Raw genomic sequence first — 1,153,433 nt, 5'->3', positions numbered from 1 at the left:
TCCAGTAACAAACTGTCTCCTCTCCTGGTGGGGTGGCCAGGTGATCTGGTCAGTATGTCTCACCCCTCTAAGACTGTTCATAGATAGAACAACACACACGCCAAGTCCACAGAGTCCTGCTCTGAGACCGTTCTTACCAGAAAGAATTCCTGAAGGCCCTCGGATGCTTCCATCAGGGAGCTATAAGAGGGAGGTCAGGCTGCTTTGCCTTTGGAGGAGGACTCCCAATTGGTAGAGGGGACACCAATCAAAGAGAGACGAGGGTGTCAGGGACGGGGAGAGGGTGCTGATGGCTGAGGTCCCAGCACCTGTCTGGGGCCCCGGCCCCTGAGGTCCCCGGAGCAGTGCAGGCTCCCTAGTTCTTCAAGTTTTAACTCCTCTTTGAATTCCCCCAATGTCCTTTCAACATAATTTATTCTCATAAATTAGGCAGAATTAGGATTTTACCCCAAACACCTTTCATCCTAAATTGTTGCATTAAAAAAGTGGGGGAGGGGACTTGGGGAAAGAAAATCCAATCCCCACTGAAGTCAGAGCAGGCAGGTTAACCTAACCTTTCCCGGTTTCCTCCAGCGCAGTTCTGTTGCTTTGACTGTTTTTGATGACACTGTTCTCAAATGCAAATTTAAATGCAGTTCTCTTCTTTTTTTTTTTATTGTTGGGGATTCATTGAGGGTACAATAAGCCAGTTATACTGATTGCAATTGTTAGGTAAAGTCCCTCTTGCAATCATGTCTTGTCCCCATAAAGTGTGACACACACTAAGGCCCCACCCCCCTCCCGCCATCCCTCTTTCTGCTTCCCCCCCCATAACCTTAATTGTCATTAATTGTCCTCATATCAAGATTGAGTACATAGGATTCATGCTTCTCCATTCTTGTGATGCTTTACTAAGAATAATGTCTTCCACTTCCATCCAGGTTAATACGAAGGATGTAAAGTCTCCATTTTTTTTAATGGCTGAATAGTATTCCATGGTATACATATACCACAGCTTGTTAATCCATTCCTGGGTTGGTGGGCATTTAGGCTGTTTCCACATTTTGGCGATTGTAAATTGAGCTGCAATAAACAGTCTAGTACAAGTGTCCTTATGATAAAAGGATTTTTTTCCTTCTGGGTAGATGCCCAGTAATGGGATTGCAGGATCGAATGGGAGGCCTAGGTTGAGTGCTTTGAGGTTTCTCCATACTTCCTTCCAGAAAGGTTGTACTAGTTTGCAGTCCCACCAGCAGTGTAAAAGTGTTCCCTTCTCTCCACATCCACACCAGCATCTGTAGTTTTGAGATTTTGTGATGTGGGCCATTCTCACTGGGGTTAGATGATATCTCAGGGATGTTTTGATTTGCATTTCTCTAATATATAGAGATGATGAACATTTTTTCATGTGTTTGTTAGCCATTCGTCTGTTGTCTTTAGAGAAAGTTCTATTCATGTCTCTTGCCCATTGATATACGGGATTGTTGGCTTTTTTCATGTGGATTAATTTGAGTTCTCTATAGATCCTAGTTATCAAGCTTTTGTCTGATTGAAAATATGCAAATATCCTTTCCCATTGTGTGGGTTGTCTCTTTGCTTTGGTTATTGTCTCCTTAGCTGTACAGAAGCTTTTCAGTTTAATGAAGTCCCATTTGTTTACTTTTGTTGTTGTTGCAATTGCCATGGCAGTCTTCTTCATGAAGTCTTCCCCCAGGCCAATATCTTCCAGTGTTTTTCCTATGCTTTCTTGGAGGATTTTTATTGTTTCATGCCTTAAATTTAAGTCCTTTATCCATCTTGAGTCAATTTTTGTGAGTGGAGAAAGGTGTGGGTCCAGTTTCAGTCTTTTACATGTAGACATCCAGTTCTCCCAACACCATTTATTGAATAGGGAGTCTTTCCCCCAAGGTAAGTTCTTGTTTGGTTTATCGAAGATTAGGTGGTTGTAAGATGTTAGTTTCATTTCTTGGTGTTCAATTCTATTCCAAGTGTCTATGTCTCTGTTTTTGTGCCAGTACCATGCTGTCTTGACCACTATGGCTTTGTAGTACAGACTAAAATCTGGTATGCTGATGCCCCCAGCTTTATTTTTGTTACTAAGAAAAATGCAGTTCTCTTCTAAGAGGTACTGTGTTGCTAATGAAAGAGACGGTGATGTGATTTTTTTTTTTTTAACAAAACTTCCAGGAAACAGAAAAATAACACCACTCTGTATTAAGAAATTCCAAATTTAGTGCCATGCTGACCTTGAGGACTAATCAATTTGGTGGTGCCCATCTCTTCCAGCTGGTACAGGTGACAATATAACACCAGTTCATCACCTGTGGTCTCCCACACTCTCCTGCTCAATCCCACAACACAGCCTTTGGGAGAGGTTTTTTTTTTGTTGTTTTTTTTTGAGCCAGAGTCTCACTCTGTCACCCTGGATAGAGTGCCATGACGTCACAGCTCACAGCAACCTCCAACTCCTGGGTTGAAGGGATTTTCCTGTCTCAGCCTCTCGAGTAGCTGGGACTACTGGAGCCACCATGTGTGGTTAGTTGTCTTTCTATTTTTAGTAGAGACGGGATCTCTCGCTCTTGCTCAGGCTGGTCTCAAACTCATGGTCTCAAGCAATCCACCTCCCCGAGTGCTGGGATTACAGGTGTGAGCCACCACGCCTGGCCCAGAGGACCTTGAAGTAAAGGGGAGACGGGAGTGGGAAACCAGATTTTCTTTCTATTTTTTCTTTTTCAATTGTCATTTTCATTCTCCCAAGATGAACTGTCTTCCTCTGTCCCTTAGTCACCGTGTCTGTCTGCAAATGAGACATTGTCTTTTTAGCCTGAATACAAGAAACATGATGGAGATTGACTAATCGACATGTTCATCAGAAGTTCATGGCAGATTGCTCATACTCACCCCAAACAGGAAACGACCCTTACGGTGTAATGGGCATACTGGGTTGCAGGGAATTAACGAGCCAGCTCCACAAACGCAATGAGCTGTGAGTGAAATGTTTTCGAGTGCAAAACAAAGAATAAAAGGCATTTACAAAAAGACAAATAGACAAAAATCTGTAATGGTGTTGGAAGTCTGGACAGTGGTAACATTTGAGAGGGAGGAGGTGGAGGCCGAGAAGGGCCCCTGGGCTGCTAACCAGGGTGGTTACCCAGGTGTGATCACTTTGTAAGCACACAAACAGATGAATTCTTACAACTTATGAACTTTTCTGCATGTGATTTACACAGAAATGTTTAAAATCAATAGTCTAATAGAGAAAAATACCACAAAGAAAATAGGGCACTTTGGAAAAGCACAGCTCTTGCTGGGGAAATAGCAAATGAAAGTTGGGTGGGATGGTGGTTGAATGGAAGTGGTTAATAGGAAAGAAATTACTGGAACCGAGAGCATTCCTCCCTTCCCTGAACTTCCTCAGAACTCTGATGTTGGCCTGTTACTGGAATTTGGGCAGCAAGAATGCTTTATAATCAAAAGTAAAGTCATTTTGGGTGGTGCCTGTGGCTCAGTGGATAGGGCACCAGCCCCATATACGGAGGTGGCGGGTTTGAACCCAGCCCCGGCCAAACTGCAACAAAAAAATAGCTGGGCGTTGTGGCGGGCGCCTGTAGTCCCAGCTACTAGGGAGGCTGAGGCATGAGAATCGCCTAAGCTCGGGAGTTGGAGGTTGCTGTGAGCTGTGGTGCCACGGCACTCTGCCGAGGGCCATAAAGTGAGACTCTGTCTCTAAAAAAAGAAAAAAGTAAAGTCGTTTGAAGAATTTCAGAATAACTTAGGCTTTTGTTAAACCTCTACAAAATGAAAAATTGAGCAGTTCATCAACCCTCAGAAATTGTAAAAGCCAAAATCCTTTAGATAAACCAGGAAAATCAAAGCAAAGGACATATCTGTATCACTTTAAAAAATGTGTCTGTATTCCTGGTTTCGGGCAAGGAGTCCAAATGAGGTCTGCCATTTCCTGCCACCACACGCAGGTTTTCAGTCCTAAGGCAAAATAGAAGTGTCTGTTTAGACTCGGGCCACCAAGAAAATATTCAGAAGGGATCTTCTCCCCATGCAAAGTGCTAAGCCAACAAAGCATCCAGGGATGGGGATGGAAGGAGTCTTTCCTTGAGTTGCTAATCCTCAATGGAAGAGCCTTAGAGCTGTGCTCACGTGGTACCATACACTGGGGAACTTACAAACAACAGTTTATTTCTCACAGTTCTGGAGGCTGGAAGTCCGGGATCAGGGGTGGCAGCCTGCTCAGGTTCTGCTGAGGGCCCCCTTTTACGTTGCAGACAGCGATTTTCTCATGTGTCATCACATGATGGGAGGGGCAGGGCAGCTCTCTGGAGTTCCTTTTACAAGGGCACAATGCCATTCTGTGAGGGCTCCCCCCTCATGGCCTAATCACCTCCCAGAGTCTCTACTTCCTCATACCATCACGCTGGGGGTTAGGTTTCAGCATATGAATCACAGGAGAGGCACTGACATTATGACTGCAGTAGGAGATAAGACTTCCAGGAGGTGAACCTTTGGGCCTCCTTCCCAGCATCCATCTCCAACGGGGCATCCCACTTAGCTCACCAACTTAACTCCTGCAAAACGGGGCATGGCCTTTCCCCAGCAGCTCCTCCTCCATTTCCTCAGATGCCCCAAATTAACAAGGTCCTCGAGATTCTTGGAACTGACCACTGGGGTGCATTTTCATCCTCTCCTCTCCTCCCCCCATCCAGGCAGTCACTTGCTCCTGTGGCTAAGCCCTTGCTCCAGCTCAGGAACAGTATTTCTCAACCTTTGCATGTGCTGCAATGCCTTGGAGAGCACTGGAACACCGGTACCTGGTGCCCGGTCTGCGGATTCTGGTTTAGTCAGTGGGGCTGTATAGCTTGGTACTCAGTGTTTTATCCAGGTGACACCAATATGCAGTGTGGGCTCAGAAGCTCAGCACAGAACCAGCCTCTTTCTCTGCACTGATGTGCCTATGTTGAAAGGGTGGCACTTGACCAGCAGAGATCTCACAGACCACCAAGGCTTGTATGAAAGGTCTTTATTGGCAAGACATGCTGCAGAGCAGCACCAAGGAGAGAGAAGAGAGAGAGAGAGAGAGAGATCTCAAAAGAAGAGCGTACCTTTATATAAGTCCAGTACTTAGGGGAAGTCTCAGAATGGTGATGGGACGGTAGAATAGCCAATAGGGAGTTACTGCTCTGGCGGGAAGAGTCGTTAGGGGCAGGCCGTAAGTTTGAAATTTTCAGCAGGTAATTGGGACAAGGAGATGAGGTAAGTTTTGCGACTGGGAGATAAGGAGATGTCTAGTAGGCAACTCCCAGTGCTTGGAAAGGAGCTGTAACTATAAGAGTGAGACAGCTAGTCTTGGTCTATTGGAAGCAGGAAGGAGCTTTCTGGGGCAATTACCTAACATTCCTCCCTTTCTGATATATTAAAAATAGGGGGTTGGCCTTGGGATAGGGGACTTCCAGTTCTGTCTTCTGTAGCTTCTTCCTGCTCAGAGGGGCTCTGTAGTTTCAATTGGCCAACTAGAGGATGACTATGATCTTTTTCGCTGGGAGGATGTGAGTTTTGCTTTTAGACTGCCGTTTTAGCAGTGGTTGTTTAGAAGTGGTGTTCAGGAAAGTCTTGTGGCCTGGAGTAGAGTGTAGCCCATTCACGAAGAACAGTTTCTTTTTGTTGTAGGTTGGGACCTTTATCTGGGGTGTAGGTTTGGAACACCAACTGAGTAGTTACCTGTTGAGACAACTTTGAGAGTTGAGTTTGAATAAAATGAGGTATGCGTGGAGCCACAGCCACCAGCCCAAGGATGACAACTATAGGTGTGAGGAAAGGTCGAAGTGCAACCCAGAGTGGGTTTTGAGTGAACCAAGAGGACAAGTCTGATGATTCTGATTTATGTTGGTTTTTTTTGGAGTTTGAGGCATTCTTGGAGTGATCAGACTTTGTTAATGATGATTTCAGACTCATTGACAAAGAAAAAACATTCCTCTTGGAGTGCCAAACAAAGTCCCCTAGCCTGGTGAGTTGGAAAGTGTGGGAGGCGAGACTTTGTGGGTTGGAGCGCTGGCAGATCTCACAGGATGATGTAAGTTGATTTAGAAATTCTGAATCTGTGAGAGAGGAAAGAAAGCCTTGAGAAATTGTAGTAAAGTCTGAGAATTGGGGTGAAACAACGTGTGGAGATAGATGAGGAGCTCACGAGGGGGAGGTTGATTGGTTTCCTTTACTGTAGCAGCAATAGGAACAGAAAAAAGCAGGAGGTGAGAGGAGCTGTCGGGAGATGAGTGTGGGAGAGCAGCCGCACGTGCTGCACGGTGCGCTGGGTTGTTACCCTTTGATATAGACGAGTGGTTAGATTGATGTGACCGGCAATGGACAATGCCTATAGCCTTAGGCAATTTAGAAGCTTCTAGTAGTTTGATAATAAAGTGAGAGTTAAGAATAGGGCTACCTTTGGTGTTCCATAAGTCTCCCTCTTTTTATATAGTTGCATGGGATAACATGTGGAATACGTAATTAGAATCCGTATAGATAGGGAGAGATTTATCTCGTGCTAGGGTGAAGGCTCTGGTTAGGGCTATTCGTTCTGCTTGTTGGTTAGTGGTGGAAGAGGAAAGAGAGTGTGCCTCCATGATCTCCTTGGAGGACACAATTGCAGAGCCTGCTCTACGAGTTCCCTCATGCATAAAGGAACTGCCATCTGAAAACCAGAGGAGATCAGTATCAGGAAGAGGTCCTTCTTGTATGTTGGAGAGGTAAGGAAGAAGGGTGTCCAGTGTTTGAAGGCAATCGTGAGTAGGTGATGAGTCAGAGGGAGTAGGCAAGAGGGATGCAGGATTTAGTGTGGGACGTGTGTTAAAAGATAATGATGGGTCAGGTACGAGAGAGGTTTGAAGGTTAAGAATGCGGCATGGTGGCAGGGTTTGAAGATTTTTGTAGGTCAAAAGATCAGATAGAGAATGAGGGGATAGGACAATAGTAGGGGAACCGAAAGTGAGTTTCTTGGATTCTTGTATTAAAGTAACTGCGGCTGCCAATGCCTTGAGACAAGGGGCCCAACCTCGAACACTGTGATCTCAATGTTTTGAGAGATAAGCAACTGGAGCAAAGGTGGGGCCTCGCTGATGTCCAGGCACGCAGAGCGCAAACCCACAGATTTCTGTGACATGTAGGAGGAAGTGGTGAGAAAGATTAGGAAGGTGGAGGGCTGGATTTCTAATAAAGCATGCTGTAGAGATTTAAAAGAAGTGGAAATGGAGGTTAGGAGAGGGTCACCTCAAGTAGCATTATATAAAGGAGCAGCTAGGAGAGAAAAGTTGGGAACCCATGCTCTGAGGTATCCAGCTAACCCTAAAAAGGAGAGTTCTTGTTTTGTGGTGGGTAGAGGAAAGTCGCGAAGAAGGTTTTTTCTGTCTATGGTAATAGCTTCGAAGTCTGGGGACAAAAGGACATCAAGGTAAGTGACTTTTTTGGGAATAATTGAACCTTTGAGGGAGAGACCCGATATCCCCTATCTGCAAGGAAATTAAAGAGGGAACAGGCATTTTGCTTAGAGTCATGTAAGGTAGGACTACAGAGCAGGAGGTCATTGACATACTGAACTAAGGTTGAAGGAGAGGGATCATAGGACTGGAGGTCTCGTGATATTGTCTGCCCAAATAAGTGGGGGCTGTCATGAAATCCCTGGGGGAGTACAGTCCGAGTAAGTTGGGAAGAAGTCTGAGAAGTACGGTCGGTCCATGTGAAGGCAAATAGGTTCTGGCAATCAGGGTGTAAGGGAATGGAGAAGGCGGCATCTTTGAGGTCTAGCATTGAGAAATAAGTGGTTTGAGGTGGGATGGTTGATAGGAGGTTGTGTGTGCATTAGGGACTACTGGGTGTATAGGAATGACCGCAGACATTTTTCCCATCTATTGTTTCAGGATCTAAGTTAGTATACTTAATAAAAGCTTTGGGAAGATGTTGGAGGAAAGCTAAAGGATTCTCAGACTTATCTTGTATGACTTCCCGCAATTTATAATTGATAGCCTTTTTGGCAGAAGCTCTAAGACTGCAAAGAAGGCAGGTAATAAAAATGTCTCTACTTCCCCCCCCACCCCCAGCACTATCATTATAATTCCGATCTGGCTGGGAGTTAGGGACCACGGTGTCACCTGTAGGATGCTCATTGTTTGACATATGAAATTGATCTGCTGCCTCTTTCACCCCTCCCACACTCGTTTGCGCTCGTCAGAGGTCAGGGTATTAGTTAAATTAACAAACACATTATGCCAGGTAAGTTCATAGGACATAGTAATAAATTGAAACTCTCAAATAAAATGAGAAGGCTTAGAAGTAAAGAACCTAGTCTAACCTTAAGGTGTGTGAGTTTAGTCATGGGGGAAGGAACATAAATAGAAACTACACCATCGACTCTAGTTACCTTGCGGAGCGGGGCCAGGAAGTGAGAGGGAGCTGAAGGTCTGTCTAATTCTGGAGACTGATGGGAATGGGATTGGGTGAGGAGACCAGAGGGAAGTGAAGGATGAGGATGAAGTAGAATTAGTTTGCAACTTGTTTACATTGCTACACGCTGGCACTGTAGGACCATCATATGGAGGAGGAAAGGGGTAAAGAGGTCCAGAAGTGTTTTTTGGAGTAGCTGGAGGTCGACTGAGAGATGACAGGAGGAACTCTGAGGGCTAGTTGGAGGGGAGGAGTTAGGAATGAGCTCAGATTGGTTGATGGGGAAGTAGGAGGGACAGAGGGTGGAGGCAACTGTGTGGTTGAGGGAGGAGCCGAATATGGTGGAGCTGGGACAGGAACTATTCCTGTTCTCAACTGGTGGCCATTTGCCTGTGTGGCAGAGGTTCATCTGCTGGGTCGAACAGGTCTGGTTCAGGGGAATAGAGAGCAGAAGAGTCCTTTGCTACAAGAATTTTGGAATCACTCGAACATAAATTAGGCTTGGTTCTAAGGTATGAGAAGTCCTGAACATAGGGGACCTTGCTCCATTTGCCAAGGTGCTCACGATAGTTATATAAGTCTCGAATTAAAGAAAAATCAAATGAACCATAGCTTGGTTAGATACTTTGGTTGTCTAGTTTGTAAAATGGACAAACCTGGGTAGAGAATTTAATTAATTTTTTTGGCTTTAAGTCTAATCCTAATTCTACCAGGTGGCGCAATAAGCACCCCAAGGGGGAGTCAGATGGGACAGAATGGCTTGCACTCATGTTGCAGGAATAAAGCGTGAGCAGAATCACGCAAGGACCAGGACAAAGTGCAGACGTCTCCGCTGCTTTGTTGCCGGCCATGAAGACAAGAACACAGTCTAGGACAAACGTCACTGTACCCCAGATCAGTGTCAGACCCTTGGGGCTGAGGAGAGCTTGCGACCTGGCACCAGGAATTTTCGTGTGAGGTGTGGAAGCTCTGGGCTAAGCCACGCAAGGTCAATGGGAATAGTGAACTCAAGCCTCGAGAAACGGTGAACTGCCAGGAATGTAAGCAAACTAGCCCACGATTAGGGAAAATTCGCTCCCATAGGGGTACTCACCAAGTCTGTATGAGGCTGGTATTGAGTGCTGGTTAGAGTGCCTTGGCAGGTGGACACAAGCCGATGGTTTGGTGAGCGCTGGGAGTGCGAGAGGACAGGGAGCCCCCAGGAGCTAAAACCCCGTGGACGGGGTGGAAGCTACCCTTGGGAGCGTTCCCTAATTAGATCGCTCTTGACCAGCAGAGAGCTCACAGACCACCAAGGCTTGTACGAAAGGTCTTTATTGGTGAGGGGTGCTACAGAGCAGCCCCAAGGAGGAGCGAAAAGAGAGAGAGACAGGGGAGAAAAGAGAGAGAGACCAAAAGAAAAGTGCACCTTTATATAGGTTCTGTCAGGGGAAGTCTCAGAATGGTGATGGGACGGTAGAATAGCCAATAAGGAGTTACTGCTCTGGCGGGAAAAGCCGTTACGGGCAGGCCGTAAGTTTGAAATTTTCAGCGGGTAATTGGGACAAGGAGATGGGGTAAGTTTTGCGACTGGGAGATAAGGAGATGTCTAGTAGGCAACTCCCAGTGCTTGGAAAGGAGCTGTAACTATAAGAGTGAGACAGCTAGTCTTGGTCTGTTAGAAGCAGGAAGGGGCTTTCTGGGGAAGGGGCTTTTCTGGGGCAATAACCTAACATATGTTCCTGGGTCCCCTCCCCCCCACATTCCCTGGGTCTCCCCTTGTGCACTCTCTGCACTCTTGCAGCGGCTTGCCCACTGGTGTGCCCGGGTCCAGTCCTGCTTGCTTGTCAGCTAAGCTCTGGGAGCAGCATAGTGAGTGGCCACGCGGCGTCACAGAAGCCGGCTGCTGGAGGCAAGGGTATCTGGTTTCTGTGGGGGAAATACTCCCACCACGGTTGATTTCGGGTTTCCAACAGAGACATGGCTGCAGGCAGGCTCTGGAAGAGAAGTGCTGCACCAGGAGAGCTGACTGCACCACACTCCTGGAACTCAGCACCCCAAAGAGCAGGCCAGGGCCCTTACGAAAGTCATTTCTTAAGGGTAAGTCTTACAACACAGCTTTAGATGAAAGGCTTTTGATGCCCCCGTGCGCCCACAGCTGGCGTGGAGGAGGCTGATGGTTTGATCACAGTTCAGAGGCTTTCCTTTCTTTTGACCTCCCCCAAAATCTTGGCAAGAGCTCCACGACCTTCCCATTATTTTGCCTTTGTGCAATACAGATGGTGCAACAGATCATCCTCACTCTAATTTATTTTTGGAGAGAATTTAATAGAGCCAATTTTCTTTCTTTTTTTTTTTTTTTTGAGACTGTCTAACTTCGTTGTCCTCTATAGAGTGCTGTGGTGTCACAGCTCACAGCAACCTCAAATTCTTGGGCTCAAGTGATTCTCTTGCCTCAGCTTCCCAAGTAGCTGGGTCTACAGGTGCCCACCAAAATGTCCAGCTATTTTTAGTGACAGGGTCTTGCTCTTGCTCAGGCTGGTCTTGAACTGTGACCTCAAGCAGTCCACCCACCTCGGCCTCCCAGAGTGCTGGGGTTCAGGTGTGAGTCGTTGAACCCAGCCTAGACCCAGTTTCCTGAGAGGTGTGTTTGATTATCAATCTTACTGTGATCTGATGTGTTCAGAATTAAGATATGTTTTTCTACCTTTAATCATTTAGCATAATATTTTCTTTTATATAGAATTCTCTTACCAGGGAGCATCTGAACCAAAAGAGGCCAGCCGATCAGTGTTGGCAGAGATAGACTTTGTGATACTGATGAGGGTGATTTTCTCCTATTCCACCCACTTGCTTGATAATTTACAACAGTGATTTTCAACTGGTGTGCTGCCACACACTGGTGGGCCGAGAGAGGATCTCAGTTATGCCTTGAAAATGTTTAAAGATCATTAATTAAATTACTTTCGAAAGAAGTTCAAAGCCCAGTAAGTATATTCTTTTTTTTTTTGATCAACATAATCTAATTGTGCATGGAACTTTAACTATATGTTCAAGTGTGCCGTGAGATAAAAAAGGTTGAAAAATACTGATTTAGGAACTTGTCTATCCTCCTGGTGGTTGAGCTGCCAAGATCCTGGTTATGCTCACATAAAGTTACAACTTCACTAACTGGGCTTGGGTAACTAGGGAGTTGTTTGTTATGCCTCTCTGTGTTTAGCGCCTGTTTGTTGTTATACTCTGAAGCAGGCGTCCTCAAACTTTTTAAACAGGGGGCCAGTTCACTGTCCCTCAGACCGTTGGAGGGCCGGACTATAGTTAAAAAAGAAAAACTATGAACAAATTCCTATGCACACTGCACATAACTTATTTTGAAGTAAAAAACAAAACGGGATTAAATACAATTACACTGCCTCATGTGGCCCAAAGGGCTGCAGTTTGAGGACGCCTGAAGGAAGGAATAACTTGCTAAGCAAGTTAACAGTGTCATCAAGAGCCTGGGGGAGAATGCTTAAGTGATTAAGAGCTAAAGGCAAATTACAATAGGGTATCATTGACTATTTAAATAAATACTACAAAATCTTTCCTTAGAAACCTTTTTTTAGTCAAATAATCTCAGTTATTTGATATACCTAGAAATCATGAAAAGCTTGCTATGGTTTGAACATGTCCCCCAAAAGTTCATGTGTTGGGAAATTTAAGCCCCAATGCAACAGTGTTGGGAGGTGGGTCACCAAAGAGGTGATCAGGTCACAAGGGCTCTGCTGCATTCCTGGATTAAGTTCCCCCAGAGTGGGTTAGTTATCATGGAAGTGGGTTGTGATAAAAGCCAGTCTGGTCCCCTCTTATTCTCATCCTGTCCCTTACCTGCCACTGCGGGATGACCCTAAGAGGTGTGTTTGATCATCAATCCTACTCTGATCTGATGTGTTCTATCAAGGGACTTCCTGGCCTCCAGATACATAAGCCAGATAAGTTTCTGTTCATTAAAAATTATCAAGTCTCAGCTAGGCACCCGTAGCACAGTGGTTACGGTGACAGCCACATACACCCAGGGTGGTAGGTTCCAGCCTAGCCAGGGCCAGCTAAACAACGACAACTGCAACAAAAAATAGCCAGGGGTTGTTGTGGCACCTGTAGTCCAAGCTATGTGGGAGGATGAGGCAAGAGAATCGCTTTAAGTTCAAGAGGTTGAGGTTGCTGTGAGCTGTGACGGCACAGCGCTCGACTGAGGGCATCATAGTGAGACTCTGTCTCAAGAAAAATAAAGAACAGGTAGAATGCCCTTGGGAGAAAAAAAGTAGTTGTAAGAAAGCTCTGTGTTTCCACAGGCATTCCTACATCTATCTAAGTGGGAGAGACAGGTCTGAAGAGTGTCCCACCAGGTGATGATTTTAAATGGCCCTGTAAGGAAGGGACCGCAGGTGGGAAGGTCAAGTGTCTTCTTTGTTAAGACACAGCTTCCTGGGGTGGGGAACCCGTGTTGTCAAGGCCACATGTAATACGCAAGCGCAGCCTCTCCACCAAGTCCAAACTTCACAGAACAAATCCACATACTGAAAAGACGTTCTGTAAAATGTGGATTCAGTCAAAAGGCCCCACTCAGGGATCCAGAAGGCTATAGGTGGCCCCAAAGTCACAGATTCCCTGGACCCACGTTCAGGATATGTCTTCCACTGGCCGTGAGAGTTTGAGGGAATTATCTAATTTATCAGAACTAGGCAATTTGGGCATTGAGTTTTCGTATCTCCAATATAAGGATGAAATAACAGTACCTATAGGCTGTGAACCATTGAATGAAGTAAACAAATTTAATGGTCAGAAAGTGATTAAAAATGGCTGATGTATAGTGGAAACTCCATAAATATTATATTGGGGGTGGTGAGCCAAAGGATCTTTAGTATTATGTAAAATTAATTTTAAACCATGAGACTGCGTATCCAATTGTTACAAGTATAATTAAAAATAATAATTAAAAACAGATAAAGTAGCAGAGTTAGAAGTGCAGATGATTCTGTCAAGATGTTTAAGGATGAAGAAAGGAGACTTGGGTCTTTCACACTTTTTCACAAGTCCCTGTTGCATGTTGAAGTTCTGAGCTCCAGCTGGTTGAGCAACCTCAACCCTGAAAACTCATTGCTTAAGTGATAATAATGCAAATGGCTAGAAGACAGTGGAATTTACTTTAAAAATCACAGAAGGACGGGTGTCCCTAAGAGAGATTTACCAAGCATAGCTAGAAAGCAATTGAAGCCAATTGTGTTAATTCCTTTCCTAAGTACTCAGTTAAAGGGGAACTGAAGTTTCCTACCAGGAGACAAAAACAAAAACAAAAACACAATTTGCTCACAGTTCCCAGGTTCGGGGATACACTGGCAAGCTAGAGAAGACTTCCCTGGGCTGTAAGTTAATTGTGGCTCACCATGCGCTATGACTTCAAGAGATAAAACTAGGCCTCCAGCAGGCTCTTTGGTCCCTAAACCCTGGGCTGTGGACCGGTCCTGGTCCCTCCCCTGTTAGGAACTGGACCGCACAGCAGGAGGTGAGTGGCAGGGGAGTCAGAGAAGCTCATCTGTCACTGTCTCTCCTCCCCTCCCTTGTTTTCCCACAACTAGACTATCTCATAGTCTGATTCCACTGATTCTGCATCACGGAGATTTGCATAACTATTTCACTATATGCTACAATGTAATAATAATAGAAATAAAGTGCACAATAAATGTAATGTCCCGTAACCACTTCCCAAACCACTCCCATTACCTGTGGCTCAGTGAGCAGGGCGCTGGCCCCATATGCCGAGGGTGGCGGGTTCAAACCCAGCCCCGGCCAAAACTGCAACAACAACAAAAAAATAGCTGGGCATTATGGCGGGCGCCTGTAGTCCCAGCTACTCGGGAGGCTGAGGCAGGAGAATCGCCTAAGCCCAGGAGTTGGAGGTTGCTGTGAGCTGTGTGATGCCACGGCACTCTACCGAGGGCCATAAAGTGAAACTCTGTCTCTACAAAAAAAAAAAAAAAAGAAAAAAAGAAAAATTGTCTTCCATTAAACTGGTCCCAGGTGCCAAAAATGTTGGGGAGTAGCTCAGGCTTGCCTGCAGAGACAGCCTACTGGGCAGGAGGTGGGCTTTGCAGCTAATGTTAAAGTTAGCTGAGCCAGATGTCACCATGAGACATGTCTAGAGTTGTGTTGGAAGAGAGAAAAGGTCCATGTCTCATCTGGTATTTGTGGCCAGATGGAGGTGGAGGTTCTAGGTAAATCTTGAGATATCCATAAAGGAATAATATTAATTAAAATAAACGATATCAAAATGTAGCTGTTATTAAATGTCTGGAGTGTTTTCAGGCTCTGGATGTTGTGAGCACCTGCCTTGGGACAGGAGCTCAGGCTGTGACAGTGGCTCACCCCTGGCGAGCCCTGGCCACCCACTCCCTTCACTGTCTCTTCCATGTACGCCACCTGTAAGCAGGAAGTCACTTCACCAGCCAGAATCTAAAACTAGGAGTTAAAAAAGTGTGCCCCAAATCTCACCGTTAGTAAACGGCAGGGCTCAGACTGGGTTGGAAACCTAGTTTCTTAACCAGCCCTGGAGAAGCCACAGTAGAGGCAGTCACTTCAAGGTGCTAACAGCCCAGAAGCAGACAGGCATCGTGTGTCCTGGAGATGCCAGCCCCGGCGGATGACACCTGAGCTCCAGGCTCTCTGTGTCACGCCGAGATGCTATCTAAGACCTGTAGTGATCGGATGCCACCTCGAGGATGAGGAAGGAGGTAATTAACCCCTGCTGGACTGAGTTTACCCAGAGATAACCAAGTTAACCTAAATTATCAATATTAAATATTCCTTTAGAAGGAGGTGGGGAGAGTTTGAGATAGAAATTAAATTCAGGCATGATACACATATAAAGTAAGGGCTGTCACATCTGTTGCCCACCTGAGTCTTGTAGAATAAGACACAGATCAAGTGCTCGAGCTCTGCGCCGCCACCGTGCGGCTTACTAATTACCATCGAATGCATTGTGGAAGGTTATTATTTCATTGTTTTAGGTGAGATGCTCGGAAAAGTCAAGTAACTTCCTCAAAATTTCACAATTGGTAAATGGGCGAGTCGGTGCTTGTGAGATGCACTTCTTTTCTAAATTTTGAACAACTGAAAAGTCAAAGTGGCGTCAGATCAGCATCAAGCTATTCTCTCGATTCCTTGGGTCGCCTGGTAGAGAGAGTATGTCTTGGGTCTGAATGTAAATCTCGCATCCCTTCATCCACCCCTGGCTCCCAAGTCTAGACTTGGACATTGCCCTAGGTCGGGACCCCCTGGACACAGACTCTGAGGTGGGGATATGCACACAGGTGGTGACCAGGCAAGGCTCTCAGAAACGGTCCCTGGGGAGAAGCCAGCAGGCAGGACTTGACAGAGGGGAACTTGCACTGCAATAGACATGCAACGGGGGCCTCTGCTGATCCCAGGAGAACACTGAAACTTGGGTGGCATATCAGAGATGCCTTGAATTCAGGGTAAGGGAGCCAGACCTTTGAGTCAATGGACATCGGCTACTCTAGGGACAGTGCAACTTTGGGTAAAGGGGTCCCCGTGGCAAAGGACAGACCCAAGGAGAGTTCAGCTGTGAGCCACGGGCAGGAAATACTCCCAGCATCCAGGGGACCGAGCGCCCTGAGCTGGGACAGGAGTGGCCAACACACCACAGCTTCCACTGCAGTCCCCCGCTGCATCCTCTGTGCCACTCAATCAGCGCATGCCATCGGGAGGAGTGCACACGGATGCTTTAAAGGTCTGCTTCCCCTGGGATACAATATTGTATTTGATTTACTAACTTTGCCTGAAAGCAATTTCATAAAATTCTGCTGGGCCTTCCCCACTGTGGTACCTCTTACCCTCTGGGACAAGGGATCCCATGTGGAATGTTAGTTCACTAGCGTGGACATAACTAAGTCCCACAAACTGGGCAGCTTACATAACAGAAAGTATTGTCTCCCAGCCTGGGGGCCAGAAGTCTGAGATCAGGGCCTGGGCAGGGCTGGTTCCTTCCAACGGCTGAGGATCCTGGTGGGTCCCTGGGCTCTTGGCCTTCATCTCACATGGCATTTGCCCTGCCTGTGTGTCTCTGTGTCCAAACTTCTCTATTTTATAAGGACATCAGTTATGTTCATTTGAGACCGCCCTAATGATCTTATCTTAACCAATCACATCTGCAATGATTCTATTTTTAAATAAGTTATTGCTGTGAGATGTGGAAGATCAGGACTTCATTGTGTGATTTTTGCTGGGTGGGTTGGGGACAAAATTCAGCCACAGCAGGTGGGTTCTGCCAATCACCAAGGATGTCTACTCCTCTTGTGTGTGCGCAGGGAGATGGCTGAGTCTGTGAACTTGATGGGCTGGGCCAGGACTCTCCTTCTAATCCAGCCCCAACATGTCCCACTTGACCAAGGACACCATGGTTATAGGTCGAGTCCCCCAGAATCATCGTCACCTGTGCACAGCTGTCCTTCCCTTGGTGATCAGCTGCCCCTTAAGTGGCTGGAGTTCACTTTGGGGATGAATGTCAGATGCGTTACCTGAGGTGTTGTGAGCCCTCCCTCCTGTGAACCTACCTTCTCCTTCGGTCAGTGGGTCAGCCCTGCGAATGTGTTCAGGGACAGAAACTGGGCCTGGGGTTGTGACTTGTTTGGGCTGCTCATCCAGCCTTGATTTGGGTTGATTTTGCAGCTAGGGTGACGCGGGGGTGGCTGCCGTGCGCCTCGCTCCTGGAGTACTGTTGACTCCCGAGCTCTCTGTTGCTCTGGCTGCTGCAGCTGCCCTTCCAGACATACCACCTGTCACCACACCTGCACCCACCCGGCGCAGGGCCACCTGGCCTTGATTGTTTTCAGGTTCCCTCCTCCCTGTGGCTTTCAGGGAGCCCAGTGCTCCATAGCATTTCCTGGGGTCACCTGCCATCAGCATTTCCTGACAGTGCTGGCACCTCTCACATGTGTGAGGTTCCTTATCACTCTATAAACAGAGTGTCCTCGGGTCCCTCCTCAGAACACAGCTGATGCTGGCCACTTCGGGGACTTGGGTGGTGTTTACCTTCTGGCATGCATCCTTCCCTGAGCCTTTTGGTCCTTCCCGCCTCCTGCCACCATGATTCTGGCATTTCCACATTGCTTTGTGGGGTCATTGCTTTCTTTAGGGGTCCAAGTTAGGCACATCTCCTGGAGGCCTGTGGGGTGGTGGGTATGACTCTCGGGAAGGTGTTCCTGTGTCAGTAAACTCTCCCCGATGTAGGAGGCTTCTCCTGGGGAGGACAGGCCTGGCCACCCAGAACTGACAGCGCGTTCTGACGGGGCTGTCAGTCTTCCCTCACCTTCACGTGGGGCAGAACGTGGGAGAGAGGTAGGAAGGAGAGGGGCGCGTCCACTGCACGTGCAGGGGCGGGGTGGGTGGGAGGGCCGCGTTTCTCCTCTCTGGGCAGGTTGGCACACGGGAGAAGGGAGAGTGCTGCTTTTAGTGAAGCCCAGCGGCAGCAGGTCCACGTCCCAACTACCAGCATCCATCCCTACCTCTTGAAGACAGTGCATTTCCTTTTGGAAAAGCATGTGTCCTCCCCGAGCGTGGCCTTTCTGGGGACGTCAAGTGAGGCATTCTGCCCAGCTGTAGCCAAGGCAGGCACATGTTTCAAACAGGACTAAGCAGGCACTTTCCATCTCTATGTGAATCAGATGAAGATCAAAAAAGATGGCGGAAGCACTTTCATTCTATTAAGGTGTCTGACCAGAGAGGCTTGGGGAGTCCCTGCTGCGTGGACACCAGGTTCTCCAGCAGCAGCCAGTGTTGTCCCACGTTTTGCCTGTGATCCAGAGTTAGCCGCTCCTGTTTATAATAGTAAAGGAATCTATGCTGACTGTGAAATCTGTCCTCAGCCTCTGCAGGTCTGCCCTGTGGGCTTAGGGTGCGTGTTGTCTTCTCTTACTGATTCTGAGTGGTTTTGGAGAAAATTACTGCTGATAGAGTGAAGGAAGGGCGTTAGCCAAATTATTTTTTTAAAGAGAGGTACCTTCTGCTTTATGATAGATTTAGATATTAGGCCAGGCTTGGTAGCTCATACCTATAATCTTAGCACTTTTGGAAGCTGAAGTGGGAGATCAGGAGTTCAAAACCAGTCTGGGCAACATAGTGAGACCCCATCTCTGTAAAAAATAGAAAACTTTGCCAGACCTGGGGCCTACTCCTGTAGCCCCAGCTATTCAGGAGAGATGGCTTGAACTCAAGAGTGTGACTCATTGCTGTGAACTAGGCTGATGCCACTGCACCCTCTCTGGGTAACAGAGTGAGACTCTGCTTCAAAAAAATAAAATTTGAGCCTTCATTTGATTATGACAACTCTCCTTCAGGTGTCAATACCAGTTAGCATTGGTATTGATCCCTGAAATTGGTCTGTCTTCCATGTGTTTTCAGTTCTCAGATAACCATTGGGAGCTTATTACTGATTTTCTGGTAATGTTAGTATTTTAATATAACCGTGCATTCCTTTTGCATTCAAATGTACACACATATGATTATCGTATGAAATTTTCTTCTCATTAAACGTTCAAAAGCAAATCGAACTCAGGGTTTGAAAATGCTTCTCCTTTTCTTCTGTTCTGCTGACTGATTTTTTTTTTGAAATGCTTTTTTTTTTTTTTTTTTGAGACAGAGCCTCAAGCTGTCGCCCTGGGTAGAGTGCTGTGGCATCACAGCTCACAGCAACCTCCAACTCCTGGGCTCAAGTGATTCTCTTGCCTCCGCCTCCCAAGTAGCTGGGACCACAGGTGCCCACCACAACACCCAGCTATTTTTTGGTTGCAGTGTCATTGTTGTTTGGCGGGTTCGGGCTGCCTGTAGAGCAGAGCCTTGAAATGCTTTTTAATTGGTTTATCTTATTTATCCGTAGAACTTAAATGACTTACCACTTTTGTTAGTACTCTGGCCTGGAAAAATTTTTATCTCTGATTAGTTTGCTACATGGTACTTGCTGTCTTCTCAGGTGGGTCTTTTTTTTTTTTTCTTGTTAAATCATAGCTGTGTACATTAGTGCAATCGCCTGTACCCATTCTAAGATGCACCATAGATGTGGTCCCACCCATTACCCTCCCTCCACCAAAATCTCAGGTGGGTCTTAATAAAAATCTCCTTGAATGTGTTTTTCATATTGAGGTTAGAATAAGCAAAAATGGAGCTGTGAAAATGTTAGACTTTTATTCTGGTTGAGATTTTTTTCTTCTAAGAAGAGCATTTGATTCTCTCTTTTAGGACAGTTAATATAATCTCTCATGCTGTGAAAGTCTCTTTCTAAATGTAAATACATGCTTTTGTTTCCAGTTGGGCCACATTATATTGACCTCTAGAAAGTTTCAGCCCACGCTATGGAGGTCCACATATTTATTTTCTCTATAATCATCCCAGGCATTCACTCATTCATTCTCCCTTGAGCACCTGTCCAGGATGAGTTGCGTCCTGGATATTGTGGATACATTACAAACAAATAAGAAAAAGCCTCCTGCTTTTGTAGAGTGGAAAGAGTGTTCTGCCTGATGTCAGCCCAGTCGTGAAAGGAGAGAAGCACCATTACATTTGATTCATGAAGAAAAAATGGCTGGAGGATGATCATTCATGGGTTTTATAATTAGCATCATTTACAGTCTTCTTTTTCTGTGTTCCAACTTTAGGGAGAGCATTCACAGAATTACTGAGTCACCAGAACTCACTGAGTAAAATGAAATGTGGATGTGTTATGGGGCTGGGGAGGGAACCAACCCAGGGACGTGACTCCAGTAAAATTTCACGTCTTTCGCCTTCTGTTTACCACCCTGCAGTGCCATCTGGTGGTGAAGATGAAGAAAGACATTTCAACCCAGACTGAAAATTACACAAGTTGAAACATTTTAGTCTTTCTCTCTGAGAGGACCATATCATTTATCCCTCACTCTGGGATAGCTTTGAATATTAAAAGGGAAGCTATCAATAACTTCCCAGGGCAACAAGTGTAAACTAAGATTGTTAAAAGCAAACCTATACTGGATGCAAGAGTGAAAATTATAATATATTGAGCATTTATGATGTTTTACACGCATTTCATAAAACCCACACAACGACCCTGTGGGAGGCAAGTTCAATTATTATCTTCACTTTACTAATGAGGACATGGGGCTTGTAGGGTTTTCAGATAAAATATAAGAACCCAGTTAATTTCAGATAATCGACAAGTAATTTATAGTATAAACATGTTTTAAATATTTGGATAAGTAACAAATAATTTTTTAGTATAAATATGTCTCATTTTTTTGCTGCTTATCTGGGTTTTAAATTTAACTGGAGGGTCTGTTGTTTGTTTTGTTTTTTCCTGTGTCTGTCAACCCTTGCTTAGGAAGTCTGAGTAACTTACCTAAGACCATAGAGATGGCAGAGATGGGAGGGAGGACAGCTGGAGGAGGCTGAGGCTCCTAACAGCTCCGGTCATGTCTGGTGACAAGCACACATTTGGTGAAGAGGCAGAAACTCAGCTGTGTGACTGCACTACTGTTCCAAGTGTGCCTGTGGGAAAGGACTGTAATTAGCAATAGCATGGTTTGTTTTAGGTGAACTTCATAGCATTTTAGGGCAGAAGTTGCTCTTGGGTCAAAAGAGGAACCATACCCAGCTGCTGGAACATGCTGGAAGATTTGTGAAGCTTTTCTCATGGTAAGGTGGACCTGCCACGTGGAGCTTAGGGCACTGTGTGCTGGATGTGAAGGCTGGAGCAGCCCAGTTCTGAATTCCTCCAGTGCTTAATTCCCAAAATGGCATCCCTGAGGAAGGGGACTTTCCTGAAGACCAGTCTGCGAGTCTAAGTCTGAGCCCCTGACTTCTAGAACATGTGTTTTCAGGAACATTTGGTCCACAAACTCTGTTCTGACACCTGCCTTCCTATCATAGAGGGGCCCCAGAAGCCAGTTTTGTACCCTACGCTCTGTGCCCTGGCCAGTGAGAAGAATGTAGGGAGACTTTGGAGTTAGAGTTCAAGGCAAAACTCCAGGCTGCCAATGTCATGACTTTTGGAAATACTCTGAACTGTTTAGAGCCCCAGTTTAGTCTCTATAAAGTGAGTATCCTAGCACCCTCCTCAGCACTGCTGGTGTGACAAAACGAGAGGGCAGGTGCAGGCCCTGCTCAGTGCCCGGCAGAGGACAGCGGGCAAATGTGGAGCTCAGACCATCAGGACAGGCAGGTGGAAGTTCTTCTTTTTCTGGGAAGCCTCCTTTCTGCTCTTAAAGCACTTCAGTTGATTGAATCAAGCCCATCCAGATTATCTAGAAGAATTGCCTCATCTTCAAATTAAATTAACATTAATCACATCTACAAAATACCTTTCCAGCAAAACCAGGGTTCGTATTTTATTGAATAATCGGGAACAATATCCTGGCCGTGCTAACACAGAGACTGACCATCTGCCTGTTGTGAACACTGTTCAACTGTGGATTCTTTTACTAAACATATAAACCAAATAAAAGAATTCCTGTTTTTTTTTTTTTCCTTAGAAAAGGGAATTCTTGAATGAAAGGTCATGCTCACTTTTAAAAATTATGAATTGCATGAGTGAGAGTCAGCAAACCTCTGTAAAAGGCCAGATAGTAAATATTTTCGGCTTTGTGGTCCCTCCCTCTCTGTCATGACTCCTCAGCTCTGCCGCTACAAGACAAGTCAGCCACAGATGGTTTGTGGGTGAGTGGGGGTGGCTGTGTTCCCACAAAGCCTTACCCACAGAAACAGGTGCCCGCCGGCTGTGGCTTGGTTGTAGACCAGTTGTAAAGGGCTGTTTTTAGAGAATGCTAAATGGAAAAGGAAGCTAGCTGGAGAAGCTTCCTGGAGAAAGTCTGGGGGACAGAGCCTAGGAGAGAGCGCTGAGGGCTCAGAGCAGGAGGCTCCAGACAGCCACGTGGAAACTGTGAGGGCCAGGAACTCAGCAACGCTGTGGCCACATGGCAGGTGCGCCTCCTTCTAGGCATGGGGATGTGTCTGCCCCTTAGATGTTGCCCTGTGTTTTGATCTGGACAGTGAAAGATGGGCATAAACAGTGTGTCACTTATAGGAGAAACTATGGCAGGCAGCGCAGGGTGGTCAGTGGTTTTGTCCCAACGCAGCAGTTTTAAGAGGTTTCTATCAACCCGGGTATCTGAGTAAATAAGATGAACAGAATTCCCTTACCCACCTATGTTATGCAAGTAAAAGGTAAACTTCAATTGTGTTAAGCCACCAAGAGCTTGGGGTTGTTTGTTACCATGATGGAACCCAGCCTCGGCTGACTAATGCACCTGATAACAACGCTCTACTAAAACAGCACCCTTGTTTCCATCTGTCTTTATTCCTCTTTGTAACATTTTCCACCACCTGACATATCTTTATTTGTTCGTGTACTGATTGCCTGTCTTCCTAGTAGAATACAGGCTTTCCCACAGCAGGGATGTCTGTGGCAATCATTGCTGCTAAACTCAGTACGTGTTTGTTATGTGACATTACTAGCGTCACTGAAAACATCATCACACAAAGAAGCATTTACACATTCCTCACAAAGCTGTGTGGAGTAGATAGCGTTATTATTCTTATTTTTCCTTATATGAGGGTCATTCGAGAGTTTTAAGATACAGAAAAACCAAGAACCGTAAAAATCTATGCAGGCAGAAACAAATGAAGCCTTTGGCAACATCAGTAAGACAAGCAAGTTGAAACTTGCACAAGTGAAACAGAGAGGACGATGTTGACCGTGTTTTTTGGAAGTGAACTAATAGGCCATAACAGAGTTGCTCTCAAAACTATTGTAGTGGGCTGGGTGCTGTGGCTCACACCTGTAATCCCAGCACTCTGGGAGGCTGATGCAGGTCGATGGCTTGAGCTCAGGAGTTCAAGATCAGCCTGAGCAAGAGGGAGACCCTGCCTCTACTAAAAAATAGAAAAACCAGCCAGGCATTGTGGTGGGCACCTGTAGTCTCAGCAACTTGGGAGGCTGAGGCAAGAGGATCACTCGAGCCCAAGAGTTTGAGGCTGCTGTGAGATAAGATGCCACAGACAGTGAGACTGTGTCTCAAAACAAAACAACAAAAAACTCAAAACAAAAAAACTTTTGTAGTGACCCATGTAGGTGGATTATTCTAATTTTATTTATGAAAAATGTATCAGCTATCAATTGGCATGCCACAGATTGCCATAAAAGAAGATTAAAGCATCACATGTTTATTATCTGTGAATCAGGAACCTGGGCATAGCTGGTTGGTTCTCTGTTCAGGGTCCTCAAGAGACTACAATGGATGTGTGGAAGGCTTCTCTGGAGAAGCATCGACTTCCAAGCTCATGTGTCATTGGTAAGCCTTCAGTCCTCTCAGGCTGTCCGACGGGGGGGACAGCTCCTCACTGGCCGTTGAGTGGATTCTGCCCTCCGTCTCAATTCCTCCCCAGCTGGGCTTCAGCAACATGACTACTTGGGTCAGCATAGCACCTGCTGAGATGGTAGTAGAGAGAGTCTGCTTGGAGGATGAGGTGACAGTCCTGCGTCATCAAGGAAGTGACACGGCCCTTTTGCTGTTATCTATGAGTCAGGAGCAAGGCGGAAGGCCCAGCCATTGGAAGGGAGGTCATTGCACAAGTGAGCATCCCAGGAGTCCAGGACTGCTGAGGCCGCCGGGACTTTGCCTGCTACATGGAACTTGGCACTTAGAGAGGCTGCATAGCAGGTAAGTGGTAAAGACCACACTTCCCCAGCTTACCTCATTGAGCCCCGAAGGAACTAACAGGGATTACGGGCCAAAAAAAGTAGAGTATTTTTCCTACAGCAAGACGCAAATATTACTTTTTTTCCTGTTAGGGCCAGAATCAGGATTCCAGCTGGTATGCATCCTCTTTGCTTTAAAATATAAAATCAGAAATGAGTCTTTAAGAAAGAAATTGGCTGGAATTGTGGAACTAATTACTTGGATATTAAAAAAAAAAACCCTTTCTTAAGGAAATTTAATAAATTCTTATCTCTAGACCAATAATATAAGTTAGTAGAAATATTCCCATTTATTCTTTCTCCAGCCTGAGTACTTTTATTAGGGGCAACAATAGTACATTTCTTGTCTTCCTTTGCAGAAGGTGCAGACATTTGACTAAGTTCCAGCTACCCCATTCTAGGGGCTTCTCTGAGGGGTCTTTACAGCTGAGTGACCAGTTGGTCAGTACATTCTTGGTCCAGCTCCTCCTTCCTGGTCTAGCCACCAGACAGCCAGAGGATGCTGAGAATAAATTTTCATGCTGAGGATGGCAGGAGAGAAAGCTGGAAGGAGCCCAGGCCCAAAGGCCTGTATAGAGGTCTGGGAATGTTTACCTCTGCTCTTCTCAGGACAAGAGAACAATCTGTTATGCACATGAGTCCCTGTTATTTGGGGACTTTCTTTCTTTCTTTCTTTTTTTATTAGGGAATTTCTTATATGCATTTGAATTGTGGCTAAAACTGATCCTGATACAACAGGAAATATTTACAACCCAGATAGCTATACTAATGGACCTACTGGCCATCTTCTGAGGTCTGCAATTGAGACAAGGTGTTGAGTGAACTCACTCGGATTATGCTCTGACCTCTGCTAAATGTACCTGATTTATCCACCACGATGTCCCACTATTCTAAATAAAGAGATCAGGATTAACTTGCCCCCTGGCTTTATTACAGAGCCTGTTCTGGTCATCACCTGCCTGGTAGGTGAAACCATGAAATGTAACATTCTGCTCTTTGTGTGAGTGCCAAGGTGTTCAAACGTATTTTGTATGTTGTTTCAGAAGGTCAGAAACATGGCTAATGTAGGAAATGGTACAGTTCATAAACACTCCTTAGTCAGGTGTCACCAGACTTGTGTGAATGGAAGCAAGATAGTTTTCTTTCTTTGGTATGAAATGATACCCATTGTTCTGCTCACATTGCGGACACACATCACAGACTGGTTTCCAGCACTTGGAAGCAGCAGGATCTCTTTCTTCTCTCAAATGTGCTGGAAAAAAGGGGCTATGGACAGGCTCAAAATGTGGACAAAAATTTAGCTTTTAAAATAGTTCAGCAGATCCAAAAGAAGACAAGTTCTCCTCCTCCAGAGACAAAACAGGGCTTAGTCTGTAAGGCCTAACTTTGGGGCAGGCGACCATTTTTCTGACAGGTGGCTTCTAGGTGTGTTTCTAGGAAACACAAACGCACGCTTTTGATCTTAGTAATTAAGGTTTATTTTACTTTGTATCAGAAGAAAGCATGACGAACTTGTCACGGTCATGATCCTGCGGAGCTTGTTTAGTACAAGGCTGGAGTAGATAACTGAGTTTTAAACAGGAAATCAAGTTAAAGACGACTGTGCACTGTGGCCCCACAAAGGAACGTTCAAGTCCTAACCTTGGCATCTGTGAACGTGGCTTTATTTGGAAATGGGGTCTTTGCAGCTGTACTTAAGGTAGGCTGGGTTAGGGTGGGATCTTAATCCAGACGTCTAAAAAGACGATGTTAAGAGACGTGGGGAGAGGACGTGTGATGACAGGGATGGAGGTCGGAGTCGGCCTCCGACTTCCAGCTTCCAGGACAGCAAGAGAACACATCCCTGCTGCTTAACCCGCCTGGGGAGATGAGCACTCTCCCTCTTTCTCCTCCTTTTCTTGCTTCCTCCGATCACCTCACAGATAAACTGCCTGCTCACTAAGCCTTTTTTTTTCTATCTGGGTCTTCTTTCTTAGAAACCCAAGCAATAGCAACCCTGTACTGGGTAAAGAAGGATACCTAGTGTCTAATGAGACTAGTTTCTGAATCGACCCTTTGCAAAAATTTCAGATTAATATGAGGATACAATTAGGTTACAATGTTTGCATTTGTTAGGTAGTTTAGGTAGAGTCCCTATTATAGTTGAGTCCCACACCCAAAAGGTGTGCCATATGCCCTTACAGTGTGTCCATTAAGTGGGAGTGTGCCCGCCCCCCTCCCTCTACCCCTCTCTCCTCCCATTTGCCCCCTCCCCTCCCCCAACTTGAATTGAATTGCGTTTTTCTCTTATGTGGATGTGTATTAGATTGTCCATTGGCTTCAATTAGTATTGAGTACATTGGATATTCCCATTCTTGTGATACTTTACTAAGACAAATGTGTTTCAATTCCATCCGGATTAATACAAAAGATGGAAAGTCCCCACCTTTTTATGGCTGACTATACACATACCGCAATTTGTTAATCCATTCCTGGGTTGATGGGCATTTAGGCTGTTTTCACATCGTGGCCATTTTAAATTGATCTGTAATAAACGATCTAGAGGAAATGTCCTTGTAGGAAAATTATTTTTTTTCTTCTGGGTAGATGCCTAGTAATGGGATTATGGGATCAAATGGAAGGTCTATTTTGAGTTCTTTGAGGATTCTCCATACTTCTTTCCAAAGAGACTGTTTTCGTGTGCAGTCCACCAACAGTGTAAAAGTTTCCCCTTTTTCCACATCCACGCCAGTATCTGCAGCTTTGGGACTTTGTGATGTGGGCGATTTTCACTTGGATTAAGAGATATTATCTCAGGGTGGTTTTGATTTGCATTTCTCTGATGATTAAGAACAATAAGCATTTTTTCACGTTTCTCAGCCATTCCTCTGTCTTCCTCAGAGGAGGTGCTGTTCATGTCTCTTGCCCAGTGATAGATAGATGGGATTGTTGGCTCTCTTTTGGTTGATTAATTTGAGTTCTCTGTAGATTCCAGTTATCAACCCTTTGTCAGATTTGTAACATGCAAATATTGTTTCCCGGTCTGAAAGTTGTCTATTTGCTTTGGTTGTTGTTTCCTTAGCTGTACAGAAGCTTTTCGGATTAATTAAGTCCCTTTTGTTTATTTTTGTTGTTGTTGTGATTGCCAGTGAAATCTTCATCATAACATCTTTCCCCAGATCGACATCCTTAAGAGTTTTTCCCACACTTTCTTCTAGGATTTTTATCATTTCATGTCTTAGATTTGAATCTTTCATCCATCTTGAGTAAATTTTGTAAGTGGTAAAAGGCACGGGTCCAGTTTCAGTCTTTGACATGTGGTTGTCCAGCTCACCCAGCACCATTTATTGAACAGGGATTCTTTTCCTCACTGTATGCTTTTGTTGGGTTTATCAAAGATCAGATGGCAAGTAGAGACTGGTTTCATCTCTTGGTTTTCTATTCTGTTCTATGTGTCTATGTCTCTGTTTTTGTGCCAATACCCTGCTGTTGTGATCACTGTGGACACTTGTAATATAACCTGAAGTTTGGTAGAGTGATGCCTTGACTTTGTTTTTTGTTGTTTTTTTTTTTTGACTTTGTTTTTATTACTAAGAATTACATTGGCTATACAGGGTTGAATGGACCCGTTTTTGGTGAAACAATTATAATTACACTTGCCATTTGTTGATCCCCATTGTGTGCCTGGTGACACATGATCCTTGTGGCAGATGTCAGTCTCACTGCTTTACACATAAGACACTGAGTCTTAGATTAAGAGACTTGCACATTTTGTGACTGCAGATCTATGTTCTTTCTGATCACCTAGGATCCAAACTTTGCCTAATAATTTCTCAATAGGCATCGACCCATGAATGGACTAGCAAATTGTGGTACATGTATACCATGGAATATTATGCAGCCTTAAAGAAAGATGGAGACTTTACCTCTTTCATGTTTACATGGATGGAGCTGGAACATATTCTCAGCAAAGTATCTCGGGAATGGAAGAAAAAGTATCCAATGTACTCAGCCCTACTATGAAGCTAAATTATAGCTTTCACATGAAGACTATAACCCAACTATAGCACAAGACTATGGGGAAAGGGCCAAGGAAGGGGAAGGGAGGGGGGAGGTTTTGGTGGAGGGAGGGTAATGGGTGGGGCCACATCTATGGTGCATCTTAGAATGGGTACAGGCGATTGCACTAATGTACACAGCTATGATTTAACAATAAAAAAAAAAGAAAAAAAATTTCTCAATAGGTTTCCAGCTTTTATCTGTGCACCCACCTGTGTGGGCTGATATCTAGGTGTGGCGGCTGCGACCGAGGCCAAAAAATCAGTGGCTAAAACAAGACAGAGGTTTATTCCTCTCTGCAGAGAGCATCCCTGCTCTTCAGAGTCCGTGAAGGCTCAGACTCCTTCTGAGGGTGCTGGTTATGGTCACCCCCACTCTGTTTTCCCGTAGAAAGGTGAAGAAGGGAAAGAGAACAGGATTCTCCTTCAGGGCAAGGTCTGTGCACATCCCTCTAATCCAGCGGTTCTCAACCTGTGGGTCACGACCCACAGGAACTGTATTAAAGGGTCATGGCATTAGGAAAGTTGAGAACCACTGCTCTAATCAGAATGTCCCCTGTGGCCACTCTGGGATGCCAGGGAGGGCGGGAGATGCAGTCTGTGCTTTGTGCCCAGGTAGACACGGGGATTCTGGGGCCCAGAATAGGTGAGAGCGGGCATGGCGGCAGGCTGGCAGGTGTTCACGGCACTCTTTGTGTAAGTCACCGCATCAAGCATCATGTGGAATATGAGTTGGGCATATTGTAGTCCCTGAATTCGGAAGGGGAAGACAACAAAGATAGAGAAATCTAAGTTCCCTTAGAACCGACCTGCCCTGGAAGGGTGGAGTGTATGTCCCTCCCAGGAAGTGGTGGACGGACCAATCCCGCTGCTCCAACCCTTTAAATGCCATGGCCCACGTGTAGAATTCCTGTTCTGATTTCTCCCCACCTGCCCTCAGGTGGAATAAAGGCCACACTGACCACACACAACTGGGACTCATTTTCCTTTCCTCTTGCCTTGGAATATTCTTTCATCTTTGGGTCGGTAACCTCTCACTAAGACTTCTCTAAACAACAATCACTGTGTGAAGTTAGTGGGTATCACAACCAACTTAGAGTGGGGATGCTCTTCGCCAACACTGACTTAGCAGAATTGATTACTGAATTAATACTTTAACAGTCATCCATAAGGACTATGAAAACTCACAGAACCAGACAAAAGACCAGCATCATTCACCTAAAATTCTAGAGCTCTTTGAGCAGATTAGGTGGGTGGTTTTAAATTAATAGGAATTGACAGCAAATCGAGGCTGTTAACATAACTTGAGCTCTCAGGTCATTTTTCAAGTGGACTTCCTATGGCTTTTTCTTTCCTGATTAGATTGACCTAGAGTGATGACAAGTGAATTCATGATATTTTTAGCTAATTGCTAATATCTAAGAACAGGCAATTCAGGAATGAAAATGGTTTAAGTAAAGAGTAGTTAGAGAAACATGGGAGTGTGGATTAAAAACTTAGGCAAAAAGTTATTCCTATTTAAAGTGGCTTTTATTTTAACATTAAAGCTCTGAAGGATAAAATATTTATAATTTGTATTGGTGACTGTACCTCTCAAACTATGGATTTCCAGATACGGTCATTTTCTGTGGAGAAAGAAGGGCTAACGTCTTCGCTTGTGCTGTTGTAACAAAGTACCATAAGGAAGGTGGATTAAATAGCAGAGTGGAGGCCAGATATCCAGGGTCGAGGTGCCAGTAGCTGCCATGTCTGGGGAGACTCTCATCTGGCTTGTAGGTGGTCTCCGCTTCCCAGAGTGCTCTTCACATGGCCTTTCCTTAGTGCCTGCATGAGGGGTACAGAGGAGGAGCTAACTCCATCTCTCTCTCTCCCCATTCTTATAAGAACATTAATTCCATGATGTCAAATTTACAAGGGAGTCTGTCTAGATCCAGTTGACTGTCACACAAAGATCCAATTATTGAAACAATGGGATTGCCAAGGAGGAAAGGGAGTTTTTTTAATACGACAGGGATCTTGTTGGGAGAATGGGAGTAGCTGCCTCAAATCCTTCTCTGACTAATGGCTATCATGGGCTTTTTATGGAGTGGCCATGTGCTTTGGGGTGGGTTGAGGGGTATGGTGCATCCCGTCATCAATTCCTTTGTCTTAAAAAATATCCATCATTTCAGGCAATGGTGGATCATAAGCACTCTGGGAGGCTGAGGAGGGAGGATCACTTGAGGAGTTCAAGCCCATGATTTCTGGCAAACAACTCAAAAGGTCAAGTAGTTAGTTAAGGTTATAAAACCATGTAGGAGTCATTGAAATTTGTTCATGGACTGGTTATGATGAAGGCTCCACCCTCATTACCTAACTACCTCTCAAAGGCTCTGTCTCCAAAGATGGTCACACTGGGGGTTAAGCTTTCAACAGAATTTTGGGAGACATGTAGAGACTTGAAAAGTGCTCCCAAAGTGCTTGCGAGCCACCATTGCCTGAAATGATGGAGTTTTTTCAAGATAAAGGAGTTGATGATGCCAGAATGCACCCTACTTCTCAACTGGTCCCCAATGCTTCTTAGTTGTGACAGGGAAGAAATATATATATAAATATATACACACACACATACAGTCCTCACCTGATAAGCCTCTGCTCACCAGCCCTGCTGGTGACAGTGGACCATGCCCTAGCCCTCAGGTCTTGGTTCACACCCAGTAAGCCACTGCTCAAGGGTTCTGTTGGGATCAGGGGACCACACCCTTGCTCTCAGGTCATAGTCCATACCTATCAAGCTTCTGCTCCCAGGCCCAGCAGGGTGTGGGGACCAGCCCTGTCTGTCGAACTCAGTCCACACAGGGCAACCACTCTCCCAGTGTGGGTGCCATCAGAGCCAAGGGTTCTGCACCCCATCCTGCCACACACAGCCCGAACTGAGGGTCAACACTGCCACTGGCCGGGCATACTCATAACCAGGGGACTGCTCCTCCTCCTGCTGAGTGTCCCTTTCTTCCCACACTCTCTTTCTTCCTCATTAGTCACAGATTCCATCCTGATGGTTAGTGGTCCACACTATGCCCAGTTCTCTCAGGACAAGAACAAACACTTTGTGCTATGCAGGGGACAGAACTTCAGACTGCCATGTGAGGTGGACTGGGAGTTTGTACTTGTGGGGGAAAATATCTGTTCAATTTTATGCCTGGCAGGGTGGTGTCTAGGTTCATAAGTGGGATCTCCCTGGAGAAAGAGACCTGGAGTTGGATGGCTCTCTCCAGAGAGGTAAAATGAGAGGTCTTTTGTTCCCTGCTCTTTTGCAGATAGCTTGTGGCAGGCCCCCTACTTGGGGCAGGGGTCTCCTGTCCTCTACTCAGTAGGCTTTGTACCTGTAATTTGTTTTCTTGAATGCTCTTTCTTGGAGTTACAGCTTGCCAAACTTCTTTCTTGGCTTAGCTCCCCATCTTTGGTTTCATAGAGTCTGATTCCATCTAGTTTTTCTTCCTCTGCTAGGAGCCTCTGCTGAGGGTTGCTACCAGTCAGCCATCTTCCCAGAATTCTACTTCTGCCCACATTTGGATTCCCTTTATTTCCTTCTCTTGCCTGATTGTATTGACTAGAACTTCCAGCCCTATGTTGAATAGTAGTGGCAATAGAGGACAACCTTGTCTGCCTCCAGTTCTAAGTGGAAAAGCTTTCAATTTCACTCCATTTAGTATAATATTAGCTGTGGGTGGGTTTGTTATAGATGGCTTTAATCAGTTTAAGAAATGTGCCACCTATGCCTATATTCTTAAGTGTTCTAATTAGAAAAGGGTGGTGAATTTTAACATGCTTTTTCTGCATCTATTGAGAGGATCATATGGTCTTCTGTTGATATAGTGGATTATGTTTAGGGCCTTGGTATGTTAAACCAGACTTGTGTCCCTTGGATGAAAGCTACTTGATTGTGATGAATGGTTTTTTTTTTTTATGTGTAGCTGTAATCTATTGGTTAGGATTTTAATAAGATTTTTTGCCTCTATATTCATTAGTGAATTGGTCTGAAGTTTTCCTTTTTAGTTGGGTCTTTTCCTGGTTTTGGTATCAGGGTAATGTTTGTGTCATAGAGTGTGTTGGGAAATATTCCTTCTTCCTCAATTTTTTGGAATAATTTCTGCAGCATGGGTGTAAGCTCTTCTTTAAAGGTTTGGTAGAGTTCTAATGTGAAGCCATGTGGACCAGGGAATTTAAAAAAAAATATATGTTTGTCATTTATTTATTCTGTTATCAGATGGAAAAAACCTGCCTACAACAACAGTACCATCAGACGTTTTTGAACTTGCTGATTTAGCAGAATTTAATCTTTTGAGTTGACTTTTCTTTTGGCCCTTGCAGTCTTGGTCATTCTGTTTTCTCACATTCACTTAAATTGTTGTAACAACCAATTCCTTCATGAATTATTTTTTAAATAAATAGATAAGAACTCATTAGAAACATTCTGGAATGATACTATTGTGTATTAAAATCTTGTATAGGTTCCTCTCTCTTCATATAATTCCTTCTTGGCCTTTTCTGACCTACCTCTGACACTTTTTTTTTTTTTTTTGATTATTGGGGATTCATTGAGGGTACAAGAAACCAGGTTACACTGATTGCATTTGTTAGGCAAAGTCCCTCTTGCAATCCTGTCTTGCTCCCAAAAGGTGTGGCACACACCTGGCACACACCAAGGACCCACTGCCCTCCCTTCTTCCCTCTCTCTACCCTTCCTTTCCCCACCTCTTAATCCTTCTTTCTCTCTCTGCTCTTTACTTCCCCAACCAGGGCATTTTTTAATTGGGAGTTTTTTTTTTTTTATTATTTCTTTGATCTTAGTTCTTGACATTGGTCTGTTCAAGAGATCTATTTCTTCTTGGTTAAGTCTAGGGAGAAGATGCAATTCCAGGTATTGATCCATGTCCTCAAATTTCTGGGCAAAGAGTTTTCTTATAGTACTCAGAGATGATCTCTTGTACCTCTGTGGCATCTGTTGTTATTTCCCCTTTATCATTTCTGATTGAGGTTATTAGAGATTTTACTTTTCTGTTTCTATTTAATCTGGCCAAAGGTTTATCAATTTTATTTATTTTTTTGAAAAACCAACTTTTTGTTTTGTTAATTTTCTGAATGATTCTTTTGCTTTCAATTTCACTAATCTCTGATTTAATTTTGGTTATTTCTTTTCTTTTGTTGGGTTTGGGATTAGATTGTTCTTTTTTTCCAATTCCATAAGATGTCTCATGAGTTTGTTGATGCACTCTTTCTGTTTTTTGAATATAGGCCTCTAATGCAATAAATTTCCCTCTAAGACTGCTTTTGCTATATTCTACAGATTTTGGTAACTTGTACTTCAATGTTGTTATGTTTGAGGAATTTAACGATTTCCTCTTTTATTTCTTCCTGAATCCAACTGTCATTCAGTATAAGGTTGTTTAATTTCTATGTCTTTGTGTGGGGATGAATGTTTTTGTTGGAGTTGAGTTCCACTTTTATTGCCTGTGGTCTGAAAAAAGAATTTCTTTTAATTTTTATTCTTTTAATTTTGCTGAGGTTTGATTTGTACATACTCCAAAATAGGCTACATCCCAGATACAAATCAAACATTAGCGTTATGAGAAAAATGCATATTCTTTAGCTTTGGGATGGTGTGTTCTCTATGTGTTTATTAATCCTATTTGTTCTAGGGTCACATTTAAGTCCTTTGTATCTTTGTTTAGTTTCTATTTAGAGGACCTGTCCAGTTCTGTCAGGGTGGTGTTTAAATCCCCAGCTATTGTGCTGTTATGGACTATCATATTGCTTAGACCCATCAAGGTCTGCTTCATAAATCTGGGAGCATTTAAGTTGGGTATGTCTTCTTATTGTATTGTTCCTTTGACCAGTATAAAGTGTACATGTTTGTCTTTCTTAACTTTAGTTGCTTTAAATCTGCTTGTGTCTAAAAATACCTCTCCTTTCTTCTAATTTCCATTTGCTTGAAATACTATTACCTTAACCCTGAGACTTGTGGTAGAGTTCTATTCCTCTTATTTTGTGAAAGTGCGTTGTGTAGTTTTATCCTTTGTGCCATTGTGGAAGCTAAGTTTTGGCCTTTAGCTTCTGGGTGTTTACTTAGCTAGTGGTTTATTGTGATGGTCAGTGTTGAGAATAGGCCTAAGTATTGCCTGTAGAGCTGGTCTTGTGGTGGTGAATTTCCTCAGTGCTTGTATATCTGCAAAAGATTTGATTTCTCCATCAATTTTGAAGCTTAGGTTAGCAGAATATAGAATTCTGGGCTGAAAACTATTTTGTTTAAGAATGTTGAAGAGGGATGACCATTCTTTTCTGGCTTGAGAGGTTTTAGTTAAAATGTCTGCTATCATCCTAATGACTCTGCCTCTGTAGGTCACTTGGTGCTTACTCCTGACTGCTTGTAGAATTTTTTCTTTCATCTTGACTTTGGACAGGTTCATTAGAATGTGTCTTGAAGAAGCTCTGAGTTGAGAAGAGCAGGGTTTCAATAAACATCTGAATAGAGTGGGTAGGGATCTTTAAAGTAAAATGTGGGAAGTTTTCATTTATGGTAGTCTCCAGTAGGGCTTCCATTCCTTTGGGACAATCTTCTTCCCCTTCAGGGATACCTATTATTCATATATTTGAACACTTCATGGAGTCTCGTAGTTCTCTACGCAACTATTCTGCTTTCTTTCTCTTCTTTTCTGCCTACCTGGGTTAACTAAAAAAGGGTAAACTACCTTCTTTGCCTACCTGGGTTAACTAAAAAATGTTATCCTCTCACTCTGATGTTCTTTCTTCTCCATGGTCTAATCTATTTTTGATGCTTTCTGTGGCATTTTTACATTCCCTAATTGTCTCCTTCATTTCCTTAAGTTGTAGCACATCCTATTTATATTCTACATGACTCTTGTCCAACTTTTGGTTCTGTCTTTCCATTTTTTCCATCCATTTGTTTTATCATCTTTATTATCCATATTTTAAATTCCCTTTCTGGCAAATTAATTAATTCTTTATAGGTGGAGTCTTCTGCAGCAGCTGCCCCATGGTCCCTTGGGGAAGTTGCTCTGTTTTGGTTTATCATGTTGCCCATATTTTTCTGTTGGTTCCTCCTAAAGTGTTCTTTCTTTTTGTTCACATCCTTGTCCTCTTTCCTTCTCACTTCCTCCTTTGCTTCAAATTACTTTGTCTCAGAGCTTAGGTCAAAAGAAGAGAAGGGTAAAGCACAAGCAGGGAGAAACAAGAGAAAAAGAAAGGAGAAAAAAGAATGAAAGAGAAAAATAAGAAAAAGAAAAAAAGGAAAGGGGGATCAAAGAAAAGAATTGAAGAACAAGAGAGAATGAGGACAGGAAGAGAGAATGAGTGATAGAAGGAATGGTATTGATTGGCACAGCGTTAAATGCACACCTGTCATTCAAGGATTTTGAGGGGCTGGGCTGGGTGGGTTCCTTGATATCAGGAGTTCCTTCCCAGCCTGAGCAAAGCCAAACTCATCCTCTGCCAAAAATAGGAAGAGAAAGAAATGAGCAAAAACGAAACACAGGAAGGAAAAAAAATAAATGAAAATGAAAAAGAATTAGAAAAATTCTACAATGTAGACTTGGCAATACTGTTTTCCCAGATCCAAAGGTATAAAGGCTTCCTAGACTATGATCTCTTGTCCTCCTTGAGCTAGACTACTGCTGTGACCTCCCTGCCAGACCCTAGTCATGCCACCCCAGCACTCAGCAAACAAAGAAAAGATGAAAAGGAAAAGGAAAAAAAATAAAAAGAGAACATATAAAGAAAATTATAATAATATCAAATAAAGGAGAGAGAAGGGAAAAGGAAAATGGAAAGAAAGAAGAAAGACAAAGAAAAAAAGAAGTGATATCTTAGCTGTTGCATAAGTGATTTATGTGGGAAAGATGAGGAAAATAGAAGAGTCCCTGTAAAGTAGAAGAAAGAATGAAGATGACTGAAATAAAAAGCGAGAATAAACGAGCCTAAAGTACCATGACCAAAAATACCCGAGTCCTTGCTCTTGATGAAAGTAAAAATGGAAGTTAAGAATAGAACCAACTGGGCAGTGCCTGTGGCTCAGTGAGTAGGGCACCAACCCCATATACTGAGGGTGGTGGGTTCAAACCCAGCCTTGGCCAAACTGCAACAGCAACAACAACAACAACAAAAATAAATAAATAATAAAGTAGGTAAACCTACAGAGGCAAAAAATATATTTATTAAAAAAAAAAAAAGAATAGAACAAACCAAACAAATTAGCAAAAACAGAACAAAACAAAACAAAAAAAAACTCAAATTGCCAAAAACTGCAGCAACCAGGGCAACTGAGAAAAAAAAAAAAAAAGAATAAAAAAGTGGAAAAAAATAAAAATAAAAATAAAAATATATATTAAAAAGTATATAAATATATTTAGTGGAAGGGATCAACTTTAAAAGGAATATATATGTTGCATTATGTTGCCAGGATACCAGGTGGTGCTGTGGTTTTTTTAGGAGAAGGAGAGCACAGCCAGCAACCTCTGTTCATTCTTATTCCTAACTTAGTTGCCCTGGGTGGTGATGGCCTGATTGTTTCCTTGAGCATTCAGACCCTGGTGGTTTGGGATCTTAAAGCTCTGTAAAATCCTTCGGGGGCGGGTCTCACAGTACCCCCTGGCACCAATTCCCGTGGGATGTGGGAATACCTCAGCCTGACCCAGGAGTGGAGTTCTGATCCCAGCAGGTGGAATTAAGACGGCCATGCTTTAGGCCCCTGCAAAGACCTCATGATCTCTGTGCAATGGCAGCTGATACCTTCTCAGTGTGGCTGCTTTGCCAGCCACCAAACCTATGGCAAATCCGCTCAACTGGCATTCAAATCTGGTTGCTGTATACTATTAGAGTCTACCTGCTCTACCAAGCTTTTCAATCCACATGCAGCTTCCCCCCAAACCAAAAACTCCAGAAAGTTTTCCTGGGGGTCATGATTACTCGCCTAATGAGTCAGATTTCCACTGCTCCAGATCACATACTGTGTCCAGCTCCCTACCTCCTCACTGTACTCCTTGAGCTTTGACTCCGAGTAAGTTCCGGCCCCAGGTATGGCTAGGTTCTTTTCCCCAGTCATACTAGGAGAGCTCAGGTGAATGATCTGAGCTCCACCATCCAGCTCTGTGTATTTCTTTCTTTCTTTTTTTTTTTTTTTTAATGGAGTGGTTGTGGTTTATCAGAGTTCCACCAGAAGAAAGGGAAAATAGCCAGTGAGGTTAGGAGAAATAAGTTTTTTTAGGGTTCACTAAACTGTGAAGTACAGCTGAAGTCATCCAGACAAAGTGGCTTTGGATGGCTAAAAGGGATACAAGTGAGACAAAAATGCCCAGTTACTGTGTAGGAGAAGAAAGAAATAATTTTCCTCTATCTTCTGAAGTTCAGTGCCCGTGGTCTGTGTACTAAATTGGTACACAATTAAGAAGAGAAAAGGGCTTATGTCAGGTGCACATGGGAGCCAAGGAAGCGAGTGAGTGGCCTATGCAGGGCTTGTGTTTCTACATTGGTAGGGGAAGGAAAGAGGGCGGAGTCTCCTAACAGAGGAACACACAGGTTTCTTTAGGAAGGACAAATGGGTTTTTAGCATAACAAGTGGGAAATAAGAGATTTGGTGGTAATGTTGTTTGCCTATCGTGTGAGTGGCCTTTCTGTCTTCCAGGCTGCCATGCTCCTCTGGGGAAGAGACAGGTGGTCTATTCTTATCCTCCTTCCTGGGAGCAGATCTGTCCTGAGGAGGAATTGATGGAGCTTTATTTCCCAGAGGTTTCTGCTTTTAATCACATAAGAGAAGTTCTGAGAAGGCCTTTTTTCCCCCCCTGCTTCTGTTGAATCTTGATTGTTTGAAATTTTAAATAATCTTTGTGCCAAAGTGGCATATTTTGGGTAGTGTATTCTGATCTGCTTCAACTGAAGGAACAAGATTCTTTCCCTGTGCTTCCATTTATTGCTTCTGGGTCTTACTTTATTATTTTCAGACTTTTACATATTGTTCGTAGCAAAGTATCTCAGGAATGGAAGAAAAAGTATCCAATGTACTCAGCCCTACTATGAAGCTAAATTATAGCTTTCACGTGAAGACTATAACCCAACTAAATCACAAGACTATGGGGAAAGGGCCAAGGAAGGGGAAGGGAGGGGGGAGGTTTTGGTGAAGGGAGGGTGATGGGTGGGGCCACATCTATGGTGCATCTTAGAATGGGTACAGGCGATTGCACTAATGTACACAGCTATGATTTAACAATAAAAATAAATAAATAAATAAATATTTTTTTTACTCTGTATTCTAGTGGATGCAAATGTGTCTTTATATTCATGTGAGCTACATCTTCTGTTGTGCCTGTTATGTGCAGGCGCCCTTGACTTTGAGTCCCCTGACAAGATTAATATGCAACAGGGTGGGGTGACAAGCCAGATATTCAAAAAGAACTGTTAAAAAAGCAGACAGTTGAATACAGTGCTAATTAACAGGATGTGGGGAGACAGTTTTTTCCAGAAATAGTCACAGGGCTCTGCAAAGCCAGGTCCCCGCATCCTCCTCTGAGGAGCAAAGGAGAAGAGTCTGGAATCCCCCTCCCTCACAGGCCAGTGTCCACAGGAAACTGCTTCACTGGGAAGGGCTGTCGTGTTCCAGATAACTTCACCCTCAGGACATTTTTCCTTTCTTAAAAGGTCTTGTTCTTGTGGCTATGCAGGTGGCTGGCCGGGAGAAGGAACCGGTTTCTCCAGCCCCCAGGCCTTTGAAGGCAGCTTTCCTGGGCAGGAAACCTCCAGCTGGTGGGAGCCAACGGCAAGGCCAGGGTGGGACTGAGTGGGGTCTGGACTCTGGAGGACTTGAGAGAGGCAGCCAGGAGAAGAGGCTGTGGAGACCCAGCAGGGAAGATGGGCTGGCCGGAGGCCCTTGTGCACCCAGCCTGGGCCTGAACTTCCTGTGTCCGGCTGCTGTGTGGGGCTGGCTGATGATTAACAAGGAAGTCTGCCCTCTGACGCGCTCACACCTTCCTGGAATGTGGGGCCCGTGCCTGTGTGCCTGGCAGAGCCTGTGACCTGATAGAGCCATTCTGTGAGGAACCCCCAGTTCCTGCTTGAGGAGGGTCAGGATCCCTGGTGACCCCACAGAACTTGTCCCCATGTTTGTGGAGAGCGGACGACAGCCAAGAGGGCTTTAGGACACAGACACCTTTGCCGAAGAGGAGATTTACCCATCTGAGGTAGGACAGTTTGGCAGTGTGGCCCTCCTGCGCTGGCATCTGCCTGGTGGGTTTCCTGAAGGGCCCCAGAGCCCCGTGTAGACTGGCAGCTGGTCCCTGCAAAAGGGCTGGGCAGTCACACTCATGACTTTTGTTTCGCAACTTCCAGAGAATTAAAAATTAAAAGAGTGGGCTTCCCGGGGAGTTCAGGATTTTGAGATGGTTTCTCATCAGTTAGTCACTTTCACTGTGAGCTGTCCTCTCCAACGGGCTGAAAGCTGACACTTAGCTGGAATTTGGGGAGTCGGGAGTCAAATGCTGGAAAATTATTGTGACGCAGGACTTATGCTGTCCACCGGACAGACTCTTAAATGCCATTTTCCTGTGATAGAAGGACTTACGGAATGTGGAATCCTCTAAAGTTTCTGGAAGTTCTGAGAAGGTAGGCACTGAGTGTAGGGGCACAGAGCTGTGGGGTTAGATCCCACATATTTAATGCCATTTAATGAGATTGAACTTTTTAAGAAGACTGTAGATTTTCAGTTAAAAGTAGGTAACTCCAGTCTTCTGTAATGAAGTGAAGAAGTTTAATCTCAGGTCCTGCCTACACTGCCCCATAGAGATACTAACAAACCATGTCTGGCATATGCCCTCATTTAATTACAGAAATTTATCTGGTTTCAGTTAATCTTGAAATCAGTTTTGTGATAATGTCCCAACTGCACACATCCCTCAAAGGCCGTCTCCTCCTAAACCCATGTCCCGGTAGCCTCACAACTCAGTTACCGGGCTGTCCAGTGTTCTCATGCCACTTGCCCTGGGGGTTCTGTGGGGCTGTCCTCTCACCCAGCGGTGAAATGAGGAAATGTGTGTGAGGATGGAGGCTGGAGTTAAGCAATCTGTTCTCTGTCTGCGTCTGACTCAACCTGCTCATCAGTGACCAGAACTATTTTATAATGAGCCTTAATCTATTGCTGGAGTTTCCATAACCCTGGGTCTACGTTGTGTGTAATTGCTTTTGGTAAAATGTGTCAACTTTTATAACTAGATAGCTTAATTTTTCCTCCTTTCTCTGCCTTGAGTTGCAGGTGGCTGGTGGAACAATGTACTTGCCAAGTTGTGTCAATTGAACCTTGCAAATTGGTAAATGATTTATTTGGCACTTAATAATTCTGGATCTTGGGTCAATGTTGGAAGGGTGGGACTTCATCTGGGTTGTGTGCAGCTGCTGTATAACTTGCTATTACGGGGACGTATTATAGGGGTTCACTGAGTCTATTTCAGACTATTGCAAGGTGCCGGGTTCCCTGGTGGGATGGTACCACAGCACAGAGATGTCAAACCTTAAGTTACGACATGAGTATAGCTTAGTGCACAGGCTTGCTTTTGCTTTCCAAAGACATCAGAGAAACAAGGAGTGGAAACCCTGTGTTCCTTCTCGAATACTTAGCAACGCTTAACGTCAGTTGTGGGCTGTGGGCCTCAGCGCCTGTTATCCTCCTCGCTGACACTCTGGTTTACTAGGCGACCAGTTGTTTCCCATCTGGGTTTCAGTTCTTGTGTTTCTGCTCCTGGATTGGCTGTGAGCTCTGCCTTCCAGGGCCTGCCAGAGAAGAAGGGAGATCAGAGCCCCGGGTGTATGTTTATCAACACATTATAAAACCTCACTCTGGGGTCTCCGATGGGACATGATACCTCTTATTTCAGAGAAACAGGTAGATCCCCCTTGCTGGGCTGTGGAATCTGCATGGACACCCAAAGCTAAAGTGACCATCAGCCAGGTCACTGGATCCACACATCGGGGGTGTGGAGGAGTGTTTGAAATAAGGAGACCCTTTCTTGAGGCTGAGCAGTGCTGTTTTTGTGGACAGGTCCTAGTCTGTCGCAGAGAGATGATTTAGCTTAAATGTTCCAGTGGGACAAAGCAGTAATGGTCAGTGCCTTGGGTAGGCCTGCCCCAGGGGAGAAGGAAAAGGCCCAAAGCAAAAATGCAGGTCTGGAGGATGAGTGGGTGGCTTATCAGAGGAAAATGGGTCGGAAGGAAGGACCACAAGATGTACAGGGCAGAATCCTCACAGGCTAGGCCTTGCTTGGTCTGCCTTGACCTCCCTGACTCTGCCTTCACCCCCTTCCACCCCCTCACTCTGCCATGGAGCCCTCTCTGTGGTCCCTCAACCTGCCTGGCACCGTCCTACCCCAGGGCCTTTGCACCCGTGGTTTCCTCTGTGGGGAAAACTGTTCCCACAGATGTCTGGTGAGGTGGCTCTGGCCTCACCTCGCCAGGTCCCTTGTGCAGTGTTTTGGGAGCCTGTTTCCTGCCACCCTGTGTAAGATGATAGCCCCCCCGCCCCCATTCTGTTTCTCTGCACACCCACTGCCCCCTTCTAATAGGCTATATAGTTTGTTCATTTTGTTGCCTGTCTTTCCTTTGGAGACTGTGAGTTCAGAAGTGAGCAGGATGGTTTTCTCAGTGATATGTGACTGAAAAAAGTGAGCCCACGCTCTGCACTTCGGTCATAGCTATACCGTAATCTGTATACCCCCAACCCCCATTAAATGTCGGTTACCAGGGCGCCAAATCATTAACCAGTGATTCTTTAACTTGGGCATGCATGCACAGACTCTCCCAGGAGGCTCGTTTAAATACAGATTGCTGGGCCCACCCCCACCACCCAGTCTCTGACTTAGTAGGTCCAAGGTGGGCCCAAGAACGTGCTTTGCTGACATGTTTCTGGGTGAGGCTACAGCACTCATGAGCTGGTAGGGTACGGGAGAGCCCTGCGTGGCAGACACTCCTCGGTGTGGGCTGTTACCTGCTTGCTTTCTTTTCCCAGGGTGAGGAAGACCATGCGGAGATGCAGGGCAGCTGGAGAGCCTTCCTGACCACGCTGGGAGTCCTGGCTGGGCTGGCAGGTAGGGGGCCCCTGAGCTCGGTGGACTGTTCATCTGGGTTTCAGCCCCAGAGGGGCTGCTGGGGCACACAGCTGCCAGAGGGTGCTCCTTAGCCATTTCCACTGCACCCCCTTCCCACAGCGACCTCTTCCATTTCTTCCCTCAGCATCTGGACTCTAGGCGCACTGAATCCCCGCTGTCTTCACAAGGGCTGTCACTGTCTTGGGAGTCAGCCAGGTGTCAGCCGCAGGTTCCTTCCTTCCCAGATGGTCTTGTACCTTTGAAAGGTCCCCTGTCCTGTCTGTGTTCTCACCTCTTCAAATTCTATCAGAGGGGAAAGAACATGAGACTCAGAGCAGGAAGGTCTGAGTTCGGGTCCAAGTTCTACTGCTGTGACTTCAAGAAAGACTCGCCTCAGGCATCAGCTCCTCCCTGAAGCCTGCCAGAGCCTCGCCATTCCCAGGGTAGGAATCCAGGTTCTGTGTGTGGAAAGGATGGGGGCCTGCTTCCTCTGCTGCCTCCCCTTGCTCACCACCCCAGAGCTCTCCCAGGGGCCAGCTGGAATGGGCTCCTGGGTGTGCGAGGCCTGGGTCTCCTGCTCAAACTCTACCTTGTGGAAGATGCGGCGTGCAGGCTGGAGGTCCTTGGCATGACTGGAGTTTGTACAACCAGCTTTTTTTTTTTTTTTAATTCAGAATATTATAGAAGTACAAATATTTGGTTACATGAATTGCCTTTGTACATTTGAGTCAAAATTATAAGGATGCTCATCACCCAGAGAGTGTGCATTAGACCCGTTAAATAGAGTGACTTGACCCCTCCCTGCAGTCCCTGCCGCCTGCTCTGTTGAGTTTAATTCCAGATGTGCACATGAGTGTTGACCAATTAGCTCCAATTTAATATGTGGGTCTCATCTAGATTCCAAGCTTCAGGGGTGTTAGTCCTGTTTTCTCAGCTAGATTATAATCCCACCTTGCATGCTTTGCTGCGGCGGTTTGAAGGCGCTGTGTCAAAGGGTAATACACAGAGAGGGCTCCTGTCATCAAGGTGTAACTCTGTGGATTGTCGGGACTGAGCACATTCACAGACCAGTGTTGACTTGCAAACATTGAATAAGCAGCTCCTTCCAGTTTCTTCCCTCCCTCTTCCAGAGGCACCATCATCCTGACTTCTGACTGCACGAGCAGTTTTGCTTGTTTTGTTCTTAACACACATGTGTGCTATCTTTTGGATGGCTATAGCTCTGGTCTGCATAGCATTAGAAAAAATAAAATGTAATGAAATAGAATAGGAAATAGCAGAGTGTCTGCACTCAGAAAGAACTGTTTTGTGGAATCCTGGCTGGAACATATTTATACATTATGGCATGAGCACCAGGCTGTGGTGTTGAGTTGTGTTTGTGGGCAGAAGAGTTTGGAAGCCTTGTGTTAAAGCAGCACAAAATGTTCAGGGGTGTTTGTTAGACAATTGCAGACTGGAGAGGAAAATAAGGCCCTGCTTGTGCAGAGGTGAGGCCTGACTGGGGTTGACAAACCACCTCAGTGTCTGTCTTAGGCTATGGCACCTTACCAGCCGATTTCAGCCATGGTTATAAAAACCTCTTCCAGAATTTTGGTGGGCAGCTGGTGAACTCTGGGTCTAGTGTTCCTGAGACTTTTATCCCGGGAGGAGCTAAGTCTTTTTTTTTTTTTTTTTTTTTTTGAGACAGAGCCTCAAGCTGTCGCCCTGGGTAGAGTGCCATGGCATCACAGCTCACAGCAACCTCCAACTCCTGGGCTTAAGTGATTCTCTTGCCTTAGCCTCTCAAGTAGCTGGGACAGGCACCTGCCACACCTGGCTATTTTTTTTTTGGTTGTAGTTGTCCTTGTTGTTTGGCAGGCCCAGGAGCTGAATCTTAACTACTGTTTTAAGGGTCGGGAGGATCTGGGTTGAGTCCTGGGAATGGCTGTTCCAGGAGAGGAGAGGATTAAGGACTCATTCTGGAGGTCCCAGGGAGATGGGAGTCTTCCCCAAATTTGTAATGAATTCCATATCCCTGCCATGACTCCTTTTGGGAAGTCCTCTGAGTAGAGCCACCTTCCTTTGCAGACTTGGCTCTGAAAAGCCAAGAGCAACTTCTGTGTGCACCCACAGGGCACGTCCCAGCCCTCCCCTCGCTACCTTGAATAATGGGGTATAAAGAACTCAATGACCTCACTCACTCACCCACTCAGGAAATGTTCACTGATCCCTTCTTATGTACCACTTAGTTGTAGGACCTGGAATGCGTAAAACCAGGCAAAGTCCTTGTGAACACAGAGCTTAGAGCCCAGTAGGGAAAGCAAACATTACATTGCGAGCAAACATAAATAGGAAGCCACACTGTGACAATTGCTTGGCTGCTTTGAGAGTCTGTTCTAGAATACCAGGCCAGATAGGGTGGTCTTGGAAGGCTTCCTGGGGAGAAGGTGAGGGCACGAGCAGCTGAGGTACAAGTGAGACCAGTGCTACAGGTTGGTCAGTGCATGTGCAAAGGTCCTGGGGCCAAAAGGAGTTGTTGAATGTGATAAATTAAAGATAGTTCAGTGACTGAAGGGTGGAGTTTGGGACAAATGGAAGCTAGGGAGAAAGTTGGTGTGGGGCTAAGTTGGAGCTTAAAATATGATATTGTGAAGGATTATCAAATTTTTATACTAAATCACGTTAATCTTTCAAAGTGTGGAGGTGGAAGTGGGGGAGGGGGCCCTTACTTAGCTTTGTGTTTTGAGAAGCTCCCTCTGACAGGTTTGGCTATGGGGGGGGTGTGTGTGTGACACAGTAGGGTGCTGGCTCCTGCCACCATCAGTGGACCTGACGGGCAGCTCAGGGCTCAGGCTGGCTCTGGATCTCCCCTCCGTGTTCCTCTGTGGGTCCCCATGTCTCATGTGTCCTGACTCCCATTGTTTCCTTCTGAAGCTGCGTCACCAAAGCCATTCTCCTCTCTGCCCTCCCTTTATTTCCCTTCACCTTTCTGACTCTCAGTCTACATCTCCAGCCCAGCATTCCCATTCATTATGGATTTCCAAGGAGGGGTAGAGAGAAGGCCAGGGAAGACCCATAGGAGGGCCGTGGAGAAGCAGAGGCAGGTGGACGCGCGTGGCCTGGATGCTAGGGAGCTGAGCGGGCCGTGGCGGAAGACTGACACTTACATACAACGTAGGGCGCACAGGCAGGAGCCGCAGGGCCGGCAGCTGTGCCTCCACGTGGTGGTGTGGGTTCGGAGAGGTGAGGCAGGAGCAAGGGCGTCTTTTCAGTCTGGGTTGGCAGCTGGGTGTTTACTCGAGGTGCCTGGTGGGGCAGGAGAGAAAGCAGGAAGCTAGGGCTAGAGGCCTGGGTTTGGGAGCTGGGGAGAATGGGCCTGAATGAGACTCTTCCAAGTGGATGACCTCCTACAGGGGACTCGCGGGAAAGCAGAGGCTGGGACTGGGTACTGGACAGGGAGGCTCCGGGGCAAGGAGACACTAAGCTCTCCCACTGTCCTGCCCTATCTGCCTCTTTCTCTACAAAGAAAAGGGAGCAAAGCAGATGGAAGGTTTTGAGGCGAGGCAGGCCACTGTGGATAAAGGTCTTATTGACTGGTTTTGTGTATTTGTTCTGCGTGGAGGGCTGGGTCACACACCACCATCGATAAGACACAGCCAGGGAGGAAGGGGGGTTGGGACTCACCTTACCAGAAATACAGCTTCTGAAGCTTGAGGCCTAGCCAGGCCAGCCAGGCCAAGACTGCCAGTAACAGCTGTCAGGGGCTGTGGTGCTTAGTACGGGTGCCTGTTTATCAAAAGGTCAAATCAAACTCAAGGCGTTTCCTTCCTTTGTCCCTTTTCCCACCTCCCCAGGGGCAGAGTAGAGTTGGAGCTTGCTGTCTCTGATAATTCCCTGGTGTCACATGCAGTCTGTGGGGTGTGTCCCGACTGAGCTTGGGGGTGAAATCTCATCATGTCACACAAGCAGTGGAAGGAGCTGGGGTTCCAGACCTTGCTCATTCTGTTGGCTTGGCCCGGGTGGAGGTCCTCAGAGGGCCTGGGGCACACCCACCCTGCACTCCCGGTGCTGTCCTGTGGGTGACCTTGTGACCACCGTGACCCTAGCCAAAGGTGGAGGAGCCGGGTTAGCTCAGGGTGGAGTGGGGAGCGGCTCGTCCTTCTTTCTTTAGGGTATACATAAAGATTTCTTTGTTCTTCTTCTCTTCCTTCTCCTTTTTCTCTTTCTTTCTTTTCTTTTTGAAACAAGGTCTTGCTCTGTCACCCAAGCTGGAGTGCAGCAGCATCATCTTAGCTCACAGCAGCCTCAAACTCCTGTGCTCAAGTGATCCTCCTGCCTCAGCCTCCTGGGTAGCTGGGACTACAGGTGCCTGCCACCATGACCAGCTAGTTTTTCTATTTTTTGTAGAGATGGTGTCTTGCTCTTGCTCACATTGATCCCAAACCCTTGGCCTCAAGCAGTCCTTCCGCCTTGGCTTCCTAGAGGGCTAGGATCACAGGCGTGAGCTGCCATGCCCAGCCTCCTCCTTCTTAACCATGCAATTCAGGGCTCACAGCAAGGGCCAGGCTAGCCTGGTTGCTGCTGCTTCCCTGAGGAGTTGTTCTTCCTCAGACTTTTTTTTTTTTAAATAAATGATCAAAAGAATCTTGGAGCACAGAGACCTACCCTAGGGGTTGGGCAAAGACCTGATCTGAGCCATGTTTTGGAGTCAGTCGTTGTCTCTCTTCCTGTCCTGCTCCGGGACAGCACAGAGAGCAAGAGATCTCTGCTGGACTCTGGGTCAGCCTTAGTGAGTTTCAGCCTTCCTCACTTCTATCTCTTCCAAGCGAAGGCCCCTCCTTGGCGTGGCCAGCTCCCTGCCTTCGTCTGCTGCGGTGGGGGCTGTTCTGTGCCATGGCTCCCTCTCTTCCTTCTGCCTGTACTCCCCATGGGAGGCAGGTGCGTCCCTGCAGTGTTAGTGTGTTACCTTAGTGCAGTTCCTCCCCAGAAAACCTTAGGGCTGGTTTAGAGCTAGCCTTGCCACTCGGTCTTGCAAGATCAGAACAGAAGGGGGCACAACATTTGTTTGGGACAACCAGTGTATATGGCGGGCTCCCTGGCTAGCCACCTGCATCATGAGTAAGGAATGTGGGGCAGTCTCATTGATGGGGCAGTCTTACTGGTGGGCAGTCTTACTGGTAGGGCAGTCTCATTGATGGGGCAGTCTCACTGACAAGGCAGGCTTATTGGTGGGGCAGTCTCATTGATGGGGCAGTCTCACTGACAAGGCAGGCTTATTGGTGGGGCAGTCTCATTGATGGGGCAGTCTCACTGACAAGGCAGGCTTATTGGTGGGGCAGTCTCATTGATGGGGCAGTCTCACTGACAAGGCAGGCTTATTGGTGGGGCAGTCTCATTGATGGGGCAGTCTCACTGATAAGGCAGGCTTATTGGTGGGGCAGTCTCATTGATGGGGCAGTCAAACTGACAAGGCAGGCTTATTGGTGGGGCAGTCTTACTGGTGGGCAGTCTTACTGGTGGGGCAGCCTCACTGACAAGGCAGTCTCATTGATGGGGCAGTCTCACTGACAAGGCAGTCTCATTGATGGGGCAGTCTCACTGACAAGGCAGGCTTATTGGTGGGGCAGTCTTACTGGTGGGCAGTCTTACTGGTGGGCAGTCTTACTGGCAGGGCAGTCTCATTGATGGGGCAGTCTCACTGACAAGGCAGGCTTATTGGTGGGGCAGTCTCATTGATGGGGCAGTCTCACTGACAAGGCAGGCTTATTGGTGGGGCAGTCTCATTGATGGGGCAGTCTCACTGACAAGGCAGGCTTATTGGTGGGGCAGTCTTACTGGTGGGCAGTCTTACTGGTGGGGCAGCCTCACTGACAAGGCAGTCTCGTTGATGGGGCAGTCTCACTGACAAGGCAGTCTCATTGATGGGGCAGTCTCACTGACAAGGCAGGCTTATTGGTGGGGCAGTCTCATTGATGGGGCAGTCTCACTGACAAGGCAGGCTTATTGGTGGGGCAGTCTTACTGGTGGGCAGTCTTACTGGTGGGGCAGCCTCACTGACAAGGCAGTCTCATTGATGGGGCAGTCTCACTGACAAGGCAGTCTCATTGATGGGGCAGTCTCACTGACAAGGCAGGCTTATTGGTGGGGCAGTCTCATTGATGGGGCAGTCTCACTGACAAGGCAGGCTTATTGGTGGGGCAGTCTTACTGGTGGGCAGTCTTACTGGTGCAGCAGTCTTATTGATGGGCAGTCTTACTGGTGGGGCAGTCTGATTGATGGGCAGTCTTACTGGTGGGGCAGTCTTACTGATGAGGCAGTCTTACTGGTGGGCAGTCTTATTGGTGGGACAGACTTACTGGTGGGCAGTCTTATTGATGGGCAGTCTTATTGATGGGCAGTCTTACTGGTGGGCAGTCTTATTGATGGGCAGTCTTACTGGTGGGGCAGTCTGATTGATGGGCAGTCTTACTGGTGGGGCAGTCTTACTGATGAGGCAGTCTTACTGGTGGGCAGTCTTATTGATGGGCAGTCTTACTGGTGGGGCAGTCTGATTGATGGGCAGTCTTATTAGTGGGGCAGTCTCACCAATGGGACAATCTTATTGATGTGGCAGATGTGGTTTAGCAGAAGCCAAGTGTGATCTGTCAGGAGGTCTTCTTGCTAAAAACTCTGAATGAATGACAGCTCAGGGGAAAGAGCATGAAATTCAGAGCTAGAAGGTCTGAGTTTGGGTCCACGCTCCACCACTGACTTCTAGTCCTGGGATGGTGCTAGTCGACTGAGTTGGTTCCTTATGGAGGCTCTGAGGGAGAATCTTTTCTATGTGGCTTCCTTAAGTCAGGCGTTGCAGACAGTCTTGGCTTTTGGACACATTGCTCCAATCTCTGCTTCCACCTTCCTGTGTTGGTCTTGTCTGTGTGCTTCTGGGACTCACATCTGCCTCTGCCTTTCTCTTATGGGGACACCTGTGATTGGGTTTGGGGTCCATCCTAAACCTGGGCTAATTTCATCTTAAGATCCTTAGCTCATTGCATGTGCAAAGACCATATTTTCAAAGGTCACATTCTGAGGATCCGTGGACATGAGCCTTTGGGGAACACTGTTCAACTTGGTACAACCATGGATTCAGGGGAGTGGAAAGGAGGGCCTGGAAGTGGCTTTGTGTGTGTGCCAGAAACTCCTGATCTCCCTGGATACCTGGTGGGAGGAACAGTAAGACACCTGGAGTCTAAGCCACGAGGTGGACACCCCAGGTGTCACCACTGATGAATACAGAAGGGTTGAATTCCACAGTTGGTTCACATAGATGGATTCATTCACCAACTGGAAACACTGCTTTTCTTCCAGCTTCAGGATCCAGTTATCAAATCCTAGAAGGTCCCAAGAATGTAACAGTCCTGCAGGGCTCAGAGGCTCGCTTCAACTGCACTGTCTCCCAGGGCTGGAAGCTCATCATGTGGGCTCTGAATGGCACCGTGGTGCTCAGTGTGACATCCACGGAGTCCATTATCACCGACAACCGCTTCACCTCTGAGACTTACAACGTGGATGGAAACTTTGTCTCTGAGATGGTGATCCACAATGTACAGCTCAACGACTCAGGGCAGGTCAAATGCAGCCTCCAGAACAGTGACCGGGATGAAGCTGCTTTTCTTTCCGTCCAAGGTGTGTATGCAGGTGGATCCACAGTGGAGCACCTGGGGGCCATCAGGTCAGATGTTAGGGGCGGGGAGGGACCTTCTGAAGTCCCCACCATGTACAATGGCACATGGTCGACCTTCAGTTGGTGCTGCACTTCCTAGTATTCTGAACTGATGAAAGCCTTGTGGTCTGTTTACGTACCATCTCTTTCCTCCTTCCCTCCCTTCTCTTTTCTTCCTCTCTTCTTTCATACATAGTCTAGCCTTCAGATGGCAATTGGCTGAGAATTATTCCGAATGGACTAAGGACCAGTGTTTACTATTTTGTTGATTTCTCTCCTTTCTTCCTCATCCCCCTATTTTCTTCCCCTTTCCCTGCTTTGTTCCCCTCTCTTTCCTTCTTTCCTTTCCTCCAATTTGTTAAGACTGTTAGAGATGAATTTTATCACTTCCTCATCTAATCCATTTCTGTATCTATCAGCCTTTCTGAAAATATATCCCGGAATTCCCCTGGGCCGGCTGCAGTCACTTTTCTTTGCTGTAGAGATGGTTGGCAGGCATTGCCCTTTCTCTAGTTTTTCATATACTTGACTGCATTTCTTTGCTTACATCGTTTAACAGCTTTGGAGCATGCTTTGCTTTTTCCTCTTCCCACTGGAATTTCCCCAGTTGATCTCTCTTCCCTGCCGTCAGCTACAGTGCTTATTTTAGTCAAAGGTGTATAGTCACCAAATTCCTCAAGTCATTGAAGTTATTGAGAGACAAGACAAGAAAAAAAACAAAACTTACAGTAATGGATAACTTACTTTTCATTATTAAAGGGAATTTTGAGATGCTTAAGATCATGTTGCATCCCAAAAAATAAGCAAAAGAATGCTTTAGGAGAATTTGGAATAGCCTGATCAAAATTGAATCATTGCTTCAAAGTATTCTTGTATTCTGATGTAGATGTGTCAGAACCAGTAGAATTCCTGATTTCTATGGCAGTATTTCTTACAAGAGAGTACATTATGCCTTTGAAATGATTTCTTCTATGTAGTAGCCATTTATTTACTTGTCTAGAAGAAATTCACAAGGATCCTGTCTGTATTCATGTTGCTGTTAAATCAGATTTGATATCATTTGGTGTAGACATGTCTACCTATTTCTATTTGTATCATATATGTGTATATATATCATAGAAATTTATATATATATTATAAATTTATATATTTCTATATATACTGTAGAAATTGAACTGAACTGGTATGTCTAGTTTTGTGTGGTTTAACTGGGCACCATGATATTTTCCAAATAAGTGATTTTATAAGCCTAACTAAGACTATCGGCCTAGTTTACATGACCAATTTCTTGTTATAATAATTTGTGGTTCAAGGAAAGAACACAGGAAAAGAAATCAAAGATATAAATTCTGTTTTTGACTTTATCAATTATCAGAGAGACTCCTGGGATGGCTCAATTTCTTCATCTTCAAAATGGGGATAAGGTTTCTCTGCCCACCTCACAGGTTTGCTGTGAGGATCAGGTGAAAAACTGAGGATGGTTTGAAGACTCCAAAGTTCTGTTAATTCTGCACATTAAGTTGGGAGCCAGAGTGGTCTGGGGGTTAGTAGTGCAGACTCAGGGGTCTGGTTGCCTGGGTTCATGTTCCTTCTTTACCAGGGTCACTATAAAAGTTTTGAGACAGACTCTGTTATGGTCCATTCTTTCACTTCCAAGAAACACATTTGACAGCGTCCTTTCTGATTCACCTGTGCAGGTTTCAACTTCTCAGCTTGTTGGTGTTAGTGGGAAGGCTTTATTTGTTTCCATCTGTAGGGATTTTACGTTTCTGGATTGTTGTGCCTCTCGAGATTTTCCTAATGACTCACATGTTACAAACTGTGTGACCTTGGCCATATAACTTAATGATTTTGTGTTCTAGTTTCTTCCTCAGGGGGCCATTGTGTCATCAGATGAATAGAACTATGTAAAGCCTTTATAGCAGCTAGCTCATAGCAATCACCATGTGGCCATTTGCTATTATCGACTGTGTTCCCAGTAAAAGCACGCTACGGTGGTAGGCATTTAAGGGTGACTAGAAAAAGAAACAAATAGAATAAGACACAATTTCTGTCCTCAAGAACCTCATAGGAAGAGTGGATAATGCAAGTTGCACAAACAGTCGGGGTGCCACACAGATGACAAATGAGGTTTTATTTTACATATAAGAAAATGGAGGTGCAATGGAGAAGAGGTGATGAAATCAGGAACGCCTAGGGGGATGAATCCACAGAGCATGTGCGTTTGAGATGCGCTTTTGCCCTGCATAGATGGTAGACAAAATGAGGAAGGAAGAGGGCCCCCTTGGGTCAGGGAGACAGGGGTCAGACGCATGGCTTACTGCTGCCTCAGTTAGGACATGCCAAATTCAGACACCCACACGGTTTGTAAGATCTTTTCTCAGAGTCAAAAATCTATGAACTTGTCTGAATACCCCTCCTGTGCATGTTTGTGTATCGGTTTTAATGCAGATGGAATACCAAGTGTCTAGGGAAGTTAAAGACGTCTCTAAGGTCACAAAGAAGGATCCCAGAGGGCTGGGGCAGAATTCAGTCATTTTTCTCTGGTTTCATTGGTCCAAATGGTACTTAATTCCCAGAGGAGCCAATGTTCTCTGAGCAAAAGGGTCTCCCTTAAGGGAAAATGAATCTTGAAAAAGAGGAAATGCCCGTGAATTACCCAATGATTGTTTTTCCCTCCTCCCCTCTGTCAAAAAGAAAAATAAACAGAGGTGACATAACTCCAAACTGAGTCATCCAAAATCTATATAAATATTCTAGCAGTTACTTCAGGGCAAAGTGTTTGTGATGCTACTGGGTAACCTTTGTGAAAGCCCAAGGGGGGAAGTTGCATCTGAATTGTATACAGAAAAAGAAAGTGCTGCACGGGCCTGTGCATTGCCTGACCCACCAACTGATTGCACAGAAACTCCTGACCTCATAGGTTTTGAGGACCACATGGACTTGATTAAGTTTAGGATCTTCTGTTACTAACGGAGGCAATACCATGCCTCCCAGTTCCTGTCATCTTAAACCGCCTCTCCATTGAACAAAACAAAGCAACAAGCAAGCAAAAGAACAATCACAAAACCTTGTAATTTAAGGATCAAATATTCTTTCTGCCCATCTACATTTTACAGTAGCCCTTGACTTAGCAAAAATGCTTTACCTATTTTACGATAATATTCAGGAAAAGAATAACTGGAAATCTAACATTTCAAGAGTAAAAGGATCTTTCAGAGCTGAATGAGGACAGTGTAGTGTGGGGACTCCTGGGCATACCTTATACCCCTCATGGTGGTCATGTGGTCAGACTGTTTTCATAATAAAACTAAGGTGTTAGTTGCCTTTTTTACCCTTGTTCTCACAGGTGTACATGGGAACTTTCCCTTGTACATTGGAAAGGTCTCCATCACTCTGTGGACCAGTCTTTTCCAAATGACAAAAGTATAATGATACAAAAATCATGTGAGAGTAGAAGATCCATTCAAAATAGTGCAATGGATTTTAATGCAATGGAAATAGTGCAATGGATTTTAATGCAATGGAAATAGTGCAATGGATTTTAATGCAACAGAAAATGAAAGTTTCTCCATAAAGTTTCAGACTCCACAACGCACCTACCTTTTGGAAACTATTACTTGTTGAGTTCTGGCATAGTATCCACAGTTATCTGAAAAAACTATTAAATCCTCCTCTCTGTTCCAACTACATATCTGTGTGAATTTAAACTTCCTTTACAATAAATTTCAGGGGTGTCCAACCTGTGGCCCCTGGGTTGCATGCTGATAATTTGAAGACTGTTTTGCTGGTTTTTATGATGTCGATATCACAAAAAGTATGTATGGATATTTTCTTTTACTAATCAGCTTTTGTTTAATGTATGGCCCCAAACAACTCTTATTCTTCCAATGTGCGGCAGAAAAGAAAAAAGGTTGGACACTCCTGCACACCTTTTGAACAAAGCAGTGTATTGCAGCAGATTGAATAAAGCAACAGAAATGAGAATCCAGCCAGACCTTAGAGATTTGCATAGATGTAAAACAACGTTCCTATTTTTATTAATTTTTTTTTTTGTTTAAACATACAATCCTTTTTCATAAAAATATGTTAGTCTAAATCAGGGGTCCTCAAACTGTGGCCTGCGGGCCACATGAGGTGGTGTGATTGTATTTGTTCCTGTTTTGTTTTTTTACTTCAAAATAAGATATGTGCAGTGTGCGTAGGAATTTGTTCATAGTTTTCTTTTTTTTAAACTATAGTCTGGCCCTCCAATGGTCTGAGGGACAGTGAACTGACCCCCTGTTTACAAAGTTTGAGGACACCTGGTCTAAATTAACATGCAATAAATTTTTATTGTTATGCTGAGATATTTTAAAATAATTATTCAATTTTAATTTTGAGTATAATAAATATTGATAGATACAACCCACACAGATGAAAGGTCTTTGGAGTCCTCAGTGTTTTTGAAGAGTTTACTAAAAGGTACTGAAACCAAAATGTTTGAGAACTGCTGATCTGGTCGAATGATCTCACTTGGTAGTTGAAAAACAGAGAACCCTGAAATTTTCATGATTTGTCCAAGTTGATGATAATTTTGTGGCAGAGCCTGGAGTGAGAATAGAGTTTTTGATTCTTTGTCCCGTGTTCTTTCCATTATATTATGTAGAAGTTTTAGCCTGTTTTAATTAGGACATTTATATGTGTATGTGTGTGTGTGTGTGTGTGTGTGTGTGTCTTTTATGGAGGCTGTGTCTTTACTGGGACCAATCAGGTTATGTTAGTAACACCTGCAGAAACAGGTGTGATTTTTATATGGGTTATTTACAATAGGAGCGCTGGCCTAAGCAAGTGGGTTCTTAATAAAAATTAAAAAATAATTTACCAGAGTAAGTTATTCTTGATAGGTGATTGGATTGGTTATTTTTGTAATTAGACTAGAGTTTGATTTAATTTGCATTTAATAACAAGAAATATTTTAAGGCAATATCATAGGAAGTTACGTTCAATAAATATGTGACTTCCAAAAGAAGTAAAATGAATGGGACTGACCAGGAGAGACCTGCTTCCCACTCCGTCCCCCTCACCCTGGGAAGAAGGTGGGGATTGTTTCCCTTTTTGCCTTTGCTGCTAGGACAGCCCCAGACAGTGCTGTAGCTCCACTTCTGTGATTGCGCAGCCTCCTATGACCTATGGGCATCTGTCTTCTCTTTCCCATCTAATTATTTGCCTCCGGTTCCTGATTTTCATTTATTCATTTTATGTTTTCATGTGAGCAACTTTACCTTCTGAGAAGCCAGCAGCTGAAACCTGAGTTAAGGTTCCTGGTGTGGACACAGCCTTTTGGGGTCTGTACGGAAAATAGGTCCAGTGAAATGTGATTGAAGCAAAAATTAAGAAAAAAAGAAAAAAGAAATAGAAAACCCGAGAGGCACTGTCATGTCCTCAGAATGTTTCTTTCTTTTCTTCTTTAGTTATGGGCGAGTTGTCCATTCTTGGTGATAGTCTTGTAGTCATTGAGGACAAACCTTGTAATGTTACTTGCCAAGCACTGGGCTGGACCTTGGTCCCGGAGTTTCACTGGGTGGTCGATGTCCCCGTCAGCCATTCAAGCAGTTATTCTGTTGCGGAGCCCGGGGACCTTCCGAGTGCAGTGAGCGTCCTGGCTCTCACACCACAGGGCAATGGGACTCTAACGTGTGTGGCCACTCTGAGGACCGTGCAGGCCAACAAGTCAGCCACTGTAAACCTTACTGTGGTTCAGCCTCCCCCGGGTAAGTGAAGACTTTCTGCTCTGTACCAAATATATTATTACCTCATGCTCGTATTTTATATGTGATTCTATTTTGCCAATAATGCCTACGAAAATTGTATGGTGACCTTGACTTAAGGTAGGGATGGTAATGAAGGCAAATCACATCTGCTTTTAATTTAATGACCCTAAAAACTCATTTGCTTTTTTTTTTGTAGAGACAGAGTCTCACTCTACCGCCCTCGGGTAGAGTACAGTGGCGTCACACAGCTCACAGCAACTTCTAACTCTTGGGCTTAGGCGATTCTCTTGCCTCAGCCTCCAGAGCACCTGGGACTACAGGCGCCCGCCACAACACCCGGCTATTTTTTTGTTGCAGTTTGGCCAGGGCTAAGTTTGAACCTGCCACCCTCGGCATATGGGGCCAGCGCCCTACTCACTGAGCCACAGGCGCCGCCCTAACTCATCTACTTTTTAAATTCCATCTTAAAGTTTTTCTCTTTTCTAATTACATTTAAAAACCATTTAGAGTCTTGCTGATTATTTATTGTAAATGAGCATCAGATTCAGAGACAAAGAGTAGAATTAAACATTTTCCTCTAGTTCTTACCCTCCCTCCACACCGGTATGAAGCCAGGTCTAATATCTGGGGAAGGAGTGCCGGTCCCATTGGATGTCTTCCAACCCAGTGCCATCACGATCTTCATTTTTTACCTGGAAAATTTATAGGGTATTTCAAACTTTCAAGTCCTTATATGTTTAAATTGACTAAGTGATATAACTTGAAAGTTTAGACCCTCCCCCAAAGACTCTCCTATAGCTCCTGGCATACCAGGAATTATAACTGTGCTTTATGAAAGGTTCACTGAGCCTGTGAGTTCTGAGTTGGCCTGGACAGGGTGGAGTGGGGTGCTGGAAATTTACTTTAGTTTCTTTATTTTACTCAGGAGGAAGGGAGACCTAGGGAAATGGCATAATTCAATCCAAGTCATATAGCTAATGGGATAGATCTGGTTTAAGAGCTTTTGTTTTGGTCTAAACTTTCCCTACTATGAAGTCACCTTTATTTGAGATCTTTCAAAGTTCAGAACAAAGCTACAGCCACAGCTAAATCCTAACAGTAATAATAATGAGCACTTATCATGAATCAGGCACTGCTCTAAGCTCTTCTCAAATATTTGCCAAATCAACCTGCGTGACAGCCCTGTGAATGCGCGCTGCTCTCACTCCTACGTAGAGACGGGGGCAGGGAGAGTGCTGTTTACGTTTTGCCCACATCTGTAGAGTTGGTAAATGGCAGGGGCGCCCCTGGCAGGCTTGCTCTAGAATCCGCCCACCTGTCCACTCTGCCCACTGCTTACATGGCAGGCGTATGGGTGTCCTGCGGCTGCCGTGGCAAAGCGCTACAGACCAGGTGGCTGTAACAAGAAATGCATTGCCTTATAGTTCTGGAGGCTGGAAGTCTGAGATGTGGGCAGGGCTGGTTCCTCCCAGGCTGTGGGGGAGAATCCATTCCATGGCTCTCCCTTTCATTCTGGTGATTTGCTGGCAACCTTCAATGTTGCCTGGGTTGTAGAAACATCACCCTGATCTCTGCCTTTACACGGCAAACTCCTGGTTTTTTCTTTTCGGTAATGATGTGGCAAAAGCTCCAGCCCCGTCGGTGGTTCCCTATGGAAATGGATCTTAGAGATTAGATTTCCTGTACATGTTTTCCTGTTTTCTTTTATAGGGAATGGGAAAAGGAAGGGGCACTTCATTTCCCTTGATCAGGCTAATTCTTCTAGACGAGGACCGGTGCCTTAATTGTGCAGCTGCAGGAGTGAGGGCTGGGAGAGGGAAGGTTGGTGGGCACCCCGAAATGAGTCTGGCTTTAGTGGACTTATTTAGAAAAGGGTAATTTGTTTCTAAATTATTTATCAAGATCAGAACAACTGGTAGCTGGGTACACGTTGTCTGTTTTATGTAAGTTTTGTTAGCTGAAGACCTAGTTGCAGCCTTGGCCCTGGGAGCACGTTGTCTGTTTTATGTAAGTTTTGTTAACTGAAGACCTAGTTGCAGCCTTGGCCGTGGGAGCTGGTGACCAGAGGAAGCTTTAAGGAGCACAGGCCAGGCTTGCAGAGAACCCAGGGTTTAAGGAGCACAGGCCAGGCTTGCAGAGAACCCAGGGTTAATCAGGCTTCTCCGGGAATGGGATACACATCACGGTTGTCCACCCATTTCCTAGAAATGCCAGGAATTTGTTTTCATTTCCACAACAAACCCTGGATGCCCATTAAAGAACAACAGTGGCAGATTAGGAACCCTAATCAGGCCAAGCCAAGAGGTTATATGAAGTACTTACTGGGTCATAGTTCGAAAGGCTTCTTTGAAAAATAAAAGCATATCGAAAGGTCTAATGCTTATCTTCAGATCTGTATTTTTAAAAATCAATTATCTTTTACAAAATTCATAAGTTTTTTATTTCAATAGAATTAGGGGGTATAAGTGGTTTTTGTTACAGAAGTAATAGGAATCTCACACACTGCAGATACAGTTAAAACTGGAGAGGGCTGAGGCTGAGGCCTGTTGGTGCCACCTGCGCCCCTCTGGGCTTTTTGCTTTGTGCCCTTGTCTGTGTCTAGGCTGTGGCATGAGCGAGTGAAGCAGTATTTCTAGGACATCTCAGCACCTCGTAGACTGTAGTGGTTCCTGGTTATCATTTCATTTTTTTCTCAGAAGTGGCAAAGTTTGGGGGGCAGGGATGAACGGTGGAAGGACAGTCCTGCATCTCTGCTTTGGCTCTGATGGTGCAAGTTTGGGCAAGTCACTGGCCTTTGGGCTCAGTTTTCTCTCCTGTAAACTGAGGGGGAGGAGAACAGAGGTTCTCTGCCCTGCTGTGAGTCAGGGTTGCTGGAGGAGCCTTACCACGTGTGCTGATGCTCAGGCCGCAATCCAGAGGTTTTGGTTTCATTGGGCTTTGGGAGCCTGAGAATTGTGATTTTTAAAAAAGGTTACCAAGTTACCTAATGAGCAGCCAAGATGGGGGCTACTGGGCTAAAATCCTCTAAGGCCCTGTTCCATCCAGCCTCATCAGGTGCACTGCCCATGTGGGCGAGGGCATCACATAGCCGGGGTTCTGATCCTGACTTCCCACCTATTAGCTGTGTGACTGTAGGCAAGTTACTTGCCCTCTCTGAGCCTCAGTTTTCTCATCTGCAAAACTGAGATAATGATAATAATAATAATAATAATAATAATAATAATAATAATAATGCCTCCTTTCTAGGGATGTTGTTGATATGAGAGTTGAGTGAATAAAAATGCCTGAAGTACTTAGGACAGTCCCTCCCCCACAGCACATGGGGCAGGAGACAGTCAATTTTATTGATTCAGAAATCTCCTGTATCCCCTCTAGGGGGCAAAGGAGCGTGCTTTGCATGTGCTGGCGGTGAGATTTTGTATTAATACAGTTGGTTTTAAGAGAATCTATGCACCCTTTAAAACTGTGCATTCCTTTGAGAGCATCTGGGAGACACTACTTTCCTTTCCTCCACAGATGGGACAAGGATGACATGAAGCTGAGATTAAGGTGCACAGTCAAGTCGGTGATGAGGCCTAACAAGCACGCAGAGGTGGGAGGAGTCAGGGAGGGAGGCGAGCAGTGTGGAGCCTGGAGATAATCTTCCTCAGCACGGCATGTGGGTTACTCAGGTACAGCACACAGCAGCTCAGCCGTTCACCTGGAGTCTGCACACTCACACCTTCCTCAGGGGGCGAGGCAGGGATCAGCCCCCACCTGCAGACTTTCTGAAAATCTATTTATTTCATACCTGGGCTGTCTTTTTCCCTGATGATTCCACACTGGAGATGAAACGTGGCAGAATTAAAAGACGTGAGTCAGAGAACCTGTGTTTTCTTGTTTTGAGCATCCTAGTGTGGTTAACGGAGCCTCTTTGTCCTGAGGGTCTTCCCTATGTGACGATTGGACTGGGGTGGGATCATGCCGAGAGTCTCCGTTTTCTCTCTGTGTCACAAGTTTTTATTTATCAGTATATGGCTATTATAACTTATTTTTGAGTTTACTGTAAATGCACTCATTAACAAAATTAGCCTGATTCTAAATGAAAATATCCATTATATATATAATATATATATAGGAGATCAGACAATTAAGTTCATGAACTCACCCTAGAAATTGTTGACTATCACTACAGTCACCAGACATTGAAGGGGAATACTTTGACGGTGACAGTACTGATATTCAGCAGTGAGGTATGTAGCACTTTTTCTAGGATGAACTGACAAACTTAATTTTCTGACCATGTACATGTGAGCGTATACATGTATATGTGACATATGATAAATTGAAAATGGTTTTCGAGGTAAGGAAGGTTCATCCGTGTAGCTTCCGCAGTACCTTAAACCTCTCCTGGCTCATCCATCATGATTCAGGCTCCGTTGGAACAGAGACAGACTTCAGCTTAAATCTCCCGAGTGTGCAACTCCCTGGAAGAGGTGCCTTCCGACAGAGCGTGGTCGCAGCACATGGGAATGGAAAGAGGGAGCCTGGTGGCTCCTGATACCAATGGCCTTTTGGGTCAGAGTTTGGGGCTTTTAACCATGCAGGTGTAATTTTGTTGAACTTCGTGGTTAAATTCTTGGGGTGGGGGGAAGAGAGTGTGTAACGCCCCGGTGGCAGAGACTCTCCCATGAGTCAGTCACTGCCCAGCGAGGCGGCCCTCCCTTTCCATTAAACAGGCGCTCCCTCAGGATAAAGCAAGGCTGGATGAGAGGAAAGGTCATTGTATCCAGACCCCAGATGTTGACACGGGTTGGCACACTCATGTTTCTCTCCTGCGGGGGAAGAAAAGGCCCTGCCAGGGAGTGTTTGAGTAAGTCAACAAGCATGTTATCTTATGCCTGTGAGAATTCCAAGCCAGTCCCTTAAGTTCTGAGCCAGACCGTAATCGTTAACCCCAGCTGGGTCCCTTATTACGAAAACTTGTAGTATTTGCAAACTTTGCTTTGCAGAAGGGTCCTTGAAACTGGGTGTGTTATAGAATGACCTTGGCAATGTTGAACTTGGGCTTTGTACCTGACAGCATCATCAGAACTTTCACACAGGCCCCTGAACAGCCTAGTGGGGCAGGAATTGTTACTGGTAAACAACAAAGATGTCAAAGGCAAAGAGCAAGTATACCACAGTTGTGTGGTTTGACAGGCTCCATTAATGTGAAGCTCGAAGCTTCAATGGTGATGTTCAACTCCCAGTTGTGACTGCCACTGTATCATGTGTTCATGAGCATTATGTACAGCTCTGGGCTTCATTATTTTGTTATCAGATCTATAGGGGGGCATCTTGGGCTAGTCTGTAATGTAGGAGTTGCTGGGGCATCTGGGGCCACTCTGTAATACGGGAGTTGCCGGGGCATCTGGGGCCACTCTGTAATGTGGGGGTTGCTTGGGCAGAGTTTGCATTTTGGCTGCACACTGGTCATTCCCAAAGTGTGGGTCATCAACCACCTGCATCAGGGTCCCGTGAGGTGCCATTCCAGACTGTGGCTTCTTGGGGGATTTGCTTTCTCTGGAGAAAGGGGGTATGCTTGCCCTCCTTGAATGGACTGGCTTGTATTCAGGCTCCCAGTCTGTGGCTGGGGAGGGAAGTGTATACACAATCCTGTTTCCTCCACCTTGCCTTTTTTTGGGTCAATCCTTTTCCTGTCTCTGTATTACAGACCTCATCTCAGCAAGAGGTTGACTGCAGTGGAGATAGATGACATTAGGAGAGCAGTTTGGCTTTCCTGCAATCCTGCAAGTCTTCTCTAGACATGTCAGTATGGGGAGAAAGAAGAATTATAGGCCTGGTTCTACAGCATTTGACTGTCTGGTGCATAGATTTCTCCATGAAGAGTTGGAAGGAAACTCATTCCCTTAATTTGTCTCTCCATCCATCATCCATCCATCCATCATTCTTCTATTCCTCCCTCCCTCCATCCATCCGTCTGTCTCTTCACCCATCCATTCATTCCTCCACCCATCAAACATTCATCTACCTATACATCCACTATTTCTTTTATGTTCTAGGTGCTTGGACTATAAGAAAAATAAGACCTAATCCTTGACCTTGAGGGGACTAAGTCCAGCTTAGACAGTAGCAGATATAAGAAGAAATGAAAGTAACATCAGTGGTTTCATAGACATTTGAGATTGGAATGAATGTGAGATGTTACAAAAAAAGAGACTGTCAAAATTATTCAGCATTTCTTAATGCCTTAGAAGGAAATTTCGAAAACCATCTCACATAATGCAGAGAAACTTTGCAGGAGGGCAGAAGACAAACTTACATAATTCTTCAAAGCCTGGAGTTCCCTGAACTTTAGCACTTGTCTGGACCAGGGTCAGGGAGGGTGATGAGTGTAGACACCAGGCCACGAGTGATCATCTCTTACCTTTCTGTAACTTATTCTGAGCATTTATCTCTGATGCAGGAAGAGAAAGCTACAATTTCCAGATCAGTTTTCAAGGGAAATTCTAAGAGCTGTTTTTCAACTCTAGCTTCCGGTTCCAAAGTGGCGGATGGCTGTTGATTTCAAAGCAAACCCTCTGTTCCTTCATAGGAAGTCTGTTAATAATTTTAATATTTTCTAATGACTGGCATCTAATAAAATAGATAGCATTCATTGACATTGCGAGACCACCCAACCATTCAAGGTTGAGTGACAGCCTTTTGTTGAATGGCAGTTCACACTTATGAAGATTGAGTGTTCGTAGTTTGACTTCAGCCTGGTTCAGTGGGGAGATGCTAAGTGCCAGATAAGGGCTCTCTTGGGGACATCAATGTAGCTTAGTGGCTACATTGGCTAGGCAGCACCCTCCAATAAGACTTGCCGTGATGATAGAAATCTTCATCTGTGCTGATCAAGCACTTGAGATCTGTGTAATGCAACTAAGTCACTGAATGCTTAATTGCATGTAATTGTAATTAATTTAAATTTGGTTTATACAATGTGGAGGTTGTACTGGACAGCTCTGGCTAAGGGATGGCAGTAAAAAATCAAAATGGCTTTTTCTTCTCTCTTGCTTTTTCTCCTCACCTGTCTTTCATTTCTTGCTAGCTCTGTCTTACCTCACTTACTACCCCTTTTCTCTCCAACTCCCTGACTATTGGCCGAAATAAGAAGGCAAAGTGGAAGCAAAGTAAGGTGGCTTCCAAGGAGCTGTGGAAAGCAATTACTATATAATTACTATATAATTGCTTTCCACAGAGTTATACTACAATAACTCTGCCGTGGGGTTTGGGTGGGACTACAACGAAAGACACCTCCATAAGTTCCTGTAGGTGTGACCCTCCCTCACTTCATCCTGATTTCCCCTGGGCTCTGGCCCATCTATGCATAGGGACATGGAAACAAGCCCTGAATGTCATTCTTCCCGTCTAGTCTGGCAGTAGCCACCCAGTAAATATTTCTTGAGGGTATCTGAGCATGATAATCACTCCCGCCACTGGCAGCGGCTGTGGCTCAGTGAGTAGGGTGCCGGCCCCATATACCGAGGGTGGCGGGTTCAAACCCGGCCCCGGCCAAACTGCAGTAAAAAAATAGCCGGGCATTGTGGCGGGCGCCTGTAGTCCCAGCTACTTGGGAGGCTGAGTCAAGAGAATCGCCTAAACCCAATAGCTGGAGGTTGCTGTGAGCTGTGATGCCACAGCACTCTACCGAGGGTGACAAAATGAGACTCTGTCTCAAAAAAAAAAAAAAAAAAAAAAAATCACTCCCGCTACTGTGGGAGTTGTCGGCCCTGCCTGGCCTTATCCATCTCTCAGGAATGCTCGTGGTGTTAACAGCTAACACCTGGACTGGGTTACTAAGCGCCTATTTACTGGCAGAAGTAAGTATTATGACGGAAGGTATTGTACAGTTTGAGTAATTAAACACACTGAAGGGAGGTTAGCCAGCGACACTCAGCTGTAGCAGGTAGAGTTGTTATAATATTGTTAGAAAACGTAATGCAATTTACCGGGTGGCAGACCTGTGGTTTAGCTGGTGCCTGTATCACTGACATGTTTTCGTTTTCTCCTTTTGACCACACAGAGAGCATTGATAAGACAGGCACATCGTTGCCCACCTGGGCCATAATTCTTCTCGCAGTATCGTTTTCGTTGCTTTTGATCCTGATAATTGTTCTGATTATAATATTCTGCTGCTGTTGTGTCTCCGGGAGAGAGAGCAAAGGTAATGTTTTGTTCACATAGATTTGTTTTTACTTTTGAACTATTGGTATAAGCAGTTGAAGTTAATGAGCTCATCGGCTCTTTCAAAGGCTATGCTAACTATGCTGAGGGATCACCTCCCACCTGTTAGAAAGGCTGTTGTGAAAAAGAAGAAATACAAGCACCAGTGAGGATGTGGGGGAAAGGGAGCCTTGCACACTGGTGCGGTGAATGTGGAAAACGGCATGAGCTCCCTCAAAAAGTGAAAGCTAGAACTACCACATGACCCAGCACTCTCACTGCTGGGTCTCCTCCAAAGGACATGAGGTCAGTGTGTTCAGGGACGTCTACGTGCCCGTGTCCATTGCAGCCTTATTTACAAGATAAGGAACCAATCCGCATGCCTGTCAACAGCAACGGAAAAGAAAACATGGTGCATATACTCGGTGGGATACTATTCAGCTTTAAACAGGCAGGAAGTCCTTCTTAGACAAGGCAGCATCCGGAAAAATAATTAAAAAAAAGAAGATAGTCCTATCATTCGCGGAAACTTGGATGAAGCAGGAGGACCATCATGCTGAGTGAAATAAGCCAGATGCAGAAGGACAGACACTGAACGAGCTCGCTGTAGGCAGAATTTGAAGATGCCCAACTCACAGAGACAGAGCAAGCCCAGAGGGAAGGTTACGAGGGGCTGGGAGACGTTGCTCCAAGGGAGGAGTAATTTCTGGAGAACTGCCGTGCGGCACAGTGACTATGGTTAATAATGAGGTGTTGCATACTCGAAGATTGCTAAGAGGATAGATCTTTCACTTTTAACTTTATGAACACTGTCACACACGAACACTTTCTGCGTGTGTCCCGGGCACTAATTAACTAATTAGTGCTAATTAACTCTTTCATGTGGAATAGTTCACTAAAGCACATGGTCTAACCTTAACTAGGCTAATGGTCTAGCCTTAGCTCCTCTATGGAGTTTGGTTTTTGACTGGAAGATTAATTTCATGATACGACTTTTATTATTTTTTTTCTTTTTCTCTTTTCTTTTTTGGCTGGGGCCGGGTTTGAACCCGCCACCTCTGGTATGTGGGGCTGACGCCCTACTCCTCTGAGCCACAAGTGCTGCCCACGATACAACTTTTTAAAAGGTTGCAGGCACAGCGTTTTCACACCTGCCTTTCCCGCATGAAGGCCAGCGGGCTGTAGATATCCTTCTGCACTTTGCTTTTTTCATTTACAATATATCCTGGAAATCAATCCATGTCAGTTCACTGAAATTTCCTTCATTCCTTCTTACAACTGTGTAATAATCTGTTGTGCAGAGGTACCATGGTTTATTCATCCATCTTCCAATGCACAATATATGGACATTTAGATCATTTCTAGTATTTTTAATTATAAATGAATAATCTCCTGCATCTGTATGTCCATATTGATGGAGGCATAGCTTTTGGGTACTGTCTTACAAGTGGATTGCTAGATGCAAACATAAGTCCAAATGCAGCTTTGCCAGATATTGGCTGATTTTCCTCCACAAGAGTTGTACCATTTTGTGTGCTTATCAGCAAAGCATGAGAATCCCTGTCTCCCCACAGCCTTGCCAGTCTGGAAGGTAAGTAAATAAGAAATGGTATCTCAGTGCAGTTTGAATGCTATCTTATTATGAGTGAAGTTGAATGAATACCTTTTCCATCTTCATATGATTAAGGACAAGTTTTATATCTTTTTGTGATTTGCTTATTTTTCCTCTTCCCCCCATTTTCCCTCTCCCAGCCCTTGGAGCTCTCTGTGATTTTAAGCGCTCTTTGTCTGGGTGACTGTGGCTCCTTGTTTGGGGTGTATGCTGTACACGTCTTCCCTTGGCTTGTTAGTTGTATTCTGGCTGTGTTTATGGTGATGTTGTAGAATCAAAAATATCTGTGTAGATAATTTTACTAATCTTTTCTTCTATTGTGTCTGGATTTTGGGTGGTAGAAAAATCTTCCCTTACATTGAGTTTCTTTTTCCTTTGGTTTATTTGTCTTTATATCATGGTTCATTCTGATATCTGACATGTGGTATGCATCTAATTTTTCTTTTTTTATTGTTGGGGATTCATTGAGGGTATAATAGACCAGGTGTATGCATCTAATTTTGTCTTTTCCCAAATGACTAGCCAGTTGTCCCAACAGCATTGGTTAAAATTTCCATGTTTGGCCCAGTGATTTTATTTTATTTTTAAATTTTCTTTCTTTCTTTCTTTTTTGGTGGGTACAGAGTCTCACTATGTCACCCTTGGTAGAGTGCCATGGCTTCATAGCTCACAGCAACCTCAAACTCTTGGGCTTAAGCGATTCTCTTGCCTCAGCCTCCCAAGTAGTTCAGACTACAGGGGCCCCCACATCGCCCGGCTATTTTTTGTTGTGGTTGTCCTTCTTGTTTTAGCTGGCCCAGGCTGGGTTTGAACTTGCTGGCCTCGGTATATGTGGCTGGCGCCTTACCTACTGAGTTATGGGTGCCGCCATATTGTTTTTCATGATGAGTATTTTAATTTATATTCCCATCAGTAGTATATAAGAGTTCCCTTTGTTCATAGCCTTGTAATTTTTTGTCTCTTTGATAATAGCTATTCTAACTGGGCTAAGGTGTTCCTCATTGCGGCTTTAATTTTTATTTCCCTGATGATAAGTAACTTTGAGTATTTTTCCTACGTACCTGTTTGCTGTTTGTATGTTTTCTCTTGAGAAATGTATGTTCAGGTCCTTTACCCAACTTGTAATGAAATTATTTTTGCTATTGCATTGAGTTCTTTGTATGGTCTGGATATCAGTCCCTTGTTGAATGAATATGTGAATGTTTAATCCACCCAACAGGTTGTCTCTTCATTTTCTGGATTGTTTCTTTCCTGTGCAGAAGCATTTTAGTTTAATATGGTCCCATTTGTCTATTTTTTCTTGTTGTTGCCTGGGCTTTTGAGCTTTTATCCATAAAATCGTTGCCTAGACTCATATCCGAAAGCCTTTCCCCTCTGTTTTCTTCTAGTAGTTTTATAGTTTGGGGTTTTGTGTTTGAGTCTTTAATTCATTGGGAGTTGGTTTCTGTATATGGTGAGAGGTAGGGTTGAGTTGCTGCTGCACGTGTTTTTCTAGCAGCATAGGAAATAATGCTCCAGTTTTCCTAGCAGCATTTATTAAAGAGAAAAGTCCTTTTCTCAATGTCTTGGCACCTTTAAAAAAACATCAGTTGAATGTAAATATGTGTATTTATTCCTGGGTTGTCTAGTCTGCTTCATAGGTCATATAATTTTATTCCCTGAGAAACAGAAATTGAAAGGTGGCAAACTCCTGTTGACCTAGATTAGATGGAAATTTGTTTTCACCTTGGAATTATCCCACATGCCACTGATGGGCCACTCAAAGGAAATACACTGGATTTTACATGAAAACTACTGAAAAACGTAAATTCTAATTGAGATGTAACTATGAGTTTGTTCAGTGCCTTCAGATTCTTATTTTCCACACCAGCCATTGTAGGACAGCTGGAGAAATTATGGTTATTTGGACATCCTGCTTCCCGTAGGTTTTTGTCTGATATTTACTAGCTTTGTAAAAAGGTTAATTGATGGCAGCTAGGTCACATAGAATGTGTAGGGAGCAAAGTTTAATTTCCTCATTTAAAAAATGGAAATAAATACTACCCTATAGATGGATTGTAAGAATGAAATAAATGGCTACACTGAAAATTTCTGTGATCCATCTTAGATTTTGTCCTTTATTTATCCCTGAGATGAAAAGCGTGTGTAAGAATGAACTGTCCCACCCCACCCTTTTGTAGTAAGTCTAGGTGAGGGTTATAAACAGGGCCTGCCACCACTTACTTACAGTGCACGCTCCATCCCACCAGGTGTGATTCACAGTGGAAATCATACTATACCTTAGATAAGTATAAAGATCAATAAAGGTCTGGATGTCCCCATGAGGATTTTCAATGCTTAAAAATTATTAAACATTAATTTTCCAGAAAGTATTCTCTGGTGCTCTGCTGGTACACCGAGAATTGAGGACCAGCTGAGCACAGCTGGGGTCTTGTGAGGGTGGAAGTCTAGAGGGGGACCTGAGGCCCCTCTCCTGCAGACCGCCCTGTGGGGACATTGGAGCCTTTCGCAATCCCCTATTACTCGATAGTCTCTCCCCGTAATTCAAATAAAATTGTTTTCAAGGTTCAGTTTGTGGTGTAAATTAGTAGATGTCATTAGAGCTGAAAATCAGTGAGGAAAATGGATAGTTTTTAGATCTCAGTCTAACTTAATATACAGAAGGCAAGAAATATATAGGAAATAATATACAGGAAAGCAGGGTTGTAAGGAGCAGGGACTTTAGAGATGGGAAGGGAGATGAGGTTTGTGGCTTGTTACTCCCCATCTCCAAATTCCAGACTCCCTCCAATGCATCCATCCATTGGTTAAAAACATTGGTGATTTAATGGCAGCTTTTTTGGGGGGAGAGGGCACAGCTGTACAGATCGACACCATTGGTTCATATTGATTGAAAATATATCTTAGAGTTAAAGAAATGTGGTAAAACTACTATGATGGTGCTTAGTCTGTTAAAAATGTGGTAACAGCAACAGTTACTCTCGTGCTGTTGTAGCAGTTGAATGAGGTAGTACTTTGTACAGAGCCAGTGTGGCGCTGGCCCATGGCAGGTGCTGGCCCCAGCAGGTGCTGAGTAAAGAGCACAGGTGACTGGTAGCTCAAATCACCTTTTCTTGGTGAGTGGAGTTTTTAAATTCTTGCTAATCAAATCAAATGCAATATCCACCAAGTACTTATTGGTACCTACTATATTTCAGGTACCTAGGGATTCTTTATTTTTCTGATAGTTAATAGTGAATTTACTTTCCTCATGCTTGGAAGCTATTTGATAATTTGGTGTGAGGAAACGTAACAACACCTATTAGCTCACAAATGTGCTATCTATTAAAATCAGGGAGTCTATAAAAGTCAATGAGAGTTTATTTTTTAGAATAAACATCCCTATTTTTCTAATGTGATTTCATTCTTTTTTTGCAGAATCTAGTTATCAAAATGAAATAAGGTAAGTTTGAAATCACAACTTTTTTTCTGAAAATAGGTAACTCTGGAAAAACACCTACGCCAATCACAAACTCACAGGGCAGCACGGTGGAAGCGCTGCTCCTGTCTGCCTTGGACTTGTTCTGATTCCCTTAAGGGAAAGGTTTCCTGAATGCTGGGCATTAGCAAGTCTCTCCACAAGAGGGCACTGTGCACCGTACCTGCCGAAACTCCTGCTTCGAGTGGAGGCTGGGGCGGAGCCGAGGCCCTGCCCGGCTTTCTGGGGGCGGAGCTGAGGCTCTAGCCGGCTTTCTGGGGCGGAGCCGAGGCCCTGCCCGGCTTTCTGGGGGCGGAGCCGAGGCTCTATCTGGCTTCCTGGGGGCGGAGCCGAGGCCCCGTCAGGCTTTCTGGGGCGGAGCCGAGGCCCTGCCCGGCTTTCTGGGGGCGGAGCTGAGGCTCTAGCCGGCTTTCTGGGGCGGAGCCGAGGCCCTGCCCGGCTTTCTGGGGGCGGAGCCGAGGCTCTATCTGGCTTCCTGGGGGCGGAGCCGAGGCCCCGTCAGGCTTTCTGGGGCGGAGCCGAGGCCCTGTCCAGCTTTCTGGGGCGGAGAGCAGAAGCCCAGCCGGATTCTTGCGAGGTGCATGGAACTGCCCAGGTGGACAGATGAGGCAGTTTGTTTAACCAAGTGTGTGTGTGGGGCATGATTGAAAAATTCCTCTCCCCTTGGTGTGTGTCACACTTTAGGGGGGCAAGACATGATTGCAAGAGGGACTTTACCTAACAATTGCAATCAGTGTAACCTGGCTTATTGTACCCTCAATGAATCCCCAACAATAAAAAAAAAAAAAAAAGAAAAGAAAAATTCCTCTCCTTCCCGGCTGCCCAGAAGTAGCTACAAGCACTTTTAAGGCAAGCATATCAAGGATTTACAACTGTATCCAGGAACCACTTTCGCCTCTGCGCTGTTTCCAAAGTCACCTGCACTGAGGGGAGTGGTTTGCTGTGTGTGTTGTAACGACCACATCTCAGGAGTTTATTACATCATTTAGATTTTTAAAGTGCTGAGATTTTAAAATGCCTTCTGGCTACAGGGTGTGCGGGATTGTGCATCGCCACCTGTGACAGATACTGTGCGTCCCCCCTGTGACCCTGGTGATCAGGGAGCTTGGAGAGAGGACTCCACAGGGCAGCGGTTTGGAGACGGGCCTCCTGGGCTGCCTGACCAGGGCCAGGGTGGGGGCAGAGAACTGGCCCTGATGTTAGTCCTGGCTTTTCTGATGGTGCTACCAGCAGGATGAAGCCGGCAGTCCTTGGTTCAGTATTATTGACTGTACTGACATCTTTTATTTCTCTGTCCTGGGGCTTAGGTGATTTCAAAGCATAGTAAGGTGATTTTACTTACCTCTTGGAGGTAATGGGTACAGAGAAACACCACCAATGATAAAAACAGCAGGATGACAGCGGGAGCAAAGACAGATAGTGTATCCATTGAGCACCTAATGTGCGTGCTAGGTACTGTTCTAAGCTTTGTGGAGGTTTTTATCCTACTTAATTCTCACAATGATTATATGAGGCTATTTTTCTATTTTGTAGTTGAGGAAACTGAGATACAGAGAGGTTATATAATATTCATGATCTCTCCTACCTGGATAGTAGACAGTTGGAGTGCGACCGGGCAGTCCTGCTTCTGGGCCTGGCCCCAGTCCCTGTGCAGCCTGAGAAAGATGGGGTACCAGCTGGCCAGTCACGTCCCACCTGCCAATCCTTCCCGTGTCTACAGTGTTAACTCCAGCTGTTTGGAGACTTTCCTTCTTCTTCTTCTTCTTTTTTTTTTAAGACAGAGCCTCAAGCTGTTGCCCTGGGTAGAGTGCCGTAGCATCACAGCTCACAGCAATCTCCAACTCCTGGGCTTAAGCAATTCTCTTGCCTCAGCCTCCCAAGTAGCTGGGACTACAGGCACCTGCCACAATGCCCAGATATTTTTTTGTTGTTGTTTGGCAGGCTTGGGCTGGATTTGAACCTGCCAGCTCTGATGTATGTGGCTGGCACCTTAGCCACTTGAGCTATAGGCACCGAGCCTGGAGACTTCTTTTGTATTAAAATAACATACATATTTTTTCTTATAGAATTAGTACATGGTTATTGTAGAAAAATACTAAATATAAAGATAGGTTTAAGAAGGGATTTTTTTTTTTTTTGTAGAGACAGAGTCTCACTTTACTGCCCTCGATAGAGTGCCGTGGCGTCACACGGCTGACAGCAACCTCCAGCTCTTGGATGTTTGTAGGTCATACGTGATTCTCTTGCCTCAGCCTCCCGAGCAGCTGGGATTATAGGCACCCGCCACAACGCCTGGCTATTTTTTTTTTTGGTTGCAGTTTGGCCAGGGCTGGGTTTGAACCCGCCACCCTCGGTATATGGGGCCGGCGCCCTACTCGCTGAGCCACAGGCGCCGCCCTTAAGAAGGGATTTTTAGGGCGGTGCCTGTGGCTCAAAGGAGTAGGGTGCCAGCCCCATATACCAGAGGTGGTGGGTTCAAACCCAGCCCTGGCCAAAAACTTCAAAAAAGAAGGGATTTTAAAATCACCCACAGCTCTATTGTCCTGTAGTAATTACTGCTACCCAAGTATGTGTTATATGCACACCTGTTCATGCATCTACCCACAGAGAAGGACACATCTGCATTTTGTAAAATTTGGGTCATATTCAACATTATTTGATAGCTTGCCCTTTTCACTTGACATTGAGCAGTACCGGAATAGAGTTGGGAAAAGGACTCGTAAAAAGGAGAGGAGGCCAGTCCAGGAATTAGAAATTTTTTTCATTGGTTTGATGAAGTTTTTAATTGAAATGGACTTATAGAAAAGTGGGAAAATCACAAGTGTGCATCCCGATGACTGTTCGCAAAGCGCACAGGCCTGGGCCTGGATGGCTGAGATTCATTAGAGCATCGTCCAAAGATAAGATTCTTCTGATACCTTTTCCCACATCTCTAGAGGTTAGATTCAGACAAACTTCACGCAAGTGGCGTCATCTTGTGTGTACTCACCCACGCCTGCCTTTTTGAACTTCACACGTTAGACCAGTCCATTCTGTGGCAAGTGGGTGGAAGTGGTTTATCGTTACATAATATCACATTCTAGGCATCTATGCAATTCACTTTTCACTTTCATTTTAAATGGATGTTTGGACAGGCTTCAGGTGGGGACCACCGTGGATGCCACTGCTCTGAGCGTTCCCACAGGGAGCATAAGCACTCATGTCCGTTGTCCTGTCGGGCCATACAGCTGCCCTCTGTATGTACAGATTCCACACCTGCTGGTTCAAGCAACCACGGATGGAAAATATTTGGGAAAAAAGCAATAAAAAATACCAATACAACAATAAAAATCATACAAAAAATTACAACTATTTACGTAACATTTGCATTGTATTAAATACGAGTAATTTAGGGATGGTTTAAAGGGTACAGGAGGATGTTTGTAGGTTATATGCAAACACGATGCCATTTTATATCAGGGATTTGAGCATCCACAGATTTTTGTATCCGTGGGGTTTTGGAGCCAACACCCCCCACCCCCAATGCAAAGGGAGACTGTATCTAGTCCTGAAAGCTGGGCCAGCAGATACCCGACTTTAGAGGTTGCCACCATAGTTTTCCAAAGTGGGTGTGCCAGGTCACACTTCCACCAGCAGTGCTTGGAGGCTCTGGCCTGTGCTTGTTTTTACAGGCAGCCTGGAACTCCATGTTAGACACACTGCCCCTTACTTTACCAGTCCCCTAGGGCTGGGCACCTGGGTTCTTTGTAGTTTTTGCTTTTATAAATAGGTCAGGAATTATCTTCTTACAAGTAAATCTTTGCACCTATCCTTGATTATTTTCTTAGAATAAATTCTTAGAAGTCAAGAATGAATATTTATAATTATTTGGCTGTCCATTGCCAAACTTCCTACTGCTAGGAAGCTGTAGCAATTTTTGCTTTATTTCAGCAGTTGGCACACTTTTTCTATAGTGGGCAACATAGTAAATATTTTTAGTTTTGTGGGCCGTGTGGTGTCTGTCACAACTACCCTGCTGTTGTAGCAGTCACAGATACTACCTAAGCAGCAGGCATTCCAGTAAAACTTTGTTTCTGAAAGCAGGTGGTGGTGGATTTGGCTTGTGGGTCACGGTTTGCTCAGCCCTGCTTTATTTAGTCAATGGTTTTTGAGAGTCGAGGGCCCTCTAGGGAGTGGGGTCCGTGGACCTATCATGATAAAGTGCTCTCACTCCCTATAATGGGAACATGTGCCCAGTAGGCCTTTATCCCTGCCACACAGAAGCCAGGGACAGGGCCAACACGTCCAGCACGTTCAGGAGGGGATGGTGGGTGTGTCCACGTGGACCAGGCACCCACTGCCGACTAACATGTGACTTTTAAAATTCTAGGAAATCTGCAACTGTGAAGACAAACACAGGAACCATTGAGACAAAGTTAAAAAGTGGAAATGAAAACTACGGCTACAGTTCCGATGAACGGAAGAACACACGTGAGTACAAGGCGGGAGGTGGAAAGGCCTGGGAATGGCAGTGTGGGTGGAAGGGCCGGCTGCCTGGATGCAGCCGCACACGGGGATAACGTAGTGCTTGGTGGTGATTCGTTTTTGGACAATTTTTAGAACAAGGTGGAATTCCAGAACTAGGAATATTCTAGGAGTAAGTTAGCAGTAAAAATCTACTTTTTTTTTTTTTTTGTCTGAAGCTTAAAATAAAGTCAGGTGGAAATCTGAAAGTTTTAAATCATCATTTTCTCCCCCCCCCAATATTTTCTTTTTATTTAAAGACTTCCACCTTAAAATGTGTGGAAGCATTTTAATACATTGGGGGTAATTTCCTACAAACTCAACTAGATTCAAGTTTAATTGAAAACTCAGCAAGAAATCTGTTCCTCTTCAACTTTTTTTTTGGGGGGGTGGAGGAGCTGGGAGACCAGAGAGTCTTGCTGTGTGTAACGCCTCATTCTCCAGCCTTGAGATGGATGACACAGTCACAGTGGGGAGGGGGCGCCTCTGCAGACAGCATCGCTAGGCAGGAGAGGCGTGGGCTTCCAAGGCTGAGCCCATCACTCCTCCGTAAAGGGAGATCCGGCCCTCACACGCTGCCTGGCAAAACAAGTTCCACGGAAAGATTTTAAGCCAATGAGCTGTTGCTGAGGGGCCTGAAAATGTCTTTTTTCACTAACATTAGGAGCCTATTCTTGGCAGCCCTATTCTCTTGATTATCCCACAACTGCTTTCCGAGTGTTTTCCAAATCATATGCTTCAAGGTTTTAGAAACTCCACAAAGCATGAGCTGTTCCCATAGATAATCTGACCACAGCGTCTCTCCAGGTTTCCCATGTGTGAATATTCATTCGTTAGTATTTTTAGGCATTGACCAAGTATCTTAACCAAAATAATTGTGGCCAAGTCACCCCCTCTCCCCAGTGCTTCTTTTCTTGGTTAGCTATTGAAGCCATGGATTCGTCTTATCTCTGGGTAAACTAATATGTCAAGAAAGGAACTAATTTTGAGTTAGTTTTCTATATTTCCATTTAACTAAAAAAAAAGTTCTAGCTGTATGTAATCTCAAGGGAAGTTTTTTTTCGTTTATTTATGGTTAAGGATTATCTTATGACAGGGATACTACATAAAAACAAAAATGGTTCTTTATGAATCAGGGTTCTTAGACAATGTCACTTGCCTTTTGTCACTTACGACTTGAAAATCATTCCTTTTTGCAGAGATTGCTTCTCCCGCTCCCAAGTCCTATGAAGTCAGCGTTCTGGAGCAAAGTAGCAGAAACCATCATTATCAGGTGATCTGGACTATTTTCTCCTCTTTTTGGAATTTTTTTTTTTTGTCATTTAAAAATCCTTACCTTGACGTAGGTGACTATAAAATGGTGCACATGATATAGCTGTGATGGAGAACATTGCGTTCCCTCCTCTTGTGTCAACTGGGTGGCCTGGAGGGGAGGGACCAACGCCTAGAGAACCCTTGCCCACTGTAGTGGTGGCTCCAGACCAAGACCAGGGCCGTGGAACAGCTCCGTGCTCAGGTTTTGGGGGAATGTGGCTTGACGTGGGACATACCCCAGCTGAGTCCGCGTGAGAGCCAGCAGCCTGTATAATGTGCCATTTTCTCCCTTTGAGCCATGTTCTCCCAGGACTCCGGTCAGCTCTGCCCTCTTGGTTACCCGGCACCACACAGTGTGCGTCTATACTTGGACCCTCGGAGACACTGGCTCATGGAAGGATGCTGGGTCCTGGGTTTGAGGATAAGGACAGAGAAAGTGCGCTTTCCTCTCCACCCAAGATCTGTGTCAGTGAGCTGGAGAGCTAGAAAAGTGCTGTTGGGGGTTAGAATTTTAGGGGAGAGAGGAGGTGTCCCTGGTGATTAAGGAATGTGGCCAGAACCAGCAGGAGGCTGGGAGCTGCCACTAGCTGACCTGGGGGATGTGGTGGGAAGCACATGTTTCAGGGGAAAGAGCAGATGTTTAATGTGGAGCTTGGAGATTTTGAGGTATCTGTTAGACATTTACGTGGAGACGCCTCCCTGCAGGTGCTGTTGGTTGTCACTGAGGCCCTCCTCCCTGACTTCTGCACACTGTTGTCTATACCTCGAGTCTGCTGTGGGCCTCCACATACCACATCTATATCATGAATCACCTAGCACAGTGTTAATTACCAAAACAGGAAACTAGAATTTTTTTTTTTTTTTTTTTATGAGACAGGCTGGAGTATAGTGGTGTCATTATAACTCACTATAACCTCCAACTCCTGGGCTTAAGTGATCCTCCCTCCTTAGCCTCCTGTGTAGCTAGGATTATAGGCACCTGCTAATATGAGTGGCTAATTAAAAAAAAAAAAAAAGTTTTGTACAGAAGGGGTCTTGCTAGGTTGTTCAGGATAGTCTTGAAATCCTGGCCTCTCAAAGTACTGTTGGGATTACAGGCTTGAGCCAGCATGCCTGGCCTGGCCTTTTTAATATTTTAGGAAGGGGTAGAAAACTTCATTAGCTGCTGCACCAGCCACCCTTGACTCTTGTCCCTTCCATGTCCTTTTGGTTAAGGTCCAGAAGGCCATGGAAGGAGCAAAAAGATCTGTGGGGGCGAAAACCTTTCACAAAGCCTTTGTTATGTCCTGTTTCTTCTAGTCCGGCTGTCCCTGGGTAGCTTCAGAAGGCTGGGGAAGCATCATAAGATAGACTGTGGGTTGGAGTTTTGTGTCACAGAAGGCCAGCCACTGTGGCCAGGAGCTCTGAGGATGATGGCTGGCATCGGTCAGGTCCACTGGTGATGCTAGGCTGCAGAAAATGGGTAGAGGCATCAGTTCCCAAGCACTTGGTCCCCTGTGCATTCTGGAACCCCCTCTCCTTATCACCCCCTCTCCCCTCCCAAGTTCTTCCCTGAACATGGTACTTTCTACTCGAGAAATGGGGCAGAGTCCTTGTTCCCACCAGCACCTGGCAGAGATGGGTGATGTGTTTTCTGAATCCTGGATCCTAGTTTTCTTGCTGAACATGGAGCTGGCCATGGTACCTATAAACACCAGGGTGGCCCCTGGGTACCCCACCAGCATACCAGGAATTCTCAGAACAGCAGTATAGCACAAACACATCACGTACTTATTAATTTGGACACTCTTGGGCCTCTTCCAGCTTTCTGGATCAGAATCTCTGGGAGATACGGCCAAATCAGTATTTTTATCATGTCCCCCAGGTGATCTGCTTTGGGCAAAATGTTTCTGTGGTCCAGTATGAAAACACAACAGACACTGTAGTTTTGTTTCTAAGAGAGAGTATTCTCTGCTTTCTGGACATTATCTTACAACTGTGAGTTTGGATTTACTTGTACATCATGTCCCTGTAACACTGATCTTGCTGCCAAGAACAGGGACGAGTCTGAGAGACTCATGGTGGACCTGGGACCAGCACTCAGGGAGAAGCCTTATGGTGGAGCTGGGATCAGGGCTCAGGGAAAGGCCTCATGGTGGAGCTGGAACCAAGGCTCAGGGAAAGGCCTAACAGTGAAGCTGGGACCAGGGCTCAGGGAAAGGCCTCACGATGGAGCTGGGACCAGGGCTCAGGGAAAGGCCTCCCGGTGGAGCTGGGATCAGGGCTCTGGGAAAGGCCTCATGGTGGAGCTGAGACAAGGGCTCAGGGAAAGGCCTACGATGGAGCTGGGACCAGGGCTCCGGGAAAGGCCTAACAGTGAAGCTGGGACCAGGGCTCAGGGAGAGGCTTTACGTGGAGCTGGGGTCAGGGCTCAGAGAGAGGCCTCACAGTGGAGCTGGGACCAGTGCTCAGGGAAAGGCCTCACCGTGGAGCTGGGACCAAGGCTCAGGGAAAGGCCACACTGTGGAGCTGGGACCAGTGCTCAGGGAAAGGCCTCATGGTGGAGCTGGGACCAGGGCTCAGGGAAAGGCCTCACGGTGGAGCTGGGACCAGGGCTCTGGGAGAGGCCTCACAGTGGAGCTGGAGTCAGGACACAGGGAGAGGCCTCCCGGTGGAGCTGGGGTCAGGGCTCAGAGAAAGGCCTCATGGTGGAGCTGGGACCAGTGCTCGGGGAAAGGCCTCATGGTGGAGCTGGGCTGAGGACTCAGGGAAAGGCCTCATGGTGGAGCTGGGATCAGGGCTTAGGGAAAGGCCTTATGGTAGAGCTGGGACCAGTGCTCAGGGAAAGGCCTCACGGTGGAGCTGGGATCAGGGCTCAGGGAAAGGCCTCACGGTGGAGCTGGGATCAGGGCTCAGGGAAAGACCTTATGGTGGAGCTGGGATCAGGGTGCAGGGAAAGGCCTGACAGTGGAGCTGGGATCAGTGCTCAGGGAGAGGCGTCATGGTGGAGCTGGGATCAGGGCTCAGGGAACGACCTTATGGTGGAGCTGGGATCAGGGTGCAGGGAAAGGCCTCACAGTGGAGCTGGGATCAGTGCTCAGGGAGAGGCCTCATGGTGGAGCTGGGACCAGTGCTCAGGGAGAGGCCTCACGGTGGAACTGGGACCAGTGCTCAGGGAAAGACCTCACAGTGGAGCTGGGATCAGGGCTCAGGGAGAGGCCTCACGGTGGAGCTGGGACCAGGGCTCAGGGAAAGGCCTCACGGTGGAGCTGGGACCAGGGCTCAGGGGAAGGCCTCACGGTGGAGCTGGGATCAGGGCTCAGGGAAAGACCTTATGGTGGAGCTGGGATCAGGGTGCAGGGAAAGGCCTGACAGTGGAGCTGGGATCAGTGCTCAGGGAGAGGCCTCACGGTGGAGCTGGGACCAGTGCTCAGGGAGAGGCCTCATGGTGGATCTGGGATCAGTGCTTAGGGAAAGGCCTCACAGTGGAGCTGGGATCAGTGCTTAGGGAAAGGCCTTAACACCACATCTGCATTCATGTAGTGCCACCATGGGACACTTTTTTAAACCTCTCATATTTCAGGGTCCTAGAACACATGGCATTCAACATAGAGGAAGAAATAGGATTTGAGGATGTAGAGACCCCAGAGTATACATTAAATTGTAAGACGTATTAGAAGGAACATAAGAGATGGATTTTCAAAACCGACATATACAAAAATGTGATACTTTTCTTTTCTGATTATTTCTATTATGACTGGATCTTTACTTAGGGTATGCAACACTGATATTATTTTTCTTGTATTGGTGAAATAGAGGTCAGGTGTGATGGCAGGTAGACTACAAACCAAAACATAAAATTAGAAATTCTTACTAAAAATTACAATCAGTTAATGGAAAAAGCAAACTTTAAAAATTTTTAAAAGTAATTTAACCACTATTTATTTATTTGAGATAGAGTGTCACTCTGTTGCCCAGGCTAGAGTGCCATGGCATCATGATAGCTCACAGTAACTGCAAACTCCTGGGTTCAGGTGATCCTCCTGCCTCAGCCTCCCAGAGTGCTGTGACTACAGGCATGAGCCATCGAGACTGGCCAGCTTTTTAATTTTTTATATGAAACCATGAATTTTGCAAATGTTTTGTATCTTGATGAGTATTTAAACAAATAATTCTCCTTTTCCTACCCTCTTCCCACGGCCAAACTCGCTGTCCGTCCCTTTTTCTGGTTATTTTAGGATTCTTCGTCTCTTTATCAGTTTTGGAAGGTGAGCATTTGAATAACTTGAAACCGGGAGAGCCCACCCCCTAATACTCCCCTATTGAAAGGAACAGAAATATACCCTTGATGAGTTTAGAAAACATCAAGACAGTTGTGCAACCCGGCAGTGAAAACAAGAGCAAATAACAGTAAAAATCTCAAGCATTTGCACAGCAGAAGGCATAATTCTTACAGTGCGTTGCTGAAATAGTTCCACCAGCCGTCCAGTTTTCTTTGTGTTACTGGGAGTCAATAAATTAAAACCACGAGCCAGAGTGATTCTATCCTCCAGACTCACGAACATTCCGTTGCCGTGTGAATAATTTATAATGCCCAGTTGCATTATTGAAAATGTTAAATGCAGCTGCTGTGGCCTGGAATCTGAGCTGGCACTCTCAGGACTGGCAGGATGAACATGTCGCACACATTTGAATACGGCAATATTGTCAGAACAGCGCTGGCCGCCTCCAAGGGTTACCCGGCTTGTTCGGGATGAAGTAAGGATTAAGTGTCAGCACTGCTGATGACAGATGGGTGATCTGTCTGGAGCCAGTTCTTTAATTTTGTCCCCTTCCTCTAGAAGGAATGTACGTTATTTTTAAAAGTTTAGAAACATTTATTTTCAATAAAAAATCTAGTTAGTAAAGCAAGACATTCCACAGGGAAATTGAAAACAAAACAGTGAATCTTCTCAGTAATTTGCCTTCATAAAAACAAATATTGGAGTCTTAGAATTTGTGTGCTCTGGAGGCACCGAATGTGGAGAACTTCTGGAGTGAGTGTTATTGGAAATAAAGAAATAGAGAAAGGATATCTTTTTAATATTTTTGCTCCTCTTTGCTCCTTAATTTTATCTTCACTCATGTTAATTTTGTCTAAACTCATGAGTGAAGCAACCTTCTCAAGCCAGCATTTTACAGTGACCTCAACCAATGAAACTGACCTTTTTTCCCCCGCTTTGTTGCCAGGAAGTTGATACGCATCGGCCCAGTCCAGCAAGCCGTCCCCAGGTTTCGTTTAATCTGGCCAGTCCGAAGAAGGTCAGGAATGTAACCCTGGTGTAGTAAAGGCTTCCCTGGGGCTCCGTCTTGCACTTGGCTGGTGATTTACAACACAGGGTGTCGTCATTTCTCTTCGTCCTGGGACTGGGCTCCAGCTTCGCTGACATTACCTGAGGAGTGACGTCAGAGGCATTGGAACTGATATTTTCTGGCAAGAGAGAAGGAATCAATTTCCCCAGATTTCAAAGGAGAAGTGGACTTTTAAGACATTTGCAGGTTTTGGTGAATTTCACAAAGTTACTAAGACTAAGCTGCAAATTTATCACGATGCCGTTTCTCATTACTCAGCACTCCCATTTGCTAATCCTATAAATGGTAGGTAAGTCTACGATCTGCCATGACTTTTAAAATGTTTCTATTATCTCAAATCATATTAAGATGATATTCACGTATGTTTAATATGTAGGGATATTATCGCATATTATCAGTGAAATGAGGGGATAAAACTCATGGTCAATCAGAAATCTACAATTGACTGGCAAATCGGAGGTCCACAGGTTAAAAAGAGATTCAGTTCTAACTCTGATGCACACGTGCCTACGTATCTCTTCCACGGAGACGCTCACTTTCACCTGTTTCCTCGTCAGGCTCGTTCTTGTCTCCTCAAATGAATTAAAGCTGATGATACTTTGTGGGGATGTACCTCATATACCACAAACACCATGGAACGAACTGGAGACGGGCACTGTGTTCTCTAATAAATAAAAAAGAAAACACCAGAAAATGACTATTGCCTTTCTTAGCTCTTCCTGTTCAGACAGCAGTTTAAAGAGTCAAGCATTTCCAAGGAGGACAACAGGAGGCTTCTCCCAAGAACCACACATCCTCATGTCTCTCTTTGCCTCCTAATGTTTGCCCATTTAAAGTTAGTGTCAATGTTCTTTTTTTTTTTTTTGGTTTTTGGTCGGGGCTGGGTTTGAACCCGCCACCTCCAGCATATGGGACTGGCACTCTACTCCTTGAGCCACAGGCGCCGCCCAGTGTCAATGTTCTTATAAAGAATACAATTGCTGACTTCTCCAAATATGTTTTTTTTCCATGTAGATAGATGCTGTTAATTTTGCTGTCCACCCAACCCTTTCATATTTAACCTAGGGGTGGGACTGAGTATTATTATTATTTTTTATTAAGTTCTGAGTATTATTTGACTGAGCTCTGAACTGGTTGGTACAGATTTCTTGAGCCACAGGCACCGCCCGGGTTGGTACAGATTTCTATGCTGAGTAGTAATTACCAAGTGTTTTGAATCCCTCATGCCCAACCATGCTATTGCTAAAGTAGTATTTGACTTTTAAAATGTATCAAGATTTTAGTGAATTCTTTAAAATTACTAAGTAAAAGCTGCAAATTTATCATGATGATGTTTCTCATCCCTCAACACTCCTCCTTGCCAATCTAATGTTTGATAGACAAGTTCCTACTCTACCATGATTTATAAGGTACTTTTAGGATCTGAAACCACATCCTGTCCCTACCCGGGCCTTTTCCTGTGACCCACAGCTGACTCAGGAGTGTTTTCTGGCTCAACCTGGTGGTGGGCATCTGTTTTGACTGGCTGATGCTTGGGCAGTGTCCATTCTGGTTGGTCACTTGGCATGCAGTATCTATTTTGTTTGAGTGGTGTTCATGCCTTAATGATTGTCATATATTTTGAATATTACTACTGTTTAGAGGGTATGAAAAAAAGTTATCTCTTCTTTGTGTCCCTAATGTGAGAAAATTGGCTGCCTGTTTTCTTGGGAGTAGAACTGCAGTGCAAAAAATCAAAGCCTGTAAATATTGCTATGTCACCTTTCCAAGAGTCCTTTCTTATGGAAAAGATTCCCATAAAAGTGCATAAAAATGAGATTTTTGCTTATTGCACTCATTTCTTTATTCCCAGCCTATATATCTCTGTCTCCCCACGACCATCTTGATGGGGACAGGGAGAAGGGCGAGACAAGAGGCTTCAGGAGCCCCTCCAGACGCTGATGCATGAACTCATATTCTTCATTAATAGTTTATTCTCTTCCAACCCATGGAAGCCAGATCCTAAGACAAGGTGAACGTCATGTCATTTACACCTTTTGTAACCTTTACAGCGTCTGGTAAACAGCCAGTGTTCAGTAAGCGTTGACATCACACAGGTCAATATTGAGCAAGGCAGTGTATTGAATGTATGAGTATTTGCTATCAGCCTGCTCTAAAAATATTTTTGTGATTATATCAGGAGTCAAAGGGGTCATATATAGAATATAATTGAAATTTCAGTTTTGATCTCTGAAAGAGCAGGGTCAATGATTGCCGTGCAAGTTTCTCCAACTTAATCGAATCACCCTCAGATATTTTTTCATTTCTCGGACTCTGGGAGGTTTTATATGTCCCTTCTGAGCAGCTTCTTCTTCTACATCTTACTCCAGGAGCAGGCTTCTTAAAGGGGCCCTCCCCCACCCCCGTGAGAGGTGGGTGTGCTATTTGGACAGAACCATCTAGAGCTGTCGTATCCAACGGTGTAGCTACCTGGGGCTATTTAAATCAAATTATTTAAACTAAATAAAATGTGAGAGTCATTTCCTCCGTTGACTGGTCACATTCCAGGTGCTCTGCAGTCACATGTGGCCAGTGGCCACTGGAGTGGACAGTGCAGGCCATGGGTTTCCATTGTTGCCAGAGTCCTTTGGGTGCCGATCTGAGGGTGCTACGTGGAAGTGACCTTTATGAGTCAAGGACAGTCTCTTTTACACAAACACACAATCCCTGTTTTTCCAGCCATTTATCTGTGCAGTCAGCCAGTTTCTATTTAGGAAACCTGCAACCCTCAAGGCAGCTCTCAACTGAAAATGGCGTTTTGCTGATGGGGTGAGTTCTTCCCTCACTTCTGCCCTGTGCAGAGCTGAGGCAGGCTCAGGGGTGGAGGGAGAGGAGACAGTCACAGCAAAACATTGTGGTCAAAAAAGGAAGATGTGGCCAAACAGGTCGCAAATATATTTAAATATACCCCTGATCGCTTCGTGCCATAAAATCCTAGCCAGGAAAACCACACATGTCCTTCCCTGCTGGGTTCGTCGACCTCGGTTGGTCTGCCAGAGTCCAAACTTGCCTCAGGGAGCCAGGATTTCCCCTAGTTTACTTGCTATAGGACCCAGGTGAGAATGCTAACACCTTGAAGCAACAGGAGAGCTCGGATGGAAGCACTTTCTTTGTGTGACCTTGACTTTGGAAAGTTCAACGGCACGCTCCTACAAGTCTGGTGACATGAAAGGTCAGTGGATGCTGCAGAGCAACCTGAGATGCTGTGCTGATGTCCACGCCCCACCATTTAAGAGCTCTCAGTGTCCTTGTGTAAAGATGGAGGATAGGGATCGTCCTCTGTGGAAGACAGGGAACTGGAAGAGCTCAGAGATGAGGGAGCTGGGTGAGAGCAGGACAAGAAGCATGGGCCCATGGGAAGGCAGAATGCGAAGAGGGTGTTAGTGGATGGGGGTCCTGCAGACCTGGGCAGTTCCCATAGGCCTGAGTAGCTGTTACCATCCATCAGATCTGGGGGGAGTAGAGGGACCTGTGTGCAGGAGGGACTTGTAAGGCTGGTGCAGTGGCCTTGGACCTGTGTGCAGGAGGGACTTGTAAGGCTGGTGCAGTGGCCTTGGGCCTGTGTGCAGGAGGGACTTGTAAGGCTGGTGCAGTGGCCTTGGGCCTGTGTGCAGGAGGGACTTGTAAGGCTGGTGCAGTGGCCTTGGGCCTGTGTGCAGGAGGGACTTGTAAGGCTGGTGCAGTGGCCTTGGACCTGTGTGCAGGAGAATCTTGTAAGGCTGCTGCAGTGGCCTTGGACCTGTGTGCAGGAGGGACTTGTAAGGCTGCTGTAGTGGCCTTGGGTGTGAGTCAGAGCCAAGACATGGACACCCTGCAGGGAGGAGGTCAGAGCCATAAGACTCAGCCAGACATTGCTCCTGCCTCCCCTTGACCACACCAGCCAGATGCCCGAGGTCTGGGAGCCCTTTGATGTGACAGGTATGAGTCAGTCCCCTGGGAGGACCGAGCTGGAGGTACAAGGTGGACAGTGGGTGATGTGGCAGTGAGGGGTCAGCCGGGACATTTAGGAAGGAGAAGTTGACAAATAGGGAATGTGTCCATGAAGTCAGAAGGAAAGACATTCTCCCTCCCAGCCTGCACCACTTCCTTGCCATGGTTATGGAGGGAGGGATGGAGCCCTGCCCAGCCCCCTCTCAGGTTCACTGAAAATCACTGCCAAGATGCAGATTAACGGGACACAAGGTGTGTACACAAGACCTTTCAGAATGAGGATCCAAAGATACAGGGGAAGTTGCCCACTTTCATGCTTAAGTTTAACAAAATACAGACGGCCATGTAGAAATGTGATTGGACAAAAGGGGATGATCTGATGCTAATGGACCTAGTAGGGGACCCAACTGGCTAGATTCTCCCCCATTCTGCCTTCACACCCTGGACTGTGTGTCTTGTCCTGTCCTGTCCTTTCTGTGGGACCCAGGACCTTGAAGGAACAGGAGAGCTCGGATGAAAGCACTTCCTTTGCTCTGTGTGACCCTGACCTTGGAAAACTGTCAAGGGCAAACTGTTAATCTGCGGCTGTGTTTTTGCAGATGATAAATATTTCATTCTCACCTAGCACAGCCTGTAAGTCATGCCACGCACAGCGATGGGGAAACTCACTGCAACGCTTGGGAGAGTGCTCTGACCTTGCCGCCCACACCTTGACTAAGTGGGAGTCTGAGGCGGCTGGGTCCCCAGCTGAAAGCAGCCCCGTCATTGCCTTTCCTCTCCCCTGGGAGGGGAGCGTCATCATTTCTAAAAATACAGTGGGATTCTGGACCTGTGGACTGGTGGGCAGATCTGTGGGAGTTATTGGGCGACCTGTGGCATCAGACTGAGACCTCCACACCCTGACTCACAATCACGCCAGGTTGACAGGGAATTGATGGGCCCAGTGAACTCTGTGGGCTGCGCAGCATGGAGTGTATGGATTGTATTTCCCTTCAGGAACCTTGACAACGGGCCATATTTCACAGGGTAACTCAGTTTGGGAACAGCTGGTAAAAGGAAGCTTCCGCTGCATGGATAAAAAGACTGAGGTAGTTCACATCATAGCAAATTACTGTCTAAATAAAAAACTAAGTTTAAAAATTTCAGTTGACTGAGATATCTTTCTCAGAAAGTGTAGATAGCCCTGGGTTAGGTGAAGGGTGTTCAGGCAGCAGGGCCCTGTCACCGCAGCTGGTCATGGGTGAAAATACCCACCCTCCTCACAGCTGGTGTGTGTGTGTGTGTGTGTGTGTGTAGAGTGTGTATGGGTTATGTTTGTGGTGTGTGTGTGTGTGTGGTGTGGTGTGTATATGGTGTGTACGTGTATGTGGTGTATGTGTACGTGTATGATGTCATGGTGTGTATGATGTCATGGCGTGTATGATGTCATGGTGTGCGTGTATAGGGTGCATGTGTATATGTATGATGTCATGGTGTGTATGAAGTCATGGTATACAGGTGTATGATGTGCATGTGTACGTGTATGATGTCATTGTGTGTATGATGTCATGGTGTGCGTGTATGTGGTGCATGTGTACGTGTATGATGTCATGGGGTGTATGATGTCATGGTGTGTATGATGTCATGGCATACGTGTATGATGTCATGGCATACGTGTATGATGTGCATGTGTACGTGTATGATGTCATGGTATATGTGTATGATGTCATGGTGTGTATGATGTCATGGTGTGTATGATGTCATGGTGTGTATGATGTCATAGTATATGAGTATGATGTGCATGTGTACGTGTATGATGTCATGGTATGCGTGTATGTGGTGCATGTGTACGTGTATGATGTCGTGTGTATGATGTCATGGTGTGTATGATGTCATGGTGTGCGTGTATGTGGTGCATGTGTATGTGTATGATGTCATGGTGTGCGTGTATGTGGTGCATGTGTACGTGTATGATGTCGTGTGTAAGATGTCATGGTGTGTATGATGTCATGGTGTGTATGATGTCATGGTGTGCGTGTATGTGGTGCATGTGTATGTGTATGATGTCATGGTGTGTATGATGTCATGGTGTGCATGTATGTGGTGCATGTGTACGTGTATGATGTCATGGGGTGTATGATGTCATGGTGTGTATGATGTCATGGCATAGGTGTATGATGTGCATGTGTACGTGTATGATGTCATGGTATATGTGTATGATGTCATGGTGTGTATGATGTCATGGTGTGTATGAAGTCATAGTATATGAGTATGATGTGCATGTGTACGTGCATGATGTCATGGTATGCGTGTATGTGGTGCATATGTATGTGTATGATGTCATGTGTGTATGCTGTCATGGTGTGTATGATGTCATAGTATATGAGTATGATGTGCATGTGTATGTGTATGATGTCATGGTGTGCGTGTATGTGGTGCATGTGTATGGGTATGATGTCATGGTGTGTATGATGTCATGGTATACGTGTATGATGTGCATGTGTACGTGCATGATGTCATGGTGTGCGTGTATGTGTGTGTGCATACACATGACGTATGTGCATGCATATATGCATCCTATGGTGTGTGCGTTTATGTGTCTGTAGTTTGTGCATCTATGATGTGTGCATGAGTGTGGATTTGTGTGTACATGGCATGTGTGCGTGACGAGCAAGGAAGTGGGGAGACGTCTGTTCTGTGTCTACGGCAGGGGTCAGCAAACTCTCGTCCCTGAGTCGAATCCACCCTGCCACTTGGCAAACTAAGAATGGGTTTTACATTTTTAAATAGCTGAAAACAATGAAAAGAAGAACATTTCCTGATGTGAAATCACATGAAGTTCAGATTTCAGTGCCCCACAAGTGAGGTTTTATGGGGACGCAGCCTATGCGCCTTCACACACAGTCTGTGGCCACCTTCCTGCCACGACGGCAGAGCTGAGTAGTTGTGACAGAGGCCACGTGACCCAGAAGGCCTGAGGTTGGCCTGTCTGCCCTCTGAAGAGAATGTGGCTCTGTGCGGGCCCTTCTCCCAGTGCCCGCTCCCGTATAGCCCTCAAGGGATCCAGTGGAGCTCTTTTGTCTCCACTGCACCAGCAAACCAGGTAAGTCCAGGGCACACGGTTGTGCAGATTGGATCCAAGAACCTGTAGTTTCCACTCTCCCCGCCGGGTGACACCTTCCCCTGGATCTCCATCACCCTTCTGGTAAAACCTAAAATGCTATTGTGTTCTAGAGGGCCCGGGCAGGTCCACCCTAACCCCCCTCTGGCCGCACCTCTCCCTCCCCACACATCACAGTCTGGTCCCTGCAGAGCGGGGTGGGGGGTGGGGGTGAAGGAAGTTCCGTGACTGTGAGAGGAGTTCCTGCAGCAGATGTCTTATTCCACGTCACTTGTGTCATAATGCTTATCTGGCAGGACTCTCACTGATGCCCTCCTGTGTCCTCCCAGCCCCCAGACTGGGTTAGCGCCCCTGTTAACATGCACCATAGATTCTCCTTCAGTCGCTGGTCACTCACAACATATAGTTTGTCTGCATAGTCATTCATCAAATTTCTGCTTTCCCATTAAGTTCTGTAAAGGTGGGCAGCCTCCATATCTGCCTTGTCCCCCATGAGGCCCTGGTGCTGCTTAGGTCAGGGGAGGCACAGTCCATGTGGTCAGTACAGACTTGTCCAGGTTCTCCAAGAAAATGCTTTCCAAGCCTTTCATGATAAATCAACCAGTAATGAAATGGTTTAGATATGTAATTTGAATGAAGTTCACCATCCAAGCCAAATTATCTACCATAACACATTTAATAAACAGTGCTGTGTGCCTGAATTAAATAAAATTGGTTCTCAAAGAGGATATAAACCAGTTAGCATGTGGGCTCATGGAGAGCCTGGACAGCTACCTGGTCCCTCCTGAGTCCTTACAGCTTCCATTGTTAAAAGCTCTGCATTCCCTGACTCATCATGGGAGAGGTAAAATGATCCAAATTAAAATATGTATATATTTGTGTGTGTATATGAGTGTATAAAATATGTGGTAAGTGTTCTAAATTGCTAAGAAGGTTTATGACCAATGTTTGGTTTGTCAAACCTACAATTCTGGGAAGACAATCAAAACTTCGGGTACATTTCTGCTACTAATGCACCATTTGCAGATTTATAGAAGGAGTCCATTCACTGTCACCGCCAGGGCATGTCCTCTGGTTGTATAAGAGTTTTCCCACGCAAGGGTGACATAATGTTATAACAGTAGCCAAAAGATTATTAGGAAACGCGTTTCTGTTGTAGGACACTCCTGGGAAAATCTCCAGAGATGGAGGTACTTGTTTCACTGGACAAGTTGCAATGCAGTGAAATAAGGTGTTACATATGCAATAGCATTGAACAAAGCCAACTGTCTACTGGATTGCTCGGCATTGCAGGTTTCCTAGGTGTGGGGGGTGGTCTTGAGGCTGTGTGATCTATTCCTTCTTGGCCATGGGTTCATCTGGTGTTAGTGAATCCTCTCAGAATATGGAGTCTGAAAAATACTCAAAGACCAGTCTTAGGCTCTTTAATAGCCATGTTATAGAAGCACAAGCCTTTGGGCCTTACAGTGGCAATGCTCTCTGCAGAAGCAGTGGGAGAGTCGCAAATCTGTCCCCTGTCTGGGAAGATAGTGCCATGAAGCAGTAAGTAACCAGCTACAGTGTATGGAAGGCAGGGAACTGTGGCTGGTGACTGATAGCTATAAACAGCTTTCATTACTACTAATAAACTTAAGATATTCAAACTACCATAAACTTAAGATATTCAATGCATCCCCTCATTTAACTAATTTACAGAGATATAGTTCCTATCCTAGCACTAATAACCAATAATTTCAAAATTGTGAATTTTGGGTTTTTAAACCCATTAATAACAATGTAGTCCTTCTGATTCTGACATTTTCTATCTCACTGTTTTTTTCCAGATCATCCCATTTGACACAGGAAACATATACCTAATAAAAATGACTCAAAACCCCCCAAACCTCTAAACCCGAACTCCCCTTAATGTGGCAGAAATTCGTTGCTACCGTCTACGAATATTTTAACATAGAAATTTTGCAAAGTATATTTATATGTATCTTAATACACAAAAGTGTTATTTAAAAAATTGTTACCTGAAGTGATTTGTGTTAGTTTAAAAAGTAGAGAAGGAAATTTCAATAAAAACCATTTTTCTTTCATGTGAGTCAGCAAATACTGTGAGTTAAAATTATATGAAAATTAAAAGTGAATGGTCAGGAGAGATTTACCATAGGTGGATGATTTGACTTCTAAGATAAATCCTTGCTTTACACAAGGATATAGCCGCTCTGGGACTACAGACATATCATGTTGATGAAGGATCCAATTTGTTTCTGAACATTTATTTCGTTATCTTTGATAGAAGCCTCCAAGTCAGGCAATAAACATTTATTGATCTTCCAGACTTTCTTAGGACATAAAGAATAAAATGCTATCCTCATAGAATTTTCAAGTTATTGGTTTGTCAAAGGTTTGTTTTAAGGTTGAATGTTGATTACAGTTTTCCCTGTGGACTTGGGCTAAGAGAACAAGACTTGGATGCTAAAGAGTAGTTAGACAGAGAGAGGCTTTCCAGACAGATTTGCCCCTAGGGGCATGTTTACATTTCAGGAGGACCATGGGCACATTCCTGGGTTCCAGACCCGGACACCTTCTTCTTAGAGACATTTTTTTACACTCCAAATGGTTAAAACCCCAGGATCTGTTCCAGAGAGAGGTTACTCACACTAGGGAGATAAGATTTATTTCTCTTTCTAGAACAAGAAGGAGACCATCTACTGGTCATTTCATGTAACTGCCTAGGTCTAAATTGTCATTGCAGGATGTGGTACATGAGGGTGACGTCTGGTTTGCCTTTCTTTGCACCAACCCAGGGGCAAGTATTGGGCATGGGGAGAAGCGTACGGTTATTACAAGTAAGTGATTATCATTCTGCTCTTGCTTTGGAAACTCAGGTTTAGATTCAAATTGATACGAACAAGTACGTGTATAAATATTCAACGCTTCACTCTACTTCAACACTGCTCCCGGCATTTCTGGTGATTCACCAAGTCAAACCAGCTCCCCCAGGCTTCAGTCCCCTCATTTCCTCACTGCTCAGGTGCAGGTTTTTCTCCTGGCTCCACCTCACCCACGCCCTACTCCTTTGGTCATTTCTTAGACCTCCAAGATTTTAATTCTAAGCATTGTCCTGTTGTTGCCCCTAACATCTCACCCCTCACAGCAATGCTCAGCTCCCAGGCTCTCTTCCTCCCATTCCAATCGGACTTTAATCTTCTGCATTGAAATCACTCTTATCAAAGTCCCCAACCACCTCCATCTTTGTCAAATCCAGTGGAAGATCGGCAGTCCCAATTGTGCCACTAGCAACTTTGATTCTGTGGCTCACTTCCTCCTTGAAATCTCCCGTTTGGTGTGTGTGAGTTGCCGTCCCCCCGTCTGACCTCACCACCTTCTCTCTGATTCTTCCCACCGGCCTCCTCTTCCTGTGACCTCTGCATGTTGGTCCACTCTGGACTGAGTTTTTGATTCTTTTCTCTTCTCTATCTACAATCCCTCCCTAGAGGGTTCCACCATTTCACAGCATTAACAAGTATGCACCTGCTGATAGTTACACTTTTCCCCTTTATCTTAGACCTCCCTACTAAACTCAATACTTTTTATCCAGTTTATGACTTGGTATCTCACTTGGGTGTTGAATAGAGTCCTTGAATCTACATATTAACATGATATTTCTTCCCAAACTGACTGCTCAGAAGATGGCACTGCCAGCATTTAGGTCACCTGGCTTTGGTCCTCTCTGTCACATCTTTTATCCATTGCTTGCTGGATGCACCCTTCTAATATGCCTGGAACCTATCTGTTTGTTACAACTTCTGTTGCAGGCAGGACAGAGGCTCCTCACTGAGGTTCATGCTCTCATCCCAGAGCCTGTGAACATGACCTTACGTGACAAGAGCTGGTGCAGATGTGATTGAAGTTATAGACCATAATCACACATGACTCTTTGAAAGTGAAAGAGAAAGGTGGTAATGTGTTCAGAGAGGTGAAGATGAGAAGGACCAAACAGCTGTTGCTGGCTCTGAAGTCGAGGGAAAGTGGTCACCAAGCCAAGGAGTGTGGCAGCCTCTGAAAGCTGGAAATGGCCCTTGTTTTACAGCTTGTAAGAAAACGGGGACCTTGGTCCTATAGTCACAAGGAACTGAATTCTGACCACAGCTCAAATGAACAAAAACAGGGCCTCCCTCAAGCCTCCAGGAAGAAGGTGACATCTTGATTTCAGCCTCCTGGGACCGTGTGAGGCTGCCGACCTACAGAGCTGTAAGATGACACATCAGGGCTGTTCTGAGGCATTACGTGTGGGGTGACTTGTCACAGCAGCGACAGACAGTTAATTCGACCCCCATCACCGTCATCTCTCTCTGCAGTGGTCTACTGACTGCGTACTTCATAAAACAGCTAAAGTGATAATTTAAAATACAAATCAGATCACACAATTCTCCTTCTCAGAAACCTCCCTAAGTTTCCTGACACACTTAAATAAAACTCAATTTGTTAGCCACGGCCCACAAGTCTCTGCGCCTCTGATGGCTGCGTGTCTGTGTAACTTAAGAGGATCTTGAATTCTTCCGTTCTCCTTCCCTCTTGTTTTACTCCAACCAAAATGATCTTCCAAGCTCACCCCCACCTCAGGGTTCTCGTCCTTGTTGGAAGCCTTCCCTGGAATTCTTGCTCCTTTCTCTTGTATGTACAGCTGCCATCTCACAGCGCTTTAGTTTGTCCACTAGGTGCTCAAACCAAAAAGTTTGATCCCTAACTGTGAAATGTGAAGACAATTCTGTAGTAGTCCTTGATTCTCCGCTTTCTGTCAGTGGCATATCCAAACTTGTCTCCACCTTTGTAATGCATCCCCCCCGAACCCATCCACCTGACTCCTTACCCATCCACGGGGCTCCTCCCTTGATTCATCCACGGGGCTCCTCCCTTGATTCACCCTGCCCTGTCCACACAGCTCCTCTCCCACCGATCCTCACAGCTGCTTTCCCATCCACAGGGCTCCTCCCCGACCCCATCCACACGGCTCCTCCCCCACCCCATTCACATGGCTCCTCCCCCATCCACAGCAGAGCAGGTGGATGTTGAATAGAAGGAAGAGCGATCCATCCATTACCTGCTTAATATAGCCAAGAATAAAACATCAGATCCTGATGCAAAGATTATGAGATCAAGGCTCCAAAACCAACCTGCTCTCCAGCTAGAGAGGTAGTGTTTATTTCCCAGAGAAGATAGGTGTCAAAACCCAACTCACACTTGTGCTGTGATTAGCATCTGATTCTGATCTGCTGACTCAGTAAATGCCCTCAGTAATTTATTGCAGTGTGACCGTTTCTCTCAAGGAAGTCCTTTAAGGTTAAATATTACTATTAAAATAATCCCAATGGGTACTGGTTAAAGTAGAAATATCTGAAACTGGTGACCAACATTGTCAGAGGATTGGGGTTGAGCAGGAGAAAGACCATGGGAGTAATAAGAGGAAGACTGGACATCAATGCTCTTGTTGGGTCATTTGGGTGTTTTTTTTTTTTTTTTTTTTGAGTGCATCTGTACCTTGATCTTCCAGGGAGAAAAAAAATGACAGGACGCCCCACTGATGGAGCTAGCCAAGAGGGCAGTTATATAAGCATACTCAGATACCCACGTGTGCCGAGTTTAATTGTGTCCCCCAAATTCATGTCCATTCAAAACCTGTGGAAATGGCCTTATTTGGAAGTAAGGTCTTTGCAGATGTAATCAAGTTAGGATCAAGTCACTAGGCTGAGCTCTAAATCCTGTCTGACTAGGGCCCTTACAAAGGGGAAATTTGGATGCACACTCACACACACACACACACTCACACTCACACACTGACACTCAAACAGTACCATGTGATGACACACAGAGGCAGATATTCGGGTGACGCATCTGCGAGCCCCAAGGAGCACCCAGGGCTGCTGCAACCACCAGAAGCTGGAAGGGACGGGGGATGGGGAGTGGTACCCTCTCCCAGATGCTTCTGCAAGAGTGTGGCCCCGTCAACACTTTGATCTCAGAGTCGCGGCCTCCAGAAATGTTCCAGTCTACACGTCGGCATTTATAAACCACCCAATTGTGGTGATTTGTTAAGGTGCCCCAGGACACTGATACAAATAATCTAAATAATTGGCCATCACGAGATGCTCACAATGAGCAAGAATTCCCAATAATTTCTTTTTCTTTTGGTGAAATAGGCTTATTTTCATTTCAAAAGCCAGTTTCCAGCAATCTATAAGAAATGACAATGCATTTACACAGTTCTCAAATAAAAATCGAAGCAGAGAATGGCATGAAAATCCTCCCTCCTCCTCTGACCCCATTTCCCCTCTTCACAGGCAACACTTTTTTTATTAGTTTCTTGTGATTCTTAAAAGAGAATTTTGTGCATCTGCAGACAATTCAAGGACACATTCTCTCCCATTTTTTAAACACAAATTATAGCATGCTGTATTCTGCACTCTGCATTGCACCTGGCTTTTTTTCGTACTCAAGTGTATATCCTAGAAAACTTTCCATATGAATATATAAAGAGCATCTTGATTTCATTTTAAAAGCTGCAAAATTTTCCATCGTGCGCTTGGAATGATAATTCATTTAGCTGGTCCTCTGGTGAAGGCCACTTAGATGGCTTGTGCTATTTTGCTATTGTAAACAAAGCCACAACCAATAACTTCATAGATATAGACGCCCCTTGACTTAATGGTAGGGATATAGCCTGATGCACCTATCATGAGTCAAAAAAGTTATAAGTTGAACTGTTGTAAGTCAGGGACTGTCCGTGTGCCATTTTATGTGTTTGTGGTTATACTTTGTGTGTATAGTAAAAATCCGGTGAAAGTGAAATAGAATCCTAAGGGCATGTGCACTTTCTTGTGGTAAAACATACATAAATGAAAATTTCCATTTTGACCATTTTTAAGTGTGCAGTTCAGAGGTATCAAGTGCACTCACGTTGTTGTGCAAACATCACCACCGCCCATCTCCAGGACTATCTCATCTTCCCAAACTGAGACTCTGTATCTGTTCCCCCCTAGCCCCACGTCCTCTCCCCCACACCTGGCACACACAATCTACCGTCTGTCTCTATGAATATGACAACTCTGGGTACCTCGTGTGGTATGTCTGTCTTCTTTCACTTACTATAATGTCTTCCAGATTCATTCATGTTGTGGCCTGTGTCAGAACTTCCTTCTTTTTAAAGGCTGAGTTATAGCCTGTTGTTTGTATAAACACATTTTGTTTATTCATTCACCCAGTGATGAGCATTTGAATTTTTCCATCCTTTGGTTATTATGAATAATGCTGCTATAAACATTAGTGTACAAATATTTGTGCCAGTCCCGGCTTTCAGTTCTTTTGGATTTGTTCCCAGAAGTGGAATTACTGGGTCATACAGTGATTATATGTTTAATTTTTCGAAGAAACACCATCCTGTGTCTGCAGCGGCGGCACCATTTTACACTCTCACCCATGATGGTAGGAGCTCCATTTTCTCCACATCTTTGCCAATACTTCTTATTTTCTGTGGATTCTTTTCTTTTTATTAAATAGCGTGTGAAGTGATATCTTAGTTATCTCAAGCTGCGGTAACAAAACATCATACACTGAGTGACTTAAACAACATAGATTTCTTGTGATTCTGAGACAAGGAAGTTCAGGATCAAGTTGTTGGCATGTTTTGTGGCATCTTCCTGGTATGCAGGAAGCTTCTCTTTGTAACCACACAAGGTGGACAGGAGAGAGAGACAGCAGAGAAAGCAGAAAACTCTTGAGTGTCTCCCTAGAAGGGCACTAATACCATTCGAGAGGGCTCCACCCTCATGACCTTGTTATCCTCCAAAGGTCCTACCTCACAGTACCATCAAGTTGGAGTATTTCAACATACTAATTTTCTGGGGACACAGGCATTTGGTCCTGAATGTATCTACTGGTTTGATTTGTATTTTTCTAATTGTTGGTGATCTTGAGCATCTTTTTATCTACTTGTTGGCTGTGTGTATCTATCTCTTCTTTGGAGAAACAACTGTTCAAATCCTTGGCCTAGCTTTTGATTATGTTGTTTGTTTTCTTGTCATTGAGTTCCCTTTAATTGTTTTTTTAATATATATTTAAAGATGATAGCATTTTTGTGTGATGTTTGCTAAAAAATTTATTATAGGCATTGACTATTTTTCTGCCTTACATTGAACAGAATTTATCTTTCTCTTTCCAACTCAGAGACACCTCAGCCATTTTCCTTTCTTGCAACACTGGAAAACTGAGATAGTGCCTGTGGTTCAAATATCCATCTGTTGCTGTCATTCAGCCCACAGTTTCATCTTTTTGGCATAAAATTTTTCAGTTCATTTACTTAATTAACATTAAGAAATGTTAAGTTAATGTATCAGGCACGGTTCTTGGGCTTAGATATCATCCCTGTCTCTGCAGAATGTGCAGATGGATGAATGACTGCTCACAGGAGAGCGTGGTAAGCGTGGTCTCTCGTAGGAAGGCTTCTTAGGCACAACCAAAATCCGGAATGTCTTGGGCTCTGTTGTGTGAATCAGAGGATGTCGAGAAGAATCACCCTGTGCGGTACTCCTCAGTCAGGATCAGAACAAAGGCCATTTGCAGGGTATTCATCCCAAACTCACAGCCTTGCCACGGACATTCCAACTGCAAAATGGTACAGGCAGAGTGGCCTGAGCATCATGAAGTGAACGTCTCCAAAACAGAGACAAATCAGTCTCATTCTTTGGGGGGGCACTTATTATATGCCCCACACCGTGTGAAGGCAGAGCTAGGAAACGCTCCCCTCACCTCCTTCCAGTCAGCCCTGTGGAAATAATGTTCACGTCTCAGGGAAGGAATGAGAAAAACGTGGCATGTGGCGCCGTGGGAGACATCACTGGCAGATGGTGGCTTCCCCACTTAGCCCAGCAATGGTTTCCTGAAGAGGACACAGTCTTGGCATTGGAGTTCAAACCTGTTTGGTGTTTTGGTTGCAGGGGCTTCTGTGTATAAGAAATTTAGCAGTTTCTATTAATGTCTGATGCTTAGAGGAGAGGAAAATTTGGACAACAGGGAATGAAAGTGGAGAGCCTGTTACTTTCTGGGCCCAGATATTGGTGAGTCAAGGCCACCATCTCTTTTGTCTGTCTTCTTAGTTTATAACTGCTTCCTTTTTTCATATTATGTTTTCAGTGAAAGATTCAAATGTACTTGACCCTGAAAAGACACCATCGTTGGGGGTCAGGCTTTGATTTCATCATGTGTTAACTCATGGGTGTGCCCTGAACCTCTTTATATTCTCAGCTCCTGCCAGAGTCCTTGGGACAGGATAAGGGCTCAGGACCAGCTGGAAAAACAAGTGAATTCACAGAGAGCTGGGGGCTTGATCCCACCCACTTGGTTAAATAAAAGTCCAGGTAGACCGCAGATCCAGCTACCAAGTGATCAAAGCCCAGGTGAGGAGGAAAGCTCTCATGGTGATTGCTATTCGGGAGACATTCATTGATTCATTCAACAAACACCTGTCTTCAGGCAGTCTAAGGTAGGCTCTGGGTGCTGAGTTCCTGGGGCAAATAACACGGTCCCCTCCCCCACAGAACTTCTGTAGAGTGGAGAAGATATGCCTTGGACAAAAAAAATACATCCCTATAACTGCGATAAACATCAGGAAGAACCGTCGGGAAGAGACAGGGCGGAGATTTGTGCTTTCTGTCAGCCCTGCAGTCCCTCAAGGTACTCTGCCCTGACACGCATCTCTGGGGGAAGGAACCCTGAACCCAGTGGTCAGCTGCTCTGGGCAGAACCTGAGGTCTGGGGGAGTCCTTTCTAACATCATTAAAATCTTAGCTGCTGAGGCCATAAACCAAGAATATGCAAGAGGCCCTAAAATTACAATTGATTGTCAGAGCCAGAGAAGTCTCTTACTTTGTAGTTACAAAATTTAGCCTAGCTTCCACTTAATAAAAATGTGCACTCAGACAAGGCTTACTAGTTTCCATTTTCTTCTGAAATGGTTTGCCAATGGCTTAACTTAATCTGAGCCCTCAGAGCTGGGATTGTTAATAATTAAATAAAAATAGAGACTTCATTCTGTTCATTTTAAAGCTTTAATTTTCCCTATTTCATGAAATGAAGGGCTGGATTCCAAATCCTGACCAGACCTTGGAATTCTTATTTTATTTCAGTGGATTCTGTTTTGAGTATTTTCTTCCTCTCAATCTCTCTCCTCTCCTCTGCTTTCTCTGTAAAATATAGAATTTAAACCCTAAAAAATAGAACGTGTCTTCTCTTTACTAATACCCCTCGTGAAGTATCTACTTACCTTTGGGATAAGATGAAGGAAACCATTTTAGAACCATTTCTCCCAATAATGATATTATAAGAAAAAAATGTAAAAAAATGTTTAAATATTTAATTGTTAGTAATTCTCTCTTTACATGAGTATAACATTGATTCCAAAGTGGTCAATATGCAGTCAATTTTCCATTTGCTTTTTTCTGTTCCAGTGTGCCTCTCTATTTTTCCTCCCTGGTAGCTGGTGTCGGCAGCTTACTCATTGCCACATGACTTTGGACAGTTTCTCAGATGCTCGTTTCAGAGCTGTCTCTGCAGCAGAGGGAGAAGGTCCGTGTCCTTGAGATTCTGGGCCATTTCCACAGCCCAGCAGCACGCATTTTTGGTGAAATTTCATGTTTTAGCTTAATGTTTTGCCTGTATCTGTATTCTAAGCATATTCCTACTTGTTTTAATACAAAACATCTACTTTTCCAAAACCTCTGAGTTACAGTGATGGGTACTGTGGCAGGCACACTTTCCCTACAGTAGCGTGTCTGAGGAACATAGGGACATTAGTCCAGAAGAGCAGCTCAGTGAAAAGGGACAGGGCTTAGCATGAGGTTCCGTGAGGGCTCTGCATGAGAGGGCAAGGACCAGAGCGCCAGCCTGCCTTGCTGCTGCAGGAGCCTGGCAACCTGTTACTCTGACTGTGACACTGTGGACCCTAGATTCCACCTCCCTCCACTGGCTCCTCAGGTGTCCTCACAGACCAGTGGATGTGAGTAAATACCTGGGAAAGGAGCCATCTGGGTCTAGCCCTGCTGGGACACCCTCTTTGGGTGCTTCTGAATATAAGTCATCACATGCAACTTTTGAGGTCTTCTTCCACGTCTTAAACGCAGTCTCCTTTCCGAGGTTTCCCTCATCACCCACCCCTTCAAATCCATAGGACAAAGCAAAGCAGAGTGAAAGAAAGACAAGGAATCAGATGGAAAGTGATGGAATGAAAAAAATCATTATTTTGCAGCTTCGCTATGACCAGGTCTGGTGAAAATCACAGATGAACAGGAAAGTCATCCAGGCCCAGTCTCTGTCACCACTCCCTAGGTTATTTATTAATTATGAGGGAAAATGTTCCCTCCCCATGGAGAGGTCCAGGTGACACTTAGCACAGCCATCTGTTGACGTCATGGTTAGTCACTGGAGAAGCTGACATCATGGGCTGCTCGCTCCGATGCCAGGGTAGAGCACAGCAGCAGATATTTAGCATTCTGGCCCAAGGGCCTACCCTGAATCTAACAAAGGGGACGCAATCAGACAAATGTTTTAACAGTTTTAGAACTGTTAGAACAAAGAAACAAAAAAAAAAAAACACAGGTGAAGGCTGTGCTCCCAGGGGAGGAGGAGAACGAAGCCTGAAGCTTGAGTGCGTCACACGAGCCTCGTGCTCTGGGGTTTTGGCATCTCCCAGGACGGGCCTCCCTTACCCGTGCTCCTCACTGGCTGTGAGTGGGTCATTTTGCCACCCTGGGGGGAGGACACCAGCCTGGGATTGTTTTACCTGCAAACCTTCCCCAGTCATAGAGCAATGGCAGTTTCCAGTTCACACTTAGAACGTCTCAGGGTCTCATGCTGAGTCCTAGACACCGCTCTTGGTTTTGTGTTTCCATTTTGATTTTTTGCTTCTACTTGGGGGCATGGACAGAGTCTCCCCTTGCCTCCCACGATGTGCAGTGATGGGGAAGGGGCAGGGGGGGCAATCCCATCTGGCACACTGCTGTCTCTGTCATGAGAGGGCCCGGTGGGTCCTAACTGACTTGATTATTTTAGCTCTACTCTGTATTAATTTTTTTGGACAACACATTTGCATGATTCAAAATTCAAATGATGTAAAAGGCTTCTATGGCTACTTTCCATGTTCTCCTATGTCTCCACCTGGCCCCCAGGTCCATTCTCCACATGTCTCAGCTGCTCAGCCCAGTATGCTGCCCGGGGAACACACCCACCTGGCTTCTCTGGCTCAGTTTAGCCCGTGAGTGATGCTGACAGGGGATTGGGCAGAGTCGAAGGGGGCCTGAGTGCCTCAGAACTCCCCTTCTGCCTTCCTGGAGGTGGGAGGGCCAACGGTCCCCTTTGTCATGGACTCATGTGACTGTTCCTGCCCCTCAGACAGGGGCGGGGCACCGGAGGAAGGGGTGTTGGAAATAGCTTTCGGAGGCTGGGTCCTTGGCTGTTTAACTTCCTCTGTTGCTCCCTTAATCCTGCCTACAGGATCAGGATATAATCTCTACGTCGCACTGGCATTCATGAGCATGACCTCTACATTAAACTCTTCAGTTAAACCCATCTGGGTGTTCAGAGTTTGTTTGCAGGCCCTGAGTGACACATGCCCCATCTGTGCCCTGTGGGTCCCCTTAGGTACGGGTTCTCCTGCACTTACGTGTGCAGTCTCAGGTCCCCTTCCTCAGATAAAAGGGGGCGCGCTTTGCACTGGACCACCTTTCCTGGGGGCAGATTCCTGTCGCTGCAGGAAGATCCCTCCTTCCCTCCTTTTGACAGTTGCACAGAGCTCCGTGTTGTGGATTTACTGTCCTTGGCTCCGTAAGTTCTCTGTCCACGAACACTTTCCCACACCCCGGCCAGATGGGTTTCACTCATGCGCAGGTAGAAATAAGGTGTCAACCCCCCGTAGGGGGAAATGCGTTTAACGTTTTTATCCTTATTGCTGGTGCTTGGGGATCCTCTGCTGGCGTCTGCCCTGGCCCGTTAATATCTTCGACACTGCCAAGAGAGCCCCTTCCTAAAACTCCCCAACCCGACCTGTCCACAGGTGGCAGACATGGTGTCTTTCCCCTCTGATTCCAGCTTCTCCGTTCAGCCAGAGCAGATTCCCGCCTCCCCCAGGCACCAGACTCTGTGCTGCATGGTCAGCTCTGTGTCTTCGTCATGGTGGTCACTGGGTGGCCACTGGGCCTGCAGAACTTCCTTCTCCCCGGGCTTTGTTTGCCCTCATGCTTACCCCCATTCTTCCCGTAGCTCTAGATGACAGAATAATATAACTGGATGCTATGACATATAATAAATGCATTAAAATATCAGCTACCTCTGGGAGACTCTGGGACCCAGCTCACCTGGGCCACCTCCCTGAGCCTCTCAGGCCACTTGGCCTCCCCTCGGCCTTCTGTGCTACGTGACACTTCTCATCCACGCTGGCATTGTCTTCAAAAGCTCACGTGAGCCCCGAAGGGAAACAATCAAGGCTTACTCATGTTTTTTAGCAAGGAGCTGGCACAAAAGTAGGTGTTCTGGGACATTTTGTTGTTGTTGTTGCCTATTTGCCTTTTTTTTTTTAAACAGTGCATTTTCTGTTTCCTGCCTAAGGGCATCTAAACTCTTTAATTCCAGGAGAACAGAGGACGAAGATATGAGCAAAGAACCTAAGTTTAGGAAAAGCACTAAAGCAGGCGTCCTCAAACTTTGTAAATAGGAGGCCAGTTCACTGTCCCTCAGACCGTTGGAGGGCCAGACTATAGTTTAAAAAAAAACAACTATGAACAAATTCCTATGCACACTGCACTTATCTTATTTTGAAGTAAAAAAACAAAACGGGAACAAATACAATCACACCGCCTCATGTGGCCCACGGGGCCGTAGTTTGAGGACCCCTGCACTAAAGGAATATCATGTGGGAAGCTGAAGGCTGAGGAGACCCAACTCTGAGCCCGCCCCATGTGGACGGCGCTGCAGTGCCCGGGCCATTCTGAGTCTGGGTCTCTGTCCAGCTCCCGTCTTTCCACACTGATGAAGTTGCTGCTCACGCCTGCTCCGTGTGTGCGCGCGCGTTGGTGTGTGTCGTCACCTAGAGTGATAGGTTGCGTGCTCCCTGCTCAGCCACTGAGAGGGACAGAATATCTGTGATAGGGTTTTGGTGTCCCCAGATCTACCCCTTAAGGGATTCAGTAGCAGGGGATTTGGGATTCAGAGAGGAAAATAGGTTGGCAGAGTGGCCAGGGAAGGAGCAGGGGAGGAGAGAGAGCAGCCAGTGGCCACTCATCCGGGGCGTCGTCCCATGATTTTAGGGTCTAGCAGCTCAGTTTTAGTGGAAACCAAGGAAACCAAGAACGTGAGGTTTCATATTGAGGATCTGGGGAGGCACGAGAATGTGTTTTGTTAACTGACCTGAGAGAACTTTCTTTCCACTGGCCAGGGGACTTGGCGTTCCATTCGGTAAGGAAAGTAAAAATGTTGAAGAGCTGAGTGCTCGGTGGGTCAGAACGGAGCGAAGTGAGTCGCACTGTTTCATTCAGTCTCCTGCCTGGGACTTATTTTTGTCATTCTGGGACTTTGGTTTACTGGAGATGTTTGCTGTGGGTTTGGGTGGGCTCCCTGACTGGGTCTGCGCTGAGTGTCCACCACCCATCTGGCCAGAGCTTGGTGCTGAGGACAGAGAAGGCAAGTGGCTGCCGTCTTGGGGCTTGCTGTGTGATGGGGAAGGGGGACCTGACAACCCTCTGCTCTCTGGAGCTCCCTTGATTCTCTTATGAGGTTGATATTTCCTGTCCTGGTTGACTGAAGGGAGGGAGAATAGGGCTCAGAGAGGTCACAGAGCCCTCCCCGCCCAAAGTCACGCAGTCCCCAGAGCCCAGGAAGGCCCGTGAGTCTGACTGACCTAGGCCTCTCCCTGTGTGAGGATGGCGTCGAGGTTAGCAGGTGTGAGGGGTACGGCACCAGCAGGTCTGTAATCCTGAAAGAAACCTGGAATCTGGCACTGGCTGGGTGTTCCTCTAAGGGGGCTGTGGTGATGGAGGGGAGGGAGGGACACTTGAGCAGGTTTTGAGGACAGCCGGACAGGCTGAGGGGTGGGCTCCAGGCCAGGGGAGCCACTCACGTCCACAGAGGCTCTAGTCTACGGGGTTGGCATCTCCCTCCCTCGAGAGTGGCTGTCTTTGACAGCATCCATCGGGCTAGCACTGCCCTTTGCTTTTCTGCAGAGGCTGCGTCCTCAGGCCTCAGGGCCCCAAACAGCCCTCAGCTCTGTGACCTCGAACTGTGCCTGGGGCCAATGGAGACGCTAAAAGACCTAGCCGTGCTGGGATCTTTCAAAGGCAAGCAGGAGGTTTTCTTTGCTCTGTTTGACCCAGGTTTAATTTATTCATGGGTGGTGACCTCAGAGCATGTGGCCATCTGGCCAGCTATCTTGGAGCAGTATTTAATCCCAGGTGCTTAGAGTCTTCTGATCTCCCTCTTACTTTCCCTCCTCAGCAGCTGAATAATTCAAGTAAGACTAAGCCCTTCAGTTTTCCCTCCAAGGAAAGGAAAGAAGAGAAGAAAATGACCTTCTGGAAAAAGTGGGAGAATGTCTCAGAAGGAGAATTAGGGAAGGAAAAAGAAAATCACAGGTACAAGTCAAATCTATCCAGTGTAGAACATAAATGTCTTAACATAATAATCAAGTAAATGAGGCGAAAGCTATATTAATTAGTTTAATGTAAGCACGTCAAATTGTATAAAAAACAACACACTGTACCCCACATATGCATAAATGTATTCATGATCTATGTGTATATGACTTAATAAAAAAAAAATCACAAGTATAGAGGACTCATCAAGAGCTGCGGAAAATCACGGTCTGACACCAAGACACTCTGAGACGGGACAGCCGTGAGGTCGTGATGACCAGAGAACGTCTTTCTCCCGTTCCCGGGAACACTTTCCTTTACAAAGCTGTAAAACTTTGTTTGGTGGTGGTGTGTGTGTGTGTGTGTGTGTGAGTGTGAGTGTGTGTGTGTGTGTGAAGATAATTCACCCTGACATACAGATGAGGGGCAAGAGCCATGTCTAGCCCCACTTGGGAGGTGGAGCTCTGGCGGGGACAAGGCAGGGCCAGGCTGCGGGAAGGGAGTCCATGCAGAGCCCAGGTTTCCAAGGGCAGATGAAGTTGTGATGAGCTGCAGGCACCTGCCCTCTCTCTGGGGTCAGATGTCCTGCCTATTACAGATACTCATAATGTGGTCTTTAAATCCACAGGCCTGGCAAACAGGTGTTGGGTGTGGCTCTCCCAGCATCTGAGTTTCCCAAAACCAGCAGAGAAGAGTGGGGGAAGAGGTTGGCTTTTGTCTTCAGCCCTTTTTTAAACTTCAGGAAATAATTACTGAGGTCTTTTAAAAATGCATTAATTCCCTTATGTGAAGAGAGATTGAAATTTGTTAACTGATAATTAATGTCTTTTTTATCTTGTAATTTAAAGTTAACTGCCAGTAGAAAGTTTTCCTCAGCTGTGCCCAGGCAGCTCAAGTACTTGGTGCTTTGCTGGCCTGCTGGGGTTCAAGAGCAGGGCCCCTGGGTGGTACAGGCACACAAGTGACAGGCAAGGGACTTGGCAGCTTGGGATAAAAGTTATTTCTTTTATGTAAAATTCAAGGTAAGGCTGAAACAATTAAAAAAACAAATGGCACCCCAAAGTCACCTGTTTCATCAGTTTCCGGTCCCTGTCTCCACCTCCTGCTGGAAGCTCTGCCTGCTGTTCCTGGGGACCGATGGGTCTTAGCACACAGCTGCTTTCCCCAGTGTCCTTTGTAAGCAGAAGACAGCGTGGCCACAGGCTCAATGCCTCCCTCGGGCTGGTGCCTCCTCTGTGCCCTTCCTACTGCCATTCAGACACCTTTCTTTGAGCCATCACAGATGGTGTTTAATTAAAACTTCCCCGAAGGATACTTCCTTCCCAGTCCTGTATATACCTTAGTGAATGTCATGTGCTACATCCTGTCCAAGCTTGGGGGTTGGGAAACGGTGCTCTTACACAGAAGTGATGTTTATTGTAGTTTGCATACTCCACACTTAGTCAGCGTCCTTGAGGCTTCAGGCACCACTTCCTGGCTCTTCCTGTGTGTTAGGCACCGGGCTCCAGCCCTCAGGTCTTAGTTAGAACCATCCAAAATCGAAGATATGCAACTCCTTGAGTTAAAACCAGACATCACCTATAGTTCTACCTAATAACTGATTTCACTTATTCCTCATAGCAAGTCTATGGGGGAAGTAGCATTTCAATCAGTCCTTGGATGGCAAAAAGCCACAGTGCAGGGAGGGGAGGTATTTGCTGAGGCAGGTGGTCAGCAGGCTGGTGGGGGCAGCTATCTCGTGCTATGTGGCCCATGCCACTTTGTACCTCGCTCTGGCTCTCAAGACCCCCCACCCATGTACTTCAGAGGCTCGCTCTGAAAGTCAGGGCTTCTGAGCAGCCTACTGCAGGTGGAGGGGGCACTTAATGAAGGTGGCTGGTGAGTGTTACAGTGGCGGGGGCTCTTAGCGTGCAGTAGGGGGACCGGGGGTGCCATGCACCATGCAAAGTGAGGGTTGGGCCTGGCTGATGAAAAGTCATTCTGCTCCAAATTTCCTCTTTAGAATTGTGGGCCCACGTGAGCCCTGGGTTTGTCATCACTCAGAGCCTCCAGATCCTTCCCACAGACATGGGAGGTTCCTTCTGTGATTCATTGACTGACTGTCCAACCAGCCCCATTTTGAGGACATGCTGGCCCCACTGGGCTCAGGGCTCGCTCCTGGCAGGGATTCTGTGGTCCCCCAGATGTTGGTCTAGCCATGGGGGCACCTCAGGTGTGGTTGGTCTAGCCATGGGGGGCACCTCACCAAACAGGCTGGTACCTGGAAATTCTGGCCACACGCGCACACAGGTACCTCTGCCCATGGACCTGGGGGCTGTGGGTGGTCATATTCTAACTGCCACATGGTCTGGTGCCCTAAACGGCCAGTTCGCAAAGTAAGCTGGTGGAAGCCAATCGTCTGTACTCCTGGTTTCCTGGGACCTCCGGTTCCAAGCCTGCCACCTGCCTTCCTATCCTTGGCATCCACGAGGCAGCACCCCTCTTTGGCATAAGCCACCTGGAAATTCTGTCTTGGGAAGTTGGAATAAGTGTAAGCAGGAAAGCCCTGTCTGTCCACCCTTGCTTGTGTGTGAGAAGAAAGTGATCCCCACTCCAGACTTCCTTAGAGAGTAAACTTAAACTTTATGCAGGTGTGAAGGTGCTCATCTTAATTTGACGCCGCAGGAGATTCATGCTTTTAGGGTAGAAACATTTAGCTTTCATTGTTCAAGGTGAATTTCACATAATTAAAAAGGCAAATAGCCTGTGAAACTGGAAGCTATTATTAATTAAAAGAATTTCAATAAGAAAATTTCCTTGGTTTCCCAACTTTAAAATTTTTTTTCTTGTGATCCTTCTTTGAAATCAGTCTTTTTATTGGTCTTGAAATTTAACCAATATTCACCTATTTATTATGTATCTAATTTTAATAAAATGGAACCTTATTCCTATAATTGAACTAAATTGAAGTAAGATCATGGGTGCTTTCTGTACCAAATAACTATTGCCTATGAATACTTTTCAATCCTGTATATGTTTTTTTTGGGCAATTAAAACAGCTATTTTCCTTGTGTTCAGATCTCCTTATATTGCAGGTTAATTATCTTCAAGGTTTTATCTTCATAAAAGTCATTGAGTCTTGGAAATAATAGTTTCATCACCCACTAATAGAATTGTACATGAAAAACTTCTTCTTCCAGTGCTGAAAGGAATCACGGCAGCATTAGACATCTATACTACCCTTCTTTGTTTCCATGAGTATTCAGTCCCATTGTTATGAAAAAATAATGTATGTAACTTACTAGAAAAAAGCTAATTGTGCCTCCTGAACAATGGAAATCCAATTATCAACTCATCAAACACTTAGGAAATTTCTTTGAGATACGGAGAGTGTCCTCAAACTTTTTTTGTCAAAGTGACTTTCAAGGTTGAATCATCAACATTCTAGATAACCTTGAGTACTTTCAAACTAAGACTCCATTCCTGCAGAGGGCCCTGCTTTACCCAAGGCCTCTGTCTGAATTATCAGCGTCCGAGTCCACTTTACTCACTTCTTAGTCCTTTGTTTTATACCTCTGGGGACCAAGAGAAGGGTCTGCTCAGGAGAACCGGATGTCTTGTGGTGCAAAGCCTTGGTTGGTGGTGTGGGTGGGTATGAAAGAGAGAGAGAGAGAGAGAGAGAGAGAAATAGAGAGATGAGAGAAAGAGGGAGAGAGAGAGGAGTGAGATGTTAGAGAGGGAGAGAGAGGACAGAGGAGATAGAGGGAGAGAGATGGTGGGAGAGAGAGAAAGATGGAAGGGGGAAAGAGAGAGAGAGTGAGGTAGAGAGACTGGGGAGAGTGGGAGATGGGGACAGAGGGAGAAAGATGGAAGGGGGGAATGAGAGAGAGAGAGGGAGGGAAATTTAAAGATGGCAAGAGCACAGATGTTGAGGGCGCAGCCTTTGTGACGGCCCTGCCCAGAAACCCTGCTTCCTGCGTCTATGCAGACACCTCCACTAGCTGCTGCCATGGCAGCCCTTGCTCTTTCACTTGTGACCTGTGAGACTCAGGCAGTGTGGCTGGCAGATAGTGGTGTCTCCACATGTGTCCACCTGTGAATATGGGACCTTACATGGTGAACAGGGATCTTGCATGTGTAGTGAGGTCAAGAATTTTGAGATGAGATGTATGGGGTTATCTGTGTGGGCCCAGTGAGGGTCCTGAAGACAGAGGAGGGTGAGAGAGCAGAGAAGGAGCTGAGACGGACGGCGGACGGAGGCAGGGTGATGCGGGGCACAGCCTGGAGCTGGGGGTGGATGGGGGCTCCCTGGAGAAGCTGGAGGGGTGGGAACACAGTGCTTTCCTGGAGTGCCGGAAGGACACAGTCCTATGGACCCACTGTGGCGGCTGACATCCAGAGCTACAGGAACGGATTGTCTTGTGTGTAATTTGTTACAGCACCAGTGGGAAACAAATACAGATAGTTCACTAACCCTCAGGTTTCTTTATATTAAAAAATGAGGTTAATTATGCCCAGGCCGTGCTGGGATCAAACGTCATAAGGCATGGGAATGTGCTTTAGAAACTAAAAAGAAAGACAGCTGGCGGCTGAACCCTTCCCAGAGTCATCCTTTTTTGAGGCTGAGGGACCATCCGCTGTAGCTGCAGAGCCAACTCAGAGACGCTGGTCCCCTGATTTCTGGTTTCCATGATGATTTGGGTCCTTTGGTTCAGTGGGACTTACCCTCTTTCCAAAGAGCAGCAGGCAAGGCCTGGGGCAAAGCAGCACAAAGGCTGCAGGGGCCAACAGGGGGCTGCACGGTGGGCGCAGAGTTAGGTGTAGGGTCAGGGTAGGATTGGGATTGGAGCTTCCACCTTCTCTGCTGGCTGTAGCATCAGCTATAGCTCCCTGGTTTGCAAAGCCACTTGCTGTGAGGCTGTGGCGAGATGTGAGCACAGCGGAGGCTGCAGCACGCCCTGCACATCCCTGCTCTAGAGCACAGTCTGTCATTCTCACCGTGGCCCAAGGGTTTAAGCACCCTCCCCCATTCTGCCAGGGTGGAGGCAGTGGTGGGGGTGGGGTGGGGTGAAACAGCACCACCAACTCCCACAGGGGAACAGTGATCCTCTTAGCACATGTCACAGATGCAAAAAGGAAATGTTATCCTTCTAGATGAAAAAAATAAAAAATCCAGAGCCCCCAGGATGGACAATGGAAGAAGAAACAAGCCCTGTTTCCTTTTTCAGAATCTTTCCTTGGGATCTCAGGCCAGACCCCAGCTGCCCGTGTGGGGCTTTGGGCACACTGCTCCCCCTTTGCCATCTGTACATAAAAAAATCCTTTCTCTAATCTCTGCTGCTTTAGCAGGAAATTAATGTTCAGCCTTCAAAAGGCTGGTCCAGACCACAGTGGGAACAAACCCAGACAGACCCAGAGCCCAATATCTGTGTCAGGAGAGAGTATTGGCCGCTGAGTTTGGCAGGACCTGTCCCATCCCCTGTGGGATTCCACCTCATCTAGTCCATCTGCGGCCAATGGCATGAAAAGACAGACACCTCAGCATCCTGTGGCTCAAAAATACAATGTCATGCTCCTTTGCAATGACCAGTTTGGCAGCTTCATCGCTGCTGGCCTCCTGGCTAGAGATGAGGCTCTGTCCACACGCCCTCCAGGAATTCCTGGGAGTCTCTGAAGGTGGCTCTGGTGGCCTGTGGCTGAGCCCATATCTGTGTCTCTTCTTTCCGTCCCCTCTGGCTTGGGTGTCCTCTAATTCACAAATGCTATAGGGAAGCCAAGTGTCACAGTTCACCACTGTTACTACCCACCACAGAAGGCAACGTTCTTGCCAAGGAGATATCCCAGGTGTGCCAGAGCAGCAGCTCCTGATGGTGCCAGCTCCACATGCAGGCAGGAATGGGCCGAGCCACTCACTGCCCCCGGAACCCCAAGGTAGCCCTGCCCGTTACTCCTCATCTAGGATCTCACCAAGGCAGTTCACAGAGAAGACGGTGGTGCTTCAAGAGATGAGGATGGAGTAGGACAAAGACATGCCCCTGACCCAGCTCTAGTCAGGCTCCTTGGGATTCTCTCCTTAATTAGGGCTCAACCTTGGCCCATAAAAACTGCAGACTCTCTGCACAAATGATTCTATCCATCCCTACACTAAGAGATGGAAATAAACACATGCATGGTTTTGAGCAGCTCAAGTCCATGTCCCTGGGATGATCACTCCAGCCCCTTCAATTACCCGCCTGGGAAAGTTCAGGCTGCAAGAAGAGTTTATTGTTTATTCCAACCAAAACCTGGTGATAGGCTGATGGACCTCTGAGTCCCATCTCAGAGCAGGTATTTTAGAAACTTGCAATTGTAAACCCTTTCTCTGTCCCTTTGAGATGGAAACTGTCTTCTCCAGGGTCTGAGAGCCACTCTTGGAAATGCAAACATTCAGGGTGATAAAGTCTGTGAACTTGCCACCATGCACTTAGGATGTCGGCACTGCACAAACAGTGCGGTAAGGTTTCGTACCTTGATATATCAGCATCTCACAGCTGTGTTTGTGTTGATGCGTGGCCGTGTCTTGCTGACTAGTGTTCATTATTGTCTCGTGTTTTGGTGTGCTGTCACGAGAACGTGGGAGCTTGAATTAGAGCAATGAATAAGCATAAACTTTCTTGTTAAACTTGGCAAGAGTGGAAGTGAAATTAGTGACATGTTAGTCCAAGTTTATGTGGATAATGCCATGAAGAAAATGGCAGTTTACAAAGGGATTATATGTTTTTCTGAGGGGAGAGAAAGCATCACTGATGATGGGAGATCAGGACAGTTAGTAACAAGCAGAACTGAGGAACAAATTGCAAAAATTTGTCAAACTGAGTGTCAAAATCATCAACTGACTGGGAGCAGCATAGCAGACCAAGTAAACCTTGATAGAGAAACAGGAAGTCTTAACTGAAAACGTTGGTGTGAGGAGTGTGTAAAAATGGCCCGAAGGAGCTCAGTGATGAACAAAACCAAAGGAGAGTCGATGTTTGCCAAGAGCTTTTGGAGAGGCAAGACGATATTTTGGGCTGTGTTATCATAGTTGATGACTCTTGGGGGTACCAATATGACCCTGAAACAAAGTGTCAAAGTGCACAATGGAAGTCAACCATTTCTCCATGCTGAAGACACTTCCGTCAGTCCAAATCAAGAGTCATCATGATGTTGCTCACCTTTTTTGATATCAGAGATATTATTCTTTATGATTTTACCCCAACTGGACAGTTAACCCAAGCTTACTATTTGGAAGTGCTGAAAAGGCTGTGTGAAAAAGTTAGATGAAAACAACCTGAACTTTTTGCCCACAGCTCATGGCCCTTGCATGACAACAATGCGCCAGCTCACGCGGCATTGTCTGTGATGAGGATTTTAGCCAGTAAACAAATAACTTTAGTAGAATACCCTCCCTACTCACCTGATCTGGTCCCCAGTGATATTTTTCTTTACCCCCAAATAAAGGAAATATTGAAAGGAAGACATTTTGATGACATTCAGGACATTAAGGGTAATACCACAACAGCTCTAATGGTCATTCCAGAAAGAGTTCCAGAATTGTTTGAAGGGTGGACTAGTTGCTGGTGTCAATGCATAGCCTCCCAAGGGGAATACCTCAAAGCTGACCGTGATGATATTCAGCAGTGAGGTATGTAGCACTTTTTCTCAGATGAGTTCATAAACTTAGTTGTCAGACTTTGTAACTTCACTCTGGGTCCCAGTCTCTGTGGGAGGTGCGGGCCCGACTTTGGGTGGGCACCTTACTCTAGTTTGCACCCCTGGCCCCTAAGCCCAAAGACACGAGCTATCTGTTTCTCCTCTGGATACAAGCCTGTTAGCAAACCCAGTTTGTCCTGAGCACACGGCCTGAGCCTCCTTGAACCCTTCAGCGCCCTTCCCTCAGCACACTCCAGACTTTGACAGCATAGGTTCTCTTCCTCATTGCAATAGTTGTTACTGAATAAAGTCCATCCTTGCTGGGACTCCGGTCTGGTTCCATTTATGTTTGACAAGATAGTGTAGAAGGCAGGGCAATCTTGCTAGTTTCTGTGACTCCCCCCTGCCCCTGCTAATCTGAGAGGGGCTGGCTTGCACCACCTGCCTCATCTAGTGCCTCTCTCTCCTTGGTCCCTCTTCACTACAGAAAGTCTCACTTCACTTGAAGCTTCAGATTAAAGTCCCTTTGCTTGTGAATAAGCTGAACAACTCTTAGCCACTTTGGGAGAGAGGTAGGGCCTACTGTAGCCAGGCATAGATACCCGCTGGGTCCCATGCTGCGGGGGTGAGAACAGGGAGAGAGAGGCTCCTTCTGTCTGCCCTGGGAATGCATGCTGGATTTCCTGACCTCCTGAGTGAGTGACCCCAGAGCTGTCCCAGCACAATGTGACAAACATACTATTCATTCACCTGGAGAGACAGGGCTTATTCCTTGTCCAGCTGCGGGTGACTCATTCCTAGCAGATGACCCTGGGCCAGCTCTCAGGCCGCCAGTGCCAGTGTCCATGGATCCCCATGCCCCGAGTTCAGCCCAGCTTTCTCTTGTAAGAAGTCTCCATGCCCAGTGGGATGCGCCAGGGTCTCAGAAGTTGCAGCTCCCTCTCTGCAGGGAGAAGCCTCAGGCCCCCTCATCTCCTGCCTCGCCTTGCGGTTTTAAGGGGGTGCTGGCCGTGCTATCTCTCCAAGCCCCTCTCTTCCGCAGCACAGTTTGCTCACTCATGGGCGGGGCTCTTTCCCTCCCCTGCACTCAGTGACTCTTGGGGAGGCCTTTGGATAGTCTCCCTGGCTCTTCCCTTTCCATGTCTCAGCCCCCCTCTCTCATCTGTCTATTCTTGTCCTTGGTCTTCTCAACACATATCTTGTGTGCAGTGGTCTTCCCCAGAGCCTCCCTGTCTGTCCTCTGCGAAGGCTTCTTTTCCCCGAGCATTGAGCCCCCTCCTGTGGCTATGCAGGGATTCCCTGCTATTCAACACTGGGGTCCCCAGTGTCTCTCACCCGCTCCTGTGGGGGTTCTAGCTCCTTATGAAGTCTCGGGTGGTTTTCTATAGAATTAGAGATCCTGGGGTGCCCAAGACCTTGAGGAGTCACAGGCCCTGTGAACCTTATTAAAGGCATTACTATTATTGTCGAGGGACATGTGGTTATGGCAGAGTGGCCAGGGAGCCACTTTAACGTCTTAGGTAGAGATGGTGCTGTGGCTGATATTCTGGCCCTTAGAATATTCAGGCCAGAATAAGGTCACTGAGTAGAATGCTATGAACCAGTGTATTTTGGGTGGTGCTCATGGGCACCTGGTTGCAAAAGCTATTCTTCAGATGAGAAATAAAAATTTTCTTTTTTTTCCCTAGCTAATTTCTGTTCATGATGAAAATGCTCTTAACTTTGGGCATCCAAGTAAGTGATGGCACAGAAGCATTTTTGAGCTTTCTTCCCCTCCGTGCCTTGGTAACGAGGCTGTCGGCTCTGCCACTGCTCTGTGGTGGGAACAGTGCCCCCAGTTTGCAGCCCCTACCTCCTGGCTGCTTAATTAGGGAATAAAATTTTTCTAAAGACTTTTAGTTCCCTGAATTTAATTGACCAAAAATTTTTCTAATTTTATCATATTGGTAATAAATGCTTCAGCATGATTTAGTGTTTGGAATTACTTAAAGCAAGTATTCCTATTAAGTGGAATGAACTTATCACTTTTAAATAATGAAAATGATAGGAATGTTTCTCAGGACATCAATCTCGGATATCATTTTCACTTTTATGTGGAGAGATATTAGCAGAGTTTCACAGCATTTTATTGACTCGTGTGTTCAGCCCCGGGGGGTGGTAACTATTTATAGTTCTTTTGTGAACTATGTAAATGTTGCATAATTTAGGCCACTGGGAGGCGCTGCTGTGAGTGTACAGTTGGCAACTTAACTTTTAGTCCACCCCTTTCTCCAACTTCTACCTCTGAGATACATACACATGCACACCCCCCACATATACACACATGCACCCCCCCACGCACACACATGCACACACATACACATCCCCCACATGTACACCCATGCACACAGATGCACACATGCACACCCCCCACATGCACACACATGCACACATGTACCCCCCCCCCACATGCATGCATGCACACACCCTCACATGCACACATATGCACACGTCTTATGTTGTTTGCCTGGCGTAAACCCTAGTACAGGGAAAGGACTCCACCTTGGAGTATGCAAGAAGTGGTTTCCACCATATTAATATGCCCAAGATGGAAAAAATAACACAATAAAACTTTAATATTTTACAACCATATAAACTATTTTTCTAGGGGGAAAATAGTTGGGTTGTCTGAATTCAGGGAACTGGGAGTTAATATTGTGGACAACAACTGCCAACACCTGTTTCACTGGCACATGTATTGTTCATATCAGATACTTGGGATCCTCATGTGGACATTTCCTGAGATGCAAGACTCATTTCATCTTACGAGTCCTTACGGTTTTTTTCCTGGAAGCTCTTGTGACCATACACTGGCCCTATAGTACTTACGAATCCTACTAATCTCTTTATAGCCACCAACCGGGCATTTCCTCACACCAGTGGGTCCCGGCTTATTGTACATGCTGCCCTGAGCTCAGGAACATAGAGTTTGGAGTCAGATTGCTTGTGTCTAAAACCAAGCCTTTGGCTGGGTGCGGTGGCTCACACCAGTAATTAATCCCAGCACTCTGGAGGCCAACGCGGGTGGATTGCCTGAGCTCAGGAGTTCAAGACCAGCCTGAGAAAGAGCAAGACCCTGATTCTATTAAAAATAAAAAAAAAGCTAGCCATGTGTTGTGGAGGGCGCCTGTATCCCAGCTACTCAGGAAACTGAGGCAGGAGAATGGCTTGAGCTCAGGTGTTGGAGGTTGCTGTGAGCTGTGATGCCATGGTACTCTACCCAGGGTGACAGAGTGAGACTGTCTCAAAAAACAAACCAAACAAACAAACAGAAAAAAAAAAACAAGCCTTCACAGTTACTTATTGGAATTTTGGGCAAAGAACTAAGTTCTCTGAACCACGTGTCCTTTGTCTATAAAAACGAGGTTGGTAAAATTACCTCCCTGGTTTGGTTTGGTGATCACTGAGCAGGATGGGGCACAGAGGAAGCTGCACACATACAACACAGGTGTAGGGGGGGTGGTGGCAGACACCTTACCAGCTTTTGCCCAGACAGAATTTAATATAAAAATTGATAATCATTGAAGGTCATGGAAGAAGCCCAAGTGCCCATTGACCCACAAATGGATTAATAAATTGTGGTATATGTACACCATGGAATATTATGCAGCCTTGAAGAAAGATGGAGACTTCACCTCTTTCATGTTTACATGGATGGAGCTGGAACATATTCTTCTTAGCAAAGTATCTCAGGAATGGAAGAAAAAGTATCCAATGTACTCAGCCCTACTATGAAACTAATTTATGGCTTTCATATGAAAGCTGTAACCCAGTTATAACCTAAGAATATGGGGAAGGGGGAGAGGGAGGGGAGGGAGGGGGGAGGATGGGTGGAGGGAGGGCGATTGGTGGGATTACACCTACAGTGCATCTTACAAGGGTACATGTGAAACTTACAAAATGTAGAATATAAATGTCTTAACACAATAAGAAAATGCCAGGAAGGCTATGTTAACCAGTGTGATGAAAATGTGTCAAACGGTCTATGAAACCAGTGTATGGTGCCCAATGATTGCATTAATGTACACAGCTATGATTTAATAATAAATAAATTAACGAAAAAATTGATAATGAAATATAAAGTTATTGACTAGTTGACCAATGTGGTGAAAAGGGATCTCTAAGGTACCGTAGAGGCAGCAACTTCAGCAAACAGTTACCATCTCTGGGGCTGGGGGGATAGAGAGAGAATTTGATTATTAAATTTGGGAGCTAACAGCAAGGACCTTCAGGAATCGGAGTCCAGACTTCGGAGGTGGCAGTGTGGATTGGCTGGTGCAGATGTCTCCAGGGGGAGAGTCATGAGGCTGGTTCTGCAAATGTTGGAAGAACCATGAACCAGATTCAGTGAGGCGGTGAAGAGGGGCTGCTGTAACAGAATCACACGGAGGACGGCAGGGAGAAGACAGGAGCGAACCTGCCTTTCCTTCCTCCTCCAGGCCTGCAGAGTCCCTACGGAGGCCCCTCCTAGCAGAACCAGGAAGGGAGTGACTGGCCAAGGAGAAGTGCCATTTTCAGAGTCCCAGATCCAGGATCAAAGAGCAAAGAGGTAGAGGAGGGAGGGTCTGCTAATTCTATCGACTCTGCCATTAGTTTCTAGAAAATAAATGGATTGTATTGTTTTGCCCCTCTACTAATTTTTGGATACCAGATGTTGTGAATTTCACATTTTCGGGTGCGAAATTTTATTGTATTCTTTTAAACAGCATTGGAGGATTATTTTTCTGGGGTGCAATTATGTAACCCATGGGTCATTTTGACCGTGTTGAGGCTTGATCATAGGTTTCTTTACAGTGAGTCAAAGCAACCTTTTTCTAGGACTGAGACTTATATGAAGGTGCAGAGGACCTCTACCCAATAATCAAGCATTTGGGGGGTCCCTCCACTTTGGCTGGTGGGTGCATAAATGATTTCCAGCTCTGTGGGGACTCTGGGAATCATTCATGGGGCTTTTCCCCACTGTGGGAATTTTCCTTCACTTTGGTTTCAGGGGGGTTTCTTGCTTAGGTGAGTCTCCATTAAATACCCAAGGGAACCCCTGAAGACCTCTGCATCTCCCCCCTTTCTCCGCAAGACCTTCTCAAAGGTGCTGCCCTCATTACATTTCCCAGATGTGCAGGGTATGCCCACTGAACAAATCCTCTGCTGTCCCTCTGCAGACACAAGGGAGTGTGGCACAATCCCGTGTCAGTGTGTCAGACACTCTTTAATCCCTCAGAAAGGGGCCAGAGGAGGCCAGATAGAGGCCTGTGGATGGGATAGGAAGCTCAGTTAAGGTGAATTATGTCCTCTTCCAGGGAGAAGTCTAATGACTTCAACTTGAAGCCAAATTTGTCTCCTTGAGAGCAGGTGTCACGTCAGGAGCTCTTGCCTTCTGATCTTTCTTCCTGGTGATGGAGGGAAAGGAGGTATTTACCTTCTCAGTGACCCCATACTGTGCACGTTGCTCTGGTCTGGCAGATACCGCTTCTGGCACAGCAGGTGGGGCTGGGTCTCCTGCACAGCGGATGAGGATGGGGCTCCGGCAGAGTGGATGAGGCTGGGGCTCCTGCACAGCGGATGGGGCTGGGGCTCCTGAACAGTGGATGAGACTGGGGCTCCAGCACAGCAGGTGGGACTGGGGCTCCTGCACAGCGGCTGAGGCTGGGGCTCCTGCACAGCAGGTGGGGCTGCGGCTCTGGCACAGCAGGTGGTGCTGGGACTGCTCCATGACTGAGTTTGAACTGCTCTGCTGCCCCCCTCCAGGGTCTGTCTGCTGAATTTAATAAAGATGAGTTGAGGATCATCACACAGCATCATTTAGGTCAGTGGTTCTCAACCTTCCTAATGCCATAGCCCTTTAATACAGTTCCTGTGGGTTGAGAATTGCTGCTTTAGGTATTTAAGGGTGGCACGAACTTTGCCATTCCATTGGACTGTTTTGTAATTATTATTTTGGCCATAACACAGGGGCCCTCTCCACTAAGAGGGTGCTTATGCCCTAGGCCTCGGATCCACTGTGATGGTGCTGACATCTGCCACATATGCCTATTTCCGGAACCTATGCTAGGACCCTCTTTAGACTTGGCCTCTCCACAGCTCCACTTTGCTAGTGGGGCTGGTGCTTTGGGTCCCCTATTTCCGTCTGGACTCTGGACTCAGCAATCTCCAAAATTGTGTGGGTGCTCCGCTTGTCTAGTCCACTGTCACTCAAGTAATTGGCAATGGTCCTTTTGAGGAATAACGGGGAAAATTAATACCTTTCTTGTGGGCACCTGGCTTCCCTGTCAGTCAATTGCTTTTGGATTTGAAAACTGATTCAGCCCTTAGGTGGGGAACAAGGAATCCTGACTCTTTATTGAGATGTCTGTCCTCAGCCTCTTGGTTATCCAGCTTTTTTTTCTTGTATAGATTTATAAATCCTTGTACAGATGTGTTTGCAGAGATTGGGGTTTCTCAGTCTTGGCAGCGTTAACATCTTGAGCTAGATCATCCTTTGCCCTGGGGCTAGTCCTGAATATGATCCAGTGTTTGGCAGCGCCCCTAGTCTCCACACACGAGATGTCAGTAAGACCCTTTCCCTGCTCAGTTTGCAACAACCAAAAAAACTTCCCCCAAGTTGTGACCACCGAAAACATCTCCAGGCCTTGCCAAGGTCCCTTGGGTGGGCGAGTGGGGATCGCTCTGCTTCTCCTTTGAGAAATGTGAGAGCAGACCGAGTGCTCCTCTTCTCAGCTGTCTGTCCCCTCTCTGTGGGGGCTGTGTTCTGTGAGCACCTGCTAACTTAGCGCTGTGTGAGCCAGGCCCACTGCCTGCCTGGGGACGGTGCACCCATCTTGTTTTGATGGTGCATCTTGCCATGTGGCCTAGGGTTAGGGTTAGGGTAGGATCCAGAAGTAAGAGAGGGGTCTGTCCTCAGCCTCTTGGGGTCTCAGAGGGATTTTACTTCTGGATCCTCCCATCCCCAGTGCTACCAGGGAGCCCGGAACTGTACCGGCTTCCCCTCGCGCCAGTCTTGGCCTGCGGAGGATGGATGCCACTGTTCTACACTGCAAAGCTGAGGCCCGGTCATCAGCACCTTCCCTTTGCTCTGGTCCAGGGGATGCGCTCTCAGCCTTTCATCTCCATGTCCACTTTTGCCATTGCAGTCCTGGCACTGCTACGCCTCCGTCAGTGTGGACAGCACTTTCTCCACCCCTCCCAGCAGCAGCTTGCCAGTCGGAGGGTTCCAGCCAGTCAATGTTCTCTTGTTCGACTTAATGCTCACACTTCCTGCCTCCATCGGATGCTCAGAATCCAGCCTTAAATGTTTCCTCCTGGCTCCAGCCAGTGTACATTGGCCAAGTCCCGAGGCTGCCGGGGACTTTGTGCCTCTTTCTTCCCTTATCAGGCTCTGCACTCTCTCTGCCGGCTTGGATGGTGATCTAACTCGTCATGAGTTTGGGGGCCACTAGGGAGCGTGTCCTGGGACAGGCGTGTCCTGGGACAGAAGCTCTGCATCGGCTTCAAGCACCAGGGAGAAGGCCAGCCCTGCAGGAATCAGAGGGAGCTGTGAATCCAGGGCCGTGACGCTCGTCCACCCTGACTCAGGATCCCTTTCCCTCCTTGGCAGAGCACACCTGCCAGTTCTGAGAATTTAGCTTTGTCCAATTAATCCTGGGCCTTTCTCCAGCTTTGTCTGCTTGCAGCCCACAGAAAGCTAGAGTCTTCTTTTTCTTACACACTGCCCAAGAGGTTTCAAACTTAGCCTTGGACTCCTGATTGATCACCCCCAGTCTTACCTCTTTCTGTCTTGCTTTGATTTCCCCAGCAGCAGTTGTCCCTGGCTGTGCCTTTCTAATTGTCCTATGCACACATTCCTCAGAGGTCTGATGTGTGGCCCCCACACCATGCGTTCTTTCCACAATGCACCGTCCCATTTTGTCAGACCAATGTTGCTGTGACACCTGGGTGCTCCTATACTTCATCAGGTCTCTGTGCCACACCTGTGACCACTAGCACTGTACTGTCTGTACTGTCAGCTGTAGGCAGGTACCCCAGCTCTGAGCCCAGGTGAGGTCTGCTTTCTCCTGCTGTGAATGACTGTGCCTGGGGGATGCACCTGGAAGCAGCCTTGGGTGGGGATGAGACCGCAGGGTGGAGCTGAGGGATCACAGCCATGTGGGAGCAAAGGGGCAGGGTGGGGCAGAGGGGGAATTTAGGCTGAACAAAGCCTCCCTCAATCCCCCAGGAAGCCTCAGAGCCGGGATGGATGCTCCCGCGTGGTCATCCCACCTTGGGGTGGGGGCCCAGGCTTTATTGGATGTGGTCCTCTGCACAGCCTGGTGACTTGGGCAAGGCAGCACCCCTGGCCAGAGAACAGTCTCCCTGGGGGTGGGCTGGGAACCGGGTCCATCACATCACAGCGCTCTTGCTGCTGAGAGGAGGAGCACTGTGACCCCAGAGGTGGGGACGTGGGTGGCCCAGTACACTGCCCAGCCGCAGAGACTGTCCACACGTCTCCATTAGGACAGACTGAGGGGGCAGACAGCAGAAACTTAATCTCTCCCAGGTCTGGAGATGGGAAGTCCGAGGTTACGGTGCAGCAGGGCCGGCCCTCTGCCTGGCTGTGTCCTCAGCTCCTCTTCGGACATGGACACCAGTCATGATGGATGGAATCCACCCTGGAGACCTCAGTTACCTGTAACCTCTTCAAAGGCCCTACCTTCAAATGTGCTCAGGTTGGGGTTAGGGCTTGAGCATATGAATGTGGGGGACACAAGTCAGTTCCCAGCATGAGACAAGCAGGTTGGCTCTGCAGGAAGAATCCTTGATCAGGAGCTTTGGAAACAATTCTCGGAGAGCAAATTGGATGAGTTCACCTGTGTGGAAAGTGGGGCCGGGGGAAATAATTAAGGGTTCAACAAAGCACAATCCTGAGATCTGCCAGGCTACGGGAGCCAGGAAGTCCTGTCAGGGGCCCATGAGGCGACCTCGCTCCCGGCCGTGCTCTGCTCACAGGCGCTCTGACCTTTCCAGCAGAGAGCGCAGCTACGGAGGGTGGCGCAGGCTCTGGGTGAGGGAGACAGTTCTGTCTGCAGGACAGGCGTGGGTGCTTAATTGGGCTGAGAGGGACTGCAGGTTGTACAATGACCTTTTCAGCAGGGAACGATTTAAACCTTAAGAATAGCAGCAGCTTCAGGTAAGGCTGTAGCACTTGAAACTGGAAGAGAGCTGGGCAGAAGCCCATGGAACAGTGGCAGGTGGGTCTACTGGCCCACATCTGTCTCTCAGATCAGTCCCTCCCTTCCATTGGCTGGTGCCTCCTGAAGGGAACAGACACTCACCTAGTGTGAGGATGATATGGAAAGCTGCGTGCATAAATCATAAGCTATTTTAGATGGGAAAGAGGGAGAGAGAGGGGGAGAGAGGAGACGGAGGGAGGGAGAGACACAGAGACAGGGAGAGCGATGACCAGAGGGGAAGAGAGATGGAGGGGGAGAGAGAGAGGGAGAGACAGAGAAGGAAAGCCGAGACACAGAGAGAGGGGGACAGAGGGAGAGGAGACAGAAAGAGATACAGAGAGACCGAGGGGCAGAGACACACAGGGAAAGCGTGTGCACACCAGCTGGAGCATACTGAGTTTCCAGTAAACTTCAAGAAATGCAGGAACACCTCAAACGCTCCCCACATGGCAGGAGAGGCGGGGCAGGGAGCCGTGCAGAGCAGCAGCGGCGCCACATCTTTTGCTGAATCTAGATGACCACCTATATCTGTTAATCAGTTTTTCCCTTTAAGAAGACAGTGAGACCCACTCATCCAGGTTTAAAACAGGTTCTTTTTGCAGAATTGTTTTTACCATCTAGAAAGCTGGATTAAAATTTGACAGCATAGAGCTACTTTGAAATACTTTTTTATGTTTTTTCATTTTCAAGAGAGAAAATTGTTACATGTTGGCTGTGGAAAGGGAAACGAATTTTATAGAATGAAAGGGCTTTCTCTCATACAGTGACTTTCACGCTTAGTAACCACAAGGATATTTATTTATTCAGAGGTAGTTCTGGGTGCCAGCTTGGAGGCGGGCGCCCTGCCAGTGGCAGGCGGGTGGCCTGGCCTCTCCCTCTCTCTAGAGGCGTAAAGTGCAGGAAGGAGGGACAAGACTTGAGTGAACAGGCACGCACATGAACGCATCATTTCAACAAACGAATCCTTCAGGAGGGTCGTGGGATTATGTCACACGTCCACTTGGGTGGATACAACCTCACAGCTCAGGGCCACGTCACACCCAGTGGGTTAGCTGTGGGCTAGAATCTGTAAGGGAGATTCAAGTTCAAGGCAGCAGGTAAGGAGCTGGGCCATCAAAGACAGGAGCTCCTGGGTCCACCCATTAGGGTGGGGCATGCTGAGGCCAAGGGCTACATAGATGCCTAGAGTCTCTAGCTGGCATCTGGTTGGGGGCCTGGCCACGAGGCCGGCCCATGCAGTCCCTGTCCATGCTAAAGTAAGACAGTGCCGTGTATGCACGTGGGGTACACCAGGGGCTCTGAGCCTGAAAAAGCAAAGCCAGTGAAACAAAGCAGGAGATGGGTTCTTTAAAAAAACCTCCACAGCCTTGAGACTGTACGGAAATGGTGCACAGGAATAAAGTCTAATGGAGAGCCCTAGGTCCTCAGCATCTGCATTGGTAACCTGAAGCTCACCTGGCTCAACTCTTCCAGCAGGATCATGCTTCCAAGAAAATGAAAATAATATGTCTCTCTTATGTACATTTTTTCATAAGTTATAGAGCCACAATTCTCTATTTTAATTCAGCAAGGCTGAAGTGTTCCCCAAGATCTAATATATGCAGCTGCAGATCCAATTCTCCTGAAGTTCCCTCAAAATTTATTTCCCAGCTCAATCTATTGGGTGTATATATTTTTGCTTAGGGTGGCAGAGACAAGGCCTTAATATATTTCCGTATCACCAGTGGGGAGGGATTGGACACCAAGGGATGTTGAGCCTTTGCCAAGGTCGTACGGAAACTGCTGTTCCTCACACTGAGGACGAAGGTTCTATGAGTGTCTGGTTTGTGGTCCCATCTACTAGGTCAGACTGTGTTCGGTGATCTGAGCAAAGTCTCGTGATGGGTATCTTAGAGATGTTTAACTAAGATGGACATCTGCATGAGAATGGACACACAGACTCTAAACGGAGGCAGTAGGTGAGGAGTGAGTGCCGGGGAGTTCGGAGGGAGTGTGTGCATGCGTTTGTGTGTGCACGTGTGTTTGTGTCCATGTGCGCATGTATGTGTGCTTGTGTGTACATGCCTGTACGTGTGCAGTTGTGCACACATGCATGTCCCTTGTCTGTAGTGATTTCTGAACTTGACTGCTTATCAGAACCACATGGAAAGGTTTCATGGCCACACATTTCCTGTCCTTGGCCCCTGGGGTCCTGAGAAGAGGTCCAGGTGGTCTTTGTAATCCTTGGTCTGGTGCTTGGTCTTGCCAGAGCACCACTATCCCAAGATATCCCTGAGTGCAGGAGCTGTGTCTGAGGCCACCTGTCAGAAGACGACGGAAGGCTTGTTCAGGCCAGAGAGTCGAAGACCCTTGCTGGCAGCACAGCATGCAAACCACACTCAGGGCACCGTGGGGGCCACCAGGAGACCTCACCCTTCATTCTGAGGCTCTTGTGCTCAAAGCCCCATAAGGCAGGTGTCCCCAGGGGCAGGTGTGTTTCTCCCCTTCCTCTGGTCTGTTACAGCCTGTGGTCCTTGCTCTTGACATGGCCCCCACTCTTCCTCTTCCTCCTTCACTTTTAACAACCTGGGGAACCCTGAGGGCACCTGCTCAGCCTTCACAGGTGTGAAGTTGGGGGCCCCAAGGGGAAGGGGAGTGAGAGGGTCAGGAGCAGTCGCCTTTACTGGCTTGCAAGTGACGGTTTGTATACTTGTCACACACACACTGCACATGCACACAACACACACATATGGACAATGTGCATTTCCGTTGCTCTGTGAAATGTGGGTTATTTTATACTGACTCACAAACCAAGCTTCCCACTGGTAAAGGGGCTTGTCTATAAAGTGGCTATCAGTGGAGAGGCTCTGTCTCTCTGCTTTGCACCACTCCTGTCTCTGCTGTGCGGCCAAGGGCTCAGAGCAGGACTCCTGGCCCAGGCCGCTGTGGGCAGCCTGTGTTTGCTGGTGCCTGCATGGGGCCGTGTGGCCCTTCCCTCCTCTCTGAGTGGGATTGAGGAGGGGTTCCAGTGGGGGAAGGCAGTGCAGGGAGAGGGCTGCGGGGCGCTGAGTTGAGGAGAGAAGAGGATCCCTGGGCTGGGACTGGAGGAAGAGGGTATTGGGAAGGCATCCGGGGCACTTGGATCTTCTTGCCAGACTGTAACTCTTGCCCTAGGGGGTAACAAGCTCTTCAGAGTCTCATGAGGTCGGCACTGAGCAAAGGATTGAGCCTCTTCCTGGAAAGGCGGACCAGTCCAAGCAGGGAGGCCTTTGACCATATGGAAACCAGCCAGCCTCCTTTCTGGCTGGGTGGCTGTGACAGAGCCTGTCTTGCTGAAAGGGCGAGACTGCATATCCCTGCACCCGGCTCGGGGTACAAGTGGGCTGACAGGCTAGGGACGGGGGAAAAAGGAGCAGGGACACCAGCTCCTGGGGTCTGGGAGGGACAGAAGTGGGCAGGCAGACCCTGTCCCTCCTCCTCAGAGAGGCAAACCCCTTCCGGTTTAGGTTGGAGAGGGGTTTGTTGGCATGTGTGTAAATCCTGTACCCCTTGGGGAAACGCACGACGGCCTTCCTGTGATGGTTTTTGTCCCTGTGACTTTTCCCTGTGCTTTTCCTTTAACCAGCCGCTTCCTCCGGCCCCTGGCGCAGTCGGGAGCAGGGACCCCGCGCGCTGCGCTTCTGCACCACCAGGTGGCGCCTGGCGCCGTCCGATGCGGCCGGGCGCTCAGACAGGTGAGCGGCTCCCATTGGCTCCCGGGAGGCGTGATGCCACCGGGCAGCTCTTTTTAAGAGGAAAGCCAGGCCCGGAGCAGCAGCGAGTCCCAGCAGTGCTCTCGGTGCTGAGCGGCGGACCCAGCTGTCGAGTTCCAGCCAACATGAGCGAGGTGAGTGCAGCCTCCGCTCACAGAGGCAAACTTGGGAGCGGGGCCGGGGGTCTGGGCTGCACGGGTGGTCTTGGAGCACGTGAAGGGGTCAGGAGTGGTGCTGAAGACTAATCCTGCGATCGTTTGCTTTCAGGACCGAAGCTATTGATATATTGGTTTGAATGGTGAACTTCCCAACTTTTAATATGAGCTTTAGAGAGAGAAAAGGATGCGCTGTTCGTTGCTGATTTAATTGTGCCTTTGAAAAGCGATTTGGGTTTGGACCTCAGAGGAGAAGGCTGATCGCTTTATTCTCTCCCCAAGATTTGTGCTACTTCCCAGCGGGTGTGGCTTTGCGTGTTTCCTTTGGTGGCACCTCTGAGAACGCGAGCGGGCAGGTGACCATCCAGGGAGTGCAGAAAGGGAAGGTCCAGGGGATTGGCGGGGGGTGGGGGGCGTTTCATGGCCCCTGGTGCACAAGCGCCTCCTGTACTAACTACGTCCGAGCTCATCGGAGCCGGGAGAGAAATGCAGACAGATCCGGGACGGTCTGCGCGTGGAAACCGAGGTCTGTAAGTTGGAGGCCGCCTGGGCAGACGAGCAGCCCAATGTCAAATCGAAAGTCGCTTCTCTGAATATGTTCATACAGAATGTTTTGTTGAGGCAAACTGATAGCTCATTTAAAAATTGACTTTTGCTTATTTTTTAAAAGATTCTATTTTCTCCCTCTTGTCTGAGGCAGAGTCGCAGTTGCACCATCCCCTTGTTCAACTCCAAAGCTGAGCCAAATGCACTTTTGTTTCTTCTTGGTTGGCAAATAATTACTTCTAAAGATCTTTTATCTTCTCTCTCTTTTTTTGGACAGATGGGTGATCCTTTTTTGGAAGTCTAGAGTAAAATTAATAATTTAAGAAATAAAATGCCTCCTCACCGCTTTTATCTCTCTGATGGGCAACTTTTGATAAAAATGGGACAGGAAGGGCAGAACACTGTGAAACTTAGGAAGAGGATTTGGGATGGAGCCAAGGGCTTGAGGTGGGAAGAAGGCAAGTGTGGGCGGAAGATGGGAAGTCCCCTGGTGACATCACTGACAAAAACTAAGCACTGATATTTGCCTAAAGGTCTACTCTCAGACACAATGTCCAGCGCCCTCCACACCTGTCACCTCTCTGAGCCTCCCAACAACTCTGTGCATTAGGCTGCATTATTATTCCCAGCTGATAGAGGGGGAACTGAAGCACAGAGCCGTGAACTAATTGGTTCAAGGTCACTAACTCTGGAGCAGCAGAGCCAGGTGGATCTTGACGTCCAAATGTGAATGGGATGTTCTGAACACCTGGTGCCAGAGAGGGGGCTGGTGAGGGCAGTGGGGGGCAGCGAGAAGGAAGCTGGGGCTCTGCTGGTGGGGCAGTGGGGGGCAAGGGGAAGGAAGCTGGGGCTCTGTAGGAGACAGTGGATGAGCACAGGTCTGCACATCTCCCATGCTTGGATGGGGGCTTTCTGCCGGACTCGGCAGACATTTCAGAAGCTGGTATTCGTGTTAGCTTACCTTGCTTGCAACAAGAAGGGATGGCCCTGTAATGGTTTTTACTCATTTACAAAGTAACAGTTTCCTATAGAAGGACTTAGAAACCAGCACAGCCCCTTTCTCGGGTCAAGTTGCCTACCTGGGATCCTGGCCCCAGGACTTCATATCTCATGGAGGCTTCCATCATTCAGTACTCAGGAGCTTTCCAGGCTCAGCTGGGTCAGGTTCACTTAACTGTGTGGGTCTCCAGGGACAGAGTTTGTCCCAGAGCTCACCCATGACTGGGGTCACAGTCTCTGCTGCTGAATGTATAATTAGGGCAGCTGGGCAGTCACTGCCCTGCCCAGCAGGAGCCACCTTTGCAGGTTGCTGCAGGGGCTCTCAGCTTCATTCCTTATCAATGAGCATGAAAGTTGCAGATCCCACTTCATGGGCCCCTCCCTATGGGTGCCTCTCCATGGTCCTCTCCCCCGGCCCCCTCTCTGTGGCCCCCTCCCTATGGGTCCCTCTCCATGGTCCTCTCCCCCGGGGCCCCTCCCTGTGGCCCCCTCCCTATGGGTCCCTCTCCATGGCCCTCTCCCCCGGGGCCCCTCCCTATGGCCCCCTCCCCATGGCTTCCTGCTGCACCTGCCTCCCTCTCCCTTGCTCTCACCACCAACGTGGCCTCCGCTCCTGGCTGATCTCCAAGCTCCTAGTGTGTGCTCCTTGGAGAGCAGGAATTTGTCCTTTGACTAACACTTAAATCTGCTTAAGACATTTAATAAAGTGGAACAGAAGCTCCTTTCTAGGTAGAGAACTGAATTACCCTCTGGTCTTCCCTGAAAGGTTTTCTTTATTTGAATGGATTAAATGTGGCTTCTAGGCTTTTAAAATAACTCTCAAAGTGGAATGGTTTTCAGATGGTCCCTTACTGTGACTAATTACCAAAGAGGGTCAGGGCAATGGGTTTTGTCAGTCTTCCCTCTGACCTTGAGACTCCTTTGGGCGTGGTGGGCAAGTGATTTCTGGGTTGGCCTTCAGGGCTGAGTGCCTGCTGCAGAAACCCCCATGCTCACGAGCTGCTGCTTGGGTGGCACAGGGCCAGGCTGGGCAGAGAAGACTCACTAGGTCAAGTGCTCCTGGGGCTCGGCTCTGCTTTGTACTCTGGGGCCTCCCAACCTTCGGGGGAAGGCCTTGAGCTGGCTTTAAAGCAGGCTGCTTGTATGTCTCCTTCATCCCCTGTAGCAACATTTTTTTTTGGAGGGGGAATGACATGAGTTTAAGGAGCAGCGAGAAAAGTCAAGCCCAAATTTAGGACAATGTGAGAGAGTGGAGGTGGTCTGTGCGGGTGTCTAATTTACATTTCAGTATTAAAGTATGTCAGATGTGCCGGGAGCAATCTATGAGATGAACTGAAAGATAATTTAGCAAGGATCAAAATGCAGGCTTAAGTGTATTAGCTGGATCAGAAATCCTAACCCCCATGGCCCAAGTTTACGAAATGCATTGTGTTCTGTCCCTATTGGCCTCACTCTGCACAAGAAAAAAGACTCCTTTTGTTTAACAGGCCACCTGCAAAAGAGCCCCAGGAACAACGCCAGCCAGGCCCATGGTCTCTTCAGGTGTTTGGTTTTAAATTGTATTTCAAAAGAACTTATTTAGGAGGGCTGGGAGCAAGATTTTAATGCATAAAGGCAAACATCTGGAGGGTTGATTTAAAATAGGACACACACCATTGCCTTGTTTGGGAAGGGTGTGGGGAGATGGTTCCAGTTACCTAAGCCACTGACAGCTATTGCTTAGACTTGAGATCCCTTTGGCAAAAGCTTCCTTCAACCCCAAATCCCACTGTCACAGGCTCTCTTCTTGCTGTAGCTTGGCTGGGGCAGCTCAGTTCCAGCGGTATGGGTCTTTCTCTTGTGTAGCCATTGGCTGCAGCGAGAGGACTATGCTGTCCATGGAACGATTTGAAAAACACCAAGGACATTTCAGGGCAAATCCTTACCACTGAGACAGAAATACTGTCTGTTTAATTTATTATATGGCTCAAAACATGCAATCATCTCTAAGGAAAGTAAAAACAGGGAATGATATGGTTTGGACAAAGGTTTCTGAGGTGAGGCTATCCACACTTAAATCTTGAGGGTGAATTTAAAACAATTTTTGTCAATTGATCAAAAAATATCATGTGACACGGGTTTGGGGCTTACATAGTTTGTCATCATGGTAACCCTGCAGAAAGACAAATGCTAAAATGAAATAGTGCTAAGTTGAGAATGAGTATAGTTTTCTGCTTCCTGTGATGTCAGAGTAAACTGAAACAGATGCTAATGGTGGGTGGTTAGGCTCGTAGGAGCTATATCGTAGACTTGTTGTTAAACGCAGATTCTGAGGGGAATTGCATAATATCTGGATTTTGCAGTTGGCCCCAAAGACCCAGCAACAGGTCAGATGACAATGCAATTTCTTACGTAATTTTAACTTCATTTGGGGGTGTACCTGCAGCAAAGATATGGAAAGATCCAGCAAAAGTCCATTTGGCTCTGGGACCGCATGGTGCCAGTAGTCTGTGCCCTACACAGGGATGTGAAGCTCAGACATCACTCTCACGCTAACCCTCATACTTTCGGATGGGAAATAGACTGAAATTAAGCATAAAAATGTGTTTGCTAGGCTGATGATTGTCATGGATTCCCATAAAATTTGCTTCCCTGATCCTGCATTTCAGTAGCTAACGCTGTGGCATTAATAAGTTTCAGTTTTTCTCTTTTGATTTCTAAGAATGAGAGAATACAAGATGTATTGCTTTTTCAGAAAGAAAATAAATAACTCACAATTGATTTTATTAAAGGTTTAGTGCAGTAGTGAGGTCAAGATGAAAGGAAAACCTGGATTTTTTTTTTATAATGTGAAGACCCCAGAATTTATGTTAAATGCATTTTCTGTATTATTTTGTAAAATTTCAACTTCTGCTCTCAGGGCATCACTAGAGATGCTATCCTAGGTGGGTGATAGGCAATCTTTGTCCATGGTCCTGCTGCTCCGAGTTCACTGGCCATACTGAGCATGAATGATATTATCAGCGCAAGCCTGGGGCTTCCCATTAATTTAGAATGACCTTCCAGAAAGGGCTTCAAACTGGAGGGAAAGAGGGCTTTTAGGGAGGCACGTGGATGGGTTTATTACAGCCAACCGATGTTTAACCACAGCATTACAGGTCATGCTGTTAACGTCTTATGGGTTGCATGTTAGTGATCACAAATACCCACCTTGACAGTGAACTTCCCAACAGGGACAATTTTATGTCATCCACAAGGACTGGATGCTGGTTTGGCACTCAGAAATGTCCAGTTACTGAACGGATCAATACGCTTGGGGGTCTGGATTTGTCAGTTAATGTAACCAGTGGCCCATAGACCTGTGCTGGGAACACAGCTGGAGAGGACACGTCTGTCTTTTTCTCTTTACTCTGCATTTTCAGCCTGTGTTTGCCATTTCCATCCTTTTAAGTGGGAAATGGGTGCATTGTTAGAGACATAAAATGAATGCTCTCATGACAGTGAAAGAAAATGAGAAAAAGTGGGAAGAATCTTAACAGAAAGAACTCTTGACATTTGGGAAAATGTCAGGGAAAAGATAAGAATGGAGCGAGGGCTGTGGAAACCTAATAGCCTCTGTTCCGACGTTGTCTCCATTGAGATTATCTCACTGCAGGTAAGTTCACTGCAATTTGAACACAAGGGACTGTAGTTGGAGAGGCAGAGGCTGTGAATACCTTGAAAAATAGTTTGTGGCTTTGAAATAGAAAACCAACTTGACTGTGGTTAGAGGGGAGTCCAAGTGGGTCAGCTCCCATCTCGGAATCACAGTCACTCCACTTACTTGTAAAGCTTGGCATATTGTTGAAAGCAAAATATATCTAGCATACAAAAAGCAAGTGGCATGTGTAAATCTTTTAATTATCATTCAAAATTATCAATAATATACTCATGCTATTATTAATATTAATTACTATAAATTTTTATGGTAATTTATATTGGAATTTTTCACTATTTTAATTAATTTATATTAGAAATAGGAATATATATGACAATTCATATGCAAAAAGGAACATAATCGGATTTTTCCCCTGGGGAGTTTGAGATTGATTGCACATCCACAGACCTGCACAGTCTGATAGGATCTCAGGCAGACGTGATTTACCATTGTTCTTGCAATCTTTGGAATGAAGTGAGGGACAGACAATGAATAGAGAAAAATCTTCCATTCACTTGGGTATAGGTGGCTTTTGGGTACAGACACGGGAATGCTCTGTACGTCGTTGTTTTGTGCCACAACCAAAACGAGCTTCCCGTACATGCCGGTAGCCCAGTCCTGTAAACCCCACAGCCATTTCTGGGATGTTTTACATGAGCAATTCAGCATGAGTTACACATCTCAGGCATCTCTCTGCTTGTATCTGTCTTGCAAATAGTTCTAAATTTATTCTTCAGAATCTCACTGAATTACCTCTCATTCCATTTCTGAAGGGGAAACGCTTGGCTGTATTTATGACATTGCCCGTAGAAAAATCAATCAGCCACTAAATGCCATTATTTTGTATTTTACTCTTAAGCTGCCATCTCATAAATAAAAGGAAGATAGATGAGACTCAGAAAGCAGGGGGGTAATCGTCTGCTGATGGAGCGTCTAAGGGGAAGGGAGCAAAATGTATGAACCCTTCAAACATTGAACGAGGCAGTTTTCTTCACAAAGGAGCTAGAATGGAGGAGAGGGGAGCCAGGGGAGCCAGGGGAGCCCAGGTCTCTGCCCGGTTTCTGCCAGTTTTAGGGCAGTCTTGGACTTGGACAATACTAGTAGGTTTCTAGTTGTACACACTTTCAACTTCTGCCCAGTAGTTTGAAAGACATGTCTTTTGAAAGTTAAATATTGTTTGCAACTATCTGATAGCTAAAGTGAGATCTGGGCTGGTTTGAGATTATACTATTCCTATGTTACAATCCACATCTATTTATAATGTGGCATGACGCAAGAAATGGTCATCTGTCCTCAAAGCATCACACCTGCAGCTTGGCCAGTAATCTAAGTAAGTGACTAGTTATTTTAATTTTATATAACCCCTGAAAAGGGGACTCCGGAGGTTGACAATACCCATTAACGATTGTCTTAATCAAAGAAGAGTAAAGCTATTATGTCATTAGGAATTGTCAGAAAAATGTCACTTTTTTTTTCTTTAAATTTTGAGCCTGACAAAATGGCTGATTGAACTTAGGGTTTTCTTTTTATAATACCATTTCCTTACCCTTTTTTGATGCCCAGGGCAATCCCTGCTGCCCCGGGTGTTTGCATTACAGCAGCCCTGCCTCGGGCCACATGTGTGGGCGCCGGCCTCCGCAGAGACCTGCCCGTATCTGAGACAGGAGATGGTGTGGAGCCCTGCTCTAAAACTCAACTCACTCTGTGTTTCTATGAGTTTTAGGTGAAATGGCAGCGAGCAAGACTTCAGACCATAATGCTTTAGTAACATCTCTTCAAAACAGCTGAAGGTGATTTGGTCTGATTTTTGTCCCCTTGCCCAGTGAAATCCTTGTCACCTGTTCTCTCCCCTCTTCTGAGTTTTCCACAATTACCTGTCATTTTTCTAATAATAACTGTCTGATTCAGTATTTCAATTTTGGGGGAACTGTCTCCTTAGTCCTCCCTGAGATCCATGCTAGCACAAGAAATGGTGTCCACAATGATCAGACATTAATTGCGGGTCTCAGTGCTCTACAACAGGGGTGCCAGACCTTTTAATAATGTACCCCAATAGAAAAAAGTCAACTGTGTACATACAACAAATTTTTATTTATTTTATATTTATGTCTATGTGCCAGTATGCCAATGTATTAAGAGGAAATGGTTAATGGCAGAGTAGGGAAATCTATGATTCACGCAGTCCTGCTGGTCACTTATTTTGAGCCCAGGTTGATGCTGTGCTTGTTAAGCTTATGCTGGTGGTCACCAAGACATCACAGTCGCTGTGGTTGTTAAACTTATGCTGGTGGTCATGGAGATATCATAGTTGCTGTGGATGTTAAGCTTACGCTGGTAGTCATGGAGACATCACAGTCGCTGTGCTTGTTAAGTGTACACTGGTGGTCAGGAAGACATCACAGTCACTGTGCTTGTTAAGTGTACGCTGGTGGTCAGGAAGACATCACAGTCACTGCTTGTTAAGCTTACGCTGGTGGTCAGGAAGACATCACAGTTGCTGTGGTTGGTAAGCTTACGCTGGTAGTCATGGAGACATCACAGTTGCTGTGCTTGTTAAGTGTACACTGGTGGTCAGGAAGACATCACAGTCACTGTGCTTGTTAAGTGTACGCTGGTGGTCAGGAAGACATCACAGTCGCTGTGGTTGGTAAGCTTACCCTGGTAGTCATGGAGACATCATCACAGTCTCTGTGCTTGTTAAGTGTACACTGGTGGTCAGGAAGACATCACAGTCACTGTGCTTGTTAAGCTTACGCTGGTGGTCAGGAAGACATCACAGTTGCTGTTTGGTAAGCTTATGCTGGTGATCATGAACACATCACAGTCCCAGGAGGACTCTCTGCTCTCCCATCATTTCCTTGTAATTTGTGCTACCTTGTATTAGTATTATTTTCAATCTATGATTTTGCACAGGAATCTTTTTACTGTGGTGAAAACACATACAATTTACCATCTTAACCATTTTTAAACACACAGTTCAGTGGTGTTCAGTATGATGACATTGCTGTAGAACAGATCTCCAGAAGCTTTTTTTCTTGTGAAACTGAAACTCTGTCCACATTAAACAACTACTGCCTGCTCCCCCTTTCCCAGCCCCTGGCAACCACCATTCTGCTCTCTATCTCGATGAATCTGACTGCTTGGGGACTTCCTATGAGTGGAGTTACACAGTATTTGTCTTTCTGTGACTGGCTCCTGTTACTTAGCCTTCCAGGTTCATCGATGCAGTGGGAGGTGAGTATATAGGACATTTAGAAAGTGCAGATCTATTGTGGGAAGATGAGTTTAGTTAAAGGCGGACTGAAAAATCTGTAAATCCTTTTCATGGAGCACCCGGAACCATGATGGAGCACCTAGAACCACGACACAGCACCTAGAACCACGACGCAGCACCTAGAACCACGACGCAGCACCTGGAACCACGACGGAGCACCCCGGACCACGACGGAGCACCCCGGACCACGACGGAGCACCCGGGACCACGACGGAGCACCCGGGACCATAACGGAGCACCTGGAACCATGATGGAGCACCTGGAACCCTGACGCAGCATGCAGGGGTTATCTGGGACTGAGTCAAGAGTGAGGGTGTCTGGGACAGTCGCCGGTTGTGGGACACCTGCTCTTTCCTCTGAACCAAAGGATTATATCAATTTTTAATTGATCTTAGATCCCAAACATATATAAATATACACTCAAAAGTTTTCTTCACCATGTGTGGTTGTGACAGTGAAGCATCTTACAACCCCAGAGGTGCCGTTTGCATGGTGGACTGTGCCGACAGCATCCCCTGGAGCTGTTCTGTGTACAACCTGTGCACCTGAACAGGTGGTCCTGCCCCTCCTGGGGTGTAGTCAGCCTGCTTGAGGACCTGGAGAAAGACTGTCATTTCTCCGGTGCCACTTGGAATCAGAAAAGTGAAGGAGGCCATAGTTGTCATTTCATTCAAAATAGTCATTTTAAAATAGGGGACTTCGTGCCTAAAGAGTGATCTTGTTCACAATCACAGAGCTTTTTGAGGAAAAGCCAGTGAAGGTTTCGCATCCACATTTCCTACTCTATTAAATTTCTCATTTTCTGTCATATTCCGAGTAAAACCCAATTTCTTTTATACCTGTCTGAATTCCATATAGGGCTTGGACCAGGAATATATTAAAAATAACATTATCTGGGATATTTTATTAGTCTTGAGTGAAAAAAAAGAATAACCCAGAAATCTTGACAAAGCCGTTCCTTTCTTCTCCAGATCTTCAACTCTTGTTTCTAGGGACCGACTGTGATTTCCTTGCTGACCCGTCACCCTCTCATCCCAGTTGCACGTGGCGAAGCTGATAAATGTTGATGTTGCCATTACCATGGAATAGTTCATTAAGAGCATTTTTGGCAAAGCCTGGTAGAGTTTCCTTGACTTAGGGGTTGTAACAATTACCTTTATACATTACTTATTCTCCAGGGCTTTGTTTGAAAAAGAAAGAGCATGTTGAACCCCAAAGTATAAAACTCTTGGAAAATGTTTGTCCGGAGAAAGGTGGCGCTTTCTATGGTTAAAATGATTGCATATGTAATTAGTAATCCCATATTTTGTCATTCACATTTCTTTTTGTCTTTTATATCATGGAATTTTATTTTATTTTATTTGATATTTATTTGATCATGAAATTTTAAAAGAGGCCATGTCTTCTATACCCCTTTTTGTCTCCAGAATATATTATTGACTATTTGGGCTCTGTTAACGTATTATATTTTCTTTAAAAGTAAAAAAAATCTCTTCAATACATTGGAAATAGATTTATATGAGGACAGTCAGTTATATTTTTGGAATCGTACACAGGGTTGTAAGCTTTACATGTTCTAATTGTGAGAGACCTGTGATGGCTTTGCCTTCTGCGAGAGCCCCGCGTCTGTCCAGGGTGACGGTGTCGCGCCCGCACCTCACAGCTTCCACTAGCTCTCCTCACCACCGTTAGTATTTTCTTGTCTTTGAAGTTTGCTCCAGGGATGGGCTCATCCTTATATTTATAGCTCTGTTCTCACATATGCATAAGTCCTGTCAAAATATCTAGATAATACAGCGTCACATCTCAAATATTATTTCTGGCGATGTTCTGTACCTCAGAAATGTGGGCTATTTTACCTCTCGTTGAGGATGTCTTGAAATAGATGTAGCAATTTGCTAAGCACCTCCACCAAATACCTCCTTCCAGTTCATAGTTACTTTTCATCTTGATTTAATCTTTCCCATCAATAAAGCGTATTCCTTTCATTTTTTAAAGCACTATTTTATGAATTTCCATGTCATCATTTTTTTGCTGAGTTCTTGGTGAAAGCCAGATTTGTCTGAAATACATATAAGAGTTCCCCCCACAGCTGAATTTTGGATACGAATTTGAATTTTTACATGACAAGAATATAGATGCAGCCTAATGTAACTTCAGCGGCACAAGACGTGGCCTCAGGGACCTCAGCTCTGGCAAGCCAGACCTGGGTGGAAGCGTCCAGAAGAGCTCCAGCAACAGTGAGGCAATTTAAAGACAAGCCACCCTCCTGGGATCCTTCCCTCCTGCCCAGCCCTGCCTCAATCTCTCCTGTGGTGACAGTGGCTCAGAGTTAGGATGTCCATGACAGTCTGTGATGGGGGGGAAGGTGAGACCAGTAACACAATTTGTGGGTCTGGTGAAAAATCAATGCTGTGCCTTTATTAAACTTTACTGAGTATTTTAAGACGGTGAGAGGCGTTAGTTAGACCAAGTGCAGGGCTTTCTAAGTGTGGTCCCGTGCTACTTTGAGAGTTGCACTTCCGTGAGACCAGCCCTGGGTTAAGGTTACTTTGTAGTGAGACCAAGGGGATAGAACTGATGAAACATAATTCCATTATCCATGCTGTGTCTGGTGCCTTATATGTATATAGTTTTTCCCTGTCCAAGCAGAAGCTTTTGAGATGGCCCAAGCCTGACCACAGATGTAGGCAGAGTCAAGAGCTTTTCACCAAATCTGATGGAGACTTCAGGCTGGCTCTGAAGACGCTCACCTAGTGATATGCTTGAATAGGCAATTGTCTAGTTCAAGGGTCAGCTTGGCTGGTACTGAGGACTATTTCAATGATGAAGTAATAAAATTGACTCAAAACCATGTGGAGTGTGTGTGTGTGTGTGTATTTTTTAAAGGCCATAAGAATGATAAACCATTTCTTTGAATTCTCCTGAGTATTGATCATTCAGAGGAAAGCTTCCAGTGGCCAGTTTCGTTCTGAGACTTTTCATGCTATTAAGTCTTCAGTCCTCACTTCTTCCTGAGAGTGTTCAGGGGGATACAGAACACAGATGTAGACTTGTTCAATTAAAGAAACATTTTTTCATACTTTGGGAACAAAAGAGGTCTATATAAATAATGGCTGGATCAATATGTGCAGATAGGAGGCAATTTGGTGTGAACTTTGGCCATTCATAAGTCAGGTCCCCAAAAGACAACCTTTTGAGTAAATTAGAATTCAATTTATGTTCTGGTAAATTAAATTCTTATGGATTTTGGAGAGATTTGAAAGAAAATATGGAGGAAATATCCATTATGAGGGAGGCACAGCCGTTAGACTGAGTTGGTAGGAGAGGTAGCAGTGATGATGGTGGCAGTGACGGTGGTGAGGGTGGAGATGCTGATGGTAATGTCAGTGGTGATGGTGTGTATGATTTTTTTTTTTTAAATGGGGAGAGTGGGATGGCGCCTGTGGCTCAGTGAGTAGGGCTGGCCCCACATGCCAAGGGTGGTGGGTTCAAACCCAGCCCCGGCCAAACTGCAACAGAAAAATAGCCGGGCGTTGTGGCGGGCGCCTGTAGTCCCAGCTGCTCGGGAGGCTGAGGCAAGAGAATCGCTTAAGCCCAAGAGTTAGAGGTTGCTGTGAGCTGTGACGCCACGGCACTCTACCCGAGGGCGGTACAGTGAGACTCTGTCTCTACAACAACAACAACAAAATAAATAAATAAATAAATAAAGGGGAGAGTGTTAGAATTTTCACCTCCCTAGAGAGCAGCTGATGAATGTTCTGTATAACTTTCTACCTTTCTTTTTCTCTGTATCTCATTGCACTTCTTGAGTTGCTTCAGCTGATAGAGGAGAAAACATTTCCTTTCTCCCAAAAGTGTACAACCTCAGTCTTCTACTGTTTTCTGAAGCTTTTTTGGTATTAGTTGAGTGGGGGAACAAACCCAGCTGTTTCTTTATTATGAAAAAAGAAAGTCTCTGGCTTCTGCAGCTTGGAACACCCCCTCGGGGAGGAGCGCGTTAGTCGCACACAGTGGCAAGTCAACATCTGCCTTTCTTCACGAGACGTCCTTACGGAAGAGTGGGCGCTGGTGCTCGTATTCCCCAGGAGTCTGAGAAGCTGCTTAAAGATGTGAAAGGCAGACCAGGACGGGGGAGAGAGTAAATTCTGGAGCAAGGCCCGTTTTTATGGTCTTGGGTCCCTTTTCTCCTCATAGATGCCCGTCACGTGTGTCCACAGATCTGGCGTCAGCAGACTCTGGACACCATGTCATGCCTTATCAGGGTCCTTGACAGTCCTGTGTAATGTATTTATCCCATCTTTTTCCTAAAATGGCCCAATTATTTTCACATGCAGAGTTTTGTGTGTTGTCATTCATTTCCACAATATTGCTCTAAATTAAAGCATGGTCTCCACTCTGCAACCAGGTGAACTGAGGCACACGATGTCAGCATTGTTGGTGGCAAAAGGGGTTGTCAAAGTCAGGTTTTCCTTTAACCTAGCTGATGTTTTCCCCTCTAGACCAGACACTGGTTGGTGTGGCCACTGCTCAGACTTCCAAGTGGGTCTGCCCAGAGTCAAATTCCATCTGACCCTTGCCCCCCAGCAGTCACATCCTTGGACACATGACTAAACCTCTCCGTGTCTCAAGTTTGGTATTGTCCAGTTGGAATAATGGTAGTATCCACCTCACAGGATCATTTCACAGAATTGCTAAGCTGTTGCTATTGCATTGCATTTGCAGACAGTGCCTTGTTGCAAAGAGAGGAAAATGTCTTAGCTAAACTTGGGAATGTCATGTATTCATTCAGCTCTAAATGTGCGCTTCTGTTGGGTAACAACAGATTTGGCTTGTGTTCTTTCTTTTGCACACCTTTTAGTTCACTTAACAAGGACACTGAGTGCAGCACCAGGTTATGACTGTTCAGTGTGTCAGAGCCAGGGAGGCCATGGACGGCTCAGGATGGATGGCTGCTTAGGGTCTGCAGGGCAAGACTCTCTGGCTGTTGGGGTGTTTTCATTCTCTGCTTTTTGGTCATTCTTTTGCTTTATTTGATTACACCTGGCAAGGCATTTGACTAGCTGTGTTGGGGAAGAGATGAGGAATGGAAGACTGGTGTCACTTTGAGAGCAAAGAGAAGATATGTCTGTCTCTGCGGCCAGTTGCCGAAATCTGGGAGGACCACAATGCAGCGTCTCCAGCCTTTGAAGTATAAAAGTCCTTGAAAAATCACATCATTATAGGAAGGACAGGCAAGCTTGGCATTCTCGGAATTATTACATTATGGATTTCCTGTAGTTCTAGAAAACTGGCCCTGCCTGATTTCCCTAATCAGCTGAACAAGGCAGACTTGGCCTTGAACGAGTCAGTTACAGGCACAGCTCAGCTTCTTGTTTTATGTTGACCTTTCCTTGGCAGTTTTCCGGCCTTTATCTAACTCTTGGCATCTGCTTGGTCAGCCATAACTTCTAGGATTGGAAGAGAAAACAAATCTCTTCTGTCTTTCTCTACCCTGCATGGATTGGTACCTTCTGTGTACACTGAGGTTACGATACTGTGACAAGCTTTTGGATATCTGTCCCTTTGTCTGAAAGCCCACTGTTGTCATTTTTCCAATCACAGCAGCTGCTCTGGCTCGCACCTGGCCTTCATGCTCACAGCCTTTATTTTATTTTATTTTGTGGTTTTTGGCTGGGGCCGGGTTTGAACCTATCACCTCTGGTATATGGGGTCGGTGCCCTACTCCTCTGAGCCACATTCTTTATTCTGAGGCTAATCTAAGGCTCTGCCCCAAGTACCAGAGAACAATAAAGGAAATGGGGTGAGTGGAGAAGCATTTCTTTGGGTGCAATTCAGATGCAAAGGGTGGACAGATATCTTTATCCATGCATTGTTCTAGCACCTTCCAGAGCTGTGGGGCTTCCCCTTGCTGAGGGTAGGTCGATTTGGCTGTTGCCAGGATAAACCGGGGTGCCAATTGCCTTGTGCCTTCTTTTTTTTATCATTAAATCATAGCTGTGTACATTTGTGTAATCAAAGGGTACAGTGTGCTGGTTTCATATACAATCTGAAATATTCTCATCAAACTGTTCCATATAGCCTTCATGGCATTTTCTTAGTTATTGTATGTAGGCATTTGTATTCTGCCTTTAGTAAGTTTCGCCTGTACCCATTCTAAGATGCACTGTAGGTGTGGCCCCACTCATTATCCTCCCTCCACCCTAACCTCCCCCCTCCCTTCCCCTTCCTTGGCCCTTTCCTCATAGTCTTGTGCTATAGTTGGGTTATAGTCTTCATGTGAAAGCTATAATTTAGCTTCACAGTAGGGGTGAGTACATTGGATACTTTTTCTTCCATTCCTGAGATACTCTGCTAAGGAGAATATGTTCCAGCCCATCCATGTAAACATGAAAGAGGTAAAGTCTCCATCTTTCTTTAAGGCTGCATAGTATTCCATGGTATACATGTACCACAATTTGCTAGTCCATTCGTGGGTCGATGGGCACGTCTTCCATGACTTAGCAATTATGAATTGGGCTGCAATAAACATTCTGGTACAAATGTTTTTGTTATATTGTGATTTTTGGTCTTCTGGGTATAAACCTAGTAAAGGAATTACAGGATCGAATGGCAGATCTATTTTTAGGTCTCTAAGTAGTCTCTAAACATCCTTCCAGAAGGAACGTATTAGTGTGCATTCCCACCAGCAGTGTAGAAGTGTGCCCTTTTCTCCACATCCACGCCAATATCTCTGGTCTTGGGATTTTGTTATGTGGGCTAATCTTACTGGGGTTAGGTGATATCTCAAAGTAGTTTTGATTTGCATTTCTCTGATGATTAAGGATGATGAGCTTTTTTTCATGTGTTTGTAGATTGTGCACCTGTCTTCTTTAGAGAAGTTTCTCTTCAAGTCCCTTGCCCACCCTGAGATGGGATCACTTGTTCTTTTCTTGCTAATACATTTGAGTTCTCTGTGGATTCTGGTTATTAGACCTTTATCGGAAGTATAACCTGCAAATATTTATTCCCATTCTGAGGGCTGTCTGCTTGCTTTACTTACTATGTTCTTGGCTGTGCAGAAGCTTTTTAGTTTGATCAGGTCCCAGTAGTGTATTTTTGATACTGCTTCAATTGCCTGGGGAGTCCTCATCATAAAACATTCACCCAGGCCAATTCCTTCAAGAGTTTTCCCTGCACTTTCTTCAAGTATTTTTATAGTTTCATGTCTTAAGTTTAAATCCTTTATCCAGTGAGAGTCTATCTTAGTTAATGGTGAAAGGTATGGGTCCAGTTTCAATCTTCTACAGGTTGCCAGCCAGTTCACCCAGCACCATTTGTTAAATAGGGAATCTTTTCCCTACTGAATGTTTTTGATTGGCTTGTCAAAGATCAAATAACGGTAAATAGCTGGATTCATCTCTTGGTTCTCTATTCTGTTCCAGACATCTACTTCTGTTTTTGTGCCAATACCATGCTGTTTTGATCACTATCGATTTATAGTACAGTCTCAGTCTGGTAGTGTGATTCCTCCTGCTGTGTTTTTATTGCTGAGTAATGTTTTGGCTATTTGAGTTTTTTTCTGATTCCATATAAAATGAAATATTTTTTTAAGATCTTTAAAATATGACAATGGAACTTTAATAGGAATTGTATTAAAATTAGATATTGCTTTGGGTAGTATGGACATTTTAACAATGCTGATTCTTCCCAGCCATGAGCATGGTATGTTTTTCCATTTGTTAACATCTTAAGCTATTTCTTTTCTTAAAGTTTCATAGTTCTCTTAGTAGAGATCTTTCACATCCTTTGTTAGATATACTCCCAAAAATTTCATCTTCTTTGGCACTACTGTGAAAGGAATAGAGTCCTGGACTGTTTGTTCGGCTTGGTTATTGTTGGTATATATAAAGTCTACAGATTTATGGGTGTTGATTTTGTAGCCTGAGACATTGCTGTATTCCTTGATCACTTCTAAAAGTTTTGTAGTACGATCCCTAGTGTTTTCCAGATATACGATCATATCATCTGTGAAGAGTGAAAGTTTGATCTCTCCTGATCCTATGTGAATACCCTTGATCGCCTTTTCTTCCCTAATTGCAATGGCTAAAACTTCCATTACAATGTTAAAGAGCAATGGAGATAATGGGCAACCTTGCCTGGTTCCTGATCTAAGTGGAAATGATTTCAATTTAACTCCATTCAGTATGATATTGGCTGTGGGTTTGCTGTAGATGGCCTCTATCAGTTTAAGAAATGTCCCTTCTGTACCAATTTTCTTAAGTGTTCTGATCATGAAGGGATGCTGGATATTATCAAAAGCTTTTTCTGCATCAATTGAAAGAATCATATGGTCCTTATTTTTTAGTTTGTTTACGTGTTGAATTACATTTATAGATTTACGTATATTGAACCAGCCTTGAGACCCTGGGGTAAATCCCACTTGGTCATGGTGTATAATTTTTTTGATGTGTTGTTGGATTCTGTTTGTTAGGATCTTATTGAGTATTTTAGCATCAATATTCATTAGTGATATTGGTCTATAATTTTCTTTTCTTGTTGGGTCTTTCCCTGGTTTGGGGATCAAGGTGATGTTTGCTTCGTAGAATGTGTTGGGTAATATTCCTTCTTTTTCTATATTTTGGAAGAGATTTAGTAGTATAGGTACTAGTTCTTCTTTAAAGGTTTGGTAGAATTCTGACGTACAGCCATCTGCTCCTGGGCTTTTCTTTTTAGGGAAATTTTGTATAGTTGATGCTATTTCAGACCTTGATATAGGCCTGTTCAACATTTCCACTTTGTTCTGGCTAAGTCTTGGTAGGTGGCATACTTCCAGTTATTGGTCGATTTCTTTCAGATTTTCATATCTCTGAGAGTAGAGTTTCTTGTAGTATTCGTTAAGGATTTTTTGAATTTCTGAGGGGTCTTTTGTTATTTCATCTTTACCATTTCTGATTGATGAAATTAGAGATTTTACTCTTTTTTTCCTGGTTAGGTTGGCCAAAGGTTTATCTATTTTATTGATCTTTTCAAAAAACCAGCTTTTGGATTTATTGATCTGTTGTATAATTCTTTTGTTTTCAATTTCATTTAGTTCTGCTCTGATTTTGGTTATTTCTTTTCTTCTGCTGGGTTTGGGGTTGGAGTGTTGTTCCTTCTCCAGTTGCTTGAGATGTCCCATTAAGTTATTAACTTCCTCGCTTTGTTTTCTTGAGGAAGGTTTGCAGTGCTATAAATTTCCCTTTTAGGACTGCCTTTGCGGTATCCCAGAGGTTCTGATAATTCGTGTCTTGCTTGTTGTTTTGTTTAAAAATTTGGTGATTTCCTTCTTAATCTCATCTATAACCCATCTATCCTTCAGCATAAGGTTGTTTAGCTTTCATGTTTTTCTATGGGTATGCAGGTTCCTGTTGTTATTGAGTTCAACTTTTATTCCATGATGGTCGGAAAAGATGCAAGGAATAATTTCTATTTTTTTAAGTTTGTTGAGGTTAGATTGTGGCCTAGGATGTGGTCAATTTTGGAGTATGTTCCGTGGGCAATGAGAAGATGTGTATTCAGTTTTGTTGGGATGAAATGGTCTATAGATGTCTGTTACGTCCAGATGTTGAATGGTTAATTTTAAGTCTAAGATTTCTTTGCTTAGCTTCTTTTTGGAGGATCTATCCAGCACTGCTAAAGGGGTGTTAAAATCTCCAACTACTATGGAACTGGAGGAAATCAAGTTGCTCATGTCTGTTAGCATTTCTCTTATAAATTGAGATGCGTTCTGGTTGGGTGCATAAATATTAATAATTGAAATATCATCACATTGAGTATTACCTTTAACAAATATGATGTGTCCATCCTTATCCTTCCTTATTTTGGTTGGTTTAAAGCCTATTGCATCTGCGAATAGGATTGCAATGCCTAATTTTTTTCTGCTTTCCATTCGCCTGGAGTATAGATGACCATCCCTTCACCTTGAGTCTAAATTTGTCTTTTAATGTAAGATGTGATTCTTGTATGCAGCAGATACCTGGCTTGAGTTTTTGTATCCAGTCAGCCAACCTGTGCCTCTTTAGAGGACCATTTAAACCATTCACATTAATTGAGAATATTGATAAGCCTTTCGACAGTCCAGTGGACATTTTTAATCCTTTTGTGACTATGGAAGTTGGAATTTGATCAAAATTTTCTGGGTGGGTTTACTTTTGTGGAGGAGGATTATGCTGGTCTTTATGGAGGATAGGTCTGAGAATATCCTGGAGAGCTTGTTTAGTTATGGCAAATTTCTTCAACATGTGAATGTCATTGAAGTATTTAATTTCTCCGTTATAAATGAAACTCAGTTTAGCTGGGTACAGGATCCTGGGTTGAAAGTTATTTTGTTTTAGGAGATTAAAAATCAATGACCATTCTCTCCTAGCTTGAAAGTTTCAGCAGAGAGATCTGCAGTTATTCTAATATTCTTGCCCTTGTAGGTGATGTTTTCCTTTTGTCTGGCTGCTTTCAGAATTTTCTCCTTCATTTTAACTTTAGTGAAATTGATTATGATGTGTCTGGGGGATGTCTTATTTGGGTTGAGTCGTGCTGGAGTTCTGAAACTGCTATCTGAATTTCAGAATCTCTTGGCATGTCTGGAAAGTTCTCCTTCATAATCTCATGGAGAAGAGACTCTGTGCCTTGTGAAGCCACTTCCTTGCTTTCAGGGATCCCTATAAGACGAATATTAGTTTTCTTATATCCCAGAGCTCTCTGAGAGAGTGATCTGTTTTTGCCCTCCATTTCTCTTCCTCTTTGAGAGTTTGGGAGTCTTCGAAAGCTTTGTCTTCAATGCCAGAAATCCTTTATTCTGCTTGCTCCATTCTGTTACTGAAGGATTCTACTGTGTTTCTCAGATCTTTGAGGGCTACAACTTCTTGTCTCAATGTGTGAAAATCTTTGGTCATTTGGTCTTTGAATTCATTGAATTCTTGAGATATCTTTTGGGTTACTGCTTGGAATTCTAATTCGATCTTATTTGCTATCAGATTCTGAATTTGATTTCTGACATCTCAGCTATTTGTTTGTGCATGGGATCTTGTGCCGTGTCTGCCCCATTGATCCTTGGGGGAGTTGATCTACTCTGATTATTCATATCGCCAGAGTTTTTCTGTTGATTTCACCTCATGATTGTTTTTCACCGTTGCCTCTGGCTGTCCTCAGAGTTGGGTAGGTGTCTCTCCAAGATTAAACTCCAGCGGGATCATTCTATTGTTGCTGGATCTTTGTAGCGAGTGACCCTGTGTAGTTCTTCTGGGGCTTCCCCAGCCAGGGAGTTCTGGTTGTGGAAGCAGCTCTGGAGTGTGACACACCCAGATCCAGCAATAGGGTGGGAGGTGGTGTGCACGTTCTGGGAGAGCCTGGCACCCGGTGACTTTGGACAGAGAGCCCAAGGCTCCAGCAGTCTTTGGCCAGGAAAAGGGCTCTGCACAGAGGCAGGGAGGGCTCCAGAGGCACACAGCTACCAGAGTTCCTGGCCAGACAAGCAGGCTCGTGTGGAGGCAGGGAGGGTACAGAAGGGAGGATGCAGGGTTGTGCGGCTCCCACAGTTCTGGTCATGGCATGTGGAGGCAGGTGGGTGCGGGTCGGGCGTCACGGCGCAGCTCTTATGGAGGTCCAGGTGGCACCAAGCCCAGGAGTTTGAGGTTGCTATGAGCTGTGATGCCATGGCACTCTACCCAGGGCAATAGCCTGAGGCTCCAGTGTGCCAAAACCAGTCTCACTCTGCCCCTGAGGGTTAAAGCTATAAGGCTGCTCAGTCCCCGACTTTAGTCTGCTCAGTCACTAGGTTACTAGCTCCCGCCCGATCCTTGCTCTGCGACCCTGAGGGCGGAGCTTGCTGGGGCAGTTCTCTTACAATGGCTCCCTGTGGCCCACAGCCGAACACTATTAGCTCTGTTTGGCTCAGCGGCTCAATTTGGGGCCCTAGACAATGCCCAAAGTTCTTTGCACTCCTGCTCAAGCTCTCCCCAAGGCAGTTCAACTGAGTGCCAAGTCCAAAAACACTGAAACAGTTCATAGGTAAGGCCTTTCTGGTTTGCACTTTTACTGCTGCTTGTACTTACAGCTGCCAGCAGGATTAGGTCGATCGAACACACGCAACCACTTGCCAGTTTTCCACTGTTTTTGTCCTCCTCTTGGGGTCTAGAAGTCCCTTGCTGACTCCTTGTATTCTCAAAGGGATCAATATAGGCAGATCCCACCAGCTAGAGATGCCTGGAGTCTTGTCTCCCCAGAATCATCGTGCCCAGTTGCAGGGAAGCTGTTACTCGGCCGCCATCTTGCTCCACTGACTGAAATTATAATCTTGATTGAGTCTATAATTTGGTGTTTAGTCAAGGCCTGTGGTAGCAGATACAATTCGAGCTTCCAGGGCTTTGCCGGGCTTCTCTCAGGAAACTGCTGCAATTCTCCAAGAGTCTTCAAGTTATATTCAAGTTAAAGTCATTTCTTCTATTCTTCTACTAGCATGGTCATCTTTGCTGGTGACCATTATTGATACTTTCTGATTGTGTTTTGAAGAACACACAGATCCTGCAGGAAGAAGCTTGTCCCTGTAAGCCTGTTTCTTCAGAAATGTGTTGCCTTGGAATCAAGCACCACAGTGAATCTAAAAATCTTGAAAGTTTTTGGCTTTCAGAATCTTTCCACAGGACACAGGGAAAAGTATATCCACTCACACGAAGACCAGAAAGTCTATGTGGCCTAAATACTCAGTTCTCAGACCTGCTGCCTTGTAGCCAGGACCATCGGGCACTGCCTGGTCCCTTTGTTCAACCTGAGACCTATGGAGAGCCCACAGGTTGAGTCAGGACACAGATGTGGCAGAAGGGCCGCTGAGCGGGAGCTCTTCCAGCTTCCGTCCGCTTCTACTCGGCTTCCCCTTTGCCCTTCCTTGTGCCCTCCTCCTGTGTCCTCCCTTCTAGAAAAAATAAGCTGGAATTTTTAACAACCTTACAGAATGCATCCACCAGACTCAGAGGCCCAGAGAAATTTCAACCAAAATTAACAACTTAAAAACATAGGTAGAGGGGCGGCACCTGTGGCTCAAAGGAGTAGGCCGCCGGCCCCATGTACTGGAGGTAGCGGGTTCAAACCTGGTGCTGACCCAAACTGCAAACAAACAAACAAAAACAAAATATAGGTTAAGGCTCTGTCCTTTATCAGAAAAATGATCACAAATATTAACATTCTTTCTTGGGATTCTCTTAACAGCCATGTGAGGTACATGTTTTGTTTTATTTTATTTATTTTAGTTCAGTGTAAAAAGGTGAGATGAAGTCCAGATGAAGAAGCTGAGGAGAAAAAGCCTTTATTCCCACTCACTCAGCCATATGTGGGATCTGCGCTTTACCCCTCAGCGCCTCCTCAAACTGCTGAGCACAGCATCTTTCTTTCATTACCCGACTGTCCTGCAAGTTGAACACAGTGGGATAGAAAGAGGCGTGATTCCATCCAAGTCTGTTTTTACCATTCCTTTGCTGTCTGATTTCTTTTAGGAACCAGATTTATGCCATCTGAGCATTTTTACCTTATTTAATTCTTACACCCTGATGAAGTAGATATATTCTTTTTTAAAATTTCAAATGAATAGGAGGATACAAATTTTAAGGTTACATTGTTCTCACTTGCAGGGTGCAGGTCCAGTTGTAAAAGAATATTCTTATTCCCATTTTATAGAAACAGAAACTGAAGCTCAGAGAAGTTAAGTGACCTCCGTAGTGTCACACAACCGCCATGTGACAGGGCTGGGATATCCTGGACAATATGATTCCAGGACACTTTCTCTTAAAGTCAATGATTGAGGTGTAACCTATGTACAGTAAAATTTAATCCTTTTAGTTTTACGGTCAATGGGTATTGACACGTATCCAGTCTTATAATTGAGATCTGGATGGTCCCATCCCCTTGCAAAGTTCCTTTCTGTGCCTGGGAAGTCAGCCCTTACCTAATACCCTTCGCCCTGGAGCCTGCATCCTCACAGCACATTCTAAATTCAGGTAAGCCCCATCACGATTCAAGGCTTTCAATCACCTTGAGAATAGCATGGTCATGGAGGCTTATAAATCAATTAAATCACACAGGGCAATGATTTCCAAATGGTGTTTTATAACAAATAGATGAAATATTAGGAAAGTAACAAGAGGACACAGAGGGGCCCAAGTTCCTGGTCTCTGGAACTTGTTCCAGGATCTCAGACAGCAGGGGGCATTTGGCGAGTAGGAGCGGCTGGCTTTTGCACTGCAGCCTCAGCCCTAAACTTGAATTGGGTTTCTGCCCTGAGACTTCTTAAACTGGTACAACAAATACCCTCTGCTCTGGGGTCTGCTCAACCATGTCCAGCAGACCCAGGTCATGGGGAGGTGACTGTCCACACGGCAGCCAGGAGAGGAGCCTGAGGCCCGGCCAAGCTCTGGCTGCCCCCCTGGGCTGCCCTGCCCACAGCTTGTCCCCTGCCAGGCACTGCCCCCACATAAGCGGCTGGGAGAGGGACACCGCACCAGGCAGCCAGGGAGACCTCTGGCTCAGGATTAGAGAAGGGTTCCAGGGATATGGTTTTAGCAGGACACTTCCCTTGTTTCTAGCCCAGGGATAGTGTTGTGTCTCATGTGGTTTGGGTTCAGGAGAGAATCCAGCCCATGCCCACGGAATTGCACCTGCTATGTGCTCTGGGCTCAGAGGCTGGGGTGCCCTCTCTCTCCTCTGGGTTGAGGGCCAGGGCTGGCCTCAGGGGTGCAGCTTTCTTTTTTGGGTGTCCCTTTATCAGCCGTGTGATAAAGCGCCCTTTATCACATGGCGCTATCTGCATCTCTTAATTGGCTTTCCAGAGCTGCCTTCATAAAGTACCCCAAGCTGGGCAACCGAAACAGCAGAAATATGTTATTTCATAGCTATGGAACCAGAATTTTAAAATGAAGGTGTCTATCTGGTCACGATGGCTCACACCTGTCATCCCAGCACTTTGGGAAGCTCAGGTGGGAAGATGGCTTGAGGCCAGGAGTTTGAGTTGAGACCAGCCTGGGCAACACAGTGAGACTCCATATCTCTACAAAAAAAAAAAAGAGAGAAAATTAAAATGAAGATGTCTGCAGGTTGGGTTCTTGTGAGGCTGTGAGGGAAAGAACAGGTTCAGGCCTTTCTCTTTGGCTTGTAGACAGCAGTTGTCACCCTCTCTTCAAATCGTCTTCCCTCTGTGCAGAGCTTTCTCTGTGTCCAAACTGTTCCTTTTTATAAGAACCCCAGTTGTACTGGAATGGGGCTCCCTAATGAACTCTTCTTAACTTGATTACTTCTGCAAAGACTCCCATCTCCAAAGAAGGTGGCACTCTGAGGGACTAAGGGTTAGGACATTGGATGAATTTTTTGAGGGGAGATTGCAGTCCATTCCATGACACTGTAAAGTTGTAGTGGCCTCTGCCCACTTCAAGGCCATTCCTAACCTTCTACGTTGTTCATTATCAAAGGAACACACACCTGGCTGCAACTCTTTGTTGAGCTGAGTTGAATAAACAAAGCAAAGTGACTTTATTGGCATGTATAAGACAGAGGATATGCAACCCTCCAAGTGAACTCAACAGCATGGGAGGGACATTTCACATCGTCACATCTGAGATGTCAGATTGTACACACGGGTCATTAAATAGCAACTGTTCTTTAAGTTGCAACATACACTTGCTATGAAATTGTGTGCATAGCACATAGCCATTTTTATAAGACCGAAAGTGTATTTATGTTACATCCACACAGGAAAAAGATTTAAAGAGAATATTCTGAAGTATTAACATGGATTAACTTTGATTAGTTGAATGGTAGGTGGCTCATTGCTCTCTTCCCTGTGCATTTATTTTCTAAAATTTTCACAATGATTATATTCTATTTTTGCAAATAGAAAACAGTGTTCTTTAAAATGAAAATTGGTACAAAGAAGGGTTTTTAGGGAAGAAGATACTGATTAAAAATATAATTGTGGCATAAAGTATAAAATGAAATTCAATTAAGTACATCACCGATACCTTCGTGAACGGTTTGCCTGAACTGCAGCGATGCCAATTAATTCTCTTACGGTAAAGGTCAGGATAAAAAGGGTAGGAATAGAAGGTGGCATTTGAGGCAGAATTCCAGCCGTTAGGTCTCTCGTAGGTGAAAGGAGTGTAGAGGAAGGACTGGAAAGGTTAATGCCTTGGAAGATCCCATCACTTTATTTTTAAACCAATTTAAAAAAGAAAAAACCCTTCCAGCTGAAGTTTTCTTTTGACATAAATTTCTACACCTTTAGGGATTAAATTAATGCTCAATTTTTGGAATGTTATTCAGAGAATTATAGATGATTTAAAAATATCAAGTGGCAAGAAATTAAATCTATTTTGGCCTTATCCCAAAATGTTGGCATAAACGTCTCTTCTGCTCTGCAGACAGATTCAGCAGCTTCGATTTGGAAAGTGCCTTTAATGATGTGCCTTTGATGTCCCAGAGAAGCCATTTGCTTAATGATTGTGGTGGCCCGGGAGCAATCAGCGACCTGCTGGCCGCTGGGCTGTTAGCCCATCTCACCGCATGGTTGCTGCGGTTATGTCCCCAGCTTCATTTAAAGACTGATCATCTAAGACACGATCCTTCGTTATTAAGACATTAAATATAAAAACACACCCTTGTTTCTTTATAAACACGGTGATCTAAAGAAGGCACCCAAGAAACTCTGAGGAGGGTTGTGGGATAACGGGGGTCATTCTCCGCTTCCTGTCTCTCCTGTGTGGGGCACTGATTCTGGGAAGAGTGCGCAATATCGGAAATGTCATGGTCCTCAAGTGTGATCTGTGGCAGAGATATGCAGATTTGGGTGATTTTCCTTAGTTGTGACCCATCCAAGAATCCACTTGTCGAGATGCTACCATCTTGGGGGAGCTAGAGATCCCGAAACCATCTGTGAGAATACCAGGATGCCACAGCACGCAAGGAAGACAGCAGCATGGAGGAAAGTAACTTCAGAGGGAATGCATTGCGGAGCAGGTGGCATCAGCAACATTGTCTAATAAGTGTGTGAGAAGGAGATGGAGTTTTCTTTCCTTCTTTTGTGAAATCTCTGCCACCATTTGGCAATCAGGGGCCAACAGAGGCCAGATGTTGGGAACAGAGGGCTAGTGCTAAAGAGCACTTTGGAAGAAATTCTTTCCCTTCTCTGCAACCAGAGAAGCTGTCCACTCGATGTCACTGAGTGGTGACTCTTGTGGAATATGCCGTTATTGGCAGGCAGGTGGGAGGGCCAACCTGCTGGGCCCAGGCCCCTTCTATGCAGCCAGGAGGACTCAGGAGTTATGGCTTCTCTTGCGCTGGGAGGAGCTTGAGACTCCGGCCAGGGATTTCCCCTGAGCTCCACAGCTGATGGGGGAAGCAGAGGCTCCCATCCTCCCTCCAGACCTGCTCACAATGTCAGACCAGGGACCCCCGCCTAGACCCCAACCTCAGGACCCCAACCGTGGGTGGCTCCTCCATTCGTGAGCTGGTCACTTTACTCCCTGCCTGCCCCTTTGGGTTGGGAGCCGACCAAAGTGGGAGCATGTGTCCTTCTCCTTGGGACCCCCAGGCCCAGCTCAGGGTCTGGATTAGTGAAGACAAAAGCAAATGGTCCTGGAGTGTGTCCCATCCTCTGACCATGTCTGGGACATGTCCCATCCTCTGGCCATGTCAGACAGACACCATGGGCATGACCTTCACTGCTGATGGCTTTGCATATTGGTAAATGTACCTCATTTTGATACACTTCTCTGAAAAATGATCTCTTATTTCCTAATCTGGGAGACACTACAGTCCCCCTCACTGGGGAATCACCCCTGAGCGGCAGCAGGGAGAGGCTGGCGCCGGGTCTGGAGGAGCCCGTCTTTTTCTGCCCCACATGGGCTGAGGAGGAATGGCGCAGAACCAGAGGGCCTGCAGGCCCCCGTGTGCCTCGTCCTCTGTGGACCTGGCTGCATGACAACTCTGTCTTTTCTCTAGTGCTGCTAAAGCCAAATTCGTGTATTAAGCTCTTTCCCATCTTTGGTGAGCAAATGGGCAGGTCTTCCAGGGAGATGAGAAAGAGGGGCTGGGGTGTGGGAGCCCTGCGGAATCTGGGAGGACCTGGGTCCTCTGCTTCAGGAGGCTCCTCGTCCCCTAACTCCAAGGAAACTTTGCAGTGGGCACCCTTTAGTCAAGTCACATGGCACCAATGAAATATAAAGTCAAGCTCTTAGACCAAATATAAACTTACCTACTTAAATGCCATAGGTATAGATTCTGAACATAATTCTTGGACTGCCACTTGAACTCCAAATTTAACTAGCTGTAATTCATTTCACATTTCATACTCTTCAACCTCTAGAATGAAAAATAAATGTCTTTTAATGTGGAACTTGCATTTCAACTTCAAGATGGACTTGGCTGAGAGATTTTCCAAACAGGCATGGTCTGTCTGGTATTCTGGTTAGGACTAATAATGAAATGGGTCTTGGTAATTTGGGCTTCCTCCATGACATATAAATAGCATACTGATTTCATGAGTATGGACAGCTAAGTGTGAACCATGGGACCCTCCACGTGATCTCTATTTTAGAGATCACGTAATAACCATAACCCCGTGGTATGAGTTCTGAACACCTACTCATGGCCCAGGAGGTAGAGAAAGGGTTTCAATGGCTGTATTGGAACAATTTTCTCAGCCTCAGAATTGCTGGATTTCTCCATTTTTTCTCTTACTTTAGGGAAACCTGGTGATTTGTATTAGGTTGGACTGCACTGGAGACTGAGCAGAAGGACATATCAGTAATTTCAATCCTATCTTTAATATTTTAACATTTTGTTCATCATGACCTCTTACGTACTTTTGATTTAAAAATATTGTATTAAAATATTATTTATCTTGATCATTGAGTTTCTTAGTGCCCCCTTATGTCATGTTCCCATGGCCAACACCTGTTCACCCTGCCCAGTGGTGGCTATTCCAAGATCACTGTGAGAACAGCCGACTGAGAAGTAAGTGAGTTCCTTATTTTCAAAGGAAGCACTCAAGGACTTTTTAAGAGACAGGTCCTTTGGGTGTTTGAGTGCTTAGTAACGTCCAGGATCCTGGCCCATTTCTATTCCAACCTGCAGTTCAGGCCTCAGTATTAATGGTGTGTGTCTGGCTCCTGTCTGCAGCACAGATGTGGTCAGGACATATTTTTACATCTATCCTAAGATCAAAGCACACAAAGAAATGGATTCAAAGCCAGTTATGTGCCTGGAACTTGGTGTGGTGAAGCATCTGAGGTGAAGGCGACTTGCTTGAAATAAAAAAGTCTCTTAGCCATGTTAATGTGCTGAGTCTGTCTCTGCTCATGGGTCACGCGGCAGACCCTCTCTGAGGACCCTATGAGTGGCCAGCTCAGCCTGGGCTTTATAGACTTCAGGCTGGTACAGAGTGACAGCATGTCGTCCCTGCCCATGCTGAACACCTCCACCCCACCCCTGCCCTAGTGATTCCCCCTCGGCCCCAGGCAGATGGCAGGTGCACAGTCCAAACTGTGGGGACCACTGCTCTGTGGAGCATCTTGGCTCAGTGAGAGATAGGTGCTGATAGATAAGTCATCTGGGGCTCCCGAGGGTCTGTCTTGAGACATAGTTTGCACAGCTCTTGGGGGGCCACCCCGCTGGGTCGGTGTTCATTTGTATCCTGCAATGGCCGGTTTGATGATGAGCCTCACGGAAGCCCGTCTCTGTCCACTTCCATCCTCTCCTCCCCATTCCTGGCATTGACCGCTCTAATAAACTTGTGGCATGATCTGCAGGATTGGCATTTGCCTCAGGCTCTGCTTTCTGGGAACCCAGGCTAATACATATTCTTTGTTATTTTCCTGCAGACCTTGGAGCAATGGTACTGTCAGGAAAGATTACTTCAAAAATTATACCTTTAAATGGTTCTCCTGCCTTTGATTAGATGCTTGGCAAGTCCTAGATTATCAGAAGAAACATTTAAAGGTACAAGGATCTTTCATATACTAATTTGTTATTTAGGTTTCTTTTAATTGGGGTTTTATTAAATTCTGAAATGCGATATTTTTATTAGTGAACATTTCTGAGAAAGGACACCTCCCTTTCTGCGTTCTTGTGTTGTGTCCTTATTGGGCATTTAGCTCATCCTAACAGGGAAATGGGGACGGCATGGAGGAAATATGTCTATTCCAAAGAGCTACGTGGTTTTACGATTTGTGATCATGAAGGTTTTACGATTTTGATCAGCACTGAGTGGGAAATAGCATCCCACTGAGTGGGAAATAGTGTCCCTTGAAAAGGTCCCTGATGACCATAGGGCTGTCACATAAACAGGTTTGAAGACAGAGGCCTGTGTGTCTGAGGACAGGTGCAGAGTTGGCAGCAGGGACACTGATTTCAGGCAGCCGAAGGGGGTGGGGCTTCTTCTCCTAAAAGCTCTAGTGAGGATAGAAGAAAATGCCATTTCTGTAGGGCACAAGGAACATTTCACGAAAGGGAATTCATGAGGGTGCGGCTGGGACCAGAGATGACCAGGAGAGGACCTGAATGAGAACCTCTGTGCCAAATTCCATGACGGGGCAGACTGCAGGACTCATGGGGGGATTCTCCTGGGAGTGGGAAGAGGGGACCTAATGGCTTTGGGTTTGCTGTGGTTCAAATCGATGCTGATTTTTTTGCCATTCTTCCCCCAGAAGAAAAGATAAGCAAAGTCCCTTAAGTTATAACATCTGCTGCTCTTCATGGCCGTGGCCAGTGGCTCACTCTGTAGATCCATCAGAAATCATCCAGACATATCTACTGACAAAATGGTGCTGACAGATAAGTCATCTGGGGTGACCGGTGCGCCGTGTCACTCATAACCTGGCAGGGGAGTGTTTTACATTTGCATTAGCCTGGTGATTGTTGCCAAGATTATTTGGCTGGGGATAACTTGTCCTGCCACCTCCATATCCCAATTTGTTAAGGTATATGGACATCTGGACTGGGTAACATAGTGTGGCATTCATGACACTAACCAGCCATTGCTGGAATTCCTAGGGAAGTGCTCAGAATTCCAGAATCTTCAACACTTTATTTATTAGTCCAGTTCTAATAGATGACACTTCCGAGGGGTGACTACTTCTGTTCAGTGAGCGACATGGGTTCTCAGGACAATGAGTGCATGGCTGGAGCTGGTCTAGGGAGGAGGGAAGTATCAGGCCTCCTCTCGCTCCTGCAGGGAGTGGGGTGGACAGAGAAGGCAGCCTCTTCCCTGAAGTGCTGGCTTCTATCACATCACGGAAAAGAACCTTCCCGTGGTAGCCTTTTAGAGAGTGATGCCCCCCCCCCATGATGTACATCCATGTGCCATGTTATTTGGGTGCTGTGTTATTTAAACACAGTAAAGATCTCACAGCATTTCTGCAGTCGCGCCCTCGGCTGTCGTGTGCCTCTGCTTCTTCCTATAAGCCAGGAGTTCTCAGCACTCTCAGCTGTGGTGCTAATGAGGCCACATCAGGCTCCAAACCTGAATCCTCCTGCTCGTCACTCCCCTGCCTGCTGAGGGGAGCCCTCAGGAGGGTGGCTGCACGCTGGGCACAGTGGCCCAGAGCCAGCTTCTTTGGGCTGAATCTTGGCTCTGCCTCTTCCCAGCTGTGTGGGCTTGAGCAGCTGGGATACAATTGGGAAGTCAAGGCTGATGATGGTGCTGAGGGTGCTGCCAGAACTCAGGAATCAGTGATGCTTGACAGCCTCAGGAGCCTGGCCCCAGCAGTGTGAGCTGTGTTCACACAATCCCCGGCCTGCCCTAGACTCTCCGTAGAACTATAGCCACTGGCCTGGGCGTGGTGATGAAACACCTGCTCCCAGGAACAGGGATGCTCTGGAAGAATTCCCCTGCTGCCCCCCACCTTCCTTTGGAAATGTTGCAAGGTCTCAAAGAACTCTGAAATGAGGTGCTTTCCATGAGTAGTTCTTTTTTTTTTGTTTTTATCAGAATCATTTTTGATACAAGATGCCGCCTTCTGCGACATCAATCAGCTTCATCATGCCTCCATTAAATAAGGCCTGGTATAAAAATCCTGTCTTAGAAAGCCAGAAAAATGATTCCTTTTCTCCCCTGTGTGCACTTCATTTTGGTTTTCCTTTGGTTTCTGAAAAGTGATCTTGTAAGAAACGAGGTATTCATGACAGTTGAAAGGGGTCCGTGTTTAATGCATCTGAAGACAATGGGGCTGGGTGTCACTTACCTTGTTCTTGCGTTGCATTTAATTTGACTTTGTTCTTCTGTAAAACACCATTCCTTTATTCCATGGAGTTTTTTTCCCTGAGCCTTTTATGAATTATGCAGGGAAGGAAAGAAGTTTAAATGTTGGTGAGGTTCAGTCACTTAGATTGGCCCTTGCGTCCCTGACTTGGTCCAGCTCAAGGGTGGTCAGAGTCCCCTCCGGGGCAGCAAATTCAATAGCTTTGTGTTTGAAAAGAGAAGACTTCAAAATAGGGACAGGCAAGAAGAAGGAGGCATTTTTACTCGCAAATTTACTAAATTTAATAAATGTGTTATCTGGTTTAAATCATTTCACATTAACTAGGATGGAGGGTGAGGGGCAGTGATATTAAATGAAAGGCCTGATTTGGCTTCTCTCCTGGGTTCTCATCTGCATAATGCATTGATCATCTGCAGGTTGACTTATTAATGTCAATCTTTACCATTACCTTCTTTGCTTTCTTTAATCAGAGTCTGAAAGCCAGGTTTTTCCAGGTGATCTGTCCACTATTAGTCAAGGGTTGACTTAGGGTCTGGGACTTTTTCATGACAATACTGAACACTAAAGGGACCTGATTATTATTTTTATGATACTGTTCTTGGTCCTAGAACCCAATATCAATTTCAAGGACATTTCTGCCATGGTGGGGGTCATCCACATGGCTTTCTCCTTGTGTGGTGCTCTGCCCCTCTTTCCGGGATCCCATTCAGAGAGTTGTATCACAATAGCAATTCCTGAGGACAAGAAATGGACCAAGCCTCTCCTGAGCTGAGATCATGTAGATCTTGGACAAATCATGCTCCGGCCTGCCTCATTTTCTTCCCCTAAAAGTTGGAGATACTATAAGTATATATTCTGATAAAGACCAGAAAGTTGGATTGACAGAATGTTTCTCTCTCCATGGGTTAGAATAGTTTTAAATGTCACGCTAAGCTTTCAGGAAACATGCATTATGTGCAATGAATTTCACACAGCAACTCAGACCTAACCCCCAGGGAATTGCACCCAAAGGTTCAAGTCTAATCATAGAATTCTTCATACTTCTGGCAATCTGGTAAAATAAAAACTCACAGGATAGGCATAAACAATGACAGAAAAAAAATTCCACAGTAGGAGAACCTCTACCGGCATCAGAGTTGTTTTAGTTAGATTTATTGAGAAAGAAGACCTTGACTAGAATGAAGACATCTCAGTGTAATGGCCATCACTGGCAAAGGACAATTCTGATCTTCTAGTAGTTGATACCAACTCTTGGCTGTTTCCCTGATATTTTTGGTGAGGTTATTATGTTTGATCCGCAGTGGTCTTTGCCCTGGTTTCCTGTGTCACTAGCAAGCTGTGTTAAACTAGTGGATGTGGACAATCTGTGCATCTTCAGTAGGTCCTCACCTCAGTTGAGTTTTCCTGGTCTCACGAGCACAGTGCTTTCACCATCTGAGCTAAAGTAACAACGCCATGAGATGTAGAGACATTGAAAACAATGGAGACAGAAATGATCCCAAATATGCCTGATAATTCTTATTCTTTCTTTCTTTTTTTTTTTTTTATGCCTTTAGCGACAAGGTGCTGGGACAACCAATGGAAAAGACAAGACATCTGGAGAAAATGGTAAGAGGACGTGAGTAGCCCGCTGCTTTCCTCCCCTTGGCTCCCGGCAGGTGTGGCTCACGCCTCCTGTGTCTGTGCTGGCGTTTACAGTGACATTTAGCAATTCACTGTGAGCACCCAGGTCTGGGTTTGCAAAGCAAAGGGAGCCAGCTAAATGCAGTGATGGGAGCAGTTTCCCTCCCAAAGGAGGACTCCCATTTTGGGCAACGTGATAATTATAATGCAAATATAGTTCTCTGCTTTCTTCATTAGAGTTGGTGAGATTCATCCAAGTTGTTGTGAGGATAAAATGAGATCAAATGAGATAAGTGCTTTGAAAACTGTGAAGTGTTCAACTCCTGTACGGAGGTTTTAACATTCCTTTTAGCCCTGGAGAAGCAGGCAGCTCAGTGCCAGGGAAGGCGCCGAGTCAGCGGGTGTGGCCACCGCAAAGCACCGGCTAGTGAGAAGGACAGCTGCGGTGGCCTGCGTCCTGTCTCCTAGCCTCACCCGCAGCCCTGAATCACAGGAACAGTCATCATGTTTTAATGGATCAGGAAACAGGGTTGGTGTGGGGGGGCAGGAAGTGGCCTGGAATGGGAAGAGTATGGTTCCTAAAAAACTAGTGCGGGTTAAACCCCTTTCGCAGTTGTACAATGTGATGAACGACCCCCAGTGCTGTGCACCGGGGCTGTAGGAGAGATTCTGGGTGTTCTCAGTTTATATTAACTCAAAAGGAACTCTCCTTTTGTGGAAAGCTACTCTTGCTTCCAACTGAATGGAATTTATGCTGGTGTCCCCCAGGCTAAATGTGGGTCATGCCAGCCTCAACCACCACCTGCAACAATTCCTTGGGGCCCTGAAAACCACATTTGTATCTCTGTGGTGAGTCTGAGCGGGGGCAGCCAGACTCAAATGCAAGGAGGTTGTGTTGAGTCTCCTACCCATATGGGGCCATCCTGTGTGGCAGGGTCCTTGTGGTGACCCCTGGGGTAAGGGAGTTCATCCTATCAGAAAGTAGATACTGGTGTTCTGCAATGTCCTGATTGGAACAGGTGGGGAGGGCTGAGGAAAGAAGGAAATGGATCTTTCTGGAGCTGGAAGGAGCTTCTTTTGCTGCCCAGGGCTTTCCCGGCCTCCTATTGTAAGTTGGGGTGGCTATGGGGTGTGTTGGTGGTCGGAAAGCAGAAGGAGCAAAGGATGGGGTTTAAAAGGGAGGAGCAAAATTCCAGCAGCTTAAATGAGGAGGGACGACTGCCTGCCATGGGGGTGTCCCCAGTGAAGGGTGCTGTGGACTGCTAATGATTTTCCTGATCTGTACATTCACTGGTGTTCATTTCCACTGACCCTCAGGACCTTAGAATCATAAAATTTTAACAGTTGAAAGTCTCCTCAACCCTCAAACATTTTGCTCTCACAACTCCTTTCCACAATTAGAATTGTTGAAGACCCCACAGAACCTTATGTTGCTTCTGTCCACAGAGGGGAACCACATAGAAATTAAAATGAAGGGATTTTAAAAAAATTTACTTACCAACTCACTAAGAATAAAGTAATAAATCTACACGTTAACATGAGTAACATTTTTTTTTTTTTATGAGCAGTAATGACATTTTTCAAAACAAAAATATTTAGTGAAGAGTGACACTTACGTTTTTGCAAATCTCCCTAATGTCTGGCTTCATGGAGGCCAGCTCAGTTTTCACATCCGCCTCTGCACTCAGTCCGTCGCCGTGTCCCGTGATGTGTGACCTGTGGAAAATTCCACTGTGCTCTTGTGAGGCACAACACTCAGATGATGTCTACAAAGATCAAGCTACAGCAGACCGTGCACAGCTGACCCCCTCCACTGACCACCTCTTTAAGTTGACCCCACATGTACGTATCAGTACAGTGGGCCTGGTTCCTTGTGTTGACCACCTCTGTATGTTGGCCAGCCCTTGGGTGGCCAAGTTACAGAGGTTCTACTGTTGTGTATCTTTTATAATAATTCTATCTTTGATCTTGTGTGCTACCCCAAAAGAGGTAGGTACCTGGTCTGCACCTTGAGAACTATGGCTCTAGTGTGAGTCTCCTGCGGTACCTGAGCAGCCTGGAGCCTGAAGACCCGGTCATGTTGTGGCTGAGCCAGGTCCAGGTCTCAGGAGGTTGGTGCCTCTGTGGCTCAGCCTTGTCCCGGTGTCCTGGAGCCCCTCCAAAGCCTGCTACACGCTCAGTGATTTGCACCAACGGGAATCCTCAGCTATTATAGATGATGCCCCCACCTGACATTTGAAGACATGTGATTTCTTTCATCTGAAAACTGGTGCACACCAGTGGAAACAGTCTTTTATGGAGATATTAATCAAAAATATCTTTATAAAAATATCTTTTATGGAGATATTAAAAAATGGAAAAATTCAAGATGCTATGAATTAGCCTTTTTAGCATATAATTCTAGGTATTAAAAGATATTCATTTCTGAGTGGACAAATGGAAGTAGAAATTATTTGTAGTTATAGAATAATGGCATGGTGTAGATCTAAATTATTAACATGCTATACTTTAATTCAGGTAAAACTGCTTATATATATTTGTATCTGAGGCTTTGTTATAATATTAGGTTTTTGCTTTTGCTTGTAAAAATGAGTGTAGATGAAAGCCAGAACAATCCAGGAAAGATTAGGGTAAAAATTTCTAGAAATAGACAAAAAAGATGTTTTCCTAAAGAATCTAAGTTGCTTACATTCCCAGTATGTGGAGATTATCTTGGAATTTCTGTTTTAACCTAATGTTAAATTTTATTGAAATTCAAATTATTTTACCCTGTCAGAACCGGCCTCTAGGGAGACCTATTATGGTAATATATATTTCCTGTTAACATGAAATGAAGCTGTCTCCATGTGTTGAAGGAGCAAAGAGCCACGAGAATAGAAATTTGAAGTGTAAAATATCAAAATGTTATGAGATTTGGATAGTAGTCAGTCATAAAATGAATGTTCCCTAATTTCATTAGCTGTCCACACAGGCGGAGTGTTCTTATTTCAAACATTATCAATTTAGTTGAAGTCTCCATTTAACATAAAAGCAGTGAAGACCGTGGGAGTGCCTTGAAATTATTTGGATCACAAAAGACACAAGTCAGGTACATTAAAACTTCAGATGGTATTTAAATTCTTGGGTATTCTGCAGTTTTGTTACATTAAATATTATCTTGAGATTGTCATTGGCTGGGAATCAGATTTCTTGCAATTCCAAGATTTATTTTCATTGTTGTCGTCATCATGGTGTTTATTGATGTAAAATGTGACATTTGTACACTCCATACCATCCAGAATGCCCTTGATGTCCTCTTTCTCCAAAGTTACCAACCTCCGTCCACATGACCAAGCAAACCAGATGTCCCTCCTGCCTGCAGATTTTGTGGTCACATCTGTGGTAAAAAAGATAACATTTTTCAAAAATTTTAAGGTTACATATCTTTTAAATTAAACAATGATCAGCATCTGGATGGTTCAGAGATTTTCATTCCCAAGTGAATGAAACCTCCTTTGTTACTCGATTCGATGGGCCAAGGGTTTCATTCGTTTCCTGTAACTATATTTGAATGAAACAAGAGTTTATAGCTCTAATTACAGATCTCCTCATCTGGTTTAGCTGGCTTAATTGAATTCAAACCTGCTTATAAATACAGACTCAACCACCTGAATTGAGATGATTCCCTATAAATTACCAAGTTGGACACAACCAATAGATGTTTTTGTGAAACCGTCATGTTGCTGTGTGTTTGGATCCTTGTGTTCACACTGGTCATCCAGAGAGATGCAAGGAGTTAAATTTCTTGATGACACACGAAAGTAGAAAAATACTGGAAGGAGAGCGGCTGCTGGGAGACTTCCAAACTGCAGGGAAGATTTATGAGTAATAAACCTCCTGACGGAGCTCCCTCTCGGAGCTTGGAGGCTTACCCAAACTGAACTGAATTTCTAAAACTGGAATGGGTTTCTCCTGACTTAGTGAGCTGTGATACATTTGTTTCCAGAAGGCTCTGTCTTTGTAGGTAGGAGGGGTATGAACGTACCTGATTTGAAGAAAAGACTCCCGTCCAATCCAGGTTGTAGCTAAGTGTCCCCAAGGAAAATATCATCCTGAATCGCCTATGACCCTTTCTGCAGACATGGTGCTTGTTTGGGCTGTGAGTAGCCTGGCCCAAGTGTGGGCTCGATCCTTCGGGAGATGTGTGCCTTCTTTCAGAGAGAAGTTGTGGTTTGAGAAGTTTCTAGTAGATGTGGAAATATGCTAGAAGTACTTAAGATTAAGTTTGATTTGATATGATTATATGATTATGAACAGTGAATGAGATAAAATGTCATACTGGGTCCTCTCCTGGTTTAAATAAAACACAAAGCACAGAAGCTGAAGCTGAAGTTCATCTCACCTTTGGATTTTGAGAAAGACATACATGTACACGCACCCAGAGGAGTTCTTACTTTTCTGCTATCAAGTAGAGAGAGTGTGACTGAGAAAGATGCGTATTTATAGACACACAATGGGTATGTACACTGCCATTAAATTGAACATGACATTTCAAATAAAAGATAAAATTCAAATATTCCCAAAGCATTATGACCACTCCTTACCCTGGCCCTTGTTAGCTCTTTATCACCTAGTAGATGTGAAATTTTTATTTTTATTTTTTGGTGTTCTTGATGTATGATGATCTTTCAGCACCTGCAGGCTGACTTGGGCAGATTTAGCCTGGGATACATTTAACCTGTGACCTTTGCTTGCTATGGGAGTGACTGGGCACTCACTGTCTCATCTAAGAGAGAAAGTCAGTTTTGGCACATGGCCCGACTTGGCTGATCTCATTCCTGTTCACAGGATCACAGGATGGAAGGTAAGAGGAGGAAATGCGATCTTTAGAAGGGGTTCAGTGGGAGGTGTTCTACACCTGCCTACAGTGGGAGAGCTCTGTACTGCACCTGCCCATGGTGGGATGTAGGTCTGTCCCGAACCTGCTCACAGTGAGGATGTAGGTCTGTCCCGAACCCTGCCCACAACAGGATGCAGCTGAGTCCTACTCCTGACACAGCGAAATGCAGCTCTGTCCTACACCTGCCCACAGTGGGCTGCAGCTGTGTCCTGTACCTGCCCACAGCAGATGCAGCTCTGTCCTGCACCTGTCCACAGTGGGCTGCAGCTCTGTCCTGCACCTGTCCACAGCGGGCTGCAGCTGTGTCCTGCACCTGCCCACAGCAGATGCAGCTCTGTTCTGCTCCTGATATGAGATGTGACCAGGGTCAGCTTTTCAGGGTGGATGTGGGTAAAACTGAGCCAGCTGTGATTCAGTTTTTGCTGTTCCTGTGGGCAGGTATGTCCAGAGTGTGGAATCCAGGTTGATGTGAAACTCTTGCATCCCCAGCAAGCATCAGATATGCCAAGTTGTTATAATCGCATGAGTTTTTTTTAAAAAAGCTTCAGAATAGTAGGGGGTATACGTGTTTCGTTTACATACTTAGTTTTTGTACGGATTGGTCTAAGTTATACCTGTGTCCTTTGGTAGTGTGCACTGTCCCTAGTGGGGAGAGCTTACCTACCCACCTCCTCTCGGCTTGATTTTCACTGAGATTTAAATCTTACCACTTCTCATGGAAATTTCCAGTGCTGAGAAAGGCCTCTTTGCAAATGGCAAAGACAACTTAGAGTACTGGAGCGGTGTGTCAGACACATGTTGGTAGCTGGTTATGGAAAAGCCCCTCCCTAAGGCCATCGGTCTCGGGTGTACAGCACTCCCCAGGCCAGAGAGCTCTAAATCTGTCCTGCTAGTGGAATAAAACCACGAGCTGCGCCAAGCCCGGGATCCCTGCACTGACAGGCTGTGAGCAAGGCTGCGAGTACCAGGGACACGCAGAGCTTTCAAGGTGGAAAACTCGCTGTCTCTGCTCTGCTTCTGGGTCCCTTAGCCTTTTCTCTTCCTTTTCCATATCAGAAGCAACCAGGAAAAAAAAAAAAAAAGAAAACAAAAGCAGCCGAAACTCAGGGGAGGCAGTCCTTTGTGCTTTTGGCTCCCAAAGATCTGTGTTGCAGAAGGAAGCGATGGAAGCACGCACTTGCTTCTGATGGGATCCAGGGGGAAAGAGTGAGAGTGGAATTGCTGATCAAGCCAGGCCGTAAACCATCAGGCAACCCTGGTCCGCGGGTAAGACTGCTGGCCACGCCCGCCGATTCTGCGTGCAGGTTCTTAGTGCTGACGGGAACTCAGGGCCGTCAGTCTAGTTACTAGAGCGGCTCCCCTTGCTCTGCCCTTCAGGTCAAGCCTGATGATAACAGCACTGAGCAGCTAACACCTTGGATGGACGTAAGCTGCTGACCAGCGTCTGCTGTAAGCACACCCGAAGCAGCCTCGTGCCCACCGCTGGCTGTAATTCTTTGCAGCTACATAGATTCGCATGGTTTACAAAGGCTCGCTCTCTCCCCCATGCTGTCTTCCCTTTGATTTTGTGGCAGCCTTGTCAGTAGGTCAGGAGACTGTCTAAGGCAGTTCCTTGGGAAGTTAGGGGATTTCCTCAAAGTCACAGGAGAAGAGGAACGTCTGTGTCACCTGCGCCCTGTCAAACACACCAGGTTGTCTCCATTTTTTTCCCTGAGTTCCCTCTTGACCAGGGTCTAGTCTGTGAACTGGCAACTTTGGTGGGTTGTGGTCTGGGCCCAGGGACACAGTGAGGTTCCCTGGTGTACACGTTGGCCACAGTGGGAACGGCAGTCTCTGCCCTCATCGCCGCAGTTTAGTTAACTGGCCTCTGGCAAATCCATGAAGTCTCAGACTAATGCTACGGACAGACAGGTTAATTTTCAGAGGTAAAATATTAAAGCAATATATTCATTTTTAGGCTTAGCTGTATTAGCTGCTTCTCCCCTTTCTTTGTCCACCTTTTTTCTTTTTTCCTTCCTTTTTTTCTTTTTGAGATTGAAAAATTAGATGACTCCAGACCACCTGAAATAGATTTTTATTCCATGTCATATGGAGAAGACCCATAGGCCTTAGTGAAAACCGAAGTCACAAATTATGCTGCGGAAATTGACCTTTACAATCTTTTTAAGTCCACGAAGCAGCCTTTGGAATCCTGTTCCAATCAAGAGATGGGAGTGTCTCGGTTCTGCTTATCAATTCTTTGTATGGAAATGTTTCTCATGGGCTTAAAACATTTTGCTCTTTTAAGTAAGTGAAGCACTCATAATCTTATTTATAGAATTAATTTGCACAGAAGGCAGTTTTTCAGAGGCAAGAATCAACCTGAATTTCAGCCTGGACTAAATGATAAGGTGGTTTAAATTTGTAGGTTTGGTATTAGTGAGGTTCATCTGGGATTACAAAAGCGTGTAGCAATGCTAATATTCCTCCTTGGGAGGGAATGTTCTCTGTAGATAAAGTCAGCTTTCTTTTGGTCTAGATCTGTCCTCTCATCCACTTTCCACTGGGGCTGAGAGGCCTGGCTGCCCCGGCTTCTCTCCAGGATAGATTCCCTTAGAGCAACCACAAGCTTGCTTCAGAACTGGAGGCTGAAATCCTCAGGGTTGCACAGGGAAGCACTCTGCACCTTGTCTAGGGCATACCTTTGGGGCAAGTGCCTGTTTTGAGTTTATGTAATTCCATCTCACTGATTGATTGGTTTCTTCCAGCATTCTTACTCAGTAACGGGTTGGAGTTTCAGATCAATACTAATTAATTGTGAAGATTTAGCTCTGTTCTGTGAACTATTCAATCAAGAAATGGGTGCTAGTTTGCTCCAAGTACAGTATTTTATTCTTCCCTAAATGAGATTCTCCTTCTTTTTCAGGGAAAGACCAATTTTCATTAACTTCAGGCGAGCTGAGAATAGGTTTGGCTCTGAATCATCTTTTTAAGAGTTACTTTAAAATGTGATTGTGGATTTGTTTGGCCCTGTGCTGAAACCTGGGCTGGCAGACTGGTGGGCGTCACTGCAGCTTTGCCCTGGGGAGTTGGGGGAGCAGAGGCTGGGGGTCATCAAGCCCCAGAGTTTGTCTAAATTAGTTTGTCTAATTACATTCCACCTGGCCCCTGAGCAAGAAGGCAAGAACCCAAAAAACATATTCCTAATAGTCGTCTGTTTGCCACCCCCCTTCCCTTGGACTATCTATGACGGATAGGACCAGCTACATCACTTGTAGGGCCCTATGAAAAAGAAAACACAGGGCCCCTTGTTAAAACATAGTAAGCAGAGTGTTAAACCAAGCTCCTCTGAGTGTGGGGCCCAGTTGCCTGGCCGTGAGGCCAGACTGTGAAGGGTGTCACATAAAAACATTTTTAAAAAGACAAAGATAAAGTATATATATCATCTTATAATATGTTTTCTTTCCAGCATTTCTAAACTCCTATCCTGGTTTAAGCAGATCAATAATCGAGACCTTTTTGATGTTAAATATTAATTTGAATGTAATTAATTTCCCAAATGAGGGGCACAAAACCTCCCTACTATTTTTATTTTTCCTTGCTTTTTCATAGGCGTAGCTAAAATTCCTTGATCACTTTATATGTTGGTTACAATTTTGAATGACCTGTTGTTTGGGATCAGACCTTGTAGTGGATTCAAGGTGGGAGTCTTAAGCTCCCTTCTCTTGCTTCTGGGCAGACTCGGCAACTTTCAGGCTGACAGTGGAGCAGAAGGTAGGCGTGTCAGTGTCTGAGCCAATGGCAGCTTCCATTCCCCTCTGGAAGGCTCCTGGTGGCTGAAGCCAGTTGCCAGGTAACAAGTCGAGGAAGCTTAAGCTAGCCATGTGGAGTAGCCATGTGGAGAGATGCCCACCCAGCCACTGCCTGGGCTCCAGATGTGTGGGTGGGGGATTCTTCAGATGGCTGTAGCCCCAGGACCATCTATTGCAACTGCAGGGGGACTCCTGCAAGAAGTGCTCAGTGGAGGCGCCAACCCGTAGAACTGGGGCAGAGTTCTCGTGTTTCAGCTGTTCAATGTTGGGATAATTTGTTCCTTAGCAATAGTCGGATTGCTCATCTTTGCTAACCCGTATGTTCTCTCCTTACTCCATCCCTCCCTCAGGGACCTCCTGGGGTATTTTCTACTCTTTGCTGATTAGAATATAATCTCTTTAGGCACTTATGGAAACCAACAAAGGGATCTTAAGACACAGCACAGACTCAGAACTTCTTTTCTCTCATTCATTCATTCATTCACTTGCTCGTTCAAGAAACACAGTAGACCCTGCATAGCTGATCACCTCCCTACACTGACCACCTCCTTAAGGTGACCTCATTTCACAGACTGGACATCTGCCACATGAACATACCAGTGTAGCAGGCCTCGTTCCTTATGTTGACCACCTCTGCATGATGACCAGCTTGTGACAGTCTGGTCAACTTACAGAGGTTCTACTATATTCACTAAGCACCTACTATGTGCTAGACACTGTAATCAGAGCTGATGAGTGACTGTTTTAAGACAGCTGTGCTGGGACTGTGGGGTAGGAACACACACGTGTCATTGTGTTCCTGGGAGAGAATCGGGGGCAGCACACGTCAACTGTGCAATTTGAAGAGTGTTTGCTACAAACGGACTATCTGCAAAGGTACACGCAGAGTTAGGGGACTCAGAGGTATACTTTGCATTTGCAACTAATGATGGCAAGGACTGTGGAGAGGAACTCAAGTCCCAGAGAGGGCTTTTTGGAAGGGTCTGCGGCCTTCTGTTGAAGGGCACAAGTTTCAGAGACTTAGAAGATGGCTAAATTTAACAAATAGAAGTGCAGGATGCCCTCTTAAGTTTCAATTTCAGATAAATTAAAAATTAGTCTTAGTAATATCCTATGAAATGTCTGGGATATAATTATACTAAATTTTTTAAAAATATAAAATATGATTTTTGATCTTCTGGATATATGCCCAGTAGAGGGATTACAGGATTGAATGGCAGATCCATTTTTAGATCTCTAAGTGTTCTCCAAACATCTTTCCAAAAGGAATGTATTAATTTGCATTTACCAGCAGTGCAGAAGTGTTCCCTTTTCTCCACATCCACGCCAACATCTCTGGTCTTGAGATTTTGTGATATAGGCTAGTCTCACTGGAGTTAGATGATATCTCAAAGTAGTTTTGATTTGCATTTCTCTGATGATTAAAGATGATGAGCATTTTTTCATATGTCCGAAGGCCGCGCGCCTGTCTTCTTCAGAGAAGTTTCTCATCAAATCCCTTGCCCAGCCTGCGATGGTATCCCTTGTTTTTTTCTTGCTAATGCATTTGAGTTCTCTGTGGATTCTGGTTATTAAACCTTTGTTGGAGACATAACCTGAAAATATCTTCTCCCATTCTGTGGGCTGTTTGCTTGCTTTACTTACTGTGTTCTTGGCTGTGCAGAAGCTAAGATATTTGTACCAGAATGTTTATTGCAGCCCTATTCATAATTGCTAAGTCATGGAAAAAACCCAAGTGCCCATCGATCCACAAATGGATTAATAAATTGTGGTATATGTACACCATGTAATACTATGCAGCCTTGAAGAAAGATGGAGACTTTACCTCTTTCATGTTTACATGGATGGAGCTGGAACATATTCTTCTCAGTAAAGTGTCTCAAGAATGGAAGAAAAAGTATCCAACGTACTCACCCCTACTATGAAACTAATTTAGGGCCTTCACATGAAAGTTATAACCCAGTCACAACCTAAGAATAAGGGAAAGGGGGAAAGGGTGGGGAGGGAGGGGGGAGGTGGGTAGAGGGAGGGGCATTGAAAGGATCACACCTGCGGTGCATCTTACAAGGGTATATGTGAGGCTTGGTAAATGTGGAATGTAAATGTCTTAGCAAAGTAACTAAGAAAATGCCAGGAGGGCTATGTCAACTAATGTGATGAAAATGTGTCAAATGGTCTATGAACCAAGTGTATGTTGCCCCATGATCATATTGATGTACACAGCTATGATTTAATAAAAAAAATAAAATATAAAATATGAATTTAACTAAACATTCCATATTTTATCTGGAAACTCTGGCAGAAAGGAGGCAAGGGAATGATGTACCCAGATCCCTTTCTTATTGCTTCCTGATTACCTCCAGGGCTACCTGTAGGGGCTCCCAGTCCCAACCACAGAACAACGTAGAAAAGGGCAGAGGAGAGTGAACCTGGAGAAGCAGGAGATGGAACATGACCTTGGATCCAGGGCCTTTCTCAGATCTTGCTGGTGCACTTCCCTCCCTGAGCCATGGGCCAGGCCACCGTGTGCCTCCTTAGTCCTCAACAATTAAAAGCACGTAGCCAATTATCCCAAAAGTGATTTCAGCTTCACAAAGACAAAGTAGGAATAGTTTTTGCATATAAACTCTGGGTGGGCTTTAGCAAAAAGAAAAAGAAGGGAAAGTGGTCCATTGATAGCATCCTTTTAACTCTGTAGTGTCATTGGCTGGCTTCATATAGCTAAAGGAAGGAAAGCTGTCAGATCTCCTTTTTAAAGATGACATGTTTGACACTCTTGGAGTGATGAGGCTGTCCCTGTGAAGGTGTCATTAAGAGAGAAAAAGATGCTGGCTGAAGAGGAGGGGAAGGAACAGGAAGGTGGCTGGGGAAAAGAGGGTGAAGGCAGACACAGGGCCATGCACACCCCTGCACAGTCTGAATGAAGCCCTGCCAGATCCCAGGGCACCAGGAAGGTGGGAGGCACAGCAGGTGCAGCTCTCCCCAGAAAGTCAGGTTTGTCAGAGCAGGAGGGAGATGGAGAGCAGCTTCCAGCCTCCTGGGATTTGGGGCCACCAGCAAGCAAACTGGGGTGGGTCAGGAAGGCACATACCTACATATCACAGGCCTCCAAAGAGGCTGCCTTCCTAGGGCCCACTGGGAGCCCCAGACTCTGCTCCTACTGAGTGGAGTCTCTGGATGGTGCCCCCAGGAAAGGTGGGGAGAAGTGTGGGACCACCAGCTGCTGTACGTGCTCCCTGGGAGGCAGGAACAGCTGCTTTAGGTGTGATCTGGCCCTACCTCTAGCACTGAGCTCTCCCTAGCCTGCGGGTTGGGCCGGAGAGGTGTAATCTGCCTGCAGTCCCATGCAGAGGCACTAAGAAACTTGCTTGTCTTTGTTCAGGCCCTTTTGGGATTCTTTGGCTTCAGAACCTTAAATTAAACTTCAAATTTGTGACTGCAAAATCAGCTGCTTAAAAATGTGAAAAATGACCACCTCCTCCTTTAAATCAAGCATACCTTCCTCTTTTAATATTATGCCTCTGCTTCCTAGATGACCAGGAGAATAATTCTTTCCTGCATTATGGGGAAGAAATGAGGGTAGGGGTCCCTCAATGTAAACTGTATTCTGAAAGGATCAAGAAGGAACAAGTATACCCAATGTGGTCACATCATTGAATTTAAAAAGCAATAATTTATAGGCTCACTTTTTCCAGTATTAATTGGAAGGAACATTTATTATTATTATTATCATTACTATTTTTTACAGGCATTGTGGTTTGTTGTTCTGGCCTTTCACTATTCCTTCCCTCTGGGGCAGATCTTTTAACTGCCCCAGCTGAGCACAGCCCTCCTCTCCTTCCTGGTCTGCTGTTTTGCCATTCTGCCATGTCCTTTCCCTCATTTTCATCAAGACCAAGAAGGCAAATTATTTGCATATCATTAAACTTAATTTCATATGACATTAAAAACAATTCTATTTCCCTCGAAAGTTACTTCCCTCTTTCTAATAACTAAATAGCAGGCACTGCCTCTTAGCAACCTGCTGGGATTCCTTGGGTTCTGGTCATAGAGTTCCTGTTTCAGCTGCCACTTCCTTTTTCCTCTTGGGCTCCGGAATTGTGTAGACCAATGATCAGTTGGAATATGTATTGGTTGGATAGACTGAGATGGAGAGCCAGGGAAGGAGGGGGCTGGGGAGACGGTAAGACCCCTATCACCATGTCTGTAGAAACACTCCGTACAGTGGTCTGTGGTGATGAGAAATGGAAGCTTGCAGCAGCTTCTGTGCTTGGCAAGTGATTTCTTTGATGTTTTTAAAGCACAATTCTTCTCTCTCCACCATTCTACTGTAATTGCAAATTGAACCATGCTCTGGCGTTCATTTGGAAAGCAAAGTCTCCTGGGGTATCAGAGCAACGCGTTAGTGTCCAGGCCCAAGGTGAGCCCAGCACGTCCCACTTCAGATTCTTCCTGCTGCAACCTGCGTACCGACTCCAGGTGCGACAGAGCTGACCTTCGTGGGGCAAACTCGTTTCCACAGCATGGCCCTTGCTAATGGTGCTCATCACAGTCAGGCAATGTTTCTGTCTACCTCCAACCTCACTTCGAGTTTCGATGTTTCCAAGCGAACATAAACCTTTTGGCAGTTAGAACTGATATGCACTCACCAAAAATCAATTTCCCACCAATCTATTGAAAAGGGGGGGGGGCAGACTTATAGTATGCTTTAAAAATGGGCTGGCCATCAAAAACAGCCGGTGACGATCTTGGCATAGTTGATAATACATTTGCTAGTTGGGAAATGCTCTCTGAATGTTCTTCTCGGGTAGCTTTGAGCTCAAGAGTTGTTTTATAGAAAGTTCAGAAGGAAATAGAGAAATGTTTGGCCTCAAAGTTTTGTGGGGTCTTTGTGTGGATTAGCTGACATGGTGCTGCCTCTAACATCAGCACTCGGCATCTTAGCTGATCACTTTTAGGTTCGTCTTTACTTGTTAGCTGTTCTCTGACTGCAGGGCCCCCAGCCTGCTCTGCCCGTGGGCCTGCCGGTGAACCTCACCTGCCCCGAGCTCGCTCTTCTGTCTCTGCCCTTCTGTCATCTGCCCTGGTTCACTTGCAGAGAATCGTGTCATCTCTTGGGGTCCCAGTGTCTTCACTGTGGGACCATCCTGCCTTTATGCTCTTTGCTCTCTCTAGCACTTTATGATTCTATGGCTGTCTGTAGGGCGTTTGACTTTTGTTTTTATTTCCTGTGCATGTCAAGGAAATACTGCCTGTAAGTCCAGGGGAGAAATAAGATGGTTTTTCTTGGTGCAGGCAGTGGAGGGGAAGGAAGGTACAGTGGATGGCATCTGAATAGGATTGTCACCAGCTGGGAACACATGATTACAAAGCTATTTTTGTTGAAATAATTATTTCAACCAAATGGTAAAAATGGTAAAATTCAGTCTTTTACATGTATCTGGAAAAACTGAGTTTCAGAGGAGGTGACTATGGAACATGGAAAAAGGGCTGGTTTTCCTGGACATTCCCATTGTGTACATTCTGGTTTGCAAGGAGGCAGCTGGGCCAGTGAGGGAGGGGGCAGGTGAGCACAGGTATAGACAGCAAGGTCTACTTGTTATAGAGACACAGGAGAAATAGGGGACTTCTTTTGGCAGTGACTGGCACACCTGAAATTAAATCGTGACTGCAATCCTGCAAGCAGAAGGCATTTCACCTTTATTTTGCAGCTTGGCAACCATTTCACTCTTGCTCCTAGGCAATGCCACCAGGTGCCCAGCACTTTCCAAAACACACCTAAAGTGGCCTATGTGTATCTTCCCCAGCCCTACGGTAATTGAATATTGAGTTGCAGCTATTCCTTTAAAAATTATTACTTTTTCTATATATAAATTAAGCCTACTGGCACCTTAGATTATGGCCATGTATGGAGAAGTTGCACTGTAATTTTGAAATTATAAACCAGATTAGTTTATGGGAGAATAGGACAGAGCCTTAGCAGACACGAGGGGCTACCTGCAGATAAAATGATTCAGTCTTATTCTGTTCACACATTCAAAGCTTGAACAAAACTTTAAAATCTTGCCAATTACATATCTGAGGTGGAAACAGCCTATTAGGTCACCCAGGCCATTCACAGCGGGTGAAATATAACTCCCTGTGGTGTACTTCCTCAGTTCAGCTTAAAATGACTTTAGTGAAAGGTCAGATGCAACCGCCCCGGGAGATGCTTCCTCTCTCTAAGAGGCTGATGTTTACCTTTTTTTTTTCTTTTTTTTTTTTACATTCTAATGCTCTCTCTAAACTTGTTCCCCCCATTCGGTTTTTTGACATCAGTTTCTGTTAAGACTCCCTTGAGCTACGCCATCACAAATGGATATTTCATCACTGTTCAAATTTTTGCTCTAAACAGAAATATTTCAACTACCTCTATGGATAATTAGAATGCTTCAAGGGATGATAGTTCAATGTTGGTCCTTTGAAAAATTAATTTTTTAAACTATTTCAAGACCGAATAATTTTTAATCATGTTACCTGACACCGGAAAGTTCTATCTTTGGAATTCTTGAAAGAAATATAAATGCTTCACTTTATTTTTGGCCTGTAAGAACTTCTGGGATGAGGAGGCTTCGATGGCACCCGCAGAGGGAAGGGACCGTGCTCTCCTACCACAGAGTTGCATAAATCAGGCCTTGATTCAATGGTCAGGTGAGCAGCACACACCTGAACTCTGCCCAGGTCTTCCTGCACCTGACCTTGTGTGATAAGTCGGGAGCTCTTGAAGTTTTCCATGATCTGAGAAGCACTTCTTCCATTACTTTTTGGGATTAGTTGTCAGAATATTATTATTTGCTGATTAAAACTAAAGCCCAAACTCTATTCTTAATCTTTTTGGGTCCAGGGCATGCTCTGTAGGGCAGCTACCTAGTCCCGAATACCACGTAATTTCATTTTGTCTTGGGTATTTAATTTTATTCTCTTTATATAAATATGATAAAACCTCCATAGCTGACCGCTTCTCTACATCACCACTTCCCCAAGTTCACCTAATTTTCGTAGACGTGTACCATGTGTCCAGCAGGCCAAGTTCCTTATGCTGACCAGTCTGTTACGGTCCCTTGGCTGGTCAGCTTATAGAGGTTCTGCTATATGTGAACCAATCTTCCTGGTAAGAAGGCCCAGAGTTTAAGCTGACCCATCTCTAAGCAGTTATTTCCAACAAATCAGCAATTGCCTCAGTGCCATTAAAAAAAAAACAAAACAGAGTGATGTGTCTTTACTGTGAACATACCATGAGAATGGATGAGGAGGATAGTGGCTGTGGGTCAGGAAACCCGAAGGTGTGCAGTTTAACCACCACACACCGGGAGTTCCTGAGACGCAGTACTCCATAAACATGCGCTGGTAAATACGGCCACATACCTCTAGACAGCATCCCTCCCTGTCTTAGGACATGGTGATGGAGAACACTCCCGCATGTTCAGAACGTTTGGAAGTGTCCTGAAACATGGGAAATCAGAGGTCTACATGGTGACATCCTCTGTTCTGCTGCTGTACACACACTATAGGGAGTAAAACGTGTGATTGGATGGAGAGTCGAGGTGGGTGGCAGTCTGGGTTTGAGATGTTGAACAGTAACGGGCATTCATCAGCTCAGCTGTGGCTGGTCCTGGGATGGACTTGGCCTTAGCCTTGCTTCACAGGCTCCCTTTTAAGGTGCCAAACACAGGTTTGCACCTGACATCAAACTCTGTATACACCAGAGCCATGCACTGAGCGGGGTTGAGCATATGGGGAAGCTGTACAACCCGACAATGTGCAAAGGAAGACACCTGTTGGCTGGGATAGAGGCCCAGAGTCGAGCAGCCAGAGTGGGAAAGGGTCCTGTCCTGTGAGACAGCACAGCCTGGCAGCGTAGTGACAGCCAGGGACAGGAAGGGCACAGCAATGGGGGCCAGGGGAAAGGTGGACACCCACATGCTGCCCGAGAAAGGCATTTTCATCAGGCAGCGCCAGCCACGGAGAACAAAGGGAGGGGAAAAGGCCCAAAGTCCCGACTTCTGACAACAGCTTTGGCCGCTTTCTATAGAGTTTGCGACAAGTTTCCAAGCCACACTGCCTTCCTCTCCACGTTGGTCGCCAAGCCCGGGCTCTTACCAGCCTGCCTTCTGCACCGAGCCCTGGAAGGCACCCCCAGCTCTGCTTCTCCCTTCCTCCCTGAACTCCCCCTGGAGTTACGGGCCGAGGATTAGAGGAGACTCCGTGGGCTCAATCAGGGGTTGCTATTAATTAGGCTAATTGATGTTCCTTTGAGGCTACGTAAAAATGGCCTGTAATTATGATTGAATTTGACTTTTTTTCCTATTTGAAACTGGGAACTTTATGAAATTCCCTATAGTGGTGAAATTTTTTTAGAGTTTAATCCTTTAAAACTGGTAGTTGGGATGTCAGAAGCTGGGGAGAAAAGTGAATGCCAGAAGGCGGTCACCTTAAAAGGGTAATTTGATGGTGAAACCAGCCAATGGAAAAGAAGGGAGAAAACTCCAAATATTGCAATGCTATAAAAGGAAGAAATATTACAATTAGGCCTGGCAGAATGAAGGCATAGGATAAAGCCTGAGTAGGGAAACGCCTTCTGTGGCGTTACATCTGGTCCTGTATTTGGGGGCACTGGAGAAACCACACACTTTTTATTTTTTTTTTTATTTTTTTATTTTTTATTTTTGTAGAGACAGAGTCTTACTGTACCGCCCTCGGGTAGAGTGCCGTGGCGTCACACGGCTCACAGCAACCTCTAACTCTTGGGCTGACGCGATTCTCTTGCCTCAGCCTCCCGAGTAGCTGGGACTACAGGCGCCCGCCACAATGCCCGGCTATTTTTTGGTTGCAGTTTGGCTGGGGCTGGGTTTGAACCCGTCACCCTCGGTATATGGGGCCGGCGCCCTGCTCACTGAGCCACAGGCACCACACGCTTTTTAAAAAATTTCAGAATGCTCTGACGGTACAAATGTTCAGGTTACATTGTTTTCATTTCTAAGGTGAAGTAGTTGAGCCCTTCACCCTTCAATGTGTGCTGAACAGCCTCACATTGTGCACGTCAGGTGGGAGCCCGCCAGTTACCCTCCCCCCTCTCTCCCCACCCCCTCTCTCTCCTCTTCCCTCCCCCTCACTAGACTGTACTTTTGTTCTTTCATGTGGGTGTGTAGTTGTTTATAGATACTGTATTAGTATTGAGTACATTGGATACTTTTCTCCCCCATTCTTGTGTTCTTTACTCAGAACATGTGTTTCCGCTCCATCCAGGTTAATACAAAAGATGTAAAGTCTCCATCTTTTCTTATGGCTGAATGGTATTAATCCCTGGATCGGTTGATGGGCACTTGGGTTGTTTCTGTGACTTGATAATTGTGCACTGGAGAAGCTATACACTCCTAATAGCTGGAAAAGGAAGGGCGTGGAGGTTGGAACAGATGTTCTGCAAGGAGAAGAACACGGGGCAAGAAAGCCTGATGGTGACAGTTGGCAAAGGCCACCATGTTTACAGGGAATATTTCTGTTAAAAGCTGAGGCTTTTAAAGTATATACTGTGAAGAAATGACTAAACCAGAAGCTGGACAGATGGAAGTGGCAGAAGAAAAAGCACTTGGTTCAGGGGGAAAAAATGAACCTGCACATTGCACAGTGACGTGTATCTGAATTTCTATTATTGGCTTGAAATGAAATGTTTCCAGGTGAATTGTGCACTGATTAGCACATATATGAGAGTAGACAGGAGATGGGGCTCAAACCCCCAAATAATAAGAGCTTAAACAATAAAGATGTTTATTTCTCTTTCATATAAAAGGAATCTAGAGGTAGGTAATTGAGGATAGTCAGGGTGCTTTCAAGGAGCAGCGAGCATCTGTGTTACTGTTTTGCCATCCTTGGCATAAGATGTCACCTTAGGGCCCAGTATGGCTGCCTGAGCACCGGCCATTGCACCTACATTTCAACCAGAATAAGGCAGATAGGAACAAAAGGTATCCGTCTACTTCATTTTAAGATTTTTTTGCACTCATATACTCACATGATATTGAATAGAACTTAGTTCTGTGGCCACATTGAATAGTAAAAGAGGCTGGAAACTGGGCAACTGGTGCTCTGCCCCAAATCAGTCATTTTATAAGTAAGGAAAAGTGGATAAACTAAGGCAAACAAGTAGACTGAGCCACAGCACATTTCTGCTCATGGAGTTCCGTGGCATGTGCATGACTGGTCACCTGCCTGGGGGCGTCTCTGAAGTGTTGGATGATTGGTTGTTCTCTCGCTCCATCAGCCTTAAGCAGGTTTTCACTGTCAGGAGGTAGAGGGCAAAGGTGGCTTTTCTGTGGTTTGCAGTTGGGGAAGCTAGCTGCTGATTCTGGGGAAGGACTTTCAGTTCATTCCATGTGCTCAGTGCGAAGGAGGGAAATATTTGGTATGTTTTCCTCACCCCTAGAGGGAATCTCAGTTACCCATTTTCCTTCAAGTTATTCTCCAGTAAGTACTGAACTATCTTCTATGCAAATAAAATGAAAGCTTGTGATTCTGTCCTTAAAAGCACAGAATCATCCCTCTGGTTTATATAATATTCCTCTTCTCCCCCAGCCCCAATATAAACAGGCGGGGCATGACTGTGCTGCAGGCAGTGGGCTTCTAGATTTGGTAGAAAGGGCTTTATTTTAGGGTATCAGTGCCTCGAAGAAGTAATGGAAAGCCGAGAACCTGGCCTGATGATGCCCAGCCAGGAACAATGCATGTGGAAAATAAATGATCATGTGATGGATTATTCTAGCAGAAGCCCCAACTGCTCCTAGTGCTGCTTGGTTCACAGCATCAGGTGGTGGGTGGTGGGATGTCACCACAGCTGCTCCAGAGAAACACCAAACTTCCACTTCGGTGCTCCCCACAGGTGGAATCTTCTTGTGTTTGTCTGGCCCCCCTGGTGCTCACTTCTCCCTTCTCAGATGCTGCCAGTGCACCTGCCTGGCCAGACCTAACCTGGGCTGCAGAATTCTTTGCCCAGAATTTGTGGGGATGAACTTCCTCCAGTCTCTTGGCCTTGGGGTAGACAGAGAAGCTGTAAGGAAAGGGCATTGGGCAGCCAGCTGCCTGAGGCCATGGCAGGCAAACAGCCCCTGCACTGGGGATGGCCCTTTACAGCTTACAAGGTGGGCCATGCAGCGTGCACACTCTCCTCATCCCCCTAAAAGATCTCTAGGCAAAAGCAAGCCTAGGACAAAATTTGAAACTGAGGAAGGCAAATCCGACCAAAGTCAAGAGTTGGGACTTCAATTCAAGCTATCTCTAGTTAGGCTGTTTCTCATCATACCTCACCGATTGTTTTTTTCATGAAAAAGTAGATGTTTTGACTAGTGTTATAAGCTGAATCATGACACCCCACCCCCAAATTTGTATGTTGAAGTCTTAATGATTGTTACTTCAGAATATGATCTTAGAGAGAGGGTCTTTACAGAGGTAATTAAGTTGAAATGAGGTCGTTAGGGTGGTCCCTAATCTAACGTAACTGGTGTCTTTATAAGAAGAGGAGATTAGGACGCAGCCAGGCACAGAGGGCTCACCCTGTGAGCACACGGGGAGCGCATGCTGTCTGCAGGGCAAGGCGAGAGGTCTCAGAGCATCCGCTCCTGCCAACACCTTGACCTTGGGTGTCCAGCTTGCAGAACAGTGAGAGGATATATTTCTGTACTTTTTGTGGACGCCCAAACAAGCTGTTACACCTGGGAATGAATTTTCCTTTCATTAGGCAAGTTACGGTTTGTTCTGTGATAGTCCTGTCTTCGTTTCTTGTCCCCTTCCCTGCCTTTCTGAATTTGGAGAAGGACGTGAGCTCATTGGTGTTATTGTGTGTGGTTGATGCCCGTGGATTTGCGCTCCTTTGTTAGCTGATGCTGCAGAGAGATGGTCATTTTACATAGGCAAGAGTGCATCTAGGTGAGAGTCAGAGAAACAGAATGACAGGGAGTAGACAACTCGGAGGAGCCAGCCGCCAGCCGCCAGCCGTCAGCCGTCGCACGTGGTTGACCAAATTAGGCTTTGCACCAACCAGAGCCCGGTCTGAACAGTGGAAGACTGTGGGTTGCAGAATACCTCTATTTTAGGACAAAAGAGAATTGCTCTCTCTTGGAAAAAGCTGTAAGTACCAAAAAAGGTGCTAGCTTGGTAAAGGGAAAGTCAGAAGAAACGGGAATTGTGTTTTTGTTTGATTTGGACAGCACAATAGATGTGGGAAGTCCCCTTGCCTGGCACGGTTAATGCCTGACCTGGCTCATTCATCTCTGTCTCTTAGCAAAGACCTGGAAAATTGCAATTCTATGCACCAGTGGCCCCTGCTCAATAAATGTGGAGCCAGCGGGCAGGAGCAGGAAGTGGCCCAGACCCCCAGTGCTGGCTGGCTGGGGTCCCCCGCTCCCTGCTGCAGAGGGTCCATGGCTTGGGAGCTCGGGCTGGAGGACACTGTGGTGGTCTGCAGGCCTTGTTTCCAGCCTTTTAAACAACTTACTGTCCTTGTTTTTTTATTGGTGTTTCATAAAATGTGACGCTATATGCCCACATTATTATGCACTAGGTGTATACATTTATTTTTATTATTTTTGTCTCTGGAGGAATTGACGTTTTCCTCAACACTAGATGCTTTATTGGAGGCATGAAGAATAAAAATTCCAATCCTGTCTTGCGTTTCCTACTGTCTCTTTGGTTTGCCTGCTCAGGGGTTAGTGGGGAGGGTCTTTACAAGGGAGCCTATGCCAGCCCTCCTTGGTCAGTAGGTGGCCTTGGTGGTGGGGAGGGCCCCAGTGGTACAAGGGCTGTGTCAGTTAGCTTCATTATATCCAGGGCAGCTCCACCACAGATGGTGATGCCTTTAAAGTACAGCGTTAGACTTTGAAAGAAGGCAGGACATTCTAAGAACCTTGGCATTAATGCCCTATTTGCAAGGCATACTTAAATTAAATGACTGTTATTTCTTTATAGCCTCCTAAACTTTCCGTGCTTTTATAGTACGCTGTGTGCTTCAACTCCTAATGAAGGGAAACTCCTACTCAGGATAATTATATCCCAATTTACTGCTTATGTACCAATTTCTGATCTATAGGATTAGGCCTTAGGAGGTAATTTGTTTCTGTCAAATAAATCTTAACATGTGGAAAGCTATAAATACATAAATGAAAGCCCTTATCTCTTTGTCCGTGGTATGTGTGGTGTGTGTGTGTGTGTTTGTGTGTGTGTATGTGGTGCGTGTGGAGTGTGTGGTGTGTGTCCTGTGATCTGGGTGAGTGGGGTATGATATTTTGTGCTGTGTGTGGGATGTGTGGGGTGTGTGTGATATGGTGCATGTAGTATGTGGTGTGTGTGTGTGGAGTGATGTGTATGTTTTTGTACATGGTGGGATATGCATGTGTGGTGTGCTGCGTGTATGATATGATGTGTGTGTTGTGTGCTGTGTGTATGATATGATATGTGTGGTGTGGTGTGTTGTATGTATGATACGTGTGGTGTGTGCTGTGTGTATGATATGTGTGTGGTGTGCTGTGTGTATGATACAATGTGTGTGGTGTGTGTATGATATGATGTGTGTGGTGTGATATGTGTGTTGTGTATATGATATGTGTGTGGTGTGTGTATGATATGATGTGTGTGGTGTGATATGTGTGTGTTGTGTGTATGATACAATGTGTGCTGTGTGTATGATATGATGTGTGTGCTGTGTGTATGATATGTGTGTGGTGTGTGTATGATATGTGTGTGGTGTGATATATGTGGTGTGTGTATGATATGATGTGTGTGTGTGTATGATATGTGTGTGGTGTGATATGTGTGGTGTGTATGATATGTGTGTGGTGTGTGTATGATATGTGTGCTGTGTGTATGATATGATGTGTGTGGTGTGATATGTGTGTTGTGTGTATGATATGATGTGTGTGGTGTGTGTATGATGTGTGTGGTGTGCTGTGTGTATGATATGATGTGTGTGGTGTGATATGTGTGCTGTGTGTATGATATGTGTGTGGTCTGTGTATGATATGTGTGTGGTGTGTGTATGATACAATGTGTGTGCTGTGATATGTGTGCTGTGTGTATGATATGTGTGTATGATATGTGTGTGGTGTGTGTATGATACGATGTGTGTGCTGTGATATGTGTGCTGTGTGTATGATATGTGTGTGGTGTGATATGTGTGCTGTGTGTATGATATGATGTGTGTGGTGTGATATGTGTGCTGTGTGTATGATATGATGTGTGTGGTGTGATATGTGTGCTGTGTGTATGATATGTGTGTGGTGTGTGTAGGATACAATGTGTGTGGTGTGATATGTATGCTGTGTGTATGATATGATGTGTGTGCTGTGATATGTGTGCTGTGTGTATGATATGTGTGTGCTGTGATATGTGTGCTGTATGTATGATACGATGTGTGTGGTGTGATATGTGTGCTGTGTGTATGATATGTGTGTGGTGTGTGTATGATACGATGTGTGTGGTGTGATATGTGTGCTGTGTGTATGATATGTGTGTGGTGTGTGTATGATACGATGTGTGTGGTGTGATATGTGTGCTGTGTGTATGATATGTGTGTGGTGTGTGTGATATGTGTGTGGTGTGTGTATGATACGATGTGTGTGCTGTGATATGTGTGCTGTGTGTATGATATGTGTGTATGATATGTGTGTGGTGTGTGTATGATACGATGTGTGTGCTGTGATATGTGTGCTGTGTGTATGATATGATGTGTGTGGTGTGATATGTGTGCTGTGTGTATGATATGATGTGTGTGGTGTGATATGTGTGCTGTGTGTATGATATGATGTGTGTGGTGTGATATGTGTGCTGTGTGTATGATATGATGTGTGTGGTGTGATATGTGTGCTGTGTGTATGATATATGTGTGGTGTGTGTATGATACAATGTGTGTGGTGTGATATGTATGCTGTGTGTATGATATGATGTGTGTGCTGTGATATGTGTGTGCTGTGATATGTGTGCTGTGTGTATGATACGATGTGTGTGCTCTGATATGTGTGCTGTGTGTATGATATGTGTGTGCTGTGATATGTGTGCTGTATGTATGATACGATGTGTGTGGTGTGATATGTGTGCTGTGTGTATGATATGTGTGTGGTGTGTGTATGATACAATGTGTGTGGTGTGATATGTGTGCTGTGTGTATGATATGATGTGTGCTGTGTGTATGATATGATGTATGCTGTGTATATGATATGATGTGTGTGGTGTGTGTATGATACGATGTGTGTGGTGTGATATGTGTGCTGTGTGTATGATACGTGTGTGGTGTGATATGTGTGCTGTGTGTATGATACGATGTGTGTGGTGTGATATGTGTGCTGTGTGTATGATATGTGTGCTGTGTGTATGATATGATGTGTGTGCTGTGATGTGTGTTGTGTGTATGATATGATATGTGCTGTGTGTGGTGTTAAAACTAAAAGCTACTGTGCCCATGACGTGTTGGCAGCACCTCCAGGCAGCCACCTTACATCTTCATAAACTTGGATACAATATATTTAAGATTTTCCTTTACCAAGCTCAGGGTTCACATAAAGTATTCATATTTTTGAATTATGCTTTGTTTCAAACTTTTTATCCCGTCTGGGGCTGTGGCAGGATCCATGAATAGCTCTGTTGTGCCCTGGAGACTTCATGTCTAATTTTGGAGGAATTTATGTTAATTATTTGCAGTCTGACACTCAGAGCTGAGTGCGCTGAAGCATAGCTTGTTGGAAAGTGGTTTGTCCATGCCCTGAAGGGCCTTACGCCTCCTCCCTCCTCTGACTGGGTTCGGCCTGGCCTGGGGGAGCGCGGCCTGCTTGTTCTCTGGGTTCCCAGAGGCCCCACCTGACACCCTTAACTCAGGCAGCTCTTGGTTTTTTGAATCTCTGAAATTCCGTTACTTACCTGAGCAGTCACCTTTCTGCTTCTGCGTGCTGTCAGCGCACCATGGCTGCCCTGGGCACCGCAGGCCACTGGCAAGTGAACGCCGCGGTGTGGGTTCTACCGGAGGGCCTGGTTAAACCAGCAGAGTTTGCAGGCTGGTTGACTGTGTTACATGTAAGAGATGTTTTTCCCCAGAGCGACATTGTCTGGTCTGTACAGAAGCTTATCAACTTGTCCTGCATCTCAGAAGCCGCAGGAGGAGCCGTGTCCCCAATCGCAAGCTTGCTGTGCAGGAGGCCTGGATTTCCAGTCAGCTCGTATGTGTGAATGGTCTCGGGAGGGGCCCCTGTGAGACTGGACAATGAAGGCTTCCCGCAGCCCTCACAGATGGGTGCAGAGGGGAGCCAGGCAAAGAATACAAAGCTCCTGTAAATCCTGTAAAACCCCCAAGTTGAGTGAAGCGCTGGATTTTGTCAGCTGAATTACAGGCTGAATTTTGTGCCCACCGCCCCCAGCCTGCCAAATTCATACGTGGAAGTCCTCACCTCCATGCTGTGTTTGGCAACAGCATTGTTAAAGGGATGATTAATGTGACATGAGGCCATTAGGGTGGGTCCTCGTCCAATAGGACTGAGTCCCTACAGGAAGAGGAAATCTGGGCACAGAGAGGCAGCAGGGACGTGTCCTCACATGCAGGATGCCCCGGGGAGAGGACGCTGAAGCCAAGGAAGGCGGCTGCAGGAGAAGCTGACCTGCTGCACCTTGACCTCCACTCCAGCTTCCAGAACTGTGAAAACATGTTTCCGTTATTAAAACCGCCCAGTGTGTGGTATTTTGCGGTGGTGGCCTGAGCGAAGACGGGAAGACCCTTTGGAGAAGCTCCTCCAGCTCTTGACGGTGCTTATTGGAACAGATAGAGGCAAGAGGAATCTCAGTATAGGAAACTATTTCTCTACCCTTTGGATTTGCATGACAATATCAGAGACTTGTAATATTCCTGTGGGATTGTCTTCAACTGGCGGAATTCATTGCTTTTATATTTATGGTTCCCTATCTTAAATTTCCCCATCAAATGATCTGTAAAAGAATATTCACTTAGTATGCGAGGGAGGATCAATTTAATGCTCAATAAAGAGTGATTCTTATTGCAATTCCATCTTTAAGAAGGGCCCCCTGAGCGGTTCTCTTACGACGAAATAAAACACGTGATAGCAGAGGCCACTTTCTGTCTCAGTTTTTGCAAGGGAAAGGCAGGATTTCAGAAGGTGGCATAAGACATATCTATGCCAGAGCAAACCACAGGCTTGAACAGGACCGTGTGGCTTCCTGTTATAGGAAGCTGTGGCAGAATTGAACCAGGCTGTGTCCAAGGTTCAGAAATCAATTCTTCATTGCACTAGGGCCATTGGCAGAGTGGTGTCAGGTCTTGGTATTTTATAAAGTTTCTGCTGGGGGGTGGGGAAGACTCCTTGCTTGGGGCCATTTTGTAGCAGTGCTTGTTGTTGAGAGGGAGAGAGAAATATAATAGATAATAAATGTATCTATTATAAACAATATAATAGATAATAAACAGGTATGTGGATAGCCAGATGGGTGGGTAACACACAGATAACGCAGCAGTTAATGTTGGCTTCCTAGCCTGGTGGAGACCGATTTTCATCTCTTTTGAGATGTGGTCTTCCAGGTGATGGAGTTGGCAGAGTCGGATGAAGTCTAGAGGGCTTTGGGGGCTCCGGGGGTGCCTGGCCCACCCAGGCACACAGGATGTTGCAGTTATGGGGTGTGTTCTGAGCTATTCTGGTGAGGAAGTTGGTTTCCCATCATCCTCTGATAGAGCTGGAGTCTTCATCTTCTTCTAACAGGTCAGCTCACTGGCAGCAGTATTATTATTCTCTTGACTTTGTGGTCAGCATGAGAATTGCAGAATGTCTATGAGGAAGGAAAATGGTAGAGTTCCAGAACTCAGGGCAGACTCAAACAGGAATGCATAGTCCTGGACAGTTTACCAAAGTGTTTTGGTGAAATATTAGTTAAAAGGATAAAGCCTCAGATAAGTTAGATTTAGCAAAGAACGATTTGAGACCTGGGCAGCCCCAAGAACTGGAACGGGTTCTAAGAACTCTGGCCTTTGACATGGGTGGGCAACGTATGGACAGAGATCGGAAGTGAGGCACAGGGCCGGCTGAACTGGCCGCCGAGTTGTCCCTGTTTGAGTCAGGTGCCGCCTGTGGCTGATGGTGGCTGCTGTGCTTGGCAGACACCCAGCTGTCTGTTCCTGGAAGACACCCGTATAGCGCTCCTACCGGTTACTTTTTGTGCTATGTTAGTTGCAGTTCATTAAGAACCTGAGTAAGGGGCCATCCTCAGAGTTAGGGTCAGTGTAACATGCTGCTTGCTCAGAATGACAAAAGCCACCGGTGGGGTGAGGTGGCCAATGTATTCTGTCAGTTCAGGCAGCAGAGCCCTACACAGACATGTCAGGGACAGGACACCCAGCCCAGATGTGAAACTTCAGACATCGTTAAGAACGAACAAGTAGAAATATGTGCGAAATAATTGTACTGGAGCCTGGAAATGACAATGACGCCCGTGTTATTGGTCCCCCTGCTGTCTCCTGGTGTGGTCAGCGCCCTCCTGGCCATGGAAACGGAGCCTCTCTTCTGCATTGTTCCATCTTGAGTGGCTGTGAGTTGTGGGTGCAGGGACTCCAAGGCCGAGGAGCCACGTTACCACACATGCCCCTTTCACCCGCCTTTGCGACTCTGGTCACGTCCTGTCCCATGCACCATGGCCTGCAGTTTAACTTACAACCTCTCATAACAGTGGGAGGTGGGCAGAAGAGGCTTTTCAAAAAGGCATTTTATATCTCCTTTTGTAGATAAGGAACCTGAATAGCTGAGAAGCGGAGACCCTTTCCCAGAGTCACAGAGCAGTGGGAGGTGACCCCCGACCCAGCTCTCAGCTGGACGCCTCAGCCCCACCCCTGTTGTTACCCTGCTTTGTGCGGGGAGGATCTTGGATCTCAGAGTCTGGAGTGGGTCAGCTGAGGACACAGGGCCTGCGTTTTGTCTGTCCCCTGGCCAGGTGTCGGTGGCAGGCACTGCCCTCAACACTGAGAGGCTCTGATACGTACCGGAGGCTCCCTGGCCCGAGAGCCCAAGTCAGTGGGGATAGCTCAGGAACCTGCACCCACCAGGGCTTCTCTGGCTCTGCTGAGCCCCCACAGAGGACTGATGGGTCATGGGCCCTGGGCTGTGGGGCACTTCTGTGCCTTCCTGGTTCCATCCTGCGTCCACTGATGGATATCTTCCCTGGGTCACCTGTGTCTGTGCCACTCCTCTCCCCACCACGCCCTGCAGCTTCCTGAGCCTCTGCCCTGCCACACAGCATCTCCCAGTGTCCTTCTCAGGTGTCACACTTTCCATCTTTTTCATGGTCTCCTTTGTGGACTGTACCCCCTCTGGTTGTCTCCACAGTGGCTTTGCCACAGCAGCCCCGGCCACACTCCTGCAGAGGCCTGTTCAGACTCTGTGGCAAAATAGTGGGGAAATGAGGCAAGGAAAGGTCTCTGAGACTGGTCCCTGCGGAGGGTAAGGTGTGTGTTTAGTCCTCCAGGTGGAAGTAGGTGCACAGTGCCTACCGGGCCAGTCAATCCAGATTGAATGGAGCACCTGCTATGGGCTGGGCCCTGTGCCAGATGCTGAAATCAGGTAGACAAGTCCCTGTCCTGGCAGAGCTCACACGCCAGTGGGGGAGGTGGAGGCCAACCAGGGGAGGACAGAGTGGCAGAGTGACTGTGCCCCGGAGAGCCTAACACAGGCTGCAGGTTTGTATGTCCACAGGGGGACATGTTTGGGGACTCTGCCCTCCTGGAACCCTCCATACTCCCCTGCAGGCCAGGCCCAGGGTTTCCTTTGGCCAGCAGAAATGGCCCTGGTGCTGCCGGCAGCCCCTAGCTCTGCCCTGGAGTGACAGGGCCACTGGGACCCTGTGCCCTCGTTGCTGTCCCTAAGGTCACTCATGTGGGCAATCTTGCAGCCTCCGAGGCTCTGAAGAATGCCCTGGGGGTGGGTGCCTGGCTGTGGTCCTGCCCTACACTCTCCTGTAGGATCTGCTGAGTCTAGGTGTTCAGTGCGGTTCTCCTGGCTTCCAAGGTCACTCAGAGCCATCTCCAGTCCCTCTGAGAACCTGCATGGACCCGGGGCCATGGAATCTGATCAGCTGCCCCTCCTCGTCTGCCTTGCCCCTCCCTGCTGGCTCGACCGAAGGAGCCCTGTGTAATTCCTGTAACAGCGGCAGACCTTCCCCAAGGAGCCCTATGCTCCATAATGTAAAGAGAAAGCCATTCCTTAAATATCAGTGTTTTTCTGTTAAGCACGTAATAAGTTTCAAATGAGGGAAGAATCAACATATCGCTTTTGGCTGAGATTAATGTAAGAGATAATCATACCATTGAGTTTATGAGCCATCCTTATCTCTCTTTACATATTCCCTGAATATACGTAATTTTCTGTGCCTTCATTTATCATTTGTCAAAAACCAATATTGCTGCTTTCTTTCATTATTTTAAAAGGGGAGAGATGAATCAGGCCTTTCAGAAACTTCAGGCCGCAGCAACATTTTAAATCTAAAAGAGAAACCTCCCATTGTGGTTTGAATCTGAGTAGATTTTTCCCTTTTGTAGCCACGATAGTCAGTGCAAGGATTCCTGTGGGAGTAAGAGGATTTGGGCCTGCCAACCACCTACGAGAACTCCAACTCCGAGTGTTGCAGGTGCCATATCACTGCAGGTGTTGGTGGCACTAAAAGGGTGTATTGCTATTAGCACAAGCAGTGGAGTCCTTTGGGTTTGATAGATACTTGGCCCCCAGTTCCAGGCTCATGTGATAAGACCAATTAAACGCATCTACTTGTGTGACACAGGAAACTCTTTCCTGTCCCAATGATCCTTCACCTTAGTGTTCCACCATGAGATCAAAGTGTGGATGGCCACTGGGTGCAGGAACAAACCGTTCTACTTATCCCCTGAGTCATCTGGATTCTCATGGATTAAAAAGAGTGCCCCCAAGTATTCCCTAAACATTGGTGCCCTCAAAATCCCTGCTTATGTGAGCATTGGCAGCAAATCTCAGATAGAAGAAAACAGTTCTTTGATTTAGGTCACGGCCCCATCAGCTCAACAAGGCTTGCAAAGGCAGAGCCAGCATCCCCTCCTCCCAGATGGGGGTGCTATTAGGGGGCTCCAGGCAGAAGCCGCTCAGTCTCTAGGAAAACTGAGAGAAGCTTGCTTAAGGGTTTGCAGAGGGCATGTCACAGGAGCAGGTACACCTGAAATAAATGCTGCTTCTCATCTATCATCCGTCCGTCCATCCATCCATCCATCCATCCATCCATCTGTCAGTCCTTCCATTCATTCATCTGTCAGTCCATCCATCCCTCAATCCTCGGAGGGGGTCAGAGAGAGGAGGGAGGAAGGAAAGGAAGACAAAGCAAGCTGGAGAGAACACGCTGTCTTCCCTCAGGTAACCCCACTCCCTCCCCTCCTCAGCTGGGGCCTGAGCACTATTATGCAGAGTCATTGAGAGAGGACATGGATGGATCACGCTTAGATTGGGGACAGTCAGGAATCGGGCCCCCTCTCTGCTCCCTGGGTGTGGCCTTTTCTCCTGCCCCCAAAGTCCCCTTATTCTCCTTTCCCCAAGCTGGATGTGCCCCTCACACAGCCGCCTCCTCTGCTCCAGCTGCAAGCTCCAGGTAGGTGAGGCTCTTGGCCCAGGTCCCAGGAGAGGTGGGTCCTGTCCCTGGTTCTGGCTTGAGCTAACTCCAGAGCCTTATCTGTCACTTTGCCTGCGGTCAAGGAGTTGATCTCAACTCTGGCTGTACCTAGAGCCATGTTTTATAAAGTGTAGCTGTCAGGACTTCCCCAGGGGTGCCAATTTATCTAACTTGCTCTTACTCTCAGGAACACCCTTCCCACTGGGGCTGTGCAAGGAGGTGGAGGGCCTGTATTTAAAAAAGAAAGAAAAAGAAAAAAGATGCCTTTGATAATTCTGATGTTCGGTCTTTACTAGACTGAAGGATTTTAAGAGCTTTTTCCCTCTGTGACAGGGGCATGTTAGTCATTTATTTGCTTTTACTACTTGGCTGCACGCTGACCACGCTCTGTAAGACAAACGGCACAGTGGGGCGAGCAGCAGGGCCTTTGCTCTGGCTTGCATCCCATTTCAAACGTTATTACAGTGCAAATTACTTAAATCCTTCTGCCTTAGCAAACAAATTGCTAAGCCTACCTTGTAGGAACAAAATGTAAGATTTGTGAAAGCTCAAAGTGTGAAGGGCAGGTGGTGCCGTTTGGTCTTGACGACAGGAAGAACTGCTGCCTGGCCGACCGCAGGGAGCAATCTCGTGGGTGACAGGAACACACAGAAACCCCACCCTTTACCTTGTTAGCCCAGAGCCCTCGTGAGTATCAGCAACTGTTGGATCAATACTGCAGTAATATTTAAATTAGACCTACATGAGATAGCAGGAGAAAGTGACAGCACAGCTAATATCATCTGCAAAAAAATAGATGAAGTGTTGAGATGTGTCCTTGAGTTCCACGTTCCTCTCTAGATGCAGAGTTCAGGCAGCAGAAGGGGGTGGATTCTGAGCTCTGTTGGAATTCTCTACTGGAGTTTACCTTGGCAGTGTGGCCCTCGTCCTGAGGGGGTAGCGACCCCCCGCAATTGAGCGTGCGCACCACCCCTTGGACCACCCAGCTCCACTTACCCAGAGCTGCTGCCTGCTTGCTATTCCCAGCTCAATGATGGCTTTCCCTTTGTGTTTTCCTTGCTACAGATGGGCAGAAGAAAGTTCAAGAAGAGTTTGACATCGACATGGATGCACCAGAGACAGAACGCGCAGCGGTGGCCATTCAGTCTCAGTTCAGAAAATTCCAGAAGAAAAAGGCAGGGTCTCAGTCCTAGTGGGAGAGCCCCTCCTAGCCCTCCTGAAGACAGCAAAGTCAACCATCGTCTGTCAGGAAATTAAAAGAACAGCCTAGAGAGAACTCATCCACACACACAACACACGCACAGCAAACCTATAATGCATGTACAGAAACCTGTGTATTTATTCCCTTGTAGGAGGGTGTAGATGTGAGTAGCTAAACCTCCATGTTTATTTCCATCACCATTCCTCCTGCAACTCACTACTTTCCTTGACGTTGTAATAAAACGGAGTTAAGATGAGCTATTTAAGTGTCTTCCCTTGTGTCTTCCTTTCTATTAATCTGGGAAGTTACCTGGTATTAGAGGTGACTGCAAACTAGAAGTCTGTCTTCCTGAGAGTCAGAGATATAACACGGTGCCTTTTGTTGGGAGCTTTTGTGCTGAGAGCGAGAGATCCATTCTCAGCCGTGTCTTTCGGAGAGTACTAACTGCTGACTGTGGATGCATTATCTTCTTATCGGAGGATTAGAGCCCTGTACCCTGGGGTGCCAAAAAGTCAGAAGTTTCCCTGGGGAATTATGACTGATCCAGGAGAAGGAATGGGGAAGGGTACCTTAGATTTACTCAGCAGAACAATTTCAGATCTCCAAAGGGGACCCCCACCCTGCTGAGGGCCATCGTGAGACCTACCTGCTGTCCCCTGCCCCTGAGCAGCCCCTGGGCCCCCACCTCCTCTGTGCCCCACAATGACTTGCTGCCTTTCGGGGTTACTGCAGCCTGCAGTTTGGAGAAGCTCCCACCCCATCTCTTTCCCTGAAATCCTTGAAGATAAACAGCTCTGCAGGTCCCAGAGTGGTTTTGTAGGCCGTGAGGAGTGGTCCATTGCGTGGAGAGGACCACGCCATTGAGCCAGGGGCCAGGCAGGTGGGTGCCTACCTGGGGGCCGCAGGTGTTGGTACCCTTGACCTCTGAGTCCCACTGAGGCTTTTGTTTGAGCTTTGCTACGTGAGAAGTTGATGTGGAAGCCACATCTCGGCAACATCCCAAGACGCCCTGTGCACCGCGGGCCGTCACATTTCCTTCCTTCACCAGCTCCTTATCAAAGGATCAGGGGGCGGGAGGGAGGAACGTGAAGACTAGTGGGAAAGGAGGAAGGGATTCTGCCGTGGGCGTGAACTGGCGTGTGAGGTGTGAGCAGGCGGGGTGTGTGTGACGCTGTTCCTTTGGGAGGGCTTGGTTTGTTCCATGAGGACACAGAGAAAGATTGGCGTGTTTGGGAGATTTACTGTCCCCACCAAATCCCTCTGAAAATGTGTGCATTGTCTATTGTAAGGAAATCCCTCCTGCCGGGTGACTGTCTGCCCCTGGGAGGAAGAGAAAAAACTGGGTCTGCCGATCCATTTGCAGTGAGCAGAGAGCTACATGGAACCGCTTTGGCCTGAAAGCCAGACAGGGCTCCCAGAGGCTCCCAGGGGTGTGGTCCCTACTGAAAACAGGACCACAGATTGAGGGACACTGCAGGAACATCTTCCTGAGACAGCAAAAATGGCATGAGTTGTGATGTAGTCTTTGGAGTTCCCCAAAGCTACCAAAGTAAGGAGCAGAACAGACACATAGGTCAGATGAATTCTGCCATACCTCATCCTCCAAGCACCCCAGTGTCCCTTTGTCCTCTGAGTAGTTCACATGAAGGAAGTGGGGGCTTCCCATACACTGGGTGTGTTCTGGCCCCCTGGAAGCTCCCTATATACAAATCTACACCATTTCACATAAAGGACTTGAGCAGCCATGGATTTTGGTATTACTGGGGGACCTGAAGCCAGTCCCCCATGGACACCAAGAAATGCCCATACTTTTATTTATTTTTTTTGCAGTTTTTGGTCAGGACTGGGTTTGAACCTGCCACCTCCAGCATATGGGGCCAGTGCCCTACTCCTTTAAGCCACAGGTGCCACCCGAAATGCCTATACTTTTAAAATCTGGGTAGTGAATAGATGGGGGTTATATTTTTCTCTTTACTGAATGTTTGGCCCATTTCCTAAAAATGTTAAAAAGAGAACTATCTGCCCCATTTCTAAATCCATTCAAACTTTATATAGTTTAGAAATCCTTTATTTCTCAGATCAGTCACATGTAGGAATGAGTTATGTGCCTCAGATTCAATTTGAAAGGAATATAATGAATCTGTTGAAATATGTATTTGTAAAAGAAAAAAATAAAGCAAAGCACAATAGCCCACTGGAGGGCTCTTCCCCAAGGGACTGGGAACACTCCTGTCTTCAAAAGCAACAACAGCCCCCTGGGGACAGATGGAGGAGGGTGGAGTGGGGGCTCTGAAATTTGGGGAGGCCCCTCGACGATTGTCACGGGCCTATCTTGTCCCACTCACAGGACTAGGGTCTAACTCGGTACTGTGAGCCACAGGGAGGGGTGAATTTAATTACTCACTTCCCAGGTAGACTCATGAGGACAGCAAAGAGGAGATTTCCAGTGTCCCCCTCTCAGTGTAGGAATCAGGCGTGTTGAGTCTGTGGCCTCAGGGCCAGGAGAATGAGAAGGGCTCATGGCTGTGGATGTGGGAGGGCCTTTCCCTCTCCGGAGGCTGTAGCACTCCCCTGAGAGGAGGAAGGAGTCTGTCAGCATGTGATACAGGGCAGTGGTCCCCAGCCTTTTTGGCACCAGGGACCAGTTTCACAGAAGACAATTTTTCCACAGACTTGGGGTGGAGGAGTGGTTGGGGATGACTCAAGCATTATATCTCCACCTGAGATCACCAGGCATTAGTTCTCATGAGGACACACAACCTGGATCCTTGAATGTGCAGTTTGCAGTAGGGTCTGGGCTCCTATGGGAACTTAATGTCATTACTGACCTGACAGGAGGTGAAGCTCAGGCAGTGATGCAAGTGATGGGGTGCGGCTGTAGACACAGAGGAAGCTTCTCTTGCCCACCTGTCACTCATCTCCTGCTGTGCCACCTGGCCCCTAACAGGCCATGGACCGGTACTGGTCCACACCCGGCAGTTGGTGACTGTGGACCCGGGGTTTTAGCCATTTGGAGCATCACTAACCCAATTTTGGGTCACTCACGTTTATTAAAACCCTACTGTGCAGATGCACTTGGTGCTGTGGCCGCAACGCCAGCCCATCCTGGTCAAGGTGCGGGGGGTGGTGGGAAGAGACGCAGGTGAACAGGCACTAGAATGGACAGAGGAGCAGAGTGGTGTGGAGAGTCCCTCAGCCGTGGACTGAGGGTGGCAGGAGCTCTTGAGTAACAAGGACTGGGGGCCAGGGCCATGTCTGGGCAGGACCCGCCAGTCTCAGAGGCTGGAGGGTCTGCACACCCCAGCCTGAGGATGTGGCTCTGACTCCTGAACTCAGGGAGACTGGGAACTGGATTCCTGTTGGACTTAGAGGATGGGCAAGTGACTACAGAGAGTTACCTTCCTCAACTAGCCACTTTCCTTGACATCAAAGTGACAACAAAATCTACTTGGCAAGGTGGCTAGCAAAACATTAGAAGTTTAAAACGAGGTGAATGCATGGGTGCCCGGCTGACGGTAGCTGCCTAATACATGGAAGCGATATTATTGATAGGCTGGTGTGGTAAAGAGTCACTCACGGCCTCCATTTCCAGCACCCTTTGTCCCAACTCACCCTGAGTCATGGAAATCTCCTTCCTTTGGCTACAGCCAGCTGGACTAGTGGTGGGCACCTGCCCCAGGGGGTGGGCTCAGCCAGGCAGCATCTTTCTCATGAGTCTGAGCTAATCATCATGGGAACTGAGCCAGGACAGGAAGGAGAGGTTAAGTTGAAGCTGAAACTGGTGTTGTGATAAGTTAAAAAAAGTGTTAAAAACCTTTACTTTTGTAAGAAGCTGCAACAGCCCATTTGGAGAGACCTGGCGGAAGAAGCAGGAGAGGATTTGAGACTCAAGATACTTGGGCCCTTGAGAGATGCAGGGTACCCAGGGTTAAGTTAGTCATTTGGTTGCAATGAACAGAAATTCACTCATACTGGCTGAAAAAAAATACAGAATTATTCAGGTCTCACAAACATCCAAGAATAGAGCATCTAAGACACCCAAGAAAGGAACAGAATGCAGGGACAGGCAGGATTACATTGGATTTATAAATAAATCGGGGCACAGTGGGGAAGAATTGACATCTCTATAACATTGTCTTTATAGCATTTATGACAGTAAAGTTGCATAGTTTTCTTTACATAGGTTTTGTACATTTCTTTTTATGTTATTTCTAGATATTTCATAGTTTTTATTCTTCTAAGTAGACTCTCTTCCCAAAGCATTCTCTAGTTGGTTTTGCTGTTATCTAAGTGAGCTCCTGATTAATGTATATTTAACTCTGTAACTATTCTTCTTACTGAACTACATAATACCTGGTCCTTTTTTCAGTTGATTTCCAGGTAGATAGTCTTATCATCTGCAAATAATAATATTTTGTTGACATCGTTTTTGTACAGATTGAGTCAAGTTACCCAGGTACGTGTGACCTTCAGCCAGATGCTGTGCACTGTACCAGATAGGTGTGAATTTCCCCATGCCACCTTCCCTCTCTCCCCTGCTTGATTTTCACTGAGAATCAATGATTTTCACTTCGACAGGTACACTTAAGTGTTGACCAGTTAGTTCCATTTTGGTATTGAGTAGGTGTATTTGTTTCACCATTTTTGTGACTTTTGTCTCTTCTTTTCCACTACTTTAAGTTCCTTTATTTCTGTCTTGCCTTCCTTATAATCCACCCTTGTATATTGAGGGAGGCTTGGGCATTATTTCAGCTGCAAGAGTCACAGTGACAGACCATTTCGTGAGGTGGCCATTTGCACAGATCATCTATTTTGGATTGATTGATTGTTACATCCATATGGTCATCTTTTCTTAAGTCTTGTGGGTCTTTTATTGTACTGAATGCACATAGTTAATACTCCTTGAGTATTAACCTAGATGAATTTGTTTAATTGTAATGAGAGATTGGACAGAAAGAAGGAGTTTAGGGTTAGAGCTTATTTAGGATTTGTTTTGTCACATTAATATTAATGTCATATTTAGAAAACTTCACTTGATTCCAATTCTAATTAGAGATGATTGATGTAGGGCCCCTTGGGTACTCTGCATTGTGCAGTATGTTAGTCACCTGGGGCTTGTGTAACAAAATACCACATCCTGGATGGTTTAGGCAACAGATATTTATTTCTTACAGTTGGACAACCTGAAAAGTCCAAGATGAAGGTGCTGGCAGACTTGCTTCCTGGTGAGAGCTCTCTTCCTGACTTGTAGATGGCCACCTTCTTGCTGTGTCTCATGTGGCAGACAGAGTAGAAACTCTGGTATCTCTTCCTCTTCTCATAAGGGCACTAATCTCATCATGGGGCCCCACCCTCTTGACTTCCTTTAAGCCCAATTACCTTACTAGGGTCCCATCTCCTAACACTATCATCATGGGAGTTAGGGGTTCACCATATGAATTTTGAAGGGACATTCAGTCCATAACATCCAATTTAGCTTTGTGCTTCATTTTCTGTAATTTAATCAGGCTGAATAATAAATTGGATTTTGTTAACTTCCCCACTTTTTTACTACAGGACTTGGATGCTCACTGCCAGGCTCTCTTTCCCAGTGGTTGCTGCCTCAATGTTGGCTCCATGCTCCTTACGGCTGTGATGTGCACCCCGTCAGTACATATTGCCCCTCTGGAAGTTATTGCTCTTCTGTTAACAGTCACTTAGCTGAATACAAATGAAAGGGTATCAGAATGCTGCTGTGCTTTATGTGACCTTACTGGGAGTGAGGCTCTGTAGAGCAAGAATAATGATGAGTTTGGGCCAACCCAGGAATCCTGGGACAGTTGAAAGGCAAGGCTCACTCAGGCTTTATGGCTTGTTTGAAGTGGACTTTTTGCTCTCTGCCATGTAAAACTGATTTGAATATGATAGTCTGAAACCACCAGGAGCTAACCACTCATTGCTTCCAGGTCCCTGTGCTTTGGGGCTTCTCTGGCACCGGAGGGTTTAGAGAGTTGCCATCATATGAACCATGACAGCTCAAAGGATGGAAACATGCTGCTCTGTTAGTACTTCTGAGGATCAACTGGGGTCTCTCTTATAGTCCTCCAACTAAAGATCCCTCCTGCCTACGAAAGGAAGTGCAGGGCTCAGTTTGGATGGTTGTCTTGCTCAAAGCCAGGCTAAACAAGATGAATTCCTGCACAGAAACACCTGGACATGGGTGAAATTGCACAGTATGCAACGAAACTGGAAGATTCCACACTTCCCTACTGTGCTGAGCACCTTACTGATGCCAGCAATGACCTTGGCTGCTCTCTTCCCTCTAGCAGCCATGGTCCCCTGTGCCCAGGCCTTCTGACAAATCACTGAGGTTTAGGAGCCACACTGGGAACAAGTCCTGCCTAAGACAAAGAGCATGTGGCTGTCTCTAACTGCCAACAGGTCCAGAGGCTTAGACAGTGATAACCATAGGAAGAGTGCTAACACCATTCCACACCTGGAGGAAAGCGTGTGGCTGACTCTAACTGCCAACAGGTCCAGAGCCTTAGACAGTGATAACCACAGGAAGAGTGCTAACACCATTCCATACCTGGAGGAAAGCATGTGGCTGACTCTAACTGCCAACAGGTCCAGAGCCTTAGACAATGTTAACCACTGGGAGAATGCTATCATTATTCTATACTTGGATAAGAGCATGTGGCTGACTCTAACTACTGCCAGGTACAGAGGCTTAGAGAGTGTTAACCACAGGGAGAACGCTAACACCATTCCATGCCTGGCTGATTTCCGTGATTATCCCTCTAATTTTGCCACATTGTACCCACTTTTCTCTTTCTAGTACATTCACCTGTTGAAGCCAGAGGAATCTTTAAAAAATGCAAAGGTGATCATATCATATTTCCCATGTCTCCCTGATCCCCAAACTTAAAATCCTTCAGTGGCTTCACTGTGCTCTTAGGATAGAGCCAATTTCCTTCATGTGACCTGTCAGGACCCATACTGCACCATCTCCCCTCAGGTTCTGGATGTTTATTCAGGTATATCCTCCTCTCTCCAGCTTCCACTCAGCCCCTTTGTCTTAGCATTTAGTTAATCCCTATTATCTTTTACTTCTGAGCCAACATGTCACTTTCTGGGGTAGTTGAGGTAAAACTAACTCCTAGAAAAGATAAACAGCCAAATCCTGGTGCCTACATCTGGTGGAGTTTTCTTTCTCACTCACAGCACAGTCTGACACTGGGGTTCTTGAGCCAGTATCTGGTTCTCTATTCTGGTTTCCTTCTGATTCTATACAAGTTACAGAACTATTTTTTCCAGATCTTCAAAGTATGAAGTTGGTAATTTAATGGGAATTGCATTGAATCCGTAGATCTCTTTGGGTACTACAGACATTTTATCAATGTTCATTCTTCTGAACCATGAGCATGGTATGTTCTTACATCAGTTGACATCCTCTGCAATTTCTTTTCTGGGAGTTTCATAGTTCTTTCTTCATATACTTTATTAAATATATTCCAAGATATTTCACTTTCTTTGATGCTACAATGAAGGGTATTATTTCTTTGATTTGATTCTCCACTTGGCTGTTGTTGGCATATAAGAAGACTACTTACATGTGTACACTAATTTTATATCCTAACATATTGCTTTATGCTTTTATCAGTTCCAATAGTCTTTTAGTTGAGTCTTTGGGATTTTTTAGGTAAAATATCATCTCATCCATGAGGAGCAGTAGTTTGATTGCCTCTGCTCCTATTTGCATCTCTGTGATATTCTTCTCTTGAATATCTCTGATTTCTAGAACTATGTTGAATAGTAGTGGTGATAGTGGACAACCCTCTTCTAAGCAGAAATGCTTTTTATTTTTCTCTGTTCAATATAATGTTGGCTATGGGTTTGTTACAGATGGTTTCTACTTGGTCTATAGTGATCAAAATAGGATTGAATTGGGATAAAAAAGAGACAGAAACCTATGGAACAGAAGGGAGAATCTAGAGATGAAACCAGCCTCATATTGCCATCTGATCTTTGACAAAACAAAGGCATACACTGGGTAAAAGATTCCCTATTCAATAAATGGTGCTGGGAGAACTGGTTAGACCAGGGGTCCTCAAACTATGGCCTGCGGGCCACATGCGGCCCGCCGAGGACATTTATCTGGCCTGCCAGGTGTTTTGCTGCCCTCCCTGTCCTGCTTAGCAGCCGACTCATCCCGGCCTGCAGTGCGCATGTGTGGAATGTGTGCCACACTCTCCGACTCCGCTCCTTCTCTCTGTCTCTCCCCACTAGGTGTTTTTGCCATCCTACTTAGCAGCCCACTGGTCCCGGCCCACAGTGTGCATGTGTGGAATGTGCCTCACACTCTCCGACTCTGCTCCTACTCTCTGACTCCGCTCCTTCTCTCTGTCTTGCCCTGCCCCTCCTTTTCTCTGTCTCTTGACTCCTCCTCTCAGGCTCTGAAGTGATCGGAGGAGTCACCAGGTCGCCTGTGCAGAGCCTGCTGCTGCCTGAGGACCATGTAAGAACAAGTTAGGATTTATTTTTTTTTGAAGTTAGGAGGTCTATTTTTTTTTTTTTTTTTTTTTTGCAGTTAGTAGGACCTTTTTTTGTGGCTAAGGGGAGCCTTTTTTCCTGAAGTTAGGAGATCTTTTTTTTTTTTTTTCGCAGATGTGGGCACCGTTTTTTGAAGTTAGGAGAGCCTTTTTTTCTTTAAAGTTGGTTAGTTGGTTGGGAGTGGTTTCTAGGGGGTTGCATCACAGTGATAACACAAATAGTCAGCGCTCAGTGCTAATGCAAATTGTCAGTGCTCAGAGGTAATGCAAATGGTCAGTGCTCAGTGTTATCGCACGGGGGCCCCAAACTGTTAATCTGCCTAGGCCCCCATGGGAACTTAATCTGGCTCTGCAGATAGCCGAGGAGTAGGAAACCCAATTTAATTGACAGTAAGTGCATTTATATTCTGATTGCTATTCAGTTGTGTATGATGTTGTATGTTGTGTGCTGTGTAAGTCCCGGTTCACGCTGTTGCAATCTCTGAGCAGTGCGAGTTAGGCCATACAAGCATATGCATATTAGATTCGGAAGAAAAAAAGCATACATTGGCTTGGCATCTGTGTCTCAAGCAGCTAAGGCGTCAGCCACATACACCTGAGCTGGCAGGTTCGAATCCAACCAGGGCCTGCCAAACAACAGTGACGGCTGCAACCAAAAAATAGCTGGGCATTGTGGCGGGTGCCTGTGGTTCGTGATTCTGCACAACTTCTAATTTTTATTCATGGGACGAATGGCTATTTAAAAGTCACAGAAGAGCTTGCTGCACTGCAGAGCATCAAAGGAACAACTACAGGACAGGATATCTATGAAAAGGTTTGCCAAACTGTGAATGGTTTGGAGCTGAACTGGGCTAAACTAGCCAGTGTGACAACTGATGGTGCTCTAGCATGGTGGGGTCTAAGAAAGGAGTAATTGCTTGCATTAAACAAGAGATGGACCAACATAACTATTCTCATCCAATAGCCATAACTGCCTCATCCACCAACAAGCGCTGTGTAGTAAATCACTGAAGTGGGACTCTGTTATGAAAACTGTGGTATCTTGTGTTAACTTCATTAGAGGTAATGCACTAAATCACAGACAATTTCAGGAATTTCTGTCTGAGCTAAATGTTGCCTGTGAAGATGTTCCGTACCACACAGAAGTCCGTTGGCTGAATCGAGGGAGAGTTTTGAAACATTTCTATGACTGACTTCCACAGATTACAGCTTTTCTGCTTTCAAATAACAAAGAAGTACCAGAGCTCAATGATGCAGAATGGAAATGGCACCTTGCCTTTCTGACAGATATAACAGAGCTACTCAAGAGTTTCAATGTGCAACTTCAAGGAAAGGGGAAGCTCATCTGTGATATGCAATCACATGTGAAAGCATTTGAAATAAAATTAGGCCTCCTCATCAAGCAAGTGAAGGAGGAAAATTTCTGCCATCTCCCCACAACTCAAAGCTGTTAGTGGAAAAACCATTGGTTGCATTCCCAAACAAAACGTGTGGATTCACTGGAAAAGTTGCAAAAGGAGTTCCAATTTAGATTTAAAGAGCTTCATCTCCATGAACAGGACGTACAGCTTTTCCGTAACCCATTTTCTACTGACATTGAAAATGTGGATACTATTTACCAAATGGAACTGGCTGAACTGCAGAATTGTGACTCTCTGAAAGAAACATTCAAGTAAAGCAGCCTTCCTAATTTCCATGCATCTCTCCCCTCTGAGACATACCCTAATCTCAGGGACCATGCACTCAAAATGGCAACCATCTTTGGTAGCACTTAAGCCTGTGAACAGACTTTTTCCAGAATGAAACATCTGAAATCTCCAATCAGATCTAGACTAACTGATGCACATTTGCACCACTTGTTATGACTAGCAGTGACAAATATGGGACTGGACATTGACCATCTCATTAGCCAAAAGCAGGCCCATAGTTTCCACTGAATACTGGATTTAACTTTACTTGTTCTTCATTTTAAATATTGTATTTGTTCCCATTTTGTTCTTTTACTTCAAAATAAGATATGTGCAGTGTACATAGGAATTTGTTCATAGTTTATTTATTTATTTATTTTTCTTTCTTTCTTTTTTTTTTTTTGGCAGTTTTTGGCCAGGGCTGGGTTTGAACCCGCCACCTCTGGCATATGGGGCAGGTGCCCTACTCTGTTAACCCACAGGCGCCACCCCATAGTTTTTTTTTTTTTGTAGAGACAGAGTCTCACTTTATGGCCCTCAGTAGAGTGCTGTGGCCTCACACAGCTCACAGCAACCTCCAACTCCTGGGCTTAAGCGATTCTCTTGCCTCAGCCTCCCGAGTAGCTGGGACTACAGGCGCCCGCCACAACGCCCAGCTATTTTTTGGTTGCAGTTCAGCCGGGGCCGGGTTTGAACCCGCCACCCTCGGTATATGGGGCCGGCGCCTTACCGACTGAGCCACAGGCGCCAATCAGCCCTCCAGCCATCTGAGGGACAGTGAACTGGCCCCCTGTTTAAAAAGTTTGAGGACCCCTGGGTTAGACAGATGTGAAAGACTAAAGTTGGATCTGTGCCTCTCACCACTTATAAGAATTGACTCACAATGGATAAAAGATTTAAATCTAAGACATAAAACTATAAAAACCCTAGAAAAAAATGTGGGGAAAACTGTTAATCTTATTGGCCTAGGGAAAGAATTCACGAAGAAGACCTCACTGGCAATTGCAGCAAAAAAAAAAAAAATAAAAAATGGGACCTGATCAAGTTAAAGAGTTTCTGCACAGTGAAGGACACAATCAATAAAGAAAACAGACAACCTACAGAATGGGAGAAGATGTTAGCAGCCCACCCAACAGAGGGCTGACAACTAGAATCTGCACAGAACTCAAGCAAATCAACAAGGAAAAAAAATCAAACAACCCCATTAAAAATGGGCGAGAGATATGAACAGGAAATCTTCTCAAGAAGATACATGATGGCCAACAAATGCATGAAGAAAATGCTCATCGTTTCTAATCACCAGAGAAAAGCAAATCAAAACCACACTGAGATATCGCCTAACTCCACAGAGAATGGCTCTCATTATAAAGCCCCAAAACAACAGGTGCTGGTGTGGGTGAAGGGAGAAAGGGACAATCATACACTGTTGGTGGGACTGCAGATGGGAACAGCCTCTGTAGAAGGCAGTGTGGAGATTCCTCAAAGACCTAAAAGTAGACTTACCATCAAATTCTGCAGTTTTATGCAGAAGGTATTTATGCAAAGGTAAAAAGGGGATTCTACCATAAATACACTTGCACTTGAATGTTCACAGCAGCACAATTCACAACTGCGAAGATGTGGAAATAACCCAAGTGCCTCTCATCACAGGAATGAATTAATAAATTGTTATATGTACCATAGAATATTGTTCAGCCATAAAAAGATGGAGATTATGTAACTCCTACAACAACCCAGATGAAATCGGAGACCATACTCTTAAGTGAAGTATCACAAGAATGGAAAAACAGCCATTACATGTACCCAGCACTAAACTAGAATGAGTAGATTAATACCTACATGTCACATGAGGGAAAAACTCAGTGAAATGCAAGCAGGGGGAAAGGGGGTGGGGGGAAGGGTTGGGTAAATTGCATGGATTTATAGCACACTACTTGGGTGTGAGACACACCTAAAATGGAACTTTAACCCTACAAACACAAACTGTGGAATATAACTGTTTGTATTCCCACATTAATTGAAATGAAAAAATATTCAAATGCTTTCCAACAAAAAGCAGACACAAAAAATTCTTTAAAAGTTTAGTTAACCTTAAAATTAACAAAATTCTTTACAAGTTTAGTTAACCTTAAAATTAACAAAATTAACAATTTTTTTGAAATTATTAAGTACATAGTAGTTAGATTTCTACAAAATAATGTACATTTTTAAGTCTAATTGAAGTTTCTTGAAATCAGCTTTATTTGATTATAGCTAAATTAATACAGCTTCTAACATGAAAAGCTTCTCCACCCTGCCTTGAAGGAGGGAGGAAGGGGCCCTGAGCCAAAGAATGCAGGTGGCCTCCAGAAACTGAAAAAGGACAAGGTTTTCCTGGAGCCTCCACAAGGGGTACAGTCTGCTAGAACTTTGATTTTACCTTCTAAGACTCATTTTAGATTTCTGGCCCCAGAACTGGAGTGCAGTAAATTTGCACTGTTTGAAGCTACTTGGCTTGTGGCAATCGGTTATAGCAGTGGCAGAAAACTCTGATACAGTGGGGTTTCCTGCACTGTGTCTCTTGCACCTGAACTCTCTGTGTCACCTTGCAGTTTACCTGTTACACGTGTGTTAACCACGAAGGGCCCTGCTCATGGGGAACCCCTTGAGAGGGGACACCACAGTTTTATCCCTCTCCCTAACGACAGCGCTGACACATAACAGGGGCCAGGTAAGTATCTGGATGCAAGTGAGATGACCTTCAGACCACTGTGTTACAAGCCTTGGTCTCTGGGGCCGGAAGCTGCAGCAGTGTGATCACGCCACAGTCTCTCGAGGGTCCCCCTAGGGCAGGGAGGTGCACAGGGCGGAGCCAGCCAGCAGCCTGGTGGCATCAGCAGCTGCGGTGACCTGACATCTGTGGGCGAGCTTTGGAGGCTGACCTCTGGCCAGCGCTGGCTGTCGCCACAGATTTTCTGTGTTCAAGTGCAGCTCAGACTCTTTTGTGTGATTTGTTTACAACCAAGTCAGCAGCCCCTGCAACCCCGGGGCTCTGAACCAGGCCCACACGCACCACATGGCTGCCTTGCAGAGCCGTGGCCAGGCGGGAGTGCTGCGGGCTCTCTGCATTTGTATTCCTACAAAGCCCCCCAGTTCCCTGATTCCCTGCCCTGTCCTCCCCTGTAACTGAGCTCCAAGGAATGGAGCACAAGCAGCTCTGCCCATCTTCCTGGTGCTGAAGGAGCGGTAGGGAGCTAGAATCAGGTGTTTTCTTCCTCTGATAACTGCTGAGGGCCACTCTCCCCTGGCATGTCTTTTTGGTCATAAATCAAAGCTGCGAATACTGAGCTTCCTTAGAGATCTCACCACTCCCACATCTTACAAACAAAGAAAGCAAAGCCCCCAAAACGGAGAGGCTTGTTTACAAATGAAGGGCAGGGCTGGGCACAGCATCCTTAAGGCCAGAATGTCTCCTGATGAAGCTTAACCCACAAAGAGGCTCACATGACCCAGATTCAACCCTCCAGCAGAAGGTCAAGGCTATGCTTCCACTATCCAGGCCTCGAGAGGTCCTGGCTGGGCAGGTCACACAGGCATCTGCTTCAACTCCTTGGGAACAGAGGAAGCAATCAGATAACAGCACATTCCATTGCAATTCCAGTCTAACTTTCAGGAGAGTGGAGGGGAAGGGACATGGCAACCAGGATTAAGCTCAGCAGTCTTTTAACCAGCACCCCGAATAGTAGTGGCTTCAACAAGAGGGTTTGTTTGTCTGACCTGTGACGTTCTGGATGAAGTGTCCAGGGCTGTCATCGGGGACAGAACTTCCACCTCATCTGGCTGTTCTTAGGGCCCTTCTGGCCTAACATGGCCCTCTACAGTGTTTATCTACAGCCTCAGGAAGGGGACAAGGTGACTGACTACTGGGAGGGTGGAGACAGAAGGGCAGTGCAAAGTCTCTGGCACATGGCCCATCTGCAGCGGCCTAAGCTAGGTAGATGGGCCAACTTCCACAGAGGGTTGACACCCACTTCTGCTCCTGTGTGGCCTGGGGATGTGTGTGGCAGCAGGTGTCCGCACCCCTGCCCACACCTTCCCAGCCCTCACCCTTCCACCTAATGCTGGTGCTTCTCCTGATCTGCACACAGGGCAGATGGAAGTCACTGTATTACTCTGCTCAGCACAGCACCTGCAGGATAAATACCCCAGCTCCCAGCCCCAAGGCTGTTCTGTTCTGCCTCCCAGAGTCCCTAGTGAGGGCGAGGCCCAGATCTCACACAGGAACCTGCCGGAGGTACAATTTTCCTGGACTTTGCTTCCTCCTCTGTCTCACACCCCTACTTCCCCAGCCCCCACGCTTCCCCAGATAACCTCCCAAATAAACATTCACACTCAACTTCTGTCTCAAGGTTTGCTACGGGGGAACTCAACCCAGACATATGGCAAAGGAGACGTGTAGGCATTTTTAGCTAAAACTCCAGGTTCCAAGAATTCTGGACCATATGCACCATATGTTTTGTTTACATCATATTTTTCACAATTTCCTTTTATTAAAAAATCAGCCTCTTAGGATCAAAATGGGCAAAATTGACTTAGTTTTTGTCCATCAAGAGTACTTTCTTTTCCTTGGAGGAAAACCTTCCCTGTACGGGAGGGAAAGTGGAGTAGGAGGGCGTGATCCCTTTGCTCCATGCTAGGATTCATCTACGCCTGGAGTCAGGAGGATCAGAGAGCCTTCCCTGGAGGTCCATCCAGTGGGAGATTTAAGGTGTGGATACAGTAGACCCTCCAGAGCTGACCACCTCCTTACATTGACCTCATTTTCACAGGGTGGACGTGCACCACATGTATGTGTCAGCACAGTAGGCCCGGGTCCTTACGTTGTCCACCTCCGTACATTGGGCAATGTGTTACTCCCCTGGGTGGTCACCTTCAGAGGCTCTCCTGTATGTGAGATGGCAGCTCTTGAGAGAAATGCAAGTGTGTCATGGCAGAGATAGCATTTCTGGAAAAATGGATGTGTCCTGGAGAAATGGGAAGGGCTCCAAGAACAGTCTGGCCAGGCTGAACTTCTGGAGGTGTGGGGAAGAAAGGACAGTCCAGAAATGAGGATCTCAATGTCCATAATAGGACCTTGTGTTTCTGTGTCACACCTGCCTACCCCATCACAGGAACTTCAGCCACGAAGCCCTCTTCTGGTTCCTTGGGGACTGTGTGTGAACTTCTCCTTGGGTTTTTCAGGCTGATGGAGCCTGAACTTCAGGTGGCCCAGGGGCTGTTGCTTTCTCTGCTGATTTGTGTGTTAGGTCTTGGTGCTCTGCTGTCTGGGATTGGCTGGCATCTGGGATCAGCTTCTGCCTCTCAGATTAAAGCAGGGCTGTGCTCTCTACCCACTGCCAAGTCCCTCTGTGTCTTTCCACTGTTCCCCTCCTTGTTTTTTGTTAACGCTCTATCTGCCCTTTACCCTCCAGACCGTCTACAAAGCAGTCCTCACTACCCCAGAGCAAGGCCTTGTGCTTGGTCCTGGCTTAGCTGCCTCAAAGCTCTCTGTCCTCCAGACAACTGCTTGCCGGGAGGCTGTGATGCCGTGTGCCAAGACTTCCCTGGCGGACACAGCTTTCAGCAGTCCCGGCGACCGAGAAGCTTGACCCTGCAGTCTGCTCGTAGAAGGGTCTGTCCTTTGGCTACTGCACTGTTCTAGACTGGGAAAGCTGTTCCAGGTGAAATCAGTTCCTTTTTAGTGAGATTTATCATACTGTGGCCTCTCAAAATTTTCCTTGTCTTCTCTTCCTGCAGTTTCTAAGCCCCGGGCTATGATTTCCTAGTTTTCCGAATGGGCAATCTACCAAGCTGAGTTACCTTGCAGATAGATGACATCACCTTCAATTTGCTTTAAGCTGGCTGCCCAGCGGGGATTGGATCGGTCCTGGGGTGCCCCTTGGCTGCCTCTGGTCCGGGACCACACTCATTCTCAACTTGAGGTCTCCCCAGGCATAGGGTCAGTGGCTGTCACGAACTCTGCCACTGTTTTGTTATAGGGTAGGTAATTCCAGTAGGTTGTCGGCGTAAGGTGGGACTACTGGCCCCAGGTCTTGCATCCTGAGTCCACGTCCACTAGAAAGGTCCAGAACGTGCTGCTGCATGGAGGGCGAGGGGCTGGACTGCTCACTGCTCTTCTCCCCACCTTCCCTAGCACTCAGGCTTCTTTTTCTCTCTTTCTCCTCTAGACTCCACTCTAGATTCCTAACAGTAGCAGGTGTGTTGCTCGGGGTGATTGACGCCAGTGGCTGTAACATGCAGCCCCACGTCTCAGTGGTTTAGGTCGCGTGAAGTGTGGTTCTCACTCACAGCAAACCTGACAGCACGGTCCCGCTGTCCCGGGCAGCTCTCTATCTGGCAGTGACTCAGGGCTGCAGGCTCCACCCCCTGGGTAACTTTGCATCTTTGAGTCCTTTGTTTCTGAGAGAAAGAGCCTGGGTGATTTCATGGTATGTCAGTTTCTGAGGGTTTCCATAACAAATGGCCACAAACTAGGAGGTGGAAGCAACAGAAATTCATTATCTCACAGTGGCGGAAGTTTGAAGTCTAAGATCAAGGTGTCAACAAGGTTGGCTTCCTCTGAGGCTCTGAGGGAGAATCTGGTCCCTGACTGTCTTAGCTCCTAGTGGTTACTGGTAATCCTGGGCATTCCTCACCTCATGGATACCCCAGTCTCTGCCCCACCTTCACTGTGACACCTGTCAGTGGATTTAGGGCCCACTCTAAATCCAGGATGAGGTTACCTTCCCAACCTTAACTTATTTACAGCTGAAAAACCCCTTTTCCCAGATGAGGTCCCCTTCACAGGCTCTGGGTTAGGGCTCCGCTATATCTCTTTGGGGGCATCTATTCAACCCACTACATACTATTTGTTTTGTCAGGCCTGGAAGTGGCACATTCATCCCCCACATTCTGTCGGTCCCATCATCTCACACAGTGCAGGGCTGATTTTGAGGGGGGCTGTGAACACAGACTTCCTTTTTGCATGGGGAAATGAACTGGAGGTGTGAGCACCAGTCTCATCTCTGACATGGCAGACAAGGTGTAGGGAGCACGTCCTCTGCATTAGATGCTCTGCCTCGCGTGTGGAAGGTGACCTCACCAGTCCTCACAAGGAGCGTCTGCGGTAGACACTCTCAGCTACCCAGTTTTCAGATAAGTTAACAGAGGCACAGAGTCATCTGACAGATTTCCCAAGGTCATTTGGGAACAGTAGAACCACAGTTTCCACTTGAGCAGACTGTTTTCAGAGCCCATGCATTTTGCCCCATAGGATGATGCCTCTCCTTCATGGATTCCTAGCCATTTGTCCTCATGGGACAGTGACAACTGTGCTCAAGCCTGTCCTCAGACTTTTATCTCTTCATCTGGGGCCAAGCCGGCCAGAGCTGAGTGCTCATGGGGGCCGCCTGTCCTCTCCCCCTGGAGAGTGTTTCAGCTTCCTTGTCCCCACTGTGCCTTGTTGAAGAACACATCAGACTCTGAAGACAGAGCCAAAGTTCTCACCTGCTGGCCCAGAAACTGGACGACAGCAATTGACAACAGTGACAATGCAGATGTCCCAAGTTGATGGAAGCAAATGTTGACAAGGGCATCTTCCTGGAGGACAGGCCAGCCAGGTGGAGCCCGAGGTGTGTTCTTCAGCCCACTGTGGGCTTCTAAATGGCAGGATGCTGCACGCCTAGTTCTGGTTCTGCATTTCAGCAGCCCTGGCATCATCTCCATCGAGTTGCAAAACATCAGCTGGAAACGTCAGCTGGCAGCCTGTTTGAAGCAGGTACAAACTACCTTGTCCAAATAGAGCCACACAGCATATTTGGATTCAGGGAGACATCAGGTCCTTGGTGGGTGGGGAGGAAGATACAAGGGTCACTTTCCCACCCCCTGCTACACCTTCTGTTCTGGAAAATTTTCTGCTGGCTTGCAGGAGATGGAAGAGGGAAAAACAAGCTGTGAGATTTTGTTCTTCATTACTGATTATCGATTCAGACCTGTCTTGAACACATACCAGATAAAGTAATAAATATTTTTTGAAATCAATAAAAACCAGGAGAAGAGTGAGGTTGAAGGAAGGGTAAGAAGAAGGGAAAAATAATCAAAGAAAAAAAGAGAGGCTTGAAGGGAAGAGAGAAAAAGAACAAAGTAAGCGGGGGGGGGGAAGAAAATAATTTCCCTCTAGCTTGGTTTTGAAAATGCATTTCCCACCGTAGCCTTGACAAGCACAGAGTTGGGGGATAATCATCTCTGCTGAAAGTGCTGGTCTCTGTCTGCAGATGCAGTGGGTTTTGTTCTGGGAGCTGGAAGCTGTGGCCAGCCTGTGTGGGGCGGGGTGGGCGCCAGCTCACTTGGCACCTGCAGCATCCGAGGCATCATCCTGACTTCCCAGGGACACAGAGTGAAGGACGCAGTCAGAGACGGGAAGTTCTTGGGGGGTCTGCTTCCAGGAGGCAGGATGCCAGGATGTGACCATCTGTCTGCAAGGAGTTTAGTTTTTAACTGAGGTGACAGACATTTCCACTGATGAGGTAAAAGGGGCAAGTTCTTTGAGAGAAAGAGAGATGAAGGATGGAAAGAGCCAGCGCAATTGCAAGTAAAGGAAGGATTGGTGAAGAAACAGACCTGGGATGTGTGGGCTGGGAAGAGCAGACACGGGCACAGAAACACTCCACCAGTCTGGGAAGAGCAGACATGGGCACAGAAACACTCCACCAGTCTGGGAAGAGCAGACACGGGCACAGAAACACTCCACCAGTCTGGAAGAGCCTGGGGAGCTTGGAGTGGTGCGGTGGAGCTGGGCCTGGGCAGAATGTCAGGGCCAGGCCGGCCACAGATGGCCGCCGTGGCGGAGCTGGCTGCCAGCTCTCTAGCCTGTCTGCTCCTCATCTTGGGAGCCCAGCCCAGCAACACTGGCCAGTTTCCTGGCAGTGTGATGTGGCCATGTGAATCCACAGGGCAAGAAGCCACATGGGCCACTTTCAAGTCAGGCTCATGGGAAAAACAAAAGGGCCACGTGCAGCAGTTCACACCTGTAATCCCAGCACTGCTGGGAGCCTGAGACAAGAGTGCTGCTTGAGGCCAGGAGTTGAAGACCAGCCTAGGTAATACGGTGAGACCCTTTCTCAAAAAAAAGAAAAAAAAAAAGCTATCTATGTGTGGCCCTCTGTTCTATTTTCCTCTTGTAGCCGGAATGAAGACACTAGGGAGACTTTGTGTTTTCTTTTCTTTTTCTTTTTTTTGGCCAGGGCCAGGTTTGAACCTGCCACCTCCGGTATATGGGGCTGGCACCCTACTCCTTTGAGCCACAGGCACCATCCTCTTTTTTTTTTAATTAAATCATCTTGGAACTGGTTTAAGATGGTTGCTAGTACCCTGTTTTCCCGAAAGTAAGACAGTGTCTTATATTAAAGTGTGCTCCCAAAGATGCGCTAGGTCTTATTTTCAGGGGACGTCTTATCTTTCCTGTGAGTAGGTCTTATTTTTGGGGAAACAGGGTATGTGAATGTTTGTGCTCCCTTCCCCAAATTACTGCATTGAAGCATAATCTCCATTAGGGGGTGTGATCCTCGGGGTGATTATGTCACTCTTATGAATGGAATTTATGCTCCAGAAAAGAGGCCTGAGAGTATGTCCTCCTTGTCCCTTCCACCCGGTGCAGACACAGTGAGAAGGTGACATCTGTGAACCAGGAAACAGGCCCTCCCAGATATAGAACCTGCTAGCACCTTGATCTTGGACTTCCAGTCTCCAGAACTGTGAGAACAATGCCTTGTTGCAGCAGCCTGACCAGACTGAGGCAATGGCAGTGAACTCCCGTGAAGGTCAGAGAGGCTGTCTGAGGGTCAGGAGCACTTATTTCAGATTTCAAATGAATAATCAATAAACTTCTATTGTGAAATCCCTGAGTTTGGGGGGTTATCTGCTACAGCAGCCAGCAGCTCTCTAACTCATAACTCATACAATTATAAGCAGAAAACGGGGAGTTTATATTTTATCAGCAGGCAGTGGGATCCAGGGAGTCCCCAGCCTCCACCCACTGGGGAGGGGACTGGGTCTGAGACGGCCCCTGTTGTCAGCCATGTCCCACAGATGACACAGACGGATAGTCCCCTGGTTCCTCAGTGGGGAGCTCGGGCCACAAATCCTCCGTCACCCCACTGCCCGGGCGGATGAACTCCCTCTGCTCATTATTTCACAAATCCATGATTTTACCATATGGTAAGTCCCAGTTCTGCCATGTTGAAGGATCAAAGATAAATAAGGCAGAGGTCTTGCTCTTTAAGAAGTTTCTGTCTAGGCTCAGTGCCTGTACCTCATCACCTAGGGTGCCAGCCACCTACACCAGAGCTGGCGGGTTCAAACCCAGCCCAGGCCTGCCAAGCAGCAATGACAACTACAACCAAAGAATAGCTGGGTGTTGTGGCGGGTGCCTGTAGTCCAGCTACTTGGGAGGCTGAGGCAAGAGAATCGCTTAAGCACAAGAGTTTGAGGTTGCTGTGAGCTGTGACTTCACAGCACTTTACCGATGGCGACATAGTGAGACTCTGTCTCAAAAAAAAAGTTTCTGCCTAACAAGGAAGAAAGTCAAGATCACACGAAGGGGTGTCCCTCTGCAGGGTGGACTGTGCTTGTGGGGTAGGGGAGGGGTGAGCCCGCACGCTGTGCTGTCACCTGCTACCGTGCCAGCCGCCACCAGCACTATCGCTCAGCCACTGCCGTTGCATGGACAGGCACCTAGCCCACACGCTGTGCCAGGTATCATCCTGAAGCTCTCACATCTCACCTGGCACTGACCCTGTGGAGTGGACGCTATGATTATCTCAATTTTGAAGATGTATTTAATGCCATTGGTTGTATTCTGGATTTAAGGATTTTAACCTGCCTATGCTTCTGAAGTTCTTTGAAGCCAATTCTTATAGCACCGAGTTGGTGTAATGGATTCAGCTTTGCTTTTAATCCGGTTCACCACGAATCTTGCAGACAGGGCCTGTAAAACAAGCACATTTATCAGCTGAGGGCAGGACTTGCACTAAAGCACTACACAACGTTGTGTGCACGTGTCTTTAGAAAACTCGGGCACCACCAGTACTGCCTTGATAGCTGTTCTTTGCTTTTATGACTCTTATTCTTGATAAAATTATTTAGAAAAATTGAAAGGGACATGTTATTTGAGAAATAAAACGAGAGGCTTCAAGAGCTGAGCCACAGAAGAACAGAAAATTGGTGCAGACGGCTTTCAGAACGCTGTGTTCTGACCTTGAGAGCTGAGTGCACCTCCACCTGCTGTGGCGTCCGTTAATTCTCCCCCCATCTCTGCTGCTGCTGCCTTCCAGTGACCCGCTCCACAGCCACCCTGCGACCGGCATCTCTGGCCTCCCTCTCCTTTGTCTCCCGCTACCCTCCTTTTGCCTTCATTTCCTGTTTCGACTCTGCCTCTAACTCAGCTTAATTTTATCAGAGCGCACGCTCCCCTTCTCTCTTGATGCATTGCCTGTGTTTTGGGTTGTTGTCAAATTTAACTTTTGAAAATGTTATGTGGTTCTACAAAGCCTATGACTTTGTAGTCATGCTCTGCCCCACCTTTTGCACTCCCGTGTCCCGTCTCACCACCCCCTAAATCTCTCACCCATTTCTGCTGTTTCTTTAAGCATTTCCCTCCTTATTTCTAAAACACATCCACGTAGCTCCTTCCTGATGTTTCAGGTGCAGCTGTTGGATGACGACGTCCTAAATAAATGGGGCACGAGCACTCTTCTCCTGATCCTTCCTCCTGCTGTTGTCTCAGGATGATTCCTGGTTTGGTCTTTTGTTATTATGTCAGGTTAATATAGTCCCCAGCTGAGCACAGGACATACTGTCATTGGATTTCCTTTCCTGGAGTTAATAATTGTGCATTTTTTCCTTTGCTCGTTTTTCATGTACTTACCACTATTGTAATGCTGGACTTATGACCAGAAAGGCATTTCTGCTTACTATATTCAAATGCCTCAAGTAAGCTGCAGTTGCTTTCATTCGTTTTTGTGTCAGAGACATAAAAATCTTCATCTTCCTGTGCCCACAGGGTGTCAGCACAGCTTTCATCCTGGAGTGTCCCTTCATTATCTTTTAGGGAGCCACTCAGCCTTCCTCCTGCCTTCCAGTCCTCAAATGTTCCTCTTTCTTGATTACGATTTTCATGTTGATAGAATATGTCTTTGAGATACTACTAAGAAAGGCACCTAGAAAATACTGAACTTTTGCATTTTTGATGATACATTTTTCTTAACTCTTTAATTGAAGGATAGTTTGACTAGGTATAAAATTCTAGGTGGTAAATGATTTTTTTTTTTAGTTTTTTATACTTTATTGATACATAATTTATAAGCCATAAAATGTTCACTCATTAAAAAAGTATACAGTTTTATGATTTTGATAACTACATACAGTTTTATAATCACTATTAGAGTATGGCTCTGTTACCCTAGAATTTCTTCCCTTGCCTTTTCATATTTAAATGTCAGGCAACCCCTGCTCTGATTCATGTCACTATGGTTTTGCCTTTTCCAGAATTTTGTATAAAAGGAATTGTACAGTATTTAGACTTTTGTGTTTATCTCTTCACTTAGTATAATGTTTTTGTGATTCATCCATGTTGTGTGTATTAATTTTTTATTCCTTTTTATAGCTTAGTAGTATTCTCTAGTATAGATAGGCTACAATTTATCCCTTCAGTAACTGATAGACAATTGGTTCATATCAGTTTTAGAATTTTATTAATTATCCCACAACAAATATTTGCATATATATCTTATGTACATATATATTTTTGTTTTATTTCTTTCTGTATGAGAGAGATTGTTGGGTCATATGGCAAGTTCATAAGAAATGGCCAAACTGTTTTCCAAAGTGGCGGTGTCACTGTGCCTTTATACAAGAAATGTATGATATTTCCAGTCATTCCACATCATTGTCAACACTTGGCCATGCTTCTTAAGACTTTGAAGGTGTTCTTTGTTATGTAATAGCCTCCATTATTGCCACAGAGAAATCCAACACTGTTCTGATTTCCAATCCTTTGGGCCCTGGTATCTTTAAGGTTCTTCTCTTTAGTTCCAGTTTGCTGAAAATGTATATTGATTGCATTGAGATAAGTGTATTCCATTCACTTGCACTGGATGCTTAAAAAGAACTTTCCAATTGGAATTTCATGTCTTTCAGTTTCTTAAATTATTTATTTGGTAATTTATTTCCACTTATTTTTCTCTGAACTCACTTTCCAGAAAATCTATTCTTTGGATGTTGGTTACCTAGACTAGTTCTTTCATTTTTCTCTTCCATTTTTCACTTTTCTATCACTTTTTCTAGCTAACTGGAAGATATTTTTCCAATTTTGCTTTTAATAAATCTATTGTATTTTTCATTTTGACCTCATATTTTAGTTTTCCAGGTCATTGTTTTTTGCTTGAATATAATTGCTTATAATCACACTTTATTCTTGTTTTATTAAAACAATACCCACATCTATCAGGATATTAGTTGACCTTTTTCCCCCCAAATATTTTATTCTTCCTGTATCACTTTTTTCTGTATTTCTGTATTTTCTGTATTTTTATTTTAGAATTTGTCTTTTCTTTCATGCTAGGTAGGTGATTCTTCACTGGGAGGGAGTGTGTGTATGTTGACCATTTTATCCTCAAGGGATATTTGGCAATGTCTAGAAATATTTTTGGTTGTCACAATTGGTGGGCGGCTCCTGGCACCTAGTGGGTGGTGGCCAGTGATGTTGCTAAGTGTTCAATACCCACAGAATAGAGCCCCCAAACGGAGGGTTATCTAGTCCAGAATGTGCTGAGGTGGAGAAACCCTGAGCTCCTAGATGCTGTGGTTAAATATCTGCTGATAGCTCATATTTAAAGGTCAGTGCATTAAAAAGTATTTATGTACAAGGCTTGTTGGCTGGAAGGTTCAGGTAGAGAGATTTGGCTGGATCTTTCCATTACTATGTATAGATCACCATTAGGAGATCTTAGAGAAATCTTCGTATTGCTTTTAGAGGGAATATGGGGGGGAGCATTAATACAACTCTGGAAGCCAATGTGCTCCAAACTTAGAAGGAAAAGGGGCCGAGGGGTCTCACCTTAGCGTGTAAACTATTATTGAATTCTTCGGACATCAGCTGTGCCTCAGTTTCAGTCTCTCCAGTGAATAAATGTCAGCTGTATGGCAGGTAAAGAGTAGCTCACAACATAATGACCCTTACATGGACTTTCAATCAGTGCTCCTCATTTGGGGGACACCTGCTCCTTCAGTGCCCCCAGGTTGTAATCCCAGCCCATCCTCTCCACAGCTCACTTCCCCAGGTTGTAATCCCAGCCCATCCTCTCCTCATCTCATTTACCCAGGTTGTAATCCCAGCCCATCCTCTCCACAGCTCACTTCCCTAAGTTGTAATCCCTGTCCATCCTCTCCTCAGATCACTTCCCCTGGTTGTAATCCCAGCCCATTCTCTCCTCAGCTCACTTTCCCAGGTTGTAATCCCAGCCCATCCTCTCCACAGCTCACTTCCCCAGGTTGTAATCCCTGTCCATCCTCTCCACAGCTCACTTCCCCAGGTTGTAATCCCAGCCCATCCTCTCCACAGCTCACTTCCCCAGGTTGTAATCCCTGTCCATCCTCTCCACAGCTCACTTCCCCAGGTTGTAATCCCAGCCCATCCTCTCCTCAGCTCACTTCCCCTGGTTGTAATCCTTGTCCATCCTCTCCTCAGCTCACTTCCCCTGGTTGTAATCCTAGCCCATTCTGTCCTCAGCTCACTTCCCCAGGTTGTAATCCCAGCCCATCCTCTATGCAGCTCACTTCCCCAGGTTGTAATCCCAGCCCATCCTCTCCTCATCTCACTTCCCCAGGTTGTAATCCCAGCCCATCCTCTCCACAGCTCACTTCCCCAAATTGTAATCCCAGCCCATCCTCTCCACAGCTCACTTCCCCAAGTTGTAATCCCTGTCCATCCTCTCCACAGCTCACTTCCCCAGGTTGTAATCCCTGTCCATCCTCTCCAAAGCTCACTTCCCCAGGTTGTAATCCCAGCCCATCTTCTATGCAGCTCACTTCCCCAAGTTGTAATCCCTGTCCATCCTCTCCACAGCTCACTCCTTTCACTCTTGACCCTGCTGGTTTCCCCAGGAGCTGCCACATACCCTCTCCTTCCTCTTCGTGCCCCCATTCTACTGCAAACTGTTCCCCGAGGTCTCAGCATATCATCTTGCCTCTCATTTTACTGAGAAGACTGAGCTGTTCCAACATCAGTAACTGACTTCATCCCTCTTGTGTACATTTCTTAGCCCCATCTCCTTTTTTGCTCATGTTTATGAAGAAACGGGTGCTCCCTTATAATGTCACACTGCTGTCCCGCATGCTGGGTCCCCCCTCCCAGTCCTTCAGGAATGTGCTCCTGGAATTTCCTCTTGTTGGACGTTCAGTGTCCTCCTCACTGCAGTCCCCTCTCTCCCTGTAAAAGTATGCTTGGATCTTCTCTGTCTTTGAAAACAAAATCATCCGATGACCCTGGTATTTCCAAAGACACTTACCCTTCTCCTCTTAGCCAGTTTTCTTTTAAAAAGTTGTCAGTGATTCTTGAGAGCACTTGCCCCACTGGCATGCTTGGTCTACCCTCTCCTCCAGCCCTCCACCCGCCAGGGACCATCACCTGGCTTGAACCTTCTTGGAGATAAGCCCTTGTTTCTCCACTCTGGCTTCTGTTCCTTCTGTCTGATCCTTTATTCTCCCCTGGGTCTTCCACTCGCTGTCACTCCCTAACAGGTGCAGGGTCCCTGCAGGCTCCACACACACTCCCATCTCTCTTCTCTGGGAAAACCTTATAGGCAGACCCAGGGCCTTCATTCACTTTGCCCCAGATCTCCATTGCCAGCTTCCTGGTCTGAAATGCTTAAACTGCTCATAAGGCCACCTGAGGGACAGAGCCCTTTGATTTAGATTCTGAGGATGTACTAGGCATATTTTTATTTTCTGTCTCTGCTATGCTGGCGAGACTGCCTCTCGCAGGGCTAGCTAGCTCCTACAGGTAGCAAACCTGTTTCTCATGCAAACCAACCAATGTGAAGGCTTTATCCCCACCCTCCTTCTTGGTGTGACTCTCAGGCACCAGGCCAGTATCTCCCCTGGCCTGAACTTCCCCAAGCCAGGTACTGAAAAATAGATACCACCTCTGTAGAGGCCAAAATCATTCAAACTATCCAGCCCTAAACGTGCTCAGACTTGTCTCCTCTGCGTCCCGAGTGATCACCCTCATTTTTCCAGCCTCCGAACACTCCCTGGGGCTTCCCCACATGGCCCGGAGTGGCCTCCTCTGCTCCCTTCTCTTGGGAACTGTGAGCAAATACTGGGTGCACCTGAAACATGGGGAAGAGATGGATGTGAAAACGCTGCTGCCATAGCCACACACACACATGCAAGTACACACATTCATGCACACACATGCACGCACATACATACACGCACACGCACGCATGCACGCACACATGCACATACACGCATGCACACACATGCACACACATGCACGCACATACACACACGCACACACACGCATGCACGCACACGCACATATGCATGCACTCACACACATGCACACGCACATGCACGCACACACGCATGCACATACACACACGCACACACATGCACGCACACACATGCACACATACATGCGCACACACATGCACGCACATACATGCACGCATACACATGCACACACACGCATGCACATACATGCACGCACACACATGCACACACACACGCATACACACTCATGCACACACGGCAGATGGCATCCTGGTGGCCCCTGCAGTTCCTTGGTGAGCTGGCTAGCAGGTGTGCACAGCAGCCTCTCCCCTCACCTCAGCGGTGATCCTGCCTTCTTCACTTTGAGTCTCTACTTTGTTCTGTCTTGATCTGGGGACTTTTTTCACCCCTAGACTATTTGCATGCTTTTGTTTGATTACCCTGAAATTAGCCTGTCTGTAGGTGTAGTGCAAGGTAATAGGCCCTTCCATTGTTTTTGCATCAGAAGAAAAGCCCAGTGTCTCTTCTGTGACTTAGAGTTCAAAGGGGCCAGCGAAGCTCTCCTGAGCCCACCTTGCTGGTGTTCATTATGCTGCCCCTGGGTGACGGCTCTTGGCTCAGGCTCTGGGTCCTGGCATCTTATAATCCCCCGAGGAGCTTTTTTATAAACTGCTGGCCTGGGCTCCTCCCCAGACCAATTATGGGGCTTGGGCATCAGTGTTTTTTTTTTTTTTTTTTTTAAAGCTTTTCATGTGATTCAAATGCTGGAGCTGAGAACTGCAGTTCCAGTTGGGTTTTTTCCTCTGTTTTGTTGTTCTTTCTTTGGCTAAGATTAAAATCTCTCTCAGGTGGTTCTCCATCGATAGCATGTGTTAGAATCACCTGGCGGCTTATTAAGGCGACCCCTGAGGCTTGGCCTCAGTGTTACTGATCAGCAGGTCTGAAATGGGGTTCAGACAGTTGCATTCCTAGCAAACACGTGGGGCTGAGGCTGCAGTGCAGGGGACCACACTCACAAACAAGTGCCTAACTCTGCCTAGGGGCGTTAGTCTTCTGGAATTTGCTCCTCAGAGTTAGGGTAAACAACCAAAAGGTATGTCTATCTCCTAATCCCCATAAACCACAAATGTAATCTCGTTTGGAGAAAGAGTCTTGCATCTGCAATTAAGTTAGGGATCTTGAACTCATCCTGGATTAGCCGGGTGGGTTCAAAATCCGATGACAAGTGTTTTTTTTTTTTCTTTTTATTGTTGGGGATTCATTGAGGGTACAATAAGCCAGTTACACTGATTGCAATTGTTAGGTAAAGTTCCTCTTGCAATCATGTCTTGCCCCCATAAAGTGTGACACACACCAAGGCCCCACCCCCCTCCCTCATTCCCTCTTTCTGCTTCCCCCCCATAACCTTAATTGTCATTAATTGTCCTCATATCAAGATTGAGTACATAGGATTCATGCTTCTCCATTCTTGTGATGCTTTAAGAATAATGTCTTCCACTTCCATCCAGGTTAATACGAAGGATGAAAAGTCTCCATTTTTTTAATAGCTGAATAGTATTCCATGGTATACATATATCACAGCTTGTTAATCCATTCCTGGGTTGGTGGGCATTTAGGCTGTTTCCACATTTTGGCGATTGTAAATTGAGCTGCAATAAACAGTCTAGTACAAGTGTCCTTATGATAAAAGGATTTTTTTCCTTCTGGGTAGATGCCCAGTAATGAGATTGCAGGATCAAATGGGAGGTCTAGCTTGAGTGCTTTGAGGTTTCTCCATATTTCCTTCCAGAAAGGTTGTACTAGTTTGCAGTCCCACCAGCAGTGTAAAAGTGTTCCCTTCTGTCCACATCCACGCCAGCATCTGCAGTTTTGAGATTTTGTGATGTGGGCCATTCTCACTGGGGTTAGATGATATCTCAGGGTTCTTTTGATTTGCATTTCTCTAATATATAGAGATGATGAACATATTTTTCATGTGTTTGCTAGCCATTCGTCTGTCATCTTTAGAGAAAGTTCTATTCATGTCCCTTGCCCATTGATATATGGGATTGTTGGCTTTTTCCATGTGGATTAATTTGAGTTCTCTATAGATCCTAGTTATCAAGCTTTTGTCTGATTGAAAATATGCAAATATCCTTTCCCATTGTGTAGGTTGTCTCTTTGCTTTGGTTATTGTCTCCTTAGCTGTACAGAAGCTTTTCAGTTTAATGAAGTCCCATTTGTTTATTTTTGTTGTTGTTGCAATTGCCGTGGCAGTCTTCTTCATGTAGTCTTCCCCCAGGCCAATATCTTCCAGTGTTTTTCCTATGCTTTCTTTGAGGATTTTTATTGTTTCATGCCTTAAATTTAAGTCCTTTATTCATCTTGAATCAATTTTTGTGAGTGGGGAAAGGTGTGGGTCCAGTTTCAGTCTTTTACATGTAGACATCCAGTTCTCCCAACACCATTTATTGAATAGGGAGTCTTTCCCCCAAGATAAGTTCTTGTTTGGTTTATCAAAGATTAGGTGGTTGTAAGATGTTAGTTTCATTTCTTGGTTTTCAATTCGATTCCAAGTGTCTATGTCTCTGTTTTTGTGCCAGTACCATGCTGTCTTGAGCACTATGGCTTTGTAGTACAGACTAAAATCTGGTATGCTGATGCCCCCAGCTTTATTTTTGTTACAAAGAACTGCCTTAGCTATACGGGTTTTTTCCGGTTCCATACAAAATGCAGAATCATTTTTTCCAAATCTTGAAAGTATGATGCTGGTATTTTGATAGGAATGGCATTAAATAGGTAGATTGCTTTGGGAAGTATAGACATTTTAACAATGTTGATTCTTCTAAGCCATGAGCATGGTATGTTCTTCCATTTGTTAATATCCTCTGCTATTTCCTTTCTGAGGATTTCATAGTTTTCTTTATAGAGGTCCTTCACCTCCTTCGTTAGGTATATTCCTAGGTATTTCATTTTCTTTGAGACTATGGTGAAGGGAGTTGTGTCCTTAATTAGCTTCTCATCTTGACTGTTATTGGTGTATACTGACTTGTGGACATTGATTTTATATCCTGAAACATTACTGTATTTTTTGATGACTTCTAGGAGTCTTGTGGTTGAGTCTTTGGGGTTCTCTAAGTATAAGATCATGTCGTCAGCAAAGAGGGAGAGTTTGACCTCCTCTGATCCCATTTGGATTCCCTTTATTTCCTTGTCTTGCCTAATTGTATTGGCTAGAACTTCCAGCACTATGTTGAATAGTAAAGGTGACAGAGGACAACCTTGTCTGGTTCCAGTTCTAAGAGGAAAAGCTTTCAGTTTTACTCCATTCAGTAAAATATTGGCTGTGGGTTTGTCATACATAGCTTCAATCAGTTTTAGAAATGTGCCACCTATGCCTATACTCTTCAGTGTTCTAATTAGAAAAGGATGCTGGATTTTATCAAATGCTTTTTCTGCATCTATTGAGAGGATCATGTGATCTTTATTTTTGCCTCTGTTAATATGGTGGATAACGTTTATGGACTTGCGTATGTTAAACCAGCCTTGCATCCCTGGGATGAAGCCTACTTGATCATGATGAATGACTTTTTTGATGATAAGCTGTAATCTATTGGCTAGGATTTTGTTGAGAATTTTTGCATCTATATTCATGAGTGAGATTGGTCTGAAATTCTCCTTTTTGTTTGGGTCTTTTCCTGGTTTTGGTATCAGGGTGATGTTTGCTTCATAGAATGTGTTGGGGAAGATTCCTTCTTCCTCAGTTTTTTGGAATAATTTCTGCAGTATAGGAATAAGCTCTTCCTTGAAGGTTTGATAGAATTCTGGAGTGAAGCCATCTGGACCAGGGCATTTTTTGGTTGGAAGCTTTTTTATTGTTTCTTTGATCTCAGAGCTTGAAATTGGTCTGTTCAGGAGGTCTATTTCTTCCTGGCTAAGTCTAGGGAGAGGGTGTGATTCCAAATATTGATCCATTTCCTTCATATTGTCAAATTTCTGGGCATAGAGTTTCTGGTAGTATTCAGAGATGATCTCTTGTATCTCTGTGGGATCAGTTGTTATTTCCCCTTTATCGTTTCTGATTGAGGTTACCAGAGATTTTACTTTTCTATTTCTAGTTAGTCTGGCCAATGGTTTATCTATTTTATTTATTTTTTCAAAAAACCAACTCCTTGTTTCATTAATTTTCTGAATGATTCTTTTGTTTTCAATTTCATTGATCTCTGATTTGATTTTGGATATTTCTTTTCTTCTACTGAGTTTAGGCTTAGATTGTTCTTCTTTTTCCTATTCCATAAGATTTCTTGTGAGATTGTTGATGTGCTCTCTTTCTGTTTTTCAAATGTAGGCATCTAAAGCGATGAATTTTCCTCTCAAAACTGCTTTTGCAGTATCCCACAGGTTTTGGTAGCTTGTGTCTTCATTGTTGTTATGCTCAAGGAAGTTAATGATTTCATGTTTTATTTCTTCCTGCACCCATCTGTTATTCAACAGAAGATTGTTTAATTTCCATGCCTTTGGGTGGGGTCGAGCGTTTTTGTTAGAGTTGAGTTCCACCTTTAGTGCCTTATGGTCTGAAAAGATACAAGGTAAAATTTCAATTCTTTTGATTCTGTTGATATTTGTTTTGTGTCCCAGGATATGATCAATTTTGGAGAATGTTCGATGGGGTGATGAGAAGAATGTATATTCTTTATCTTTGGGATGGAGTGTTCTATATGCGTCTATCAAGCATAGTTGTTCTAGGGTCTCATTTAAATCTCTTATATCTTTGTTTAATTTCTGTTTAGAGGATCTGTCCAGCTCTGTAAGAGGAGTGTTAAAGTCCCCTGTTATGATGGTATTATCAGATATCATATTGCTCAGACTGAGTAAGGTCTGCTTCAAGAATCTGGGAGCATTTAAATTGGGTGCATAAATATTTAGAATTGAAATGTCTTCTTGTTGTAGTTTTCCCTTGACCAATATAAAGTGACCATCTTTGTCTTTTTTGACTTTAGTTGCTTTAAATCCACACGTATCTGAAAATAAGATTGCAACTCCTCTTTTCTTCTGAATTCCATTTGCCTGAAAAATTGTCTTCCAACTCTTGACTCGGAGCTTTAATTTGTCTTTTGAAGCCAGGTGTGTTTCTTGCAGACAGCAAATGGATGGCTTGTGTTTTTTAATGCAGTCAGCCAATCTATGTCTCTTCAGTGGGGAATTCAAGCCATTAACATTTATTGAGATAATTGATAAGTGTGGTAGTATTCTATTCGTCTTATTTGGTGAGAGTCCATTGCTTAGTTTTATCTTTTGCATCAGTGTGGAGGTTAGGTTCTGTCCTTTGATTTCTGAGTTCTCACTTTGCTGCTGATCCATTGTGGTGGTCAGTGTGCAGAACAGGTTGAAGTATTTCCTGTAGAGCTGGTCTTGTTGTGGTGAATTTCCTCAATGTTTGTATATCCGTAAATGATTTGATTTCTCCGTCAATTTTGAAGCTTAGCTTAGCAGGGTACAGAATTCTGGGCTGAAAATTGTTCTGTTTAAGTAGAATAAAGGTAGATGACCATTGTCTTCTTGCTTGGAAAGTTTCATTAGAGAAGTCTGCGGTCACTCTGATGGATTTGCCCCTGTAGGTCAACTGGCGCTTACTCCTGGCAGCTTGCAGAATCTTTTCTTTTGTCTTGACTTTGGACAGGTTCATCACAATGTGTCTTGGAGAAGCTTGGTTAGAGTTGAGGCAACCTGGGGTCTGATATCCCTCTGAAAGCAGTGTGTCAGAATCTTTGGTGATGTTTGGGAAATTTTCTTTTATAATATTCTCTAGTATGGCTTCCATTCCTCTGGGGCATTCTTCTTCCCCTTCTGGAATTCCTATAACTCGTATGTTGGAACGCTTCATAAGGTCCCATAATTCTGACAGTGAACGTTCTGCTTTCTCTCTCTTCTTTTCTGCCTCTTTTACTGTCTGAGTTATCTCAAGAACTTTGTCTTCTACCTCTGAAATTCTTTCTTCTGCATGGTCTAACCTGTTGCTGATACTTTCCATTGCATCTTTAAGTTCCCTAATTGACTGTTTCAGTTCCTTCAGGTCTGCTATATCCTTTTTATATTCTTCATATCGTTCATCTCTTATTTGATTCTGTTTTTGGATTTCCTTTTGGTTATTTTCCACTTTATTAGCAGTTTCCTTCATTGTTTATCATTTCTTTCATTGTTTTCAACATGTGTATTCTAAATTCCGTTTCTGTCATTCCTAACATTTCTTTACAGGTGGAATCATCTGCAGTAGCTACCTCATGGTCCCTTGGTGAGGTTGTTCTAGACTGGTTCTTCATGTTGCCTGGAGTTTTCTGCTGATTCTTCCTCATGGGTGATTTCTTTTATCTCTTTCCTTGCCCTAATTTTCCTTTCACTTCCTCTTGCTCTTTAAGTTCTTGTGCCTGTGGACTAAGGGTTACAGGACCAGAAGGGTGAGAAGGTTGAAGAGCAAAAAAGGGATGAAAGAAAGGAGGACTGAGTGATAAGAAAAAAAAGAAAGATAGAGAAAGGAGAGGGGATGGGTATAAGGAATATTGACAAAAAGAAGAGAGGCACAGAAAGAGGGAGACAAGGCAATATAGGTGTACAGTAGGGTACTTTGACACAACCTTAAATAAAACCCACCTTCTGGGGGTGCCCAGTTGGTGGTTCCCTTGAGGTCAGCAGCTCTTTGCTAACCTGATCAGACACAGTATCCCACCTCCACTAAGTAGAGAGGAAAGACAAAAATGCTATAAATCAAACCAAAACAAGCAAACAGAAAACTTTATGGGGATAAAATTGGGTGAAAAACCAAATGATAGCGGTAGAAACACTAGCAAAAATGAAGTTCTAGTTATTAAAAAGGGCAGCAATGGGAAATTATAATTAAACTAGAAAAATTGAGAAAGAAAAAGGGATCTGTATGGAAAAGATTGAAATTAAAAAACAGAACATCAACAACGTCAAAATAAACAAACAAAAAAAAAACAACCAGACCAAAAAAAAAAAAAAATACACAACCAAAAACAAAGCAGTTTGTATATGTTATTGAATATTGTCTGGGCAACACGTGGTCTTCTGGGGTATGAGATGTTAATCACAGTTCTGATACGACTGGAGGCTGCTGATTCCTCAAACCCCAGCAGGTAGACACCCTAAATCTCTCTCCAGCCCACTTAAAAGGCACTTTAAACTTGTAAACTTGCTGAGCAGAAGCTTTCCCAGCTTTCTCACTGGAATCACTGCTGAAGTGGCTATCCACTTACCCAGTGTGCCAAAACCGGTCTCACTCTGCCCCTGAGGGTTAGGGCTGCAAGGCGGCTCAGACCCAACCCTTAGGCTACTTGGTTGCTGGGTTACCAGCTCCCACCCGTTTCTAGCTCTGTGACCCTGAGGGTGGAGCTTGCCGGGGCAGATCACTGACAATGGATCCGTGTGACCCACCGCCAAACACTATTAGCTCCGTCTGGCTCAGTGGCTCAGACTGGGGCCCCAGACAATGGTCAAAGTTCTCCGCACTCCTGCTCAGGCCCTCCCCAAGGCAATTCAACTCAGTGCCAAGTCCAAGGACACCAAAACAGTTCACAGGTAAGGCCTTTCTGGTTTGCAGTCTTGCTGCTACTGAACTTACAGTTGTGGGCGGGTTTAGACGGATTGAACACACGTGACCACTTGCCATTTTTCCACTGTTTTAGTCCTCCTCTTGGGGTCCAGAAGTCTCTCACTGACTCCCTGTATCCTCATAGGAGTGATGATAGGCAGATCCCACCAGCCAGAGATGCCTGGAGTCCTATCTCCCCAGACTCACGGTGCCCAGATGCAAGGAAGCTGTTACTCGGCTGCCATCTTGCTCTGCCTCTCCCCGATGACAAGTGTTTTTATAAGAATGAAGCAGAGGGAGATTGTACAGATGGAAGAGGAAGTGGTGGTGCTACTCCAGGGCAGAGAGCAGAAAGCTGCATCACCAGCTGAGCAATGCTGGGAGCCAGGAGGAGCCCACAGAGGTGAAGGCTCAGTTGTCCCTCCATCCTTTAGACAGGCCGTGGCCTTGCTGTATCTCCGTTTTTGTTTCTTCTCCAGGACTATGAGATAGTCTGTTATAGCAGGTACAGGAAACTAACCACTCCTGTCCTAGAGGGTACAATGGGGATGTTTCCACCTCTTGTGATCAGAAGGGAGTTATTCTGAAAAGACATTGCCTTCACTCAGGCTGGCTGATTGTCTCCTGAGTCTGTACAAGCACTTCCCAGACAGAACTGGCCATCCGTGGAGCACAGCTGATCTGTTGCAAGTGATGAAAATGATCTACAGTAGGTCATTAAGCAGCAAATGATGTAAATAAAAGATCTATTAATATTAAATGTGCTGCTATGTTATGCAGGGTATGGCAAGCTGAGGATCAGCCTGTTGGAAAGGTTCTGGAGTAATTATGCTCTGGGTGCAAAAAGAGACTGAGTGGAGAGTCAAGTGCTGGTGGGCTTTCTGTGCATTGTCACACACTCGAAAGGCTGGGCCACGGCCAAGGCCCACCCTGGCAACTCCAGCTCACTCCGGGGGCCTGTGGCCAAAATACCTGGAAGAAGATGAGCAAAGTGCAAATAAGAAGCTCCACATGGCAGGTTGCCCGCCTACGGCCAGATGTGGGTCTATTTGGGGCCCTGACAGGTGCGCTCTGCTTTCTCCATATCTTCCGGCTGTTCACCTGGCTGCTCCCGCGGGGCTTCTGGCTCCTACTCCTTTGTGGAGGTTTGAGAGGCTTTTCTCCATCCTCATCTTCTGGGCTATTTGCTGGCACGCCGCCACCGTGTGAACCTCTTGTCTGGGTTGCCCATGCTTAGCATGTGCCCAGCACGGGTTGCCTCAGGTCATGCTTCTGGGGCTTTTTAAAACTTCCTTCATCAGATGTCTGATACATCTTTCTCTTTAACACTTTTCTTATTATATGGAGTAAGGTGTATAATGTGATATTTTGATATACGTATATAGTGAAGTGATTGCTACAGTCACATAAATTAACATGTCCATCATCTCACGTAGTTACCTTTCTTTTTTTGTAGTAAGAGTACCGAAAATTTACACTCTCAGCCATTTTTAAGTTTAGAAGATAATATTATTAACTGTAGTCTTCATGTTGTGCACTAGCTCTGTAGACTTACTCACGCAGCTAACTGCAGCTCGCTACCCCTCGACCTAGGTCTCCACCTATGTACCAAGGCCCCAGCCCTGGAACCAGCTTTCGACTATTTCTGTGTATTTGAATCCTCTCCTCTCCTCTCCTCTCCTCTGCTCTCCTCCCCTCCCCTTCCCTCCCCTCCCCTCCCGTCCTCTTCCCTGTCTCTGGTGTTCCTTTCTTTTCTTTTTCTTTCTTTCATTCTATTCTTTTTTTAGATTTCTCATATAAGTGAGACATGCAGCTTTTTCCTTCCTCTGTCTGGCTTATTTCACGTAGCATTCATCCATGTTGTTGCAAAGGGCAGAATATACTACAAATCATTCAAGGCCTCGGCAAGTCTGCTTTTTCTCACTTCCCAACACCCAGGCCAGACATATGCAGTGAGGTCTTACCAGGATGGGATTATTTGTACTGTTTCTCACCATTACAAGCTGCTGCTGAATCTAAATATTAATAAAAACTTTGAATTGAATGGGGCCCTCTGAATGGGTCTCAAAGCAGGCTGAATGTTCTAGAACATGAAACAAGAGGACTCCTGAGAGAGGGCTGTGGAGCCACAGGCTAAGCCCAGCACCTGCACCCTTGCAGACACTCGGTGACTATTTGCTGAATGATGTAGCCAGGGAACCAGCAGGACCAGACACCGTGGAGTAAACAGAACGCATGGGGGTGTTTTTGCATGGTAGACAGAATCCATTTGGGGAAACTCAACCTTTGTGCTCCCTGTTTTCAGATTCAGTTTCTCAGATCAGAGAGGAGAAACTCTAAGTTTAATGTCATGTTCAGCCCAAGACCTGCCTGGGCCAAAGGCCTCCAATGTGTTTGAAATCTGGTGTTCTAGCCAAAAACAAATGTACTTCACTCTCTAGTACTTGCATTGTGCCCACCAGGGAATGAAATCAATCTCTGGGCAAAATGTGCCATGTTTGTTTTGTGATTTTATTTCTTAGTTCTTCACTTGCTAGGTACCTTGAAGTTCAGGGTTCTGCCACACAGCTCTCAAACGTGACTGGCTCATAGAACAATGGTAAGGAATTATGTTAAAACAGTGATTTTTAAAAAGGGAGTATCCAACATAGTTTATAAAGTGTAGAGATGTAAGACCCAACACTTAGGTCTCTCGCCCACCTCTACAGCTAGCTGTGATCTTCAGGATAACTTAAAGCAACCTGTCCCAATGCGATTGGCTACTATAACAGCCTTCATAACCTTTCCCCCCAAAAGGAGAGCTGTTAGTAAGCTAAAATGCATACAGGTTTATCACTGAATCTTTTAATTAGGAAAGGCTAACTTTAAAAAAAAAAACATAGCTATCAAAATGTTGATGATGATTTCTTTGGGATTTATTTATTAATATATTTTTTGCAGATTTTGGCCAGGGCTGGGTTTGAACCCGTACCTCTGGCATATGGGACTGGCACCCTACTCCTTGGAGCCACAGCACCGCCCCTATTTATTAATTTTATTGAGACTTTGCAGTATGGGGAAAAGAGAGTATTGCTAAATATTGTTGAATTATTCTATGCAAAAACTTTAAGTTGGAGAAAGAAGAGTGTCAACAGAAAATAGAAAACCTCCCATCAATAAAAGATAATTTAAATTGTTAAAAATTTTGCGTCAATCGCTTTGATGCAAAAATAGGAAAATGTTTATGTTGTTTCCTCAAAAACTTTAATTGGATTTGTTATGGCCATTTATTACTCAGTCCTGAATCCCAAGTGAGTTTTGTTAAATGAATTTATCATCTTCCTTACCCCAACTTCCCCCCACCAAAACAACCGCAGACCCCAAACAAAACAGTATATTCAAGGAGTAGTCAGGCTTCCTGATGATAAAAACTGTTGTTCTGGGGAATTATTTCTGGAAGCTTATGAATGTCTGTAAAATTTAGAAGCTCAAGCCAATGTCATGTAAATGAAATTAAGCTTATGAAAAATTAGTTTCTTTCTAGTTTTGGTACTCTCAATAAATACTGCAACATAGCTTTTGTTTCTGTTTTTTTCTCCCTTTTTTTTTCTTTCTTTCTTTCTTTCTTTTTTTTTTTTTTTTAACAACTTTTTACCTTGGGAAGTTATGGTACATGGCAGAATAAAACAAAATAGAAATTTTATGTTAAAAATGATACATGAGCCTGCTAACTCTTTTTTTTTGCAGTTTTTTGGCCAGGGCCGGGCTTGAACCCACCATCCCTGGTATATGGGGCCAGTGCTCTACTCCTTAGGCCACAGATGCTGCCCAGAGCCTGCTAACTCTTAATTTTAAATGTAAATGTTGGCTTCTAAAGTATTCAATTTAAAGAAACTTAAAGGTAAGATCTAAGTTTTATGAAAAGAAGTGGTACTTCTAAAGAAGAGTTAAATTTATCTGAGGATAAAGATATTTTTATGAATGTGTGGTTAAATTAGGAAACTCCACTTCTGAGGGGCATTTAATATTTCTTCTGTTAACTGACTTTGAAAGTGACATACTTCCATATGTTCACCGAACACTTCAACCCACGAGATACAGATCACCATTAAGCAAATATGCGACATTTTTAACTGTCACTCAGGGTGGAAGGCGAAGCTTTGGGGGGTCAGTGGCATTGGCTCGGGTGTCCTTGTTGTATTTTCAGAATAATGTTTTCTCTAAGTTGTCCCCCAAATATGCTTCTGTCAGTGCTGATGTTTTATGAATAAGCTGAACAGTCAAGTTCAACTGGATGTTCTTACTTGCTGCTTTTTTTGAAACATGCTGACCTGCTGTTTTTTACCTCAAATTTCAAGAGCCAGGTGAATTCTTTCTTTTTTTCTTTCTTTTAGAGGTTCAAATTCTGTCAGTTTGTACGTTATTTTTAGTTGGGGCTGAAAAAGAAAGTAGGCAGGCATTTATAAAATAGAGTGACTTTTCAAAAAATGTTATTTCTATATTTTTATTTTTAACAGTTTGAATAGAAATTTTATCAGGCTGATTTATGTTCGCATGGAAGCTTACAGAATGAAACTTTCCTTAAATATTAGAATTTGACCAACAATCCCAGAAAATGTTTCATTTTAGCTCAAAGAAGGAGTAATGTTTTGGAAATATAATGGAAAAATACTTGGAAATATAATGGAAAGAGGACGAGTCTGAGTGGGCCCTGCCTCAGACCTCGGGAAGAGAGGGAGCTTGTGGGTTCACAGTTCTTCAACCTCTTTGGCATGAATAATCTTTCATTTCATTCCAGAAACTGTCACTCATGACCTTTTTCTGGATCTTACAATCACCCAGAGCCCTACAAGGAGGGCTCATCTCTCACCTTGGCTACCAACTTGGGTTCATCCTCTTGCTCACTTCCACTGACTATTTTCTTCCTCCTCCATCCAAACCAGTCATCCCACGAGCCTTACTTTCCCAGCCTGTCAGTCTCCTCTCCCCGCCAGCCCAGATCAGACGATCTGCTGTGTCATCTGTCCTTTGACCAGTGTCCTGACGATCACGGTCTCCTTGGATTTCCTTACCTTTCCCCTTGCTTTGCCTGACACTCATTACATGCCCCCAGGCACATGTTTTTCTAGTCTTGCTATTGAGCTTCTATTAAGGGTGTCCAACTTTGTTTCTTATTTGACATACATTGGAAGAATCAGAGTTGTCTGTGGCCACACATTAAAAATGTAAACACTAATGAAGCTGGTGAGCAACAAAAACAGTCTGTGCTTTTTGTGATATCTGACACAACAGGTGAGCCATATAGTCCTCACTGCATGTGCTGTGAGCTGCAGGCTGCACACCCTCAGGGAAGGTACTCCACAATGTTCACTGCTCTCCCCACAAGCTGACCGTACACAGCCTCAGCTGGGGCCTTCTTCCTGTATGGCGTTTCTTACTGTTTTTTTCCTAGCTAATTCCCTAGTGAGTTGCCATGGTGGCCAAGCCAGCCCTTTTCTATTTTCTCCAAGCTTCAAACCTCCTGACCCTTCTCTTGGCCTCTTGTGCCTCAATATCAGAATTCTTTGCAGCCTCTGTTCCCTTTTACCAATATTTCAGAAGATGAAGCATTTCTTTTCCTTTTTTATCCCTGGAAAATTCTCAGCCATTATCTCCCTGAATATTACTTTTGCCCAAATTTCCCTTTTCTTCTTTCTGGGACACGGAACACGTGTGGGTTGCACCTTTTCTGAGGAGGTAATGCGTCCTTTATGCTCCTAATCGTTCTTCCCACTCTCTCTCTCTCTGAAATTTGGGTGGTTTATGTTAACTTTTTTCTCTTTTTTCTTTTTTGAGACAGAGTCTCACTCTTTCACCCAGGGTAGAGGGTCATGGTGTCATTGTTGCTCACAGCAACCTCTAACTACTGGGCTCAAGAATCCTCCTGCCTTAGCCTCCGGAGTAGCTGGGACTATAGATGCCGCCACCATGCACAGATACTTTTTAGAGATGGGGTCTTGCTCTTGCTCAGGCTGGTCTTGAACTCCTGGCTTCAGTAGCCTACACGCTTTGGCCTCCCAGAGTTATATTAAGTTTTATTGCAATTTACTAATACTGTGTTCTGCTATATCTGATCTGCTGGTAAACCTATTCACTATTATCTCTATTGTAAATATTATAATTTTTCAATTCTAGATGTCCCCCATTTGATTATTTGTAAACATAAATTATTTGTCAAAATTCTCTATGTTTTTGTCTATTTTATGATTCTTTCTCTTCATTTAAAGAGAGATATTAATCAAGTTAGAGTAATCATTTGCTATTTCTTCTTCTTTCTTTTTTGTTTTTAGAGACAGAGTCTCACTCTGTCCCCCTCAGTAGAGTGCTGTGACTTCACAGCTCACAGCAATCTCCAGCTCCTGGGCTCAGGCGATTCTCTTGCCTTAGCCTCCCGAGTAGCTAGACGTACAGGCGCCCACCACAATGCCTGGCTATTTTTTGTTACAGTTTGGCCAGGGCCAGGTTTGAACCCACCAAACTTGGTATATGGGGCTGGCACCCTATTCACTGAGCCACAGGCGCCGCCCATCATTTCATTTGCTATTTCTAATGGCGAGCTTATCTGTATTTTTTTCTCCCAATTATTGGTCACATGGCCTCCTGCTTTGTATATCTAAATATTGTCTTCTTCCTATGCAGCAGACACTCCAGTGGCTGTTCTCTGCCAACAAAGAGATTGTTCTTTCCTGTTGTTGTTGGGCAGACAGCATAAGAGATCAATTGCTTGAAAGCAGAGACCCAGCTGCGCTGGATGCTGAGCTGCCGTTTTACCAAGACACAGTTTACATCTGGTTGGAGACTTTTCCAGCCTTCAGAGGTTTTCAGTTCGGCTCTTTAACTTCATACCTATATTAGTTACCTATTTCTGCATGACAAATGACCCCCAGTTTAGAAGCTTAAAACAACAAACACTATCTCATGGTTTCTGTGGGTCAGGAGTTTGAGAGTAGCTTAGATGGGTGATTTTGGCTGGAGGTCTCTGCTGCAGTCAAGGTGGAAATTGGACGGGCTGGAGGGCCTGCTTTGGGATTAGTTCCTTGGCTGCTGGCTGGAGCCTTCTTCCTTTCGTTTCCTTACAATGAAGCCTCTCTGTCAGCTTCTCGCCTGTCCTTATGGCACGGTTGGTGGTTTTCCCCAGCACGAGTGATTCAAGAGAGAGAGCAAGTTGTGATGTCTCCACGACTTAGGCTCAGAGGTCACCCTGAATGATTTCTGCCACATTTTGTGCATCGGAAATAAGTTACTTTGTAGGGTCCACATTCAAGGGGAGGGAAATTAGCTCTATGGAAGGGGAGAGCATCCGAGAATTTGTGAACATATTTTTAAACCATCATACTTTAGTATGTATCTTTCAAAATCTGACAAATGTCTTTAGGGAAGACCTGCCTTGTGTTTGGGATAAATCCCCTGTAAGTTCTATTTTTCAAGTACCAAGAGAATGTAGGAGAATTCCCTTCATTGTTCAGAGATTTTTGCTGAGCTCCCCTACCTCCCAGAAAGTTCCAGAACTCAGCAGATATTCTCAGGCCCTTGTCATTCCCAGTTTGTCACACCAATTGCGTCAGCTGCTAGAAGCTTCACTGGTTCTCTGTCCTCCCAAGAGATGTGCTCTGCTTGTCCTGATCCTTACCCCCCATCCAGAAACAGAAAATTCCTCAGGGGAAAAACGGCTGTCCTGATCAGTTCAAGTCACAATGGTTTTCCCATCTTTGGAATCTTAATCCATCTAGTCCTCACTGTAAGGCTTTATAAATACAATTGTGTAATTTATCCACTTTTTTGTATTTGTTGAAATAGGGGCATTGACCTGCCTTGACTGCTACCTCCCACCCTGACACTGAAGGCTCTCTCACTCCCTTTTTAAAGAGAACGTCTCCATTCCTTGTCTTGTTTCTGAATTCTCTGAGGTCCTGCTCCATAAAGTATATGCTCCCTGTCTTGAATATTTCCTTCTTTAGCTTGCAAACAACTTTTTGCCTTTTCTCTCCTACACACATTTAAAAACATTCTGAGCCTCCTTACACCTCCCTTCCCTTTGGTGTTTGGAATGTTCCCCTTGCCTTTGCCCCACTCCCTGCTCGGCTCCTTCACACTTCTCACTCTCCCCAAGGGCCTCAAAGTGACCTCTCAGTGGCAAAATCCAGAGGCTTCTTCTGTTTGCCTCACACCCAAACATCTAGCTGCTTTGACTATTAGAACCTCTCTCCCTGATACATGTGGATTTAAAGCAACTAAAGTCAAAAAAGACAAAGATGGTCACTTTATATTGGTCAAGGGAAAAATACAACAAGAAGACATTTCAATTCTAAATATTTATGCACCCAATTTAAATGCTCCCAGATTCTTGAAATAGACCTTACTCAGTCTGAGCAATATGATATCTGATAATACCATCATAACAGGGGACTTTAACACTCCTCTTACAGAGCTGGACAGATCCTCTAAACAGAAATTAAACAAAGATATAAGAGATTTAAATGAGACCCTAGAACAACTGTGCTTGATAGACGCATATAGAACACTCCATCCCAAAGATAAAGAATATACATTCTTCTCATCACCCCATGGAACATTCTCCAAAATTGATCATATCCTGGGACACAAAACAAATATCAACAGAATCAAAAGAATTGAAATTTTACCTTGTATCTTCTCAGACCATAAGGCACTAAAGGTGGAACTCAACTCTTACAAAAACGCTCAACCCCACCCAAAGGCATGGAAATTAAACAATCTTCTGTTGAATAACAGATGGGTGCAGGAAGAAATAAAACATGAAATCATTAACTTCCTTGAGCATAACAACAATGAAGACACAAGCTACCAAAACCTGTGGGATACTGCAAAAGCAGTTTTGAGAGGAAAATTCATCACTTTAGATGCCTACATTCGAAAAACAGAAAGAGAGCACAGCAACAATCTCACAAGAGATCTTATGGAATTGGAAAAAGAAGAACAATCTAAGCCTAAACTCAGTAGAAGAAAAGAAATATCCAAAATCAAATGAGAGCTCAATGAAATTGAAAACAAAAGAATCATTCAGAAAATTAATGAAACAAGGAGTTGGTTTTTTGAAAAAATAAATAAAATAGATAAACCATTGGCCAGACTAACGAGGAATAGAAAAGTAAAATCTCTGGTAACCTCAATCAGAAATGATAAAGGGGAAATAACAACTGATCCCACAGAGATACAAGAGATCATCTCTGAATACTACCAGAAACTCTATGCCCAGAAATTTGACAATGTGAAGGAAATGGATCAATATTTGGAATCACACCCTCTCCCTAGACTCAGCCAGGAAGAAATAGAGCTCCTGAACAGACCAATTTCAAGCACTGAGATCAAAGAAACAATAAAAAATCTTCCAACCAAAAAATGCCCTGGTCCAGATGGCTTCACTCCAGAATTCTACCAAACCTTCAAGGAAGAGCTTATTTCTATACTGCAGAAATTATTCCAAAAAATTGAGGAAGAAGGAATCTTCCCCAACACATTCTATGAAGCAAACATCACCCTGATATCAAAACCAGGAAAAGACCCAAACAAAAAGGAGAATTTCAGACCAATCTCACTCATGAATATAGATGCAAAAATTCTCAACAAAATCCTAGCCAATAGATTACAGCTTATCATCAAAAAAGTCATTCATCATGATCAAGTAGGCTTCATCCCAGGGATGCAAGGCTGGTTTAACATACGCAAGTCCATAAACGTTATCCACCATATTAACAGAGGCAAAAATAAAGATCACATGATCCTCTCAATAGATGCAGAAAAAGCATTTGATAAAATCCAGCATCCTTTTCTAATTAGAACACTGAAGAGTATAGGCATAGGTGGCACATTTCTAAAACTGATTGAAGCTATGTATGACAAACCCACAGCCAATATTTTACTGAATGGAGTAAAACTGAAAGCTTTTCCTCTTAGAACTGGAACCAGACAAGGTTGTCCTCTGTCACCTTTACTATTCAACATAGTGCTGGAAGTTCTAGCCAATACAATTAGGCAAGACAAGGAAATAAAGGGAATCCAAATGGGATCAGAGGAGGTCAAACTCTCCCTCTTTGCTGACGACATGATCTTATACTTAGAGAACCCCAAAGACTCAACCACAAGACTCCTAGAAGTCATGAAAAAATACAGTAATGTTTCAGGATATAAAATCAATGTCCACAAGTCAGTATACACCAATAACAGTCAAGATGAGAAGCTAATTAAGGACACAACTCCCTTCACCATAGTCTCAAAGAAAATGAAATACCTAGGAATATACCTAACGAAGGAGGTGAAGGACCTCTATAAAGAAAACTATGAAATCCTCAGAAAGGAAATAGCAGAGGATATTAACAAATGGAAGAACATACCATGCTCATGGCTTAGAAGAATCAACATTGTTAAAATGTCTATACTTCCCAAAGCAATCTACCTATTCAATGCCATTCCTATCAAAATACCTACATCATACTTTCAAGATTTGGAAAAAATGATTCTGCATTTTGTATGGAACTGGAAAAAACCCCATATAGCTAAGGCAGTTCTTTGTAACAAAAATAAAGCTGGGGGCATCAGCATACCAGATTTTAATCTGTACTACAAAGCCATAGTGCTCAAGACAACATGGTACTGGCATAAAAACAGAGACATAGACACTTGGAATAGAATTGAAAACCAAGAAATGAAACTAACATTTTACAACCACCTAATCTTCGATAAACCAAACAAGAACATACATTGGGGGAAAGACTCCCTATTCAATAAATGGTGTTGGGAGAACTGGATGTCTACATGTAAAAGACTGAAACTGGACCCACACCTTTCCCCACTCACAGAAATTGATTCAAGATGGATAAAGGACTTAAATTTAAGGCATGAAACAATAAAAATCCTCAAAGAAAGCATAGGAAAAACACTGGAAGATATTGGCCTGGGGAAAGACTTCATGAAGAAGACTGCCATGGCAATTGCAACAACAACAAAAATAAACAAATGGGACTTCATTAAACTGAAAAGCTTCTGTACAGCTAAGGAGACAATAACCAAAGCAAAGAGACAACCTACACCTTGGGAAAGGATATTTGCATATTTTCAATCAGACAAAAGCTTGATAACTAGGATCTATAGAGAACTCAAATTAATCCACATGAAAAAAGCCAACAATCCCATATATCAATGGGCAAGAGACATGAATAGAACTTTCTCTAAAGATGACAGATGAATGGCTAAGAAACACATGAAAAAATGTTCATCATCTCTATATATTAGAGAAATGCAAATCAAAACAACCCTGAGATATCATCTAACCCCAGTGAGAATGGCCCACATCACAAAATCTCAAAACTGCAGATGCTGGCGTGGATGTGGAGAGAAGGGAACACTTTTACACTGCTTGTGGGACTGCAAACTAGTACAACCTTTCTGGAAGGAAGTATGGAGAAACCTCAAAGCACTCAAGCTAGACCTCCCATTTGATCCTGCAATCCCATTACTGGGCATCTACCCAGAAGGAAAAAAATCCTTTTATCATAAGGACACTTGTACTAGACTGTTTATTGCAGCTCAATTTACAATCGCCAAAATGTGGAAAGAGCCTAAATACCCACCAACCCAGGAATGGATTAACAAGCTGTGGTATATGTATACCATGGAATACTATTCAGCCATTAAAAAAAATGGAGACTTTACACCCTTCGTATTAACCGGATGGAAGTGGAAGACATTAATCTTAGTAAAGCATCACAAGAATGGAGAAGCATGAATCCTATGTACTCAATTTTGATATGAGGACAATTAATGACAATTAAGGTTGGGGGGGAAGCAGAAAGAGGGATGGAGGGAGGGGGTGGGGCCTTGGTATGTGTCACACTTTATGGGGGCAGGACATGATTGCAAGAGGGACTTTACCTAACAATTGCAATCAGTGTAACCTGGCTTATTGTACCCTCAATGAATCCCCAACAATAAAAAAAAAAAAAAAAAGAACCTCTCTCTCTTTCCTCCCTTTGGTCTTTTCTTTGGTATTTCTCCTGAGGTGCCCTCCCGCCCCCATCTTTCCCCACTTGCTCTGCTCTTTTCTCTTGTTACTGGAAATTCTCTCCTAATTTCATCACCACCCAGGGCTTCCAGGCCCACGTCTCTCATCCGTAGTCTCTTGCTTTTCCCTTAACAACAAACTGGATTTCAGGTGTTCATCAGAGACGTCTGTATAATTGGCTCATTACTACCCTGAGCACGATGTTCCGAGCTGAAATTCTCATTTCTGTGGCCTCCATTCATTCCCCGAGACCCAAGTTGTGCTGTTGTTCTTGCACCTGGTATCCTCCCCACCCTCGGGCTGCCTCTTTCTCTGAGCTCCTGTGTATCTTCACGGTGACATTAGTCATCTGATGTCGCATTTGCTGTCTCAGCCAGGAGAGATTCTACTCTCTGAGGGACATTTGACAATGTATGGAGACATTGTCTGTTGTGATGATTTGGGGACAGTCACTGGCACCTGGTACAGGCCAAGGATGCCACACCACCCGTTGCCAAGAACAACTCTGTCCCCAATGTCAGGAGTGCTGAGGTGGAGAAGTGGCACCGGCCTGTGCGCCTCTCGGCAGGTGGCAGCTGGTTTCCTCATCTGTGTCCTTGGATGCTTGGCAGGACACAGATGAGGAAACATGCATTCCGTAAGTGTCAGGAAGAGAACTCGTGGCGTGCCTCCTTCTGCCGCCTCACCTGCCTCTTAGAGTCTGTGCTGTGTCACTTCCTTTCTATTTATAATTCTTTATAATCCAGCGCAGATGCTGGCCTCTCTCTGAGCTCTTCCGGGATTCCCCCAGAGTTCCCATCTCCCTCTTCTGAGTTCCCCAGCCATTTGCTCACAGAGTTCGTTACTGCTTCTGGAGTAATGTGGGTATTTCCATCCACAGCCACTTCTCCAAGAATTCATAAGTCCCCCGGGGCACTGTTGGCCAAATGCTCTTCTTTGAATGCTTCTCAGGGCCGGTCTGTGCCTCCAGATTGTACTTATTTCATTATTAATCAATTGGCTTCTGTTACCAAACGGTCCTCAGTCTTCTCTCAATTTGGAGTACTTTCCAGACAATCTCCCCTAAAATGATGCAGAACCCAGTGGAGTAGTCAGACCTCCTCTCTGATGTTTCGTATATGATGTTAAAAGCCCAACTGAGACTGTCTGGTGGGCCAGTAACATCCTATAATTTCGTTAAACAGATTTCAACAAAATGGCTTCCAGAAGCCTCTAGTGCAATGACACATCGTGGCATGGGTGCATATTAATGCAGACGTGATGGACAGTTTTACGTCGATTTGTAAGTATTAGTATATGTGTAAAAAAAGAAATCAAACATATTGCTAAATAGCCACATTCGGCTCAAAGTACATACCCAAACCATGATAAACAAGTTCGGAAGTCTGGCCATTTATTTGAGAAATACTCGGAGCTGGCATTAGAGTGGGAAACAAAAAAACCTTCTTTCTTTTCAATGTTGGCAAATCGTTATTCTTTGAGAATAGATTTTAATTTTCGACGTTTTCCAAGATCATTCGGACTTTAGAATAATGAGTAAAGAGGATTAGTCTAGGTGTCCCCTGCTAGTTCAAGACAGGGTTTAAATAAACAATTAAGCCTGTGGATTTTTTTTATTACTTACAAAGAAGTTAAAAAAGCCATTTCAAACTGGCCTCCTATGTTTCGGCATCACTGACACAACTTTTGGAGTCAAACTCATTTTGATACATAAATTCCATCCTTGTCTCATTTCTGGTTCACATCTTATTTTGAAAGTACACGTATAAATCCCCTTCTGGAGAAGGCAATGGTTCCCACTCTACTAGCAAAGACTACAGTACACTGAAGACTTGGGGAAAAAGCACATTCTGCATCCTTCTTGTACTTGACCTCCTAAGGATTTCTGTTGCTCTAAAGGACAGGTCTCTTTGCCGCCTCTGGCTAGGAATCATCCAGGCATTTTAGATTAGGTTTGCTGTGCTCTCAACACAAGCATATCATCGGGGAGCTAAATTACGTTTAGAAGCTGCATTTTTGTTTTAATGATATATTGTTGATTGACTTTGCACTCAATTTAATAGAGTAATCATCTTGTTCCCGAGTGGCTGTGGTAGGCGAGGTGCCCAAGGCCATGGGCCAGAATCAAGATCCCGAGCAAGAAAGTCATCCAGCTCTTTATGGGAGAAGACACAGATAAGAGCTCCACACCCTCCACCCCCACCAGCTGTGTGAACTCATTTTTATTTGAATTCCAAAACTAATTAACTGACTTTTCCAAAAGAACTATTCCAGTTTATGCAAACTGATTTGTATCATGGACGAAATAGATGGTGCTTGTTTGTTTTTCTGCGGGAGAAGGGTGAGGGAGTCGACCAGGAATTGAGCACAAGTCTTTTGACCCAGGTCTTCTGCCCCTTTATTCCAAGAGTGTTTTTCAAGCTCAGTATTGTGTAGTCTCCTCTGAAATGGAAAAAGCCTTTTTATGGACTCCCGAGAGAAACACTGGAGTTAAGTGCGGTCATTTTGGGGGATCGCCTGGGTTAACGGCATCACAAATCCAGAGGCAAACACAAGCATCCCCCATTCAGAATAGGCTCTGGCTTAAAAGGTTATCATCAAAGCAAAGCTACACATTTTAAATATACATATTATGTGTATTATAGACTGAGGGATCCCTGCAACCATGTGGACTCTAGATTAAAACACAATGACTTAGCACAAAGAGTATGTTATAATGTTTGGTGTGAAGGTGGCCAACTTGCCGCTCAGTACCTGCAGGAAGGATGGATCTCAGTCCTGAAACCAACAACCAATAAGCAGCCTGGTTCTCACGTGTGTGCCCCAAGCTCCCAGCTGATGGTGCACATTGGTCCACATAGACACAGCCAATGCAGGGTTTCTTCTGGCACTTCGGGGATTCTTTTTTTTTTTCCTTGCTATAGTGCTGCATAGATTCGAGGGTGGTTGTTTAGAAAGTGTCACATCCTGGGTGGGAAGGGACCTCTTGTCCTTGTGTGTCATGTTCTGTCGTCGTGAGCTTCTGAGACATCCATGTCCCCACTGGCTGAGGTGGCATTGGTCCTCCCAGATCTTTTCTGCTCTGTCCTGAGCTGGAGCCCTTGGCAGAGCTGCTCCCCTTTCCCTTCAGCATGCACTGAGAGGTTCTCAGCCAGGAAGGGATACTTTCTGGGCTGCCGAGAACTGCTTGGGGTCATCTTGGCTGTCACTTCTGCTCTCCTGCATCACACCACCCAGGGTGGCTGGAAAGCAGGGAATTAGGGCACAAGTCCCCCCTGCTCTTGGACCCCCCAAACTCCTGCAGGTGGGGAGGAGGATCTATCCTTTCCCCTTAATGTGAGTCAGGGTTCTCCAGAGAGGCAGAGCCGACAGGATCTATCATCTGTGCCTGGTCACGACTGCATCTGTGTTACCGTTTCTGCCTCTTTCTGAGTCTCTTTCTATCTCTACCTGTGTGTGTCTGTATGTACAGACAGATACATACAGAGGGGTTTATTTTAAGGAGTTGGCTTGTGTGATGGTGGGGACTGGCAGGCCAGAAGTTCAGGTGAGGGCTGACCTTGCAGTCTAGCAACTGGTTTCCTTGGGGCAGCAGGCTGGACGCTCAGGCAGAATCTCCATGTTGCAATCTTGAGAATTCCTTCTTCTCTGGGAAACTTCAGTCTTTTCTCTTAATGGTCTCACTGTTTGGAGGAGGCCTGCCCACATTATGGAGAGTAATCTGACTTACTCAAAATATACTGGTTTAAATGTTGAGCACATCTACGAGATACCTACACAGTGACATCTGGGATGGTATTTTAACCAGGCAACTGGAAACCATGGCCCAGCCAAGAGGACACTTCACTTTAACCATCTCACCCCTCCCTGCATGACTCGGAACCAGCCTGGGGGGAGGGTCCCCTCTCAGGACACCCACAGACCCCTGACAGTCAGGCCTCCTTTCTTGCACTCCTTCACCCTAGGCTGGGGATGTTCAAACATTCATCCCTGGAGCAGGAAAACCTGGCTCTTGTGTTCTTGCAAATCTATTGTTTAGGGTATAAAGCATATGTCCCCTGGCCCTTCTGGGGAAACTCTGGGTTCTCTGGTGAGTTTTGAAGGTTATTTGTAAACTCAGAAGCTGAGGCCTGATGCCCTTGGTTGTTTACATCAACCTTTCTCCAGGAGGGGCCCTGCAGTGCCTTAGCTGTGCCTGATGTGGGGGAGCTCCCAGGGTCCCAGAAAAGTCACTGGGAATGAAATGGTGAAGCTGGTTCATGCCCTGTGATGGCTGCACTTCTATGGCGTCCCTGAGCTCACCTGTGCGCTGTGCTGACCAGCACCAGCACCTCCTCCGTCATCACCCCTGCAATGCATGTAACTTGGGTAGTTCAGTTCATAAACAGCAGAAATTAATTTCTGACAGTTGTGGAGGCAGGGAAGTCTGGGTTCACAGGTAGATCCTTCTCACTGTGTCCTCACAGGTGTCTCTCTACGCCTACTTTATAAGGGAGCTAAGCCCAACACAGCATGACCCATTCCCCTCCAGGTGGCTGCACCTCCAAATCCCCTGAGCATTAGATTTCAGCATATGTCTCTGGGAAGGGGTATAGACGTTCAGTAAATTGCAGTCCCTGGGTCAGTGTACCACACAGTTAGCTTTCAGTAAAAAAAGTTGAATGGATGGCTTAGCACCCATAGCTCAGTGAGTAGGGCAACCAGCCACATACACCAAAGGTGGCAGGTTTGAGCCTGGCCCAGGCCTGCTAAACAACAATGACAAATGCAACCAAAAAATAGCCAGGTGTTGTGGCAGGTGCCTGTAGTCCCAGCTACTTGGGAGACTGAGGCAAGAGAATCACTTAAGCCCAAAAGTTTGAGGTTGCTGTGAGCTGTGATGACACAACACTCTACTGAGGGCAACATAGTGAGACTCTGTCTCCAAAAAAAAAAATGTTGAATGGAACTAAATGAAACTTCCAACTTCTCCTCAAATCCGACAGCTCTCTAAAATGGAGAGAGACTATCCCAGGCATTAATGTCTTCAAATAAGAACAGAAATGTCTTGGTGATCTGCCTGGCACTGTTCTTTACATTTATGAAGGCCTAGAGCTTAATAAATTTGCACCTGTCTGTTCATAAACCCTTCTCTGAGGTTTGATCATAAAACCAAAACCCATTTATTTTGTCACGTAGATCAATTATTATAATTATGTTTTGAAAAATTAGACTTGTGGAGGCCAGATGTAGAATTAGAGATAGTCTTTTGTGTCCTTGGATGAGCTTCTAGTCTGTCTGTGAAATACAGACAGTAGACCCTCCATAGCGGACCCCCTCCCTGCACCGACCACCTCCTTGACTTGACCTAATTTCCATAGACTGGACATATATCACATCTACATGCCAGCACAGCAGGCCTAGTTCCTCAAGTTGACCACCTCTGTATGTTGACCAGCTTCTTATACTTCCTGGGGTGGTCAACTTACAGAGGATCTATTGTGTTTTAATTGCTGACTAGGACCTATATGAACCCCAGGCTCTTTGTTTGGAGACATATCATCTTGAATAACTAGCATAGAGGGGGCTCGCAATAGTATTTGTTGAATGAATGAGTATGTTAGCAATATGTAATATTAAATGTAAAATAGTCACCGTGCCACAGGAAGGACACTGTCCATGTGTCTTAAACCGCTTGATTTTTTTGGCCTGGATATTACCATATCTATCTGATTCCTGATCTTGACAACCATTTAGTGGGTGAGCATGTTGTCTGAAGCTCTAGGGGGATGCAGAAGCCACCTGTGCCCACTGAAACAGAGAGGAGTACGCTGGAAGGTTCCAGAACTGAAGGGATTGTTGGAGCCAAGGGCCCACCTGTCTGGACCTTGTTGTTGGTGCTGTGGCTGTGTGGCTGCTGACACACCCCGGGCTCTAGTGGCCCCCTGAACGTGTGCCTCCGTGTGGCAGGCGTAGTGAGCAACTTTCTCCACCATCCCCGCATCCTTGGGTCGCCCTCCTGACTGCGAAGCCCTGGCTAGGAGCTTCTCGATGGCTGAGTTGAAGTCCCAGGCCCACAGGGAGCAGTCAGGGTTGCATGGCCACTGTACCCCCTGCTGTGGGTCACTCACTAGGGGGACTCTGGTCAGAGTGAGCACAGTGCTTTTCATTGTGATGTAACTGAGTTATGAACAAATGCAGTTCCAGGAAAGAAGTCAGCATAACCCCATGGTGAGCACAATTGTATTACATGACCCGTACATGGAACCCTCCTCACTCAGAGTTGGGCTTGCGATAGGAACTTGACAAATACTGGTTATTATCACCAATATTATTATTTTAGTATCATTATTATTAATAGCATGGAATTAGCCTGATTTTTAAAAATAATGGGCAATGACAAACTGTTCATGGGTTGGCCCTCAGTAATGTCTCAAAGCAGGGGAGTCCAGCCTGGACAGCACCCTGTCACCCTGCCTCCTTCTCTGCCCCACTTTCTTTCCCATGTCACCTGTTGTCTCCCAGGGTCACAGGGTTTGTTTTTTGCTGACGATCGGCTAATGTTCTCTAAAGTAGTTAAGGTTGAGAGTGGTTTCAATGCCAGCTCTACATAGCTGTTTGTGTTTATACCATTTATGCCCACCCACAAAGACCCTAAAGTTTGCAAGACTGAATGAATCTTTAATGGTGACACCTAACTCTGGTAGGAATAATGAGCTTTAATTAAATAAATACTTCCATGTTGAACATTGAACGAAATGCTTCAAATGCATCATTTCCTAGGTATTAGCACATTTAATGCACATAACTCTTTGACATAGTTACTCTTATCATCATTCCAATTTTCAGATGGGAAAATTGAGACTTGGAGTTGAGACTTGACCCCAGTGCTGAGTGACTCTATGGCTCACGGTGGGTGCTGAGATCCCACTACCCCACTTTAGCCCAGGGGTCCTCAAACTACGGCCCGCGGGCCACATGAGGTGGTGTGAATTTTATTTGTTCCCGTTTTGTTTTTTACTTCAAAATAAGATATGTGCAGTGTGCATAGGAATTTGTTCATAGTTTTTTTTTTTTTTTTTAAACTATAGTCTGGCCCTGCAACGGTCTGAGGGACAGTGAATTGGCCCCCTGTTGAAAAAGTTTGAGGACGCCTGCTTTAGCCTTTTACGCAGAGATCTTTGCTGTAGACGGGCACATATTCCCGGCTCTGGCTCCTGACACTGCTGTCTGCCAAATGATAATGAAAATAACTCAGGAACATGGAGGAACCCTGATCATCTAAAGTGCTCTGAGGTCATTGAGGCCAAAGACTAATTTTGTTTTTTTTTTAAATTTTGTTATGGGTGGTGCCTGTGGCTCAAAGGAGTAGGGCACCGGCCCCATATACTGAAGGTGGCGGGTTCAAACCCCACTCCAGCCAAAAACTGCAAAAAAAAAAAAATTTTTTTTTTGTTATTTGCTAATATTCAGCATGTGGCTAATTGAGTTGAATGAGTCTGCACTAGTCCTAACTGCGGCACATGGGGACAATCCCAGTGGCTATAAAAAGGGTCCTATGCCCAACATGCCCAGAGTGTAGGAGCTGGAAGAATCTGGTTTCAAAGCCTGCCTCCCCAACTGAGCAAATAAATCAACATCTCTAAGTGTCATTGTTCCTTCCTCAGATTAGGGGAAAATAGCATCTGTCTCCTGGGTTTGCAGCAAGGTTTGGAAAGTATGCAGGGACAAGTCCCCGGCACATAGCAGGCCCTCCAAAACCAGTTGCCGTGAGGCTTGGGAGAGGAGGAAACCTAAGTGTGTTTTCCTGCCTGTAATCAAAGATGGCAGCATTTTACTGATTGCGCTTGAAAATAATTTAGGGGAGGGTACTCACCAAGTCACTGTCATCGATTGGCCATTTATAGTTTTGTTCACTATCTATTCTGGATGGCTTCATTTAAAAGACACCCAACATGCATCCTTTGAAAGATAAATCACGGAAATGATGACCTCTGTGTTCTAAAACAGCTTTTATCTGGTGTGAACAAAATATTTGAAACACTGAGAGAGCCTTTTAAGTGAAGACCTTTGTTGCGAAGGGCATCATCAGGGCTGATTACCTTTTAATTAATGGGCACCAAGCTCCTCTGAAAAATCAAGTTCAGAGTTACAGTAATTTGTCAAACGAAGCTTTACTTAAAGAGTTGGAAGCCATGATTTCTTTCTTTCTAATAGCAACAGGGCGGTTTTAAGTTTCTTTTTAACAAAGTATTTGCCTTGTCTTTTAAGGCCTCTCCAACCTCAGCATCTCTGAGGCTTTGACACAGAAGTTACTTCTCTGCGAGTCAGGGCCTCTGCCCTGGGAAACAGATTAACCTTTGAGATACACAAAGGTTTACAAAGACTTCCCAGAGATTCAGGAGGATAGCACTGGGCTTGCCCTTGCCGGTTCCTGAAAATCCATGTTACTGTTGAGTCTCGTGCTGTCTTCATGGAATGAGAGGGCGAGGATGAGAGAATGCTTGCCCTTCGGCCTCCCCAAGGTGAGCAGAGGATCAGTTAGCACGTGTGGATCTGCAGGGGGTTCACCGGACTCTAAGTGGACTCCACTCCCTGCTCCGACTTGGCAGGCTCGCGCCTGGCACACATGCTTCAGTCCTCGACTTCCGGGGGCATCCCATCTCCTCCCGACCCCTGCCCGAGAGCTTATATCCAAGTATTTGTTTTGATGCAGGGTCGCTATCCTTTCAACCACCGACATCTATGCAAATATTCAGATTTGTTTTTGTTTATAGTATGCATTTTTATCCAAGAGCATGTTGGGCCATGTAGAACGTCTAGAATGTTTCATTTACTCATGTGTCTGTTGCCATCTCAGTTTACTGGGAGTCAGAATACACCAGGCAGATGGCGTGAGGTTCAACCCACCATCCCACATCTGGCCAAAGGCATGGGCTGAGGAACCTTCCCGGTTTATGGCCACCTCTGGCCTGGAGCCATCAGCCCTTTTAACAAGCCCAGACACCTGCACTACTTTTCCCGCCTCAGGGCAGCCCCTCACAGTGGGATAGGAGCTGCTCTTGGTGCCTGCCCACCCAACCTCTCCTGACCCAAATGCCTTCCCTGGGGTCCTATAGCTGCTTGAAACCTCCCACAGTTGACTTCAGACTGAGGGAAACCAGGCTACAGAGAGCAGCCCAGCATATTTTTGGCTCAAGGAGTTAAAAGCCACGAAGTGCTGATTTTTAATTTTTTTTTTTTTTACGTTTTGCCAGAAGCACATAACTGCCTCTTTAAATTATTTCAGCTACCTTCCCTTGATGGTCTGTGGATAAACAAAAATGCCTGCTGAAATGAATTTGTAGGGTAGTTTCATAAAAAAGAGGCAGCCGCACGCTGGAGATCTGTATTCTAGAGTGTCTAATTAGGGAACCTAACAAACAACCCGGCCACATCTCCCAGGGAGCCGCAGCTGCTCTCCGGCCTCAGCTGCGCATTAAAGATGCATGGCCGTGTGAGTCACTTGGCAGTGCAACAGCCGGGAGGCGCTCGGCTCTTGGGGAAGATAGAAGGCACATTTAGGGTTTAAAATAATTTGCTCCGTGAAGAGAGAAAGAGCGTGTGTGCATGGTGTGGGTGCGTTTGTATGTGTGGTACCGAAAAGGTCAGCAGGGACCTGTGCTGACGCCACTGCCTCCTTGTCAGGCCCCTGCGCTCTACCTTGAACTCTGAGTCTCCCCTACAGATGTCTAAACGGAGTCTCATGCCCGTAGCTTCTGGATTTCTTGCTAGCTGCCATGTTTAAAAATTAATATACTCAGCTTTTAACAGTTTCGGATACCACATTTTAACATGAAGCTTTTGAAAATGAAAAAACCTTCAAGACCCACAAAGCTTCATGCCAAGAGATGGTGCATGGGCTTCCTAGGGAGTTTATGGGGAGATGGTGGTAGTCGTCCTCACCCCGTGCTTGAGTTTCCTGGGGCTGCCATACAAATTATCACCAATTGGGTAGCTGAAAACAACACAGATTTATTCTCATAATTCTGGAGGCCAGAAGTCCCAAATCAAGGTGTTGGCAGGGCTGTGCTCCTGCTGGACTCTTTGGGAGGGTCTGTACCTGCCTGTCTGCTTGCCGGGTCACTGTGGTCCTTAGTGCTCTTGTTTGCAGCCACAGCATCCCGACTCCTGCCTCTCCATTCACATGTCTTCTCTTCAGCCTTTGTCTCAGATGGCCCTAAGCTTTTCTCTGGTGAAGAAAGGTGTCATTGGATTTAGGGCCCACCTGGGTAATCCAGGAAGACACTATCTGAAGATGTTTATCTTAATTATGTCTGCAAAGATCCTTTCCCCAAATCAAGTCCCACTCACAGGCTCCAAGTGGACATAGCTTTTGAGGGAGGACACCACTCAACCCATTGCTCCCCTCAAACCACAACACATGGCAGAGAAAGGCCACTGCATTGCTGTAACTCAGTTTCCAGGAGATACTTTTGTAGACAGTCAAAGCGTCACTGTAGGGGTCAGCCTAACCCCTTTCCCCTCCCCATGATGATCCTTTGAAGTTTCCTGTGTGGTGGCTAGACGAGGGCCCTTTGCATAGCTCTGGGATTTTTCCACATTTGCCTGTAAAAATTGAGACTTGAGGGTAAATCCTGGAATTTGGCAGCACTTATCAATTTCACTCTTAGGGGATCTTTAAAGGAAAAAATCCAAAAGAGTTGATGGAGGAAGATCTGTGTGGTCAGAAATGACATCTTAACTCCTCAAAGCACAGTACGTAGACCTCTCTCTGCAGGCCACTGGGAGGGCCAGTGGGGGACTGACCAGGAGATGAGAGCAGTGGCTACAGTGCAGAGGACCAGGTTGGGAGAGGTGCAGGAAATGTGCAGCAGACTCAGTATGGCGGAACACAGGGCTGGGCCACCACTGCAGACACAGAGGCTGGAACAGAGCACAGCGATGAGGGAAACCTGTGCTTGTTGGTACTGCCTTCCAGAATTTTCCCACTACCACAAGTCACTAAGGATGGTGGCCCAGCTGGAAATCACATCAGTCTTCTGTGGTCCTAGGATTCTGACTGGGGATCTTCAGTTGGAACCTGGGCATGGGGGAGGGGTGGGTACAATCTGACATCAAGGTCTGTATACGCAAGGTATGTATTACCAGTTACCACCTTGCTTACCACGTTTCTCACCAGGGCAGAGCTCTGGGAGGTCAGGGGCCTAGTCTATTCTGCTCAGTGTGGGATTCCTGTCTCTATTCCTGGTGTCTGGCAGGGAGCAGGTGCTCAGTGAATCCGTGACGAGTGAAGGAATGGATGGCGACTGGCAGGCTTGTGCGTTCTATTAAAAAGTGAATCTTTGATCATTCTCTGACTCTTACTGCCTTGCTGCCTCCAGGGCTTTAATTGCTTCCTACTCTCCCTGTTGGTGAGGGAGGGATTCCCACCTTAGGGTTGTGGATATGGCTGAAGACACAATGCCTGGCCCTGGAAAGCTGAGATTGACAGCCACCTCTATCAGTCACATACACTCACAGCCCAGGGTAGGAGGACACTGTGCCATGAGGGAACACTCAAGGACACAGTGAGTGACTATGGGCCGTGGGAGGCTGGCATTTTAGGAATGAGAAGGGTGCACTGTCTTCTGGTTCCTGTGGGATGATGTGACTAGCTCATCTAATTCCACTGGTGGGCAAGGATCTGAACCTCGCTGCTCAGGGATGAGCAGGCTCTGTGCTGGTCCCAGGAACCTTATCTGCAGGGGCAGAGTAGGGAGGGCCACTGAGGCCCTTTCAGTTTTGCTTAAGAAAGCACATAATATTTGGCTTTAATTTAAACCTCAGACTGTATCTAGTTATAAGAGCAGGCTCCAGAGTCAGTCTTGATGGAGTCAAATGACCTGCTCACTTGTATGTCCTGAAGTTCTGTAGCCACCCTCTGCTTCTCTACCTGTGAAAGAAGGATGACAATAGCATCCATTTCAGAAGATGTTATCAGGACTACAACTCTCCTGGGATGAACGAAGCTCCCAATCAACGCTGGTTATCATAAGAACAGATGTAGAAGCAGGTAGATGCACATTGGAAGCTGTCTCTGCCACTAGGTAGATTTCACTTCTCTGAGCTTCAGTTTCTCCATCTGTAAGGTGGGACGATTGGACAAAGCAAGGCTATCAGGGGGGCAATGGACATGAAACACTTAGCACAGTGCCCGGCCCCTGTGAAGGTATCCACTCACGTCCACACGAGTCGTTCCATTCCTGATAGAAATGCTCCCCACTTACCGAGTGCCTACTTCATGCTGGACACTGACCAGGTGCTGGAGCAGGAGGCTTAGGCTCTGGCAGGGTGCAGGTTGGAGACTCAGCATAGGTCAGAGCACAAAGGATGTTGTAGGCTGCAGAGAAGAATTGGAAATATATCCCGGTCCAGTGGTTGTCAGTCTGGATTCTGGAGTTATGGGATGGGAAAAGGATGCAGAAATTACTGGGGAAGGGAGGTCAAAATTCAAATGAACCATAGAGATTCCCTACCACTGGAAAACATGCACATCCTTCCTCTCCTCCCCAAGGCTCTGGCCTCGGCTTGGTGAGAGTCTCTGCTGTGGGTGTGTCCCTTAGGTGTCTTGGGACACACATAGTGTGGAGAGCTATGGTATGGAGGGACACGGAGCCACTTGAGGGTCGGAGTGGGGAGGGTTGGGCAGGGTTTGGGTGGCATGAGTGCTGGGAACAGGCTGCCCTGCTGGAAAAAGATTGCAGCTGAGCAGGACCAGAGAGAGGGATCAAGGATGAGAGAGATGATGTGATCACATTAGGGAGGGATGTCATGGGTATGGCTGCCAAGGAGAGAATGAGACAGACTGCAGGGCCAGCCTCTTCCCAACCAAGGGTTCCACCGATGTGAATACAAGTGCAGACACTTTTGCTCCTATCTGGGAGAATGTCACTTCTAGTACTTGTGAAATAGGAGTTGCTTCTGTGAGTAATTTTGTGAAAACAAGGCTAAGTCAAAATACATAGTTTTTCACTGAAAGTTATGGAAGATGGAAAGGGACTTCAATCCACCACCGTAGGCAAGGGTCAGAGTATAGGCAAGAGGGCCGAGGGTAGGGGCTGCAGTGTGGAAGCATGAAGGTTAAACATGAGGGTTTGAGAGATGCCTATTCCACCGTCATCAAGGAAATATTCCAAAGTATCTCAAATATGCATGTCATTTACTGTCATTGGAGCAATGGAGCCGCACAGAGGTTAGCAACTGTGCCCCAACATCAGAAGTCCTGGAGCAATTGGGCAGGGCATCAGACACAGGAATTAATTGTTGTAGAAGAGCTGTATAAAGCAAAATCAGGTTCAAAGCAGCCATGGGACCTGGGCAAGATAGAGCGCTTAAGAATTCCCTACCAAGCAAGAGAAAATAGATGGAGACAAATGTCCTTATAAAAGACATTGCTGAGTTAAAATGTCTCAATGCCATTGACAATGGGAAGTTTTGTTGTTTTGTATCTGTGAATATAAATATATTTACATCTACTTTCCTTTGTGAACCATAATTTCAGATTCTACACTCACATTCTACAGTCCATGGGTCTGAATCTGAAGTAGTGGTGTTGGGAATTCTGTAGCATTTTGGAGGCCAGCTGCATGGAACATAGTGATGTACCTTGTGGCGTGGACAGGGAGGTGGCTGTGGCAGAAGTCAGGGCTGGGGAGGGAAGGCTGGCTGCAAGGGGAGTTGGCAGGGGCAGGTTTGAGGCTCCCCACTGGACCTCAGGCAGATTTGGACAACTCCAAGCTGGAGATGTCTAGTAGGTGGGGGAAGCTCTCTCAACAAAACCTCTAGGCTCATGTTACCCATGCAGTTCTGGGTTAGGTGTTCACTCACCTGAGCCATCTTCCCTAGTGAGAAACAACCAAATAACCATTCAATAATATCATTATTGTTTTCTTTTTTTTCAGGACGGTGAACTATACCTATATTTGCCAACAAAAAAGACCCTTGTCTTTGAGGTCAGAGTGGCTGGAGTTGTAACAACAGTTGGGTCATTTCCTTGAGCTGGGGAAAGTCACTTGTCTTAGCCTCAGTTTCTCATCTGTGACATGTGGATTGTGTCTACAACACGGATGAAATGTTGGGAAATAGCTTGATGTACCAGGCATTCTACAACAGAAATGGTCATGTGATTCCTTTGCAATATTTCAGCATAAAACATCTATATTTCTCTTTTTCAGAAAATGAGTTTATTTGCATGTAGTTTAGAGGATGAAAGGCTTCTGGAGCTGGGGAAGCAGGTGCCATGGGCACATCGTAAATTGTAATGGTGTGCTCCATTGGAAAAGGAGTTGTAGGCACCGTTCTTTTCGTCATAATCATGCATACCTCCCTGATTGCTTGTGCATACAGACTAATGTCTCATACATTCTATTGGTCCACACCTTGGCCATAAAGGATGAGGCAAGTTCTCCTTACAGGGTCTAGGGGAGACATGCCTTGAGGCTGACCCATGTGCGTTGTCTGGTGGCCTTGGCCCCTCTTCTTTCTTCTTATTTTTCCTAGTCAGGCTCCTCTGAGAACAAAATAACCAGATTACATTAGCCAGAGGGAAGATGAAAAGAAATGAGAGGTTATGTCTCATAGCTCACTTGGGAAATCTATGTCCTTTCTCCAGGGGTTTCCAAGTTTAATTTTTTTTATTCAATCTTTTTACATTCTGAACCCGCTGGCAGGCAATGAATCTCTTTTAAGACTGCTGCAGCACAGAGCTTCTGTTGGCAGAAATAATGTTTCAGAGCTATAAAAATCTTGGCGGAGTCTGAGAAACATCCTGGTGGTCCCAGCCCATCTCCAAGTGACCACTCTATTAAATCCCAGGAAACAAACAGTTTGGTCCATTGACTGCTATCATAAAGTTGAAATTTATCGTACAGTTCAGAAGTCTAACGATACTGGGAAATCAAGAAGAAATAGAGATGAAATTCCCAGCTCTGCGGGATAACTCTTCCAGTAAATAGATATAATCCTGTCTCTTATTTTGTGCTCAAAAGACTTTGAAGATCTAGAAGTTTCTGTTATTGATGCTACTTACAAGAAGCTGGTTCCAAAATTATCAAGCGTTTTGTGGAACAAATGGAGTTTTAATGGCCTGTGGTGCCATTTGAATATTCATGCTAGTATGTATTTTCCATTTAGAAAATTAACTACGTAGTAACCAAGAATTAATCCTGATGGCTGGCCATTGTTACAGGCAACTAATTTATGTTGATTCTTCACTAGGAAAAGCGTGTCATTGCCACATCCATTAAGGAAATCAAAGAAAGCTCTCTCTCCCCCTTCAACTCCCTTATACCTGATGAGCATTCAAATGCCCTCCAGATGTGTTTGCCAGTTATTACATTAACAATAGGGAAAGCTTAGAATAAGTGTAAAGAGTTGAATACTTATAGCACCTTTAACTAGGTCCTTCAATTAAGAATGAGGCCTTGCAGATGTCACAGTAAATCTCTTAGGGCCACTATTCTGTAGATCAGAATGGTTGTTGTTGGGGTCTATTAAGTCTGTAAACATCAAAACTGACCCATGAGGGGGACAGACAGCCTTACTTTTTGTGCACTAGGATCAGGCAATAACCAGCATTCTCAGGGGGTAAAAGGACAGCCCATTTCTTTTCTAGCCTTTAATCAACACCATAAGAGACTTCTCATGACCTCACACTCTTCTCTTAACATCCACACGTTATATACTCACAGTCTGTCCTTACAGAGCCTGTCTGAAAAGAGTGATTTTTCTGAGAGTTTCTCTACTTTTTTCCCCTAAGTGTTACAATCTTAAATAATACCACCTTGACTGAAAGTCAGGATACTGGAACTTAAAACATCATTCCTTCCCTTAATAATTTATACTTTTTTTTTTTTTGTAGAGACAGAGTCTCACTTTATGGCCCTCGGTAGAGTGCCGTGGCCTCACACAGCTCACAGCAACCTCTAACTCCTGGGCTTCAGCGATTCTCTTGCCTCAGCCTCTCGAGTAGCTGGGACTACAGGCACCCGCCACAACGCCCGGCTATTTTTTGGTTGCAGTTTGGCTGGGGCCGGGTTTGAACCCGCCACCCTCGGTATATGGGGCCAGCGCCTTACCAACTGAGCCACAGGCACCGCCCAATACATTTTTTTTTTTTTAAAGAATAGCTACTTGGGGAGCTGAGGTGGGAGGACTGCTTGAGTCTAGGAGTTTGTGTATAGCCTGGACCATGTAGTGAGGCTCTGTCTTTAAAAAAATTAAGATAAATACAAATGGATCTATGACATGTGTCAGGAAGTCTTTTATGCTAGGGATCATGGGCATTAAGACAGGCTTAAAACAGCATTCCTCTTCTCAAGGACAGACGGCCACTCGCTGCTCACCGTTGTTTGAGGAGCCACGACAGACTCACAGGCTACATTGGTGGGGGAGGGGTTTTCCTAAATCTCAGATTCAGACGCAGGGTCTGAATCACACTGCCCATCCCTGTCTGTGTCTGTCATTAATCCTGCCACATTCTCCGCCACGTTCTTCTGTGTGACCTTGGTGATGTGTGCTTCTGCAAAGAGTGGTCAGCAATTGTCTCCAGACCTTCTGCAAGTTTCAACGCAGTGCTTACCAGAATGGGACATGGGAAGAATTCTCAGTGATGCTTAATCAGGCTGAGGATGAAACAAGCCAAGAGAACGATGAAGGCAGTAGCCTGGCATTGGAAACTCACTAAATTCTCCACAAAAAACACCCAGAGCAACTGGGATAACAAAACTAAAACCCACATACACCAGCTACCACGAGACTTGGTGAGAAGGAGCCCCACAGATGCCAACATCTAAGACAGGAGAAGCCCCAGTCACCAGATGCCACCACCTCACGCCTTCTGCTCTTCACATCCAGCCATCTCCTTCCTTCCTTCCCTCTCTTCCTCCCTCCTGTTCTCCCTTCCTTCCCCTTTGTTCTCTGAAACTGAGGGAGTAAGAGAAACTGACAGGTATTGGGCCACTACTCTCTGCCCACCAGTGGTGCCCACCGGAAACTCTCAAATCTGACGATGGGATTTTCCAGAATCCCTGTGGTTTCATCTAACTTTGTTCTTTTCCATAAAGCCAATTTGTTGAACGCAATAACTAAGTGTTATTTTTTTTTGGTATGCTTGTAAAACTTCTCATACATAAATTCATAAGTCATAAAAATAATCTTACTTCTAAATGCATAGCATGATTTTGGTTTGGGAAATACAGTTTTACACAAAGGGACAAATTTAAATTGAACAGCTGGAGAAACAAGTTAGAAAAAAAAAATCCAGCTTCTAAATAAAATAGAAGGATTTGACGGTGAATTGTACTCAATGAAATTCAAAATGACTGCAAATGGGCTTTTGTCATGTTGGCTTGTGTTCTAAGACCTCACCCTACTGGGATTAAAATCTCAGTGCTCCAGGGCTGGGTCTAGTTCTCTGGTGGTGGTGGTGGTGGTGGTGGTGGGGCTTCTCCTTTGCTCTGCTGGCTCCGTTCCCCTGGCCTGTGGATGGCAGATGGCCTCCCAGGTGCTGTCCCCAGCCTGCTGTGCTCTTATTACCCCACTTCCCTGGGTGATGTCTTCACCAGCTTATTCAGAAATGTGCCAGAGACTCCCAACTTCACTTCTCTGGCCCTGCCTATTGTCTGGAGATGCATACCCACGCTTCCAAACGCCTGTAGGACACCACCATGGAGACTGGAACTTGACATCCTGGTCTAGAGGCATTTAATGAGATCCAGGGTGGCCACAGAGAGCCCAAGGTTCCCAGGAAGGTTTACGCAATAGTGAGTATGTGTGTGTGTGTGTGTGTGTGGGGGGGGGGGGCAGGCCTGCATGGGGAGCACACACGTGCACAGTGCACTTTTCTGGGGGAGTATTCAGGTTTTATCAGATTTGTAGAGTGGTCTTCAGCGCTCCCCTCCTCAGGTGGCAGCTAACGCTGGACAAGGGCTAGCCGTGTGGCACTGGACCCTGCACTTTACCGGGGCTCTTTCCTCACCACAGTCATCTCCTGAGGTCTGCGCCGTTGGTGTTCAGCTCTCACTTTGGAAAGTGGAGAACCGGAGGCACAGTGAGACCGGTAAGTTCCAGGTTATACTTAATAGATGCTAGAGACAAGACTCAAACTCGGTCTTTCAGATGCTAAAACTCAAGTTTTTAGTCCGGGACTATTTCTGTCTCCAAGGTAAGAATCCCTGCTCCTAATCCATGTTCTCTGTGATACTGTGTCACTGTGACCTACCCAGGCTCCCCCCCAACTCAGCTGTGGGTTTGGATGATTTTTGTAGTTTTATTTCACTCTGTCTCCCAGACGTTTCCCCAGCCTCTCCTCCAGTCAAGCCCAAAGGATGATGTTCACACAGCTGTGGTGGCTCAGCTGTCTCCAGACTGGGCCGTCACCAGCTGGCCTCCTGTTCCTACCCCCTCCTGCTGCCCACAGGGCCTCTAGGTGTCTGTGGGGCAGTAGGGCTCTGCTCAGCCCCTTCTGTGGGACCATGAGGTAGAGTTCAGCCCTTCAGTGAGGTGTCAACGTTACTGCAAGGTCAGGGTCCCTCTGACCTTCTCAGACACAGCTCTCAAGGGCTCCTTTGTAGACACTGCATGCACCACACACACCACCAGCACATGATATACACTACCACACCATACACACTCCACACCACACACACACACACACACACACACCACATGATACACACTACCACACCATACACAGCACACACCACACACACGCCACATGATACACACTACCACACCATACACACCACAAACACACCCCCCCCACACCACCACCACATGATACACACTACCACGCCATACACACTCCACACCACACACACACACACACACACACACCACATGATACACACTACCACGCCATACACACCCTACACCACACACGCACACCACACCACCACACCCTACACATACACCACCACACGATACACACCACACACACACATCCCACACCACCACACCATACACACCTCCCACACATACACACACACAGACACATACATGCACCTCAACCCCCCTACCATGCCATACACACCACACGCACACATACACCGCACACACACCACCATATGATACACACCACCTACATACCTCACACCACCATGCCATACATACCACACATACACACACCAAACACACCCCACACCACCATGCCATACACACCACAGACACACACCAAACACACCCCACACCACCACGCCATACACACCACACACACACACACACACCCCTCTGTGGGGGAACCTGTGCTATTCTCCTTTACGTAAGGACACCAAGTCATATTGGAATACAGTCTATCCCAATGACCCCTCTTTAACTTGATTATCACTGCCAAGACCCTGTCCCCAGATCACGTCACATTCTGAGGGACCAGGAGGTAGAATCCCAGCACACCTTTTCTGGGGGACATGTCCAACCCATCACAGCTTCTGATCATTCACTTAATTGAGTAAAAAGTGCTGAACATTTGGTAGGTACTTAAATTTCTTGATCAGAAAGGGCATCTCAAACTCATAGTAGAAATTTGAATTATTTTGGTATTTCCTTTAGTCCTGCTTTATTGGGCAACCGTGATGTCCTTGAAGAGATCCATGAATGATAAATGCTCCTCCCTTCCTTATTTTACTTTATGGATAACTGTTTGGCCTTAAACAGACCCATAAGAGAATGAGTGCCACTTCCAAGCACTAAAGGGGCAGAGGTCTCCATTCCACCCATTCTGAGATCCAGAATCTTGTTAGGGTGGGGACTCATGGTGTAAGTGGAAGAACTCTTGATACAAAGATTATTTATAAAAAGAAGTAAATTTATTTTCTTGTGGGAGGATAAAGAGAGAGAGAAAGAGAGAGAGAAAGGGAATTAAAGAAAGTAGGGAAAAGAGAGAGAAAGGTTAGGGTGTGGCACCTAAAAGAGAGAAAAGGGAAGCACTTATGGGGAAGACAAGTGGCTTGGAGTTTTTATGGGGGGTTGTAAAGGGGCAAAGAAAAATTTACTGTTGTAGACTGATTAGCTGGAGATAACTGTGAGATGCTACAGTGTTCTTTTTTTTCTCCTCCTGGAGACTGGCTTATCAATTTAGTCTGGCTAGACTAATCTGGTAAATGTAAAGGAGGAGGATTTGCATTTTTTGACTGCTCACCTCTTTTAAAATGCTTTGAAAACAATTTCCATGGGTGGTTAATTTCCAAAGACAGTGAATTAAGATCTTTGCAGTTAAGTTGGAGACAGTGAGTTAATTTTCTCTGTTAGATAGTTTATTAGCAAGGCCATCCTATCATTCGCTCTTTCTTTGGTTAGAATTAACATTCTTCTGAATAAATCCAGAAACTGGGGGATTTGAATGGAATTCTGATGGGAGTTTTCTGGGAACATTTTTCTGTTGACTTCGGCTTGTAGAGATGTCACTACCTAACAGTCCATTTGAGAATCATTAAAGGTGAGGGATTGAAAACAGATGGTTTTAAAAGTGAGAGAAGAGGCAAGAGGGGGTTTTCTTGGAGAGTGAAACAGGGTTTGAATTTGGTTTTGTATGAATATTATTAAATAGCAGAGAATGTAGGGTCTGAAAACGAATACCAAAAGCAGAGCTTTGGGGGTCTTAAGAGGGGTGTTAGTCAAGACAACTAAGGCCACATATAGAAGAGTTCACAGTTCTGAGAAGTTGGAGGGCCTCTTGGACAGTAGGAAAATAGAGATGTTATAGAACATCTTCAGTGGGGGATATGAAAAGTAGGGTTATTATTAGAGTTGCCAGTGTGGGTAAAAGACAGACTGGCCTGGTATGTAAGCTGGGTTGTGGTGATATTCACAGAACAAGAGAAGCGTAAAGAGGAGGACAAGGGCCACAAGAAGACATATATATTACAGCATATTAATAAAACTCAGAGTTTGAGGGCTTTTGTTGGGGGAATTGTAGTCTGGTACATGTATTGGTGATGAGATGGCAGGTGTAGGTTACTGGATTTCTGGGGAGTTCATGGTGGGTGGAGGAAGGTTTCTCTGGAGAATCAGTAGATTTGAGTTGGGAGAAATGGATCCAGGATACAATCTCCAGAAGCTTAGTTGCAGTGGAAGTAGTAAGAATTATTTGAAAAGTACTTTTTTACAAAGGTTGGGAGGGCCAAGTTTATCCTGGGAGATCTTTAAATAAAATACAGTCTCTGGGCTGTACATGTTGTGGTCTCTTTAAATTAAGAGGCTGAGGTTGAGGAAGGTGGGCATCCATGTTCTCCCTAAGAAGTTGCTGAGTGAGCTCTACTGTTGGCAGGTAAGTGCTGAGTTGGGGTGGGAACTCTGAAGGTAAAAAAGGATAAGAGAACAGAACACCCCTACCTAAGTTCAAAGGCTAATAAACTTAGGCACCCTATGGGAGATGTGGAGTCTGAAAAGAGCACAGGGAAGGGGATCTATCCAGCTTTGTCACAGTTCTAGAAAAGTTTTATGAGCTATTGTTTAAGAGCTGAATGAGTCTTTTCTTTTCTTTTTCTTTTTTCTTTTTTTTTTTTTTTTTGCAGTTTTTGGCTGGGGCCAGGTTTGAATCCACCACCTCTGGTATATGGGGCCGGCGCCCTATTCCTTTGAGCCACAGGCACTGCCCAAGTCTTTTCTATTTTTTTTTTTTTTTTTTTGCAGAGGATTGGGGGTGATAGGCTGAGTATAACTTATAAGAGATTTGTAAGACTTTCCAGACCTGTTGAGCAGTTGGCTAAAGAAATGAAGCTTTGTCTAAAAGATGGTTAATCAGTAACAAACCACTAGCTGTACACCCAGACTCAAGTAATTTGTTATGTAAATTGAGTACTTGTAGGTTTGTCTTGTGTAGCCTTAGGCCTCCTAATGAGTTACAAAGGATTCTAAATTAGTAAAGAGGCTAATGGCTAATGGCTTCCAACAGTCTTGAAAGAAAGAGGGCTTGATGTTCATCCTGGCTCTGAGTAATTTATGATATTCTCTGCCCCAGCTTCCACTGAGGAACTGGCGCATGGGTGCTGGTGCTGGCCAGGGTGAGTGTGGCAGGGTGAGAGTGGTAGAGGTGGAGAAGGAGAAGGAGGAGGGATGGGGAAGCTGAAAAAGAAACATCATTTGTAAACTGAAGATTGTGGAAGGGCTGTGGGGGTAAGCAGTTACATGTGGCAGGTAGAATGAAGATCAAGAAGTCTAACAAGTTCAAAGAAAGCCTAAAGGTAAAGACTACTTGCCAAGCTAGTAGCAATACAGATTGAGTGGCAGAATAGTATTATGATTAAAAGATCCATTCTTGGGCCAAAATTTCTGGTCATTTCATTCATATTGTGGCCAGGCTATATTGTAATAGAACACTAAATATTTGAGATTGAGGTTAGGTAAGTCTCAAAGTTCTTAAATTTTTAAGGATACAGTCCAATGGGGAGTCCTTGGGTGGGGCTGACTGAATGTTACCTATGAGGACAACTAAGAGAAAGAAAAGGACTTTTTTAGGGATGGTCACATGTCAGTAGAAATAAAGGTCTGAAGCATGGGATTCCTGACTCAGTCAACCTTCAGAGTTTTGATCAAACATCAGGCATCCTTGACTCCGAGTCAGACTGAAACCTGGAGATCTGGCCAGAAAATGGGCATCCTGAGTTCTGACCCAGATAGAGACCTAGAGAGTTTTTCCTAAAGCCAGGTATTCCTAGGTTTGGAGAGAAGTCTGATGGGGGCAGTTAGGAGTCACCCCTGGGGCAAGAGTGGTAAGTGTCCCTCCAATGGGTAGACCCAGTGCGAGTTTTTCTTCTAGCCCAAACTTAGACAAAAGCTGTCACTTTTAACCTTGAGCAGATGACTCCTTCTAGAGCCCAAAAGACTCACTGAATTCTGAATGAGGGCACCAAGAAAGATGTCCTGGGAGTGTGTAGCAGAGAAGGGAGTAGTCTTGAGGTAGAGGTAGAAAAGTGAATTTTTCAAGACAGAGGTAGGAGAGTGAAGTCCCTGGAACTACAGGCACCTGCCATAACGCCCGGCTATTTTTTTGTTGCAGTTTGGCTGGGGCCGGGTTCAAACCCGCCACCCTCAGTATATGGGGCCAGTGCCCTACTCACTGAGCCACAGGCGCCACCCTGGATTGCTTTTTATTACTGATTTTTTTTTTTTTCTGAGAGAATTTTATAAGGTTTCCATGAAGCCATTCTTGTTGAGGTCTACAAGCTTATATCCATCCTTCACTTGGGTTTGAAGATGGGAACAAGGATGTGATTTCCTGGTGAACCCTCCTTGGACTGGGGAAGCCGGGAGCCCTGCCTCTGATGAATCTGGCATGGAGAACAACGGTAGCACCTTAAACATGGGGGACAAAGAGGAGTACTTAGAAGAGGAAGCAGAAGGTGCATCAGCCTTTTTAAGAGAGATTAATCAACATAAGACTCAAGGTGAAAAGAATAGAAAAAGTCAAAACATTTTTAAAAATCTTCATGAAACTAGAAGCATTTGGGCAAAGCATGTCTTTTGTAAATTGCTCATTTGGGCCTAAACCCAAGTTCATCTTTCAGCTGAAAATATCAACTTCAATAGTTACTTGAAAGTTATGAAACATTAACAGCGAAACTTTGACTAAAATTAGCCATTGCTCACCACTGTGAGAGAACCTCCCTCTTAACTGGCACTCTGAAGGATCTTTAAAGTTTACAGCATCAAATTTGCTTTCATCCTAATGAGAAACCTTAAAAAACTGTCCAAAAAATAACTATAAGAAGAAAAAAGACTTTATTGCCTCACAAGGCTGTGTCTGTGAATAGGCTTTTCTGCAAAGAAACAGCTGATCATCCTGTTTCCAGAATCCATGAGCCCTGCTTCTGTGAAACTTTTGTCAGAGTATAGATTCCTTCCTCAAGAAAATTGGTATGAAGTCCCTTCTGTTAACCCTGGGGCTCTCTGTTAAACATGCGTCGCTATTTCTCGTTTGTTGGCAGCTGATTGTCTTTGAGGTTGAGGAGACCCCCATGAGCTTGTGATTGGACCTACAGTCCAATCTGATCCAGATCCTGGGAATGCTCCCCCATTAAACAACACCTTGCTGTCCTCACAGGGCCCTACAGTGCAACTCTTGATTTTCCATAAATTCCAGAGCATAACTTATCTGCTCAAGGTACAGGCTGAGTGCACAATTAACTCTGGGATATCAGCTGTGGTTGGGAATCCAAGCCACGGAGGCGTGACTCTCCCTGCCACTCGTGAGCCTACTGGAGAAGTTACGACTCTGGTTCTCTGCCTCCATTTTAGTATCTGCAAAATAAAGATTGTTATCCCATAAGGTTGCTGGGAGGGTTATGAAGGAGATCAGGAAATTTCATGTCAAAATACAACTCCTTGGTATAAAGAGTATTTGAATTACATGTCCTTGGAGATCAAAAAGCCCCGACAGGGGCTCTCCTTCTATCTGGATAAATCCAGACTGACAGATCAAAAGAACAACGAACGTCCCTTCCTCTCCCTGTTATCTCAATATATTGAAGGAAAGAAGATCAAGAATCTAGTCAGGTCTAGCCCAAATCATTTAAAACACAACACCTGTTTCTGAGGGTAATTTCTAAGTCCACCTGTGTCCCTTACCCACTCATCCTCCCAAGTTCTATTTATCTTCCTTAGCAACAGTTTATTGCCCCCAAGCAGAGTCACCCACCTCCTCATATCACCTCGCTCCTCTGAAAGGCATGTATAAAAATATCTGGGTCCCACTGGGATACTGAGTAGTCACTCTGTGATTCTCCCCATGTGCACGGTTAATAACTCCTTCTCTTATTAATCTGCCTGAGTTGTGAGTTGATCTTTCAGGGGACTCTCAGGGGCCTCCCCTCACCTCTACACTTACATCAGATAATGCCTGGGCAGGGCTTTCTGGGCACCTGGCATGTGACAGGAACCCATTCTGCAGTGGCTGACTCACCACCCTCTTCACACCCCACACTTTGCTCATACCCTCTCCTGTACCAGGCATTGGGCTAGATCTCACAGATGCTTAGATGAGCGATGAGCCTCTTGGTCCCGGGAGTTTGGTCTGTGAGAGGAGACACAGTAGGTAAGTTATGGGGGTTCAGGGCACCCCTGGCTGTGATGGAGGTTGCCAGGGTGTTTGGGAGCATCTTCCCTAGGCGTGGGCACAGAGCGTGACCCCTCAAGGGCTCTGAAGGCTGGGTAAGAGTTGGGCTTGGAAAAGGGTCCCCATGATGGCATGAGCTTGAGCAGGAACTGTGAGGCCTGGAGAAGCATGGAGAGTCCTGGAGTTACTGGAGCAAGGTGAGCTCAGGGACTGTGTGGTCAGCAGAGCCAAATCAGAGGGACCTTGGGTGTCATGTCCAGGGACAATAGGAAGTCAACAAAAACTGTTTAGTGGAAGGAGGAGTTCCTTGATCAGATATCTGTTTCTGGAGGATGGGTTTCCAGAAATGTGGAGGAGCAGATGTGGGTATGGAGTGCAAGGGGCTGGAGGAGCAATAGTCAGTGAGAGTTTGTGCCCCTGGCTGGGGCAGTGGCCGCAGGGATGGGCAGGAAGTGCAGGGCGGAGAAGGTGGCAGGCAGAGTCGACAGCCCTGGCTGCCCCTGGATGGGAGCTGCAGCGTCTGGAGGAGAGAAAGGCGGCAGTCACAAGTTAGAACTTGCCAGGTGGTACCAGGTGAAGCCCACTCCTACCTGTGACAGGGATTAGAAGCAAGAGCATCCTGACATGGAGATGAGGGGTTCTGGGTGCTCATAATTCCGGTTTCTGCTTTTTTTTTAGCCAGTGACTTTGGGTGAGTGACAATCTGCACGTCTCAGATTCCTCATGTGTAAAATGGGGGTAGAAACCCCTTCCTCGGGGGCCTTCATGTGCATCAAACTAGGGAGTGTACACACAGAACACAGCCCCAACACATGGAAAGTGTCGCCAGAGGCGTTTGGGCCTGTAGGTTTAGAGGGGCCAGTCAATAACGACAGCACAGAGCCTGGAGGTTTTATCAATTGCGGTTGTAGTCCCTGTAAAAACGGGCCCTTTCCTTCACTCACAGAGGAGATTTAAATGGGTCCAAAGTGGGTTCCCATCCTGTCCAAGCCACAGAACCAGTGCTCATGAAAGTCACCCAGATGAGGCACCGGTTCATCCCCTCAGGCAGCTGAGAGCAGGGCGGAGGCCTGGGTGCCATGAGAAGATTGAATTTGACTCTTAGCATCACTGCCTCATCCTCTGATGTCAGCTCAGGCTAGTTTCCTACCTTCCCCAAGTTTCTTTACCCGGAAAAGGGGGGTCATAATGCTTTCTGGGCTCCCAGGAGGATTAGAGGTGACGCAGACACCTTCAAGATAAGACTTGGCACTCAGTGGCGTAGGGATCGTTATGAGGGGGGAGGAAATGGAATCACAAGTGGTTGTTATGTGGCCCAAAGTGAAAGGCACGTTAGAGAAGGCTAAGACGTCCTGGAAGCTCAGAGATCATTGTCAGCCTTCTCCTGGAGGAAATGGCACTTTCCTGGGCCTGGAAGAATGGTGGTGGCTTCACCAGTTGACTTGTTAAGCTGAGATGACATCAGCTAGAAACCCACTCCCTGCAGCAGGTGGGCTAGGTGGGCACAGGGCATTTGCAGGAGGAGAAGCAGCAGCCATGTTCCCGCAGCCCTTGGCCAGTGCACAGGTTTGGGAACTGTCACTGCCTGTGTTCTTTGTCCTCACCTTCTGGCTCACCTGGGTGGCTTAACTGCCAGTCCACTGAGTGCCCCCTCTGCCTCTCCAAATCCTGGGCCAGGGCAGGCTCAGCTTCACCACCAGGAAGGCCAGATTCTCCTGCAGACACCCCAGCCCCCGTCACTGAAGTTATGTGTACCTTTGCATCTGGGGAAACCTAGGAAGGACTCCAATGGCCCAACTATGAGTTGCCTGCTCTATGACGCTCTGATGGGGAGGGTCCCCTGACTGAACCACTCTGCTTACTGCTGAGCCCAGGTGCAGGGCCTGCCCAGGGCTGGTAGCTGGATTTCCTTCCCAGCTATTGCACCAGTTGCATCCTCCCATTCCAGCCAGAGTCACCACACCCTCTGGATACCACAGAGCCTGTCTCTCTCAGCCCCGCCTATTTGCTCTGCTCCTGAGTGCAATCCCCATGTGCCCCAGGCCGGGAACCTGTGTGTGGCTGTCAATCTCACTGTCCAGTGTTGGCGGGACCCCCTCCTGCACCAACAAGGTGAAGAGGAGGTGCTCAAAACAGACACCCACTGGGCTCCAGTCTGCTCCTGGGTGCCTATTCCTGCTTGTGGGAGCCACTTGTCCTCACTCTCCCCTGTTTCAAATTCATCCCCCTTCCCCACAGCCTCCCTGTGGACCTCAGACACCAAATAAAAGAAATGGCCTTGAGGAGACTGCTTAAATGGTTTCTGTAGTGGTGGGGTCAGATTGCTCTCATCCCATCATAAAGGATCAAGTCCCACATCACCAGAGATTTATTACAGGACTCTGACCCCACACAAATGTGGAAGCTGGTTAAATGGCCTCTCTCTCTGTCTCTCATTCTCTATGAGAATTCCCTCCGTATCTCTCTTGATGGTTTCATTTCTCAGCTCTAACCATGAATATTACAGACTCTTAACAGTGCTTTTCAACCTTTTTTAAAAATCTCATGGCATACTCGAACCTATAGTTAAACTTCCACGGCACACTTAAATTATGTTGAACAAAAAAGAGTAAAAAAAGAATATACTTACTGTGCTTTGAACTTTTTTTGAAAATAATTTAATTAATGGTCTTTAAAATTTTTTGCAGGACATCTAAGAGCCTTGTCAGGGCACCCCGGTTGAAAATCTCTGCTCTAATAGGTACCAACAGGCTGAAGGGGTCACAGGCTCTGAAAACGGTGAATGTATCAAGGAAAAGGCCTATGTCTGTGATGGGCATGGATTTCCTCTATGCCCCTTTTCAGCGAGGAGCAGAAATATGATGTCCCTGATTCACTGTGAGCACATTAACAATCGAGCTTCCGACCCCCACTCCTTCACTTCAAAGGGCACGTGGCCCTTCCAGGGACTGACTCGGCAGCGTCTCAGCCAGGAAGATCGGCTGTTCCTTGGCCCCTGTCAGCAAGTCCTCCTGGCCTCCTCTGCACAGTGTGCTCCCGGGGCCAGGCTGGCCCGTCCCCCGCCCGGGGATAGCGTCCCTTCCCCTCCACTGTGTGCTGTCTGGCTCAGCCCTTCTGTGTGCGGTGGGGTGGTGGCCCTCTGTGAGCCCTGGGGCCTGGCCTCTGCCTCCTGACAGATGCCCATTTCTCCTCGTCTGGGTGCCCCGGGCTCCTAACTTTCAGATTAGGTTGATGGTTCCTTCTGAAAAACCCCATGCTCATTAATTCTTTTCCTTATCCCTCTCTCTTTGGACCTAAAGGGAGTATTTTTCTTCAGGAGAAGCAAGTAGTATAAAACCCTTTTCATCTTTTTCGTGGACTATAGCTTCAAAGACAAATTCCAGACGTTAAGAACTTGGCCTCTTTTTCTTTCTGGATGACCTGAAGGCTCTGCTGTGGAGCAACAGCAGCCTGGACTTTCTCTGGCTGGTGGGGGATGTGTGGGCCCCACTCACAGGGTCCTCTGTACCCCAGGTGGAGGATGAAGGGGGTGCAGGGCCTGGGGCTGGGGTCGGGACTCAGGGAGGAGGCAGTAGACTCATCCAGAACCTTCCTCACAGAGGCTGGGGTGACGGCCTCAGGAAGGGCCATTTGATCTGACATTTGAGAGATGTTTGGTGACCTTCAAGAGAGCACTTTTGGGAGAATTCCAGGAAGAAAACAAGCTTGTAAAGGGTAAGAAGGTCAGTAAGGATCGGCAATATGGGCAAAGCGAGTGTTAGTCACTTACTGCTATGAGATCTTAGCAAATAAAGGGGAGCAGATGATGGAAATGTTGGGGTTTGCAGGGGACAATATTCATGTCCAAGCAGGGCAGAGGGGAAGATGTTTTCAGGATGAGGGAGACTTAGGTATTATTGTTGACAGAGGAGAAAGAGCTAGGACAAAGGCAGAGATTAAATATGTACAGTGAAAAAGTTCAGTGTTTGGAAATGGAAAACCTTTGGAATCTTGGCTATGCTTTGCTGCTGTGGTGACCTTGGGAAAGATTCTAAACCTCTCTGGGCTGCACTTTCTTCATTTGTATCACTTCTGAGGATGGCAAGTGTGTGTCAAGGCTTGTTTTTTTTTTTTGTAGAGACAGAGTCTCATTTATGGCCCTCGGTAGAGTGCTGTGGCATCACACAGCTCACAGCAACCTCCAACTCCTGGGCTCAAGTGATTCTCTTGCCTCAGCCTCTCGAGTAGCTGGGACTACAGGCGCCTGCCACAACGCCCGGCTATTTTTTGGTTTGCAGTTCAGCCGGGGCCGGGTTTGAACCCGCCACCCTCGGTAAATGGGGCTGGCGCCTTACCGACTGAGCCACAGGCGCCGCCCTTCAAGGCTTGTTTTGAAATGTTCTGCTATTAATTTAAATGAACTTTACATAATCTGCCACTACTTTTATCAACAGGGGCTCTGTGCAGGGCGTGCACTGTGTCAGGCCTTGTTCTCCCCATTTCACGTGTGCGAGCTCCCAAGCGGCATGCAGTTGGCATTGCTTACTCACCCGGTTCTCAAAACAACACTGTGAGGCCAACACCCGTATTATCCCCATTCTACAAATAAGGGAAGCCAAGCACAGAGAAGTTAAGTAACTTTCCCGAGAACACAGAGCTAGCATTGGCAGAGAGCCTGGCTTGATAATCTGTGCTTTTAACTGCTGTACAGCACTTCTAGGTGCTGAATGAGCTTTCAGGCTAAAAACTGATTGTGGATTGATAGGCTGAACAGAGAAAGATGATGGAAAATTGGTGGAAGATAACCACAAGGAAGGAATGAAAGCATTGGATGAACAGACCAAGTGGAAGAGTTGACCTGGGAAGGACAAGACCACGAGAAGAAGTGGAGCCCCCAGGTGATGGTAAAGCTATTTGAGCGCCTAGATCCAGCCACTCCTGAAGCTGGTAAGATCTAGTCCCAGACCTTGGTTAAGCCAACAAATTTCTTCTCTTGCTTAAACCCAGATGGGCTGGCTGTTTACCCTTTTGTATCTGAAAGATGGTTCACTACTATGTTCTTCTATCTTAGAGAGTTGACAGCGGAGAGCAGCGGTGGCTGCACTTCATGGTAGGCCCAGCCCCTGTCTGCCTGTTCACGTTCGTCTCCTAGGGCTGCCAGAGCGTGTCACATCCAGTAGGTGGCTTAAAACAACAGACATTTATTCACTGACAGTTTTGGAGGCCAGAAGTATGAAATCAAGGTGCCAGCAGGGCCATGACCCCTCCCAAGGCTCTTGGGGAAAGAATTCCTTGCCTCTGCAAGCTCCGATGTCACCAGCCAACCTTGGCATTCCTTGGCTTGTGCATGAGTCAGGCACTCCAGTCTTGCCTCCGGTCACGTGGCCGTCTTTGCTGTGTGTCTTTCTGTGTCTTCTCTTTTCTCGTAAAGGCTCCCGTGTTATTGAGGGAGCCCCACCCTCATGGACTACAGCCTCATCTTATTATTATTATTATTATTTTTTCCCCAGTTTTCTTTTCATTCTTTTTTTAATTAAATCATTGCTGTGTACATTAATGCAACCATGGGGCACCAGACCGTTTGACACATCTTCATCACACTGGTTAACATAGCCTTCCTGGCATTTTCTTAGTTATTGTGTCATATGACCTCTGTGAAGAGCTGACTTCCAATTACGGTCACATTCAGCTCTGCCTAACTGGAGTTAGGGCTTCAACATACTTTTTGGGGGCCACTCTGAGCTGTTTCAGGTGACTGCAGATGACAGAGGATCACTTTGCTATTTTGTCTCGTCCCCTCACTGACTATCCCCTGGCGTTCAGCTTTCCATCCTCCTCATCCCCCTGGCCTCCCCCCCACCTGTCCATTGGTATTCAGCTTTCCGTCCCCTTCATCTTCTTGTTCCCCCACCGACTGTTTCCTGGGGTTCAGCTTTCCATCTCTCAGCTCTCAAGGGACAAGATGATAATGTCTAGAACAGCGACCACATTTTTGATTTTTGAGTTCAAAAGCAAGCTCTTGAAATCCACTGTGAAGATAACAGTTTGAAAAGCAAAGGATTTTTGATGGATAGGAGCTGGACTTTGTTGAGAGACTAAAGGATTTGTGGGTTCCGTCTAGAAAGCTGGAGAGAGCTGAGCATAGAGAGCATGAAATCAGCCAGAGAGCCGGGGGGCAGGAGAGACTGTGATGCAAGAGCCACCTCCAACCACCTGCAAAGGAAAATAGGAGCTGAGGGCAAAGCGCTCAGAAGGCCATGAGGGCAGAGCTGGGCTGCCGCAGGTGTCACGGAGGGCCCCCCACATTCCGCCTCTTCCCCAAGTGAAGACTCTGAAGAGGAAGAATCAGGCTGGGCGTGTGGTCACGCCTGTGATCCCAGCACTGTGGGAGGCTGAGGTGGGAGGATTGCTTGAGCTCAGACCCTGTCTCTACTAAAAACAAAAAAAGAGAAGAAAAATTAGCTGTGCGTTGTGGCAGGCACCTGTATTCCAGCTACTTGGGAGGCTGAGGCAGGAAGATCACCTGAACCCAGGAGTCTGAGGTTGCTGTGAGCTAGGCTGATGCCACAACACTCTAGCCTGGGCAATAGAGTGAGACTTAGTCTCCAAAAAAAAAAAAAAAAAAAAAAGAGGAAGAATCATGCAGGGAGCTTTGAGGAACCCTGCCAAGTTGCTTGAAAACAGCAAGTCTTTTAGAATGGAGCCAGGGCACGTGGCCCTGGGGCAGCAGAGGAGCAAGGCTGGGGAGGCATCTGGCTGGAGGCCCAAAGCTGGTCTCAGTGAGGAGCAAGCCTCCGAGTGGACCCGGCAACTGGAAGTTCAGAGCAGGATGCAGAGACCAGGGCAAGGTCTGGACTTCAGCAATGGCTGTCAGCCTTGAATTCCCAAGGACTGTGGAGTGGCTTCACTGAGACGGGGGCAGCAGCCAGGGCAGGGGGCACCCTCCTCCCGGCCACCTCCCTGAAGCACGTCTAAGTCCTCCCTTTTCCTCCTCCCCCAGATCTTAGATGGCTCCCAGACAGGGAGAAGAGAAGGGGCAGGAGGGAATCGAACCTGCCCCAGCTGGCCTCTGCAGAGACTTCCTGGAAGGGTCGCTTGCAAGTGGGGCGCTGCTGGGTGCACTTCCACATACTGCGGGGCGCCAGCCAGGTGGCTCCCTGTATTTACTCAGGTATTTCTCAGTATAATTTGGCTATTAAAAAAGGCATGACTTCTGAGATACCAAAACTTGCTTTTATGACTTCTATGAAGTCTCATAAATAAGAAATAAATGAGAATACGCAGTAAGATGGCAGTGATGACTTTGTAAAATTTTAAACCTGTTTCTTTCTTGAGGGGTGACAAGGACAGTTTCCTGTGACGCTGAGCACGCAGCACTGTGGTTTGCACATTGGCAGTAGAAATCCTTTAGGATGGGCCTTCATGAGCTGCTTCTCATCTACTTCCTTCCTCCTCTTCCTGAAATACATGTCAAATCTTTAACTTTATGAACCCAACTGGCTCAAAGGAGCAGAAGACATGATACGAAATGGGCAAGAAACTGCCTGATCAAACATTGGAAACGAGTAAACACAAACAGAAGCTCTTGGGCTGGGGATTGATTTCTGTATCGTTGGGCGTTCGCCCAGTTCAAAGTACTGTGGGAGGGTTTGCTTTGTGATGATAAGTAACAGACACAGGAACATGGACGACCTCGGGAGCTATTCCGTGAAGTCTCAAGGGTGACTGATGAGAAGACCCTGGTGCGGTGAGCATCTCAGGTCTCAGCGTGATTTCCTCTGTACCTATCATGAGAAGGTTCCAAAGAAGCACATTCTTCCGAGTTTATTATTTTTAGTCCACAGACTAGCTCCTACTAACTTTGTGTGATGTGCCATTTATTTCTGGCCCTCATTTGAAATATTGGGCTCAGTTCCAGTCAACAAGTTCTTGCCCCAGCTGTTAGAAAAAACAGTGGACTCCTTTTGGCAGAGGCTGGGAGGACGGATCAGCCACAGGAAGAGGAACACAAAGAAACCTTAAAAGGAGGCCAACTCCAACTTCTGGAAATGTGTGAAAGGCCTATATATATCTTGTCTTCTATCTTTGAAAGCCTTAGTGCTAGTCCAAATGTAAATCCCCATTAGGTTATAAACCAGGAAAAGATTTTGTCATCAAAGACAGTGCTAAAATTAGAAGCTTCCTGGCTGGGCCACTCTCGTGGTGGAGGAAACCAAATGATTTTTCTTCCTTGGCTTCACAATCCTGGCTGATTCACCTTCCCCTCAGACCCATCAGTCCAGATGTCCTTTGCTGAGTACCTACTGTGTCTGTGGCCTGTCAACTCTTCATGTGTGGGAGGGTCTGAGGGGGAGATTTAATCCCAGCATGTGGCTCCCACACCTGTTTTGGGAGCCATCAGTCTCCTTGGCCACACACCTGGGGCGTGGACTCCAGGGATTCCCAGGGATTCCCCATGTTCCTTTGAAAGTACATCAGAGAATTTTTCACTTCCAGAAGATTGGATTTTACACTCTCTCATTTACTTTTGACCAAGATTAACTCGCACCATATATTGAGAAGCTCAGACAGTATTCCATAAGCATCTCCCCAGAGTGATTTTAATTGGGGAAAAATAACAAATGCATTCGTTCACCCACTTACTTATTTATGGCCAAATATTTACTGAACACCTGGTACACACAGGCACCAGGAGGGTGCAGGGGTAGAATGAAAAACAAGGAGCTGCTTTAGGTAGAATCTCCCAGAATGGGACCTGCAATGGGCATTTACATACAGTGGTATATTGAAGGGCTACCAAGGGAAACCAGAAACAGGGTGTGGGGGGGCAGGGTTGGAAGAGAAAAGAAGCAAGGATGGGATACCTGGTGAAGTTCTAGCTGTGGGCTGATCCCAGTATTGTGCTGAGTGTAAATTTCAGCTGAGATTCTGTTCCCTCCCAGAGCTGGGAAGCTTCCACATGCCCGCACTGGCCAGTCTCTGGCTAAGACTTCTCCAGCAGGACGGGACCTTTAAGGCATTTTGGCTCCCTGTGCTTATAGAAATGCAATTTCAGTAGCTCAAGGGCAGTCCACTGAGGGAAGTCGCAGGAAAAGCACCCAGAGGCTGGGATACAGGCACCTGCAAAGAGAGGCAGGGGTCTGGAGGGTCTGGTGAGGGGCGAGCCCACTGCAGCACCCTCCTCACTCCAGGTTGGTCCTCTCCCCTCTCACAGTGAGTTCACTTCATGCTGCCGCAGCTTCTTTAAGGTCATGCTTGATTTTGATTTTTGTGGATAACTCTGTAAAAGGAGAGTTAGTGGGGGAAAATACAGCCTCTGCTGCTGCAGTTGGTCCAGAGGCAGGATCTGATATTTGGCACCTCTTTCCTCCAGCAGATGTTCTAGGGTCTCTCAACCACAGGAGAGCATTCCTGCCTGCCTGGGTGGCTTGTCCGATGAGATCCCATGTTGGCACAGCCGTCATTGTACCAGCCCTTACATGTTGTGTGGGGTGGAATGACCCACGCTGATCCTGGTCACAGTGGATCGCCAGACCTTCCTGGCTGAGAGATGGAGAATAAGGGATGCCTAAGAATTTGTCCTGCTGTTGGGCAAAGGGGTGTGGATTCCACACGCCTGACCGTCAGGGGCTGAGGTCCCTTTACCCAGGGTACATCAACTTCCAGGACTTCCCGCTCTTCTCACCTGTCAACAGCAGGGCTCTGGCAGCTCGAGGGAATTCTTTTAAAGAGAAAACCATGTATATATCATTGGAAGCAAAGGGTCCCCGAAGCCAGGGGATGAACACAGAGGAGCAGTCACAGCTCTGAGGACAGTGCCCCCTTCACTCATGCTGCTCACAGCCTGCGGGGAGAGGCAGACCAGGTGCTGATTCAGAGCACAGGTGCCACGACAGAGGCCAGGCCGGCGGCTCCAGGTCACTGAGCCAAGGTTGTGATCCGAGGCTTAAGAGTGTGAGGAGCGAAAGGGATGATTAGCTCATAGGCGTTAACCTCTGAGCTGATTTCAGAAAGAGGGGTGAGAATCATCCAGACAAGTGGGCTGGGGGGATGATGCTCCAGGAGGAGGGACTGCCACATGCAGGGTCTTCAGGGCAGGGGAGGCAACATGATACAAGTGTGGAGGACGGTAAAAAATACTGAGTGTGTGAGTGTGAGAGAGAAAGAGAGAGGAGGAGAGAGAAGGAACGGGGAAGAGAAGATGGGGCGGATAAAAGGGAGTTGGCGGAGATGAAGGGTGCTCTAGGCAGATGAGACCAGACAAGCCACGGCCTGCTGAAGGGCTAAGGTGCAATCTGGAGGTGTGAAGACTTCCTCAGGGAGTCACCGCAGTCATCCCTGTGAGCAGGGACACAGACCAGAGCAACGGTGACGAGAATAAGGAGCAGACGGGAACGTCTAAGAGATCCAGAGACAGAGAGAGTGAATTTAGGGGTGAAGGAGGCTCTGGATGGGAAGGCAAATCTCCCCTGTGGGCTCAGGGCTCAGGGCCCCGGAGCAGGGGGCCAGCCGTGCACATAGGTTGGGGTTGAAGTTTGCAGGGTCAGCCAAGGATAGGTCCAGGAGGCTGCTGGAAGGAGTACAGGCTGGAAATACAAACTTAGAAATCATCAAAATAGAGATGGTAAATAAAGCTGTGGCTGAAGACGAGACACTAGAATCAGCCAGCGGGAGGAGTGAGCAGGCCTGAACCTGTCGCTGTGGAGAATGAGGACCCTGCCCATGAAACTGAGAGGAATCAGCCCAGGAAACAAAAGGACGAGGAATCAGAAACCAGGAAGAAGACAATTCTCCACTGCTGAGCACGGGTTAACAAGATGACGCTTCCAAGGGGCCCAGGGTCCTGCCACAAGGAAGGCACCTGTGCCCGGAGGCAGCAGGGCGGGGAGGGGACCTGGAGGAGGACAGGCGGTGAGCACGCGGGTCTGCAGGGTGCATTTCTTCAGGAGCTGCTCCATGAGGGAAGGCGCTGGCGTGCGAACATCTGTCCCCTCCAAAGCTCAGGTTGAAATGTAATCCCCAAGGTGGCAGTATTGAGAGGTGGGGAATTAAAGATTAGGTGATTAATCCGTGATGGATTATTCATGGATTAAGGCCTTAGTGGGTGATTACAGCAGTGGGACTGGTGAGCGAGCCCCCTTGCCCATGAGCCCTCCCCTCCTGGGAACTCTGCAGAGTCCCCCCTAGCAGGAAGGTGCTCACCAGAAGTGCCCTCTCAACCCTGGACTTCTCAGACCCCATCAAGTGAGTAGTGAATTCCTTCCCTTTATAGTCTGCTTACTGTTATAAGCAACAGTAAGCAGACTATAACAGAAGGAGAAACAGAGGACAGTGTCTGGAGGGTGAAGGAAGAGACAGCTTTTCACTGACGGGCAAAACTTGAGTGTATATACATGTGAGTGCGAGAGGAGAGTCAGGAGTGAGGGCAGGAGAGAGGCTGGGGTCCCGAGCGCAGGTGCAGGGGTGAGCCGTGGACAGGAGAGGGGTGCTTTCCCCCTGCACTGGCTGCAGGGCCTCAGGAAGATGAGGCTCAGAGGAGTTTGAGGGAGCGGAACAAAGAGAGACACTCCTCTTCGGTAGCTTTTGATTTCCTGGTTATCTGTCTGCTGAGAGTGAGGAAAGAGATGGGATGGGAGTTTGGGGAGGGGCCTGAAGGGTTTGCCTGCTGGAATCAGATGATGGCTGCAGAACCCCAGCTCCGCCCTGGTAGTCTGGTTCTCATTTCCAAGTATGAGATGTGTCATGCGTCTGCCACCCTCTGTGCCGAGGCAGGAGCGGTGGCCTTGGGGAGATGGAGTTGACTGGGAGTTGCCCAACACGGACAGGCCACCAGACTTCAACCCCAATCACTTCTCTGCCGACTCTCACACAGGGGTAAACGGCATAAACTCACAAACCTGCCAAATGGGGTGTTCAGGCAAGTTTTTATTTAGAAGGGCCCAAGGAAGGTCGGGTTTTCAACATGGGTGTGCAAGATTTTATGCAGCACTCAGTAAAGGCTCTGATATGTGAAATCTGAACCCCATCAGGTGTTTTTCTACCTGGCTTTCCCCTCCAGGGTAAAGAACAAATGCACAACGATTAGCTAATAAAATTAGGACTTTATTAAAACAATTAAAAGCTGTCTTATGCATGGACAGTTAGAGTATCCTTCTTACACACGTCAGCATGCCTACATTCACACCGCCAGCACTGGTTTTTAAAGTTACCATTTTGGGGGGATGCCTGTGCTCAGTGCTTGGGGTGCAAAAAAAGAAATAAACAAAAATGCAGCCTTGACCTCTCCTCCCTCTGCAATTTTCACACTTTTGAAGAGCTCAAATATTTACCCAGAGAGACTGAACTGAGAAGGGCCATCTCTTTGTTGAGACAGAAGGGCCACAGACACCTTCCATTCCCATCAAGTCCAACCAATGTCCAAGCCAGATGCTCTTGTCCGAGATTGTGGGGTTCACTTGGAGATCAGGTGTCAGGGTGGAGGCTCTCGGTGCTGTGTTCTTGCTGTGGTGCTCATGTGCCTCACTAATACCAAATCCTCCTGTAACTTGACATAATTAAACAAACCTGATTTTCACAGTCTCTAGAATGGGCACATGGAACAGGTCAACCAACCCATCTGAGGAATGGTCTTTGAAAGGGAGGAACACAAGTTGGCTCCGTAAGACGAGAAGGCTCCTTTTCTGGTTACAATTCTTGGAGGCATCTTCGTCATCCCTGGCTCCCCGCAAAGATCTTGCACTCACTCTTACAAGATACCAAGGCTTAATTCTTGCTACAGAAGTGGACAGACTGCTGTCCACTCACATGAGGACCAGAACAGAGCTTTAGAAAAGAATCAGCTGGAGAAGGTAAACAGACGTTACAACAAGACAGGAACGTTTTCTTGTCACAGGGCTAAACAGAGGAACCGCTGCAGCACCAGCTCTCACTACATCAAAACAAATTCAGTTCTCACATTTGCATCTTTCCTTGGCTGGACTATACTGTCAGGGGCAGAGTGTGTCCCTGGAGATGGCCACCAGTCACCTCCCTGGGCCGTAGCAGAGCCACCTCTCACCTGGGATGGGGGAAGAGATGGTGGGGGGCTGTTGGCGAGCTGTGGGGGACCACTGGGTTTGTGTTTGACTGGGAGTGGGCAGCGATTGTGGAGGGTTGTGCTCCTGCCCAGGGCCAGGGTCCTGGTTTGATATTTACCAGGGAGCTGAATTCCTGAGCAGGATACCACACCATCATCTCTCCAGCTGAGAAATTGCACTTTTATGAAACGTTCAGAATTTTAGATTTATAAATAGGAAGCATGTTTTTAATAGACTGCTAAAACATTTCCCCATAGAGCAGCAAGGGGAGGTGTCCTCTGTTTAGTGAGGTCCTCAGCCCTCAGGGGGAGCTCAGAAGATGAAAGATTGAGGCAAACGCTGGGTTAATCCTTGGAGACTATAATCCCTGTCCTCATGTCCAGCATGGTGGGAAAAGCCACCTCTGCTTTCACTGTGCTGCCTGGGTGGACATGGTGTCCCACTGGCTCCTAAGGATATTTGTGGGCGTCCCCCAACATCCCCTCCCCCATGAGAATTTATGCCCTGGGTGGTTTCTTTCCATGAAAGACTATCTTGAGACAGAATGCAGCCGTTTCTGAGATACCCAGTGCTAGAGATAGTAAACACTGTCTTCTCCCCTTACATTTGGTTTGAAGTTTCTGGGACACCAAGGGCTTTCTGGCTTTGCCAAGCTTCTTGTCTTGGGAGATGAAACAAGCTCTCCTTGCCATGTGCTCAAACGCACTTTATCCAAGTTTTAAATTTTAAATTTTTCTTCCTTCCTGAAAGTGAGAGATTGAGGAAAGAGAAAGAAAAAACAATAACATTCCACTGATCTGCAGAAACCTTGTGAGTGGTGCACGCTCGAAAGTCTAAGCTGTAATTAGTCCTTCGTTGGGGGGGCTGGGGCTGCCCTCATCTAGTGTGTGATCCTCGGGGACTTAGAAAGTCACATTTTTACCCAACTTGTAAGTCTCCAATTGGCCTGTGACAGTTTTATGGATGCTGGCAGAAGACAGGGGACTCCTGAGTCAGGGGCAGGGCAGCACTGCTCACATCACAGCACTGGTGTGGTCCCATCAGGTCCCCTGCCCCCAGGCCCCATGGGGTGGGCCGCACTGCAGAGCAGTCCAGGTGGGTGCTGTGTACAAAGGGGGTTGGTGTCACGGCAGAGGAGCTCTAGGCTCAGGGAACCCCCAACTTCTGCTTCCCTGGAAAACAAATCCTTAAAGAAAACATACTTTCACCTGGCACTGTCCTAGGAATTTGGGACACAAGGAAACAAAACAAGGTCTGTCCCCGTGAGGCTGGCATGCTGGAGAGGGAAGAGAGGCTTTACACACGGTCCATCGTAAGTAAGTGAATTACAGAGCAGTTAGGAGACGATGAGGGCGTGGAAAAGAGCTAGAGGGGGCCCAGGGAGCAGGGTTGCTGGCTGTGGGGATTGGGATATTAAATAGGAGGCCCTGGCGGCCTCATAGTGAAGATGAGATTGGGCTGAAGATGGTAGGAGCTGATGGAGCCCCGGGACCACCCAGATGTCAGGGACCAGTGAGGGTGTGAAGGAAGACCCCTGGTGGCTAACACCTAGGAAAATTTTAAAGGAGGCTGTTGGTAAACCTGCCCAAACTTCACCTCAGAGAAAGACTGTTTTTATTATCTGTGTCGGTAAACACATCTGCCTGTTGTCCAGCAGGGAGGCACCATATCCACCTCCCAATACTATTTGCTAGGCAAACATCCTTGACAAAACTGTATAGACAGGAAGGCTCAGAAGACACCCACAAACGCAGGTGGCACACAGGGACTTGTCCTCCAACAGTGATGTTCCCTCCTGAGCACGTGGGTGACCCACGTTAGGCTCAGGTCTGTCCAGTCTTCAGTCCCAGCTTGATGGGGTTGAGGGGCTCAGCTGGGGTCCTGTCTGCAGTTGCCACCCAACCCTACTGCAGACCTGGCCTGGCTCATTGGGTGGGCTGTTCGGGCTCCGCCACCAGGATTCTTCTTCTCAAGCAAACAAACATACCATAGTGAACAGAAGGCTTGTCCCCAGACCTGAAGGTTCCTCCCTGACATGCACCCTTGCTGGGATTACAGCAGCTTGGTTTTCAAGAGCTGCACCAAATCTTTCCTTCACTCAGACTCACTCCTTCTCCTCTGTTTGATGGGTCATTTGGACCAATGGGTGGAGAAGCGACGTGGGGCTCAGGAGCCCTTTGAGGTTAAGGAGTGGCTGTTTGGCCCTTCCAGGTGCTCTTCAGAGAGCTGAGATACGGCTGGGCCACGTTCTTTAGAGTTACAATAGACTTTAAAATGTGAACATACTGTTAGGGCTCTTTGAACCTTTCTAGGGCAGGTGGCCTGTAACAACCTAGTCCTGGGGTTTCTCAAGGCCCCTAGTCCTGGGGTACCATTGCTGTAAAGTGACTGACAGGCTTCTAGAGCTTCTCTGGAAGGCCTCTGTATGCCCTCAAAACCACCTGAAACTTTGGGTGTATGGGTGACTGGGGGATCATGACACCAGATCTGCGGGACTGTAACTGAGTGGTGTCAGCTGCTTATTTTAAGAGCAATTTAAGCAGTGGTGTGTTTTCTGTATCCTAAGATAGTATCAGGAGTTCCTATAGCAAGGGCGCAAAGCTGATGGGTGGAGTTAGAGATTACTCAGTTGAGCTGGAGACCAGTTTCGTGTTCTAATGTCTCAACTTTTCCACCCTCTTCTCTTCTTGGGTAGCCAGGGTAGATGTGGGTGTGAGGAAAGCCGGCCTGGGAGGTTGTGAATTAAACAGAAGCAGCAGCCCCTGGGGATGGCCTGAGTGTCCAGTGCCACGTGGCTTGCTGTCTGCAAGACCCTGCTCACTTCAGAAGGGTGGGTGGTTTCCGGCTGCCAGCTGGGTGGCTGCTGAGGAGGAAACCCAGTTCATAAAGGACTTACCTGTGTTTCCACATTCTACGGGGAGGTATTCTGTTCCAGGATGATCTCCTCCAAAACTAATAGGGTGATCTCCTCCAAAACAAATCAGAGTTGAGATAGACGGAGGTCCAGAGGAAATTAATTACTATCACAGTCAGCCCTGGTCTTCTCGGTACAGCACCCCTTTAACGTGCAGTATCAGGCCCCTATCTCAGAGATAAAGGGATAAACTTTCTCCCACAAAGCTTGCATGTTGAACTCATGATAATGAGCATTTCTAAGGCAGAAGTTTAGAAAGCAACTCATTCCAGACACAGACACGATGTAGAAATTTTTATTTTTGTACAGCTCAAGAGAAAAATTTTGAAAAGGTCAACTTCTAAGTTTGAGGGATAAGTTTTAGAATGATGAAAGATAGAGCTTTAGTTCTTTTCTCCTGGAAGAAAGTAGCATTTTATTTCTTTTGCAGAAAATAACAGCAGTCTGTGAGTATGCAAACATATCCTCATGGAGTAAATTCTGAAACCATGATAAGAAAAAATGCCCAGCTCACACTTGTGGGTGGTCTTCTATTAGAGCCAGCTGGGCGTGGTCTTCATGTGGTCCTGGACTCCCTCCGTGTCACTGAATCTAAGTAGGAAAATGGGCCTGCCTGGAAAATAATTAGAAGGAAGAGAAAATGGAAAAGAAGGAGCCAAGGAGGGAAGGAAGCACAGACATTTCTGAATATGCTCTGAGCTGGTGATAACTACACCAGTCTACACTGGTGGATGTTTAGTTGAGTTTTCTGGTCAATGCAGACATTCTGACAGGAAGATCTGGTTATTCTTCCCAGGTAGGGACAGGAGCCTGAAATGGAACTAAGACCAAAGAAGGACTACTTGATTTTTGGAAAGTCAATCGTGGGCCAGACATGGCTAATAATCACTGCACTCCAGGAGGCAGAGGCAGAAGGATCTTTTGAGCCCAGAATTCTAGACCAGCTTAAGCAAGAGCAAGAGTCCATCTCTACTAAAGATAGAAAAATTAGCTGGGCATTGTGGCAGGAGCCTGTCATCCCAGCTAAGTGGGAGGCTGGGGCAAGAGGATCACTTGAGCCCAAGAGTTGGAGGTTACTGTGACCTGGGCTGACACCACTGTACTCTACGTGGGGCAACAGAGTGAGACTATATTTCAAAATAAATAAATAAATAAAGGAAAAGAAAGTGCATGTGTAAGGGTCATGGGATGAATAATGCAGTTCATGCTTACGAATTAAGTTTTCTCTGAGTATGAGCCTCGTAGTAAATAATTTAAGGTGAGAGGAAGAAAAAGAAAAACTTAGCAGAGAAATGGCACTTAATACCGACTAGCTTTCCTGTGGGCATACAGGAGTGAACTGGAGACAACGCATATTAAAGTGGCTTGTTGTAAATTTGGAAGCCAGTCATAATGGAGATGGAATAAGTCACAGAGGGTAGGACACAGGGTCTTCCTCCTTCTCATACGAGCCAGGGCTCGCTGTGAGAAGGTCCTGGTCAGGTCACTGTTTCCTGTGAAGGGCCCGGTGGTATTTCAGGCTTTCTGAGCCACGCTGTTTCTGTTACAGCCACTCACCTCTGCCACTGTGCATGAAAGCAGCCATAGACAATAGCAAATAGTGCCTGCAGCCTTGTTCCAATAAAACTTTATTTACAAAAAACACCAAGAGGCTGGGTTTGGCCCACAGGTCATAGTCTGCTGATCCCTGGGCAATGGCAGGCAAGGGGCAGAGCCTCGGGAGGGGCCTTAGAAAACTTGGGCCAGCCCTGCTGTGTAAGGAGATGAGCCTGCATTTTGCAATCTCTGGCCTGAGGGCTGACACTGTACACTGACTCACTCCAGTGATGCCTGAGGAATTCTGGGTCTTCTCTGCTTTATTGCGCGGGGCTGTGGATTCAGGCCTGGTGTTTCCAGAAATGTTGGTAGGAAAGATGACCAAGCATTCGGTAGAAGACGAGAGAAGTAGACATGGAAAATAAAGGCAGACGACCTTTTCTTTTTTATTTAGCTTAGACAAAATGCAAAGAGTGTCTCATTAAATTAAAAAATAAACAAAAAAGAAAACCAAATTGATTCCCCCCACCCCTTCACTGACGGCACTCATCCTAATTAACAACAAAAGAAGACCAAATTGAGGACCCAGTTTCTAATGGGAAAGAAAGGTGTGCGAGTGGTGACTGAAGTTTCCCCCGCCCCCAAATCAATGTTCCTTTTCAACTCACAAATAGGCTAATTTCCCCCACCCCATTTTCTTTCTTGACTCTTGTGTGACAGAACTTCCAGTCAGAAGGTTTAATTAGTCCCCCATGCACTTTGTAGAAAATCAGTAAAAATGCAATAGCCTGTGAGGATCATAAAACTGGACTTCTTTCCCAAAAAATCAGATGCCCAGGCAGATGGAGCTCACACTCAGACAGAAAAAAAGCAGGAGAGTCTTTGCACTGTCTGTGGTTTCAGTATTTTCTCTTTTTTTTTTTTAATATATTTTGGCAATTTTCTTTAATTATAAATATTGGAATTCCGTAAAAAAAAGGTAGCTTTGATTGAATTGTTTAAATTGTATTTACAACCGCGGTCCAGTCGTGCTGTCTGTTATACCAGGGTGTACGATTTCGCGTAGGGGTTGTTTCCTTTCAAATGGCCCCGAGAGTCGAGCAGGGATTCCTGGGAGCTGCTCATTTTAGCTGCCTGTCCCAGCTCCGCCCCCTCGCGCTGAGGTAATGTGGCCACGGCCCCCGGCTGCCTGGACTGTCCTTCTCTGGTGGAGGAGGTGGAAGAGGAGGCTTCCATTGGGATGGGCTCAAGGACCGTGGGACGCTTCAGGGTCCGACTTTTCTGAGGTTCCAAGCACGCCTGTCCTAGACTCAGGTCCCTGCTGGTGCCCGGACCACCTCGATTTAATAAGAAGTCCATTCTAAGGTATGGAGGCAAGTGTATGAGGTCACCTGGAAACAAACACAGAGCATTAGTCGGCTTCTTCATTTGGCAAACACACCCCAGATGGAGATGCCACTGTGCACAGGTGACGTCTTGTGACACCTGGACAGAGCCCACTTCCAAGACAGCTAGAATTGTCCTTACTCCACTGGGCAGAGGAAGAGCTCACTTCCCCACTATGCATTCACATAGGCTCTTACCAGACCCAGAGAAACGGAGGTAACTAGAGTCTTTGAAACATCATAATTGAAAGCTAAATACATCAAAGGCAACAACAGTGTCCACTGGATACAGACTGTGATAGACTGAACCCAGCATGCCACTGGGAGGACTGGGGAGCACGGGGCTTGAGGAGTGAGCAGGGATGCTGAAGAAGTATTGTGGAAAGCTGGCTCTGTATGGCGACTCTGCAGAGCCGTGTAACCTTGGCCAGCCCCTCGGTTATGGGTTTCTGTGGTGGAAAACACCAGAGCGTGCGGCCTCATCACCAGGCCTTGCCCGCCCACCATCCTTCTCGTCTCTTGTGTGCTGCTGCACATGGAGGGGACAGCAGCTCAGAAGAGCTGTGCATAGCGTATTAGTGCTTCCACTTCCTTGTCAACGCCCCTCACCTTGGCCGCTCGGTGCCTTCAAGAGCACCTGCTGCAGGGGAATGACTGGCTGGTGGTCTCCAGCTGAGTCCCCAAACGCCAAGGCTACCTTTTCTCTGGGCTGCTACAAGCCAGTGACAGGCCTGACGGGGCTCTCTTGGAGACCAGTCCTGCCAACCTGACAGGCGACTTGTGCTCAGGGATTCTCCACTGGTCATGCCTCAGCGGCACCTGCATCACGGCCCCTGGACTCCCCCTGACTCCTCCCGTTCCTCTCTCTTTATTCTTCGCAAGATTTTCCCCAAGAAATCCCTCATGTCGCTGAACCATCTTGACACCCACTTCTTGGAAAACCTGACCTGACACAGAGTCCACCAGTACCTATTGGAACGGTTCTCTTGAACATCACCCGTGACCTCGCCTTGCTGAAGTGTATGATTTCTTCTTGGTCCTCTTGCTACTTGTCTTATTAAGACATTTGACGCTACTGATATTTTCGTTCTTGGAGCTCGGGGCTGCCATGGCCCTGAGGTCTCCCAGGCTCTCCCTGTGCCCCTCCCTGCCACGTCTCGCTTCCCATGGCTGGATTCCTTTGTCTCTCTGTCCCTTAACTATGGAGTTTCCCTGGCGGCCTGCTCTCTGCTCTGTCTCTGAGGGCCAGGCTGATTGTCGGGTCTTTATGAGTAGCTCTTACATTTACCTTTGCCATTTTGCTCTCCTCCTCGAGCTCTAGACTTCTAGCATCTAGAATTTCCGATGCTTCACTAGGAATTTCCACAGAATTGTCCATCTGTCCTGAATTTTAAATGCCACAGTCTATAAACTTGGTTCATGAAAGCTGGCCCCCACTCCTACCCTCACCCCCACATGGTGCTTTCTCCTGCGGGCTTAATCTCGAATAACATTGGGACGTCCTTCCATCCTTGAAACCTCAGATTCCTCACTGACACCTTCCTTCCCGGGTTAATTCTACTTGCCAAATATCTCTTGGACTTGTCTTTAGTCCTATCTTCATGGCCCTGGTTCACAGCTTCAATGCATCTGGTTGCTCCCCCTGAAATGCTTGAGTATAATTAGGACCCAGCCACTAGACACACTTTGCAACCAACACTGACCAGCTTGGGCTGGCCCGATCCTGCACCCGAGTTTCTGTTCTGTCCCTATAGCCAGTGCACATTCTCCCGCCCAGCATGTCACCTTGCTCACTTTAAGACATACCCTTACGGGGTGCTGATGCAGCACTCTGGGATACACACAGGGGCAGCTCCCTTGCCGTCCTGGGATCTGAGGGACCCACCAGCTGGGCACGTCTGTGACTCATGACATCACCAGCTGAGAAGCTTTGGTTGGAGACTGGGCTGGGACATGCAGCCCTGGGCCGGAAGCCTGGGGAGGAGGAGGTGCAGGGAGAGAGATGTGATGAAGGTCTGAGCTCAGGGGCAGCTGGAGGATGAAAGAAAGGAAAGGAACTTGTGAGATCTGAAGGAGGCCCGAGGAAGGTCCTTCAGAACTGATGACCAGAGGAAGTGGTGAAACCGAGGGAGGAACTCCTTCCAAGTTCTAAACTCAGGAAACTGGGGGGACAGAGGATTGTTAGCTGTGAAAGGATGGATAGAGGAAAAGTCACATTTTGATGGCAAAAGATGAATGAAGGGTTTGGTTCAGATGTGTTGAGTCTGATGCGGGAGGGGACATACCAAGGAGATGGCTAGGAGATGCGGCTAGCAGCTGCACGGTGACCTTAACACATCTCTCTAGCATGACACAGCGTCCGCTCCCTGAATCTAAGACAACGGAAAATTCTTGTTTATTTTGCCTCAAAATATTCCCTACTTTCTTTATTTCTTATAAGCTCACGGTAGCCAACCGAGCCTCCCTAGTCCAGGCCTTTTGTGTCCTTGGACTTCAAAGGTGCAGAGTGGGGTCTGCAAGACCACTTGCATCACGGGAGGGCTGCCATTACCCAGCTGCCGTGCCATGGAAGTGAGGGGTGAGTAAACACCAGGACCTCAGTAAACACCTTAAGTTTACCCACTGAAAGAGAATAGCCTGTGTAATGGGAGGGACGGACTCCTCGAGGGTATAGGACACTAGAAACAAAACCAAGACAAACACTGAGAACAGATCTTCTATAATGTAAATGAGTGAGAATTTTCAAAATGCTATTGCTTTCCTTCACATGTTTTCCTGAGGACAAGAGGAACCATGACCTTGTTGGGAAGTTCACCAAGTGATTTCCATGTCCCTGTATGATTACACTGCCATGCTGCTGGGTATTATTTATAATCCAAAAATCCACTTAGCGTTTTCTCATTGGCTTTTTCAGGATGTCTTTATTCTATTAAGTGATGCTGGGTAATTATAGGATTTCATTAACAACTATAGCAGGTAATTCACCGAAATGACCTGGTGACACATTGGGCTTGGCTCACTGAAATAAAAAGCTGTCTAATTCAACATTGGCTTCACAAGGCCACCTGGATCAGAGGAGAACCCAACAATAAAAACCTAGAGATAAATTGGCCATAAAACTCTTATAGAAAGAAATGACATAATTTGGCATTCTTGTGAAAAGAATGGCATCTGGTCTTTGGCTTAGAAAAAATGATGGCGCAAGGCCTGCCATCGGACTCCAATGTTGGAGGGTCAGGAACATCTTGCCATGCCAGCTTTGTTGCTGAAAGATACAGGCATTTAATTTTTAAAACTTTAGGAAACTCAATGGCCTTGGAAATTCTTTATATCCATTGATGGCAGTGGATCCTTTCTTCAGGCTTCCCTCAGCAGGGGTTACCTCTTCATGACAAATAAATGTCATGAACACGTTAGCAGAGCTGTCATTAAGAAATAAAAAGGAGAGTAAGCCACATTATACTGGGTTGTAAAAGCACATTTAATGAGAAAAAAAAGCTGAAGGTAATCAATTCAGCACATTGTACCTCATAAATGCATTATTCTACATAGTTATAATAAAGAAAAAAATAAAAAAAATTTAATGTACTCAAAGGAACAAACTTAGTGAAATAAGAAAAAAAAAAGAAATAAAATGGAAAATTCTTTTGCAACACGAAGGTCATGTTGCATGTGGATCAATACATGCCGACTGGCCAATTTTGAAATTTGTGGCTTTTTATTAATCTATATCTAATTTCCTAAAAGTGATTATCCGTCATTATTTCTGAGTACAGTAAATTATAATACTTTGCTTTTCCACTTATTTAGATGACTATTATTATTTTTATCATTTTCAAATATCTAAGAATATGTGAAGGACATTTACTTCATGGCTCAGTGCCGTAGCCCAGTGGTTAGGGGTCCAGTCACATACACTGGGGCTGGTGGGTTCAAACCTGGGCTGGGTCTGCTGAAAACAACAATGACAACCACAACAAAAAAATAGCTGGGCGTTATGGTGAGTGACTGTGGTACTAGCTACTTGGGAGGCTGAGGCAAGAGAATTCCTTAAGCCCAAGAATTTGAGGTTTCTGTGAGCTGTGATGCCACAACACTCTACTGAGGGCAACATAGTGAGACTCTGTCTCAAAAAACAAAAAACAAACAAACCCCCCCCCCAAAAGTGTAGGTCAAGAATGCCTCTTGTTGTTTCTGAGACCCAACTCAATCATGAATTCTTGACATATTTGTAATGTGTTAGAACAGATTTGGGGACAAATCTCTGTTCCAGCTACTTCCCAGTGAAGGTACAGGGCTTATTAAACCTCTACAAGGCAATAGCATCTTGGTCCTGACTGGATCACAGAACACTCTGGTCTTAGGCTGGACAGAACTAATGTACTGAAATAAAAACACCAGGCTCACAATTCGCCCTGCCTGCAGGACTCCCACTCTGGATTCGTGAGTGACCCAGAGGTTCAAGTAGCTGCAAAAGGTTGGTGAGAAAGGCGAATCCTTCATAATGGTCAGGTCACATCTTTACAAACTTACTGGGGATCTGCCAAGTGGCTCTGAGCACCTGCTGTCTCTGAATGATCCAGCTGTTCGGGCAAAGCTTGTGAAGTTGTACGGTGCTTAGTTAGCCCTGGAGGAAGGTGTATGTTTCCCGATCAGCTGGAGTGGCCCTGTTGATTGTGTGCACGCTGCTACGCTGCAAATGAGTGCTGTGTGGTTCACGCTCAGTGGGAAGGGAGCCCCAGAGTGATCAGGGTGAGCTTTATCTACCACAGGCACTTCGTGTCCACCAAATTCCCAGCCCACATGTGAGTCCAACCACCCGCCCAGAAGCTGGATTCTCTAACTGTCCATTTCCTGTGTTCCTCAGAGGCCCACAGGTGCCAGCACAACTTGTGCAATGGCTGCTCCAGGGAGAGAGGGGGACGTGGGAGATGGTGTGGACTCAGGATGCTGGTGTGGCAGCTTCCCTCACAGCCCCTTCCTCACCCTGCACTTGCCTGTGTCACACTGGACCCGGACCCCGACTGCAGTGAGGAATAGAGGTCAGGATGCCATTGGCTGCGTGGATCTGCCCAGTATAGATCTGAGCTCAGTGTCCTCCATAAAACGGAAAAAAACAGCAGAATCTACCACAAAGGGATGTGGTGAAGTTTAAATCGAATTAACACATGTAAAGCTTAGGGAATCTGCCCCATGGACAGCAGGGCCTGTTCAGTTTGGTCTAGCCGTCCCCAGCTGACCCGTCCCTGGCATGGAGCAATACGCCCCATGACTGACCAGCCAAGACCCTGTTGAGTCTCCCGTGCACTTGAAAGTAGCAGTGACCTAGGAGAAGTCTGAACTCAGAGTCACCCTGTTGGGTCACCATGCCATGGGTGCTTAGCTCCAGCAGGCACACCCGCCCTTGGCATCCTGTGCGTTTTAAATCCATCACTGCCACATACACCAGTTTAACAAAATGCCTCCTCTTACCACTCTGTTTTCAGTAAGGCCAGCTGTGCTGGGATTCAGGCACTGGGATTCTCCTCCCGGCTGCTTCCTCCTCACAGTTCCCCACATTTCCCTCCTTCCTTTCCCGTCTTCCTTCCTTCTCTCTCTCCTGTTCCTCTCTCCTTTCTCTGTCTCTCTTTTTTCCTTGTTTCCTTGATTTCCCCCTTCTGTTTCACTCCCTGTGTTCTGCAGCTTTTATCCACGAAACCAAAGGCACAGAGAGGCAGAAACACAGGTAGGAGAGGGATAGGGAGACAGCTGAGTGTGAGACAGGAAGCAGGGCACAAACCCTGAGAAAAATGTGTGTGAGAGAGAGAGGGAGAGAAAGAGGAAAATCAGACAGGAAAAGCCACAGTCTCAGCCCCGCTGACAGCAGGAGGGCCTGGCCCCGACCCTGTTCACCTCCCCCCACCCTGCTCACCCACCTGTGTCACTCCCAGCTGCTCCCCAGTTGGCTGAACCCCGTCCATGCCTCTTTCCCAAACCCAGCCTGAATACAGGGGCCAGTGGAGTCCCATCGGGCCTTTGGGACATGGCCTACCTACTGGCTTTTGGGCAGTTTCTGTGCCTTTGTGGGCCTGTGTGCTCAGCCCTGGAGGCCCAAGGCTATCCGGTCAGAGGCACATAGGGAGGGCAAGGGCAGCAGGAGGTGTGCACACTGTGGGGAGAGCAGAGCTCCGAGCTCTGAGGGTTGAGATGCTGGGGCAGGCAGGAGTGTGTGTAGGCTGGGATGGATGCAGTGGGAGGACAGACGAGATGAAAGAGAGGATCAGAGAGATGGACACACATACACACACACAGACACATACTCATGTACACAGACACATACAGACACAGACACACATATACACACACAGACACATGTACACATACACACATATACACAAGTACACATACAGACACATACACACACAGAGACACATACACACATGTACACATACACACATATACACACAGACACATACACACGCAGACACACACATACATGTACACACATATACACATGTACACATACACCCATATACACAGACATATACACACACACATACACACATGTACACATACACCCATATACAGACACATACACACACATACACACATGTACACATATACACACGTACACATACACACAGACACACACACATACACATACAGACACATCCACACATATACACACGTAAACATACACACATAGACACATACAGACACATGCACACACATGCACACATACATGTACACATGCACACATATACACACATACACACATGTACACATACGCCCATATACAGACACATACACACACATACACACATGTACACATACACACATGTACACATATACCCATATACACATACACACATGTACACATATACACATGTACACACACACACAGACATATACACATACAGACACATACGCACATATACACACGTACATATATGCACAGACACATACACATATATACACATGTAAACATACACAGACACATACACCCATATACACACACATGCACAGAGCAGCAGGAGGAAGGAAACTGGCAGTGCGGATTCTGGGAGAGAGGAAAACTAGACACAGAGAAACAGAGAACAGCAGATGGAAAGGAGGACCAGGACCTGAGCCCCATGGGACAGTTGTTAAGAGTGGCCGAGAGGGAAAGACTCAGACAGGAGGGCGCCAGGAGAAGGCTCGCGTGTCAGCGATGATGAAACAGCCCTTGAGGAACACTACAGGCTCATGTGTCCAACGATGGCCTGTCCTCCCGGGGCACCCGATTCCCAGTGGCATGAACACCAAGCTGTACCCACCACTGGTCTGCTGGGGGAGTCGGGGGTGCTGGGCCTGGGCTCTGACTGCTGCCTGGAGGGGTGAGCCGACTGGCCACTGTGGCGATGCTGCCCTTCTTCCTGGACACAAATGCTTCATTCTCATCCTCTGGCCACTGCCCTCCAGGGACCTGCAGTGCCACTGTCTCTGAAAGTTCTGATTTCTCCCCTTCCCTAAGCCCTCTGCATACTGACATCATTGACACCCCCTCACCCCTGGTCCTGAGCCAGTGCAGAGTCTCCTGTAGTCCCCACGGCCCCTGCAGTTCATGCTCAGAGTTGGCCACTCCCTCTGAAAGGGCACACACAGTCTCTGCTGGCCTGACGGTGTCAAAACTGCTGGATTAAACCTGCTTCATTTTAGCTAAAAAGCAGAAAAGCAAGGAGATTCTTGCTCTCTCCTTTCTCAATATATTCAGATGCACACACAAAGTCAGAATGTCTTTCAGCTTTGGAAGAAGGATGGCAAGATCAATATTGAAACAGAACAAGAATGAGTCGATTCAGAAAATCTATAATGGGTGTGCATCCATTAATCTGGCCTCAGAGAGCTCCTGGCAGTCGCTGGGTGAGACATTGAAGGCCAGGCTGGTGTTCTCCACCAAGGGTGATCTTGCCCTTTAGGGGGGACATGTGGTGACGCCTGAGGACATTTTTGGTTGTCGCAGTTGTGGGGGGACTGTGATGCCTCTGAGCACCCCACCCTGCCCAGTGCAGCCCCACCACAGAGCACTTCCTGTCTTAACTGTGACGGGTGCCACCGCAGAGAAGCTCTAGTTCAGATGATCTACGTTCATAATTCCCAGTGGAGCCTCATTTCACTTTAATTTTGCTCAGAAAACATTGTATTCCATCAGGATGAGGAACTGTACTCCTCAGCCTCAGTGTACTCGTCAATAGAAAGGAGCTATGGGCTCCTTTCCTCATGAAAGAAAACAAGACATGGTCCAAAGGAGCCGGGTCGGAAGGTGAGAACCCCAAGTCTCTCTCGTGACCCTGAGGTGGTGGGAGCTGATCTCAGTGGAAAGAGCGCTAGACAGAGAGCTCAGAGCTCCACCCCGAAATCCTGCCTCTGCCTCCAGATCATTCTGGGACCCTTCTGAGCATTCTTGCTCTCATCATTACTCAGAGGAAAGGGAACCATCCTTTCTAAGGACATCTGTAAGCTTACAAGAGCCTTTCTTATGCTCTGAGTTGTGTCACCTGTGACAATGGGTGAAGTACATCTGTACTGGGAATTTGGGGACAATTGTGGAACAGATGAATGTATTTCTGGGGGCCAAATTCTGAGGCACTTTGCAACAGCCTTCTTCCTCTTCCTGTGTCAAACTTTTGTTAGAACCTGTGAAAACACGCATATGTTTTCCCAAGTTTGCATGGAGTGAAAGTGAATCGCAGCCCTTAGGGCCTTGAATCTCCTTGGAGACACATAAAAAAGAACTTTCAGACTTTCATCAATTTCTAACAAGGTTTGACACCTCTGCTTGGATGGAGCTGGATATTGATGCAGAAGTAAGAAGGAAAGATGCTTACTTTGAATTCTAGCAATTTCAGTAAAACCCAGAGAGATCAGACTTGCAACAGCCCTACAACGTCAAAAGGTGAGCGCCCACAGGGAGCACAGCGTCTGTCCACGCCAAGGGGGAGGGGATCTAACACTTCTGTAGTTTAATATTAATGTGGCAGGGTGGTAAGGAAAGCTAGTAAATGAATCTCTCTTGGTAAATGAATCTTCACTCCCAAATGGCAACCAGGAAAAACCCTACATAAATAATGCAAGATTGATATCAGAGGCCCACGGACTTGGATTCTATTATCATTCTTGGCTTGTGCTTAGGTGGCTTCATGCATTTTTTTTTTCCTTTTAGAGACAGTGTCTCACTTTGTCATCCTCGGTAGAGTGTTGTGGCATCACAGCTCACAGCAACCTCCAGCTCTTGGGCTTAGGCGATTCTCTTGCTTCAGCCTCCTGAGTAGCTGGGACCACAGGCGCCCACCACAATGCCCGGCTAGGCTTCATGCATTTTAAAGAGCTCATCGATATTGTGATTCTCCTCCTTGCTGGTGAACTTTAAAAACCACACTGAGGTATGAAGTAGGGCTTTGAGTTCGTTACAGTTCATGAGTCTTCTGAAAGAAAGTATTTCTGAATAAAAGCAAGATTGGAAAAATCTTCCTTGAGTTTTAGACAAGCTTGGAGCTTGTTAGCAGGATTTGGGAGTGCCCACTGGGCTAGATCCATTGGGGACAAAGAGAGATCCAGTTCCCCCACCAGCCTCAGGAGGAAACACACATCAGGGACCATTCCAGGCAGAGCCCTGGCTGGGGGCTGGTCCTTGCTCCCTCCCAATAGCCCTGTAGTCAACCCAAGGAAGGGGCTGCATTCACGGAAAGTGAGAGAATTCCAGGCAGAGGAAACGCACATGTGAGAAGCTGGAGGAGACCAGGGGGCTGGAAGCTGAAACCAGAGGCGAAGGTTGGTGGGGAGAGGGCTGATCCCTCCGAGTCTTGTAGGTCTCTACCCTGAGAGCACTGGGGAGCAATGCAGGGGGCTAAACCGGAGAAGGCCCACTTGACTCTGTCAGTCAAGGTGATGGCTCAGCTCTTCCTAGTTGGGGACACAGGAAGCCTTAGAACTTGGATCCGCAGAGTCTCTGCAGGACCACACAGGAAGACGAGGGTCTTTGCTGTCTTCTTCTTATCATTTTGAACAGTTGCTGGACCTTCACGTTGCCTTAGTTTATCACGACACCTCACTGGCTGTGTGTATGTGTGAGTGTTGTGGGGAGGATGCCTGTCTTCCCTCTGTCTGTGTGTGGAGGGTACCTATCTTCCTTGGTGTGTGTGTGTGTGTATGTGGAGTGCCTGTAACTCTGTGTGTGTGGAGGGTGCCTGTCTTCTGTGTGTGTGTGTGTGTGTGTGTAGGGTGCCTGTCTTCTGTGTGTGTGTGTGTGTGGTGGGTGCCTGTATTTTATGTGTGTGTCTGTGTGTGTATGTGTGTGTTTGGAGGGTGCCTGTATTTTGTGTGTGTGTGGAGGGTGCCTGTATTTTTTTTGTGTGTGTGTGTGGTGGGTGCCTGTATTTCGTGTGCGTGTGTGTGTGGAGGGTGCCTGTCTTCTCTGTGTGTGTGTTTGGAGGGTGCCTGTATTTTTTTTGTGTGTGTGGAGGGTACCTGTATTTTGTGTGTGTGGTGGGTGCCTGTATTTTGTGTGTGTGTGTGTTTGGAGGGTGCCTGTATTTTGTGTGTGTGTTTGGAGGGTGCCTGTATTTTGTGTGTGTGTTTGGAGGGTGCCTGTATTTTGTGTGTGTGTGTGTAGGGTGCCTGTATTTTGTGTGTGTGTATGTGTGGAGGGTGACTGTATTTTGTGTGTGTGGTGGGTGCCTGTATTATGTGTGCGTTTGTGTGTGTGTATGTGTGTGTTTGGAGGGTGCCTGTCTTCTCTGTGTGTGTGTTTGGAGGGTGCCTGCATTTTGTGTGTGTGTGTGGAGGGTGCCTGTCTTCTCTGTGTGTGTGTGTGGAGGGTGCCTGTATTTCGTGTGTGTGTGTGGAGGGTACCTGTATTTTGTGTGTGTGTGTGTGGTGGGTGCCTGTATTTTGTGTGTGTGTGTGGTGGGTGCCTGTATTTTGTGTGTGTGTGTGGTGGGTGCCTGTATTTTGTGTGTGTGTGTGTGTGTATGTGTGTGGTGGAGGGTGCCTGTCTTCTCTGTGTGTGTTTGGAGGGTGCCTGCATTTTGTGTGTGTGTGTGGAGGGTGCCTGTCTTCTCTGTGTGTGTGTGGAGGGTGCCTGTATTTTGTGTGTGTGTGTGGAGGGTACCTGTATTTTGTGTGTGTGTGTGCCTGTATTTTGTGTGTGTGTGGTGGGTGCCTGTATTTTGTGTGTGTGTGTGTGTGTGTGGTGGGTGCCTGTATTTTGTGTGCATTTGTGTGTGTGTATGTGTGTGTGTGGAGGGTGCCTGTCTTCTCTGTGTGTGTGTTTGGAGGGTGCCTGCATTTTGTGTGTGTGTGTGGAGGGTGCCTGTCTTCTCTGTGTGTGTGTGTGTGTGGAGGGTGCCTGTATTTTGTGTGTGTGTGTGTGGAGGGTGCCTGCATTTTGTGTGTGTGTGTGGAGGGTGCCTGTCTTCTCTGTGTGTGTGTGTGGAGGGTGCCTGTATTTTGTGTGTGTGTGTGGAGGGTGCCTGTCTTCTCTGTGTGTGTGTGTGGAGGGTGCCTGTATTTTGTGTGTGTGTGTGTGGAGGGTGCCTGCATTTTGTGTGTGTGTGTGTGGAGGGTCCCTGTATTTTGTGTGTGTGGTGGGTGCCTGTATTTTGTGTGCGTTTGTGTGTGTGTATGTGTGTCTGTGGAGCGTGCCTGTCTTCTCTGTGTGTGTGTTTGGAGGGTGCCTGCATTTTGTGTGTGTGTGTGGAAGGTGCCTGTATTTTGTGTGTGTGTGGAGGGTGCCTGTATTTTGTGTGTGTGTGTGTGTGGAGGGTGCCTGTATTTTGTGTGTGTGTGTGTGGAGGGTGCCTGTATTTTGTGTGTGTGTGTGTGGAGGGTGCCTGTATTTTGTGTGTGTGTGTGTGTGGAGGGTACCCCTCTTCTCTGAGCTGGGCACTGTATTGTTTCCTGATTTCTTGGACCCTTTCAAGACTTACCTATTTTGCATTTTCAAGATGCTTTGCCCAGTGTCCTCGATATTACACATTATTGTGATAAACTAATGAGACTGTGGGTGTTAATATATGAAGACTTTGGTATCTTAGGATAAGACTCAGTAGCTTTTGCACAGAAGATATTTTATGTGTGTGGGTTGAATGTGTGAGCCTGATACATTAGTATTTAACAGGGCCTGTCTGGAGATGCGGTGGGCTCTCGGTTCCTGTCGTGGGCATTGTTGCTTATCATCTGCAGTACTGGAATCTGGAAGCTTCCTTCTGATCACCAGCAGGGCACAGGTGTCCCTCCTGCCTCCATGTCACTGGTCTATCAGGGTTTGGGCCTCCTGCTGTCCCATCCCCTCCTGAGGGACTGACACAGCCTGGGGACTTCCCAATGATTAGAACAGTGAGCCAGGGGCTCAGGAGTCAGAGAAGAATCACCTAAAACAACAGAACACGTGCTTGGGGATGAGAGGGCGCAGATGCCAGCCTGAATAACAACAGCAGCAGCTACTAGAGGCCAGGCAGAGCAGGCAGCAAGGGTGGAGGCCGTGGGTGGCTGCAGGAGGTGATTTCTGAACCCAGTGGGAAGAGAAGTAGATGGGGGTGGCTGTGGCTGCAAAAGACCCAATAGACGTGTTCAGCTTTTATTTCAGGCTTCGAGTGTGCCAAGTGTGGGGTCACTGAGGACAAGTCCCACCATCACTTTACCTGTTCCAGAGATACCCACTGAGAACTGACTGAATTATAGGCGTGCCCTTCCGCAGCTGACACTGCACACCTGTACAGCATGTGGGCCCACCGAGAGCTCAGCTGGTCTAGCAGGAGCTGGCGAGCACATCCAGATACTAAGGTGTGTGGAGGGAGCCCCGGAGTGGTGCGTGCAGGCGTTGCCTGTTGCCCAGGGCTCTTCTGACTGAGGGTTCTCTGGGTGTACTTGAGCTTGCAGCTGCTCGGCAGTTCAGAGGGAGCTGCTGCCTAGTGTGGACACTGAGCTCGTTCCTGCCTCTGGCCTTGACCTTTGCTATTCTCTCTGCCTGCGCCGCCCCAGCAGGATCTTTGTGGGCTGTCACACCCTTCACGTCCCTTAGCATCTTAGGGGCCTTCCAGGGCCCTCCTTTCTAACACACCTCCTGGTCTAGATTTTATCCCCTCCCTTGAATTACTTCTGTCCCCGGCACTTAGCATGATCTGAAACGGCACTGTGTTCACTTGGTCATTGTCCAGCTCCTTCCCAGGGATGAATGAAAGCTCCTTCAAGGGGGGGGTCTCCGTGGGTTGTGTCCACCGCTGCACCCACAGCTCCCCCAAGGGGCCAGTTATTCAGCGGGCACTTGGTAAATGTCTACCAAAGGAAGACAGGGAAACAGGAGGCTGGGAGGGGAGGAGCAGGGATTTCTCCAGCAGGGTGGAGCCCAGAGTGAGGCAGTGTGAACGTGTGCAGCTGTGTGTGCACCCACATGTGGGCCCTTCCGTCCATGTGGGCCCTTCCGTCCATACACGAGTACATGTGTCCATGCAGGTGTGCGCATGTGTTTACCCACGTGCTATAATGTGTACATGTGTGCCCACATGCACGTGTGTAGGAGACCCTGTCCAGAGCCCTTAGAATAACACCCGTGATAGAAATTTCAGAACTGAATGTTAGTGATATGCAAAAGAGAGGAGGGGAATGTAAACCTCAAGGCTTGGTCCCTGCTGCCCCGGCTGCCCCAGACAAAGGAGGAAGAGGGGAGGGAGAATGATGGCTCAAGAGGAAGGATGTAAAACCTTGGCTTTGAGCTGGGAGCAGCTGTCTGAACCACTATTCCTGCCAGGGGCAGAGCTCAAGACCCCAGTTGGGGAGAGAGACCCAGGTATGTGAATTTGAGAGTGGGGGTGATTTGACACTCAAGATTTTTGGAACCTAATTTCGATTCAAGAGCCAACATGAGAGCCACATAGACTTCAGAGAGGTCAAACAGCATGATCATAACGACAGCTGAGAGCAAGGAAGCCTCAGTCAGAAGAGCGGAGACCTAAAGCGAGGTCTGCTTTAGGTCGGACTTCCCTCCGACGGGCCCATTCAGGGGGGCTCTGGGCCTCTCTGCCGTCTGGGGCTCCACCTCTAATTCTCCGTTCTCGTTGATTAAACACACTCAGGAGAGGGCGATGTACCAGATGAATGGCTCCTAAAATTAAAATCCCACAGCTGCTTCAAATAACTGGTTATTCAGTGAATAAGGCAGTGCCTATGGCTCAAGGAGTAGGGCGCTGGCCCCATATACTGGGGGTGGCGGGTTCAAACCCAGCCCTGGACAAAAATTGCAAAATAAATAAATAAATGAATAATAATACTTAAAAAAGAAAAAAAAAAAACAAGTCAGCACGAGCCAGTGAGTGACCATTTCTAGCTGGGAAACCATAAATGCATTCATCAAAAGAGGGCTGAGGGGCTCCAGTTTAAGGGTGGGCCCCAGACACAGCTCCGGAGGGGCTGACAGATCGTCCTGCCTGCAGCCAGGTTTTCTTAGCATAGTTGAAGCTTAAACTGGTTTAAGTAGCTTCATGCAAGGGCATCTCTTAATTGCCTGGAATAAACCTCATGAATAAAGAAGCAGCGGTGACCCAAGAAAATTAGAAACTCGCTCAAAATGCCACCCGAAACCAAGAATGGGTATTGGAAGCCGCCTTGACCCAGGGGGAAAAAAGCTGTTAAACTTTCTAGCTATTTCTCAGCAGAATAGAGAGTTGTGTTTGGTTTTGTTTGTTTTGGTTTTTTAGAGATGGGAGAGCTCATTGTTTATTGAAGACAAAAGGATCACGTGACCAGTATTTTATATTATGTACAAGTTTTAAAAATTTAGCAAGTTCAAAACCCAGGTGTTATTGAAACTCTAAAGGTAGATTCTGATGCCTGCCTTGTGTACGGCCACACACAAACACACAATTCACAGGAGCACCCCTTTATCTGTTGATGAGATTTCCTTTTGATTTGTTAAGGGCAAGAATTGAGAAAAAATCACTTTGTTTAAAGGAAAACTTGAAAATGGAGGAGACCTAAATGTTCTCTTGTATGTGAATAATCATTTCTAACAATTGAAATATCACTATTATAACCAGTTGGTCAATCTCGTGATTATCACACTGTAGCATACGTATTCACGCAATCACGTTTCTGAAGCATTTACTATGTGCCAGATACAGTGCTAGGTGCACACATAATTCATCAATTCATTTAAAAATATTTCTTGAACACTAACTACATGCCTACCAAGTATTTGCTAGACACTGGCAAAGAAATATGAAGATAAATAAGGTATGTTTTCTATTTTTCTGGAGCTACAATCTGGCCAAGTTCAGGCAATTTTGTCCTGATTTGTAGAGAATTTTAAAGTTTGGGCTCATAACTACTGGTAAGGAAGGCAGAAAGAAGAAAAATAAGTAGAGAGAAAAAGAAGAACTAATGACAAGTAGAAAGATATCCAGAGATTTGGGAGACCTATGAGCACAGATGGCGGACGCCGTCTGGAGCCAAGCGGGCACATAGGTAAAGAATGTGATTTCAAAGCACAGGGCTGGGTGTGGGGGCTCACGCCTGCCATCCCAGTATCTTGGGAGGCCAAAGAGTTTGCGACCAGCCCAGGCAACTTAGTGAGGCCCCTGTCTCTACCAAACAAAAGAAAACAAAAGAAAAACATAGCCAGCAGCCTCGCTCACAGAGTGAGACCCCAATTTAAAATAATAAATGAATGAATGCATGAACAAATAAATAAATAAGTAAAATAAATTTAAAAAAATTGAAAAGCACAGCTCAAGTTGCTGTTAGATTTGACACAGGCTCTAGTGAGCAGAATAATAAATTGCAACCGTGTGTTTTGTGCCCAATTTTAAATTCGGTTGCATTATAAAGGAGCATCAGAAAGGCTTCCAAAGGCTGAAATATTTCTTTATAGCCTAGCAAATGTTCAATAATGACATGGCCATCTAGGGCAGATAAAACAATGTTTGTAGATATTAGAATTGGCTTCCTGCAATGGCATTGATTTAAGAAATTATTAGGACAACAGGAACGGAGTGGTCATCTTTCAGGGGTTCAAATGGATCCAGGTGACAACTCTAGGAGCAAAGTCCAAACTTTAAAAAAGTACTAATGCAACGATATGAACATCTTGCCATCAGAAAGAAGCTTCAAACCTTTAATTATTTAACGGCCAGCACAAAGAGGACAGTCACTTAGCCTAGAAGCTCATTTATGCTTTAAATCACATGTGAAGGGGAAATGCTGACCGTGTCCTCCTAGGTAGGAGCACAAAGTACGAAGCTGGTGACACGGGACTGAGGCGGCTGCCTTCCACTGGAGGAAATTAAAAGCAGGAAGGCAGGGGACGGCGGCAGCACAACTGGAGTCCCCGTGGGGTTCTGATAACCACACCCTGGAGACAAGGACAGAAAGGACTCATCCCGCTGGAACTTTCTCTGCAGCCCCCTCGCCTGCCTCAGCCCCGTTCTGCCACGTCCACCCCACGCAACCCTGCTAGGCGGTACCACTGCTATAGCTCCTGATGCAGCAGCTGAAGCCCAGCCAAGTTAGATAATGTGCCACCACCCTCAGCATCTCCTGTCTGTCCTCTTTAACCTTCAAGCTGAACAGCCACCAAAAGCCACAGCAGTTACCCTGCCTTTTTCTTCATTTGCCTTGCAAATAAATGCCAATTACACCAAAAAACCCCCACAAAAGTTGAAATAAAACACCCACAAATAACAGCTCATCCTTCCCTCTGAAGAGTGAAACAGAAAGAAAATAAATGAAGCCGTCATTCTATATTACAGGCTGGCATGCATCTTGAGTCAGTTTGGAAGATTATTTGCTAGATAGACAATTCTTATTTTATATATTTTTATGCATTTATAAGGCTCGTTTCACCTGGGCCTTCTGCCATAAAACCCCAAGAGAATGGCTGCAGTTAAAAAATGAAGATAAAGTTTTGAAATGGGATCAATACCATGGTTCAGAAAAATGGGTAAAATGAGAAATAAAATGGAATGCAGTGAGATTGGACAAGTCAGTCCCCAAGGGGAAGTCCTCAGGCAGCTATTTCAGGGTGAAAAGGGAAAAGCAAAAGCAATCCTTCCAATGAACTACGACTGACGGCCAGACCCTGGGTCCAGCCTGAAGATGTATTTCATTTGCCCTGTACAAAGGCTTCCAAATACCTGAGCCCACACTTAGAAACCTGAGTTTCCATATAAAACCAAAATTTCTGCCTTCTTTTAAAACTGGCCTATACTAGGCCCCTGTTTCCACTTGAGATGAGGGGGAATGAAGCCTTTTCCCATCGACATCTCTGGGCTCTGCCACTGCCCACACCTCTGTCACCCCAGGACCTGCTTCCTGAAGTCTTCACTCATTGTCCACCAGGCCCTGCAGACCTGAGAACCCGCAGTCTCATTCACAAGTTGAAGCCCAAATGACCAGCTCACCTAACAGTAGCCAGCTCCTGACCTGCATGTGTCCACGTCCCAAACACTGGCTACTGGTAAGATACCTCTCCTTTCAAAAGCCCTTGGCGTAGCAATTTAAAAATACAACCGGCACATTTTTGCCACTCATCAGTGTGTGCAGGGTCTCCTTCTCTTGAATCTGGGCTCCCTGGACATGGTGACTGCTTATGCAACCGAACATGGCAGAAAAGATGCTGTATCACTTCAAGGCCCCACCTGAAGAAACTGCCAGTTTCCATAGACGGTGTCTTGGGGGACTGAGCCACCACGCTGTGAGGAGGCTCAAGCCACCTTGTGGAGGGGGCTACACAGAGCGGACACAGCCACATCCCTAAGCGAGTCTCCCACTTGTTATCCCCAGTAGGCCCTAAGTTTCAGATTCATGAACAAAATGAGTGACTGCTCTTGTTTTAAGACAATGAGCTTTTGGAAGGTTTGTTATGTAATCAGTAAATACAACCCACTCAGTCTGAACACCCAGAAGGGCTTTCATAGCACACAAGTGTGAATGGGGAGGGCACAGGTGGTCCCTGGTGAGGGTCCCCAGGCTGCCCCGCTCACCTGGCCGATGTGCCTTTGGAACTGCCATGTTCATCACTCGCCCTCCATCCTGAGGCTTGGGGGGAGATGCAGTGAACCTGCAGATCCCCGATTCTGAAGGGGTGCTGGAGGTCAGACTGTCCGTGTACTCGTTTGTCCCTGCCGTCAATTGCTCGGACGACGTGTCTGAGATGAAGCACTCCGTGATGGTGAACTTGGCGTGCCTCAGCTGCTCTTCCATCTTGGCGTGCTCATAGGCCCTGGCCAGTTCTTCGTAAGTGGATGAGGCACTTTCTGTGGAGACCATGCTGCTTCTCGCTCGATCTACACCATGAGAAGGAAGAACAGAGGTGACGAGTCAGCTCATCAGTTTGGACCAGCTGGATGACCCTTTCTGGCTTGTGGCTATTTCCTCCAGAACCCTGTGGGATCTGGCGGGAGTGCTGGCTTTTTGTCCGAGGCCTCCGCACCTGCTGCTCTGCAGTCAGCTTCAGAAGCCTCAGCAAAGTCAGCTCAGTCAGACTTGTTGCAACTGACTCAATGTAATCAGATGTCCTTAGCCTGACATAAATAAGTAATGTATCTTCCTTAAAAAATTCTGCTTTTAGTAAAAACGGTTGGGGATGTGATACAAATGAGCTGCAGGTCCCTAGCTCTGCTCTGAACTGCAAAGTAGCCTGAGCCACGGCCACTCTCTAGTCGGTGTGAATGATCTGAGTTCCACCATCCAGCTCCTCCAAGCCCGGCTTGGGAAGGAAACTGTGATGATGCTTAGAGAGAAAGCTGTGAGCTGCTGTGGAAGTCAGCTAGCCACGAGGCAGAATGGTCCCTGACCCCTGTGCCTCACTCTTTGAAGTTGCCACCCTTTCTGGGGATGAGTAAACAGCCAGGACAAAAACTGGGGCCAGCATGCCTTTGAACTGGGCCACATCATCTTGGCCAGAGAAAGCTCTGCATTTTAAACCCACTAGAAAGTTCTGAAGTCACCTCTATGGCATTCTGAGACTCTACTCTTAGAAATAACAGCCACAAAAATAAACCCTCAGGGTGATGCTCTGCCTTTGGAATACCGTTTTTGAAGTGTATCATCAAGAACAAAAGAAAAATGAGTATTAAAATTTCCTACAGCTATTAGGTTCAGATATAATTTCTTTTCAAAATTTAAAGGGGGGGGTGAGGTGTTTGACACCCCAGTGCTAGTCTCAGGGCTTATCTTCTCTGTGCAGTGAAATCGTGGTGGTTGATGGCACAGCCTAGATGACTTACCTTATAATCAACCCCTGTTTAATTGTCAAGTGGATCAGCCCATGTTCCCTATAGAGGGTGCTGTGACCTCGTCATGCAACTTTAAGTACAGTGTCTTAATCCTGGAGAGGGTGGAGGTAAGACGCCCTCACAGCGTAATCAGCACTTACTGCCACTGTGTGGGTGAAAATGTAAAAATATCTCTATTTCTCCCACTGGGGTAGGGCCTGAGAGGAGAGAGAGCAGCCCAGGTCTGAGGTTCAAGATACCTGCAGGTAGACGCATTTTGGTTTCGCTTTGCAGAGTTCACTGGGCCCTGTACGAGGTGAAGGCTCTAGGATTATGTTTAAGAATTTGAAGGGGCCATCTCAAAGAGAGGCGGTGGAGGAAAGGAAGCCCTCTCTCCCCTCCTCCCAGGGCCATGGGGCCAGGGAGCTGTGGGCACGGGCCAGGCTGGGGCCATGCAGGTCCCCGGGGGCTGAGGCAGGAACGTGCGTGCAAGACCTTACCTGTGTCCTGTGAGGGGCTGACGCTGTAGCTGTCGCTCTCCTTGTCTACCGACCCGGCTGCTCTGGGCGTGGGCAGCCTCCAGTCTGTGGTGAGCGTGTGCGCTGAGATGGTGGGGTGGGGTCTGTTGAGTGTCCACTGGCTGGCATAGCGGTTTCGCGTCGTGGGCCCCGCCTTTGCATTCCTCCTGGTGGTGGGATCTGTGGACAGCCAAGACTCACGTCTGTCTTTGTCTCCAGAGCAGTGTGGCTGGTGGGGAGCAGGCATTCAGGGCAGCGCAGCCCACTGAGCCCTACAGCCCCCACCCCTCAGCCCTCCTTGACTTTCCCTCTACCATATGTCCCGAAAACCTTCATCTGACACTTCAGCATTTAAACCATCATGTAGGAGAAAGAACACTGTATTTGGATTCAGAAGTCATAGATCAGAGCCTTGCTCTTGGCACTTAATAATTTTGAGACCTCATTTAAACTTGCTGTGAATGACTATCTCCTGCAAAACAAGAGTGCTCTCCCAGGTGTGTCCTCAACGCATCTTCCTAAAAGTCTTCCTTTAAGAGTTGCTGTGAATGATCACATTTCCCTGCAAGGTCTATTCACGTCCCAACCCCAGTAGCTCAGAATGTGATCTTACTTGGAAGTTGGATCATTGTCAATGGAGTTAGTTAAGACGAGGTCACACTGGAATAGGGTGGGCCCTGCTGGGGGGCTGTGGAAAGCCACAGGATGATGGCGGCAGGGACCAGAAGTGTTACAGCTGCAAGCAAATAAGTTTCAGCTCTGCGAAGCCTGAAGCCCAGCAGTTTCCAATACTTTGTCACAGCAGCTTTAGGAAGCGAGTGCAGGTTTCTCCTGCATCACTGTAAGCGCATACTCACTGTTCCAATTCTGACTGCTGGAGTCACGGGGCTAGAAGCTCAGAGAGCAGAGGGACCCTAGTCTTTTGTGCCCTCTGGGAGCACTTTGCATGTGGTAGTGCGCCTCTGCAATGGAAGTGCGGGAGCTTTAACAGAGATGCCTGGATTGGGTAATATGCAGAACAAAGGGTAAGCTGATGCCAGATGAGTTTTACTTTCTCCAGATCTGGAGCCAAAGGCAGCAAGGCGGCCCAGTGGACCAAGGCTGCAGCTCAGCACTTTGGAGACCTAAGAGGAAGGATGCTCTACCCGCAAAGGATGTGGGACACTGGAACGGGCCCCAACATCACCTCTTCTGGAACTCTGTGGAAAAGGGGATGGCCTCAGTTCCCTGGAATGATTTTTCTGGGGTTTTAGCCTAAAGGTAACCTACTAGATGGGTCCTTGCCACCTTTGAATTCTCTGCTTCTCAAAGATGAATTTTATGCAGTTATCTTTCAAAAGGGTCTGGCCACTTCTAAACACAGCAGTCTCTATTCACCACTTGTGATGTTTCCAAGCAGCCGATCCCAGAGCGCCAGCCCGCGACCTTATTACAAGCCTGGGTGGCGCTCCAGGGCGGGGCTCCTGGTTTTCCTCTGTGGATCCTTCTGCAAAGCCTATAGTAATCCCTGGCATGCACAGAGAAGCGGCACAGAGATGAGGTTGTAGAAAGGAAACACAGGCCTTCTGCCTTTCAGCCCAGATAGCGCCAGTTACTCACCCCCTTGGCTTCATCCCGGGCATGCAGGTTTTCTAGTGCAGCGTCTGCGTGAATTCCATGTTGGAACACGAGAAGCTGACACTGGGAAGGGATGAACTGTCTTTCTTTCTAAATAGAATTTTTTTCCTTGCAAGGTTCTAGTTACTGTACTTTGAACCAAATCCATCATTCTATGATGCTGGAGAGGATTGTTAAGGTTGCAGTCAAACAGACATCTTGTAAGATTTCCTGGGTCATCACAATACTCAGCCTCCTTGCGCATTCTCTGGGGCATCCAGTTGAAGGCCCATTTCATCCCTTCCTTGCAAAAGTCCACAGAATACTTCACTGGAAGATTTGGGTTTTCTTTTTGCCTTGATTAGAATGTAAATGAGCCATGCCCAGCTCTCTACATAACAGGGTGTGAATGATAATCATGCAGCTTTTCTGAAACGCTAGGAGAGAGGTCCTCAAAGAGACAGGAAAACAGTATGACAGGCAGGAGGCGAAATGTCTTCCAGGCACTATCGACTTTGGTAAGTGGAGCTCGTTATTTAAATGCTAATGAATCTTTTCTAAGAAATTATCCAAACCCTTACATAAGTTTCAAGGGTTCTCATTTTTATCCTTCTTTAAGTTTCTTGCCAAGGTAACGATGGATGGCTCTGAGCATGTTTGCCCCTGGTGTGGATATCTGGGGTAGAGGAGCCCTGCTAGTCACATTTCAGGAATACGATTATTTCCTTAAATACCCCAGACTCTCACCTTGCAGCCTCCCCTGAGCTCCACCCCCTCTGGTAGTGGAGCAGAGATCTTCACTTCCCACCTCTCTCCCAGGTGAGACCACCCTATTTGGAAAATTCCCTGGGGAAAGTTGCATGTGTCGGTCTACATTCAAAGCCTGAACTCGTCTCAAGTTAATTTTGTTCATTATCTCTTTTTCGTTTCCAGATGAGGACAGTTTTACCAGTGGCCTGATAATGTTGAAAATATAGGTCATGATATCAGTTTCCTGAACCACAGCCTGCAGGCCTGCTCTGCACTAAACAGGCACTTGCAGTTAAAATTGTCTCAGTATATAGAATGCTGGGGTACTTGACACACTTCTTTAAGAATCAGGTTTTTGGAGCCATTGTTTTGTACCTGAGCTGAACTCTGTTCTAGGATGGCTCCTGAGATAGCAGCTAAAATGAAATTTCTGCTTGGATTCCACTGGGTAGGCTACTTGTGTAACTCACTACCAGCGGTCCTCAACCCGTGGGTCGCTATCCCATTGTAACAATGAAAACACATCCTGCATATCAGATATTTACATTACGATTCATAACAGTAGCAAAATTATACTTGTGAAGTAGCAATGAAAATAATTTTGTGGTTGGGGGTCACCACAACTGAGGAACTGTATTAAAGGGTCGCAGCATTAGGAAGGTTGAAAACCCCTGCACTAGCCCATCTACTAAGCAAATTAATGCTGGGATTTACGGCCCCTGCACAGAAAGGGTTTTGTGGGGCTTGTCCACATTCTAATACAAATAAACTTCATGATCAAGCATCATGCTTGCTAACGGCTGATCCATTAGAGGGTAAGTGATATAAATAGTTCTTGGCCTCTCAACACGGGGTCTGGGCTCGAATTAAGCTTCTGCCTATTGAACCAAATTATTTTAATTATCCTGAATTTGGGATAAGAAAGGATTTTGTGGATAATGCAGTTGCAAAACATGTCATGTGCGCTGTGATCACGATGTTCATCTGCTCTCCTCTCTGCTGCTGGTTCCCAAACCTCACAGATGCTGAGGGCTCGGCTCTGCAAGAAGAATTTGCCAGTTGTCCCACACGGAGGATGCAACTGACAGATCTGAACATTCCCCATTTAACCACCAAGTACCACATACTGATGCTGGATGCAGCCCTTCTACACCAGCCAGTTTCTCCCAGGACTCTCTCTAGAACCATTCTGGGTGACAGAGTGTGTAGCTTTTTTGTTGTTGTTGTTAATTTTTTTGCGAAGTCTCAACAATAAAGATTCAATCTATGTTGTAAGCTCTTGTTATTTAATGCACACAGGTGTGAAGTCTACCCTTAGTTCCGACATACCCTTTTCATAGCATCGGCTCTGGCTCAGGCACCACAGAGTAGCTGAGGGTGACAGCTTTGGCCCTAGTTGCCTGGTCTGGAGGCCTGTTCTGCTCCCTGCTTGCTGGCTGTGTAACTGGCCAAGCGATCTCATTGGATGTGCCTAATTCCCTGCTCCCTGAGACTGAGTGGCATCACCACTCACTCAAAGCTGTTGTGAGATTAAGGTGCTGCAGCATCTGGGCATGTGGGAAGGGTTCAGTAAACCATGGTTTGCCCTGCTGTGGTTCCTGCACAGCACACAGCTGGCCAGGCATGAAGAAGCACACCTGATTTTATGGTGAAGACGGAGGCGGGAGATTTAGTGCAGTGGTTCTCAACCTTCCTGATGCTGAGAACCTTTAATAAGTCCAAAGGGTTCAAGACCCACAGGTTGAGAACCGCTGATTTAGTGGGTCGATCAGGAAGGCTGTAGATTCAATTTGGAGGGTTTAACAGAAAAATACCTATTAAAAATCATAAAACTAGATGATAGAGAATGTTTGTTATGAAGAAAGGAACTGAATCGTAGAGGTGCTAAGAAGGGGAGCTGTGTCCTATTCATTTCCCAGCTCAGCACTACGTATATCACGAGTGCTTGGTAAATGCCCTCTCCATGAATGAATCAGGTAAATAAGACAAAAAAATTTCAAGCCTAATACTTAATATTTCATATGTCTTCATACCTTTTGCAAGCAGAATAGCTGGCTCGAGCCCTCCTAGCTAATGGTCCTGTTGGTCAGCCCCTGCAGGGCGTCCGGCAGGGACTATGCAGGTGTTGAAAGAGACACCTCTGGCGGGGGAGGGCACCTGAGTGCCCAGATGGCCAGGGATCTCCAGAGACAGAGGCCAGAGTGGAATGAACCAATTGTCCACATCCTGTTTAAACTATTCAACATTCTTTCTTTTCTATTCCCATTGCTCAGCTGTATGATTTGATAGCTGATCAGTATTTATTTACTGAATGCCTACTGTGTGTCAGACACTTGGGCTTGCATTGAGGATAAGGACATAAAGGGAGTCCTGGTTTTCAAGTGCCATCACAACCTGCAGGACAGACAGAGAAGTAAACACAACCCCAGACACAGCCCAGGGTGTGTTTTCACACACTGACACAGACAAATGGCAAACTGTTGTGATTTCTCCCATCCTCACAAGAATTTGTTGCAACTCTTTGGCAAATTAATGAAATGCTTACAAACATAACTTCTATATCATAGTCACACAGTCATTTTAATGTATAAACAACATATTTTAGATGTTCTTCTTAAAAATAAAGAATTCCTGCAGTGACAACAGTTCTAACATATCAAATAGAATAATAAAGTCTTTTGTAGTTGAGAAAATAGAGAATGTGGATGAATCTCTGCAAATCTGCCACACTGCAGAGAGAAGGACCTGGTCCCTGGGAGGGCGCTAACACGGTGTAACACCTGGATGGAGAGGAAGCTCTGGGCACCAGAAGTGAGTAGGGGACCGGGCTTCAGAAAGTTCATGGGTTCCAGCCTTCTGAAGCTGCCATGGGGCCAGTCCTCCACCGCTTCTGATTCTAAATCAGAAAGGGAATGCTGTCAGTCCCTCACACTGTGGTACCAGAGAAATATTTAATTAAAGAACCATCCTGTGGAGGTTTTACCAATACGGATTGTCCTGCAGATGCCAGATGAAGAACCTGATGAGAGCCAGAGACTGATGCAGCGAGAAGCTGTGCCTGAGAGTAGCGCACATTAGACAGTGGAGTTCATCACAAAGGAAAGAAACCTTGTTCTTGAAGCTGTCATGGTGCCGTGTGACCATCCGGCTACCCCCAGGAGAGCCTCCCATCACTCTCAGAATGACGTGCACACGTGTGATGCAGGCTCTTGAGGCCCTACACGGAGGGAACAGCTGTGTCTCTGTCTGGGCCCTGAGCACTTTCCCGCCTCTCCACCCCAACACCCAGGGAACCTTGGGAGCGTTTTGCTTCTGTCCCTCTCCCCTCTACCTGGAAGGCTGGCTCCTGCGGTGGCCGTGGTCTTGGTCCACGCCTGTCTCTCAATGGATGTCTTCCCAAATGACTCAGATCTATGGCAGCCCCCCCTTACACCCCCGATACCCCGCTGATTCGCCGTCACTTCATTCTGTTCTACTTCTATCTAATATTTATGGAGAGATGAAAAATACTTCAGTCCTCTGTTCGAAGTCCACCTTTCCCTGTTAGAATGAGATGAACATCTTTCTGCATCTTACGCATGATGGATTCTGACCACAGAGCACTGAGCCACATGTGCAAAGAAAGCCTTTCCCAGCCGCCCTTCCAAGTGGACACCAGAGACACACACGCCTGTCCCTCCCATATGCCTCCTGCCTGCCACTCACCAACCACTGGCTTACAGTCCCTGCTGTGACTCTGTTGATATGTTAGGTGTCATCAAATCAACTTCCCATCTTTCTGGGGCTCACTGTCCTGCTGGAAGTTTATCCATGCTCTGGCTTTCCTGCCTATCCTCCTGTCCGGCCAGTCCTCCTTGCTGCCTGTGCTCCTGTCCTAACTGCTTACGACCGGCCTCTGTGTATTTCTCTGCTGCTTGCTGATCACTGGCCGGGGACTGGAAGGGCATGTTGATTTTTACTGAGCAGAAAGAAATGACTTGGCGGGAGAAATTCTGCCTGGCTGTCTCACATATCCTCCTGCATCCACGGGATACATAACTGACCTTTGGGGAAGTGCTTCTCAGAGAGGAGTGCAAACAACCAGCATCACAATCATCCAGGATATCTGTTACAATGGAGATTCCTGGGCCAGAATCTCTGGGGTGGCGCCCTGGAATGAGTTTTTATTTTTTAGAGACAGAGTTTTACTTTGTCACCTCGGTAGACTGACGTGATGTCACAGCTCATAGCAACCTCCAGCTCTTAGGCTCAGGTGATTCTCCTGCCTCAGCTTCCCGAGTAATTGGGACCCCATGCACCTGCCACAATGCATTGCTATTTTTTGTTGCAGTTTGGCTGGGGATGGGCTTGAACCTGCCACCCCTGGTATATGGGGCTGGTGCCCTACTCATTGAGCCACAGGTGCCAACTGGAATGAGTATTTTAAGCAGGGAGCCTGGATGATCAGGTGCACACAAATGGCTACATATGCTGTGTGGGCGCCTGACCTACTGTCTGTCTTCCTCCTGCCCTCCTGTTACTGTCTTCAACAACGTCCGTGTTGACTGGGCCAAAGACATGTTGCTAAAGATTCACCCATCCAAAAGTCAAATCCCTTCAGAGTCTGTATGACCTTATCCTGATGGAACAGCAAAAAGTGGCTCAGAAACCCATCTGAGCAGGGTCCTGAAGTGGCTGGAAGCTAGACCAGGCAGGTCCTAACAGATGTCAAAGCACAGGGATCATTTTCTAAGAGCCCATCTCAGCCACAGCCCTTTGCAGAGCTAATTCTCACTCATGCCCTGTTCATGTGCTTAGAATGTTTCATCATATCTATCTTAGAATAGTACGTTATCACTGGGTAAGTAGATAGCTACTTCAGCAGTGACCCTAGTGATAAGCGCTTTCCTGGGAAAGCTTCTGCTTAGCCAAGTTTAGAAGTTTAAAGTGCCTTTTAAGAGGGCTGAGGAGAGATTTAAGGTCTCCACCCTGTGGGGTTTGAGAAATCAGCAGAGGCCTCCAGTTGTATCAGCATTGTAATTAACATCTCATACCCCAGAAGACCAACTGTTGCCCAGACAGTATTCAGCAAGATATATATACTGCTTTGTTTTGTTGTTGTTGTTGTTGTTTTGTTTTTTAATTTCAACCTTTTCCCTATAGATTATTCTTTTCCTTTTCCCTTTCTTTTCTTTCCCTATTTTTCTAGTTTAAATACAACTTCCCATTGTTTCTTTTCTCAATAATTAGAACTTCATTTTTGCTAGTGTTTCTACCCCTATTATTTGTTTTTCCCCCAATTTTATCCTCTAAAGTTTTTGGTTTGCCTGTTTTGGTTTGATTTATAGCATTTTTGTCTTTCCTCTCTACTTGGTAAAGGTGGGGTACTGTGTCTGATCAGGCTAGCAAAGAGCTGCTGACCTCAAGGAAACCACCCAACCCAGCACCCCCAGAGCTTGGGTTTTTTTTTAAAGTTGGGTCAGAGTACCCTACTGTACACCTATATTGCTCTGTCTCCCTCTTTCTGTGCCTCTCTTCTTTTTGTCAATATGCCCTTTTACCCACCCCCTATCCTTTCTCTTTCTATCTTTCTTTCTTTCGTTCTTTCTTTCTTTCTTTTCTTTCTTTCTTTTATGCCCCTCACTCTTCAACCTTCTCATCCTTCTGGTCCTATACCAAAAGCACTCATTGAAACCCTAGTCCATAGGTATGGCAACATAAAGAGCAAGAGGAAGTGAAAGGAAAATTAGGGCAAGAAAACAGATAAAAGAAATCACTCATGAAGAAGAATCAGCAGAAAACTCCTGGCAACATGAAGAACCAGTCCAGAACAACCCCGCCAAGGGACCATGAGGTAGCTACTGCAGAGGATTCCACCTATAAAGAAATGTTAGGAATGACAGAAAGGGAATTTAGAATACACATGATGAAAACAATGAAGGAGATGATGGAAACAATGAAGGAAACTGCTGATAAAGTGGAAAATAACCAAAGGGAAATCCAAAAACAGAATCAAATAAGAGATGAATGATATGAAGAATATAGAAAGAATATAGCAGAGCTGAAGGAACTGAAGCAGTCAATTAGGGAACTTAAAGATGCAATAGAAAGTATCAGCAACAGATTAGACCATGCATAAGAAAGAATTTCAGAGGTAGAGGACAAAGTTTTTGAGATAACTCAGATAGTTAAAGAGGCAGAAGAGAGAGAAAGAAGAACGTTCACTGACAGAATTATGGGACTTTATGAAGTGTTCAAACATACAAGTTATAGGAATCCCAGAAGGGGAAGAAGAATGCCCCAGGGGAATGGAAGCCATACTAGAGAATATTATAAATGAAAATTTCCCAAGTATCACCAAAGATTCTGACACACTCCTTTCAGAGGGATATCAGGTCGCCTCAACTCTAATCGAGCTTCTCCAAGACACACTGTGATGAACCTGTCAAAGTCAAGACAAAAGAAAAGATTCTGCAAGCTGCCAGGAGTAAGCGCCAGTTGACCTACAGGGACAAATCCATCAGGGTGACTGCAGACTTCTCTAATGAAACTTTCCAAGCAAGAAGACAATGGTCATCTACCTTTAATCTACTTAAACAGAACAATATCCAACCCAGAATTCTATATCTTGCTAAGCTAAGCTTCAAAATTGACAGAGAAATCAAATCATTTACTGATATACAAACATTGAGGAAATTTGCCACAACAAGACCAGCTCTACAGGAAATACTTCAACCTGTTCTACACACTGACCATCACAATGGATCAGCAGCCAAGTAAGAACACAGCAATTAAAGGACAGAACCTAACTTCCACACTGATGCAAAAGATAAAACTAAGCAATGGACTCTCACAAAATAAGATGAATAGAATCTAACCACACTTATCAATTATCTCAATAAATGTTAATGGCTTGAATTCCCCACTGAAGAGGCATAGATTGGCTGACTAGATTAAAAAATACAAGCCATCCATTTTCTGTCTGCAGGAAACACACCTAGCTTCAAAAAACAAATTAAAACTCTGAGTCAAGGGTTGGAAGACAATTTTTAAGGCAAATGGAATTCAGAAGAAAAGAGGAGTTGCAATCTTATTTTCAGATACATGTGGATTTAAAGCAACTAAAGTAAAAAAAGGACAAAGATGGTCACTTTATATTGGTCAAGGGAAAAATACAACAAGAAGATGTTTCAGTTCTAAATATGTATGCACCCAATTTAAATGCTCCCAGATTCTTGAAACAGACCTTACTCAGTCTGAGCAATATAATATCTGATAATACCATAATAACAGGGGACTTTAACACTGTTCTTACAGAGCTAGACAGAAATTAAACAAAGATATAAGAGATTTAAATGAGACCATAGAACAACTGTGCTCAATAGATGTACATAGAACACTCCATCCCAAAGATAAGGAATATACATTCTTTTCATCATCCCATGGAACTTTCTCCAAAATTGATCATATCCAAGGACACAAAACAAATATCAACAAAATAAAAAGAATTGAAATTTTACCTTGTATCTTCTCAGACCATAAGGCACTAAAGGTGGAACTCAACTCTAACAAAAACATTCAACTCCACACAAAGGCATGGAAATTAAACAAACTTCTGTTGAATGGCAGATGGGTGCAGGACGAAATAAAACAGGACATCATTAACTTCCTTGAACATAACAACAATGAAGACACAAGTTACCAAAACCTGTGGGATACTGCAAAAGCAGTTTTGAGAGGAAAATTTATCGCTTTAGATGCCTACATTTGAAAAACAAAAAGCGCATCAACAATCTCACAAGCCATCTTATGGAATTGGAAAAAGAAGAACAATCTAAGCCTAAACTCAGTAGAAGAAAAGAAATATCCAAAATCAAATCAGAGATCAATGAAATTGAAAACAAAAGAATCATTCAGAAAATTAATGAAACAAGGAGTTGGTTTTTTGAAAAAATAAATAAAATAGATAAACCATTGGCCAGACTAACGAGAAATAGAAAAGTAAAATCTCTAGTAACCTCAATCAGAAATGATAAAGGGGAAATAACAACTGATGCCACAGAGATACAAGAGATCATCTCTGAATACTGTAAGGAACTCTTTGCCCAGAAATTTGACAATGTGAAGGAAATGGATCAATATTTGGAATCACACCCTCTCCCTAGACTCAGCCAGGAAGAAATAGAGCTCCTGAACAAATCAATTTCAAGCACTGAGATTAAAGAAACAATAAAAAAGCTTCCAACAAAAAATGCCGTGGTCCAGATGGCTTCACACCAGAATTCTATCAAACCTTCAAGGAAGAGCTTATTCCTGTACTGCAGAAATTATTCCAAAAAATTGAGGAGGAAGGAATCTTCCCCCAACATGTTCTATGAAGCAAACATCACCCTGATACCAAAACCAGGAAAAATACCCAACTAAAAAGGAGAATTTCAGACCAATCTCACTCATGAATATAGATGCAAAAATTCTCAACAAAATCCTAGCCAATAGATTACAGCTTATCATCAAAAAAGTTATACATCATGATCAAGTAGGTTTCATCCCAGGGATGCAAGGCTGGTTTAACATACACAAGTTCATAAACGTTATCCACCATATTAACAGAGGCAAAAATAAAGACCATATGATCCTCTCAATAGATGCAGAAAAAGCATTCGATAAAATCCAGCATCCTTCTCTAATTAGAACACTGAAGAGTCTAGGCATAGGCGGCACATTTCTAAAACTGATTGAAGCTATCTATGACAAAGCCACAGCTAATATTTTACTGAATGGAGTAAAACTGAAAGCTTTTCCTCTTAGAACTGGAACCAGACAAGGTTGTCCTCTGTCACCTTTACTATTCAACATAGTGCTGGAAGTTCTAGCCAATACAATTAGACAAGACAAGGAAATAAAGGGAATCCAAATGGGATCAGAGGAGGTCAAACTCTCCCTCTTTGCTGATGACATGATTTTATACTTAGAGAATCCCAAAGACTCAACCACAAGACTCCTGGAAGTCATCAAAATATACAGTAATGTTTCAGGATATATAAAATCAATGGCCACAAGTCAGGAGCCTTTGTATACATCAATAACAGTCAAGATGAGAAGCTAATTAAGGACATAACTTCATCATAGTTTCAAAGAAAATGAAATACCTAGGAATATACCTAACAAAGGAGGTGAAGGACCTCTATAAAGAAAATTATGAAATCTTCAGAAAGGAAATAGCAAAGGATATTAACAAATGGAAGAACATATCATGCTCATGGCTGGGAAGAATTAATATTGTTAAAATGTCTATACTTCCCAAAGCAATCTACCTATTCAATGCCATTCCTATCAAAATACCAACATTGTACTTTCAAGATTTGGAAAAAATGATTCTACGTTTTGTATGGAACCAGAAAAAGTCCTGTATAGCTAAGGCAGTTCTTAGTAATAAAAATAAAGCTGGGGGCATCACTATACCAGATTTTAGGCTGTACTACAAAGCCATAGTGGTCAAGACAGCATGGTACTGGCACAAAAATAGAGACAGACATTTGGAATTGAATAGAAAACCAGGAAGTGAAATTAACATCTTACAACCACCTAATCTTTGATAAACCAAACAAGAACATACCTTGGGGGAAAGACTCCCTATTCAATAAATGGTGTTGTGAGAACTGGATATCCACACATAAAAGACTGAAACTGGACCCACACCTTTCTCCACTCACAAACATTGATTCAAGACGATTAAAGGACTTAAATTTAAGGCATGAAACAATAAAAATCCTCAAAGAAAGCATAGGAAAAACACTGGAAGATATTGGCCTGGGGAAAGACTTCATGAAGAAGACTGCCATGGCAATTGCAAAAACAACAAAAATAAACAAATGGGACTGAAAAGCTTCTGTATAGCTAAGGAGACAACCACCAAAGCAACGAGACAACCTACACAATGGGAAAGGATATTTGCATATTTTGAATCAGACAAAAGCTTGATAACTAGGATCTATAGAGAACTCAAATTAATCCACATGAAAAAAGCCAACAATTCCATATATCAATGGGCAAGAGACATGAATAGAACCTTCTCTAAAGAAGACAGACGAATGGCTAACAAACATAGGAAAAAATGCTCATCATCCCTATCTATTAGAGAAATGCAAATCAAAACCACCCAGAGATACCACCTAACCCCAGTGAGAATGGCCCACATCACAAAATCTCAAAACTGTAGATGCTGGCGTGGATCTGGAGAGAAGGGAACACTTTTATACTGCTCGTGGGACTGCAAACTAGTACAACCCTTTTGGAAGGAAGTATGGAGAAACCTCAAAGCACTCAAGCTAGACCTCCCATTTGATCCTGCAATCCCATTACTGGGCATTTACCCAGAAGGAAAAATTCCTCTTATCATAAGGACATTTGCATTAGACTGTTTATTGCAGCTCAATTTACAATCGCCAAAATGTGGAAACAGCCTAAATGCCCACCAACCCAGGAATGGATTAACAAGCTGTGGTATATGTACACCATGGAAACTATTCAGCTATTAAAAAAAATGGAGACTTTACATCCTTCGTATTACCTGGATGGAAGTGGAAGACATTATTCTTAGTAAAGCATCACAAGAATGGAGAAGCATGAATCCTATGTACTCAATTTTGATTATGAGGACAATTAATGACAATTAAGGTCACGGTGGGGGATGGGGAAGGGGAGAGCAGAGAGAGGGAAGGAGGGAGGGGTGGGGACTTTGGTGTGCCACACCTTTTGGGGGCAAGACGCGATTTCAAGAGGGACATTTCCTAACAAATGCAATCAGTGTAACTTGGTTTATTGTACCCTCAATGAATCCCCAACAATAATAATAATAAAAAAGAATGGTGTGTTATTATTAGGAACATAAAACATTATAATGTTAAAAATTTGTCTTCATAAATTCTAGCTTGTCATCAAGGAGGAAGGAGGTGAGGTTAGTAAATAGGAAGAAGTCAAAACATTCTTTAGCATGTTTTAAAAGCATTTTCCAGGCCTTTTTGCCTACTTGCCGTGACAACGGGGTCCGTTCCCTGCCTATGGCAAATGCACCTTGCTGTATAAACCTGTATCTTGCTCTGTAAGCCTATCTTTTTCTTCCTCAATAAACTTTGTTTTATGCTTGCCTTAAATTGTTTTTAAATGAATTTTAATACTTGTTAAAATTATTTTCTGTATGTTACAATGTCATTTAGTAAGCAACCAGTTTGTTTCAGGAAGCCCATTGTATTACACAGTGAGCTTCACAAGCTAGAATTTATGAAGACAAATTTTTAACATTTTAATGTTTATGTTCCTAATGATAACACACTATTCTAAGAACCTGAATTTTTGCAAAGAAAGTCAGTAGAGGTTCGATAGCTAGACATCAAAGCTTCCAAAACGATAATAATCAGGGTATCAATTTCTCACTCTTTAAAGAGATTTAGGAATAATTTCAATTATGGAAAACAAGAATGTCTAATTATTAAGCTCTACACAGATACTGAGGGATTTAACTTCATCGCAGTAATTAATTTCCATGTATTATGCATGCAAATAGATTAATACACAAATTAATCTAGACTAATATTTGCATATTAATATTTGCAAAAATAATCTCCAGATTAGATGGACTATAATTAATCTCTAGATTAATATTTACATATTAATATTTGTAAAAAATAATCTCCAGATTAGCTGGAACTATAATTTTTCTCAAATAGTGTGTTCAAGGGGAAAATCATAAACTTTGAGCACAGGCAGACCTACAGCTGACTCTTGGTTTCACTGCTTACATATATGTACATCTTTGGGCTGCTTCCCTGACCTTTCTGAGACTCAGTTTCACATCTTTAAAACATATCTACTTTATGAACACACATCGTATTGGGTCGTTGCAAAGAATATATATAGGACGTGGTCTTTCTGCTTCAGTACTGGCACACATGAGGCACACACTAATGTTAAATACCTTCTCCTTTTCCTATGTTACCCACATTAAAAAAAAAATAAAATTGACTTGAAATTCCTAGCACTTTTCATAATACGCCAATACCAAGAGTTATTGACTTCACCTGACATAATTTTAATCGCAGCTAAGATCAGACAATAAAAACTCATCATCCCAATTACAAACATTATAGTACCTATTTGTTTCTTAGGCACAGGCCTGAAAAGCCCCTCATTTTTGTTTGACAGAGACAGAATGTTAATATGTCTTTGGCATTGATAACACCCACACATTTTAAATGTTGACCACTCACTTGTTCCCGGCCGAGCATCTGAAACATCCACTAAGGGCCCAGTGGCCTGAGACACAGATTGGTAATGGACCGTGTGGGTCACTGTCAGGGACTTTTGCTTCGCTGCCTCTCCAAAGTCAGCATCCGTTAACAGGACCGTGGAGCGGTCATCTGCAGAACAGGCAGACACAGAACAAACACGATTATCCCCTTTGAGTTACTGCTCATGACAACAGCAGTAAGGGCCTCCTTGAAAGCAACAAAGATGACTCCAAGTTCAAGGCTGCCTCAGTGTTACCCTAGAGTGTGAGAAACAGAGGCCGATGCGTAGTGTGGACGTCTGGAGCATGGGCTGGGAATGGTGGTGGACGTGAAGAGAAGGCACTCTGCTCTCTGGGCTCGGTCTCTTGTCATTAAGCAAACATTGATCTGAGGAGCCTTCTTGTGGTACTGCCCTTTAATAGAGCTTTGGATTTATGTGTTTGTCAAAAGCTCATCTGAGACATAGTCACCCCTCAGTGACAAGGCTGCCAATCAAAATGGGTCCCTGTTTGCAGCTGTGGGATGACGCCACTGCAGAGAGCTCCATACTGGGCTGGGCTCTCATTCTGAACTTGGCACATGTTTGGAGGGAACAAAAATAACGGAAGAGAAAAGCCCATTTTCCAGTACCAATTCCTCTCTGAGTGTTCCTTTTCTTCCCAGCTCTCACGAGCTCCCATCTCTCTCTGGAGCATCTCTCAATTGACTTCTCCTAAGATGACCCCCCTGTCAGATTTCCAAGGCCTGAGTAGGGCAGGCCCCTGAAGGTGGGAGAGGCGGGAGTCTGGGTTCAGGTGGAGTCTGAGCATTTTCGTGCTGGGGGAAGGAGCAGCTGCTTGAGCAATGCCATTATTTGGCTGTCAGGATTTTCTTTTTTTTTGATGTTCTACAAATTTGTTTTTATTTATTTATTTTTTTATTGTTAAATCATAGCTGTGTACATTAGTGCAATCAAGAGGTACATGTGCTGGTTTCATATACAATCTGAAACATTCTCATCAAACTGTTCACCGTAGCCTTCATGGCATTTTCTTAGTTATTGTATGTAGACATTTGTATTCTGCCTTTAGTGAGTTTCGCCTGTACCCATTCTAAGATGCACCGTACGGTGCTGTCAGGATTTTCATTACTTTGTTGTGATACTTTTCAGTTTTGTCAGAGCTTTTTGACTCCAAAGGAAACTTTGGTTAGCATACACGGGGTTTTCCTAAATTTACAAGGACTGCAGCCAGATTGCTGTCCCCTGTGTGTATCAGCCAGCAGGACCATGCTACAGCCTGCCCTGACCCCACCACAGGGATGTGAAAGTCGTAAACAGCCGGTGAGGCTGCTGTTCCCAAAAAAGGCTCTGAACAGAATGAACCCTACACAATCCAATTACTCAAGCTCTGGCAGAAAGGAAAGCCTCTTGAAGTCAGAATAAAATTTCTTGGCAGAGAAATAGGGAGATGGCTGCCAAGATGTCTGCCAGCCTCCCAGAGCCCAGCATGGGCTGCAGTGCAGGTTGGCACCACGGTGGGCACTGGGGCTTGGCTTGGAGGTCCAGCCCTTCAGCCGTCACTTGACCCCTTAGAGAGGGTCTTCCTCTCTACAGTTTCTTGTGATGGACCAGGGGCCGCACGTCCACACTTGTCTTTCACTAATAACGTGGGTGCGCTGCAGTTTCTAGAAGGCAGTCCCGCGAGAGCGCACCAGCTGACCTGAGGGCCGGGTTATGCACTTTCTCTGGGAAATTCAGCTGTCAGCTGGTGAGGGGAGCCCTTCATTCTGGCTGAGATTAATGGCCCTCTAATATTGGATTCTTATAGTCAGAGCCCAGAGTGTTTCAAAGCACTACAGTTCAGCTTCCCCAATAATTAGAAAATGCCATTAAGCAACTGTCAGGAGTCACCAGGGGGTAAATCACTCTTGGTGGGGGATGGTCCTGCATGGACTGTGGTGCATTTGCCACTGACAGTCATTGTTCTGTACAGAAATGACTGACAGGCTTTCTCTGGTCTTAAGCCAGCAAGGACCAGGTCCTGGCAGCACCACTCACAGATTCCATCCAAGTGTCTATTTTAAGAGCTTTCTATAGAATTATGAGAAAATCTAATGAATGGAATTTATTTATTTTTTTAAAGAGAATTTTATTTTATTTGAATTAATTAATTAATTAATTAATTAAAATTTTGAGACAGACTCTCACTATGTTGCCCCCAGTAGAGTGCTGTAGCATCACAGCTCGCAACAACCTCAAACTCTTGGGCTTAAGCCATTCTCTTGCCTCAGCCTCCCAAGTAGCTGGGACTACAGGCGCTTGCCACAATGCCCAGCTATTTTTTGGTTGCAGTTGTCATTGTCGTTTAGCTGGCCCAGCCTGGGCTCGAACCCGCCAGGCTCGGTGCATGTGGCTGGTGCTGTAACTACTGTGCTATAGGCGTCGCACCTAATGAATGGCATGTCGCAAATATGGTAACTATGTTATGGTGGGACCATCGTGGTTCCAATGTTACCTCCACAAATTACCTGACCTCTACATCTCAGTGGCCAAAGTAACAAACTTGTCACATGTTGCTTAGAAGGGTTAAATTAAATCACAAGCTCAAAGCTTTGGCTTATAACAGCACACGGTTAAAGGAATTCCATTTTGATTTTTGAGCTTATGTTTCAATGCCCAATCTACTGAGCGAAATAAAGGATTCCAGGCCTACCTCTGAATATGAAAAGGTATTCAAAAGAGCTAGTTAATGAAATCCTGTGCATTTGAGGGCAGGCTGTGCCTTCTCACACAATGTGGGTGCTAAGTATTGAACTGAAATCAGTAGATTGGGGGGACATTGGACTTGATCAGCCTTTCCCTAGGTGCTTCTATGCTTGTACCAAATGTGAACCCACCAGGGCAGCCCAGGCTTTAGAATTTAGGATCCATAAGGCTAAGTCGTCTCCACTGGCAGGTGGAGCAGGAGAGGAGGAGGCCCTCTGCCCAGATGGCCTCTTGCTCCCAGCAGAAGGGGGCTGGGGTGTGTGGTGGAGTCAGGGGTTTTATCCAGACCACCGGAAAGGGGTTGCCCAGGACAGGATGGGGTCAGCAAACACCTTCCAAAACAAAAATAGAGAACTTTGAAAAGAGGCAGCTCAAGAACCTACTACAGAGTATGTTTCCACAGATACTGGAAAGTTCAGGGTACTTTTGAGGCAAGGCATTCTTGGAAGTAGCCTGCTGGTGTGGAAGCAGGTGGCGATGGGGGGTGATGGCATGGCAGTGAAGCAGGTGGCCGGATGGGACCCTGGCTCTGCTCCTGTCTGTGTGACCTTGGCAAGCTACACAAATCTCTCTACATCTCAGTTACAAAAATAGTCCCTTTTTCATATGTTAAATAAAATAATGCACACGAAAGTGCTTGTGAAAGCGTGCGGCATTTTGAGAGCTATGGAGAAATGTTAGCTATTATTCTGCTTATTATTGCAATGAAAACATAAAGTCTCTGTTTCTGGAATAGATGTGGAACAGGGCCTTTGAGTGAGAAGAGCCTGGCTGGAGTCAAGTCCCCTGGGTTCTGGGTGAATGAGCCACAAAATCTCTCAAGGGCTTCTCTAAAACAGTGAAACCAGTGCGCTGGGTGTTTCCCCAAGTGCTATGAAGGACAGGTTCCCAGGATGTTTATGTGGTGCCAGGATGGAGGGAGGATGCTCTGTACAATGGCATCTGGTTAAGGCTGGCTTAAGCAGAGTTGTGAGGAGAGCAGAGAGTAGATTTTCAACCTGTGCAGCCCTCTGGGTTTCTGAGCATTTGTCACAGATGTTATCTTTGCAGGGGCATCAACAAGCCTCCCCAGAAAAGACTCAAAGTGGCTTAGAGTTGGGGACCTCCTGTCCCAGATGACCGCCAAGCTGTATGTAAGTGAAACCTGTAATAAGTACATTTTCAAGTACTTATTATTCTCCACAATAGCAGCTCTCTGCCTTCTAACTTCTGTACTCACATAGCACTCGAGACAATTGCCCGTGCAGTATTTCCCACGCCCTAGGGCTGGGGCTGAGAAGGCACGTCCATGGAAGCCACATTGCACTGTGTAGCAAGGGGCACCTTACCGATGGTCTCCATGGTGTCTCTCTCTTCGATCAGAAGCTGAGCTCTCGGGATGTCGATGTGCATCCTCAGGGTCTGTTGCTGCTTGCTCAAGGTGTCTGAAGTCCGAGTATTCTTACTGGGGATGAGATCGGGGACCCGTTAACAAACACAGCTCAATGCGACCTTGTGCCAACTTCCTTTATCCTCTAATAGTACAAATTCCTGGGGACGAGGGCAAGGGGAAGGTACATGATACGAAATTTTTTTTCTTTAATTCAAATGCTATTTATTAATATTATATTTCATCAGAATGGGGAGGTTAAGAAAATACAAATTATTAATGGCGATTGATTCCATACCAGTAGAACCTTTAAAAGTGCCCCATTTCTTGTGTTAAAGCTGGATGGAACAAATGAAAAGTGATTTCAAAACCAGCAATATTTTTATTTGTCGATGGGAGACACTGCAAGCCATGACAGGAAGAAATCAGAGGCGCCGGCTGTTCATTGGATGGGGTTTTACTAATGGATTTGCATTTATATCTGGTGCTGTTTTATTTTTGTTTCAGTAACAAATCACAGACCTTGTTAGCTTCCCTGACATTAATTTTGTTTTCTTAACTGGTAGTGCATTTCAGAAAAGGAAAAACAAAAGCAATTACTGTAATAATTTTATCTCAAAATTTGTGTACCAGAAAATTGCTCTTAGAGTGAGCTGTTCTCTCAATGTAAATGAAAATAGGTAGTAAACCGCATGGAATAATCATATCCAGTTATAGCCTGCAGTAAAAGCAAAATCTCCACAGTGCACAAAAATCTTAAAAGTCAATAAAAGCCTCAATTAGCAATCCATGTTAGAAGGAGAGTTGTTCAGTATTTACAGAATTATAAGAGCTTACTAAATGTTAAAAGGACGTTGACAGAAACATCCTCTTGGAAGCAGCCGTCAGATATTTTAATCAATGACATAATCTATGGCGTCTATAAATCCAGCTCAACAATTGTCCACATCTGCATTTTTTTTTTTAGAGAAAACATTTTAATAAAACTTTATAATTTGACTCACAGTTCCTTGAGTCATTAGTGCTCACTCTTAGATAAACGAGATTGGTGAGTATCAGTTAATAACCCGAACACTTGTGGGGCCTTTTTACCTCACTGAAAGCTGATTAGATTTTTTTTTTGTTTTTTATTAAATCATAGCTGTGTACATTAATGCGATCATGGGGCACCATACACTGGTTTTATAGACCATTTGACATTTTCATCACACTGGTTAACATAGCCTTCCTGGCATTTTCTTAGTTATTGTGTTAAGACATTTACATTCTACATTTACTAAGTTTCACATGTACCCTTGTAAGATGCACCGCAGGTGTAATCCCACCAATCACCCTCCCTCCACCATCCTCCCCCTCCCTCCCCTCCCTCTCCCCTTCCCCATATTCTTAGGTTATAACTGGGTTTTGAGGAAGATTTCTGGAGCCTAGTTCACTCCATGATGGTTGACTTCTGTGTTAGTTACTTCTGACAGAGAACAAGAAAGGGCGTATGCATGCTACGTCTGAGATACTTCCCCTCCAGCCCAGCATTCCCACGGAGCCCCAGCCGCTGCCCTGCAGCTCTGTCTTTGTCAACGAGGACTTGTTCACCCAGTCTCAGACTCAACAATACTAAGGACAAGTTCACTCAAGTATTTCTAGATGTCTGCCTAGGGAAGCCCGGGCTTGCTCTTCATTTGAACATAACGAACACATCCTATGAAAAAGACGACTTCTGAGAGGTGCAACATTTCCTGCTTAGAAGTTCACCTTGAACCAGATTTCTTGCTCTGCAGACAAGTAACTGGGTTATGGACCTAGATCATGCTAATTACGCAGAATCCCAATTCAAACGTTTTGGCCTGATTTTTTTCCCACAGGGTCTCCATACTTGCTCAAATTACTAACTTAACTAACTTATTTTGTTTGTGGTGAAAAACAAAAAGAAAAGAGAAGAATGCAAAAATTCAAATACTCATGTAAAAGGAAGACCATTTGGGGGGCTCAGGGGTCTGCATTGACGTCATTTATGATGAGTTGCATTTCCACAAAAACATATGGGGAACTACTCCTCTGTGAATATCTGAAAGATCTGTTTAGAAACTTCACTAGGGACTTGGGCTTGTCCCTGCACCAAAAATAGAAGTGTGAGCTAGTTCTCCTGCTCGTCATGAATAGTTATGAGGCAGCCAGCGGCTGCTCCATTAAATAGCAATGAGCACCAAGTGCTGGCTACACTTCAACAACATTGAGGGGTCTGCTTGCAGGCCGCTGCAGGAAGCAAGGTAAATGCTGCCCGCTGACCACTGCAACTGGCTCCGCATTCACACTACGACGAAACCTTGCCACCTGGTACAATCAAAGCTGGAGGTGCCTTTCTCCTGCTCCTTGAAAGATCACAGGAAAACGGCCTAATATATCTTGAGGTTCAAGGGCTCATTTTTCTTCCCTCCCATCACATTTGTTGTTCTGTTTACTTAGAACATCCTCCCCCACTGTTCCCTAAAGCCCCGTGGCGGGTCCTGTCCTTCTGGCCAGGCCAAACTCAGATCCACCCTTCAATGGAGCCAGGTCACGCCTGTCCCCATTCTGCGCTAATTTTTCCTCCTTGGCACTTAATTATTCTTTAGCATATATTGAATCCATTAGACGCATTTGGTGCTGAATCTTATTCACTGTCTATCTTTCTCACTGGAACATACACTCCACAGGGGCTTTCTTCATCTGTTCTGCTTCTGGTATGTCCATAGAACAGCATGAGACCACAGTTGGTGCTCACTAAATACAGTATTTGTTAAATGAATCATGTTATTTGGGAGGTAAGATGTGAGCTGAGTGGCATGTCCTGAAAGGCTTTGCTTCGGGACAGTGGTATCCTTCTCATTCTAAAAGGGTGGAGGTCCAAAATAAGCTGTTTCATTATATTAATATTTGCTGCCATAGTTGATAATAGATTGTTATATACACGTGCTCTGAGCCAAAAGGCCGAGAAACAATGATTGATTGTTACATAAAGGATGATTCTCTGTTATTAGAATAGCAGTAGACATTCTAAAAAGTTGTTTGAAGAAACCTCATTTGTGACCCTGAAAAAGAGTCTGAATGTTTCACTGTGGAAGCAAAATTGCATCTTTTGTATAGTATAGGATCATGCTAAATATATTAGTTATTAGTAAAATGTAATCTTGGACCATCCACTTGCCATCTGCTTGTCTGATTAAAATAGAGGAAGGGAGAGTGGAGGGTAGTTTACAAGGCAGAGAGTTTCCCAGCTCAGCCACTCGCATCACTGCAACTCTTCAAATCTTAATATTACCTTAATGTTTGTGGGGGAAAGAAACCAACAGTCCCTTTACCCCCAGACACCATACAGAACCTTCCTTAGTGTAGAATAACAGTCAGACTGTTAGGAACATAGCTTGTTCTAACACTCAAGTGAATATGTTTTATTATGTGTATTTAAAAAATGTGAAGAAGAAAACAGGAGTCTTAGAATTGACAAAATTTAGCTTAAAGGCAGAACCCTGGCCTTGTAACATCTGCTTTAAATGAATGATTTTAAAATAGCATTTTGTTACTTTTTAGTATCCTTAAGAAAGGTGTGCCTAAATTTGCAAGCCAGAAATCTTACTGGCCAAAACCCAAAGATGTTCCAATTGAAATTAATTTTTAAAAAATCTGCCTTTAATTTCTCATTAAAAAAAAAAGAACATTATAAAAGCCAAAGCAACTTCTCCATTTGAATCGTTCTCTGCTTAAAACCAGCTCTCTTACTAATTCCTAATTCTTGGACCTTAAACAAGTGTTGGTTAGACTTTTAGAGCAAGCCACTCTCACCTCTTATGAGGCTAGTATGACATTTTAAAATAACAAGCTTGTCTTGACATATAAGAACAATCATTCTATCTGGGAGTGGTGATGCAGGCTCTCTCCTCTCTGGGGCCATCTGCTTCCATGAGGGGTGGATATCACATGAAGCATAGTGATGGGACGGGGTCCAGTGACGGGTCCTCTGGGGCCCAGGCCGTCTGTGTCCTGTGGTCCCAGGGGCCTTCCTGGCCTGGAACGGCTAATCCTGCCGCAATGTGCTGATACTTCTTGGTGGAACACGGTTGGAAAATAAATGTTACTTCCACCTCGATCGATCACAGAACAATAAAGATAGGAACAGTTTTGATTTTCTTTCCTTTTCTTTGATTAAGGAAACAGTTCTGGAGGTCACATGGAACTCAGAACACAGGCTTGTGGTCCCATGTCCCCCTCATGTTACCAGACCACCAATTCCCAGGTTTCCAGAGAAAACAGAGCTGAGATCAGGGGCAGCAATTCAATATCCTTTTCTACGCCAATGGACATGACTTGCCTGGACCCCTGGGCACACTGGAAATACGGTCGATTCTGAATCGACCAGATGGTTGTTTGACCCATTCGTCTGCCAGAATGAGATTCAGTTGAACTTTCCTGAGTTGAATTAATCCCATACAAACCCACCTATTCGAGGAGCATGGGAACGCTCTTCCTTCTCAATCACCTTCACCTTTTGAAGGGAAAGCATATTCACTGTTTTAAGTGGTAGTGATTGCTGGTTTAACTGTTCCTGATTGGCAACTGTCAACCTCAAAGAGCAGGACTGACTCTGGCTCCCATCAATAGATGATGCTCAGGGGCAGCGATTGCTCTGGAGTAGAGGGTGCTTTCTAAGGCTTGGCTCAGGGGCTGATGAGGAGTAGGGACGCATTCTGGGATGTCAGGAGAAAGGGAAAGGGACTCATCCTCACTGAATAAATGCTGAGCACATTGGGAAAACTTACCCAAGGGTCTTGGCCTTGGGGCGAAGGTGTGGTAGGTGAGGAGGGGCAGGCAAGGTGGGAGGGAGTTCAGACTGGGGAGGGAGGGCTGGAGCAAAGCAGGGGGGCTTGCAAGCTCCCTGGTGTGGGGCTGCAGGAGCCCTGCTGGGTTACAAACTGGTGAAGTGGAACCAGGATGGGCAGGGGCCAGGCGCTGCTATGGTGAGCAAAAGTCATCCCCAGTCTCAAGGGGCCCTGTGTATGTCTCCAGCACTGCTGGGACACAGCTGTGGCCAGCTCCTTTCCAAGAGAAGTTGCAAAGCTAAATTTTTGTGAAATTGCCTCATTTGTAAGGTGATTAACTAATTCATGTTTTTAAAGCCTATGCAACAGGACCCAAGTGGCTCTTTCTTTTTTTCCAGTGAGGTATAAGCCTTTAATAAATTTAAAAGAACTGAAATAATATAAACTATGCCTTTTGGTCATAACAAAATTAAGGTAGAAATCAACAGAAAGAGAAAAGGAAAAAGTCAAAATACATGGAAATTATACAAAACACTTTGACCACATAATTTATTGGTCAAAGGGTAAGTTTCAAGTAGAAGTAAATTTTTAATTGAACAAAATGAAAATATAACATATCAAAATATATGGTGCTTAGAGGGAAAATTTACATTAAATGTTTATACCATCACTGCTATCAGGGTGATGCTGGCCTCGAAATAAGCTGGAATATTTTCCCTCTCCTCAAAGAGATTGTCTTAAATTGGTGTCATTTCTTCTTTAAATGTTAAGAATTTAAGAAAGTGAAACGAACTGGGTCTGGATATTCCTTTTTCAGAAGGTTTTTAAACTATAAATCCAGTTTTATGAACAGTTATAGGACTATTCAGATTATCTATTTCATCTGAGGTAAGTTTTGGTTAAGTTTAGGTTTTGAGGAATTGGAGCTGTAAGAAGTTCTTGATGAAGTCTCAAGTTTAGTTACTTCATTCTCATCAGCACCTTCAGCAACCCGGGCTCCGACAACACGCAAAGTCCACATCTTGCCTGGTTTCCTGATCGTGGCAGATGGTACCAACCTTCATCCAGCCACTCACGCCAAGTACATTCCACACTCACCTTGATCCCACCCTATCACTCACTGTTGTACCTGTGATCAACAATGTCTTAAAATACAGGCTGGCTGGACAGAGACAGCTGGGGGAATGGAATGCACCTGCCAGGGATATTTGGTGTCTGCATTGCGCTTCAGGATGTTGGGGGATGTGGAACGCAGGCCCTTTGTGAATAACACAGGAGGGCTAATTTTGAGTGTACAGATTGGGGAGGAAGGGCCTGCCGGCTGTGGTGAGATGGTCCCAGGAAGAGACCCATCCTCTTCCTCTCTCACACAAATCATCCTAAAATGACAGTGTCAAGTTCTCTGCCAGAGCCCTGACATTTTCCTTACTTATTTTTCACTTTTCATTTGATCATTACACTATGAAAGGCTTAAAATACAAACATAAGGATGAGGTAACATGACAGTCAATTAATCCATACGTGTAAATGCTTAATGTCAGACTGGTCTGGCTCTGCAGAGCAAGGAGGTTGGATGGCACAGGCATAAAGAAGCCACGTGTTTGGAGAGGAGACTGAGTGGAAAATGGTGTTTGGGGACACAGAAGGGACATACATCCTTCTCATCACATCCTTGCCTCTTACAGACCCAGTGACGTGCAAAGGTGGAGTTGTGAAGGGGCCTGTTGTCTTCTGTGGTTGTGAATATTCTCTTACTTATTCAAATGCCGTCACCCACTCATCTTCACAAGGAACACCTTGCAGGGTCCTCCTAATGGTGTGACGGGACCCCCAGGCAGTGCTGTGGGACTGGACAGGAGGCAGCCCATGGTGCCTGAGGAGCACAGCTTGTTTCCTTCTGTGGTTTTCTTTTAACTTGGCTACCCGTTGGAAGGCAGGCCCCACCTCACAAAGAGTATGTTTGGCTGGAAACAAAACTAAACCTGCTTACTTATAACGTGTCTCTCTCTTCCTGGGTTAAAGGAAACATACCCCTGGTTGAGCTCAGCCAATGAACCATCTACCGACGGCACATCTGAAAATACAAGCGCATCGTTCAGTGCCTACATCTATAATGGGGCAGCACGTGGCTACTTTGGAATGCAAATGGAAATTGCCAGAGAGAAAGAAGTGTTATCAGTCACAGAATGTCATCTTTAAAAATCAAAGAAACTACCAGGCAAGTTCACAATTGTTCTTTTACACATGATAGCTCGGTGTTCGCTCTTGTTCTTACCTCATGAGCATTTCAGCTAAACTCTTCGCATCTGGGGAAAGAAAGTTCATATTAGTACATGATAAATAACTCATTAACATCCACTCAGGCGTTTATGACAAAGATTCTTCAGTTAGATGACAACAGCCACTTTCAATTTTGATACCCAGACCACCACTAATAACCTAGAGGTTTATGGATTCCTTGTTTCTTCTACATGGGACTGTTTTTATATCTCCTTTTTAAATTACAAAAGATATCAGAACTTTTCTGTGGACATGAAATTCTCAGACCTTTATTAAAGATTTATTACAATTGATTTGTTAGTCACTTCTAGAACCTGATTTTATTTTCAGCAGTCTGAAAAGTGAACATTTTGAAAGTAAGTCATTTATGTCCTGCAACCTGCTCTTTTTTGTCATCGAGATATCAGAAATAAAAAGCTTACGACACTGGAAATGACTTACAAATGGCGTTACTATAGATCTCTGAGTACCGCAGGCTGATCGCTGCTTCTGGAAACTTAGTGTGTGTTTCAAATTCACAAATAAAATTGTAGTTTTTCTCTGAGGACATCGTTTACCAAGACCTGATTACTACTCCGGACAGAAGAACTCCTGCCTAAAAATGTTATAGAAAAAAAAAATCTACTTTTTTGGTGGCATTGTTTTGTAATTCTCATTTTCCTTAAAATATAATTTATTCTTTTCACACATTTTGTCCTGGAAAATGATTTTTTCCCTCTAGAACATGAAAGCCTTCTTTTTTTCCTTTTCATTGCTAAAAAGTCATGTTCATACGTATACAGTGCAGTGAACGGAGCTTTCTGGAAATGGCCTCAGCTAACCGCAGGACAGGCTCTGTAGTGACGACACACGTATGCTGGGGCATTTCCAGCTCCCTCTTTTGGGGGCTGACATTTAAATGTGGTCAATTTAGGCTGGGGAGCAGCTTCCTGTTACTGAGCAATGTGAGTGGTCACAGAAAAACCACCGGGGCTAGTGCCCCTTGAACCCAAGCTCAGTTCCTCAAGCCCGCTATGCCTGATCCCATGGCAAGCCCCCAATGGGGCCAGGCTCTGTGCACAGATGGGTTCAGTCTGGCCCACAGAATGGTCCTGTCTGCCCCATCCATGTGCAAATTGACAAGAGCAAAGCGGCACCAACTTCCAGCTCATGTCTGTACGTTTATCCTCAAAGACACAGCGAATAGAACACGTTTCCTGTGTCCCTGAGGGATTCGACAGTCACAGAGACCATCGATCTATATCCAACACCAGAAGCTTGGAATTAATCAGCTCCGTGTAACAAGCCAGCGGTGGCTGGTACAATACTCTAAACGAGAAGGGACAAACCCCAGGGGTTAAACATCTCACACTGACAGGGCTTCCTCACCCTCGGCTCGCGTCAGAACCCACTGCCTGCCTTACTTCGCCCATCTTGATCCGCCTTTTCCTGTGCTTGTTGCTACCAACAACTGAGGAACTGCAGGGCACCAAGCCGCCCACAGCCGGCCGCACAGCTCTGTGCAGACTCCCCGGGACTGTCACCAGCAGGTGTCTTCCCGGATTTCAGGCTCCCCAGAGGCTTGGGCGCCCAGAGCCACTTCAGACAACACTTCCTGGTACTTATCACTTCCTGGCCCTTCCCTTCTCTTTCAGTCTTAGCTCCTATGTCTTCCTTCTGATTTTGTCTGAAAATTTGAGAAAAATTGTATTAACAGGAATTCACTTCTTCTGTGAGTTCACCTTTGCACCAGCTGAGAAGCTGGGGTTTGGATGTGCAGGTGACAGCTGGGCGTGAGCGTGGAGCGGGTGGGTGACGGTTGAACACTCACTAGAAGTTTGGACTGTGCCCATGACAGTAGAACTGCTGTCCTAGGCCCCTTCCATATTAGCCTCTGCCAGGGAATTAGTGTGTCCATTTTAGAAACATAGCCATTGAGACCCAGAAACATCCAGCCCGTGGTTGCAGCCACATGGGCGTGCATAGCCCAACCCTTCACCACTCTCCTCAAGGCTCTTTATGCACAGAGAGGGCCAGAAGTCGCCTCCTCAGGGACGCCCAGGGACCCACAGTGGGTGCCGGGTGCCTGGGAGAGGTGATCTGAGGACAGCATCGTCTGAAAAGAGACACAAGACTGACCCTGCCATGAAGGCGTGTGGGGTGGGGGAGCTCAGACAGGATGTGCAGGCACCCACACAGGGCATCCATGTGCACTGGAATCGGGCGGCTCAGGAGGGAGCCAGCAGGTCAGTGCAGCTGGACAGGAAAGTCGCCAGGGTGGTGGCCCAGAAGATGGGGACATCTGGACACTTAAGAGCTAAGTAGATGTGACTTTTTATTTCTGGTCATGCTCTGAAAGCTTTTCCCTGGGCTAAGGGGAGGGGAGAAAGAGGAGCGCAGAGGTGAGGGGGTCCTTGGTAGCACCCATCAGGAGTGCTCAGGGTGGGCCTGAGGATGGGCACTTCATGACAGCTTCTTACAGGGCTCCAGGTGAGAGGCTGTGAGGGCTGGATTAGAGACTGGGAGCGTGAGGGTGACATTATAATGTGAGAAGGGTTGGGGGACAGGGAGTCCAGGAAATGGGCCTGGGATGTACAGAACGGGGGTGTCTGGTGGCACAAATAACAGGAATAGTAGTCTGGGAGGACACGGAAGCACGTTTGGGGAGAGCTGAGGTGTCTGGACTTTCAGTGATCTGTTCAGAGGCAGAGTGGGAATCATATTTGGGAGAGACACCAGGGCTGACACAGGCCTGGGCACACTGGGAGAGTGTAAAGAGGGGACAGCCAGATCGCACCCAGACACGCTTTTGTTTAGGGGTGGGAAGATGAGCTGGGACAAATTTAAGAAAAATTTTAAAGTCCTGGAGCCACAGAATCTTAAGCATAGTGAAGATGTTTCAGCTCAGCCTCCCGTGAATGCTGGAATCCCTTCTGCGGCGTCTCAGAGACACGTGAACTTGGGCTTTGTCTGCCCGGATCCAGAGCTGCGGCCCCCGGCCACTTCCCACGGTGTGGACACCAAGGGTGCACCTCCTCCCCCTCCGACACTGACCGGCCTTCAAGTCTGTGGGTCTCCCCATAACACGTCCCTGTGGGACTTTTGCTTTTTTTCCTCTCTCCTCAGTCCAAATCCATTAACTAGTCAACATCCCCCTCCCTGGTCTGGCCGAGCCCAGTCTCAGCTCGCTGAGTGATACCCACACTGGAGGAAGGGTGACAGATCTGAAACCCTCTTACGGAGTCACACCCGTACTTGGAGACCATCCAAAGGACTACACTACAACAGCGTTCGCCAGCACAGAGCCCGGCCTCCCGTGCAGGACCTAGCTGCCTTCCGGCTTTCCTGTCTCTCCCATGTGGCCTCTAAGCCTCTCTCGAGTATCCTGCACTTGCCACTTTCTGCAGAGACTGCATAGTTTTGCTCCCACGGGGCCCTTCACTGTGCCTGGCCCTGCATCTTGGCCCCTGCGCTGCTCCAGTGTGGCCCACCCAGCCGGCACTGTGCCGACGGCTCCAGGAGGCCTCTCTCATGGCCCCTTGGTTTTTATCTCCAGGCAAAGCCCAGTCCCTGGCACACAGTGAAGCCCCGCAAAGATTTCCTGAGGACACATGCAGTTGTGAGAAGCCCCTTCCTCCTCCTGTGTCGGAATCCTCCGACCACCTTCTGCCTGTACACGATGACAGCACCGCCCCGAGTCGCATTCCCACGTGGCTGCCACCCCCTTGCTTGGCCTCAGCTTCCTCTTTTCCAGGTTAAATTCTCCTCATGTGGCATTATTTCTAGGTAATTCCCTATTTGGGACTATCTTCTAGGAGAGGACGTGGTTTCTTATCTCTCTATTAACTGGGGCTGAGTGCAGAAGCTGCTAATGTGATTCTCTCCCAGTGCACCAGTGAGAGGTTGGTGCCCGTCAGAAGTCACATGTCACAGATGAATTTCTACAACTTACATAGAAGACTTCACAGCTACCCCTATTGCATTTTATCTTCTGGGTTCCAGCCTTTCAAAATCTCTTAAAATGTGGATTCTTTCCTCCAGTTCACTAGTTTTCCCACCTGGATGTATGTCACCTCCAAGCTCCCATCAGCCTGCCAGTGGTAGCCTGGCATACTCCCATCATTCAGCCCTGTCACAATGCAAATGGGATCCCCAGGCCTCTCATTGCTCACAAACTGTCCTTTCTGTAACCTAAACTAATTAATTTCAATCTGCAATGTTTAGGATCTATGCTTTTGGAAATGGGTGCAGAGTACGGATGCTCGACTTTCCATGGGGTTACATCCCCATAAACCAAACAAAAGTTGAATGTCTTACAAGCTGAAAATGCACTTCACACACCCAACCTGCCAGACATCATAGCCGAGCCTCACCTATTTTAAGTATGCTCAGAAAGAAGCACAATGTAGCACAGTAGTTTGGCAAAATTATCTCACACAAAGTCTACTTTATGATAAACTGTCAAATATCTCATGCAAGCTTATCACGTATCACATAACAACAGCCTGGGAGAAAAATCAAAATGCAAAATTCAAAGGCTGGCTTATATGGAATGTTGAAAAAAATCTTAAGTTGAACCATTGTATAAGTCTGGGACTATCTGTATAATCACTTTGTAATATGTCTAATTTGCCTTTGATTGTTCAAAGATTATTCACAAAAGTCCTGGGCTTACATCTGAAAAAAAAATTATTTGGGTTCCTAAGTTGTTCTCCTTCGGAGTCTTGGGACTGGAACCCCACAACCCTTTTCTGATCTTTCCAGACATGGTAGTGATGAGGCTCTTTCCCTTCTGGGAATCAGCATTTCTTGGTGCCTGCATTATGCTACTTATGCTTTGGAATATGTGTAATAGTCCTTTGCCACCATTGTTTGCAAAAAGCAACGTCTCCCTGGCTTTCGTGAGGCTGAGGGGGTTCTGGAAACATAAATCAATTTAAACTATCTGCTCTTATTTTTCAAACATCCTGAGTTTGACTCCTCCTTCCCATTTATTTCTTCTTTGTTTACCTTCCTTTCTCCCTCCCTCCCCTCTCCGTTACCTTTTTTTTTTGAGACAGTCTCACTTTTTCACCCTTGGGTAGAGTGCCATGACATCATAGCTCACAGCAACCTCATATTCTTGGTCTTAAGCGATTCTCTTGCCTCAGCCTCCCAAGTACCTGAAACTACAGGTGCCCACCACAACGCCGGCTATTTTGTTGTTGCAGTTGTCACTGTTGTTTTAGCAGGCCTGGGCCAGGTTTGAACCCACCAGCCTGGGTGCATGTGGCCGGCGCGCTACCCCCTGAGCTACGGGCTCCACCCCTTTTTATAATTCTTCGTCCTCATCTTCTGGTTGGGACAGCACTTTTCCTGGCACCCATCAGGTGAAGCAGATGTGGAGCTGCTCTCCCTTCCACCTGCCAAATGTCCCCATGAGAACATTTTCCCAAGCCGCGTTCTCCTTGCCCAAACACAAAACGTTGCCTGTCACATTTTTTTTTTTTCATAGATTCAAGAGCAGTCTTAAAGTTTGTGACATCTTTCTAAAGCCCCTTGCTGCTCCCAGGTGTCCGTCCTGGGCTCTGCATTCTTCCTTAAATCTGCTGGGTTGGGAAATGAAGGAAGCTGCTACTGGGCTGATCTAGTGATATGGAAATGAGGAAAGACAGCATTTGCTAATGCTCTGCATGCTGCAAAAAGGGCAAAGTGATGGCTGGAAGGAGAATGTGGTGATCATCTGTCTTCAGTGGGCAGTAGGGCTGGGACAGAGCATTTGGGAGTGGGGAGCGGTAATGTAGGTGGGCAGAGACTACTGTTTCAGGTCTTCAGTGGGGAAAAGAATTAGAGAACAGTAGGTACGCACAGGCAAGCCAGAAGGAAGGGGCAGGGGGAGGGGTGGTGAATATTGAAATAGAAAATGAATAAACCGAGTTTTGATGGACAAAGAATCATAAAGTAGCTATGGATAATATGTTAATACATCTTTTCATCCCATGTTTAATTGCTAAACCTTTTAAAGCAGTTGTTCTCAACCTTCCTAATGACATGAGCCTTTTATACAGTTCCTGTGGGTCGTGACTCACAGGTTGAGAACCACCGTTTTAAAGCTTGCTTCATGCTGATGGGATGGCCTGTGTCCTAATTGCATATTCCAAAGCCTGCAGAAGTGTCCTGGAAAGAGGACCGTGATCTTGGCTCCAGTCTGACTCTGCCCCAACTCACGTGATTTTAGACAAGGAGCTCAGTTACAGAGCCTTTCGGACCTTCAGTTTTCATGTCGGCAACATGTGGCCTTATGATGCCAAGTTCATACTCGACCTTTCTGCACAGCTATTGAGAAACTTAAATAAGACAGTGTAGAGTAAAGTGTTATGGAACAGGAAGAGGAGCAGAAAAAAAAAAAGTTGGTCCTCTGTAGATTAATACATGGTTCAATCAACTCTTGGGAAAGGCTGCTCCGGTTGGGTTAGGAGGACAACAGGTTGGTCTCGCCCTCTGCCTGTGTTCTTTCTGTGGACTGTTGCTCTCCTCTTGTGCTTGCCCATAGCACGAAGGTCCACATCAGCAAGGCAGTGCGTGCCGCACAATGGCACAGCGAGTCACTGGGCACTGCAGCTCTGCAAGTTCTGAGAGTCTGAATTGCCTTGATTTCACATGGGCAAAAGTTTCTTTTAAAAAGGAGTTTTAAAAAGGAGAGTCTTAGTTATAGCCACATGACTGTTTCTATGTCTGAATCTCTAGTTAGACGCAGTGGAATATGCTTCGTTGGCAGCTCCACTGGGCAGTCACTTGCCCACATCAACAAAAAAGACCATTTCGGGGGTGGCAGGCTTGACCTTGCTTCCCATCCAACGAGAGCTTTTATGTGCAGGCTCCCTCACGCAGTCTCTGCTTTTCTGCAGAATTGAAATAGATCTCATAAAGTAGCTATTTCTGTGAGCACTACACACCTGCATTTAAGTTTCTACAAGTTCCCAAATAGGACATCTGAGCGTCAGCAGGCTCAAATGAAGCTGATTGGCAAACCGTGGCAATATGTACATTCGAAAAGAGAAAGCCACATGCGTGTGACCTGAGAGAACTGTGAGTGCAAGCCAGGACCAAACACGCAGGCGAGGTGAGGGTCCAGGGCCGGGGCGGCACCGCGACTCCCTCCAGCCTCCCCTCCTTGCCCCAGCTCCCCCGGCAGCTCTTGACCTACGCCTGCCCTGGATTCCTTCACCCCCCCCTTCTCAGGTTCAGAAACATTTTTCTACTTAGTTCTACCACAAGAAATCTGGAGTTTTTTTTTTTGGCCAGGGCTGGGTTTGAACCCGCCACCTCTGGTATACGGGGCCGGCGCCCTACTCCTTTGAGCCACAGGCGCCGCCCAGAAATTTGGAGTTTTAAAAGAATAATTTTACTAAGAAACTAAAGCAGAAAGAAAGAGGGAAAAAAAGAGAGAGAGAGAAAGGGAGATAAAAGGGAGAGAAGGGAAGGAAGGAAAGAAGGCAGAAAGACAAAGCACTGAAGTAAAGCCTTTCAGAGGACCGGCTCGCAGAGCCTCCTCCACCACGGCCTGGGCCTCTCTCAGCTTGGCAGACGAAACTGTAGGGTGCATACGTCCGGTTTCTCCACTAAGGAACAAGACATTGATGAGGGCTCTACCCCTTAGTGCTGGGACATCTTCACTTCCTTGAGGCTGCCTCAAGGGTAAGTGTCATCAGGCTCTTAGATGTACATTGCTGCTTAGGTAAGTGAAGTTCAAGTTAGTTTTTGGTTTTACAAATGAGGAAAGCTCTGGGCTGGTTTGCAGAACAGCTAAATGGCAGGTTGGAACTTAAGCTGGTGATGACTCCTCACTGCTCACCCCTTGCAGGGCACCCACCTAGTGCCACAAGCCCAGATTCCCTCTGGGAATGGTCTTCTGGAGTTGATCAGTTGTATAATATTAATCCATTTAGAAGCATATTTAAAGTAACAAATACATTTCTGATCAAGGGAAGAGGGGCATTTTGTCACAGAATCGTGGTCGTATTTTGTATTACCCATTGATTTTTATCTCTGGCTTATTTAAAGTCTGGAACTTGGGGCTGGCACCGCCCATACTGAGTGGTACCATCAGAGGCTTGAACCTTCTTGAGTGAACTCATACTGAAGGAGGAGGCTTGTAGACACACTGGAGCTGATCACTTGATATGGGAACCATATTTTTATAAGATGGGGGCTTCTGGGCTCAGGCAGTGACTTGCCCTGTAGCCTTGAACTTCAAAAGATCTAGAATTTGGGTGGAAATGAGGGCATCTCTAAAAGCAAAATGCTTTTCAACTCCTGGATAAGGTTGTAGATTAAAAAAAAAAAATAGCACTTGCAGGCAATTTAGAGTTTATGAGGTCACTATGCTCTAAAATTAGTAAAGTACTTAGGAAGTAGGAATATAGGTTGGCTCAACTGCTTGAGTCCCATTTTCTTTTCTTTCTTTACGTTTTTTTTTTTAACATAAAAGAACATTACATTGTATTCACCCAGCTAGGATGCCCATCTATACAGTAAAATATCCTCTGCTTATAAACATTTTAGTAGTTTCTAGCAATCAATCAAGGTCAATCATATGAGGCTGACCTTATACAATCGTCCTAAAAACACCTTTTAGGGACCCCTACAATATTTTCTTATAATTCAAATTTTCTTCTTTCCATGTTTGATCCTGATAGGTGTTTGCTCAGGCAACATTGACACATTACTGGCAATATGGTCCTTGTCTTGGACAATCCAAATGTTGTGTGCCGAGGTTCTCCTTGTAAAGACTGCAAATGCATTTGAACTTCTAACACAGGCACAGAATCCCCACCCTGTGTGGGTCAGGCTGTAACTGGGTGATGCTGCCCACGAACTCTGGGACATGGAATAGACAAGAACCTTTAAATTCCGGGGCTGTAGTTCCCCTCCGTGAGTTGGAAGTATTTTATGTCATTAATGAACATTTCAGGGCTAAAGACAAAGACCCTTCTGGGCAAGGCCTGGCCTTTCCTTCATCCCCCTTTCCAGCCTCTGCCGCTGATTCTCTCCTTGTAGGACCACACTTCACACAGCTGCAGACAGATGAGTCTGCCCTTTGTGACCCTTGGCCCAGGGCCACTGCAGTGTCACCCTTTATAATTATGAAACAGGGTCTTAGAGATCTGTTTTCTTCCCTGGACCTAGCCAAGCCCTGGTGATAGAACAGAAATGGTTAATAATAAGCAAATGGTACTTTTGTTTTAAAAAGAAAACCTGGCCCATGGTAATCTACAATGCTTTGTTGAATCAAATTTATTTCAGTATGTCCGCATTGAGACTTGCCCTCAGGAAGAGGCATGACTTAACCCCCTTTGCATTCTTGTCGTCCTCTTTTCCGACTCTTGATGCACGCAGCCTTTATTGTGCACCTACACAATGCTCGGTGCACGGCAAGCTGCCTCTCTGGACTTCTCTGCTCCTAGCATCTCATGTGAGTGCTTCTTTTCTTTGCCACAGCACTTATTTTCTTCCTGCTGAAACCCTGTGTTGGCTCTACCCTTTCTCTGGCACAGAGAAAACAAAACACTTCTGGGACTGAAAGACCAGGTGCTTTCATGTGACGTATCACCTTTTTATCAAGCCCATCTATAGGACACTCACGTCTACAAGTGGAGATGCCAATGATTAAAATGCCAGTCCCTGGATGTCTCTTGGGCATAGCCCATGCTAAGCAAGCAACTAAATTACATGGAACTTCTGAGACTGAAAATAGAAGATGCTTGTGTCTTCCATCATTCTAAAGGAATCAGTAAGAGTCAGCAGCATCCTTAGCTAGGAATGCTCTTGGTAAGGAAAGGAAGCTTCCACTGCTTACGGTATGAGTAGGAAAAATGAAATGATATCTGGGGAGGAAGAGCAAGCAACAGGAGCCAGGTGAAAAAAGAAAGACAAATTTGGCAGAATGGGTAGACTGCTGGGAAGAACTGCCCGGAATGCTTAACCCATTTGCTGCCAAACTTTTGTAATGAAATAGAAATCATTAAGAAGAAAACTTAAAATCTTTAGTTTTAAGAGATGTTATATGGACAATCAAAGCCTTCTAAATGAAACTAGGTACATATAGTTGTCCAGATGTAATAAGGACACACCCTCTCGGCACCTCAGTAACAACTTCCCTTGACTCTGCTACCCCTGAGGAAGGATGGTGGTATTTCAGAGCGCACGTGGAGGGCACTCAACACAGTCCACTTCAGGCTGAACGTCTCTGCATGTCGGGCAGCGTGGTGCTCTGCAGGACTATTTTATTCAGCACTGAGGTAGCCCCCCTTTTTCTCTGCACTTGGGATCAATCCACCCTTGTTTTGTACTTATATAGAATTTGTTCAAAGCCCTATTTTAGCATTCACGGCATTTTTTTATTTTTGTCGTCGTTTTACCGGTAGGTAGCTGTTTATGGGCCGACTGCCTACCTGAAACCTAAAGTTTAGAAAACATCTTTTCATCTTTGAATATCAAACACCTCATTTGGCACTTAGGATATAGATATTCAATCAAGTAATGTCAGCAAAATTAAAAGATAATTGGTGAGCATCCTTGAGAAAGAATATATCAACGGGACTGATGGTTCATATGAATTATTGGGCTGCAGGAGATTTAGATAAATGGAATATTGATTATACATGGATGTAGCATACAGATGGAGGGCAATGAACTTCAAATATTTTAATCTGTTTGCAGAGTGAAAGCAAATTGATAGTAAAATGTGTTGGAGCCCCATAAGAAGGACTGCTTTAGATAACTAAAGATGGGGAATCCCACCACATCCACTGCTCTAACTGGAATACGGTCAAGTAGAGTATTTACAGAAGAGGTCAAGTTTTTCCAAATAGATCAGTGAAGTTTGGGCATATCGATACTCCATACAGTAGTGACATTAAAATGCAAGTACCTTGTATAATATACCCACTTTATAAAAAAAAAGTGTGTTAGTTATATTCTCGGCAAAGGGCAAAGGGCTCTGGCACATTTTTCCTGCACAGTTTCATGTTTAGAAGTCCTTGTTCACACATTGCGGAGAAGGGCCAGGGAAGGCTGCTGACCAGAGCCTGGGAATAGCCTCACCTTGCAGAGTGACACAGACCTGGACATTATACTCCTGGTGTCTGTTAACAGTGGATTTCATGTGGCCTGGGTTCACCATCTTCCATTACTTTTTTTCTTAGTTAGACTGAAACTCTTACACTGGGCTTCAGGTCACATTTCTTATTTGGGAAGCGTGTGTTATCTGCCTCTCAAAGCTTTACCAGGACCGTAAGCCCTCAATTTCCGCTTCCTGGCAATGAAAGAACTCTCATTCCCAGGGCAGATCTGACAGGTCTTTTCAGAGGAAGCCATCATTGGTAGCTTTGCTGGAATCACTGGAAATGAATGAGAGTGGGGCTGAAAAACCCATGTGAAATTACTTTTGGGTTGCCTACAGACAGCTAGGATTTAGGGACATCTGAGGGGTTGGCTTTCCTTCTACATCTGATTGATGGAGATGGGAAGGTTCTGCTGCTCTCCCCTGAGACTCTACCAGCCACTGAAGGACCACCAGGGACTCAGGCGGGGACTGTCTGGCTGGGGACCGTAGCAGGAGGCTGTGAACGGCTGGTCATGACCTACCTCTCAGCCTCTTCAGCCTCTGCTCCCGCCGCCGCCTCCGCAGGACCAGCAGGAGCACGGACAGCAGCGAGACCCCCACCAGGACGCAGGAGATGGTCACCAGCATCTTGAACCCCTCGTTGGTCGTCAGCCCTTCTTCGCTTTGGACGACTGACTTAATGAGTGGAGGAATTGTACCTGAAAGCAGGTACAATTAGATATTAGAAGACTATTAATGAAGATGGCATGGTGGCATTTTTAAGGATGACACTTACAACATAGTGCCCGTGAACTGAGGGTGCTGGAGGTGATGAGGAATGGATCTCTAGATTCTTGCTGATTTATTTTCTTGTTCATTCCCTCCCTTTGCCCTAACTTCCAATTTCCTCTACAGCATGGTACACCCTTGAAAGAGGTACATTCATTTTGCAATGTACTGCTGGGTGCGGGCACTTCAGAGCATGAAGCCCAGGCTCACTGCTCACAGAAGCCATATGCATCACCGGGAATTAAGTGGCTCCTCACTGTCACCACAGTACAATTGATAGAGACTATTTGAAAAATTGCACATCCAAAAAGGAACAATGTGTTTGGCAAATGGACAGAAGCGAGTCTGCAAGGGGAGCGCACCAGAGAGACTGCCTTAAAGAAGGTTACAACCCTTTTTACTTGGTTATCTAATTGCCTCTTGTCATAGGCGTAAGACCAAATCGACTTTAGAAGAGCTACAGACAACTATTCAGAGGGGACCAGTCTAGGTCTCTAAGGCAAACTACTTATCGACAGGGCACTGTTGCACATTGTCATGAAATCCAGATTATTTAGAATCACAAAGAAATACTGAAGGAAAATGAAGTCTGAACTATTTTAAGCTGCCTTCTATCAGATGCTGAGTACAATGGGTGCAGAGATTTCAACACATCCATTTTTTAAGGGGCAAGTATCTTGTCATCCTCCATTATGTAAGAGGCTCCATCCCACCATTTTTCCATGTAAAACAAGGGCCAGAAAGTCAGTGCTTTAGGAAAAAGAATGCAGAAAGAATGCAATTTCCCCCTGAGCAAAAATGATCTTCATCTTGCATTTAGTAAGTGGAGCAGGGGTAACAGAATCCCGAGTCCCTATCATCTCTGCTAAAGTCCAAAAGAACATGGTATTGTTTCAAATGTACAGTGTTTTTGCTGAAAACCCAAGTCTCAAAATGCTCGGGCACCCAGGTACAAGGCAGTGAAGGGGTGCCCCTGAGGAGGGCGCCACAAAACCAGGACAAGCACAGGCCTGGGCCGAGCTGCGAGGCTCAGGCATGGCAGGGGGCAGGGGCAGGAAAGGAAAAACTGGTGCCCAGTGGTGCAAGTGTGAGGCTACTGGCTGTGCTTGTTCACTCCAAAAAAAAAAAAAAAAAAAAAAAAAATCCTTTAGGCAGAGGTGACAAAAAACATTAAAGCTATCTGTCCATGAGATTGGTTCAAAGAAATCTGTAATCCCCCTCAAGGAGAGTGTAAATAGGCGTTCCTATTTCTTAGGGTCATAACATCATTTAAGATTTCAGAAGTTTAAATGTAGCTCATCACAGTTTGTGAGCCTGGGTAAGGTGAGAACATTATATAGTTTTTAGAGGACAAACTTTGAAATCTGCACAACACTTTGTAAGTTAGAATCACAGTTTCAAATGCTATACACAAGCAGTTTCTAATTAAATTATTAGCTGTGAGCACTTGAATCCAAGCACTCTGTCATCCGCACGTGTCCTAGAGGAGCTGTGGGTCAGCGTGTGCACATCAGAAGTCAGCCATCTGAAGTAAGAAATACACTTACTACCCAAATGCCTGCATGTTGACGGAGGACTCTGTCTGGTGAGTGTCAAAGTCCTTATTTTGCAAGGCCAGATAATGCCATGATTTTCAGGAGAGAAACCAGGTGAGAACTGCTGTTCTGCCTGGGGTGATGCTCTGTGATGGGAATACCTTTGAATGAAATCACTCAGAACTGACACTAAAAATTAGAGGAAGGGGCCCAAGGAAAGCATTGCCCTTGAGAAGAAAAGTCCAGGGTGAACAGACTCTCCCAGGGCCTCAGACTGGGGTGTCCGACACCAGCAGGGCCTCCCGCTAAGGACCTCCCTACGGTCCAGGACATGGGCTGCATGTGCCCACAGGAGCCCAGGTTCCGGGGGCAGGAGGACTTTGGGGGAGAAATGGGTGGGGACAGGAGATTCAGAGCTGGGTCCGCACCACGTGCCAGGGAAGGAAGAGCAGCTCTGGGCCCTCTGGGATAGTTGAGGAGACCAACCAACCGAGGGTCCCAGCCAACAACATCCCAAGCTCCTTCTGGTCATTTCCAAGGGCCTTAGTTTCATGGCCACTCCTTCTGTAGGGTGGTGTAAACCACGCTCCTGCAGGGCTTTATGGAGGGAGGTGGAGGATAACTAGATACACGCCCTTTAGAGGAAGTGCCTGCCAGGGCTTTAATGAGGGGACTCCAGATGCTCCTGGCAGAAGAGGAAACCCTTTCTTCCCCGGGGTAATGGCGAATGAGGAATTTGGGTATTTCATGACCAACCCACTCAATACTGTGGTCCAGCCAGACACTGGGGAGTGGACAGAGGGCTCGGAGGGGAGCTACATCAGAGCCCCAAACATCCCCAGGAACTGCTGTCGGTTTCCCCAGGCAAGTAGAGCTCAGAGCTCAATCACTGCTACTGTGACAGGAAAATCACTGCAAAGTACAGAAATCTGCACCAATATGCTGCCACTGGTGCTTTCTAAAGTCCTCTCACTCGCTAAATCTCACAGACACATTCCCTTTCAGGAGTCTGGGGCTGGGCATTTCCTCAGATATCGACCGATGGCTCTGGATACTAGAAAAAAGGATGAAAGTTGAAATCATTTATTTTTGGTCTCACGAATGTGAAGAGACACCTTGCCTAGTTTTTGGAAGGCACACGCATGCTGCAAGTGCGTGTGTGTGTGTGTGTGTGGGGCACACACTGATGTCTTGCTGTTTTCCCATTTTCACCTGTGCCCTGCTTCTGCACAGAGACTAACACATGTTCCTCTGCCTCAGAAAATTGTTTTTGCACTTGTGGTTCAAGGGCTTAATGAGTGCAAAAAAGAAAGTTGTTAGGTGGATTGGGATGGAAGGGAAAGGGTGGGAGACAGCAAAAACAATGTTAGCTGTCGGTCACGGACAAAGGCACAGAATCACGTGGTTGAGACTCCTTTTGGAGAAGCATTCCTACACCAAGACTCCTGGGACATTCCCTTTGGCCTTCTGCCCCTTATCTTGGACACACAGCCGTGGTCATCTGGAGATAGTGATTGAGGGAGCCTCATAGAAAACCAAGTGAATGGCACTCAGACCTAACTGGTGGTGAGGGCACTAAGTGGGGAAGGCACAGGGACCCAGACAGAAGGGTCCAGCTTACTGCCATCGTAGTTGAGTGTGGCGAAGGTGGCCTGCTTCTCGGCACAGCCGGCGCTGTTGCACACTCGCATCTGCAGCTCGTACCACGTGGCTTCCTGCAGGTCATACAGGATGTACGACTTGGACAGTGAGGTCCGCTGAGCCGTGGTCCAGACCGTGGTCCCGAAGGGCCGGTACTCCAGCGTGAAGGAGGTGATGGGGCAGCCGCCGTCATTCCAGCCGATGAGGTTCAGCCTCACACGCGTGGTGTTGATGCTGGCGAACAGCTCCTGCTCCTTGGAGAACTGGGGCTCTGTGGGGAGTGCACACGGGTGAGTTAACAGGGCACGTGACGGAGCCACAGAGCCCTCCCACATCTCCCTCAGCCGCCTTCTCCACTAGGCCAGAGCACCCTCTAACTCTGGTCACAGGCTGCGTGAGATCCTCTGTTGTAAATAGGGGCTGTCCAGACTAACAGGCTTTCTCCGGCCATAATGACCTGGGTGCGGGAGGGGAGACAGGTGGGCGGAGGTTACTATTCTGTATCTTAGACTCGCCAGAATAGCAGTGCTGTCTCACGCATGGGTTTCCTGTGCAGTTTATTGTAAGGTTCAGGCCTGTTTTCACTCTCACATGGATGGACTTGCCTCCCAAGAGGACAGTTGAATTTGGAGGTGGTGACAGCTGCCCCTCAATAGACAATAGACACCTGGTCTTGGAGCCAAGGCACCTATTGGGTGGATTTCTGCATAATTCACTTCCACATCATCTGAACACTTAACGCTTGTTTTCCAAAACCCAGGCAGTGGGCTGGAATAACACCGTTAGCCTAGATCTCTGGCTCTTCTGCTGTCTGAGCCCACGCACCTAACAGGTTCCAGACGGGGGGACACACCCACCTCCTTACTACACAGAGATCTGCAGGTCTCCCTCTTTCTGGAGTTCCTAGACCACAAATTTCTCTTCTGAATATCATTTCCCTGAGGTGTATTGCCTTGAACACCCATGCTCTGGAGGCAACCCCAAGTCTCACTGAAGCGTTAACCGACTTGCCCTACTCATTCCCCACCTGAGAGGTGGGGACAATGAGCCAACAAAAGATTATAGGAAAATGGGTGCCAGGAAGGACAAATGTCACCATCGCCGGCTGCCCACCATGGGCACGTTCTTTGTTCCAACACCCTTGATTTTCATAGGACACTCTTCATTTTTATATTGCAAATGAAAAACACAAACACGAGAAGCAGAGCACGTGGGAAGGCCCAGCCACCTCCCTCGTTGCACTGCAGCACCGGGGAACCCATTTTAGGAAAAACACATTTCACATACAGGAGCAAGCGGAGGACGATGTGACAGAGTTTATTCCAGCAGGTTTGGAATTTCTGATGATGATCCCCACTTCTTGCTGGAAGACAGAGCGTGCAGACGCGCGGGGAGGTACACCTACCTTTCCCTAACGTCTTTGCTTCTATGATCTCACTTATGCGCCCCGGTCCCACTCCGTTTTGGGCGGTGAGAGTGAACTTGTACCACGTCCCGCATTTCAGGTTTTCTAAGCGGTAGGAACGCTCGCTGGGGCTGATGGGGAAGCTCCCCCACTGCTCACTGTTGTCCTCGGAGTACTGCAGTATGTACCCTGCAGAGGGGGGGACAGTCTGGTGAGCACGGCTGGAGGCTGCATTTTGTACTGGTAAAGGGACTTCTCAGAGTTGGAACAGCTTCAGAAGGGAGCATTTTATCTCTTCCCGATTCTAGGAAATTTAACCCAGCCTGGGAGAAGTGCAGTGATGTATTCACCAGTGAGGTACTAGGCCCACAGTGGACATCATTAGCGCGGCGGTACCCGTGGGTAGTGTGGTGCACACAAAGCCACTTTTCTGCTCTTTCCCTCTTAAAAGCCATATTGGGGGGCGGCGCCTGTGGCTCAAAGGAGTAGGGCGCTGGCCCCATATGCCGGAGGTGTGGAGGTGGCAGGTTAAAACCCAGCCATGGCCAAAAAAAAAAAAAAAAAAAAAAAAAACGCAAAAATGCCATATTGGGCAGCAGGGAGTGAAGACTAAGCTGCTCAATAAATATCTTCCCTTTGGAGCACCCATGCCTGAATCCTTGCATGTGGACATAGGCTGAAACTAGAGAACCAAAGTCCTGGGAAAGGGAGATATTGATGTGGGGGTAGGAATCTCCTCAACCAGCGTCTGGCAGGTACTGCGGCTGACTGTCCACAGATGTGAAGGCAGTGGCTCCAAGTCCTAAGCCAGGCCAAAGTCTTAAAGAAACCTCCTCCCTCCTCTGGAAATGCTCTCCAACAATTATTCCTAGACAGGACCCAGATTACCTCTACTTTCACCACTAACAACAACTACTTTCACAACAACCAATAACAACTATGAATCGCGATTGCCATCCTGTGAAATGGCCAGAGGGGCCAGGGAGGGGTCGCGATTCCCCCAGGAAGATTCTGCCCCCGCCAGCACCTGAAGCCCAGGCTCTCACCCCTGATCACATTCTTCTTCATCCCTTCCATCCCTATTATCTGCAGCTGCATTTCTGGGGCCAAAGGTGTCAACTCTGAGTATACAGTGTCTTTGTGCCAGCGACTGGAATCTTCCATCCTGCCCTGTGGAGCTCCAAGGCACAGCCCATCCTGCAAACCACAGCACCTCCTTACCCTGAGCCAGCAGGGTTAAGTGTCCTCCAACCCCCTGCCTGGAGAGCCCTCATCTCGGGCTGCTCCAGGGTCAGGGTCTTCCTTAAGCCCCTTGCATGGAGATTCCTCATCCTGGACTCCTCCATAGTCAGGGTCTTCCTTATCCCCTTGCGTGGAGATCCCTCATCCTGGACTCCTCCATGGTCAGGGTCTTCCTTACCCTCCTGCATGGAGATCCCTCATCTCGAGCTCCACCATGGTCAGGGTCTTCCTTACCCCTTTGCATGGAGATTCCTCATTCTGGAATCCTCCATGGTCAGGGTCTTCCTTACCCCTTTGCATGGAGATCCCTCATCTCGGGGTCCTCCATGGTCAGGGTCTTCCTTACCCCTTTGCATGGAGATCCCTCATCTCGAGCTCCACCATGGTCAGGGTCTTCCTTACCCCTTTGCATGGAGATTCCTCATTCTGGAATCCTCCATGGTCAGGGTCTTCCTTACCCCTTTGCATGGAGATCCCTCATCTCGGGGTCCTCCATGGTCAGGGTCTTCCTTACCCCTTTGCATGGAGATCCCTCATCTCGGGGTCCTCCATGGTCAGGGTCTTCCTTACCCCTTTGCATGGAGATCCCTCATCTCGGGGTCCTCCATGGTCAGGGTCTTCCTTACCCCTTTGCATGGAGATCCCTCATCTCGGGGTCCTCCATGGTCAGGGTCTTCCTTACCTCTTTGCATGGAGATCCCTCATCTCGGGGTCCTCCATGGTCAGGGTCTTCCTTACTCCTTTTGTCCCCCCCCACCGGCCCTCTGCAGCTGTGGGATCCTTCCTTCTTCCTAAGCCTCACTCCTCCCCTTTGAGTTCCTCATCTGAGCTTGTCAGAGCTCCTTTAAGACCTGGAAGGTTATACCTGTGTGCCCTGAGATGCCCTGTCATAGCTGACCTACATTGCAGCTGTAGGAGATGCAGCATGTGATGGAGACTTCACTGCTCTCCCATTTCCACCACCTGAGCCCTTGATGATGGGCCCATGTGGTTCCCTGTTCCCTGGTATCTTCCTCAGTGACATCAGAGTCCATCGGTGTGGACACACCAGACGTACTGCACCTCTCAATGCTGATGGCTTTGGTCCTTACTCTATTGAGGGATGTCTTGGTTACCTTTGTCTTGGATACTCTGACACTCTTCTTGTTCTATCTGCCTCCCCAACACACCAATGCTTGCGAAGCCCAAACCTCATTTCATTTGAGCCTAGAGCCCCTGAACCTTCCCTGGGCCCTCCATTTTTTCCTATAAGAAGTTTCTCTGACCAGCCTAGACCATTTCAGCAGGAGCCTTGTTTCCCTCACTTTTTGAGCTTGTAGCCACACTTCTCTTGCCAGTCACCAGCGTTACAACCTGTGATCCACTTTTCTCCTTGGCTGTCCTGCATCATTTAAGAAAGTCACTAAATTGTGGTGATTGCGGCTACTACAATGTTTGCTACTTATCTGCAGCTGGGTCCTCCCTGCTGCTTGGCAATGACTTTGTTCTTCTATTAATGACTCCCTGTGCATTTCTCAAGGCAGCTGTTACAAACCCATCCCACGCTTCTCAAACCCACAAACACATTCTCATCCCAAATCATCCAACTACTTTCAAAAAATAGCCTCACCTCTCCCTTTCCTATAAAAAAGAAAAATACTCCCTTCACCCAGTGGAATGACAAATTTTCAACAGCTTGCTCTTAGAGGGAAAAAGAAAAAACGAACCCTTATTTGTAGCATTTCTGATTTCTGTTGCAGGTGACTATTCCCAGTGTGGCTATGGCCATTGGATGCAAAGCAGGGAAGAGGCGGGGCAGCTTGGTCTCAGGAGCTGGAAGGAGCTGGCTCCATCACACACCAGCTTCACCCTACCGTGGTCATGCATTTCCAGTTGACTTTTCACCCTTCCTCTTCCTCTCAGAAGAAAGGATCTTCTCTGCCTTCCCATGTCTAGGCCCCACATCTTCTGCCACCAGCTTGGGGCCTCTTTTGTGACTCAACCCCTCCTTCCTGTGTGTCTTCTGCCCCTTCCTCTGATCAACTCCCTTTCCTTGGTCTACAAATTGCCCAGAATGGGGTCTGCCAGCTCCACTTCTGCTAGAATGATCATGCTATTTCATTTCTTTGGTATAAATGTCATTTATAGTTATCTACCATTCACTAATTGCAAAGGCTTTGTGCAAAGAGATCATTTCCCATCTAAACTGTAGCTTATTTCCTTCAGAACAGTTAGGGTGGTTACTTCAATGAATGATACAGTGTTGACAGAACAGAGAAGAAACAGTATTCAGAATTTCAGAGAAGAGATTACCAAATGTCTTTTTTCTTTCCTTTTTGCATTTGTTAATATTCCAGTGAGACGTGATGTACCAGAATAATTTGTGAATGAGATTCTTTGGATGAATGACTTGGGTTTCAACAAACACCCTAAAAATAGATATATGGTTTCTTGCTTAGGTAATGTAGAAATTAATTATACGATGTATTTTTTTGGAGAATAAACTAGCACACACCAGTTATTTGATGGACAAGGATCACTTGTGGCCTCTGGACAGTACAGTTATTCAACTGTTGTGCAGAACCTATATCTTATTACCTCTGATAGAACTGCCCCCATTGTCTCCAGGGAGCCAGGAGAGGGTGATGGAGGAAGAGGTGGTTTTGGATACTGTGAGTCGAGGCTGATCTGGGGGCACTAGATAGGAAACAGTTTTAGAAAACAAGAATTAGTTTTTCACATCTTTAATCTTATTTAACAGTCATTTACCAAATCATTTTTTTCACAGCCATTTATTAAATAAGTGTTTTAGGTTGCCAAAATATGCAATTCACTTCTGTCAAAATGTCTGTTGAGTTGATATCCCAGGCTAGAGACAGAACAGAGTGAATCTATTATTTACAGGAAATTCAACCACATTTCTACTTGGATTCATCTCTAACTCATTTCTTCCAGAATTCCTTGAATTCTGAGTTATTCATCACTAATTGAAATCGTCCTTAAACTTGCTCAGGGTACATTCATTATTTTACTCTGAATTTCAGCCACGAAATTCAAGTGAAAAAGATCAAAAGTGTCACTTAGCTGTTCTGTTTGTCTCAGGGATGGGAAAGGGGAAGGGAAAGAAGCAGGTAGTATGATCAAGAATTGCAGAAATGTCCACGATCTCAGCTGCCTTCCCAAGATGAAGCTCTGAACGGCACAAGTGTGTGCGGAGCTGCAGCACATTAACTCAATGCTCCTGCCAGGTCTGCAGAATTCACGTTGGTGCCAACAATGTATACACATTGTAAGAAAGGAAAACACTACTAAAAGTGTAAGACTCGTTATATCCCAATATTGTGTGTTATCTAGTACCTTGTACCTCTTGTAATTGCAAAAGTCAAATGTAACTTGAGTATTATAATTTTAATACATTTTTTCCTTTCTTAAAATGTGTATATATATTATTTGGCACCCTCTGTACTCCATATTTTTAAATAATGGGCCTCAGTATAATTTTTGATGGGTTCTGAGAAAAGAAACACTAAACGTCAGAACCAGGTATTCCAAATTATACAGAAAGCTTCTTATAAAATGTCCTTCTCTTTTCCTCTGAGAGAAGTCTGATATATTGACCCAAAGGCCTGAAAAATTGACCCATCTCTTTAAAGTCATAACATGGTGACTCTCTTTCAAAATGCCCTGGAATTTTCCTGACTTCAATTAACTTGAAATTCAAGATCAAAATTCAAAATTCAATTTTGTGGATATTAAAAAAAAAAAAAATATATATATATATAGTCCTACTTCTCCCCTTCCATCTTGCTAAGGACAGCATCGATTTCATTTTTGTTTGCTGTAATGTATTAACATAACAATACCTAGATCCAAAGAAGTATATACTTTGACTTTTCTACCAATGGGCTATCACTGTGCATGTAAAACTTGCTCAGCAGCTATTTGGGATTTTACACATAGTTTTAATATGATAATATGATAATGTGTTGAAGTTGCTGTGCACATTGGTGAATGATATAAAGAAAAACATCCAATACCTTATATGAAATACACAGCTAAATATTATAGCAATTTACTTAAAATTTCAGTGAGTGTTGTTTTTTTATATATGTCGCATCCAAAAACTGAGTTAATTAGCAGACATAAAAGATCACAATTCAGACATATTTTTTGTTTGTGTTTTCTGGGTTATACTTACACATAGGTAAATAGTGCAATTAGGAGAACTTAAGAAGGATTTTTTTTTAGAGTTGCACACATAAAAAAACCAGACGAGGCACTTTACATGCAGAAATGTTGCATCCCAATAGTATCCTCTTGGATTGGGAGTGATTTTTGGTTTGTCCACTTATATTTTCCAAAATAATTTTTTTTTGTTAACATGAAAAGAGGATTTAGCTGTTTATAAGGGCTGGTTTTTAAATCTATTCAATTTTACTCTTTGCGTATACAGTATACATGCAGAAGACATTAAAATGAGTCCTCCAATTCTGTACCTTGTACTTGTAAGTTCAAAATGATTTCGTCGGACCCCCAGTTGTTATTGGCGATGCAGCTATAATAGCCGGAGTCCTCTGCCTTCACCGTGCGGATGATGAAGCTCCCGTTGCTAAAGACGCTCCGCCGCCCATCAATCGTCACGAGGCTGGGTGTCCCGTTACTGCCTCACAGGAAGAAAAATGCACAGATTAAAGAAATTACAATGCAAATTAGCTGAGGCTGGAGAAAAGCATAAAGACTCTGAAGCAAACGACACATTTGGAAGCTTAGTATTTCTTGTATCGTGAAAGAATCAGACGATGATTATCTGAGGAAAACAGCAATAGCTGAGTATCAGAGTGTTGTCATTGTAAAAAACAAAAAACAACGCACTATGCTGAAGGTTAGGTCTGTGTCAAGGGCCTGGATTCTGGCTGAGTCCATGGGCTCCTTCACGTGCCAGTGCCTGGCAGGGGGATTCGCTCTTCTCTCCACCCTATTGGCCTGGCGACTTCTGCTTTTCGGCAATTCTAGGAATTCCTTCTGTGGACAGCAATGCCAGTTTGACTAAATCATTTATGGGAAATTCAGTCTTGGAATTTCTTACAGATTCACCTAAAGTCAGAGTTCTTGATTGTGTCATAAAAAATGAAAGGTGTTATTAGGAAAGTGATGAACTGACCCCAGTGTAGAAAGAATTCCCCAGGCATCATAACCATGGCCATGGAAGCAGATGGTTCAGTCATCTGAGGTCATTCTCACATGAGGCAGAGTGCCACCTCGACCTTGAGAGCCAACTTGACCTTGGGAGCTTACGTATTTCCTTTGGATTAACTTTAAATGCAATGAGAAAATGGGACTGAGCCCGTGATTTCATAGTGTATGTATTTTAAGTGCTTTTGTTTGAAAGTAGGCACACTTCTGAATCCATTATACCATATCTCTATGCTCATAAATGAATTTTCAACCCTTTATTTTTATCCTAATTTCTTCTTCTGAATAGAGATGAAGCACTTTAAAAAGTTACGTGGACAGAATACAACGCAGCCTCTTGCTCCCTTACATGTGGGCGCCTATTATTTTAATAATTACTATGGAGTATGAAGAACTAGATTTGATATTAGCAAAGTCCTAATGTCTTCTATTTCTTAAGGCTATTTCTCCAAGTATTTGAGTCAGGGTTAGGTGGCTCATTACTAGTGAAGGAGAACAGATAGCTGTTAAGTCTCACCATAATCTCGGGTACATTCATCTCCGTTATACAATTTCCCTGATAAGGGGCAACAGACTTTCACAATGATTAATGAGTTGGTTAGACTATTTTCCTTGCAAGCACTCTCTTATGAATTCAAAGTTTCTGAATGTATGTAGAGGACTGATTCAGTAGATCTGACCCTTCCGTGCTAAAGATGAGGTTCCTCTCCTAGCTTCACCACAAAAAAAATTGGTAGTTTTCCTTGAGCTTTCACTAATATAGATACAAAATTAGAAGACCACCGGACCCAAAGCAAGTGGTCAGATATGATCTCTTAAAGTCTCACTGGAGGCCTACAGTGGGTTACTGGTTACCTGTCTTTCATCCATTTCACTGCAGGGGAAGGGTCTCCAACAGCTTTACAAGGCAAGACAATGTCCTTCATCCATGGGGTGGTCACCGTCCCGCTGAAAGTCAGGATTCGCGCAGGAGCTGAAGGACCGAACGGAGCAGAAGCCCATTTATTCCCCAGACTCGTCTACACAGAGGCCAAGGTGACCTTCCCAACAGAGCAACACCCCAAACAGAAAGAGAAGCCGATTACCACGACAACCATGATCTACTCTGTGCTGTCAGGACTGTGAGTGATTTTCCCTCTAAGAACATACAACGAGTGGAAAATCCCCACCACAGCACTTTTTTCTTTTATTGGCTAAACATGAGGAGTTCAAATTAAATATTTGCAGCTTCATAAGCCAAAGTAGCTCCAAGCTGTGTTTTCTATGAGCCCAATTATTTCTCAAAGCACTTTATGAAGCAATTTATCTCAACACCAAAACTGCACATTAACATATACTTTTAATATCGGAGAGAGCAGGAGACAATGGAAAACAGAAAGTCCCCAAAGACAGGAGGTAAACCTGAAACAGCTTCCATTCATCAGTTTTGTGGCACTTCCCTGATTTTGTTATATCGACTTGATCTTCAGTGCACACAATAGGGGACATGAAAGTTTTCAGAGTGGCCTCTCTTAAAGAACAAACATTTTGCCTGGGACAGTGATTCAGATGCCCCACCGGGGCGTCGGGCGCTGGTGCAGCCCCAGGGTGGCAGGAAGTCCCAGGAGGTGGAGAGGAGAGAGCCCGGGGCAGACCTGCTCGATGAGGAGCTTCCTGGAAGACCAGCACAGCTGCAGCGACAGGTTCCTGGCACTACCTCCAGTGAGTCACAAATGCCGGCAGGAACACCAAACACAAGCCCTCCAGAGGAAGACAGTCAGCCTGATCTTTGACATATGTGGGACCACTTTCTGGGATGTGAACTGGAGCCAGAAGCTGCACTCCTCCTTCGTTTTAGCTGACAAACTTCAGACAGTGTCACAGGGACTGGAGACATCCAGGGGAAACATGCACTCCCTCTGTGACCTCAGCCAGGCGAGACTCACAGACACAGGACACTGCAGTGAAGCGGCCCTTGATCTGATCTTGGACCCATTAAAAATGGGACCAGCATTGGGATCCCTGTGCCATTTTGGGCTTGAAGGCTTGCATTAACAAAGGGTGGTTGGAGAAGGCTCCCCCAGAAAGGTCCATGAGGTTCCCTGGAGAGGTGAGATGCCCAGAACCAAGTCACTACGGAGCCACCCTTCGTGCTGACTTCGGTCACTAAGATTGGCAAGACCAGGTCCTCCGAGTGTTGATCCCAGCACCGGGGTCCAGAGTGGAGAGGAAGAGGAAGTTCCAGAGGGCTCCACAGTGGATTTTGTCTTTTGTGCAGTAAACAGTGCAATAAAGCCTGTGTTTGAAGTGACTCCCCCGTGGAGGTGGAGTAGTCCAGGGTAGGGTCCTAGCATAGGGTCCACCTTACCAGTCGCTGCCTTTTCTGATTTCACATCAGGATAACTAAAGATTTCAGTCAGATAGCTGCAGGTGTCTGGAACTGGCAGCTTTTAATGTTTTCTTGTTCACGTTTCTGAGGTCTTTAGCAGTAAAGTGGGGGCGCTTAAGGGACTTCACAACTACCCACTTTAAGGGTAGCTGAAAGAAATACATTTTGCAGCAAAACTCAGGCCACACATATTTTGGGCTGTTTGTATGAGCGAAAACAAAACTGTACGGGTGAATACTTGACCTGGTGCTTCTGCTGTTTTCCAGCTTGTTTCTCGTGTGGTCTATTTGGTTCTATTCTATTTTATTCCATTGTAGCTCTTTCCCCTTCAACTAATTCCAAGACTTACAAATGACTTCCCATCAGCAATATCCACAATACAGCCTACAGCTACTTCATCTTCAAGCCCAACACAGCCTGTGTCCACAACTAGATGCCCATTTGAGGAATTTGAACTGTAAAAGGGTCTAGTTGGAAATTCCGTGACCGAGCAAAGCAACACACCAGACCCGTGGTTCTCCAGCTGAGCAGGCAGGAGAATCTTGCCTTTTTAAAAAGATTAAAAATCTTTTTAAAAAGGCAAGATTCCCACACTGGCCTTGTTGATTCAGCAGGCCTCTGGTGGGCTCAGGGAGTTGGTCTTGCGACACACCTAGTCCACCTGCAACCCAGACTTGCCTCAGATTCTAGGCCTGTCGCCAGTCACGTGGCCGCACTCTTTGGGGATCCCCTGCCTTGGACCCTCCATGGAAGTAGAGTCCTCTTTTGCAACCTAAGTTTGCAGTTTGGACTTTGATACCTGGCAACAGAGATGCCACCGCCTGGTTCTGCCTCCATCTCCCAGCAGCCATGACTGTCCATGCCACCCAGTGGCACCCCGCACCTGTAGGCTGGCGAGTCCAGGGCTTCTGGGCAGGGGCTGCCAGGCTGAGTCTTTGCTCCCTGCTGAGGTGTTCTGTACTTCAGCCCCTTTCCAGAAAGCCAGCCTGGATCTACCCTGCCCTTGGGTGAAGCTCCCTGGCACATGAGAAGCTGAGTGTGTTTCTGGAGGTGTGACAGGGCATCTGGGGACCACTGGGCACTCCCAACCATCAGCCTCAGCTATATGCACAGCTCTCCCTGCCAGGCCTGGAATAGAAAAGTGACTCACTGGTGAGTGCTAATGGGGGGCAGCGTCCTGTACCTTGGATGGCAGCAAATACCAGAGGAATGAAAAGAATACTCTGTGCCTATAAGTGCATGTTAAAGACCAGCCTGATGTCTAAATGTGAAGATATTACATTAACTTCAAGGACTTTTTATTCATTGCTTGACTCTAAATTTCCACTTTCACTTAGAGACCATGTTTATAGAATTCTATCACAAATGGATTCTGAATTATTTTCTTATATTTGTACAGTTCCAAATTCCATAGACTATAGACATAGACATTTCTCTATAAGAAGTATGATGCCTGATTCTAATGAAAGTAGAACTTCCTTTGGAAAATGCTAAGTAGTAATTTTTGCCTACTCCAAGGGGTGGGTGACAACTCCTTTTCCTAATTTTCCCAAAGCCACTTTAGTTGTGAAACTACTTTCCTTAGTTCTGTTCTCCTCCAGAGGAGTTCCTTTTTTTCCTGATTGCGGAAAAGCTCAGGGTCTGCTAGCAGCAACCCAACTTTTTGAAATGAAATGTGATGATCTGGTTTACTTAATTTTTAGGGCAGTGTAACTTTTATCTGAGATAGAACAGAGACTTAAAAATAGTCAAATTATGATGGGAAATGAGGTCCTTACTGCTACAGCGCACCTTTAGCTAAGGGCTCTACCGTGATGATTTCACTGCTGTTGCCTCTTCCAGCTGAAGTCACAGCCACCACCCAGACGCTGTACTGACGATTCCGACTCAGGTTAGGAATTCTGTAGGAAAATGAGTCAGGGGAGGCTTCAAATTCGCTGATCACCTGTGAAAGGAGACATAAATGTTCCCACATTCAAAGAAGCCTATGGCACAAAAGTATTTTCTAAAGGCTTTGTTATCAACATATCACCTACCATCACAAACAAAAGTCACAACTCACCTCCCTCTAGGAGGCTGGCTTTGCAATATGAAATATAAAGAGTAAGTTTAGGTGACCAAAAAGTTTGCAGTTTTCCCTGCAGCAGTTTTGATGGCTGCCTATAAGTAATTCAACTCTTTCAATTATAGACCAGGGCACTTCTGGTTCTGGCTAAGATGGCATAACAAGAGCTAGATTTTTCTTTCTACCCGAAACAACTGAGAACACACAAAATATATGAAACAAGGGTTCAAGGGCATTGTGCATCAGGTAACAAATGATAGTGATCTCTGAAAGATGGGAAGAAATGAGGTAAGCCCCCAAACTGCTGGGTTGTTGCATTTTTGAAAGAGTTTTCAGGCATGGCACAGGGAAGGGAACCCAGGAGGATCCCAGCAGCCTTCCTCAGTTGAAAAGACGGCACTTTTCTCCACATCCATGCCAACATCTGTTGTTTTGGGATTTTGTGATGTGGGCTGCTCTTACTGGAGTTAGATGGTATCTCAGAGTAGTTTTGGTTTGCATTTCTGTGATGATTAAAGATGATGAGCATTTAATTGGCATAAATGTATTTAGGATCTATGTACAAAAGATTTAATTAAAAAAAGAAAAGAAAAAAAGACTGCACTGAGGAACTCAGAGGAAGCTACAGTTCACAGAGAAGAGTATTGGAAGGAAGAGAGCAACACACAGGGAGAACTCTGGAGATACCAAGAGGGTTCCGTGTGGGTATTCAGCTGAGCAGATCTGTGCACGCACGTGAGGGAACTACCCAAAGCTGGGGAAAAAACCAGCTGAAATAACTGGAGGTCACAATGCCCAACACTCACACCAGGCTAACAGGGCTCATTTCCACCAGCTAGATTGGAAAACATCAAGATTGGGTCACTGGTAGAGTATCTTTAAGGCGGCAAACAATTCACCCTAAAGTGAATACCAATCTAGCTCTGCCTACTGATTCTTAGCAGCAAGATTTAGAAGATTCAATTATTATTAAGTACCTTAACTGCCTCCTAGAATAAAAGTCAAGAATATTTATAGGAATTAACATCTAGTTAATATCTAGATGTTAATATCTAAACATTAATCTAATATCTAATATCTAAACATTAACATCTAGTTTTCCAAAGGGTGAAGTTTACAATATTTGACATATAATAAAAAATTTCCAAATATGAACAACCCAAATATCTTTCAGCTGATCAAATGAATGAACGGAATGTGTCCATGTAATGGAGTGCTATTTAATATTAGAAAAGAATGAAATACTAATAAATGCTACAAATTCTACAAATCTTGAAAACATCATGTCAAGTAAAAGGAACCGATGAGAAGAGACCACAAATTTATGATTCCTTTTGTATGAAATATCCAGAAGAGGAAAATTTACAGCAACATAAATTATACTAATGGTTTTCAGGGAAGGAGAAAATTGCCAGTGGCTGCTAATGTGTATGAAGTTTCTTTTCAAAAGATGATGATGTTCTAAATTAGATAGTGGTAAGGGTGGAGTGATTCTGTGAATATAGCACAAGGCGATGAATGGTATAATTTGAAAGCATGCATTTTATGGTATGTAAATTACATCTCAATAAAGTTGTTATAAAAAATTTCAGGAATGCAAAAAAACAAACCCTGAAAACTATGACTTATAAAGAAGAAATAATTTAATCAATGAAAATCGACCCAACTAAGAATAAATATTGTTAGAAAGAAGATTCATGAATTTGAGTACATATTAATAGATGAAACACAGAAAGAAAAGAGATTACAAATTAAGAGGGCAGTAATAAGCTATGGGAAAATATCAAGCAGCCTAAGATACATCTTAGGGGTCACTAAAGAAGAAGGTGAGGACAGAAAAAATGTTTAAAGAAATAGTGGCTGAAAAGTTCCAAGTATGACAAAAATACAAACCCATATAGCCAGGCATCTCAACGAACACCAGTCACAAGAATAAGAATAAAGCAACACTATGGTATCTTATAATCAAATTGCGCAAAACTAGTGATAGAAAATCTTAAAAGCAGTCAGAGAAAATATGGTTATGTGGGGAGAACATGGGGAAGGATGGCAGCACTTTTTATTTCAAAACCAATTAAAATAAGACGACAGAGGGAAAAAATCAACCTACAATACTATACTCAACAAACATACTCAAAATGAAAGTGAAATAAATGATTTTTCATATATTTAAAAAGCTGAACAAAATTAATCACTGGCAGATCCATACAAGAGTGGATGTTAAAGGAAGTTCTTCAGGAGGAAGGAAAATGATACCAGATAGAAACAGAAACGTACCCAAAGAAATGAAAAAAAAAGTAATTACATATGTAAGTAGATATGATTTTTCCTATTTAAGTCTTATTAAAATATAATTGATAGTTAAAAATACTAACAACGGGGTGGTGCCTGTGGCTCAAAGGAGTAGGGCACTGGCCCCATATGCCGGAGGTGGTGGGTTAAACCCAGCTCCAGCCAAAAACTGCAAAAAAAAAAATACTAACAATGTAATGTGGGCTTTTGACATGCATGAAGGTAAAATGTGTGACAATAGCACAAAGTTTAGGAAGGAAATAAATGGAAGTTTACTGCTGTAAAGTTCTTATACACTATACGCAACATGTATATTATCACTTGGAAGTAGACGATGGTAGGAGACTATGTATTCTATGACTCCTAAAGAAATTCCTGAAGTTACAAAATACAATGCAAAATAAAGCTAATTAATCACTAAGATACATAAAATGGAATTATAAAGAAATGTAGTTACTCCCAAGAAGGCAGGAGAAGACTAACAAGGGGAACAAACAGAACGGTAAGACCCACATAGCACAATCATAAAGTTAAATTTAACCATACCAATAATTATTTCAAATTCAAATGGTATAATTGAAGGTAAAGATTGTCAGACATAATATAAAAGCAATACCTAACTATATGCTACCTACATGAATTTCAAATATTTCAAGTATAAAATCACAAATAAAAAAAATAAAAGAATGGAAAAGATATCCCATGGTAACACTAAATAAAAGAATATGGGGTGGCTATAATTATATCAGAAAAAAATAGATTTAGATTAAGAAAAGAATGTTACTGATGATAAAGAAAGTAATTCATAATGATAACAGGGGTCAATTTATCAAGAGGTCATAACAATTTTAAACATATTTGCCTAATAACAAAGCTTCAAAACGTATGAAACAAAACTGATGTAACTTTAAGGAGACATAGACCAAAACATTTTTCAATTGTTCCTTAAAAAGCCATGTGAAATCAGTCGAGCTTGTATTGGATCCGTTTAACAGATGAGGAAACTGAGGTTCCGAGAAGGTCACAATGCTAGACAAGGGCACAGCAATGGCTCAAGCTCAGTGCCCTGGTCACAAGTCCAGTTTTCTAACACTTCATTCAAAAGTTTTGAGACAGACTGTGTTATGGTCCATTATTTCGCTTCCAAGAAACATAGTCAGTCAAGGACTTTTTAACTCGCTTGGCTTATCAGTGTTGCTTCATTTGTTTCTGTCCACGTGTAGTTTATGTTTCTTTATTTTTGTGTATCTCAAAACTTTTGTAATGATCCACATGTGAGCAACCAAAAACAAGAAGGACTTGCTTTACCCCCTTCCAGCTATCAAGAAAACATGTTGCTAAGGGGACTGCACACGTTGCAACACCAGCTCTGCAACTGCACAGGGGATTCAAATATGAACTATGCCTCTTAATGGTCATAAATTCCCATCATTCTTCAGCAAAAAATAATGCCCGAGAATTGCCTGTTGTCAAATATTTAACTCAGAGAACAGCATCAGACACTAAAGGAGCCCCCCTTGGACAGCTTCCTCACATGAATCTGTACCCTGCTTCCCCCAGGTCCCTGCCCCCAACACTTCTGTCCTGTCTGCAGAGTATTACAGGAAAACTAGTCTCTCCAGAAGTTCAGAGGAAATTTGGCTTATTTCCTGGCAAGCCAAAGAGATAATACCGAGACAGTATGTGCTTGTATTGTGTAATGCTCCAAGGCTATGTTGTTGCCAAATTAATTTTACAAAGCTTAATGATGTGCAAATTATAACAATTGCTCTTATTGAACAGTAAGCATCAACAAAGCATTAAAATACATTTATAAAATAAGGATTTTCTGTTTGGAGCACATAGCTTTCAGTTAAAACTCAATTCTCATCCTGTCTATGAGGTACATTTGGTCCTAGATTACCTCCAAAATACGCATTTTATTTAATTTTTGCCTGCAACGTGAAGCACAGCTAAATTATTTGGAGCCACTGAACAGCTTGACTGTTATGTTCCATCCTAATCTACAGCAAAATGTCATTCTAACTGAATGAATTTTCATAAATATATATTTTTTACTTCAGTTCTTGGCTAATCTATATAAATGATGAAACTAATATTGTTGAATAAGAAATCATATTTTTATTCTCAATATGCGTATATACTGGTAACAAAAGATAAATATGGGTCACATTTGAGTACTTCTTGTAATTGCAAAAGTCAAAAGTGACTTGAGTATTACAATTTTAATACAGGCTTTTCCTTTCTTAAAATGTGTGTATACTTTTTTGGCACCCTCCGCATCTCTCTCTTTTTTTTTGGAATAGAGTTAATGTCCATGTAACTGGATAATAAAGGAGACTTTTCCTGTTCTCTTGAAGTTTTAGCAATGATCTTAAAGTACGAGAATAGCCTCAAAGATGGTGGTACCTTTTTTTCTAACAAGAGCTATGCAGGACTTACTGGTTCTGATGTCCGACCAATCAGCCATTTCTGGGCTCTGAAAGAAGCTAGTCAGTAAAGATGTTCTGTTAAGGGACGGCTGTAGGCTTTCCCACCTATGAGTGGGTGAGAGCTATGAACTCCACGGGAACCACGGAGAACCTGGAGTCTGAGAGACTTATGGCTTGGTAAGTGAGTCACACCTGAGAAGGGGACAGGCTCTCCACATCGCGGAGGCTTGCTCTGCTCACAGTGGGAGAGAAGGCTCTACTGGACCAGCTGCCACCTCCAGACTTAGGTGGGGGAAGGATGCTTACTGGTGGACCCTAGATGGGGGAGCAAGACTGGATGTCTTAAGAAGGAGGTCCGCAGGCACGCAATGCCTCTGATAGAGGGACGCAGTGCAAATTACACAGTATATGGTAAACAGAATCCCTTAGCTGTAGATGGTGCATAATTCAACCATCGTTAGCCATTTTAAGAGGAAGTGGTGGGCAAGGCTGATAACAAGAACAAAATGGGGAAAAAAATGATCAGAAGCTCATTCAGGATAGTGACACAAATCTATTTGATGAAAACCTCTCCTTAATGCTCAACCAAAATGCTTGTTCTGAGAAGAAAGGACGATGCATATTGTTTCCTTATGAAACATTTTCCTCCATTTTTAGTGAGTTATGATAGCAGTGACTATATTTCCATTTCATTAGTTTTATTTTTATTGGATACCAGACTTTGCAACACAGTAATCCCACATTATGTGAGCTGACTTGCTGGCTTCTACTTGGATTTAACCGTGTCGCTCTCTCTTTGAAATACAGGGAGTGTTCAACAAGAAGGGATCATTTTCACTTCCAGATCTCTCCTGTTACTTCAGTTAGGTTATTATTTCAAAGACTTTGAATCATTAAGAAAAGGCACGAAGTCGGACTTCCCCATGAAGAGCAACAGAATGAAACGGTGAAGCATGAAGCAGGCGAGCTCATGATGGAGGTTCTGAGGGATTGAGGAACCAAACGGCTCCAGGGGGAGGAGAGAAAGATATATTTCTCGATATTTGACTATTTAAGGATAGAAATACTTCATTTTCTTCAGGTAGATCTTCAGTTCTCTGGTCTCATCTTCTTCAGAACTGACATAGATATTAGTTACCCCGGATTTTATTATGTGTAAAGTGTGAGACCATTTTGAGCAGAGAACTATAATTGGGCTAAACATTTGTTTTAAGAGAAGACTTAAGAGTTATCTCATGACGTGTGGAAATACAGAAACAGTCGATGTTACGAAAGCTCCGGGCAAGGCATGGACTTGACCGTGCTTCACTCTTACAGAGGATTCTGTTCCATGGCTGATTTATTTTTTATTTTTTATTATTAAATCATAGCTGTGTACATTAATGAGATCATGGGGGCACCATACACTGGTTTTATAAACAGTTTGACACATTTTCATCACACTGGTTAACATAGCCTTCCTGTCATTTTCTTATTTATTGCGTTAAGACATTTATATTCTACATTTACTAAGTTTCACAGGTACCCTTGTAAGATGCACCACAGGTATAATCCATGGCTGATTTTTAAGTCTGCCTATTTCAATGCATCCAGATTGATGGAGCAGTTGAGCCTTTCTGGAGTGGGCAGCAATCCACCCCACACCTACACCAATTCCTGTGTGCCATCTGAGAACAAATCCTGCTCTTTCCCTGAAAAGTGTTTGAGCATGTTGACTCTATCAGAATCCAGAGTTAACCTAACATGAAGTATTGTTAATTACTCACTTCTCAGCTGGACTGGTTCTAAGCAGCAATCAAGTCACTTCTTAGTCCATCAGAGAAGATGGTGAGAACACAGGGCTCCTCTGGGGGATGTTACAAAACAGGGATGGTCCACAGCATTCTTGGGGGAAGACTCTGATAGTCTGTCTGAGAACACATGCTTAAAATATAAAGTATGCATGTATCTTATCTAACAAACCGTCACAGATGTTGTATTGCAAATGGAATGCTCACAGTTTTTACTGCGGGATGTGGCTTGGCAGTCATTCGAACACCACCGTACGGGAAGTAAGGATGCCCATGGGTGAGGGGTTGATGGTGAGAGTTGTAGGACCCCAGAGCCCAGCCATGACAAATTACTGGACTACAATTCTCTCCCTTGGGCTGAGGTAAAAAGCAAGATCTATTCAAAAGCTCTTAGCATAGGTTTAGCATAGAAGGAGGGGATTGGAGCTTTTTACCATTAGGGGTCATACATGCTTTTCGTTGTTTTGCCTTTTCATTCACTCTTACCATTATGTACGAGCTCATATATAATTGCTGACTTTGAATTCATGGTCTTTTACTGAGTTCAGTTCCAGGATGTCCATTATAAGGTAAGTGCTGCCTATGAGGAAGAAGAGGGCTTGGCAAACAGAAGATTCATTTAAAATGAGGCACAGGAAGATTCTGACCAATTTCTATGAAAGTCTAGACATAAAATCATTTTCATTCCCTTTCTAAAACTGTCACTGCCATAGTGGAGGATGTGAATTAGTATTTGCAAAGCGCCTAGGAAAATAAATGGAAAATTCATATATTTGATTTTTAAAATATTTATAGCAAGGTTCTACAAGACTTCCGACTTGTTTGCCTTCCCCAAACTGTATCCAGAGTGGAAAATGAAGCTAATGGCATAAATCTCCTGACACCAAGCCAGACCGCTTACATTTCAAGTGCCCTGCCTTTGAAATGCGTGTTACTGCTTCAGGTCCTCTGGATGGGGTCAGGTTTCTGGGGAGCTCAACAGTATTCTGGCCAAAAGAGGGCTTGCTAGATAGTCTGTCTGCTCCTGGGGTTTCTACCTTCCAAACCTACCTTCATCTCAAAATTATGCTTGCCTTGTGGCATCAATATTTTTCCTTTTATATTTACGACATTTTTTATTAGCAGATAAGATATAATTAGCCATGATGAGCCACTTTAAATGCTCTTTGACAATTTCTATAAAACTCAATGTTTACCCAAATGATGGCCAAATTCATTTCTAAATCCCTCATATTACATAGCTCAATAGCTGACCTTGAATAGCCTTGGAGAGCTTTCTGGAGTCCCCTTCTTGGGGCTGTATGCGAGTGTGCTTTTCACTTATTCTCTTTCATGCCCCTGGCCAATTCTCCACCATGGTCTTGCTGGGGCTTGCTGTCTGTCTGAGTGTCAGGCTCTCCTAAGAGAGAACCTGCCTCACCCTCCCACCTCCTAGTCTACTAAGTTGCCCAAGGAGCCTAGCTCGGAGCATTGCCCTCGTAGGCACCCACTAACCAGAGGGATGGACTGAAGAAATTCCTGTTGTACTAGTGAGTTCAATAATGACCTAGAAATGATCTGCATACAATGGAAAATAATGAGCAACGACTAGGAAGTCACAGCCTGTTCAGATCAGATTATTCAGCCTGTCTGATATAAAAAGAATTCTACTTTTAAAATTTTCAATTAACTTTTTAATGAAAAACTAATTCTATCAAGGAAATATGGTGTTTTAAAAAGCCCTGCTATCAAATTACTAATAAGCAGTTCTTAAAAAACTTGAATGCTCTGATTTCATAGATCAAATGTTCACAGCAGTGACAAAAAAAAAAAAAAAAAGCCCTCCTCCAAAGCAGAATAAACAAAACTGAGAGCTCTTTTAATTATAGGGTAATGACGCTTTCAGAATACATAAAATCTCTTTCCTGTTAGTGGCAGAGAAATGGCCTGGATTCCATTAAGTATAGCAGTTGGCTGGATCGATTTAAGATTTTAAAAATTCGTATGTGTAATGCATTTTGATCCAATTTTCATTTTATTTCACAATTTCCATCTCTAGCAGAAGATACTATAATGGCACAAAGATCTTCCCACAGGCCTAGGTGGGAGAGGCCGACATTGGCAGGAAGGGTGACACATTAGAGCTATTTGCTCTGTCCCAGCCATTTTTGGTGTTTTTGTCTACACTTTACTGGTTATCACAGCTGACATTTTACATGCAATTACTAACTACTTTTTAAGAAGCCTTTCAAATATAAAATATTGTATTTCTTTGGGCCTTCCAAATATAAACATTATTATTATAATGTTTTGCAAGTATATTAAAGTTGATATCTAGAAAAGGCATGGAAGAAACTAATTTTTCAGTGCTGGTGTGTAGAACAGGCACCGTCCAATTAACCATCAGAGAGGTATTATGGCCACCTCGTGTTTTCCAGGCTCTTTCCCACAAGACATAACCTCCCTTTACTGGGCCTCACTCCTTGTCCATGTCACTCTGCCTGCCGTGCAGATGACCAGTGTGCATTATTAATTTAACTTGATTGCTGTCATCTATTCAACAAGTTCTGCACAAGAGAACTAATTTAGCATCACATAGCTTCTCACACATAAGGAGTTTAGTGAAAAAGACTACTCCTAGTAATAAAAATAATGTGTGCAGAGTACATGGTATTGGAACAATAGATATTGCCTCTGGTCTTAATTGAAAAATAATTTAAAGCCAATTTATTTTCCTGAAATGCTATAACATGTCTGTATCAGGCCAAGTCAAAAAGAGAAAATGCTTTCCAAAGCTGGGGTCTTTCATAGGCTCCCTAAACCAACTAATCAACAAGGCACTTTAGCAAAGCTCTGGGGAGACTAAGAAGGTCAGAGGTTGTGGGAGGGGAGGCTGACTAGGAGGAGCACAGCAGGCCCTTAGAGCAGGGAACTGTTCTGTGTGACGCGACAGTGGTGGGCCCAGTTCCCATACATGTGTCCATATCCATAGGATGTATAGTACCAACAGAGACCCTACTGTAAACTGTGGCTGCTGGGTGACAGTGACGTGTCAATACAGGTCCATCAACTGTAACAAATGTACCCTCGGGTGGGAGCTCTTGCTAATGGGGGAAGCTGTGCGTGTGTGGGGTCAGAGGGTACTTGGGAAATCTCTGTACCTTCTGCTCAATTTTGCTGTGAACCTAAGAAAATAAAGCCTATTAGTGTTAAAAGGTGTTTAACTCCGCGCGGTGGCTCACGCCTGTAATCCCAGCACTGTGGGAGGCTGAGGAGGGAGAATTGCTTGAGCTCAGGAGTTCGAGACTCGCCTGAGCGACAGTGAGACCCCAACTCGTGAAAAAAATGGAAAAACCCAGCCAGGCGCTGCGGCGAGCGCCTGTAATCCCAGCGGCTTCCTGAGGCTGAGGCAGCGGGGTGCCCGCAGCCCGAGTCTGAGGTTGTGGTGAGCTACCACGCCCACTGCACTCTGCTCAGGGGCATAGGGTGGGACCCTGTCTCAAAAAAAAAAAAAAAAAAGGTGTTAAACTCATGGTTACTCAGAGGCTGTAAGCAGCAATGGAGAAGTACGTTCAGGGAGGTGCATCTGAATGAATGCCACCTTAAAGCCAGGGCGCACATTGGGCGCACATTGGCAGCTCCTTTGCCAATCAGGCCTGTAATTTTGTGAGAGGGGCCCCAGGAGAAATTCCCAGGGTGGTTTCTGTACAAAAAACAATCAAACTCCACTGGAATATAGGCTGTTTCCTTTGTTCTATAAATTATGAGATTGGGCTGAGCTTTCCCTACACTTAGAGGACAGGTCATCTGCATTTAAACCAATTGTAGCAACTAATGTCTCCATGTGGCGAAAATGGTCATTCATTCACTGGGTGTTACATGAAGCCATTTAGTTGCTATAATTGGTCAAAATGCAGATGACCTGTATTCCAAGAACACTTTTTATTTTTTATTTTTATTTTTTTACCACGTGCAGTGGCTCTCACCTCAAATCCCAGCACTTTGGGAGGTTGAGGTATGAGGATCATTTGAGGCCAGGAATTGGAGAGCAGCCTGGGGAGCATGGGGAGACTCTGTCACTACTAAGAAACATTAGTAGGGGGTTGCGGCCATGGGCCTGTAGCCCCAGCCCCTCAGAGGCTGAGGTGGGGCGTGTGCTGGAGCTCAGCAGACAGAGGCTGCAGTGAGCTGTGATCATGCCCTACTCGTCCCAGTCTCACGAGACTGCCTGCCTAATTAGGCAGATAAACTGCCAATAAGCAGAGAAAACTAGTACAGGTTGAACAGAAAGATCAAGCAGTTATTAGCTAGTTCACCAAGCACAGGTTAAAAGGGAAAGAAGACCATTTTTTTATTATTAAATCATAGCTCTGTACATTAATGTGATCATGGGGCACCATACAATACACTGGTTTTATAGACCGTTTGACACATTTTCAACACTCTGGTTAACATAGTCTTCCTGGCATTTTCTTAGTTATTATGTTAAGATATTTACACTCTACACTTACTAAGTTTCACTAATCACACCAATCACCCTCCCTCCTCCCACCTCTCTCCCCTCCCTTTAACCCTTCCCCATATTCTTAGGTTATAACTGGGTTATAGCTTTCATATAAAGCCATAAATTAGTTTCATAGCAGGGCTGGATACTTTTTCTTGCATTCTTGTGATACCTTACTAAGAAGAATATGTTCTAGCTCCATCCATGTAAACATGAAAGAGGTAAAGTCTCCATCTTTCTTTAAGGCTGTATAATATTCCATGGTGTACATATACCACAATTTATTAATCCATTCGTGGATCGATGGGCACTTGGGCTTTTTCCATGACTTAGCAATTATGAATTGGGCTGCAATAAACATTCTGGTACAAATATCTTTGTTATAATGTGATTTTTGGTCTTCTGGGTATATACCTAGTAGGGGAATTATAGGATTGAATGGCAGATCTATTTTTAGATCTCGAAGTGTTCTCCAAACATCTTTCCAAAAGGAATGTATTAATTTGCATTCCCACCAGCAGTGTAGAAGTGTTCCCTTTTCTCCACATCCACGCCAACATCTCTGGTCTTGGGATTTTGTGATATGGGCTAATCTTACTGGAGTTAGATGATATCTCAAAGTAGTTTTGATTTGCATTTCTCTGATGATTAAAGATGATGAGCATTTTTTCATATGTCTGTAGGCCGTGGGCCTGTCTTCTTCAGAGAAGTTTCTCTTCAAGTCCCTTGCCCAGCCTGTGATGGGATCCCTTGTTCTTTTCTTGCTTATACGTTTGAGTTCTCTGTGGATTCTGGTTATTAAAACTTTGTCAGAGACAGAACCTGCAAATATCTTCTCCCATTCTGAGGGCTGTTTCCTTGCTTTACTTACTGTATTCTTGGCTGTGCAGAAGCTGTTTAGTTTGATCAGGTCCCAGTAGTGTATTTTTGAAGCTGCTTCAATTGCCCGGGGGGTCCTCCTCATAAAATACTTGCCCAGACCGATTTCTTCAAGGGTTTTCCCTGCACTCTCTTCTAGTATTTTTATAGTTTCATGTCTTAAGTTTAAATATTTAATCCAGTGAGAGTCTATCTTAGTTAATGGTGAAAGGTGTGGGTCCAGTTTCAGTCTTCTACAGGTTGCCATCCAGTTCACCCAGCACCATTTGTTAAATAGGGAATCTTTTCCTCACTGAATGTTTTTAATTGGCTTGTTAAAGATCAAATAATGGTTAAGTAGCTGGATTCATCTCTTGGTTCTCTATTCTGTTCCAGACATCTACTTCTCTGTTTTTGTGCCAGTACCATGCTATTTTGATCACTATTGATTTATAGTATAGTCTGAGGTTTGGTAGCGTGACTCCTCCTGCTTTGTTTTTATTTCTGAGTAATGTCTTGGCTATTCGAGGTGTTTTCTGATTCCATATAAAACGAAGTATTGTTTTTTCAAGATCTTTAAAGTATAACAGTGGAGCTTTAATAGGGATTACATTGAAATTATATATTTCTTTGGGTAGTATGGACATTTTAACAATGTTGATTCTTCCCAGCCATGAGCATGGCATGTTTTTCCATTTGTTAATATTATTAGCTATTTCTTTTCTTAGAGGTTCATTGTTCTCTTTATAGAGATTTTTCACGTCTTTTGTTAGGTAAATTCCCAAATATTTCATCTTCTTTGGCACTACTGTGAATGGGATAGAGTCCTTAACTGCTTTTTCAACTTGACTGTTGTTGGTGTATATAAAGGCTACCGATTTATGAATGTTGATTTTGTAACCTGAGATGCTGCTGTATTCCTTGATCACTTCTAAGAGTTTTGTAGTAGAATCCCTAGTGTTTTCCAGATATACAATCATATCATCTGCGAAGAGCGAAAGTTTGATCTCTTCTGACCCTATATGGACACCCTTGATCGCCTTTTCTTCCCTAATGGCAGTGGCTAAAACTTCCGTTACAATGTTAAAAAGCAATGGAGACAATGGGCAGCCTTGTCTGGTTCCTGATCTGAGTGGAAATGATTCCAATTTAACTCCATTCAATATGATATTGGCTGTGGGTTTCCTGTAGATGGTCTCTATCAGTTTAAGAAAAGTCCCTTCTATACCGATTTTCTTAAATGTTCTGATCATGAAGGGATGCTGGATATTATCAAAAGCTTTTTCTGCATCAATTGAGAGAATCATATGGTCTTTGTTTTTTAATTTGTTTATGTGCTGGATTACATTTATAGATTTACGTATATTGAACCAGCCTTGAGACCCTGGGATAAAACTGACTTGGTCATGATGTATAATTTGTTTGATGTGTTGCTGGATTCTGTTTGTTAGGATCTTGTTGAATATTTTTGCATCTATATTCATTAGTGATATTGGTCTATAATTTTCTTTTCTTGTTGGGTCTTTCCCTGGTTTGGGGATCAGGGTGATGTTTGCTTCATAGAACGTGTTGGGTAGTCTTCCTTCTTTTTCTACCTTTTGGAACAGGTTAAGTAATATAGGTACTGATTCCTCTTTAAAGGTTTGGCAGAATTCTGACGTGAAGCCATCTGGTCCTGGGCTTTTCTTTTTAGGGAGGTTTTGTATGGTTGATGCTATTTCCGAACTTGATATGGGTCTGTTCAACATTTCCACTTGATTCTGGCTAAGTCTTGGAAGGTGATGTGCTTCCAAGTATTGGTCAATTTCCTTCAGATTTTTTCATATTTCTGAGAATAAAGTTTCTTGTAATATTCATTAAGATTTTTTGAATTTCTGAGGAGTCTGTTGTTATTTCGTCTTTGTTGTTTCTGATTGATGATATTAGAGATTTTACTCTTTTTTTCCTGGTTAGGTTGGCCAAGGGTTTATCTATTTTATTGACCTTTTTAAAAAACCAACTTTTTGATTTATTGATCTGTTGTATAATTCTTTTATTTCCAATTTCATTTAATTCTGCTCTAATATTGGTTATTTCTTTTCTTCTACTGGGTTTGGGGTTGGAATGTTCTTCCTTTTCCAGTTGCTTGAGATGTCCCATTAAGTTGTTAACTTTCTCTCTTTCCATTTTCTTGAGGAAGGCTCGCAGTGCTATAAATTTCCCTCTTAGGATTGCCTTTGCAGTATTCCAGAGGTTCTGATCATTCATGTATTCATTGTCGTTTTGTTCCAAAAATTTGGCAGTTGTCTTCTTAATCTCATCTCTGACCCAGCTATCATTCAGCATAAGGTTATTTAATTTCCATGTTTTTGTATGAGTATGCAGATTCCTGTTGTTACTGAGTTCAACTTTTATTCCATGGTGGTCCGAGAAGATGCAAGGAATAATTTCTATTTCTTTAAATTTACTGAGGTTAGACTTGTGACCTAAGATTTGATTGATTTTGGAGCATGTTCCATGGGCTGATGAGAAGTATGTGTATTCAGTTTTGTTGGGATGAAATGTTCTGTAGATGTCTGCTAAATCCAAATGTGGGATGGTTAGGTTTAAATCTAAAATTTCTTTGCTCAGCTTCTTATTGGAGGATCTATCCAACACAGCCAAAGGAGTGTTGATACCCCCAACTATTATGGAGCTTGAGGAAATCAAGTTGCTCATGTCTGTTAGAGTTTCTCTTATAAATTGAGGTGCATTCTGGTTGGGTGCAAAGATATTAATAATTGAAATCTCATCATATTGAGTATTACCCTTAACAAATATGAAGTGACCATTCTTATCCTCCTTACTTTTGTTGGTTTAAAGCCTTTTGTATCTACAAATAGAATTGTAATACCTACTTATTTCTGATTGACATTTGCCTGATATATGGACGACCATCCTTTCACCCTGAGTCTATATTTATCTTTTAAGGTAAGATGTGACTCTTGTATGCAGCAAATATCTGGCCTTAGTTTTTGTATCCAGTCAGCTAACCTGTGCCTCTTTAGAGGTCAGTATAAGCCATTCACATTACTGGAGAATATTGATAAGTCTGGTAAAATTTTGGGTATTGAGTTTTTCGAAAGTCCAGTGGACATTTTTAATCCTTTTGCCACTGTGGAAGTTGGAGTTTGATCAAACGTTTCTGAGTGAGTTTCCTTTTGTGGTAGAGGATTGGGGTGTTCATTATGGAGGATAAGTCTGAGAATATCCTGAAGAGCTGGTTTGGTTATGGCAAATTTCTTCAACATATGAATGTCATTGAAGTATTTAATTTCTCCATCATAAATGAAACTCAGTTTAGCTGGATACAAGATCCTGGGTTGAAAGTTATTTTGCTTTAGGAGATTAAAAGTCGATGACCACCCTCTTCTGGCTTGAAAAGTTTCAGCAGAGAGATCTGCAGTCATTCTAATATTCGTTCCTTTGTAGGTAATGGATTTCTTATGTCTGGCTGATTTCAGAATTTTCTCCTTCATATTAACTTTAGTGAAGTTAATTATGATATGCCTGGGGGATGTCTTATTGGGATTGAGTCGTGCTGGGGTTCTGAAACTGTCTGCTATCTGAATTTCAGAATCTCTTGGCATGTCTGGAAAATTCTCTTTCATAATTTCATGCCTTGCGAGTCCACTTTATCACTTTCAGGGATTCCAATGAGGTGGATATTAGCCTTCTTCAAATTATCCCAGAGCTGTCTGAGAGGATGATCTGTTTTTGCTCTCCATTTCTCTTCTGCTTTGAGAGTTTGGGAATGCACAAAGGCTTTGTCTTCAATGTCAGAAAGCCTTTCTTCTGCTTGGTCCACTCTGTTACTGAGGGATTCTACTGTATTTTTCAGATCTTTGAGGGCTGCAAATTCTTGCTTCAGTGTGTCAAAATCTTTGGTGGTTTTATCTTTAGGTTAAATTCTTGAGACAACTTTTGAATTTTACCTCGAATTTCTAATTCCGACTTTTGAATTGCTCCTCGAATTTCTAATTCCAAATTTTCCTCCATTCTATTTATCTTGTTTGCAATCCAAATTCTGAATTCGATTTCTGACATCTTGGCCAGCTGTTTATGAAGGGGATCTTCAGTTACATCTGCCATATCTTTCCTTGGGGGGTTGATCTATTCTGGTTATTCATGTTGCCAGAGTTTTTCCGCTGATTCCGCCCCATGATTGTTTTACACCATTTGATTTTTCCCCTGGAGCTTTGTTGAGGACCTGTACAGTGCTATGGCCTGAGAAACTGGGGCCCTGTTTGGTGTGGTGGTGCTAAGTGGTTCTGTCTTATTTTCAGCTGGTCTCTGTTCGACCCTAGTGAAACAGTTACTCTGGGTTGAAGTCTCAGCTGTGGAGAAATACCAGCAATTAAGTCACCCCACCACCCACAATTGGAAAAGGAAAATCAAACCTTCCTACAACCACACACCCAGGGCACCACCTGAATAGTCCTCGGGCGATTGGCTCAGTTAAAAAAGTCCAAATCAATTGTTTCAGTCAGCACCTGTCTCAGGTGGGAGTGTTTAAAAGGTCTCTGGCAACTGGATCGAGGGGTCTGGTGACTGCTGAGATATGGCTTGCTCCGGTGCTCCATGGACTCAGGAGGACACACCCAGCAATTAGATCAGTCTGGGAAGGTTGATGCCTCCTTCCCCACCTTGCACCTCTGTCACACCCAGTCACTGATAGCCCCGCAGGGATGTGACCCAGTTGCCTGTTGTGAACAGATACTCCAGGGGTTTGCACCTGCCTGAATCACAAGGAAATCTATTTCTGCTCAGCCAGGCTGCTGTGCTCTGCCTCTATCTAGCAGGGGGGAGGTGAGGCCTGACAACCTTGGGCGCTTGATGGAGACTGAGGGTGTTCACTCAGTTGCAGCTGCGCCCCTGATTGATGTTACTGACAGAACAGAACAGAACAACTTTGTGGGAATTTGTTTCTGTTCCTGCTAAATTCCCCTGCAGAAGAGAAGCTGTTTTGAGTTCCCAGAGCCTGCGCCTCAGGCCCTGTCTTTGCTCCTGCAGGTTTGTATTTGGTTAGCTGTCAGTTCTAGCCACCCGTCTCCCTTTGTCTATAGGATGACGATCCCCTGAAGGCCAGGTGCGTCTTAGGCTCAGTAAAGTGGTCCTCTGGGTCAGCCCCACCCTGGAAACTTCCCAGCTCTGCTCGTGCATTTCTAGTCCTGGCGCTCCACCCAGGCCGGTACTGCCTCAGGTAAACCCTTTACTCATGGGGCCTGAGTTTTCATCCCAGATCTGTTCCGTGGTGGTTGCCACCTGAGTAGATGCCCGGCCTCCTCTGGTTGCCCAGGAAGACAGGGGGTGTGGCTTCAGAATATCGGGAAGTGTGCCTATTTTTGCCAAAAGAGCCTGATGCTCTGTGCCTCATGGCACCGCTGCTCCGGTGTGGTTCCCTCTCAGCCAACCATCCTCTCCTCACTCCCATGCTGCAGAGTCAGCACTGACCAGCTGCAGTTTAGGCCCTGTCCACACCCCTCGAGAAATCACCCAAGAATCTGGACTCCTGGGGGACAGGCCTCCAGACCTCAGAGTGAGAGTGGAGGGGAGTGCTGGGAGCTCAGAGTTGCAGGTAGAGAATATATACAGTTTTATGCCTGGCAGGAGAATGCCGTGGCACCCTAGTAGGGGAGATAAGTCCAGTTTTTAGAAGGTCTCTCTCATGGAGTGTAGTGGGAGGACCTTTGAATTCTGCTCATTTGTTTGTGGGGCACTCCGAGCTGTTCTCATTGGGGAGGGGACTCCCATCCATTTGTTGATGGATTTTGTACCTTTTGTTTGTATCCTTGGGGTCGCAGCTCGCCTCAGTGGGGTTGATGTGCGTTCTTCAACCTTCTCTCTTGGTGCAGCTCTAATCCGACAGGTTAGTTGCTACGTTTCTGTCCTTTCACTCTCCTTCTGGACGGGAGCCTCTGTGGAAAGCTGGCTTCAGTCAGCCATCTTGTCTCCGCCCCCCCCCCAAGAAGACCATTTTTTAAGGTATAAAGATAAGATGACATAGACTTCTACTCTACTCTCTCAAAGAATACAAGTCTAATAAATGGATGAAAATAGTGGCATGAAAAATGTAAAGTTTTAGAACTATGTTCCATTAGATCTGGCCATGAAATGCAAAGGTGTTTCCAAGGATGTTTCAAGAATATACTTCCCCCAAAGTTTTATAAAACTAGAATAGATTTTCATATGTCTAGGGTGTCTTGCCTCAGAGAAACTTTTCTAGGCTTCTTCCAGCCATATAACTCTCTGACAAGACGCTGAGGGCTGGAGTAGAGCATGGTTGATCCCCAGGGCAGAGAGCCTAGCAGAGGCCCACCATAAGGAAGGATTCCATAGGAGCTCGTGAATGTGGTTAATTACACACATGTAAATGCAACACCATTGTCTATTCCTAAGCCAACTTGTATCTTTATAATTTTCCGATTTGACATTATTAAGAAAAAAGAGATCCACCTTTAGGCCATTTAGATACAATTATGAAAAAACGATTTCCATGTTAATGATTTAAAAGCACAGATATCTGATCTAAATCCTTCTGGGATATAAAACATCCCAAAGTATATAACACACTTTCTTGACTTATTAAGAAGCGGCTTCATTACACAATTTCACCTCCTTGGGATGGCTCACAGGTATAACCCATAAAATTTAATTCAGCACACTTGCTGGATGGCCACTATTTCATCCTGACACCTGGTTTCTGAAGGCCTAGAAGGGACAAGCCATGGTTCTTGCCCTGTGGAATCTGATAGGCTGCAGTGAGGCCAGACTATGCCCACGTCTAACAGTTATGACAAAGTGGGGTTGAACATCAGCGATGGGGACCCATGGTGGGATGCAGCTGGTTTCCTAGGGAAGGCACTGGGCCATCAGGAGGAAAAGCCTGGACTCTGGGCTTAGCCCCCTGTGGGCTGCAGATCCCCATACCCCCTGCTGGGTGACCCTGGCCAGACTTAACAGCCTCCACTTGAGTATCAGCAAAGTGGAGGTGACAACAATCATACCTCCTGCCTCCAGAGTCAGCAGAATTAACAGATACAAAACAGTATTTTTTGAAATATGGCTCACAGAAGTGATTTAGCGGAATGTGACAGTCATTAAAAAAGGTGAAATAAAGTACAATAGAAAAAATCCATGGACAGGAAGTAGGAGAAAGCAGGATGTGTATGTGGTGAGTTTTGCTTCAGTTCTGCTGGGTGTGAGCACTGGATTGTGACTATTAACAGCAGGTGTCTCCTATCACAGGCCATGATAAAGCAATTTCAAAACCATATGCAGTTAGTGGCTGTGCTAGAACATAGCCAGCCCTCAGGAATAGCAGAATAACAATATAGCATTTTTGAAAGCTGTAGGTTGAGCCTTAAAGAGTAAACATTTCCATATGAGAAGATGAGAGGAAAAGTGAAGAGCACAAACGCATGTACACACATGCACACACACGTACACAGCATGTACACACATGCACACACACGTACACACAGGCACACATGCGCACATGTGGACACACAGGCGCACACACATGCACACAGGCACACAAGCACACAAATGTACACACAGGTGCACACAGGCACACACATGCACATACACGTACACACAGGCACACACGTGCCACACATGCACACACAGGCCCACACAGGCATGCATGCACACATGTGCACACACAGATGCACACATATGCACACACAGGTGCACACATGCACACACATGCGCACACACGGACACACATATGGTGTGGCCTAGATATTAGATGGAAGATTAGTGGAATATCAAAGTGGGTTTATGTAAAAAGTGGAAGTCATCCCAGAAATTCATACAACTGAATAAGATGTTCAGATTCTGAACAGTTGGGACAGGGCTGTGGACGTGGGACAGGCAGTGAGCCTGGTAGTAGGAAGGCGTCTCAACTTTGGATAGGGGTAAGGACCTAAGCCCAGGCAAAGGCATTTGGGGTGAACAGAGAGAAGAGGATTACGAAGACACTGACAGAGAGGGTCCTCATGACAGGGTGTCACTTTGCAGGTCCCTCTAATCAAAATATTGCCCCTGATTTTCCAGGCATAGTCACCTCCTCCTTCCAGCCAGGGCTATGAATGTGTCCTGAGAAACTGTCCCTGGCCTGTTTTAGCAATGCCCCAGCCCAGCACCCCTGTGTCCTGTGCCACTGCACAGAAGGGTGGCGACTGGTGGCATTTTCTGCCCTTCCTTGAATTTTGGGCGCATGTCCGGATTGTACGTCCTGGTTCCTTGGTGGCCGAGTGAAGCCATGTGAGAAATTTGGCCAGTGATTCGTGCTGGAGCACTGGATGCCTACTTCAGACCCTTTGGGAGTTTCTTTCCTTCTTTTATAAAACCCACCTGGGCCCTTCTGGAGTGAATATACCATGAGGCCAGAGCCACCACCCAATGGGCAAGAACATGGAAGAAAAGCAAAACCGACTGCCGGTGTGATTCGCAGAGGTTTGGACATGATTGTCACGCAGTGTAACTCTGCTTCCTGTGGTTGATGGACCTTAGGACGGGGCTCAGCACGTGGTGCACAGCAGTGCTCTGCATGTACGTGTGGAGTGCAGGACACCTGACGTGGTGACCAGTAAGACAGCAGGTGGAGAGGAGGAGAGGAACCGTAGGCACCTCTGAGGCAGATGACTGAAAAGCAAGAGCGAGGGGAGGCAAGACAGCAGTAGGTTCTGGGAGCGCTGAGAGTGAGGGGCTCGGGGGATGCGGCTGGTAGGAAGGTGGGATACAGGAGCGCTCGCTCAGTTTTCCGGCTGTCAGAGCTACAGGTAAACAAGCTGAACTCCTTAACTTTGGAAGACAGTTCAGTTAAAAGAATAGATTCAGTGACCTGTGGAGACAGTAGAAAATTTGAAAAGAGGATAAAGGAAGAGCCTTGGGAAATGCTGGTGAGGAACAGAAACAAAGGGCAGAGAACAGGAGGATCGTGCAAAACAAGAAAGGGAGGATTTAAAAAGCCAATATCTGTGTGACAGTGTGCTGTGGAAAAAGCTAGATAAAATAGGGTGAGCACTGGGAAGAGGAGATGGAGTGTCCCAGCCATGAGGCCCACAGTGACCTCACTGCTGAACATCAATGTAAATGCAGACGCTCAACTTAGGTGCAACGTGGCAGATTCCACATTAGAGCACTTTTTTGCTTCTTGAGCTTCCTGAATGCTTCTGGTGCTCTGAACCCACCTTGGCCCAGCTTTATTAGAGGTGGTCTGGGCCAGGCTGTGGGCAAACATGTGCCTGCTGCCATGGACGTTTCCTGCCTCCCAGGAGACTTGTTTAATTCTAAGGTGTGGGCCACACTGTGGAGAGGCGAGTTGCCTGAAGCCATCTTCGTGGGTGAGCAGAGTTCTGATGTTCACTCGTGTGCTCACTCTGCAATGTTTACTGAGCACCTACTGTGTGCAAACACTGGATAACATGAGGATTGCTGCTTACTGATACGATTTTTTTTCATTAATGAGTAGTCTGCACTACCCAGTTTTACATCTCTAAGCTCTGTGCCAATCAACTTAGCATTGTGAAATAGACGATTCCTGTAACCCGGTGCTTATTCAAGCTGCATGTAGTTACACATATAAAATTGTCCACAGGATGCTTTTATGTAAGAAGAACTGTTAGGAAGAAAATGAAGCTTTGCTTCCTTCTGCCTAGAACCTTAACAGGTTACCTCATTTCTTTGGATTTCCATTGCTTATAATAGTTTGTGAACTAATAGCTCAAATCATTATGCATTAACATTAGTAACCAGAACCCATAATTTATGTGGATGAGATTCTGTATCAAGTGAAGTTTGAGATTTTGCTCTGTGGGTCTATGATTGGGAGGGGGGATCTCATTGCATTTGCTGGACCCTCGAGGTGAGATTAGTGTTTGCTCAACACCATTTTTAGACAAACCCTCTTTAGATTCATTTTCAGTTAATCTAACTTGTTGTCTGTCCACATGCAAGGTTTCAAATTCTAATGCCTTTTGCTAAGCTCAACTGAAATAACATCAGGAGATTAAAGCCTATTATTAGACAATATATTTCACATGTTAGAGAAAAAAGCTTTTGTTTTTTACCAAGGTCCTTTTCCAAGGAAGGGGGAGGAATTGGGGATCTCGAGAGTAACCTGACATCGGTGAGGTTAGCTGAGGGAGTCCTGTAAAAAAGATCAAATATCAGGGCATATTGTGTCCTGATTTATCCTCCCATGTTCTACATTCAACTATGAAGTCATTTCAAAGGAAAAAAAAAATCCGGTTAATGACCAAGGAGAATGCGCAGAGCTGCTACTGCCCTCTGGTGTTCATTCTGACACATGGCAGGGATGCAGAAACCCCAAAGAGGGTGAGGCTTGTGGATTTAGATGTGAAAGAAATCTTCCTTTCCAGTAATTTGTAGTTTCTTGTTAATTCCATTATTAAAACAGAATAATATATGGGATTTACGTGTATTCACCTCTGAAGAGGAATATAATAATTTTCTCTGATCTTGACTAGTAATGGTATCATTTCACGTAAAAAATAGGTCTCAGGGTCTTAAACGGTGTCCACGTAGATGAACAGGAATCTGGCTACAGAGACGGGATAACACTGATTCTAGAACTTCACCTAGAGGACAGCTCTGGGGATCTGGACACTCCTTGCAAACCTAATTAATACATGGCAGACCCGGAAGGCCACAGGCATCTGGGACTCTCCTATTTCTGCATCTGCAGTGTTTCCTCACCTGGCCTGAAGGAGACTCAGAATCACCCTGACCCAGCCTCTGCTGCGTCCCACCTTTTCTGGTTGATTTTCTCTCATTTCTGCCGTTCTGGAAAGGGTGCTTGCTGTTGAGAAGGTCCCAGCAGCTCAAATCCCGTTCTGGGTGGGAAGAGGCAGCACAAATCCCTGGGAAAGCATTTCTGCCCCCTTTCCAGCCCCTTGGTTATTTTTCAGTCTCCTTTTTTCATGCAACTCTTAGGCTGAGCGGAAAGACCTAACACTGCCCCTGAATAGGGCAACTCCAAACGGGGGTCTTCTCACGTGGGCATCAGGCACTGAGGACTCACTTCAAATAAGCCAGTCGGGAGCTTCTGTCTAGACACAAAGACCAGCTCGGGAAGGTGGGGCGAGACCAGCCGCCGTGCTCTCTGTTTCCCTGCTAGTCACCTTCCAGCTTGTTAGAGTCAAAAGGACCCGTGTGCACGCCGCAGCAAAGACGTGAATGAATAAAGGAATGAAAATAAAGAAGCACTTCAAATTTCGATGGAAAAGGAATACTCTTAATCTCAGCAATAATTCTGTCTCTCTTGAGTAAATGCAGGGACATGTCAGGGCTAATGAGAAAGTCGAAAACTGCAAGAGGGGTCCTCTGACAACCGCTGGATATTTTTTCTCCGAGTCTACACTGCTTTGCATCTCTGGGCTTTGATGGTAAGATTCAGAAAGTGGGAATTAACAGCGTATCTGAAACCAAATCAGGAACCCACCACCACATATATTCTAGAACCCAACTCTGACCAAGAGAAGACAGCTGAGTTTCACGGCTGAGGGCTGGGCCCACATGGCCACACACAGCCCTCGCCCTGGCTCCCACCACTCACCCTCCCTGTTGGGGCACACAGGTCCCAGGGGTCCCCCCAGACTCTGGACTAGGAGAAACAGATCACTTTAATAACAAGATTAATTAATAAATTAATTTGGAAATATTGTTCAGCTTTTAAAAGGAAGGGCATTCTGACACATACCACAATGTGTGATTCCACTTACATGGGGCCCCCAGAGTAGCCAGGTTCACGGAGACAGAATGGTGGTTGCCGGGGGCGGGGTGGGGGGGAAGAAGGGACGGGAATTAGTGTCTAATGAGGACAGAGTTTCAGTTTCGTAAAGAGTTCTGAGGACAGATGGTTTCACCACAACGTGAATGTACTTGATGCCACTGAACTGGGCTTTTAAAAATAGTTAAGCTGGTAAGTTTTATGTTATTCATCTTTTACAACAGATGCAGAGTTAGTCTGTATAAGTACTCCCCTGTTCCCGAGCGATCGGGTGTGGCAACCCCTATGCCCGACGCCAGGAAATGCAAAGGTCATTCAGACCCAGCTCCCTCCTCAGAAACTGTCATAAAGTTTGTACAAAGACATGGTCAATTTTGATATGTCATTGTAACACTTTCTTTTCTCTAATAATTCCCTTTGTGATATGTTTATCTGGTTTCAGAAACAATGTAACTTTATAATTATTATTCAGCAGGAATAACGTGAGGCTGATAAATACCACACTTTGAAATAGTGAGGACTCCAACATTTAATTCCTTTACAATGACTAGGCTGAGGACTGCAACTGTGAGGGTCACAGATCTGCATTAAAGCTCCTCATTTCTCACAAAAAACAGGAGTTTGCCTGCTGCTGTTGCTGGTGTGGGATGGGTGGGTGTGCAGAGGAGGGAACTGGGGCGGGAGAGGAGGGAGTGAGGGCGACTGCCTTTCACTGACGAGACGAACAGGAAAGTCAATCCATGTTGTCCACCAGCTACCAATTAAGGCACAATTAAAGGCTCTGGGCTGGGATTTGGATAAGCCTGCTGGCAGTTTAGTGGGAGCACTCCAATAACAGTTCCCTGCTAATGATTCGAGGAGTGTATTTTCAAAGGGGTGTTAACTTGGACTTGGCTTTGTATGGAGAGATAACAAAAGAAAACAAAACCTCTGGAAAAACCCGAGTGGGTGGGAAACAGGCACAGAGCTGTCCCGGGGAGCACCTGCAGCTGGTTTCTGGAGAGCGAGTGAGGCACTTGGTTATTTCCCGACTTACTGTGGGGTAGGGGTGGGAGCAGAACACTGTGTACTTCCGGATGACGCCGTTCAGCTTGAGGGGGGGCAGCCAGGACACGAAGACCATGGAGGCAGAGGCTGCGGCCGCCTTGACGCCCGCGGGAGGACCTGGAACTAGAAGAGCCGGGCGTTTAGTCACAAACGGGGCCTCCGCATGGCGTGCTCCCAGCACCACCCAGCCCCTCTCGCTGGCAGCTCTGCAAGGAGCAGCCTTCTGGGCAGCTGTGTCCCCCCAAATCTGTGCGTCTGGGTCCTTCCCTCAGCACCTCAGAATGTGACCTTGTTTGGAGACGGGAGCTTTACAGGGGAGCATCAAGTGAAAATGAGGTCCTTAGGGCAGGCCCCAACCCAGGAAGACTGGTATCCTAATAACAAGGGGCAACTGGGACACAGGGGCAGAGATGCAGGGAGGGAGGACGGATGACATGAAGAGGTGGAGGGAAGATGCCCAGAACACACCCTGCCCACTAAGCTCTCAGGAGGAACTGGCCCGGCAGACACCCCGACCTGGGGCTTCTGGCCTTCCAGTCTGTGGCACCTTGTCACGGTGGCCCTAAGAAATGGCACGCTCAGGTCCAGTCCCTGTTTTCCTGGGAGCTTCCCCAAGCCATCTGAGTGACCTCCTGCATCTGAGTGTCTGGAGAATTTCCCTTCTGAATCACTCTGATTTCTGCTGCAGGTTTTGGCTTTGAACAAACAGGGGCTGCCCCCCACCCCTGCCTCCTGAGTTAGAGAGGCAGGAGGGTGAACTTCCACAGCCTCTCCCAGGCACACCGTACTGCTGCCCTTTTGGCTCAGAGAGGTATGGAAATAGAGTGAGCGTGGAGTTTTGTGTCAAGGCCTGACGGTCCGTGTGTGACAAACTCCTCTCTGTGAATCACCTAAGCAGGCAGAACACCATGGTGACGATAGCAAGCATCATTTGAGAGTGAGAGCGAATCCATGTCCCCCCCGCACATGTTACTGTTTTCGGGTTAAAGATGGTGGGTGGAGGAAAGGTGGGGGGGACCCAAGAGGGGAAAGAACATCAAATCTGTCACTGGGCGAAGGCTCGGGGTTCTTGCTCTGGTCCTCGCTGGTCTACCTGTCCCCATTGAGGACGGCTCCCACCTTGAGGGTGCCCTTGAAATCTAGACCAGTGTAAGTCCCTGTGAGCCCCTGAAGCCATCTGATGACAATGTAACTGCTCAGTGAACACCTTTGGAGTGGAATGTGTATCTCATAATTGTCACCTTGACCCTCCAAAGTCTGAACAACAAGGCCAGCAAACCTGCTGAGAACTAGCTTGGGTTAGACACAGTCACCATTTGAAATATTAGGCCTTGGAAAATCTTTCTGACAACAGAAAGGGTCAAAAAGGGATAAAGCCCGCATCAATAAATCTCTCGGGAACAAAGCTGTGTTGTCTCGGGCATCTGTGCTTAGGTTTCCTGCAGGCGAGAGCACCAGCCAAGGCCCCACCACCTGTCAGAGCCACGAGGGCTCCTCTGAACACCAAGGGCAGAGTGAGCATCAGCGGGACACTTGCTCCCTAACAGACATCCCAGAGCCTGTGCAGAAACATCCCCTCCAGCCAGCCTCTGTTCAGGACACCCGGTAGCCCTGCAATGACCAGTTGAGTGGCTGCTAAAGAGGAGTCGTCGTGTTTGTTTTCAACCTCTCTGTGACAATTATTTCTTTTTTGGTAATGTTGGAAGTTAATTTTTGATGTAAACCAATGAAATATGAGTGCAAAAGAAAACCTCTTTCCATGACAAGTACTGGAACGTCTTTGGAAAGCCTTCAAGAAAGAAAAAGAAGGAAAGAAGGAAGGAAGGGAGGGATGGAGGGCAGGCGAGATGGAGAGAGGCAGGGAGGGAGGGAGGAGAGACAGAGAAAGGGCGGGAGGAAGGCTGGTTCACCTACTTTTGGTCAAGACTGCAAGAAGAATGGGACACGTGGAACAAATCCACACAGTCTTGATTCATATTAGCAAACACATTATTGGCAAAAGTTTTTACTCTACTGTCGAGAAATGTGGGTTAGGAATTGCAGATGATCTAAGATACAGTTCATGGAATAAAAGATGGTATAGAGCTCTAATCTCTTCACTCAGAACTCAAAGGAATGATCCTCGATTATTTGATTAGAGAATGGTTAGAGAACAAATACCTATTTGTATGTCTGAAGTTAAAATGCAGTGTTTAAGGTATGCCTTGGCACTGGGAAGTTCAGTGCTTCCTCGCGTAATTGTCCCTCTGACATGTGTGTCCCATGAGGTCAAGGAGCTTTCACTGCACTGTCCAAACGCCCACCTGCTTCTCACACACAGACTTACTATCTAACATGTGCAATCTTTCTTGATTGCTAGAATTTTGTATAATAGAAACTGAGGGATATGCTGGAAAAGTTTTCTGGGTTATTGAACCTATCATTTCCTATCTAGAACTTAAAATGTTAGATCGGGTTTGGATATAACCATCATGGTCAAAGATCTGAGCCCCGAAGCCTCACCACTGGCTGTTTCCAGCTCAACCTCTTTGTTCTGCGTCGTGGGCAAGTTAACTAACTTCTCTCATAACTCTTAATGTCTTCATCAATGAAGCCAGAACAATAGTTGTACTTACTTACGAGTTTTATTGTTGGGATTATAGGAGATGATTGATGAAGTAATTTACTTGGGGTTCTGTATACAGTAATTCTGCAAGCCTGCCACGCCACCGTCCTCTCTGCCTTGTCCTCAGTGACGGGCTAGTATCTGGAACGTTCTGATATTCAGTACAGATTTTCCCAATGGGTAGAAAATGGTTTCAATAGCTGCAGCATGGTAGGCAGAATTCTAAGATGGTTCCGAGATCCTCACCCTCTGGTGTACACACCTGTGTAATTCCTCCTGGTGGGTGGGCAGTGCCTGTCACTATGATGGGTGGATCATTCCTCACTGTCAGGTCATGTGATGTGGCAAAGTTGAAGGGGTTCTACAGATACAATTAAAGTCCTAGTCACTGGACTTTAAGTTAATGTCTGGGTGGACTGGATTTAATGGGATGAAACCCTTAAGGGATCTGGAGGTCAGAGAGGGATTGGAAGCCATGGGGACACACTGCTTGGCCACAATGGGGAGGAGTTGCATGACAGTGACTGTGGGCAGCCCCCGGGAGCTGATTACCCCAGCCCTGCCACCACAGAAGCAATCATATCTATCACCAGGGGGCTTGGGTGAAGACCCCAATCCCAGACAGAACCACAGCCCCAGCCTGTTCCCCAGTTTCACCTGCGGGGTCCTGGGTCTGACAAGGTAACACACTTGTATTGTTGTAAGGGCTGCGGTTGTGGTGATTTGTTACATAGCATAGAAAATGAGTACAGGACGGTAAGGCCTCTCATGACTATCTTAAAGTAAAACATGAAAGTCAGTGTTGGAAACGGTACATGTGGCTTGCAGTCTGACAGCCGGACAGACATCTGGCACAGCCTCACCCAGCCCTGCGGCAGCTCCGTGCTTTTATCACCAGGTTTCTGCTCTGAGTAATGAGCCCTGGCAGGGCCTGTGCACACATGTGGTCTGCCAGGGAGCCATGTCCATCTGCAGTGGCTTCTTCACAGATGCCATTATCCTGGAGGGGTGTCCACACTCACACCTGCCACCTCCCCACACAGTGCACACACATCCCATTTCTCATCCGTGGCCACAAGACTCTGATAGTTTTGGCTATGTTCTCACAAGAGCAGTGGTTTTCAAATATTCTTTTAAATACCCGATCCCTTCACCAAAACATCATGGTGGAAAACCAGTATATAACACCTGTGGAAGTGCAGCGGTTCTTAAGGTGGTGCTGGGGGTGAGGAAGGAGCCATCCACTGCACCCCTCACTGACCACGGGCACCTCTGAGCCCTGCCCAGGATCCCTTGGGCATAGTAGGAGCCTACTTTGAGAACCACTGCTGTAGTGGGATTTTTGGAAGCCACTGGTAGGCTCTCTTCCAGGACAGTCTGGTCTGTGAGGTCATTCCTGTTACTACTGTGTGGGGAAGGATCCCATAGGCTGTACGAGCCTGGGGTCCAAAGCAGTATTGGTGGGCCGGCCTCCCAGGTATACGGTGGCTTGGGTTCCTATGAAGGGCAGCTCTGCTAATGGTTATGTAAACACACACACACACACACACACACACACACACACACACGCAATCCACACCTTTAAGGCCTACCAAGGTGTGGTCTGTCCCATAATTACCCAAGCTCTCACACACAGGCACAGGCTGTCCATGCCTTCAAGGGTGTGTGTGGTTGAAGCTGTGGGTGGCCAGAGGACTCAGAAGTATCCTGGTACCTGTTTACTTTTTGCTCCCTCCCAGCTCTACTTTCAGAGAGTTTGCCAAAGAGATCGTTGCTGATGGTGCAGAGAGCAGAGGTCACAGTTTACACCTCTGCTGCCTCCTCACACTGCCTTCAGAGCCAGGTGCTTTAAGAATGGACTCAGAAAATTTTTGAACTCTAACATGGCTGTCTCTGTTCATACATATACATTATTGGCTTTTGCATAAGGGATCCAGGCTGAAAGTAGCTTATGCCTGCAGAGTGAAAGTAACAATCGGAAACTTAATAGATTGCATTCTGTTGGAGTTCTCCTTCCCTACAGATTTGCTCAGCATATGATATCAGTGGATAAAATGATATTAGGATTTCACACATATTTTAGAAGTCAAAATTAGTTGTCTTGTGCTCAGAAACAGAAAGCCAGATCGCCAGATCATCTTTTGTGTTCTTGCTGTGATAACAGAGCTACAAGTTCTCATTGACCGAGTTTGGGGAGAGAATCTGGAACTCCAGCAATTCTCACAGCCCCTGAGCATATGGGTGTGGATTTGAGACCAGATTTATGGGACTGGGACTATGTCTGTGGATCCAGGAATGTGACCACAGACCCGAGAGGCTGTCCATGAGCCCGAGAACCCTTAGCAGAGGCTGAGAAACTACTCAAAGAGCAAGAGACCTGGTCTCTAAGCAAATATTTCTATGGCAAATAATCCCTTGTGAAAGTGAACTTTTTAGGAGTTTACAAAATTTTCCCTTTTAGGATGATCGGTAACCTAATAACACCATTTAAACCTTCAGGTCCTTGGGTTAGAAAGACTAGACGTGTCCAGCAAAGTGGACTGAGTTGAATTTTGCTGTTAACATGTTACTTTGCTGGTGAGAACATTAGTCATCACCAGGACTCCAACCAAATAGCAACTCATAGAGAAAACTCAGTAAACGTTGGCAGTCAGCATTTTACTAAAAAATCTATCTATACTTCTATAATTTAATTGAAATTGGCGGTGTAATCCAAACTTCAAAATGACAAACTTTCTAGACCCTGTAAGCAGGGTCTGATTAAGCATTTCTTCTCTGATGATTAGCCGGCCCTCTTCTTTTGACCAGACCCTAAAAAAAATTGCATTCAACTCTGTAAACTGCTCCAATGCCTATTTCTATTAGAGCCTGCAAAAGTGGCTGGCATGGCTCCTCACCATTTCTAAACTCATTAACTTTTCATGTGAATCTAGGAAATAAATTCATTGATACACCAATTTTTCTCTTCTTTTACTTAATCATTGCTCCACCTCGTTTCGAAAATACTGATTCGTTCTAAATAAATATTGACCCTCAGGTCTGCACAGTCTTTGTTCCATGCCACCAGCCTGAGTAGAATTCATCACCTCGTCCCTGGGGTGAGTGTGTCCCAAGGAAGGGTCTGTCACAATCAAGGGCAGGGGTACTCAAACTTTTTAAACAGGGGGCCAATTCACTGTCCCTCAGACTGTTGGAGGACTGGACTATAGTTAAAAGAAAAAAACTATGAACAAATTCCTATGCACACTGCACATATCTTATTTTGAAGTAAAAAAACAAAACAGGAACAAATACAATCACACCACCTCATGTGGCCCATGGGCCGCAGTTTGAGGACCCCTGATCAGGGGCATCTCCATATACTGTCAGTACTGGATTCAAAAGCAGAGAATATTTCACTGAAAAATTAGGCTTTGGGCTTCGGGGTCAAGACATTGACTTAGAAGAACTCCATGGTTTCTAATACTGGAGAATTAATTAAAAATTGATCCCAAGTCACCTTGTTGAGTCTCTGCACATCCTCTGAAGAAGTGCAGATGTGAAAATTTTTGTTGCTGATCAATTTGCTCTTTAAATAATAATTCCAGTGACATTTGCCTTATTGCTTAGCAAGGCAAAAGAATATTCCTCCCCCGCTCTGAAGGAGTGGGGGAGAGCAAGTACTCGAACACGAGTGTCAGGTGGCAGCCCGCCCTGTGTCAGGCTGGGTGTCGTCACATGCCACTTCAATTTTTACACACCGATTGCATGCAGTCTGATTGTCACAGTAACTTAGAAGAACAGGACAGTCCTGTTCTGAGATTAGGTAAGGTGGCCAAAGTCCCACGGTGACGGGGCTAAATAATCCAATTTCTTTGGACAGAACTGGCTGATACCTGCAATTCCCAGGAAGAACTACCTGTGTGTTCTAGAAAAAATGAAAGTGAGCCAGGATGGATTTGTTTGCAGACACTACAACGCTAAAGAGCTACACAGATGGTGAAAATGTCACGTGAGGGTGGATGGGTGGGATGGCTGACCAGGGGGAGAGTGGAGTGAGGGGTAGAGCTGGGGCAAGCTCTGATTCGGGGGCAGAAGGGCTGACGGGTCTCTCCTGGCCTCTGAGCAGTGTCTGCAGCTTTGCTTCCACAGGACAGATGTGGGAGGGAACGGCATACTGTGGCTGTGGGGGAGACAGTATAGACATCACCTCACTGATATCTGGGAGTTAATGAGCGGTGGGTAAGAGCGCTCCCATCCTATGCTGCCCTGTGTCCTGGGGAACAGAGCCCCTGCAGATTGCAGAGGCGAGTCAGCCCGGCACTTGGGGGTACTGGTGTCTAGTCTACCCCCCCACCCCCGTTGCTGTGCTGGAATATGTTAGGATGGTTCCACAGAGGTATTAAGTTGATCTCAGTTGCTCCTTCTATTCGTAAGGTGGAGGCTGCTTTTCCTACTTTTCCCTACTACTGCTATACTATTTATTATACCTTCAACTATTCTTCAAATAGGCTTAGATAAAGTCTCTCAGAGTTTCCCTTACAAGAATACAGAAACATGGCTGGATGGTTTTGTAGGTTTGGGTAATAGCTACACAACCAAATGCAAATTATATGGAATGAGAATCGATGGTCTGAACCAGCAGCAGTGACTTGAGATTTTACTGAATTATCACGAATTCTTGTAAGAATTTTTAGAAAATTAACACAAAGCTCTCAAATCAAGGATTTATTCTAATGTGATTCAATTGGCATAGAATAACAGGACTCAGACCGGCACATGATTTTCAAGTGGGAGGATGGATTTAATCCGAGCTCGCACTAACAGCCAGCTAAAGAGCAACGAAAATTATCCCAGCAGAATACAAAACAGGTAGCCATGCTCTCTGGGATAAAAAGGCACTTTTGATTAAATCAATACTTGATTTCCCCCAAAAACATCAAAGGGAAAAAGAAAGAAAAGAATTATAGGGGACAAGAAAAGCAATGAATTGGACACACAAATGGAGGCAACGCGAAGTCAATGGGCAGGACTGCATGGGAATATTCTGGGAGCGCAGCGAGGGTTTGCAGCGCAAAGCCACCACAGCCCTGAGCTTTAGACAGGACGGCCGTCTAAAGGAGCCTCTCTGACCGGGGCTCTCCAGCAGCTGGATGAGCCTGAGGATGTGGGCATCCTGTGTGCCCGGGTGTCAAGGCAGGAGCAGAGCTTCCCACCTGCCACCCGCCCGCCCCGTTTCTCACCATCCTCTTTGGTCCGGGTGAAGATCTGCTCGCTCCTGACGCCGTCCCCTGCACGGGTGAAGGCCAGCACCTGGATGCTGTAGTTGGTGTATTTTTCCAGTCCATCCAGTTCCAGAGAAGGCTGCGTAGTGGTGACGTTTTTAATCTCGCCCAGCTCTGGGGGATGAGAACAAGAAAACACGATCTGGTCACTGAGCCTGCCGCTGCTCGCGTCCCCACTCTGTCCCAGCTGGCTGGCATGGAGCCTGCCATCATCTGCCGGACACTGGGGTCACTGGAGGGACAGTGCACAGTCATTGTGAGATACCGACACTATTCGGCCATTTGGAAAAAAATCATTCACAACTGACTTCCCCAGAACATCACACAGAGCAAATCTTTCCAAGTTATGTGTTATAGACTCAAGACCAAAGCCGCGGCCACCCCTCAGGGAACCTTCCTCACACCCCACTGTGTGCTCGGGACCATGCGCTGCCCGCTCTGTAGACATTCTAACTATCACTACAAAGCTTCTGGAGGTCGAGGTTTGTTTTTTTTAAACAAACTGTAATGTACTTGTATTTTTAAATACCTAACTTAGTCTCAAATATCTGAGCTAAGATCTACCCTCTCAGCAGATTTCAAGTACAGAAAACAGTATTGTTAACTATAGTTATGCGGTGTGCATTAGACCTTTAGAACTTATTCTTCTTGAATAACTGAAACTTTGTATCCTGGGGTGGTGGGGGGATGGTAACTACGAGATATAAGGGACATGCTACGAAGGATGCGTCTGTCCAAACAAGCTGTTCACGTTACATAGTCAAATATACACAAGTTTAATTTGTCAATTTTTCCTCAATAAAGCCAAAAATGAAACACTTAAAGTAGAAAAAACCCCTCATCTGTGTCCCGCTGAGTGGCTCAGCAGATCCCTCTCTTTACCTGGAGTGAACTCCTCTCGGCGTCACCACTGAAGTGACATGCCGATGTGTCAGAAACCAGCTAAAAATGCTCCGCTTTCTGGAGTGGGATCAGCTAATGATATTCAAAGATGGAACATTATGCACTCTCATCCTTGGCATATTATACATGGCAATTTGAGAAACCTACAAATGATGTGTTAAGTACCGCCATGGGTGTTTGGCTCATGGGTTCAGAATGAGTCACCTGCAGAGCCAGAGAGGAAGGGCTGTCAGCCTGGGGGGAAGGGCTGGTAGCTGAGACGCTGGTCACCCCAAGAGACCACCAATATGTGAGGCCGAGGTCTGGGGGGGCGTCCTACTGGGCAGCCAACTGTAGTACCGGCCACCTACTGAGCAGCCGACTGTAGTACCGGCCACCTCTGGAACATTCAGACAGCAGTTGGAGCTGTCGGTCTCTCCCTCCCTGCTTTTTCGCCTTAGCAAAGGTACCTGCCATGCCAGTCTTTGCAGATGTAGAAACTTTTACATTGTATCAGTTAGAGAATTAAGTTTGTTGAATACATCCTCACTGTTGAGGACCACTCTGGTCGCCTTCAAAGCACTCCCCGTGGGAAGCTGTGCATCCATGCCAGTGCCCAGTCCCCTCTTCAAAGTAATTCTGAAACCCTTTTTTGGAATGGCCGTCAGAGCTGTCATCATGTGAGGTCTGACAATTAAGTTAATAAACGCATCCTAGAAAAAGTGCTTTGAAAAAGTGGACTAGGCAACGGCATTGGTACGTAGCTTCCGAAGAAGAGTACTTCGAAGGTGACTGTAGTTCATTCAGCAATGACGTCTATGGCACTTTTTCTAGGGTGAGTTTGCAAACTTCATTGTCCAACCTCATATATTAAAGATCACACACACACAATCAGGGAAAATGCAGCTGAGGGCGGGGGCCCCACAGAAGCTCTGTGCCTGGAGCTTGCCTGAGGTCTGCTTCCTCATCTGCAGGATCAGCAGATGCAGAAGTAACACAAAAATGATGCAAAAAGCCAGATAGAAACCATGCGCTCCTTTTGCCATTCTGTATAGCTCTTTTTTCCCCCTCTCTGGCTTAAACATAGATTTCTGTCATCTAACTTGGGCTGTTTAAATATGCATGTACACACATGAGTTCAAGTGCAGGCTTCCATCGAATTCATGAGTAGAATACAAGGAAATTAATACACGCATATAAAGTACACGTAGAAATCATATTCTTTCTATTATCATTTTTTAAACAAAATAGTTTTATGAGTTTACTTATTAAACTAAGGATCTTAGTTTCATTCTCAAAGGATCTTAAGGCAGGAAAAAAAGGTGGAAATAAGTTCTGAAGTGACCCTCAACCACCCCCCACACTCCTGAGCTCCTAAACGTTGCTTCATTTAGAGTCTATCATTTTTTGTCATGAAGAGAGAAGAGATGAAAATTAGCTAAGATTCAGACGAAAATGGTGACTTTTCAAACTGTACTATTTTCATAGCAATCTCAAATGAACTGTTTCTGTCATGCCTTAAAAATTATTTAACTTTCTGATTATGATAAAATACTCAGAAATTTTAGCAAAGTATTTTATATTTAACCTGCCCTATCAAACATACTAACTAGATTTATTTTATCTGATCATGTTAGCAACAAACTACTCCCTTATACCTATTATTAGAAGTATTGGGGTCAGATGCTAATCACAGCAGCAGTGAGAACCTCTGTATCTATGTGGGGGGGCTGTGTATGGTGTGATGTGGTTGTGTGTATGTGTGTGCAGAGCATGGGGTGTTTTTCCACGGTTTAGCTGGTGGAGTTATTCACACAGTTACTGTATGTTCAATGTCTATGAAAATCAACGCTTGCAAGGCACAGCCTGAGGAGTCTGAGGAAAGGCCCCCAGTAACTGCATGACATGACCTGCTAATTCACAGTGAGGAGTCCGTGGAAAGGCCCCCAGTAACTGCATGACGTGACCTGCTAATTCACAGTGAGGAGTCCGTGGAAAGGCCCCCAGTAACTGCATGACATGACCTGCTAATTCACAGTGAGGAGTCCGTGGAAAGGCCCCCAGTAACTGCATGACATGACCTGCTAATTCACAGTGAGGAGTCCGTGGAAAGGCCCCCAGTAACTGCATGACGTGACCTGCTAATTTGCAAATGCCCCTCCCAGGTCCTCCCTACCTGCTCATATGCAGTTTATGTTTCTGAGGGTTTCTTGCTTTTCCTTTGGAAATTAAGTGTAGAACTAATCACATCACTTTGATCTTAATTCCACGAAGTAAAGGTATCTTCAGAAGAACGATATGGACTTCTAAGCATACTTTACTTAAAGAATTACATGTTTTTGATCCTTAAAAGTATAAAGCCAAACCATCCATTGTAGAACTAAGATGCTAACAGTCAATGTTAGTAAATATTAGGGATATTTGAAACCATGGGTGTTATGAATGAAAAGTCACCACTGGCTTCTGGAAATATTGCCAACAAGAACAATAAAAGAAACAATTTTAGTGTAATGCTGCCTTTACGTGAGTGTGCTAGGGTATTTATTTAAGATAAGGAGTAGAAATCAGAACAGTGTATGTAATGATATCCTATGGTATTTTGTCAATAAAATACACGGCTTTTGCAAATTTCCATTATTCAACACCCTGAAATTTTTAAAAAAGCTTTTCTTTGGAGGAGGAGGGGTGAAGTTGGTATAGGATCATCTGCTTAACCCTGAACCTCCACGGGGCTGTGTGTTGCTGGAATTGTGGCTCCAGGTCCATCAGCATCTTCGCGTTCCCGGCTCTGGGGTCTGCAACGGGGCAGATGAGGCATCATTGGTGTCTCCCATGAGGTCCACACAGAGCAGGTGCCCAGCTAACCTGTCTACTCCAAGACCAAGTCCTACATTTTTCTAAAATGTCTCTCAGGGTGCTGTTTGAGGTATTACAGTCAGTGTGGAGAGGATTCCCCAACAGGTCTACTTAGAGATAGAAATAGCTAAGGCTCAAACACCTGCATTTTCTTATAGGAGATGCTTGTTTGGCTAATGTGTCTTTGTTCCTTTATTCTGGCACCAGGAACGGCATCTCCTGCAGCCTTTGAGACCCATGTGTTCTGTTTACCTGTATGGGGACAGGGGCCTGGATGGGAGAACAGACCTAGGAGACCCTGAGCAGGGAGGGGATAGGTTCTCTTGGCTGTATTCACCCTAACTCAGGGCTGAGCACCCATGAAGGACCACACCCAGTCATAAAGGCTAAAAAAAGTCCTGGACAAAAGGGACAGTCCAGTCCAGGAGTGGGGGCCCAGAAGTCATCTGGGAATGGTGATCAGGGGAGAATGAAGGCATGGGCCACCTAAGCCCAGGGACAGAGACAGGGACTGGGTGCAGGGAGGCCTTTCCTGGGACAGGCTGCACTCAGGTGTGCGTCAGACACAGCATCCTCAGCCGGTCTGCAGCATCCATCACCAGAAGGCAGGGCACCAGCGTGGGCCCCGAGGGGACTTCAGCCCCAATTCTGCCACCACCAAAGCAGTTCTCTTATTCAAAGTCTTGTGCCAAATGAATAGGAAAATTTTATCCTACAACTTGAGAGAGAGAGAGAGAGAAATAAGAGAAAGAAACAAGAGAAAGACCAAGAAAGAGAAGGAAGAGGAGAAGGGGAAGAAGAGGAGAAAAAAAGAGAAGACAAAACCAGCGGGCTGGGCGGGACCCGTAGCTCAGTGGTTAGGGCACTGGCCACATATACACCCAGGCTGGCGGGTTCAAACCCAGCCTGGGCCTGTTAACCAACAATGACAACTGCAACAAAAAAATAGCCGGGCGCTGTGGCGGGCACCTGTAGTCCCAGCTACTTGGGAGGCTGAGATAAGAGAATCGCTTAAGCCCAAGAGTTTGAGGTTGCTGTGAGCTGGGACTGTACAGCACTCTACCAAGGGCAACATAGTGAGACTTTGTCTTAAGACAAACAAACAAACAACCCCAAGCCAACCATAAAGAACAAAAACAAAACAAAAAAACCAAGGGTTCTGGATTTAGGTCCCTCCTGGCGAGCACTCCTGTTCCTGGGGGCGTTCTGGCATGCTTCCCGAGCCCTTATATATAGTTCAACTACAGGAACTTGAAAGTTTCCTGCTGAGTTCTATTTAGAGAATAGGAAGAAGCCAGAATTTTGGGATACATGTTACATAGAATACTCCAGATAGAGATCAAGGTTTCAGTGCTACCTGCAGAACCCCGACAGAGATGCTCATAGCTAGGAAAATACACCCATGTCTACCATTCCCAAGCGCCACTCCCTCCCTGCGCTTCACATTGAGTTTTGAAGCTATGGGATGTTTTAAATAGCTTTATATACCTGTTCAAATCTGGATGAGAGAACAGAAAAGGGGGAAATGTCCATTGAGAAAGAGGTGCCCACTAGACCCTGCACCTTGTACATTAGGAAGTAGGTCTGCAAATTCCACCGTGCATCCTTTCAGGAAAACTCAATGCGTTTGTTTAATCCTCTTACCTCCGTCCATGAGGTTAGCCCAATAAATGACTCTGAAACCTTGGAGAATTCCATTCAAGGCTTCCTTGGAAAGGGTGGACCAGGATATTGATATGCTTTCTGGTGATGTTGCGATGGCTTGAACATTTTCAGGGGGATAACTGGGCACTGAAATTAAATAATTAGAATCTGTAATTACTGCCAGTGGTTTTATCAGCAAAGCAATACTGAGAAAACAACATAGTTTAATATTTTAATGTGTAATCAAAATCCAAATCTAAAAATCTCAATCTCCAAAATAAAATTTAAAAAGCTACTTCCCTATACAAATATTATAATTCAGTAAAATATGATAAGTTTATGCATATGTCCTATAGGATACCATAGTCTCTCTTTTCAACTTAACGGCCACATTTCAAGGGAGGCTGTCTAGACTTCCTTTGAGTACACTTCTCATTTTATTGCCTGAGTAGAAGACATTGCTTGTCTGATTTACGTTCCCATTACTCTTGCATGTTACTTCTTTAAGTTACATTTACTTTATATGGGACAGTCCCTTGTATTTAATAGTATCTGGCATTGAAAATGAAAGCTCGACTATGGGAAGTGCTACAAAGCAGAAAGGTGATCAAAGCTTGTTCATGGCCTCATCTTCGCCAGCCTTCCTTTCAGTTCTATGACATGTTGTCAGAAGTAAGAGAGACTATGGGTTAAGAAATAGGTTAGAAAAATATTTGAAGTGTTCTTAACACTGAGCTGGGGCAGGCCTTGAACGTTGAAGCTCCGTGAGGGTGCAAAATAGTGGCTGAAACTTATATCTCAATTAAAAAGTGGATAGTGAAGCAAAAACCAAAGATACATTTATTTATTATTACAAGGATTATTTATTTAGATAGAGAAAAAGTCCCTAGTGTTCAAGACTTCTTTCTCTGTTGAAATTGTCAGACATCACAGGCGCAAGTTACACTTTGCTCCTCAACTCTGGATCCAGGGGCACAAGAGGTAATCACAGTAAAAGCTCGCAGCCTTTAAGTCTACCACTTGTGATTACAATTAACCCCATATCTCATCTCTCCATCTAAAACACGTCTCTAGACGTGTTCTATCTCTAGTTTTACTGGAAATTTGAACTTCTAGGGTTATTTTCAGTGCTAAGGTGGAAGGCTGAATTAACTCGTCACAGTCGCTAGGGGGCGCGCGATCACTGTGAGATCTGCCCCGAGAATCGGAGAATTTGTTCTCTCTGGTCTCAGAACGCTTGAAGATAGGAAGCAATAGGAGGGAAGAAAGGAAAAGGAAAAACGCAAAAGGAAAGGGATCTTAACATTGATTTGGGAGAAATTCTTATCATTGGGATTTCTGCATTCTAGTTAGACTTCTGCAGTAGTAGGGGCAGCCTTGGTTTTACTGGGGAAAAGCCCAATTCTTGTGCAGGAAATGAACCAAGACGGTTCTGGGCACGCACTGGAGCTTTGCAGCAGAACGCGGAGGAGGTCACCGGGACCGGCTCCCGGACCTGAGCCCTGCACAGCCGGTGGACCCGGCCGGTGGGGGTGAGGGGGGGGGGCCCGCGGGGGACCAGAGCGCGCAGAGGAGGTCACTGGGTCCGGATGCTCCACCCGAGCCCTGCAGAGCCGGCGGGACCCGGCAGGGGGAGCCCGCGGGGCACCAGAGCGCTGGGGGAGGTCACTGGGTCCGGATGCTCCACCCGAGCCCTGCAGAGCCGGCGGGGACCCGGCAGGGGGAGCCCGCGGGGCACCAGAGCGCTGGGGGAGGTCACTGGGACGGGATCCCCCACCCGAGCCCTGCAGAGCCGGCGGGACCCTGCAGGGGGAGCCCGCGGGGCATCGGAGCGCTGGGGGAGGTCACTGGGACGGGATCCTCCACCCGAGCCCTGCAGAGCCGGCGGGACCCGGCAGGGGGAGCCCGCGGGGCACAGGAGCGCCGGGGAGGTCACCGGGACTGGATCCCCCCACCCGAGCCCGGAGCCCTGCAGAACCCGCGGCCCCGCGCGAGCGCCGAGGCTGAACCCACCGTCCTCGAGGGTGGTGGTGATGATCTCCTGAGAAGAGGGCCCCGTGCCTGCCCGGTTGCAGGCCTGCACCACCAGGCCGTACTGCGTGAACTTGCTGAGGTTGTCCAGGGTGTAGACCTCGCTGTCCCCGGTGGTGTCGATGCTGATGATGTTGAACTGGAAGTTCCCCCCGGTGCTGTACTCTCGGTAACCTATTTGGTAGCCACGGATAATTCCATTTTGCAGATGTTTCTTGGGAGCCTAAATTCAAAAGAAAAGAACACACTCCAGAAGTCTTGGGGTAGGACAAGGGTCAAAGAGACACCCATAGCCGCTGAGGGAAATGGAAACCGGGCAGCGATCACTGCGGTGGGGCAGGCGCCACGGGGCCGCGGGTGGGCTGGACACCTTGGCCCTCTGGCCGGCGCTGAGACTACACTCTGGGGACGCCTGTTTCACACAGGAGGTCACCAGAGTCTCAGCGGGCCCTCATGCTTCCTTGGACTTGTCCAGCTGATGAGAACGTTTCAGAAGATGCCACCGTCATAACATCTCCAGATACCCTAATGGTCAGCCGTGACACTGACCTTCTTGCCGTCACCCAGCAGTACCCACTGAACTTCCCTGGTGTGTGCCAGGCATTGTTCTGGACACTGGGGGAACAGAATAGGGTTTAAAAATGAAACAAAGCACAATGAAAGAATCCCTGCCCTCATGGGACTTGCGTTCTAAGGGACTATCCCAGGACAATGGGGCTTCCGAGTTGAAAGCTGGCATGTGAAGGGGAGTCCACTGGAAGGGAAAGTCAGCCTCTTTCAGTAAGCTTCCACCTGACTCATCTCCGAATGATGTTCCAGGTGATTAAAAGGAGAAAGGGAGAGGCTGGACCTAGCTCTGCTCTGCTGCTGTCTGAAAAGTTCCATGCCAAAGGCAGTGTGGTTTGAGCTAACGTGCAGAGCTTCAGTGTGGTAGAGGAAGGACATGCAGGTGGTACTCTAGTGATAATGGTCTTGTGGACTTTAAATTAGTCAAAGGGTCTGTGTGTTCACAAACTGGGGATCCAGCTCTCCCAGGATTATGAAAAGCTTTCTCTGTCCTGCAAGCATTTACAGTCCTCCTAGAAAGAGAAAGTAAACATTTAGGCTATGGAGAGCTTAGGCTATGGGACTGGGGTGAAGACCAGCCTGGGGCCTCAGGAAGGGGGACGGAGTGGTCTGAAGTGGTGAGAAGCAGCAGAGCCCAGGTGGGCTGCCAGGACCACCAGGCTCAGGGAAGGAGGTGCGATGGTGGATGGGCCTGCAGGGGGCACCCTGGCTGCCAGCAGACTAAGGAGAAAAGGAAGGAGTGGAGCCCCCAAACCCAGCAAAATGTAAGCCTTATAAGGAGAAGTCAGAAAGAGATTTTAAGCAGATAAGCAGCATTGATGAATTCAGCAAATACAGTAAAACCTTTGTTTAAGTTGACCACCCAAGGGACTGTAACTAATTGGCCAACATACAGAGGTGATGGACAGAAGGCACCAGGCCTGCTGTACTGATATCTGGTCTGTGAGAATTAGGCCAACTTATGGAGGTGGTCAGTGTAGGGATGGTCAGCTCAGGAGGTCCCACTGTGTTTATGGATCACCTCGAGTTAACCCGCCAGTGGGATCAGATGCATCCAGCTGTCGTTAGGAGTTAGTATGAGTTAACACGAGAACAGTAAAATCACATTTCTTTTTAAAAGCAAGTTTTTTTTTTTTATGGTTTTCTTGGACTCTAGTTGCTTTTCCCAACAAACAATCTGATTTAGCACGTTCACATTTGTGTTGCTTATAGAAATCAATGAAACAGTCATGTAAGCCATTTATTTTTTTAGTCAAGTTGGCTCAGAGCTAAGCCCTAAATTAACTGTTCACGCCTTTCTTCCTGAAAAACAATGTCTGTGGCTCCCTGTGTCCAGACCTGGGCACCCATATGTGATGCCTTTTGTATTGTAGATGGTGGCTTTCACTTTGTTTTGAAATAGACCTAAAGATTTTAGATTTTGAGAATTCAATGACTATATGTGAAAGTGGTTTTATAGCAACCACTGAATTGCGTTGAAATCATCTAATTAATTGATAAACTAATTTTCTCTGCCAAAATCATGTATAAATTAAATTTAACAACAAAGATGTATTGGTAAAAAAATTTGCATGGTGTTTTAATCTTATATGTAGTGACATAAATATAAATAGTAACTTTTTAAAAATTAGGTTTGCATCTATTAAACATCCCAATTGTTCAGCTGGCTCCCTGTGAGGCTTCCAGTCTCCCTGGGAGCCATGGTAAAGTCAGACTCTCAGTTTGGGGCTGTGTGAGGGAGGGGAAGACGGAGGTGTAGAGAGTGAGCCAGATGCCTGCAGCAAAGTATTTTCACAGAGCAACCAATTTAGCTAAATCCTCTCCAAGTGTAAAGGTACAGGCTTGCTGACATCTACTTTTTTGGGGGAGGGGAGAGGATAATGTGGTTGTACAGATTGGAGATGGAGAAATCGTCCCCTTTTTTCTCTCCACGGGTAAAAACACATTCTAATTAGCTTAAGTATAATAGATGACACAGGTGTTCTTGTTCAGTTTAGTCTCCATAATTTGTTAGTAATAAACATAAAATTATTCACATTTTTTAGAGAAACTAAATTTTAGTCTTGGTAGTCATAAAATGAAGGTTATGTTTCCTTATTTGATACCTCTGCAAAATATATTACAAAAAAATTATCTCAAGTTATGATAAAAGTACACAAGCGCTACTCCCGTGCAACCCTGTGCGTCTTGTTTCACAGTTGATTTCTCTAAAGTCAATGAACTTCCCCCCACATAGTTGTGTTCATAGGCTGTGCAATTTGGTGCCTGAGTTTTTTTCATTTAATATACTAGCATATTCCCATGTTTATAGCCTTTAAGAATCATATTTCATCACATTGCTGTTTTGTTTTATTTTATAATTTTTCTTTTCTTTTTTTTTTTTTTTTTTTTTGAGACAGAGTCTCACTATGTCTCCCTGGGTAGAGTGCTGTGGTGTCACAGGTCACAGCAACCTCCAACTCTTGGGCTTAAGAGATTCTCTTACCTCAGCCTCTCAAGTAGCTGGGACTACAGGCGCCCACCACAATGCCCGGATATTTTTTGGTTGTAGTTGTCATTGTTGTTTGGCAGGCCTGGGCTGGATTCCAATCTGCCAGCTCCAATGTATGTGGCTGGCGCCCTAGCCACTAAGCTACAGGTGCCAGGCCTATTTTATAATTTTTCATTGTCAGGATGTTGTTTCCTAAATTATTTACTACTATAAATGCTGTGTTAAGCACCTTTGCAATACAGTTTCTCTGTTTCTAAATTTATTTATTGGATCCAAGTCCCCAAAGAGTTGGATTTATTTTTAAAAGTTCATGTTTCGATTGGCTGTTAAGGGGACAGGAAATTTTGGTTATGATTCACTGTAATGTGGTGGCCTAAGGGGCTAATATTCATCGCAGAGAATAGACAAGTGAGCTCTCTGCTATTTTTCTTAATATTCCAAATTTGAAGAGAACTATGTGGACTAGACTTATGAGTTATTTGACGGTGGTGGTGTTTTTGTATCTTTTCAGGGTGATAATATAATCCATAGTTATCATGCAGAATATGCTGTTGCAGCTGTGGAAGAAGTAAGAGCTATTTCTTATCAGTGGGACACAGGTTTTGGTTTACTTGGCCTTCAGGTCCCCAACATGAGGTTTTAGATTAATCTTAACAGGTCATGGGGGAGGGTGGAAGTGACAGCCAATGGTCACTGTGAGGTCACCATAAACATTTCCCTCACAGGTTTCTGTGAGGTGTGAGGGAAATGTTTATGGTGACGGGATGGTGGTACATCTCTGTGAATATGTGGAGTACCATTGAATTGCACAATTAAAACAGTGAATGTTAAGGTATGTTAACTGTATCTCACTACAGCTATGTTTAAAAGTTAGTATGCTATCTCAGCTCTACGCTATATCTATATCTATTACTACACTAGCTCCCATCCCCCACCAGATGACCATCACCACTGATCAACATTCACCACTTCTACCACCACCTGCGCACTGTCACCATCCCCACTGTCCACACGAGCAGCGCCCCTCTATGTTCCCCCGACAGCCAATACCACTGTCATCACTACTACCTTCACCGCCTCCATCCCCACTGCCAACACCAGAAGCGCCCCTCCATGTCACCATGACGGCCAAGGCCACCGTCATCACTACTACCTAATTCACCTCCATCCCCACTGCCAACACCAGCAGCGCCCCTCTATGCCCCCACGATGGCCAATACCACTATCATCACTATTACCATCTCCACCTCCATCCCCACTGCCAACACCAGAAGTGCCCCTCCATGTCCCCATGATGGCCAAGACTACCGTCATCACTACTACCATCTCCACCTCCATCCCCACTGCCAACACCAGAAGCGCCACTCCATGTCCCCATGATGGCCAAGACCACCATCATCACCACTACCTTCTCCACCTCCATCCTCACTGCCAACACCAGAAGCGCCACTCCATGTCCCCATGATGGCCAAGACCACCATCATCACCACTACCTTCTCCACCTCCATCCTCACTGCCAACACCAGAAGCGCCACTCCATGTCCCCATGATGGCCAAGACCACCATCATCACCACTACCTTCTCCACCTCCATCCTCACTGCCAACACCAGAAGTGCTGCTCCATGTCCCCATGATGGCCAAGACCACCGTCATCACTACTACCTTCTCCACTTCCATCCCCACTGCCAACACCAGAAGCGCCTCTCTATGTCCCCACGACGGCCAAGACCACCATCATCACTACTACCTTCTCTACCTCCATCCCCACTGCCAACACCAGAAGCGCCCCTCCATGTCCCCATGACGGCCAAGACCACCGTCATCACTACTACCATCTCCACCTCCATCCCCACTGCCAACACCAGAAGCGCCACTCCATGTCCCCATGATGGCCAAGACCACCATCATCACTACTACCTTCTCCACCTCCATCCCCACTGCCAACACCAGAAGCGCCGCTCCATGTCCCCATGATGGCCAAGACCACCATCATCACCACTACCTTCTCCACCTCCATCCTCACTGCCAACACCAGAAGTGCTGCTCCATGTCCCCATGATGGCCAAGACCACCGTCATCACTACTACCTTCTCCACTTCCATCCCCACTGCCAACACCAGAAGCGCCTCTCTATGTCCCCACGACGGCCAAGACCACCATCATCACTACTACCTTCTCTACCTCCATCCCCACTGCCAACACCAGAAGCGCCCCTCCATGTCCCCATGACGGCCAAGACCACCGTCATCACTACTACCATCTCCACCTCCATCCCCACTGCCAACACCAGAAGCGCCACTCCATGTCCCCATGATGGCCAAGACCACCGTCATCACCACTACCTTCTCCACCTCCATCCTCACTGCCAACACCAGCAGTGCCCCTCCATGTCCCCATGATGGCCAAGACCACCGTCATCACTGCTACCTTCTCCACCTCCATCCCCACTGCCAACACCAGCAGGGCCCTTCTATGTCCCCACGATGGCCAAGACCACCGTCATCACTGCTACCTTCTCCACCTCCATCCCCACTGCCAACACCAGCAGGGCCCTTCTATGTCCCCACGATGGCCAAGACCACCGTCATCACTACTACCTTCTCCACCTCCATCCCCACTGCCAACACCAGCAGGGCCCTTCTATGTCCCCACGATGGCCAAGACCACCGTCATCACCACTACCTTCTCCACCTCCATCCCCTCTGCCAACACCAGAAGCACCACTCCATGTCCCCATGATGGCCAAGACCACCGTCATCACTACTACCTTCTCCACCTCCATCCCCTCTGCCAACACCAGCAGTGCCGCTCCATGTCCCCATGATGGCCAAGACCACCATCATCACTACTACCTTCTCCACCTCCATCCTCACTGCCAACACCAGAAGCGCCCCTCCATGTCCCCATGATGGCCAAGACCACTGTCATCACTGCTACCTTCTCCACCTCCATTGTCCCCACCTTCATCGCTGCCAACACCACTGTGACTACCATCACCACCACCCAAAGCAGCTACGCCATGTCATCACCAACCTCACTACCGTCAGTGCCAGCATCACTGCCATGACCATCACATTACAGCCACCTGTCACTCCCACCACCTTTGCCATTGCATTTGTCACTGCCCCACCAGCAAATCACTGCCATGATCTCCTGTTTCCCCACCCAGATATCACCACCACCATCACTGTCACCACAAATACTCCCACCTCCAAAGTCAACCTTGCTGCCACCACAGTCCCCCATCATTGCCATCATCTCTACCACCCGACCACCTACGTTTCCAATTGTTGCATGAGGTGCTTTATACATATTATTCCATCGGCTTTCCCAATAATTCCCAAAAGTCTCATTATCCTTTTTACAGATGAGGAAATTCTAACTCAGGATATGCTACCAAGTGTATTTAGTTTGAACCACTCACAGAGCCTCAGATGACTTTTTGTGCTTTTGCAAAGCTTGTGCATTCAGTTTGTTAAGTTATAATCAACAAAGCATTTCTCATTATAGAGAAATTCAATAGGTCACACAAAGAGAAAATATTCAATTGCATAAAAGCAAGCAAAAAATTCTCCATCTGTCCAGCAAAACTTAAATTCTTTTATTAATTTGTAAGAGAATAATCATATTGAAATTTAGAGATGTGTTTAAATTAAAGAAATCCTTGAGGACATTTTTAAAAATAAGGTCTCTGAAATAAACCCACAAAGGCAGGGGTTTTGCCCATGAGGTGTAGTGACTCTTAGGGGCTGTGACACAGAAGGCCCTCCCTGAGTTACGAACGTGATCTATTGTGGGTGGGGTACATAGGAGTGGAGACCCTGTCAGCCATGTGTCCAGCAGTGGGCTCCATGTCATCCCCAGACAAGATAGTGCATAAAGCCTTTACTTGAAAATTTTTTTAGTTGAGGCTTTCAAGATGGTTTTCTTAGAGCATGTGTCTGTCTACTTGGAATAAAGGGAGAAGGCTGGCCGGGGCACATAGGAAAGACCTCCTTGTGGAGAAGATAGTTTTAGAACATTGTCCTGCCGCTATTAATTAGCACTGAAGAACAACTGATCAAATGGGTGGGAGTAATGATTTATTCACTTTCATGTAACTAAGGGAGTAGGATTAATGGGGGGCTAAGAAGAAAGGAAAAAGAAGAAATTAGGTAAGGATCGTGAAACATATTTTGAATCTGGGTTGCACAGTATTGGAGAAGGCAAATTTCCTAAGAAGCCTCTCTGGCCATGCCCTGTCTTCCCAGCTGTCAGCCGTGCCTGCTGTGAAATCTGGTCTCTGCGGTTGTCTATTTAAAGTAATGGCTCCTGGACCTTCCTTGCTGGCCCGAGTTTCTCTGTGATTACCTAGAAAAGAGTGGGGGTCCCACCCCTCTTACATCTTCCCACCTTTGAAAGTCCCTGTTAAAGAATGTTCTTCCTGCTTTCAATTCACAGCCCTTTTCTTGTTCTCTGCATGGCCACCCAGTGTCCAGCTTGCCAGGAGCCCTCTCCCCCTGGTTCTCCATCGGCACACACACATCACCACTGAACAGGAGAACTGATCACTCTGCCCCTTCTGGTGGTCACCATTCCATAGTAAATGTCTGGTTTTCAAAACACGACTGCCAACTCTAGCACGCAAGCATTCCCATAGACATGACATTTCACCCATTTTCCCCCCCTGACCAAATCAGAACTTCAACACAGAGGACATCTCAGAATATGTTTTTGTAGATGGAGAAGAGGATGGTTTTAAACACACGTGAGGCGCAGCAGAAGAGCTGGGCAATCCCACCTGTTGACTGGAGGCAGCTAAAAGCCTTCAGCATTCTTCAGAATCCTGGATTTGAAGAACCCCACCTTTCTCAGGCAGGTACAGGTTTTTTTTTTTTTTTTTTTGGCCGGGGCTGGGTTTGAACCCACCACCTCCGGCATATGGGACCGGTGCCCTACTCCTTGAACCACAGGTGTGGTCAGCCTGGCTAAGGGGCAGATGGAAAGGGTGTGGAGTGAGCAGAGATGCCTGGGCCGCAGACCGAGGACTTGGCTGCTGTAGAGAGGCTGGTTCAGCCACAGCCGAGGGGCACCCAGCAGCCAGCTCAGCAGCCAGGACCGTGGACTGGGGGCAGGGCTGGCTTCCTGGCTTCCATGCTCCCCTGGGCTTGCAGGCCCACACAGTAACCTGATGATGGTCACTGAGGCAGGACTTGGAGGGGTCCAGCCCATTCCCCAGGCCCTATCAAGGCTGAAAGAGCTTCTGAGGAGCCAATTTAGATGGATGTCATCATTCATTTTTTTTTCTTTAAAAAAAAAAAAAAAAGAATTCTAGAGTTTGTTCACTTATTCACCTGGCTGGTGAGTGACAGGTCTTTACAATAAGGACAGAACTGCAGATACATACTCTCATGTGGTGCTTAGTCCATGTCAGATGGATTAAAAGAGCACTTTGGAAAGTGAGTTTAGGGACTCAAACAAATAAACAGCAACAACAGTGCGAAGGGCCCCCTTTAACGTTCAAACATCGAAACTGAGCCCCTGTCCATGGGGGAGCGTCCCCTCTGCGCTGCCTTTTACAGTGTCCTCTCTGCCTTTTCTCAAGCCCTCGGAGCGCAGTGCGTTATGAGCGGGCTGTGCCTCTCCTTGGCAGGCTGCTGGCGTGAAGACCGGTCTTCCCACATCAGATTTTGCTCTTCCCTCCCCTGCCTTGGGACCCGCCAACGATTCTGGCATGTCTCTCATTTCTGTGTCTGCCTTGTTTTCCCTCCTGAATCTTCCTAAACCGCCTCCTTCACCCCCAGGTGTCCTTTCTCCAGCCTCCAAATCCCTCCCCTCCCCCACCCGCTGTAAGAAACCTTCTCTTTTGATCTCCATGACAACAGTAGCACCGTGTCCATTTATTGGCATGGCTTGCCAGTGACTGTACTTCACGTGTCCTCTGCATCAGCCTGCTGCAAGCTGCCTGTGGCAGATTCACCACCCTTTAAAGAGACTGTAAAACAGCCGTGTACAAATGCCCCCGACACCTTTCAGGATGTGAATAATTAGATCAGGCATCTCTTCTGCAGAAAGCCACCAGCTCCATCCTGTTCCTGCCATCACCCCACGCAGGGAAATGGACACTGTTGGCCACGCAGGGTTCACCTGTTGACTGGAGGCAGCTAAAATCCTTCACTGCAGAATCCTGAAGAGCCCCGCCTTTCTCAGGCATGTTCAGTGCAAGCAGTCCTGGAGTTACCAACATCCAACTGACCACGACTCTCACCTATGAACAGAGGCTATTACCGGTAACAGAGTAAATGTACCTGTTCCCACTTAAGAACAAACCTGCAGAATCCATCTTATTTGTAACCTGGGGACTGCCTATAATTCAGTTCAATAATGAACTGAAAAATTTCCTTTAGATTTCCCCCAGTTCACTTACAGTGTAACCTGTCCTCACCCCCTAAGTCACAGGGGAGGCAGGTTGACTTTTTCATTTTTATGCATTTTGTCCAGCTCCCCGGCCTGCTCTCCCAGGTAAGCTCACTCAGTGAGTGGGAGCTTTGCATTCAACAAGTGCTGACTGGGTACCATTCTACACACAGCTCTGAACGCCGGTGACACCCACAAATTAACTGGGGATCAGAATAGAGTGTGGTGCTTGCAAGGCTGAAGGTTTGCCCAGGAAACTGTGGAGGGGCCAAGGGGGCAACGTTAAGGATTGCTGAAGAAGGGGGCACTTCACCTGAGCCTACAGGTGACCAGACATTACTGTGGTCACACACACTTGCACCCAGGGGAGGGAAACTCAGGAACTGAGCTTGACCCTGGGGTGAGGAATTCATGGTGATCATGAGGGTGGGGGATGGTGCAAGGACCTATGAAGCTAGGGAGGTAACTCAAGTGACAGAGCCCATGGAATTGTAGGTTATGGTTCTGAGTGCCAGCAGTCCCAGCATCGCCTGGGAAGCTGAGAGAAGGACTGAGGAGCCACTCAGACTTCCTGAGTCAGAAATAAACATGAGGGGTGGGGTGCAAGGATCTGTGTTTTAATAAGCCCTCCTGGGGATGCTGGAGCTCCCTCAAGTCTGAGAACCTTGTTGTTGTCACTGGGGAGTTACTAAATGAATTAGAATTGTCCTCACTTGGGAAGGACTAGCTATTAATAGTTAAAAAGCAGTGATTGAATTTCCCCACCATTCAGGTCAACCATTTGCCTGGTGTCTTCATCTGCAGAGTGAAAACAATGAGTGCAAATAAAACTGAAAGACTCTTGGTCCTACGAGTGTCCTGAAAACTTGCCTTGAAGTCAGAGGTATGGGTGCAGGTGAACACATGGGCCGTCTTGATGGATGGAGGGTGGATTTTGAGGGAGCAACGTCAGAGAGGGGAAAGCTCTTATTGCATCACCTCAAGGGTGTTTTCATTCACGTTTTGAGCCTCAGAGTTGCACTGCACTAAATACCATTTCTGTATCTGGTATGGCCATGTGATGCCCTCCTCCAAAGTGAGGGTCAGTCTTGAGCTAGGAAAGAATGAGGTGTCCATAATTACATGAAATAAAAAATGCACACATGATCTGACAAAGAGTGCTTGGAACCAAGGTGCTATTCAGTTCAGGTTTGAGACATAAATGATGAATGGCAGATTTATTTTAAATAGGCACAGTCTTGAGAGGCCAGAAACGTCACCTTGTGGCCTGGAGCCACCACATCTAATCAGACTTGGTGGTGGAGGAGGAAATGGTAGCCAGGGCTGCACGTGGACTTTCCCTGTAACTGCATAAATGCAGCATGTTAGGAACGGGCTCATAATGTTATGGCGTGAAATTGAGATTAATGCTATAAAACAGGACTCTGTTTACCCCCGTCTAAAGTGTAGGATGGCTCCATTCTATTCACGTAGCACGCAAATACGGCAGGCAGCTGCGCCTGCAGGGCCCTTGCCTTTGAACCTGGCTGTTCTTCATCCATCACAGCCTGCTGACCACATTTGGCATTTCTTAGGGTCCACAGAGGCCTGTCCAGCGCTTTGTGCTGATAATCCCACAAAGGAATCCAGGCTTTGCTTTCATGCAAATGAGCCCTAAGAACTGGTCTCTAGGAATGTCCCCACGTGACTTCAGAGCCTGCCTCTCCCCGAGCCCTCCCAAGGTTCCATTACCCACTCAGGTCGCTCAAGAGGAACAGGTGGCTGTTGCTGCAGCTCAGGGATATGAGGTGACTTCTCAGAAAGCCAACAGGCCGGCTCAGTGTCCCTGAGCCTGGGGTGGAGCCGGGGAGAAATGACGGGAGCGTCAGGTGCCTGGGCAGGGATAGAGTAAAAGGTCTTTGGGGGGACTTCCCTGAGCCACCAGGGGGTAGCCATGGCCCAGCCAGGAAAGAGTCCACGTGGGACGTGTGAGGTTCTGGGAGACTGGGGTATCTCAGACAACAAGATTCAGAGGGGAAGCCGGGATGCCAGGAGGGGGTGTATGCCAGTCTGTGAGTGGAAAGCTGGGCTTCGACTGGTTAGTGTAGCCAAATGATCCCAAAGGGCTTGGCCTCACCAGGCCTAGGGAAGCTCCCCTATGGGGTGGCAGAGATGAGGGAGTGAAGGGGGCCCCGACCCAGACCTAGTAAGCAAGGGCAAGAGGCAGGGATAAGGCATGGCCCAGGTCAAGCAAATGCTCAGACCAGGTTTTGCCAGCAGGGAAGAGAGACTATCTGATACCAGAAGCTTTTCATGAGAACCATGGGAGGGACAGATCCTGGTCAGCACACCTGAGTAGAGAGGCCAGGTGGGGCAGAACTGAGTGCGGAGAAGGAGGCCTCACCTCTACCCTCAGCTCGCAGGACTATCAGGCCTCCACAATCCGATGGGGCCTGGGTGTCCAAGAGGGGGAGGGAAAGGAAGGGAGATGAAGCAGAATGTTCCTGGGGACCAAGCAGTTACCAGAGCAGTTTCCACCGGTGCAGGGCAGGCGTGGAAGCCACAGGACTGGGGCACCCACACAGGGCAGCTTCTGTCTTTTCAGAAGCTTTAAGTTGAAACTATCTTCATCTTTTCCCCATGCTTGTTAGCAATGAAAAAGCCTAGAAAACGAAGAGAATCCCAAAGCAATGTGGGAGGGGAGGGTGAGTGAGCAGACACCCGGAGTCCAGGGATCCACAGGGTGTGGCTGAGCAGTGGCCCCTGGCTAGAAAGGCCACAGGGACAGGGATGGCACAGCCCGGAGGTAGATGGAGGTGACAGCAGTTAAACTAGAGAGGGAGAGATAGACAGAAAGGGGCTTGTAGGGGAAGAATCTGTGTCAGTCATGTGAAGGCTTGTCACAGCTTTTGTGACCTGCTAAGTAGGGTCTGTCCAGAAGAATCAAAAAAGGTCCACATGTTAGAGGGGACATGCCCCTTGAAAGGCTGGTTTCAACGTCACAGCCCTAAAGAGTTTCTGACTGTTTCAAATCTATGTCAAAAGAGCTGATGAGCAGGAAGCCACTGGTGACATATTTCAAGGGATCATCCCGGCCAGGGAATCAGTGTTGACAAACCCTCATCTCTGGGCTGAGTCTGTTCGGCCACTGGTTCTCCTATGGGTCTTAGCTGAGAATTGTTTGTTGTCATCGCTTACATTTTTAAGCAGTTGAAATGTCAAAAGAGGAAGAGTATTTTATGATGTGAAAATTACATGCACTCCGCATCTCAGCATCCCACGTAAAGTTCGCTGGAGCCCAGACACGCTCCTTTATTTCCATGTCCAGAGCAGCTGCTTCCCCGCTGCAGTAGCAGGGTGGGGTGGTTAAGACGGAGGCTGCTGCATGGCCCCAAAAAGCCTAAAATGTTCTCTCTCAGGCCCTTCATGGAAACGGGCTGCAGACCCTGCAGGACAGAGCTGTGGGCAGAGTCAGTGTGTAAGGCAGAAGGGCCTGGGCATGCAGGGCCTGGGAGGAAGAAGTGGGGAGGACAGGTGTGGGAGGGGGCAGGTGTGGGGGAGGACCGGTGTGGGAGGGGGCAGGTGTGGGGGAGGACCGGTGTGGGGGAGGACAGGTGTGGGAGGGGGCAGGTGTGGGGGAGGACCGGTGTGGGGGAGGACAGGTGTGGGAGGGGGCAGGTGTGGGGGAGGACCGGTGTGGGGGAGGACAGGTGTGGGAGGGGGCAGGTGTGGGGGAGGACCGGTGTGGGGGAGGACAGGTGTGGGAGGGGGCAGGTGTGGGGGAGGACCGGTGTGGGAGGGGGCAGGTGTGGGGGAGGACCGGTGTGGGGGAGGACAGGTGTGGGAGGGGGCAGGTGTGGGGGAGGACCGGTGTGGGGGAGGACAGGTGTGGGAGGGGGCAGGTGTGGGGGAGGACCGGTGTGGGGGAGGACAGGTGTGGGAGGGGGCAGGTGTGGGGGAGGACCGGTGTGGGGGAGGACAGGTGTGGGAGGGGGCAGGTGTGGGGGAGGACTGGTGTGGGGGAGGACAGGTGTGGGAGGGGGCAGGTGTGGGGGAGGACCGGTGTGGGGGAGGACAGGTGTGGGAGGGGGTAGGTGTGGGGGAGGTCCGGTGTGGGAGGGGGCAGGTGTGGGGGAAGACAGGTGTGGGAAGGGGCAGGTGTGGGGGAGGACAGGTGTGGGAGGGGGCAGGTGTGGTAGAGGACAGGTGTGGGAGGGGGCAGGTGTGGGGAAGGACAGGTGTGGGATGGGGCAGGTATGAGAAGTGGGAGGACATGTGTGGGGAGGGGGGACAACAGGTGGGGGGAGGGGAACAGGTACCACCAAGAAGGGAGGGTCAGAGAAGTATCGGGTGTGGCCTGGTGTGTGACAGAGTCGGTTACTCTCCCGTCCTTTCTGTGATGGCAAAGTCTTCTCCATGTTCTATCAGAATCTGACCAGTAATGTTTATATCAATATGGGGCCTCTGAACCGGGTGTGGTGGCTCACTTTGTAATCCCAGCACTCTGGGAGGCTGAGGTGTGTGGATTACTTGAGCTCAAGAGTTGGAGACCAGCCCGAGCAAGAGCAAGACCCTGTCTCTATTAAAAACAGAAAAATTACCTGGGTGTTGTGGTGGGTGTCTGTAGACCCAGCTACTCTGGTGGCTGAGGGAAGAGAATCACTCGAGTGATTCAAAAGTTTGAAGTTGCTGTGAGCTGTGACACTACGGCACTCTACCCAGGGAGACAGAGTAAGACTGTTTCCCCCCCACCCCCAAAATGGCCTCTCTGGTTAAGGATGTCTCAGTCATGGTATAAGAGAAGGAAGGCATTCCTTCTGTATGACTATTTACCTTGTCTGTTATCTATACTTGGATAGTGAAAGGCTTTCGCCTCGACTACAAGAATTTTAGGCATCAAAACACACGAATAAATGTTCTTGGGGAGAACATTAAAAAAGATATCTGATAGGTTACTCTATCTGGCCTTTCACGAACACACAAGAAGCACTCAGATAAGGGGATCGGACTGGATGCTGTGCTTTTTGAAGGGGGGAAGCACCCGACATGTGCCCAGATGCAGGGAGGCTCTGCGCAGACACGAGGTCTTCCCTGAACCAATCTTTCTCTGAGAATTCTGGCTTCTCAAACTCACTAAGTACCTGCCACCTGAGTTCTTTTGCTTTTTACAGAACAACAAACACCATTTCCAACTTTAGATTGTTACCTGCAGGTAAAACAAGAACAATATACTTAAAAGAGGCAACATTATTTCCTATTCATCTGTAGTTACTCAAAAGCTCAAAGAACTATCATTTTCAATCTTACGTTAAATTTTTCAAAAGAAGAGTCCATTCTATTCCAGAAATTGAAAGAATTTAAATTAGCTTCCAAAGTTTTTAATACAAAGAGGAGTCTGGCTTTAAAATAATTACAGGTTATCTTGCATTACAGTTAGTTACATCTTAGTGTATTAACTTCAATGTATTTGAATCAGTGAAATAAATCTAAAAGCATCTATTATATTTTTCTGTCCTGTCTCATGTCACTTTAAGAATAGGCTATGAATTTAGGTAGATGTACTAGCCGATTAATCCATGCTATCACAGCTACAGGTGAGCCTTCCTTAGACCTGGGCTAACTTTGCCCAGCTTAATTTCAAATGATAAAAGTAATGTTGAGTTTCTCCCTGGCCTTAGGCGGCATGTCCCTGACACAGCAGGTGTCCCTGGATGTCTTTGCAATTCTGACTGGATATGTTTTCCTTTGACTTTTCATTCTGACATCAGTTCCCAGTTACCAATTTATCAACCTTATTTCTCTGAAAAAGGGGGGAACCGTCATCAGCCGGATGGCTGAATACTGCTAAGAAAATGGAGCACATTAAATCATGTATATCCGTCTATTTGCTCACTGGATGGAGGCCACCAGCTCATTTATAAGATGCACAAAGCCATATTCACTTTAACTTGGTCTTCCTGTTTGTTCACTGTCAAAAGTGGACTCAGTAATTGATAAGACCCAATAAAATTATCTAGGCAGTTTTCTGAATACTTTTATTACTACCCATTCATCTATTATTATTTTAAATAAAACTTCCCATTTTTTTTTGTTAGGAAAATTTCAAGTTTTTACACTTACATGGCAGTGCTGTTCAGAGCCATTGGGGTGGTGGCACTCAGGGGAGGGATCAAAACTGAGTTCATTATACCAGGGTGGGCCCACATTCATTATCGTCTGTGATTATCAAGTCAGGGCTGTAAGTTGAGTAGGGGAGAGGATATGTCCCTAGAATGCACCGCTCCTTATTAGTCTATGGCATAAGAAAGGGGACACTCAAATCAAAACTAGAGAAAAGGGTTCTCGTTTCAACAATGACAGTGTTAGGCACAGAGATAAGAGGAGGATCTGATGTTCCTGAGTCTGATCCAATACTTTTTATACCGAATTCTTACCATATACAATTCACCGTTGCAGGTGAGTTTCACTTACTCCAGTCCTAATTTATGCATAATATGATTAAAGACTGTCAAATTACATCTTTACAAGCACTCTCAGTTTTCACGGTGAGACTACATATTCCTACATATATGCAGCTGTACGGTTTCATAGTTAAAATTATGCATAGTGTACTTGATAGACAACTTAAGTCATTTTCTATATAATTCTGACCATAGGCAATTTGTGTACTAATGTCTCAACTTTAGGTAGGCCCTAATCAAATGTAAAACGTAGTGTTTATGTACTAAGAAAAAAGACAGCCCTAAGGCTGCTCATCAGTAAATGTCCCAACTGCTTTTTTCAGTTGCAACCTTGTGGCTCCAACCCATTCCTCTTATTTGCATTTCTGATAGCACGTTCTCTAAATCAAGGCAAAAAATACAATCCTTGCCTTCTAACTTGTTGTAACCCAACAATTTACAACCTAACTGGTATCAAATGGACAAAGGAAAGAGCCTACACTTGGATTTCCTGTTTCCACCTAAAGATTTCCCTAAATGATTTCCAGTTTGAATATCACAGATGGTCTTGATTCTAATTCTTGGTCCAAGTTCAAATCATGTTCAATCAGGGTGAATCACTTGGACAGGTACAGCCTTTTCAGAGGGTTTTGAACCAAGAAATGCTTCTCCTGCTAAGAGTCCCAGACAACATCTCTCCCCAGACCTGAATTCCACACTGTTGGAGGTTGAGCAGCCCTCAGAAACGTGGCCATCACCTTGCATTGCATTTGAAGCTGGGAACCAAGAGAGCTGCCTGCTTCATTGGGAGTCCTGGGGGACCCTCTTTGCAGGGAGGCTTGTGGCTGTTCACTGGGACAGAGAACCAGAGGCCTTGAAGAAGGCCAATCATGTCCTAGCTACTCGGGAGGCTGAGGCAAAAGAATCGCCTAAGCCCAAGAGCTGGAGGTTGCTGTGAGCTGTGACCCCATGGCACTCTACTAAGGGTGACAACGTGAGACTCTGTCTCAAAAAAAAAAAGAAAGAAAGAAAAAGAAGGCCAATCACGTGAGTTAACAGAGAAGGATAATCCAATGGATAGATGGAGAGACCCAGAATGCATTCCAATTGGTGCAAATAAACAATCAGTGGTTTCACTATAGGGATATGTACATTTTGTGTATTATATGTATACACAAAACTAAGATGTGAACTTAGTAACCTAGGCCTTTCTAAGGAGTCCAGGGTTTTTCAAGAGTAAAGGCACCATCTCGTGATATGAACCTTTCAATGTAAATGGGAGCAATGGCAAATGGTTCAGGCATGTGTTTAATAAACGTTTACTGCACTCCTACTGAGGGTATAAGAACACACCCCCTCAGCCCTCAGGGGCCCACAGTCTAGGCAACTCTAGGATGTGAGAGAGAACAGTCTTGTTCTATGTGGATGACCAAGAGACTTTAAAATTAGTTCTTTTTTTTTTTTTTCTTTTCTTCTTATAAGGAAAAGAGGTTAGACTTGTTAATATGAGAAGGGCCAACGGCTCCTTAAGTGTTGGTCAGACATGTTGGTCTTCAGGAATTTAAATAAGACTACTATAAAACTAACACTAGAGCCAATGGATTAGTTCACAAAAGCAAATGCAAACCTTTGTACATTTTCATAGCCTGAAGATTAAGGTGACAGCTTAAAAAATAAGTAAAATTTATTTCAAGGCAATCCTTTGGAATTGCAACTGATAGAAGAAAAAAAGGTATTTACTCACTACTCGAGCTTCTCTGAAATTAAGTTTATGATTTGGAAAAAAATGGCAGTAGGTCAAAATGTAAAGTGTTTTGTATGTGTCTTCTCTAACTTTCACAGGGGTGGTGTAATTGATAACATGAGGTTGGAAGGAACAGCAAAAGGCATTAACATTTCCTGATCGAGCCCCACGGTGCAGACGCTGCAGCCTGGCGTTTCGTCTTCACTAACTTGTTGACGGCTTAGAACTGAGGAAGCAGAATCAGACGGCCTGGGTGACAGTCTTCAATCCGACTGTCACCATCCTGAGATCTTGGGCAAGGTCCTCTAAGTTTGGGATCTTGCTTGGCACAAAACTGGGTGCTCCCATGCCCTTATCAATTGAGATAATCTGTGCAAAATTTCACACAGTGCTTGGCAGACAGCACATGCTCCAGAGGACGGCTGCTAGGGAATGCCAGTGCTGGAAGGTGCTTTTAGACATGTCCGGCTGTTTCCCGGACATACGGGATTTAAATGTGGGAGTCCAGGGCAGCCTGCAGTTCATTAAACCATTACCATGGAGGCCACTGGCAATATAGCGATTTTGTCTCTAAATAATGGACTGAGCCATTTCCCCATTGTAAGCACTCCCTCTCTGAAACATAATAACTTGTAATGATACCTCGATTAGCTGGAATTATTAGGGATTGCAAAGATGTGCTACTCTGGCTAACAGGATTCTTGAGATTACTGAAATTTAATTAAATCCCTAAATATTTATCTTTACTATTTTATGGAAACAATCCCTCTCTTTTGTAATTCTAAATGAGAATTCTGTTCATTCTAAACAAAATTTCTCAGCCAGGTGGTAAGATACTGAGGGGCAAGAAGGTGGGGAAATCATTCTCAAGATTTTTATTCTGAGTCATTGAACGGATCACTGTGCTCAGCACAGCAATATTCAAGCAATCGAAAGTTTCATATTTTGGAGACAGCATCTCCACAAAGATTTCTCATTTAAAGCAAAAACAAAGCAAAACCAAAAAATTTATATCAATAGGACGTATCTCCGCCTTACATTATTTTCTCTGGATAAATGTTTCGAGATGTCTATAATAATAAATATTTTAAATAATTTTTTTATTTTATGAGTGACTGTAACAATCACATATACAAACACAGTCAATAACTAGAATCAAATTGTCCTTAATTTGTATTAAAAGGGGATCAGTTGATTCTGAAACTGAGTAGAAGAGGCTGTTAAGAGTCACGTTAACAGAGAGAAGTAAATTGGAATTTTTTGAAAATTCAAGGAATTCTTCAGTTCTGTGATTTTCAGGTACTTCGTTAAATATATGCTATGGACAATCTAGAGTTCTAAATATTCCTTCTGATTTCAAATCAGAAACAAAACATGCCCCGAATTAAATTGTTTTTGCTTATGCAAACTGTTCGTTTTACAAAGTAAGTGAGCTCAGAGCTAAAAAATGAAATTGTATTGTCATTTACATTATTTTTATTTGCTTTAGAGCCACTTGCATGGTCTGTTGAGTTCCTGTGAAGGCATTATCACCTTAGCATCTTATTTAACTCTGAGTATGGAGAAGTACTTAACAGCCTTTCCTGAGCCTTCACCCTCCACAATACAGACCTCAAATCTGGCTCTGGCTTTTGGACTTCTTCCCACGTACAACACTTGTCTGTGATGGGCAGAGGCCCTGGTTTCCTATTAAACTCACCGTCCATTTATTGGGCTATTTCTGCCCTTGACTTCTAAATAAATTCTAGTAGAAACTTATATGTAAAGTAGTTGGTCTGGCTGGTACACTGAGCATGGATCACATCTTTGGGTGTCTAGGCTACCGCTGTACTCTGGGGTATTTCACTGTATCTTAAGACCATGCTGTTTGGTGACCCTGCTAGCTGAGATGCCCGATGCTTCCAAGGCTCTTGTGATAGGGAGCACTGGTTGCCCCCTCATTCTCGAGTCATGTACACACTCACTCCTTCTTCACTGCTTCATCATTCAACTATTCATGCAACATGTGCAAAGCTGGATAAGACCCTATCCCTGCCTTTAAGGTGCTTGTGGAACAGCAGCAGAGATATATGCCTGTGAACCAGGCTATAGTGACCATGTGATGGGAACCCCACTGAGCCTTGTTAGGTGGGACAGTTGACAGACATGGGCAGGGTGGCTGCTGGACACTATTTTAGACTGGCTTGAGTCAGGCTGGCCTGAGTGGTCATGCTGAGTTAGGGCTGGTTGAGACCTTGCAGGTGGGGAACCTGGCAGGTGAGGGACCTTGCATGTGGACTGCCTTTCAACGTCCTAGGGACTTTCTGACAAGGACAGACAGTTATGGTCATACCGATTTGGGTTGTTTCAAGAACAGCCTGGTAGGACCCTAGGAAGGGAGTTCTCATGGAAGAACAGATGATAAGTCCCCAAGGACTGGCCAGATGTTTGGTCTGCAACAGAAGTTCTGACCAGTCAGAAAGAGGAAGAGAAATGTCAAAGTAGAGATATTGTCAGGGCCTCAGTAGAGAGTCTTCAGAACACATGCACAGTTGAGATCATATGTCCCTAAAGGAACTAGCCTCATTGGCACAGTAAAAATCACACCCATAGGCGCCTTGAAAGTTTACAAATACCATGGCAACCCCCAGAAATTGTTTTATAACGATAGAAAAGGGGAGGGTTCCCAATTCCAGGAATTCTCCACCTTTTTCTAAGAAAAAACATAAATATTCCACCCCCCACTTAATATAAAATAAGGAAGTCATCATAAAAGAAGAAATCTTGTTAAACTTAGTGTCTGTCCACTGACGGGGGCTGACTTGCTCCTTCTCAGGAATGTACTACGCTTTGATCCTTAATAAAACTTCGGCACTATGTCAGCTCACCTGTTTGCTTTGCTCATTCACTCCACTGACTTGACACCAGTGGTGATTCTTTGGTACTGGGAACAAGAACCAGGGAACATGGGCACCTGCCATCTAGTTCCCCCAACACCATCACCAAGAGCAACAGGTAACACAGAGGATAAACTAATAACTCCACTTTGGAGCTTTACCCATCTGCATGGGGAGAACCACACACAACCCAAGCCTTGAATAAGCAGGATTGGGCAGGAGAGGTGGCCATGAGAGGGAAGGTGCCACCTGTGGGCCATTGATGGGCAGGAGTCCCTGGGGCAGGTGGAGGCCGTGCACAAGGGTCAGCCCCATGAAGGGTGACCTTGAGTGAACTGCAGGATTGAGCTGTATTCATCTGGCCATGGGCAGCCATGAAAGAAATAACTAAAATAAAATGGGAAAGTTGTTTATTTTGTTCAATGAAGGTGTTGTTACAGAATTAAACAGATTATTTGTTTAAAAATCAAACAAATAATTAACCAAATTTAGTATCTATCCCCAATATTAAAGGAAGACCATGAAGGTGCCCCTTACCTTTACGAGGTTTCTCACCAGAACCCCAGAGCTCTTCTCTACCCCAGCTTTTCTGCCTACTATTCTGATATTCCACCCTGGTAGGGTTAGGGCACCCTCTTGGGGGCTAATGCTATTTCTCTGTCTTTTCTTATCTCCTTTCTTTCCCTTTCTTCAGTAGTCTCCTTATAGGAAATGTACATTCTGAGCTTTAATACCATAAAACAGAGGCAGGCTGTGCGCAATGTACTGGTCTTTACATATAGTATAGATCAGCGGTTCTCAACTTGTGGGTCGCGACCCACAGGAACTGTACTAAAGGGCTGTGGCATTAGGAAGGTTGAGAACCACTGCTCTAGATAGTGCACAATAGCATACATTTTGATTGAATCAGTGACACACTTTAAAAGCTCATTATACAAATCCACCAATGTTCAATGGTGCGCTGGGGATGGGGTGGTCCTTACCTCATTAGTCTAAGTTAGATACAGACATGCCCACCTGCTGACAGGCCGCACTACAGGGCCCGCCACATGGAGACAGATGATACCCCTCCATCAACAATACACCACAATCCGTTCACAATCTAATGAAAGCCAGGCTTCCTCTTAATAACCCACACATGCTCATCCTTTCAGCACTAAGAAGAAATTTAACTGCAATTTACTGACATTTGCTGGTGCTTTCTACAAAGGGACCAAGGACACAATGCCTTTCAAAGCCTCAGAAGTTTCCATTTTTACTTCTCAGAGCTAGGTACTCTGTGGACAGACACCTCTATCATGCAAGACCCAAAGAGCATTTGAGGCCACAATAATACCTGGTCTTTTTTAGTGGCAAAACAGAAGAGAATGTGTCAGGCTAGTGAGTAAAACTTCAGAGAGTCTTTAATTCCAGACAGAGTGAGTCAGCATTCCGTTTGTAGGATGGTGTGAGTGCATGTGGGGTTGAGGCTTGCTGAGCACCTTTTTTATACGGTGTATGTGATGCTCGCGGGTGGTGGCTATGCTGACAAAGACATCTCAGCCCACGCTCCTCAGCCTGCACTGTCTGCAGCTGAACTGGCCAGTCAAGCTGCCCGCCAGAAACACAACTCATTGGCTGGGGTTGAAAAAAGCTGACACAAAGGGGCTTGCTGCATTAATGTGTGTTAATACCAAAGGTGGTCTCCGCCCCGACGATGACAATCCATTTTTGTCACAGATGCTGGTCATTTTATGGAAGAGCCAATACTAGAAGGAAAACAACAAGCCAACCAACAGCAAACAGGTGCAGCAGCTACCAAGGTGCGTCATGCCAAGACCTCGCTGCTGCTTTCTGCTCTAAGTAAGGACACACACAAAAAAAAAGGGCGAGGAAAGAAGTAAAAATTAAGTTGCACATAATGAGTGAAATCTAGAAGTAGAGCAGGAAAGGAAAGCTTACAGAATTCGTGATCTGATAACAATGCTCTAGGTCAACTGAAATTTGGCGAAGCTGGTTACTTCCGAGAGCTCATTCAAGAAGGTGACTAATTCCCCCGGTGGTTTCACCTACCAGGACAGTGCCAGGCTACTGACTAGAAGGTCTTGGGATTGTTGTGCCCCAAAGTGCTGGTGTGTGACAAGACCGTACCAGAATCAACACTGCTTCCTTCATGGAGAAAGTTTGCTATGGAAACCATGACAGCTGAGCTAAACAACGTGCTCAATCCAGCCTCTCTGGAAGGAAGTATGGAGAATCCTCAAAGAACTCCAAGTAGGCCTTCCATCTGATCCTGCAATCCTACTACTAGGCATCTACCCAGAAAAAAAAAAATCACTTTATCATAAAGACATCTGCACTAGACTGTTTATTGCAGCTCAGTTTACAATGACCAAGATGTAGAATCAACCTAAATGCTCACCAACCTAGGAATGGTCTAACAAACTGTGGTGTATGTATACCATGGAATACTTTCAGCCATAAAAGGATAGAGGCTTTACATCTTTTATATTCCCCTGGATGAAGTTGAAACTCATTATTCTGAGTAGTACAAAGGAAAAGCAGGTATCCAATGTAGTCAAGACTAATATGAAGCTAGTGGATGATGTACTACACAACCACACCAGAGAAAAAACCAATTGAATTCAAGATGGGGGGAGGGGGAAGGAGGGCGGGGGATGGGTGTGTTCCCACTAATGGACACAATGTAAGGGTATATGGCACACCTCCTGGGTGTGGGACACGACTATAAGATGGACTCTACCTAACATTTACAAACATTGTGACCGAATTGTTCGTACCCTCAAATTAATATGAAATAAAAAATAAAATAAATAAAAAAATATATATAAAAACATGGTTAGCAGTGCAGTTGTTTACACTATGGGTCAAGCTTTCTTTCCCTCCCAGCCTCTGGCAGCCAACCTGAGCCAGCCAGCAGCAGCTCAGCTCCCAGGGCCACACTATGGGCAGCTCCACCTGGGAGATGGCCTGTCCCATAGCCCATTTCAGCCTTGAGGAAACTATGGGTCTTGGTTGAGGACATGGCTGCTTAGTGGCCAGCCAGGACTTCTCTGCTTTCTGCCTACTTTCTTGGATACCACACCATGCTTTGCCACTTAGAAAAAGGAAGTGGGGGAATTTTGCTGGGATGAAGTTAGAAAGTACAGTCAGAAACACCAGTGTCACAATTTGTGAGGTGACCAATGCTTAGGACTTTGACTAAGATTCAAAGAAAGAAACAAGATACATAATTTTACTCTCTGTGGATAGAGAATTTTCTGTAAAAGTATTTAAGGTGTGAATAGAAATACTGACTTTTAAGGAATGGGCTTTTAATATAATTTTGAAAAATAAAATTTTCTTGAAATGTTAGCTACTTAGAATCACAACACTTAACCTGGGTGAAGGGCTCACCCTGTGGGGAGATGCCAGGAAAACACGTGTTTGCTGTTTACCTTCCAGGTGACCCGGATGCTCTGTGACGAGATGGGCTCCAGGTGAACTTCCTGAGGTGGCCCGTCGGGAGCTGTGAGGACCAAAAAACCCACAGGCAGGTTAGAAACACATTCCAGAGTAGAATGAACCCTCCAGGCCATGCATGGGCCCCAGGGTCAGCCCAGCGCAGGTCGTCTGTGGCGGTGGCCACGACCAGTTCTGCAGAGGTGCTCTGTGCAAAGTTTGCCCTGTGTTTACTTGTTCTTTGGAGAATGAATGTTGGGGACCTGCCATTATATTCTCTCTCACCACGTCTTTGAAAACTTTATTAATCAACCCTGACTTTGAGCAACATAAGGGGACAATAGAAAGTTGTCAAACAAAATTTCTTTCATAAAACTCATCTCTGGTGGGTGTTGGAGATCTTTCTCCTCCCTTCAGAAGCTTTATTCAGAGATGAAATATTGGGGATACTCAAGTTGCTCAGCTACTTGGGCCAAAAATAGTCAGGATTGGTCTGCCTTTGGGTCTCCTTGATTGCTTTGTTCTCCATACTTTCCAGTTTAAAATCCTTGGGAATAAGGGCTCTGGCCACAGGCAGCAGAAGCAAAGCTGAGGGAGAGCAAAGCAGGCAGCTCACACCGGCCCACCAGCAACAGCTGTGCAAGTGTCAGGGTGTTGCTCAGAGACACTTCCAGATACACCCTGTTTAGAAGTGATTCAAGTGCGTTAGCAAGGTGCTACCTAGGGCGGCGCCTGCGGCTCAGTGGGTAGGGTGCTGGCCCCATATACCGAGGGTGGCGGGTTCAAACCCAGCCCCGGTCAAACTGCAACAAAAAAATAGCCGGGCGTTGTGGCAGGTGCCTGTAGTCCCAGCTACTCAGGAGGCTGAGGCAAGAGAATCACCTAAGCCCAAGAGCTGGAGGTTGCTGTGAGCAGTGATGCCACGGCACTCTACTCCGGGCGATAAAGTGAGACTCTGTCTCTACAGAAAAAGAAAAAAAGAAATGTGCTACCTAGTAGCTGCAAGGTGTGGAGTTGAGAGAGATAAAATTATTTGCCTACCAAGAGTTCAGAACGTACGTAGAGCAATCAGAGGCACTTGCTGGGGGCCAGACAGTAAGACAGGCCGGCAGGTACTAAGCAAGTAATCACAAGGGAGTGGGCAGAGGGGACCCCTTTGGATTAAAACACGCTTGGGATTGGCGATTTTGAGATCACTGCTGAACAACAAAAGCATCATTCAGATTCTGTGGTCATTTGCAGAAGGGCGACTAGCGCATGGCAGATAAGAAAATCTAAGTAGTGGATGGCTGCAAGCCATTTGGGAGAGTTGGGAAGTCAGAGGAAAGGTAGGGGTACCTTAAAGAGAAAGGGCAGACTGGGGGAGGGCGCCGCCAACAGGAAGCTGCTTTCTTTTCTTTCAGAGGAAGAGGAACATTTGAGTTAAGCTCAATGTTTCTGCAGAACCGAAAGACACTTGACCCCTGGGCAATCCCAGCCTGCGGCCTGGAGCTTTCTTCTTCCCCAGTCAGCATTTCCTGCCCGTGACTGCAGATACCCCCTGACTGCAGGCACCCCATGGCAGGGCTTGGGACCCTGGCCTCACTGTGCTGTGCACACATTTGCTTGTCCCTGGTCACCCAATAGATAGGGCGTGAGGAATTGAGCCCAGAGTAAGTCCTGCCTTTGAAAGGGCAAAGCAACTTAAGGATGCTGGAACCCTGAGCAGGTCCCTCTCCTTGGTAGGTCTCTGGGACAGAAGGTTCTCTGGGGGTACTGCACCCTCTCGGATTGGTTAATTCTAGAAGTGAAAAGGCTCTGGTAGCACTGAAGTTAATGTCCCGAACAAGCCGAGGCAGAGGCTGGCAGCCCGCTAACTGTGATAATCATTGGTAAAGTTCTGAATCTAATTTCTGCTCAGAGGGTCTGGTCCTTTGTGCAGGAAACTTTTTATATCTGATCCAATAAAAACCCATGGAACAGATCTCTCTCTGTCACACTGATAATTCTGAAGTCACTGAGAAGCACACATTTCCTCCATAAAAATCCTTCTTGAAAAATTATTTTGAGGTCTGACAGCTATACTCGTTCTTGGTTATTTGAATTTAATTGTGTTAACTGAATTCAACATGAAATCAGTTGGTTGGGAGTTAGAGGCCTTGCTGGGGCACTGCCTTGTCCTGAATCCCTTAGGTGTGTCTGGGTTGGGGCCTTGCGACTCTCTCAGGAAGACTGCAAACGATAGTCACAGACTTTATTTTCTTGTTGAGATCTATTAACAATGAAAACAAAGGCACTAGTGTAGTGTTTACAAAAATGCCCTTGATTCTATCAGAAAACTTAAAGTCCATGATGTAATCATGAATTGACAGCAATTGACAATGCTTTTCCTGTCTGGTCTGATATTTTCTGAACGTCTTCAATGAAGTGAAAAGAAGGGAACAGTTCCTACTTCTGGGACAGATCTATCATTTTTAAGAACCTAACACCTTTATTACTTAGCCTACCAATACTTTGGGGGTTTGTTAGTAATTCATGTACTGGCCTATTTCCTAAAGTGAGTGCATTTTATTCTTTAAAAATAGTGATAGAAACAGTCCAATTGAACCAAAATAATATCATTTATACACACACACATTAGAGCTGAGTCTGGTATAATTAGGGAAGTTTTTCTGTTTGCTTGTTTTTTACAAAGGGCACTCAGTTTTCTAGCATAAGTTTCTAAAGCTTAATAAGAAAAATGTTTTAGATTATTTTAAAAATTACTCTTCTTTCAGGATTTGGTGCTTTCTGTACAGTTCATGATCTGAAATATTTTCATAGGTTCTGATCTCACTTTAGCTGATTTCTTGAAAATTACAATCTGAGGGAGAGTGAATTCCCAGTGCAAAAAATAGAGAGGGTCCGTAATGAAGAGGTCTAGAGGGAGGGATTAACAATGAAAATATGTTACCAAAATAAATGATCTCTGTGCTTCTATAGAAATCAAGTCTGTCCGGTCTGTGACATGGTAATACGTAAAGACTACGTTTACGGTTTCTAATATTTTGGCAAGGTAAAAGGCAAGGCGAGATTTACTAATTCTGTTGGGCTGAAAACCCAGCCATGACAGACAGGCTGCAAACCCCTGGATCTCTGTCCCCGCGTCCCTCTCCCGGGCCCTCATGGGCTGGGGCTGCCTTGCATCCACTGCTCTGGTTCCTGCCTGCCAGCCCCCTGCTGCCCACACAACCCCTCTGCCCCGGAGACTCAAGCCTTCATGCTCCATTCTGCTCTCAAAGAGGCCTCTCCCTCCCCATCTGTCAACATCTGGGCTCTGACCAGGGTCTGGGGCCTTCCTTGCTTACTGAACTGGGTGGAATCACCTCCATGGGAATCACACCCACATTTCCATCTCTGGTTTCCTTATCGGGGGATTTACTGAGGGCCTATGATATGCCGCCAGGTCTGAAACTGGGCAAAGACTGAGGTTACAAAAATGGAAGGAATAAACAGGTAAAAAAATGAAGCAGGGAGGTGCTCCTGTGGGGTGGCCCCCACCACGTGCTCGTCCCACACAGACGTGGGGTGGGTGAGAGGCAGGCTCTGTGTCGGGCAAAAGGGACTGAACTAGTGTTCAGTAAAAATCAAAATAAAATGTTCTTTGTTTCTATACTGTTTGAGTCAAAGTTGTAAGTGTGCCCTTCACCCAGGTAGAGTGCACTGTGTGTATACCATAGGTGTGAACCTGTGTACCCTTTGCTAATCTGAAATGAAAAATTAAATTCTGAAATTAAAAAATTCAAAGTAAAACAAAGAGTAGCTGAATTCATTTCACAACTATTAAATAAATATATAGGTCATTCATTTAAACTATTTACTTAATTAGGCAACTCTTCCTGCTCTGGTGGGAGAGGGTTGAAAAATAGACCACAGGCAGGGTCAACCAAAATCTTATATGGTGTACCGGGTGGTGACCCACGTGCTAGAGGAGGGTGTCAGGAGAGGGGACCAACTGTGCCAGAGTCGGCAGCCGGTCGAATTTTAACAAGGGAGCCAGGATACGATTGTTGAGAAGGTGATATTTGAGCACGGACTTGAAAATTCTAACAGAGGAGAGTGAAAAACATTCCAGACCATTTCAGAACAATTCCAGAACATTCCAGGAAAACTGTTCAGCATATACTTAGTGTTCATGAGAAACAGTAGAGAGACTGATGATTTCTTTAGGTTTAATTTCTAAAATTTCTTCAAAAGGGAAGGCAGAGGAAAATGACAACCACCTGCAAAGCAGACGGCTTCTAGCCATGCCGGTCTGGCTCGCTGGGTGGACACCGTGCCCTTGACACCCTTATTTCAGGCCACACTCTGGCCTGACATGGGCCACTGTCCCTGTGTTGGTGTCCCACATTTATGCCTTTTATTCCTTCAGCCCTCATTTCAGCCTCTCCCCATTGGCTCCAGCTCAGCACACTGGAATTTTCTAGCAGATCAGAGCTGCTGCTCTGGAACATGATGGCAGAGGGTATGAGGATGTGACTCAGTGCTGGACCCATGAGAGACCCAAGGACTCCATGTCAGAGCCCTTTGGAGGATTCCAAGGACTCCATGTCAGAGCCCTTTGGAGGATGTGACTCAGTGCTGGACCCTTGGGAGACCCAAGGACTCCATGTCAGAGCCCTTCGGAGGATTCTAAGGACTCCATGTCAGAGCCCTTCGGAGGATGTGACTCAGTGCTGGACCCTTGGGAGACCCAAGGACTCCATGTCAGAGCCCTTCAGAGGACGTGACTCAGTGCTGGATCCTTGGGTGACCCAAGGACTCCATGTCAGAGCCCTTCAGAGGATGTGACTCAGTGCTGGACCTCTGGGAAACCCAGGGACTCCAATAGTGCAGAACTTCCATTCTCTAATGGTCTATGAAAATTCCGTGGTGTTTCAATGAGCTCCCCCATAGCTGAACTTGCACATTCCATGCACAGGTTCATAATGCAAACAGTGAAGGATCAGCTGCCCTAAGTGTGGTCACATGGCACTAAGTGACATACGACTTTCAGGGGCAGCTGCTAATGGGGAAGTTGGTTTGCGGGAAGGGCCAGCTGTGCACGGCACATGGCTGATCCATGTCAAGGAGACCCAGCAAGTCAGATGCACTCTGGTCCATTAAAAGCTGACCCTGCCAGCTCTGACTGTCTCACTTACTCTCTTGACTTCTCCTTTTTAGGGGGGCACTAAGGCTTGTTGACAGGACTCGAGAGGAGCGTGATCCTTGTTTCATGGCTGTTCTCTGGGGTCAAGTGCATTAAATTGGTCTAATAATGCATTTGTGCACTTTCATATGAAAGTAAACTTCGTCTTGCAGCATTGGAATCATGCTACTTTCCAACAGTAGGGAGGGATGTTATATATACCTGGCAGCGATTCCTTCTTTACTATGCTCTGAGATGGGGACAGCGGGATCTGGAACTCAGATTCAGGGAGTAGCAGGACTTACTCAGAGATCCAGACCCTCTTCTGTGAAGGCACAGACAGTGACTAGTGTGGGCTCTGCCAGCCACACCTAGATCTCTGCTGCCTGTTCTTCTTTGTAAGAAGCAAAAACTATTCTGAGTCTGAGGTGTGTAGTGGAGATGTGGTCCACAGGTTGTAGACGGCCACCAGCTAAGTGAAAAAAGCTGGAGTGAGGCTCGCTGTCGGGGAGACGGCCAGCCTGAGGGTGCACGGGGCGCCCAGCACATGCTCCACCCAGCTCAGTGCTGCCAAGGGCAAACTCAAGAACAACTCAAAATTTAGTTAATCTGAAATTTCCAGATTTCGAAAAATGAAACCTAATTCAAAAGTTTTACACAACACTAGGTAGACCCCAACCGAACACACTCAAGGGCCTATAGGCTGTGGGCTACGGCTCATGACCTGAGGCAGGGGCGCCTCCGTGGGCGGCCGCTGGAGCTCTGAGGGAGCATCTCCCTGTCTCCCTTCTCTTCCCCTCAGCCTTCAGGGGCCGCCCTTTCACTTCTCTCTGTTTCTGTATGAAGCCCTCTTCTTAGCCCTTCTAGGCTTCTAAAATGAAGTGCAGTAAACTGGGAGTCTCATAAACAGCACAGATTTATTCCTAAAGTCTGGGAGGTCCCAGAGCCAGGTGCCAGCAGACCTGGTGTCTGGAGGGCTGCCCCCAGGGCATTGTCTTCACCATGACAGTCCACCTTCCTGACCCTATAACCACCTCCAGCCCCATCTCTTCATATTTGCTGGGAATTAGTCTTGAACATACAGTATTAATTTGGGGAGCACAAACATTTGGACCCTTCAAAATTTCAGTGTGGGTTTAATTCACCATATACAGAGGGAGCCAAAAAAATGTATATACATTTTTTAAGAAAGGAAAAAACTATTAAATTTGTAATTCTCAAGTCACATTTGACTCCTGCAATTATAAGAGTCACTCAGTGTGACTTGGATTCATCTTTTGTCACTGGTATATATTGAGCATTACAGTTTTTTCCATTCTTAAAACGCGTATACATTTTTTGAGTGCCTTCTGTACTTTTTCAACACATGAACACACACACACTCTGTGTTCCCTGTAAGACCCATGCTAGGCAGCCCTTTGAGCTGTGTTTTTAAATACTCATTTCGCACAGACTATGGGGGCCACACACAGCACAGGAGCATCTCTCAGATGCTCAGCCAGGTGGATAAGGAGAGATGTCCTCAGGTGCCCAAGATATAGGCACTACATTATGGTAAAAGTGAGTGGGTTAATGCCTTCCAGAAGCTTCCATACGAAGACCCTCACTGCTTGAGAGATGACCTCTTATTTGGGAGGAAAGGGAGCTGTAAGGGTGGGAAAAGGTCCCCACAAGACGGCTACAGTCCTGAAACGACCTGCTTCTGGGCACAGCGTAGGCAGCCATTCTCGGGAGGGTGCTTTTGCCAGGGCAGGTGCACTGAGCTGTGGGCAGCTCACATGCAAGGACTTTTTTACTTCAGTCATGCAGACCTGCGCACCCAGACACGCTCTATTTGGAGTGCTCCTTTGCTCAGGTCTGTCCCTTCCACTCGCTTCCCCTTGGCTCATGGAAATACTGGAGGAGAGAGGTCTGTGGGGCTGCCCCGGCCAGCACCCAGGGGAATCCCAAAGGCCTGCCCAGGAGCCCTGGGAGTGGCGTCCACACCTGTCTGCTGAGACACAGGCAGCTGCCCTGCAAGACAGCGGGCAGTGGACGGGGCTGGTCAGATGGCCGCCGGCGGGGAGAGAGAGGCTGCCATGGCAACTGCCCGCCGCAGCAGAGGTCACAGAGGGACGGGAATGAAAGACGACAGCAGCCGCATTGATGATGGCCGTCAGGAGGGCAGCTGCGCTGTGCACCACCAGAAAGACACAGCCGCCCTGAGGGGCTGTCAGGCTGGGGCGGGGCAGGGGGCAAAGGATGACATTTGGAGTTGAAGAATGGGGACAGCTCATTCTCCCTAAGTGTTCAGCATCACAAAACACCAGGAAGTTAGTAGGTTGCTGAAATAAATAATTCACTACCATTCTATTTTTGTAGGAGCATATTAACATTCATTCTCCACTTGTTTCTGAGAAATGCTAAGTTCTTTTAAAGCTGGGATTTTTGTTTTCAATGATCAAACATGTGTAGGTAAGGAGGGCGGATAAGGGCATCATCTTCTGTCCATTTTGCGGATGAGAGATCGCACAGAGTATCCAGGCATCAGCAGGGCTCACGCGCATACACCTGAGCACAAAGGCGTTTTCAAACCATGCTTGAAAACAATTTTCAACAATGGGTGTCTTCCCGCCCAGAACAGGCTCTCCTGGTGGTTCAGGAAGAATCACACATTTTAACCTCTTCCTGGGAGGGCAACATTAACTGCCCACATCAAAGGCGTTAAAATGTTGGCATTTAATTTGTTCCAGCCATCCTGCTTCTTGGAATTTAACACAAGAAAATGATCTTGGAAACTGCAAAAGACATGTGTGTGCCACCAGGATGTTGGTCATTACGGGGGTGCTTATAATAACAAAAACTTGAAAACACCCAACATCTGTAGCAATGTAGGAGTTGTTATGTAAATGGCGGGAAATATCATTATAAATTGTAGAAAAGTACTTAAGAGATATACGGAGGGTTCTAAAAAATTGTATACATGTTTAAAGAATGGAAAAAACTGTTAAAATTGTAGTACTCACTAAATACTGATAATAGATGAACACACGTCCCATTGAGCTCTCTTATAATTGCAGAAGTCAAACATGATTTGAGTATTACAAATTAACGCAGTTTTTTCCTTTCTTGAAATGTGTGTACATTTGTTGCACCTTCTGTATAAGTTCAGTGTCTATTTAGAACGCTGTTAATGAGGGAACAGAGAGAGGTGGTGGGAAGGACATCCAGAACAACTTGTGTTGGAAGTTGGAGCAAACCTCCAACCTCTACGCTTCCAACTGCGCCCCAGGAGGGAGGGCTGATTAGCGCTGACTGTAGGCAGAAGGAAAGACTGGTTTTGGAGCTGGACACTCCTTTTTCTCCAATACATGAGTCAGGTATTGGCTCCTTACCTTTCTCCTCAGAAAACGGAAGGGCAGTGGCTTCCCCTCCTGCCCTGAGGTGGGCTGACCATCAGCTCAGTCCCCTGCAAACCAGTTAATTTCACCCCCAGCAAACACCGATGGACCTCAGCGTCAGGAGGGGTGTGCACACTAGTGCGCGTGTGTGTGCATGCATGTGTGTAGGTGAGGAAACAGGCTGCAAAGTGCCTTAGTAGCTTCTATCAACATGCCCTAGGTGGGAGGGTCGTACAGTGTTTGCCTTCTTCAAAATACCTATCTCTAGCTTGGGATTTTCAACACTGACTATAAAAATCTTTGCAATAGGAAAAGGAGAAATAATGTTTGCTTAAAAATACTGAGGTTTCTAGTCAATAAAATCAACTGTACCACACCCCCAGAACAGGTGCCTGCTGCTTCCCAGTTAAGTGTCCCTGTCCCTCCATTCCTCCCACACTGGACTACACAGGGTCTTAGGCAAGGAATGCCACTCACGGTTCTCCCCTCAAACTGGATTTCAGGAGTCCAAACAAAGGACTTGGGAAACGGCGTGATTCTTTGAATCTCACCAGATTGTTAGCCTCATATGTCTTTCTTTTAAGTCTTGGCTCTGAGAACCTTGAACTAAATTCTATTTGAAGGGCACTGCCTTCAAAGTAAGATGCTGGGCGCTGTCTGCATTTTTTTCTAGGGCATGGAACTATGGAGAGCTCGCATCAAAGACCTCCACCCAGCGTGGGCAAAGGTCTGCTTCTGCATTTAACCATCTGAGGCTCAGGAGTTAGCTCCCGGCTCCTGCGGAGCAAGGCCCGGCGGGCGCCACGCACCTGCCTCGTCGGCGGTGACGGTGAGCTCGTTGCTGGGCTGGCTCTTGCCGATGCGGTTCTTGGCGTACATGCGGATGCTGTAGGTGGAGGAAGGGTGGATATCAATGATGGTGGCCGAGTTCAGCTGAGGGGAAACATCTTTGGTTCTCTGAGCAGAATCCCAGGAGTCTTTTGGGTTTTGTTTTTTTCAAAAAAGAAGAGATAGAGACGTGAGTTTTTTTCTCTGCCTTTGAAAGCTCACAAGTAGGAATTCAAAACAAAAACAAAACAAAAAAAGAAAGGAAGAAGGAGAGAAAGGAAAATGACACCCCAAGTGATTTCTTTATGTCCTGTTCTCAGTTTCCTGGCAGAGGTGGCAGTCAGAGGGGACCCGATCTCCCACGCACGTCACCCACACTGTGGGGACAATCGGTGGGAGGCCAGCAGAGTTCAGGGAGGGGCACTGGCCCCTGGAGGAGGGGGAGAAATGCCAGTGGGGGAAGCTCAGGCCAGTGGAGTGGAAAATGACCACGGGTAAGCACTTAGTGTGCAGGTCAGTATAGCCAACTGGGGTTCAGACGCTCTTACTTCTCAGCCCCTAAAAGTGCTTGGTTCTAAAAGGTTGGCAAAACCTCAAGCCATATCAGATCCTTTCTCTCTTATATACAAACTGGCAAAACTAAGATCATCCCACACAAACCACCTCCATTTCCAACATAAACCCTGCTACCCAAAACATCTCTCAGTTCCACTTTTTGCAATCAATTGGTCTCCAATTGTTTGTTGTAGAGATTATTTTCAACCACAGCAGCTGCCTAGTGTGAAGCATTACCATGGACTCTGATAGTTTGTAGCTGGTGATTTTAGGGCTTTGACCAAGAACGGCAGTGAATGGTTCTTATATCAAGACCCTGGGCAGTTGTTGACGGCGGGGGTAGGGGTGGTGTTCAAGAGCTGGTGCTGTGGGTGAAAGAACCAAGAAGCTCCCAAGACAGTGGACAGAGGAGCTGCTCACGTGTCCCCACACCACCCCAGGGTGCTCGTCACACTGGTGAGTCTTTCAGGGGTTATCTACATTTTCACTGGAGTTTAAACTCCACGAGGGCAGAGGCCACACTCTCCATATTCAATTTTAGATCCCTTTGCCAGCATAGTGCCTGGCTCACAGTTCACAAATAATAAATGTATGTCTGACAGATGAATAAATAAATGCAAAAGACTTCTGAGTTTTGGGAATGGGGCCGATCACCTTGTCACACTAACGATGAGTTGTGGCAGTTGAAGGGGCTGCTCTGCCCAGAGGTTAACATAAACGCAAGCAATTCTCTGGACTCGAAGGAAGGAAAACGGGGCTTAGAGATGCTTCTGACTGCTCTGAGGTCTCCTCCAGGAATGTGGGCTAATAGAAGCTGATGACTGATCTCGCAGTTAGAAGGAAAGCAGCCTCTGAGCCAGCAAGATTGGAGGTAGAAGAGCAGCCCAGAAAGAGAGGATTTGGCAAAAATTCAAACAAGGAAGTAGGAGAAGCCTGTGACTAAACAGAGGACAGACGAGGGGAGATTTCACTCGGTGGGATGATACAAAGGAGCCTTGTCCACAAAGAGAAAGCTGAGCCTTCTAGAGAAGATGCCCAGGACGAGGGAGGCAGGTGCAGAGAAATGTGCTAACTAACTAGTCTCAGGAGGAAGCAGACACTTGCAGGAGCTGATGGGTTGATGGCTCTGTTCAGGCAACACAGAAGTTTCTGGAACTGACGGGGCCAAAGCAGGCATAGCCATCTTCAGTAGAGCTTTGTCTGGGAGTGGCTGACAGCCTCAAGAGACAGCTGACCGCCTTCTCCTGGCACCAGCCCAGCCATGTGAGGGGTCAAGGCAGGCAGGGGACAGCTCTCAGCTTGCCAGGCCCTGGGGGGGTTCCTTTAGCCCAGCCCACATCTTGGAAACTAATCTTCTTTTTAAACAATCTTCCATTATGATTTCTGGACCATCCTTGATGCTACGTTTGCTCTCTGTCTCTGGTAACCACTACCCACTCCCACCACTGGGCCAGGAGACCATTTATAAACCCTGCTTCCTGCGTGCAGCCTGACCAGATGGCCCTGTCCTGCATTTGCAGGTGCCTGGATCTCAGAGCACACATTTCTGTTTGTGACTTGCTCCTACGAGGTTTCTTTATTTTGTCAATGGTGCACTCTACTTGGTGACATTTATTTTTCATTTTTCAGTTTCATCCTGCATAAAGGCACTGTGCTAGGCATTTTAAAACATGACTTCTGCAGTCCCCACACCTGTAAGAACACTGGGAACACCTTGTGTCTTTCTGACAACTGTGCTTTGAGACCTACTAAATCAGACTCAGGGGACTAGTGCCCAGAAACCTGTGCTTTATAAAAATCTCACTGTCTGGGTCATTCTGATGTGTAGTTTGGACAGGCTGTTTTATTTGATTAAATTGTTACAACATTTTACCAAGGACAGGATCCTTATTTTCTTTGTGAAGGTCAAGAAACTCAGGCCTTGTTACATAGCTGGTAAAAGCAGGGATGAGGTTTGACCTGAACTGAGTTATCCCCAAGGTCAAAGTCATTTTCCTGTAGCTTATGACCCATACATACTCCCCAAGGACACCTAATGAGACTGGCTTTCAACATTTCTAGACACCTGCTGAAAATCTCATGTGCTGAATAAAAGACCTTAAGACGAGTTCTTGACTTGGTTATAGATGAGGAAGAGAATGCCCAGTTTGGAGCGATGCGAGAGAAAGTAGCTTTGGCCAAGCAGCGCCAGAGCATCCGTGAGTCTGCAGAAGGGAAGCCTAAGAGGGCTGCATAGGGCCAGAGTGCAGCCTGGTTTAGAAAGGAGTTGTCAGAAGCATCCATGGGACATGCAGGCAGGATTTTACATCATGCCTATGGAGATGGTGGCATAAAACCAGGGTGAGAAGCTCAGAGTCTCATCCTGCCTCTGCAAGTCCAAACAACCTTCTCCCTGTGGAGAAGACTGGGGAGCTCACATGAGCCATGTGGTTGTACTGGGTGCTCACAGGGAGCCTACTTTGGGGCCATTCCCTGAGTCTAGAGGATGGCAGATCATCCAGGATGGACTTGATATGAAGAAGTGCTATTACAGGCCCTAAGACCAGAAAGAGTGAGGGCAACTGAAAGTTAGGGAGGCAGAATCACACAACAGGCTCATCTAGGGCCACCCTGGCCCTCAAACTGCTTTGCTCTAGGGCTGTGTGAACACCTTCCCCACACCATTGGACCTGTCTCTGATTGAAGGAGCACAGGAAGGATGGGAAAGGCACTCCTTACCCCTAACTGCACCCCGCTCTATAGATATGGAACTTTCTTGCTTTGATTATGAAGAGTCTGATTAATTTGTACATTTAAAGATGCTGTCCATGATAAAGATGATTCTTAGATTCAATCGCATGCAATGTAGATACAACAAACATTTACAGCACACTCTTCATATACCAGGCTATGTGCAGAGCACTGGGGATCCAAGGACACCCCAGTCAGAGTCACCGCCTTGGAGGAGCTTATGGAAGAGTGGGACTCAGATGGTGAACAAGCAGTTCCACTAACCCTGATGGCTTCAGAGGCATTTTACTCAGGAGCATTTTCATGCAATCTGAGCAACACTGAAAACTACCACTTACTAGATATTGACTATGTGCTGGATAACAAGTCAAGGGTTTCAAAAACATTCTTTTCTTATACAGTATTCACAAAATACCTGCTGAGTGCCCACCATGTCCAGCACCGTGCTAGGTGATGGAGAAACGGGTTGGGTGAAAGTAGGCCCCCTAAGCACAGGGAACCCTGAGGAGCTCCCAGGCCAGAGGAGGTGACATGCATTATTCAGTATGTTCATCAAGGTACATGTCACCATGACATGTACGTGATTACACGCATGAGACCTGTGTGAGCACACAAGAAGTGGGACTAGAGAAGGCATAATGACACGGTCCCCGGAAGGGGGCTCCTCCCAGCCAAGGGCGTCCCGTGGAGCCTGAGGGCTCCTTGCTGGTCACTGTCCCCTGAGCTTGGTGTGGTGGTACCCAATTCACAGACGGGACCAACCAGAGGGAGGTAAGCAGCAAAGGTGCAGAGCTGGTCAGACATGGGCCCAGCTGCTGATCCAGCACGGGCTGGATCCCAACGCCCTGCTGAGCCTGAGACGTTCACCAGTATCTGTCAGGGACTGATCCTCACGGAAGACAGTGGGAGCCTGAGATGCCCCACCATGAGAGGCCACCTGAGCCCTCCAGCGCCGACAGCAAGGGGGGCCTGAGCGCTCAGCACTACCTCTGGGTTCCAGACCAGTCTCTGCTTGAATGTCCTGCCTCACCTGAGAAGTCTCTTCTTTCCTTCAAGACTAGCACCTCAGAACTTTCAGTTCTGTTTCTTTAAAACAAAGGGGAGTTTATCCTCTTCTGCTCTGGCCCTTGGGAAGCTGTTTGTCCTGGTCCCTGAGAGGCCCCCTGTTTTGCACACCACTGTCTTGGGCTTACACACTCAGGTCACTGTGTACAGTCCCTGAACCCTGGGAGCTGGCAACAGTGTGACTCAGGGTGCCACTGCCCTGGGGGGCTTTCCTCGGGCCCAGGTAGGCACCAGCTCACCACTGCCCTGAGGGGCTTTCCTCGGGCCCAGGTAGGCACCAGCTCACCACTGCCCTGAGGGGCTTTCCTCGGGCCTGGGTAGGCACCAGCTCACCACTGCCCTGAGGGGCTTTCCTCGGGCCTGGGTAGGCACCAGCTTACCACTGCCCTGAGGGGCTTTCCTCGGGCCTGGGTAGGCACCAGCTCCCTGGGGTCTCCAGGCGCCACTCACACGAGTGACCTGAAGTGCTGCACGTTCTCTTACAAGCATTTTGTAACCCAGCAAGTTTCAGATAGTGTTTCTTAGGAACAGTTCTCGTGATTTGCTTCATCTCCTTTTTAGTCTCCAAATTCTACTTTGGAGTCTCTGAATCCCTTCAGAGCCGCCTTTGGGTCTCCCTGCACCCCCACCTCACACAGCCCTCGGGCTGCGTCCCCGCCAGCCCTGCTGAAACACCTCCCCGCTTCCCGCCTGCCTTTCCAGCTGCCTCGAGCTTGCGTTCTGACTACAGCGTCAGTGCAAGGGATGCCAAGTCAGTCCCAAGTGTGCAATCTGAAACAATGTAAGGTGCCCAGGAAGTGGAAAACAGGGCCACTTTTGTGGCTTCTAAAACTTTTTATTAACCCTTCCCATGCTGATGGTGCTCAAATCTCTCGTATCGTTTGAGTCATGGTAAACATTCTGACTAGGGGCCACATTCTGACTAAATAAGTCCCAAAAGATTGGGATTCCACTGGCCCAATGCATCATAATGTTCAAAATGGCCCCAGCATTGTCCTTTGAAGGTCATCAAAGTGCATAACTGCAGTGGCCCTGACAGCAGGGACAGTTTTATTTATGAGCTCTGGGCTACAACAGTGTCACTGGTGGCCCCTGGACATTTCCAGAAGGGTCTGCAGGGTGAGTTCTCTTTTTTCTATACAAGGACCACTGCACAGCTCGCCCTGCAGAGGTAAGCAGGGAGGCACAGCCGCACCTTGGCACTTGGGACACAGGACAGGGGTTCCTGCCCTGGAGCAGTTGCCCAACAGGGGAAATGGGAACTAAAAGTACAGGTGAGAGAAGGTGACAGTGGGCCCCTGGGTGTGCCCGCAGGCTGCCCGTGTGCTAATGTCATGTGCTAATGGGTGGCTGCAATGCCAAAGAGGCCAGTGGGAAGTGTGACTGTGGTCTGGGCTGGCTCCAAACAAAAGGCCAGACTGCAAGGCCTCAGGGGGAAGCCTGGACACTTTATGTGAGGAGGAGGGAGACTGCGGGGGGGCAGAGCGCCCTCCAAGCTTCCCTGAGTTGAGGTGCGTTCTTACGGGTTAAATAAAAGGAAAAGAAAGGCAGCTTTTTGAAGTGAAAATAGAGCTGGAGAAAATAAAGAACTCACCTGATTTATTTTTGCATTCAATATCGTAGCCTGTGATAGGGCTGTTTCCGTCAAAGCCCATGGTCCACCTGAGCGTGATGGTGCGGGCTTTGACATCTTTGATCTCGATCTCGGGAGGGTCAGGGGGCTCTGTACCATCAACAGAAAGACCCAGGTTAGTTCAAACAGGGGTCAGTGGAAAGCAGTGGTAGAAATGCTGAGTATGATTCCGAAACGCTCTGTTAGCATTAGACAAGGACAGATGCTTTTTACTTGGAAGCACTTTTTTTTTTTTCCTAATCCCATTTTATGGATGAGAATTTCCACTTTCCCAGGATGCCCAGCCTTCATAGCGCTCACAGAACTGGGCCAACCCTGAAGGATAAAAATGTCACTATTCAACTTTGGATCTCAAATTCAAACATTCTTTGGTCCCAAATATTAAACTTCCCTCTTTCTGATTGTCTAGTATTTGGATTCTAAAATTGAACAAAGAATGCACAAGCTGTACTTCCAGGCCTGCAGCGTGGCCGCCAGCAGCTGGTCATCTGGCTTCATTCCTCCCAGGGCTTTGTGCCCTGCTGGGGGCTGCATTTTGACATAGCCCAGCTCGACATAATACCGCTTGGTGCTGACTTCATTCATGTCAAATTTGTCGGGAATTAGGAAGTGTTTCATGGAAAGCTGAGTCCACGTGGAGGCCTGAGGCGGGGCGACAGACCCTTGCTGTCCCCAGACAGCTGTGTGTTCTCCCTGGTGCCGTCTCTGTCCTACCTTGCACTGTGAGCTGAATTATTCCACGGTCCTCCCCATAGGAATTGATAGCATGGCAGGAGAAGAAACCGGAATCTTCTCTCACAGTCGGCAAAATCTATGTGTAAAGCAGAAAGAAATTCTCCTTATTCAGTAGCCGAAATGGCTTTGGCTATAAAACTCTCCCCCTCCGCTTTCTTTTCTTCTGCCATAGTCAACGTGCACAGGCACACACACAAACCCAAAAACACACCCACGGCCACGCACATATCCTCTGAGGGCAAAGTTATTTCAGCACAATTGAACTGTGCAAATGGACGGGCCCCTTGCACGTCGCCCACGTCAGGCGCAGCTCCTGCATCTGGGTGTGGAATTCATGTAGGTTGGCATGGTCAGGTTATATATAGTCCACGTGGACATCTTTTTTATGATCTGCCTTTAGAGCATCTTACAGAAATAGATCTGTAAATACTGCAGTCAGGGCCTGGGGCTAACGACACCCTCAGCTCTGCTCTAGAGGGATCCCAGAATTGGACGCTTGGGAGAGAACTAATGTGATGTTTCTCTGCCATGTGAGTGCTACAGCATCCCCCTCCATCTCTGTAATAAATGCATTGCTCAGTTAGCTGCCCATAGTGCTAAAATAGCATAAGAGAATACAACTTTCCTGCCCTGTCCACCTTTTGTGATCCTGTATTAAGGACAGGTTTTTCCAAGGGACGTTTCCAAAGAAGCATAATATTTTTTATTATGATATAATTTGCCCCCAAACCCGTCCCATTTTTCTTTTTACAGGAAGTTAAAACATGTGCACAGCATAGGCTGTCATTCCTCCAGGATTAACTGTCATTAAAAAGCCCTATTTGTCACTTTTTTTTATTGCAGTTGGTTTCCTGCTGTGTTCATAATAAGTCTCCTCTTAATAACACTTATAACAAAGCACTATTTTTGAAGACTACTCAGTAATCTCACTGTATGAAATGGCAGAGAAATGATGCTTCGTAAATAAGTCCCAAAAGATTATTTGCTATTAACCCCCTGCATGCACCCACGCGTGTGAAAGTACAGACTTCTTGTTCCAAGAAGCTGTGGGCGTCCACTGTGTCGCCTCGGTCATGGTTTTACCTGCAGCGTGGAGAGCACCTCCTCTCCCACCTCCTTGGTGGATACCATGTACCGGGCCATCTCGGGGTTAATGATGCGGTCCTCCTTCTCCCAGCGCACAATGATGGGCTTCTCCCCGTGGGCCATGCAGCTCATCTCCTTCTTCTGACCCTGGGTGGCCAGGGTGGTATTTGGGTAGGACGTTATCATTGCAGGAACTGAAAAACCAAAAGGGCCACACCTTGTTCAGCAAAGCAGCACTCTTGATCTTCCCCAGAGTAACACACAGGCAAGTTGTACTCAAAGGGGTGTTTCTTTGAAATAAAATTTACTTGAGAAACTGCTCAGAAAGAATCATGAACAAAGTAAAAGGAGCCTGGGGCAGAGACTGCCGTGCGGGGTTCCCAGGGTGCTGTTCTCTCCCCATCCCACTGAGGGCAGACTGGAGCACAGGCCATGGACTGTGTCCCTTAGGACAGGAAAATGATTTTACTGGCTGATTAGTCTAGAAAGGAGGCTTAGCATTAAGAATTACACTCTTCCTTCTGAAATCACCCGTATTTTTATCAGTTCCAACGACAATGAAACATTCATCATTAGTCAGCTTAGTGGGCCCCTTAAGTGCTGCTGATGGATCCTTATGATCATTTCCCAACATCCACATCTCCCACAGTTGTTATGAACTTTGCCGTCCTTTACTGGTCACTTGGAGACCTCAACCCTGTCCTTCTTCAGTAACTTATGGCAGAGAATCTCTTTATTTGTAAAACTTCTCAAGTTCCCTTTCTTCACCTCAAAATTAATATGTGTATTTTGGAAATGGATAAGGTTCCAGTACAATTCTACAAAGTTCCTAGAAATTTTGAAAACCATACAATAAACACTTTTTTTTGAAAAATTTTTTAATTTATTTATTTTTATTGTTAAATCATAGCTGTGTACATTAGTGCAATCAAGGGATACAATGTGCGGGTTTCATATACAATCTGAAATATTCTCATCAGACTGTTCAACGTAGCCTTCATGGCATTTTCTTAGTTACTGTATGTAGACATTTGTATTCTGCGTTTAGTAAGTTTTGCCTGTACCCATTCTAAGATGCACCGTAGATGAGGCCCCACCCATTACCCTCCCTCCACCAACACCTCCCCCCTCCCTTCCCCTTAATAAACACTTTTTAAAATGCACACTAAGCTTACAAGAAATTGAGAAAATAACCGGGGACCAAAACCAGAAGAGGATCTTGAAAAGCCAGAATTAACATGACCTTGGTACTGTGACTATCAGAGGGGCAGGCATCCAAAGCCAGACTCTTCCATGGGCTCGCCTTGGAGAGAAAGGACATAACAAAAAGTAAAAATAAAAATCCACAAACAGCAAATCAAGAAGCAAACTTCCCTAGCTTGTGTCATGAATGTATATATATAAAAAAAAAATACCTCCTCTGAGAATTTGTAGTTGGCTTGACTACACAGGTTTGGAGTCAAATTTATGCTAAAGAACCAGCATGAGGGTCGTCTTTGCTCAATGGTGTTTACCCAGATTAAACTGCTGAAGATGAGCTTACAAACCAAAACTATAAAACACATGAGATAACAATCCACCCTGACTAAGAATCGACCTCCGAAGGGCTTCAGATGATAGAACTATTAGACACAGACTGCAAAATAACTATGCACAAAATGTTTCAAGATATTTTAAAAAGATAAATGAACAATGTATTATCAAAAAGTACTAGGAAAATCTGAAAAAATGAGCAAAACAAATCCAGATTTGTACCTGCTTTTTACCTCCTTTCTGCAATTGCAGGAAGAAAGGTCCTCCCTCATTTCGGAAGTCTAGCTAACCTTGTGCCCACAACTGTCTGTCTCCGAGGCTCTCCAGTGCTCCCCGGGACCTGACCATGGACACACTGTGGGTTCCTCTGGGATGGGCACAGATCGATCACATCAGGTCTTCCCTCACGGCTTACCAGAGAGGTTTGAGACTACATCCCGAAGTCAAAGAGCTCCCAGTTCTACAGCCTGAACACCCACATGAGAACCTGCACTTGGGGGTTTCTTCAGTCAGCAGCACGGACTGTGCAGCAAGATGTGGCAGAGGCAAATTGGTGACCAGGAAGAGAGGAGGTAGGAGTCTCGCATTTCAAAGAGAGTCGTCCACAACTGTTGAAAGGTTCCTCTTCCAGGATTTCTGAGAAGCAGCTGATGTTTGGCCTGGTTGGGTGTCTAGGTCATGGGGATGGAGCCTTCATGAATGGCTTGGTGGCCTCCCTGTCACATCACTGAGTTCTCACTCCTTTGGTTCACTCGAGAGCTGGTTGTTTCACAGAGTGGCACCCATTCCACTGTCTCCAGGTGACACCCCCTCTTCACTTTCCACCCTGAGTGGAAGCTCCCTGGAGCCCCTACCCCCGGGAGCAGATGCTGGTGCTGTCCTCATGCAGTCAGCAGAACTGCGAGCCTGATAAACTTCTTTACTTTACCAACTACCCAGCCTCAGGTATTTCTTTATAGCAGGGAAAAATAGACAAATAGCATCAAAACTGGCTCTATCCTCCCCAGCCTTTAGTTCTGAGTTCTCCCTTCCCCTAGCCCATAAAGAAAAATGTTCAAATTTTCAGGAATATCTTTATTGAGGTATTACATACATACTATAAAATCCACCTGATTTAAGTGTACAGTCCAGTTGTACACCTAATATTATATTAACTTTCTGGGATGGCTGTAAGGAATTACCAGAATCTGGGTGGCTTACAGAAACAGAATTTTCTTCTCTCACAGTTCTGGAGGCCAGAAGTCCAAAGTCAAGGTGCTGGCAGAGCCACGTTCCCTTCAAAGGCTCCAGGGGAGTCCCCTTTACTGTCTCTTCCAGCCTCTGGTGGTTCCAGACACTTCTTGACTTGGCAGCACAATTTCCCCTCTCCCTTTATCTTCACCTGGCATTCCTTCTTGAGATGTCCGTCTTCACAGGGACTTCTTATCAGGATGGCGGTCACTGGCTTTGGAAGCTACACTATTGTAGTATGACACCATCTTGACTAATATTTGCAAAGACCCTTTTTATTTCACACAAAGCCATATCCAAAGGTTTTATTGGGGCACTATTCAACACAGACATACAAACATACTATTACAAGCTGAACACGAGTACATGGTGTTGTATGATCACTACACCAAATCTCACAGCATTGACAGAAGCCCAGCAGATTCTTCCTGCCCATGGATGCTCACTTCCCTTTCCCAAGTCAAGTCGTAGGCAGTCACTTGTCCATTTTTGGTCCCCATATCACCTTTTCTGGACATCTCCTATGAATGGGCTCAGAGGGTGTGCTCTTGGCATCTAGCTTCCTGGACTTCTTTTTCAGTAAGCCCCGTGTTTTGAAGGTCCACCCATATCATAGTGTGTCTTGGTGCTTTGTTCCTTTATACGCTGAGTGACATTCTGTGGCATGCATACAGAACATGCTGTTCATCCACTCACCCCCTGACACGCCTTGGGGTTGCTCCCACTTTTTGGCTATTCTGAATGATTCTGCTGAAAGCATCTGTGTGTAAGTTTTCATGTTGACAATGTTTTCATTTCATATGTCTCATTTTAGATTCCTAAAAGTGGGCCCACTGAGTCATATGGCGGTTCTGTGTGTAACATCTTGAGAAACTGCCACTTTTCACCAAATGGCAGCACTATTTTTTATTCTCTAGGTAAGAAACTGAGAAGAGAAGGAGAGGAGGAGAGAGATTAGATGTGCTCTTAACTCTGTGAAGGTTCAGTGTGTGTGGTGGGGAAACAAGAATGTTTCCCTTCCACCATCTGATGGGACATGCAGACAGTAGTTATTAGGTCACCTGCCCAGGGTGAGATGGCATCTTCCTTCCCAGCTGGAGGCTCCTAGGCTCACCAAGGTGCTGCCACCGCAGAGGAGCTGAGGATGGTGTCTTCTCTACTAGTGAAGCTTTCTGTTTCATCACACAGGCACACATCAAGATGTTTTCTCATAAGGGCTGATAGCTAACTCATGATAACTAAAGATCTCAAAGCCCACTATAGCACAAGACTATGAGGAAAGGGCCAAGGAAGGGGAAGGGAGGGGGGAGGTTAGGGTGGAGGGAGGGTAATGGGTGGGGCCACACCTACGGTGCATCTTAGAATGGGTACAGGTGAAACTTACTAAAGGCAGAATACAAATGTCTACATACAATAACTAAGAAAATGCCATGAAGGCTACGGTGAACAGTTTGATGAGAATGTTTCAGATTGTATATGAAACCAGCACATTGTACCCCTTGATTGCACTAATGTACACAGCTATGTTTTAACAATAAAAAAAAAAAAATCTCAAAGCCAACAAAAGTGACCTGAGGTTCAGCCTTAGCCACATACACTGCAGTTGGCATGTTTGAACCCGGCCTGGCCTGCCAAACAACAATGACAACTACAACCAAAAAATAGCTCGGCATTGTGGCGAGTGCCTGTAGTCCCAGCTACTTGGGAGGCTGAGGCAAGAGAATCGCTTAAGCCCAAGTTGGAGGTTGCTTTGAGCTGTGATGCTACGGCACTCTACTGAGGGCCATAAAGTGAGACTTTGTCTCAAAAAAAAAAAAACAAAAAAAAGTGACCTGAAATGCAAAACTGTAAATAAATCTACCATAGACCCCCAAAGAAGAAAACATTTAGTCCTCAATCTTCTCCCCAAAGCTGGGGGACACAGAGTGGGCAGCCCCATGTAGGAGTTAGATTTGACAGGTGGTCCTCCCTGATTCCTGATGAAACGCCCCTGTGCTTAGAACTAAAGACAGAGACTATGGAGGCCAAACTGTGCTCTGGAAACCGCCCAGCTCGGTGCCCCGCCATCCACATGCCCGGCTGCGGTCTGCATTTCTTACCCTGCGCCTTTGTGACAAGGAAAAGAAATCCACAAGATGGTGAGGAGTGAAATAGACACAAGTCTCCTGCAGGACCTGCAAGTGTGAGCTCCTCCCAAGTCCCTGGGATGCTCACTTCCTACGCTCCAGTGACAGTGAGCCAAGTCTGAGGTCAGGGCTGCTGCCACCTGCAGAGCTCCTGGGCAGGACCACAGGGTGCTGTGAAGGCTGGTGGGGCCCAGAACGTGATTCCCCAGTACTGAGAAAATGACCAACTGGAAGAACTGTCCACAAACTGTCATGCTCCTGTGAGAACTTGTTTTCTCCTCTTTTCTTTCTTTTTAAAATTATATTGCGTTCTATATGGGAGAAATAATCCCAATTAAACATAGACCTCTGGTCTGCTTATGATTTGCCCATTTTGCTCTGAAAAAAATGTTCCTCATTTTTAATCCCATTTCTCCTTTGAAAGAGAGCCCCACCAAATGGGCATTTTAGCACTGTTTTAACAAAAGGACTGATTATTGTGGCTTCTTTGCAATGCTAATGTTTGAAGGCTCGACCTTTTCACTTGTCACAGTTGGGGTGCTCAGAGGTGACAATATGTCAGTATGGCAGCCCCTTTCTGCAAGGATATCTGAAGCATAACCAGTGGACAATGGATGAATGGACGAATGGACAGGGTAATTTAACAGGGACGCTGCCGTGAGAGGCTGCGGGCAAACCCTGTAGTAGGGTGGAAGGAAACCCACACCCAGGAGGGCTCTGCCTTGAGAACGTGCTATGTGCTTCTCCCACAAAGTCACACACTAAGGAAGGTGCTGTTTTATATCATGGTGTACCGGTCTATAAATTTCCCTCATAAACTATGATCTCACCTAACAGCACCTGTATGGCTAAGGAAATCTGCACTCTCAGGACATCGGGAGCATCCTCTGACCGACTTTCTTGCGGCATAAAGCAGCAGCTGAGTGGAGCGGTCGCCAGCACCAGCCAGGGGAGCTCGCTGTGCACACCCTGCCCGGCTCTGCAGCTTGTGGTGCCACTGTTGAACCTGAAATTGGCAAGTGGGAGTATTTACACCCCTGAAATTGGCAAAGACTAGAAATCGGGGCTTTCTCCACAGCTGACTGTTGAACACTTACAAGACCACTATTTAGGAGAGTGTTTCCCTATATTAATAATTTGAAAGGCTGTTCCCATCACACCAGAGACTGAAAAATTGGAGCGTTTAACTCAAGAACAGTAACTTATTTTAGAAACAACCTTAAAATATGAGCAACTTATTACTATATGTTTTCACAAGTAATTCATCAATAAGTTGATACATACGTTAATTGTTTTTTGAGACAGAGTCTCCCTCTGCTGCCCTCGGTAGAGCGCTGTGAAGTCATAGCTCACAGCAACCTCAAACTTCTGGGCTCAAGTAATCCTCTTGTCTCAGCCTCCCAAGTAGCTGGGACTTCAGGTACCCACCACAGCACCTGGCTACTTTTCTATTTTTTTCCTTTTAGAAGAGACAGGGTCTCACCGTTGCTCAGGCTGGTCTCAAACTCCAGAGCTCAAGCAATCCTCCTATCTTGGCTCGCCCAGATGCTAGTATTATAGACATGGGCCACTGTGCCTGGCCCATACACTGTTTTTTTTTTTTTTAACACAAGGACACAGAAAGAATGGAAATTTATGTTAATAAATCAATGATATTAAAGATTAGTTCCAATGTTTACTCATCAAGTCTTTTAATGACTCTAATACAAAATTCATCCTAACATAAAAAAAAAATCCTAACATGTTTTTAGTTGCTTTTTAGTTCATTTGTTCTGTCTCAGCTCCCTGAAAATAACATTGAGAAAGTGCCACACAGCCTGGACAACCCCTAACTGATAAGATTTCTGCCACGATCTGTTCAATCCTTCATGTTACAGGGAAGGAAAGCGGAAGCCAGAAAAGAGCAGGTGTCGAAGGCCCAGAAGCAAGAGTTGGGCAGAAACCCCCGCTACATTCCTCAGTGAGGACCGTGACGTGGGGAGTTGCCAACTCTCCGGACAGTCTGGCACTTCCCGTGCTGTAGGATGGACAGCCCTGTGTGCTGGAGACTCGCTCAGTCCCCCCGCTCAGTCAGACCACAGGTGGCAGAGGACGGTGCGAGGCCAAGAATGAGGAAGCCCAAAGCTGGCCCAATGCCTCCAATGGGAAACTGAGGCAGGAGGTACTGGGGTTCCCAGGTGAGAGATCAGGGCATCTCAGATGCTTAGAGAACGGACATAGTTTTTAAACTACTTCTTCAACTATTTTTTTTCTTTTTCATCACCCACCAAGATTTTATTTGAACAAATTTCATTCACACAAAAAGCTAAATAGCTCCCTGCAGCCTTTGGCGGCTTCCACCTGAATGTTGTCCTTTTCTAGGAACACCTGCTGTGATCCTGGTGGTGGTAATTACAGCTAACATGTATCCTGCCTTAGGTACTATAGTAGATTTTAATCTTTACAGCAACCCTAGGAGGTAGGTGCTAGGGTTACCTTGATTTTATGAATGTGTAAAACAAGGCACAGAGAGGCTAAGTGACTTGTTCAAGGTCACACAGGTGGTAAGTGGTGGAGCCAGAGTTTGAGCCAATGCTTTTTCCACCTGTGTATGAATTCGCAGGAAACACAGCAAATACAGCCTGGCCTATTTTTGTGTATCAAGTGGCGTCAACTCTCTGCCTTCTTTTGTATCATGCTTCTTTAATTCTGTCATTTTTACATGGTACCTGCAACATACATATATTGCCTGCCTTTTAATTGCTGGACAATATTTCTTTGCATGAATATTCCTTTGTTTATTTGGAAGGGTTCAGATTTTGACTATTGAAAACAAGGCAACTAAGAAGAGTTTGGTGTGTGAACCCTGGTCACTGACACCTGGGTTCTCCAGAGCACACGTGGAGAAGCGGAATTTTCAGGATGGCGTATGTACATCTTTAAATGTCTGAGACTACTCCAGACGGCTTTCACAAGTGGTTGTGCACAATTACAGTCTTACCGGAAACTTCATTATTAATTTGTTTGGTATAGCCATTCTTCGAAAGCAGTCCCCAGACCAGTAGAATAGGCATCACCTGGGAAGTTGCTATACACACAAATTCTGGGGCCCTACAATTTGTTTAAAGGAGACCCCGAGGGGATTCTGGTGCACGCTGAAGAGCAAGAGCGCTGCTTCAGACCCGTTCTTCACGCCATCTCACCTCCACCTGTCACTCAGAGCCTGAGTCTCTCTGTCTTGTGTGGGTTTTGTAAGAAGAGCTCAGGATTTGGAATCACGAGAGCTGACTCTGAGCTTTCTCATTCTGCAAATTTAACAATCTATAAAATTATGTAACCCAATGCCTGGATTCCACGATTAACATTGTTTTCTGCATGGATCTAAATCAAAGTTTATTTTCATTCTTCTCAGTAAATCAAACTTTACTGAAAACATAATTTTCATTATTCTATTTTAAATTCATCTTAGGTAAAAACATACATCAGTGTCAGAGAGTCTCAAAGTCTCTGGGCCCCAGCCCTGTCCCTGAATTCTGCAGTCCAGGGTGGAGACCTACTGGAGCCTCCTGTCCCAGGGAAAGGACCTGCTATACTCTGCTCTGCAGATGTGACTCAGGGTCTCATGACCCTTGGGTTAGAGCAGTGCCCCTTCTCCTGTATCACATCAAAGGATGAGGCCAGAAAGCGACCTGGCTCCAACTCTGAGTAGCTGTGAGGACAGGGCCCTCAGCTGCCCTAGGCCTTGAAGTCTCACCAGGCTCACAGGACAGCTGAACAGGTGCAGGTCCCCTCAGCCTGGGCTGTGGCTCAGAACCACCTATGGGGTTTTAGAATAGACTCACACCCACTGAGTCAGAGGTTCAAGGGCAGGGCTTTTGCATGGATTCATTTAAGTTTCCTAAATGGTCTAATACATGTGGTGGATGGAAGCAACTCAGCAGATGAGCGTCAAGGCTTTCCTTCTCCTGCGGCCTCTCTTTCCTCCTCTCCCCCTCTCTCTCCACACACCCCGTGTCATGATCGCTTCTATTTCTCTGTTTCATGTCTCTCTCCCTTCTGCATGGGAATACTGACCAGGCAGTGTCTGCTCTCCTGGGTCCCCGACCTGGCCCTGTGATTTGGGGTACTCCTGCCCCACTAGCTGCAGCATCTTCCCTGACCAGACTGACTTTCTGTAGCCCAGCCAGTGTGGGGACATCGAGTCAGCCTTCTCCCAGTTGGAGGGGTACCCCCAGTCACCCAGAGGCTCACCCGCTAAGTTGCCCTCTGCAAGGTCTGTGGTGCTGCTGCCCCTCTGCCCCATGCAGGAGTATTACGGGGGCCACCCTGTGCCTGGTCTTCTCATACCCACCAGGAGGGGTGGTGGGCACAGGCACTGCTGGGTGGGAGCCGGAAAAAGGCAGCCTGGGCCCCGGGTGGGAGAGTGCACAGCCCAGCATCATCCTGGGGAGATGGTAGAGGTGGGAGTTCCTGGGGCTCTGGCTTCATCCACTGGCCCCTCTGACTTCACTTGCAAAACACAATTTCAGAAAAAAAAGTAGTAAGAATTTGACGACGGTGACCATCGTCAAACCCCAGTGGAGGGTCTTGTGGGATGGCACTGGTCTCATCACCAGGATGGTGTCCCTGAGAGGGAGGCAGCCTGGTGACCCTGAGCTGGGAGAGACATCTCTTAGGGGGGACAGAGACATGACAAGCCCAGTCTGGACAGTGGAGCAGGGAGCTGGCTTCCCTCTGTCTGCTGCATCATGGAGGCTGCGTGCCTACATAGAGGTGGACCGTGGGCAGGGAAGGGGCTGATCTCCTTTCTGTCTGCACATCCCAGCAGTCAGCCAGCCAGCCTTCCCTGTCACTGTCCTGTGGTCCCTGTTCCTCCATCACCCAGCAGCCACTGAGGAACGCACAGAAACACTGTGCCTCCCAGGCAGCTTCCTTTTCTTTTTTTGGTAAAATACACATGGCATAAAGTTTGCCATTGTAATCACTTTACGTAGCACCAAGGACACTCACATCACTGCGCAGGGCTTACCACACTTCATCCGGAAACATTTTTCATCTTCTCAAACAGAAGCTTGGTACCTCTTGAGCAAAAACTCCCACTCTCTGCTTTTCCCAGCCCTCCAGGTCCTGGAGCCACCATCCTACTTCCTGTCTCTGTGGATCTGACTACCCGAGGGACTTCACGTAAGTGGAGCTGTGCAGTATTTGGCCTTTTGTGACTGGTCTATTTCACTCATCATAACCTCCACAAGGTTCATCCATGTCGTAGCCTGTGTCAGAATTCCCTTCCTTTTGAAGGCTGGATAATATTCCATGGTACGCACACACCACCCTGTCTCTGTCCACTCGTCCGTGATGGAGACTTGGGCTGCTTTCCCTTTTGGTTATTGTGAATAATGGTGTACAAAATACCGTTATTTTAAAAAATCTGCAGAACTTTGCTAGGGAAAATGGATGGCGATTCTTGGCCTGTTTCTTTTCGAGCATTTCAAAGGCCGAGCAGCATTTTCCCTGTCTGTGGTCTCTGCCTCTTATTTTCATGTCTGTTTCCTCATCTGTCAGAACAGTGAGACCCGCAGCCTCCTGAACCTGTGAAGAGGATTAATGTAATTACGCCATGAAGCCCACGGAGGCCGGTACAGGAAAAGCCCCACAGGAATGCCAAGTGCTACTATTATTGCGGCAGAACCAAAAATTCCTCTTGTCCAAACATTTATTGTTATAAAAGTTTTAGCAAGTGAGGTTGCCTACTGGGCAGCTCTAATCTCTGTAAAGAAAATGATTTCTCCAGCCAGGAATTAATAAAATCTTAGCACATTCTAAAATATCTCCTCGGCTGGGTTCTTATGCTTACATAATGAAGTTACTTTGATTATAACCATTAATCAAGTTCATGTTTCCAAGCTAGAGTGGGATATATTTGATATTAAGCTTTAACAAGAATGGAGACACCTCCACTCCTGGCAACTCTGCCAGGGCTTCCCGACGGGATCCAGCGTGTCGGGAGAGACCGGGACGTTTAGGGTTCATACTGTATTCTCTCTGAAGTTGTTTCAAGTCACATTATTGGAAGAAAGTTGATTTATTGTGCAAGAGAAGTATGAATATTAAGTGAGAGAGATTAAAAACAGTATTTTCCTCCAATTTACAGACAGAGAGGCAGATCATTTCTTCCCATTTTTTCTGTCTCGTCATGTACAAAGATGCTGTATTTCATGTAATAAGAAAACTTCCTAACAATTATGTAGAAAAGAAGAAAATAGGAAAGAGACTTTGATTTCCTGCCAACCATGATAGTAAAAACAAAATGAAACACTGCAAGAAAATAGACTGTGTCATCATGAAAAATTGGGTGTGATCCAAGATATTAATTAGAAGAGATAAATTATGAGCTACGTGTTAGCCCGACCCCCAGGTGATCCCGGCAATCCTGTCTCCTAGAATGCAACATTTTACCAATTAAGGGGTCTGCATGACCTACCCACTACAGAGGAAATGGTTTTATGTCACTGGCACTCTGACATTAGATTATACAAGACTGAGGCGTCTATCTGGGGTGCACCAACTCTCTCTCTCTCTGATGCCCAGTCACTCCAGAGAAGCCTTTCACAATTTCACGAGGATACCCAAAGGGCCGACGGAGATGACCATGAGAAACACAAGCGTCAAGCCAGTAGACTGCCGGCAACCCTGTGCAGGAGCTTGGGAGTGAGCCCCCCTCTCCTGCCCATGGCCACCTCTGCCTCACAAAGCATGCAGTTTCAATGGCAACAAAACCAGCCGCACCCAAGTGGCCTGAGGGTGGACGCATGGAGCAGTGAGGCCCAGAGCCATGTCCTCACTTTTGAGCAGCTGTCTTACATCTGGCCACTTTTCGTGGAGAAACAGAGAGATGTATCATCCTCCTCATTAATACCTGCTGGGGTGGCGACTTCCACCGCAGTTTGTCTGTATCACCAGCTCCTGTGGTCCTAGAAGCTATGCCTCCCCCCTCTCCCTGCAGCCTTTGGCGGCTTCCACCTGAATGTTGTCCTTTTCTAGGAACACCTGCTGTGATCCTGGTGGTGGTAATTACAGCTAACATGTATCCTGCCTTAGGTACTATAGTAGATTTTAATCTTTACAGCAACCCTAGGAGGTAGGTGCTAGGGTTACCTTGATTTTATGAATGTGTAAAACAAGGCACAGAGAGGCTAAGTGACTTGTTCAAGGTCACACAGGTGGTAAGTGGTGGAGCCAGAGTTTGAGCCAATGCTTTTTCCACCTGTGTATGAATTCGCAGGAAACACAGCAAATACAGCCTGGCCTATTTTTGTGTATCAAGTGGCGTCAACTCTCTGCCTTCTTTTGTATCATGCTTCTTTAATTCTGTCATTTTTACATGGTACCTGCAACATACATATATTGCCTGCCTTTTAATTGCTGGACAATATTTCTTTGCATGAATATTCCTTTGTTTATTTGGAAGGGTTCAGATTTTGACTATTGAAAACAAGGCAACTAAGAAGAGTTTGGTGTGTGAACCCTGGTCACTGACGCCTGGGTTCTCCAGAGCACACGTGGAGAAGCGGAATTTTCAGGATGGCGTATGTACATCTTTAAATGTCTGAGACTACTCCAGACGGCTTTCACAAGTGGTTGTGCACAATTACAGTCTTACCGGAAACTTCATTATTAATTTGTTTGGTATAGCCATTCTTCGAAAGCAGTCCCCAGACCAGTAGAATAGGCATCACCTGGGAAGTTGCTATACACACAAATTCTGGGGCCCTACAATTTGTTTAAAGGAGACCCCGAGGGGATTCTGGTGCACGCTGAAGAGCAAGAGCGCTGCTTCAGACCCGTTCTTCACGCCATCTCACCTCCACCTGTCACTCAGAGCCTGAGTCTCTCTGTCTTGTGTGGGTTTTGTAAGAAGAGCTCAGGATTTGGAATCACGAGAGCTGACTCTGAGCTTTCTCATTCTGCAAATTTAACAATCTATAAAATTTTGTTGGTATCGGTGTTCTGAATCTGATTCCTCATCTGTCCAGTGGGCACCTTGGTGATGCCTACTTGAATACACGCATGAAGAAGCTAAAAATCAAGTACATGCAAAGTCCTTTGTGAACTAGAAATTGTTTAAAATGGTAATTATTTTTTTCTAGCAAATATCTGCATCCATGGCTTGGTTTCCCAACTTCATTCTACACCCCACCATGGCTAAAGAGCTGCTCATATATACGTGTATATGCAAGGACTGTGAGAAAAGAACCAGAAACAGTGTTAAGGTGCCGGGGTATTGATGATTTTAAAGGTCTAAATACGGAGTGTGGTTTTTATAAAGCTTGAACATGCTTAAAAGTAAGTTTCATTTTCGAAGGTTCTAAATGAAATGTTAATGAATTTAGTACCTAACGTGATGGTTGCATGCATCACAACCTCTAGAGAATTGACAACACAGCTAAAAGGAAGAAAGGGAAAAGGGGATGTTTAAATACTAATTGCTGTTAACTGATGATGAAGGATGGGGAGAGGATATATTTACTTTTCAAGAGGGTTTTGGTGTTTTCAAAGCGATTACTGCTACAGATTGATAGACGGGCCCTTGTGTGTGTACACAGGTGTGCATGAGGATGCCTGTGTGAGCACGTACACATTGTGTGTGTGTGCGTTCTGTGAATGAGTGCATGTGTAAGTGTGCACCGTGTGTGTGAATGTATGCTTGTGTGTGTGTGTGTGTGAGTGTTGGCAGCACCAAGGGCAATTCCTGGGTCCCTGAAGCATTTGAATTATTTTAAAATCTTCCTCCTAAGTGTTATAGCTGACATGTGGTGTATTTTTATGATGTTTAGTAGAAAATATACAATTGTACATTTCTCTCTCAATTAGACCTTTCTTAGAAAGGAAAATACCAATATTCTCTGATGGTCTCTATAATCTTGCCCCATTTTCACAGGTTTGCTGAAGGGTTTAACTCAGGGAGGCTGGGAGGTAGGAAATAAGACCGGTGGTTTGTAGACCGAAAAGCACCTTTTCTACCTTTAGAAACACCCCTTGCCTTATACCTCTCCCCTGGAAGCCAGAACTGGCACTTTCCTTTCAGATTCAGAGTGGAAGAAATTCTTGTCACGTCCTGAGTTGCCGCATAAATGATGCAAAGGGCTGGAGGTCGCCTCCCAGCTTTTGAGTAAATACCAGGAGACGCCAGGGTGTGTGTGCTTGTGTGGGTACACACACACTCACACACACAAAAGCCCTGCGCTCCTTGCTTTGTGACGTGGCTTATGAGCCCTGTATCCAGGACTGAAATCAGTAAACAGATGCAAGATGCACTTGCGGGAGTATTTTCAGGGTAACTGTCGGCAGGGAGGCATCTCCTCAGTGGCTTCTGTTCATGTCAGTTGCTACATCTTTCAAAAGGAAGATGTAGCAAGGAGCAAGGATTTGTTGGCAAACAGCTCCGTTAATCAGGAGGTATTTTATGACTGAGCGGCTCTCAGGGGTTTTTAGTTCAGAGGCTTGTGAAGTGACATGTGTACCGGGCCCTCCCAGGGGAGGCGGGAGGCCGCTAATTGAGGGATTGACAGCTCTAAATGAAGCAGAAACCTGCTAGGAAGATTCAGTTCCAAGGAAAACAAGCACCGCCAAATAGCGCCAGCCAGGGCCCTGTGGTTTCCATTCACTGCCCCTGTAAGGGAGCCCTCCGAGGAGACCAGGGTCTCACGGCATCAGGTGATGTACTAAATGGCCACAAAACATGACCTGGGAAGGCAGTAACACAGCCATTATCAATACCCCGATTCTTTGTCTTTATGGAGGGATAATTACATTGAACATTTCCCCTTACACACCTAGGACAGGAATTATTTAAACATGTTTCAAAATATTCAAGGACATTAAATAATGTTTAATAGCATCGCCTAGTTTCTCTTTTTTGTTTTCGTTTTTTGAGACAGAGTCTCACTATGTCGCCCTTGATAGAGTGCTGTGGCATCACAGCTCACAGCAACCTCAAACTCTTGGGTTTAAGCAAGTCTCTTGCCTTAGCTCCCAAGTAGTTGGGACTACAGGTGCCCGCTAAGCCTGGCTATTTTTTTTTTTTTGTTGTTGTTGTTGTTATCATTGCTGTTTAGCAGGCCTGGGCCGGGTTCAAACCCGCCAGCCCTGGTGTATGTGGCCAGTGCCCCAACCACTGAGCAACGGGCGCTGAGCAGGCATCACTTAGTTTCTTACAAAGGACAACTGTAGCATTGTTCTCTCCATCCCTTTTGGAGAAGATTTATGTGACAGGCACGGGAGGTTGACCTCGTCTGACATTTTGTATTCAACGTGGAAGCATCTTGCCCATAGTTGGCACTGGCAGCTGTGCCTGCTTCCTTGGATGCCCAAAGGGGAGGGAATCGTGAGCTCTAGAACCATGTTTGGCCTGTGCTCTAACCTGACCCCTTTTCCTGTGCTCCATCTAGTTCTAAGAATGAGTGATATCAATGCACACAGGTCACTACAGCTTGAACACAAGAGTAAGTCTGTGTCGGGCCTGGGTGGACAGCAAATAGAATGCCGTCATCTGAGCAGGCATGCCCCTGAGGACCGGGATGGGGTCGGGAACTTTGTAGGGGAAAAGCATATGAGGTCAGGGGTCACAGAAGCAGCTCTGCCTGGGGCGGCCAGAGCAGAGGTCCTCAGAGTCACCTGGGGGCCCACTAAAGCACAGATGGCTGGTTCCTACCTGAGTGGCTGATCCACTGGATCTAGGGAGGGGCCCAAGAGTTTGTATATCTGACAAGCTCCAAGGACACGGTGGGGCTACTGGTCTAGGGACCACCTGTTTGAGGCCCCCTGGCACAGAAGAATGGGCGACTCCAGCAATCGTATCTCCTGAGCCATTTCCACATGGCTATTTGGATGCATTGTTTCAAAGAAATTTAAACGCTGCTTTTATTTTTAAAAATTCAAATATGTGTAACAAATACTCCTAGCCCTTGCTTTCTCCCTAAGAGTCACAAAAAATATTCAAAAGAAATTGAGGAGAATGTTTTCAGAAAAAGAAAGGCATTGTGTGAGTGATACCCAGGACAGGAGCTATAAAGTGAAGCTCTGCAGATTTGACAACATATCCTTGAAAAAATTCTGTATGGCAATAAACAAGCAAAACAAAATTAAAGGAAAAATGAAAAACTGGAAAAAATATTGTAACACGACAAATAAAGGCTATTATGCTTTAACGGGAATTTATAAATGTTAAGAAAAGAAAACATCTCAGAAATGAATGAGAAAGAATAGGGAGAGGTCAATCTAAAAAAGAAATAGAAATTTCAATAATGAAATACTAGGACACTCAACTTCTTTTGTTATGAAATAAAATGTTCACTTTGCCTGCCCTTGCAGAGCAGACTAAATACTGGGAGTGTCCCGCTGGGGAGAGCTGAGGACGCTGGCACTCAAGTCCTGCAGATGGAAATGGTCTGCACAGCCTTCTGTGAAGCCAGTTTGGCCACATGAAAACAACAATGTTGCACATGCTGACATTATTGACATATTGACATCTTCTGACTCCGCGGTTACTAAGAAACGGATCAGCTATTTGCACACAATGGATCAGCTATTGGCACACAGCTTATGGGTCAGTGGGCTCAGTGCAAGCTTATTGAGAGCAGGAATCTTCAAGCACAACATGAATATTCAAACATTCAATAAGTATTTACATATCTACGAAAGGAATAATATTCAGCCATTAAAAACACTGGACAGTATATTTAAGGTTTCATAAAGATACTTACATTAGTTTTCTAGGGCTGCCATAACAAAATACTACAGACTGGGGAGCTATTCAACAGGAATTTATCATCTAAGTTATGTAAGCCAGAAGTTCAAGGTCACGGTGTGGATAGGACAGCTTATTCTGCGGCCTCTCTCCTTGGCTTGCCCACACTGTCTTCTTCTCCCTGTGTTCTCCCTGCGTTTTCCTCTGTGTGTGTCTGAGTCTCAATTTCCTTGTAAGGACTTCAGTCAGATTAGACTAGGACCCCACCATTATGGCCAATGTGACCTTAAATACTTCTTTAAGCTATGTCTCCAAATGCAGCCACACTGGGAGTTAGAGCTTCCACATACGAATGGGGAGGGGGTACAAAATTCAGCCCGCAGTAATGTCAGTAATATATTATCAATTAAATAAAAAGGCCTACACAGCATTATGATTCTTTTTATTCAGTATGTTTATAAATTTCTCTCTCCCTCAGCCCTTCTTTATATGTATAAATAAATCTCTATCTATATAGAGAAATACTTATAATCTTTTAAAAGATAGTAAAGATGTTAATGGAGGCCAAGTAATGGGTAATATTAACTTCCTGCTTTATTTCTTTCTGATATATCTGAATCTCATGCAATAAATAACTATCATCTTCATAAAGCAGAAAAACAAAACTACTTTGTTTCTGACAAAATAAGATAAGGCAATGGCTGGAGGAATAAATTCCTATTAACAAATCTTCCTGATTCAAATTTGAGCAGCATCATGTCTACCTACAAAAGTTCGTGGAAATGCCTTTCAGCCCTGACTGAAGACTCATAGAGGCTACATTTCTGGGCTAAATCAGGCCACAGTTCCATCGTGGAAGCAAATGGCAGAAAACGTTAAAAAGTTTTCTGCCAGGTACGTAGCATCATGAGTTGAGCCGTTGCTTTCAGAGACATTTTTCCCAAAGATTTTAAAGTGCTGCATACCCTCCTGTTCCGACAGGGCAGGGCTTCTCATCCTGCAGGGAACAGCTGCGGTGAGAAGCAGCACTTCCTGTCCAGCCCACTCATGAAGGACCGTTAGAGGAAGGCGAGGACAGGCAGGAAGACTTCCTGGCATGACTGTTCTCTGCAGGATGGTGCAGCTCAGCCCCACGTGACACTGCCCTGGGTGCCACGGTGGAATAAGGGAAGGCAGCTGCATCATGACGTCTGTTCCACGCCGTCCTCTTCTGGCCCCTTCATTAAAAATCTAACACGTAGTGTGTTTAATTTGCATTTCCCTGGTAAGTCATCTTGTTGAGAATTCCTTCATAGTTTTCTAGCCATTGCCTGTCTTCTTTAGAGAAAATTCTGCTCCTGTCTTTAGAGAAAATTCTGCTCCTGTCTTTGCCCACTTTTGGATGGGGTTACTTGGGCGGGGGGATTGTTGATTTCTTTGAGTTCCTTGTAATTCTGGATATTAATTCTTAGCCAGATATAAAGTCTGTAGGCTGCTTACTTTTTTGAAGCAACTGCCTTTCTTGTGCAGAAAATTTTTAGTTTAAGTACAGTCCGATTTATTTATTTTTATTATTGCTGTGTTTGCTTTGGGGGTCTTACCCATACATTCTTTGTTCTAGCAGAGTTGTTCCTACATTTTCTTCTAGCGTTTTTATGGCTTTAGGTAGTACAACTACTAAGGAAAGCGGTATGGAGATTCGCCAAAGAACTAAAAGCATGCCTGGCATTCAATCCGGCAATCCCACTGCTCGGTATCTACTCACAGGAAAAGGGGTCGTGGTGTAATAAGACACCTGCACCCATATGTTCATGCAGCACAGTTCACAATTGCAAAGATGGGAGACCAACCTAAGTGCCAATCAGTGCAGAATACGAAGAGTATAATTGTCTTACCACAACAAATAAGTAAGTGAGGTGATGGATGTGTTCCTCGGTTTGATGTAAGCATTTCACATTGTATATCACATCAGTACACCGAACCCCACAAATGCATCAATATATACAGTTATGATTTAATAAAAAGGGCGCCTGTGGCTCAGTGAGTAGGGCGCCGGCCCCATATGCTGAGGGTGGCGGGTTCAAACCCAGCCCCGGCCAAATTGCAACAAAAAAAAAAGCCGGGCGTTGTGGCAGGTGCCTGTAGTCCCAGCTGCTCGGGAGGCTGAGGCAAGAGAATCGCATAAGCCCAAGAGTTAGAGGTTGCTGTGAGCTGTGTGATGCCACGGCACTCTACCTGAGGGTGGTATGTGAGACTCTGTCTGTACAAAAAAAAAAAAAAAAATGAATTAAAAAATAGAAAATGTGGCACGCACCCACATACCCCCTGGAGTACTACTCAGCCATCAAAAGAAGTGAAATAACGTCTTTCACAGCAGCTTGTATGGGACTGGGGCCCATTATCCTAAGTGAAGTATTTCAAGAACAGACAAACAAATGCCACATGTTTCCACTTTGATAAGTAAGAGCTAAACATGGTCATAAAGTGATGCAATGGACATTGAAAGCTAAGGAGAAGGTAGGGGTGATGGCTAGAAATCTGCTTGTTACATGTAGTATGTGCTATTTGGGTAACCGCTGTACTGGAAGCTCTGACTTCAGCAGGATACGGTCTACCCATTTTTTAAAAAAACACTTGTACCTCCTAAATTTTTTTAAATAATAATTTAAATAAAAACCCTAAAACAGTTGACCCTATCCTCAAGGAATACCTAAAGCCTTTTGATGGTGAATGAAACATTCCTCGGCCTCCAACTAAGGGAAAAGGCCTCAAGAAAAGGTGTGAGCCATTGTGATCTCTTTTTGGAAGCCCTAAGAGCAGGAAGCTGGCAGCTAAGTGAGGGGCACTATTTTCAGAACTTGCAATCAGGATTAATTGTAGGGGTGAGGTCCTGGGGCTTCAGAGAGGCTGCAGGGAGCCACGTGGAAAATGAGCGATTTTCCCCTCTTCTTCTGACAGGGACCTTCCCTGCTGTTTGCCATGGGCAACAGTGGGAGGCAGGAGGTTGCTGAGGCATCAGCGGAGCAGGGTCAGAGGCATGCAGGGTATGGGGCCAACCCAGGTGCTGTCTAGCATAGTGACAGGCTTGGAACAAGATGCCAAGAAGAGGAAGAAAGTGGGTGCAGCGGGGAGAGTACCCTGGCTGATCTGATGTGCTTGAGGTGTTCCCACGATTCTCATAAGCCCTGACCACCCTCTCCTGATCTGTGGGCTCCCATCACTAGAAGTCGGCCTCACGTTCCCCTCTGGAAGGCTCGCCATCCTCTCATGTCACCATGGGCAAAACAGAATGTAGCACCTTTCCCCCCAACTCTCTCCCTCTCCCTGTTCCTGTGTCCTGGGCTCAACCTTGGATGGATTCCAGGTCTGCGAGCCAGTGAGTGACACAGTCAGTCAAAGTTCATTGCATTGTTCACATCAGCCTGTCCCCTTTCGTCCCACACCTGGCACCTCAGTGCCAGTCTTCACAGGACGTCCAGGCTGGGCTGTGCTCCTTCCCTCCTGTCCCACCCCGCTTCCTCTGCTCCAGCTTATCCCATGTCCCAGACCCTATCCCCTGCCAGATGCAGCTTCCACACGCGCTCCTGCAGGCCTGAGGTTCTCTCATTTTTATTTGTGATGGCTTCTTACTAGCTACAAGTTAAACTCAATTCCCACAGTTTAAGATTGAGGACATTTTCTCATCTTGCTGCAACCTGTCTCCTGCTAACTCTGTCTGCATGCAGGCATCTCGCCACAGCCCCTGGATGCACTTGGCATGTTCTGTCACCTCCCCTACCCCAATCCCATATCTGTGGTCTGGGAACACGATTTTCCCTTCTCTGGGCTGGCTAGCTGGCACAGTCTTGACTTTATACGCATCCTCTCTATTTCTCCACTCCAAAGTGTAACTTGACCTTCCATATCAAGGTCAAGTTCTGTCTCCTCCAGGAAGCCCTCCCTGACAGCACCTTTCCAAGGTGAGTTCTCTTCTCTGAACTTACACGACATTTTAACGTACAGGTCAGATTTGCTGCACATATGAATCTTATTGACATTCCTTTATAAAGAAACTAAAATTTTGAAATACAGACTCACTGGAAGTTGGGAAAGTGGCAGAGCCCCTCACTGGCATGGCTCCCACATGGAGATTTTCTGTAGCTGCAGGACGATCTCACAGCCAGGAAACTAACACCAGAACATTCCTAGCTGACATCATCAGCCAGACTCTGCGCCTTCTCCGGGTCTAGCCTGCGTTCATCAGTATGTCTGTGCGTCTGTGCAGCTGTTTGTCTGAGTGTCTGGCTCCATTGCACTTTGTCCCATCACCTACACAGTGTACCTGCCCCTCAGGCCAGTGCAGAACGGCTGCACCTGTACAGAAGACGTCCCTGTCCCCCCTGTCCCACCCGCTCCTATCTGCACCCTGCTCTCCTTGTCCCAGTCACTTACCCTCTAATTCTGCCGTTTGGTCATTTGTGAGTGTTTTATAAAATAAATATGACCTTCTTGACTGTACATAATGCCTTTTGGGTCCATCCAGGGTACAGTGTCAGCAATAGCTCATTGCTTTTTATTGCCAGGTAGTCCCAGGCCAACTTGAGGACAGCAGTGATCTTTGAACCATTTCCCTGTTGAAGAGCATTTGGGTTTCTCAAAGAATTTGGCTATTATCGATAAAGCCAACATATCGATAAAGCCAACATATCGATAAAGTAACATTCCTGTACAGAGTTTTTTGGTGAATATTAATTGTTATTTCTCTGGGATAAATGCCCACGAGTATGACTGCTGGACCATGTGGTAAGTGCATGCTGAGTTTTACCTAGGTCACTATGAAAGTTTTGAGACAGACTGTGCTATGGTCCATTATTTCACCTCCAAGAAACACAGGCGACAGCATCCTCTCTGATTCATCTGGGCAATTTTCAACCTGCTCAGCTTATCAGTGTTGCTGGGAGGGCCTCATCTGTTTCTGTCCACGCAGATTTTACTTTTCTGTAATTTTGAGTATGTCAAAACTTTTGTAATGACCCACATATAAGAAACTGCCAAACGGTTTTCCAGAGAGTCTGCACCACCTTACCACCCACCAGCAGTGGGAGTGGGATCCAGTTTTGCCACATCTTTGCTAGCGCGTGGCGTTATAATTGCTTTTCCTTCTTACTTGTGCCATTCTCACTAAATGTGTAGCAAGGCAGCGTATTTTCAAGGTGTTCAGACCTATCCAGCTATGAATCAGGGGGTGGGCTGCATGCCCTGCAGGCAGGGGCACGTCCCGTACACAGACGATGGTGGGTAGGCCTGTGGGTGCTGACCACACACTGCAGCCAGCTGCATTTTCCCTGGAAGTGACGTCATACTTTCCAACCCATATTTTGCCCACTAGGCATTTTCATCTACTTCTCATTCTTTCCCTCCCTCATTCCCTGTCAGATTCCTGAGGTCTAACATTAGGTCTTAACTGTGTACACCCAGACTGCTGTCCCGCAGTAGCTACCACACAAGTGTGTGCATGTGTCTTTAGTTGTGGGAGACTGGAATTCTGAAACTTATTTTTTTGAAATAAGAAATAAATTGAAATTGAAATTGAAATTGAAATAAATTCTGAAACTGCAAAGGAGGAAGGGCGTTCAAGGCAGACAGGACCACAGAGGCAGAACCCCGCATGGCTCGTGGGGCTCCTGTGGGGCCTCCCTGCAGCTCTCCCGCATGGGGCCTGCTGAGCGGGGGCAGCAGTGAGGCCGTGATGCTCGGGCTGAACGTGACCCAGGGATGCTACTTCGAGCTCTAAGCAGAAGTCAGGCAGCCCAGTTTTCATACGTCGTAGTCAAAGAATGTAGCCTGCAGATTTCTTTAGTTTGAAATGGAATTTGTCTTTGTCTTTGATATTCTGCTAGTCTTTTAAGTTTCCTAATTAAACGCCTGCAGCTCTGTGTGTCCTTCTTTCATTTTAGTCTTCTCCATCTGCTGAAGGCTGAGCGGCATGGGCCGAAAGCCCCCAGCCTCTGTCTCTCTCTCTCTCCTTGCACTCGAGCAGACTTGTTTTTGGGGATACAATGGCCAGTGTAGGAGGTCTCCTCCCGTCTGTCTCTCTGGACTACATAGGACCATCTTCTCTGTTTAGGTAACACTTTCTCCCTGGAATTCCATCTTGCTTGAAATAAAAACTGTGTCCCCTTGGTGTGTGAGTTGTGCATTTCTTGGGCACATCTTCGCTCCCCTTCTCTGAGAAGCAATGCCTTCTGCCAGAGGTGGATTCTCTGAGGAGAAGGCGCTACTCTTTGGAGGCTTCCGGGTACCGAGGCTGTTCTGAGTTCTTTATAGGACAGAAGGCCTTCTTCTCTGCATCATGGGTACAGAGCAATGGTCTTGCACCATGAAATCTTACAGAGATTCACTGAAATAGCTTGCTTTTGTTTTTAATTTTTTTCTTGCAGAACAATTCCAACTGCAGGCGATTTCCATTGCAGCCCTTGGAGCACTGATCCAGCAAATACGGGGCTCAGTTCTCAGTCTCCATTTGATCATGGCTTTATTTCCCTGTCAAAATAACCTGCCTGCCCTTTCCCCCCAATGGCACAGGGTTTTCTCAGCCTGGGTTTCAGACACCCAGTGGGACTGTGCGAGCAGACTGCCATGCATTTCAATCCCAGCAGCTGATAACACAGGTCAGGCTGAGGCTTGTGCTGCTGGAGTAGTGGATGGCATTGGCATGGGGTTTGGGCAGACGAGGTGCCTGTGCCCTGCTCAGCAGCCTCCCCACAGACCGGCAGAGTGGTGGCCTCCTGGAGGCTACTAGGGTGGGAATGGGGGCCTACACTTACCAGTAACAACACAAATATACACCCAATTTGCTGTGTTTTTATATCAAATACTTTTACAGGTGTGCTTATATTTATTAGGAAATATTTCCTTCACATACAAAGAAATGTCCCTGGTTCTAATTCCCTATTTTTTTTTTTTTTTTAATTTTTGAGACAAAGTCTCACCCTGTTGCCCAGACAAGAGTGCTGTGACATCAGCCTAGCTCACAGCAACCTGAAACTGCTTGGTTCCAAAAATCTTCCTTCCTCAGTCTCCTGAGTAGATGGGACCACAGGTGCCTGCCACAATGCCCAACTATTTTTTTCTTTTAGAGATGGGGTCTTGCTATTGCTCAGGCTGGTCTCAAATTCCTGAGCTAAAGTGACACACTCACATTGGCCTGCCAGAGTGCTGGGATTACAGGCGTGAGCCACTGTGTCCCTGGCCCTCATGATGACTATCACCACCATGCTACATCAGGTGACCCCTGCTTTGACTTCCCTCCGTGTGGTCCGGAGCTTCACTCACTGCTGTCTGCTCCTGGCGTGGCTTCTCTAACCTGCGTGCTCCTCAGGGGTGGGCTGGTGCTCTATTCTGGGGCAACCAGCTGTTTCAGTGTGCACCTGGCTTACCCACGCAGAGGTGAACTGTGGGTGGGAACCAAGAGGGCCACCCACCCCTTGGCAGTACCCGAGGTTCATGGTAGCTCAGCTAGGGCTGGGCATGTGATGACCCCGTGTCACATGCTGACACTAGCACCCACACCTTGTCTCTTTAGAACACACTTTCACACTTCTACAATAGTCTTCCCTAAAACTGCATCTCAGCTCCTGTACTCTCCCCTCAACAGTTAAAGCTTCCTTCCTTCTTCTTGTCTTCCACATTCAAAAGTGAAACTGCACACAAATACGTTAAATGCAATGTATATATCTAACAGTCTAATGGGAAGTGGATCTTCCTATTTCTTTAGCTTCTCATCTATAACAGAACACCAATGACAGCCCCAGCAATCACAGGGCTGAGGCAGCAGGGATTCACAGCCAGGGCTCCCTGGGTTCTCAGGTGGTCACAGGTGCAGCTCAGGAGACTCATCTGTGACTTATGTGTGTAGGTGGTTTCCATGGCAACAACCTTCTGACGCTCAAAGAAACCCAAGACTCCCAATTTCTAAATCTTCACTAGAAGGGCACAGACGGGTCTCTGAGCAGCAGGATTTGGCTGTGACTTGACTGAGGACTTCAAGGAAGCTGGAGAAGGAAGAGCTCAATCTGGGAGTGGGGGGCTGAAGTCAGAGAAGCAAAGGAGAAAGGGCAGACGTCGGCGAGGGAAGGACTTCCCATGTCCTGTCCAGAACAGAGGCTGTCCAGGCCAGGCAGTGCCATGCTGCCAAGCTCTGGTTGGCAGAGCAAAGCGTCCCCCGTGGGAACAGGCAGCTGCCAGTGTGGGCAGTGCCGGCTGCTCCCAGGAGGGCTCCTGCAGCCCTCCGTCCTGATGCCAGCCCACCCAGCCCTCTGGGGGTGGTCCTGGGGCTTCCCACGTGGATCTGTCTACTGAGAGGGAAGAAGAGACACACTTCCCGTCCAGCAGCTCCCCTGGAATGTCTGGTTGGCTTGAGGACAAATCCACTGCCAAGGCACAGCACTGCTCCTGAGCGGAGAAGCACGGACTGTGGGGTCTCAGCAGAACACTGACTGGTCCCTGCACATCCTCCTGGGAGCGGGTGAGAGCAACGACCCTTGACCCTCCTGGGAATGACACTTCTCTAGGAAGTTCCACCAGTGTTTGATGACAAGCTATTGCTGCTCATAGACCTGACGTGCCTGCGGATAACGTAATAAATATTGCTGGACACTTTGGAAAACATAAACGAGGATGCCACGTTGAAAGGACTGTCTCTGAACAGCATCCTAAAGGCCAATCAGTCCCGTCTGTTTCCCCAAGGAATCTAATGAAGTCAAATTGCTCATATTATCAACACAATACCAGAGGGACGAGATACGGAACTCTAAAACAAGGCTTGGAAAAGCCCTAATCCTCACAGCATTTGTGCTGAGTACTTGGGGTGCCATCCTTGCTGGGAAATGGCTTTGAGACAGCAGCTGCTGGGTTTCATCACCACACTGTAACCCCAGCAGGGCAACCTTCCCGGTGACACGATGGCACATCCCTCTGCACATTTTAGGCTGCTTTCTACCTGGTCTCCCGTCATGCTCACCCCCAGAACACACACCTGTTTGTGAGGCCTCTGTTACGTACGTGACGCTGAGGAATTTATGTGCTTGGCAATAAAGTGATTCTTTCTAAGGGTTGATATTTTCCATTTTAATTTCCATCCTTGTGGTGGGTTGAATTGTGGTTCCTGAAAGATGTATCAAATCCTGACCCCTGGAATCTCAGAATGTGACCTTATTTGGAAGTGTGGTCTTTATCCCATCTTCACCCTTCTGAAGGGAAGACAGCAGGACCCCTCTGAAGATGTGATTAAAGTAAGGATCGGGGCTAGGAGTGGAGCCTCAAACCTGTAATACTAGCACTCTGGGAGGCTGAGGTAAGAGGATTGCTCAAGCTCAAGAGTTCAAGACCAGCCTGAGCAAGAGTGAGACCCTATATCTACAAAAAATAAAATAAATAAATAAATAAAAGCAAATTAGCCTGGCATAGTGGCTCAACACCTATAGACCCAGCTACTTAGGAGGCTGAGGCAGGAGGATCACCTAAGCCCAGGAGTGTGAGGTTGCACTGAGCTATGATGATGCCACTGAACTTTAGCCAAGGTGACAGAGTCAGATCTTGTCTCACAAAAAAAGAAAAATAAATAAATACAGGTAAGATCAAGATGGGAAGGTATTGGATTAGGGTGGGGCCCAAATCCAATGAGGAGTGACTTTATATGACACAGAGGAGAAGGGTACGCGGAGTCTCGGGAAGCTGGGTGAAGATGGAGCCAGATGGGGGGTGACGCAGCCACTAGCGGAGGAACATCTGGGATCACCAGCCGCCACCAGAAGTGGGAGACAGGGCACAGTCTCCTCCCTCAGGGCCTCAGGAGCCGTCACCCTGGTGACTCCTGGAGCACAGATTTGTGGCCTCTAGAGTCACAGGAGAATGAATTTCTGCTGTTCTAAACCACCCGGCTGTGATAAGTTATTATGGCAGGCCTAGGACATGCCACCTTCCAAATAATGTAAATAATATAGAAAACATCACTTTGTGAAACTTACACTAATGATTTGGTGTTTTTTACTTTATATATTATGTGTTTGGCTTTGTTTTGTGTATGAAGGTTTCTAGGGCGTGTTTTCCCACCCAGGGACATGGCAAGATGTGGTGACACTGCGCAGAGCTGTGGTGTCACTGTGGTGCACACGGGGCTCTATGTCACACGCCAGTGGCAGGAGGACAACGCAGTTCACAGAGACAAACAGCTGCAGAACAGCTTTGAGGCTGCCGCCAAAAGGGATGTTAGGAAGTCTTGTTTCCACCAAGCTAATCCCTCACGCTTCTGCATGTGTCTGGTCTCTCTACATGGTACTGGCATGAGGCTACTCAAGGGTCACAGGAAAGCCCCATTTAACCGACTGAGGTCTTGTTTGGGTTCCCTGCAAGAGACATCTAAGGTGGTCACTGCAGATTACTTCTAGAAGCCGGAGGCACCGCCAGCTTTCTGGTTTAGGGGAGGAGGGAGGCGAAGCCAGAACACAAAGGGCTAAGGGCAACAGAGATGAACAGGCTCCCTCTCCATGAAAGCAAGCTCCCCGAGGCGGCCCCGCGGCCCTGTGATCCCGGCTGGTGCCTGTGGGAACTTTCTGATGTCCCCTGCAGGGCGTGAGAAGGCTGGCTTCAGGACCGAGGCCCCTCCCCTGAAGATGGAAGCCTGGGTCCGTCTGCGTGAGCACTGCCTCTGTATGGTACCCCGAGGCCCTTAGCCTCGGCCGCTCAAAGCCCCGTAGGCGTAGGGTACTGGAAGATAAGCATGCTCCAGCCAACTCTGAGGTGAGGGGTCCCACTCTCTTCCCTTCAGAAGGGTAGAGATGCCCCTCTCTTTTCCTTTTGTTAACAACATGGATATTCTTTGTTCAAGACCACCTAGGGAAGGACTCAGTCATATAAATGCATTTTGTGCTGATGCTCCTTCTATAGAACAAGTGATAGGGAAGAAACCGTCCGTGCTGCTGGGAGGGCTTCGCTTGTTTCTGTCCGTGTGGATTTTACATTTCTTGATTTTTGTGAATCTTAAAATTTCTATAATGACCCACATATATGCAATAGTTTCTTCTGGCCTGCTTTCAAAAGCATGGCCTGTTTTTAATGAAATTTATCTGAAATCAATTGCTTCCTAAAAAGCTTTTTAAAGCTTTTGAGGACAAGGTCTACCTATTTTAGAATCCTGATGTGATTCAGAGACATATACATGGATATCTATAGTCAATACCTTCCAGAAATATATGATCAGTTACAAAACCAAAGTGAGAACTGCCAGGGGTTGAAAAATGCCAGTGCATTGTTTAAACTGGATTTATGCAACCACAAGCGCAGTCACTGGAATAGTTCGTCACAGGAGAGCAGGTTTTGCACCTGGCAGACAGGTGCACGCTCTGGGCAGCACGGGTAACGCCCCGCGGACAAGGAGAAGGCCACCCCGACAGGAGCCCTGGAGGAGAAGGCAGCAGTTACCTGAACCTCTCCTTTGGAGCTGCCACCCTGTTAGAACGTGACAGCACACAGGGGCCACCAAGGCAAAGATGAACGGCAAGCGTCATTGCCTGGATGAGATTTTGATGTCATTTGCCTTATTTTTCAAAGTTAGTCACCATAAGTGGAAAACAAAGTTCACTGGGTCCAAAAGATGGAACACAGTTTAAGGTCCTGCTCTCAGGCTGGAGCAGGATGCGGTATGAAGCTTTCTCTCATCTCTCTCTACTACCGCCTGACTTCCTGAAAGGGAGCCCTGTGCACCCCTTCTCAAAAATGCCACGATGAATATTTTCATCATTTCAGAATTACTTCATATTTCATGCCTCAGAAAAGCATGCATATTTCTTCATATTTTATTAGCAGGAAGCAGGCATCGGGAAAACGTGACCACTCGTACATACTTGAGGAAGCCCACATGTGTGGCCAGCCACCGTCTGTCTCCACAAACTAACCTTGGGCAGCTAATTCCAAACACAGCCAAGTTAAGAATCAGAAGAGCTTCACTCAAAGTGAATATGCCTATCTGAGTTAATAAGTGAAATGTAAAAGAAAAGTACTGACTGGAATGCACAGCAAAATACCTACTGCACTCATGATTCTGTCCCTTCTGAAAACACTGTATATTTGTAAGAATAACCTGAGCCTGGTTTTGAGGTTAAGACATTTGGTATTCAAGAGAGAAATGACCTTGAGATACCATCTAACTCCAGTAAGATTAGCCCACATCACAAAATCCCAAAACTATAGATGTTGGCGTGGGTGTGGAGAAAAGGGAACACTTCTGCACTGCTGGTGGGAATGCAAACTAATACGTTCCTTCTGGAAAGATGTTTGGAGATCTCTTAGGGATCTAAAAATAGACCTGCCATTCCACCCTTCAATTCCTCTACTAGGTATATATCCAGAAGACCAAAAATCACTTTATAACAAAGATATTTGCACGAGAATGTTTACTGCAGCCCAATTCATAATGGCTAAGTCATGGAAGAAGCCCAAGTGCCCGCCCATCAACCCACAAATGGATTAATAAATTGTGGTATATGTACACCATGGAATATTATGCAGCCTTAAAGAAAGATGGAGACTTTACCTCTTTCATGTTTACATGGATGGAGCTGGAACACATTCTTCTTAGTAAAGTATCCCAAGAATGGAAGAAAAAGTATCCAATGTACTCGGCCCTACTATGAAACCAATATATAAGCAAATACACTTCCATACGTAAGCTAGAACCCACTACAACCCAAGATGAAGCAGAAAGAGAAGGAGGAGGGAAAGGGAGGGAGAGGATGGCTGGAGGGAGGGCAGTTGGTTAGACCACACCTATGGTGCATTTTACAAGGGCACATGTCAAATCTACTAAGCCTGGAGTATAAATGTCTTAACACAATAATTAAGAAAGTGCAGCGAAGGCTATGTTAACCAGTTTGTTGTAAGTATTTCAAATTGTATATAAAATTGCACATTGTACCCTACAAATGCATTATTGTATACATCTATGATTGAATTAAAAAAGGGAGAAATGAGCACTTTTGACATTTTAATTAAAATTGTTTTCCTCCATAAATAAATTATAAAGGTTTTTGACACTATAAGGCTACGCTGTGATAAACTTCAATACTTTGTAATCTTTATGTTTTAAAACGTCATTATTTAGCTGGGCATTGTGGTGGGTGCCTGTGGTTCCAGCTACTTGAGAGGCTGAGGCAGGAGAGTCGCTTGAGTCCAGGAGTTGGAGGTTGCTGTGAGCTGTGACGCCACAGCACTCTACCCAGGGTGACAGCTTGAGACTCTGTCTCCAAAAAAAAAAAGAAAGAAAGAAAGAAAATGTTGTTATTTTTGTGCCGTGCAGTGAGAAGGTGTACTTGAGTAGCCTGGGACCTACAAGAGACTCCCTGTGAGAGTCACAGCTCAGCTGTGAAGGAGGAAACAGGTGAGGGACCCACGTCCTTCCCTCACACGCACAGCATGAGCTGGAGGGAATGCAGCCGCCTTCACCCACTGTCTCCCCCACCCCAGCCCTCACCCCCAACCCCAGAGGGCCACCCACCCTTCCGCACCCCTCTCTGTTGTGTTCACTAGACCACAGTCTGGACAAGCCTACTTCTACAGCTTGTTTTCTGAGGACTTTTAATTTCATTCACCTTGGAACAGTCCTAGGAGGTACGTTGCATTATCTCTGTTTCACAGATACAGACACTTGAGGCTCAGAGACACTCAGGCACTGGCATGAATCATAAAACTGGCAGGAAGAAAAGCCAGGACTTAAAAGCATTGCTATCCCATTGTATTATCTCTGTTAGTTATTACGCAAACGCTATGCAACCTCATGAGTCTCACATGAATAGGAGATGAGTCCCTTCCCAAACAACAGTACCTGGCCACCCAAGCTACCAGTGCCCTACACAGGGGGCACAGCAAGGGGACACCTGGTGGGATTCCTCAGACTCGAGGTCTGTAGAACAGGAGAAATAGATGTGTAAATCTATCTATCTATCTATCTATCTATCTATCTATCTATCTATCTATCTATCTATCTATTATACACACACATACGGAATAATCACTGGGATCTTCTCTCCCAGCTGTTCCCAGGCGTGGTGTGTAAACGCCTTGGGTCCTGAGAATTTGTCAGGGGCTCTGTGTGATCATTACTATTGTCAGAATAATTGTAAGAAATTATTTCCCTTTGTAAACTGATACTAAAAAGCAATAGCAGGTGAACGCGCTGAGGCCTTGGCCGTCCTGTGGCCCTTGTCTTCACAGCCATCACCCCCAGCAGAAACATGTGCACAGGCGTGCCGGCTTCACTTGCGCATGTCCTGACAAGGCAGTACACACCTTCTCTTTTCTTCCATCGTGCTCCTGAGGACGTGTCTCTGGAACATTCTATGTGAATGAGAGGCAAAAGCCTGTAAGGCCCCCCTGTACTGGTGCTCAGGGAGAAGCCCTGGGGTGGGACTGAGTTTCAGCCCACAAAAAATGGGACAGGTTTTTACTTGACAGAAAACTGACAAACTATTTTTTGTCTGGGTATTTGATGAACATTTTCTCTAAGGGAATGCAGTCAGTCCATCACATCAGGAGAAACAACTAACTGCACAGTGTTTGTTGCCAATGATAAAATTCAAGTTTTCAAGACATGATTAGATTTTGGAAAACTTGCTTTCTCCACCACACGCTTAACAAGACTTTTTGAATGACATTAGTGGTGATATTAAAAAAATGTGTTTTTAAAAAAACATTGTATAAATGAATATTTATATAATGTTTGGGATATCTACATAACTCAGAGAATTGGTATTTTCCAAAAACCAATGCATGGTGTTACAAAGTCCTGCACATGTCAAAAGTCCACTCCTGTGCCATCGAGTAGAAACGGATGCCAATGGTCACCGCTGGTTCTACGCACGTACCTGCCGACTAACCTTTAAAAGCCACCACTTGCCAAATGGTGTAGCATGAAAGGGAAGGGTCACAGCGGTCTGCAAAGGCCTCCCTTTCCCACCTGTAGCTCTATGTGAACTGAATTTGTTTCCTATACTTGAAGCAAAATGACACCCCCCCAACAACTGAGTGTAGAAGCAGGTACTTTGTCCAGCACAAGCCAGACATTCAAGGTATTCAAAGATGTAAAATAAAGCCTCCCCCTTTTAATAAATTTTTTTTGGAAAATCTAGTTATTTTTTCATTAAAAAAGTATATTTATGATAACATGTCATAGGCTTTTATCATCCATTAAATAGGAAAAAATCTTCACTGTAATTTCTAATAGATACAACCCACATAAATAAAAGGTCTTATGGGTACTCAATAATTCTCATATAATTGAGATTTATGTATTAGTTAGAAATCTATACCAATATTCATTAAAGGCTTCAAATCTAATGGAAGTTTCCTAGGATGAAGGCCAATCCCTCCAATAAACGTGAATCCCCGGGCATGTCCTTTGCTCAAGGCTGTTTTACCCTGATACCTTCTCTCTGGCACCCCCTCTCCTGGGTGTCAGGTGGAGCCCGCCTCTCCCTTCCCCACATTGAGACCCCTAAATGGCGGAAGCCCTGAGGGGCGGCCTGCCGGGAGCCCCTGTTCCTGATGTGGGGGCAGGAGGAAGGTACAGAATGTGTTTTGCCTCCCGAGATTCACGGTCAGAGGAGCCTCCTGAAGAGCCCAGGGTTGCACTGTCCTGAGCCCCAGGTGACATGCTGTGACCCCAGCTCAGCACTGGAGCCTGACAGCTCACCCGACCTGCCACTGTGGCCACTTTCCTTCCAGCTGCTCCTGTCCTATGGGAAAAGCCATTTTCAGCTCTTGAAAACATCCCTAACTTTCTTGTGTCATGGCCTGGGGGCTTCATAAACACTGGTAAAAAATAGCTCAAAGAGATAGCACATCCATTCTCAGAACCAGAAAAGCATCTTCAACCAAAAATGAAGTTACTTCTTTGCAGTCATATCACACTTATACATTATAATGAGAAACACACTTGCCCAGACACAGCCATGTATCTCTCTAAATGAATTTTCTGTTTATCTCTGAAGCCATCGAGAGTGGTTGTTACTATGATCTAACAAAATGCCTAGGCAGGTTTCTCAATGTGAATTTTTTTAAAGTTACAGAATTGAAAAAAGGTTACTCTCATTCACTTAGGAAAATCAGAAGTGTGTCTGAGTGTGAGAACGCCATCTTTATAAACACATTTAAGGGGCTCTCCAAAACAGGTGGGACTCAGAAAATCCTCACCTTCCCACCTGTTCAGACGTGCCAGCAGGAGGGTTGCCTCTGCCAGGGAGGATGAGGGTGAAGGGTCCACCCCTACTCTCACATGCCGAGGGGCCCTGGGAACCTCACCACCATTTCCTGGAGTTCAGTAAGTTCAAGAACAAGTGACGTCAGTAGGGAGCAAAGAGATTCCTCAAAGTAACCCACAGAGTCATCACAACGTCTGCACTAGGGGATAGGGAACATACCTGGGTAAGTACAAATAAGATGGGGGATTTTTTTTTTAATTGAAAAAGAACTCTTTAAATACCCCATAATCAGTGTATTCTGCTCCCCAATGGACTATCTCTGAGGCATGACTTAACACTAACACTGTTTCCAACAAGATTTGGTTAAATTACAAATGAAAATAATTCTGGTGACAATGGATACATTGTGAAATGTCTCTGGCAGTTTTGTACTAAGGCAACTGTTTAAAGGGATGTTAAGAAAAGGAGAGGAAGACATTTGATCCTCTGAAAACAATTACAGTTACCTTGCAAGAATCTTTTTATCTTTACAACATTTCATCAGAAACATGTGGTGTTGAGATAGAGACCAAGGCGGGGGAAGTGGGGAGAGTCCCCATGGTGGGGAAAGGTCACTTGGGAAGTCCGGCTTATCTACAACATGGCTAAAGAGGAATTTGTTTGCACAAATTAACACTGATGGGTAAACAGTCCCAGAACAGTAACTGGCAATAAGTGATGTATTTAAAGTATTTAAAGGTTTTATGATAGTTGTAAATATAAAAATTGGCTTTTGTAATTTCTAAAATGAGTATCAGAGATATTGCATCTTCTAAAATAACACCCATTAGGGCAAACATCTTGAAGGCTGTATCTTGCATTTTATATTTCTATGCCAGAGGATTTCCAAATTAAAAATGACACTAAAAAAAAGTCTCCCTCAGAGGATGGTTGATGGAACCAACCATGCAGATGCACGCTCAGCTGTTGGCAGAGGTTGGCGTCTGTTGCGTAGCCAGAGAAAATAGCCAACGAATGCCAGTTGACATCCTCAAAAGAAAAGATGGTAAGTCAACGTTTCTTATCCTCAGTTGAATTATCTGTCACCTAGATAGTCAATTCTAAATGCAGGTGACTCTAGGTACTCAAGCTAAACACAAGTGAGCTTGAAGTAGAGACTAACTCTCTTAAGGAGGGCTGTGCTGCTGTGACATGATGGCCAGTGACATGGCCCTTCGTGTGCACGCCGCATGGTCAGGCTGTTTACTGGTAAACACTGAAAAATCCCAGTTGAACAGGGTGAGAACAGGCCAGACGCACGAGAGACATTCTCATTCTCAGACTAAGAGTCTCCTTCCAACAATGCCTACAAATGATTAATGACCACACACGTACGTGGTCACTTCCCTCCTGTTTACTGCCTTTGTTTCTATTTGCAGCACCTGCCAGGACCACTAACCCTTGACTGTCATTTAGAGTCTGTGCACTGTCCTGTGGACCAGGTCCAAGGCACAGGCCTTGGGTTTGAAGTTCATTGCTATCCTGGGTGCTTCCCCAGCTGCCTTGGGCACAGCCTCTCAAGACCTCTTGGCCACACTCATTTTTACTCCCCAGTATTCTATAAGTTGCCATTTTTCCACCCTTGACCTTTAGGTCTCCTATAATCTCAAAATGTCTAAAATCCTGCCTGATGTGAAAGAAGCCCGAGTGTTTTCTCTTCCACCTCTCTCTGTGCATGGACTCAACCGTCAGCCCCCTGGTCCCTCAGCTACATGGCCGCGCCATCAACCCTGAGATACAGCAGACCTTGGAGACGGGAGTCTCTGCAGCCCAGGAGCCCAGGCACTTCTTCCTTCCCCAGCCCTTCCTCTGTCCCCCTGGGGCCCACGTAATCTTCATGGGGACTGAAGAGGGAGGACAAAGATGACGGCCCCATTCCTTGACCCTCTGAGGCTTAGTTTGTGCTGACTGAGGGCAGCAGGCAGAGGGCAGAGAGAGTCCTCCTCTTGCCCAGCACCTTGGAAGCAGAGGGGTGGCTGCTCCATTGTTCACAGAGACCTTGGCGCCACCTCTCCACTGACGTGTTCTGACACCAAAAGGCGATGATTCCAACACAGCAGCCGCCCTTCTTCTATGGGTTTGATGGTAAGTCCCCACGTGTAAATAGCACTTACTTACCAAGAGCTTTACATGCACTAACTCTTTCACAGCAACCTGTCAATCCTATAAGATAAGTTGTTTATAATCCCTGCCGTACTCCTGGGAAACAGTGGGAGGGATAAAGTTAGTAATGCCAGAGCCAGGACACAAAGCCCAGGCCCCTGAGCCAGTGTTCTTGACCTTTCTTTAAATGTAGCTACCTCTGAAATAAGGTAGGTAAGATGTAAAGAAGGTTGAAGGTCGATGGCCATCCTTTTCTAGCTTGGATGGAGTATGAAATACATTCTTCTTTGTAAAGCATTGTAAGAATGGAAAAATAAATACCCAATGGAGTCCATACTAATATGAAATCAATATATAAATAATTACATGGCCATAAGAACAGTAAAACACTGGGGGTAGAGGGAAGTGGAGAGGGTGGGGGAGCACGGACGGCAGAAAGAGGGAGGACAGGAGGCGGCTCTCACCTAATGTGCACATTGTTAGAGTGTGTAACCCGCCCCTGGGTGAGGGGCTCTCACCTAATGTGCACATTGTGAGAGTGTGTAACACGCCCCTGGGTGAGGAGCTCTCACTAATGTGCACATTGTGAGAGTGTGTAACACGCCCCTGGGTGAGGGGCTCTCACCTAATGTGCACATTGTGAGAGTGTGTAACACGCCCCTGGGTGAGGGGCTCTCACCTAATGTGTACATTATGAGTGTAACACGCCCCTGGATGAGGGGCTCTCACCTAATGTGCACATTGTGAGAGTGTGTAACACGCCCCTGGGTGAGGGGCTCTCACCTAATGTCCACATTGTGAGAGTGTGTAACACGCCCCTGGGTGAGGGGCTCTAACCTAATGTGCACATTGTGAGAGTATGTAACACGCCCCTGGGTGAGGGGCTCTCACCTAATGTGCACATTGTGGGAGTGTGTAACATGCCCCTGGGTGAGGGGCTCTCACTAATGTGCACATTGTGAGAGTATGTAACACGCCCCTGGGTGAGGGGCTCTCACCTAATGTGCACATTGTGGGAGTGTGTAACATGCCCCTGGGTGAGGGGCTCTCACCTAATGTGTACATTATGAGTGTAACATGCCCCTGGGTGAGGGGCTCTCACCTAATGTGCACATTGTGAGAGTGTGTAACACGCCCCTGGGTGAGGGGCTCTCACCTAATGTGCACATTGTGAGAGTGTGTAACACGCCTCTTGGTGAGGGGCTCTCACCTAATGTGCACATTATGAGTGTAACACGCCCCTGAGTGAAGGGCTCTTACCTAATGTGCACATTACGAGTGTAACACACCCCTCGGTGAGGGGCTCTCACCTAATGTGTACATTATGAGTGTAACATGCCCCTGAGTGAGGGGCTCTTACCTAATGTGCACATTATGAGTGTAACACGCCCCTGGGTGAGGGGCTCTTACCTAATGTGCACATTGTGAGTGTAACACGCCCCTGGGTGAGGGGCTCTTACCTAATGTGCACATTGTGAGAGTGTGTAACACACCCCTGGGTGAGGGGCTCTCTACAAAGGGAACTTTACCCTGGAAGTGAGAACAATGTAACCTAAAAATTGCGTCCTCATATTAATTCGAATAAAGTTTAAAAAAGGATTACAAGAAAAAAACCTCAAATAGCAAATACATTGCTCAGAAATAAGAACAAATCAGGAGGTATCACATTACCAGACTTTAGGCTATACTATAAATCTATAGTGATCAAACCAGCATGGTACTGGCACAAAAACAGAGAGGTAGATTTATGGAACAGAATAGAGAACCAAGAGATGAGCCCAGCTGCTTACTGTTATTTGATCTTCAACAAGCCTATCAAAAATACTCAGTGGGGGAAAGACTCCCTATTTAACAAATGGTGCTGGGTGAACTGGATGGCAACCCGTAGAAGACTGAAACTGGACCCACACTTTTCACCATTAACAAAAAATGGTTCTCACTAGATAAAAGATTTAAACTTAAGACATGAAACTATAAAAATACTAGAAGAGAGTGCAGGGAAAACACTTGAAGAAATTGGCCTGGGAGAATATTTTATGAGGAGGACCCCCTGGGCAATTGAAGCAACACCAAAAATTCATTACTGGGATCTGATCAAACTACAAAGCATTTGTACAGCCAAGAGCACAGTAAGTAAAGCAAACAGACAACCTTCAGAATGGGAGAAGATTTTTGCAGGTTATTCTTCTGACAAAGGTCTGATAACTAGAATCTACAGAGAACTCAAACTAATCAATAAGGAAAGAATAAATAACCCCATTTCTATGTGGGCAAGAGACCTGAACATAAACTTCTCTGATGAAGACAGGTGCATGGCCTACAAACACATGAAAAAATGCTCATCAACCTTAATCATCAGAGGAATGCAAATCAAAACCACTTTGAGATATCATCTAACTCCAGTAAGATTAGCCCACATCACAAAAATCCCTAAACTACAGATGTTGGTGTGGATGTGGAGAGAAGGGAACGCTCTACACTGCTGGTGGGAATGCAAGCTAATACGACCTTTTTGGAAAGAAGTTTGGAGAACACTCAAGGAACTAAAAGTAGACCTACCATTCAATCCTGCAATTCCTCTACTAGGTATATACCCAGATGATCAAAAATTATTGTACAACAAAGACATTTGCACCAGAATGTTTCTTGCAGCCCAATTCATAATAGCCAAAACATGGAATCAGCCCAAGTGCACATCGACCCATGACTGGATTACCAAATCGCAGTATATGTACACCATGGAATACTGTGCAGCCATAAAAAAGATGGAGACTTCACATCTTTTATGTTTACCTGGATGGAGCTGGAACATATTCTTCTTAGTAAAGTATCTCAAGAATGGAAAACAAGTATCCAATGTACTCAATACTACTATGAAATCAATATATAATCACCTACACACTCATATGAATGGCAAAACATAACTGTAGTCCAGAAAGTAGAAGGGAAGAGGAGAGAGAGGGGAGGGGAGGGGGGGATCTGAGAGGAGGGAGGGCATTTGGGGTATCTCACCTAATGTGCATGATGCAAAGTACATTTCAAAACTATTAAGAAATGAGTATAATTGTGATGGATGTGTTACTGAGTTCAATGTAAGCATTTCACATCGTATATTGAAGCAGTACCCTGAACCCCATAAATGCATCAATGTACAAAGTTATGATTTAATAAAATAATTAATAATAAAGGATTACAGGTAAGATGCGCAGGGAATTGGTGGACAGAGATACATGCACATGTGGAACACACTAGTTCCTGGGTACTTAATTGTCTGTAAATCAGTGGGTTCTCCTGTTGTCTTGGGTTGAAACAGATATTTCTCCTCTGAGCACTGAGTTGTAACAGCCCAGTTCCCTGCCTTGCATTTCTTTAGGGATCCATCTTTTACCGCAGAGAGAGATATCAAGAAGCAGAAAAGATTTGATACTAAAATAATCTAGATTATTCTATTTGGTTATGAAATGAAGGAAAGATAGATACGGACAAGAGCTAGTTGAGGCGGCCTGGAGGAGGCCAAGTGTCTCAGACGCGCGCAGCCCTCCAAAGACCTCGCTGGGCTGGGTTATGACAGATGAGCCCACCGTCACATTGTCACCTTTAGATCCCTCCTTGAAGTACAGTGATGTGTCTGACTTACCTATCCTAAAGTCAATTTGCCGTTTATGTTTGTTGGGGTGCAGTTAGAGGTGAAGGGCAGTCTGCAGCAGGCGATTAAACAAGATTATACAAACGGCTCCAGGACCTCAAACAATAAGAAAAGGAGCGATTAAACACAGCGACAGGAAGTTGAGCCTTTCCCTACACAAAGCACAGGCACTAGTGTGAGGAGGGTGACAGGTGTCACCTTACACTCAGGCTGCGCTGGGGTGTCACCCTCACCCAGTGGGCTTTTCAGAGTTTCAGAGAAGATAATGGAAAACCATGATGTGGGGAGCAGTCTGCACCCCAAAGCTGCAGCCCCCACCTCCATCATGAAAATAACCAACCTGTATTAAACAGCATGGCCCCTACTCAGGGGCACTCGCAGCCCTCCTGCCCTGAATGTGCGCTGGCTTTGTAGACCTACTTTTGCTTGATTTAATGGGTTTGTGGCTTGCGCATGCAGGTAAAGGCTGCAGAGCTCAGTGTCCAATGAAAATCTTGGCCCCTTTGTTCAAAAACTCAAGAATTCCAAGATTGTGGCCGAGGTGCACAAACTCAGGAGAGAACTTCCTGAGTGCGTCTGGGGAAGAAAGGATAAGGTAAAGAGAGCGTGGGGAATCCTCCCCGGCAGCCACGACTACTTGCCGTCACATTAACTCCCTGCTAGTGTCACCAAGAGGCCTGCCAGGACAGGGTCGGGTAGCTCCCCACTCCCATCCCTGATGCTCATTTTAGTCCTGCAGTCCCAGAGAAGCAGGAGGAAGCGCACCTTGCTGTGGACGCGGAAGGTTCCCCTCCTCACGTTTACACACCACACGGGAGCCGCTGCTCCTGAGCTGCCACTGCTGTGTGGAAACTGACCCTTCTCTTGCAGGGAGCTAATATCCCACATCATTCATCATGCCACTCCAGCCAAACTGTTATTAAAATTCACAACTGTGCTGTAGCAGACTATTCTCTGTTTAATCACTTTCTCAAGTCCCTAGGCCTGCTTTGCATTTTGTTTTTTATGATGCAGATCTAAGAGGTCTCTGAGATAAATTCCAAAGGAGTGCGGGGAGGGGGCAGAATGGAAGCTGTTGCCAGCGGGCTGTGCCAAAGCCAGGCAGACTCTTGTACCGTCCACCAAAGCCAGGCAGACTCTTGTACCGTCCACCCTGGAAGAGCCAGCGGCTAGTCCACAGCCCTGCCCAGGTGGTGCTGGTGATGGGGGGTGGGGGGGTAAGACAGAAAACCCCAGAAAGTTTCCCAAGTGCAGTTGTAACAGACCTCATTTTTCTCCAGAAGCCAGAGGTGGGATGGATGGAAAGAGTGTGTGAAGAGCAAGAAAGCTCTGTGCTGCTCCCAGGTGCGTAAATCTGGAATCTGTACTGGCAATTAGCTCACCAGACAGGCTCCCTTCCTCGGCTCACAGCCTGGGGAGCCCGCCATGCACCAGGATGCACAGGAAGGAAAGCCGAGAGGGCAGACAGACAGAGACACTCCTCCTCTCCACCAACTGCCTCGAGCCTGCTCACTTCCATGTGGCCACCGTGTTGTTCCAGTGACAGCTCGGCTGCCGCAGAGTAGCCGTGAGAGAGAAAATCAACAAAGGATTGCCCTTCTGTGGGGTGTACTGGTGCCTGTGTCCTGTGTCCTGTCGGGGGAATGACACGAAGGGGGATTAAAGAGTAAGTCTGCGAAGCTGTGCAGACAGTCTGCAGAGGTGGCAGCAGCCCCCTGAGTGGGCGGCCTCATCAGGACTGGAGAATCTGTCATCCTGACCGGTGAGTCCCCGTGTTTGGGAACTTTTTCATGTTTCAGGACTTGCCCAGCTCCTCTCTGGTGTGTGAGACACAAGCAGAGCTGACAGCATGGCCCAGCCGGTCCACAGCGTGCAGGAGATCGGCATGAAGGTCCCAGGGCCAGGGTGGCCTCTGAAGACACCCCCAGCTGTACCTCTCCCACGGGGAGGCCTGCCCCAGAGCAAGCTGGGGCATTCTCCAGGCGTCTCGGTTCCCAGAGTCTCTGCTGTTCTTCCTCTCAGGGTTGGTGCTGCAGGGAGGCCAGCTAGGTGGGTGAAGCTCATAACTTCAAGGGGAACAAGCTTCTTTCCCTTGGTCCCAGGAGACAAGTGAGGAGGGCAGTGCACACGAGCCTCTCTGAGCTGTGGGTCTTGCCCCTCTGGGTGGTCGCGTGGGCTTTAGTGCTTCTCATTATTCTGAACCTGGGCTGACTGAGGAAGCTTTCATACTTAATCTAGCCAGAAGGAGGAAGGGGGGAGGCTAGAGAACAGTCTGAGGTCTGGCGGATCCAGGCTCCTGTTCCTTAAAGTCATGTAGAAGCATGTCCACAGGGACTGGAGAGCACGGTGAGACTCCACACCCACTTCCCAAACCGCCGATGAGAAGCAGAGGCCCCGGGAGGAGCCTGGGTGAAGGTGGACGTGCCCTGCTCAGGATACTGTGGACGAGACGCAGCTAACAGTGATGATGACCAACTGCATGCTTCTCTGAAAGCACAGCTAGAAAACCAGGCCACGTCCACAGCGTGTGGACTGAGAGGAAAGGGCTGTGTCTTAGCGTTTACTGTTCGCAGAGTTCCCAGAATATAAGACTTTCAAAACCAAGAGAGTCCCAGGAAAACTGGGACAGTTGGTCACCTAGACACAGCCTTGGTGCAAGTCAGTTTCATCACCTGAAACATGACAGATAGAGTTACCCCCATGGCAGTGTTACCAGGTGTACATATTAGCACAGAAATACACTAGACCTTGGGGATTGTCAAGAGCAAACAGGACTAGCCTGGAAGCAACGTCACAATGTATCCGAAGAGGCTGTTCGAGAAGGCAGCTGTCCCCTCCTTGGAAGTGTGCTGTTACTGGTGGCAGGGTCAAATGTGAGCTGTCTGTGCAATCTGAGATGCTGGGATTTAAGCTTTAGGGAGCACAGATCTGAGGTAGTTATGCCTCAGGGGGGAAATTCTGGGGTTCCTTGTAGCCAGAGAGAAGGGAAGCATCTCCAGCACTGTAGCGGGATGAGGGAGGTGGGTGTGTGGCCCCGGCTGCCCACCAGGAAGAGGCCTCAGGGGATTCTGTGTGCGAGCCAGACCTCTTGACCCTGTGCCCAGGGAGGGAGGCCCCAGGCTGACGCACATCTGGGTTCTGGGGGGAGCTGTTTTAAAGGAAGTAGAGGTCCTTCTGTTGACTTCCAGGCTGCAGAATACCATGACCTTGAGCTGTTTTTGCAGATTCTTCTCACAGTGACCTTGACTTTATGACCTTGGCCTTCAAACAGAAGACTGTGTGTACTTGCCTGGGTTTGGCAACAGCAAACCTCAGAAGGTTTGGGGAGTCATCGATTGTGCTGTAAGCTTAATTTACCGCAGCATGGGAGACCTCAACACTCTTCCTGTGGTCTGTGATGTTGCTGAAAAGTTCCCACAGTGGTAAGAGACTTGGGTGTTTTAAGGAACAGTCGAGGACACAGGGTAAAGGGAGATGAGGGCTACTGCCTCTCACGATGTGTCTGAGCAGGAAGGGAGGACTCAAGAAAGAAAAGGATATGCCACTACCAGGTCAATTAGATACAAATTTCAATTTAGCCTGATGCATCTTCTGTGGTTTATTTACAATTGTTTTAAAATTTCACGCATGCAGTGAACATTTGAGACAGCCTGCCTGCTAATGTAATCCAAACATGGCCATTTTAGCTTCCTTTGGGAAGAAGTCAACCTGGTATTTCTGAGTCCCCACATGGCCTGCTACAGCCTCCTTTTTTCTCTGCAGCTGATTTGTGAAAGGGCAGCACTTACATCAAAATGCTCCTGAGGTGGCAGTGACGGCTTGGTGACAGCTACTGTGCAGCACTGGGTCAGGACTGACGGTCCCAGCTTCACTGCTAATGAGAACATCTGAGAGATTCCGGACACGGCCATGGAGGTGGCCGGAAGTAATTAAGTGCTGCTTGAGGATGAAGGGCAGTATTGGCACATTTGAGCCTTGAACAGGAAGAGAGTGCTTGGGCTGTGTCACCTGTGTCTCACAGACCCTGTTCTTGCCATCCTTCCCTGCTTATCAGGCCGGTTCCAGGGACTAGCTCCGTCTCCCTCCGGGATGTCCTGCAGGCAGCGGAGGCCTTTCTGCAGGCTCTGGGCTCCCTCACTCCTCACTCTGCAGCCTGCTGCCTCCCGTCTGTCATCAGTGAGATGTGGGGTGGGAAGCTCCACTGCTCATGCAGCTGGGAGACTGCAAGGTACCAGCAGGCAAAATGGGCCACCCAGGGCTGGGCTAGGAAACCACCAGGAAGCCAAGTAACAGAGCTTGTGGACCCCTAAAAAGCACACAGCACGGAATACCAGATGACATAGAAAAATCGACACATAGAGATCAGAATAAAGGGCAGGTTATTAGGCAGCACATTCATATGTTTCTAGTTATAGAATGCATAAGCACAAATTAGCAGGAGAAAAAAATTGACCACAAAGAGATTTACCAATATGCTCATAAACTTTATGTGGAGGAACGTTTTTCTCACTCTCTTGATGTTTCTTTCTACATGCACTAGCCCTGCTGGTGCAACACTCCTGTATCTTCCCGTCCCCCTCATTTCAACCCAGGGGAGACAGAATGACTTATCCCTGACAGTGAGTTTGGAAGGAGGGACCAGACATACACAGCTCTGCCCTTCCCTGCCAGTCCCTAGGAAACACCTGGTAGAGGGCAGACTCAAAGATGGCCCTCCAGGACCCTGTCCCCTAGCATTTATGCCCCTGTGGAATCTTTTCCTCTTGAGTGTAGGACCTCTGACTTGCTTCTGACCAATAAAATATAACAAAGATGATGGGATTTCACTTCCATGATTCAGTTTTATGGAACTGTTATGTTTCATGTTGCAACTCTCTCTGTTGCTTCTTCAACTTGCATATTTCGCGGGGCAGGGAGCTAACTACAGATACACTCACAAGGCAAGGAACTGGGGAGGCCCTCTGGCCCTCTGGCCCTCTGGCAAGGAACTGGGGAGGCCCTCTGGCCAACAGCCAGGTAGGAACTGAGTCTTCAGTCCAACATTCCACAAGGAACGGACTTTTGCCACCAGCTACACAAACCTGGAAGCAGATCCTTCCCTACTTGAGCCTTCAGATGAGACGACAGCCTTGGTGGACGCTTTGGTTGTACCTGGTATGAACCTTGAAGCAGAGAGCCCAGGCACACTGCCTGGACTCCCAGCCCACCTTAACTGTGAGATAGTGAGTGCGTGCTGCCTTGAACTTCTAAGTCTGTGAAAGTCTGTTACAAAGCCAAAATAATTGAATCATACTTTCATACCATTATGTTGCATGGGCAGCTGAGGCTTTGGCAGCATCCTGGGGCAGCCAGCAGTCCAGTGGTGCTCAGGCCTGTCCAGACTTGTCTGTTGGGGTCTTAGCCCAGGTTATGTGGCTCCTTTTCAAGCAGCATTGTCCCACATGAACTTGTTGGTGACATTTGAGAGTTAATCTTTGTACTCCGTGTCTCCCTCATATTTTCCAGATTTTAGGCAGGTGAAAATGAAAGAGACATACTTCTGTTAGGTGTCTCTTAGAACACTACCTTTGAGTGTTGACACTGGGGGAGATTTTTCTTCCTTTTCACTTAACATTTCATTTTTTTTTTTTTTTTTGCACTTTTTGGCCAGGACTGGGTTTGAACCCACCACCTCCAGCATAGGGGGCTGGCACCCTACTCCTTTGAACCACAGGCGCCACCCTTAACATTTCATTTTTAAAGATATGGCTACATGTGTAATTATTATAACCAGGAAAAAATTTTTTACTAAGATGAGCCAGTGAGGTGACCAAGTAAATGCAGTGGGTGTTGAGAAGCTCTCTTACTATTGCCCTAGATTTGGGTCCTATGAGAATGGTCCTTGAACTTTTTAAAGAGTCAATGGGAGCAGATTTCCATTTAGGGTTTGTATTTTCTTTTTTTTTTTTAGTTTTAAATTATTGCTTTTATTTTATTTTTTTTTTAATTTTTTTATTAAATCATAACTGTATACAATGATATGATTATGGGGCATCATACACTCACTTCATAAACCATTTGACACATTTTTATCACAGTGGTTAACATAGCCTTTCCGGCGTTATCTCAGTTACTGTGCCAAAACATTTACATTCTACATTTACCAAGTTTCGCAAATACCCCTGTAATATGCACCACAGGTGTGATCCCACCGATTCCCCTCCCTCTACCCACCCCCCCTCCCCTTTCCCACTTCCCCCTATTGTTAAGTTGTAGCTGGGTTATAGCTTTCATGTGAGAGTCCCAAATTAGTTTCATAGTAGGGCTGTGTACATTGGGTATTTTTTCTTCCATTCTTGGGATACTTTACTAAGAAGAATATGTTCCAGCTCCATCCATGTAAACATGAAAGAGGTAAAGTCTCCATCTTTCTTTAAGGCTGCATAGTATTCCATGGTATACATATACCACAATTTATTAATCCATTCGTGGATCCATGGGCACTTGGGCTTTTTCTATGACTTAGCTATTATGAATTGGGCTGCAATAAACATTCTGGTACAAATATCTTTGTTATGTTGTGATTTTTGGTCTTCTGGGTATATGCCCAGCAGAGGAATTACAGGATTGAATGGCAGATCTATTTTTAGATCTCTGAGTGTTCTCCATATATCTTTCCAAAAGGAATGTATTAATTTGCATTCCCACCAGCAGTGCAGAAGTGTTCCCTTTTCTCCACATCCACGCCAACATCTCTGGTCTTGAGATTTTGTGATATAGGCTAGTCTCATTGGAGTTAGATGATATCTCAAAGTAGTTTTGATTTGCATTTCTCTGATGATTAAAGATGATGAGCATTTTTTTCATATGTCTGAAGGCCGTGCGCCTGTCTTCTTCAGAGAAGTTTCTCTTCAAATCCCTTGCCCAGCCTGCGATGGGATCCCTTGTTTTTTTCTTGCTGATGCGTTTGAGTTCTCTGTGGATTCTGGTTATTAAACCTTTGTCAGAGATATACCCTGCAAATATCTTCTCCCATTCTGAGGGCTGTCTGCTTGCTCTGCTTACTGTGTTCTTAGCTGTGCAGAAGCTTTTTAGTTTGATCAAGTCCCAGTAGTGTATTTTCGAAGCTGCTTCAATTGCCCGGGGGGTTCTCCTCATGAAATACTCACCCAGACCAATTTCTTCAAGGGTTTTCCCTGCATTCTCCTCTAGTATTTTTATAGTTTCATGTCTTAAGTTTAAATCTTTAATCCAATGAGAGTCTATCTTAGTTAATGGTGAAAGGTGTGGGTCCAATTTCAGTCTTCTGCAGGTTGCCAACCAGTTCACCCAGCACCATTTGTTAAATAGGGAATCTTTTCCCCACTGAATGTTTTTAATTGGCTTGTCAAAAATCAAATAGCGGTAAGTAGCTGGATTCATCTCTTGGTTCTCTATTCTATTCCAGATATCTACTTCTCTGTTTTTGTGCCAATACCATGCTGTTTTGATCACTATCGATTTGTAGTAAAGTCTGAGGTCTGGTAGTGTGATTCCTCCTGTTTTGTTTTTATTTCTGAGTAATGTCTTGGCTATTCGAGGTTTTTTCTGATTCCATATAAAACGAAGTAATGTTTTTTCAAGATCTTTAAAATATGACAGTGGAGCTTTAATAGGGAGTGCGTTGAAATTATATATTGCTTTGGGTAGTATGGACATTTTGATAATGTTGATTCTTCCTAGCCATGAGCATGGTATGTTTTTCCATTTGTTAACATTTTCAGCTATTTCTTTTCTTAGAGTTTCATAGTTCTCTTTATAGAGATCTTTTACGTCTTTTGTTAGGTAAATTCCCAAATATTTCATCTTCTTTGGCACTACTGTGAATGGGATAGAGTCCTTAACTGCTTTTTCAATTTGACTGTTGTTGGTGTATATAAAGGCTACCGATTTATGAATGTTGATTTTGTAACCTGAGACGCTGCTGTATTCCTTGATCGCTTCTAGGAGTTTTGTAGTAGAGTCCCTAGTGTTTTCCAGATACACAATCATATCATCTGCGAAGAGCGAGAGTTTGATCTCTTCTGACCCTATATGGATACCCTTGATCGCCTTTTCTTCCCTAATTGCGGTGGCTAAAACTTCCATTACAATGTTGAAAAGCAATGGAGACAATGGGCAGCCTTGTCTGGTTCCTGATCTGAGTGGAAATGATTCCAATTTAACTCCATTCAATATGATATTGGCTGTGGGTTTGCTGTAGATGGCCTCTATCAGTTTAAGAAAAGTCCCTTCTAGACCAATTTTCTTGAGTGTTCTGATCATGAAGGGATGCTGGATATTATCAAAAGCTTTTTCTGCATCAATTGAGAGAATCATATGGTCTTTGTTTTTTAATTTGTTTATGTGCTGAATTACATTTATAGATTTACGTATATTGAACCAGCCTTGAGACCCTGGGATAAAACCAACTTGGTCATGATGTATAATTTGTTTGATGTGTTGCTGGATTCTGTTTGTTAGGATCTTGTTGAATATTTTTGCATCTATATTCATTAGTGATATTGGTCTATAATTTTCCTTTCTTGTTGGGTCTTTTCCTGGTTTGGGGATCAGGGTGATATTTGCTTCATAGAACGTGTTGGGTAGTCTTCCTTCTTTTTCTACATTTTGGAACAGGTTGAGTAATATAGGTACTAATTCCTCTTTAAAGGTTTGGTAGAATTCTGACGTGAAACCATCTGGTCCCGGGCTTTTCTTTTTAGGGAGGTTTTGTATAGTTGATGCTATTTCTGAACTTGATATGGGTCTGTTCAACATTTCCACTTGATTCTGGTTAAGTCTTGGAAGGTGGCGTGCTTCCAAGTATCGGTCTATTTCCTTCAGATTTTCATATTTCTGAGAATAAAGTTTCTTGTAATATTCATTAAGGATTTTTTGGATTTCTGATGAGTCTGTGGTTATTTCGTCTTTGTTGTTTCTGATTGATGATATTAGAGATTTTACTCTTTTTTGCCTGATTAGGTTGGCCAGAGGTTTATCTATTTCATTGACCTTTTCAAAAAACCAGCTTTTTGATTTATTGATCTGTTGTATTATTCTTTTGTTTTCAATTTCATTTAATTCTGCTCTAATTTTGGTTATTTCTTTTCTTCTACTGGGTTTGGGGTTGGAATGTTCTTCCTTTTCCAGTTGCGTGAGATGTCCCATTAAGTTGTTAACTTCCTCTCTTTCCGTTCTCTTGAGGAAGGCTTGCAGTGCTATAAATTTCCCTCTTAGAACTGCCTTTGCAGTGTCCCAGAGGTTCTGATAGCTTGTGTCTTCATTGTCATTTTGTTCCAAAAAATTGGTGATTTCTTTCTTAATCTCATCTCTGACCCAGCTATCACTCAGCATAAGGTTATTTAACTTCCATGTTTTTGTATGGGTATGCAGATTCCTGTTGTTACTCAATTCAAGTTTTATTCCATGATGGTCCGAGAAGATGCAAGGAATAATTTCTATTCCTTTAAATTTACTTAGGTTAGACTTGTGACCTAAAATGTGATCAATTTTGGAGTAAGTTCTGTGGGCTGATGAGAAGTATGTGTATTCAGTTTTGTTGGGATGAAATGTTCTGTAGATGTCTGCTAAATCTAAATATTGGATGGTTAGGTTTAAATCTAAGATTTCTTTGCTCAGCTTCTTTCTGGAGGATCGATCCAACACTGCCAAGGGATAGGGTTTGTATTTTCTTCCAATCATCACCCCAGTCCCCCCTCCTTCCCAGTGCATATAACAAAGCCGTTTATGCTAATGAGGTGACTCCCAATGGACCCACCAGACAACTCCCAGGAAGGAGCCAGCATGGCCGGGAGACCATGCCTGTGATTACAGCCTTGGGACATTCAGCCCCCAACCATGTCCTCTAATCTCTGAGGGAAGAGAGGGGGATGGAAGTTGAGCTCAGTTATATGCCAATGGTGGAAACAATTGTGTCTCAGTTAAAGAGCTGAGATAAAAATGTGAACGATGAGGCTCACAGAGCTGCTGGGAAGATGAGCAGCTGGGAGGACCCAAGGGTGACACACCCCAACACCATAAGGACAGAAGCTCCCAGGCTCAGGACCCTTCAGAACCTTGACATGTAACCTACACATTGGCGTGTTCATTTGCATCGTTTAGAATCAAACAGTCCTTGTGAAGTGGAGCAGTTTCCTGCTTCTGGGAGATGTTCTAGCACGTCATCAAGCTTGAGCCAATGAGAGGCCTTGACTTTGTAGCTGGCCAGGTGGAAGTGTAGGCAGCCTGGGGACCCCACTCGCTGCTGGTGTCTGGAGTAACGTCAGTGGTGTTGGGATGCTGCCCTTTAACTCGTGGGATCTGACGTTAACTGCACCTCCTTAATGTATTGAAAGGAAGTGACGCCCAGCTGGGGTCAGAGACTGGTGCAGGGATGCAGCTATTTGCCACACAGAGACCTGTGATGGTCAGTAAGTAGTACCGAAACAGCCACAGCCAAGAAAAAGGAAAGATCCTTGTTCCTTGGTATCTCCTCGTACCACATCACCTCAATACAACAGGAGAAAATCACCCAGAGTGAAGAGACCGGGTGCTGAAAGCAGGGGCAGGTGGAGCATCACAGCATGAGCTGCTGTGGCTGTGACGCTGGGCGGAAGGAAGGAGAAAGCTCAGAGCCCAGCTAAAGAGAGCCATGCGAGCAAACTAAAGTCAGGTTGCTGTGCCCCTCCTTCCCCTAACAGCAGCTTTTTCAATAATGGTGATGCATAAACAATGCATCCTTGTCAGTATTAAGTGTATTTAAGATGTGTAATCACTTTCTAATCATTCAAAACATATGTCACACCTGCCTCCAGAAAAGTTGAGGCACATCCCACGGTGTAACACACAGAATCAAGGAACTGGCAAGAGCGGGTGGGGGTAAAACCCAGGCCCCAGCCGCAGCTCAAGGTGAGTCTGAAGGGCCACTCAGGCTTCAGGGTCCTCTGGACGGGCTGAGGCCCTGCCCGCACCTGCTCCCAGCTTCTCTTGCTGCTGCGTCCTCCCACCCACACACGCGCTGACCCCAGCGCCCTCGGCAGGCTTCCTGCACACAGACTTACCCTGGAGTCCACGGCTACAGAGGCATCCTCAGACGACTACTCAGCCTCCTCAGAGGACACATTTTTAACTGGACATTAACTCATCTGTTTTTATAATGAGCACCGGACCCTGGTCCCCTCATCACTGTATCTCTAGGCCCCCGCGTGGAAAGTCGTATACGTAAGGTTTTCAACATATGATTATGGAATAAACAGGTAAATAAAGGCTGGTGGATCTTACTGACGAGATAATGCAGCCTCTTTGGTTTTTCCCTCAGTTTTCCTTGATTGACATCCACTCACTTGCCCCCTGAGCACCGGCTCTGTGCACTGGCATGTACGTGCTGGACATCGTCAGCCCAATAATGACAACTCAGACACCTCTGTCTGTGATTGTCGTGTGACTCACAAAGCCAGGTTCCATTCTGCAGTTCACCATTAGGATGTGAAACAGTGTTGTGAATAATCTAAGCGTACGGCTGTCTCCAGTGAATTCGCAAGGGACTCAAAGGCAAAGACATTCACAGTCCTGCTCAGAGCAGGGACAGCAGGCAGAATAGTGGTGTCCCAAAGATGTCCACAAAGGGAATTTGCAGATGAAGGTTGCTAATCAATTGACCTTATAATGGGGAGAATGTCCTACACTGTCTGGACGGGTCCAGTGACACCACATGGGTTCTTAGAAGCAGAATAAGAAAGCATAAGAGTCAGTCCACTGAACGTGGCAGAGTCAGGAGAAAAGAGCTAGGAGGAGAGTGAGAAGCCTCCCTCTGCAGTTGCTAATTCCAAGATGCACTACGTGATTATACCCAAGGAACAGAAGAAGGCCTCTAGGACCTCAGGGTGACCTGAGCTAACTGCAGGCAGACAAACAAGGACGTTGACTTTCCCACCACGGGGAGCAGCATTCTGCTGACAATTGGTGAGAGCTGTGCAGGGAATTCTCCCCCAGCTCCTCCAGGAACAGGAGCACAGTCAGGACACCCACTTTCAGATTCCTAATGCAGGAAGCTGAGAAACCAGCCTCCCCAGCTGGCGTTCCGTAAAACTGGGAGATGATGACAGGGCGCTTTCGTAGTCATTAAGTTCATAGCAGTTTGTCACTGCAGCCAGAGGAGACCAATACAGTGAGTGTCTAAAGAATGTTTCTGGTTTGAATTTTTAAAATGGAGCACCCCAAAGTGAAAGGCAGCGCCCCCTGATGCACTCGCAGAGAGGACACTCCCAGGACCTCATCTATTGAGTTCCACTCACACTATGGATAATAGTCTACTTTACCCAAAGTCCATAGATTTAAATGTTAATCACATCTAAGAAATATCGAAACAGCCACAGCCAGGCTAGTGTTTGAGTACGATGCCTAGCCAAATTTGACATATAAATTAACCATCACAAATCCATCTCTTATCACCTTGGCATCGATATACATCTCCAGAAGCCATACTTAGTCTCCAAATAGAGACAATTACAAAGTCAAACATCCACTTACTATGATACAACTAACCCGCCCACAACTAAGAACACATTGTTCCTATCTATACAAGAGATTGCAAAGTCCTTCATGATGTTTGATCTTCCCCTTACTGTCATATAACTTAAACATGGTCATGTAAAGTCAATGCATCATATGTTACACGAAAAGGGAGTAATAGAAGGAACAAAACAAGGGAAGAATCGTTCCCCAGTCTCTGTAGGGGATTGGTTCCTAGACCCACTCCACCCAGCCCAGGATACCAAAATCCTCAACTGCTCAAATCCCTTACAGAAAACTATACAATATTTTCATATAACCTATGCACAGATTTTTGTACACTTTAAATCATCTCTAGATTATTTATATTACCAAATACAATGTAAATGCTATGTACATGGTTGCTGTATTATAAAATTTGCATTATTTTTATTGTTGCATCGTTACTTTTTTATTTTTCTCCAAATATTTTTTATTTTCAATTGGTTAAATCTAACTATGTTGAGCCTGTAGATAGGAGGGCTGACTGTATTTGCTGAACACACATAAAATGCCAAACCCACTGCCTGGCACCTGCCTCTCCCTGGGGCTGTACTATTTGCATATGAGTCATCCCCAGCTTCTTACAGTGATCACCTGGGGGAACAGGATAGAATGAGAAGAATGGATTAATTTAGAATTATTATAATCCAAATTTTTACCGTTGTAGAAATAATTGTACAGTGGCACAAAGGAAAGTCTTAATGGAGGTCTTGGAAAGTGATCTTAGAGACAATTTAGGGCTTCCAGACAGTTTTTTAAATGGTTACCCCTGTCTTTTTTCCTGTCTTAAATTCATGGCCAACCGTGAGTTGGCTGCATGGCGTGATGACAATGACAACAATCAGGCATTGTGTTGTATTGATACAGTTTGTGGCCATGGAATGCCCCCTTTCTCCTCATTCGTTTCACCGAGGAATGTCCCTTCCCCTTCCTGCGTTATTAACAGAACAGGCTTTAAGCAAGAGCACTCTTCTCCCCTCTCCCATTTTCCATGAATGGCTTCAGACTCAGAATTGCGTAGCACTGTCTGACCCTGTTCTGTTTTCATCTTCGAGCGATGGCCCATTCTGAATCACATCTATAAATGAGCCACAGAAGCTTTGGCATTTGACCTTCATCTCCAGGAGGAAGCATTGTTCTCTAGTAACATTCAGCAGTGCAGTATGGGGACAGTGGGAAGTGATGAAAACCTAAGACGTGTCTTCCTAAACTTCCCCCGAAGGTCATCTACAGTCTGACATCAGCTTTTCTGCTCTTTCCTTCCTGCATTCCTTCTGCTACAAAGACTGACAGGGAACCCACTCCCTACAGGGCTCGGAAACATTATTTCAAGGGGCATGAACACAAGCAAATGTTTCCAAGCTGAATGCCCAGTAAGATACTGGCTGCAAAAATGATGCCAAACCATACAGTGAAATATGTTGTCCCCATTCAAAAGAACCAAATGAAGGCATGTGTATTTATCAGGGAGACAAATATGATGTGCTGCCAACTAAAAAAGCAAATGAATACCAAGAGATGCTGTGTGATTTCATATTTTTAAAGAAAAAATTGATGAACATAGATATGCCCATCAGGAAAAAGCAAAAATGAAAAGGCTAGTAACTCACCCAGAGTGCAACACGAAGTCCTCACTGGCCGGCAAGGACTGTTTCCTCCTTGTTGGACTCTGCTCTGTCTACCCCTGCAGCAACCACTGATGGAACACCTCATTTCTTCCTGTTTCAGGGCCTTTGCACTAGCTGTGCCATCTTCCTGAACTGCCATGGCATCCTCGCCTCAATTAACAATACACACTCCTCTCTAAACTGAAAAATTAGGAAGAGGAAACCAGACAGGGACTTCCCAGGATGGCCAGATCCCACAGCACCACCCAGGGATGAGAATCTGGCCTCAGCAGCAGAGAAGTGATGCCACTTGGCCCACATGGTAAAGGTTCTTACCATTTCTTTCGAGCGGTGACTAAACCCAGGTAACTTGTTTTGCTTATGTATCTTCAGACAGAGGAGGTCCATATTTGCCTGTGTGTATATGGCCTATACTCCTCCACCATGGACCCTAATGAGCAGCTAAATGGATTAAATCAGAAAGGGGGGGGTATCTAAACTGAGGTTCTAGGATTAATTGACTTAAGGGTGTGGGAAACTGGTATATTCTAAGATCTACTGTCTCCATCCCTATCTCCACCTTCCTGCCTCAGCCTTGGCTGAAATGCAAAGAGCAGATTGCTGGTCACTGGCCTGGTGTCCGCAGCACCTGCCATGACCTACTACTGCATTAACAACATTCATCAGCGACTCTGCCCTGAGGCTACTGTCTTGGGATGTGTCCTAACATGAGCAGTTCTGATCATCCCTGTAGAGGGTCACATCTGGGAGTCCTCAAGAGAAAAGTGAGCATCAAGGCCCAGGTACCTGCCCTCTACTAAGAACAAATCATCAGAGGGAAATCTCGAAGCATCGCCTGCCCATGAGCTTATCTCCCCGCACCTGCTCACAAGGTCCATGGAATGGACTCAGGAGTTTGTGTCAGCTGAGCCTGCAATAAAACTGGCCTCATGGCCCTTGAGGACTCCATTTATGTGTAACTACCCCCTTTAAGTTAAAGACAAATAAAGCTATGTGTTGTCTTCTGAATCATTTTCAAGATGAATTGTGTTAAAATCCATGCTGTGGTAACAATGAAACTAGAGTGAGGAAAGCGGCTTCTGACATCCCTTACTCTTGCCTGGCCTTGCTGAATGTAAGTGATTTAACAAACCCCTACCCCAGACAAGATCACTGCAACCAAGACCAATCAAGACAAAAACAAGACCTCTCAATTACCATGTCTTACCACAGACAATAGCATCAACTTTGTCCAAAGAAACCACAAACATTTCCAGACACCTGCTCCCCTGGCCAACATAAGTGATCACCATTTCCTCATCCCCAATCCAGCTTAAGCCTGGCCTCATTCCTTCACTTTGTGGATAAAATTTATTAAGATACCTGCTATGGTTTGAATGTTGCCCCTTCTGAAACTCATGTTGAAATGTAATCCCCACTGTAACAGTACTGAGAGGCTGGGAAATCCAACTATGGTATGTGAGAGGTGGGACTTTGGGGGAAATAATTGGTTTAAATCAGCCTATCCCCTTATCTTGTGAAGTTCTGTGCTGAGAATGTGCAGAGTCTCCACCGGCAAGAAGGACCTCGCCTCATGCAACTGCTCAACTTTAGGCTGCCCGCGACTCAGGCAGAAATAAACCACTTTTCTTTATAAATCACCCAGTCTCAGGTTACAGCAGTCTTCAGTTACAGCAGTAGGAAATAAACCAAGACAATACCCAGTCACAGATTACTCCCACTTTTCGACAGCATCCACTCCAGGGCCAGGCTCTGCTTCCTCGAACCTTCCCCAAGTCACCTCACATTATGTCCAAGTGTATAATACTTTCTTTCTCACACCTTCTGGAAGTACCACACTGCTATTTATGTTGTGTGTCCCAATTCACAACAAGAAACAACCCAACTTCCTACCCTACAAGTACATGGCTGGTGGGCATTGACACAAATCAGGTAGGAAGGCAGTGATTTGAGAATTCCAGCTCTGAGCTTGGTAGACCGTGTCTGCCACTCAGTAGGAACTCAGCAAATGTCCCCGAATGAATGAAAGAACCTGGCAACCCCTGTTGAAACTGATCTGCACATATCTTGGAGTCTTCTTGCTGATGGTAATCTCACCATTAGGCTATTAATGTTCTAAAAACATCCAAATATAATTCAGAGTCAAGTAGTACTAAACCATTAGGAGCTTAGGCTTAGATTATACAAATACAAGGGAAAGGCAAAATATACATATTTTTAAATGACATACAAAGTTAGAAATTTTGTGGGAAAAAAATAATAAAATATATCTAAAGTCCCAAGTGGAGAAAACCGTACCTCTTCATTTAGGGACATAGAAGAAGACTGAGGGAAATGGAGAAAAGTTTTCTGAATGCGATGGCTCAAAACTATAAAGAGCAGAGTCACCCATCCCAATTTATTCTATTCATTAAATTAAATTTTAGTCACCACCCCAATAACTGTTTTTGAAATAGACAAAATCATGTTTATCTGGATGCACAAAACATGTGAGCAGAGATAGAAGAATTTTAAATCACAGTAAAGGGGAAAGCTGGAGGGAGAGGAAGATCTTTTCCTATCAAAATTTTAATATATTATACAGATACAATTAATTAAACCATAAACATATGGAAAATTTTTAAAAATATTTTTGTAAGGATATACATAAGCACTCAGTGAGTGCAGCAGCCTCCACTGATTAAGAGCCCATCTTTATTCTTTGGCAGACACCCCACTGTTAGAATATTCTGTCCTCTGTAAATCCTATGAAAATCTTTGTGTACATAAACTCATAAATGTAAAGGAAATGAAAAAAAAATCCTGAAAACACACAACCTCTCAAGATTCAAACAGGAAGATGTAGAGCTCAACAGAACAACAGTGAGCAGTGAGGTGGAGGCAGTAACAAAACAGCTTCCAACAACACGAAGCCCTGGGCCAGGTGGACTCACAGCAGATTTTACTAGGCCTACAAAGAATATCTGGTCATCACAATGAAAAAATTATTCCATAACATCAAGAAGGAGGTAATCCTCCCCAGCTCATTCTACAAAGCCAGCATCACCTTGATACTAAACTCAGGAAAGGACATAACCAAAAAGAGAAAATTACAGACCAACATGAATATAGATGTAAAAATCATTAATAAAAAACTAGCGAACCAAATTCAACAGCATATCAAAATAAATAAATGAATAAATAAATAATCAAACCACCATGACCATGTGGGGTTCATCCCAGGGATGCAGGGATGATTCAACATGTATGAATAAATAAATGTGATTCATCACATGAATAGCAGTGAACATAAAGACCATGTGATCATCTCAGCAGATGGAGAAAAAGCATTCACCAAATTTCAGCACCCTTTCATAATACAAACCTTCGACAAACCAGGCATAGAAGGAATGTATCTCAAAATTATTAAAGTCATGTTTGTCAGACCCACAGCCCACATCATACTTAATGGGGAGAAGTCAAAAGCATTCCCACTAGGACTCTGAGTAAGTCAAGGCTGTCCGTCATCACCACTGCTATGCAACATGGTGCTGAAAGTTCTACCCAGAGCAATTAGGAAAGAGAAAGAGAAAGAGATGAAACGTATCTAAATTGGGGAAAAGAAAGTCAACCTATCACTTCTTGCTGATGATATTATATCATATTTAGAAAACTCAAAGATTCCACCAAGAGACTCCTAGAACTGAAGAAAATTCAGCAAAGTCTCAGGTTACAAAATCAATGTACACAAATCAGTAACAACATTTCTATACACCAATATCAATCAAGCTGAGAGCTAAATCAATGACTCAATATCATTCACAATATTGACACAGAAAATAAAATACCTAGGAATCTACTTAACTGAGGAGGTGAAAGATCCCTACAAAGAGAACTATGCAACACCAAGGGGAGAAATTAGAGAGAACACAAAAAAATGGAAAAAAAAAATCATGCTCATGGATTGGTAAATTCAACATTTTAAAATGTCCATACTATCAAAAGTGATTTACAGATTAAATGGAATATCCATCAAAATACCAATCTTTATATTAACCTGGATGGAAGTGGAACCCGTTACTCTTAATAAAGCATCACAAGAATGGAGGGGCACCAATCCTATGTCCTCAGTTCTCATATGAGGACAATGAATGACTTAGTACATGATGGGTGGTGGGGGAAGAGGAGAGCAGAGAGAGGGAAGGAGGGAAGGAAGGTGTGACACACCTTTAGGGGGCAAGACACAATTGTCAGAGGGACTTTACCTAACATATGCAATCAGCGTAACCTGGTTTCTTCAATGAAAACCCAACAACAAAAAAATACCAATCTCATATTTTACAAGCCTAAAAAAAATAATTCTATGCTTTTTATGGAACCCAAAAGGAGCCTGAATAGCCAAAGAAATCTTAGACAAAAACATTATCAGACTTCAAACTACAGGGATACAGTAACCAAAGCATCATGGACGGAGACATAGACCAATGGAACAGAACAGAGAACCCAGCTATAAAGCCTTTCAGATATGGCCAATTGATCTTTGAAAAGGCAGACAACAACCACCGGGGAAAGAAGCCCCGTTCAGCAAGTGGTGCCGGGGAGTTAAACAGCCACATGCAGAAGAATGAAACAGGATGCATTCATCTTACCACTCACAGAAATTAATCAAAGATGGACTAAAAACTTAAATGCAAAGCATGAAACTCTAAGAACTCCAGAAGAAAATGTACAAACAACTCTTCTAAATATCAGCCTAGGCAAAGAATTTTTGACTAACACCTCAATGGTCATTACAGCAACATCAAAAATAAACGTATCTTGATTAAATTAAAAGGCTTCTGCATGGCTAAGGAGATATTGATAAAGCAAATAGACTACAGAATGGATGAAAATATTCACAATCTGTGGATCCAATAAGTGGATAATAAGGATCTACAAAAAACTCAAGCAAATGAGCAAGGAAAAAAAAAAACATTAAAAAGTAGGCAAAAGACATGAACAGATTTTCAAAAGAAGATAGACATGTAGGCAATAAGCATATGAAAAATGCTGAACACCACTCATCACCGGAGAAATGCAGATCAAAATCACAATGAGATACACCTCACTCCTGTTAGAATGTCCCCAAACAATAGACCCGGGCATAGATAGAGAAAGGAACACTTCGATGCTATTGGTGAGACTGCAAATTAATAGCAACCTCTATGGGAAATAGTATGGAGATTCTTCAAAGATCTCAAAGTAGACCTATCTTTTGATCCAGTAATCCCACCAGTGGGCATTTACTCAAAGAAAAAGAAGTCATTTTATCAAAAAGAAACCCACACTTGAATGTATATTACACCATAATTCACAATTGCAAAGACGTAGGATCAACCCAAGTGCCCATCAATTCATGCGTGGATTAACAACATGTGACTTATGTATACTATGGAGCATGACTCAGCCATACAGAAGGATGAATTAATGCCTTTTACAGCAATTTGCATGGAACTGTAGACTATTATCCTAAGTTGAGTATCTAAAGAATGAGAAAACAAACACCACCTGTACTTGCTCTTAGAGTGGGACTAATCAACGAACACACATGTGGACAGAGGAAGTAAAAACTCCGTGGAAATCAGGAGGGGTGGTGGGGTGGGGAAGGGATCATGACAACCCACCTATCAGGTACTGTGAACACTTTCTAGGTGATTGGACTCTTATAGCCCTCACTCAAGCATTACAAAAGCAATCCATGTAGGGTGGCACCTGTGACTTAAAGGAGTAGGGTGCCAGCCCCATATGCCGGAGGTGGAGGGTTCAAACCCAGCCCCACCCAAAAACTGCAAAAAAAAGAGCAATCCATGTAACCAAAAACATTTCCACTCCCGTAACATGTATATTTTCTTGAGAGAGTCTCTCACTCTGTTTCCCTGGGTAGAGCACCACGCGTCATAGCTCACAGCAACCTCAAACTCAGGCTGAAGCAATCCTCTTCTTTCAGCTTCCCAAGTAGCTCGGACTACAGGCACTTGCCATATGCCCGGCTCTTTTTAGAGATGGGATCTCACTTTAGCTCAGGCTGGTCTTGAACTCCTGAGCTCCTTGGCCTCCCAGAGTGCTAGGATTACAGGCATGAGACATCACACCCAATCCACTCCTATAATATTTTGAAATAAAAAAAAGAATGCAAAAAAATGTTCTATCACTTGCAACTCTAGAAAGTCTGCACAATTAGTTCCATTTTTCAGATGAGGAACATGAGGTTAGAAAGGTACAAAAACCTTGCCCAAGTTTATAGAAGTAATAAGGAGTGTAACCAGATTATCTAACTTTAGAGTCCAAACAGTTATCTAACAACTGTTACACAGCCCCCATTACAAGTTGCTAAATGATCTGGAACATATTTTTATAATACCTCTATTAAGGTATAATTCACATAGCATAAAATTTGTGTTTTCAAGCATGCACCTCAGTATCTCAGCAGTGTTTAGAATAGTAACTGAATCGTGCAGCTCTTAGCACAATGTAATTCCAGAGTATCCCGTCACCCGAATGGAACCTTGTGTACACTGGCATCACTCATCCTCACCGCCTCCCCCCAGGCCCCAGTGAACACTTCCTTACTTCCCATTTCCATGAATCTGCCTGGCTTGGACATTTCATATAAATGGAATCACAAAATACTGTAGCATGTGACACTATCGCATTTTTATACAGTTGAATAATATTCCATTCTGTAATAATGGTATTTTATTCATCTCCTCACTAGTCAATGAGGACTCAGGTTGTTACCACTTTTTAGGTATCACAGATAGTTCTGCTACAAATATTTATGTAAAATTTTCCGTGTGGACGTATTTCTCCTAGGTATATATCTAGGAATGGAATTGCTGGGTCGTGCGGCAAATCTACGTTTAACTTTTGAGCAACTGCAAAGCTGCTGTTGTTCAAAGTGGCTGCAGCATTTCATATTCCTATCTGCAGCGTATGAGGGTTGAATTTCTTCTTATCCTTACCAACAACTGTCCTTTTTAATTGTAGCCATCTTACTGATTGTGAAGTGGTTATCTCACTTTCATGTGCGTTTTCCCAACAAGAAATGATGTTGAACATTTTCTCATGTGTTTAGTGACTATTTTGATATCTTCTTTGAATAAATGTCTTCTCAAATTCCTTGTCCATTTTAAAATTATGTTTCTATTTTTATTGTTGAGTTGTAAGAATTTTGGATGTAAGTCTATCAGATATATCATTTATAATATTTTTTCCCATTCTCCAGATTGTCTTTTCAACTTCTTGGTGCACAAAATGTTTTAATATTTTTAAAATTCAAATTACGTATTTTTCTTTTTGTTGCTTGTGCTTTTGATATCATAGCTAGGAAATCACTGCCCAACTCATGGATACAAACATTTACTCCAACATTTTCTTCTAAGGGTCTTATGGTTTTAGCTCAGATTTGAGTCTGTGATTTGAATTAATTTTTGTATACCTGTATGGTGTGAGGATGGACCCAACTTCCTTCCTTTGTTCTGGGAAATTTACATTTTTATGTTTATTCATTTAAACTTTTTAAAAGTATACTAAGGTGATTAGGGAATTAAGTAACCAAGGCACAGAGAAGTTACGTCACTTACATGAGGCATTACACTATGGTAGAGCTAACCGAGCCATTTTCCTTGAGAATCTATTCTCTAAAATATTTTTCCTTAAAACGAAATTGACATCTCAAAAAAGTAAGGACAGCTGAGGCTGTTTCAAAGATATTCGAACAACTGGACCAACCATTTGTGCAAGAGATAACAGATCTTACTCAGTTTCCATCACAATAAGTTTATCAAATACTGAACGATTAAATGACAAATATAGAATATTAATATTCTTGGGATAGAGAATAACCTTCTAAGCATGGTACAAAAATGGAAAAAATTCTAAAGAAAAGTTGCTGTATTTCGCAACATACATTTTTTAGACCCGTAGACCAAAACGTGGTAAAATAGAATTAATTTGTTTTCAGACTTGCAGTGATGGCCGAGAGCTTGGATTAGGGGAACCTTTCTAAGCATAGTAATGTATCAATTAATGGTGGAAACATGTGCTGAGAAATGTTGTGTAAACAGCCTGGAGGGCGTGTACACAAACACAGGCTGCACGGGCCAGCCAACGGCTCCAGGGCCACTGTCCAGCATGCTTCTGTACTGAACACAGCAGGCAATGGTGGCACAGTGGCAGTTGTCTGTGCGTCTAAACATGTCTAAACGCAGGAAACTAAAGACCTGGTATACAAGTCAGTGTGGGGCACTTACCAGGAATGGAGCCCGCAGGACTGGACGCCGCTCTGCATGAGTGAGTGGTGAGTGGAGGTGAAGGCCTCGGGCCTTCCTGCACACTCACTACTGCAGATGTACAAACACTGTACTCTTACGCTACAACAAATTTATAAGAAAATGTTTTTCTTCCTTCAATCATAAATTAACCTCAGCTTACTGTAACTTTTACAGTTTATAAACTTTTTCATTTCTTAAACTTTTTGACTCTTTTACAATAGTCATTAGCTTAAAACAAAAACATATTTTACAGCTATGAAAAAATATTTGCTTTCTTTAAATCCTTATTCCATAACGTTTTTTCTATTACATTTTTTTTTTTCTCATTTAAAACTCTTTTGAAGAAACCTCAGACACAAGCACACACATTGGCCTCAGCCAATCCCTGGCACTGTCTTCCCCCTCCACATCCTGTCCCCCTGGACGGTCTTCAGGGCAGTGACAGGCACGGAGCTGTCTCTCCTCTCCCGTCACAAGGCCTTCTGCTGGAAGACCTGAAGGACCTAGCAGAGGCTGCTTTACAGCCAACTTCTTTTTTTTTTTTTGATAAGTGGAAGGATTACAGGCTGAAATAAGAATATAACATATAAAATACGGTAAATAAATAAGCTCGTATCATAGTCATTTATTATTATATGGTGTCCCCAGAGTTGCCCCTAAAGCCACTATGCACAGGGAAAATGGAAACTGCAGTTAAATGGGCCTTTAGAAAATGTTCATTATAAAATTTTACACAAAGGTGGCCAACACATAGAGAACACGTTGTAAAATTCTGTAACGAATATTTTGTAAATAAAAGTACATTTACCTATAATTCCCCACTTTCCCTATATATGGAGACCTCAGAGGCCCCTTTGGGGTATCTGTCTTCTCAAGCATTACATGCTATATGTGAGTACATGTGCTCGGCTCCCGCAAGCAGGTGGTGCAGCAGGTTTATTACATTGGCGTCACCACAAACAAGTTGGGGCTGCAGTATGCTGTGACCTTAGGATGGCTATGTCACCCAGCCATGGGAACTTTGCTGCTCCATTACTATCTGACAGAATCACTGTTGTATGTGGCCCACGTCTGACCCAAATGTCCCTGTGCATTTCATTACATTATGAATTGTGATTTGGCACCCGTAGCACAGTGGTTATGGTGCTGGCCACATGCACCCAGGTTGGTGGGTTTGAACACAGCCTGGGCCAGCGAAGCAACAACGAAAACTGCAGCAAAAAAATAGCCAGGTGCTGTGGCAGGCGCCTGTAGTCCCAGCTACTTGGGAAGCTGAGGAAAGAGAATCGCTTAAGCCCAGGAGTTGGAGGTTGCTGTGAGCTGTGATGCTATAGCACTCTACTGAGGGCAACATAGTGAGACTCTATCTCAAAAAAAAGAAAGAAAAGATAACATGAATTGTATGCATGTATACACACATACATATACACACACACACAAACACACACACACACATAAATGCACATTCCCAGCAGGTGGTCTCTTTGCTGCCCCCAGACGTAACCTGGCACTTGCCACTCCACTGTCCAGAACGCTCTCCACAGACACCTGCACACTCCTCGCTTCTCTGTGCTCTGCTGGGTGTTATGTGACATCCCATCTTTGTGTCCTCCTCCTCAGGGAACAGTAGTGTGCTAACATTTGGTCTTGTTCTGCAAATGCAGGGTCTAGAACAGCCCTTGAACTAGGGGTGCTCAGGGAGTCCTATGGAAGGGCAAGGGCACAGGTCTGAGCCAGGCCTGCCGGGAGACGCGGAGGGCGCTCCATGGGCAGCGAGGCGGTGACTTCATGCCTAAGGACCAGAGGGAAGGTAGGCACATCAGCGGAGGACAGCGTGGAGGGTGACAGCTGACCCAGGAACACTGAGGCCATCACCCACGGGAGAAGGCTGAGGAAAAGGAAGGACCCTAAATCATCAGAGAAACCTTGAAATAGCTGAGATTTCCCCAAACTGAAAAAAATAACTTTTCATCTGCTGGGTAGAAAGGAGCTTCAAAACAGAAAGAAGAAGAAAGAAGCTGAGACAAGTGGAAAATTAACACTTTTCCCTGGAGAAGTACTGGCCCCAGTAGTGTTTTTTAAAGGCTGTTTGTATTTGCCATTCTCCCTCCGTCAGGTACAGGCCTTCCTCCTTCAAGCCACCAAATGCACCTGAGGTCCAAGTATTGCCCTCAGCTGTCCCCCACAGTCCTGTCCTTCTCCCACCCCAAAGCACCCTGCACTACAATTTCTATAGTTTCTCAACTCAGGGGAAACTCCTCCTTCCCTCAGAGCTGTTTATTTCAGCCTGAAGTCCAGTGGGAGCAGAAGGAATTCAGTTCCTTGCATTGGTGATGATGCAGTCCAGATGCCTCCAGCTGCATGGGAGGGAGCCTGACCACATAGGCTTGGACAGCAAAGGCACTGAACAGGCCATCTCACTGGACTGCAGCTTCAGAAGAGGCTTCCAGAGGGCCACAGCAGGCACACCCCTTTCCTACTTTGATTTCTTAATCTACCATCCTCTCTGCACTGGTTTTATCTGGGAAATGACACATAAATAGTTACCACAGACCAGGTGTCAGTGCCAGGCATTGTAGGGTCAAGAATTAAATAAGATGAACCTCTTTTGCAGAGGCTCCTATGAAGAAGAAGAAGACCTGCTCCAGAAATTTCTTAGAAGATCTATTCTTATATTTCATTGCCCCAAACCTGGCTGCCTATCCTTAAACCAAAGGTAATGGGCTGCCTTGGATGAGTCCAGACTCGGGCTCGTACTCAGGTGTGTCTGACGTGTAGCCTGCGGGCCACAAGTGGATTGTTTGAGGCCTGCTTTGCTCATCCGTGGTGTCATACATCATGGAAAGTATGCATGGATCTTTTCTTGGATCATCAGCTTTTGTTAGAATTTACATATTTCATGTGTGGCAGAAAAAATAAGTTTGGACACCCCTGAATGGATTAGGATTGACCTGCTTAAGGGGGTGATCTTGTTTGTGGTCCCCCTCAAATGCAAGACTGCAGGAGAACGCTGCTATCCTGGAGCCTATCCGTGTCAGGGGGGCCGCCAGAACAATGTACACAAACCAGGGAGCTCACCACAATAAAACATTCCTCTGGCGCAGTTCTGGGGTCTGCCGCGGTCCCTCTGAGGCTTCTAGGGGAGCACCCTCCTCTCCTCACCCAGCGTCTCGGGCGTAACTCCAGTCTCTGTCCCCGTCCTCCCCTGGACATATCCCCTCCTTTGTGTTTGCATCCACATTTCCCGTTTTTACAGACACCAGCCACAGGAGTAGGGGCCCAGCCTCCTGTAAAACCTTATGGTAACAACTAGTGACATCTGAAAGGATGCCATTCCCAAACACGGCCACAAAGTGAGGTGCTGGGGGTTAGAAACTCAACATATAAATCCGTCATGTGGGGCTGCAATTCCATCCTCAACACTGAGGCATGGAGAATTCAAATGGAGCGGCAACAAACAGCCTCTTGCTGTATTAACCTTCCCATTTTACAAATTCCTTAAATGCAATTTCATAATGTTATGGCTGCAAACTTTCCTTTCCTTTCCTCCATGAGAGCAAAACAAAGGACAAACAAGCCTGCATCTTTGTTCTTAAAATAAAGGGCAGCCGGTCAAAGCGGCCATGGGGAACCTGGGAAATGGCCTCAGGGACAGACTGAGGCCAGCACAGCGGCTCTGGGGGGCAGCGTGGAGCTGCGCCGCCTCCTAGAGGTAGCACAGAGCCACTGCAGGGACGAGAAAAAGATTTTACTTGAGCTAGTAGCTGTTAGGACAAGATCTGTGGTCTTGGTGGCAGAGGTGAGGGCGGAAAGTAACCGAGTTTGATGGGAATACCCAGGGAGACATGAAGACCCTGTGAGGGGAAGGAGAGGGGCTTTAGTGTGTCAAGCCCAACATCCTGGCCCTGGCAATGAGTGGCCTGAGGCTGCTGTGTGATGCAGCAACATGACATATTATGGACACTGGAGACTCAGACCAGGGTAGGGAGGAAGGAGGGCGTTAAAAAGTCACCTCCTGGGCACAATGTGCACTATTGTATAGTGGTGAAGTCCAGCCGTCAGCACTATACAATTCATCATGTAAACAAAACCCTCCTGTGCCTTATATCAGTGAATTTTAAAAAGGTTGAGTCACACTGTGGAGATCAGCCCAGAAATAGCCAGGACCCCGAGGACCCCGAGATTGAAAGCTGAGTGAGCTGGTGCATGCACACATGTGCCCGTGTGTGTGCACAGAGATCTGATGACATGACGACCCACAGACCTGCCGGCTGGAGTGCCAGAGATGGGGCTGCAGGACCTCAGCAGGACTGGAGCCCATGGGCTGGCACTGGGAGCCAGGGGTTCATTAGATTCCAAGAGCAACTGACTCTCCGGGGAAGCGCCTGCCCCTGATTGATAAGCGATGCTCTTTTCAGCTGCGTGCAGGGATCAGAAAGAACCTATGTGGAGCAGCAGACAAAAGGAGAGCTGCTTGTTGTCCTGAGCTGCAGATCCAGGCTGCTGTCGGTGCACCCAGAAACACGCACTCCCCATTAGCCAGTGCAGAAAGCCGGGGGGCTGGGTGCAACTTGGGCACCTGGACAAACAGGTCCAATGGATGTCGGATTCCTGCTTCCTTAGCATAAAATGCCCCATTTCCCAGACATCAAACGGTCCCTGCTGTGGGGGAAGAGGCCCATCCTAAGGTGTGGTGTGGCTTCTCCAGCCCTGGAGACTAAATTCGATGGTGAGCAGCGCCTGCTCCCTGCCTTTTCTGCCAAGGCTCTAGGCATCATCTAATGCTCAATCCCTATCCCTGGGACAGCTTTTGGTAATAGATAAACTTGAATTGAGAAGACAGTGTGGACTCAAGGGCAGGAACACCACCCTAGCTGGAAGGATCTGCACAGATTACCATGTGCGGGTTGCTGCAGTCCCTGACGGCCCCGTGTTTGCACGTTTCTGTCTGCAGCTCCTCATGACCGTGTGTGCTGAGGAGTTTCTGTTAGAATGCTTTGTTGGGGGTGGGGGTGGGGGGTTGAAAGCAGTGAGAATGCTTCCCAGACAGGAGACTCAGCCCCAGTGGGGTCCTAGTGTCCCTCTGTGAGCCCCACCAGCAGGTTCTGTCAGGAGAACTCGGGCCTTTAAAACATGTTTCAAACCCAGCACTAACAATCCTGGGAGTCCAGTTTCCCCGGCCAAGTAGCTTAGCCTCCCGACAACATGGGGTTGGAGAGCAAATTCTCTCCTATTGAATTTAGAAATACACATTTGCAGCCCATTTTTTAATGACTTCTAGAATAGGAAGTATACTTACTATGTTGATTTAAAGCAGTGGAATTTCCTTTGTATCTAAATTTTCCTTTCATTTTAAAATTCCCCCACTTCACTGAATATTTCTAAAATACCAGGGTTAGGGAGCAAATACTGGCTACCAGGGCTTCCCAACGCACCCCTCCAGGGCCGGGCTCCGGATCAACACTGCATGAGGTTGAGGATACCGCCCTGCGGGTCTTGGAAGTCCTGATTCTTCCTTCTTCCTATCCTGCGGCCTTCTGAGTTTCTTTCTAAGAACTTTCTGGAAATGCTCCTGTTCACAGCATCGATATGTTTTCTCAACAGAATCCTGTACTATCCATACGTGTTGGAGCCCAGGCAGAGGCCTTCACACTTCCCAGTATCTCACGTGAGTTCTAAGACAACCCTGTGAAGGTGCCATAGCTGTTTCTATTTTACAGGCCCAGAGAGATGAAGCAATTTATTCAAAGTCACATAATTTAGAAGCAGTGGATTTGGAAAAAGAGCCCAGGGTACGATCCCAGAGCTTCTCCATCACCCCCTGGAGTCCTCATTCCCCTCCACCCCTCCTCACCCATCTCCTGTTGTCCGTGATCCCCTTCCCCAACTCTGAAGCAGAAATAGAAGATTCCTTTCATTTTCCCCCAACAGAATTTTCTTTTGGCTGTTACTCCTTAAAAGTCATCAAAATAGGCCTGGCACCTGTAACACAGTGGTTATGGCACCGGCCACATGCACTGAGGCTGGCGGGGTTGAGCCCAGCCCAGGCCAACCGCCACCGCCCCCCACCCCCCAAAAATAGCCAGGCATTGTGGTGGGTACCTGTAGTCCCAGCTACTCAGGAGGCTGAGGCAAGAGAATCACTTAAGCCTAGGAGTTTGAGGTTGCTGTGAGCTGAGATGCCACAGCACTCTACTGATGGTAACAAAGTGAGACACTGTCTCAAAAAAAAAAAAGTCATGAAAATAGTGGTTGCCCCTTCCAAGTAGACTTCTTATCATTTTTGCGTAATAAAGCTCAGCAATATGGAGAAACCCTTCCGTGTGTAAATGAGCATTGTCATCCGTTTGCAGGAAAGGGGAGAGTCTTTGCCCCTTTTCTCTGCAATGTTTTCCCAGGGATTGGCTGGGTGTGGGGCTGGTTGCTGTCACTGTGTTCCTGAACAGGTGACTCCAGTTCATCCTGTGCTATGCTCTGTGTGAGAGAGACTGAGTACACGTGATTGTTAGGACCATGTTAAGACATTAAAGTAAAGGACAGCCAGCAGACGATGGCTCTTTCTCTTCTTGACGCTGCCTCGAAAGCATGTGGGTTTGATGGACACGTTGTTCGTGCACGTATGTGTGTCTACATTTCCATGTATCCTTTCTATTTTATCTAGAAAGAAAAAGAAAATCGTGCCTGATGTAAGCCTGTAAACACTAGATAAGGCAGAGCCTGAGAGCTCCCTTGCCGTGTGCCCGGCACAGTTGGTTACATGTGCACAGACCGGGGACTGCCGGGTGGAGTGTGGAGGGCAGCTCTGAGCAGAAGCCCCCATGGAGACCAAGCCAACACCCCCCGCTCCGGGGCCCTCCTGTTTTCTCTGTAAAACTGCTTCCCTCCAAGCGGCGGGGTTTCTTCTGCCGTGGGCACAACTGCAGGCGTCTGGCCTCGCACACTCAGGAGTCTGCTCGCACCGAAGCACGAAGGGCAGCAGAGCGGCCCCGCATTGAGGTCATTTGAGCAACAGACACTTTCACTATATACCAGGCATCCTCAAACTTTTTAAACAGGGGGCCAATTCACTGTCCCTCAGACCATTGGAGGGCCGGACTATAGTTTTTTTAAAAAAACTGTGAACAAATTCCTATGCACACTGCACATATCTTATTTTGAAGTAAAAAACAAAATGAGAACAAAAACAATTCACACCGCCTGCATGTGGCCTGCGGGCCGCAGTTTGAGGACATCTGCTATATACACTCCGTCCTCACACTTCTATGCCTCTTCCTTATTTTTTAGTTTGTAGTAAAATAGTCCGATTTTAGTGGAATAGTACAATTTTGAAGAATTTAAAGAACCAGAAGCTTGAAGCTGAAACGGTTTGTAAAACCAGCCATGGATTATTAAGAACTGCTAAAATCAACTTATTAAAGACATCTCTCCCCCAATAGTTTGCAGTGGTTTGGGAATCTAGGAATCATTTCTCCTGGAAGTATGTTCCTTTTAAATGTTTCCCTCCTGACCTCCTTCAAGCACTCACAGTGTTCAGAGAGCTGCTTCCCACCTTGGATCTTTCAGTTTCTTGTGTCTGCTCTCTCTGCTTCCTCTCCCTGGAACACCTATTCCTCACCTAACAATCCCACTTGGTATTGTTTAAGACCAACATCAGATGCTACAGATTTTACTTTATAGTTTATTAGTTGGCTCGGACAGCTATAGCAAATTACCATAAACTGGTGGCTAATCAGCAACAGACATTTATTTTTCATAGATCTGGGCCTAAAAGTCCAAACTCAAGGTACCAGCACAGTGAGGTTCTGGTGAGGGCCTTCTCCCTGACTGTAGACTGCAACCACCTTCCCATGCATCCTCACAGCTTGGGAAGAGGGTGTGAATGCTCTCTGGAGGTTCCTTTCATAACGGGACTAGTGTCATCTCTGAGGGCGCCATGCTTGGTGATCAAGTGTGATCTTGATGCTTGGTTAATCACCTTCCAAAGGCCCCAGCTCCGAACACCATCACCCTGGGAGCTAGGATTTCAACCTGTGAACTTTGAGGGGTACAGACCTTCCATCCCCCGCACACGGTCACTGATGCTACCAGTTGAGGCAGACGGCCCTCATCTGCACTCTGTGTGCTGCGCTCTGTCCCACCACATGTATCTCTACACAGAAGTTGCACACATGTGCCCACTAGTGCCCAGAGAAAGAGCTCCCATGGGGCAGGGGCCAGGTCATCTCAGCTCTGCCCCCAGGCCCCACTGCTAGCACCTGGTGCCAAGGTATGCAGAGAGGGGCTGTGGGAAGGTCCTTGATTTCTGCATTTCAGAATGCTACACATTCTTGATGACTTTTTTCCATGCACTTTTCTTACCCACAGAGGTGAAAGTTCCCCCTCCTCTGGAAATCAGATACAGTGAGTGGGACTCCTCACTTTGGGTCATAATTAGTAGCCTCTGTCTTCTTCCTTCTTATCATCCTTTCCAAAAAATAAGCGCTTTCATTCACAAGGGTAAGATCCACGCTTGATTGCATTTACCACCTTGATAGGCCTTGTATATGTCAGGTCCCAGGTAAGTATTTGTGGAATAGAAAAATGTCTTATAAATTTAAAATGTATGGCCTAAAAAAATGGCTCGCACCTGGAACCCTAGCATTTTGGGAGGCTGAAAAGGGAAGATCACTGGAGGCCAGGAGTTTGAGACTAGCCTGGGCAACATAGCAAGATCCTATCTCTCAAAAAAAAAAAAAAAAAATTCAGAAGTTAGCCAGCCCTGGCTGTGGAGCCTCTAGTCTCAGCTATTAGGGACGCTAAGGCAGAAGGATCTTTTGAGCCCAAGAGTTCAAGGCTGGAGTGAGCTGTGATCACACCTCTATACTTTACCATGGGTAACAGAGCAAAATCCTATCTTAAAATGAAATAAAATAAAATAAATTAAATTAAAACAACTGCAAAATATATTTCTTTTGTTGGGGAAGGACAAACCCACTTTAGTCAACGCTGGTCCTCAGCATTTAGATTTCCTTACTATTGTATTAAATATTACCATTTTAGCTTTGGATTTAAATGATACCACCATTTGCCATCAGATTTTTTGCAAATTGGTTCCTCAAAAGCATGTATTTTGAAGCCAAAAGTTGTGTACTGAATATGTGCAAAACATATAATCTATTTTTCAGTAACATAGTTTAGCAAATAAATACTTTAATATTTTTATTGTTCTGTTGGAAATAATTACCTGTTAGTAATAAAGTGTTAGTGAATTATGATGCATAATAGTCTGTGTAGCTAGCCTTTAAATACCACACACACAGAAACACAAACCCACACATACAAACATCTACACCTCACTTAAATTCACCGTTAAATCCACTCCTCCAAATGAATGATATAGTGAAAGTCTGCCCAGACCATTACTAGCATAATTAAAATTAAGCACAGAGGAAGTCTTCACAATGCCTCATCATTAGGAAGAAATCACAGTATTTCCAACCGAAAATTACATAAATGGATATGAGCCATTCATTGTAAACTAGACACACTGCCATTTGTTAATACGCAGGATTCAATTCAGTAAGAGTTGGTTCACTTTATGTCCTTAGGAGGAAAAACATTTTCTTGTAAGGGACATTTTCTTATAACCTGGACCAGCACTGTAGAGACCTAAGCCTGGTGCTATGCGTTTCTGTCTCAGAGTTGTTTCCTTTTCGTAATAAGGTTTCTAATGATTTGCTTTTACCAGACCCTTCAAAGGACATCTATAGACAAGCCAGCTTCCAATTAATAAAATGCTTAAAGAATGCAAAGATGCTTTTGTAAAGAACACATTTGAGACCATGTATTGGCTTTTCAAAACCCAGCAAACTCAATAGGGCATAAATGTGGGTGCTAAAGGCAGAGTCCTGCTCATCTGCTGGGGTCCCCAGAGCCAAGGGCTGTGAGAATGGTGAGGAGAAAACAATGCGGCTCCATGCTCTAGGCACAAAGGCCCTGGGCACACTGTTGACAGATGGCTGGACTTTTACCATGGACTTGTACTCTTCGACCATGTTTCTGGAAGAGCGAAACTTGAAAAGCCAGCCATGGCAAACCACTGGTCTTGTTTTGCTTTGTCCCCTCACCCCCCAACACGTGTGCATGGAGACAGTGGCAAAATCTAAGCCCCCAAAGACTTAGGTAAAACGAAGCAAATGCAAGCATTTCTTCTTCCTTACTTTTAACCGTGAGGTACATGGACTTGCTGACGTCTGCGCCCACATCGTTGCTGACCTTGCAGAGATAGTAGCCACTGTCTTCTTCCACCACGTGCTTGATCAGTAGCGACCCATTGCTGAGCACCTGGATCCGGCCATTCAGGGCAATTGGCTGGAACTGGGGGACCCCAGCACCTGGGACAGAGCAAAGGAGGAGAGGAATGGTGAAGCAAATGTGAATAAAAATGGAGAAGTGACGAGCTCAAGTTCAGCAGACTGATGAAGAGAAGCAAGGGGTGCTTAACACACATCACACAGGGCAGTCAGGACATGGCAGGCTCTCTTTCTTTCCTCCAACCCTGACATTCTTATTTAGGGAAAGACACATTTATTTATAATAACAGTATCTCAAACTGTGAGATAAAAAGTAGGAGAGCTTACAGTTTCTACATAAAAAGCCAAATTTGATAAGTGTTAAGTAGCTGATAAATTATTCAAAGGAATCAAGTAGAACATCCACAAAAGCAGACATCTTTCTTGGTATGAAACAGACTCCTTGCATCCCAGGCACTCGGCGTGAATGTAAACAAGGAGTCTCCGGGGACACGGCACTGCACACATCTGAAGCTACAAAGAGAAGGGCAGTGTGACGATTTCTCTTCTAAGTGTGCTCACATTCCAGTCAAGGTAGGGACAGATGTTTTTCAAAAGAAGATGTACAAACTGTCTAACAAACATATGAAAAAATGTTCAAGAACACTAAAGGGTGGTTTCAATAATGCATATTGAAACCTACAATGAGACATCACCTTACCCCCTGTCAGAATGGCAGTTAAAAAGCAAAAAAACAATAACTGGTGGCACAGATGTGGTAAAAGGGAAACACTTGCACTGATGGTGGGAATGTGACTTAGTACAATCTCTATAGAAAAGAGTATGGAGATTTCTCAAAGAGCTAAAAGTAAACCTGCCATTTGATCCAGCAGTCCCACTACCGGGTATCTAGCCAAAGGAAAAGAAGTCATTATATCAAAAGACCTAAGAACTTATATGTGTACCACAATGTAATTCACAACTGCAAAGATACACGCTCAGTCTAAGTGCCTATCAACTCATGAGTGGTTAAAGAAAATGTGTCTCATGCATATATACAGTGGAGTACTACTCAGCCATAAAAAGATGAAATAATGCTTTTGTAGACATTTCAGTGGATGAAATATTATATCCATTATTTCAGTGGATGGAACTGAAGGCCATTATCCATTTCAACAGACAGAATTGGAGGCCACTAAGTGAAGTATCCCAGGAACGGAAAGACAAATACTGCATGTTCCAGCTTATAAGTGGGACCTAGACAATAGGTATACATGGCCATATACAGTGACATCGTGGACAATGGATACTTGGAAGTGGGGAGGGCGGGAAGAGAGTGAAGAATGTGAAATTCCTTATCGGGTACAATGTACACTATTTGGGTGACAGGGGTACTAAAAGACCTGATTTAATCACTGTATAATTCATCCATGTAACAAAAAAATCAGGTGTACCCCCTAAATCTATTAAGATAAAAAATAAAATAAAAACACATGTTAACCAGTAAAAAAGGAAAGAACAACACAATAGGTAGACTTCTAGCTGGATTGATCAGGAAGGAAAGAGAGAAGGTATGAATCATGAGTATCAATTACACAAGAGGCTATTACAGCCCTTAGCTGAATTTTTCAAGGATAATAGAAAAATATTAAGAATAATTTTGTGCCAATAAATTTGATGCCTTGGATTAAATAGATAAATGTATTGGAAAAAAACAAAGGATACTCAAGAAAAAAATAGATAACCTCAATAGGTATCTTATATAAGGTTATAAATAACCTTATATTTACTAAATACATCAAATTTGTGATTGAAAACCTCCCACAAAGAGTATTCAAAGTTCAAAAAGCTTCACTAATAAATTCTGTCCAACATTTAAGAAATAATATAAATTTACACAAACCCTTTCAGAAATTATAAGAAAATGAAAACTTTATGACTAATTTTATGAGGTTAGCATCATCCTTATCCAAAAATCAGACCAAGACCTTATAGAACAGAGAACTACAGACCAATATCTAGAGACCAATGAACATAGATGTAAAAATCCTTAATTAAGAATTATCAAATTAGGTTTATCAAGATATAAAAAAAGTAATATATTATGACCAAATGAAGTTTGCTCCAGGAATGCAAGGTTGGTTTAAATTCAAAAATTAGGCAATGAACTTCATGGTATCAAATGACCAAAAAGACAAATGATCTGATCACTTCAGTGGGTATGGAAAAAAAAAAAATCGCTTCACGGAATTCAAAATCCATTCATAATAAAATCTCATAGAAAACTAGGCACAGAGTTAAATAAGATGAAAAACTTCTACAACTAATAAACAGCTAACCTCATACTTCATTGTGAAAGACTGAATTATTTTTCACCAAAGATCAAGTAAGAGACACAGATATCTGGTCTTACCCTTTTTATTTATTATTGTTCTGGAGATTCTAACAAGAACAAGAACATTAGAAAAGGAAATAAAATTAATATAGACTGATAAAGAAGAATATAATTATCTTTACTCACAGATGGCAATTTTCTACATAGATAACCAGAAAGAGTCAACAAAAAGTTCCCATGCTATAAAGTGAGTTTAGTAAAGTCATGTGATCCAGCATCAATATTTAAAAATCAAAGGCAATTTTATTTATATATACTGATAACAAGTAATTAAAAATTGAAATTAAAAAGATAATACATTTGCGCCTGTAGTCCCAGCTGCTCGGGAGGCTGAGGCAAGAGAATCGCGTAAGCCCAAGAGTTAGAGGTTGCTGTGAGCCGTGTGACGCGGCACTCTACCTGAGGGGGGTACAGTGAGACTCTGTCTCTACAAAAAAAAAAAAAAAAAGATAATACATTTGCATCAAAATGTGAAATATTTAGAAACAAATCTAACAAAATATTTGCTAGACTGGCCCACTGAAAATTATAAAAGTTCTTAAGACCTAAATATGTGGAGAGTTATGGTTTGTTCATGGATAGAAATATTGAACATTTTCAGGCATAAATTGCCAACCTTATTCTATAAAGAGCCAGATAGTAAATATGTTAGTAGGCCACACAGGTGCTGTTAAAACGACTCACGTCTGCCACTGACTCATGAAGCAGCCATAGGAAATACATAAATAGAGTGGGAAGATTGTATTTCAAAAAATTTATTTACAAAACATGTTGTGGGCAGTATATAAACTTTGGCCCGTAGTTATCTGATACCTGGTTTAAAGGTAAGAGGACTAAAAATATAAGATAATTGTAAAGTTGGAAGAGGGGGCATACACCTGCAACACTCACACCTTTGAATTAGCTCGTCATGTGAAAGTTCACAGAAGATTTTAACAAATGCTTGATAATGGAAGAATGTCAGTAAATGAGTGATTCTGAAAAACATAATTGGTGAAAGTCTCATAATTGCAAAACATGAGACTTTTGGATTAGAGAATGTGTGAATTTTTTATTAACAAAATACAAACAGTAAAAAAGTAAATTCCTTTTTATTTTTCTCACCCCGAGATTCCAATCCCACCAACTGAAAGGATGATAGCCTTCCTATCATTTTTCTAAGTACACATAAGCAGTCCCCTCTGTTTTAACACGAATAGGGTTTAGTGTTTTTGCTGAGCACCCACACCGTGGGAAGAACTGGGCAAATAGCTATGAGTGAAAGGACTACGACCTCCAGTCCTCTCCCTCTGTGTCCTCACTCTGCTGCCATGCCATGAGCTGTCAGTGGAGGGTTGCCACGGGAAGGAACTGAGGGTGGACTCCCATTTGTACTCCTTGAGAAACTAAATCCTGTCAACAATCACACGAGTGGGCTTGTGAGTCTGGGACAAGACCCTCCTCTGTTAAACTCTGATGTGGCCAACACCTTGACTGCTCAGGAGAGACCCTGAGCCAGAGGACTCTGCTAAGCCACAGCTGCATTTTTGACCCCCAGGAATATTACTTTAAGCCAGTAAGTGTGGGGCAATTTGTTGCACAGCCAACAGATTACTAATACACTGTGAAAAACAGGTAAGTTAGACACACGTTTTCAGTTCCTTACCTGAAGAATGGAGATAATACTGTAGAACCACCTTCATAAAGTGTGGAAGTTCGTAAACTGTGGTGTGGCTCAGAGTGAACATATGATATTGTTGTTTTTTAAAATTCTGTTTTTCATTATCTAATCATTTTATGATGATGTGACTTTGTGTCTCTCCCACTCTACAAGAAGAGCAATTCAAGTTGCAGTGAATCACCCCACTTGTTCATCAGTCCATCAGCAGAGAAAGAGACACAGTGGTAGGCAATCTGTGGGTCTAATTCTTGGGAAGAACTCTCAACCAAAGGTTATGCATATTTATGGTGCCCCATGATCCCATTAATGTACACAGCTATGATTTAATAAAAAAAAAGGAAAAAAAAATCCACAGACAAGATTTTAAAACTCAAAAAAAAAAAAATCTTAAAACAGTTTGTTGCTAAATTGCTTGCTGAAATTGTACCAATTTTATCTGCATCATTGCTGACTAGGGGTTAATTTTTCCCTCACACATGTACCCTATTAATCTCTATTCTTCATCAATACAATACACCATATGTTATTATTTTAAATTGTATCTTTTTGCTGATTCGTATTTTCTGTTTGTTTTGTTTTTGCTTGTAAATAATGTTGAGCATCTTTTCATGACTGTACTGGCCATTTGTACTTGTCCATTGGTAAACACCCCACTTACATACCTTGCCTATTTTTCTACTGAGCATATTGTCTTTTTATTCTTTATTTTCCAAAGTGCTTTGGGTTTTAAGAATGTGTCTCGGGGGGAGGAGACAAGATGGCTGACTGAAGCCAGCTTTCCACAGAGGCTCCTGTCCAGTAGGAGAGTTAAAGGACAAAAATTCAGCAAGTAACCTGGTGGATTTGAGCTGCACTAAGAGAGAAGGTTGAAGAACGCACATCAACCCCACTGAGGTGAACTGCGACCACAAGGATACAAACAAAAGGTACAAAATCCATCACCAAGCGGATGGGAGTCCCCTCCCCCATGAGAACGGCTCAGAGTGCCCCACAAACAATCGGGCAGATTTCAAAGGTCCTCCCACTACTCTAAAAACTGGAGACCCTCTAAAAACTGGACCTACCTCCCCTACTAGGGTGCCACGGTGTCCTCCTGCCAGGCATAAAACTGTATAAACTGTATATAGTCTCTACCTGGAATTCTGAGCTCCCAGCGCTCCCCTTTACTCACACTGAGGTCTGGAGGCCAGTCCCGGTTGGCAGAGAGGGGACTGCACCGGAGTGGTAGTTCCCTGAGGCACAGTGCGACAGCTGTCTTTTGGTGACAATATGGCCAGGCATAAAACTGCGTAAAGCTGTGTGTGTTCTCTGCTCACAACCCCAGGCTCCCAGAGCTCCCTGCACTCCCCTCTGCTCTCGCTCCAAGGTCTGGAGGCCTGTCCCCCAGGGGTCCAGACACTTGGGTGATTGCTTGAGGGGTGTAGACAGTGCTGGGCTGCAGCTGGTCAGTGCAGACTCTGGGGTACGGGAGCAGAGAGAGGATGGCTGGCTGGAAGGGAGCTACACCGGAGCAGCGGTTGCCTGAGCCATAAAACAGCAGCCCTCTTTTGCTAGCAATACGGCTTACTACCGAATATTCTGAAGTCACATCCCCTGTCTCTCTGGGCAACCAGAGACTCTGAGTATAGGATTTGCCTAGGCTACTCCAACTTGCAAACCGGGGAAACTCCCAGGGCGGGGCTGACCCAGAGGTCCGCTTTACTAAACCTAAGACGCACCTGGCCCTCAGGGGATCGTCAGCCTATAGACAATACAAGAACAAAGACAAGCTGATTTGGAACTCAATTCAGCTTCTCTTCTGCAGGGGAAACGCAGAGTTGGTCTGTTCTGTTCTGTCAGTAACATTAATCAGGGGCAAGACTGGACTTGAGTGAAAACCCCCCAACCTTCATCAAGCATCCGAGGTTGTCAGGGCTCACCTCCTCCTGCTAGAAAGAGGCAGAGCGCAGTGGCCTGGCAGACTTCCTTGTGATTCAGGCAGGTGCAAACCCCTGGAGTACCGATTCACTACAGGCAACTGGGTCAGCCAACTGCAGGGCTATCAGTGACTGGGTGTGACAGCAGTGCAAGGTGGGGAGGAGGCATCAACTTTCCCAGACTGATCTATTGGCTGGGTGGCTCCTCCTGACTCCATGCAGCACTGGAGCAAGCCACAACAGAGTAGTCACCAGACCCCTGTGATCCAGTTCCCAGAGACCTCTTAAACTCTCTCACCTGAGACAGGTGCAGACTGAGACAATTGATTTGGACTTTTTGAACTGAACCAATCGCCTTAGGACAAATCAGGTGGTGCCCTGGGTGCACAGTGGTAGGAAGGTTTGATTTATCTTTTCCAATTTTTTGCCAGTGGGAGGTGGGGTGACTTAATTGCTGATATTTCTCCACAGCTGAGACTTCAATCCAGAGTATCTGTTTCACTAGGGTGGAACAGAAACCACCTGAAAACAAGACAGAATCACTTAGCCCCACCACACCAGACAGGGCCCCAGTTTCTCAGGCCACAACACTATACAGGCCCTCGAAAAAGCCCCAGGGGAAAAAATCAGAGGAAGTAAAACAACCATGGGGTGGAATCAGTGGAAAAACTCTGGTAACATGAATAACCAGAATAGATCAACCCCCCCAAGGAAAGATATGGCAGATGCAATTGAAGATCCCATTCATAAACAACTGGCTGAGATGTCAGAAATCGAATTCAGAATTTGGATTGCAGACAAGATTAACAAAGTGGAATTAGGAATTCAAGGAGAAATTTAAAAGTTGTATCAAGAATTTAATGAATTTAAAGACAAAACCACCAAAGACTTAGACACACTGAAGCAAGAATTTGCAGCCCTCAAAGATATGAAAAATACAGTAGAATCCCTCAGCAACAGAATGGAGCAAGCAGAAGAAAGGATTTCTGACATCGAAGATAAAGCCTTTGAATGCTCCCAAACTCTCAAAGAGGAAGAGAAATGGAGAGCAAAAATGGATCATTCTCTCAGAGAGCTCTGGGATAATTTGAAGAAGGTGAATATCCGAATCATAGGAGTTCCAGAAACAGATGAAGTGGCCTTGCTGGGCACAGAGGCCCTTCTGCATGAAATTATGAAAGAGAATTTTCCAGACATGCCTAGACATTCTGAAATTCAGATAGCGGACAGCTTCAGAACCCCAGCATGACTCAACCCCAATAAGATATCCCCCAGGCATATCATAATTAACTTCACTAAAGTTAATATGAAGGAGAAAATCCTCAAAGCTGCCAGGAGAAAGAAAACCATTACCTTCAAAGGGAAGAATATTAGAATGACTGCAGATCTCTCTGCTGAAAATTTTCAAGCGAGAAAAGGGTGGTCACTGACTTTTAATCTCCTAAAGCAAAATAACTTTCAACCCCGGATCTTGTATCCAGCTAAACTGAGTTTCATTTATGATGGAGAAATTAAATACTTTAATGACATTCATATGTTGAAGAAATTTGCCATAACCAAACCAGCTCTTCAGGATATTCTCAGACCTATCCTCCATAATGACCAACCCAATCCTATACCACAAAAGTAAACTCACTCAGAAACTTCGGATCAAACTCCAATTTCCACACTGGTGAAAGGATTAAAAATGCCCACTGGACTTTTGAAAAACTCGATACCCAAAACTTCACCAGACTTATCAATATTCTCCATTAATGTGAACGGCTTAAACTGTCCTCTAAAGAAGCATAGGTTAGCTGATTGGATACAAAAATTCAGGCCAGATATCTGTTGCATACAAGAGTCACATCTTAACTTAAAAGACAAATACAGACTCAGGGTGAAAGGATGGTCATCTATATTTCTGGCAAATGGTAATCAGAAAAAAGCAGGTGTTGCAATTTTATTTGCAGGTACAATAGGCTTTAAACCAACAAAAGTAAGGAAGGACAAGAATGGTCACTTCATATTTGTTAAGGGTAATACTCAATATGATGAGATCTCAATTTTTAATATCTATGCACCCAACCAGAATGCACCTCAATTTATAAGAGAAACTCTAACAGACATGAGCAACTTGATTTCCTATAGCTCCATAATAGTCGGAGATTTCAACACTCCTTTGGCAGTGTTGGATCGATCCTCCAACAAGAAGCTGAGCAAAGAAATCTTAGATTTAAACCTAACCATCCAACACCTGGATTTAGCAGACATATACAGAACATTTCATCCCAACAAAACTGAATACACATATTTCTCATCAGCCCATGGAACTTACTCCAAAATCGATCACATCTTAGGTCACAAGTCTAACCTCAGTAAATTTAAAGGAATAGAAATTATTCCATGCATCTTCTCGGACCACCATGGAATAAAACTTGAGCTGAGTAACAACAGGAATCTGCCTACTCATACAAAAACATGCAAGTTAAATAACCTTATGCTGAATGATAGCTGGGTCAGAGATAAGATTAAGAAAGAAATTGCCAACTTTTTGGAACAAAACAACAGTGAAGACACGAACTATCAGAACCTCTGGGACACTGCAGAGGCAGTTCTAAGAGGGAAATTTATAGCACTGCAAGCCTTCCTCAAGACAATGGAAATAGAGAAGTTAACAACTTAATGGAACATCTCAAGCAACTAGAAAAGGAAGAACATTCCAACCCCAAACCCAGTAGAAGAAAAGAAATAACCAAAATTAGAGCAGAATTAAATGAAATTGAAAACAAAAGAATAATACAACAGATCAATAAATCAAAAAGCTGGTTTTTTGAAAAGGTCAATAAAATAGATAAACCTTTGGCCAACCTAATCAGGAAAAAAAGAGTAAAATCTCTCATCTCATCAATCAGAAACAACAAAGACGAAATAACAACAGACTCCTCAGAAAGCCAAAAAATCCTTAATGAATATTACAAGAAACTGTATTCTCAGAAATATGAAAATCTGAAGGAAATTGACCGATACTTGGAAGCACGTCACCTTCCAAGACTTAGCCAGAATCAAGTGGAAATGTTGAACAAGCCAACATCAAGTTCTGAAATAGCATCAACTATACAAAACCTCCCTAAAAAGAAAAGCCCGGGACCAGATGGTTTCACGTCAGAATTCTACCAAACTTTTAAAGAGGAATTAGTACCTATATTACTCAACCTTTTCCAAAAGGTAGAAAAAGAAGGAAGACTACCTAACACGTTCTATGAAGCAAACATCACCCTGATCCCCAAACCAGGAAAAGACCCAATGAGAAAAGAAAATTATAGACCAATATCACTAATGAATATAGATGCAAAAATATTCAACAAGATCCTTACAAACAGAATCCAGCAACACATCAAACAAATTATACATCATGACCAAGTCAGTTTTATCCCAGGGTCTCAAGGCTGGTTCAATATATGTAAATCTATAAATGTAATCCAGCACATAAACAAATTAAAAAACAAAGACCATATGATTCTCTCAATTGATGCAGAAAAAGCTTTTGATAATATCCAGCATCCCTTCATGATCAGAACACTTAAGAAAATCGGTATAGAAGGGACATTTCTTAAACTGATAGAGACCATCTACAGCAAACCCACAGCCAATATCATATTGAATGGAGTTAAATTGGAATCATTTCCACTCAGATCAGGAACCAGCCAAGGTTGCCCATTGTCTCCATTGCTTTTTAACATTGTAATGGAAGTTTTAGCCACCACAATGAGGGAAGAAAAGGTGATCAAGGGTATCCACATAGGGTCAGAAGAGATCAAACTTTCTCTCTTCGCAGATGATATGATTGTATATCTGGAAAACACTAGGGACTCTACTACAAAACTCTTAGAAGTGATCAAGGAATACAGCAGCATCTCAGGTTACAAAATCAACATTCATAAATTGGTAGCCTTTATATATACCAACAATAGTCAAGCTGAAAAAACCCTATCCCATTCACAGTAGTGCCAAAGAAGATGAAATATTTGGGAATTTATCTAACAAGGGACGTGAAAGATCTCTACAAACAGAACTATGAAACTCTAAGAAAAGAAATAGCTAAAAATATTAACAAATGGAAAAACATACCATGCTCGTGGCTGGGAAGAATCAACATTGTTAAAATGTCCATACTACCCAAAGCAATATATAATTTCAATGTAATCCCTATTAAAGCTCCACTGTTATACTTTAAAGATCTTGAAAAAACAATACTTCGTTTTATATGGAATCAGAAAAAACCTCGAATAGTGAAGACATTACTCAGAAATAAAAACAAAGCAGGAGGAATCACGCTACCAGACCTCAGACTATACCACAAATCAATAGTGATCAAAACAGCATGGCATTGGCACAAAAACAGAGAAGTAGATGTCTGGAACAGAATAGAGAACCAAGAGATGAACCCAGCTACTTACCGTTATTTAATCTTTGATAAGCCAATTAAAAACATTCAGTGGGGAAAAGATTCCCTATTTAACAAATGGTGCTGGGTGAACTGGCTGGCAACCTGTAGAAGACTGAAACTGGACCCACACCTTTCACCATTAACTAAGATAGACTCTCACTGGATCAAAGATTTAAACTTAAGACATGAAACTATAAAGATACTAGAGGAGAGTGCAGGGAAAACCCTTGAAGAAATTGGTCTGGGCGAGTATTTTATGAGGAGGACCCCCCGGGCAATTGAAGCAGCTTCAAAAATACACTACTGGGACCTGATCAAACTAAAAAGCTTCTGCACAGCCAAGAACACAGTAAGTAAAGCAAGCAAGCAGCCCTCAGAATGGCAGAAGATATTTGCAGGTTATGTCTACGACAAAGGTTTAATAACCAGAATCCACAGAGAACTCAAATTCATTAGCAAGAATAGAACAAGGGATCCCATCGCAGGCTGGGCAAGGGATTTGAAGAGAAACTTCTTTGAAGAAGACAGGCGCGCGGCCTTTAGACATATGAAAAAATGCTCATCATCTTTAATCATCAGAGAAATGCAAATCAAAACTACTTTGAGATACCATCTAACTCCAGTGAGACTAGCATATATCACAAAATCCCAGGACCAGAGATGTTGGTGCGGATGTGGAGAAAAGGGAACACTTTTGCACTGCTGGTGGGAATGCAAATTAATACATTCCTTTTGGAAAGAGATATGGAGAACACTTAGAGAACTAAAAATAGATCTGCTATTCAATCCTGTAATCCCTCTACTGGGCATATACCCAGAAGACCAAAAATCACATCATAACAAAGATGTTTGTACCAGAATGTTTATTGCAGCCCAATTCATAATTGCTAAGTCATGGAAGAAGCCCAGTGCCCATCGATCCATGAATGGATTAATAAATTGTGGTATATGTACACCATGGAATATTATGCAGCCTTAAAGAAGGATGGAGACTTTACGTCTTTCATATTTACATGGATGGAGCTGGAACATATTCTTCTTAGTAAAGTATCTCAAGAATGGAAGAAAAAGTACCCAATGTACTCAGCCCTACTATGAAACTAATTTATGGTTTTCACATGAAAGCTATAACACAGTTACAACCTAAGAATGGGGGAAGGGGGAAAGGGAGGGGAGGGAGTGGGGAGGTGAGCAGAGGGAAGGGGTTTGGTGGGATTACACCAGCAGTGCATCTTACAAGGGTATATGTGAAACTTGGTAAACAGTCTGTGAAGCTAGTGAATGATGCCCCATGAATATATCAATGTACACAGCTATGATTTAATGAAAAGAAAAAATAAAAAGAATGTGTTCCTATGCTCCTAATTCATAAAACTCTTTTTGGAGGGTTCTTACTATTTTAATCATAGTTGGATATTGGGTATTGTCAGCTACATCGTCATCATCCACTGAGCCGTCACATGTCTTTTTTCTAAATGAATTGCATTTGTAAAGAATTTGGTTTTGTAAATTGTAAGATAACTTCTTATGTATTTGTTAGTATAAAGATAAAGGACTTTATGGAAACATAAAAATCAAGAAAAAAAGCCTTCAATTTGTATTTAAATACTCAAATTTGATACACATTTTGAAAATTTATACTGCGTATTGATGGGTTTCTCAAAGTGCACTGTAAATTGGGGCAAAAGATCCAGTCCCATGAATATGAGCACCAACTAAAAATTTAATCAAATATAGGATTTAAAAAATACAGCCATAAAACAGAAAATAGGAACATCTCAAATTATGTAATAGTGTTTTCAAAAAGATCCAAAAAATCTAATAAAATGCTGGTATGGTTTGAGAAAGTTATACAATTGGGCAGTGCCTGTGGCTCAATGAGTAGGGCGCCGGCCCCATATCCTGAGGATTGCAGGTTCGAACTGGCCTGGACCAAACTGCAACCAAAAAATAGCTGGGCGTTGTGGCGGGCGCCTATAGTCCCAGCTCCTCGGGAGGCTGAGGCAAGAGCATCGCCTAAGCCCAGGAGTTGGAGGTTGCTGTGATGCCACGGCACTCTACCCAGGATGATAAAGTGAGACTCTGTCTCTAAGAAAAATAAAAAAGAAGAAAAGAAAGGAGAAAGTTATAGAATTGTTCACATCAACGATACAATTTTTTTCCTTTCCTTAAAGAATTTTCATCAACAAAATACTTGTCACAGTTGAAACATTAAAGGATTACAACATAAATCGTCACTACATATCTAAGTTGTATCAATTAAATAGCAGAAAAAGATGACTTGTTAATTCTTGTTTGGAACAAGATAAGCCCCTTCATTACTGAAAGGTTTTTATGGAGACAGAAATAAAGTATTAAGTGAATTTAAAAAACATTAAATCTTTTTTTCATCATAGAAATGAACCTACGTTGAAGGGTTACTGCATATAAGGATCTAATCATGCTTCCTAAATGGAAAAATAGTGAACACTGTGCCAACCAATCCGTCTCTTGTGAGGACTACAGCTCTGAGGGTCAGCACTCATTTAACTCGAGGGAACAAACTTCACCGTGGTTTGGTAGAATTATTGGTCATCTACTTTAGATTCATCATTATTCTAAAGAGTAACATTTAACCAGTGCATCAATGTGCAAAATCCTGTAATCTTCTTAGCACAAGGTAAGCACTTTGGGTAATTAGCTAGAAAACACAATACAGCAACCAGCAGTCATTAATTAAAAAGCTGCCAATTTTCTTTGGCTAGCTGGGGTCAAGTGGGAACAATTTTTATGCTCCATTACATGAAAATGAACTGCTGAAGGGCTAAGCAAGGCACATACTGAATTATAGGTTATGTTAACAGTGGATGACCTTTCTTATTTATTGAAAAGATATGCCTAGCTGTGTTCCTAGGGACTGAGGGTGTGGGGACAGGGAGAAAAGAACAGCTGAGTGTCATCAAGTGAGCCTACTTTGAAGGCAGCAGCCAGTTAGAAATGGCAGAACCTCTATAACTGACCACCTCCTTATGTTGACCGAATTTTCAGACGTGTCAGTACAGCAGGCCTCGTTCCTCACGCTGACCGCCTCCGTGTATTGGCCAGTTTGTTGCACTCCCTCGAGTGGTCAACTTACAGAGGCTCGACTGTAACTGTTTTATCTGTTTTATCTTTTCTTCCACCCACACGCCTTTGCTGGTCCAGTAGAGAGGGAAATTGCCTAAGAATCAAAAGGGCGTGTTCAAATGCCCTCTGAAACTTCAATGTGCCTTGGAGCAAGAGGCTTATTTTGTCTCCATCCTTAATTTAAATCATAGACAAAATGAGGAGAAAAATCAATTTACATATGATTTAGGATTGTCATTCACATCAAGGGAAACTAGAGTACGTGAACACCAGTATAGAAGTCTACACGTAAGGACCACAAGAAGTTGGCCAGTGAGCACGTTGAGAGAGTCCCCTCACAGGGAGGAAGAAGATTCATTTGAAGAACAACAAAGTTGAGGAAAGGGGAGCTCCTTTGCCCTTCCAGGCTGCATCCAAGAGGTAAGGCTGTGAGCCATTCTTTCTCCTTACCAAGGCACCAAGAACACTATCCCTTTCTTCCTTATGAAGAAAGTGGGGTTTTCCTGAAGAATACATTTGTTTTCCTTCTTCGGGGAGAGGGTTCTCCTTCTCTGAGAACAGTTGTGGGTTGCGGGGAGTCAGTAGGCACCAACATCGAGGCGGAGATGTGAAGAGACAACACTGGTGAGGGCAGCAGCAGGTGTACCTGAGAAAGGGCTGGCAGCTAGACACGGGCTCTGGCTCCGTGGAGGTGGACGAGGGCTCGGATGTCCTGTCACAGAGAAGAATCCAGAAGGGGATGGGGCACAGTCCTGAGACAATGGTCTGGTTCCAGGATGGAAAGCTATCCCGAAAAAAGTTTCTGTCGCTGGACAGCAAGTGCCTCTAATATCTGTGTCATGCAAATCTTGTATCAGATGTTCGTATCAATCCTTAGTCCTGGCACTTCCTTCCCACTGTGCCCTACATTGCAGGGGCTGGAACCCTGCAAACTACATTTCCCAGCTCACTGGTTTATATGCTACCAGTGAGAGGCACCTAAACACCATCTGGAAGGTGTAAGGAGGGAGAAGCCATTACTTTCCTTCAGAAGAAGCAAACTGGTACATAGGCAGATGCCCAGGTTTGCAGCTGCCTTTGGGAGGATTTCTACAAATTACTGCTTTGTTGCTACAGGTCATTGTCACCACTGATGAGGGTACTTTATCACGGTTCCTACACTTCCCAAGTACCTAAACGGCTTCTGAGTTTATCCCGTCCTTCCAAAATTTTGCTTGCATCTATTTCCCTGTATTAAATAAAACACCACACTCTGAGATACCACCCGGGTTACTTCTTCTGTAAATTTGCACATGGTTATGTTCACTTTGCACCCCAATTATCTCCCATTAATCCCTTCATTTCTGTGTTGAAGAATCCGGTCCATTGAAAACAAGGTCACTTTCATAGACTAGCTTTGAGTCTGCTCAGGAGTTGTTACGACTTGGCAGTCTGCTGGGTTAGCACGTTTACGTCATCACTGCAACTGTACCTCATATGCAAGAGTCTCTTCCTATCAGCAAGATGGAGCATTGTGCCTTCATTTATCAGAAAAATTGAACCATGAACTGACCATAATCAGCACTTGCCAAAGGGTCGTGTGAAACCAGAGGGCACTGAGGAGGCTCAGTCATGCCAATGCCCCCAGGGCTTTGCACTGGGCCTGCAAGGCGCCCTGCAGCTGTGGCCACCATCCAAGGTCTCCAGCCACCTCCTCCCGGAGCAAGGGCTCCCCAAACGTTTGCCCTCACTGTGGCTTCCTCCATCCAGAAGACTGTCCTGGGGAAAGGGATGAGAGGGAGGGAAGATGGAGAGTGGAAGAATGAAGGCGGGGTGAGCTGGGTGTGGAGAGCAGCAGCTTCCCTGAGAGAGGGGCCTATGGAGGCTCCACAGCAGCTCCCGGGCTGCCGAGACTGCTCAGCTCAGCACAGCCGTGGAAGGCAGAAGGTTTTCATCTCCAACAAGATGTTTTTATACTATCAAAGGAAGAAAAGAAAACATTACCTTGAACGTTCCTCTTCTCTGTCCTGCTTACAGCCTTTCCTCCACAACTCCTATTGCTTAGTGAGGACCACTGTCCTACTCAGGGAACATGCACGCAGAACTTGGGGATCCATGCTGGATAGTGAACTTGGGTTTATTTTTACCACCCTTTGCCCCAGGGAAAGGTTACTTTTTTCGCTGTCACGTATTATTTGAATTCTCTCCTTGTATTCATGCAGGAGTCACATCTTATCACATACTTAGGTTCCAGAGATAACAAGGAGAGCTAGATAAGAGCATAGGCCTAGAGATCAGGACCAGAATGGTACCCAGGTGCGGAGCCTGGGTCACACTGGTGCAGAGCCTGGGTCACACTGGAGGGGAGCCTGGGTCACACTGGTGCACTGGTGCAGAGCCTGGGTCAAACTGGTGCACTGGTGTGGAGCCTGGGTCAAACTGGTGCACTGGTGCGGGGCCTGGGTCACACTGGTGCACTGGTGCGGGGCCTGGGTTACACTGGTGCACTGGTGCGGGGCCTGGGTCACCCTGGTGCACTGGTGCCAGGAAGACCTAAGGAGATCTCTGCTGTTCCAGTAAACCCCTGGCATGGAAGAGCTCTAACCCACAAGGCTGGAAAAGCAGGACAAATGGAGAGTTTGGCAGCAGACATGGCCAGAGCATCAAGTGGTGTGTAGATGGACAGGCAGGAAGGGACATGGCAGACGGGCAGCAGCTTCCTCAGTGAAGTTTGAGGTCAGAGGTTCGATTCTGGTGCTCCCTGCTAGGAAGAGTGAGGCAGGCCAGGCATGGAGGGACTGCTCCCAGGGAGATGGCCAGAGCAAGGCATGAGGACAATCAGGGATCCAATCTCTAGAACTGGGTGTGAAGGGGACACTCGCTCTGAGCCACGGCTGTGGGGCTCGCATTCAAGGTCAGATAGCAACTGTCTGGAAGGGTTGAGGAATGAGGCTAAAATCTTGGACAATAGAAAACACTTGGGCCTAAGGCTGGGAGCACAGTCCAGCGTGCAGCCCTTTGTAGGTGCTGAAGAATGGAGAGAATAAGAACTCCCTAGACTGGGGATCCCTCTCCTTAGTGGGAAAAGAAAGAGATGTAGACACGAGGGGACCAGGGACCACAGAGACTGGCTCTCGAGGCAGCACTTGTCCACCCAGAAAACCAAGGAAGATCAGAAGGAATGGGAGGCAGTGGCTTGTAAGGATTCATTCACCCCCACAGACCAATAGACAGACAGCAATACCATTACTAATGTCACCAAGAAAGCTTGGATACATGGAGAGACTGTCCACGGTGCTGGCTGGGAACGGTCAATATTCAGATGAAGCTAATGTTCTTCATGTTAACCTTTAAATTCACAATACTCCTAGTTTTCCAGAATAATTCTTTGGGAACTTGATAAAATTTTCCTAACCTTCATCTAGAAGAAATGAGTAAATAAAAGTCAACTTAAGAAAGCAAAGACTATTTGGAACAGAAAAATAATCAGGGGAGAACTGTCATACCAAATATTAAAATATATGCATTATTAGGAGACAGAGATAATCCATCAGTGGAACAGAGGGAGGGCTAAAAAGCAGAGTCCAGGATTCATGTTTTTTCCCCAGACTTTGAAGCATTTCAAGTCAGTGGGAAAAGGTTGGGCTACTCAATAAACAGTTTTAAGACAATCAGCTACCCATGTGAGTTGATGGGAATGACAGTAATGATAATAACAGCTAATAGGCATTGACTAATTGCTAAGTGCCTGGAACCATAATAAATGCTTTTTATGAATCATACTAAATCATCACAATAATCCCCTTATTTTATCTGTTTCACATGCAAGAAATCTGTGGTTCACATAGGGCAAATAATTTGTGTATAGCGACAAGTGCTGTGGTTAGGTTTGAACTCATAGCTTAGTCTCTAATTGATGGTTTGACTAGTCCTGTTAGATTCCTACTGTACTTTTATTTTCTAAAATAAAGCTCAAATGCAACGAAACTTTCTACATAAACAACAGGATTTCAGATTTGAAGATGGAAGCATAGACCAGCGCTTCTTTTTGTCAACCCAAGAGCTACACAAAAGCAAGTGGGGAAAGGCCTGGAAAACGTAAACTCCATTTTCTTTTTCCTTTTTTATTAAGTCATTTATACATAGATCATAAATACATTTATGCCATTATGGGATTCGATGCATTGATTATTTGTACAAATTGGAGTGCTTACATCCTACTAATCAACATAGCCTTCACTTCATTCACCAATTACAGCATTAAGACATTTGTGTTCTACACCTGATAGATCCAACTTGTACTTGCAATATGCTCCATAGGTGTGGTCCCCCTACTAACCCTCCCTCTATCAACCCACCTACCTCCCCTCCTCTCTCCCTCCCCTCCCTCCTTCATCCTAGGCTATAGTTGTGTTTCATTCTTCATATGCAAGTGTGAATGATTCTAAATTGGTTTCACAGTAGTACTGAGTACATTGGATATATATTTTTTCCATTCCATGCTTTGCTAAGAAGAATATTTTCCAGCTCCATCCATGTAAACATAAAAGAAGTAAAGTCTCTATTTTTTTCTTTTTTTGTAGAGACAGAGTCTCACTTTATGGCCCTCAGTAGAGTGCCGTGGCCTGACACAGCTCACAGCAACCTCCAACTCCTGGGCTTAGGCGATTCTCCTGCCTCAGCCTCCCGAGTAGCTGGGACTACAGGCGCCCGCCACAACGCCTGGCTATTTTTTTTTTTTTTTTGGTTGCAGTTTGGCCGGGGCCGGGCCTGAACCCACCATCCTCGGTATATGGGGCCGGCTCCCCACCGATTGAGCCACAGGCGCCGCCCTAAAGTCTCTATTTTTTTAATGCTGCATAGTATTCCATGGTATACATATACCACAATTTGAAGAACACTCAGGGATCTAAATGTAGACCTGTCATTTGATCCTGCAATTCCTCTTCTAGGGGTATATCCAAAGGACCAAAAATAATTTGGCAATAAAGATATTTGCATCAGACTGTTCATTGCAGCTCAATTCATAATTGCCAAGCCATGGAAGAAGCCCAAGTGCCCATCCACCCACGAATGGATTAGTAACTCCATTTTCTATGAAACTAGAAAGCAGCTCAAGTTCCAACTACAAAGTAGGTAAATGAGCACCCAACAGTGTCTACAGAGCAGAGGTGCGGGCAGAAAGCCACGCAATAGGCCCAATGCTGTGCATCTCGGCAAACACCAGCAATGCGGTGGCATGTGAGGCGTGAACTTCCATCAGGAGAGGCAGAGTGCACTGGCAGGGCTGCCCCAGATCTGGTCCAGCTGAGAATCAGAGAGGTAGGATTATAAGAGGAATCAGACACTTGCACCAAGCAATCTCCTTCAGGGGCCACGTGAGTATAACAGTTTCCTCTTATCCATGGTTTCAGTTACCTGTGGTCACCATGGCTGTATAATGGTGAGTATAGTACCATAAGGAATTTGGACATGGGTGGGGGTGGGGGGGAGAGAGCGTGAACAAGCACATTCATGTCCATAAATTTTATTACAGCTTATTGTTAATATTTGCTGTGTCCTTTTAGTTGTTAGCCTCTTCCAGTACTTAATTTATAAATTAAACTTTATCATAGGCAAGTATGTATCAGAAAAGACACACCCTATGGAGGCCTTGGTACTATTGAAGGTTTCAGGAATCCATGGGGGTCTTGGAATGCACTCCCAGAGAGAAGGGAACCACCGTATCAAAAGGAAGCCAGCACGTAGCCAGACACCAGGAGAAAAATGGAAGAAAGAAATCGAGCAAGAAACGGGGTGATGAAAATCTCACCAGAAAGTGTCGCCATGATTTGGATGAAAACTGTGAACTAAATAGCCACGTACAGGAGTGAAATGCAAGCTGGCAGAGCTGGAGAAAGAAGGGGGAAAATCTGACACCATGACAGGGGAGGCGGGATTGGGGAGGGCCCAAGGGAGGACAGACTTCACGGGGGGAGACACTCGGGGATAGAAATCGGAAAATATCAAACATGTTAAACTGGAAACAAATGCGTTAAAAAACCGGAGAGGAAAATGACTGCTTTGGAAGGTAAACGATGAGTCTACGGAGCACGGAAGAAGGAAAGAAAACTGCAAGAGGACAAATGCTTAGAGGTACACGTCATCAAAAAAAGAAAACGATGACTCCAGCTACACGTTCCATAGGCAAATGACATCTAAGGGAGACTGGCCCCAAATCCACGACAGGAAAATCCAGACTGTACAGTTACCAGACGTCACGTCAGCTCTTTGGTGCACACAAGCAAAAAGATTAAGTTCCTTCCACAGGGAAATCAGATGGCCTGTGTTCCTCTGAGGAAGTAGTGTGTCGAAGAGCAAGAATGGAACCTTGTCAACAGGGAAGGGCTCGGCATGTCTACGGCCAAGGACTCGTGGTGAGTGCAGTCACCCAGCGCGGGACGGGGGCAAACATGGAACCTGGGCGTGTGTGGCAGGCTAGAATGCGGGTCTGAGCGCTGACATGGGGGTAATGTTTATTTTTAAAAATTAGGATATTTAGAAAACATATCGTAACGTACACTGGAAAGTGGCTGTTGTGTCCATAGAGAGAGGGTGCTGTCCAGACTCAGATCTGCCCTCCTGGAGTTGCCCCATCTCAGGCAACACACCTGCATTCTCCTCACTGGCCAGGGCTCCTCCCTTTCTCTCACATCCTCAGCCAGTCCATCAGCCGGGGACATTCACAGTCCAGCCATGTGTCCCCCTCTGCTGCCCTCACCTGGCCTCAGCCACGTCCTGTCCAGGGCCTCCTGAGAGGTGGCCAACTACAATCACTGCCTCCTCACAGTCTGCTTTTATTTTTTATTTATTTATTTTTTTTTTTATTTCTAAACATTTTTCTCTTTTTTTTTTTTTTTTTTTTATTGTTGGGGATTCATTGAGGGTACAATAAGCCAGTTACACTGATTGCAATTGTTAGGTAAAGTCCCTCTTGCAATCATGTCTTGCCCCCATAAAATGTGACACACACTAAGGCCCCACCCTCCTCCCTCCATCCCTCTTTCTGCTTCCCCCCCCATAACCTTAATTGTCATTAATTGTCCTCATATCAAGATTGAGTACATAGGATTCATGCTTCTCCATTTTTGTGATGCTTTACTAAGAATAATGTCTTCCACTTCCATCCAGGTTAATACGAAGGATGTAAAGTCTCCATTTTTTTTAATGGCTGAATAGTATTCCATGGTATACATATACCACAGCTTGTTAATCCATTCCTGGGTTGGTGGGCATTTAGGCTGTTTCCACATTTTGGCAATGGTAAATTGAGCTGCAATAAACAGTCTAGTACAAGTGTCCTTATGATAAAAGGATTTTTTTCCTTCTGGGTAGATGCCCAGTAATGGGATTGCAGGATCAAATGGGAGGTCTAGCTTGAGTGCTTTGAGGTTTCTCCATACTTCCTTCCAGAAAGGTTGTACTAGTTTGCAGTCCCACCAGCAGTGTAAAAGTGATCCCTTCTCTCCACATCCACGCCAGCATCTGCAGTTTTGAGATTTTGTGATGTGGGCCATTCTCACTGGGGTTAGATGATATCTCAGGGTTGTTTTGATTTGCATTTCTCTAATATATAGAGATGATGAACATTTTTTCATGTGTTTGTTAGCCATTCGTCTGTCGTCTTTAGAGAAAGTTCTATTCATGTCTCTTGCCCATTGATATAAGGGATTGTTGGCTTTTTTCATGTGGATTAATTTGAGTTCTCTATAGATCCTGGTTATCAAGCTTTTGTCTGATTGAAAATATGCAAATATCCTTTCCCATTGTGTAGGTTGTCTCTTTGCTTTGGTTATTGTCTCCTTAGCTGTACAGAAGCTTTTCAGTTTAATGAAGTCCCATTTGTTTATTTTTGTTGTTGTTGCCATTGTCATGGCAGTCTTCTTCATGAAGTCTTCCCCCAGGCCAATATCTTCCAGTGTTTTTCCTATGCTTTCTTTGAGGATTTTCATTGTTTCATGCCTTAAATTTAAGTCCTTTATCCATCTTGAATCAATTTTTGTGAGTGGGGAAAGGTGTGGGTCCAGTTTCAGTCTTTTACATGTAGACATCCAGTTCTCCCAACACCATTTATTGAATAGGGAGTCTTTCCCCCAAGGTAAGTTCTTGTTTGGTTTATCAAAGATTAGGTGGTTGTAAGATGTTAGTTTCATTTCTTGGTGTTCAATTCGATTCCAAGTGTCTATGTCTCTGTTTTTGTGCCAGTACCATGCTGTCTTGAGCACTATGGCTTTGTAGTACAGACTAAAATTTGGTATGCTGATGCCCCCAGCTTTATTTTTGTTACTAAGAACTGCCTTAGCTATACGGGGTTTTTTCCGGTTCCATACAAAACGCAGAATCATTTTTTCCAAATCTTGAAAGTACGATGTAGGTATTTTGATAGGAATGGCATTGAATAGGTAGATTGCTTTGGGAAGTATAGACATTTTAACAATGTTGATTCTTCCCATCCATGAGCATGGTATGTTCTTCCATTTGTTAATATCCTCTGCTATTTCCTTTCTGAGGATTTCATAGTTTTCTTTATAGAGGTCCTTCACCTCCTTCGTTAGGTATATTCCTAGGTATTTCATTTTCTTTGAAACTATGGTGAAGGGAGTTGTGTCCTTAATTAGTTTCTCATCTTGACTGTTATTGGTGTATACAAAGGCTACTGACTTGTGGACATTGATTTTATATCCTGAAACTTTACTGTATTTTCTGATGACTTCTAGGAGTCTTGTGGTTGACTCTTTGGGGTTCTCCACAGTCTGCTTTTAATACAGCCACCCCCACCTGGGTGATCCTTAAAATGTGCTGGGCAGATGACAGCACCTCTGTGGATCACTCCCAGAGCTCCTGACTCTGGCTTCATCTCTGGGCAGCAGAGGGAGAGCGCTCTACCATCACAACTCCCGATGTCTGCTCCCCATCAGGGCAGATCCTTGTTTGTGTAGTGATTGATGAGGACCCAGTCCAGGACCTCTGGGGCTTTCTTTCACTCCCTCTGTCCCACCTGTGTCCATTCTAGGCACAAACCCACCTTGCCCCTGGGTTGGGCACTAGTTGGTCCCTTGACCTTCAGCTCTTGCCCCTTGGATAGGCTGTGGCTTTGCTCAACAGCACCTCCGGCTGGGAAATGCTGACATGCTATTTTAAACACAAACTGCTCCCACTGTGCCACCCCACCCCTTATCCCCACTGCTAGGTGCTCTGATTCTTATCCTAGGACTTTCCCATGACCTCCAAAATTTTCCTGAAGGTCAGGGAATCTGGATAGTCGGAGAGAGGAAAGGGTGCCAGGGCAAGCCAGGGGCTGGTGCCTTATCTATCTTCTGGCCTTGGCAGCCCCTCTTGGCTTCTCAGAAGCTAACAAAGAGATGGCCCCAGTCCTTAGAACAGCAACTGAGACCAGTTTCCCTCCACTATAAATGATGCACATGTAGAGAAAAGCATTTCACTGAAGGGAGGCTAACAACAGGATGAAGCCATAATTTTTAAATAAACAAGAGGCTTAATTTGTTCATGTGAAAGAAAAATCCCCAGAAGACTGAATTGAATGTCTTAGACTTTAGGTATCTAGACTCAAGGTCAAACATGCAATAACCTTATTTTTCAGCAAAGAAGGTTTCATCTCTGGAGTAGCCAACCTCAACTACTCTGATGCACTGTGGGACTCTGCAGCACCAGGACGAAGTTGTTGCATCTCTCTCGAAAACAACACCAGTCTGGGTAATCTACACCTCTGTCATGCACAAGGGAGGTGCATTTATACTCTTAGTGACTATTTTGATGACAGGAAGCACAGTGCCTTAGCAGGGCTAAAGTTTTCCTTAAGAAACATCCTTATTATTTTCATAATAATAATAATATCAATATCCTTCTATTAGATTGGGAAAATATTTTTTAAGTGAGCATAATATCTAGTATTATTTGGTCATAAGAAACAGGCACTTCTGAGGATGCACAAAGGAAAGGAACTCCAAGAAATGATTAGTGCACCCCAAAGCCGTACAAACCACCACGCTGGGAGCCAGCAACTTTCCATATGTAGATTTATTCACAAGGAAAGCAGGCACGTATACAAAGGCAAAGGTGATAGAAGTCATGATACTTTCCAAGAGCAAAACATTACAGAAAACCCTAAAAGACAGCATTCAACAATAATGGTGGAGATAACTAGTCACCCTGACTTAGTAAAATCACACACATTGAATTTGCCCTGGCTTGCAGACCCCTGAAAGCTAGGGTGACCCCGAAAGTGATCCAGGGAGATGTTAGCAGAACCCATCTGTGACAAAATCCTGGAAAGACCCCCAGGGGCAAGGAGCTGACTCTGGTGGGAGAGGGGATCCTCTCCCTTCATTCTTCTTCCTCCACAGAAATGTGAAAGTAGTTTACTCCTGGGGCTCACTGGGCTTCTGTTGAGGAGGAGAGACTCCTGCTAAGAGCGGCAGAACTCTACTCAACATATGAAGTTTGGGTCCTTGTTGGCTTAGGAGAGCTGACTACGTAGCCCTGCACTGCCTACTCCTAAATCCTCTCAGGAGGAGATAAACCCTGTGAATTTAGTGGCTGAACTCAGTCTTAACTAAGACAACAGATAGTTCAAGGGACTTGTTACTGTATTAATATAAACTCAAAAGACACTTTAACAAGTTGTATTTAACAAGTTAACATATTGTTAACTGAAGAAAGAAGATTATAAGCCAAAAACAATCATATGGTCGAAAACGTTTTGAATTCATTTATGTAAAGATGGGAAGACAATTGCTTGGAGACAGGCCCAAAAGGCTCGACAAAAAACGTGTGCAGGAGTAGCTAACTTTGGTCATCGTCGAGTGTCAGTATTGGGGGGAATTTAACTTTAAAAAAATTTGTTTTTGCAATTTCTAATTTTGCCTTTAATGAAAGATTTGATACTGCACATGAAATTTAAAAGTAAAAAAGCTCCTATCACTTAATATGCAAATCAGTGATAAGAAGGAATAAGATGTCAGTAACATCTAGACAGATGAAGGGCTACTTAACCTTCATAAAAACACTCTAGCAAATAAAGAATAGAGGTAAGTGTGTAAGTAAAACGAATAAGAAATGTCCCAAAGGAGAAGAAGTGATTGGTAAACATAAGATGAAACCTTTTAATCATTAGTGATCTGAATATGCAAATTAAAAGAGCAAGCCTTTTTCACTCATCAAGCTATAAAGATTATAAAGAAGGATCTGGTTGGCCAGAATGCAGGGCCATACATGCATCCTCACACAGCTGGGGGTCAAACCTCACAGGTTTGCAGTGGCTACTAAGCAGACCATGGTTCTCCTTCACCATTTGTCCTTCACCATTACAGACCAAGAGCCTTACATGGCCTCACACCATTTCACTTCTAGGACTTTGCGAAAACCCAATTACACATGTGTGCATTGTATTTACACATAGTAATGTACTTTGCGCACTATTTACCATAGCAAAAAACTGGAAACAACTTAAGGGCTAGACAGAGGGAACATCTGTACAATAGCAAGCATAATTTTAAGGAAAAAAATGTCATGGAAATGTCCACAATATTAAATATGATCATTGATATAAACTAATTAAATGTATTGTTTATCTGGTGTCTGTGTAATAATGCAACATGGAACTTCAAATATGAGCTGAAATAAAACGTTAAGGGGCAGATACTCTTGAATGACAGGCTTTTATTTTTGAAGGAAGTGCTTCCCAGTGGACCTGGATGTGCTGTGCAATAGGGAAGCTGCCTCAGGGGATTTTTAATCATTCAATTGTTCTCCGCATCAAAAAAGGTGTCTGGCACCTTCTTCTCCCCTCTTTTTCTTCTTTCTCAAAAAATAGAAGGGTTGTGGCAAGTGCACCATTTGTTTTCCTTTGATTGTTATTTTTAAACTGAGAAAATGCAACATATTATTTAAAAAATATATGCAGACTACAAACCACAAGAGGCAAACAAATAAACAAACCCACAACTAGAGATAAGTGTACAAATAACATAAATAAGGAGTCTCCTCAAAGAGAAATAGAAACTATACTTTGGTCTTAGATGGTTGGAAAGAAGCCCATGATTGACTGCTTGATTGATCTCACTAGTACATATCTGGCTCTCAAATGTTTGATAAATAAATTATTGATTTCAGATGCCTGCATGAGAAAAGAAAGAGACCTTCCAATGTGTTTGCTAACACAGTTAAGGAATCTTTCTGAAGAAGCCGATATAATGAACATAAATTATTTTTCCAGGGACTAAAATGATTTCACCACTAGGCTCTGTTATAAGCTTCCACTTATATAATGTCTACAGCGATACCTGAAAAACAGGAAGCATGCTTAGGAGGGAGGAGGGACACTGAACACTCACCTAGGACGCTGGATGTGTTTGTTTTTAAAACAGCACAAGGGGATAATATGTAATATGTATATTCTACAGTAACCAGGGAAATAGAATAATTGATGATTTATTTTTTAACTCTTTAAAACCATTTAATCTCATATATATATAAATACTGGGAAAATAATCCTTCAAGTAGAAGTAATTCTGATAATTTAAACTTGCATCTCCACTTCCCCAGGTTTGCAGTGGCTACTAGGCAGACCGTGGTTATCTAACACAGGAGGGGAGGTTCAGTACTCTGCTAAATGGTGAAGTAAGCTGGGTGGATAACCTGACTCCCTTTCCTGGTCCTTCCTAGGCATATTGTGCAAGAAAAGACACTTTGTTGGTCTAAATAAAAATACCTGGGTGGGTGACTATGAGTGTCTGTGAGACAATGACAGGCTTGGTGGAGACAGGGACATATATTTACTGCAAGGAACATCTCCAGAAAGACAGGACACACCCATGCAATCCTTCACAACATGACTCACGCTGGGCAGCTAGCGAGCAAATCAAGTAGCGTCATATTAATGTCATACCTTTAGAGAATTTCCACACGATGGTTGGTACAGGATAACCCTCAGCTGAGCAATTGAGGATGACAGCTTTGCCATAAATCCCATCCTGGTCCCGTGGCTGAACCACAAACTTTGGAGGAACTGAAAAGATAAATGTCACCAGTAATTCAGACGTGACCAAACTGAAGAAGGGCATGACTTTAAGAAATTGAATCATTCTAATGAACACACGATGAATCCTTCATATGTGTAGGAAAGTAAAAAATAAAAACAACATTATTTGTGGTTTGGGACAAATTAGGGGAGTAATCTCAGTGATAGGTTTTTTTTTAATTTTTATTAATGAGGTATTTATTGTTATCTCAGAATGGTACAGGGGTGCATTTTTGGTTACACACATTACTTTTGTATGGTCTGAGTCAAGGTTACAATTATGTCTCAGGCAGTGTGCTCCCTGCCCACCAGGTATGAACTAACCTACCCCTTCTCCCCACCTCCACTGGCTTGATTTCCGCTGAATTTTACTACCATATGTATGCATGTGTGTTGGTATTTTAGTTCCCCTTTAAATGTGAGCACCTGTGGTGTTTGTTTTTCTATTCTTTTGATACTTCACTTAGAAAAATGGTCTGCAGTTTCTCCCAGATTGTTACAAAGATCTTAGTTCACCATTATCTCTTTCCCAGCTGAGCGACACTCCATGGTATACACATTTTATTAATCCACTGGTGTCTTGGTGGGCACTATGGTTGTCTCCACATCTTTGCAATCATGACTTGTGCTGCTATAAATATCAGAATGCAAGTATCTTTTTTACAGAATAGCTTTTTCTTCCTTAAGGTAAATACGGAGCAGTGGGATTGCTGGATTAAATGGTACATCTTTTGGTTCTTTGACGTATCTTCCTGTAACTTTCCAGACCCTTTGTAGTAGAAACAAGTACTTTGCATCAGGAAAACTGATTTCTTAAGAGTGGGAATTTGATTAAACCAAACGAATGTGTTTCAATTCGTGTTATCAAAGATCTTCAGGATTTAATTCCACAGAGAATAGAAATAGAACTATTTCTGGGGCACACGCACAGCTGGGGCATACACACGGCTTCTGTGGCTGGGAGTGGCTCTGGTGCAGGGTTCTCCATTCCGGGCTGAAAGGGGGAAGCCCCCATTTCCTAGGCCTGGTCAATTTCACATAAGTTTCTTAGGTTTGGGAAATTTCCTGAAGGGAACGCACTGACTTTTCACCCAGTAAAAGGGCCTGTAACCATTCGTCCACACATTCGCTAACTCTGCCCCCTGGAAGGGCCTATACCCATTCATTTGTCAGGCTACATATATACCCCTAAGGATACAGGTGGAGGAGCGGGTTTTTCCACCTTGGATTTATCACTCTGCCAGAAGCTCTGGTGCTTTTTCTGTATTCTTTTCTGTAACATAAATCCTGTCTTACCACTAATCTGTGGTCCATGGATTCATTCTTTGAATCCCTGAGACCAAGGACCTACTGAAGAAGAAATTCCAGTAACAGAACAAATAAAATACATATTTGCCCCTCAAATATCAATTATCATGGACGAGTGTTCTTCTTGGTGCCAAATGTTCAGAGCATTTGTTGTTGACTTTTCCCCTAAAAGGCAATGAAGGTAGAGTTGATAGACACTCCCTAAAGATGAAGGTAGAGTTGATAGACACTTCCTGAAAGCAATAATGAACACATCCTGGGATCCAGCTTTCTCCAGAAATCTTATGAGGACACGCAGACTGTTATTCTTGATGTCAGTGCCATTCTGGGACAAAGGGGGACTGTGAAAGTCCAGTTGTAGTGAACTACCATTTGGGCTTTATAGTGAGCTTATAAAATAATAAAATAAGAGACTAAGTAACTGCTCATCTGGTGAATGCTGTGAGGTGCTGCAAAGTCCATCCCTACCCCAAACATGTACACGCACTTTGCTTAGAACATATCACCCAAGAGAAAGCAAATACTCTGAGGCAAGCTACTATGGTTTTTAAGAGTCTTTGAGTCTCTTTAAGAGAAGACACAAAGTTTTTGGGAACGCTAACGTCTGCAGGTATTGTAATCCACAAATCTTTCCCAGCAAGTCGAGGATTCATTGCTGCATGTACCTCCGATGAGACAGTCATAGGTTATGTGAGGGGAGGTGAATTACGTCCACACGCAGTAAACACTGAGCACATGAGTGTTCTTCCTCTCCTCCTCAATTCCTGGTACGGCTAATCTTGTCTGCCTGTGATACCTGGTATTCTCCATTTTGAGACAGAAACAGATGGGCAGGAATTCTAGTCACCACATGTGATAGACCAAGGGGAAGGGCAGATCCAAGTTTGGCAGGAGCTTAGATGCATGTTAGGGTGATGTGAGCCAAGGGAAGGTCATTGTAGTCGGAAAATAACCAAGGAGGAGGGAACAATATCAAATACAGCAGCAGCCAGCAATAGAACTCAAGGCCGTGTTTCTGCCGATGAGATTGGTTTTAACGTTTGAGCCTGGGTTTTTTTGTAGGAAGCATTACATGTGGAGATGCAACAGAAGGTGATGGCCACCAGCCAGGAACCATGAGCTGACACGGCGGTGTGGTCTCCAGCTCTGCTACTCCACATTGGGTAATTTTATGCAAATTATCAAATGTCTCTTGGCCTTAATTTCCTTTCCTCCAAATTTTGGAAAATTGCAGTAACCATTTTAAAGGATTGTTACAAAGATTAAATGAAGTAAGATTAGAGAATTTCTCAGGACAGCAGATGAAGTTATTAAGCCTTGTAAGAAGGTTGGTTGATTTATGTTTAGCTTTGACATATTCTTAATGAACAAAGTACCCAACTTACAAATGAAATAAATAATTTACAGAGCCAACAGGTCTTTGATTAACAGTTAGTAAATAATTTTACTTCATGTAGATGATATTTTGTGATAAAAATCTTCAATAAACTATGAATATATTTAACATTATAATAATGAACGATTGTCTCATGGTAAAGAAATTACATGGGTATTTCTAGGAAAAACAATAGAGATTATATAGACTAACATTTTCCATTAGAGGTGAGCAGTCAACCTTCAGGATAGATTGCAAAATTTAAGATATAATACAAGAAAATCATTCTTTCCAGGGTGGAACGCAAATCTATGGTCATCACATTTATACTTGACTGGGCTCAAATTCTACTAAGAGCAAGAAATCTCTTGTCATACAGTTAGGTTAGCTAAACTCTTGTGTTTTCTCCAGAAGAAAGGCTAATTGTAATTGATCCATGAGCACTGCCCCTCAATTTGGTTCTAATCCAATGAAATCTTATTTTAACATGGATCAGAGAGGTTTATATGGGAAATTACCATTAACATAGGGGAAGTACAAGGTAATTACAGATGAAAATGGACCTTATATTAGTAGAGTAACTCTACTATATTGCTGTTGAAAATTGTTTCAGAAACTGGCAGGAGTACCTAGTGGACTCCCCATGTCCAGCCTTTTGCTCTCAGACTAAAATTCTCTCCTCAAATACTTCCATTGATCCACATTCACACAAAAACCTAATAAAGACACTTCAGAAATAAGGGAGATTTTTAATTTTTAGGGCACAGAAACTAATTAATAGCTCAGTATTTTACCTCAAGTTCATATATTATGTAACTTGACATATAGGCACATTTTCTTGAGAAAAATTCTATATATTACTAAGTGCATGAATAAGACAAATCATATATACTTCCTTTAAACATCGATAGAAGATTGTCATGAATTTAAATATTCAGTACCTTACTGGTTTCTTATCATGCACTAACAAATATGTAGGCCCCTTCCATGAAAGTGAACTTGTGAGTTACAGTAAGAATTCTGGGCCTATAGTCATCCAGGTGTTCACAGTAGGCAGACCAGACCCCCACATCATACACCTGTCAGGATGTGTCCCACTGGAGTTTTACGTGGAAAGAGTAGAGAGGAATCCCAGATTTTTTTTTTTTTAAGAGACAAAGAATCTGGCTCTGTCACCTCAAACTCCTGAGGTCAAGTGATCTTCCTGCCTCAGGCTCCTGCTGAGAGAACAGGTATGCGCCACAACACTGGGCTAAGTCTCTCAATAATTTTTCTTTGCCCACTCAGAGCCTAATGTGAAGATAAATGATATATGATCCCTAGGGGTTTTGCAACACTTTAAGATGGGAGCAGCACAGCTAAGATTCAAACTCCAGAGCAGGACGAGTGTCTGAGTGAGGGCTAAATGTTTAAAAGGCAGCTAACGTCATCCATTCTTATCTGCTCTAAGCACCTAGAATGGCCAAGATCTCCAGGGACAATGGAGTTCCCATTTTTTTTTTTTTAAGTAAACAGCTGTTTAATAAAAGACATGAAGATCTTTTCTAAAGAAATATTTCCTGACCCAAATGTTTTGTTCTACAAAATAGTAGCCCAGGGAACTATTCTAAGAAAAGCAGGAGTTCCCCCAAGGAATTGCATAGTATAAAAGTGAACATTTAGTGAGTGCCTGGTGTGTTTCAGAGACTCTTAAGTCCACTGCCTTTTTCCCCTCCCAGTATTCTTCTCAAGATGATTTTTGTTTTACTTGCTGATTGAAGAGACTATTCTCCACTGTTACCCACTCCTGCTTCTCAGGGTTTCAACCTCAATCTTGACATCTCATTAACACACCTCCTGAGCTATTCTGCCCACTCTCATCATGATGATTGTCTTTCCCTCTTTATGTATCAATCACCATATCCCACTGGTCACTAGATATTTCAAAGACACCTCAAACTCAACCCTCTAAAATGGTACCTATTCCTATGACCACCATCCGTCAAGGTACTCAAGAAAGAAAACCGTGAATTATCTTTCACATTCCCCTCTGTTATCTCCTGTATCAGGTACTGATTATTCCACGAATATGTATCAAGCATCTTCAAATTCATTTCACCTCCACTGTCACTGCCTAGTCACAAAGCAGTCCAGGTGTGTGGTGAAGCGCCACAGCCCCTCTGTGCATGTGGTTTCAGCACTGCCCGGCCGGACAGCTCCACTCACTTTACCAGGATACTGCACTGAGGGCAGGACTCTCTCCACTTTCTCGGGCCTTCTCTGAATCATGAACCTTTAAAACTCATCCTCACTGGCACCACTCTGACATGTGGAAAACAGCTGTCCATCCGTGAATGACAGGAATCATGGTGTGACGTTCTGCCTCTCTCTCTTCCAATCCAGTGGAGCAATTCTGAGGTGTGTCCCATTCTGGGCCTCAAGCATTTGAGAGCATCATAATCACCTGCAGAGCTGATTACAGTACATATTGCTGAAGCCTGTGCCCAGAAACTATGGCACAGTAGGCCAGGCAGGCAGACCAGTTAGACCATCTACCTTGCTAATGAGCTCCTAGGTGGTGCTCAGAATGCTGATCCAGAGACACACTTTGAGAACCACTGTTCTGCCTGATTCCTCGGAGTGTTCCCCGTAAGAAAGAGCTCCAGGAGCACACAGCAATAGCCTGCTCATTAAAACAACGTTTATTGATTTTTTTATCTCCCTTTCTGATCTCATTATTTCCCACAGTCTTACTCTGGGACCCAGGAATTATATCCCAAACAAACCATCTGCAGATAATTCTGTGCCTGACACTCTGCTTTCAAGGCAACTCAATCTAGGACAAAGCCAATGTTATCTTTAACCTGAATTTCTCAGACAGCCTCTAACTGGTCTACCTGCTACCAGCTGTCCCACTTGAGTGCACTCTCCGCACAGTGGGCTAAAGGGTCCTTCCACGACACAAATCAGATGATCTGACACCCCTGCTTAAAATCATCTCATACTCCATTGCCCCTTGGTACAATCCAGACTCCTACAATATTGTAAAAGTTCTTCATTACTTTAGTCCTTGGTCTCCTATTTCAGTTCTTGACAATCCCCTTTAGCAGGCTTTGCTCCAGCCATTCTAAAACTCCGTCTATTCCTCAGTCTTGAGACTATTCTTGCTGTTGGACCTTCATACATCCTTCTGCAACTCTTCATTTAATGAATTCCTACTCATTTAAATTTACATCTCAGCCCACAGCTCTGTTAGTCTGGGACACCTTTTCTGATGGTGCAAACGAGATTGGGTCCTTCTACAAATGCTTAGTTGCTCTATCATAGCCTTTCCCACACATGCTTAGTACTGTTTGTTTAATTTCCTGTCCCCCACATGGGGCTGTACACCTGTGAGAGTAAGAACCATTTCTTTCTCGCAGACTATTGTATCCCCAGCATGTAGCATAGGACTGAAGCATACAAAATACTCTGCAACTATATGTGGAATGCATGAATGAGTAAATAGATATTACCATTTCAGTTTTGTAGACCAGGGAAATGGAGCAAGGCCAAGTTAATAACTTAGATCAGGGTGACCCCAAAGCCCAAGGTCTTTGAGGAGGAAGGACCCAACAGAAGTGCCATATGAGGAAGAGCAGAAAAGAGCCCCCTAGGGAGATTCTGGCTACTAAGACACAGAACACAAGGTGGATGGATGTGGCGCCTTTGGGATTGCTAAAATTTGGGCCAACACTTATGTTACAACAGGCCCTAAAGGTTTTGAATACTCTTATGGTGTCTGGGTGTATAATTTCCCACAGTAGCTGGTTTCCATTCTTTTAAACTACATTTTGAGTTCTTTTTGTTCGTATAACACATTATTTGCTACATTGTAGTGAGCACGATGGCCAATATCCTTGGTTTTCCAATAGAGTGATTTTTTAGTGGGGATGAGGAGTGATTAAAGAGTAGGAGAAAAAGTTTCCCCAAGAGGCAATGTAGGCTATTCTTGCCTACAAGTCTCTGAATCACAATTATATCCAAATATCCAATTATTTGTCTCTCCCCAAATAGTAATTTGATATATATTCTAAAATGCCAAAATCCTGTCAAGGGATCCACACAGGCTGACAGTATCTGAAGTTTCAAAAGGATTCCTATGAAGACATTTTTTCTTAATGGGGCCCCAAATGAGAATTGTTTACAATATAGTGCTTTTCGGCTTGATCTGTTTATTGGGGTTGGGGAGGAATTATTTTTGTTGTTTTGTTATAATAAAACAGTTAACATCGCCAGCTGCCTGAGCACATAACGAGACAGCCTGAGGTTTCAGACTTTGAAGCCAGGCATTGACTTCTCCTCCGTAGCTACGAAAGTCCTGGCGGCATCTTCTTTCAAAATAAGGCTGTTTTGTCTACATGGAAAAGCTGTTGTTGTGTGCAGCCACCTTCATCTACGATCTCAGCTAACTCTTCTGGGTGACTTGCTGCAGCTTCTGCAATAGCACCCGTTGCTTCACCTTGCATTTTTATCCTATGGAGATGGCTTGTTTCCTTAAACTCTCAAACCAACCTCTGCTAACTTTCAGCGTTTCTTCTGTAGCTTCCCCCACCTCTCTCAGCCTTCACACAATTGAAGAGACTCAGGGCTTTGCTCTGGGTTATGCTCTGGCTTAAAGGAATGTTGTGGCTGGTTTGTTCTATCCAGACTGTTAAAACTTTCTCTTTCTCTGCATCAACAATAAAGTTTTTTTTTTTCTTTTTGCTTTCTTATCATTCATGTGTTCACCGAGATGTGTCTTACTTTTCTTCAAAAAGTTTTCCTTTACATTCACAACTTGGCTAACTGCTGCAGAAGGCCTAGCTTTTAGTCCATCCCAGCTTTTGACATGCCACCATGCTTAATCATTTCTAGCTTTCACTTAAACTAAGAGACATGTGACTCTTCTTTTCCCTTGAAGCCTTAGAGGTCACTGTAGGGTTAAGAACTGGCTTAATTTCAATATTGTTTTTTCTCAGGGAATAGGGAAGCTGGGGAAAAGGAGGAGAGAAGAGGAGATGGCCTGTCGGTGGATGGGTCAGGACACACACGTTTATGGATTAAGTTCAGTATCCTGTTTGGGCACAGGTCACAGTGCCCCCAAACAATTACAGTGGTAACATCAAAGATCACTGAGCACAGATCACCATAACAGACATGATAATGATGACAAGTTTGAAATATGGAAAGAATAACTGAACTGTGACACTTGGACATGAAGTGGGCATCTATTGTTGGAAAAATGGCCTCAAAAGACTCATTTAATGCAGGGATGTCTCAACCCTTCAATTAAAAAAAAAAGCCACAATATCTGGGAAGTTCAATACAGCAAAGCATAATAAAGTGAGTTCTGCCCATATCTGACTGTGTCCACTGCATTTAGCATGTGCTGTCTTCCCCTTGAGTGTAGAACGTTGACTGTGCATCCAATTAATTTACTTGTGGGGAAAGTTCCTTCTACCAAGAATCCCTTTATGCTTATTAAGGGATGGTCCGGAGCAGCCCTTATTCCAGCCAGCACGTGATCTTTCTGAGATGTCAGCTGAATTCCCCATGCCTTCTCCATCCTGGCTAGTCAGAGCACCACCATTTCCGAGCACCGTCCCACACAGTCTCACCCGTGCACATGAAGCGCAACGCTGAGCTAGACACATGGGAAGCCCTGTATGGATTTCTAGAGAGCTTATAACAGCTCCCTGAGCACCAGGACCTTACCCTGCAATATCCAGAACCTCAGTAGCTTTAAATTCCTGTCTTATTTTCTGTATCCAGCAAGAGCCCAGCTATTGACTGGTCTCTGCTCCTCTCTGCCATAGTTGGAAAGTACCCCAAGCAGAGATCCACAGTGAACTTGGGGCTCACCTTGTGGGCTTCCCCTTTTCTTGAGGATCACAGCCCTGGGCTGCCTGTTCCACTGCCTGAATAGTTTTTACATATTTTAGTACAATTTGTAGTTGTTTATGGTAGGAGGATAAATCCAATACCTGTTACTCTGTGATGGTCCCATTTGATAGATAAATGTTTTGTTTGTCAATACAGTTATTTGAGCCCAGATATGCCCTCTCTGAAACTTCCAATCATTTCTGTTGGTTCTCCCTTTTGGAACCCACACCATGGTTGCCATCGTATTACTTCGAATACATAACACTGGCACAGAGAACCCAATTCCCACTCACTGACAGAGACTTTGATCTTGTAATTTCTGCCTCTTTATCTTGCCACACAATGTTTTCCTCTCCTCTGGCCTATCCCCAGAAGCACACAAGGACACACAAGCACGCTGTTAAGTATCCAGTCTTAAAACAACACTTCCCCTTGTCCCACGAACATTTCCAACTTCCTCTCCATTTTTTCTGTCTCCTGTCATAGCAAAATTCCTAAAAATACGAAAATGGTAGTATTTTCTTGAGTTCTTACACATTCACCTCCTTATTTTCTTAAGCTCCTTGATTCAAGCTGCTGCAGCCACACTGTCCTTCATGGTCACAGACAACATCCACCTTTGCAGAACCGTGAACAAGTCTGAGTTTCCTCTTCCCCTCCTTCTGGCTTTGATTTCTGTCACTCCTCCTTTTGATGCATCTCCTATTTTGCTTCCAGAGTCCCACAGTCCCGTGGACCTCCTTCAACTTGACCAGCGGCTCCTCTTCACTTCCTACCTCCTTTGCTGACTCCCGGTGTCCAATTCTGGAACCTTCCACGTTGGGTGCCTTGGGGCTGTACGGTCTTGTCTCCTTGGTCCTCATTCACCTTGTTAGAGGCAGAACACGATTCTTTACAGACGCTGCTCTCTCCTTTGCTGTATTTGCTCTGTGAGTGCACTCTGGTCGTCTCACCTCCAAGGCTTACTGTGAGTCAGCTGCTTCGCCTGCCCTCGGCCACGGCAGTTGGATCTTGCCTGGACTTCCAAAAAAGCCTCTTAACCACTCTCCTTGCTTTTGGCCCAGACCATTCTTTCCCCAGATGAAAATGTGATAATTAAAAAGATAAATCTGGCTGTGTCACTGCCTTGGTTATAGTCTACAATGTCTTCTCTTTTCATTTAGAACAACAACAACAAAAAATTCCGCCTTCTAAAATCGCTGCATATTCAAATTATCTAGTGGGCTGGGACTCAAACTTGGCTGTATATTAGAATCCAGTAGGGGATTTCACAAATGATGGATGCCTGGGTCCCACCTTCAAGAGTGGATATTTAATTGGTAGGGGCTAACAGCCTGGACATCGGGACAAGTTTAAAGTTCCACATGCAATTTGAATGTGCACCAAAGTTTCAGAACCACCAAACAGTGATTTTTGATTAAGAAAAAAGAATTCCCCAGGAATCTGGAGGATGGATCTGCTCCCAGAAGTAATGGCTTATTAGGTCTGGTTTGGGACTGGAACCGTGTATCTGTGTTTTCGTAAATCTCCCAGGAGATCCCACGGTGCAGTCGAGGTTGAGGACACCTGGCCCTTGCCTGCTTCTCCGACATGCTGATCTGTTTGTGAAGCCTGCCACCTTCCTTGGGGCTATATAACCTACCTGGTTAAGCTTTTTAAACATATTTGAAGAATAATCACATGAACCCATTAATCATATAGTGATTAGCTACATTACCATGAATAGCTGGGCTCAATTTCAGTCCAGCTGACCTTTGCCTTTGTCAAAAATGTCTGGTTGCATTTTCTGCAAGGGCAAGTGAAATGAAGGACACCCACATGCATTTTATCAGACACTTCCACTCCCTGACCTGGTTCCGTCAGAGCAGATTACACAGAAGACAGGCTGATGTACCATTTGGCCCTTCACAAACCACTGTAAGAGTCAATTCTACATATAAGAAAACGCTTGGGAAACAGATACTAGATTGGCTCCCATTTTTATTTATCTTCAAAAAAATCAGGAAAAACCCCCCTAAACATCTCAATTCTTATACCCAAAAGTGCAAGGCAGAAAGAACAAATGTCATGAGTATCTTTAGTTTGTGTCTAATTGAGGATATATTTATTTTCTTAATCATTTGCTCAGGTAATTATTTTTTCCCAGAAGTATGAAGGTGATTTCTTCATATGACTTCTAAGTCATATCATGTTCTTTTGTTGGCAATTGGATAGAAAGTGAATTCCTTTCCAGCCAGAAAGGAAGGAGAGGTGACAAGGGCACAAGCACCAGGGACTGGGGTGGGACCTGGGCCATCTGTCTATTGTTAGGACAGAGTGGACACGTCTCCTCCTAATGACGACTCTCAGCCAACAGTGTTTAGGAATTTTAAATGCAAATAATCAAATCAATATAAATCTTTTATTTCATACAGTTACTTTTGCAATGTGCTGGAAGGTATCCTGGTAGACAAATGCATGCTGCTCTTGGGGGTCATGAAACCACAGAGAACCCACATTTTCCAGACTTCAGAGAGCGCCAGCTGCTCAGTTCACTGATGGACATTGGGAATTTTGATCTGAGATTGGTGACTTGAATAACCCCTGGATATAAGACCAATGCTCACATTTTAGATGTAATGAGACCACTGCCAATGTTTTCGACAAGTTGGACTACTCTATTTAAAATTTCTCTGTAAATAATACCATACTCTGCTTAGTTTAAGGACTGTTGCAACAGCTTCTCTATCAAAACAATAGTAGATTTCGCCTGGGTGCCCATAGCACAGTGGTTAAGGCGCCAGTCACATACACCGAGGCTGGAGGGCTCCAACCTGGCCCTGGCCAGCTAAACAATGACAACCGCAACAAAAAATAGCCAGGCATTGTGGTGGGTGCCTGTAGTCCCAGCTACTCAGGGCAGGCTGAGGCAAGAGAATCATTTAAGCCCAAGAGTTGGAGAGTTGGAAGTTACTGTGAGCTGTGACGCCACAGCACTTTACCATGGGCGACATAGTGAGACTCTGTCTAAAAAAAAAAAAAAAATATATATATATATATATATAGTAGATTTAATGCCAAATAAGAGAGATAAGCAAAGAAAACCATATTTCTAAAACTGAAACAAAAATTTCAAAATCTACTACCCTGTTTCCCCGAAAATAAGACATCCTCCGAAAATAAGACCTACTTACAGGAAAGATAAGATGCCCCCTGAAAATAAGACCTAGCACATCTTTGGGAGCACACCTTAAAATAAGACACTGTCTTATTTTCGGGGAAACAGAGTATTTTTAATTCACTATTTTTATATTAAAATATTTAATACCTTAGCAATAATAATATTCTATAACCAAACCTTTATTTTTTTATATGAATGTTCCCAATTCCATCTTTCTTTTTATTCCAGTACAGCTTATCCCACACGGAGAGTAAACTAAGGTATTTTTGAGGTTTTTTGTTTTGGGGGATTCTAGTGAGGAAAATACACTTTACTAGCTATTTACATAACTCTCGGTATTAGTTATCAGATTTTCCAAAATGAATAGTTTAATTGAAAACATGCTTCTGACCAACTTTATCCCCCCCAAAAGGAATACACAGAATTTGAAAGATTTGTTTTTCTAGTGCCATGCGAGGGATCTCATCATTAACTTCATAAATTAAGTCAATTATTTTGTAACTCAGGTATTTCACTTTTTTTTTTTTAGAAAAACTGTGATATGCAGCTTTGACAAATATTTTATTTTTAAAAGCCATTCACCTAAGTGATAAGAAGTGTTGCACAAAGGGCTGCATAAATTCTTCGGTTCCCCCAAACAGTGGGCATGTATGCATAAGTCCTACTTTATGAATTCAGTCCTATGGCTCCCACTTTTCATTCACATATTTCTTAGCTGCTAATCATTTGAACTATCATCTTTTTTGGTAAATAAAACCTGGCCTTGGAGTTCAGGGGAATTCAAGTTTGGTTCCCATAGCGGTGTTTTTTTAGTGAGGTAAGAGTGCATTTCTGTGTTGAGCGTGATGTTGTCAAAGCCACATGGCACACCTCCCTCTGCTCACCTCTCACAATCAGCTGGCTTTGGTGCTCCACGGCCGCTGCCTCATTCCGGGCGATGCAGGTGTAATTGCCATTGTGCACCAGGGACAGGTTGGAAATCCTCAAGGAGCTGGTGAAGTCAATGTTGTCGATGGTCACCCCCAGGCTCCCTGGGATCGGCCGGCCGTCCTTCTGCCAGGTGATGGTGATGGGCAAGTCCCCCGAGACCACCACACACGGGATGAAGACCCGCTGCCCAATGGAGAATCTCGGAAACTCAAAAGGTTGGATAAAAGGCGGGACTGAAAGGAGAAAAGAAAAACAAAAGTAACAGAGGAAGGATAACAAACCACATGCGCAGGCTGCATTTGCTTTCCGTGAACCCTTTTACACAAAATTGCAAGACTAATACTATAATTGATATAGCACGTACATACAGAGCTGCAGAGGATTTCAGAGTATGCTCCTGTTATTTGAATTTTCTCATTATTCTAAGTGAAAGGCACAGTTTGATTTATACTTCAGCAAATATACTTAACCTAATTTAGTTCAATACATTTTTTTAATTCAATAATCATTTTTGAATGAAAACATTTCAGACTCTGGGCTCTAAAATGCAAATACTGTGAAAGAGAGATTTGGACTTGGTTTTCCCTTCAAAGTTTCCAAAATGATGTGTTCAAGAGGAATTTCTTTCTGGTTTTGCTATTATAGCACTACAATTACTGTTTCTCTTTCCAGAGATACCGTCCTCCCAAATATGCGTACAGTAATCCTGTTTTTTTTGTTTTTTTGAGACAGAGACTCAAGCTGTCAGCCTGGGTAGAGTGCCATGGCATCACAGCTCACAGCAACCTCCAACTCCCGGGCTCAAGTGATTCTCTTGCCTCAGCCTCCCAAGTAGCTGGGACTATAGGCACCCGCCACAACGCCTGGCTATTTTTTTTTGGTTGCAGTCTTCATTGTTGTTTGGCGGGCCTGGGCTGGATTCGAACCCTCCAGCTCAGGTGTATGTGGCTGGCGCCTTAGCCGCTTGAGCCACAGGCGCTGAGCCGAGTAAGCCTGTTACAGAAGATATTCTTGTTGTTAAAATTCTTTTTATGCCCAGTTAATTAAAACTGTTAATTGTAAATCTTATTTTATGTTAGAATAATTGCATCTTAATTTCACATTTTTCATCTTATGTATCTGTGTGGCTTTGCATTATGAATTGACCCGTGGAAGTCATCTGAGTTAGCGAGAGCAGCTGCTAATGAAAACAAGGTTATAGCCTTCAGCCCGGTCAGCTGTGCACACAGCCAGCTCGGGTCGGGAGGCTCTTTCTTTTTTGGGGGGTGGGGCTCTTTCTTGGTTTGATTTCTCTGATAAAAATTCTTATTTGCCCTTCTTGATTAGAAGCACTGTTCCTTGGTGACTTCCTAGAAGATTTCATAGGGAGTTACCAGCCTAAAATGGTTAAAATGGAGCCAGGGGAGCCAACTTGGATTTCTATCTCAGTTTCTTATAAGTTACAGGACTTGGCTAAGTTGTTAATATGCTCTGTCTGCCTTGGGGGGCAGTTATTTACAGCTTCACTTTGCAGATGAGAAAAGTGATACACAAAGATGTTACTTTTCTCTTGTCTTAGAACTAGGGTATTGTTCTATGAGGGCTTAAATCAAGTCTATCTAGCTATCATCAAAACCTATATTATTAGTCTTTGTTAGGTTTATTTGCATAACTTTTTTTAAAGAAGAAAGTTTCTTTTATGCAGTGGCTTGGAAATTATTAAAGGTATAAACTAAGATGATTAAGCATACAATAACCTAATATAAACCAATTATTATATTAGGTAATTTTGCAGAATGAATTTCTTAAGTAGCAGAGTTTATTAATCAATTGTGGTTCATTTCAATTATGAACTTAGGAGAGATGTAAGGGATCCCACTGAGAAATTTGAATGAAAAAACATTTGTTCATTTATTCATTAATTCAAACAAGTGATGTTTTCTGAGCACACGACATGTGCTCGGCAGCATTGTACGTGCCAGGCATGCAGCAATGAACTTGGTGTACCCATCTTCACCCAGCACACTTTCATGTACAGTCACAGGCAGCAACAAAGCATGGCCATGGCTATTCTCTTACTCAATATTATTGCTATTACCACTCTATGCCTTTAAAAACAGTTGGGAGCAAGAGCTCAGAACTGCAAATACATTCAGAGTTAGAAGAATTATTACACAGGCAGCTCAAGTTAGATCTTGCCAGAAAAATTAAGAAACAAACAAATATATAAAAATGGCTGAAGATACAAAGTGCCACACGCGATATCATAATTGCTCTGGGTTCTCAATGTAAAGTGAGAGCTCTGTGTTTGAAATGAGTTGATCTGCTGGTAAGAGAGAAAGCTCTCAGGACGCGGCTGTACCTGGAGCTGGTGGACAGAATCGGGTCAGACTAATGTGTGATTGTTTACAGTTGGAATTTGCTGGCAAAGTGCCACATTGTACCAAATATAACTATGTGTCTTTAAGTCTGGCCTCGAGTGGCATAAATGTCAACTATATATGTAAATATTATTTACAACTAATAAATTATCATGTTTTGTTATTAAATATAGTTATGTCTCCTCTTTTTTGTTCCTTGGACATAAAGCCCTGGATGTCAGCATACTCAGACCATCCCGGCACTTCTACTGGCTTGGTGCTTGTTATCAAAATTGCAGTCAGTTTTCTTATTTCTAAAATAAGAACTTTGGAGCCTGACTACCTGGTTTCCAGTCCAGTGAGCTGTTTGTTACTTCGTCCTTCTCTGGGCTTGGGTTTCTTTATTTATAAAACAAAGAGTGCTGTCTTGAGCTCTGAATGAGCTGGAGGTTCAGCACACGTCTGAAACAATTTTTTACCATTAGTTCTATTTCACAAGCCTTTAAAATGAGACCAAGTTAAAATGAAAGGCTATGAGGCTCCTTTTCTCCATCAGTTACAATAAGGGGAAGAAACATGTAAGACTATGACTAGTTTTCACCAAATAGAGAAAGGTTAGAGATAGAGCTGTTAGACCTAGTTGTCAAATAAGAAAACAAAATAGGGTGTAGCCTTTCAAAAATTGCTAAATGTAAGAATGTCCCCTTATAGCATGAGACAGCATGTTTTTCAAGAACAGAGCCAAGAAGTAGCTATAGAAGAAGAGTCAGCATTAAAAGCAAAATAAAACACAAAACCCTCTGTCTTCCAGAATTCTGGAAATAGTTGTAACTCACTGTTTTCCAGTGTCCCAAGGAATGTCATCAGAGTTACTTTTGTCATGAAGCAACACTGCTGAAAATCAAGACGCTGCCTCCCAAGTGCTGAAAGCCAGCATCAGTGCTAATGCACCAGATCTCACACACGTCACTCAGAGGATAATTCCCTGCTTGAACACCATGTTTTAAATCATTGCCATTCCTTGGTCTAAACCATATCCTGAGAGTTCAGGCAGACTGACAAGGGCTTAGTAAGAAATTGAGGCTAGCAAGCTAAGGAAAGGCAAGAAGCAAAGAGCAAACTGCAAAGAACAGACACAAAATGCAACACACATAGCAGGTGGGGGAGGACACAAAATGCAACACACACAGGAGGTGGGGGAGGACACAAAATGCAACACACATAGCAGGTGGGGGAAGACACAAAATGCAACACACACAGCAGGGGGAGGGGGAGGACACAAAATGCAACACACATAGCAGGGGGAGGGGGAGGACACAAAATGCAACACACATAGCAGGTGGGGGAAGACACAAAATGCAACACACACAGCAGGGGGAGGGGGAGGACACAAAATGCAACACACATAGCAGGGGGAGGGGGAGGACACAAAATGCAACACACACAGCAGGTGGAGGAAGACACAAAATGCAACACACATAGCAGGTGGAGGAAGACACAAAATGCAACACACATAGCAGGTGGAGGAGGAGGACACAAAATGCAACACACACAGGAGGTGGAGGGGGGAAGGACACAAAATGCAAGACACACAGCAGGTGGGGGAAGACACAAAATGCAACACACACAGCAGGGGGAGGGGGAGGACACAAAATGCAACACACATAGCAGGGGGAGGGGGAGGACACAAAATGCAACACACAGTAGGTGAAGGGGGAGGACACAAAATGCAACACACAGCAGGTGGAGGGGGAGGACACAAAATGCAACACACACAGCAGGGGGAGGGGGAGGACACAAAATGCAACACACAGCAGGTGGAGGGGGAGGACACAAAATGCAACATACATAGCAGGTGGAGGGGGAGGACACAAAATGCAACACACAGCAGGTGGAGGGGGAGGACGCAAAATGCAACACACATAGCAGGTGGAGGGGAAGGACACAAAATGCAACACACAGCAGGTGGAGGGGGAGGACACAAAATGCAACATACATAGCAGGTGGAGGGGGAGGACACAAAATGCAACACACAGCAGGTGGAGGGGGAGGACACAAAATGCAACATACATAGCAGGTGGAGGGGGAGGACACAAAATGCAACACACAGCAGGTGGAGGGGGAGGACACAAAATGCAACACACAGCAGGTGGAAGGGGAGGACACAAAATGCAACATACATAGCAGGTGGAGGGGGAGGACACAAAATGCAACACACAGCAGGGGGAGGGGGAGGACACAAAATGCAACATACATAGCAGGTGGAGGGGGAGGACATAAAATGCAACACACAGCAGGTGGAGGGGGAGGACACAAAATGCAACACACATAGCAGGTGGAGGGGGAGGACACAAAATGCAACACACACAGCAGGTGGAGGGGGGAAGGACACAAAATGCAACACACACAGCAGGTGGAGGGGGACACAAAATGCAACACACACAGCAGGTGAAGGGGGGAGGACACAAAATGCAAGACACACAGCAGGTGGAGGGGGAGGACACAAAATGCAACACACACAGCAGGTGGAGGGGGAGGACACAAAATGCAACACACAGCAGGTGGAGGGGGAGGACACAAAATGCAACATACATAGCAGGTGGAGTGGGAGGACACAAAATGCAACATACATACATAGCAGGTGGAGGGGGAGGACACAAAATGCAACACACAGCAGGTGGAGGGGGAGGACACAAAATGCAACATACATAGCAGGTGGAGGGGGAGGACACAAAATGCAACACACAGCAGGTGGAGGGGGAGGACACAAAATGCAACACACAGCAGGTGGAGGGGGAGGACACAAAATGCAACACACAGCAGGTGGAAGGGGAGGACACAAAATGCAACACAGCAGGTGGAGGGGGAGGACACAAAATGCAACACACATAGCAGGTGGAAGGGGAGGACACAAAGTGCAACACAGCAGGTGGAGGGGAAGGATACTAAATGCAACACACACAGCAGGCAGGGTAGGGGGACACAAAATGCAACACACACAGCAGGTGGGGGGAGGACACAAAATGCAACACACATAGCAGGTGGAGGGGGAGGACACAAAATGCAACACACACAGCAGGTGGAGGGGGAGGACACAAAATGCAACACACATAGCAGGTGGAGGGGGAGGACACAAAATGCAACACACATAGCAGGTGGAGGGGGAGGACACAAAATGCAACACACACAGCAGGTGGAGGGGGGAAGGACACAAAATGCAACACACACAGCAGGTGGAGGGGGGAAGGACACAAAATGCAACACACACAGCAGGTGGAGGGGGACACAAAATGCAACACACACAGCAGGTGAAGGGGGGAGGACACAAAATGCAAGACACACAGCAGGTGGAGGGGGAGGACACAAAATGCAACACACACAGCAGGGGGAGGGGGAGGACACAAAATGCAACACACAGCCGGTGGAGGGGTAGGACACAAAATGCAACATACATAGCAGGTGGAGTGAGTGGGAGGACACAAAATGCAACATACATAGCAGGTGGAGGGGGAGGACACAAAATGCAACACACAGCAGGTGGAGGGGGAGGACACAAAATGCAACACACAGCAGGTGGAGGGGGAGGACACAAAATGCAACATACATAGCAGGTGGAGGGGGAGGACACAAAATGCAACACACAGCAGGTGGAGGGGGAGGACACAAAATGCAACACACAGCAGGTGGAGGGAGAGGACACAAAATGCAACACACAGCAGGTGGAGGGGGAGGACACAAAATGCAACACACAGCAGGTGGAGGGGGAGGACACAAAATGCAACACACAGCAGGTGGAAGGGGAGGACACAAAATGCAACACAGCAGGTGGAGGGGGAGGACACAAAATGCAACACACAGCAGGTGGAGGGGGAGGACACAAAATGCAACACACAGCAGGTGGAAGGGGAGGACACAAAATGCAACACAGCAGGTGGAGGGGGAGGACACAAAATGCAACACACATAGCAGGTGGAAGGGGAGGACACAAAGTGCAACACAGCAGGTGGAGGGGAAGGACACTAAATGCAACACACACAGCAGGCAGGGTAGGGGGACACAAAATGCAACACACACAGCAGGTGGGGGGAGGACACAAAATGCAACACACACAGCAGGGGGAGGGGAAGGACACTAAATGCAACACACACAGCAGGTGAAGGGGAGGACACAAAATGCAACACACACAGCAGGCAGGGTAGGGGGACACAAAATGCAACACACAGCAGGGGGAGGGGGAGGACACAAAATGCAACACACAGCAGGTGGAGGGGGAGGACACAAAATGCAACATACATAGTAGGTGGAGGGGGAGGACACAAAATGCAACATACATAGCAGGTGGAGGGGGAGAAAACAAAATGCAACACACACAGCAGGTGGAGGGAGAGGACACAAAATGCAACACACACAGCAGGTGGAAGGGGAGGACACAAAATGCAACACAGCAGGTGGAGGGGAAGGACACTAAATGCAACACACACAGCAGGCAGGGTAGGGGGACACAAAATGCAACACACAGCAGGGGGAGGGGAAGGACACTAAATGCAACACACAGCAGGGGTGGGGAAGGACACAAAATGCAATACACACAGCAGGGGTGGGGAGGACACAAAATGCAACACACACAGTAGGGATGTGGAAGACATAAAATGCAACACACACAGCAGGGGTGGGGAGGACACAAAATGCAACACACACAGCAGGGGTGGGGAGGACACAAATTGCAACACACACAGCAGGGGTGGGGAAGACATAAAATGCAACACACACAGCAGGGGTGGGGAGGACACAAATTGCAACACACACAGCAGGGGTGGGGAAGACATAAAATGCAACACACACAGCAGCCAGGGGGAGGGGGAGGACACAAAATGTAACACAGCAGGCAGGCACTTGGTGCTGGGGCACCCCGCCCTTCACAGGCAACTTTTTTTCTAATTAACACAAAATCACAGCACTTAATGAAAATAGTGAGGATAAGCTATGATTACCATTTAAATGGAAAAAGGTATATTCAAAATATTTAAAACCATATTTACAAAATAGTTTAAATTAAGTTTATAAAAAAAGGTTTTAGTGAGAGGAAGTCCTTTTCCCAGAAGGTCAAAATCAGGTTTTACTGTGTCATCATCAGTGTGAATTAACCCCACCAGACTCTTGCCAGCCACAGACCTTTCACTGCGTAGGGTCATTCTCTGGCAGCAGCTGTCAGTCATCAGTCTGCTGCATAAAAATGCTTACAAGTCTTAAAGGGTTAAAAATGTTATATTTTACATTCGTAAGACATAAAATCAGAGACAGAAAGTAAATCAAGTGATTAAATTCTTCTCATTTGGGGAAGCCTGTTTGAAACTCATTACTTTATGTGGTTGGGCATATCACCTCAATAAGGTAAATTCCCTAAATCTCACTGACAGTGAAAGCTTTTATATCACTGGAGCGAAATTCCGAAAATGACATGACCTTTCTACAAGAAGTATGTAAATATCTGCTAAATGTCACTTATTACCAGACTGTGTGTGGTGGGCCCTTCTTTGAGGCAGCCGAGAGCCACGGAATACTGCCAAACGTCACTTTAGACTCCTGTCCTTTCTAAGTCCGTAACAAGAGCGTACAATCAGGCTAATGTACTTCTGTGTCTTATCCCTCAAAACCTAATAGTACGCAACACATTCTTCTTTCTCAGGGAGACTGTTTGAAAATGTTTCCCCTAGAGGGGTACGATGAGTCGCTAACATCGCAGGTTGGGTTCTGTTCATTCTTGGGAAATGAGTAATGCTCTCTTGATCTGGTTCTTTAACTCTGATCCTATTTCTTCGTGTGTAAAATGGTGACAGTGAAACGCAGCAGCTCCTGAGAGTGTTGGCAGAGAGCTTTCCCTAACACACCCAGCATGAAGTCCTAGGCAGTAAATCAAGGACACTCAACCCACATCCTTCCATCTCCCTCCCCACCCGCCATCCTCTTTGTTGGTCCCAAGGCCCATAATTCACTGGAAGAGCAAAGCTGTCACATGGATATTGAGCTATCAAAGGCTCTATTTTCATTGCCACATGTAATTTAGATTTTGTCATCTCATTTCCAGAGGTGGTTTAACTCCACAAGTCCCTGTACAATTCTTAGGGTGACTGCTTTTGGGCTCGGCCAGCACAAAAAGCCCTTGAGTCAGTCTCCTAAGATCCAGTAATGGACATTCCCATCTTCCCAGACCCTTTCCTCACCCACCTCCTTTTCTCTAATAAGATCTTTCTTCCCATCCCATAAAAGGTTTTCCTACAAATCTTACTTGTGTCATGAAGTCTCCAAAAATTGCATCTCTTAATGCCACTCATTATAAGAAAGTGAGTCCCATGACTGGTCTCTGAGAGTTTAGTCCCAATTACACACCCATCTCAGGTGCCATAGCCACCTGGAACATGCCTGTGACTTGCATAACCACAGAGGCACACACTGTCCACTTACATGGAAGCAGTGATTCCAAACGGGGGATAAGTATCTGGGATTGCTGAGTCCAAATCTCATCACTTCAGAGTCTTCCCACTCACAAGACTGGTTATTTGTCCAACTATGTTACTTCCCAACATGCTTTAGCTTTCCCTAACTGGGGGTACTGATCTAGTGTGACGGAGTTCTCCACCCTGCACACACAACACAATTAAACTACGGCTCCGCCCACTCCTGCAGCTCAGAACTCTACTGTGGAATATATCACATTTATGACTATGTACACATCCATTTCCTAAGTAGAGTGACCCAGGAGGCTAGGAGATGTGTTGAGTTTATTGTTTTTATTCCCGCAAATAGTGCCTTCTATATCTTTATCACATAATGATTTTTTTAAAAATACCTTTAAAGTGTAAACATATAATGAGCTTTAGACAACCTGGCAAATTAAGCATCAGCATGATTAAGCATGATTTGACAGGGAAGCTAATGTGGACACCTAGAGGATGTAATAATGCCGACACGGCAGGGACATGCCAGGACTTCTAAACAGTGGTTCCATGGAGCCAACCTTCCCCCTTCTGGGAAAGTTGGGGGGAACAGAGTCAACATCTGGCATGGTTTATTCAGGCACTTGTGCCAACTCTGAATTGCCAGGTGAGTAGCTTCCCTGAGATTGGTGACTTCCAACCAGCAGCAGCCACAGCAGCTTCTGCCATCACGTGAATTAGGCTGCCAATCCTGGGTCTTGCACCTGCTCTAGGAGGAAGGGCAGGAGGCCAGGATCTGGGGGTGTGATGAGGGAGTAACAGGACATTGTTGGAGCCAAAAGGCACTGAAGGACACCAGAGGCTATCCTGTGCTCACAGAGACGTGGTCTCCCTAAGCACCCCACCCCTTCTGGACCTCTCACTCTTAGCTCCCCTTGAGGTTAAGCACGAACCGATGTTAACTGACATCTAGTCAATGACCTGGGGAAAGGCAAGGGGGAACCAGCAAGGAACTCTCTGGTCCTCCCTGGAAGGACAGGGAGGACAACACATTGTCTTTGCAGTGTGGTGAGGTGACTTTTAGCATCTATCTTTAAGGTTTCCATAAAGAATTGTGGCTTGGGGGCAGCGCCTGTGGCTCAAGGAGTAGAGCGCTTGTCCCATATGCCGGAGGTGGCGGGTTCAAACCCAGCCCTGGCCAAAAACCACACACACACACACAAAAAAAGAATTGTGGCTTGGGCATATTTGTAATAGCCCAAACCATGCAAAATTATTTGCTGTAGTTGTCACTGTTGTTTGGTAGGTCCAGGCTGGGTTTGAACCGCCAGCCCCAGTGCACGTGGCTGATACCCTAGCCACTAAGCTACAGGTGCTGAGCAAAAATTATTTGTATATATGTTAAAAAGAAAACCTGTTTTCTCTAAATATAGATTTGAAATACCGCATTTGAAAGTTTGTGGTTGAGGTTTTTTTGGCAGGAGGGATGTATTTAGAAAAATTTGTGTTTTTAGAATTATTTAAAGTTTACTCAAATGAAAGTATGCCTCCTTTAAGGCAGAAATTCTGAAAACAGTAGCCGGCATTTGCAGTGTTTACTTGGCTCTGGCTTCATTGTAAGTTACAAAGAAACATTTTTCTCCATAAACAGAAAAAAATAAATAAATAAAAACTAGACCAATTCTCCCATATTTTTCTGAGTTTCAGAGTTCAAGTTTACTTGGAGAACTATTTAAGATTAAAGGCAAACAAAAAGGGGTGGCTAATATTCCTGTGTGTATGTGAGTGTCCATATTGCATTTTTCTTCTTTATTCCTCTGCTGGTGGACAATCGTTTTCATGTCTTAGCCATTGTGAGTGATGTTTCAATGAACACGCAAGTGCAGATGTGACTTCAACATACAGATTTAATTTCTTTTGCATATATACCCAGTCATGGGATTGCTGGATCACATGGTAGTTCTATTTTTATTTTTTTTATGAACTCCTCACTGTGCTCCATAATGGCGGCACCCATGTTCATTCCCAACCACAGTGTGCAGCTTCCCTTTCCCCACAGCTTCACGGACACTTGTTAACCTTTTGACAGCACAATCCTGGAGACAGAATTTCACAATTCTCACTGAGGATGAGCACCAAAGCCCATGATCTCAGCATATTTGACCTACTAGAACAGTGGTTCTCAACCTTCCTAATGCCACGACCCTTTAATACACTTCCTCATGTTGTGATGACCCCCAACCATAAAATTATTTTTGTTGCTACTTCATAACTGTAATTTTGCTACTTTTATGAATCGTAATGTAAATATCTAATGTGCAGGATGGTCTTAGAGAGCCCTGTGAAAGGGTCGTTCGACCCCCAAAGGGGTCATGACCCATAAGTTGAAAACCACTGTACTAGAACATTATCTCTGCCATGGATACTGCTGTGATAAACTCTTTTACTCAGATTATATCATCATTTTAAATAAGAGATTAAACTATTTTATTTTCTGGTGCTATTTCATAAAACATAACTGAATTAGTACCCTCAGTTTACTCAATAAAGATTCCAACATGCCAGTGTAGTGTTAGTTATTTCAATTATTGGAACCACATTACACAATAGGTGTATGATAAATGTGATTTAAAATCACTACTAAATTAATTAAATGAACCAGTCATATAGTCTCAAAAATAATAAATTTTGTCACTATCTCTGCTCACTTATATTTATTTTAAACATCTATAACTTAGACAAAAACTTTCTAAGTGTCTATAAGAGTTCACTGATCTCATGGCAAAGGATAACAAGGCTGGATATTTCATTAGAAGTATCATACACAAATTAGACTGAAAACCTTAAATAAATAGTTCAGTAATTTAAATGGAAAGACGAGCCCCTTCCTAATCATGTTCTAATTGAGCACCATTCCCAGCGCCCTGGCCCGGCCATGCTGCCTGCTTCTCTGCCCTTTGGATCCAGGGGTCAGCCTAATGGCATCAATTCTTTAATCTCAGTTTTTAGCCCCAAACTCCTCAAGTTTCACGCACACTTGGTAGCCGGCAAATATCTCCATTTGGATATCCCCAAAACATCTTAAATCCCACACCAAACATACCACATTCCCTCTTCCTCTAAGCTTCATCTTCAATTCTCTGTTCCTGGCAACGCAGCAAAACCTCCCAGCTGCGGGAGGCTCAGAGTAATGAAAGAGCTCCTGGTTGTACATTTCTCTTTGTCTCCAGTCACGGGCAGTGGGTTGATACGTCCTATCGACTCCGCGTCTCCGCGTGTCCGGTGTCCAGTTTGCTCTTTCCAGGTGTCCTCCCGTTGCCGTCCATTGCAGCTTTTTCAGTAGTGTCCTGGTCAGTCTTCCTGTGTGCCTTTGTCCCTCTTCCTGCCCTGCAGTCCCTCTGATGTACCTCAACCCGGTTAATTTTCTAAATCACCGTGATGCGTGTGTCCTTCTGTTTCTGTGGCTCCACCACCTGTAGGATTATGTGGGAGGTGCCAGACTCTACCAGGTCTCATGTCCGTCTCTGTGCAGACTCAGGCCTCGGCCCCGCTCTGTCCCTGTGTTCTGTGCTGGCCCTGCTGTCAACCCCACCCTCTTGTGACGGGAAAGCTCAGCTCTGCCGCTCTCTGCGTTAGGAGGCCCTTCCAGGATCCAGCCCTGTTGAGAGACTCAACAGTTTCTTCTGGACATTCTTTTCTGACTCCCAACTTTTCACTTCACCCCAGGCCCAGAATTGGCTCCATCCGACCCTGTGTCCACTCTCTATGCTTCTAAGACTCCTGCGGCACATCTTTTTGACGGCGTTGTGTTGAGATTCAAGGCCTTCCTTATTTGTCCCACACTGTTTTGCCACAACTGGTCATAATGGTTTCTGTTTCTGACCCTTTGCAGCTCCTCTCTCAAGACATTTGTGACCTCCCCTGCCATACACTGTGGTTGTTTGTCTGTAGGTCCTTCCCCCGTCCCCACACTCTTGTTGGTAGTGGCCATCCTATTATCTCTTGATCTCATTAACAGCAGATGTACAAAGATAACCTGAACAAAACTAAAGAGATCTGTTGAGTGACAGCAGTTGATGTACAGGGAGATGCACGCCGGATTCTTGAAAAGACCTGTTACTCTTGGTTCACGTCACGGGCACCCTCTTCATTGTCAGCTACTTCAGATATTGTCTCAGTTGCGGGGATTCACGTCACCCCAGGACAGCACGGTTTTGAGTGCCCCACAGCCAAGGCCTGACTGAGGAGGGCAACTATGCCCCAAACCAGGACACCTTGGAAAGTCTACTCCAGCTGCAGAGCGCCCTGGTGAGTCAGATGAGGCTGTCCCTGGCCTGCACCTTCCTTCACCCGATTCTTCTTCCTTCCGGACCTTCACAGGGGGCAACTGGCTGGCACTCTGCGTCACACGTCCTGCACACTTGCTACAGTCTGGCCTCTGCTCCCCAAAGAACCTGACTGCAATAGTGGGCTGCATCAAAGTCAAAGTGTCATGCACCACTGGGAACAAAAACAGGCCCATTTGTAACCAGGCCTCCTATCTTCCCTCCATCCACCTGTCACTTCTGCTCATTTTATATTATGACTAAGGGAGGATTGTCATGTGTGCTGGGGGCTCTCTCAGTAAGAGCCCTTTACACAAACGAACAGTACCTTGCTATTTTCCTGCAAAATAGAAAAGGAAAGGTAGAAGCAAGGTAAAAAATCGTTTGAAAATTTGATTTTAAGAGTTCTGCTCATTACCTAAAAAACAAACAAACAAACAAAAACCCTGTGTGTGTTGTGTTTGGTTGTTTTTACTCATCAGGCTGCTACAAATTTAGCCAGTTCTCAGAGCTAGAATGTTGTCTTCACAGCTGGTGTTTGGACTAAGTCAGGGATGAGAGTAACGAACTCTTTCATGATGACTTTCAAACAAGGTCGTTCTTGTACAGGATGCTTGTTTGGGACAGCCAGATTGTGGGAAGGGCTATAGAGCCATCACTGAGACAACATAAGGAGGTAGGTAAGAGAAATAATTTTTTTTTTTTGCCAAAGATTACTTAAAATTATCAAGTAAGTCTATGGGTGAAAAGAAAAAAAAAACAATTAAAATGTTTTAGGGAAAACAAAATCATCTTCAGGGCACAATACAGAATTGTTTTCTTGAGCAGAAAAGATGCTAGTTAGACAGAACAAAGAGAAAAGATGAACTACTTGGAATTTGGAGATTTTAAAGAATAGAACCAGCTCTGAGGAGCATGACGGTATTTCCTTAACTGCCTATAATAGCCTGAGCCAGACACTTGACGGGGGATAGGATGGAAGAAACTGGATGGTTCTTGCAGGGATCCTAATCTTTAGCCAGACAAAATGTTTCTTTAAGGTTTTTTTTTTAAGGAAGATATTTTAAAACCATAATCGCATTACACTGAAATAAATAGAGTTTCTTCACCACTTAAAAATGATGAATGATTTCACAACTCATGACAACTACTGTATTTAAACTGAAGTCGCGCTGGTATGAGTAGGATGGCGGGTTGGGCTTCCTGAGTGAAGGCAGGGATATGTCTGCACAGAAGACTCTGTGATTAAACCAAGGAGCTGTTCTGAGTTACCAAGCTGTGTCTTCATTATTAAAAGAAAAATCCATTTGAACCATCCTGGCATCAAGAAAATGAAACCTAGCTCATGTGGTCATTATCCAGCTGGAGAAAAGTCTCATCCAGGTGGGTTGCAGCTCTTTCATTTTTGTTTATATGTAAGTTGATAGAAAAGAAAGCAAGCCGTGTGACGCCAGTCAGAGGCAATGACAGCTAGGCTCAATGACAGGGAGAAACAAGATTCATAAAGTCACTGGTGTGCATTTTAAAATTCAGTTTCTTTCTCCAATTACCTTCTTTATAAGAATTATTTGTGATGGCGTATTATTTACCTGAGAAGTATTTTCTGTCGCCTTGACTTTAAAAAGGTCATCTCTCTTCAGAAGCTTGGTTATTAATCATAACTGTCTTGAAGTGACCGTATTTCTTAAGGACTCAAATATGTCGTAGTGAAAAGAAGCGTATAAAAAGGTAGCCATAATGTTTCAACAAAGCTTATGTCAGCTAAGTGATGTGGACAAGTTTCAGGACACTGAATTAGTAACACAATGAAGGAATGATATTTTAAAATAACTGAAAATCGATCAGTAAGAGATGTGTCCCTCTACAGCCCACCCACACAATACTCACGTCAACATAAATCTGTGTAAAACTAATTCCACGGACCACTCTCGACTTTTGCAGGCCAGCTGCTGTGTGTCCCTGAACAAGTCTCCATACAACTCTGAGTCTCAATTTTTTCACAAGGATTCAGACAAGATAATTTTCAGCATTGACACATTCTGATTCCTTAAGTGAAAGATTCAGAGTGAAATCTTCCAGGTATTTTTGTTAATTGTAGACAATTTGAAAAATTCTGTTCAGCAAAAGCGATGTATTTTGTTCCCAAGCCTAGATCATAAGAAGTAACTAGCTCTTTCTTGAATAAAGTAGCCAATTCTTTGACCTAATTGAACTTTGCACAATGAAATCCATATCCATGGATATGTAATTCCAGCACATTTATGACCATTTAGAACAGCGGTTCTCAACCTGTGGGTCACGACCCCTTTGGGGGGTCACCTGCATATCAGATATTTACATTATGATTCATAACAGTAGCAAAATTATAGTTATGAAGTAGCAACGAAAATAATTTTATGGTTGGGGGTCACCACAACGTGAGGAAGTGTATTAAAAGGGTTGCGGCATTAGGAAGGTTGAGAACCACGGATTTAGAATAAATGGAATTTATGGTAATCATCACTGTCAGTATTTCAGAGAGTCTAGTGTGAACTAAGAGAGACCAGGAAATAGATAATAGGAAATAATTTGGGTAGAATAACTATTGATGTAAGATTAATTAAAATAAATATATGTTTAATGTGACTCAAAAGTCTCTCACACACAGGATTAAAAGTTGGGTTTGAATAACATCACAAAATAAAAGATTGCAGGAGAGTAGGAGTTAAAGAAATGGGGGGAGGCACCCAGGAAGTGTGAGATAAAAATGCCAAGAAGAGTAATCTGTCAATCATATAATTCGTAGAAGAAAAAAATCAGAGTTCACAGCAGAAAAATGCAAACAGTATATTTCTTAATATTAACAACCTTTTCATAATTGATCAATGAAAAGCATAAAAAACAAGCAAAGCTAGAGATGAACAATATCATTGTTCAGTTTAACCTAATGCATAGATAAATGTGTGCTCAACAACTACAAGGAGAAAACAAACCTTATTTTTAAAAATAGGTGAAGCATCCAGAGAGAAAAATTTAATCCATTTCACAGAACTAATTGCCTCTGACAAAGCCATCATGGTATTTCAGGATATGAAGAGTAGAGGAAAACATGGGTCATTTAAAAAAGAATATTGGGAAACTGACTCAGCATAGATAAAAAAGTCTGGACCCGGCCTTTACAATGTTTATGAAGCTCAATGTGGCTTGAAGACTTAAGTGTAGACACTAGAAATAAAGATACAGAGCAAATACAGAAAACAGGTGGGATGATCTTCATGAATTCTGTAACTTCTAACACCAGATTCCAGTGAAGACAGAGACAAGAGACAGTCTTGGAAAAGATAGTCAAAGCCATGCCTAGTCAGAAGGACTTCCTGCTCACACTGCAGAGCTGCAGTGCAGCTGGGAGAACAAGGCTGATGGCCAATGGGCAAAGAAAACGGGTAGCTGGGTGCCCAGAGGTCTAGTGAGTGGAAGGAGTCATTTGACTCTAGTGAGGGGAGAAAAACAAACTAAAATGAAGTCTACTTCACATCAGCCAGATTTGCAACACTCAGAAACAGAGATAGAAGCAACTATTGACTAGGAGGAGGAGAAAAGGGACCTCTCATTCATAGTTGATGGCAGCACGCACCATTAGGAATTTTGCAGAGTAGCTGCGCAATTATTAATGAAGTTCAGTTAAATTCTATGACCTGATAATTGTATTACTGGCCCCATGCTACTATTAAAAACATAAAAAAAAGAAAAACATTACACATGTACTCATTTACGGGATATTCATAGTAGTATATGTACAGAGTCAGAGAGTTGGGGAAAAACCTATATATACCTATACAGACACACACGCATATATAAACCTATATATATATATAAACACACATACATAAATCTATGTATGTATATATACACATGTATATAAACCTATGTGTACATATGTCAACCTTCGTGTAAATATATGCACATGTGCCTGTATAAACCTATGTATACACATATATACACACATACATATAGAGAGAGAGGCCATTAGAAAGATCTAAAATAGATACATTAAATAGACTTGAAATAAATACATTAAGTAGATTAAATATATAAATTTATTAAGTAGATTTAAATAAATATATTAAGCACTCATATGTATAGAATGATCCCCAAATTGGTGGATGGTCAAAAAAAGAGACAAATCAAAATAAAACAAAATAGGGAGCTTAGCACGCACTGATGACAGTGGTGTGGTATAGCCCAAACGCTGACAAAACAGAACAAAGTCCCGGCTGATGGATGGATGGCAGCGTTAGGAATTTTTGTTGGTGAGCCCAGCACCATGACTCAACAGCAGGACAAGAGTCCCAACAGAGAAGTCTAGTCCTCCAGATGGAGGTGGCACTCTCATTTCCCTCTTTTATAAATCTGAAAGTGCCAGAGGGCTGAGTTCTTGGAGAGTAAACAGACACGTCAGTGTGTCCTTACAAAGGAAGTGCCCGCTGACCCCTGCTGCATACAAAGTAGTTGAATAAATAGGTTGTTAGCAGGGAAGACAGGGGCGCCCTGTTCTGCATGGTTGGTAGCTTTACAAGAAGAGAAGGGAGCTGTTCAGTGTTGCCCTAAAGGGAATAATGGAACCAGGAAGAAGGGAAGAGCCAGCAAACACAATTTGTACCGGACGGGAGGAGGAACTATCGGAGCGTCACAGCCGTGCAGATACTGGAAGGGCTTACGCTGCACAGACTGAGCAGACAGAGCCTAGAGAAACACGGGGTAGGTCCAGGCACATGCTGAGTATCCCATGGAGGCTGCTCTGGGTGAACTCCAAGTTCATTTATAGTCCTAAGACTCCGTAATTGTAATATCTACTTACTCATCTATAAGCACATATATAATGTATATAGATAATTTTTTCTATCTAGATGTATATGAATACAATGTATATAAATATATGTATATTTAACACATGTGTCTTATATTTATATGTAATATAGATGTACCTTTATAAATATAATACATATAAATGTATGCATGTGTGCAATTCTGTTGAAGTTATGTATTTGGTTAAAGAAAAGGTGTCTGTACACAACAGAGCACTACTTAGCCTTAAAAAAAAAAGGGGTGGTGCCTGTGGCTCAAGGAGTAGGGCGCTGGTCCCATATGCCGCAGGTGGCGGGTTCAAACCCAGCCCCGGCCAAAAACCACAAAAAAAATAATTAAAAAAATTAAAAAAAAATTAAAAAAATAATAAAAAAAGAATCTATTAAAAAAAAAAAGAAAGGAAATCCTGTCATTTGCAACAATAAGATGAACTTGTAGGACATTATATTAAGTAAAAGAATCCAGGTACAGAAAGATAACATGATCTCACTTATTCACAGAATCTTTAAAAAAAGTTGATCTCACAGAAGGAATGGTGGTTATCAGGGGCTGTGGTGTTTGAGGAGACATTGGTCTCGGGACACAAAGTGTGAGTTAGACAGAAGGAAACAGTTCAAGAGATTTATTGCACAACATGGCAACTATAGTTAATAGTATATTGTATTCTTGAGAACTGCTAAAAAAGTGAAGGCAAAGTTTTTTCTCCCCACAAAAATGATAATTGTATGAAGAATGCATATGTCAATTAGCCAGATTTAGCCATCCCATAATGTACACACCGTATGTTTCTGTGGGCAATGCTCTTCCATGGAAAATGGACTCCCGTGTTTTTGGCCAAAAAAATGAAGTAAATTTTTCATTTCAATTTCTTAAATCAAATTTTTATTTGTTTATATTTTTGTGTTTTATATTGTAAAGAAATTTTAGCATTTATTTTTACCATATTAGGGTACAAGAAATTTTATGTAAAATAAAGAAGGCCCAAAGTGCCTCTCGCAGCTCCGTTGCCACACTCCGTGGTGGAGTTAATCAACGTTAGCTTGAAGCTTGCAGTGTATGAAAACCATTTTGATGTTTTCCAGTGGATTTTCCAATGGATATTTTTAAAATATCAGCTAGATTGCTGGTACTTTCCTACTGTGCATGCAAAGAGACCCGTCACTCTTTGATGAAAATAAATTTGTCGTAAATTCATCCCAAATTCAATGAAACTAATCATTGTATTCTGGGGTATTATTTTACATACAGATATCATTATTACTTCCTAAAGTTACACTTCTAATGCATAAACATAACTAAATGAATTAAAAATATTTATATACATTTGGAATTAGCAATACCCTATGTATAATATGCATTCTTTTTATTTTCCCCTCAAAAATTTGGGCAAAACAATGCACATACTTCAAAACTTCATATTGGACACAGTAAGTACAATTTGCTCTATCAATGTAAAAAAATTACATATACACAGCATTCTTCTGTATCACAAAAAAATCCTATATGTGGTCTCTTTTTTTCCCCTCTAGCTAAGGTGAAATAATTTGAAATATTATTTTAAAATATTTAATAAAGGGTTTTTACTAAGGTACCTGCTCCCTTTTCTAGAACCCAAGAGTTATAAGTCTTTCTACTTCCAGGAAAAACATGTCTGAAGGAAAGAAAACCCATGAGCTGAGCTCCGAGCTCAGTCCCGACATCCCACATCACTTCTGTAGACACTCAAGAGCATAAACCTGCAGGTCTGTGGAGCAAAGGCATTTGCTGAGGAAGGCTTAGGCATGAATGCTTTCCTGGGGAGTCGGGAAAGGAGAGACAGCGAAAGCTCCCACTTCCTTAGCCTTCTTTCCTTACATTAGGGTCTTAAATTAAAAAGAATTTAAGTTCCCATTTGAAATCATAAGTTACCATGAACAAATTACGTATGTAATGTATTACTGTTACATTCTCCCCTGGGTCTATTTTTTCTTATTTATAATGGAAACTCTGCATTCCCTAAGTAGTTGTTGAAAAATAAACATTTGGCAAAAACCTGTAATGTATGGCCACACACAAACAACACCAGCAAATAGGAGCCTAAATTAAACATCATTCATCTTTAATGAGGGACTGAAAGAGAAAAGAACCATGAAATGTGCACTTTCTATGACCAGTGTTGTAAATAACTCCAGTAACTAGAGAGACAGCAGGAGAGAATGGACCAAGGTGACGGATAAGGACAGAAAGGTTCGTCCCCCCTTACAGAGCTGCCCAGTGGAGGGCGATGGTGCTCTGGATGGAACGATAAACGAACGAATGTCAGAAAATGGGAGTGTGGGCACTGCCAAGGTGCTAGCAGGTGCAAAGCTGTCTGTCCACCCAGGCCAGAAGACATTAGTCATCAGAAGCCCTTGAAGAATGATGTCCTTAGACGGCTCATCCTGCGTCTCACACAGAGACGGAAGAACAGACCCACTCTCAGCGCTGTTTAAATTTAGCATCCGTTTCCTGGCTGTGCCAACAGCGGTGCAGCCAGGCAGTCACAGTGACAGAGGAGGGACGGCACAGGACAAAAAGCCGCAGTGGAGGCAGGATTTTTATGTCAGAACGTGCAGAACAGTGTCCCAGTAGAGCTCCAGAACACAGTGTGCAAAAGGCCACTGTCCAGAAGCTGGATACCCGGCAGTGACACCTAAGTTCCCCTTCTCCCAGAAGGAGGGCCGGGAGAAGAGCCGTTTTAAATGAGAGCAGGGAAGTGCTTTGAATGTAGAAGTGGAATGAAGCGCGAAAGAGTGACCGCTCAGGGTGGCTGTCTGCGTTTCCAGCACTGTCATCTGATCTCACAAGTGGCCCACGTCAATCTACAAACCTATAAAATGCCATTCCAAAACCTGATGGGTCTGAGACTCGTCCACTTACAGTTTCAACTGTTGCTGTTAAGTTAGCTGGCTCCCCAAATCTACATTCAAAATTCCCATAGTCTGAATCCAGAATGGTGATCCACAGACACTTTCTAGCAAACCCACCTCCCTGCGGCTCCCTCCGGGCCACTGACATTTCAGAACACACGCTCAGGCTCTCCATCATCCCAACCAGAACCTCTGGAATCCTCTTTTGGGTCCTACCCACCGTCCTTCACCAAATCCAAGGCCTTCCTCTTATCTCTCCAATTCAATGCATTCTTTCTCTTAAGTTGGTCCCTTCATATTTTTTTCCCTACTTTTTAAATAGCCTCCCTTTTCGATTTTTAAATAGCTTTCTTCCTGGGTTCTTCATCTTCATTCTTCACTCCCACCCTGGCTTCCCATTGCAACATGAGCTTCTTGTCTTTTGGAATCCAAAGATCTGCATTTGAGCCTTGAGCACATTACCGGATGGAGAGAATTATACTGTACAAGTCTCCTCTCTCCTGTCCTCTCTGTCTCTGATTGTGCTTTATCTACATTACATTGTGCTTTATCTACATTACATCTGAGTCACTGTGGAGCATTAATTAAGGTGACACATACGAAAGTGTTTTGTAAACTATGATGTTTTATATAAATATAAATAGAAGCTGACATTTTTATCTAGCGGCCAATTAACTTTCCTGCAAGTGTTGGTCCCCAGCAATGAAAACACTCAATTAGGCACCTTTCAAGTTCAATGTGGCACCCAAAAGGGGAAAGGCAAAGCTTTGGAATGTGTTAGATATAAAACTGCTTCTTACAGAAATGAAGTGAAAGAAGGGATCTCACTGTTACTTCTGCCTCTATGTTTGGAGGCAGCAAAATTGCAGTTGTAGATAGTTAAATACATTTGAGAACTGCTTAAGTGTCAGCCACCACTGATGATAAGCTCGTTATTTACACCAGTCTTTGTTTTATTTTTTCAAGTTTTCCCAGAATATGCTACAAAATAAGCAGAGGTCATGATTATTACCAAAAAAGACATGATGGAAAAACAGCATTGCTTCCGATTGTCACCTGAACACACACACACCCACTTCACTAGGATATTCAGTGTGAAAGGAGAACCTCCTGGAAACTAGATTTAAAGACTTGTTTTTCAGTTTGCTGCATTATTGCTGGGATTGAGTGAGTTCATTTCTACTTACATTTAATTTACTGCATTAAACATTACTGCTTTTATGGGGCACAATGTGCTGATTTTATATACAATTTGGAATGCTTGCATCAAACTGGTTAACACAGCCTTCACCTCACTTATTAAGTCGTTGTGTTAAGTCATTTATACTCTACTTAGCCAACTTATGAGGCATCAGGTTGCTCTTTTACAATTGCCCAGATAAAATATTCCTGTGGCCTAACAGGAAAGGTAATGGGGCAGCGTGCAGATGACCAAGATAAGAAGGACTGTTTTCCAATCCTGGTCTACAAGATTGAAATGAGTCAAAATGCCACTTTTTCTCTTACAATTCCATTGGTTCCTTCATCCTCTTTCCTAATATCGCATGATTAAAAATAGTAAAGGTTATTCATTTTTACAACGTCTTTAAGAACTATGGTCCTGGCCACTGGGGTATGATTTCACTTACATAGTACATTTGAAAATATTTTAAAATCCACATTTAAGTGTTCAGAAGTCAAGTTGGTTAAGACCTTTCTGAGTAAAGGCTAAAATTATTAATGGTATATAATTATTACTATGTATTGAAAGTTAGAAATTGTTTTAAATAAGAAATACAAGTGGTATCTTAAACTGAATTACTGAAAATATCTTTGCTCAGATGCCATCCATGTGAACATGGGAAAGATGCCCCGCACAGCATATAGAAAGAAGATGCCAGGAAGGCCGTGTTAACCAGTGTGATGAAAATGTGTCAGACGGTCTATAAAACCACTGTATGGTGCCCCATGATGGCATTAATGTACACAGTTACGATTTAATAATCAAAAAAAGAATGGAAGAAAAATATCCAATGTACTCAGTACTATTATGAAACCAATTCACAATCACTCACACTTTCATATGAAGATTAGATCACAACTATGGCCCAAGATGAAGGAGGGACGAGAGAAGATGGGGAGGGGGGAGGTCAGATCGAGGGAGGGTGAATGGTAAGATCACACCTATGGTGTATAATGCAAGGGTACATGTCAGGTCTATTAAGTACAGAGTATAAATGTCTTAATACTTAAGTAAATGAGATGAGGTATATATTAACCAGTGTGATGTAAGCATTCCAAATTCTATAAGAAATCAGCACATTGTACCCCCTAAATGAATTAATGTATACATGATCTATGTGTTGATGATTTAATAAAATAAATGAAATGTAAAAAAAAAAAAAAGAAATTCAGAATGTAAAATTTTGCAGTAGGTAAGTCCTAGACAGGCTTAAGCAGAATTATCCTTCCACCCAAGTTGCCCTGCTGGAGCGAAAGCAATGATGGCGGAGACTTCTGGGGCTTAGCACAATTGTGGCAATGCCACCAAAATGTGTCACTCACTACCACACACCTGCCTTATCTGTCTTTAGGACAGATTCATTAAAAACACTTGGTGAAGCAACAGAAACAATAACTTTTGATTACATCTTGACTCTCAGGCTCATGTCATTTTTAATGTTTTATGTTCTGTGTAATAACAAGGGAAGAATACATATGGTGTTTCTGCTGCTTAGTGAGCAGAAAGTTTGTCCTAAAGGAAAACATTTGTGAGCTCATTTGAGATACAAGCTCAGCTAGTTGCTTTTCTCATGGAATTCCATTTCTTTTTTCAAACACCGGCTACCTAACAGCTGACTATAGTTACTCGGACTTGTCTATTTGGTAAACATTTTCTTGAAAGAAAGAGAAATGAACCCATTACTCTCAATATCACAACTAACAGTGTTTGTTGCAAATAATAAAATTCAAACTTTCAAGCCAAGAATATAATTTTAGAGGACTGACATCTGTCACCACAAGTTTGACAGCTTACCAATACTTGAAGGCTTTTCTGATAAGATCATGGTGACATTAACAAACATGATATTTTGATACTGTATAATAAATTGTGTCAACATTTGGAAGACCCACTTAACACAGCACACCAACAATTTGCAAACCATCAATTTATCCTGTTACAAAATCATGTGTGGCTAAAGTTTTCATTCAAAAGGCATGTTAGACCAATGAACTTTAAGAGAGCAGAGTATAAAAAATGTATCGATATGGCATCTGATTCTCCATCCCATTTATTGCAACTATTAAACTACTGCCATGTTTTAAATCTATGCATAACATCAAATACTATTAGGGTGGGGGGGCTACTTTTGCTTTATTCACTTGTTTTTTATTTGTTCATTTTTTGCCTGTCCTAACTGAAAAAGAGAGCTCTTGGAGGGAAACGATTTGTCCACCTTTATCACCGTGTTTCTCGGTGCCTAGTGTGACACCTGCATGGAGCAGGTGTCCAGTCAATGATGGCTGAGCAATAAATACAAGCATGAGATGAACCTTCATGCTGTGGCTACCAGCCTGGCTTGTCAAGAGTTTGTAATGATTGGAGAAAATGTTTAAGATGCATGGTTAAAAAAAAAAGATTCAAAATTATTCAAAATGAGGCAAATGTACCTAACATATAATACATCTAAAACATAACACATGACTTCATATACATACATGTTGTGTGTGTGTGTGTATATGTTTGTAGGTATTCCTAAAATAGTCACACTAACAGGGTTTGGGGAGGGGGAAAGTTGAGAAAGACCCCAGGAAACCTATGCAACTTTGTCACCAGGACAACAAAAGGCTATTTTAATACCTGGGAGAACAATGTGGGTGGCTTGGATAGGCATTTCCGCATGTCTAGACATGGCCTCCATAGATTTTGGAAATTGTTTTATAACATATCAGATTTATTTTTATGATCTACTTCAAGTAGATTACTTATGTAATTAAACTTTTTTACTTTATATTCAGCTGAGGAAACTGACTTGGGGAATGGAAGAAATGGGTTCTCAGCATCCACCACTATAAAGCTGCATGTCCCTGGGAGGTTCTTGTCACTTTATTGGTCTTTACTGGTTAAAGAAAAAATTAGGGTTGAATCGCAGCATCTCCAAAGATCATCCTGATTCATGACAATCTACATCCTGATATAAAGGATAATGTAATCAGGGAAACTTTCCACGACACCCTTTGAATATATACTTCCTATATCTACTCCAGCTAAGAAGCTTGTTTGAAATCCTCATCCATTAACCGAGAACTTCTTCTAGTTGGGTTCTAAAAGAATTCACTTTTAGGAGGTTTTAGATAAAGAATTGTGTTTTATGATTATCTGATGTATAACTAGATTACCAAGCCAACGATGGGTTTCCTTTTTCTATGGGGATGTTAATAACACATGTCCTCTGGAAAACCAAACTCAAACTTTACATGGAGGGAAAATTATATCATGTATCGGTCTTGTAAGATTCAGTAGTAAAGAGGACACCTACTGTAACATGTCATTCTTTAGTCTTTATGCTGTTACTCTAAACATGCAGATTGTTAGGTTACTCTAGACCTAGTGAGACGGAGAGAGGGGGATGGGACACCCCTGCCCTCTCCTGAACCCAGTTCCTGTAACAGGACACAGGGCACAGGGCACAGGGAAGAAATGGAGAAATGGGATAAGAACTTATTGAGCTTCTATTATAAAAAGTTGTTACTTATCTGCTAATCGCAAATACACAGTCTACTTTTGTGAAGGTTGGTTACATCAACAAGGAGGCTGCGACCTCCTGATAAATTTTTTTTTTTTAAATCTTGCAGCTGCATAATTGCTAACTGCCATATCAGCTTCTGTGAACTGACCGGATAGAATGGGTTGCCTGCTTGCTTGCATCAGCTCATGTAGTCCACCCTGTAGATACCTTGAAAATGTTTAGATCCAGGATGATCCCTCGGTCCTTTTCTAAGACTATAGAGTCAGCTGCCGGCCGGCTAATAAAAGACTCCATTTGGACACTTTAATGTGGCCATGTGATCTTTTCTCACCCCACAACACTAGCTGCTGGTCTAGTGAAAGAGTTGGGCTCCGGAGTGAGCTGGGTGGGGATGGGGAGAATGTGGTTTACCTTTCACTGTCACGTGGACACTCTGGCTGGTGGAGAGTTGTGGTTGAACCAGCACATTGCACGTGTATTCCCCCTCATCAACTTCCTTCTGTACATCAGAGAGTTTGAGAGTTCCGTTGTTTTCAAATGCCACTTGGCGGTGGTTAAAAGGAAGCAGATTAGAGTTCTTGTACCATTTGATGGAGTAATATGGATAGCCAATCACTCGACAGTGAATGTACGTGTCCCGTCCTGCTATTGCTGTGATATTTTTCATTGGTCGAATGCTTGCAGGCCCTGCAGAGACACAAAGAAACTCTTGAAAATAATTTAAGTGTACATCTCATGTGGGGAAATGGGTACACTTTCCCTTGAGTTATAATATGTAGATTATTTTCATGTAAGCATATCTTTTTCAGTTAAATAAATATTTTTGTATGTGGTATTTTTCCCTAAGAAGGTTTTTCTTTTCTTTTCTTATTCTGAGAATGACTTTGATGAGTGTTAAACACTTTATCAGCTACTTCTATTAAAATGTGAATTACAAGGTAAAAGGCAATCTGATCAATAGAAGTAATTAGTCTGTACTGAACAATCGCACTCTTCTGGTGGAAACACTGGTAGTGATTGATCGATGGTTCAACTCTCTGTAAAATGATGAAGATGGAAGTTATGTCACTCTGCACCATGGATGTAAGTTTAATACCATGTACAGGAGGTTTACCGTGAACATAGTGAGACGGAACAGAAGGGAACAGAAAGGGTGCTGCACAAACCAGAAAGGAAAGACGGAAAAAAGGGAACAAGCTGACTAAAGAAACCCAAACGTCATTTCCAACATCAACCCAATCAGTGCCATTCCTGAGTAGGAAGGAAAGGGTAGGAAATGGGAAGCGACAGTTAATCCGTTTTGGCATTCCAAGACTCAGCTCGCTGCATCCAGAAACCTTCTTCTCCACTACAATGAGTTATGTGTGTTTTTTTGAGGAGCTGATTTGACAAGCACCTCTTACGTTTATTCGAGCCTGGTACAGGACGACTCCTGCCGAGTTGTTGGCCGTGCAGCGGTAGACTCCCCCGTCCCGCACCTGGGAGCTGGAGATGTTCAGGTAGCTGACCACGTTCCCCTCCGACGTGATCATCTGGCTGATGCGGTGGCTGCCACCCTTAAGGATGGGGTCGTCATCCAGCGTCCATGTGATGGTGGGCAGAGGTGTCCCCTTCACATTGCACATAAGGGAAACTGGCTCTGCCGGACTCACCACCTTTTCACTGAAGGCAGAAATAATTTTGGGAGTTCCATCTGCAGGAAAACAAATTATGGAAGGAAGTGGCACATACAGATAATTGAACAACTGCCAAATACACTTATTCAGTGGTTAGGAGGCAGGTGTAGTGATTTTACATGTTGCCTAAAAAGGGCCGGTGTTATTGATAAACTGAAATCCCTAATTAGAATGAAATTTCACTATTTTCAAAACTGGTAAGCATAGTATTAGCAAACTTCTATAAATTACTCTAATATTTCCTGGTTGTCTTAACAAGATCAATGGTAATGCAACCCAGATGACCAGGATAAACAATGAAAGCTCCCTGAAAATCTCTAGTTTAAAACTGGTATATCCCCACTCAAAGTTAGAGAGGAAATACCACTGCCCCCCAAAATTTACAGTCATTTTAGCTTTTTACTTCTCTCAAGTTATTTAGAGATTTTTCACCAGAGAATTGTTGTAGGAACAAAGGAAACTACTGGCAGACTCATTATCTCACACTCATTATTTTCTCATAGGAAATAATCTTTTATAGTTTTAATTACAAATGGTAATTGCATGTAAATTTCTATGAAGTCTCTAAGAATGGGTAGAAGCTAAATAAACTTTATATTAAGTATCATGTGTTAAATGTCTCTAAAGATATCTTAAGTAGGGTGGTCATATAATTTAACATCCAATCTGGGACAACTTTCAGAGTGACATGGGTACTACTAATCATTATCCCAAAAGATCGGGTACGCCCCAGGACTGTCACAGCAAACTAGAATCGTAATCCTAGAGTAGGTTCCATAGGAATTTCTAATATGTTTAGGAAAAATCAAATTTTCCATTCCATTATTTTTCTGTCATATAAATGGACTGTTTTCCTCTTATTATATTGTAATGTTAGTAATAACCACACATGCATGTTTTTTAAAATATGTGTTTCTGTTAAAAAAGAAACGTATTAAAGGATGTATGCATATTAAAGGAAATATATGAAAATCGAAAGAAGAAAAGTCACCAATAGACCAAGCAGCCTTGGGCATACAAATCAACATTGTGACATATTTTTTCTAGGCATAAGTGGGTCATTTTGACATAATTGTGACTGTGTGCAACAGGATTTCTGTGCCTGGTAATCAACCTTGCTGGAGGGGATATGTTTTGCTGCCAAGAGAATTTTTGTGCTCCCTTAAGGATTTGTCCCATCATGATTAATAGATCCAATGTTTCTTTAGTTTTTAATTTTGATTATAAAAGTAATATATCTTAGTTGAAAAACAGCAAAGTGTAGATTACATAAAGGGGGAGGAATTGAGGCTAGCTTGCCATTCTGCCAGGGCAAGATAACTGTTAATAGTTCTAAATACCCCTGTGGGACAGTGTCACTGTGGCCTCCTTCTGTGACCGGGAAGGCCAGCCGTGTGGGCCTCATGGTGGGCCTCAGGGCTGAGCTGCTGCCCTTCCCCACATTCCTCTCCCATCTATTCCCAAATTTCAGAATCTCACTTCTTCACCCCAACTTGTATTTTAGGTGGTCAAAGATGCCCAAATATGATTTTTCCCCCAGATGCATTGATAAGAAGCATACCACCATGTCCTTGGATTGCAAACATTTGTCTTTTACTTTCAGTGGAAAAAGAACCTTAAAATATTAAAATGAAAAATCCGTGCTTTTGCCTGTAAGACTCTGCAGACATGACCTCATCACACTCTGCATTTAAATTTACAGAGAGGTAAGATGTCATTATGACTGTTATTCGTTGTACATAATTCGTGTTGAATGACTGGGGGGATTGAGATTATTTTTATTCATCTTCTAATTTTTGCTGGGTGTGGTTAGCTGCAAATTTCTTTGCACTGGTTTTACAGTAAGCATTGCAAACTCAGGTGTTTTTATCTGGTTAGGAAATTTAGCCATACTTTACTCATAATTTCTTTTAAAGAGTGAAATGTATAGATCTCAGGAATACAGTTGAGTTTTGCTAAATATATACACACCTGTATATACACCAAAATGATGGAGATATAAAACATTTCTACCACAAGAATCCCTAAGGCCTCCTTCCAATCAATCTCCATCCACCAAAGCCAACTACTCTTCTGATTTCTATGGCCATGTGTTAATTTTGCCTGTTCTTGAACTTTAAATAAATGTAATAGAGGAAAATACATGTGTTCTATCATCACACAGTGCACACTTAATATAATTGTAAAATGCGATTTTGGAGCAGGATTATAATCTAATTCACAATCCATATTGAAATTCTGTCAATTGACCAATCATGTCCCTTCATTCCAGTCCAATCAGTATGACACATCATTTCACCATATCATTTCATTATCTTTTCATCTGGAATAATCTTCATTCTCTTTTGTGTTTCTTGAGTTTGATTTTTTTTGAAGAGTAATTTTGTAGCCAGTTGCTCAAATTGGGTTTGTTTCACATTTCCTCATGATTAACTGTTGGCTATTAACAGTTTTGCCAGAAATACCATGGAAATAATGTTGTTTTGCTTCTTGGTAATCTGTGTATTTCCTTATACACAGGAACATTGTCTGCTCAAACTTTTGTCCATTTTTTTTATTAGACTGTTTGCCTTTTTTCATTGATCTGTAGAGTGTTTATGTGTACAGAATATGAGAGAACTTATAGAGCATGTGTGCCAGTGTCCTGTGATGGTCCTGTATAGTATTTGCCAGAATTCCCATATCATCTGTCAGACACGTATATAGTAGACAGGAAACATCTGTGTGTGCAAAAATGATTTTCCTCCAGTCTGTGCTTGCCTTTTCATTTTCTTAATAACATCTTCATTGTTGACATTTAGTGTTTTCTGTGTCCTAAGAAATCTTTATCTTCCTCCAAGTCATGAAGAATTTTTCTATTTTCTTTTAGAGATTTTACATTTTAAAATTTCACATTCAGGTCTGCGTACGGTATGAGGTGTGAGATGGGGATCAGTATTCCTTTTTTTTTTTTTTTTTTTGCCATGCATTTATTGAGTTGTTGCAGGGCTGTTTGTTGCAAAGACTTTCCTTTACCTATTGAATATTCTGAGCCCTTTTGAAAATCAATTCATCACGTACGTACGTGTGGGCATATTTCTGGGCCATCTACCATGTGCCACTGAGCAATATCTTGATCTTGTTTGTAGCTTTCTAATAAGTCTTCAAACCTAGTAGAATGAGTCCTTCAAATTTGAGTCCTTCAAATTTACTCCTATTTTCAAGACTTTCTGAGTGGTTCTCAGTCCTTTTCTTTTTGCATGTTAGGTTAACTTAGACTATAAGATTTTCATTATTCCATATACATTTTAAAATCAACCTACAGACACTATGAGTTTTTGAAATTACATTCATCATCTTAGAGAAAATTGTTAACTTAAAGATACTTTGAACATGCTATATCATTGAACATGCTATATCATTCTAACTTTTAAGGTTATTTCAATTTCATATCAGCAGAGTTCTGTAGTTTTACATGTTAAAATCTTTCACACCTGTGTGAAATTTGTTCCTAAGTATCTTATGTTTTATACTATTATAAAAGAAAATTTCAAAATATTATGTTTCAATTATTTGTTCCTATTAGAAATGAAATTACCTTTTATAGATTTTTTTTTTGTATCCAATGACTTTCTAAATCCAGTTATAGTCACGGGAGTTGCTTTTTAGTTTTCTGTACTTGTAAACAATAATGCCTCTGATGAAAGACAGCCCAGATTTGTCCTTTCTGAATTGCATGCATTTTGTTTCCTATTCCTGCCTGACTAGAATGCTGGTATAATGTCTAAGAGAGGTGGTGGGTCTAGACACACTTGCCTCGGTCTTAATTTTAAATGAAAAACATTTAGTGCTTAGCCATTCAGTATTATTTTAGCTACAAATTATTGATGGATTATTGTGGTGGGTGTCTCAGCTACTTAGGAAGGCAGGAGGATTTATTAGCTCAAACCCCTTATTAGTGCAAACCCCCTACATTCCCAGCTTGCTGAGTTTCTAAATTCTGAATAGATGTTGAATTTTGTTAAATGATTATTTCTTGTATGTACTGAGATGCATTTTTTTTTATCTTTTATTCTATCAATACAATGATGTACATAATTGTATTTTTAATGTTTTGGCAATCATGCATTTATAGGATAAACCTCAACCAATGTGTATACGTATGTGTATATGTTTGTGTGTATACACGTGCTTCCAACCACATCCACTAAAAGTCAAAAGTGTAGTACTTGTGTGACATGAAAGAACCTTACAACAAATAATTTTAAACAATTGAAACTACATTCTGCTCTTTATGATATTACATCTTATTTATATTATAACCTCCATAATAGAGTGTGGTAATTTTATAATACTACAATTCATCAACTGTTGTTTAAACAAAGTAAAAGAGAACATATAATTTTGCTAAATTGTTACTAATGCGTTTGCCATTTCTCATGCTCTTTACTCCCATTTTATGTCATTTTCTTCACCTTCCTGCCATGCTTGTTATGTATTGATTATGTATTGTGTATCATGTATTAATGTGAAGGGCTCACTCTGCCACCCTGGCTAGAGTGCCGTGGCATCAGCCCAGCTCTCAGCAACCTCCAACTCTGGGTTCAAGCAATCCTCCTGCCTTCCCAAGTAGCTAAGACACCTGCCACAATGTCCGGCTAGTTTTTCTATTTTTTTGCAGTTTTTGACCCAGGCTGGGTTTGAACCCACCACCTCTAGTATATGGGGCTGGCGCCCTACTCCTTGGAGCCACAGGAACCACCTCAGTTTTTCTATTTTTAGTAGAGATGGGGTCTTGCTCTTGCTCAGGCTGGTCTCAAACTCCTGAGCACAAACGGTCCTTCCACCTTGGCCTCCCAGAATGTTGGGATCACAGGCGTGAGCCACTGCTCCCGGCCTCAGGCAGGTCTTCCACATCACATTCTTTCATTCTTGGTTTATTGAAAATACTTTTATTTGGCTTTAATTTCTATAGACTATTTTTTTTTCTATAGACATTTAGAATTGTCTATAGACATTATTGTTTTTGTTTGTTTTTTATTTTCAACAGTTTAAAGATGCTGGTTGCCTCATTGTCTTCTGTTCTCCAAAGTATCTGATAACAAGGCATACCCCGTCTGTGTTACTATCCCATTATAGAATCTTTTCTTCCTTTAGAATTTACAAGATTTTTCCCACCATCATTGGTGTTCAGCAGTGTGACTCTGATGTGTTCACATGTAAATTTCTTGCTATTTATTTTTGGAGTTTGCTGAGTTTCTTGCATTTGTAACTTTATTTTTTATATCAAATTTTAAAATATTAAGGTTATTTTCTCTTTAACTCTTTGTTTCTTCCCCATTTCTGTCTCCTATATTTCGAGGCCTCCAATCCGATGTATGTCAGGCCTTCTGATCATGTCCCACTTATCAGTGAGACTCTAACCACTTTATTTGCTACCTTCTTTCTCTCCACGCTTCCGACTAGATAATTTCTTTTAATCTATCTTCACACTCACTGATCCTTTCTTCCTTCTTCTCTAATCTTCCATTAGAGCAAATGGTGGGAAATGTTCATTTCTATCGATTCCTTTCTATAGTTCCCGTTTCTCTGTTGTGTATTCCCATACGTTCACTCATTGTGTCCATGTTTTCCTTTAAGTTATTGAACACATTATAAATAGCAGCTTTGAAGTCCTTGTCTATGAATGCTAACATCTGGGTCCTCTTGTGTTCTGTCTCTATCACCTGCTTTGTCTTTTGTCTTTTGTTCACAGCATCCTCTTTTTTTATGTCTAGTCATTTTATTGTAGACTTGGAATGTCCCCCACATTTTTGCAGTTCAAGTGTCAATCAAGTTTTCCATGGACATTTATTTATAGGGGATTTTTAGGGAATCTTTACTGTTAGTCCTTCTTTCCTTGAATTTTTGCTCCACTCTCTCACTTTGCAGGTGTTTTGGGAGATATGACCTCTGACCTCTGATGCTTCAATCATATAAGGCTGCAGCTTTCTGCTTTTCTTTTAGTTTTTTCCCATTCCACTGTAAGGACTGGGGAGTGTCCTCAGCAGAAAAGTTGTATCAATGTAGATGTCATTCTTTCAAGGGTCAAATCCTTTCTGTCTACTTTTGTTGTCTATCCTTTGTCTACATATAGTTTTGCTTTTTCCAAAGTTGATAATTTTTACCAGCTTGGGAGTTAGTCTAATATATGTTATTTTACCATTTCTAGAACAAAGAGACTGTGATTATTCTTATTTATTATTTCATTCCAGTTTTTATGGTTTTATCCCGAACCTTTAATTATTAGATTCCATTCTTTTAACCTCATAAGAAATACTCCCAGATTTTCTATTGTATCAGTGTTTGTTTCTAGTTCATAGTATTGTGAATTTTTTATAATTTTATTTTAATCTATAGTTATTTGAGTGAGGATAATGGAAGGTTCTTTCTGGAGGACACTAGCTAGATGGCATTTTAAAGCAGGTACTAGATACATCTTTGTAATTCTATTTCTGCTCTCTTTTGCTACATTAGCACTGTCATGTCTCAGAAGAGAAAAAAAATAAAGTGAAGCTTCTTGTCCTGAATGGAAACTGACATGCAACAAATAAATCCGTGAGTATGTTCGGCGTGTTCCCCTGCCCCCCTTTTTTATTCAAGTGACAGGCTTCTTTGGAGATGAAAGTGGACATTATTTTCCCAGGGAGACCTGAGTGTCTTTGAAATCTTTCTTGCTGTCACTGATAACCTGAACTTTTTCGACATCATTATGGATTATCAATATACTCTTTATGATTTTTTAGTCACATGAGATGGTTGCCGAGGTAACTTGGCCTAGCCAGGTAATCTTTCCTTTTCCCACAAAGAATCTAAAAATAGTGATCATGTAAGGACTAGAGGGTGCATCATCATCAGCAAACCAACTCTGTTCCAATTGATTACTTTCTGCACTTAATTATTCTGGAGAGCACAGTATCAGGCATTAACATGAGTACCATGCCTTCAGGTAATTTCCCCTCTGCTTGAAAAAAAACCCTCACTGTCTGCAATGAAATGCTTGAATCAAAATAGAAATCTTATTGCTAGAACTGCTACTGCTTATAAATTAGCTAAGGTTAAAAAATAACAGAAATATAATCTTAATATCAAGACATAGTTAAACTTATTTTCATATATTAATGAAATTTATTTGTTCTCCCTTTAGGCTATATGAAAATTATTTTTGATTGCTTGGTAACAGATTCATTAAAAATTATATATAAAAATATAATTTACAAAAAGATACACAAACCACGCAGATGGAAGCTAGTATAATTATCTGGTAATAAAATATATATATGTCTTACTTAAATGTTACCTGTGATAGCTTCTTTCCCTGGCTGACTGATAAGTTTGCAGATGTTAGTATGCAGTAAACAGTTAAGAAAGCAAACAGTATAATATATCTAAAACCTGTTATAATATTATACCATAAAGTAATTCTTCACAAAAACCATTCACTTCCATCTGTAATTGTTTGGACCCAACTAGCGACAGGTGTGTCAACCACAAGGCATTTTTCACACCCCCCAAGCACTAGGTTGAAATTTCCCTTTGTACTTTGCCTATAAAGTTGTATTTCTCCACTGGTGGCTATTCCCCCACCCAGAGAACACCTGGTAATGTGTGAAGACATTTTTGGTTGTCACACCTGGGACAGGGCTGATACTAGCTGTGTCTAGTGCATAGAGGCCAGAGATGTCACTGAACACCCAACTGTACATAAAACAGCCCCCAAACAAGGCATTACTAAAAAACCCTGGTCTAGAACTTAGTGAACTGTCACCAAAACCAAAAGTTTTGAGTTTCTGAGCTTTATATCTTAAAAAGAAACTTTAAACACATGAGTGGGCAATGCTTATGTTACTTCTAATATAACATAATTTCATTCTCATCAGAACTTTCTCTCTTATTTGGATAGAGCTACGAGCTGTTGAGAGAAAGATCTTAGACCCGAATTATCGTTCCCACTTCACTCTTTATTCTTCTTTTCTGAGTGCTCTGGGTTTGGGTTCTTTTTCAGCCGTACCCTCTAATGAGGCCCACTGACCTTCGAGGACCACCTGCACATAGTCTTGAGCAGACAGCTTATCCTTGCGCACAAAGCACTGGTATGCGCCCCCGTCACTTTTGACCATGTGATCCATTATAAGGTTTTCGTGGTTGATCCCTGTGATCCTCACATTTTTTCCAGGGCTGAGGATTTCACCATTTCGGTACCAGGAGAGTTCCTGGTCCTCAGATCCTGTTACACTGCAGGACAGGGAAACCTGGCTTCCCACGCTGCTCTTAACTTTCCGGGGACTGATGGTGGCTTTCAGTGGCTCTGGAGATTTTGGTAAGAAAAAAGAAAGGTAAAAATAACACTAGATTTTGTTTCAACAATACACTGGATTTTAGACAGGGCAAATATCCACTGCAAGCATACTCCACACAGCCATCATTTTCTTTGAGAACATCCTCTTTATAGGATTTTTATTTCTGGATTTTTCTATCCACTAATGACAATAAGAAATGCAATATGCTGTTTATCAATAGGGACATAAGTATTTGAATATATAAATCCTAATTTGCTTTGTCCCAAGGTAGCATGGACAGGTTTGCTCTGGGCTCTTTACACACACACACACACACAAACTCATATGCTGCCTGCAGTTTAACTAGGGCCAATACCACAGAATTTTGAAAAAGTGGGTTGATATTAGAGTTTGTGACCATGAAACAGTTTTTCTTTAAAATGAGGCTAACGGATGTGGACAGGGATGAAACTCCCATACTGACTTCCTGTGTTTTCAATTCAACAAACCTAATTCAATGTAGAAAAGCTTTACATCTACCATGTGCCATGGATGGGCATAAATGCACAGATGAAACAAAAATGAATGTTTGTGTTCAATTAGCCTGGGCATAAAATTATCAGGTACCTTTCATACATCATTTAAGTAAATCTTCTCATCATCCTGTAAATTTTGCATATCTCCATTTTACAGAAGAGGAAATGCTTATTAAGAGAGGCTTAATAAGTTAACAAAGTTAAGTAAATCCACTCAATAGTTAAATGGCTCAAAACAAACAAAAAACAAAACAGAACAGTTTTTTACTACAGTTGTTCCTGATGCATCTCACCACACTGTGAAGTGTTTGGTTCTGAGGAGCTCAGTCTTCGGCATTCCTCAAATACACACATGGCTACAGAGACCAAGCAGAGGGACACAGGGGCCCTCGGAGACACATCATCTGAGTATCGACAGAGAGCAGGAAAAGCCTCGGATATCCAGGACGGGAAGAACTGAAGCCAACTGGAGTGGAAAGTGGCCACCGTGGAGAGTGGGGACCACCCGGATGAAGGCCTGGTGCACGGGGGTGTCTGAGGAAGAGTGTCAGGTTCAGTCTGGATGCAACAGAGAGTCCCCGAAGGGAATTGTGAGAGACAAGTGACGAACGAGACATGATTGCTGAGGACAGGAAGATTCGGGAATTAAAGTAGAGACAACTTAAAGGAAGTAAGTATTCAAGAATTTTAGCAAGTGAGTACCATCATCAAACAGATTTTTAAGAGAACAGATTGATTATGTGACATTTGACAAATTAGAGCAGGGGAAACCGGTAAACAAAGGCGTCATAATGTCTAATGTAGTACTAATTCTCCTCCAGGACAGGGTAGCTGAGAAACTCTGTGAAATCCTATCTCTAGGACATTCCATGGAAAGGAAAGGCTTAAAGAGGACCCAACATTGAAAGTTTGTGTTTGGGGAAAGAGAGAAAGAAGAGCCATTTGGAAGGAAGAGATAGGGCGAGTTCTCTCAGAATCCTGCATTGCTCTCTTGAAGTGCCAGCCAGCTACACTGACGTAAAACTGGGAGACGGGCTCGTCTGACACTCACACAGGAAGCTGAGGCTAAACAGATTCAGAACTTATCTTCAGAGGTGAGGAATTTGAAGTCACATTGATGAAAGAGAGAGTCCAAGGAAATAAAAGGCTTGCTTGAGGAGAAGAGGGTTCTGAATTTAGAACCCAAGAGACTATATTCCACCTGTTGAAGAGGGACAGAAAGGAAAAAATGGTTCTCTTCTGCAGTCAGATATTCAAGAAGCATTTGGGAACTCTCTTCAATGTGAAAGATTGCAGTTATGAAAACAAGCACAGTCAGAATTAAGACTTTTCCACAAATCACTTTTAAAACGTAGTTCTTGATAAATGACTTGAGAGACACTCCAAAAGTGGAAGAGACAGGTGGGGAGGAAGGAGCACATCCCTGGGGATGGGGAAATGCACTAGATGAAGAAAGACACGGAACTTTTAGACAGCCAAGTATTGAAAAGCTACCTTTCCATGTGAATGGAGGAACGTAAATCATGTGACTTGCGATCAGGAAAGGAATGGGTTTGTATAGGGATTAGGAAGAAGTCAGATTTAGCAAGAGTAGGTTTTTATCAAAGCAAAGCCATGGGAAATAGGCCCAGAAGGGTTTGCTTGAATGCCTTTTCTACTGTACACCTAATTCAATAGAAACTAGGGAGCCGTGCAGGGTGTTTTAACACAGAAGAGATTTGGAGCTGTGCAATGCTGGGTAATTTCATCCACGTGATTCTTCAACTACAGAAGTATAACTGTGCAGACATTGTCTTCTATCACCTTTCTAATCCCAGCCTAAGCCTGTCCAAATTATGTTTGCAGGTCATGGTATATGTGACTTGAGCATGGAATTTCTGGGCAGCTTATTCCTGATGGTCACTTGAGTATTTAAATGTATTTTGTTGGGCGGGTACTGTGCTAGGATGGTCTACGCTGAGGTGGACACTGAAAAGAGTTCCATAAATAGGACTAGGGGAAAGAAAAACACAAGAAGAAAACACAAGCATTTTTAGTGTGAGATCTCTGAGGTTTAGTTTGTTCAGTTTGGCTCATCAAATAAAAAATATCCACTAAAAACTAAAAGACACTTTATGTTGCCAACTAAGACATCCTGTCTGACCATGGCACTGCCCCCAATGCTGGCCACGTGACTTGCGTAATCTTTGACACGGTTTCTGCATGAGTAAAACTGAGGTGTTTGACTAGAGTGTGCCCTGTGCAATCTCACCCTTCCTTCCTCAGAGTCTGCCTTCAGCATCCTTCTCAACACATCGCTCATGGCAACTGAAAATGAAATATATTCAGCATACTTGGACTAAACAAATAACCTAAAATACTGAGCCCAAGTCTGTTATTTGAGTAACTTGGAGTCCTATATTTCTACTGAGAAGAGCCTCATTTAGAAATTTAAAGTAGAAATGATCTGGAAACAGATCAAGGACAACCACTTTGATTGGCTACCATCCCTTGTGCTGAAAGAATAATCCTGTCTTCTCCTTCTATTTATCAAGAGTCTGGGCCTTCGGAATTCATCAGCTAGGTAACATTATCTTGAAAATGATCTTGGAATTGTAGCAGTCTTGTGGCCTACTGGAAATCTCAGAAGATTGAGGATCAGACAGACTTGAATTCAAATTCCACACTTAATACCCTCCAGTTGTGTGACCTTGGGAAAATGACGCATCAATTTCCTCCACTGCAAAATGGGACCACTATTGACCTCAGTCAGACTACCGAGAGAATTCACGGAAGGCTACAGAGATAGGCTGGAGATTCGCTTACAACAGGAGCTCCATCGATGGAAGCCAACACCACCTCTGCAGGTTACCGTCCACTTACGTTTCACGTACAGGCGGCCTATCACCTTAGCAGTTCCGTAGCGGTTGGACACTTCACACACGTAGTTGCCTGAGTCCGAGGGGCGCGTGTTCTCAATGAGCAGCCCCGTCACGGTCTTCTGGAACCTCCCTGAAAGTTCCAGGGGCATGTTGTCCTTCAGCCAGCGGTAATCTGGCTCGGGGTGCCCGAGCGCTTTACAGGGCAGCTCCACGCGCTGTCCTGCCATGGCTTTACGATGGTCGAACCCATCCAGGATGGACGGGGCTGAGTTCGCTGGGTCTGTAGTAGAAAGAAAAACTCTTAGAGGTGGTGAACAAGAACTTGCAGTGAGCATATAGAATTGCATGGCTTCATTAATAATGCAAATCCCATACATCAGACCAACTACTGATACAGGTCTGTAAGATTTTATTTTATTTTATTTTGCAATTTATTATAATAAAAATAATATTACTTAATAATAATAAAATATTATTGTTATTTTTTTAGACAGTCTCAAGATGTCACCCTGAGTAGAGTGCCGTGACATCATAGCTCACAGCAACCTCGAACTCTTGGGCTCAAGCCCTCCTCTTGCCTCAGATTTTCTATTTTTAGTAGAGACGGGGTCTCGCTCTTCCTCAGACTGGTCTCGAACCTGTGAGCTCAAGCAATCCACCTGCCTCGGCCTCTCAGAGTACTAGGATTACAGGTGTGAGCCACCGTGTCCAGCCAGGTCTGTAAGATTTTAAAAGTGAACAGAAAAAATTGCCCTATTCTTACAAATTAGTTTTGCCCAGAACCTGTAAAAGGTTCAACAAATGCTGCTCAGAGCTGCAGCTTGTCCTTCTTCACTCAGTAACTGAAAAATCCAGAGTTGGCAGTTCTACAAGAGTGGTCAGTGCAGGCCAAGAACTGAATTGTCTTTTTATAAATAGGAACATCAGTCTTCTCCCTTCAAAAGAGCAGTAAGTTGGGCATTGGTGGCTCACCCCTGTAATCCCAGCACTTTGGGTAGCCCAGGAAGGAGGATCAGATGAGGCCAGAGATTTAAGACGGGCCTGGGCCACACAGTTAGACTCTTTCCCAACAAAAAAAATTTTTTTTTTTTTTTTTTAGAGACAGAGTCTCACTTTGTCACCCTCGGTAGAGCGCTGTGGCATCACAGCTCACAGCAACCTCCAGCTCCTGGGCTTAGGTGATTCTCTTGCCTCAGCCTCCCAAATAGCTGGGACTATAGGTGCCCATCACAATGCCAGCTATTTTTGTTGTTGTTGCTGTAGTTTGGCTGGGGCTGGGTTCAAACCTGCAACCTTTAGTATATGAGGCCAGCGCCCTCCTCACTGAGCCACAGGCACTGCCCTCTACAAAACGTTTTTAAAAATAGCAAAGTGTGGTGGCACGTGTCTATAGTCCCACCTATTTGGGAGGCTGAGGAAGGAAGAATGAACAAGCCTGGCAGTTCAAGGCTTCAATGAGCTATGATTCTGCCACTGAACTCCAGCCTGGGAAATAGTGAAAAGGGGAAAGATGTTAAGTTAGCGGTTCTCAACCTTCCTATGCCACAATATATTTTCATTGTTAAAAAGGGGTTGTGACCCACAGGTTGACAATGGCTGTCTTAAGTGATCTCATTTGCACACACACAAATAGTAATGATGTAAGGTGAAGAATATGTTATTTAGCTTGATTGTAGAAGTCTTTACAATATCAGTGTATTATAAATATAACACACACACACATATATATATAGCTCTAACTTTGGACAGCATAAATATATACAACTTTTATTTGTCATGTATCCTCAATAAAACTGGAGAAAAAAAACTCTAGCTAATGAGATATAAGAGGTGAAAATGTGTGGATTTGTAGAAAATTTTTCTCAAAGGCAATTTAGCTGGCAGAGGTGTCCTTCCACATTTTCTCTTTCCTCTTTTTCATCACCTAGAACATGGATGTAAAGGCCGGAGCACCAGCAACCACCTTGGACTATGAAATCACATTGAGAATAGACTCACACATGAGGATACTGGGTCAGAAAGATAAAATCCTGCTTCCTGGAAGCCTTGGAGCTGCCAAAGCAGCCTCTGGACTTTTTCATGTGTGTGAGAAGTAAACCTCTATGTTTACAAACAAACAAACAAACCAAACATGTTTTAAAAACATTTCTTCGTAAGAGGGACTTTACCTAACAAATGCAATCAGTGTAACCTGGTTTCTTGTACCCTCAATGAATCCCCCAACAATAAATTAAAAAAAAGAAAAACATCTCTTTAAAAGATTGTGGTTCCATAAGGAGCCACTGGGGGCAGTCAATAGGCGCCAATGAAACACCCAGTTGAACTCTACTGGGCTTTGCATTTCCTCTGTGAGCATCCGAGACAGAAATTCATAACTGGCTGCTCTTCTCACTTCACTGGAGTCTCATAAGAACCAGGCAAAAGTGATAAGATGAGGGAAGAATATGAACAGAGGTCATCCGGTTACCTTGATATACCATAGCCATAGATAACTGTTACTTTCTTTAATCCCCAGGTAACAGAACAAAGAGTTGGTGCCCAGTTACTGCTACATAGACCGGAGGGGTTCTTATTGCTTTTTAACATTATGCAATGTATGTGAAATGTGTGAACACGTATGTACACAAAAACACATGGACTCAAACGCATGTGGATGTATACATGCATAAAATCATAATAAACTCCAGGGTCTTATAGTATTTAATGGTCATCAATCACATGCAATCATAATGTTTGCTGCTCAGGTCAGCCCTTCTGGCTGAAGAGGGTCTCGTCACGTGGACCCTCATGTCATTTTGAAAGACCTCATTAATGTTTCAGAGCCAGACCTTTCCTGCCCCAGAACTATCAAACCTACAGTTCTCAGGAGCTGTGGTTCCTGTTAGTGGGAATGACTCTGAAAGTGGACGACATGGTAGGTGCTGGAGGCATCTGTGGGGGTGTTTGCTCCTTGCTTCTGGGACTTTTCAATGAAAAGAGCTTAGAAGTGTGTGTGTGCGCGCACGCGTGTATGAACTGATAATTTCCGTTGAATTTGACATTTCAAGGAATTTACTTAAATTTGTACCTTTTATACTCATGTCTTTTCTCACACTGAAAATCTTGGTTCCAAATAAAAATGAAATACACACAATTATTTTCCCTCTATCCTGCTATATATTCCGTATATGTTTTAAAAATTATTATTTTTAAAATAAGTCAACCCAATAAATTTTAAAATGTAAAGCCATATTTGTCTTTAGAATATGTTCATCATATGCAAAAACTATGTCTTTAAGTAATTTGAAAGATGTCCTTTGTTTGATTATATAACAACTTTGCATGTATTTAGATTCATTTATTTCAGTGTATTTCCAATTTTTAAATTACTTTTTGAATTCTATATTTTGAAATATGAAACACTTGCATAATTTTGAAGTTGACACTGTATGACAAGCTATCTTCAAAAATGTCTTATTCCCAACCACTCTTTTTCCCTGGAGGTATAAACCATTTGATGAGGTATTAGTTTGCCTTTCCAGTATTTTTTCACCATTATAGGTAGATCTGTACATCTGTAACACCTCTATTTTCCCTACTTCTAAGACACACACTGGACATACAGACGCCAGCCTGCACCTCCTTTCTTCACCCAGCGATGCAGCCCAGAGGTTTCTTCACTAAAGTAATCTGCATCACCCCATTCTTTCTGTGCTCGTGTGCTGCTACACTCAGCACCACGTGGTAAGTTCTTTAATTAGCCCCTATTGATGGATGGTGAGGTAGTTTCTAAGATTTTGCTGGTGTAAGTAATTCTGTGATTAGTAACTCTATGTGAAAGGCACGATTTTGACAATCTTATCATTGGAAAAACTTCCTAGACTTCCTAAGCAATAGTGCTAACTAACGGCAAGTTCTTCTGCGGGGCATGGGAGTTGTATCCTTTTTAAAGTCCTCAGAAAGACTGATCAAGAAATGAGGGAGGAAGTGAGAAAGCAAAAATAACCAAAGTCGGGAATGTAAATGCGCTATCATCACAGAGTAGGAATCTGAGGTCATCACCATCTACTGTTCAGTCCTACAGGACGTCTGGCTCTGACTCCTTCCCTGGCCACTGCCCTTTGACACCCCAGCCCAGACCATGTACAGGTCTCTGGGCCTCACTCTGATGGACTGAGGGAGACTCCCGTTTTTATCATCCTGATCATTTTAAAAGAGCTGCCCACCTGCTCAGCCTGTTGGCTGCCCTCCTGGAAAAGCCACCCTAGATGCCAGACTCACTTCTTTCTTCCAGAATTTTATCCTATAACTTTTCACATTAGCTCTGGATGACATCACGCAGATGATTTTTACATCCACCTTTGACTAGCCTCTACCATCCTCAGAGGAAGAATAACTGGCTCAAAGACCTAGTCCTGGTCTAGAAGTCAACAGCATTTTAAAAAACAGGTTAAGTTCGTCTATTTCACTGAGTTTAAGAAGAAAACTTGTTTGAGATGACTTTTTTAGGACATATTCTGGGATTATTGTTTTAAATACTTGCTTTGCTCTGCTGTTCGGTTTTCTTTCTAAGGGAATCTATTATAGTTAACAGGTGTTTCATCATCTTTGTCAGACATCAATATATTTTCCCACTAATCTTTATACATCTGTTTGTTGGATTTTATGCATGTGTTTTCTTACTGTTCCTTATTTCCCATTTCCATTTCTGTTGTGTTTATTTTCTGATTGGTTCCATCTTATTTTATAATTCTTCATTTTTATAATTCATTCCTAAATTACACCGATTTTTGCTTCACAGACTTGTCGTTCAGTCATTTTACTCAGGAACTATTTTATTTCTGACTTATATTGCTATTTCAAAGCTTTAATAATTTTCACACAATAAATTACATTGTTCATTAGATTTTTGTCTTTCTTTGAGTTACTTTTTCTTATTTTATTTCAGGTTAGTCTGGGAGTACATACAATTAGGTCACATTGTCTGTGTTTGTAAGGTAAAGTCCAAAGGCCAGGTTGTAGCTGTGTCTTTCAATGTGCAACACATTTTTGGTTCCTTTCCATCCTTTTCCTTGTGATACATTTGTGTAGGATAAATCATTTTCCTTTCAGCTCCGCTTACCATGAGCGGGAGCGTCTTAGTTACTGAGGAGAGGCTTCTGCAGGAGAGGATAGCATGAGTCTGCCCTTCCTGCCTCTCTCTGGATACGACCCTGACGGACTCAGAGCTGTGCTGGTTGGAGACAGTCTCCACCTTCAGGTACGTTCCCCTGCAAGCACCCCGGTCCCTCTCAGGCCATCCTCTCCGTTTCCCTGCTGCATTTTTCTTCTGTAGTATTTCACAGGGTGGAATCCCTGGGGCCTCCCATGTGGCCTGAGCCTTCTCCTCCGTTACCTTGGATGCCGCTCATCTCAGTTATTTGTAAACCCAGCAGTTTCCCTCAGGGAATGTCTCTGTCCTTTTGAAAGGAGTATTTGCTGAATGCTTCTGAGATGTTCAAGAACTTTGACCACTACCAACCTGCACCATCATTACTAATGGCACTCACGGCCTTTCTGTGCACATCCTGCTTCAAAGCTCACGTGGTTCCATCCAAGTGTGGAGTATTTTGAGACTTGTTTTCCCAGGCTCCACCTGAGGGCTGCTCCTCTGCTTTTGGAGATGAGCATTCACTGGCCGTCTCGTAGCTCCACCAGCCGCCTTTAAAGTTGCCTTTCCGCCCCCTCCACTTCTGGTGTGCAGCTGCTGTCCCCACAGCCCTCCTGCTGGTGCCTGTAGTCTGTGCCCTCTCCCCAGAGTTTCGGGAGCCTCCATCACCGAGCTCTGCTGAAGGCATCATTCACACCCATCCCTCTGCTGTGCATTTCATCTGGTTTAGTCTCAGGAGTGTCTGGGTCGCTTGCTACAAACATGTCCCCCCAAGACCCAAACTCCCTGTGCCCATTTTTAAACAAATTTAAATCCAATTTAAAATAAAACTGATTTCTAATTTTCTTCAAAACTCGGAATTTGCAAATAGCATTCTGTACTTCATGTCTATGTTCTGATCTTTTAACATTGAGTTGCTCCCTCAACTGCTTTATTAAAATCTCTGTGAAAAAAATCATGAATTATTTGCCCCATAGGGTAGACTCCCAATAACACGGGACTCTGCAACCCCACGCCCTGTCCTGTAACTGTCACCTTCCTTGCCTTCACCTTCATCTCCACATGTCCAGTCTTACTCTCTGATGTCCCTTCCTCTGGCATCCAGCATCTGAGATCATTTTGCTCGGTTATGCTGTGACGCTCCTCACTTCTCTTCTCCAGCGCTCACTAGGAAATCCCAGGGACGCCTGTGGCTTCTGCAGCGACCATCTCACTCCATTACGCTGTGATGCTCCTCCCTTCTCTCTTCCCCAGTGCTCACTAGGAAATCCCAGGGACGCCTGTGGCTTCTGCAGTGACCTTCTCACTCCATTACGCTGTGACGCTCCTCCCTTCTCTCTTCCCCAGCGCTCACTAGGAAATCCCAGGGACGCCTGTGGCTTCCACGGTGACCAAGCGCTCATGAGTGCTGCTGCCAGTTTTTGAAATATCAGTGAATGACCCCCAAACAAATAAACACACATACGCACACCTTTGGGATTAAAAAGTAAACTTGCCTTTCCAACCCTGAGAGCTAAATTTGGAAAATCACTACTTTCTGACTTAGAGTGGATATAAATAAGATCAGCTAAAAGAGAAAGGCGGGCTCCCAGCTCCACACTCTGTAAGTCAGCTTTTGGATAGAGGGAGAAGTGCTTATTAACTAGTTTTGCTAACCCCAGATGAATCTCATATCACAATCAGTTCCCCCTCCCTCAATCCTTCTCCTTTCCTCAAAACTAGTAAGTCCCTAGCCATTGGACATAAGACATTTTCTTGGATATTGTGCCATTATCAAAGCTGCCATGGACTGAGGCGACAGATGTTATTCACTTTCTAATTCACTTGCCCTGACAAGACATAATAGCTTATACAAGAAGGGATACATCAGGGTACACTTGAAAAGCAACCGGTAAAGAAAAAAAAATTGGGTGTTCAAAGGGAAATTAATTAATTCTGCCTTATATTTGTACTGCACCTTGAAAAACTAAGCACGAGACTGGCCACTTTAAGGCTGTGCATGGGGAAGAGGAGAATCAGGATGTCATATTATCAAAGGCCATAAAGGGGCATTCAGTGGCTGTGTCTTTAATCACTCCAATGTTCAATAACCTTCCATTGCTTCTTTCCATAAACATCACTACAAATAAAATAAGATGCTCCCCAAACCACCTTTGGCCAGTTCCATCTCACTATTATAACTGTACAGAGTATGTCTCAGGTGCAATGATTTTACATTCTTAAGAGACAAAGGCAAAGGGAGGGTATTTTGCACTTGATTTTCTCATGCCAGCCTGGGATTTCACAGTTTTCCACCATTCCCGAAGTGCCAGCGCACCTCATGGGGACGGATGGCTTATTGGGTTGACAGACATGAAGTGACTACACGTGGAATATCTGTACTGGCATTAATTGTGATGTGAAAGACATTTTAAATTGCTAAAATATTTTGGAAAAAAAAAAAAAAAAGAAGGCCACATATGGGAGTGCATTTCCCAGTTATGATGGAGTCATCTCAGGACATCGGCAGAAGAGCAGCAGAGGTGGCCGGCGTGGACCTAAATGGAGGGGATACCTGATACGAAGAGTCTGGCGCTGTTGCTCTGCCTGGTCTCGCCAGTGTATCTGTGGCGCGTGATACAGCGGTAGTTATACAATCCGTCTTCATTCTGTACATCTTTAATATACAAGGCTCCCGTGGATGTGATGAGAAATCTAGATCCTAAAACAAAGGAAAGCAACTTATTGGTTAAAATAGAACAGAAGCAACCCAACCACATAGACAAAGTCCTTGAATGCTGCTTATTCACCAGAAGACATCTCATGGAAAGGCTAAAAAAGGAAAGGGGTGTTAAGGGTTCAGGCTATTTTAACTTTTCAGTTGCCTAAATTAAGAGTTGTTAGTATGTTATACAATAAAAATATGCTCAGCAAGTCTAATATCATACATTCATTTTTTAGGTCATCTATTTATCTTACAGCAACCGAGCTGCCATATAATTAGTATGTAGCTAAAGTAGAAGATTTTCTTGGACCCTGGCCTTTTTCTTAGAATGTGATAAGTTAAGGGAGTATTAACTTTGTTGCATATTTCTACCTCATGAAAGTATAAAGTTTTGTCTCAGTTTGAAGTAATAATACAAACACTAAAATATTAGACTGTAAATCAATAAAATATTCCACAAACTTTCCCGGAAAGATTATCTTGTGTCTTCATAATAAAAACAATCAATATTTGTCACTATATTCTAAAACAAAGATTGATTCTTCCCACATTCAGTGTTTCAGAATACTCTACTATTTTTTGATCACTAATTTTTTGTTTTGTCACTGCTGTTTATATTTACTTTATTGACTTTCCACCTTTGTTTTCACTTGATTTTTTTTTTTTTATTGTTGGGGATTCATTGAGGGTACAATAAGCCAGGTTACACTGATTGCAATTGTTAGGCAAAGTTCCTCTTGCAATCATGTCTTGCCCCCATAAAGTGTGACACACATCCTCATATCACTGACAATAACTATTTTCACCTCAGGGAGAAAATACTTCACTCAGCCATCCCTTTTCCAGGTCAGCACATGACACAGGATGCTATTGGTGACCTGTGGTTTTGTGCCTGTACCCTTTAGTTTATAGAAAGACTCAACACTGGGATCAAATATCAGTGTTAGTTTAAGAGGGATGAAGACTTTTTCCTTTGAAAATATAACTTTTAAAGATAATTGTCACTGTTTAATGACAACTGGGTGGCAAAACAAATAGAAGCTTCAAAGTAGAGCTTAACGTGAGTCCTTGCACCTGCACCGGGTGAAGTCCATGAACTTCCTGTCATTCCCAGACTCCTCCATAAACCATTTCAGCATGTGATGCGATTTCACATGAAAGACTGTGATTTTTTCTTGCTGGGAAAAGACTAAAACATAGAAAAAAAAAACTTCTTGTGTTGTTTATCTTAGGTGCCATTAAAACTTCCTTTGGTTCATTTTAATCAAAATTGCCAAGAGTCATGACATCAGCTGTTTTGAGCTTTAAATATTTAAGTTGTAAACATAATTTCTTGGACATTTTCTGCAAGGACTATAGTTTATTCATAGGTCGATTGGGGAGATAAATTAAAAATAGTTTATGATTTCTTTTTTTTTTTTTGAGAGACTGAGTCTTACTACATTGCCCTCAGTAGAGGGCTGTGACATCACAGCTCACAGCAACCTCCAACTCTTGGGCTTACGCGATTCTCTTGCCTCAGCCTCCCAAGTAGCTGAGACTACAGGCGCCCACCACAAGGCCCGGCTATTTTTGTTGTTGTTGTTTTTGTTGTTATTATTGTTGTTGTCACTGTTGCTTAGCAGGCTGTGGATGGGTTTGAACCCACCAGCCCTGGTGCATCTGGCTGGCACCCTAACCACTGAGCTACGAGCACCAAGCCAAGGTTTATGATTTCTTATGGAGATAAGAGCAATTAAAAAAAAAAAACACTGATGTGAAAAAGACCATAAAAAAATAGAGTAAACATGGACTTAATGTAAGTTTTTCAAAAGAGCACAAATGATTTTTGAAAACAGTATAAAATATCTTTAGTATTTAAATTAGCTTTCAAAACAATTCCATGTAGATAATTTTACTAGTTACTACTATTAAATAATAGTAGTAATAATTTAATAGCTACTACTATTAAATAATTAATAAATAATACTACAAATAGTCTAAATATTAGAAAAGCTGAAATAATCCTCTAATACTGTATATTCTAGATAATTCTGCTTTATCCTCCCCCCAAAAGGAGGTAACTAAAAATACCTTTCAATCCTTGTCATGTGTCATCACACTCAAGCATTTACCAATATACATTGTGTTTAATGGAAACCTTGTTTCCCTTTCAATATATTTTGCATACTTACATAATGCTTTGATAATGAATTCCTTTGAAGTACAGCATGATAGACAGAAAGGAAGGCCCCCCAAAAGATAATGTATGTAATTCACGTAATTCATATCACCTTCCTAGCATGGTGTATTTTCATTAGAATTGACAGGCCATCAGGGCTGGCAAATGTCATAGAAAGCATTTTTTGAGCCATTCTTCAGAAGGGTTGAAATGCACACAGGCAGCAGCCTGCACTTGTCCCCCGCTGATTCCCGAGAGGGCTCTGTTCTCCAGGCACATTAGTTTAATCATCCACTTTGCTCCTGTAACATCTAACTTTTTTATTTACTCATGTACTTAGCGTGCTAACTAAGATTCCTTTAAGACAGTGGTTTTCAACCTGTGGGTCACAACCCATAGGAACTGTATTAAAGGGCCATGGCTTTGGGAAGGTTGAGAACCACTGCTTAAGACATGCCATTTAAATATTTTTTGAGACGTTAATAGGAATGGAGACATTGATATTGGCTGAGTTTCGGTATTAAATTTGACCTATCTCTGCCTATCTCTTTATTTCTCATTGAAAGCCATCTTGAAATTGATCCATGTCTTAAGAAAAGAACAAAAAGTTGAGGAGTAGACACTTTTAATTATGAAGTGGGGACAAGAAAGGCCAGGGTCCTTGGGCATCACCTCAATTCTGCAGCTCTGTGGGACTCTCCGAGGACAATGACAGCACAACATAGTTATAGTAACAAGGAATCATTTTAATTCCCCCCAACTGACCGCTGCACCTCTCTTCCTGCCTTATATCACAAGAGGTTTTTGCGTCACATGGAGTAAATGGGTTGTTTGCACTCTTTAATGGGATTAAAGAATGTGCTTCTATTAAAATAGGCTAATGTTTAATAGCCTATTGGTTTATTGGTATGAATAAAATGCAAACACACCCATGTCCTCTGTCTCTTCTGGCCTCTCTCCATGACCCTTTGCTGATTTCTCTCTTAGCGTGTACAGACACACACACACACACACACACACACCTTGACAACCCAGAATTGCCTGGTAACAAAGAACTGTACAAAGCCAAAATGTTATGAGTAACTTTACTTTTCTTAGAAAACTATGAGTATTTTATTTTTATTTTGAGTGCCCTGGCATCATAGCTCATAGCAGCCTCAAGTGGACTCAAGCAATCCTCCTGCTTCAGCCTCCCAAGGAGCTGGGACTCCAGGCATCCTGCATCAACACCCAGCTGGTTTTTCTATTTCTAGTAGAGATAGGGTCTCACTCTTGTTCTGAGTGGTCTCATACTCCTGAGCTCAAGCAATCCACCTGCATCGGCCTCCCAGAGTGCTGGGATCACAGGCTTGAGTCACCATGCTCTGCCATGATCAGTATTTTTGATGGAAATATTTCTAAAATATAATTCATACTTTTTCTCATATTAAACACACTGCAAATCATAGTTAATGGAACAACAATGAATGACTTTTGAATTTAGGGTCATTGCTGTGGACATGAGTTACTGAGCTATGCTGCTCAGGTATTAGACAGATGCACAGAACCTGTCTTGACTTCTCAGGATGCACGGAATGTTCCTGGACTGCCAGGTGTCTACAGCCCTGACCTGACTTTAATAGTCTGTCTGCTTCCCCCTTTACTACTTGGCTATTGGCTGTTACTTCTTTTTATTATCAATATTTTTGTTTTAAAAGTGTCCTTTTGTTGCCAATGCACTTACAGGATGATGCTTTCAGTATGCTGCAAGTTAGAACACAGCCCTACTAAAGCAGTTAGGACTTTGTGTAAACCAAGAGTAAATAGATTATGAGAAACTGCTGGTGCGGCTCTCAGTGTCAGCTAACATGAGCTTACATCTTAGTGACACTAAATTAAATCCACTGCTTGCTACAGGAATAACACATTTTTGGGTTTACTGAATGATTGCATCGAAGGTAGAGATTAAAACAGCAACAGTTCTAAAGTCCTATTGGTTGAACTAATTAGTTGAAGCAAAAAGCCTGCCCTTAACCATATACTGGAGGTGGTGGGTTCAAACCCGGCACTGGCCAAAAACTACACACACACACTGAAGCCTGCACTTAAGATCTGAGCTGCAGAAAGCAGAAACACACGACCTCCAGAAAGGGGCATATCAGAGGTGATGATGGGAGGTGCACCTGCTACGGGTGGGCAGGAAATAGAGCTGAGTGGTTCATCTGTTCATTGGGCCAGCGGTGTCCTGGGGTCCAGAAATACGAAAGGTAGTGAGACAGCCAGGTCTTCAGGGAGCTTGTGATACAAACAGATTGGAGTCCCAGGGTTTGAGATGTACAATCAAAGTGAGAAAAAAGGATGGCAGGGAAGAATCTGGAGCATGGTCAGGGAAGCAACATTATCCTCACGTCACCTGGACGGAAGGGGCTACCAATACCCACGGAGGAAAGCTGTTATTTATCCCTAAACGTGTATTTATCCCTTTGTAAATAATTAGCTTTATGTATTAAAGTCTTAATTATTAATTTGCTTGCTCAATGTACTCAGCTTTTTCACTATTCTTATAAAGAAGTAAATGAAACAATCTTTTCCTGCTCCCAGGTGGAGCAAGCGCGCCCACTTTGAGAGATTCCTCAGTGTAAAAGGCAAAACTCGGGCTTTGGGAGCCAGCGGATCTGAACTACAAAACCATCATCATCACTTTTCAGCAGTGTGGGCTCAGTGTAGTCATTCAATTTTCTAAACTTTGGTTTATTCATCTAGGACAGATAGATGGTGAATAATATTTTCTTTTTTCTAATGTTGAAGTGGACATTAATGCAGGGCTGTCATCTAACATACGGTCACACACTTTACTGCCTGGCAGCATCACCACAGCCAATGATGAGTTATTGTACATTTCCAAATAACTCTGAGAGTAAATTGCAAATATCTTATCATGTAAAAGGATTAATTGAAGTGATGGAAATTCTAATTAGCTTGATGTAATCATTTCACATTTTTCATATATATCCATCAAATCTATACATTGTGCCCTATACACATAAACAATTACAATTTGTCACTTAAAAATAATATTAATGAAAAATAAATAAAAACTAAAAGTTAACGTAGTATTATTTATTCTGCTAGTCTGGTTAATCTACTGATGTAACACTGCCTACCTCTGCCAGACAGGAAGAGCCCCCTGACATATATACAGTAGGGCTCACGTTTATTACATTACTTATAACAGGTAACTTCCTGTAGGAGAGAAAGTATTGATACCAGAGTTTCAGGATTCGCAGACTGAATCCATGGACCCGGGATTAGTGGTAAGACAGGATTTATTCACAGAAACAAAGAATACAAAAATCAAAGCTCTTGGCAGACAGAACCCAGGTCAGGGAGCAGGCTCTCTCGTTCCCCCTCCCTGTCTGTCTCCGGGCTTTCTGCTCAGGGGTATATACAGTCGCAGAAGATTGTTTCGCAGAACTCAATGTTTACTTTTAGCAGGGAGGTCTTTTAAAGTTACAGTCAGAGTTCTCAAAAACTTCCTGTTTAGGGTTTACACTCACTTCTTTTTTTTTTTTTTATTTCTTTTTATTTTTTTATTGAGAACTCTGTTTTTCAAGAGCATTTACCATCTGTCTCACTTCATATTCACATCAACACTCTGGGTAAATTTTGATCTGCACCACTGTCTTTGATCAAGGTCTTCCAGAAAGTTCCTTTTAAGTTCATGAAGCAGAAGTTAAATTTAATATTGGATTAACATGTATTTTTCATCGAGAAGTTATGCAACTATATGCAATCATGTCCTTGAAAATATGGTTGCGCATGTATTTACATATATTTCACATGATTAATATAGGTGTCCATTTTTAGACATTTTATAAACTAATGTTACTACTATAATTTCTCAGCGCTTCTTCTTTGAATCTTCTCTGCATATTGGAGAGGGTCCTTGCAGGCTGGTTTGGGTTGACACAAATCACCTATACCAGAAATTCTCAACCTCTCACCATCAGATATACATGTGACAAATGTATTCATGTGTGATACACCCCCACGATATATCCAGAATTATATGCATGTGACAAATGTATTCATGTGTGATACACCCCCACGATATATCCAGAATTCTGTGCAACTCTAGGGTCTTGACCTATAATGGTAAACGTTTAATTTTCCACCTTAGAAAATATGCTGAAAAGAAAACTGTTTATGTAAATATCATTATTCTAATTATTTTTTTAAAAATAAACCATGGGTAAACTTTGGTGCTTTAAAAAAAAAATAAAATAAAGTTACAGTCAGCCTACCTTTTAGCAGCAGGGGGCCGCCTTGGAAACTTACATGAAATTGACCAACCTTAGAAAAGGTGGGGTTTTCCCTTCAGCCAGAGGTGAGCAGGAAGGGGAAACTAACAAGATACACCATGGGTCCTTGGAGGCCTCCCGGAGTCCCATCAGATCAAATCACTTACAATCACCTGTGATGGTTTGGGCTGTGAACACGTCTCCAAAAGCCTCTCCCTCTGCCACGGTGGCCTTCCAGCTGCCCTTCTTATGACTGCTCTACCGGGAACCCCTGAGCCAGGGAGGCTGGCTCCTTCTCATCACCCTGGCCTTAGCTCTTAAGTCCATTTTCCAGCAGCACAGTCCACATTAGCAGCATTCACGGTCACTCATTATCAGAGACCAGGTTTGATTACATCTCCATGTTATCTCGAGCTCATCTATGAGATGGATTTAACATTTCTCTCTCCCAACTACAACAGCAAGAACTTGTTTTGTCTTGTTCAACTTTCCATCTCCATTACATGGAACAGTACTTGGCTACGCTATCCAAAAACATTTGCGAAATGCATCAGTTGATGGAACCATTTATCATTGCTTGTATTCAAAACATCCCTTCCTAGTTCTGGGTAAAAAGAAAACTAAAATACCTCTTTATACATTTGAACATTATATTTCCTCATGTAGAATATGCAAAAAAGATTTTCCCCTTACAGAAATGACTATAATATGTTCTTATATGAAAATGAGAATATTTTAAGATTTTGATGTTAATGATTCTCTCATTATGCTCTCTGGCATTTTTCTGTGTCTGTGTGTGTGGCCAGGCTGTTAGATCTTCGATTGAGGCAGCACTATTTTTAGGAAGATTTTCAAAGCATATTTGATGTTTCACTTAGTCAGAAATATATCTCAGGGTTTTTGTGTGTTTGTTTTGCTTTTGCTCCTGCAATCTATCTGAACCGAGTTAATAGCAATTAAAAGAACAGATGGTTCTGCTAATAAGATGCCAACTGGTCACACAGCACAATGAAACTTTTATCAGCTGTGCCTGCCACCTCCAACTGACAGCCATACTGTGGAGTAAAACTGAGCTTCCTCCAAAGCAGTTTTTATAACAGTTCCCGAAAAATCAGAGGAACATAAAACTGAAATCTAAGTTCTAAGTATACAGCATGAGAAATATGAGCCTCTTTGATTTAACTAAAATGGAAGTGGAAATAGGACAAAATGCAGGTCACTGATGACATTAAAGGTATAGATGTCTCTTAATTAAGATGTGGGTTAGAAAGGAATTTAACTCACAGTTGATTCTGAGGCACATTCTAGTCTGTGATATGAGGGGCGGGTGCGTGACCAGAGGCGGGCATGAGGGAGCTACAGGTATTTCTTGAGCAGGTGAAGGGCCAGGTAAGTTACTGTTTAAAGAAAATCTGTGTATGTTGAAAGCTGCATATAAAAGAAGAGCCCCTGACAGAGAAGACATCGCAGCTGAGGTCTGAATTTCCCTCACCCCCCAGACCTGTATGCTGAATTCCTAATCCCCAGGACCGCAGGGTGAGACCTTCTATGGAAGTAGCATCACTGCAGACATGACAAGGTAGGACACGGTCATATTGGGGTAGTGTGGGCCCCTAATCTAATGTGACCAGTGTCCTTATACAAACAGGGAATTTGAACAGAGACTGCCAGGTGTTAAGACTAATCCTAACCAGAGCCAGCAGGTCCTGGGAGCTTAGTAGGGGCCACCACTGCTCTCAGCATTATTTATGTTCTGACCCATTTAGTAGTGACAAGGACCCCATGAGGGAGATACTGTTACTTCCCTTTTTCAAACGAGAAAAATCAAGAAACAGAGAGGTTAAGTGACTCGCCCCTGCTCATACAACTACAAGTGGCTGAGCCAGGATCATACCTGGCACGCCGGCTCATGCCCTCACCTGGCATGCTCCCGGCTCTGCGTTGTGGTCCCAGTGAGAGGCAACGAGGCCTGGGCAAGTCGAGGCAGAAGGCTGGGGCAGCAAGGTGAGCACAGGAACACTTAAACTAAGGGCTCAGCAGAACTGGGCTGAGGAAGGGGAAGAGCATGCCAAGGGTTCTGTCTGGCACCAGTGCAAACGGCTCACCTGATAGGCAGGCCAAGTCGCTTACGGTCAGCAGCTACAGCCAGGCTGCAGACGGAGCTTTTGGGGTCCAGCTATACAAGTAGAAAGGAGCCCTTTATGAAAACTGAAGTTCAGGAGCCCCCCAGGAAGAGGGCCAATGACAGACCCAGCAGAGGAGAGAGAGGAGAGATAAAGGACCCAATACACTCAACACACCGTGGTGGGAAGAAAGCCGGCAGGGGAGGGGAGGGGGGCAGTGAGGACAGCGGAAACAGCCTCTGCTCTGGGTGCTGCTGTTGGCACATGCTTGAGGACAAGAAGCCTCAGTTTTCTCATCTGTACAATGGGGCAATATCACCGGCTTGGGAACATTGTGATATTAAATAAGTGCCTGGCAGAGAAAGGCACCCAGGAATAGCTGCAATCTTCATGAAAATAGCCCCCTTACCAGATCTATAAAAATATCAACTATCTAGCTACAAAGAGCTAAATGTCTATAAAATGAACTTAAAGAATTCCAAATCTTTACTAAAGGATGTAATAGGAGACCTGAATCAATGAAGAGGCATAGCAAATTCTAGGGTTAGATGACCAGATACTGCAATAGTATTTTCAATTTTTCATAGTTAATGAACTACATGTTAATTAATTGCTGAACCCACTTTATTCAGAACTTGACCAAATCAATAAAAATTAAAATGTTATTTTCATCCAGGAGACTAGAAGAAAATCAAATATTTGATAATAACAAAAGGATATGGGGAAATAAACTCTCATGTGTGTAAATTAGAAAAGCCCTTTAGTTTGGGGGTGACGAGTAGCTAGTGTATTTCAAGGGTGAGAATCAGCTTGCCACTTTGAAGACTCTATCCTAGGGAAATACGCAGGTACACACATGGATATTTGGCCCCAAAATGCACTGATTCATTGCTTGAAAAATGAAAAATTATAAATAAATCTGAATCGAAGGATAAGTAAGTACATCACTTAGGGTATATCCATACTCAGCAGTCATTTAAAAGACAGCAAGGCATATCTGTACATACTCCAGGAAAGATCCCCAGAACATAATCCAAAATGGTTATAGAGCAGTTTCTACTGTTGTGTAACAAAGGCAATGGAATATATGTGAACACATCTGTGTCTGCACATGAATGGGGACTGTTTCAGCAGGTGCGCACCAGCACCTTAGCTGTGGTTGCCTCTGAGTTCATGAGTTGATCAGGGCAAGGAGAGAAGGAATTACATGTTTCATTTCATACCACCATATATCTTTTTAAAAATACCATACTAGTGCACTACTTGTGTAGTTAAAGTTTATTTTGAAAAAGGGGTGGGTAGTGTGTCTCTAGACACAACAGGAATAAACCAAACCCACTTATGCTGCACAGTGTGGGAAGAGAGAGATCTAGGGAAACACTCGTCTTGGGAGTGGATGTGCCAAAGGGGCCTCTCTATTTCGCTTGCCTTCCAGGCTGCTTGCTACCTGGACCTACCTAAAAGCAGAAAGGGAAACTGTCAACATTTTCCCTGGTTTTGGTAATCCCTACCCTCTAAATAACTGACATGGTGGTCGAATCTGTCAGGTATGAGACCTCCCCATCTTCCTGAAATATGTGGGTAACTCAGGATTTCACACACAATTGCATTCTGCCAAGTTGGTTTATATGCTGTTAATACTTAAGTAACAGCGGCCCCTCCAAGGACAAGGCCATCTTCTTGTTTGCCCCACTTACTGGCTGTTTGCACATTGCTAAATGAAATGGTTGTTTGGATATTGGAGATATTTGAGTTTTTCCTGAAAACAAGATCAGTAAAATTAAGGCATTGAATTAAGGGGGGGGGGAGCGTCACTGTGTCTCTCTACCTAATCTTTGTTGGTACCTATTATGTTTATGAACATGTCATCAAGAAATCCAAGGAACACTCAAGCCCCAGTGTGGATCTTAAACTGCCTACGAGAAATCAGGTGGCCAGGAACAACGACAACGTCACCTTGGTAGACAGGGGATGAGGAGTAAGCTAGAAAATCTGTCTGTGCCTCAGAATTCAGTAGGGATGGGGCATCTATATGTTTAAATTTTCTCAGAGCAATTTCACTAAGACATTTCTCTTATGTAAATAAAATTCTCTCAGTGAAATTCTCCCGCAGTTAAATGAGGCGCAATTACACGCTGAGACTTGAAGCCATGCTGCAGTCTGACGGTATACCTAATTACCCCATTTAGTTTGTTAATGATCAGATCTTTGGGGGTGCAGATATTCAAGTCTATCATTAGTCTTTGCTCTAGTTAGGATTCCAGTTATTTACAAGAATAAATCCTTAGAAAGAATAGAATTTGATTTTTAAAAGAAATTTTAAGATTTTTTTTTTGAAGAACCAAAGAAGCTGATAAAACTTAGAAATTCTATTTATTTATGTATATAATAAACAAGCTAGGTTTGACTACTGATATCTGGAAGGAAATATTTCAGCTGCGGACAGAGATAAAAGGAGTGCATTGACAAAGAAAGGGAACCAAAGGCCACGATAGTGCACTTAGCTGGAGAAATGCAGGTTGAACCTCCATACGGGGAGGGGGAGGGGCGAGCGTGGGGGTGTCTGGGGAGGCTGCATTTCAGGTGTGGCTCAGAGGGCAAGACGACGAGGCATTATCCATGACACAGTGTGCACACGTCTCGAGGTGACATGCCCAAGGACCGAAACAGGATTCACAGCACGTAGAATGGGCCTGGATGCTGGGACGAGGACACAGTGGCTCTGATGTCTTGGGGAGGGCCCTGAGTGGTGGAGAAGCAGCCTGGGGGGCAGCACTGGCTGTCCACATGTGACCTGTTTTGGACTTTGGGGAATTCAAAGCTTAATAAAAAAGAAAGAAAGAAAGAAATAGCATCTTATAGAGATATGGAGAAAGTAAGAAAAGGAGTGTCACCAGAGGTGCTTATTGTCAGGTCGACTGATATTTAGAAAACTCTGTCGACATCATCTCCCGTCCAGTGAGATTTCTGCACTTTGAGGCTAAAAGAGAATGTGGATTTCACGCTGACCGTCAGCTCCAGTGGTGGCGGCGGAATATCACCTCGATGAAAAGGCCACGTTTTCAAACAGGAAAATAAATGTGCAGGGAGCTGAGAACAGAGCATTTCGATCCCCAGTATCTGTGAGTACCCGGTCTAACTACGTTAAGAACACACGGAATCGAAGACCCTGGACGTACTGGTGAAACACAGTGAAAATGAGCTGCAAATCTGTCTGCCTGTTGCAGGCATAAGGGAAGGAGTTTAGAATAACAGGAACCACAATAATGAAAACAGACGCTATGCTGGGCCCCTGGATATTTTGGGGAACAGTTTTTCACAGTGTGGTTCACCTACTGATGGGTTGTGAAATCAACTTCATGGATTGTAACTTTATTTCTAAATAATAAAATAGAAAAGCAAAAATGGTATCAATGTGCATCACACTGTAGTGATAAGCATTCTGCAGTTTTATGACCCACCATATGTGCGTGCGTCACACAGTTAAGCACATACGTGTGTGCATTACTGAGTCCCAAAATAAAAAGGCATTTTTTTTGGCTATGTATTTCTTACTTTAAGTCAGAGTAAAAAGTGTTTGAAGAGCCTCACTCTACATCCTAGACATCAAGTTGTCCTTTTTTTCTGACTGGGATTTGGCGTCACAAGTCTAGTTGCCCCTCAGCATAGCAGTTGGTATATGTGGGATTCTTTTTTTTTTTTTTTTTAAGTTTTTTTCTTTTTTCTTTTTAATTATTATTTTTTTTATTGTTGCACTTTGGCCGGGGTTGGGTTTGAACTCACCACCCTCAGTATATGGAGCCAGCACCCTACTCACTGAGCCACAGGCACCACCCATATGTGAGATTCTTAAAGTTCCCTCCTTAAATATGCAGATTAGCAAGTCGGTAAGTCCCCAGACTTGGCTGCATTTATAATGGGAACAGCAGTAAAAGCAACTGATGTTTTAAAAAATGTAACATCATTTAAACATCCTGGATTATGGTTGCTTCCTGGTGGCACATGCCGATACCTAAAAAAATCATAATGCCCTTACAAGCCGTCCACACAAACATATATACGAATGTATATCCTTACAAAAATACTCAAGGGCGTAAACCAGGTCAGATATGGCTCCCAGTGTCACCCGTGCCCCCGACCCCCGCCACCTCAGGAGAAGCTTTGAGATTGGTTTCCAAGTGACAGAGCCTGCTGGTCTGACAGTGAGACATTCCCTGCCTGAATTTCCCAGCTCTAGTTCACCTGAGAGCCACTGTCTATCAGTACCGTCTGTAAGGGAGGAGCACCAGTAAAATCCTGTAGCATCTGTACCCCACATGCAGACCTAGTAATTGGAGGGGGGAAGAGGTAACCTGAAAGGCTAATTCCTAGTACAGGGAAAGAAAATAATACCATAAGGCAAAAGTCTAACCATTGCAAAGCAGAGTTAAACATGCCAGGTGGACGCACTGCGTAAAGAAAGGTGCTGCGTAAAGAAAGCTCGAAACAGTCTATCTAATTCATCTGAATTAGAGTGAGTGGGAACCACTGTTACGTGGCTGATAAGATGCTACAGAGAAATGACATTCAAACCCACAGAGAATTTTTTCCCTCTGTAAGTCTGTTCAATCCTTGTGATTCTTTCAAAGGGAAATCCTTGGGAGGTGCCATTCACCCCCCAGCCCCCCGCCTATGTGGGGCTACTGAAACTCTCAGCAAGTCGTCGTGGAAGTAAGATATCCCTGCTACCTTTGTAATGCTTGTTAATCTCTCTGTTTTTTAAAATTTTGTCAAAGGAAAAGTAAAGTACTGGCTTAGAGTCTTTGGAAGGAAATTATATCTGGTTAGAACTGAATAATGCTATTTAGCTTTCCCTGGATTTGCATAGATAAACACGGATATGGTAGAAAGTCCGTAGATGACCACCTCCCTTCCTCGGCCACCTCCTTAAGATGACCTTACTTCACAGACCAGACTTGCACCACACATACGTCCAGCACAGTAGGTCGCGATCCTTAAGCTAACCACCTCCATACGTTGACCAGTGACAGTCCCTTGGATGGCCAACTTAAAGACGTTCTGCTGTCCATGGCTAGTTATACTGGTTTTCCATTTAAAGATATCAATGCAAATTTTCTTTATAATTACACACTGCCTTACGTAAGCAGAGTTATTTACAAGACAAAGTGGTAGGGCGGATAGAACTCAGTGACTGCAGATATCATGAATGAGCAGAATTGGACTCGTATTTTACTCATGATGCTTCCTGGAAGAGATTAGTCACATACCGTTTCCATGTTAGCAAGGAAAGAAGAAACTACTCGGGAGGACAAGGGAACGAACTGGCCTGTCATCCGCGTGGGGATGGCTGGGTCGGAGACACTCCTGGGAGGACCTCCGCGTGCTGCACAGCTCACGTGGTGAATGTGACATGTGGTTCTGGGAGGCCCGGGATTGTCAGGACAGTGCTAGAAGGTGCTCATTTTCAGACTGCGAGGCAAAAGGTAAACCCAAAGGAAGCAGAAGTCATGTGGGGGTGGTTAACCAGGAATGTTGAGAGCAGAGAGGGCACATGCTAATGATATTGTCACGGGGTCAGCTGTGGTGGCTCAGGACTATCATCCCAGGACTCTGGGAAGCCAAGGTGGGAAGATCGCTTGAGGTCAAGAACTCAGGACCAGCCTGGGAAACATATCAAGAGCCTATCTCTACAAAAATTAAAAAACAAACAAACAAAAATGCTCGGTATGGTGGTGTGTGCCTATGGTCCCAGCTACCCTGGCGGTTGAGTCTCTAGTGAGCTACAATTGTGGCACTCCACTCCAACCCAGGTGACGGAGTGAGACCCAGTCTCTAAAATAACCAAAACAAACAGATAAAACAACTGGAAAACAAAGATGATGGCCCACTGATGGGGAAGCCAGCCAGGCAGCATGAGACTGGGGAAGAAAGAGGGACTGGGAGAGAGGGATGTGCTCAGCTTTGCCACAAGGGACTTTTCAGGTTAATGATGGGCCAGTCCTTCAGGGAAGTTCTGGCCTCATAATGATCTCCATTCTTCCATCTTGCCCCCTCCCTTCTTGCCATCTGCCATGTATTTATTTAATTGAAAAAGTACCAACCATCCACCCACTCATAAATAATCACCCAAGTACCTGTCTCTCAGGATTGATCATTGTTAACATTGAGTGTTATTTGCCTTAGATATTTCTAATGAAAGAAATACAATTATAGATCGACCGCCATCATGAATGACACAGTAACTACCCGGACCAGGAAGTTCATGACTAACCGACTACTTCAGAGGAAACAAATGGTCATTGATGTCCTTCACCCTGGGAAGGCAACAGTACCAAAGACAGAAATTAGAGAAAAACTAGCCAAAATGTACAAGACCACACCTGATGTCATCTTCGTATTTGGATTCAGAACTCACTTTGGTGGTGGGAAGACAAGGGGCTTTGGCATGATTTACAATTCTTTGGATTATGCAAAGAAAAATGAACCCAAACATAGAGAAAAAGACATCAAGAAAGCAGTGAAAGGAACGCAGGAACAGAATGAAGAAAGTCAGGGGGACTGCAAAGGCTAATGTCGGTGCTGGCAAAAAGGCGAAGGACTAAAGACTCTACAGTGATGTTATCTGCAGCCATTGTATAGATGTTTTCACAAGGGGATTAATAAAGACTTTTCATGTGAAAAATAAAAAAGAAATACAATTATATTTTAAAAAGTTTTTTTCTTTTTTCTCCCTCTCCTATCTTTTTCTCTTAAAAGCCACTATGATCAGTAAGTGAGTGCATATTCCAAGTTTCCATTTTTTATTCCACTACACACACATATAAATGACCATGACCTATATATAACACTGTTCCGCACTTTCTTTTTTCAATTTATATAGCTTTCTATTTATCATGGAAAAAACTCACTTTTTCTACCCACTATGTTTTCTTATGATTTCTCTATGTTGATCTAGAGAAACCCAGTTCATTCATTTTAATGACAATATGGCATTGTGTTCTGTTAATGTAACACATCCTCCCTGCAATGGGAACTCCATCAAGTTTTTCATGGCTATCTCCCCAGCCCCTACGACAGTGTGAAATGGATACAAAGTAGTTGCTCATTAAATGTTGGTCAAGAGAATGACTCCCTGAATCTGCTCTTTCCACTACAGATGGGCATTAGGACTGATGCCAAATTTCCACATCCTTTTACAAGATTTCCTGGGGATACCTCTGACCATTTTACTAATGCACCTATCTAGAAATGTGTTTATTGGTCTGACAGTGTTGTGTTTTAAGTTTTACTGGATCCTCTGAAATGCTGAATGACTTTTCAGTGGCTGGGGGTGGTTGAATGGCAGACCACCCCACCAGTTGCTGGTCTGGCTGGTGGGTGGTTCTCAGATGACCAGTGAAGATGGATCCCCTTTCACAACTCTGTGCAATGCTTCTCTTTTCTTCAAAACATGATAGACATTTTTCAACTGATAAACTTCTGTCAGAAAGAAGTAGTTGAATAATTCCAAGTAATGGAATGATGCTGAGTATGAAAGAAAAAACTAAACAGATCCCCAGCTTGGGACATGAAGCATCTTTGATGGTATCGGCCTTGTTGCTTTAAAGCACAGGCATTTTCTGTGCGAGGTTTTAAGTGTCAGCACTAAGCTGCAGGTGGATATCTCCCTGTGCCCGGGTTAACATTAACATACACAACTGCACTCGGGCAACATCGTGCTCTGTTAATTACACATTCTGCAAATTTAATAGCCTGAATGCTCCATTTTTATTTCATTTTGCCTTGGCCCAGCTCAAATAAAGCATTTGAAAAAGAATAAACACTTGACTTAAGTATTTATTTTCCATTCCAAAGTAACTTTTGACGGATTCTGCAAAGTTAAAAGGAAAAGACTCAGAACAGTAAATCTCTTCACAGATTTTTCAGTTTCAGAGACTCCAGCTGAAGGTTAATTGTAGAAGAAAAACAAGGCTGTTTCTGAGCCTTCCTGAGCAGGTGACTGAACACCCTTTCCTGCAGAGGACGGTCCCTGGTGGTGAGGACCTGCCACTCATGCCAGCCACCGCTCCAGGACAAGGCACAGCCCGCAGGTCACACTGAGGCCCTGAGACTTGGTCCAGGGGCTCCACTGCACTTAGCATGGGCAAGCAGGACAAAGCTCCCAGGAATGAAACACTGAATTCCTATGAGCTTGCACTGCCTTAGTGTCCCCTCGTTAATGGCATATGATTTTTGTTTTATTCATCCATTCATCCCTATGTTTACTCCTAGACTTTGATAGAAACTGATCATCAGCAAAATTCTGTATTTTTAGTGGTACCGTGTCAAATTACTTTGACATTACCGTGTCAAAGGGAGCAGTGATTTCTTCCCTTGAACTCCACATGTATGCATTAGTATTTTTAAATTTCATTTTTGCCCTAAAGCTATCTAATGATTTTTTTTAAGAATATTGAGATAAAATTACTCCTAGGATTAAATTTTAGTCATTTTGTCATGAAATGTAATGTCATGGTTTACAATAATATAAAAACTGTGTATATATAAAACATTTTCCTCATTTTTTCCAAATAGTTTAATATAGCCAATGAATCTAAAGTAAGCTGTAGCAGCTTCCATTTCTGACTATGTAAAAAACTAATTGTTATGAAATCTAGAAATGCTATATAAATATATTAAATAAAACATCCATTTAAATGAACAGCAGAGTTCTCAAGTAAGAAAAATCCTTAGGGCTCTATAAATGAAGAAGGACTCAAACAACGAAGAGCAGAGATCTTACAAGAACAGAGATCTTATTGATGCAATGGGTGCCCTGGGACGTATGCTCTCCCTAGAAAACAAGTTTTAACAGAAATGAGGAAGACAGCTTTTAGTCCTAATCAAGTAGAGGAGAACACTTTAGAAGGCTAAAACTTTGCTGAAAGATTAGACCTGAAAAAAAAAATACCTTAGCAAATATCCTTGTCTTTCTAGGCTGGGCTTTATGTACGGATATTGTCTAACCACAGCCTTGGTCTTTCTTAGATTTGGGTTTTGAGTTTATACCACCTGAAGGGGCCAAGAAACCTCACTCTAGAAATTAACACACAGTGACTCAATTTCCAAGAGCCTCTGTAAGAACCAAAGACCTGTCTTCCCTGGAGGAATGAGCCCGGAGGGATATCTGCAGATAAAACTGGACTCTTCTGTTCTAATCTTAGCCATCAATTCAAGCTCACAGAACATATTAGGGGACAATTTATCACAAAAAAAAAAAAGAGTAAGAAGAAGGAATAGAAACTTCATTCAGATAATGAAATATCTAGATATTGGTCAACAATAAGTATTTAAACTGTTTACAAAACTATAAAATTGAATAAAAATAAGAGAAAAGAACAGATTGCACCATAAAAGACCAATAGATAGATAAATCAGATAAGGAATAAAATAAAATGTGCAGATAAAGAATAAAGCCCTTGATACAACAGATTAGATACAGTTAAGAAAAATTAGTAAACAAGAAAATAAATCTAAAGAAATTACTCAGAATACTTCCTAGAAAGAAAAAAAAATAACATAAAAGAGAAGTTAAGAGACATGAAGGAGAGATGGAGATCTACTTGACTAATTACAGCGTTAGAAAAAGAAAATAGGAAAAAATGATAGAGAAGTAACATTTAGAGGAAAAATCTGAAAAGTTCTCAGAACTGGTAAGACCTGGAAGAGTCTGACATTAACAGATTTCCCCCTGAACTATCTAAGGTGGTTCCAGAGGGAAATTGTAGTCCCAAGAATAAAATGAAAAAAAGAAATGGTGAACTAAGAAATTAGTACACATGAGTAACCCTAAACAAAAACTGACTATACAGAGGAATGATAATAATAATAATGGATGCAACAGATATAAACAACCAGATGGACATAAAACACTAGACAACAATGGCCGTTCGGACGGGGGGAGGTCTCAGGAGGTGAGGTATTGTGAAGCCCTGTTACTCCACACAAGGAAGGTCAGCGGCATTACCTTTGTACCTAAAGGAAAACGATCTCTTTGGTACTTTCATGTTACTGATCCACAAATTCCATTTCACCCACTTCTTAACCTGGCATGCCTCTGTATGCATTTTGAGAACCAGAGCTGTGTTTTACACTTTACATGAGTCTCTCAGGGTCATTACTTTGTATAGTCTGTATAGCAAAACCATGAGAATTAAAGCTGCTTTGAGACATTACTCCTCCACTGATTAACCAGGCTCCGTGGGCTGAACATACTGAAGCACTGTCAGCTTTCCATCTCAATAAGAGAACCCAATCCTACTAGAATCTATTGCAAGGCTTTCGAATGCATGGGAAGTACTGGGGGTAGGGGGGTAGTATGCATTCACTGCTCTGGGGATGGGGGGATGGATTCACTGCTCTGGGGATGGGGGGATGGATTCACTGCTCTGGGGATGGGGGGATGGATTCACTGCTCTGGGGATGGGGGGATGGATTCACTGCTCTGGGGGTGGGGGGATGGATTCACTGCTCTGGGGATGGGGGGATGGATTCACTGCTCTGGGGATGGGGGGATGGATTCACTGCTCTGGGGATGGGGGGATGGATTCACTGTTCTGGGGGTAGGGGGATGGATTCACTGCTCTGGGGATGGGGGGATGGATTCACTGCTCTGGGGGTGAGGGGATAGATTCACTGCTCTGGGGGTGAGGGGATAGATTCACTGCTCTGGGAGTGGGGGTTTGGATTCACTGCTCTGGGGGTGAGGGAGTAGATTCCCTGCTCTGGGAGTAGGGGTTTGGATTCACTGTTCTGGGGGTGGGGGGCTGGATTCACTGCTCTGAGGGTGGGGGAATGGATTCACTGCTCTGGGGATGGGGGGATGGATTCACTGCTCTGAGGGTGGGGGGATGGATTCACTGCTCTGAGGGTGGGGGAATGGATTCACTGCTCTGGGGATGGGGGGATGAATTCACTGTTCTGAGGGTGGGGGGATGGATTCACTGCTCTGGGAGAGGGGGGATGGATTCATTGCTCTGGGGATGTGGGGATAGATTCACTGTTCTGGGGGTAGGGGGATGGATTCACTGCTCTGAGGGTGGTATGGATTCACTGCTCTGGGGGTCGGGGGATAGATTCACTGCTCTGGGGGTTGTATGGATTCACTGCTCTGGGGGTGGAGGGATGGATTCATTCCTCTGGGGGTGGGGGATGGATTCACTGCTCTGGGAGTCGGAGGTGGATTCACTGCTCTGGGAGTGGGGGGTGGATTCACTGCTCTGGGGGTGGGGGGTGGATTCACTGCTCTGGGGGTGGGGGGTGGATTCACTTGTCTGGGGTAAAACAATCTTGCTCTTTTTGTCATTCCCTATATTTTATGTCCATATTTTCCCACATGGTAATAGTTTACAAACTCCATGTAAAACATGCTCATTTTGTATTGGTTTGTATTAGCAATTCTCACAGTAAATACGGTGCACAGTATCACCACCCTGTTCTATTTAGAAATCGGCACAATATAATGCGTTAAATTTACTATTTCCTTCTATGTACTTCAACATGCATTTAATAAAAGTAGGATATTTCTGCATAAAAGATGAATAGAAATACTCAGCGTTTTAAGATAATTTGCTCTCTTCCTGTGAGAGTACAAAAGGGTTTTCTCGTCAATGCACATTTTACTCTTTTTGATATCCTGTGATAAATTATTCTCCTGTCGTGCTGAGAAAGCTTCACTTACCATTGGAACAGAGACATAATAAAGTCATTATAAATGTGTAGCATTGAAACGAACCTTCTCCCATTTCTTGATATTAAATTTTAATTAGAGAACATCCTTTTAAATAACCAATATTTTATGGAGACACATAGCAAAAGTGAGGACCAACCACGAAAATCTAATATGATAAAAAAGTCATAAGATTAGTCAAAGACTAGTGGGCACCACTTATTTTTGGTACACTCAAATGATACCCACTGTATTTAAAAAATACAATGGATTACATAAAATGTATGCCAACTTACCATGACAGATATTTCTTTTTACCATTAATACTGTCCAGGTATATTTAAAAATTTCTTTGCTACGTCCCCCAAATCATTTTAACCATAGGAATCAAGTTGACTGAGAATATTACCATCTAAACCACAAATTGCAACATAGGAAGTGGATTGATCTCCCTCAGAGAGGAGTGATAAAGTACACCCTTGATTCTTGTTCTAAAAAGAAGACAGCCTTTTGCCATCACTGAATGGATAAGTACTCTCCACGTATTTTCTTCATGAACATTGGCCGACTTTGTTGACTGTACCATTTCCTATGGAATGGCCACCATACATGTTATCCTAATGCTCATGTATCATGTACAAGAAGACTCGAGAAACGTGTTGAGGATGTAAAATGGACAGAGCAGGTGTGTACATGAAAGAATGAGAAGCAATGGGAATGAACGTGTCTCAAGAGGAGGACAAAGCCTGTGCCAGAGCTGGAAGTCTGGGCGGTCCTTCCCTAGACATCATCACATCACACGTCATTGAAAATAAATCTCCCTGGCCACCTGCTGTTCACGTGACCACCCCGTCCCTTTCAGAATCTCCTGGAAAGGGAGCTGCAGGCACTGGTGAGAGCTGAGGTTGCAGGGGCTCCATTTTGCTTAATCAAGTCCCTTCGCCTTCTCCTGGTGTGGCGGCCTTCAGACCTGTTCAGCAGGTGGGTGGCCCTAATCTTAACATTCAGTCAAAAGCTAAATTACTACACAGGAGTGAAAATCTTGGAGTCTATCAGTCAGTTGTTAGACAGCAGTACTGTCCCCTGGATCTGCAGTAGCCAACTCAGAGATGACAGTCTCCCCTTCCAAACTGACAGGCACAAGAGGAAGTGAAAATTCTCTCCCTTGAAAATTCTGGGAGAGAAGCTGGGCTCTGTCTCCACGTGACCACGCCCCCTCCGCTCTGTCTCCATGTGGCCTCGCCCCCTCTGCTCTTTGTCTCCACGTGACCACGCCCCTCTGCTCTGTCTCCATGTGGCCACGCCCCCCTGCTCTGCCTCCACGTGACCACACCCCTCTGCTCTGTCTTCACGTGACCACGCCCCTCTGCTCTGTCTCCATGTGACCACGCCCCTCCGCTCTGTCTCCATGTGGCCTCGCCCCCTCTGCTCTTTGTCTCCACGTGACCACACCCCTCTGCTGTCTCCACGTGACCACGCCCCTCTGCTCTGTCTCCATGTGGCCACGCCCCCTCTGCTCTTTGTCTTCACATGGCCACGCCCCCTCTGCTCTTTGTCTTCCTGTGGCCGTGTGCCTCTGTGTCTCTGACTCGACGTGGCTGTGTTCTCCCTGCGTCTGTCTCTGTTTAAATTTCCCTCTTCATAGAAAGACATCGGCCACATTGGATGAAGGGTCCCCCCATTCCAGTATGACTCTGACTTTAATTATAACACATCCGCGATGGCCCGATTTCCAAATGAGGTCACATCCTGAGCTACTCACTTGCTAGGGCTTCACTATACCTTTTGGGGGGACACAAGCCTATCCTAGCATCTCCAAGCACCCCATTCCCTTGCTTATTTCAGGTAGCTTAAAATAAGGGTGAGAAAACTGTACTTAACAATTTTTTTTTTTTTTGCAAATGTGAAGTGTACAGGGAGACTTTATAAAGAGAATAGCTTTATTATGGAAAATATTTCAAAGTATATATATTGGATGATACAGATTTCATGAAATCCTCATGCTTCTGAACACAGTTTCTGGAGCTCCACCTGCACCAATGATCATAAATACAGCTGTGAGCTGTGAGCTACTGTCTCACCAGGGGCCAACCTCGTGGATATTAGAATGAGCAACAATGTATGTTGTAGTCATTCCTATAGACTTTGAACAAGAAGCCAATTCTATATTTAAAAATCTATGAATGCATAAATACAAAATACAGAATCTTGAGGGGGACTAAATTCTATGTAATTTACTCATGCCCTCTTTGTGGTTAAGAATGCCTTGCAAACACAAACTATGCAGCCTAATCATATGTACCCTTATGTTAATTCAAGATAGATACATTTTTTAAAAATTTAACACATACTCAGATATGCAGTTGACCCTTGAACGACACAAGTTGGACTTACATGCTGACTTTCTTCTACTCTGCCACTTCTGAGACACAAGACCAAGTTCCCCGCACCCCTGCCTGGCCCGGCCTGCTCAGTCTGCAGACTAATATGAGGACCTTTATGATGACCCACTTCCTCTTGATGTGTAGGAAATATATGTTCTATTCAAACAAACAAACAAATAAAAAACAAACAAACAAACCAAAAGTCCAAAAATATTTTCTTTCTACAAATACTCAGGTATAGCACTTTTCATTGTTTTTATTAGAATTTTCTTGTTGCAAAAACTGGAAGAATTGCTAACGCTGAAGTGTCACTTGGAGTGTGGTATGCTGATACAATTCGCATGTACAGGGGCTAGACTGAGACTATGGGTCGTGTCAGATGAAAGGAAGTTGGACTAACCCCTCTAGTCTTCCCAGAGAGAACGCGCCTCCCCCGGGGGGTAGCAGGTGTGCAAAGCAGAGCGGAGTCTGGGCTGTGGCACCAACACGCACTAAGCAGCGTCTGAGGCTGAGTCTTCATGAGGGAGCTGCCTTCACCACACTTCAGAAGGACTTCCTTATTCCCACATTGTCCCTATGGCTATTCTATAATATCCTTGTCAAACATTTAACACACTTTTAAAATCTCACCCTGAAACATTGGCTGCATGAGAGGAATTCATGAATTTTAACCCTTAACTACCTGAATATATAATCTTATTAATACTGTAATAAATTAATGCTTATAATTGGTGTTTTATATACTTATCAAGACTCTAAAAGTTATTCATTATCATAATCCTGGTTAAAGAGGAATATTTGATAAATATTTGAAAAACTAAACACCAATAAAAGAATCCTTAGATGATAAGGTTGGAGGCTTATTTCTAAAGTGAAATATATTTTAAGATAGTTATAGGATAAAAGTGGATTAGAAAATGGTACTCCTTTAAAGCATGAAGTTTCAACTATTTTCTAAGAAAACAGTAAACCATAGAAAACAACGATCAGATGAATTTATTATGAATGTCACTCTAGGTCACAAACAAGGGTGAACACAAGTTCTTGTAACCCTGGAATTCCAGGGGAGGCAAAGTGTTGGGTATCCAGGACTTGGCAGAAACAGAAGTCACTACGTGCAGGAAAGCGTGGTCTCTGGGCCAGCACCAAGCTTCCTCCCTTTATCCTGCCAAACCCTACCAGACACAGTCGAAGACATGCTTCCCATTAAGAACCAAAGAGCAGTATCAGAGTGCATGTAACCTAAGAAGGAATGTTTACAAACATGGTGCAGGTGGAAGGACAAAGTAATCACATACCCACTAAGCATTTCCAGAAGCTTCTGTTCTCAACACAGCACAGACCTTAGGTGGGGCACATGGTCCATTTTTAATAATGAAAACTATTTTAAAGGGTAAACACTCAAAAGAGATAATACAACTTACAACTCAACCCAAAAGACAAGCATCAAAAAAGGACCATGAGCTGATAAATGTGTCAAGAATTATTACTGTGACGTTAGACACCACTCAAGCTTTGCTTCCTTGATATCAGATGTGAGACCACTGCACACCACTCCACACGTGCATCTCCCTAATACCAACTTCAGACTGAGACCATGAAGTGTTCTTGAATCTAAAGAGTGCAAAAACTTAAATGCATCCTGATTTCCCAATCTTGCCCACTTCTGAAAGCCACATCCAGCAAATATGGTTCCCATCCCTTTACTCAAGAAGCTCAGGAGACCCAGGTGCACAGCCTCTGATGCGGGGCAGAAACTCAGTCCACGCTAATTCTAGCAAAAGGGAATAAATGGATGAATCCTCATCAAGATTTAAACATAAAAGTACATGTTCCCAGCTCTCAGGAGCTTATATTACATAGAAGGAGAAAATACAAAGTTACTTTGTGACAGTCACTTTATACAATTGATATGTTTATAAGCATACATTAAAAAAAATTAAAGTGTATAAGAAATCCATATTTTCATTTTACAAGACTATTTGAATTACATTTTTCCTGACTACAAATGTAGGTACAGGGTAAAAAACTCTGAAAAAGAAACTATAAAGAATAAAATATTAATTCCCTATAATTTCACTACCAAAGGTAAATAGCTGACCTCTATAGCTGACCATTACTCACATTTTTACACATTTCCTTCTATACTCTTTTCTACATGAATTTGCATATTTATTTTTATAATTGAGAGATTACATTATTATTTAAATAGTTTTGCATGCTGTTCATTTTACTTGATAATTTTATTGGATGTGTAAGCTCAGTGGATATTGTATGAATGATGCTAAATTATGAGTGGCCTCCTTGTCATTTGAATGTTTCAACACATCTCTTTAATGCTGTATAACAAACCACTGGGTGGATATATAATAATTGAATTAATTGTTCTACTCATGAGTTCTCCTAATATTTCACTATTATATTTAAAATGACACTTTCTATGTAGATCTTTATTTGCATTTCTGATTATTTGCTTAACCTAGTTCCCTAAAGTTTCTAGGGTCAAACTTATACTGTTTTTTTTTTTTTTTTTTTATGAAAGACATCAAATTGATGAATCGTTCAGATAGCTGAGGAATATATTCTACAACATAGTTGTTGAGTGTTTAATGCAATAACAATCTGTTCAGGGTCTAAACACAGGGGGAATCCACACTCTCCCCTTTGCCCAGAATGTTTATGAACATGAGCAGAAGCAGGGAGGAGCAATGATCTTTATTGATTTCTGTGGTCCGGGCATTGTGCAGGTTACTTTATTTAACACCGGTCCCCACCCCCTCATTTTCCCACGAGCTGGATGAGAAATCTGAGCTTTGGCAAGGTCGTATAATCTGGGGACTCAGGCCACACATCCCCAGGCTTGCCTGACTCCAGTGCCACCCTCTTTCCTCTGCATGGGACCAGATGGCTGTTATACAGCCTGGATGGAAAAGGATTGGGGTAGGAACTGCACTGGGCGTCAGCTCTCAGCTCTCTGTGCTTCGGCCTGGGTCTGGACACCCGCAAAGCCCCGGCAGCAAGGGTGTCTGGGAGGTAGGTGTTTGCTTCCTGGAGTCTTCAACCCAGGCTTGCAAACCAGAGAGAAATGGGATCGCCACTTTGAGTAACCAAACCCTATGCAAAAGAAATGTTCACAGAAGAGTGATGACACTGGGTAGGACCAAGCCCTTGTCGCCTTCTGCGAGGAGAGAGGATGGGAGGGACTCTGTCTTGGGATAAATTTTTGAAAAAACAGTTGAATTTCACTAAGAGGACAGGAGAGAAGAGGATTTCTGACACCAACACTGTAGGCCTAAAGGCATACAAGTTCAGACTAGGCTCCGTTTGTGTGTAATTTGGGAAGATGGGGAAGGCAAAGTTTGGAATAGAAAGATAGTCTTAGAAAGGGGAGGGGTTTAAAAACTGATGAATTCCAAGATCTTGAATGCATATGAAATATTTTCCAAGAGGACTCTAAAGAAATTTTAAAAGAAAGCTAAAGTGGAATTAGGTGATTTTTTTTAACATGGTTATTTGAGTAATCAAACAATGCCCATTTTTATAACTGATACAGATATAGTGACTCCTGTTAATTTGCCAAACATTTGCAAGACTTTTATGAAAGCTCCACTAAGAAACGATAATATATTATATTTGAATTCCCTCCTCCCTTTCTTTTCTTAGCTGGTTCCAAAAATAATGTGCTGTGCCTCTGTATTTTTAACTTGAGAAGAGGCTATTCTGGGGTATTCTTTTTTTATTTTATTTTTATTTTAATGAAAGAAAATGAAAGTCAAATTTGAAGACGAGAAATTTCTGTCTTCAAAGGTCAGGTCTGTTTTTACTTTCCGTCTGGATTTTTTTAGATCCAAAATTTCATTGTCTTTGGGAACAATTTGTAAATTCACTCTTTGGGGAACATTGGAATTGGTTCCAATTGGCTTAAGAATACAATCTGGAGATTGGTGCTTAGGCTCCACAATAGCCTTTGGGAGGAATTTGTCTTTGCTTTCTTTGAAACGTTGAGACATTTCTACTGGTTTTATTTTCTCTTCGTATTAATGAACATAACATGGACATGAAAGCAATTTTATAAAAACAATCAGTCTCCATGGACAAAATCTCTTAAACATTCTTTGTGTTTGCAGTTCATTTTAAAATTATTTTCTTTGGTTTTTGCTGTAGGGCCCTTTTGGAGAGTGTGGGGAGACCCTGGCATTTACAGCGCGATTGGGCGGCCTGATAGTGCATTTGCCTTATGGAAAGCCCCCAAGTTACGCCCTGCCACGGCCCTCACACCCCATCAACCATCAATTTGGAATGTCAAACCCCATTACCAGCTCTCTCTCCTAAGCCCCTTCTAAGCCATTAGAGGGAGGGAAGCTGCCCCGTTGTGTCCTTGGACATGGAGCCATGCCCCGCAGAGGTCTCCCGCTCTGGGGCGACCCACGGAGCAGCGCGGACAGCATCCGCTCCCTTCACCAAGGACATTCACAAGTTTACATTTTAACTTAATAGACAGAGTCTGTTGACCTAGACTTCATTGCCTCCACATCTCCCCAGAAAAACTCTAAACGAAATTCCAAAATATATACACCGTTCACAAACCTGTGCTAAAAAGATGTTTAAATGTGATGCAATAGGACGACAAAATTTCACTGACTATCGACCATACAGATAGGAGATGAAGGGGATTCTCCACAATCCTGCCAAACTTCCAGAAAAAGTCTAACCTTGGGAATTAGAGACATTTAATTAGATCAGATCTAGTGTTCATTAACACCCACTGTAACAAGGAGGGCTTCCGGGAGCAAAGGCGGGCTGGTGGGCCGGGGAGTTTCAGCCGGGCGTGAGGGCGCCCTCAGGCGGGCAGCGGCGCGCATGGCAGCTACCGCGCGGCAGGTGCATCGGCTCCAGCCCAGGGCTCGCTGCGGAAGGCCACGCTCCGGCCCAGGACTACGCTGGTGAGTGACGGGCCCCAAGAGGCCGCTGCTGCTGCTACCGCTAGCGCTGTTAGCACTGCTAGCACGGCTACTACCACTGGGGTTAGTTACTACTCACCATCATCATTACCACTTATACCACTGCTCCCTCTACTATTACCACTACTATTACTAGTGCTGGTGCGGTTACTGCTGCCACTGTCATCACTAGTACTGCTATTACCATCACTGTCACCCTGCTGCTACTGTCCCCATTCAACTGTCAGCAGCGCTGCAACCCCAGCATCTTCGCCCTCTGGGCATTCACTTACTCTTAGGTGACATGTTGCTTTGATTCAGACATTTTAAGAAGTGACCCAGCTTTAATGGGTTCTTCAGTGCCTCAGGGGAAAGTACACGTTTATTCTGAAGGTCAAGGTCATTTGAAGCTTGACACTGTTGCAAATCCTAATTACAGCCTGCGCCCTTTCACAATTCACCCCAAATGGTTCCCGACGCACCTGCAGCTCCCCCTCCCCTAATGAGCAGTGAGCTCATTCTCACTGCTCATTTCCTTTCCCTAAAATGTCCAAATACTCCCATTTCCCCAACCCATGTGTAAAATGGTAAATAACTTGATCGCAATCACACAGCCAAAAGTCGGTTGGAGCTGGACCTCAAGTAAGTCTCCAGAGTCTGTGCTCTGCGTCCCCCACGAGGCTAGGGCTCTTCTAAGGGAAGGTGGTTTTCTGTCCTTGGATCTCCCATACAAGCCCTTATTCAGCCAACCAGAAGTTTGGGTTTCTGTTTTAAGACTGAGGCACGCCTAGCTCCTAAACAGGTTTGAAACTCTTTATGGAACCCACCTACTTAAACTGGACGGTCAGGATTGCTGTTTATTCCTGTGTACCTGCTGGCTGACTTTATAAAAGTCTTTATATTTCACTGTGTTTGAGAAATGGGATATTTACAGAGAAGGTCCATTGAAATCCTGAGCTTGCTCATACTGAATCTCTTGAGGGTTTCAAGACTTCTATTAGCCTACTTGCCTGCCCAGAATTGTACTCAACCAATAGCTGTCACTGTTCTTTTAGAAGCTGTTTACTTCTTTATTCATTTTTATTTAACAAGCATTTACATAGATGTAGTAGTGACAAGCGTGTTCTCAGTTCCTTACAAACGCTGACCCACATAAACCTCTGACAGTGGCAGGTAAAATGATGGGATCCATTCTTTTTGTTTGTGTCTGAAGAGGCTTGTGAAACTAAGTAACAATGTCTGCTACTGTTGCTTTTCTTTTCTTGTCTCTGAATTTCCCTGTTCTGGGGAACATACTTCTAAATTTTATGAAGATATGAATGGATACTTCCAGGGGAAGTTTACTAGATAAAAACAGTCACAAGTGAGCCTGATGACGAGGGCATCAGTGATGAGTGTTGGATGTGTCTGTGAACATTTTTCAAGCAATTAGCAGTTAAGTTTTAAGTGCTCAGAACATTTGACTAATAAAAATGTGAGAAAATGACATGAAATCCAGGCATATCTGTCTTTATAATATACATCATCACGACCACATCCTGGCTCCAACATATTGAACTACTCCACCAGCCATGTGCCAAGTGACTTTCACAAATGGTCCACTTCAATTCCCTTATTAAGCAAGTGAAAAACTTCTGAGATAGATGCCCATTTCTCTTGTTGACACTGTCATACTTCACACCTGTATCTTATACCTTACTCATATTTTACAAATGCAAGTTCATCATACATCCTTTAACAACCATCTCACTGAGGATTAATTTCAGAGAGATTTGTCTATGGCAAAATCAAAACACCGCTGCAAAGCACATTACCTTAGCACAATATTCTGGAAATGTGTGTAAATAGCAAAATGAAAGAGTTAAGACACCAGATTCATCATAATTTTTCCGAGTCTGTGAATTAAGAGAAGGTGGGACAGCTGTTAAAGATTTTAGAGGGAATTTGTGACATCAGAGTAAAATTTTGTAAATGAGCTCCCAAGACCCAGTCTCTTAATGAGTCAGAAACAGCTGTGTGCTCACACGGCCTCTTGAGGACAGAGACTAAATGTTGGGCACGAGGCTAAGATGGTTTCCTTGGAAACACAGTGCTTCTTCAATACAGCACAGGGCCCGCAAAATGTCATAGATTTTCCAGGTACCTGCTGTGTTTCTCTAGAAATATGCTCTATGAACTGTGCTTAATTTCAACAAAAAAATCTAAGAGAATCATTCAAGTTTTAGATATCCTCTTCAGAAAGTCCTACCATTGTTTAAATGCCACTTAACAACAGCATCCATCATATACCAGGCGCTATGCCAGAGGTCGGAAAGCCAATAGTGGATGGAGGCAGGCAGGGCTCCTCTCTTGTTGCGGTTCACCATGCTTTAACCATCTGGAAAGTCTTTTCCAGCAGCACTCCTGACACTGTTTGCTTTGTGCTCACTTCCACTTTGTTTCAGTTCCTGGATCATCTTTCCTAGCACGTGAGATTCATGATGTCCACACGCATACCCAGTGCACCCAGTCACACTTCATTTATGTGGCACATTAAAGTCATCGAACGGGGTGCTATTTCAGCCCTGCCTATTGTTTGGAACAAGGGGACTTTGCACCCTGCCTCACAGTGGCCCTTCAGAAGCACAGGAGGAAGACAGCAACGTTCCTCCCTCACGGAGATCGAAGGACGTGGTATGGGAGAACAGAACAAAATCTTAGCTGCATTTGAAAAAAAATTTTTTCATGCATACACACTATAGTCATAGATCTAGAAGATCTAGGACCTAGGAAATATAAAAAGAGCTATTGTGGTGACAGCAAGGTTGTAATTTGATTCAACGGAAAATATGCTTTATTAAAGTTGAGCTATTCAGTTGCCTTCAGTGACTAGCCAGCTCCTATCTATAGGAGGTGAAAACACCCAAGTGAACAGGTCAGAGCCCAGGTCTACCTCCCAGGAACTGAGACTTTGGTAGAGGAGATAGTCTACTAAAAAGATGATTTTTGTACTGAGTGATGTCAAATTCTCTGAAAGTACAGAGCATAGGTAGATGCTAAGAGAATGGACCATTTACCCATTTAACTTGGATCATAAGAGCCATCTTACCATCTTATCCTTCTGAGACTGCATGAACAGAAACTTCATGTGCAATTAACTACATTAAAGTATTTTAAACTGCACATGAACTTTACGTCCACCTTCTATATATATGTGTGTGGGGTGTGTGTGTGTGTGAGTGTGTGAGATTCATGTGTAAATTTAGAAGCTATGATATTTATCAAGACCTAACATCATAATCACTGGTGTCATCCTGGGGTAAGCATTAGTGATACATGCTCAAAATGGACCCCAGTAAAAAAGCTTCACGTATTGGAATACACAAAGATTTTTAAAAGAAGACCCCAAAAGCACAGGCGACAAAAGCAAACATACACAAATGGGATTATATAAAATTAAAAATCTTCTGTACATCCAAGGAAACAGCCAACGGAATGAAGAGACAACCCAGCAAACGGAAGATGTCTGCAGATCACAGGGCTGACAAAGGGATGCGTATCCCAAATACACAAGCAACCCAAACAACTCAGTACCAAGAAAACAAACAACCTAATTAAAAATGGTCAAAAATCCTGAATAGACATTTTACAAAAGAAGACACGCAGATGGCCAACAGGTACAGAATAAAAAGCTCTAAATTAATATTCAGAGGCATGCAAATTAAAACCACAATGAGCTATGGTCTCATACCTGTTAGAATGGCAAGTATTAATGAAACGGATGCCGACCAGAGCTGGCGAAGATGTAAAAGCAAGGTGCCCCCTGCACTCTTGGTGGGAATGTACATTAGCACAGTCATTATGGAAAACAGCATGGAATCTCCTCGGAAAACTAAAAGTAGGACTGCCATAGTGTCCAGCAGTCCCACAAGTGGATCCAAATGAAATGACATCAGCGAGTTAAAGAGCTGACTGCACCTCTTCCACGATCACGGCAGCACTGTCCACCCCAGCCAAGACGTGGAGTCAGCCCCAGTGTCCATGAAAGGACACACAAATAATGAAACTGTGGCACACACACAATGCAATGTCACTCAAACCTAAAAAGCAATAAAATCCTGGCATTTGCAACAACATGGGTGAACCTGAGAGGCATTATACTAAATAAAATACGGCAGACAGAGAAAGATGAATATTGCATTATCTATCTCAGTCATGTGGAATCTAGAAAGTCAAATTCATAGAAGCAAAGAGTAGAATGGTTATTACCTGCAGCTGAAGGGAAGGAGACTGGGGGAATAAACTTGAGAGATGAATTGTCCAATGTAGTGGCCATGATTAACGACAATGTTTTGTATACTTGAAAGTCACTAAGAGTAGATTTTAAGTGTTTTCATCACAAATATGATAAGATGTGAGGTCATGTATTTCTAATTAGGTTGATTCCACATATATTTCAGAACAGGATACTATACAGCATAAATATATATAATGTTTATTTGTCCATTAAAACATATATGTAAAAATCAGGTCTCTTGGTGTCAACAGTCCATCTGGGATGCTACTTAGCCCTGAATCCTAAATTCAAGGGGCAGGGTCTCTTTCCCCCTCTGCTTGTATCTGGATGATCTGTGACTTGCTCTAAGCCATGGGTCAGATGGACAGGACACTAAAAAACAAGCTGGAATTTAAGATAACCTAGTAAGACAGAACGTGGATAGGATTAAAACAATACAGTGAGGGAACACTGAGGTTTTAGAGACTGAAAAGCTATTTATGAATAATGGGAAAGGAAATTCTGGATTTGAGCTGTTCAGAGGGAAAAACTCTGAGGCTAAGAGTGGGGGATGACAGAGGGATAGCCGGGCATCATGTTCAGGTTTGGGACGCATTTAATGAGTGACACTGACTTGGAAAAAGACCTTATACTTCTGGCACAACACGGATATTCACCAGTCTTAAGTTGGTATTAGTTCTTGTAGGAGGTTTTTTTGATCCTAAGATTTAAGTATACCCTTCATGGAGGCCTGCACCCTGCTTTGCATTTTCCCTCCCTGAGCCTGTTTATTCATACTGAGAGCTGGTTCAGAACCACCATCTGTAACACGACCAGAGTGATGTGTCCTGGAAGTGCTCACTCACGTGTGTGGCAGTCACTGTAGGTCTAGTGATGTCAACCATAATTTTAAATGACATAACTCATGTTCTCAGCTGTTGTGGCTCTGGTGAGTGAAGCACTTATTCTCTAAAAAATAGCAATTTCAGAACAGTCCATTTTCACTGAGTTATGAATGGGATTAGAATATTACCCTCTGACCTATTAAGGTGTTTAGGTGATGTGTGGTTATATTTCCTCTAAGAAATAACCAAATATTTCTTTGAATAACAGTGCTATGGCCCAGTATTAAGGCTGATAGGACAAACAAACAAACAAAAAACACAGGTTAAATCTAAAGAGTAGCTTAAATACTTCAGGGTGCATTTTAAAAACTGCCTCCAAATGTCTGGTCATAAATAATTTCACAGTAAATACTGGCAATACTTTTAGTTCCTATGTACTGAGAGCTTGACTATTAAATTGTGTCATGAGAATATTATTTGTATTTCTTAATACAAATATGTTAAATTTACATAATAATCACTTCCACATTCAGCTTTGATTGATGAACAAAGTCTATATTTACTCTCTCATCTTAAACAACTTAAGTAATTGACAAAATATATGAAATAGTGATTTATAGATCTGGTAAACAGACAGTGAATCCTGAATAAGGAAAATAAACAAGGTCATGTCTTTGTTTTCCCTAGCCTGGAGAGAGGTTTCCCAGCCACCGTGAAGGGAGAAATGACCCAACCAGCCTGATGGTCTCTCCTCTGAGTTGAGAACAGAGATTCAAGTTCAAGGAGACAAGCAGCTAGAATTCATAGAGAAAAATACTAGAAGAAGATGCTGTAGTGAGAGAAGGACAGATCTTGAACTATGCACAGGGGCCTCCAAGTCTTTTATTGAGCACTATTTGGCCAAGCTGGGGCAAGAACAAGTGGAAAGGGGCAGGCAGAGAGCTGTGGGTGGCTTCTGTTCCCACCAGGCAGCGGAGGAATCAAGTGGGGGCCAGAGAGATGTGTTTATATTGGCTTATTAAATGAGCCAAATTACCTGCAGGTTGGAACTGCACAAACAAGAACCCCATGAACTCAAATAACTCAACTGTACCCCAGTAAAGAGTCCAACAATATTAAGAGAAAACTGAAAACTTCAGTACCCAACCACATAAAATCAAAATGTCTGGCATCCAATGAAAACATTACTAAATATGTCAAGCCCTGTGTATGTGTGTGTGCATACACGCACATATATTTGCATATATGCATGTATGTATATATGCATACTTATTTGCATATATATGTATATGTATGTGTGGGTATATATACAGAAATATCAGTCCACAGAAACAGTCCAAGAGAAATAAATAAATGACATAGATAATAGAATTAACAGACAAGGAAATTAAAAAAAATCTATATATGTGCTATTTATTCGGGAAGATAGAGAAAAGGATGAGGTTAGAAGAAAGAAATAGAAGATACAAATTCTACCCAAGTAAACTTTCAGGATATGAGACAGTCAATATCTAAAATAAAGAAGTATAACTAGATGGGATTATTAGCAGATTGGGCAATGTAGGAAAAGGCACTGGCATTCTCAAAAACAACAATAAAAACTGTACAAAAGGGGGGCAGCGCTTGTAGCTCAGGGATAGGGCACTGGCTCCGTATACCAAGGGTGGTGGGTTTGAACCCAGCCCCTGCCAAACTGCAACAGGAAAATAGTCAGGCGATGTGGCAGGCGCCTGTAGTCCCAGCTACTTGGGAGGCTGAGGGCAAGAGAATCACCTAAGCTCAGGAGCTGGAGGTTGCTGTGAGCTGTGTGACACCACGGCACTCTACCAAGGGTGATAAAGTGAGACTCTGTCTCTAAAAAACCCCCCAAACAACAACAACAAAAACTATACAAAATGAAATATAAATAGAAAAGAAACAAACAAACGAGGAATCAGTGACCTGAGGTGTCATACTAAGAAGGGGAGAGTTCATGCAGTTGGAGACATAGGAGACGTAGGACTCCTTTAGAGGAAAGCAGAGATGGAACAGAAAAGAAAAATATTTGAAGAAAACCTATTTGAAAGGGAAGTATTAAAAGAAATCATTCCCAATTTAATGAAACTATAAAGCCACAGATCCAGGAAGTACAATTAATGTAAGACACGTGAGGACGGCAGCCCCAGGACAGACCACTACAGCGTTGCTGAGACGGCATGTTAAGGGGGCAGGAGAGAGAGGGACAGAGAGAGATAGCCAGTGTACAGGACTCCTTCCTCTGTACCAACACTAAACTGAAAAACGACCCATGCAAGCAAGCCAAAAGTCAGACAAAAATAATTCTACACATGCACTACCTGGTTTTAACACTGTATGAAGGAAAAAGGTAGTGGATAGGGCAGAAAAGACAGTGTTGCACTGGCTATGCCATCCCTCACCCAGTCCCTCACAGAACCCCACCCACTCGCTGAGTAGAGAGAGGATCTGTGTGCCGGGGCAGGGAGAGCAAAGCAACTGTGGGGCTCTGCATTGAAACTCAGGGCCACCCTGGCACAGGGGAACAGCACAGGACAAAATTATGCTGGTGTCTGTGCAGGGATAATTTAGATCAGGCAGGATGGGAATCCTTTGCCCTAGAGTCATACAAAAAGCAACCTGTCAAAGTAAAGCCCAGTACTCAATCAAAGGCTTTACTGTAGAATTCTACCAAGCATTCAAAGAAGAACTAACATTATATCAATCCTACTTAAACTATTCCAAAAATTTGAGGATAAAGGAACATTCTACAAGGTCTATATCACCTTGACACCGAAACCACATAAAAACACAACAAAAAATTAAACTATAGGCTAGTATCTCTGGTGAATTTAGACACAGAAATCCTCAACAAAATTCTAGCAAACTGAATTCAGTAACACATTAAAAATGTTATTCATTATGATCAAACAGAATTCACTCAGGGATGCAAGGATGGTTCAACATACCCAAATCAATCAATGTGATACACCCTACAACCAGAACAAAGGACAAAATCTATATGATCATTTAACTTGGGCTGAAAAAGCATTCAATACAATTTAACATCTCTTTATGATAAAAAAACTCACCTCAAACCTGGGTGTAGAAGGAACTTACCTCAAAAGAACAAAAGCCATATGAGACATTTCATGTCATACTCAATGGGGAGAATATTCAAAGTCTTTCATTTAAAATCTGGAACAACATAAGGATGCCCACTTCCACCATTGTTATTCAATAAAGTACTGGAATCAGAAAAGAGAAATAAGTAAAGGGCATCCAAGTTGGAAAAGAAGAAATCAAATTATCTCTGTCTGCAGACAATATATGTAGAAAAACCTAAAGACTCTACCAAAAACCCCTGCTAGGACTGATAAACAAGTTCAGTAAAGTTGCAGGATACAAAATCAACATCCAAAAATTAGTAGCATTGCTATAGGCCAAGAATAATGAATCTGAAAAGGAAACCAAGAAAATCCCATTTATAATAACTACTAATTGCAAATGAAATAAAATACCCAGGAATAACCTTAACCAAAGAAGTAAAAGTCCTATGTAGTGAAAACTCTGAAACATTGATTAAAGAAGTTGAAGAGAACATAAAAAAAAGTGTAAAGCTAATCCATACTCAGATTGGGAGAATCAATATTGTTAAAATGTCCATACTACCCAAAGCCACCTATAGATTCAATGCAGTCCCCATGAAAACACCAATGACATTCCTTGAAGAAATAGAAAAAAAAATAATTCTAAAGTATATATAGAACCACAAAAAATGCAGAATAAAGAAAGCCATTCTAAGCAAAAAGAACAAAAATGGAGGAGTCTCATTATTTGACTTCAAATTATACTACAGAGCTGCAGTAAACAAAACAGCATGGCACTGACACAAAATGAGACACATAGACCAGTGGAACAGAATAGAGAACCCAGAAATAAGTCTACACATATACTGAACTTATCTTTGACAAAGTGTCCAAAACACACAGTGTGAAAGGACAGTCCCTTCAATAAATGGTGCTGGGAAAACTGGATATCCACATGCAGGAGAATGAAACTAGACCCTTGTCTCTCTCCTTATATAAAAATGAAATCAAAATAGATTACAGACTTAAATCTAAGACTGAAACTATGAAACTACTAGAAGAAATTGTTGGGGAAATTGCTTTAGGACAGTGGTCCGGGCAAGGACTTCTTGAGTAATACTCCAAAAACACAGGCAACCAAAGTGAAATTGGATAAATGGGATTGTGTTAAGGTAAAAAACTTCTGCACAGCAAAGGAAACAATCGATAAAATGAAGAGACAAGCCACGGAATCAGAGAAAATATTTGCAAACTACTCATCTGACAAGGGATTAATAACCAGAACACATAAGGAGCTCTAACAATTCAACAGGAAATAACATTAAATAGTCTGATTAAAAATAGCAAAGAATCTGAATAGACATTTCTCAAAAGAAGGCATATAAATGGCCAACAGGTATATAGAAATACATTCAACATTATTGGTCATCAGAGAAATTCTAATCAAAACTTCAATGAAATATATCATCCTGGTTAAAATGGCTTTTATCAAAAATACAGGCAGTAACAAATGCTGGTGAGGATGTGCAGAAAGGGGAACCCTGGGGCGCTGCTGGTGGAAATGTGAATTAGTGCAGTCACTACGGAGAACAGTATGGAGATTTCTCAAAAAACTGAAAATAAACTTCCACATGACCCAGTAATCCCATTGCTAAGTATAGATCCAAAAGAAGGGAATTTGGTGTATTGAAAAGATCTCTCTGCACTCCTGTGTCTCCTGTGGTGCTATTCACCATTACCAAGACTTGAGGTCAACCTAAGCGTCCATCCCATCCACAAAAATGGGTAAAGAAGTTGTGAAACGCACACAATGGAATATTATATAGCCACAACAGGAATGCAATTCTGCCCTTTGAAACATGGATGGAACTTTATGTCACATGAAATAAGACAACAGCAGAAAGACAAATCTCGTATGTTCTTACTCGTATGTGGGAAATAAATATTAAGAACAATTGTCTCGTGGAGACAGAGAGCAGGATGATGGTTCCCAGAGGCTGGGAAGGGTGGTGGGGTAAGTGGGGAGAGTAAATGGGTTAATGGGTGCAAAAATAGTTAGATAATTTCACATAAATAGTATAAACAATATTTGATAGTACAACAAATGACTACAATTGACAATAAGCTAGGGTATATATATATATATTTTGAGACAGAGTCTTATTATTTGCCCCCAGCTAGAGTGCCATGGCATCATTTTTGCTCACAGCAATCTCAAACTTGTGGGTTTAAGTGATCCTCTCACCTCAGCTAACCGAGAAGTGAGACCTCAGGCATATGTCATTGCATTCAGCTACTTTTTCTAGTTTTAGTAGAGACAGTGCCTTTCTCTTGCTCAGGCTGGTCCTCAAACTCCTGGGATCAAGTGATTGTCCTACCTCAGCCTCCCAGAGTGCTGGAATTATAGGTGTGAGCCACCGTACCCAGCTTAGGGTATTCTTTTAATTTAAACTAAAAGAGCGAAATTAGATGTTACTAACCCAAAGAAATGATAAATGCCTGAGGTGATAGATACCCCAGTTACCCAGATTTGATTAATTTACATTATATCAAACTCTTACATGTACCTTAAAAAGATATACAACTACCATGTAACGATAAGAATTAAAAATTTTAAACTAAAAATACTTAAAGAACCAGAGCTTAAAAGTTAATTCCAAAGTTAAAGGACTTAGACTGCTTGGTTTCAAGATTCATTATAGAGTTACATAAGTAAGACAGTATATTATTGGCATAAAAATAAAGAGATAGACCAAACGAACTGAATAGAGTCTAAAATACGTGATCAATTGATTTCCAGCCAGTGTGTCTAGGTACTTCAATGAGAGAGGGGGATTTTTTGAAAAGTACTGATGGATTATATAAATATCTATATGAGAAAAACTAAGATGTCCATATGACAAAAATGGACCTCAATTATTATCTATGTCTTACTTTCAAAATTGAATTAAATTAACGTGTGGTGTGATGAAGATGGCATTAATCAACTGAATGCTACTCAAACCATATAAAGCATTTAACTTGCATTAGATCATAGACCTAAATGTGAGAGCTGAAAACACGGCATTACTAGGAGAAAACATGGAAGAAAACTGCAGTGACCTTTGGCTGAGCAAAGATATTTTACCTAGAACACAAATTATTTGAATCCTAACAGTATTTTTAAAACGTATTTCTTCACAACTAAAAACATTTGCTCTTCCAAAAGGACTATTACGAAAATAAAATGTCCAGCTACAAAATAAGAGAAAAATACTCCCAAAGCGTATTTATGATAAGAGTATTTGTATCTAGAATTTATAAAACATCTCAGAACTCAACCATAAGACAAATGTCCCAATAAAAATGTCTAAAATATTCAAACAGATAATTAAATAAGATATATAAATGGCAAAAGAGCACATTAATATGCTTGATATCACTACTAGAGAAATGCAAAATAAAACCACAATCAGTGGTACCTCCTAGATTAGCTAAAGTTGAAATGTATTGATAAGGAAATGAAACACCTGTACTTTTCATATACAGAGCGTTCACAAAATTTGTGTGCAATTTCCTATGTTAAACGATTTTAAATTGTACACGCATTTTATGACCACCCTGTATTATGTCTGGGGATGCAAAATGTTCATAAATCGTTCACACTTTTTACTTGAGATGCATTCTGATATTGCTAATCCACCTTTTTGTTCATCTTTTTCTTTAATGTTGGTTTTACGCTATTAAATTTATTTCATCACATGACAATGAGTGCAACCTGCAATCTGAAATGTGCTTTTCCAGTTAGATATTGACATATGGGCACGTCTTGAAAATCACAGATTATTAATATCAAAGTATGGAGAAGGTGTCACTTGCCAACATGAAGCTGCGGAGTGTTCTGGTAAAGCCTCGGGCAAGTCACCAGGCCTAAGCTGAAGAGCTTTATCGAGACATGGGACAGAGGAAGGAAGACATATGCAACGATTCCAGCTTTATTAGGCATAGAGATATTCACAAGCAACTAAGGGAAAACTTTCTCACCATTGGTAAAATATAACACATCCATAGTTACATACAGCAGGATTCCTAACGTGTGCCTAAGGGGTGATTCAGCAAAGGCAGAGGAAGGAACCCAAAAGAAAAATAACTGGAATCTGATCTGGAAGTTTCGCATTGTGAGGCACTTGACCAAACTTATTTATTAATATCAAAGCTAAAGAGTATCATCCAAATGAGACAGGTTTTCCATTCAAATATTGCAATATGATTAAATGAGTGAGGTAAGGTTTTATAACAGTTATTATATATAAAAAAAAGAAAAGACAGATGGAACTTAACTGGCTCAAGCTCTACTACGAAGCACCAGTGTAACACAGCGGAATATTAAAGGGTACTGTCTTCTTTGGTTTCTTTAATAGAACTCTCAGAAAGGTGGTATGCTACGATGTTCAACCTACAAATGGAGCTAATGCTAAGTTCTAGATATATTTGAAAAGGAAATGGATCTATGGTGGAGAAATCAAAGAAGAACTGCCCACGTCTGGGGTGTCACTGTAATCTTACTGAGGAAGAGGCCAAATGTTTGCAAAGAGAACAACGTAGCTGGGTGCTTTGATTAAGAGACCGGGTGATAGCAACACATAACAGAAGTCTGGAATCCCGAAAGGACAAGGGAACTTGCCTAGGACTGGATGAGGGAGTAATCTGATCTGCACAACTGCACAACTGTCTCTGTCCCTGGAACAGAGATCTCACACCCTGCCAAGGTAGTCCCGGCAAGGCCTCATTTGGGCATGCTCTCCAGTGAGCAGGTGAGACCCACCCGGGTGGACTTCCCACCACCTTTCAGCCACTCGCTCTCTCTAAACTCTCCCACCCCCTGGCACAAGCCCTGCGCACCTCCGTGCCCTCCCAGGAGAGCACAACCATGTTCTGCACCACTGTTGTATCTGCTCTAGAAGTCCTGCCTTGGAGCAGTGCTGGGCATTTGAACCACTCTCTCTTTCTGGATTTTGTACATTTGATTTAACTCTTTGATTCTTATGTATTCTTTTTTTTTTTTTTTTTCCCTTGCCAAACCTCAGGTTTTATTTTTTTTTATTTTTTTTTTTTTTTATTGTTGGGGATTCATTGAGGGTACAATAAGTCAGTTACACTGATTGCAATTGTTAGGTAAAGTCCCTCTTGCAATCATGTCTTGCCCCCATAAAGTGTGACACACACTAAGGCCCCACCCTCCTCCCTCCATCCCTCTTTCTGCTTCCCCCCCCATAAACTTAATTGTCATTAATTGTCCTCATATCAAGATTGAGTACATAGGATTCATGCTTCTCCATTCTTGTGATGCTTTACTAAGAATAATGTCTTCCACTTCCATCCAGGTTAATACGAAGGATGTAAAGTCTCCATTTTTTTTAATAGCTGAATAGTATTCCATGGTATACATATACCACAGCTTGTTAATCCATTCCTGGGTTGGTGGGCATTTAGGCTGTTTCCACATTTTGGCAATGGTAAATTGAGCTGCCATAAACAGTCTAGTACAAGTGTCCTTATGATAAAAGGATTTTTTTCCTTCTGGGTAGATGCCCAGTAATGGGATTGCAGGATCGAATGGGAGGTCTAGGTTGAGTGCTTTGAGGTTTCTCCATACTTCCTTCCAGAAAGGTTGTACTAGTTTGCAGTCCCACCAGCAGTGTAAAAGTGTTCCCTTCTCTCCACATCCACGCCAGCATCTGCAGTTTTGAGATTTTGTGATGTGGGCCATTCTCACTGGGGTTAGATGATATCTCAGGGTTGTTTTGATTTGCATTTCTCTAATATATAGAGATGATGAACATTTTTTCATATGTTTGTTAGCCATTCGTCTGTCATCTTTAGAGAAAGTTCTATTCATGTCTCTTGCCCATTGATATAAGGGATTGTTGGCTTTTTTCATGTGGATTAATTTGAGTTCTCTATAGATCCTGGTTATCAAGCTTTTGTCTGATTGAAAATATGCAAATATCCTTTCCCATTGTGTAGGTTGTCTCTTTGCTTTGGTTATTGTGTCCTTAGCTGTACAGAAGCTTTTCAGTTTAATGAAGTCCCATTTGTTTATTTTTGATGTTGTTGCAATTGCCATGGCAGTCTTCTTCATGAAGTCTTCCCCCAGGCCAATATCTTCCAGTGTTTTTCCTATGCTTTCTTTGAGGATTTTTATTGTTTCATGCCTTAAATTTAAGTCCTTTATCCATCTTGAATCAATTTTTGTGAGTGGGGAAAGGTGTGGGTCCAGTTTCAGTCTTTTACATGTAGACATCCAGTTCTCCCAACACCATTTATTGAATAGGGAGTCTTTCCCCCAAGGTAAGTTCTTGTTTGGTTTATCAAAGATTAGGTGGTTGTAAGATGTTAGTTTCATTTCTTGGTGTTCAATTCGATTCCAAGTGTCTATGTCTCTGTTTTTGTGCCAGTACCATGCTGTCTTGAGCACTATGGCTTTGTAGTACAGACTAAAATCTGGTATGCTGACGCCCCCAGCTTTATTTTTGTTACTAAGAACTGCCTTAGCTATACGGGGTTTTTTCCGGTTCCATACAAAACACAGAATCATTTTTTCCAAATCTTGAAAGTACGATGTAGGTACTTTGATAGGAATGGCATTGAATAGGTAGATAGCTTTGGGAAGTATAGACATTTTAACAATGTTGATTCTTCCCATCCATGAGCATGGTATGTTCTTCCATTTGTTAATATCCTCTGCTATTTCCTTTCTGAGGATTTCATAGTTTTCTTTATAGAGGTCCTTCACCTCCTTCGTTAGGTATATTCCTAGGTATTTCATTTTCTTTGAAACTATGGTGAAGGGAGTTGTGTCCTTAATTAGCTTCTCATCTTGACTGTTATTGGTGTATACAAAGGCTACTGACTTGTGGACATTGATTTTATATCCTGAAACATTACTGTATTTTTTGATGACTTCTAGGAGTCTTGTGGTTGAGTCTTTGGGGTTCTCTAAGTATAAGATCATGTCGTCAGCAAAGAGGGAGAGTTTGACCTCCTCTGCTCCCATTTGGATTCCCTTTATTTCCTTGTCTTGCCTAATTGTATTGGCTAGAACTTCCAGCACTACGTTGAATAGTAAAGGTGACAGAGGACAACCTTGTCTGGTTCCAGTTCTAAGAGGAAAAGCTTTCAGTTTTACTCCATTCAGTAAAATATTGGCTGTGGGTTTGTCATAGATAGCTTCAATCAGTTTTAGAAATGTGCCACCTATGCCTATACTCTTCAGAGTTCTAATTAGAAAAGGATGCTGGATTTTATCAAATGCTTTTTCTGCATCTATTGAGAGGATCATGTGATCTTTATTTTTGCCTCTGTTAATATGGTGGATAACGTTTATAGACTTGCGTATGTTAAACCAGCCTTGCATCCCTGGGATGAAGCCTACTTGATCATGATGAATGACTTTTTTGATGATAAGCTGTAATCTATTGGCTAGGATTTTGTTGAGAATTTTTGCGTCTATGTTCATGAGTGAGATTGGTCTGAAATTCTCCTTTTTGTTTGGGTCTTTTCCTGGTTTTGGTATCAGGGTGATGTTTGCTTCATAGAATGTGTTGGGGAAGATTCCTTCTTCCTCAATTTTTTGGAATAATTTCTGCAGTACAGGAATAAGCTCTTCCTTGAAGGTTTGATAGAATTCTGGAGTGAAGCCATCTGGACCAGGGCATTTTTTAGTTGGAAGCTTTTTTATTGTTTCTTTGATCTCAGTGCTTGAAATTGGTCTGTTCAGGAGGTCTATTTCTTCCTGGCTAAGTCTAGGGAGAGGGTGTGATTCCAGATATTGATCCATTTCCTTTACATTGTCAAATTTCTGGGCATAGAGTTTCTGGTAGTATTCAGAGATGATCTCTTGTATCTCTGTGGGATCAGTTGTTATTTCCCCTTTATCGTTTCTGATTGAGGTTATTAGAGATTTTACTTTTCTATTTCTAGTTAGTCTGGCTAATGGTTTATCTATTTTATTTATTTTTTCAAAAAACCAACTCCTTGTTTCATTAATTTTCTGAATGATTCTTTTGTTTTCAATTTCATTGATCTCTGATTTGATTTTGGATATTTCTTTTCTTCTACTGAGTTTAGGCTTAGATTGTTCTTCTTTTTCCAATTCCATAAGATCTCTTGTGAGATTGTTGATGTGCTCTCTTTCTGTTTTTCGAATGTAGGCATCTAAAGCGATGAATTTTCCTCTCAAAACTGCTTTTGCAGTATCCCACAGGTTTTGGTAGCTTGTGTCTTCATTGTTGTTATGCTCAAGGAAGTTAATGATTTCCTGTTTTATTTCCTCCTTCACCCATCTGTTATTCAACAGAAGATTGTTTAATTTCCATGCCTTTGGGTGGGCTTGAGCATTTTTGTTAGAGTTGAGTTCCACCTTTAGTGCCTTATGGTCTGAAAAGATACAAGGTAAAATTTCAATTCTTCTGATTCTGTTGATATTTGTTTTGTGTCCCAGGATATGATCAATTTTGGAGAATGTTCCATGGGGTGATGAGAAGAATGTATATTCTTTATCTTTGGGGTGGAGTGTTCTATATGCATCTATCAAGCATAGTTGTTCTAGGGTCTCATTTAAATCTCTTACATCTTTGTTTAATTTCTGTTTAGAGGATCTGTCCAGCTCTGTAAGAGGTGTGTTAAAGTCCCCTGTTATGATGGTATTATCAGATATCATATTGCTCAGACTGAGTAAGGTCTGCTTCAGGAATCTGGGAGCATTTAAATTGGGTGCATAAATATTTAGAATTGAAATGTCTTCTTGTTGTAGTTTTCCCTTGACCAATATAAAGTGACCATCTTTGTCTTTTTTGACTTTAGTTGCTTTAAATCCACATGTATCTGAAAATAAGATTGCAACTCCTCTTTTCTTCTGAATTCCGTTTGCCTGAAAAATTGTCTTCCAACCCTTGACTCGGAGCTTTAATTTGTCTTTTGAGGCCAGGTGTGTTTCTTGCAGACAGCAAATGGATGGCTTGTGTTTTTTAATCCAGTCAGCCAATCTATGTCTCTTCAGTGGGGAATTCAAGCCATTAACATTTATTGAGATAATTGATAAGTGTGGTAGTATTCTATTCGTCTTATTTGGTGAGAGTCCATTGCTTAATTTTATCTTTTGCATCAGTGTGGAGGTTAGGTTTTGTCCTTTGATTTCTGAGTTCTTACTTTGCTGCTGATCCATTGTGGTGGTCAGTGTGCAGAACAGGTTGAAGTATTTCCTGTAGAGCTGGTCTTGTTGTGGCGAATTTCCTCAATGTTTGTATATCCGTAAATGATTTGATTTCTCCGTCAATTCTGAAGCTTAGCTTAGCAGGGTACAGAATTCTGGGCTGAAAATTGTTCTGTTTAAGTAGATTAAAGGTAGATGACCATTGTCTTCTTGCTTGGAAAGTTTCATTAGAGAAGTCTGCGGTAATTCTGATGGATTTGCCCCTGTAGGTCAACTGGCGCTTACTCCTGGCAGCTTGCAGAATCTTTTCTTTTGTCTTGACTTTGGACAGGTTCATCACAATGTGTCTTGGAGAAGCTCGGTTAGAGTTGAGGCGACCTGGGGTCCGATATCCCTCTGAAAGCAGTGTGTCAGACTCTTTGGTGATGTTTGGGAAATTTTCTTTTATAATATTCTCTAGTATGGCTTCCATTCCTCTGGGGCATTCTTCTTCCCCTTCTGGAATTCCTATAACTCGTATGTTGGAACGCTTCATAAAGTCCCATAATTCTGACAGTGAACGTTCTGCTTTCTCTCTCTTCTTTTCTGCCTCTTTTACTGTCTGAGTTATCTCAAGAACTTTGTCTTCTACCTCTGAAATTCTTTCTTCTGCATGGTCTAACCTGTTGCTGATACTTTCCATTGTGTCTTTAAGTTCCCTAATTGACTGTTTCAGTTCCTTCAGGTCTGCTATATCCTTTTTATATTCTTCATATCGTTCATCTCTTATTTGATTCTGTTTTTGGATTTCCTTTTGGTTATTTTCCACTTTATTAGCAATTTCCTTCATTGTTTCCATCATTTCTTTCATTGTTTTCAACATGTGTATTCTAAATTCCCTTTCTGTCATTCCTAACATTTCTATACTGGTGGAATCATCTGCAGTAGCTACCTCATGGTCCCTTGGTGGGGTTGTTCTAGACTGGTTCTTCATGTTGCCTGGAGTTTTCTGCTGATTCTTCCTCATGAGTGATTTCTTTTATCTGTTTCCTTGCCCTAATTTTCCTTTCACTTCCTCTTGCTCTTTAAGTTCTTATGCCTGTGGACTAAGGGTTATAGGACCAGAAGGGTGAGAAGGTTGAAGAGCAAAAAAAGGGGATGAAAGAAAGGAGGACCGAGTGATAAGAAAAAAAGAAAGATAGAGAAAGGAGAGGGGGTGGGTATAAGGAATATTGACAAAAAGAAGAGAGGCACAGAAAGAGGGAGACAGGGCAATATAGGTGTACAGTAGGGTACTTTGACACAACCTTAAAAAAACCCCACCTTCTGGGGGTGCCCAGTTGCGTGGTTCCCTTGAGGTCAGCAGCTCTTTGCTAACCTGATCAGACACAGTACCCCACCTCCACCAAGTAGAGAGGAAAGACAAAAATGCTATAAATCAAACCAAAAGAAGCAAACAGAAAACTTTACGGGGATAAAATTGGGTGAAAAACCAAATTATATCGGTAGAAACACTAGCAAAAATGAAGTTGAAGTTATTAAAAAAGGCAGCAATGGGAAATTATAATTAAACTAGGAAAATTGAGAAAGAAAAAGGGATAGTTGTGGGCGGGTTTAGACGGATTGAACACACGCGACCACTTGCCGGCTTTCCACTGTTTTAGTCCTCCTCTTGGGGTCCAGAAGTCTCTCGCTGACTCCCTGTATTTTCATAGGAGTGATGATAGGCAGTTCCCACCAGCCAGAGATGCCTGGAGTCCTATCTCCCCGATTCTTATGTATTCTTAAAGGCTCAGCTTTTGCCCACCTCTCCGTTCCTTTTGTTGTCTTTCTGGCCACCCAGGCTCAGCTGGTTTCTTCCCTCTCTGAACACCTTGGTCTCCCTGTTTTGTACCAATCTCCTGACCCACTGAGTTCAGCCAAGACTTACATCATTTGTCTGCAGTTTATCAACAAAGGAGGAGAAAGCCTTGCAATTATTTGTAGAGATATCCTCAACAGTGTCCCATGCCTGGTAGATTCTTGGTGCTTAATAGATGCTTGTTGAATTCTTCTTATAAACAAAATGGGCATTCCTCTTGACGTCTCTTGCACAAATGTTGTTTTGCCAGAATAAGCAAAGGGTGTGGACACAGGACTGAAACACTCATTCTATTTCAAGATATTTATCCAGTCTCTGCCATCAGTTTGAAAAAGAAGTCAACTATTTGCAAAGAAAATTATAAGGATTGATATTAAATTCAGTTGAGTTGTAAGAATTAATTAAATAAAAATAACAAAGATACTATATTGAAAAAATTATATTTCATAACCATCTCCAGGAGTGGTATTATACTACTCTCTAGTGGCTGCATTACAGAACACAATAAATGTAGAGTTTTCGTTGGAAAAAGAAATGTAAATGACAGTTGCAATTTCATTCTTTGGCTCAGTGCCTATAGCTCAGCAGCTAGAGTGCCAGCCACATACACGGGAGCTAGTGGGTTAGAACCCAGTCCGGACCTGCCAAACAACAATAACTATAACCAAAAAATAGCCGGGTGTTGTGGTGGGCGCCTGTGGTTCCAGCTACTTGGGAGGCTGAGGCAAGAGGATCGCTTACGCCCAAGAGTTTGAGGTTGTTGTGAGCTGTGATGCCACAGCACCCTACCCAGGGTGACATAATGAGGCTCCGTCTCAAAAAAAAGATTTCATTCTTTAATGCACTTTTAATGGACAGCATCCAAGAACCTCTCATCTAACCAGCTGTCATTGCATGTACAAATAAAAGGACTCTGGAATGCTTAGTCCCCATTAAGATTTCATCACCTGGAAAGGTGGCACTGGTCTGACTTGGTTGAGGTATCCAATTAAATCTACAAATTTGAAGCCCATATTTTCATTTCCTGTATGACAGTTCAAAATTGAATAGCAAATCTCCTCTTAAGAGCATTGTAACCTGTAATCCCACTACTAGGTATCTCCTGAGAAGAAAAAATCATTTTACCAAAAGGACATTACACTAGATTGTTTATGGCAGCTCAGTTCACCATCACCAAGACAAGGAATCAACCCCAGTGCCCGTCTGCACATGAATGCATTAATAAACTGTGGTATTTGTACGTGCCATGGAATAACATTCAGCCTTAAAAGAGATGGAGCTTTTATATCTTTTGTATGAACCCAGATGGAGTTGGAGAACAGTCTACCAAGTAAAGTATCACCAGAATAAAGAAGCAAAAATCCAATGGACTTAGTATTAATATAAAACCAGTAGATGAACAAATACACGGCCTCACAAGAGAAAAACACAAACTCAAGTGGGGAGGGGATGGGTGTTCTCTCACCCAACAGGCACAGTGTCAGGATAGCTGGCTCACCTCCTGGGTAAGGGGCACAACTATAGCTTGGATTCTACCTAACAAATGCAAACAATGTAACTTAATCATATCTGCCCTCATATTAATCTGAAATAAACATCATAATCGAATATTTTTTAAAAGAGCATTGTAAATTTGTAAAAGTTGAGTGAATATTTTTATTTCATGTTTACTTTTTTGTTTGTTTTTTTTTTAAATCTATCATCCATTTAATTAGGTTCTTTTTATTTTTCATTGCCAGCATATGACATTTAATACAGATTTTATCCCTTTTGATCAAAAGTCATTGTCGAGATTTACAAAACATAAAAACAAGGTAATCTTTCAGTAATAAATATAAATATTTTGCCAAGAAATGGTGAATTTCTGAGTACAACAAAATACATTAGAATCAATTTCAGAAACACGACCACAAATTAATAATTGTGTCTAATGTAAAACTGGATTTGACGTGAAGAAAAATAAAGAGATATATAGAGCCATGTGAAAGTTCATATGCAACAGTAAATAATTATTTTATCTGAATGCTATGGTGTAAAATTTAGCTATAATAACCATGTATTTCTGGTGTGGCTCTAGGTATACAAGGGATATTTAATTCAGTTTACTCAGCAAGTAATAATCATTGTTCTTAAATGAATATTAGACATAAGAAAGATACACAGATTTTTTTTTTTTGTAGTAAAATCCCTTCCACATAACTAAGTCGCTTAAAGTAATGGACATGGGTAACCACAATAACAAAATATTAAAAACTTTGTTCATATTCCTTTCTAAGGAGAATACCTGGCTATCACATCCCCACGCAAGAGTGAGAAAAGTGAGGCTCCAAAGGATCAAAGCCCTGAATTACTAGAATTACTCAGTGCGTTAACGGCTCAGGCAAACTCAAACCTAGACGCCCTGCTTGAGCACCCTCGCTCTTCCATCTGTGCAAAGATCCTGGATAAAGGCAGATTGGAGAACGTCCTAGGGAGTAACCATTGAAGGACTCAGAGGAGCTTAGGGAGAGTAAAGACCTTCATGGTTAAAGGAGATTGGAGATCAAATGAGTTGGGCAGATTTTAATGCCTTCTACCTCAGATGTCGACAAACCGGTTTGGGAAGACAAAAAAGTAAGGCTAGCAGAGGAAAGGAGTTGTATAAGCTCCTCTCAAATTTTTCACAGTGCCTGAGCAAAAAGCCTCATGTTTTAATCCACTGATCAGTTTTTTTTTCTTAGACAGAGTCTCACTATGTCACCCCAAGTAGAGTGCCGTGGCATCACAGCTCACAGCAATCTCAAACTCTTGGGCTTAAGCGATTCTCTTGCCTCAGCCTCCCAAGTAGCTGGGACTACAGGTGCCTGCCACAATGCCTGGGTATTTTCTTTGATTCAAGCCCAATATGAAGATGCTCAAACAAACTCTGATATTTGTAAATCCAATTCTTAAAGTTCTATATTGGGCACAGGAGTATTTTAGAACATTCCAGGCAAGATGTTTGGGTGAGGTAGGGATATGGCTACAAGAACATGGGCTTGATTGCCGGCCAAGGCAAGCCCTCTCCTGCTCAAGACTGTCAGTACTGAAGGACAGGAATAAGAATGTTTTAGCAAACAGTATAAACAAATAAAGGTTTTAGTAAAAACTCTAATTGTTCTTCCCAACATACATAAAAAAGGCATTGTACATGCGAAGCTACAAACTTGGTAAGGATGAAAAAAACATGATTGCTGAACTGAAAATTATAAGTATAAAATTCTAGTCAAACTTGGAAACCACATGGGTTCATTTTCATGCAGCACATGTATCCCTGAGAAAAATGTGTGGTAAAACTGCAGCAAAATGTGTTGAACTAATCTGTGGCTTGGTGAACCCACTGGTGCCCTGCTGAATATCTCACAAGCTTGGACATTCCAGTTTAAGTGGCATACATATGGGGGAAAAGATGATGGGTAGAAAAATACAGGGTTTGGGAGCCACAGAAAGCAGAGGAAGTTCTAGGTCTCGCACATAGGATCTGAGGCCATCGTGATTATAGCAATGGTCATTTCTAAAGAAAGGCACTAAGCGCTTGACATAAATGGTTTCCAGTCCCCCAAACAAACTTCTGAGGTAGGTATTATGACCCTCATGTTACAGATAAACTGAGGCTCCAAAATTTTCAGTATCGTTTATGGGGTCACAGATCAAATAAGTCGCCCTCTGAGGATTTAAGCCAGATTTTCCTCATTTCATCTTCTTACCACAGCCTCTGCCAGCCTCAGTTCTCGCTTTCACAAAACAGGTCATAATACTTCCTTGCAGGGTTCTTGTCATGAGTATACTTAATAATTAAGATATCTTATACAATTCCTGGTACACAGTAAAACCAGCACAAATTCTAAGTCCCCTTCCTTTTAAAAAAGGATCTTAAGAACAAGGCAGATTTAATAAACAAAAACTCTTTTACATAGCTATGTTATAAAAATTACAGAGTCTTAGACCGGGCGTGGTGGCTCGTGCCTGTGGTTCTAGCGTTCTGGGAGGCTGAGGCAGATGGATTGCTTGGGCTCACGGGTTGGAGACTAGCCTGGGCAGGGTGAGGCCCCACCTCTAAAAATAGCCGGGCATTGTGGTGGGTGCCTATAGTCCCAGCTACTCAGGAGGCTGAGGCAAGAGAATCACTTAAGGCTCAGCACTCACAGTACAGTGGTTATGGTACTGGCCACATACACGGAGGCTGGTAGGTTCAAACCCAGCCTGGGCCAGCTGAACAACAATAACAACTGCAGCAAAAAATAGCCGGGCGTTGTGGCGGGCGCCTGTGGTTCCGGCTGCTTGGGAGGCTGAGGCAGGAGAATCACTTAGGCCCAGGGGTTTGAGGTTGCTGTGAGCTGTGACATCACAGCACTATACTGAGGGTGACATAATGGGACTCTGTCTCAAAAAAAAAAAAAATAGTAATAATCTCTTGGGCCCAGGAGTTTAAGGCTGCTGTGAGCTGTGATGCTACAGCAATCTACTAAGGGTGACAAAGTGAAACTGCCTCAGAAAAGAAAAAAAAAAAAAAGAGAGTCTTTGGTAAAACTGAACAGAAGGAACAACTCATCTAAAACAGGGTCAGCAAATTATAGGTCAGCTGCCTGTCTTTGTAAATAAAGTTTTATTCAACATAATTATGCTCATTCAAAAAAAATTATAAGTAGAAAATGCGATATTGCATAAACACATAAATCACTAATGTAACAATTATCTAAGAATTAGAAATGAATAGCCAACCTACTTATGCCAGAAACTCCAGTAATTGAGAACACACAAAAAAGGAAATAATCAAGGAAAAAGTAAAGAAAAAAAAGTATTCAAAAGTTCACAAAATTCTGTACTTTGAGATAGAAAGAGCTCATGAACAATCAGGAATTTTATCGAAAGGAGAAGAATTCTTTTTTTTTTCATTTATTTATTTTTTATTATTAAATTATAGTTGTGTACATTAATGCAATCATGGGGCACCATACACTGGTTTTATAGACCATTTGACGTATTTTCGTCACACTGGTTAACATCGAATTCTTAAACATATACTGAAGACATTTTGCAATATAAGGGTAAAGAAAGTCCTTAACTATACAGGCTAATAAAACAGATAATTTATAAATGAAAAAAGCTGGTTTTAACATCCAAAGACAATGAAACAGAAAATACATCTCTCTTAGCCGGGCGTTGTGGCGGGCGCCTGTAGTCCCAGCTGCTCGGGAGGCTGAGGTAAGAGAATCGCGTTAAGCCCAAGAGTTAGAGGTTGCTGTGAGCCGTGTGACGCCACGGCACTCTACCCAAGGGCGGTACAGTGAGACTCTGTCTCTACAAAAAAACCAAAAAAACAAAAAAAAAAACAAAAAAAAAATACATCTCTCTGAGAAAACTTCTATACCCAGCCATTTAATCTTTCGTATTCAAAGGCAAAGAAAAAGAGTCATCTACGTTCAAGGCCTCACCAGCTATACCACTCTCATACTTTTCTCAGAAAAAATTGCCCAAATATATCTTCCAGTCTATCAAAAGATGAAATAAAGAACCCAAAAATGTATTATATGACTTAAAAGAAACTCTGCTAAATATAAATTATGCCAATATATCAAAAATATGCTCATAAAACTCGATGAAATCAATTCTGTCATCATCAGTATTATCAGTGTGAAAAGTTCTACATTGTAGTTATTGAAACAGAGAACTGGCTAGAAAAGAATACAAAATTAAAATCACATTAAATTACCTACTTTATCCCTAAGAAACACACAGATACTTTTTTATTTTTAGCTTTTATAACTAGAAAGATGTGTACGTGTATATATGTATATATGTGTATTTATACACACACATAGATGTACATGTGTGTTTGTGTATGTATATAGGAATATAAATATGAGTAACATTATCATAAATACTGAATGCATGTCTTTGAAATCTGTACTGAAAAAGTGGTTATGAAAACAGAGTTATTTAGACAAAGTTAAAGAAAAAACATATTAAGGGAATGAAAATGAAAAAAAAAACAAAAACAGCACAATGTGAAATACAGAAAAGCAGACCCGTTGTAATGGCTTCAGACTTCAACAACTCATATTTTTTAAGAATATTGAAAACTTTAATGAATTTATCATAATGTAGCAATTGACAAAATAAGCTGGGCAAGCAATTATGTATCAACAATCTCAATTCTCATGCTTAAGTCTATATATGTATATGTATTTATATACATATGTGTGTATGTATGTGCATGTGTGTATATGTGTATGTGTGTGTATGTGTGTATATGTATATGTGTGTGTATGTGCATGTGTGTATGTGTGTATATGTGTATGTATGTGTATGTGTATGTGTGTGTATGTGTGTATATGTGTATGTGTGTGCATGTGCATGTGTGTATATGTGTATGTGTGTGTATGTGTGTATATGTATATGTGTGTATGTGTGTATATGTGTATGTGTATGTGTGTGTATGTGTGTGTATGTGTGTATATGTGTATGTGTGTGCATGTGCATGTGTGTATATGTGTATGTGTGTGTATGTGCATGTGTGTTTATGTGTATGTGTGTGTATGAATATACAAGACTAAAAAGGAAAACAGGTCAACATGAGTGTGGACTTCATGGCTTACAAAATCTGTGATTTAGGGTTCTGTGTTTCCTTTGCCTCAAATCCATCTCTAAAGCTTCTAAGTTCAATACAATTGATAATCAAGAAAATCAGCTATTTTTAAGAGAAATTCTGAGAATAACAGAATTAAGTTGAACTTTATGGACCACGCAGTCCTCTCGAGCAGGAGGACTGGAGAGCAGGGGGTCAGGAGAACAGACAAAGTGTACGGCACGGACCAAGTATCGACACTGTTACAGTTGAATAGCATCCCCTCAAATGCACATGCTCCTGCTCTAGCCTCCCAGACCTCAGAATGTGACCTTATTTGCGAACACTGTCCTTGCAGATGAATCCAGTGTGACTGGTGTCCTTTAAAACAGGGGTACTTAGGATACAGACACACGCTCATCTCAGGTGAAGTGGAGGAGAGACTGGAGTGATGCTTCCACAAGCCAAGCAACACCACAGATTGCCAGCAACTGCCAGAAGCTTGGACAGAGGTGTGCAGCAGAGCCCTCAGAGGGAGCCATCCCTGCCGCCCCCATCCTCTCAGACTGCCAGTCCAGAGCTGGTAGACAAGGCACTCTGACATGCAAGCCATTTGGTGTGTGGGGTTTGCAACACGAGTCCTAGAAAATGAGAAGGAAAAAGCCTAGGAACAGCCACACCCTCGGGCATTCATCTTGAAAATGTCATTTAACCTAATATGCTAACCTGACCATTGTTCCAGCTATAGGGAAGATAGAGCAAGTTGTGTACATTCAGGCCTTGATGACCACAGAGAGGGGCTGGCACCGCCACTGCCCACAGCCTGGGCTCAGCACCGCACCTTCCCCACCCGCTGCTCTTCACGTCATCTGGCCTCACGGCGTCCCTGGTATTGGAACCTGAACATGCCACCAAAACTGATGAGATGGAGGCGAGAATCAGGCAGACAGTCCCCGTCCTCTCTTATCAGAGGGAAGATGGGCCTTGATCACCTTCCGTCGCAGGTAAGGCGAACCCAGCCTGCTCAGAGAGTGGAGCACAAGTTCATTCTGCAAACTTCCGGTGGTCTCAGCATGTTCCTCTCATGCAGAATTAGAACACACATGTGCTTATGGCATTGGTGTGGGACCTCTAAAATATCTCTCTGGGCTGGAAAAGTTTTGGATTTCAAATAGATCTGCCCTCACAGAGGCTGCCAACACTGTGATTTGAAGGATACCATGAAAAATAATCTCACCTCAGAACCTTCCCTCCCCTGCCTCTCACAGTCTTCGAATTTTCATCTGGGGTCCTATCTTTGGGTGTCAGAAACGATCAACTTAAACCATTACCAGTCACTGCTTCAGCTGAATTAACACCTGGGAGGGAGAAATCCAAACAGGGAGGGAAAATGAAAAGTCTGTGGATTCTAAAGATCAATGTCTCCGCAGTTCTGCCAGTGACACGGGCTCCTTGGGAGAGGACACTTATCCTTTCCTGGGCCCCCTGCGGGAGGGGAGGCTTATCAGAGTTCTGCAGAGCTGCCTCATTGCCAACTTCACAAATGTCACACAGGGACGTGGTTTCCCTGCCTGAGAACAACTGTGAACGAGAAGGCTCTGAGCCTGAAACACACATGGAAGAGAGAGGAAAGAAGATTCTACTAAATACAGAGAGTGCCTGTCCACACCATCACTGTCTTTCTCTTTCTATAGGCTTAGACAAGAAATGACAATCATGGGCCTGCCCACTGACACCTGCGCTGTTCACACCCATGGCAGACATTACTAATCAAATGCTGCACTACTTTCTGGTGAGCCCAGATAAGGCCTTCAAATGCTCCCCAGCTCTGCATTCCCGCCAGCTGCTCTCAATCAGATGGAGCTGGTGTTCAAAATGTACATTTTCAGTCTTGGCCTCCACGGTACAGGCCCTCAAGGTTCACAGGATGAGGTGACATATTTGGATAGTTTAATCTCATTTGTATAGTTAGACAGCCTTATTTTAAAAGTGGGTATGTAATGTCTAAATTTAAAAAATATATTATTTTTCAGGATTTTCAATAACAACTTGCAGAAGCCACATTTTTAGTTTTTTCACCAAACGAGGCAGCCACAAAACCAAAACCTCCTTGCTACAGCTTTTCCCAATAGGTGAAGGTCTTGCAGAGAAAATATATATTCAAATATACCATCCATATAATATGTAATAAACCTCAATAAAATGTGCCTCTATTGACAGAGGATACTGTTAGCTAACAAGGTCTTTTACTAAGTAATTATAACAACACGATTTTATCAGTAAAGGTTAAGTATCTTTATCTGAGAAGAATCTGATGAAATTAGTTCTGATGTAATAAGTACCATTTGTCACTATTAGAGCAAGAGGTGTTGACAGGCTTGGATGTCTCCCTGGTAACCTGAGTGTTCCATTTCTTTTTTTCTATAACCTTAGACACTGAAAAGGCATAAAAGTCCAGAGGGCATAAAAGGTATTGCCTGGATAATTTATTTACCCTCTTCTGACTTTGCCAGGCAGTGGGATATGGGAGCATCTGGAAACATTTTACAGTAAAAGAGTATCCACTTCCAATTTTGACTCTACTGATGAGCATTATGAACAGAAATATTGTATGCAGGTTTTCATTAACAAGACAGTTACATTTTTTTCTTTTTGTGAGACAGAGTTTCACTTTGTTGCTTTGGTAGAGTGCTGTGGTGTCATAGCTCATAGCAACCTCAAACTCTTGGGCTCCAGTGATTCTCTTGCCTCAGCCTCCTAAGTAGCTGGGACTACAGGTGCCCACCACAACACTGAACTAGTTTTTAGAGACAGGGGTCGCACTCTTGTTCAGGCTGGTCTTGAATGCCTGAGCTCAAGCAATCCACCCTCCTTGGCCTCCCAGCAAGCTAGGATTATAGGTGTGAGCCACTGCACCTGGCTGACAATTACTAATGTTTAGCTGACTCATTCTCCAGAGAGAGAGAGATTGATTTAGAACAAACCTCACCTAATGTGTATAATGCAATGATACATTTCAAACCTATTAAGAATAGAGTATGAATATCTTACCACAACAAATAAGTGAGGAAATGGTTATGTTAATCAGTTAGATGTAACATTCCACAGTGTATATCAAATCAGCACACTGAACCCCACAAATGCATTAGTGTACACAGTTATGATTTAATAAAGAAAAAATAGAATATATAAGTAGGGTTAAAGTAAATTAAATGACGATGAGGCTTGAAGAATCTCTGAGCAAAAAAAAAAGTTAGTTTTCATAAGAGACTTTAACCTTGCTAGATTCACAGACATGCACAAAGATTCATGAGCTATTTCTTATCGATGCCTACACTAAGGAAAGAACGGAACTTCAGCTCAACCAATCAGAAGCAGAAAATTCATGACGGACTCCTAACCTCCAATACTGTACCTCAAAATGTGACCTTGCTTGGTCATAAGGCAAACAAATTTATAACTATATAACCAGAGACCTTTGGATGGGCCACACCACATGAGGCGACTGTGCAGCTGTAGCCAATCAAATATTTTCTTGCTTTACTTCTCTATTTGTGCTGTAAAGGCCTCCCTCCTGTTGGGTTTCCTCAACCACTTCTGGCTTGCCCCTGATGGATTTATGACCTCTCGTTTGGGCAAATCAACTCTTTATAATTGTACTGTGCTTCAGTTTACATTTTAACCATTGAAAATAGATCATTCCTTTTCCTAAATTTACAACGATAAACATCCCCAAGCATGTTCCACAAAAATTAAGCACTTTTTAATGACGAGCCAGCTATAGCCACACCTCAGGTAAGGACATCTGTGGCGCAGGCCGTCCCGTGGGGCCACACCTGCAGCTATACTTGGTGTGACAGGAAACACAATGAGAACCCAGCTAGTGCAAGAGCACCAGGGTTTGCCCCTTACCGATGACCCATCTTCAGACTCAGAATCAGCTGCCGCTCCGTTTCCTGCCTGGATCACATCTGGACGTGTTCGGAAGGCCTCTGTGTGGGCCATACTCAGTAGTAAAATGAAATTAATAATGGCGTTTTGATAAATGTTCCTGTGATCAATTTTAGTGGGCAGAGACCCAAAGGTGGAGGCTGCGGGGAGGGAGAAAGGTGCTAGATAAATTCTCAGGAAATATTGCAAAACAGTTTTATATTTCATTTTTGCTCTATTGTCCTGTCTTTTATAAATAGCTAATATTGGTTTTATTTTAATAAATAAACTAACATGAAAAATTGTGGCTTATTTCTAAAAAAAACATGTTGGTAAAAAGAGAACTGTTCTATTTTTAAATTTGGTATACATGGATAACAGGTTTGGAACATTCTTAATTTGCAGATACTCTCTAGCAGTACAACATAGCTTGTATTTTTTAAAGCTATGCTGTACTGCTGGAGAGTATCTGCAAATTATATATTGTTTTTATTTAGGACTTAAGGGTTGAATTCTTTCCAGAATTCATGGCAAAGTCTTAGCCTTCTGTCCCTCAAAATGGAACTTTATTTGGAAATAAGGTCTTTAAAGAGGTAACCAAATTTTAAAGGAGGTGATTAGGGCAGGTGCTCATTTTTATGAGTTTTGTCCTCACATAAAGGAGAAATCTGGAGACAGACACAGACACTTATAGAAGGAAAATGAGGTAAAAACACATGGAGAAACCAGACAGGTGGATGGAGTGACACACCCCTGGAGCCGTCAGGGAGACTATGGCCCTGCCAACACCTTAACTGTGCGTTCCAGCCTCTAGAACCATGAGAGAATAAGCTGCTCTTGTTTGAAGCCAGCCACTTTGTGGTAATTTGTTAGCCCCAGGAAACACACACAATTTACATTGGATTAAAGATTTTAAAAACATATTCCCAGAACATAATGGCAGCCAAGGCTTCAACGGTGACACCATCCTACCATGTAGTCAATGACAGGACCAAGATTTGGGTTACTTAAAAGAATTTTAGGGTCAAAAAGTTAACACCATAGCTGAGATTAAGATTCTCTTTTCCTAAATTTCTTGTTCATTTCATGAATTTACAAAGTAATTACAGCATTTTCTATCTGACTTAATTCTAATGTATAATTACTTCAAATCTTATATCCTAATCAACCTTAATGTACACACACACACACACACAGAGCACACACATATGTAAATGTGCATGTATACACAAACACATAATCATATATCCATCTCTGCACTCATGTTTATATAGAAAGAGTCTAAGCGGTTCTCAACCTGTGGGTTGTGACCCCTTTGTTACAATGAAAATACATTCTGCATATCAGATATTTACATTATGATTCATAACAGTAGCAAAATTACCGTGATGAAGTAGCAACGAAAATCATTTTATGGTTGGGGGTCACCACAACATGAGGAACTGTATTAAAAGGTCGTGGCATTAGGAAGGTTGAGAACCACTGCTCTAAGACAAGTGAGAACTAAATGGGAAGGCATTTACATCACATTTACATGTCATATGCAAAAGTACCAGCGCCTTCTGGAGCAAAGGTCTGTATTTATTATTGTCAATATCATGACACTTCTTTTCCATACAGTGGCCTAATACATACACACAGACACACATACCACGTCATGGGACTTCTTCACTTAGGAGAATAAGATACAATAAATCTGAAGCCTCAGCAGTGCAGAAACCTTGCCTGGTGGTGCTTTCCCAGGATCCCGTTACCCCCGGCAGCCTGGTGATTTTGACCTTGACCACATGGCTATTGAGCACACACCAGAACCTGGCAAAAAGACAAAATCTTTGCTCTAAGGGGGCTTCAAATTGTATCCAAATTTTAGATGTTGTTACGTGGCATCAGAGGGACACTCCTTATTTTCAAACAAAACTGGAGATTTGAAAATTTCTGCAAAGTATGATTTAAATGTTGTACTTATGGACTTTGGAGAGGCAGTATTGCATCAGAGTTTTAAATGCAAACTCAGGACTCTCGTAGCTTAGGTTCCTGCCTGGAGCCTGCCATGTATAGTTTCAAGAGTTGCCAAACACCCCTGCACCTCAGGTCCTGGTGATGTTTATGAGAGGGTCCATGAGTTAAAGTGAGCACAGCACTGGACTTTCTGCCCAGCACACAGCAAGTGTTCAGTACACTCTGGCTGTTATTAAATACCACAGGACATGGTACTTAATTCAGATATTTGATAAACCCTTTCTAGACTTTGCACTGGGCACTGTTCTGGATGCTGAGATGCAAAAGATAATAAGGCATGACTTCTCTGTCATCATATCACCCCCTAAGAATTAAATTTACTAAGACCCAGTTAAGAATGATCAAGAAAACAGCCTTCATGGCAACTCAAATAAAAGGCTTTAAGACCTTGTGCAGAACATAAATGAACAAAAATTAACTTTTTCTAATGCCCAACTGTCCAATAGTTTAAAGAATATCTTCACACACAGGGGTGGGGATGGTCACTGCAGGCCATCTCTTACCACTCAGTATCCACGTAACCAACCAGCTCTCTGTATGCACATCGAAGGAGACTTCACCTTTGCGGCTTCACGTACAACCTAGCTCGGTGCTATTTTAGGTACAGTTTTAGGAAGACAAAGTTTTCTAAAAGTTGATGCAGCAGTTGTGCAGAGCATTTTCAGGCCTCCGCCTCTACCACTGGACTCCTGTCTGCATCCTGGACAGGATGTCACCAAGTCCACTCTCTTAATGACAGTCACATTGTCCCTCTTGTTAATTCTTTTTTCCTGGCTGTGAAAGGCAGCATTTCTAGTATAACTGCTATACATTTTGTATTGGTCTCAAGTTATCAGTGAACTACAGGTACAACAAAAATCAGTCACAGTACTGCTTCACTAATTCATCCATCAAAAATACAATGAGCACCGACAGGTGGCAGATGCCACCATGCCAGGGCTGCACGTGACTCCTGAAAAGGTTCCGAGTCTGGGTGGCTACAGGCTGCCCCTTCTGCCTAGACCAGCCCCATCTGCCACCCCTGCAAAGGACTGTTTCTCTTAAAGTATTTGCCTACAAATTAATTATCAGTGAGGGAAAGTAAAGATTATAGAGGACTGGATGTGGTCACACTGTTGGCTGGTGGCAGAGGCAGGATTTATTTTTCCTACATTCTAGGAAGTGGTTAGCAAAGGACCTGATAATATATATGAGGTAGAAGAGATCATCTGAGGTGGAAAATAATCACCTGAAATGGAGAGTGTGTTCTGAGGTGGATGATGTCACCTGAGGTAGATGATGTCATTGAGCCAGATGATGTCACCATAGGTAGATAATGTTATTGAGATGGACAATGTCACCTGATGTAGATGATGCCATTGAGGTGGATGATGTCACCAGAGGCAGATGACATCACTGAAGATAGATTATGTCATCCAAGGTGGATGACATTACCTAAGGTAGATGATATCATCTGAACTGGATGATGTCATTGAGGTGGATCATGCCACCTGAGGTAGATGATGTCATTGAGGTAGATGATGTCATTGTGGTGGTTAATGTCATGAGGTAGATGATGTCACCTGAGGTTCACCTGGGAAGGGCCAGAGATTTTCAGGGTGCTTTGGATTCCGGACTCCTATTCTCTTCCAACTGGGTCTTTTATTCTAGTCAGCGCCCTTAGTAGATGGTCCTAATGTCTAGGTTCTCAGACTATTGAACAGCAACTTCCCAATTCCATAAACTTTACCAGCTGCTTCATCACTATGTTCCTTTTCAATCTCTGCCCTTTCAGCTAGTGCAGCTAGAGTGTGTGAACGAACAACTCAGAGGCAGAGAGTCAACATGCCCAGGACTGAGATGGATGTTAAAAATGGTGAGCCCAGGTTTGAGACCAACCTGAGCAAGAGTGAGACCTCATCTCTAAAAATAGCCGGATGTTGTGGCGGATGCCTGTGGTCCCAGCTACTTGGGAGGCTGAGGCAAGAGGATCACTTGAGCCCAAGAGTTTGAGGTTGCTGTGAGCTGTGACACCATGGCACTCTACCAGGGCCAACAAAGGGAGACTCAGTCTCAAAAAAAATAAATAAATAAATAAAAAAGATTATTATTAAAGATTTAAACTCCTGAGCAGCACCTGTGGCTCAAAGGAGTAGGGCACCAGCCCCATATGCTGGAGGTGATGGGTTCAAACCCAGCCCCCAAAAAAACTGAAAAAAAAAAAAAAAAAAGATTTAAACTCCTGCCCTTTTTCCATCCTCTGTAGGTCCTCCCAGGCCTTTGCTACCTGACCTTCATTGGGCATCCTGGGAACTTGAGTGCCTTTCATTTGATCTCTATTTTTATTTATTTTGTTTTTAAGGTTTTTTTTTTTTTTTTGAGACAGAGTCTCATTCTACCTACACCCTCGGAAAAGTCTCGTGGTGTCACAGCTCACAGCAACCTCCAAATCCTTGGGCTTAGGCTATTCTCTTGCCCCAGCCTCCTAAGTGGCTGGGACTGCAGGCGCCCGCCACAACGCCCAGCTATTATTTTTAAGCTTATTTTAAAAATATTTCAAATACAGACAACAGTTGCAAGAATAGTACAGTGAAAAAAATATTAAAAGCTCAATGAAAAAAATAAATAAATAAAAATGGTGAGCCATTAGCAAATGTGAAGCAGCATATCAATTTTCCCATGTCCTGGAGTTAAACAAAACAGATTGTTTGAATTTAGTCTTGAAATCAAATGGCTGAAGTCACAATCTCTCTGAACTCTGAAGTGGCTGCTCAGCAGGGAGTGCCGGGGCCTGCAGGGGCTGTTCCTCATAATGACACATTGTGCTGGGAAAACAATGTGAGCAATTTGCCTAATCAGGCCATCAAGTGGAAGTAATTAAACAAAATACCACAGCAGCACCTCAATTATAATTACAAAAAGCAATTCTGATATGCCCTGTGTGGAAGAAGTGAAAGGGTTTTTGAATTTGTATAACTATTTTTTATTCTCAATAAACTTATATTAATAATGAGGAATGCACTGTGTCACAAGCAATACCTGATTCAACACTCTATCGAGATATCAGGGAGAGTGTGCAACTCCCCATATTATCTGTAAGACCTACTGCAGCTATCAGTGATCAGAACACTTCTGCAGAGCTTTGAAAAGTAGCCACAATTTTGCTTCTTTGCAGATTGGGAATGTTGGTAATGAAGAGTTTGACCCTATGATGACCTGACTCCTCAGAACTACATTTCCCCCACAATGCTCTAGAAAGCTTCCAGTAATGGAATGGGTTGGTGGTACCAAATGTCAAGGGCGCAGATCAGAGCTCTTGCTTAGGCAGGAGAATCACTATTTTCTGGTCCTAAGGTTTAGTGGCTGTGGTGAGAGGTGGTGTGGGACACTGGTAGCCATACACCTTCAGCTGCAGAGCTGAATCACTTTGGCTGAAAGGAACGTCTCATAAGCTGACAATATCCTGTTCAAAAACGGCTGGAGTTGAAATGTAATCTAGCTGCTAAATGATTTGTATAATCCTTTCAGACTTTCAAATCCACTCAGATTTGTTTGATTTTGTTGGGATTATGCAACAAACAAAACCACACATTTTATAGTTTTACATTTTATACTTAAGTCTGTGGTCCAATTCTGAGCTAAGTTTTATATAAGATCTGAGGTTGAGGTTTGTTTTGTTGCTGATGGATAGACAATTGCCCCTATGTCATTTGTTAAAAGTAAGACTATGGCTCCTCCATTGGGTTGTCTTTGTACCTTTGTCAAAAGTCAGGTGGGCATATTTGGGTTTTCTGTTCTGTCCATTGATCTATGTGCCTGTCCCTCTGCCTGTACAGACTGTCCCCGACGCAGGATGCTTCAGCTTATGATTCTCTACAATGGTGCGAAGGGTACACATTCAGTAGAAATAGTGCATTGAATTCTGAAGTTTGATCTTTTCCCAAACTAGCAATATATGGTGTGATACCCTTGATGGTGAATAGCAGCAGGAAGCCATGGCTCCCCGTCAGCCACATCATCAGGGCTAACAAGCAGGCAAATAACGTGTCACTCAACACACTGTCATGAAACAGATTGTGTTAGAAGATTTAGCTCAACTTCAGGCTAAAGCGTTCTGAGCTTGTTTAAGGTAGGCGAGGCTGAGCTATGACGTTTGGTAGGTTAAGTATATTAAATGCACTTCAACTTGAGATGTTTTCAATTTGTGATGGGTTTATCAGGACATAATGCCATCAGTAGTCAAGGAGATCTGTATTGTGGATTCTTTTCAATGCGCTCTTGTTCCCATTTAAAGTGCTCCTGTATCAAGTATGGTGATGCATTTTTTCATCTAAAAATAGTCTTATAAATTAGAAATTGTTTAAAGATTAATTTAGGAAAATTTACCCTTCAAATGCTTAGTTTATACAAATTATACTTAAATAGTATTCTCTGGTTTAAGTGCCCCATTTTAGTCTAGAAAAGAACCTAGAACTCTGCCGTCAAAAGGAGGCTGAGCTGAGTTCTGTGTGCCCGAGCATGTGGCAGCTTTGGCTCATGCTGGCATCGAGTGTGTGCACATGCATTTAGATGAGGGAACCTGGGGCACATTTTCAACAATCAAGATAGATTCTTAACTCTCCACTGAGTGTGTCTCCCACTGTCCTAGATGGCAGGACACAGACAACGGTGGGCTCACCAGACATGGTGTCTGGCGGACTGCCAGCTCTGTGGGGCATGCTGAGGAGTGTCAGGCAGCTACAAAATGCCCGGGACCCAGTGAAAAATACAAATTCACATCCTCCTGCTGAAAAAAATGACTAAGACGTTCAACACAACAGGAGCAGAATGTTAAGCCAAGAGCTGGGTCCCTAAAAGCAGGGCCCTGAGTGACTGCCCCAGCTGTGCATACATACAGCAGGCCCTGAAGGGTGTTCCTTGCCCTAACAAGGTATAGAATTTAGGTTTCATTACCTCAGTACCCTCCAGTGTGTTTAATAAGCTATTATAAATTCTGAGTTTCCAGGAGGGGACCACACTGCTTTCCCAAACCCGGAGGCTCTGTGTGTGTGTTGTGTGTGTGTCAGGACTGCACTTTGGAAACGGTGTGTCACATTCTTTGCAGAAGAACCCTGCACCTATAATAAGATATAGACAGGAACTGAATCACATTTGGCTGAAAAGTTAGGGATTTATTTTCAGAATTCCTGAAGTGGGTCAAGTCGGGAATGTGGAATTAAATAGCTCTCGTAAGGAGTGGTGTGCAGGCATCTTCCTTCGGAAGGGCAAAGACAGGCTCTGCGGCCTGTTCACTGTATGGGTCATGTTCAGAACCATTGTATGGGTCATGTTCAGAACCATTGTACAGGTCACGTTCACTGTAAGGGTTATGTTCAGCACCATTGTATGGGTCATGTTCAGGACCATCGTATGGATCATGTTCACTGTATGGGTCATGTTCAGGACCATTCCCAAGCCAGGGAAAGCCTATGGTGGAAACTTCCACTCTGAGAATCATGAGAGGTTCAAGACCTGAAGTCGGGGCTGCACCGGCATGTACACAGTGTTGGAGGTGACACTGACCACAACAGTAGTTAGCCAAAGTGATCAAGCACCCACCACGGACAGGCGTGATGCTCCTGAGGCGCATGCTCAGAATGGCAGGGAGGATCCTGTGAAGCAAGCCCAGGACTATCTCCACCCTGCAGGTGATTGAGGTAGAGAGAAGCTAAGTAATTTGCTCCAGTTCACAGGGTCCAGGCCCCCTGAGACAAACCTCTTAGACTTAACCTACACCAATATGCAGAACTCATGTTCTCATGGGTCTCAGTCTGACCCTCTGCCCTGCCCAACATTGACCCTGAAGGTTCCATCTGTGCTTCTCTCTTGGTGTTGATGCCAGCACCTGCTTAAAATGAAACCTTCGGCCGCAGTACCCGGCACAGGACTAGGAGCTGGGGACACAGGGTCTGTATAATCTGTGTTCTGCCACAGAGTGACCATGAGACCCTGGAGAAGCCACTTGTCATTGAGCTTTAAGTGAGAAGGACATGATAATGTTTGAGGTCCTTTTCAACCCTAAGATCCTATAATCTCATTTAATTATCAAACTCAAAGAAATATAGCTGTAGATTTGTCCAAAGCAAAACTAATCTAGAATATAAATTCTTTGAAGGCAAAGGACGTTTTACATTTATCTTAGTATTCTGAATATCTAGAATAGTTCCTGACACACAGCAGGCTCACCAACATCTGCTGAAGGATTGAATGGTGAGTGAGGGAGTTAAGTAACTGAGAAGGTGCAGTTATCCAATGCGGAGTCTGCAGACACTGGACACTTCTATATGCCTCACAAATCATGGCTCTGAATGGAATCTTGTGATTATAGCATGGCCTTGGCCAAGCTCAAGGTCAAAGGTCTTATTGGCGGTTAGCTGTTGGTCCTCCCATGGCTGTAACAGACACTCACCAACACGATCTTCACAGTGCCTCTGGGTGAAGCCTTTCGTATAAGCCTGGGAAAAAGCATTCATTTGGCTTCATTTAACGTCAACAGAAAGAATGAGGCCGACTGAGATGATGTAATTCTGCTCTCTGAAGTTGGTGTGTCTGTTCTGGTACCTTTTGAAAAGTAGCGGACCTTATCTCATGGGGCGAGATCTCACAGACTTCATGGTTTCCAGCCCTGCACACTCCAGTGGGTGCTGAGCGCCCTGCAAATATCCACATCGTAGATTCATATACTTTTATGATTTTTTTTTTCTGGAAGGTGGCAATAGTGTGGCATGTTTTAAAAAGGTGGTATATTCCAATAATTTTTCAACAGACAGAAATGATGTATCCTGAAACATGACACTCTTTTTGGTTGCATGGAGCTGTCACATGGGCAACAGCCCTGTTTATCACCCTGTTAGCTATGTGCATTCGGCAACTTACTGAGCCTCTCTGGGCCTTAGTTTGTTAGTATGGGGACATTACTATTACCTTTTCCATCACACAGGGCAGGACTAGTTGCACCGTGGAGGTCTGAACAGAGAGAATTCAGGACCAGCTGCTTAGTAGGCTCGTCCTGGGAACCTCGGACAGGTGTGGCTGGGGTCTGAGCACCCTGCGTACAGGAGAGCCACTAGCCATCCCAACCCAACATTTCCCTCGGTGCCCTGTCCTGACGCTGTGAGCCTCAGTGTGAATTAGGCAGAATCAATGTCCTCAGCAATTAGCTTCCTCAGGTGGCTGAGTCTTATCTTAAATCCTCCAAGGTCTCGATGAGTCAGGATGAAAGTTAAGAGAAGGGGGGAATCCTGGAAGTTGGAGCCAGTATGGCTGTCTGCCCTCTCCACAGCCCTGGTCTTGGAGGCACTTTTGATAATATACAAGATCAGGCAACAAGATCCACGAACTGAGAAAAAGTGCTACAGACCTCATTGCACTTCAAAGGACTTTTTCTAGGATGAGTTTGCAAACTTAATTGTCAGACTTACGATGCCAGCTCTGATGGCCATTCCAGAAAAAGAGTTCCAAAATTGCTTTGAACAGCGGACTAGGTGCTGGCCTCAGTGCACAGCCTTCCGAGGGGAGGACTTCGAAGGTGACTGTAGTGATAGTTAACGATGAGGTATGTGGTACTATTTCTAGGAAGAGTTAGTGAACTTAATTGTATAACCTCATATACTTGTTCTCTTTGACATTGTGGGTCCCTGAAAATGCCACCTGGTTGCCAAGCTTAAAGTTTAGAAAAGCCAGGTGGGATGAATATATCTATATAATGTCTTGTTTAAGGAAAACCACATGGGATATGGAGAAAAAAAGTATTTTGTAACTGGAAAGCAACCTGGAGTCTTCTGACATAACTATCTGTAGTGACACAAATCTGCCATGTTAATGACATCAGTGACCATGATGAGATAGCTTTTGGGTGATGGGCCCTCAAGACGCCAATCTTTTGAACTTGGACGCACAATTCAACTCATGACAGTTCTCCAGGAAGACAGGTGGAAGGAGACAGTGTAGGAGAGCAGCAAATAGCAAATGTTAAAGGCTCTGAGGTCCAAAAGGCCCAGGACTGAGGCTTGGCTGGCGTCACTTTGAGCCACTTAACTTCTTGCGCTTCTGGGCTACCCCCTATGGTAGGGACTGCACATAAAGTGGTGGAGAGGATCAAATGAGTTGATGTGTGTAAATTCTGTTTGAACAGCACTTAGATTGTGTGTTAGCCATTCCCATTATTAACAGAGTTATTGTTGCTGTTGTAGACTGTACCACCAGGAGCCTAGAGAACACGCTTCTGAGTGACGTTAGGCAGATGTGGCGTCACTACCGGAAGAAGGCCGGGAACCCACTTAGTCTCTGCTTCACTCCACCCTGAGCTCACCCAGTTGGATCTTCAGTTCCTACCACTCTGAGGGCAAGAACTGGTAAACCAGGGAGAATACACCTGACCCTGGAGGAGAAGGGAGTGCTAAGGAGATCCAACCTAGACCACTGAGCCCAGGTTCTGAGGAGGAGGCAGCCTAGGGCCATCCTTCTTGAGAGTCACCAGGGAAAGCATGACCCAGAAGGTCACAGCTCAGTGTTCGTTTGCTCCTGTACTCCTCCCCACCCTGACCTGCAGTCCTCCTGCCAGTCCCTCTGGGTGTCTGGCTCCCTGGGGCTGAGTTGGACACAGAGCCTTGACTGTACTTGAGCTGTCATGTGCCTCTAACAAGCAGGATTATCAGCTGTGACTTACTATCCAAGATAAAGACATTTGTCATTTTTCTTTTCAATTTTGTTTTGGTAACAAAGACAACAGATGCCAAATGTTTCACAATATGGAGAAGGGTTAAATAAAGAACAGCAGATCCCTCATGGCAAATGTATGGAACCATTCACAACACAGCACACTTCAGAGAGCCACCGCCCCCCTGCAGCCCCCGCCCCCAAGCATCATTTTGTGAAAATCCTCAGTAAACTTCTGGCTCCAAAACAGATCTGTTTCCCACTGTTGCCAAAATTATATTAATGGAATTTAGGATAAAATTTAGACTCTTTGACTTGTGCTGCCGAGACTCTGGTAAACCTTGGGTCTGTCTCTCTGGTTCTTTCTTAGCTCACGGGGCTTATTTCCAAACAAGGTATGACAATTAAGTTCATAAACTCATCCAGAAAAAAAGTGCTATACACCTCACTGCTGAACACCACCGTGGTCACCTTCTAAGTACTGTCCTTGGGAAGCTGTGCACCTACATCAGTGCCTAGCCTACCCTTCAAAGCAATTCTGGAACTTTTTCTGGAAACACTGTCATATGCCAACATGAACAAAGCTGTGAGACACTTACACACCAAGGTCTTGACCTTAATGAGCCTCCGGCATAAGTGCACGGTGGCAAGTTCATGAGCTTAACTGTCAGACTCTGCGTCTTCTCTCACCTACACACATCTCCTGCTTCTCACTCTCTCACCGGCTGACCACATGTTGGAAGGATCCTGTGCTCCCGATCTCTGCAACACGTGAGGCCTGAGACTGAATCGTTTTTGAGTTCTCTGACAATCCTTCTCAATTTTCTCCTCATGCTATGACCCTAACGTTTTCTTTCAACTCATCCTATTTGTTTTTCTTTCCTAATACTTGTTACAATTTTAATTATGCACTTATTTGTCTAACATTCCTCTTTTCTTCTAGACTGTGGGTTCAGAGGGTAGAGGTTATGAACAAAACTGAATGATTCACCTACATCAGGGAGGAAGTATTGAAAGGGACCAAAAAATATTTCCTTAAAGAGTCACTCATTATAAAAGATGTACTTGTTAATTCAGAAAACAATTGATAATAAAATTATAAAATGTTACCTATGGCACAATTCCCTTCAAATAAATAAATATCTCCATGTGTACAACATATACTTACAAATATATATATAGAAAAAAGTGTGGAGGCAGAGATTAAAATGGTCATCGTACTCATCTTAGTGTGGTGGCATCAGAGTGATTTTATTTCATAAAGTTTCTAACCTCTATCTGCTACATTTTTAATAAGAAGCATTTACTACTAATGTATTCAATATTTTATAAAAAGAATAAAATACAGTTTGAACCCCCTGAGTTAATTTTGATTAATGTCTAGACTCTCCAACTGGAACATGTACACCCTGAGGAAAGAAATCATGCGTGAGGTATCTACAAGCCCATCCCTCCTCCCCAGGACGTGAGTTTGTGTGTGAGCACAAAACAAAAGCACCTAAAATTGCAAAGGAAAGAGTATCAATTTTCTCCTAATAAACTATTAGCTAGTGAAATGCCAAGACGCAGAGATCAGCAGGTTTCTTAGTTACCCGCTTCTTCCTAGGGTTTGCTCGTACCTGCGGGTACAGCGTGAGGACAACAGGAATCTGTGTAGTGGCAGGAGGGGTGGGGGCCCTCGGAGTCCTAGATAATTTATGTATTTGACGTCCTCATCTTCTTTTGCCCACCAGAAATGCTAACTCATCCCAAAATAAAAATTTTAGACAAGGTTTTAATTAAAACGTGTATTGCCATGGGCACATATCCACAGTGTTCGCTATCGGCCGTGCCATTTGTGCTGCAAAAGAGTATCTGTAAGGCGCTGAAATCCTTTCTTTCTGTATTTGGCAGAACGGTAACATCCCCTAATTAAGAAGAATGCTCAGATAGCTCCACTGTTCGTTACAGTGCTGAGACTGCTGACGGGGCGTGGGAGCCCACGCCTGGTTATCGGCATTCCCATTGTGCCCCTGCCGGGGTGCCAGACCCCCAGGGACCACTGCTGATGACTGGTCACTTCATCATCGAAATAGATCCAGATTTATATCATCACTTGTTATGTCCAAAAAGGTGTGGCATTATTTTTAAAAAGTAAACTCACATTAGCAACCTATACGTTTTCTTTTGGGTAATTCCACTGAGTTCAAGACAAAAGAAAGCCAATGTCCTCATACCAAAGACTCCCACATGTATGAGTACTACCTTCTCCGGCTTGATCTCAGCCCTGCTGCTCTAGCAGTTCAGGAGACTCCTCTGTGAAATATTTTACAGCTCTAATTACCTCACTAGACTCCCAGGGTCTCCATCGTGTTCACACTGCCATTCTCTTCATGAAGTTGACAAACAGGTATCTGTGTCAAGCTCCCTGGCTGTGGACCTAATATTTTCACTGAAAGTTTAGAAGAAGTACATGAAGGAAAAACATGTATAAACTTTGACCTTACGCAAATCAGTTAGTTTCTTAAGACAAGAAATCGTGTATAGTATTAGAGAAACGTTGCTGTGTGTCCTTTTCTTTCCTTCCCCCTTATGGTTGTAGTATCAATAGGGGCTATTCTTTTCTTTCTAAACTTGGATATATTCCAAAACATGCTCACGGGAGCATCAGTACCTAGAATGGGAGACTCAGGATACTAGATTGTGGTCAGTGTATCACTGCTCCCGTCTTTGCCAGCCCCCACCCCCACCAACCCCAGGGCAAGCGATGTGAACTTGTCAGGGCTTCAGGACTTCAGATGCCCCCGCTCTGTCTGTGTCCGGTGACTGGCGGGAGGACACCATGGGAGGCTGGGGTAGGGTCCCACAGGCGGGGTCTCCCTCCAGTACAAGCTGGGCTGCCAGTCAATACTGGAGACATGGTGTCTGCCTTTATGGGGTTTAGCATTGAATCAGGGACACGGAATATAAATATGTGATCCTATAACTTATTACAAAACTGAAGACCAGGATACTGGCAAGGGAGAAGGATGAGTTAGAGTTGTCAGAGAAGGATTTACCTCTGAGACCCAGTGACTGAATGAGGAGTTGCTTACACAGAGAGAGGCTGGAGTGGGGAGAGATGGAGCCTCAGATGACTGTGAACCAAGGATGAAGAGTTTGGAGTCCTGAAAGCAGCCAGTGTGGCTGAAACCAAGGGAACAAGGGGTGGGGTGATGGGGACACTGCAGACAGCCAGGCCAAATTGCAGGGCGTGGTGGATTCAGTGAGGAATCCTGGTTTATCCCTAAACAGAGGAGGTGCCCCATATGATTTGCTGTCATTTCCAAAGGGAAATTAATAACGAGACAAAATAGAGTGACCTGGAGGACACGCCAAGAAATCAGGTCAGATGGAGGGAACCGATCTCTGCAATCATTCCTGAAGTCACCTCTGATGCAGGTTACCACTGTGTCCCCGCATGGAACACCGATCATTTTGCAGACTTTGTGGGGGGACAATTCTTTCCAGTTCTGCCCTTTTAGCAGGGCATTTGTGGGATGGTGATGAGAGATGGTGGGACCTCTGTGCTTCGTGAGGGCTGACTCAGTCATAGGAAGGGTGAGGCAAAGTCATCGTTTATGTGAATTCAGGATCTCACCGCATTTCAGAGAATGGTGCACAGTTGGCAGCCAGCTCATGCTGAAGTGATATACCTGCTTTTCTGCTCCACATCCTTGTCAGTCAAAGTAACACTGGACTCTGCTAAGGCCACATTCCAGGATTCAATGAGAAGTCACAGTCCTAAGGGCCCGAGGGCAAGGAACATCAGCCCATCTCAGATGTCCTCAGTGGAAATCTCAGGCACAACCTGGGATCCTCCCAGTTCATCTTCTGGTACACACCCTGGGCCCCTGTGCAAAGCAGCAAAGGGCCTCCTGAGGTAGAGAGGAGATTTTCTCAGCCAGCATTTCTAGGGAGAAGCAGCGAAGGCAGCACAGAAAGGAAACGCACTTAGTGGGTGGTTTACAATGGTCAGGGTGGACTCCGGCCCAGTCACAAAGTGAATTTCATTTAAAAGTTATTCCTGGCAATGCCAGGATAGGGGTCTCCTTTCAAAGGAAATAATTCAACTGACTATCACTAAATAAATAATGTTTGTTTCCAGCATAAAGTCAAACAGCAGTGTGTTCCTTAAGAAACCAAGAAGTCTTTTATTGGAAGTAGTATTTAAAAATGAAAATATAAATCCTTACAGCTTTTAAAATCCTGCTGGGAAAACCCCAGCGACAGCGCCAGTGCCTAAATGCAGCAAAGGTGGTACTGAGCATGTGCAAACAGAGACAGGACTAAGTGATGCTGAAGGTCCAGTGTCCCCTCATCCGTCTGGTAGGTGGCCTGTCCATCCAGGTGTCCTCCTGGCCTGTCACCTCCCTGTGCTCCTGTGTGGTGTTTAATCCCTCATGCTCTGGCAGAAATGGGGCAGGGTGCTGATGAGATCCCTTCTTAGCAAAATGAGCACTCACACAGGGACCCTGTAATGACCATTTCTTCCTCAGGAGGGGGAATTTGCTCATTAGGCTAAGATCAGGCATGCAGGTGAATGGAACTACTCCTGACAATGACCAGAGTCTCATACCCACACAGGAGCTGCCTCATAAGGTGGGGGAGATCCCTGTGTTACCAACACAATATCTGAAACTGACAATTTCCTTCCAAAAGCCCTCTTTCCCATTTTGGGTTCTAAAAGGTCTAGGATAAATGAAGACCAAGAACAATCTAAGATATATTTCATCGCATTTTCCATAGACCTCTGAAATACTTACTCTTTACTTACTGGGTACATTTATAGTTCTATGTGCTTTATGGTTTAAAAATAATTAACCACCTCTACCAAGGCTTAAGTGGATAAGTGACCTATGATTAGAAAATACTACTCAAATTGGCAAAAAAGTATTTGAGACATTCCAGAACCACCAAGAAGACTGATTCAAATTAACACAGAGAAATGCTATAGCTAATTTTCCTTTTCCTTGTTTTTCAAATAAAAAACATATTCATGATACAACATACCTCCTTACTGTGGTTATAAAAATTCTGAATATAATACATTAGTATATTCAGCAGCATTCGTCACTTTTGAAAGAATAACCACAATTCTGTTGATATTAAATTTTTCCCCCTAAATTAGACAACTTATTTGTGATAGATATTCTACAAAATATAGCTATATAACAAGAAGGCGTGTGATGCTTATATGAACCAACCTCAAACTTACTTGGAATTTTTGAGGGTACAAAAGGTTAGCGCTCTATTCTGTATGTGATTGTTTTAATCTTCAAAACTCATTTGCTTTGCCAGAGAGCATTTTTGATCAATTAAGAGTTTTGTCCCTACAACTGTTAGAATATTGACTTAATACAATTAAGCATTTCTTGCATATCTCAAAATACAATAAGAAGGCCAATTTCCGTCAACAGTTGTATCAATAGGGAAATCAACCATGCTATGTAATTTGTTAATTCTTATTAACAGAATTCTGTGACTGGACTACAGTATGCCCAGATAGCTGGTAAAACCTTTTTTCAGTACATGTCTGGGAAGATGTTGTTAGAAGAGGTTAGCATTTAAATCAATAGACTCATAGAGAAGATGGCTTTCCCCACCGTGGGCTGGCATGGTCCAATCTGTTGTAGGACTGAATAAAATTAAAAAGTGGAGGAAGGGCAAATTCATTCTGCCTTCCTAAGCTGGGAAATCTACTTCCTCCTGCTCTTGGATATTGGAGCTCCTAGTCTCAGATCTTTGGAAGCCAAGATTTTTATAGCAGTAGCTACCAGGTCTCAGGCATTCAAATTTAGACTGGGTTGGCTCTTGTGGTTCTCAAACCTTGGAACTCAGGCTGAGTTATACCATTGGCCTGCCTGGTTCTCCAGCTTGCAGAAAACAGATCATGGGTCTGCTTGGCTTCCAGAATCATGTGAGTCAACACTCAGAATTAATCTATTTATCTATTATCTATCTATCTATCTATCTATCTATCTATCTATCTATCTATCTATCTATCTATCTATCTATCTATGTATCTATCTATCTATCATTTATCTATCATATCTTTTTTTGGTTTTCTCTAGAGAACCTTAACTAATACACTCTGTAAGAATGAACCCTGTTTCTCCTGTTCTTAGGGGCAAATTCTCACCAAAAGCAAGTCTACAATATAATGCTTACAGTTTTGTCTCAGAGTAGAGGGGGAGAAAGCTAAATCTTACATCTTCATTGGTTTTCTACTACTGCTGTTAACAAATTGCAACAAACTTAGTGGCTTGAAGCAACACAAATTGATATCTTACTCTTTTGGTGCTTAGGAGTTGTACTTAAATCTCACTGGGTTAAAAGTGGGATAGGCAAGGCTGCATTTATTCTGGAGTTTTTTAAAAAAATTTTTTTGCCTTTTTCAGCTTCTAGAGCCTGCCACAATTTCTTGGTTTGTGGCCCCTTCCTCCATCTTTAAATTCAGCATAATGGCCTGTGTCTAGTCATTTTCTGTAGTTAAGTCTTCCTCTGATCACACCTGGAAAAGGCTTTCTGCTTTTTCAGATTCATGTGACTTGACTGAGCCCACCTTGATAATCTAGGATAATCTATCTAAAGATCACTTAAACACATCTGCAACCTTACTTTGCCATGGACCACCAAAGTCACACATTTTGACAAATAGGATGTGGCATCTTTGGGAGGCAGGTTATCACAATATCTTTGTATACATAATTACTTTTCCAAAACACTCCCCACCTATACGAACTAGGTGTCCCACGATGTCAAGTTGTAAATGCGTTATACTTATCTGTATTCTCATATTCTCAGAAATTAAAGATAAAAAAGGAAAACATTAACTTACCACATTCACTTTTGAGAAATCAAAATAAAGTTGCACCTGCCATAGATTTTCATGTATGGCTAAAATAAGTGATTTCACAAGCCATCTGTGATGCATTCTCTAATGCTCTATTTTGAACAGTAATCAAACAAATACTTTAAAAGCTAATATTACCACATCATATAAACTTGTGCCTATGTTTTCTAATGGCAGTTTTTCTTGAAGGCACAAAGGCATGAAAACTTCTGAGATAAAGTAATCAGCAGAGCCAACATCTATGTATATCTTTTCTACTCGACCTTCATCAAAGTTCCTTTGATAAAATAAAATGTTTTAAATGTCTTAATAAATATTAAAATTGCTTTTCCTAGTAGGAATTTTCACAGTTACAAACTTGACTCAAATCTATTTTTTTTAATTTATTTTTATTGTTAAGTCATAGCTATTTTTAATTAACTTTATGACTCATAAGAGTTTTAAATATGTGTATAATAGCTAAATCTGCAATACCCAAACCAATTAAAATATTTCTTCAAAGGCAAAAATAAAATAAAATATATTGTCTGATTTTATTTAGTTTCCTTTAAGTAAGTTCTGACTTTGGGTATACAAGATAACTAATGAAACATTTAATAATATTTCTGAATACACATTAACATAGATGTTGCCATGCATGGAAAAGTCCTAGGCAACCATATAGGAAAAGGCTAACAAGAAGATTCCTTTTTGGATTATTTTTTTTTTTACACCATGTTGTTATTATACCCTTATAATCCAACCAAACCAAACAAGATAATATAAAATAATATGTGTGAGGATTCCTGCTTGATTTGCTCACTATGAAAACCAGCAGAGCAAACCATTCTCGGCTTCCTGAAGAGGCTGTCAAGTCCTTATTTTTTAATAGACCCCAAATATCTTTGATGCACCATCATTTGCCTTCAAATTCTTTCCAGAATTTTACAGATTCATTCACAACTATATGATGATACTCAGTACTTTGTTTTTGCTAATACAATAAATGTTGTTTAATCAGAAATATGAAATTAATTGCTTTGGGAAAAAATATTCCCAGGTATAAAGCTCTGGGTTTAATATTCCATGTGGCTTTCATGGATAATGACTTCCAAGTGTTTGACTAATTGCCTGTATTTTTATCTAGGCTTTAATTCAGAAATGAAATTTGCTTGCAAATGTTTAAGGTTTTTGTCTTCCATAGGGATTAAGTTTATTAAAGTCATCAGGGCTTGCATGGTCTATGTTATATACAATTTTTATCAAATATATTGATACTTTACTGAAGACAAGTTCTGTTGTCCTTGTTGCCTTTTAATTATGGGCATGATTATAACTCTGAAAAGAAATGTTTAGGAGGTTTCTTACTAAGGAATTCATATGGAAAATTTCTAGCAATGATTAAATGCTGCTCATTTTTTTCTTTTCTTTCTTTGTACCATAATATTATAATTGTATTTTCTAAATGTGTGAATTTTCTGTGAGTCATCTGCCCTCCTGCTCAAGATCTGTGTACCATTGGTGGCTGTTCGCAAGTCATCTCTGGGCACTCAGCCTCATTTTCCGAAGGCTCTGTTCACCTGGAACTTGAATCTCCTGTGGATGGCTGAGGCTAAATCATTCAGACTCCAAAGGATCATGATGTGAGAGGTCCAGCTCCGGGGTTTATGAAGAAAGCAAATGGAATTCTAATGAAAGGGCAACATTTGCCATTATACCCCCATTCCTCACCATGGAGTCTACCTGCTTAGACATCCTTTCTCTTTGAAAGAAACGTAAATCTTTACAAAAAGATATTTGGGGCTGCTTTAATGGTTATGAAAGGTAAAAGACTCTGGGAGGTGAAGGAATTTCCACATCAAATGCATGAGATAATGGAGCATTTCTTGCTTTTGTATCCATGTGGTGTATTTAGACACATGAGATGTGTGTGCAGCTCATATCACATTAAGTCTGTACCAGGTATATACAATTGTCAGAATAAATTACAGTAAAATTGCTTTCTCAATGGCATCACACATCAGTGTGGCAAAACACAATAATGAGAGTAACTTAGCTACAACTGTTTCCAGAACATGTGGTGGATGGTGTGCGAGTGCTCAAATAAATCACCACAGTTAGAATTTCAGGGTAGCTACAAGATGTGTGCATCTCAGAAAGTATTTGTAAGACAAATTCAGTACATGGGAAAGAATTGCCACTTCCCTGTGGATTATAGTGGTCATAGGGCAAGGTCCCTCAGTGGGTCACTGTCACTGCTGAGAGGTTCCAATTCATCCCCTCCCTGAGATGCTGAAGTACTGATTGGTCCCTCAACCAGGCAAACTTTAAGAATAAAGTTTATTTTTGACTGTTACACATAAAATAAAAATGATTAAAATATGGAGAAAATGTATCTAATGAAAGTTACAGACTGTATATGTATACGTATATATATGTCTTTGTATATCTCAAAAATTTTGTAATGACCCCCATATATATGTATATGTGTGTATATATAGGTGTGTGTGTATATATATATACATACACACACGTATACTTGCACACACACACACACATACTTGGGTAGGCACACATACCAAGAAAAAGAGGTCTCCTGGAGATATTCTGAAAAATACTCTGTAAACACATCAGTCTAACTTGTGAAATATTTATTATTAAAAAAACTTATTTCTGAATAATTATTACCTTACACAAGCTTATTTGGAAAATGTGTGCATATAGACATGAATAAGTTTAAGGTATTTAGTGAAATCAAGAAATTAAATGGTGATATCACATGTAGTTCTTATTTTATCATGTAAACATTTATATATTGAAAGATTAATTCCAATACTTATTCTATTAATATTATACAAAGTATGAACTGCATTAGCTAGATATTAGTAGAAAGCACACTTTTACGTTATTTACATAAAGCATGGAACCTGGCCTTCATGCTCTAGTAAACAGGACCATGCTTCCAAGTGGGCTTCCATGTGCATAAGGGGTCTCTACCCAAAGAGCAGAAGAAACTGGAAATGTCAAGATTTTTGTTTGTTTCTTTCTTTTTTATAATGCATGATGCAAGCAATTCTCTGTCGAAGTCCAGTATTTAGTGCTGCAGCTGCAGGGAAGAGCTGATCTAGGATCCCTGCCAACTGTTATCTTCTGTAATAGAAAATGGAGAAAATCTGCAAAATTCTGGCTGGAGCTGAAATTAGTAGTTTATGCTTCAGTTGTTGAATTAGACATAATTAGATAATTCCATATTGAATTCAGAATGACATTTAAAATAAGTTCTGGTATTTCCAATCTTTCCCTTCCTGCTGCTGGACAGGAACATGGCTGCCTCTCTGCGTCCTGAACTTCAAAGGCTGTGTGTGTGGGGAGGTGTGGAACGGGAGGTCACACAAGTGATAGTGTGTGTTTGTGTATACCACTGCACAAAATAAAGCTTACTGAGCTCATGGAATTAGTATGTGATGAATCTACTCCCTATTTCCTTTGGAACGTGTTCTCTCCTGAGAAGATAAGGATGGGTAGAATTGCTGTAAGGCAAGGCACATTGCCATATTGCCTTTCTGTGACATGAAATTCCAAGGCCTGTCACACTAGGAAAGGTCATACTGACAGGCTGACAGCTGCAGTTCTCACAGATTCTCTCCTGTGACTGGCAAATGACATTACATTCTCAATGCACAAATGCCTACAAAAACAAAATGTGTGTTTTCCTTGCATTTTCAGAAACACTTCAGAAACCCTTTATCAGCCTTCTTTGGAGACAGCTGCTATGGTCCTGACCTAGCACTATATGATGAAAATTTACCATTGATGTGAACATTGGTTAGAACTAATGTCAATAAATATTTAATGATGATGAGTGGTCAATAAAAGTAGAACATCAAAAAATGCTACAACTCTTTTTTAAAGAATAAACAATATTTAGTTAAGAAACATTTACACAGCAACTTAAAATGCTTGAAGCACCGAGGTTGTAGAGAGCAAATAGTCTTCATCCTCCTATCAATATATTTGAACTGAGAAGATCAGAGACAAACTGAACACTTGCTAACAAGGCTGAAAAGGAAGTAAGAGACTTGGTCCTGGACTTAGCAAAGGCATTCATTATACGTAAGTACAGCAGGGGGAGACAAGTCCTTGCTGGGACTATTGGTGTCACATGAAAGCCACTCTACTCTCCAGCAGGGCCCCGAGGTGGGAACCAGGTTCATAAGTGCACCCCAAGTCCCACTTAGGATAGAAAAAATTGCATACTAATGAGCAAAGATGCAGACTAAAACAGAAAAAAGATACATATGAACCAATTAGCCAGTCTATCGCCATGGCAAAGTCTGCTCATGATAAATAAGGGCAATTTCCTATTTTCTCTAATCTATCTCAAATGTCAAAACTCTCACCACATTTGAGGATCTGTTTTTTTATGTTTAGGTTCTATTTCCAGTTATGAAAGATGTTATAATGAAACAGTGAGGGTGTCAGAAACCCACTTCCATCCTGTATTGGCCTGTGACTTTGGCCATGTCCTGTGATCTACCTGAATTTCTTTAGTTCATCTGTGAAGTGAAGATAACAATACGTGCTTGGAGGAATTGTCAAAAGGATGAAACGAAACTATGTACATGGATGTCTTCTGTCAAGACTACTCTGAAGCACTTGATTTTCAATTATCTAATTTTTCCACATTTATAACCGTAAGAATAAACTATAAAAATAAATACAACAACTTAAAGGCTCTCTATAAAACTTTTAGGAGCCCTACTAGAAATAAGATGAAGGATGGCCATGCAAATACTTCTCATGTGTATAACAGTTTGCACACAGAAGGGACCACCATCAGCCTCACAGCATAGACAATTCAACTTTGGGAAGAACTAAGAGATTTTAATGAATTCAAATTGCCTTCCAAAAGCAGAAGAAATCAAATGAAAATGTGGGAAGTTACCATGAAAAGATACCTCTAAGACCTCGGGCAGAGGTATCCTCTCAAAGTGGGGGTACTTAATAACAGGAAAAAAATGACTAGTAGGGCTTAGTTAATCACAAACTCTGGTGATATACTTGTGAACTAATGTCACAGAATATAAGGAATCTATTCTGAATCTATCCTGATCCCCTCAGGAAATGGGTGGAGGAGGGACTGTCAGAATTATAAGCAGCCCAGGACCAGCTTACCTCTCTCGGCTGGACAAAAGTGAAGGCAAAACAACTTACAGAAATATAACCTTATTTCAGAGGGTATGTCACAATATACCGAGATTACTTCCTACTAATCTGGTTATGCTTTCACCCCCAGAATAAACCTTTTCAATCATCTTATCTATGAAGGCATTCCATTAAAAGGCAAAAAATGAATAAAAAGCCCCCAGCATGGGATTTATATAAATACAATATAAGACAAGGTTAGGAAAAGCACATGGAAAAACACGAAACAAAAACACTCAACCAGAATGAGCAGTTGTTGAGCCAATGAATTACTTAAACACAGCAGATGGCCATGAATGAAACAATCAAATAGTTCAAAGGAGAAGGAAAGGATGAAATACAGAAAAGAAGACAGAACCATGAGCTGTCAGAGCACTCCACCAAACAGAGGGGACTTACAAAATAAAGCAGAACCGACCGCCACACTGAGATCAACCCAAAGTAAGTAAACACTGTCCAGAATGGGAAAACTGGACTAAGTATCCAAGGAAGAAAGAGAAGTCAAGGAGATGCAAAATCTGCATTAAGTGTTGGGCCTGGAAAAGAGAAGTAAATAAATGAACTAAAAAGTATTAAAGGTATTATTTTTAAAACAATACAGAAGTACAAGAAGACCTGAATATACAGATAAAAATGGCCACAGAGTTTAAGAATAGTTGGTATAAAAAAGTTAAGGATATGAAGGAGACAATCAGGGGATGTAAAAATTCAGTGGAAAGTATCAAAAATAGGTTAGACAATGGAAAACAAAGAACTTCAGAGCTAGAGGATAAAGTTTTCAAGGTAACACTGGTAGTCAAAGAGCAGAAAAGAAGAGAAAGAAAGCAGAACACTTATTTAGAGAACTCTGAGGCTCAACGAAGCATTCAAATATATGAATAATAGGGATTCCTGAATGGAGGGGTAGAGGGGGAATTGTTCCAAAGGAATTGAAGCCCTGTCAGAGACCATAATAAATGAAAATTCCCAAGTTCCACTAAAGATCTTGATACTCCTTTAAGATGGGTATCAAACTCCAGGTCATCTTGACTCAAACAGAGCTTCTCCAAGAGACATTATAATGAACCTGTCCAAAATCAAGATGAAAGAAGAAATTCTACAAGCAGCCAGGAGTAAATGCCAGGTGACCTATAGAGGCAGAGCCATTAGGATAACAGCAGACTTTTAAACTGAAACCTTCCAAGCCAGAAGAGAATGGTCATTGTACTTCAACATTCTTAAACAAACAATTTTCAGCCCAGAATTTTGTATCCTGCTAAACTAAGCTTCAAAACTGATGGAGAAATCAAATCTTTTGTGGATATACAAACACTGAGGAAATTTACCACAACAAGACCAGTTCTACAGGCAATACTTAGACTTATTCTCAACACAGATCATCACAATAGATCACCAGCTAAGTAAACATCCAGAACTTAAAGGTTAAAACTTGGCTTCCACAATGGCACAAAGGGCAAAACTACACAACAGACTGTCACAAAATAAGATGAATAGAACTCCACCACACTTATCAATTCTCACAATAAATGTCAATGGATTGAATTCACCACTGAAGAGGCACAGGCTAACTGGTTAGCTAAGAAAGCATAACCCATACATATGCTGTCTCCAGGAAACATGCCTGGCCTTAAAAGACAAAGCAAGACTCAGGGTTAAGGGATGGAAATCAGAAGAAAGGAGGGGTTGCAATCTTATTTTCAAATACAAGTGGATTTAAAGCAACTAAAGTTAAGAAAGACAAAGTTGGATACTTTATACTGATCAAAGGAAAAATACAATTAAATATTGTATTTTTCAATTTTCAATATTTATACACCCAACTTAAATGCTCCAAGATTTATGAAGCAGACCTTGATGTGTCTGAGCAACATGATATCCCATAACAGCATAATACCCAGGGACTTTAACATCCCCTCACAGAATAGGACAGATGCTCTAAACAGAAACTAAACAAAGATACAAAAGACGTAAATGTGACCCTATAACAAATGGGATTAATAGACATATATAGAATACATCATCCCAAAGCTAAAGAATATACATTTTTTTCATCAGCCTATGGTATGTATTCCAAAATAGACCACATCCTGGGATACAAATCTCAGCAAAATTAAATGAATAGAAATTATACCTTGTATTGTATCTTCTCAGACCATAAGGCAATAAAGGTAGAACTCAACTCCAACAAAAACATTCATCCCCACACAAAGGCTTGGAAATTAAACAACCTTATGCTGAATGATAGTTGGGTTCAGGAAGAGATAAAAGAGGAAATTGGTAAATTTCTAAAACATAACTACATTTGAAAAACAGTAAGAGAGAGCATCAACAAATTCATGAACCATCTAATGGAATTGGAAAAAAAAAGAACAATCTAACTCTAAACCTACCAGAAGAAAAGAAATATCCAAAATTAAATTGCAGATTAATGAAATTGAAAACAAAAAAAAATCATTCGGAAAATTAATGAAACAAAAAGTTAGCTTTTTGAAAAAGTACATAAAATCAATAAACCTTTGGCTAGATTAATTAGAAATAGACAAGTATGGGCGGCGCCTGTGGCTCAGTCAGTAGGGCGCCGGCCCCATATGCCGAGGGTGGCGGGTTCAAGCCTGGCCCCAGCCAAACTGCAAAACCAAAAAATAGCCGGGCGTTGTGGCGGGCGCCTGTAGTCCCAGCTACTTGGGAGGCTGAGGCAAGAGAATCGCTTAAGCCCAGGAGCTGGAGGTTGCTGTGAGCTGTGTGAGGCCACGGCACTCTACTGAGGGCCATAAAGTGAGACTCTGTCTCTACAAAAAAAAAAAAAAAAAAAAAATAGACAAGTAAAATCTCTGATAACCTCAATCACAATCCATAAAGGGGAAATAACAACAGATGCCACACAGATATAAGAAATCATCTCAGAGTACTACAAGAAATTCTATGCCTAGAATTTAACAATGTAGAGAAAAGGGATCAAGGCCTGGAATCACACCCTCTCCCTAGACTTAATCCAGAAGCAATAGATCTTTTGAACAGACCAATTACAAGAACTTGGATTGAAGAAACAAACAAACAAAAAAAAACCTCCCAACAAAAAAAAAAAATGCCTTGGTTCAGATGGTTTCATACCATAATTCTATAAAACCTTCAAAGAAGTGCTTATACCTATACTTATTTCAAAAAATTGAGAAGGAAGGAATATGCCCCCAACACATTCTATGAAAGCAAACATCACCCTCATCAAAACCAGGAAAAGACCCGACTAAAAAGGAGAACTTCAGACCAATGTCACTAATGAATATAGATGCAAAAATTCTCAATAAAATCCTAGCAATAGATTACAGCTGCACATTAAAAAAAAATTCATCATGATCAGGTAGGTTTCTTTCCAGGGACGCAAGGCTGGTTTAACATACGCAAGTCTATAAATGTAACTCACCATGTCAACAGAAGCGATAACAAAGACCATTACCATTATCTTAATAGATACAGAAAAAGCATTGATAAAGTTCAGCATTATTTTCTAATTAGAACACTTAAGAATATAGGCATAGGTGCATATTTCTTAAACTAATTAAAGTCATCTACAACAAACCCACACCTAATATTATATTGAATGGAGTAAAACTGAAAGCTTTTCCATTTAGACAGACAAGGCTGTCCTCTATTGCCACTACTATTCAATATAGCGCTGGAAGTTCTAGCCAATACAATCAGGCAAGAGAAGGAAATATAGGGCATCCAAATGGGAGCAAAGGAGGTCAAACTTTCCCTCTTTATTGACAATATGATCTTATACTTAGAGAACCCCAAAGACTCAATCCCAAGATTCCTGGAAGTGATCAAAAAATACAGCAATGTCTCAGGATATAGAATCAATGTCCACAAATCAGTAACTCTTGTATATCCCAATAACACCCAAGAAGAGAAGCTAATCAAACACACAATTCCCTTCATAGTATCTCTAAAAAAACAAAAAAAAAAAAAAGGAAATATGTAAGAATATACCCAACAAAAGAAAATGCCTGGGAAGAATAAAAATTGTGAAAATGTCTATATTACCCAAAACAATCTACAGATTCAATGCAATCCCCATTAAAATACCATCATCATACCTTCAACACTTGAAAAATTTGATTCTTTGTTCTGTATGGAGCCAGAAAAAAAAAATGTAGCCAAGGTGATTCTTAGTAATCAAAATAAAGCTGGGGATATCACCTACCAGACTTTAGGCTATACTACAAGGCTATGGTGATCAAAATAGCATGGTATTAGCACAAAAACAGAGACATTGACATTTGGAACCAAATAGAAAATCATGAGATGAAACTAACATCTTACAGACACCTGATATTTGATAAACCAAACAAGAACATACACTGGGGGAAAGCACCCTTATTTAATAAGTGGTATTGGGAGAACTGGATAACCACGTATAAAAGACTGAAACTGGACTCACACTTCTCACCACTTACAGAAGTTGACTCAAGATGGATAAAAGAATTAAATCTAAAGCATGAAATAATATAAATCCTTAAAGAAAGTGTGGAGAAAACACTTGAAGATATCAGCCTGGGGAAAGATTTTATGAAGAAGACTTCCATGGCAATTGCAACAACAAAAATAAACAAATGGGACTTCATTAAACTGAAAAGCTTCTGTACAGCTAAAGAATCAACAGCCAAAGCAAATAGACAACCTTTGGAATGGGAAAATATATTTGCATATTATGAATCAGGCAAAAGCTTGATAACTAGGATTTATGGAGAACTCAAATTAATCAACAACAACAAAAAAGACCCAACAATTCCATATATCACCAGGCAAAAGACATGTATATAACCTTCTTTAAGGAAAACAGACAAATGGCTAACAAACATATGAAAAAAAATGCTCATCATTTCTAATCATCAGAGAAATGCAAATCAAAACTACCCTGAGATATCACCTAACCTCAATGAGAATGGCCTACATCACAGTTTCGAAGCTGCAGATGCTGGCTTGGGTGTGGAGAGAAGGGAACACTTTTATATTGCTGGTGGGACTGCAAACTAATACAACCTTTTGAGAAGGAAGTATGGAGGATCCTTAAAGAACTCAAATTAGAACTCCAATTTCATCCTTCCATCCCATTACTAGGCATCTACTCAGAAGAAAAAAATCCTTTCATCATAAGGACATTTGCACTACACTGTTTATCGCAGCTCAATTTACAATTGCCAAAACATGGGAATGCTAAACTAAATGCTCACCAACCCAGTAATGGATTAACAAGCTATGGTATATGTATACCATGAAATACTATTAGCCACTAAAAAAAGATGGAGACTTTATATCTTTCGTATTAACCTGGATGAGGGTGGAACACCTTCTTCTTAGTAAAGCATCACAAGAATAGAGAAGCAAGAATCCAATGTCCTCAATTCTAATATTAAGGCAGTAGATGAGCTAATACAAGGGGTGGGGTAGGAGAATGAGGGAGAGGGGAGAGGGGAGGTGGGAAGGGCATGGCGGTCACGGTGTATGGCACAGCTCTTGGGGGCAGGACATAGTTACAAGAGGGACTTTATCTAACAAATGCAGTCAGTGTAACCTAATTCTTTGTACCCTCAGTGAATCCCAAATAATAAAAAGAATGTGAGTAAAGAAGGCAGAAATTGATCTTTCAGATATTTAAACATATTTTCAGGCTGTGGCATGGATGTGTAAGTAGACAGAAGAATAGGACAGGAACAAGAGAACAGAAAGTAAACATACATTTCTACTCTGTTAGAAAAGCGGTGCTCTAGCAGTAGGGAAAAAAAGATAAAACAAACAAAAGAAAAAAATGGTTATTTAATAAATGGTGTTGAGGCAACAGAAAATTATGGAAGAAATTTAAATTGCATTCTTACCTAACTTATCAAGTCAAAACAAGTTCTAGAGATGTAAACAACACAAATAAAAGAATGTAATTATTTAAGGAAAATTTGGAAACTTTATTTTATATAGTCTAAGAGAGGAAAGGTCTTTCAAGGTATTATACAAAACCAGGATTCCATAAACAAGTTAGCAATTCAACATAAAAAAAAAATTTCTGCATGGCAAAATCAAAAAGTAAACAAAGTAAGAAAAAGTTGTGTAATTCATACCAAAGAAAGGAGATCTTTCCTTAAACTGTGATTAAATCCTATTAATTAATCATTAAAGGAAAAAAATCAACCACCCAAGAAAGATGAAGGACATAATTTGGCAGTTAATTAAAAAGGAACTATGATTGCTAAGGAGTGTATGAAAAGATGATGGATTCCTTTGTAACAAGAGAGATGCAAATAAAAAAATATGAGATGCTGTTTTCAGCTATCAGACTGGCAGAAATAAAAAATGCCTGGTGACAGAGTCCTCATGGGAATACACATTCTCTTCTAGTGCTGACAGAAATGAGAATGGAGAAACAAATCGGGCACCATCTATCAAACTTCAGAAATGTATGTATTCAACAAGTTCACTTCTAGGAGCTTATATAAGCTCCAGATACACAGGAATACATGCAAACTTATTTATATTATAAGACTATTAGTTATACCCCTGTTTGTAAATGCAAAACCACCAAATGTTCAGAGAGGACTGGGGAAGTAAACTGAAGCATATTTGTAAAATAGACATGATGCAGCCGTCGAGATGAGTGAGGAATGAACGTGAGTGAAGTATTATTCGGGTAGGTGTAATATTCTACCATTTGTGCAAATAAAGATCTATCTGCATATGCTTGTACAAACATAGAATAGGTTTGAAAACACCCAGTGCAGCGTTCCCCTGCGAAGTGAGAAACTGGTGACTCTGGGCAGAAACTCAGTAAATTGAAAGATGATGGCAATTTTAACAATGAGATTTTCTACATCCCTTTGGCAGGATCTGGCACTCGTAAGTATGCGTTATTAGTTACCCACGTGTGTAACCCCATCTTAACACTGTGAAACAGCTACTTTAATTCCCTGGGTTCTAGCAGGTTCCAGGTCAGCGGCTCTGAGTCAGAGAGCTGGTCCCTTACCCAAGCGCTCTGCCTCTGGAATCTGACGTGACGGGTAGAATCTTCTCCATACTGCCTTGTGACTATGTGGGGTTTCAGGGCAAAAGGCAGCAAAGGTTGCCCATGAACTGACCTTAAAGTGCCTGATCATCCTGCATTATCCAGGCAAGTCCACTGTAATTATTAGAGTCCTTGAAAGTGGATGTAGTGTCAGAGTGAATGATGTAACCTGAGAACGACCTGACCAGCCCTTGCTGATTCTGAAGACAGAGGGGCCTGGGAGCTGCCATACCCTACCAAGCCCGCAGAACCCTGCTAGTTCCTCCAGAAGGGAACGCAGCCCTGCCAACACTTCGTTTCAGACTAGGGAGGCCATTTAGCCCAATGGACTTCAAACCTCCACATTTGCAACAGATCGGCTTGAAGCTCATCTGTTAAAGCAGCAGCGGGAATTAAGAGATGATGTCCACCGGAAGATAAAAAGGTGGTAAGAAGCCAATAGGAGTCTAAGTCTGTGTCTTTCCTCTTGGGACCTCTTCCCACAAGTGTATGTACCATTGCACATGTGGAATATACGAGCTCCCAGCCACCCACCTGCATCTAGGAACCCAAGGGCTTCCATGGGAGCCTAATACAGCAGTTCTCACAGGGTGGTCCTTAGACCAGGAGCAGCAGTGTCACCTGAGAATGGGTTAGAAAACCGAACTCTTGGGCCTCCTCTTCTGGTATTTGGAAGCAGAAACTTAGACCAGTGGCCAACACTGCCTTAACAAGTGATTCTGGAGTGAAGCATGTTTGAGAACCACTGGCTTAAGTCTGCAGTGGTGTCCAACCTATGCTGATTTTGCAACAATTTTTTTTTTCTTACCTGTAGTATTGGATATCATGAAAAACATGCACTTTTTTTTTTTTTTTGGCTTATTAGCTTTTGTCAGTATTTGTGAATCTACTATGTGGCCCAAGGCAACTCTTATTCTTCCAATATGTGACAGAAAAGAAAAAAAGTTGGACACCTGTGACTGAGCAGGAGCTCCCAAATCTCAATGCATGTTAGAATCACTTGGAGATCATTAAAAATTCTGACACCCAATTACACCCCAGACTCACCAAATTAGAAGTTTAGGTGGGGGAGGCAGGTGTCAGCAGAGGTGATCCCCAGTTGAACCACATGATGGTAGTTGGAAAGCACTAGTTTAGAGCAGGTTGCAAAGGACACATGCAGAGATCGCCTGGGGCTGATTAAAACAGGGATTCCTGGGCCCCACTTTCAGGTGCCCTGACTTGATTGGTTGGTTACAGCCTGAGCAGCTACAGTCCTAACAGTTCCTAGGTGGCTTTCCTGTGCCACCGAGGCAAAGGCCACAGCAGAGCTCCCTCCAGCCACACCTGATGGGGTTAGATGCTGCAAGGTAGATGTTTGGAACAGGAGGAGAGACCATTTCTCTACTTGTTTCTGAAAGGTCATTATCAGTCACTTTGCAAATATAAAGGGGCACACTGAACACATTTCTTGTTCCAAATAGCTCAAAATGTAATATTGTCAAGATTTCCTTTAATTTATCATTACAATTATTGCCACTGTCTCCTCTTCAGCATACTTTCTGCTATGACAATTGCAGGTTGAACCATCTGAAATTGCTTAATTAGCCCACATTTGACATTCCAAACAGTAATTTCATGTCATTTGGCCCAATAGGCGAGCACAGTAACACACTTCCCTAGAATACCAAAAAGATGACACTAATTGAAAAGCTCATTATTGTACACATACTTGATAATGGCCCGCAAGCAAGGAGTTATCTGGGAATTTACAAAAGCACTTTTCAAAAAAAAGAAAAAAAGTGCTGAAGGCTCAGTTTACCTAAAACCACATGCGGAGAGCAGAACACCCAGTGACCTGGTGCTCCCCTGTTCCCATCAACCTGTTGGGGTCACAAGCCTTGCTGCTCACACAGAGAACAGCCCCATACTGCACGGAACATCTGCTCATCTCCCCTCACTCTGGCCTTTGTGTTCTCTGAGAGTCTTCTCGGGTCAGCAGCCCAGGCTCTGATCATCTCCGCCTCCTCCAGGTCTTAACTGAAACTTGGGGGTTCCCCTGCAAACGCATTCTCACACCATCCCTTGCGACACAGGCTGCTGCTCTCTCTGACATCCCTCAGGACCAGATGGAGGGAGGGCTCCAGGCCTGGTACCCAGCCCTCTTTCCAGATCCACACCCAGCCACCTGCAGGTGTAGACCTTGCCCCTCCGTGGTGGGTACCAGGAGGTTGCCCCACCCCGACATCTGCTACTTGCTCTGCAGTGTCTCCTGTGCACGAGCTCTGGGGTTTGTCGTTTCATTCCAACTCTTACCCTGCAGCCATTGGCGTCACCTCACGCTTAACAAGAAAACAACTTGGAAGGTGGCGGGGCCTCCTGGAATCTCTTGTCTTGGCTTCCGTGACAACACTCTTCTCCTCCTCACCCGACACAATGCCCACTCTCCCCAGTAATCTTGACAGTTCCCAAGACCTTCCCACCCCTCTCTGGATCCCTCCCACATTTCTATCTCCCAAGTCTCTCTTTGGAACTCTGAAGTCCTATACCCAATTGGTTCCCTAACACCTCCACCCGGGCTCCCCATGTGTCTTTCAGGTGCCAGGACTGGTCCCGGTACATCCATGGTGACAAGTAAGTAAATCCCTGCCAGTGGGAATCTTACCTTTCAGGTGGGGAAAGAGACTGACAAGCAATGATAAAGCAACAAACTGTGTTTCATGATAGAAAATGATAAGTACTGTGGGGAAAAATAGAAAGCAGGGTTGGAGAACGGTGGAAATCCTTCCTTCACTTAAATGGACTGTGTCCAAGCCTGAGCTCTTGGTCTATAAGCCCCTTCCTCTGCACCTCCCCATGTGCACACAGCACTTTCTGAGCACCGTCCATGCCAGAAGAAAATGGGGACTCGTCCGTGATTGTTCAGTTTTCCTCACCCACTTCAAGCCTTCATCCTACTTCCCAAAATACATTCCTCTTTCACCCACTGCTCCTCGTCTTCCAACATGGCACCCTGTTCAACGGCAAGTTTTCTTGAACACCCTGCTTCCTTTCCTGTCCCTTTGCTAATTCATTCTCCACCAGAACCACCTTTTAACATATAAATAGGATTATGTCTCCCTGGCCCAAAAATGCACTGGAGGCTTCTTCTCTCTGCACCTAAAATGAAGGCCAAATTCCCTTCGTGCTCACAGAAGATCCTGTGAGACCTGCCCCAGTCTGCCTCTCCCGCATCCTTCCACATCAGCGTGCCCTTCACACGCCTGGCTTTGGAGGTCCTGTCTGAAACACAGGCAGCGCTTTCCCCTCTCCCCCCAATGCTCTGCTCCTGGTTCTTCACAGAGATGGAACCTCCTCACCCTTCAGGTCCTGGCTCACATGTCTTCAGAGAGCCCTGCTTTAAACACAGGGTGTAAAACTGTGTATGAAAATCCACCTTCGATGATGAGTGAACTAGAGCACCAAATAGGTTTAGTCACCTGCTCCAATGGACACAGATCAACCCTGAAACTGCGTCCCATCAAACAAGTTCACTCACTCCATCGCTTCTAGAGAATAAAATCATGTCCTGTCTTCAAATGCAACCGCAGCCCCACTCTTGAGATACTTGAGAAAAGAACAATGACCCCTGGTTCTGACAACCTGTTTGACTATAAGCATGTTTTTCAGCAAGATTGTCAAATTCTAACTTGTTTGTTTTTTAAAGCACAGAAATAAAAGAGGAGCATACCCTTGCCGTTTTGGGTGATGGAATCATGCCTGAAAAACCTCAAAAAGAATATGAAATATGCAGATGTGGTCAGAAGGAGCGCCGTATAAATGGAACTGTTGTTGAGAAGGAAATGCCAGCATCCCACAGGCATATGTGCAGTCCCATCTGTGATTCTAAATTCACCGCTCAGGAACAACAGGACCTGCTGAAGACCAGGAGCCTCCTCTGCCTTTAACCTTTCATAAAAACACAACACACGGCCTGGATATATCTACCCCTCTTGGAATTTGAGACAATGACATTTACCCCTATTTGGACCCAAGGCCTCTCATGCTGACTCCACTTTTCATTTTTTTTTTTTTTTTATAGAGACAGAGTCTCACCTTATCATGCTCGATAGAGTGCCGTGGCGTCACACAGCTCACAGCAACCTCCAAATCCTTGGGCTTAGGTGATTCTCTTGACTCAGCCTCCCAAGTAGCTGGGACTACAGGTGCCCGCCACAATGCCCAGCTATTTTTTTGTTGCAGTTTGGCCGGGGCTGGGTTTGAACCCGCCACCCTGGACATATGGGGCCGGCGCCCTACCTGCTGAGCCACAGGTGCTTTAATTTAAATAAATAGACAGGCTCCAGTGCTATCAGCAGCTCCCACGTGATGGACGATCATTGACTCACATAGTCCTATGGTGGCTCTTACACCAACTCTAAGAGCCTGACTCTTCTCCATGGAAATTCTGACAAGTAGGTTTCCACCCTCTGCTTGACTACTCATACGGTGGGGAACTCACTACCTGACAAGGCATTCCATCCTATTTTTTTAAGCGATTGTTTTTTAATAATAATTTCTTTCTTAATGCACTTGAAGTGTTTGTTTTATTCCTCAACTTCTATTTCTCCTTTCATTGGCCAGGGAAGGAATATAATCCTATTACAGAGAGGTCCCTCCTGACCTTTGAAGATAGCTGGTGCGTCCCTCCCACGTTTCTCCAATTACCATCCCCTCACTTCATCTAGGGCAAAGGGTTACACATTACTGTGGGACGATGTCAGAGGGCTTCTGAATTGTGAAGCGGGGACAGCAAGGTTCCAAGGGTACCATGGCTCCTCTTTGACCTCACATGTGGCCTTGATTCTGTTGATTTTCAAGAATACGTACAAGAACTTGGGTAAGCTTGGCTGACCAGCACTTCCAAAATTCATGACTTTTATTATGCGGTTATATTTAAAATTTTTTTTATTTATTTAACTTTGTTCATCTGTGGATTCTTTTTTTAAAGGCTATATTTTCAGAATATTTAAAATAACTAGAACTTGAGACTCCAGAATACAAGCCAAAGGAGAAATACACTCATCTGTATCTAAAGGTATTTTGGCCACCAGAGGGCTCCCATATTTTAGTCATTAGTACCTTGCCTGCATTAAAAACATTAAGGGGATTTATAGAAACAACAATCACATTTAAATATAACCTGTTTCTGATGAAAGGCTATATCAGAAACTTTTTAAAAAATGATTTAAGGTTTGTATTTCTTTTTTTTTTTTTTTTTTGGCCGGGGCTGGGTTTGAACCAGCCACCTCCGGCATATGGGACCTGCGCCCTACTCCTTGAGCCACAGGCGCCACCCAAGGTTTGTATTTCTTAATCATAATACATCATCTTCTCAAAAACACACTATATCTACACACACAGTGATTTAATCCATAAAATAATTATTTAATTACTCTTTATAAATTTATTTAAATTTTTATGATTTGCTTTTTGATTTGCTTGATTTGCAGAAATTGTCCAACGACTATGTGAAAGAGCAAATGATGTTTTCAGAAATATACACCTTTCTGAAGGTTTGTATTTAGAAGTATGAATCATGGAATTAATTTTCCCATCAAATGGAAAATGATTTGAAAAAGAGATAATACTCAATGTTGGGAAGACTAAGAGAAAAATCAACTTTTGTACATACTTGCTAGATATAAAATTTGGTGATTTGGTATACTTTAGAGGGTAATTTGTTAACTTATGACATACAGTAAAATGTGCATGAATTTTTCATAAGCAGAAACTTGTCCAGGGACTGATTAATGGGAAATACGCAAATGTTGGAATTTTTGTCAGTGAAAATAGAGGAAAGTGGCTTAAAATTTCACCAATAAGAAACTAGTTCATGCACTTTCATAACAGAGAGGAGAGAGAAGAGAGAAAAGAGGAAGAGGATGAGAAGGGGGAAGAGAAGAGCAATACCACTTCAGAGACATGGAACATCTCACAGGGTCTCTGTGAGATGCCCTTGAAGTCAAGCTCTACCCTCTGAAGTCAGGAAGCAGATGAAAGGCCAGCGGTATGTGCTCATGGGGCTGGAGAGGAAAGCTAGCCGAGAGAACATTTTCTTTCCTTCTTGAACACAGAGCACAGAACCCTGGAACAGACACTGGTGAAGTGCGAGTGAGGCAGAGGCCAGACCAGGAGGTGGTCTGAAGATCCCTGGTGCTCACACTCAGCCTGCAGACTCAGGTCACCATCGCTGTCTCAGAAGCATCCGAGGGGTCTAAACGGTTTATTCTCCACATAAACAGAAACAGAGCTTTGGGGTATTGTATCAAGGTAGACATTTCTAAAAGTTAATGTGAAGGCAAGAGGCAAAAGTTGAAAAAGATTTCTGGAAGGTGAAAAAAGACAAGATTTGCACAGTAAAAGAATAAAGATTCAAACAATTATTCATTCTGTCTAGGAGGTAAGTATCTCAACAATGGACGTGCCAACAGGAGAGAAGGGTAGAAACAGCGGGAAGAGAACTACTCGAGAAGTAACACAGGGACATCTCCCCACCCTGACGGCACTTATGTTCTCAGAGCCCATGGGTGACCGGCAGGTGACGCAGCCCTGGAGCCAGACACATTCTCATAAGAGTGTCTCAGGGACAAAGAGAAAGGCCACAATGCTTCTAAAACACAAAAAGAGAAAGTGAATTTATACACAAAGATCAGGAATCAGAACTGCAGCAACTTTGGAAACTAAAAGACAGCCGAGAAATGATTTCTTCTGAAATTACAGTAGAACCTCCATAGCTGACCACCTCCCTAAGTAGACCTAATTTTCATGGATCAGACATGCACCACTCCATATGATGGCCACCTAGTTATAGTCCCTGGGGTGGTCAACTTTCAGAGGTTCTACTGTGCTTTTAGTTTCTAAGAGAAGACATTCTTTTTTGCAAACATTAAAAATGCACTTCTCAAGCACCCTTCCTCAGAAATGACGGGATGGAGGCCGTGCCCCTCTGAAAGGAGAAAGAAAAAGATAACAGGAAGATACAGGGTTCAGGAAGTAGGAAACCCCACGTAGGGGAGTGGTGAAACGAATGCTTAGGGGGCAAAGGGCAGGGGTGTGCAGGGGTATACGGGGGGCGGGGGGGAGGCAGCCCGTTCAGATTGGAGGCCGGCCGAGGGGCTCTAGGGGTTCTCTGCAGAATCAACAAACTTGCCAACAAAGCTGGCCACGTGGAGAATCGCCCTGTGCCATGGAGTACAGACATCTTTGACGTTGAAAACATGAAGAACAAAATGTAATCATAGTGCACAACTTAGTTCAGCACTTAATAATATTTACATAGTTATAATGTATTTGACTAAAATTTTAAGAAATAACTGGGAGGAGGGTGGCGCCTGTGGCTCAAAGGAATAGGGCGCTGGCCCCATATGCCGGAGGTGGCGGGTTCAAACCTGGCCTTGGCCAGAAACTGCAAAAAAAAAGAAAGGAAAAAATACTGGGAGGATGGGGATATGGACAAAGTGACCTCAATCTCTGATCTCTCCTAATAGAAAGCCAATAGATAGATGAATAACATTTAGAAAAATTGAATACCAAAAGGAATAGTAAAAAAATGGTGAAAGTAAAAATAAATACCAAAAGAAATAGTAAAAAAAAAAAAGCTGATGAAAGTGACCACTTCTAGAGAGGAAAGTGGGAAATGTGTTCTCTCTTTTGTTGTAAAAAGCTCTTCATAATCACACAACATTAAAATTATTTGTATGCAGTATCTCACTAAAAAATATAGCAACGAGGCATATATGCTCAGGGAAGTGTTTTAACAGATTCAGAGGAAAAAAGTTTGAGAATAATATGACTCCATATAATGTCACAGGAAAATAAATGGATAAATCTATGCCAACATATTTAAAACGTTCATCTCCAGAGTATAGATTTATAGAGGTCTCTCACTTTGTAATAATCATTCCTCTTTTCAGAACATTTTATAGTGTATCTGCTTGCAAACTCCACAATGGTATAATTAGTGCAAATATTATAATTAATATAAAATAATTAAATTAACACATTTGATTCATTTCAGGTTTGGGCGCAGAAGGAAAAGTTTTGTAATTTAATATGGCACAAAGAGCTTTTACACCAATGAGCCTTCCGGAACTGTGACTAAGACCAGGCCATTCATTTCATGCGTCTGTCTTAAGGTACGAAGCCAAGAAAACAGGAGGTCCAATAGCCTTGAATCCCCAATTCACATCAACGAGATGGGGCAGGTTTAAAATGACGTCACAGCAAAGCTGCTGGTACCACCTGGTACCTCCGTCTCTGATCAAGGTTTGCTTGTGAAGGGTGCCAGAGCTCAAGTGTTTAATTTAAACCATCTCATCTCCAGTGGACACCACTCACCTGCATTTTGAGGCAACAGTAAAGTTACTCTCACAAAACTCAGAGTGGTTTTCTATTAATATTATTCATTAAGGCTAAGAAAGAATCTTTCATCAGTAGTCTTGGAATGCTACACATATAAGAAAAAATACTAGAAATTATTTTTGTTTTGTCTAGCAACTTTATTTTCCTTATGGGCATTTTGGTTTTCCTTCCCTGAACTCTGGGTACCATATTTGATTTTTTCTAGCCATTTCTTTTCTGGTATTTTCTCCCTTTAATGTATCACAGGAGGCGGGGGTTAACTGGTGAAGACCCACCAATGGCAACTGTCTTTGTTAGAGGCATAGCATAGCTCAACTGACGTGAACGTTGAGGCATGGGTAGCAGATCATTCCATCAGCATGAGCTCTTTACTTCTAAAGTCCCGAGCAAACATGCAGAGCAGCAGTCTGCCCACAGGCCAGAGGGCCAGCTCACACCCCCGCTGAGGAACCACTGCACACCAGCAAGCAGGGATGCTGCCCTAATGAGGGAGAGGCCTTTGGGGCCACCCCTTCATTTCCCAGGAGGACCTATGCTACAGCTGCTTCCAGTCAGGCACCAGCAGAATGGGTTCTAGCTCTGAGATCTCAGGTGCAGTGGTTTTAACCCAGGTTTTTAGAACATGGTCAGCAGCTAATCATACACAGAGTGGTGCCAGGGTCCTGGTTCTGCTCCAAGCACACGGCAGGCACCCAGCCATGTCCTCCACAATGACCTGATGAGCTGTCTACTATTTTTTCTTGTTTTATTGATGGAGAAACTGAGGCAAGACAGTATAAACCGCCATCCCGGGACGCACATCTGAGAAGTTCTGCAGCCAGCATCACTCCCGGGCAACGCGGCTGCAGCCCCCTCAGAGGATCCACCTGATGTTCTGACTTAGAAGAAGCCGAGGCTCCATCTCTGCACTGGCAGTGAAAACTCAGAGGAGTAAAGAGATGTCCTGGAGACTGTGTGACTTGTCAGGTGACAAAGCTGAGCAGAGCTCTGTCACCCTGAGTCTCTTTATGGAAGTTTCAGTTTTATTACATCACACAGATGTGTCAACGGGCTGCACATGTGTCTGAGCATAAATACAGGGAACGCAGACACTTTATCCTTCACTTCCTAAATTCAGAACCCAAGATTACCTCACCCTGCAAAGCATATGTTCCGGAGGAGAACATTGAATCCTATTCTGAATTCACTAACAGCTATTTAAAGCAATCCTGAAGTGTACAACATTTTTTTTTTTTTACTAAAGAAAACCTTTGGGAAATAATCATCTTTTAATCTATCAATGTATAAGTTCTAATTTTCATAACTTTGCTTTAAGTACAGACACACCTGCACCTTTTTGCATTGAATATATAGTGTCCTAAGTGAAAAAAAGACAGTAAAACTTCATTTTGAAATAATTTCATTGTGCGTTTTAATTACCACAATCACTCAGAAGGAGCTTAGAGATGTAATGAGACATTGCAGACAGTTCCAGACTCAACATGGGGACGGACAGTTGATCTGGCTTTTGTCATTTGTGTGGGTGTGTTTTCATTGGAAGGGGGTGGCTTATTTAAAATTTTTGTGTCAAAAAAAAATTTTTTTTTTTAAAGAAGTGCCTATATTCATTTTTCGGAAGAATCACCTTACATGTCTCCCATTCTGTCCCCTTCTAGGATACTAAACTTCCCACACAGGCAGAAGCTGAGCGCCAGCTAACGCATGTCACTGTAGGGGAACAATGAGGAGAGAACATGTGGCCTCTCCCTGCTCATCAGCACAGATGCAGCACGCGGTGTTTCTGCTGCTAGGGTCATGCGATGGGTCAGTCCTCTCAGCAGGCCACAAAGTATTTCCCTGGCTAATAAGACGGTCCAGATGGGGCACTAGTTTATTGGAGCAGAAGCATCACTGTTGTTCTGGGGGAATAAGGAGGCAGTTCACCAAACCAGCAGAGACCTTGCTAACAAGCTGCCCTGGTGACTCAGTTTACCCACTGGTAAGAACCTCCATCCCGGGTAATGGTTCTTTACTCGGCCATCAGACTGAAATAGAAAAACAGAATGCCCACAGGCCTAGAAGGCAAGTAGTTTGGGATGTATAGGTGGTTACAGTTACTTACACCAAATGTGCAAATTGAATATATTAATGCAAATACTGGGGTTCACTACAAAGCTCACTGGGGCTCCCCCACTATAACAGGCAGTAACTGAATGGAAGGAGGGTGAATGAGAAGCCATTGTAACAAAGACACAGGCCGGCCCACAGGCAGCCGTGCTTCCCAGCATGGTAGAAGGTGCACCCTCCTTAGGCAGCGCCCAGGTGCCAACCCTGGTGTTATGATCCCAAATGAGGGATCAGGCAGCCGCCGTCTGTCACACAGATCATGTTGCTTCTGTGTGACACAAAATGTGCAGATACAACTATTTTTGGATTTCCTTACAGGCTAAATTGTGTCCCTCCACACCTCACATTGAAGTTCTAACTCCCAGGAGCTCAGGAGGCCACTGCACTTGGAAGGAGGTCCTTGAAGGAGGTGATTAAGGTGAGCTGAGGTCACCAGGGTGGGCGCGAGTACAGTGGGACGGGTGTCATACTAAGTAGGTGTCTACCAGCAGAGGTGTCACAGGAGAGGAGATGAGGACACAGCAGACACGGAGGGGTGAACCTGAGGACATGGAGAAGATAGCCACCCACAAGCCGAGGAGCAGAGACATTGACCTTGGACCTACTGCCTACAGAACTGTAAAAAAATACGTCTGTGGTCTAAGGCCCCTCAGTCTGCGGCATTTTGTTACTGCAGCCCTAACAGACTAGCAGAGATGAGTATCAGAGCTCACACGTGTGTGTACACACACCACACACATGTACGCGTGCACACACATTTATGAATGAACACACACACGCACACACAGAGTCCTAGAAGATTCCAGAAAATGGTACAAGAACCCCATCATCATACTCCTTGCCGCATGTAATATTTCATCCTATTATTTTCTCACTCTTGTTAAATAAACAACACTTTTCTGCATCCCTCCAGAGTCTCAACAAGAATTATAAACAAACACATAAAATATAGCTAAAAATGGAGCAGCAGCCAGGGGAGCTGCCGCCCCACCCTCAACCCTCCTTCCACCCAGAGCCCCGGCAGCCCCCGGGGCTCCGGCAGGGCAGAGTTTGAAAAATGCCGCTTCCATCCTGGCGCCTCACAAAGATCTAATATGTCAGCAAATTACCTCAGGTTTGCACATTATCATTAATCACGGGCGTCACCGGGGACGGCAGCCTTCCCCCAGACATCATGAATAATGATAACCTCGAGGCGGGGCAGGCAGACTGTGCACGCTTTGCCTGGGAGCCAGGCCCAGGTCCATTAGAGACGAGGGGAAAGCTGCTCTTGACATGTCCTCTGAGGGTTCCTGGGACGAGACCAGCCAGGAAGCCAGGCCTGCCGGATACCCAGCAGGGTGGGTCCAAAGAACCTGGTCTAGTGACCTTCAATAGAGTTCTGTGACCCTCATGGGCATCTGCAGACTGGCAACTCTATAGAGGCAAACAAAAGCCCATCACCCCAAACAACCAGTGGGGACTCTAACTGTTGCCTCACCTACCCTGGATTGTAAAGAGTATCTAAGGCTTCCAGAAGTTTCTGCAGCAGTAATGGGCTCCACACCCCTCCTTCAGCCTGGCATGCACAGTTAATGACAAGCTCTCATTTCTTTCCTTCTGAAGGTGCATTAGCACTTTAGTCAGCTCTCCTGGGTCACTGGTGGGGTCATCCTGGGTGTCAGCCTTCAGAATCAGCTTCTGGTCGGCCTCTATATACAGGTTGGTGCCCTCAGAAGGACACAAGGGTGATGGAAAACTCCAAGGCCACACGCAGCCAGTGAGATTTCTTCTCACATAAAATCATACTCAGATGTGCAGAGAGGCTTCTCCCCACAGCAGACGGGGCCTCCTTTGTCACCACTGTGGATCTGAGTCCCAGGCTGCTCTGTCACCTCACCCCAGCCTAGGTATGATTTGAGAAACACCCTCCTCAGTGGCGTGATCAACATGCTCACTAATGACAAGTGTGACCTTTGCACACGAAACACTCAGCCTACTCAATTTCAATTTCATGTCTTTGTCCTATCTTAGTTGGTTTTTGGTTTCATTCCTGGTTCTGCAGGGTATTCAAGCTACGTGTCCTGTTACTGTTAACATTGCTTATCCAATCCCATCTTTGTGTGACTGTTTCTTCACTCCGCCGCTGGATCAGAAGGGCCCATGCTTGAAACCTCCTTGCATTCTATTGCAGTGTCCCCTGTAAAGTCACTTAGTCAAGGTATAGTGATAATTTTAGGGAAGCCACACAGCATAAGGAAGAGCCGCTGACTCTGAGTTTGAACTAAAACACAGCCATTCATTACTGATATGAACTTGGACCATTTCTTAGCTCGCCTGAGCCCCAGTTTAGAGGCTATTGAACATTGAGTTGTTATGAGGTTCAACTATTTAGATAACAGTAATTATTTGTATAATGCATGCAAAATGCACAGCTAGGTGCCTGGCACATAGTAATCAATCATAATAATACTGATAATGATCACAAATATTTGATAACATGTACATTTGAAACAGAGTTGGTCACAACTTTGCCAGCTAAATGTCTGTGGTATTAATTAAGCTTTTGAGTGTGTGTAAGGTGGTCTAATCAATATGACCCAAGAAACATGTCTGTGCAATTTGACCAACAAATGGGAAGAAAAAGACACCAGGGAAGCTCAGAGAGAGAGGCAGGAAGGTTCGCTCCCTCTTTTAGTCCTGTGAACACAGTTTTGCAAACCAATATCTGATAAAAAATAATATTAATTTTGAATTTGAAGTACAAAGTAACATATCTTTATTGCACAAAAAATTGGGATATTTGGAAGAGTCCAAAGAAGTAGACAGAAATTCTCGTGCTTCTTACAGTGTTTTTAATGAAGACTGAAGCTGGTTCACATGCATTTAGGGTCCCAAGGTGGAAAGGCATAAAATGTGTTGAATGCATCAAGAAATTTTCAAAATGTTTCTGTTTAACCCTCATCCACACAATACTCACAAGTTAAGGGAAGTAGAAAAATAATCCTTTTTCACTGGAGTGAAGGAAATAAAATCAGTTCTCTATTTGACATAGAAAACCAGAACCTGATCTAATAAAAGATAAGAATAAAAAACAGAAATGGGAAAAAGGAGATACCACACTTAACAGGAGAAAGAAACAAATTAAAAGAGAGGATAAGGGCTAAAACCACAGGATTTATCTGCTAGGCTTTTCTCTGTGAGACTCATGCAGTTTCTCCCATGTTCAGCCCCGAAGTTCCTAAGGAAGGTTCCCTTCCCTTGATACTCATGACCCACCTATGATTATTTCCACCACGAGTACTTACATCCTCTCCAATTAACCTGCCCACCAGAGGAGCATTCAGGACTTAGTAAGTTTCACTTTTTTATGCTTTGGAAGGAAATGATAAAACCATTCCTCCTTGGTGCACTCAACTGCATAGCACTCTCAATACTGAGGAGCAGGCTTCTGAGTGCAAATTTATAATTATTTTAGGATATTATCAAAAGTATATACTTAATTTAAAACATCCCCCCATATTCCAATTAAATTGTTAAAATCTATATCGGTATTTTAAAAGATAAAGATGATACATTCTATCCATTGACGTTTTTGGCTTTACTTTTCAAAGTACTTTATTAGTAAAGTGTGATATATCTAGAGAGGAGGACGTTCTGGTGAACAGCCCAGTTGAATTTTTAATAACTGACCCCACCCATGTAACCAACATTTAGGTCTAGCTCCCACGTCCTGTTCCTCTGTAGTCATCAGTCACTGTCCAACGTCAGCACCGCTGTCCTGTCAGGACAGAGGCCGCAGGTCAGCGCTGCCTGTCTGGGGCTGCACGTGGGCAGACCACAGTGTGCTCCCCGCTGCTGCCTCGCTCAGCATTGCCTTCGGGAGGTTACGCCGTGTGGTCGTACGCACTTACAGGCAGTTTATTCTCATTTCTGAGTACTGCTAGGTTGTGTGAACGTCATTCATCTATCCATTAGCTGTCTGGGGGAATTTAGATGGTTTCTGGTTTGAAGAGTGCCGCTGTCTGCCTCTACGTCCCTGTGAGACTGTGGTCCCTGAGGTACCTGGGCACAGGTAAATGTCTGTGTTGGAGACATGTTTGGGAGTGGATTGGTTTTGTCACAGGGCAGGCATAGGGCCAGCTTTCTAAGAGAAGACTGCTAGTTTTCCAGAGTGGCAGCAGTTGCCTTACTTTTTTTTTTTTATTATTTCAGGTTAATGTGAGGGTACAGATGACTAGGTTACAATATTTGCATTTGTTAGGTACAGTCTCTCATGTAGGGGTGTCCTGCACCCAAAAGGTATGCTATGTACCGTTACACAAAAGAGCAAATTATAAAAATATTACATGATACTAAAAATGTAGCTCCTTCCTTATTACATATAATTTTCAAAATATACAGAAAATATCCTAAAAATCAGTTGTTGGCCAATAGGGGAAATTTGTAATTTTGGGAGTTGAACTGAGGTTTTGAACAAAGAATTGGTAACATAAATCCAACAATAATGATTACCACTGATATTACCACTGCTGCCCCAACCACAGCAGTGCAGTGCAGGAGCTTCCCTCCCCCACGGGGACGTTCCCAGATACCCAAGGGACGCCTGAAACTGTGGGCAGGACCAGCTCCCAAATACACTGCTTTTCCCCATGCTGATAACATGGGGAACATTTGGCAGTTGAATTTAGCAGTAAATGGCCTTTCTAATGGCAGTTGAATTTAGCAGTAAATGGCCTTTGGGGAGGTCTTCTGATTCAAGGCGACTTCCTGTCCCTGAGTAAAGAATGTTATCTGAGTTCCTCAAATTGTTGACACACTGATTATCACAAGACCTCGGACATTGGAAAGGAACCTCATGTCTTTCTGAATTGTGAAGATGAGCTGCTTTGATTCCAATCTCCCTACGTATGTAGACATTTAGCCTATAGCTGCAGTCTGCAGCCCGTACCCGCGGTAGCGCCCTCCCCACAACTCGCATCTCTGGATTCTGTCCCCTTCCTCTAAACATTCCCGTTTAGATCCTTATTGTCTTTCTGGGCTGATCCTCACATTTTGGCTTCCAGGAAATCTTTATCAAATCATTTCTGCCCCAATAGCCTTAATTTCATTTAACACACACCTATGGTAAAGTTCGGTTTATAAATTAGGCACAGTAAGAGATTAACAATAGTAATAATAAAGCAGAACAATTATAACGTATACTGTAATGAAAGTTATGTGAATGTTCTCTTTCTCTTTCTCAGTATCTTATTGTACAAAACTCACTTACTTGGGACCAGGGTTGACTACGGATAACTGAAACCACAGAAAGGGAGGGTGGAACCACTGTACTAACCGAACCCCACTCACAGGCCAGGTGCTGCGCTAAGTTCCTTGTGGCAATAAGGCATTGAGTTCTCCCAGAAATGCTGTACATTCTGGTACAGGGTATTGTCCCCGGGTCCACAGGATGAAACCACAGACAACTGCTATCAGCAATTTGTCCAAGGTCACAAAGCTGCTCACCCAGGGGTGCTGTACCTCCGTTCCACCTCTGACCACCCTATAACCCCAGGGCTCCAGTCCACGTGGGGATGTGCACAGTGGCTACCTGCCTTTAGTCCTTCTGGAAATATTGCACATGGGATCTCTGCATGGGTTGTCCTAAGATTTGCTTTCTCTCTTAGCAGGTGAAATGTGTATTCTAGTCGTGCAAAGCAACAATCTGTAAATATTTGGATCTTATTTTCCCACACACATGCACAGTACCCACCCCCACATAGAGCTAATGGCTTTTTGTACCAGGTAAGTGGCAGCAACATGCATGAGCTGTAACGAAAATGAATGAATGAAGTGAGACTTTCTTTATCGTATTGTTTAACTAAAAGAAATTAAATGTCTGTGATAGTATTTGAACCCCAGACTTAGCTGACACAGGAAGTGCCTGCACATCCACAGACTGAAGAAAGTCAGCTTGAATGTGTGGTTTCTGTGTCACTCCTGTACCATTTTATAACCACTGTCATGCTATTTGTTGTCATTGTCATGCTATCTGTGTATTGGGGGGAATATATGATAAAATGGAAAGAACTGTTTTTAAATCTTGAGTTTAAGTCTTGACCTTACCATTCCTGAATGAGCAAATTATTTATTCTTACTGAATCATAGGAGCAATAAAACTTAAGAAGGAAGGAAGGGAGGAAGGGAGGGAAGAAGGAAGGAAGGAAGGAAGGGGAGAGAGAGAGAGAGAGAGAGAAGGAAGGAAGGAAGGAGAGAGAGAGAGAGAAGGAAGGAAGGAAGGAAGGAAGGAAGGAGAGAGAGAGAGAGAGAGAGAGAGAGAGAGAAAGAAAGAGAGAGAGAGAAAGGAAGAAAAGAAAAGAAATGACTCAGATGAACAAATGAAAGTAAGGTGCATTTTTCTGAGTTCTGACCTACAGGCTGCTGCAGCCTCCCAGCTGGATGTATTTCTTTGTACCCCGGCTCACTCAGGCTTCTCTTAGAAAAGGGAATCCTCTGTCTGTCTAGATGTAGCTCTACCCATAAGAGTCAAAGTGTAACTAACTCATGAGACAAAGCGGCTCCCAGAGCTTCTGGGAATATCGATCCTCTCAATGGGAATATCAATCCTCTCCCCCGCCCCAGTGTCCCTCCCTTGAAAAATCTGAAGTTGATGTGAATAAGTAACGAAAGCTTGCTCATTGTCTCACACACATTAAGTCAAATTCTATGCATAACAAATTGAAGCTATTGTTTAGAAATATCATGTACTTTGTTTTCTAAATACACAAGACATTGTTAAGAGGAATTTCAAAATCTTTTACACATGACTTATCTCTCACATACATTCCATATTAAAACATGCCTTAACACACTTCACTGTTTACATGTTGTGGTTTTGATGGCAGAAGTCTGGCCTGGTTGTTGCTGGAAGGCGTCAGTGTAGGATCCATAGCCAGACTCTGTCACTAGTAAACCATGATATGCCACATCATTTGGAGTACAGAAAGTTCAATTGACAGTGTACTGAAGTCTGTACATTAAGAAGGCCATTATCACTTTCACATTGGATTCCACATAACTGGACAGTAAGGATGATCTTGGCTCAAGGACAAAGACACTCTAGATGTTAATATTTATATATTTTTTCTCCAATGCAATCAGAAAATACTTGAGTCAACCTACCAAAATTAACTGATTTGGAAAAGAATTAATGTATACTGACCAAGGAAAAAACCCAACTATTTTAAAACTATTAAATTCACTTTCAACTCCCCCAATGGAAGTTCCCCACAAGCCACTTACTGTAGAAGGCTCATAAGAGCAATGGAAGAAAGTATTAGTAGGAAGGACAAAAAATATGCAACAATGCTACAAATGTGTGATTTTCCTCTTCTGTTTTTTATAATGTACAATAAAGTTAGAACCACATATAGTTATGCAAACAATACATTATGACAATTAAATTTCTCATCCTAACTCAAATGCAGAGCCCAGTTAGTTCCTTACAATCCAGATTTTGTCTCTCCCTGACAAACTAGAGGCAGACAGGACCAGCATCAGCTTCCCTCGGAGGGAGAAGGCAGCTAAGTGGGGTGCGGAGCAATTTCATGAACCCACAGCAAATGAACAGCAAAGCAAGAACGGGAACCCACGGCAGTGGCTTCAGATACAGAGTTGATCCGGCCACCCAAGGAGGCCATGTGTTGTTCCCACGACAGCAGAAATCTCAGAAGGTGCTGAAGTCGCTGTAATTACTACGATAGCAACACCATTCCTGTGGGAAGAACAACATTGGTCTGTGTGCTAAGCACTTTTTATAACAGATATTTAACTTCATGCCCTTATAGCTGTAGAACAGTGTAAGTAACTTGGGCGGGTTCTCTGTGAACGAATTTAAAACACATGCTTAACACCCAGAACAATAAAACAAATCATTGCTTTCATCACGTTGTCTAGATAATTTACCCTTGATGTTCCTCTCCAGCCCTTTCTAGGCTCAATTCAGTTTTATTTTTATTTCATTTTTAACAAAGAGAATTTCTCAGAAATTTTACTCACTACAACATGAGCATTATTTAAAACCATTTCATGATTTTGAAACTGGACTACAGAAATTAGCTTTTAGAGTCATGATCAGAGAAATGACTACATTTTCCCACTCTCTGGAGCCCAATTAGAGCAAAGGGTAACATGTTTTCCCAGGGGTTAGGTCCTGATGGTGGAGGGGAATGAATGCTTTGATGCTAGAATTTTTAATTCCTATTATTTATATTATATCGGAGGCCCCTATGCTTATTTCTTTTTTCCCAGAGAATTTCAGCAAGACAATTTAGAACTCTTAGCACTCTGCCTCAACACTTTTAGAGGTGTAAAATAGGGAAGGTGGCGGAGGTGGCAGGATGGCTTACTTCCAGTAGATGTGTGCTTGAAAATGAGGTGAGAAGACCCAGAATGTGATCAGGGGACTAATGACACACAGCCCGCCTAGCTGTGAAGACTAATGAAGGTGGGGTTGCAATGCACACACAATGAATGTTAATTAGTTTTAAAAATATATCTGCCTTGCTTTTTATATATTGATCAACTGTGTCAAAGAAAGACATTTCATAAAATTTGATAACTTAGCTGTAACTAATTTTTTTAAGTAACACATGATTCTTAATTTCAAGAAGATTCAAAACACAAGGGAACATAGTTCAGTGAAAAGTTAAGCACATGTGCATACACAGATAAGCAAAAATTCTGAATATTTTGAGTTACTTATAAATTAGCAATATTCATTTTAAAAAATTCAAAAATGTTTCAACTACTCTGAGATTTTATTTTAACAAAATGTTTAATTTATTTGAATGGTAAGAAAGAAAGAATCGCCATTCATTGGCCATCTATTATGACTCTGTAGAGACAGAAGTTAATGAAGAAAAACTTAGAGTAATGCCGACACTTCCCGTCCCTAGCAATACCGAGGACCCCTGCTCATGATACTGCAAACGATTGTGTCCCATAGAGAATACAAATCTCTGTAGATCACACTCTCAGCTGAACCAGGTGCGACATCTTAGTGATTCCCTTAACTATTAATGAATTAAAGTAAATCTTTGATTCAAAGTTCATTTTATCTTCTTTTCTTTCTTTTTTTCCTTCCTCCCTTTCTTTTCTTTCTTTCATTCTGGATATATTGAAGTAACACCTTTCTCTTTTCTTCCATTCTTGAGATACTTTACTGAGAAGAATATGTTCCAGCTCCATCCATGTAAACATGAAAGAGGTAAAGTCTCCATCTTTCTTTAAAGCTGCGTAATAGTCCATGGTGTACATATACCACAATTTATTGATCCATTCGTGGATCGATGGGCATGTAGGCTTTTTCCATGACTTAGCAATTGTGAATTGGGCTGCAATAAATATTCTGGTACAAATATCTTTGTTATAATGTGATTTTTAGTCTTCTGGGTGTATACCTAGTAGAGGAATTATAGGATTGAATGGCAGATCTATTTTTAGATCTCTAAGTGTTCTCCAAACATCTTTTAAAAAGCAAAAGAGGAAGAAAGAAGAAGGAAAGAAAGAAGGAACTAAGAAAGAAAGAAAGATTAACTTGCTGATCAGAAAAAAGCTGTTTTAATCCCTCTTTCCCCCATGTAATAAAAAGTCCATTATGAAAAAACAAAACAAAAACAAAAACAAAGTTCACTTTATATTTGCGTGAGACTCATGGTTTTATCTGCTAACCAAATCTCTGAGTAGTGTTCACAGCTGGATTCTTGCTCTGGTTTCCTGTTGTCCGTTCTCCGTCTTGTGGGATAGCAGCACGGAACCCGACCCTCTCTCCTTCATTCCGCAAAGCACTATGACATGTGACTGCCTTAAGGCAGTTGGGGGATGTATGAGAAAAATCGCCAGACAGCACAAACATGGCAAAATCCCCAAATCCATGGTAGATACTATCATCCAGAAGTTGTCTGTCCCTGTGACTGTGACTATTTCAGTGGCTGCCACCATCCCAGACCCCTCTTCCGGCCCTGTCTGAGGGTCGCCTTCCGTCCTCCTCCATCTTCAGTCATTTGCACATCCTGGAAACTTCCTTCAGCAGCTTTTAGGAACCTTTCCCAAGTTTTGTTCCTTTGTTAATGTGAGGAATTTAACAACCAGGTCTCCGTTCTGTCCACCCACGTGAACCCCTGGCCTTACTGACAGCACCGAGGGGCCTTCTTATGCAAAAATTTCTGAAATTCCTTTGGCATTCACCCTCCAAACAAACAGAAACAGCCACGCTATGACATTATCCAATATTAAATTGTTGTTCCACACAGAAAGCCAATCGTCCTTAAGTCATTACATGTATAATTTTCATTAAGTGTTGAAGCTACCTACAGTAGATAAATGAATGTATTCAGATTTAAACACTTTTACATTATCAAATAAATTATATAATTAAACCTAACATTTAGGTTTAATTATTCAGATATTATTTACTGTATATAGTATTTATATTTATTATTTAATCTTAAAATATTTTAAACACATATTTTAATATAAAAATAAAATATAAATTTATTCATTGTATATGTCATATTGTTATGTATTCATGTACATACACATACATATACACTCACCTTTGGCACACGTACACACAGTCTGAAATTTGCCTTTCGAGTACTAACATTAGTTTACACTATTGCTACTATTGAATAGCTTTTGAACAGGAGCCTCATTCAAACCTGTTGCATTTCTTCTCGCTTTGCTTGAATATAAAAGTTTTAAGGCAGCTTATATATGTATGTCCTATAAACTCAGCATAGCACAAATTCAATGAAACACAACCTGAGATGTAGCTAATCTTACAAACACCAGGAGATCCTACCCCTTCCTAGAAGTGAGCCACAGATGCTGACGGTAAGGGAAGACCGCAAGCCACTTATTAACTAGGACTTAATCTTTCTTTTTTTTTTTTTTTGTAGAGACAGAGTCTCACTTTATGGCCCTCGGTAGAGTGCCGTGGCGTCACACAGCTCACAGCAACCTCCAACTCCTGGGCTTAAGCGATTCTCTTGCCTCAGCCTCCCGAGTAGCTGGGACTACAGGCGCCCGCCACAACGCCCGGCTGTTTTTTGGTTGCAGTTTGGTCAGGGCCGGGTTTGAACCCACCACCCTCGGTATATGGGGCCGGCGCCTTACTGACTGAGCCACAGGCACCACCCCAGGACTTAATCTTTCTAATCAACTAGCCTCTTTTATACTGTGCCATCCTTCCATCGCCCTCTGAATGACTTTCACTGTAGGCTCTTGGTGCTGGCTGGGCCTTTCCTCACTTCTTCAGGTGACCCCGAATGTCCATCCTAGATACTGGACCATTATAAACTCAGACCGGCACAGGGTAATTACATATAACCCTTAAGTAAAACAGGAAGGAGGGAGGGAGGGAGGGAGGGAAGAACAAGGAAGGAGGGAGGGAGGGAATAAATGACCTCGGAGTCCGCATGGAGCACGCAGGACCCGCGGACGATGCTGTACACTTCAGCACTTCAGGTTTTAGCCCGGAAACACACACAGCCTTGCCTTTTGACCCAGAACTCAACCTTATTTCAGTGTGAAAACTAACTGGAATCTGCGGAGTGACCCGCTATTCCAGGACGCGGTGCAGGGCTTCCTCCCGGCGCCCCAGGCCTTGAATGTCTCCAGCCTGCAGCCCTTGGGAGAGGTCTTCGTTTAACAGCCACCTCATTCCTGAGGACAGATTTGAGACAACACTGGCTCTAACATCTCACCTGGACATGGCGAAGAAGCTGTATGGAGAAATTTAACTACAGCAGGTGGAAGTTCCTAGTACCCAATAGGACGAGGGTCAGTTAATTTTCTTGCTTTGCTTTATTCTTACCTCTACACTCTGTCACTGTCCTCCAAAAGTTTCTTTGTCATGAGTAATATAAAACAAGCCAGCACGGACTCTGCTAACACAGGATTCCTGGTCATTGGGAAGTTTTGCTGACTGTTATTACTGTAAATGTGTTTTTTTAGCTTTCTCTAAAATTTGCCAAACTTTGGCAAAAGAACCATATGAACTAATTAAAACAGATTTGAGGTCATGTTTTAAACTACAGATGACAAAGATGGGCTTCATATTCCTTTTTTGTAGCTTGGGGAAGCAAGGAAGTTAAACATGCAAGTTTACCAGCTTATAAAATCTGCGAGTCTCTGCTCCTATTTTTTTACATGTTGTAAAATTTCTAAGTGCTTGTTCTTATCACAAAAGAAAGTATAATTTTAATGTCTAAAAGTGTTAACTATGCGCACTTCAAATGTCATTTTCTCTTCAAGAATAAATATTTCCTAGCAAAAATCTATTTCCCCTGTGACAGTTAATATTGTAAAACTCTGGGGAATTGCTGCTAATTGCTTCTCTTTTCTCATATTGTGTATCTTCCTGGTTGGCAACAAATCTTGTTCATTCTAGCTGCAAAACAGAACCAGAAAGTGGTCCCTGAGGCTCACACCCCCGGGGGCTGTGCTTGTGCTGTGGGCTGCCACGGGGACTGTAGCACCCACCAATGTCTTTGCTCAACTCAGCAATCACTGCCGATCTGGGAATAGAAGTCGTGTCCTCAGCTCAGAGACCTGAAGAACTCCCCACACCATTCAGAGGCATCACAGGGGCTGGGGTACTGGGAGAGCTGCCCCCCAATCTTCCCTCACCTCTGCCATCCCCATTCACTCAACCCGGCCCACTGGCGTTCGTGCTGCTTCTGGAACATGCCAGCCCATTCCTGGCCTAAGGCCTTTGCTGGGCTTTCCTCTCTGCCTGCAAAGCTCTTCCTGAGGGCATTGCTCTGGCTACTTCTGTCACTCTGAGCATTCCCTCAAATGCCACCTGCCCAGCGTACTGTTCCTGGGTGCTGCCACCCCCCACTATCACTCCCAATCCTTCTTCCCCCTGCTGTTCTGCGTCCTTCATCCATGGTACACGTCACTTTCACACACACTATGTAATTTACACATTTATTAGGTCTAATGTAGCCCCCTTCTTCCCCACCAACAGAAGTCCCAGGAGGGAAGTTTCTTGCCTTCTGTGTTCACTACAGGATCTCAGACACCCAGAATAGTGGCCAGAATGTACTAAGCCGTCAGTAAATATCTTTTAAATAAATCAAGTCATTTTTCCCCATTGCTTTTTAGGAATGCTATTCCAGAGCTTCAGAGACTTTGATAAATTCTGCTTTATGATTTCTAGAGCATTAGGTATATGTCATACCTAATGAGGATGAGTTCCACGTAAGACATTGTCTTGCTTTGTATCTGTTTGAATGTAGGTCCGAAAAGGCCAATTATATAAAAACAAGGAAAAGGAAATACTCTAGCAGAAGGCTCACCTCCCACCTTCATCCCGCACCCAGCAGGTGGCTCTCACCTTCTCTGACCCCCTACCTTTGATGGAGTATCTTCTACTGACAGGGTGCGTCTTTCCTTCCAGCCCTGCCACAAGAGATCACAAAAGTCCCCTTTACCACCATGTAGGGTAGGAAATCCCACACCTGCGCAGTACAGGGTTCTCCCAGCAGCTGGTTTTAGCGTGCTGAGCAGAGACTTCTCAGATCACAGAGACACAGCAAAGAGGCATAAACGAGAGGGCTGCAGCCAGGAAGTCTAGACCTCAGGGCAGTCATCCCCTTCCCGTGAGAGCACACCAGGAACGGCTTAAACGTGTGTTCCTAACTCATCACACTCCAACAGGCAATTAGATAATTTCTTCTCTATGACTGAATGAACATAAACAATTATGTTCTACAAGTTTACTGAAATTAGCACTTGTTATATATTTTATTCTTCCCTCAACAAAAATTCATGGCATACTTGTGTTCTAAGGAAATCATATCTGAAGTTAATTAGCATGGCATGCCTGAATGAGATGGGAAAAGGGACTCCCTGGTGCTTTTCCTCCACCAGGATAGTAACATGAATGACTTCCACACTCAAAAACACCTTCACACAGGCTAAGGAAGCCAGGTGAGATTTATAGCTCTGTAGGGTAGTACAGAAATAAGAAAAGATGCATTACCTTCTGGAGCAATGGCAGTTCGGCAATACCTGTGCCACAGCTCCCATCTCCAACCCCAGCCAGCAGAGCAAGAGAGAGACCCCTCTACATGGGAAAAGGAGTGAAAGTGAGGTGGGTCTCTGCCTCAAACCCAGACACCAGGTCTACCTAAGCAAAGCCCTGTGCTGGGAGGGCGCCCATGGCCCCAGACTCCAGACAGCCGCCAGTGGTGACAAGCTGCATCCTGCACAACATACCTCAAGGAACTAGAAAAAGAAGAACAAACCAAGCCCCAAGTTAGTAGAAGGAAGGAATAATGGCCACAGTAGAACTGACTGAAATAGAAACTAGCATAACAACAAAAAGGATTAACAAAACTCAGAGTTAGTTTTTTGAAAAGATAAACAAAATTAACAATCTTTTAGCTAGACTAAGAAACAAAAGAAACGGGTATAAAGAAAAAGATTCAATGAAATAAAATTGAAACGAAAGGGGAGACATTACAACAGATACAAGAGAAATGCAAAGGGTCATGAAAACTACTATTACACACCAACCAATTGGATAACCTACAAGAAACAGATGAATTTCTAGGCACATACAACTTTCCAAGACTGAATTATGAAGAAGTAAAAAATCTGAACAGATCAACAATGAGTTATGAGATTGAATCAGTAGTGAACAGACTTCCACCAAAGACACGCCCAGAACCTGATGGCTTCAGTGATAACCTCTACCAAACATTAAAGAATTAATACAAATTCTTCCCCAAGTCTCACAAAAAAATAAAAAGGATCAAAAACTTTCAACTCATTTCATAAGACCAGCATTATCCTGATATCAAAGCCAATAAAAGTGCTCCAAGAAAAGATCATTGCAGGCCAAAATCCCTGATGAACATAATATAAAGATCCTCCATGAAATACCAGCAAACCAAATTTAACATCACATTAAAAAGATCATTCACCCTGACCAATTGACTTATCCCTGGGGTGGGAGGATGGCTCAACATAGGCAAATCAATAAATGTGATAAATCACATTAACAGAAGGAAGGAAAAAACATGATCATCTCAACAGTTATAGAAAATGCTTTCAACAAAATTCAAAATTCTTTCATGATGAAACTCTCAACAAATTAGATATTGAAGGAATGTCCCTAACTCAGCAGAGGACATAAATGACATACTTATAGCTGGTATAACACACAATGATGGAAAATTAAAAGCTTCTCCTCTAAGGTCAGGAACAAAACAAGGTTTCTGACTCCAGACACGTCTACTCAACACAGCACTGGAAACACAGTGTTGGAAGTCACAGCCAGATAATTAGGCAAGAGAAAGAAACTTAAAAGCATCCATGTTGGAAAGACAGAAGTTAAATTTTTCCTGTTTGCAGATGACATAATCTCAGATACAGAAAATCCTGAAACGATTACAACTGATAAAAATATTTAATAAAATTGCAGGATACCAAATAAACATATAAAAACAATAGCATTTCTGTACACTAACAATGAACTATCTAAAAAGAACTATTCAAAAAAGTAATCAACATTTAGAAGCAAATTATTATTTATGAAAATTAGTCAATTAAAACATAGATATGTGGTCTACACATAATTATCAAGTACATGTAAATGTACACAACTCACACGGTCTTATTATAGTTATTAATACTCTTAAGAACCTCTGGTGGGAAATGATACCTACTTTTATGATAACCACCTTATAAAGTTGTTTGTGTTATCAGTTGTATTAGAAGAAATAAAACTGAATTATCTTTAGGAAAAAAAAAGAACCAAGAATATGATCCCCTTTACAATAGCTATAAAAATAATCATAAAAACCTAGAAGTAAGTTTAACCAAGGAGGTGAAAGATCTATACACTGAAAACTATAAGACACTGATAAAATAAATTAATGCGAATAAATGGAAAAATATCCTGTGTTCCTGGTTTGAAACAATATTGCTAATATGTCCATACCTCCCAAAATGATCTACAGATTTAATGTGATACCTGTCAAAATGGCATATTTCACAGAAATAGAAAAAATAATTCTAATATTTGTATGTAGGGAACCCTACGAGACCCCAAATAGGCAAAGAAATCTTAAGCAAAGAGAACGAAGCTAGAGGCATCACACTACTGGACTTCAGAGTATGCTGCATAGCTATGTGACTCAAACATCACACTGCTGGCATAAAAATAGACACAAACATCCATGCAACAGGATAGAGAGCCAGGATACAGGGACACATTTACTGCTGATTGATATTCAACACAGAGGCCAAGAATACCCTGGGAAAAAGATAATGCTTAATACACAGAGCTGGGAAACTGAAGAGCCACCATGCAGAAGAATGACTTCTGACCCTTATCACACTCCATATGCTAAATTCAACTCAAAAGGGATTAAACACTAAAATATGAAACCTGAAAATAGAAAACTTTCTCATGAATGAAAATATAGAAGAAAGCTCCATGACACTGGTCTGGGCAAAGGAGATATTTTGGATATGACTCTCATAGCACCGGCAACAAACACAACATAGACATCTGGATTACATCAAACCAAAACTCTCCTACACACCCAGACAACAGAGTGAAGAGACATCCCACAGCATAGAACAATGTATTTTCAAAATGTATATTTTGTAAGGCGTTAATACCCAAACTAGGTAAGTCATTCAAACAATTCAATAGCAAGAAAGCAAATAAGCTAGCTTGAAAAGGGATCTGAATAGGCATTTCTCAAAGGAAGAGATCCAAATGGCCAGTAGGCATATGAAACAAACATGTTTAACATCACTGACCATCAGGGAAATGGAAATCAAACCCCAGTGAGATATCGCCTCACTCCAGCTAGAAGCACTATTACCAAATAACAAGAGTTTGTGAGGATGTGGAGACGAGGCAACACTAGCACAGTTTGGTGGGAATGTAAATTGAGACAGTCATGATAGAAAATGGTTAAGCAGGTTAGTCAGAAAATTAAACATAGACATATGAAAAACTGCTCATCATCTTTAATCATCAGAGAAATGCAAATCAAAACTACTTTGAGATATCATCTAACTCCAGTAAGATTAGCCCATATCACAAAATCCCAAGACCAGAGATGTTGGTGTGGATGTGGAGAAAAGGGAACACTTCTACACTGCTGGTGGGAATGCAAATTAATACATTCCTTTTGGAAAGATGTTTGGAGAACACTTAGAGATCTAAAAATAGATCTGCCATTCAATCCTATAATTCCTCTACTAGGCATATATATACCCAGAAGGCCAAAAATCACATCAAAACAAAGATATTTGTACCAGAATGTTTATTGCAGCCCAATTCATAATTGCTAAGTCATGGAAAAAGCCCAAGTGCCCACTGATCTACAAATGGATTAATAAATGGTGGTATATGTACACCATGGAATATTATGCAGCCTTAAAGAAAGATGGAGACTTTACCTCTTTCATGTTTACATGGATGGAGCTGGAACATATTCTTCTTAGTAAAGTATCTCAAGAATGGAAGAAAAAGTATCCAATGTCCTCAGCCCTACTATGAAACTAATTTATGGCTTTCACATGAAAGCTATAACCCAGTTACAACCTAAGAATATTGGGAAGGGGGGGGAAGGGGGCAGAGGGAGGGTGATTGGTGGGATTACACCTGTGGTGCATCTTACAAGGGTACATGTGAAACTTTGTAAATGTAGAATGTAAATGTCTTAACACAATAACTAAGAAAAAGCCAGGAAGGCTATGTTAACCAGTGTGATGAAAATGTGTCAAACGGTCTATGAAACCAGTGTATGGTGCCCCATGATTGCATTAATGTACATAGCTATGATTTAATAAATAAAAAAAAAAAGAAAATTAAACATAGAGCCACCACATTACCCTGCAATCCCACTGCTGGGTATGCATCTGAAGCATGTGAAATGTGTATGTGGAAGCAATATCTGCACACTCATGTTCATTGCAGCACTGATCACAGTAGCCAAGATATGGATTCACCCTAACTATCAACAGATGACTATGCTCAGGAAATGTGGGATGTACACACAGTAGGACACTAGTCAGTCTTACAGTAGAAGGAAAACCTGTCAGTTGTACCAGGGATGACCTTGGAGGGCAGAATGTTAAGTAAAATAAACCAGATGCAAAATGACAGAGACTGCACCATCACACCTGGGAATGTGAAGAGGCACAGAGGCAGGGAGCTGACTGGTGGGGCCAGGGGCTGTGAACAGGCTGGGGAGATGATGGTCAAAGGAGACAAAATCCCACTTCGATCAAAAGAATATACTCTTTTCTTAATAGTTTTGAAACGTACCATTGCATCATGGACCTATGATGGATTTGCTACTTAGTTCAATGTAAGAATTTCACATCGTATATCGAAGCAGTACCCTGAACCCCATAAATGCATCAATGTACAAAGTTATGATTTAATAAAAAATAATTTAAAAAATAAAAGAATAATTTCAAGAGATCTATTGTAAAACATGATGACTATAACTAATAATAATATTATATGCCTGAAAATTCCTAAGAAGGTAAACTTGAACTGTCACACCATGAAAGAGAAGTCTCTGGAGTAATGCTTGTGTTAATTAGCTCAATTTAACCATTCTCCAGTGGATACATATCTTAAAACATCCTGTATACAATTACCATAAACAAGTCAATTTGAAAAATGCATAAAAATAAATTTCATTAGGATATTTGGTTTCTGTAAAGTTTGGCCTATGTAGAGTTTGTATCACAAGTGGAAGCTGATTTCTGACTTGGATTTCCACTTAACAATGGGATCTGTTGAATAACGTGGCTTTTCAAACCATTGAAATTGTGAAATGTGAAGTATAGGCAGTCCTTGGGTTATGAACAAGATAGGTTTTAAGTTGAATTTGTAGATAAGGGGGAACAGGTGCATTTACCTATCACCTATCAGCAGCTGTTTACTGCAAGTTGTACATCAGTTGGATGTTTGTAACTTGGGGACTTATTGTAATAGCCTCTATTTGTAAGTGTGCATTGTATGAAAGTCAGATGTTTATAGCTTGGACACTGCCCATGGTAGAAGGGGAGCACCCCTGCTGTGCAATCCAGCACAGTCACAAAGTTTGGCACATGGCTGGTTGTGTAATATCAGGCTAAGAGTATAGATTCTGGCATCATACAGATCTGGGTTTCAAGGTCTGCCCAAGTCTTAACCTTGCTTAGAGTTAGTTTTACCATCCGTAAAATGGAAATAACTCCTGCCTCATTGGGCTGGTAAGCTCAGCAGTGCACCTGCTTCGCAGTGGGAGTTGAGTAAATGCCTGTTGTTATCAGGAGTGCCCACTGTCATTAGCAGAGTGAGCTTGAAAAGCTAGCTATTTTTCAGCAAGCTTCAGTTTAATTATCTAAAAATGGTACTACGACAACCTTCTGTGCAAGCACGCAGTGAGGATTAAACAAAGCGATATATACGAGAGCCAAACACACTGACCAGGCCAAGGGAGAGGCTTTGTGGGCTTCCCTTTCCTCGACAGATAGACATTTTGGACACAACTTCCCTAAGACTGGGGAAAATACGGATTGACTTCTATGGATCTATAAACTAGTGAGATTATTGAGAAACAGCTGTCTGGCATTGTTTGGAACTAACATGTATGATATATCTATCACTGATACATGAGAAAATGTGGCAAATATTAAAAGGAGGGTAAAGAAACACTTCGTAATTCTCAGACAGAATTGTGGAATCCACAGAATTTTCCAACGCCAAGAGAATAGACTAAAATGCAAGAGAATTTCTCCTTACAGCAACGTGATACAGAATCCATTCTTGATCAAGTTAGAAAGTGGGAGGTTTAAATAGCAGAATGTAAGATGAGTAAAATGCCTGAAAAAATGAAAATAAAGCACATTGTTCTTATGGTATTAAATGAAATTACCTAAATTTACCTAAGCTGGAAAACAGACTAAACTGAAATACGTATATACGTGCTTACCGAACCTAACGGATTGAGGAGGTGACTACTGTGTTTGTTTATGTGGCCATGTGGCTTGATGGGAGTGTCAGGAGCAGACAGGCAGGAGGAACTCTAGCTCAGCAATATGAGTGACTCAGGCCCCGTGGTGATTCATCAGACCTAAACGTTTCCGGCCAGCCTATCTCCTCCATGGGTTTCTCTCTGCCTCTTCGATCATTATACCTGACTCTCAGATTAAAACAAACAAAAACCCAAAACTCTACTACATCTGGGATGAAAACAGGCAGACCCTTCCGACTTGTGCCAATCTGTAGATGAAAGACCCCAGTTCTTATATAAGAATCCACCTGGTGGCAAAGCGTTTGTCTTGTTAAACTGTGGGACAGGTATGTGCCAACCATGTATTTACTCTAACTGTGGGTATGGTATATCGCCAGCTGGCTTTGCAAGTGGCTGGCAGTTAGGGAGTTCACTTCCTCATTATCAAAATGAAGACCTTGCCTTCCTTTCTTATTTTAAAATTATAGAAAATCAAATCGTGTTTAAGTTGGGTGCTATCACCACTGAAGTCGAGTATCTAGCTATGTTGATGAGTAGCCAGTCCATTTAATCTTTTTTGTTCATTGATTTCACCCTTAATGCATCGTATTAATATCACCCCTTTAGAGGTTCACTCTTCTTGTTCTCTAGCACAAACCACTGCATTATTCGAAGCTGACGGAGCTTTCCTCCCTCTGTTGGAAAGGGTATCTGACATCTGCTGAGCCCTTTACACCCCGCCCCATAGTTCACGTGCACCAGATGCCAAACTGTTCTGAGATCAGATGCCACCTTTGAGTCTACTTAGAGATGCACCAATAATTCCTGATGCCCATAGAATTTACAAAAAAAATTTAGAATTTACAAAAAAAGATCTGATACATATTACTATATCTTAATTAGTCTTCACAGTAGACCCTGACAGACTATTTTTCAATTTTGCAGATGAGGAAATTTGCCATGTTGGGAGGAGTTTAAGCGGAGCTGAGGGCGCCGCCCAACTCTATTATGAGGCTGGCGTGGTGGCTCTGGTTTTAAGGGACTTGGTCAGAAATTACTTTAGTGAGAAGGCAGTGGTGTGTGACATGGAATCTAATTTGAGGCCTTTTTTTCCCTCACCAGCATCAGCTCTTGTATATAAAATGTCAGGATCCCTTAAACAACTTTCCATAATCAAAGTGTGCTACTTGGGAGCTGCCCAGAAGATAATTATGACACATATTTTCATATAGTCCAGTGAAATAGTTTCAATGAGCATTTTGACGTCATGTTAATTCATTCTAGACATGTACATTCTGGTATCATTGGGGATAAAGGTATCTGGGGACTCATGCACAGAGTTGCAGTCTGGTCTCTAATAAGACCCATCTGTAGAGAGCTCTGGGATCCCCAGAGGGCTGGAAGGGACCACAGACAACACAGCCCCATGATTCTCAAATGGAGTCCAAGGATTAGCGTTTGTGATGATGTGTCACCAAACAGGAATCTGTGGTATATGCATTGTTCATATTACAAACACTGTAATGTTAAGCAATTTCTAATATTATTTTATATTAAACCAAACTCATGTAATGTGGCAAAGAATAAAAACTCCACATAGATTTTGCAGGTATAACACAGGTTTAGCAGATTGTGTAAGCAGGGAATTTAAGGTTATGTTGTCCTTAGGGGCAGGTAAGCGAAAAAAATGGAAAAAACTTCAATCTGTTCGATTTGCAAGTGGGTAAAGCTTGAGGCCCAGGCAAGTTCAGTGACAGAATTAGCTGACGCCCCAGACAGCCCTGACTCCCGTGCTTTATACAAGATGGTATGCCTGGTGTCTGAAATGAAGATGCACATCGGGTGAGTCTGGCTGGAGCGTGTGCAAGGAGGTGTTCCTTACTGGGCACACCATACAAACTCCCCACAGCGAGGGCTTAGACAGCAGTTGGGTCCGAGTCCAAGATGGAAGTATCAGCACAGCCACGCTTCCTGTGTAGGTGCCGACAGGCTCTGTTCCAGGCCTCTCTCCTGCCTTCTGGGTGTGCTTGGCTGGCAACAGCATGTCTCCAGTCTTCACATGGCAGTGTATGTGTGAGTGAGTGTATGTGCACGCATTGTGAGCGAGTGTGTGTGTGTGTGTGCCTGCACCCACATACATATCTGCACCTCAACACCCCTTTTTCACAAGGACACCAGTTATACTTAAACAGGGGTTTACCCCTCTCCAGCAAGACCTCATCTTGACTAACCACATCAGCAACAACCTTACATCCAAATAAATTCACATTCTGAGCTATTTCGGGTTAGGACTTGAACATATATCAATTTTTGGTGGGACAAAATTTAGCCCATAACAAAGGTCAAGTCCACGTTGGCCTAGATTCGATGAACCAAGTAGTTCTGAGAAACGGTAGCCTGTGTCAAAGACCAAGATGGGCCTACATGGTGTCCATCTCTTAGGCCTCTGTAAGCTTAAAATTAATAACTTACCACATCTTCAAAACTCACAGCCACCATGTGGTGGTCTAAGATTTCCAGTCTGGCAACTGATCTGTCAAATACTAAAGAGTCTGTAATTGTTGAAATTTGCCAGTCACAGGTTAAGATAAATAGGAACAAAAGTAATTGAGGTTTGATCGAGCTGCCCCTAAGAGAGCAGGAATCCATTTTCCGGTGCTTTTTGAGAGACATGAATATTTTTAAGTGATAACCAATACCTGGGAATACTCAGTCACTCATGAGTTAACTTATCGCTGATTTTAGGGTTCATGAGTTTGAGAGACTTTCATTTTATGTGCATTCTGGCTGAAGGGGGTCTGGTAATTCCATGTAAGTGAGCTCTGGGACCTGACCCGCAGGAGGTAGCTAGATGCTGCTGTCCCTGTCTGGCTACAGTGATATTTCAGTTTCTAATCACATCTACCCATGCAAGTAGCACATGACACCCCACCCACGGCCTGCAGTAACCACCTTCCCACACTGGGGTAATGAGGTTTATCTAAGAATTACTATTTTTGAATCTATCACAGACCTTTTCTCCTTTTATTGAAAGTAGATGTTTATGATGAGCAGACTATTAAAAATACTGTGTCTTCTTCCAAGTACTATTACAACATTTTCCCTCACAATTAGCATGCCAGCAAGAAATATGAGTTGTCATTTTTAAGGCAATCACTTGTACCAATTAGATGCCAACTCAGTCATCATATTTCTATGGTCTGTGCAAAGGAAACTTGGAAAAATTATCTCTTTAATCATAATGTCACATTGGAGCCTTTCAATGAACAAAGACCCAACAATGACTCATCATTCTGAGTGAAAAAGACCCTTTGACTCACAAAAGTTTTAATCACAGATAAACTCCAAAATTTCACCTAACTTTTTAGGTGAAAAGTGTGTGGGCTAGAAGACAATAGTCAGACTGCATGTCCTATCAAGGAATTCCCTGAGAGTGGAAGAAGTCCTGTGTCCTAACATCCTAAGACCACAGAGATATTAGCCCTTCACAACGCTAGACCCAGAGAGAAAGAGTATTCAAGATTAACAAAAAAAGGATAATTAGTTTAAAATGAGATGCATTTGTTTTCAAATTATATAGAATTTTAAAAAGATTGATACTGAGGACTATGTGTGTGTTCCTTTTACTTCTTAATATACACAGAGGCTTAATTTAAAATGAAAACACTAGAAAAGGACAAAGTAGAAAAAAATCATTAACTGCTGATACTAGAAATTGTTATTTATACTCAGAGAACTGAATGTACAACTGCCTACACTGGTCTTAACCTCAGTCTGGAGTATGTTCCCCCCAGGAATGGTTCTGCTTGGAAAATGAGGTTCGAGTACAGTGTGTGGTGCAGCTGTGACTGGCAACCCTCGAAGTTCCTCCCAGCCGCAATGGTCTTCTGACGCTGCTTTTGAACTACGTGCATATTGATGGCTTTAGAAAACTCCTCATCTCTCATACATCTGAGCCAGGAACTCTTAATCTGGGGCCCATGTCTTTTTATGCATGAAGTTGAGTGCAGGAAAATTCCTGTTTTTCATTAACCTCTAGCTGAAATGTACCATTTAAAAAAAATTATTACTATGGGTCACTAATGTAGTAGTAACATCCTCAATGAAAATTACCAGTATTTTCGTATCACATTTCAGACACAGCAGTTCTCTCTCCATTTTATTTACACGAATAAGGTCTTTAAATTTGCTACAGGTAGATACAAATCTAGCTTGCCATTTAATATATTAGTAAGAACATATGCACCTTGGATTTTGTATTAATTTCTACACTAATTTGTAATCATATTGCACTAGTTTATTGCCACTTTAACAAATTACCGTAACCTGATGCATAAAACAACACAGATGGATTATCTACTGCTCTGGAGACGGTAAATCCAAAAGGACCTTAGCGGGCTAAAACCAAGGTGCTGGCAGGGCTGCCTTCCTCCTGGGCGCTCTGGAGGAGACCATTCCACTACTTTCTCCCTGTTCTAGAGACCACCCACATTCCTTGCCTCCTGGCCTCTTCACTCTTCAGAACCAGCAAGGGCCAACTGAGTCTTTCTTCCTCAGCAACACCCTGACACAAACTGTTCTGCTTTCCTCTTCTGCTTTTAAGGACCCTGGTGATGATACTAGGCCCACCCAGATAACCCACAATAATCTGCCCATGCCAAGGACAGCCAATTAGCAAACTTACTTCTATCTCCACCTCAATTCCCGTTTGCCAAGTAATATAGCACATTCACAGTTCCGGGGGCTGGGGGTTAGGACACAGACATCGCTGGGAGTCATAATTTTCCATAAGATACATATATATTTATACAAATTCAACAAATTATTTCCTTGATAACACTGCATATTAATATTTTGCGCATTTAAAACACTGTTCCAAGGAAGCTTCCACAGCCTCCAGCAGACTGCCAGAGAGCTCTCTGGCACACACCCCAGTGGAGGAACCTGGATTGGAGATGACGGTGAATGAAGCTGGCAGTGTGGCCTTAGCGTCCCTTTGAGGAGGCATCGGCCACATAGACCCTGGCATGTCCTCCTTCATCTCTACTTTCCAACAACCATGCACACTAGAAAGATTTATTATACAATTCTTATCGATGAAGAAACCAGGCCTCAGAGAGTGATTTGCCCAAGGCACACTGCTGCCAAGTCATGGAGCTCCTGTCTCAGGAGGAAGCTCCATGGCTGCAGGTCCCTGTGTGTCCCAGTGTGCATTCACTCACCACCTGACATGCTTCACTCAGAGAAAATTCGCTCTGTGCTAGTGTTGGCCCACAGTGACTACTTCGTATACTACTAATGCATTTGACCAGACTAGGAAAGTGCCTTTGAAAAGTAAACTCTGGTCTCTTCCATCCTCAGCTTTCCTGCATTATAAGGAAGCCCTCAGCAACAGGTATGGACACCCAGCTTGTGAGCATTTCTGCTGACTGTTGTGGCCCAGTGAGCTTGTGGACAGGTGCTTTTGAGGAGCTGCGGGAGGGATGTCAGTGACACCATCCACATCCATGACTTTGTAGGTTGATTTTTATTTTTATTTTTTCCTGTTGTTTCTTGAATTTTTTTTTTTTTCAGCTGGATAGTATCATCACCATGTAACTTGGAGCCCTATTTGACTGAAATTTAGCTCTGAATTCAACGTCGACCGATCACCATTGTGGGCTGGTCACCATTGCAGCTTATCACTGCTGCTGGCTCAGCCATGTGGAACCTGCCTGCCAGGCTTTTGAAGGAAAGCCTATTGGATAATTCAAAAGAGTTTCAGAGTTACAGTTAGCAGCCCTTGAAAGTGTCTGGAACGACCAGACAGCAGGACACAGGTATCTCATCCTGACTTGTAGTGCTACCTGACCAGCTCCAGAAATGACCAGACCAGGGCTCACAACAGTAAGGGAGGGGGAGAAACAGAGGGAGGATGGGTGCATCACCCCGTGACACCAAGAACAGGGATGCTGGTCACCTCCTTGCCCATGTGGGCTCCAGCACAGAGATGAGTTATCGTGATGGCTCCAGAACTGAGGTGATGGTATCATGATGGCCTCAGGACACAGCTGGGTCCAGGACTTTCAGCCCTGCCTCCACATGCCCCACTCCTCTAAGTCAAGCCTTCTCCCTACTGCAGCCCTTCCCCAGATGAGCAGTCGCCCTCTCACTGAGAACAGAGCTGTGAGGAGTGCTGTGGTTTGTGGGCATACACTAGGAGACACAGGATCAAAGCAAGGTTTCAACTGTCAGGGAGCTAAATAGCAACAGCAGAATCCAAAGGCAAAAACTAGACAAGTTACGGGGGAGACTCAAATAACACACGATGTCAAGTGTTCCCAGCTATGCAACCTCGCTACCCACACTCTGTCCCATGTGAACTTGGGACCCCCCTAGGAACTGCTCAATACAGAGGCCCTGAGTAGTTACCTATAAGCAGATTTTATTTTCTTCTTCATTTGCTTTGTAGTTTATAAACTATCCAAAGGAAACATGCATCATTTTATTATCAGAAAGAAAACTTCAACTTTATTGTTTTAAAAATAAGATATGTGGGGGGGGGGGCGCCTGTGGCTCAAAGGGGTAGGGCACCAGCCCCATATGCTGGAAGTGGCAGGTTCAAACCCAGCTTCAGCCAAAAACTGCAAAAAAAAAAAAAATAATAATAATATACAGAGGAAGTTGTATATCAGGCCAGCTCTCCTGTCTTTTGCTGAGGGGAGAAACTGAGGACTACTTTTTGTGGGTCCCTGGTGCCATGTTACTTCGAAGATCCAAAGGAAGGCTGAGAGCCCACTAGTTGAAAAGGAAGATTCTGTTAATGATTTGGTTTTACGGTTGTAACTGTGTCCTACGGCCTGGTGGTTACTTTACTGGTAGTTGCAAATAATGGAAAAGTCTTGAGATGACCTTGAGAGGGATGAGTTAGAAGAACAGGTGGGAATGTATGTGTTATTTTCAATGAGTTTATTTGTTATTTGATAACGAAAGGAAAGTCTAGAGATGCTTGCAATTTAGTCACACCATTCTGAGAAAAAAGTGGTACATTCTAAGAGAAATCCTATTTTCTTAGTTTTCTCGGGCTGTTTATAATGGCTTGTTGCTTGCTTAGTCTGCCTGGTGGAATTTCTGAGAACACCTCTAAAAGGCCAGTGCCAGAAAGGGTTTTCTCCACTCGGTGAACACTTGAAGTCCCTTAATTTGAAGTCCCCACCTGTTCACACGGACTCTTATGTTGCTAAGGAACACACTGTTGCTAAGGTATGGGGTGGCTGTCAGAACCTTTTGGCTTCAGATATGCCGATTAAAATGCTCTTTGGGGAATCTCAGCTCATCACCAAGCATGACTTGGGGAGTTGTTTAATGATCATGATATGCCGGTATTCCTCATTTAAAATCCCACTACAGCCCTGTCCTTATCCAGTCCCTCTGCAGGTGGTGATAACGTCTTCGACTTTTAACACTTCACGAATAAATCTATTAATCGAAGTATGTGTCCCTAAGAGACAAGCAAAGTAGTTTTGTTTGGCTCCTTTTCCTTCAGGAAGAGGTTCAGAATGACACAGAGAACTACAAAACCCCGACAGTACATAAAGTTGCTGTTGCGAAGGAAAACTTGAATACTCTTCAACCAACTCATGCTTCTTTTGAGATTGTGAAAGGTTTACCAGAGAAGTGTTGTAATGCAATACACTGCATTTCAAAAATATGTAACCCAATTCATAAGCTGCCCCATTAATCTCAAAGATAAATAAGCACTGTCAAGGCTTAGTTACCAGCTGATCTCAGCCGCCAAGCTGTAACGACACCCATCACATCTGGTTTGGAGACAAACAATCAGGAATGAATATTCCAGCTAATTAAATCCTCCATTTGAAGGATTGGTGCCATTTTCTGGAACCTGCTATTGCCTGGGACTTCCAAGACAAACATGAAAAATGCCAGCAGGGGGCTGACCCACCGACATCACGGAGGGACGATGAAAAGAAGCCAGGGTTGTTTCTACCACTTGTTTTCCCTTTCTGGTTTAATCAGAAATACCAAACGGCTCACACAAAGTCTGTTTCACTCAAATGTAAGGTGGAAAATGGTATCTGATACTCAATTACCTACTGAAGGCAGCGGGTTGGCAAGAGTTGGTAGCCCATTCCACGACTCTGACACCCCACTGCGTCTTCTCATTAAAATGTCAAATCTGTATACCATATATGGCCAATGAAAATTTGGACATGTGATGAAGATGTAAATGTTTCAAGATTATATAAAGCAGAGAGTCAGAAATAGTAGCTGAGTTAGAGTCAGAGAATTCTGGACTTACACGGTGTATCCAGGGAAAGTGTTTTCAAAACTGCTATATGGGAAACGCCAGATTGATGGTTACAAAGGGAAAGATACGTATTTTGTCTTCTTTTGTCACTAAAATGTCGATCCCACTTAGAATATAGAAAATATTGTTCTGGTGGTGACCAAAAGAGGAAAAATATATTTTGCCCTATTGTTATTAAAACATGAAACACAAATGCGAAGCCTGTTATCAGAGAAGTTACCCTCTGATTTGAAGATAAGATTTTTCTGTGTTAAAGTAACATCAACAATTATTCGATATAAAGATCTGATTTCAGGAAATCATCCTATATGTCATTAAAACAACATAGGTTTTCTATTTGACTTCTGGCTAAACACGAGAGCATTCTCCTATTTACACACACAATATTTACATACATAAGGCCATCTTTACACAGCAGCTAAATGGCCCACTCTGCCGTATATTTCACATTTGCTGATATGACTCGCACTTACAGGAGGCTGTGGACGTGGCCTGTGGACAGACTCTTAGCAGCGACCTTCCCTGTAACCCCGGCCTCCTCCTCCTCCTCTCACCTCTGTGCACCCTTTTCCCGACCTGCTCTCCAAAAGCGCTGGTTTATGGGCATATATAATCCAGAACCACAGGCATTTGCTACGTGTACTTGTGGAAAAATGGGTAGAGTTGAATCTTTTCTTAATCCTGAAGTGGAACAACCCTGCAGAGAGAGCACATGGCTGCCGAGAAGGGTGTGAAGTGTGGGGCTCAGAGTGTTCCACGTTAGCAGTTTCATTATTGATTTATTTCGGTTCTGACCCACACTGTCAGGCAGGGAAGAGGCTGTGACCTGTGGGAAGTTACCATTCTGAGTCATTCTCCTTGTGAAAGCAGACCACCACTGCTTTTTTAACTTTTGGAAAAAACCTTCAATAAATCAATAATGAAATTACAAAAATGAAATATGCTGAGATTCACACTGGATCCATACTTTAAATAACAATTAAAATACTGTTTCTTAACCAAAAAGAGAAGCTAAAAGATCCAAAAAGTCTATTTTAGATTATTAAAATAACTCAACTCAATCTTAAAATTTAAATGCAAACTAGTACTGGTAAAAAAAAAATTCAAGGATAGGTTAATTTAAACCAAATTAGAATATGCTAGCTAAGTACTTTGGCATTTAAACATGCAGAAAAACGTTTGATAGACCAATGGCAAATGCTGCATTTCTAAGTAAAATTTTGGTTACTGGATGGTGCCTGGGGCTCCAAGGAGTAGGGCACCAGCCCCATGTGCCAGAGGTGGCGGGTTCAAACCCAGCCCCAGCCAAAAACTGCAAAAAAAAAAAAAAATTGTGGTTACTAAGAATTAAGAATTTTGTGACATGGCCTAGATACAGGTAAGCTGCCTAATAATGTCCAGGTAGGCTCAGCCCACCACAAATATGCAGAGGGTTCAAATTCATGACAAGACCAGACACAGATGTGGACCCAGTCAGTGAGTGGCAATGCAATATAGTAGCTAAAATTCTATGAAAGTCTATAAAAGAACTGACATAGAATCACACCACAAAAATAGAAATAAGGCCCAGCACAACGTCTTCACAATCTGTGAAGTTAGACAAATTTTATACATGCACTGTGAAGCCAAAGACACTAGAAAAAAAAAGCATATTTTATAAGCAATGCTGGAAATATTTTTTCTTTTCGGAAAGAATCCAGAACTTCCCTTCCCCTACCCCTACCACCAGGTGCTCTAAAATGAGTAACGATAAGCATTATGGAATCAGTAATTAATATGACTAAGTTCAATATAGAAATAAACTCTGTATGGGCTCTGCTTCCAAAAACAGCGATCCAACGGAGGGGAGAATTTATCAGTCTTAACAGAGCTTATCGTTTTGTGACATTATTCTAGCTGCTTAGATACGTGTAGGAATCATCACTACCTTATAATAAAAACTCCTCTTATGAATTGATATACAGCTTAATGTTTAATAAGTTACTCAAAATACTAGTATTATCCATCAAAATTAAGGCCATTGAGGTAGAAATAGTTTGATATGGGTTATTAGAAGCCAAATGGGAGGATCAACCTGGGAAGTCACACTAGCACAGCGGGGCACATCCCAGAGTCTGCTACAGACAGAGAGGCTTTCAGGGGAAGGTCGAGAACAGTGGTTCTCAACCTTCCTAATGCCATAGCCTTTTAATATAGTTCCTGTGGGTCGCAACCCACAGGTTGAGAACTGCTGGTTTGGCAGAAGGAAGGAGACTCTACATATCAGAGTTGTCCTTTTTAATCAGTATTTAAGGGTACACGATAGAGGTTACAACCATTGGCTATAGATTGCAACATACAGCCTAAAATGTCTGCTAGCAAGACAATCTATGAAATTTCATGATTCAGAATAAATCTGGGTCCTTATCCGTGTTGGTAGGATATGCACTAATCAATATGTCAACTATCTGAGGAACTCCCCGTCGAATTCTCTACTCAGGGACAGGATGCTGTTGAGAAGCACAGGACCTAATTAATTTGAAAGCCTGCCAAACATGACCTGTAGGTTATCACTATTGTGGTTATTTACATATATTTTAATGGAATAAAAGCAAGAAATATATTCTTAAGAAATAATGTTTTGTTTGTTGTAAAATTAGCAAATTCCACAAAATTCCTCTCTTTAAAAAAATGTATGTTTTCCTATTACATACATATTAGTTAATAATAAAGGTTACATTTATTTGTAATGATAAAATTCTACCAATGTGTATGATTCTTCTCATGGTGTATTACGGCTCTGTAGTTCATAAAGTGTTTTCACATGTTCTCGATTACTGTTGAAGAAAGGGAGGAGAGTAAAACACCTGTTCTACTATCCCTATTTGACAGATAAAGAAACAGAAATTTCCTAACAGCCCTGAAGACAACGTAACTGATTTAAAAAGTGACATTAAAAATATACTCACATGTAGCTATAATTTCAACTATCCAGCATTCAGCTTAATGTTAAGTTATTCATTAATTTTTTGTTAGCGTAATAATACAAGAAAGCTCCTATTGAAAAAGAAATATAAGTTCAGTATGTGCTACTGAACAACAAAAATAGTCAAAATGAATATGATCTTGATTGAGCAACTTTACCACTTTTTCAAAGGAAAGGTTTCCTTAGCTAAAAATACGGAAAGGATTGAATTAGAATCAGGTTGCTAATGTCTCTTCTGACATTTCACGAGTTCAATGAAGAATGTTGTGATTCTTCATTGAATAAAGTTACTACCCTGCACTCCAGTAAAAGCAGCACGGTGCCCCTCTCCCCATACACATCTTGTCCTTTCATCAACCAAAAACAGTATTAGACTTGAGGTTTTGCTTCTGGGAAGAAGACTTGCCTTAGAAAGAAGCTCTCTCAAATGAGAACAGGGGAACTGGTTGCACAGCTTTGCAGGAATAGGGTGTCTGTGTGTTTGGAGAAGAAAATCGACCCAACAGCCATCTTCCTTTTCCAATTACGCATGAGTCAATGATGATAAATTGGCAGAAATTCATTTGGCCATCCTACACTGAATGAACCCTGTTTTTGCTCACTCACAAAAGTGGCTCAGTCTATCTTTTTTCGTATCTATCACTCATTCCCCAAGTAGTGACTTTACGCCTCCTCTGCGGCATCACCCCCCTGCACACTGGAAATACAACAGCAGGTCAACAGGATGACCACTGTCCTACGGAATCTCTTGGGAAATCGTAGGGAATCTCGGGGATCCTGTGATGTTCCGCCCTCTAAACCGAGACACATGAATGCGAGGGTGAAAACGCAGCGGTCCTGGCAGCCAGTGGGAGACACGTGAGAGGACAGAGCTGAGGCTGCCATGCGTCCTTGGTCACATTACCCCATTGCCAAGGGCAAGTGGAGGTCAGAATATTCTTAGGGAAGTATTGTGACTGTGTGGTTAGTCTGTGACAGAAAGTCTTCATTTGCCAGTCTGTTCCTTTGTACATAGTTTTTAAATTTTACTGTGCATTTTATTTACATATATATATATTTTTGAGACAGTCTTGCTATGCTGTCCAGGTGGGAGTGAGAGAATCACAGCTCACAGCAACCACCAACTCCTGGGCTCCAGGACCCTCCCACCTCAGCCTCCAGAGTAGCTCTGACTACAGGGTCCCTCCACAGTGGGAATAATTTTCCCTATTTTTCTAAAAACTTGACTAATTTTTTCTATTTTTGGTGGAGACAGAGGGTCTCAATCTTGCTTAGGCCGATCTCCAACTCCTGACTTTAAGCAATTCTCCTGCCTCACCCTCTCAGAGTGGTAGGAATATAGGTGTGAACCACCACGCCCAGCTGAATTTTATCTTTTTATAGTGAATTTATACCATTTATACATAGGAATCACGCATCTTTAGAGTAACAGCGCTCAGCTCCCTGCTCACCCCGGCGGGAGGCTCCTTAGACCCATTGACAGCACAGCTGCGTCCCTGGTGGCCACTCTCAGAACTTCAAGGAAGGGACCACGGGAAATTCCCAGTGGCCGCAGCACCTGTCCATTTCCAGTATTTCTCGCCAACAAAACGCAGTGACGCGTCCACGGAGCTCTCAGGCTTCTCTTGTTTACTCTTTTATGACTACCCCTTTCTTTTCTTTTTCCTCTTGATCCTACTGTTTGTCTTTCTGATATTCTCCTGACCTTAAATTTCACCCTGCACAGACAAGCGTGATTCAGACCAAAGGACGCGGATCACGGCAGGAGGCAGAGGTGGCTCCTCAGGTCACACGTCCCATCAGGACATGGCCTTCGCCTCTGGACTCCAAGGTGGGTGCGTCCGGTGTCCTGTGACAGGACAGGAGGGACGTTTGCACCCCAACTCACATGCACAGGTGTTGTCATAGGCGTACAGCCCGGCAGGTCAGAGCGCAGGGTTAGAGATTCGGTCACTTGGGGGACAAACAAAAGCCGAAGAACAAAGCCACGCACCAGAGTGTTGAAGAAAATGGAGAAAATGAAAGAAAAATAATGTATTTAGAGTAGAATGAAAAATCAAAAGCTGTATATAATGATGAAGAAAACATGAGTATAGTCAAAACTAGTCAAAATATCCCTCCAGGATCCAGATCACAGATGGAGACTGGGAGGATAAAGGCTTTTCATTAACTCCCCGGGCTTTGGCCTCAAACTAGTAGGTAAACGGTCCAGGGGGAGAGAGTGGGTGTGGCATTTGTGAGGAAGTGGGAGACAGTCATCCACTGGGCGTGAACTAGGAGGCGTGTATCTTTCTTCAAAATGTGCTAAAATTAAAAAATCCTCCTGAAATAATAATTTAAGAGAAACAATGGCCACTATAAAGGAAACTCCACGTTAATACTGCAGACTGTACTCCTCTCCAATGAATTGTATTTGAGCTGTTGGCACGGCCTTCCCGCTCTGCTCACGATTCCTGAACCCCCTTCAGTCACTTGGGGGACAAACAAAAGCCAAAGAACAAAGCCACGCACCAGAGTGTTGAAGAAAATGGAGAAAATGAAAGAAAAATAATGTATTTAGTGAGCCGGGAACTGTGCAGTCACCATGGCTTCATCTTCATCTTCATCAACTAAACAAGGCTGTCTTAGTAATTTTACCACATCATACACCTCTTAAAATGTGGTTGGCTCCCTATTAGGGCTCTGGATTAGCAAGAAAATTCCCCAGGATCCCCCTCAACACATCATAAAGGAAGAGCCAATCTCTTTATTCAAAATGAACTCCAGCATCTTTGTTTTCCTTTGACATAACACCAAGAGATATTTCCACAACCAACCAACAGACAGCCCAGGTTGCATCAATACATATTCTAATGTTCTGTGGCAACATGTAAGGTATAAATAAAAATAATGTGGACACTCATTTAAATAGGATTTTTTGTTGTTGTTTACGGGGCGTAATAATAGATTGCTTCTCTTGTACTAGTAAGTGTGGAATAAATGCATAATGTGTATTAAATAGTCATAGTTATTGGTACAGGTTTATCTGCAGAACTTAGCAAGCCTCCTGCATCATTTTCCAAAGAGCAAGAAGGGCCCTACTGGGATTTAGAATGCAAAGATGAGAGTGGACCAGCTGGTCATTCCAGCCCCACATGGTGGCAAGGATGTGGTCTTGGAAGAGGAAGAAGAGAAGAAAATACTATTTCAAGGAGAAAGAGCAGTGTGCAGAATTTATTTTTATTTTTCCTTAAAGAATGAATTCTCAGTTTTTACTAAGCTCTCAGACTTTAAGACATATAAGTTCAAACTTCTCTGGTTTTCAGGGCATAATAGAAATCACTGCTATTCTGAAATCGAAAGTAGCCTTTCTTACTGTGCTACCTTTTACAATGGTACCATTTCCGAAACTGTAGTTTCTTCACTTTGTATCTGAAATATTTAAAAATTATCATTTCATCCAAAGCTATAGCTTGCATTATTTTTTACCTTACTAATTTGGAAAAAATACAAACTAAGCAGCAACAGTTACAACAATAGTACGATGCCCTGTGCAGACCTGCCACTGAGACTTGCCACGTGGTGACAAGTCCTCACATTTTCTCCATCACTTTCCCTTTTCCTCACTCTGATAAAAACAATAAATATCATTACTGCTCTTGCCGTTGCATATGTGATGACTCTTCATCCCTCAATACTTCAAAATTATCTTCTGAGAACAAGGACCGCCTTTCCTACAACCGTGCAATAATTAGCAGTTCTAGAAGATGGAAGTTTCAGTGGGAATAGAATTGATTTTAAGAAGGTAAATGTCCATGGTAATGTTGTAAAACCCCAACTGTAGGTGAGAAACAGTTTTCCCTAATCATAAACAGCTTGCCTGACTGTCACTTCAAGGAACAAAGCAAAAGGAACTTTCATGAGGGCAAGGGTGTGTCTCCCTTATTCTAGGTGCCCTGGCCCTCCCGGGAGAGCCTTACACTAGTACACATGCCGACAGTGTTTCCTGGTTTCAAACATTCCTCAAACAACATTAGTGACTATTAAGTACCTTCTGTATCTACCGCAATATATGAAGCTATTCTCCGCTGTGCTTCATGTCAGTAAGGTTGCTAGGATCCATGCATTTGGGAACGTGCTATATTTTTAAGAGATTACACCGAAGTATTTCTTCATAGATAATCTTCAAATATTAACCAAATTCTTGATTTATTTTGAAACACACTTGGTATGTGTACCACCGATTTGGATTTTAATACCCAGGAGTAACATCCAATGATAAGGTGGTTAAAATTTTAGGTTGATTGAAGGATCATTTAATAATGGTATCCTTTTACCTCCCCCACTGCAAAAAAAAAAAAAAAGGAAAATCTTTCAAAAGAAAATCAAGTGTCTCCAAGCTGACCTCTATTAAAATTAATTTTTTAATAACTGCTTGGTTTTATCACTACTTCCCCAAATGCTAATTAATTCTAACTCTAAACTATGTAATTATACTACTTCTGCTGAAATACAAATTATCTGGTGCCCCTGGGGTGAACAAGTTAGAATATATTTCATGTTCATTCAACAGAGGAAAATGCATCGTTTCCCAGACCACGGAAACAATGTCGCGGCCTCTCAGGCTCCCCTCCCCCCACACCGGGCAGTTCCTGTTTTTTCCTCTTTAGCTGCAAGACAGGAAGGGAGTTGACAGCCGGCATCCAGTCAGTTTAATGCCTCGCTCTGTGGGGTTGGGAGCAGTGGCATGCCAAGTTATTTTTGGCCAGGCACTGCAACACCCAGGCCTTCAGGAGCCTTCATTTAGTCAGCGGCCTAAGTGGCAGCCGATGTACCTGCAGAATGTGAATTGACGTTGCCATGGAGATAGAACAACTCTTCCCGGCTCTGTCAGAATCCATCTCTATCTGTGACTAGGCAGGGGTCAGAAAGAAAAGAAACACAAGTGCCAGGGAGAAAATTCGAGAAGGGAAGGATTCTGCAGTGCCCTGCAGGGCTGGAGTCATTCGATGGGCTGTTTTCATACACATTATTATATTTCAAATCCAAATCTCCTCTTTTCATTTTTTTCATTAGACAGTAGCAAGTCCAGGTATATGTGCTATTTTCTTCTAGAAGCCAAAGCCACCCTTTGCAGGATGGCCATGTGACATTTTTAGGGTCTCCATTTTCTCGGGGGTCACAGGAGACTGGCCCAGAAGATCTCTGAGCCCTCCTGACGTTTCCAGGGTGCTATTGAACATTCTGCTTTCAGTCATTATATATATCAGCCCATTCTACCTGCAAGTTGACTAAAAACGTCAACACAGGACTATGCTTGCAATAAAAACAAATACAACTCCTTCCTCCTTCGGGATGTGGCTCTATGGGGTTGCTGTGGGTGTCCCTGACTCTCGAGACAGCAGGAGGAAGGTGAGGGGCCGCTGTCCAGGGTGGCCAGGGCCTGGCTTCCTCTGTCTTGTCATTGCTTTGCCTACTTTGCTTACTTCAGATCTTGCATCTATGAGAACAGCCTCCCAGACCACCTTGCCCACATTTTCAATAAGGCTTTGCCCTTATATACAAATATTCACCACCTAACACGTCTCTGAGATTTTACTTCATTGAATTTTAGGAAGAAAATCTGTCTATCCCTGTATAGTCACGAGTCACTGAATGACAAAATATGTCCAGAGAAAGCCTGACTAGGCAATTTCATCCTGCACACGTGCTGGAGTTCACGTCCCCAAACCTGGAGGGCCACCTGGGCTCCCAGGCCACCAACCCAGACAGCAGGTGACTACAACACAGTGCTGAGAACTTCTGTATCCAAACATACCTAAATGTAGAAAAGGTACAGCAAAGATATAACATTATAACCTTACAGACCACCCTCATATGGTGGTCTGCTGTTTCCTGAGATGCCACGCAGAGCGTGACTACATTTATGAATTTGGTAACTCAAAAAAAAAAAAGTCCAGATAGCCCTTTATTTTTCTCTTCCTAGATGTGTGTATGTCTATACAGTTTTATATGTCAGCCCAACTCAGCTGCAGTACCCAGTTACCTAGTCAAACACTCATCTGGGTATTGCTGTGAAGGCACTCTGTAGATAATGTTAACATCAGCATTCGCGACTTTACACAGAGGAGGTCATCCTGCCTTGTGTAGGTTGGCCATGTCCAGCCAGGTGAAGGCCCTCAGAGTGGAAAGTGAGTGCTAAGTTCAGAATTCATGTTGAAATACTCCACCTCCCCCAGCAATGTGATGGTTTAGGACGTGGGGACTTTGGGAAGTGATTAGGCCATCGGGGAAGAGCCTCAGGAATGGGATTAATGCCCTCTCAAAAGATGGTCTGGAGAGACGCCTTGCTCATTCAGCCATCTGAGGACACAGCCAGAAGGAGCCACTTGGGAACCAGGAATGGGTCCTCACCAGATACTGAATTTGCTGCTGCCTAAGCTTGAACTTCCCAGCCTCCAGAACTGTAATAAATAAATTTCTGTTGTTTATAAACCACCCAGTTTAGGGTATTGTGCTACAGCAGCTGGAGTGGACTAGGCCACCCAGGGGAGAAAAAATTCCAACTCAAGAGTATAATATGGAAATCTTTCCTAAGCTTCTAGCCCCTGCACCTGCTCTGAAGAGTCCTGACAGGCAAGTGCCACAATCGTGTGAACCACTTCCTTAGACTCAGTCTCTCTCTCTCTCCCTCACTCTTTCTCTCTCCCCACTTTTCCTCTCTTGCTTTCTCTGTATGTGTTTATATACACACACATCTGTGTGTATCCTATCGGTTCCAGGTAACTTACATCACCAGGGTAACTTAAATCAGATCACAAAACACATGACTTGCCTTATTGCATAGTTCTAGACCTCTACATCCATAGCTCCTGCCTCATAATGTAAGGAAATACTTTGGCTATTCCAGATCTTGCATCTATTAGAAGGATTTAGCAACTCTAAATCAATATGTTTCCTCAATAACATTTATTTATTTTCCCTAAAATTTATTTATTTATTTATTTTCCCTAAAATTTCCTTAGATTTACTTGCAATACAGGAATAAATTCTGGGAGCCATAAACCTTACAAACTTGAAGGGAATTTGGTGGGATACTCAAATGCCCACATGCAGGAGGCACACAAGTCAGTCGCTCTACCTTCCTTCAAATACTCCCTTTCTTCAAGACACAGTGATTCTCCACGATAATTACATCAAGTTGCTGGGAGGGGCAAGACCAAGTGCGATGCTACTATGTTCCAGAAAGTATGTTTTTCATGAAAGTCTTTGACAATCAAAGATTGCTGTGAACAATTTAAATGCATCAAATATTTTTGTATAATACTTGCATAGGTTCTTGAATAAAAAACAAAAAACACGACCACTGAAGTGAGGATGAACAAGACCTAGTGAAATACAGTGTGCATGTTCCAGGATTGCAGATAATCATATCTGAGTTAGCACGTGACAACTGAGCTTAAATAGGCCTTTGGTGCTTTGCCTAAAGTATCATATGTACCCCTTAAAAATGTACAAATTTTATAATTAGTTAAAAAATAGATTCCAATAGACATTAATAGAATTTCAATCTACTGAACGAGATTTCTCTCTCAGTGGTTTTTAGTAATTCCACAGTCCCGACCAGGGAGAAGAATGGTTCTCAATGAGGACATTTCAAAGGACATTTGGTAACACCTGGACACTTTCCTCATTGTCATGGCTGGGGGTGAGAGCATGCGGGGTACTAACTTCTAGCAGGTGGAGGCCAGGGATAATGCCACACAGCGGATGTCTACCTCTTTGGACACACATCCACTCATTGGACAGCTGTGTCACATGGGAGCTCTATTTTAAATGTTTTGAGGAATTCTGTGCTATTTTCCATAATGGCCATATGGATTTGTATTCTCACCAACAAGGGTTCCCCTTTCCCCACTTTCTCACCACACTTGTTATCTTTTATCTTTTTGATAAAAGCCTCCCTCTAACTGCAGTGAGGTGACATCTCATTGTGGTTTTGATTTGTGTTTCTCTGATAATTAGTGATGTTGAACATTTTTTCACATATCTATTGGCCATTTGTACCCCTTCTTTTACAAAACGTTCATTACATTTTTTCCCATTTTATTCCATCTGATTATTTGGGGTGTTTTGCTGTTGAGTTGTTTGAGTTCCTTATATATTCTGAATAGTAAGGCCTTGAATACCACATGTTCTCATTCATGTGCAGGAAGACCAAATAGAACAGTGGATACCAGACACTCGGAAGGCCAGGGAGGGGTGGGTCACCAGGTACAAAGTTACAGTTAGAAGGAAGACTAAATCCTGTCATTCTACTGTACCACAGGGTGACTACAGCCACTAACGAGGCATTGTAGAGCTCAGAGTAGTGGGAAGAGACGACGTTGTGTGTTCCCACCACAGGGAAATAATAAATGGTTGAGGTGATGAATATGCTAATTACCCCACTTTGATCATTACACAATGTATACAGTAACCAAAGCATCACATTGTAACCCATAAATATGTACGATTACTATGTATGCATCCATTAAACTTTTAAAAAATTAAATGAATAGCACAGCTGCCCTTAACCCTCCCCCCTCCAGAACAAAGAATTATCTTGCCCCCAATGTCAATGTGCTGAGGCTGGGAAATACTACTGTAGAACCAAGCTAGGCATGAAATGTGTGTTTCCCATCGGTATGTGCTCTATTAAGAGAGCGAGAAAACTCTCCACTAAGGCAAGGGCAGCATCCAGGAGTCAGTAGACAGAAAGCTGGTACACAGGCAGAGTAAAGCGGCCCACTGCTGTCCTTGGGGGAAGGACTGAGCACCCAGAGCCCATCTCAGCTCTGTCGTCACAGGCAAAGCAAATCAACAAGAAAGGATCACTGCGATGCAATTCGTTCCACTTGATTACAGCTCGTTTTGCTCAACAGGAAAGTCAGATTTGATGTTCATGATCATCAAGCACAAATCCTACAAAAAGCATTTAATAAGATTGCAATGTATTTTTAAATACCTTCATTAATTTGATTTTTCCCCCTTTAAAACAATACATTTTGATAGCTAAATCTAAGTCATGTTATCTCTTTGGGCTTCATTTCCTCAGTTTTAAAGCTAGAAAGTTCTGTTTGTGGAGGCTTGTTCCCACCGGCATTGGTGAACCTTTTGCTGATACATAGCAAACATTTTCCCTAGAAAAAGAAACAGAATTCGCCCTCTGTGGTCAGTCAGGAGTAAAACAAGCTATGCGGTAAGAAGTTATCAAATCTCTGTCTCCAAAGGAGATTTGGTTAAGAGTTGGCAGGATTCAGATGCCAAAATTTGGAAGTGGGGCATGGCCTGATCCTCTTTCTCCATCATGAACCCCATCAACTCTATGTTGCCACCGTGACACCCAGAGCTGAAAGTGGTCTGGTACTCAGGGTTGGGAGGGCAGAAGCAAAGTATAATTGTTCCATAAGTGTAATGCTGATGAGCCAACAACACAGTAACATTCAAAAACGATGAATGCCAAACGGTGAGTAAATTGCTGGTTTCCTGTATAAATTACATACAGAACAAAGAGCTCTCAACTAGGGGTCAAGAGACTAGGACTCTGATGAAGGCTTTTCACTTATCAATTGTAGTGACTTTGTGTTTGTAGTGACTTTGTGTGTTTCCTAAGTTGTTAATGCTTACAGACACCAAAAAGTTTATAACTTTAAAAATACATACTTTCTAATCAACGAATGGCATCTGAAGAACTTCTCGAATGAAGATGTGAGCTTGACTTGATGAAAGGAATCTATTTTAAAATGGTCTTGTAAACCATTTTAAAATAAATTGTGGCTGTCAGTTTGAGTCCATAAGAAAGTTAGGTCATAAGCAACTCAGAATTTTCATAATGGCCAGGCATGGTGGTTCATGCCTGTAATCACAGCACTCTTAGAGGCTGAGGGAGATGGACTGTTTGAGCCCAAGAGTGTGAGAGCAACCTAAGCAAGGTGAGACTTTGTCTCTAAAAAAATAGCCAAGCCTCATTGCAGGCACCTGTAGTCCCAGCTACCTGGGAGAATGAAGCAAGAGAATCACTTGAACCCAAGAGTTTGAAGTTGCTGTGAGCTGTGACACCATGGCACTCTACCACGGACAAGAAAGTGAGAATTTTTCTCAAAAAAAAAGATACTTTTCATGCAAAAACATTATTTAAAATTTTTTTAAATTTTCATTTTCCCAATAAAATTGCATATAAAAATCTAAAATTTGGAAAAGTAACAGAGATATTCCAAAACTTTTACTGTTAGTTAATGGGAGAACACCACATGGAGATTCTTCTCCTTTGTTTCTTATTTCCATGATTTTATTTCTAAACTTGTCCACTGATTTTATTTCAGATACACTAATGCACAGAAGTAACATACTTATTTGTAAAGTAATGGAATCTCTTTCTCCCTTTTGTTTTCTTTTTTTCATTTTTTTTTTGCTTGATAAAGGAATTGAAAATACTAGATTATTTTAAAATTTGAATAACAGAAAAAGTTGTATTCCATCTGATCTTAAGTGACTGCACGCACATGGACATTTTACTTACAGCTGGGATTTTTCAGCACCTTCTGGGTGGCCCTGTGTTAACAACCAGTGCAAACACTTGGTACACAACATGTCAGCTGAACACAGACTCTGGACTAGTAAAATAATTCTTTTTCTTCTTCTTTTTTTTTTTCTTGCTTAGGTTTTCTGTTTAAGGGTAACTTATTAGACTCAGAGAAAGCTTTTTATAAAAATTAGAGAAAGGTTAATTTTTTTTTTTTTAGGAAATGCACTATTTAAAATTTCACATAAGAAGGTTAAGTACAAAATTTCTAATTCACATGATATTTATACCAGTAATATGCTAGGGAGATCTCGGAAAAGTTTATTACAACTTTATAAATATGCATGTTCGTATTTCTTATGTTTTTAGATACTGTTGAGCTTCAAAAGTAGATTTTTATTGCGGTGTATTTATTTCATGGCAAGTACATACAGATAGTTTAACATTAAATTATACTCAGGAATAAAATCTAAATTCAAGATTCATGCAGTTTCCAGGTTTTGGAACACAGAACATTCCTTCCTCTTTCTGTCTAGCTGAGGGCAAGGGTGCAAATAAACTCAGGCTGCTCGGCCAGGCGAGTGTGTGTCCAGTGTGTGGGGGCAGCATGCTGGGCTGGGACCACCAGGGAGACTCAGGGAGCTATGGTCCAATCAGACCGAACTCCGGACATGTGTGTGTTAAAAAAAAGAAATCATTTAATTTGACTGAATTTACAAATTTGATGGAAAAATATTTCACTTGTTGCTGGTCAGCAGGATCAAGGAAGCTGAGTGAAGAGACTCTGGGGGGCCTGAGATCGTTTCAGGACTCCATGAACACAATCAATGTCCTGGCTCAACAGCGATCAGCTATGCTCACCTCATGCCGGTGCCTGGACCACGAGTGTATGAACCTGCGTAAGAAAACATTTCTTCTGCCATATACACACAGACATGCCATATTTTAAATATTGTAAAACCAGCTTAAAAATTGGTTCTTTCTGTAGTTTCATAATTATAGATCTGAACCCATGTACAAGCAATGCTGAAGGACATGAATCCACTGTCTCTCCACTTCTGCATTTGTTGTCTGTCCATCCATCTCTTTCTCCCTCCACCCGGGTTTTATAATAAAGCTCTAAGACCTGCTCGGGTCGGGGGAGCGTGCCACTCATCCTAATAGCCCTGCTGCCTAGATGGCAGCTTCTTCAATGGGGTTCCCTGAAATTACTTCTTTGAATTGTTTTAAATAAATCTCCTATTACTGATACATTACAAGGGTGGTCTTATTTTAAAATGGTTCCATATTTAAAACCTTCCTTGAGTGAATTAGCATCTGTTTTATTCCTATGGAAGATTAGAAACTTACAAAATAGAAGGTAAAAACTGAATACCATCTCTCTGTATTAAAACTCAAAATTTAAACAGGCAACCATATGTGTTTTATCCACTGAAATTAGGATATTCCCAAGTTATAGAATGTGAACTTTTTTTATGAAAATTGACTTTTATAACTAGAATAGAAAATTTGACCCCAGGTGCCAAAATCAATTCAGATTCCTTCTGACATTTTCTAACCTTAGAATTTCTCTAAGAGTAAAGTAGTTGTATAAAGATTATATTCTTAGATATTAATTACTTCGAATAGTTTCCACAGGGGGAAAAAAGTAAATGTCATTTGTGACAGTTCAGAATAACGGCAGGGCTTTACTTCCTCTTCCATGGAGGTGAGAAGAGAAAATACAAAATTGGACTAGAAAACGAGCACATCTCCTTGGTAGCTGAACACTGAAGCTGGGGCCCCTGCAGGCAGCTCCTCAGAGCTCGCATGTCATTCCTCGAGGTCATGACATTTACATTGGGTGTCACTTTCATGCACGTATTTCACGAACTCCTGCCTTGAACAACACTCTTTTCATTTGAAGGGTGTTCATCTTTCTTGCCATCCGAGAGAACAGCATAAGAATGATAGTTTTTTTAATTTATCTATCATAATACTCAAAATGTTTCCTGCATTACTCATTTTTACTTTATCTATTATTTGTTAATCCTCTGATGTAGAATAATGTATAAAATGATGTCAAATCATGGGGGGTCAAAATGATCTCTCCCACATCACCTCCAACATGTTCACTGCATCTCTGCAGTTACACAGAATCATGGAGGAGAGGATAAGAAAAAGAAAGAAGCTGGGTGGCGCCTGTGGCTCAAAGGGGTAGGGCGCTGGTCCCATATGCCAGAGGTGGTGGGTTCAATCCCAGCCCTGGCCAAAAACCACAAAAAAAAAAAAAAAAGAAAAGAAAAGAAAGAATCTGAGTTTGGGAGGAGAGGATGGACTCCTGTGATGGACATATCTGGGTTGGACTCAGTTCCCCAAGAGGTGGCCAGAGTTAAGAGTGTCGCCTTTGATACCAAGCCACTGGGTGTTCACGCTGGTCAGCTACACAATCCTATCTGACCGGCACATCTACCTCCATTCCCTATTCCCAGTTATCCCCATTCCTAAAATGAATACAATGAAACTCCCTATCTTAAAGGTTTTGGGGGGGATTAAATCAGATAATATATATAATAGGTTTAGAACAGTGCTTTATGCAGACTAAGCAATAAACACATACTGTTCACTTTTTCCTTGTTATAACACGCAAGAACTTGGGCAAATATCTTCCACAGACACACGTCCTTATGCACCAAGTCAGGCCAACACAGGAGTAAGGATGCTGTTTAAACATGACAGAGCGCTGGGCTCCCAGCCGACGGCCAGGCTGTGCCTCGGCAAGCATTCTCCTTTCTGACTCTCACACTGCAGTTACGAATCAGGATACGAGGTTTATGATGTTTGATTGAGTTAAAAAGTAAATTATCAGCGTCATTAACACCATAGAAACTAAAAATCTTTAGATATGACAATATATTTTTCAAAAATGTATGTATCTCATTTTTAAGGCACATTAGGTATGCAGCGGGCACTGTTCTGAGTGCAGAGGAGACAGGGATGGATAAGAGCCAGTCCTTGTCTTGAGAAGCTCAAAGCCCAGTGGGAAAGACAGGCTAATGGTCAGTGGCTGTGACAGCAGAGGGACCAGCAGCAGGTGCCAGGAGAACTTCCAGCACAGGGCCTGACTGGGCCTGAGATGGTGAGAAAGACGCCCACGTCAGCTAACCTGTTGCACTTGAAAGTATTCAGAGCAGGACTTTTTCTCCCTACAAAGTCAACCTGGATCATGAAGCTTTGGAAGAAAAGTATCTACCTGGTGGAGAAGTATTCCTGGGCAAGAAGCTAGAGGCAAGTGGTGTGGCCAACTCTCAAGACAAATATGGCGGCCCCCACATCCACGTCCTCCTCAGCCGCCTCACAGCGTAGCTCTGGTTGATGCATCAAGCCCCTGATTTGCTCATGTGTCTAACATGTGGCCAGCCAAGTGACGGAGAAACAGTGGGAGTGGATTAGCCTGCCTGGCTTCATTGACTGAGAAGGCAGAAGCTGATTCCCCGGAAGCTGACCGGGACACTATTAGGGCCAAATTCTGAGTCTTCTCAAATTTATATATTGAAGTCCAGTACCTCAGAACGCGACTTTATTTAGAGAGAGGGTCTCTATAGAGGTTATGTTAAACCTTTTAAGATCCGAGACCACTAGATTATAATCAAGTTCAGAATAACATTTATCACCTAAATTTTGGTAAGGATATACTATCATGGATGCCACAAAAATAATGCTTCTAAATGAGTAAGGAAGACAGAGAGAATTTCAGTAATGATTTCAGAACTTGATGTAAAAATATACCAATTTAATAAACAAGTCCAGGGGTGACAGCTGTGGTGGCTGGAGGCATAATATGTCTTCCTGTGTCCCCCACCCAGGACGGTCTCACTCATCACATGTCTCTTGATCAATGCTCATGAGATTTCAAAACACTCAACTTATTCCAACATTTTGGATGAAAAGTTGGGGTATTTTCTGTTCCCATTTTAGGTGTCAGTCTCCAGTTTCATGGTTTGAGAAATAGCTGTTACTTTCCACGGTTTTCCAGAACTTTCTCCCTGTGCCACAGTAATACCCATAAAAGTCTTTTAGCATTGAACACTTGAACTATCTATTATTTAACAACTTATCAAACTCTCTTTTCACTGAACAAAGCTCCTGAAAGCCTATTGAAAACGCATCTCTAGTTAACATTGTTTATTCGGTGTGTGTTGAAAAGGGAGAGGGGAAATGAGAGAGGGTGAGGGAGGGAACAGGCAGATTCCACGGTGTATGTCACGGACTGTCCCTGCCTCTACTCTCCTAAACATAGCCAGCCTGGACAGCACTTTTGAGAAAATAGACTCAGAAAACTAAAATGGTTGTTTTATTTGTGATATCTAACTTCACAAAATAAAATGAATAGAAGAGAATGCTACTTCTCATGGGTTGACTTGGGTCCTGCCCCCACTCTGTGCTGAACTTTGTATGTTCAATTCCTGCTCCCCAGTACTTCAGTCCTTATTCAGAAATGGGATTGTCGCAGATGTAATTAGATAAAACCACACTGAAGTAGGATGGGTTCCTAATCCAACATGCCCAGCGTCCTTATGAAAAGGGGAAAATTGGACACAAGCTGGACACAGGAGGGGAGAATGCGTGTGACATGGCGATGAGCACCAGAGACTGGGATGATGGACGCTTCTACAGATCAGTGAAAACCAAAGTCAGCCAGCAAGCCACCCAGAGCTGTGAGGGCCCTGGAGCTGTGTCCCCCTCACAGCTTCAGAAGGAACCCAGCCCACCAGCACCTCCATCTCAGAATTCTGGCCTCTGATTGGGAGAAGATAAATTTCCACTGTTTGGTGTATTTTGTTACAGCAGTGCTGACAAACTAAGGCAAGACCCAAGCACCTTTTATATTAGATGGAGCAGTCCCCCCCTTCTTTCCACCAGGCTCTGTAGGGCCCTGAAGGGACACAGGTGGGATTCACTTTTGGATCTTAGAGCATGCTCAGCACATGCTAAATGGTGGGTGAGCAGAGGGTTCCTGAGGAAGGGGATGCAGGGAGGGGTGGACGTGGCTGGCAGAGCAGGAGCCACCCTGCTGGATAAAAGTCTTCTGGACAGTTAAGTAATTTGGGGTGATCCCTCCACCCTTCATCGCTCACTCCTGAGAGGACTTCTGTTTTCTCACGGACAGGCAGAGTGTTCAATAGAGACATAAGGCTTCAGTGCTCCTTTCTTTCCAGGGGAGAGAGGAGTTAGGGTCCTTACTGAGTCCACACAAACCACAGCAGGAGCTGCGTGCAGGGATCAACACACCAGGATTGCTCCATCAGTCCCGCTTTAGGCTTCAACCAAAATGCGCCCCCTTCTCAAGCATTCTCCTTTTTGTAACAACCAGAAAACTGTAAAATGTCCAAATTTTAAATTATCATTCAGAAATATTCCGTCATTCAAAAACAATTCTAATTTCTCTGTTTTGGTGCTAAGTAGACTTTGGCCCTAAACTAAAAAGAGAACAATTCCGAAGCATGAAATCAGCGTTTGCTTTGATCCTGTGTTTACTATCTGTGCTTGCTGTCCTATGAACTGTGGAGCAATGGTTTTATTTTATTTTTCTGTTTTGCTTTTTTCTCCAAATGTGGACCTCAGGCCATGATTTGCTGTTCAGATCATCAGGGATATTGTTTCCAAATCTGATCTTATGGATGATGGGAATGGGGAGGAGGGAGAATGGAGTGATGGGGGTCTGCACTTAAATTTGATGTTTGTACACAGTGAAGGTCAAGATCTATTCCTCTGGGTCAGTGAAGGTCAAGATCTATTCCTCTGGGTCTGTCTTTCTTATACAAGGCCAAGTAGCAGAGGCTGAAGACAGCATTAAGGTAAACCATAAACTAAAGAGAAGATTGGTCTTGCTTCAGGATTTGGGACTCAGGAGGAACTTCCCTGGTCATCAAGTGAGTGTTGAAGGAAGCCCTGCATAACTCAGAGAAAATTTAGGGATCTCTGACAACCGAGAGGGCATGGCCAGGATGGGCAGCTGGAGAGCCCCCAGAGCAGACTCACTAGGGCAGCGCCGAGATTCTTCCTCTTAGGAATCTGAGATGTCAAGTGAGATTTTATTTGAGAAGAAGACTTTATACCTTAAAAACAGGCCCGAAAGTCTACAATCATAAAAATAAAACAAATAGAATCAGCAAGATGAAACATGGTGAAAATCTCCTGAATTAGGGACAGAGCTGGGGCAGGACTGTGCTTTCCAGCCTGTGTATCTCTGCTTTCCATGAGATGAGAAAGGATATGGGATGTGTCAATGGGGTGGGTGGGTGGGTGGGGGACAACTATTTTTGAGATTTTTGAAACAGGAACATTTAAGTATCTACATTTAGATTAAGACATAATCTCTATCAGTAGCTATAACCCAGAACATTCCTGGTGTGTCTCATTTTATCTAATGGTTTTATTAAATCATTTTTCCATTTATTCACAAATATGCTTATGTACCTATATTTTCCTAGGTGCCATGGGAAAACACGATGAAAACACACTGTCTTTTGCTCCCAGCACTATGGTTTTATTATAGAGAGTTTCTTACAAATGTTTTTATATTGAGTTGATTATGCACTTGTGGGGGGGGGGGCTTTTCATATAGGAGCCCTGTTCGATGTTCTTACTAGAATTCATAGGTTCTTAACAAATATTGACTAATTATCAGGTGTCATTCTCATGGCTGCTCCTCCTGCATTTGATGTCCCCTTCAGATACACAACCACAACGGAGAAAACAAAATCTCTCCATTAATTCAGTCACTAAACATCAATTAAGGTCCATCGGGATTCTCAAGAAGGCAAAGTACAGATCAAACAATTCCTCTAAGAAGCCTCCATTGATTTTCCAGATAGAACCAATTTCTCTCTTCCCCAGTCCCCCAGGACCCAGAGATTCTATTTCTCACACAGCGCAATCTTCCTTCCATCAGTATTAATTACCCACTTACCCATTTCCAGGTCCCACCACCTCCCTCCCCACACTGAACTGAGAGCTTCCAGAGGACGAGAACCAGCTTTTGTTTTCTTTTTGTGTTCTAATATTATTAAATACGGACTTCATTCCTCCAGATATGTGAAGCTTGGTAAAGGATACAACAAATAAAAGTTTCTAGGAAATTTTAAGTGCCTTAAAAATGTATGTAAGTAAAAGATTGATAATAAACATTTACAGAAGGAAATACTCTACTCTGCTTCTCGTTAGCTTTGAGTCAAAGTGGCCTAGAAAAGCTGCCCTCCTTTCTTCACTTCCCTGATCTGTGTTTAGCCTCACAACTCCACAGACAAATAGTCAAACAACTAACCACCAAGAGGCAATATTTTATTAATATCAACAAAAATCACATTTAAGAAATTATTTGTTTATTTTTAGAAACGCTGTCTCATTACATTGCTCAGATTGGTCTTGAACTTCTGGGTTCAAGTGATCTTCCTGCCTTAGGCTCCAGAGTAGCTAGGATTATAGACACATAATAAAAGATTAAATGTTATAAATGAAACTTAAAAAGTGCTAGAAAAAGTCCAGTTGCATATCAATATAATATTGATCCAAGGGAGGTCTTTTTACACATCCACCTATTAATGGATGTCATTATTTTTGTAGGCCATTGTTATTTTTATTTTTGTTTATCTATTTTTTACTTTTTAGAGAAAGAATATGTAAAGCTTTTCAATAAAAGAAAAGGCAATTCACATTATTACAATATAACTAGCCCAGACGTTTCTGCAGTGGAGCCTATCTCAATACTTACTTTATGCAGCCTTTAGTAACAGGCTACATTTAAACGCTCCTTTGAAATGAGACCCATGGAGATGGTCAGTTTATTCATTAAATAAAGTACATGCTAATAAGCACCAGGAAAGACTTTGTGAATATGCAAGAATAAACTGCAAAACTTACATTCAGTATTTTAAGAGCAAAATCGTAACTGTAACTCTCTTCAAAAATTTTTGGCTATCCCTTTTTTTGTGATTTAGTTAACTTTATAAATTGAAAGCTATTTTCCAGCTAATGAAAGGAATAGAGGTCTTTCACAGAGATAAAATTTTTATAAATGCTGACTATGTTATATACATATATGTGTGTGTGCATGTACATGTAAATATAGGTAATGCATAGAAGGACCCAAATCCAGCCTTTTACAAGTTGTGATGTTATTAACTATATTAAGATGGGCTTTAATAAATTAAACAGTAAGATTGTACTTAAGGAAGAATTATTTTTCCAGTATAGTAACATTCAGAAAGAGTTGGACAAAATACATCCAAATTCGGCAACATCTGCTGCTCTGAGAGTAACAGCAAGCGGGTGTTTAGGGTCAATTTAAATTTAAATTTGGTTTGCATCAGGTACATGTTGCAATAGAAAGCAATAGTGTTTGGTTAATAATCTTAAAGCATGCCCCTGAAGTCCGAGGGAATCATTTTTGGAGTAACTTTGTACCCAGGATGCTCAAAACTAACATCATCTGTATAGACCAGTAGCTGGAAGCAAAGATTGAGCCAAGCAGAGCACACAAAGCAAAGCAGAGAGAAGGGAGGGGCTCAATGTGTTCACAAGGTCAACCTCTTTTCTGAAAGCAGGTGGTATTTTTACTGCACTTCTTCCTGAGACCATCTATGTGTTGTCTAATTGACTAACAAATTTATACTTGATTATTCAAAATATATATGATGTTGCAAAAAATACACATTTAATATCAAAAAAGGAAAGTTAAATACTCTTTGTAGAAATCGTTAGAAATGATCTGTTCAACATGGATTTGAAGCTGTAATAAGAGAAAAAAAAATTAGGATTAAGAACATCACAAGGAACCCATTGTCTACTACCAAATGCTACAGAAATCAGACCAGTAGTTTTCAAACTGTGCTCGTTGCTGTGGACTGAAAGTTGATTCCCCTCAAAATGTATATGTGGAAATCCTAAACCATCATGTAAAGGAGTTAGGAGAGGGGGCCTTTGGAAGGTGATTAGGTCATGAGGGTGGAGCCCTTAGGACTTGGATTAGTGCCATTGTAATGGAACAGGAGAGCACGCTTTCTCTCTCTCTGCTCCCTGACACATGAGGATACAATGAGAAAGCTCCTGTCTGAAAACCAAGAAGAGAGGTCTCACCAGGTGGCTGAAGTGCTGGAAACCTGATATCAGATGTCCAGCTCCCCAAACCATGAGAAATAACTGTCTGTTGTTTATACGCCGTCCAGTCTACGGCATGGTGTTTGTTACAGCAGCCCACATGGACTCAGACACTCATTTTGCCAACAAGGAAACAAAGACTCAGAGAAAGCAAGTTGCTTAAAAGATCCAGTTATTATATACTGACATCGCAACTAGACTCCAGGTCTTCCCAGCCTAGCATTATATCATTATACATGAATTACAGGGCTCATCTCTACCCAGAAATGATCCCAGAAAAAAGCTCTGAATAAATGTCTTCTTTTGAATCACAGGACCTTGCCTGCATCTGTGCAGTGCTGCAGGTCACATATGTGATACATCCCTTGCTGGACTGTAAACTCCCCAAGATCCTTATCTGACTTATTTTTAAAGGTAGACAATAATTCAAATAAAATGAGCTTGGCTCATTTTACAAAAGAATATGGAATACATAACTTCTTGCATGCAAAATATGACTATTTAAAATATAATAGAACCTCTGTAAGTTGACCACCCAAGGGACTATAACTGGTCAGCATGCAGAGGTGGTCACCACAAGGAACCAGGCCTGCTGTACTGGTGCGTACACATGGCGCATGGCTGGTCTATGAAAGGGAGATCATCTTCAGGAGGTCCTCAGTGTAGGGAGGGGACAGAGATGGAAGTTCCACTGTATTGGATGTGATAAAGATGAGACGAATGAGAATTTCTTCCTCTGCAGCACGTGTCCAAATGACCTAAATGTTGAAAACTGGCACTTGTATACCCAACACCTCAAATGCCCAAATATCCTGCCACTCCCCAAATTCCACCACTGAGAAGTACTAACTTGTATCACTTTAGAGGGGCAAGAATATCATCAAGCAGACAGGCTCAATTTCCCTGGTAGATTTGGGGTAGGGACAAGAATTGCCAAAATGGCCACTTGGCACCACCATTTACAGGCAGGTAGCGGTTAGCTGAGTCAGACAGAGTCACAGAGCCCTGGCCTCATGACCCAGAACCAGAATCCAGGGCAGGCAGATACCACCACAGGGAGCCTTGCAGGAGCACATTAGCAGAGTGTCACACCTCTATTCAGACTCCAGTGGAAGGGGTGCAGCTGTGAGTCAGGGGAGACAGGATGCAGGTACCCAAAATCTACCAGGGAAACTGAGCCTGTCTTCTTGGCATTATTCTTGCCCCTCTAAAGTGATACAAGTTAGTACTTCTCAGGTGGGTCTGGTCACCTTTTTTATTTTTGAAAATGCTCCATAGAAATCAAGTGCCAGGCCAAGCTCCTGGTGAGTGTGAGCTGTGGTTAACAAAGCACGAGGACACAAGAGGCCGTGGTGCTGCCCTGGGGAAACTTTCCATGGCGTCCTCAGGAGCTTCCCAGTGGGGGAGGTGGGCAGTGCATGGTGGTTGCATGGCTGGGGAACACCCAGAGGAACTGAGCAGACTTGGGGTACAGGAGGGAACAGGGTGGGCCTTGGATGGGGTGGGGGCTGTCAGGTCAAGGCCATTTCTGTGGGCACACAGGCCCCAGAATCAGCCCTATCCTGGCTCCTTCCCTGACTTAGGCAGTCAGAGTCCTCTGAGCCTCCTCAGGTCTGTCATCTGTAAAACGGGAGTGAGCACTCTGGCCTCGCTTGAGCTTCGGAGCTCGGGACCAGCCTGAGCAGGCATGAGACCCTCTCACTACTAAAAAACAGAAAAATTAGCCAAGTGTCATGGCAGGCACCTGTGGTCCCAGCTACTCAGGAGGCTGAGGCAAGAGGATCACTTGAGCCCAATAGTTTGAGGTTGCTGTGAGTGATGATGATGCCACAGCCCTCTACCAAGGACAAGCAAACAAAAAATGGGAATGAAAGGGACTCACCTTCAAGGCTTCTAGAAACTGAATAAGCAGCCCTTGATCATGGAACGTACCAAGAAGTATGTGGGGGGGGGGGCTACTAAATGACAGGAAAGTCGCCTGGGGGGTATTTGGTATATTGGAATCGCTGGATGGACAGCAGCTGCACTACACTGAATAGTGTCACCCCCTAAACTCCCCAAGTTCACTGGAACCTCAGAATGGGACCTTATTTAGAAATAAGGTTTTTGCAGATGTCATTATTTAGGGGTCTCGAGATGAGATGACCCAGGGTTTAGGGTGGGCCCTAAATCCAGGTACAGGGTCTTCATAGGAAAAGGAGGAGACAGAGACACATAGAGAAGGCCATGGAGGAGGGGAGCCCTCCCAGAAGCCAAGGGGTGCCAGGGATGGAGGCAGCATGGCTCTGTAGACATCTCAATTTTGAACTTGTAGCCTCTAGAACTGACAAATCAATTCTGCTGTTTTAAGCCACTCAGTTTGTGCCGCTGTGTTAGTCCGGCACTAGGAAACTGCTACAGTGGCCATTACTGTTGTTGTAGTTACAAATTTATCAGCTGAACTTTTCCAAATGAGAATTATCTTTCAATCTGCATTTGATAGTCAAATTATAAATTTTTCCTCCAAATAAGATGCAGGTATCTTTTTTTGTAATCAAAGAAGACTGGGCCCTGGATTCACTTTTGTTTAAGCAGCCAACAGAAAGGTGAAGCAGGGTCTGCAATTCACAATGGAAGAGACTGTTTTCTGTGTTCCTGTGACATCCACGTGGTGAAACCCCAGCCCCTTGCAGGTGGTAGGAGAGGGAGGTAGGGCCTGTGAGAGGTGGTCAGGTCCTGACGGTGGAGCCCTCAGAAATGAGATTGAAGCCCTTAAAAAAGACCCAGATCAGGAGACCACGGAGGCTGCTGGAGTCCGGCTGGTGCGCAGGGTTTCCTAGGACCAGTATGTACCTTGGGACCGCCACTGTCCAGTCAGGGTGTATCAGCCAATGCACTGGGGTGATTCCGGCCAGGAGCAAACTGCAGATGGCAAATGCACCATGAGCATTGGGGCCCACAGGTCTGGGTTCCAGTGACAGTCAGTTCCCTGCATCTTGACCTTGGGCACATCTCCTAGACTCCTCTGAGACTTAGATTCCACATGAGGGTCGTGGAGTGATCATTCTTACACCACAGGGGGCAGCTTCCCCTGAGCTGGGCTCTCAGCACACAGGGTTAATGAATAAGCTTGGCTCCCTCCCTAGTCTATACCTCGGCCCTGTGGCCTTGGGTTTGCTGGTCATTTACCCTGTGGGGCCTTTCCAGGAGACGGTCATGGAGATACTGGCTTTTCTTCAGTGGCCAGGCTGCAGGGGTCCTGGGGGGTACTTTGCAGAGGCTGCCCGCCAGTTCTGGGAGCATTTCTCCGTGAGGATCCATGTCTGCACCACACAAATTCCTGTCACACTAAGCAAAGCCACCACGTGCAGCCCAATGCAGCAAGCTGTTGGGCCGGGGAGAATCTGTGCCACCCTCTGTCCCCAGCCCCACCTGTTCTGGAGGGGATGGCCGCAGGCAGACCTATCCTCCCTCTCCTCCAGGTGAAGGCTTCTGGGGCCCCTCTTCACTCTGTACCCCATGGCACAGCCTTCATTCTTCCTGCTCAAGCACCTGCTGTTAGAAAAAAGATGACCGCAGGAAAAGCAGTGGCAGTCTGCCATCAAATCAACCCGAAGAGCCACCCTGCACCCACACCTGCATTCTGGAAGGGCCCAAAAATGAATTTCTCGAAAGCTAAGCATAGATATTTCCTGTTCATGTTCCTGGGCCCAGTGGGCCCGTCAGGCCACATGAAAATCAACCCCCTCAAAGTTAAAAATTTAATGCACTGTTTACATAGCAGAACTAAAGGGGTTTACATAATTAATAGAACACAGAAAATACAGTCATAACAAAACAATACATTTCCGGGGGAAAAAAAAGGGTCACAGGAGGAAATGGTGCCCTTCCAAATTGCCCTTCACAAGGAGAAAGAGATCAGCAGAGCTGGAAGGGAGGTGATGGAACCCAGCACGGAGACCCAGCTCCCCATGTGCCACCAGCTCTGGGCAGGGGGAGGAGGAGGACTGGTGTACAGCTGCTCACTTCTTCAGCCATGCTTCCACACACTTCGGACCGCCTCAAACCATTCCAGCAAACTCACAAGGTCTTGGCCATGGACCCTGGAACAATGGAATGCCCTTGCCCGGAAAGGCAGGGACAGGCTGCAGGACAAGGCAGTGCTTCCAGGCAGACACTGCACAGTGTCCCAGCCCTGGGTCAGGGAGGACTTCCTCAGCGTGTCATCAGAAGGGGTGCCCGCAGAGGCAGCCTGGCATATGGTGTCTCCAATTTTTTAATGACAAGCGGCATGTTCACAGAGCGGCAGAGGAGCAGGGAGAGAGCCGGTTGGTTAATCACTGCACCCTCAGGCAGAATCATATTGCTTTATGCAGATGAGTTCCTAACAGTTTCTTCAATTTGGCTGTTAGATAGAGAAGTGCCAGCTCCTCACACTGTGTCAACAGCCACCGGAGGGCCCACCACTTTACAAGGCAAGTGCATTACTATTTAAAGACCAGCTTTCAGCTAAACATCACTGCTGCCTTCGAGTTTAATTACCGCCCTCCCCATGGGGCCCAATGAGCCATCCACTCCTCCCAAGAGGGTTTTGCTTGGTGATGATCTTTAACTAAGTAAGTAAATGCTAAACCAGCTCATCTTAAAGCGCTCACATCTGATTTCCTGCTCTGCTGCAAGACTGGAGGAAACTGGTAATGGGCTGTGAGCAATTGAGGATCCCAGGGTAATTAATTTCCAATTGAACATAGACTAGTAGAATAGATATATAGTATAGAAATATATTAAATTTGTATTTCCTCTTCTAAATGATCAGAGAAAGTGCTCACCAGCAGAAGTGGGCTCCTGAAACCATCTCCACTTTGATTAAAGCAGCATTTAATTCTGATGCCTTCTGCTATTACCACATGTCTCATTTGCAGGGTGCAGGGCTGGGCAGCCTCTCCACTTCCTAAACAATGATCATTCAACTAGCCATTTCTTCTAAAGTCCCATTAAATAGGCATGACTTTGGTATATAAAATTGTCTTTTGGGAGACAAATTAACATATGAAAGATGGTCACATTGAAAGTTGTCCAAAGAATTAAAAATCTAATGCATTTTTCTAAAAGCAAAGAAAGAGGCCAAATAAAGCATACCATGTTTTGAAAGAATACAAAAAAATTATTTTAAAGATGGACACATTCAATTTATAAGTAAAATAAGCTTGGCAGAACATTCCCAAGGTATTGACTGAGCTCCAAATAGACAAGGTATTAAATTTTCCTTCTAGAAACGGCTGCAGGGCGGCGCCTGTGGCTCAAAGGCGTAGGGTGCCGGCCCCATATGCCGGAGGTGGTGGGTTCAAACCCAACCCCGGCCAAATACTGCAAAAAAAAAAAAAAGAAAGAAAAGAAACCCCTGCAGATTCTTCAGTTGCTTACTCTGAGATTTAAAAAATGCAGCCAGGTGTGTGAGGTTCCCCCTACCTGTGCTAAGGAGAAGGACAGGGGAAAAGGGTAAGTCGTGGTCATGATGCGACCACTGTTTGCCCTGCCCCTGGGGACTTCCACCTCTCAGTCAGCCATTTTAGAATGTGTCACTGGGCGGCGCCGGTGGCTCAGTGAGTAGGGTGCTGGCCCCATATGCCGAGGGTGGCAGGTTCAAACCCAGTCCCCGGCCAAACCGCAACAAAAAAATAGCTGGGCGTTGTGGCGGGCGCCTGTAGTCCCAGCTGCTCGGGAGGCTGAGGCAAGAGAATCGCGTAAGCCCAAGAGTTAGAGGTTGCTGTGAGCCGTGTGACACCACGGCACTCTACCCGAGGGCAGTACAGTGAGACTCTGTCTCTACAAAAAAAAAAAAAAAGAATGTGTCACTAAAAACTCATGAAACTTCCCACAGTCATTGTGAATCCATTTGCACACAACATTACCTTTCCACCAAAACTGCCACCAAGTGTCCCAGTGCTCGCCATTGTCCCTCAGGACAGTCCCTTCATCCCATTCAAGACGATGTTCCCGACAACCACATTATGGGCTTGGTAAGGGGTTTTGAAGACTACTCCTGGCTGTTAAAAGGAAAACTTCAGAGAAATTGAATTCATGAGTGTTTGACTGAGCAAAGTGATTCATGAAAGAGATGGCTCCCTGAACCAGAACAGGTTCAGAGCCACTCCAGAGTTGCCACATGGCTGGAGAACATTTATGGACAGAAAGATAAAAGCAACAATGTACAGGAGACAGGGAAGTGAGGCACAGGACAGCTGGGTGGGCTGCAGCTGGCTCTGCTCATTTGAACAGCTTTGAGCAGCGGGCCGCTGAGACTCCAGTACATGTTGCAAGGGTAGGTCACAGTCTGTTTATGCATGCAGTTAGGTGACAATTCACGACATATGGAGAAACCTTTAGGCCAAATGTAAAATATGAAAGGAGGCAGTTTTAAACTAAGCTTAATTTAATGTGGCCAAGAAACATGGTTGCTACAACCAAACCACTAAGGATTCCTGGGAGGATCTGTCCAGGCCAAGCAGGTCAGGGAATGGGTGGCAGGTGGGCAGGTGGGCAGGTGGGTGACATGGCACAGAGGCATCATCTAGACTGCATAATCATCCAAGCCTCAGTTTCCCTACTCTGGGTTTCTCAGATAAGAGGGGAAGTGCTGAGTGTCCCTAGAGCAGGAGCACCATGCCAAGGCTTCATCCAGCAGCCACACTTCTGAGACAGGGTGCTTCTAAAGATGTTTACTTTGATGGACTTGTTCAACACCTGGAGGTGAGGTCAAAGTTGGCTGCTCCAAGGGGAGGAGAGTGTTCTCCCAGCTCCCAGCCTAAAAGGTTAATGTCCCAGGAACACACAAACACCTGGCCAGCCTTCACCAGCAAGGGCCACATGGGTCATCAGCCTGACAAAGTGTACTGCAGCTAGGGAGTGGGATTCAGAAGTGCCGAAGCTCCTCTTTCTGAAAGGGAGCTAGCTGGGGTTGCCCTGACAGCCTGTGATCCCATCTTTCCCTCCACATCCATGAGACTCCCTGAGAAGGTGTGGAGGATGTCAGTCAGGCCAAGTCACGGCAAAAGAAACGCCATCCACTATTTTAACAGAGAGAATTTAATGTGAACAGTTGTTAACTTGACAGTGGAGAAAGAAAAAAGCAAAGAAAAAGATGCTGAGGCTTCAGAGCTGATAACTGCAGGGCTGGTAGTTTCAGAGAGTTGGTAATTCCAAGGGAACGAGGGGACATTATTAGAACCTGGAGGCCTGGGGGTATGGGGGTAGGGCCCACAGAGCTGGACTCTGACCCATGAGAGATGTGCAAGACTCCAACCTCAGGATCCTGGAGAAGGGATCTGCACTCTCAGATCCACTAAACTTGTATTTCTGAGGAAGTGGGACTCAGCTAATTCTGTCACTGTGGAAACCACAACCCTGAAAACTGATGCTGCTGGGGCAGAGGGCTTGGCTTAGTGCTTCTGAGAGCCAGGGGCTAGCAGATGGCAACCAAACCCAGTCTCCCTCCTGCAGCCTCCCAGCTGACCCCAGAGGCTCCAGCTGGCATAGCCTGGTGGAGTGGGTGATTGAGAAAAGGTCTTCAGAGTCCCCAGCCTCAGTTATCATAGTGCAGATATAATAATAATTATAATCTGAAATAATAATCAGAGCGACATAGCGTTCTGACTATCAACGTGCCTGTGTATTATTTTTTATTTATTTATTTTTTTATTGCTGTTGACCCAATTCCCACAGGTTTGGCAGCTGAAATGAAATAGCACCCACTGAGTAGCTGACAGTTCTGTACCTCACAGGTCTACCTCGGTGAGACTGGGCTCTCTGTTCAGGATGCCACAGGCTGGGTTCTCATTGGAAGGCTCTGGAGAATCTCTACCTCCAGCCTCATTCTTGTTGGGTGGAATTCAGGACTAGGCCTGAGGTCTCATTTCCTGCCTGACTGTCATTTGGAGGCTACTATCTCCTCCTGGGAAGCCACCTACAATCCTTGCCACATATCCTCTTCCTCTCCATTTCTTTGACCTGCAGCCCCAGATTTAAAGATCTTGTGTAGGTCAGGCCCACCCTAGAATCTCTCTATCTTAAGGTCACATCTGCAAAATCTCTTGTGTATGCAATGTAACACAATCCTGGGAATGGGATGTGCACACGTTCACAGGCCCCTCCACACTAAAGGGAAGGGGAGGATATCAAGGCAAGGGTATTTGGAGGTCATCTTAAAATTATTTCTCCCACAACCAGCATGTAGGAAATGCCTTCTGCTCTTTATAAGTAGAAGAACAGAGTAAAAATTAATAGGGAATTTTGCTGGGCATGCCATGCAGGCTCAAGTTCAGTTTTGGTAAATATTAGACCTAAATTCTTAGAAGAGGGGAACTCAGATCAAAGCTTCCACCTTCTGAAATATTCTGAATAACGAAATCAACGGTGGTGCAAGGGAAGCATCATATCCCTATGTTGTAGGTTCCCCACAAGCTCAGCAGAGTCCGGGACATAATACACTCATGGCACATGTGGGCAAGAGAAAAACAGGCCACATTCATTCTTCTTGGAATGTGAGAAGTGCTTTGGCTGGAATGACAATGCCTCCTCCGAAATTCATATTGGAACTGAACCCCCAGTGGAGCAGTATTAAGAGGCAGGCATTTGAGTGGTGATGGAGTCATAGGGAGCCACCCTCATGAATAGATCTGTGCCCTTATAAAAGGGTTAGAAGTTGGTGGGTGTGTTCTCTTGCCCTTATATCCCTTCCACTATGTGAAGACACAGCCACAAGGTGCCATCCTGGATGCAAAGAGGAGCCCTTTGCAGACAACAAATCCAGCAAGGTCTTTATATTAGACATCCTGGCCTCCAGAACCATGAGAAATATATTTCTATTTTGTGAACTAAAATAAAATTATAAGCCCCCCCACCAACTAAATACACCCCCTCTTGGCCAAGGGGACCCCCAGAAATGGGGGTCCCTAAAGACCCTAAAGATGACTTGCTAGCCCTGAGAATGGAGTTTAGACGTACCTCATCATCCCCCCTTCCCTTCCTAGAGACGTCCTTTGTATCTCATTAATAGGCCAAGGGCATGCCAGGTGAGGCTTAAAACACTCCTGCAGGTCCTCAGTTTACTTAATTGTCTGGTGCTCGTCTCTGATTAACAGACTTCCTTAAAACATTCCAAGACCTTAGCTTCATTTCTTTAGCCAATTACAAATCAAAGACTCTTTAATCCCACCTTTAATGTGCAATTCCTCACTTCAAGACGTCCTGCCTTTGGGGGCCAAACCAATGGGCCACTCCTATGCCTTGACTTATGACTTTACACCCAATACCTGCCTGCCTGAAATGTATTGAATCAAATTATGACTCAACCACAGGGAATCCACTTACTCAAGGCTTCTTGGTGTGGCTCTCCAGGGCAAGGCAGCACATATTTAACTCAGAACCTCTTTAAATCATTTTATAGTTTGGGATCTTTTCTATGATAATTGTTTACAAACTGCCCAGTCTCCAGTATTTCCTTACGGCAGTCCAGATGAAGAAACACTGGCACTCCCAAAGTGGAGACATCCCCAGGAAAGTGGAAGTTCCAAAAAGAAAGAGCATTTCTTTCCACCTTCCCAGATCCGCCCGGTGGATTCTTCCAATCCGCAATGACAGAGTCAGGAAGAGACTCTCTACATGTCTCAACTCTGATTAAATGGCAAACTCGCAGCTCCTAGAAATAGTGATTTGTTAGGAGCACCTGAAGGTCTCCCTATTGTTCCCAATGCAAGCAGCATACGGAATCTGCTGCATGACTGTCCTAAAGTTCCCTGCACATTAGAAATATTTCTACCTCCTTCTACAACCAAATATTCTATCTCAGTGATTCCACCTGGGGGCTGCTGCCAAAGATTAACTGCATCATCTGCTTTCCATCTGAGCCCCATCTCAGACTACATTTAACACAGGCGAGACGAAATCTGTAGAAAACTCTGTCTTATTCACACACACACAATCTTTATGTGCTTTCACTTTTTTTACCCACCTTTATGAACAAATTTCACCATGATTTAAGCCAGACAAATAGTTTTGAGACTATTATATGTAATGCTTTTAAAAAGCTTTCTTTTCATCCAACATAATAATGGACATTATTTTCTATGCTTAAGGATGGGATGTATTGCAGCAATTGTATTTTTTAAAAAAATTACAGATTGTCTGGAAACAGCTTTCTAATTTTTTTAGACTAGGATTAGGATGTAAATCCAACCCGGAAATTGAACCATCATCACTAAGCGTCTTTGTTTATCTGATCACTGCTCAAACCATCTGCACTTAATTGTAAAATGACAAATCACTTAATAGTCAGCTAGGATAAAGGACAAAGCCTCTTAGGAACAGTTTCTATCAGTGGAATTTAAAAATAAAAGAGGAAACAGCACATGCCACGTTTGTTCTGAGATTTTAGAAGGCCTCCAAGTGGGTTTGTTCATACACTTGCAGGTTGCTGATATGCAGGTCCTGGGGGGGGTCACGCTTACATCTCAGAAGGGGCAGGTGCACCATCTGAGGATCAACTCCTCCCTTCTGAGGGTTTCTGGTGACTTCTAGAAACAGCCTCAATAACAACACCTCATTCAAATCAGCCTTTCATATAGTGGAGCCTGTGGTGCTAGACTGGAAATAGACTAGGGCTCTGCACTCTGCAGAGCAAGACTCTAGGAGGCATCCCTTATTCTGGGTAACAGGACTCCAGAAGGGACTTACATTCCAGCAAATAACATAAGAAAATGCACACATTCCTTGACTCTTCGCAAACAAATAACATTTTTTATATGTCCATCATTAAATCAAATACATGTTTAACTCTTTTCTAACTAACCCTTCCTCTCCCAACCAAAAACTGTGGTAAGATACATGTATCTAAATGCTTCTCATTCTTAACTTTCAACATAACACACCAGCTAGCCCTCAAAAGTAAGGGATTGCGAAGACTTGCCAGCAATTCCTGCTTCAATTCTCAAACCCATGTCAACCTGCAACTTTTCTTCTATTTATTTTAACATTTTAAGGTAGAGTCATAGTATCACTGAAACATGGTAATGAAAAATGGACAGTTCTTGAGAGATCACCTAGCTGGATTCCCTCATTTAACATACAACAAAGCTGAGGCCCAGTAGGCCGCCTGAGTGGACCAAGAAGTCAACTCGGGCTCCCAAAGGGTTCCCTGAACCGCCCCTGCCAGGGCGAGTAGCAAAGCCAAGTTGAGGAGGAAACAAAAAAAACCCAAATCTCCAATTAGGGTGTTTGTCATTATTGTCATTTGAGGAGGTTTCGTTTGTTTGTTTTTTAATTGTTATTTTGATTTTATGTAATGTTACAAATTGTTAAATTGAACTAGTTAAAGGTATTCTAGAACATAATCCTGAACTGGATAAAATTGACTGCTTTCTGATAGTGTCTTTCTTAGGTATAAGATCCAGGGGACAAAGAGTAGCTATTATATTTACAAAATATGAAAGGATAGTTTAATGCATCCAGGAAAAATTGGTCTCTGCAGGAATTTTTGTCCCTGGCCAGTTCCTTGGTTCTTGTGGGACCCGTCCTTTCAGGGACTCACAAGTCTTTCACCTGTGGGCATTTCCGGGGAAATGGGGCCAATGTAGCCAAAAGTAACAGGAATCCCATCATGTGCTGAATATAGAACTGAGTAAAGCCTGTAAATAGCACTCCTCCTACAGGGAATTATATATTCCCCACTCACAGATATAGAAGCTCTCCTACTGTGCTGTATTCCACTAAGCTGTTTTTAAAAATTACAGAAGTTATTTCTATTTTTAGGTGTTCTTAGAAGATGGCAGATTAAACTATATGCAAAATATAAAATGTATTTCAGGAGCCTTCTGTTGGACCCTGAATGTAATCTCTGTTCCCGTGATAGTGCATGGGTTTTTTGGTAACTATTGACATGTTACTGAAATTTGACACTTCACAAGGTGTCCTGGAGTTGCATGATTTCTTTTTGATTTTCCCCATTATATTGTGAGTTCTTTGAAGACAATGTCTTAACATTGCACTGGACACCATGCCCAGCACGCAGCCCATAAATGAAAGAATAAATTAATAAACGAGCAAGCCAGTGGATGAACTGACAAATACCGTACATTCTGAAAAAGTTATACGTCAATATTTTGACATTCAGCATTCAGCACTATGATCCTCACCTTCCAGATAGACTTGATGAGGTTAAGTAACTAGTTGGGGTTCTTACAGCCATTAAGTGAGAACGGCAAATGTGGGCTCCAGGCAGCATGGCACCTGCTTGGGGAGCTTAGGGAGGTGAGAGGTGCTTGCCATCTTTAATACACAATGGCCTTTATTCAGGCAGGTAACTTACAGATGCATATAAAAGTGAATTAATGGTCACATCCAAGGAACAAAATGGCTCTTCACTGCCAGAAACCTACCATGCACCATCTCCACAGCACCGAGTTACCGAGGCTCTAACTGGCTTCTGAAGCCAGCTGACACTGAAGGTCTAGTGGCAGCAGGACCTTTTAATGATACTAAAGTCAGAGTTAGAATGAAATGTCAGACCTACATAATAGCCTATTTAATTACAGAAGATGACATATTCATTTAACTTTGTCATATGAAACATTTATTCTAAACATGAATGCAGGCTACTTTGATAAATTTCAAGCCGACTTTCGTCTTGACAGTAAGAAACTTTCTAGCTGGGTGGGAGGGGCACCAATGATAGGAGATGCTGTTGGGTGTTCCAGAACCGATTCTGCCAGTGGGAAAAACAGAATGCACAGACTGAAACGTGATATGCGGTATATGATTTGTTAATTTTGCTCTAAACTTTTTCTGCCTGCAAATCAAGTTCACTACATAGAACAGCCAACCACCTTTGAGGAAAGACATCTATTATTGAGATACTTTACTAAGAAGAATATGTTCCAGCTCCATCCATGTAAACATGAAAGAGGTAAAGTCTCCATCATTCTTTAAGGCTGCATAATATTCCATGGTGTACATATACCACAATTTATTAATTCATTCGCACTTCACAAATTTAAATTCCTTTCTCGTTGTGTCATCCTTGAACACTTGGATGATTCACAGCCCTTGAAAATTGTCCAAAAGAAGACACTTTCTCCTCTGCTCCAAACCAACCTTGTCCTCCACCAGTCCTTCCATCTCAGTCGATGTACAAACAACTACCAAATCTGGAAAGGATTCCTTTACGTCTCACCTTTTTATTTTGAAAAGTTTCAAACCTAGAGGAATGTTCAATGAATTATACAATAAATGCTGAAATGTTAATATATTCTTACATTGTTACTAAACAGTCTAGTATTAACTATAGTATAAGTCTTCTTTCAGAAGACGAGATTTTATATGTACAGTTGGGCTTTGACTAGCATAGGGGTTATGGGTCCCAACTCCCTGCAGAGTTAAAAATTTGTGCATAATTTCTGACTGTCAAAAAATTTAACTACTAATAGCCCATTGTGACCAGAAGCCTTACTGGTCGTGGAAACAGTTTATTAACACGTTTTGTATGTTTTATGTATTATATACTGTGTTCATGTAGTAAAGTAAGCTAGAGGAAAGACATACTATTAAATAAATAATAAGGAAAAAAATAGATTAACTATTGTTTTAGTTGACTGGAGTTGCTATAACAGAATACCTAAGCCTTGGTCACTTATAAATATGAAGCCAGCAACTGAGATGGCTGGAAGGTTTCAGATTAGGCATCTGGTGAGAGCCGCAGGCTGCTTCCACTCACGGCAGAAGCAAAGAGGAGCCAGGGTGCAAAGATCTCAGGGCAAGAGAGGAAGAAAGACAGGGGAGGGGTGCTGGGCTCTGTGTAAAGCCCAGCTCTCATGGGAACCAACAGCGTGAGACTCCCTCACTCTGAGGGCGGCCTTGATCTACTCACAGACATCTGCCCCCATGACCCAAATGCCTCCCCACAGGCCCCACCTCCATCCCTGAGGATCAAATCTCAACAAGAGGTTTGGAAGGACAGATGTCCAAACCCCGGCATTACTCAGTAAGTGGGTCATCATAGCAACCGTCATCCTCATTGTCTTCACATCAAGTAGGCTGGGGGGGGGGTGGTCTTGTTATCCCAGGTGGCGAAGGTGGAAGGGTGGAGGAGGAGGAAGGGCGGGGCAGGAGGGTAGACGCACCCATATAACTATTACTGAGAAAGAAACCTCACACAAGTGGACCCGTGTTGTTCAAGGGTCGACTATATGTCAATACATAGGATGTCCCAAAAGTCACCTGTAAAGTTGTCATATGTAGGGAAAATGGAAAATTATAGCTAACTGTACCTTTACTTACAAAATACTCATTACAAAATTTTGTAAGTAAATGGCCAATATGTAGGGAGTATTTTGTAAATATTACATCTCGCTGTACTTCCCATCTTCCCTAGGCATGGAGACTTTGAGAACACACTGTATATTGCTATGGTTTAGATGTGGTTTTTCTCCCCCATCAAAATCCATGTTGACATTTGATCCCCAATGTGGCAATGTGGTGGCGACGGGAGCTTACTGGAAAGTATTAGGGGGGAAATCCTAATCGATAGTTTACACCCTCCCATGATGTGAGTGAGTGACCCCTCTCTAGCGCAGAGCTCCGTTCCCAAGGGAACAGGAGTGGGCTATTAAAGAGTTGGCTTCCTCAGCGTCTCCCTTCCGTGCGTCCCCGTCACCATGTTATCTGTGCACACGCTGACTCCACTTCCGTTTCTTCCCGTGAATGAAAGCAGCCTGAAGCCCTCACCCAATGTAGCTGCCAAATTCCTGACACATCAGCCCCCCAAATTATGAGTCAAATAAGCTTCTTTTCATTATAAATTACCCAGCCTCAGGTATTCTGTTATAGCAACACAAAATAAAATAAGCACATGCTCTGATACCCCACTGGAACATCCCTAGAAAGATCTGATATGGACCAACAGGATTTTACTACAGCTATTAAGAATACCCATTTCCTGACCCTGCTAACTTGTAGCTGCATTTAATGTATGTGCTCTTGGGCAGCTACTCCAGGACAATGTTGTAGAAGACCTTGTCCATTCGCATAGACAACATAAGTCTTCCTGAATGGCCAGTATCCAAGTCACAGGCGAATTAATGCCCAGCCCTGCATTCACAGCCTTTCTATCATGTACTTACATCACTGAGGACAAGATGTCATGATTTGATTGTATCTTTGCCAGCTGTCACTAAAGTAAGTTAATTTTACTTATAAAGTACAGACTACTCTCCAGTAGGTCAATGTGTGGAATAAACAGGTTGTGTTCTAAGCAGAGAGAAACCTCTCTGCAAACTGACAATCAAGTGACCTGGGTTCCCACTAGATTCATCTTATGTATAGCCCAATAGAAACATGGATGGGCCTCTTCATGGCCTCAACATTCATACAAAGAAGTATGGAAACATTTCTTCACAGTTATTTTCAAAGATACAGTTCTCTTTCTCTGTCTACATCATGAGGGTCTTTCAGTGCCATCCATCCCAAGTTCAGTCCCTTCAAACAATCCTGGTTATTTTATCACTGTTGGAAGTGATTTTAAACCTTGATGTTCTTGACAGCACAGGTAGGAATGTCCTTTACCAGAAGGGCCAAGATGAAGTGAATTTATGAGCCTGTATGTAGATGTGGGTAGTAGGCAGAAATCATTTTTAGTATGACATAAAACAGCGCCTGATTAAAGGACAGACACGTTCTCTCCTGACAAACTCTCCATGCACTGGAGAAAACAGGCTTTCTTTTTAAAGGTGACCTTATAATGAAACTTAAAGTTTAAATTAGAAACCCTTAAAGTGTAAAATATATGATGCAATTAAGCAAAGCAAGCAGTAACTAAAGCAACCCAAACAAAAAACACGATGGCGTATTTGGAAATAGAAGCTCCCAGTCAAGGATAATTCAAGTGGAGATAGGAGATCAAGAGAAACCATCTCTCCTCTTTGAGTATCTCATAGGAGCCACAATTTTTTCCCCATTTTTAAGAATGAATTTATGCCTTTCCAGTGAAACAGAACTTAAGTTGATCTAAAGTTCAAAGTCATGTTTAGATTTGAGACTTACCATAATTGTAAACAGATATATAATCATAATAACTTTTAAAAAGACAAGATAAATAAAACCATGTTTTTACCAAACTTGTCTTAGTAACTTTCATGGTGAGAGAAGGGAAACAGTAAAAAATGAGCCAAATATTAAACTCTATTTCATTTCTTGCAGGAATTGACAGAGTCTGTCAATATAAAAAGTTATTTTTACAATCAACAATTAAGACAAAGTAAAAACATGAAACTATGGCTTTTGAATGTCTACACAGCAGAAGAAAATAAATGGAAAGAAATGACTTGCTCAAATGGTGACGGAAATCCAGTGAACAAAGTACAGATATATTTTATAATATAAAAACAAGCACAAACATCTCAGTGCTTGCGTGTCAGAGAACCCCTATCTGCATCTTTTGCAAAGAGACATGTGTCTATACACCAACACTGGCCGTGGGTGTGTGTGCATTTTTTCAATGACATTACCCCTAAATGAGAAGCCAAGCCCATCCATACAGAAATGATGGAGGGCAGAGGGTCTCAGAGAGTCAGCTGGGGAGTGTGTGAAAAATGCATGCTCCCGCTCTTTTTCTCAGGACATCTGTTCACTGTGTGTGTGTGTGTGTGTGTGTGTGCTGGGAGCAGCACACCTCGGCATCTGCCACTTTAGAGTTCTCTGGGTGGTTATGATACACTGTGAAAAATCAATGTTTCAAAGATGCCAAAAGCTCACTCTGAAGTTTGCTAAGTCCGTGAACCCACTGTACTGACAGGCACGATCCCCCCACAGCAGGCAGAACGTGGCACCTTCAGGTGAGGGGAGCTCTACTCTACCTTCTCCGTCCATCTGCCTTCTCCAACTTTCTAAAGCAGAAAGATACACTGGATGACCTTGACCTCCAGGCAAGTGATGTTGGGGAGGATTACATAAGCCCAGAAATTAGGACAAGGGTGTCCTCTGGGCAGACTGGAACTAGATGACTTCCGCGGCCCTGTGCTCTCAGCTCAGGGTGTGCCTGGTACTAGTTTCCACACCAAAGCACCCCAATTTTTTCTTTGGCTTTCCCTAAGTGCTCAATATAAAAATGGGCCAATCTCCAAATTCCCATTGGTCATTTTAAGGATTCCCAAAGTAATCCTTCCTTTGAGTCTTCGTGTTTTTTTTTTTTTAGGTGTGTGGGGGGACTTTTTCCCAATGGGATTCTGAACCCAGACTTGTAGGGAGCCTAACTCTTTCTGCCATGCAATTAAACCATCTCGAATATCAGAATTGATTGGCCTCATTGTCAGGCAATAACTGACAATTTATTACCCTTTCCTATCTCTTTGGATATCAGTACACAGTCAAGAAAATATTTATCATTTCTCTCTGCTTGAACTAACAGTTTTTGGAAATAATACTAAAAATTTATTTTTCATTATTATTGTTTTCCCCTTATTTCTCTTTTGTCAAAAGTGGTCCATTTGACCAATGAGCCTGTTAACAGAATGAGAAAAAAGAAAGAATTCACCCTTTAATCGCTTTTGGTCTTGCTGTAAACTGTGGATGATGCTGAAAGTTGATAACTTTTTTTCTTCATGGGTATCAGTAGGAGGTATAAAAGAAAATGATGACAGCTTATCACCAAACAGGGAAGAAATAGAGCTCATTACAAGTTCATGTTTTAGATCTGGCGTCTGATGTTTTCACGTACACAACAAATAACAATTTGCAAACATAAATAGCAAGGATTCAAGACCCCCCAGTCACACAGACGTCTTCCTGTTGCAGTATCTATTGAAATGAAGCAGCAAAAAAGATACTTAGGGACTTTTTAGACTCCTTATATAGCAATGACTGCTTTTGTGCTTTTCAAATTTTCTGGTTAAACTCAACCATGGTCCCTCCATTCCCTCCCCCACCACTGCTCTCAGACGGGCAGAACTCTCCGGGAGGCCGCAGGGTGCCTCTGTGCTCGGAGGGCTCTTCCGCTGTCTGAGGGAGTGAGTTGCCCTGAGATGCAGGGGTCACCTGGAGAGGCTCAGATGGAGGCTGGAAGACAAGAAGTCAGGTAAACAAAGTGGCTCTGGCAGGAAGTTAGAGGGCATGAGCTCAACCACCTGACCAGTTCCAGATTCCACAGCCCCACAGGGGATGCACGTAAGAATCCCCCTGCTACTGGACCAGGGGTGCACATGGGCGTTCTCAGTCTACCTATTACTGTTAACACAGACAGATGTTCCTAAACTTACAATGGGTTATGTATGTCCAGAGAAACCCATCAGTAAGTCAAAGATAGTGGGAATTGAGGATGTATTTAATACACTTAACCCACTGAACACCATAGCTTAGCTCAGCCTCCCTTAGATGTGCCGGTAACACTCACATTAGCCTAAAGTTGGGCAAAACCATGTTTTTTAAAAAACCACAATATGGTTGTCTCCTCCTCTGAGCATGTGGCTGCCTGGGACCTACGGCTCGCTGGTGCTGCCACCGTCCAGAGAGAGCCCCGTCCCACAAACCAAAAGCCCTGGAAAGGATCATCATGGAAGCATGATTTCTGCTGAATGCATCTTACTTTGACATCATTGTAAATTAAACAAATTATGAGTCAAATCATTGTTAAGTCTGTATACATAAACCATATGAAGCCAAACTTGACAAAGCCCACTGTTTGCATTAAGGGTCAAGGGTCAATAAGTATCATCATTTTTAGCTTGAATTGTTAGATGAGTGTTGAGAATGGAGCCTTTTAGCAATCCCAACTGTAAACCCTTAACTATTATACCATGCCATTCAATTTCATGTTGGTAATACCAAATTCAGCCATTTCAGACTTTTCCATCTTTCCTCAAAGCAGCATTTACTGACATTTGTTGGAAACAGAACCTACAAAGACACATATTCACGAGTACATGTTGATTCCACATCGTGCCATCAGTAACGTAAACCACTGGTTTCTCATTCACATGTTTCCATGGTGACGGACCAGCTTTCGGGCCTGCCCTTGGGGACGGTTTATATGGTGTCCCCTGCTTTTACTTGGTCAAATAATACCTCATTTGCACTATGTTTCCTCTGGCTTTTTGGCAAATGGTTTACATCTTAATAAAAGATGGGGTTTATGAATGTCTGTGACAATGAGATAGTTTTCATTTCTCTCTGCCTCTCTCTTGCCTTTTTGTTTCAGCATAAGGTCGACTCCCAGATCTCCTGAGAACAGGCCTGATGACCCAGATATGACGGCACAGAGGGACAAAGAGGCCTTCAGGTTGGGAGCCAGAGAGGAAGTGGGGGTAGTTACCGAAATCACTCAAGGCATAGCAGAGCTGGTGGAAAACAGGGAAGCAGCCCACATTTGGGGCCCTTGGTTTTGTGTATTCAACATTGTTTACATCTGGGCATACTTCACTTTTTAAAGTCTTTAAGTTATTTATTTTTCATTATTTTCAAGTGACTTCAATGTTGTTTTGAACAAGCTAACAAAGCCGGCCCTCTGTCCATTTCACTGACTTGCCCCAGATGTCGTCCTGCCCTAGGGAGGGAGGTGCCCACACATGTGATAGAACGTCCTGCTTCCCTGCGTCCACTCAACTGCACGGGCCGCGCCCCTCCCCGGACAGGGCTCGCTGGATCGGAGGGAGCTCGGCCTGTGCCACTGTCTCATCCCCCTCCCTGTCACATTGCTGTTTATTCCTCTCACATTGTCGCCTCTTCCTGAACTGATTTTACTACTACTTCTGAAAATAACAGCTCATTAGAAAGTGATCAGAGATGCAGTGAGCAATTGGAAACAATTACACAAAATTATATAGATCCCAAACCAGATGCTTCGCTGCACGTGTGCCTGAGAGCGCCAACGACCGCTCCTCTCCCACCCGGCGCTGCTGGGGGTCACCTCCTCAGTCCTGGAAGGGAAAGGATCAGGGGCAGTGAGCGCCCTGACTCTTACAGCCCACACATACTGCACCCACACAACACGTTCTGAAAGTCACCAGCCAGGGGAGAGGGGCTAAAACAAAGCGTCTCAGTCTTAGAGCTTCCTACAAGGAGGCAGCGCCCAGGGCTGCTGAGGCTGTCTGAGTTATCTCCAAGAGAAGCTCACACAGAAGTGGAAGAAGAGTCCGTTATCACGGAGTGTGACTGCATGTCAAAAGGACAGAAGTGCCAGTGTCTTGTGAACTGAGACCTCTCACAGGGTGGCCAGGACACAGTTCTGATTTGCACAGGAGAGCCCAAGCATTTTCACTAAAAGTCATAACTTGGTTAACCCCTTTCTCCCTGCTAAACTGGAACAGTTGGGCACCACGCGTAAAGCACCCCTGAGATAGTGCTGTCTACCAGCACATGGTAAAGAAGCGATGGAAAATCCAGAAGTTCACAAGGTTCTGCCTGGTCAATGACAATATCACCTAGACTTTGAAATAAATAAATATATATACATATATAGAATAAAATTTCTTAGCAAATGAAAACCTCTAACTGGCTTAGTAACTTGTGGTTTTCAATCATCTATTTAGAAGAAAATCCATAAAACCAGAAAAATGTAAGCATTTGGAGCCTCCCACACAAAGCACATTTCAGTGGAGAAGCAGGGCTGGCGCTGATGAAGGCCCTGCCCCTGCAGGGAACAGGTGACTGGCATCCCCGGGCTCTCAGAGTTCCTGTTTAAACCTTTAACAATTAGCAAAACAAATGTACTTGGCCTGGCTTCCTAATAAGGGAAAAAGAAATCACCACAAAACACCTTTGCTGGTTTTTCTTCCTTGAAAGTATGTGTCAGAGGGAAGTTTACAATCACCACTGGAAAAGGGTACCTTAGGGCGCTCTTCAAACAAACCATCTGCGAGGAAAAAGGATGCCATGCGTGGATGTGCCTGTGATGAACAGAATTAAAAAATGGTACTTACTGAGAAGGGACAAAGGGGCACCTAGGGGGTGGGAGGGAAGCCTGGGGGGCCCATCACTACTCAGTAGACCTTGCTGAAAAAGGAAAAAGAATGTGGAGATGAGGTAACCTAGGTGACCAACACCAGTAGAAAGGGACAGTGAAAGAGTCACAAACCGTCCCACAGGGAGAGAGAGGGTGTGTGTACCCTGCAGGCCTCTGCGTCTCCATCTCTCCCACCTCTTCCCATTCACGACAGAGACCCACTTCCAACCCTCTGCAGAAGTGGTCTAAGCTTTGTCTTCGTTCATAAATAAAACTTCTCTGGGGTAGAGCCTCGGCAGGGGACTGCTTGCCGCCCACCTGGCCTGTGTGGCCCCAGTTTTACTTCTGGTTTCCACCGACTCTCGGTTTCCGCGCCTGCTGTGCCTCGGCTGAACTTTCCAGCTCTGCTGAGAAGCTGAAGCAGGTCAAGTGGGTTTGGGGGACAGGGACCCCAACACATAGGCCTCTTCAGAGTTCGTCACAGGTAGCAGGTGATTCACCTTCAGAGGAAGTCTGGGGAGCTGCTCTGCCTTTGCCCACAAATAGGCAGGGCGGAGAGGCAGCGTCCTTTACTTCCTTAGCCCACCTTCCCGCTGCCGTCTTCCTCCTCCCTCCACTTTCTGGCAACACTTCTGGCTTCTCTTTGCTGTTTTTGGGGGTGTGTACTTAGGGCCAAGGATGGCACCCAGAGTCCCACGGCATTCTATGAGCCCTGCCCCGTGCAAAAGAGGCCCCTCAGGGCCACTTCGCCCCTCTCTCTGCACCTGCCTTCCTTATGGGCTTGTTGTCAGGACTTAACGTAGCAAATCTGCACAACCAGCACCCGGTACTCAAACAGTCGGCAGATGGGCGCAGTCCCCATGGGGCGCTCCCAAGCCAGGTGTCATTCTGGAAACCTGTGGGGACTCTGTTTCTACCCCAACTTGGGCATTGGTGGGGCTGCAGGGTCTGGGGAGAAGCAGAAATTCCAGACATCTAAAATGTGCAGATGATCCCACCTGGTAAACCACAGCATCAAGTTACACAGGCCTTTTAACCCCTCCTGTGTATTTATGTGACAAGAAACTTGTTAATTATTATCAGAACCTAAATTTAATACTAGCTTATAAACATCAGTATTTTGAACTCTGTTCTAATTTATACTGAAACTTTCAAGAATGTGACTGCTATGTAAAGTATTCATTTTACTACATAGTTGGAGTAAAATAAATCACCTGGCGCTAAAGAAAATTGGCACACCAGGAAGAGACACATCCTATCGATCCAGTCACATTTCATGCCTCCGGCAGCTGGGGAAGAGGAACGGCAGGGCAGCCAATATTGTTTACAGCTTTCATTTCAGGTTATAAAGAGTTACTCAAACTATCTGCTCTCAAAAGATAAGCTGAACTTAACAGTGTGAGAATCACTGATACTGTCATTTCTCTCAGTCACCCCCTGCTCCTGCACACATGGATAATACTGTGTTTAGACACTAGAAACCAGCCTTGGGGAAGCTGAGTCGTCACCCGCTGGCGCTGACGGTGCAAGGCAGCCCAGGGTCCACTCCTGGTTCCTCTCTTTCCAAGGCCGACTCTTACACACAGGTTGTACTCAGCCTCCTGTGTGACCTCCACTCAGGGAGCATTTCTGAACTTCCTGCCTCTCACAAACCGTGAAGCTCTTCCCTGATTTTCATGCAGAACAAAGGCATTCAGCTCTCAAGACTTACTCAAGGGTGAGATCCACAGTTCTATGCTGGCAAGTGAAAGGAGGCATGATATTAAAAAAACTGCACAGAACAGACAGAAGAAATGGCCCCATGAAAGGAAACGGGGAGCTGAAGGAACCCCGGCTGAAACAGTCACACTGCACAGGGGCCACGGCGAGAAGCTCAGGGGACTCTCTCCCTCTAGAAATTCCTTCTGAAGAGTCACGCCTTGAACTGCAGGGCTCAACTCTGTGGCCTCTGTCATTTGGAGCAGAGATTGGCCGGCGAGGGCAGAGTATGCCCTGTGCAGGGAGTTGAGCTGCAGAGCCTCTGCCTGGAAATTCTATGTGGGGAACACACAAAGACTATGAGCGGGCGTGGGGAACACACAAAGACTATCAGTGGGCAGAAGCTGGACGACAGATAGGTAGAAGGTGTGGAATAGCAGAAACCCTGATGCAGGAAGGAAAGAAAGAAGGGGGATTGCCTTGGCAGAAAGAGAAAAAGAGAGGCTTACACAGTTCTGAGACAGCGATGGGAAGCTGCTGAGCACAGAGCCTCTGCTTCCTGTCATGGGTACCAAATTCCTTGAAGGATCTTGCCTTAAAAACACATAAAACCACATTCAATCCATAACATTATGGATGTGCAAGTTTATTTTTTTTTTATTAAATCATAACAGTGTACATTGATGCATTTATGGGGTACAATGTGCTGATTGGTATACAGTGTGGAATGCTTACATCTAACTGATTAATATAACCATCCCCTTGCTTACTTGGCTGTTGTGGTAAGACATTTATACTCTATTCTTAATGCACAGTCAGGGTAAGAAGTTACTTGGCACCTAGGGGGGCTGGGGTGCCAATAGGATGCACCATATTGGTCTTGTCCCTGGAATGCTGAGGACAAAGAGCAGACACAGACGGGAGCCCAGGGGTGTACCTGTCACACATGCAGTCTCCTACCAGCCCAGGCACAGGCTCGCCTCTCAATCCAGACCTGCTTGGGTAGCCATGGCCACTGGGTATGAAGGACTGAAAGATGGAGGTGGCTAAAGGGGCTTGCATCTCTTGATGGCTTAGCAACCATTTGGGGAAATTTGAGAAAGTGACACAAAAGCGGCTCCCACATCCGTGTCCCTGTCTCCCACTACATTTTCATGGCAGGGCCTTTGCACAAGGTAGCAAGCCTCTCAGTGCTTCCCGGCCTTCCTCGCTGAGATGCAGATGGTGTAACACCCGGTCCAGTGCTCAGATCCCAGCCAGGCTCTTTGTTTCCACAACTCCTCTCCTATCACATAAAATTAATTCATCATGAAGGAAAGTGGACACTCAGATCAAATTAAAGCTCGTGAGATTGGGGCCATTTTGGGCCATCCACAACCAAGTGCATGAAACCAAACCATCTGCTTCATGGAATGTAGGGATAGGATCTTCATTTGTGTCTTAAAATAATGCCCACTGTGCGCCCAACGCCACCTGCTCCTTCTTCCTCTCCCTTTCCTATAACTTTGACTTATCTCATAACTGGCTTATTAATTAAGTCATCATCTGTCCCCGCCCCAGAATGTGAGGGCAAACAAGAGTTAATGTCCTGTGTGCTGTTTCATTGTCCTCACACGTGACTGAGTGCCCACGTATGAGGACAAGAAAACAGCGCCCAGGACATCAACTCTTGAATCACACAAGAACCTGGCAAATATCACTTGCTAAATTGAATCGACTTGAAAATGATCAGAAACACTCGTTTAGAAAGCATTAAAATTCAATCTTTAGGGTATTTTATTCTTTTGAGGAGAATTTACTCTCTGTAAAACCACAACTCCTGATCTAGTATTCCTGCTAGTGAAGAGGAATTCTTCGCCCTGCCTCTTCCTTCTCCATTTCTGATAGATAAACTGTTTTTGACTGACATGTTCAGCAGAAGATGCAGAATGCTGTGTGCCACCCCCTTATTCTGCTATCAAATTCTTTTTTATATGCTAGAATGTCTTCTCTAAATTTCCTATCATTTTTATAGTTTGCCATAAAGCAAGACGAGTAAGGAGATCGTATTAGCAAAGTTATGGCCTACCCTTATTAAAGCACATAGTATTTTAGGAAATGATTCAAATATATATTATTTTCTTTAAGATTGGCTGGTGTGATCAACAAAAAAGACATTATATTCGATTAATCATTCCTAACATCCTGACTGTACAAACTGTCCCATTTCCCATGAAGAGAAACCCTCCCAAATCCTTCATCCTTCCCAAATGCCAGTTCGGTCACAGGGACACTCAGGCTGTCCATTCGAGGATACCCTTAAGCTAATAATAGTTGGAGACTTATAGACAGTGCAAAATATTAACAATGATACTTTGTACCTTAGGAAATACAAAATTCACTGCGTATAGGTTGTGGTGCTGCAAAGGCTGAGGGTAGTACACTATGGCAAAAGAGGTCTCCCTAGGTGCAGAGAGTCAGGGACAGGTCTAGAGAGCAAAGGGAGCTCCCTGGAAACTCCCAGAACTGGTGGGCAAGCTGCACAGCAGAAAGGCTTCTCACAGCTGGACAGCCGCTGGCTTCTCAGTAAAGTGCAAAGATCTAAAGCATCTGGCTGGCGCTCAGATCCCAAACCCTCCTGAAAGCCAAGTTCTGACCCCAAGTTCACAACATGTGAAGCCTGTGGTAAACCAGATCTAGCTAAAGATGCTAAGGCTGCAACAGAGTCCAGGCAGGGCTGGCCCAGCTGCATGTTAGATGGCGGCAGCCTCGTGCCATCAGCCAGGCAGAAGGAGCACCTCCCTCTTGGAGGGTAAATATTCCCCACTTCAGTCCCAACATGACGTTTAGTGTAAAACATAAGGTCACAAGATACACAAAGAAGTGAGAAAAGAAGGCCCGTGATTAAAAGAAGAAATAGTTAACAGAAGCAAACACGGAAATGGACCAGATGCTTTAATTATCACTTAGGAACTTTAACTGTGGTGAAGGATCTAGAGGAAAATATTGAGAGCATGTGTGAACAGATGAAGAATTACAACAGAGGATGGGAACAGCAAAGACCAGGCGGAGGTACTGGACTGTAATTAAATTATATCGAAAAAGCATTCATTTGGCTGCCTTAATAGCAGACTGGACTCAGCCTAGAAAAGAATCAGACCAACAGACAATATCTAAACTGAAACACAATGAGAATAAAAAGTGAAAAAAAATACAACTGTGCATCTAAGACCCCTGGTATAATATCAAGCAATATAAATAGAGTCCCAGAAGAAGAGGAGAGAGACGGTGGAAAAGCAAGTATTTTAAGCACCAGTAGTCAATGCAATTTTTTAAATTAATGAAATACATCAAAATATATATTCAAGAAGCTTGGCAAGCCACAACATGGTACAATTTTTTTGAAATTATTTAAGGCTGAACACAGTAGCTCGTGGCTGTAAATCGCAGCACTTTGGGAGGCTGAAATAGGAGGACAGCTTGAGGCCAGAAGTTTAAGGTTACACCAGCCACTATACTTCAGCCTGGGTGTCAAACCGACATAGTGTCTCTAAAAAATAGAAATAAAAATTATTTCTTTAAAAATCACACCTAGACACATGAGAAGCAAAATATTGAAAGTCAAAATATTGAAAGGTGGAAATGAAATCTTAAAAGTAGCCAGGAAAAAAAAAAAATAGCCCATCTTATCTGTGTACACGGGGGAAGCATAAAAGGAATGAGAGTTGAATATCTTACAACGGAATAACATTTTCAGAATCTTGGGGAAAAAATGCCTATATGGAATTCTGTATTTAGCCAATATGTACATCAAAAATAAAAGAATAAAAGCTATCAAGAGAATAATTCAGATATTCCTAACATTAAAAAAGATAAACATTTAAAGTGGTAGATGTCCTAATTACCCTGATTTAATCTTTATAATATGAACGTATCAAAATGTGACATTACCCTGAAAATATGTGCATCTGTTATGTATCAGTAAAAAATGAAAGTGAAATAAAAAGTCAGAGAATCTGTAGTCAGAAAACTTGCACTACACGGAAATACTTAAAGAATTTCCAGTTGAAAGACTATGATGACAGATAGAGGCTCAAGAAAGGAAGAATGAAACCACAGAATGTGTAATATATGGGATAAAATACAGGACCTATTTGTTACCTCCCCATGGGAGTGTGTCTGTGTAATGCATATGTACTCTGCCTGCTGAGCATCTCTAATCCAAAAGGCAAAATGCTCCAAAATCCAGATCTTTCTGAGCACCAACAAGACTCTGTTTTCTGACAGTTGGATCTGGATTAGGAATGTTCAAACAGTAAGTATATGACGCAAATAAATATTCTAAAATCTGAAAAATGACAAATATTCCACAAACTGAAAAATGTGAAAACATCTGAACTTTGAATGCCTCTGCACCTGAGCATTTTGGATGAATGATGCTCAACCTGTGTGTATGACACATAGATCTCAGCAAACCCGGCAATCAGGTGTTTCGGGTTCTACAGAGGACAAGGGAATAAAAGGTGAATGGGGGACTGGAATCACACAATTGTGACAGCCTTACATTTATTCAAAAGTTTAATATGTAGTATAATTGGAAATTAGAGTTATAGGCTATAATTTCTAAAAACCTCTAAAAATAAAATAAAAGTATACATTAAGTTAATAGAATTAAATAATTACTGGATCATGAAAACATAGCAGAAAATATGAAGGAAGCAAATACTAAGATAAAAAACTTAAATATACTTGTACATAGTATTGATAATTATATGAAATATAAATGGACTAAACACCATTTATGGTTAAAAAAATTTTTTAAAAAGATCCAAATATAAAGAGACAGATGTTTGAAAATAAAATGTTGAAAATGCCCTACTGTTCAGCCAGGATGCATCATGAACCTTATACCATATCAAGTATAATTCAAGACAAATAGTCACCCAGAGAGAAAAGGGACACTTCATAATGCTTGGAGTCACTCCATCAAGAATAAGATATGACCCTACATTCATGTCCCTAAGAAAGAGCCTCAAAATACCTGTGACAAAAATTTACAGAACTGAAGGAAGAATTTGTTTTGTAAAGCCTATATTCACCATGGAAAATTTTAGTATGCCTCTCCATATAAGTGATAATACAAGTAGACCAAAAATCAAAGAACAGATGATCTGAATAACACTATCAAAAGTTAACGTAATTAACACTACTAGAATACTCCACTCAGCAACTGCATAATATAAATTACTGTCAGGATCACATGGAACACTCGCCAAGACAAACCATATTCTGGAACATTAAAGAAATCCACTTAATCATATTATAATAACAAAGTTCACATATAACATGCTTTCTGATAAGAAAATTTAAATCAATAAGAAGATAGCTTTAAAAATATCTAAATATTTGAAAATTCAATGACATAGTTCTACATATATGGTAGCTACAGAAAAGCCAGAGGGGCTCGGCACCTGTAGCTCAGCAGCTAGAGTGCCAGCCACATACACCGGAGCTGGGGGGTTTGAACCCAGCCCGAGCCTGCCAAACAACAAACAACTACAACAACAACAACAAAAAATAGCCGGGTGTTGTGGTAGGTGCCTATAGTCCCAGCTACTTGAGAGGCTGAGGCAAGAGAATCGCTTAAGCCCAAGAGTTAGAGGTTGCTATGAGCTGTGATGCCACAGTACTCTGCCAAGGGCAACATAGTGAGACTCTGTCCACACACCCCCACACACACAAAAAAGTCAGAGAGTAAAACGTCATATATTTTGGAATGAATGCTAATGAAAATAAAACATCAAACTGTGTGGAAAGCAATGGTTAGAGGGAGATTCCTGGTTTAAATTGCATATTCAAATTTTAAGAAAAATTATGAAATAAGTAAGTTTTTAGTTAACAAGCTAGAGAAAATAAACTAAAGGTAAAGAAAATAATAAAATGAGCAGAAATGAATAAAATAAAAGCAGACAAAAATACAAATAACAAAGTAAGAAGTTGCTTTACTGAAAATATTAATAAGATTGGTACATCTCTAGCAAAACTGTTTCAAACAAGAGAGAGAGATAAAATTAAAATCATCCACTTCAATGATAGAAGAGATGGTATCTCTGCAGACCCCATGGAGAGTAAAAAGATAACAAGAGGATTTATAAACGAACTTATACCAACAGAGATGACCACTTATGTGAAATGGACAAATTTTTGGAAAAACACATTTTACCACAAATAATTCAAGAAGAAATAAAAAATTGAAATAGCCTGATAGTTGCTAAAATGATGGAATTTGCAATCAGAAAAATTCTTAATAAAATAGAACAAAGACAAAAAGGAAAAATTTCTAGACCAAATATCACTGTTTATGAAAGAAGTAATACCAGTCCCTCATAATTTTTTTTTAGAAAATAGAGGAGGAGGAAACATCTTTGAGGCTGCATAACCTCAAGGTCAAAATCTACTGAAGACATTATAAGGTTAGGAAAGAAAAACATCCCCCACACTCACATATACAGAAATCTGTTAAAGTATTACCAACTGGATGCTACAAACATAAAAAAGGATAACATGTCATGACCAGGGCGTATTTTAAAATACTAAATTGGTTTAATATTCAAAAATCAACCCAAATAATTCCTTACGTTAACAGAATAAGGAGAAAATTTACATGATCATCCAATCCATGCAGAGAAAGCACTTGACCACAGCCAGCCCCGTACATGAGGAAACTGTGAGAAGATTAAGAGCAGACGGCGCCTTCCATAATCTAGGAGAAGGCATCTGTAGAGAACATGCAAATGTCACTACATCTGATGCTAAAATATTTCCCTGTGGGATTAGGAGCAGGCAAAGGTCTCCACTTTAGTGTTTGTGTTCACTCCAATTAACATTCCACATTGCACTAGGGCAGCAGAGCAAGAAAAATGTGCTAAAAAGCTGAACAGTCTCAAGAAGAAAAATCACCCCCAGTGTCTGATTCTTATGACTACTATAAAATATGAGTAATAAAGACACTTTAAACAAAATCATCTCAAAAACATTATGAGATTTGAATTGTACACCAATCATAATTAAGATCAGTGTGGTGGTGGGGGGGGAGGCAGAGAGAAGATGGCTGACTGAAGCCAGCTTTCCACAGAGGCTCCCATCCAGAAGGAGAGTTAAAGGACAGAAATTTAGCAAGTAACCTGGTGGATTAGAGCTGCACCAAGAGAGAAGGTTGAAGAACGCACATCAACCCCACTGAGGCGAGCTGCGACCCAAAGGATACAAACAAAAAGTACAAAATCCATCACAAAGTGGACGGGACTCCCCTCCCCCATGAAAATGGCTTGGAGTGCCCCACAAACAAATGAGCAGAGGTCAAAGGTCCTCCCACTACACTCCATGGGAGAGACCCTCTAAAAAATGGACCTACCTCCCCTACTAGGGTGCCACTGTGTTCTCCTGCCAGGCATAAAACTGTATATATTCTCTACCTGCAACTCTGAGCTCCCAGCACTCCCCTCCACTCTCACTCTGAGGTCTGGAGGCCTGTTCATCAGGAGTCCAGATTCTTGGGTGATTTCTCAAGGGGTGTGGACAGGGCCTAAACTGCACCTGGTCAGTGCCGCCTCTGGGGCACAGGAGTGAGGAGAGGATGGTCGGTTGAGAGGGAACCACACTAGAGCGGTGGTGCCCCGAGGCACACAGCTGCAGCCATCTTTTAGCAATAAAAGGGCTCATTCCCAGATATTCTAAAGCCACACCCCCTGTCTCCCTGGGCAACCAGAGGAGGCCAGGCAGCTACTCAGGTGGCAACCACCACAGAACAGATCTGGGATGGAAATGCAGGCCCCATGAGTAAAGGCTTTGCCTGAGGCGGTACTGGCCTGGGTGGAGTGTGGGGACTAGAAATGCAAGCGCAGAGCCGGGAAGTTCCCAGGGTGGGACTGACCCAGAGGACCACTTTACTGATCCTAAGATGCACCTGGCCCTCAGGGGATCATCAGCCTATAGACAAAGGAAGACAGGAGGCTGGAACTGACAGGTAACCAAATACAAACCTGCAGGAGCAAAGACAGGGCCTGAGGTACAGGCTCTGGGAACTCAAAACAGCTTCTCTTCTGCAGGGGAATTTAGCAAGGACAGAAACAAATTCCTGCAAATTTGTTTTGTTCTGTTCTGTCAGTAACATCAATCAGGGGCGGGCCTGGAACTGAGTGAACACCCCCCAGCCTCCATCAAGGGCCTGAAGTTGTCAGGCCTCACCTCCCCATGCTAGATAGAGGCAGAGCGCAGTGGCCTGGCTGAGCAGAAATAGATTTCCTTGTAATTAAGGCAGGTACAAACCCCTGGAGTATCTGTTCACTACAGACAACTGGGTCACATCCCTGCGGAGCTATCAGTGCAAGGTGGGGAAGGAGGCATCAACATTCCCAGACTTATCTATTTGCTGGGTGGGTCCTTCTGACTCCATGGAGCACTGGAGCAAGCCATATCAAAGTAGTCACCAGACCCTTGTGATCCCGTTGCCAGACACTTTTAAACTCTCCCACCTGAGACAGGTGCTGACTGAAACAATTGATTTGGACTTTTTGAACTGAGCCAATCACCTGAGGACTATTCAGGTGGTGCCCTGAGTGTATGGTTGTAGGAAGGTTTGATTTTCCTTTTCCAATTGTTGCCTGTAGGGGGTGGGGTGACTTAATTGCTGGTACTTCTCCACAGCTGAGACTTCAACCCAGAGTAACTGTTTCACTAGGGTCGAACAGAGACCAGCTAAAAACAAGACAGAACCGCTTAGCCCCACGACACCAAATAGGGCCCCAGTTTCTCAGGCCATAGCACTGTATGGGTCCTCGACAAAGCTCCAGGGGAAAAAATCAAACGGTGTAAAACAATCATGGGGTGGAATCAGCAGAAAAACTCTGGTAACATGAATAACCAGAATAGATCAACTTCCCCAAGGAAAGATATGGCAGATGTAACTGAAGATCCCATTCATAAACTGCTGGCTGAGATGTCAGAAATTGAACTCAGAATTTGGATCGCAAACAAGATAAATAGAATGGAGGAAAATTTGGAATTAGAAATTTGAGGAGCAATTCAAAAGTTGGAATTAGAAATTTGAGGAGAAATTCAAAGGTTTTCTCAAGAATTTAAAGAATTTAAAAACAAAACCGCCAAAGATTCTGACACACTGAAGCAAGAATTTGCAGCCCTCAAAGATCTGAAAAAATACAGTAGAATCCCTCAGTAACAGAGTGGAGCAAGCAGAAGAAAGGATTTCTGACATTAAAGACAAAGCCTTTGTGCATTCCCAAACTCTCAAAGCGGAAGAGAAATAGAGAGCAAAAACGGATCATTCTCTCAGACAGCTCTGGGATAATTTGAAGAAAGCTAATATCCGCCTCATTGGAATCCCTGAAAGTGATGAAGTGGCCTTGCAAGGCACAGAGGCGCTTCTCCATGAAATTATGAAAGAGAATTTTCCAGACATACCAAGAGATTCTGAAATTCAGATAGCAGACAGTTTCAGAACATGACTCAATAAGTCATCCCCCAGGCATATCATAATTAACTTCACTAAAGTTAATATGAAGGACAAAATTCTGAAAGCAGCCAGACATAAGAAATCCACTACTTACAAAGGGAAGAATATTAGAATGACTGCAGATCTCTTTGCTGAAACTTTTCAAGCCAGAAGAGGGTGGTCATCAACTTTTAATCTCCTAAAGCAGAATAACTTTCAACCCTGGATCCTGTATCCAGGTAAACTGAGTTTCATTTAAGATGGAGAAATTAAATACTTCAACAACATTCACATGTTGAAGAAATTTGCCATAAGCAAACCAGCTCTTCAGGATATTCTCAGACCTATTTTCCATAATGACCAGCCCAATCCTCTATCACAAAAGTAAACTCACTCAGAAACATTTCATCAAACTCCAACTTTCACAGTGGCAAAAGGATTAAAAATGTCCACTGGACATGTGAAAAACTCGATACCCAAAACTTCACCAGACTTATCAATATTTTCCATTAATGTGAACGGCTTAAACTGTCCTCTAAAGAGGCATAGGTTAGCTGACTGGATACAAAAACTCAGACCAGATATTTGCTGCATACAAGAGTCACATCTTATCTTAAAAGACAAATATATACTCAGGGTGAAAGGATGGTCATCCATATTTTAGGCAAATGGCAATCAGAAAAAAGCAGGTGTTGCAATTTTATTTGCAGATACAATGGGCTTTAAACCGACAAAAGTAAGGAAGGATAAGAATGGTCACTTCATATTTGTTAAGGGTAATACTCAATATGATGAGATTTCAATTATTGAAATCTATGCACCCAATTAGAATGCATCTCAAGAGAAACTTACAGACATGAGCAACTTGATTTCCTCCAGCTACATAATAATTGGAGATTTCAACATTCCTTTGGCAGTGTTGGATCGATCCTCCAATAAGAAGCTGAGCAAAGAAATTTTAGATTTAAACCTAACCATCCAACATTTGGATTTAGCAGACATTTACAGAACATTTCATCCCAACAAAACTGAACACACATACTTCTCATCAGCCCACGGTACATACTCCAAAATCGATCACATCTTAGGTCACAAGTCTAACCTCAGTAAATTTAAAGGAATAGAAATTATTCCTTGCATCTTCTCGGACCACCATAGAATAAAAGTTGAACTCAGTAACAACAGGAATCTGCATACTCATACAAAAACATGGAAGCTAAATAACCTTATGCTGAATGATAGCTGGGTCAAAGATGAGATTAAAAAGGAAATTGCGAAATTTTTGGAACAAAATGACAATGAAGACATGAATTATCAGAACCTCTGGGATACTGCAAAGGCAGTCCTAAGAGGGAAATTTATAGCACTGCAAGCCTTCCTCAAGAGAATGGAAATAGAGAAGTTAAAAACTTAATGGGACATCTCAAGCAACTGGAAAAGGAAGAACATTCCAACCCCAAACCCAGTAGAAGAAAAGAACCAAAATTAGAGCAGAATTAAATGAAATTGAAAACAAAAGACTTATACAACAGATCAATAAATCAAAAAGTTGGTTTTTTGAAAGGTCAATAAAATAGATAAACCGGTGGCTAACCTAACCAGGAAAAAAAGAGTAAAATATCTAATCTCATCAATCAGAAATGACAAAGACGAAATAACAACAGACGGCTCAGAAATTCAAAAAATCCTTAATGAATATTACAAGAAAATTTACACTCAGAAATATGAAAATCTGAAGGAAATTGACCAATACTTGGAAGCACGTCACTTAGCCAGAATCAAGTGGAAATGTTGAACAGACCCATATCAAGTTCTGAAATAGAATCAACCATACCAAATCTCCCTAAAAAGAAAAGCCCGGGACCAGATGCCTTCACGTCAGAATTCTACCAAACCTTTAAAGAGGAATTAGTACCTGTATTACTCAACCTGTTCCAAAAAGTAGAAAAAGAAGGAAGACTAACCAACACGTTCTATGAAGCAAACATCACCCTGATCCCCAAACCAGGAAAAGATCCAACAAGAAAAGAAAATTATAGACCAATATCACTAATGAATATAGATGCAAAAATATTCAACAAGATCCTAACAAACAGAATCCAACAACACATTAAACAAATTATATATCATGACCAAGTCAGTTTTATCCCAGGGTCTCAAGGCTGGTTCAATATACATAAATCTATAAATATATTCAGCACATAAACAAATTAAAAAACAAAGACCATATGATTCTCTCAATTGATGCAGAAAAAGCTTTTGATAATATCCAGCATCGCTTCATGATCAGACCACTTAAGAAAATTGGTATAGAAGGGACATTTCTTAAACTAATAGAGGCCATCTACAGCAAACCCACAGACAATATTGTATTGAATGGAGTTAAATTGAAATCATTTCCACTCAGATCAGGAACCAGACAAGGCTGCCCATTGTCTCCATTGCTCTTTAACATTGTAATGGAAGTTTTAGCCATCGCAATAGGGAAAAAAAGGCGATGAAGGGTATCCATATAGGGTCAGAAGAGATCAAACTTTCGCTCTTCACAGATGATGATTATATATCTGGAAAACACCAGGGATTCTACTACAAAACTCTTAGAAGTGATCAAGGAATACAGCAGTGTCTCAGGTTACAAAATCAACATTCATAAATCGGTAGCCTTTATATATGCCAACAATAGTCAAGCTGAAAAAACAGTTAAGGACTCTATTCTATCACAGTAGTGCCAAAGAAGATGAAATATTTGGGAGTTTATCTGATAAGGGACGTGAAATATCTCTATAAAGAGAACTATGAAACTCTAAGAAACAAAATAGCTGAAAACGTTAACAAATGGAAAAACATACCATGCTCATGGCTGGGAAGAATCAACATTGTTAAAATGTCCATACTACCCAAAGCAATATACAATTTTATGCAATCCCTATTAAAGCTCCACTGTCATACTTTAAAGATCTTGAAAAAATAATACTTTGTTTTATATGGAATCAGTAAAAACTTCAAATAGCCAAGTCATTACTCAGAATTAAAAGCAAAGCAGGAGGAATCACGCTACCAGACCTCAGACTATAGTATAAATCGATAGTGATTAAAACAGCATGGTACTGGCACAAAAACAGAGAAGTAGATATCTGGAACAGAATAGAGAACCAAAAGATGAATCCAGCTACTTAGCATTATTTGATCTTTGACAAGCCAATTAAAAACATTCAGTGGGGAAAAGATTCCCTATTTAACAAATGGTGCTGGGTGAACTGGCTGGCAACTTGCAGAAGACTGAAACTGGACCCACACCTTTCACCATTAACTAAGATAGACTCTCTCTGGATTAAAGATTTAAACTTAAGACATGAAACTATAAAAATACTAGAAGAGAGTGCAGGGAAAACCCTTGAAGAAATCAGTCTGGGCGTGTATTTTATGAGGAGGACCCCCGGGCAATTGAAGCAGCTTCAAAATTACACTACTGGGACCTGATCAAACTAAAAAGCTTCTGCACAGCCAAGAACACAGTAAGTAAAGCAAGCAGACAGCCCTCAGAATGGGAGAAGATACTTGCAGGTTACATCTCCGACAAAGGTTTAATAACCAGAGTCCACAGAGAACTCAAACGTATTAGCAAGAAAAGAACAAGTGATCCCATCGCAGGCTGGGAAAGGGACTTGAAGAGAAACTTCTCTGAAGAAGACAGGTGCACGGCCTGCAAACATATGAACAAATGCTAATAATCCTTAATCATCAGAGAAATGCAAATCAAAACCACCTTGAGATACCATCTAACTCCAGTAAGATTAGCCCATATCACAAAATTCCAAGACCAGAGATGTTGGCGTGGATGTGGAGAAAAGGGAACACTTCTACACTGCTGGTGGGAATGCAAATTAATACATTCCTTTTGGAAAGATGTTTGGAGAACACTTAGAGATCTAAAAATAGACCTGCCATTCAATCCTGTAATTCCTCTACTAGGCATATACCCAGAAGACCAAAAATCACATCATAACAAAGGTATTTGTACCAGAATGTTTATTGCAGCCCAATTCACAATTGCTAAGTCATGGAAAAAGCCCAAGTGCCCATCGATCCACGAATGGATTAATAAATGGTGGTATATGTACACCATGGAATATTATGTAGCCTTAAAGAAAGATGGAGACTTTACCTCTTTCATGTTTACATGGATGGAGCTGGAGCATATTCTTCTTAGTAAAGTATCTCAAGAATGGAAGAAAAAGTATCCAATGTACTCAGCCCTACTATGAAACTAATTTATAGCTTTCACATGAAAGCTATAAACCAGTTATAAGTTAAGAATAGGGGGAAGGGGGAAATGGAGGTGAGGGAGGGGGTAGGGGGGTGGAGGGAGGGTGATTGGTGGGATTACACCTGCAGTGCATCTTACAAGGGTACACGTGAAACTTAGTAAATGTAGAATGTAAATGTCTTAACACAATAACTAAGAAAATGCCAGGAAGGCTATGTTAACCAGTGTGATAAAAATGTGTCAAACGGTCTATAAAACCAGTGTAACGTACCCCATGATCTCATTAATGTACACAGCTATGATTTAATAAAAAGAAAAAAAGATTAGTGAGGTTTTGGCATGGAAACAGATGGACAGGTCAAGGGAGCAGAAGGGAGATCCACACTTACTTGGCTTTTTTTTTTTTTTTCTAAACCAAAGTGCAAAGCCAATAGGGAGAGGAGGAAAGTCTTTGTAACAAATGATAGTTAGAGGAAAATGAATTTTGATTCCTACCTCCTTATGCTAAAACTAATCAGAGATAGATCTCAAGACCTCAGTGTAAAAGCCCAAGCATACATTTTCTATACAAAAGCTAGGAGAGTATCTTTGCCTTATGATAGGCAAAAATTGTGCAGGCAGACAAAAGTCACTAACCATACAAAGAAAAAAAAAAAAGAAAAATATTAGGCTTCATCAAGTTTTTTAAATTTGCTAATTGAAAGACACCATTAATAAAATAAATAGGTAGAAAGGCTACTATTGAAAACAAAATTGTATAACCCAACAAATCCTTCATATTCAAAATACATAAAAGACTCTTGCAACTCAGTGGCAAGACAAACATCCCAATAAAAATTAGGCAAAGAACTTGAACAGTCCCTTTACAGAATATGATACACCCCCAATAAGCATATTAGTAACAGCATAATAAGTAATATGATAAATTAACATAAAAATTAAAAAACACAAACCTCAACCATAATAAAATACCATTTCATACACACTACCCTGGTTAAAATTAAAAATAACATCCTTATTAAAAGTTGGAAAGAATGTGCAGCAATCAGAACTATCACACATTTCTGGCAGGAATTTAAATGGTACCTTTTTAATGTTTCTTATAAAGCTAAACATGCAATCCCACTCTTAGAATTTACCCAAGAGAAATATTAGCATATGTTCACAAAAAGACTTCTACAAAAATATTCATACCAGCATTTCTCGTATTAGTCAAAAACTGGAAGCAGCCCACAAGTCTGGCAAGAGGAGAACAAGGGGAAAATGTTTAGCAAAGGAACAAATTTCTGAAACCACCAACACCATGTGTGAATTTCAGAAATGTTATAATTGAGAACAAGAAGTTAGATACTAAACAATGCATACAAACTGCTTCTATTTAGATGACGTCTAGGAACAGGTAAAACTCATGTTGTTGATGGGCATCAGACAGGCATCGCGTCCTGGGGGTGGAGGGCACCGACCGGAGCGGCAGGAGGGAGCCTTCCTTGGTGGGAGCCGAAATGCTCTGCACCCTGTCTCGCTGGGTGGAACGTGGGTGTGCTCAAATGACAAGACACATTAAGCTGAAAAATTATCATCAGTGCCTTTTCTTATACATAAGTGATAACTCAAAAAATCATTTAAGAACATCTATGGGTTTCTGTTTAATTCAGGAGACCACAAAGTCAAAAAGGGATAATGAGAGGAGATCTCTGCAATCTCCCAAACCAACAAACCTTAGAGTGTATAATATCCACAGGGTTCCCAAAATCAAAAGGGAAAGAAACTCCACTAGTGACATAGGAAAAGGAAAGGAATGGGCATTTTTAATGAAAGAATACCCATAAAATTCAAATCAATATTTTAGAAAATCCCCAAATTAACTGAGAATCAGAAAACAAAAGAATGAAAATAATGAAATAAGATTTGACGGCTTCTCATCTACCAAAAATTAGAAAATCAGGTTGGTGAAGCTGTGGGAATACAGAAACCCTTATGCATTAAATTAAAGAAAAAAAGAAGATAACTTAAAGAAAAAAAAAGATAACTAAAAAAGAGCACAGATTCATGTAGCACAATTTGGTAATAAATTATCAAATTATTCTGTGTCTATCTCCCAAAGAAACTCTGACATAGATCCAGAAAGAGACAAAGCCAAGGGTGTCACTGTAGCAAGATTGTGGTAGTGGGATCTTCAGGGTAGTCTGGTGGTCGTCTCTGGAGAGGAGGGTAAACAACACGTGCTGGACACAGACCACAGGTATGATGCACCTGCTCCGAACAAATAACGAAATTTACAATAGCCACATGCAAGAGTCCCAAAAACATTGTGTTGGTGACGATTAAATGCACAACACTGTTTTGTTACATAAATTAAAACCCACGTTTGTACAAAGCCACAATACATGTTATATGAAAACACATACAGGACAATGTCCCTTAGCTCATGTTAAACAAGGGGGGGCTAGTGAGTTATGTGAACAAAAGGGAACGAACATCACAAAAGGAAAGGGATTCCCCCACAGACCACAGAAGGGAAGCAGAGGACCCAAATCTTCCGAAACCAGATCCAGACAACACACTAAAAAAAAAAAAAAAAAAAAAAAAACCGCCAGACGCAGAAGGAAAAGGAATAGTAAAGAAAAAAGCCGTTTGAATGAAATTGCCCTCAGGGTCACACAGAGCGGGAGAGCTGGACGAAATAGAAAGTAAAAGACAAAGAGAAAAGAGTGATAAATTCCTACGAGTTTTTTAGGAGGAAACCTGGATGAAAACAACAGGAAAGATAATAGTTGAAGAGATAAAACCTGAAAAACTTCTAGAAGTGATAAGCAACCTGAATCTTTAGATTCTAGAAATCTAGAACAACCTTTAGATTCTAGAAATATACAACCCAAGGAGGGGAGAAAAACAAAACATCAACTATATAAAAGTAAACAAACCATCATAGAGGCAGAAAATAATGTTTAAAACCATCAGAAAAGGACAGATGACTGGCAAATTTGGAATAATTACAAGAAAATCTCTACAAAAATTCAGAAGGAATATAAATGTCAGCATAGAGTTTTGTCAGTCAAAAATGAAGCAATACAAAGATATTTTCTGACATAAAAAGAATGAAAGAACTCACCACTGTCAGACTCTCACTGAGAAAACTACTGAAGATTATACTTTGGCAAAAAGGAAATGAGTCCTGCAGTAACACCAGTAACTCCAGATGGGCATTCAGACAACGGCCCCCAGGGCTGCCCAGTACTCAGCCGGCGCGTTCTGACGGTCAGGCCTCTGCTCCAGCTGGTCAGGGTCCCGGCCACACTGGCTCTGAACGTCAGATCATCATCTCACCAGAAGCAATGGTGAATATGCCCTCCACAAATATGGTGGTAAATCTAACCTTACCCACTTTAAGTAGACTTTAAAAAGAAGACGAGCAGGGTTAAAAAGGGAGAAGTAAAATTCTAGTCAAAACCACGTGAAGATAGAGAAACAGAGAATTCACGGCTTCCGTTGCAATAGAAGATGCAAAGGAACTAGACAACTCCAGACAGGATCCAGTGGATGGCAGGGACCTGGGTGGGGCAGGGGAGTAGCAAGGGCCCAGCTGCCAAACACATCCGAAGTCCATGGAAATAAAATGTGCCCACATGACCGACTGAAGATAAAAAAATAGATTTTTAACAGTCTTCCGTGGAGTGTACCTACAGTGTCAATTAGAAAGAGATGTACAGTTTAAATGCATTTCTGTTTTAAAAAAGAGAAAGACTGGAAACAAATTAGTTCAATCTGAAATTTAATACATAAAAAGACTAAAGTCAACTCAAAAGAATTAGAAGGAAAATCATAAACATAAAAGAACAAGAAATCAAAAGAAAAAAGTTGTTTTTAAGAAAGTCAGAATACAGAAAAATCTCAGCAAGAGGTAGATGATCGATAGGAACAGAGAAGAAGACAGGATGACCTGGTAAATCAGGTCCTTTCGGGTTGTAAAAGGATCCTTCGAACTCTGAAGGAAGCAAGGCGGTCCTCCCGCACAAGCTCAGGGTGCCTGTGGTCGCGAGGTTACGGCAAGAAGCCTAGTTTTAGTCTTGACCCTGGGGCCACTTTCTGTGTTAGCCACTGTGAGCTGTGATGCTCTGTGTCTGGCTCTGCACTGGACATGGTCCCTTAGGATCATTTTAAAGTCACTGGATATTTCCCCCAGTCAGGTAGACATATTTGGCACCCAAGTCTTCCAAGGGCTGCCAGGTCTTCCCTAAAAGCAGAGGAAAAGGCATTGTAATCCATGATTCATAGCTAATATTAGTTTTTTTCTTACTCTTTTAGTGATGTAAAATAGTGTCCTCATACTAGGATTTATTTCTTTTAATTTTTCCTTTTAAAAAACCAAACAAGTAACTCAATCAAACATATTTTCACTTCCAAAGTCAAATTGTATCCTCTAAGGACACTATAAAATGTAACTCATTTGGCCTCACAGTTTTAATCCCCAGATCCCATATGCTGGTGAGATTAGCAAATCTGAGTGGAATGTGGCTGAGTCACAAGGTAATTACTTTAGATAAATGTCATTCTGTGGTTTAGGATTACATCCTCAAGTTGGTATTTAATGGTACCCGGTTAAGCCCTACTTAGATGGGCGATATAGTAGCAGGAACTTATAATAAATCCCATGAAGTAGCTCATTCACAAGTCAGTTCTTTTGCATGTATTCCAGTGGCTGGTTTCATATTTACATCCAAATCGTCACGTCAGATTCATCGAGCAGAGATGCACCATTACTCACAACGGTGTGGAATGATGAGAATGCCCATTAGTCAAAAGACAGGCACAAAACATACATTCGAGATGTTTTCACTGTGAGGTTCAGTTTGTAGATTTTTAATTTTCTATTAGTCCCCAAATGAGGCAAAACATAAAAACATGCTTGCATACACGCAAACCAGATTCACAAACCAAGACAACAGTCTTAGGCACAAGGAGCCAGAGCAGAGAGCGCCTTCTCAGGTCGGGGACTACAAGCCCATATAGGCACACAGTGTGTGGCGAACACACAGCCTTTGCAACCGTTCCCAAGAAACGTTTTTCAAAGTGCCACACTAAGCATCTGGGGAGAGACATCAACGCAGAGAAATAGATACAAACATTCATAATAAATATTTCTAAAATTTCCAGTGACTGGGATTCTGGACCATGCACACGAAGGTTAGGTCTGGAGAAAATGCACTCTGGCTAGATGCCATGTGGCCTTCCTCATAAATACATACTAGATGTTAAATCGTGTTTTTAACATTACCTTACTAGAAACAAAAGGGCAGTGCAATTTAAAATGCACATGAACTTTATGGCCCTCAGTGAGTAGAAGCCCTAAGTGAGTAGAACCTACCCACTGGGCCTGACAGAGTGAAAAACTATCCTTAAGGAAACAAAGGGATTGTCAGGGTCGGTACCGCACACGGATATTTGAGCAACAGAAAAGCAATTCACTATTTGGAACATGTTATTAAATGTCATCTAGCATGACTAGATGAAAAAATATTCAATTAAACTTACCACAAAATTTTAGAAATCAGTAAAAATAAAAAACGATAAAGGATGACTATGTTTGAATTATTGAAGAAAGTCAACTTCAGAATTCAGGCAATTGCCAAATGGAATCATAAAAGGATGTTTATAAAACCAGTACTGAAATTTCCAAGAGACCCATTTTATAAATGAAAATGAAGCCAGCCAAAGCAGTGGCTCTGGACAGGGGCTTCCGGCAGCAGGGACGGTCACACGGGCAAGCACAGCCTGCACCCACCTGCAGCAGGGGCTGGTGTCCGGGTTGAGGACGAGTGTTAACCATCCACGCTGGGTGGGATTTCCATCAATGTCACATCTGCCCGTTCAACTTCAGAGATTCATATTGGTGACATATCAACTTTTAGAACTCAAGGCCCCAGATGAACCCACAGACACACACATGCTCCTGACGTGGACACTGGACTGTGAGCTGCTCCTCTGCCTGCCTGTCCTCCGCCGGCCCTGTCCCAGGCATCCCCACTATCTTTTCCCGCTCTCGCTTCAGACCAATGAGAAGAACAAGCAGGAGAAAATAGAAAGGACAAAGAAAGAGAGAATATCCTGGCTTTTCAAAAATAATGGATTTCCATTTGGTTGGCAAATTGACTCTAGAAAAATTCCTTGAATTTTCAAATTTCTCAATGAATCTAAAAGAATAATTGGATAGTTCCAGAAGGCAGCTGGAGAACTGTGCTCATATTCATGTGTCACGAGCACGTTCACCTCTGGGGCGGAGGGCAGAGGACACAGATTCTGCTTGTACTGCCTGGGGTCACGGAAGACGGAGTAAGGTGTGCTGGCTGCTGTGTTCTCAATCTTGTTTAGTGCGCCATTGTGCACCTTACTCTGTTAACACGGTCAGTAACAGAGCCGGAACCCTCTTGTGAATGGGAGAAAATCTCCCCATTTATACAGGAAACTCACCAACCTGCAAAGAAAATATCCAACATTTTTATTGCCTCACAGTCCCACTCATGTCCCTTCTTGGCCACATCTGTAGGCACTTGTTAGGGTAAGGACAATGACGTCATCCCCAGTGACACGTTTGTGACTCTTGACAGCAAGGTCAGGCCCTCGTGTTTGCAGAGCCTCACGTATGTGAGAGCTAAGCATCTTAGAGGTGAACACCAGACGTCACGGCAAGTTTGGTTTAATAAAAAGATGGTACCTGGGGTACCTTAAATGCGTGCTGGTAAGTGACAGAAGCCAATTGGAAAAGCCCACACATTGCATAATTCCAATTACGTAAGGTTCTGTAAAAGGCCAAACCAGAGAGATAGCAGAGAGCTCAGTGTTGTCAAGAGCTGAGATCAGAAGGGAATGAACAGGAGGAGCAGAGAGGACGCTCAGGGCAGTGGGACTCTTCTGCGCGACACTATCACGATGGGTCACATCATCACACAGGCCGAGCGCCCCAAGAGTGAACCGGAACATGAACCATAGACAGTGGGTGACAACAATGTCTCGATGCACTTTCATTAACTATAGCAAATGTCCCACCCCGTGGTGGGGGGCTGATAACGGGGAAGGCCATGCATGGGTGAGGGCAGGAGGTATCTGGGAAATGTCTGTGTATTATGCTCAATTTGCTGTGAGCCTAAAAGTTCTCTAAAATTAAAGTTAATTTTTAAAAATGACGAAAACAAGACAGTAAAGGATAAAAGTGAGTGAAACTCAGGGGTGAGTTTTTGTGAGATTTGAAAGATGAGATAGTGTGTGAAGGAGGAGGCAGAACTGGCGGTTTGCATGGAATCACACCTCAACAACCTGAAGGGAGGACAAGTCTGAGTCCGTCGGAGAAGACCTGCAACCCCATCCCCACTTCCCACACGTGCCATGGCAAATCCACAAGAAAAGCAGCACAGAGAATTAGATATTCCGCCCATGAACTTGACTGCTAGGGTCAGGGTCACAGGCACAGCTCACAGGAGGCCCAAGTGACTCCAGCTTCAGAGGTCACCAGGTAAGGTCTGGACAATGAATGAATTACATATATTTTGTCATCTGCGAGTCAGAGGAAAGACAACTTGGCATTGGCTCCAGTAGTGGAGCTGTGATGCCACCAGAATGATGAGGACTGAAATCCACTCCCACTTCAGAAGTGTCAGTGGTGGGTGGTGCTGGGAAAATCTCAGACTGAACCACAGAATGATGTACCAAGGCAGAGGGGTCGCAAGGAGACATGGTCTGCCAAGTGCCATCACATCCAGCACATAACTGGCTCTCCCTCTGTTCCCACCTCTCAGGTCAACATGCCCCAAAGATGGCAGATCACCAGAAGCCCCCCAGCAGCCATGCACAGGTACCAACTCCTGGGGCTGCCAGAATCTTGAAGATTCTGATGAGCTACAGATATGAGAACACAAAAAGGATTTAGAGAAATTGGAAATACTGGAACCCATTTGATTATTAAGTGTTAATTAATGAAAATGCTTAAAGAACATAGATGGGCTTAACAACTGACCAGTAGGGACAGGCCCCAAGTGCTTTTCCTCTCTGTCCAAGGCCCTAGTGGTGCACATGGGCCCTTCAGAGAGCGTTTGTACAGGGCTTCCTTGTTTAATGCAAAGGGAAAAATAATCCCATGCACCGCCCAGCAGCAGTGACTGATCAAGTGAGAGGGTCTTGTGTTTTTTGTTCCATGTCACAGAGATAGTCGATTAAGGAGAAAGCCAGCACGGCGTCGCAGGAGAGGGCACCTGAGAATTCCTGCACCAAGGTGGAGATGGGTGAAGAAGACATTTCAGCCCCGCGATCCTCAAACCTCAATTGCATAGAAATCACAGGCTTTGTTAAAATGTGGTCTGGACCAGGGGCAGGGCTTGAGATGCTGCATTTCTGGCCAGCTTCCAGGTGCTGCAATAGCCTCAGACACCCGTGGGTGGCACGATGTTTCTGGCAACAGAGCCGTAGGTAATTCCATGAAGGAAGCAGGGGTTTGGACCAAAATCCATGCTGGAAAACCCCACTTTCCTAAGACACACACTGAACACTGCCCTGTCTTGTCAGTACCATTTCTAAAGCAAATTGTTATCTCTAATAATTCCACGTGACAACCATAATATCATAAAATTAAACTACAGAGATGTAGCAAAAATGGCATTTGGATGGTAGCAAAAAATGGCATTTGGGTGGCAACCAAATTACGTGGCCTCTAAAAAGGAAGGCCAGGCATTCATTCTATTATACAGAAAGAAAAAAGAGCAGACGAGTGACCCAAAAGGGCCATTAGAGGATGCAGTCTTTTCCAAAACCTAAAAAAAAGAATCTAGTAAAATAATTTTAATTAACAAAAAACTAACTAATGACCCACAGATTATTATTTGATAGCAAATTAGTAATAACACCTCCTTGCCATCAGAGAGAATTTGGGAAAAGGTCACAGATTGGAGACTTTTAACTAGAAATTACCTTGAGGTCATCTAATTTGTGTCTATCCATAATACTGATGTAAAAACTAGGGCTGTGTCTGAACATCAAGCATATAATCTTTATGACAAAATCTAGGTTATAGCTCATATAACTACATATTTTCCAATGCAAATGCTCATGTGCACAATGATTTTTAATGAAACATTTACAGGTATAGATAAATTGCCTATTGGAAAATGTTTATTAAGCTCTATATAATACTTTATTAGTATGGCTGCAGTACCATAAGACTGACATTCTATACCTTCATCATACAAAACTTAAAATTTCCATTTGACCAAGCCTTCCTAAAGCCTAAACCTTCTAATAGACATCTATTCTTAACACATCTTTCCTTCAAATGTTATAGGAATTATCAATGAAAATAATTCTAAAGATGCTGCAGTTCAAGTTTTAGCCCTTCAAATGAAATATTTTGTAAAAATCAACGTTTTCTGATTTACAAGCCAAAATTCTCTTTTTGTGCACTTGCAAAGCCTTTGGGCATGCGCTGGAGTTCAAAGTTAAAGTTGGATTTGCATTGGGTTCAGGAAATCCTTGTCACCTTCCTGTGAAATTTCAGCTGTCTCAGTGGATTTGGCTAAGATCAAAGCCCCAGCACTCAGCCAGCCTGGGTTTTAATCCCTGCCAACAGTCCATCATTTGATTCTTGAGTACAAAGACTTACTCCCGGTGCACTGCCGCTTGCATGGTTCAGGGCTTCTGAAGGCCTTGTTTTCACCCCCTTGTATTCAATGGCATTCATGGCTCCCAGTATTGCAGAGATTTGCAAAATGGATACAAGGGGGCATCTAAAATGCAGACACGTGCTGAGAATTCAGTGAGAGAAATCGTCAACAAAAGTCTTTCCTTTTTTTTCCCTGTTTGGTGAGCTAGAGATGGGGTAACAGCCAGCGGGTGGAAGGCCGCACTGTGAGGCCTGGGCTGACAGCGTCCTGGTCCTGCTCTCAGGTTTCCTCCCGGGGCCTGGGGGTCCCTCGGCCGCTCCTGGAAGAGGCAGAGTCTACTTGACCCTGAAGTTGCTCTCTTAAATTGCATCATGTAACCTGGCGGTGTTACATTACATATTGTCGTATTTTCAGGAAAAATTACCTCATGACAGTCACTTGGTCGGGGCATCTTTAAACAGGGGGAATGCCCTTGTAATTAATCTCAAACACTGACCAGGCTGGTCAGAGCTTCGATGACTGTGAATGAACTCAGTAAGTTTTAACCAGAGGAAAAGCTGTGGTTAAACTAACAGTTTTAGAGCAATAGCCTCCCCTGGTTGAAGTCATGGGGACTTTTTTGTTTCACTATGGATTCATAAAAATGATGCATAAAGTTGATTGTTTAGCAAAGTAACAAGTAATGAGCATCTACTATAAGCAATGACAGTTCGGGAAGGTTCTAGTTTTTCATTCTCCCATGACCTAGATGAAAGAACACAGCGGGGTTTGATGTGGTACATATCTGTGCCACTCCACATGCAGAAAAATGTTTCAGATACAACCGAATAGGAATGAAGGAAACTGAAGTGACTGGAGAAGAAAACGAAAAACTTTATTCTCACAGAAAATAAAATGAAACCCATTCATGTGAAGAAAAATAAATCATATTCAATTATCATTATCCAGTAGACTTATTTTCAGGAGCAGGGTTTTCAATACAATAATTCAATAATTAGGAACTCAAGACTGTATTTATACGAGAAAAGAAAACTTGGTCAAGGTATTTTATGTGACATGTCACCTCCCTGCTGGTGACTCCTCTCGCTACTTCCTTGCCTTGCGTTTCAGAGACCATGAAAATAACTATTATTCACAACAGAATTGCAATCTATCAACAAGTCACATTATTCGTGGGGATAATCAATGAAGAAGCAGCACTCTACCCTTCAGCTCTCACCATCAAAATACAATTTCTCTATACTTTGGCAGCCAGTGCAGTGCAATTAATGTTTAATTCATGCTTTCTTCCAAAACAAAATGAAAAAAAAAAAAAAAACCAATAAATTATCATCCTTTTAAAATATAAGGCTTCACAACTAAGGAAAGTGAGAACATAAGCTTGCCAATGCTTGAAATCAACAAATATAGACACCACCAGGTATTTAAAGGTGAAAAATAAACCTTACATTTTGGCACCTATAATCATTGCAAAATCATTCTCATTACCAAACTTCTGAACACAAACTATTTGAAAAATGTACAACATGTTGTATTCTCTTGTCCTCTGGTGGCTTACGTCTAGATCAGGGGTCCTCAAACTGCAGCCCGCAGGCCACATGAGGCAGTGTGATTGTATTTGTTCCTGTTTTGTTTTTTTACTTCAAAATAAGATATGTGCAGTGTGCATAGGAATTTGTTCATAGTTGTTTTTTTTTTTTTTAAACTATAGTCCGGCCCTCCAATGGTCTGAGGGACAGTGAATTGGCCCCCTGTTTAAAAAGTTTGAGGACGCCTGGTCTAGATAATGTAGCCAAAAGTTAGGTACAAATAACCTGGCTTTACTTATTCATTTATTTTTTGATCTACCATTCCGAGTTAACGTGCCTCTACCCACTCACTCAGTGCAAAAGTAAATCTAAACATGCAGCTCCTCTTCTGCAGCTTTGAATTGGGAAAAGCAGTGGCTTCAGTGGAGGGGGGCTGGTAGGCAGTTTCTGCCACTTTGTAAGGAGGTGCACATGCCAGTCACAAAGCCCCAGCATATCTAAGAAATCAACCCCAAATGAAATGAGATTCTTAACTGAAAGAAAGACTAAGCCTGGAGTCGAAAACTGAGTCTGCCACTTGCACAAAAGTATAAAAATATAAAATACTAAGATAATACAGACAACGTGACTTTGATAAACACAAGTTTCTAATAGCCCCTACTTGGTGTCTGTCACTGGGCCCACTTTCTCCCCTGAGGTGTGAGCCAGAGGGATGCTGACCACTCAGGGAGGCTACATGGGGCTTCCATTTCATGCAGGTAGACTTGGGATCAAATCCTAGCTCTACCACTGTACTCCCTATATAACCATTGTGGAAGTTAATTAAATGTTCTGACTTCAGTTTTCTCACCTAAAATGGGAAGAATAACAGATCTCACTTTAACAGTGTCCCTGTGAGAAGTAAATGAGGCAACATTTTTAAAGGACGTGGTCTAGTGCCAATAACAACCTGCCAATAGATGTTAGAGCTAGTAATAATAATAATGATCTCACTATTACTTTGAAAAATAAATCTCAAAGTCAAAGAAACTAATAAGACTATACCTTGTGTATTCCTTTTTTTTTAATTATAACTTGTAAACATAATGACACTTCTAAAAGTCCTGCACCAATATGACCATCCTCATTTCTCAGACAAGAAAGGTAAAGGGTCAATGCCTTTTCCAAATCATTGGGTCACCTGGATGGGGAGGGCCCTGGATTCTTCCTTTTTTCCACCTCTGCTGCTCTGAACAACCACCTTGGTCCATGCAGACTGTTATTATAAAACACCATAAACTGGGGGCTTATAAACAATAGATTTATTTTTCTCATGGTTCAAATGGCTGGGAGGTCCAAGACTGCAGGGCCATCACCACCACTGCCAACAAGGAGCTGAGCATCCACCTGTCACCTCAACACGCAGTTCTGGTCTTTGTATAAAGTCATTTGTTAATAACTACTTACCACTTGGTAGTACCATTTAATTTGAGTAAAGTTGAAAATACATCATTTTAATTTGTTTTCTATTACAGTCTTACAAAAATTTGAAGCAGAGAGATGACTGTACATGTGCGTATAAGTTCCATTGTGAGGAAGAGAAAGTTTCTACCGGGATTGAGCTTTTTGGAATAATTCTATTCAAGATGAGCTTTGAAAGAAGTGAGCTCACCGAGTGAGCTAACAGGGTAGGAATATACATCAATTCTAGAGTTGTTCCCAAGAAGTAGTTACAGTTATTAGAGGGACATAATGAATTCTAATCTAATAATTTCCATTTTAATTCCTTAATATATGCCAAGTGTGTGTTGACATATGAATGGCCCTAGACATTTGGAGCAAGTGTCTTAGATTCATAACAGCTCAGCAAAAAGGAGGGAACTGTCGGACACAGGAATTGCATGACCCCCCCTAAGAAAGACACAGTGAGGTTCCACTGATTATCCTCCCTGCCTGCACCCGCCTCCCCGCCACCCTCCTCTTCCCTCCTTCCTTCTGGGCTATCGTTGTGTTTTATCATTCGTATGAAAGTGTGGGTGATTATATACTGATTTCATAATAGTACTGAGTACATTGGATACTTTTGGTGGGACTTCACCTATGGTGCATATTGCAAGGATACATGTCAAATCTATTAAGAGTAGAGTATAAATGTCTTAACACAACCAGTAAGTGAGTGAGGTGAAGGCTATGCTAACCAGTTTGATGTAAGCACTATGAATTGTATATAAAATCAGCACATTAAATGCATTAATGTACACAGTTATGATTTAATTTAAAAAAAGAACAACACACCAAGGAAGAGACAGCGCCTTCCTCAGATCTGAGCCAGGACTGACCTTCATGGTCCAGTGTTCAGACTTGTTAAATATGTCCCATTTAAGAAGATGCTCTATACTCTCCAGGAAGGTGATAATACTCCACTAAAGTTTTAGAACTAAGTATAATTTTGTTTTCCTTTTAAATAGAACTTTCGTACACATAAAATGTTATGTTTTTCAGGTGAGAAATTGCTCTTAAAATGCAATTTTAACTCCTGGTTCCCCAAGGAGTTCAGATAGTTCTCCTAAGGCAGGGTAATGGCCCAAAGGCTGATAAAGAAACTCCATGAGTTAAATGTCTACCACATATCACATGTCTAAACGGGATTGTGCATCTTAATAACATTTTTGATAAGTTAAAGAGACTTAAGGTCAAGTTTGATTTGGGTTGGAACAGGACTTTCTGCTGCAATCCAATTTAAGAGCAAAGGGCTCCTGGGGCCTTCAGCGACCTCACCCCAGCCTGCCCTGCCTTTCCCCCTCCCTCCTTCCTCTGTGCCCTCGCCAGAGCTGAGCCCTGTGCCTGCTTTCCTCCTGCTCATTCAGGGTTTGACTTGAATGCCCTGGCCCAGGGGCCGCTGAGAACACTTCCTGGCCACCCTATCCGTCACCCCCACCCCACGTCATCTCTACAGCATCGCCCTGGGCTATTCTCTTCACTGCACTTGTCAGTATCACCACTGATTATGTATTTACAGGCTGTCTCCAGGTTATGGACAAAATAGGGTCTTAGGTTTGTTCTTAAGTTGAATTTTCATGTAATTTGGAGCAGGTGCATTTACCTATTATCTCTAATAGCTTTTGTTTGCAAGTGTGAGTTGTATATCAGTTGGATGTTTGCAACTCGGGGACTTACTGTAACAGCCTCTGTTCCTGTGAGTTGTACACAAGTCAGATATTTGTAATGTGAGGACCGTCTGTACTGTCTTTCTTTCTTACAGAATACAAGCCCCGTGAAGACAGATGTCACGCTTTTGGGTGCCGCTGTCCTGGCCCTTAGGAGAGTTCTTGAGAACTCGTCACAACCACTCACATATGTGTTCAGCGAACGAACTTCAGAGACCATGTCAGTGATTAAACTGAAACAGGACTTGCAAAGAGGAAAACGAAATGCATTTGACTAATTTGAATGTTTGAGGAACCAAAATCATTCATGAATTATAGTTCAAAATTTAGAACTAAAAATATTTTCTGGCCAGACTGAGGTACTGCCTTGGAAACCTGCGGACTTAAGCCACACGCATTGTGCATGAGGTAAGGTGTCTGTTTTATACATCGAAACATCACAAGAAAGGCTTTTGTTACATCTGTGATGCTAATAATTCTGGAAACCACTGGTCCATGGGAGAAAGTCCAAATTCTAGACTTTAGTCATTAGTTGGTGGCCTCACTTGTCAGCATTATGATTCCCCACTTTCTCCTGATAAGCATCAAATATTGAACTATTTGAAATTATTCAAAAGTACCATGTTTGTAAGAGTTCCTCACTGTTATTTTACTATTCAAAGCCAGAGCTCTCAGAGTCATCCAAGCCAGTTTAGCTCCATTTACATGATCTACTCATTCAATGCAAAGTTACTCATTTCTGATGCTTGTCAATGAGTCAGACTTAGATCTTAAAGAACGGTGAACATTCACCACCTATCTGCACATGTTTTCAGCTAACTCCAATGTTCCAAAATAAAATCTTTAATCTGCTCCTCGGAACATAGGTTAAAAAGAGGGGCATCATTTGTTATTGGTTTTATTTTTTCAGAAAATCAGAGGCCTAGTTATAAAATATATTATACTTGATACAAATTCTAGTGTTTATTTCTCAAAAATCCTTTTTAGGTTGACCTCAGATGCTATACTACCTTGTTTCTCCAAAAATAAGACATACTTACAGGAAAGATAAGACCGACCTCTGAAAATAAGACCTAGCGCGTCTTTGGGAGCACACCTTAAAATAAGACACTGTCTTATGTTCGGGGAAACAGGGTATTGCAAATTGTGGAGAATTATTTTTGTCTTTATGGCCTAAAGGAAGATCCTCCTGCCTCTCAAAACTAATGGGATAAAGTCAAGAAATGTGAAAACAGGAAAAATACTAACCAACAGTAGATTTGGAACAATAATACGGTGTGTAATGGAGTGTGGACATGTGTTGCTGGTAGAAATTCTGCAGAGCCACAAACCCCTGGAACGTGACCAGCACGTTCAATGTCCTGCGTGGCACAGGTTGGCATCGTGGGGTAGGAGCCTGGGATTGGAGCCACTCATTTGGATAGCAATGCTGGCCCATCCTACCAGGAGTATGACCTTGGGCTAGGCACTTACATCCTTTGAGTTTCATTCTTATCATCTCAAAATAAAAATACTAATGACCACCTTATAATTATTATGGATATTAAATAAATAAAAGAGCATCTTCCAGGCCATTAATTAGCACAGTTTTTGGCACAGGGGTGGGGTGAATAAAGAGTAACTGCTGAGTTAATGTTGGCATGACGGTGTAAAGAGGACACAGGGCCACAGTTCACCCTGAACAAAATGTCACTTGTTATAACATAACTGGGCTGTCTGCAATAAATATGTGAGTCCTCAGTCACATACAGCTATGGGAACAAACTGTCCTGAGTGGCATTGTTCAGGGGTGAGGGGACGCATGCCAAGAAACTAACTACAGTGTGTGTGGAGGAAGGGCCACATGCTGGAGGGATGGCCCCTGATATGGCTCAGGCTCTGGCCCCAGCTCTGCATGCTGTCTGAAGGAAGCACAGGTGGGAGTTTGGCTAGGTCACAGTCAAAGCTGACTGGGAGCACCTTCAAATAGGACACCTGGACGTCCCGTCCCACACAGCCTTGGCCACGCCTTCTCTGGAGCCACCCGCACCTTTGAGTCTCCTTGTCAATGAGTCAGACTTAGATCTGAAAGAACGGTGAACATTCACCACCTATCTGCACGTTTTCTACTAACTCTAATGTTCCAAAATAAAATCTTTAATCTGCTCCTCTGAACATAGGTCAAAAAGTGGGGCATCATTTGTTATTGGTTTTGTTTTTTCAGAAAATCACTGAGGCCTATTTATAAAATATATAAATTGTGGCCACTCCCTGTTCACCTCTCACCATATTCATCAATTCACGCAGCTTTTCCTAATATTTACATGTACCAGAAATGGCCGTTTTTAAAAAGTTAATCTGAAACTACACCCGGCCCATAGCAGCAGCGTGACACTGGATGAGCAGATAATGAAAATGTACACTTGCCTTCTCTACTTTCAGAAACTGCTGGGAAAGTCACCTGCTGGGGCGTTCAGAGCCAATGAAGGCCACACCGCCAAGTGCCACTATGCAGCCCAGAGCCTACTTATTCTTCCTGGCAACTTAATTTTACCATAAACAATTAGAGCCACTTTTTTTTACTTCCTATGGATTTAGCGTAAACTTTCTTTGGGGACAGTCTACACATATTGATGAACTCAAACAAATTGTTCTCCTTGCTGTTAAAGACCCCTGATTTTGAATGTAATTTCAGAATAATGACACAGTGCTATTTTGATATACAGTAGAACCTCCACAGAGGACCACCTCCCTATACTGACCCCTCCTCCAGCTGACCTAATTTTCATAGACCAGACGTGCACCACATAACTCTATCAGGACGACAGGCCTAGTTCCTTATGGTGACCACCCCTATATGTCAACCAGCTTGTTGCGGACCTTTTATTTTATAGATAAAAACTATACACACACATGCACACACATGTGTGCATTTGTATATTTATATTAGAATAGTAGCATGTATTTGCTAGAAAATCTTATTGAACCAGAAACAAAGTAACATTTGACTTGTTTACTTTCATTTAATCCATTCCAACTATAAATTGTATAGGTACTTTCTTTCTTTGAGAGGAGAGGCTTCAATATTTTGCTTATCAGGTCAGCTTAACATTTAATTCACGGCCTCTTCGGCTAACTTGATTTAAAGTAAGAACACCTATCAACAGAAAAGAGGGGGCACCATCACCTACATGCTCTGGCTCCAATTTGCTGGAGGATTAGCTATAAATCCTGCTTAATGTCCTATGAAAAGGATGTTCTGACAACACAACACCTCTGAAAGAAATGAACACAGAACATAAAGAAGCAAGTTGTAACATGACTACAGTCTTTGGATCTAAACATGATAAATGCTTTAAACAAAGTAAAATTTATGCCTTGGATGAGATGGAATATCCTAGCACCGAACGTCATGCCAGTGCTGGTGGGATATAGGACGCAAGGGAATGTGGCCTCGTTCTGTGTGTGCGTGTGTGGCCTTATTCTCACTGCCCGGCTGACCTTTCACTTTCCTTTGGACAAAGACCAAGGGGAGGCAGAGCACAGGGAGCAACCTGATTTCCCTGCAGGGGTGTGCTGAGCCCGCACTGGGGGCATGCTTTAAAATGGTGTGTAAGTGTCTCAGGAAGCACTCCAGTATCATTATCAACACGACTGGCTTACGTGGTCCATGAGAACACATAGCTACTACCTAGAAAAGTGGGTGTTTCAGAAAATGTCCAAGATAATTTTACATCTACTGAATTGGTAATACTGTCAAGCTTCTTGATAACTTTCAAATATAAGATTGCCTCTCTTGAAGGATAGCCTGTTCAGGAAGCCCTGCCAATATTCTGATACTCATTGAGGGCTGAGAGTTGATGCAGCTGAGGCTACTTTGAGGCCCTTGATGTTCATCTTTTGTCAAAGAGTTTGTTGAATTTTGTGGTTCTTAGTTTATGCAGTTCAAGTAAAAAGAAGAAAATTCTTATCTATTCGAGTTCTACAGCACAAAGAACCAACAGGTCTTTATTGGAGATGTTGGAAAGAATAAGTATGCTGTTTGCTTGTCAGGTGACTGTCTTGGAAATAAAAACAAATGTAAAACAAGTTGGGAAAAATTGACACCTTAACATTAGTGACTCTTCATAGCCATAAAACATAGAAAAATGAGATATTGATTCATTTCCATAGATCTCTGCTTTCTTTCATTAGAATTTTGTAGTTTTCTTCATGTAGATCTTGTACATATTTAACTAGAGTGATAATGTGTTTATTTTCGGTGCTAGTAGAAATAGTATTGTGGTTTGAATTTTAAATTCCAGTTGCTTATTGCTGATGTATAGAAATTGACTTTTATACATTTACCTGTATCCTGAAAACTGCTATATCATCGCTCTTCACTTACATGAATTTTTTTGTTGATTCTTTCAGGGTTTTTTGTTTGTTTGTTTTAAGACGGAATCTCACTTTGTGGTTATTGCCAGAGTGCCATAGTGTCCTAGCTCCCAGCAACCGCAAACTCTTAGGCTCAAGTGATTCTCTTGTCTCAGAGTAGCTGGGACTACAGGCGCCCACCCTAATGCCCAGCTATTTTTTTTTTTTCCAGAGATGCTCTTGTTCAGGCTGGTCTCCAACTCATGAGCTCAAACAATTCACTGTCTCGGCCTCCCAGAATTACAGGCATGAGCCACAGAGTGCCTGGCCCTCAGATTTTTATGTAGACTCTCATGTCCTTTGTGAACAAAGACAGTTTTATTTCTTCCTTGCCAACTTGTATACTTTTTATCTCCTTTTCTTATCTCACTGCATTAGTTTAGGACTTTTAAGGCCATGTTGGAAAGGCCTCATGAGAACATCCTTGACTTCTCCCGTGCTTTGAGGAAAGAAACCGAGTTTATCACTATTAGGTACGATTTTGTAGGTTTTATGTAGGTGTTTTTTAATCAAGATGAAAAAGTTCCCCTTTATTCCTAATTTGTTCAGAATTGTTATCATCGGTAGGTGTAGGTTTTACCAAATGCTTTTCTGCATCTGTCATTATGATCACATGATTTTCTTTCCTCAGCCTGTTAATATGAGGGGTTCCATTCGCTAATTTCCAGCTGATAAAGATGAAACTTGGCCATGGATTCTATTCTTCTTATTCATGGTTTGCATCCTAAGCTCATGAAAGATACTGAACTATAGTTTTCCTTTCCTGTGATGTCCTTTTCTAGTTTTGGTTTGAGGGTATTACTGGCCTCATGGAATGAGTTGGGAAATATTCCCTCTGCTTTTATTTTTAGGAAAAAATTGTAGAGATTTTATATATATATTTTTTCCTGAAATGTTTGGTAGATTTCATCCATGCAACCACTGGACATGTTACTGTATTTTAAAAAGGGTATTAATTACTGGCTCAATTTTTTTTTTTACAGTTTTTTGGCCAGGGCTGGATTTGAACCCACCACCTCTGGTATATGGGGCTGGCACCCTACTCCTTTGAGACACAGGCACTGCTCCTATTGGCTCAATTTTTAAAATAGAAACAGGCCCATCCAGATTACCTATTTCTCCTATGTATACATTTTGATAGTTTATATCCTTCAAGAAAGCAATTGATTTAATCTAGGTTATCATTTTAATTATTACCCTTTATTATCCTTTTAATATCTGGGATTATTAGAGATGCACTGTCATTAATTTCTGCTATTCATAATTTGTGTCTTTTCTCTCTCTTTTTAATAACCAGGTCAAAGATTCATCAATTCTTTTTATTTTTTTCAAAGCACCAGATCTTAATTTTGTTGATTTTCTCTATTGTTTTTGGTTTAAATTTAATTGATTTCTTCTCAAATTTTTATTATTCATTTTCTCCTCCTTGTTTTGGGCTTGTGTTGTACTTCTTTTTCTAGTTTTCTAAAGCGAGCGCTCAGATGACTAACATTAGATGGCTCTTCTTTTCTGGTGTATGCATTCGATGTTGTAAGTTTCAGATGAAGCAATGATTTGCATCCTACACATTTTTATAGGTTGTGTTTTTATTTTCATTTTAGTTTCAAATACTTCTAATTTCCTTTGAGATTTATTCTTTGACTCATGTGTTATTTAGAAATGTGTTTTTGTGTAGTCCCAGCTGCTCGGGAGGCTGAGGCAAGAGAATCGCGTAAGCCCAAGAGTTAGAGGTTGCTGTGAGCCGTGTGACATCATGGCACTCTACCCGAGGGCGGTACAGTGAGACTCTGTCTCTACAAAAAAAAAAAAAAAAAAGAAATGTGTTTTTGTTCTCCAAATATTTAGAGGTTTCCCGGTTATCTTTATGTTATTAAATTTAATTCAATTCCATTTCAGTTTTATTCATTATAGTTAAGACCACATTTTATACGATATCTATAATTTCAACTTTTTTGAGGTGCCTTTTATGGTCCCAAATGTGGTCTTGGTGAACAGGGCATGTGAGTTTGGAAAGAACGTTGTTGCTGATGAAGCATCCTGTAAATGTCAATCAGATTTAGTTGTTTGAGGCACCAGAAGGAAATGATCTCTACTGATTTTCTGCCTCTGACTCTGCCAATTTCTGCTGGGTCATTAATAGGGATTTGTCTATTTTGCTTTCCAAATTCCATTTCACTGTCATTTAGTTCTATGATGCTCCTCTTTTCATTACATAAATCTGAGTTTCTGACCTTTATGATTTTCCTATTCTCTGACGAAATTCTGTTTGAATTTTTTAATTTTCTCTGTACATGCACATGTGTTTATTTGGTTTCCACTTTTGGCCTTTACAAAATTAAAGAGACTTAAAAATTTAATAACAATGTTTAAGATAAGGACTAGAAACAAAAACCTCGTAACAAACGAACTAAGATAAATACATTCAAAAAAGAAATCAGATGATTGCTGCAATGGAATATGGAGCAATAATAATGATGATGATGATGATACAAAAAAAGTAACATTCACATTGTCCGATAAAAGTATGTCTGTCATAAAATGCTTTGACTCTGAGGTTCTGTATGGAGTCATCAGCTAACTTCCTGTTTACATTTGTTATAAGGCAGATTTACTAGTGACAAATTCCCTTTTCTTTGACAAAATCTTTATTTTCTTTTTAATTTTGAAGAATCATTATGTTGGACATAGAATTCTATGTCATTTAAGGTAAATGTCTTAAAATGTCAGGAAGGCTATGTTAACCAGTGTGATGAAAATGTGTCAAACAGTCTATGAAACTAGTGTATGGTGCCCCATGATCACATTAATGTACACAGCTATGATTTAATAAAGAAAAAACAACAAGAATTCTATGTCAGTAGGTGTGTGTTGTTATTTCAATAGTTGACACATTTCACTTTGCTCCTTTGTTTTTGTGATTTGTGGGAAAAAGTCCAATGTAATTCTTATCTTTGTTCCTTCACAGGTCAGGTGATTCTTTCCCACTGGCTTCTTCCAGTATTTTATATTTCTCCTCGGTTTTCTGTAGTTTGAATATGATATTCCCAGGTGTACAGTTCTGGGTATTTATCCTGCGTGGTGTTCTCCGAGACTCTTGGATCTGTAGTTTAGTGTCTACCATTAATTTTGGAAAATTCTCATCTATTGTTACTTCCAATATATCTTTTTCTCCTTTTTATCCTTCTGATACTTCATTATTCATCACACCTTTTACAATTACCCCACAGTACTTGAATATTCCATTTCTTCCTTTTTTTCATTCTATTTTTCCATTTGCATTTCAGTTTGAATCTTCTCTTTCCATATCTTCATGCTCACCGAGTCTTTCTTGGCAGTGTCATTCCACAAATGAGCACATCAAAGACATTTTTCATTTCTGTTACTTTTTAAGAAAAGTTCTAGGATCTCCTTTAAACTTTTTCTTAGAGTTCCCAACTCTCTGCTCACAGTATTATCCATCTGTTTTTACATGTTGTCTACTTTTCTTATTAAAGCCCCGAGTCTAGTTTTAATGCCAATTTCTTCTCTTTATATGTATTTTTTTCTTGCCTTATTTATTTTCTTATATATGGCATTTCAAAATTGAAGCCTTGAAATATAATGAGATGTGATGTTACCAGGATTTTAGGATAATTTATTTCTCACTGTCCCTAGTGCAATACTTCATCAGAGTTCACTGTGGGTATTTCACAATCTTTCTCTTCCTAGCATTTGTGGTTCCTTCCAGAGCAGTAATTTTCAACCTCTGTGCTATGGCTGTGTGCTGTGAGAGAATCTTAGGTGTACCAAAAAAGTTTTCATATTTTTTTTTATTAAAACATAAACACATAGATCATGTATACGTTAATGCATTTATGGGGTACAAAGTGCTGATTTCATATAGAATTAGGAATGTTTACACACACTGGTTAATATATACCTCATCTCGTTTACTTAATTACTGTGTTAAGACATTTATACTCTGTACTAATAGATCTGGCATGTACCCTTGCATTATGCACCCAAAGGTGTGATCCCACCATTCACCCTCCCTCGATCTGACCTCTGCCTTTCACTCCTTTTCTCCCTCCTTTCTCCTTCATCTTGGGTCATAGTTGTGGTCTATTCTTCATATAAAAGTGTGAGTGATTGTAAATTGATAATACAACTGAGTACATCGGACATTTTTTCTTCCATTCTTGAGATATTTTACTAAGTAGGATATGTTCCAGCTCCATCCATGTAAATGTAAAAGAGGTAAAGTCTCCATCTATTTTAAGGCTGCATACTATTCCATGGTATACATATACCACAATTTATTAATCCATTCATGGGTCCATAGGCACTCGGGCTTCTTCCATGACTTGGTTATTATGAATTGAGCTGCAATGAACAAACCTGGTGCAAATATCTTTGTTATAAAGTGATCTTTGGTATTTTGGATATACACCTCGTAGAGGAATTGCAGGATCAAATGAAAGCTTTTAAAGGCCATTAATTAAATTATTTTCAAAAGAAGTTCAAAGCACAATAAGTATATTCTATTTTTTTACTCTTTTTGTGATCAACATAATTTAAGCGTGCATTGAAAGTTTAATTATAGGTTCAAGCATGCCAGAAGACTATAAAAGGTTGAAAAACACTGGTCTAGCGGTAATGCTTCTGTATTTTGAAGAACTCACAGGATTAGGAGTGATAGCAACAGTGAATGCAAGACTGGGTCCTCCTGAAACCCTCCATTTGAAAACTCTACTGCCCTCACGTCCCTCCACTGCAGCCTCAGCAAAGTGACCGTGGGGCCCTGCTCTAACTTCCTTTTCCATCCAGGGTAGCCTGTGTAGAATGAGACCTGTCACTGTGATATTATTTCAACCATTTGCTTCTTTTCATTTCTTTATTGTGATGTTCTTTGTAAACTTCCTGAGACTGATTGGAAACCATTTATCTTGCTTTGATTTCACAGCACCACCATAATTGTGATTGTTTTATTAGTGCTTTGCTGGTTAGGTGACATATAATTGTGCTCCTTGAAAAAAAATTATGAAGTTAGCTGATTTTTTTCAAAAGCTACTTAAGCACATAGGGATTATTAATATTAATAGTGGAAGAAAGTGACTCAGCTGTGGTTCTAAGTAGGAAGCAGAGCGATGGATGTTAATTTCATGGAGGCTAAAAGGTGCACTTGATCTGAGCTGTGAGCTGCCTCAGAGAAGTGGCCACTCAGCAGCCACAGCACAAGTCTTGTTCAGCCACCTCTTGGCCCTGTGGGCTCAGACAAATTCTTTAATTCCTGGGCTCCCCTTTGGTAAAATGTGGAGCTGGCCTAAGTTCATCCTGGAAACAGCATCAGCATCTAGAATGTTTGTGTTCAATCTGCACAGTGTTGAAAGTTTAAGAATTTATTTTGAATAGTTTCCAGCACTAAAACTTTTATAGGGAACACAAAATCTAGGTTTTCAGCTCCTTTGGAAAAAATGTAAATCTGGCAATGTGTTCTTATTCCCACCTGGCACCAGCTAGTGGTGCCTACCGCGCTGTCCACTCCAGTTCATCAATGTCCTTACCACCCCCATGTGTCCCCAACACTGAGACAAAGTACCATTTGCCACTCATGTTCAAATTTTGTGACTCTTTCTGCACAGGAATTAAAAGCATTGAATGATTCATGGTACCCACCTTTCTATCCAAAGTGAAATATTTGCTTCATAAAAAATGAGACATAGCATTTTTTTATAGAAATGTGGAATAAATTTAATATAAAAGTAAAGAATATTTAACTTTTTATTTGAAATGCACTGACCTTTCATGTGTGCTAATGTCGTGGCCCCGATGGCATTTTAATTTGTGGACTTCAGTCTAGAACAGGGGTCATCAAACTGTGGCTCCCAGACCCAACTCAGCCCACCACCAGTTTCTGTAAAGTTTCCCTGGGGCGTGGCCAGGCTCAGTCACTCATTGTCTGTGTCTGCTCTTACTAACCATGTAGCTGCAATAGAGACCAGGTAGCTCTCAAAACCCAAAAATATTCATTACTTGGCCCTTTACAGAAAAAGCTTGCTAACTTTCATTTGCAGCTGGGATACACAGAAAACTTGGAAGTCATCATTCCTGCCCTTACAACAAGAAAAGATACAGAACAAACTGAAAGCCAATGACTTTTCTTAATCATAGAACAAACCACCACCTGAAAAGGAAAGATGGTCACTACAGGGAAGGGCAGCAAGGTCAGCTGACGGGGAAAGAAGCCTGAGGAGCACTGCTAGGGAAACTTATGAGAAGTCTGATGAACAGCTGGAGGGTCAGATGCTCCTGGAAACCACTCACTTCCCTGGGTTTTACCTCCAGGAATCTCACCACATACCCCCATCAGAGAAAGTGCGAAAGTAAGGCTGTAAAATAACCAGTGTATTCTCTATCGCAGAACCCTGCCCTCCACGGGGAACGACTTTCCCAGAACCTTGTCTGACCTGAGAAAGGGAAATGGCTGACTGTAGCCCCCTTTAGCTTTCCTGCCTCACATCAAGGGAAAAAAGAAAAAACTTTAAAAAGCCCACAAAGCACATCTGAAGCCACAATCCAGGGACTCAGGTATACTATCCTAAAATTATAGCCAACTACCCCCCCCACTATACCATCATCAACAGGACCCCAAAATGATGGCTGTATATTACAACAGAGAGCTGCAAGATGCAGACTCCATGTAGAAAGGAGTTCCCAGGGCAACTCAAAGACAGCAAGATAGAAGATAAAAAGACAAGGGGACTAAAGTTTCTGTCACCTGCAGCTACATCAAACAAAAAATACGGCTCAGAGTCACGGCAAAACTCCACACTAAAAGCTTAGTTAGGGTAGCTCCCAACGCTATCATTTACATACAGAGATGGGTGTAATGACTTATATTTCAAAAACACATTTTAAACTGGAAAGAGCAAAATATTTTGCGATCAAATGCAATAATTCCACGAATGGATTAATAAATTGTGGTACATGTACACCATGGAATATTATGCAGCCTTAAAGAAAGATGGAGACTTTACCTCTTTCATGTTTACATGGATGGAGCTGGAACATATTCTTCTTAGTAAAGTATCTCAAGAATGGAAGAGAAAGTACCCAATGTACTCAGTCCTACTATGAAACTAATTTAGGGTTTTCACATGAAAGCTATAACCCAGCTACAACCTAAGAATAGGGGGAAGGGGGAAAGGGAGGGGAGGGAGGGGGGAGGGGGATAGAGGGAAGGGGATTGGTGGGATTACACCAGCAATGCATCTTACAAGGGTATATGTGAAACTTGGTAAACGGTCTGTGAAGCTAGTGAATGACGCCCCATGATCATATCAATGTACACAGCTATGATTTAATAAAAAAAAAGAAAAAAAATATGAATGCAATAATTAACATTAAGGAGAAATACTTAGTAATGCTGAGCAGAATCATTAACAGCCATCCCGTTACCTATAGGTGTCATCGTCTATTTCAGCATTTCCTAAACTGAACTGCTGAGGAAAAATAAGAGATTTGGCTCGAAATGAACTCTTTGTACCCAAATGATTTTTGGAAATGAGGCTCAGGTGAAGTTCAACAGATGTTTTGACCCCAGCATGTCTCAGCACATTTATTATGTTGTGTATTATCCTTGGCAATAGATCTCTACCTCAAGTATTTTTCCATTCAATTGACCATCATCACTCATCTTCAAAGGCACAACTTCTAAATTCACCCACAGAGGTATTCAACAGGACACAATTTAGTTATTTGTTTCCTTTGTTGGGAAATTTAAATAACTTCACATGTTAAGAAAGTAAAGTGGTACAGCAATTTTGATTAATTTGGCCATACTGTCTGGCTTTTTATTATTTCTTTTCTTTTCTTCTTTAAATTTCAGTTTATTGATTCCAGAAGCTACTACTGATTCATACCCAGTATAATTCTCATGTTCTGTCCATGTAAACTATTTGGAATAAATGGACTTGCTTTAGATTTTTAAGTCATTGTTATGTTTTTCCACATGGGTTTAGAAATTGTTAAAGTATGCACATCATATATGGAATTTTCAATGCTGGGAGAAAGAAGCAATTAAATGAAAGTGTTGTTATAAAATTTACACTGGAACGAGTTAGAACACCTGGTTAGTTATCAATTAATACCTTTTATTACGTGCTGCCTGGCTTTCTTTCTCCTTATGTGAAATGATACTTGGGCTAAGGTTATTCATGATTTATTGCAAAGATGGCAATTAAGATTTTCACTTACAGGAAATGTTCTGCTCTTCTGTTCTGTGTCAATAACAGGATGCAACGTTCCCTCTAGTCACACAGTGAGGAGGGGACAGCATGGGACAGGGAACACATTGTTAGGACCAAATTGTTGGGGAAAGGGGTGAAAATGATATTGGAAAATGCCAACTAGGGCATGCGTCAACTGGAAGCATCTTATTGGAATCAGACTCCAGGAGGCCAGTACTAAGGGGCTTCCCTTGTCCCCTTGCCCAAGGAAGGCTAGTCTCACAATAAACAGAAGGACCTGAGACCATCTAGTGATATCAGATGCTTCTGGTTAACAGTCCAAGGAAGAGGTCAAGGTCCATGTGGGATTAATTTATAAGAGGCTACAATTCTGCTTCATGGGGAGATGGACCATTTTTTAGGCCCACAGAATACTTCTTCTGAGGACCAGGCTCCTTTAAAACAAAAGTGAGGCTGATGGCCCAGGCCAAATGAACCTTGGAGGATTCTGTGCTGAGAAAGGGTACATTTAAATCTCTCATCTTCCCCATCAAGAACAAGATTGACAATATGTCTGGGGAAAATATCCACTGTTTACTGAAGAAAGAAAAAAAAATTGCCTGTATTTCCAGCATTCAGTTCAAGGGCATGAAAATCAATGTACTGTTCCAATGGTCACACAGCTCTCACTCCCACCTTCCCCATCCTGTGGATGCCTCTCTACCACATGATGTATCTGAAACTGTGTGCTAACTTTTGTTTGCCTCTTCTTCAAACTAGAGCAATAAAGCAAACTAAGAACCAGCCCCAGATCTCTGTAAAGGGCCATCTTCCTGGCACCCTGGGCCTGGTGAGACTCTGTCCCTCCGTGAGTGTTTTGTCTGACTTTGTGTGCAATTCTGGTAAGAGTCTCTGAATGTGGCATCTCTCCCACATGTCCACGAGTCTATGATCTTGTGTACAGACATGGAAGCACCAAGAGGCTGGGCTTCTAATCTCCAGACCATGATGGCAGGTACCCAGTCACATGTCCCTCTGTGTGTTTCATGAAAGATGAATACACAGGGTGTTAAAGAGATCAATCCCAGGCATAGGCAAATGACCTTTGAAAAACATTGGCTTAAAGTTTATGGCTCTCACTAGGACATCTCAGGATCTTTGATGTGCTCAATGCAAACCTTCTAAAGTGTGAGAGTGCTGGGGGCATTTCTCCAAGCATGGCTCACCCTAGAACCTTCTGTTGAGAGAGCCAGTCCAATAGAAATACAGCATGTGCCATGAATGTGAGCCACATATGTGACTTTAGGTTTTCAAAGAGTTGCATTAAAAATGCAAAAAGGTAAAGTCTCCATCTTTCTTTAAGGCTGCATAATATTCCATGGTGTACATGTACCAGGGAGCTGGAACATATTCTTCTTAGCAAAGTATCTCAGAAATGGAATAAAAAGTATCCAATGTACTCAGCTCTACTATGAAGCTAAATTATAGCTTTCACACGAAGGCTATAACCCAACTATAGCACAAGACTATGGGGAAGGGGCCAAGGAAGGGGAAGGGAGGGGGGAGGTTACGGTAGAGGGAGAGTATTGGGTGGGGCCACACCTATGGTGCATCTTAGAATGGGTACAGGCGAAACTTACTAAAGGCAGAATACAAACGCCTACATACAGTAACTAAGAAAATGCCATGAAGGCTACGTTGAACAGTTTGATGAGAATATTTCAGATTGTATATGAAACCCGCTCATTGTACCCCTTGATTGCACTAATGTACACAGCTATGATTTAACAATAAAAATAAATAAATAAAAAATGCAAAAAGATACAAATGAAATTAATTTCAACCTAGTATATCAAAACTATTACAATTTCAATATGTAGTCTACATAAAATATTAGTGAGAAAATGTACATTCTTTGTTGTGCTGTGTCTTTGAAATAAGGCGTGTATTTCACATGTGTGCCACCCTCAAATCAGACCAGTGACATTCCAGTGTTCAACACATGGGGCCAGTGGCCACCCACTGGACACTGGGCATTCCGGGATTGCTGTCATCTGGGACACACAAACGGCACTCCTCCCCAAGGTGGGCTTCATGAGACTGACTTGTCAGTAAATATTTGTTAAATGCCAGCTGTGTGTAAGGCAGTGTTGCACAAATAGCTTTGGACAACAGAATAGGGCCGTGCCTTCCTGTGACTTCCACTCCAGTGAGGCTGGCAAGCGCTATGCCATACCATTAGTTGTTTGATAACCCTGGGTGCCAAGAAAGGCCACGGCAGAGAGATCTGACTGCATCCCTCTAAAACTAACACGTAAACAGAGATGTGGGAGATAGTTTAGCTTTAGCTAAATAACACACAAACAGAACAAGGAAAGACCCCTATGGTTCAAGGAAATGAAGCATGGGGCAGACTTACATACCTAGAGCAGAGCCCAGAAAGCACGCTGAGGGGGCCAGCAGCAACACGCAGGTGTTTGGGCCAGTGTTGGGTTTTATCTGATAATCAGTGGAAGCCTTTGAAGGTTTTATGCTAGAGGGTAACACATTCCAGTGTGTTTTTCTGAGAGATTAAGGGTGGCTATGCCCCTCATTGAGCCTTGGCATCCAATTTCTCTCTTTGAATTCCAGCTGGCCTTAGTTACTTGCTTGATCAAGTGGACTTGATGGATGTGAGGTTCTGAGATCTCCAAGGTCAGCTCATAAGTGGCCTAACAGTCTGGCCTTATACACTGGTCTTTGGAAAAACTTTCTCTTGGAGCCCTAAGACTTTGTGTGAGAAGTCTGCCTAAGACAGCACATGCTGAGTCACCATGTGGAAAGGATACCTGGCAACTACCTTGAGAGAGACAAGTTCCAGCCCACAAATGATAACGTCCCTGCAAGTCCTTACATCCGCTCTGCCCCAGGGAGAAAGAGGCTCTGGCCATGGGTGCCACTTGAGCTAAGGCACCAACATGCAGGAGCAGAGGCGCTCCACTGAGCCCTGCCCTGATCTCACAGTCACGAAGCAAGCCGCTGTGATTTTAAGGGGATGTGTGTTACACAGCAATGGGTGACTAGGACGTTCCAGGGTTACCTTTGGCTGAGTGTTCAGATGGACTGCAAAGGAACAAAGACACACGAAGAAAACAGTGGCTGAGCCTCAACGTGGCAGTGGATACGGGGTGCAGTGAACAGAGTGAAGACACATGTAGGAGCTTGAACTGAAAATCCCCCTGGCTTGGAGGAAGGGGAGATGTATTTTTTGTTCGTTTTTGCTTCTCCTCCTTCACTGTTCTTGACTATGCTCAGCGATTAGGAGCAGGGTCTTTAATTCCTTCTTCGTTATCTTTCCCTTGTCATCTTCCCGTATGTTTTCAGGGATGCTCAGAGTGTCCCTGGCCGCCTGGCCATAAGAACACATGCAGATCCTGTAATTAATCTTGTGTCATATGGGAGGATGAAAATCCCTGTCAGATCATCCTCAGAAAGGGATATGTGGGTTTATGTGAAAACTGCATGTCATGATTGAGTGGCTTAAGAAATAAAAGGAATTTAGAAAAAAAAGGAAAACAGGTACTTCATTGTAACTAATCAAAAGCCACTAAAATGTCCTTTATTTAGCAACAATATGACTCATGGCAAAGTGGCAGGAGAAATGAATCCCCACCGACTGATGTCCCATTAGGGGAATGTGTCCAGGGTTTGTGCACCAAAGTCAAGCCACCTCCCAGCACCACACAGGAAAATACGTGGAGTGCGATTCTCATTCGTGTCTATCTATATGCTGACTTCATATCCTTAATTCTTAAAGTTTTTTTTTAAATTGTGAAATCTAAGGCTAAATCAAACAAGAGACCTATCAGAAGTCCCTAAGAAAGGCTTTTGTGTTGGGCCTCAAAGAAGTCCACAGTTTTTTAATTCACCAGTGTCATGCAAATTAATTGCAATCATATTTTTTAAGACAATTGCTGGAATAGAGATCCAGATGTAAAACTCGTTCCAGCAGGCAGTGCTGCTGAGAAGAGGCGCTGCAGCCCACTTTTTCACTCCACGTTTGGGGGATCTGTAGCTATTATTTCTCCTTTAGGAAGTGAAATTGGCTGCACCTGAGCACGTTATTAGCCGCTCACCACAGGGAATCTTGTGCTGATGGGCTATAATTTAGCCAAGAAGGGAGAAAAGGCAAGCCAATTAAAATGAAGCACATCACTCCGTGCCCATTTGCTGATTGTTTCTCAGAATTTATTATCTCGTATTTAACAAATATGGGATAATTAGAAAAGGAATAAGCAGGAGATAATCAAAATTTAGGGACCAAATTATTTTCCCTGCACAAGAAGAAAAAGTCTCTCTGAGCTTCCAAAGTCAGTCCTGCCCAAGACAAAAACCCACCTGGACTTATTGGACATTTGCTCCTGGTGAGATTCCCGGGGGATCACAGAGAAGGTGAGAGCTGCAAGGCCGTGGGGCTCCCTGTATCTTCTCCTACCATCTGAGAGAGCCGGGAGCCCGGTGGGCGAGTAAGTCGGATAGCAGGGCCCACAATTGGGCCATTTCACTCTGAGCTCTTCCATTATTTTGAGGGGTTATTTTGCTTCCTAGAGATTATGTGGGATATATTCCTTTTATGCGTAAGGCAAGCAAGGTGCCTCTGACCCCAGGATGCCATCCCTACTGAGCAGCTGGGGATGTGTCATAACCCACAGATGAATGGAACCGGTGTTCCCTGGGCACAGGTCTAAAATGGGACAGGAGCAAGGTCTGCACATGGATCCCAGGTCTAGGGATTTATTAAAAAGAGAAACAAAATATTTTAATACATATCGGTGAAAGTCACAGAGAGAGAAATGGGATTCCCTGCCACCCCTCATGGATTCATACACAGACTCACTTTGTGAAAGAAATGATAAAGGTAATGATTTAAAATCTCTCTCTCTTTCTCTCTCTCTCTCTCTCTCACACACACACTATCAGTGCAAACAGTGAAAGTTGCCTTGGTGGGTATTTTTGAATTGCATCGTGCAAGCCCCCAGTTCTTGGCCTCAAGGAGAAATAGCTACATTTCTCTGCTACAGACAAAAAGGGCTTCGCAGAAAGGCTGCTGGAGAAAGCAGAGCGTGACTGGGAAGTTTGGGGACTGAGGTCTGCCGGAGGGCAACTGGCTGCGATGCTCGGGCCTCATGTCCTCAGGGGTGCCTGCTGGCAGAAGCCACCAACCCTTTGCCAGCCCCTGGGACTTAGCCCTTGCAACATCCTCTATGCTCCTAATTAATAAGGTTGTTTGGGACAGTGGGGGCCCAAAGCTTATCTAGGCATCGGTATGGACAATACAATTTATGGTGGTCACCAGGTGGCCTTCTGGCAGTCGATGGCTATGTGATCACACCCCAACCCAAAGCTCTGGATCCTGAGACTGAGCAGCTTTCCCTGGTCTGAGACACTCGACTGACATCGCTGGAGTTCATTGCTGGAGGAATAAGCTGTCCCTCCAGTTCCACGGGAGGACTGTGGAAGCTGCTGCTGTCTCCTCCCCAGACGTTGCCGGCTGCAGTGCCCCCCTCCGCCGCACCCCTGCCTACTCTCTCACTGTACTAAACCACAGCCCTGCGTGTAACTGCTGACCTGTCCCAGGTCCTACCAGTGAGTCACAGAACTTAAGGGTGGTCATGGGACACCAGAAATAGACTCAAAGAGAGAAGCGCAAACCCAACACAAAGGAAAAGCACAGACAGTTCCTGAGGGGAGGTTGCTGGGCACCCCCAGCTCCTACTCACACCAGCACAGGCCACAGGAGACCCATGGGCTCTCGGGTACTGTGGTGAAGATCAGGGCTGCTCGACCTTGGTACCATAGACACTGTGGGCTGGGTAATTCCAGCACCTTGTAGGATATTTATCAGCTTCCCTGGTCTGTGTGCAGTAGATGCCTGGAGCTCCCTCCCAGTGGTTAGTTAAAGGTGTGGATGACACTGGCACATGACTTCTAGTTAAGGACCAGTTAAGGACCACGGCCTTAGAAGAAGGTCAGGTGTCCACATGGTAGCTACGAACACAGCTGGGACAGAGAGTCTGCTGACTCAGCTTCCACAAGGTCTTCCCTCCCATCAAGCTCATGGGGAAGGGTAATTTCATCACAGAGAGGGTGGAGGGGGAGCTGCCTGGTGCTGAGCAGCCAAACACCAAACCCCCCTGTCCACTGTGCAGCAAGTCCAGGGAGGCCTTGTGCAGCTGCCTTTGTCAGCAAACAGTCAAGAATAGGGGCTGGGGAGGCTGGAGTCACAGCTACTCAGGAGGCTGAGGCAAGAGGGTGTCTCGAGCCCAGAAGTTGGAGGCCACAGTGAGCTATGATTGCACAAAAGTACTCCAGCCACAGAGACCAAGGAAATGGAGGAGGCAGGGAGGAGGAGGGAGAGGAGGAGAGGGAGGAGGAGGGGGAGGAAAAGACCTATAGGAAATGTTAGGTCTGCTTTCTAAAGAAAAATTTCTTTATTCCCACTCTGGCTCCTGAGTTAAGAGCTGTGTGGGGCTGATTAAAAATATGGAATTACACTGAGAAACCAAAGTATCGTGTTTCAATAAACATCTCTGATAATAAGAAAATTGCCAGTTAGTGCACACAAAATCAATAGGCTCCTTGATGCTTCTCAAAATGTATGCTCCCTTTCCCTAGAATTCAAACTAAGAATGAACAAATATATCTCCAAAAGTCACCTGGTGAAATCTGCTGATGACACTCCATGGTCTCTGTCCTTGCAGAACTCACACTTGGCGTGGCCTAAAAGAGGGGGGTGCTGGCTGCTACTGGAGTGACGGCCTGTGGCGCATGTGGCAGAGACTTCTGCACCATAGGGTCACACCGTCCTCACCATCTCCTTGACCGCCTGGCAGGAGGAGTCGTGCCACAAACGCATGCCCTGAGCGTCTGGCTCACTCTGCCCACAAGTGTCTGCACATTTGTGCTGTCAAATCTCATTTACTACTTCACTCAATAAATTATTGATGATTTAACTTGAATCTCTTCAGTGACTGAATTACGTTTAGCTAAGAACATCTCTTCAGGTTGACAAACTAAAAAAAATCAATATTTGGGGGTAATATTTGTTAAACAAAATGTAACTCACTGTATCATATAGTACATATTTCTCCATTTTGTTTATGACTGTAAAACAAAACATTTCTATTAAGTTATTCTGATATACAATCCAATTAATTCCCCCAAAAGAAAGGGAATTAGGTCTCCTTGGCATAACTTAGGGAACCCTCTGTGGCTTTTGTCATTACTTTATTTAATGTCTACTCACAAAGATCCCATCAAATATTATAGCAGTTTGCATTTCTATCACATCTGCAGGCATTGTAAATATGTAGATCTACACTTCCTAGGCTTAACTCATTCTGAAATTGAAAGCTATGAAAAGAGCTCAGTGAAAAGATTCGAACAGGTACATCAATAAAAAAGGTATACCAATAGCAAATAAGCACATTTAAAAAATCTCAACATACTAGTCATTAAGGAGACACCTTTTAAGTCATATGAGACAACACTATGACATCTCGTAGAATGGCAGTCAAGAAATAAAGGGAAAGTCTTTCTTTCAGAGAGACTGAAAAACAGAGAGAGGAAGGAAGGGAGAGCAGGAAAGGGAAGAGGAATGGAGAGGGGGAAGCGAAGGGGGGAGGACGGGAGAAAAGCAAAAGAGAGAAAAAGAGAAACAGGAAACGCTAAATGCTCAAGAGGTGTGGAGCGACTGGCACGCTCATGAACTGCTGTTGAAATTCAAAATGGATTAGTCACTTGGGAAAGCAAGTTGACGGTTTAATAAAGTTAAACATTTACTTGTCATACAACTCAAAAAAGAATATTATCTGTTCTCATGAAAACTTGTAAATGAATGTTCATAATGGCCCCATTCATGATCTTCCTGAACTAAAAACAACCTCATCCTGCACAAGAAAGGAAATAAGCTTATTTTCTGTGAGAGGGGACGCTCCCCCGCCCCCCAAGCGCATTACACAAGGCCCCCCAGCATGTGCCGGTACAGGCAACAACATGGATGCCTCTCCAAGGCATGGTGAGTGAGAGAAGCTGACCCAAAAGGATGCACAGCCCCGGTTCCATTTATATGATGTTCTGGAAAAGGCAGACCATAGAGGCAGAAGCCACAACAGAGACCAAGGAAATGGAGGAGGCAGGGAGAGGGAGGGAGAGGAGCAGAGGGAGGAGGAAGAGAGGAAAAGTTAAATGTTTTGTCATTACTTTACTGGCTAACATGGTGGCTATGAGAGTCGGGCGCTGACTAGAATAGAAAGGGCTCCAGGAAAGCCTGAGCCTGCGCTCTGATGGGGGTGTCCTCCATCTGATTGCTGCGGTGAGTATTGCCTGGGCGGCCCTGGAGCCGGGGATTTCGGGCTGAGCTCACAGCCAGTGGTGGAGGATTGTCCCCCCATGCCAGGCCCCCTTTCACACATCCTCATCGACCTTTCTACCTTCGGGGTTCACAGCGGGTGAGATTTCATTCTGGCCACCAAGGAAAACAGCAAAATAATAGCAAGATAATGAACATTTTTTAGGAAAGTACAAAATTCCAGTATTGTAAGTGGAGGAGGCTTGAGGATCATGGTTCAATGCTCCAGTGTACAAAACTACACTTTCTGGGGGTCCTTTCCACAGAAGCCCAGGGAGGGCTTGTGGGTCCATTCTGGTCTGTATGCTGACCGGGATGGAACGGGGCTAGAGAGGAACGCGTCCGCCCTAAGTTACCCACAGCTTTCACAGTGTCACTCCACCCAGCACCCAGGTGGCCCAATTCACGCCCATCTCCACTTTGCATGGACGGTGTTTGGTAAATGTATTTGGAGGTCAAGCACAGAGATGGCCCGGGGGCTAAATCCAAGAGAACAGTTAGGAATTTCTCTTACAGAGAGTCCGGTGCAGAAAAGGCCGACCCAGGAGGAAGGGACGACGGGCACTGAACAAAGTCAAGGGTCAGAGACAGAAAGAAAGAACACGAGAGACAGAGTGAGAGGAGGAAACCGCTTCCTCTTCATGGAACAGTTACTGCCACATGCGGGAAAATCTCTGCAAAAGCCGAGCGAAGTTTAAACACAGGTGTTTAGGTTGCTTATTTCAGGAGGCATTTCCTTTGTGTACACCCAAAATACTGCTCCAGCCCACAGTTGTCGCTTCCTCTTCTCCTGCTCCTCGGCCTTCACCTGGACCCCAAAGTCAGGGCACTTTCCTAACTCTAAAGCCAAAAAGAAAAGGACTTGAGTGTGACGCCCCTGGTGGAGGTGTGCAAAGATGCCGGCTGTGCTGCCCCCACACGATGGCCAGAGGGTCTAGGCCTCCACTGCCTCGGAGCTTCGCGATTCCCGAGCAGCCACTGACAGACACGCCGACTCTGCCCACCTGGCAGAGGGTTAGCTGCTTTCCAAACCCACCCTTCCCTTCCCCACGGACAAGTCCATTGCCTCCCTGTGCCTACCACTCTACTGGGGCTGAGGAGTGTGACTCTCTGGATTCTCTTCCAACTGGTTATAACATGTTCCCAGCTTCCTCACTGAATGAGCTGGACGAAATGTTGAACACACCTTCGTTTTTATATCTGCATGAGTTATCTTTTAACAGAAAAGTCTTTGTGAGGGCCTCTCCCTAACACGGACACTAGAGTCCAGCTTGGAGGCTAGATTCAGCAGTCCCCATGTAGCCCCTCCCTGGCCACAGTCAGGCCCCTTTGGGCTTGAGACTCACTCTGGACCCAACCCAGCTCTGTCTCCCTGCCCTGGTAGTGCTCTCCAATGAGCTGGCTCAGAGCCTGCTGTCAGGGAGTATTTGTTTAGAATTAAAAGCACTTAAGACTGCTTTGTATGTATGTACCCTACGCAGCAAAAACATCAACACTAAAGATTCTAACGCACTCACTCCATGCCATATACTTGGACCTAATAAAGAAACACCATGTTAGCCATCCTTACACACATGAAGGATCATTAGCACTTTCCTGGAAGCTGGTGGCACCCACAAATTAAGCCAAGTAAATAATCGATGTAAAGTGACTCCTGTCCAACAGGACGGGTATGAAATGCACCTGCTGGCTGTCCCAGATACCCGCGTCTGTGGAATCTATCATCTTTGGAGAAGGAAATCTGAAGTGGGGCCCTGGTTGACTTTTTCCTCAGAGATCACCTAAACTATTTTGAAGGTAATCACAAAAAAAGCACCACATTAAAAACAACTTCCAAACCAGAGGTTAAGTGGCAGAAATCTTTATAGAACACAGTCCCTTTGTTTTCTATGCTATTTCCTGAGTGCAGTGAACTTATTAAGCACTTTGATGTAGCAAAAATTGTGATGTGCATATGTACAAATGATCCAAACACAGCAAAAAGCAGCTAAAAAATCAATGAAGCAGCTTTTTAACAAATGCATTCAGAAATGGATCAAAGAGAGAGCCTGGCAGCTACATGCTACTGATCTAACACTCATCACGTTTTCATTTCAAGGAAACATCTTTTGCAACAGAAAGGTCCATGTGTAATGAGCTTCTTCTAAGGCAGGAGTAAAGCTTCTTTTCAAATAGGAACTAAACAAACATGGGCCTTTGTGAGTCTCAGCACACAAAGGGTTCCAAGGACCTCACCTCTGGAAGAAAGGCCTCTGAGATTCAAAGTGAGCTTTTCCATAAATTTTTCAGTCTTCCTCACTTGCCTTCCCCACAACAAACTTTAATATGTAAATATGTGGTTAGGAGAAAACACTTGCCTTAGGGATAGTGGTATTTTTGTTTTGTTTTTGTTTTTTAAACCAAACACTGGTTAAACCTGATGCCACAAAGGCTTTCCTGTATCTGATCTGATAATGATGTTCACTGCTGATTTCACAGCCCAAGGGATGGGCTCCTCTCAAAATTTTTCAGGCACAGGGTTTTTCAAATGATGGCTGGGGAGGTTGGTTTATTTTCCAATATTCATGTGGCAATCAGTCTCGAGGGGGGAGTTTTTGTCCCGTGTTCCAAGTGATCTCATGTCTGTGTAACACAGCAGGCGGCACCTACCAAGGCGCTGTGCTGCCAACTGCCTGTCAACATCGCCACTCTGCCCCCAAACCTCTCCACACCTCATTTTTCTGTTTTACTAGCATGGAAAGTCATCTTTGCCTGGGCAAAAGTGAAATAAAACATGAATGCCTCTCAATTAGCTTCCGGCAATATGATATAAATAGGAAATAGATAAAACTCAGAGACAGAAAAATTATTTTTCCAGACATGTCTTATTCAACCATCTCCCTAGAATAAAATGTCACCAGCATTGCTACAAGATGATCAGATTGGAAAAAAAGAACAAGACTTTTAGTTTTTGTACCCGGCCCCCAGGATGGAGGCAGAGATTACAGAAAGTGGTAAACTGTAACACCCTCACCTCCAGATGGGGCAATGGAGACCTAGACAGCAGGACCTTCAGACAGTGCTTGGAAGTGGGGTCTCTTGGAATGCAGAATGTACTTCCAAGCAGAGCAGGAAGCTGGAGGAATACCAGGGCCTTCTGTGTTGTCCTAGAGGCTTCTAGCTTGCTTTCTTTTTAGCTGGAAGCCATTTGCTCTTATTGACTGTACTGGGTAGTTCTGTGTTTCAAAGAAGTATTAGGTTGGGGCAGAAGAAACCTGTGCGCACACACATGTACACACTCACAAACACACACCCATTCACACAGACCTTCCAGGCAACTGCAAATTGGGAAATACCACAGACACAGTTCAAAAGTGATAAGAAGGCATAAGTAATTGAATCAGAGTCCAAATTGCTTCTGCATATGTTATATAAACAATGTAAAGAAAAATAATTTTGATCATAAATTAAAATGAGGTTTATAATCTGAGTATATTTATGATGTTAATTATGGCTGTTTTGATATAGATACATATTATACAAATCTATTCTCATAAAAGAGGAAAACATTATATACATTTTGAAATTAAGTAAATTTTTAGTTTAAATCTTTATTATTTAGGAATCCAAATTGGAGAAAAGTGGACATTTACACAATTTCTGAAAGAGGAATGGTAACCTGGCAAAGTGACAGGTATTAAGGGAATTCAACTGATACAAAATCCCAAATAAAATTAAGATGAGTGAGAAACTTCAGAGATACACATGGAGACTAACTTTGTCCACATTTTCCAAAGGAAAATGAAAGATCTTGGGGAATATGAGAAAAGTAAAAAGACGCCCTATAATGTATAATACAGTTATGCTGAAATTCTCTGGGCACCATCTCTTAGCAAAGGCCCACAATCCTGTATCTAGCAGGCCCCCTTCCTTCTCCCCGAGATGCGACCCTAGCATCTTATCTCTGCTTTACATCCCCCAAACTCTCACAGCACCTTTTCTACCCCTGCTTGGGGTGGGAAAGCTTGTTCTAAACTTGCCCAGTTGGAATCCTTCTCTACTGAGAACTCGCCCCTAATTAGCAGGAGCTGGGAAGGCCCCACGCTGTGACCTTCCCCAGAGCTTCATTCCTCCCACTGTTTCCTCTCCCCATGTCTGCACCTGGGTATGTTATTCCCTACTGGATCATCATGCTGAGTGTGCAGACATACTCTGTCGTACCTTATCATCACAAAACACATAGGCAAATAATAATAATGACAACAAAACCAAATTACCTTTACTCAACATTCTCCTTCACTGAAGTCTCATTTTCCCCACACCATCCCCCTCACATCTTCCTCCTCTCTGGAAAGGGGACCACTATTCACCCAGTTGCTCAACCCATAGTAAAAGCTGGAGTGATTTTTTGGAATTACTATTCCATTGAGACATGGTCTCTCTGCATCCGTACTTTCTCCTCTGCAATTTACCTCACATCTTTATCAGCAAGAGCAATCTTCACCCAGAATCAGATCATGGCATGCTCCTTCTTAGAATTCTTCAGGAACTTTCCACTGGCTTAGAATAAAATCAAAAGCTCTTCCTTCACTCCCAGCCTCTGGGAGACCTGAACACCATCTCTCTGCAACCTTGTCATCCTATAGCATCACTCAGCGCCAGCCACACTTACTTTTTGCATTACTCACTGACACCACCTGCTGTTTCTCATGTAGCTGGTTCTTTCTTATTTCTCAGGACACAGAAAGGCCTTCCTGCTCATCTAATCTAGCCAGGTGGTGTGGCAGGTGCCTGTAGTCCCAACTACTTGGGAGGCTGAGGCAAGAGAATCGTTTAAGCCCAGAAGTTTGAGGTTGCTGTGAGCTGTGATGCCACGGCACTCTACCAAAGGCAACAAGTGAGACTCTGTCTCAAAAAGAAAATAATAAAATAAAATAAAATGCAAGCTCCTTGAAGAGGAGTTCATGGCTATAAAATTTGCCACTGTATCTCCAGAGTGCCCATCACATAGTAGATACTAAATAAATATTGGTTGCTAAAATGATGAAGAATTTGGAGGCCAGGGGAAATAAAACTTCTCAGTGATGTCAAACAGGCAGTACACAGCCAGGGCTATAAAACTTGAATACTTAATTCTTAAGACACCACTTTGAGTTCTTAGACTCTTTCTTTAAACATAAGAGAAACAAGAACTAAAATTAATTTGACATCTAGTTTCCAGATTCTCAGAAAAGTAGGAAAGGGAGGAAGATTGCCCCAAGGTAACTCCAGTTCTGAGTGAGAAGAGGGATGCTCTGGCTGAGAACAGAAGCCATGTATTTCAGGAGCATTGTGGCCTGAGTATCTAATATATTGCCTGACCCATAAAAGACAACCACATATTATTTAAATAAATAGACAAATAATTCTAATAACCTTTGGTAAACAGAGGTCAATACAAAGAGCTAGAAGAAGACAGAAGAATCCATCACAAATCTAACTTGGGAGGTCATAATAATATCTGAGTAAGCCAAATCTTAAAACTTACATAGCATTAGAACAAAGGAAATAGGTAAGAGAAGTGATACGCACTAGGGAAGCCTAGGACAAAGACAACTCCTTCCTTGCTTTGAGAGTAAATAGAAAATATGTGGAGGTGACCCTGAAAAATTCCATGAGTCTTCTCTAAAATCACTTAGGATTTTAAGAGCTAATCATTATTCCTTAAATAAGTCTAAGCAAGTTGCAATTGGAAGATTCAATCCCAGCTAAAGGTCTGATTCTTTTTTCTCTATACGTGACCACACTTAAGTCACCCAGAAATACAGCAAAAGCCAAACCCCGCAAAACCTCTCCTGTAGGGATGATACCAATGCCAACGACTGCAAGTCTCTCTGAGGTGTTACAATTCTCTCTGCACTTGCTTTACTTAAACTCTTTAACCATTAGGGCACATCTGTAAACAGATATACTGTCTCCATTTTTTAGAGAAAAAAACATAGATTTGAAGCAGCACCGTGGTTTCTGCAGGGTCAGGCAGAGAAACCGCCTGAACCATGGTGTCGTCTCAGACCTTCCCACTCTGAGTCAGCTGCTGCCCTGCCCTTCACACCAGAAGGCCTCTTCCTCAGGGTGGGAAACAGTTTCTCTGCTGGGTTTTTGTCTTTTATTCTACCCTGGTATGGAGGCATCCAAAGGACACCTGAGTGCCCCCCCCCCAATGTTGTGTGCTGGTGGATGCCAGGAAGGCATTATTTATTTATTTAATTTTTTGACCTTTATTTTTGATCTTTTCCGTTTTACAAGAGAGGTAGGTACTGAAAGTCCCAGGCTCTGACCTGATCTGATCTTGAAGGGTAAAATATCTAGGATCTCTCCCCACCACCCACACTCAATACCTCCCCACTGGGCTTTAAGAGTCATTCAGCCCTATCATATTAGAGGATGGGTTTGCCTTCTGTGGAATAGCTCCATAGAAAAAGAAGTTACAGAGCTGGGCGTGACAGCTCTCGCCAGAATTGTCATTCTGGAAGGCCAAGGCAGGTAGACTGCCTGAGCTCAGGAGTTTAGAGGCTGGAGACCAGCCTGAGCAAGAGTGAGAATGCCCCTCCCTGTAGTCCCCACTACTTAGGAGGCTGAGGCAAGAGGATCTCTGAAGCCTAAGAGTTCGAGGTTGCTGTGAGGTACCATGATGCCACAGCACTCTTCCCAGGGAGATGGAGTGAGACTCATTGTAGCTGGTTGTGTAGATGTGAATTAATTTTTTTTAAAATAAAATGACACACCTCTAGGCTCACATACTAGGAACTTCACCCACGAGCTCTACTAGTTACTCAGGCAAGAAGTACTCTTTCTCAGAGAAAGTGTTTTTTTTTTTTGTTTGTTTTTTAAATAGAACATAAAGGAGAGAAAGAGAGAAGAGGAGGGAAGGGAAGAGGGAGAGAGGAGCAATGCATCATTTAGAGGGTACATTTTCACCTATGTCAACATTCTGTTACGTATCTAGTGTGGTTCAGCAAGGTGCACACGCCCAGCACAATGAAAGCAAAATTGGTCACCCACAAAGATGACCAAACTATTAAATATGTGGGAAGCCAATTCCTCTTTCTCTGACTATACTTTGACAATCCCTCTGAATCCACCAAAGTAGCATCAGCAGAGAAGCACAGCCCCTCTGAGGGTGGGGAACATGGACCTTGGGGCCAGACTGCCTTTGTCAAAGCCTGGCTGCCCCAAGGTGGCCTCTCACACGTTACTCTACCTCTACTAGGCCTCGGTTACCCTGTGTATAAAATAGAAACGAAAATAGGGTTGTCATCAGGGTAAAATAAGTTAATACAGAGGATGCCAAACTTCAGCTCACAGGTCAAGGCCAAACCAGCTCACTGCCTGCTGGTTTTATAAGCAAATCTATATAAGAATGAAGTAAAGAGCATTTGTTTGTGTGTTGTCCGTGGCCACTTTTGTGCTACAGAGGCAAAGTTACATAGTTGTGACATAGATCTCATGGTCCACAAAGTCTAAAATATTTAGTGTCTATCCCTTTTATAAGTTTTCTGACTCCTGAGTTAATATAGGAAAAGCACTTAGAATGGTCCCTGGCATCTGGTGAACACTTACTATCTGTCTAATCTATGTCATCTATCCAGCTACCTGCTATCACCTATTTATCTGTGTGTGTGTGTCAGTACCCAGTCTTTGGAAAATTATTAAGATGTTTATTGTACCTCTTATCGTTAGAAATAACTCACTCTTTATCCCGACACACAAGTCCGAGATAGAGAGTCATGAGTCAAACTTTGCTGGGATTGGATAAGCTCTTTGATTCTGGGAAATTCAAAACCAAATTGAAAGGGAATTAATAGAATTTACTTCTGTATAAAGATGGAATCTTATAAAACTATGGAATTGTGGGTTTTTATGTGTTTATACCATCGATCCAGTTAAATGATATCCAGACTCCATGGGGGAGAGTGCACACCCAACAGTCTACTAAAGTCACACCTGGCCATGTGGCTTTCTTTTGCCAATGACAGGAGAGGGGAAGTGGAGTGGAAGTTTCAAGAGATACTTGGAGGGTTGAGGCGCCTCTTTTGCTGTGGTCCTGAAATGTGAAATCCTCAGCTGCAGGTTGCTCCCTCCAGTGGACGGGCCCTAAGTAAGGACCCTGATGTGGTGGAAAGCCCCCGAGCTGCTGGGGGCATGCAGAGAGAGCAAGAAATTAATTAGCCTTTGCCACCCAGCATATCCTAGCCTATTCTGATTGACACAATAATTGTTAAATATCTTTCTTTGTCCAGAGTCTATAAACTGCAGGAGAAAAGAAGACAAATTATATTTATTATACTTGTCATTGGGGACCCAGCACCTACTAGAGACCCAGACACATTAACAGTGAAGGATAAAAGAACAAATTAACTGGGCGGCGCCTGTGGCTCAAAGGAGTAGGGCGCTGGTCCCGTATGCCGGAGGTGGTGGGTTCAAAACCCAGCCCTGACCAAAAACTTCAAAAAAAAAAAAAAGAACAAATTAACTGACAACATGAAGCTAATTAGCTAAGTCAAGAGGTAAATGGCAAGACAGATGATGGAGCAACTTTACAGTTACTACTATGTGCTACGAACAGGGAGGGTGCCCTTTGTGACCTAGATTCTCTGAGGGGACAAGGAGTGAACGCTAACAGGTGCCCACCACTGAGCCATGTAGGGGGAAGAGAGGTGGCCAGGACAGGAGAAGGGAAAAGGAGAGAGAAGGGTCAGAGAGGTGGTTAATGGTTAATTAGACAAAAGAAGCACAAAACATGGACAGAAACTAGGCAACAGACGCATCACGCAGAAGCAGAGGCAGGCGGGCTCACCAGGCGGAGCAGGAACAGAGCCCAGGGAAAGGCACACATCTCCCAAGAAGACCCAGCCTTGCTAATGTTTTTGTTGGCTTATGTTTTGTAAGTCAAATTTAAAAATAGTTGAAATGGTGAATTTTGTGTTATGCATCTTTTACCACAAATGAAATCATATATTCTCAAAAACTGTTTGTCCAGTTTTGACCATCGTCACCCAGCTGGATCCGGGGCAGAGAGCTCCTACTCACTCGCTTGCCCTTCCCTGAGCTTGTCACTCTGGAAGATGCAGAAAAGATGCATCTAAACCCAGCTGGTGTCCTGGAAACCTGGACACAAATCAGGAGGCTGAAGAGAGCCCCCGTGGATGTGGCAGAGTGTTGGTCACAACAGGACTTGATTTCTAAATAGAAACTCTTAAAAGAACTTCAGCTGAGAAATCTGAAGGACTCAGCTCCTGGTCTCTGGCCATCTGCAGGAGGAAGAAGAGGAATCAGAGCTAACGAGGCCTGCAGGAGTACCTGAGCACCAGGAAATCAGGAAAAAAAGGATGGGCTCAGAGGCTGGCCATGAACAGAAATCCCCAGCTAAAGAGCCAGGTAAAGGGGACAGGAGGAGGAAGACCCTGGAGCTGGAGCACCTGTGTAGTAATCTGGAGAGTAGAAGTGCTGTCATTTCCAAACGTAGATAGTATATACTTTTCCCCTGTGCTCTTCCGCAGCTGTGGCCACTAAGGACTCCTCATCATGAGGTAGAAACTTGGTGTGCAGTGTTGAAGCTTCCGCGCTTCCACATTTCTGCCAAGTTACTGGGAGTGACCGTGCAGACGCCCTCCCCAGGGCTCAGCCCTTCCTGGTCATGTTCCCTTTTCTGATTTTCACAGTTAGGTTTAGAGAAACATCCCTATATCCGGCCTCATCAAACCACTGTGGTTATTTCTTTACGATAAGATGTCTCTGGCTTTCTGGGTGTGGCTTGTGGGTGGGGCTGTGGGCTTACTGTGCATCAGACAGCTCACGTGGGAGGCTCACTGTTTCTCTGCATCTGACTCAAAGCACCTCCGTACTCCCAGCACTTCTTCCTGGTATTGGCTTACTCTTGTGTCCTGTTGCTTGTGCCCCATCATCATGGGATGGGTGGGAAGGAGTGAAGGCAGCAGAGTCAGCCATGGAGACAGATGCCGGCTCTGTTCACTTGAGGTACTGACGGGGTGCTCCACATTTACCTTGTTTTTAATGAATCTTGATGATAGAATCACAAGACTGGGGGTGCTGAGGAAGTCATCAGTTTGGGTCTGTATGTAAAACTAGGAATTTATTCACTGACATGTGACCATTCAGCCTCTGTGGGAAACCTCGAGAGACGCTCACCTCCCTCTACATGAGGCTTCCCAGGCAAATGTGAGAACCTGGGCGAGTTCTTCTGACTCTGCCTCTCCGGTAGAAGGGCGGCAATGCGGCTGCCGTCGCGCTGCCTGGCTCTCTGAGCCACTGTCAGGTCACTGAAAAGGTGCATGTGGAAAGCACGTCTTGGCACAGATGTGTGGGCACCTCTTCCAGGCTTGAGTTTGCAAGGGTAGCGCCCTCGCTGTACAAAGGGCTCCTGGGAGCTGTGCTAGCTCTGAAGCTGCTGACACCTGTGCTGACCAAAGTGCCCCCCAGACGAGGCCTGTGGCTCCAGTACTGTGCTTGGCAGGCCTGTTGGAATTGGCAGGACAGAGGTAATCCATAAACCATCCCCGACACGAACCTGGTTACTGTAGCCAACTCACTGAATCTGTCTATAAACAAATGAAAAGGTAGAGAAAGTGGGTCACAAGATTAAAAGGAAGTGTGGGGGTGAGAGGCTGCCTGTTTCATATACACGGTCTATAGACATGTCCATTAAGCGACACACATCTCACAAATCTTACGGGGATGGTCTACCCGCACATTTAGCAAAGAGCTGTTTTACACATACACAAAAGAAGTAAAACATACGAAGGCCTAACAGTTCCTGGGACATAGTTCGTGTTGTACAAATGCCAGATCTTACAACTGTGCTTAGTGCATCAAATACCAAGTCCAAAATCAAACAACACGTTGTGTTTACTGTGAGGATGAGACCACATTGCCGCACCGCGCTGGGCTTGCTCCACTGAAAGGTGCCAGAGCCCTCCCTCACCCTTCGTGTCTGAACCTGTGGCTTTTATTTTGTCTTCATTCTGTGCATCCCTTTTAGAAAGAGGAAGCCCCCAATTGTGTTGTCATCGATATGAAGCCCGGCAGTTCTGGACTGTAGAAAAGATATGACCGAGTGTGTGTGAAGCTCCAACAAGAGGCTGCGAGTCCCCTACGCACACCCCGTGCCCCAGGGACCTACTCACTTTAGGTACAAACCCTCAGATCATTTGCTTATGGTTTTCACCTGTATCATTTTTATTTGTCCTAAGGGAATTCATTCCAAGAGATTTTCCAAGCTAGCATGAAGGCAAGTTCATTCTCCATTCCCTCGTCTTTGTCTATATCTCTTGTTCCCTATTGATTTGGTGTCTGAAAACCACCTTTCAGTGGTTCAGCGATACCTTCCCAGCCTGTGTTTCTTCCTATTTAAAACATCATCATCAGAGGATAAAAATAAATGCTGGCTGACAGGTGAATAGATTCCGACTCTGGCTGTGATACTTGGGTTCTGGAAGCAGAGAGTGGTAGTCTGAAACGACGATTGCCGTGGCATCTGTCATGTGGTCACGTGAAGAAACGCACACCCCTTATAACCACACAGTGGCCATCCTGAGAGGACGGTGAGGGCACCGCAGCTGTGGACCCCGCAGCTCCTAGGCCCGGGGTTGGCCAGTTGCAAGCATGCTGTCCTGCTACTTATTCTCAGTATGTCCTGGAAATTCATTTTCTTAACAAATGGAAACTTAATAAATAAAATGACCTGTCAGTAATGTCAAATCTGTAGAAATCTAAAAGGAATTATTTAGAAAACTGCAGTTTGAAGGAATGTGTTAAATTCAATGCATTCGTTTGACCTGTGTCTACAGCTGCACCCTTAGCACGTACACACACAGGCTTTTCTATCTTGGCAATCACTGGTAAGAAGAAAGGCAGCTAGAAATTGAGAGTGAGACTATTGCTCACAAGGGCATTGGTCAGGGCAGGAGGCTGAGAACCCAGCACATGGGCCTGGAGTGAACAGGAGTGTATGTTCAGGGTGTGGAAGTCTCAGAGAGCCGCGTTCAGAAAATACATGCTGATTTTCTCTTGAACAGAGAACACAGTGGATTTGCTATTTGTTTCTTGAGCCAGGAACATATTAATGAATAGAAAAAGAGAAAGAAAACCTAGCAGCCATTTATTCTTCAGTATATTGAGAAAGTCCCAATATACTTTTCCTTTGAAAAGTCACAGACGTACAACATACAAGCATCTTTACTTAAAGATTATTTGGCGGATGAATGGTTCGGGGAGGAATAAAAGCAAAGAGTTATATTTACGAACTGTTAAAATACAGAATGTGTTTTTAAAATACAGAATGTAACCTAAGAGAGAGGGTGTTCTGGGGGCTGGGGTGCAGACCCACATGGTGGCCTTTGTCGGGCCACCACCTGTCCCATCAGCCGTTGGCAGGAGGTGCAGAGCTGCCGTTGCTCTCTGCACAGAGGGGCTTCCCAGGGTGGCTTCCCCTCCCCTCTCAGGACCTCACCACTGGTGTTCTTCTAGCCTTTTCTATTGGAATGTGGCCGTACTAATATTCCACTTTGCCTGTACAGCTCCCATGCCTATAAAGTCCTCCCCTCACACATACCCACGTCTTTTCATTCATCTTATCACACCTTTGCTCTGATGGTCACTTCTCAGAGGCCTCACGGACCATCCTATTTAAAGCATGAAACGTCCTTAACCTCCTATCACCCTTCCTTGAGTCATTTTTCTCTGTAGCCCTTGTTATCAAACATCCTGTATTTTACATTTTATTTTAGCACTGGCCTACCTTCTCCCACTGAAATGCAAGGTTCCCAAAGACAGGATATTTTGCCTTTTTAATTTTTGATCACCTTCCCAGGTCCCGGAACCGCCGCAGGCACATACTAGACTCTGACCTGTTTGTTAAATGAAGGGATGAATTCCGTGGGAGGAGCACAGAGAGGTCACAGTTTAAGGACAGAGGAGCACAGAGAGGAGTAGACATGGCAGACAGAAAGGGGGAGAATCCCATAAACGCGGATAAAAGGGTGATAAGAAGATACAGGGAAGAAGAATGGAAGAAAGCCAGGGAAGGGGAGGACTCAGAAGAAGTAATCAAAAAAATAAAAGGATAAAGAAACACACCAATGCTGGCATGCAGGCTAGAAAAATGAAGGTGACTGGAGTTCAAGATCGCATGGCTGTCGGTGAACTTCAAGAAAGGAGCTTCAGGGGAATGGTGCAGACTGTAAGCTGCTAATGAATTAAAGATTTGGAAAATAGAGTTAATGAAAATAATCGAATTAGAAAAGAGAGAAGGAGGAAAGCAGGCTGTTCAGCCTTTGAAGCATAAAGGTGGTAAAAGACTTTTCACTTCGGGGGTGTGTGCTGGGTATGTGGGTGGGTGTTGTCACTTTGGGGGTGTGTGCTGAGGTGTGTGTGTCTATGCATCATCACTCTGGGGGATGTGTGTCTGTGTGTTGTCACTTTGGAGGTGCACGCTGGGGTGTGTGAGTGCACGCGTGTGCCTGTTGTTTGGGAGAGTGGTCGGCAGCACCCAGGAGACTCTGTTTCCAGTACACCAGCCCTAAATTCACCATGTTTTCTTCTTATAGGCAAATGGAAAATTAACACAATTAATTACCTGAATTAAAAGGCCTTGTGAATTTTAGTTTCTCTCTCTGTCCTTCAATTCCAGGACATATAACTTCTATTTATTTAGGACCTTTTAAGATAAAAAATTTATAATCACTTAGAACTAAGGTTCGAAGTGAAAAGAATTTATCTGAACACATGCTGGTGGCTCAAATAGAGAATAGTAACAACAAAGTAAACTCTTCAAAAAACAGCTCACATAAAATAAAAAGAAAATAAAATTAAACAAATGAAAAGCCCGGCAGGACCCAAGGACATAGGCAAAATGAATTCTCTGAAGAGAAAAACGTATTTCGTTCTGATATTCTCGTAATAGATTTTTTTAAATGCGATAAGAAGATTGAAAGGAACCTGGGTAACTCTAGATGGATTATGCAAATGTTCATTTCATTTTCCTGCTTTTGGGTGAAGTATCAGCACCATTTTGAAAGCTGTAAACCCCCAACACTCCCTATCTCTGCTCCCCAGCTGGCGAGCAGAGCCAAAGGCTTATGCGTAATGCACATGGGACCTGCAGACCGGGACAGCTCTGCGCAGCTTAAAAGAATCGGGGATACTGCAGTTCTCGGGGGCTTACAATGAAGATTTTTAAAATAACATTTCCACAATTTTTACCAGCTTATTTCAACCAAAAAGTTAAATAGTCTCTCTTTCAGTGAGAGAGACTGGGAGAGAGAGGAAGGGGCGAAGGGAGAGAGAGAAAAGAAAGAAAAGAAGAGGGGTAGTGGCTGCTCCTGCAGCTAGGAATAGAAAATACTTTGATTCTTAGTTTATCTAATAATCACAAAGATCTTTCCTCCTCTCCTCTCTTTTCAAAACTGTGACATATACCAGGGAATATGCCATACCAAATTTTACTATAATCATGCTACTTTTTTTTTTCAGGATACTTTCTCCTGGAAAAATATGCCTTGGCATCACTTAGGCAAAGAGGAGTTAAATGAACACAATATGCTGTTGTCATCATTTCCTCTTTTGTTTCTGTAACTCTAATAACTTGAATTGCTAGGGAAAAAATAACACTAGTCTGAGTATTTGGGTGGAGGATTCTTATGAATTGTTTGTACAACATCTCATTCAACAAAGATTCCGTAGCTTGAGAATAAGCCCCTCAAAATAAACATGCCTGTCACGCATGTTCCTCAACTAGGGGTACAGTGTCAGCGCGGGGTTCATTAGCAATGACCGGGAACCCTGTAACAGACGCAGAATCAAACCCACCTGAGCTGCTTGAACACTAGCTTTGCCTACGGTGGGTTACAGTTCCCTGTTTAGACCAAAGAGAGATCCAAATAGAATTAAGCCTGAAAACACAATCCACCCCAGCTAGAACAGTCACAGGCACAGAAATCTGTAATCTCCATCTTTCTGATAAGAACACAATATAACTTAGTCTTTCTTAAGTGAACCACAGAGATAAAACAACAGCCTGGAAGAATAAATAAATTACAGCTCTGTGCGCCTTAATGCTCTGATTTGTAATAAACAGGAATGATCAAAGGAGATTCTTTTATTCTAAATTTGCCCTGCTATATCACCTGTACAGTCAGGTGTTCACCACATGCATGTAATTCTGAACTTTCAATTTGTATGTCCCTATAATAAGACGTTAACACACCTGCCAGCAGACCCCTCGTGTGAACCAACTATGTATAACTTTAACACATACCGAGCAAACGATGGTGGTCTACATGGGTTGTGTCTAGCTGAAAGGATCTTAGGAGTTCACCCTTAGAAGCAGAGTCAAGACTATTCACCTTAAATGAATCATAATTCAGAGCAGAATTACAAGCACAATGGTTTGATATTTGAGTGGCAAAGCAACTCAGCTCAAATGAAACAGACAGCCACAATGGCACAGAAGCGCTCAGGGTTAATTCAGATCGTTTCCTAGGCTCTCGTGTTCCCTGATTTCAAGCACAGCAAGGCTGGGGCTGTAATTATAGAATGGGTAGTAGTTACTGTTCACCAGTTGTGTGTAAGCTTTAAACTAATAACTCAGCAATTACAAGAAAAATGAGCGGTAATTACACCCATTTTACTCGCGGCTAGACAGATGGAACATTTTCTCTTCGTTATTGGCAAACTGTCACCACATTTATTTCATTTTTACTGTTTACTATTTGTTGTACTTTGATTAAGAGTAATTATAGGCTAGGAAAATATGAAAAACATGAATGTAGGGTATTTCTTAAAAATAGAAGGAGTCCTTCTCCCCATTCTATCTTGAGAGAATTCTCCTAGACGCTATTTAAATGATAGCCGCATTCTCAAGACAACTTGGTGCCGCCTTCATGTTGTGACGGCTCGTCAGCGGGGGATTTCCATGTTTGCTAATTACTGGGATCATCACAGACCCCATAAATATCCTGCAATTATTGTTATTTTTTTACAGCAGCCTTCATATCCCTCTCACACATATTTTTTTTTGGTCCATTGATCAAGTAAAGAAAAAATTCACCTGCTCTAGAAATAAACTGAAAATGTTAAAATTGGTCATTGCCATTGTTTTCATGGCTTTTAGGAATAGAAGTCTATTTCCCTCCCATGGCTGTAATGTAATGTCATAGTCATTGTCCTGTAGAACAATGATATCGAGATTTCATACAACAATTTCCCTCGGAAGCTCTTTAGTATAAGTGGCATCGATCTAAGACCACTTCGTACATACATTTCAGCCACTGACAAAGAATAAGCAGTATTGATAACACCAGCGGGGGTGGGGGATAGGCTTGAATTCATTTTTAGCAATCTTGTTTCTAGCTGGTATCATTAATATTTAATTTATGTGGACTAGAAATTTGAATGATTTTAAAAGAAATATTAACAACAAACAGGCATAGACAGAACAATCATACACGTAGAATGAGCATAGGTTTTAGCTATTAAAAATGTTATGTATTTTAGAGTAAGGCCCTATGCGTAAAAGAAGGCACTCTCCGTTTGTACGGCTTTTTGTGGTGTGAGTGACAATTAGCAAGGCTGTGGGTCCAAATTCTAAGCCCCCAAAGATACACTTCCCAGAGACATAAAAGCTATCACAGCCCATCATTGGCCCATGCTAAAGCAGGATTTTGCTACAAAAATGCTTTTTCCCTTCTGAACAGGAATATTTGCAAATATATGAAAAGTTTTGGGCATCAGTTTCTCAATGGAAGAAAAAAGAGAAGGAACAACCGACCTACCCCAGTCCTACTCAGCTTCATAGTGACCGTGGAATGCCCTGTGCCAGTGAACCCGGCTGCGGGCCCTGCCCGGAGGCAGAGGCGCTGAGTGCGCTGAGCCCACGCGAGGTTTGGAATTGATTTGTCCTTAGGGAGCCTCAGATTGCGACTCCACCAGGACTGAGGATGCAGAGCCGGGGTAACTGTGCGGCTGGGGGAGCCCACCTCACAGCAGCTGCAGGGAGGGGAGTCAAGAGGGGAAGTGGCAGAGAAACGCGGGAGGTGGGAGCTGGAGACACAGCCACCCTTCCTTTTCTTTTCCAGAAGATGCTACAGCTTGCTCCATCGCGGGCTTCTGCCCCAGATGGAGGGAGAGCCAGCATGGTGATGCCCGGTCCTCAGGCCTCAGCCATCTCGGCCCTCAGCATGTGAGTAACCCTGAGCCTCCCTGCCCCGAGGCACAGCTCCCCACACGGAGAGAAGGGAAGGACGCAGCCGTCTGCCACTTCACTCATGTGCAGTGCACAGCTGCATGCTAAAGGAGGCCTTCCTCCTCCCGGCTCACACTGCAAACACAACACACACACAACACATACCACGTACCACGTACCATGCACCACACACCCCCCACACACAATGCACCACACACACAATGCACCAAGTACCACATACACACCATGTACCACATACACACCACACACCACATACACACCATGTACCACACATACCACCACCACCACATACACACCACGCACCACATACACACCATGTACCACACACACACCACGCACCACATACACACCACGCACCACATACACCACCACCACATACATAACACACACTGCACACACCAAGCACCACATACACACCATGTACCACACACACACCACCTACTACATACACACCACGCACCACACACACCACCACCACATACACACCAAGCACCACATACACACCATGTACCACACACAAACACCATGTACCACACACACACCACCTACCACATACACACCATGTACCATACACACACTACACACCACATACACACCATGTACCACACACAAACCACCTACCACATACACACCATGTACCACATACACACCACATACAGCATACACACCACGCACCACATACACACCATGTACCACACACAAACAGCATGTACCCCACACACACCACCTACCACATACACACCATGTACCACACACACCACTCACCACACACACACCATGTACCACACACACACCACCTACAATATACACACCACGCACCACATACACACCATGCACCACATACACACCACCTACCACATACACACCACGCACCACATACACACCACTCACCACACAACCATGTACCACACACACACCACCTACAACATACACACCATGCACCACATACACACCACGCACCACATACACACCACTCACCACACACACACCATGTACCACACACACACCACCTACAACATACACACCACGCACCACATACACACCATGCACCACATACACACCATGTACCACACACACACCACCTACAATATACACACCATGTACCACACACACCACTCACCACACACACACCATGTACCACACACACACCACCTACCACATACACACCATGTACCACACACACCACTCACCACACACACACCATGTACCACACACACACAACCTACAATATACACACCACGCACCACATACACACCATGCACCACATACACACCACCTACCACATACACACCACGCACCACATACACACCACTCACCACACAACCATGTACCACACACACCACCTACAACATACACACCATGCACCACATACACACCACGCACCACATACACACCACTCACCACACACACACCATGTACCACACACACACCACCTACAACATACACACCACGCACCACATACACACCATGCACCACATACACACCACTCACCACACACACACCATGTACCACACACACACCACCTACAATATACACACCACACACCACATACACACCACGCACCACATACACACCACCTACAACATACACACCACGCACCACATACACACCACTCACCACACACACACCATGTACCACACACACACCACCTACAATATACACACCACACACCACATACACACCACGCACCACATACACACCACCTACAACATACACACCACGCACCACATACACACCATGTACCACACACACCACCACCACATACACACCAAGCACCACATACACATACCATGTACCACACACACTACCTACCACATACACACCATGTACCACACACAAACCACCTACCACATGCACACCATGTACCACATACACACCATCTACAGCATACACACCACGCACCACATACACACCACGTACCACATACACACCACCTACCACATGCATACCACCTACCACATACACACCACACACCACATACACACCACGCGCCACACACACACCATGTACCACACACATACCACCTACAACATACACACCACTCACCACACACACACACCATGTACCACACACACACCACCTACAACATACACACCACGCACCACATACACACCAAGCACCACATACACACCATGTACCACACACACCACAACATACACACCATGTACCACACACACTACCTACCACATACACACCATGTACCATACACACACTACACACCACATACACACCATGTACCACACACAAACCACCTACCACATACACACCACGTACCACATACACACCACCTACCACATGCATACCACCTACCACATACACACCACACACCACATACACACCACGCACCACACACACGCCATGTACCACACACTTACCACCTACAACATACTCACCACGCACCACATACACACCATGCACCATATACACACCACCTACCACATACACACCACGCACCACAGACACACCATGTACCACACACAACACCACCACATACACACCAAGCACCACATACACATACCATGTACCACACACACACTACACACCATATACACACCATGTACCACACACAAACCACCTACCACATACACACCATGTACCACATACACACCATGTACCGCATACACACCACCTACAGCATACACACCATGCACCACATACACACCACGTACCACATACACACCACGCACCACACATACCACGTAACACACACATACCACCTACCACATACACACCACGCACCACACACACACCATGCACCACACACACCACACACCACGTACAAACCAGGCACTGCACACATCACACACCACATACATAGCACATACCACATACACACCACCTACCACATACACACCACACACAGAACATACCACACACCACACACACACCATGTACCACACACACACCACATACCACATACACACCATGCACCACATCCCAAAACCCACCCCCAAAACACACACACCATATACACACACCATGTACCATACACCAGACACACCACACATGCATACCAAGTATCATACACATCACACACACCACACGTGTATCACATACCATAAACCCTGCACATACACCCCATGTATCACACATACCACACACCTACACACCACACACACAATGCAGATACCGCACATACCCCACATACATACCATGTACCACACACACTGTGCATATACACCACACACCCCGCACACACACGCCACTTACCACACATATCACATACCCCACAAACAGCACACACCACACATACTCACCACATACCCCACACACAGGAGACACACATACCGCATGCCATGCAGATACCACACACAGACACACCACACATAGACACACACGGCCCACCTACCCTACACATCACACATCACACACCAAGCATACCACATACCACACACAGACACACTCATGACACACACCACACACATACACACTCTATGCCGCACACACCATGCATACACACAACACACCCCACCCACGTACCACACATACTCACCACATGCTACACACATCCCACACATATACACCACATACCGCACACTCATATATACACCACCCCTACCACACACACACCACGTACAGACCACACACACTCCACGTACACACAAACCACACATGCCGTATACCACACACAATGCACTTCACACACTATATCCCACATACACATATACCACACACCCCCCACGTACACACACAAACCACATGCACACCTCATACCTTACACACATACAAATACACAGCACCACACAGTCCCCCACACATCCGGACCACACATGCCACGCCACATACACCTCAGGAGACAAGGAGTGTTAGATAAGCTATGAAGAACTTTTATAATTTTTTTAACAGCATATGAAAAAGTGCAGGAAAAACATCTCTACTTTCAGTAAGAAATACAAGCAGATGATATTGTCCAAATCCTTGTGTTGGTGCTGAAAGAGACCCACTGCAGAAAAGCCCAGTGAAGCTCCCGTTCCAGTGGCACAGAGACATACATGGCGCTGCGTGAAATTTTGTATTTGTAAGTCAGTGTGTATTTTTCCTCCTGCCTTCATTAAATGTCAGAGGGTTTTTCTAATGAGATGAAGAGCGTGTGTGGCAGTGTGGATGACACATACCCAGGGGACGCTCCAGAGCCCTGGTGGCCCCGTTGGTGTGGGCCGTTACGTCAGGGCGACAGCTATGCAGGTGCCCGGCAGGGAAGGGAGAGCAGAGACGCGATTGGCTCCACCCGACCCCGGGAACGTGTCTCGGTTACATATTGGAGGATGCTTCCTCTTTCTCTAAGCTCAAAAGGGCCTCCCTGTGCCGTGTACTGAAGCCCGTGTGCTGAGCATGTTTAAGTGAAGCTGTCGTTGGAGTGAAAACAAACCGAAGACTTTTTTTCTTTCTTCCTTTTGGTAATCGGACGTCACTGGCTTTCACGAGAAGCTTTCTTTTTTCCTTCTCTTAAATATGTAACAAAAGAGATTCAATACAATTGGCACCATCTAGAAGGAATGTTCTAGAGACACCCTAATCTTAAGGCTTCAGTCTTCATATGAAGAATTTATTTGACTCCAATTCAGTGGATTTATTTACTCAGATATGGAGATCCTTACAGACTGATAAAGCCAAGTTGGTATGTGTTTCAAAGGCATGCACCAGTTAAAATAATTTTAGGTGAATCACTGCTTTGGCTCTTGGGAGTTGTAAGTAACAGCAGCAGTCTTAGTAAGGTAAGAATTCTGTCCACAGAAATAGGGAAGGTGAGCCTAACCTTGGGAGCATGTATTCTCAATGCCAGCACTGTCAGGTTGCAGCTCCTTATCACATGCTTTTGATTATAACACAAGGCAACACATGTAATAATATTTATTAAACATATACTAAGTACAGAATGCTTTGCCCTCACTCTGAGAACAAATATTATAAAATCCGAAATTTCTCTTTTGAATGAACATATAATGGTATTGGAGAAAAACCAAATGTTTTTGCAGTTTTTTTTTTTTTTTTAATGGCTCAAATTATTTTGCACTAAGACAGAAGGCACTAAAAGTTCCAAGACTGGAATAGACCGTGGTGGGAGGGAGGATTCCCTGTGAACGGACCGTGTGCCTCTGTTCCACCCGATGATTTATGGATGTTATCTTATGAAACCCTCACAGCATCTTTGCCCTCTAAGGATTATTATTTCTGCTGTGTGTGTATTATGGATGGAAAACTTGAGGCTCAGAGAAGTTAGTACTTGTCTAGGGTGACACCTCTTAGAATCACACAGAGGGCTCTGGACTCTACAGCACCCCAGAAAGAGCTCAGAGATGAAAACCTCAGGACTGGCTTTCATCACAGAAGAGGCATCTTAGAAGAGGAGGGGCAGAAAAAGGACTGGGGGCAGAGAGCACAGCCCAGCAGGGGGTTGGGACAGAGAAGAGGGCAGGAATGATGGACCCAGGTCATGGTTATAAGCCCCTCCACCCTCCCGGGAGCAATGGGGGAAAACAGTGGAAAAGGTCAAAGGGCATGGTCTAAAACATCAGTTTTCTGCACACCTGGCCCCATTCACAGGCGATTTTGGTTGAGAGGTAAGAGCGAGCCCAGGAATGTGCCTTTCCACCATGTGAGACTAGGTTCCTCAAGGGCAGAGGGACTCCCAGCACAGCCAGTGCTGGTCTGGATTTGCTCTAATGAGAACATAAAGCCTGGAGGGGGGCTCTGGGTGCAGAAGTGGGGCTGTCTCTTCTTTCTAGTGCCCAGCACAGTCTGTAGAAGAAAACTGCTTTCTTGTGGACACATGAGTCGAGGGGTGGCTGGATGGAAGGGCTGTCGAGTGATATGGTAAAACTCTTGAATGCAGCTCCTGGCTGTGTAGTGAGACCTGCCTGGTGGCTGCTGGCTACAGGTTGACACTGTGCTTTCCTTCCCATCTGGAACTGAGGAAGACAGCTGGTTTTCTCACTGTTAACTTGCACTTGGGTACCCTTCAGTAAGGGGCCTGACTTCCCCTTGTATTATTTTCTCTAACTTGAGAAACAACATATTTTATAGGTAAGCAACTTATCAATAGGAGTGTGACATGCATCAGAGCTTCAAGATCAAATTAGTTGAATTTGACCTCAGGTTAAATTCAGTTGCATAAACCTGCTGGAGAACATTCTCAGAGTCTTAGTGCACTGGGCGGCTGGCAGGGGAGACACCACGGCCACAGGACACCCAATTGCAGAGGGGACTGTGAAGCCCCAGTGTGGGAAGGCGGACGTCCAGCCAATTCAGCCCCTTCAGGCAAAGGTGGACTCTGGCTGCGCTACTGTCTGAATTGAGTAATTGAGTCATCTCACAATATTTAGTCTCAATATAGTCATGTTTGGAGACAGTTTTTAAAGAAATAATTAAAACGAGGCCATTTGGGTGAGTCCTGCTCCAGTCTGTCTGGTGTCCTTATGAGAAGAAGACTGGACACCAGGAGAGACCCTGGGTGTGTGTGCACAGAGGAATCGCTGGGTGAGGACCCGGAACACAGCCACCTGCAGCCACGGGAGAGGCTGCAGGGGAAACGGAAACCTGCTGACATGTTGATCTTCTGGCCTCCAGTATGTGAGAAAAGACATCCTGTTGTTTTAGTTGTCCAGTCTGCACTATTTTGCCACAGCGGCCTGAGAGAACTAATCCATGCTCCACTCTGTCCACATCTGCTCAGAAGAGAGAGAGGCATAAATAGCATCGCGGATCCTGTTAAACTCCCAACTTCCCAAGGCCCAGGTTGATTTAGTTAGTCCAAGACAGGGATTCTGAATGTGGGTGATTTCAGAATCCCCCTTAGGGAAACACTGATGTCACAGCTTGGCAGAGTGCGGACAGCCCACACAAATCAGGCACTCAGTAAGTGCTTTCTGGATGGATGGACAGATGGACAGATGGATGGATGGATGGATGGACGGACGGATGGATGGATGGATGGATGGAGAGGCCCTTTCTAATGAGGGTATAGAGCCAAACTCAGATGATTTCATGTCACTTCTGCACTAGAGTTTAGAGAAGGATTCATGCCACTTCCGTGCAGTCCGCACCCTCATTAGAGTGCGCACAAACATGAAAGACACAGCTGAAATCTGCTGAGATATGGGACAGTTCTTTTTAAAATATATTTTCAAAAGAAAACTCTTTTAAACTTTTAAAGATTTTAAAAATTATTTTCAAGTAACTAAAGCCAGGTATTTAAAGTCTTTAGTTAATTTTTATAAATTAGGATACCTGGGAGGGGAAAAAGGCTGTATTTTATTCTAGCTTCACGTTTTGGCCACAGAAGCATAAGCTACTGTCAAATCCATGACATTTCTTAACGGAACAGTATAACCAACTGCTCATGAAGATTTTATGTGCTCTCTGCTTGCATCTTTCCCCCTAATATTTCCCTTCTCTCCCTTCTGTGGTGGTGATTTGATGTGCTGAAAGTCATGGCAATTAAGGAAACCTACTTGGTCATAGACATAACAATCAGCACAGTTTCTCATGGTTCTGATGATTTAATATGCGACGTAGGCATTCAGAGCCACAGAGACGCAATGACTCGATGTAAATTCCCTGATAGAAACCAGGGTAAATCAAGGGGCCAGAGCAAAAGATTTTTATTAGCGATGATGATACATAAATGAAATTCAGCTGGGGTGTAGAAGGCTGTTCATTGAATTGTGGCCAAGTAGTGAAACTTGAAACTGCTCTGTATTTGTGGAACCATGTCAGGCTTCCACGGAGGCGTTCACTATTTAGCAAAGGCTTATATCCACTGGCAATAAGAAAAGTCAGCAGAGAGCCCCCACGTCTCACGGCCAGCAGGCAGGAATAGAAGGTACCCTTCTTCCTATTTTACGTACAAATGCACAATCCAATTACCTAACGGGGTGAGCACTCCCGTGATCTGCAAAACACTGCCACGTTTCGTAGTATTTGTATCTAAATTCCATTTCAATTTAGCATAAATGAAAAGTTGAAACAAAACGTTTTGTTTTGTACAGGGACTATGCCAAAACAATGGATTATTTATACTGTCTTATTACATTAAAAATATTTCGTCTACAAATATAATGGGTGCAGAGTGGGTAGTACGCTAAAAGGGACACCCCTTTTATAACCGGGGCTATAACCCTTTTGTAGCCGGGCTCTACTGTTAACTGCATGAATCAAAGGGACTGCCTTATGGGGACAGGCCGAGGATGAAGCTGCTACCCCACCGTGAGGTCCAAACCAACGAAGGGAGTAGGCCGGTTAAAACCATGACTAAAAAGGAATACACACAGATGGGCATAAGGCCTAGAACTTATCCTGAAAATCATTAAAAGAACTGGCCGTTCCCCTGATACCCGGATCAAGTCCTGATTTCTCACTTACAAAGAGAAATCACAAACCATGGACCAGCCTGGAGTCTGTTGTGCCGACCCTGAAATTCCTACAAACGTAATTTCTTTTGTTGCTCAGCCCATTTTAGGTTTTCTTCCTTGGATGAAATCTTTGGAGATGACAGAATGGCTGATGTCAAACGTGAAGCGTCTGAAAGAGGAGCACGGCCGGCCGGCAGGACTGTGGGGGCAGTGGGCACTGTGTGCACAGCAGCGGGCGGCCTGGGGCTGGATGTCAGGGCCACACGCAGCTTCGGCTCCCGGCCCCCAGTGAGCCGCGCTATCCCCCTGGTGCCCTGTGTCCACCGCACACCCAGCTTTGGGTCAGCCTCCATGCTTCCCTTCCAGTATTTTCTCCCACAATTTCCCTTTGCTCTCAGCCACGACTCTAGACATTCTTGTCAAGAATTTATAGCATTGTAAAGACACAAAGTTGCTGAAATTTTGCTCTGGAATTTTAAAGGAGGAAAAGTGCCAGCCCCGAGTGTTCACAGGCTGTGCTAGTTTTTCCTCCGGGGTTGCTCTCGTCACTTCCCTGGCATCTGCGCCAGAGGACAAGCAAAATCAGCCGATGCTGGGTCAGAATGCAGACCCTAGTCACACCCCGGAAGGCCGGTCCACTCCCGAACTCTTACGGCAGCAGTCCTGGTCGTCGGCCCTGTGTGTGAGCACTGCTTGTATGTTTATACCCTTATTTCTGCAAAGTGATTTTGAATCCTCTATGATAGGTTTCTTCATCAGGTATATGCGAGACGGTAACTGCCAATATTCTACTCGATGTCATAAACCTAACAGCTTGAAAATATCTGATCACTCTTAATGGTATAAAGTAAAACTTGAGTTATTACTGCCAATTTTATGCAAGATTTTATGTTTATCAAATAAATCTGACAGACCTCTCAGAAATCCCATTATATAAACCATAGCCTAAAGTCTGATTCCCTGCCTAAAAGGACAAAAACTACCAGTGATAGGACACTGGATTTTAATCATTATTAGACAGAATTTTTGGTAAAAATTATAATAAAAATGATGTTATTTGAGAAATCATGTCCATTCAAAATATTCCCTGTAGAACTTTTTAACCTTCAAAGTTCATCCAATCACAGTTGTTGACAGCTATTTTTTATTTCATGATTCAGAAACCCTAGGACTTTTCAACACTAATAAAAATATGGCTGGTATCCATAAGACCATAAAGATGCATGAAAAATATGACCCCCAACAACATCCAGCTGTTTCTCAACATCCAGATGTTCTGGACAGTCCGCCCGCATGTCTTCCGTAATGCAAGTGCCAAGTGACTCTGAGCAGCAGCAATGTACCGTGTTGGGGAGGGAAGTATTAACGTTACTTAGAGAAGTGAAGTGAATGAACTTGGTGCGCGGAAGGGAAAACGTGCACAGAGAGAAAACAAGCAGAAAGAAAGCTGGAAACTGTGCCTGGTTCCTGCTCTCGCAACAACAACAAAGATGATTTTGAAAAAGTAAAATAAAATATTCAGTAAGTGCTGCACTGCACATGTTCCCAGTTTCTTCCCAGTTGAAGAAACTGTACAAATGCATAAATCAATAATGAAATTCAAATATATTTTTTAATTTTGTCTAACTGCACGCGTATGCCTGTACACACAGTAAAACTGCTCAGCTAGTTCCTGAAGCTACAGCACCAAATGCTCAGGAAATCATTTCCATACTTGTGATTTTAGAAATTTCTGGTGGAACCTCATACTTGGGGCAGTTGTCCCAGGCCTGGCGATGTCCCTGGATGAGCAGTAATTTGGCCTCACAAACTTTAATGACCTCCCATTAAGCCAAGAGTCATGAGGCCCCTGCACCTGGTCATACCTGAGCTGGGCATCCCCCAAAGCCAGTGTTGCATGAGGTCTGGACTTAAAAGATCATGATCTTGGCCTTGACCCCAATCCCTCCCACTAGGTACCTTCAAGCCCCACCTGGGGGCTGTCCCCTCTGCCCATGGCCCAGCCCAGGGCAGCAGAGGCACTGCACAAGTCCTACCCTGGTCCTCTACCTCTGTCCTCAGCCAAGACAGCCCCACTCCCCGGCCCACCCGACCACTACAGCCTCCACAGGGCAATGCCATCAGATAATTTTTAGTCCCAATAAATAGACTATTTCTGATCACCAGCTAGTACAGAAGAATTTTCTTAAATATTTTAATAACAGATTATACCACGTTGTTATAATATCAGCTGATATACCTACTCAGATATATCACCCTATTTGCTCTGACAAAGAAGTCCCAACGTAATGACCTGGAAACGAGAACAGTGACATGCAAATGATAATAAGCAGTGGGAGAAAAACAGGTGCCACCGTGGTGCAGTGATAGGGAAGGTCTCAAAAGGACTTTGAGAGCTAAGTGTGCCACCATGAGGTGAAGAGAGAGAGAGGTTGTGCAGGGCAGGCTCGGTGAAGCCCGGGGTGCAGGAAGCCCCGGGCACTGTGGGCCAGGTGCTTTCCTCCTTCCATTAGTTGGCACCAGTCCCACTTGGCACGGCAGTGTCCCACCTGTTCTAATCGCCAGCAATGCTTTCTGCAAGGAAGCCTGGAGAAAGGGAAAGAGAGTGGAGTTTGCTCTGGGCACAAGCCTGAGACGGCACTCCACTCCAACAGCAGGGCTGGGCATCACAGGGCAGAAAGTGGGGCCACAGCCAGAGACCACTGACCAGGATTACTAGAGGGATGGGGCAGCGGAGGAAGCCAGCAATCACACACCACTTCACCAGGTGCTACCAAACCATGGTGTGGACTTTCTGTTCTCAGGATGAACCGAGCCACTTCCAGAGGTCAAATGCCTGGAACAAAACCTCTTCATCTAGAGAAGGCCTTATTTTCATCCAAGCCTCCGTAAGCATTTACTTCCTACCTAACGCAGGTGTTATGCTAGAGGCAACCTGCCCAGGCATAATTATCTAAGTGCTGAGATTTGGAGATCAGCCAAGATATGTATCAGCTTGACAGGGGTGGAGGGATTTAGGAAATTTTTACCTATGTCGTCGTGATGATTATTTTATGCCTCTACAGAACAAGGTTAAGAGATGCCCAAAGAACTGGTTAATCATTACTTCTGGGTGTGTCTCTGAAGGGGTTTCCAAAAGACATCAATGTTTGAATCAGCAGAGGAGTAAAAAGGTGTCTTCAGCGATGTGGGTGGGCATCCTCTAGTTTTTATGGACCCAGATGGCACAAGCAGGTGGAAGGAGGATGCGTTTCCTCTCTCTTTCAATGTATCTATTGATGTATACTTTTCTACTGATAGACTTATCAGTACACAGTTAAACTGATAGGTCTCCTATGGGTTCTGTTTGTCTGGGGAATGCAGACTGACACGGTCATCAGCCTTGCCCTGAGGAAGAAGCTTTCCATGTGCCAGCACATCATTATTGGGGAAGCAGGAAAAAGGTGGTGAATGGAGAGAGGTTCAGGCAGGAGCTTGGTTTTGGAGTCTTCCTAGTTCTAAGGGAGGGTGCCTAAAGGTTGAACAGCTGTCCACTTCCAAAGCTGGAACACAACCTATGACCTGGAGAAGGCGTCCAGGTCTGGCTGGAAACATCAGGGATGGGATTCTGGGGCCACTCTGGGGATGCACAGGCCAGAGGACCTGCAGCCCAGATCACTGACTCTGAGCTCTGGCCACTCTGACCAAGCCCAGGCCCTGTACCCTGTGGCAAAGAAGCACCTAACCTGTGAACAACCTTGGCTAATTTGGTGTTTGAAACACAATATTTAAAGCTGCAAGGGATTGAGGGACTTCAGATAAACTGCTAAGCACCATTACAAAAGGAGGTGCTAATGAAACCTTTACAAAGCGTAGCTGAAGTGTGCTAAACGTTTATATTTCTTACAAGCCTCCTATTCGGGTCCAAAGTTAGCACATCCTTCCTCAGCCCCCTGCAAGTTTCAACATACCTTTATGAGCCACTCTAAGCACTGACAAGTCTTCATTCTCATTTGGAAACGTAAATATTGGACATTTTCTCATATCCCATCTGTACCACCCCATCAGTAACTCCCACCCCTCTGATTTGCACTTGGAAAAGCAACTCGCTTGCTTCTTCCAACCTGAAGAGTGCTGTGAAGCCTCTGGAATGCAGCTATTGCCCTGGATCATTTAAAGATTTGAATTCCTTCTCTATTGGAAACTGACTTCATGGCAGCGAAGCCAGGGGTGCAGTGTGTTGTACCTCACATGTGTTTTATAGAACCCAAGGAATCCCTTGGTTTTGTTCTGGTGGAAATACATGTTTGGTTTAAGTCAGACACACCAAAACCAGTTCCCTTGCTAAGATTCGTCTAAGGATGTGCATGTGACCCAACTCTGGTAAGATACGAGGGCAGTTGCTGGGCACTTCTGAGACAGGCATAGAGAGAGAGGGGCCTTTGTGCTGCTGGCCCTACCTACTGACCGAGCTACTGTCCTCTAGGGCCACACTTCCTCATTTAGTTGGTGGGATTCTTTTTCAGACAAAAAGGTATAGCAAGGTCAGGTTACTTGTAGTCATAAGAATCAGCCTTCGAGCTTCAAGAGCCCCCACTCTGCATCCAACAGCCATGTGGTCAGCCCAGAGCAGTTGATCCCTCCCTAGACTGAATGTGACTCCACGGCTGGCCTGGAGGGGCCCTGTGTGGGGGCCTGAGATGAGGGTCCTGCCCACAGGAGCCACAGCAGATGCAAGAAGAGGAGGAGATACATGGAAACCGTGTGGACGGCTGGCTGGGCACCCAGGGCAGCCAGGCCTGTGCGCAGCAAAGGATGAGCCAGCAGGCTTCCCTCCTGGCTTTGGTGTCCAAACCTTGTGCATTCTAAGGAAAGCCCTGGCTGTGGCCTAACTCCTAAGTGGGTAATCTCTAAGCCCTTGAAATAACCAGCCTGATAAGAGTGTTACCATACACCAGGGGCCACCCTGGATAGTTGATGCCAACAACTGGATTGTGGGGAATGTCTGTTTCTGTTCTTCTGGAATCCTACACAGCACTGTGTCAGCTTGAGACTGAGCAGTTACTGTCAGTCATAGGAGCACTCCACATCCACATGACCCAGCCCTAATAAAGGCCCTGGATACCAGGGATCGTGGGAGCCTCCCTGGTGGACGATGTCCACATGTGACGTCAGGCGTTGTTGAGAGGAGAACTGAGCATTATCAGTACCGCTCCACCAGCAGAGGGCGACTAGAGCAGGAGACCTCTCCCCATGCACTTTTTCCTTCCCTGATTTTAATCTGTATCCTTCCACCGGAATAAACTATACTCATGAAAACAATAGCTTTTCAGAGTTCTGTGAGTCCTCTAAAAAACTGACCCTAGGAGAAGTTATGGGGACCCTGATGGTTTGGGTTTCCTACGTGGGTCACTTGTCACAACATGGCCTGGCAGCAGTATAGAAGATATGGCTGCTTTGATGTGTCCAGGGAGATGAGCCCAGAACAGCCTCCTGGAGGCCCTCCACCTCCTGTGGGCCATGGTAAACTACCAAACAATTTCAGGGTGTCTCGTAAGGCCACAGAGATGGTTGAGAGAGCCTTTTGTGGAGAGGCTTTATATTAATACTTAAGATCACAAGAAGCCAGAAGCAGGCTGCCTAGACTGATGGCACTTAGATGTTTCCATGTGTACTGATGTCAACCAAGAACTGACATCAGTTTGACGGAATGAAGGCCTCATCCTCTCTCCTTGCATCCTTGCATGGTCCAATGCCTTAACTATAGATTAGACTCTTGAACGTAGACTAAGCCCCCCTAACACAGGGTGAAGGAAACTGTGAACTAACTGAATAATCCCTGAATTGACTATGATCCAAGGACTAAATGAAATCAAGATTCTACTACCTGGCAAAATGAGGCATATATTGCAAATTCAATGAAGCTATAAAAAATGAACTATCAGTTATAACAACTATGTTTGTGGATTAAAATTCGTGCCCATTACCCACATGAAAATGTGTTAACATTTTAGCCCAATCACCAATGCAATATTCCTAAGGTTGGTAAAAATCTTTTTGTCTCTCCTTAAAAGTTGCCTTGACTGTTAGGCAGTGGATGCAAACACCAAATAAGCAAGTCAACACGGTGTTTGGTAACAGAACAGAAGTGGTTCTCCAGGTCAGCTTTGTGGAAGCATTCTCCAGCATTCTGGCATTGGTGTAGATCAACAGTGCTGCTTCAGCACCCTGCGATCTCTGCACATATTAAGGTTATGTGAAGCAAAAGATCTGTTCTATTTTGATTACCCACTGTCTTAATTTCCTATTGCCAAATTACTACCAACTTGGTGGCTTAAAACAACACAAATTTGTTATCGCAGGGATTCAGAGATCAACGTTCCAAGTGTGTCTCACTGGACTAATGTTGAGGTGTTGGCAGGGCCGTGCTCCTTCTGGAGGCTCGAGGGGAGAGTCTGTCTCTTGCTTTCTCCAGCTTGTAAAAGCCATCCCTTTCTCCTTTCCTCAGTCCTTGGCTTGTGGCCCCTTTCTCCACCTTCAAGTGAACAACGGCTGATTGAGTTTTCCTTCATCGCATCATGCCTAATCTGACTGTCCTGCCCCTCTCCTTCCCTTATAAAGACCCCTGATTTACACAGGGTCTATCCAGATGGTTCAGGACAATCTCCCCGTCTCAGGATCCTTAACAATATCAGCAAAATGTTTTTTTGCTATGTAAGGTACTCACAGGTTCCAGAAATGAGGACATGGACATCTTTGGGTCTCTTATTCTGCCTAGCACACTTACTCAGCACCAGGCTCTGGTACTAAGTATCTAAGGATATTGCCAGGAATTACAATATCCTCTCTACCATGGAGGTACTCTCAGGATTTTCAGGGAGATAAATATGGAAATGCATCTTTACACCAAGCAATTGCTGGTTTAAGCATGTTCCGAGCAGGCAAAGGAGAAATGAAAACCCAGAGCCTGTTTCCACGTAGCACCTTGTCCACCGTGAGCCACTCTGAGGCCCAGGTCTTGCCAGAAACTAGACACTGTAGGATTATGACTCTCTCCTGTTCTCTCCTTAAGGAATCTAAAATATTACTCTTATCTTTGTGCAGCTATAACAAAATACCTCCGACTGGGCAATTTATAAAAAATAGAAATATATTTCTCACAGTTCTGAAGGATGGAAAGTCAAAATCCAGGCACAGGCAGATTTTGTCTGGGGAAGGCTTGTACTCTGCTTCCAAGATGGTGCCCTGTAGCTGAGTCCTCACCTGACAGGAGGGCAAAAGGCACGAGGATGCTCCTTTCAACTCTCTTATAAAAGCATGAACCCCATCCACAAGGCAAGAGCACTCATGATTCAATCACTTCCCCAAAGGCCTCACCTCTCAATGCTATTACACTGGGTTTTAGGTTCCACCGTGTGCATTTTGGAGGGACACGCCGTTCAAACCATGGCCATTTTCATTTCTTGGGGTCCTTCCTACTCTCTTTTAATGGCCGCATTCCATCTCCCTTAGTGTGACCTCCACTTTGTTTTCACACATAAATCCTAATGACCTTCTGGGGCCTCACAAGTCCCTTCAAAATACTAATGTGAAATAGTTCATCTCTCATTGCAAACCTCACAGCTAAGGCCCCTTGTGCATGAGGGAACGCTGTTGTCATGTGCTCCAGTAATAGCAGCGCTGTCAACCCAACTGTACCCATTGTTTCTTCACTCTGGCCCCAAGTTGACAAGTAAAAAGCTTAAATGCACTATTAGATGCTTCAGATCAAAATGTGCCTGTCTGCATAAATCCACTACGCTCTTCTCTGTTGAAAGAACATGATGGGTCGCTTTTGTCTGAGCACCAGCACATTTATGAGTCCCCTTTGCAGCAGCTCCCTCCTGGAGAACATGAAAGAAGATAACATTTCTCTGAGCCATCTTTGATGTTGGAAATTTAAAGGCTGGAGTTTAATTACATCTGGCATATGGGCAAAAATGGTCATGCTTCCTCATTTCAGGCCAGTGGTGAGGAACGCAAGACATGGAGATCAAGAAAATCAGCTCCGGTGAAGCAATGGTGTGAGTGGAATATATCCTGCATCCTGCTTTAACTCAAGGAGATCACACTTGAGAATGGATTGATTTGTTCACGGTATTGAACACCAACTGTCTAGGAACCACTGCCCTCCATCAACTCCTTAATGCCAGTGCGGGACCCCAACCATGGTTGCATCTATCAAAAAATGTTTCAAAATTTAAAATCTTTGCTTAATAAAAATTTTAAAGGATTTTCAAGAATTTAAAGTCTATGATAAGAAAGTTATGCATATCTGAGGATCAGCCACTGGGCACATGGACGGATGCCTTTCTGGAGCACAGCCTAGTGTGTGCAGTGGCCCAGCGTGAATGTGGGTGCGCTGAGGCCTACAGAGTCACACGCGGTGCGTGTTTGCGAGCAGGGATGCTTTGTCTAAGCTCCCATCCCTAGAGGTTACTTTTGAGCTGACATAAGGAATACATCAATAATTATCCCTTAAGATATGACTCTCTGTTGGTCTAATTACCCGTGCCATTTTCACAAGCAAGAAAAGCAAATAAACCGGGGTACCAATTCCTTTAAAAATATAAATGGAGGTAAATGCCACATTAGGGGGCTAGCTCAAGTGCCTTTCAAACTGCAAGAAAAAGAAAAAGTGAAATGGACCAAGTCCCGGGTTTTATTTTCAGCTGAGAACAGGACAGCCAGAGGGCTGCAGGGAAGCAGGAGCAGCTATATCCTTTGGTGACTCTCCCTAAAGAAACATCACCACTGTTGTCTGGAAATAAAATTGACAGGCAGAAAGATGCCTTCTCCAACATGGCAATTCCATCAGGGAGTGCTCTGCAGGAACACCAACGCTGTGCTGATTTCTGTTAAGTCCTGATGTTTGAAGGAGAGAGCATTTTTATTTGATTGGGTGCACATAAATAATTTCTAGAAGGACAGTTGACCAGTGATACAGACATGTGTCCATGGACACATGGGAATGGAGAGTGAGGGAGTGGAGTGGGACTAGAATTTTCTCTATATGCTTTTTGAGTTTTGAATTATAAATAATTGCCTATTTACAAAAGTAAAAATCAGAACAACCCAACAGCATTTTCAATTCAGAAGATGCTACTTTATGAAAACAAATCAATCAGGTGAAGTTTTCCTTGGGTATCCTTGAAGCGATGCTGTGGATTAGACAGCTGAGAATTGACATTTGTACAGCAGACACCAGAGTCCAGGAAAGGTCTCATCATAGGCTACCAAAAAAGAGACTTCTAAGGAGCAGCAGCCCTGTTTCATTTAGAGAAAGGGTGGCTCAATCTGAGATCTTGCCAGGGCCAAGAAGCCAGTCACAGCAACAGAAAACATAGCAAAGAAAATCTCACAGGTCTCATTTCCTGCTGGATCTGCAAACTTATCATTGAATTTCTGAACCTCAATGGATCTGTGAAGACATTGACCTTCTAGTTTTTTGTCAAGCCCTCTGGACAAATATGCCTCTCAGGCTGCTTCTGCCATGGCTTAAAAATTAACTAATACATGGTTTGCACATCAAAAGAGTAAACATCATGTTGAAAGGGAGCCGACTTGACACTGTAATAGGTCACAGTGAGCTGAGAATCTTATAAGGGTATATGTGAATCCTAGTAAATGTGGAATGTAAAGGTCTTAGCAAAATAACTAAGAAAATGCCATGAAAGCTATGTTAACTAGTGTGATGAAAATGTGTCAAACAGTCTATGAACCAAGTGTATGGTGCCCCATGATCATACTAATGTACACAGCTATGATTTAATAAAAAAATAAAATAAATAAAAATAAATAAATAAATAAAAGAAATTTCCCGGCAAATCCTCACCATGGGGCATCATGGGAATTCTGCAAGAATCTTCATATTCATGAAGCTTAATTATAGCAAAATTGCCGATCTGTAAAATACAGCTGCATTTGAATACTACTTTCAAGTCTGAAACATGAACAAGGAGTGTGTGGTCCCTCTGAGATGCCCGTGGAATGTGTAGAAAAAGAGAGCTGGTGGAGGTGGGAGAGGAAGAAAACCAGATCAGAGGACCTTTATTTATCTAGAAGACAAAACAAGCCTGTCCCTGAAAGGGTCCTAATACGCCCTTGTAACCAACCATAATATTTAAATTGGTGAACAAAAAATAAATAAAATCATTGACTTTAAGACATTAAAGAAAATACAACTTTTAGTTACTCAAATGAACTGACAGTTGCAAAGGCTGCCTGCACATCCCCTGTGTTCTGATTATAAGCCGGACGAGGCTCTGTCTTTAAGCCCCTGCAATAATCAACTTGAGGTCCAAAGAGCTCCTTTGGAGAGACGTTGGGAGCAATATGAAATAACCAGCTTTCAGCAACACAGGAACAGAACAATCCGGAATAACACTCCCCCATGCAGAGGTCTGCCCATGTGACTTCCGGTATCGAAAGTGCATACAAGTTTCTTCTATGTTCGTACAGACTGAGGCAAGACGGTGATGGTAAGGTTATGATAGCCTAGCAAAGAAGTAACCTTGGTCCCTCGTCATTCATTCCCTGTCTCCTTTGGGAAAGATTCTCTGATGTTCCGTGGTCCACAGTAAACACATAGCACTTCCTGCTCACAGCTACTTAGTACTCAGATGAATATCCATCCATCCATCCATTGCTCCGTCTGTCCATCCATCCATCCCACTTTTCACATTTAGGCTGTACCTCGGCATGGATATGTACAAAGTGCCCTCAAGGATCCTTTAATGCTAAGGCCAATGATGACAACCATAAGGGATGCTATTTCCAGACAGGTACTGCCAAATAACTTTCATGTAAGCAAAGACCAAAAGCATTTCAAAAAATTTAAAGAAAGTAAATGTGAATAAGTTCTTTGCTTACAAAAGAATAGCAAAGATAGCTTGCTGTTGTGTGACATGATAATGGTGATAGCAGCTGTCGTTCCTGGATGACATTGCTAGGTATGTGCTGGACCCCCTGTTCTGTGTTTTTCCATCCATCACTGACCACAATGCCTCTCCACAGCACCCCAGGAGTAAATGTGACTATCTCAGGGAACTGAAGCCCTGAAGGTACATGAACAGTGGTCACAGTTCGTGAGCAATGGAATTGAATTGGGACACAGATATATTGAACTTGAAAACATGAGTCTTTAAAGACCATGCCCTGCTGGCTCCTTCCAAATCCTGAAGAAATGACCAAAGATATAAAAAAAAAGGGAGGGGAGGAAGGAGGGAGGGATATGAGCCAGTGCTGAAAACAGGGTGAGCCACCAGCTGCCCAGAAAGTAGACGAATTGACATTATAACAGCCGCAACAATAACAACACACATCTACGATCCCTTATCTGCAATTCCAAAATGCAAAACTACCTCTGAATTGAACAGTTTTTCCAAGATTCACCAGCTGGCAAAACCTGACCCAAATTGACATGAGGTTCAACTGGGTCCTTGTTCACTCTGGCCAGAATGAAAGCTCCAAAGTTCTGCTGCAGAAATATTGAAGTATTGCTGCCCCCACATTCCAGGGGGAGGGTGTAAAACATATATAGAACATGCAAACAGACAGATGTCTGTCTAAAACCTGAGAAATTCTGAAACACACGGCCCCCCAGACCTGGGTAAGAGGCCAGAGCGAGCAACATCTGCTGCCCTCAGCTCCCTCTGCCCTACAGGTCTCAGACATCAAAGCAACCAGAAGACAACCTGTGGTTACAACCAACAAACAGTAGCAGAAACTGAATGAAAAAGAAACACACATCTCAGTAACTGATGGAAAAAACCAGCCCCCTCCACTGCAGGGAGAGCCCTGGCAGGGAGGTCCCGGTAAGGTCTGACCCTCTCTCCTGCTTAGGCAAACTTCTTTCTTTCTTTCTTTCTTTCTTTTTTTTTTAATTTCAGATTAATATGAGGCTAGTTTCTTAACTCAGTTTCCTTTGAACCCAAGCAAAAGCCAATTCTGGACTCCAATTACATTTGGACCCCTCAGGCTCGCTAACCCTTGGCCTTGAGGTTTCAGAGAGCAGAATATTTTGGTAAACAGTTTCCATAGAGGGAGTTTGATTATAATGATTTATCATAAACCTAAGATGAATCTTAGCACATACATATTTTTAAAACACCTTAAGTGATAGCTTCCATGGTTTACAGACACACCATAAAGACTTGAAAAGATGTGTAAAATGTGAGTGGGAATTTAGTTTTAGTTAACATTATTATTTAGGAAAAACAGATGAATGGGCCAAAGGCTAAGCATTCATCTCCATGATGGGTTTAAGTATCTGATTTTGTTTAACAGTCATCTTTTTCTGTGAGTTTAAAATGAAATTCAACATCAAACTAGCCTTCATGCTTTACCTACTCGGTGCCAGGCACGGAACAAGAAGGGGATTGAGAGACAACATTCCTAATTAAAACACAAAATATATACTTACTTACTGATTCTTCTTAGCATTAGAAAACAAACAGACCTTTCTCACTGTAGAGGACGACTGTGTTGATGGGCTCTTTTGCTCTTAGTGGAATATAGACTGATAAAGTAATTAATGCTCAGAGGTCACCCTAACACAATGTACATGTCCCCACACTCCCCCAAGACATCGGGGTGTCTCCAGGCAGGGAAGGGGGGCCGGAGTGAGGCAGGAAGGCTGCTCAGGGCTCTTTCATAAACAGGAGGTTGTCTGTTTAGGGTGTGCCAAAGGGACAAAAGGCAATATGAATAGAGAGAGATGTCTGATTCCAATGTAAACAGTATAGCAAATAAATATTTGCAGAAATAAAACTGTAAAGTGGAGACTTCTGTTACTTAAAATATCACTATCAAGATATTCTTTTTTTTTTTTTTTTTTCAAGTACTTGGCACACAGAGTTAGAGCATATAATAACATCCCCAGCCTCCCGGCAGCTCACAGAGTTACGGGTGTGCTCTGAAGCGTGAGGAATAAGGACATTAAGTTGTAAAAAGAATTCTGAAAAGACAAAAGTACTAGAATTCATAAGCCTTGTTGATTCTCTAGGAAAAACCACATAAAGGAAGTTTCTGTCAGGAATAATTCTGGCTATCGTTTACCCTCCAGTTCTGTAGACTTTTTCTCTTGTTTTTAATCATCTATTTAAAATAGTGTCATGACACAGATATCAATGTAACTATGTGCTTTAAAAAACACACACACGGTGGTGCCTGTGGCTCAGTCGGTAGGGCTCCGGCCCCGAGGGTGGCGGGTTCAAACCTGGCCCCAGCCAAACAGCAACAACAACAACAAAAAATAGCCGGGCGTTGTGGCAGGCACCTGTAGTCCCAGCTACTCAGGAGGCTGAGGCAAGAGAATCGCCTAAGCCCAGGAGTTGGAGGTTGCTGTGAGCTGTGACACCAAGGGTGATAAAGTGAGACTCTGCTTCTACAAACACACACACACACACACTGAGTCCAGGCTTTATGCTGAGTGGGGCAGACGTGAGGATGTCGTCCTTTGGCTGGTAGTGATTCAAAGTCCAAATCTCATCTCTGGTCTCCCACCCAGGGCACCTTTGCAGAGTAGGTATCAGAAAGTCTTCTCAAAGTTTTGCTTTATCCCAAAATACACCATTAGGATGAGTTTAGCTCTCTTTCAAGGTACTTATTGAAAACAGAAGTGTTAAGACTGAATATTGGTGCCTCCTGCTAATCCGTGTGCCGAGCTGCCACTGCCCAGTGTGAAGGTCTTTGAGGTGGGCTGGGTGGGCCTGTACAGAGTCGGGCAACACTTCCTCCCTCTGCTCTCTGTGGAGCCAGAGAGAACAAGGCATCAGGGAAGGCCCTGAATAAGGCAGCACAAGAAGGCCCTCACCAGAACCCTGGTAGGTCTCCACCTCGGGCCTCCAGGCGCCACATTGAGGAGAAACACATTTGTGTCATCTAAGCCACCCAGAGCGTGGTGCTCTGCGACAGCTGCCAGAGTGTGTGAGTCCCCTGGGAGCGTGGTGCTCTGCAACAGCAGCCTGAGCAGACCACACAGGAGCGGAGGGGAGACAAAATAGAAGGGGGGGTGTCAGAGTCATCATGGGAATCCCACCTTAGGGGGCTCCAGAATACGCAGAGGGTTTCTTTGGTTTTCAACCATGTGTGTGCACACGTGCATGTACATGCTGTGTGGCCATGTGCGTGTGTGCGTGTGTGTGTGTGGGGGGGGGGGGTGGGGTGTGTGAGTGTGGGCACAGGTGCAATGTGGCCATGTGCATGTCTCTGTGGTGTGTGTGCGTACGCAGGCAAGCTGTGTGGCCTTGTGAGTGTGCACATGTCTCTGTGGTGTGTGTGTCGGGGGTGTGTGTGTGCAGGCTGTGTGGCCTTGTGAGTGTTCATGTGTCTCTGTGCTGTGGGGGGGTGTGTGTGCAGGCTGTGTGGCCTTGTGAGTATGCGTGTGTCTCTGTGCTGTGGGGTGTGTGTGTATGCAGGCTGTGTGGCCTTGTGAGTGTGAGTGTGTCTCTGTGGTGTGCGCATGTGTCCTGTTAGAAGAGCCCAGGGCCAGGCTACCAAACACCCCCAACCTGTCCAGAACTGTGCACACTGCCTGGCGCACAGACGGGACTCTGCCTGTGACGGGGCTGTGGGACCAGCGGGCCACTCAGTCTGGCTGCTGCTGCCCTCGACCTTCAGTGCCCTCTGCTTCATGATCTCCCTGCCTCAGGGCTGCCCTACACGCTGCTCCCTGCCTGGAATGTCCTCTTCCCAACTTCCCCTCTTACCCGTCCACAGGACCACCTGTCACTTACTAGGCGACAGGTCCCAGCGGTTCCCTGCGCACAGCTCCTATGATCCTGGTCCATCTCTAGCAGCTCTCACAACTGTAACCAGATCTGACTTCATGGTTATTTGAGGTCTTCCCCAAGACCGTAAGCCGTGAGCACCGACAGGCCACATGATCACTCACTGCCAACCTGAGCTGTCCACACCCTGTCTGGTCCTTGGCAGTGCCACAGGCATCCTCCTGAGTGAGCCAGTGAATGAGGGCCCGCTGATGGTCAGGGCCCCTCTCATTCAGAAGGCGCCAGCTGACCACTCCCTAATATCACCACAACACTTGTCCCTTGGGCTCTCTGATGACTTAGGGTGTGGGGTCAGCCTCAGTTTTTCCCCAGAATCAGTTTGGCAAACATCTCTCCTAGTTTACATCTGCCTGAGGACCAGCTCGGAAGGTCAGGCACTTGTACCATTGGCTGCCTCCACTCCAGGGGGATCCTTAACGTCTACCTGTGACCCAAGGGGATGGAACTCACGTCTCATATGCTAGGTAGGCAGCAAGAAACTGACCACTAAGCGTCTGATTATGGTGAGGACAATGACAATATATGCAAGCCACCGGACAAGAGTCCCTATACTGCTGTAATCCTTAAAGCAACCCTATGAAGAAGGAACATCATCTTCATTATTTTCTGGATGAGAAAATCAAGGACCAGAGGGGCTAAGGAACTTGCCCAAGATCACACAGCAAGCAGGAGACAGGACCCAGGGTCCAGGTAGTGTGACTGCTGACCGTGGCAGTTCCCATCCCTGGGACAAAGCCGCCTCCTTCACGGCCCACACGGACCTGGCTCTTCCTCTCCTCACAGCGGCTCCATCTCACAGTCAGCCGGGCCCAGCTTCCTCCAGGAGGGCTTCCCATTCATAAGTACAGAAAAGCCCCTAGTAGCTATTTTCCTGGCCCTTCTGTACTTAAAACACTTAAGCCCACCACGTTCACACCTGACCTCTGGTCGGCCCTGTGTTTGGTCCACTCCCAGTCTGCAGGACCATGTGGCCAGCACCAGGCAATGATGACACAGAAACTAAACAAATATTCCCAGACCCACCCAGAAGCAGGGGCTTCATAGACCATTTCAAAGCCACGTGACTGGTTAGTGTTCTTTTGAATTTAATGTCTCTCTCTCTGAGGTTGCTCATTACTTCTTTTGCTCCATTAGTGAACAGTGAGCATTCTGCAAAAGGGGCTTGGTGCAGCCTGGCAAAGTTCCTAGAACCCTTTGTGTACTTTGGTGGCTGATTCATACCCTCTTCCCAAAAGCAACCAAAGCTATGTGGACAGTGGGTCATCCTGAGGCCCCTGCACCTGTAGAAGTCCAAATGGGAAAAACATCTCTCTCTCTCCTCTGTCCCCAACAGGCATGTGATAAGGAAGAATAAAGCCACATGAAAGCCATTTTTGTGTGGGTCTTACAATGCAATAATAAAAATAATATCTTAGAAAAAATAGCCAGAAAGTGCTTCCCATTAGGATGGAAAATGCATATTTTCATCCTCACCTTGACCTCTGTAGGGGAGGCAAAGATGCTTTAAGAGCATATCACGGGCTCAGGATCAATGGGCAGTGAGCAGGAGAAGAACAACAGGAAAGCCTGGAACAAGCTCTAAAAAACACCATTCATATCTGTGTTCTTACCAGGAACACAAGCACAAAAAGTCTCTCCAAGAAGACCCAGTTGTGGTCTTTAAGCACGTTTACTTTCTTTAAGAGATAGGAAAGTTAATTTCCTCACTGCATAATTTTAGAAGAAAATTTATGCACTGTCTCAAATGGAAGAATATTTAGAGAGAGATCAAAGAGAGTAAACCAAATGACCCAAAGTTTGGAAATTGTAAAATTTATAAGAAGAGGTTAAATGAATTTCTTTTAAAGAAGAAAAGGCTCAGGAACTAGCCTGGAAAAAAAAAAAATGTCTTCACACGCTAACATGAATAAAGGATGACTATGGGCAAAATAGAAAAATAGCTTAAATTTATAAAGATGAATTAAAGGTAGACTACTTGAAAGGTCTGCGGAAATTGAACATTAAAATAAGTTGATCATAAGACAGCAGTTCTCCAAAAAATCACCATCAGACCAAACCGCAGAGCAGCACGGTTATTAGTCATCTCAGGCCAGGCCACTCTAGCAAAATACACAGACTGGGTGGCGTGGTCACAGATCTGGAGGTTAGAGAGCCAGGATCAAGTTTCCGCCAGCCTGCCTACTGGTGAGGGCTCTCTTCCAAATTTGCAAACAGCCACCTTCTCATTATGTCTGCACATAAGAGCAGAAAGATGAACCTTCTGGTGTTTCTTCCTCTTCTTCAAAGGACACCAGTCCTATTGGGCTAGAGCCACCCCCTAAGACTTCATCTAACCTTCATTTTCTCTTTAAATGGCCTACCTCCTATCAAAGTCATATTGGAGTTGGGGCTTCAACACAGGACTTTTAGAGAGAGACTTCTTTGGTCTATAGCAGGTGCTCTGAATGTTCTCACATTTAACTTAAATAAATTTAGAAAAATTGTAGTGCCTAATAACTACTGAGATTTCAATAATGCATGTTTGCAGAGTGGGAAAGTTAAAAGAAGGCCCATATCTCCCTTTTTGTTTCAAATTCTTGAACCTTTCTTTCTCCTTTATTTTGACTAACTTGAAATCAGTCACCAAGAATGCAGTGAAGTCAGTAATGAGGCCGAGTTAAATAAGATGTAGCTCAAAATGAAACAGAAACAATAAAACAGCTTGAGCAAAGGCAGGGGCAGGGGTGGCATGTCTTGTGAAAGTACATGAAAGGCAGACTCAGAAAGATGTTATTAGTGAGCTGAGGGGCTAATGAGACATCCCTCCCCACCCGCATGCACACACAAGAAGGAGGGCACATGACGGCCTTTGCCTCTTATTAATGCTATTCAATTTCTGATTGAACAAATTAAATAATAGAGGTTCTACACACCGTACTACCACATGTGGACAGAAAGGAAGACTTTTACACTGTTGGTGGGATTGCAAATTAATATAGCCTATTTGGAAAGAAGTATGGAGAAGCCTCAAAGAGCTTAAAGTGGATCTTCCATTTGGTTCCACAATCCAATTACTAATTATCCACTGAGAAGAAAAACCATTATTTTACCACGAGGACATTTGTACTAGAATATTCATTGTGGCTCAATTCACAATCGCCAAGATGTAGAAACAACCCAAATGCCCATCAAACCAGGAATGGATTAGTAAACTATGGTGTATGTACAATGTGAAACATTACTCAGCCATAAAAATAGACGGAGACTTTACATCTTTTGTATTTACTTGGATGGAGTTGAAGCACCTTCTCCTTAGTAAGGCTATGTTAACCAGTTTGATATAAGGATTCCAAATTGTACATAAAATCAGCACATCATACCACATAAATGCTTTAATGTATACAGTTATGATTTAATTAAAAAATTTTAAAATAGGGCGGCGCCTGTGGCTCAGCGGGTAGGGCGCCGGCCCCACATGCCGAGGGTGGTGGGTTCAAACCCGGCCCCGGCCAAACTGCAACAACAAAAAAAAATAGCTGGGTGTTGTGGCGGGCGCCTGTAATCCCAGCTACTAGGGAGGCTGAGGCAAGAGAATCGCCTAAGCCTAGGAGTTGGAGGTTGCTGTGAGCTGTGTGATGCCACGGCACTCTACCAAGGGCGATAAAGTGAGACTCTGTCTCTACAAAAAAAAAAAAAAAATTTTTTAAATAAACCCATTTTGCTTTATCACACACACACACACACACACACACAAAGAATGGAAAAGCAAGCATCCAATGTACTCAACACTAATATGAAATCAGTAGATGAACAACTACACTCCTACCCAAATAAAAAACACAATTAAATTTGAGTGGGGGGCAGGGAGAAGGAAGGGGGTTTGATAGCTCTCATCTAACAGGCCCAATGTAAGGGCACATGGCTCATCTCCTGGGTGAAGGGCTCAACTACAACGTTGACTTTACCTGGCAGTGCAAACAATGTAACCTAATTGTTTGTACCCTCACGTTAATCTGAAATGGAAAAATAAAAATAATACACCAGACACTCAATTCCTTAAACCCGAAACCTGAGTCATCCTCAATGACTTTCTCACCCTCACACCCCACCTATCAGCCAACATAGCAAAGCCGGAAATTCTCTTATTATAGGAGTTAACACGCAGAAGCACTGAGTTTGGCTAGATTATGATTCTACTTGATAACCTTTGGGGACATCGTTTTTATCTTTATGACCATAAAACAAGACACCCTCATGGCCAACTCCAGACTGCTGTGGAGTGGGAAGGAAATACTGAACCAGAGGAAACTGGCCACACCCGGCGTTCAGGGCTGCTGCACTGGTGTGACGGTTTCTGCGTGGGCTCAGCTTACACTGGTGTGATGGTTTCTGAGTGAGCTCAGCTTGCACTGGTGTGACGGTCTCTGCGTGGGCTCAGCTTGCACGGGTGTGACGGTCTCTGCGTGGGCTCAGCTTGCACGGGTGTGACGGTCTCTGCATGGGCTCAGCTTTGCACGGGTGTGACAGTCTTTGTGTGGGCTCACCTTGCACTGGTGTGACGGTCTCTGGGTGGGCTCAGCTTGCACTGGTGTGACGGTCTCTGGGTGGGCTCAGCTTGCACTGGTGTAAAGATCTCGACAAGGGCTGAGCTTGGAAGGGTAATGGGGAGAAGGCAGCATCACATCAAAGACGTTGGGCTTTTGTTCCCAAACCTTTCCCAGTTCTGTCCACTTCTAGGTCCTCCTGTCTATTGCTCACCTGAAGTCTCCACCATGTCTCCTAACTGTGTGTCTGATGAGAGTTTGCTCTCTACCCCGCACAGTTCCCCATGCGCCATTAGTGGTCACATTAACTGACAGCCTGGAATTCTAGTGTGCCATTACCCCTAAAAGACAATCTAATGTCATTGACTTAGCCAAGAAGGCCCTTCACCTGCCGGCCCTTCTTCTCCCCATTCCCTCTCCAAGCTCACTCCACGTAGGGATCTTCACGTCAATGCAGCAGCCTTCCCCCGAGCACCACATGTGGCCAGTTCCCTGGTGTTCCATCTATCCTTGCCATCCACGCCCAGCCATTCTGGAACGTATCATTAAAAATGATATCCAAAAGGTACAAAACAGAATTAGAATCCAGCAAACTCAGTGCCTGTACATATTAAATTCTCTAAGAAGAATGTCTAGATTCACTCTATTTGGAAGTGATATTTGGTGCTATGGAGACCTCTAGCTCATACTTATCCCTTAATCATCAAATCCAAGGCTTAAAAGAACTCACCTTTTTTTTTTAAATTTCAGATTATTATGAGGGTACAAATGATTAGGTTGATTATTTGCTCATGTCAGGTAAAGTATAAGCTACAATTGAGCCTCTCACGCAGGGCGTGTGCCGTTTGCCCTCACCTCTCGCCCAGTAGGTGAGAGCTTTGAGAGCTGACCAATCCCCTTCCCACTCTCCTTCTCCTACACTTGAATCTATTTGTGTTTTTCCAGATGACCCATGACAAACATTTTTTTAATATAAAGCCACCAAAGGTGATTTATATAAGACTAGGGCCCTTCTAAACTAATATAAACCAACAGAAGAACCTACTTGTGTGTAAATCACCTTGAGGGGCCTTAAATTCAAAAGTAGTGTTTTCCAAATTGTATTTTAAGGATTACCAGGGGTGGTCTGGGAAGACAAAATAAAATAAAAATTAACTAATTAATTTAAAAAAGTTAAAATTGTCATGATTGTTTTAGGATTCCTGGCACATAGAACTCTGTTACTGATGCTTAATACATTATTTCCTAATTTTTTGGACCCAGAATCCATATACCTTTCTCCCTATCCTCTTACTCTCTCATGGACACAGCTTGAAACATGCCGTTCCCAAGTATCTCATCTTATCAACTGAAAAGGAAGAGGTTCAACTTGAAGAAGATTCATTCATTTCAAACGGTCATTTTCTTTATGTTGTTATTCTTGTCTCAGAATTTATGGCCCATAACCAAAAAGAAAACAACACTTCAATGGATGTGTTATTAATTTTTAACATACGTCATTCATAATCTGCCTATTCCTGGCTTGATGGTGAGCTGATCGTTCATGTTTAATCATGTACTCTAAAGGTTCCAATAAAAAGATTATGATGTTTCATACAATTGCTTTTTCTCAGCTTTTCATTATAGAATGTTTAAAACATATATGAAGGATAAAAACGCATATAATGAACTTCCACGTACCGTCACCCAGCTTCAGCAATTATCAACTCAGGACATATCCTTTTCCCTCTCCAACACTACAGATCATTTTTAAATAAATCCCAAATATTACAAACGTATTAACATTTGTTACTAGAATAAAAAACCTGTGACTTCTGCCCCACCACTTAACAAATGCACACACACCCAATGCACATTCAGCTAAACAAATAATTCCAGCTGCCTCTGATTTGGGCCCGGCATCTCTGAATTTATTACCCAGTGTGGCACAGGACGGTGCGTTGATGGATGACTCACGTGTGTTTAGTTACTGCTGATAAGCACACAGTATAAAATATTTGTTCCAGACCACGGGGACTAATATGGCAGCATGCTTTCATCTGTCAGATCAATTTGAAGCCACACAAACCTGTCAACAAAACCAGGTCAGCAGGCTAGAGCAGAGAAGAAAAAAAAAATCAATAAATCTTTGAATTAATCATGCAGCCATCAGAGAGAATTATGGGCGCACAAAATGCAATGTCGGCGCGTGGCCTCTCTGCACGGCCCTTCCTCCTGTTAGTCCTTCATCTCCGCTGATGATGTTCCTCCCACAGGAGCTTCACTCCAATAACTTCACTTCCGTAATCAAGTTCAAATAACGGTCCCTAATTCACAGTTCTGTCCCACCTAATTCTTTTAAGAAGAGATTTGAGACTGAAGATTAATGAATCAAACTTAAATCACAGGAACAAGTGTGTTCTAAAGAGCTGTGTTTCCCCGAGTTTTAAAATTCTGGTCACATCTGAGAGTTATTAATGAACAAAGAACCCTCGCTATAAAACTGGATTTTACATCCCAGGTAATGTACTCAAGGAATCGTATTGAACCTGTGTTGGTTCTGACTCCTGTCACCTTGAGCACCTTTGCAGTCACACAGAGTTTAAAATGTCTGCCCTCCTCTGCCTCCTCTTTTTAACTAACTCTGTCAAATAAAAATATTCCAACTCACACAGATGTATTCCTCCCCATCCTCCTTCTGCAGAGCTGTTTCCCACAGATGCGCATGAAAGACTTACACATCCCAGGCACTATCAGTACATCCGTAGCCACTATCAGTAAACAGCTGCTTCATCTGAGACCCAGAATCTAAAGCAGCAGCTATGAATACTTTTTCCCACCAACAGGAAACAGGTTTTAAATTTATTAGCTTATTAGTGATAAATGTGCCATAAATGTATATTCTAAACACATGAAATTAGTTTTTCGAACTTCTTAATTTTTCTTGAAGAGATAATAATTATCTATATTCTTATTAGCTAGAAAGGTTTGGTTTTCAAAAATCTCAATGTAGAATGAAAGGTAAATATTTCGATGATTTTTCCGAAGCCAAAGAGAAACATTATGCATATTCATATTTTTTACCATTAAATAAAAGTCAGTAAAGGAGTTAGAGATTCAAGAAAATAAACCTGGATTCCCAGGTGCAGGACAGTAAGGAAAGTGTGTGAGAAGTGGGGTGAACACCAGTCAGCAGGCCTCACAGAACCAGACACCGGGGTTCACATCTAAAATTGAGTTGGCATTTCATGGGAACAGTTTAAGGGAGAGCTGAGGGACACACAGCCAGCAGGGGGGTGTCCAGGTTCTTCCCTTACTGATGGGATTGTGCAGAATTCAGCAAAAAAAAAGACATGAATGAAACATTGATCTACTTATTCTTTCTTACTTCGCAGCAAGGGACAGAGCAAATTCAGCAGAAAAGTGACTGCCAGGGACACAGACGGACATAGAAAATGACCTCGCAGGGTTCTGGGGCCCTGAACAAATCTTCGTGGGCCGTTTAAACTGCTGCCAGGCTGAGCTTTCCTTTCCTTCAGTGTTTCATCATTCATAGTAGGAATTTGTTAACACAATTTTTTTTACAAATTTTGAATCCTGAAATAATATTTTACAGAATTCTCTACTTAGAAATTGGAGCTGTGGAAACACCATCACGTGCACTCAGGCCGTGCAGCCCTTTGGCTCGAGCCTGGCCGTGTTCCCTTTTGGAAAATGGCCCTCCTCAATTTCAAGTCCTTTTGGCTTATTCAATGATAGGGTTTCAACTCAGATAACAATGCTGAGAACTAAAAATTTCACCATCTAATTAGGGGAGGAAAAACTCAGCATGGCCTTTCTTTCCTAATATCATCTGTAGTTCGAAATGACTTGATGAGGGCTTTTTGTTAAAACCCTTTACTTTTCCTGGTACAAGCACAATTATAGTAAAAGATGCTGGTACAGTGAAAATGGGCGCAGAGGGAGAAGAAAGAGAGCCACGCATAAAAAGGAGGGGAGGACGCCAGCACAAATAAGAAATCAAGGGGAAAAGGTGGCTGAGATTTCAATATTCAATTGAGTTAAAAAAGGGAAAGACGCTATCCAATATAGTCAGTAACAGAGGTTTTAAATTGGTATGAATCCTGGTTAATCTGGATTAGGTAGGGCAGTAGAAATGGGGGTGGGGTGCCGATGGTGACAGGTGGAAGGGAAGTAACCAAGACCTGAAGTCACGCAGCTCCGATTATTTGGGGGCTTTTCTGAAGATCCACTATCCCGTGGCACACCCCTGACCACAAAATAAAAAAGTGAGAAACATTAATCTAAAGACATTTCCATCTGCAAAACCAATACCAACCGAAAATTTGTTTCCCCTTCCCCAAAACTCCTAGGTTGAAATCCACCCCCCGTTGTGGTAGTATTTGCAGGTGGGCCCTTTGGGGACTCGTTAGGTCATAAGAATCCCTCGTTAATGGGATCGGCACCTTTATTTATTTATTTGGTCTCGATATCATTTATTGACTAGCACACAGTTTCCTTAAGTATTTGACATTGTATCTTTATTTTAATTTTCAGATTAATACGAGGGCACAAATGATTAGATTACATTGTTAGCATTGTTAGGTAAAGTCCAAGTTGTAATTGAGCCCTTCACGCGGGAGGTGTGCCCTCTTTCCCTTCATTGTACCCATCGCGAGAGGGCTGATCAATCTCCTTCCCTCCATTCCTCCTTTCTCCTCCTTCCCCTGTATTTGAATTTAATTTTGTTTTCCTTTCATGTGGGGATGTAGTTGTTTACCTATCAGTTTCATATTAGTCTTATGTACATTGGATATTTGCTTTTCCAGTCTTGTGATACTTTACTAAGAAGAATGTTCTTTAAATCCATCCAGGTAAATACTAAAGATGTAAAGTCTCCATCTTTTTTTTTTTAAGCCAACAATCTCATTTATAAGTGGGCAAGAGACATGAACAGAATCTTCATTGAGGAAGATAGACAAATGGCTAAGAAACACATGAAAAAATGCTCGTCCTCCCTATCATCAGAGAAATGCAAATCAAAACCACTGTGAGATATCGCCTACCCCACTGAGAAGGGCCCGCATCACAAGGTCCTGAAGCTGCAGATGCTGGCGTGGGTGTGGCGAGAAGCAAGCACCTCTACACTGCTGGTGGGATTGCAAACAAATACAGCCTCTATGGAAAGAAGTACGGAGACTCCTCAGAAAGCTAAAAGTAGACCTGCCACTTGATCTCACAATCCCATTACCAGGCATCTATCCAGAAGAAAAAAAAGCCATTTTACTATAAGGACATTTGCATTAAATTTTTCATCGCAGCTCAATTCACAAGCACCAAGTCATGGAATCAAACCAAGTGATCATCAACACATGAATAGATTAATAAATTGTGTTATATATATGCCATAGAGTACTAGTTAGCCATAAAAAAGAGTGATCAGTGCCTTTATAATAAGAGGTTGCAGGGAGATCCTCCCCCATGTCTACCATGTGAAGAAACAAGAAGGCAGCCGTGTATGAACCAGGATCCATCCAGCACCTTGAGCTTAGAATTTCCAGCCTCTAGAACTGTGGGGAATAAACTTCTCTTATTAATACCATCCAGTCTATGGTAAATATGGTTAATTGCAGCTTAAACAGATGAAGGCAATATATTTGTACTTTTCTTTTCAGAAGTTACAGGTAAATACTTACAAATAACTTATAATTTGCATCAAAATGTATTGTTTTGGGGGGTGGATGGAGTTTCACTCTGTTGCCCAGGATAGAGTGCTGTGGCATCATCATAGTTCACAGCAACCTCAAACTTCTGGGCTCAAGAGTTTCTCCTGTCTCAGAATCCTGAGTAGCTGGGCCTACAGGCGCCCACCACACACCCAGCTAATTTTTATATTTTTAGTGGAGATGGTGTTTTGCTCTTGCTCAGGCTGGTCCTACACCCCTAAAGTGATCCTCCCACCTCAGCCCACCTCACCAAACATGCATCAAAATGTATTTTAATATTTGATATCGAAGTAATATTCAGAATTACAAGTTTCTCTCAAAATGATTCATTTTAGGAAGGGCAATTTTCAATGAGCTTCTTTTAAATAGGTAAGAGAATCCCATCATCTCTGCATCTCTGTATATTTTGGAACACTAATATTCTCAATATTTGAGAATTTGTCTTTTTTTTTTTTTTTCTGAGACAAAGTTTCACTTTGTCACCCTTGGTACAGTGCTGTGGCATCACAGTTCACAGCAACCTCAAATATTTGGGTTCAAGCCATTTTCTTGCCTCAGTCTCCTGAGTTGCTTGGACTATAGGTACCACCACAATGCCCAGCTATTTTTTAGAGACGGGGTCTCACTCTTGCTCAGGCTGGTCTTGAACTCATGAGCTCAAGCAATCCACCCTCCTCAGCCTCTCAGAGTGCTGGGATTACAGGCATGAGCCACCACACCCGGCCTAAATATTGAGAATTTGGGATTTTTTGTTGCAAATCTGAGCCCTGATGTACACGGTTGGCAAAATGAAGGCAACATGGAGACTGCAACCATGCCCGGAAGGGCTGGGGACCACACACGTGCTCATCTGCTGTATTTGCCCAGGAGCTTCTCTATAAAGAACATCTGACTACACTCTGCCACAGAGCAGCATGTGCTAAGGATGTTGTATTGTTTATAAAACCCAGTTCTGGACAGGTAATGCTCAATATCTTCACTGTGTTTCCAGAAGACACTCCCCATACAGGGATCTTGGACAGCTAAGGCAACTTTTCCAACAGGGTCTAATCATAGAAATTTCAACTCTGTTTATCCAATACAAATTCAGTTAGTATGGAACTTATGTTGACATTTGGGTTACAGTCGGTATGGAACTGATGTTGGAACTTGGGGTACAGTCGGTATGGAACTGATGTTGAACTTGGGGTACAGTCAGTATGGAACTGATGTTGGAACTTGGGGTACAGTCGGTATGGAACTGATGTTGAACTTGGGGTACAGTCGGTATGGAACTGATGTTGAACTTGGGGTACAGTCGGTATGGAACTGATGTTGGAACTTGGGGTACAGTCGGTATGGAACTGATGTTGGAACTTGGGGTACAGTCGGTATGGAACCGATGTTGGAACTTGGGGTACAGTTGGTATGGAACTGATGTTGGAATTTGGGGCACTTTTTGAGAAAAGATTTTCATTTCGTACAATTTTCAGATCACCCATCATTCGGGAAATCTATCATTCATTATTCCACTTCCATTATTGGAAGAGGGAAACACAGGACTCCAAGATGCCAAATAATCCACCACCCCCAGATGTGGCCTTGTCTGCTTTATGTGGCTTTGTGATGCTCCAGCACAGACCAGAGCTGTGGCGAGGGGGACGGGGATACAAGAAGGTCAGCAGTGACAGAATTGAGATTCAGAAAGTGAGTATATGTGTGTACGATCAGTGCCAGCAGCCCAGCAGCCCAGCACTGTCCCTGGTGTCTTGGCCTTGGCCCAGCTTGATCCTGTCCCTGTGCTGGCCCTCAGCCTCATTGTACACAAGGACAGACTCCTGGCAGCTGAGGGACGCACAGCTGATGGGGTAGCTGCCAGCTGGACTTCTCATGTGGTGGGGACAGGGCTATAGGGACAGTGCTAGGATGCCTAAATGCCAGCACTTCCTGCCACGCCAGTGCAGCCTTCTGCTTTTCATCCTTTAAAAATTTTTATTTAAGCATCTCACTGAATAAACATTTATGGACTGTCTACTACGTGTCAAGCAGGAGATGTAAATACACAAAGTATGTGGGAGACCTTCCTTTTCTCTCTCTCCCTACTCTCTGTCCTCTTCTCTTTCTCATCTCTCTCTCCCACCTCTTTTCCCTTTCTCTAATATTAAAGAAATTTATACCTTTATATTCAAATTAAAAAATAAACAAATCAGATACGTGTGAGAGAGGGTCAAAAAGGATTGGAAGGATTTGTTACTACAATGGGTTGCACAGCTTCCCCCCAAAGTGTTCCTCCTTGAACCTCAAAATGTGATCTTACACACATGTTGTCAGTTAAGATAAGGCCACACTGAAATAGAGTGGCCTTCTGATCCAGGACACGTGGGGTTTTTATAGGCTGAGATAAGACATACACACCCACTCACACACACACACACAGAGGCTCTGTGGTCCCGGAGAGGCTGCTACAAACCCAGAGACACCCAGGTCGGCAGCCCAGGCACAGGCAGCTTCTCCTCTGGAGCCTTCAGAGGCAGTGTGGCCCTGAGGACACCTTTATTTGGGACTTCTGGCCTTCAGCACTATGAGAAAATTAATTTCTATTATCGAAATCACCCAGTTTGTGCTGTTTTTTGTTATGTTTTGTTATGTTTTTGTTATGTTAGTCCTAGCAAATATAGTTGCCATTAACAAAATGAGTACAGCGAAGAAAAATCCCTTTGTGGTTGTGGGGCTGCAAATTCTGTTCAGCTGTGCTCTGTCTGGGGTGGTGAGTAAGCACGTCTAGGAGAGAAGGCGGGCCGCAGTCGGGCTCAGTTGTGCAGGGGCTGCAGACCAGCACCAGGGAGACAGGAAGAAAGGACCCTTAGAGAAGCAGCTGAGATGGGGCTCAGTGGGGAAGAAAAACTGAGCTGGCATAGAAATAGAGGTCAGCTTGGCATAACAGGTGTGCACAGATCAGTGAAGGGCAACTGCTAGAGACTGTCTGCCTCCCCAGAAAAGCCATGTGTTTAAGGCCCAACCTGCAATGGGACTGGACTTGGAATAAAGAAGGAAGGTGAGGACCTATGTCCTCTCAAGGTCATAATGATGGTCCTATTTGACAGGATCAGTGTCCTCACAAGGTTAGATGAGCTCATAAAGATGGTCCTAGTCTGACAGGATCGGTGTCCTCACAGGGTCAAATGAGATCGTATTGATGGTCCTAGTCTGACAGGACCTAGATGGTCCTAGATCTCTCACCACCCCAGACAGAACACAGCTGAACAGAATTTGCAGCCCCACAACCACAAAGAAATTTTGCTTCGCTGTACTCCTTTTGTTAATGGCAACTATATTTGCTAGGACTAACATAACAAAAACCATCATAAAGATGGTCTTAGTATGATAGGAACAGTGTCCTCACGAGGTTAGATGCTGTAATAAAGATGGTCCTAGTCTGATAGGCTCAGTGTCCTCACAAGGTTAGATGAGCTCATAAAGATGGTCCTAGTCTGACAGGATCAGTGTCCTCACAGGGTCAGATGAGATCATAATGATGGTCCTAGTCTAACAGGATCAGTGTCCTCACAAGGTTAGATACCGTCATAAAGATGGTCCTAGTCTGACAGGATCAGTATCCTCACAGGGTCAGATGAGATCATAATGATGGTCCTAGTCTGACAGGATCAGTGTCCTCACAGGGTCAGATGAGATCATAATGATGGTCCTAGTCTGACAGGATCAGTGTCCTCACAAGGTCAGATGAAGTCATAATGATGGTCCTAGTCTGACAGGATCACTGTCCTCACAAGGTCAGATGAGGTCATAATGATGGTCCTAGTCTGACAGGATCAGTGTCCTCACAGGGTTAGATGAGCTCATAAAGATGGTCCTAGTCTGACAGGATCAGTGTCCTCACAAGGTTAGATGAGGTCATAAAGATGGTCCTAGTCTGATAGGATCAGTGTCCTCACAGGGTCAGATGAGATCATAATGATGGTCCTAGTCTGACAGGATCAGTGTCCTCACAAGGTTAGATGAGCTCATAATGATGGTCCTAGTCTGACAGGATCGGTGTCCTCACAGGGTCAGATGAGATCATAATGATGGTCCTAGTCTGACAGGATCAGTGTCCTCACAAGGTTAGATGAGCTCATAATGATGGTCCTAGTCTGACAGGATCGGTGTCCTCACAGGGTTAGATGACTTCATAAAGATGGTCCTAAGTGTTCTCTGAGTGTTCTCCATATATCTTTCCAAAAGGAACACTCAGAGATCTAAAAATAGATCTGCCATTCAATCCTGTAATTCCTCTGCTGGGCATATACCCAGAAGACCAAAAATCACAACATAACAAAGATATTTGTACCAGAATGTTTATTGCAGCCCAATTCATAATAGCTAAGTCATGGAAAAAGCCCAAGTGCCCATCGATTCACGAACGGATTAATAAATTGTGGTATATGTATACCATGGAATCCTATGCAGCCTTAAAGAAAGATGGAGACTTTACCTCTTTCATGTTTACATGGATGGAGCTGGAACATATTCTTCTTAGTAAAGTATCCCAAGAATGGAAGAAAAAGTACCCAATGTACACAGCCCTACTATGAAACTAATTTGGGACTCTCACATGAAAGCTATAACCCAGCTACAACTTAACAATAGGGGGAAGTGGGAAAGGGGGAGGGGTGGGTAGAGGGAGGGGGATCGGTGGGATCACACCTGTGGTGTATATTACAGGGGTATTTGCGAAACTTGGTAAATGTAGAATGTAAATGTTTTGGCACAGTAACTGAGATAACGCCGGAAAGGCTATGTTAACCACTGTGATAAAAATGTGTCAAATGGTTTATGAAGCGAATGTATGATGCCCCATGATCATATCAATGTATACAGTTATGATTTAATAAAAAAAAGAAAAGAAAAAAAAAAAAAGATGGTCCTAGTCTGACAGGATCAGTGTCCTCACAAGGTTAGATGAGATCATAATGATGGTCCTAGTCTGACAGGATCAGTGTCCTCACAGGGTCAGATGAGGTCATAATGATGGTCCCAGTCTGACAGGATCAGTGTCCTCACAGGGTCAGATGAGGTCATAATCATGGTCCTAGTCTGACAGGATCAGTGTCCTCACATGGTCATATGAGGTCATAATGATGGTCCCAGTCTGACAGGATCAGTGTCCTCACAGGGTCAGATGAGGTCATAATGATGGTCCTAGTCTGACAGGATCAATGTCCTCATATGGTCAGATGAGATCATAATGATGGCCCTAGTCTGACAGGATCAGTGTCCTCACAAGGTCAGATGAGGTCATAAAGATGGTCCTAGTCTGACAGGATCAGTGTCCTCACATGGTCAGATGAGGTCATAATGATGGTCCTAGTCTGACAGGATCAGTGTCCTCACAGGGTCAGATGAGGTCATAATGATGGTCCTAGTCTGACAGGATCAGTGTCCTCACAGGGTCAGATGAGGTCATAATGATGGTCCTAGTCTGACAGGATCAGTGTCCTCACAGGGTCAGATGAGGTCATAATGATGGTCCTAGTCTGACAGGATCAGTGTCCTCACAGGGTCAGATGAGGTCATAATGATGGTCCTAGTCTGACAGGATCAGTGTCCTCACAGGGTCAGATGAGTTCATAAAGATGGTCCCAGTCTGACAGGATCAGTGTCCTCACAGGGTCAGATGAGCTCATAAAGATGGTCCTAGTCTGACAGAATCAGTGTCCTCACAGGGTCAGATGAGGTCATAAAGATGGTCCTAGTCTGACAGGATCAGTGTCCTCACAAGGTCAGATGAGGTCATAATGATGGTCCTAGTCTGACAGGATCAGCGTCCTGACAAGGTCAGATGAGGTCATAACCATGGTCCTAGTCTGACAGGATCAGTGTCCTCACAGGGTCAGATGAGCTCATAAAGATGGTCCTAGTCTGATAGGATCAGTGTCCTCACAGGGTCAGATGAGATCATAATGATGGTCCTAGTCTGACAGGATCAGTGTCCTCACAAGGTTAGATGAGCTCATAATGATGGTCCTAGTCTGACAGGATCGGTGTCCTCACAGGGTTAGATGAGCTCATAGTGTTCTCTGAGTGTTCTCCATATATCTTTCCAAAAGGAACACTCAGAGATCTAAAAATAGATCTGCCATTCAATCCTGTAATTCCTCTGCTGGGCATATACCAAGAAGACCAAAAATCACAACATAACAAAGATATTTGTACCAGAATGTTTATTGCAGCCCAATTCATAATAGCTAAGTCATAGAAAAAGCCCAAGTGCCCATCGACCCACGAATGGATTAATAAATTGTGGTATATGTATACCATGGAATCCTATGCAGTCTTAAAGAAAGATGGAGACTTTACCTCTTTCATGTTTACATGGATGGAGCTGGAACATATTCTTCTTAGTAAAGTATCTCAAGAATGGAAGAAAAAGTACCCAATGTACACAGCCCTACTATGAAAGTAATTTGGGACTCTCACATGAAAGCTATAACCCAGCTACAACTTAACAATAGGGGGAAGTGGGAAAGGGGGAGGGGTGAGTAGAGGGAGCGGGATTGGTGGGATCACACCTGTGGTGTATATTACAGGGGTATTTGCGAAACTTGGTAAATGTAGAATGTAAATGTTTTGGCACAGTAACTGAGATAACGCCGGAAAGGCTATGTTAACCACTGTGATAAAAATGTGTCAAATGGTTTATGAAGCGAATGTATGATGCCCCATGATCATATCAATGTATACAGTTATGATTTAATAAAAAAAAAGAAAAGAAAAAAAAAAAGATGGTCCTAGTCTGACAGGATCAGTGTCCTCACAGGTTCAGATGAGGTCATAAAGATGGTCCTAGAATGACAGGATCAGTGTCCTCACAGGGTCAGATGAGATCATAATGATGGTCCTAGTCTGACAGGATCAGTGTCCTCACAGGGTCAGATGAGATCATAATGATGGTGCTAGTCTGACAGGATCAGTGTCCTCACAGGGTCAGATGAGGTCATAAAGATGGTCCTAGTCTGACAGGATCAGTGTCCTCACAAGGTCAGATGGGATCATAATGATGGTCCTCGTTTGATAGGATCAGTGTCCTCACAGGGTCATATGAGGTCATAATGATGGTCCTAGTCTGACAGGATCAGTGTCCTCACAGGGTCATATGAGGTCATAATGATGGTCCCAGTCTGACAGGATCAGTGTCCTCACAGGGTCAGATGAGGTCATAATGATGGTCCCAGTCTGACAGGATCAGTGTCCTCACAGGGTCAGCTGAGGTCATAATGATGGTCCTAGTCTGACAGGATCAATGTCCTCACATGGTCAGATGAGATCATAATGATGGCCCTAGTCTGACAGGATCAGTGTCCTCACAGGGTCAGATGAGATCATAATGATGGTCCTAGTCTGACAGGATCAGTGTCCTCACAAGGTTAGATGAGCTCATAAAGATGGTCCTAGTCTGACAGGATCAGTGTCCTCACAGGGTCAGATGAGGTCATAAAGATGGTCCTAGTCTGACAGGATCAGTGTCCTCACAGGGTCAGATGAGTTCATAAAGATGGTCCTAGTCTGACAGGATCAGTGTCCTCACAGGGTCAGATGAGGTCATAAAGATGGTCCCAGTCTGACAGGATCAGTGTCCTCACAGGGTCAGATGAGCTCATAAAGATGGTCCTAGTCTGACAGGATCAGTGTCCTCACAGGGTCAGATGAGGTCATAAAGATGGTCCTAGTCTGACAGGATCAGTGTCCTCACAAGTTCAGATGAGGTCATAATGATGGTCCTAGTCTGACAGGATCAGCGTCCTCACAAGGTCAGATGAGGTCATAAAGATGTTCCTAGTCTGACAGGATTAGTGTCCTGACAAGGTCAGATGAGGTCATAACCATGGTCCTAGTCTGACAGGATCAGTGTCCTCACAGGGTCAGATGAGCTCATAAAGATGGTCCTAGTCTGATAGGATCAGTGTCCTCACAAGGTCAGATGAGGTCATAATGATGGTCCTAGTCTGACAGGATTAGTGTCCTGACAAGGTCAGATGAGGTCATAATGATGGTCCTAGTCTGACAGGATTAGTGTCCTGACAAGGTCAGATGAGGTCATAACCATGGTCCTCATCTGACAGGATCAGTGTCCTCATAGGGTCAGATGAGCTCATAAAGATGGTCCTAGTCTGATAGGATCAGTGTCCTCACAGAGTCAGATGAGGTCATAACGATGGTCCTAGTCTGACAGGATCAGCGTCCTCACAACGTCAGATGAGGTCATAACGATGGTCCTAGTCTCATAAGATCAGTGTCCTCACAGGGTCAGATGAGCTCATAAAGATGGTCCTAGTCTGATAGGATCTGTGTCCTCACAGAGTCAGAATAGGTCATAACGATGGTCCTAGTCTGACAGGATGATGGGAAGGGAAGGGTGAGAGAGTAGGAGGGAAAGGAAAGATGGGAAGAAGGGAGGGAAGGAAGGAGAAATAGAGTAGTGTTCAAGTTGGCAAAAGGAAAGGTCTCTTTAAAATTGGGCGACATTAGTGACATAGAAATACAGTAATTACTACAAAGATGATGGCAGAGGTGACAACTGATGAAATGGAGGTCACAGAAATTTGGGGGAAGGGCTGCGGCCACAGCAGGGGTGGGGATTACCCTGGAAGGAAAGAGGACCTCTCCTGGGAGAAAGCACATGAAGTCCAGCAGTGTTTGAGGCTGGACGGGCCTGCTGGGAACTGTCCCCAGACTCCACCAGGGAAAGGCGTCTGATCTTCTGAACAGTATGCCTGGAGTTGAGATTGAAGTGCTTGCTGACCCTGAGGAGAGGCTTGGGGAAGACGCCTTCGGCAACACAGAAGGGGTCTACAGGCGGCACCTGGAGGTCTGGAGCAGGAGTGAAGGGCACTCACAGGAGCTGGCCGTCTCGGTGTGCCCAGGTCCAGTGGCACCTGGCGGGCTGAGGAGGGGCTGGAAAATGGTGGTGGCTGCCTAACCTGAGGGATTCCTGGTGACATGGTGACCCAGGAGAGGGAAGGCCTTGGCTGCTAGACTTGGTCCTGTTCCTTCTGCCCAGGAGTAAAGCCGCAAAGGGCTGACAGCCATGGAAGTTCCTGGTAATTTTCTGCCAACTGCTGAGGGACTTCTTCCACTTGGCTCAGCCTGGCCCAGTGCAAAGGGAACAGAGCCAGGGGCTGAGCCTGGGACAATCCACATTTATCTCTGGGCTTGGTGATACCTTGTTTCACACCAACCTCTCCAGTAGCTAATAAATTATTCTGAGTCAAAAATTATATTTCTAAATCTTGAATCCTGTTTTCTCTTACTATCGCACTGCTGCCTAAGCAAATCCTGGCCTCTGACATCTGATTTTAGCTTATTGATAATAACGCTAATGGTATTGGTGCTATTACTGTCTAATATTTATGAAAGATGCTGTTACTCTCTGCAATGTTCCTGAAAGAAAAAGAACTCCCAGATGAACAAGAGAATACGCTGGAGTCCACATTGTACCCGGTTGGCTTTGCTGGCCATCTGTTTCCTGTGTCTAGAAAGAACCAGACCTCACGGGCAGTGAGGAGGGAAGGCAGGGGATCCCCAGTAGCCACACACAAGACGAGCTACATTTACACGCAAGTGGAGCCAGGAAAGCATGTTGGGGACATTACCAATGTGGGGTGTCCCGTTCTAAAGGCTGGACACACCTGGATACTAGGCAGTAAAGCTCTTAAAGTAAATATTTCCTATTCGCTTGCTTTCTCCAGCACTCAGTGATGGGACATATTCAAAAAGTGATTGTTGAATGTATGAAAAGAAACGAGCACTGTGGAGGGCAGAGTTAACACGGCAGCTCTGAGGCTGTCGTCCTCACAAAGGCCTGCATAGGTGACCCTCGGCTGGTCTGGGAACTGGGATTCTGGCAGGGTTCTCCCACCCTCACTGACAAGCACAGCCTGGGACCTGAGCTCCGCAGATGATGCTGTGTGCACTGAGCTCCTGCTGCCTGCCGGGCATCTGGAGTTGGGGTGCGTGCCAGGCACAGCGCACCTTTGTGACCAATCCCAGGAAATCCGCGGACTCCCTGGTAGACGGCATTCCACCTTCTGTCACATCTCCTTTCTGGGGGATTCAGTGCACCCGTGGGATTCTGCAGGGGCTGGCACCCGTCATCCTCTGAACTTCCACTCAGGGGCCACTTCCATTTGCTGCCTTTGCTGCACACACTAACCCCAGCCAGAGACACAGCTAGAAGGAGAGCCTTGCAGGCGAACCAAACCTCGGGGAACCAAACCCCTGACTCATGCATAAAATATTCTGTGCAATTAAATCTAGGAAGGAAAAACTAGCTGGGATAGTATTTGGCTTAAGCTATGGAATATTTAGATTGGGATTTTAACATCCTGCCTGTGACTGGTTACTGTGACAGTGAACCAATGAGGCCATTGTTTGTCCACACCAGAAAGCTAGGACAAAGAAGACAGGGACAAAGAGGGACAGAGGGAGATGCCTTCCCTGCGATCGCCCCGCTTATCTGTGTCAGATCCGTAATCAGATGTCATATTCTCCAGGAAATATGCAGAGCAGCAAATCCAGGGGCATTTTTAGCCGAACTCAACGACCCACACCTTCTTAGCAGGCAGCATTTTACACACACACATGCATGCCACGCACACCACACACAGACCACATACGTATGCCCACTCCACACACACACACCACACGTAGTTTCTGAGTTTAAGAAGGGAGCTGCTTGCTCTCAGGAGGTCCATGCCCAGCAGACCTCCTGCTCACTGTGCCTGCCCGTTCCCAGTGTCACATAGTCCCTCCTGCACTGTCAATGGTCAGTACTTAATTACTCTCAGCCATGGAGTGACAAGTAAGAGCTAATCCAGTGAGAAACAGACTTAAATTACGGTGCAATTAATAGTTTAAAATAGAAAAAGACCAAGGCCCTCACTCCCTGTGCACCTTCACGTGGAACCTATTTTTGTTTTCTCACTTTCAAAAATATGGCATGGTCCTACATCTCTCCACCCGTCCACGTCCAGCCTGGGGTTGACCTCCTAGGCTAAGAATGATTTCCAGTGTTTTGAAATAAGGTTCTATTTACTAAAAGTCAATATAAGTAAAAGATTAGATGATAGATGATACATAATGAATAAAAAAAGTTTTTTCCCCATTTCCACTTGGTCCTATGCATCTGTATTTGGTGAATGTTGAAGAAATGCTTCTTTAAATCTGCAACTCCCTGGTTCTTTTGAAATCAAAGGTGAGCCTTTCAGGTGACTCAGTGTGCAATTTGAGGGCAGGCCTGGGACTCAACAAGTTAGCAACTGGAAGAGCCGAGTAGGAGATAACTTTGCAAATGCTCAGTGAGTACCAGTGAAATGAAAATAGAATTGTCTTAGAGAAGGGGAAGGTTAACTTCTGTAGTAGGAGAACACACACGTGCTGACAGCCCCCGACAGCACCACCCTTATGTCCCCCCAAACTGTGCTCCTCATCTTCCAAGTAGTCCAGAGAGCATCCAATCTGCTATTAGCTTGGATTTGCAGAAACATGCTTAGGGAAAACCTTGCCTAATCTGGTTGACAGTATCTATAATTTAATTGTTTCCCCCTCTCTAAAATACAAACAAAGATTTTCTTAAATCATCACAGTCTGTTCTGAAACCTTCCCTACTTCCCCCAGCAAAATCACTTGTGTGTGCACTCACACAGCAGCAGTGACAGCACAGGGACGTCCCCACGCTCCTTACAAGCAGAAGCCACCTCTGCAGGGTTCTGGGCAAGGACTGCTCCTTAAAGCCCAGTCCTGTGTCATCTCTGGTGCCCAGACAGAACTCCAGTACCCAAGGACAAGGACACACGTTTCATGTAAAGTGCTAGGCTTATGTCCTTTGATATTTCACATGGGCAGAAAATTGTTCACTTTTCCTCAAAACACATCAAAAAGATAATCATCCTTGGACCTGCATTCATTGATCCTAAGAGATAAAATTCTCCGTGAGTCATCACTAATAGAGGTATCAGATAGGAAATAATGTAACAGAAAATTGGGCCACTGCTAAAGAGGGAGGCAGTTTCTCTGGGAATAGGTAAATGTTTGCTTTTTCCATTTTCCAAATCCGCTTACCCTTGGGCTGTGTCTTTGATGTGAATGTAGCTGAACCCCTGGTGAGATACTCACAATTTTATCAGAAGAAACAGAAACAGAACCCTGGGCTCACTTATTGTGGGCACCCCTAATCGGGAAGAAGCTCACAACAGGCTGTCAAGGGAAACCCACACGCCCAGCTGGCATCCTTGTTCCCTTGCAGGACGTGCCTGAGCATCTCAACATCAGCAGTCACTCCCAGAGCACACTGCTATCCAAACTACTCTACTTTTATTTGGCTACATTAATTTTCTGATATTTTAAAAGGCTTTCACTGTGACTTATGGCAAGAGAAGAAGGGACCAGGACATCTAAAAAATGCAGAGACCCATTGTGGCTGTTGATTTTTCTGGCCCACTTGAGTGAAGTAAGAAGACACTAGGTCAGGACCCGCATGTTAACTGCCTGTTGGATGGCGGGGTGTGTGCCTGGCCCTCGGGGCTCTCTCTCTGCAGGTGTACTCCCTGTCATCCCAGAGGCATCCCAGGGTGAAGGGTAACCACATGGGAAGGGCCCGAGCAGGCAGTGGAGGAGCATCAGACATTAGGACCTTTTCTTCCTTTGGGGGACTCCGAGTCCCCCACTTTCTGGTTGCTGGAGTGTTCTTTCAAAGATCACTCACAACAGCTGAGCTCATCTATGTCCTTGATATTGGTGCCCTTGTGACCTCCTATGACAGAGGTGCAGGACTTGACTCCTGAGTCCATGTGCAGGTAGACCAAAGCCCCCTTTCCCCCCAGGAAGAAGTGAGTGCCGGACCTAAATGGTAATACACTCAGGGAAGCCACCACCAGGACCCACGCAGACACTTCGTGCCCTGACAAGAATGTAACCCAGCCAATATTTTCTCAACCGAGATAAAAGACAAAACAGCAGTAAGACATACTAAGAGAAACCATTTGTTCATTTTTATAGGAAAATACCAAAATTTTTAATTATTTTTTTGTTGAAAAAAATTTATAGAAAACAATCATCCATTTACCCTAGCCAAGATTTCCAGAGTCCCTGGCCTAGAGATTCTCGCTCTTCTGTTCAAAGCAGGCCTTTGCTGCCATGGCCACCTCCAAGGATGCTCCTGACCCTCCAGGCTGAGCATCCAAGATCTGGACAGCCAAGCCCCACTCTGAGCAAGCAGCTTCCTTCCCAGCCCCCAATGGGCACAGCAGGGGCCACAGCCTATTCAACCTCCACCTGCACCAGCCGGAAGCTCACTGCGCCAGGCCAGGATCCTTACACCCTCTGATACTCACGGCTGAGTCAGCAGCTTTTCTCCACAGGGAGAATTCACAACTAAAGGAAGGGACAAGTTCTCCGCCGGATCCCAGCAGGCTGAAACGTCTCTGTAATACACTGGGTGCTGACCATGCCAAGGAATAAATCTGAACTAGCTCAAGAGGAGACACAGGGTCTATCGCTTTATTTACAAAGCAGAAGCCGAACAACCTTTTCCAGACCCTCTGCTGTGCCTACAGCTATCAGGATGTCTTTCTCAGAGCTCCCTGGCCTAATTCAGGGCTAACTCAGGGCCTCTGTGCTGTGCATCCCCAGAAGCCAAGAGTCTCCAGCACGTCCCCTGTAGCAGTTCAGCACCTTGGCATGTGCAGAAAAGGGAGGTCCCGGGGTCTGCTCTCAGTGCTCCACCCAGCCCGCTGCTCATGTGGACGGCAGAGGAAGGCTAAGCTCCGCTCACCTGTGCCCTGTCCTGGCCACCAAAGAGAAAACTAATCCTGTTCCACCTAATCATCTGAAAATTTGTTTATTTATTTATTTATTTTTATTTTTTTGTAGAGACAGAGTCTCAGTTTACCGCCTTTGGTAGGGTGCCATGATGTCACAGGACTCACAGCAACCTCTAGCTCCTGGGCTTCTACGATTCTCCTGCCTCAGCGTCCCGAGCAGCTGGGACTACCGGCGCCCGCCACAACGCCTGGCTATTTTTTGGTTGCAGTTCAGCCTGGGCTGAGTTTGAAACCGCCACCCTCAGTATATAGGGCCGGCGCCCTACTCACTGAGCCACAGGATTCCCAATGTTTTTAACCATCTGTCACCTCCAGTGACAGTTTCCTGGCAGTTTTGATGGGTGGAGCTCAGGTACCAGGAACACGGTTCAGCTGAGACAGTGAACAGCTGCATGCTGTGTTATAGGGCTGAGCTTCCAGACTTTCTGCTTACAGATTGTGACACTATTCGGGGCCCTGCTGTCATTTACAAGGTCATTTTTTAATTATAGTTCTAATAGACTCAGGTTGAATAAAATCTCAATCCCTCCCTCTGCCTCTCTCTGGATTACTGACAAACAGACCTTGTTTCTGATGTATTGCTCAGTAAGATCAACACTTATGCTATATTTGTTTTCTAGATGTGATTGCAAAGAAGAGAAAAAGAAGCCAAGTGCTTAGCCATGACACATGTGGTAGCTTTTAAAATTTTACCCAAAGATGAAGCTCCAATGCATGACTGGGGCGGGACATGGGAGCTAATGGTCCCACCAGCAAGATGCAAACCACATTCTGCATGCCAGCATCCCCTCCACTTGCCAGATACAAAAATTCCTTTTTCTTTTTAATTAGGTTCACATTGGAAGGAAGAAAAAATAAAGTCTATTCACATAGATCACAAAAAGTTTAACACCTACATACAGGTCTACCCCTAATTAAAGGTATCCAAAAAACAGAACACATATTACACTAGCTAGATAGGCATGTGTGGGTATATAAACCCTCCTGGTAAACATTTCCATTTCTCACTCATATTTCTAGTTCTTCCCTCCTTTCAGGCACACGCGCCATGGAAATCAGACATGACCCTAAGACTTGGTTTGACCAATTAAACATGAAAGAAATGACATGTGCCAACTCCAGGGGAAATAGTGGGAGACGGCTTGAAATTCTCCTGCATTTCCTTCCTCTGCAGGGCAGCCCCTGAGGCTGTGAGTTTGGATGGCAGTTTTATAAGCTGGGGGGCCTCCATTGGCTTGGGCTCCTGAGTCCGGGAGATTGAAAATATAGCCCCTACTGGGGAGGCTGAGGCAAGAGAATCGCTTAAGCCCAGGAGTTGGAGGTTGCTGTGAGCTGTGTGATGCCACGGCACTCTACTGAGGGCCATAAAGTGAGACTCTGTCTCTACAAAAAAAAAAGAAAAGAAAAGAAAATATAGCCCCAAATTCTACCCCTCCCTCATCATGTAACTTTGAGGACCCTGTGACTAAGCTTAGAGGATTGTTTTCAATCTCTCCTCCTGTCATTAAAATGGCCCCTGAGGAAAGATTAAGATCATTGAACTTTGAAATTTAGCCAATTGTATACAGGTAAATCTCTGTTCTGATTATTGCAATCCTATTTCAGGTCTTAAGCTTACTGATTTCAATATTCTAAGTTAACACACTATGAAGATTAATCAACATAACAGCAAGGAATTTATTATTCATTGAAGTATGAGGGGTTCAGAATTCAGTGTAAAGACAAATTAAAAAAAACAAAAAACTAAAAGCTTCCATTACATGTAATAGTCTATTGCACCCCAGATTCCTTTAATGTACTTTAATGACAAAACATTTCAGTTTTGATTTGGATCTTTTAAATTGGCTAAATTGGCTTCTAGTCTTTCAAGTACAGTAACCTAGACTCTCCAGCGAACCAATAAGCTGAAAAACAAAAACAGTATGGCGCCATGAGTGCTTAATTCCAAATTCTTCTCTCTGTAAGTTGATAAAATGTTGCTTCATTAAGAATTACATTAAAATTCACGTCGTGTGTGTGTGTCTGGGTGTGTCATGTTCATGTTCACACCTGAGTGCCTGGGGACTCGGAGAGAAAAGCAACTCTTCCCACCCCACATTAGACACAGCCTAAGCTCACCACAGTTCTTTTCCAACAGCATCCAGCACATTTTCAGAGATGCTAACGGCCTACCCTGGGATGCATAAAACAGGAAACCAAGCACCACGCTGACAGTGGCCGTCCCAGGTCAAAGTGCAGAGCACAAAACCAACTTCAGTACCATTGGGAACAAAGAACCCCCATTTCTTAGGGTTAAATTCAACTCTTGTCTTTTCTGGACACCAAATATAAACCAAGAAATTACTCACGTGCAAATAAATATTTCAGTGTTGACTATGTATTCTTAATAGAATCTTCACGCAACAGGTCAGTCTAGACCTAGTCGTGAGTATGGAGTCTCTGTGTTTAATCTCTTTTTAAGCTGCCATCACACAACTTTCATTACTATTACTTCACAGTTTCTTCTAGCACGTCATTCCCCATTACCATTTTTTTCTAATTTCCTTTAACATTGTTCATTTATTTTCTTAGTCTTTTAAAAAACCGAATTCTATAAAGTATCATACTGGCATAATAATTTCAATGTATTGACATTATAAGTCTCTAATAAGAATGTCTGGAATAACGAGAGAGAGAGAGAAAGGAAGGTCAGAGATGGCAACATAACTCTTAAAACATTAGAAACAGCTACAGGGCCTCGGATCGGGGCTTCCATTGTTTCAGAGTATCAGTCACATGTGTACCCAGGAGGTCTTTCACAGACACACAACATGACTCCTCTGTTTTTAGAAGCAGAAGTAAAACCATCATTTCCTCCTAGAAATTAACGTAATGGCTATATTTATAGCACAGGTAACACATACGTATCTAGCAATCAATTTTCCAAGAATATCCAAATTGAGCCATTGTAAACCAATCTAAAATCCTTGTATCAGGTTTATTTATAAAGCAGCATCAACCCTTAGGAAACTAATTCTTCATCATATCATTACATAGATGGAAACCCGATTCCGTCACGGAAACGCCCTTTTTGGAAGGTAAGCCCGGCACCCTGCAGGGAGACGCAGCGCCTACCTGAGACAAGTGAAACAGTGTCTTTCTCCCATGAGACGACGGTGATGTACGCCTCCACGGAGGAGGGGATAATGCACTTGAAGACCGCGACATTGCCTCTCATGGTTTTCTGGTCCTCCACACGGACTGTATAGGGCTCCCGTAAAACTGCAAGGCAGGAAGAGGACCCCGGGTGAGGCACAGTCGGCAGGCTCGCCCGAGCGTATCTGTCATCACACATACAGGGCACCATATGCACACCAATCGCATAACAGATTTATTGGAAAAATGCTGACACGGATACTGCATGTCTTTTGCGTCCCAGCTTGAAAAAACATTCACGCCATTAACAATATGCTGTTGTACAGCAGCAAAGCCCAACCCAAACAGTTAATCACCCCCCGAAAGGCATCATAACGTAGGGATCAGCTTCTTAGAGGTGGAGTCACCGGCTCAGGGAAGTCACGATGACGGCAAACTGCTTTTGGTACTCTGAGGACAAAGGAAGAATTTTCTAACTATAAAAAAAAATTAAAAATTCAAGAAAGATAATCTTTGCTGTGCATCCTTGAAAATTCTGAGCCAATTAAAATAGTCCTTCATAGCAAATATTCTTTTTTTTTTTTTGAGACAAAACCTCAAGTTGTCACTCTGGGTAGAGTGCCATGGCATCACAGCTCACAGCAACCTCCAACTGCTGGGCTCAAGCGAGTCTCCTGTCTCTGCCTCCCAAGTAGCTGGGACGACAGGCACCCATCACAAAGCCTGGCTATTTTTTGGTTGCAGCCATCATTGTTGTTTGGCGGGACCAGGCGGATTCGAACCTGCCAGCTCAGGTGAATATAGCTGGCGCCTTAGTCACTTGAGCCACAGGCGCCGACCCCATAGTGAATTTTTTAATGATAGCTGCAAAGATGTACATTATGCTTCCTACTGCTTAGGGAAGAATGCTAATTAGAGAGCTGCCCAAACACTTTCAAACATCACAGCACCTCTTTAGGACTTCCAGACGTCTGAGATGGGAGGCAAGGTGGCACCCGCGGCCAGTGCCTGCCCCTACCACTCAGGAATTGGGAGACAGCGAGCAAGTTCTCTCCCCATCTATAGATGCGGATGATGATGATAACGTCTGCCCTACGGGGCAGCTGTGATGAGCCCATCAGTCAGGGCGATGGAGGCTCAGAACAGCACCTGCCCTGCGTAAGTCAGGGTAAGGTCACACTTACCAACACCCAGAGACGGATGCCCCAGTGTGGGCAAGATCTGTCTCCAGGGATAAGATACCAGTGAATCAAGTCCAACCCATATGTCCAGCTTTACTTCTGCAGGGCTTTATCCTCCACAGATTTAAAGCAAGGGCATTGTAGCGAGAACCTACTCAAGGTCTCAATTCTATAAGTCTATTATTTGATATAATATCCACAGAGACAACTTGCTATTCAATCATCTAATCTCATGGTATTGGGCACTACTGGGCAAATATGTGCCCAGAAACATCACCATGAAAATGATTTCAGAAGACACTAGCACAGCAGCAAATCTAGGGGTGAATCCCTCAGGAAAATCCAGGCACAGGGGAGCTCCCTGGAAGACTGCTAAGGTCGGTGCTAACTGTGTACTGTGCTGAGGGTTTTGGTAGCAGTTACACTTTGATAAGAGCTTTGCAGTCTCCATTTTTAACATTAGAATTTAATTTTTTTTTCCCAACTTGGAGAATTTTTTTCTTCTAAGTGTAGGAATCTTCTGAGTCCCTATCCTTGTACTCTGTGTGCAGTATAAGGTGAGGGTCAAGGTAGCAAGTCCACACCTCCAGCAGGAAGCCCAGCAGGCATAACTCAGGGTGCCCAGAGTCTGGCCTCAGCAACATGCTCCTTATACATGGGAGGGAAGTGCCTTTGTGCAGAAACACACCTGCATAAATAGCCATGTGAGGGAGCTGAGGTCTACAGTCACGGTTTGGGAAGTTGGTTAATAAGTGAGTATTAGGGTACAGTGAGGAGCAGAAGATGGAGAAGAAAAGGACAGAGGATGTAGGACAAACAGGATGACCCAGAAAGTCCACTATCCCAGGACGGGGGACGGAAGGAAGCAGGTGTGTGATTACCACCTAAGCTCATGTGTATACGTGATGCCTATTCCCATGTATCAAATCACCCCATCTCCCCAAACCTTCAGCAGGCTCTGCTTTACACAGTAATAGCTCGTAGAGAGGAATTTTTAATGAAATCATGGAAAGCGGACAAGAAGAAAATGACTACTATTATTAAGCAAGGGGTCCATGGACATACCTCAGGTTATTGCTTTTCATTTCATTGTGCTTTGCGGATATTATGTCTTTTACAAATTGAAGATTTGTGGCAACTCTGTGTCAAACAGTCTATTGGTGATATTTCTCCAACATCATGTGCTTACCTCCTGTCTGTGACAGAACTTGGTAATTGTCATAATATTTCAAAACTTTTTATTGTTTTTATACCTGTTAGGGTGGTATGTGAGCAGTAATCTTTGATGTTACTACTGTAATTATTTTAGTGTGCCTTGAACCATGTCCACATGATATAGAAAACTTAATAAATGTTTTTTCTCTGACTAGTTCACCAATTGCCCATTACCTATCTCTTCCCTTCTCCTCAGGCCTCCTTATTCCCTGAGAAAAAAGAATATTAAAGTTACGCTAATTAGTATCTCCACAATGGGGCTTGAAGTGTTCAAGAAAAAGGAAGAGTTGCATGTCTTTCAGCTTAAACGAAAAGCTAGAAATAATTAAGCTTAGTTAGGAAGACAACTCAAAAGCTAGGCTGAAATCTGGGCCTCTTGCACAACCAGCCAAGTTGTGAATTCAAAGAAAAACTTCTTGAAGGATTTTGAAAATGCTGCTCCACTGAATTCATGAATGACAAGAAAGTGAAACAGCCCTATCGCTAATGTGGAGAAAATTTTAATGGTCTGGATAGAAGGTCAGACCAGCCACGATATTCCCTTAAACCACAGCCTAATACACAGTAAGTCTCTAACTCTCCTTAATTCTATGAAGGCTCAGAGAAGTAAGGAAGCTGCAAAAGAAAAGTCAGAGATTAAAGGAAAGAAGTCATGAGATTAAAGGAAAGAAGTTACCCCCATATCATAGAGGTACAAGAGAGGCCACAAGTGCTGAGCTGATATAGAAGCAGCCACAAGTATTGAAATAACCTTTGGTAACTGATGAAGATGGCTACAGAAAGCAGCAGACCTTCAATGTGGATCAGTCTTCTCTATTGGAAGAAGTCATCTAGAACTTTCATAGCTAGAATTGAAAAGTTAATTCCTTAGAAAAAGTAGCTGACTCTCTTATTAGGGGCTAATGCAGCTAGTGACTTAAATTTAAGCTAGTGGTCATTTACCATTTTTAAAACCCCAGAGCCCATAAAAACTATCCTAAATCTACTCTGTCTGTACCCTAGAAATGGAACAGCGAAGCCTTGAGACAGCACATCTGTCTATAGCATGATTTAGTGAATATTTTAAGCCTACTGTTGAGACCTACTGCTGAGAAAAACATATTTCTTTCAAAATATTGCTGCTGATTGACCATGCACCTCATCATCCAAGAAACCAGGTGGATGGACCAGGAGATGAATATTGTTTTCATGCCTGCTAACCACATCCATTCTGCGGCCCATGGAGCAAAGTGTGATTTTGACTTTTAAGTCTTATGATTTAAAAATACATTTTGTGAAGCTGCCATAAAGGGTGATTCCTTTGACAGGTCTGGGCAAAAAAAGTTGAAAACATTCACCACTCTAAATGCCATGGAGTACATTTGTGATTCATGGGAGAAGGTCCAAATAGCAATATAAATAAGAGTTATAAAGAGTTGATTCCAGCCCTCATGGAAGACTGATGAATTCAAGACTTGAATGGAGAAAGTAATTGCAGATGTGGTGGAAATAGTAAGAGTAGAATTAGCAGTGAGGTCTGAAGATGTGACTAAATTATTGCAATCTCATGATAAAACTTGGAAGGATGAGAAGTTGCTCCCGTGGATGAGCAAAGAAAGTGGCTCCTTGTGATGGAATATTCTCCCAGTAAAGACACTGCAAATGTTATAGAAATGACAACAAAGGATTTAGACAATTGCGTAAACTCAGTTGATAAAACAGCAATAGGATTTGAGAAGACTATCTCTAATTCTGAAGGACAATCTACTGTGGGTAAGAGGAAAAGTGCAGTGATATAACAAACTTCCTTTTCGTCTTTTTGAAAAAACAACCACCACCTACCTCAACTTTCAGCAGTGCCCACCCCGATCAGTCAGCAGCCATCAATGTGGAGGCAAGACCCTCCATCAGCAAACCAACTATAACTTGCTCAAGGCCCAGATGAGTTTTAGCTTTTTTTAGCAAAAAAGTATTTTTTAATTAAGGTATGTACATTATTTTCTCAGACATAATGCTATTGCACACTCAGAATACGCTATGGAGTAAACATAATGTTTATATGTACTAGAAAATTAGAAACTTCATGTGACTTGAAAAGTTCAATTGCAGCACTGCCTTTATTTTGTGTAGACCCAAGCCCGCAATTTCTCTGCAGTATGCCTATATGCATCCCTATGAGCCTCAATTCTTTAAAAATGTAAAACATTTAAAATACAAATATCAGTAAACAAAGAATAGCCTCATTTTGTGTTTTACTATGAAAATTAATTTAACCAAATCAAAGCCAACAGCACATTTTGTGAGGTCCAGAGGAAAATGAAAATAAATCTAGGGCTCCTTATCTTCAAGGAAGGAGAAAGTGTCAATAAACATACTAAGATATAAAACTAACTTTTTCTGTGGTCTCCCTCTCTCAACCTGTCGTATTTTTTATTTGCTATTCAATGTCACAGTTCATTGAGCAGGATAATCTCCAGGCAAGTTCAGACCCTCAGCAGCACCCAGGGCCCCTGCCTCATCAGTGGGCACACACAACCCACCAGCTGTGGGGTTCCCCCTCCTACCAGCTACCATGCACTGGGCTGATGAGCCAACCCTGCATGTGGATGGGAATGCCAGTCTCCACTGCTCAACTGCCCACTGCCCCAACCCACGGTGGACCAACAAGATCCCCTAGGGATCTCCACCTCCATGCCGGGACACTCAGCATCTAGGTTGGAGGCAGCCAGGCAGCTCACAGTGAATGAAACCTATGCCCAGTACCTTACACCATAGCCGCCCTCACTAAAATGACTACCTACACCCGGAGGTGCCTTTCACCTGAGCCGCTTCACCTAAATACACACCTGGCAATGGGCGGTGCCTTACACCTGAGCCGCTTCACCTAAATGCCCACCAGCACCCAGTGGTGCCTTACACCTGAGCCGCTTCACCTAAATGCCCACCAGCACCCGGTGGTGCCTTACACCTGAGCCGCTTCTCCTAAATGCCCACCAGCATCCGGTGGTGCCTTACACCTGAGCCGCTTCACCTAAATGCCCACCAGCACCCGGTGGTGCCTTACACCTGAGCCGCTTCACCTAAATGCCCACCAGCACCCGGTGGTGCCTTACACCTGAGCCGCTTCTCCTAAATGCCCACCAGCACCCGGTGGGGCCTTACACCTGAGCCACTTCACCTAAATGCCCACCAGCACCTGGTGGTGCCTTACACTTGAGCCGCTCTCACCTAAATGCCCACCAACACCTGGCAGCCAATATTTCCTTCACCTCAAAATAGAAACAGTATCTGCCTTGCATGACTGTGCGGATTAAAATAAAAAATGGTTTTAAAATTATGTGGTGCAGTTTCTAGCACATAATCACTTTCTTCGTGGGAGTCTTTCTGAATGTGGGTAAGAGGATTCAACCTGAGATGCCTGAAGCTGAAATAGGGTGAAAGGGTGAAATAGGGACAGCCTTTAAATATACTAGGAATGTGCTCCTGGGCCCTGGGAAGGCACCATAGCACGTCTCTCTCTCTGTTGATTCTAGTTTCACCTTTATCTTTTTTTTTTTATTAAATCATAACTGTATACATTGATATGATCATGGGGCATCATACACTCGCTTCATAAACCATTTGACACATTTTTATCACAGTGGTTAACATAGCCTTTCTGGCGTTATCTCAGTTACTGTGCCAAAACATTTACATTCTACATTTACCAAGTTTCGCAAATACCCCTGTAATATGCACCACAGGTGTGATCCCACCGATCCCCCTCCCTCTACCCACCCCCCCCTTTCCCACTTCCCCCTATTGTTAAGTTGTAGCTGGGTTATAGCTTTCATGTGAGAGTCCCAAATTAGTTTCATAGTAGGGCTGTGTACATTGGGTACTTTTTCTTCCATTCTTGAGATACTTTACTAAGAAGAATATGTTCCAGCTCCATCCATGTAAACATGAAAGAGGTAAAGTCTCTATCTTTCTTTAAGGCTGCATAGTATTCCATGGTATACATATACCACAATTTATTAATCCATTCGTGGATCGATGGGCACTTGGGCTTTTTCCATGACTTAGCTATTATGAATTGGGCTGCAATAAACATTCTGGTACAAATATCTTTGTTATGTTGTGATTTTTGGTCTTCTGGGTATATGCCCAGCAGAGGAATTACAGGATTGAATGACAGATCTATTTTTAGATCTCTGAGTGTTCTCCATATATCTTTCCAAAAGGAATGTATTAATTTGCATTCCCACCAGCAGTGCAGAAGTGTTCCCTTTTCTCCGCATCCACACCAACATCTCTGGTCTTGAGATTTTGTGATATAGGCTAGTCTCATTGGAGTTAGATGATATCTCAAAGTAGTTTTGATTTGCACTTCTCTGATGATTAAAGATGATGAGCATTTTTTGATATGTCTGAAGGCCGTGCGCCTATGTTCTTCAGAGAAGTTTCTCTTCAAATCCCTTGCCCAGCCTGCGATGGGATCCCTTGTTTTTTTCTTGCTGATGCGTTTGAGTTCTCTGTGGATTCTGGTTATTAAACCTTTGTCAGAGATATGCCCTGCAAATATCTTCTCCCATTCTGAGGGCTGTCTGCTTGCTTTGCTTACTGTGTTCTTAGCTGTGCAGAAGCTTTTTAGTTTGATCAAGTCCCAATAGTGTATTTTTGAAGCTGCTTCAATTGCCCGGGGGGTTCTCCTCATGAAATACTCACCCAGACCAATTTCTTCAAGGGTTTTCCCTGCATTCTCCTCTAGTATTTTTATAGTTTCATGTCTTAAGTTTAAATCTTTAATCCAATGAGAGTCTATCTTAGTTAATGGTGAAAGGTGTGAGTCTAATTTCAGTCTTCTGCAGGTTGCCAGCCAGTTCACCCAGCACCATTTGTTAAATAGGGAATCTTTTCCCCACTGAATGTTTTTAATTGGCTTGTCAAAAATCAAATAGCGGTAAGTAGCTGGATTCATCTCTTGGTTCTCTATTCTGTTCCTGATATCTACTTCTCTGTTCTTGTGCCAATACCATGCTGTTTTGATCACTATCGATTTGTAGTAAAGTCTGAGGTCTGGTAGTGTGATTCCTCCTTCACCTTTATCTTTTTGCACAGACAGGCCTCCTCTCCTTTCCAAGTTCAGATGGAGGATAGAAAGTACCCAGCACATAGTTCCCAAGCATCCTAAAGAGAGATGAACTCTCTCTCATGAGATATCATTCTCAATTCAGACAGAAAAGGAATTGATAGCTCAGCTTGGTCAACTTATCTCTCTCCCCCAGTCGAGTCACCTGTGACCAAGGGCTCAGGGCTACTTTGTGCAAAGTAGACGCGAGAGCAAGTTAACCGGGTTAATGTGGTCTGGGTTGGGAGGTACAGAGATGCCCACCACATGGGCAGTTATTATTAGTCACATTTATCATAGGAACAGCAAGACAAGTCTCTTAAGTAAACAGGCCGGCCATGTGTTAGTATTTGCTTTTTCTTAAAACAGCATCATCAAGATATAACTGTGCATGTTTACTGCTAAGCTTTGATGTAAGTCCACACACAGGAAGTCACCACCACGACTGAGATGATGAACCATCAAGATGAGGAGAGATCCGTCACCTGGAAAGTCTGCACGTCCCCTGCCACCCCCTCTTCCCATTCCCTGCTCACTCTGCCTTCTCATGCGACCACTAACTAACGTGCTCTCCGTCAGAAAGCGGCACATCAAGAGCTTTGCACACTGCAAATGGAATCCTGTAACACACACTTTTTCCATCGGGCTTCTAGCACTCAACGTAATTTCTTGGAGGTTCCACCCTGCCACTGAGCTTCACAATGGTCCATCTGTTTACCCTGCCCAGTGGCTTTCAGTTATGTGGATAAACCACATTTTAATGGTTTACCTGTTGATGGGATTTGACCCATTTGGGGCTGTTACAAATAAAGCTATTAAGAATATTCCTGCCTAAGCCCTTTTGTGAACATATGCTTTGGGTAAGCATCTAAAAATAGAATGGCTGGAATATTTATCTTTTAAAGAAATTGCTAAACTGTTCCCCAGAGAGGTAATTCCCTTTCACACTCGCACGGCAGCCTATGAGCGTCCTGGCTGCTCCACCCCGTCACCAACACTTGATCTGGCAAGTCTTTCAAATTTTATATGTGTACAGGTTCTGTCTCATTATGGCTTTAGTTTGTATTTTTTTAAACATTAATAAGTAATGTAACATTAGTTAATAATGCAAAACATTAATTAATGAGCTCACTAGCCAGTATACATCGTCTTTGCAAAGACGTCTCTCCAAACTTCTCATCCATCTTTAAAAACAGGATTGGTTATTTCCTCATTATTGAGGTTCTTTTTCCGTTACATTTATGGATAATACTCCTTTAACAGATATGTGTTTTAGAAGCCTTTTTTCCAAGGCTGTGGCTTGTCTTTTATTCTTCTAACAATGTTTTTAAAAAGAAGAAATTTAACATTTTAATACAACACAATATAGCAATTTATTTTTATGGACAATGCTTTTGTTAACATAACTAAGTAATCTTTACATAACCTAAGGTTACAAAAATTTTCTCACATATTTTTCTCAAAAAGTTTTATAGTTTTGAGTTTTGAGATCTATGTTCAATTTTCAGTTAAATTTTGTATAGGTGCAACGTGTGAATTAAAGCTCAACTTTTTACATACAGATATACAATTTTTCTAGCATCATGTGTTCAAAAGACTTTACATGTTTTTCACTGAATTGCCTATGCTATTTTGCCAATATTTAGTTGTCTATATTTATGTGGGTCTATTTCTGAACTCTATTCTGCAACATTACTTATGTTTTTATAATTGCTAATCAGGATGCATTAGCCATTCTAAATAACTGCTCATTTTTCAAGGTTGTTTCAGCTATTCTAGGACTTCTGAATATCTGTATACATTTCAGAATCAACTTATCAATTTCTATTTGTACAAAAAGCCTGGCTATGTTTCCACAGGGTCCATGTTAAATCTATAAATCATTTTGGGAGGAACTAACAACAACACTGAATCTTCCAAACCATGAAAAAGAAGAAAAATGCATTTCTCCTATTATTCCCATCTTCATTAAGTTATCTCAGCAATGTTTTGTAATTTTTCCGTTCATAGGTCTTCCACCTTCTGGCTCAGAGTTATTCCTAAGCATTCATTTTTTTTCCTACTAGAAATTGTATTTCTAAAAATTTCTACCTATAAATTGCATATATGAATGAGTGTTGATTTTTTTATGCTGCAATCTTGATAAACTCATTCAGTTGCAGTAGCTTTTTTGTAGATTCTAACAGATTTTATACACAAGATTATTTAGAAGTGAGTTATTTAGTATTCAAACGCTTGGTGATTTTCTAGAGATGATGTTAGTAATTCCTAATTTAATTTCAACAACATGGATTATATAAATTGAATTTTTAAAATACGCATCTGAGACTTATTCTGTTGCTATGGTATTACTAAATGTCCGTGTGTCAGTGAGAGAAACTGTATTGAGCTGTTGTTGGATAGAATGATCTTTATTTAAATGTTAATTAGGACAAGTTGATTGATAATGTCAGTTTTTTTCTTTTTTTTACCCTTACTGGTTTTCTATTTCTTCTATCAATTATATGAAGAAGGGCATTAAAGTCTCCAAGAATAGTCTTTGTCTGTTTCTCATTGTAGTTCTATAAGTTTTACAATGCTGCTATTAGACACACAAACATTTAGAATGGTGAAACCCTCTTACTTATACGTGGACCCTTTTACATTATGAAATGACCTTCTTTTTAGCCCTGGCAATATTTTTTGTTTTGAAAAATGTTTTGCTTGATATAAATGTGGTTACTCTAGTTTTCTTTTAACACTTTATTTTTACTTTATTTCAGAATATTACAGGGCTACCCATGTTTTGGTTACATAATTTGCTTTTGTATATTTTAAGCCAAAGTTACAATCGTCCCCTTTACCCAGAATGTGTGCATTGGACTAGTTAGGTATGAATTTACCCAACTCCTCCTTCCCCTGCCAGCTACTTCATTTGTGTTGATTTTTACTTCCATATGTGCACATAAGTATTGATCAACTAGTTCCAATTCAGTATTGAGTACATTTGGTATCCGTTTTTCCATACCTGTGATTCTTCACTTAGAAGAATGGCCTCCAGTTACATCCAGGCTGTTACAAAAGATGCTAGAGCACCATTTTTTTTTAGATCACCATTTTTTATGACTCAGTAGTACTCCATGGTATACATATTCCACATATATATATATATATATATATATATATATATATATTTTTTTTTTTTTTAGAGACAGAGTCTCACTTTATGGCCCTCAGTAGAGTGCCATGGCCTCACACAGCTCACAGCAACCTCCAACTCCTGGGCCCAAGTGATTCTCCTGCCTCAGCCTCCCAAGCAGCTGGGACTACAGGCGCCCGCCACAGCTCCCGGCTATTTTTTGGTTGCAGTTCGGCCAGGGCTGGGTTTGAACCCGCTACCCTTGGTATATGGGGCCAGCGCCTTACCGACATATTTCATATTTTATTAACATACTCCTGTATTAATGGACACTTGGGTTGTTTCCACATTTTTGCAATTGTGAATTGTGCTGCTAAAATTATTAGAGTGCAAGTATCTTTTGTATATAATGTCTTTTTTTTTTTTCCCTTTGGGTAAACACCTAGTAGAGGGCATGCTGGATCAAATAGTGGATCTACTCTCAGTTCTTTGAGGTCTTGCCAGGCTCCTTTCCCAGAGTTTGCCCTCCCACCAGCAGCATATAAGCCCACCTTTCCTTTTGCATCTACTTGAGCACTTGTTGTTTTAAATCATTTCAATATTACACTGGAGTTAGGTAATGTCTCATTGTGGTTTTGATTGACATATCCCTGACGAAGATGTTGAACATTTTTTTGTGTTTGTTGGCCATTAGTCTATCTTCATTTGAAAAGTTTCTGTTCATGTCTTTTGCCCACTTTTTAATGAGGTTGTTTGATTTTTTTCTTGCTGATTTGCTTGAGTTCTTTGTAGATTCTGGTTATCAGCACTGTATCAGAGATATAGCATGCAAATATATTCTTCCCTTCTGAAGGCTGCCTATTTACTAGATGAATTGTGTCCTTAGCTGTGCAGAAACTTTTTAATTTTATCAGGTCCCATTTGTTTATTTTTATTGTTGTTGTAGTTGCTTTGGGGTCCTTCATAAATTCTTTCCCTAAGTTAATATCTATAAGAATGTTTTCCAACATTCCTTCTAGAATTTTTATAGTTTCATGCCTTCTTATCTACCATGAATTAATAGCCAATGCCACATTAATAAAAACAAATTGGGAGGCATCACTTTACCAGACAGACTTCAAGGTATACTACAAGGTTGCAGGAACCAAAACAGCCTGGTACGCGCATAAAAACATAGACACAGACCTATTGATTGGAAAAGAGAACCCAGAGATAAAACCATCTGCAAATTACTGTCTTATCTTTGACAAAGCAGAAAAAAAACATATACTGGGGAAAAAAGAATACCTATTCAAGAAGTAGTGATGCTGGGAAAACTGGATAGGCACATGTAAAAGGCAAAAACGGGATCTGCACCTCGGACCACTCACAATGCTTTAATTTAATTCAGATTTTTTGATGAAGATAATATATTTGTATTTAAAGAGTGTTTCTTTTAAACAATGTTCAATCCAATTTAGAAATCTCTGATTTGTAATTACTGCAGATTCCTGGAGCATTTACATTTAGTTCGGATATTGATATGTTAGTTTTAAATCTGTCATCTTCAACATCACATACGACAACCAACCTTACACTTTATACCCCACGTCTCTGCTGTAGTCCTTAAAGCCATTGTTGTCGTGTACTTTACTTCCACCTACGTCACGGATGTCACAAAACAGTGCTATTATTTTTGTTTAAATAAATTATCTTTTAAAAGAAGTTATTTTTAAAAAAATGATTTTCCCCCACATTGTTACTATTTTCACTGAACTTTATTCCTTTGAGTAGAACCAAAATCCAATCAGATGTCACTTTCCTTCTGATTAAAGGACTTTAAGATTTCTATATTGAGGTTCAGCTGCTAATGAATTTTCTGCTTTTGTGTATCTGAAAAAGCTTTAATTTCACCATTATTTTAAACAATATGTTTCACTGGGTATAGAATTCTATATTTCCAGTATTTACGGATTAATGACATATTTTAAAGATGGTTCTTCACTGTTTCTCCATATTGATTTGACCAGAAATCTGCTGCCATCCTTATCCATGTTCTTCTGTGTACTCCACGCCTTTCTTTTGTGGTTATTTGTAATATTTTCTCTCTTTTTTTTTTTTTTTTTGGCAGTTTTTGGCCAGGGCCGGGTTTGAACCCACCACCTCCGGTATATGGGGCTGGCACCCTACTCCTTTGAGCCACAGGCACCTCCCCTGTAATATTTTCTCTTTATCCCTGGTTCTGAACAATGTTATTATAATGTTTCTTGGTGTGTTTTTCTTTAAATGTCTTGAACTTTAAAGTTATAGTTATTGAACTCCTTGGATCTATGGGCTTACAGTTTTCATCAAATTTGGAAAATTCTGGCCAGCATTTCTTTAATTTTTATTTCTAGTCTCACGATCCTTTACCTTGGGGTTTAATGTTTACATTAAGTTACTTGACATAGTATTCAATATTTTTGAATAGACTTGACTTTTTAGAGCAGTTAGGTTTAAATAAAAATTTCACCAAAAGTTCTCATATACTCGCTGTCCTCACCCCTCTCGAATTTCTCTCCTTAGGAGCACCCTTCCTTAGGTGATACCTTCATCACAATTAATGAACGTACACGTGTACGTTTGTGTTAACTAAAGCCTGTGGTTTGCATGGAGTTCCACGCTGTGCCGTTCAGATCTGTGCATAAGGTCATGGACCCCACACCACAGTGTCCGAATAGTGTCACTGCCCTCAAACCTCCAGTGCTCCCCTTACTCACCCCACCCGTCCCAGGAACCCCAAACAACTACTGATCTTCCTACCATATCTGTAATTTTCCTCTTCCAGAACAACTTATAGTGGAACCATACAGGGTGAAGCTTTCTCAGATTTTTTTTAAATTTAATAATATACATTTACATTTCCTCCACATCTTTTTAAAACTTGATAGCTCTTTTCTTTCTATCACTAAGTAATAACTCCCCTGTATGGTTGTACTATAGTTAGTTGTTAAAGAAAAGTTATTCAAACACCATTAAAAAGGCAAGGAAGCATTTATTAAAGACTATTGCAGCAGGAGTCATGACTATTGCAATAGGGGAGAGTAACTCAACTCCATATACAACAAGGATTCACGGGGCTCTATAGGCACTCAGCGGAGTTAGGGGACTGCTGGTGGAAAACTAGTCAGGAGACTGGCCAACTGTTAACAGTAGGCCAAAACTTTATCCACCAAAGGTGGGAGATGAAGATCTTAATGAAACCACACGTTTCTCCCTCCTTTCCTTCCTTCTTTCTTTTTTATTGGGTCTTATTCTGTCACCCACCTACAGTGCAGTGGCTTCATCATAGCTCACTATAACCTCAAACTCTGGGTTCCAACAATCCTTCTACCTCAGCCTCCTGAGTAGCTGTGACTACAAGTATGAGACACCACGTCCAGCTAATTTTCTAAGTTTTGTAGAGATAGAGTCTTTCTGTGTTGCTCAGGCTGGTCTCAAACTCCTGAGCCCAAGCAATCCTCCCACTTTGGCCTCCCAACGTGCTGGGATAAGAGGAGTGAGCTACAGTGCTCAGCCCAGATTTTCAAGCATACAACACACAATCTGAAAGATTATCGTAACAAGAATGTGTTCATAATAGGAAGCAAATTTAATGAGAAAAGAAATTTTGGGGGGCATCCTGATTGCCCATCTCATATGTTGACACTGACACGTTCCACAGGGGCTCAGATATGGAGACTACGGGCACAGAAACAGAAACAGCAGAGCCGTGTAGAAGGAGGCGGTCGGCATAGATGCAGACAAGGGGCTGCAACTCGCATCCTTCCAAAACTCCCCGTGCCATGCAAAACCAACCAATGCTATGACAAGTCGGCAAAACAGCTGTTAGAACAGGAGTAAACATTTAATTCTTCCACGTAACAAGAAACCCGAGACAGAAATAATGGATTAATATGTACAGATATAGCTGTTGGAAATTTCAGGTTTCTCTGTAAGTGCTGTTTTGAAGATTATAAATATGTTTTATAACATATTGTTAAAATGTTCAGTCTGTCAAGTAAAAAGCATTCACTATCTCTCCCTGTTTGTCAGGTTTAGAGGGCAAATTCCATTTGCTTTATTCTAATTATTTGACATATCACATTTTCATAAATCTTGATTAAAGCCAATCTTTTCTTCCCCTTTGTTAAGTGAATTCTTGTGCATGTCTTGGAATTCATGAGCATGTCAAGGAGATCAGAATATAGTTGGGAAAATGACTAGCTGATGGCACAAGTCACAGTGTAATGTTTGATTGCTTACATCAAAGAGATCGTATGTAGGAATTCAGAAACACCTCGTATTTTCCTCCGGTTGTGATGTCTTCTTTTAGCACCTGTTCGCTTCCTGCAGAAATTATTGCAAAGCTCCCCCAGCTCCCTGGTGTATAAGAAACAATCAAAGCCACATTTGCCCCGCCATTACATGATGTCAGTCTACGCAAGTATTTCAGAGCTAGGCTTAAAAAAAAATTAAAATGCTGTTTTCTAAAATGCTGTTTTCTAACAGGAGTCAAGCTGTGGTTTGTTTTGCGGGGTTTTGTTAAGTCTATTGAACCACACAATATGTCCTGTATATGTCATCTTTGATGTCTCCGCATCTCAGGCTGTATTTCTGGGTTGACTTGTAGCAATGGTGATTTAAAAAGACACAATATGTTGTTAAAAGGAACACAGCCAATTCGGGATTTATGCATTGACAACATTTCGGCAACATGTGCTATAGTCAAAAATGTGAAAATAGCCTTAGATTTCCTAAGGAAAGCGGGGATATTAGACTGATGCTGTTTCCACTACAGGACACGTTGACAGTAGGGTTTTATTCCAGCTCAGCTATTCTCTTTTTCTCCCTTTCTTCTTCCCTGGGATGGGCTTGAGGGAGGGTAGGGGATGAAACCAGAGGAGAAGGGAAATGCAGCCCAGCGGGTGTGTGAGACGCTGGGAATTTGAGTGAGAGTATCAACTAGTCAAAACGCGACAAGGTTGGGATAGAGTTAGAACTTTACCAACTTGATAATCACTACTGTCAAACTTAGTTTCAACAGGAGAGGCAGCCTGAAACCCAGACAGGTTCACTCTGAAACCTCACAGATGTCCTCAGCAGGATCAGACAGGGTTTTCACTGATTCTCAGCCTGACGACACCATCGGCCCCCACCCCCCAAAGAAGGCAGGGAGGGAACAAAGCCACAGAGCTGTACTCACCAGCCTTGATGTGGACATCCTGACTTCTAATTTTCCCTGAAGGATTTTCAGCTGTGCAATAATAAGTATTATCATGGATTAAGGTACTGAAGCTTGAAGGAGGGCAGGGGAAAATTTGGAGAGTGCCGTTGGGGTGGACGTGGCGGATCCCGGGGACATCATAGATCTCCTCGCCCGTGGCTAGGTACCATCTGAGAGTCACAGGAGGGACGCCTGCAGCGGGGCAGGGCACCAGAGTCCCCGTGGTGCTGGCAAACACTACCTCTTGCAGAGATGCATTGACAAAGTAGAGGCTGGAGTGTAGGTCTTCACTGAAAACTGCAAAGAGACAGAACAGAGTCCACTGGTAAGGAAAATGCACCGTCCACATTCGTAGTGCAATCAGCCTCGCCCCAGAAGGGTATTTTGAGAAATAATCGTGAGGCTCAACTAAAACGAAATAATTCAAAATTTCTCAAAATAGTATAGACAGAAAAGGACAGAAAAATGAGGCACCATCCTAATATCATAATTTGTACACAAAGGGCCAAGTGCGGTGGCTCACTCCTGTAATCCTAGCACTCAGGGAGGCCTAGGTGGGTAGATCCCTTGAGCTCAGGAGTTTAAGACCAGCCTGAGCTAGAGGGAGACTCCATATCTACTAAAAATAGAAAAACTAGCCAGGCATTATGGAGGGCACCTGTAGTCCCAGCTACTCAGAAGGCTGAGGTAGGAGGATTGCTTGAGCCTGGGAGTTTGAGGTTGCTGTGAGCTGTGACACCACAACACTCTAGCCTGGGCAACAGAATTAGACTGTCTCAAAAAAAAAAAAAAAAGTATACAAAATGTTAATTTATCGTGAATCTTAACTTTTAAGAGATTAGCCTCAGCCTCTGCCCCCAGGTACATACCCCTATTGGATGGTATATTGCGTATTTTGCATCCGTTACTATCTGACTTCCCCACTAAGATGCAAGCCTTCTGAGGACAAGGTTCTGATTTGCTCACATTATTACTTGAGCACAAGTGCCACCTTCCAGGGGGCTCTCAACAGAGAAATGAAGGGAATGATTAGACGCTACTACTGGGATCTCATTGTTCTGGTTACTGGGCATACTGGGAGCCATTATTGAGTGAAATTAGCCACAGGTTGGTTTTTAATTAAAACTTAAGATGATATGTAAAGCATTTAAAAAAGCACAGCTGGTGTGGTCCCACCAATTACCCTCCCTCCGCCCACCCTCCTCCCGCCCCTTCCCTCCCTTTCCCCCTTCTCCATATTCTTAGGTTATAAACTGGGTTATAGCTTTCATATGAAAGCTATAAATTAGTTTTGTAGTAGGGCTAAGTACATTGGATACTTTTTCTTCCATTCTTGAGATACTTTACAAGGATACATGTGAAACTTACTAAATGTAGAATATAAATGTCTTAACGCAATAACTAAGAAAATGCCAGGAAGGCTATGTTAACCAGTGTGATGGAAATGTGTCAAATGGTCTATAAAACCAGTGTCTGGTGCCCCATGATTGCATTAATGTGCACAGCTGTAACTTAATAAAAAAATTCAAAAAAAGCACAGCTGGAAATGTCAGACAAAACAGTGTCAAATCAACAATGCAGATTTTACTAAAAACAGGTACCCTGTTTCCCCGAAAATAAGACAGTGTCTTATTTTAAGGTGTGCTCCCAAAGATGCGCTAGGTCTTATTTTCAGGGGACATCTTATCTTTCCTGTAAGTAGGTCTTATTTTCGGAGGATGTCTTATTTTTTTGGGAAACGGGGTAGTAACAATAAAGACAATTGACAAAAGCATCACTCAATTCCACCAATCTACAGTTTCTGTTTTGATTTTCTCATATTATATATATATATGTTTTTTGCAGTTTTTGACTGGGGCTCGGTTTGAACCTGCCACCTCCAGAATATGGGGCTGGTGCCCTACTCCTTTGAGACACAGGCGCCACCTGATTTTCTCATATTTTCTTCTGGTTCACCGGCCTATGTGCCTTACATATATAATTACACTGTGTTAAAATGTACATGTGTAAAGTATGCCAATGTAATAGACCCTGTTTCATTCACTTAAATTGCACAATATACATAATTCTGGTTCCACCCAGACTTTCCAAGTAAATATTAGTGGACGCACAATTTATATGTTATTACAAATTGTTTTCCTGATCCTTTTATTTAAATAGTTTCTCTTTTGACTTTTACAAATAAAATGTCAGCAAACCTGTCCACACACATTTGGATTTTTAATTCATCTATTGAGCTCCTATATTGTACTCAATAACTAGGGCTTATGGAGTATCGTTTATATGAACAAATAAAATGCAACTTCCAGAACCCCAAAACTAAAGATTTATAAATAAACAATAAGACCCACTTCTCACTCATCTGTGCTTATTTGTGACCTTCTAAAAGCAGGTCACATCCAGTCACACACTTGTAAGAGAGGGAAGAAGCCCCAGATACTTGGAATGAGCTTCACTGGCAGGGATGAAAGCAGCATTTATTAAGCACCTGTACCAGGCAATTTTATGTGACTCGTATTATTAATATTTCATTTACTTCTGTGAACAACAAACAGCTCTTCTTGGTAAGTATAGGTTCCACTTTGTAGAAGACAATGTGGAAATTCAGGGGGGTTGTCACTTGACCAAGGACACAGGGCGAGGCTAGCAGAACCAGGATTCAGTCTTTCTGACGAAGGTTTCTATGATTTGTTTCCTCACCTTAGAACTGAACATGGGAAAGTGGTTTCCCTCACTTGGGCAGGGATCAGAGGCAGCTCCCCACAGACTGGCCTGCCCGTCCTGATTAGTCTTTCTCAGTGGGGACAGAGGCGTTACAGGCCACTGTAGTGTGGTGGGTTTCCTACTAAGCCTGTGTGATAAAATGGTTGTGTCCGTCACTTTGCACAGTTAATGGACATGGTTTGGTAAGAAAGAAATGAAAAAATTAACACTATTTAGCCAGGGACAGTGGCTCATGCCTGTAATCCTAGCACTCTGGAAGGTTGAGGCGGGTGGATTGCTTGAGCTCAGGAGTTTGAGACCAGCCTGAACAAGAATGAGGCCCGTCTCAAAAAAAGAAATTAACACTTTTAGAATAATAAGATTGAACCTGCTCAGTAAATGTGAGGGTGGGGAGTGGCTTGGAATAGTGTAACTCTGAGCAGGGGTAGGAAGCTGATGAGAACAGGTGGGGACTCTTCTCTCAAAGGCCACTTCAAGCAGGCAATCAGAGCTCTCTCCAGATTCCCTCTTGAGGGACAATGTCTCACCAGGCAGCTGGAAATATCCTCAGCTGATTGTCACACTTGGTGTCATCCTGAGCCACAGGGAACTGCTTCATCTGTGGCCCACAGGTGGCGGACTGGTCAAAGGTGGATCCAAAGGCCTGACCTACTTGAGTTAGGCTGGAGACCTCTGTGGCCACAACTCGGCTCCCCCTCTGCCTATTCAGCCTTCCTCCCGAATATTCTCCCACCACAACTTCTGAATGCTGATTTTCCCCCACGCCTCTTCTTCCAGGTAACTCAATGTGAGGAACCAGCTCAGGCTGTGCTGGTCACTGTCTACAACCCTCTACAACCTGCCAGATCCCTCTACAACCCTCTACAACCTGCCACAACCCTCCACAACCATGTGTTTGCCAGATTTCTCTTTCAAGTAAAATAATGGAAAAGTGCCAACAGATATCCCAAGAAAACTCCCCAATAAATAAATAAGCAACAAATAAAATACAAACAGGCACCAAGACAAAAGAAAGCATAATCTGGATATTAGGGAAATTTTGTAGGCAATAATTCCTACTCTGAATGAGGAAATGATGCAACTAAGACCTTCAGGCTACTATTTTCTGGGAGCCCAGTAAATAGGGACAGTCAGTGTATAGTCTGTTCACAAATAAACATTTTCATGTCAAAGTCAAACATTCATATTTTATATACACACTTAGATTTTTAGTTAAATTTTACATGCCAAGTGAGCTAATATGTATAAAGCTTAATGCCTGGCATGCTGTACGTACTTAATAAATGTTAGTTGGTAAATCCATTGTGCTCATTTGTTCATTTTCCCAATTCCTATGAATTGTGATATGTCAAAAGTCCACTGACAATTGGTTCATCTTTTTTTTTTTTGAGACAGAGTTTCACTATTTCACCCTTGGTAGAGTACTATGGTGTCACAGCTCACAGCAACCTCAAACTCTTGGGCTTAAGCAATTCTCTTGCCTCAGCCTCCTAAGTAGCTGAGACCACACGTGCCCACTACAACGCCTGGCTATTTTTGTTGTTGTTGTAGTTGTCATTGTTGTTTAGCAGGCCTGGGCCAGGTTTGAACCCACCAGCCCTGGTGCCTGTGGTTGGCACCCTAACCATTGAGCTACAAGCACCAACCCTTGTCCATTTTTTGATATGATTGTTTGGAATTTCTATTTCGCAAAATTACTTCTGTTTTAAATGGGTTGGAATTACCTCTTACCATTTGAAAATAAAAGATTTATTGAAGTAGAGAGAGAGAGGACCAGATGAAAGGCCCTAGCAGAGGTCCTGATGTAGACAGATGTTAGACAAACCTTGGCTCCCTCCCACTGTCAAAAGCAAAGTCTGCATACCCAAGAGGATTCTGCTCCCCCGTGAGGGCTGCACACTATAGATGTCCCAAAGTGAAGGATTCCCCCCAAAAGACCCCTTTTTCCCTGACTGGGAGAAGAATCAAAAGCTAATCTCAATCTGTACTTCTTTCCAGGTAATCTGATATAAGATAACAGGTGGCTTGTCCAACCGTGATAGAAAGGACCATGTAGAAAGGTCTCATGCATAAATGGCAGATGTCATCTGCCTGCAGACCCAGTATTGGGATGAGGTCCGCGGGTCACTCTGGCTGTTAGGCAGTATATGGCCCCAATACAAACTTTTCCATTTCATTGGTTTCATATGGAATGATGAGGTTACTGACGCCAAAGGCTTGAATTGGAATCAATTTGTCAGTATAGAGCAGTCAGCGACATGGAGTCCCACAGGTCACTGAGACCTGCTGGCTCTTTATCACCCAGGGAACTTTCTCGATCTACCTACATGGAGTGTAGACTCCTGTTTAGTAAAACCAAGAAGGTTAACTCCCAACATCACCAAAGAAGACAGGAGGGATTGCTCTCTCTCCTTGCACAAATTTATCCTTTACCTATGTTTATTTAGTAAATACATTGAAAAGCATGCTGGTGTGGGGGTGGGTTGGAGTGGATGTGATGAAATTCCTGGCCTGCCAGAGCCCAGAAAGAAAAGTCCACTAGGAAGAACAGTTACAAAGTCACTAAGGTGGCCAAAGGTGGTGAGCACTGATGGCTCACAATGAGCTCCTGCACGTCAGCTAAATGGTTAAGTGACTAGTTGTTTAAATACTAAACACCAGTTTTAGACTGTCCCCATAGAGGAAGGGGGGCCAGGGAGGCGTGAGTCTGACACTGTATAACAAGACGACCTTCAACATTTTTTCCATTACTCTTTCTCTACCATTCTGTGACATTCCTCAAGTGTCAGGACACTGACTTGCAGGTAACTGTGTCAGGAGGTGGGACCCTTAGCAGGTGATTAGGGCTGAGCCCTCATGAATGGAATTAATGTTTCTACTATAAGAGTGGGCTAGTTATCGCTGGAGTGGCCTCCTGTAAAAAGGGTAAGTCCTGCCCCATTTTCACCCTACCCATTCTTCTACTGTGTGATGAGCCAAACCATGTGTTTGAACTTCTCAGCCTCCAGAACTGTGAGCCAAATAAACTTGGTTTGTAATTCACCCAGTCTGTGGTATTCTGCTATAAGCAGTGGAAAATGAACTAGGACAACAAATCATAGAATTTCACTCTCTAGAGTCACATAAAACAGGCGATTTCCTTTTAAAATCATGGCGCTAGTTTCCTTGACTATGGAAAGTGAAATCTGCAGGAAGCCGTGTCCCTGAGACTTAGCACCCTCCACCACCTCACTGCAACAGCCATCTCATCTGTCTTGGTCTCCACCACTGGCAGGGACCAAGAGTCTGCCCATCGGGGCCAGCACCGGCTGTGGCTGAGCTGCGGAGCAGAGTGACGCCATTTGTTAAAAGGCGGTCGAGAAACACACATTCTGTAAAAGCCACAGAACTTACTCAAAGGAAAGAGAGGCAGAAGTAGGTGTTCCTCGGGCTCTAAGCACTTTACGGTTTTCTCTTCCAACCACAGGTAAAGTCTTTAGCAATGCTTCTTAAGTCAGAATATGAAAATCATTGCTAACTAAGAAATCAGTTCAGATCAGAAGCAAGGTTAATAGTCCCACCTTGCAGTTTTCAACTCAAACAAAAATGCTGATAGTAGCACTTAAATGTTACATTTGAGCTTTCTAAGAGACTGACATTACCCCAAACATATTGTTAGGAACGGGGTGACTGTCACTCTTCGAGGGTAATTAATTCCACCCAGATTTCTTTTTCCACATCACTCTTCTATCAACTTGATTGTGGGTAATTTAAACTAAATAAAACTTCGTCATATTTGAATTTATCTTCTCATATCTAAAAGCAGCCTTGTTAAGAATAGCAAGTCTTTGAAAATGTAAATGTATACAAGAAACATTCCTTAATTAAATGTATAGTTTCTTATTGAAAACCACATTCTCTGAGCCAGCTTGTGAAATTATTTAAATGACTGCAGGGAAAATGATAAATACATGTTTAATCCTAGTAGTTAAAGAGATAAGCGACCCATTGGGGATTGCTGTCACTTCTCCTTAAAATTTTTAAGGCATTTTACATTAGTCTTTCTCCTTTACACAACTGGTTTTAATAATGTAACATAAACTCATTCTCTAAGATGCCTATCATATGGCCACAGGCAAAAGAAACTGAGACTATGTTCCAACAGCTTTTGTTTCTTCCGACTAAGAGACCATCCACCTGCCTAAATCGTAATACTTCCTTTTATACAGTGCCTCATTCTCTCCAAATACAGGAACATTGGCTCCCTCTAGGAAGGGCAGAGGCAACCTGGATGTGAATTATGTGGAAGCGAAGGGTCCTACAAATCATCTGCAATTTTGTAACAGAATGCTAAGCAAAACATTTATAAAATCCTGGGGCACCAATACCGAGGGGCCTAACAGGAGGAACTTGAAGAGATTGTTTCTTCAGTTGCAGACTTCTCAATATTTTCCATCGTTCTAACAGATGGTATAAGCAAACTACAGTGACAAATATAAAGAAAATTGTTACACCAAAAAGAAAAATAAGTCAATATTTTAGCTTTCTCTAAAATTCAGACAGGGCATGTAAGGAGGGGAGATGTGAAAGTTAAGGTCGTGTTGCAGTGAGCAGTGACGCAGCCGCACATTTGTGAACAGTATTCAGGAAGTACCTACAGGTGCAGGCCTGGTGTGAGGACCAGAAATGCACACGTGAACATGTCTTGGTACCGTTGGCAGGGAATTTTTATTCTAGAGCAGTGGTTCTCAACCTATGGGTCACGACCCCTTTGTAACATTGAAAATACATCCTGCATATCAGATAGATACATTATGATTTGTAGCAGTAGCAAAATTACAGTTACAAAGTAACAACGAAAATAATTTTGTGGTTGGGAGTCACCACAACATGAGGAACTATATTAAAGGGTCATGGCATGAGGAGGCCTTAGGAAGGTTGAGAACCACCGTTCTAGAGGGTTCTGTGGTCATGTAAACAGGTCAATTATAATTTTCTTTGCTGAGTGTTGGAACAGAATTATTCACAAAGGGCTTACAGGAACCCAAGTACTAAAAAAAAAAAAAAAAAAACAATGCCACCTAGGGAAGCTGGGGAAAGCGTTCTGGGAGAGGAAAGTCCATTCTAGGCAGAATACATCAAAAACAACAGGACGCTGAGTTGTCACGTTCAGGAGAGAGTGAAAAGGTGCTGGATAACAGGACCTTCATTGTACAGCAAAAGCCGCAGGTGATTTTGGAGAGGGCACCACAAATTCCTCATTTATTCTGTAATACCTTATCAAGATCAGGGGAATACTAACGACCCAACCTTAGAAGATTTCTGACCCCCAGGAGGCTACACTTAAGGTTCTACATTACAAAGCCTAGATTGCAAGGAATGTCAGATACCAAGCTTAATGTGCTTAATTCTGAAATCAGTAGGGAGTCCCATTCTGGAACATATGCCCAAGAGGATTGAAAATGGAGGTCCACACAGAACTTGTATACAAATGTCTAAAGCAGTGTTATTTATAATAGCCAATGTGGAAATAACCCACGTCTATCACTTGAAGAACAGATAAATAAATGGGGTTTAACCATACAATGGAATATTACTTAGTAGCAAAGAGGATTAAAGTCATATGAAGTGTCCAGAACAGGGAGAGCTACAGAGACAGAAAGTAGATTAGTGACTGACCTAGGATGAGGGTCAGGGTTAGGGATGGAGGGTGAGAGTCAAGGGTGCAGGATTTCTTCTTCTGAAAATGTTCCAAAATCGTCTGTGATGAAAGTTGCACATTTTCTGTGAATACACTTAAAACCACTGAATTGCATACTTTAAATGGGTTTGTTTTAGTGAAACATAAGTTATATCTCAATAAAGCTATTAAGTAAAGCTGGAAGTCACTGAAAGTTCTGTCACAGAACAAACTTCTCAGATTGAAGTTTGAGAAAGCAAATACTGGGTAGACAGAGAGACATCTGGAGGCAGAAAGTCCAGCTGGGCTGCCATGGGATGGTCCAGGCATTGGTGGTGTGAAGGGAGAGAGAGAAAAGGCCTGACTGTGTAGACTCATCTGCTTCCATCCCACCAGAACTTGTGAGCAGGGCTATGGGCAGGATGCGGGTGACGGCAAGGATCCATGCGACGCAAACGCGCCAGCTCACACAGCTGGCTGCACTGTTACTCCACTGACAGAGGAGGCACAAGGCGGGCTGGAGGGTGAAGGAAACAGAGACGACACGTCCCCTGATGTTAAGGGGCACTGCCTTGGGCCACCCAGGAGCAGGTTGAAACTAGGAGGCCAAGACACCAGAGATTCCACAATCCACAAGCTTGTGACAAGTACTCCAAAGGCCATTACTGGGTAAGGTATCTCAAAAAAGTGTAAAGAACAAAGAAACAAAAACCAGAGATCAATTTCTGGGGATAAGATTCATCTATAAGGTGGGAAACAGGTATTTGACAAAAGATTTCTTCCAAAATACGTAATGAACTCTCACACATCAATAGGCAAAGATAAGCCAAAAAAAAAAAAAAGAAAAGAAAAAGAAAAAACAGAGAAAAGCTGGGAACAGTCACTTCACCAAGGCCAATGAGCTCATGAGAAGCACTCTGAGGCCACTGGTCATGGGGGTGTGAATTAAAAGTACCAGGAGGTCACACCGTGCCATGGTCGGAATACCCAAAAATGGGAAAGATGGAATGTAGTGAGGATCTCTAGGAAATGGAGACCCAGGACTCTCCTATACTGCAGGTGGGAATGGGAACCATTAAAATCCACACTGAACACAAGCCTGCCCTCTGACACAACAATTCACTCTTAAGTATGTATGTGCAAAAAACATACATATGTTCACAAAAACACCCACAAGGATATCTATACCAACAACTATAAGATTTGTAAGAATCACAACCTGAAAACTACTCAAATATTGATCAGCAGAATTGATAAGGATATTGTGAGATACATATTTGATATTGAATAGCTATAGAATAATAAAAGTGAACAGTCTACAATTATAAACCAAATATTAAAATCACAAAAGTATAATGTTGGAGGAAAGCAACTAGACATAAAAAGAGTTTAGCCTGTATTGCTCCATTTTTACCAGACATAAAAACAGATAAAACGAATCTATGATGTCAAGATTCAGAACAATGGTTACCCTTGGGAATGGGGTTAAGTGTAGAGAACAGAAAAAGCTCTGAGGGGCATCCAGGCTGCTGGCTAAGTTCTTTTTCTTGATCAGGGTCCTGGGTACACTGGTGTATTCAGCTAATGAAAATATCACATGGTAATATGCACACAGTGATCTGAATGGGTTTTATATTTCAATTAAAAAAAAAAAGAGCTTAAAGAAATGGGAAAAGAAAGAACTATCAAGCAGAGAAAGAGGAAATTATGAGATCAGAAGTGCAAACCCTAGAGAGAATGATGTCTTAGAGATGAAAGGACAGCACTTGTGGAAGTCAACCAGGGGTTTTCAACAGTGCCAAGGGCTCCAGAGAGATCAGAAAACATCAACAGTAAAACAGGCCATTGAATTTGCAAATTTGCGCATATTCATTTTGAATTGTAATGTCATCTGGGTCCAAAATACTTTTATTGATTTCACAGGAACATGTGAGCGGGTATACTTACTAAAATGAACTGCTTCTGTAAAGGTCTTTCAAAATGAAAAGAAATATAACTTAGTCTTGGGTAAATACATCTTAGAAAGCATAACCTTTTGCTGATTCTGAGGCTCCAAATGTTTTTAAATTTGAATAAATGCTTAGAAATTTAGTTTCATGGCTCAGCGCTCATAGCACAGTAGTCAGGGCACCAGCCACATTCACAAAAGCTGTTGGGTTCGAACCCAGCCTGGGCCAGCTAAAACAACAATGACAACTGCAACAACAAAAAAAATAGCCAGGCATTGTGGAGGGTGCCTGTAGTCCCAGCTACTCAGGAGGCTGGAGGCTAGAGAATCGCTTAAGCCCAAGAGTTTGAGATTGCCGTGAGCTGGGACATCACAGCCCTCTACCTAGGGTGACATAGTGAGACTCTGTCTCAAAAGAAAAAAAGAAAAGAAATTTAGTTTCATCTCGATCAGACAATATAAAATCAGATAAATCATGGTCTCATCATGACTTGGAAAGCATTCCAAGCTTCGTTGAAGTAATTCCAAGTCAGGTTATAAAAATATGCTCATATGTTTTAGCAAGTATGCATTTAACTCTAATATATTTCAATCAGTCTCTGATACTGAGGCAATGATGCAACTATCCCCATGAAATAAAAATTGGATAAAATTTCACAATTGCATGAATTTAGAAATACGAAATTCTGTCTTATGATAAAACTGCTACCACCACTCACACACATAAAAACCACTTTCCTGTTATAAACAGCTGAACATTCACGCAGTGTAGACCAATAAACCATGAATGAAGGAAACGAACAAGGTGGGCCCTATAAGTTCACTCACTCACTTCCTGAGTTTCCTAGATCTTTCCAAAAGAGGCAAAGGCAAATAAGACTTGGTGGAATTGTGGGGCTAAAGAGACAAAGTGTGAGACCCGGGGAGGCTAAGGCTTCTAACATTTACAAAGCAGAAAGAAGGAATTTGCTTAGAGAGGGAGCTCCAGGGAGTTCTATCTCTTTAGCTGGCAACAATATTTGCACATGTGTGAGAAAACTACCAAGGCTGGGTATGGAACACCACAAAGAAGCAGGTGAAAAATCCCTGCAGCTCAAATGCGAGAGGAAATAATTAGTGTTTCAAACAGCCAGAGTGGAAATAAAGTCTAATAAATGGAACATCCGTGGAAGCACTCAGAAGTGTATCATCACAGTCGGAGCATCCAAATCAATCATAAAGTGATCCTAGAAAACAAAAAAACTCATCCCAAGTAATTTGAAAGTAAAACAAAATAAAATAATTACTTATAGAAAACAAAAAAATTCCGACAATCGCTAATGTAAAATTTACAATGTCTGACATCCAATAAAAGTTGGACACAAACATGAAAATACGGGCTGGTGTCAAGAGTCAACTCATTCAGTAGAAAAACAGAGAAATGAAAGATAGAATTTGCAGGAGTAGAGGTTAAAATTACTGTTGCAAATAGTATCTCCATATGGTCTGGACAGTAAGAAAATGGGAAAGTATGCTGATGAGAGAAATGGAGAAGATAAAAATAGCCAAAATGAGGAAAGACTAAAATAAAAATAGCCAAAATGAAACTTCTAGTGATTAAAAGTACAATACATGTCTAATAAATACGAAAATCAGACAAAAGATGGTAACGATAGATTTAGGCCCTGCAGAAAAAAACTACAAATGACCCGGAAGGGAAGAGCAACGGAAACTATGCAAATCAAAAAACAAGTTAAAGAGGCTCACAAGGAATAAACACAGAACTGGTGACTTGTGGGATAATATTTTATGGTCTTATATACATATAATTGGAGTTTGAAGAGGAATATGAAGTGCAGAAAATAATTTTTAAGAACTGATACAGAAAGTATCTCATGAACAATAGCACCCCAAACTTCTAATGAATTCAAGAAACACCACACAGAAGAAACACGAAGAAAACTACAACATAGCTCATCATAATTAAATTTCTCAAATCCAGTGACAAAGAAAAAAATCTTAACGGAAACAAGATTAAAACAAAATACCCCTTACATGCAGAGAAACAAAGACGGCAGCAACGTCTCATCAGAAACGATGTAAGCCGGGAGGCAATGGAGAGAGAGATTCAAATCATTGTTTGTTAAAAAGGGAAGAAAAGAGAAATTTCTGATCTAAAATTCTATGTGCACAAAAAATTTCATACATGAAGACAAAATAATGACTTTTCAAATACTCAAAAGCTAAGAGAATTCATCATCAGCAGACCAGCATACAAGGAGGGTTAAATAAAGCCTGACAGGCGGAAGGTCAAGGATGCCAGATAGAAATCTGTGATTTCATGAAAGAAATAAAGAGTGACAATAAAACTGGAAATATGTGAGTAAACATAAAAAAATCATATTTCTTCATTTTTTAAAGTCATCGAAAGTCATCTTTAAAGCAAAAATAATAATAATGCATTCTGCTGTTTGTAATATACACTATGGGTAAAGTGAGTAACAATGTTTGCTCCAAGGCAGGAGGGAGGAGAGAAATTCAAATCTATTGTTGTAAGTCTCCTACTATAAATTAAATGTTGCGTGTAAAATATTATTTTAAAGTAGTTCATGTGATTTTAATGATGAATATTGTAAACACTTAAACAACCATTTAAAAAAAACAAAAAGCAAAGGACAAGTAAACTTTAGAAGTTAAGCCCTTAATGAAAAAAAAAGGATCATTTTAAAAACAGTCCATTAATCCAAAAGGATGTAAGAAAGGGAAAAATGAAGGAACCAACAGGGAATGGTTACCAAGACGGCAAATTCAAATGTAACCAAACGGATCATCACATTAAATATACTGTATTTTACCATAAAAAAATGCACTCCTATGGGAAATGCACAACCATGTGCTGGGTCCAAACTTCCAGGAAAATGCCCAAGAAAGGGGCTGGCTGTTGGCCGGGGGATACCCACCTGGGGAGGGCTACCACTCCCCACGAAGATCACATGGGGCCCTCTGGCAGTCGCCAGCTCTGGGAAGGCTGCCCCTTTCCCCTTCACCACACTGGAGGCAGCCACCGAGATGGCCATGCACACAGCTGATGGGTGGGAGTTGGCCTCTGGGCCCACAGGCAGCCCAGAAGGTCCTGGAGCACTGCATGGGGCTCCCGGTGCCCTCTGCCTTGGCCCTCACCCCACATGGCTGTGGCCCACCTCACCAGCCCTACCACTGCCCCCTCCTCTGATCACTGTACTCAGGAGAAGCCACTCTGGCCACTGTCCAGCATGCCCAGATGAGAGGGCCCGGTGGCCCCAGGAGGCCAGCTGGACCCCACTCCTTTACGGTGCACTACACAGTGGCAGTGCACATCCTTACTGTTCCCTCAAAAATTTTGGAAGAAGTGCTCATGATACATCGCAAAACATAGTCAGTTGTCTAGATGCTCTAATTAAAAGGAAAAAGTATCAGATCGAATGAAAAGTCAAGCCCTAACTATATGCTATCCAAAAGAAACCTATTTTAGATATAAGAAAAATGGTAAGTTAAAGGCAGAATAAAAAAAATACCAAACTAACACTGCTTGAAAGAAAGCTAAAGTGATGTCATTAATATCAAAATAGATTCCAGAATCAGAACTATTCCTGGGTTCCTGGGGATACAGGGTTATCCTCTAATGGTAAAGTGGTCAGTTCCTCAGGAGGACATAGCAGTCCTGACATCCACCTAATGAAACAGCCTCAGAGGACGCGAAACAAGTCTGCTGTAATTAAATGAGAAACATGGACTCCAAAAGGAAAACAGAGCTGAGTCTCTTTCTGCTGCAATGCTAACTATCAGAAGGGTGATGGATCAGTGATTTCTCAGGAGATTTAAGCTACCTTTTTGCATATTTGAGGTTAATAAATTGTGCATAGAAAAAAATCCAATCTGACCTCCAGCCTGTCATTCCCTCAGGTCCAGCCACACTGGTCTCCTCACTGTCTTAGTCCTCCACCACCTTCCGGGTCAGGGACTGCACAGGCACTGGACCCTCTGCTGAAATACTTCACCATTCTTTGTCTAATTAGTTTCAACTCATTCTTTGAATCTTAGTAATTCCTTAGGAATCCACTCCTGGTCTTCCACCTTCCATACCAGACCTCACGTCCTACCTTGCAGCTTTCCATGTCACCTTTTCATAGCCATGTTCATAGCTGTTGGCTGCGTGCTCCCCACTAGTTAGTGCTCTAGAACAGAGGCATTTCCTGAAAGCTGACACAACCTTATATTCATACGTAGAGTGCCGACAAACACATAATAGAAGTCCTCAAATTTTTACTGGATGAACAAAATGTTTTTAAAAATTATGGTTTCCTAGGCCGGGCCTGGTGGCTCAGACCTGTAATCTCAGCATTCTGGGAGTTCAAGACCAGCCTGAGCCAGAGTGAGAACTGTCTCTAAAAATAGCCAGGCATTATGGTGGGCACCTATAGTCTCAGCTACTCTGGAGGCTGAGGCAAGAGGATCAGTTGAGCCTAAGAGTTTGAGGTTGCTGTGAGCTATGACACCACAGCACTCTCCAGAGGGTGACAAAGTAGGACGCTGTCTCAAAAAAAAAAAAAAAAAAAAATTTATGGTTTTCTTACAGTATGTAACTATAGAGATTTCTCCTAAAGAATAACACTTGGTAAAAAGATTGTTTTTCTTCTGGGTAGATGCCCAGTCATGGGATTGCAGGATCAAATGGGAGGCCTAGTATGAGTTCTTTGAGGGTTCTCCATACTTCCTTTCTAAAAGGTTATATTAGTTTGCAGTCCCACCAGCAGGGTAAAAGTATTTCCTTCTCTCCACATCCACGCCAGCATCTGCAGTTTTGAGACTGTGATGAGGGCCATTCCCACTGGGGTTAGATGGTATCTCAGGGTGGTTTTGATTTACATTTCTCTAATAATTAGGGATGATGAGCATTTTTTTATATATTTGTTAGCCATTCGTCTGTCTTCTTTAGAGAAGGTTCTATTCATGTCTCTTGCCCAGTGATCTAAGAGATTGTTAGCTCTTTTTATGTTGCTTAATTTGAGTTCTCTGTAGATCCTAGTTATTAAGCTTTTGTCTGATTCAAAATATGCAAATATCCTTTCCCATTGGGTAGGTTGTCTATTTGCATTGGTTGTTGTCTCCTTAGCTGTACAAAAGCTTTTCAGTTTAAGTCCCATTTGTTTATTTTTGTGAGACCGTTTATTGCAGCTCAATTTATAATTGCCAAAATGTAGAAACAGCCCACATGCCCACCAACCCAGGAATGGATTAACAAGCTGTGGTATACGTATACCATGGAATACTATTCAGCCACTAAAAAAGATGGAGACTTTACATCTTTTGTATTAACCTGGATAAAAGTAGAACACATTATTTTTAGCAAAGCATCACAAGAATGGAGAAACAAGAATGCTATGTGCTCAATTCTGATATGAGGACAGTTAATGACCCCCTAGGTGGGGGGGGGATGGGAAGAGCAAAGAGAGGGAAGCGGGGAGAGGGACAGGGGTCATGGGGGTGGGAGGTGGTGCACCTTTTGGGGATGGAACACTATTATAAGAGGGTTTTTACCTAACACAAGCAATCAATATAACCTGGTTCTTTGTACCGTCAATGAATCCCCAACAATTAAAAAAAAATTATTTTCATTTTTAAGCAAAAAAATGCAAAAATTATAATTGACCTTTTTCCCTATCAAATTAATAGTGGTTTAAAAGTGGGTAATAGTACCCCTTAAAGTTTGTGTGAACTTCCAGAAGTTGTCCCAGGTAACCGTCAGGGTGACAGTCAGAGGCACATTTCTTTAGCAGGTCTCATTTCTTTAGCACTTTGAAAGTATAATAATTACCCAATATCTACTCTTCTTTACACAGCCCAGTGAACTCATCAGAAAGATGAAATTAAAAATTTGATGCATTCCTTTACGGAAAAAATAAAAGCAATAGTCTCTTATTAGGTTAAAAAAAAGAGTGGGTAATATTTGATACTGGTAAAGTTACTGCAAGCTAAAACTCATAGACCATGGGTAGGAGCTTAAAGATGTTTGAACCTTTTTAAAAACATGATAATGTATTGATTAGGACCCTAAAATTTTTATACCCTTTGACATAGGAATATTACTACTGGCAAAAAACTAACAAAAATGTTGTAAAATAAATTTTAAAATGTAACAAAAAATAAAGGAAACAATGTAGATTAAAAAAAGAATAACACTTGATCTGTATATCATACACATCATCTGTTATTGTCTAAATTTCATTATATCAATGTCAAGGGGTCACAAGATGAGTCATTGAGCAAAAGAATTTCTGAGATATTCTAAGAACACATTTCTGAGATTTTTGCTACTTTGTCTAAAAATATTCTTTGATCCAATATTTGGACTGATTTTGCAATAAGAGGTGGGAAGCTCAGTTTTTACTAGGGGTTTTACAAAGCTCTGGAGAACAAAAAGAAGTTAGTGTTTTGCTTATAAAATGTCTTAAGCATTGTTTGTTATACGCTTCTAGAGAATGTGCATAGGGAATTAATTTCCATGTATGAAAAGGGAATTCATTTTAAAGATAAAGGTTTCTCTGTCTCCGTGGGTGGATGAAAGTCACTGTCATTAACATTGCTGGGGGTCAAGTGTCCGTTTTCAGAGACGAATACAGAATACAGACCCTGTAACGAGTAATAGGTATGGGGTTTGCTGTGTCCTGGCATTTACTGTCTAAGCTCAAAGGTTTCCAAAGGCATGAAAGGGGCTGGTGAATTGAAAGAAGACATGGTGGGAACTAGGACCACAGGCAGTAAAGCACATGAATAAACCAAAATGAGGGACGCGACTCCTAAGGACTTAGATTTGGGGACAAGAACAGAACAAATTCATGAAGAAAGACAGAGGAGGGCAGTTTTATGTAAGGAAATATAAATGAAGAAAACTGGCAGAAATAAAAAGTGAGAAATAAAAATAACATCATAATAATGTTGGCAGAATTGCCTCCCGAAGATTAAAAGGCAACCACTTGGACACAGGAAAAGATAACAAAAAAAAAAAAAAGTAGAAGAATGTTCTAAAAGGTGGCAATGTGAAATAGCAACAAGCAAATAGTGAAGGGACAGTAAAATAAGACCATAAAAGGAGGCGGAGGGTGAAATCAACGGTTCCAACGGGACCATCTGCATTATTTAGTCCTGCTAAAGAATTTGGGGGATGGATTAGTAACACACACAGAGAAAACTAAGTAAAAAAGAAGTGAGTGACTAATAATCCTGGGGAAACACAAAGCTATGATAGAAAGGAAAAGAGATCATAATATGTGATGGGCCTCAGCTACAACTAAGATTTACATTGCCATAGATGTAAGCCTTAAGTACTTATTTAAGCCCAAAGGGTAGTGTCGTGTCATTATATAAGGAAAGAAAAAGAGAAAAACAGGAGAGGGGGAATGCATTCATAGTTTATAAAATTATATTACATCCATATCTCAACTTGTAGGATTAAGAATCTCAGCATAAACTGATAATTTTAAAATATGGACCTGAATACTAGGAACAAAATCTTTAAAGGAAAATATATTATGGAAGGCAAAGATCTATAAATTGATGTGTTTCCAGAGAGTCTGTTTCCAGCTAGCTGTGCTTGTCCTTAGAAGCAGCCCTAACCCCACCCCGTACACAGATGCACAGACCAAAGTGTGTCTGAGTCTTCACCGTGGTTTGAATGCCGGTCCCTTTCAAAAGTCTGGTTGAAATGTAATCTCTAATATTAAATTAAGGATTAATTTGAACCAGTATTGAGAGGCGGGGCCTTTAAGAGGTAACTGGGTTCTGGGGGACACGTAAGTGGATTAATCCAATATTAGATTAATAGATTAATGGGCTAATGGATTAATGGGTTATCAATGGGTCATCACAGGCTAAGAAGAAGGGACAAGATGTGAGCTGGCCTGCTCAGCCCCCTTCTTATGGATCCCGTGTGCCACATCGGGGTTTGGCAGAGTCCTCACCGCCAAGAAGGCTCTCACCAGAAGTGACCTCTAGACTTTGGACTTTTGAGACTCCATAATTAAAAGAAATAAATTTCATTTCTTTATAAGTTATCTTGTTTCAGGTATTACCCTGTTTTGTAAAAACAAGAGAAAATGGACTAAGACATTCCCACCCTGTATCAGTCAACGCAGAGCCATACCGACACCCCACAGGCTCTCAGTGATGGAACGTAGGATGCAGAAATCCTGCCTGCAGAGCCTTATTTAAGAGTCTCAAACACTTTAGACTTTTCTTTTTATTGTTGATTGGAATCCTGGTAAATCACTGCCTTAATTTCCTGGCCCACTTAGTTACTCCCCTATTCTGGATTTCAGCATTCTTAAGATATCCCATTTAAGAAGTTCCATGACTTAGCAATTGTGAATTGGGCTGCAATAAACATTCTGGTGCAAATATCTTTTGTTATAATGTGATTTTTGGTCTTCTGGGTATACACCTAGTAGAGGAATTATAGGACTGAATGGCAGGTCTATTTTTAGATCTCAAAGTGTTCTCCAAACATCTTTCCAAAAGGAATGTATTAATTTGCATTCCCACCAGCAATGTAGAAGTGTTCCCTTTTCTCCACATCCACGCCAACATCTCTGGTCTTGGTATTTTGTGATATGGGCTAATCTTACTGGAGTTAGATGGTATCTCAAAGTAGTTTTGATTTGCATTTCTCTGATGACTAAAGACGATGAGCATTTTTTCATATGTCTGTAGGCCGTGCACCTGTCTTCTTCAGAGAAGTTTCTCTTCAAGTCCCTTGCCCAGCCTGCGATGGGATCCCTTGTTCTTTTCTTGCTTATACATTTGAGTTCTCTGTGGATTCTGGTTATTAAACCTTTGTCAGAGACATAACCTGCAAGACATAACCGCCATTCTGAGGGCTGTCTGCTTGCTTTCCTTACTGTGTTCTTGGCTGTGCAGAAGCTTTTTAGTTTGATCAGGTCCCAGTAATGTATTTTTGAAGCTGCTTTGATTGCCCGGGGGGTCCTCCTCATAAAATACTCGCCCAGACCAATTTCTTCAAGGGTTTTCCCTGTACTCCCTTCTAATATTTTTATAGTTTCATGTCTTAAGTTTAAATCTTTAATCCAGTGAGAGTCTATCTTAGTTAATGGTGAAAGGTGTGGGTCCAGTTTCAGTCTTCTACAGGTGGCCAGCCAGTTCACCCAGCACCATTTGTTAAATAGGGAATCTTTTCCCCACTGAATGTTTTTAATTGGCTTGTCAAAGATCAGATAATGGTAAGTAGCTGGATTCATTTCTTGGTTCTCTATTCTGTTCCAGACATCTACTTCTCTGTTTTTGTGCCAGTACCATGCTGTTTTGATCAAGTGCCCATCGATCCACGAATAGATTAATAAACTGTGGTATATGTACACCATGGATTATGCAGCCTTAAAGAAAGATGGGGACTTTACCTCTTTCATGTTTACATGGATGGAGCTGGAACATATTCTTCTTAGTAAAGTATCTCAAGAATGGAAGAAAAAGTATCCAATGTACTCAGCCCTACTATAAAACTATTTTTTTTTGGCATTCATATGAAAGCTATAACCCAGTTATAACCTAAGAATGTGGGGAATGTGGAGAAGGAGGGGAGAGAGTGGGGAGGATGGGTGGAGGGAGGGTGATTGGTGGGATTACACCTGCAGTGCATCTTACAAGGGTACATGTGAAACTTACTAAATGTAGAATGTAAATGTCTTAACACAATAACTAAGAAAATGTCAGGAAGGCTATGTTAACCAGTGTGATGAAAATGTGTCAAACGGTGTATAAAACCAGTGTATGGTGCCCCATGGTCGCATTAATGTACAGAGCTATGATTTAATATTAATAAAGTTTTCTTATATTCCTATCCTCAGAAATGATTCTTTTGCACACTTGTTCATATTTCAGAAGGAGATAAGTTAGAGCCACACAAGGCAATACACAAATACCATATCTATAAGATACTATATTTATAATAAGAGTTAAAGTCCGAGCATTCTTTACAGATGCTGAGACCTAACACCCAGCTCCTCCTGCCTCCCTCCTTTCTCACATTCAGTGCACCAAGAAGCCCACTAGCTGTGCCTTCAAAATACACCCCACATCTGCTTCTCGGCATGTCCTCTGCTTCCTCCTCCCTCCCCCACATAGCCACTGTGCTGTCCAGTGGGTCTCGCTGCGTCCTCCCAGACCCCTAACCACATATTCTCCTCCATTGAGGAGGAGTCATCAGTTACAATAGGTAAAGTCATGTCTTCCCCCTGCTCTGAGCCTTGAGCTTTGAAAGACCCCTGTGGTCTGGCCTTCCTCCTGTCTTTCTGCAGGATCCATCCTCACTGTTCCCCCTCTGATGCCACCTCCTGTCACCCTCCTTTGATGATTCCACTCCAGCCACACTGGCCTCACCCACACATACCAGTCCTTATAAACTGAGTTGTGCTCACCTTTAAAATCTCTTGCATTTAGATAGATTGAGGCTCAGAGACGACATCCTTAGAGTCACACAAAAACAAAACAAATGCTGCCAGTGAAATGTCTTTGCTTACGGCATTTATATCCTTTTTCTCTATTTTTATTCTTTCATCTTTTAGACAACTGTAATTATCTACTTTCATGTCCTTCTTCCCAGAATTAAAACTATGATCAAAAATTGAAACAATCAACCCAAGAAACATGATTTTCAGAGCGACTTCCTCCAAAGACATCCTCTAGGCCAGAATTGGTGGTAAAAATGTAGTGTGTTCAAAATACATTGTGGCATGAATGCTAATTTACAATTGCACTAGGTTTTTTCCCTGAAGGGACCCAATCTCAGTTAGGACTCATTAATTTTGACAGTTTGCCTATCACACTAGAATGGATTTGCTGAGTCACAGAAACTTCTCTAAAATGAGAAGAATCACGTTCTCCTTACTATTAAGTATTCACAGTAGAATGGAACTTTGACACTCTCAAGGCAGCTAGGTGCACCATTAATAAGCCCAGATCCTTTGACAGGTGGCTGAGGCTCCACTGAGCAGAAACCCAGCCACTCAGGTCCCCTCCTGCTATACCCAATATGCACCAACCAGCTGTGTAATGGGTCTGAGCACCCCTGGGGCACAGAAGAAGGTCATAAAATAGAGTCCATTATCCCACCCTGGACATTTGACTTGATTTGGACTAGACACTTCGTTTACAGAAATGTCCCGGAGGCATATTTTTTCTAGCAGGTTGGGGTTGGGGTGGGTGGCTGACTGTTGCAAATGAATTCTGGAAAACAATTTTAAACTTAAAGGAGTAAGACTTTTAAAATATTTCCTCCTTGATAACTTCTGAAAATAAAATTGAGTTGTTCCATCTGAAAGTTATTACTGGAACATTTTAAATTAAACCGACCTAGTATCATGTATGTCCAAGAAGGAGTGTGAAGATAGCACCAGACACACATTTTCCAGTGTTTGATAAAAATCAAACCTTATTTATAAAGACAAAATAGTTCTAATCTGACATAGTATTATATACAGGAAATAAAGCCCATATAGTCTATCAAGGATGCCCCAGAACCACAGGCCAGGCAGGCTGTCCAGCCTGTGATGGCTGTCTCCACTGAGGTGACCCAGGGTGACAGCTGGAGAGGCAGTTGCCAAGGAAACGCAAACTACAGGAAAGGATGGGGCAAATGCAAAGCACCTAGACTCTCAATAGTTCAGATTCTGAGCCAGGAGTGTCTTCATTTGCATACAGTAGAGCCTCCACAGCTGACTTCTCCCCACATGACCACCTCAAGCTGACCTCATTCTCATAGACCAGACAAGCACCACATGCTCGTAGCAGGCTAGCTGGCCTAGTTCCTTATGGTGACCACCTCCTTTGGGAGGTGTATATTGGGTTGCCTGTGGTATCATATTAGTACTTGCAACTCTGTCAATGATTACTAAGGCCCAACACAGAACCATTAGAAAATATGGCAAAGTGATTCTACCACTGGGAGAAAGGTGTTTGGCCAATAGAATGTAGACCCCTGGCCCCAAGTCCCTCACAAGAACTATTTTTTTATTCTACTTTATTTTATTTTATTTTATTTTATTTTTTTGAGGCAGAGTCCTACTATGTCACCCTCGGTAGAGTGCTATGGCATCACGGCTCACAGCAGCCTCAAACTCCTGGGCCCAAGCAATTCTCCTGCCTCAGCCTCCCAAATAGCTGGAACCACAGGCACCCGCCACAGTGCCCTGCTGTTCTTTGTTGCAGTCGCCATTGCTGTTCTAGCTGGCCCAGGCTGGGTTTGAACCCGCCAGCCTCGGTGTATGTGGCTGGTGCCATAACCACTGTGCTACAGACACCGAGCCGACACAAAAACTATTTTCATGTTTGAATATTCAAACCAACTCTGTGCATTTGAAAACAAAATAATGTATATACCTTTGAACGCTTTTTTTAAAAATATGAGGATAACAAACTAGAAGAAAATCAGAGGCAACTATCTAAACTTCAGTAAGGAAGGCATGGAAACAGCGAGGTGGACCATCAATGCAGATATTCTGGGAAGAAATAGTCAGGCATGGATCAAGCTCAACCTCACGGAAGTCCTGAAGCAACACGGCAGTGGACCGGCATTAACCTTGACTTCTTTAACATTCTTGTTTATCACAGAAGCACAAATAATACAAACATAAGAAAGATAATGAGCATTACATAGCAAGAAGCATCATTCACTAACAACCTGGCAGACACTGCCCCTTATCTCAGGGGACAGCTCCCAGCCCACAGGCTGGTGTCGTTATCAGCCTCAGTACAGAGATGGCGTTGAGGCTCAGTGTGGCATGTTTCAGCACATGGCGGGCGTAGGGCGTTTGCTAGGGCTGCTGTGATAACCTACCACAGACTTGGGAGGCAGTGTACTTTGTCACAGTTCTGGGGGTCGCCAAGATCAAGGTGTCGACAGGGCTGCTCTCTTCCAAGGCCTCCCCCTTTGGCCATTCACACGGCCCTTCCTGTGTGTGTCATCATCTCCGCTTCCTTTGAGGACACCACGCACATTGAATGAAGGTCTCATTCTACCTCTCTCACCTCTAAAGGGCCCCTGTCTCCACATACGGTTGCCTGAGGTACGAGGGGCTAGGGGTGCGCCAGGTGAATTCTGGGTAACACAATTCAGCCCATATAAAGGGAAACAAAGTTGGTGCAGGCATCTGAAGAAGTAATTTGGGACAAATGCGATAAAAGAATTCTGAAAACTCTCCAATGGCCACCGTGGGTGGGAAGACACGTCCTTCCTTAAGAAGGAAATTAAAAAGAGGCAGATCGTGCCTCATTGTAAGGTAGAACTTTCTAAGAACTAGAATTGCTCAACACTGAAGGTACGGGAATGTTTCAGAGCAAATAGTTCACAGATAGTGAAGGGGACCAGCAGCCTTGGGGCCACATGTGGCCTCAGGATCCCTGAGTGCAGGCTTTTGACTGAATCCAAATTTTACAGAACAATCATTTTACTAGAGGGACTTGTTGTGAAGTTTGAATTCAGTTAAGGGGCTGCACCTGGTGACTTGGAGGACCACGTGTGGCCTCAAGGCCACAGTTCCTCCATCCCCCTGATGTGCCCCTATTAAGAAGCACAAAATGGTTAAAAGAATGAGTCTTTCTCTGCCTTCACATCGTGACATTGACTCTATTAACTTCAGCACTCTGGCTCCTTGGGGCTCCTTTTCTGACTGATGTGAACAAGGGTCCTGCAATTAATGACATGTCAGGTTCAGTTCCTAAAATAGCATCTATAACGATTGAGAAAATGTCAAGTGAATATGATTTGCAAAATAAGTTAGTTTGCTCCCAAACTAGTCCTAGTTATCCACAGGTGTCATAAAATTGGAAAATTATAGTTTGAATCCAAGATAAAAGTCTAAGAATGATAAATAAAAATCCCTTTTTGATAGGATTCAAAATACGAAGAAGGCAATATATGTGGTGTAAGGACACTTTGCCCTGGGCCTGGGCTTGGAGCCAGGAGCATGGGTGTGATAATCACTCACTATCTTCCTACCACTTAAGAATCTGCTTTTTTGTGCTGGGTAAGACCCGTGTGATTGGCAGCTCAGAGGGACACATAAAATAATTCCAGGGGAATTATAGCAATAGTGGAAGATTAATATGGGAAAATATTCACATCTAGTTGTTTTTCCTACCTGAGAAATTTCCTCTAAAATCAACTCCTTTCTTCCATAAACACAAGAGGCCCCAAGCTAAGCCCTTGAAAAGGAGAGGGCTTCCTAAATCATGCACTTTCTCCTGGAAATGAGAGCCTCAACCTGCCTCTCTGCATGTAAACAGAATTGTTAAAGAAGTTTGTGCAGAGTGTACCAGGCAGTCTCTTTCCTAAACTTTCAGTGGAGACCTCTGCCCTGCCACTATGGTCAGTCCATGCTTATCTTCCACGCCCTCCTTTAATATCTCGTTTCGCTATGAACATTGATGGAAATGTAGGCTACGAAGGTGGGTTTTTTTGCCTGCTTACAATGTGCAGCCTCCTGTCCCTTTGGCTTTGCCAACTCCACCTTCTTGGGCTCTGAAGGGTCACAGTCCCTGCATGTACTGTGTTTTTGGAAGGGCAGAGAGCAGATAGAGGAAGTGAATCTGGGATTTGACTCGTCATCTTCAAGTGTGGCTATGATACAAAATAGAAAAGCTAGTTGGTTTGAAAGGCAAACTGGTCAGTTACAAATCACTTTTAAAATCACTAAGATAAATGGCAAAAGGAAATCATCACTCTGTCCCTTCCCTTGTATGCACGCCTGTCACTGCACGTGTCACACTGAATTATAGGTATCTAAGTGATTGTCTTTCTCCCTCACTGGAGTGAAAGTTCCAAACAGGAAAGTCTGGAATGCCACCCATCCCTGCGTGTCTAATGCCTAGCACAGCCGGTGCAAACTAGATACTTGTTTGTGAATTCAACTCAAAGGAGACATGAATGGACAAGTTACAAAGAGGAACAGCTATGTGTTCTAGAATACATTGAATTGATAGTAATAAAGAAATGCCACCAGTACGGTACTCTGGCAATCGTTTGAAAACACTTTGGTGATAGGTACCAAGATCCCAAAAATGGTTCTAAACTTCCACCCATCGTTTCCACGTTTGGTGGCTTACTGTACAACCCTCGCACTTACCCTTTTTGTAGTACTTGACTACCTTCCAGGTGTTGTGCTCCAGAGCCTGAAATGTCACTGCATCCTTTAATCTTCAAAAAGCCCCTTCGTGGGGCAGGTATTAGTCCTATTTTACAAATTGACACAGAGGATCCTAGACATTAACCAAAGTTCCAGAGAACAAGAAGGCCATGAGCCCACAGAATGGCAAAGCTATGGTTCAAACTCTAATCTGTAAGATTCTGAGCTATTTTTATCTACACAACTTCTGATATCAAATGAATGGGGTTTATTCTCATACCAATTCCCCGGCTCTCCAGGAACCAACTGTGTTTCCTTCAATCAATTCCATTCTAGCCAGAATGAGTGCAGAGCCCATGGGTTTAAGACCTCTAGCCTCTGCCCCCACAGATGCCAGTTCTAAGTATTGGACCCTGGCTATCCACATTTCTGTCTAACATGGTTACAAATCCTGCCCTTCAGGTTTGCTAATTTGCAAGAATGGCTCTCAAAACTCTAAGAAACACTTTAGTTATTATTACTGGTTTATGTAAAGGCTACAACTCAGGAACAGCCAAGTGGAAGAGAAGCACAGGGCGTGGTGGAGGAAGGGACGCAGAGATCCCACTCCCTCTCTGGACACATCCCCTTGCTACGCTCAACCTGCCCACCCACTCAGAAGCTCTCCTCTGAACCCCAGCATCTCACAATCTTATGGTAGTTCTACTCAACAGAGAAGATTACATCACTTGGCCACACATAACTGGACTCAACCGCCAGCCTTTCTCCCCTAACCAAAGGTCAGCAGGTGAGGCCGAAAGTGTCAACTCCCTAGTCTTGCCTTGGTGTCTCTGGTGACCACCCCAAAGTTATCTAGGGGCCCCCAGCCACCTCATTAGAACCAAGAAGTTCCTCCCACCCTATCACTCAGGTTTGGGAGCTCTGTGCTAGGAACTGGGAACAAAGATCAAATATCTTGATAAACCAAACAAAAGCATACAGTGGGGGGAAAAGAATCTCTATTCAACAAATGGTGCTGGGAGGACTGGATAACCACATGTAAAAGATTGAAACTTGATCCATACCGTTCACCACTTACAAAAATTGATTCAAGGGTGGTGCCTGTGGCTCAAAGGAGTGGGACGCTGGCCCCATATACCAGAGGTGGTAGGTTCAAACCCAGCCCCGGCCAAAAACTGCAAAAAAAAAAAAGGAAAAATTGACTCAAGATGGATAAAAGATTTAAATCTAAGACACGAAACAGTAAAAATCTTAGACCAAAGTGTGGGGAAAACTCTTGATGATGTTGGACTGGGGAAAGATTTTATGACAAAGATTTCAACAGCAGTCACAACAAAAATTAACAAATGGGACTTAATTAAGCTGAAAAGCTTCTGCATAGCTAAGGACACATCAAGTAAAGCAAAAGACAACCTTCATAATGGGAACAGATATTTGCAGGGTATCAATCTGACAAAAGAGTTGATAACTAGAATCTATAGAGGACTCAAATTAATCAACAGAAAAAAGACCCAACAATCCCATCTACCACTGGACAGAGATATATGAATCTTCTCTAAGGAAGACAAATGGCTAACAAACATTTGAAAAAATGCTCACCATCCCTGATTGTCAGAAAAATGCAAATCAAAACCACCCTGAGATATCCCCTAACCCCAGTGAGAATGTCCCACATCACAAAGTCTCAAAGCTGCAGAAGCTGGCGTGGATGTGGAGAGAAGGGAACACTTTCACACAGCTGGTGGGACTGCAAACTAATGCAACCTTTTTGAAAGGAAGTATGGAGAATCCTCAAAGAACTCAAACTAGACCTTCCGCTTAATTCTGCAATCCCAGGACTAGGCATCTACCCAAAAGAAAAAAAAGCTCCTTTTATCATAAGGGCATTTGCACTAGACTGTTTATTGCAGCTCAATTTATAATCGCCAAAATGTGGAAACAGCCTAAATACCCACCAACCCTGGAATAGATTAACAAGCTGTGGTACAGGTATACCATGGAATACTATTCAGACACTAAAAAAGATGAAGACATTCTTAGTAAAGTATCAAAAGATTAGAGAAGCAAGAATCCAAAGTAGTCAATTCTAACATGAAGGCAGTAGATGATCTAATATATACTCTCATAAGAGGAAAAACTCAAATCAATTCAAGGGGGGCGGGGGAACAAGAAAGCAGGGACAGCGGAGGAAGGATGGGGGTGCGGGGTCCCGGTGGACGGCTCACCTCTCCAGGGGGAGACACAACTAGAAGAGGGACTTTACCCAACAAATACAATCAGTGTAACCCAATTCTTTGTACCCTCGATGAACCCCAAACAATAAAAAATAAATAAGTCAAAGACCAAGTATCTTTCTGTGATGTCACAGATCCCAACCTCAAGCCTTTCTTTTATTGTACGGCGAGTTACAATCTTGAAGAACACAGATGTTTTCTGCACTAAGTTATTTTTTTAAATTTTATTTAAAACTCTATAAAGTTGGAAATTATCTAAATACCGCATAAGAAGAAAATAATTTATTGTAGAGCATTAGTTTGGTGGGATATTATAGATCAAAAATTATATTTAAAAGACTATGAAATACTATAGAAAATATTGGCAATGTTAAGCAGAAGGCAAAATTATGACTTCCATCAGAAAATAAGTTTTTATGTAGAAAAAGTATAAGGAATACGCTAGAATTATGAGAGTTAAAACTGTAGAAGATACCTTTCTTTATTCTAATTTTCTTTAAATTTTACTAGTTTATTGTTTTACTAGTAAATCTCTTGAAATCTGACTCTTACTGATAAAGTAAAAGGCAGGGTTTGATCCACTGTAGGGCAGAAATGACATATTATGGTATCACAAGCTTTTATAAAGGTGACTTTGGGCAGTAAGACTCCATTTTATCCTTCCTGTTACTCACCCCTGTTATCTCAGCCCATAGTTTAAAGGGAAGAGGCGGCGGCAGGCAGACCCCGACAGGGGACAGAGGTCAAAGGCGGGAGCGCAGTGGGCGGCAACACTGGGCGGGGAAGCGGTGGGGGTCTCGCCCCAGGACCCCGACAGAGAAACCTCTCTGCTCAGGGGAGGGGCAGTGACAGAAGGGCTGGTGGAGGAGGGGGGCTGTCTCTCTAATGGCTTCATCTGAGCAAGTTAATTTGCTGGGGCTGCAGTAACAAAATCCCACAGGTGGGGCGGCGGAAACAACTGAAGTTTGCTGCTCACGGTTCCAGAGGCGGACATCTAAGTCCCAGGTGCGGCCAGGTAGGCTCCTCCCGAGCCCCCTCCGCGGCTCTGCGCCCGAGGTGCGGCCAGGTGGGCTCCTCCCGAGCCCCCTCCGCGGCTCTGCGCCCGAGGTGGGTCAGGTGGGCTCCTCCCGAGCCCCCTCGGCGGCTCTGCGCCCGAGGTGGGTCAGGTGGGCTCCTCCCGAGCCCGCTCGGCGGCTCTGCGCCCGAGGTGCGGCCAGGTGGGCTCCTCCCGAGCCCGCTCGGCGGCTCTGCGCCCGAGGTGGGTCAGGTGGGCTCCTCCCGAGGCCCCTCGGCGGCTCTGCGCCTGAGGTGCGGCCAGGTGGGCTCCTCCCGAGGCCCCTCCGCGGCTCTGCGCTCGTGGTGCGGCCAGGTGGGCTCCTCCCGAGCCCCCTCCGGGGCTCTGCGCCCGAGGTCCCGCCAGGTGGGCTTCTCCCCAGCCCCTCCGGGGCTGCAGACGCCGTCTTCCCAGTCACCCTCTGCATCCATCTGTGACCTGATCTCTTCCGTACAGACACCAGCTCTACTGGGCTAGAGCCAACTTTAATGCCATGACTTTAACTTAATTACCTCTTGAAAGACCCCTTCTCGAAATCCAGTCACATAGCAAGGGACTGAGAATTAGGACTTTAACGTACGATTTTTTGAGAAGCCTGATTCAGCCCATAATACTAAGGATGAAGTGGAGTCTTACTTCCCGAAGTCACTTAGAACTTGTAGAATTAGAGGTCTATTTCCCAACAAAATCTCCTGAATCTGGCTGGCGGTTTAGTTTCGGTTGTTTATTTCGCTTTACTGTTTTCAGAAATGATTCTCAACGTTCAGCCCAGGGTCGCAAATGAAAGTGTACCCTGAGAAAGGCCACCTCTGGGCGGCGCCCGTGAGGCTGCTTCTCGCCCACATTTAAAGCAAGGGCTGCTGCAAACCGGGCAGGCGCAGGGGTCCCTCACCTAGAGCGGGGCTGCTCACCCAGGAACAGGTGTTGATTCCCTACAGCAGATGACGCCTCGCACAAGGGCACCTAAAACGATGCTCTGCAGATTGTGACAGACAAAACTACACAGCTCTCTCAAGGAGAAAAATCTAAGTTAAATACAGAGGGCTTCTTTCTGATTTGAGAAGTGAAATATCAAATGTTCACAGGAAGGTTTGAGCCACGCTGGCCCAAATGTGACTAGTGGCCATGCAACAGCCTCCTGGCAGAGCTGAAAGCACGTGAGGAGGTGGCTGGGTTGGCCAGAATCCTAAAACCATGTGTTCAGTCTCCACCAAACAATCTGAGGGCAGCCCAGGTAAGGAGGTTGGAAACCACTGTCAGGAGCTGCTGACCCCAGGTGCCTCCTCCATCCATTAGAGCCACTGGGAATAACAAGCTCCTTTTTGAAATTCAAGGTTTCCATGGAGCATCAAGCCTCATTTGCATTTGATTGCAAATTACTTTAATCATATAATTTTCTGCATTTATTGGTACTGCTGTATGTTTCGTGAATGGGCAATTTCAGTTTAGACAAAGCAGATGGAAGGGAAGTTTTAGACCCATCTGGACAGAGTTGCTGCCTTTGATCCAACCAAGACCAGCTGAGACCCATAGACGTCCAGGTGACAGGGACACTGAGGGCAAGAGAAGGTCTCAGAAAGACAGGACCAGCACGTACAGAGTGACTACTTGAAATCTTCCCTCGAAGCCTCAAGATCTGCAGTGAGGTCCTGAACACGTCTCCTGCAATTTGCAAAGATCTCAAATTATCAGACATTGATTATGACACCAACCTCAGCAAATCTGAAACTGGTGTTATTTCCCAAGTCTGGAATCCTTGATCCAAGATTTCTTAGCTAAGGCATGAGGAGGGACACAGAATTTAGTCAGGTGAAAGAATAAGAACTCCAAGGGCCCTCTTATAAAAGACTCACCTAAATTCAGAGCAGAAACAGTGACCAGAAATGGAGAAAAAGGACGAACACAGACCAGTGAAAATGGTAGATCATGAGACACAGACTCTGGAAAGTCAAATCTGGCTTGAGCAATGTGATTTATCTGCGCAGTTTCCAGCTTCTGGTTTCTAAAAAACTGACAATTAAAAATGCCGACCTTACAGGCTGCTGACTGAGAGGAATGAAATCACTTATGTAAATGTACAGAGTGGGGGCCTAATGTCCGTCCTGTCCACATAAACGCGTGAGGAGTGACGTACATACTCTTCCAGAATGACTCTGGCCCTCTGCACATGAAAGCACCTTCTCTGCTTCCTTCCAGAGAAGGAATTCTTAAAACATGGCTCCCCAGACCCCCCACAGCATCACCTGAACCCGGAAGACTGTTAAAAATGAGTATGTCAGGCCACACCTCAGACGGATGGAACCAGAAAATCACCTGTGTGTTTGATGAGCCCTCCAGGTAACTTCAATGCATGCTAAAGTCAACTGCCTGGGCTCACAGTAAATTCACCTGGGAAGAAAGACCACAGCCATTCCCAGGTGAAAGGAATCAGAGTTTCTATCAACAGGGTCCCAGCCCGGAATTTCATGATTTAAAGTCTCCACCAGGTGGTTCTAGTCACCACTGTCTGTACAGCACCAGGTAAGGACCCCACTTCCCCAAGTGCTACATGAAGTCTCCATGGAGGTCCCAGGTCTCATTCCCAAAGGAAGTAGCCCTCAGAATCTAATCACCACTACTTAAAGGCCCCACCTCTTAATACTATCATATTGCCCATTAAATTTAACACCTGAATTTTGGAGGGGTCACAGTCAAACCAGAGCAATGGAGACTGTACAACAGAATCTGTATATAGTTCATTCTGGTAGAATGAACATTTTAACAATATTCAGTCTTCTAATCCACGGCACAGATGTCTTTCTAGCTATTGTGGCTTCTTTAATTTTTTTTTTTTTTTTTTTTTGAGATAGAGTCTCATTCAGTCACCCTGGGTTGAGTGCCTTGGTGTCTTAGTTCACAGCAACCTCAAACTCTTGGGCTCAAGTGATTCTCTTGCCTTAGCCTCCGGAGTAGCTAGGACCACAGGTGCCCACCACAATACCTGGCTAATTTTTAGAGACAGGGTCTCAGTCTTGCTCAGGCTGGTCTCGAACTCCTGAGCTCAAGCAATCTGCCCACCTCGGCCTCACAGAGTGCTAAGATTATGGGCATGAGCTACCCTGCCCAGCCCAGCTTCTTTAATTTCTTTCATCAATTTTTTATAGATTTGAGTATATAAGTCTTTTTCTTCCTTAGTAAAATTTCCTAAGTATTTTATTCTTTTTACTACAATCATAAATGGGATTACTTTCCTACTTTTCTTTTCAGATTGTTCATTCTTACACGTAGGTATAGAAATGCAACTGATTTTTGTATTGTGATTTTGTATCCTGCAACTTTATTCAATCTGTTTAAAGATGGAGAATGGGACCAGAAGCCACAGAATATAAAAAAACACACCTCTAGAGCCAGAGAAGATGGGGACGGAATCCCCCCCACAACAGCCCTGGTGGGAGCACGGCCCTGCTGACACACTGATCTGGGTCCAGGGAAACTGCTTTTGGACTTCCAGAGCTGCTAAGAGAATGAATGCATTTTTTTTTAAGCCACCAAATGTGTCATAATTTGTTCCAGAACCAATTTAAAACTGATACATTTATCTATGCTCAAATAAAGAAAATAAAAAAATAGTAGAGAGGTTTGAGAGAGAAGCTAGGGCAGCTGAAATTTAATGAAGTCCCTGTTGGGCCAAGCTCTTTGCTGGTTACTTTCCATGGATAAGGTCTCATCCTTGCCACAATCATGCAAGAAGGATGACCACATCATCATCATCATCACCACCATTTCATCGTCATTATCAGCATTGTCATAATCACAGTCACCATCACTGTTACCATCATCATCACTATTTCATCATCATTGTCATAATCACAGTCATTGTTGCTGTTACCATCATTATCCTCATCATTACCATTTCATCAGCAGCAGCATTGTCATAATCACAGTCACCATCACTGTTATTATCATCCTCATCATCATCATCACCATTTCATCATCATTGTCAGCATTGTCATAATCACAGTCACCATCACTGTTATCATCATCATCATCACCATTTCATCATTATCAGCATTGTCATAATCATAGTCACTGAACTATTACCATGATACCTCGTCATCACCATTTCATCATCATTATCGGCATTGTCATGATCATAGTCACTGATACTGTTGCCATTGTCATCCTCATCATCATTACCATTTCATCATCGTTATCAGCACTGTCATAATCATAGTCATCAATACTGTTACCATCATGATCATCCTCATCATCATCACCATTTCATCATCATCAGCATTGTCATAATCATCATCATCAATACTGTTATCATCATCATCATCTCATCATCACCATTTTATCATCATCAGCATTGTCATAATCATAGTTATCAATACTGTTACCATCCTTCTCCTCCTCCTCATCACCATTTCATCATCATTATTGGCATTGTCATAATCATAGTCACTGATAGCATTACCATCATCCTCCTCCTCATCATCACCATTTCATCATCATTATCAGCACTGTCATAATCAGAGTCATCAATACTGTTACCATCCTCATCCTCATCACCATTTCACCATCATTATCAGCACTGTCATATTACAGTCTTTGACACTGTTACCATCATAATCCTCACCATCATCAGTATTTTATCATCATTATCAGCACTGTCATCATCACAGTCATCATCACGGTTATCACCAGCATCAGGATCATCACTGTAACCATCATTAATCATCATCATTTCCATCTACCTTTTCATCATCTCCATTTTAAATATGAGGAAACAAAAGACAACTAGAGTTAGGCAACATCCCCCACGTCATCCCCCTGAAGAACAACAGTTGGAACACATTGTCTGGTTGACTCAAAAGTACAATTTTACAGGGAACTTTCCACTAAACAAATGAACACTTAACATTGTGGAAGAAGGATTTTGCATCAAGTTACAACTCTCTAATTGGAGCACAGAAAGTTATTCAATCTTTATAGCCTGAAAGCAGAGCGGCTAAACAAACCACTTTTGAAAAGCTAGAGAACAGATTTTAAAAATGGCATCTAGCAAAAATCAGTATACCCCACAGAAGAATGCGGTAGTGATCCCACAGACAGAGTTAATACAGAAATTAACACAGTAAAATATCACTAATAGGCACCCAATTCAATACCATCTTGCCCAGAAGTAATTGTTTCTGCATCATCAACCTCTAACAGCAACTTTGTTATGTGTGAGCTGTCATTTCTCACAGTAATGGCCTTTTATCCCACTTGGAAACTGTCCCCTGAAACAAATAAGGTCTTCACAAGGTCCCAGAATATGAGAGAATTTTCTTCGTAAATTATATTTTTCTGAACATGTTCCCTGTGATGATATAATAAAAGACCTGCTACAGATGTTGGATTCCACACCCCTAAAAATGCAATGAGGAGTTGCTCATACTGGAAGGAAAAAATATAATTTATATAAGAAATTAAAATCTGAGATGAAAAAAATTTTCTTTTCTAGAACATAAAATATTGTCATGACACAAAAGAATTATTCAGATAACATGTTTCTGTCTGGCCAAGAGGTCTGAGGATCTTTCATGAGTCCTCATCCTAGGAACTCTCTACATAATCTCTCAAAATTTCCCTTGGTCCCTGTGATGAAAAGAGGCCAAAATTCCCTAAAATGTAATCTATTGATTAATAGATTGAAAGTAAATCCAATAAAAAATAACAATTATGAAAGAGGGATATCAAGAAGATAGTGGAACAGAAGATCCTTTCCCTTCACTCTCTCTGCAAAATTATAATTAGAAATTATTCAGAGATAGGAATTCCACCATGACTTCATCAGAACTCAGGGAAAAGGCATAAAACACCCCTGGGTCCACAGAATTGAAAGAAGCTGCAACCAGTAAGAGGAACAGTGATTTTATCACCTTCTCCCCCAAGCTGGCATAATACTAATCACAAAAATATTCCCTAGACTCACCCCTTACACAGTGGGAGGAGGAACTAGAAGTGGATGTTTGATCTCCACACCAGTCTGCAACTATGTGCAGGAATCTCATTTAGTCCCATTCTATGGGAACCACTGGGAGTTCCAGGAGAGCTAAGCCACCAGGAGTGAACTGGGGAAAAAAGCCAGGTGCTGATCACAGCAACTGGTGCATGGATCTTGGCGGATGCTCTGTGCTCCGGACAGAAGGGACACCACCCTGAGAAGACTGGTTGGCGCCAATGTGCAGAGTGCACAATATGCAGGGAGGCCCAAATCTAGTCAGATTTTCCACAAAGCACAGGTGCTTGTGTGCAGCTTTCCTCTGACCTGGAAACAAATAAAAGATTAGCAATTCAATTCCGGGGCTTACTTAAGTCTTCCTCAGTTTGGGAAATGAAGGCAACATTTAGTTCCAGTGTAGCATTTAAGTTCCAGACCTAGAAGCAATGTAAGGGCAGTGATTTAGTTTCGGTCTAGATTTAAAGTTTTAGTATTTACTATAAGTCTTCCCCAGGCTGGAATGCAAAAGCAAGATACCAATGAAGTTCTTTTATTTTTATTTATTTATTTATTTATTTTTATTGTTGGGGATTCATTGAGGGTACAATAAGCCAGGTTACACTGATTGCATTTGTTAGGTAAAGTCCCTCTTGCAATCATGTCTTGCCCCCATAAAGTGTGACACACTCCAAGGCCCCAACCCACTCCCTCCGTCCCTCTTTCTGCTTTTCCTCCCCCCCCCATAACCTTAATTGTCATTAATTGTCCTCATATCAAAATAACAAGCTGTGGTATATGTATACCATGGAATACTATTCAGCTATTAAAAAAAATGGAGACTTTACATCCTTCGTATTAACCTGGATGGAAGTGGAAGACATTATTCTTAGTAAAGCATCACAAGAATGGAAAAGCATGAACCAATGAAGTTCTGATATTAAGTACTAAGGCCTAAAACTGCCAGATAACACCTGCAAAAACTAGAAGAGGTAGCCATCTCTTGAAATGCACAGGCATGGACATAATGATGAAGGATTGGGATAATTCGGGGTAATATGACACTACCCAAATCAAGAAAGTTCCAGTAATGGATCCAGAAGAATCGAAGCTCTTTGAAATTTATGACAAAGAATACAGAATAAGCCTTTTTTTAAAGTTCAAGGAATCACAAGAAAATGCAGATAGAAAACTAAATAAAATTTAGGGGGGGGTTGGTTTTTTGGGGGGTGGGGTGGGGGAATTTTTAGGGGAAAAATCCAGAAACAAAATGAGAAATATGACAAAGAAACAATTAAAAAAAAAATACAAATCTCAGAAATAAAGGTAAACTGAAAAACTCATTAGTAATCTTCAACGGCAGATTTGATCACGTAAGAAATAATCAGAGAGCATGAACACAGAACATGTAAAATTGTCCAAAATAAAAAAGAGTAAAAAAGAGGGGAAAATGCTTACAAGGATTAGAGAAACTATTAAGTGAACTGACCTTCACATACTAAGAGTTCTCAAATATCAGCCAGAAAAAGGTCTAGAAATGATATTAAGAAAATAAATGGCCAAAAATTTCCAAAACTGGAGAAAGGTGGCAGCATAAAGATATAGAAAGCTTATGATCAGCAATCAAATGCAATCCAAAAAGGAATTCCCCAAGGTACATCATAATCAAATTATCACAAATCAAACATAAAGGAAAAAATATTCAAAGCAGCAAGAGGAAAGAAACCTATCACATTCAATTCAACCCACATTTGGCTTTTAGGGGATTTCTCAGCAGAAACACTACAGGCCAGGAGAGAAAAGGATGTTATAATTGCCGTGCCAAGGGGGGAAAAAAGACTTCGTTCAGTCAAGAATACTGTACCTACTAAATCTAGCCTTTAAACATAAAAGAAATAGAAAACTTTTTCCAGAAAAAAAAGAAAAAAACTAAGGGAATTCATCCATACCATACCTGTATTATAAGAAATGCTTATGGGATTTCTTCAATCTGAAAGAAAAGAACACTAATGTGTAACAAAAAACATCTAAAGGTACAAAACTCACTGATAAAATTAAGAATACAGACAAATTAAGAATATCTTTATATTGTAATTGTGGTAGGTAAACCACTTATGTGTTAATTATAAGACTAAAAGATAAAACAAAGACAATAATAACTACAACAATTAGTTAAGAGATAGGCAATATCAAAAGATGTAAATTGAAATAAATAAAAGTCAAAATGTTGGAAGAGTGTTAAAGTGTAAAGTTTGTTCTTTTCTTTGTGATTAAAGTTGTAATCCCTTGAAAACAACCCATTACAATTATGAGATATTTGGATAAGTCTCACAGTAACTATAAAGCAAAAACCTATAGCAGACATATTAAAAATAAGTAGCACAAAATCAAAGCATACTATTAGAGAAAATCATATAACCACAGAAGACAACAAGAGAGAAAAAGGATGAAAATATCTGAAAATACAACCAGAAAACATGTAACATGGTAGTGGTAAATATATATGTGTATATGTACACACATTCTAACCTTTAATGACAGTGAATTAAATTCTCCATTTAAAAGACGTAGACTGCTAAGCAAATCAAAAGACCTAACTGTATGCTGCTTACAAGAAATTCATTTTACTTATAAAAATTCACACAGACTAAGTGTCAAAAAAGATATTCCATGAGAAGGGAAACCAAAAAAGAGCAGGAGTAGATATACCTATGGCATACAAAATAGACTTTTAAGTTAGTAACAGTTAAAAAGGAGAGGGCGGAAGCCATTATATACTGATAAATGGATCAATATAGCAAAAAGATATAACAATTGTAAATATATTCACACTAGGACATCTAAATATGTAAAGAAAATATTAATAGACCTAAAAGAAGAGATTGAATATAATACAATAATAGTAGAGGACTTCAACACCTCAATTTTAGCAATGGACAGAACAATCTAAGAGAAAATCAATAAAGAAATATTATATTTAAACTGCTCTTTAGACCAACTAGACCTATCACACATTTACAGACCATCCTATCCAACAATTGCAGAATATGAATTTTTGTTAAAAGTATATGGTACATTCTCCAAGATAGAGTAAATGTTACTTCATAAAACAAGTCTTAAAGAAAATTTTAATTGAAATTACATCCAGTATCTTTTTTGAACACAGTGGAAGTAAAGTAGAAATCAACAAAAGAAAGAATATCGAAAACTGCAAAAAATCATGAATATTAACATGCTCCTAAACACATGGGTAAATACAGAAATTTAAAAATTCCTTAAGACAAATGAAAATGGACACACAACACACCAAAACACATGAGATAAAGCAAAAAGAATTCTAAGAGTGAATTTTATAGTGATAAATTCCTACATTAAAAAAAAAGAATAAACAACCTAATGATGCACCTCAAGAAACTAGAAAAATAACAAAACAAACTAAATCTCAAATTAGGATAGAAATAGCAAAGATCAGAGCAGAAATAAACAAAGTAGAGCTTTAAAAATAATACAAAAGATCAACACGACAGAGTTGGTTTCCTTGTGAAAAAATAGACAAAGCAAACAAATCTTTAGGTATACTAAGAAAAAAAAGAGAAGGCTCAAATATATAAAATCAGAAAAAGGAAGAATTACAATGGATACTACAGAAATATAAAGAATTATAAGAGACTATTATAAACACCTATGCACCAACAAATTGGAAAATCTAGAATAAATTAGTAAGTCCCTGGACACATCCAACTTACTAGGATTGAGTCATGAAGAAATATAATACTTGGACAGACCAATAATGAGCAACAAGATTATAATTTTAATAAAGATTCTCCCATCAAAGAAAAGCCCAGTACCTGATTGATACGCTGCTGAATTCTACCAAACATTTAAAAAGAACTAACAGCAATTCTAGTCAAATTGTTTCGAAAAGTTGAAAAGGAGGGAATAATTCCAAACTCATTCTATGAAATCAGCATTACTGATTCCAAAGCCAGACAAAAAAATAACAACAACAACATCAACAACAAACTACTGGGCAATATCCCCAATAAAAATAGATGTAAAAATCCTCAACAAAATATTAGCAAACCACAGATTCAACAACCAGATTTGATCACTCACCACAATCAAATAAGATACATTCCAGGGATGCCAAGGATGGTTTGACACGCACAAATTAATAAACACTATACTTCACACTAACAGAATCAATTTGATAAAATTCAAAATGATAAAAACTCTCAGCAAATTGGGTATATAAGGAATATATCTTAACACAATAAAGGCCACAGCTAACATCATACTGATATGATCAGGTGGCAGCCTGATATACATGAGTTGTATGATAGAAAAGAAAAGAGGGACAGCTCAGTAAATGATTCTGGAATTATTCATTATCTGTATGGAGGTAAATGACATTCAATCCCTATCTCTCATCATACAAAATTTCAGATGAAGTAAGGATTTAGTAAAATAAAGGGCAATACAAAATTTTCAAGAAGAAAATATGGAAAATATTATTCTAATATTGTGCTAGGAAAAATATTTCCTAAGACAAAAATACTAATCAAAAATCATAAAACTAATTTAAGATTCCCTATTCATCAAGAAAACAATAAAAATGCAAAATGTAGGCCACAAACTGAAAGCCATTTACATTACCTATAACTATATAACTAACAAAATATTAGAATAAAGAATATAGAATAAACTCCTAAGAAAAGAAAAGAAGATAACCCAATGAATGGGCTACAGACATGACATGCATCTTACCTTACTAGACACATAAAAGCTACCCATACGGAAGTGCCCAACCTCATCCATTAAAGCAGCAGTTCTCAACCCTCAGGTCACAACCCACAGGAATTGTATTAGGAAGGCATTAGGAAGGTTGACAACCACTGCATTAAAGGGTAAAAACAGATGTAAACTTCATATACTGAATTGATAAACATTAGGAATAAAAATTAAAGGCTAGGTGCAGTGGCTCACACCTGTCATCCTAGCACTCTGGGAGGCCAAGGTGGGTGGATTGCCTGAGCTCAGGAGTTTGAGACCAGCCTGAGCAAGGGGGAAACCCTGTCTCCAAAAAATAGCCAGGCACTGTGGCGGGCACCTGTAAGTCCCTGCTACCAGAGAGGCTGAGGCAAGAGAATCACTTTGAGCCCAAGAGTTTTAACTTGCTGTGGGCTATGATGCCACAGCACTCTACTGAGAGTGACAAATGAGACTCTCTCTCAAAAAAAAAAAAAAAAAAAAGAAGAAGAACACTGATGATACCAAGGATATGGGCAGTGGAAATAGAAATATATTTCTGTTCTAGATGTAGTACATGACTTCTGGCAACTAAGTTCACAAACTTGCCACTGTATGCTTATTATGTTGGAAGCCCTGTACAAACAGCTCAGTAAGGTTTTAAGATCTTGGTCCATCAGTATCTCACAGCTATGTCTGTGTCAATGTGCAGTAGTGTCTTGCTGAGTGGCTTTCATTATTGTTGCGTGTTTTTATGTGCTGTCAAAAAATGTTAGGGCTTAAATTAGAACAACAACAAAAAAATAATTGTAAATTTCTTGTTAAATTTGGCCAAGAGTGGAAGTGAAATCAGGGACATTTTAGTCTAAGTTTATATGGACAATGCCATGAAGAAAACAGCAGTGTACAAATGGATTAAATGTTTTTCTGAGGGGAGAGAAACCATCACTAATAAAGAAAGGTCAGGGCAGCTAGTAACAAGAAGAACTGACAAAAACATTCCAAAATTCATCTAATTGTTCATCAAAATTATCAGCTGACTGTGATAAGCATGTCAGACTATACCGAAGTCAGTTTTGATAGAGAAACAGGAAAATCTTAACTGAAAATCTTGGTTGACAACTCATGGCTTTTGCATCACAACAATGCACTAGCTTACTCAGCACTGTCTGTGAGGTAGTTTTTAGCCAGTAAAAAAACATAGCTGTATTGAAACACCTGCCTACTCACCTGACCTGACTACCAATAACTTTTTTTTTTTTTAGAGACAGAGTCTCACTTTATTGCCCTCAGTAGAGTACTATGGCATCACAGCTCACAGCAACCTCCAACTCCTGGGTTTAGGTGATTCCCCTGCTTCAGCCTCCCAAACAGCTGGAACTACAGGTGCCTGCCACAACACACAGCTATTTTTTTGTTGCAGTTTGGTTGGGACTGGATTTGAACTCACTACCCTCTGTATATGGGGCCGGTGCCCTACCCACTGAGCCACAGGTGCCGCCCAATATCTTTTTACTTTATATAAAGATACAGGAAATATTGAAAGGAAGACATCTTGATGACATTCAGGACATCAAGGGTAATATAAGGACAGCTCTGATGGCATTCCAGGAAAATATTTACAAAATTGCTTTGAAGGGTGGACTTCCCAAGGGGAGTATTTGGAGGTGACTGTAGTGATGTAGTAATGTAGAGTCAGCAAGGAGGTATGTAGAACTTTTTCTAGAATGAGTTAATGAACTTAATTGTCAGACTGTTTGCACAAACAAACAAACCCTGGAAACTACAGGATAGCCCATCAATAATAGAATACATTTTTTTACTAGGGTTTCTACTTAAATCTATCTAGCTATCCATATTTGCCTTTCTATTATCTATTATGGATCATCTGTCCATCCATATCTATCTATCCATCCATCCACCCATCCATCCAACCAAAGTTATTACATGGCAATTTTCCCTTTTTCCTTTTAACTGAAAAACTCTCCTTCTCTGACAAATCATTCCCACATCATATAAAGTTCTGAAACATCGGCAGTTCTCCCATTTTGCCATCCACCCCGAAGTCCTTTGCTCCACTTTCTCCTTTGGCTTCCAGTCTCTCATTCTAAGTGGGTTTCTGTCCCCAACATACTAGCAAACTTGCCCTTCTAGAGGTCAGCAGTGGCCTGTGTGCTGCCACAGCAGTGATACTGAAAACCCTGGCCATGCGGTTCCATCTCACAGGACGCTTCTGCTGCTCCTTCTAAGTCTCCTTTGCTGGTTCCTCTTTCCTGATTTCTAAATTTTGAAGTGCCCTGGCATACAATCCTTGGACCTTCTTGTTCTCTTCTGATATTCACTCCCTTGATGATCACACCTATTCTGAAGGGTTTTAATATCATCTCTGAAATTTCTGTTCCTTGCTCAGACCTCTTATCTGAGCTCTAAAGTGTTACCCCAACAGCCTCCTGGTCCCTGTCAAATTTGCTTCAGAAACTCCAGATGCTTCCAGCAGAGCCCAGTCTTCCCTCCCTGTTCTCTCTCTGTCTTCTCACCACAAGCAGCAGCACCCCTGTGGTTCTAATTGCTTGTTGTTATAACCCTTCACAGGTCACTTTTTCTGTAACCTGAAACCCATAGGAAGACATGACACTCACCCTTGATAATACCCCAGCACATACCCACCTACCCCATGGTCATGTCATCTCCCATCTCCACCACTGCAAGGTAGTCCCTGGCTCCATGTCCCCTCCCACTTTAGGTCTATTCTCAACACAGTAGCCAGAGAAATCTTGTCACAACGTAAGTCGTGTAACGCCACTCTGCTCACAAACCTTCAACGCTGCACTTGCCTTGCTAACACCGACCTTGTCATGCTTCAGGGCCTTGTCACCTGCTATTTCCTCCACCTAGGAAACTCCCCAGTCCCCAGCCTCAGGACTCCCTCCAGTGTTCCTTCTCAATGAGACCCACCCTGGCCTTCCTACCTGAAATCACATCTCCCCTAAAATCAAGCTTCATCATTGCTCCAGTTTTTTCTTTGTACCAGGTCCAATCTAACAGGCTACCTGTTCTATTTATTGGATTACTGCCCTCCCCACACACCAGAATCAAGCTACCTTAGGATGAGGGGAGTCTGTTTTGTTCACTCTGTATCCCTTGCTTCTGGAACCCATAGGTGGTACTCAGGATTTGTTCTCCATAATTATTTGTTGAAATGAATGAACAAACTGCAAACATCATCATGGATAAATCTCAAAGCAATAATGCTGAGGAGAACAAAGCTAGTCCCAGAGGAACTCTTCCTCTGTGATTCTAATTACATAAAGTTCAAGAGCATGCACATCTTAGCAAAATATTACTTAGGGCTACAAACATATGTGGTCCAACTACCAAGAAAATCAAAGATTAGCCAACAAAGAATTCAGGAGAGGGGTTCCTTGTGTGGGGTGGGCTGGGGCTGTGTTTGAAGAGACACTCTTCTAGGACTTTTCAAGGACACTCTTCTATTTCTTAACGGGCAGGATTACACAGATGTTTGCATTTTGTTCATATAACAATTTTTCAGATTGCATTTTAAAAAGACAAGAAAAATCATTTAATCATAGCAGACTAAATTTTGGAACCCAATATTTGTAATATAAATGGATGGTCCCACCCCCATCTCCCCTGCCACAGATCTGACCTCTGATCTGTTCCCTGGCCTGTACTCCTGACTCACTCACTACGCAGCAAATCAGGCTGCTTGTCTTTAGTGCCACAGTCAGTAGGGTGGCAAAACTCACCCCAATGGACTGACCTCCAGGGCAGTCAAGGTGAGCACAAAAGGAAGGTCTTCTCTTCTGTTGTGTCCCTGACAGCAACACATGGTGATGGGAAAACAGTAACAACATGCTCTATTGATTTGCTCCATAAAGCATGGGGTAGCATGAAGCATTGTAAACAGAAAGGAGGGCAGCTCCCTAAGGCTTCGGCGAGAGTGGGTGCGTCCTTTCTAAGGCTACCTCACCTTTTCTCAAAAGCCAACTAGCTCTTCCTGCTGACTAAGCACCACTGGGCCCCTGTCCTGTAGCAACAATGAGGCAGGCCTTTCCTGCAGCCAAATGCAGCATCAAGAGGCAGAGAGGATGGAAAATGCTTTTCCTCAGGAAAATGACCTGTGTCTCCACTAATATTGATGATTTGGCAGGACCATGAAGATTTAAGGCAATGCATGAGACACTATGTGGTTATTTAAAACATGCCGTCATAAAAATGGATAAGAGTACACGTGTTCATAGAAAGCTCTGTGAATAAAGCTCTCCCTTAGGGAGGGAGGGAGAGAGGGAATTTGCATCAACAGTCATCCTGGCTACTCTGAGTGTGTCCAGTTATTCACAAGGTCCCTAGAAAAGGGGAGCAGGAGATGGTAGAGGATGACGTAACTGAGGAAATAAAGATGAGAGTGATACAAGGGCTGGGAGGAGCCCACAAGCCAGGGAATGTGGGCAGCCTTCAGGAACTGGAAAAGGCAAGGAACAGGCTGTCATAAAAATGGATAAGAGTGCAAGTGTTCATAGAAAGAGAGCTTTCAGAGAGGAGCACAGCACTGCTGACACCTCAACGTTAGTTCCTAAGACCCATTTTCAGATTTCTGACCTTGAAAGTATAAAATGATGAACCTGTGGTGTCGTCTTAAGCCCCTAAGCTTATGGTGAGTTGTCACTGATGCACCATCTTCCAAGGCACAGTTTAAAAGCCACCTACTCCATGAAGCCTCTCACCTTCTGTTGGAGTCAGAATCGACAGCCCATTTCTTTGGGGCCCACTCTGCATTCTGCTTTGACTTCAGCTTGGCCAGGCTGCTTTGGAGCAAGCAGCACTCCGGAATGCCTTGTTCATGCCATGTGTTTCCGGTAAAGGTGAAGTCACATCTGTATCAGCTTATCCCCCTTTCCAAAGCTGCTGCACGCACACCTGCAGACACAGGGGCGCTGTGCACACACACTCTCACACATAAATTCCACCTTTTCTGGGCCCATAGCCCTAAGCTTTGGTGTCACCCCTTGTCCACAGACAAATTCCTGCCACCCCCCCCCCACCTCTGGGGACCAGGATGTGTCACATCAGCTCTCTGACCCTTAGTTTCTCCATCTGTAAAATAAGACGTTAGCTGTGGAAAAATTATTATACACAATTAGAACCAACTATGCTCTTGGTTAGAGAAGAGTCCCAGGCAAAGCTCTCAGCCATACCCTGAGCAAAGCAGGGGACACAGAGGGGCCCTCACGGGCAGGCCCAGCCCACGGTGGCTCACAGGGAGATAAGAAATTTGTACATTTTTCAGGCCACCAGTTTTGTCAGACCTAAGTCAAAGGCCATCATGAAAACCAAGGGACTAAAGGCAGGGCCTGATACCCCGAGATTTCAGATGCCCTTTCCCTGTCATCCTACCGTGCATTAAGCAGCAGCACCCAAGGCTGAGCAGGGGAAGCCAGCAGCTCTCATCAGAGGTGTGAGAAGGCGGCCTGATAAAGTCCGCAGGCTGCACTAGCAGGGGCGTGGGGGAGCCTGCCTGGGAGAGCCTGCCGGGAGGGGCCGGGCACCCTGCGGTGTGTCCCTAACCTACCTTCTGTGCCTGATTTGTGACAGAAACACCATCAAGGCTCCCTAATTTAAACCAGATGGCACGAAAACGGTCTGCAGCATTCTCCCTCCCGGGCTGCTGGCTAATGCCGCGTCTCCCAGGGGCTCCATCCATCCAGGCCGTGGGACCCTCCCGATGTGTGGAGCCCTGCTCTGTGGGCAGGGATGTGTGGTGCATGTGTCCAAAAGAGTGAGCAGAATTGTGTTCTCCAAAAAGATACCTTGGCGTCCTAGTCCACAGCACTTGAGAATGTGACCTTATGTGAAATAAGGTCTCTGTAAATGTCATCAAATTAAGATGAGATTACACTGGACCACAACGAGGTCTAAACACTGACTGGTGCCCCCAGGAGAGGAGGACAACAGGCAGAGACGGACATGCAGTGAGAAGCTGTGTGGTGGCAGAGCTGGGGGCACCACGGCCAACCCCAGACACCCCAGCTACAGACAGGCCGGAATCAGCAGGAGGAACCCAGGGCCGACTCTGACATTGGCCTTCCGGCCTCCCAAACTGTGACACAGACATTTCTTTTGTTTTAAGCCACCCAATCTTTGGCACCTTGTTACCACTGCCCTAGGAAATCAGTACATTCTGGCAGAGAAAAGAAAAAAGAACACAAAATAAAGAACCGAACTGAGAGGAGGCAGGGGCGGTGCAGGGACTTCGGCACGGGACTTCTGGTACACGAGTGAATGTGTCACCTTGGTGCCGCCTTCTTCTTCTTTGGGTCTATTTTTCTGTTTTCCTGTGAGTCTCTGCAGCCAGCTCTGGGTTTGCAGTTATCTGCTTGCTTGGGGAAGGATGGGGAAGGCAGCTCAGAACCCCGGGGAGCACCGTGTGAAGCTGACTACTGGAAGGGCCTTCACCCCAGATTCTACAGCCTTCCTCACACCCGAGACACACCCTGATCTAGAGAAAGAGGCTTCTTTAGAAGCCAGGACTGCTCTGACCAATGATAAATAGCATCTTGAAGATGTTAAGGGTAACTTTTGATTTTTAGTCCTTCCTGTGACCACAACCATTTACTGTAGTTAATTAATCACCATGCACCATGACCCCAAATGTGCCTGTGGCATTGCTCAAATTAGAGGGCTCTGGACTGCATAGGAATGGTATGGGCTGGGGAGGGGATGGGGCAAGGAGGGGAGGGAGGGAAATGAAGCAAGGGAGGCCCCGCCCCGGCCTGGCTCCTCACACCCCCATCTCCTGGGTGCAAAGGCCCTGAAGTAAGGGGGCCAGACCACCCAGAGGGACTCTAGGCTCCACTCTACTCTCCTCCGGCATTCACCCCTGTGCACTTGCAGCCTGTCCTCACTGCCCTCACCCTGCCAAGGTCATGGCTGCCTGGCAGCCGCGTCTGCTCTGAATCCCTTGTTGCCCCTGGAATCTCTGCAGGTCAGACTGCAATTTTTTTTTAAGTCATAAACACATAGATCATGTATACATTAATGCATTTATGGGGTACAACATACTGATTTTAAATACAATTTGAAATGCTTACATCAAACTAGTTAATATAGCCTTCACCTCATTTACTTAATTATTGTGTTAAGACACTTACACTCTGTGCTTAATAGATTTGACATGTACCCTTGCTACATACACCATAGCGAGGTCCCACCGTTTACCCTCCCTCCATCAAACCTTCCCCCTGCAATTTTTAAAACCTGAATAAAATAACCAACCGAACAATCGTTAAAGCTACAACCTTGAGAGGAGCCTGCAGGCTGGCTGGCCCCCTGCTCTGCGGTTCTAGGGAGGCACCCCAGCACTGCTTCAGCTCATCCTACTCTCAGGTTGCTGGACTGGTTCCGGGGGCTGGAGCCCCCAGAGCATTTGCTGAGGGGTCTGAGAGCCTCTAACCTGGCTCAGGTCCAGGTCTTCAAAGTCAGCTCCACATCCCTGCCAATGTCCCCCCTTGGAAGCCCCCTGGGGTGTGCACAGCAAAGGGGCTATCTGCTCCTGCACTGTCCATTCCCTCTCCCACCCTCCATCTTGGCACCACTGTCCCAACCCCGAATCCAGCCGCTACCCTCCACACCCCAAGGAAGGGAGATGGTGGAAGCGGCGCTCACCTCCCCCACCCCCCTTTGATACTTTCACACCCATCCTTAGAGCTGGCCCTGACCTCAACCTGCTTCATGTATGACATAATTCTTCCTGCTTTGTGGATAAGGAAATTGAGGCTGAGAGAGGTGACCTGTGGATCACGCAGAGTGGGATCTGGGCTCCATCCCAGAGACATTGCTATTACTCTCTGACACACAGAGGAGGCCACAGGCCATTCCCACAGCTAGAAAGTGCCCATGTAGTTGCTCATGGCCACCTGCAGTGTCATGGCTTTGCCACTTTCAAGCAGGCAAGAGCCAGGGAGGTCTATGCAGTTGTGACATTCTGCAGGGGGTGAAGGAGTTTTCCTTTGCTGTGAAGCTCCCCTGTCATCATCACTGGCTGGTTCCTGGCTGTCCCTTTCCCTGGGAAGGTAGATGCCACTCTCACACCGGGTCTCTGCTGGCCGCCTGGCCCTGGCAGCTCTACGTTCTGTACCTGACCATCCTTCCCACTCATCCTCTCAGATTTCTGGCATCGATAGAACAGGTTCCCCCAGGCATCCAGCTGAGACTCAACCCAATCGCAGCCCACAGTGTGTGTGGGTGTGCGTGCCCCATCGCGGAGCCTGAGGCTATGCTTCCAACAGGATAGCAGGACTTACTTAAAATTTCCAGATTTTTTATTGCACCTCAATTTATAATCACCAAAATGTGGAAACAACCTAAATGCCCACCAACCCAGGAATGGATTAGCAAGCTGTGGTATATGTACACCATGGAATACTACTCAGCCATTAAAAGAGATGGAGACTTTACATCTTTTGTGTTAACCTGGATGGAGCTGGAACACATTCTTCCTAGTAAAGCATCACAAGAATGAAGAGGCAAGAATCCAACGTACTCAATTCTAACATGAAGGCAGTAGATGATCTAATACATGATAGTGGGTAAGGAATGAGGGAGCGGGGAGAGGGGAGGAGGGAGAGGATGGGGGTCACGGAGTGTGGTGCACCTCTTGGGGGCAGGACACAGTTATAAGAGGGACTTTACCTAACAAATGCAATCAGTGTAACATAATTCTTTGTACCTTCAATGAATCAATAAACAATAAAAAAATAAAAAATAACAAAATAAATAAAATCTCCACAATCTGGTTTTCAGCGCCCTGCCTCCCCACTTGATGAATGCAGGAATCACTGCTGGAATTCTACCCTCCCCTGTGATGAGGAGGCTCTCTGTGGGAAGAGCTGGTCCGGCACCTGAGGTCAGTGAGTGACTCCAAGCCAAACCCAGGGCTGCACCTTGCTCCTTCCTGCTCCTTCCAAGTGGCCGGGGAAAGCATCTGGGCAGTGCCATTCCCGCAGCACTGCCCTCGACTCCAGCTCCCCAGAAAGGCGTGGCTTGGCTAAACCCAGCACCTCTCCTATTGCTGCTGTAACAAGTTACCAACAATTCAGTGGCTTCAAATAACACCCATTTAGTTCTAGAAGTCAGAAGTCCAAAGTGAGTTGGCAGGGCTGCATTCCTTCCAGAGCCTGCTGGGGAGAAACCGCTGCTTCCCTGCCTTTTCTTGCTTCTAGAGTCTGCTCATTACTCAGCACCAGCCCCTCCCTTCTCCACCTTCAAAGCCAGCAGTGCAGCACCCCTCCCCCATGCACAGCCAGCTGTCCACTTGCCAAGTAGAGAGGCCTGCAACAGATTTCTTCATCGAGTCCTCTGAACAAGCCAATCCTGCCAACACCTTGATCTTGGAGTTGCAGTCTCTAGAACAGGCATCTCAAACTTTTTAAACAGGGGGCCAATTCACTGTCCTTCAGACTGTTGGAGGTTTGGACTATAGTTTAAAAAAGAAAACTATGAACAAATTCCTAGGCACACTGCACATATCTTATTTTGAAGTAAAAAAACAAATTGGGAACAAATACAATTCATACCGCTTCATGTGGCCTGTGGGCCGCAGTTGGAGGACGCCTGCTCTAGAATCTCAGATGAAATGAACTTCTCCTGTCTAAGCCACCCAAATTGAATCACCTGTTACAGCAGCACTAGCAAACTAATACAGAAGGGAGAGCTCCTACTTAGAGAGTGTCCTTGTACATTTAAAGTGATTTAAAAATAGGCGGCGCCTGTGGCTCCAAGGAGTAGGGCACCTGCCCCATATGCCAGAGGTGGCGGGTTCAAACTCAGCCCCGGCCAAAAACTGCAAAAAAAGAAAAAAAAAAAGTGATTTAAAAAGAAATGCCTGAAAATTCCATGCAGCCAAAAATATTTTACTATAATGGTTGGTTTGGAGAGGCAAAGAAAGTAGAAGGACGGTGCTTAGGGCATAATTTCCTAACCAGCGCTGTCCCCATGGAGATTAAAGCAAGAACAGGGTGTCTCTCCGCCTCCCCCGGTGAGCTGGGGTCAGCCTGTGGGGGAAGCTGTCCTGGGAGTCCGTGGCTCCCCTCTGCTTCCTACTGCCGTCAGAGTTCGCTCTCCCCGCCCAGAGTTTTGACATGGGCCATTTGCACCCTTATTATGAGTTGTTTATTCTCTACCATATCATGGCCACAAGCATGCAAGTGATACCTCCATTTAAGGACCAAGGCGGCGCCTGTGGCTCAGTGAGTAGGGCGCCGGCCCTCATATGCCGAGGGTGGCGGGTTCAAACCTCAGCCCCGGCCAAACTGCAACCAAAAAATAGCCGGGCGTTGTGGCGGGCGCCTGTAGTCCCAGCTGCTCGGGAGGCTGAGGCAAGAGAATCACGTAAGCCCAAGAGTTAGAGGTTGCTGTGAGCCGTGTGACGCCACGGCACTCTACCCGAGGGCAGTACAGTGAGACTCTGTCTCTACAAAAAAAAAAAAAAAAGTATATATGTGTGTGTGTATATATATATATCTGTGTCCCCTGAGAAAAAAGCTTGTACCATAGAAGCAGTGAAGCAGTGAGGAAAGGGTTAAGAGACATCAAGTCCATGCAGGGAGGATTTGGCCCCCTGGTAAGAGCATCCTTGGCACCTGGTAAGATTTGCTCCAGAAGAAATTAGTTCAGGGACATTTTGCTAGAAATAGGCCAATTATCTGCTGGAGGCCACCAATAAAATAGGTATTTATTGGTTTTAATTTACAGGCCCCAAGCTGACCCTTGCATTGTGCTGCCAGAGGGCTGTGACTTCGGCCAGACCATTTCCAGACCTCTTCTTCCTCATCGCACACTGCAGACACTTGCAGGGATGTGATGAGCTCGCCCCCGCCCTGCACTAATGATCAGGCCTCGGTCCCCACCCTGCTGGCACAGCCCCCGTGGAGGGAGGCAGCGAGCACTCCGGTGACAGCTGGCAAGCCAGCCTCTGGGAATAAAACATTTTAGCACTTCATAAATTTCTAACAAGGTTTCAAATTGCCGCGTTTCCCTCCTCTCAGCTCTGTCAACTAGCAAAAGGGGGGAGAAAGACTAATTAAGTCTAGGGTGGGAAAGTGCTACTGGTAAGATTGCTACTTATTAAAAGAAGGAGGACTGTACAGCAAAGAAAGTGGAATTTCTTTGCCTTTCCCCCACATACGTAATACAAAACAGCCACTGCACATCCGATGTAATGGGGTGTGTGTGCGTATCAAAGAATTAAATATATATTGGTAATAATATAGCTGATACCTGACATTCTTAAACCCAATGGAAGGTAACACATAATAAAGTAAAATGCTGAGAGACCCTCAGTAACAATATTGATCATTAACATTAGGGCTTGGTATCGTTTTATAAGTAGGTCATTTCAAATTCTTTTCCCACGTGGTTTTTACAGTAAGAAAATGATTGCTGGCAGGTCATCAAATGGAGAGAAACAGCCTGGAAAGCCTCCTCCAAGGGACACTTTCCAAATTTTGATCATCATCTCTATTTTAAAAACAAAACCCAAAACAAAACAACAGCAGCAAAACCCCCTCTGAATTCTGTGATTCTTTGTTTTAAAAGGAAAAATACTCACTTGACGGGGAGTACTTGTGACTGGTGGGGAGGAGGAACATTGGAGAGGGAAAGAGAAAGGGACTAACTCGCAAGAACGTTTAACTGTCAACTAAGACGGACGTGTCGCAGCATGGTGGGAAGGCTGCATTCGGAAAACGAAAAGGTAAAATTTTAACTACTTTCACTCCAAGACAAGCAGCCCTTTTCCTGCTAGTAGAAGGAAGTCACGGCTGCCTTCACCCTGCAGCACAGCTCACACGGGAAGCTATTCAGCCTGAAATAAGAGGCATGGACTCGGTCGTGGGCATAGAACTGGGCAAAACTAGGGCGCTGACAGATCCTGGCAATAACTTTGTGTCCAGATAGCTTTGAGCAAAACACACAGCCACGCGCAAAATGGAAACTGGACAAGCACTGGCCACAGCCCGGGGGGGCCCTGGTGTTCCCTGCACCCTCCCATGATTCCTAGAAGGCTGACCTTCAGGGAGACATATATAAGCAAGCTTCTGCAGCTAGAACACGAGCAAAAGGCCAAGAAGCGCGTGTGCCCCATTTATGCTTGAGAATAAATCCTTCCAGAAAGTGTCAGCCTTGCTGATGTCAGAGCAGTGACCACAGGAGAGGACTGTCTCACAACGACTCCCCACCAAGTGCCAAATGTAAATGACCACTTGTTATTAGCTCCAGCCTTGCTAATATGTGGTCCTGGGCATCACTGCTAATTGACGGGATGAACCACCAGCTTCTCTGACGGTGTCCCCTGTGACAATCAGGATCTGTGAGAGGTAGGGCCCTCAGTGACTTGACTTTGCCAGTTGGGCCAATTATGATCCTTAGAACATCGCTGATAACATGCACTCTTTCTCTCTGTGTGACTCTGTGTGACTCTGTGTGTGTGTGTCTGTGGTTTCACTAAGGGAAATATTTTTTTTCTACATGTGAAGAAGTTTAGTGACAGGGAGAATAAGAAAATAAATCAAGAATAAGAAAGAGTGGACTAAGTGAAAAATTACTTATAAAACACTCTATTGTTGACTGATATAGGCAAACAATGTAAAAGTAGATTTTTAAAAGGCATCCAGGCTTTTTTTTTTTTTTTTTGTAGAGACAGAGTCTCACCGTACCGCCCTCAGGTAGAGTGCCGTGGCGTCACACGGCTCACAGCAACCTCTAACTCCTGGGCTTACGCGATTCTCTTGCCTCAGCCTCCCAGGCAGCTGGGACTACAGGTGCCCGCCACAACGCCCGGCTATTTTTTTGTTGCAGTTTGGCTGGGGCTGGGTTTGAACCCACCACCCTCTGCATATGGGGCCGGCGCCCTACTCACTGAGCCACAGGTGCTGCCCGGCATCCAGGCTTTTATAAATAGCACAGGCTACAAAATGCACGGTCACTCCAACCCAACCTGCACCCAGATTCAGCTGACCCACCCACTTGCCCCCTTAGCTTAGGGTGACATCCTCTTGGGGCTGCAGTGTGATTACTCTATGTCATAACCTACTTGTCCTGCATTTTAAAGCAACTTTCCAGTGATTTAATGCCCATTGTCTCACCCAGAGCTTCCCATAATTACAGCCCATGTTCACTCACGAAGACCACTGTCCTGTACCCCTCCTAGCAATTCCTGCAGGGCAAGACTGACCACCCATGTCTTGGGTATATGAATAAACCAGCCTGAGTTTATTTTCATCAAATACCATTCCCAGGTGTTTGTGAGGTTTGGGAGCATCACAGGATGCTGCCCTTTCCCTGGGAGATGTGGAAACCCTTCCCTGTAAGGAGCAGCTCTGCATGCTGCCCACCTGATGTGGAAGGGAGTCAGGGTAAAAGCAGGTTTCCCTGGTACGTGTTGACCATGACCAGAGTGCAAGTGGCAGTGACAAAGCCAGCAGCTGCTGGGAACCGGAGTTGAGCACTAAACCTTGGGTAAAGCCAAAGCAGATGAAGGAAATATATATAAATGAACATAAAGAAAACTACTTTCTTTGAAAAGGAAGCTCGAGGCCCACATGAGAGATGGTAGTAGTTCACCCGCAGGGGATATTACTGACCTCCTTTAACATCATGGCCAAGAGGTTTGGGGACCAAAATGGTACTCATCTCTAGAAGGCGGTTAAGGGATGTTTGCTTATATTAGCCCACTGGAGCCTGGACCTGGGGGGATCACCCAGGCTGTCCCCTGTCCCTACTCACCTCTCACATCAGAGACCATGAACAGCACTCAACCCCCACTTCTGGGAACATTCTAAAACAAGGGGTGACACACTTCTGTGACAAATGACCTGTTCCCCTGTAAATGAGTCTTTATAGCTTGATTTCCTGAGCCAGGTATTCTAGCAAAGAGAAATTTCCTGCAGCACAGGAAATTCCCAGGTTCATTTTTTTTTTTTTTTAGGGAGAGTGAGTTCTGGCCAGAGACTCACAGATGACCTCACAGCTGACCTCAGCAACACAACTGGCCTGTGGTGCTGCATCCATCAGGAGCCAAAGGCGAGTTCCTACAATCTCTAGTGCCCACAGATGATTGTTGCCAGCTGCCTGATGTAATCGCAGTGACAGCCCCACAGAGAGCTCCCAATTCAAGCTGCCTCTCCTTTAATCATCTCCAGAGAGGTGGATCTTTCAGGGACAGTGGAGAGTCTCATGTTCAGCCATGTACAACATCAGAGCTTTCCACCACCAGCGCTTAGTTGGGCTTCCCCAAACTCTCTCCTCAGCTGAGTCCTGACACGTGGGCATCTGTGTTGGTCTCTGCATTGCCAGTTTCTGCAAGAATCCTGCAAAGTCCTTTGGGCCCCCTGAATCTCTGATCGTCATGGACACCTGAGCAGGTTCCCCATCCCCTGCAATCCCCCCAGTTGATGTCTGCTAACTCTGACCTGCCTTCAGCCAGAATCCCATTCAGTTGATTTAGTCAGTGTACCCTTTGTTCTTGAGGTTTCCAGTTAATAATTTTCTATCCACAGACCCCCACCCTTCTCCTTGGCCATCAGTTCCCACTGGTCCTTGTATTTGGAGTTGACCCCGATCTCTGTACCCTACTGCAAAGCCCACTGCGGTGGTCCCCACCCCAGCGCTAGAGTCCTGAATAAATCCACCTTGCTGACTGTCACAAAGGTCACGGTGTAACTTTTTTCCTCTAACAATAACACTGAGCTCTTCTTCCCCAAGTCAAACCAAGAGACATTCTCTAAATTATATCAAAGATCTCCCTCAAAATAAAAGAGTTTTTACATAACTGGTTTTCATTTCTTTTCTAGACTAAACAGGACCTCACCTTTAATATTTTTTAAAAGATCAGTTCTCCTTCCATTTTTTCAGTTTCTTTCATTTTTTTTGTAACATGGAAACCAAAATCAGAATCAGTTTCTCAACTCCTTGACATATCTTTCTCTATTGTCACATTAGCCTCACAGGCCAAAGGAGAATCACAGGGCTCACAGGGCCTCCAGTGTCCGGGAAATTGGTAAATTGGTAATTTTAAGCAGAAATACTCAACCACTGTCTGGAACCGTGGGACACGCTGACGACCATGTGCTGACTTTGAAATTCATCCATGAGCAATGTTATTTGAGTTTTCTCCCCTGGAATCAGAGTGCAAAGTTGTCAAAGTTACTGGTAAAGCCAATTCCGGGCAACCAACCCTCTGCATCTTCATCACAGCTGGGGATAAGGAAGCAGAAGCAGCGGGTAGCCCTGGCACCTGCCAGACGCCCTCACAGCAGCCTCACGGAAGAGGGATGTTACCGTCACCCCCCTTTCCAGATGAGGAAATGAGGCACAGAAGTGTTAGGTCAGCAGCCAAACCATCCGGGGGCAGGAAGAGGAGCAGAGCTTCAAACCCTGAAACATTCACAAACCAATTAGGCAAAAAAAAAAAAATTAGTAGTTACTAAACTGAAGCAAAATCTTGATGAGAGTAAAAGTAAAATGCAAAACAGAGGAGGCACGATGGTGCCAAGGTGAGGTGTTTCTGAGGTCTCAGCCATCTTCCCTTCTGGAATCTTCCAGGAAAAGACAGAATATCTGGAAAGGAAGAAAGGAACCAAGGGGAACATGGGCTTGGCCTGGATCGAGGTGTGGCCGTGGCATCACGTCCCCTGGCTGGCCGGCTGCAGGACACGCCCGCAGGCCACTGCAGAGTCTAACTACCCCGGGAACAGGGCGGGATGAGGATGGAGAGGTGCAGTGGAGACGGGCCACCTCGCTGAGTCCAGGAGGGGCAGAACGCTGCTTAAGAATCCAGGCTTTCATCAGCCTAGAGCCACGTAGCTCACGTTACCAGGCATGATCCCTGAGCAGGTGCTGGGCTGGGCAGGCATCTACACAGGACACTGGCTTCATCCTCAGGCAGTTTCCATCATGAAGTTTTGAGCTGCCATGAAGGTATTCCAGTGCAGGGAATACCCAGGAGTGAAGGTCACCTGGAAGCATCTTCCACCTTTTTTTCTAATATGGAGTTTTGAAAGCAGAACTCTGTGACAATGTGTGCCAGAGTGTGCTGCTCCCTGGGACTGTGAGCAATATTTCCTCTGCACACAGACACCTGTGAGACAGGGCAGCGTGTGGACCCTGTGTCTGCCAGGAGCTTTGCCACAGCTAACGCAGGCAGCACACGAGTTTCTCCTCTGTTCCCTCTGCCCCTGTGCGCACGGCTCATCTCCATCTCGACGGCGTCTCAAAGCAAGCAAATGGGGACCCTGGAACAATATACACTTTATTCTCATTTTAGGTATAACTCCGAAACCAGTTTGTTTTATCTGTGATGCTGTTGTCACTGCCTCAGAACCTGTTTTTGATTTGGAAACGCATTCCAAATAGGTATATTGGGAAGTCAACCTAAAATAGCCAGTCAATTTAATTTTACACGCATGTTTCATTTCTAGAGAAAATGCATATGTTGCACAGAAGAGAGAGGGAGAAATGGAGACTGGAGTGTAGGGTGTAATCTTTATGGGAATGTTTTTTATTATTTCATAAAATGTGACTATGTTAATGGGGAAGAGGCTGTGAAGATAGTTGCTTTTTCTACACTGCTGATAACTTCAAAGTAGGACAGATGGAAATTGGCACAAAATTTTCAAAGTAAGGATTGGTAAAAATGTCCCATTGTCCTGTTGTGTCAAATTAAATTCCTAGTTTCTGTTTTTAAATGTTCCGTTAGAAATGGGTGAAAAAAAGCAGTTCAGTGGTGACAGCCCATCTCTTCCCTCTCAGTCACAGGCATTTCAGACCTATGTGTTGGAGGCTTAAATAATAGGAATTTAATCCAAAATCGCTGTGTAAGCAATGCTGGTCCCCACCCTCTCCTTAGCTCTTGGTGTTTGCAGGCAATCCTTGGCACGCTGTGGCTGTGGACACAAAACTCCAATTCCACCTCCATCCATCACATGTCTGTCCTTTCTCTGCATCTTCATATGTAAGTCCCCTTTTCCTTTCTCTTAAAATGACCCTCAGCTTTGGGTTTAGTGCTCATCCTATGTCCAAGATGATCTCTGGATCTCCAGATCCTTACTTAATTATGTCTGCAAAGACCCCATTTCCAAGTAAGGTCAGCATCTGAAGTTGTAAGAGAACACGAATGTTCAGGGAGCATTGTCCAGCCCACTATAACAAACTCAGGCGTTTGGACAAAGTGCCTTCCTGCAGGGCTGACGAGGGAAGGCTCAGGTCTCTAGCTTTCCCTCTGACCTCATGGGAGGCATTTTGGACCAAAACATTATGGCAAGCAGGCATGTGGCTGTGAATTTCAGAAGTCCCCTCCACTCCACTGCTCTCTTTTTTTATAGGGCAAGTGCCAGAGTGATCTTTCTTATACATGAGGGGATAACCGGGCTACTGGGGTGCCAGGCAGTGTGGGTTTGGGGGCCAGCTGTTTGTAGCAGTTGTTTGGGGAGGCCAGGTGCCCAGAACCTAGGATGCTTGAAGCTCCTCTGGAAGCTGGGTTCAGGTACATCCTCACCCCAACTGGGAAGGACACCATCCGTCCCAGGGGACGCTGAACATGAGGTGAGCCCCACTCACTGGGAATAAGGGGCAGGGCTGCTGCACCTGCCAGCACTCAGCGTTCCCAGGGTGCTTCAAGACAGAACACAGGATCAGCAGCCTGTGGCTTGGCTAACTCGACAACTTTGCCATGAGACCAAGCTTTTTCTTTCCGCTGAGATTTTTAATAAAAGCCATTAAAGTGACAAAGGTAGAGAACAAGCATGCTACAGGGTGGAAGTGAAGTGAGAGAGCTGGGGAGACGCCGTGGTGCCGAGAAGCTCATCCCAAGGGCCGGAGTGCAGATCCATGACTGCCCCTGACGGGCAGTGAGGAAACGTGCCCTCTGGTGCCCGGGAGCCTCCGCAGCCTGCTGGTTCCGGCTTCCAGAGGTACAGCGGGCAGCAGTTCCCTGCCACCCAGCCCTGAAGCTACGGACCCCGGCATCCTTGTTCCCAGATGTGTCCTTCACACCAAACTCTCATTACTCACCCTGACATGGGTCAGTCTCGCTCCAGTTTATCAAAATGAGCCAACAGAATATCCCATAAAGTTATGAAAATAAAATCAGCCTAAATATTAAAACGTTAAAGCTCTGTACAAATGTAAAGCTTTATCGGGCATAAATGAAGCACCTTCGTAATTTTCCTTCTATCTCAGATCAGTCTGAGATTCAGTTCAGTTAAACATCTTGCCATGATCACTCAACCTATAATACTCAGGTCTCCTGAACATCCTCAGGACCAAGCAGAGATAGACCATCTTAGTCTCTTAATTGGATTATTCATCTCTAATTCATTTATGTGCTTGTTCACTCGATAGAGAATAAATAGGAAATAAAATGGTGAGAAAAACCAAGTATAATTATTATCCTTATAGCAAGTATACGGGTTCAGGTTTAGTCCCAAAAGACACGGTGGCAAATGCCATTATCCTGAATGTTGAAATCCTGAACGATCAACATCCCTGAAGGTCTCCCAAATCACAGTCACAGTGCAACTGTGTCACGCTAGATGGAACCATTGCCTCCTCATGGTCTTTATTTAGAAAGTTAGTATGGTTTAAGGAGCTGTGTACTGGTGCCAACCTGACAAGGGATGGACTTAATTTTTGGTGTTAACTTGGCTGGTTTAAGGAATACCTAAAAACCTGGTAAAGCATTATTTGGGGTGTGTCTTTGAGGGTGTTTCCAAAGGACATTAGTGAGTGAATCTTGGTGGACTAGGTTGAGAAAATCTGCCCTCAAGGTTGGCAGGTGCTCGGAGAGAATAAAGAAAGTGACTTCATTTCTCACTTAGGGTGGGGACAGAGTGTTCTGCTGCTGCCGTTAGACATCAGGACCTCAGACTCACCAGCCTTCAGACTCCATGACTTACCCCAGCCACTCGCAGGTCCTGAAGTTTTCAGCCATGAACTGAGACTCACATGAGCTGCTTCCCCAGTTCTCAACATAAAAACCTCCAAACTTCCCCTGACAAATGAAGAGATGTCCTTTCTGTGCATCTGCATTCGTGAAAGATAAAATTCCTTGAGATCTCAGTACTTTGGGCAACAGCACATGTGGTAGTGACCCCTGGAGGTTTTCATCAATTTGTTACAAAGCTTAGACTGTTTTTTACAGTATTTCAAATGGCCAGTTATGAAGCTGGTACAAACGTGGTGTACACAGTTACCAGCCATAGTGATGTGCACTAAGCCACCCCCCTTGGACCTATGTGTTGATGAATAGGTTCGTCAGCTCATAACTGTTACATTGCGTGAATGTCATCAGTAAGCGCGCTAATTCTTGAACAAGTTTGTGTATTATTATCGTCTATTTTATTATGTAAAATGGTCTATCAAGTGTTCTATCATGTTTTTATGTTTTTCAAATAAATACCCCTTAAAAATGTCAATAAATATCTTTTAAATTATTTTGTTTCTTCCAGAATTATATTTTTAAAATTTTGACCTTTCAGGACTGTGATTTCAGTGTTTTAGACTTCAGGAATCTTGATCTTTTGGGATTTCCACATTTGGGACTATGGTTCTCAGGGCTGTGTCTTCTGGGATCACGATCAGCTCCCCCCTTCTATCCGCGGATGAGAGAGGTTTAGTCAAAGGACCATGGAAATGAAAGTCAAATCACACCTCTAATATGTGCCACCAGAGATACACAAGCTGCTGGGAGGTGGTACGTACCCACAGGAGGGTGTTCTGACCTATTCTGAGGTTGGAGAAGGGTGTCTCAGACAGAGAGATTATGCGGGGTACGCATCTCTGAGACAGAAGGCAGGATGGATCATGACGTGAGGCGAGGCTGGGAGTTCACCTGGGAAGAAAGCTGCTCAGAGTCTTGGAGATCAAAGCAAGGATCCTGGTCTGTGTTCTGTGAGCAATGGACAGCAGTTAGGATATTTCAGGCAAAAAAAAAAAAAAAAGTCACAGGAAGCTTTTAATTCAAGATGAGCGAATGAGCCTACTCGTGTTCTTCCCTTCTCCCAAAACTTCCTTAAAGTAAGATTAATGGGCTTAGGAAAGGGGGAGAAATCACTGTGGCAGAGAAAATGGAAGGAGCCATTAGGAAACAAGAGATTCCAACATGGATGCAGTTTTTTCTACTTTGCAAAGCCCACATAGAACTAGTCCATGAAACAGAGGCTGGGAAAGTCTTTCACAGAAACACATTTGCCACAGTGTCCCAGGTCCATACTCAGGGACAGAAGGGGCTTCAGAAGGATGTCAGTTAAAATGTGTAGCTTGCATTCTAGCTGCTGTTTCAGAGGGCTACACAACAAATTTAAGGGTTTTCCAGACCTGGGATATCAGTTACTTACAGCCAAGTTATCCCTGTCTTTATTCTTATATGCTATCCTATTTAACATAAAAACAGTAGGCTACATGGCTGGTCCAGACACACAGTGGACACCTGTAATCTCCTCCACTGTTGCTATGTAGCTGTCAAATGACCTGCCACTCACTGTTTCTGGCACGCCCCACACCATTTCTCAAGAGAAGAGTCACTTCGTTCATAACAGCCAATGCTTGGGTTACCCTGTATCACTTCACGCTGAAAAGGGCCTCACCTTCTCCCCTGCTCAATTCTGGCTTATTCACACTCACTCACGTTTATTCACCAATTCCACATGTATTTGTTGAGTTTCTACTTTGTACCAAGAAGCAGTTCAGTGTGATGTGAGGCTGTTTACATTTACATTCTAGGCTAAACCCATAATTAATATGCACTCCATAATAGAAGCCACTATAAGTGTATTTTAATAAAACATTCTATCTCATGTATAAATTTAAGGGAGTATAAGGATCAGAATTCAAGGTCAGGCCCAGAAGATACCAGGGGAAAGTCAGACTATAAAATTAAACTTCTACACTCCTCCCCTAATTTTATACAGAGGAAATGAATTTAAAATGATCGTTAACAGCAAACCTGAAGTGGGAAAAGCAGCCACAGAAAAACGAACATTAAAGAGGAATGATGGAACGTCCCAGACTGTCCGCGTTGGCCCTGCGTTTCCTTGCTCTACAATGAGCTCTGACGGTCTGGGTGACCCCTGGGCCAACTAACACCAGGGTCAAAAGTGCTGTCCATTTCTCTGGCTCCTCTTCTCATGGTTCCTTAAATGTTCCCAAGAAACTAAATGTGCTTGGTTCTAAAATGAGCACGTGGTATTAAGAAAACATTATCATGCAAGGGGATTTAGATTATTTTCCTAAAACTAGATTTATGCATTCTGAATAAAACTGAATATTTAACCAGCACACATTTTTTAAATTATTTTATTTTTCATTAAATCATAACTGTGTACAGTAATGCATTTATGGGGTACCGTATACTGATTTGGTATAGAATATGGAAAGCTTACATTTGAACTGGTTAATATAACCATCTTAATTGTTGTGGTAAGATATTTATATTCTACTCTTAATAGTTTTAAAATGTACCATTGCATTGTGCACATTAGGTGAAGTCCCACCAAATACCCTCCCAGACTCCCCCTTCCCTTCCCTTCTCCCTCCTCTTCCCTCCTTCTTTCTAGACTATAGTTGTGTTTTATCATTTGAATGAATGTGTAGATGATTATATATTGGTTTCACAACAGTATTGAGTACACTGGATACTTTTTCTTCCATTCTTGAAATACTTTACTAAGAAGAATATGTTCCAGCTCCATCCAGATAAACATAAAAGATGAAAAGTCTCCATCTTTTTATGGCTGCATAATATTCCATGGTGTACGTATACCACAATTCGTTAATCCATTCATGGGTTGATGGGCACTTGGGATGCTTCCTTGACTTGGCAATTATGAATTAGGCTGAAATAAACATTCTGGTGCAGATGTCTTTGTTGTAAAATGATTTTTGATCATCTAGGTATATACCTAGTAGAGGAATTGCAGGATTGAATGGCAGGTCTACTTTTAATTCTTTTAGTGTTCTCCAAACTTCTTTCCAAAAAGGACGTATTAGCTGGCATTCCCACCAACAGTGTAGAAGGGTTCCCTTTTCTCCGCATCCACACCAACATCTCTAGTTTCAGGATTTTGTGATATGGGCTAATCTTACTGGAGTTAGATAATATCTCAAAGTGGTTTTGATTTGCATTTCTCTGATGATTAAATATGATGAGCATTTTTTCATGTGTTTGTAGGCCATGCCCCTGTCTTCTTCAGAGAAGCTTCTGTTCAAGTCTCTTGACCACAAAGAAATGGGGTTATTTGTTCTTTTCATATTCATTAGTTTGAGTTCTCTGTAGATTCTAGTTATCAGACCTTTGTCAGAAACATAACCAGAGATTATCTTCTCCCATTCTTAAGGCTGTCTGTTTGCTTTACTTATTATACTCTTGGCTGTGCAGAATTTTAGTTTGATCAGATCCCAGTAATGTATTTTTGGTGTCATTTCGATTGCCTGGGCGGGGGGGTCCTCCTCATAAAATATTCTCTCAAGCCAATTTATTCAAGCATTTTCCCTGCACTTTCTTCTAGTGTTTTTACAGTTTCATGTCTTAAGTTTAAATCTTTTATCCAGTGAGAATCAATTTTTGTTAGTGATGAAAGTTAGAAGTTTCAGTCTTCTACATGTTGCCAGCCAGTTCTCCCAGCCCTATTTGTTAAATAGGGAGTCTTTTCCCCAATTAATGCTTTTGATAGGCTTATAAAAGATCAAATGACAATAAGTGGCTGGGTTCATCTCTTGGTTCTCTATTCTGTTCCATATATCTACCTCTTTACTTTTGTGCTGGTACCATGCTGTTTTGATCACTATAGATTTATAGTATAGTCTGAAGTCTGGTAACGTGATACCTCCTGATTTGTTTTTATTTCTGAGTAATGTATTGGCTATTCAAGTTTTTTTCTGATTCCATGTAAAATGAAGTACTATTTTTTCAAGATCTTTAAAGTATGACAATGGTACTTTAATAGGGATTGTATTAAATACGTGGATCGCTTTGGGAAGTACGGACATTTTAACAGTGTTGTTTCTTCCCATCCATGAGCATTTTTCTATTTGTTAACATTTTCAGCTATTTCTTAAACTGATAGAGTCCATCTACAGCAAACCCACAGCCAAAATCATATTGAATGGAGTAAAGTTGAAAACATTTCCACTCAGATCTGGAACTAGACAAGGATGCCCATTGTCTCCACTGCTATTCAACATAGTAATGGAAGTCTTAGCCATCACAATCAGGCAAGAGAAGGCGATCAAGGGCATCCAAATAGGGTCAGAGGAGATCAAACTCTCACACTTCGCTGATGACATGATCCTATACCTGGAAAATCCCAGGGACTCAAGTACAAAACTCGTAGAAGTGATCAAGGAATACAGCAGCATCTCAGGATACAAAATCAATACTTATAAATCAGAAGCTTTTATATAAACTAACAATAGTCAAGCTGAAAATGTGGTCAAGGACTCTATTCCTTTTATAGTAATGTCAAAGAAGATGAAGTATCTGGGAGTTTACTTAACAAAGGACATGAAAGATTTCTATAAAGAGAGAATTACGAAACACGCATCTTTTTAAAATCTAAAAAGACAAGATTATAAAAATTCAGGCAGTAAAGATGTGACCCTGCTCAGCCTCATTTATTTTGTTTGTAATTAAATTTGGTTTGCTTTCAGATTATAGTGTAACTTCAGCTGGAGGGACACGGAACTTTCATTTCTCAGTGTCACTGAGGAAATACCATATCTCGGCCATCTCAGCACCATGGAAACAGGACCCCAGCCTCTGTGGGCTCGGGGCTTCTCCTGCCCAGGTAGGCCTGTTTCTTCTATTTGGTTTTGACTTAGAATCTCCGGTTCTTGTCTCCAACATCCCTGACCTCAAGGCAGCAAAGTCGGGTGACTATGACAGCAGCTACTGTGAGCCACTTTCTCCAAGTTTCAGCGTCCTGTAAATTCATCAACGTGGGCATAAAATATGTCAGCATCAGAATTTAAGATTTATTTAAATATTAAGGGAATTGTTTTCTACTTAGCAATCAGAGTCTAAGCCTAGAATTTCTTCTAGGAAAAAAATATTTTTATGCCATTGCCAGGTAAACTGTTGGCACTTGCCATGCTTGAAACAGTAACAGAATATTACCAGGGATCTGTGAGAAGTATTTCACTACAAATCCTTCCCTTATCCTCTGGAAGAATCAGAGAATATTGCACATACATCTGTAGGGAGGATGCTGGCAGAGCAGCAAGTTTGATGACACTTTTCAAAGACAGAGAATGGAGCCAGAGAGGCACTGAGACCCTCAGGACAATGAGCAAAGATAATGAGACCCAAGAGATGATAACAGCTGACATGGATGGAACACACTTTCAGAGAAAAGCTCGAATCTCAGTCCTCTAGCTCCAGAGAAAACGAGACCACCAAGGAATGATTTTCTGAGCCACTCAGTAAATCAGGCTTCACACCTGCCCTAGAACCTACATGTGCTGGAGTGACAATGAGACGCCGAAGTGGCTGTGCAGCCTCGGAAATAATTAGGATAAAATTCTAGAAGCACAGCAGCTGCTTCATTGTGTCCTGATAAGATGCCTGGGTAATTAAAATGTCACACATGATACAAGCAGCAGATTGATTTTTCTGCTCTATTTCTTAAAGTTAGATGTTCATTCCAGTTTCTTAGAGAAGAATTCTTCCATTAGTAGTCCCAAAGTCCATACTAGGCGGCCTGGCCACACACAAGCCCCGCCGCTCTGCTGGAGGCTGATCATCCACAGGGCCCACTGCTCTGCTGCGGCCTGACCACCCACAGGCCACGCTGCTCTGCTGCGGCCTGGCCACCCACAGGCCACGCCACTCTGCTGGGGCCTAGCCACACAAAAGCTACATCACTCTAATGGGCAGTCTGACCAGACACAGGCCATACCGCTCTGCTGGGGCCTGACCACACACAGGCCACACTGTTCTGCTGGGGCCTGACCACACACAGGCCACACCACTCTGCTGGGGCCTGACCACCCATAGACTACGCTGCTCTGCTAGGGCCTGACCACCCACAGGCCATACCACTCTGCTGGGGCCTGGCCACCCACAGGCCATGCCGCTCTGATGGGCAGCCTGACCACACATAGGCCATACCGCTCTGCTGGGGCCTGACTACCCACAGGTCCTGCCGCTCTGATGGGCAGATTGACTACACACATGCCACGCTGCTCTGCTGCATCCTGATCACACATAGGCTATGCCACTCTGCTGGGGCCTGGCCACACACAGGCCATGCCTCTCTGATGGGCAGCCTGACTACACATAGGCTATACCACTCTGCTAGGGCCTCGCCACACACAGGTTGTGCTGCTCTGATGGGCAGCCTGGCCACACATGGGCTACGCTGCTCTGCTGGGGCCTGACCACACACAGGCCATGCTGCTCTGCTGAGTCCTAACCACACACAGGCCAGGCCGCTCTGCTGGGGCCTGGCCACACATAGGCCACGCCACTCTGATGGGGCAGCCTGACCACCCACAGGCCACGCCGCTCTGCTGGGGCCTGGCCACAGCTGCACCAGGTGGTCTGGTCTGTGTTTGCTGCCTAGGGCTGAGCCTTTGCTTTTAAGACTTAGTACAGGATTCCTTTTCCTTCCCAGTATCAGTGGTTCATAAGCCACTATCTAGAACTCACAAGAGCCACCAATCTTTTAGTTGGTGGACAGCCTGACCATACACAGGCCATGCCATTTAGTTAAAAAGCCCCTGGGTGTGAACGTCTGTCTTTCTGGAGTTTCTCATAGTTGCTTTTCTTATAGGCCCTGGCTAGAGTCCAGTTTATCTTATATTTAATAGAACCCAGTCTGGTCCTGACAACTTGCTTTGTCCTTTGCAAGTAAATTACTTTCAGAATTCATCATCCTTCCATGTGCTTGAAATTAAAAAAAATACACTATGGGATAAAGTCCTGAAAATGATTTTAATCAAGGCATTCCGATGCTCATATCCCGTCATCCTGTTACATAGAATCGCTTAAATAGGCTGTTGGGTTGAGCTAATTCTTGGAGAAAGTAATTGTCTCCGAATGTGTGTGTGTGTGTGTCCAGGTGGGTACATTTGTGTAAGAATGTCATCAATAGCATCAAATAGCAAATGTCATCAATAGCATCGGTTGGGATGCTGTAGAATAGAGCTTAACAAACAAATAAAAATTTATGAAATGGTCTAGGAACCATATCACAAATAAAATGTAAGTACCCCACTTGAGAAGGGACACAAAGAAAGGGGCTTCCAGGGGGGTGGCAGGGCAGCCTGGCCTGCGGGACGAGGAGTCAGAGGGCCCAGAGGGTCACTCACCACTCAACATTGTCACCAAAGCGGGAAAAGCACATGGCCAGCAGGTAACCTAGACAGCCATGACCAGAAGAGGAAGACGGTAATCAGTGACCAGCGAAAAGGACAGCACCGCTTCGTAGAGCAGGTGACCATGGCGGCACCACAGTCATTCCCACAGCTCACTGAGGACGGGTGGCTTCGGGGTGCTTCCCACCCAGTCTACTCTGACTGCCGTGACGGAAGTCCATGGACTGCGTGGTTTGAACAACAGGCTGGAAGTCCAAGTTCAAGGCATCAGCAGGGCAGGTCCCTCCCAAGGCCACTCTCCCTGGTTTGTAGACGATCATCTCTCTCCCTGCATCTTCACGTGACCACCTATCTCTGTGTGGCTGTGTCCTGCTCTCTCAATGTTAAACACCATCTCACGTTGATTAGGGCCCACCCTAGTGACCTCATTATAATGTCATTAGCTCTTTAAAGACCCTGTCTCCAAATACAGTCACATTAGCCGTTGAGAGCACAGACCGAGGGGAGACGCCCGGATCAGACGTGTGACTGAGACGAGGAAGGGCAGAATCCCACCCCCTGGGATCACAAAGTTGGTTGTCTGGAGATGTCACAGGATGAAGAGAGTAAGACAGTAAAGAAGATGGTGACACCAGGAGAGTGGGGGGACCGCATATGGACAAATTAAAGAAATAAACACCCTGCTGGCCAAGCAAGACATCTGTGGGCTGAGGACCATCAGTTTTCTCCCCTTGCTGGAGAATTTCTGACAACTCTCAAAAGTCAGTTGAAAGCTGTCTGGACTGGCATTTGCGGCCCAGCTGGTGTTGGCTTATTTTGTGTTTGCTTTTTCTTGGAGGATCAGTATCCCATTTGTTATGAGATGGGGGTGAGGGGAACCTGATCTTACTACAAATTTAGTTCCCTCCGATGTATGTTTAGGTCCAAAAGGTAAAATAAGTGTGTCATATAATTTCTGTAAATATTTTCTTTTTTTCTATACATAGAATAGAAAGAATTCTTTCTGCAGCCTGAACTACAACGTGAGGTGATAGATGTTTGCATGTACTCAACAAATCAGACACATTGTTCTTATGCCAGATAAGCTGTTACCAAACTCTTATTCCCTAAGATCCTGAGGAAGATTCAAGTAGGTTTCATGCCCGTGTCCAGGAATGGCTGCCAGGAGCCCGTGGTAAGAAGGATTCTGACGTTCATACTGGACGCATACCAGAGACCGTGCTGTCATTATTAGCCACATCTGGCAGGAATGGAGGAGGGAGGGTCCTGCAGCACCACAGTGTGGAGGCAAAGGAATCAGACCCATATTCTGGGTTGCTTTTATCTTGGTGAAGGTCCACTGTGGCTTTGCCTGCTAGATCCCTTGCTTTGTAGGTACAACAAATAGGAAATTGTTCTGCTATTTTTATGAGGCCAAAACACACAGAGAGAGAATGAAGCATTTCCTTGGGCATAGAAAAAAATAACAAAAATCATGTGGAATGTAAAAAGCGCACACATCCCTCAATGATTTTGATATGAAATCCAGAGAAACAAATGCGGATGAGTTTTATTGTTCGTGAAGTTGCTGGTCAGCATCTTGCAGTCTTGATTTTTTTAATTAGCTCTGTAATACGCTTATTGATTTTTCCTCTTATAAGAAGCAGTATTCTGTGGAAAAAGGCCAGCCTTCTTGGCACTATGTCCTTGTTCCTGGAGATTATTAATTTCTCTTTAATAGAGCTCAAACCACAAAATCAAATTTTTATGTCACGAAGGGATTTACATTTATCTTGAGCTGCACATTCTCCATCGTCTATCAAATCGAGTTTAAGTTTCTAATTGAAACAATTTTTCAAGTGTTGAGCAATAAAGAGGCAATAAGCGATATATTTAAATTATTTATTCATCTTATTTATAATTAATTCCGTTTTTTTCCTTGCTGCACGGCGCGGCCAGCCCAATGCACTTGATCTTCATATCTTCTCTACCATTTGGTGACAATAGAAGTGGCTGCTTTTTCCACCCTACTTGTGTTTCACTGGCCTCTGGAGACTCAGGGAACATCAGTTTAAATCACAGTTAAACTTAACACATTCACTGTGTTTTGCAACATACTGCTCTAAGAACAAGCAAGTTCTGGGTACAGCACGCCTACTCTTAGGCAAACTGAAAAACAGAAAGAAAAAAAATTCCCCACCTGGTAAGATGAGCCATTACGTTAACAAAGATCTCATCCCTCGGCGTTTGATGACTGCATATCCTGGTGTCTAACTCCCTACACACTGCAATTGGCAATGGACCCTTAATTAGGAGGTCTGGTAGCTGGTTTGTAGATTATCTGAACCCCCTTTTCCAACATGCTGCCTCATTAGACTGTTTGCAAGACAAACTCCAGGCCCCGAGCACATGCATTACCGCTCCCTCACCTCCACTCCTTCCTGTCCACAATGGCTCCTTCTGGTCATCTTGAGAGCTTCACAGCCACCGTTTATTTCCCTCTCACAAAACACATATATCCACACCCCATTCTCTCCAACAAGCTCTGCTCCCAGCCCTCTGAGCTCTCACACTGTCAAGTGTCCGATCACCTGCCACTTCTGTAACCTAAATATAATACCCCCAATTTTTTCTAAAGCCCAGGTCACAGAATGCCCTGCTCATGAGCCTATAATGATTCCCCTTGGCACTCTGCATATGCTCAGCTGCCCAGACTCTAAATTATTCAGGCTGGGTTTCACCTTTGTGCCCTGCTCCACCACCGCATGGCAATTATATAATAATGGGTGAGGCTTCTATGTAACGCATACTCGGGCTTTGTTCAACAGGGATCACACTTTATAGGTCTCTTGGCATACGCTGGATACTCAATATTTATCTGTAGAATAAATGATCGAAGAACAGGCCATAAAATAAAATACAGAGAATAGACCAGAGAAATCAAGGGATCGCCAACTCAAGCCAAAAAGCTCAGAAAATGCAGTGGGCAGGAAGATGTAGCCACTGGCTGAAATTATTTGGGAACAACTGCTTGTGTGGTAAGTAGTTATCTTTCCCTCCCCAACAGAGCATCTGATTGATCAAATGTCCTCTGGTGATCTGATTTTTTGGTAGCTAGAGGGCCTTGGTATGTTTCACGTATCAGGAAAATCAGGTGGAGGAATTTTCCTCAACCTCAACAGTGCAGCAACTCTGCAGTTAGGGTTAGGGCGAGGTATAAGAACAGAATCAAGAGCAATCTGATTATGGACATTCATTGAGCTTCTCCATGCATCAGGTGCCCAGTGCTATCCATTTTAGTTTTCTTAGTCCTCAAAACAATCCTGTAAAAGTTAACAGGAGCTGAGCTCTATGGAGAACTGTGCTCTTGTCCTGCAAGAGGCAACACATCCCCACTTGGCTGGGAGTGGCTTACTTCCCTGCACCTGACAGCAGGCTTGGCCATGTGACTTGCCCTGGCTGATAGCATGTGAGCACACAGGACATATGCAAATCCAAGCATAAGATTTAAGAGCTGCTGTGGGTTCCCAACAGATGGCAGGGAGGGCATGTCCCAGATAAGGCTACCTTCAGTGTGGACCCCAGAATTGGTAGAGCTGGTGTCCAACGCTCAGTTCAACATGTAATGTGAGCCCAAAATAAATCTTTGTTGTCATCAGCAACACAGACTATTAGGTTAATGGATTCTTCATAAAACTTACCAATGGTAGAGGCAGAATTCACACCCAAAGCCTGCACTTCTATCCATTGCACCCATTTGCCTCATTAAGGATATGCCTCATGATTAGAAAGGCTCTAAGTCCATGTGGGGTGGACTCTACTGTCTCCACCCTGCAAGCTGGAATCACTGAGCTACTCAGAGTGTGGTCCACGGACCCGCAACAGTAGGAGCATCACTTGGCAGCGGGTGAGAAACACAGAATCTCAGCTCCCACCCCAGAATCTGCATGTAGCAAAAGCTCTGGGGATGAATGTTCACACTGAAGTATGATAAGTGCTGATTTAACACACGAGCATAAGCGCTCACTTCATGAATAAACAAGATTGAAGAGCCACAAATTAGAAATGGAAAAATCATCCACGTGCAATTACAATTTTTAGACTGGAAAGGAAAGAGCATCCACTTATTTTCCTGCCTCTTGCAGATGAGAGGGGCAGGAACAATGTGTTCCGACAACCGTTGTATTACTGTACAACATTCCAGTACTTGCTGTGGCCACTAAATAGTGTCCTTTGACAGAGCGGCTCACACCTCATAGCTGGCTATGTTGACTTCTTATTCACAACCCAATGGCTTATTTACTAAACAAATGAACATCAGGGCCTATCAGCCTCATTAGGGCCTGTAGCATGTGGGGGGAAATGACACGTTGTGCTTCTCTTTCCTCTCCTAGTCCAAGATCCCATAATGGGTTTATCAACTTTTTGATGAGTAACATTGACCATTAACCATAACAGTAAGTATCACAGCTTCCCAAACACACATCATCATAATCAAGGAAGGAAGACAGCACTTACAAGAGACTGCATAGCTGAGAACTCAATGCCATGGTCTTTTCTCCTCACAATCCCAAAACCCAGCACAGTGAGCCAGAACACTCAGGAAGTCATGGAAATGAGTAACCATCTTGCAAGATGGCAGGTGATGCAGGTTGAACAACAACCCCGGCCTCTGAGACACATTCTCCCAGTGAATGTTAAGGTTTCTGACAGGCTGTTTATGAATAAATTCATGACATGAGACATTTCCAAAATGTCTCTTAAGAACCACTTCAAAATGAAGTCATCAAAATTACAACAAAATGTATACTTTAAATGCAAACAGCCGGAGGAAAAGAGTGTGCTTGTTATGTAGAATTCATTATCAGGAGTTCGGAGTGAAGCCACTATAAACATTTGTTTGGGATTGCTTTTATGCAATTGTTTGGAACATAAGCAGAGAATGAGCTGAATGGAGAAATTCCAGAAACCCAGAGCTTATTCGACTTGTTTTTTCTTTCTCCCCCTACCTTGTTAGGAAGAAATCATTTTTTCCCTTAAAATTTTAATACAATTAGAAGGATTTGACTTTTTATAACTTATTAGTTTATGTTATTAATATTGGAGACATGACTAAAATATAGGAAATAGAAGCCACATAGTAGAAAATTTCTCTTTATTATCTGGGGCAAAAACCAAATCCTTCATCAGATGCAAATTACTTTTCTTAGGTATTTAACTAGGAATATAAGTATGTACACATTTACAGGCTCACATAGTAACAGTCCTTACATTTATATTTGAATTCAGCCTGGAGGTATTTAAAGGTAAATCAAGCTGTCAAATTTAGGGTCAAAAACATACTAGGTGGAAACAAAATCATTCTTAGGATAAAATAAGCTAAGTGGTTGGCTAATGATTAGAAACATCACTGTTCCACAGTGAAGAAGAAAACATTCATTTGCTATAAAAAGAGAGTTGTGATCTGGTAGGCCCTCAAGATGAAAGAAAATCAATCTCTGAAAAATAGAGAATCAAAGTCACCACAGACACACCCCAAAAGAAAAAGGCATATAGTTTAGATTAATAATATTCATATATCAAAAAGGCTCACCATAAACAAAATTACAAAGCAAACAATGATCTTCAAAAATTGTATGTATCTATTATAAAAATAATAGACCTAACGTACCAAAAAAAAAAGAAAGCTGGCAAACCTAGTTTTAAAATAACACACCACAGATGAAATGGGCAAAGCACATGAATAGGCAATACTAAAATTGTAGGAAGAATTGAGGATCAGCTAGCAGTAGAAGACAACTTAAAATAAAATAGAATGCTGCTGTTATAAGGATGTTATAGAAGAACATTCACAGATGTGGACGAAATACCCAGGAAACAGTAATAAAAATCAAACAAGCATCCAATTATAAACATCTGACCAAAGACACCACCATGTTAACAGTGCCTCTGTACACTGTGAAACTAAAAGGGTTTTCTTTTGTTGTTGTTCTTATGTGCTTCAGGTGTTTTGTGAACTTTACACATTGAATGTATATTGTTTTCTTTTGATTAGAAAAATAATAAAAATGTATGAAACCTTTTAGATCAAAGAATTTTTCTTTCTTTTTTCTTTTTTTCGAGGCAGAATCTCACTCTGTTGCCTGGGCCAGAGCAGAGTGGTATCATCATAGCTCCCTGAAATCCCACACTCCTGGGCTCCAGCAGTCCTCCTGCCCTAGCCTCCCAAGTATCTGGGACTACAGGTGCACCACAACACCTCACCTGGCTACTTTATTGTATTTTTTTTAGAGAAGGGGACTTTTGATGTGTTGCTCAGGCTGGTCTCAAACTCCTTGCCTTGAATGATGCTCCCACCTGACTAGTCTCCCAAAGTGCTAGGATCACAGATGTGAACCACAGCACCCAGCCTAGATCAAAGAATTTACTATATAAACAGAGAAAAACTCTACTCCAATCCTATAAAATATAGCCTAAGCATTAAAATGTTTTACTTCTGTAAGTAAGCAGACACATTTTGGATAAATGTTATTACCCTACAATGACACCCTGTGGTATCAGCAGCTATGTCTGTAGACAGAGAACAATGTTGAGGCACTAAGGAGAAACCTTGGACCAAAAGGAAAATTCCATTTCTGTAATCAAGAGCCTGTGTTTGCAACATCAGTGACTCTCCTTCCAAATGATCTGTTGTCTTCTGAAGTAAGCTGGGTTAAAAGGACCATATCTCTGGGCACCTGGAGTAAACGGTGCCTCCTGGATAACTGCACCTATCGCTACTGCCCATAGGCAGAGACAAGAGCTGCCACACGGATTCGTTTCTTTCTCACCCTTACATAAGAATATCAATATTGTAGATTCATCAGGATAACCCATCAGTGAAATGCAGGGGGGAAAAAAATCTCAATATAAATTATCCTACTGTATCAATTTTTCATTGCCACCATAACAAATTACCACAAATTTTTAAAATGTGTTGTCTTAAAATGACACAGATTTTGTTCTCTTACAATTCTGGAGGCCAGACATCCAGGGACAGTTTCCCAAGGTCAAAGTCAAGATGTTTACAGGATACACTCCCTCTGGAGGATCCTGGGGAAAAGCCGTTTTCCCCTTTCCACATCATAAAGCCTTCTCCAGAAAGCTGAAGAAAGTGTGTCTCCCTGGTTTGTGACACATCACTCCCCCTCTCCTTCCATTATCACACCTCCCGCCCGTTCTCTCTCTTACCTTCTTCTTGTAAGGATCTCTGTGATCACATAGGCTTAACAGATAATCCAGGACAGTCTTCCCATCTCAACAGTTGAAATTTAACTACATCTGCAAAATCCCTTCTGCAAGTTCTGGAGACAGGACGTTGTTGTGGTTTGAATGCCTGTCCCCTCCGAAGCTCATGTTGAAAGTTTATGCCCATGTGATGGGGTCAGCAGGGCTTTGCCTTCATGGATAAATTAATCCATTCACAATGATAGACAGATGGATTATCATGACAGAGGCATTCGAGGGTTTTTAAGAGGAGAAAGAGAGACCTTAGATGCAGGCTCGGCCCCCTGATCCCCTCAGGACTCTGCTGAGTCCCCATATCAAAGCCTTCATGAGATGTGGTCACTTGACCTTGGATTTCTTGGCCTCCATAATTGTAAGAACTAAATTCCTTTAAAAAAAATTACCCAGTTTTAGGTATTCTTTTACAAGCAACAGAAAACAGACCTAGACAGTCATGGCCATCCTAGGATGTGGCAGCATTATTCAGCCCACCACAGCTAACAACCAGACATGCAAGTCACCGCCGACAAAATTCCTCCCCTTAGAGCTGTCCGCTGGCATGATTTTGTTGATATTTAATCATGATGACAAACTCTGATTCTCTTCAGAAGTACCCAATTGCAGGTAAATCAGATAAGTTGGTTTCTAAGAGGAAAAGTGAGAAGTCAAAGACCGAAAATAAAAGATTATTCCAAAACATAAAATGAAAGGAAATGGAGTCCAGATTCTGTGTGGGCAATGCCAGCCTTTATTCCACCTGGGTGCAGGTGAGGTGAGCGTGAGAAGGAAGCTCATGGATTAAGGTGGATGGGGATTTAAGGAGTTGCAAGGGTAGGGGTGGGCACATTGCCTCTTTCCTGGATGGGACATTCTTATTGGGCCAGTCATTTCTATCTGGGCGGGTCCCTCCATTTGACCCTGTCAAAAAGGAATACTCATTCTTAAATTTCTTGTTCTTTCCCTAAGTCTCCAATAAGTGCTGCACAGCTGAAAACTCACATGTTTTTAAAAACAATTACAGAACATCTGCCATATGGTAGACACAGATGTGATCACCGGCTTTTGCTTTACAAATGCAAATGAAGCCTTTGACGTTCTCATTGCCCCTCTTTGCCAAGAAGGCAGTGAAATGTTGAGAGCTCCCCTCCAGCACATGAGCACACATATGTCACCCCAATCACCTCAAGCCTGAGAAAATGCCCAGGGAAGACAACTAAGGCAATCACCGGAGGCAACTCAAATTCTGCTAAAGGAAAACACAGAATCTTCCTGGATGTGAAGAGCCATGCTACCAGGTCTGATCAGGAGATATTTTTTTTACTTCTGCAACACTCCTAAGTGACTGACCTCAGGCCCCAAGTCTCCCCACCTCTTCTCTCAAGTTCATCACCTACCAAGGTGACTTATTTGTGCTCCTATTAGCCTTAAGCCTCGGAGTGGCTTGGTGAGTTAGTAATTACCAGAATCTACAGACGTGGAATATAGAGACATTTATGTATGGAACATACTGATAATGAGCTCCAACTTGAATAGATGAGGAAGCCAGGAAGGGAGAGATGGGAAAAGCCTTCCTGGAAGGCTTCTGGAACTGCACTTCTGAGTGTTCCTGGAGAAAATCACACAAGTGGGAACATCTATGCCACAATAAATTTAGGCACCTCTAGGTCTGAACCAGCCCTTCTGTGTCTCTAAGGACAGCTCCCTCTCCAGCTCTACAAAGTGACCATTTCTCCTCCTCTAACCTCCTCAAGCCTTAAACCCCTCCCCTCCACAGCCAACCTCCCCTTCCAACCAATAGAGAAAAGGAGGAAATCGACAATCCCCTCCCCCTCACCACCACCCCCACCTCTCCCTCTAGACACTCCAGGATCCCATCTGCTCTTCCCTCACTCGGGTTAAAAGGAAGACAGAGGGGACCCGTGCATGATAGGCACCCTCCCACCTCCAGAAGAGCTGCTCCAGGACCGTGATCAACACCCTCCCACCTCCTGAAGAGCTACACCAGGACCTGCATTGGCAGCCTCCCGCACTCCAGTGCCGGGACCCTCACGGACCTCCAGAAGAGCTGCCCCGCGACCGCAATTGGCAACCTCCTGGACCTCCAAAAGAGCTGTGTGGGACCTGCTACCCCGCCTGCTGGGCCTCCCCATGCCCTGGCCAGGAACTCCGGGAACCGCGCAACACCGCATCCTCCCTCCTGTACCCTCCCTGTCTCCACGCCGCTGGCTGGTCTGGCCAGAAACTCTGGTAGCAGGGTGCCCCCTGGAGCCCTCCCTGCCTCTGCGCAAAGCCCTTCTCCTGGCCAGAGACAGCTGGAGCCCTGGGCCCTCTGTGCCAAAGTCACTGGGCACCAGGCACTCCCAGAACTGTGTGCACCACCCCCCACCCTGTTGCTGGATCCAGGGGTGTCACACTCCGGAGCTGCTCCCACAACCAGAACTCCCTGGATGGAGCATCCCCAGAAGAGCTACACAGGGTCACTCCCTACAAAGATCCAGCAACAATAGAGTGATCCCACTGGGGTCTAATCTTGGAGAAACACCTCCCCAACTCTGAGGACAGCCAGAGGCAAAGATGAAAAACAATCTTGAGATGAAACCAAAGGTAAAACTCTGGCAATATGAATAATCAGAGTAGATCAACTCCCCCAAGGAACAATGGGGCAGACACAGCACAATATCCCATGCACAAACAAATAGCTGAGATGTCAGAAATCAAATTCAGAATCTGATAGCAAATAAGATTGAATTAGAATGCCAAGCAGTAACATAAAAGATGTCTCAAGAATTCAACGAACTCAGACCAAATGACCAAAGATTTTGACACATTGAGACAAGAAGTTGCAGCCCTCAAAGATCTGAGAAACACAGTAGAATCCCTCAGTAACAGAATGGAGCAAGCAGAAGAAAGGATTTCTAACATGGAAGACAAAGCTTTCGAACGCTCCCAAACTCTCAGAGAAGAAGAGAAATGGAGGGTAAAACCAGATCACTTTCTCAGAGAGCTCTGGGATAATTCGAAGAAAACCAATATTCATCTTATAGGGATCCCCGAAAGCGATGAAGGGGCTTCACAAAGCACAGAGTCCCTTCTCCATGAGATAATGAAAGACAACTTTCCAGACATGCCAAGAAATTCTGAATTTCAGACAGCTGACTGTCTCAGAACTCCAGCACGACTCAACCTGAATAAGACATCCCCCAGACACATCATAATCAATTTCACTAAAGTTAATATGAAGGAGAAAATTCTGAAAGAAGCCAGACGAAAGAAAACCATTATCTACAAGGGGAAGAATATTAGAATAACTGCAGATCTCTCTGCTGAAACCTTCCAAGCTAGAAGAGTATGGTCATTGACTTTTAATCTCCTAAAACAAAATAACTTTCAACCCAGGATCCTATACCCAGCTAAACTGAGTTTCATTTATGACAGAGAAATTAAATACTTCAATGTCATTCACATGTTGAAGAAATTTGCCATAACTAAACCAGCTCTCCAGGATATTCTCAGACCTATCCTTCATAAAGACCAGCATAATCCTCCACCACAAAAGTAAACCCACCCAGAAAATTTTGATCAAATTCCAACTTCCACAGTCGCAAAAGGATTAAAAATGTCCACTAGACTCTCAAAAGGCTTATCAATATTCTCAATTAATGTGAATGGTTTAAATTGTCCTCTGAAGAGGCACAGGTTGGCTGACTGGATCCAAAACTCAAGCCAGATATCTGCTGTATACAAGAATTTCATCTTACATTAAAAGACAAATACAGACTCAAGGTGAGGGATGGTCATTTATACTCCAGGCAAATGGAAAGCAGAAAAAAGCAGGCATTGCAATCCTATTCACAAATACAATAGGCTTTAAACCAACAAAAATAAGGAAGGATAAGGATGATCACTTCATATTTGTTAAAGGTAATACTCAACATGATGAGATTTCAATTATTAATATTTATGCACCCAACCAGACCACACCTCAATTTATAAGAGAAACTCTAACAGACATGAGCAACTTGATTTCCTCCAGTTCCATGGTATTTGGATATTTTAACACCCCTCTAGCAGTGCTGGATAGATCCTCCAAAAAGAAGTTAAGCAAAGAAATCTTAGATTTAAAGTTAACCATTCAACATCTGGACTTAACAGACATCTACAGAACATTTTATCCCAAGAAAACTGAATACACATTCTTCTCATCAACCAACATAACATACTCCAAAATCGACCACATCCTGGGCCACAAATCATACCTCAGCAAATTTAAAAAAATAGAAATTATTCCTTGCATCTTCTCAGACCATCATGGAATAAAAGTTGAACTCAATAACACAGGAATCTGCATAGCCATACATGAACATGGAAGCTAACTAACCTCATGCTGAAGGATAAATGGGTTATAGACAAGACTAAGAAGGAAATCACCAAATTTTTGGAACAAAACAACAACCAAGAAACGAATTATCAGAACCTCTGGGATACTGCAAAGGCAGTCCTAAGAGGGAAATTTATATCACTGCAAGCCTTCCTCAAAAAAACAAAAAGATAGGAAGTTAATAACCTAATGGGACATCTCAAGCAACTGGAAAAGGAAGAACATTCCAACACCAAACCCAGCTGAAGAAAAGAAATAACCAAAATCAGAGCAGAATTAAATGAAATTGAAAACAAAAGAATTATACAACAGATCAATAAATCAAAAAGTTGGTTTTTTTGAAAAGGTCAATAAAATAGATAAACCTTTGGCCAACCTAACCAGGAAAAAAAGGGTAAAATCTCTAATTTCATCAATTAGAAATGGTAAAGATGAAATAACAACAGACCCATCAGAAATTCAAAAAATCCTTAACAAATACTACAAGAAACTTTACTCTCAGAAATATGAAAATTTGAAAGAAATCGACCAATACCTGGAAGTACGCCACCTACCAAGACTTAGCCAGAATGAAGTGGAAATGTTGAACAGGCTTATATCAAGTTCTGAAATAGCATCAACAATACAAAATCTCCCTAAAAAAAAAAGCCCAGGACCAGATGGCTTTATGTCAGAATTCTACCAAACCTTTAAAGAAGAACTAGTACCTATATTACTAAACTTCTTCCAAAATATAGAAAAAGAAGGAATATTACCCAACACATTCTACAAAGCAAACATCACCTTGATCCCCAAACCAGGGAAAGACCCAACAAGAAAAGAAAATTATAGACCAATATCACTAATGAATACTGATGCAAAAATACTCAATAAAGATCCTAACAAACAGAATCCAACAACACATCAAAAAAATTATTCACCATGACCAAGTGGAATTTATCCTAGGCTCTCAAGGCTGGTTCAATATACGTAAATCCATAAATGTAATTCAGCACATAAAAAAAAAAAAAACCTAAAAAATAAAGACCATAGGATTCTCTCAATTGATACAGAAAAAGCTTTTGATAATATCCAGCATCCCTTCATGATCAGAACACTGAAGAAAATTGGTATAGAAGGGACATTTCTTAAACTCATAGAGGCCATCTACAGCAAACCCACAGCAAATATCGTATTGAATGGAGTTAAATTGAAATCATTTCCACTTAGATCAGGAAGTAGGCAAGGTTATCCATTGACTCCATTGCTCTTTAACATTGTAATGAAAATTTAAGCCATTGTAATTAGGGAAGAAAAGGCGATCAAGGGTATCCACATAGGGTCAGAAGAGATCAAACTTTCACTCTTCGCAGATGACATGATCATATATCTGGAAAACACTAGGGATTCTACTACAAAACTTTTAGAAGTGATCAAGGAATATAGCAATGTCTCAGGCTACAAAATCAACACCCTTAAATCTGTAGCCGTTATATATACCAACAATAGCCAAGCTGAAAAAACAGTCAAGGACTCTATTCCTTTCACAGTAGTGCCAAAGAAGATGAAATATTTGGGAGTTTATCTAACAAAGGACGTGAAAGATCTCTACAAAGAGAAGTAAGAAACTTTAAGAAAAGAAATAGCTGAAGATGTTAACAAATGGAAAACATACCATGCTCATGGCTGGGAAGAATCAACATTGTTAAAATGTCTATACTACCGAAAGAAATATATAATTTTACTGCAATTCCTTTGCAGTTTTTTTTTTTTGGCTGGGGTTGGGTTTGAATCCGCCACCTCCAGTATATGGGGCTGGGGCCCTACTCCTTGAGCCACAGGCACCACCCCTTAATGCAATTCCTATCAAAGCTCCATTGTCATATTTTAAAGATCTTGAAAAAACAATACTTCATTTTATATGGAATCAGAAAAAAACTCAAATAGCCAAAACATTACTCAGAAATAAAAACAAAGCAAGAGGAATCACACTACCAGACCTGAGACTGTACTATAAATCAATAGTGATCAAAACAGCATGGTACTGGCACAAAAAACAGAGAAGTAGATGTCTAGAACAGAATAGAGAACCAAGAAATAAATCCAGCTACTTACTGTTATTTGATCTTTGACAAGCCAATTAAAAACATTCAGTGGGGAAAAGATTCCCTATTTAACAAATGGTGCTGGGTGAACTGGCTGGTGATCTGTAAAAGACTGAAACTGGTCCCACACCTTTTACCATTAACTAAGATAGACTCTCACTGGATAAAAGATTTAAACTTAAGACATGAAACTATAAAAATACTTGAAGAAAGTGCAGGGAAAACTCTTGAAGGAATCAGCCTGGGTGAATATTTTATGAGGAGGACTCCCCAGGCAACTGAAGCAGTATCAAAAATACACTACTGGGACCTGATCAAACTAAAAAGCTTCTGCACAGCCAAGAACATAGTGAGTAAAGCAAGCAGACAGCCCTCAGAATGGGAGAAAATATTTGCAGGTTATACCTCTGATAAAGGTCTAATAACCAGAATCCACAGAGAACTCAAACGTATTAGCAAGAAAAGAACAAATGATCCCATCTCAGGGTGAGCAAGGGACTTGAAGAGAAACTTCTCTAAAGAAGACAGATGCACGGTCTACAAACACATGAAAAAAAGCTCATCATCCTTAATCATCAGAGAAATGCAAATCAAAACTACTTTGAGATATCACCTAACCCCAGTAAGAGTAGCCCACATAACAAAATCCCAAAACCAGAGATGTTGGCATGGATGTGGAGAAAAGGGCACACTTCGACACTGCTGGTGGGAATGCACACGAATATGTTCCTTTTGGAAGGATGTTTGGAGAATACTTAGAGACCTAAAAATAGACCTGCCATTCGATCCTATAATTCCTTTACTAGGTATGTACCCAGAAGACCAAAAATCACAATATAACAAAGACATCTGTACCAGAATGTTTATGGCAGCCCAATTCATAATTGCTAAGTCATGGAAGAAGCCCAAGTGCCCATCGACCCACGAATGGACTAGCAAATTGTGGTACATGTATACCATGGAATATTATGCAGCCTTAAAGAAAGATGGAGACTTGACCTCTTTCATGTTTACATGGATGGAGCTGGAACATATTCTTCTTAGCAAAGTATCTCAGGAATGGAAGAAAAAGTATCCAATGTACTCACCCCTACTGTGAAGCTGATTTATAGCTTTCACATGAAGGCTACAACCCAACTATAGCACAAGACTATGGGGAAAGGGCCAAGGGAGGGGAAGAGAGCGGGAAAGTCAGGGTGGAGGGAGCGTTATGGGTGGGGCCACACCAACGGCGCATCTTAGAATGGGTACAGGTGAAACTCACTAAATGCAGAATGCAAATGTCTACATACAATAACTAAGAAATTGCCATGAAGGCTACCTTGAACAGTTTGATGAGAATATTTCAGATTGTATATGAAACAGCACATTGTACCCCTTGATTGCACTAATGTACACAGCTATGATTTAACAATAAAAAAATAAAGTCAATACCAAAAAAATAAATGAATAAATAAATAAATAAAAGGAAGACAGAGCCCCATGTGAGATGAAGCCACCCCTCCAGTCCTGTCCACAGGGAAGGGACCAGGAGGCTTCCCAGAGCTTTGAATGTGGACATGGCCTTGCAAACCTGCAGATGCAGAGTCTGGTTCAGAATCGGGGAAGTCTAAAGTTTACAAACATTCCTGTACATGGAAGCATGGAAGACTGTCTTCACAGGGCGACAGAATCCCACAAGGCACAAACCGCAGGGTGGGACAACTCTGGCCTCGGCATCCCAGCCTTTCTCTGTGAAGTGTGCCATTCTCCTGTCCTGTCAACCACCACTGATGGTGGCTCTGGCCACCATTTAGATATGTTCAAGTCCTCCTACCTGAGTAGGACTCTCTCTCTACCTCACAGCCCTCCTACCCGTAACCTATCTCTGCACTGGGATCCTGGTGGGGGGCCTCATACCACATCAGGGATCCAGGATCCCTGGTGTGAACTCACCCCAGGCTCCCTGAGGAGGTGGGAGACCCTCTAGCCTCCCTACCACCCCCCACAGCCACCCTAAGCCCCCCCTAGCCACCCCTGAGGCGGTGTGAGCCTCCTCCAGCCTCCCTGGGGTGATGTGAGCCCCCCAGGCTCCATTTCCTTATGTCTCAGTCTACAACCCTCCTCAACCTGCCTCCCACCCAGCCCCAGTTGGTTTTCTACTATTTATGTGTGTTCCTTTTCAGTTTTCTTTACTCAATCGTCTGCCCAGTCCTGAAATGTGAGCATTTTTAGGGATTCCATCCTAAAATATTTCTAGGCCTTTGTGTCTTTTCACACTATAGGAGCTTTGTAGGGACACCCACCACACCCTTGCTTAGGTCCCTTCTGTCGGCCAGACTCCCCTCCACCCAGGGGCCTCCTGGGCTCCAGACTCCACTCCAGCTCCCTGGTGCCCAGCTGACACATCCAGGACATTTAACTGACCATCACCACGCCTGAACTCACACTTTCTCCTTCCCTACCCCCAAAATTGTTCTAACGCCAAAGTTTCCTCCTCAACCCAGCTGACTACTTTTGTAAACATCTCTCAACCTGGCTCACTTTTCAACTCTTAGCAAGCTGCAGTGACCTCCAAAATGGTCTTCTAGAATCCACCCTTCCTCCCCTCAGATCCAGCCTGCACCCTGCACCTCATTCCTTCCTATAATAATCTGATCATGTTATTCTCCTTGAATTCTTTAATTATTGCCCAAAGACATTCAAGTAAAACTCAATCTTTAATGTTAAAAAAGAAAACTTGCTTTTTTTTTTTTTTTTGAGACAGAGTCTCACTTTGTCTCCCCAGGTAGAGTGCTGTGGCGTCATAGCTCACAGCAACCTCAAACTCCTGGGCTTAAGTGATCTTATTGCCTCAGCCTCCCTAGTAGCTTGGACTAGAGGTGCCCACCTCAATGCCAGGCTAGTTTTTCTATTTTTAGTAGAGATAAGGTGTCACTCTTGTTCAGGCTGGTCTCCAACTCCTGAGCTCAAGAAATCCACCAGTCTCAGCCTCCCAGAGTGCTAGGATTATAGGCTTGAACCACAGCGCCCAGTCGAAAACCAGTTTCTTTTCAATCTCTATAATCTGGCCACTGCCCATTCTTTGTGATGGACCCTTCTGTTTGCTCATTCCCTCTCACCCTGTCTTCTGGCCCATGAGGCTGACCCGTGCTGAGCACATCACGAGATTCTGGACCGCTGATGCTGATGTGTTCAGGACATGGAGCTTGGCAGGAGCCTGGGGTGGGGTCAGACGTACAGTTATTTGTCACCCTGGTCACTCCTGATGGGTGTCCTTAGCTTGTTGTGTCCATCATCCCCTGGTCCTTCCTCCTTCCAGGCTGTGGGAGTGTCTCCATCATCTCTTGACCCCTCCAGACTTAAGGATGGTGACAAATCTGTCATCACAGCACTTGGCCCTGCATCATCCTGACACCAGCCCACACTGTCAGAAACAGTCCCTTTATTAAACGTTCTGACATTTTCTAATCGGAGAGTGCCGTCTGTTTCCTGCATGGGACTTCCTTGCTGTCTGCACACTGGTCCTCCCGGCCCCTTCTCAGGAGTTTCCACAAGCCCTGCTTGTGCAGATCCCTGTGAGCCTCCCAACCTTCAACCCCTCTAGCCTTCCCTGCCTACCCCACAGATTGAGTGCCCCACCATGCTCTCCCGAAATGCACTCAACTTGCTAACATGCTCTGAAACGTTGTCATTATCGACTATCTCTTTAATGTCAGGCCCACAGGGCAGGGGTCAGATCTGTGGCACCCAGATTCCCCAGTACGTGCACAGTAGGTGTGCTGACCAACCTGCTCCTTCCTCTGAGTCAGCCTGGCATCTGATATCTGATACCTGGTGACATGTGAGAGTTTCACTCTAGCTCTTGTATTATGAATATGGAGCTGCTACACAAAATAGCTTTGGATGACCTCGGGTAAAAATTGACATAATTTATTTCTGAATCCTAAAGGTATTCAAAATTCATCCTTTATTTTGATAATCATAAGATCCAAAAAATTGTAATTCTACAATATGTACAAATATATTCAAGAACTGGATTCCTATTAGTTTCATAATCCTAACAAATTAGTCTTTCATAGGAGAAAGGCAATATGTAATCAATACCATTATAAATATTTTACTGGCTTATTACTGAACTTATTATCATTGCTGCTGACCACCTAACCATATGGTCTTCAAGTTTTCTCTCTATAAAGAAAACATCTGTGTCCTTACACCTGTGATACAAACATGGCTTCTCATCCCGGTCTCCTTCTAGGTCAGTGTCCTGAGGCTCTGGATGGCCATTAGAGAGCCAGTCCCACACTCGGCCTTTTAATTACCCCTTTGCTGCCATCACAGGGCAGGCACGATGCCCCCGCCCATCACCCTGGAGACGTCCCCCTCTCCACTTTCCCTGAAAAGCTTTAGTCTGCTCCCTGCACCTGCTCCCTCCTGAGAAGTAAGCACCAGTTCTTCACAGCCACACTAAGAAGCAGAAAGCCTTTACTCATTTATAACACCTGACAACACGGAGACCCAAAGGTCACAGCAAAATGAAAGGGAGCTGTCGTGCAAGTGGGACAGAGAAGGGCCAGCAGTGAAGCTAGAACCACAGAGTGGCCAGGCTCTGGCAGGAAACAAGAGAAGAGAGAGGAAAGACTAAAACAAAAGGGCTGGAAAGAGGGACCGGGCGAGAGGGAGGACAGCCTGGCTTCATCCTCCCTCTGCCACCCCCCTGCCCGGCTGCATTTTCACAGACTGCAGCACAGCGCTCTGGGGAGCACCGAAATTCACAGCCACCGCTCTCTCACTGTGTGGGTTTGTCATCTTTAGCAGAGTCTGGGGCGTTGCCCCGACTGCCACTGCCGCTGGGCTCAGGCACACACCCTCATGCGCTAGCCTGCTGCTGGCTGAGAGTTCACAGGTCCTTCGGGGGACTCGGCCTCAACTACAAAAGCCTCCTCTCTAAAGATGTCACACACCCCAAGGCTGGACATTACTGGAGCCCAACTCAGTCCAGGACAACTCTGAAGGGCCAGCAGCCCCCGAGCCCCTCATGGGGCCAGCTGGGTGCTGGGTGGGCTCCCTCTCAGTGCAGCCTCTCCCAGGCACCAGTCCTCCCAGCTTCATTTCCTCATAAGTGTCATTTCTGAGAGCATCCCCCAAATTTCCTGCAGGTAACTGTCATAGGGTCTATCTCCTTGGAACCGACTGGAATATGAGCCCTCTTGGCTGAAAGACAGCTCCTTGAAGCAATGGGAGTGCCACCACCCTTTAATCAGGCAACATTTCTGCTCACCAAACCCCAGGGAGAGCAGCAGGCCCACACCTGCCCTCTGAGGATTACCTGTGACCTGGAGAGGCCTGGCCTTTGTGCAACTATTGTGATAAGCCTGAGGTTGAGAAAGACTGTGGACCCTTATCCACGTGTAGCCTCTAACTCCCCTCACCCAAGACTATGCTACACCCTCTCCAGTGACCCATTCCCAGAGTCAGTATGTTTGTTCTCAATCTCTGATACCCCTCATGGGATGAGACCCTTGCTCTGCCTAAGAGTCAGTCTGCACCCACCCAAGTTGGGTCTGTTGGGGTCTATAAAAAGATTCTCAGGACATCCCAGGACAGGACCAGCAGCCTTTAAGACTAGACAGCAGGCAGAGGCTTATGGGGGCCCTCCAGGACAGACATAAGTCCAGGATTGAAGACCAAGGTATCTATTGTCCCTGTTGCCCAGAAAGCACATTATAAAGTCTACTGTCAAAGTAGGGCTGAAATTTCATCCTGCTGAGAAGTTTCAAGAAACAGTGCAAAACACACACCTAAGAGGCTGGAGGGAGCCAGGGTGTTCATATAATTGTCAGCTGTTGGCTGAGGGCTGCTACAGGGAGGTGGTCCTTCCAGCCTGCTGACTTCTCTCACCACACTGTGGCTAACACAATAACTTAGGAATTACAGCGGATTTCAACAACCAAGTTCAGAGCAAGCCAGAATGCATTGGCACAGATTTCTAAAACTGATCACCCTCATCTGGAGGTGTCTACATGGCTCAAATTTCCCTAAAGCTTTCTTAAAATATGTAATGGGAAAAAATGAATAAGAAATTGGAAGAGAGTTCACCTAAAAAATATACAAATAGCTAGCAAGCACATGGAAAGATGCTCCACGTTATCATTCTTTAGGGAAATGCAAATTAAAACCACCATGAGATACCACGTCACAATTACCCGAAAGGCTACAATAAATAAGATAAACAATGCAAACGCTGACAAGGGCCATGATGAAATCAGAACCTCAAACACCCACTGGTGGGAAGGTAAAATGGTGCACCTGTGTCAAAAAACAGTTTGGCCATCTCTTAAGAAGTTAAACATAATGTTACCATATGACCCAGAAATTCTACTGGGTATATACCAAAGAAAAATGAAAACATACATGAATTTTCATAACAGCATTATTTATGGAAAAAATCCAAATGTCCGTTAACTGGAGAATGGATATCCCAATGGTGGTACATCCACATCATGGAATGCTGTTTAGCAACAAGAAAGAATTAAGCTCTGACATATCCTATAACAAAGATAAACCTCAGAAGTATTATGTTAAATCACAAGAGACTCTATATTGTATTATTCCATTTATATGAAATATATACAGAAAAGGTCAATCTATTAAAAAAAGAAGTGGGAACAGGACCAGGCAGCAGAAGGTATGATAAGAAGTGGGTGAGTGAGCAAAGCTTCATCTGCATTTATAGCCGCTCCCCCTGCTCTGCCCCATCACTTGGGGGACATCAGATTCTCACAGGAATACTTGTCACACTTGTCACAGGAGCACCTGTCACGTGGCAGCATTAGAGTCTCACAAGAGCACAAACCCTAATGTAAACTGTATTCAAGGGATCTAAGTTATGCACCTCTTATGAGAATCTAACACCCACCCTCCCCCATCCATGAAAAATTGTCTTCCATGAAACTGGTCCCTGGTCCCCAAACTGTTCCCTAGGAGACTTCATGCTTCTTGTCAACTGGCATTTTTATCTTTGTTATGAATATTCACAGCAAGTCCCCTGTCTGTGGTAATCACTTAATAATTACAGTAGAACCTCTGTGTGTTGACCACCCAAGGGACTGTAACAAGCCAGACAACACACAGAGGTGCCACATGAGGAACTGGGCTGCTGTACTCCTATGTACATGTGGTGTGGTCCATTCTAAGAAAATTAGGTCAACTTAAGGAGGTGGTCATTGTAGAGAAGGGTCAGTGTAGGAAGGGGTCAGTGTAGGGAGGGGCAGTGTGGGGAGAGGCAGTATGGGGAGGGGCAGTGTGGGGAGGGGCAGTGTAGGGAGGGTCAGTGTGGGGAGGGGTCAGTGTAGGGAGGGGTCAGTGTAGGGAGGGGCAGTGTGGGGAGGGTCAGTGTAGGGAGGGTCAGTGTAGATAGGGTCAGTGTAGGGAGGGGGCAGGGTAGGGAGGGGGCAGTGTAGGGAGGGTCAGTGTAGATAGGGTCAGTGTAGGGAGGGGCAGTGTAGGGAGGGTCAGTGTAGGGAGGGTCAGTGTAGATAGGGTCAGTGTAGGGAGGGTCAGTGTAGGTAGGGGCAGTGTAGGGAGGGTCAGTGTAGATAGGGTCAGTGTAGGGAGGGTCAGTGTAGGGAGGGGCAGTGTAGGGAGGGTCAGTGTAGATAGGGTCAGTGTAGGGAGGGGCAGTGTAGGGAGGGTCAGTGTAGGGAGGGTCAGTGTAGATAGGGTCAGTGTAGGGAGGGTCAGTGTAGGTAGGGGCAGTGTAGGGAGGGTCAGTGTAGATAGGGTCAGTGTAGGGAGGGTCAGTGTAGGGAGGGTCAGTGTAGATAGGGTCAGTGTAGGGAGGGTCAGTGTAGGGAGGGTCAGTGTAGATAGGGTCAGTGTAGGGAGGGTCAGTGTAGGGAGGGGCAGTGTAGGGAGGGTCAGTGTAGGGAGGGTCAGTGTAGATAGGGTCAGTGTAGGGAGGGGCAGTGTAGGGAGGGTCAGTGTAGATAGGGTCAGTGTAGGGAGGGTCAGTGTAGGGAGGGGCAGTGTAGGGAGGGTCAGTGTAGATAGGGTCAGTGTAGGGAGGGGTCAGGGTAGGGAGGGGCAGTGGGGGGAGGGGTCAGTGTAGGGAGGGTCAGTGTAGATAGGGTCAGTGTAGGGAGGTTCAGTGTAGGTAGGGGCAGTGTAGGGAGGGTCAGTGTAGGGAGGGTCAGTGTAGATAGGGTCAGTGTAGGGAGGGGTCAGGGTAGGGAGGGGCAGTGGGGCGAGGGGTCAGTGTAGGGAGGGGCACTCTGATGAAGTCTGTCCTTGGCCCTCTCAGAAGCTCCTGAGCAGCCAGAAGGACACAGCCCCAGGGCTGTCCACGGAAGGATGATATAAATGTCTTCAGGGGGTAACAGAAAGTTCTCTCAGAGGAATGTGTGTTGTTTTTCTCTCCCAAAGTTTGCTGAAAAGAGGCATGGGACTCACATGCAAGAGATAAATTTACTGGAAGCCCTTCGCAGCCCAGCCTCGTGTGTTCTCACTGGGCACCGCGCGGAGCCAGGAGAGTGGGAAGGCTGGGTATGTCGCTCAGGGTTTAGAGCCAGAGAGATCTGGGTTTGGAGCCCAGCCCCATCGGTAATGAGCCGCCCTGGCTCTGCCTTCCTGGACCTCAGCCTCTCACTTGTACAACTGGGACAATGATGAATCTTTCATTGGGGGTTAATGTAGGTTTGAAATGAGATGAGATGATGATGAATAAGATCACATGACTGGTGGCATCCCGCCAGGTGTCCCAAAATTCCAGGGAAGAATGTCTCACTGCATCACCTTAACGAAGGCTTTGGCACACCCAGCTGGCTTCCCAAGCCCTTTCCCGTGAGCTTCTGCCCAAGAAGAGTGGCCAGCATCACACTCTCATTCTACAGAAAGCAGTCAAAGGGGAAGAAAGGGCCTCTGTATAGCATTTTAAGCTCAAACTGATCTTTTGTGCCTATTATGTATTAGCCAGAACCCCAAAATCAGTATCTGTGGCTCCAAATTGCAAATATCACTTCAAACAATTGTTTCCTTTTTAAAATTTTACCCATCAAGAATAGATTCTGACTTCAAGCACCTGACACCTACCAAACACTAAGGAATACTTAATGAATTTCAATTGACTTAATTATTCTCATGAGTTCACCAACAGGAATTTTTTTCTTTTTTTTTTTTTTGACAGAGTCTCAAGCTGTCACCTGGGTAGAGTGCTGTGGTGTCATAGCTCACAGCAATCTCCAACTTGGGCTCAAGCGATCCTCTTGCCTCAGATTTTCTGTTTTTAGTAGAGACAGGGTCTCACTTTTTGTTCAGGCTGGTCTCGAACTCATAAACTCAAGCGATCTACCTGCCTCGGCCTCCCAGAGTGCTGGGATTACAGGTGTGAGCCCCTATGCCCAGCCAACAGGAATCTTGACGAGAAAGTACATTATAAAGAAGTTTACATTTTACCCGCAGACAGGACCAAGTATGGTCATGTCTTTCCTCCAGAAATGGAAAGGGGGTCTAGAACAGCAGAGCCAGTGGCCCGAGCTGGAGCAGCAGATAAAGGTTAACACAGGGAGAAAGTGGGGGACATAGTATGTGACCCTGGGAACCAAGAGAGCAGCCAGTGCAGTGCTGGGTCACTTTTCAGGCCTGAGTCATCTGGAGTCTTTGAGAAATCTATACCCCCGCAAAACCTCCCTGAGGCTGAACCAGACAGAGCAGTTTTCTTGAAGACCACTCATGGGGTCCCACATGGGACCAGCAGCCAGGACCCCTGGCAGGACAGCATGGCTTCTGTCCAGGTCACCCCACTACTTTACCCCTTAGACTGGGACTCACAGCCACCGAGTCCTCCATTTGAGGCCTCTCAGTGCTTCAGTGAAAAGAAGCATCTTTTCACTTCTTCATCCCCAGTCCAGGTATTGAAGAGGAGAGAACACTGGGTCAGGAAAAGGCTGTGAAAATTACAGGAAAAATATTGTTAAGGAAATGGAGAGTGGAGTTCTCTTTAGACAGGAAGAAAAACCCAAGGCAGGGCAGGAATATAGCAGATATAAAACCAGAGGAATGCATTGAATCAGGTGACAGTCAGAAACCCTGCCATCTAACTTCACACACTGCCTCGTCTCAACCACCCACCTTTAGCAAGCACACTTCCACTGCAGATACTCCGGTCACTGTTACACCAGAGTCTCCAGAAGACGTCTTCCCAGATAACCTGTACCCACGCCTTCCCTGAGGAGCCCATGATGTCTGCTCTTGCACTGCCCCTGACACCCAGACCATTGTCCGTGAACCACAGCTCCCAGCAAGAGTCCCACCAGAGCTCCCAAGACACCCAAATTCCCTATTTCCACCCGTGTTCCCTTTCTGCTTCCATGTGAGCCATTTTCACCCACACTCTCAGGGCACAGGCTGTTTGTGGGACACAGAAAAAAAAGGTGGAACTAGCTAGACCATTAGCTTTAGGAGCAATTTCAAGCATTTCAAGTCAATGTCTACATAGCTGAATGTCAGCTCTATGCAGAGATAGTAGTAGTAAGTTATGGGCATGCATTCCTCATTCTAGAAAATGGTATGGAAAAGACAGGCGAGCCTGGGGATGAGCTTTAGAAAGTTCTAACACTTTAGGGCCTTGCGTGACCTGGCAAAGGAGGTTGCTGCATAGACTAGTAAAATAGGAGAAAGTAGAAAAATACCGGGAGTTGGAAGCCGGAGGAAGAGACTGCTTTGATAAGGAAGGCGAGGACACCGGCATGAAGACTGCTGTGAGGATTCAAAACTGTCAGCGGGGCCAGGCGCAGTGGCTCACGCCTGTAATCCCAGCAATCAGGGAGGCGGAGAGGGGTGGATTGCCTGAGCTCACAAGTTCGAGACCAGCCTGAGCCAGAGCGAGACCCCCATATCTAAAAACAGCCAGACGTTGTGGTGGGTACCGGTAGTCCCAGATACTTGGGAGGCTGAGGCAAGAGAATCACTTTGCCCAGGAGTTTCCTGGGCTGATGCCACTCAACTCTAGCCTGGGTAACAGAGGGAGACCTTGTCAAGAAGGAAAGGTAATAGGGAAAGATAGGAAAGGGAGAGAGAGGACAGAAAGAAAGATTTGGCTTTGAAATGTAAGGAGAGAACTAAGAGGATAGTAGAAAGTGAGAAACAGCAATAAAGGGCCCATCTGCAGGACAGCGCCACCTAACATACCCTCAAGAGCATAACAGAGACCACGACGGGAAGGGCACAGTGAGCATCTTACCATTCCTTAAAGCCTGGGGGCGGCCAGGTGGGCAGTGGCTCACACCTGTAATCCTAGCACTCTGGGAGGCCAAGGCAGGAGAATCCCTTGAGCTCAGGAGTTCAAGACCAGCCTGAGCAAGAGCGAGGCCCCATCTCTACTAAAAAATAGAAAAACTAGGGAAGCATTGGTTATTGTGGTGGGGCAGGCGCCTACAGTCCCAGCTACTTGGGCGGCTGAGGCAGGAGGATCACTTGAGCCCAGAGTTTGAGATCATGAGCTATGATGCCACGGCACTCTGCACTCTCCCCGGAGCAACAGAGCAAGACTCTAAAAAAAAAAAAAAAATGCTGGGGTGAACTGACTGTTGAATGTGAGCCCACCTCTCTGTGACCCAAAGATCACGGCTGGGTAGGGGAACCTAGGACCCTAAACAGACCATGGCACGTGAGACACGGGTGGGAGGGAGCCCCGAATCACTGCAATGTGCAATTTCCTGTGGTCATAGATGCAGCTGAATTCACTGCAGCCATGAGACCACATAATGCCCAAGAGGAAGCCGAGCTCTCAGGCACTAACACAGGCGCACATGCAGCTGGGACATGCGGAAAGCAGCCTCCTCTGCGCCCCGACAGGCCAGGTGTCAACCGTGAGCTGCTCCTGCTGGCAAGATGCACAGACTCATGGGCTGCGTTTCCATTCACACGTTTGTAACCCTTTTAGAAAACTTTCTCAACATTTGACCTCAAGCTAAGATTCTTAAAGGCTTAGTAGTGTTGTCAAAGAATCCCTAAGAACAATCCTTAACCTTCAGTGTAGCAGAGAGCAGAGCAAAGCTGGACGTGCTGACGCTCTCCTGAGGTGTGCGGTGAGGACAGCCCTGCTCTCAGCTGCTTCAGCAGCTCAGGGAGACACCAGCACGGATGACAAAGGATCTGTCTGTCTCTCCTGGTCGGTGCTAAAGGCTTAGCAGCCACATTGACAAATAAATCATTCATCGATGTCAAGAGATGTTAGTTAATTGTGGGCAAGAGTTGAAAAGGACCTAGTGGAAAAATAAGATGAGATGGGGATCTATAGATGTGACTGACTTGAAGCCAGACCCATCAAATTGGACACACAGATATGAAAGCAGTCTGACCAAACCAGAGGCAACAGGAAATCCCGGGAACAGAAAGCAGAGCAGGGGACTGGCATGTCACAACCTCTACATACTGGCCTCCCACGACCTAGTGAGAAAGAAGAATAAAGTGAAGGTGCCTCCATCTCATGTTCTTCTTCATGAAAACACAGCAAGTGTCTAAAACTCCAACCAGTTCCAAATGAAAACACGTGAAGAACAGCCCTTGAAGTGAGCCACAGGTCGAATCTCCCAAGCATGATCTAGTCTGCATGGGAAGGAGAAGGCGGGAATTCTGCGGCAGGCGGCCGGAGCAGCGGAGCTGGGCTGCAGGGAGGGCGGAGGCCGCTCGGCCCCCAGCTTGCCACACACACACAAGGGACCTTAAAGCAATCTTAATCTGAATGATGCTTGCACAGCATGAGGGGCATAGTATTGGGAAATTTTTTCACAACAAACAGGAATAGACAGACTGCCACGTGATAAGGCTGTTTCCCCCCAAACAAAGCTCATTTATTTCAGCCGACAGCCTCCCCTCCCCAAGCCCACAGCCTGGGATGGAGCAGATATCGCCTCCCAGACACACAGAGTCCTACTCAGTGACTATAAGCAAAGGTAGGTCCCTTTACCTCCCAGGGTAAAGCTAGCACCAACCTCTGCTGGAAGATTAAAAGACAAAATTTTCCAACATTAATCAAATCTCTTCCGTGTCATGAGCACTGATGCCTTCCAGGGCAGCTGCCATTGTGTCTGTTTCCAAATGAAATCCTGAGATAGTGATGACAGTGAGTCGAGAGAGCCTGACAGACGCCCAAGGTGCATCGCCTTTTCTCAAGGCATTTTTACACATGCCATGACTTCACGAGGTGGGCATGGCAGGGAACGTGAGCCAGATTTTTGACTTTCTGTTCTGGAAGTTAGACCATCTAGGTTCAAAGTGAACAACCACCTCCAGTGACCTGGAGCAAATTTCCTTCCTGTGACTCAGTTTGCCTGTCTGTAAAGGCAGAGAGGATTGCTATGAAAACCAAAGGGGATAATCCAAGATCCTAGTGCAGTGACCAGCGGTTATCAACAAAGGTGAGATCCCTGAGCCGGACATGCAACCAGAAATAGAAGCCACAGCTCCAATACCAGGCCAGCTCTCTCCTCATCCACCACAGGAACGTCAAAACAGAAAAAGGTTTGAGGGCTGGAGAGCTTGTTGTTAAAGGAGAGATCTCAAATCAATGGGGATAGAAAGAAGGTGTTATTTAACACAACTATATGAAAAAGATGGAAGGGGACCCATTGCCTGTACTACCGATGAGGACAAGTTCAAGTAGATCAGAGATCTCAATAGAAGAAATGCAGCCGAGGACAGTCTTTCTGACTATGTCTTAAACTCCAGAGATAATAAAAGGAATGATTGATAGATACGACCACAATTGTTTAAAAAACATATTTATTTCACAGATAAAATGTCAACCTCCCCCATACACAATTTCACTGTATAGCACATTGATTACATGACCACACTGATAGAAAAATTAGTTTAAGTACTTGGGATTCAGTATTCTGACTCCACGTCCTTCATGGAATGTATTTCAAAGACAAAATAAACTGCAAAGAAATCTGTAAATAAGTAAAGGAAATCCATCATGCTGTGGAAAGGGGAGCAGTGAGATTTGAAGCTCAGGCAAAGGCACAGTAAGATCACGGTTTGTTCCTTCATTCTGTCCTGAACCACGTGAGGATGAATTTGAGATGCCCAAAGCCCTTCCCATCTCCCAAATAAAATGAGGAGGGTGGCAGGTCGTCTGGATACAAGAGGACTGATAATGGGGGAGAGAACTTTGTTATGATCTTCAGTGGAAAACCCTCTACCTCCTCCCAGGAACCAAGGCCCTAGCCCAAGGGACCACATTTTATTATTATCATTATTATTATAGCAACACCACCAGGCTGTCTTCAATATGAATATTTTCTTTTGAGTCTGAAGAATATATGCTCATATTTATTTTTCACATATCAAAATAATATTTCTGAAGATTCCACACACTAAAATTTACCCGGGTTATAACTAGAATACATCCAGGAAAAACAAACCCCTGCACATCCCCTCCAACTCTGCTCCTTTTTGAACTCCTCTAGATTGAATGCCGACCTTCCAGGGTGAATTGCATAGCCTTTAGTGTCAAGGCAAAGGTTGAAATCGCATATGGCCAAATAATGGGTTATTCTTACTTAAAGATATGCAGTCAATTAGATTTTTTTTTGATCCCAACAATTAGGAATACATACTTCCTATTTCTGAGCAATTTCAGGTTTAATTAGGATTCTCTAAGCCCCATTTGTCTTAACAATTTGACAGCTCCGGCTTCCCTTTCCACACCCACACTTTTCCTTTTTTATTCTCTTCCCCACTTGTAGTATTTTATTCCACATAAATGCCAGGAGAGGAGGGGAAGCGGGCATAAGTGCAAATCAGATCACTGTGTCTTCCCTGGAACACGCCGCGTTCAAGGCACCTATGATAAAAGGTTATTTTCCCTTGACTGACAATTATCTCTAAGCTAATTATTAAAGAGTCTTATTAAAATGTGCATGTTTGAGGGCCTTCCGAGGGAGGCAGCGATGCCACCCCTGGAAGAGGGATATGACATCACAGGAGTAATGTGCAGGAGAGCGCTCTGTTTGTCCGTTTAAATTAGTTTTATCATCCATAACAAGTGTTTAAAAAGCAGAAAAGCAAGCACGATGCATAATGCATTGTGTCGTGATGCATGATAATTAGGCCTGCTCCCCGCCACCTCGTCTCCCAAGATTTGCAAATCTCTCCGAGTAAGCATTTTGTTCTAAAGGCTTTGACAAAAATGCCATTTAGGGACTTTCAAATTTACAGCTAGGCAATTTGTCATCATTTATTCAAGAGAAGAAGGTAAAAGGAACACAAAGCTGAACGGTTCATCACTCCACAAAGTCCTGGAGATTCAAACTCCCTGGGGCCTCTCGGTGGTAAAAGGGCATCAGCCTAACCCTGGCAAGCTGCTTGGACCCAGAGATGACCCACTCCCTGCGCTGTTTGTGGGATGTAAATATCTTAGCACAATAACTCAGAAAATGCCAGGAAGGCTATGTCAACGGTTGTGATGAAAGTGTGTCAAACACTCTGTGAAACTAGTGTATGATGCCCCATGATCATATCAATATACACAGCTATGATTTAATAAAAAATAAAAGAAGAAGAAAATAAAAAATAAACAAATAAATAAAAAATGACAAAGTCATGTAAGTCATTTATTCCCTTGAACACAACCAGAGCTTTTTGCTCTTGGAATCGTCAAAATTAATTGCAGGTTTAGAAATAAATTCCCAACTTCCTATGCACTGCTTCCTCCTCAACGGTCCAGCAAGACTGGGCTTGAGAATGGGAGAACCTTAAAAGTATTCTTTATTCTAAAATAGCATTTTTAGAAGATGCAATAAAATCTAAGAGGACAACTAAATTTAGATAATGACTAAAACACAGTTGAACCAAAAAAGGAAAGAGACAGTCTTCAAAATGAGACATTGTTACCTTAACATGACCACATAATTATTTTACAAAAAAAAAAAAAAAGAGCTTTCTCTAGATTTAAAATAAAATTAGATCTGGAGTAAAAATGTAACATTCCTGTTGAATTAGGACAAGAAATCAGGATCTGAGCTCTGAGAAGCCATGCAGGGAGCCAGCTTTTTCATCCTCGCATCCCTCAGCGCTGTGTGAGAACCCACAGCAAGTGGATTCTTCACCGTGGCCCAGGGCTGTTTACTGAAAATCCTACCATAGAACAGAAGGCTGATTACTTTAGGGTGGGTTAGAAAGGGTTAAGGTAAATGATTTAATGATTGAATGATTAATGGAGTCCAAAAGGCAGACTCAAGTGACCAGAAAAATTCTCTTTCACCTAATTTAACATTTTACCATCACTGAACACGGATTGCCTCGAACTGTGACTCAGTGCTAGGCCACGCTCAGGGAAGGGAACTTTCTGGCTCTGTGTGAACCTCTCCCGGATGATGAGTGAGGGCAGCCTCTGCCAGCAAAATATATTCTTGGACTTTCTACTCAGTTCCAGAGAAAAAAGTGAGGGCTAAACAGAATGCTTGTGTTTATATTTCCAGGTGTAGCCACAATATTTAGCATTCAAAAATAAGCCATGCGTTTAGCAACACAGGGCCGATGCCACATAATCACTAATCCTCACAAACTTCTATCATGAAGGACCCATCTCGGTCTACTCAGGGGCTCATCCTGGGCCAAGCTGCTGGGATAGAACCTGAAATCCAGCGGGTGCACACTGGTGTGCATGGACTAGTTCTGAATTTCCTCTGATGTCCTCCCCATTTACACAGTCGGCGTGAAGGAAACTGTCTGGAGCTGGGAGGCAGGGAAGCTTGCTCTGAGTTCTAGCTCCATCCACATCACATCATGGCCTACTAAAGAAGTCGCTTTGCACATTTGATCCTCACTTCTCTCTTGCGTCTCCCACAGAAGAGTGTGACAGGTGGCTGCCGAAGTCCCTTCCACCACTAATTGCTCACAGTTCTAGGACTCTGAGGCCTTAAGTCTTGCAGAGCGGGGTGTCATCATCAGGAATGGGATGAGGTAGGAAGGTGACAACTTGTGCAGGAAAATAATTGTGTGGGGACATATGAATAAAGGCTCCCTGCGGGCGACCAGAAACATAAAAGACTCTTGAGTAAAAGATTTGGGCCATAAATATATATTGAAGATAAAAAAATCCAGAAACATCAGCTTAAAGTTGAACTCACAGCCATGAGAAAAGACAGAAAGGACAACATGTCCCTGGGACCACCTCCCTTTGGGATTGATGCCATGGGAACAGTGAGCGCCCAGGTTTGCATGTTAACATTCATTTCATTAGTAAGCAATAACTTCTCCGCAGTAACACAATAGGGCATATTTCTTTGTGCCTTTGGCTTGGTAAAAGCTTTGAGATACACTGTCAGAAATCAAGTAAGGCAGGTATTTTTACCCCAACCCGGCAACACATCTACCCCAATTCCTTGAATCATCTTCACTGTTTTGATTTTGTCAAACAGTCTTTTTTAACTTTTCACAAACCAAGAATGTTCGATTTTGTCTGTTGAGTTCTATTGCACACAACTCTGTGCTGAGAGCCTTCAAGAGCTTCACTGCAGCCTGAATTTCACTCCTCAGCTCCAGATTTCCACTCACACTCCTGTGCCCGTGCACACACCCAGAGCTGCCTCATCCAGTCCACTTCTCCAGCGGCTGCTCAGTGCTGATGCCTGTGCCACGGGGTTCTGCTGAGACCACTTCTCTTCCAGGGAAGCCTTCCCTGACTTTGAGACCACTTCTCTTCCAGGAAGCCTTCCCTGACTTCAGTTCACAAAGATGCCTCCTGTAACCAGCTTTCAACAAATTTCAATGGCCATTTTCTAAAAAAATTCTGATTAATAGCAGGATACATACACAGTTAGGCCATATTGCTCGCATCTGTTAGGCAAAGCCTAAGCTGTAGCTATGTCCCTCACACAGGACGTGTGCCACACACCTGCAGATTTTCCCAACCCTCCCTCCCCTCTTCTTAGATTGAACTGAGCCTTTTTCTCATGTGAGCACAGTTTGTTAATCTACAAGTTTCAAGTGAGTACAGCGTACATGGGATGCTTGCTTTTCCTTTCTTATGATACTTTACTCAGGAGAGGGTTCTCCAAATCCAATCAGGTTATAACAAAGGATACAAAATCGCTGTCTTTTTATGGTTGAATCCTATTCTATGGTACCTATATCCCACAGTTTATCAAGCCATTCATGTGCCAAAGGGCATTTGGGTTGTTTCTACGTCACTGCAATTGTAAACTGAGCTGCTGCAAACAGTCGAGTGCAAATATCATTATGGCAAAATGATACACTGGGGAAAAGAATCTCGACTTAATAGATGGGGCTCGGAAAACACACATAAAGGCTAAAACTGGACCCGCACTGCTTGCCACTTACAAAAATTAACTCACAATGTATAAAAGATTTAAACCTAAGACACAAAACTAGAAAAACTCTGGAAGAAAGTGTGGGAAAGACTCTTGGTGGCATCAGTCTTGGGAAAGAATTTGTGAGGATCCCAAAGGTGATCACAAAAATAAATAAATAGGACCTGCGCAAGTTCAAATGCTTCTGAAAAGCCAAACAATCAATAAAGCAAAGAGACAACCTTCAACCTGGGAGAAGACATTTGCATGCTACAAATTTGACAAAGGGCTAATACTTACGATCTACAAAGAACTCAAACAAATCAACAAAAAGGAACAAACAACTCTATTGAAATCAGGGCAAGAGACATGAACAGAATTTTTTCTCTTGAGGACAGATGAATGGCCAGAAAACTCATTTTTAAAAGCTCGTCATTTCTAATTCTTAGAGAAATGCAAATCAAAACCACTTTGAGATATCACTCCACCCCAGTGAGAATGGCCCATGTCACAAGATTCCCAAACAACATATGTGGGTGTGGGTGCATAGAGGAGGGAACACGCCCGTGCTTCTGGTGGGGCTGCAAACTAGTACAGCTTTTATGGAAAGAAGTATGGAGATTCCTCAAAGCACTGAAAGTGGACCTTCCATTTGATCCTGAAATACCATAAATAAGTATTTACCCAAAAGAAAAAAGCCATTTTACCATAAGGAAAATGACCCTTATTTTTTTTAATAATCCTCTCCCTTAACTACTTGACTTTCCTTGACTTTTACACCCATTTCCAAGAATGGGTGGATTTTATTCAAGACAGAGGAGTTGAGATCCCCAAGTCCCCTGGGCAGAGTTCCTGAGGCCAAGACTCGGCATCTCTCATAACCTGCCCCATGCCTGACCCTTGTTAATGTCCCCACAACCCACCCCTCGGGTAGTTTAGCCTTTGTTAATTTTCCCCCTGCAAATGCCAAGACTCTGCTTAGTCTGAGGGATAGACTTGAGGTGTTTTTCCCCTTCTCTCTCCTTTCTTCTTTGGCAATCCTTATCTCAATCAATGAATCTTTGTGTGTGAGCAACAAGACCTAGGCTGAAACCTTCTTGTGGTTTTGTTAACACTCCCTCCTTTATTTTTAAATTCTGTTCTTTTCTGAATCAGCAGCAGCTCACTTTTTAATATAACTAAATTATATTAGGTATATTAAATATAACTAACATATAGATTACCCAGTTGATTTCTTTTTATCCTGGTTTATAAAACTTTCATTTAAAAGAAAAATGATTCCCTTGTATTGGTCTGTATCATGATTTCCCAATGAAATGACTAACTCAGAAATCATATTGATACTTATTTCATATTCCCAATGCACATGAAGTAAATACAATAAATATTTTTCAGTTAATCGGGAAACACCTTCCATCTGAGGAAATCTGCTGTTGAATTTATGTTGGTTTCATGACAAGTCATTGATAACATTACTAACATTCTGTATCAGGTCAGCCATTTAAGAGAACGCCAGCTCTGCACACATGTGGATACACAGCATATACACCTGTGCTTCTTGTCATAATTTTTAATTTTGAAGTAATCTCTTTATCAGTAAGTACTAGAGCAAAGGACTTTAAAATACGCTCCTTATAAGAAACTTGCTTACTCTAAGCACTTACTAATGGAGTGTAAGTGTGCACAGTGGGGAGATGAAGGCAGAGAGAGGGAGACCAGAGAGAGAAACCAGGAAAGAAGCCCAGTAAGTCGCACAAAAACAAAACCGAGATCACCAAGTGAAATATGTACTCAACTGTAAATTATTTTGAACTTGGATTCTGATAAATTTAAACTCAACTTGTCAAGAACAGACTTTGGGAACTCACCACACGGACTAAATCGGGGGGGATTTACAATTTTGTAAACCTACCATAGATTTCTATAGAGCCCACATTATAAAAAATGGAAAATGGATACCTCAGGTGATGACATTTTCAACAGGTGTATCCAAAGGTAATTTAGTTACATTACATGACAACAAGCGTGAGTATTCATACCTACGCTTAACCTTTCTTCTTTCAGTGAATACAGAATCCAACCTGGTGCACACTCAACAGAACCAAAATTTAGCTCAATTATCTGTAAAATAATAGATGGCAATTGCCTCAGTGAAACCTAACCTAAACGCACTCTGCCAATATTACATTTTTGTATGCTTTAGTTTTAGGAGAAATACAAAACCTGACAAAATTTAAATTGTCAGTTATTAGCTGATGAAGTTGATCACCCCTTTGTAACGGAGTGAGACAAGGACCACCGACTCAAATTAGAAGTTCAAAAAGGAGTCATTTTATTAACCGAAGGGTTGTCTCAGTAAAGTCTAAGGCAGACTAAGTGAGAGAGCGTCGAGGGGTCTGAAGTTGGGGTTGTATAGTCTGAAAGTTGGCAAAGGGCCAAAGAGGTGTGCTGAAAGTTGGCAAAAGAAGCAAAAAGCAAGTGTGGGGTCACGATGACCCCTTTTACAGAAGCGAACCTCACAATTTACAGAAGCGAACCTTGCAAGTTAGCGGATTGGCAGATGATAGGTAACAATAAGGTAACCTAAAGGTAACATAGCACAGATCTAGCAGTTAATGGGTAAGTAAAAGAAGTTGTCACAGCACTCAGCTTGTTAACTCTCACCATGACAGCACTTAGCTCCTTAGCTCTTACCTTGTTTTGTTCCGGCCCAACCCAGACCGATCTCAGAGTGATGGAGCCTGTCATCATTTCAGAGTTGTGGTAGTCTCATCTTTCTTTTATCCTCCCCAGCCCCCTAGTGCGAGTCGGTGGCAGCTGGCATCCGTCTTACGGGGGTGGTGAGGCTGCTGGCACCCATTTCACCTTCAGGGTGCACCCTGTGACCTATGTATAGTTCAATCTAAACAGTTCACAGAATTGCTTAAGTTATGCTGTGATAACAAAATTATAGAATTGACTGTAACCAGGTGCTAGAAAGTCCCTATTAGTGACCCCATTCTGGCACGAAGAGAACGGGGAAGCGAATTTCATAGTCTCAAAAAAAAAAAAAGAAAAAAGGTTCAAGTAGGCAGTCTTGGTGGAATCAAGCATATAAGGCTATAAGCCTACCCACACCTTCAGCTCACCAGTGAACGCACACAGTAAGCCGTCCCCATGGGGCCGTCCTGGCCTGCCCCGCCCAGCGCCATGCAACATCCCTCTCCCCCAGCATCGCGCCTATGGCACCCGCCGCCGCCACTGTCCTAGTGCTGTTGGTCTCTGTCCAACGTGGTTACCCTCCTGCCGCACCTCTCTGGTCTGCAAGGTTTCCTGCACACCACAACCAAAATACTCCATTGATTGTCCAAAGGCGGATCACGATCTTAACACACAAATCTTCATGGAAATTCCATTTAAATTTGAATTCGCATCCTTACATCATCTGCTTCCTGTCCCATTTTTAGATGAATCTTGCACCACGACTTTGTACAGAAGCATCAGAGAATGCCTTGTCTCTGGCTTGCACGCGAGAACTTCCCTCCTGTCTACCTTTTCTCCTGTCAATCCTTTTACTACCATCGTTCTACTCAAAAACACATTTTGAAAGCCAAATTTTTAAATCCCCCTTTTTTAAAGCCCTTTTAAATAGGCTAATCAGAAGTCGTTTTCTGCTTCCAAAACACTGTCCTGTTCTCTCTATATGCTCAGTATGGCCGTCTTTATCACCATTACTCTTTTTTGTGGTTGTGAACATATGCACCATCCTTGAGACTTTGTCATAAAAAGGAGAATGATCTCCTTCCTCGCACAGTCCTTGGTATGGTGGTTTTCACATTCAAGAAACATTTACATAGCAAAAAATGTGACCTGCTTGCTCCAGGAACTGGGAACACCATGATGGACAAAAATACACCCACTTTCTTGGATCTTACAGTTTAGTTCATAAACAAGGGCTCAGGAAGCATTTTGCTAGAAAATTTTTGAATTAAATATCTTCATATTCCCCAAAGTATATTGAACATTTATGAAACCACATTGATATTCAGTGAAAACTTTTTTAAAGTAAGGTGCTTTTATTGGTCCATTTCTATAGTTGGGTTGAAGTTGAGTATTCCAGGGCATAAGGCTTGCTGACCTTTCAAAGAATATTCATGTCCAGACCCTTCACATGGAGAAGCTACTGACACACAGAGAGATACTGTCACCCATCAGAAAAAAGTACCATTGAGCTCCTAAGAGCCATCTCTCTCTAAACAGCATTCATTAGTTGACTAATTCAATCAGCAGATACTTACAAGCACCTGCCGCCTCTTAGCCACTCCCCTAGGTGGGACAGACACATGATAAGCAAACAACGGTGTCACTCCAGGGACCGATAAACACAATGAAGCCAAAGGCATGGAAAGGAGAAACAGTCATCAAGGAGGGGACCTCTCTCAGGAGGCAATACTCGGCCAGGCAACTGAAGGAAGTGAAGCAGCAGACTCTGAAAAGGCCCAGATGGACGAGAGGTCAGTCTGGCTGCAACATCAGCACCCCACTGATTGCCAGGGCGAATTCAGCCGACCTGGCTACAAAAGCAGGTGTCCCCATCCTCCCTCACTACTCTGTGCGTCTTTCCCGAAGCCTTGAGCTCTGTTGAAGAGGAAGAACTTCCCAGATGGAGGAGGACCAGTCTTTGGTCGAGGGTATATGAGTAGCTGTGATGCCCTGCTAGGGCCTCTCAACAAGCTCTGAAGAGGCCCAGGATGGAGCCTGCAGGCAGAACAAGCCAGAAGTAAAAAGCTGCTGAGACGGGGACCAGCCCCCAAGGTCCCTCCTGTCAAGCGCAGTGGCTCTGATGCCGTGGAGGGTAGGCAGGTAGTGCCCCAAAGTCTCTTAGTCATGGAACCAGTGCTGGCATGAGGGAAACACGGTGGAGAGAAGGCAGGTGGCAGTGCCAGCCGTCCGGTGACATGTCCCAGACAGGATGTCAAGAGCACTACAGGCCGGGGTCACCTAGCGCTGCACAGAGTTGCTGTGTGTGTTTTAATGACAGCATTTCCAAGATCTCAGGTCATCCCTGAGATGAGCTGCTCACTGGGACACTGCAAAGCACACGGGGCCCATCCCACGTCCTGAGCCCCAGCTCACCTCCACTTCCCAGCATGGCCCCTGTGTTCCCTTCTTCCCATACCCATTTCTATGGCATTTAACTAAAAAATAAACACCAACCCTGACTTGCCCAAACTGTTACCACATTGCTACATTTTTCTAGCCCCTTCCTTCAGTTCAAAAATAAATAAATAAATAAAGTGATGTCTGCTGTCTGACTCGCCCCACCTCTCTGGCACAGCAGAGAATACATTTCCAGCTCCCCAGACAAGCCTTGCGGCTTACAGCAGTGAGTGTGCTCAGGAACAGGCTGGGCTATGAGGAGCTCGTTAATTGAGTGGAGTATCCTGGAAGTCAGGTGCAGGAGTTCTGAAGACCCACCAGCTTCAAATCCTGCCTCCACCCTGGCTGGATATGCGACTTTAGGAAAGTCGTTACACCTTTGTAAGCCTCGAACTTCCCCACATGTAAAATGGGGATACTACTAACAAGGATCAAACACTTGTTTGGAGATGAAATGGGATGATAAAATGAAGTACTTACACAGTTCCTGGCACATACTAAGAGCGCAATAAATATGGATTCTATCAACAGTATCGTAGCTATAAACTTCACATTGCTCAGCCAGTGGGGAGGAAGCCAAATGTCTTCACATTTCTCTGCAGTTGAAGGCTCAATGGGATCAATACCCAAGGTTGTGAGATGGCGGGAGTGAACACAGTCTTCAGGACAGGGCTCCCCTGGGGACCCAGGCCCTGACTCCACACCCCACATTTCATCACAACTAGACAATAGACACACCACAGAGGGCAAAATTCCTTTCTCAGGGGAAATGTGTCCCACGTGAGTCATTCCCTAAATGTCACCAGGGCAGCATGGCACACGTGTGCACACGCGCACCCGGACACGCACAGGCACACAGGACGCTTACTTGTTACCAGCACCTTCAGTCAAGCTCAGTGAACGGGAATGTCTAGGCAGTACTTTCTAAACTCTTCAAGATACATGTCCTGTGGACACTTCAGTAAAATAATTCAGCTTCAGTGAGTTCCAAACTTGTATTAACAAAACCGACTTCTGTCTTTTTCCATAAGAGCCCCAACTGGTAACAAAACTCACAACCAATCTCAGTCTCTGATGAGCAATTTCAGAAAGTATTTTTATTCGAGTATCTTGGCGCTGAGGAAATAGATGTTCAGGACAAGTGGATGGTAAAGTCCTTAAAGCCAGATGTGCAATGCGAAGCTGGGAGGGAGGCGAGACGCCATCCTGTAATACGAACGTAACAATTGTCATCCCGACCCCAGTTTTAGTCTTTACCAACAGAACACAATGTCTGCCACTACAGCAGATGACAGTTAATTAGCCTGTCTCTTTACCTCACTTACCTCAAGGAAAAGTAAATGAATTTCATGTTTGTATACACTGATTTTTATGCGGATAGTGTACTTGCCCCGAACAACTCTTTTATTACTCAACTTTACAGCAAATTTAATGTAATAATTTTTTATTTAAAAGCTTCGGGATAATTGGTGGGACCACACCTACGGTGCATCTTACAAGAGTACATGTGAAACTTACTAAACGTAGAATATAAATGTTTTAACACAATAAGAAAAAGCCAGAAAGGCCATGTTAACCAGTGTGATGAAAATATTTCAACTTGTATATAAAACCAGCTCATAGGACCCCATGATTGCATTAATGTACACAGCTATGATTTAATAAAAAAAATATAAATTAAAAAAAACTTCAAATGAATAAATGGGGCTTTATCTTGAAGATTTGGAGAAGATTTAAAGCCCACAAAACCAGATCATTTGGGCTCAAAGTGCTGTTTTCCAAACCGGGGCTGATATTCAACATCTCCAAACCTCGGTTCCACAGTCTATAGACTGAGGTTGAACATAACCTGCCCACTTGACTGAGGATAAACAGAGGCTTAGGCCTCACTCTGCCATTTAACAACTGTGGGACCATAGGCACATTGTTTAACCCCCTCTTCCTTACAATGATGATGATGATAACACCTATGTCCCAGCTTGGAGCAGTATGGAAAATACTCTACACAAACCCTGAAATTAGTGCTGCCCATCTAGTCATAAACCATGGATGCCAGCTACCATCACCATGTAACTAACCACTGCAAATCACATGCTAACTCACGCTCAGGGGTGTCCAACTCGCGGCCAGCAGGCTGCATGTGGGTTATATGAGGACTTTTTTGCTTATCTTTGGTGATGGATATCACAAAACGTACACGCAGACTTTTTTTCCTCATTAGCCAACATTAGTGTTTGTGTATTTAATGTGTGGCCCAAGACAACTCTTCTTCTTCCAATGTGGTGCTGAGAAGCCAAAAGGTTGGACACCCTGTGAAATGCTCAATAAATGGAAGTTTCCTTTTACGCTCACACTTTTCTAGGGAAGAATTACAAGCAGCATTTCTTTCTTCAAAGAAAACCAAGAGATTTCAATTTCTACAAATGACACTGCACAATAACTGGCGGGGGGTGGGGGGTTTGGAAATACAAAAATCTCTGCAAATACTTACTTCCTATATTAATTCTTGAGGCCTGGCAGTTCTTTGAATAAGGGTAGCAGGACCAAAAATATATAGCACCACCCCGTGGCCCAGTCTTTAAAGAGCTGTATACCAATGGGAGGTGAGGTCCAAGGACAGTTTGTTTTTGCATGTCCCTGACCTCCTCCTGATTGGTTTGCATCTTAAATGAAAGAAAATAAAAGGTCCAGACAGATCAAAACACATGCATGTTTTGACAGAAAAAAAGCTATGCATATGCTAAACACTCACATTTCTGGTAAGCAGACTGCCCCATAATACCAACGTAAAGGGAGAGAAAAGTCCCCTCCATGCTAAGCCCGCCAAACCACACAATGGATGGTGGCAACCACCTATCTTCAAGTAGAAACCCATCAGTACCAACATTACCACCACCATTTTCCACTCAGCTTCTTTCCTAGGCAGGCTCGTATCAGAGAGAATTTCAGAAAAATTTGAACTAAACAAACTTCATATTCACCCAGACTAAAGTACATGGCATACAAAAGCCAACTTAAGCCATGGCATGAAAAGAAAATAATAATGGAATACTTTTTTAAGGAAATACAAACATGAAATCCACACAGAGAACACCCTTCCCAGGGTCACCAAGCACAGAAGAGGCTTATGCTCAGGTGACACTTATATGTGAGGGGAGGCTCCCAGAGAAAAGGGCCTGGGGACTTTGGAGCCATCTGCACACAGATGCTCTCTCCTCTTTTCCACATCTGACTTCAAATCATTCGTGCTTTCAACTGGGGTTTCCACATTTCCCAGAGGCCTCCCTGTGCAGCCTCTGCCACAGAGAACAGGTCACAGAACTATCCCCTCTCCGTTTTGCCAGGCAACAAAAAGGATGTGCAGTGCTTTGAACACAGAAACCCACATCTACGGAAAGAAACAGGCCTCGCCGGACTGCAGATGAGGGTGCTTCAGGCACAAGGCAGCCAGGCGGAGGAAATGCCTTCAGAGCAGTTAGCACACAGGATTAATCAAATTATAATTTAATCATCTGATCAAACATGGGTTAGCATAATCGCTTGAGGGGGGAATGGGAGGAAGCCTGGAGCACCTCGAGCATCTGCATTCTGAACGACGACAGAGGGAACACAGATTTTGCTTCTTTTTATTCACAGGAAAAGAAGAAAATAGCAAATAAAGGTGAATCCACAGCATTGCCAGCCGGGGTTTAAGCAGCCAAAGGAGCCCTGTCTGAGATTTTGAACATTTCCTTTCTGCTGTCTCTCCAGGACTACCAGAAAATCTGTATGAAAAGCACGCACTCATGTCCCATTGCTGTGACTGGGCTTTACTTACGTCAGGGTTCCCCACCTTGGCACAACTGGCATTTTGAACTGGTCAAATTCTTTGTTCTGAGGACCTTCCTGTGTGCTCTAAGACGCAGAGCAGCACCCAGACCCTCCTCTCTCGAGATGCAGCAGCAACCTCCTACGGAGAGTCGTGACAGCCAACAATGTCTCCAGACCCTGTCCCATGTCCCCTCGGCTGAGAGCCACTTATTTAACTGAAGAGCACAATTTGCGAGGAGCATACATTTTTAAAGTAATCAAGACTTGAAAATGGGAGGAGTCTTTTTTATTCCCACCTGCCAAAAATAATGAGCCTAAATCGATAATTGTCTGGTCCCATGGAACAGTTTCATGGCTGTTTGCAGGCGTCCTCAAACTTTTTAAACAGGGGGCCAATTCACTGTCCCTCAGACCATTGGAGGGCCGGACTATAGTTTAATAACAAAAACTATGAACAAATTCCTATGCACACTGCACATGTCTTATTTTGAAGTAAAAAACAAAATAGGAACAAATACAATCACACAGCTTCATGTGGCTCACGGGCCCAGTTTGAGGATGCCTGGTTTAGAGCTTAATAATAATCCATAACACCTTTACCTGTGCACAAAAAACAAAAACACCAGCCTGCCCCCAAAGATCTTTAGTGAGACACACCTGTCTCCAGGGGCAACTCACAGGCTGAAAGAACACACCCCTTGCCTTGCTTCCAGGCTTCAGCGTACCCTGAGCAGGAGCTGATAGCAGTATCCCCCACTACCCACCCACCCGGGCAGGAGCTGATAGCAGTATCCTCCACTACCCACCCACCCAGGCAGGAGCTGATAGCAGTATCCCCCACTACCCACCCACCAGGGCAGGAGCTGATAGCAGTATCCTAACTACCCACACGGGTAGGAGCTGATAGCAGTATCCTCCACTACCCACACAGGTAGGAGCTGATAGCAGTATCCTCCACTACCCACCCATCCGGGCAGGAGCTAATAGCGGTATCCTCCACTACCCACCCACCCGGGCAGGAGCTGATAGCGGTATCCTCCACTACCCACCCACCCGGGCAGGAGCTGATAGCGGTATCCTCCACTACCCACCCACCCGGGCAGGAGCTGATAGCAGTATCCTCCACTACCCACCCACCCAGGCAGGAACTGATAGCAGTATCCCCCACTACCCACCCACCCGGGCAGGAGCTGATAGCAGTATCCTCCACTACCCACCCACCCAGGCAGGAGTTGATAGCAGTATCCCCCACTACCCACCCAGGCAGGAGCTGATAGCAGTATCCTCCACTACCCACCCAGGCAGGAGCTGATAGCAGTATCCCCCACTACCCACCCAGGCAGGAGCTGATAGCAGTATCCTCCACTACCCACCCGGGTAGGAGCTGATAGCAGTATCCCCCACTACCCACCCGGGCAGGAGCTGATAGCAGTATCCCCCACTACCTACCCGGACAGGAGCTGATAACAGTATCCCCCACTACCCACCCGGGCAGGAGCTAATAGCAGTATCCTCCACTACCCACCCGGGCAGGAGCTGATAGCGGTATCCCCCACTACCCACCCGGGCAGGAGCTGATAGCGGTATCCTCCACTACCCACCCGGGCAGGAGCTGATAGCGGTATCCTCCACTACCCACCCGGGCAGGAGCTGATAGCGGTATCCTCCACTACCCACCCGGGCAGGAGCTGATAGCAGTATCCTCCACTACCGACCCACCCGGGCAGGAGCTGATAGCGGTATCCCCCACTACCCACCCGGGCAGGAGCTGATAGCAGTATCCCCCACTACCCACCCGCGCAGGAGCTGATAGCAGTATCCTCCACTACCCACCCACCCGGGCAGGAGCTGATAGCGGTATCCCCCACTACCCACCCGGGTAGGAGCTGATAGCGGTATCCCCCACTACCCACCCGGGCAGGAGCTGATAGCGGTATCCTCCACTACCCACCCAGGCAGGAGCTGATAGCAGTATCCTCCACTACCCACCCGGGCAGGAGCTGATAGCAGTATCCTCCACTACCCACCCGGGCAGGAGCTGATAGCGGTATCCCCCACTACCCACCCGGGCAGGAGCTGATAGCAGTATCCTCCACTACCCACCCACCCGGGCAGGAGCTGATAGCGGTATCCTCCACTACCCACCCACCCGGGCAGGAGCTGATAGCAGTATCCCCCACTACCCACCCGGGCAGGAGCTGATAGCAGTATCCCCCACTACCCACCCGGGCAGGAGCTGATAGCAGTATCCTCCACTACCCACCCGGGCAGGAGCTGATAGCGGTATCCCCCACTACCCACCCGGGCAGGAGCTGATAGCAGTATCCTCCACTACCCACCCGGGCAGGAGCTGATAGCGGTATCCTCCACTACCCACCCGGGCAGGAGCTGATAGCGGTATCCTCCACTACCCACCCGGGCAGGAGCTGATAGCAGTATCCTCCACTACCCACCCACCCGGGCAGGAGCTGATAGCGGTATCCCCCACTACCCACCCGGGCAGGAGCTGATAGCAGTATCCCCCACTACCCACCCGCGCAGGAGCTGATAGCAGTATCCTCCACTACCCACCCACCCGGGCAGGAGCTGATAGCGGTATCCCCCACTACCCACCCGGGTAGGAGCTGATAGCGGTATCCCCCACTACCCACCCGGGCAGGAGCTGATAGCGGTATCCTCCACTACCCACCCAGGCAGGAGCTGATAGCAGTATCCTCCACTACCCACCCGGGCAGGAGCTGATAGCAGTATCCTCCACTACCCACCCGGGCAGGAGCTGATAGCGGTATCCCCCACTACCCACCCGGGCAGGAGCTGATAGCGGTATCCTCCACTACCCACCCACCCGGGCAGGAGCTGATAGCGGTATCCTCCACTACCCACCCACCCGGGCAGGAGCTGATAGCAGTATCCCCCACTACCCACCCGGGCAGGAGCTGATAGCAGTATCCCCCACTACCCACCCGGGCAGGAGCTGATAGCAGTATCCTCCACTACCCACCCGGGCAGGAGCTGATAGCGGTATCCCCCACTACCCACCCGGGCAGGAGCTGATAGCAGTATCCTCCACTACCCACCCGGGCAGGAGCTGATAGCAGTATCCTCCACTACCCACCCGGGTAGGAGCTGATAGCAGTATCCTCCACTACCCACCCGGGCAGGAGCTGATAGCGGTATCCCCCACTACCCACCCGGGCAGGAGCTGATAGCGGTATCCCCCACTACCCACCCGGGCAGGAGCTGATAGCAGTATCCTCCACTACCCACCCACCCGGGCAGGAGCTGATAACGGTATCCTCCACTACCCACCCGGGCAGGAGCTGAGAGCAGTATCCTCCACTACCCACCCGGGCAGGAGCTGATAGCGGTATCCTCCACTACCCACCCGGGCAGGAGCTGATAGCGGTATCCCCCACTACCCACCCGGGCAGGAGCTGATAGCAGTATCCTCCACTACCCACCCACCCGGGCAGGAGCTGATAGCGGTATCCCCCACTACCCACCCGGGCAGGAGCTGATAGCAGTATCCCCCACTACCCACCCGCACAGGAGCTGATAGCAGTATCCCCCACTACCCACCCGGGCAGGAGCTGATAGCGGTATCCCCCACTACCCACCCGGGCAGGAGCTGATAGCAGTATCCTCCACTACCACCCACCCGGGCAGGAGCTGATAGCGGTATCCTCCACTACCCACCCACCCGGGCAGGAGCTGATAGCAGTATCCTCCACTACCCACCCACCCGGGCAGGAGCTGATAGCGGTATCCTCCACTACCCACCCGGGCAGGAGCTGATAGCAGTATCCCCCACTACCCACCCGGGCAGGAGCTGATAGCAGTATCCTCCACTACCCACCCACCCGGGCAGGAGCTGATAGCGGTATCCCCCACTACCCACCCGGGCAGGAGCTGATAGCAGTATCCCCCACTACCCACCCACGCAGGAGCTGATAGCGGTATCCCCCACTACCCACCCGGGTAGGAGCTGATAGCGGTATCCCCCACTACCCACCCGGGTAGGAGCTGATAGCAGTATCCCCCACTACCCACCCGGGCAGGAGCTGATAGCGGTATCCCCCACTACCCACCCGGGCAGGAGCTGATAGCGGTATCCCCCACTACCCACCCGGGCAGGAGCTGATAGGGGTATCCCCCACTACCCACCCGGGCAGGAGCTGATAGCGGTATCCCCCACTACCCACCCGGGCAGGAGCTGATAGCGGTATCCCCCACTACCCACCCGGGCAGGAGCTGATAGCGGTAGCCCTCACTACCCACCCGCGCAGGAGCTGATAGCAGTATCCCCCACTACCCACCCGGGCAGGAGCTGATAGCAGTATCCCCCACTACCCACCCGGGCAGGAGCTGATAGCAGTATCCCCCACTACCCACCCGGGCAGGAGCTGATAGCAGTATCCCCCACTACCCACCCAGGTAGGAGCTGATAGCAGTATCCCCCACTACCCACCCGGGCAGGAGCTGATAGCAGTATCCCCCACTACCCACCCAGGTAGGAGCTGATAGCTGTATCCCCCACTACCCACCCGGGCAGGAGCTGATAGCAGTATCCCCCACTACCACACAGGAGCGAACAACAGTGATTCTGAAAAGGAATCGTGCCAGCAAAGGCCATCAGTCCCTGGGGAAATACAACTCTCTTCTTACGCTCTCATCTCATGCACGCAAGCTATGATATTTACTCCTGGTTTCTGAGGATGGAAAGGTGAAAGTGATGAAGAGAGACGAAATGCAGACGCTCGCCCAGCTTTCCATAATGCATCTGGCTTATAATCCATTCACTGTACTACCTTAACCTGCCTTGGCCCCTAGTCCAGCTGGACCTCATAATATTCATTCTTGGAAGAGATGTTACAAACCCCAGGGGCAAAAAAAGCGCTCAACATTTACCATAGTAAGTAATAAATATTTTCTATGGGGTAAGGTGATTTGCTTTAATAATAAATCTGAGTCACACAATCTCTCACTTTTACTTTTTGTAAAGTGTTTCACCATTTACAATTACTCATGAATGCATCACAGGTTATTAAATCTAATGATGGAAATATTTGTGCCCTTTCCATCGGGGAGAGATGAGAAAAGACTGACCTACTCGACGGCAACTTTGAAAAGATGACAGTGAACTGTGCTGTGCAGGCTGTGAGATCCCCAAGTCAGGGAGGAGTCGGGAGCTATTTAAAACTGGGATCTTCTTTTACAAACTCCCTTGGCAGATCTTGTGACTGCTCAGCATAACCCTCCCCCACCCCATTAAAATGAACATAGGTAGGGAGCTATTACTGCAAAGAAATAGTCTCCTCTCATTCCTGCAGTGATGAGTAAGAGGAAATCGCATTTCTTCAGCTTACAATGGCTTTTATGCCATTTTCTTCTACAGGTAAAATTCAAAACAGCTACTCTGAAAGATAATTTCTATAGTGAATCACAACAAAATCACCAAAAGATGATAAAATCAAACTTGTTTAAGATGCCTAAGAGAGAAAGTTATTTTTAATATTACCTAAAATAAGATCTCAGGACACCAAAAGATATTTTTAAGGTTCTGAATGTAGGCCTCTCTCCAGCACATATTCCCGTCTATTTTAGTTCAAAAATCCAGGACATGGTGTTTTAAAAGGGTCATTCTGTCACCAATAACTGCCCTCAATTTTATCTTATGTGTATATATAACAGGGTCTGAAATGCAAATATGCCCTTTCAGACAACTTAGCATGATGATATAGGCTCTGTACAAAAAGTACAGTCAACTTGTGATCATTAACCCGAAAGAAAGAGGCAGAAGCCAAGAAAATCCAACAGAACAAACAATCCCAAGTCCTCTGGACTCATTCCTCTGGAATGAGTTTGTGCAGCATTCTCAAGGTAAGATCCCAGCAAAACTATGGCAAAAACATCCATTCTCCGTTCCTGTCTCACTCCAGCCTGGCTCATCCCTCAAGCTTGTCCTATAGAGTAATCTAAATAGTTTCTCACTATCCATCTCTTGCTTGGCATGACAGTGGTTACATTTAGGTTTCCAAGGGCTTTTCTGCCAGGATTCCAGCCGCTAGTGAAGATGGAAGGGGATCATCACAAGAAGTGCCATTCAATCAAGTCCATGGGTAAAGCCCATGCTATCAATAAACCTGAATAAACATGCTAGGACAAGAAGAAAAAACACCATCGAGGGATAGATACTAACAGGTAGGTGACTCAAGCTATCAGCACACCCACCAGAGTGCCGGCAGGATGGCACCTTCCTCAAGCAACCTCAGCACCCACTCTCCCCAACCTGAGGAAACCGTTATGGTAGGCAGTGAAGCCCCCTCCCTGCATAGGTATACCAGTAAGTCACTGGCCAGCACAGAGCTCCTCAACAGTGCAGGGAGCTTGGTGCCTCCCCTTCCCAGCCAGGGTCTGCTCCTGCACCGCCATCTGGGAATGGGCAGTCCCTGTCCAAGTATGCGTTCTTGTAAATGTGGGTTATGGGCCATGTGGATCAGGATATCCAAAGATAAGTGTTAACAGTTCAGATTCCCAGGCCGTGCATAACCCAGGACTCCAGACTCAGACCCTAGTGGCCAGAGCTGGGAAACCGCATACCAAACTATGTAAACTATAACCTGGGGGGCCCTGGAGGTTGTGAGGGCAAAGAAGACAAACGCACATGGACTCAGAAACTGTCACAGGGAGCTTTCCAAACCACAGCTCAGACCCACTTCGGCACGTCCAGCTCTTCCTCCCTGTTCGGATGGCTCCCACGAAACATAAATGAGATGAACCAACCACAGATCAAAACAAATAAATACCTAGGTCACTTCTAAGACAAAATTTTTCTACCAAGGTTTCTACACAGAAATCCAATTAAGTCTATGGGAAAACAGTAGCCACCAAAGATACTGATCTGGGAGAGTCACAACACACATAGTCACATATGGTAACTAACCACCCTATCCACCTCCTGCTATCGCATCAGGGTATTAGACGCAGGCTGCAAACTTGGGTTGCCAACTTAAATAACTTACAAGAGGTGAATCCTGTCCCGGGGAGAGGATTTCACATTTCTCATACATTTCCTTTTCACTAGCCAACAAAATAGACAAAAGACTCTCCTTCCCAGAGCTGGCAAAGTCTAGGCCCGACAGGAGTGATAAAGTGGGCAGGGTGCCTTCTCTATGGCATCAAATCGCCCGTTTTGTTGGGAGAGCCACTTGTTGTCCCTGCTGGGTGTCTCTCGCTCACCCTACAGTCTCACAAGTAATATGACAAAGCATTATTCTCTCTGCCCTGGAAGCTCCACATCAGTTATTAGAAATGCTCGGCCACTGATAAATATTCTACAGAAATAAACACTGTCATTACGCTGACTGGGACTTGGGGTTTTCCGTGTCCCTGTGGGAACCCAAGATCAAACCACTCTACCGTGGGGCTACTCCAGAAAGAAGAAATGAATCTTGAATTTCTCTCATGAGAAAGTGTATTTACTTAAAGGACAAGGTTTCTACAATCTAGCTCAGTCCTTAATATAGGGGGGAAAGGGATAAAATTAACGTATACAAATGGAATCACAGTGGTTCTCATTATCTTCAGATTGCCTTTGTCTCGTGAAGCACAGAAACTCTCCCGTTGTCCTGCAGTTCTCAAGAAGGACTGGTGCTTTATTCCATTTGTAAGAGTCCGCACTGTAATCAGGCATTGCACGTGGCGTGGCTCTCCAGTGTGTGGCGTGGGCCACCCCACAGCAGCATCCCTTCTGCCCTCAGACCCATGCCCACTGGTTCTAAAACTACCTAAAACCTGCTCATCGTGGTGACCCCATGAAGTTGCAGAAGTCACTCTGGAACCCTGAGGTCATCAAAGTCATCACTTTACTTGGTAAAGTGGTATCACCATACTGTGGTTTTGCAAAGCATCCAATAGTGAAGACAGTTTAGGTATCTAGAAAGAACCATAAACTGAATTTCACTATATTATTTACAGAAGAAACGAAAAAGAATTGTTTAAATTCTGTGGAAAACAGGCTCAGTACCCTATCTCAATGTTAGGGTGCTGGCCACATGCACCAGGGCTGGTAGGCTCAAACCCAGCCCAGGCCAGCTAGAACAACAATTACAACAAAACAATAGCGGGGCATTGTGGCGGGTGCCTGTAATCATAGCTACTTGTGAGGCTGAGACAAGAGAATCATGTAAGCCCAAGAGTTTGAGGTTGCTGTGAGCTGTGACGCTACAGCACACTACTGTGAGATTCTATGCCAAAAATAAATAAATAAATAAATATAAAAATTCTGTGTAAAATGGCAAGGTTTCTGGCGTCTTTATTTTACTATTTAAAAAGTCAGGGCCCATATGAATCAAAATCAATAATTTAATAGTTCAAATGTCTCTCCACTGCCTTATCTGTCTCCCTACCCTGTAGTCTGGAGAGATCAGCTACGAAATGACCCATTTTATAGATCGTTGGTCCTATGATAAAAGGCAAATGTGTTACCCAGCACTTATTCTGGGAGCCAGAGCATGGATTTTGTCTAGATTTTTGACCCATAAACCAGCAGTGTTTGCATACAAATGCAATTCTATTACTAACAGGAAATAAGACCTCTTGTAATGAGTAAAAGCAGAATGCTGTAAGGAACAGAAGGAAGACTGAATTTTTTTCTTAATTTTTAAAATTGTATATATGTAAAGAACCTGGAAAATATTATGCTAAGTGAAATAAGCCAAACAATACTGGAAAAAAATACCCATGCTTTTACTTATACATGAAATCCTAAAATGACTATTTCATTTCTACAAGTAAGTGTGTGCTTTTCCCCTTGTCTAGGAATATTTATGTCAGTCAAGCAGCCTGGGGCAATATCGCCTGCCCCAATGAGACTGACCAATTAGCAATGCAAATGTGGCAATTTAAAACTATAGAATTTAACAAATGGTTAACATAGAGGGACCTGTGATAATTCTTCTTTCATAACTGTGCTACTCTAAATGTACACGTGGAGCTCCTCTCCTACTACTCTGCTGCGGAACATCTCCAAGAAAGACTTACTCGGAGGAAATACTGCTCACAGCACTGCAAGTTCAATGTCCTCCCTTCACCTCTAGTCCTCTGTTCAGATAACGTATATATTTGCTCCCCACTTCCATCTTCCTGAACCTAACATGGACTTAAGCAAGGAAAGCATTTCTAGAACATTCTGCAGAGTCCAAAGAGATTTCTCAATCTGTCAAGATTTGCTATGCTTCTTTTTCTCCTCCAAAATACTGCCTTGTGCCAGGAAGTTGGGGAAAGCTAGCACCCAGTACGAAGGTGATCTTGCGTTTTCAGTTTTTGACTGTCTTTGCCGCTGCATTTAAAAGGGCTTTCTATAAATAAGACTGCTTGCTCCCTCTTAAATCTTACTCACTGTCTTCTGAGTAAAAAAATAACTTAACTAGGGATGCAGGAAAGATTCATTAATCCCTGTCAGTCTGCCTTTCTATGTAGTAGCCCCTTCCTTCTTCTTTTTATCTTATATCTTTGAGATCCCATTCATACCCTCTCTGTTAAACCATGATATTTATTTATATAATCCTGGGGGCTTTAAGACAAAAAATTAATCCAAGTGGATGATTTTTTAAAAATCAACTGTGATCCCATAAAACAAATACAGATCCCTAAAAATCAAAAGCTGATAAATCTGTAAGCAATAGGACACCAAATTTGAATCTTATTTTAAATAAAAATTGAAATTTTCACAATGCTAAAAACATGTTCCTCTCAGGTTACTTTGATGAAGGTACCAGCTGGTGTATTAGATTCTGCCACAAAAGAATAAAGATAAGAACGAGAAACCGTATAAGTCCATAGGAGACACAAGGAAATATTGATGGGACTTTTTACAGATGATTAAGGCCTAAGAAACGAAGCCTTGTTTTGATGTCCTGGGTGGCTCTTTGATGAAGAAATGAATTCCCAGGAGCCCTTGGTGAAAGGTAAATGTTGGTTTGATATTTCTGGCTTGCTTTCAGAAGGCCACAGGGCAATAAACATTGTATAGAATTTTAAATCACGCCACTTAGCGGCATAAGCTTGATAACAAGGGGTCCAGCACACTGAGGAAATTCCTGTCAGGACACTAGACCCAGTCCACAGCAATAAGAGCACCTGAGGCAATAAGACCACCATTGTGTAACCCCCAAGAAAGCCCATCACATAGTCAGCTCTTGATTCTCTTTTGGAGAAGAGAAGAAAACGCCCCAAGCCAAAAGCATTTCTAAAAAATAAACACTGCTATAGCCATGAAGCCAGCATGTCAGAGCAAGCTGGCTGGAGGAGAGGGATCCTCACAGCTGCTTCTCACAAATGGCTTCCACATCAGAAAGACAGGAGGAAGGCTGAGGTGGGAAGCTAAGAGGGGAAAGGCAGAGGAAGAGAGGAGGGGAAGGGGAGGAGGGCAGGAAGGTCCGAGCCAGCACTGTCTCCGTTCTTTCACTCGGTGGGGAACACACGTTTCCACACTCTGCACACCAGAGCTCTGCTGGGCCGACTTCACCTGAGCAGCACATCTTACCTAGATGTTCCTCTCCAGTGAGAGAGGCAGTCGCTAGGCAAGCAGGCCCCAAAGGACTGAGAGCCACAGACACTACCAAAGGAACGCCATGGCTTTAGGGAAAGGGACTATGGAAGAATCTGATTTCCAGAGGGAGGTCTCTGAATCCAGCCCTTCCGGACATCCTAGCCACGCTGGCCTCTCAACTGAAATCTCCTGACGTGCACTTGCCAGTGAAGCTTCCCTCCTGCGTGGACCTTGTGTCACCTGCAGAAAACACCCGTGGGCTCCACCCTCGGTTCTGAGAACAGCATAGTGGATACAGCGTGGGGCTGCTGGAATCTTCCATTCTCACAGCCATATCTCAACCCCAGATTTGGCAAGGAAAATGCAACTTTGCAGTTTCCTGCATTTTCAAAACCCTAAAGAAAAGGAAAAGATATATAGTTGGCGGGGGTACGGGCTCAGAGAGCTAAGACGACAATTTCTGTGCCCAGCTGTTTGGAACACGAAGAGTTAACGCCCAGTCTGAGGAACAGGTGCTTTCCAATTTGCCTGGGGGGACGGAAGGGGGCTCCCGCTCCGGAGTCCGGCCTGCAGAGATTGATGGACTGCGGAGGAGCGGCACGTCAGCATCACCCTGTCACCATTAGCGGGAGAAGCGGCGGCTCCTGGAATGACATTGGAAGGTCAGCCAATCAGGCGCGGAGCTGCTCCCGAGCCGCCACCTCCAGACGCGCGCGCCACGCCAGGAAGGGGTGTGCCAAGGCACCGCTGCGCAGCCCCGCCGGTCCCCTGCATGCGCTCTTTCCCCTTTCTCTGCACCTTCCAGGTTTCCAAATACTGCTGCAAACATGGTCCTCCTCGTACGACTGAGAACAAAGACTGCCGGACCCTGCCTGACCTGCGGTAGCCTTTGCATTGTTCCTGTTAGACCAACTCCGTCACACTGGAGCCTGGGCGCCCTGAACTTGAGAGTTGCTGGAAGGCGCCTTCGGAGGAAAGCCCTGACACCTGCGCGGAGCAGTCCTTCCTCCGAGGCGGCGGGTTTCCTGCTCTGCTGAAGGCTTGCTGCTTGAGTCTTGTGAGGTTTGCCGCCCACTAGCGTCCTACGGCGGGGACACAATCAACACGCAGGTAGCAGCACCTCACTCCCCCCACCCCCAGGCTGACAGTGCGGTCACCAAGGCCCAGCATGCACTTCAGCGCAGCAGCCCAGAAAATGCCCAGACACGGGGCGTGCGCGGGCACATCCCGGGGTCCCCCGCCTGCCCTGGCGAGGTGGGCCGAACACGCGTGGAAACCCAGGAGACCGAGGTGGTCATTTCTGAAAACGCTACTGAATGTTCTGCCCACTTCAAAATGTATTCTTTTTCCACTACCTATTAATTATTTATGAGCCACATTCATGATTTCTCCCGTAGATTTCAGCTAATTTTACGAAACATGAATGCCATAAATTTTGTAAATGCACCCACTTCAGGGATGCATCATTTTATTTTTCAAACCTAAATTTCCAATCTCCTATGGCGACCATAGGTTTTTCTTTACAAAACGACCTCCTTCTCCCCCCCTTTATATCAACTTGCAACACACATGGAACTGAGTCTGTTTCCAAAATAGCCAGCTACATGGAGGCCCTGTCAAGAGATTTAAAGTGGCAATTTTCAAAGTCAAGATTCATTCCCCTCCCAGAGTGGGTACTGCCCTGGTTCTGCCCAGCGACTCACAGATTCCCCACACCGTGGTCACACCAAAGATGGAAAGGAGAGGGTCAGAAAGTGGAGAAGGACCAGCTGGCATTTATTAAAGGTCTGCCTGGCATTTTGTTTTCCTACAGAGGGCATCTTGTAGGGGCCTGCAGCTGAAGTTAAAAAGGCCTAGGAATTTTAGATGAAACCTGAAAAATCTGGGGTAGAATTTTAATCTGCTTAATAAAGGAGTGGAGGGGGAGAAACCCTGAAATCTTTGACCTGATTACATTTTTCCTTCATACATTTATGTGAATTAAATAAAAATCACCTTCACAGCCCTCCGGGTGCATTGGTGCTCACGAAGGTCTGCTTGTACATTTAAATAAAATATCAAGTATGTGCCCTATAATTTCCTATCAGTGAACCGATGGTGCCCAAAGGGGCTGCACATAATGAGCACGTTCTTGCTCCCATCAGCCCACCCTCGGCCATCTCCATGACATTCAGGCCCCCTGGAATCGGATGCAATAAAGCCCCAAATCCCACAGCTCAGGAGAAAAGATGTCAGGGGTGTGTGTGTGTGTGTGTGTGTGTGTGTGTAAAAACAGAGATGCCAAGATACTAGCAAAAATACATATACAATACATTCTTCATCATTCTGCCTAACTGAAGGCCCATCTATGCTTGTAACAAGAATTTTAAGCTAGACTATCCCCCTGGGGTTAAAACCATTCTGAAACACAATGCAGCATGATGCTTGGACTGAGAAGATGCTGAGGGATGTGTGGGGGTGAGTGTCGGCACATACATGCACCCCATTTCCTTGCACTGTAACAGAAGCTCTTGTGTGAGTATTTCCAGAATATTGTAGAACAAGCTGCCTGCTTTAAAACATGATTACTGCACCTTATCAGCTGAGGTCATTCATTCACGGGTTTAACCCATGAAGGGACTTGTCTCTGATCTCTGTTTTTTTGCCCAAAATAATGCCTGCAGCCTGTCCAGCAACCACATTTTTATTAAGAAATAAATGTACATCGCATACAACAATAAGAAAAATACTGCTACTATTAAAATGCAGACATCTGTGGGCTCATTTTATCAGCAACCCAAGTATTAAACTGCATAATCTTTTACAAATTAAAAAATATATGTATTTTCCATCATGTCAGACATTCTGATGGTTGAGGCCTAGCAGTAATTGGTTTGGGTATTAGAATTCATCAATCTTTTAACACATATTCAGAATTTTCAAAATTTTAATTTTGAAAATTTTAAATTAAATTTCATTAAAAAATTAAAATTACATTTTTCAAAATTAAAATCAAAATATGACAGTTGTTGACAAAAATATACTTCTCCATTTTTTTAAAAGTTTCATTCAGATAGGTAGGAACCATTTACTTTCACGTTTTTGAAATATGGTCTTAGGAACAGGCCATGTTCCAAACTGAACTCTTTATTTTGACTATGTATTTCATGATTCTTTTCCCAATATATACTGAACATCATTCCTTATAAAATTCTTTAAAGCTGGTTTCTCTCCATAATGAAAGATCCCAAAGCTTTACAGTCAAGCTTAACAAAAAATAACCCTTGATCATATAAAGAGAGGCCTCGATCATATAAGATCGTTCCAAAGACCCCTGGTCGATAGGATGAGAACACATAATACAGTAACGTAAAACATAATTTGCCTGTGCTGTTTATGTCTTATATTATGTGTATTCTGCCTATATTCATTACAGTAACGATGATTATTGATTAACAATTGATTTTAAAAGTTGTGAACAGAAAACCTCACAGAACTCAATACATGTTCCCCTACATCACGCCGCATATAGCATTTTCCACATTGTAGAAGATTTGAGTTTCTACATAATTTTAACGAGATAGTTTTTTCTATGATTATTTTAGCTATAAAATACTAATTTAAGAAAAATTGCCTAGAGCATTTCTGTATCGGAGACTATCTTAAATTCTTCCATAACATTTTTGTCATTTATAATTTAAACCATTAATAGATACTGGCTGACTGACAACCAGAAGCACAACCTCTTCCATCACCCTGAAACATGTACTTCCCTGTATGGTGGAAATTTTGTTTCATCCTATACCCCAGGCCTTTTCCATGAGCCCAGAGATGCACGGCCTGACAGGGGAGACAGGCTGTCAGGGCTTTGTGGCTTTGGAACACATCTGTCAGCATCTGTATGTCTCTTACGAGGGCACATTAGCAGAAGAGCAGCAAGGGCTGACTTCCCTGACACATCTCCTCGTGTTCCCTGGAGCAGATCCATTCCCGCAGGTAAACTCGCAGGTGGATACAGGGCAGGTAGAGTGCCCTCTGGGAAAGCTGGGCGCCTTGTCAGAACTTGTTACACTTCTTTCCTACTAGGAAATCTCAAAATGAAAGTTTCAAATACTTTGCTTTAGGTTATATCCGAGAGCAAGGTGCCATTTTTATGTTAATTTGGGGAGTTCTTTCTTTCAGCTCAACCTTTTTCTTAGTCATCATCTTTTAAAAATTGGGTAACATTTATACATTTTCTCCTGGCCTGTTGTCATGTTGACTCTTTACAGACTAGCTAGCTAGGCAAAGAAAAGGCACTCGGAGCAGGCAGAGAGTCCCTGTGTGTCTTCCAGGAAAATCTTAGAGCCTCCCCTTTGCTTCTGGTATTTTCTCACCAGAGCCAGATTTTCTCTCCTCCCTTCTCTCCCCCCCCACCAAGGGAATTCTGCTTAATGGTTTAATTTAAACTGTCAGCAGGTTCTACATTTTATGCAGATCTGGGTTCCAAAATTTGAAAAGGAAATTTAAGCTGCAGCTACTCCCAGGCAAAGTCAAATGATGACATTTCCTCTCCTTCCCACACGAGAGGAAGCCCTTCATACATGGAAGTTCATATTTACACCGTGACAGGCGACCTAAGGTGCATTCACACTCACTAATGGGGTCTGACTTAGTCAAGAGCAATTGCTTTCTAAATGCCAAGAAAGCATTTCAAAAAAATAATACTGGCTGGGCATGAGAAGAGGACTGCTGTTTATGATATTCACTGATTTCATTTCTACAACTGTACAGGTGTTGTTGTTTTTTTTCCTAATTTGTCAGCATTTCAGATGATGTAATGCTTATCAGTGCATAATTTTACATAAACGACCGTAAGGACTGTGTGGCACCAAGGGTGGGGGGTTGGTATAGAAGGACGGAACCTTCTTAAAGCCTTCATTGCTGCTGGAGATAAATTGTAGAATTAAATCACATGTTTTAAAGGCTCAAAAATCTTCAAATGTGAAGACAGATGTTTTTCACCGACCCCTGCACCTGGAATGCCTTAGCCCTTTTCAGGTTGCCATAGTCTAAGTGGCGATCTTCCTCCTGTCACCAAACCTGGCTTATTCCGAATGAGGCAGCTGCCTAGTCCTGGAGTTAGGCTCTGAGCTGTCACTTGGCTAGGTAAGCGCCTTGAAATGATTACAGAGCGAATTCTCCCTCAGCCTCTCTTCATTGCTACCTCTCCTCCCCAAAGAAATAAAAATAATATTGCAAAAACAAATGAAAGCACGAAAATTTAACATAGAAGGGGGTGGAAGGGAGAAGACTTTCCCCATTCATTCAGTCCCCCCCGCCGCCCGGTGAATTATAAGAAATGAAATTCATCACAAACCGAAAGGCTCACCATTCGCGAAGCTCTGGAACAAGGAGAGAGCCAGTATCCACATGCCCCTGCCGCTCCCCGGCCTCCCGCGAGCGAGCGACGCGCCGGCCTCGCCCCCCGCGCTCCGCCCGGCCCGGCTCCGCTGGCCGCTCGGCACCTGCCCGGGGGCCGCCGCCCGCCCGCTGCCCGCCGAGGACGCGCCGCCGGCGCCGCCGCCGCTGCCGAGCCGCCCGGGCACGCGGCACGGCCGGGCTCCGGGGCGAGAGCTGCGCTCGCCGCGCGCTGCGCTCCCGCACACCTGCTCCCGGACGCCGCGCCCAGCGCCGCGGCCGCAGCCCAGGTGCGCCGTCAGCTCAGGGGGCCCCCGGCAGGTCGGCGGGTGCAGACAGCCGCGGACGCGGGCCTGAGCTCATCCCGGGCGCCCGGCGCCCAGAACGCGCAGCCGGCGGCCTCCGGTGAGCCAGCCCTCACCCTCCGCATCCAGGCAGCAGGCGGGCGGACAGGCGCATCTTTCCCGGGCTCCGGCCTCGATCACATGGATGCCTGGGCCGCCCTTCCCTGCCTGTGAGCCCGGCGAGCAGAGCGAGAGAGCGCGGAGGCGAGCGGGGACCCCTCCCCTGCCTCTGGCCGCTGGGGCGCTCTGCAGTCTTAAAGCAGCAGCAGAGAAGTGCAGGCGAACTGAGGCAGGACCCGGCAGGGCGCAGCCACCGCACTGTCACGCACAGTCACCAGGATGAATTTCTTAGCGGCTTAAATAATCATTCCAACAGCCGATTATTTTTCGGTATTTTCTTGCCGGTTGCTAATAAGATATGGCCAGGAGAACCGTCGCAGAAGGTCGCCTGCTGCACAGGGGTGACCGTGAAATGTTCGTAGTTTGATGAAATGTGCAGCTGGATTCAGATTCTGTATTTACTCTCAGAAAAGTCCAGTTCATTTGCCTGGAGGGAAATACTGCCTCCCAATCCTGGCTGCTGCTATACAGATCTCTATGATTTCACAGGCTAATTTTTAATTATCTCGAATACATTGTGGAATACAAACACAAGCAGTTCTAATTTTGCTCTCTGAATGGTGCATAAAAAAGCTGATTAAAATTGTTGATAATATGGGTAATCCCAAACATATAACCCCTTTCACATTACTGTCTAAAGCCAGTATGACAACATTTCCTGAATGTTCTCTACGGTTCTTGGAGCCACAGTAATAGTCAAAGGCATGCTCTTTAAAGGGCACACATCCATATTCCATCCATCACTTGGCAAAATAATGACCGACAGGGCTGGAATACACCCAATTTAGGATCCAAGAGAGAATGCTCAGAGTCAGGGCAATAAGGACAGAGAAAAACCTTTCTGCAGTGGGCAGTAGCGGGGACACGGTCTCCTGGGAAATTGGTAGGTTTCCTAGGCACCGAGCGTCTTCTGCCCAGCCTCCACGCGCCCCTCCAAACACCGAGGGGGATTACGCACACCTCAGACAGCTTACAAAATAACACAGGCAAAGCAAATGGTGAGGCAGAAACAAAATGGTGCTTTACCAGGGTTGGGCACAAGATGGCCAGGCCCTGTGTACTGGGAAGGGTCAGCTGAGCCGGTGATGCTTACTCGCCATCTCTCTGCATCTGCAGGTGATCACGTGCTGCCGCCCACTCAGGCTGCGCCGGCCCAGCCGCTGTGCCACACACCGGAACCAGAGTGTCCTCCGACTCTGCCTGCGCCTGTGCTCCCGCCTGGCCGTCTGCGTGCAGTCCAGCAAGGCCCGCCGCGGGCCTTGTTTCACCCCTGCCTCTCTGGTCAGCTCACCCGGTCATTCAGCTCACGAATTCCTAACTGCACACCAGCCTCTGCAGGCTCAAGTCAGCCATCACCCTTCTGAGCTTGAGCACGGGGCCAGACGCACCCTGGGCCCAGCCACACCGCTTCCACTTACCGGACACCGGGCTCAGCTCGTGCTTGTGACCGAGCCTCGTTTTCCTTCTGTGCAGAATGGAAATTTTCAGAGTTCCTGCCCGCACGGTTGTGAAGATCTGACGGCCTGCTGATGGCACATGGTCACCGTGGTTATTTCTGAGTTTGGGGGCAGGGCTGGCTACATGATTTGCGGGATCCAGTGTAAAATGAAAAAAAAAAAATCACCATTAAAGTACTAAAATAGAAAGCCTCCTCCTTTCTTTCCCGGTCTCTCTCAACCTGGCATGGTGTCTTTTATTTGCTATCTAATGCTGAGCTCCCTTGGGCACAGGAATATTTGGGGTGAGGGCAGCCCCTCACAGATGCCAGGGCCCTGCCAGGTGACGCGGGGCAGCACATCAGACTCCACCTGCAGGGTTGTGCACAGCCAAGGGGGGTTGGGGTCTGGGAAAGCCACTCCACTGTCCCTCTCTTACACAGACCATGGCCACAAAATGCAGTGGAGGGGAGATCTCCCTGGGATTGCTGCCTCCATGCTAAGAAGCTCTTGGTGTCTGGATTAGAGGTGGGGCAATAGGCTCCAGTTCCCTGGGCTCTGCCTCCCTGGCCTCGCCCTGAGTGTATCCCATGCACATGCCCAGACCCACACTGGTGGGTTGGCCAAGTCAGCAGAGCACAGACCTCCCGCCTGCCACCTATTGGAGAGCAGTGACAATTGCAGGGAATAGGCATGGACTTGGGGGAGGAGGAGCAGGGATGAAGACAGGAGGGGGTCAGTGAACAGCAGAGAACTGGCTCTGAGGTGGCAGGCAGCTGAGGGTGTACTGCTCAGGCTCCAAGCCCTCTGCATGTTCCCATCAGACTTAGAAAGTATGAATTCAGGGGCAATATTGTTAACAATTTCAAGATGGACACTGCAGAGTCTCCAACACCAAGTGCAGGTCCTTCTGAGTGTGGAACAGGGTGGGTCCCCCATGCAGGTGCACAGAGGTCCACCCCTCTGTGACTGTCTATGTAACATGTCTGCCACAGACTCAATGGGTTAAAGTTCTTGAATGGGTTTACCACATTCACCAACCTCTCTTTTATATGTATTTATGTGACATACTTTGGTAAAATGCATTCTTGCACCCCACTGAACTGTGAGTGCCATGAAATAGACCAGACTCTGTCCTGTCCCACAAGGTATGCCAAAGATCCGGCACCAGCATGAGCTCTGTGCATACGTGCTCACTGGAATGGAGAGCCCTAATGCAGGGAGAAAGGGGAAGCAGCTCTAAAATTGATTGTGCACATGAGTACACCTAAAAGGCTGAGGAAGCCAGAAAGAAGAGAGCTTCATGCTCCCTCCCAGAGAAGCTTTTTGCAGAAAATGGCAAGTTCATTGAGCCCTCCAGTTCAGTTGTGATGTCCGCATGCAAATCTGAATCAAGGAAGGGAGGCATTCTAGCCCTGAGGTGTTCACATCTGGAAAAGCCAACTTTCTGTAATATGTTAGGTTTGACACGATTCCTCCTTTTGGAGTCCTGATCAGTGCGATGCCTAGCCTCTGGAAGATCAGCCTGTAGGATTCCATATACAGTCGTTCACTTTTCCCCCACTCTGCCTTCTCCCAGGTAAATCCTCCTAGCGGAAGAGAGACGAGGTCTAAGAGGCTGCCTTTGTGCTCACTGAACCTGAACTGTTGCTACAAAAGAAACAATGTGAATTTGCACTTGGGGTTATATCATCCCTGTTGCCGAGTCCTTTACTCCTCTGCATTCTGTTGGAAGCCTGAGAAAGCATCTCTGAAGCCCTGGCATTTGAGCCGTGTGCTGAAGGAAGGGATGGAGTTGGACACTGGCAGGGATGGGTAAGGGGCTCAGGCAGGAAGGTCTCCACAGTGAGGGGGTCACTCCTGGCTGACCTTCATGGTTAATTCTGACCAAGACAATATGTATTTCCCCACAGGGGGCCTGTATTAATTCCCTAGGGCTGCTGAAACAGAGGCCCACAGACTGGGTGGCTTAAACAGAAATGTATTGTCTCACCGTTCTGAAGGCTACAAGTCCAAACTCAAGGTGGTGGTTGGGCTCTACTCTTCTGAAACTTGTAGGGAACTACTCTTTCTGGCCTCTTCCTAGCTTCCAGTGGTCACTGACAATGCTGGGCTCTCGGCGGCTGGTGGCTGCGTCACCCATCTCGGCCTGCTCCCCGTGCGTGTCTCTGTGTCTCTTCTTCTTACGAGGACAGCAGTCACATTGGACCAGTGACCCATCTTTCTCCACTGTGACCTAGTCTCAACTGATTCTGTCTACAATAGCTCGCTTCCAAATAAGGCCACATTCAGAGGTACTGAGGGTCAGAATGTCAACATATCTTTTGGAGAGAGAGAAACATAACTAAACACCGACAGAACCCAAGACGCTGAAAAGAAAGGAGGTGCAGAAACGTGTTCTGAAAGGAACGCAGAGGTGAGCAAGGACCCCAGGACCTTTCTCCGCTGCCCGCGTGCGTCTCCTGCCTGGGGCCAGCAGGCTGCCCCTACAGGCCCAGAGAAGGAGTTCAGACTTTATCCTGGAGTCTCAGGGTTTTTTTTTTCTCCTGGAAAATAGAATAATAATGCCTGCCTTTCGTACCTTAGAACAGTGATTTTGAAATGGTGTGCCATGGCACAGGGGTGTACCATGAGAGGATCTTTAATTTGCCAAAAATTTTTAAAGGCCATTAACTAAATTATTATCAGAAGAAGTTCAAAGTACAGTGTGGTTTTTTTTTTGTTGTTGTTGTTCTTTTACTCTTTTTCTTTTTTTGATCAACATCATTTAAGTGTGCCACAAAAGTTTAACTATAAGTTCAAGCATGCTATGAGATTAAAAAATGTTGAAAAACATTGCCTTAAGGGAGGGGAATCGGTGGGATCACACCTGTGGTGCATATTACAGGGGTATTTGCGAAACTTGGTAAATGTAGAATATAAATGTTTTGGCACAGTAACTGAGATAACGCCGGAAAGGCTATGTTAACCACTGTGATAAAAATGTGTCAAATGGTTTATGAAGTGAGTGTATGATGCCCCATAATCATATCATTGTATACAGTTATGATTTAATAAAAAAATTAAAAAAAAAAAAAAAAGAAAAACATTGCCTTAGAAGATTGTTCAGACATTCAGTGAGATACAGGAGCTCCCTCGGATAGGGCTACACAGAAAACAGCTCCATGGTGCCAGCACCGTCTGCAGCCGTGCCCATGGACACATCCTCACTGTACATCTCACCGACAGCCTCACTCTGCCGGGTGCTCAGGTCAAATTAAAGCCAGGCGCTATCTCACCTCTGCTCTCAGAACTGCAGAGGGCAGGCCTGACCAAGAGTGTCTGCTCAGCCCACCATTTCTTCCTCCAATGAGCTGACAGGGTCCTCCCCCAATATTCGGAGTGTGTCTGGTGTCTACAAATGGCTGCAACGGTTCCTGGGAGCTTAAAGTTACATATGGTGGACCCGGAGGGGCAGGGGCCTCTGGGCTACTGGAATGTCCTCCACCTCGGTCTGGGTGGCGTCATGTGCGGACACGCACATGTAAAATTTCATCAAGGCATACACTGAAGTCTTACACACCTAACACACTTAACTGTGTGTGATAAAAGGTAACCAAAACGCAGTCCCTACTACTCTCACCATTTACTGGGATAATGTGATGGGACAAGTTCCACAGTTGGGAACTGACACGTCTAACTCAGCCACCTGGTGTGTTTGTGTGTGTGGTGTCTGTGTTAATGAGGGGGTGTGTTTTGTGTGGAGTGTGCGTCTTTGCGCCTGTGTGTATGTTTGCATTGTCTAGTGTGTGGCCTATGTTTGTATTTGTGTGGGTCTTGTGTGTTTTTGTGTCCACGTGCCTGGTGTGTGCTTGCACGTGTGTGGCGGAAGCAGGCCCGGCAGAGAGGAGGGTTGTGAGGTTTCCTGCGGTGCCCGTGCCGAGTCTCCAGCACCCTGTCGGCCGCAGGCTTGTGGATGAGGGAGCATCGCGGCCCCTGGAAAGTGGAGGCAAGACAGTCCGCCCTCTTCGGCCCCCGGCTCCGAAGAGGGCGGACTTCATCCCAAAGGCTTGAGGACGCCACTGAGTACGTTCAGCAGGGAAGTGGCAGCTCCGAGGTTCGTCCCGGAGGCATTTCCTCTAGGGACACCACGGGGAAAGGCCGGAGGGGTCTGAGAAGGGTACAGGGAGACCACTTGGGAACTGGCTTGAGCCCAGACAGGAGCTGATGAAGACCCTTTTAGCGTATAACACCGGGAGATATTTAAAGGGTGAAATGGTGAGTCCTCAGAAAGACTTCCAGAGTGATGACTCTTGCATCATTCTCAATATAACGGTATTTTAGTACCCACAGCTACTCGGCGTTTGTGTGTCCAGGTCTGTGCCAAGTGCTGACCGTGTTTACCAAGGTCAGCTCCTGCCGGGAAGGCACATACTCCATGACCCTCCCCGTAGTTCAGACAGTGACGCTGCAGCTCCAAAGGTCCAGAAACTCACGGCATAGCACCACCAGGCAGGGGCAGAGCCAGGCCTGAACCCGAGCGCAACGCTCATAGGTCCTGTAAAGACTGTTCATCCTCCCAGGATGTGGGGGAGGTGGGAGGAGGCGGATGTGACTTGGGGAGTCCCATGGTGGACACAGGTGTGGACAAAGCATAGGGACACCATCATCTCTTGCAGGCCTTTATGTTCCCATCCCTTCCTTGGCTCCTACCCTCACACCCACAGGCTAGTCTCTAAATATCAGCCAGCATGATCCTGCAATGCACACACACGGAATCACAGGGCAGCCTGGTCCAACTCTCCATGGCCCTCTGATCTCACGCAGGTTGCTACCACCCCACCCGCCATGTTCCAGCTCACACACTGGGTTTTGCTACAAATGGTCCAGCACATTGGTACACTCTTCCCTCAGACACCCCCGGGGCCGGCCCCCACTACCATGACTGCCAACACCAACACTTTCCTAACAACCCCAACCATGGTGTTTCCTGCTGTATCAATGCTTGTCCTCTGAGCTTGATTCATAAATACAGCAGAACTTCTATAAGTTGACCACACAAGGGACTGTGACAAACTGGCCAACATACGAAGGTGGCCTACATAAGGAACAGGGCTACTGTACTGATATGGACACATGGTGCACGTCCGGTCTGTGAGAATAAGGTCACCTTGTGGAGGTGGTCAGTGTGGGGAGCAGACAGCCATGGAGGCTCTACATATGCATTTATTTATTGTATTATTTATGTATCTACCTGTTCGAATGCGGGCTTTTGTCTTTTGCTCACTGCTACGTTCATCTCCCTCAGAATGACGCGCAGCATGGTGTGAGTGGTCAGTGACTCACCTGCTGAATGCTGGGGAAGAAAGGCCGGATATTCAAGAGACACTGGGCTTGAGGCAAGCAAGACACAGGTGTCCCTGGGGACATCTCCCCCACTTCACACCCTGGAGACAGAGAATCGGGATAGCGGAAAAAAGATGCCCAGATGGAGGGGGAATTAAAAAACAACTTCTTAGATATCAAGTCAACTTGCATAAACATTTCATCAAAATAAATATTTCCTTTCTCTGCACTGGGCAGATGGCTTGCTCGCAGGCACTTTAACAAGATATTTTTTAAATGAAGACAGGTACTGAGTCTAGGGATTTGAATTATAAGGAAAGGTCAAGGCAGGGTTTGTATCAAATACATTTTAGAAGCAGAGAACACTTCAAAGGGAAACCCAGCCTGTGTGGAGAGTGCTGCTCAGAGCCCACTGGGACTACAGGCGGGAGGGAAGGGAGTAGAGAGCTGGGGTGGGAGAGCAGGATGAGCTGCCAGAGGCATCGGGGTTTCCACCAGACCCCGATTCCTGCCTAAAGAGGGGAGGGGTGCACACGGTCCCCTCTTGAGACAGCGGTGTCACACAAAATTCTGGAGGTGGGAGGAGTGAGGCAGCTTTCCTCAGGACCTCCTTACAGGGGGTCCCCTGCTCCCAGGTGAGATAGGAATCCTGGATTTAGGCATTTGGGACATGACCCAGTGCCTGAAGGCAGCACCACCAAGGTCCTGATGTGGCTCCTGTGGTCCCAGCCACAGCTCAGCTCTGTGGCTTCACGGACACTTCATGAGACACCATGGGAGAGGGTTTTGATGAGATGCCTGAAGGGTCTCTGAGGGGCCCTGTCACTGGGGAGGTACTGAACAGGGAGAACAGGAGTCCACAACACCAAGGGGAAAGGGGCAGAGCAAGGGGGCAGAGCAACCTGGGCTGGGGTTGGAACCTGGCAGGGCCACTGGACAAAGTGATTTGTGCAGGTTATTTAGCCTCTGGCCTCCGAAGCCTGGGCTATTAACTCTGCCTATGCCACAGGGCTACTGTGATGATCAACTGAGTTTACATCTGCCAGGCACCTAGAACGGTGCCTGGTGTGCTAGGAGCAGATCTGGCCCCTGCAACTGTGTACTGTTAGTACTGTGGCTGCAGCACTGTGGTGGTTAATGAGGTTTCATGCATGCCTTAAAGAAAGAGCAGAAGAAAAGATGTCAGGAACTTGGAAAAGACAGGGAGGAAAAAGGCAATGCAGAAAAAATAAGAAGAAAACTGTACAGAGGTTTTTCTTTTTGATTTACTTGAACCAAATTTGACTGGCTTGAGAGAAGTCAGAAAAATTGGTGATAAGATAAATCTGGACCCTGGACCCATTTCGAACACACTCAAAATGCTTAATTTGAAAACTAAACAAGAAAAAATACTTGAATGGTAGAATAGTAAGACCAAGGAATTCAGATAGAAGAAGATTCTAGACTAGAGGATGTATATATGACCCAGGGGCTGGGGATGTATTTTTAAGCATGACAGAAACCCAGAAGCTATAAAATCAAAGGCAGTCACCCGCACGTATTCTTTGCATGACAAGATATACCAAGTGAGAAGACCAGCTGGATGGGCTGAGGGCACACCTGTGCAGCAGGTACAGGACGATACTGATAAAAGGTGGGACGTCCCAGCTGATAGTAAAAGACAATCGTTACAAGACAAGACTTCAATACGACCAGAGGAGAGGGGAGCAAAACAACCAATAAGCCTGAGGAGAAGCTGACCCCCGATGCGCAGGGAAGTATAAATTTAAATACCAATTGGCTGCTGCTTCTCACCAGACAGAAAGGACTTAAAAGAAGTAGAAATTCAACTGGGAGGTGAGGGAAAGGGCACCTGCTGGTGGCAGTTCCATGCTTTTGTAGCTTTGTTTATTTTTAATGGATTCTGGCAATGTCTATTTAAAAGTGAACAAATAAATAAAAAAATCTTACCCTTCAACTTAGTAGTCTTTCTTAGACATCTATCCTGCTGAGATTAAAAAAAAAATAACAAGAATTTAAAGCATATGTGCACCACTATCTGCTGCTGTTAAGGAGAGAGAGAGAAAGGAGGGACACGGGGATGCAAGGAAGTAGGGAGGAAGGGAGGGAAGAAATCTGATTGCTCCCCCAAAATTGAGCATCCCAAATTAGTTGTTTTCCTTTCCTCTTTGATCTCGAATAAATTTTGGAACATACAATCAGCAGAACATTAATTCAGTGATATAAAGACATATTTGCTACATTCAATTAATTAAAAAGCAAGATGTAAAAAGCATATAAAATATTTTGTAAAGCAAACAAAAACTTAATGTGCGTGTGCATGAACGTGTGTGTGTGCGTTTAAGAGATTTTATAAGACTGGAAAAGATGCCACACACGAAATGTAAATATTTGTTACCTGATGGGGCTGAGGTAGAAAGAAGGAAGAAAGGAAGGTGAAAAAAATAAAGCAATAAAAAGAGCAAGAAAGGGATTAATTTAGAAAAAAAAAAAAAAAAACAACATTTGTAACGTGACCTCAGATATAACCATTACAATGAAAAGTAGAGCAAGAATGGAAAAACAAACGCCACACGTGCTCCCTATTAAACTGGAGCTAAGCGATCACCTCCCATGTGCACCTTTGGTAACGAAACTCCACAGAAAGCCGGCAGGTGGAAGGGGGCAGGAAGTGAGGGGTAATTTCACACCTAACAGGTACCATGCACACTACCTGGGTGATGGACACGCTTACAACTTTGAATCATGCTGCAAAAAAACAATTCATATAAATAAAAACAATTGTACCCTGCTAACGCTCTGAAATCAAGAAAAAAGTAATAGTAGCTGTCTTTGTAGTAGGGTGACAGTTTTTTGTCATAGAAGCCCAAACCCTTGGGGACAGCAGTCGGGGTAGAACAAAGAACAGCAGGAAAAGGGCCCATTTCCTGGGCTTGGCTGGAGCAAGTCCTTGTACAGGGTGTGTGAAAAGACCTGGGAGGGATGTTACATGGGCGTAGAAGAAGGACCACAGACTGTTCTTGGAGATCTGTGGTTGGGGAGGCTGGAAGGAGAGGCCAGATTCAGAATCCACCTGGCCGCCTTGCCCATGGTTTCTGTCTCTTGCCTTGCAGAAGGATTTCATTCCTGAGAGTGGTCGATGGTAGTGTACCTTCAGCTGAAGGACCACTGGGGGAAATCTAGGGGCAGGGCTCTCAGTGCATAGCATAGCCAACGATATCTTTAAGCTAATTTCTATGTGATTTCAGCACATTTTAATAAAAAAAATTGAAGAGCAACTCTCAATTTTTGTAAAGTATTTTAACTTTTTCATTAATATTTCTCTAGAAATAGCAATGATGGATATGAGACAATTAAAAAGCTAACTAGTTTGATTGTGAGAGCTATCAATAGTTTTTGCTATTCACAACAAATGTAGCCTATTTGGTTTGTTGACTTTGTAACAAAGTCTTTGCAACCTAAATTAATCAACACATATTGGATGCTGTTTATAAGCATAAAGTAATAAAAAGCAAGTAAAAACCAAAAACCAAGCAGGTGAAAGTCTTCAGAATATGGTCTACAGCCAGGACACCCACCCATTCATCAGCCAAGCTTCAGTGGCCCCTGTTGCCACTGAAGTGGCAGTGGCCAGCCAACAGAGTAGAGGGTACATGTTCCTCCCACGGTGTTTACGGACAGCATCAAGCTCCAGGTCTGGAAATTATACTCACCCTTGTTTGTTTCTGAGAGCAACTCAAGGAAGAAAACTTGTCAAATTCTAAACAATCTGTACTCTGATGTTGTCTTTAAGATATATCTTCCCGTGTAACCTATTACTATAGAAAAGACCAGCCACACACAGACATGCAAAGACATGAGTGGATGAACAGCCAGTTCCCTGAGGTTTACAAAAGCAGCTGGACATGGACAACCAAAGTAACTCGCAGCAGGGGACCAGTCCAGTAGACACCGGCGCACCCAGACCGTGCATGCCATGACACCATTTCAGTGGACGAGGTAGCTTCAAAACATGTGTGACAAAATCTCCAGATGTCTTGAAGTGAAAGAAGGAAGCACAATAGCAGCACTCTACGTCCCTCTTAGCTTAGAAACGTGTCCACGTCTGTACGTGGACACAGGCAGGTGCTCTCAGATGTAAATGACGATGTTATCCACTGCTGCACTGAACAGAGACACTTGAGTAGGACACAGAAGGAATTCATAATTTCATGAAGTAGTTTATCAAATAGATGTGCTTTTTCCGATTTCACTTTAGTTTGCGATGTACAAATATACTTTTCTCACTTAAAAGCACAAAGAAGATACCAATGAGCTTGAAGAGATTATTGTATTTAGTTCTGTACTGTTCGATGTGTCAGCTTCCAGCCTTGTCTATTTAAATTTAAAGGTGAATTAATTAAGACAAAAAAAATTTAGCTCCTCAATGCACTCGCCGTCCTTCTAATGTGTAGTAGCCACGCGTGGCCAGTGCAGAGAGGAGTATTTCCGCTGCCGTGGACAGTTGCATCGGACTGTGTTGGGTGCTCTTTATGAACCTAGAGCCAGTGAATTTCTCATGAGATAGGTTATCCTTGGTTCTTCATACTAGAGTTGACTCAAAAGAAAAATACCTCATAGACTTGTACATTGCAGAACAAGACAAGTGGTTAAAATTAGCACACAGCCATCCACTCTCCCTCATCTCCTCTACCTGTCTACAACATCATGAGTAAGGCTTTATGTTGCTCTGCACGAACTTGAAGTATTACAATGTCTGGGTACTTGTGCGCTATGGCAACCTAAGTTAATCAACACATATTGGATGCTGTTTATAAGCATAAAGTAATAAAAAACAAGTAAAAACCAAAAATAGTCTGAGTTTTTAATTATTCTATAAATACTAGTCCCTCTTCACTTTTTCATATTCCTCACTTGTTGAAGCTTCTGAGGCCCCTTCCAGCACTGGAAAGCCCAAGTGTAATCACAGCTGAGAGGTAAGCTTGGGTAACTCTTCTTACCTAAAGGCTGCTACCAGCATATTTAGCTCAATAAGCCATATTTAGCTCAAAAAGTACCCATGAATCATCTAGGGAATGCCCAGCCATTTCGGCACTGAAAGTTTCATTTCTGTTTCTTAATCAATCTGGTAAGAATTTAACTTTTCTCTGGACACTCAAACTGGTGTCTTGGTCAGTTAAATGCCCAGGAAGTAACCTTTAAGACTTAGAAATCTTTTAATTTGTGAAAAATATCTGCACTTAGCTCTTATCTGCCCTTTAGAGTGAAAGTGGCTGATTTTAACATTTTCTCCCCTCATGCCAAGCTCCCTTAATCCCAGCTATCAGAATATCAGGGCATCATCGGCCAGTGGCGGCCTCCTCCGACTCCTTGTCTCATCCATTAACAATAGTACCTTGGACAAAGAGCCCGCAGCCAGCCATCTGCACGCAGCCCATCACCATCAACCACTAGAGGAGGGAGAGTCAATGAATAGAAAATGCCTTTCTCGCTCAATTCCTCTTCTTCATTTCTGCTCGGAATGCACTAGGCCGGGAAGAAGGTACTTGCTCCTTTTTCTTATTCGCAGGTTTTATGAGAATCAGATTATAACAGCAGTCTGCTATGAACGCGCTAGGCCTGGAAGAAAACAACACTGGCCCCGCTCACAAGAAACCGCCTGCCCTAAGCCCGACACTCTACCAAAATAGCGTCAAGACAGGTCAGAAAAGGGAAGATGTGGTCAAAGACTTACTTCTGCTACTCCCTGTTGATCACGACTGGGAGAACCCAGCAAATAACAGCCCCATAGTGGATCTGCTTCTATTCAGAAGGTGTAAAGGGGTGAACAATGATGGTATCTTATCTACCAAAGTGGTCTGAATGAAAATTACATATCTGTTGGAAATTTCACATTTGGCGACCACTGTCTGATCCATTCCTGCAGGTAATTGTGAAGTAAACACAGTAATGGTCCATTGATATGTTACAGAGAGGTAATGACATCTTCATAAATGAATTTTCCCATTAGATTTGTCTTTTATGTGAACAAAAGGAACGTCTTCAAATAAAGACTAATGTTATCAACTTCAGAGATGGGCAGATGAGCACTTGAGTTTTTCCCTCCAGTTACTATTATGGTCATGTGACCTTGAGAGACTCCCTTGTTCTCCGGTCTCCCTTGGCCTCAGTTTCCGCATCTGAAAATGGGAACATCAGCAGAACACAACCCACCTGATCCATTGTGAACACCAGGTGTAGGGCGGAAGCCTGTTTGTCTCTAGATTTACTGGTCCTGTTGAATTCGGGAACTCTGTTGTTTGCTGTTCGGGACCAGTTTCTGGTACCCTGTCCCATACTCATTTATGTTTTTAAACCTGTTATAAGCCAGGAATACAGATGACCAACCAAATTACATTGTACTTAAGATAGATGTAAATGGGATAAAAGTCAGTGATTCTAATATTAGAAGCACCTGTGGAGACTGGCATGAAGCCAAGGGTGCAGCACTTTATAAGGCCCCTGGGTGAGCCCAGCTCCCAGTGTGAAGGTCAGTTCCCACATTCCCTGACAGCAGTCTACGGCCAACCTACCCTAGATATAACTTGGGACAGGCTTGGAACTTCTTGTCCAGTAGAAGTGCCAGGCAAACAGATTGCCTTATAAGTCCAAAGCCAATACAACCCCTCAAGGGCAGACAGAAGGAAGAAATTAAAGCCCTCACCAGAATCTGGCCCTGCTGGCACCCTGACCTTGGACTTCCAGCCACCAGACTGGTAAAAAATAAGCTTCTGTTGTTCATAAGTCACCCAGTCTGTGGTGATTTGTTGTAGCAGTTTGAACAGATGAAGACGCTGACGCCAGTGGTTCTGGCCAACAGAGACATGGGCACCAGAGTGAGTCCAGGGGGACAAAAGAGAGAGCCCTGGTAACCCCCCCCCATTCTATCCCTATGAACTTGTTAGTGGCTGAACTCCTCATCACCCCAAGCCCTGTCTGAAATCCCTTCTCCACAGTTCTTTCGATGACCATGGGGCTCAGTCCCTGCTCTAGGGAATGGAATGAATCTCAGGTCTCTGCTGGGGCCATCCTCAGTTACACCATTCTGTCTGGCAGGTGTCCACACCTCAGTTTGTGGTCCCTCATTCCTCCTGCCTTCTGTTTCCTGCTGGGGCCTTGGCAGAGACAGGGCATTTCACATCGATTCCTCGCCCAACAGGAATCCTCTAGGGTCAGTAGGAAAGAATATTTCCACCTTTGGGGTCATTTTGCCACATTGTCCTGGGCCTTGCAGACCCCCACCTGCAGAAAGGATGCATCAGAAAGACATTCCAGTGGGTGGTCTGTTGCTTCTGGTTTTCCATGGCACAGATTCTCTTGTAAGCAATAGAGTTTAACTGTAAAAGTAAAATTTTTTCCTACAAAACAAGCTAACCATAAATACAATCAGGACACTTAATTAACAATATCTTAGATAAAATAGTAAGAATCAAACAACTTTAAAAGTGAGTCATATTACAGAGAGCTCAATCAACAGCAAAAGACCCAGCGATCCCATCTACTACTGGGCAAGAGATACGAACAGAACCTTCTCTGAGGAAGACAGACGAATGGCTAACACACATGGTAAAAAATGCTCATTATCCCTGATCATCAGAGAAATGCAAATCAAAAATACCCTGAGATATCACCTAACCCCAGGAGAATAGCCCACATCACAAAGTCTGAAAGCTGCTGATGCCGGCGTGGATGTGGAGAAAAAGGAACACTTTTACACTGCGGCGGGACTGCGAACTAATATAGCCTCTTTGGAAAGAAGTATGGAGAATCCTCAAAGAACTCAAAATAGACCTTCCATTTGATCCTGCAATCCTACTACTAGGCATCTACCCAGAAGGAAAAAAGTCCTTTTAGCATAAGGACATTTGCACTAGACTGTTTATCACAGCTCAATTTACAATCAGCAAAATGTGGAAACAACTTAAATGCCCACCGACCCAGGAATGGATTAATAAGCTGTGGAATATGTATACCATGGAATACTATTCAGCCATTAAAAAGATGGAGACTTTATATCTTTTGTATTAATCTGGATTGAGTTGGAACACATTCTTCTTAGTAAAGCATCATAAGAATGGAGAAGCAAGAATCCAATATACTTAATTCTAATGTGAAGGTAGTAGATGAGCTAATATAAGGTGGAGGGCAGGGGAATGAGGGAATGAGGAGAGGGGAGGAGAGAGGGGGGTCACAGTATGTGGCGCACCTCTTGGGGGCAGGGCACAATTATAAGAGGGACTTTACCTAACAAATGCAATCAGTGTCACCTAATTCTTTATACCCTCAATGAATCCCAAACAATTAAAAAAATGACTTGTCATATGAATTTGATATCCAAACAATATTTAAAGCTTGCTAGATATGCATGTTTGCATTTTTGAGCAGCAGTCTGAACTCCTGGCTTCCACGCCCGACTAGGGCCTCTCTCTGAGCCTCCTCTGCCAGTGTCTGAGAGACAGTGCTCAGATCCAGCTGAACCTCCCGTGCTCTGAACGGCCAGCCTGATGGAGTAACAGTTCATATGGAACTAGCAAGGCCACAAATAAGGGATATTTTGCTCATTGTGCCAGATCTCTGAAGGGCTGATTAAAAAGATTATATAAAATACAATATTATAAAATCTTGCACCATTTTTCACACTGCTTCAGTCATGAGTGGCCTACATTTTTTCCCTTTCTTTGGGTCATATAATTGAAGGTCTTTTTATGAGCATGCCAGCTGGAGATGCATTTAGAACCTTTTCCTCTATAGTAACTTAACTATTCAACACAGGAAATATTTATGGTATTTCATTTATGAAGAATCCATCTCATTGTGACCTACACAAAACCTAACTTTGAGAGAAGATCCTCAAGGGAAGGAGTCCTCGTCTGAGGTTATCACTCTGCTGTGATAGGGTCATTCTTCACACCAGCATCTCCAGCGTGCAAGGCTACCTTGAGTATGGAGAAAGACACTGGCCAACTGTCAACCTTTGTTACCTCAGGGACAAGAGTGGAAGGCACTCAGTGGAAGAGGGATTGTTAACATTGTATACATTTTATCATTTCAGTTGAAACAAATATGTATGACTTAGGGAGCTTGCTTTAAGAAATGCAATACTTCCATGACTTAGCAATTATGAATTGGGCTGCAATAAACAGCCCATCAACCCACGAATGGACTAGCAAATTGTGGTACATGTATACCATGGAATATTATGCAGCCTTAAAGAAAGATGGAGACTTTACCTCTTTCATGTTTACATGGATGGAGCTGGAACATATATTCTTCTTAGTAAAGTATCTCAGGAATGGAAGAAAAAGTATGCAATGTACTCAGTCCTACTATGAAGCTAAATTATAGCTTTCACATGAAGGCTATAACTCAACTATAGCACAAGACTATGGGGAAAGGGCCAAGGAAGGGGAAGGGAGGGTGATGGGCAGGGCCACACCTACCGTGTATCTTAGAATGGGTACAGGCGAAACTTACTAAAGGCAGAATACAAATGTCTACACACAATAACTAAGAAGATGCCATGAAGGCTACGTTGAACATTTTGATGAGAATATTTCAGCACATTGTACCCCTTGATTGCACTAATGTACACAGCTATGATTTAACAATAAAAAAAAAAGAAATGTGATACTGAGCATTTATAAGGTAAAATGTAATAGAATTAGTGCTCTGGGAACATGTTTCAGGAACTCTGCCTTAAACTGGAAATCACCAATAATGTCCAGGCTCCATCCCATGGCACAGAAGGTGCTTTAGATCACTTCTCTACCTTTTGGCTAAGATCAAGTGTAGAAGGCACTTTAGAACCACATCCCAGCCTGAAAGCTTGTTTGCTTCCCTCAGACCACCCAAGTTAAAGAACCACCAGCTATCTACAGCTCCCCAAACACAACAAATGCATGAAGCTAGAATCCCTTCCTTCCCTCTGCCTGGGGAGAGTCCAGCCTATCCCTCTGAGCCAGTGTAAATATGGCCTCTCTCTGGTTTCCCACAATATTCCCCACATCCTGTTTACCCCCCTTAGGTTCTGGGAGCCACTGATGTGGCTCATGACCTTTAGTGGAAATCGTTAATATCGTCTTTATTGAGAGCCACTTGCTACCCCATGCCAAGCTCTTTGTAAGGGTCTCCTCATTCATGCCTCCCAACACCCTGCAAGGTATATGGTTTGGAAGAGTTGCAGGACTAGCCCAAAGTTGCAGGATTAGTCTGACCGCAGTCAGGATGCTACTGGCCAGCTCTGGACGCCCGCCAGAGCGGGGAGCCTTGGCATTGAGTCGCGAGCTCCTCATGCAGCTGTCAGTGTAAGCACATCTTCATACCTCTCCCAAGAAGTTGGCAGGTAGCTGTTTAATAGATTGTTGGCCAAATAAAGGAATACAAGAGTGACTCATAAAAACTAAATTACTTTTAACTATTCACTATTAAATAACTTCTAGTCCCATCTTAGTCACTTACCAGACTATCTGATGTAGCTCCTGTTATCCACACTTTCAGGGTCACTAAGAAAACACTCCTAATGGAGGGCCTGAAGCCCAGGACACTCAGCAAATGCATGTCTCCTTTCTGTCTTTCCTCCCTGAGCTGGGAGGATGGAGGTTGCATGTGCGAGGTTTGGGAGGGTCACATTGCTTCCAGAATTGAGAGGACATCAAAAACATCTTGATTAGCACTGGGATCATGCACATTATTTAAAAAATCAAGGAAAATACCTAGTTCAATCCCACTCACTAAAATGTCCACCATGAGGGGTCTTCAATGCTTAACTTTAGAGTTAACAAGCTGTGTATTCTGCATCACATAAAAATCTCTCATTTTGTAGGTGAAGTAATCCAAAGGATCCAGGTGGTGATGGAGCTGAAGACCAACCCTGGGTCTCTTGAGTTGACACCAGTCCCTTTCTTCTCCTTCCTTCTGGTTGTGTGACCACCATCTCCAGAAGTGGGTAACTAACATGTCAGGGTCGAGTTTCTGTTTCCCTTTTTACCTGTCCCCTTACCCTACTCCATCAGTTCAATGACCGACCAGGTAAATAAATGAAAGAGACCACGGGTGAGCATCGATGAAAAACATCCTCCTTTGTCCTTGAGATGCTTTCCTGCTCAAGGGGGTGACATGAATTTCTAGTCCTGTTTGCTCTTTAGGGTCTTAATTGGGGCAAGACAAGGGGATTCCAAAGGAGAAATTCTACCCAGGAGTAAGTGCTTAAGTTGCCTTCAAAATTTTTCCCTATATTTCTGACAGCATGAATGCACAGAGAAACTGAAGACTGGGATTAGAGAGGGAACTTTAAATATAAATAATCTCTATAGATAGATAGATAGATAGATAGATGTATATATGTCTCTCATTGGGAAAAGAAGTCATTTTCTCTTTCTGTTAAAATGGAGCAACCCAGTACCATAAGGTGGGGATCATGGGACCTGGATTTTAGCCTCACCTTGGCAAATTGTATGATTGGGCAAAAGACCCTTTGATTGTAAAATAAGAATAATACTACTTGTGCTATTTTTCTCACAAAGATATTGTTAAAATAAAAAACAATAGAACGTTTAAAAGTTATTAAGAATGTATAAAAGCCTCCAAGAAAGTGAGATTGCTATTTATTTTCATTACCATAAATTAAGAAATTGGAAGAAGAAATATGCATGCTTTGCATATTAATATATAAACTCTGAGGGTTAAAGTTTTTTCAAATAATGAAGCAGTTTTTTATTCATCATGCTCCAGGAGCAATTATTTACTTGTTTCCTCAATGAATCAAATTACAGAAGAGCTGGTGTGGACTGATTGCCGCTCATCTGGATTTGTTTGCACAATTACATATTAGTATTTTCCATTCAGGAAAGAATAGTTAAAAGTTTTCAACTGTATTCCTTTGTGTTAATCAGTCCATAAAAGTAGTCATAGTTCTGCCTTATTATATCCAAAAGAAAAATACCTTCCCTCAACCACCAAAGTTCTGCTTTGAAAAACAAGCATTTCTCCCCAGTCCTAACATCCAACTGCTTATGACCTACAGAGCTGATTTTTTTAAAAGTAATAGCATTGTTGAGAGATAATTCATCTACCTTACACTTGACTCACTTAAACCGTAAAAGCCAATAGTTAGTGTATCAAGAGGTGCAGCCATCAACAAATCTAATTTCAGAACATCTCTGTCGCCCCACAAAGAAACCTCTCACCCATTAGCAGTCTGCTTCCATTGCCCTCCAACCCTGAAACCTGTTCTCTTTCTCCAGGGATTTGCATTGTTTTTACTGGACCTTTGATATAAATGGAATCACACAATATATGGTCTTTGGCAATTGGTGGGTTTTCAAGGTTCATCCATGTTGCCGCATGGGTCACCACACGATTCCTTTTGATGACTGAGTAAGGCGCCGATGTGCTGACGCTCCATGCCGGCTGGGTGACATGCCCCTGTCCTGACGCTCCATGCCGGCTGGGTGACACGCCCCTGTCCTGACGCTCCATGCTGGCTGGGTGACACCCCCCTGTGCTGACACTCCACACTGGCTGGGTGACACGCCCCTGTGCTGACGCTCCATGCCGGCTGGGTGACACGCCCCTGCCCTGACGCTCCACGCGGGCTATGTGACGAACCCCTGTGCTGACGCTCCACGCCGGCTGGGTGACACGCCCCTGTGCTGACGCTCCACGCTGGCTGGGTGACACCCCCCTGTGCTGACGCTCCACACTGGCTGGGTGACACGCCCCTGTGCTGACGCTCCACACTGGCTGGGTGACACACCCCTGTGCTGACGCTCCACGCATGCTATGTGACGCGCCCCTGTGCTGTCGCTCCACGCTGGCTGGGTGACGCGCCCCCGTCTGACGCTCCACGCCCGCTGCGTGACGGTGACGCGCCGTTGTGCTGACGCTCCATGCTGGCTGAGTGACGCGCCCCTGTCCTGACGCTCCACACTTTCTCTGTTCTTCAGTTGAGGGGTGTTTGAGTTGTTTCTACTTTTTGGCTATTACACTGTTGTGATGAATACTCATGGGCAAGTTTTTGTGTGCACATTTCATTTCCTTTGGGCATACACCTAGGAGTGGAATTGTTGAGTCATAATGTCACTCTATTTTTAACCTTTTCAGGAACCTTTTGCAAGCTTTACATTCCACCAGCATTGTGTACAGGTCAGGACTGAGTTTGGAAAATTGACTTCCAAGCCTCTCTCTCAAGTGTTCACATGTCACTGGGGTGTGACCTTGGGCACTTTACCTGCCAGTCACAGCAGAAACACCATACCTGGGGCAGACGGGCACCTGCCCCCGAGGGGCCATGAGTGGATGGGATGAGCGAGCTGATACCCACAGGGTATGCCTGCTAGGGGCTGGCTAGGAAAATAATGAAGGTGATCAAAACACAGTTTTCAAGGCAGTCTTCATTATACATTTGCAAAACTGGGCAGGTCCAAATGAGGAAAACGAGGAAGTGAGGTCAGACAGGGTGCAGACAGGAACGGGCTCCCGAGCAGGACAAACAGCCACTCCTCTTCCTTGCTGCAGCCTGACACAGGCAAAGGGTGGGGCTCTTCGCAGGCCTCTCACCAGAAGTCAGAGGCGGAGCAGTGAGAAGACAGGCCTGCCCGCAGGGCAGAGGGAGGAACTTGAAATAACCGCTCCGTCTGTCTGGACGTGGGTCCCTACATTGTCCTTAGACACGTAAGGACCAGCTCAAGCCTGTGCGTGTCGCAAGTTCCATGAAAGACCAACACTGGAGGACAAATGACCAGAAAGATTTCACTTCTGTTCCTCCTGTCCTGGAAAGACCCCCTGCTGGGGCCACCCAACTACAAAAGCAAAACCAAGCAATAGTAAAACAAACCAAACTGCGGCAACCTGGACAGGTGGATGGCAGCTCTAGGTTACCGACAGTGGAGAGTGGGACGCCATCCCGGGGCCCTGCCCGGCTGTTCCCCAGGCTTTTTCAACAAAGTACAATCAAGCTCCCTTCTTGCAGCTCTGGGAGTCTGTCGCTTTCAAGCTACCATGAAGAGAAACCTGGCGAGTTATTGAGACTATTCGGAAATACTGGAATAGGCAGTGGACAGGAATAGTGGCCGGCGGAGACCGAGCCTGGAAAAAATAAAAAGGCCGTCCGTGGAAAATTAGACCAAGGCTGCGGCTTTGTCATGGAATCTATTTTGAAAAGTAACGTAGTTATTTGTAATTTTAATACAGCTAATGCTCGTGGCAAGCCTGCCCCCAAAAGTGTGTGTGAGTGTGTGTGTGTGTGGGGGGGGCAAATAACTGATTTCCTTCTTAGAATAGAAGGCTGAGGTCCATTATATGACACCCTTTAACTGGCAGAAATTTCAAAACGGACACCACCTGCAGGACCGTCGCTCCTCCGGGTGCGGGGATCCCCACGCCTGCCGCTCCCCACAGCGCCCGCGTCCCTGCCGCGCGCTGCGCTCCCGCACACCTGCTCCCGGGCGCGGCAGCCGCAGCCCAGGTGCGCCACAGCTCAGGGGGGCTCCGGCAGGTCGGTGGGTGCAGACAGCAGCGGACGCGAGCCTGAGCTCATCCCGGGCGCCCGGCGCCCAAAACGGCCTCTGGTGAGCCAGCCCTCACCCTCCGCATCCAGGCAGCAGGCGGGTGGGCAGGCGCATCTTTCCCGGGCTCCGGCCTCCATCACATGGATGCCTGGGCCGCCCTTCCCTGCCTGTGAGCCTGGCGAGCAGGGCGAGTGAGCGTGGAGGCGAGCGGGGACCTCTCCCCTGCCTCTGGCTGCTGGGGCGCTCTGCAGTCTTAAAACAGCAGCAGAGAAGCCTCCGCGCCAGGCATCTGGGGCCCGCGTGCAGGCATCGGATTCAATCCTGAAAAATTAGTAAAGTCACGGCAGAAGACTTCTTCTGCACTGCAAACTGGTTTTGCACCATTGGTTGCATCTATTTTCCAAAAGGCTGAAGTCGTATTCTGTTGCACGCATGAGCACGCTAACTTTAAGACAGGTGATGAAAATAGGTTGCACGGAACACTTTTTCCTTTTCAGCAAGTATGAGCACACAGCGTTGATCCTCACTCCCACAATAGCTGTATGATGTAGGTATGGAAAGATAAGGCTGGTCGTTTTCCAGAGGAAACAGATTTGAAAAAAGGTGACCTCTTCCGGTGTAAGCAAGTGTTGATGGGCAGAACTCACCCCTCCCCCTGCAGGCCGGCATCCCTGGCTGTTGCTGTGTACAGTTGAATACTGACTTGACCACACGTGCCTTAATTAATGCCTTTTAGGACACATACCCCAAATTCTTTAGTCTCTAAAGACCTAAAGATATAAAATATATTGTGGAAGTTAAGGAATTCCCAGTTAACCCATGGAAGAACCGCAGGCACATCAGCCCCTCTCAGCACTTTCATTCAAATGACGGTAAAATAATTAAAAATACAAAGGGACCAAGGAAAGGGAGGGGAGGTGACCACAGCCAAAAGCTGCCAAGAGAATCTGAAAACCGTGGAAGGGGCACTTGCCTACTAATTGACTTGGGGGCAAGGGGAACTGAAATCTTTGCCAGTGAAGGAAAAAAAACAATTAGAGGTGTGGTTATTGGGCTAGACCACCCCAGAATGGCCCAAGATCTGGAACATCAAGGGCTCTCAAGGGTGTCTTTAAGGAGCAGGACTCTCTCAGGCATTCCTTCCCCAGTAGCCAGATGGGGGTGTCTTCCAGATCCTGGCAGGAGACTCAGACAAAAATCTAGTGAACATCTGGACTCAGTCTCCAGTAACCCTACAGATGGGGTGGCTTGTCACTCCAGAAAAAAAGGATGGGGGAAGGAATTAAGTAAAAATATATGAATTGAGAGATCTGTAGTTCTGTCTGAATATGTGGACTAATTAATGATAGTTAAATTGAAGACAAAGCAAATGAAAGAAATAAGGCAACTATTAACTTCCGGAAGGAGGAAATTTGGATGCAAAAGGAAATGTAATCATAGGACGCTATGGGCTCAAATGTGAGTAATATTTGCACAGTGATCATGTAAATACTGAAATTAAATTAACCACAAGTTATTTCAGAGAAGCAAGAAGAGAAGTAGTGGAGGGAGGAGGAATGAGAGAACTAAAACTCCCTTATCCAGAGTAGAAAGTCAATAGATAATTTTTCAACTGAACAAAATGAATAAATTATGATATACACAGATTATTGAGAAATATGGAAGTAACTGCCAAAAAGAGGCTTTACAAAAAGAGGTTTTTACACAGAAACTCCTGTTTCTGTGGAGTGCAAATTTGGGGTGGGAGGGGCAGAGTAATTTATTTTTTGTTTAATTTTACTCTGGAATGCTGGAGTGAAAGGGTATTTAAAAAATGTAAAAGAAGCACATGTCTAAATGTAGCGTGACATTCTTGGAAGGCTAATGAATGGGCGGGGGCGCCGTCCTAGAGTTTAGGGCGCCCTGGCCAAAGCAGGCTGGGCACCACCTAGTGGCAGAAGTCTGCCCTGGCTTTCCTTTGGGTGGGCCTGGCTTCTGCCTGGGAGGTCCCGGAAAGGGAGGGCAATTCCTGAATGCCTCCTCACTGGGCACGGGTTGGATGGAACTTGATCCGAAGGGAATGAATTAAGAGAATACTGGCAAAAAGGGGACTCATCCTTTGTCATTTACCTTTTGAAATTGGGTCTCTTGCCATTTCCTCTCCTGGTCTCTGTCTTTCTTTCCAAGTCTTTCCTCTCCCTTGGGTGGCGAATCAGAGCTGACCACCAATTGCGTTATATTGGGATTTTATAGAATCACTTCTTATTGCTACCACATTATAGGAGGATTATTATTTTTCAACTACTCATAGAATTAAAATAATAAAGTAAGGGACAAGACTCTTATAAGCTAGAAACAATGTGTAAACATCTGAGGAAAAGGCATCACCAACCCATACACAGTCTGACTGCTAATCTCACAGTGCAAAGATACAGTGAAAACAAGTCAGACTGCCAAAGGGTCCCCTTCCATAGATTCTCTCCTAATTCCTTTTTGTACTTTCGAGCAAGTTGATAATACATTTCTTTACGTCCAAGGTAAATTGTATGACTTTTTGCAATGAATCTAGTGCCTGACACATCTTTCCTTACAGCGGGGTTGGTGGTGGTGGAACAGCTGCGCTGTCCTTTTATTTCTTCCTAGCTTGCTATTGTTGCAATTCGCATTCATTTATTCAGTGAAATTCTAGAACTGGCATCATTGTCCATAAATGCCCTTGAGAGCCTTAGGACAGTTTTAGAGTCACATCTTGTCTTTCTCTTATCCTAGAGGGTCTCATTCCACATGCACTTTACTCTGGGACCCTCTTGTCTTGGATTATAAGGGTTCGAACAGACTTAAAAGTCCTTCCTTATCCTCTTGGGCTGCAGACCCCAACGTGGGCTTGAAAAGGTCATGCCACAGTTGGAAAAGGATGGCTCGCCACATCCAGGCCATAGACTCACACCTGCTGGAGGCCTCCCTGTAAGCAGTCGCTGGCCGCTGTTTTCATAGTGGCCAGGTGACCGCCTGGACCTCTCTGCCATCCTGGCTCTTTCTCATGTTGCATCTATAATGCATCACATAACAAAATAAAATATTTAACCAAACCTAGTATTTTATAATGTTACTGAATTTAACTTTTCCTTCTTAGTCCAGTCAGATCATTTTGCATGGAAAGACACATTAACAACATTGTTTTTTGTTTCATTGTTGGTAGAAATTAATATTTTTGAACTCAGGCTTTTTTTCTTTTAGTTAATCTATATGTCTTCTACCTCTTTTCAAGATCTTTATCTATTCAATGTGTGAAATACTTTGTACATCACAGTTTTTTTTTTGTTTTGTTTTGTTTTTTCTTAAAGTCACATAGTTCAGAGCTGAGAAAAACCCAGGGAACTTCCTGTTCAGTGTGGTCATTGGAGGGCCAGGAGGTCCAGGGCTTGCTGAAATCCTGGTACTGTTGGCTCAAAGCCTGGCCGCAGCCCACTGCTTCTGGCTCTGCATCTTGGTCTCACTAGCCACCCTGTGGTAGCACTTTTTCCAAGAAATCTATCATCTGCTGTGCCTAGTACTGCATGCCAGGAGCCCGGGCAAGGCATCAGGAGAGCTGAGTTTGAATCTAATTCTACTACTCATTACTTATGAGATTTCAGGCACGTTACCTAGCATCTTAGTACCTTAGTTTCCTCCTCTGCAGAATAGTGACAATAGCAATGCCTGCTTCACAGAGGTGCTATTAATAATAAATGAGATTTAGATAAAACACACTGAACAGTGCCTGGCTCAATGAATATCAGCTATCCTTGTTATTATTGTTGTCACCCAACTTTGCCATTGTGGCACCAGAGGCTATTTTCTGTGTACAACCAACTAATGAAAGGTTCATACTGTTTTATTTACTGCTACCTCCATCTGGACCAATGAGCAACATGTATAGGTTAAGAACTGTGGTGGGGCTGAGACTTCACCCTGCTCAGAAGCTGGCATAGTCACCTGTTGCTGTGTCCTGGACACGGGCTGAAGTTCACAGACTCAGCAAACTCAGGGTGGAGGGTGCATTCAGGGTCTAGGGCGATTCTGAGTATCTCCTCTGAGCCATTTCTCTCTTGGGATTTACTTCTTATGCCTCATGAAACACTCAACCATGATTTACTGAAGGGCAAGTTCATGAGGGAATCCAGCAGGGTGGGGCTATGATAACTTGACACATTCTGAGAGTTTGCTTAAATGAGACAACAAATGTGAAAAGACTTAGCATGATGCCTGGCACTTTACTGATGCAGAATTTTTTAAAAATTTTTAAAAATTTAAAAATTTTTTAAAACATATATGTGTGTATATATATATATATACACACACACATCCATCAGATCTACAATGGGCCTCGTGTTAGTAAACCGCTAGCTTACAAAGCTCACCAAATATCCTGGCTAATAGTGATTGCCAGACCTTTATTTGTTGCGATCTCCTTTCTTCAATTCCAAGCTTCAGCGTGCCAGCTGTAATGGATTCTGACTTGGGCCACCATCCTGAGTAGAATTAAGTCTGGAACAATAGTCCTTCTACTTGTATCATTTTCACAATTTCTCTTTCCCCCAACTGCTCATTAATCTACAAAGGATTATTGATCCCCTGGTTTTGTCACTTCAGTCCGCGCTGTCCTCTCTCTTGGAAAGCAATGAAATAGCACCTTTAATGCCCGTCTGCATAAATCAATGTCATATTCAAGCATTAATACCATTAATGGTACCACAGACTTGGATTCTTTACCAAATATCACAATTAGTGGCTGCTTCACTAGAATATTAATGATTCATTAACAATACACAAATTTCTCATTAAGTGCTGATACAATCTCTCCATGAGAATTTATTACAATATCGTAGCCATGTGCTCAACATCTAGACAGAACAAACCTAATAAGGAGAGATCAAGCCCAGCTATGATTTCAGGTGTCTCCATCACACTTAGCTGTATTAACCTGACGGAATGAGCTTATCTGGTTTTCATATTTTTTTTTTGAGCTTTATGACCTTAAATCAGGTAAGTCAGTGAACTCTCTAAGCCTCCATATAGTCATTTGGAAAATGAGGATAACAATTCCATTCGCAGTATTTTGACAAAATCAGAGACGATGATGTCTGTGTGTCCAGCTTATGGAAAGGATTATTCAGGAAATAGTTTTACCCACATGACCATTCAACCTCCTTTCAATTCTGTATTCCACACAGTTGGATGGTGTCCCGGGGAAGCTAGCTTTGCCAGTCAACTTCAGAGATTTGTAAATTCTCATTTTCAGATACTACAAAGCCTATCAGTCTAATTCCCAAATTTCAATATTGCGTGGATTTTCCTGCAGTTGAGCCGTGCTTTAGGCTGGAAATCCGTGAGATTGAGGGCAGTATGTCTCTTCGTGCCTCTTCCTCCAGCTGTCCCTTGCTGCGCCTCCTTGCTGCCTGCAGGATGGAATGGGAAGGAAGTGAGAGACGGGGATGCAACCATCTCTCCCCGCTCGGCGGCGCTATCCATGGTCCTTCCCACAGCAGGCTCAAATCCCGGCTCTCCTGAGATGCTTTCCCTGTGTTTTAGGAGCCCACCCCATGCCTTCCAACACCCCACCAGCCAAGAGACCTCCGTGGTGGATGAAGACGGCGGCTCACCTTCAGGCATCCTTTGGCTGGTGCCTGGCCAGAGGGAGAACGATGTGGTCCAGCTCCTCCCTCTGCTTTAGAGAAACTGCCTCTTCCTCCGGTGGCCCCACACCCCTGAGCATCTTTCCTCACCTGGACAATGGGACAACAGTCCTTTCCTTCTGCTGTCTGCCTCCTGGGCTGCCTCCCAAATTACAGAAGGTGGCCCTGAAGCCGACTTGCCACAGCACCTGCTCATGCCACACCCAGCAGAAAGGGGCCAAAGTGGCTGACAACGGGGGCTACCGAGCAGATCTCCTGAGGCTAGAGTCCAAACTCAGTGTTTACGCTTTGTAAACCTGGGACAAGTCACAAGTTTCTGACCCTCTTACCTTGCTTTTCCTTCTGGGTGATGGGCATTATATCAATGGCTCTGTGTGCTGGGTGTGTAGGTTCCATTTGGCACTGAGCTTGCCTTCAAAATGCTCCCCTCAGGTGGTGCCTGTGGCTCAAGGAGTAGGGCGCCGGTCCCATATGCCAGAGGTGGCGGGTTCAAACCCAGCCCCGGCCAATAACAAAAAAAAAATAAAATAAAATAAATGCTCCCCTCATCCACAGGGGCAAAGCCCAGAGAGTCACTTCCGCCTCTTGGTGCCCGTGGGTTCCCGGTAGATTCTGCCAATGACAGGTTCTCACAGCTCTCTGAGGTGGGTGTGGGCATCAGTGGAGGTTTGCCAGGTTTCCAAGTGACCTCCTGAGAGTCATGTACTTTGGTACTCCCAGCTTATGCAAACTCCCTGTTGTCTAGACCAAACCCTTCCAAACCCTGACCCCAGGCTGCATGAGGCAGGAGGAAGGGGGAAGTACACAGCACATGCTCCGATCGGCTCAGGGTCTGCATGTACAGGAAGCAGGTGGCAGCGTCCGCTTTCAGTGAGGGCTTCAGGGAGCCTGCATGCAGGTCACAGGGCAGGTCACAGAGCGGCAAGAGGGGGACTAAGAGGGGGGACAGGACCTGCCGGGCACGTGCCAACAAGCAGCTCCCGAGCTGGCAGAGGGAGAACTCGCAGGACAAACCCCCAAACCCGCAGAATGCAAGGGAGAAAAAACAATAAAACATAAAGCCACTCAGCCACAAAAAGCCTCCATTTTTGCTGCGGAGAAAGAGACTGTGCTTGGCAGGAAAGCTTGTCTAGTGCGCGCCTCTGTCTTGGTCTGTCTGTGCTGCAGTCACCAGAAGACTGAGGTGGGGTGATTTATAAGCAACATACATGTGTCTCTCATGGTTGTGGAGGCTGGGAAGCCCAAGAGCAAGGTGCAGGCAGCTCTGGGGTCTGGTGAGGGCTGCTGCTCCCTGCTCCCGCCATGGCGCCCTGAACGCTGCCTCCTCTCGAGGGAAGCAATGCCATGTCCCCCACCTGCTAGAAGGCAGGAGGGCACAAGGGAGCCAGACTCCCTCCATCAAGCCCTTTCATTCCTATAACAGCATTAATCCATTCAGGAGGGTGGAGCCAGGGTGACCTATGAGGTTGGCCAATTAAGTTCAAGAACTCATCCTACAAAAAGTGCTCTGAAGGGTGGACTAGGCCCTGGCATCAGTGCACATTTTCCCAAAGAGAGGACTTTGAAGGGAACTGGAGTGACATGCAGGGATGGCAGGAAGCACTTTTTCCAGGATGAGTTTGCAAATACAATTGTTAGCTCTTATACGTCAACAGTTCTGATGGCCTTTCCAGAAAAAGAGTTCCAATATCGCTTTGAAGGGTGGACTAGGCCCTGTTGTCAGGGCACAGCTTCCCAAGGGGACCGCAAAGGTGATCATAGTGATGTTTATCATTGAGCACCAAAGCACTTTTTCTAGAATGAATTCACAAACTTAGTTGTCTGACCTCATAAACACTTAATGCTAGGGGTGATGTTTCCAACACATAATTTTAGGGGAAACTCCCAGAACTGTTTGTCCCAGTAATACTTCACAGCTACAATTTTAAACCCTAAACTATGTGATATTTGTGTCTAAAACTCTCTAATGATTTCTATTTATCCTTAGAGTAGCTTTCTCCCTTCACCTCCAAAACCAATATAACTTTTATTTCCATACAATCTTATTATCCCGCAAATGATCTTTCTGTGTTAGAATGGTCCAGGTTGTCACACTCCAGGTTCCATCAAACCCTGAGGATGACATGAGCTCAGAACACCAGAGCCTATTGTTCCTTTTCCAGAATTAATATTAATTCCAAAAACAGATCCTTTATTTGTCACTAAAAACAGGCATGTGTAGTGTTTCATGTTTCCCCTAAATTAAAACATTACATAAAGTGGCTCAACAGATATGAGAGCAGTTATATTTTTCCTTGCTCTCTGTCTCTCTTCAATAAAGAAGAAAGTGTTTATTGAAGGCGATGCACCTCCTGGCAGGGGGACTATGGACTGACCAACAGGGTCAGTGGATTTTTACGAAGGTGGAAATGAATGAAGCATGAGCGGAATGAACATCATTACGTGCTTGGAAGACACGCAAGCACAGGGAGGCACCCTGCTAGCACACACATGCCCCAGGGACAGTAAATGTGGATAATTCCCTCCTAGAGTTGGGATTTTAGCATTAGAATGAGGTAGGAGTGAACACTGGTCATTCAGCCCTGTGTGCAGGTTCAGTGGCTCCGTGGCTATGATCTGTGGTGGCCTACCGCTGATCATGTCCTTTCTGGACAAACAGGTGGGGTAAGCCTCTGGAGTTATCTCATGGCTGCAAGGAGGGCCCACCATTCCTGGGAAAGAAACTGTCTGGTCCTGGCCCAGCATCAGGTGAAGGCTGCCCTGAATGTCCACTCCACCTCCAACGCGGCTCCGCCACAGGGCCGACCAGCAGGTCCTGGATGCTGGCTGGAGCCCTCAGTGTCTCATCAGACGAGGTCTCTGCAGGTTGTATGTCCTCCTCCCAGCTGAAGAGACTTGCCAAGAGACCAAGGGAGAAGTTGTAATGTCTTTTATAAGGTAGCCTTAAAAGTCACACCCTGTCACCTCTGCCATATTCTATAGTCCACTCAGGTCAGCTCTGACTCAGTGTGGAAGGTGACTCCATAGGGCAGTGGTTCTCAACCTTCCTAAGGCTGCGACCCTTTAATACAGTTCCTCATGTTGTGGTGATCACCAACCATAAAATGATTTTCATTGCTACTTATGGTTGGGGGTCAGCACAACATGAGGAACTGTATTAAAGGGTGCGGCATTAGGAAGGTTGAGAACCACTGCCACAGGGCATGGATATTTGCAGATGTAGATTGCTGGGGTCATCTGAGATGTCACTCTGTCTCTCCCTCCATACACACACACACACACACACACATATATGCCCATATATATACATTATAAAATACATATCTGTGTATTAATATATGCACTTATATTTTCACTCCACTTTGTAACTAAACTGCATTCAGAGTGATCATGACCAAGAAGACAGGGTACATCTTGTTCCGGGAGAGACCAAGCCCTGAGTAGATAAAAAAGACCCCAAATCCAAACTTTCAGGTCTGAGGGCTGGACCTGAGATGGCCCCACAGGCGTGACGACATTGAAGCCGTGTGTCTGTTAATGAGCACGTCAGACTCGTGAGGTGTGCACCCCTCTGGCATTCTCTCTGGGACACTGGTGTGCCTGCGGCTAACTCGTCACTCTCTCCGCAGGCTGAGCAGGCGGCAGCTCGGCTAGGTCCCAGGAGGGCAACACTAAACCAGAAAATGTGACTTCTGCCTTGATGGCCTTTACTTGCCACTGGAGAAGCGACAGTGAAATAAGGAGACAAATATTACTGTGAGTAAATCTGTACACGGTCTCCAGGGACGAGTCCAGGCTGTGCAAAGCCCTGTACTTGTGGGGCCCCAGTTCAAGCACTGGGACACATTTGGGAGGTTTAATATGAGACAGAATGGTGGGAGCAAGGAAAAGCCACCGAGGGTGGAAACTGACGCCCACTGTGCTGCCCAAACCCCGAGAGAGCCAGCAGTTTCACCTGCCGAGGATTTGCCTCCGACATCACTGATCTGTCCACATAGCATTTGGGAATCACTGTGACTCCATGGTTTCTCCACAAAATCCAGTCTGCTGCACCAGATTGCCTAAGAGGGGCTGTTCTCCAGGGTGACAAGTATCAAGCTGTATGGTTCTACCCAACTACCTGCTTTTCCACAGAGCACTCGTTACTATGTTTAGGCAGGGTGTTTCCAGGCAATGCTTATGAAGACGGCAAAGAAAAGGTGCCAAGTTGGAGCCTGTGTGTCACCCTACTGGGACACGGCTTGTTTATCTCCCGCTGCCAAGCATTTACTGCCCGAGCATTGCCAGGATGGCTAGCAACAGACCATTCACTATCAACCAAATCTGAAAAAACAAGAAAGCAGAGTAAACAACTCCCAGTCCTGCATGGTGCAACAGGAAAACCAGGGCTTCTGGAGAGTTATTAGAGGTGTCTCAAATATGAGTTTGAAAATGTGCCTATTTCACCTAGGCCATGCAGGGTGGTGCCCTAGCGCTCTGACGTGTGTATGGAATAAGAGAAAATGTTCACTGTGAGCAAGAGGCAAATGCTGGGCGCTGGGATGAGCCGGGGCACTCATCCCAGCTAGTGTTGGTGCCGAGTGTCCGGCATGAGCCTGTACGCCATCTTGACATTGATCTGCTCACCTCGCATGGCCCCACCTCGTTTCTCATCATTGTCCTTCCATCCCCGGGGTCTCTCCCCTCCAGCCACCGTCACTCTCTGGCCTCTCTCTCTGCCCTCCCTCGCCTGGCGGGTTGGCATAAAGCCACCCTGACAGCATTTGGTCCCCCAGCCTGGTCCCCATGTTTTTCTTTTCTCTTCTACCTAAAAGAGAAGCAGAATTTGCTTTTCAATGAAAAGTAGCTGGCAGCCCCTGGTCTAGCTCAGAGCTGTGGGCAGGCTTCCCAGGCTGGCTTCCGACAGCCATCCGCTGTCCAGTGACTACAGGCAGCATTTGGAGGATTTGGGAGAGAAGTTGCACCTTGGGAGGTCAGAGCAGCTGTCTTCAACCCTCCCATCCACAGATTTCTTTAACTACACTCCCTGCCAGGGGTCAGTCCCATACGTCATGGCCCAGACACGCTCGGCCTGAGTGCTCTATCCGATCCCTTACCACCCTCCAGGGATAGCTACAGGCTGGCCCCTCCTGGGGCAGTTCCAGCTCCCTCCAGCCCAGACCACCATTCCTCTCAGAGTCAGAGCACTCGTGGTCCAACAGCTCCTGGTGATACTCTCCCACCCAGGGATCCTGCCTTGTTTCCCTGGCCAAACTTGGAGTCTCTAAAGCAGGCAGCACACAGGACGTAGTCTGTGTCTCCCACAGCACTTGGCATCATGATGCTCAGTTGCAAACTTGCTTAGTAACCACCAGCATGTGGCAGGGACCAAAGGATAAAGAAGTGACGGCCACGTTCTCGCTTCCCCAGAAACCCTCTGTCCAGGGAAGAAACAGCCTGTTGTATATTTGTAACCAGGAGTTTATAAAGCACATCAGCTGGTTTCAGTGGGTCCTGAGGGCTTGGGTCGGGCCTCTCTGACAGTGACGCAAACCACAGAGGAATTGTGAGGCTTGCTTCTGAAAGTCTCAGATCAAAATCTCCAGGGACAAGCTGAACTGAACATGTTCACCCAGAGACGGCAAAGAGTGGCAAGCCGTGTGACACATAAGGATATTTTCCATTCTGGCTACTTAGAATCACAGGTCATTGATGCCAGAAGGGAATTCGTAGATCATTAATTGAAACTACTAGTAGCATAAAGGAACAAAAACCACATCTGAGGAGCAAACACCATCTACCCAAAGTGTAGCCAGAGCTATCCATCCCAGGGAGTTCCTGGTATTCCCTCCACCCCACCACCAGCAGATGAACCTACAGCCTTAGTTTCTGAGTCTGTGAAATGGGCGTGATAATAGCCCCCAGGACTGTTGGGAGGATTCAGTGAGACTGTGGCCAGAATTACCCATCACAGGGAGTCCCAGGGAGTCCCGAAACCCCACGACCAGCAGATGAACCTACAGTCTTAGTTTCTGAGTCTGTGAAATGGGCACGATAATACCCTGTTGGGAAGATTCAGTGAGACTGGGGCCAGAGCTACCCATCCCAGGGAGTCCCAGGGATTCCCTCCACCCCATCCCCAGCAGATGAACCTACAGTCTTAGTTTATGAGTCTGTGGAATGGGCACAATAATACCCCCCAGGCCTGTTGGGAGGATTCATTGTGACTGTGGAGTTTGCAAATTTTATAATTCAGAGAGCTCCATTCAACAATAACCTATTCCATTACAGGAATTCTACGATGGGGAAACCCAACGTCAGGTAAACATTTCTCACAAAGGGTCTGTTCCTTACAAACTCACAAAAGGAAAACCAGACAGGCTGCAATAATTCCAACAGTAACTTCCGGATGCAGAAACCCCAGGAATAGAAAACTTCACATTGTTCATATTACAAATACAAGAAATACCTTCTTATTAAGAAGTGTCTCTGTAGTTACCCAAAGGTTTGAGTTTTAGTTTTATACTTTTTCAGAGCCAAAGCTTAAAGAATCAAGAGATTTTTTAATTTTTATTTTATTTTTTATTAAGTCATATATACATAGATCATGAATACATTTATGCCTTTGTGGGATTCAAATGTGTTGATTATTTGTACAAATTAGAGTGCTTACATTCTATTAATTAACATATCTTTCACCTCATTTACTTAATCACAGTGTTAAGACAATTGTGTTCAATACTTGATAGATTTGACTTGTACCCTTGCAATATGCTCCATAGGTGTGGTCCCACCATTAACTGTCCCTCTATCCAACCACCCCCCTCCCTTCCCATCCACCTCCTCTTCCCACCTTCATCCTGGGCTATAGTTGTGATTCATTTCTCATATGAAAGTGTGAGTGATTATAAATTGGTTTCACAGTAGTGCTGAGTACATTGGATATTTTTTTCCCATTCCTGAGATACTTTACTAAGAAGAATATTTTCCAGCTCCATCCATGTAAACATAAAAGAGGTAAAGTCTCCATCTTTTTTTAATGCTGCATAGTATTCCATGGTATACATATACCATAATTTATTAATCCTTTATATTAATCATATATATTCCATACATATACCATAATTTGTTAATCTTTTCATGTGTCAATGGGCACTTGGGCTTCTTCTAAGACTTGGCAATTATGAATTGAGCTGCAATGAACAATCTGGTGCAAATATCTTTCCTGCCAAGTGATTTTTGGTCTTTTGGATATACACCTAGTAGAGGAATTGCAGGATCAAACAGCAGGTCTACATTTAGATCCCTGAGTGTTCTCCAAACTTCTTTCCAAAAGAAACATCCTAGCTTGCATTCCCACCAGCAGTGCAGAAGTGTTCCCTTTTCTCCACATCCACGCCAACATCTGTAGTTTTGGGATTTTGTGATGTGGGGTACTCTTGCTGGAGTTAGACGATATCTCAAAGTGGTTTTGGCCTGGGAGAATACTTTATGAGGAAGACCCCCTGGGCAATTGAAGCAACATCAAAAATACATTACTGGGATCTGATCAAACTAAAAAGCTTCTGCACTGCCAAGAACACAGTAAGTAAAGCAAGTAGACAGCTCTCAGAATGGGAGAGGATTTTTGCAGGTTATATTTCCAACAAAGGTCTAATAACTACAGAGAACTCAAACTTATTAATAAGAAAAGAACAAGTGGTGACACCTGTGGCTCAAAGGAGTAGGGCGATGGCCCCATATACTGGAGGTGGTGAGTTCAAACCTGGCCCTGGCCAAAAACTGAAAAAAAGAGACTAGGCTAACTTATTCTCTAAGGAAACTCAATTCTGGTCAGGTAGGAAAACCTTGAGAATTCAATGAAGTCTGGTTTCCTTTGAAAGCTGTAATAAAGTCCATTCCTGAAGTTCATCAAAAAAAAAAAAAAAAGAACAAGTGATCCCATTTCATCGTGGGCAAGAGACATGAACAGAAGTTTCTCTGAAGAAGACAGGTGCATGGTCTATAGACACATCAAGAGATTTTTTAAACTTGAATAACTTTGAGTTTACTAAAAATCTCTCTGGATGGTTTTGTTGACATGGTAGCAATGGACTTTGATCTTTTCTTATCTGGGATTGCTCCCTAAAGGGAAGCAGAATGTAAGTGCCATTTGAATTAAGCAGCTATATAATTTTATTTGAGGAGAAAAATAAGTTTTTTAGGAACTGTGTCTGATGTATTTAGTTAACATTGTCTTTCCAATAGTTTCCGGGAGGAAGAGCGAAAGCAGCAATTATGCCGCTGCCACTGAGAGCTTTGTAAACAAGTTGATACTTGTTGATTACTTGTATGACAATCTTACGAAGTCGCCCCTGACACCATCCCATTTCGGAGATGAGCAAAGCAGAGCAGAAAGACATAAAGTGGTCTAGGTATTATACCGAGAACACCTACCAGTCTAGATACACGACATGAATACTTTTCTTTGGGACTTGGGACACTCTTGCTTCATTTCCTTTCAAACTATATATTTAATGGGAGAGATTAAATTGTGGCATTCTGTGTTCAGAAAACATTTGACGTCTGGGAGTCCCCAAAGTGAGTGTGTTTATACGGTGAAGAGCACTGTGGGGGAGGGGAAGAAGGGGCTCTCTGGTAACAGGTGTTAGGAAAACCCATCTGGATTATCCTGTACCCACAGTTTTGGGGGTTTCCATCCGATGAGCATCTGACAGATAGCTCTTTCACTTAAGTGAGAATAACTAATACGTTATCAGCTTATCAGTAATGCCAAAAACTCTACCTCAGGAAATTTAAGAAGACTTTAAGAAGAAACAAGGGGACATTTCTTGCTGGCAAGAAAGAAGTGGTGTGTTCAGGGGATGCAGCGTGCTCGGTGCACAGCTGGGAGCCCTGACTCAGGCCAGACAGCACACAGGATCCCCGTGCTTGAGCAAATTACTTAGACTTTTTGTAATCAGCCCCTCATCTGAAAATAAGGTAATAAGTAATACTTATCTCTAACAATTGTTGTGGGTGTTAAAAGAGTTCAGAACAATGCCTGTCAAGTGATATGTAAATGTTCATTGAATAAATATGGGTTAAAGTTCATTGCCAGGAATCTTTAGAGAAAGTGTGTATGGTCCCCTGAAGTCTATAAGGGTAAGGAGAGAAAATTTAGGGCAAGTCAGATGCACAAAGCTGACTTATAAAAGACGGAATGGAGCTTACCAGAAAACTGAGAAGGGGACACTGTCACACAGGGACGGTGACACCTGGGAGGGTGCAGGGCTGCCTTAAGGTATGTCCTGCAGCCTGCGGGTGCCAGCAGCTGGGCCCAGTGCTGGGGCATTGCCTAGCCAGGCCAGGCCAGCAGGGAGCAGTTGTGGAGGAGGAGGCACCTGCCCGAACACCGTCTCCAGGAATTAGGAAGCTGGTCCATTTTGCAGTGTGGACAAGCAGGCGCCCTGGCCAATTCTCCTGATGGAAACAACTAAAGGTGCTGGACACACACAGGCCTTGAGATGTGTTTACGAGCAAAAGACAGCAATTAAGGGGAAGCATGGGATCACTAAGAGGCTATGCTGACAAAGCATCTTTTTTTTTTTTTTTTTTTAATAGCAGGATTGCTGGTCTGTTAGATCTGGATGATCTTTAGGGTCTCATCTCAGAGGTCAAGATCACAGGGAAACATTTGCTTCTGTGCAGCAAGTCCTTTGACAAAGACGTTCCCACATTCCGTGACTACTATGGGAAATAACAAGGAAAAGCTTACAAGAAGTAGGGGCCTGGTGGCCAGCTGGACAGTTGCTTCAGAGTGCTGACCAACGGGCTGTTACAACCAACAGTGGAGTCTGTATGGGCAAGTTATAGGACTGCAATCTTGACCTGTGGAGTTCATGTTTCCACAAGAAGTTGGGTGAGGGCCATGGGCTCATCAATCATTCACAGAGCATGTTCATTAGATACTATACTGAGCATTGAATCGCGCTGCTCTGTGGGTCTCAGTCTGGGAAGGTGACCGAGCTCTGCAGGCAGATGGTGGGGATGGTTGCACAATAATGTGGGTATACTTAACATCACTTACGTGTGCACCTAAAAGTAGTGAAAATTAGACCTCTTGTTATGTCTATTTTACTACGGTTTTTTAAAATGCCAAAAAGATTGTTACAGACAAGATAAACAGGTTTATCAGATGTAAATTCTTTTCTAGCGGAGAAGCTCAAAGTCAAAGTATAGTGTGTCCTACCTCTTGTGACACATTTCTGGTTATAAGTTTTCAGTATATTCAGGATGGGTTTTTGAAAACAGGAATGCATTCAGAAAAGATGTCAAAGGACAACTCCATGTGGCCACGGAGGAAACAAAGCTCAGTGGACATCAGTGGGACGGCAGGAGGGGAGGGGAAATCATCTACCCAACAGGTACAATGAACAGAATCTGGGTGACGGGAACATCTTCAGCTGGGACTCAGGCATTACAAAAGTGATCCATGTAACCTAAAACATTTGTACCCCCTTAATATTTTGAAATTAAAAAATGATTGCAGATTTTAAAAAAAGATGTCCGAGAGATTGTTTCCTGCTTATATTGGTTTTAGTTTACACACTATTGGAAATGCAGTGATAACTCATGAAAAGAGAACTTGAAACCATCATTCGACATAAAGAAATGAAAATAAGAATGCTGTGTTAAAAACAGTTAGGATTGACAAGTTTATTTTCAAAAATATTAACAAATAAATTATGGTAAGAAAGCATCTGGGTAAGGTCTGCTTGTACGTTTGACCACATATGTGCCATATTATTAATATATTTCATTTATATTTATTTTTAATAGCTTTAATTAACTTCATATAACTATGTTTAACCCAGTGATTCCATGAGATTAAGAAATGTTATCACATTATTTGTTTACAATATCAGTGAACTAAGTCTACCATGATAGTGAACAATAAAGCCAGGTCAGTTGGACTATTAAAACCACTATTAAGAATATAATTGAAGAACAGGCAAAATTAGATCAATGACCGAAAACTGGGTTTTTTATTTGTTTCAATGATATAAAATGAGAAAAAAAAATGCTTTATCAGATGACAATGCTTTAAACACTATCTACTTAGCTATTAATCTCTCAAAAAATAGAAAATTTTACTGGGAAGATCTGAGAAAATTAGATAATAAAGTAACTATTAAGAGGGAAGCACAGATGTGGATGGATGTGGAGGTCGGGGACCCAGAGTTTCATCCCAAACTCCTCTGTGCCTCTGCCGTGTGGTTCTTTCTGTAGCTGTGTGGTTGCTGAGCCGTGTGTCTCTACCACGTGTTCTGCAGCTGTGTGGTTGCTGAGCCGTGTGTCCCCACCGCGTGTTCTGCAGCTGTGTGGTTGCTGAGCCGTGTGTCTCTACCACGTGTTCTGCAGCTGTGTGGTTGCTGAGCCGTGTGTCCCCACCGTGTGTTCTGCAGCTGTGTGGTTGCTGAGCCGTGTGTCTCCACCGTGTGTTCTGCAGCTGTATGGTTGCTGAGCCGTGTGTCTCCACCGTGTGTCCTGCAGCTGTGTGGTTCCTGAGCCGTGTGTCTCCACCACGTGTTCTGCAGCTGTGTGGTTGCTGAGCCGCGTGTCTCCACCGTGTGTTCTGCAGCTGTGTGGTTGCTGAGCCGCGTGTCCCTACCGTGTGTTCTGCAGCTGTGTGGTTGCTGAGCCGTGTGTCTCCACCGTGTGTTCTGCAGCTGTGTGGTTGCTGAGCGTGTGTCTCCACCGTGTGTTCTGCAGCTGTGTGCTTGCTGAGCCGCGTGTCCCTACCGTGTGTTCTGTAGCTGTGTGGTTGCTGAACCGTGTGTCTCCACCGTGTGTTCTGCAGCTGTGTGGTTGCTGAGCTGCGTGTCCCTACCGTGTGTTCTGTAGCTGTGTGGTTGCTGAGCCGTGTGTCTCCACCGTGTGTTCTGCAGCTGTGTGGTTGCTGAGCCGTGTGTCTCCACCGTGTGTTCTGCAGCTGTGTGGTTGCTGAACCGTGTGTCTCCACCGTGTGTTCTGCAGCTGTGTGGTTGCTGAGCCGCGTGTCCCTACCGTGTGTTCTGTAGCTGTGTGGTTGCTGAACCGTGTGTCTCCACCGTGTGTTCTGCAGCTGTGTGGTTGCTGAGCCGCGTGTCCCTACTGTGTGTTCTGTAGCTGTGTGGTTGCTGAGCCGTGTGTCCCTACCGTGTGTTCTGTAGCTGTGTGGTTGCTGAGCCGTGTGTCTCCACCGTGTGTTCTGCAGCTGTGTGGTTGCTGAACCGTGTGTCTCCACCGTGTGTTCTGCAGCTGTGTGGTTGCTGAGCCGCGTGTCCCTACCGTGTGTTCTGCACCTGTGTGGTTGCTGAGCCGCGTGTCTCCACCGTGTGTTCTGCAGTTGTGTGGTTGCTGAGCCGCGTGTCTCCACCGTGTGTTCTGCACCTGTGTGGTTGCTGAGCCGCGTGTCTCCACCGTGTGTTCTGCAGCTGTGTGGTTGCTGAGCCGCGTGTCTCCACCGTGTGTTCTGCAGCTGTGTGGTTGCTGAGCCGCGTGTCTCCACCGTGTGTTCTGCAGCTGTGTGGTTGCTGAGCCGCGTGTCTCCACTGTGTGTTCTGCAGCTGTGTGGTTGCTGAGCCGCGTGTCTCCACCATGTGTTCTGCAGCTGTTTTAAGAACTGGGAAGAAAAGAATGTGAGCTTCTGGCCATAAGAGTAAAGCCAGCCTTTAGATGGCTCTCATGAAATGGGAGACCATCCCCCGTGTCCTCAGGGGCCTGGGCTCCGGGTTTACACGCCTCTAAGGGGTGGGCTGCTTCCCACATGCACAATTCCCTTGCTCGTGGCTGAAGCCCTGTCATTACAACCCCAAAGCAATGAACCAGTGGGCACAGTAGAGCAAATCTTTTTAAATGAAACCATGGCTGCATGGAGGCTGGACATCTGTGCCAAAATCCATCCAGTGCACTGCATTGAAGAAGGTGACTCATTGTTCATCGTGGAATTCACAATTCTGACTTAATTTCCAGTTTCATTTCTCACCACTCCATTTTAATGAACCATTAATTATAATCAAGTTGGTCTAAGCCCTGTTCTCAAGCCTCCTAGGATGATTCTACACTTTTCCCTACCCAGAGAGCCTGCCTGGCATCTAGTCACGTTCTTGGGTCCTCCCTTCAGTGGGAACAGCCACCCCTCGTACCCCAGCCAGACACCATCACAGTAATCAGGTACCATTAGTGCAGTCTGATCACACAAAGACAGCACCAACTAAATGGGATGCGGCCATAGCCCCATCTCCGTCTCATCTTCATAGAACTTAATGTCCCCGCCTCTCATCTGGCACCTATTCAGTGCAATACTTAGTAAGAATTTTTGGTGTCTTCCCTCTGCAATCAGGCTTTCAGTATCTGGAAGATGAACATCATTCTTAAATGTTTACAGGTCACCTCTTATCCACACCAGAGCCTGGAGGCCTTCTCATGATAAAACCCTGCCAGTAAGACTATGAGACGTGTATATGATGTCACAAAAGTCCTCAGGATAAACAGCTTTACATCAGCCACATGGTGAAGATCACACACCATGGTCAGGTGACTCAGCTCCACGAGGCACATCTCAGCTGCAGGACTGTCCCAAAATCTAACAACGCCCCACCACAGAAAGGGCTCAGTGACCCATCAGGAAAACATCCTAGAAAACGATAAATGTGTTTTAAAGTGGAAATAGGTTTTGACTGTTAAAAATGTAAAGATTTCTAGCTACATAGACAAGGTCTTATAATTAAGTTCATAAACTCATCCTAGTAAAAGTTCTGCCTACTTCACTGCTGACTGTCACTATGGTCACCTTACAAGTACTCCCCTTGGGAAGCCACATACTGATGCCAGGGCCCAGTCCACCCTCCGAAGCAATTCTGGGACTCTTTCTGAAATGGCCACCAGAGCTGTCATCCTACTGACGTCTGACAGCTAAGTTCACAAACTCATTCTGTGAAAAGTGGCTTATACCTCTTTGCTGACTATTGCCAGGGTCACCTTTGAAGTCCTTGCCTTGGCCATCTGGAGATTGCAGGGATATTCAGCAATAAGGTAAGTAGCACTTTTTCTAGCATGAGTTTGGAAACTGAATCGCCTGACCTCATATACCTTAGGGTTCATCACCTGCAGCAAATGACAGATAAGCCTGGATTTGGAGTGAGAAAAGTGCTAAGCAGAGGCGTCTAAAGGAAAGGATGGGCCCAGGAGGTTCCTGAACCAGGGCAGAGCTGGATGTAAGTGGCAAGAGGCTAAAGATCAGAGGGCAGGTGGGATGCGTCAGCCCAGGCCGAGCTAATAGTGGCAGCGATGGCCCAGGGAGCAGGACACGGTGTCAGTGTGCCCTCCACAGTCCTCCAGGAGCAGCTACTGTGTATCCTCCGGCCCCTCAGGGAAGCCCCAGATGGCCACAGCCAGCCCCAGAACAATTGCCTCTCTCTGCAAGACAATGTGAACTTCCCCCGTGTCCACTGAAAAAGCAAACAAAGACAAGCTAGCAGCCACACACAGTGACTCCAGCAGCAGCGCCGCCCTCCCCCTGGGGCTGTGTCCCTCCCCCACCCCTGACAACTGCCCTTCTCTGCTGCGGCTTCCGATGCAGAGGTCTTACCCTCCCTCAGTCACCCTGTGTTCCAGCTATAGTGTGCAGTTGGAAAGTGAAGCCATGACAGTCGTTTTCCTCCCCAGCACCTCTGAAAGGCTCTGCTTTTCCATCAGCCATTTCTTCCTTCTCATGGCAGCCTCTTCTCTCCACCTGCCCAGCAACCCTGGGAGAGGACTCCTGCACACAGCCAGGGCCAGCCATGTGGAGACAGCTCAGGGTGAGCTCTGAGGAGAGGAGGAGCAGGCCGTCCCTGAACATCACCTTCCCAAAGGACCCTACACCCACGTGAGGGGCACCAGGCTGTGCAGTGGCTGCAGGAATGAGCCACTGAGCTCAGCCCTGCAGAGAAGTCTGCAGCCAGGAGTGTGGCTGGCAGACCGCACAGCTTCCACATCTGCTGTGATGTTGGCTTTGCTATTCTCTCCGTAGGCAGCTCGGGAGAGTCTAAGAGGCAGGCCATTTTCACCCAGTGCAGTTCCCCTCAGGTGATCTCTGCCCTGGGCTCCCCATCAGCCCAGCCAAGACTTTCTGGGAGCTGCACCTTGGCCCGAGGCTCTTCCTACTTGATTCTACCTCCTCCCGCTTCCTCGTAGGGGCCAGACGCACATGTGTCCTGATGCTCCCTGCCCACCTGCGCTGCAGACACCCCCTAGCAATTCTGCTGGGCACCTCATTCCCTGACAGTTCAAAGCTGTGTAAAGAGAAAGAGGGCCAGAAGCCTCGAAAAGTGAATGGTCTGCTGAAAGTGACCATTCCCAACCAATGTTTGGGGTCCTTTGAGACCCTCTTCCTTGGGGCTGCTGCCCCCTCCCATTCTAATACACACACTCTCACTCTCTCTCAGAAACATCAATACCATCATTCAAATAATGTCTACTTTATGAATTGTGGCAATCAACTGTCATATCTGAAAACCAGCGGTGAAGATGGTGTCAAACGAGGAAGGTTCTTGGCCAATCCTTGGGGACCTGTGATTCTCCACGTCCTCGTAACAGCCCTACAGGCCACAGTTTGTCATCAGTAGGCAGGAAGCTCCTCGGATACAGAAAATACTCTCTGAATGCTGGCCAGCTTGGTTGATGGGAGTTTTACACCATGCATGTAAGAACCCCTTTGCTAACAGCGCTAGTCACAAATGTCCATTAGTAATTGTCGGCCCACGTTCAGATTAGAGGCAGCACCAAGGAAAGAGGTGGCTGCAGAAAGGCACTGACCGCAGGCAGAGCAGATGCAATGCAGAGCCACGTAGGGGTCCCTGCCACGCGAGAGGCCGGCCTGCTCTCTGGCTGCTGTGGCCACAGGCAGGGAAGGACGAGAGTTGAGGAGGACCATCCTGAGTCCTCGAGAAAGGTGAAAGGCAGGTCCCCTTTTCATGCAGAAGACGGGCACTTGCCTTGCCTCTTCAATCTCTTACGAATTAAGCAGTATTTATTTGTTCAGAGCCTGGTCATGTGTCAGGTCCCTGGGGCTATGGTGGTCAACCAAAGCCCCTGCCAGAGAGAAGCTTAATTTTCATATTATTTCCCTCAAGAATGAGTACATTTTTCTGGGCAGCGGTTTCTGTTATCTGGAGAATGTTTGACTAGCAAGCGTCTCACTGAGGGATGCTCCCTGTGGGCTTGGTGAGGCGGAAAGTTTAGGGACAGGGCAGGGCTGAAACAGAAGTCCTCCCTTCCCTGCCAAGATTGCCCTGTCCTCGTCATCCTGCCACTCAGTAGGGCCATCAGGCGGCTCACCTCAGCATGGTGTGGGTGCCTTTGTCACCATCACAGTGGGAGCGAATGTGGCAGCACAGGGGCGGGGATGTCGGCCGACCAAGGAAAACCTTGCCAGGGATTCAGACGCTGTGACGTCACAGACATTGACAGCCAAAGAAGCCATCGGTGACATCAGCCAAGGCCCCCCACGACGATCCCATGACAGCAGAGCAGCGAGGCTGGAGAATGCGGCATTAAAAGCAGGGTGTCCCTGGAAGGGCAGGGGAACCGAGGGGACACCTGGTTCACAGAAGAACCTAAATGGCCAGTGGTCAGAGTGGGCCGCATCAGCTAGGAGACACCCTCAGCATAAGATGCAGGAAGCCACTAAAATCATGTCTGAAAGTACTGAATGGCCTTGGAAAATGTAAAGTATGGAATATTTTATGAGAAAATTACTTGCAAATTAAACAGCAATCTGCAAGATGGCCCAGAACTTGCCTCCAGACACACACACTGGTGATCTCGGAATCCTACATGTTATTTTCATTTTGTTTTCACCTGGTGCTTAAAAGCAACAGACTCTGGAGGCAGACCTCAGGTCTACACCCCCCTCACCTCCTGAGTGAGGCAAATTGCTTACCCTCTGTGCCTCAGTTTCCTCCTCTTAGAAATGAATATGACAATAGTCTCTACCTTACAGTGTTGCTGGGAAGATTGTCTAGCACAGGGTAAGCATTACATATGTGTGTGTATCAAATAAAATCAATCCATCCATAAAAGCAAGTTTCTTTAGTTTTCAAATTTTCTGCAATATACAGGTATTTCTGTAATGGTTAAAACATAAATTAATTAAATATATTTTTAGACCTGAACATACCAGCCTCCTTTCTCTCCCTTCCCCACTCCCTCTGGGCAGTGGGCTGGGAGCTCTTGGTGTGGGGAAGGATGTCTCAGATTTGGGCAAATGAGGCTGCATGCTGCCTCGCCCACATCACAGTCAAGTGTGCTGACCATACGGGCATTTTATCATTGAAGAACGCTGTTCCAAGAAATAACAAATCGTGACCTGCGGCTCCGTGGAACTGAGGGTGCAGAGGAGGGCAGTTCTTTAGGAATTAAGGGATTTTCCTATTTTTACTTTAAAAAGTAAGTTTCAAGGACCCTTATTTGTATGTAGAAAGGAAAATGGGACTTTGGGAGTGAACTCATTTATTGGCAAGTGTGTGTTGAGCACCAGGTCTGCAATAGGGACTGTTTTCCATAAGGGGACACGGCTCTGAACCAAACATGTCCTGCCCTCACTGGGCTCCACGCTCTGAGAAGGAGGTGAACAATATACCTGAGAAAAGGCAGGTGACAATAAGGCCGCAGAGGAAAACACAGCACAGCAAAGGGACCAAGAACAGCGAGGAGCTTCTTTCTAGAGGACAGTCCCCTGGGAGGTGACATGGGAGCAGAGACCGAGCCATGTGAGATCTGGAAAGCATGGTCCTGGCAGAAGAAAAACACAAAACATCTTGGGGTGAGTGAGAGGAGCTGGACGTTGGACAGGTCCAGGGTGGGTGGGAGGAGCTGGACATTGGGCAGGTCCAAAGAGCAGGCTGCTCAGGCACTGGAGATCGCGGGAGCTATAGTCTTTGAAAGGCTGGGAAGGAAGGCACCAGGCCAGGAACAGGGCTGAGGCCAGTCAGAGCCAGGCATGGCACAGGAGCTCCAGTTGACCTGCTCAGAGGGCAGGGCACCCACAGTGGGGCCATGAGATGGTTAATATAGGCATGACCTGACTTCACTGGGGGTCGCCATGGCTGGTGAAGCATGTTCTGGGCGGGTCTGAGAGGCTGTTCCCAGAGGACATTGACCAGTGAGTCAGGGGCCGAGGGAGGACGACGCAGCTTTCACATGAACGGGCAGGATCCCATCAGTTGGGGCCCTGCTGGGCCAAGACAGGCAGAGGAGGGCCAGTTCCCTCTCTGCCCGCTCTCTCCCTTCTGGAATGAGATGCTTTGCCTCCTCTTGCCTTATGACATCAGACTCTAGATTCTCCAGCTTTTAGACCCCAGGGCGTGTAGGAGTGGTCCTCTTGGGGCTCTCGGGCTTGACTGGGGGCTGCGCTGGGGGTTCCCTGGTTCTGAGGCTTTGGACCCTGAGCCAAAATAAATGAATTTGATACTCCCAAGAAGCAATGAACTTGATGACTCTTCTCCAGCCACTTTGCCTCTGTGGTCGTGGGAGCTAATCCCCTAATAAATCCCGCTCCATAAATCCTATTGGCCCTGGCCCTAATACAGACTTTGGCACCAGTAGAGTAGGTGTGAGCAAGGGAGGAGGGAGCCAAGAAGCAAGTCGCTTGGCTCCAACAAACAGCCCTTGAATGAACAGACCTGAGAAGAAACGAGCCATTAATTTCCCAGTATTGCACAGGTACAAAGCGGCCTTTCCCCAACTACACCATAATTATAATAAGTTAACATTGTGGTTTTGACCCCTTTGTGGGCAAAACAGGGGTACTCTGAAGAAGAACAGAGTGCACACTAACTGCCCAGCCTTCGTCACCTCGATACGTGAGAACAGCAACCACTCGGGGCTCAGGGCGGCGTCTGTCCTCCGGCCTGCCTCTCCCTTCCTTTCAAGCCTGTACTTTTGCTTCTGCACAAGACTTTGCTAAGCCTGTCTGCTGTCACTCAGCAAACTTGCCACCATTACTCGGCATTGGGCATATCCTGAAATGCCTTTCTGTGACATTAGCAAGAACAGCTGGTGACAGTACCAGAAATGCTTCTAGAGAAACAGAATTTTAAGAATAAATTTCTTAATTGGTTTTGAGATTTCTGGAATTTGAGATTTCTGTAGTCTGATTCTACCTAAAAATGCTACTTCCAGTGGTACAGAGAGCTGTCAGTGAACTGTTAATAAAGACACTCAAAATAAATGAATTTGACACTCCCGAGAAGCAATGAACTTGATGACTCTGTAATGATACTTTAAAACATTTGGAGAAAACCACATGTGAACTAAAACAACATCTGAAGCCCCTAGCCCAGTGAAGTGACCCCCTCTTGGCCAAGAGGACCCCATAAATATCCTAAAGCTGAGTTGCCGGCCGTGAGAAGGAGGGTCAGACCTGCCTCCTCTTCCCTCGGGCACGTCAGCTCCTCAGCAGGCCACGGTCGAGCCAGGCAAGGCTGGAAGCACCCCTGCAGGTCCTCAGTTTACTCAACAGACTGCCAGGCTCAGCACACGTGCAATGGCTTATCTCTGATTGACAGGCTTCTTTATCTTAACTTCGAACGTTCCAGGCCTTTAGACAAAGCTTCATTTCTTTAACCAATTACATATCAAAGAATCTTTAAACCCACCCATAACCTATAATGCCCCTGCTTTGAGATGTCCTGACTCTGAGGCCAAACCAATGTACACCTTCCAGGCATTGATTTATGACTTTATATGTAATTACCATCTCCATCTCCATGAAAAGTAGAAAATCAAACTGAAACCCAGCCATGGCAAGTGCACTTGCTCCAGCTTCTGGGGCAGCGCTCTCTGGTTCATGGTCTGCGAACTTGGCTCAGATCCTCTTTATGTTACTTTACGGAGTTTGGGTTCTTTCCCATTGACACGTAGAATAGAATGATGTTGGTTGGTTGTTCCTCACATCACTGGACAAAGTGACAGAAGGAAAGAATGAGCACAGGAATGGGAGCTCTCTGTTCCAGGTGCAGGTGCACAGCCTAGAAGCTCCTACATGCGCCCTGAAGGAGCATCTTCTTCCTATAGCCATAGGACTGACACTGCTGAGAATCCAGCCAAATTCTTCACCCTGCAATCAGCTGACTCTCAAGGAAAGCTGAGCTGCCAGCCTTGCAGGGTTTCTGCTGGTAATGAGAGGCTTTTCTGGAGGAGGAGGAGAAGGAGTGTAACCCTCCCTGCATGTGTGGGAGGACCCTGACGTGACTTAGGGGGTGGAGCCCTAAATTCTGCTGAGTCTTATTTTCCCTCCCCCAGAGGTATCAGCCTCTCCATCTCTGCTGAGGGGATTAAACTCATATCATCTGAGGAAATAGCAAGACATAGAACAAATCTTTATGTCAATCAGCTGATGAATAAATAAATAAATGTGGTATATCCACAACGGAATACTTTTTAGCCATAACAAAGAATGGAATTCTATCATTTGCAGCTACATGTGGGGGTCTGGTGGCCATCGCATTAGGTAAAGCAGGCCGGACACCAAAAGGTGAACAACAGGTGCTCACTGGCATGTGGGATCTACAACAGGTGGCTCTCAGGGAGCAGAGAGCAGAGTGGTGGTTCCCAGAGGTCGGGAAGGGCAGAGGGAGGGAAGGTCGGAAAATAGTTGAGTACAAAACCAGACAGGAATATGTTAGTATTCAACAGCACACTAGAGAAATCATACTCAACTATAATTTATTACATATTTCTTTTTTTTTCTAGTTTTTTTTTTTTTATTAAACCATAGCTGTGTACATTAGTATGATCGTGGAGCACCATACACTTGGTTCATAGATCGTTTGACACATTTTCATCACATTAGTTAACATAGCTTTTGTAGCATTTTCTTAGTTATTTTGCTAAGACCTTTACATTCCACATTTACTAGGATTCACATATACCCTTGTAAGATGCACCGCAGGTGTAATCCCATTAATCCCCCTCCTTCCCCCTCCCTCCCCCTCCCTCCCCTCCTTTTCCCCTTTCTTCCTATTCTTAGGTTATAACTGGGTTATAGCTTTCATGTGAAGGTCCTACATTAGTTTCATAATAAGGGTGAGTACATTGGGTACTTTTTCTTCCATTCTTGAGACACTTTACTAAGAAGAATATGTTCCAGCTCCATCCATGTAAACATGAAAGAGGTAAAGTCTCCATCTTTCTTTAAGGCTGCATAATATTCCATGGTGTACATATACCACAATTTATTGATCCATTCATGGATTGATGGGCACTTGGGCTTTTTCCATGACCTAGCAATTATGAATAGGGCTGCAATAAATATTCTGATACAAATATCTTTGTTATGGTGTGATTTTTGGTCTTCTGGGTATATGCCCAGTAGGGGGATTACAGGATTGAATGGCAGATCTATTTTTAGATCTTTAAGTGTTCTCCATATCTCTTTCCAAAAGGAATGTATTAATTTGCATTCCCACCAGCAGTGCAAAAGTGTTCCCTTTTCTCCACATCCACGCCAACATCTCTGGTCTTGGGATTTTGTGATATAGGCCAGTCTCACTGGAGTTAGATGATATCTCAAAGTAGTTTTGATTTGCATTTCTCTGATGATTAAAGATGATGAGCATTTTTTCATATGTCTGAAGTCCATGCGCCTGTCTTCTTCAGAGAAGTTTCTCTTCAAGTCCCTTGCCCAGCCTGCAATGGGATCCCTTGTTCTTTTCTTGCTAATGCGTTTGAGTTCTCTGTGGATTCTGGTTATTAAACCCTTGTCGGAGACATAACCTGCAAATATCTTCTCTCATTCTGAAGGCTGTTTGCTTGCTTTACTTACTGTGTTCTTGGCTGTGCAGAAGCTTTTTAGTTTGATCAAGTCCCACTAGTGTATTTTTGAAGCAGCCTCAATTGCCCGGGGGGTCTTTCTCATAAAAAACTCACCCAACCCAATTTCTTCAAGGGTTTTCCCTACACTCTCTTCTAGTATTTTTATAGTTTGATGTCTTAGGTTTAAATATTTCATCCAGTGAGAGTCTATCTTGGTTAATGGTGAGAGGTGTGGGTCCAGTTTCAGTCTTCTACAGGTTGCCAGCCAGTTCACCCAGCACCATTTGTTAAAAAGGGAATCTTTTCCCCACTGAATGTTTTTAATTGGCTTGTCAAAGATTAAATACCGGTAAGTAGCTGGATTCATCTCTTGGTTCTCTATTCTGTTCCAGACATCTACTTCTCTGTTTTTGTGCCAGTACCATGCTGTTTTGATCACTATTGATTTGTAGTATAGTCTGAGGTCTGGCCATCTACAGCAAACCCACAGCCAATATCATATTGAATGGAGTTAAATTGGAATCATTTCCACTTAGATCTGGAACCAGACAAGGCTGCCTATTGTCTCCATTGCTCTTTAACATTGTAATGGAAGTTTTAGCCACCGCAATTAGGGAAGAAAAGGCGATCAAGGGTATCCACATAGGGTCAGAAGAGATCAAACTTTCACTCTTCGCAGATGATATGATTGTATATCTGGAAAATACTAGGGACTCTGCTACAAAACTCTTAGAAGTGATTAAGGAATACAGCAGTGTCTCAGGTTACAAAATCAACATTCATAAATCAGTAGCCTTTATATATACCAACAATAGTCAAGTTGAAAAAAACAATTAAGGACTCTATCCCATTCACAGTAGTGCCAAAGAAGATGAAATACTTGGGAGTTTATCTAACAAAGGACGTGAAAGATCTATATAAGGAGAACTGTGAAACTCTAAGAAAAGAGATAGCTGAGAATGTTAACAAATGGAAAAATATACCATGCTCATGGTTGGGAAGAATCAACATTGTTAAAACGTCCATACTACCCAAAGCAATATATAATTTCAATGCAATCCCCATTAAAGCTCCACTGTCATACTTTAAAGATCTTGAAAAAATAATTCTTCGTTTTATATGGAATCAGAAAAAACCTCGAATAGCCAAGACATTACTCAAAAATAAAATTTATTACATATTTCAAAGCAGCTAGAAAAGAAGATCTCTAGTGTTTCCAACACAAAGAAATCTGTGATGATGGAGATGGATATCCTAAATGCCCTGATTTGATCATTACCCATTGTATATAGTTATAAAAATGTCACACGTACCCCTAACTCAGTATGATTATTATATGTAATATAACATATTATTCTATATCATGATTAATTAATTAAAAGGAAGGTCAGACTTATTGAAAAGAATTGACAATACATGCACACTGTGGTTACAAAGATGAAAAAATAAAATCTGCAAATATAGAGAAAGGTAATGAGATTAAAATAGATTTTCAAAACTTAAAAAAGACATAAACTCAATGAAATTTTAAATATTTTGTATTCTTTTATCAAGGATATTCTTAAATGAAACCTACTTTTTAAAATTCTTCACTTTTCCCCCTACATGTAAAGCAGATTACCCTTCATAATGTGAGTGGGCCTCATTCAATCAGTTGAGGACCTTCAAAGAAAAGACCGAACTCCCTGCTTAGAGGGAATTCCGTCAGCAGACCACCTTTATCCTCCAGACTGTAGCATTAATTTTCCCTGGGCCTCCGACCTGACATTCCACTCTGTAGATTTCAGATTTGTCAAACCCTGCAATTACATGAGCAAATTCCTTAAAATGTTGTCTGGTGTGTGTGTGTGTATTATCCTGGTCCCCTCTCTCTCTGTCCCTCCCCCCTCCCCCCACCCTGTCCTACGGACTCTGTCTCTCTGGAGAACTCTAATAGCTCCATTAACACTTTTGGACTATCAGTGCAAATGTCTATGCAGTGAAAAGAGGCAAACAGCATCTTAGTATTACATTTAAAAACTTTTTTTATGATATGATTTTATGAAAGTGCTTTTGACTTCATGGTTTGCAAAAATGGTCTCAGAGACTCCCCGAGGTCCAGGGTCCACGCCCGGGGAACTGCTGTCCGGGCCCTTTCATCCTCACATCTTGCAATCTCAAATTTTTGTGACAAGGTAAATAACTGGATTCTGTATCAAACCCCATTAGCAAGAGGAGTTTTGAGTCTCCAAGAAGAGCCAGCAGGGCCATCCCAGTGGGTCCTGTGAGTGCTGTGACTCCCTGAGTCTCTCAGTGTTATACAGCCCTGGCCATTGTCCTGACACCGTTTCCCTGATGTGACCTTGGTTTAGATGGTTTTACTGATGATGCTACCTGAGGACAAAGTCCTAACAGTTCCTGTCTCTGTGTCTCAAGTGCAACAGCCATGTGTGTTTTATTTCCATAAATTATGAGAAATTGAGCCATTAGCAGATGAGAACAAACAGGGCAGGTTCTCACTGCCCTTCGCGTCCCCTCCAGACTCAGCACAGGTGGGGTGAAGCTGGGACGAGGCCAAGAGGGCTCCTCCTGTTGGCTGAGGCCGACCACCTCCAGAAAAAAGAGGAAGGGAAAAAAATGCCACAGCTGGTGGCAGAACTGTCTCCTTGCCCGGGGGAACTTTAGCATTCAAGTTATTAAATAAAGCAGCCCATCTGGCAGTTGGCTATGAGAAGCAATTCATACCGTTGTAAATGGATTAGTGAAATGTAATTCCTTTCACATTTCACTTTCAATTATTCCAAATGGGTGCCCGATTTTTAATGTTCAGGAATTGTTTGAATGTCTGTAGAAATGTGAAAAGTAAATATGTTTCCTGTTTGGAGCTCTGGAGCGTGTTTCCCCTGGTCATTTGCTGCCCTGGTTGCCTAAGCCTCTTTGCACAGCCAGGTTGACGGCCTGCCTGTTGAGGTGAGAGGAGGGAACTGGCTTGTTTGAAGGTGAGAGTCCTCGCCCAGGGCCTGGTCTGTGGGACTCCTGGGAGAATGAACAGTAACTAACTCGCATGGCAGCTGCAGCCTTGGAGGGTGTCTGTTCCTACCTGGACTCTCAATTAGGTGGCACGGCATGGAATGAAATCCAAACTTGGGGTGCTACTGTGAGTGGGGATCAGCTCAGCCCAGGTCATCACCCACAAGTGGAATCACCCCAGGGCAGCCTGTCCACTAGAGGGGCCATCTTGCTGCTGTGCATTGGGACACTTTATACACATCATCCTTTAGCTCAGTGAGTGCCCGGGGGTAGCATTAGCTGCCCTCTCCCACTAGGAGGCTCTGAGTGGCAGTGGACAGACAGGTGTGAAAGTCAGGTACAAGCCAGAAACCCTATGATCATAGCTGGAAGGGAATCTCCCTTTCAAACTAGTGCTGGGGAGGGAGGGAGAAATGTCTCTTTGGCCTGGGGAATCATGACTTTGCAAATTTCATTCACGGAGGTTATAGGAAGTAGAGAAAAAGGCAAGCTGTAAGAAACAGAGCCCGTCTGATGACAAGGGCGGGGAGGAGGCAGGCTTGGTGGCATCATCCCTGGGGAGACCAGGAAAGGTCAAGTGCATCTCACTGAGAAAGACCTGGGCGGGGCCCATCATGAAGGGACTGACCAGGCCCAGAACAAGTGGTGGGCAGGCCAGGACATTTGCACAGTCCACAGCCGCTGGGGGCTGCATAAGTGGCTTGGAGAAGTGTGATGGCCCCCCCAGGTGTGAGCACGGAGACCTGCCTACATAGCTGCACTCACACCTTCCTCCGCCCTGCTGCATTCCCCTTGCCAGTTCTCACCACCAAATGCATCTAAAATAACCGATTTAAACCAACGTGTTAGGAAAGTCAGTGAGCACCAGGGGTTACCTAGAAGCTGGAGCCTAAATCTCTCTGGGCTTCTCGGTGACATGTCTGGCTCTGAGATTTCTTTTAATTATTGAAAATCACAGATGCTCCACATATACAGAGATTAACATATACTCCAGGGGACGAAGCCTACAAAATGCAATCTCTCTGGAGGGAGACAAGATGGCGGACTGAACCCAGCTTTCAACAGAGGCTCCCATCCAGAAGGAGAGTTAAGGGACAGGAATTTAGTAAGTATCCTGGTGGACTTGAGCCTCACCAAGAGAGAAGGTTAAAGAATGCACATCAACACCGCTGAGGCAAGCTGTGATCACAAGGACGCAAACAAAAGGTACAAAATCCACCACCAAGCGGACGGGAGTCCCCCTCCCCCATGGGACCGGCTCAAGAGCCCCACAATTAAACAAGCGGGCAGAAATTAAAGGCCCTCCCACTACACTCCACGGGAGAGACCTTCTAAAAACTGGACCTACCTCCCCTACTGGGGTGCCGTGGCGTTCTCTTGCCGGGCATAAAACTGAATAAAACTTTAAAAATCCTTTGCCGGCAACCCTGAATCCCCAACACTCCCCTCCCACCCACTGAGGTCTGGAGGCCTGTCCCCCAGGAGTTTGGATCCTTGAGTGATTTCTCAAGGGGAGTGGACAGTCCCCGAGTTGCGACTGGTCAGCATTGACTCTGAGGCACGCGAGTGAGGAGAGGGCACCAGGCTGAGGGGGAGTCACGCCTCGGCGGCACTTCCCTGTGGTGCGGTGCAGCAGCCCTCTCTGTGCATCAATACAGCCAGACATAAAACTGAATGAAACTCTAGCTTCCCCCCCACTCTCACTCGGGGTCTGGGGACCTGTCCCCCAGGAGTTCGGATCCTTGGGTGATTTCTCGAGGGGAGTGCACAGTGCCCGAGCCGTGACTGGTCAGCGCTGACTCTGAGACACGCGAGCGAGGAGAAAGCACTCTATGAGGGGGAGTCATGCCTCAGCGGCACTTCCCTGCGGATTAGGTGCAGCAGCCCTTCCCGGGCAACATTACGGGGCCGGGCACAAAACTGAATAAAACTCTAGCTTCCCCGCTGAGAGCTGAGAGCCCCTACTCTCACTCGGGGTCTGGAGGCCTATCCCCCAGGAGTTCGGATCCTTGGGTGATTTCTCGAGGGGAGTGCACAGTGCCCGAGCTGCGTCAGGTCAGCACTGACTCTGAGACACGTGAGCAAGGAGAGGGCACTCTGCTGAGGGGAAATCAAGCCTTGGCGGCACTTCCCTGTGGTGCGGTGCAACAGCCCTCCCCGGGCGGGCGTAAAACTGAATGAAACTCTAGCTTCCCCCCCACTCCCAATCGGGGTCTGGGGGCCTATCCCCCAAGAGTTCGGATTCTTGGGGGATCTCTTGAGGGGTGTGGACCCAGCATAAACTGCGGCCGCTCAGTGCTGACTCTGGGGTGCGAGACAGAGGAGAAAAGGGTCGGCTGAGTGCCCACACCAGAGCAGCAGTTCCCTGGAGGTACATCAACAGCCGTTTTTTCTTTAACGGAAGAATGCTCACTTCTGGATATTCTGAGGCCACACCCCCTGTCTCTCTGGGCAACCAGAGGAGGCCACCGGTGAGCGGGGGATTTCCTGACACTGCTCACAAACTTGGGAAGCTCCCAGGGCGGGGCAGACCCAGAGAGGTGATCGGATGCAAACCTCCAGTAGCAAAGAGGACACAAACCTCCAGCAGCAAAGACATTTGAACTCAGAACAGCCCATCTTCTGTAGGCGATTTCGGCAGGAACAGAGACAGAACCCCGCAAAGTTGTCTGTTCTGTTCTGTTCTGTTAACAGCACCCATCAGGGACGGGGCTAAGCCTGAGTGAACACCTCCTTCCCATCACCTGCATCAAGCACTCAAAGATGTCAGGCCCCATCTCCTCCTGCTAGATAGCGGCAGTCTGCGGGGGCCTGGCAGACTTCCTTGCGATTCAGGCAGGTGCAAACCCCTGGAGTGTCTGTTCACTGCAGGCAACTGGGTTAGCCATCTGGGGAGATACCAGTGACTGGGTCCGACGGAGGGGCAAAGTGGGGAAGGAGACGTCAACCTTCCCAGACTGCTCTGTTTGCTGGGTGGCTCCTCCTGACTCCACGCTGCACTGGGGTGAGCCGTGTCAGAGGAGTCACCAGGCCCCTGTGATCCAGTTCCCAGAGACCTCTTGAACTCTCCCACCTGAGACAGGTGCCGATTGAGACAGTTGATTTGGACCTTTTGAACTGGGCTAATAGACTGAGGACTTTTCAGGCAGTGCCCTGGGTGTGCGGTTGTAGGAAGGTTTGATTCTCCTTTTCCAACTGGGGCCAGAGGTGAGCGGGCGGGGTGACTTAATTGCTGATTTTTCCACACAGCTGAGACTTCAAGCCAGAGTAGAAGCTGCAATAGGATCGAACAGAAAACAGCTGAAAACAAGACAGAACCACTTTGCTCCACCACACCAGACAGGGCCCCAGTTTCCCAGGCCACAACACTGTACGGCCCCTGGATAAAGCCCCAGGGGAAAAACCAAAGGGAGTAAAATAACCATGGGGCGGAATCAGCGGAAAAACTCTGGTAACATGAATAACCAGAATAGATCAACCCCCCCAAGAAAAGATACGGCAGATGTGATTGAAGATCCCATTCATAAACAACTGGTTGAGATGTCAGAAGTCGAATTCAGAATTTGGTTTGCAGACAAGATTAATAAAATGGAATTAGGAATTCAAGGAGAAATTCAAAAGTTGTCCCAAGAATTTAACGAATTTAAAGACAAAACCACCAAAGACTTAGACACACTGAAGCAAGAATTTACAGCCCTCAAAGATATGAAAAATACAGTAGAATCCCTCAGCAACAGAATGGAACAAGCAGAAGAAAGGATTTCTGACATTGAAGATAAAGTCTTCGAACGCTCCCAATCTCTCAAAGAGGAAGAAAAATGGAGAGCAAAAACGGATCACTCACTCAGAAAGCTCTCAGATAATTCAAAAAAAAGCAATATAAGAATTATAGGGATTTCTGAGAACGATGAAGTGGCCTCCAAGGGCACAGAGGCCCTTCTGCATGAAATTATGAACGAAAAATTTCCAGACATGCCTAGAGAATCTGAAATTCAGATAGCAGACAGCTTCAGAACCCCAGCACGATTCAACCCCAATAAGTCATCCCCCAGACATATCATAATTAGCTTCACTAAAGTTAACATGAAAGAGAAGATTCTCAAAGTAGTCCGGCGAAAGAAAACTATTATGTACAAAGGTAAGAATATTAGAATAACTGCAGATCTCTCTGCTGAAACTTTTCAAGCCAGAAGAGGCTGGTCATCAACTTTTAATCTCCTAAAGCAAAATAACTTTCAACCCAGGATCTTGTATCCAGCTAAACTGAGTTTCATGTATGATGGAGAAGTTAAATACTTCAATGACATTCATATGTTGAAAAAATTTGCCATAAGTAAACCAGCTCTTCAGGATATTCTCAGACCTATCCTCCACAATGACCAACCCAATCCTATACCACAAAAGTAAACTCACTCAGAAACTTCGGATGAAACTCCAACTTCCACACTGGCGAAAGGATTAAAAATGTCCACTGGACCTTTGAAAAACTCGATACCCAAAATTCCACCAGACTTATCAATACTCTCCATCAATGTGAATGGCTTAAACTGTCCTCTAAAGAGGCATAGGTTAGCTGACTGGATACAAAAACTCAAGCCAGATATTTGTTGCATACGAGAGTCACATCTCAACTTAAAAGACAAATACAGACTCAGGGTGAAAGGATGGTCATCCATATTTCAGGCAAATGGTAATCAGAAAAAAGCAGGTGTTGCAATTTTATTTGCAGATACCGTAGGCTTTAAACCATCAAAAGTAAGGAAGGACAAGAATGGTCACTTCATATTTGTTAAGGGTAATACTCAATATGACGAGATCTCAATTATGCACCCAACCAGAATGCACCTCAATTTCTAAGAGAAACTCTAACAGACATGAGTAACTTGATTTCCTCCAGCTCCATAATCGTCAGAGATTTCACCACTCCTTTGGCAGTGTTGGATCGATCCTCCAACAAGAAGCTGAGCAAAGAAATCTTAGATTTAAACCTAACCATCCAATATTTAGATTTAGCAGACATCTACAGAACATTTCATCCCAACAAAACTGAATACACATACTTCTCATCAGCCCACGGAACTTACTCCAAAATTGACCACATTTTAGGTCACAAATCTAACCTCAGTAAATTTAAAGGAATAGAAATTATTCCATGCATCTTCTCGGACCATCATGGAATAAAACTTGAATCGAGTAACAACAGGAATCTGCATACTCATACAAAAACATGGAAGTTAAATAACCTTATGCTGAATGATAGCTGGGTCACAGATGAGATTAAGAAAGAAATCGCCAATTTTTTGGAGCAAAACGACAATGAAGACACAAACTATCAGAACCTCTGGGACACCGCAAAGGCAGTTCTAAGAGGGAAATTTATAGCACTGCAAGCCTTCCTCAAGAGAACGGAAAGAAAGGAAGTTAACAACTTAATGGGACATCTCAAGCAACTGGAAAAGGAAGAATATTCCAACCCCAAATCCAGTAGAAGAAAAGAAATAACCAAAATTAGAGCAGAATTAAATGAAATTGAAAACAAAAGAATAATACAACGGATCAATAAATCAAAAAGTTGGTTTTTTGAAAAGGTCAATAAAATAGATAAACCTCTGGCCAACCTAATCAGGAAAAAAAGAGTAAAATCTCTAATCTCATCAATCAGGAACAACAAAGACGAAATAACAACAGACTCCTCAGAAATCCAAAAAATCCTTAATGAATATTACAAGAAACTTTATTCTCAGAAATATGAAAATCTGAAGGAAATTGACCGATACTTGGAAGCACGCCACCTTCCAAGACTTAACCAGAATCAAGTGGAAATGTTGAACAGACCCATATCAAGTTCAGAAATACCATCAACTATACAAAACCTCCCTAAAAAGAAAAGCCCGGGACCAGATGGTTTCACGTCAGAATTCTACCAAACCTTTAAAGAGGAATTAGTACCTATATTACTCAACCTGTTCCAAAATGTAGAAAAAGAAGGAAGACTACCCAACACGTTCTATGAAGCAAACATCACCCTGATCCCCAAACCAGGAAAAGACCCAACAAGAAAAGAAAATTATAGACCAATATCACTAATGAATATAGATGCAAAAATATTCAACAAGATCCTAACAAACAGAATCCAACAACACATCAAACAAATTATACATCATGACCAAGTTGGTTTTATCCCAGGGTGTCAAGGCTGGTTCAATATACGCAAATCTATAAATATAATTCAGCACATAAACAAATTAAAAAACAAAGACCATATGATTCTCTCAATTGATGCAGAAAAAGCTTTTGATAATATCCAGCATCCATTCATGATCAGAACACTCAAGAAAATTGGTCTAGAAGGGACTTTTCTTAAACTGATAGAGGCCATCTACAGCAAACCCACAGCCAATATCATATTGAATGGAGTTAAATTGGAATCATTTCCACTCAGATCAGGAACCAGACAAGGCTGCCCATTGTCTCCATTGCTTTTCAACATTGTAATGGAAGTTTTAGCCACCGCAATTAGGGAAGAAAAGGCGATCAAGGGTATCCATATAGGGTCAGAAGAGATCAAACTTTCACTCTTCGCAGATGATATGATTGTGTATCTGGAAAACAGTAGGGACTCTACTACAAAACTCCTAGAAGTGATCAAGGAATACAGCAGCGTCTCAGGTTACAAAATCAACATCCATAAATCGGTAGCCTTTATATACACCAACAACAGTCAAGTTGAGAAAGCAGTTAAGGACTCTATCCCATTCACAGTAGTGCCAAAGAAGATGAAATATTTGGGAATTTACCTAACAAAAGATGTGAAAGATCTCTATAAAGAGAACTATGAAACTCTAAGAAAAGAAATAGCTGAAAATGTTAACAAATGGAAAAACATACCATGCTCATGGCTAGGAAGAATCGACATTATCAAAATGTCCATACTACCCAAAGCAATATATAATTTCAACGCACTCCCTATTAAAGCTCCACTGTCATATTTTAAAGATCTTGAAAAAACATTACTTCGTTTTATATGGAATCAGAAAAAACCTCGAATAGCCAAGACATTACTCAGAAATAAAAACAAAACAGGAGGAATCACACTACCAGACCTCAGACTTTACTACAAATCGATAGTGATCAAAACAGCATGGTATTGGCACAAAAACAGAGAAGTAGATATCTGGAACAGAATAGAGAACCAAGAGATGAATCCAGCTACTTACCGCTATTTGATTTTTGACAAGCCAATTAAAAACATTCAGTGGGGAAAAGATTCCCTATTTAACAAATGGTGCTGGGTGAACTGGCTGGCAACCTGCAGAAGACTGAAATTGGACCCACACCTTTCACCATTAACTAAGATAGACTCTCATTGGATTAAAGATTTAAACTTAAGGCATGAAACTATAAAAATACTAGAAGACCTGTAGTCCCAGCTAATAGGTATGTACCCAGAAGACCAAAAATCACATCATAACAAAGATATTTGTACCAGAATGTTTATTGCAGCCCTATTCATAATTGCTAAGTCATGGAAAAAGCCCAAGTGCCCATCGATCCACGAATGGATTAATAAATTGTGGTATATGTACACCATGGAATATTATGCAGCCTTAAGGAAAGATGAAGACTTTACCTCTTTCATGTTTACGTGGATGGAGCTGGAACATATTCTTCTTAGTAAAGTATCTCAAGAATGGAAGAAAAAGTACCCAGTGTCCTCAGCCCTACTATGAAACTAATTTAGGGTTTTCACATGAAAGCTATAACCCAGTTACAACCTAAGAATAGGGGGAAGGGGGAAAGGGAGGGGAGGGAGGGGGGAGGTGGGTAAGGGAAGGGAATTGGTGGGATTACACCAGCGGTGCATCTTACAAGGGTATATGTGAAACTTGGTAAATGTGGAAGGTAAGTGTCTTGGCACAGTAACTGAGAGAATGCCAGGAAGGCTATGTTAACCAGTGAGATGAAAGTGTGTCAAATGGTCTGTGAAGCTAGTGAATGATGCCCCATGATTATATCAATGTACACAGCTATGATTTAATAAAAAAATAAAAATAAAAGTAAAACAAAAAGAAAGAAAAATCAACAATTTGAAGATTGCTTTCCTGCTTGTTTGAAAAAATAAGGAATATAGCCTGAAAGATATTTTCATTTTTCTGCTAACAGCAAGAATACAGGTATGTGCGTCACAGAACAAGCCGTTTGGACAGGAAAGGAATATGGGCAGGTATTAAAAGGGCAGCCTCTGCTTCCCCAGTGTGACAGGCTGAATGTGTCTCCCTCAAATGGGTATGTTGACGCTCTAAACATCAGTACAGTGGCTATATTTGGAGAAGGAACATCTGAAGAAGTTAAATGAGGTCATACAGATGGGGCCCCAGTTGGATGGGGTTAGAGCCCTTAAAGAGACATCAGACAGCTCTGTCTCTAAGCCCAGGCATGGAGGAAAGGCCACCTGAAGGTGCAGTGAGGGGCAGCCTTCTTCATGCCAGGAAGAGAGCCCTTCCAGAAACCAAACAGGCTGGCGCCTGGATCTCAGCCTTCCAGCCTCCAGAACTTAAAGGAAATAAATGTCTGCCGTTTCAGACAGACAGTGCATGGCCCTTTGTTATGGCAGCTTGGGCAGACTAAGACACCCGGTGTCACACAGCACTGGTTGGAGGCATCGACTGGCCTCTCCCTAGAAACAGCCTCTTTGCGTGGCCCATGGCCACGGTGCTTCCCACAGGGGTCCAGAGGGATTTGAGCTTGATTCTTACAGATGAACAGCAGACAGGATGGCCCCCAACACTCACCGAGAAAATGCACAGATGTCAGAATGAAGATGGAAGGAGAAAACCCATGAGATTGGCAAGAAAGAGATTTCTGTCCCCATGGTAGAGACAGAAGACCTGAGCTTAGACAAGCAGCTTCCCTAGGGTCACAGTCCTGGTGAGCAGGTCTTGGGGATCAGAGTATCCATCGTCTTTCCTTCACTGTGGTGGGAATGGACAGTATCACTGGAAAGGGTGGATAGTGCCTATGAAAGGGACGCCAACTGGCACGGGGCTTGGGACACTCAGCACCTGCATCTGCTCTTTCCTTAATGAGTTAAACCGCCCTGAGTGAGTTGTCTGGTCTCTCTGAATCCACCTGCCTTTGCCTATAGATAGCAAAGTGGCTGGACTGGGCGGTGGCCAAGGCCCTTCTCAGCTTTGACCTTTTTGGTCTCTCCCAAAATATAAATTGGCAGATTTCACTGGGATGTGCTTTCCACAGGTGGCATATGTTCATCAGTGCCTCCACTGATGGCTGAGTCCATGTGGAACTGCCCAGGGCCTTGATGCCAGGGAGCCCACATTTTCTGTCATTTGTGTAAAGTCTGTCTTAGCTGGGAAATCAAAGAGCTGTTTGAATGTGCTATTCCCCTCTGTCCATTTAGGAGCTGCCGAGTGTTTGAAATGCTCCCATCACCCAGGGAATCACCCTGCCTCTCAGAGCACTCCCTGGCCGGTGCCTGCTGGCTCCATGCCTACCTGGGCTTGGGGGAACCTGGACTCTACCCCAGGTAGAGAAGACTGGAGGGTGGGAGAGGATATAGACCTAGAAAGAGAAGTGCAACAAAAGCTCCTCACCTGCTCTCATGGCCCCATGCTCTCAGCCAAGCAGGTGTCTGCTTGGCTAAGTGGCAGGAGGGGAGGGCTTCTATTGGATGGAGGCGTCACGGGGAGCAGCGGTGTAGTTAGGGTGGGAGATGCACGGTGTGGCCTTTGAGCGAGTGCGTGCAAGCTGCCATATACCCCCAGCAGCAAGAAGCAAACAGGCTGCTGGGTCAGTGAAGTCAGATGCACACGCAGGAGAGATCACTGTGGTGGGGGAGCATGGCAGAGCAGCGACAGAGGGACTGGGACCTCTTAGGGAAAGGTTGCCTTGATCCTATGGTGAGACAGCAGAATTTGGGGATACTGAGGAGGAGTGAGAATGTGGCAGTGAGGGTGACTTCAGAGCCCTGGCTGGGGACTGGGACAGGTGTGAGGCCATTCATTGCCACAAGCGACTCAAGAAGAGGACTGAAGGCTGGAGAGGGTTTTGGAGAAGCTGCCTTGCTGGGGTGGGGGGTGGGGGGCAGGCACAGGGAGGAGCCCTGTTGGGTGGATGGAGACGCGTTGCACAGGGAGAGGGGCGAGTGATGAGACCAGACCTTAAGTTTCAGTGCATGGAGGAGCGCGTGGGAGGCGCAGAGTGGGGCCAGCGAGTGTAGACAACTTGGCTTCTAAGGGGGAGAGACACTAGGACTCACGGAGTTGGGAGGGTTGCTGTATTGTTTTGGTTTTGATTTTGTTAATAAAGGAGAGTTTTTTTTTTTTTTTTGGCTTAGGTGCTTATGACAATGTACAAGAAAGTCCCCCTGATGTCACTGCCCTGCTAACACCACAGCCCATCACAAACACACATGGCATTTGAGGCTCTCCAAACCCAGCCTCTTGTGAGTAGAATCATGTCCCCCTCCCCGCCAAAAAATATATACATTTATATGTGTCCAGGTCCTAACTTGTGGCACCTGTGGCTGTGACCTCATGTGGAAATTTGCAGATGTAATTAGATGGGATTACAGGGAGTCTGAAATCCAGTGATCAGTGTCCTTACAAAAGGGAAACTCGGAAACCTAGACACACACAGGGGGAAGGCCACATGACAACAGAGGCAGAGACTCAAGTGATAAATTCACAAGCCAAAGGACGCGGAGAACTACTGGCCACCACCAGCAGCTGGAAGAGCCCTCAGAGAGACCGTGCCCCCTGCACACGAGGATATTGCACCTGGATGACTTGTAGAGACTTCTGGCCTCTAGAACTGCAAAGGAGTAGATTTCTGTTGTTTAAAGCCACCTGGTTTGCATAAATTTGTGATAGCAGCCCTAGGATCTGGCACACAGCCCCGCCCACCTCCATCTGACCCCACAGCGTGCCCGGTGGCTCTCCCCTCACCCCCCGCCATCCCTGCTCTGTGCTCCTCCTAACTTCTTCCTGCCTCCTGAGATGGCCCATCCCCACTGGACCATCGTGAAAGCCTCCCCAGCCTTCCAAACCTGGTACACGTTAGGCTTGAAGCCCCCACAGAGAGCGTCTTGTGCAGCTCTCACCTACCTCACCCCATCACGTTCTGCACATTGGTTTGTTCTGATGTGTTTCAGCCACACTGTTAGCCTCTGAGAGCAAAGACTAAGCCATATTTATCTCCACTTCCTCAGCACTGTGAAATGGGGGATCTGACAGGGAAACAAAATCCCCAACAGATGATCAAATATGGAAAATATAATTCAGAAAATTAAATGCAAAATGTATTCAGAAGAATCGAAAGAGCTTGTAGGGGAAGCGAGGCAATGCAGAGATTAGCAACACAGGAGGGGCAGCTGCCACGCCCCGGGCCTGAGGAACAGGGGAGAGGACAGGGCAGGAATGGGAGCTCCAGCCAGAAGGGGAAGGACCTGGTGCCGGGCTCCACCCAGCATGGACAGAAGGTGAGGGATGCCCCGGCCTGACCTTCCTCAAACGCACCACCCCACCCCACCCCAGATTACAGGCCGGCCCCGTGGTGAGGCAGCAGAATGCATAGCAGCGCAGGGGCAGACCTGTGGCCAGCGCACAGCTTATGGCCTGGACGCCTTGCTAGCAAATGACTGAACAACTAAAAATGTCATATCACAACTGCTGTGGAGCCAGCAGGGGACACACTTTGTGGTGGAAAATTGGGCAAGGCTCTAATAGGCTAAATAATACTGGCCCTCCCAAAAAGTACACCCCACCCCCAAGACCTGCAAGTCTAGATGTTGGTTTACCCAGTGAGGGGGACTGCAGATACGGCTCTGGGTGATGGGGAGACTGTCCGGGATTAGGCAGGGTGGTCCACTGCAATCACAAGGGTCTTTACAAGATAGATGCAGGGGGCCCATGGGAGGTGAAATGATGGAAGTAGAGCTCAGAGGGACGCAAAGAAGGGGCCACAAGCCCAGGAGGGAGAACCGCCTCTGGGGTTGACAAAGGCGGGGAGCAGACCCCCCACACACCCTGAGCCTCCAGAAGGAGCGGCCCTGCAGACTTCTTGACTTCAGCCTGTGAGACTCATTTCAGACTCTGGCCTCCAGAACAAAGAGAATCCATTTGTGCTGTTTTAAGGCACAGAGTTTGTGACAAGATTTGTAAGGGAGGAGAGAGGTGTGATAAAAACCAAGGGCTCTGTTGCTAAGGGAGGCGGTGGGATCTTGGGTGAGAGAGAAGATGGGACGGGAACAGGATGGAGAGGAAAGAGAGAGAAGGAGACCACCCTGCTGGGGACATACCCAGGACGGAGCAGGCAGTGTGGGGCTAGACTGGGGACGTACCCAGGACGGAGCAGGCAGTGTGGGGCTAGACTGGGGACATACCCAGGGACTGAGCAGGCGGTGTGGGGCTAGACTGGGGACATACCCAGGACTGAGCAGGCGGTGTGGGGCTAGACTGGGGACATACCCAGGACTGAGCAGGCGGTGTGGGGCTAGACTGGGGACATACCCAGGGACTGAGCAGGCGGTGTGGGGCTAGACTGGGGACCTATCCAGCCTTTCAGAAGGAAAGGGGACTCTGCAGGAGGTGTGGGGCTAGACTGGGGACGTACCCAGCCTTTCAGAAGGAAAGGGGACTCAGCAGGCGGTGTGGGGCAAGACTGGGAACCTATCCAGCCTTTCATAAGGAAAGAGGACTCTGCAGGCGGTGTGGGGCTAGACTGGGGACCTATCCAGCCTTTCAGAAGGAAAGGGGACTCAGCAGGCGGTGTGGGGCTAGACTGGGGACGTACCCAGCCTTTCAGAAGGAAAGGGGACTCAGCAGGCGGTGTGGGGCTAGACTGGGGACGTACCCAGCCTTTCAGAAGGAAAGGGGACTCAGCAGGCGGTGTGGGGCTAGACTGGGGACGTACCCAGCCTTTCAGAAGGAAAGGGGACTCAGCAGGCGGTGTGGGGCTAGACTGGGGATGTACCCAGCCTTTCAGAAGGAAAGGGGACTCAGCAGGCGGTGTGGGGCTAGACTGGGGACGTACCCAGCCTTTCAGAAGGAAAGGGGACTCTGCAGGCAGTGTGGGGCTAGACTGGGGACGTACCCAGCCTTTCAGAAGGAAAGGGGACTCAGCAGGCGGTGTGGGGCTAGACTGGGGGCATACGTAGCCTTTCAGAAGGAAAGGGGACTCTGCAGGCAGTGTGGGGCTAGACTGGGGACGTACCCAGTCTTTCAGAAGGAAAGGGGACTCAGCAGGCGGTGTGGGGCTAGACTGGGGACCTATCCAGCCTTTCAGAAGGAAAGGGGACTCAGCAGGCGGTGTGTGGCTAGACTGGGGACGTACCCAGCCTTTCAGAAGGAAAGGGGACTCAGCAGGCGGTGTGGGGCTAGACTGGGGACGTACCCAGCCTTTCAGAAGGAAAGGGGACTCTGCAGGAGGTGTGGGGCTAGACTGGGGACCTATCCAGCCTTTCAGAAGGAAAGGGGACTCAGCAGGCAGTGTGGGGCTAGACTGGGGACGTACCCAGCCTTTCAGAAGGAAAGGGGACTCTGCAGGCAGTGTGGGGCTAGACTGGGGACGTACCCAGCCTTTCAGAAGGAAAGGGGACTCTGCAGGCGGTGTGGGGCTAGACTGGGGGCATACGTAGCCTTTCAGAAGGAAAGGGGACTCTGCAGGCAGTGTGGGGCTAGACTGGGGACGTACCCAGTCTTTCAGAAGGAAAGGGGACTCAGCAGGCGGTGTGGGGCTAGACTGGGGACGTACCCAGCCTTTCAGAAGGAAAGGGGACTCTGCAGGAGGTGTGGGGCTAGACTGGGGACCTATCCAGCCTTTCAGAAGGAAAGGGGACTCAGCAGGCAGTGTGGGGCTAGACTGGAGACGTACCCAGCCTTTCAGAAGGAAAGGGGACTCAGCAGGCAGTGTGGGGCTAGACTGGGGACGTACCCAGCCTTTCAGAAGGAAAGGGGACTCAGCAGGCGGTGTGGGGCTAGACTGGGGACGTACCCAGCCTTTCAGAAGGAAAGGGGACTCTGCAGGCAGTGTGGGGCTAGACTGGGGACGTACCCAGCCTTTCATAAGGAAAGAGGACTCTGCAGGCGGTGTGGGGCTAGACTGGGTACCTATCCAGCCTTTCAGAAGGAAGGGGACTCAGCTGGCAGTGTGGGGCTAGACTGGGGACGTACCCAGCCTTTCAGAAGGAAAGGGGACTCTGCAGGCGGTGTGGGGCTAGACTGGGGACGTACCTAGCCTTTCAGAAGGAAAGGGGACTCTGCAGGCAGTGTGGGGCTAGACTGGGGACGTACCCAGCCTTTCAGAAGGAAAGAGGACTCTGCAGGCGGTGTGGGGCTAGACTGGGGACCTATCCAGCCTTTCAGAAGGAAAGGGGACTCAGCAGGCAGTGTGGGGCTAGACTGGGGACGTACCCAGCCTTTCATAAGGAAAGAGGACTCTGCAGGCGGTGTGGGGCTAGACTGGGGACCTATCCAGCCTTTCAGAAGGAAAGGGGACTCAGCAGGCGGTGTGGGGCTAGACTGGGGAGCCTTCGTACTTTGGCTGAAGTGTGTGGATTTCACCTTTCACTCTAAGGGAAACATTGAACTCTTAGCCTGCACCTGCTGATGACAATCTGGCCTTGCGGGAAAGATCCAGCCAGCTGGTGTTTGGAATCCAGTCTTCACGGGTGACAGTGGTAATAGTTATTCTGAATGCTCTGGGCAAGCAGTCTCCTTCTTACTTTACTATCAGGCAGGTTGTTCTTTGTTTTATTTCCTCTTGACCTGTACTTTCCAACACTTGCTTTGATTTTCCCCTAGGACACTTAATGCAAATATAGCTTTTATTTTTTTTTTTATCGGATAATGAGTAATTTCAGTCAAAAACCAGTAAGCACATGTATAAATGTTGGTGTTCTCTGTGTCTTCCAGTCCTCTCAGCTGTCATCTGTCACTGCTCTGAGCTGGTGCTCTCCGATGAGGCCATTTATGTCACCACTGGGCGGCCAGTGTGGAATTCCATGGCATTCTGTGAGTTGTTCAACTTTTTAAAACTCCTGATGGGAGCACTACTGAAACAACCTTATTTTGTCTAAAATTACAGCTAAATCCACCTAATCTACATGGCTCTGAGAAAGCCACTGTCTGTAATTTATTTTACCTTTTTAAAAGTGCATTTTCTTTATTTGCAAAGCACAAAGCCTAACAAAATATTTTTCTAAGGGTTCCATTCGGAATCAGGGCTCATGAAGCCAACTGGTGGATAATGTTCACATCACAACCCGCCGGGCCGACAAACACATAATGTCACTGTTGTTCACACTGAGTCCTTCACTGGTGGTGCCCAGTAGGCTGGTGCATTACCACAGACAGGCCCCAGTTAGTTTGCTGAATGGATTGTTATACCTATAGAGGAGGGTTGGTTTTTTTTTTTAAATGTCTCTCTTTAACCACTCATTTCATCTTTTTAAAATTTAAAAGATTTTATAACAGGGTCTCAAGGTCATTGATGGGCACAATGCGCCTATGTTTCCTAGCCCTCTTTTTTATTTTTCTTGACACATTTAACCATTTTATATCAGTGATTAAAATACTTTGGCATTGAAATTGGTTAGCAAGTTGATCCTTGACTATGTTAAATCAGCTTGCCTTCTTATGATTATAGCAACTATTGCTACTATTGCTTTAGCAAAGTAGAAATGAATTCAGATTTTGACAATGTGCTTTGTGAAAAATAGACAACTAAATAAAAACCAACTGCTGAATTAGAAGAAGAGAACCAGCAAGAAAGAAACAGAGTAAGTGATAAAAGCCTGAGATGGACCGTGTTCAATCAGTGACTCAGGTCAGCCTGGCACACAGTAGGAACTCAGGAAACACTTGCCAAATGAATGGGAGAATACAAACTAAATAAAAGTTGTGATATAGAAGGAATAACTCATCCATAGGATGAAATTTAACTAATGTTCTTCTTTCCAATATTTGGTTTTAGGGAGAGAAGACTCCCCAGTAAATAGTGATAGCATTCCAGCTCCATGAAACGTGTTCTGACATTTCTGTGGCTTTTAGCTTGAGCTCTCTGAGACACGGCTGTCCCCCTGGCAACCAAGTAACAGCCCCAGAGGGCAGGGAGGAACTCTTCCATCTATGCTTACAAAAGAGAAGAAGAGACCACAAAGCTTGAATATTTTTCAGAGAAAAGAAGAGAAGTAGAGAAAAATCTTAGAAAGTCCGTCTTTCCATAGGAAGAAGAATTAACGGGGGCAGTGCTCCGAGTGCTGAGAGGCACAGAGTTACGTGAGTCAGCACTGGACTCTTACTCTACTAGCTGAATCTTTATGATCTAAATTCTCCAGGAATTGGCCTATACCTTTTGATGCCTTTGAACTTGTGTTAGCCAGTAGGAAAAATACACATAAATGAATGAAAAGTTTATTGAATATTTTTCTGCTTGGATGAAAAGTTGTTTTAGGTTTGTTCTAAAAGCAACTGAACACACCCCATATAAAATCAGGTCTTATTGCTCTTGCTCGAAGGGCCATCTCAATGTGCTGACAATATCAAAGAATTGCCACTGGCTACCAGATCATTATTGCAATTTGAATCCTTAAGGAGTTCTTGAAAACCCGCCAGTGAGGGCTTGCGCCCATTATGCTCAGTATGCGGTGAAGCATCTGCAAAACCCCTCTGCTGTTCCTTGCCTTCTTTATCCCAAACCCCCAAATCTTAGAAAGTCTGTCTTTCCATGGGAAGAGGAACCGACAGGGCAGCACTGATTGATGAATTCCGAAATTTCACCCATCACTGAAACTCTGCACAAGATGTCCTGAGTGGTCCAAGCAGAATTGTTCCTAACGAGGCAAAGAAGGCAGAGATGCTGCTCCATGGAGGGGACCCTCTTGGCCCTGTGGCTGCTGTCCCAGGAAGGGACAGGACATGGCAGCCTCTGCCCACATCTAGTCTCTGTTCCCTGTTCCTCTGTGAGAGTGGGACACTGGCTACCACCTGCCAGGTGGTTCACGACTGTCAGGCTTCAGAGTGGGTAAAGAGAGGATTCGCGTCTCCATCCTGAGTCCCCACCACTCTCCCAGCCTCTACCCTGGGGACCAACATTGACGGTCCCTGCACTCTGAGCAGCTCTGCGCTAACCCCTGCCGGAGGCACTTCTCATTCCCCGAGGGGCTACACCCCGCCCCCTCCATGTAACGTGTCATCAAATGTCTCCGCCCTCCATGTCGTCCCTGAATGTCTGTACCACACGCCCTGCTGGTCTTTGTGACAGCAGACACAGTTTTGTCACTTCTGATGGATTAGTCATTCTGGAAACCTCTGGCTGGCAGGGGCTTGGGGTTGACAGGGAACACCCCCAGAACCTGCTGGCATGGGTCTGACTGCCAGAGGCCCAGGTGCCCCCACACCAGGTGCACAGGGCAGTCTGGCCCCAGCACACACCTCGCCTGCCCTGCTCAGCCATGCCCGTCCCCAAGCCTCAGTCCCTAGGAGACTCCTTCCTCTATCCAGGAAAAAAAAAAAAAAAAAAACTCAACTCTAGTTTCTTAAGAATTTGGCTATCTATGGAGACTAGATTGACTCCTAATTCCAGATGGTAATTTCACAAGGAAGGCACTAGGCTTTCCTCAATTTGGGGGATTCATATAATTTGGTCCTCGTGGTGTGTGAATTCCTGAACAGCATATCCTTGGAAGTGGGGTCATGCTTAGCCCAGATCTGTGCAGTTTTCTGCTCCCTCTGTGGGGTGACTCACAGACCCCTGTATCTCTCCTGTGTCATCCTGGTATCAATTTTCCATGCACCAGCAAGGCCGTTCTGCCTCTGGGCTGGCAGGAACTCTGAGGGGAGTCATATACTCTGACTTCTGTATATGAAGTCAGAATCACAGGTGACTTCCCTGATGTGCCTCACAGGAAGTTTCACCTTAGGACATGAGACATTCAAAGTAGAATCTGAGTTCCATGCAAGCAAAGGCCATTGTATCACCGCTGTTCTTTGGGCTATCAATAGCCAGGTGCCCAGACAGCCCTGGACAGCCTAGGACAGTCCTAGGTCTAGAGAAGGCACATAAGGGATACAAACAATGGATTTAAAATATTGAAAGGAAATGTATTTCCTGAAATCCCTTTTAAAAGGTGAGAGCTATTATAACTCTCGGTTTCTCCGCCTGCCCACCCAGCCCACCCTGCTCTGCACCTGCTGCCTTCCCTTCCTGGGGCTGTTGTAACAACTTATCACTAACTCGGCAGCTTCCGGAAAGAGAGACCAGAAGTCTGAAGGTGCCGGCAGGGCTGCTGGCCCTGGAGGAGAATCTCTTCCTGTTTCTGTCTCACAGCCTGGTTGGGGCTGGCAGCCCCAATGCTCCTTGGCGTTAAGACGTCACCCTCTGATCTCTGCCTCCATCCTCCATCTCCCCATCATCCCCTCTCCCCCCATCTCCCCCTTCCCCTTCTCTTCTTTTTTTTGGATTTTTTTTGTAGAGACAGAGTTTCACTTTATGGCCCTCGGTAGAGTGCCGTGGCGTCACACAGCTCACAGCAACCTCCAGCTTTTGGGCTTATGTGATTCTCTTGCCTCAGCCTCCCGAGCAGCTGGGACTACAGGCGCCCGCCACAACGCCCGGCTATTTTTTTTGTTGCAGTTTGGCCGGGGCTGGGTTTGAACCCACCACCCTCGGCATATGGGGCCGGCGCCCTACTCACTGAGCCACAGGCGCCGCCCATTCCCCTTCTCTTCTAAGGACTCCTATCATTCCTTTAGTGCTGGTCTCACACCCAATGATCTCCTCTGACTTCTGCTAAGACCCTTTATCCAAATAAGCTCACATTCAGGGGTTCCATCCAGGCAGACTGTTTGATGGGGCACCACCAGCCCACTGTAGTTGGTGTCTGTCACACACGTAGCAGCACAGTAGCTCTGATTTTTCTCTGCCAACTCCCCCAAATTCCTCCTAATGCCACCCACTATTTCCTGTCTCTCCTCCTCCCCTTCCCCAGCCGATTCCTGTCCTTTCCTGTGTAAATCCACCCACCGCATCTGGCCGCTTGGCCACAGCCTCTCTTTCTCAGCAGCCTCAGAAAGAAATCTCTGTAATAGGAGGGAAAGGGAAAGGCTATATACGATGCATTTTTCTCTGTCAATGGCATTTTTTCCACATAAATGAATGGCTTCATTGTTACTCATTTCCAATTTCAGCATATCAATTCAAGGGTCAACCATGACCAAATCTATTTCATAGACTTATTTTACATAGGGATAGGGATATTTTATATAAATTTTATAAATATATATTTATTTTATTTATGTTTATATATAAATATATCATATATTTTTATATCTATATACATATGACATATTTTACATATTTATATTTATCATTTTCAACCAGTGATTCTCCAAGTGGAATCACGAGTGATACTTTATAATATTCTTATTGATAACATGAAATTATCCACATTTGTGAAAAACAAATAACCAGTGCACTGCAGGGGGTTATAGCTGCAATGGTGTCCAAATTCTGTAACCACAAGAGTAAAAAGAATCAAATTACTTCCTTCACTATTTTTTTTTTTAAATCAGATTCATAGAGATCAAATTTGCTTACAACAAATGAACTTCTGTATTCTTGTTTTATACATTGATTTATGGACTAAAATGCTACAAAAGAAAAGATAATATTCTAAGTGGGAAAGTTAATAATAACTTGACAATGATACTAGCACAGTAGAACAGAGCACCTGTGGACAGAGCCCTGTGCCGGTCCCAGAGGCCCACAGGCTCTCGAGACCTGTGTACCAGCAGAACCACTTCAGTGTGGTTCAGACAGCACAAGAGAAAGGGCCAAGTGGCGGGAAGCTCCGTGGACTCCCAAAGCCGCCTGGAAGGAAGCAGGTTGATAAAACTGTCCAGCTGAAAGCAGCACTTTTCTTTTTTATTAAATCATAGCTGTGTGCATTGATATGATCATGGGGCATCATTCACTAGCTTCACAGACCGTTTGACACACTTTCATCACACTGGTTAACATAGCCTTCCTGGCATTCTCTCAGTTACTGTGCCAAGACACTTACATTCCACATTTACCAAGTTTAGCAGCACTTTCTTTAACGAGGAGGGAAAAACGGGGTAGACCTGAGACTCCAGGGAACAGGGCCATAGCCACGAGCACTATTCCCAGGCCTTCAACTCTGACAGAGTTTGCCTGGCTGGATTTCAAACTTGCTCTTTTTAGTTTCTGGGTTTTGCCAGTTTGAATGGAAACCCCTATAGCTGTTACCTGTGCCTGTTCCACCCATGCACGTGCGTCTGGGGCTGGTAACTCGTCTCTCAGAATCACAGTCCATGGATGGGGAATGTTGTGCCCTAGAGCTGATGCTAATGGATTACTCACCCGCATCTGATTTAGACGATGAGATTTTAGAATACCAGTTGATACTCCAATGAGAAGATTGTGCAGGGGGCTTTAAGAAGTGGGAAGGAGGAATATGGCTCCTGGGACCAGAGGGCAGACAGGATTTTGGCCCTGCTACAACTTTGACCCCTGGTGTTGTGCCCATGAATGTTACGTTTACTTGGCAAAAGGAACTTTGTAGACATGATAATGCTATTTATAAGATAATTTTAAGATAAAAAGATACGCTGGATTATCCTGATGGCTCCAGTGTATGCCCAGGAGCTTTAAAAACTAGCAGAGAGGAAGGCCGAGAAGTGTGAAGTGTGGGCAGCATTTGACAGGACACAGCTGACTCTGAAAGTGGAACCTTTTCAAAGGAACTGAGAATGACCCCTGGCCTGCAGCAGCCAGCAAGGAAACAGGAACTTCAGCCCCAGGACTGTGGGAACCAAATTCTCCTAACACCTGAATCAGCCAAGAAAGAAACTGTCCCCCACGGACTCCAAAGAACCAGGCTGCCCAGTACCTAGATTTTGGCCTTGTGAGGCCCTAAGCAGAGAGTGCAGCCAGGCCACGCTGGGCCTCTGATCCGCAGAATGGGGAGACGATAAACTTGTGGTCGCAGGACTGTGCCACAACAGCAATAGAAAATAATCTGCCTTCTCAGACACCGGGAAGGAAAGGCTTTCTTCTCACCAGCGCAGGCAATTCCATTGTTGAACCACCTGAATGAGGTGGAGGAGCTTTATAAAAAGCAAGACTTCTGAGTACAAGTCACAGCGTCTGTGACACAGTCATCACATAGCACAACATAATTCAGCCTCCTCTGTTTAAAATGTATGCACTCCATGACATTTTAGTTCACGCTCGACATTTCCCCTCCAGCACTCACTGTTACTCATTGGTAACAAATTTTACCTGAAATGAGAATAAGGCTCCAGACTTTTATTCAAGTTCTTTTCCCAAGCAAACTCTAAGCCTGGGGCTTTCACCCAGGCTAGGTTCTAAATGGCTCGGTGGGAATCAAGATAAGGAAAGAGGGAAGGCTGCCAGGAGTGGGGCTGGGAAGCCTCACAGCTGTGGTTGAGCAGGACCGACAACTGGGTTCGGAGTCCAGAGCCCGAGGCCCCTCCCTGGGATGGTACCACCCAGCCGCCTTGTGCAACTTTTATTGTTAATATTTTTGTGCAGTCCTATCACCTACCCTCACGAGCACCCAGCCTTGGTCCATTTGCTTCATGGCACTTAACAGCTTGTAATTCTCTAGAGCAGGGGTCCTCAAACTACATGAGGTGGTGTGATTGTATTTGTTCCCATTTTGTTTTTTTACTTCAAAATGAGATATGTGCAGTGTGCATAGGAATTTGTTCATAGTTTTTTTTTTAAACTATAGTCCGGCCCTCCAACGGTCTGAGGGACAGTGCACTGGCCCCCTGTTTAAAAAGTTTGAGGACCCCTGCTCTGGAGTGTAAACCCACTGGCCTGGGGTGTGTCTGTTCCTTCTGCTGCTGTTTATACCCATCCTCTAGAGTGGTGCACACAGTAGGCGCTCAGTAAAATAGTCATTGAGAAAAGAAAAGAAGAACGATCACATCTGAAGTTCAGAAATACTGGGAGTGGCAAATGTAGCCATGCGGAGGCCCATCAGGGGCTTTGGGTTTGAGAGAAGGTCAGGACTGGACTGATGTGGTGGCACTTGAAACAGGAGGAGGTAAGTGTCCCTGAGAAAGTGCCCGGTGTGACAGCAACAGTGTCAGGTAATGAAAAGAGGGGGGTCAGCAATGGCATCGGGGCAAATGTTCAAAAACTAGCTCTCCAAAAATAAAGGGGGGTGTTTGTGTGTGATATATCATATGCCATATGTAAAATAAGAATTTTACTCTTATGAAGGACATAGTGTACAACTTACAAATAACAGCATATGCAATATTCTTTATTATAAATTCCACACAGGTCGTTGATTCACGATGTATTTTAATTCATCGTGGAAGGACTCTTATGTCTATATAGACCCCATGTTCCAAGAAATGATGTTCAGTTCTGACATGAATATCGCTTGATTTTTTTGTTTTGCATTAACAAGACAGACAAAAGTAAGTCACGAGGATGCATGTCAGAACTTCCCTTCACATAGATCAACGGCTTGACTCCCTGCTCCACTGAGGAGTTAGTAGTTTCCAAGTCCAGACTTCCACATCCCCATCTTTTTTAGTTACTCTCACCATGATGGCTAAAGGCGGGAAACACTGTTAACTTACTGCACATTGTCAACATTTTCTCAACGCTTCCTCAAGTCTAGACAAGTATCAAAGCAATAAATAAGGCTCTGATTGGCTACATTTGCAAATTCCCACAAGGAAAATGCTCCCTGCACTGCAGATCCCCAGCTGTCCTTCCGACATCACTGATGGCGGTGCGGGAAGGGTCGCCATGGCTCACTGCTGAGCAGAATCTCCACCATGGATGCCGTGAATGGTGTCTCAAGGGCATCGATGACAGTCAAGTATCATGAGATAATTAGGAAGTGACAGTTGTACATACTTATCTTTGCTTTAGTGCAATTTAATTGTAAGCTAATAGACTTGATGTTTAACAACCAGCTCACAAAATTTCAGAAGATGTAACAAGCATCTCTCATGAGTCGGGCCTAGCACAGAACGAGCAGCAGGAGAGACGTCAGCAGCTTGGCTTGCATAACTAGTTAGAGGCCTCTGTCCCCCACTGAGGGTGCCCAGAAGAAAAGCCCAGCGCCTCCGGGGTGGGGTCACGGATACAGATCAGATATGCTATGTCCAACATGTGAACAGAAGGTCCAGGAGGAGATGCCTTGTTATCAACTGGACACACAAGCCTGAAGCTCAGACAAAAGGCCAAGGATGAGAAATAAAGCCATGACTCCTCAGAGTGTGATTCGCTGGGTGGGGAAAGAATCTGCCGGCATGGGAGAGATTCCCTAGGGTAAGAGAGCAAAGTAAATGAAGGGAAGCAAGGTTCAGGCCTTGAGAAACTACCTTCCCTCCCCTCCCCTCCTTCCTTCTTTCTTCTCTCTCTCTGTTTGGTTGTTTTGTTTTGTTTTGTTTTTTTGAGAGAGTGTCTTACTGTGTGCCCTGGCTAGAGTGCCATGGTGTCACAGCTCACAGCAACCTCAAACTTCTGGGCTCACAATTCTTCTGCCTCAGCCTCCTGAGTAGCTGGGTCTTCACAAGCACTACCAGGATATCTGACTAGTTCTTCTATTTTTAGTAGAGACGAGATCTCTCTTGCTCAGGCTGGTCTTGAACTCCTGAGCCCAGGCAGCCCACCCACCTCCCAGATGCTAGGATTACAGGCGTGGGCCACTGAATCGACCTGAGAAACTACACTTATGGCCAACTAAGGACAAGACCACAAAGGAAGTAGAGATGGTTTGCTCAGGGGATGAGAGGAGACCCAGAGTCCTGTGGGCCTCAGAGACTGGGAACAGAGACGGCTGTGACATGCACACAGTGTGGAAAATACTGAGAGTTTTAAACCATCTGAGAACGTGAGGTGAGGGATGACTTGGGTGCAGTGTTTGACGAATCCAGAAAACAGAACTAAGGAGTGAACAGAAAGTGAGGAAATAGGCATAGAAGATCTGATTTGCTTTTGTTTCAGAAACTTGACTATAAAAAGTGAAAATGTATAGACTCAGGTGTGGAGTAATGTAGGGCTGAGGAAGAGTTTTTATATTATAGGAAATTAGAAATCTGATTAGAAATCCAAAGCCAGTGAGATGGATCGAGCTGAAAGATACAAGATTCGCTGGAAAATGATAAGTGATAGTGTCGTAGGAATCTGGGGGGGCGTGGGACCCAAGCCCAGGGCAGGACATGGCCTTAAATAAGAGGAGGCCTCACTCTCACTCAGCAGCTGGGAGAGGGCTATGGATGGGTTTGCATGTGTGGTTTCAGGAATAAAAGATCCTCTTGACTATTTTTCCTGCAAGATATAAGCTAGACCATTTCCTGAGAGCATGCTGGGAGATCACTCAGAGGTTTGGAGAAAGTAGAAATCATCTCAAATTATTGTAAATTATTAAGTAGATTTGGCTGCTTAATGGTGAACTACTTTTATCTTTCTTTGAAAATTATTTTAACTAGCAACATATTAACAAAGAATGATCTATTTAAGGAAGGCAAAGTTGATTCAAAATTAAGATATCGTTATATATAATTCACACGTTAGTTGATTATTTTAGGTAAGAATAAAATAAACTGTAAAAAACACTAATTAAAACTGTATGACATGGGTACATCAGCAGACGAGCCAATATAAAACAATAAAGGTCAAAAATAGAGCCAAATGCCTGTGAGACTTAACTGTGCATTTACTGTGACATTTCATGTCATAGGGGAGACTTGACGGACATCCAGGAAAAAATGTTACAAGTCTCTACTTAAAACCATAAATCCAAACAATTTCCAGAAAAGTGTCTACAGGTATTAAAAAAAAAAACACTATAGGGCGGCGCCTGTGGCTCAGTGAGTAGGGCGCCGGCCCCATATGCCGAGGGTGGCGGGTTCAAACCCAGCCCCGGCCAAACTGCAATTAAAAAAAAAACATAGCCGGGCGTTGTGGCGGGCGCCTGTAGTCCCAGCTGCTTGGGAGGCTGAGGCAAGAGAATCGCGTAAACCCAAGAGTTAGAGGTTGCTGTGAGCCGTGTGACACCACGGCACTCTACCCGAGGGCGGTAAGGTGAGACTCTTGTCTCTACAAAAAAAAAAAAAAAAAAACACTATAAAAATATCATCAATAAATATGGATGGACTGTTTTTCATTAAATTGAAGTATAAAAAGCCGTTTGGTGTTTGACATAAAACCTAAAAACCCTAAGAGATAAGATGGAGAAATTTGACTACAAAAGAAATTAAAAAAGAAAAAACCTGCATAGCAAAATAACAGAATCAAAGTAAAAGAAAAATGGAAAACTCTAAAAATATTATTTGCAACTAATTTCACACTTAGAGGGTTAACTTCTTGAAAATGGAAAAGGCACCTATAAAACTATATAAAAAGTGACAAGTCAGCAAATAAGCAAACAATATAACAGTTCTCAAAAAACCTGGATGCTCTTAAGTGATGTTCAGTGTCACTCCTATAAGAAAAAAATTATGAAATAAACTACATCTAAGTATTATTTTTATTATTATCAAATTAAAAAAAATTGTTTTGCACTGAGTTTAACAAGATGCGGGGAATGGGTATTTTCATAATTGGCTGCTTCAAGTATAAATTGGCAGAGTTTCTTTGGGCAAAATTGGGTATTCAAAATTACTAATAAAATTTCACTTTGAACATGTAGCTTCACTTCCAGGAATTTATTTTACAGCTGTGCATGGCAACATGCAATATTTTATCAATTTTTAAGATGTGTGTTCAATGTTGGGATACATTTTACAATTGATGCTGTGGCATATTTAATTGGAGTATTTTTTTCTTTCTTAGAAGTGTGTCTTACTACTAAGACATCTTAGATTATATGATGTCCATTTATAGATTTTTTTATTGTAGCAGTTTTTAGAAAAGACTGGAAGTAGAGCATGAAGCACATGTATAGTTGCTTTCATTTATCCAAAAGTGTATAATCCATTCTGGTAACCCGTATTACCCGTCTACGCTATGTTAGTGTGTGCATGGATCTCACACACACACAGTTGTTTGCTCACTTGGTGCATACACCGTAGCTCCGACAGGATTCTGGTAACCCGTATTACCCGTCTACACTATGTTAGTGCGTGCATGGATCGCACACACACACAGTTGTTTGCTCACTTGGTGTATACACCGTAGCTCCGACAAGATGCTGGTAACCCGTATTACCAGTCTACACTATGTTAGTGCGTGCATGGATCTCACACACACACAGTTGTTTGCTCACTTGGTGCATACACCGTAGCTCCGACAGGATTCTGGTAACCCGTATTACCCGTCTACACTATGTTAGTGCGTGCATGGATCGCACACACACACAGTTGTTTGCTCACTTGGTCTATACACCGTAGCTGCGACAGGATTCTGGTAACCCGTACTACCCGTCTACGCTATGTTAGTGTGTGCATGGATCTCACACCCACACAGTTGTTTGCTCACTTGGTGTATACACTGTAGGTACGACAGGATTCTGGTAACCTGTATTACCGGTCTACGCTATGTTAGTGCATGCATGGATCTCACACACACACAGTTGTTTGCTCACTTGGTGTATACACCGTAGCTCCGACAAGATTCTGGTAACCCGTATTACCCGTCTACACTATGTTAGTGTGTGCATGGATCGCACACACACACAGTTGTTTGCTCACTTGGTGCATACACCGTAGCTCCGACAGGATTCTGGTAACCCGTATTACCCGTCTACGCTATGTTAGTGCGTGCATGGATCTCACACACACACAGTTGTTTGCTCACTTGGTGCATACACCGTAGCTGCGACAGGATTCTGGTAACCCGTATTACCCGTCTACGCTATGTTAGTGCGTGCATGGATCTCACACACACACAGTTGTTTGCTCACTTGGTGCATACACCGTAGCTGCGACAGGATTCTGGTAACCCGTATTACCCGTCTACGCTATGTTAGTGTGTGCATGGATCTCACACACACACAGTTGTTTGCTCACTTGGTGCATACACCGTAGCTCCGACAGGATTCTGGTAACCCGTATTACCCGTCTACACTATGTTAGTGTGTGCATGGATCTCACACACACACAGTTGTTTGCTCACTTGGTATATACACTGTAGCTCCGACAGGATCCTGGTAACACGTATTACCCGTCTACACTATGTTAGTGTGTGCATGGATCTCACACACACACAGTTGTTTGCTCACTTGGTGTATACACCGTAGCTCTGACAAGATTCTGGTAACCCGTATTACCCGTCTACACTATGTTAGTGCGTGCATGGATCTCACCCACACACAGTTGTTTGCTCACTTGATGTATACACCATAGCTCTGACAAGATTCTGGTAACCCGTATTACCCGTCTACACTATGTTAGTGCGTGCATGGATCTCACACACACACAGTTGTTTGCTCACTTGGTATATACACTGTAGCTCCGACAGGATCCTGGTAACACGTATTACCCGTCTACGCTATGTTAGTGCGTGCATGGATCTCATATACACACAGTTGTTTGCTCACTTGGTGCATACACCGTAGGTACAACAGGATTCTGGTAACCCGTATTACCCGTCTACACTATGTTAGTGTGTGCATGGCTCTCACACACACACAGTTGTTTGCTCACTTGGTGTATACTCCATAACTCCGACAGGATTCTGGTAACCTGTATTACCTGTCTACGCTATGTTAGTACGTGCGTGGATCTCACACACACACAATTGTTTGCTCACTTGGGTATACTCCATAGCTCCGACAGGATTCTGGTAACCCGTATTACCCGTCTACACTATGTTAGTGTGTGCATGGATCTCACACACACACAGTTGTTTGCTCACTTGGTGTATACACCGTAGCTCCAACAAGATGCTGGTAACCCGTATTACACGTCTGCGCTATGTTAGTGCGTGCATGGATCTCACACACACACAGTTGTTTGCTCACTTGGTGCATACACCGTAGCTCCGACAGGATTCTGGTAACCTTGGTTGCCTCTATAGAAGGGAGCTGGTGGCTGGAGGACAGAAATGGAGGAAAATTTCACATTCTCTTTTCTATTTTGTAAACATTGTGCCTTGTGAATATATCATCTAAAACCAAATACAATTAGAAACCCCAAAAAGGGCGGCGCCTGTGGCTCAGTGAGTAGGGCGCCGGCCCCATATGCCGAGGGTGGCAGGTTCAGGCCCAGCCCCGGCCAAACTGCAACAAAAAAATAGTCGGGCGTTGTGGCGGGCGCCTGTAGTCCCAGCTGCTCGGGAGGCTGAGGCAAGAGAATCGCGTAAGCCCAGGAGTTAGAGGTTGCTGTGAGCTGTGTGACGCCACGGCACTCTACCCGAGGGCGGTACAGTGAGACTCTGTCTCTACAAAAAAAAAAAAAAAGAAACCCCCAAAAATGAAAACTATGGACACTGCAACCCCTGCCAATTGCAGTTTTCACAGTTTAGCTCTCCTTTTGTTGGAATGTGTATAGATTTTAGACCCTGGACCTGGGAAGGAAGTAGGGAAGTTTGTGCCACAGAATTATTCTTTATTCTGAGTCTAGATATGTCAGGAAATCCTCCAATCAATGACGCAATGTCCTTTCATATCCTCTGTAGTATATTTATTATCACAAGAAACCTTTAAAAAGGATGATGTGGCATGATTGGACTGGCGTTCCTTAGAAATAAAAGTAGTTCTAACAAACTTAGAAAAAAACCTTTATTACTCTTCTAATTATAAAAGCAATACCTCCTCAGAGGAAAAAAGAAAGGGGAAGGGAAGTGGCGGGGAGGGGAGGGGAAATTGCCGTAGTAAAAACTACAAATACTTTTCAGCCAAGGTGGGAATTAGAAATATAGCCAGGTCAGGAATGCCTGTTGCAAGCAATTTTTGTTCTTTTAAATAACACTGATTTTTACATGTTGACAAAGTCATCTTGACCCAGCTTACATCAAACAGTGGCATCAAAATGTCTGTGTCAAAATGTCCCACAAATTAAAACCTCCGCATTAAACTGTCCTTCCTATGCAGATGGCATGACATGACTGGTGCCTCACGGGAGGGCCGGGGCTCTTTGCAACTTCCTCAAGCCCATCTCTAAACTCTCATCACCAAGCTGAGCGCCTGGCAGACGTAGGTGATCAGTAAGTGCTCGCTGAATGCCTAAGGGGGTGGCATGGGAGGGTGGCAATCCTTGCGGCAAGGCACAGCAGGCACACCCCATCCTAAAGCTGAGAGGCTGCAGGTTGTAAAATTGAGAGTAAGTCAGTGCCTCAGAGCATTGGTCCGTTAGCCATAATGTGACATAATAACGTTTTTCTTGCTGTGAAAAAAATTTTTTAAAATTCTATGAATAACTCTAAGAAAAAAATGGGGCCCCTGAATGTTTATAATTATGATGACTACTTTAGGGAAGGAGTTCAGGCTGAGGGAGCAGAGACACTGTGCACATTCCCCCTGGAGTGTCAAGGCACGGTAACCCTCAGGCAGGGTGTCACCTGGCCTCCTCTGAGAACATGCCCAGGCCACCCAGGCCACAGTAAGGGGAGACACTATGTTAAGCAAGTCAAATAAAAATCTGTATTCTTTGAGTTTCTGTGTAAAACTAGGAAGACACTCATGCACCTTGTCTGCTGAGGACTGCTGGAGAAATCACATAGCTGATGGATTAGTGACAGCAAACTCTTAGATGCCAATCATCCCTAAGCCCTCAACCTGCAGCCCTGTGATCCTTCTGTGGGCTCCTGGTTGGCCTTTTGAAACCCACCCACCTCATCTCTTCATTTAATTCCATTTGTATTTGTCTTTACCAGGGCCTTCCCTTCATAATCAAAAAAAGTGCTGCTGCTAAAAAAAAAAAAAAAAAAGCATTTTATTGAGGGATATTGACATACAAAAAGCTGTGTATATTTACTGTATTCCACTTGATACACTTGGAGATAATTATATATCAAAGAAACCGTCACCACACTCTAAGTCATAAGCTTATTCATCATCTCTCCAAGTCTCCTCCCACCCTCTTTATTTGTTATTAATGGCATACCTTATTTTATGACATTTCACTTTATCGCACTTCACAGATACTGCATTTTTTACAAATTAGCAGTTCCTGGCAACAAGTCTGTTGCTGCCATTTTTCCAGAATCACATACTCACTTCCTCTGTGCTATATTTTGGTAATTCTCTCAATATGTCACTTTTCCTAATCATCCTTATATCCACTAGTGTGATCTGTGATGTTACTGTCCGATTGTTTGCATGAACCATGCCCATATGAGACGGTGAACTTAACTGATAACTGTTGTGTATATTCTGACTGCTCCAGCAACCAGCCATTCCCCATCTCTTTCCCTCTCCTTGGGCCTCCCTGTTCTCTGAGACACAGCAGTATTGACATTAGGCCAATTAATAATCGTAGAACGGCCTCTAAGTGTTCAAGTGAAAGGGTCAGTCACATGTGTCTCACTTTAAATCAAAACCTAGAAATGGTTAAGCTTCATGAAAAAGATATGTTGAAAGTCAAGACAGGACAAAAGTTGGCCTCTCGCACCAAACAGCTAGCCAAGTGGTGAATGAAAGGGACAAGTTCTTGAAGGAAAAGTGCTACTTCAGTTAATAAGGACAAGTGAAACAGCCTTGTTACAAATATGGAGAAAGTTTGAGTGGTCAGGGTAGGAGATTGAACCAGCCACAACACTGCCTTAGGCCAAAGCCTGTAACTCAGAGCAAGGCCTTAACACCCTTGAATTCTATGAAGGCTGAGAACAGCAATGAAGCTGCTGAAGGCAAGTTAGAAGCTAGCAGGGGTTGGTGTGATAAATTATCCTGGCCTCCCTTTTCCAGCTGGACAACTTCAGGTAAAGAGGAGTTCTTCAGCCATGACCACAAAGCCAGTGGGCAGTGTAGTGGGATTCTAATGACTCCAAAGTTTAAGCCTTGGTGCTCTCTCCCAGTGCCCCCTGAGCTGAGTTTCCTTCTTGCTCCCCCAGTCTAAGCTGCTGTCATTCCGACAGACTCTCCTATCAGAGTGAAAATCATGAAGAAGCTCCCGTGGCCCCCACCTCCCAGGGGCTGCAGACTCTTCTTAGCTCTTTGCTTCTCTGTTACCCAACACTCAGAACTTGTCCCCACAGCCAAATAAAGAACAAGGACAGTGTTTTGAGGAAAAGGAGAGAGATGTTGATTATTTGCCAGCAAATGAGACGGATGGTAGACCCTCTTCTTAAAGAGCCAATGCCCTCCATTTTAAGAAAATACAGAGCCTCTCACAGGGGCTTTGCAGCTTTGGCCTGTGATGTTTAGCTCTGTCCGCGGTCCTGGCTGCATTATCTCCAGCAAAGGCCTGTGCCCTCTGCCCCGTTGAGACATTTCCTGTGGTTTGAGATACTAGAAACAAAGAACAGAGAACATTTCCTCTGTCCTTCTGATTACTGGTCTTGGGGGTGATTTGAAAAATAGCTTATAAAACATAAAACATTTTGCCCTTTTTCAGGCCTACTCTTTCACCTCTCTCCCCATCTGCCAGTCCTCAGACTACCCATGACTTGCTCTGCGAGACTGGCCTCTGCACAGCTCCCTCGAAGGCCGTGCTGAGTAACTCCTCCTGCCCAGCTTCTGGCACCCTGTGCCCAGATTTGCCTGTGGCTTTTTTTTTGGCTAAAGCTTCTGTGCTGGGAATCCCAGAATGCCAATGGCTGGAGTTTGGGACATAAGTAGAAGTGACCAGAAGAGCTGACACCTTTTGCTACCTGGTTTCCCAACCGCTGTGCCACCTACCTGGGGCCCGTAACTCATGATCGCCAGAGTCTAAGGAAGGTGATTTTATTTGTTGGGGACAGACACCCTGCAACAGAAGTATGCAAGGCTCATGATGCAGGTTCAGGCCCTGGATTCAGAGAGCTCTGCCTAGTTCTCCTGCTTATTTGACAGATACTCTTAAACATATCCTCCAGAGTTAAGATATTTCCCAATCAAACAGAATTAAAACATGTGTCCTGCCTACCTAAGTAAGGCTCATAAAAAGAATTGAGATGAGAAAATATTCTGTAAATTATAACACTCAATAAATGCTCTCGTTTATACATAGTATTATTGCAATAGATATGAATAGGATAAATAAATAGTAAAGAAGACTGTCATGAGTTACGTCCAACAAAGCTTCTAGAAGAGGGCAGCAGGGCAGTTGTGAGGGTGGCTTCTCAGTTGGAGTGTCCAGCTTGAACACTGGCAACATGCCTTCCTAAGTGTGTAAGGATCAAGGGGAAGGTCTAATATTTATCACCATGCCTGATCAATGAGTATCACCGATTGTGGTTACTGCTGCTATGTTTGATTGAAGTGAGTCAATTAGCAGAATTAAAATGGCCTTTAGACTCCTCCCTCCATTGTCAGGTGAGGTCTCAAGCCATACAGGTGCAGAAACCTAGTAAACTCATTCCCTGAGGTCCATGCACGCAATGCAATGAAGCCTTGATCCTCACTGGGAACTAAGACTGATGAACACATGAGACTCTTAGGACCCTGCTGAGAGGACATGCCTGGGCCAGCAGTCAGGGAGTACAATCAAGAGACTGGGAGAGCCTCAGGGCTGGGGAGAGATAAGAAGATTCCTGTAGGCTCTGCCTTTGTCTCTCCAGGCTTGCAAATGCCCACAAAACTAGAAGGACTGAGTTCCCAAAACACAGGTCCTGGGTGGCACCCATTAGACACTGGTGGATCTTCACAGCACCACCTTAGCCCCAGCTGAAACCTCCACCCTGCTTGCTTCCAATTCCACACCGAGATTTTGCTCATTTCTTTCAAATGTTTGGTCATTCACAACACCTTGTTTTGGAACAATTTTGTAGACGCCTCTGAGAGCAATTCTACTGTCTCATGTCTTTTTTTTTTTATTAAATCATAGCTGTGTACATTAATGTGATCGTGGGGGCATCATACACTAGTTTCATAGACCGTTTGAAACATTTTCATCACACTGGTTAACATAGCCTTCCTGGCATTTTCTTAGTTATTGTGTTAAGACATTTACATTCCACACTTACTAAGTTTCACATGTACCCTTGTAAGATGCACCGCTGGTGTAATCCCACCAATCGCCCTCCCTCCGCCCATCCTCCCCCCTCCTCCCTTTCCCCCTTCCCCCTATTCTTAGGTTGTAACTGGGTTATAGCTTTCATGTGAAAGCCATAAATTAGTATCATAGTAGGGCTGAATACATTGGATACTTTTTCTTCCATTCTTGAGATACTTTACTAAGAAGAATATGTTCCAGCTCCATCCATGTAAACATGAAAGAGGTAAAGTCTCCATCTTTCTTTAAAGCTGCATACTATTCCATGGCGTACATATACCACAATTTATTAATCCATTCGTGGATCGATGGGCACTTGGGCTTTTTCCATGACTTAGCAATTATGAATAGGGCTGCAATAAACATTCTGGTACAAATATCTTTGTTATGATGTGATTTTTGGTCTTCTGGGTATATGCCTAGTAGAGGAATTATAGGATTGAATGGCAGATCTATTTTTAGATCTCTAAGTGTTCTCCATATCTCTTTCCAAAAGGAATGTATTAATTTGCATTCCCACCAGCAGTGTAGAAGTGTTCCCTTTTCTCCACATCCACTCCAACATCTCTGGTCTTGGGATTTTGTGATATAGGCTAATCTTACTGGAGTTAGATGATATCTCAAGGTAGTTTTGATTTGCATTTCTCTGATTATTAAAGATGATGAGCATTATACTACAAATCGATAGTGATCAAAACAGCATGGTACTGGCACAAAAACAGAGAAGTAGATGTCTGGAACAGAATAGAGAACCAAGAGATGAATCCAGCTACTTACCATTATTTAATCTTTGACAAGCCAGTTAAAAACATTCAGTGGGGAAAAGATTCCCCATTTAACAAATGGTGCTGGGTGAACTGGCTGGCAACCTGCAGAAGACTGAAACTGGACCCACACCTTCTTTCACCATTAACTAAGATAGACTCTCACTGGATTAAAGATTTAAACTTAAGACATGAAACTATAAAAATACTAGAAGAGAGTGCAGGGAAAACCCTTGAAGAAATCAGTCCGGGCGTGTATTTTATGAGGAGGACCCCCGGGCAATTGAAGCAGCTTCCAAAATACACTACTGGGACCTGATCAAACTAAAAAGCTTCTGCACAGCCAAGAACACAGTGAGTAAAGCAAGCAGACAGCCCTCAGAATGGGAGAAGATATTTGCAGGTTATGTCTCCGACAAAGGTTTAATAACCAGAATCCACATAGAACTCAAACGTATAAGCAAGAAAAGAACAAGTGATCCCATCGCAGGCTGGGCAAGGGACTTGAAGAGAAACTTCTCTGAAGAAGACAGGCACGTGGCCTTCAGACATATGTCTTGTGTCTTGATGTTCACTGTCCTGGTAGGGTCTCATATGCACCTTGAGAGAAAGACCCCTTGATTTTTGACAGTCCTTTGTCCCTTCTTTGATTCTTACACATATCAGTAACTTACTCCTATTTGATTCCTAAGAAAATTTTGCAGTATAAATTGTGGCATGGAAAATAGTATGTTTCCTCTGGTTCCAGATAAGGAGAGTTGTAAATAATTTAAAGTTCCTGCTGTGCAAAATTACCCAAACAGAAAATGCAGTTTTTCCCCAAGTGTTAAATGATTCAAATAGTTTATTTATTTTTTTCATGTATACATTAATGCATTTATGGGTACAATGTACTGATTTCATACAAAATTAGGAACACTTACATCACACTGGTTAATATATACCTCATCTCGTTTACTTAATTATTGTGTTAAGACATTTATACTCTATACTACTTAGATCCCTGAGTATTCTCCATACTTCCTTCCAAAAGGGACGTATTAGCTTGCACTCCCACCAGCAGTGCAGAAGTGTTCCATTTTCTCCACATCCACGCCAACATCTGTAGTTTTTGGATTTTTATTATGTGAGCCACTCTTATAGGAGTTAGATAATATCTCAAAGTGGTTTTTATTTGCATTTCTCTAATGATTAAAGATGATGAGCATTTTTTCATGTGTCTGTAGGCCATGCACCTATCTTCTTCAGAAAAGCTTCTATTCCGGGACCAAGACGGCTTCACATCAGAATTCTATGAAACCTTTAAAGAGGAACTAGTACCTATATTACTTAATATTTTCCAAAACATAGAAAAAGAAGGAATACTTCCCAACACGTTCTATGAAGCAAATATCACCCTGATCCCCAAACCAGGAAAAGACCCAACAAGAAAGGAAAACTATAGACCAGTATCTTTAATGAACATAGATGCAGAAATATTTAATAAGATCCTAGCAAACAGAATCCAGTGACACATCAAACAAATTATACACCATGACCAAGTGGGTTTTATCCCAGGGTCTCAAGGTTAGTTTAGTATACATAAATCTATAAATATAATACATCACATAGACAAACTAAAAAACAAAGACCATATGATTCTCTCAATAGATGCAGAAAAAGCTTTTGAGAATATCCAACATCCTTTCATGATCAGAACACTTCAGAAAATTGGTATAGAAGGGACATTTCTTAAACTGACAGAGGCCATCTACAGCAAACCCACAGCCAATACCATATTGAATGGAGTAAAATTGAAAACACTTCCACTCAGATCAGAAACCAGGCAAGGTTGCCCATTGTCTCCACTGTTTTTTGTAATAGAAGTAATAGAAGTCTGAGCCACTGCAATCAGACAAGAGAAGGGTGATCAAGGTATACAAATAGGGTCAGAGGAGATCAAACTTTCACTCTTCACAGATGATATGATTTTATACCTGGAAAACCCCAGGGACTCAACCACAAAACTCTTAGAAGTGATCAAGGAATACGGTAGCATCTCAGGATACAAAATCAATACTCACAAATCAGTAGCTTTTATATATACCAATAATAGTCAAGCCAAAAAAATAGTCAAGGACTCTATTCCCTTTACAGTTGTACCAAAGAAGATGAAATTTACCTAACAAAGGATGTGAAGGATCTTTATAAAGAGAATTATGAAATTTTGAGAAAAGAAATAGCTGAAGATGTTAACAAATGGAAAAACATACCATGCTCATGGCTGGGAAGAATCAACATTGTTAAAATGTCCATATTACCCAAAGTAATTTACAAATTTAATGTAATCCCTATCAAAACACCACCATCATACTTCAAAGATCTGGAAAAAATAGTACTTCATTTTATATGGAACCAGAAAAATCCTCAAATAGCCAAGACATTACTCAGAAATAAAAACAAAGCAGAAGGAATCATGCTACCAGACCTCAGACTATACTATAAATCTATAGTGATCAAAACAGCATGGTATTGGCACAAAAATAGAGAGGTATATGTATGGAACAGAATAGAGAACCAAGAGATGAACCCAGACACTTATCATTTCATCTTTGATAAGCCTATCAAAAATATAAATTGGGGGAAGGATTCCCTATTTAACAAATGGTGCTGGGAGAATTGGCTGGCAACTTGTAGAAGACTGAAACTGGACCCACACCTTTCACCATTAACAAAAATTGATTCTCACTGGATAAAAGATTTAAACTTAAGACATGAAACTATAAAGATTCTTGGAGAAAGTGCAGGAGAAACAAGTAAAAAAATTGGCCTGGGTGAATACTTTACAAGGAGAACCCCCCTGGGCAATTGAAGCCACACCAAAAATACATTACTAGGATCTGATCAAACTAAAAAGCTTCTGCACAGCCAAGAACACAGTTAGTAAAGCAAGCAGACAGCCCTCAGAATAGGAGAGGATATTTGCAGGTTATGCTTCTGACAAAGGTTTGATAACCAGAATCCACAGAGAACTCAAACTTATTAATAAGAAAAGAACAAGTAATCCCATTTCATTGTGGGAGAAAGTGCATTTTTTTATACTTAGCACTGAGGCTGGGAAAATAAGAAACTGTGCCAATTTTCCTACAGGTGAAATTTTTCCTTCTTTATAATGGAAGCACTTTGACTCTGAAATAAGTAATGTGATGAAATTTTTTTTGCAAGGCATGCCAGCATTAATATGGGCCATAGAAATGAAAGCCCACATTTGCCTTTCTCTTTCACACACACACATTACTATCAACAGTCCACGCCCGTGACCATTAAGCCATACCCCTGGGCTCAAAGATCTTGCCCTCTGATGGCATTTGTACCACTGGACTGTCAGTGCAAGCACATTAAGTTCACATGAAAACATACTGTTTGTGACACAAAATTCTGATACATAAGTTACTTGAATCTCTGTAAGCCACTATAATTTGAAACATCAATGTGACCTATTTTTCCCCTCTTAATTAACAAGTCGTTATCAAATGGGATCCTGTCCAGTTTCCCCTGCCCATTGGGCATCCTAACGCCTCTGGAGATAGTGGCTGTCCCTGCACAGACTGAAGCCCTTGATATCTAATTCAGAACTGAAGCTGGCAAAGTAGCATTCGCAGAAACTAAAGGGTCATGGAACAAGAGGAGGAGAGAAGCCACCTTGCTGGACTTCCCCCCCAGGAGCTCTACTGGGAGCAGGTAATGGGAAGAGACTTGGACTGCTGGTCTCCAGCTCAGGTGCCATTACATGTGGACGCTGTGTTGCTAGGCAGCCTGACAGGGAGTCTCATACAGGCTGCACACTTCCACGAAGGGCTGGGTCACCAGGCCTTATAAAGAAAAAGCACACACATTAGCAGAATAGAGCCGCATATACATCAAGAATGATAGTAAGAATTATTTTTGAACAGCTACTAAATATAGTGTGTCCCCAAAGTCACCCTTAAAGTTGCCATACATAAGGAAAATGGGAAATTGTAGTTAGATGTATCTTTATGTACAAAACGTTCATCACAAAGTTTTACAAGGAGGTGGCCAACATGTACAATATCTTATATTTTGTAAAATTTCGTAAAGCACAACTAGGTTCCTTTCCTGCAGGCATTCTCAGCCCCTCTCAGCAGAAGGCTGGCTTCATCCCCAGGTGCAACTCCCTGTCTAGTGTTTTCCAGATGCCCAGCTGGTGTGCTGTTCTGGGCACGTGTTGAAAGGCCAGAAGGATGAATCTTCACAGGTACAAATGAGTTAGATGATAGATTTTTTTTTTTTAATAAACAGTTGGGGACAGAAAGAGAGAGAAAGAAGCGGAACGAAAGAAGAGAGAAAGGAAGAAAAATAAAGAAAAATAAAAACTCTGCCTCCTATAAAGCAGCCTGCTCGGTTTTGGGGAGGTGTTATGGGTCTCCCTGACCATAGGAGATGTAAGAGTCAATCTTGCAGAAATTCCCCCGGTGCTGAAGGACAGGCTGAGTGTCTGCCTCATCTGCAAGGTCCTATTCTGACACTGTGTCTTCAGGGGGACCTTCTGGGACCTTTGAAGCAAGCTGGCTATTTCTCCCACCTGCTTATTACATATGGAGGTTGCCACATCTTTCAGTTCCTTCCTTCTTTGTTACATTATAAGCCTTGCAGGGAAAGGGATTTTGTCTGCATGGCTCCTGGTTTCCTTCCCTGACCTCCTGGCCACCCCCCGCATTGTTGGGTACGTGAACTCTGATATCTCACTGAACACTTTTATGCTCCCTGGCATGTAGGTAGCATAGGCCCTGTGTTCTCCCGAGACCACAGAGGATACTGATCCCCTTCCTAGGTTTTTCCTGGATTGGCCACGTACTCCACATTTGGGAAAATGTGACCTGGTTTAGGTGCTCAGGACAGGAGAGAAGCCTGGTGGCCACAGCACGGGGGGGCTTCCTCAACTCCTTCCCCTGACAGCCTCCGTGACCTTGGGTTCCAAGGGCTGCGCATTCATCCTGGGTAGGACAACCAGTCTTGAAATGGCTTCACCTCATGATGTGTTCAGGCGGGCCACACCCACTGCCCTTGAAGAAACAGAACCTTGAGTCTCTAAACCTTTCCAGAGGACACACTTCACGCTCTAACCTAAAACAATGGAAGTTTTCTGTCGGAGAATGTATTTGCTTTTCAGTAACTTTTTCTGCCCGTTACAAATTAGAAGGTCCCAGGAGAGAGGATCTGGGTTGTCTTAATTTGTGCAGTGATGGAACAAACACAAGCTTCATAAATCCCCTGTGGGTGACAGCTATGTCTAGTGTGCTATTGAACTTCGGGTCATATCAGGCCCACTTTGAAACTATTTACTTATGAATTAAAAAAAGAAAATTACAGGATGAGTTTCTGCCATGGGATGGAGTCACAGAATGGGGTGACTGTGATCTCCACCCTCCGCTGCTGTAGTCTCTGCCTGTCTGTAGAGGAATGGGGACTCCATGCTCTGGCTGGACACTGACAGCCAGTTTTGTCCCCAGACACCTGAATGGTAGACATGGAGTGAAGGCTCCCTCTCACTGTGCAGCTCCTGCAGCTCAGCTTTGGTGTTTCACCACCAATTTCTCCCCAGGAACACTTAACCCTCCCAGCAGTGCAAGAGCCAGGTATGCAATCTGGTGCCCTTCAAATTTTATTTCATAAACTACAGACTCCTGCTTCCCAGGGTCTGCTAGTCAGTCTCTGCTCTTCTAGGTATTTAGTGGTGACTCTCTGTTGGAGAATATCTTTGCACTGCAGCAGCTTTTCCAACACTTACAGATCAGAGGTGCTGGGAGACAGGACCTTTAACTTGCCTTTAACTTGCACAGTGATGAAACAAATACAAGCTTTATTTTCTCCCTTATAAATAATTTGCAGCACATTTATCCTCACATAGTGCAATATGAAGGAAGAGTGTCAACAGAATGGTTTTGTTCTCAAATCATCCCCAAATGCCAAGAGTGTGCCGGAACAGTCTGTGCGTGACCCTGAGGAGACAGCTGCTGCCTGTGCCGGCTGTGTGTGGTAGAGAGAACCCAGACAGATGTCCTTCCTTCCTGTGCTCGGGACAGGATACGAGTGGACACAGGACGGGGCCACAGGGAACCAAGAAGTAGGCCCATTCCTACTTATCTGCAGGTCAAATTCCCCTCCTGCCCTCACCTTTGGGTGGGGAGATGGCCTCTGCAAGGTGGGCTGGTGGAAACACCTTCATCAGGAGCCCCCCAGCTCAGCGGGATTTCTTGATCACATCTGCTGGCAGACTCCTAGTGGGCTATGATGGCACAGGAAGCTTGCCCCTCTCTGGACAAGCAGCGATGCCGGTCTTCCGTGTGAGAATCCACTTCTGGGGATACTCACAGAAGGAAAAGGGCAGGTAGTCCAGATCCCTGAAATCACCCTGAAGTCCCTGTGACATGCAGAGAAAATATATCTGTGTTTCTGAAGCAGAGGCTTTCTGAGTAAATTTGTCAACAAATTTGGCCTCCTGGGCTCCTAGGAAGCCTTGGGAGCTACAGTAACTGTGCAGGGAGGGGGAGAACTCCAGAGGGACTCATCTGTCTTGGAGGTGCACAGGTGCATCTCAAGAGAAAATGAGTCCAGGGCACTTGGGGACAACTCTAGGTCATAAAATCTGGACCTCGAAGAGATGCATGTGCTTCCAAAAGCTGGAGTGAATAGCCATGATTTCCTTTCCTGTTTCCAAAGACAAATGTTTTCCTCCCTCTCTTTGGTATGGTGAGAAAGCAGCTGCTCCCTTCTTCTGCAGACAAGAAGAGGACGTGCCTCCTGTACCTGTGAGGCAGACTTTGACTTTTGTTTGTGGGACGGTTGGCTTGGGTCTCCACATAAAATCCTTCAATCAGGGTGCAGGGGACCATGTGCTCATTATCGGCTTTTAAAAAGAATAACGATCATCTGTCTCTAAGGCAGAATACTAAATGTGCACCTTCAGGATAAAATTATTAAGATGAATATTAACAATCCAAAAGAAGCTCAAAAGGGAAATAAATGAGCCTGTATTGTTTCTCCGTCCAGCAGAGAAGGAGGGTTTGGAGGGAGGTAATGGGATAAATGGGATCCCCACATCCTTTCTTTTTGCTGCTGCTGTCGTTTTCATTGCCAGGCATATGGGGCTAATTAGAGTCTGTTAAATAAAAGTTTCTCAACCTCAACACTATTGATAGTTGGGGGTGGTTAATTATTTCTTGTGGGAGGCTGTCCTGTGCACAGTAGGAAGTTTAGTAGACTGGCCTTAACCCCCCAAATGCCAATGTGACCACACACAGCCAGCCAAGTTGTAACAAAGTGTAACAACCCAAACTGTATCCAAACATGACCAAATGTCCCAGAAGGGCAAATGGGAACCATGTCTCAGACACACATGTGACACTATTATTTCTAAGCATTTGACCTAGTACTAGTCACAGATGAGACTGGGTAAGTCAGATTGTTATCTACTTAACACAAGAAGTCTTTCTAGACACTTCCATTCAAAAACTCTTTCCATATATTAATCCCATTTGAATGTTAACCAAACCTTTTAATTCACAAAGATGAAGCTTACTCTGAGTATCCCTGGGACAGGAGTCACAGCCACACAGATCCACTAAAAAGAGTGCCAGGTGCTCTGTGTGATGAGCGTTTGACAGATGGGAAGGTGTCAGATCATGGAAGGAAAGAAGGCCGATGCCATGGGGAAATAACACAGAGCAAAGACCGCGATGCCAAAGACTAGATTCACCTAATGGAAAATTTTGCAAATAATGAGCATCACTGAGTATTGAATGTGTAGAAAACAGAATCACAGCACCAACACCAGCAGGAGCTGATTTTGTGTCCTCACCTTAAAGCTTGGATGAGAACAGGCATGCGGACCACTGGCAGGTGTGACAGGGACGAGGATGGGCATGCGGACCACTGGCAGGTGTGACAGGGGTGAGGACGGGCATGCGGACCACTGGCAGGTGTGACAGGGTGGAAAGCCTGGAACGTGGGGCCAAAACAGGAAAGAAGACACTCAGAGAAGAACAAACACAACAGCAGCCCCTAGGATTGTATTTCCCCTAGGATTGCCTGGTCACCTAGACCACAAATGTGGCTTAGACTGGATTCTAGATTTTTATGGGCAGTTTCTGGTCTTGACCATTAACATTTCTGCTAAGCTGCCTCACCCAGGACCTGACACAATAGGATGGTAAACTAGTGACTCTGTGCTGAAGGAAACCCCGTGTTCATTCAGTTTGTGTAGTATTTCTGCCACTTTGTGTGGTCAGGCCTCAAGATTCAAGATGTGTTTCAGAAGAAGGTCCCATTCTGGATGGACATTCACAGCTGCCACTTCAGGTGTCCTGCAGGAGAGAGGTGAGCATCATCACCCTGGGCTTTGAAGACTCTTAACACGAGGAAGTTAAAATTCACACAGAGAGTTTCAGGGAGAGACTGTAGTATTCTGTACTACACGGAGAATTATCACAAGTTTAGTGGTGTCAACAGAAAGGAACCCAAAGTCTGTAAAATAACTTAAAGGGGTTTATTCTCAGCCAAATATGTGTGACCACGGCCCAGAGAGCCAGGCCCAAGAAGCCTTGAGCAAGTGGACTCACTGTGGTTGGGTGACAGTTTGGTTTTATACATTTCAGGGAGGCAGGAATTACATGTTATAAATCAATGCATGAAAGGCCTACGTTGGCTCAGCCCCAAAAGGCAGGGCATCTCAAAGTGGAGGCTTGTTGTCGGGGATGGTGAACCCCGACCCTGTTTGAACGCCAGCTGAGAAATGATGCTGGAAAAGATGACTCGGCACCAGTTTTAAGGCAAAAACAAGCCTCAGGATGCCTAGAGATGCTTACACTAACTCAGGCTGGGCAGACCAAGACACTGAAGCTCTGAGATAATGTAGAGCCTTCCTGGCCTCTTCAGAAGGTTTTTATTAGTTTTTAAGAAAGGTGCAAATGCAAACGAAAGGGTTGAAAGAATCCCAAGTTCTTGATAAACAGCCAGTGGTGTGCGTAAGTAGAGGGGAGGGAGAAGCCAGTTCTGTTCAGGCAGGGGAAGTAAACTAGTTTTCTAGGTTAGCTACAAATTCAAAGAGTTTAATCCCTTCCGTCTGTTGACTCTCAAATACACAGGCCTAGTCTGTCCTGACCAGGCAGGCTGGTGCCAGATTTTTTTTCCTCTTTTGTGAGTCTAAGGAACCCCCAGGAATTGTGGATCTGCAGACATTCTCCCTGGTCACCTCAGAACTGAAGCAAGGGCTCGCTGAAAAGTCAAACTATGTACTCCCACAGCTTGTAATTTAAAGATTCTTTGATTTGTAACTTGGTTAAAGGAATGAAACTTTTTGTAAAAGCTTGGAATGTTTTAAGATAAGGAAGTCTGTTATCAAGACAAGCCCTGGGACATGTACTGAATTCAAGTAATCTGTTGAGTAAGGGGAGGGCCTCCAGGCTGGTCTCAGCTTTACCTGGCATAGCCTTAGGGTTGTTCCCGAGATAAAGGACCACTCCCAGAAGGGAGAGATGCGTGAGGAGGTGCATCTGACCCCCCTTCTCAGGCTAGAAACTCAGCTTTAGGGTCTTTCCGGGGCCTCTTAGCCAGAAAGGGGATCCATTCAGTTGGCTAGAGGAGCTTAAGATTTTCAGTTCACATTAGCTTTAAAAAAAATTATCTCAGCTCCTGACCCTCTGCTCAGGGTCCCCCAAATCTGTAATCAGTGTCAGCTGGGCTGTGTTCTCACCTGCAAGCTGGAATGGGCGGAATCTTCTCCCAGATCTAGTTACCAACACTTTGCAATAATTCTGATGATTCCTCACTGGCGGGAAAACCAAAGAGATGAGAGAGTCCTACAGAGCAAGTGGTCCACTTGTCGGTGCAGCATTAGCCTTGCAATGGGTGCCCAGGCCAGACAGTATTAGGATTCCATCGAATTCATCACTCCAGCTGCCTGCCTAAAGACAGGGTCTAATTAATGCACAGTGTGGGGAAGGGAGACAAAGCCCAATCCCTTCAGAAATCCTGGATTTAAATGCCAGAGTGTGGATTCCTAAACTTTGGACATGCTGCCCTCCTTCCCCACCCTGGGCAGGACCAAATGCCCTCAGCCTGACCCCTGTGCACAGCCAACACCTGCTTTTTGACTGAAGGGCCACACACAAAACCTCCACTCCTAGAAACCTCGCATGCCCTCCCCACATCCACTCTGACCAATTTCTTTGAGATTTTCCTTGGGATTCTGTCCTGACCTCATTAGAAGCAGGTCTGTTCTGTCTCAGTGGTGTGTTCCCACATCTTGTCCTTACTCACCGTCTGACTAAGCACAAAATGTTTCCTTCATCAGGCAAATTTAATTAAGAGCCCAGTCACTCAGAGAACCCAGCCATTTCTGGCTCAAGCCTAAAAATAGAGGAAGAAAAATCCCATCCAGGGCAGTTAAGTGCATTGCGTTCTAAATCTCTGGGAGCAGCGACCCCCAGCCAAGGAAGAAGCAGCTGCTGTTTCTCCCGACTTAGAAGCACCAGATTCTGAGTCAGCTCCAACTTCCTTCTTTAAGTTCCATCTCTGTAAGTGAGTTATTTGTCCAGACTATGCAAGTTGGAATTTCTCCTGCGCCCCACCCCACCTCATTCCTCAGCAGTGCCCCAAAGGAAGAAGGCGTGCATCCGTCCTGCCCCCACCACGGCCCCTCGCTGCTGAAGGCGTGCATCCGTCCTGCCGCCACCACGGCCCCTCGCTGCTGAAGGCGTGCATCCGTCCGGCGGCCACCACAGCCCCTCACTGCTGAAGGCGTGCATCCGTCCTGCCGCCACCACGGCCCCTCGCTGCTGAAGGCGTGCATCCGTCCGGCGGCCACCACAGCCCCTCACTGCTGAAGGCGTGCATCCATCCTGCGGCCACCACGGCCCTCACTGCTGAAGGCGTGCATCCGTCCTGCGGCCACCACGGTCCTCACTGCTGAAGGCGTGCATCCGTCCTGCGGCCACCACGGCCCTCACTGCTGAAGGCGTGCATCCGTCCTGCGGCCACCACGGCCCTCACTGCTGAAGGCGTGCATCCATCCTGCAGCCACCACGGCCCTCACTGCTGAAGGCGTGCATCCGTCCTGCCGCCACCACGGCCCTCACTGCTGAAGGCGTGCATCCGTCCTGCGGCCACCACGGCCCTCACTGCTGAAGGCGTGCATCCGTCCTGCGGCCACCACGGCCCTCACTGCTGAAGGCGTGCATCCGTCCTGCGGCCACCACGGCCCCTCGCTGCTGAAGGCGTGCATCCATCCTGCGGCCACCACGGCCCTCACTGCTGAAGGCGTGCATCCGTCCTGCGGCCACCACGGCCCCTCGCTGCTGAAGGCGTGCATCCGTCCTGCGGCCACCACGGCCCCTCGCTGCTGAAGGCGTGCATCTGTCCTGCGGCCACCACGGTCCTCACTGAATTGCCACAAACACCTCCCAAAAAGATACTTTCCCCACTCTATACCCCAGGAGCCTGAAACTCAGAAACATTGAGACTTTCTCATGCTCAAACATTTGTGAAGGGTGGCGCCAGGATGAGAATCCCAGTCAGACTCCAGAGTCCATGTCTCTCGCTATTGCCCCAGCACAGCACACCAGCCCGCCTTGAATGTTCTAGAACAGTGATTTCAAACACCCTGTCCCACAGGACTCCTGGTTACACACATACACCCAGACACATTACACACATGTGTGCACACCCAGACACATGTACACACACACATGCGCACCCACAGACACATGTACACACACACGCACCCACAGACACATGTACACAGATACCTACAGACACATGTACACACACATGCACACACACCCACAGACACATGTACACACACATACCCACAGACACATGCACACACACACCCACGGACACATGCGCACACACACTCACCCATGGACACATGTACACACACATGCACACACACCCACAGACACATGTACACACACATACCCACAGACACATGCACACACACACGCACCTACAGACACATGCACACACACACACACCCACCCATGGACACATGTACACACACACTCCCCCACACTCACATGTACACACACGTGCACATGCTCCCACACCCACAGATACATGTACACAGCTGTAACATGCCTGGAACAGGCAGACAGCTCAACTCTGGGGAACCCCCCAATGAACAGAGACCTTTGTAGTCAGAGTCATGCACCCCCACTTTCCCCGTCCACCTTGCACTACAACCAACTTCAAGTCATACAGACTATTTGTTCCTAGTTTTCTCGACTGACTGACAGCCACATCCTTGCCAGGAATGTCGAGACAGTAAAGTGATGGTTTCTGGTTTTTCTGCTGCACACTGGCCTAATCCAACTAGTAGTATACAATGCTGAAACATTTGAAGGTGTTTTTTTTGAAGTTAAGTTTTCTTTTTTCCCTTTCATTTCTGAGTTCCATTCCCCTGTTTGCCATTTCCAGCATAATATTTTTGGTATCCCTCTAAGTAGCCCTTTGTGAATCCACACTGTGTGTTTCTTGTTCTTTGTGTTGCTTCTAGAAAAAAATTGCAATTTTCTGGGCTCTAATTAAAGTGCCCCACTGGATCCCTGAGTTCTCTTCGTGTGGTATTGTGTGATTTGTTTACTGTGCTTTCTGTGCCTCTTTATGCTGAATTCTCCTCTGCTTTGCTCCTTAGATGTGCACAAGAACCACAGATCTGTTTATTATACCTTTCAAAGTCTGAAATACAAACATTGGGTCTCTATTCTTCTTGGTAGTTCAACACCAAACACCTGGGGATGGTTTTAGGTGGCGATTTGGATGAACTACTGGCAGTTAATGTCCAGGCTAGCAGGACAGTGAGACCCTCTGGGAAGCTCCAGTCCTGAGTGGCCTCCAACACCTGTGGGCTCCACACATCTGTGGGCTTGACTCTGGAACCACGTCAAGTTCTCACAGGAAAGATACAAAAAAGATTCCCACCTGGCTCTGGGGCAAGACACTGACCCAGCCGGGGAAGGCGTTCCTTCCTGCCAAGCCCCATCTACACTTCCGGTCTGGCTGAAGGTGAAAACCATAATCATCAGGGGTCAGAGCTTCAGAAAATATACTAAGAAAGCTGCAGCCAAGGAGGGCAAAGGAGAAAGGGGAAAAGTAAAGCTGAGCCACGGAAAACACCTGCAAATGTCCCAGCCTAGAGACACAGACCTGCTGAAGCACAGGAGTTAACCACAAAGCTGCAGGACACTCCCCTTCCCCACACTGAGCCACCACAGCAACAGGATCCCAGTGTATAAAACAATGGATTTCGGCTGAAAGAGCTGCAAACTACAGACTTTATTGAATGAGGAGGACCTAGGAAAGCTCAGAGTCAACAGGGGAGAAAAACAACATTAAAGGACCCTGAATCCTCTCGTGCTTACAGCTGTGGCAAACATCAACACAGCCAACTTCTAACCAGAGTAACAAAAGCCTCGCACCATAGTCCAGTGTGGGTCCACTCCTGTTACCAGATACACCGTGTTCAGCATTCAACAATTATAGGGCCTACAGAAAAGCCAAAAAAATCACAGTCTGAAAAGACTAAAAAAGCCTCAGCAAAACTCATATGTCATGCAAAGGTTGGAATTATCAGTCTGAGAATTTACAATAACTATGATTTGTATGTTAAGGTCTCTAATAGAAAAAAGTAGACAGCAGGTAGAATAAACAGAGAGTTGGAAACTCTAAGAAAGAATAGAAAGAAAACAATATTAGAAAGAAAAAATCCTGTGAGAGTAATCAAGGCAGCTCTGACACGACCAACGGCTGAGTGAACTTTTGATAGTCAACAAAAATTTCCCGACCTGAAAGAAGAGACCAAGAAAGAATTCAGATAAAAGAGACCCAGAAACAGAGCATCTAAAATCGTGTAAAAAACAAACACAGCTTCTCCTATGTGAACACTTCACCTACGGTTGCCAAGATGTGTGGGGATTTTTTTTCTGACCAGCTACTATTTCTGCAGATTCTGCTGTAGATTTTCTGGCAGACACCAACCGAATGTCCTCTAATTCTTTCAAATCCAATTTGATTCTGACACTACCTACCTGCAGGCAGCATCAGACCCAAGATTGCCCCTCACTTCAAATGCCAGTTGCAAGTACAGGTTTTGCGTCCTGTATGTCTGACCAACAGGTTAGAAGTCAGGATTCCCATGACCACCTCCTTGAATTTGCTTAATCTTCCAGAGTAGCTCACAGAACTCAGGGAAATACTTACGTTTATCAGTTTACTATAAAGGATTTTTAAAGGGTGCAGATGAACAGGCAGGTGGAAAGAATGCACAGAGCCAGGTACCAGAGAAAGGAAGAGCAGCGTTCCAGCCCTCTCTGGGGCACCAGCCTCCAGGAACCCCCATGTGCTCAGCTATGCGGAAGTCCCCCAAACCCAGGCCTTTGGGGTTTTATGGAAGATTCTTTATATAGTCATCTTTGATTAAATCACTGGCCATAGTGAGCAACTTACTTTCAGCCCCCCTTTCATTTCATCCCCAGAGATTGAAGGGATGAAGCTGGAAGTGCCAACCCTCTAGTCATGGCTTGGTCTTTTCTGATGACCAGCCCCCATTCTCAAGCTATCTAGAGGCTGCCACCCACGAGTCCTTTTGTTAAAAGACACCCTATCATTACAGGGATTCTGAGAGTTTTAGGAGTCCTATGTCAGGAAACTAGGAGAAAGATCAAATATGTATTTCACAATTTCACAGGGATAATCTCAAAAGTTTAATATCTGTGCAGTTGGTATCACAGAAAGAGAAATAGAGGACTGTGCAAAAGAACTGTTTGAAATAATAATGGCTAATAATTTTCTAAAATTAATGACAGACCTTAAACTACAGATCCAGGAAGTTCAGAGAGCACCAAACAGGATAAATTACCAACCCCTTCCTCCCAACAAAAAGCATATCTAGGCAAACCAAATTGAAGCTGAAGAAAACCAAAGACAAACAAACAAGCAAAAAAAGTAAAAACCCAGAGGGAAAAAATTATCTCACATATGGAGAAAAAAAATGTTAAATTATAGCAGATTACTCATCAGAAACAATGCAAACAAGGACAGAAAAAGGAGTAAAATATTACCAACATCGAAAGATAAAAGGAAGAGACTTAGAACTCTATACAAGCAAAGTATTCTTTAAAAGTGCAGGAAAGTGAAGACTTCCTAAAAGACTGAATGGATTTATGGTCGGCAGGTCTGCTGCATAAGATATTAAAACAAGCTCTTCAGGAAGAGGGAGAATGATGTAGGTCAGAAATGGAATCTAAGTAAGTTAAGGAAAAATGTTGGGGAGAGAATAAATGAAAGCAAAATCAAGGTATGTATTTTTCTTTTTCTTAATTGATCTAAAAGATAATTTTTTGTCTAAAGAAAACAACTTAGTGAGTATAGCACAGGCACAAGTCCAATAACATCAGAAATGATCTAAGAGATGGAAGGGAGATACCGGACTACTCTAAGGTATCTTTATGGCACAAGATTTGGAACAGCATTATTTCAATAAGACTGCAATGTGTTAACATATGTGTACTATAAACTCTAGACCAATCACTAAAACATTTAAAGAAGTATTGTTGATAAGTTAAGAGAAGAATAAAGTAAATACTTAATTTATTACCACCAGAAAAATCAGAAAAAGAGAAAGGGAAAGAAGTCCATGAATTGTGATGAACAGAGAAGCATGCCAGATATTAATCCAACCATAACAATGTTAACTTTAAGTGTGATAATTGCAATACTTTTAATAAAAGATAGGTCATCAAACTGGATAATCAAACTATGTATTCTCTTCAAGGGGTCACTTCAAATATCAGTACAATCAGATAGGTTAAAAGTAAAGGTATGCCCATTGATTACACCTGCGGTGCATCTTACAAGGGTATATGTGAATCCTAGTAAATGTGGAATGTAAAGGTCTTAGCAAAATAACCAAGAAAATGCTACAAAAGCTATGTTAACTAATGTGATGAAAATGTGTCAAACGATCTATGAACCAAGTGTATGGTGCCCCACGATCATACTAATGTACACAGCTATGGTTTAATAAAAATAAAAAAATAAAAAATAAAAAGATCAAGAAGGCCACAGGTTTCCCACCACATGAACACACGTGTGTGAATAGAACCCTAATTGTCTAAGAAAATGCCATGAAGGCTACGTTCAACAATTTGATGAGAATATTTCAGATTGTATATGAAACCAGCACATTGTACTCCTTGACTGCACTAATGTATACAACTATGATTTAACAATTAAAAAATAAATAAATAAAATAAAAAGAAAAAAAAAAGTAAAGGTATGAAGAAAGAAATACCACTCTAACATTAATTAACTAAAAGAAAGGTAGAGTAGCTATGTTGCCTTTAGACAGGCAAGTCTGTTCTCCAAAGAAGGAAAACAGTGAAGAATTTGGAGGAGCATCACGTCATGATAAATAGCCAACTCTCCATACACAGTAACCCTAATGTGTACACACATAGCACATGAGGCCCAAAAGTGACAGAAATGAAAGGACAAGTGGACAAACCCATTATCTTAGGAATTTAACACCACACTGTCAATACTTAATATAACTAGCAGACAGAAAAATGGATGAGAATATAGATTACTAAAACAGCACTATAAATCAACTTGACCTAATCGATATTTACAGAATACTCCATTTCTAAAAATCAGAATATACATTGTTCTCAAGCTTACTGAATAAAAAATGAAACTAAATAAAAGTGAAAACATAACATTAAAAGTTGTGAGATACAGCAAAAACAATGATTTAAGGTAAATTTATAGCATTAAGAGCATATACTAGAAATGAAGATATATTTTAAGTTAGTACACTAAAATCCCATCTTAAGAAACAAGAGCAAAAAAGAACAATTTAAGTATAAAGCAAGCAGAAGAAAATGCAGAAATCAATGAAATTACAAATAGGAAAACAATAGAGAAAATCCACCAGACCAAAAGCTGATACTTTGTGAAGATCAATAAAATGAATAAACCTCTAGACAGGTTTAACAAGAAAGAGAGAGAGAGAGGATATAAATTCCTAATATTAGAAGTTAATCACTATTGATTTAATGTACTTAAAATAATAAGGAATAAATACAATTTACTCTATGCCCACAAGTTTGATAATTTAGACTAAATGAACCAATTTCTTAAAAATCACAATTTACTAAAATTCACACAAGGAGAAATAGATCATCTAATTAGGCCTATGTCTATTTAAGAAATTGAACCAATCATTAATAATGCTCCAAAAAGAAGAAAGAACTTAAAAGGCCTTATGATCCCAGTCAGTTTGGACTACTGGAACAAATTACCACGTTGTGAGTGTCTTACACAACAAATATTTGTTTTCTCACAGGTCTGGAGGCTGCAAAGTCCAAGACCAGGGTGCGAGTGGGTCTAGTGTCTGATGAAGTCCCACTAGCAAAAGAGCATCTTCTCTGTATCCTCACAGGGAGCAAAGAACCAACAAGCAAGACCGGCCAGGCCTATCCTTACAAGGACACTGATTCCATTCCTGAGAGCTCCACCCTCACGGGCTGATCACCTCCCCAAAGCCCTAGCGTTTAATGCCGTCATGGTGACAGTCAGGATTTCAACACATGAATTTCAGGAGAACACAAACATTTGGTCCAGTTTGATTGGAAACAAAATCAATTTTCTGTAATCTCTTTAAGAAGATGAGGGCCATGGGAACACTTTCTGACTCATTCTATGAGGCAAAAGCAGATAAAGACCTTACCAGACATTCCAAGAAAGAAAAACAGCAGAACAATAACTCTCATAAACACAGACCCACAAATGTTCCACAAAAGATGAGTAAATTGAATCCAGCGATGTATTGGATGAATTATGTACCATGAGAAAGTGGGAATTATTCCAAGTACAAAGGCTGGTTTAACATTTGAAAATCATTCAGTGTAATCGAAAATTTCAATAAGGGAAAGAATAAAAATCATATGTTTATATGAATTGAAACAGAAAAATACTTGACAAAATAAAACAATCATTAAAGATAAAAATCTCAGTAAACTAACAATAGAGAAAGAAGTTTCTCAACTTTATAAAGAATGATTATAAACCCTTAAAGCTAACATTACACTAAATGGTGAGAGACTGAAAGCTTTCCTCCTAAAGATTAGAAAACAAGGCAAGAATATCTCCTCACTCTTCCAATTCAACACGGTATTAGAAGCCTTAGGTAGTGTAATAAGACAAGAAATGGAAAAAAAGGTATAGCCATCAGAAGGGAACAATTAAAACTGCCTTTATTCACAGATGACATGCTTGTCTACTTAGAAAATCTTAGTGAATTTCTTTAAAAATATATTCCTAGAAGGAATGAATAACTACAGTAAGATTGCAGAATTTGAGATTAATATTAAAAAGTTGGCAGCCTTACTATATAGCATCTGTCTTGGTCCATGTGTGCTGCTATAACAAAATACCTGAAAATGGGTAATATATACAGAACAGAAATTTATTTCTTCAGAGGTCTGGAGGGTGCAAAGTTCAAGATCAAGGTGCCAGCAAGTATGCTATCTGCTGAAGGCTGCCTCTCTCTGCTTCCAAGGTGCATCCTCCAGCAGGGAGAAAGGCCGTGCCCTCGTATGGCAGAGGCATGGAAGAGCAGGAAAGGGGCCAAACTCTCTCTGTCAAGTCCTATTATAAAAGCATAAATCTATTCATAAGGACAAATCACTGATGACACAAATACTTCCCCAAAGGTCCCACCTCCCAGCACCGCTGCATTGAGGATCTAGTTTTCAGCACATAAATTTTGGATGAGTTTAGATTAGAGCACTATCAAAGAAAAATTGAAATTTTTCAATTAAAACAAAATGATTTACAATACCGCACCCACCTCAAAAAAAGAAACACAAAAGGTAACTACTATCCAAGTAGATACGAAATCTGTATGCCTAAAACTATAAAACAGGATGAGGGAAATAAAAGATCTAAAGAGATTCCATGTTCATGGATTGGAGCACTCAATATTGTTAAAAATGTCAGTTTGTCCCAGCTTAATCCATAAAACACAAACCCAACAGAAGCTATTTTGAAGCTATCTTCAACTTGATTCTGAAATTTATATGGAGAGAAAAAAAGATCTACAATTGCCAACATGCTATTAAAGAACAAGAACAAAGTTGAAGGGCTGTTATCACCAAATTTCAAGTTTTACTATAAAGCGTCAACAGTTAAGGCAGTGTGGTTTGCAGAAAAATTAGACTTCATAGAACAATAAAACAGAATATAGAGCAGAGAACCTAGAAATAGACCCACACACATATAGTCAACTAATCTTTGACAGAGGAGCAATTTAATGGAAAAAGTATAAACTTTCCCGAAAACTATGCTAGAATAGTTCTACATCAATATACAATTTAAATAAGGAAGAACACACCTTGTATATTTCACAAAAATTAACTCAAATGGATTATACATTAAGTGTATATCGTAAAATCACAAAACTTCTAGAAGAGGAGAAAGTCTGCAGGAACTTGGGTTTGCTGATGAGTTTTTTGGTACAATAACAACAGCATAATCAACGAAATAAAAATTTCATTGCAGTGAAAATCTGCTCTGTGGAAGACAGTTAAGAGCATGACCAGGAAAGCCACACAGAGAAGGAAATGTTTGCAAAACACAAAATGTATAAACCATTTTAAAAATTTAACAATAAAAAAATTCAACTGCTTAAAAACTGGGGAAAATGTTTGAACCCACATCCCACCAAAGAGTACATACGGATGCAAAGAGGCATATGGTGAGATGCTGGACGCAACGTGTCTTTGGAGAAATGTGTACTGAAACAGGAGGCAACACTACAGTCCTGTTCGAACGGCCACAACTCCAAAAATAAACTACAGCAATTACGGGCAAGTATGCTGAGCAACAGGAGCTCCCGTCTATGCCTAAAGGGAATGCAAAATCGCACACTGCTTTGGAAGACAATTCAGCAGTTTCTTACAAAGCTAAATGTGGCCTTAACATATGCTCAAGCAATTGTACCCTAGGTATTCCCACTACCCAACTGATTTGAAAACTTACTACCACATAAAAACACATATGTGAATGTTTTCAGGAACTTCATTCATTGTTGCCAAAAGCAGCAAGCAACTAAGATGTCTTTAAATACGTAAATGGGTAAACAAATTGTGGTACATGTACACACGACAATGTTATTCAGGGATAAAAGGAACGAGCTCTGAAGCCACTTACAGAAGTAAGTTAATCTACGTGGCAGAAGACAGTCTGAAAGTCTACATACTGTGAGATTCCAACCACATGATTTTCGGAAAAGGTAAATTTACAGGGGCAGTAAGCAGATCCGTGATGCCCAGGAGTCCCGTGGGGATGAGTTGACAGATGAGCACAGGGGACGCTGAGGGCAGTGAAGCCGTCTGTCGGACGCTGTGCTGGATATGGGGCGCTACGCATGTGTCAAACCCATTAAAACTGTTTCCACCAAAAGTTCCAGAACAAGGTGGCTTCACTAAGCCAATTAGTAGAATATTTAACAAAGAAATAATGACAATCTTTATAAACAGTTTCAGAAAAGAGAGGATGAGGGAACACCTCTCAAATCAATTTGTAATCTTGGTAACAAAACCTGACCTGAAGTGATGTGATGTCTCCTTGGTTTTCACGTTTCTCGTACGTCGATGTCTGTGTATGTGAAGAAGTGGGAACCTATGCCAGTCTTTGCAGACCTTGCTCCTCGAGGAAAGACTTCAACAGGCACACCATCCAGAGATTCTGGCAGGCTGCTGGTGTGGTCGCTGGGCAGCCTTGCTGCTGGGGGCTTCAGCCAGGCTGCACCTGGGCCAGCAGCAGGCAGGCCTGGTGTCTGGAGCTGCGGGGTGCTGCCTGTTGGGACTTGCCTAAAGCCTGGGTCTGCAGAAGCTGACAAGGCACTCTGATGACCCTGGGGCCTGAGGCCACTGGGTCCAGCCTGGAGGCTGTGTACAGGGCTGACCTGAAGTTGCAGGTGCTGGCCTGGAACCTGGATCCACCAGGGAAGTCCTGGGGCCAGGGTCTAGAGGGTTAGTCCAGCATTTTGCTCTATTGGCACTAGCCTGGACCCTGGATCTGCTGGAGAGTAGGGTTGTTGGAATCTGCTGGGCACTGGACAGGCCTGGAGCCTGTACCTGCAGGTGCTGGCCCAATGTCTGAGGCCAGGAGTACTGGCCCGATGCTTGGAAGGTCCAGAAGTCTGGGCAGACTAGAGCCTGGGGCTGTAGGATCCCACCAAGTGCCAGGGCAGGCTTGGAGGCTAAGTCCATGAGCATCTGCCAGGAGTCTTAGCCCAGGGGACCGTCCAATACTGAGCCTTACTGGGTCAAGCTGGCTGTTAGGGTCAGAGGCAAAGTCCGGTGCTCACCATCCACTTGTGCCCCAAGCAGGAATGGACAGTCTCTCCACGCCATGCTACCTGGGGCTGGGGGAGGGGAATAAAACTGCTTTTCTTACCCTCTTCTATATGATTTTTTTTATTTCTGGGCTATGACCACCCCCACCCCTAACCCCAGCACTATAATCTCTAGCCTGGTTTCTTTAGCGATTGGGAGAGTATTTTTTTTATATGGATAATTGCTCAATAATGTTTCTGTGGGGAGCAAGCACCAGAAAGCCCCACTCACCATCTTCTGACATCACGCCCGTCTGCATCCTGGCAGCAAAGAGTCAGAACAGGAAAAAATGTAAATGATATTTCAAATAGCGTTTAAAAACATCAAATACTTGAGAATAAATTATCAAAAGATGTTCAATAACGCTACATTGAAAACTAGAGACTACAAAAGATTTTAAAAGATGAAATACATGTCTCTGAGGAAAGAATCAATGTTGTTAAGTCTCCCCAAATTTTCTATAGCAGCCAGAAAATTCTAATCAAATTCTCAGAAGATATATTTGGGGAAATTAACAAGCTGAATCAAATATTTATATGGAAATTCCAAGGATCTAGAATATTCATGAGTCTTCATGATCTCAGGATAAGAAAAAAAAAGTTAAACATGACTCAGACGACATTAAGCACAAAGAAAAATTTAGGCTCATAGAAATTTAGTTGTGTCAATCAAAAGATACCTTTAAGAGCGTTAAAGAGCAAACGCAGGGTGAGAAAGAATATTTGCAATACTTGCATCAGATAAATGACTCCAGAATATTTAAGGAGATTCTGAAACATGATAAAAAAAAATAAACAACCTCTTTTTTTCCTCAGCAAAATAATTGAATGGACAAGTCTCAAAAGTGAATGTTCAGATAGCCATTATGTACACCAGGTGTCAAACATCATTGTTCATCAGGGAAACGCAAAGTAAGAGTGCAGTGACGTAGCAGGAAGGGAGGACTCTGTGGAATTTGAAATTAATGGTAGCCCTTAACTCAACTTTTTGTAGCATTTCATGCAAACTCTAAGGAGTCTGCAAACTCATTAATCCCCATTTACAAAATGAATTTGCTTATTTTGGAAATATATTAACATAAAAATGTAAATATTGGTAATTTTCTTAAAATCAAAATTGTACTTTCCTAAGGTGACATAGGAGGGACATTCCTGCTTTTAAAGCAACAAGGATGGATTTTCTGGTAGTGCTAACATGGGGCCAGAGAGTGGATTTTCAGAATTCAAATCGCAGCCACAAAATATCCTGTATCAACTCTGACTTTTCCTAACAAACACAAACAATGTAACTAATTGTATTTAACCTTATATTAGTCCCAATTTTTTTTTTATTGTTGAATCATAGCTGTGTACATTAGTGCAATCAAGGGGTACATTGTGCTGGTTTCATATACAATCTGAAACATTCTCATCAAACTGTTCAACGTAGCCTTCGTGGCGTTTTCTTAGTTATTGTATGTAGACATTAGTATTCTGCCTTTAGTGAGTTTCATCTGTACTCATCCTAAGATGCACCGTAGGTGTGGCCCCACCCATTACCCTCCCTTGGCCCTTTCCCCATAGTCTTGTGCTATAGTTGAGTTATAGCCTTCATGTGAAAGCTATAATTTAGCTTCATAGTAGGGCTGAGTACATTGGATCCTTTTTCTTCCATTCCTGAGATACTTTGCTAAGAAGAGTATGTTCCAGCTCCATCCATGTAAACATGAAAGGTGTTTCCCTGTCCCTTCCTTCCGCTCTTTCTTCATGCTCCATTTCAGTTCTTCTAAACTGATGCTGAAATAAACTTCTTTAACGTGTTGATTTTATTAAGTAGAGTTTATATATTCTGTTTGAGGCTTTGGAGAGATTAGAAGAGCATTTTACATATTTCTCTAATAGACAAAGCTTCTGTTCACTAAATTTACATGTATCAGTGTTACTTGATAGAAAAGTTTCCACATCTGTGACCAGAAGCCAAACCGAGTGAGCAGCCTTCACTCGGTAGCAAGAGGAAAAGACACCCTATATGGTTACCTATTTGGGGAGGGTGCAGAGTAAGTTCCCCTAGAACTTTCCCACAACACCCAGCTTGGTTTCCCAATATCAGTGAGTTGTGTTCTTATGAAGGCCTCTGACGTTGCCCTGAGAAGGAAAGTACTACCACCTACATGTGCGCACACACACGTAGGTGGTAACACACACATACACACACATGCACACACATACACACATATGCCCATACACACACATGCATGCGCATGCACACACGCATGCACACACACGCACATGCACACACACATGCAAGTACACACATGCATGTGCACAAACATGCATGTACACACATACACACGTGCACACACAATACACGTACACATACATACATACACATGCACACACACATGCAAGTACACACATGCATGTACACAAACATGCATGCACATGCATGTACACGCATGTGCACACACATACATGTACACACACACACACACATTTTCTTCTTCAGTAAAATGACACTGTGGGATTAAGTGAGGGAGGCTTGGAAAGTGGCCTGTAAGGTCTGGATCCGGACACGGGGCCATTGGCCGTCTCTATGACAGACAACACTAAAAATGAGAGATACGAGGGCAGGATTTTCTAAAGACCAGACAAGAATGAAGCCAAGAACTCATGCAGGAATTGACTCATGAGGGACAAAGCTGGATGTGGTTACTAAGGCACTGTCTGTCCATAATCTTAGCAAGAAAGTAGTTTGACTATTTGAATTTTTTCTGATTCCATATAAAATGAAGTACCATTTTTTCAAGATCTCTTAAGTATGACAATGGTGCTTTAATAAGGACTGCATTAAATCTGTAGATTGCTTTACTCAGAAATAAAAACTAATCAGGAGGTATCACATTACCAGACCTCAGGCTATACTATAAATCAATAGTGATCAAAACAGCATGGTACTGGGGCAAAAATAGAGATGTAGATATATGGAACAGAATAGAGAACCAAGAGATGAACCGAGGCACTTATCATCATTTGATCTTTGATAAGCCTATCAAAAGCATTAATTGGGGGAAAGATCCCTATTTAACAAATGGTGCCAGGAGAACTGGTTGGCCACCTGTAGAAGACTGAAACTGGACCCCTATCTTTCACCAGTAACAAAAATTGATTCTCACTGGATAAAAGATTTAAACTTAAGACATGAAACTATAAAAATACTAAAAGAGAATGCAGGGAAAACACTTGAAGAAATCAGCCTGGGAGAATATTTTATGAGGAGGACTCCCCGGCAATTGAAGCAACACTAAAAATATATTACTGGGATCTGATCAAACTAAAAAGCTTCTGCACAGCCAAGAGCACAGTAAGTAAAGCAAACAGACAACCTTCAGAATGGGAAAAGACGTTTGCAGGTTATGTTTCCAACAAAGGTCTAATAACTAGAATCCACAGAGAACTCAAACTAATCAATAAGAAAAGAACAAATAACCCCATTTCTTTGTGGGCAAGAGACTTCAACAGAGGCTTCTCTGAAGAACACAGGCGCACGGCCTATAAACACATGAAAAAATGCTCATCATCTTTAATCATCAGAGAAATGCAAATCAAAACTACTTTGAGATATCATCTAACTCTAGAAAGGTTAGCCCACATCACAAAATCCCAAAACTACAACTGTTGGCGTGGATGTGGAGAGAAGGGAACACTTCTACACTGCTGGTGGGAATGCAAGCTAATATGTCCTTTTGGGGAAGAAGTTTGGAGAATACTCAAGGAACAAAAAGTAGACCTGCCATTCAATCCTACAATTCCTCTACTAGGTATATACCCAGATGTTCAAAAATCATTTTACAACAAAGACATCTGCGCCAGAATGTTCATTGCAGCCCAATTCATGATTGCCAAGTCATGGAAGCAGCCTAAGTGCCCATTGACCCATGAATGGATTAACAAATTGTGGTATATGCACACCATGGAATACTATTTAGTCTCCATACTAAAAAGATGGAGACTTTACATCTTTTATGTTTACCTGGATAGAGCTGGAACATGTTCTTCTTAGTAAAGTATCTCAAGAATGGAAGAAGTATGCAATGTACTCAACACTATTAAGAAACCGATATATTATCATCTACACATTCATACAAATGATAAAACACAACTATAGTCCAGAAGGAAGGAGGGAAGAGGAGGGAGAGGGGAAAGGAGGAGGGAGGCAGAGAGGAGGGAGGGTATTTGGTGGGACACCTAATGTGCACGGTGCACTGGTACATTTCAAAATGATTAACAGTATAGTATAAATATTTTACCACAACAAATAAATGAGGTGTTAATCAGTGTAATGTAAGCATTCCATATTGCATAACAAATCAGCACATTGTACCCCATAAATCAAACCCACAGTTATGATTTATTTGAAAACTTAACGATGCTTTAAACCTTGTGTAGCTCTTGGGAGCCAGAGCAGGAAGGCGAGGGTAAAGCCAGCCCTGGGTCAGGAAACCAGACTTCTCCCTAATGTCTCCAAGGACACAGGTGGCATCAGAGCAGCTGGCTGGGGTACGCAGGGCTGCTGTGGTGGAGAAGGCCAAACACACAACAACAGTCAGGACTGGGCTTCTTTTAAAGCTTCTTTGCTTTTTTCCGAAAAACTTAAATCATTCTATCCCAGCTCTGACAAGGTCTCAAGGGTACCCTTTTCTAGGTGAAAGCATCTTTCTCTATTTGTTATAAACCATGCATTCCAGCAATGTCCCCTAAATATTCATGTAGTACATCCGTTAGGGGTGATTTTATGGAGAAAATATGTGTTTGCAAAAAAACCTTGAAAAGAATTATTCTAAATTATGAAACATTTTATAAAATGCATGTGCAAAGATGCAGCTTTTCCAGATATCCTTGAAGAAACTGATTTTCTTCTAAAAAAAAAAAAAAGCTGGATTTGGAAAATTTCACAATTTCTGCTTTCCTAGAGGAAATGACCAAGGGTATGATGATTATTTGTCTTTTTTGCCTTCAGGCCTTTATCAGCAGAAAGACTCTACCCACGGGAGACCAGTTAATCAGAAACATTTCCTTTCCATTTCATGTCTGTGTGATTTTACGGAGACACATCATGGCACAGATCAGGATGATTGAAGGGAAAAACTCAAAAGAATGTTTCGTTAATGTTGTAGGGCAGTGGGTGATATTTTTATCTATTTTTCCAAATTCTGTAACATATTGTCTTTACAGTTCAGAAGAAATATTATGATCACGCTTGTTTAATTTAGAAGATCTGGACTTAAAAGCATTCAGTTCAGAGCACAATCTTTTAGCTTGTCACACTTTCTCTACATTATTTTGGGAAACGTGGTCCTGGCAGCTTCATCTAGCTGATGTTGTAACAGTGTAGTAAACAAGAAAAATATCATCTCAGAGAAGAAAACAGGGCTCAAGTTGAGGAAGCTTTCCATGAATACGACTAAGCTGAATATTGCTGAGTGGAAAATAATATGAAGTTAAATTTTTTACACAATTGATATCAAAACCCACAAGTCAGTCAAATGGACAAATAGAGCTGACTCTTGAACAACATGAGGTTAGAGGCATTGATTCTCTACATGGTCAGAATCCCAGTATAACTTTTGCCTGCCTGAAAATGTAACTACCGATAGCCTTCTGTCCACCAGAAGACTTCATCATGACACAGCATGTTAATACATATTTTATATGCAAAATGTATTATATACCATATTCTTAAAGTGAATAAAAGTGAGCTAGAGAAAAGAAAATGTTTTTAAGAAAATCATAAGAAAGATAAAATACATTTACTATTCACTAAGTGGAAAGGGGTCATCACAAACGTCTTCATCATGTTGAGTAGGCTGAGGAGGAAGCGGGGAGGACGGGTTGAGTCTGCCCTCGGGTGGCAGAGGTGGAGGAGGAGACGGAGGCGGCTGAGGAGTGCAGAAGAGGCAGGGGTGCTTGGGGAGTGTTCTTTACGTGTCAATTAGTTGATGCTGCTTTGGAATGAAGGCTGTTTAAAGACCATCTATATCCTCACCTACCTTCTGTCTCATTTATCAATTACCCACAAAGGGATATTGCCGTCTCCAACTAAAACAACCAATGTCTATTTATTTCTCCTTTCAATCCCATCAGTTTGAGCTACATATATTTTGGTGCCCTGTTGTTAGGTTCACGCATATTAAGGATTTTGATGGGTTTCATTTTTGTTTTCTTTTTCCTTTTTTCTTTTTTTGCAGAATTGGCCCATTTATCATTATGTGATGTCCACCTTTATCTGTGATCATTTTCTTATTTTGAAGTCTGCTTGCCTGAAATTAACACAGTTATTTCACCTTTCTTTGGTTAATGTTAGAATAATTTATCTTCCTCCACCCCCTTACTTTGTCTGAGCCTTTAAATTTAGAAACTTGGGTCTTATTTTATTATCCACTCTAAAATTCTTCTTTTCATTATATTACACTATTTCCATTAAGTGACTGCTGATACCGTTGGATTAATACCTATCACGTTTGTAGCTGTTTTATATTCTTTGCATTTCTTTGTGTTTTTAGTTCTCCTCATTTGCTACTTGCTCTAGTTGTATTTGAACGTTTTATATAAACCCATTTTATCTCCTCTCTTAGTATGTCAATTATCCTTATTTTAAAAAAATAGGTTTCATCTCAGAGTTTCAAATACTGTTGATAAATTCCCTCAGTTTGTGTTTGACTGAGAAAACTTTGATGTCATCTCACTGTTGAAGGGTAATTTTGCCAGATATAGAATGCTAGGTTGGTGTTTTGGTTTTGGTAGGGTATTTTTCCCCTTTCAACACTTAAATATCTTAATCTACTTCCTGCTCCTCCTAATTTCTGATGAAAAATCTATTGCTCCTTTATAGGTAAAGTGATTCCCTCCCACCCACCCCCACCCTGGCTTCTTGTATGTAATATGTGTAGGTGTAGATTTTTCAGAGCTTTCTGGGTCTGTAACAAGGTGTCTGTCATTAATTTTGGAAACCCGTCAGTCCTTCGAATATTTCTTCTCAGTTCTCGCTTCTCCTTTTGATGCTCCACTTATATGTATGTTTTACCTTTTGAAATCATCCCACAATTCTGAAATGTTCTCTTTTTTCTTACCTTTTGCTTTTTTCTTTCTTTTTCCTCTTGTGTTTCAGATGGGAAGCTTCTACTGCCCTGTGTTCAAGTATACGAATGCTTTCCCTACTGTGTCCAGCCTCCTGGTAAGCCCTCCAACAGCATTCTTGATTTCCATCACAGTGTTTGCTTTCTAACAGGTCCTTTGGATTCTTTCTCAACAGTCTCCAGCTCTCTGATACATCACCCACACGTTCTGGCATGTCATCTACTTCTTCCATTAGAGACTTTAGCATATTAATCTTAGTTATTTTAAATTACTGGTCTGAAAACTCCAAAATCTGTGTCATACCTGGGTCTGGTCCTGATGCTTTAGAATGCTCTGTCTCTTCAGACCATTTTTCTCTTTAAAAAAAATCTGTATAAATTTGTGTAGAAAGGTGGAAATGATATATCAGATAATATGGAATGAGGCAAGTCGGTCTATGGTGCTAGGTTCTGAATTAATCTGGCTGAGAGTTGTGCTATGTCTAATGCTTGCTATAGTTGCAGGTGCCCAAAGCATCAAATTCCTCCAGCATCTTGTTTTGGCCCTTCCCTGTTGCCTCAAAGATTCTCTAAGAACTTCTCCCTCAGGAGAGTTTGTGTCTTGTGGCCGTCTGGGCTCTAGACTAGCACCAATCTACTGGAGCCCTGTTGGTGTGGTAGTAAATGTGGATAACAGTCATTCTAACATCTTACGATTAAATGTTGGTATTTTGTGGGGCTGTGCCCTTGGGTTGTGGTCTTCACAAGTGTTTCTTAGCATCTCCCCCACCTTAGGTGAATCAAGAAGGCTAGAGGGGGCCTTAGGCTGAGATAAGGCTCTGGTATAGTCTTTCCCCTTGCTGAGTGGGCTTATGTTGTGGAGAATACCCTGGGCTTGTTTCAAAAATGATTACTTCTCCCCTCTCCTTTCCAAAGACAAGAAGGGGATTTTTTTCTTGGCTCTTCAAAGGGAGATCCTGATAGCATTCCTAAAAACCTATAAAAATGTGGGTAAGACTGCAGACTCCAGAAATTTCTCATTCTCACACTAGTCCACACTCAGCTTTCAGCAGTTCATTGAAATCAAAAGGGAGATCCTGATAGCATTCCTAAAAACCTATAAAAATGTGGGTAAGACTGCAGACTCCAGAAATTTCTCATTCTCACACTAGTCCACACTCAGCTTTCAGCAGTTCATTGAAATCACCATATAAGAGTTTCTTCCCTTATGATATTAGTGAATTTTGCTCTAGGCAAGCAAATCTTGGTGGCTGTATCTTTCTGATTTTGATTTTCAACTTTTGTCTTGTTGGAAGAATGGGAGTGACAACTTTCAAGCTCTTTGCATTCTAAAGCTGAAACTAGAAGTCATGGATATATTTTTTTAATGTTAAAAAATAGCCTTCTAGTTGGGTTGGATATGGAGATGAGGAAAATAGATAAATTAGCATACAATGTTTATGATCTATGAACATGACGCAGTGTTAGGAAAATAGCCCATGTCATCCTTCAGCTTGCATATGAACTCAGAGGCCCCACGCAGGTAGGCTGACATTCTCTCCATTAGCAGGTGGCATTGCAAACCCTATGTACTTCTAGGTTCAAAATTACCATGCCCTTCAGAATTACCCAAGGGTAATACCTTCTAAAATGAATAAATACCTTCTAAATGTATAACTTTAACAGTGCTGTGTTATAAACACATGGTTGGCTCTAGGTCAAGCAGTTTGAAGCCTTCGGCAGGGGCTGGATTCAGGACCTTCTCTGCTGCTTTTTGAAGCACACCTTCTGCACATTACTGATAGCACCCTGTGATCCCAGGGTATTGTCCAACATTTGGAATAAATGTTTATTGGAGGAGACGTACACCCAACCCTATTCAGGAGCCACTTGCCCCTTTATGGACAACAGGACAAACAGATCTGTATTTTAATCCAAGCTCTAGACAAGGATATAACTCATTTGCCTGTGTTTTGCATTTGGAATGTGGGCTTAGTATTAATTGTGTCTTAATGTCCATGAAAGTTAGTCCCAACATATGAAGGGTAAGTGCCCAAGCTGAACGAACTCATCATTTGGGTAGCTTGCTGCTGTCTACTCAATGGTCTGGTAAAATTTCTATAAAGTTGTAATAACATTGGCTATTTCCCTTCTCATTAATGATCCCTAAAATATTTCTTGGGTTAAAGTTGGCAGTTTATTGCCCATGGATCTAATTAGCAATGTGTGCTGTCTTGTGGCCTGTGACTATGAATAGTGGATGGTATTAAAAATGGGTCCTGGTCAGCCAAGTTCCCAGAGGTCCCTTCTCTTAAACAGTAGAACTTCCATAGCTAACGACCTCTCTACACTGACCACCTTCTTAAGATGGCCTAATTTTCGTAGACTGGACATGCACCACATATACATATCAGTACAGTAGGCCTGATTCCTTAGGGTGACCACCTCTGTATGTTGACTAGTTTGTTACAGTGCGTTGGGTGGTCAACTTATAGAAGTTCTACCATATATGAAGTTGTTGTCCTCTGCTGTAAAGATGACATTCCAAGCCTCAATCTTCTAATCTAGAAATATTTCTGTGCTGTGTTGTGTTCTACTGACGTGATGGTGAAAAATGTAGGCATAGACCACCTCTCACAAAGCTTTCTATCTACAGAGGAGGACGTATTTTAACTCCCTTTCCCCCCCCAGTATCAGCTTTACTAAGGGTTGAGGTGGACAAACCCAGTGTGGACCAGGGAGGTCACAAGAAAATAGAGAATGGGGACCTGGACCAAGCTGGGTGTCAGGAAGGCTTTCTAGAAGAAATTGCTCTGGGTCTGAAAGACTGAAGTGGGGTAGGGCTCTGCTGTCAGAGAGGCAAGATGGAAACCAAGAAAGGTGTGATCAGCTCGACAAGGCACTGCAAAACTTTTTCTGCTAATGACCACCTAGAAAACATCATCAGCTTTGCAGACGCTATATGTTGTCACTGCTCAGCTGTGCCATTAGAGCAGACACCTTAGACAGTAAGTAAATAAGTGGGAGTGACTGATTTCCAATGAAATTTCATTTATGGATGCTGAAATTTGAATTTCATATTATTTTCATGTTTAACAAAGTATGTTTTTAATTTTTTGCCCATTTTTTGAAAATATAAAAACCATTCTTAGCTCACAAGAGCACAAACACATACAGTGGACCTATCTGGCCCTTAGATGTCAGTGTCTGACACCCCTGACGACAGCCTGGAAGGGCTCATGGGCAGCAGGACTTAGCAGGGCAGGAAGGCCCTCAAGGGTGAAGACTAAGTACAATAATATGCCCACTGTGCTTTCTTCTTCACAAGAGATGCTGCAGACTGACACTGCCATTTTGTACACTATTAAATGCTCTATAAACATAAGGCATCCTATTCCAGTTGTGGGCTATCAAATGTTAATGTTGGGGCCAGGAAAGGGTATCTAAGTTACAGAATTTGCATATAAGAATGCATAATTGCCCAAGGTGAAGGGAGCTAAGATCAAATTGCTCTTAGGAGACCTCATTTTAGACTACGGAGGAGTCATCACCTCTGCTCTAGTGATGTCTTTGTCCTCCAGTTCAAACTGCTTAAAAATTCATTCCCAGCTGCTAATGAACATCAGTTAGCACACTGTAGAGTGGCCCAACATAACGTTCTTCCCTTACAGAAGAAAATCTCAGAAAATCTGTATACACTTCCATTAAAACAACAATTAAGGTGCCAGGTAATAGCTCTGCGCTTTATTAATTTGCATACTCAGCAGTTACTGAGACCTCAAGGGTGGATATTCCTTGGGAGGTAAATAGTAGCAGATGAAATAGGACCCCTCCTTCATAGAGGGTGGACAGACACTGAGTGAGCACATAAAGTTACCTATTTTTACAACAAAGGCAGGTGCCATAAAGCACAAGGTTAATGTAGAAAAGCTTATGAGGCAATTCAACAGGGCTTAGCATTTCAGTTGGGAAGTTGGATCAGCTTCCCTGTCCCTGCAGACAGGACATGCAAGCTGTGACCAAAGGAGAAACAGAAATTTGCCAGGCTGAGAGTGACAGAGGAGGGGTATACACAGCACATGTGTGTGTTGAGCATGTGCATGCACGTATGTGTGTGTGAGTGTATACCGAATGTTACAGCGCATGCACGTGTATGATACGTGTGTGTGCACATATGAGCACGTGTATGTGGATGTATGTCATATGTTATAGTGCGTGAAAGTCTGTGATACATGTGTGTGCATGCACATGAGCACAAGTATATGGATGTATGTCATATGTTACAGTGCACGTGTGTGATACTGTGTGTGTGCACATATGAGCATGTGTATATAGATGTATGTCATGTTACAGCGCATGCACGTGTGTGATACGTGTGTGCGTGCACATATGAGCACATGTATATGCATGTATGTCATATGTTACAGTGCGTGCACATGTGTGATACTGTGTGTGCACATATGAGCACGTGTATGTGGATGTATGTCAATGTTACAGTGCGTGCACGTGTGTGATACTGCGTGTGTGCAAATATGAGCACGTGTATGTGGATGTATGTCAATGTTACAGTGCATGCACGTGTGTGATACTGTGTGTGTGCACATATGAGCACGTGTATATAGATGTATGTCATATGTTATAGTGTGTGCATATGTGTGATACTGTGTGTGCATGCACATATGAGCACGTGTATGTGGATGTATGTCAATGTTACAGTGCATGCACGTGTGTGATACTGTGTGTGCACATGAGCACGTGTATGCGGATGTATGTCATATGTTACAGTGCGTGCATGTGTGTGATACTGTGTGTGTGCACATATGAGCACGTGTATATAGATGTATGTCATATGTTATAGTGTGTGCATATGTGTGATACTGTGTGTGCATGCACATATGAGCACATGTATGTGGATGCATGTCAATGTTACAGTGCGTGCACGTGTGTGATACTGTGTGTGTGCATGCACATATGAGCACATGTGTATTGATGTATGTCACATTATAGTGTGTGCACATGTGTGCATGTGTGTGTGCAGCACATGTGAGCACGAGTGTGAACATGTATGCTTATGCACTGGAGACCACAATGAGGAAAGAGCTATATGCTAGGCACAGGTAAGAACAAGTGCAAAGACTCAGCAGAAAAGTGTCTAGAATAATCGAAAACCTCAATCATGGCCTTTGGGGCCATGTCCATTAAGACAGGTGGTCTAAGTCAAGGTTAAGATGCGAACAGTGTGCAGCCTCAAAACCTGGCAGGCTTGGATAGGAGTGGGGGCATCACCCTGTGTTTCTGCTTTACCAGGAGAAAGTGAAGGGCTGGGTTTCTGAGGGTGACCAGACCCACCGTGTCCCTCACGTGATGGCAGAGCTCCAGCTCTTACAGCTCCAGGCTGTAATTTCACTTTTTGGTGTATCCAGGATAGTGAGGAAGTGAAAGTCACTCCCAGCATCTGCTCTTGTCTGTGCATGGACGGGAAGGGAGCACACACTCACTGAGGACCTGGGCCACGAGTGCAACTGGATGGACCTGGGGCTATGCCAGCTTCTGCTTGCCTGTCTTCCTCTGATGCCGTAGAATATTCAGGAAGTAACCGCTGGGCATGAGGCCTGCCAGACATGCAGCTAGGGCAGATATCATGTGGTGTTTCAATAGAACCCAGCAGGGTATTTACTGAAAGGTATTTTTTTTCTTAGATAAAATAAATTAACACGGTGTTGCATGGCTTCTCCAACGTGTGAATGTTAAAGTGAACTTTGCTTGTTCCCTCAACTGTTTCCAGTATACATCTTCTCTTTCCTGAATTCATTCGCAAAAGATAGGATATAAAGCAAAACTGCATCAAGTAAAGGGCTACTATTCTCATTGAAGTCAATGAGAATTTTTGTAATTTATTACCATAACTCTATCATACTCATTTTTCCCAAATATAAAAAGTGAAAATGTCTAACTATGAACAAAGTACCATTTTTGTACTAAAATTTACGTATCATCTATTTAAATGTAACTACAGATATTTAATTTGGCCTGGGGGGAGGGGAGTGCTCCAGGCAAGAATATTCTGAGTGAAGGTGTGTGCCTTTGTCCCTATCTAGCTCCTCTCAAACATGTCTGCTCAGATGCAGAAGCAGAGGGGACACTTGCTGACCATGGGCTGCCTCTGTCATGTGGTTGATGCCAAGTGACAGAATCAAAACAGACTTTGGCCACTTGCACTTCACACCTGTGTGTGGCATCACCTCCGGTGGCTGTGACAACCACACGTGGACAGTTTGCGGCAGACACTGATTCTTCTGCAGTCCTGGAGGACGGGGGTCCAAGGTCAAGGGGTGGCAGCCTTGCAGACAACACAGGGTCGTCCCTTATGTGTGCTCGTGTCATCAGCTTCTCTTCTCTCCCAAGACAGCCTGGGCCATTAAAGGCAGAGGAGGTGACCACGGGAAACTGCTTCTCGGGGATACCTGGGTCCACCCAAGCATGATGTCCAGCCCAGCAGAGATTGGGGGTGAGGGGTGGGAGAACAAGGCTGTCATGGACCTTGGCAAAGGTGGCCCTGCACACACCCAGAGAACCAGGAAGGACTGAGCACCCTGCCAGTGTGCTTCCAGCGTGGCCCACAGCCCAGCAGACGGCAGGAAAGCATGCAAAGATGCCCCCTCCTCTGTCACTGTGAGAGAATGAGGTTGTTCCCCAAAGGCGACATAACCATCAAGTGAGTCGCAGACTTCCATTCTGGCTGATGTGACGTCATGCGTAGGAAAAAATATTAATGGGAGATGTTTAGGGTGGACGCAAATCAGACAGACCACTCAAATCGTGTACCAGTGCAGTTTCTAAGGAAGGAATTTCCCTTCCCGTTGGAGCTGACGAGACAGCTGCATCTCACACACACCTGAGCTGTCACAGGCGCTGTTCTGAGAGCCTGGATCCTTGCATCCCTTACTGCTTGCAGAAACCCTAAAAAGAGGTGCTTTACTGCCCACAGTGTGTAGAAAAGGAAACAGGTCCCAAGGTAAGGATCACCGAGCCAGTCAGTGAGGAGACAATGTTCCATCCCAGGTCATCTGGCCCCAGCCTGAGGCCACCACGTGCTGGGCAGTGGCCGCAGGGGTCAGGCACGCTGGGGGCACAATTCTGGCTCTGCAGTCAGCCAGTTACCCACATTCTCAGAGACTCAGTCTGCTTGTCTTTCACATGTGGACAGAGGCAGCGTCCCCCTCACACAGTTGCTGTGAAGGTCAAAAGCAAAATATTTATTTAGCAGGGCAGGTCATTAGTAAATGAGAGATAAATGGTGGTCCTTCCAGCTCCCGGTGAGAGCTTGAGACGTATCTGCAAAGTTGCCGTCACTGGTTTTTGCTTGCTGGGAGAGCAGCAGCATAAACACAGTCAGAGCTTAAGTCACGCTCAGGAAGCCCATTAAAAAGAAACAAGAGAAAGAAAGCCAGTCCCAGAGGCCGACCACTGTGTGAGCCGCCTCTGGGACTGGCTTTCTTTCAGCCCAAGGTCTCCGTCCTCACCTTTCAAAGCTGTCACTCAACTTTACAAAGCTCTTCCATTTTCACCTGTGCCAGTCAATAACCCATTCCAGCTTCTCTCGGGAAGCCTGCCGTGGAGAGAACGCCACTACAGGACCTCCAGGTGGAAGGCAAGTGCAGCCACCCAACCCAGTCGCAAATATGGGATTATTAAAATCACTGTCTCCCAGAGTGTTTCTGAAAGAGAAAGTTGTAAGAAACAGCCACCATCCTCACGCCACGCCTGAAAATTACATCAAGAGCTGATGGAGAGAAAAAGACACTCAGGACCACAAAAGACTCTAGAAAGACTTCAGGGAAGAGCTCAGACTACTGGCTGCAAACACAGAAAGTAGGCCTGTTAAGCTTTTCTGTTGAGAGCATGACAAGAAATTAATGAGTCAGTGAACGGTATCTTGCAGGTGTGTTCTAAACACCTGCCGGTACACAAACCAGTGTGAGGGGCTGGTGAGGCCGCCCCTGCTGCCTCTGGGGGCATCCACCCCCACCACGTTCACAAAGAGGGGGCCAACAGGAGAGAATATTTTGTAAGTATTTTGTAAAATTCTGTAATAAATATTTTGTAAATAAAAGTACATTTACCTACACTTCCCCATTTTCCATATTATGGCAACTTTAGGGGTGACTTTTGGGACACCATGTATGAATGAACGGATGGATGAACAGATGGATTCATGAGCAGATACAAAGCCTACAACTGGAATCTTCAGACGCTGGAAACAGAGGAGCCTGGGGCGCTGTGTCCAGCGGTGAAACTTGGCAGAGCAAACTTAGGTTTAAGCAAAGTCAGAATTCCAAGGAGATTCTGATAAAGACCAGCCCAAAACCTCAGTAGCACCCTGACAGGGCAAGTTCCCAACAGGGACAAGGTCCAGCGCCACAGAAAGCCCAGAGGACCCAGATTCTGGGTCCCAAACTCAAGACACGTTCAGGGCCAAGAGGGGCCCTCCGGAGCGGAGGGAGGGAGACACTCCCAGCACCTGCTCCACCCAGAGTTCAGTCACAGAGCTGCCGGAGCTTCCAATTTTTAAAGAAAAGAAAGGAAAGAATTATTTTCATATCTACCAGTTTTAAATGTATCTGTAGAAGTGGAGAGTGGGGGTCTTCTTAGTAGACAAGTCACACCCCATTTCTGCAGCAGATATTGGTGGAGTGGCTCACAGTGTCCTCAGAATCAGGCCCTGGGTGCTGACCTGCAGAACCTCTGGTCTGCTAGGGACAGAGAGAATGTCACTGCAATAAAACTTGAGCACTGGCTGGGCAGGAGTGCAGGGCACAGGACCCTACCAGAGGCAAAGGAGGAGGCCTCCGGAGGAGGTGGCTGGATCACAGCCCCAGAGGACAGGACGGAAGGAGCCAGAGGGGCAGAGCTGAGGGGCTGGGGCCGCCGTGTCCACTGAGCATGAGCTGGGGGCTTGGAGAGCTGGAAGAAGGACAGTCTCCACAACAAATCACGGCACCACCTACAGGTTTAGACATCCACAGTCCTACTTCCAGGGAGACCCCCCCAAGTCTCCTTCTTGATCATGTCGAAGCCCAGTTTTCTTGCTTTGTTTCCTTTTCTCTTGTCATTTTTATAAGGCATCTCCCCTCAGGTACCTTTTCAAAACTGTCATTGTTTTTATCATGTTCCCTGTATCTCTCCGCAGTGAGTGTCCACATGGCCTATGCTGTGTATCACCCCACAGCTCTCCAGCCTTCCTGGTTAACAATGTTACCTTGGGCAGCACCTGTAGCTCAGTGGGTAGGGCACTGGCCCCGTATACCGAGGGTGGTAGGTTCGAACCCGGACCCAGCCAAACTGCAACAAAAAAATAGCCGGGCGTTGTGGTGGACGCCTGTAGTCCCTGATACTCGGGAGGCTGAGGCAAGAGAATCACCTAAGCCCAGGAGTTGGAATTTGCTGTGAGCTGTGACGCTACAGCACTCTACCAAAGGCGACAAGTGAAGACCCTTTCTCAAAAAAAAAAAAAAGTCACCTCACACTTAAAGCTGCTTTTATAATTTTTAGTAAATTTTTAAAATATATATATGCTTAATGCATCTCTGATTTTATTTTTGTATACAGTCTGACATAGGGGTCCAATGTTAGATTTTTCCAAATGGACAGACCATAAATTGTGCCAACATCATCTTTTGAACAAGCCAATTTTTCTAAGTAAAATGTCAATTGTATTTTTATCACAAAGTTAATCTTCTTACACACTATTATCTATTTCTGGATCATCTATTCTATTACCTTAATTAATTCTTCTGTTCCTATATTGAAACAATATAGACGTGGTTACTCTCCACAGGGAGTGTGGACTCCCGCACGAGCGTTCTAACTGCTCTGCAAGCCACTTCCAGGCTTTTCTCCCTAGATGATCACTTAGTTCTATTCCCCAAAAATTCTGTGGGGATTGCAATTTTGAGAGAAATGATAATTTCACAACATTGTGTCTTTCCATCCACTCAGGACTTGTTCAGTGGACTCAGACAGAGCCCAGGTGCACTCAGAGCCCCAGGAACCCCAGCCAGGCTCGGAGGGAAGGGAGTCATAGCTGGGAGTGTGGACACAGGTGGAACTGGGCACATTCTGTCATGCCCACTGCGTCCAGAGGCCACATCCTGTGCGTGAGTCAGAAGAGAAGGCACCAGGCATTTCAGAAGCTGAGAAAGTCCCAATCTGTCACCACATGTCGACCCCAACCTCCCTCACACCCACACACATACAGGTCATACACTCGTACGTACATAGGCTTACACGCACACATATACTCACACACGCTCAGACACCACACACGTGCACACACACATACTCACGTACACTCACATACATTCACAAGTTCACACATTCACATACACACTCAGATACCATCCACATACACAAATACACACTCGTACCACCTCCACACTCACACCCACATGTACACTCTCATATACACACCCACAATCAGACACTGAGATACTGCCGGCACACACTTCTACAATCTCCACACGCACAGACTCCCCACATGCACACTCATGCACACTCGCACACACACACACACTGGCTGAATCTCAGAATTCAGAAACCAGGCACTCACTCATCTGAAAGTGTTATCCTATGAAAACAAAAGCTCCTCTAACCAGGTAACCTTTCCTAGGAGACTGCACGTGATGTGAGTGGATCCGTCAGCCCCACTGTGAGAGGAGCTGCTAGGGAGGGAGGGAGGGAGACAGGGAGGAAGGGAATGGGGTGCTATCGGAAGTTCTGAAAGAGGATGTCTGTGGACCTGGGAGGTGAGAGCCTGGGGGTGTGGGACACCTTCTCCACTGGAGACTTCTCTTCACTTATTGCAACGAAGCCTAATACTAGTATTTGAGGCCCTGAGAGCCCAGAGGCAACGTGGAGGATTCCCATAGGCATTGGTTACAACCATTATAAGTGAAACCACTTAAAAATGTAAAAGCCATCCTTAGCTTTCTGGCTACAAGGAAACAGGTAGCTGGGAGAGTGTGGCCCAGGGACAGCAGGTAAATGATCCTTGTTCTAGAACCTTCCCAAAATATTGTATCTGGAATTTCAGAAACCAATTCCACTGAAATGCAGATAGGTGCTTAGGTTCATGAAAATACTGAAAACACTGTTTCTGTGAGCAGTTGCACACCACATGCACAGAAGCTACACATCGAAAAAGATGGGCCGAGCCTAATAGTACTGGCCCAGACCAACATATATCCTTGTGAGATTATTGGACTTAATTCTTTACACATCTAGATAAAAGGAGCAAGTTCTCTACAAGGGGAAATATAATGTTACCATCAGGCTTTTTGGCAGCAATAGCGTATGCCACAGGAAAATGGAGTAACATTTAAAATATGAAGAAAATGTGAGCCCAAGGTTTATAGCCAAAAAACTGGCTTCCAAGTATAAAAGGCACAGAGAAACTGTCTTCACCATCCATGAGCTCTTAAGAAACTAGTTCAGGAATCAGCTTCAGAAAAACCTAAATGACTACTTGAGGCGCTGAGAAAAGTACTGGTAGCCAGTTCAAACAATTAATCATATAACCAAGTCTAACTACTCTGGATTAAAAGGGAGAGAGCATGGCACACATTGGTTTTGTGCTCCAAAAAAAACAGAGGTAGTATCACAGAAAAGTGGGGCCAAAATTGGAGAAAGAGTCACCAAAGAAAAAATGATAAAAGTGTTTAGTAACGAAACTGGCAGAGACGGTGTTGGTATTGCTATTCTGAGGCTGTGCAGGTAAGGTGGGATGAACGGAGAAGTCATTATGGATGTATTAAGGCTGTCACATCAGTGTCATTGAGAACAGGGCTCTTAGTTTGGAAGGAAGATTCAAACGTAGCATGGGAAAGGGTTGGTGAACCTCCTGTAGTTGCATGGTTCTATTTTCAAGCAGAGGTGGCAACGTGTACTCATAAGATTGTAGATTCAGGGGGGCCTTGGTTTATTTTACTTCAGCATCACTGCACTTTCAGATGTGTGTTATTCACAAGCCAAAGGTTTTTAGCGGCTCTGCACAAGCACACCGATCTGTGCCCCACTTCTGACCACAGGAGCTCACCTTGTGTCTCTGTGTCATGTTTGGTAATTCTTGCAATATTTCAAACTTTTTCATTCTTTGTTATGATGATTTGTGACCAGCAATCTTAGGTGTTACTACTGTCGTCGTTGTGGTGCCCACATGAGACGCAAACTGAATCAGTCAAAGTCATGTGTGTGTGCTCAGTGCTCCAGTGACCAGCCCAGCCCCGTCTGTCTCCCTCTCCTCAGACACTTCCCTCTTGGACACACAATGTTGAAATTAGGTCAGTTAATAACCCCACAATGGCCCCTGAGTGTCTAACTAGAAGAAGAGTTGCAGGTCACTCACATGACATCAAAACTAAAGCTAGGAAAGATGACGCTTGGTGAGGAAGGCACGTTGAAAGCCAAGACAGGCTGAAATCTAGGCCTCTTGCAACAGGTAGCCAAGTCGTGAATGCGAAGGAACAATTCTTGAAGGAAATTAGACATGCTGCTCCAGTGAACACAAATGATAAGAAAGCAAAGCAGCCTTACTACTGATGTGGAGAAAGTTTAAGTGGTTTGGACAGAAGCTCAAACCAGCCACAACATTTCCTTAAACCAAAGGCTAGTTCAGAGCAGGGCTCTAACTCTCCTCAATTCTGTGAAGACTGAGAGAGGCGAGGAAGCTGCAGAAGAGAAGTTTGAGGCCAGCAGAGATGGGTTCATGAGGTTGAATGAAAGAAGCTGTAACATAAAAGAGCAAGGTGAAGCAGCAGGTGCTGATCGGGCTAAGGTCACTGAGGAGGGTGGCACACTAAACAACCTATTTTCAATGTAAACCAAACAGTTTATATTCAAGGACGATACCATTTAGGACTTTTATAGCTAAAGAAAAGAAGTCAATGTCTGCCTTCAAAGCTCCAAAGGATAGGCTGACTCTTTTAATAGGGATTAATGTAGCTGGTGACTGTAAGTTGAAGCTAACCTTCATTTACTATTCAAAAAAACCTAGGGCCTTTGAGAATTATGCTAAATGTACCCTGTCTGCACTCCAGAAATGGAACCACAAAGCTTGAGTGACAGCCATACCTATTTATCACATGGTTTACTGAATACTTTAAGCCCACTGTTGAGACCTATTGCTCAGGAAAAAGGATTTCTTTCAAAACATTAGTGCTCATTGACAATGCATCTGGTCAGCCAAGAGCTCTGACAGAGATGTATAGGGAGGTGAATGTTGTTTCCATGCCTGCTGACACAACATCCATTCTGCAGCCCCTGGAGCAAGGAGTAATTTCACATTTCAAATCTTATTATTTAAGAAATACATTTTGTAAGGCTATAGCTATAATAATGATTGCTGTGAGGGATCTGGACAAAGCCAATTAGAAACCTTCTGGAAGTGATTCAGCATTGTGCATGCCATTAAGAACATTTGCATTTCATGGGAGGTCAAAATACCAACATTAACAAGAGTCTGGAAGAAGTTGATTCCAACCCTCCCGGATGACTTTGAGACCTCAGTGGAGAGAGTAAGGCAGACATGGTACAAACAGCAAGAGAACGGGTGGCGCCTGTGGCTCAAGGAGTAGGGCACTGGCCCCATATACCAGGGGTGGTGGGTTCAATCCCGGCTCTGGCCAAAACTACAAAAAAAAAAAAAAAACTGGAATTAGAAGTGGATTCTGAAGATTGAATGAATTGCTACAATCTCATGACAAGATTTAAACAGAAATACCTAAGAAAATTCCATGAAAGCTATGTTAACTAGTGTGATGAAAATGTGTCAAACGGTCTATGAACCAAGTGTATGGTGCCCCATGATCATACTAATGTACACAGCTATGATTTAATGATAAATTTAATTTTTTTATGATTTAATAAAAAAATAAAATAAAATAATAAAAAAATAAATAAACAGATGAGTCCCTTTGTATACATGAGCAAATAAAATGTTTTTTTTTTTGAGATGGCATCTACATCTGATGAAGATGCTCTTAAATATTGTTAAAATGACAACATAGGATTTAGATTATTACAGGAACTTATTTGATTAAGTAGTGGCAGGGTTTAAGAGGATTGACTCCAATTTTGAAAGAAGTGCTACTGGGGGTCAAACACTATCAAACAATATCACACACTACAGAGAAATATTTTGTGAACAGGATAGCTAATCAATGAGGTAAACATCACCGTCTAATTTTAAGAAATTGCTGCAGCCACCACAACCTTCAGCAACCACCACCCTGACTAGTGAGCAGCTGTCAATATCCGGGTAAGATCCTCCACCTATAAAAGATTATGATTCACAAAAGTGTCTATGATTGTTAACATTTTTTAACAATAAAGTATTCAATTTTAATTGGGTTTTTAGACATAATGTTATTGCACATTTAATAAACTACAATATGCTACAAACATATTTCACATGTACTCAGGAAAAATATTTTATGACTCACTTCATTGCAATATTTATTTTATTACAGTGGTCTGAAACCTGTCTCTCAAAAGTATGCTTGCATATCCATTATATATATATATATATATATATACACACACATTACATACACATACACACACATATAGTATATATATGCACATTTACAGGAGGTTTGACAGTTAAGTTTCCAAACTTGCCACTGTGCACTTAGGTTGCTAGCACTATACAAACAACTCAGTAAACTTTCATAACCTTGGCATATTAGTGTCCTGTGGTTGTATTTGTGTCAACACGTGACAGCGTCTTGCTGAATGGCATTCATTATTGTTGTCACCTGTTTTTGTGTACCATCATGAGAATGTTGGTGCTTGAATTAGAGCAATGAACAAACATTTGTAAATTTCTTGTTAAAATTGGTGCAAGTGGAAGTGAAATCAGGGAAGTATTAGTCCAAGTTTTGGAGAAAGCTGACAGAAAACAGCAGTGTACAAATGGATTAAACATTTTTCTGAGGGGAGAGAAAGTGTCACTGATGAAGAGAGACCAAAGCAACCAGTAACAACCAGAAATGAAGAAATCATTGCAAAAATTTATTTAATTGTGTATCAAAATCATCAGCTAACTGTGAGAAACATAATAGACCAAATCAGCTTTGATAGAGAAACAGTTATGAAAATCTTAACTGAAAATCTTGGCCAACATATCAACTCATGGCTCTTGCATCACAACAATGCACCAGCTCACACAACACTGTCCATGAGTGAACTTTGAGTCAAAAAACAAATAACTGGATTGGAATACCCTCCCTACTCACCTGATCTGGCCCCCAATGATTTTCTTTCCTTTAAGTGAAGATAACGGAAATATTGAAAGGAAGACATTTTGATGACATTCAAGGCATCAAGGATAATACAATGACAGCTTTGATGGCCATTCCAGAAAAAGAGCTCCAAAATTTCCTTGAAGGGTGGACCTGGCCCTGGTGTCAGTGCATAGCTTCCCAAGGGGAGTATGTTGAAGGAGACCATAGTAATATTTAGCAATGAGGTATATAGCACTTTTTCTAGGACAAATTTGTGAACTTAACTGTCAGACTCTCATATACCGTGTGTGTATATGTACAGTGTATATCATATGAGGGTGTGTGTGTGTGTGTGTGTGTGTATATATATATATATATATGATGTATAGCTCCTGTATACCATACATATTTGTAGATACATATACACCAGATAGCTATATATGCACTATACAGATATATTGATATATCTCCTAAATGTTTCTACAAAAAAGGCTCCAAGTCTTAGAAACAGTGGCCAACTTCAGTAGCATCAGCCTCCCATAACTCAGATTGTAGTTTTGTGGTTGGAAATAACATTTCACGTAAAATAAACCAGGGCTACTTAAAGAAATAGTTGTTTCCAAGTTTGGGGCAGTAAATACACAAGAGAAGCCTAAATTATTTTTTCACACTATAAAGCATGCAGGCTATTAAAAATTACTAGATTATATCAAATAAAGAATAACTTAAATAAGCTCCCACCAGCTAAGACAGAACAATTCGGGTTTTAATAAGAATAGCAATTACCATGGATTGAAACCTATCAAATATATTTAAATCCATTATTTCCTTACAGTGTTTTCAAAAAGCTAATTGTTCACCTTTGGAAACTAATAAGTTATTGTTAATAACTGGCAAATAAGAAGAAACAGCATTTTTCATTAAAAGTTTAAAACTTTATTTCTCCTGAAAACTGGTAAGCAAAAGGGAAAATACAGCATTGATTACTGTTTATTCATGAACTAAACTACTAAACCAAATACTAGACATGGGTAATGTCTCTATATAAAGTACTCCAGCTAACAAATGAAAAAAGAATCTCCACCTGTCAAACCCTCCTGCTCCAAAACAACAACAACAAACAAAAATAAAACATAAATTAATAGACTGAGTCAGTGTACCCCTCTATGGCTAATTATACTGCCCCCCCAACTCCACCAAAAAGCGCTAACCAGACGCCCATGTGCCTCTGGATGAAACAACTCCTCCCACCTCTAGTCTTGCAAAAGGGACCAAATCTGAGTCTGAACAAGCCTCAGGATCCAGCTCCCACTTTGCAGACTGTAAAGTAGTGAGAACGTGCTGACCCAGGCGGTGAGCATGCACCCAGCAAAGCCAGGCTGTGCAAACCTCTGCCTTGCCGCAGCTCACGGGCCTCAACATAGTGTTTATCTCAACATAGTGTTTGTAGGGAGGAGGAAAGAGGTGGAGGTGGGAGGGAAATCTGTAAATTCAAAGGGACTTAAGAAGCTGCCAGATTAGACAAATAGGGATGAGACCAAATTATTCTATCTGGAGATTCATACTTGGGGGATAAAATCATACAGAAATACAAGGTGATGATTACTGTAAAAGTCAGGGGAGGGCTTACTTATAGGCGTTTTAGGGTCATCAGACTGGGGCAAAAGGAGAGACTCCAGGGTGGCTGGAAAAAGCACCATTTTGGCCTAGACATTGGTTATTCATGTGCTCATGTAACACTATGCAAGGAAGCTGTGCTGGTGCTTGTGTGGTTTCCTTGGAGCTCCTGGGTTGTACTATAAAAGGTTTTAAAAAGAAAAAGTAACAATAAACTGGGTAATCTTGTGTTACCTGCCTCTTCAAAGGCTAAATTTGGCTTCTTGGTACAAGACTAAGCTTCTAGAAGGAAAAAAAAAAGGATAAAAGGTCAGGACACAGCTTTGGGGTGGGGGGAGAATGTGAAGCAAAATTAATTAGCACTATTCATGCAAAGCCGTATGTCAAAAGAATTTCTTACGAATCAATGTCTTGATATTGAGGGTTAAGATTACCACACGTGGTTAATGAGAAGTGCTTACAGCCAAAGTCATTAAATTAAGCAAAAAGAATTTTAGTGGCAAAACTGTGGATTTTGAAGTTTCTAACTGTACAAACTGATGCATTTCAACTATTAGATCATACCACATTTTAAGAGTTGGTATCTATTCCAGAAATACGGACCTTCCTACTATTGCTGATAGACTTACAAATCCTTGACTGGAGAGTTGCAAATTGGGCCTCTGAGTGATCATTCCAACTGGATGATAGGATTAGGATTGTCTATTCTCAGGCATGGCACAGACTCACTTGATTTTCAACACTATCAGTCTTAACAATCAATATTTCTGTCTTACACATTCCATTAAAAACATTGACATGAAAAGTAATGTACAGTAACATTTCACATGAAGATTCATACCCATGGGGAAATACTTTCAGTTGGTTGAGTAGATCTATCTACGGGCAGAGGGTTGGCGTGATCCGTGTGCCCTCGGAGGGAGGCAGGCCAGCAGGACCTGGCGTGGCCGGAGCACTCCGCAATCCAATTTGCTGCATTGTCTCCTTGGATTAAGCATCAGCTCAGCCAGCCCAGCCACACAGTTGAATTGAATTAACGAGGTTATTCAAAGCCTGAAATCACTATGGTAGAAGCATGCTATTCATGGGATAATCTTATTCCTTATTTTATATTAGATTTTTTTGTTTGTTTCAAGGTAAATTAAAATGCTTTATTAAAATAAATAAAACTTTCTTAAGAGCCTTCTCAAATTGCAAACACAGCACAAACACAGGAGACTGGTATTTCTTGATTGTCTATCCAAGGACCAAACGGAAACCTTGGGGGCGTCTTGGATTTCCAGAGCCCCTACTGCTCAGAAAAGTCGTGTTTCCTTTGAGATTCCAGATCAGCCTCACCCTACAGGAGTTGAAGGTAGAAGCAAAGATTCAGAACTATAAAAGGAAAGTACAGAAACAATCTAGATGAGATTAGATCATACAATGCAGAGGAAAAGACTAGGGAGACATTAAACAAACCCTCTATAAACTCCGAGGGCACTTGCAGACCAGAATTTCATATTCTGAGCATGAATACAGCTTCCAAAGAGCAGAAGTGGAGCAAGGCCCACTGACGTGGGAAGAATCCTGGTGTCATCCAGCTCACCCAGCCCCAGCTCACCAATCACACAGCACAACGTGAATTCCTCACACAGTGTCTCAGACAAGCTGTCAGCAGCTGCAAGAGAAAGATATCGAGACAGGGACCTAGGAGACTCGAGGACAAACAGCCCTGAGCCAGCACTGGAGAAAAATGATCAATGGCTCCCACGTCCCCTCCTCTATGCCCTTTCTCCTCTGCAGAACAATTTTGGCACATTTCACTGGCGCAGTACTCACTTATATCCTGGCTGGAAAACTCTGCGTTAATTGGCATTCTATAAGGGATGTGCTGCCTTGTTTAATAACAAGCTCCCAGTCAAGGGAAGCAACCAAGCCGCAGTGGTGAGGCCACAAGCCAGGAGCACCGTGAAGGGCAGTCAGCGGGAAGCAGAGCTGGGGCCTCCCACCCTCACATCAGGCGAGGCCCTACGGCAGCAAGTGTAGATACTGGTATCAATTCAGCAATACCCTGTTGATCATTTACAACAGGCCAGACACTGGTCATCACCAGGAAACTACAAGCTCAACAAGCACAAACACCACACAGCTTTACTCAGCATTATAAACTCAACCTGTTTTCTGGAACAAAGTCAGTGTCCAATATTTGTTGAATAAATGATTGGATGAAGAATGAATGATTGGTACAATGCTGTCTAATTGTCAGCTAAGTGATATAATTAATTTTCTGAACCTTCTGTGTCTAACTTTTCCTTAATGTAAAATGGATTAATAATATAAACCTCTTAGCATTATTATAAGAATTAAATTTAAAATAAAAATACAGATGCTCGCTTTTGCCCATGTAAGAGCACTCTTGCCACTAAAAACAACTAGAAAAACTAGAAACGCTCCATGTGAAAGAAACATCTTCAGACATTGAACAATATGTACTTCAGGACTGTGATCCCCAGTTGAAGGGGAAACAGACCAGGGAAGCATTGTGGTCATCTGGGCTTTCTGCCTGGGGATGATTTCCAGACCAGAGAACAAAGATTTCCAGACCAGCAACCCAAACAAATCCCAGCAGTTTGCTCAACTGGAGGGAAAAAAAATACAGTTCAGGAAGCCTGAGGCAGCTAGAACTCCATACACGGAGAAAGAGCTGCAAAAATCTACACCAGGAGCCCCTTGAATATGAACATGACATGTCTAGAGTCAAATTCCATGAAGCTAAGACAAAGAACAGCTACCAGAGAAAGGAAAGCTCTGCGTGATGACAATAATCTGAAAACTTCCCAGGGCTCTCATGTGTCTAAGAACTATGGACGTTCCCACTGTGCAGAGACTATTCACCAAGTGTATGGAGCATGCCTTACAAACACGAGGAGGGCTGTGCTTTAGAGAGGGTAATAAACTAGACCTAGAAAAAAGGCTATTCCAAAACCAAACACATTTTTTTAAGACAGAGTCTCACTTTGTCATCCTGGGTAGAGTGCCGTGGCATCAGAACTTATAGCAACCTCAAATTCTTGGGCTCAAGAGTCTCAGCCTCTGGAGTAGCTAGGAATACAGGTGCCTGCCACCACACCCAGCTATTTTTTAGAGACAGTCTTACTTGCTCAGGCTGGTCTTGAATTCCTGAGCTCAGGCAATCCACCTGCCTCAGCCTTCCAGAGGGTTAAGACTGTGCCTGGCCCCAAATGCTTTTTTTAATAAAGAACTTGAAATAATTAAGCAGATCTACCAGTAACTTAGCTGCCTGCTAGAACAAAGTTCAGGAGTCTTTAAAGGAATGCAACAAAATCCAGCATGTGATAAAATACAATTTCTAACTCCAATAAAAAAAATTACTAGATATGTAAGCAAGCAGGAAAATGTGACAATCAGAATTTTTTAAAAAATCTATCAATAACAATGATGAAAATGATGAAATTAGCTAAAAGGGTATCAAAACGGTTACTACCCTGTTTCCCCGAAAATAATACAGTGTCTTATTTTAAGGTATGCTCCCAAAGATGTGCTAGGTCTTATTTTCAGGGGACGTCATATCTTTCCAGTAAGTAGGTCTTGTTTTCGGAGGATGTCTTATTTTCGGGGAAATGGGGTACTAATATTATAAATACATTCAAAATTTAAAAAAAAACATAAATGCTATGAGTGAGGCAGAAGATATACAAAATAAAGACTAAGGGGAACTTTTAGATAAAAAATTCAGTGAATGGATGGGAGTAACATGATATAAGACCATGTGGGAGAAAAGTAAACTTGGAGATATAGGAGTAGAAGTTATGTAAAATAAAACATAGAGAAGAAAAAAAGGCCAAAAAAGAAAATGAAGGAAGCCTCAGGCAGTCTAACTCACTGGTAACTGGAGTCCCAGAAACATGAAAGATACCAGAGAAGATACCATAAAAGATAACAAAAAAAAAAAGCTTGAAGAAATAATGAATGCAACTTTTTTTCCAAAATTTGAACAAAAGACTCAAAGATCTAGGAAAATCAAGCCCAAATAAGGATAAACATCATAAAGAAAAACACAAGGTGTATCATAAACAAATTGCTGAAAACTACACATAATGACAATATGAAAAGCAGCTGTGTTGGGGATGCGTTGAAGCACAAGTGAGAGAACCGTTTATGTCTTGTCGGGAGCTACGAAGGCCAGAGGCAAGGAATGGACAGTGCTAACATGCTGAATAAAAAGGACAACAACATCTTAGACTCTGATATTCAGGAAGGATATCTTCCCATGTTAAGGTAAAATACAAATGTTTCAGACGGAAAAAAAAAACAACAATTCATCTCCAGGAGATGATACAGAAAGATGTGTTAGTATCTCAGGAATGGAAGAAAAAGTATCCAATGTACTCAGCCCTACTATGAAGCTAAATTATAGCTTTCACATGAAGACTATAACCCAACTATAGCACAAGACTATGGGGAAAGGGCCAAGGGAGGGGAAGGGAGGGGGGAGGTTTTGGTGGAGGGAGGGTAATGGGTGGGGCCACATCTATGGTGCATCTTAGAATGGGTACAGGCGATTGCACTAATGTACACAGCTATGATTTAACAATAAAAAAAAAGAAAAGTCTTCATGCAGAATGAAAATGGTACCGGATGGAAATCTCTATACAAAGGAAATTAAAGCACCAGAGATGATAAATACGTGGATAAATACAAAATAAATCTGTCTTGTGTTTTAATTTCATTAAAAAATAATTGTTTAAAGCAAAAATAGTAACCATGTTTTGTGGCATTTACACCTGTTAGAAATAACGTATATGTGGACAATAGCACGAGTGACGGGAGGGAGAAAATGAAGATACTGCTATGCATTTCTTAAATTGTGGCATAATATTCTTTAAAAGTGGACTCGGATAAGTTGAAGATAAAGATTTCAAACCTTAAAGTAACCAAAAAAAAATTTTTAAGAAATAAACTAAAAAATACCTTGAAAGCCAGTAGAATGGCAAAATTTATAAAAAGACAGACAATACCAAATACTGGGGAGAATGTGGAGGGTTTGCAACCCTCATACAATGCTGGTGGGAGAGTGAAATAGTTCTAACGCTTTCAAAAACAGTTCAGCAGTTTCTTATAAAGGTAAACATACACTTATCATGCAACCCACAATTCTACTCCTAAATATTTACCCAAAATGGATAAAATGTAAGCGTGCATGAAGATTTAGACAAGAATGCTCACAGTAGCTTTATTCATAATAGCCAAGGACTGGAAGCAAACCAAGTGTCCAAAAGTGGTGAATGGGTAAACCGGTGACATATACATGATGGGATGTAATTTGCGGTGGGGAAGAAAGGGGAAAGGAGGGCAGGGGAGGGGAGGGGGGAGGAACAGAAGGAGGGCAAGGGAGGGAGGATCTACCACCTTGGATAAATCTCAAAAACATTTGCTAACCAAAAGTAGCCTGGCCTAAAGAATACATAGCAGATGACCCCATAAACATAAAGTTCTAACAAAGACAAATTGATGTCCTATCACAGAAGACGCAGACCTCTGCCCAGCCCTGGAACTACCCAACCCAGGGACCACTAGGACTGACGTTCTTGCTAAGTGAAAACAGAGCTGGAATCTGTGGGCTCTGCCCGGTGGCTGGGGCTGGCCTCCCTCGTCCTGCCTTCCCACCTTGCTCTGTCTCCAGTTCACCCGCCCCTGCCGAGTCTGTGCTGACAGCTGTGGGTAGGATATTCAAAATGAAATTCCTTTTCTTTCCCTCAGTATCTATCTTTTAAAGAGCCTGTAATCCCAGCTGCTTGGGAAGCTGAGGCAGGAGAACCGCGGAAGCCCAAGAGCTAGAGGTTGCTGTGAGTCCTGTGTACATCATGGCACTCTACTGAAGGCGGTAAGGTGAGACTCTGTCTCTACAAAAAAAAATAAAAGAAAATAAAAGAAAAGAAAAGAAAAAAGAAAAAAAGAGATGATTTGTGTTTACTGAGAGTTGGTTGAAATTGTGTTGTGCAGTGGAAACAATGGTGTGGGTTGCCTAGAGGGACCTGCTCAGGGGACTTTCAATTTCTGCTATTGAGCATGCTGGAGCATGGAGAGGCCCCCCAAAGAGGTGTCCAACTTCTCTTTCACTGCAGGGAGTCTGCTCAGAAGGAGG

At 44.2% G+C, this 1,153,433-nt stretch overlaps 4 protein-coding genes and 1 pseudogene across 9 annotated transcripts; 4 read left to right on the top strand and 1 right to left on the bottom strand.

Moving 5' to 3' along the window:
* The first annotated feature begins 38,918 nt into the window (after positions 1 to 38,918).
* IGSF5 (immunoglobulin superfamily member 5) lies at positions 38,919 to 82,717 on the top strand. 3 transcript variants are annotated; one of them, XM_053565165.1, is made up of 10 exons: positions 39,320 to 39,440; positions 40,502 to 40,562; positions 42,254 to 42,332; positions 49,659 to 49,976; positions 55,467 to 55,766; positions 63,817 to 63,957; positions 68,986 to 69,010; positions 73,416 to 73,516; positions 74,749 to 74,822; positions 80,072 to 82,717. In XM_053565165.1, exons 3-10 carry the CDS (start codon positions 42,275 to 42,277, stop codon positions 80,165 to 80,167), a joined length of 1,113 nt encoding a protein of 370 aa, XP_053421140.1. In that variant the 5' UTR covers positions 39,320 to 39,440; positions 40,502 to 40,562; positions 42,254 to 42,274; the 3' UTR covers positions 80,168 to 82,717. The 3 variants fall into 3 exon arrangements, with proteins under 3 accessions (XP_053421139.1, XP_053421140.1, XP_053421141.1); XM_053565166.1 differs by having other exon boundaries at positions 40,508 to 40,562; positions 80,072 to 82,189; XM_053565164.1 differs by lacking the exon at positions 40,502 to 40,562 and having other exon boundaries at positions 38,919 to 39,440; positions 80,072 to 82,189.
* Positions 82,718 to 123,573: 40,856 nt separating this feature from the next.
* Positions 123,574 to 187,886, top strand: PCP4 (Purkinje cell protein 4). Its single transcript, XM_053565000.1, has 3 exons — positions 123,574 to 123,679; positions 156,005 to 156,056; positions 187,494 to 187,886. Exons 1-3 carry the CDS (start codon positions 123,671 to 123,673, stop codon positions 187,619 to 187,621), a joined length of 189 nt encoding a protein of 62 aa, XP_053420975.1. The 5' UTR covers positions 123,574 to 123,670; the 3' UTR covers positions 187,622 to 187,886.
* Positions 187,887 to 277,524: 89,638 nt separating this feature from the next.
* DSCAM (DS cell adhesion molecule) lies at positions 277,525 to 1,016,310 on the bottom strand. Of its 3 annotated transcripts, XM_053565720.1 has the most exons (33): positions 1,015,708 to 1,016,310; positions 892,963 to 893,280; positions 877,136 to 877,282; positions 589,079 to 589,225; positions 581,398 to 581,676; positions 577,753 to 578,028; positions 569,423 to 569,719; positions 568,438 to 568,713; positions 542,420 to 542,698; positions 529,678 to 529,797; positions 503,176 to 503,349; positions 431,890 to 432,086; positions 430,786 to 430,882; positions 430,033 to 430,161; positions 424,070 to 424,237; positions 414,731 to 414,801; positions 390,782 to 391,022; positions 388,769 to 388,915; positions 383,345 to 383,500; positions 375,507 to 375,640; positions 350,566 to 350,719; positions 347,262 to 347,379; positions 345,710 to 345,873; positions 343,812 to 343,910; positions 339,993 to 340,181; positions 338,568 to 338,858; positions 335,165 to 335,341; positions 323,553 to 323,583; positions 316,447 to 316,562; positions 312,352 to 312,501; positions 297,743 to 297,940; positions 296,010 to 296,312; positions 277,525 to 278,022 (listed from the first exon to the last, which is right to left on the bottom strand). In XM_053565720.1, the coding sequence occupies exons 1-33, from the start codon at positions 1,015,748 to 1,015,750 to the stop codon at positions 277,670 to 277,672; spliced, it is 6,039 nt and encodes a 2,012-aa protein (XP_053421695.1). In that variant the 5' UTR covers positions 1,015,751 to 1,016,310; the 3' UTR covers positions 277,525 to 277,669. The 3 variants fall into 3 exon arrangements, with proteins under 3 accessions (XP_053421695.1, XP_053421696.1, XP_053421697.1); XM_053565721.1 differs by lacking the exons at positions 877,136 to 877,282; positions 892,963 to 893,280; positions 1,015,708 to 1,016,310 and adding an exon at positions 619,072 to 619,162; XM_053565722.1 differs by lacking the exons at positions 277,525 to 278,022; positions 296,010 to 296,312; positions 297,743 to 297,940; ... (1 more) ...; positions 316,447 to 316,562; positions 323,553 to 323,583 and adding an exon at positions 332,956 to 333,063 and having other exon boundaries at positions 1,015,708 to 1,015,822.
* LOC128568041 (40S ribosomal protein S24-like) lies at positions 604,010 to 604,435 on the top strand (annotated as a pseudogene). The gene has a single exon (XR_008374974.1). The product of XR_008374974.1 is annotated as a 40S ribosomal protein S24-like (transcript).
* On the top strand, positions 1,015,749 to 1,017,663 carry LOC128568125 (WW domain-binding protein 11-like). The gene is made up of 3 exons (XM_053565800.1): positions 1,015,749 to 1,015,945; positions 1,016,008 to 1,016,141; positions 1,017,317 to 1,017,663. The coding sequence occupies exons 1-3, from the start codon at positions 1,015,749 to 1,015,751 to the stop codon at positions 1,017,562 to 1,017,564; spliced, it is 579 nt and encodes a 192-aa protein (XP_053421775.1). The 3' UTR covers positions 1,017,565 to 1,017,663.
* The last annotated feature ends 135,770 nt before the right edge of the window (positions 1,017,664 to 1,153,433 follow it).

The sequence above is a fragment of the Nycticebus coucang genome, chromosome 16, assembly GCF_027406575.1.
Source record: "Nycticebus coucang isolate mNycCou1 chromosome 16, mNycCou1.pri, whole genome shotgun sequence".
In the NCBI taxonomy this organism is placed as follows: domain Eukaryota; kingdom Metazoa; phylum Chordata; class Mammalia; order Primates; family Lorisidae; genus Nycticebus; species Nycticebus coucang.
Note: the sequence above shows the minus strand (reverse complement) of the source record. Positions and strands in the feature narration are given on the sequence as shown.

What these genes read in the sequence shown, in the direction of transcription:
- IGSF5 (XM_053565165.1), top strand. Translation starts at nt 42,275, where the DNA reads ATGCAGGGCAGCTGGAGAGCCTTCCTGACCACGCTGGGAGTCCTGGCT. An exon ending in CTCCGGGAGAGAGAGCAAAG is followed by an intron (nt 63,958 to 68,985) that starts GTAATGTTTTGT and finishes CTTTTTTTGCAG; the next exon opens with AATCTAGTTATCAAAATGAA. An exon ending in CGATGAACGGAAGAACACAC is followed by an intron (nt 73,517 to 74,748) that starts GTGAGTACAAGG and finishes TCCTTTTTGCAG; the next exon opens with AGATTGCTTCTCCCGCTCCC.
- PCP4 (XM_053565000.1), top strand. An exon ending in CAAGACATCTGGAGAAAATG is followed by an intron (nt 156,057 to 187,493) that starts GTAAGAGGACGT and finishes TCCTTGCTACAG; the next exon opens with ATGGGCAGAAGAAAGTTCAA.
- LOC128568125 (XM_053565800.1), top strand. Translation starts at nt 1,015,749, where the DNA reads ATGCCCCTGCCGCTCCCCGGCCTCCCGCGAGCGAGCGACGCGCCGGCC. An exon ending in CGGCACGGCCGGGCTCCGGG is followed by an intron (nt 1,015,946 to 1,016,007) that starts GCGAGAGCTGCG and finishes CGCCGCGCCCAG; the next exon opens with CGCCGCGGCCGCAGCCCAGG. An exon ending in CGCGCAGCCGGCGGCCTCCG is followed by an intron (nt 1,016,142 to 1,017,316) that starts GTGAGCCAGCCC and finishes CTGCATCTGCAG; the next exon opens with GTGATCACGTGCTGCCGCCC.
- DSCAM (XM_053565720.1), bottom strand. Translation starts at nt 1,015,750, where the DNA reads ATGTGGATACTGGCTCTCTCCTTGTTCCAGAGCTTCGCGAATG. An exon ending in CGCCAGACTCTTCGTATCAG is followed by an intron (nt 581,677 to 589,078) that starts GTATCCCCTCCA and finishes TTTCTACTACAG; the next exon opens with ACCCAGCGAACTCAGCCCCG. An exon ending in GTGAAATGGATGAAAGACAG is followed by an intron (nt 345,874 to 347,261) that starts GTAACCAGTAAC and finishes CCTGTGAGGCAG; the next exon opens with TAACGGGACACCCAGCCTCG.